Source organism: Homalodisca vitripennis, chromosome 3 (assembly GCF_021130785.1).
Source record: "Homalodisca vitripennis isolate AUS2020 chromosome 3, UT_GWSS_2.1, whole genome shotgun sequence".
NCBI classification, from domain to species: Eukaryota; Metazoa; Arthropoda; class Insecta; order Hemiptera; family Cicadellidae; genus Homalodisca; species Homalodisca vitripennis.
Genome location: NC_060209.1, coordinates 80,946,520 through 82,075,158, shown reverse-complemented (window position 1 = coordinate 82,075,158; position 1,128,639 = coordinate 80,946,520). Strand labels below are relative to the sequence as shown.

Here is a 1,128,639-nt window from a genome sequence, read left to right as displayed (position 1 = left end):
TGGTTATCCGTGCTCAGAACTCCATTATTATACATTTTAGATTGATTTTATGTAACTGCATTACATGTTCTACTGTACAGTTATGTATTCAATACCAATAATAATTGTACGCGTATTGATCAGCATCAACTCAGCACCAACCGCAAATTAGTGTAGATATTAATAGCTGTCGACCATTATCTGAGTAATAAGCACAATCAACTGCTTCCAAGTAATTAGTTGACACTATTCTATAATCGCTGTATAATCGATGTATATCATATAATTATTATATCCACATTCATAAACAAATTTTGGAATGTAAACGTAATGAACATCACTAATTCAGAGCTAACATAATATCACATTAGTCCAGACATTGCTAGTTATATGCAATTATTATCTGGGTAACAAGCGCAATCGAGTCACTGCCAAGTAATTGGTTGTCACTACTTTGTAATCGATGTATCAGTTTTCATTGCACCCACATTCAGATGAAGGCTGTGATGTGTTCATGTTTTGACCAGCATTGACTCTGGACTAACCACAGATTAGAGTAGTTATTGCTAGTTGTAGGCCATTATCTAGGGTAACAAGCGCAATCGAGTCACTGCCAAGTAATTGGTTATCACTACTGTGTAATCGATGTATCAGTTTCCATTGCACTCACATTCAGATGAAGACTCTGATGTGTTCATGTGTTAACCAGCATTGACTCTGGACTAACCACAGATTAGAGTAGTTATTGCTAGTTGTAGGTCATTATCTGGGTAACAAGCGCAATCGAATCCACTGCCAAGTAATTGGTTGTCACTACTGTGTAATCGATGTATCAGTTTTCATTGCACCTACATTCAGATGAAGGCTTTGATGTGTTCATGTGTTGAACCAGCATTGACTCTGGAGTAACCACATATCAGAGTAGTTATTGATGGTTGTTGGCCATTATCTGGCTAATAAGTGCAATCGACTGACTCCCAAGTATGTCGATGTATGAGTTTTCGTTATTTTCACATGTAGTTAATGAGTGTGAAATGTATTTTAATTTTTAATTGCTCCAATCTCTTTGTTCTTTCTATTATTGCTGATATAGTAAAAATATCAACGATGGCTATCAATATCTATAAATATAACAGTTTAATGAAAAAATAGACTATCGTCCTGAATAAATTTTTTTGCAATTAGGATTTATTATAAAATTTTAAGTATACGAACTCCATCATATCTGCTATATCAAATCCGAAATATGAACTGTCTCTATTACTAGAAAATAATATCATTGTGAGAAACCGGCATATCTGTATACAATTCCTTTGTGATCCACACAACTAGGTTCATATAACTTAAATAATGAAAAATAAAACAAAAATAAACATTGCCAAGAAGTTGAATGAACTGCAAATGATCCTTAGCATTCCAGAAGTATATAATGGTCACAGGAGTCAACACCCATCATCTTCCATCTCTTCGTTACACGCAATATATCCGTCATCCTAGAAAAGCGTTACAATGTCTGGAACTATGGCTTCGTCCTCCAATTTTTTTAAAGGAAGTAAAGGTAACTTGAAGGAATCGCTATCTCGCTACTCCAGAATGAATTACTAACATAAAAAATCCATTTTACCATCCAAAAACCACATTTTTACACTTTTGTGGTCACAAGATAAGGTTTTAGTAGTCAAAATCAACATCTCTGGATTTTATATCTGGCTGCTCCACGTCAGTTCTAAAGATAATCTAAAACACAAAAATGGCAAAATATTACCTGAACCCAGATTTTATAAAGTAGAGAAGCCCCAATCTTTGATTTCTAAATTGGTGTAATGCTAAAGGGGGGTGTTAAGCTAAAATGGTCCAAATTGATTCTAAAGGTGTAATGCTACAGATAATTGTTACATGTCTACTAACACGTGCGAGTACTGTATAGCACAAAAACATAGCAACACATGGAATATTCAATAATTGTAGTGCATTTATACGTCAATTTATGTCATACAAAAATATATGAAAACTGTAAATTCGAACGGAATGTTATTCTTTCTGCATCAACCAGAACCAAAGATAATATAGAGTAGTATTTTTTACGGCTCTTACTGAATATTACATTTTGAAGAATGATTTACGCTATATGTATAGCCCATAAAAGCACAACTGAAAAAATTAGTATTAATGTATAAGATACACATTCAAGTAGGTTACTGAAGACAAAATCATATAATACATGTAAGGTACTTATTTACTATTGACATAAAAATAAATAGATCCTTAAAAACTAATTAAAAACTAAAAATAAACTAAGATCAGTTGATAAGAAAACAATATTTAATATAAGGAATTGTGTTTTATGTACTAGTGTATTTGTTTGCTATTTATCTATACACATATTGTCTCACGCGCACACGTAAATAAAGAATCCTAGTCATTACTTAGCACGGTTCTTTTATCTTCAATTAGTCCCAATAAAAGAAATAAACAATAACATTTTAATGCTATAATTTTATGATTATTAGTTTAAATAATGCCACAAACAGACTGACGGACGCTCAAAAAAGTGATATACTCACTTCATCTAGGATATACTATAGTTCACATTTTGTAATTAAAAGAAATAGATTGAACCAGTATTTGTGCAATCTCTATTAAACATCTCTACATATGAAATTATTAATAACACATCATATTATTACAAATTATTACATTGTATGAATTAATTATTAAACAGTAAAAAAGTAAAATTTAAACTTAATTGTACTCCTCATGTGTTCAGTAATGTTGAAAATATAATAATTATAAAATATTTGAATACACCAATACAGATTTGGTTTGTGCAGAGGGAAATCACAGGTGACATTTTGAATGCATTAATAGGCTTTGAAAATATTTTTTCATTATATAAACATGATTTCGTTTAAATATCTTTGTTACGTTATGAAATTATATTAAAAAAGAAGACAATAAAGTTTATCTACTGGTTCTTCAGAAATACCCATAACTTAGACGTACGTATCGAACAAGTAAAACATTAATCCTTTTAAATAAAATTAGAAGTTAAATGTAAAGTACTGCGCAACTATATCTAAAAATGTGTGCTTTTTTGTATCGTAGTAAGGCGTCTAATTAACTGGTCATGAACGTTAATTATTTGAGCATTAGTGAAGCCTATCACTCGAGGCGATGCAACAAATTCACTTTTCGATTTTATATATTCTGATTGATAAGTGTGCCCAGACGATATCTTAAAAACTTACTAACCTATAAACTTGAAGCTTCACTTATGTATTAGCAACACTGACTTCAATGATGGTGCCTGTCACCGCAAATAATTTGTAAACACACTGTGTTTAGTCATATGAGATTTTAATAAGTGACACTTTAATTCATATAGTAGAAAGAAAATATAATAGACATTGTTAAATGTCGCTATCAAAAATTTTACTTTATCGTACTCTCGCGTTTTAGTACGCTCACTAGCTTATTGGAATTTTATTATTTGAACACTGCTATAAAACTTACCGAACAAACATTTACATGTACCGTGTGACAAGGTATCTCGAGAAAGATATCATCTGCACACTTTCAAATTTAAAAGAACCTCCATTTACACACAGACAAAATGCGTTATATGATGGTATATATCTAACCACGGAATTTAGCTGAGTTCTTTTAAGGCTATGTATCAGTAGAAGACAAAATTTTGTTATATACCTAGGGGATATACAATTACTTCCTTTATGATTGCATGTTTGTATATCTGTCCGCAGGACATCTAGATAAAGAAATACTAAACAATTCAAGATAGCTGACCCGTGCAGACTTTTCTCCCGAGCTCATTTCTGGCTAAACCATAGGTCGTAGATCAGATCTGAGGGCACAATCCAAAGACAAAATTAAATTTCCAACAAGAAAGGTCCAGTCACTTTTTGTCGTATCTCTAACGGTTTAAGCGCAAAATGCCCTCAAAGTCAAAAGTTTTTACGAATCCGGAAAAAAATCTATGAAAAAGGTCAATTTTTAAATCCCTTGTCATTTACTTAATGTCCGGACTTAACCAGTCACCGAATTCCGCTTATCCCCGAATTTGCAAGCGTTTACTTTGGGGGCCTGGGGGCGTAGCCCCCAGCGAGCCGAAGGCGAGTGTTTTATATATAATATACGTTCAAAAACACATACAAACTTTTATGTAGCAATAGAAAAAGCATCTGGCTGTGTGGTATGCACTTATTATATACGACCGTTTGTTAGATCGCGGCTAACATGTGGTGCTAAATAGGGACATTTCGTCACTAAGGATTTAAAACTAATATTAATGTAAACATATATAAATATCAATCTGAAGATCTATAGCATATTTTTGAGAAGAAAAGTAAGAATATTTGATGTAGGGTATGATGGAAATTAATACTAAACTTCGTATAAACGATAAGTAAACAACACTACATGTTAAACTATTAATGATGTAGAAGCACTAGTACAGGTATTATGATTTATGAACGCTGTGGAATACTTAGTTTTCTCTCTAAAGAATATTAATAGTCAGTGTTAACATTAGAACAGATAGGAGGTTGACAGGGAGTAGATGGGGTTTGGAGAGAATTTCCGGTGCTTTCTCGCTCAAGTGGAACATTTCCGCCTAAACCCAGTAAATACTACTTCCAAATTGTTTCGTATATTTCTGTAGACCCAGTGACCGTATAAAGAATAACTAACTGATGTTGATTCTAGTTAAAATCCTTTGAATCATAAAACAATTAATTAACTGATTGTAATGTAGCAAACTAACTTTAAATCATAGAAAACTTTTTCAAAATTTACCTGTGGACTTGATACTATTTTTAGTTGTTACAGTCGATCATGAACTTATAAACAGTTAAATTTACAAACGTTAATCAGTATACGTTATAGATCAGAGTAAACATTGAAAATTATGAATGGTCAAAGAAATCTAGATTTAAGAATCAGAATCAGAATCAGAAAATGTATTGTGGTAAACATTTTCACAAATGCGACACAACGTCATGCTTAGGCTTAATAATTATTTGACTAATTACTAAGTCTATCTACCTGACATATCAAACTAACAAACTCTTCAATATTGTAACAGCAGAAATCCAACAACAAACATTTAATTTTCAATTTAAAAGGTCTTAAGCTAAGTTGTTGGATATGGTTTGGTAACAAATTATACAGTTTTTTTGCCTATTTCTAAAAAGTTTGATTTAGTGGAATGATAGTTGTACTGATATAATCTAAGCATAGATAGTTTCTTGTGAAATAACCATGTACAGAACTATTAGTTGGCAAAGAATTTAAATGAGTTTTTACATACAACAAACATTCCAATATAAAAATAGAATAAACAGTTAAAATCTTAAGCTGTCTAAAATATGGTTTACAGTGAGTTCTATTCCCCACCTGACATATAACTCTCATAGCCCTTTTTTGTAATGCAAGTACCCTTTTTACATTCCCATCATTACCCCATACTAAAATTCCATAGGTTAGATGATCGTTATAGTAATACTAGCAGTTACCCGTGGCTTATTACCTATTATTTCCTATTGAATAACAAGTACGTCATATAAGATACATCTTTTTAAATGAACCATTTCATAATATTCATACATTTTGGAGACCGGTGTGTTGGGGCTCTGAAATCGATCACTGAAGCAGTTTCTATGCACCTGAAGAAGAATTTATAGCTCAAATAATATATTCTGCTTTAGATTATTTAACGATGTTATTGTCGAAGGGACTGGATAGAATAATTTACGACAATACTAGGGAAGAATTTCGAGGTGAAATATTATGTTCATCTTGCATTGACCATATTTATTTATTAGAGAAGTTTCTACTTTCGAGAAAATTGTTGGAGGCGTTATTAGGTCTAAAATGTCGGATCACTATCCTGTTGGAGTAAAACTCAAATTTGTGCAATCCATCACAAACTGTAGTGCATCTCTGCCCAAAATAGGTAATATAAATGAAACTAGGTTGAACTTAGAATTAGGTAACATTGATTTATTAAATATGCCTATGGAGAACTCACATTTGGCCTATAACTATATAATCAACATTCTGAAAGCATTATACGATAAATTTAAGGTTAAAACCCCAAAGTAATAACAAAATTAAAAATAGGACAAGAAAAAGTAAAGAGTGGATGACTAATGACCTGAGAGACCTGACAAAGGAAAGAGATAGGCTATTTTGAAAATCAAAGGCGAATCCTACAAATCTAGTTTATATGAGGAACTACAATTGCTTTCGAAATAGAGTAAATAGTGAAATTTCAAAAAGAAAAAATGAGTACTATAAACATTATTTTAAGAACACTAAAAGTGACCCTAGGAAACTATGGAATGGAGTAAATAAACTATTGGGCAGATTGAAAGATAAAAATTCCGATAACCAAATAATGGGTTCCATATCAGACTCTGTACAAAATATAACTAACGGATTTACCAACCAGTTTGATACAGGGGTGATGAAAATTAAACATCACTGTGCTAATAAAGAATTTACTGGTACGTGTAACAATGCAAAACAGTTTCTATATACCTAAGGCAACTGCAACAGAGATTAAACGTATTATTGATAACTGTAATGAGCACAAAGCTCCAGGAATAGACGGGATTAGGTATAAAGATCTGAAAAGTATATCTGCATCCTTGGATCCTGTTCTGGCCAAAGCTATAAATATATCGATTTCGACGGGGTTATTTCCAGAAAATTTAAAAACGTCCATAGTTAGACCAATATACAAAAAGGGGCCCAGAGAGGCCTATATTAATTACCGTCCGATTGCCTTGCTTTCAAGCATAGACAAAATAACTGAGATGTTCATTGTCGGAAAATTAAATAAATATCTTAATGAATGTAGTTTAATTAATGAAAACCAATTTGCATTTCAAAAAGGCAAAGGAGCGGAAGATCACTTACATGTATTTGGTACATATATTAATAAACAATTATATAAAGGATGTCACGTACTGTGCCTATTTGTTGACTTGTCAAAGGCATTTGACACAATTGATTATTGCAAAATGGCTGAGACACTGAAAAGCATTGGGGTGGTTGTTTGCAGCTGCAATGGTTCCAGTCCTATTTGTAAAATCGGATGTTTACAGTTAAAATTTCCAACATATTTAGCACTTACAAAACAAATACTTGTGGGGTGCCCCAAAGTAGCAATCTTGGGCCAGTACTTTTTAATATTTATCTTAATAAAGTGTTTGAAACTGTAAAACATGTAAAATTATGGGCCTATGCTGATGATTTGCTACTAGTAGCAAGTCATCATTGCTTGCCGACAGCTCAAACCATGTTGCAGGCCGACTTTGGCCGGGTTTGTGAATGGTTTCATGACATGGAACTGATCGTAAACTCGGAGAAGACGGTTATGATGCAAATTCACTTGAGGAATAAAAATGTAGCAAAAAATCCAGTAATAAAATATCACAAGTGTTCCTGTCCAAATTTTAGAAATTCAACAAATGGAATAGTAACAGTATGCAGTTGCAAAGAAATAGAACTGGTAGAACATTGCAGTTATTTAGGAATAATAATTGACAGTGGTCTTACTTGGAAAAAACATACTGAACAAATTCAAAAGAAAATGTTGTCATGTATGGCTGCGTTTTATAGATTGAAAAATACCATTAATTTAGAATGTAAAATATCCATATATAAAGCATTAATTGAGTCTATTATTAGATATGGAATATTGAATGGAATATAGATATGGAATGCTGTATGGGTCAGCAGCGAATTGCCATTTGAATAAGATTTGCCAACTTCAAAACAGGAGTCTAGAGTTGATGTTTACACGCAGCCCAAATGATATAAATATTAGCAATCTACGTAGGGCGAATACATTAACCCCTCAAGATTTTTATAAATATACGAAATACGTGAGATACTTTGGTAATGACGAATACATGATGGTAAACTCTAATACTGCATCTGCAGATTTAAGAAACACAAAAAAACTAATTTTTCCTTACATAAGAACGGATTTTGGGAAGAGACTGGTGGAATTTATTGTGCCTACTCTTTACAATAACTTGCCTAACCACATTTACAATGAAAATAATTTTACGAAATTTAAAAAATCTGTATATAATTGGTTAGTTCACACATATTAATGGTAAGGCTAAACATTTCCTGATACTTTATGGACCTTGTTGTTGTTTTGTTTCACTATAATATTGTTTTATTTTATTATTTTTAAGAACTGTTAATGCCAAAGATGTATTCCTGTAGTTGTATTGATGTTTTTCTATGTTCATTAGTTTAGATCATTGTTGTTATTTATTATTGTCATGTTTACTAAGTATTATTTATATATAATTTTACTCATTACAAATAATATCTACAAAAGACGAGATCTATCTACAAATGATTGATTATATATCTGTCAGAGAAATGTTTTGCTTTCTTTTATTGTTATGTGTACAGTTTAATAAGATATCTTTATTTGTTTACTAATTAATTCAAGTATATCTCTCTAGACTTCTGTTATCCTCAGGGATGGATTTTTATCATTGTTTTTTTTTCTGTTTAAAACTTAAATAATATATTTTTGCTTATTTCACACTTTAATGCACATATTGAATAATCGACTAGGTATAAGGTAATCTGAACTTTACGTAAAACTGATGATTGCAATTTGCTACTGGTGTTCCATTAATACTGTACAGTATAACACTTTGATAATACATCAAGTAAATCAACCGGTAAAGTACTCAACCGGTGCTTACCAATTTGATAAGGAATGCATATTTTAATGGTTCTAGAGGTAATCTCCATTGTGCTGTATGTAGTGTTTCTGGTACACTATGTCTACTAAAGGATATAACTTGACAGTAGGTTATAAGGACAGTAGGATATAACTTAAACACTGGTTGTGTTTAATTATTTGAGCTTATATTATAAATGAATTTATGTACTCGGTTACTATCTGGTGTTATAAACGACTAATATAGAAAGTTTGCTAAGACCTGCCAGATTGAGAGTTGCTTGAATTTTTATTTATTCTATGCACTGAATGTAAATATAACTAAGAGTGTAGCTTTAAAATATAACAACATAATTTATATTATATCTAGTATTAAATGTAAGTTATTAGGGGAAATATCATAGTTATCAAGATAATGTTATTTACCTGGAAAATTGAATATCCAAATTTCCACTTACACAGTAAAGTTGAATAATTTCAATCACACTTTACACAACATTTAACAAAGACATAACCGACACACAGTACGCCAGCATATGTTCAAATACGTGGATGCGAAGAAAAGTTATTAAGTAAGAATGACTAAATTTGATATTCATAATTTCTATAAAATAAATAAATTAGAATAGCTGTAACAATTGTAAGAACCACATTTATATCATATCAATTCACCTCGATCCGTCAGTATGTAGGCTACATGACATGACTGTTGGTTGTTGCCCAATGCACGGAAATTAATCGTTTTTGAAAACTTGTTTGAATTGTACGTAATATTTGTCTACCTCTTCAGATAACCCAACATCTTTAATGGTTATTACACAAATGGATAGGAATGGGTAATAACTGATAAGACTAATGAGTTACTTATTTTACCGAGTCTTTGGCTATTCGCCACGGTCAATACCATCGACCTATTCACCCAATTTATTTACTTTTCTTCAACTTTTCAGTTTATCCAAAAACTTAATCAACAGAATGTTCTAATTATTTAATAGTGTTATGGGAATGATGTATTGTATTAACTTATAGTAATAATCAGACAATATTTTTTAATCACTCCAAATTAATAATTTCACTGATGTATGTATATTATATACCAATTTTCACCACAATTAAATTAAAAATACTACGTTAAGGACCTGAAAGATAATTAAATGTAATTATGTATCTCAACTGTAGTTAAATATAGTTATATAGGTTCCCGCCGACAAGTATTGTACTTAGCGGGGCCTCAGAAATGTATAATTTCTTGAATAAATGCAATTCAATTCAATTAAATTCAATATATATAAAACACACACACAAATATACTCGGTCTGAAAAAGCCTACTTAAATAAAAAAAACTTTCTAATTACCCCCTTAGAATCTTCTTCCGGTCTAACGTATTCTTAGACTCCCAATAGTGATTTAATTTTGCCCCGATCAAGAAAGAGTATGCAAACTAAATCTCTAAATCAGTCATAAGGTATCTGCTTCTAGTCTAAGGCATTTCTAGTGCCATTAGCTTTTTTATTGTTATACGAAAAACATACACGCATAGGTCTAAAAAGTCTTCTTCGCCGATAAAGCATCTACTTCCGTCCATGTACATATACTAACGGTACATGGTATTTCAGGGCCTTAGTAGCGTTTGCCTCTTTGCCCCGGTCAATATATTATATACATAAGTTGTTCGTGTGTGTGTATAATTCAGTTAATAAGACATACTCAGTTGTGGCACCGAAAATACATTAGACTAGAAGTGAATTTAAACAGACAATATATGACCGAAGTAGGCTTCTCGGTCGTAAGTAAGTAATTTACATTTACTTCATCGGGACAAGTAGGCAAACTCAACTATGGCACTGGAAGTATATTAGACCGGAAGTAGATCACAAGATCTGGAAATATGCTATTTTTATGATTACACTAGGTTTTGGAGACCTATTTAGTGTATATTTTCTTGATTGGAGCAACAAAGCAAATTCAGCTGTTGCATCGGAAATATAATTCATTTGAAGAAGAAATACTCCTTTACGCGCTACATTTGATATAAGAGTTAGTTAGTCCGTTAATCTCTGACCGTCTAACCGTGAAGACTGAATAATGTGTACCTACTTACGTTTGTAAAATATCATGGAGGACCATCCAGTGATTTGACTAAGTATACTAGGGACTTTGATTTTAATAATTGCGTGTGAAACTGCGGATAACTATTAGTATCTATAGTATTATTATAAGATATTTGTATCTTACTTATAGTTTCACAAATCATATTTAATGTTAATTTATAAAACTTTTTCAGAACGCATTAGATTCTTTTTTATTAAAGGTTTATGATTCTTCTACAAAAATAACAGATTTTTTTTAGTTTGAAACAGAAAAATGTACTTTAAGAAAAAGAAAAATATAAATACATTAGGTATTAAAGTTAACAGGAAATATGAAACTATATGTAGTTTTGTAATTATTGCTTGATTAAAATCGCAATAAAAATAGTTATCGCGTATTTATTACTTTGAGGCATTTAAAAACGTAATATATTTATATTACTGTATAAATATTCAATATGAAATATATAAAATGCTGTATTTTAACGCGATGATCATAGACAAAAGCATTGGTTTCAATAGTTGAAGCACTAAAAAGTTTCTTCAATCGTGTCTCGAGTCAGACAAGACGACTACGGCCAAAACTTCATTGAGTAAAGTGTAGTAGAAATAATCCAAACTTGCCAATTTCTGAGATTGTCTTTGTAGTAGTTAACTTAAAATAAAGAAAGTTTGTTCGCAACCACTAATAATTTAATTTTGTCTCGGTCAAGACGTTCGGTTGAAATTACTAAAAATATAATATACATATTCAGTCTTGAACCTTTATTATTATTTTAACACAAAGGTCTACATATTTTTAATTTGGGGTGTAACATTATTAGCCATTGTTTCTTTAATTTTACTAAGTTAATACTGTCTGTTGATTTTGGATATTAAAGAGGAGAGAAAGAGGGAACAGCTTTCTGAACATCTTTGATACCAGGAAGCTGTTTATGAGGAAGCTTTAAGAGAAGTGATTACCAGGGCATAGCGGTAAGTGGCCTATATCCAGTGTAGTAATATTTAACCGATTTGCTTACTCGATACAGGGAGCTGCAGGATCTGAGAAAACAATTTCCAATTTCATATTTCGACATAAAAACCACTCATGACTTATAATTTCCATCTGATTGTGCCAGGAAATATTTATAAAACCTTTTATAAAATTTAAACATTTTACAGAAATCTTCCTTATCAATTTATTCAAATAATATAACGAATTAAGGAATCCAGTGTTTGCATAATAAACTCATCCATATTGTTCTATATCACGTACAGTACACTTAATCGGTACAGATGCAATATCGATGTAAACAATCCCAGTTATAAAGGCTGGAACTGGCCGAATGTTCGAACAGGACTGGCAATAACAGATGACGACGCACAATAGAAGTAACTACAATGGCCCGATAGATAACGTCAGATGATGTCAATCGTTTGTCAGTTTTCGACCATCAAGTCATAATACCTCTGTTTGATTGCCAAGTCAAACGTCAAACATCCGGATTTTGTTCCCTTGTCCAATAAATACTAGTTTCCAGTACAATTCCCTGCAAACCTGTTGCTTAAGTTTCAATACTCATGTTTTGTACGTGGTTATAAAAGAGATTTTATTCACATATATTCTTCGTGTTAATGAGCTATAGTCTATATTTTCCTGACGGTAATAATACTGTTATAAATTGTAATATTCATAAATTTAGAGCAGTAACCATTTGATGACTGGTGGATCCTCTATTTTTCACGCTGAATTCGCCGATTATCATAGTTTTCGCTATTGAAGCACTTATTCAAGTTAAATGGATATGACAACAAGATTGCTTCAATACGTAATTAGAATTGCTAGTAAATTTAAGAAAATATAGGACAAAATGATACCCGCATATTATTGACACCTAATCCCTCAATATGCACTAATATATATTAGTGCAAGTAGATATGAATATGGGGTTTCTAGACCACTTTTGGGACAGACAGAAAATCAATGTAAAATACTGTTTAAAGGACAATAAACGAATCTGTAAAATCAAACAGTAAGGCGGTTCTAGCTCACTTTTGGGACAGACGGTAAATCAATGAAAAATACTGTTTAAAGGACAATAAACGAATCTGTAACTCACGAATGAAAAATTACCGAATCTATAGCTGTTTGCTTCTACTTTCTTGAGCTGTCAAATCAATCTATTTGAAATGTCTGCTACGACGAAAAATCTTCTACTCTACAAAATTGATAGTAACACAGTCTTTATCTTTAATAGTCTTCTTTCCAGTAACAATCAAGTGTAATTTTTCATTTTTGTTTAATTCTTTAATCTTTTTTTCATCCAAAACAGTCAAAAATCTGTTCGGCAAGTGTACTTTACAATCTTCCAACTCGGCAATTATTGTAAACCCGAATTTATCTTTCATTTTCTCCAAATTCAAGATTCTATATCTCTTTTTTTCTTCCAATTCCACTAATTTCTTATATTCTTTGAATCTTAGTTCACCAACCTTATTCAACTCTTGTAACAGCGCCGCCATTTATTATAGAAAAATCTTTTAACTAAATTTAGTTAAAAGATTTTTCTATAATAAATAGAACAATCTGAAAACATTTGACCAGAAATTGTGCTGATTTGTGTCAAGTTGTCACAAAAATCACCACTTCTCAAAATTTTAGTTTACAAATTTTTGCTCTTTAAATATGGAGCGGAAAAAGGTATCATGTCCATACTGCAAAAAAGATGTTTTTGAACATCATTACACCAGGCATTATAATTCAAAGAATCATCTGAAAAATAAAGATATTTATGAAAAAGAATTAAATTATTTGAGGAATTGGGCTAAAGAGAATCAAATCGATGGTCACGAAAAGATGTACAATATAGAAAAATTGCGTGAATTAAAGAAAAGCTTTAAGGAAGATAAAAAAGATCTCAATCTATTTAATGATGAAAAAATTCAATCAATAGCTGAAAAATTGTCCATAGAAACAAACGATAAAACTAAGTCTGAAATGATCGAAGAAATTGATAAAACTCTTAACGAAAAACCTGAAAATATCATAGATGTAGAAGTTTTATCCTCAATACACGGTCTTTTCAAGCAATACATTTTAACAAACTTGAACGACAATTCCATGTCAATTTACAAATATCTATCAATTATGAGGCCAGAAATTAAAAGTTTAATAGAAAAATTTCAAGAGAATGTTAAAAATATGAAGGGTTATCTCTCGTTGGAATGTGAATATGAAAGAACTTTAGTGAACGGTGAAACACAAACGTGTCCAATGTACTTTACTATAAAAGCAGACGAAATCTTCGATGTAAACGATTTTATCACCAAACAATTTAATAAATTAACACATCGTGAACAAACAAATCATCCAAATAAGGGTTCTGGATGGACATTTAAAAGCTGCAAACAACTAGTTTTGAGCATTAATAAACACGAAATGATGAACGCAGGATCATATATCGATTTACCAAAGATAATCAAAGATAGGAAGGCTTGTGTGAATATCAAAAATAAAGATGATTTCTGTTTTATTTATTCTATCCGATGTGCTATTGAAAAACCAGAAACTCATGTAGACAGAGCAAAACAATATGAAAAATTTGTAAATGACGAAATATTTTCGGAATTTGAGTATCCAATGTCTTTAAAGGATATACAATCATTTGAAAAATGAAGTTACAATTCCTATTATAAGTATCCTAAAATGTCTATCAATGTCTATACTTATGACGAAAAACTCAACATTGTTCCGTTACAAATTTCTGAAAAATATGACGCCGAGTTAGAAGTTGATTTATTGTATGTTAAACAAGAAGACAAATCTCATTATGTTTTGATAACCGATTTAAATAAACTCGTGAGTTCTCAGTTATCCAAGCATAAGGAAAGGAAATTTCTTTGTAGAAGATGTTTAAGCCATTTCTACAAATCTGGAGATTTAACAGATCATTTAGAAATTTGCAAGCAACATGAAGTTTGTAAGCCAATTATGCCGTTTCCAGGTCAAACAACAACATTTACTAATTATCAAAAGAAATTTTCTCATCCTTACGTTATTTATATGGATTTTGAAAGCATATTAGAGAAGATTCCCACATGCAAGAACAATCCACAAAGATCGACTACAACCAAGATTCAGAGGCACATTCCTTATGGTTTTACTCTATATTTAGTGTCGAATGTGACCAATCGCATGTACAAACCGATATGTTATCGTGCCAAAAATGAAGAAGATTTGAAAAACGTCCCGACAAAATTGTTTGAAGAACTCAATAAATTATCGAAATACATAGCGAAAAAATATAATTCTAAGAACATGAAACCTATGAAATTGACAGAAGAAGAAGAAATTTCGTATCAAAATTCAAACGTTTGTCATATCTGTGAATGGTCTGCTTATGATGTTGGGTCAATTCAGTATGGTTTTACTCCTGATAGTTGGAAAGATAAGAGTTATAATAAAGTGAGAGATCATTGTCATTTAACCGGCAAGTTTCGAGGCGCAGCTCATGCATGTTGCAATCTAAATTTGAAATTTCCTCAGAATATTCCCGTTTTCTGCCACAATATGTCAAATTACGATACTCATTTGTACATAAAAGAATTGGCTAAACAATATGGAAATGTTGATTTGATTGCAAACACCGATGAAAAATATATAAATTATTCTGTAAATTCTGGATATGGCTATGAATTCGAAGGTGATAAGCCAAGAAAATTCATCAAGTTTTCGTTTGTAGACACGTTCAGATTCATGGCCTCGTCTATAGAAAAGTTAGCTAAAAATCTAAAGAAAGAAGACTTTAAACATACAAATCATTTTATACAAGATGGATTGAACGCAATTCTAGAAAGACAACCAAATGACGAAGAAGAAATCTTTAAAATTCTATCTGGGAAAGGTATATTTCCTTACGAATTTATCGATAGTATTGAAAAACTTGATTACACAGAAGAGCTGAAAATTCAAGATTTCTATTCACTTTTGACAGACGAGAGCATATCTGAGAAAGATTATCAACACTACTTAAATGTTTGGAACAAATTAAAAGAGAAAAATCTAGGAAATTACTCTGATCTCTATAACATTCAAGATGTTCTATTGCTCGCTGATATCTTTGAAAATTTTAGGAATATTTGTTTGAATTGCTATAAACTCGATCCGGCACACTATGTAACAGCTCCCAGTCTCGCATGGGACGCAATGTTAAAATTAACGAAAATTGAGCTTCAGCTGATACACGATTACGATATGTATTTAATGATTGAAAAAGGTATTCGCGGAGGCATTTCTCAGTGTATTAAACGATATGTGAAAGCAAATAACAAATATTTAAAAGATTTTGATAAGACAAAGCCCGAAAACTATCTGTTGTACGTCGATGCAAACAACCTTTATGGGTATGGCCTCATGCAAAATTTACCATATGGCGATATCAAGTGGATGGATCCTAAAACGTATACAAAAGAAGAGTGGCAAGAAACAATTTTAGAACTCACTGGCGACGAAGATTATGGCTATATTCTCGAAGTCGATCTTGGATATCCAACAAATTTACACGAACATCACAAGGATTTACCTCTTGCTCCAGAACATTTTAAAAACAAACTTTGCACAACTCTACTGGATAAAACTGAATACGTTGTTCATTCGAGAAATTTGAAGTTCTATTTGGAACAAGGTATGATTTTGAAACATGTGAATAGAGTTATTGCATTCGATCAGAAGCCTTTTATGAAAGAATACATTGATTTTAACACAAACATGAGAACCAAAGCTACAAGCGACTTTGAAAAGGACTTTTATAAGCTGATGAACAACTCAGTGTTTGGAAAATCTATGGAAAATGTGAGAAACAGATGTGATATTAAGCTTGGAAATGAAGAATTTTCAATGAAACAAGCTAAGAAAACAAATTTCAAATGCTTTAACATCTTTGACGACAACTGTATAGCGAGTCACATGTACAAACAAAAGGTTAAATTTAACAAACCGATTTACATAGGATTTTCAGTTCTCGACCTCTCAAAATTGCTAATGTACGAGTTTTATTACAACAAATTAAAGAAGTTTGATCCAGATTTGAATCTGTGTTACATGGATACAGACAGTTATTTTCTAGAATTGAAACGAGATCCTTTTAAAATTATTAAAGAAAATATAGATGACTTTGATACAAGTGATTATCCAAAAGATCATGAATGTTTCACTACTAAAAATAAGAAGGTAATAGGGAAATTCAAAGATGAGTTAAATAGCGAAGTTTTAGAAGAATTTTGTGGTTTAAGGTCTAAGATGTACTCGTACAAATATCTAGACAAAAATCCAGTAAGATGTAAAGGAATTAAGAGAAGCGTTGTAAATAAAACAATAAATATCGAAAACTTGAAGAGATGTTTGTTCGAAGATAAAGAAGAATTTAGGGAGATGACAGTCATCAAAAGTTATAAACATGAGTTGTACACTGTTACCATAAACAAGCTGGCACTGAACGCTAAAGATGATAAGAGAATTGTCCTAGAAAATAAGATCGATACAGTACCGTATGGCTATAAAACAGATATTTTAGAAGAGTTAAACAAACTTGGAAACTTTGATATGTAAATGGAAGATGATTTAATTCACTGTCACAAGTGTAAAAAGAAAACGAAAAATATAGATTCAAAAATCGTTCAAACTCAAAACGGATTGTATAGAATTGCAGCAAAATGTTCAAAATGTAAGACAAACAAGAGTAAGTTTATAAAGAATCCAAATCCAAAACCTGTTAAGCAAGAATTGAAGACTAAAGATGAAATCGAGATTGAAGCTAGAGAAATTCATGCACCGGTACGAAAGAAGTTTAAAAAGAGAAAAATTATAACATTAGGAATTGACGATTTATGGGCAGCAGATTTAGTTATAATGTCTAACTATTCGGATCAAAATGATGGATTCAAGTATATGTTAAATGTTATTGATACTTTCTCAAAATATGCTTGGTCAAGAGCTATCAAAAGAAAAAACGGCAAGGATATTTCAAAAGCTTTCGAAGATATAGTAAAAGATGCCATAAGGATCAATCACAAACCTCCTAACCTACTTCATACAGATAAGGGTTTAGAGTTTAAAAATAAAGAATTTAACGATGTTTTGAGGAAATACAACATTAAGATTTATCATACTGAAAACGAAGAGAAATCAAGTATTGTAGAGAGATATAACAGAACTCAAAATGAGAGAATGAAAGTAATTTTTGAGATTAATAAAAACTTTAAATGGATCGATATTCTTCAAAAAATCGTAAACAATTATAACGATACAGTTCACAGCACAATCAAAATGAAACCGAAAGACGTAGATAAGGATGCAGAAAAGGAGTTATTAGAGACCGTTTTCAAGTATGTTCCACCTGAAATTCACACGAAAACTAAATTTAAAAGTCAATGATCATGTAAGAATTGTTAGTAAAAAACAAACATTTTCGAACAAATATAAGAACAATTGGTCAAGAGAAATCTTTGTGATTTATCAAATTAATAACACAGATCCTGTAACTTATAGTATAAAAGATTTAAATAATGAAGAAATAACCGGAAATTTCTATGAATATGAATTGAGAAAGTCAAAGCTGTAATTTTTTCTATATAAATGGAGTCTCAAAAGAAATGTACAAAGTGCAAAGAATTTAAAGATTTAAATGAATTTTATAAAGATAAAAATAGGAAAGATGGAATGCATTATAATTGCAAAGATTGTGAAAGGGAATATCATAAAGAATTATATGATAAAATAGAAAAATTAACTTTGGAAGATAAAGAATGTCTTAAATGTAAAGAAACTAAAAAAATTTCAGAGTTTAATAGTGATCACTATAGTAGAGATAAGAAAGACTCATATTGTAAAGATTGTGTAAAGAAGAATCTTCATAGATTATATTATGAAGATACTCAATGTGAATGTGGAAGAACTATAAAATGGTTAAATAATTATCAAAAACATTTACAAACAAAATATCATAATTCAAGAGTTTAACATTTTCATCGTGTAATAATTTTTTCTATATAAATGGAGTCTCAAAAGAAATGTACAAAGTGTCAAGAAGAGAATAGAAAAGACTGTTATTGTAAGGAATTATATGATAAAATGAACAAATTAACTTTAGAAGAGAAAAAGTGTTACTTTTGTAAAGAAATTAAAAATATTTCTGAATTTAATAACTGGCAGTATAGTAAAGATAGAAAAGATGCTTTTTGCAAAGATTGTGCTAAAAACATTTTCAACGAAAGTTATAAAAACGAAATGCCTTGTGAATATGAAAAAAAGATTTTACAATGGTTACCTAGTTATGCTAAACATTTACAAACAAAATATAATAAATCGAGAGTTTTTAGTAAAATTTAGAAACATTTTCATCGTGTAATTTAGATATTCTATAAATCAGTCGAGATTCTGCCATATTTGTAGTAAAATGATTTCCGTTGTATAAAATATTCAAAGATTCTTTCATTTGGTTATACAGATTGATAGAATTTGGTTCGTCATCAATGAACAAAATCTCTAATTCAGGATAATTTATTTTTAGATGTTTTAATCGGTTTGGTATTTCTCGTTTCTGAGCTCTGATAACGTAATAAGGCCATTCCCACATGTGATTCTTCTTAATTAATACAAAAACATGGTGCTTTTTCTTATCAAAATTTTTACATATCATATCTCTCTTCATTAATTCCATTCGCAATTCTTGATTCTCTATTTTCAAGGATTTCATTTTCATCTTTAATTTGTAACTGTTTTATTTCATCTTTTAACTGCTTATTTTCGTTTTTGAGTTTGTACTCACCATATTTTCTAATGGAAGGTAATACTTCTTTCGTAACCCAATTTTTAAACAATTTCGCTTCTGGTTTATGCGATCTCAAAATTAAAGAATAAAGTCCAGATTCATTAACGAAAACAGTGTTATTTTGGAAGTTTGAAGGTAAGCTATTTATAGCCCCCCTTATATTTAGATTAAAATAGAAGTTTTTATCATCTTCGTCAACGTTTATTCTGATCGTTTGCATAGTATTTTCATATTCTAGAATTTTTGCTACGTCTTTAGCCTTAAACCAGATCACATTGTTTTCGTCAACAATCGTAAAGATATGTTTGTTATTGAATTTTAGTTGATTATTGAGTAGGTCTACAACTGACTCCATTTAGATAGAAAAAAATTTTTAACTAGTAATTTTTATTTCAGTATAGAGACTAGATTCATTAACGAAAATAGTATTTTTTTTGAAAGTTTGAAGGTGGGGGCGAATCACCCCTACCTTCAGAATGTATGTTTTCGAAGCTTTTTTTATATTTTTCTTTGACATGTTCTTTAATTGCTTTCTTCGTATCTTTATATTCTAAAATTTCTGCAACATCTTTTGCTTTGAACCAAATTTCGTTATTTTCGTCAACAATTGTAAAAATTTCTGTATTATTGAATTTGAGTTGATTATTGAGTAGGTCTACAACTGACTCCATTTAACTAGTAATTTTTATTTCAGTATAAAGTCCAGATTCATTGATAAAAACAGGGTCAGGATGAAGATTGTTAAGGGGTCTATGGGATAGACTCCTGTAATTTATACATTCAAAAGTTGTTTTCTTGAAAATTTGAAGGTAAGAACGATTCGTTCCCCCCCTTGATTCATCATTCTTTCGACAATCTTAAATAAATTGTTGTTTTACTCTCATTATTTAATAAATTTCCCTCAGAGTCTTGAACAGTTAAGACGATTTTTTGAATTCTTTTCATATTTTTTCTAATTGGAATATAATCGATTTCATTCGGTTTTTCACTGATTTTTGATCCATAAGCAACATTTGGGAAAAATGTGTACAAAATTTCAGATTCTTTGTGTAAGTGTTCGGTATGATTTTCAAAACTAGGTTCAACGAGATTGCAGTGCACTTCAATTACATCGAACGGTCTAAATTTTGGCGTTTTATTTCCTAAATATACCTGATTTGGCTCAATAGTTTCTTGAACAAACCCTAACAATTCTACAATAATTGCTGAAAACATTATTCTTACTGGTGATTTTATTTGAATTTTATTAGAGAGATAATTTTTTTGCATTTCAAACTTGTTTTCGTCAAAGTTTAAAGATTTATCTGATTGTTTGAATATTTTCAGATAATTTTTAAGGGAATTTTTTATTTGATCGAAAGTATAATATCCTTTGTTTAAACCATAGTATTTTGTTATGTTCTTCTCACTAAATCCTATGCAAAAAGGAGAACTTTCACTAATATTTATTACAAAATTGTCAGAATAAAAACCGCTTAAACCGATAAAATAATTTGATTCTTCCTCTAAGTGTATAGGATGTTCTAAGTTTAAAAATAATTGAGAGCTTTCTGAAGTCAACTTGAACAGCTTCATTTTCGCAAGCGTTGCTTCAAGATGAAAATCTTCTATTTAAATGGAGAAATTTTTAAAGCAAAAAGATCAGATAAAACTTCAAACGTTTGAAGAAAATAAGAAAGATCAACCAATCAGATTGTTAATTGTTGGTTCAAGTGGATGTGGAAAAACAACTTTACTATTGAATTTTATCTACAATAGGTTGATTCCTTATTCCAATTTGTATGTTTTTAGTAAATCTTTAGAACAAGACGCCTATAAAAAATTACAAGAAAGATTTGAAAATATTGAGAAAAACTTAAACAAAAAAATATCACATTTTTATAATGCTTCTGAGGACATAGTTCCGTTAAGCGAATGTAAACCCAATTCGTTAATCGTTTTTGATGATTGTATTTTAGAAAATCAAGACGTTATTAAGGAATATTTCGTAATGTCCCGTCACAAAAACATATCTTGTATCTATCTTTCTCAATGCTTTTCAAAGGTTGATAAACAAGTTATTAGAAATAATTTGAATATGTTGTGTGTTTTTAAGCAAGACGATCACTATTCGAGAAAGATTTACAACAATTATGTGGGATCTGATATGAGTTTTAACCACTTTAATGAATTGTGTGATAAAATTTGGAAGGAAGACTATGGATTTTTAACTATTAATCTAACTTTGAAGCCTAAAAATGGAAAATATTTGAATAAATTTTCTAACATAAATGCTGCTCAGTGGTCTGACAAATCTACTTGATAAAATATTTGTTACAATTATTTTTACATTATCTTTACTTTTTATTTACATTATGAAAATAACAGAAAAACGGTAAATCTGTTCACGTTCCACGTTCACGTTCCACGTTCACGTTCCACGTTCACGTTCCACGTTCACGTTCCACGTTCACGTTCATGTTTCACGTTCATGTTTCACGTTCATGTTTCACGTTCATGTTTCACGTTCGTGTTTACGTTTCACGTTCATGTTTTACGTTCGTGTTTACGTTTCACGTTCGTGTTTCACGTTCGTGTTTCACGTTCCACGTTCACGTTTTACGTTCCGTGTTCACGTTTCGTGTTCACGTTTCCACGTTCCACGTTTCAAAATTTTCCTAAATAAATGGCGAACGTAACTTCTGAAGAAGCGAAAAAACTTGATCAAATCGAAAAGAAATTAATCAAAGAATTTAAAGAACAGATTCGAATGGATGAAGAAGAACAAGAACTTATTCAAAAAATTAATCAACCTGTAACTTCTGCAATAAAAAATGTTGAGGGCAAAATTGAAAATGTTTTAAGCGATAATCAAAATTTAATGAATTTGGTTCCAGTTGTACGACAATTTGCTGATATTTCGATACCAGAATCTGAGTTTGAATTGCCAAAATTACCATCTTCAACACCATTTAGACCTCGAATCATTGAAGAATCTACAATAGTTGAACCAATAAGTCCTGGAACAACGGATATAATAATTGGTGAAATTGGTAAAAAATTTCTTCCTAGAGCAAAGGATGATAAATTTGGTTTGTATTGGGATAAAAAAAAAAGAAAAGTTTTATGATTGGAAATTTACCCGTTAATTTTGAACATAATGATATAATTATTGAAGATAAAACATATAAAGGAACTCAAGGTTTATGGAGATTATTAACAGGCACTGATGTTCCAAAAGACGGTTTATATTCTGAAGAAGACTTGAAAAAGTATACTGAAATTTTATGGAAATCTGATTCAATTTACAAAAATAATGATCCATCAACTAAGAAACCAAAGTCAAGTAAAGGTAAAAAATATCTCAATTTGATTAAACCAATTTGGGAAAAAAGAATCGAAGGATCAGGTGTGAGAAAATACAGTGATAATAAGATTGAATACAGATATATCGACGATTTGACAAAGCTCGATGGAATTATTAATTATATTTATGCTCAAGAAAAGGCTGGAAACAACAATTTTTTGAACGAAAAGAAAGCGATTAAAGATTTTATTTCGAACAAACTTGATGAAATGATTGAAAAACCTGATGGAATTAAATATTTAAAACGAGTTTTGCCGGCAATAAGTTCATCTATGATTGAGGGTAGTAGACTTTTGAATGATTTTATCAACAATTTACCTTTTGAATTACACGTGCCAACTTATCAGTATCTGGGGCCTGGCACAAAACTCGAAAAAAGACTAAAAAGAGGAGATACTGGTATAAATAAATTAGATCAAGCTGCTATGGAACACGATATTTTTTATGCAAAACATAGAGACACAAATTCCAGACATATCGCAGATAAAGTTTTGCAAGATAAGGCAATGGATAGATTTTTATCAAAAGATGCTAGTTTAGGTGAAAGATTTGTTGCGCTTCCAACAGCTGGAGCAATGTTTTTGAAGAGAAAACTAGGAATGGGGAATCGAAGAGAACTTGAAATTTTAACTATATAAATGGAGGTGAATGTAAATTTCAGCAAAAATCAGAAAGAAAAAATAAAATCCGCCTTTAAGAAAAAAATACCCGTTAGTATTCAATTTAAAATAGATCAAACTAAACAATGGCGAAGATAAGATATTTTTAACAAATAGACAATACAATAAACTCGAAAAACATAAGAAAAACAATAAAGGAACCAGAATAGAATTTTCTTATAATCAGTTGAAAGAACTTAAAAATGGTGGACTTTTGAAAGATTTATTAGATTTTGGAGAAAATATTCCAGTTGTTAAAAATGTTGTTCCTTATGTTCGTAAAGCTGCTGCTCCAATCGTTTAAAAAAAAGATGTGATTCATATTGTTCGAAACATTTTAAATTGGTTAGATAAAGAGTTGGAAGATGTTACAGGATCTGGATTAGATGAAAAAACTTTGAATTACGTGAAATCAAACATTGAAAAAAAATTTAAACCTTTAACATTCGGGGAATTGGAAGAAATCTGCAAAAACATTAAACATTTTAGAGGAATCTTCATGAGAGATACATTACCTGAAAAAGTTAAGAAATTTGAATGTGGAATTGTGAATTTTAGACTCGATTATGGGAAGTGGAACGCATTGGATTTGTTATTATAAAAATGATAAGAATGCATGTTATTTTGATTCGTATGGAAGAATTGAGGACAAACCACCTATAGAATTGATTAAATATTTGAAAAAATCAAGCGTCTACTACAATGATTCTCAGATTCAAGACTATAAAGATCCCCCAATTTGTGGTCATTTATGTGTTTTTGTGTTGAATGAACTGAGTAATGGTAAAGATTTTAAAGAAGTTGTTAACAAATTATTACTTAATAAATATGGATTCACAAAATATTTTTTGACGTATTTGGAACACAAATTATTCAAAATGTAGATAATAGTTTGAATTTTGATAGTTTGAGAAATGAGTTTGATAAACAAGTTAGAAAATGTATTACAAAACCTTCCAGATTCAGATACGTTTGCTGTCGAGATTGAAGATTTTAAAGCAGAATATGATAACAAACTTGCAAATTTCATGAGTTCAAATGAAGTTGCTGATAAAATAAAAACATTGGAAAAAGAAGTCGATGATGGTGTAAAAAAATTGTTTACCAATTTTAATGTCTCATATCGATAAAGCTGATTAAAATTACTGAAGCGATCAAAGTTGAAAAGAATTATGTTAGTTTAGCTAATAAAAAAAGAATTGTCGGTGTTTCGACCTGGTATTGACAAACATGATGTTGTTGTTAAAGAACAAATTTTAAAACCTCTAAAATTATCAGAAAAACATCGATATTGTTGATTTACCATGATCCGAATGTTAAAAATGCCTTAGATTTTAAAGGAAAAAGAAATTAGCGGTGTTAGTAAAGGAATTAATCCATTTGATGTTGTTGTAATGATTCAATTAGAAGATCCTATTAAAATGTTTAATGAACTAAAACAAAATTATGAGAATCATAAACAGCATGTTAAAGATTTTACAACAGAAGTCTATGACAAGTTAGAAGCCAGAAATAAAAGATCTATAGAAAATTGTGATGAAATTAATGCAAAATTAACAAACTATGAGGAAAATTTCAATCTATATAAAACCGATCTTTTAGGAAAAAATAACAAACTTTTTGGAAAATTTTAATACACGTTTCAAAGATTCTATTGATGAAACCCTTGAAAAAACTGGTAAAGTTATTGAAAAAAATAGTGGCTAACCATTCTTTATATCTCGATAAAGTAAATAAACTAGAAGAAAACTTTAATAAAATTTAAAGAAGATGTTAATAAAACTTTTGAAAATATTGATAACAGATTTAATGGATTAGGCGGCTATGATGACTAATTTTCCTTATATAAATGGCGCTCATATATTGTGTGAGATGTAAAGAAAAAAACTGCAACAAATGATATAAAATACTATGCAAACATCAATGGAGTTAAGAGAATTTCTGGAAAATGTGCTGAATGTAACGCAAAAAAGAAGCCAATTTATAAAAACTTGAAATTTTGTCTTAATAAATAGAGATGGCGGGACATTACAGTGCTTTCGATCTTTTTATCATGCAACAACGAAAGAGATTTGAAAAAAGAACATTGGGATGACATTTCTCAAAAATATGAATTATCCGAAGATATGATGAGATTATACGTAAACAAATTGAATTGGTATAACATTGCTAAATATCAAACTTTATCATCAGAGTTCATTCAAGAAAATATACATTATCAATTAAAAGATCATATGTCTGTTCTTTGTCTCTATCAACACTTGAGTATAAAGTTTTTGGATGAAAATAAAGATACAGTTGATTGGAACAATATTATAGATAGCGGTTACTATCCTGTGCAGATTTTATTGAAATATGTGACCGAGATCGCAAAATTTAAGGAAGAGAATCCTGAATATGACGAAGTAGATCATTAAAAATGACTCTAATCTTTTTAATTATTTTAACTAAAATTTATATCTTTTCTTATAAAAACGTACATTAGATCGATGAAAAAATGATACACGATGTTTAAAATTTCTAAATTTTCTCTTATTAAATGGCTGACTACAGAAAATATGCTAGTGATATTGAAAGGGCGGAGTTTAAAAATTTCTATCCAATTAGTAAACAACATTTGAATGAACCGAATAAAAGAACTGAGTTTAATATTGATTTTGGAGATAACTTTTGCTCGTCTAACTTCCAGTTTTATATTTCTGGAACTTTAACAAAACAAGATGGTCAAGCATATCTTGGAACTGATAATGTTAGATTAATCGATAATTTTATACCGTTTTTTATTTTCTAAGATTGAAGTAAGAAAACACAATAAATTGATAGAAGAAGTCGAAAACTGTGGCCAATTAAGCACAATTAAAGGAACTATTTCGTATTCAAAAAGTGATGTTATTTCTCAAACTTCTAATGGCTTTGAATCAGATTTTAAATTTGGTGTTTTTGAAGCAGCTGGAAATTTATCTCATTTTGGATTAGGATTTTTTGAAAATGTTACTATTCCGATCTATAAAGGAGGATTTTATCTAAGTTTTATAAGAGCAGAAGACGATGATGTGATTCTGAAGACTGCAACTGGAAAATGTTATGCCTGTTGATGGAAAAATAAACAATTACAGATTTTTTTATTAGAGTTCCAATGATTGATTATAAAATCACGAGTAAAATAAGGTTGATTGATGAAATTACAAAAAGTCAAAACATTATGTTTAATTTTCTAGATTGGCAATGTATTGAACAAAAAGGTATTTCCGGAACAACTTATTCGTTCGATATTACAAATATTTATAGAAATATCTTCAATCCCAAGTTCGTTATCATCGGTTTTCAAACAGATAGACAGAATAATCAAGAAAAAAATCCTTCAAAGTTTGATAGTTTGGATGTAAAAAATATCAGAGTAAAATTGAACGGTTCTTATTATCCAGATGAATTACAAAATTTAAACATTTCCGGAGGTCTTTTCAGAATCATGTATCAGATGTATCAAGATTTTAAGAAAGTTTACTGTAATAATAAGGAAATGTATTACAATCCTAAAGAATTTTTAGCGAATAGACCTATTTATGTCATTGATACAACAAAGAGTTTGACAAATATTTCTGGTTCAAAGAACGATATAATTATCAATATGGATTTTCAAAAAGCTGTTACAAACGCGATTTGTTATGTTGTTGTGGTTTCTGAGAAATTTTTAGCCTATGATGTGATTAAGAACGATATTAGAGAAATTCAGTAGTTAATGATGTTCATATTATTCTCTTTCATTCCTCTTTGGGGGGGGGGGGGGGTGGGGGGGGGGGGGGGTGGGGGGGGGGGGGGGTGGGGGGGGGGGGGGGTGGGGGGGGGGGGGGGTGGGGGGGGGGGGGGGTGGATTTGAGTTGGTCTATTGGACCAAAGGAAAATAAATCACTCATCACACCATGAAACAATGCGTATAAAATCTACTTTCCAAATATAAAACACTTACGTTCTAATTTTAAAAACCTATAGATCTTCAGGGAAGCTATAACATTATTACGTTGTCTCATATGACAGTATATTACATACGACTTATAACTGCGGAAATATGTTAAAAATATTGTGAGTGTAATGATTGGTCTTAGGTTTGTATGAAGAAGAAAGCAGATACCATTTCCAAAAATTATTGCTTTTTAATGTTGTTAATGAACTTCACGAGAGTATATTCATACATTTATCCTATTGCTTTTTGTAATATTTGGAATAATGTAACCTGCTTACGCCTACTTGGATATTGTTTTACATTTTATTTGTATACCATATTTGTAGGAGTCCCATGATTATGGTGGTTTATAATAAAATCAGCTCATATATATTTAATTGAGAATCTATATTTTTTGAAATATTACATTAGATTCTATAAATTTGTTAAATTATTCCTAGATTATTTACTCCAATTTGTCTATTAAATATTATACTTTCTCAGATTTGCGATAATGGTTTGCTTTATACCAGTAATTTTGGGATCATATTTTATATTTATTTATTTTTAACACATGATTTTACAGAATCATGGCCCCACCAACCAAGTCAACGTGACTTATCAGTGAGGTCCATAACCAAACTTAAAAAAGCAATACAAAATTCCATTACAGTTTCATTAATTGTTTGTTTTGCTCAGTTTAGTTTATGCTTTTACAAAAATGTTATGTTGCTCTTTGTGTGGCTGTGGTGCTTCTATAGCTTCGGATTTTTAAATATTGGCTTTTTATATAACATTATGGGGATAATACATACATTATCCAGAGTACAAATAGATAGTAAAATTATATAACTGGATAAGAATAAATAAAATATATAAAAATATTGCCCATCAACAAACAGCATTCTGTAAATAGTTAAATATAAGCAATAAATTTCTAAACATTCAACAACAATAGCAACAATATTAATGAATAACAATTAACTTTTAAACAACAACAATAATAAATATGTAACATTATATGCATCCTAGTTTAAAAAAAGTCTGGTTGACCACCGAAGTAAGGACTGCTAATTGCGCAGGGCAGTGGGTACGGTTGTTATCACAAAAATAACGGATTCTGGCAATGTCGAGCGAGGCTGCTGCTTGGATGGGTGACCGCTGAGCGATCCTGTCATTGAGAGCAGCTCGTCACGCCCTGCCCGAGCGTTAGTGGTGGTTCGAAAGTAGCCTTTAAGCCCTAGTTAAGTGTTAGAGAGGGCTTCTTAGCCCTAACTTTGCCTGGTGAAATAAAACATCCTTTATTTATTTACGAATTAATCGTATGATTTTCATATTCTCCTACAGATCCAAGACCAACTAAGACATACCAAACTCGCAATGAGCTTGTTATGGATAACTACAACGGCGTCTCTACGGTAAGATAGTTACAAACCATTCGTAAAAAATATAAATTAACCCTTTATTGTATGTTTTACCTTCATTCTCGGGCTTTGACTTCTCATAATGTGGAACGTGAGTGAGCCTCAGCTCCTAAGCCGAAGCTGGAGCTTATGCTTTGGTCCTCCATCCAATGTGGGACGTAGAAACATTTTGATTTTTACCCCATCCTGTTTAGGATCAGCCCGCTATTATAGGTTGGTTTATTTTTACCAACCGCCTATAGTCCACAATCTGACCATTCTAAACACGTTTCTAATCGGCCAGAAACCCCTTAAAATGTGTCGACCTTGACGAATCTTCCTATTACTTGTTTCTTTCATAATTTACCTGCTCTTAGTTTATGAGATACGAGACCAGGTTACTACATGGGTATTTATTATCTTTGCTCTGGTCAATAATGTAGAAGAAAGAATCCGATTTACGGCCGTAATCGCTGCTTAAGTTCTTCTGCCAATAGTTCCACTTTTGTTCTCAATGTGCACCATTTACGCTTCAGGCATAATTTGGATACTGAAGGTTAATGCAATAAATATGTGTAAAAAAAGTACAGTTTGCATACCATCCTTGTGTTTTCTAGTATTCGGATCCGTGATTTTAAAATTCGCAGCAGTAAACATTCTAACTTTAAACAAACTCTAGGCAATATCTCCAACCACCAATAACTTACTGATTCCTACAGCTTGAGTTGTTTAAGCCGGACTTCTTACCGGTCTACTTTGGGGTATTGCCTCCAGTATATGACAAACGTTTGGTTACGACCAAGAACCTGTGGATTAGTTACAATATATGTGTGAAAGATTCAATTCAATTAACGTTTCTGGGAGAGAAATACACTTAAAATTTTGTTTATTTGAGAAATATGATTTTAATTATCCCAACATAAATATTTAAACGGATTTACTACCACATTTATATAATATTACAAATCCGTGCTGTAAGAGCTTTAAACAAAGGCGTATTTTATTTAAATCTATTTAGTAGACTCGAGCTTATTATTAAAACATTATAATTTCTCATAATACGTATTTTAATACTCAATAATATTCATATACTACAAAAAATTATTTTCATAACTTTTGCCAAATATGTGGAGAGATAACATTCCAATGACACGTTTCACATTAACATATGTTGAGTGAAACTTGCATTGGGCAAATACAAATGTACTCCTTTCAAGGTATCGACATTTATGTCTAATCTAGATAAACGTTTCATTCGCTGCTGTTATGAAATTTAAATTTCTTAACCTACTTTTTTTCTACCGAATGCAATTTTAGTTTTGAAATATTTTAAACACATGCACGTGTGTTTTCAGCGATTTGTTCTTAGAAAGTTTGGAATACTTTTTGGAATAATTCTCTACTATAAAAATTGCACTTTAAAGTTACAATTTTGAAAAGTATGGGAACAAATCTGTTGTCTTTGTCATTATGTAAAAGTAGTAAGTATTATTTCACTTTGAGAGTTTTGAAATTTGTACTGTTATTCAGACTACAATATCAACCAAGTACGGGAATTTTTATTATGTACTAACTGTTAAAAGCAAGAGAGGCCAACTGGTTTAATCGGTACGGTGAGGGTAGAAATCATGTTGGCCTCGCCAAGCACACACACTACACGAGGTTAACTAGAAAGATTAGCGAAGGTGGAGAACTGGGCATGGTTCAGTTCAAGTTTCCTTCTCCCGTACTGAAGGATATTGTATATAAAAGTGGCTTCCATTTTTAGATTTCCGTTATCCGATATTTTTCCAGAGCAGTTATCCCACTACTTACTCTGATGAGGCCAGGACCGGGGTCGCTGAGGCCAGGATGGATACCCACTCCACCGGACGTACCTTCAGCAGGAGTGTCATCAACACTTACTAGTAATAAGTTAACGTGGAGTGAGACGTCATGTTGTGACAGAACCCTATTGAGCTGTCTCACTGTTGTGACTGGGGGCTCAACCTCAGATCGATCTTTGTCCGATACTCTTCCCACGTCCGCTGCAATCATGTCGTCTTATTGGGCCTATTGTTCTAGCGTGGCACTTCGCTTCCTGTCCCTCCCCCGGGCACCATTGCGCCTCAGTCGCTCAGGACCTAGTCTTGCCTACAGCCCTGTGCGTATTGTTATTCGAGACGTTTTTCGACGTTTTCAGCTCATTTGCGCGAATAGCTGTCTCTCCTTTCCTCGCGATCTCGTGGGAGGATCCGCCTGCAGGAGCATCCTTTGTGAGTACATCTGTTTAGGTTAACCCTAACTCCACTCTGGAGGATATAATATTTAATTGCTTCTTCCGCCAGGGATGAGCGCACATCCTCCCTCGCCAGACAAGGCTCGTCCTGACAAGAGTTTGGAAATAAGGAGTGTTAATATTCTGCCCGAGTCCTTGTATTATAAGATCCATAAAAAATCTAAAATTTTCAGTTTTACTTCCCTAATAAATATTTAACGTGTTATTTACTCAACTAAAGCAAACAGCATTCAACATGTTAATTTGCTTTGGGTATTTGAATTTTGTTCCAAATGTACAAATAACAAAACATTATTTATTTTCTGTCATGCTTGAACTATGTAAACATTGATATTACACCACATTAAAACCATACAAGAGAAAATAAAGCAGTAAAATTATCCATAACTTGATCTCAGTTCCATTGCATTAGATCCGATTACAGGGTCGTAGTTAAAAAAATTTTAAACTACACTGTACATTTCTTTTATCGGGTTTATATCCTCTCATAGTCCCAGAGCAAATAGCTCATTTGCTTTAAATAATCGCGAAACCTAGCTTTTCGTGAACTCGATGTAATAATTCCCTCTGAGAAAGAAATCTATCGGCAGATTAGTTAGTTTTAGTAACGGTTTTTTAATACTACATTGTAATTCTTTTTCTTAAATCATATTTTTTTAGCTTGATATACAATCAACTGCCAGACGCGTAAGTAATAGTTATGACACCGTTATGAAAGTAGTTATAACCAAATAAATAAGGTGAAAGATTTAAATATAAAACCAAATAATTTGTCTATGGTTGTTTGACACTAAATTTTGCATGTCTGACGATTGCTTTAAAGTAAGTCACACCAAAACTAACACGGCTGACAATAAACTTCTTTCTCAGGGGAAGTTCCTCTGTCAATTTAATGGAAACCTGTGTTATACGCCTAGGTTTCCATTAGGATCCAATTACAAATTTGCTCTTAGCTCCTGAAATAATATAACCTATCTCTAATACAATGTCTTAGCAAATGAATCTTTCTATTAAACCTAAAGTTATTTTAATACCATATTAAACTTGTTGTCGTGTTTCTAAAGAAACACTCTTTCTTTTTCTTGAGACTTTCAATAATTTGCCCCATAATTAAGGTTATAAATATTAAAATCAGTATAATTGTAATTAAAAAAAATTGATAATAAAGTATAAGATTAAATTACATTTCTAAGTAAATAAATTATTTATTGATTACAATTTTGATAGTAAATTGATTGGTTTCTAAACTTACTTCTAAATATATCTGGTACAAGTTTAAAGGCACTTACCGTTATTTACTGCACTAATAATAAATTATTGTGCAAATGTTGAGGAAACTTTTATGATTGTTTAAATTTAGAAATACTCTTTTTAATGCACCAACATTCTCGTAATTAAGAAAGACGTTTTCAACTATAACTAGACTCAACCTCTTTAGTAATTAATTCTGTAATCATCTGTTACTCACATATTTTTGTTAAAAACATCAAAGCGTGCACTCATTTACTTCACCAGCGATTGTATAAATAGCTGAAAAATGTTGTGAAAAGAGTTAGTTAAAAGAATATAAAATTAATTCTAAAGCCCTTTCAACATAAACACATAATTGAAGTTTTCTTCTCATTAGGGCCGCATTCATGTTTACTCTCATCAGCTGAAGGTCACACTCGGTTTAATGACGAATTTCGGAGCATTGTGCGCCCGGCTCAGTGGCACGACAATGGGTCAAATGTGTCCGCACACAACTACGCGGAAGCCTTTGAAGTCTAGGCCCAGCTTTGATGTTGGCTTTAATTGGAAACCGTTGAAAACATTCTCATTAGTCTCAAATCGAGCGGAAGTCGAAAAGTGGGAAGTGTCTTATTTAGGGAACTGTTAAAGGGTTGCATCTGCAGTAGGCCGCAGTCGGTGCTCCCAACGATGAAAGTTGTAAACGACACCGCAAGAAAGCGTATCATTACTCCTAACGACGTTTACGAGCAAAGCACATTATTTTGAGCTCAAATCGTGTTTCTTACACACGTTACCGCCGAGCTGCGATTGTACCTGCGGAATAAATTTCGAGCGGGATCCCGGATAATCGCATCAACGGCTATGAATGTCACAAGTATTACTCTACCGTCTTCGTTAACGACTTCTTGTGACTCGCAAATGTAAATTTCCCCCAGTCGGGTTTCCAGAATTTTTCGCCAATTTAAATATGGCCGCTACAGTTCCTTATTCGGGAGATTTCAGGCCGAATAAGGAAAGCCTCGTAAATGAAGGGTTGTCGAGCGGGAACTTTGCTCTAACGGCGTGGCGCTCGTATATTAATTTCTGCCTCGTTGTTCGGGTTACCTCGAGCGCACAAGTTATGTTTCATGGAACATTGTTTACTTCAAGTTCCTTGCAGCACTTAGGTTTGCACTCTAAGCCTCTTTTTAAACAAACAAAGGGTAACGTTTTTGTTGGCAGTTGGATTTAAAATAATAACAATTAAGTTCATAGCAAAAAATTAATTGTAATTATTTGAATTCCCACTGCCAGAAAAAATGTAACACTTTGTTGGTTTTAAAAAGAGGTTTAGCGTTTTAATATATACAGGGTGTCAATTAAATCTGGAACCTCTTTTTTAATTTTTAAAACCACATTCTAAAAAAATACCAAAGTTCACACGTGCTTACTGGTGATAGTAACGCATACATCTGCCCAATTACCGACCGGATAATCCCTTTGGGGGGACGGTCAACAAGGAGTCAGACAAAATTCTTAAATACCAGCATAGGTCAAGTTTGGTATCAAAGTAAAGGTCTTACTTAGCAGAGTACAATGCCTCAAACCGGACTTCAAAAGGTGGATTCATTCAGTAGTTATAGCTATTTGAATTTAAAAACAATTGAACAATGTAAATTATTAAGTATTACAAGTAAACACCAATTTTTAAGTACCTGTGATCAAAGTAAGTGTTGACCAAGAAGCTCAAGATATTCCTCGTGACTACCTTCAAAATGCAGTGAATGGCTTTTACAACCGCCTAGGACATTGCCAGACGATGGGAGGGGAACATTTTGATCACTTACTTTGATCACAGGTACTTAAAAATTGGTGTTTACTTGTAATACTTACTTAATAATTTACATTGTTCAATTGTTTTAAAATTCAAATAGCTATAACTACTGAATGAATCCACCTTTTGAAGTCCGGTTTGCGGCATTGTACTCTGCTAAGTAAGACCTTTAATTTGATAATTGACCTAAGCTGCTATTTAAGAATTTTGTCTGACTCCTTGTGGACCGTCCCCCAAAGGGATTATCCGGTCGGTGATTGGGCAGATGTGTGTGCGTTACTATCACCAGTAAGCACGTGTGAACTTTGGTATTTTCTTTCTATTGTGGTTCAAAAATTAAAAAAGAGGTTCCAGACTTAATTGACACCCTGTATATATATATATATATATATATATATATATATATATATATATATATATATATAAACGAATATGAAGGAAAAGGTAAAATAGCTTCCACCATTATAACTATAATCCCTAAATTGCTTCCCAACAGTACACAAATCAAAATATTTTAATCAATAAACCGCTTTGAAAAGTGTATTTGTAGAGAAACTAGCTTATACATTTTTCTTTAATTTTAAATTTACAATTTAGCTCAGTCGCACATAATTCGTTGAATAGGATGATATTTGTTTTAACACATGACAACACATTTCGATTCATTCGTTGGATTTTGATAAATGTGTTCATTAATTCCATTCCCACACAACTATGTGAAGAATATTACATTAAATAAGAAGAATTTCTCAAATTTTGAGATCAGAACTCGGTAAGGTAATGTTGACTTTGCAAACTTTGTTACATACCTCCAATTAAACGATATATTTGATTTCTATAGCCGCTTTAATGGTCACTTCATTCATTCGGAGTAGCACCAAGTTTTCGTTGATAAGACTTGAATTATTGGGGACTGTAGGTTAAAAATTCTAGTAACTATTTTATATTTGAATTTACAAAAAGGATCTCTCTTATTTTAAAGTCAACTTTGAAGATATATTTTAACAAAATTTTTATTAACATCGGTTTAGTTAAATTTTACCAAGAAACGTTTACTTAATACGTGCAATTTGTTGGTGGATCTCGGTTTTTTTACATTTTAAGACTTAAATCAAAGACGTAGATGAGTTACAGTCGACAGCATAGCCGTCGCATAGAGAGGAAACCTTTCGAAAATCTCAAAAGTGAAACACTTCTTTTTACAAGTCCGTACGTATTTTTATTTATAAAGAGGCACTTTAATTTTATATAAATTGATCACCATATGAAAAATTGCAATTATAACTATATTTAAAGTTTTCAAAACATAATAAGTAATTAACGTACTCAAAACATTACCGAACGAAGTGTGCGGGATAACATAAATATATTAAAAAGTGGAAAACACTCATTTACGTCGTGGTTCCACAAAGCACCCCACGGATATAAAAAAAATAGGTGGAACACTCAAGCAACAGTAGTGTACGAGTATGCGTCAGGCCGGACATCGATCCGGTAATAAATGAAGGATCCAGCTCGTTCTCCAGCTCGAGCTCCAGCGTGTTTCGCCACTCTCCAGGCGGTTTTAATTACTCCGGCAATTGTCACTCGCCGCGAAAGAGTTTATTTGTGCGACAAAGAGGGAGGGGGCCTAATGGAAGAGACAATGCGTCTAATGCGGCTCACTGTGTGGAGGTATCACACTCTCATCCATTCTGCGAGCTACCGGGCCAGCACATCATCACTTGTGCACAATGTGGAGAGCCGGAGTTGTGCACAATGTGCAAACCGCGGACCACTACAACATGTTACAATATGTTTATGTCATTTTCTTATTCAAAAATGTGCATAAATAAAATTAATCCTCCTGTGCACATGCTTTATACATCACTTAGTATAATTATAAATTATTTGAATGTTAAAGCTGGGATTTTATAGCGTAAAAACTCCAGTTTCAAAGAATACATTTTAAAATGCAAATATATTTTTTTGGTAACTTATCCTTAGTACTGTACTTCTACTACAAATTAAATACGGTGTAAATTATGTAAAACAGAAATAGAAAATTCTTTCCTCAATCCTATTTAATCTTATTTAACTTTCGAATTTTCGTGTTAAGTGCAATCACACGACAAAAACAGAAATAAAGTTCAGTTATATGTTATTTTGGCACAATACTTGGATGGACTACTAAAACTAATTGAAGCACTTGGAAAATACGTTTGCGATCCGTTTAGTAGTAGAAGATCGTGCTATTTCTACTAGGTTAGTGATAGAAAATTATGTTTTGTGATATTCTCGTATCTAAGAACGTCGCTCAAAATCATAAGTATAAATTAAATCATCTATGTTTCAAGATTATTAAAATTGACTATTTGTATTTTCTTATCGAAGCCATGACGCCCAAACGGTGATCACAGCAACAATCTGTGATTATTGATTGTGATTCCGATGGAAATATTGCTTTAGTGGTACAAGTGGCCTGTAGTGATTAATAATAATTTTAAAACTATAAGGTTTTCATAGTTAATAATTTGTGATTTATCATTTGTTGTACGCAGCACCAAGCAAAACAAAAACCGTACTTTTTGATGAAAAATTGCTATTTACTTTTGTTGGTATTTTCTTAGGTACTCCAGCAATACATTATTTAACCAATTGGATTATGTATACAAGGAATGTAAAAGTTTAGTAAAATTATTGATTTTTACTCACAATGTAATAGTTTTGTCAGATTATGTGATACAAAATGGATACACACTATGTTAAAGTTCTATGATTAGTTAATAATTGTGCTTTTTAGACTATTTAACCTACAGTGTCCTACAAACGAGTAATAAACACGGGTTTATTTGAATAAGCTATTCTTATATTAATACATTATCACTAAATAAGATCCATAAGCAGATCTCAGAAATGACTGAAAACAAATTGAAAAAATTGAAATAAATTACCAAAATGCATTCGGTTTTGCTTAATGGCTACGGTTATGTAAGATTTAGTTACCGCTGGTTTGTGGCGTCGGACTGACGATGACGATATGAGTTAGAGATAGTGTAGCTTCATATCCTGTTTTTAGCTGATGCAAATTATTTATGTGTGTAGTACCTTGTATTTTGTGTGCAGACTCTTTTTCTTATTTTGATTGATACGATTCTCACACAGGCTTACTAGCCTGGAAGATATACCAATTATGACTAGTAACCCATGAGAACAGACCGAACAAAGTTTAATAGCCGATCAGTCCCACTTGTTTTGGAAAAAAAAGGAAACAAATATGTGCGCTTTAGTAAAAAAAAATACCTTGAAACCCGAAAATTGGGTTGTGAAACTGTTATAAAAACAGAAATAAAATATTTTGGACGGCGAAATGTATAGGTATTAACATTTTGTCAAACTCGAAATCTGTAATACAATCAACTAAAATCACATATAAATGCAAATATATTATTTTTTTAAATTAACATATTAAAGTATAGTAAAAATCACCACAAGGTAAAAATAAGCTTCGCAAAAATTGTAAACTAACCGGTAATGGTGGTGCACTGTTAAATTTCGTTTTCGTAACGAAATCCAGTTCATTGGAAAATTTCCCACTATTATTATTCCATGCAATAGACAGTAATTGTTGTAAGTGACAAGTTTTTTATGTTTTAAAATATCAAAAACATTATATTGTACATAAATATTATTTTTCATTCCCTTATATTTCAGCTGTTACCAAAATTAGCGTGGTTGACGATCAATTTCATATTAAATTAAATTCCTCTATTAATTGAACGAAAAACTAGGTTGTTTTACTATTTAGATGTTTTAAATGTTAGATCTATGTCAGTCAAAAAGAAGGAAGATATATCTTTGAAGATATTATATAACTTATATAACATAACATATATAACTTCAGTATATATTTCTTTTGTGACTGGTTTCAACTATTAGGATATGAAATTAATTAGTGTCCACTGTGGTTTTGTCCAAAATTATTCGGTTTCCTAGAAATAAGTATTGCCTATTTATTTGTTATAATTTATTATTTTTAAACAGCATTGGCTGTTAGATGTATGCGTAATGATAACTAAAATACTAAAAATTATTAAATCTTAGTATATACCTCGAAGTATATACCTTAGTATATACTCTCAATCTCAAAATATTATGAGTTCAACAAAGGCTTCTATGGAATTTTTATAGACTTCAAGAAAGCTTATGACAGCATAGATAGGAATGCTCTATTCAAGAAGATGGAAAAACATGGAATCCCGCAAAAACTGATAAGACTGTCAAAAATGTGTATAAGTGACTCAAAGGCCAAAATAAGAATAGATGGAGAAATTTCGGAAAACTTCCTTATCACCACTGGAGTAAGACAGGGAGATGGGATTTCTCCCACTCTCTTCAACCTGGCTGTGGAAGAGGCATTACAAAAAGTTAAAAGGCTACAAAGAGGGGTTAAATTAGGAGTGGACCTGAACGTAATGGCATTTGCGGATGATGTATTGATCTTGTCAGAAAGTTTGGATGACCTCTTCACACTAACAAAAAGTTTTATTAAAGAATGTCAAACAGTAGGCTTAGAGCTAAATGAAGATAAAACTAAAATTATTCATTTTGGAAGACATGCTGGAAATGTGAGAACAAACTTAAGCATTGACAACTACTCGATTGGCTGTGTAGAAAGTTTTAAATATTTGGGTGTAACAATAAACAGCAAAAACGTGGAGGATAGGATAGAGATACAAAGCAAATTAGCTAATGCAAATAGGTGTCTTGGGGCGTGTACAAAACTCTTTACGTCAAGATTGTTGTCACAATGCTCCAAAATAAGAATTTATAAAACAATCATTCAACCAGTCCTAATGTATGGAAGTGAAACATGGACATTAACGAAGAAAAATGAGGGGTGGTTGATTGTTTTTGAGAATAAAGTTCTCCGAAAAATATTTGGACCAATATGTGATGAAGGGGTGTGGCGAATAAGAAAAAATAGAGAATTACGCAATGTATACCAAGATCCTGATATTGTGGCTTTGGTGAAGGCAAAGAGAATTAGCTGGCTAGGACATGTACATCGGAAACGGGAGGGCACAAGGTTGAAAGAGGTCTACCAGGCGGTACCGGCAGGAAGGCGCCCTTTGGGTAGGCCAAAGATAAGATGGTGCGATCAAGTGGTCGAAGATGTGACCCGGTGTGGAGGGTCTGTGGATCTGGCGGAGTACAGGGTGGCGTGGAAGAGGCTCATAGACGAGGCAAAGAATCGACTGAGATTTGTTACGCCCCGGCAAGTATATACCTCGAAGTAATGGTAATACTTTCAATACTGATTTACTCCTGTAGCACCAATAATTTACATATAATATACTCTCTTCATATGATGGAAATATAGTACATCCATTTATCCCAACACTTGAATTCTAAAAAATGAATTCTAGTGCTTCAGACATATCTTACAATATTCCTTGAATTTCCTTAGGAGCATTGTCCGATGATTTTCATTTTCCAAATTTAAAACTATGTATAGTAAGGAGCAAGGAGCATTTACTTACTTTTCAATAACAGTTTTTCTTAATGGAATAATTAAACGTGTTTTCTTGTGGAAACCGTTTGAATTCGGAATGTTATATTTCGTTACATTTAATAATATCGAGATCTCCTCATAATCTTTTTTTTTTAATTTGGATTGAATACCTCTTTAAAGTATTTTTATATCACTATTGTGTGCATAATTATAATAAGTTTATAACTTTAAAAATGGAGGTAATTTATTTGTATAAGGAGAAATTAATATAATATTTCTATATTGATTTTAAACTTGAAGAAAAGTAAATTATTTTACAATAATTTATAAAAAAAGTCAAATATGATTCTCTCTGAACTTTTTAAGTCAATGAAAAGTTTATCTAATTATAAATATATATTTATAGTAATAAAAACGTTACAAAAAATAATTTTTACTTTGAAGTTACAAGTAATATTCTATGTAATGCGGATAATTTAGTTTTTTTCACCTTGCTTTTGATATACATTTCACCAAAACGTGTTTCTTGCCAGCTGCAATACATAATAGACCGTGAAATTAAATTAATTACTAAATATTATTTACTGCCATCCATTGCATAAGATAATAAAACGTATGTGTGTTGAATTGTAAATACCATTTTCAAGAAATTTCAATAGGAAATGCTCAGTTGGTTTTGTGCGTTCCAGATGTATTCTGATACGACGTTTTTACAACATTTAGCTCTCACAATGCTGAGGATTAGTAGAGTACAACACACAGCATAAATTATCTCCATACTTTATATAATTCATATTTAGGAACAGCAATTACAAGAAACAAGATTATAAAGAGGCATACGAAACAACAACAGATTATGAAAGTGTGGACAAAGAAGAGGCTCGGAATTGAAGTACGAGTAAGATAACATACACGCTCTGACTCGGTAACTAAGCGTTTCTCGTATCTTGCACTCTGATAGGGAGCTTCAGTCTGCCAACGATGCCAAATATCGTGACCATGCGTTGATTTTAGACAGAAAAGAAGATAGTCTAGGAGCCAAGAGCCGATTTCTAATGTGCAACCTTACTACCTGATTTTTCAAGAAATCAAGAGAGAAATGCAGCTGCGACATTTTTAGTATAGGTCGAAATGGGAGGGTATGGGAAGGGTTAAAAATATAAAATAATAATTTTTTGTTTATCGTTATATTTTTTTTACTTTAAACCGACAATCAGCAACATAAACCATAGTGTATTATCGTCAGAAAACTAGATAACGGTCTTGGGAATCGCCACTTTGAGGGTCTGTAAATGGTTAGCTGATAATGATTCAACGTATCTGCCTGTTGTTTCTAAGTGTGTTAAGCTAAGAAAAATATGATCTGTGGAAAAATTATCATTTATATTTTTTAACACTTTTGATACACTCCCATTTTGACCTTCCCAGTTGACGATCGATTTCTTCTTAAAGGATAAATTGGCTTTAGGTCCTGGAGTATTTTAATAACACGTGTTATTTAACTGATTTAACTGCCTATTTTATTTCTAATTGTATGACAAGCAGTACATAAAAAAAACTCAGGTTTAATATAAATTTAACAGTAAAAATAACTAAGAATGTGATGTAATGGAAACTAATGGACAGTGAATGCCCAATCAAACCAAATGCTAAATTTAAAACTTGACATAATTATCAAATTAAACAGTTTTACGGTGCTTTGAATATTTTTGGTTTAAGACAAATTGTTTATTCAATGGTAATTTATGGAGCCACTCATACTCTGCTCTAATTATACGCTGAAATTTTCAAAATTAATTATATAACGTGCCTTACAACAGGGCATACCACTGGAGGATAATATTTTATGCGTTTTCTCCATTGTTATAGTTTTATACAGACAAATAATAATTATAGTTAGCTGTTGAAAATATTCTGGGTACAGTTGTGATTAATTTGATAATTAAACTTTTAATTAAAATAACTAATGTAACACTTTTTAATATTGAGAAAATTTTATGAATATCGTATTCTATTCTAATGACCTTAACAATAACTTTCAAATGGAACCAAATATACACTGTTGTAAGCTGTTTAATATCTCGTTTCAAAGCACTGGTGGGCATAGGACAACATGGTGATTTCAGTTTAAAAAAAAGCAAAAGTTCAAAATACTGAAAATTAACTTTTAAAATTTAAAAAAATTAAAATTAAGATTTTTAACCTTCTTTATTTTTATACATATTACAATAAAACATAATTAAAAGTCAATTTTATATATTTTAGTAACGTACCTTACAAACTGCAGTTATTATTTAAAGACAAATCTTCGGTTATTATACTGTATTTATAAAAGAGTTCTTGATTATTTGTGTACTGTTCTTATATTTATATTTTTGATATAACAAGACGTGTAATTTCCACTTCAAAATTTTAATAGACTCTTTTTCTATCATTAAGAAAATAAAATTTAACAATACTTTAAACAGGCTAGATTGACTAGTAAACTAAACCCCAAGCTATGAATTATATGTTTATTACTACCTGCAGTTACCTTTTGTTTCCCTCGCATTAAATTCTCATATGCGGCGAGATTTAGTTGATTGGATATTGCGTATTAATTATGCCTATTGTATTAAGAAACTCTGTATACAATCAGGACACAGGGAAGACTTATCTAAAACCGAAAATGTTCCGAAGCAATAATATTTTATGATCATTATAAAGAATGTCCAATGACCTGTATAAGGAAGTCTCCGAGGACATAACTACATTTTTAAGAATAATTCCATAAGCATCTCTTTGGATATTGATCACGATTTGGAGGAATTCCCTACTTTATGTTTATCTCTAGGTTCAACCGCACCTCAAACTTCACAGCCTGCAACAAGAACGTCCGTTTTGAATAGTTCTATACATACCTCGGTGTATAGAAATTCATAAGCATTGTGAGACAGTTATCGTTACTGAGTGAGATTCTCTTGGTTTCATATCATGTTATTATTAATGCTGTGTGCTCCCGGCTAGCATTTGTTACCGAGACATTAATTTATGTATGATGGTCTGATATTCCGTACTTCAGAAAATAATTTTGTTAGGAAGTAATGTTTTATTTAAAATGTTATAAAGTTATTAAGTACATACGGGATTTCATAACACTATTTGAGATAGAGGATTCATTTTTTCCGAAATGGAAGTTTCCATCAATATTTTGGTTTCCAACTCATTTATGCCGGCTGGTTACATTTTGAAACAATCATTTCGTCTAGGTGATGTATAATTTCTTCCAATGTATGCCAACTTGACTGTATCCATGTCTTCTAGATTTATGCAGACTGGACTTTTCTATTCCCCATGGATATAATCCAGGATCATTGGCCGTTTTGCAAATAAAATGTCTAATACTTTTCTGTCAACTCTCCATCGTACGTACACTCAATACTGTCATCCTACCCCAATGAATAAGAATTTACTGTATAGCAAATCCTTAAAAGAAGCCAAACTTTACTAAATTCTTCAAACTCGTTTTGATGGATGGCTATGACATTGATCCAGAAAGTCAATTAATATTGTATTCTCTGAAGGGACACGTCCCAAAACAATCACTCTTTACAGATAAGCTCCTAAGCCGCAGGGAAAACGTCTTAAAACATGAAAACATCCCTTCAGATGGTTCTATCAATCCGGATCGTATAATCTACTCCTGGCTCGAGTAACCCGTGTACAAGGGCCGCGCCGAAATCACAGTGGCAGTCCAGGGGACAAGCCCTTTGATCCCTTTCCTGCTGAATGACTTCATTCGAACCACCTACTATAGGCCCGCCATTTTCATTCCGGTTAAATATATGTAGTCGTTCATTTATGGACAGATCAAACGGCGCCGCCTGTTCTACATTGCCTTACAATAAGGCTGATATTCCTGAAATGCTCCCAAACAGGCAGGTATAGCTCACGAGTAAGCTTTTAAGAATATTTACCACTTTGCCATATTAAATGTGTTCCTGTCATATTAGAGTAATGGATTTCCGCTAGACAGATTTGCCTAGAGTTTAAAATTACATATTTATGCTCATACCTAGAGTGAATTTTTTTGTTGATTTTGATATTTATATACAAGACTGGGGTGTAGGATTATATTTAAACAGTCTTTTATAAATTAAATCACCTATGTTATCACTAAATCGCAGTTAAATAACAAATTACCTTTAAGACAATAATATTATAGAGCGATTAGCATGTCATAAAACAAATAGTAGATAATTCTATTGATATCTAATTATATTAATATAATATTTTTTACAAACTTTTACCATTTTAATAACTTATTAAATTAAAATTTAATAAAAATCCAGTATCCGATTAAACATTTAATATAGTACAGCACATACAAATTTATTGTACTTTTATATTAAAACTATGAAAAATTGTCACGAACTTTACTTTAATATCAGCAAAAGAATATTTATACTTTTTTCACCAAAATGGATTGATTTATCTTGCAGTACAAAGACCAGAGGTGCTTTTTAAAATAACAATTCTTGGTTTGTTAATATAATTAGATACCCCAGATAAGAAGACGAACAACTCAGGGACGTTAATGTTATGACTCCCGAAGTAAAAGAAATGTATATATGTATGTAATGTATATACTTTTGATATTGAATCATGTTACGTTATAATAATGATTAATTACTATTCTGAGGACAAAAATCGTAAATTGTTTTTCATACATACTAATACAATACAATACTAATTGACGAAGGGACTAGTCTTAGGATAGTATGAAAAACGGTATTATATATAAACAGTTATCTAATATTATAATTAAAAAATATATAATATTTACCCATTATCTAATTATACCTAAATAAACTGTTACAACTGAGTATCTAAGAACTTAATAGAACATAAAGTAAGAACTATAGATCAGGCGGACACAATCGGTCAGACTTCAAAATCAATAGTGAGGACCTGAACCAAGAGGAACCCATGTACTAAGTTTTACATTTGTACAACATTTTTATTGTGACAGAAAAAACCTTTGTACGTCCATTTAAATCCAAGCAATACAGTTTTTCTTTGGACCAATAGCAACCCCTATACCAATTTTCAAGTCTCTAGGACTTTTCTATCAAGATTTATTGTAATGAAGAACAGACGGAAGAAACATAAAGCCGGACGAACTGCTCTTTAACCTATTGATCTTAAAATGAGTAGGATTCCTTAAGCCAACAGGGACATATGTATCAAGTTTCGTCCCTAGGAACGAGTTATCGCACAGATGAGCAAATGGACTGACAGATCCAAATTTCTTTGATCGCAAAATCAATAATATCTTTAGGCCAAGACTAATCTGTGTATAAAATTTCAAGCCTCCAGTTCCTGTTTACCAAAAATTATCGCACATACGGACAGACGAATAACGACAGGATTGAAAGAATGCCCCGATAGAACTTAATAATGAATTATGAGTTGTTTAATCTCTAGACATTGTTTTTCTGGTTCAAGGATGATCTTAAGTTTTGGAATGTGTTAATTAAATTTTCTACCTATCAACAGTTACACATTAAAAAAATGAAAGAGGCTTACTTATTGAGTTTGACTAGAACTATTTCTCTGTTAAATAATCAATTTCCAGTTGAACTCGAAAGTACCACCTCTAGTTTAATCAGACAGGAGTTCTTAATCCTCTAGACGGCTTCATTAGCTGCAGATCCGCAAAATCAAAAAAGCCGGAGATATGCTGCTTCTTGAAAAAGAGATTAATTTAAGACTGATGATTTGAATGACTAGACAAATATTTATGTATAATTGTATTACATTTTATATAATATGAACTGCATATGAACTATCAAAAGTCCTCGCTGACTTGTTGTTCTAAAAACTAATTGTCAGACAATTCATTTGTATGTTTACACAGTAGAGAAAAATATACATTTATATCTACAAAGAATTTAGTCCATTAGTCGCGAAGCTTAAATCCATTTAAAATGTATAGAGCAAACAACACCTATATATCGAAGGTAAAATCCTCACTCATTCATCACTCATTTTCGATATTCTCGATATACTAACACATTAAATTAGCACAATTATGCCTCAAGACATAAACAGAAACTAAAACAATTTCTAAAAGATCAAACATCCATAGGTGGTGATCCAAAGAGGCTGTAACCCTTCGAAGAAATGTGTCTTTGTTGTTTTACCTTCTCAATGTCCTAGAGCGATACAATTTGGCACAAACGCTCCACATAACTTACATATAAAATAAAAAGAAACTTCATAAAGATCAAACAACAAAAGGGGTTCAAATGTGATTGGCAAAATGTCCGGTAGTAATCGCTTTGTTGCCAAAGTAAATTTTTCAGAGAAACTTAATACATATTGTCTTCATCAGGGCTACTATGTAAACGGTATTACGGTATCGGCGGTAGATTCCAATGACCGGAAGCAGTCACTTTTTGATCAAAGCAGACTTGCAAAACCGTAAAACCTGCTGTAGCACAAAGGTTATACCGGAGTAAGATTATTTTAAATGTAAGTATCCACTTTTTGACCAAAGACGTGATTTTAGACCTATATATGTATATATTTCTTTGATCATGACCAAAACACAAATACTACGTCGCTCAAAAATAAGTAATTAAATATAATGACCAGAAGTAGCTCCGGTATAGACTTTTGAGACAATCATGTTATATATTTTCTTAATCAGAGCAACAAAGCAAACGCTACTACGGCATCAAAAATACCTTAGACTAGAAGCAGATTATAATGACAAGAAGAAGACACTTTTTGACTAAAGTAGGCTTCTCAGACCATGTAAAAAAGTTCACCAATTTAAATTAAATTTTAATTTTTTGAAAATTTAAAATTACAAAAATGAAAACTTAAATTCCAATTATTATTAAATGTGTCAGGATATTTTAGTGTCTTCCAGTGACTAACACGATGGCATTACCAAGAATCTCGTTTTGCCATCTGATGGCTTGTTTATACGAGGCTCGTACTTTGTGAGGGAAGTATAATAACCTTCCCAAGCATCTGATATCTTACAGCTATTAAATAACCGCCTCACAAAACGACTAAGTTCACTAAGATCCTTTTTCCATCAGCTAATCATGAATGGTTCTCAACTGACTGCCAGCTTAGAATGGCATTACTCAAATGTGACGCCAGGATGTTCAGGTGTACGAAGTTATCGACCCGACAATGCTCAGTCTGTTATGGCCGCAAGATGGAAAGAAGAACCAATAAGTAACGCCAGGACTTATGAATTGGGCCAAACGATGAGTAGATTCCAACTGGACATACAGTACCTATGGTCTGAGAGAGAAGGTTCGTCAGAAACTTGGCATTCCTTAATCAGTTTAATCTATAGTGTAGATTGGACCAAATGTAAAATCAAAGAACAGTTGCCCACTCCTGCTAACAATCATGTATCTGGTTCCGACATTAGCTAAGTAGAGATTAATTGACAAGTTCAAGTCTAATAATGAGTCACCTCACCGGTTACAATGAGAGCTTATCCTAAGGTGGTGATGGAGTTGTCTCTCATAAATGTATGACACCAAAGTACTTGTATGAAAAATAAAATATAAGGGACAAATTCGTTTCAGAAATGATATTTTCTCGTTACCTGGGCACATAACTAACATTTATACAAAATCATTCCATACGCGATCATTTACATTAATGAGTTCTTTGGATCGTAATGAAAGAAAATTGGAGGAAGAAAAGAGTTTTCTTAAAGTAACTAAAAATATAACTGTTAAAAGTACATGACTGGTTAACAGTAAAAGATTTAAATAGCAATTTTGATTTTCCATATATACAGATTAATAGGTTGTAATACAAAATATGACATTTGGAAACGAAAGATTTATAAACCTAATGTAACATTAAGATTCTAAGTAAATACAGAAAATTATGTAGGAATATAAAATTTGCATTTTTGTTAGTGACGTATGAAAGGCTTGATTAGTTAACAATTTTAGAATATAGATTGTCTAGATCATGCACTGATCATGACTCTCCTCCTTATGTTGATTTATAAGTTTTTTCCATGGGCCAGTCACTAATGATGACGGGTAAAATCAGGTTTAAAAGAGATTGGCCTCTCTTAAAAAAAATATAAACAAAGTTGTAGGTTGTGATTAATACGCATTTTCCTTTAGATTGACAATGTTTAAAGTCGTCCCCTCTATTCATATGCAGATGCCGTCTCATTCCTGCTGATCAGGGACCATAATCTGGACAATAGAGTTGGGCGAGAGTTTGCCAATGGCTATCTCGAAGCCTCTTCTTTTTATACCAAACTTGCACATCAGATTGTTACGTACGTTAGGAACTTACAGCAGCGCATCTGTCACATCTCGAACTCCTACAAGACAAAATGAGTGGTATTCATAAATAGCCATTGCTTCTTACTAAAGGGGCACAAAGGGTTTCATCGGATGGCATAAACTATAGCTGTGGTTATATGCTGTGGCATCAGAAACGCTCTCGTATTGTGAGCTCGTTGTGCAGTTGCATGCCAAAATACTTGATGGCGTTCTTTCCCTCGGAGCCTTCTCGAAACTGGTTAACATTTTCTATCTACCGTCAGATGAAAAGGACGATTTCAATCTTTTCGGATGCAAGAGTTGCAAGACCATTCTCATTTATCCAGTCCATCATGTAAGCACAATCATCGTGCTCGAAAAAAAAGGTTTTATGCTTTGCCAAACTTAAGTGTATATACTGATAGAGTTCCTACTACAAAGCGTACCTCAGGGATCTGTATTCAGAGGATTTTTATGTTAGCCACCTTTACAGGTGTTAGCCCAGGACACAGAACTGAGCTGCACCTGACCTTATTTCCATCCTGCCTGGCTTTTCAGCTTTTACATAATGAAAACCATCATTTTAAGAGTTAGCTGTGAAGCATCCTCTATAAAAAACTGGTTGTTACTCCATACAGCACCAGCTCGTTTCCTACCCTAAGGACGAATTTAAGGTGTTTGGCAAGCCGAGCGTGGGTAGATTGAACAGTCGTAACTAACTATGGTTTCCATGCAAAACCGCCTCTTACACCACTGAAGAGCGGACAATTCGAAAGTCATATTGGCGGTTAGGAAGTCCAGAAACGCTTCGAGTAATTATGCAAATCATGGCTTCACCAGGAGCTCAATAGTTTCAAGAGTGAGTAGTATATCGAGTTCAGCTTACAAAACAGTGTATCGCAATCTCTGTTGCCCTTGATGAAGAGAGTGAGACTTTGAATTTTCCATTGCGTACAGAATTTGCTCTCAGTCATATATAACGTAGCAAACCTGTATCACTATTTCTAATAAGTACATCCAATGGAACAGCGTCTAGACCAAACATTGCGGTACCTCAGCAATCCAATAGACCTCGTTCGTTCTCTGAAAGAGTTGTGTTCGTGAACAATCCACTGTTATGTCCGCGTTTTTCTGACCAGATTGGTCGTCAATAAGCCATCTAATATCCAGTCCATAATGGGCCATTCATGATTGGAGTGGCTAACTGGGCAAAAGTAAGGCAACTTTAAAACCCAGTTTGAAAGTTGTATTACTAATGTCCACGCTTAGTTCCCCCATTTAGTACATTTGTTACGGATGATGGCACTCCATGCAAGTTCCACAACGCATTTTTAAATTCATTGACATCCTGCCTTCGTCAAAGAAAAGGCGTTCCACGCCTGAAGCTAATACAACTTCTTAAGAACAGTGATTTCCTCTTATGTGGGTGACAGCGTTGCCTAAGATGTCCAAAAACCAATGGATGTCCAGCGCTCATACTTGACACTACACATACGCGCAAGCACGCACGAACGCACATGCACACACGCGAGCGAGTGTTACAAAACACTGCCTTATGTTACAAAACAAGTTTGAAGAGGAGGTTGTTTACAAGTTTCTTTCGATGGAGGTTTAGAATTATAAATCAATAAATAAAAATGTCTTTATTCACGACACTTCTCAGTACAAGGTTTGCTTTACAGAAACAGACCTCATGACAAAATCTTTAAAATTCATCTAAAACTAACAAAAGTATAATTCTATTTACATTTACATCAGCATTGAAGGACGTTCATTTCCAAATTCAAAGTAAAACATTTCTTTAAAAGCTGGGGGCGCTAAAAGCTGAAGGTCACTAGGGATGTCATTGAAAACTTTTGAGCCAGCATAGGAAAAACTTTTCTTACTACCTTCCAACCTAACTTTTGGTAAACACAAGTGGTTATCTTTTCGAGTACTACGTAAAAAGATCTGTTCCCATGTCACAAGTCTTTTGAGTAGATACAGTGGCTCCCGTTTAGCTAATAGTAGGTGGACTAGATTGCTCGATTTGCAAACCACAGTAAAATACAAGAGTAATCCGAAAAGCTGACACGTGCTCACGTCTAGGAAGGTTGTAGACAAATTGCACGGCGTTGTTTTGCAGCTTTTGGATTTTGGATGAGTTTCTTCTTTGGTAATGCTATTTACAAAGGCAAAAAGACTGATGAAATACAATACTGATAAAACTTAAAGACTTGTAGTGTCTCACTATCTGGTAGGATGGACCTGTAGAGTTACAAAACCTCGCAGCCTTCCTAAATCCAGTTAAGTGACATAAGTTAAGTTAAATATTATATCATTATATATGATCAGATAAAGTGAGACCACTATCAAGTATAACACTTAGACTCTTGACAGTATTTGTCACTTTATATATTAAACTCCAAGTTGCACTTGCACATCTCCGTCAAAAATGCTTTGAACAATATTGAGCGCTGCAGTTTGAAAGGTTTATTACTAATGTCCACGCTTATTTTCCCCATTTAGTGCATTTGTTACGGATTACGGCATTCCATGCAAGTTCCACCATGCATTTTTAAATTCATTGACAGCCTGACTTCGCCGAAGTAAAGGCGTTCCACGCCTGAAGCTAAGACAACTTCTCAAGAACAGTTATTTCCTCTTATGTGGGTGACAGCTTTGCCTAAGATGCCCAAAAACCAATGGATGTCCAGGGCTCATACTTGACACTAATTACTTGCGCAGGCACGCACGAAAGCACATGCACAAACTTCAAGTTGCACTTGCACATCTCCGTCAAAAATGCTTTGAACAATATTGAGCGCTGCAATATGGAGTACACTTCTCAGAGTTCAACTTGAGACTATTTCTCAATGACCATTCACATATACTCACAAAATCAGAGATAATTTCCTCAAGAGCTTCTCCAGCTAAATTAGGCTTGTTGGAAAAGTCCAGTTGGCAATCAATGGCGTTTGCGTGAAACTTTAACAATGTACATAACTGGCAAGATCAGCAGTGTACAGGGTGTAGAGGACGGGCCCCAGTCAACTCCTCTGCGATACCCCCTTAGTTTTGTAAGGGGAGATGAACTATCTGTACTCAACCTAACCACCTGACACCTTCTTCCTAAATAAAATTTGACCCAAGCGACAGCACTTGACAAAATGTTTCAGCTTTGTGGTTAACAAACTTTGGCTTATGGAATCGAAAATCAGCGAACAATCAGGTATGGTAATAAAGCTACACCCGCCTGACATTTCTGGCAGTATTAAAATAACCTTATTTCAAAACATTCAAGGGATTTGTAATTTTTGGAAGAGAGTAAACTACACTTTTTTTCTTGCATATTGAAACTTGCCAGTTCGTAAATATTCGTTCATCACAGAGGTTATGGCAGCAATGGAAAAAGGGTCTTTGTCATTAAAATACTTAATTCGCCCACACAAACTGCTCTGAGGTTATCTCGTTTATTGCTGCGTTTACTTCTCCGTCAAATACTTTTCCAGAAACAGAGTTATTTTCATAATTATCTGTTCTTTACTGTGGAAACTAATAAGTTCTTTGTCTGCTTCAAAGAATAAACCCATTTTCACATAATAACAATTCAATTCGTTAACTTTAAATTTGTTAGGAAAAATAAATTTCTTAGATTAAAAACCAATCCACTCTGTTTAAGACATTTCCAGAACATTCTACTATCTTTACAGTGTGCCACTTTCTCGGCAAGGAAATCTTATTTTGCTTGCCAGATTGCTCCATTTAACTTGTTTCTCACTTTTCTATTGTCCGTCCAATCACATTCCTGTCTTGTATTTAAAAACTATCTTCTTAGCTTATTATTTACATGTTGTCAAAACAAGAATTTCTTCATTTTTCCACAAGGATTGTCTTTTACTTTCTCTTTTGTTACTGGAAGTGCTAAAACATTATAAATCTTTTTTATATTTGAAGTTATAAATTCATTCTAATTATAATTATATTATATCATTATATTGTAATTATAATACCTATTATATTATTGATTCTATATTAAATTCACCCCATCTATCTCTTACACTTCCTAATTCTACTTCTGTCAGCATCTCAAGTACTTCGGTAATATAAAACTATGACAATCTCTATAAGTAACATGATTTAACATTAGCCTTTTCTCTTTTGTATTTAAGCTTAAAATAAAGTAGTTTGTGGTCAGTTATTCTAATTTTCCTGCAATCCAAAATAATGTATGCATCTATTACACCACACTTTTTCGGCTGCATGTTTTTATTAGTAATGATGTGGTCTATTAAAGATTCTGATCTGGCCGTTACACCTGTTAATTGTTGTCAAATTCCTGTCATGAAGCAAAATATTTTCGAAGACTTGTATAACACCTCTGAAAAAAACCTCTGAACCAACACGTGTAACTGTGAAGAACGATTTCCTGCTAGGACACGTGCTTTACATTGCTTATTACCTTTTTACAGAACCTGTCGGTAATAGTGAAACGTAAAATTAAAAGGGAAACATTTTGCATCAATCACACATACAAATCTCATCTAACAAACACTTCACTTGTTTCATGATTCCCCGCACTTAAACAAAAGCTTTGATCCCTACTTCCGATATTATGATGTCAATCAAAGAGTGACTGAATTTAAAGGACATTAAATGTTTCTGACTTCTAATATCCTGTATATACCCATTCGATTTGCATACGAGCTTCAATCTGTAAGTTTGCCACGCACCGTGAGTTGCACGTCAGGGTGCCTCCTGCCTTTCAGCTAAAAAGACATTCAAATCTCCGATGCGAGCGTCCAAGTCTCTGGTGATGGCGGGAAAACTGTCGAGGACTAGGACATATAGTACCACAATCTGCTCCAAGATCTGTATGGTGTTACCACGATTGTATTTTCTTCACCACCAAGGTCGTAAATGCCATTCCCTGTTTGGTTTTTTTAGTCTGTGTCTTAATTTATCTAGATTTCCCTGTATACTTAGGTTGCTTAAATCCAGCAATTGGCTTCTCTGGCTTTTCTATTCCTCCTTCTTTCTCTCCACAGAAGAGATAATTGTTTGGTCATTTCCTTCCAATTCCATTACTTGACGCGTTTTCATTCCTGTATTAAACTGATACATTCGTCGATAACGTCCATTCCATACCTTATTGTTATTGTCACACCACAACGAGTAAGGTGTCACCGTTTTCATCTCTTGTATTTTCAGTTCTAAATTCTTGTGCTCATTTCCATCAGAGTTGTCTACTTGGTGCCTAAGCAATCCCAAGTCAATGGTGACCTTTTCAGAGTTAGTAAGTAACTGCATTGAAGGCGCAGATCATAAACTGCCATAAGATATGTAACTTATGTGCACATTAAGAATATCCTCCACCTGTAGTGAATGTGGCTTTACTTAATACTCTATCCTTATTTAATCATTATACTCCAAGAATGCATTTATTTTAAGTCCAACACTGAACATTCAACGCAATAATAGATTATTAGCCTGATGCATTTTAAAGGTTTTCGAAAGGCAAATGGCACGTGGTTATAGGTTTTATAATTAGGTAAGTGAAAGATTAGAATTCAATCCTGTCATAAATAAGTACTTTCATTCATAATCTTTACCCTAGTACTTGTCGAAACTGCCCATTATCTGGATATTTGCTCACACATTGTTTTCCAAGATGGTCTGTGGCAAACGGGCATAGAAAACTATTAAATACTGTCAAAACTATAGCTCTCTATCCTTCCGTTTTTATACTAGAAATTTTAATTCTTCGCTACCACATTCATGGTTCTGCAAATTTCATCCTTGCTTACTAAATCCAAAATTAAATATCTTTTCAAGATATGTTTTATGCTCGTTTTTGATGACATGAAGAATAAAACAGTTTTAATAACCGTACTAGAGCTCAATTTAAACAGTTTTAACCTTTAAACTTATAATTGATTATTTATTTGGTTAAAAGGCATGAAAAAATAACTCAAAAAGGGAAATGTTTCCTGAAGATTTTTATACTAACCTTTACCTTTAAATTTAACTTTTGACCTTTTGAAATAATCGGATTTTGATATTTTCTAAATTATATTGATGTGTCATTGAGTTAAATTCATATTGCATGAATAAAACTCAGTCTTCACAACATCTGAACGAGACTGTTAAAAAGATTCGGTTTGCGCTATTTTGTACGCTTCCGATGGTTAAAACATTTGAATTCTACTAAAACACTTAATACTAATCACCTAGCAATGGTCTTCGATAAAAATATATTATTTTTTTATATAGCAGCAATTAATATGTTCACTAGTAGAGCTTAGTCTCCACATTGGCTGGGATAGCACTCAAAGAAAGTGGAAAGTGCACAATCTTCAACTGAGTACGCTGAATAATATGTTCGATTATTTATTAAATACACGCACATACAATACACATGAACACACGTGTGGACACTTTCTGAAATGCACTCTTTACTTCTGGGATCCCTAAATGGATGTTTTCTTTCAAGATGGATACTTTAGAACTCAAGTAAATTATCCTGTACTTCGTTCAAAGGAGATAAAAGAGAGAAGGAAATGTTATATTTTCCATGTATTTAGAGAGTTATAAATATGAAGCAGAGAAGTTTTAATCAACCAGACCTAATCTAATCTACGGACGACCACTCTGAGACGCGGTCATTGGTCGTGCCCCTGACTTCGTGCGGTCGTGCGTCCCAGTTGTTCACCTGTGTCCCATCCAATTATGCAAATCTCTCCGTCCCACGCTGACAGCTGCTTTGTGCACCTCAACATAATAAAAAAATGCATATAATTCTAATTTGGGGGATGACAGGAAGATTCAGTCGCAGTTCCTGGGTCTGTTTACATACGGTTAGTCATCATATTAAATTATCCTACCAAGACCCTTTTCCTCTACAAAAAACCTCTAACGTTCGATCAATCTTTGGACTTCCACAAGGTAAAATATTTCCTAAATTCACCGTTATCAGAAATGTTACACTATACTATATTTGTTCAAGGTTTAGTTTTAAAAGTTATGAGCCTATAAAAAATATCGATTATCGCGCGTTATGTACAACACCAATGTTTGAATTTAATTTAATTTAAAAAGTACTTATGTTGTATTATTTTAATTAGCTACCAAGAAAAGACAAAGGAAAGCCAATCATTGTGTTTTTTAATTTTTCACCGTCTTTGTGTTTTGTAATAAAAATGCAGGAGATGCTTTTCTAAATTGATTGTTTTAATTTTGCATATAAACTATATTTTTCTGTTTAATTAAACTACTTAAAATTTATTTGTTGTAATATCATTGAGGATTTTACATACTAGACTTTAAGAACTTAAAAAAGTCAATTATTATGTACGCGTAAGAATATGGATTTAAGTTCAGTAACTTTGCAATCTTAGAAATTATTTTGTCAAGCTTTTTTTCAGGAAATTAAACTCAAATATTTCCTGCAGACCACCATTAGGAAATATTTAATGTTAGTGGACTAGGTTTTATAAGTAACATTTTAAAACATTTTTTCATTCTTTATTCGGTTTTAAATAATTTTTTGAAAAAAGCTACATCATAATAATATATTTTATCATTTATTTAAGTTTTTTAAACTTTAATATAATGTTTTGATCATGACCAACCTTTTAATACAAATTTATTGTATATTTGATAGGTTTATTTAGGAAGAAATACAGTGACCATAATAAATTTTAAAAATTAAGCCAAAATTCAATATTTAACAATGGTTTTGTAACACGAATTTATAAAGATTTAAAGCAGTTTAAACATATGTAAAACAGTGCTCAAATTTCAAACTTCCTAAAATAATAAAAGTATATTTATTTACTTTGTATTAAAATGACATTATTTCCAATATATCAGAGCATATTGGTTCTAAATTAATATTTATACTTTTAAATATTACGATACACAAGGACATTCCCAGTTTTTATTTCTGGTTTGAATCTATTTTGTAAAAAAAACACGGCCTGCTAACTTGTGGATTTTTGTAAAAGAATAATTCAAATATCGTTTAAATCGTACAGAACGTGAATAAAATAAATCCATATCATATATCTTATTTATAATAAATATTAAAATGCCTAATATTACTGTACGATTCTGTATAGAGTGGTTTTTATCACCATTTTAAGTACGTCAGCACTTAAAATCCAAAACTTAGGCAACATAGATTTTGTTATTTTTAATTATATCTAGTTATGAGAAATTACAATACTATGATTTATACACCCTACAATAGGATATTTTTTTATATGAACATTCGTTATATTTCGCAAACTTTTATTTTAACTCATTTATTTTCTATTGTGTTTAGAAAAGACTGTCTGATATTGATATTGATACTGATAAGTGATGTCTGGTTATATGATTCCTAGAATTAAAACAAACTTTTAATACTTGTAATCGAACGGGTTATTTTTTGTTAAGCATCTACTGGTTACAAATATGAAATTGTTACCAAAATAGTTAGACCTATTTAAACTGTTGGTACTTGACTAAAACTCTTATTTTACTAATCTTTCAGGAAAATATTGGGAATGTATCTAACTGTTCCACTTCCTAAGCCAACGAAAATAAATGTATTATGATCATATAGTGGTTACACATAGATATTTTCAACACAAAATTAGGCTTTTTGAATCACCATAACATTCTCTATTCCACTTATAGGAGATAACGTAAAACAAGTACTTAATTGGTAAATTTTATAAAGATGTTTTGATGTAGCTTAATTTTAGATGAGAGATGGCCATTACCTATTTAAAAAAATAGTTGGACAGGATTGGTATAGCTGGAGTTACAGTATCTGCACAGAAATCTAAAATAACAACATTAAATTTAGAGAAACATCCACCAGCTATAAAAACTAAACCTTCTGAACTTGTATTAAGATTTAAACCAGGTTCCTAGTATAAGCCGGTGGTCCACAATAGTGGGCGTAGGATAAAAAAATCAATTCTGTCCCTTATATACCAAGCGCTTTATATTTCATACACACAAATCAAGAGGCACAGGTCTTGACTTGTGAGGGAGAGAACTGTTCTAGGGGCAGCAATCATTACATTTGGTTGGCGAGAACGTAGGAGAGGTTGATTATAGTTTGGATAATTGCAATCCCCATTAATGGTGCAGTACATAACACATGCATAACAAACTTATATACACCTTAAATCTTGTTTTTCAAGATAAAAATATAAACTTAAAATATACACAAATTAAATCATTTATTTAATCACGGTTGATTTTATATAATTGTTAAGGCCTTAACTGAATTGGAAATAATATGTATTTCCAAGCTTAACTTTCATTCAGTCTGTTGTAAAACAAATTCATATTTTATATACTTTTACGTATTGATTATTAAAACAAATGTTTACAATTCTTTATAAAAACAATGTATCTTGAAAGTGGAAAATAAATTCTCTGTTATGCGTAACCTATATGCAATACATAATATATGCTTTAAATGTTCTCTTTAGGTGAATATAATCTAAATCTGATTATTTCAATCACCCTCATATGTGTGATTGACACATAGCACAGGTTTATGCTACTTAACTCGAAGATGTAAACGTGAAAACTGCAATAATTTTTAACCAAATCAGTTCAAATTTAGTAAGTATTACTTACGTAGCCTTCGAGAAGTTTGTTATCTAGCTCAACTTTGTATCCCAACCATTATTGAATTTGGCCCAAAATGGCTCTTTATAAAGTAAAATTTTTGTTCTTGCAAATTATCACATAAAATTACGATAGTTCAAAGATTCAAACATGAGTCATACATGAACCTAAAAGGTACTTTAATTCTAGAGTCATGTACAACAATTTATGTTTCTGTTCATTATTTGATATCTCTTAAGGATTCGAACTGGAGACCGAAAAAGGTTTAGAAGACTAGGCATTGAGATACAGTAATATGATTGAATACTATATCTACCGTAGGCACTAACTTTTTACTTTAACCAAACGCAACATGAAAGTACTTCACATTTTCAAGATGGCGTCTGTTCGCACTGCGCAACACTTGTATATCCACTATTACACAGTATAGACCAAATATAAACTCAGTTTGAGAGTTGTTAGCAATTAAATACGTTTTTTTTATTGTTTTCTTGCCATTCGTTCAAGATACTCTTGTCCTTTAAAGTTTCGAAAGAGAAACTTTGATGCTCTAGCTTTGTTGTGTAAAACTAAATTTATCTCTGGTAATTTTCATTTACCTATCTTGTAAATTTTGTGTTAAAGATTACAGTCAAACGCATATTTTAGTTACTGTCAAAATACTTATCACTATAACCATTTCACATCGATCAGATAAAGGATCAGATTGGTAAATATGTTAATATTTGTTTACAAAATGTTTCTTTATTTTGTAAATATCTACAACATGCTATTAAATTATTCAAAATCATTGACTTTACATTCATATAGCTTTATATTTTTAAAACAATAATCATGGCATACTCGAGATATACTAAAATGTATGTAACGAAACCCTACACTTATAACTCATCCTTCCTACCCATTTATACTTTAAACTATTTTTATATACACAAGAAATTAAGGTTTAAGGGTAGTTTGACTTCCAAAATTTTCTAAATAAACTGTTACTACGGGTTATCGAAGGTTGCCTGCTCTACAAGTACTGTACTAGACTTTGGCCTTTTGTTTCCAAAATTAGCAGTCCTCTTCCTTGAACAAAAAAAACCTATGTACCGATTTGAAAGTTCCTAGGATCTTTTTATAAAGAGACGTACAGATATGCTCTTCGTTGTACCTCTGTCGATTTGCAAAAGCCTTGACGGTCCAGGGCCAACCACAAAACTTTTCCTTCACAAATATGCACATAAATTCAAAACTGCAATTTGTTTCTTCAGTTTATTTGGCCACTTAACACACATGCTCTACTTTAAACTTCACTAACAGAAAGTAAAATTAAAAGCAGTTAAAGCCACTTTTGACATTGCACTTTAAAATTTGTTTAGCAAATTCAAAATGCTTTATTTAAATATAAGTTGAAACACAAACTTTGTATAATCATATTATATTTTATATCATAATTCATAAATTAATAAAATAGACCATTAATATGACATGTCCAAGTTAGGGGTTGCAGTTTGAAAATTTTAAGTTATCCTCTTCTATATGTCTCGTTTAGCCGCTATCCGCTATTTTGTATTTTTATAGAACAAAACTTATTATCCTTGAAACTAGGTAAACTAAAGAAACGAAATTTGGCATAAAGGTGTGAATATTTAAGAGGAAATTACTGTGTTGTTTTCATTTATATTAACATAGGGCGTCTGTTAAGTTCTTTTTACCAAATTACAAAAAGAACAGTATAGTAATAAGAAATTTACTTGATACCGACTACTTTAAAATGTTCATTAAAATCCCAGTGGTATTTGTTTCAACGAAATCTGTCAATGCGTAAGCGAGCACGTCCACTTTAAAGATAGGCTTGCACAAGCCGGGAGCAGCAACCATATTGTCTTTTGATGGGCATAAATATCAGTCTTAAAAAATTATAAGATACCAAATGTTTTAAAATTTTTATAGCAATTCCAACGGTACTTATTCCAACGAAATTTCTCAACACAAAAGCGAGTACGACCACTTTAAAGGTAGGCGTGCACAAGCCGGGAGCAACAAACTGATACCTCTCAACAGTGACATACGAGTACTCTCATACTTGGCGCTCCTGGCTTTTGCAAGCGTATCTTTAAAGTGGTCGTGCTAACCTGTGAGGACGGATTTCGTTTACGAAAGTACCGTTGGAGTTGTAATAAAAATGTTTAAGTAGTTTGTATCAAGTAAAATGTTTATACACTATTAAAACAGTTGATGCCTGGTCGTGCTTGCTTGTGCATTGACGTATTTCGTTGAAACACACGAATTTGAATGAAATAGAATTTTCAAATAGTTGATGTCTATGATGTGTTATGCAATATTAAACAAGCTTGTAAACACCATAACTGTCGTAATTGTTAATAGATCCATTGTAAACTTAGTATAAATACAGATTTACGCATAGCTTGGATGAGTTCTTTACCCAGTCTCAACCTACGAAAATTTGAAGATAGCAGTCCATTCACATTCATGCAAAACGTTTCACTCACCTATTTCACAGTATTAGCCCAAAATGGAACATTTTCTTTTAAATAATAGGTAATTTAAAATAACGTTTGCTACTGTTTCTTTTTTCAGAGTTTCCAAACTCTGGAATGTTTTTATCTCATTTCGTATGCTTCGTAAATCACTTAAAAAACTGGTTTATAATTTCCAGGTCAATTACAATTAATTCGTGTTATTTGTAATCTCATTAAATAGGAAAGAATGTCAGATGGTGTAAACAACGCTGCAGAATCATGTGATTACAATAACTGTCGTAATTTTTCAATAATTTTCTTGTTTTTGAAAAAATACCACTGCCTTACTTGAATAACTACACAGTATAACATAGGAACATATAGAAAGTAAAAGTATTGTACATCTGAACAGTTATGCTGAAAATAACTAAAACAATTCAATCACACACACACACACACACACACACACACACACACACACACACACACACACACACACACACACACACACACACACACACACACACACACACACACACACACACACACACACACATTATCACAAATAGCAGACAAAGAATACCTTTTTACATCGGTAAAATTCATGTCAGAATGCGCAATCTGATTTTGTTTGGGATTTTAAAAACTTAATTCTCTAATATAACTTTTCTGAAGACAGAAAGTAAAAATAATCCCTCTATGAAGGCTGAAAACCATTTAAAGTGGGATATTTTAGTCACTTTGTTCAGGTAGTAACGTGTTATTTCGTATATTATTAAAGGGATTTTCCATTTTTTATTAAACATATAGTTTTAGCTTGCATATAAGATGCCCTCTCCTGGTGGAATAATAAACAAAATTTTCTATATTTTACGCCTTTTAGAAAATGTATCTTAAAAGACTGTAAAGAAGGATATTTTTTTAAATTTAATAAATATTACTCCAATACTTTGATTTCACCTTCTTTAACGTCAATTTTTCATTCACACCTATTATATTATTCACAAACGGCATTATTAAATTGATTTTTCGTTACACAAGTATTTTATACGAGTAGTTATCTTGAAATATAGTAATCGTCTACGACATTATTAATATAGCAAAAGGATTCAAGATTGTTTTAGAAAAAAAACTATTGGTTTAGTCACAGTCGTAGCCTTTTTTTCTTTTTTCACTGAAATACTCCTACGAAATAAATAAAAGTTATTAGTTAATATTACTAAAGAAAATTAAATAAAAGTATGCCATTATCTTCAGTCATCTTTCAATGAATACATCTTATAGTTTTCCTTCCTTTTCTTTCCTCGAAGAAAGGCCACTTGAAGTCCTGAAACCTCAAATATTTATTGTAATAAAAAACCGATTGCACAAATGACGATAGAAACTTTAGCGACTAAACTCTAATAACTAAAAGATAAATATGATAAACATAAAAACGATTACGGAATTTTAAGTTACTGCCAAAACAATATCATGGGTACCAAGTAAAATTATGGTTTAATTTGCGCTTTGGTACAAAAAAGTATGTTTGAATTGGGATTATGAACGATATTGCATCATCTTATTTCTTATTGCATCTCATAAACACTGAATAGATCCTGAGTGAATTTTTACCCTATTTCCTATTACCTTGGCAATTCCCACAATGTATGCTAATATGGGCTTCACAGTTTTATTTCAAAACTGTTTTCAAATGAAACTGAAGACATCCCTGAAACTGAATTAGTGATGGTTGGTGGAAGATGCCACCTTGTCCTAAACCATATCCAATTTAAAGCTCTCCTTCTATTAAAATTCAATAGAAATTCTTTTCCTTAATTGGAACATTTTTAACTTTAACCGAGAATGATCGAAGGGGAGGATAAAAGTGTTTTTGATCTTGACCTAGATCAACCAGTTTATTGAATCATAAAGGTTTTTTTGTAAAATACAGTTCTGCACCAAAATTAATAACGTTGTCAGGAAGAACGTCCATTAATTGGCAAAACTTAATTATGTTGTTTTATTGTTTTATATGCAGTTGTATTTCACCCTTTCTATTGTAAATGCTCAAACAATATCCGACCTCTAGTACAATGGTGAACCAAGAGGTTGTCAACTAGCTATGGCAATTTAAAGCGTCTTGGAGACGTTCATTTATGTTACTTCATATATTTATGTGTGACTCGTTTGTATCACCGGGCTTGGATTTATAAGCCTTGCATTTTTAAACGTCTAAAAGATTTTAAAAGTTACATAGTTGAACTAACAAACCATTCAATCTGATTTTATACACCGTTCTTGAATGTTTTACTCCAAAAAATTCTTTACGCTTATCACTCAAATGAAGGTATCCTATCTTGTTGCGTCCAATTATAATCCATGTTAAGCCCTTGAATATTAGTGTAATAATTTTGTCGTCAATTTAATTTTAAATTTATTTAATTGTTACGATTTTCCTCATTCAACTCTAATCTTTTTTGCTATTTTCTAATTATTTTAATAAAAGAAGTGGAATTGTTGTATCTAATGATTATTTTTATAGTTGTTTAAAACTTTTTATAACATTTAAATACAAAATTGGGAAACAAATTCAACCAGTTAATGAGTTTATCCTTAAGATTGATATTTTTTAGGGTTTTATTTATTTTGTACGAATTAATTTTTTATATTTCATTCTTTTTTTACTTATTTTAGTATGCTTGGTTGGTATATACAATCCAACTATATTCTATATTCTTAATCACAATTAACGTTAACGTTTTGTGGAACAAATATTAACTGTGAATAATTCATAATCGTGTTTGGGTCCACAATGGTGGAGCTCGGACCCTAATCCATTTCTCAATATCTCCAGGATAATCCGTGATAGGTATACACTGCTTATTTAGTCAAAGAAATTTAGCTTGTGGCGAACACACATATACATTTATTAGTCTGCACGTATTGTATATGCATAATATTGTATATTCATATAAGAATTGTGAAAAAAATTTGGAAACGGCAGTTCTACAAAGTCTTTGGAGCCAAAGAGGTGGAGCCTTATAGCCAACTGTAAGGGATATCTTATGAATTATAGAATTATAAATTGATTTGTATAACCCTTTATGGATAAAATATTATATAATACAACCATTTATAGTCTTTGAATCAAAAGGACAGGTATATATGGCTAGAAACACTTGGCCATGCCAATAACTTCTCTGAAGGTTCTAATGACATGTACAATTTTTAACACAGCTTACATGATATTCTTATGAATACAAGTTCGCACGGGTCAGTGGTTTTACTTTCGAGGGTTTTGGTGATTCTAAGAAGTTTGAGGTTACCAAACACTTATAGTGTGGCCGTAGAGGATGCAAGCTTCCATAAAATGAAACCTTCCTTGAGGAAAAGCCCACCCACATCCTCAACGGTCCCAGAGACTGGCACTCTTACAAATCATAAGAAATGAACAACTCCAGTACAACATAACCTAAAGGATTCTTTGTTTAAAGTTTGTTATTAACGATGGAAAGTTTGAAATGATAACAGTATTTCGGATATTTACCATCGTTATATGTTACAAAAGGTATAAAAATATACAGTGTCATACCTTTTGTAACGAATAACGATGGCAAATGACGTAAACGATAATGCCAGTAGTAGAACGTTCCAATGAACCCAACACTTCTAGAGGCCTTACAGAGAAAGATTTCCAAGAGGCTGGAATAATCAGATTCTTAAAAGTCTCCTTTTGAGCGGGAGGACAACAGTCCAGATGTTACTATCCCACAAGTTCTAGAGGTAGAGACCGAGAAGCTGTAGAGACCAAAAGCTCATAGACACGAGAAGCATTCCAAAGCCACTAAAAGCCAAAACTCGGGATTCGCTATAACTATAATGTAGATATGAAAAGATCATAGTTTACTTTAAGTACATTATTTCAGCGTTCTTAAATATAAACTATTGTCAAATATTATCGTAGAAATATGGTATACGATTATAAAATTACAAGAGCGTGTGGATTATAAAGGAGAATTTTTGTTGGAAGGGCTAAACTTGAAGTGGTCCGAAAACCCATTGTGGAAAATCGACACGTAGTTCTGCTTTAGATAGTTGAAAAACTAAATTTCAGTGATCTAGGTAGCCAAAATATTTTCTGATTACTTCAAATTTTAACTCGTGACCGCTAAATGTGTTCCACATATGTTATTAAGGGAGTTGCAAGTTAAAATCTTATTAGAGGTTTCGCAGTAACTGTGGAACCGATTCCGGCAAGAATGTGAGACATTTTTGGATCCAATCAGAAGCAACGAAACTTAGGTGCATCACCACCACAAGTCCGACTCGAAACAGAATTGGAATGGAGAAATAGTGGTGAGAGGATCCAGGTGAAAACAAATACATTAATGTCAGCCAAGATTTCCGATGGTAGTTGGCTTCATCTGAAATGCATACTTCAATTGTATTTCCTCCACCAGGCACGTTTAGTATGTAATGCTAAGTAGAGGGTGCTATAAACCTGTTATTTCGAAGGATTTGGAGAAGCACCCTGCTAAAAGTACTATTCTTCTAGGATGGAGCCAGAAGCGCTAGGATAGCCAATATACAACCCAAGGTATGAATCTTTAACACCTGAGAGAAGGGCTTGAAGATTTCATTGTTAACAAGAAGGTGGAGACGTATGTACCAATGGCTACAAAACTTCTAAAGTGTTTCTATGGTGATGAAATACTATAGCTCCCAATATAATGGGCTAATGTATTTATTTTGGAGGAACAAAATTAAAAGAAATGTAAATTTAAATAAAGTTTCTTTCATTTCATAAATATTCAGTTTAAATTGTATATATGTCTTCGTATATTTGTAATACTGCGGCGTAAAATACAACGCCATGTTTGAATGGAAGCGAGAACATTCTTGGAAGGAGAACGAAAAGAAAATAATTTCCACTCAGTTCCAGTTCCCGAAGCCGGGGTTGGCCTGGAGGAAACTGCACTACTTTCATTATTACTGCAAATAAGAGGAAAGAAGAAAATGGGTGTTTTGAGCCTGGTTTCAATTTTCTTCAAAGGCGGGTGCAATTCCAGCATGTACAATTTTCCCTTTAGTCCGCAGGCGCGCCTTGCAGTCCCACTTTGTCCCGGCGTCTTGCTTGGCTGGCTGCTTCACTGGACTTGAGAGATTGCAAGTTCGCTCTTAACTGCATCTCATTCTTGGAATTGTCTCATACTATAATGAGAAGATTTTTGCAACACGAAACACATATTTCTGTACATTATTATTAAGAAAAGTCATAAGAGTTTTGCATTGGTTTTAATAAACACAGCACATTTAATGACCACCTACAAGAACAAAAACACCCCTTTAAGGAATTAATAACAAAACGAAGTCATTATAATGGTTGTAAAGTGATATTTTATGTTTATTACATGTTCTGAAACTTATTCAACTAGCTAAGTTTATAAAAATTTGCATATTACTTAATTAAAAGAACTTTGACCTTTCACTGTTTACTTAAAATTGTTAAAAACGGTTTTCTCATGGAAGATTATATGTTGCATTAAAGTTGTTGTTTTTTGTTACATATAAGAGTATTAAAGATGGAGAATTGTTCCTTAAATAATAATAATGCATAATATGGATATTTTGGTGTTCCATCCTCTATGGTGGAATGAAATCTTTTATTTTGATTTAAAATAAAAATATAAATGTTCAACGCAGTCGAATGAAGTATAGATTTTATGTACGACTATTAAAGTGTAGGTGAAGGATGTCTCATTTCACCAAATGCAGCTAAGAGTAAATGCGCTCTCTAACACCACAACGGATAAAGTAACTTTCGAACAAATGCACCAATGGCCAAGCAGTCTGCTTGGAAGGATATGATCGCTCAGTGGTCACCCATCCACGGAACAGCCACGCTTGACGCTTCCTGACTCGGTTATCACACGATAACCACTATACCCGCTTTTGGCACATACATTTTCATATTGAAAGTTCATTAACACCCGTGAGAAATTTTCAAATTGGTATCACACAGGCGAGGTTTACGTTGCAAAGATATTCAACATTTCAAAGTTTTTGAGAACCACCATTATGAAACTTTTTAAGATACACAGTACATCATTAAGACAAACATTCCTGTTCCTTATTAGATCTCGCTTTATTGCTGCGATTTTTCACTCCATTAAGTTTTATTAAGCTACCGTTAACACATCACTCAAGGCTAGTGTTTGATGATTATTTTAGCGTGCGAAAACTCGTTGCCCAAACCGGAATTTGAACCCGATTCCCTGGGATTGATAAGTTGAGACGCTCGCCAACTAACTATCAGGACAGAACTATGTTGGATCTTAGCTGAGACAAAAGTATTGTATGAATTAAAACGGACTGTGTCTTAAAATCGTAATCGATGAAGTTGTTTCTAAGAATTTTATTCGAGGTATAAGTACAATCACCATTGTCAGTTACTGTCAAAGTGGTGGTGGTAAAACCTGTGATTACTCTGAAAAAAAAAAACTATCTATGCTTTTGAATTTTTTTACTGCTGTGTCAAAGACCTACAAGGTATAAGAAAATCATTCCAAGACCAAACTATACTGGCGGCCATTTTGATTTTGCCCCATAAGAATAATGTTAAACCTCAAACACTTTTACGGCCTTAACTATTAGTCATAGACATCTCACTTTAAATATAAAATTAATACGTATCAAAACGACTTGTATTTGTAGCTATTTTTAATGGTTATTCAGAAAAAAATCTCAAAATATTGTCATTAATTGCATGAATGTTAAAAAATTATTAACTTCACATGGAAAACTAAAAAGCGTTTGAGCGCTTATAATTAGTTTTAAAAATGAGACAACACCCATAAGTCTACATCAAAGCTATGGGCGTAAAGATGTTTAACATTGTTCTTATGCCGTAAAAGCAAATTCATTTCACTACAGCTGGTTCATAAAATGTTTAGTAAATATTCTGATGATCCTAAAAAACCTTTAGTTGTTTCCAAACTTAGATAAATTCAAGAAATCTCGCACGAGCCAAGTATATACACTTTAATACGAGAATAGGTGTTAGGGCACCTTTATAATCGAGAAAACATGTACATCTTTCTCAAAACACCATCACTAAGAAGAAGAGTTTTTACTTAAAGTTCCAACCAAAATTATTTCCCTTACATAGTGATAATTATAAATTATTCATAACGTCTTGTCTGGAAACAAAGCTGTGAATAACGGTATGTGATTACTTAATAACACTTTCTCAACATGTTAAATATTTTAATTTAAACGTCGTTATCTATCTGAATTCTTACGCTAAGTCCTTTATACTTAAATAACAGTTAACAAACAGTTATTTGGTACAGCTTACAGTTCAATGGTAAATTTTAAATACTTATATATTTTGCATATCTGCATATTCTCTTCTTACGTGGACAAGATCTTTTGTGTTCGATGTCAATGAGACAACACTGCAATCCTAAAATATATATTTTACGATTTTACTGTGGATAGCACAGTTCATTGATTTAACTAGTAACAATGTAAAAGTAAAATGTAATGGTGCATGATTCGCATTAAAATATTAAAAAATATCGTGATGGTAGATGTTTACAGTATAATAATCAAATTGCACTGTAGTGGTTTCATATTTACCTAATAATTGGTATTTTAAAAGTGATTATGAATTTCTCTTCTGTGTACATTCTTTGCTTAGCTAAAAAAAATAATAGGAAATGTCCAGGAGCCGTTTGTACTGGCGCCCGTTTTTATTATAGTCCATAAAACCAATTTTAAATCTCAAACATATTTATGTCCTATTGTTAGACGTAGATTATACAATATGTCTCATTATTAACGCGTTTTAACGCTTTTTATTTCTTGTTAAAGTGTGTTACGCTCTTAAAATGTGTTCTTCTTGAATATTTAATAAAAATAAACTAAACAAGTTTGAAATTTTGTTTCTAAGAAGACAATAAACATGTTGAGAAACTAAAAAGTGAATGGATGCCTGTTAAGCATCTTCAAAACGATACATCTTGAAATAACAAATAGTAAATAAACAAATAAGAGCGTAAACATGGTTGTGGTTTATCGTTACTCTTATGGGGCTAAAATCAAGATGGCAGCCAGTACATTATATAGAAACAAACTATTTAGGTATAATATATATAGGCTGAGGTAGATTTAAGTTTTTTCTGATTTGCTGTTTACTTTGCCCTCTAGCTTCCTGTTTGAATTAATTATTGTATATATCTGTATTACAAATTTATTAAATCACATCTCAAATATCAATCCCACCAGTCTTAAACGCTTTGCGCTTTAAAAAACTAATCGCTGAAGATTAAAGTGTTCATTAAGATTTCCCGACGACAACCCGCATGCCATGATTCTGTAAATGATACCCCTACTTCCACCACCATCGCCACCCTCGATGGTGAGTGTTATTAAATATTTCATTGAAAAAGCTTTAATTTATCCAAGCAAAGCTTCTCAAGGTGTCGGCATTCTGCGCAAGATAAGATTTTTTTTAATTACAATCAAATCTCCCAGGCCTGAGTTATTCCTTTATAATTTAACCCACACAATGCGCATCGATTTCATTTTGTATTTCCCACTTTTACTGCAGTACCTAGTAATGAAATGAAATGAAAAATGTCTTTATTCGAGACGAAGTTAGGAATATAAAGTTCTCTCTACCGCTTAACCCCATAATAAATTAATACTAAAATATATACATGTATAACCAAATATAAATCCATGTATTAAAGATTATATTTGAAAATATGTTTTTATTTTTTTCATGTACGAGTATATATATATATATATATATATATATATATATATATATATTTAATTATTATTTTTATTTTTGTTGTTCTATTTTATTTGAGTTGTATATGAAATGGTGGGTCTTATTCAATATTTAATTTTAAGAAAACTTTTATTTATCCAAGAAGGTTCTCTATGTTACTCCAAACTGAGATATGTATATAAAATATATACATGTATAACCAATAATATAAATCCATGTATTAAAGATTATATTTGAAACTATATGTTTTTATTGTTTTCATATATGGGTATATATATATATATATATATATATTTAATTATTATTTTTATTTTTGTTGTTTTATTTTATTTGAGTTATATATGAAATGGTGGGTATTATTAAATATTTAATTTTAAGAAAACTTTTATTTATGCAAGAAGGTTCTCTATGTTACTCCAAACTGAGATATCGTTTTTGTATGTTATAACTAACTCCCAACATCCTTCGGACAATTTTAACCAGATATGCAAAAAACATTCCAATGTAATTAATGAAAATTACTTTACTTATTCTCCATCCTCTTATTCATGATCGCAACCACAAATAATGATCATTATTCAAAATTTCTTTGAAAAAGCTTTAATTTATTCTAGCAAAGCCAAAAACGCATGAATATTTTATTCCTTAATACATTTAAAAATGAATCAATTTACTAACTGCTTTTGTTTACGTGCAACAAATAAGACTTACTATTTTCAAATAAATTAATTATGTTTGAGTTCGAAAAAATTGTATCTCTGTATTCTTTATAGTCGTTTTCTTGCGACAATAGGTTATGAAATGTAACCGGATGCGTGAACATATTTAATTCAAAATATGTGTTTTTTGTACTTGAATTTCTTGTTTTTATTATTAAATTTAAATATATACTGGTTCAAAACAACAATTTTGCTTCATTTATTTTCTTTTTGTAAATGATTTTACCTTACACTGTGGAGTTTTTAAATTCGTTTAAAAATACTACTTGTTTATAACGTATGGAGTTCAAACTGGACATGACAGTTTGTTATTAGGAAATTTCCTGCTATTTTTAACACTGCGTCCACATTCTTTAATTTCAGAACAAAAACTAAATTACTAGTTACGTCCGAAATGTAAAGATTATCACAATCAATATACTGGTTGTTGAAACCAATATTGCCGCAAAAATTAAAATGTACTTGTCCTTTTTCGCACTTTTAATACTATCTGAACGGATACAAGCTGTTTACTGTATTGCAGAATACACACTATTCTTAATTAAAAATTAAATACTTAAATAAATTTCTCCCAATGTTCTAAACTCAAGAGTCGGTTAAGTCTATTGTTTTTTTGCGGTTACATTAACTTTTTGTAACTAATATTTCTACTCTACGTTATCTAGTTTATCTTTCTTTCTGTGCAGATTATAGGATAACTGTTTCTAAAGCAGATTTAGTTTTGAAACACAGCCAGTTATGCTTGACATTTCTATAGATTTTAGTTTCATACAATAACCAGTATATTTATATGTTGTATCCCCTAAAATTATAAATATTAACTGTACGTGATAAATCCTTAATTTGAGTACATCATGTTAAAATGTGAAGGTTCAATATGAAAGCATACACCAAAAACAAATTTGACCATTTTCTGGTTCACAATTGAATGGCTGAATGGAAAAAATGGAACTCCAAAAAAATACATAGAGGAACTCAGAAACCAGAATTGTAGGTTCCAAAACGCACCAATTGAGCGTAAAAAGGAAAGTTTTCCTATATTCTGTGATACAGGGTCATGAATTATAAGTTGGATAATATTCCTGGTCTGGGATTTTTATCCTTCCTGCACTCAACTGTTTTCCATGCACAGTTTTGAAAACACTGAGAGCATGGGCATATTGCCCTTTATCCGATCAGCTAGAAATAGGTTTCATTCAATTCTATTATTATTAACGATTGAGCGCTAGTATCGCATAGCAGCGGCTGATACTGAGCAAACAAATATTTTCCCTTCTTTGTAGTTTGTCCCAAAACATGTTTGCTGCGTATTTGAGGTTATGTTCAGACTGCTACTTATAGTATAAAGAATTATGTTAATTGTGTTATTTAAGTGACTTGTTCATTTATTATTAAAATGTCGACTCGGAGCAAGATTATAATGAGCCTAGATGCAAGATTGGCAAGGTAAATAAACATTTATATACTAAAGAAATTAGGGAAGTTGCAATAAGCACCAATATAGCATAAAGGTGGAGTTTGTTACCGACAAGGGCATACCTGTTGAAGCTAAAAAGACTGGCCTAGACTGTACTTGTCGGAAAATTCGTATAGTAAATTTTAAAATACACGAAAAGAAGGCTATTATAAGTCATTTATGTAATGGTAGGTACGAAAATGGGAGAGATAATTATTATAAGGCGTAATCGTAAAGCACGATGTTGCACGACATAGACCAACAACAGATGATTCAGAACAAGCTACTACCTCATTTAAAATTCTTTGCGATGAAGAGAATGCAAGACTACAGGTTTGTCACTAGGCATATGGCAGTTTTCATGCCGTATCAAACAAAAATGTAACCTGTTTGACACAAAGCAAACTGGTAAATCACCATAAGATGGTCATGGAAATCATGATAACAGAGGAAATGCATTGTCTACCAACGTATTTGTAAAATTACACCAAGTAGCCTCAAAAAAATCATTTCCAAAACATACTTTCCATTGTGTTTTCTGACAGTAATTTACCTAGACGCAGAATTTTCGGTTACAAAAATGTACCAGTTATTCATAAAAAAACATTTTGAGAAAATTAGGAACTGTGAATTATGAGTACTACCTACACCGTTTCAAGGGAACTTTAGGCTACAGATTTCGACGTCCACAAGTTAGTGAATGCCCAACTTGTGAGAAATTGAAAACAAAAATAAAATCTCCAGTTTTAAATAATGCAGCAAAACGTGTGGTCGCAGCAGAACTAATTGTCCAAAGTGACGAGTACATATGTTTTATAACAAGCTGAATGAAATAACAGAGCTAAGCAAAACTGATCCAAAACTGAATGGTATTTGACTAAATGTAAAGTTTTCCATTATCGTTCATACCTATGCAAGACATGTTTTATTGAAGGAAGCTATGGTACCTTGTATTTAACATAACAGATTTAAAAACAAAACAGTCGGTTTTCTACAACAACAAAAGAATCTTTCAAGGGTCCTGACGAGGAGTCCAGTTTCGTTTTGGACTACATTACAAAATATCTCCCAAAAGAAGTGGATATACTTCACGATTTTTGTGATTCCACAAGTGATCAACACCGTAACCACAAATTTAGTCGACTGTTAATGGCAATATCCAAGAGTGGGTTATTTAAAGAGATTCATCATGTTAAAGAACAATAGCTACATTCCATGTGACAGGACGTTTGGCGCAATTAAACGTGCAGTACGAAGATTTGATCACAGATACACACCTCATCAGTATATGGAAATAAAGTGTAATGCAAAGAAGTCTGCACCTTCTCGTACTGAAACTCGTATTCAAACAGAAGATAAAATTGATAGCCTCCCTACTTTAAGAAGATACCATAGAGTAAGCCCTTGGGAATCCACCCCAATAGGTTCAATTTGCCATAAGTAAATATCTGAAATTGATATTTAAAAAGGTTGTGCAGTGTTACGAATATATTGACAGCCAAGTGAACTATTCTTTCAAACTCTGTAAATATAATGACGTACATCTTCCTTATGCATGTGCATGCGATAGAGGTTACCTACAAAAATCCGAAGATTTATGACATTGGCATTCTATGAAGAACGCCTGGCCTGGCCAACTTCTGGCTTGGAAAGAACGAATTATGAAAACAAAGACGATTAAATTAAAGAAACTGCATCAATATCAGTTAAAAGAAACGTATCATTATATTTCTTTTGATAACCATCAAAATTAATGAACTTTACCTATGGTTACTCATTCAGGTCAGTGAGTTAAGATACAAATACGTCTATAGTAAGTTTTTAATTTTTAAAAGTTGAAGAAATTTAACATTTTATCCTTTTTATACTCACTCATTCAGTTTTGGTATACTTATTCGGAAACTAGTAATTCTATAGTAGGCCTATATAACATTTCATCATATGAGCAGATAAAGTTCCAGAGAGAATAGTTAACTTGATCAACTGGAAGCTAATCATAGTTTTGTATATGTATAAAAATGTAACCGTTTACGCCAAGAATGAATTTATTCATTAAATAATCTGTAATCACATTTCTTATTTTAGCAATGATATTTTGTTAATTATACTTAGGTTATTGAAATTTGTTCTTGTCATTTTTATGTCTCTCAGAAGATTCAAAATTTTATCAACTAGACTAATTGCAGCACAGTTTTGTTTTGTCACATCTCATATATATAAAATAGATAGGCTCTAAGGAGGCTGCCCATAAGGAAAACTGTGGTTTCGAAACGCCTTCAACAAATTTGATACTGAGCATTGTATTCAACTGTGCCATAAGTTGCCTATTAACAGGCGCTGCTGTTTTGCTTTCTCTAACATTACCTTTTAGTTTTTTACAATTAATTAATTAATTAATTTGCTTTAAATATATTTTTATTTGTTATTTTGCTTTAATAAAAGCATGCATTTTAGCAAGAATTAATAGTGAATTACGTTTTGAAAATTATACAACATAACAATTTATTGTAAACAACTATATTTGCATACTTGTAGGCTACATTTTTATTTTATTGCCAAAATCTCAAAAACTTCTTATTTGTTTTTGTTTAGTTCTTTTTAAATAACTGTTTCGTACTTATATTAAATAGGCTGATTCGTATAACGGTTATAACAGATGTTTAATCATATAATTTTAATCTACTGCAGTGTTAACATTTTGTTTTTATTTTTCTTGCATAATAGTAATCATTTGTTTATAAGTTTCTTCAATATACCCACTGAAATAATGCTATTAACCACAACACATGTTCAAATATATGTTTATTTTTCACGTACATAACAATATTAAAACATCATTTGATTTTTTGTAATAATAGTATTTAACATAAATCATACATGAATGTATATAAATTGTACATAAATACAATGATGTACGTTACAAGAATTGTCGGATTCTTTTGCTAGAGTAGATGTTTATATATTAGTTTCCGAAATAGAAACTGATATATATAAAGTATATGTGATAAAGTAATGTCACTTAATTCGATTAAAAAAAGGGGAAAGTATGTATTTTTGTAATATAAAATAGATATATACATACGAAAAATAATGCTTACGTAATATATATATATATATATATATATATATATATATATATATATATATATATATATATTACGTAAGCATTATTTTTAGTATGAATTATCTCTTTTATATTATAAAAGTACATACTGTCCCCTTTTTTTATCGAATTAAGTGATATTACTTTATTCACATTGTATTTAATATTCAAGTAAGTTAACTAATAAATCTTTAAATATGTGTTTATTGCATTTATTTACTTGGATAGTATTGTCAAATTATTTACAAATTCAGGCAGTAGCTTCAATATCTCTCCAACGTAATACTGATAATGTCAAAGCATTTACAAAATACTACAACACATTGCAATACTAAAATATACTTGAAATGTAGGTAACACAATTATTTAACATAGCTGATACATGAATGTATACAGGATACAAATAGAACCAAACGTTACAAAATTTGTAATGTCTCTTGTGTTGTGATTGATGAGTATACTTCATTTTCTTCAAATCTGATCTATGTCTTGTAACTATTATAACTTTTTAACATTTAAGGTGTTCATATTAAAAGTAGATATCGTCCCTGATGTTTAGATTGTATTAAATTGGATTATTATTACGGAATTTTTTCAGTACTCTTCTATAACGGCCAGCAGTTGTGACTTTCACAGAAAGAAATGAGTTCTATTTTTAAAATATTATTTGAGAAGTAGTATGAAAACTTAATAGTATGCAATGGATAATTTATATTCCGTAAATTCCTAAAGAGCTGAGTATTACTGGTTCAGTTCTATCAGCGACATCTCGGGAGAGATTCCTGCAAGCCTGGCCTCGACAATAATCAGTTAATGCTTCTCTGAAAGGGAGGTCAACTATCTCCTAGCGTTGTTGTCCTCGATTACCATTCACACATTAATGCATTATTACGCAAATTGTCGACCTTATTCAGATACCACTAATACATCGCACTGTAAATAGAGGTGAAAATTCACGTTATCTTCAGGTTAACGTTCTACACTAATAAATACAATTTGAAACCATCTTTTTGACACAATTCTTAGAATAACAGAAACTGAAACCACTAAATTCCAACGCTGTTTCAATGAAACAATGCATAGTTAAATGCAGCAAAATTAAAATTTGAATCGAATTTTATTTATTTATGTTTTATTTATTCCGAATGGTACCGTATTCAATCAAACAAATTAATTATTCTCGTATAATATACTTATGTTTAAGGACGTTACTTCTGTTTACATGTAAACAGTGTTTATGTTTTATGTGTATTATAACAGTGTACACGTTTAATGTTAAAATACATTAGGAATAACTGGTATTAAGTACCACCTATTGTTTTCTAGGTAAGATTACAATTAATTCACATAAAGTATGAAATGAGTGTAAATGAACAGTTCATACACTTTTTCATGCAGTTATCCATTACTAAATCCTTTTGACAAATCGTAGAAAAAGTATACGACTCGATACTTCTGGAAGACAGTTGATCATCCAAATGAGAGCTCCAGAATATGTTCTTAATGAAAGATATTGGCTTTTATTTTTTTTTTAATTTTATTTATCACAAGGCGCTGGTTCAGAACTAAGAGGATAATGAGAATGGATAAGGCTGGGGGTACGCGCAGCCACCTCATGTCAAGATCATGTTACATCCACCATGAGGAGGGATATCGAACTCTATCTCTAACCATGTCACTTTGAAGAAGGGGAAGCTAGTCTCTTTTAATGAAAGAAAACAGTTCCTTCCTCAGGTTTAGCCTTGGGAAATCCTGTAACACTAAGGTAATCGCACCCACTGCAACAGTTATCCTCCGAAATAAACTAGACCTACTAATCAACCCTTTTACTCCAATATCTCAACATTTGCAGTAAGTACAACTCTCTTGGAAAGGCTTCCGAAACGCTTTATGAAATACTATTACATGCACCTTAGAGAATCTCTCTCAATAACCATAGTTATCAGAGTTCCTTTATACTTACTATGTATGAAGTTTCCTCGTGAAGCCTTGTTGGGGATGCATTATTCGAGGTCAGGTCCAATGAGCATGTGGAATGAGAATTCCTCCCAATGACCAATCTAAGTTTAGACTTGCTAGGGTTCACACCTTACCATGATTAAGATGGTTGCTGATACCCTAACGTTCGAGGCCATTCTTCTAGGCCTTAAAAGCGAGAGGGAATTATATTCGAAATAAAGTTTCTTCCAAACACCTCTTTTACTTCATGGAAGAACATTTTACCTTTAAAAGTTATTACAAATTTCTTTGTAATAATAAAATTGGATGGTTTGCGATAAGTTTACGATGATGATCGCTATATTCAGGAAAACCGTCTTCCTAAAAACATTATTTGAAGAATACGAGTTTAATCCTTTTTGTAGTAAAACTGAACCATTTAAGGTGATGGAGATCTCACAACAGCTTTATAGGTGTTGACAGATGCGAGTTTCTGAATCTCTGCTGTGGCTCTAGCTTTCTATTCTATTATTAATTAGTTGCCTACTCAATAACAAACATTTGAATCAATTAATTAGACAACGTGAATCGTGTGCTACAGTCATATAATCTAAGACGGACTTAAAGAACAGGAAATGTTGTAAATGATGGTAAAGCCTGTTATTAGTATTGTTCATTTTGCTGTGTTAACTCATAAAAAAACGGTGATACAGGCCTATGGCGCAAGAGACTGGTTTAGAAAATCCTAAATAACAAAATAACCCCCATCTTTAAAAAAAAGGTAAAAATATATGAAACAAAAGTATAATATTTTATATGTGGATGACCCACTCATGAAGAAACGAAAGTTGATTCATTTCTTGACCAAATATAAGTTTGAAATCTAGATAGCAAATAAGGTGTCTTAGATTTGGTACATAAATTCCATACCTACAATAAATTCTTATAGTAATTCCCTTTCCCATAGCCGCCAAACATCATTGATGGTTGGTTTATTACGAGCAATACTATCATTTTTATAACTTTTGAACCTATTTCTTCAGCAGTGATTGTAGGACTTGAAATACATGTATACCTAGTGTATATGTTTTCAAAGTCCGTTTCAAAGGAAGTCCTTCATATTTTTTAACGATGTCGTGTTTTGTTTGAGGCGGCGAAGACGCCCAACTGCCAAGATTGCGCCCTTGGTCCAAGAGCAGGGGTTCAGGTTTCGCTAACCCTTCCAGTATTTGCATATGTTGACATTTGGTCATGTTTTAATTAAGAGTGAGTAATTATAAGTAGGCAGGGAAGGGTAGCGCAGAGCAGGCGGGCGGACGGCAAGGTGGAGTCGTCAGGGACTCATTACAAGACTCTCCACGCGGCCACAATACGCCTCAGGGCCGCTGCTCGCTGTTCCCTGCTAACTTAATTAATTGATCAATGGTCTTGGACTAACTGAGAACCAAACCACCAAAATATCCTTAACTTGACTTAAATTGGTCTCCACCATATGTATATACAGAATACATTTCAGCATTTCAAAGCAGTGATATAGACGAAATTCACTTTTTTCATAATATAAAGGAAAGAGAGTATTTATTTACAGTATAATGTGTCTAAGAAAACACAATTAATATATAATCAACAAAGTAATTAAGTCCCATATTGAGATTCTTAAAATGATTACCTAATTCATTTATATATTTTGATAATTTATTTAAGTTGTTTTCATTTCCAAAAAGGCAAATATTCAATAATGCACAGCCTAAAACAATAGTTAATATAAATGGATGGAAACACAATAATTCGTTAGTTTTATTTACTAACTAAATCGTTCACCAGAAATAAATACTATATCTTTACAATATTTGTTCTTGATTTCATGTTCGCTGTCATCGTTGAAAGTGATGAAAGTTACAATTAAAAAGTTAAAGTCCAAGGAAATTGAACTCAGAATTTAAAGAGCTTAACCATGTAGGAGGATGGTTGTTACTAAGACTCTGAATAAACCCACAAATAAAAACTTTAAGGGTCTAAGGGGTTGGTAATCCAGAAAAATAAGTAGTCCTGAAATGATTATAAAGACAGCGTCGATTCTAATAAAGATAATTTTCATTTCATTTTTATTCTAGATTCTAAGTAAATTCACAAAAATGAATGATCATATGATTAAAACTTAAAATGATTAAAATTCTTCTGACCTATCTCAGTAGCGTATATAATCATAGTTCAAGTTCCTCGAAGACTCAAACTCAAAATACTCGTTTTATTACTAAAAAGATTTATCAATACTTATGAATATTGATATTCCTGAGTAATTTAATGTTCTACTGAGAGGAGGGGTTGAAGGGGCCAGTGGTATAGACAACCAAGAAATTTATTCGTGAGTAAAAAAGAATCAGTAGATTCTGTGATTAGGAAATTCGCTACCTAGAAACCCAAGCGTGGCCTTCCTGAGATTCTATAATGAACTCCTATTAACCCAGAGTGCAAGAAACATCCTAGCTTATATACCCTAGTACTCATAGAAAGAGTGTTTAGAGATTATGTTACCATTAAGACATTTGTACCAGGGTCTCAAAGTTTGACCTTACTGACTTTGTAGTCTCTAACTTCAAATCACATTGGTTCTCACATACCAATTTAATGTCAATACTTTGATAGCACTTCTTATATATCTTCTATATCAAAATATAATTGATCCAAATCAATATTAAGCCGATTTTAGATGGTCCCCAAACGGGACCACAAAAACGTATAGTATTCGCTCTAGAGAGCGCATCTCTTAAACTATCATAAAATTTTCCGCAAAAACCAATCCACGACCAATGCTAAATAATGAACCCGACTATTTTATTGCCTCCAATCAGCCACACCTCAGCCAGTCATCAGTGTTTATGGCAGTACGTGCCGCAGACGACAACCGCATGTCCCACTTGGCTGCTTGCGAGACTCTCGGAGAATCCCGTTGATCAAATTCCGACCCACTGGTTTCCCGCTCAAATGTCAATATTGCCATCATTACAAATCACTCTTGTGTTGGCAATCTAACGATTTAAATGACTCATTAAAACTGTTATTTTACAGTTTCACGAGTAAAATTAAATTAAATCATAAAATTCAAGTGATTTGCAAACCAACCGCAAATAAAAACGGCTGTATATGGAAATTTGTCTTGCACATCATGTTCATGAGGAATAACGAGGATCGAAATCTTTTCTATCACTTATAATGAGTCAACTGTATTTTTTTAATAAAATAGATATGTTATGTTTAACATATTTTTAAGGTAACTGTTATTCTAAAAAAACACAATTCATCTCCTACAGTTATGCTTAATGAATTTACATCTTCAGCCTGTTTTCTTTTAACCTGATTATAAGCCCCTAACTTTTAACTCGAAATGCTTACAACTCCTCGTAAAATGGTCAAAACAATTGATATGTCTTGAAAGAAATGCATCTTAAGGTGCCGTGACTTAAAAATCGAAAACCAAATGTTCCAATTTAATGCGATCACTGTGCGATCTTTGCCTGCTGTGTGTTAAATGAACAGAACGCTTCTACAAAATGGCAATCTACCTGCCACTGGATATTTAAATGCTGTCTTTCCGTTGCAATACGTAATCTTGTTGCGAGATAATTAACTTGGACTTCATTTATTTGGAATTCTGGTTCAGGAATTCAATACAGCTCCGATATGTAAGGATAGTCCGCCCAGGTTGTTGAGCCCGTTATATTTCAACTCTTCTTAGTTCGGAAGAATCCTTCAAACTGAGAAATGCTCTGCGTCCTTATTTCCCTAGCAATAGCCATGTAAATAGTGGTATTAAAAGTAAGTACATTCCGATACCACACAATTCACTTCTCAATTGATTTAACACAACTGTAACGACCTAGGTATATATCTTATACTAGCCCAGGAGCCAAGAGCTAACTGGATACGCACACAATCCGGATTTTATTGGAATCAATACAAAAATGGTTCCTAAGAATGAAATCCATTGTAGCCACGACAGTTTTGGTTAGGATCTAAATGGAATGGTTTCAAAAACAGTTAAAAATACGAAACGATATTTTCTTTTTTAGCATGATACACTAAAACTAACAATCAGACACTTAAATAGTAGTTAGATTACCATATATGGTTACAGACCACTAGATATAGAGGTTGAAAGTCTCCATCTTAATGGTCTATTAGCTGCCGGTGATTTAAGATTATTGATGTATTTGACGGCTAAGCTAAGGAAATATGATCTGAGATAAAATTATCATTTTATATTATTCAGGTCTTTGGATACGCTACCATTTCTGCTTCCACCAAACTAGTATAACTCGAGATCAATTTAATTCTGCCCCAAGATCCCTTTATCGATTTCATGAAAAACATTGTTGTGTTGCTTATACAACACACATTGCTTCTTGGCGTCATCACTAACAAGCACTGCTGTTTACCAAATGTCAAACCAAGGATGGTGAAAACAGACAGAAGGAACCCGGTCGCTCACTATACAGTAGAGTGGTAGATCTGAGTAGCCACATTTTGGCTAACCGCAGAGTAACTCGACAATATCAATTTTCGCACTATTTCGCGTATCACAATACTGCGCAGTGACATTGTGATCGGTAGGTAAAACTAGGCAACACAATTCACCTGTGTTTTGCAGATAGGAAGAACCGAACGTCAATGGTCGTACTAGGCCAGACGAGCGACTCACATTTTGACAACTTTTGGGAGATTCCCATGTTTTCTCTTTTATGTGTACGAAATCTTTCATGGAAACGTAGCTTAAATTCAACGTAATAACTCATTTAAGTGAAGAAATATCTAAAGGAAAAAAATCATTTTTATGGCGCTTCCTTTTGATATTGTAATTTATTTTAGTTTGACGGTATATGATATTTCAATCACAATCACTTTTTCTAGGTGAATATATCCGTAAAAGTTAGTCAGTCACAAGACCAAACCACCAATACATTGCATTAGTAACTAAAAATTACTTCAAAACTAGTTGCCAAAGTTTTACCTGATTGTGAAATTTACAGTTTTAAATGAAGAAATATTACAAGGTAAATCCTGAAAGTGCGACATGTCAGGTTATACGGTATATTAGGTCGGGACTAAGCGTGTATTTTAGCCTCAGAGAATATTGGAGTCATAATTGGTAATTTAATGTAACAACGTTTACCGTGACAATTTTCTCATCCATTTTGGGATGCATGACGTAGGTAATACATTAAACTAGAATTTATATACGGTTCATCATAACATAACAGTATACAAAACAGACTTGAGAGTATTTTAATGTGCTACAGAGTGTACATTTATAGAAAAAAATTACTTTTGAATTACGTCATGACTTTTAGATTGTTTAATCTAGTTCTCAACTCCTTTCCTACGTTCCTCTGGACAAATAGTTTTTTTTGTAAGTATAATTTATTCTTTATTTAGGCCTTCATTGATAATTAAGCTTCCAGCAGAATATCTATGATTAAGGAAATGATCCACGTTATTACCCACACTCAGTCTTTATTAGAAGAATTACAGTATTAAACTTCTAGTTTACACAAGACAGGAGTAGGCTAGACTACGTATCATGCATCAGACAAAGAAGTCCATAGTACAGCTCGATGTCTAGATCTTGACCACAGAATATAACGCTAACGCTAAGCCACGTCGCATACAGATAAAGGCATCATCATCAAAATTGGACTCGTGTGTGTTTACAATAACTTTTATGTAAATTTACGATATTGTAATTTATTGTATTCTCAATTTGTCTTGTAGTATCCTGCAGAGAGTTACGCTTCGCTGACGTTTAGCTAAATCTCATTGAGTGACTTAAAAAAACTTAAATTTATATTTCAGTTTGTTCTCCAAAGGCAGAAAGTCGAACCCAAGTGAAATTTTGCCATTAGAATGTTCAGACATTACCACATACTGATGTCTTAACGTATATATGGACCTTAAATTATGAAACGTGAACTCCTGAAAAATTAAAATACACACCAACCACATATTTAATACCAACACAGACAAAGTGTAATGATGACATAGAAATTTTATAGAGAGTCCTTAAGGTTTCATTATAATCGACCTGGAAATCGGTAACCAAGGAAACTCGCGTGCGAAACAAACTAGTTTCAACATATTTAGAAACTCTGGTGCTGGTTTAATGCTCTTCTGTGGTGGGTATTTAAATCGGCCTGCAACAACCAAACTCGACATAATGAACGCGATATACATATGATTATGTTTTGAATCGGATACATTTGGAAAATAAAAGATTATTTAGTGATGGAATGATTTTATTCAACTCGCATCAACAAGGTGAAGAGCTGATACCTATACTTGCTTTATAAAAATATTATATTACAGGATAAAAACAGATTGTGAAACAAGCTATGTGGACCCATCGTGCATACTTGACTGAAATTCTGCAAGGCATCTTGTTTGGTGTTTTAATATAATTGTTTTATATTATTATTAAAGTAACGGCGTTATAATATAATTTTCCACCCAAAATTTCACTTGTATACACACTTGCAAATTGCCTATATTTTCTTCCTAAAGTATGAGTAATTGTATAACCTTTATGAAAGTCCTACGCCATTACAAATTTTAAATAAGGCTTCAGAATAAAACTCATTGGTATTAAGAATCAGACTGATGTTAACGATTACTCTCATACGTACAAATTACAGTATGATTCAATTTTATTTTTATATTGTCTGTGCTGAAACTGAAATTCAACGATTATCAAGACATATTGAGTCTATAGGTATTTGCTCCTATAGAAAAATTGAAACGTTATCATCATTGCTTATTTTAAATAATGTGACGTCTTTTTAAGGACATTATTTCTAGCTCTCGGGTAAAAAAATAGCAAAACAAATTTATTCAGTTTATCTTTTGAAAGCTAATGCACCATTTCATGAATACATGTACTTATGAATACATCTTAGGAATCTTTAAAAATGTATCCATCTTTGCAGCTTCATATATTCTATCACATACCCAGTTTGTCAGCAACCAACCCTTAAAAATTATGCTAATTATTTACATAATTTGAAATTGATCAATCGTATAAATATTAATTCGTTTTACAGGAGCTTACATTTTATGACATCTTAACGAAATTAACATTAAGTTAACTACCAGAAAATACTAAGTATTGTTACAACAAATTTTATGAATGAATCAACAATTTTTATAAGGTCAATAAGGGATGATATGATTTGTACTTGAACCAATAGGACGTTTTAGATGTAAAGAAATACCTGAAAATGATAAGTTCCTTTCTACTGGGTGCCAACAAATATCTGCTCTATGAAGTTCCCAATCTCTTTAACTTTAATAATTATACCATGTCATTTGACTATCATATCGATTTTTATTTTATATGTTGCACTTTTTATATTTGTTCATTTTATTGCATAACGCTTTTATTTAGTCTAAACATACCCTAATTTTGAAAAGTAACATATATTTCGTTTTGGTTGGTCATTTGAAATTAACAAAAGTTTGACCGAAATAAAACCAATCAATCCCTAGTTGTTAGAAGATGATTATTTATGTAATACGAGTAGAGCATTTTATCATAATCACAATGAAGTTGATTTATTCCACAAGAATGAAAATGAATGATCGATGATTCAATGTAAGTAAAATTCACACCAATTCACATACTTTTTTAATACTAATTACTCAACTTCTTGTGTTGGAGACGCAATTTGAAACCAAAATTTCGACCCGATTAGAGAAATTTTTATTTGACATAATATCGTAATCAATATCAAATAAATATTAACATAGACCTCATGGGTGACAGAAAAGATTTATGTAACATGGCATTGTTTGCGGTGGTTGCTTTCGTAAAAGAAAAAGCCATTGCAGTATAGCAGTATTCTATATTTACAAGATAAAATATTAGAAATAGCTGATGTCAAAAGTTGTATCGCGAAATGTAGCAGAAACTTCAGAAGATTTTGATGTAAAGTGGGCACCTACTTTAGTTCGGATTTTTAACCTCATTCGTGTTTATACATCAGATATAAAATCTCAAGATTTGTATAACAGATAACAATGAACCTTGCGCACATGGTAATGTTCTTCCAAACACAAGTTCATTGCTCATGTATGAAAAGTTTATATGCATTTGAAAAAAAACACAATTCACAGGTAAATCGTTGGAAAAGATTTACCCAATGACCCAATTAACCAACGATAGTTCAAGTGAAGGGTACGGATGACGGTCCTTTTGAAGGTCATGAGGTTCCAGGCAGACATGATGGATTGCGGGGATTAGGATTTCTCTCTAGGACCATCAGAGACAAGGCCAGAGAATAACCCGTCAATCAAGTAAAGTTTCCGACAGGATAAGAGGTCACGGTGCAAGGATAATGAAAGTGGTGCGAGGGAAGTGGTGTTTTCTTATATGAATTGTCTTGGGTTGGGACAAATCCCACAAAACTTTGATCGGTGATGTCATAATTAACGATGCCATAACTAATCGGCGAAAGCACTTTTGCAATAAATTATTGTGGAAGTAAAACAATTCTTCAATACTACCACCATACCATACCACTTCCATTGAGCATACAAGTGTCATCAAGTTAAAGGTTCTTGACGCCCTTATTGGTTGCCTTTAACGGTCGGCTGTGCAGTGTTACAAAGATTTACCACAATAGCTATCAATGATCTCAATATGAATAGGTGGATACCAACGTCGAATTGCTTCATAATTGAGAACTTATCCGAACAATGTCTCACAAGCGATAGACCCGGTTCTGCAATAGGAAATATTTTAGATGGTCGGAGCTTTTAAAAGTTATGATCATGATGTAAGGAAACTTGGAAGTAATGAAGTTGTTGGGATTTCTACATTGAAATGTGTTTAGGTTAATAAAATTGTAAGAAAGTGAAGGGATGTTTTAAGCCTTTCTTGGTTTGAGTGATTATTTTTCTTTTTGTGCGCCTATTTTGAATTGACCATTACAAATCCGACGTAATTGTGTTTGAGAATAAATGCTCATCTAGTGAGTATCATAAATGTTTGAGATGATTTGGCACATCTTACTAATTAGGACCAATAATAAAAACATAATTCAATACCTGCTATTGCGACACGATTGAAATAAAACTATGTATACCTCCAGTGGTTGGGTTGTCACATAATCGTGATCTCATACAGTTTTCAGAACTTAACGGTACATACAGAATTCATATCCATCTTTACACTGTTCTTGACATTCCCAATGATAACCACCAAATTGTGGTTTTACAATTAATTAAGAACGATATTAGAGCCACTATGATCGTGCTGCGGTCACCGACCACCTTGATCCACATATGGACCGCAGGTCTGGTACAGGCTGGGCAGCCTTGCGCTGTGCTGTGAAAGCGGTCCCGTTGATGCCTGTGGGCAGCCTGTCAGTTGTATTCTGCACTGTTGGGCAACCAGGGATCGCTGTCCGTCGCCGCCCCGCGCCACACAGCTGGCTTGTCCGGTTAATGGCATTACGTTATCTGTCGTGTAGAAGGAAAGTGAGTATGTCTGCCATTATTGAGCTATTACCTCCTCTTGTTCAGCGGTGTCTTCAAGCCGGCTCTAGCTTTCGGAATACCCAGGAATTCGCACTTTCCAAAGAATCATGGAAGGGAAATATGTCCAAATCTAATTCTACAATACTTTTACGAAGCCATACTATGAATGGGATTATCTTAAGATAAATAACCATATAACTTTTGGAGCAAATCTGCAACTCGAATAAACTGAGGATCAGATTTAAATTCCTTATTGCGTGTATCGTTAAAGAACATAATATAAATCAAAATAAGGTTATGTGAAACTGGAAAAGCGTATTAGTAAGAGTAAAAACGCGTGTGACCACAATTAATTAATTTTACATCCTGTATCCTTTAGTCAATAGTTTTCTTCAAGTAATATTTTTTAGAGTAGTTGAGTCAATTTTGCAGTCGTATTTTCTTAAATGAATTCAATATTATAGTAACTGCGTCTTCCACGTCTATTCATAAATTGGGCATTTTTAATATAATTTTAATCACCTCCTCCATTTCTAAGTCAACTACAGAACAAAATACCTTACGCATCCAGACCTGCGTGCCACTATAATAAATCCAGAATATGCAAATAATACATACTAAGTCAAAAATCATACAGAAGTTAGGAAACATAATATAATTTCCTTTTTGTAATTTGTACAGATCCATCAATATTTAACTAATTAATTTATACTATTTATCATAGTACAAAAACCATGTGACCTTTCTTATTCACAAGACGTTTCTTGTTTATTCACGTTTCAAGAGCATCTGCCAATAACGGCATAATTGTTTTTTATATGTTGTTGTTTTATAATTGTTTAAAATTGTATTGCGCAATAAAAAGGATTTGCCATTGGAATGAATAAATAAATAATTGTCTATTAGATGAAGAAAGGTATCTGAACTTTCCGTTATGGTTTGTAGGGAGAGCCACTATGCTATCCCAGAGGGTGGATCCAAACAAATTTATCTCTAATTTTGACAGTAATGTCTATTAGCAACACCAACATTCTGGGTAAAGTCATTTGTTGCTAGTATCGAAAAATATTAATTTTAGTCCTCGAGATTTTTTAAAACTTACAATTGGGCTGTGAATTACTTTGATTTTTTTTCTTATCTTATTATAATTACGGAAAATGAGACAATACAGGTAACGATATTCTCATTACTTTTGGAAATAAAGCCATTGGAAATGAAGTGTTGAACTGTTGGAGGAAAGTGATAATACCCTTTAAGCTTAACTTATGAGTTGAATTTGACAATAACAAAGTTCTTCTTACAATAGAATGGTTTTAATGATTTTTTTGAAAAAAATAAAGAGTTTATACTTGACGTGTATAATAAAACGCCCAAAACTAAATACTGTATTAGAAAATAAAATAAAATGACAAAAAATGTTCGTATTTATAAAAAAGAATTTTGCAGTTTGTACAGAAAATAAACTCATTCGGAACATTGTAAAATACGTAATGTAAATGCATATTTTATAAAATTATTGAACAGTTTGGGTTAAACGTTGCCAGCATCAAAACAATAATATAGTGTTAAATAACATAAACTAGTTTCGGTTTATACTTGTATATGGTTAAGTTTTTTATATTTATTGCGTTAAATAAAAATTATACAGGATAAGGCTTTGAGAAGTCACAGAAAGTATATTTTTAAATACGGGTGGACGTTTTTTGGGGGTAACGTGAATTTAGGAGGGGGTGATATTTAATGATAAACTCATTTTTAGCCTAAGCTTACTTCTACAAATAAAAATTAACCGTTAAAGTGGTGCCATGTGATAATCTCGGGAACGGCTGGACCAATTCGGTTAACTCTGGTTTAAATAATTTTTGAAGAGCGAAAAAGTTTATATAGAAAGAAGAATTATAAAACTTTTCCGGAATATTTTAGTATTCAGAATAACAATGATAATATTCATGAAACACAATTCAAAGTTAACTGACTGTAAACAGCTGAAGTTCACCATAGAGGCAGAAATATCTGTTTACATTTAAATTTTAGAAAGTATTAAATATATAGTGATTGATCAGTAGTGAAATGCAGACTTCAAGTACGACATATTATCTAATGTTTACTGCGGGTTGCACCAATGACGAAGTAAAGCCATAAATTGAATTATAATATTATAAATACTATTTAAACCCAATGATAAATCACACCTTAAGGAACATAGCTGTGCAATACGGTACTCAAAACTGCTTGAATTCCTTGATATTGTGTATGACATTTACTGTGGCGTGTGAAAACATTGGCGGATTTACACAATCATGCCTCGACGAGCCATTTTTCCCCAGACTACAAGACTACTGTTCAAAAAATAACAAGACTTCTAGCGAGCAAAAATTATGATAAGTAATTATTTTGAAATACTTAAAGAACTTAGTTTCAAGGATTTTCCATTTTGCCCCTTTTACCGGAAGCAGAACACAAGCTGCTTAAGTAGATGATGCTCATTGATTGAAGCAGTCATTTATGTATGCATATATTTTCTGGAACGAGGCAACAACGCAAACTCTACTGTGAAACAGAAAATAAATTAGATAAGAAATAAGTTAAACTGCTGGAATAGACTCTGAATGTCTGCAGAAACTTCTAAGTCGTTCGTAAGTATATATATTTTTCCATCGTTATAAAAAGGCAAACTCAACTCTGGCAATTAATTTAAATGTCTTAGAAAACGGTAGGAATAGACACTTTTAGTCTGTTCTTTGATAATAAGGCCGTAGACGTGGGGCTTCTCAGTTCTACGTCTGTATTTTATTTTTTGTCGGAAAAAGGAGGCAAATTCAACTTATGGCACTGGAGGAATTTTAAGGTCACAACTAGGTCACAGAGGCTAAAATTAGCCGCTTTTTATACTGAAATAGTTTTTTAAAACCAATATTCTATGTATTTTCTATATCAGGGCATCAAGGCATATTCAGCTGTGGCACCGTAAATATTTTAAACCGAAAGTGAGTTTCAAAGGGTGGAATAGATATTTTAAGGCTTAGTCAATTAGAAATATTTTGGACTGGAAGTAAATAACGAGGGACGCAAGTAGAAATTATTTGACTGAAGTAATTTTCCAAGAAATTTATATGTATATATTTTGCTGTTCGGGGCAATCGAGTAGGAAAACTCAACTATGACGTCAGAAATGTAACTGAATCAGACCGGAATGTATGCTGCTCCACTTGTCAAGCCTAAAAGAATAAAATATAAACTAGTAAACATTTTATTTAACTTTAGAATCTCTTAACCATGGACACTAAAATAAGTAATAAGCTAATATATATTTACTTCTGTTTGAAAACTCTCATGTTTAAAAACTTTTACGTCCATAAATTTTACGATCTTTAAGTATTTAATCAATTTTATTTTACTAGAGGTTCACAAAAAATTAGGTTACGGGATGTAATATATATGCGAGGAACCACAACTTACCGATTACAGTAAAATTGAAACATTTCGATGTTTTAATGCTTAATACCTCAGTTAAATATAAAAATACAATATTATGCAAAAGTTATACATATTTTACCATGAATTTTTATTGATTAAAATTAATATCTTGTACTAATTTTAAATATCAACATGACATCGACCGGACATGCTAGTGAAGCTGGTATATTCTCAAACTTGATGAGGAACTTAGTATTTATTATCTTTGCTACTGAATTGAATTTGAAAACCTTCCTGAGCTGCTGTCGTATCTCTTAGAGTTGCCGACGATGCAAAAATATAAAATACCTGTGTTTTTTTCTATGTACACCACCATAAAGGTATCTAAAGCAAGTAGAAGGAAATGTGATGCAAGTGTATATTTTGATGATAATGAAAAAACTTAATTTAATACTTTGCTTTAGATGAAATTACCAAAATCATCTTTAAATATTTTGTAGTACAGTATTGAATAATGAGAGAATCCTTGCATCAGTTTTGGCTTTCGTTTATTCACTTAAAATTGTACAGCTTTTAAATAGATATGAATGAATGCTCTATGACGAAAGACAATAATATCTTCATCGTAGTAAAAATGTGAGATAATAGGCCTAACCTTTTTTCGACAACTAGGTCCTAACACAACGACATAGAAAGGGTCCAGACAAGGAATTTACTCCATTATCTTCGTTAAATTTAGGGACAGAGATGGTAATCTCTAATGCTACCCAAATAGAACTTCCATATAAGATTTGTTAGCGTTATATTTCACGAAGTTGGAGCCCTTCTTCTGATGGGACTAGAATTTGTGAGGAGATAGAACGTTTACACACAACTACCTCTTAACTATGCTTTTAGTTTTACCACGGCAACCCGATATAGTGTATTTACCAGTTCATATTAAAATCTATTATGTAAAATTTATAGGTTGGTAGTAATCACAAATATTTTTTCGCAAAAGAATAGTATTAAAAACTATAAATATTCTAAATTTGTAATAACCCGTAATAAATGCATTAAAAGATATTCCTTATTGTATAATAGATTTATTACTAAAACAATATATTTAAACTCAAAAAATATTACTTAACTCAAAGCTACTGCATAATATTTAATTAATGTGAAAACATTGCTTGAATTTGAGTAGCGAGACCCGTTAGCAATATTTAACAAATTGTGTATTGCTTCTTTACGGCAGAGGCCTGGGAGCGTATTTTTAAAAAGTGTTATCGCGTGTAAAAGAATTTTGGGAAATATATCAATAAATATATAACAAAATTATTCGTGCTATTTAAGATATTATTGGTCTAAACTTCCTTACTATTTGAAATAAAATATTTTGTATGTATTTAAATTTATGCCCCCAGCTTAAAACAGTTCGAAAAATGTTTAAAATTCATTAGTTTCCTTTCTGCTACCAGGTTGCAAACCATTTTTATATTAATAAATTCCAATATAGACGATACATTCCTCTATTACCCTTGGATTTTAGGTTATTTACCTAATTGATGTTCATCCCGGCATGTGCCTTCGTGCCTATTAGTTTAAATTAAAATAATTTCTATCTTCGATTACTTGGGAACCCTATTAAAACTAAACTATTGCAAGAAACAGTCCGCACTTTTATTTATTGGTATTTTTGATACAGGTAAAAACACTTGGTTGCATTATTTTTATAATGGTAATAAGGAAAAAGCATAAAACCATTTCACTAATGTGTATAATACTGAGAAATCAAATATAATTATTATATATTTTCTCCCATAGTTGATAAATATTAACACCACTTACACACACATAATAGTGTATAGTTGGACATTACGTCCCTTGGGAATGTTTTATTTACCACACTAAAATTTTTGAATAATAAAATCAATACCAAATACTTAACTCTAAGTAAGTTCGTTTATATTCAAAGTGAAGTATTAAAGTTCGGTAGCATGATAAGACTGATTATTTTGAAGCCCAATATTACTACAATTTATATTTACACGCTTGCTACATGGCGTTTAGTATTTTTTTTCTCGCCTCTAAAACTAATTAGAATAGAAAAATAAGCAATACAACGCTTACTTTTCTGTTTCATGTAAGTTTTACTATATAATTAATAGAAAATACAACATATTTTTGCTATTGTGTAACTATTTATTTTTAAATCCAGTATTTGACCATGCATTTTTTTAAATTTTGTAATGAAAAATGTTAGATGTTTTTCTAGATCAATTTTACGAAGAGTTTTTTTGCCAACTTGGATTTTACAGAATGTAACGGACCCATCTTTGTATGTTCATGAAAGACAAATCATAGTAGGCTATTTATTTAATGCGATCCATATGTAAAATAAACTAATAAATAAATATTTGCACTTTATAGAACCCCTAATTCAGTATAAATGTATAAATGATCCTGCATTACACATTTGTATTATTGCTCATTGAATCTTTACATACTGAGATTTTTTAAACTCATTTGTAAATGAAAGTATATGTCTAGCTTTTTTTGTGTTCATTTAGAATATTTTACTATTGAGTCGGTTATCATAATACCAGGAAATCATTCAAAATAAAAGTCTTTAATAATTATTAGTCAAAACAGATAGTTATTCATCGTTATAATAAATATCAATAAATAATATCATGAATAAATTGTTTATTTTATTACATAATAAAGTGTATAATATAATTTATTTTTCCTTTATACCGTTACAAGAGTGTTACAAATAATTTTCAGATGTAGTTTACGTCATGTGTAACCGTTTGTTTTTATAAATTGTAAAAAAGAGGTCAAAATAGTTTTTATTCTTTTCAATATTTTTTCTTAGTATCGTAATCATTCTTTTCTAGTTGAAAATCAATATATTTTATATACATTTTTTAAATGTGTATTCAAATTCTTGGGTACCGGTATTAAATATATTTTAACTAAATATATGTATAAAAACGGTCAGAAGTGAAGCATTATTTTTTTAAATAGTTTTTTAGGAACCTATCTACCACAATTTTAATATTCAAAAGTGGGTAAGATTCCGTTATATAAGTTTAAGCGTTGGTGGTATATAACAGAATCTGACCAAAAAGTGTTCCGAATTTGTTAATCGGAATTATTTTTCTCCAAATATAAAAAACCCGATATTTCCACTCATAATCAAAATTCTGTTATTAGACCATTTTATTACTTCTTTCTTCGTTATGTACAAGGGAGAAAATTAATAAACTGATAGACTTACGTATTATATATGTTTTTAGTCAACGAAATTGTACCAGAAATATCATAATAGAATTTCGGGTGGCCGAACTCTATTAGGGAAAAAATAGGGGGGATAGGGAAAAAATACTTTTTGCTAAAGGATTTCACTTTAAGATACCCATAACACGGAGATCGCAGAATCTATAGCCGGTATCAGCGGAAACCAAGGCTCTAGCATCTGCTCTTTCCCACAGTGGACGGTGGTCGAGGCCCGGACCAGAAGGGTTGGAAGAGCGACACCTCGGTGACAAATGAGTTAGGACAACTCCCGAGGGCACAATAGACTCCCCCCGGGGCCACCACGTCACAACAAATATCACGTTACCGGCAACACTACGGGGGGCTGCGCCATCTTGGCGTACCTCGGTCCTCTCTCGCCTCAGTCCTCCACTCAGTCTGTGTCACTGACCCATTTACACCACCAGGTAAGTTGATCTTCGTCAATATCTTCCCTACTATGTCACTCGTATCTTCCCACCACCTTTTGGCCGGATTGTCAATGGCTTTGTATCTCGTCAATTGTCATAGAAAGGGCACAGAAAGAGCTATCCACTAGTGTGACCCTAGGTTTATTACTATTTTTCTGGGTTCAAATTTAAATGTTACGTCATACCATGTACGTGTCGCTTTTTATTCTAATAATATAAATCGTACAAATACTGAATATCACTTAAAAGATAAATTCTATAGCCCCATGCTGCATTAAATTGTTATGTCCACTCGAGACCATAGCTATAGAACAAACGTTAAGTAGGTATTGAGTTAGCCAAGTATTTTCTAACATTCTACGCTAATCATAGCATCTCACATGCTATACCCTTTCTAACACTCTTACCATTTTCCTTGGTTAGATGCCCATATAGACCAGTAGTGTAAGGAAACTAACACTATCAGCATTAAAAGTAAGCTTGCCACTCGATTTAAAATGTACGATCGTGACGATTTACTTGAAACCAAGGATGTATTGTTCAAACGCACGTTCCTAAGTTTACACCTTTATTTTGTATATTTTCTTCTTTTAGGTTTATAAAACGTATATTTACCAAACTGTTATCACATTTGTACATTAATTTTTTGAATTAGCTAAATACTTAACAACAAAATTTACTACATATACATAATTTTACAAGTTTTTATTTTAGAGCAAATTAGTATTTACATTTGTTATATAAAAATTGGTTTCATTTTTAAAGTAGTCTAAATAAATATACCATACATAAACAACCTTAGTCTGTTAATTACTGAAAACATATATGTCATTATAATATTTCGTCTTTATTTACAGGAAGACGTCTTTATATATAATGCACATTTGTACAAAACTGATCTTTTTGTGATTATTGATATAAACATGTTACTGTAAATATTTCTTTCAAGTTTCAAAATATTACCAATAATATTATATAATTAGTTACATTGATATTAATACCATTCAATTTTGACAGTATAGTATGTATTTGTTGCACTTTATTTTAAAACATGTAATCACTGTTTCATGTAAACCCATATTTTTATATACACATATCTATATTTTATATCTACATTTTTACAGAAGATCCTAATGAATTTGACCTACTTAAAATGACACAGGTAAAGTAGTACTTTATTTAGATTCGTTTATGTTTAGTAACCACAGGTGATTTAAAATATAAACTCTAAACTATTACTCTTCTAAGGGGTCTGGAAAAGGTATAATTGACCATAGTACAAGAACAAACCCTTTAAATTAATATCGGAAGTTCAAAATCTTTGGAATAGCTTTGGAATAAAGACACAAATATTTAGGTAGTTAACGTCATACGATAAGCCGACTGCAAAACATAAAATGTAAAGACCACACCTATGATCCATAAACAATGAATCTTTAGAGATCTATATTTTTAATTAGTTAAGTTTCAATGTACCTCTGGTGCATGGGTTTTTCAGGTTTTACACCTGTATTTGTGAATCCATCCACCGCACAACATGTACCTTTAAGCAAGTACCTGACTATACATTTTGAGACTAAACGGAACATTACTAGTTCTATCTTTAAAACGTGGAATATTTTTAATTTTATGAGAGTTAATCTATTGATTGAAGCTTGATGAAAAATTGTCATACGTTTGTAACCACAGTTTATGTTGTTTACATCAACTGTTTTATGTCCATTTTCGTTAACATACCTTGTTTTAAGCAATACGTTGAATGAAAAATTCGGTTCTGTAATCGGTTTGAATGAAAAATACGGTTCTGTTACGGTTTGAAGAATAAATAATCCGGCAATATTAAAGCGCAAATAATAATGACGTAAATTTGAAAAAATGCTACATCTTATTTATCATTTTAATATGTGATAAATTTCACAATATAATCTTTAAATTCTCATTTTGGTGTTAGCATTATATACAATCGTTTTGGTGTTAGCCTAACAGGACAGAAATATAGATACTGCTTGTTAATTTAAGTAACATTAAAGTATACTTAAAGTCACTTTGTATACTCAAATATATATTGCTCGACGTGGTAAAAAGGTAGATAACATTTTAAATAAATATTTCTCAAAAACTTAATTGACCTCCTACTCTACTACATATCATTATAAAAAAACTCCACATAACAAGGTTAAAAATGAGGATTTTGTCACATTAAATAAGTAAACATTTACTTACAAGTCTTATAACTAACCTAAACTATAGTTAATTCGGAACAGGCTGATCATTAAATATTGAAATTTTCCTAGTTTCAATATTATTTCAGTTATTGAAATATTATTACAGTTACCCGCCGTTACGCACGCAATTTCACAGGTTTTGCACATGTTCGAGCACTTCTAGTTTAAGTGAATTATATTTTCGTCGGCAATGTTGAGTTTGCCTTCTTCCCAACGCCAAGACAATATGTTTAAAAGTGTATATTTATAGTCTTTTTAATTTACTCCGATCTTAGTACTTTTAGTTCTAAATCTGACTTTGCCTCTCTCATGATCAAGAAAATATATATACATACAAAGCTCAGAGAAGTCTACTTTTGTTTGAAGACAACTTAGATAGGTTTCACAACAGTCTTGAAATTTATAGTAAAAGTTAGGCTACATTGCCTATTATATCTGCACTGCTAGCTGTTACCCGCTTCTTTGCACGCAATTTAGCACGTTTTTTTTTTGCAAGTTTATGACCGCTGCTGGGTCGAGTGAATTTTATTTCCAACGCCAATTTTGAGTTTTCCTTGTTGCCACAATCAATAGAGTCTAAGTCAAAAAAATTTATAATTATGGCCATTGTAATTTACTTCGTTCTTAGTATGTTTTGTTCCATAGTTGATTTTGTTTTGTTTCCCGACCAAGGAAATACATAACACAGATCATAGAAGCCTACTTCTGTCAAAAGAGAACTAAGAATGGTTTTACATCAGTCTTTAAATTTATAGAAAAACTTTTAAACATTTTAGAACATTCAGAGCTGGAATTGATACATTACTTTATAAGAACAGTCCAGCAAAATTTCATCCAGCATAGTTGTTGACTGCTTCAAAGAGGGTCTTCGGAGTCCAATATTGACCTTATTTTTAGGACGTTTTTAAGGTCAATTAGTAATAATCTAATCGCAGAAATCGGAGTCACAAATTATGTTTACTTATTAGAAATTGTGTTCTCTGTAAATGTAAATAAACTGAAATAATAAACAATGAACAGAACGGTTCATTACATTTGACAGGCTCATTCAATTAATATTAAACTCTAAAGTTGTTTAATATTAATCTAGCCCAAGATGGAATTTTTCGTTACTTTAAAGACCAGTGGGGATTAGCCCGGAGGGTTTTAAAAATAAGAATAAGCCTGTGTTCATCCCATGAAACGCAAGAATGTCTATGTAAAATTTCAGTACAATCGGTTGAGTAATTTCTTAGTTTACGCATGAAAACAAAAAAACAAAGGCACTTTCACATTTATAATATTATTAGGATGCTGTTCCGTATTTCCAACGAAGTTCAAATAAATTCCTCAGTATTAAAAATCAAGGCCTGATAAATTTCTTAGCCTTTTCTGAAAGGACTAATGACAACATATGGTCTTCTTCTATGTTAGCTAGTTTAAGAAGTGTTTTGCATATATCAGTTGTTATAAGGACATTTTTGCAACCCTTTGCGAAACATTCCAGAGCATATGCCTCATATTGAACACAATACACAGTTAAAATAAAAAATATGGTATGCACATACTCTAAATGCAAACTGTCCCAATTGTAAAAACGCATTCCGAGATGAAAGTGTCAACGCTCACTTGGTCGATATGGTACGGTAGTAAAGGTGCAGTATTTTAGAAGCCATATTGAATAAATATCAGGTTTGAAACGTTCACTAATCATAAAAATAAAAATATGAAATCTTTACAGCATGTACGTGTCTTTATTTACAAACAAATTTATTCCGGTACACCAAAATAAGTAAAACATGTCATATTTTTAAATTATATTGAATTAAAAACTATAATCTCCTTAAATCATAAATGATTAAAAAATAATGTGATTCCCTGAAACTAGAACTCATGTACTTATGGTAAATCCATCACATTTACAGCCATTTTTATTTGGCACTGATTAATGTGCCTATATTTTTTTACGTTAAACGCCTGAAATTTTAGTTCACATGAATTGATATAAAAAAAGATGTTCTACTCTCTATATTCAATTCACTATTTTATCATCAATTCAACATAGAAAATTTTCCTAACCCAAAATCGCCTCTATTAACATCGATTTAATTGATAACAGATAGCATCGCTTTAACAGATATTTGTATTTTATCCTTGTGGTTATGATTTGATTTAGTACCTTGTAAAACGATAATTTCCTATACTCTTTGTGTGTATGTACTAAAACTGGATTAGAGGTCTTAGTTCGAAACGTTCAGATTCATTACTTTTTGGCGATAAAAGGGGTTTATTTATTATTTCAAACTGTTGGGTATGTTAAAAAATAGCGTCTTATACACTGTCGAGGCATCCTTAAAAATATATTTTGGGTTAGAGGGTTCACACTTCTGGAAAGATCGTAATTAAATTTCATCTATTGAGCTTTCCCGCGATCGGCTCCAAAATTCTACTGAAATATTATAATTTAGAAAATAATTTGTATTGGAGTTTATTTCCTGTAAAAATAATTGCAAACGAGTTTTCATGTATGGTTCCGCTAATAACATAATTATTCACACTATTGTCAAATAGTGTTTAAATAGTTAGGATGGTAATATGTATTCTTGACCTAAATTGAACTTTTGGGTTCTTGGATGATTTATGCAGAGATCGTGTACTGGAAGCTATTTCGACACGTCTTCTGCCATAAACATCTCGCCGGTCATCAACTCGTGGTGTACTAGAGGAAGTTGCCCCACATTTCCGCGGAAGTCGAGTTAACGCTATCGGTAAGAGCTCTGGCGACTGTTAAGAAAACTATCCGCGCAATTATCGGTAGTGAAGGGTGCAAGGGGAGGGTGGAGCGTGGGGAGGCATGTATTACCCCCGCCTCCCCCTCTCCAACACCTCCCCCACCAACACCACCGGGTTAGTAATTAGACTCACAAAGCTGGGGGCAGTTTTAATGACATCTTGCCGAGCTTTTCTTTCTGCTCATGTTTAATTGAAAAGTTGGAAAATGTGGGGTTTAAGAAAGGAATAAGTCGGGACAGGACGGACTCTTGGAATATTAGAGGGATGGAAGATGAATAGTGGTTAAATGTACGGTTATGCAGTTTTCTTTGATTAAAGGTGTGAATAGCAATACGGTGTTTGCAACATTAACGGAAGGTGTCCCTAATTGGAACCATGAGTGGAAACATTAAATAACCCCTTAAAATAAATTGTGGCGGTTGGTTGTTTTATTTAAACGGAAAGTTTAAGTACCTAGAAACGACATCACCAAATTATTCTGTACATATTTTTTACTGTTTGTGTAAAAACGGTTTATTATTGTTATATGCAGGAATATAGTAACAAAGAGCCATTAATTATTTAGAGGGAGCCAATCTACAAAAATATAAATCAAATCGCCTCAAGTAATATTTATAAAATTTTGAAGAATTGCAGTAGCCTATTTGCATTTATACAAATATGAGAATCCAACTAAATTATACTAGTTAACGCATTCAAATTCGATTTCATAATGGTCTCTTCGGAGCATTGTTAAGAGTGGGATAAAAATAACTATAAACAACAAAAATGTAATTTCAAAAATCTGTAAAAGTCTAGAGTCATTTGTTTTAAGGCATGTAAAAACATACATATAAAAACACGTTTGATGTGTTTAATAGTAGATTAATGCAGTGAAAAATTACGTGGTATTATTCTTTATACAGGTACAGTACAGGTAAGGTACAGTAGTCGTTAGGTTTAAATTCCAAAGAGGTGGAGCTCTGAAGTAGGAACCGCTTAAAGGCACATCAATTTTAGTAAACTTCGTTGTATTTTGAATTAGTTTCTAAAGTTGCATTAGTTTGTAAAACTTAACAAATCAGCGGAAGTAAATTTAAAAAACAGTCAATTTATTAATAAGCATATATGACGTCAATTGAACATTATGAGTGGTACAAATTTCTATGAGATTTAGTTAAATTATTTATAAGTTCTCAGATAAATATTAAACCAAAGCAGCAAATTAAAAATAATAATATTAAGTAATAAATATTCTAAAAGGATAATGTTCTACTTTCCTTCACTATCCTCTATGGAAAGACGCATCTATCACAAAGGAAGTTAAAAACTTCATGAATAGAAAGCCTGTGTTTCAATCCAAAAAGAAAACTCAAATAAAAAGTTACTTATGTGAAACTATTCCAAAACAGCGTTTTGTAGTATAACAAAAGCCACACTTATACCACGCTCCAGCCGATTATAATTTTTATGCATGTGTGTAGTGTAGCTTACATTTGAGTATCTTTAATTCTTAAAACTTCAAGATTTATTTACATGATTTATGTTTATGTCCAGCTCTATATTATGTTACATAAATGGGGATGTAGGAAAAGTTTATCGGTGTTAAAGTTAATACTTCTAAGTTTTCCTGTTGACTTTGTGCCAAACATTTGCTAGCACAACACAATTATCATCAGATATATTGGCCTCGCTGTGAAGCGTCCATCTTCGGTCAAGAGATTTCATGACAAAGAAAGTCATTACCAAAGGACTGGAAAGACTTTGACATTAGAAGTCAGATTATAGTAACTTATAAATACAACAAAATCTCAAATATTCTAGGTTACAACTTCATATGAATCCGTAGAATCTCTTGGTTATCCTACATTTAGTTTCTTGACAATGATAATAAATATTCAATCCTAATAGTATTAAGGCATGACCCTAACCTTTCGCTCCTACTATATTCGCTTTAAAATAAGACATTTTAAATAAAACCTTTCGTTTCCCACAAGTTTCAGTTAAAAATTAAAAATATCTTTACAGAACACGACTCTCCACAACGGAGGTGACATATATATATATAGTTCTTTATAATATTAATTGTGTTACCAACGTTTTGACGAAATGTAACCCGAAGAACATCTAAGCTACGATTGAAGGTTACGTAATCCTAACAATGGCAATTCGAAAATATTACATTTTTTAAATGCAACTATTGTAATCAGATCAAATCAAAATTATTTTATTGCTTGCTTTCAAAAATATGGTTAGTGTTTGTATGAATACTTAATCTATGTTCAGGCAAAATCGTCTTCTTAATTGAATAACGAGTTCATGATTTCAGTTTTATATTTATCCTTGGATACAAAGAATAATTAAAATAAAGAAATTTACCACAAACTTAAGGAGGGATTAACTTACTTCAGTATTCACATCAGTCTTTACGCTTGTTACGTAGTGCTTTATTTTAATTATAAGCATAAACAAGTTATAAACACAGAAGATATTTATCTTAATTTTTAATTACCATTTATTCGTCCATAGTTGCCGTTGTTGTGAGGTAATTCAAAATTACTGAATTTTAGTTAGAAATAGAAATGTTTCTTGCTGTGAAGGAAACGGGATTTTTCGGACATTTGCCATCATTCAATTAAACAAAAAATCAGTAACACTACGTTGCAAGATCTGCAATCTGAACTCTTCTTCAGGTAAATAACTTACTTAACACATATTTACAAACTAGGTTAAAATAAACAAAGTCAGGAATCACAACCACCATGTTGTGTGTCAACTTCACTAACTCTAAATGACCCTTGGCCTCAGTCGAAGAATGCAGACGTATTTTGACCTGTATTCAGTATCAATAATTAGTGTTGAACACAATATGGTAGTTGTGATTACTGACTTAGTCACAATACTTTGGTATGATTAGTTTATTTTAACCTAGTTTGTAATTATGTGTTAGGTTAGTTATTTATCTGAAGAAGAGATCAAATTGCAGATCTCGAAACGTAGTGTTGCTTGCTTTTTTGTTTCACTGAAAGATGGCAAATGTCCGGAAAAATCCTGTTTCCTGCTTCCATTGTCAAAAATAAACTTCGAACAAAGAAGTTTCATGCTAGTACTAAGAAACCGTTACCTGTGCGAGGAACTGTTTAAAAAAAAATACAATTTCTGTCATTATTTGTATAAACTTGTTCACTTCCCTCATCACAGATCAGGAATATTTTGAGAAAGTGTGTAAAATCTAAATCAAAATAGAGCAATTATACACATTATACAAAAGTTAAAATACCTCTTTCTTTGTCTGTGATTACCACCAGTAAGTCATTCGTGATTGCTACTGTTCTTATTAAATTTTACTTCCCCTTTTTGTTTCAAAACAATGCATAAATTTGCAAGTTATTATAGGAATATGCAAATTTCAATATGGACTTTTTATATACTTATTCTTCACAAAAAGCCGTGTTTATTTTTTCCGTAGGATTCTAAAAGTTGGAATTAGTAATTTCTTTTAATTATCGTATGGGGATACTAGAATGTTTTTTGATTCTGTGAATCCCTCATATTTTTATTGCTTCATTTCATGAGGTATTACAAATTTGACAAATATCACTAGTAGTCAATACTCTGCTATATTCTTAATTGTAGTGATATTTTAATATGTTACAATTTCAACAGCTATACATGGTTTTTATAGAGGTAAATAATTGATCATTTCTTATTTTAGAGTTTAATTTTTGATAAAGAGGATCTGTGTAAGTCACTTGTTTCAATAAGGATCTTTCTTTTCAACTGAAAATGATTTTTGCTGAGACAAAGCGGTAGTAAAGAGGTAATGTAACATCCATATTCCTCATTGCAGCACTTAGGAAAACTTGTTGTTTTACTAATTAGTGCCGTTACACACTGTAATTTCAGATGTAGTTTGAGATATTCTAATAAAACTTAGAGGCAGATAAAGGACGACTTTATAACAAATAGGAGAGATTTGCGATTTTCACACTTTAATACTCGTATACCAAAATTGCAACTGGGAATGAATAAAAATAACTAGCAAAATTTATTAATTATTAATTAATTTGATTATGGATTATTTTATTTATAGACTGAATAAATATTTTGTGAGGTTTAGCATAATAATAAACATATTGATAAAAGCAGAATATAAATTATATTTTATGAAATACATCTACTAATACCAACTATACATACAGTGGTGAAACAAATGATCGTATGTATAATCAACCAATCTCTATTCTTCATTATTCTTATCCGTAAACCATTATCACATTTCCAATACAAAAAGTAAAAGGTAGAAAAAGTTAGTTTTGAAAAAGTTTAAAACTTACAAAAATAAAGTATAAAGCGATACCCGTTTTTAATCAAATATTGTTTTATATTAACAATATGTTTGGTAGCTCAGTAACAATATTTAACTCTCTGATTAACACGCAAAGTCTGGTGCTAACAGGTTCTATGGCGATTTCGTGCATCCATTGAAAATTGGACATGGTGTATTTTTATTATTACAAACATTAAATTTATTCAAATCCTATACTTACCAATTTACAATTTTATAGCCATTCTAGTTACAAAGAATCTATCACTGAGAAAATACTAGTCAGGTGAAAAGTCCATGTTCAGATTTGAGGTGTTCTTAACAAAATTTAAGGAATTTCTTGTTTCTAAGAAAATTTCCAACATCTATCTCTTTGATTCAGTCATGTATTTTTAATTTGTATTAATTGCAGCTTTCCAAACTATATAAAAAACTCATTTTTATTGCCGTATTAGTTGTTTTGTGTTTACTTAAAGGATTGTTTTAATCCTGAAAGAAAATATAATGATAAACAAACAGGTTAAGAAAATAAAAGATATTAACCCTAATTTTTTTGACTCTAATATATATAACATTTAATACGCTTCCATAACGTTTGGATTGTTTTCAAGATTTGGTATGCAAATCTAATAATGTACTACCTATAACTAAGGATGTTACTCTTATAATATAAAATATATTTGCAGCAACCGGTTGGAGAATTTACATATCGTAAGTAGGACATGTATGCAAAGTTTCTACTTACTACTACGTCATGATCGATACAATTAGTGTTATACTCGTATTATACTTGAGTATTATATGTAAGTAATTTTATTAATTTATACAGTAATGCCAACAATTTGTATAACAATGCAAGACAATTCACTAAATATAGTTATTGCGAGAATTAATATAAGCAAATCTATACTATAAAGAACATTTTAAAGAAAAATATTTTAGGGAAGTAAAATATTATATATATCGAACAGTCTAATATGTAAAATTATCGTGAAACTCTGTGTTTATAGTCGCACTTATCCGATACAGATTGCCCGATTTTTATGAAATGTTGTGTATATATTTGGTAAATATGAGAATAAGTCGACAAGTTTATTTCATGGCACTACCATACTAAGGTGTAATATCCACAAATATTTTAAACGGGTAAACAAATTCTAAACAAACTGGCAACAATCATTACGACATGTTCAGTAAGATACCAACTTATGTGATGGAATTGCTGTGGTGGATAGGTTTGTAAGACTTCCATTACGTTCTGTCGGGCCCTTCCATATTCCGTTTACCATTTTATTTATAAGGTATTTAATGAATACATTTTTTCATTAAATAACATTTAGATTCGTACACAAAACTTTAGAGTATCTAAAACTAAACTTAACTTTTTATGTGAATTCTTAAATATACCATTATCGCATTGCAGAAACATTTGGAACCTGTTTAGGTTATATAGACTGAATAGACTACTAAAACATTGTTATCTATTCAAGTCAACTGCCAATCACGTATGTATTTGAGATAAGTACGGATAACGGTCGAGTGAAAGTGAAGTCTAGCCGTGCTATAGGATAAGACTGTATATCAAACAAATGTCTACTTTTAAAGTAAAAGCCTAAAGACAAAAGCCAACCAAATAAGTGCTACAGTCTGAACAGTTCGAACCACAAGTGCCACGCCATGGCTTTATTGGTAGTTGTTGGTAGACAACAGAAATCCAGTTCCTACTAACAAGTGTCATCCCCGATACCAACCAATCTTGATTTGGACACCAGTCTCTATGTAATCCTAGCGATAAATTGATCATAATATTCAATCTCCAAGTAGCTATGGGATTATATGCCGCCATTTCCCACCTGTTGTGTGTTTCATGACATGATCATAATCCTTTTGAGTAATAAATATTTTCTACTCTGTAATGTCACGAGCTCGGAAGGAATAGAGGAATGTTAAGGAAAGCCGCGTTGCGCCTGTTGAACATGACCATAAGAAATCATGACGCTAATGTATACAATAGGGTATCTGTTCTTGACTTAGATCAACAGTGCCGTATGATAGTGGATAGATGGCATTTGACTAACATGTTGACTGTCCCAGACGCCTTAGGGCGTCATAATCATTACACCTATGGTTCCAGATTACTAAGTACACAGCAGCAGTGAAGGTGTTGACTTATATTTTGAAGAAACACAATAAACACAAGGTGTATGATGCATGAATAGACTGAAATGACGAATTATAAGAATAAGAAAACATATACGGGAGCAAAATTGAACTCCTCTGAATCCTAAAAGGTGCGATAGAATGTAAGAGTAGCAATTCGATCTTCGTCATAACTATAAGTCTAACAAATGATTTTCTCTTGAACGCTTGAATTTTGTATGGTATAAATGATATGAAAAGGTAATCCAAACATTAATGTGATGTTAATAGCTAGGATCAAACAACATAACTCGCTTGGCAAATTCCAAGCCAAAAATGTTTTGCTGCCAAGTATTTTAATGATTACCACAGACGTGCCAATTGAATTCGCAATGACAACCAGTGTCACAAGGCTAAACGATGTCCGATGCGGCTTAGCTTTAGGCACACCATGTTTTTCGCATGGACAATTAGTTTTATATGTAACATGTTATCGCGTGGGCAACTTATCTGCCATCGCCAAAGACAGACTTACAAAAATAACGTAAACTCCATTATCTTCTCAATTAATATTGATTTTCTTTATTTCATCTTTTTACTTCACGCAAATATATTTAATCTTTCACTTTGAATTTAACATTGAAGATATTAAATAATAAATATGTCAGTTACGTTAATCAAATACAATTAACTGAGTCTCACACTAATAACGTAATAAATAAAACTCTTAATCCAAGCATGATAAATTTGTAATCTACAGTAATTACAATATAAACAGTTAGGGAAATAACAAAGATAATAAGAATAGATATGGAGAATACAAACGATCATAGATAGTGATTATATATATTCGTGGCGTATCGTAAAGCTACAATATGGTCAGGGAAGAAGCCACAACTTGTGCATGAAAGATATGTATCCAAAACGTAGTAGCCTAAGGATTTGCTTACCTTGAGGGTAGTTGCGAGAGAGTGGCCCCAATCGTGACCCGGTACCGGTGGGTGTTCCGAGAGAGATCAGATCTCTAATAGAGGTTGGTAATCCACACAGGCGTTTAGCAGATTGTATAGGAAGGTCAGTTCTGTCCACCAATAGCTAGAGCACGTGGAATTCCTGGAAGCGTTCAATGGGACCTCGACATTGTTATAAACCTCAAACCCTTTATCCTTAGGCGACATATTATAGAGGCGTAATGTAGCAAAAGAAATTGAAAGTTTTGTAAAGATGACAGGATTTTCCAGACCTTTCTTCATTGTTCAGTGACACAAAAATCAGTAACATTACGTTTCGAAATCCGCTATCTGACCTCTTCCTCAATCAAATAACTAACACAAAACAACCCTTGTTTTTTTGTGATTCTTGACTTAAGCACGTCACAACTCTTTGATACGATTCATTTATCTTAATCTATATTTTATATATGTTATTGCGTTTCTTATCCACAAGCGATGTACATTTCCGAAAAGGTAAAGTACTTACAACTAATTTTGGGCGTAGAACAACAATTTAATATCATTTTTAATTGTACCCAAAAAGAGACGAAAGAGTTTTGTTCGCCTACAAATAAATTCGGTAATTAATGAAAAAATAATACTTATTATAAGTTTATAGCATTGCTTCTACGAGTAAGTTTGTTAACTCATTTCCTGTATGTTCCTGTTTCATGGGCCCACCAATCTATGAGTTAAAACTGTTATTATTGATCCGAATTATGGAGCTGTGTCAATAAAGTTTTAATGGCAGGGGTTAATATGGCAAGGTTAACTAAAGCCGTGAGGTTGTGTGCAGAGGTTTTCAGGACGTATTTTAGATGCAAGTGTGCTGACAAACAGCGTCAGTAAGGAATTTGACTTAAAATATTAAAAATATTATCCTTTGGAAAACGTAAGCCATGTACACCACGAGTATTTAATCCTGAACCGGTTTCCATTAGGCCCAACATTTGACAAACAACCCAAAGATTCAAACCATTTTAATACATCCTCCAGAGCTTCAAATTTGTAATGGATTTTGGGTACTGTTACTATTTTGTATAACGTCACAAACTTCAATAACAATTGCGTTATTTGAGCTGTAGAAACTCTAAATATTAAACTCTAAAACCATTTCATGTTCAACATTGAAATTTCCCTTTTGCGCCTACAATCATGCAAACAATAAGTGTTTGTGTGCACTATGCAGTTTTATAAATTGTTCGAAATACTGTTTTTGACGTTAAATTGGGGATCTTCTAACTATACTTTGTTTAACACTCTTGAAGAATTACAGGTGCACTAAAAGTGTTTCTAGAATTCTGTACAGGTAAAAACAAGATTAAAAGTAAAAATCATTAGGACGAGCCTAACTATTTTTTTTATAATTCCAATGTAGAAACTTTAACTTGATATTAGAGATATTTGTGCAGTCAACAAGTTTAGTATTCGTTTAGAAAATATCCAACACTCGATCAGTCTTTACAGTTTCCATGTATCTAGTGAATTCATTAAAAGTTATTATTTATGGGGTTTTGGCTGCGGTTCACTTAAAGTGTGATGCCTTTTATTATTTATTGTTTTCTAAAATATAGTTTAAAGAAATTTTAAATTTACCAGATTCATTATAAAACTATTTTTTAAATCATTTTGAATAAAAAAAACTTTCAAAAATATTCTAGTTTTGACTTAATACTATTTGTTAGACTGAGAAACGCTCGCTCCTATTAAAAATTGGTAAATGAGACGCAACTAGTTACTTGTTCTCGGAACCTAATGAAACAAGGTTTTCTAACTGTTTTTATAAGAAAAGTAAATCATGATTTATTGTCATGGGTTTTACGTAGAGCAACTTGGATCTTTTAGATCTCTTCAAACGGATGTGGACTCTAGATTCATTAAGTTTGTTCAAGTTGGATTTCAGACGCTGCACTAAGCGGAAGGTCAAATAAAGCTAAACTTAACATTTACTTCGCATCAACCTTTTCACCAAAGCTATATAATTTGTAGAAAGCTCGGCTGCTCCTCCGTGCTTTCGGATCGTATCTACACCATCGTAGTGCACTCAATTAACTGTGCACTTGATGAGACAATGAGGATGCCTCTTCAACTACATGGCACTTGATTCTGTGGTCTAAGTGTCTGTGAAGTAGAAGTGTCTCTGAGGCAAAGAGATTCCTCTTAGACGACTCTTTTTAATCTCTTCACACAGATGTGGACTATAGATAGCACTGCACCAAGCGGAAGCTGAAATAGAACTGAACACAGCATTCGCATTGTGAGCAGAGTAACTTGCTTAGCCACCTCTCAAATCTGTTTCCACAAATAAGTTCAATTGTAATAAAATCAAACAAAGCTAAATGTTAGTCTATTGTTTTCTGCCACAAATCCTCTAAATAATTAACATTTTTTAAGCTCTGATATCTAGATAAGCACCTTTCCTAAACAGCACCACATAAAATATTTTATTATATTAAAATTAACAGTTAATTATGCATATAATTTCAACTACGTTTAATAATATTCAGTAATTTATACTTGCTTATGAGTAGTGGTTTTTTAAATCTGTTAAACATTTATATTCTTCTGACCTCTATCATCCGATGTCGTGCTATCCATTTTAATATGATATATAATCAAAGACAGAAATGATTGAGCGGGATAATACCGAGAGTAAATAGAAACCCTGTTAATATAAATATTCCAATGAACTAGTTCGCTTATACTTGAGTCCTAAACCGATTGACCAAATGAAAAGTCTTCAGCTATTGCAGGTTTCGCTCATGTGACACAAAATTATTCTGTTACCATAAAGTTGTCAAAATTAATTAGAAACACCGACACAAAATATAAAAGACGCACCCAGGAACAAACATCAAGTTCAGTGGTAATTGTATAAATAATTTAAACCATAATGGACATTCTAAAATATTTGTTTAGCTAGTCAATAACTGTTTCTTAGCAATATTTCGTCCTAGAAACTTCACGAATCCTGTTACTGCACGACAAATGTTTTAGCGTCATCCTACCTTGTATTAATCACTCCTTGATCTTGATCTGCAATGAATTACTTATATATTTTAAATTATGTAATGTTTTATAACTAACAAATTATTTTATCCGTCAAGGTTCTCTATGTTTTACAAATAATTACTATGCTCCACTTTTATTAGGTTAAGTTCCAACATTATTATATTAGTATCTTCTTATAAATTTCTAAGGACTTTAAAGCTTACGGTCGAACATGATTTTAATCACTACTATTTCGATTAAAAGTACTTCACTGTGCTTTATGTTTAAAAAAACATTCATAATTTGTGCCTCCATAATATGTTATTTTATTTGTTGAAACATCTTTCGCGGAATAATCTTTAAAATAACAACAGTTACTTTAAACCAAGTTCATTTTAACGACACATGCAAATTGGAAAACGATTAATTAATTGATATTTAAAAACCAAGACTTTAAATTGTAATGTTTGGGCTCATTTCTGAAACGAAAAGATGCAAAAAATGTCTTATACGTAATTTGACCATCTCGTATTGCTCAATAGAGTTGACAAGTTATGTAAGTCGGTGTTCTTTTAATTATAATTTTTTTAATCCAAAATACAGTGTTACTATTTGTATTCATAAACATATGTACAAAATATTTATTTAAAGTAAATATTCCCTGTTTTGAGGTTAATTTAAATGTTGTTAAAATGTTGTGTATCAATCTGTGTCAAATGTGTTTCAGAATTCAAAAATATCAAGGCATACAAACTAAATAATGTTATGAAATAGTTGGTAAAATTAATCTGGGCGTGTCTCATGATAAAATTTAATGCTTTCATCAAACCTTGACCAAATTTAAAATATTACTTTTTTCTTTGTAGTGTGTAGTAAAAATTACTTAATCACAAGATGCAAACAAATTCTGAGCTTTTGTGGCTGAGTGAATGTGTGTTTTGCAAAATGACAATGATCTGCTATTCCCTGAAACCCTAGCCCAAAAATTGTTTATATTATTAAGGCCCTGCCATTATTATATATCGTTATATGTCTGTCCGTTAGTGATACCTTAAGGTTCTAGAGAGTTTGAATTTGTACATAAGATACTGTTGCTAAGAATATATGTACTGATTGTTTAGTCATAAGGTCAAAAATGCAATAATTAGAGCAAAATTTACAGTTAATTTGAAAGACTCTCGTTACATTCTGTCGGGACGTTCGATACTGAGTATTAATTTATTTTTATCAAATATCTTTAAATGAATTATTTCTTGTCTTAGATAAAGAATTAATATTTCAAAAATTAAGAACGTAAAGGTAGTGCACTATACCAAATTATTAAATCTTAAATTAGGTTTAAGAACATAATTTAAATTCACATCCGGCTTAAGTTTTCATAATCACGTGACGTAATAGGTGAGGACCAATGAAAATAGAAGACAAAAATGCAATTCTATCTTCGATGACGGCATTATAAGTATTAGCACAGAGACTAGTTGACTATTGTCTTCAATTTCAGCGAAAACATGCACTTGGAGAACGAAACGATGGCCGTAAGAACGAGAGACAGCGTCACTTTCACTGGCCAGCCATTGTCGTGGCAACAACCGTGACATAAACGAGACAGTGACGAATAAGGAAGTGTTATCCGTACCTCAACATTCCACACGTAACGGCTAAAGTGGACACTTAAACTTTTGTCTTTGTAGTAATGTTCTTCGAATAATTTGCTGGCTGGAGGACAACATTTCGTTCTTGATGAAATTCAACACAACTAGAGAAATCAATATTTAAAGTTCAATAACGCCGTTCCATAATTTAAAAACTGTAACAGGATTCATACATAACCACATGGTGTTGCCCTCCTGGTGATTGAATTTCTTGATTTTTTAAATTATGAACTTTATGTTTACGATTTTACACTTGAATAGTAAAGTTACCAGTACTTGAAATGTTGCGTTTGGTTCTTGGTCTTGTAACATACAACGAATGCTAATGGTGGTCAATCTTATCAGTTTATCAATACAATCGAAACGATCCCTACTAAACTGGTTCGAACTATTTATAGCAGAAGTAATACTAAAAAATGTGACATTACAATCAGCTAATAATGCCGAATAAGACGTGTGTACTACATGCTAAAGTAGAGTTTGAACTGCCTTTTCCAGGAATGAACTTCAAAAACCATCAAAAAATAAAGACAATGATGGTCACTTTTGCAAACCTTTCTAGCCACATACTTATGATACCAGGGGAATTCTGTATTTTGGCTTTACAGAGCATCTCGGAAAATGAAGATTTCTGAAATTGCAAGAAGAATTAAGATCGAAACCATCTTAGTAAGATGCTCTTTGGAAAGCGTATACTTCCAAATATAAATACATCTATGCTGCCAACAAATGTAAATTATTGTATTATCCCATTCTAATTCTACTAACAACTTATTAGGTTCAAATCTCATAATTATTTCCCTTTCTCATTTATCATCATTGCAGTCCTATTTTTGTTAAGTCATTACGTATCCTCCTATAATAAATATTAATTGTCTATAAACAATTAATACTCCTCTCCAACTTTCTTTTAAATGTACGTACCAAACTTGAGAAACCAAGGCCCTTAAGAATTTGTATCCAGATGTTTATTTCCACATCCTCCTTTTCTGCTGTAGTCCGGCTCGCATGGAAACTCGACCACACTCTAATACAGTCGACCACCATTGCCTTGCTATAATATTGGGTCCGAACGTGCAGAACTACAATTTTCAATGTCAAACAATAGTTTTAACTATAACTTAAATCAATGAAGTTTAATGGATTACAAGATTCCGTTTCATAGTATTTACTCTTAGATGGACTTCGCCGACACATCAAAGAAAAGTTACGTTTTGACACCGTAATCGAACTCGGTAGTCTGTGGCAGCACCGTAACACTCCCTGGTAACACGACAACAGCCGTTATTATGTATTCTAATTGTCAGCAATTTTAATTAAATAGTCGTCACGGAACTCCTAAAAACCAAAACCAATAAGAATCTTACAACAATCTTGCACATAAAAGTGACGTAAATGGAATAAGCCATATAAAGCAAAATATTATATCATAACTTGTTTTTTTTTACTATAGCATGATCATAAATTAACAAAAATTGATAAGGATTTCACAAATTTCAGCGTTTATATATGTAAAGGCCGCGTTTATTGCCAGCAGTCACATCCTGGTTATTCCAGTAGTTTGAAAGTGAACTAATACAAAAGTTTCACCAGGATTTACCTCAACATCTAAAAAATGGATTTAAGTACATAAAATAATAAAAACTTTCCTTTATACATCATACTCACAAACGTGTTTGAATTATTTTACTAATGAATAACAATCTTAACATGATTAATTTGTAGATTTTATTATTATAGGTAATGGTTCCTTCTTGATAGTGCAAATAAGTAATATTTAAAATACTAATTTTAATTTTATGTATTTATAAGATATCATTAGAAGAGGAGGAAAAGTATTTTAATGCATTCTTACACGTTATTATAGACCCCATCATATTTGGGGAATTCTATGTAATGTAAGGATATAAACAGAGTTAAAACTCCTCTGCACGGTCTTGATGGCTACATCTGTGTAACCCATATTCTAATCTCAGATATGAGTATCGGCCTCGTAACAAAGAGGTGAAAATGTTCAGTGATTAATTTGGTTTTTAAAATGGCCGATCTGCGTAATAATACCTAAGGATTTCTTCTTTTTTTACTAACATTGTTTAGATGCTCGAAATAGATAAGCTTGAACGCTTTCAGGACACCTAGGTCAAACAGATTATGTGAATCATCAATGTACAGTGATCAACAACGACATATACTATGTATTTGTCTCAAAGCCCCCAGTCTTTTAAAAATATAATAATTTGACTTTGCAAAAAAATCTCTTTCAGCGATAGAACTAGTTTTTTAATCGGCATAACAGTATGAAAATATTTCGAAAATCTTCCAACGTAATGCAAGAGTAATAACCTAAACACTAAGTTTCGAATACTGGTACCTATCCCCTTCTTCAGGTTTTAGAACATAATACTAACTCACCAACTTAACTGTTAGTCGGGCAAATGTGTTGTTATATCCGATTGATTTGGGCAATATACAAGATACTTCTTAATTGATGTTTATATGATAAGTTTTGAAAATTTTTTCAGTTACCTTACATAGGTTATAAAAACTATACTGATAAGACATAACACACGGTGAATATGTTTAACTAACGTTAAAATCTGTTACCCCCACGTACAATAATGATTTTTCTCAGTTCACACCTTCATTCAAATCCCTCCAGTGTAAGAATGGACCTGCAAGAATGTACTAAAATGATAAATATACCACGTGCGATAATTACATAAGCAACTGTAAACTTTCTTTTGAATCTACATTTACAAAGGTTTTTATTAATGTTCCTTAAACCTTCTACAATTTCGTAATGTAATAAGTTGCAATGAATACAGACAGGAGTGTACTCCGTGTGACAACAGAATTAATGATTGGCAAGAGAGCAAGAAAATTACTATTGTGAGAAATAGCTAGCTTGAGTTAATCTTCAAAAGATAAAATTTCCTATTAAATGATATCGTAGTGTTACTTCACAGAGTGTATTGTCTTGGCTATTTTTATGAGCGCAATATTACTGGTTCCATTTATATTAATACGATAAATTAGTTCTCAGTTTAACATTCATCATTTGTTAAAGTTCATTATATGACGTATATTTTAATAAATACGCGCTATATCTCGAATAATTTACGTCTAATATGTTTGTGTTTGCAATACCGATTATTACATATACTCGTAAATCAGTAAAGGATGTGTTATTTGGTTTTTCCATTATATGGAGTATATTTGAATCTGGCTGCAAATAATAACCCCCTTGTTTTTCACTGTATACTTTACTAATCCATTATAGGGTTAGTAAAGTATTATGGTACCTTTTTCTAATAGTCCAGCATTTATAGTTCAAGAAGTGAAGTAAGTTGTACTTCAAAATATTTTGCTCATTTATATACTGTAAAGGATTATATTGAGAAGAATAACAACGAATTTTAGTTGGGTAAAATTAAACATCCTAAACAATTTGAATTTAAAATGTTTATGTGTCCATTGAAGTTTGCCAGTTCTAATTGCAGACTCGTAATACCATCTGAATTAGCTACGTACCATATTTAGTATTTTTAGACTCAGATTTTACTATTGTTTACAAGCCTGACGAAAGTCTGTAATTGGGTTAAAGTAAAAATTATATAATCTGTAAAAGATTTTGGTTTAATATTTTTAGCCATTTACATCATCTTCCACTTAAACCCACGCCAAAACTAGCGCACCTGCCGATTGATTTCTCTATTAGATGAAATTTCTCAACTGGTTTCACGGAAAGCTACATTGTGTGCAAATTAGTTTTCGACTCCCATACGAAAATGAATGGTAACGGGCCATGTTATGTGATAGTCTGTACAAAACATTTCATAAGTTTTGTACATGTTCTTTCATGTTTTGCAAGATTCTACAGAACAGTTTATTATATACACTAATATCTAAGATAATAATAATAACACTAGATATAAATAGTCCTCAAGTAGAAGATTTGAATATTAGTAGGACGCTAACATATCAACTCTCTAAGAAATAAACAGCGTTAGAGAAGCACTACCTCAGGGTATCAAAATTTATTATACAGTATTACATATCTGTCTTTATGCATGAAATCATAAACATCTACACATAACGTAGCTATGGTGGGCAAGGTTGATTTAATGTGAATGTTGAGTTTAACTCCACTAATCTCGGCTACTCCACCGTGCTTAGAGATTGGGTCTAACACCGTACTTCACTCAATTGTGCGCCCTGCGTCCGATGAGACAATGTGAATACTTATATTAAACCATATTTTATAGTCTAGGTGTCTCTGAAGTCGAAACGACGTAAAGAGTTCATTTTGAGCTTCTTCATTGCCGACTTTTTTTATCTATTCAGATGAACATGATTCCAGATTCCAGGAGTCAAGTCTGTGACACCGTCAGATTCCAGACGCTGCACTAATAGAGAGGTGAACTGAAGTTAAATTCAACATTGACGTCATAAATTTGTTTGAGCTGGATTATTCAAATAAAGAATGGTACTGTACCTCCCAAAGGAAATTTTCCATTGATTTGTAAAATTTCTGCACACATGGGGGCCATCCTTGTGAGTTCAATGGAAAAAATAAACGTAGGCATGATCCAGGTACTGTATGAATGTAAAGAGCTTAATAAGCCAAAAATAAAGAATTACCCTTGACAAACCAAAAAATTTAGAAACTTGATATGTCTGTTACATTATGACATGACTTTAAAAATTAACAACAGAAAGATAAATTTTATTATAAGGCATTGATGAAACAATTAGGAATTGATTTATCGGTTCGAAATCACATACACGACAAATAAATCAGTGATTATACAGCTATTTAAGGAGCCAGTTAACAAAACTTATGGCTCCCAAAATGCACAATTTAGGAGGAATACAACATAACGGAGAAATAAATTACTTAGCAAATTTTTTGCTTGAAAATAGTTAATTACCTGTGACAACATCAATCATTTGGACCATATCTGTTGGTAGAAATTTTACTCGCTTAGTTTTATATGTTAAAAAACCTAATAAGTGTATATTCAAACTATGGCAATGTACGTTTTTAAACCAAAAGTTCTACTTTTACAAACTACAAAATTAAGGCATTAAAACGCTATTTATAGGACTAACGGTCATAATGTCATAGTCAGTTTATGTGTATGTTTAAAGCTAAAATTGTATTAATATAATAAAATGTACGTGTGAAGGGTGGGCTGTTAAATTTAGTGTTAAGGATACAAATATTTTTTATTTTTCAGTTTTTATTCATTACATTACATTATCGAAATTCTATTCTTTCTTCACCACACCACATAGCATCAACTGCTAGGCTACCTAGCGGCGATGCTACACAGCAGTCTGAGGGGTAAACACAGTACTGTCGCTGCGACTGTCGATAACGTAGATTAGTAGGCACTAGTTTTTTATTCGATAATACCATCTGGCAATAGGGGTTGCAAGGACAGTGAGAGAAAATTAATTTTAATACATCAACGATTATTATAACTGCTCTAAATGTAATAATTATTGCAATGAATTATAATAAATCAGATTATTTTTAATTATTGGAAACGTTTAATTACTGAAATAATTCAATAGTAAACCACAATAGGAAGAGCTTCTCTTTTAACGAAAGGTATAATCTTTTTAGCTCGAAACGGCATTACATAACATTTTATGAAAATAACATTCAAATCGTTAAAGTTTCAAACTGCATTATACTATGTTACATTCAATCCACTATAGCTTTAAATTAATTAGACGATACAAATTTATTGAGTGACTAATGGAAGTTATGAAAATTTATTGTATCAGATTACACTACTACACAGCGATCAAGTCGTCCATTCAAAAATGAATTGCAACTGAATGTATTTGATGAAATTGTATTTTGTTAATGCTCACATCTGAAGGGGAGCGGGTGCAAGAATGACTGTGAGCGTGCATGAATACAATAAATTATTTACATTTATATGGCAATGATATTAGGATATATATACAAAACCAGGTAGTTTTTAAATTTGCCATTATGCAATAAGCATGACAGTAACAATAAGTACAATAATAACGGTTTTATAATCATTAATTTTGTCAGTGCTTTACATACAGCAATAGTATAACTAATTAAGAAATGAGTTGGATCCAGAACTGTGTAGTGAGTGTCGCAAGTCGTCGTAGACGGGCCGCGTATGACTTTCGGAATGCTGGTCTTGACAAACAACAGCCGTGGCAAGATGCAGACTTGTTCTCTCTTCCATCAAGGACGGGAACCGCAGTACCTGGTAGAGAGATTAGTGGCTCGTGGGGAGTGCCGGCGGAGTACTAGGCAAACCAAACAACTACTCGTACATCTTTCTAAAGTATGGCTCAACGCGAGAAGTAGAGGATTCTCCTACTTTGGTCCTAAACTGTAAAATTGTTTTTTTTTCTGGAAATGGTTGGCGTTCACGGCTTTCCTATTAAAATTATTGAAACCTTTCGCATCTCCCGCTTAACACCTTCACTGCGATACGAGTTGTGTATCGACTCTAGGACTGCCGGAGTCGTAGTAGGTTCCGTTCTCCGCGGTGAATGTGTTCAAGGTACATTGACAATGTTATGAACTAGTAATTGTAATTGTTACGTGCTCAATGTAACCTAGGTATTATTGTTTTATAAATCTGTTTGGTTTTAAAATTTGTTTAGTTATTAACTCGAGTTATTCTGAAAAACAGTCGTCATGTACTGAGGAGCACCGTTTTATAAATGTATTTTCAATTGAATCCTATAAACATAAGAATAAGAGTGATGGGGGCTGTGGTAAAAACGAGAGAATTAGATTATCTTTAAAATATAGATATATTTACATTTGTACATTTACAATAATAGTTAAGTGGAATAATGAGTGATATAAAAATCATAGTTGTGTGTCTCCGTTCAAACTGTGATGTGTTCAACCTTCAAACCATGTGAAACTGCGTTCTGTTTCAAGTTACAGTGGCATTGGTTACTGAAATATTCTTACAAACATTGTGAATTACTGAATTTAATTATTCGTGGTTGAAATAATAAACCAACTACTTTGGTTTACTCAAATGTAAAACCTCATATCCTCAAAAATTGAGATTTGCAGTCACTGAATACTGAAAATTGTGTAAGTTTGATTGCAATGGTTTTTTGTAGTTTGGCAAGATTCGATTAACACTAATTAATAATATTTACACAAACAAAATGAAAGTTTTTAAATATGTTACTGTCACTTTAATTTACTTCTTAATTTGATTTGGGGCTAGACATATTGAAATATTGCAAAGTATAATGGAAACTTAAAGTTTTTATACAAACATTTAATGATTACGTAGACAATTTCATAATCATTAGATTTTCATTAATTAAACTACAATATTAGTGCGGTACTTCTAAAATTAATCTAATTATGGTTAGCCTACTCTGGTTGAAACAAATTTCATTCCTTATAAGCTTTCAAATATTTGACTCTAAAATCTATTGTCATTGGACATACTGGCTTTTAAATGTGGATTTAAATAATTTATGATATGTGCAGAACTATTTACAGCTTATTTTACTATACAAAATAAAGCTACTATACACATTGTATATAAACGACTATAGTAGACTGATGACTATTTCTAGGCTTAAAATAAATATTATAATAAATATAACGTAATGTTCACAGATTTCTTCAAGGCACAGTGACGGGGAGGAAATTCTTTGGATCCCCTACCTTTGGTGAGAAATTTAAGTCAACAGTCCTATTGTCTGTACCGACCCTCAAGAATGTGTTCCAGTCTACGAGAAAGTAAAGACCGTTGGGTCTGTTTTCCGGGGGATTGTCACCTCCAAAAGAGTCTATAAGATCATCTTGAGAAGGTGTAGAATCGTCTTCGTCATTAGTGGATTCTTCAGCAGCAGCTGCAGTGGAGTCTAAAGAAGAAGAGAGATCAGACGGCGAGACATCTGCAGAAGTTTCGGCAGGAGATTCTGAACTGGACTTTGGTTCATCTGAAGGAGTTTCGGTTGAAGGTGGAGAGGCTGATGAAGAAACTTCATCTGAACCTTCCGTGGTACTGCTGTCTGGTTGTTGACGTTTGTTGGGTTGTTGCCGTTTTATTTCATTTTTATCATTTTCGACGAAATGATTAAGTTCCTCAGAAGAAAGAGGGTCCGGGGGATTATGGGTGTTTTTTAGGGAATGGCTGAACACGGACACTTTGTTGCTGGAGTTTATAGAATCTTGAATCATGTCAGAAGATAGTTCATTATTTTGGTTGTTATTGTCAGGCTGGGATATTTCTAAAGGAAAGTCATCCTTTAACTCATCATCAATGAATCCATTTTGTAGCTTCAGCAACTCTTCTTCTGCAGGTTCATACCCTTCATAGTTCATTTCTGAGCTCTCGCCCTCTACTACTTCCAAATCTGAATCATTATCCTCCTCTTTGCTCTCATCCACTAGACTGGCAGTTAGATTTTGTAATTGTTGTGTAACCTCTTCTGTACTTAGGGTTTTGTTTTTTTCTGCCTCTGACAGTTGTTTTATTGTTGACAAAAGCTTACTCACCTTTTCTTTCTCTTCCGTTTGATTCAATAACCCCGCAGTTCTTGAGGGGTTAAAAATCACACCTTTTGGTTTTTTCCTTGATTTTTTCATAAGGCCAATATTTTCTAGGACGTCTTTCATATCATCAGTAAGAATATCTGAGTTTATAACAGGAAAACCTGCGTCAATTTTAAAAGGCTCCTCACTGATTTCTCCAGATGATTTCAACGGTGGTTCATTTGTTGTTGTCGTTGTTGTGGTTGTGGTTGTGGTAGTAGAAGTAGTTGATGATAAATTGGTGCTTTTAGAGCTCAACGCTTTTTGAGATCGAGCATTTTCAGTGTCTGTAGTCAAACCAAACCTAGCTAAAAACTGTCTCATATCGTCCGATAAAGGTTCTTCATGGCTTCCTTGAGTGTTCCCTCTCGAACTTGCAATCGGAAGGGGCTTAAAAACTATGTATGAAGTTGGATCTACTGTAGGATTGATTGAAATGTACTGTATCAAGGGAGCAGGTGGGCGGGAGGTTGTAGTGGTTGTTGTCCCCAATTTTACTTGACTCCCGTCAGAATTAAGTAATCCCAAAGATACCAATAAATTTTTCAGTTCTGGCGTCAATGATTGAGCTGCTACTGATATATTCGGAACTGGTGTTGAAGTTTCTTTTGTCGTTGTTGGGACTTGAGGGCTCATTGTTGATTTTTGAGGCGGTACGGTAACAAAAATTTGGTTGTTCGAGTTTTGAAACGTATCTAAAGTCTCTTGCATATAGTGTGGAACCTCAATTCCATTGGTATGCTGCTTTTTAACAGATGGCCTGTTCTCCTTTTCCTCCATTGGGTTCCAATTAATTTCTTCTATCATAGGTTGTGCTGTAGTTGATCTCGATTCGTCTATGTAAACTGGTCTTATTTCTTGGGCTATCGGCTTTCTGCGTGTCCCATTTTTCCTCTTTTTCGGCCGCTTAGGCCTTTCGGTCGCTGGTGATGTTGGCACTGTGGGTGTTGTGTAATCCATACCTACAATTCTAGTAATCGGTTGACGGGTATAAAGTTCTTCCAAGTTGTTTGCTTGGCTTGTGTTTGTTTTAAAGGGAAGAACAACCATTAATGATTTCTCGTGTTCTGGCCGTCCACTTTCTTCAACCATGCTCTTGAACAACTCCTGTTGCTTCGACTTCGCAGCATCAGTCTTGGTGATGTTTTCGAAAAGGGCCAAGATCTCACCGCGGGTCAGTCTCGGGAGGGCTGGATTCCTTGCTAAAATAGCCTCTACTTTGGCGATAGTTTTGTTTACATCTCGTGGTTTAGCAGAATCCGGTGGTTTATCTGTCGTCTCTACCAGGCCCAGGCAGAAAATAGCTCCAAAAACTACCAAGGTTTTGAAGTGTATCTGAAACAAATAAAACCACCCAAATTAGAACTTTGAAGAACTTAAAGATTTTTCATCAAATAAAGTTTTTATATTGACACCAGGAGTACTATGTGAGGATTATTGGGAAGTTTCACTAAATATAAATAATAGAGAATTGAAAACAACGAAATGTCTTTCCCATTTATGTCGGATACATCGAGATAAAAGGTATAATACCGACTATTTTTTTTAGACAATAACTATATTTTATATTTTTCAGCAGAACAATATTTTTATGTTAAAACATTTTTGGAAAGCGTATTACAAAATTTTAGAATTACAGTGTGAAAACAGGTTTAAAATGTGACACTGTAAAAAGTGATAAATAAACATGAAGGTAATGTACTTTAAAAATTATTTAAATTTGTATGTATCTTTGACATACAAACTCTAGTTTGACTAAATTGTTGTTAAAGAAAGAAATATAACCACGTTTTTAATAGACGATGAGAACATGATTTTAAGTGCCATCTAAATAACTGTTGAATCCCTCAAAATATATTATAAACTTGTATTTAATACTTATACTAGTTTTATATTTAAAAAATTGTATTGAATTTCAAAATAACATTACAGTAAAATTTTGAAAATCCGGAATAATTGTGATGAAGTTATCCGGATAAACAAAAATCTGTACACACCTTATACAGTAAGTTCACAATAGATTACAAATAATAAGGAATTTACGGAACAGAAAAAGAAGACTGTGTATTTCATTAAAAAGAAAAACAAATAAAAGCCTCCTTTGTTTATTTTTTTTAACATTGTTTCAAGGAAATATGATTATGCAGACGTTTCGAGGACCGAGGAAAGGGCCGGACTACCGCTCAAAATGAACCATGGACAGGTCAGGTCATGCTATGGTATCATAATAAAAGATTACATCTTTGGGTTTTTCATTTTCAGAATAGTTTTAAGTTTTTAATATTTACAACTAACCTCTAAAAAATCTACCACAATGTTGTTAGTCTTTAAATAAATTAAGTAGATATTCAAGAAAAATAGTTTATTGTTAAATAAAAATTACTCGCTCTACTCTATAAAATCAATTCAGAAAAAAAATTCCCGGATAAACGAGGTTGTACTGTACAGTAAAATATTGCAACTCAACAAATCAACTAAAAAATTAGTTATTATTATAAATTTATTGACAAAAAAAGATCAAAACAATTTAGATGTATATTATGTGGGTATACCCAAATTATTAATTACATTAATGGTATTTAACCTCACTAAAACCTTGCATACGTCTCTCACCACCCTTCCATAACTACGTTAATGAAACCGCCTTATTAAACAATATATGTTGATTTCTTTGGAATCAGATTTATTTGCTTGTCAAGAACACCTTTATTCTTGTGGATATTTTGATCACATTATGTTTTCCAAAAATTGAAAGAACAAAATTAATGATAGTTAAATACTCGTTTGTGAAAGTTACCACACTTTGCTGTTTGTATGATTATATCTCAAAATACGGCACCATATATTTTTAATAAAAAAAAGATGTGACATTATTATTTTATATTGTTTATATAAATTCTGCAGCACAGAAAGTAATGCGAAATTTTATTTAGTTAATTTATTTGTATGTACCCAATATATCAGTAACATATCTACTAAGCTTAGTCGTTCCTAAAATAAAGAAATCTTTACGAATACTTTTTACCGAAATGATCTTTTGGTCATATCTTAGTGTGATGTTATGTGAAATTACTGCAGGTTGCTGGAGACTGTTTGAACATGCAATAACTGTTGTATGGCAACACTTTTATGATTCTGTTCTCATTCTGATTCACATGAAGTAATTAATTGCTTTAAAGCATTTCGTTGTTTAAAGCTCTTCCTTATCCCTTGAGTATTATACTTTTTCTAATTGAATAGTCTGGTATATTATTCTATTAAATTCCCATTATTATTATGTAAATACAGATATTATATATAAATCATGAGAATGTAATATATCATTCTTAACTCTTATTCTCTCCCCTTCTAACCAAGTTTCCTTGGTTTTTATTACAATAATTCAGATTGAATTGTCCTTGTATGAATTCTACCTAACAGAGAATCACTTTACAGAAAATACCATGTTTGCCTTGACCGGGCTATAATGAAAGGTTGTCAAGTGATCTCAAACGTTGCATGACATATGGCTGTAACACAATACGTCCTGATATGACTGCATCATATAAACGTATGTGTGTACTGTAATTCTTATACTTAATTTTGATCATAATTAACACAATATATGAATTTTTGAATTATTGAACATTTGGTATTTTATTATAATATGGGTAGACTGAATGAAGTCGGTTTTGTACGATTACAATAAACGATTTTACCAATTTTACCAGTTTAGCGTTTTACTGGAAGCCATTTTGATTTTTGCCTAAAAACAGTGATAAAACTAAACCATTTCCTTTATTTTGATCTTATGCTCTTCAAGCACAATATTATCTTTCATATTTTCTTAAAATATCAGTATTTACAAATCACGGATTCTTTATTGAAACTTTCAGTTCTGCAAAACTACATCCACATTCTGAAACAATTTCGAATGTATTTGGAAAATCTGTTGATGTCATGAAAAGAATTTTTGCGAACAAAGATATGAAAGGGGGATTTCGAGATACCAGACATTTTGGAGATTTTATATCTTTAACCCTGAGTAATTACACTAAAGTGTGCTTTTATAAGTAGGAATCATAAAACAAATCTGGAAGTTTGACAAAACAACAATTCCTTTTATTATTTCTCAAGTATTTAAACTTAGTTATATTTATTTTTACATCGTATTAATGTGTTCCTTTCATAATATGTGCTTCTTCCTAACTTTCTATTGTATTGAATATGGAATATTAATGTTTTTTTACTCGATTAAAAGATAATTTATTTTTAATTAAATATTGATTATTAATATTGGCCAATCAGTTTCCTAATCTAGTTTTAATCTTACATTAGAACACATGTTTGTAAGAAAGTGGTTTAATTTGGTGTAAGAATAGAAGGTTAATCACTCAATGTTACACTGAGAGAAATATACTGTTGTACGTTTGGTTCAACCTTTGTTTTTATTATTTTCCTCAATTGACATCGCAAAGAAAGTCAGCTAATTTAGTGAAGTGTATCACATTATGTTCCAATGATGGCCTGACTAACCACATCTTCTCTGACATACATTCGACCGGTTAGACAACCTGACTCTCGTCCCCAGCCACCAGTGGAAGCATTTTGATGGCTTTGCCCATTACTACCTTATTCGTACTCTGAAGAGCGCGATTCTTTCGGGTCTGAGTACAAATATACATTTTAGTATGTTTACAGACGATCATGTCATATCACTCTGGCGTTGTGTTCTTTTATTTTATTTTATACATTTTATCCTTAGATTTACTCAGAATAAAACAAGAGTTTTATCAATTAAAGACGAATATTCACTCGTTCCTAAATTCTAGATTAGTACAAATTTATTGCAAGTATTATAAAACTAACATATATAAAAATGTTACAAAACGTTAATTTCCATTTAATATAAATAATTTGGAATGGTATATATTAGAATATGATGAAAACCAAGAGAGCAGCTATAACAGCGTTAATGAAAAGTACACCTATTCACTTATTAATTTCTGAACGACAGTACATAGAAAGAAACTTCCTATGGGATATGTGTTTATGTAAATAGAACCGACTAATTGTCATTGTCCAATAAAATATCTTCCCTAAGGGGAATATCCACCAATTCATACGTTTGACAACCTTTCTTTGGGAAACATTGAAATTGGTTTTATTCCTTATAGTTCAAAACCATAGTATCACTTTTCAAGTTCTCGGATATTCCTACGATGGTGAATGTAATAGTTATTCCAGCAAGTAATTCCACGTGTTTACTATTTTATTGAAAGATTTATATTTAGCTCAAGGTTTGAATCTGTTCTTCAGTTTTTGATGACTCCATGTAATTGTTAGACAACACGAACAATAAGGATATACCGTCAAGGTCGAGCGTTGTACGGCTCGCTGCCCCCGTCTGCTTTTTACTTCCGCTATAAGTTTAATCAACTACAAGGTGTTCCATAGACCTTGAACCTCCTGCTTTCACTGACTTTCACTCTCACTGCCATGCATAGCGCCGGCAGCATTCAGGAGGTAGCGGTGCTCCTATCCTTGAAGCCGGCGCGGCGTGGCGTGGTAATGTGACGCATTCTTGATTGACGCATCCTTACCACTAATCAGCCCACTCACCGCTGAGGGAGAAAACAGTGGTTTTTTTATCAGTAATCTCGTGACATAAATTCCTTGACTGCTTAAGTGGTATAATGTGTTTGGTTGGGTACATATTTTTTTTATTTAACTGTCAGTTAGTCACATTGTTTTAAGATTCATTGAAAAATCAATTTTTATCACTCTACGAAAAATATAATTCTTGAACGGAAACCAGTTAAAAATAATGAGCATATGGTTTAAGTAAATCAGGTATTTTATCGAATAAAATTTTATAAGACGTAACTCAACACATAAATAATTAAAAATCATGTGATGCCATAAATCACATTTTTTTATTTAAACTGAAGCACTAAAATATAAATGAAATCGTCATTGTGCTTTATTTCAAAATATGATATGTTCGAAACTGAGGATGAAAACATAGAGCAGTACAATTTCGAAAATCTCATATCTCTTCTATGTTCTGTTTCTTAAAAATGTACTGCCTTCATTTTCGAGTTACCTCGGTTACGTTCATAAACTGGTGAAATCTGATTACGAAAAGTGGTTTTGGCAAATAAGTTTGAAATCCTTTTTACCTATACTTGTCGATAAGATGACAGTTTATGAGCTGAACTATCATTGGAATGTGATAAGAATGGTTCAAAGCCAACAGTTTTACTGAAAGACTTTGTAGACATGAAATTTTGAAAACCAGATTTGACAAACACACATTTCAACAAATTTTATAATTAATATTGTTTAGCCAGTCAAAAATACTAATTGTGAAGGCTCAGATCCTAATTTGTTGCTTGTAAAAAACGGAACCGAAACCGAGGTTCGAACATGGTTTCTGGAGTGATAGAGTTGTGCTACGTACTCATTGAAATATTCACTTGACTTTGTTATATAAATCTCATAAACTACTGAACTAAATAAATATTACGAACCATAACATGCATATTTATGTCACCTAATATGTGCTTGCTACTGAAACTTTTCCTCGTTCTTTGATAAGAGCGCCTTTCTCACTTGCCTTTGAAGTTAAACATTAAATGTTTCAAAAGTGGTTTAGGAGACGGAGATATGCTGTAATGACCATTACTTACGCCAATAATTCTTGGCATTAATAGAGAGGTTGCTAAGGAAGTCCCCGTTATACTGCAAATGTGCACGCGAGGCTGCGGATAACTTATATGATTCGTTTATCAGCGCAGATAGAGCTCAATAATGATTCAAGTCAGTCAATAATAATGAGCTTACAAGTCAGATTAGGCTCTTAATCTCCAAGTACATTTCCGAGTCGACCAACCCACAAAAAATAATTGATTGGATATTATTGTCCTAATAATAGTTCGCTTGAGACAGAGCCAGAGTTAATGACTGGTACCTCGATACTTAACCACGATCATAACGAATTTAACAACTACAGGCAATAAACCACGTGCCTGTCAATGACACACAGGTTATTGACCACATTGAGCTTATGTCGTTTTTCATCAGTTTCGATATATCTGTAAGCATAAGTCCATCTAGTTTTGGAATAGCAATTAGAAGAAGAAATAGCACGATAGGTCATTCCTCTAATTAGTAATCTTTGATATTTTACTCTTTTCTTCTAACTGAGATATAATCAACTATAGAAGCCTAAGTTTCGAAAACAATTCAACTATATTTCAATTGTGTGCTTTATTTTACCTGGAAAAGTTTGGGTTGAGGTCATCTCTAATACTTTACAAACGTCTTAAAGATGGTTTTCGAACCACCACTAATGGCCAAGTAGGTTGCTTGCAAGAACAGATCTTTCAGCGGTCACCCATCCAAAGAGCAACCAAGCTCGACGTTACTTTGTCTTGCGAAAACCGCTGTACATACTAACTGGACCGTATCTTAAAATATTAAAGTGTTTAAAATATTAATTATTTTAAGGTACGTTAACTCAAGTATAAGGCACTGCTTCGATACAGAGCTACACCTCATACTCTCATTTTTGGGACGCGTCAGTACTTTAAATGTTGGACTGAATCTAAACCGTTATAAGAAGGTATTGGCAAGTAGTCTAACTTTTTCCATTACGTATGTGAAATGCTCGTTTAATGATAACTGACATTAACCTGTTTTATAATGTTTGCCTCAAAATGTTTATCATGCAACATCTATACAAAAAAATGTTGTGCATATTTAGATACTATGTGTTCTATTGGTCGTTGAGAATGATTTATTTCACGGTTATACTTAGCGTTATCAAAATTCAAATTTGTGATATTTGGTTCTATGACCTTATAATACTTCATGTCCCACATTTTAAACCAGTTCTTCTTGCATAAGTCTGTGCGTATAGTTAGATTTTACAGAGACATTTTATGATTGCATACAAGTATATTTCACTAGTACGTTTAGGTAAGTGAATTTATGGTTTTTATATTAGTTTTATATATTTGGTCCGACCTGCCCTTCAAAAACCCCCGACTCCGTGGCCCCAGTGTAGGGGACGATTTAGATTATTTTGATCAGCTAAGGGAAATTTAAATCTGTATCAATAGGTGTTACTCCCCATCTTACTGTGTGCCTATTATAAATTTTTTACTATTACGTAATCTACCATGTTTTTGTTTTCTCCTACTTCTTTAATTTGTAATGAAATTGTACTAGTATTTATTTCACGAATATTCTCGGCTCAATGAACGTCTAATTTGAACTTTAACTTTTCATCCTATTACTATTAAAACCCCGTGAACCGCAGTTTTACATTTCAAGTTTTGTATAATCGTAAAACCGTAATTATTCTTTTATGTTCAGAGGACATTATTTTCTTATGTTACACAGTTATACTTACTCAAACAAAATCTTATCATGGAAAGTTATAATATTTCATACATCTTCGATTCTAAGTACGTTATGCAATTTTACGTATTTTTTATTTAAAATTACCTTTTTTAATATGTTTTCTATTATAAGTGTAATTTCTTTCTTGAAATTATTTTATCTTGAACTTGTATTATTCCATTTGTATAGGTTTTACAAACTTTTGTACAGGTATTTGCTAAAAAATTCAAGGTTGTACTCTGTCTAGTAAAATCTGAATATATCAAGTTTTACTTAATCGATCATTAATTACTTTAAACCTGAACTCATGTAAATAATGTATATTAGTAAATGTAAGTAACTACTCATTAGTTTTTCTTGCCTGATGAAGAACACGCAGTTTCTGAATTTTTTTTGCTGTTACAACTATTTTTCTTTTGGTAAACATTGTACCTTACCAGTTTAACTCCTGATAAGGAAAAGTATGGTGGATATTCATGTACAGTAATGTATTTAAAGTACAGTGTATAACGTGTGTTAGTTCATTTTATTTGTAAAACGGATACATTTTTATAGTATTAATATGTATTCCTAAACATTTCACTCCAAACCAAATACGTAGAAAAACACAGAAGGAGAGAGTACTTTCATTTTGAAATCATACTAAGGAATATTTCAATATAAAATTAAATTGGCGAAATTGCATAATTTTGATAGTATACTAAAGAACATTGCATTATTATTTATACTGTATCTTCTAGTAACCCTTGAGAGACTAACCACCCGGTTATTCACCTAAACCGGTTGTTCTGAGCGAGACCCCTGACCAGGTTTATTGTATTAGTTAGCCTCTTTTTAAAGTTTTCTGTCAAACTAATTTGGGTCTGTGCCTTAAACAAATGTTAAAACTAGTTTGGAAAGTAGGCCTTGCCCAGTCGATATCCTAGATAGCTCCGTTATACCAATCAATTCTACGCACGACCGCCATATATCGCCTAGGACTTACATGTTGATAGTAGGCAAAGTATGTGCAGACTATTTCAGCTTCCTGTATGATGGGATGAAACTAGTGGATATTTTATTTAACAATGTAGTATATTGTGTTCAACGATGTTATATTTCAAAATTGGTTAACAATTTTTAAATTTATTTTGTTTTATTTATCTGATCACTCTTAGATGGTATTGCAAAAGCTTTATAAGGAAAAATATATGTCATTGTTGAAATAAAGAGACAAAAAATACTACATACATTTGGTATTATCGATATCAAATATTGTATTTGCAAAACTTATGACGGCAAAGAATAATAATATACTTTTTTTCATTTACACAAAGTATACAGGGTTCACACAAATCACTTAAACTTTTCTAAAGGTTTGTATCCATTCTAATATTCTATATCAAGAAATTGTGATCATATTCTCTAGAATTCTATCAAGGAAATGTTTTTGTGTTTTTACGTTGCCACCACTGCGGGGCAACACCTGGTGCCGCATTCCGCACTGATGACCGAAAGCATTAGTAGATCAGATAAGATAGGAAAGCTCCGATCCGCATTCTTGTAAATTAATGTAAATTATACTTTCGCAGAATATAAAAACTAATTAATAACGATTTCAGTGTGATGGTTTCGTATGCGACTTTGCAAGGCTAGATGTGAGCTAACAAATTAGATACACCTCACACACACCTTGTAAAGAAGGCTTATTCTTAAAATCTCAGTTCAAAAGATCAAATAACTGTAGCCTTTTTGTCTTTTTTAGTAGAGTTAGTCCCCCGTATCCACCTAGTTTTCAGTAACAACCAAATTTCACAGAACACCTCAGTTTATAAAATAAATCTAAATATGTTGTGTACAGTGTGATGTACATTTGTGATGTACAGTGTGATGTACATGTTGTGTACATTTTACGTACAATCCACAGTTATTTAAAGTTTGAGTCAATGTACAGGTCTTAAAATCATAAAATTTTAATTTCTAACTTACTTTGTTTTATAAACCTTTCTCTCTACTTACACACAGAAAACGTAATTATAAAGACCTTTTTCAGTTGTCGTGTTGTAATACTGCATGAATATTTGTTTTTACTACCTGATTTAAGGTTAAAATCTTAAAATAAATATTTTTACTAATGACAAACATATAAAAGTAACAATGTCAAATTTCACAAAATTTTAGATTGTGGTGATTTTTTATTTTGACCTGCCAATATCGTAATAAAGTTTGGATCTTGAAATTTCTTGTCCTTAGCAGCTTTATATTTGTATTCTTAGCGCCAGAGGTTGACCAATATAGGTTAAGGTAAATTAAGTTTTTATGTTTATCAGTATTTTTTAAATATATTATAGTTATTTAGAGAAGAGAATCATGTAATTTCATCACTCAGCAACTCCCCTTAGAAAAAAAACAAAAATAATTAATGAAATACTTAGGGACACTATGGTTTTTTGGAAGTCGATACCTTAGATTAAACTAAACTGTTCCAGGATTATATTAAGTTGATTTATCCCCCAAAATTAACAATCACGCTAAAAACAAAAACAGGCGAAAGTTTGGGAGAGGTAATTTATGTCAATTTACTGCAAATGTACAAAACAAATGATTACACATGAGTAGGTTTGTATATTTGTTTTTTGTTAAAAATATAGTTAACTAGCCCAATGTTAAAATTTTCCAAAAAGTTTTACTGAAAAATTAGTTTGTTTGAGATAAACGATCATGCTAAACTCGAATTAAAAGTTTATGCCTAATTACTCTGCTTGATTTCGGGGTCCATTTTGTTTAATTAGATTCCTTCTGAGTAAGATTAGAAGGGTGAACATGTTTTAACACTACTAATTTTCTTTATGAAACTATTATTAAAGTCGAGATAAGCACGAAATTACATCTTCTAGTGAGCAATTTCTGAGTTTGATACTGCCAGTGTCGGTCTGAGGGGCCGAACCAGCTATCAAGGATATCGTGATATAAACACTTATTAACATAACTGTACGTCCTCTTACGTCACCACTTCCTGCGGGTCTGGGTCATCTCGGTGAGTGTGTGCGTGCGTGTGTGTATGTACTGTCGCTATTGTTTACCAGGGTGCAGCTTTCACACGGACAAATAACCCTGTTTACCAAATAATTGCCTAGTTGTGCAAGTTTTCTTGATGCCGTAGGCTCCAGGGCAATGTTACTTGTAAAAACAATTATGAACAGAATTATTTACTAATTTTAACGTACTAGCTTCAGCTTCCTTATTTCACTGAGGCAAATCTGTTTCAGTCATTCTGACCGTAATCTAGGCTACAAATGAGTTTTCGTAAGAATAACGTAAGATTAACCCTCGGGGGTTATTACGAGTACGTATACTACCAGCCTTTGTAATAGGCTGAGGGGGCTCCTACCACTCGAGTGGCTGGAAAAACTTGATTTCTGTCAGTCTGTACGTCTCTCTGTCTATTTTTCCGGACGATATCTTAAAAATTAATTGACTTGTAGACTCGTAATTTCGTTTTTATTCAAGAAACATCGAGTTCGATGATGGTGCATGTAACTACAAGAGATTTTGCTGATTGTAAGTAAACATTAATCTTATGAGTTACATTGATGGCAACGAAAAAATCATGAAATAAAATAAATTAAACAGAGTCAGCTCAATCTTATGACATTTTAACCTGTGATATTTGGTGGATTGGTTGTAAGAATTTCGTTATATTTTATCGGGTTCTCCGCTTATGAGTTTATTTGCATATAGGCAAGAGTGAGATATATGATTGTAAATTTCCCTGCATGGAATTGGATGAGTGTTAGAAAAGTCTTCAATTTAGGGTAGTATCTCGAGAATTTTCTGAGCTATAAATTTGAAATTTTGTGTATTTTTATTAGTTATCACTAAGGAATTTTGGGAAAATACCTCCCTCTTCTGTCTGTCAGTTTCCTTCCCTATTTTCTTACCTTTTTATCTGTTTTCAGATGGATCTAAAGAACTAATAGCCGTGAACTTGAAACTGCATTTAACGTCACTCACACACACACACACGCACGCGCGCACGCGCGCGCGCACGCATATATTATATCTATAGGCAAAGTCGTGTTTGGTGATGGACATGTGCCTTTGACTTTACATAGCATAATAATTATCCTCAGTAATTATTTCGACTGTTTACTATAAATTGTGCATGAAACTTTATATTTGATAAACAAGAATTATTAAATGAAGGTGCATGTCTATCCATTTCACTGAGCGTCATTGAAGTCTATCACCTAGCAGGCTGGAAGATTTCATCTTCTGTCTGCCTGGGTAGAGTACACATGTTGTAGTTTGTTTGCGCCTGTCTGTCCACAAGACATCTACAGAATGAACTAACTTACATACCTCGAATTTTGCATGAGGTTTACTTTCTATATAAGTATTATCGAGTTCGGTGATGATATATGTCACTCCATGGGATTTGGCTGAGCGTTAGCGAAAATTTTATTATTTTCTTATGGGTAATCATGATGCTTACGCCAAAATTATAAATAGATAAATTTCTGTAAATGTAATGAGTACAATCACATGTCTTAACATGTAACATACATGTAAGCTAACTATCAGAATGGGATGAGCTAAAATTTAAAATTAATTACAGCGTTAACGAAGCCGACTTGAAATTCTGCATGACTTATAAACAACATAGAGTTGGGTGATGGTACATATCACGCCAGGGATTTGGCTGAGCATTAGCTAGCTTATGGGTAACCCAGATGACAACAAGAAATCGCAGAATAAAATGGTTTTAAAACGACTGAGTAAAATTATACAACGTTTTAACATGTAGTTCACTAACACATGTAGCCTAATCAAATGAGTATAGACTTGAAATTTTGCATCCAACCTAAGCGAAGGCGGGTGGTGTGGTGTAAGTTAAATAAATTACATTTACTGAAATCGTGAAATCGGTTTATCTTATCTTTCTTCTCTTGGCAGTATATAGTGAGTGTGTCACACAGTAAGAATAGACACAATCAAGATTATGTAGCTAAATGAATACGTGTTATGTGAGGGTTAACTAACTATGCAAAACTGCACTAAACCGTTATACTCAAATTAACATCGAAATAGTCTTAAGAACATTTAAGAATATTGATCTTCAAGCGTAGGGATAAGGCTTGTACTATCCAAACCAGAGGTAATGGATTCAAATTTCAGGGAAGTCAATAAAAATTTGCAAATAAAATAACATTAACGTAAAAAGTTTTCTTAATACTCTTAGTGTGAGACTGGTGTGTGTTTCTAACAACTTTTTTAGCGACAAAGGCAACACATTTACTGTTTAAGTAAAATAACTTATCTAGGAATAAAACACCTCAAAAATGATCAGTAAGTTCTCACTCGTAGGTTAATTCATAAATTAATTAAAAATACTTTGATCATTTAATATTCAATATTTCTTTTGATCGTACAAATAATCAATAATATTGTTTTTGGTTATAATATTTCAATTGAATGCATATAATAACATTAGCACATACAGTTGGGCTATTTGAACAGTTTCTTATCTTAAAGTGAATGACAAAGTTCTGGGAATTCTTCGGTCAGCAATTTCCTCCAGAGTTTCACTGACCGCCTGACCCGGACGAAGCGCTCCCAACAGTTCCGAACCCGGATCCTGTCAGTTACAAAACGTACGTTCCCGTCAGCGACCAAAGAAGAACATGTTCTTCTTTGGTCGCTGGTTCCCGTACGTTCGCTGTCTTCTCAGTTGCTTACTAGGACGTTGGGAATTGTTAACCAGTAATTATTCTGTTAAAAAATTATTGTATGCATCTATAAACTTTATATATGTATCCCAAATCACTTATTGAAATCATATAGTCAGCAGCTACATACATTATCATGTATTTGAATATTTACTATGTATATCACCGTTGCTCCATCTCGAGAATATACATGGACATTAGCGAATTTATACTTCGTTTTATCAAGAATGTGAGGCTTAAAAATAAGCATTTTTGTCGCATAGCAAAGGATTAACAAACAAGGCACGTATGTTGTAAATATAGCATTTTGCAGATAAACAAACCTTAATTGGTATCAATTATATTTATTTAGTCGCATAAATTATAATTACAATAACATTTTACAACAAATACTGTATAAACAGTATTAACTTCCAAAAAAAGTAGTACTGATTTGTCTCCAAACATTCATAGAAGTGTATTATAATTACTGTAGACTATCACTATGAGGTATTTGTGGGTAATTCACATACACAGAGTGTATAAAATTCAAAACCCGTCTTAGTAATTGTTTAATCCCTCAACTCATATAAATTTATGTCTTTATTGGGAAAAAAGTTCTAAAAACTACATTTCTTGACATCAAGGACTCTACCTTTTTTATGACGTGGCGACTGCTCAAAAGTTTTGGTGAAATCTTTAATGCAAGAATAGGTTAATATGAGCACAATTTTAAAGATCATGTGAAGATGAGACAAAGTGAGCTAAATTCATCGATGTCTAATAAACTAAATGTGTCACAAATAGAGTTTATTTATAAAAATGTTTATCTTCAGAGCCCATCTACAAATCTATAAACATAATTTCTAAGAGGGCCGCGTGTGGGTTTTGATTTTTACACATGCTTTTAGGCTCTCATTGAAATACATTTATTTTTATTTCTCTTCTTGATGAACCTCATACGTAAAACTACGAGTATAAGATATATTAAATTATATTTTGTGTGTTAATATACTTCTTAAGACTAAAATTTGGTCTTGCGTTTTCACTTTTCACGCTTTTTATCATCGTTGTTGTCTTACATGACTTCTAAAATTACATATACATAGACCTAACCTTACAGTAAAGATTTTGCTGACTCCTTAAGAAAACGAGGAGTGGCTGATAAAATTAGATTTTCAGATTTGTTTTTGAGGTGCAGGGCTTGTTTTTTTATAATCCATCAGCTAAATAGTGTTCAAAATATCCCAAGAATTTCTGACAATCCTATGTAGGACGGTATTGTAATTATGGTAATTATAAAAATAAAATAATTATTCTTACGCTATGGGTTTCCATTTTTGTTGTAGCAGGAAATACAGAGTTAATTAATAACGGGTGTGATTCTTATTTGGAATAGAATATTAAAACAATACATTATGTCAAAGATCTACTTTTATGATTTTATTATTAGCTTTAGAAAGTGTATCATCCAGAATCCACCGAAGTAAGCTAAGGAATCCCGGAAACCAATGGTACGAACTAAAGACCTCACTAAGAAGCTTAGAAGCTAAGGAGCGATAAGGATCGCCTGGTTGGAAAACATCTCAAGCCTTTTAATTTCAACAGATTTATTATCACATGGATCTAATCGTTCTTAATATTCAGAATGAACAATGAAAAACATCCACATTTAAACACCCAACACCAGGTATGTGAGCTTGTGAACTGTAGCAGGGGCTTTATTCAGCCATCTTGTATGCATGGGTAAGCTAATGGATTTCCAGAAATAAATATTTGGTCAGTAATATTCATTATGAAAATAAATTCTCAGCTCTACACCAAATTCCGTCCTTTTCGGAGTTTTTAGGCGGTATATGGCATCTAATAATCTAATAATCGAGTTAAAAAGCCCTTACCGGATGATGATGATAATTTATTTATTATGTAATGTAAATATTATTAGATAGTTTTCACGTATTGGGAACTCGTAGAGTTTACCAGGAGGTCATAAAACTCATCGTTACCTTAATCATTAATGATAAAATAATTTCTAAGATCTCGACAAAAATACTGTTTCTCATTTTGTGTAAAATATACGTACATGTGTAAGACTTTTCTTGCGAATTTTGGTATTTTCCTAAATAGTTGAATATTATTATATATAAAATACCACATTTTACCTCAATAAGTCTACTTGACACTCATGTAACAGATTTGCCTCAATTCATTATAAAGTTCAATGTCATTCATAACATTATGCAAACATATTGCGGATATCAGATTCTGGTCATCAGATCCAAAATATATTCCTTTCCCATAAAGTACTTTCTACTTTAGATGTACTCTTTTAGCTACTATTTTAAATAACGCTTAGTTGAACTCAAACGTGTAGACTATTTTTCTTGCAATACTTTATTTTTCATCATAGGTTGGTAACTTCATCCAAGAATGTCAAGAGAAAGCTATATGTGGGCCTATTGTTTCGATAGAACCTATTTGTGAAAGAGCACCGATCAAAGTGGCACAATACCAATTTAACTTAACTTACGATTCAATTATCTTACGAAACCCTGAAATGTCAGGCAGCGGAATTCAACAATGGAGATGGAACACGGTATTGGTTTTCAAACAAACTCTTGTTTGATTCTCGAGCCTCGCAATTTCGCTTGATGTGAGATTGTCAAACCTATTACCAGAATCATTTTCCATTACATAAGCGTATACAAATAAGCGAGTAATAGAACAATGATTTGTTTACTTCAACTCTCACTAATTTGAAAGATGTTCGAGGAAAACCACATTACTTGTTTGTGCTAAGAAACAATTGAATGTGGTTTTCCTTGAACATCTCTAAATTGTTTTACAGAGATGGAAGTACAAAATAACAGTTCTCTGGACAGTGGCCTATATCTCCCTCAAGATCAGTGTCGTCAAATGTATTGGTCCATCCTTATGCGCACTATGAAGATTTATAATCTAATGAAATCCAAACTACACATTTAACGTTTCGTAATGTTTATTAAAACTTTCTCTAAGGACCTTGCTTGACTGTGTATTCCTTAATTAAGTAATATATGTAAATATAAAAATTTTAACGAAAATAGCTTACAGATGTTTCTATTTGTTTTATGAAAATCTCTCGTAATGTACATGAACCATACATCAATAAACCAAAAACATTTCGGTTTATTTGAACCAAAAATCGCCAGACACTATATTTGATCGGTATTGTTAGGTTTATAAGCAGAGTATATGCTGTTAACATTATTTAGCACACAGATACCAGCAGATTATATACTTAAATATCATCAGCATCGATTTGCTTCGACATCATGATCCTGTTAAAGCATTTAAGTATTATCCGACAAAATATTATAGATAGAAATACTTTAAGCCTGTTCGTAAACTTATTAAAAGATTACAGGGTGCAAAAATTTAGCTTATTATTTTAGCTATGCATTCATTATGAGAAGTAAATTTTTGAACATAACTAAGGGTTTTTAAAACAAGTATATTTCCACGTTTAAACTTGTATGTTTTCAAAAATTAAAAGCTGTAATTTAATAAATGTAAATTTTAAATACAAGTTATCTTATATATGCATAGAAAAAGTTGTAAACTTTCCAAAAACTACATTTCTTTTGATTTGTATGACGCAATTTGGGATTGGCTACGTTACGGAACCTGTTACGTTTTTACAACTGAGTGTGGATTTTGTAAATCTCAGGTAAATATGTTTAATACGTAGTGTTAATTATGCGTTTTCCAATTTGCGCTGGACTTGCTCAGACCGGATTTCTAACAAAGTGAAGTGTTCCTACGACCATACACGGTTTTTGTCACAAACATTGTAATTTCTAGAATTCCTTAGAACTGAATAAGTAGTTATATATTTTGTAAATGTGGTTTTTTATACCTCTGTTGGCCGCAATTATGTTTCAAGCGGGTATCCGTAATTCATTCTCTGATAGTAGGGCCTATACTATACCGTACCTGAAAAATCCGAACCTGTAGGACAATCAGAAAAAGACAACATAATATTGAAGTACGAGTCTAACATAACCAATAGTTACCTACAAGTGTAAGAAAAATTATTTTACTAAACACTTTGAATTCAATACTATTCAATAGTCATTTATTTGTCTAAGTTCTTTTATATTTCACACCTAGCTTGTGAATATATTTGGGTATAAACATTATGTTACAAAATACAAATTTGAAGTGAATGACTACATGTTAGGTTTTTGACTTCTTGAAACAACTTTATTGACTTTGATATTCCTTAATATTCTTTCTCATATATTTTACAAATAGATTTCTTCCCCGTATTGTGTGCATGTGTAGCCTTTAAAATACAGCACTCTTCGTGAATTCTTCAATCTTGATCTTTGATGACTTGTTCTTTATTTTTGTGAATTATCGTTTATGAAATAAAACATGCCATTGTAAGACAATAACACTTAAATAGTATGACGCAAAGATTTTTCTTTTGTTGCGAAATTTTACTTTTTATTATTACCATATCAGTGCTATAATTTTCTCCAATCTTGAATATTTTTAAAAGACGTGTTCACACTAACACAATCAACGTATATACGTTCGAACACCACTGTATTTTCCTTAAATATCTCGGCAGGAATTAGATTTAGTGTTCACCCACGCCAAATTTCACCCCCCGGATTTATCTAGATGAAATCTTACGGCATGTTACGAAAGCTCTTATTTTGTGACTGAATAAAAACATATCTCTTAGAAAAAAAAAAACAGAGATTAGAGGTAAGTCCGTAATTATCATATTTCAGTTTTCACCATTTAGGGTACTTGAGTCGAGCCGGAGGGAATCAATTGGTGGTAAGATAACACATAAAATATTCCTGCATTTTAAACTATTAAATTTACTTGAAAAAAGAATATGGCATTTAAATTGCGATAATTCATTTCTGTCTAAAACCTCGTTAAAGTGTATAATATTCAAAAATTGCGACGCTGTTTACTATACTGTTTATAAAATATAATTATACATGTAATATAAATCAAACCAGGTTAGCTAACCGGTGTGATTTTTGCTAGCTGAGGGGAGCAGTAGTGGTTATGTTTTATCACAAAAATATCCCTCTTGGATGAACCAGTGGGAACATAAATGGTTTTAAGGGTTAATAACCCATAATAACTCGTAGAATTTACGAATAATTACTGGTATATTAACATACTTTCATTCAAAATGTGTAAGTCCATTATCAGAAAGGCTTATATGATGGATTATATTTAAATCATTATAAGCACAAGACCGATCTGAAAAAAAGTACTTTTACTGATTTCCAGATTGGTTTCCTACATAAAAATGTAAATATATATGCAGAAAAATTAAAACTTCATTTAAATGCCATAACAACAATCGATTTCTAATACAGACTTTAGTTGGAATCGATTAATGATCGTATTTAATTTTTGCTTCTGGTGAATTTTTATAAATACCAAAATTTTATAAACTGTATTAACTACGTCAAAACTTTATTTAGACAGTTTAAAAGGTATTGAGATACTTTGAGAACAATCTTGAAAAATATTCACTGCAATGGTTTATGGATGACAAATAGTTTTTTTTTTTTACTTTTAATGGACTTACGAAATTAAAAAAAAAAAAAAAACAAGTGTTTCCGAATAACTCATGTTTGTGTTTAAGGTACAGAATTATATAAATCTTTAACTGTCACTATCATAAAATTTTTTAATGAATGAGCACGAGAAATGAAATTATATGAAACATATTTGATTACTATACCAACACCAAGTCTGAACTGTCGAACGCGGATTAGATTTTATTGTTTGGGATCGTGATCGGACAAGATTCAAAAGTTTTCAGAATATGTGACTATGTAATATATTATTCTGTAAGCTCTTTCAAACGAGAGTGAAATTAATATTCACTGGCCGCCCAAATACCAAAACTGGATACTTTCTCCAGAGAAAGTTCCCAATAACTTACTCTCGCTTAAACACTTAAAATTTCTCCAGTTGAATAAACGTTAAAAGTTTGTCTCAGAATAAAACTTAATAACATTCTTTTTGGAAAAATGTTACGTTAAAAAAACTCCATCCCGTCCTTATACTATGTTACGAAAGGCTAAAAACAAACATCTAAGAAACAGTTTACATATTTCGCAACTTTTCATGAGTAATTTAAACTAAATTACGTAATTAAATAGATAATAATAAAACAGTAACTTTTGTAAAATATTTTTTTACACTTTTCGGCTTTGTATATATATAAATATTGTAAACTATCTTATAACCTAGCTTTATCGAATGTATGCTTTATTAGTATTAACTATTTTCCAAACGCAGTCATAACTTAATAAGGGTTTACGTCACATAACAGTAATAAGTTATCGTTAGAGACGATCTTTGGAATCACTATTTTAGAAATTATCTCATAATAAGCGTTTGTTGCTCTTTGCCAAACAGCGATTATGATTCTATAAGTATTCATTGTTTAAATATGCATATTTGAATGTAATGTTGTCTTGTAATGAAAGTGTCGATGAATAGATAATAATAGTAATGAACATGTGTACAAATGGGTACGAATGAATTTCCACCTGAGCCAATTTACAAAGTGGGTCAAACAGAGATCAGGAAAACGCCTGATTAACGTCTATTTGTCCTTCCCCACCTCCAACATCTAATACCTACAAGGAGAAAACAGGAGCTAAGTTTTAATTATATCGGAATAATACCAAAATATATTCCAAATGGTATACAAAAAATGTTCTAACTACTAAATTAATTTTTTTTTTCATTTTTAATTAACTTTTTTTCGCATAAAACTTAAAGTCTATAATATAGCGCACTGCCAAACTTACATTAATTCAAATTCAACTTGCCAAACATTTTCAAATTCAAACTAAATATTCTCGTTAAAATTAATTTCTTAAAATTGATGTATCACGAGTTTTTAAGTAATTTGCTTGCTAGGGTGGATTCCATTAACTCCGCTTATCGTTAACGTGAAAGTAGCACTTTATACTTATACTTTCTGGTCTGTTGAGAAGAAAGCAATCAGTGTATGTATAGACTATAGGTTGTTCGCGTCTGTTAGCCGCAGACTTTCTTCTCACTTCCTGGTTCCTCATTAGCCATGCTAACTGTTGTTGTTCACTCATTATCTATTGCGCGTCGCGTCACGCAGCGCAGCCTCGGCCGCACGCGTCATTGTTGCGCAGTATTATCTCACTCGGAAAACTAACGATGGCGATCGCACAAATTTCGTAACTTTGACTGAGATTGGCTATTATATCCTTGACCGTTTGGAAATACAGGTGAGTATTAATTGATCCCCATTGAGAAACTGAGTACACGAGAAATAATGCCTTCAGTTGGATTCTGAGTAGGCCATAATTTTCGACGCGAAACTGACTTATACATATGAGCTTTGAGATTTTAAGTCTGGCTAAGTGAGGAGAAGACGATGTTTGTCAGTCCTTAAATAGCGTCAGCTTGAGTGAAAGAAACCAATTTCACCAAGAAACCAAGGCACCTCAAGAATGCCACTTACTTTTGTTGCTCAATTAAGATACATTTCATTTGTACTTATCTTCTTGAAAAGACGCTGGGGTAATAAATTTTACTTTTAATTTTGACTGGGATTTTATGTTTTTCAGCAATATAAAGCTTTAACATCGAATGTTGTATTTGGATTGGTGGAAGGAAGGAATTGGTGTATACGAGTACTTAAAAATTAATATTTCTACTATTAAAGTTTAGTTAGGAAAGCATATTCTCATGTCGTACTTTTACTAAAGTCATAAAATTAGTGACGATGATGACTAAGTATTATTACCAAGATTTTGCCTCGATTCAGCCACGGATGAAGCTCGGTTGCAGCATTGTTTCACGGCGATGATAAAACTTATACGAATAATGAAACCTCAACTGCTGGTTTGATAAAAACTACCGATTCAAAACTCTTGCATTTTAGGTCATAAAAACGTTATTCTATCTACCAACGTGAACTATCCCCTGAAAGATGGTCTGACTACTGCAATTTTCGTGAAGGTGAAACTGGTCTGGAAAGATGGTGCGAAATGGATGCAAGGTTAGAGGTCGCAATCTCTCTACCAAGCATCTGAGATCTTCATCAATTTAACAGTCTATAATTTCTTTATCATGAAATGAGTAATTGTAACTAGCTAAAGCACTTTAAATATAAACATAATCTTAACATTGAAGATACCATTGCAGTGTCACAAGTTTCTGTTTGGATTTATAACTTGTAATCCACTTTCGTCAACATAATGGGAAAGACCCATTAAGACGAACATTACCTTACGCTTTTCCATCTTCATGTCCTGCCATTGCTACCCAAACTTCAAATTCCAAGAAGATCCCAAACTGTTATGTATTTTAATTTGTCAACCACCTTCCTGTTTGTGGAAAATATTAATGCCACAGGGCCTGACTTTTTGCTTATCAGAGCAGTGTTTGTTTCGGATTGAAGTGAAACAGACACTATAATATCCGACGATTCTGAGATCTGACCAGTTGTAAAGCTTTACAATGCGAATACCGAACATGGTGTTACCCATACCTGTACTTTTGTGGCCATCTTTCAACTTAATTAAAAATTAAAATTTGTTATGGTTTTTATACTTAAAAGACTACATTTGCAAGATTATTATGCATATTTTGGTCTTTAAGGGTTCTGATTTTAAATTTTATTTTAGGATTTTGAGTCAGTCAACTCACAGAAGAAAATTATTTTGAAAAAATCTTTTATATCACATAACTACATGAATATATAATGGTCTGAATAGAGCTATTGTTAATAATAAATGCATCAGTGTAATAAGATCATCATTTTTTCAAACGTATTATCTTATTGATTACAACTGAGTCCAAGATGAATGGTATATTACGATTAGCCGTCCTGAATGAAAATTTGTTCGATTTCTAATAGTCATCCTATATTAATCAACAAGACTACACGTGAAACTACTTTGATTATAGGCATTAGAATTGTTTGATGCTTCCTTTAATTGAATTTCTTAACATTGTTAAAACGCGTTCGAAAGAGAATGTTTCAAAGAAAGCGTTTGACTGTTCGTTCTAAATTTTAACAATGAATAGTTTAAAGGACCTACATTTTCATGTGGGTTACGAACCACTAAACTATTGTTTGGAGTTTATCGGCCAATCTATAAAACTTAATTCACATGGTGCAGTGGTGCAGACCGAATAATATGTACTAGTTAACCTAAAACAGATGCCTAAGGTTGTGGCCACGGGAACTTCTTCCCAAAGTGGTCAGACCTGATCGCGTGAAATTTGGAGTAGATAAATTATAGAATCATACTCTCGGTCATGGAATGCGTGAACCACGAAAAACACGAAGAATCCAAATAAGCTGAATCAGTTAGTGGTACAGCCACAGTTTGAAGCTTAAATAATATTGTTCAGGTATTTAATCTGCTTCCTAACCCCGATTCGTACGGACGATGTTGACAAAAAGCCGGTCCTGTTTACCATGTGCTAGATGGGCACCGGCTCGAATCAGTTATGAAACTCGACTCTTGGGTAACACTGGAGTACAGGCTCCAACTTTTGTTGTTGACATGCGGGAATATTCATTTTCCATTTCCGGCTTTGTTCTAAATGTGAGTGTGAAACTTCATTCGAGTATTGTTGATTTTATGTAAAAAATGGTTAATTTTTAGGTTCTTTCGATTGTTTTGACAGTGAAATTTAACCTTCGTTCCAGGTATAACAAATTCTTAACGTAGAAGAGAAGGTGTTAAAGAAGAGAGGTGTTGCGAATATTTCTATCAATAAGAGTGATATATTTAATTCTATCCTTTTACGACATTGAAGGAAAATTATAATAATTCAGCTTCATATCCAGTATATACGAATATTATTCATTAAACTTCATAATATACGCATCCCAATAAATTTGATGACTGATGCATATTAAAACTTCCTCATTAATTCTCCGTATTTATAAAATTCGTCAATGTAAAACGTTGAGATATTGCTTCGGAAGAATATTTACAAATTTTAGTGTTACTTCTCATTAATTGTCTCAACACCCTGACATACACCTCACACGATGTACTGTATATAACGCATTAGTGAAATGGCATTTATTTCATTATGTCCAAATTATAAAAATTAAACTATTACAATTTTTAATTCAAATGTTCATTTTGACATCAACACCTAAATTTGGTTCTCATCTCAGGTAGAATTATTAATACTGTTTTTGTTAATGGAATAAGGAGCGTACTTCATTCATTAAATCAAAGAATATATCTTTTTTAATTCCTTGCCAAACTCCAAGAAAATAAATAGTCAATTACATACTACATGAGAAGATCTGTATAAATTATGGGAGAATTATAATGTTAATATGTGATCATCATACGAGAGGACTAAAGGAGAAAACTCACCATGACCTTGAATCACTATCACTCTCTAGCACTGACTATTATCACGACACGACACGACACTCTCCTCGCCGCACTCTCACATGCCACTGACTGACTGTTGTCTCGAGTCGACTGGGGACTAGGTACTGACCGCGTCGCAGCAAACCTGGCTGGCCTACTTCCTCGCACCTGACACCTTCGGGGCTTTCTACAGTCTAACTTTGGCCATCTTCAGTTCGGCCACTCACTCAGAAATAGATTACGTTATTCTGCACCCTGGGTATTTTCCGTTTCCAAAGTGTTCCACCCTCAATTATGTACTTAGAGGGGATCACGTAATGGATACTATGTGAAGGGCCGAGTACCCTAGGAAAATTTCCACTCATAATGGAGATTGCCGCATGGAATTTTGCGTACGCTAATAGAACATTCAATGGGTAGTAAAAGGAAGTCTACTTATTGTTACTCTTGTATTTGTTATTCTGGAAATACCTCCATAACCAACTATTAGTCATAAAGCAAAAATACGTCATCATTGCCATTTAACTAACCACCTAGTTTTACAAAGCTGGCCTTACTTTATTGTCTTCAATATCACAGGATTATTTCTTCGTCTTTCGTTACCTTCATTCCAATAAACTTGTAATTGGTCTTCAAAAATGTTCCTAAGTAGTGTTTCTGCTCCAAAATTAATACTTTAAGGGACTTTTCTTTGCTATAAGACAAAATATACACCATATGACTCCTGACATTATAAATTTCTCCACTATGCTATAAACATAAACGGTTTAAAACTCTTTGGATGTGCGATCTTATTGGTGATGAGCGTATTAATATCGTATTAATTTAATTTAATTCTATAGTTTAACTGTGCCCCCAGTAATTGCAGGTTAATTAATAAGTTAAAAATAAGTGGTGGTCCTTAAACCTGATGGAGTAAAATTTCCATTCATTTATTTAATTGCTAATTTTTACTCATTTAGTTTTAAAATTTGGCTTATCAGTGATGTGCAGATTACAACGTAGAATTATGATAAGAACCTCTGAGGGTAATTTGTAGAATTCACTCCAGCAGCAGCAGCATCACTGTCAAAGAGCATCCCCGATTCTTATAGTACTGAAAGAACACCACCTGAAACGGACTCCCAGACAGAGCGACATACGAATATTTTTCTAGGCGTCACTGTGCTAATGTTATTTAAAGCACATTTGAGTGTATGTCATAACTCATTTACATGACTGAAAAAATGTTCTACATGTCAGTATCCCAAACATTTGTTTATCTTCTCAAGATTGTTAAATTAAATTAGATTATATTATATTGCCATGTGTTTCTTGACTAAAAACACACACTATTTTATACATGTATTAGAGCAGAGAAACTGATATCAATTTATCTCATGTCACCGAGAATAACCGGCCTATGACTCGTCAACACATAATGATGCAATGCAAATAGACGCTGGACACATTGATTTATTAGGGAAATGGCAAATATAAGGTAGACTGCTTATGTTTTTTTAAAGAAAATAAATAGTGAAATATTGTACCAGCCCAGTATGCAACTGAAGGAACTGTGTTTTTAAATCTATTTCTACATCTCAGCTCGTGATTTTCCATTATCAATAGCAGACGATTACTGATCAAACTAATGCATTAATTTGATTCTGATTTATCTTGAAGTTGACCAATAACATTTTTTCGTATTAGTAGTAAAGGCATTGCCAGAAGTTATTGATTTGTGTAACGCAAAATGAGGTATGCTACAAGGTGTACAGCTGTGGTCTCAATTCTATTTGCAGTTGTTTCATCACAAATAGCTCATTAGGATATTGGAGTATATTTTATAAGTTGGGTTGTTTTAAAAGACTACAATAGGATGTGGTACATTAAAACCTACTTTTGTAAGAATTAATAACCTAGGGATTTTACCAAAAGCCTCTCAGAAAGGCTATTTAATTCAAGATACCGTCCATTTTAAAACCTTTAGAAATATTGTATTGTAAATTCAACACTTTAAAAGTTAGTAAAGTTATCATTGAATAAATTGTTTTTAAATGGGTATAATTTGGAACACGTGGTCTTTGTTAATTGTGATCGTTACATACACATCGATTTAAAATTGTTTAGTACAAAATGTTAATTAAATATATGATACGTAATTCATATTAAAAAGTATATTAATAAGTGCTATGTTTGAAGTGTTATATTGTTCTACTCTTCCGCATAAAAACTTTATATAGAATACTCGAGTGATTCATATACAGGGTGTAACTGAAATACACCGACAAACTTCAGGAGCTTGTTCCTGAGGTCAAAACGAACCAAAGAGTTCCTATAAATGTATGTCCTAAAATGCATCGTTTTCCGTCTGTCCGTCTGTTTTGTGTTTATTACATTAATTTTTTTTTTTCTAAACAACCATTAAAGGTACAAAGTTAAAACTTTCAACATATGCTAATCTACTAAAGATTGTCAATTTTAAAAAAAAATTGAAAATTTTTACTCAAACAAAATTCAAAATGGCGGCTAGTTAAAAATCTTTGATGGTGAATTTCTCAAAAACTACTTCCTGTATAAAAAATTTACTAGAATATAAAAAAAATATAAACTTATTTATAAAACGAACGGTACCTCATTTTTTGGAATCGCTCAAGAATAAAAAAGTTATGGCATTTTTCTTAATCTAGTAACATATCACATTTACAAGTTTTTTTCTTGTTTCAAAAAACTACAGTAGCCTACAATTGTTTAGAAAATTCAACAAAAATATCTCACATTAAACAAAAAATATCTCAAATTAAACAAAAGAGTTTTAAGCTGTCATTATTAAGAAATACGGAATAACTTAACAGAGCAACATTTATTTCAAAATATTAGGGATCACTTTACAACAAATGTTCAATATGCCTTCCATTTGATGCGAATGCATGCATTAACACGTCTGGTCATTGATTGCCGAGTTCTTTCAAGTATATTTGGTGTATTCCTTACAGTGTTACAGGCTGCAGTGATACGCTGTAAAAGGTCATCCCTGGTATTAACTGGTCTTTCATAAACTAGAGTTTTTCAAATGGCCCCAAAGGAAGAAATCGATTGGATTTTATATCTGGCGACCGAGGCGGCCATGATACAGGTCCCCCTCTGCCTATCCATCTTTCCCCATAAGTTTGGTCCAGAAACTGCCTGACATCTAGTCTGAAATGCGCGGGAGCGTAGTCATGCATGAACCAACAGTGCTCTCTCACACCCAAGGGAACATCATCTAAAATTTCAGGCAATTCGTGTTGTAAGAAATGTCTGTAGTTTTCACCATTTATTATGTTCAGGTAATACAAAAGGACCTAATAAAAACAGTCTCCAATGATGCCTGCCCAAACATTTATTTTAAACTGCTGTTCATGTCTCCCTTCATGAATGGCTTGTGGGTTTTCATCAGCCCATTGATGCATATTGTGGTAGTTGGTTATTCCATCTCGATTAAAACAAGCTTCATCTGTATACACAACTAATGATGTAAAACCAGGGTTGTTAGCTTGCTGATTAAAACCATTGGCAAAACTGTAAACGTAATGGAAAGTCAGCTGGACCAAGAGCTTGTACAACGCTGATAATGGTACGGATATAACATCTGCTCATGTAGAACTCGCCATACTGTCATGTGGTCTACGTTGAGTATTGCTCCTAACTGCCTTGTACTTACGCCTGGATCTTCCTCTACTCGCTGTAAGATGTTTTCTTCCAAATCAGGAGTTCTACGCTGTCTCTGTACACCTCGGTCTGCAGTAGAAGGTAACAAAGTGCCAGTCTCATGAAGTCGGTTGAAAACAGCATCAAATGTTGAATGAGTAGGTTGTTGTCGATTTGGAAATGATTCGTAATACAGGCGGGATGCTAGGCGACTATTACCGTTAGCTTTTCCATACATAAATATGTCAGCTTGATGGCTAAATGGGTAACCTGCCATCTTCAATAGAATAAGAGCACTATCGACTAATGTTTCTACAAGTGAAAGTAACAGATCATATCTTGTCAAAAATAAACAAGGAAATGACTTACTTATCTGAATTCATTGTTGTTCTAATCAGCTGTGTCTCAACATGAAAACATATTCAGCTGTTTAAACCATGAAAGTTGAGTCATGTAGATTGCTTGTTACAATGTCGCTTTTAAAATTTAATAGTAATTATCATGTTTAAAGTTTTTTTAACCCAAAATATCGTTTTATTTTTATACTGCCTAAATACTTACATTAACTTTTGAAACAAAAAAAAACTTGTAAATGTGATATGTTACTAGGTTAAGAAAAATGCCATAACTTTTTTATTTCTTGAGCGATTCCAAAAAATGAGGTACCGTCGTTTTATAAAATAAGTTTATATTTTTTTATATTCTAGTAAATTTTTTTATACAGGAAGTAGTTTTTTGAGAAATTCACCATCAAAGATTTTAACTAGCCCGCCATTTTGAATTTTGTTGAGTAAAAATTTTCAATTTTTTTTAAAATTGACAATCTTTAGTAGATTAGCATATGTTGAAAAGTTTAACTTTGTACCTTTAATGGTTTGTTTAGAAAAAAAAAAAATTAATGTAATAAACACAAACAGACGGACAGACGGAAAAACGATGCATTTTAGGACATACATTTATAGGAACTCTTTGGTTCGTTTTGACCTCAGGAACAACCTCCTGAAGTTTGTCGGTGTATTTCAGTTACACCCTGTATATGGGATAATTCCATGAGGAACGAAGGAGCTCTTTCAGGATGTTTATGCAAATTTAACCTTTAAAATTTTATTGGATGGTGTACTTTTTCATTAATGTAGTAAATAACATATACATTGTGTACACCCGCATAACTGCTAATCTTGAAGATGGAGCTTCTATAAAATTAATTACATTTAAAACACATAAACCAATACTTAAAACTTTTATTTTTTTGAGGCCTCACAAAAATAAAAGTTTTGGTATTGGTTTATGTGTTTTAAATGTAATTAAGTTAACGCACAACTATGACAACTAGATTTTATAATAAGTCATCCGCTAATATCACTCTTATAATATCAATATTTCTAACATGTCACCTAATATAATGCGTTGAAAACTGTATATACTCACTACTTTAAGCAATATTAAATGGGATTGTGGCCATGATCACTGTTGCAATGAATTTTATTCTAAATCGACTCCAATATAACTTCAAATATAGTAATTGAAACTAGGTATACGTTCCTTGAATGGCGTATTCCTTTGGGCAAGGAACTAGTCTCAAACCATAACACTTTGCATGAACCAATAAAATCACACCACTAACAAAGATGCTGGACATTGTTAAAAATTGTTATCATTTTACGACTCTGCTTCTTAGTCCCAAACACGTTCATTACAACTTATGTTCTTAACATAAGCCATAGCATGTCCAAAGACAATACAAATCCACGCATTTCACTAAGATTAATAAATAAGACCAGTCAACAGAATTCGCTGGATTCTGTAGCGAACTAAGAATTGTAAATTCCCATAATAAACCGATAAAACGGATTACCCGACAGTACGTAAAGAAGGAGGTACCGCAAATACAAGGGCAACGATGTCATTTTAAGAAGTTCCTACCGCGCCATTAATAAAATGCTTCTATTTATTCCTTAAGGTTTCCAACGTAAAATCGTAAGTAAATAATATGAAAATGATTATATGTAGAATAGGCTACGTACTATAATCAATGTGCTTCTTTGTGTAATATTTGTACTATATAAGATTAGCTAACCCTTTGAAAGGGTAACTAATTAATAACAGAATAGCGATCATAGAAACAAAGTGAAATCGGAAAAATTAGCTTTGAAGTGAGACGGGATGAAATGTTCGTAGATATGGTTGTTTTCAAACAATAGTAATTGGGCTAAAAAGCTGAAAAAATAATCTTGTAGCTTTATTTTTGAAAGCTAAAAGATTATTTTTGTAGCATTATTTATTTATTTTTAAGATTCCATGAAAAGGTTAACGGTGCAGTGATTAATTTTCTCAAATTTCAAAAGGCATATATTTGCTAGCAGTTACCCACGGCTTCGCACGCAATTTCCTACTGAAAAGCTAAGTTTGAAAGCTGAGTTAGGTGATAATCACCTAAAACATTCCAATCCTCTGACACATTTTATATTTAATCTGAGAGCAGCGTTTAGGAGCCCTCAAATCGGTGACTAAAACAGTTTTTATAAGTACTTTGAAATAACTCGAATTTCTCTCCAAAATTTCATAGTAAACGATTTAAGTAAAAATAGTGAAGGAATCCTAAAGTCAAAGTTTTTAGCTTCTCAGTTAACATACTAATGATATAATGAATAATGGGGCTCTATATAAATTTGAAACAGAGGTTGATTTTGTGTTGATGCCCCGATCAAGAATATACGCGTACACACCATGCAGGTCTGAGAAGCCTATTTCGGTCAAAAAGTGTATACCTATGGCCATTGTAGCTTATTTCGTCTAACGTGTTTCTAGTTCTATAGTTATATTTGTCTAAAAGCCTACTTCTGTCATTAAGCAACTAGGATGTGTTTTATATGTCTTTAAATTTGTAGCAAAAGTTAGATAGTAACTTTGTCTTTAATCCTGCATTACACCGATGAAAAAGCAATACGTGATTAATATTTGCTAACATTTACAATATTAAAAGCATATTGTTATTAAAACGTCCTATTTAAATTTCTGGGTAACCTCTGTGGACATATGTAATTACAGAGAAAGTTAAAATAGGTGGTTACTTTTAAGCTTTCTCTATGCTTTCAATACTATAAACGTAAATAAATTGAAAACGGTTCTTACATTAATCATATTAAAATTTTGTCATATTAAAATGTTTACAAAATATTTACTACCTGCTAGGTAGTAAAAAAAAGGGAGTTTTCAAGAGAGTGAGGCGTAGCCCGGAGGGATTTTCAAAATAGGAATATTCCTATATCGTGACCAGGGACCCTAATAATCACCATGTAAAATTTCAGTACAAGCGGTCCAGTAATTTTTAGGTGATTGTGTAACAGATTCACGAACACACAGACAGACACCATTGACACCATTATATTTTAATATAATAGTATAGATTATTTCTATACTATACTGACATAAAAAATCCTTTCTAACTCTCCGTTAACCAATTTTAGGTTTCTAATCTCCGTTTCATTTTTCAATTCAGAAGTTACGTACATAATAAACTCTTTTTACGCGTTTCTATGTATCCGTATGATGCCTAGCAGGCTGCTGTGAAAGGTTGAAAATGGCGGCGTACTAAAACGAGTCTTCAGAGACACTAGAAATTCCCATTCGTGATTCGCTGCATATAGCTAAATTAGGAATTTATTTGAGGTGAACTTATGTATGTCCATTAAATTTACATAACTGTTCTCTGTAATAGATTATGCTACTTACCGGAATCTTTTCTAGAAGGAAATCCCACTCATTAGGTTTCATATTAATTTAGAGAAAGTAAATACCCTATTTAGGATAAGTCACCCTCCTAATCATCACAATTAGCTCTGTTATGCATATAGTAACGGATACGAATGGAATAACGAGATTACTTCCAACCCTTCGTTCATTATAATATTATTGCAAAATTATAAAAGAAGTATTCACAAGTTTTACTGTAACTAGTATTACAAAGCTATTGTGACGGCTAATAATAGCTCTCTGCTGAAAAATAAATTCTAAATATTTTCTTTAAGTTCAATTATTTTATTTTTATTATTTTTTAACAACTTAACATTCTAAAGCCAAACGAACTCAAAATTATCAGTCTAACTTCAAAAATATTTTTATTAAAATCTATGACTAATTGTGGGGCCTAAAAGCAAAACCTGCAAACTCCTCTACACTAATTTTTTCAGGAGAACCAAAAGAAATTTTGAGGTGGTAAACCATATGTTACATGAAATCTTAAAAATTCAGTATGTTTCTATGTATGAAAAGATGACATTTGGAAAACATTATGACCGTAACCTAATAATTTAACTAGTTACAGAGTTTTTTTGTTTGGAGAGTGCAAGGTTTGCTTTTAAGACATGGATTTTGCTGTTTTTGCAACAAAGTTTGCGTAATATATAAAGATTATTGCTATTTTGCAACCAAGAAATACGTAAATTATTACAATATAATTTGCAATAATATTTTTAAAATATTAACTTTTACTCAAAAATAACTTTAGAGGTTAGTGTTGCCATAGTAACAATTTGGGAAATAATTGAATAGTCATAATGAATATTTCACTCCTTCTTTAATATTACAAAAATATTGGACTAGTCTAAAGTAAAGTTAATCACACACAGTATTATTTGTCACAGTTCTCATTGTCTCTTAATGTAATGTGTTCTAATAAAAAAAACTTCACACGATTATCTCCGGAGATTCCTCGATTCCTTCACATTCAGGTTCCGGTGGTTCAAGATCACGTTCTAGCTCTTCCGTGCATTTTTCAAACAAACTCAAGTAGTAGTGAAGATTTGCATTTTCCATCCAATTTAGTCCATAATGAATTTCAAGCAGTCTTTTAAAGTCAGCTAATTTTACCTTTTTAACCAAGCCAGCCAATCAATTTGGGATCAATGTCTGCTATGGTTTTATTTGCTCTGGTCAACATTCGGAAAGCACTGATCTCGCGATAGTAAAAGTGTTAACCCTTAATTACTACCTCCTTTTTGTTTTTGTTTGCTTTTCGAAGAAAAAATTTTTTAGATGGTGCAAACTTGAAATGCCATTGGTTTATGGGCTTGAAAACCCTGTATTCCTCATTTCTCCAGTCAAATATTTGACATTCTGTCCCCACATATACCACAGTTGAGAAATAGGATATCATATCCACATATTAAAGTAAAGCTTTGGTTTGAACTTTTTCTCGCAAAGGCCAAAAACGCGATCTGGTGGCATAAATGAATGCCCCCTTACTGGAAATAATTTCTCTACTTCTTTCAGGGTTGGTGGGGCTTCCAACAGCCATTTGGCGCACATTGCAAGAAGGATTTGGTTTTTATTTTGCCCCCCACACCCATCTGCAAACAGCCTCAGTTTGGTTTTTCCAGTAAAGTCAGTGTTTTGTAAAAAATGATAGATGCATGATGCAATCTCACTTGACCCTTTCTTGTGAACGTCTTCTGTCCATAAGTAGCTGGTGCAATTTTCTTTGGTCAGTTTATCCTTGGAACTACCTTTTACAACGGTCAAGTTATACAGGTAGATTTGTCTTCTGTAATACACTTCTTGGTCGGGGATTTTCGGCATAGGTAAGTTCTTTTGGCAATCGAAAGAAATACTCAAGACTTCGGGTTCGTTTTCTTTCAAACAGGCAAAAAATGCTTTAGCTCGTTTTTTATGAATGGCTCTCTGAACTATTGCATTTTGTTTCTTTTCCGGATCTTTCTCAAGCTTGATCCTTTCTTTGAGTTCAATACATAATGAACACATTTCCAAATGTGGACTACCGAACCCAATGTTAAAATTTCGGTTAAACACGTACCTGAAGTAACACTCTTTGACTTTTAAATGCTCTTCAATACCCTTGTTGTACATTGAATGCAACTTCGCTATGTTAAGTTCAGCAGGTAAGTATTTACGCCCACTATTAGACCGGCAGTAGTGGAGATCACTACACGTCAGTGATGACATGAACTTGATGACTGACTGTGTTTTTTCATCGGATTTAGCTGACGTGTGATCCCCTCCTCTATTTTAATGAGGCAAGAAACCATTTTCATGGAATTTCTTGGATATTAAGTCAACACGGGATCTTTTTCTTTGAAGTATTCCTAAGAATCCCTTTTGGCAGACGGGAACAAGATCACTTGATTCATTTTTCCTCACAAAAAACCTGGTGTGAATGACTTTTGATTTGTTTGTAGCGGTCTTTGGTCGCTTTCTTTGAACGGGTTTTATTTTTATGACCTTCAAAATAAAACTGTTTTGAGATTGCCGGTCTTTGTTTTTGTAAAAGTAAGTATAAAAGTTCATACATTGTTGCATAGTCAACACGCTACATCTAAAGCTTTTCGTATGATGACCACATGTAGGATAGGTTGGTGCATCATGTGGTTGATATCTGTAAGAAAGGAAAGAAATGGTAGAGAATTGAAAATGAATGTAACACTGGAAAGCTACCGGCAACACTAACCTCTCTCTTAAAAGAATACAACGATAACTTCAACATAGGCAGCATAAAAGGTAAAGTAAAACTAAGCGCAAATTCCTAAAGCTTTAAGGAATCCTCACGCAACGGCGAGTTTTAGGTTATGTTCACTTAATAGGCCTAGGGCTATTACCAAACAGTGGATGTCTTAATAGATTTGGCCCCCTTTAAGAGTCAATTCTTATTTTTTTTTATGCTGGAATAAATATTTTAATCCACTTTTAATCCACCAAGAGACACTTTCATCTCATAAGTGTCTCTTAAAGCGTTTATGACATGAAAGCCTAATAAACAACATTGACACACACTAACCTCAACTTTTTAGCGATATTTCGTTTCCAAGTTTCTGGGCGATTAGGCCTTTTCCTGGCTTTTCTGGGTGACACCGGGGATATTACTTCTTCTGGATCCATCATCACTTCACTTAACTAATGCTATTTTAACACTAAATTATCTTAAAACAACTAATCAAGGCACATTCAGATACTCAATGAAAGAAAAGCAGACTGCATCTGACAGGCAAGATCGTAAGGTCACGTGACTCAACCGGGCGCTCCCATTGGTCAAACTGGATTTTGTAGACTTTGCATCTCAGACCACTGAAAAGTGACTTGGAGTTTGTTAGCTTTGCTTCTAGGGCTACTTTTCAACATTAAAAAACACACGTTTCTATGTTGTTTTTGCTGCTAAGAGTTTTATCATATTGAAGTAATGCCTTGAATGTATAAACATCCATCAAAACCTTTGTTTCGGAAAAAAGTGGAGATTGTAGCTTTTGCTTTTAGGCCCCACAATTTTAGAACATACGTGGATTTATTTTTTATGTTAGAGAAGATTGTTTAAGGCTTCTTCAAAGTTTGTTACAATTTGGAGCACATTAACTTTGCCAAGAAGCCTCATTTTCTAAATCCCCATTTAGGGAAAACATTGTGTAGGAATATTAATTACTGGACAGTGAAATTTCAGATATTTTAAAAGATTTTGTGTTTTTTTTTGCATAGTGATGAAAAGTATCGTTCAATACTCATTTAGAACGTTCTATTGCGGGGCACGATAGCATTTTCCACTCGTAAATGCAATCTTGCCCCGCAATAGGTCTCTTTCGAGACTATTAATGAAACGTACTATTTTCTCCATTCTCACTTTATTAGATTGTATGTTGTATAAACATTGGATTCATTAGTGCAATAAAGAAATGTTCATTATGTACACAAACCACGACTCAAATATTACATTACTTTTCAGTGGCACACCCAGAAATCTTCTTTGTGGGTGCCCTGAACTCCGGGGAGTCGGGAGTTTGGAAAACCTGAAAATCAGTAGGGGGCCCGGGGCCCTCATCCTAAAATTTTTTCAGTATTAGGTCCTAACATCCTTATTTTATAATACTTCTGAACTAATAAAATGACGAAAAAATCAATTCAGATTGTATGAAGTTTAAAGTACAACGTCTCTACCACCAATCACCAGGAAGTTTATATAGGGATAGTTAAAATAATTATAATATTGAACAAAATAGTTAAGTTCAAATGACAAATTAAGACCAAAGCTTAATCTTGATGTCTACTCTCGAATCGAAAATCCAAGATATCCAAGTTTGAAAGTTGATCACAAACTAACTAATTCTAGAAATGTACAATAACAGGAGTTATATTGCAATTTAGTTTGTTTATTTCTGTGTTACGACAAATAAAACTGTTTACCAACAATACCTAACTTTCAGTTTTTGTATAACAACGAAATAATACCGGTCTTTGACACTTTTCAACCAAACTGCAACCTGGAAAATTCATACCTCGAAAACTTGTGATCCGATTATGACAAAATGTTTATAAAAGAAATATACAAGTGTCGGTAATGGAGTATGTAGTTTTAGAACTTCAGAATATCATGAAAATAAAGTTAAAATGCCATCTTAGTAGTTATTCTTAAGCGAATGATCCCATGTTGACATTGATCACGTTGTGGAGCTCTTAGTCATATATTGAGCGTGTAGATTTGTAAAGCTTTATTTAAAACTTGCCCGGGGCACAGTAGCCTCGTAGTAACGATTGACAACAAACTAACACAGTACAGAAGTGCTCAGAGCTCGGCAACTCACTCACTATTGTGACAACTGATCCCGACCGGATTATTGTAACAATACTACGGATCATTGTACAGGTTTCTGTTACAGGTACTTTAACGATATACAGTCGACTCTCGATAATTCGAAATTGGCGGGACATGCAAAAAAATTCGAATTAGTGAGAGTTTTGAATTACCGAGAGTTTCGATTTATTGAGAGGAAAAGAAAACTATTCGAATTACCAAGAGTTTTTTTATTAAACACACAATGTCATACGGCAAACTAACAAAACTTAAAGAAAATTCATTTCTAATGAATAATTGAAAAAATCTGTTATCTTTGATTGCTTTTTCTTGTTGATTTGTGCCTCATCGACGACCTTGTTTAACACAAATAGTGCGTCGAACACTTCCGGCCCAACTTCTGTCTGCAAAGAAAAGAAAGAAAACAACTGTCACAGCGTATTTCGTAACAAATGCCGAAAATTACGTAATTTGTTGGTTGTATTATAACTTATGACATACAGTATTTACGTTGAAGTTTTAAACTAAACAAACAGCTGATTTTACAGCCCTAAGACCCTAAGGTTAAAAAAAGTCTACGCTACTTTCGGACATCAAATTAAGTAAAAAAAAATGATGGATAAATTGCAGTGTGGCATTCTTAAATCAGTTTAACAAATTGATAGGCTAACTACAGTAGTTTATTGCGATGCTTTTACCTGGAGAGAAAAATGGCGCAGCTTTTCTAAGGATGTGCTGGCTTCCTTCAGTGTGACAGGCGGGAACTCCTGGTCTTCCTCATCGTTATCAACATCAGGTTGTTCTTCATCTTTAGCGGCCAAGATGTCAGTATGGGTTCCCCATACTGCAACTTCGTCATCAACTTGCACAAAATCTTCAAATGGAACATCTCCTATTACAGGATGAGATTCCCAAGGTGTTGGCTGCACAACTTGAAGTTCTTCATCGGGTATGTTAACACAGAATCCAGACTTACGAAAACAGTTAAATATTGTCGTTTGACTCACACTTTTCCACGCTTTTTCAACAATCAACATGGCTGTGAGAATAGAGATGTTTGGAGTTTCATTACTGTCAATTCCATCCAGTACAATCTTGACTATTTCATGTCTGTAAAATGCTTTGAAGTTTTGAATTATGCCTTGGTCTAGAGGCTGCAACTTGGATGTTGTATTTGGTGGAAAAAAGTGAAGTTTCACATTCGAGAGATTTGGAGGTTTGTTATGAACTGAACAGTTATCAAGGAATAAGAGGATTTCACGATTTTGTTTTTTCATGTCGCTGTTCAATGAATTTAACCACTCGTTAAACAACTCCGTTGTCATCCACACCTTTTTGTTCGAGCGGTAGGTTACGGGAAATGACTGGATACCTTTAAAACACCTAGGTTTTGCTGCTTTCCCGATGAGGAGGGGCTTTAATTTTTCGGAACCATCCATGTTAACAGTCAACAGAAGAGTTAACCTTTCCTTACTATGTTTCCCTCCGTGGCATTTCTCGTCTTTAAATGTAAATGTCTTGTCCGGCATGCATTTAAAGAATAAGCCGGTCTCGTCGGTGTTAAAAATGTTGTGTGGTTCATAACTTTCTGTTAAACTGGACAACTCTGCACGCCAATCGGAACACACACTGTCGCTAACGCTAGCGCTTTCCCCACAAACCTTTTTAAAAAATATACCATTACGTTTTTTGAAATTAGTCAACCAGCCTTCGCTTGCTGCAAAGCTGGGGATGTCAAGCTCTTTAGCATATGCCTTTGCCTTTTCTTTTAAAAGCGAACCTCCAACAGGAACATTTTTATCTCTACACTGACTAAGCCATGTGATTAAACACTCTTCTAATCTAGGATATTCACCTTTTGTCGTTCATTTTCTTCCTGCTACGGAACTCACTTCAACTATTTTTTGTTTATTTTTTAGAATGGTAGACAAGGTACTCGCAGGGATTTGAAATGTTTTTGCAACTTCCGACTTCGCTTTACCACTTTCTACCGCCGCGATCACTTCTTTCTTTTCCGAAAGAGAAAGACATTTATATTTTTGCTTAGTAGCCATCACGACAAACACTTCTTACACACAACAAACACGACTTCCACACAACACGGCGCAAACATAACCAACACTGCAAAGAGTATGCTCTGGGACACAGGATGCAAAGTTTCTTGTTATGAAAGGAATAAGTTGAAATGCGTGTTTCCCACCGGCCGACTCTCAATTCGAATTACAAAGAGTTCTGTCGAGTGAACTTCGAATTACTGCGTGTTCTGTATCGGCCTAACCTCAATTCGTTTACGTCATTTCGAATTATAGAGAGTTCCGCCGACAAGACTTCGAATTACTGCGTGTTCAAAATTAGTCTGCCTCTGCAGTAAGTTCGAAATACCGAGTGTATCAAAATGCATTGAAAAATTTCGAAATAGCGAGAGTTTTTCAAGGGACCGGCCTTTTCGTTCGAATTACCAAGAGTTTTGAATTATCGAATGTTTGAATTATCGAGAGTCGGCTGTATACACTTTACACGTTTGTCACCATTCCTGATAAAAAGCACTCGGACTCGGCTCATTGAGCAGTAACAGTAACTGGAACATGTAACTCCACTATTTTTTAGGAGTACTCTGTAACGTATGATAATAAATCAGTACGAGGACATTTTACTCGGTACAGGTAAAATCCATAAAGAATATTAAAAACTAACCTAACTTTCGTAGTTGCTGCGTGACGGTGAAATTCACATTTTTTAAGCCGTGCAGTATCAAAATCGGCTATTTTCACCTTGTATGATTTTTCAGGAGGACAAAGAAACTACTACATATATTTACTAATATATATTACTCCCATTAGTTAAAAAAATCAAAATCAGGTAAGATACCTATTTGAGAAACTAGTTTTGTCTTGATTTTATTCGTAAACTAATAATTAAAGCTTAAAACATGGAGTTAGTCATGTTTCATTCTAACATTGGGAGATAGTTGTTTTTAAAATGCCAACTTGTGTACCTTTTTGGCGATAACACCTTACTTTTTTATGTTAACGTGTTTTTATTTAAAACGTGTTTTGTGCCTTGAAAAATGTTGATTAAAGTTTAGGGCTAGAAAGTTTAAATGCAATTTAGAGCAAACTGTTTAGGTGTACTCAGCTTTGTTTTTGCAAAATGTTTAATAATATCGTGTACATAGGCTATCGGTGAGGAACAGGTTTAAACCTAGGCCTAAACATATCTCATCTGTTTTGCAACTGTATTTTTCCACTTGTCCAGTTTGCCGAATTATTTTTCTGGCGTTACTTTGGGACACAGCATCAACATTATTTTTCTTAATAGAACAAAGATTTAAGATTTTAAAGTGAGAAAACTAAGCTTCTCATTACGCATTTATGGGCAAATTCCTTCACTGAAAGCAGGTTATGTTTTGACAAAGAGCAAACTGGCCACGTGACTATTTCCTGCACTCCCATTGGTTGATTAACAAAGTGTTACGAATATAGCTGAGACTGATACTAATAGGAATATTTAAACTTAATTTAAAACGATTTTAGTTGATTTTGAAAGTAACAAACTTCTAAATATGGTTGAGAATCAGTTGAATTATTTTTCTGAGTTTCAACCTCAATTTAACCAAAAAGTGGAGATAACTAGGAACGTTACTACACGCCCCATTTGGGTTTTTGAACAAAATTGAAGTATTATATGTGCATGTGCCATGTATTTCATAACAATTAAAATAGTTAAAAATTTTGTATTTATATATTTGATTATAATTGATTTCAAAGTTCCAACATAAATTTAGTTTTAGTAAAAAAAAGACTATTAAGCGATCGATTATTATGAAATCAAATGTTCCTGGGGAGGTTAGATCATGTTCGTTCCCCCGCCCCAACAGTCGTCCCCCCTCACAGTTGTTGCGCCACTGTTACTTTTTATAACACATTAATATCCATTATATTATAAATATAAACACATTATTCTAATATATTAAAACAACGTCTCAAAAATTAGAGTAATAAAAGAGATATTAGGATTATTTGTAATCTTTCCTAGACGGTCCCGTGTTCGCTGGTCGTAAGTAGTAAACGGACCCAACTACATAGGTGATAATACATATTACTAATCACATAGTAAAGGTATGCACGGTTGAACCGTTTATATCAAATCGCTACGCCGTTTTTGTACCTAAAATTAATATCAGGAAATATATTCCTTAAAAATGAACATTGTGTGTGTGTGTGTGTGTGTGTGTGTGTGTGTGTGTGTGTGTGTGTGTGTGTGTGTGTGTGTGTGTGTGTGTGTGTGTGTGTGTGTGTGTGTGTGTGTGTGTGTGTGTGTGTGTGTGTGTGTGTGTGTGTGTGTGTGTGTGTGTGTGTGTGTGTGTGTGTGTGTGTGTGTGTGAAAAGTAAAATTCTGCAACAATGTAAAGTGGACTGAAACTAGGTAAATGAACATTCTAACAACATTTTATCAACTTTACTATTACCCCTGTGGGAAAAGGGGGGGGGTCAGTCAAGCTAAATGAGCGTCCAATCTTATTGCTGCCCTTATTTCAAACTTAATATAGAAAACATTGCCTGCTGCTGACTGCCTACTTCGAGAATTATATACTTTTGTGTAACCATCATTAAAGTTCCAAATTATAGAAATTCACTAATTATTTGTAATAATCTTTTTCATTAGTATTGATAAAATTAAACAGAAAATACAGCTACGTGTTACCCGATGGCTATACTCAGTATAACTTTCAACTTTTTAGGGAATACAAACTTCTTTCGAACGATTCTTAACCGGCTATCTGAAAAACGTGTACCAACTTCCTGACATTTTTCATAAAATTGAATTTACAATTATGTTTACCCGTTAAAACAGTTTAGGAATATTCAACACCGCGTTTCACGTGACAGGCTCGTTGAAGTTGCATGATTTATTTCATATCTTTAGCTTATTATTTAATTCTCGAGACGTCCTGTAGACACTTAGACGTGCAGATAATCATACAGAAAAAGTGTATGTCCTCTCGGCTAACAAAAGAAAAATTGTTTCAAGCTACTGAGTGATAGGCTTCAATGACGTTTAACCAAAATTCATAGAACTCATTCTTGTCTATATAAAAATAAAATTACATACAACAAAATTGCAAAATTGATATCTTACTACGTGATATATTCACATTTTTCTTCAATAAAATAGGTCTCATAACATTTGTTTTAATAATAAAAGTTCCGGTGAGCTAGGAAAGGTACTACATCGCAAGAGTGCGCTGATGTCAAATTTTGTCACCGACTTTTAATATTGAATTTCTACTATGTTATTGTATTGATTCATTCTGTTATTCTCTCGTAGCCATTGTGGTTATTCATGAGACCAATGTGAAAATATCCGTTGACGCTCAACAATATACCATCAAGTGATACGCAGTATTATAGAACTCCGTGTTTTTATATATTGAAATGAAGCTTCATAAACAATTGTAAATCTATAAGTCAATTCGTGTTCGAGATATCATGTGGACAAACAGGCAGATAAGCAAACAGACAGACAGTATCATGGGTATCTAGTTGAGAAGTTAAATTTGTCCAACCACTCGAGTGATAGGGTTTGCTAACACTCAGCCAATAATCAATTATGATGCTCCACGAGGATTCATGTTCAAAGTTTTAAGGCGATCTTAGTTTATATAAATACATTGCATTATCTGTTTGGAGAATCTAATTAGGACAAAATTATTGTTTCTACTTCTTCTGGACGTTGACACTGGGCAGATAAACAAATTACAAGAATGCCAGATGTTTTCATGTTGCCAAATTATACAGGCGGTTGCTTTTCTATAATAGATGTGATTTAACGATAACATAGATAAATGTGAGCAGATGATAAATATAAATATGAGTCCTTAAAAAGGAGTCATTAATAAGGATTAAAAAAGAAAAAACTCCAGCACCGATAGTAATTCACTTTTAAGTGCTGGAACATCAGAAAGCTTGTTGTATAACAAATTGACTGCGGTGTACTTACATAATACTATCCCGGCCATCCTAAAGTCGGTATGTGACTCGTGTCGTAGTGAATGTGTTAACAACGTATTCTGTAGTTAGAGAAGTATCATAGTTTAACACATCGACTGGGGTAGACTCACATTACTACTACTGTAGCTCTCCTAAAGTCGGTGCATGACTCGTGTCACAGTGAAGGTGTTAACAACGTATTCTGTAGTTAGGAAGTATCATAGTTTAACACATCGACTGGGGTAGACGCACATCACTAATATTACAGCTCTCCTAAAGTCGGTGCATGACTCGTGTCGCAGTGAAGGAGTTAAGCAAACTCTCTGAGAGCGTTCAATCAGATAGGTTCGCAAGGTTTTAGCTCAACACCATTCATACCTTAATAGTACGATATAGTACGGAGACTTTCAGGTGGAACACAGTCGATGGCCTTGGTAATATCTCAAAAAATAGTGAGTATGTGCGTATGAATTTTTAAACTTTAAATAAAGTTAGATTAAAAACGAACTTACCTGACGTCTAATGTCAGTTGATTCCGACAAATGTTGAGAAATTTGGTACACACTGAGGAACATTTGTTGCTACTAGGGCAAGGTCGCGGCCCCTCTTTTAATGATTGTTCTAGTACAGTTGTTGCCAGTTTTAAAGTATCTGAGCAGTCATAAAAATCAATACACACCGTGAGAGTCTTCAAAATAGAATACTTATATACTTAGCTTAGTTTAAAAAATATACTTGTTTATGGATATCTTTAGATTTACTTTTTCATGCTTTGATTGATTATGATATCGAATACTTCAACCAAGATTGAAGTTGTTAAAAGAAATAAGTTACAGTATAATACTACAGCTCTGTTTAATATTTTGCATCCTTAATATTTTTAGTTTTCTATCTTCAGTATTTTTCCTTTACATCACCATAAATTACCTATATCTCCTGTTCATCTTTTGTATTTAAGTAGATATCTAATACAAAAAGAATTATATTACTACAACTAAAACGAACTTTTCGTTGTCTATGACCATTTGTCAAAATCAGCTGTTAGGTTCTTTTGTGGGGTTTGGAATACTATTGGACGTTCATGCGTCATCTGTATAGTAAAGTGCGGTCGGACTTCGGTCAATGTTATGAGAGTATTGGAGTTATCGTAAAGGTTGTAAATGATAATGTTTTGCCTTGCATAACGGATTAGACAATTCCTAAAATATTCATCATACATTTATGTGAAAGTGTACCTAATATAGTAATGTATTCAATGTAAGTAAAACTGATTATATTATTATTGAACAAATTAGGTCAATAATAATATAATGGATTTCCACCTTTAAATTTTAATAACACGTTTTGTCTGTGTACTTACTAAACAAGTCTTTTTAAAATACAATTGCACCTAAATTTATAATTTAATGATAATTTAAACTAATTCTCCCAGGAATTGCATATACCCTATAATTTATATATCCTAGCCTAACTTAGCTGTAAAAATGTTTTGAAATAGCTTAAGCCTTTCTTATAATTTAAGGCCTTTACACTCTAAATTTAAGGCATGCCTATTTCAACATTATAAATCAGAATGGGAGATGGGTACGGTCCAATAAGCGGACCCGGTTTTTTATATCGAAATTGGCAAACGATATTACTTAATAATAACCATCGATATAATCAATCGATACTGATGAATTATTTTTAACAACTTAAATAATCTATATGAACAGCTGTAAACACTTTCAAATAATACAAGGTAATATTTTAAATTTCACGTAACATTGTGTATTAAAATGGCCGTCAATCTTAGGAAGCTTCACGAAATTGCTTTAAAAGACGATAAAATATGTTTTTTATGGCTTCAGGATGTTGGGTTAGTACCTAAGAATCCATTATGTGATATTTGTGGAAAGGTAACAAATGTAACTGTCAGAGGAGCTAACATGGTCGTCTTCAGATGCAAAAAAAGAAGGTAATGGTGGACACAACTTTAGTAAAAACGTTTTCGTTCTGTTTCATTTAGTTAAAGTTATGAGTTTCCCTGATTTTGGTTATGTTCATTTATTATTTGTTATAATTAAATTCACATTTTAATTTAAACATATGATTGTTATTACTTTTATATCGATTGATAGTCTATGATTCGATATGCGAATATTAGGTATCGATGATTATATTCTTCGATATAAAAAACCGGATCCGCTTATTGGACCCTACCCTGGGAGATATTTGTTTTATCCACATCATGTTACTTGGCTGTCAAAATGAAAGGGTCTGCAGTATAATAAGCGTCCAACACTCGAGTGATTGATAATATCGAATCGATATTCATGAGTAAAGAATCTTTACTACGGTTATGGTGAATACAAACAATTTAAAATATGGGTATTTATAATATACAACAAACAAATTAGTATAACATTTACATGCTGTATTACAGATCTGCAGTATTAATCTTAGTAATAGGTAATTCAGTAGTAACCCATTACCACGATAGTGTTTTTTCAGTAACAGTTGGGCTGAAACAATTTTTTGGATTTAGGTTCCTCATTAACAGTAACAGTCTAGGCCATTTCATGCAAGCAGTGAATTGAAATATTACTTCACTATGCAGTGTAATTATGCGATATAATTAGGTTTAGATTAGGTTATCATTAATATGTTACTAAACTTAAACAAAAGCTTTACAAGTGCTTACGTGATCTGAGCTTTTATATGGGTACTGTCTTAAGGGAATACTTTTTCTTTTATTACAGCAGTGCAAGGTGACACCACAGGTGCCCACACTGATGGTCAGAAGTATTTCCGATCTGTACTTCCCCGATCTTAAATAACATCCTAAATCTTGCAACATCATTTGATGTTGGAGAAGTTGGATGATCTGAGGTCAGGATAATATCGATCAGAAATGCCCCCAAGAGAAATATGAAAAGCATCCCTAGAGGTAGCTTGAATAGTACCCATATTCAAGCTCAGATCATGTGAGCCCTTGTTAAGGTTATCTTTGACTTTCATATTATAATAACTACTTATTTATAGCCTAGTAACAAATGGTAAATAAGGACTTTGTAGTACCCAATAATTGTGTTGTATAGTCAAATTTGAATTAACCCGTTTGTAAATGTATCAGTTTATCAGTCTATATTACATGAGTAGCCTAGATAAATTTTTGTGTACTAAGATGCTACCACAGTAACAGGTTACAGTAATGTAATAACTCACCACGTTATTTTGTAATAGGTATCGACAAACAACAGTATTTCCTGTCGTTAGCTGCCATTACAGTTTGTTTCGATTACTTTGGAACAATAATGTCGAACTGAATTACGTTATAGACTTTCAAGTTTGTATTATTGTGAATGTCAAAGAAATATATTCATTTTGGATTATAGAAAATAGGCCTAATACTTTCTTCATACTAAGTTTGGGCAGTTACAATTAGTTAGCAAGGCAAACAAACATGTCTGACAGCATTTAAATCGTTCTAGTTGGTGATTCGGTATTATCAATCACTAGAATGTTGGACGCTTATTATACTCAGCCATGAAGGAAATACTTGCTATTTAGACTAATATGGTAGTTGAGTTTTAAATATTTTTTGTTGTCAACCATAAAGTTAGTAACCAGCCCTTTGGAATTTTATATTTTACTGAACGATAGTATCTCGAGAGATGTTTTTTATTCCTGTCTACCTGTTCAACTACTAGGCCTAGTTCTATTATGAGATTAACAAATATGTTTGGGCCTTTTCAAAATTTATTTGCTCTCAAGGTACTTTAGTATTATCTGGAGGCGACTATTTTGGGACAGTTTTTCTTACCTGGGACCTAGTAAACCTATATTATTAGAAAGAAGATACTTTATTTGACTTACTGTGAAAATTAAATTGTCATTATGACGATCGGTTCTTGTCTTCTGCTTCCAAAAAGGAAGCAATGTTGGCAAGAGGAGGCCACTCTGTCTCTATCTCATACTTGTAATTACACGGTATAAATAAGTTTAGATTAGGTTATGATAAATATGGTACTAGTAGTTCCAAAGTTAAAGATAACATTTCCGAGCGCTCATCCTGAAGGGTGGGGTAACGGCGATGGTGCCACTGAAATGTACACTGAGCATTTCCGATTGGTATTTTTCCGCCTTTAGATAATGTTCCTGATCATCAAATTTTCCGACATCAGTCACGTTGGACAATATGCTATTTTCTTTAAGTTTATTTTCTGTCAAATATATCAACCCATGTTCTATTCCTATAACACTGGAATCACTTGATTTCTTCCCACTTCTTTAGCGGTTATTCAGGTGACCTTTTTAAATCTAGTGTATCTAGATTCTTAAAATGAATTATTAGTTTTATTTCTAATTTTTATTGTTATTATTTATACTATGATATTCACTATGTCACTTTGTACTTAATATAACACTGAAATTAATAATAATGTAATAGATTTAATAAATTATATAAATAAATACATAATGCTGTACTCCAAAACATGTGGTGTAAATTCATAATCTGCAATTCTTACAAGAAGTTCATCCTTCACTTACTGGAGACATTCTTTTACTTATTTTCAATATCGACAACAATAAAAACAATAACAAAACCCTAAACGAAATCTCTAATCTCAACATCAATCATAACAACATCTGCCTAAAAGTATAAACAATACGCAAAGTTCAGGAAATAAAAGTATAGAGTGAAGTACTACTCTACTATATGTAGAGTATATTTTTTATATTACTAAAGAAGAATGACCCAAGTTTCAACTTTGGTAAATGTAAAAGACCAAGTCAATAGAAACAAATTTACATGTGTAGTGTGCACTGCTGTGATTTTCGCACATGTGCATTGCATGATACGTTTTACATTAGTATTAATAGAGTTAAGTTATATATGAACTAAACATACGGGTCTTGGGGACTTAAGCCGAGGCTTCTTTATTGGCTTTATGTTTCCGTAGTCAGACTGTTACTAATGTATGGGACTGTTGTCTGGTGGCCAAAAACGGAGACCAAGACAGCGGTAGCTTGTCTGGCTGGTATCCAAAGAAAGATTTTCGGCATCCACTGGCTGAAATGTAAAGTTGATTTTCGGCTCACCATACAGCCTTTTTGTGGTCTACAGACTTATATGCTTATATTTTATGCTGCTAGTAATAGCATACATATACAAAATAAAAAAATGGAAAAACTGCAAAAGAAACATCCATGTAGCATAGTTCTGACTTGTTTCATGAAATTTCAAAGCATTTATAGTTAGAAGAACAATACAAATTGTTCTTGAAAACTGCCGTGATCCAATATATACAGTAAACAGTTCTTAAGCTAGTTTCAATTTGGCTTCTGATGTATATTGTTTTCCTGTTCATCAGAGATAGAAATAGTTTGTGGGAATCAAAGTAGGATTGTATAAAAAGAGTTAAAAGTATCAAAATCAATATTTTTCTAAGATTACAATTTTTTAGCTTCGTAAACTTAAAATAAATTATCAGACCCAAGAAGTCATGTTAAATAAGATTCATCCAACTCTATAAAGACAGATTTATTTACTGCAAATGGTAACATTTAGTATCTTTATCTTGTAGTCTGATGCTGATATAATTAAATATTATGCATATGTGTGATGGTTGGTTGTGTATCATGTTACAAAAAATTTTATTATAGGAAAAGTATGTTATTTTGTATTTTTTTAAATCCTTTTGACAACCTCACATTTCTTTGCCCACCTAAACCTGACGTTTTATTTCTTTCTTACGGAAAATTCCTGTATCAATTTAATGAAAAACTAAATTAAGTATGCTTATATAATACAAAATAGCTCTGTGCTCCTATACTATGATTTGGGGGATAAAATTGGAACACACTAATACTTAAACAGAAATTAAAGAGTTGTTTTCATTTTTACTAGAAGTATACTAAGAGGGAAAAGGATAGGTAAGTTATGTATGTAGGCTTACAATTATGTAAAGATTGAGGATAACTGTTTTGTTTCAGATTATGACTACTCTTGTATTTGGTACAGGCGTAGGTACATTTATCCTCCTAGCTGTTTGGTCAGCTGCTCTTCTTCTCTGCTTCATCTCTCTTAGAACAAACCGTAATGTCGGGCCCATTGCAGTGTCTGTCGCTGTGTTGGTTATGGTAGTCCTGCTTCTGATTCCAAGAGGACCACAGTCACCACCTCCACCTGTTGATAAGGTGAGATTTGTACTACTTGTGATTCTGGTGGTCTGCTCTCCTGCTGTCCTATTGTAAAATGAAATAAAATTAGAAATGCCTCTTTTAAAGAGGTGGAGTTAGCGATATCAAGCTCTCCCTACTAAATTTAAATGAAATTATCACATAAACTCTATAAAATAATACTTAAAGAAATAGAAAAAAGTACACAATGGGTCCTTCACTAGTTTAGGAGATAAAATTGTAATAATCAGACAAGTAAAAAGGAGTTTTAGTTTTGATCATTGAATACTAAATATGAATAATATAGAATTTGCATAGTCTTTGAAATTTCAGTCTGTGTGATAACTGCTAAAAAATTGTGTAACATGGTCATGATGTTTAAGATAGAAAATTAATCTGATACATTAATTTCACGCACACTGCAACCTGTACGAGTGCTCAACACTCATGTGACTGAAATTAAAATGTGGTAGAATAAGTCTCAACCAACATCATCTTGACATTCAATGACAGATAAAAACCAAATCTCTTTCATCTGAAAGAGGATGCCAACAAAGCTGCATATTATCGTAATTTAGTTAGTCCATTTTGGTTCATATTCATAGTGAGTCCAAAAATTCTTATGTTTGTTTTCATAATTTACTTAAATTTGTAATTTTAATTTTGGTGCGGTATCAATGTATAAATAGGGTTAATACAGCTAATTAGTCTCAAATTACCTATTATCATATCTTGCATCTTGTTTTCATTTAGTTTCAGTTCTTGTTGTTTTGCACAAAAAAGTATTTTGTTTGTGTATTTTTTATATAAATTGTGTAAAACATAGTGTGACTGAAGCCATTTATTCTGTACATATTCTTCAAGTTGAAATAAGACTTTTTTGTATATATATTTTTTGAACATGATTTCTTCCAAAAATTAAACACTCCTAAGTAAGTTAAAGAGGAAAAAGTGTTTTTCAAACCGCAGGTGCAGTATTTTTATACATATGGTAGCCTACCATATTAGGGGTTTCTACATACTCCTCATGGCTGGAGCTGCATTGTTGTGGTACCACAAGATTCTGCACTGTCACTAACCTCTTATCTTCCCATCTGGACAATTAACCCAGCAATATTAAGCTTTGAAATCTGAAGTGAATAGCACTTGTCCTCAAATCATGATTTAAAATGTGTATATTATAACCAAAATGTGAAAAATATCAATTAAATTATTTCTATTTTTACCAGACAGCCAGCTTGTATAACAAATTTTACTGTTCTGCATAGGCAGCATAGTCGTAACTATTCCAAGGATAAATTTCTTTTGATACATAATATCAAAAGATTATTATTGGCAAAAAAAATAATAGAACCGCATTGTGATGTGATTTGTCCAAAAACGTAGCTGTTATTTAATCCTTTGATGACTGCTGTTGATAAACCTATACTACAGGTTGTCTGCAGTATTATTGGGTACACTTACATGTCATATACTAGGCCATCATATTATTATCACTATTCTTTGGTAATTCAATCAAATAATGATTTAAATATGTGATTCTTTTACAATAAAAAGCTGCACAATAATAAAGCATAACTAATGACAACAGACACATTTTTTAATGAGATCTCCAAGAATTTGTAAAAATTTAAATTTTCTGTAAACTTTGAGATTACTTTTGAAATTTGGAAAATTTTCTTAAAACAATAAGGTATTCATTTTAAACTGTAGATTGTGTGTAAAAGTATGTCAAATAGGTAAACATGCAATCTGTATGTATAATACAAAGAACACCATTTCAGAGTGAGTGTATTTAAAACCTGTCGATGATATTATTAATCCACCTAGTTCAGAACTAGTGGAATCAGTGTCTAAGTGTTAATCAAGAGTAATCACAAACACAGTTAAGGGGGAAGGGTTTATTCTGTGAGAATGATGAGTTTACCTGTAGCTCCAATTCACCTTCCGCTCAGTACAGCATCTAACATTTTTCACATATCTCTTAATTTTTGTTGTAGGTACTTGAAATTCAAAATATGCTTTTGAGTTTTTATTCTAATCACTTAAATTAATCAGAACAAAACACAATGGTTTTTTGTGTTCTTGACTTATGTACTAATTTTATTTGAGGTTCTATATTTTATATTAATATTATCTTAAATTAAAAAATAGTTTTGATAAAAATATTTCATAATATCCAAGGTAAACTTATCACCCCTTCATAATTCCTGTGTTTCCTTTCCCGTACAACTTCTGTGTACGTTGTTTAATTTACATTTATATTTGCTGCAAACTAAATTGAATAAATCAGTTAGCCTCTATTGAATATACTTTGAATATAGAGAAGACATGCAGTTCTATAAGTGGCTTAGTTAGCAATTATTTTAAGTTGTGGGAATATTCTAACAGACAAAGTGAATGCAAGGGAACACAGGATATGAAATATATTAAGTATTGTACATCTCAAAATTTTAAGTATATTCTTATTATAAAAAGTGATCTGTAAACACAAATTGATCAGTAGACTCTATGTTTCATAAACCCAGTATTAATATCAATGTCTTCCAGTTCACACCGCTTGTAAACATTGTTTACACAATTAACTTCTGGCACAATTATGAAACCGACCACACAAGAACTAAGATTTAGTCACTCCTAATATTGTCCAACCCTATCATAAACTATGTTCAACAAGGCAGATCCAGTCAGCTGGAGCAAAGAGTCACACCAACTTATCTTATTAAAGTACAAATTCTATAGTCTTAATCCAAATATTTTTAGCCTTTCTGTATGTTGTAATGCGTCTCATTTTTACTGGGAAAGTTTAGTCGAGCGTATTAGCTTTTTCAGACAAAGATAGTGCCAGTCAACATGACCCATCTTGTCTTGCACACCCTTATCTCATGTTTATTAGGTGATTAAAGAGGACTGACCTTGAAGCGTGAATATATTCCAGAACAGTTTAGCTCTTCTGTTTCATAGGATGCAAAGTGCATGGTGTTACAGAAATCAGACTTATATCACATCAAATTTGAAAGGTTACAATTTAATTCCAACACAGTAAGTTAAAATAATATATTTTGTACAAATTGTTTCCAAAGTTTTAATTATTCTGAATTTACTGTTTTGCTTTATTTACTATAGGCTATGTAAAATGGTATGTAAATAATCAATTGAGAAGGTATACATTTATTTTTCTCCTTCTGTGTTGCAACTTTTAATCTAAACTAAATTGTGATTACATTGGAATATATGTAATAATATATGGAATATATATAATATAAATAAGTGTTAATAACTCAGATCGTTGAAACTTCAAGACAGATCAAACAGACAATCCGTTACAAGTATAACCCCATGTAGCAGCACTTTAATTAGCAGTTTGTATTTCATATAAATTTAAAATCAAAGTTAAGCCTATTTTAAAACAGCAAATTCACTCATGACTCATGAGAATGGAAATAATATTCAAGATGAAACTTTACTTTATTTCTTAACAACTTAGTTTAATGGTAGAAGTGTGAACATTCTATTGTCAAAATGTTGAACTTCCCTTCCTCCTCCAAATAAATTCTCAATAGTCATTAATAAATATTCTTTATTTTGTTGTAAAAAGCAGGCTATACTTCTATAATATACATACACATCCTTTAAAGAATCTGTATTATATTCAAGCTATTTATATAACAACTGTTAATTAATACTTTCAAAACTATTGTTGTATTTAAAATGGCAACATTTGCTGAAAAGAGTATTTTTATAAAACACTGCTGTTACCCACTGCTTCACACGCAATTTTCAAAATAAAAGTCCTTATAATACTTAATAAAAGCATTTGTGTTGTAATGTGATGGAATATTATAACATTTTTCAAACGTAAGTAGGCATACATCAGGTACATTTTATTTTATTTCAGTCTTCATGTTTAAGATTATCAAAGTTTAACCTGACTCTGATATCATATTGTGAATGCTCATGAGTATTTTGATGTTTTAAATTTGTTACTGGCACAATCTTGAAGGTAACAGTCGGATATTAAGTTTGTATTTGTTATCTGCATTATATTACTTATCAAGCATTGTAAAATTAATATTTGATAAAATTTGTATTTAAAAAGATATTTCAGCTATTTGTCGAAATTCAGTTGAAACTGTCAACAGCTATTTAGTGTCAGTTAAATTTGGATTATGAAACATAAATACTACACCGTATTCATAATTTCAAAATATTCCAGGTAATTTTTCTTGTCTCATAAACCTTCCTTTGATTTCAACGAATATTTTATAAAAAGAATTAGCCGAATGAGCCAGCAATTCTCGAGATTAGCACTTAGCAATACGTTATTGATTCATTTTTATTTACAAGATACTTTTAACTTTATTATTTGATCTACATATTTCTAGTTTTACTTTTGTAACTAGCTCTATATATGATTAACAAAGTTTCGTTTTTAATTTAGTTTTATTTCAGTAATAAAGTATTTATAATTTTTATTATACTTTTTATTGGTAACTATTTTAGAGTATTATCACATACTTATCACAAAACAAATAATTAATTATATACTTATATAGGGTGTTCACAAAAAGGTGTCACAAACTTTTGTGGCTGGTAGTACTCATCATTTCAAACCAAAAATGTCATATAAACATAGGTCAATAAATGTTTTGTTTAGCTGCTAGCTGTCATTTTGTATGTTGTATAAAAAATATTACATCTAAAAACAGATAAGCTGAAAGAAACCATATTTAGCATGTAAGTTTGCGTAGATTAGAGGAAATTAAAAAATAAAATAATTGTGTTATTTTCTTTAATATAAACAAAATGGCGTCTGTTGTTAATTTTCATATTCAAATACTGAAAAAAACTACACACACCGAACTATTTTAAAAATTTCATTATAATTCCAATGTTACTTGTTTCCAAAAAATCCGTCAATGCGTAAGCGAGCTTAGCCACTTTAAAAGTATGCTTGCACAAGCCGGGAGCAGCAAACATTTTGTATTTTGATGGACATCAACTGTTTTAAATTGGTTATAACAATTTTATAAGAACCCAACCTTTTATTTTGAAACCTTTAACAATAACAATTCCAACAGTACTTTTTTTAATGAAATCCATCAACACATAAGCGAGCACGACCACTTTAAAGATACGTTTGCACAAGCCAAAAGCAACAAACAACTGATACCTCTCAACTGTGACATGTTTTGGTGCTCCCCTTTTTCAATGTAATGTCAAGCAAAGTTTTGGAACAACTGGCTTTTGTTGATATCAACAATTGTATCTAATACAACCCACAGCCTCAATATCTCAAGAAATCTTCAAAAACCAATGTAGTGAATTTTGCCTTGTGCACTGAGGGCAACGAGTGTGGACCTGCCATCTTGTTGGCTGACTCCAAACTGGAAGAAGCCAGTTCTTCAAAATTCCTAGCAATGTACCTTGATCGAAGGCCGACTTGGAATGAGCACATTGACCATGTTTGGACAAAAATCTGCTCAGGCATTTTTGTTCTGAGATCTTTAGTCAAATACTGCCTGAGTCATATAACTTAATGATTACGGTGTATTATGGCTTGATATTCCCTATCTGGCCTAAGGAGTGGTCTTTTGGGGAACTTGTGCCAACACTCAGTTTCAAAGAGCAGTCAGACTCCCAAAAAGAGCGGTTCGAATAATAGCCAAAATTAAATTTAGAGAGTCGTGCAGGCAAGCTTTCAAGAAATTGCAGCTTTTGATTCTTCCGTTCCTCTACATTTTGGAAACAACTTTGTTTTGTATGAGTAGATGTGCCTTAACCAGAGACTGAGGCATACACATATATGAGACATGTGGCAGAGCAAACTACCAAACTGGGAGACACAGAATGGTGTTTTATAAACGCCTACCCTCGCAGCAGGTGTTAATTTCCTTAATAGACTGCCCAATACAATTAAAGATACTCCAACGCCTAAGCTGTTAAAGACTCGCCTAAAACGCTTCTTGTTGTCTTAAGCATTCTATAATACAGGTGTTTTTGGCATTTGACTGGGAGACCGTCCAATTAGAAGACTGACTCCGCTATACTAAGTGGGTTGCATTGGCGATGAATGAAAGAGGCGTCATTGTAAAATGATTCATATGAATGTGTATTGTTTGTATAAATGTCTGAAATTTTAGAAAACCCATATTGACGTTTACAGTACAATGTATTGTCACTGCAATAAAAAAAATTTTGATATTAATTTTGGATTTCGTTGAAATAAGTGTTGGAATTTTGATGAAATTGTTCTAATAGCCGGTACCTAGTAATTCTTTTATAGCTATACTGGGTTTTTGTTATATGGCTTTTAATTTTTTTCAACAAATGGCATTTTGTCAATATTACAGAAAATAACACAATTTCTATGTCCTAAATTTGTTTTCTTTAGATTTACCACTTCTAGAATTATAATACATTTTTTATAAAACAATACAAAATGGCGTTTAGCGGCTAAATAAGACATTTCTCAACCTGTGTTTTGATATGACATTTTTTGTTTGAAAAGATGAATACTATCACCCACAGAAGTTCGTGATACCCTTTTGTGAACACTCTGTATACTGTGTGTTCACCTACAAAACAAGCATACTTCACATTAGCGTTTCTAATCATATTTGGAATTGTGTATGGCACTCAGCAAGTTAACTTTTTTGTAAAATAATGTTTGTTTTCTTATTCTTGATTTTTAATTCTGTATGGATAAATTTTAATCCCAAATGAAATAATAATTTTATTTTTTTGTTAAACTATAACTAATTTGTCACATGAACCCTTTATTTGGGGTTTTACAAATTTCTGCCATCTTAAATCCATTTTTAGTAAGTATTTGATATGCCTTACCTTATCTTAATGAATATATATATGCTGTCTTGTTTAAAATTACCAACACAATAGTTGGTGGTTAATAAAAGTGATTGGGGTTGTTAAGGGGTAATTGGCGATGTTGGATTATAAAGTACCCTATATATTCTGTCTTTGATGAATTGATGCTAACACGGATGTTGAAATTTAGTGTTGTCACACCACTATGGTGAAATGTTTTCATGTTTGGTTGCTTGGGGATAGACTTAATAAATAGTCTCATCATTGTTTATATTATTGTGGTTTCACTTCATAGTGCTATAGTGTCTTCATATTTGGTAAGGAGATATGTCTTTTGATTTAAATTGCAGGTGAATAAACGTTAGTTTTTACTCTATGTACAAATTATAATAGAATATACTTATACATTTTAATATGTTGTGACTATTATATAACATGATGTAATACAATATACTTATACTTATACTTTTTGAATAGGTTCTGACTATTATAAATGTGATGAGATAATTTTTAATGTGAAAACCTTTTTTTATAATGTGTGCTTATATATGATCGGGTTTATAACTTAATTTTAAATCTATATAATAAGGTAAAATATTATTACAAAACATTTCATAATTTCTTTAAGAACATATCATTAAAATGTTTTTATTAGTATGCTTTTTTGTTAAGTTTTAAAGAAATGTACATGTTTCACACATTTTAATTTGATGTTGTAATTGGTGCTGTTTTATAAAATAAGAAAAAAGTGTGAAACAAGTTTTCAAAATCTATTTGGAATGTACTGTAAAAATTTTTAAATAAATCAATTAAGAAAATATTTTTGAGAGTACGTGTGTGAAGTACGTGTTTCTATATCCTTTTTTCAATAAATCTAGTTACTGTTATGAATTTGTATAAGTTTGAAATTAAGAATTTTGTTTGTTTGTCTTTTTTCTTCTGATATATAATACTTAGGAAATATATTTTAACAACCAATATAAAAGTTATGGTGAAGTTGTGTGGTTTCCACCATGATTGCAGCCAAAACATTTATAAACATTAAATAATTTATGTGTTCGTATATGACATATTTAAGACTATACACAGAATTACTTACGTGTCAGTATGCATATTTTTAGGTTCTTACATTGTCTCAATACTTTAAATTGCATTTGTAAATAAAGTGACGTTAAATTAGACATTCCTGACCCTTGCCACTGGCAGGTAACTATTGAAACAATTATTTGTGATCTGCCAGTTAAAGGATTGATCTGATTGAATCCCATGACTTTGAAACTATCACCATGTCTGAGGACAGTTGCTCACAGGAGGAACAGTGTCGCTCAGTGGTCATTATCCAAGGGACATTTACACTTCTTACATCAGTGGGTTATAGTACAATAACTGCCATTCCATCTGAGATAATGCCTTATTATTAAGTAATAAAATTACTTTTTCAGAATCCAAAATAATTACTAGAAACCCAGTTCTAATTAGTTTTATTTTGTTTTAGGTTTACGACAATCTCTTCATTTGGCGAGTTCTGCTGACTATATTTTTGGGGCTATCTGCTATCGGAAGTATTGTCGCTTTCTTTACTCTGGTTCTTATGGAATCCAAACAGGGACAGAGAATCAAGAGTTGGGAAATTTAAATCGCACAAAAACCTTTACTGTTGAGGTAAATATTAAACTTTGATAAAATGGCAGCAGCGATGATGATGTGTTTGCGCCAGAAGGCGGTTTTGAACCGCAGTATTTCATGTGCAAGAGGTCTTCTCAAGTCTTTCACAATCAGTGATAACGAAGAGTTCATGGACAAGGTGATGAACAGCCCTGTTCCTGTGATCGTCAATTTCCACGCAGAGTGGTGCGAACCTTGCCACATCCTCACACCCAAACTGGAGGAGTTGGTCGGAGAGTCCGAGAGTATCAACTTAGCCACTGTCGACGTGGAGAAGAACGCTGAGCTAGTGCACACGTTTGAGGTGAAGGCTGTTCCAGCAGTCATTGCCATACGGAATGGTCTCGTCATTGATAAATTTATCGGTTTGGTCGATGGAGATATGATTGACAACCTTGTACAAAAACTGACCCCTCCTAAACAGAGCAAGTAACAATTAAAGTAAAGATGGCTCTTGATGTTTTTATCTTGGAAACAAATATTCCACTTTGTCACCGGTGCCTAAGTTGTTTTGTTTTATTAATGACATTTTTATTTACAACTAAACTAAAATTAACTTCAATATAAAATTTTACTACTCTGTTGAATTTATTTTACATTTAAAATTTTAAGTAACTTAATATTACCAAAAACTTAAGAGCCATCCTTCAATATATAGATAGAATGGATCTTTAGAACCTTTTCTAAAAAGTTATTTCTATGACAAATAATGTTTTGCAAAGTTATTTATTGATATTTTTGTGCTTCATTTTTTGCAACTTTGTAAATACTTGCTGCAGTAGTAATTTATCCTTTATTCCTAATAATATTCAATAAAACGCTGTGTGAACAAAATTTGTTAATCTAGATTTCTGTCCTGTTTTCATTTGATTATTGCTTTTGCTACACATTTACAAGATAGGTTCATAAATTTGTGTTAGGATGTTAATAAAATATAGAAAAATGGGGTAAATTGCTGCATTATTTTAATATTTGAAACTCGACATCAGAGTTAAACAAGTGGCTGTTATGTGATAGGTTTTTTTTAAATATATGTTTAGAATGTTTGATTATAATGTTTTAAAATAATGGTTTGAGTGTTGTTATTTTTATGGATTGTTGTTTTGTACATTTACACGAATTGAAATGAAAATATTTATGTGAAGAGAAATAAAATAATATATTTTATGCCATGTTTATTCCACCCACAATGAAATAATCAAATTTAAATATATTAATTAAATTTATATTATGTTTAACAAATGTTAATTTAATTTCATTAATAAATTACTATGAGTCAATAGTTGTAAATTTTATAAAAAATTAAAAGGGGTAGTATGAAATGATATCTTTTGAATTTTTAGACAGTTAGCATACTAGTAGAATAGATATAATTTTGAGACATGTATTTTGGTTTTACCAAACCATTTGATTTGTGATTTGATCACTCTTATGAGGGAATAGAAAGAAAGGTTTATCTTTTTTTTATTAATATTATGCTTTAATAAAGTATAAAACTAATATTTTCAATAAAACAAGATATTTTAATAAGTACTTAAATTTAACTGTCAGATAATGGAACAAAAAAATTATACTCTACGTGTTCTATTTTTACTCAATTCACTAAATTCTTTTGTACTATTTTTCAGAAGGAAATATTCTTGGTTTACTAAAATTAAAATTGAATTTTTTTATTTTGTTCCAATATGGATTCTTCTCTACTAATATGGAAACTTTGCTTTTTTAGATGATACTATTTTGCAACATCTTTTATAAGGGAGACTGTAATAACCCCAAGACAGCTGAGTTGTAAGAGCGGCACTTCTATTTTAATGAGGTTGTGGGAACAATGTTGCTTACTGCATCTCGACTGGCCTCACAGCTTTAAAATATAACCTCACATTTACCTTGAGCCATTATTTTCCAGCTTATATTGTCTCTGTTGTCCAGGAATGTTGTCAGACGTCAACTTTTGAGACTTAGGGTGCAAAGAAGTCACAATTGTGCCCTAAAAGTATGTACCCTAGTCAATACTCGATGTATTTGTCAAAACGTTTCGAGATGTATTGTTATTGTTATAACACAGCTAGTTATTGTTACATCCATAAGATACATTGAGATATCCTATAATATGCAACATCATAAAAAAAAGCTTAGCTATAAATCGTGTTCTGGATGTGCGTTAAGTGTATTGAGTTGATGTGGCACTATGCCAGACATATCTATAAATGTACAGATATGTAGAAAGTTTGTTTAAATGTTCATTTTCTAATTCATACAATTTGTAGTGTAAAAAAATATAATTTCAGTTGAATGCACTAAAAATATTTGAAGTACACCATATTGGTGGTTGTTGTTTAGCTACTTGTGATAGATTAGTAACGTAACTATAGGTTAGTTTAGAGGAGTTGGTATAGATGGAAACTTGTAGCAGGTAAATCTTTAGAATGTGTTTAAAAACATGGACTAATCTGGGTGTGACTAGATTAAGGTTTTGAAGTGTGCTTTATTTGCTCTTCAGTTTGCTACTAGTCAGTATCATTACTAATGTTCCTTAACCACTCAATTCATCCAGCACTAATAAAGCTCTCTCTAATGTCCAGCAAACATTATTTCTCACAAGGCATTATATTGTATTATGAAAAAATAAAGTAACAATCAAGTTACTGTTGAAATAGTGAAATTATAAGTAAATACTGATTTCTTTATGCATGATTACAAGAATTTTATTAGTAACTTGATATTTTTAAGTTGATTTATTTATCATTAATTTGCATGAGTGACAATGGTGCAGATGATAAATCAAGAATAGGTTTAGATTATTTTGCATTTTGAATATTTGGGACAGGATGGGTTCACGGTGACATCAACCGAATTATTCAGATAACTCAACTCTGTGTCAGTCAATTTTATTTATTATATACTTATTATAAATGTATGTTATCACTTTTACACCATTTATTGTATGGTTTTCTATAGTAAAAAAAGTTGTGCAAATAATTGATTATACAACATTACCATCCAGTACTTATCCTACCACGAGACTTTCAAAGTACATTGTACAAGAAACTTTCAGTACATCTCATAAGATGATATGTTCTCAAATGAAAAAATTGAGTCTTTTGAAATGAAAAAGAAATTAAGGAATTACAGACTCACATTTAACTTATTGGTGTTAATGAACAAGCATACAATTTTGTGTTGTTAGAATCGTCATATTTTTTGTGCTAAATGTGGAGTCAGATAATTGGAATTGAAAACTATATAAAATATCAAAATTCGTTTTATTTTGAAACATAAATTTTAATATTTCTTTGAAAGTAACCAGTTTTACGCTACTGCCACCTCTGCTAGCAAGATAACTTAAACATCGGCTCAAAATGTATTACTCTGAAACAACAAACAACCTAAAATCAGCCTCGCAATTAATTAGAACAGCTTCTGATCTTCGTAGCTGGCAGGAACTACAATTTACAGAGAAAGTCTTGTCTTCAGCTATTTTCTTAAATGTAGGTTATGTTCTTAAGACAATTTATTTTGCAATCAACTGCATTATTAGATCTTGGAATGTACACGTGCATTGTATTAATGTAATAACAAAATATTAGTTTTGGTATTACTGCTTTTATAAAAATAAATTTATATATATATATATATAAAAGAATTGTATAAAAAACACTCATTTATATATTCTATAAATCAACTACAGCCACCTGTATTCTACATAAACACATATATCCTAGGAAAGGACTACAGATATTACTGTTATACATATATTCATGTATTCCAGAAATGAACTACAGATATTTATATATTCTAAAAAAAATCCTATTGTAGGCATTTTGAAGACTGACTGACAACTCAGTGTTTCAAATTACTCACTGCCTCTCGTTGCCTGGTAGTTTCAGTAAATTAATTATTGACTAAGCAGCTGCACTACCAGCTGACAAGGCAGCTGTACAGTGTTACATTAATCTAAAGTGAAAATTACTAAAGAATTGCTGCCACTGATTCCATATTTTTTTATATGTCACTACAAAAATTATAGTAGAGCAGTATGAACTAGCCTATATTTTTAAGCTATGTTATTTGTATTAATAAATTATTTGTTTGCGTTTCCTTGTATAATTTAAATTAGTGAACTTTAATTCATTAAATACAATTAAATTAGTTTTAAAATTAATCAATTCAATTTCTAATTCAGCGCAAACATTCTTGTTGTATTCACAATAGTCTTCCATTTTGGAACAAATACAACTGTAAGACTTTTAATGCATGAGACGTATTTTATAGTGTATACAGTGTATGTTGTAAGTAGTTGATACAATTTTGTATATTGTATTTTTTCAGTATACTAATGTAATATAAAACTCCTCTGCTTGTGTGAATCTTCTTTTGGATAAGGGCTACTTTGGTCATTTTGCGGGATTACTCTTTAAAGTAACCAACCATATTTATGACATATGTAAAATTTTATTGATATTGTTTCATTGTATCTATACATTTATAATTTTTAAATTATATATTATTATGTATTACATTTTTTACTGTTTTAAACATACAGTAATTTAAATACTTGTACGTATAAATATTTATTTGATGAAAATTATATTTATTGCTAATAACACACAAATACAGTAAATGGTTGATTTTTCACCCAAACATTGTTCCTGTCCTTACCAAGAAGAAGTGATACATTTCAGAAGTTCATTTGCCTCAGGTAAAAGTAGAAGCATAGTAGTTATTTTGTTTTTTATACTTTGTATTCAGAAATATCAGATATGAAATGCTTGGGGGACATTAAATACTGCTACCTCAATTTTGGAGTTGGGATTGCATGTTCTGTTTGTAATTTTTACTATGTTGGGATCCTAATTTAAAGACCTCGTGACATTTTTACTCAATACATGTAAACTTGAAACTTCTCAGAATAGAGTTACAGGAAATTAAATATGGGTGAGAGAAGTTCGACAACTTTCAGTAGGGGAAGAGCTTTATAGCTTTATAAATTTTATTAATCCATATAAGCAGCAGGGATAAACCCCAAGTCTAGGGTGTATATGTACTCTTATAAATTAATAAAATTACCTGTTTATGACTTATTTCAAACTTAAAAACAACTAATATCATCACATTAAACATAGATAATTAGCCATGATATGGTGTGTTACGTATTCTCATATATCAGGTCACATAGAATGCATAAAACTCTTGAAAAATTGCATCATGTGGTCTTACAGATTAGGTTATGTAAGTCACAAGTCATCTTTACTGTTTCAATTTTTAAATCTCTGTAGATAGTTTTTCTGCACTAAATAAATTTATGAAAAAAATTAAGATTTAAATTTATTTTCCAACTAGTGTACTTTATTGAAAGTGGCAATTCTGATAAATGGTGTAAAAATATAATGATATTTAATAATTACAAGACAGTACTATACACTAGACGTACTAACCTCCGGGAATCATTTATATAGCCGGCAGTATGGTAAGGTAATTTATAGCTCACCTGTTAGGTGGGATCATCCTGAATTGGAGAAAAGTTAGATGGAGGAAGAGGAAAATACAGTGTGAGCCAGACAGAATCAGGGCACATTGGCAGACTTGGTCAATATTTCAAGGAAAAAGACTGTTATGATAAGATGCTTCCTGAGTGTGTTGTGCCCTACATTTTTGGTATTTTATAGATTTGTTGCCTCTGGATTTCAGGTGCCCAGATATGATAGGCATGAAGTAAGTGAAGAAACTAAAATTATGTATAAGAAGAGAGAAAAAGTTGAAGTAAGGGAATTTTCGTTTTTCAGCTTTACAGAAGCATCAAATAAAAAAGAAATAGTTTTAAACCAATCCTTGCAACTGCAAATTATTTTTCTTTTAGTAGAAAGTTCTTGATTGTTACTTCATATACAACTTTCCAACAGTATGTTCCATAATCATAATAGACCAAGATGTGCTGATCAGAAATATTTCTGTGGGCTTTGTTAGATGGAACTAACGTTTGATGATGGCAGAACGTTATATTTTCTGTCGCACACAGCAATTAGCTGCTTCATATTTCTAATGACTGAAAACTATATTTTGGTAAAAACAATATGCATAGAACAACAATAGCTATAGAAATGTGATTCCTACTGTAATATTGATAATAATAGTCAATAGTCTTTATTTATATTTATATTTTTTTAATAGTAAAACAATTAACAAAATGTGTACAGTGAATGTTTTGCTATAACTGAAGGTAAATTTGTTTTTTATTTCAAAATCCAATTTTGCCAGACAAAAGGGTTTCATTCATACAATCTAACGTAGCTCTAGATAGTTGGCAACTTGACTGTCTTATCAGAAAACAAAATTACTTCCAATACTTTGTCTTATTTTGGAAATAAAACTCATTCCAAATGCTACTTAGCTTCATTAGTTGGATTAATGTGACTAAAAAGCTGTGTTTATAGTTAAACTTTGGAACCTTTTTGCTCCTAAAGGAAGTTTTGGCAGAATAATTTTATTGAAAGAACATGTCTCACTTTGATCCTAAATTATGCCATGGTACGTTTCATATAAGATCATATTCTACATGCAATCATGTATTGTATAGAAATAAATACAGGTGGACTGAGTTGTCCATTGATACTAATTATTTGTACTTACATTTTAGTTTTATTAATTATCCTGGATAGTTTTACAAATAAGTTTAAACAGACTGAACACATTTTTATTCATTGTTTCAACTCCTCAGTCCCATCAAACAAATGTATTTTCGTATGGAGCATAAAATATGATACTGTGAGATAAGTTATGTTTTTAAAATAAAGAACCAGTAATAAATTATTGAGATTGCTTTGTACATTTCATCAATTAAATTGTTACCATGTATGTTGTATTTTTGACAAATAGAAATATGACTTGATTCAGTTATTGGCTTTTGCTTATCATTATTTGTGTAATGATTAAAGATGTATCAATCTATGACAAACTAATGATTTTATTTGTAAGTATGTGAAATACCTTGTGAATATTAGTGTATGTATAAAAAAAATTATGTGTATAGTACTGTGGTAAGTGTTTTACAGTACCACAGTATAACTAACTTAATCGTCTTGTTTATGTGTGAGTAGTTAATATGAAATAAACTTTACATGCAGTGTTTACATTAATATTTTTCTCTCATACCCCGTAATAAGTGTGTTTATTGGAAATTCTGTGTAATTCTAATTTGAACCGGTAAGCCAAGGTTTGGATAAATATTACACTAGTTAGGGTTATTTTTAAATTAAAAAGTGTTGATAATTCTATAAAACCAATACAGTCTTTTAGCAAAAACTTTTGTTTGAAGGGAAATTTGTTTAACATGGAATAATACACAACATTGTTCTTTTACAGTGAAAATGTTTATTTATCATAGAGTGGGTCCATGTTACTTTGGAAACATTAAGCTTTGGTTTATGCTCATTTTATCTTACAATCATAGTTTAAGTGAAAGTACAAATAATTTATCTTAAAGTCAATTTGTTTATTTGAGACTCTAGTGTACTTATATTAATTACTATTACCTCTGATCTAATCTAGGTGTAATTCTCTAATTATTAATATATCATATCAGGTTCATATATCAATCTAAAAGTAGATAACAAGAATTTTATATAATGATTAATGAATTAAGACATCATTCACATTTCTGTTAGAGACAGCATTCACCTATAATACTGAGAGTTCAAAAAGATTGTCCTACATCAACAATAAGAATAATATTTTTCTCTGGAGGAACACCAAAGTTATAGGTTGGTAGAACTGTCTGGCCATTAGCAAGTGATTCACACAACTAATGACCAGCCACTACTGTTACTCCTGTGAGGTCAGAGTGTGAATTATTTTTCAAAATTATGTACTCAAAACTGTGAGTACTATATAATGCTTTCAAATATGAGTATGGGATGAAACACCTGACATTAGAATAAGTATTATAGATGGAAAAGTTTTAATATACCAACATGGTGCTGCAGTTGGCTACAGTAATTTTGTAATTATAGCACTGCTTATTGTCTGAAAAATTGGTATGCAGAATGAACTAGGATTAGGCCAATGGTATAGCCACAAACGTACTTATCCCTAACTTGTATGGTCATGTTCAGACTTGTCCTTTAGGAACATGTTCAGAAATGTTTGCTAAAAATTAAAATTATCAATATTTGTGAAAAAGCTGTAGCTACAATATAATCAGAATTGACAGCAAACCTGTGGAAATTGTTAAATGTGTTTTGGCCATTTTTATACTGCATGTTGAAATGTGACCCCACATTGAGGTCATTGATAATGAACACTTGATCAGTATTATCTTTCATAACATGCATTTGTTATAGTAAAATTACTGTGTACTATCAATTAAGCACTTGAAACAAAAAAAAAAAAAAAAAATAGGGAGTTCTGTACCAATCATCCTGGTCCTTGTGGTTAAATGATGATCCAGACAGTTTATTTGGTGCTTACTTACTCCAGGTTTACTTTTGATATTTCTACAATTACAGTATATAACATTTTGAATCCATTGTTGCAAGACACTTTCAAAACATTCAAGGGTATTCTTACAATCTATGTGTAAACTAGAAGTAAGTCATTATTTCCATGTATTGTGAAAATATCCCAAACAGGACATTACAATTTGAGGTTATGTCTACCTTTAAATAGTTGATACGTTTTTCTGAGTGAATGTCATGAATACTTCTTGTGTTCAGGTCATCATGTGCAGAAGTCACAAATGCATTAAATGACAATAACAGTTCAGTATGACAAACTATAATTATCAACTAAAGACAAATACAATTTTTACTACTGCAAGAAAGAGGCTAGATGCATCTCTGGGAATATGGACATCACCACTGTTAACAATTTCCACCATCATAGTCTGCTTACCAATAATCTCTTTAATCTTAATACCCTCTCACTTTCAGCTCTCTTAGCCAGTATTCTCTTTTTTCACACTTTTCCACTCTCTGCTAACGACTCCATCTCTTGTTCTGTCACTTTTGGTAAATCCAATGTTGTTCCCCCACTCACCCTGCAAGCTTGCATCCTGCTCCTGGCACTTCATCCAAGTCTATTCTACAGATGCATTAAAAATACAACATATGTCTTGTACTTTTAAGTGTAGGAAAAAATATACATGAACATTCACGATGATGCAAAATCAATTTCACAATAGTGTATCCAAAAAGGCCAAATGTATGATTCATTTTAGAAATTTGTTTATCCAAAATGTATATGATGATGGATCTTAAAACTGCATAAAAATTTATCACTAGTACATTAATCATATTTAAATCCAAATAGTATGACATAGGTTAGAAGAGTTATGACTCATGCCTACAATAGAAAAGAACAGTGTAATAAGGTATTGTAATGTCAAAAACTCTGTTAAATAATGTAATAATTTTGTCACTGAAATATTATTTTAATCTATTGTAAAGCTTATAACGTAGATATATATTGTGCATATATTCATTATTATTCACTAAATGCCGTGATAAGGTGTCTTTATGACAATAACAGAACTTTGTAAATGTTATAGATTTTTATATTGTAAAATTGTATCACAATTCTTATTAGTTGCATTTGAAAAAAACATAAACCTGTAAGAAAATCCACATATTTTAAATTTTTTAGGACATATTAATTGTGATGTTATATGATGTTTCTAAGGTAGTAGCCATGTTTCTAAATAAAGACCATCATAGTTGGTTTACGGTAGCTGTTCCAATAGGAAATATGGCAATTTTAACCACATCCATTCCCTGATCACGTTTTTGTATACAAGCATTTCAGTTGACAATTTACTATTGATTATGAAAATCAGTTTCACTTGACTGGCAAGAAGATATTTTCACGTTCACCATCTGAGCTGCACTGAACCGATTTTTATGGTTTTGCCATCGTTGTCCCCCTCCAACTCAGGATAAATACATGACAAATCTTTTAATTTATAATTTAAAAAGATTAATAGTATTAGTTAGATTTTACATATCACATTGAAATAATATGAGATGTGTGAATTGTAAATTAATCCATTGTTTTCCATAGGTATTTAATGACAAACAATTACGTTTCTTGATTTACATGTATGCTCAGACATTGTTGTAGGGAAATTATTCCAAAAGAGCAATTTAAAATGGAAATAAACTTTCTCAATATTCTTGATTAGTACTTATTCCTTCCCCAATATTCAATGCAAGAAAACGTGTTAGATTATAGAAAAAACTAAATTTTGGTTTAATAGCAGGTTAGCTTGTTTTAAATTTTTTTACCAAAAACTACATTTGTTAAAATATTAACAGTTTGAAAACCACTTTAAACATTTCAAAATAATACAGTTATAACATAACCTATTCCCTCTCTCTTGAAATAAAATATAGCCCATTATTGAGATTTTTAAATCTCACTAAACCGCAACTCTCTCAAAATTAATGTTTTAAAATTTTAAATTGAGTTTTTAATTTCTGTTAAATTACAATTAAATTGTGATAGAAACCATACAAGAAAAATAAAAGGGTCAGATTTTATAAAATTTAGTATTCAAGTGCAAATTTTGTACTTGTGAAAGAAGGGTTTTATCTTTTTTAAATCAATAAACAACACTGTTTCTCTTTAAAATATTGTTATTTTGAATTTGTAAAAGAACAATTGAAACCATGATATTATAATGATAACCTAATTCTACCTCCAAAACTCCAGTTTTGAGGAAAGTTTGGATTACAATATCTAGTAAGCGAAAATAAAGCCATTTTCTTTGAACATTGGTGAGATTGACCAGATATTTTCCAATTTAATTGTTTGTCTCTCTCTATTTTCAACACTACCTTAACATTACTTAATGCAAATTAGATAAAGTCCAATTTTAAATTTGTGAATCCGTCTTGTTTTTTTTTTTTTTTTTTTTTTTTTTTTTTTTTTTTTTTGTATTTGTGACAGGCATTTCTCTACAATGGTACTGTAGTCATTAAACATGCAAAGGCAAATAAATCTGAAAGAATTTTAACAGACAATGCATTAGTAGGTTCAGGTACTAGGAATAATAAAATTCAATGCGTTGGACAGAAATTTGGGATATTAATTGACAAGCATTTAGATTACTAAAACATTTTATGGTGTAGGTAGATTGGGATTTTTAATGATACAGATTATGTGAAAATGTGATAACTATTACTAATAAGAAAGCAAAAAATAAAATGCCAACATTTTTACGATCATTTCAAATTATATAACATCATATATTAATATTGTATAGTCAAATTTATTGGTATTGTACTGTATATAATATTGAGCACAAAAAATATTTACTTAAGCATTAATTAATTGCTTAACTTAGGTATTAATTGTATAAGTATTGTTAATTTAATTATTTAAATTCTCATGAAGTTAAACTAGTTAAAAAGTTAAATTAACAAAAAGTTGCAGTAATGACAAAGAGTAAAGTAACACTGGAAGCTTTTAGCCATCTGTTTATTGCAATATTTAAAATACCAATAAATTTATTTTGTACTTAATGCTGATTAATATATTTTTATCATGCTTGGTTGTTTAATAAACTATGAACTTGTCTGTTGTCGCACTGTGATTATTATTTTATTTCCTATTATTGTGGACTTCTTCAAGAACAAGTCGGTTGTTACAAATCAAAGTTTCATAAAAAATGTTCATGGTGAAACCAGAGTATAGTTTTTGGTCTTTTTGCAATAATTTAAAGCCAATATTTGTTTCTAAAATACATTAACTGAAAGGTCCCAAAATAATGAAATGTTCTGGTAATCAAAATCTTATTGAATTATAACCTTTTTTCAAATTAAAGTTGTAAATATTATTGCTAGCTGGTTTTTAGGTACCTAAAACAGTAAATTTGTTATTACAAAAATTCATAAAAGTTTAATATTAAAATAACTTAAAATTCAGTTTAGTTTAATATAGTGTTTGTAATTTAGTAGCTTTTCAATCTAATGCTAATTATATTTGTTTAGCAAGGGTAAAAGTAAGGTTTTTGTCACTGAATATCAGCAATTTACTAATGTAATGTAAAAATATTTTTTGTGTGATTGAAATTCTACACAAGCTTAAGTAAAAGTTCAAAGAATGCTGAATTTATTTCTCTGACATGAAGTGGTAGATCAGAGCACAAAGTTCAATTAACCCAATATGGTTGAACAAAGAGCATAGTGGAAATGTGTTCAACTAATTCATCCAACAATGAGAAGACAATTAAACTACATTTGGCTCATCCACCTAAATTGGTATCAGTTGAACTTGTGTGCAGCTTATCCACCCAAACCGATAGAACAATGAGCACACAGTTGAAATGTGTTCAAGTCATTCATCCAACAATGAGAACACAATTAAACTACATTTGGCTCATTCACCCAAATTGGTATCAGTTGAACTTGTGTGTAGCTTATCCACCCAAACCGATACAACAAAGAGCACACAGTTGAAATGTGTGCAATTCATTAAGCCACATTGTAGAACCATGAGAACACAGTTAGTTGAACTGTATTTGGCTCATCCATCCAAACTGGAAGAATAAGTAGCACACAGTTAGACTGTGAGCAACGTATCCATCAAACTTTGTAAGGAAAAGAGCTAACAGTTGATGTGTTTGCAGCTCTCCCAACAAACCTAGTCTCCAACAACAACATAACTTTATACTAAAATGTGTAAAGTTTATTTATTATTTACTTAAGTTCAGCTTATGATCAAATCTGGTGTGGAATGCTGATCAATCAGCCAATTAATTTTCAAGTTGTAGAATATCAATATAACACATTCAATATTAGCCTTACATGCAAATTATAATTTAAAATTTGGAATATAGATAGATTGGCCCAATGGTACATTATAAATTGTAATTTGCTAAAGTTACTAAAGGAGATATGAACATTCTCTACATGTTTTTGTTTATTGAGATGGTAGATCTATTGTGTTTCTCACAAGAAAATAATTTTTACCTGCATCGAAGAGTACTATAGAAAGGGTGAGTGGTGGAGGATAGCTGGTTGGTATACAATATCCCAGAAAACAGAGAACCATCATTACAATAAAGATTCAGGGAAGTGGTTAGCATGTGACGCAATGTGGATCTGAGAAACATTCGCTCTCCCTTTTATTCGAATCATCCAAACAGAACCCTGTGATGGCCATAGACATTCGCAACGTAAAAAAGGAAAATTATTGTATAAAGGCTAGTTTTATTGTTTGTTAAGTGTACTACTTTTGTAAAAGGTTACGCTAGTTTCATTATTATTAGCGATTACTTTGATCATTATACCATGATATAAGTGTTGAAGCCATTGAGGTATTTTACACATGCTCGCACTAATGCACTATCCAATTATCAAACTCGTGGTCACTGATGTGTAAGTCTCCTAATAGATTACCTAGATAGATTAATGTTGTAATTTTAATACATTAAAGATAGGAGGCTGTAAATTAAACTATACTGCTCGTACTCATCATCCATTTACATATCTTATTACACAATTCAAGTTGTAATATGCATTATTATACTTGTGCTAAAACATTTAAACAATATATAAAAAAAGGAAGAATGTGTTGATCAGGTGTGCCAATATCTCTTAAGTGAAACCATTACTTCAGTATTTTAATAGCTAAATGGAAGTTAATAACTGATTTAAGAGTATAGCTTTGGATATTTGTGGAATTTTAAGTACTCCAAAGCCTTATAAAACTAATTAATTTGCTTCGAGTAAAATATGAGGACAGTGCTTTTAAAACGCATGTAGGCTACTGTATTAAATATAAGAAAGTCACTAAAAGGTCAGGGTTTTTTTATCTCCCCTTACCTTGTACAAAAGACAAGTTCCGTCAAATGATATTTTGTACAAACTAAATTTCTAATTATATTAGCCATATCATTTACAGCAAGATACATCTACAAACTGGTCCTTTGATATCAATATTAAATGCGAATTTGTATGACTTTCGGTAAAAATCGGAATTGTTCAATCCATCCAATGCAAAACATATTTAATTAATCTAGTTCTTGTTTGCTGAGCGTTAGCGAAGCATATTTATTACTCAAGGGCAGGAGCGCACCAACGGGTCGAAGGGGGACGAACGGGACCTGACCCTCCAAGAACACTTTTTTCAAAATAATCGATAGTCTTTTTACTAGAAATAGTAATATTTATGTTTGAACTTTAAAACCAATCATAATCAAATACAGTAGAGTCCCGTTAATCCGACCTAATTGGGACCGAGCCCTATTCGGATTATGTGATTGTTCGGATTAGCCAGAATTACAGAAAAATACGGTTTTAAACTTGAAAATGGGTCTATTTTGTTATAGAATTATCAACATTGTTTATTAAAACATGTTTTCTGGCTGTTGCATTGTATTTCTTGACAAATAAACGTGTTTGCGAATACTAAGCACATTTACCGTATTTAGTGTGAGAGTTCTATTGCTAAGCAATGTGAGCGTACTGGATATTGTACGGGTCCACGCGTTCAATAGTTGTACGAAACTATGCGTCATCCAATAGACTCTCTTTAATGCGACAGAAGACAATAACTGAATTTATGTCTTTGAACAATTAATATTGTACTCAATAATAATATCAGTACTGTACGTCCAATTTTTGTTTGATTTCACTTCTTAATACAGTAATTTACCTCATACTTAACCTATAAGTTTCAATTTGGTACTGTATTTAACTTCATTATTTATGTACTGTACCGTACACAATTTGTCTTAATAAAATACTGTATGTCTATTTCATTAAAGTTTTCTTTGTTTATGTACGAAATGATGCAGCCATTTTCATTTTTTATGTAATTAGTTCCTATAACTGTTCATTATCGTTATAAATAATTCCTCCTGGACCTGTTCGGATTAACCGACGTTCGGATTACACGTGTTCGGATTAGCGGGACTCCACTGTAAATAGAAACTTTATAGCTATTTCCTTTACGAAATACACAGCTATGCACATATAATAATTCAATTTTGTTAGAAACTCAGAGGAACGGCAGTAAACGTGTAGAGTATCTATATCGTAAAGGTACACCTGTTCCTGGTGATTTCGATTTGCGGTAACTAGTATTGTCGCGACAGACGAGTACCCGGTACAAAGTGTTACAGTAGTAAGTGAGTTGCCGAGCTCTGAGCAGTTCTGTACTGTGTTGTTTGTCACTACGTGGCAACACCGCCCTGGGCAGTCTGGCGATTTACGCATTAAAACGAGCAGTTGCCGGTTACGGTAAATTAATAAAACCTGTTCAATTTAATCTGTGTTCTAAATTAAACGTTTTAAATAGTGGATTACAAAATTACATGCTCAAGTTATAACTAAGAACTCCATAACGTAACCAGTGCAGAATGTTCTGGACCACAGGTCATGAATAATATTTAAAATGGTAATTTAATAACAAATGTATCTTCATACTATTATAAAATTACATACTCAGTTATAGTACACTTGTGTCTATCTTATATAAACATCCGGTCTTAATCGGATTAAAAGTTTCCGAGATATGAGTTTACAAAGTTGCAGTTTGATTGGAAAGCGGCAAAAACCGATATTTTCCGTTGTTATCGATATTAAACAGGAATTTGTTGGTAAACAGGTTCATATGTAAAAACTCAGAAATAAACCAGCTAAATTTTAATAATTGCAGTTATTGTATCTCTATTAGTTAGTTTGTCGACAACTTTCAAACTCGGATATCTTTGCTTTTTGATCCAAGAGTAGATATAAATATTTAGTGTGGTTTTAATCTATGGTTTAAACTTAACTATTTTGTTAATGTATGATTACATTTTGTTTTAGCTAAATAGAGTCCATATAAACTGTATATGATGCAGAAGATTGTATGCAGTTATAATAGCTTCCTGATGATAGAGTGTTTAAAATGTAAACTTTATACACTCTGACCTCATCTTTGCCCACCTTTTATTAGTTCAGAAATATCTATAAATATTAAATAACGATTTTAGGACCTAATTTTCAAAACTTTTGGTTGAGCGTCGGCAAATGCTGACTGTCCACAGGATACCTCGAGCATCAATTAAACTTTAGAATTGAAATGTTGTGTTAACACTTAATTTTACATGGACAAAATCGAGATCGATGATTTTATATTTTCCTCCATGGAATTTGGCTGAATGTCGGTGGGATCATTCAGGGGTGGGAAAATTTCTTTATGTACTTATGTAATTCTTTAAAACTTCTGTGTGTACGGAATATCTCTAAAACTAAATGAGCTAATATATTTGAAATTTTGCACGAATCTTCGGCAAAGTCTGTCAGGCACCACTCTTGCTCGCGGCGCTCTTATAAAGCCGAGTAATGCTCGTATCAAGAAAGACACTAAGCATGAAACTTCAAGCACTACCGTGTTTCATTACTGTACTTAGCAGAGCAAATAATACGTCACGTTTTATTAAAACAACAATAAACTCACTGTATATAAGTATGGTTTATATTTGCTTAGCTAAGTATAGAATTGGACAGAACGAGATATCTTGAGCGTTTCCGTACACGGGTCCGGATGACCTTGAAAATTGGGCGTTACCACATCTAAATACGTCTAGTAGACCATATTTATGCAAAATAACTTTAATTAGAGCCACTCGGAGGTAAAAAATGTCATAAGAGGTTGTATTATAACATGAGAACAAACAGTAGTTATGAGAATTCGTCAGCTGTTGTAGAATCTCTTTTTGATTTGTAAATGCACCACGCCTCCCTGCTTGGTACTTTTAATGTGTTTTAAGCATGCAATTTAACTGTTATTGTAGTAAGAAACGCATCATTGCAAGTCTGGGTTGTGGCAAATAAACTGTTGTTTAATGCACTTATGCCAGAGATATATTGTTTAAACTTCAAACTAGTATAGACGTATTGTTTCATATTGAGATCTCTTTAGACTATTAATAAATAATTAAACTAAACGTCCAGGCTTGCAATGATATGTTTCGTACTAGCTTAAAATCAAATATGGGATTTTATTAGAATTGTTATTGTAAACATGACATTTAATCTTGAGTTGAAGGCCATCGTGTGTCTTGTGGTAGATATTAAAAACAGATATGAGGGTTTTTATTGGGTTTTTGATTGTAAACATGACATTTATCTGGACTTTATGGCCATCGTGTGTCTTGTGGTAGATATTAAAAACAGATATGAGGGTTTTTATTGGGGTTTTGATTGTAAACATGACATTTATCTGGACTTTATGGCCATCGTGTGTCTTGTGTTAGAGATAATAAAATCAAATATGAGGGTTTTCATTCGATTTGTTATTGTAAACATGACATTTAATCTTGCCTTGAAGGCCATCGTGTGTCTTGTGGCAAATATATTAAAATAATGCGGTCGCTAAACGCCCATAATGACACACACGATTGCAGTACCTGGAAAGGTACATCTTTCCCTGGTATAAAGCGTAAAATCTCAGTAAAATAAGAACTCTGTTATGGTACAAATTAAAGAAGGTAGTTGTAATGATTATTGAACCATCATCATTAATAGTCTACATATTTATTTGGAAATACCTATCAAATGGAATAATTTGGCGTGATTGAGCTTGATGTTCAATAAACTTAGGAAACCAATCCTTATTGGTAGTCATTAGCAAAATATTTGAATTAAACTTAAAATATTATATGAGATACATATTTTGTATGAAATAAGTTAGAGACGAGACTATACGCATTGTATGTTCTTAAAGAAAACTTTTATTTCTGGTTCTCATTATTTAAAGTGATCAAATTTTAACTATTCAAAAAACATTTGATCTGGAAAGTAAAATCACCTTCATTTTATACCCTTGGGACAGCTAAATTTGAGGAGGAAGTAAGGCATCATGTATATACGAATACGATAGAACTCGTACATGTAAGCACTTATTTAGTACAAACTTTGACCACTAGCCAGATTTTGGTCTCTTTGTTTGTGTCTGCTATTACTCCAGAGTTGTAATGGTTTTAACATTTTGTCATTAATAGTCCGTTAAAAAGTCAATAAACAGAATTTACATAAAAATGTTTAGTTAAGCATTATGATCATCGAATTTAATTTTGGTTGTATATTAGTTCAGCTGGACTTATTCTTTTTAAAATTCTTACAATTAAATATGTAATAAAAAATAGGCTACATTTATTATTTGTGGTGAAAGTGTTTGCAATGGCTTAATAAACAAGAAATTTAAAGGAATGCTATACTTTATACGTGGAAACTCTTTTATTACTCTTCTTCATGAGTGGTGCATTTTTGTCTTTTGAAATGTAAAACACAAGCTTATTTTCTGTTCCATTTCTGAATTTTCTATAGGTCCTATTATTTCCTGGAAATCGTGCAACTGTAGGTTCATTTCGTATTAAATTTCGTTTTATTCTGGGTAAATTTTCTAACTAACAGAGCATTTACTCCCTGTATTGCATTGGCCATGTATTTCAATAACGCCTCATAATCTTCCCACTGCATAACACCAGTATTTTCGGTGAATGTAATGGAGACGACACTGTATTCCTCAGAGAAATATTCCTCAGAGAAAAATGCCTATGGACGCAAATTCGATGTTTACGTATTAAAAATTTAAAAACCCTTTAAAGGAGATTCTTTTACCCTTTATTATTCATTACAGAAATTGAAGAATAATATACCTCCACTGTGTTTGCTTGCATGGACAATTTTTTCTTTGGCCCTCTAATTAGACTTTACTCGTGTATCCGCAACTGAATGCAAGTTGAATGAATGCATGCGTGTATGTCTTATTATAGTTTTGTAAATATTTATAAAGTTACATTAATTATAGATGTTGTTTTTTTATTATTTTAAAGCTAAGATTCTTTTAATGTATAAGGTAAATAAATAGATTTATTTTTAGTTATACATGTATATGTATGTTAGTTTAATTTTTTACGAGGTTAAGTGGTAGAGAGGACTTTATAGTCCTAACTTCGCCTCTAATAAAGACATTTTTCATTTCATTTCAACTGGTCCATGTACTGTTGTAACACTTTTAGATTCAGTTCGACCTTTTCACCAAAATCTAAGCAACTGTGATTGATGCTGATTTTCCAGAGTGAATACCATTCAATAGGGAAACTCAAGCCATGTATAAATCAATTAACTATATCGTCATAAATGTGTGTATTATGTGCAATTCTGCAGCCAGGTTCCAATGACAATTTGATCAGTTTTGAAACAACTGGTAAAAGTGAAATAGGACGTTAGCAATATATCATATTTTGCACCCTTGGAGATTCGCTAAAATTAAACATCCTAGAATTCTTACAATCTGGGGGCAGTTACCGATACCGGTGACCAAGCAGGACGCAAGGTGATCTACCCGCGGACCTTGGTGAGGAAGGTCACTGTCGACTGTGACGTCACTGACACAGGAGCCGCCGGGCGTGGTCCAGGTCCTGCTCCCGATACACGGACAGACAGACAGACGGACGTATAAAGGAGTCTTTTGGCTGGAAGCCTGCAGATAGCTTCCAACAGTCCTCAGTGAAGTGTTCGGAGAGTTTCTCAGAAATCATGAAGGTCCTGGTGAGTAAAGATTGATATATTCTTGAGAAATTTAAATATTACGATGTCAACTTAATATAACGTATATAATATGAAAAAATTTCCAGTAACGGCACTGATGACTATTTTTCTTAAAGGTACGCAATTAATTCAAATTACGTACAGTAACATTGTAAATCAAACTTGAGATATTGACCAACCGAATGTTTGATGGGTACAGAAAACCGTGTGCTCTCTATTCCCAAAATGAGTTTGATGTTGAGCGAACAATGTTTAAACAGTTTTAAAACCCCATACGAAGCACTTAATAATTCTTTGTTTGTCTTTTAGCTAAGTATAGTAAATAACAAATTATGTTTTTACAAATTTCGTTGAAGATATGGAGCTACTACTTATTATAAGGATGGGACTAATAACTACCAGTTCAAAGTCATTTTACAACTTTACAAAAATCGGCCCAAATAGCAATGGGTTTCATTTAGGCTAATACATGGTAGCGCACCTTGACACCAAACAATGTTATTTAACATTATTATCAAAGCAATGCTAAATGTAATTATAACTGCTCCAGGCATAAATAATAGTTAAATAATTGAGGAATTTCTACGACGACATACATAATTTGATAAACTCAAGAACATATTAAACACTGATAATTTAATAAAATGTTTATTAAATTATTCTTTTGATGGGCGAGGGAAGGGTTCTAGTTAGATATCTCGCTTTTCTTGGAAGTTGAGTATTATGTACCAAAATCCATTACTGATATCCGGGCAGTAAAGTTTGGTTGTTTTATTTTTACAACGGTAGGCAAAATTCAAAAGCAATCTCTGATTTATCCATTACTGTAAAGGAGTTTTGTGTTTTAAAGGTATTTTCTAAACAGTACAATAAATAAAAAAATAATTTCATAATTTTAGTGTGCTATATATAAGTAGTATTTATTGCTAGAGTAGTTATTCACATGTCTATTTGATGATTTACATATATAGATTGTACTTAAACACGGGGGAAGAATTTCATTTCATTAAATATTTATTATTATTAAGAATTGGTGTAATTCAAAATTTAAATTGTGTTAAAACACAATTTATTCTGATTGTAGTAGTAAGAAATTAGTTAGTAGTTAGTTCAACCGCTTCATGAGGGTTCAACGTTCAATCTTCTATTCTTAGTGCGTACTGTTTTACTCGTAGCCAAGCGGAATGTAGGACGTCCGTATACCGTCCTCTGCACTCTCCTTGACTCAACCACGTTATCGCCTACATGCAACCATTTGTAGACAGTATTTTCTGTCATCGTTTCGGTAGACTTTCCATTCAAGGACTTAATGCTTTCAGAGTGTAGTGCTTTATATAGGATAGTTTTTACTTCGTTATAAATTTAACACGAAACTTTAATTATTATGGTAACAATCAACTTCATATTTTGCTTGCAATACAAACTCCATAGGCTAAATATGATTTGTCCTACAGTATTTTATCTAGTAAAATATCCTGCCATCTGTGCGGAATGCGGTAGTGGTTCAAAACGGTAGAAAACATTCCTAGAAATTGAGTCTTTCATGTGACAGATAAAATTCTATATGGTCTGATCACAGATGCTTAAGAATGCTTGATCAAATACTAGAACGTATACAAACCTGTAGACAAGTGTGAGTGGTTTGGTTTGGATCAACAAAAAGGAAGGTTCAACAAAACATTTATTAAGTATTAGTTATTGTTTTCTTCTTTTTTCAATCAAAATGAATTTGAACTATAAATTGTTGTTATTTGGTTGGTTATTGGTCTGTGAAACCCAAATACTAAAAAAAACATAATAGTACAGAAATAGAATAAAAGTATAACTAGTTATGATCTTATGGATTATCAAATGCACAAATCTTCGTATTCAATGCGATTCAAAAACTACAATATGCATCATTCAACAACATTGTTATCTACGAGTGCATCCTAACAATACATTATTATTACTTTACACTACAATAGGTTTCGAAATAATGTACAATGTAAATTAATTAAATTTAAAATAAAAATAAAAAAGTAAACGAGTACAATAATACTTTAAATAACTAAAAGAATATATAAGCAATGCCTTCATTGTGATGTTAATTTGTATTCCATTCTTTATTAAATCAATTTTACGATGTTTCATAATGCAAAATAAAGCATTATATTACTTAAAGTGAAATAAACTAAAAGATGTAACTCAAGTGTTTTGCTGTTTGAACATTTTCATTTTATATATTTTAACGAAAACATATGTCAGAAAATTATATTATGAATGTGATTCCATTATTCAGAATAATCGAAGCACATACAATTCCAAATTTGTACTGCCTGCAAGGAGGATAAGGTACGATAAAACACACTTTAGACATAATTGATATTTGCGCAATTACCTAATCTAGCTATGCCCTTCTCAAAACTCCTGGGATAAATGATCATAGTGTATGAGTTAATAATTAACTGTTAATTAAAAACACGCATTAATAATAATAATAATGCGTATAGTTTACTAAATTCCCCATCATTTACCGGCAATACAAAAAAGCAAGTAGTTAACAAAATTTATTTGACACAGGAATATACAAAGGACTATATGAAGGAAAACCCCCTTTCATATTCCTATATATAAAGGAATATGAAAGGGGGATTCTTTCATACAATTATTGCAGAGGAGTTGGAGAAGAAAAGGTGATGGTATAAACACATAAGGAAGACGACCATAATGTATCCACGTTCTGGATAGCAAATATCCTAATTCTCAGCCTTGTTAAGCTTATTTAACTTAGGAATAGGCTGATATTTGTACTAGTGAAAAGGTGATGGTATAAACACATAAGGAAGACGACCATAATGTATCCACGTTCTGGATAGCAAATATCCTAATTCTCAGCCTTGTTAAGCTTATTTAACTTAGGAATAGGCTGATATTTGTACTAGTGAAAAGGTGATGGTATAAACACGTAAGGAAGACGACCATAATGTATCCACGTTCTGGATAGCAAATATCCTAATTCTCAGCCTTGTTAAGCTTATTTAACTTAGGAATAGGCTGATATTTGTACTAGTGAAAAGGTGATGGTATAAACACGTAAGGAAGACGACCATAATGTATCCACGTTCTGGATAGCAAATATCCTAATTCTCAGACTTGTTAAGCTTATTTAACTTAGGAATAGGCTGATATTTGTACTAGTGAAAAGGTGATGGTATAAACACGTAAGGAAGACGACCATAATGTATCCACGTTCTGGATAGCAAATATCCTAATTCTCAGCCTTGTTAAGCTTATTTAACTTAGGAATAGGCTGATATTTGTACTAGTGAAAAGGTGATGGTATAAACACATAAGGAAGACGACCATAATGTATCCACGTTCTGGATAGCAAATATCCTAATTCTCAGCCTTGTTAAGCTTATTTAACTTAGGAATAGGCTGATATTTGTACTAGTGAAAAGGTGATGGTATAAACACATAAGGAAGACGACCATAATGTATCCACGTTCTGGATAGCAAATATCCTAATTCTCAGCCTTGTTAAGCTTATTTAACTTAGGAATAGGCTGATATTTGTACTAGTGAAAAGGTGATGGTATAAACACATGAAGGAAGACGACCATAATGTATCCACGTTCTGGATAGCAAATATCCTAATTCTCAGCCTTGTTAAGCTTATTTAACTTAGGAATAGGCTGATATTTGTACTAGTGAAAAGGTGATGGTATAAACACATAAGGAAGACGACCATAATGTATCCACGTTCTGGATAGCAAATATCCTAATTCTCAGCCTTGTTAAGCTTATTTAACTTAGGAATAGGCTGATATTTGTACTAGTGAAAAATTAAAATCACCTATTGGAATCGATAAACTTCCAAACTGTTCATAAGGAATGTTCAGAATTGCTGTGTATTATTGCAGATTGTTCTGTCTGTGCTGTGCGCCGTCGCCCTGGCCAGCCCTGTGGCCCCTGTACTGCTGCCCAAGGTGCAGGTCGCTGCTCCCCAGGTCACCGTCGTCAAGCAACCCTACGTCTTCACCGAGCCTGAGCCTGTCTACCGTCAGGTCCCAGTGCCCTACAAGGCCGTCACCTACACTGCCCCCGCTGTGGTACCTGGCCCCGTCATCGCTCCTGCCCCCGCCGTCTACGCTGCTCACGCTCCCGTAGCCGTAGCCGCTCCTGCCCACGTCGCCTACGCCGCTCACGCCGTGGCTGTGGCTCCCCACGCCTCCTACGTCCTTTAAATAATCAGACCCATCCTTCATGATTCAAAAGTGATACTCATTCATTAAATTAAATTAAACTCATGCAACTGTCTGTTTTACATGTGCCTACTCCCATTACCAAACTTAAATAATTTATCAGTAGCATTCCTGCATGCTTTTGTACCAATAATATACGTCATTAGTGTAGAGAAGATATCACAATGATTTCTGTATTGAATCTCAAAAGGTAGCTTAATTAAATCTTGTCCCTTGCAACGTCTTGTTAGTTGAAGTTTCACTTTAGGGAACAAATAAAGTTCACAGCAAAAATATCAGTGGTGCTTATGACAATAAATCTATGCAGGTGTAAGATTCGGTATCCATCCAAAAACAGTCAAGTTGTGACTGTGTTCTGGAGGGTTATAACGAGGTTAAAGGCACATAGAATTCGGGTCAACGTGGAATGTTTGCCCTACAGCGCACAACATTGTGGCCTAGAGAGGGACTGCCAATAAATCGATATTTAATACTTTAAATTTTGATATAGAGGTAGAGTTTCAACCCGAATTTCAACCCTCTGAGCTAACTCATTCGAAAGGTATTGTGTGTACAGCATACACAAAGAAAGAAATCTGGTTTTGACATTAACTGATAGTTACTGAGAATCCACCAAAAATTCAGTCACATTTAACTACTTTTAAACATATGCAGAGCCGGATTTAGCCATGGGCCACATGAGATGGCCAATAGGTTGTCCGTTCACTTACCTCTCTCTCCACTGTAATTTATATCCAGTCTGCTGACAGTTTTCTGTAGTGTTGTTTCACTACTGCTATTATTCTATTTATAATAATTGTCTGATTATATTTAGTAAACATTTTCTAAACAGGTAAACATAGGTTCTTGCAGCAGAAAACACTGCCAAATTAATATCCTGATTCAGAGGAATACTCTGCACATGATCTCTGATCAGATGCTACAACAATTTTCCTTCAACAAACCCTTCAGATTGTTATACTTTCTAGGGAGGATTGGTCGGAGTGTGAACCTGTTCCACCAGTGGAGCTTGAATGGTTTATAGATGGCTTTAAAAAAAAAAGTTGCAAATGCACTGGAATAGTGGGAGTAAGACCATGTAGTGGGCTAGTGATCCCTTTGGGTCCTTATCTCATTCTTTTAAGCAGAAGTCACAGCCCTAATGGAATGTGCTTGTGTTAATCTTTGTCTGCGGTATAGGAGTTAAACGATTAGCATTTTCACAGATACCCAGCTAACAGTTGGCTCTTGTGTGTTCAACTCCAAACTTATCTGGGATTGCTATCAAGTAATTCCTTCCCTTGGAAGAATTAACAATGTGACAGTTTGTTGGGTTCCTGGTCATGAGGGGATCTTTGGAAACGAAGGAGCTCAACCATTCTGTGGTATTTATAGTTGTGAATCCTTTAAGGTTGTCTTGAAGTGTGTTCATACTGAACAAAAGAAGTTGAAGGCTACATCTGGGTCTGAGAATGAGCAGAATGGTCCTACAATGGCTTTGTTACAATCGTCTTCCCCAAGAGTGGTGTCCGACCTTCTCTCTTTAAGTAGGTCGGTTGTCTTCTCAGCTTATGGGTCTGATTAAAGGACATGGCCATTTGAGGAAGCATCTTCACAGAGTCAGTATTCTCCAGGAGGATCCGCTCTGTAGAATGTGTGATGAGCAGAAAGTCACTGCTGAACACATGCTCTTTGACTGTCCCTCAATAACAAGGGAGTTCTACACTATCTTTGGTAATCTGGACAAGGGTGGTAAATTCCCCCTGATTGGTTGTTTTCAGCAGTTTGTAGAACCACACATGAAACCCATGCTTTACCAATTACATTTTTATTAGTAATGCCTGTAAAAACATGGTAAAAGCCCTTTTTTTACCCAAACATAGGCTTGAGGTGAAAATGACATTGCAGGACTAAAATATTAAAACTTACTTTGTATGAAGCAACTTAATGCTGTAAACTTAACGGTTAGTCTACTAATTTTATGTATGAAGCCTTAATAAGTTTGCATTAAAAAGTTCTCCTCGTGGTGTACTATGTTGCTTGGCTTCATCCCATATCTTGTGATAATTTTCAGACCAGCAATGTTGAGCAATTTTAGACTTTTCCACTAGTCATTTTTTGTATTTTCTTTATGTTCTTTAATTCTCACATTTAGTGGTCTTTTTGTCTCACCTATCTATTTGCTATTACAAGAACATGTTATACTGTAAACAGATTTTTTTGTGCACCATTTTTTGGGTTAGTTTTATTGAAACTTTGTCTATGTCTTTGAAGCGAGTGGAAAGAACACTTCAATCTTCAGGAAAAATTCAACACAGATTTAACACACTTTGTAAGTAAAGTCAGGTAAAGCTCAAATTTCAAATCTGTTTAGTTTTATTTTACTGTAATTCTTATCAACACAGATAAAACACACATCCCAATGCTTTTAGAACAGGCCTTGTATACCAGTAGCTGTCCTAACAGCTTGTCTTCCAAAATTCCATTTAAATAGTTTTCTAACACATTTAGTGGTAGAGTTTGGTTGCATGCTTACTCTTCTGCTCAAGATTGATCTACTGCTTGGAAGCCAAAACATTAAAAGCCAATAATTATCTAGATGAAGCTCAATGACAATTATTTAATGGGCTATAAATTCAGAAATTACAAAGATCCAGGTAACATGGAGGATCTCTGGTTGTACTCAACTCTCTGGCTCTATAAGACCATGACGATCATGAGTGGTACTCAATAAAATGTCAGCTGAAGACACAAGAGTGTCATATTTGACATATAGTGACTATAGATTTTTATGTGCCGCAAAGAAGTGTATCTTCTGACCAGTGGCAGTATTTATGTTTATATTTAATTATTTATTTATAACTGATACATCCAAAGAATCGCCAATGGTCCTTATGGTATGGGAATATAAAATAAAAAACTATTTGCTATTTTGTATTGGTATATGTATGAGGTGTGTTTTTTTAAGTAAGTACCGTTTTGAAATTCTGCTGCTGCAATGCTGTGATCTATGTCACCCGCTTGCGCAATGTATTTCTGCATCTGTTAGCAAGCCACAGATGCAATTACGGTAAAAATGTATTGTTTTACATCTGTTAATGTATATTTCAAATGCCTCTGTCAATCAAGTCCCACTAACTGTGAAGTACGCGGTTATTTGTTTTCTTGGTGCTAAAGGTATGAGAGCAGTTGAAATTCACTGTCAGTATTGTGAAGTGTATAGACAAAACATGAGTGTTGGAATGAAATTCAAATGAATAAAAACGGTACTTACTTAAAAAAAAAATACGTGCTTTGTACATGAACGACAAAAGCAATTGAACAAAATAGTTTACCAAGTATTAACCAAATAGTCAGGAGGCAGGTAAAACTTTTCTTCTGTATCTCACTCCATCCACAGGATATCTCAAGTGAATTGAGTTACAGACTTGAAATTCTACATAAATTTTCATTTCTACAGAGACGAGATCGAGTTTGATGACTGTGCATGTCCATTAATGGTTTTTTTTTTATTATATCATCTGTAAATTCTGTTACATAACTCATGTTCTCGTGTATTCCTGCCTTTAATTAACACACTAATTGATGTACTACTGAGGTTAAAATTACTCATCTTTGAAATATTACCAATTCTTTACATGTATTTGTTTCTTTCATTTTTAAACTTCATATAATTAGCTGAATTATATAATTATTGATACCTCAACAAAATTTGTGATACGCTTTTCCTCTTTCGTTATCCAGTGATGCTTTAAATCTATTCAGATTACCCGAATTTACATTAATGTTATTTTTATCACTCATAATATGTTTTATTCATAATTATGAATGTACTAGCTTAAAACAATGACAGTGACTTGTACCATATACTACAAACCTCTAAATGATTTAGTTGTAATTATTTTATATTTAGTATTGATAGCTCAGGATAAAGATACAGAGTTGTACGTATATATTTTTATGGCCTACCATTCCCAGGTGGTCCACATTGCCCCTAGTACATTATGCAAATATATTATTATTAGCCTCCAAATGTGTCAACTTTTTACAACCATGGCCAATAAATAGGTAAAAATATGAAATATAACAATACTGTATCTGGATATTTACCAATTACACTTGCATATAACAATTTAGTCACAATTATTAGTCTGTCTGGTAAGGTTCAATACTAACATCAAAATCATATAACATCAGAGTAATATAAACAAAATCAGAATAATTTATGTGTAAATAGATATGTTTATTTACTACACTTGCATATAAAATTTGGTCACACCCGGTGCTTATGTACTGTACTTAATATTTAGAACTGTAATCTCCAGAGGACCTGGAATACATTCTAGATGAAAGGGTGTTGGCGGAAGATATAGAAAACATAAGGTCTAAAAACAGTGCATTTTTATGCATTTTGGAGGGCAGAGGAAAGCGAATTTTCCTTGCAAACCAAAAGTGTTACTTTTTTTCAAATATAGGTGTTGGAATGCAGTTCTGGTGTGTTCTACCTTAAATTGAGCAACAAACACAAGTTTCCAAAAACTACTTTTTGGTACAAGGGTTTCGAAACAGATATTTTTTCTCAGTAGTCATGAACCTTAGAAGGAAATTTGCTTTACTTACTGGACATAACTATGTATCACTGGCATCTAAGAGAAGGAGACTGCTGGAAGCTCTGTCTCTGGAGGATGTTAAACCAACCGGACTAGGGGCTACCATTGTTCAACTTGTGGGAGAATCTAGTTTTGGACTCTAGAATTCTATCTAGAAACCATGTTGAGTAAGAGCAGCCACAATGAGTCGTAAGGCTGATGTGCCTCAGCTTTAGAGCTACCCATATTTTGATTCAATCAATAAAATAGTAATCATTACTTTTTTGTAATATGTACTATTTAGTCTGTGGTCTACCGACCATTTAGAAATACTCCATATGCTTTCTTTAAATGAAACTAAAAGAATTTTAACTTGCAGAAAAGTGGTTAATGTTGAACTTCCTTGTGGTTTAAGTTTAAAGCCCACCTATATTCCAGATTTCAAGTTGATTGTATGTAATTACACTAGCAAAATAACTGGTTAATCCTTTACATAACATGTATCCATGCCTTTTTTCTAAAGAAGCGTCACCCTGGCTGTAGGCACTCTCAGTATTGTAACACACTCATTATATACTGCCAAGTAATGGGTTAAACATATTTCTGTGTGTTACATTTGCCTGGATTCTGTATGAAGGAAATGTAAACACAACTTTTACATATATTAACATGGCACACTTGAATGACCTACCTTACAATGCATTTAGTATAACCCTTCATTAATTGTACTATTAGATAACAACACATCTTCAGAAGTCGATTTAGGTTTATTGCAGATCTTAGGAATTGGGAGAAGGTAAAATGAAAAAGCCATACTATAACAGTACATAAGTATATTATTACTGTATTCGTACCACATTTTAAAATCTCTTAAAGCTGACCGCCTGATTGTACAGCCACACTGTATATACAAGGCATGTGGTGTACTCACGCCCTCACCTACATTGTGTATCAGTGCCACTTTAGCTGTGTACAGTTCAAAATATTAGTTGTTTTTTCACTCAAAATAATAATGATAATAAATATTCCATTATGTTAGTTTGTTTTAATACTCTTTAATATATAATACTGTTCAATAGATTTATACAAAATATTCATTGAGAACATGATTTTAAAACATTCAATAATTTTTTAATAAAATTTTAAATAAAAAACTTATTATAAAAGAATAAAACAGAAAAGACTTTATAACACAACAATAAAAATTCAGTTTTATAAAAAATAAATAATACCATTATCAAATTTATTTCAATACAAATACAGTTCAGAATTTCTAATATAGATAAAAATATACATCTAATAATAAATATGTTTTAAATGAAAAGAACTAAAAATATAATATATTATTTTAAAACTAAGCAGATGAATAAATTAATTTCTAAATAATAAAAACACAATACTGAAACAAAAATGTACTAATGACTTTGTTATAGCTTGATTTGTATACAAGTTTTACTGCTGAAACAAATATGAAAACGTGATCTTTAATTATTGAGGTGACAACAAACACTTTAAACTATTCACAACTAAATTGACACGAGCATAAATTAACACTTCCCCTAGACCGTTCCCACTTCTCACATAGAGTCCATTAAGTTTTCGTTATCTTAATCTAAAAGTAAAATTATAATTATTTTTATCTGTGAATATGGGGGTGTGATGAATTAAATTTAATAAAAAGAAAAGCACCATTATATTACAGCTATAAATTAAATAAAGTTCTATTCAAAACAAATATACAGTAAGCAAAGGAAGACGAAAAGGAGTTGGTGCTTATGGATACTTACTCGCTAATACAAATTCAAAATTAACATTGTTCAATTATTACGCTAAAGGTTCGCAACATAATACGGAATGTTAATCTTTTAAATGTATTTAGGAAATTAATTAAAAGTGCAAATGTTTAAGAGACAGTGAATATATATTTACATTTAGCAGTAACATTTATAAAAAATGAAGAATAAGTACTAATTTATTGTTACAACAAACAAAAGTAAGTATAAATAACTTCCTTATCATATTGAACTTTAATTACAACGCATCATTTTAAATAATTACTAATTAATTACAACATTAAACTAAATATGAACACATTGATAACTATAAACAACTTATTTTATTGGTGCCACAACGTAACTGAAATACATCCACGGTTTTTATGTACAATTGGGACATTAATTAATTGAGATTCATGACGAAGGGAATGATTAGTCAATCTCTACTAATAAAACAATAAAGTTAAATTCTATGAACTTGGTTCTATCTTAGCTTACCGCTTCTACATTGGTAACGTAATTTACAGATTATTTTTTCTAGTTTTGACATCCTTTCTTAAATTCATTTTAGATACACGATGATTAAATACATAAATATTTTATTCCAAACAACACAATTTGAGCTGGGTCACTTGACATGCTGACGCAGTCAAGACTTAAATCTTTCACAATTTTGGCACAACATTAAAACAACTTAATGTGTTAAATGTATTGTGATGGTACAAACTGAAATATAACAATGATAATTTCTATAACTATGCCACTTCACTATTCTCACAGGAAATTTTAGTATTGGTTTGGAATAATTTGTCTGTCCTTTTAAAGTGGTAAAAAATCTTGTTCTTAATTTTTATGAATTGAAATAGTTCTGTATTGGTTGTAACAAACAGATTATTGTACAGAAACTAAAAGATTAAATTTTATTTACAAATATCGATTGTATGAACTAATGAATATTTGCAAAATAAATCAATAAACTCCCAAAAAGATTATTTTGATTTTATGTATAGTTAAATTAGTTAATTTCTGTTTTGGTTTTATTAGTGTATAAACCAAACACAAAATTTTCTTCAATAATATTTTAACTGATATATAAAACTCTATTTGGAGGAGTATTAACATATTAAGTACAAAATTAATAATCAATATTTATTTTTGTTATTTGGTTCCTGCTTTGTTGAGTAAAATTATGTTTTACAAACAAAAGAAAGATAACTGACTTAATCCCTCAACTTTGAATTAAAGATACAGATTTACTGGGATATTGATGATTACACTAATACAATTTCCAGCCAAATATATCTAAATAGAAAACTGAGCTGTCCAGTGTGAATAGTGAAGTGTGAACCTAAAACTACGTAACCAATATGGTCATGCAGTACAGAGTTCTTTGATTTACAAGTAATACACAATATATGGAACGTTACAAATATTGTAAAAACAAGTCTTATTTTAGTGTAAGATGAGCGGGTTACGTTAAACAAGTAAAGAAGACGTGGTTGGAGCTATCTCACAACTGGCAAGCATTCGGTTGAAGTGTTTCTGTGAGTTTTCAAAGTCAGGTTTTAGTTTTGTGCTTACGATATTAATATAAAATTCTATTTATAAACATCTGTAACAAGTAGAAATATTCTTACTTGTAATAAAAAGAATATGGCTAAAAAGCAAAACAAAAAGAAGCTGCAGAGAGAAAATGCATTATAATAGAATATCATAAATTCAAATGTACGTGAAAAGCACTGAAATGAATTTCTGAATGGCAATTTCATAGCCACAAGATGAAAAATCTATTTTTTACTGAAAGAAATCTACTAGCATCAAATAACAAGATCAATTGAAAAAGACAATTCCAATATCGTAGTGATTGGCCTTGGATCCACATAGAAGGAAACAATAGTTTCATCTCGAATAAAACATTTAATTATTAATATAAAACTATTTATTCAAACAACAGTTTAAGATATTTTGGTATTGCTTCAACTACAGGAAAACACTTCATAATCGATAAAATACTGGTCAATAAATTCTACTTGAATACAATTTTCGTTAATTTCAATGATAACAATAAATATAATAACGACATGTAGCATATTGGTTAATTATTTACAAAACTTTTAATCCAGATAATAAAATTATAAATTTATCAAGACCGAGAGTTCGAATTGTTTACAAGCCCGAGTTTGTGCAATTCTTACAAAGACTATGACACAATACAGTTTGAGCTAGATCCAACCCATACAACCTACACAGCCAGCAAATTTGTACGTTGTCCTCCCCCATCTATCAATATCTGAAAAAGCAAGTTACAAAGAAATTTAGCACATTTTATCCCAAAGAATGTACAGTAAACACTCACTTTAAGAAATATTGTTTTTGTTCTGCAATAAAAAGTTGACAAATACATGCTATAGCAAATAATTTGCCAAACCAAAACTGAATTGATATGCTGTCTTAAAAGACCTACCCCTCTTAGTAACTTTCTTATGAATAGAGATGGAGTGATTTATTTACTTTGGGGGATATTTATATGATCAACTGAGAAGTTTTTTTGACATCCCCAAAATGGGGTATTTTAGGGTTAAGTCAAAATTTATAAATAGGAACCCTTAGCGAGTGACACCTCTTTTAAAAGGTATTATAAAAGAAGAACAATGGAGCAAACTAGAGTTCTCTAATGTTAATTTATCACATTTGGTGGCCAATTAAAGTTTGAATTTGTTATAAAACCTGCACAGTTTAAATTACATTTAAAGTTATTGTAAAGCAGATAAAACATTAACTCACTATTATTTTCAGAACTTAGGACACAAAAATCATAAAACAAGTTATTACAACAATCAACAAACATCCATGATTAACATAGCATTTATTAGGTTTTGTTTTGTCTGACCGAAGCCCTGGGAATACCAATAGCTGTATTGCCAGATTTGATCTCTTATTGTTTGTATTGTCTTATCTCCACCAGTTTGTATGTGAGACACATTCAGTCCAGTTACTATGTTAAAGTGGTAATTTTCACACAGAAATTTTGTTTTTTTTTATTTTTTGTTATCATACATATTTAGAATAAAAATTACTAAACTCTAGTAACTGTCTCTGAAACTGCAACTTCAATATGCAACAGTAAATATGCAGTTTGGTACTTTTACAAATTCCTTAAAAAATTGTTTACAACACCAAAAGGAGAGACAATAAATTTTCATATTTAACCCTTTCAATCCCAGCGGCTACCTGGAAACTTGTCAGAAATATGTGTAAGATGTATTTCCTAGTGTTATATGACTAGGAAGCTATCTCCAGTAACATTTTTTAAGTAAAAAATTGTTTAAACTTTTTTGAAACTTATATTTGTTAAGGGAGACACAGTTTTATTTTTAAAGTAGACTTAGAGACGTGTAAGCTTAAGTGATTTATAATCTTAACACAATTATATGTCACTAGTGTAAATATTTAAAAGTACAGTGTTTTTGAACAATTGATAAGAAATTAGTCTTCATGTGTTTGATCTTGTGTGTGTCTCAGTACAAAACTATATACTTTGTTTAACAATATAGTACAGTCAATCTGTCACGAAAAAAGGCTGTTTTACAACAAAACGGACCACCCTAATTTTTTTGCATAAATCGTTAAGTTGCCTTAGAAAAGCTTAAGTCCGAGTTTTTGAGAATGTACGGTTAAGGGTTTTTGAGAAAACTCAAAAAGTTTTTGGATTCGATTTATCTCGAGAAACGGTCGTACGTTGTAAGGAAATTTTGAAAATCACAGTAACATTTCAAGGACATTATTATCTACAATTTTTGTCAGTTGGTGGATGCGCTATCTAAAATAAAAATTGCATGGCGCCCAATAGATGGCGCCTAAGTCACCAAAAACGGTTTTTTCACTTTTTCACCGCCCAATCAATTTTTTTCGCTCGCACTTTTAAATGCAAAAGTTATCATCATCATAAAAAAACCTACAAAAAACATATAAACTTCTTTTACATGCGATCGATAGTTTTTCGTGTTGTAGCGCGACAAAGAGCGATTTTCGTATCTAGCGTGACCGTTACAATAGGGGAGTTTAGAAAACCGGTTCTCCCCCAAAAGGTGTATATCCTGCTTTCAAATATGACTGGGCGCTGTCCCATAAATTCGTCTTCAAATTGCAGAACGTGTAAACAAGTAAGTATATACAAAATAATAATAAAAGTCTCATTTAAAGAAATTATTATTAAAATATTTAATTTTCCAATGATTTTTGTTTTTCATGAGCAATTTTTCATTACTACGGGACAATTCTAGTTGACTTTTACAATTATGACAATATTAAACATTATTTGCACTGAAACTTGAAAATATTTTTTGCACAACAAAAAAGTGTATATGTTTTTTGTAGGTCTTTTTATGACGAATAACTTTCTCATTTGAAATTGTGAGCAAAAAAATTTTTTTCACAGTGAAAAAGTGAAAAAACCGTTTTTTGGTGACTTCAACGCCATCTATTTCATGCACTTTTATTCTAGCACATCCACTCAATAACGAAAGTTGTAGAAAATAATGTTTTTAATATTTTTTGTTAAATACAATTTTTTCACAAACTTACTGTTCTTGAGATAACTCGAATCTAAAAACTTCTTGACCATTTGACTTGCACTGAAATCTTGAAAACACTTGAAAAAAGTTTATTGCACAACAAAAAAGTTTATATGTTTTTTTGTATTGGTTTTTTTATGATGAAAAACTTTTGCATTTAAAAGTGCGAGCGAAAAAAAAAAATTGTTGGGCGGTGAAAAAGTGAAAAAAAAAAACCGTTTTTTTGGTGACTTTGGCGCCATCTATTTCATGCAATTTTTATTTTAGCGCATCCACCCAATGACAAAAGTTGTAGATAATAATGTCCTTGAAATTATGTGATTTTTCAAAATTTCCTTACAACGTACCGTTCTCGAGATAAATCGAATCCAAAAACTTTTTGAGTTTTCTCAAAAACCCTTAACCGTACATTCTCAAAAACTCGGGGACTTAAGCTTTTCTAAGGCAACTTTAACGATTTATGATGCAAAAAAAAATTAGGGTGGTCCGTTTTGTAGTAAATTCGATACAGATTGACTGTACTAATAGTATGATTTATATAAGACATTTTTTACCAAACAAAATTTGTTCAAAGTGAATAAAATTTACCTGGTAAGTAAGTAGACAATTCTTGGAATAAAAAATATTTTCTAATTCTATATTTCAAATTAATTTTGTTCAAACTATGCATTTTCGTTGATAAATTATTAAAATATGATAGTTTTCCAAACAATGTCAAAATGGCCAATTTTGGTCTGGCTCTTCTCACACTACCATATGATCTAAAGCTTGGCTCTTCTCACTTGTGGCTTGTGCACCTAGCAAAATATTTGGGACTCAAAGGGTTAAAAATGCTGCAAACTCAGAAAAGAAGAATAGTAAACAAATTTGTTTTGTTCTTTAGATAGGATAATGTCTCACTAAAAAAACAATCAGCAAATTTTCAAGAAATCACAAAAATGTTCAGAAATTTAAAAAAATCATGTCATATGCTTGAAAACTGGTCAACACTTTAAAGTGATATAGATAGTAACTGGATGGTTAACAATAAGAAGGGTTTGAATAGGTGAAGACCCAATAGAGAGATCTGCAATATATTTACTCCTTGTAAGAACTAATAAGTAGAATCACAGCTTAACACATGAAACAATTTTATCCATAAATTGACTTTTTTACAAAATTATTATTCACCAGGTTAAGTAATTCTCATGTGAAAATACGCATTTATATGTGCATTATCAAATGACATAACTGTCCGCACAGTGACTCCTAATTGAGAATATTATTTAAAACTAAATTTACTCAGTAAATAACTTTTCTAGAATTATATGGGCTCAAAAAGGACATGATAAACTCCATATTAAAAATGATCGTTACATGCATACAGTGTTCTTTTGCAGTGTGAACTGTTCCAATTGCTAATTAAATAATGTACTATTTTAGACCACTTAAAAATGCTTACCTGACATAATTTTTATTAAAAAGGAAAACTTCTCTAACAAGGAACAAGTTTTAACGAACTGCAAGATAGCAAGCATCAAGCAGGCCAAAACTATTACAATGAGATTGTTGGGATATTCCCTGCTCACGGAACTAGTATATAGAACTAGTAGACAGTGTATTCCATCTAAAAAGAGCCTAAACAGTTTCAATAGACAGTATAGGACAAAACAGAAAGCTACAATCTGGATATATGAGTGTCAGACAATACAGTCAGCTGTATTAACATGTGAACGAACATCTCACTATTGTGCTTTAACAATAATATAAGCAAGATCCTTGACTTCCAATATTTGATTCCCTGAGAAGAAAAGACGACATCACACTGGCTCGCTCATCCAATTTTACTTTCCAGGTCTTATTTACTCTTTTAGGTAAATACATTTTTTTCATGCCAAAATACTAGTTAGATTTTACGAAAATTGTAAGGATTATGAAGAAAATTGCATCATTGACAGTGACACAAATATTGAAACAATTTTTCAACAAATTTCATGAACTAGGAAACAATTAAAACGTATACACTGCAGTTTGTGCAGGAGATAAATTTGTTGACTTACACACACAAAATATTTGTTTGTTTAGAAAATATATTATTTTTGTTTTACACAAATTTGGATAATATAAAAAGTGTTGGAATTAGATGGCACACATATCTTTATTTGGGGATTAAGTTAATGCTTAACTGGTGGAGATAACAAGTTATTTGGAAAATTGTTATAAAAGATTAACTGAAATATGAACAAAAATTGATAATAATGGTAAAATTCTGAAATTTTGAACCAGAAACTAAAATATTAACATAGGCACTAATTGACTTTTTTTATCTATGTTCAAATGTATTTTAACAATTTCATAACACATAATTCAATGTAATCACACTAAACGAATGAAAGTAAACTTAACATAAAATTATGTTTGATTTTTGGTGTTATTTGTGAAATTAAGCGAGGACTTACTGGCCGGGTGTCAGCCACAGAAAACGAGCACTGCCAACTAAGCTATTCCTTTTTCTCACATTTTCAAACTTAGTAACTACACGATAATTCACTGCAAATTCACTATGATATTTAAAAATACTGAAAATAATGTCAGGGTATCAGATTTCTATCACGACAGGATGCAAGCGTTACCAACAATTGTAAAAAAGCGAGTGCTGCCAACTAAGCAATTTATTCTTTCTAGCACTGTTGCAGACTGAATCATTACTGGATTCAAAAACCTTTAACAATAAAATACTATTAATAGGTTTGTAGATTAATAAGTGTAATAGGTTTTGAGTTAAAACTGCCTGAGTTAAAGTGAATTATTAAGTTTTTATAACTTAAAACCCAAAATTCCATTACATTATTTGTTGGTATTAAGGGGGTTAAAACAAACAAATTCGTCATCCTCCCTACAGACCTGGCAGAGCCTGTTGCAACTTCTAACTCTTCACTAAACTGTTCACTCTGCTAAAAACAAGAGATTTGAGGTCAGAAGAAATACTAAAATACAACAATGAACTTTTTAGCTGTTTTAAAATTCAAGTCTAAGGAGTTTGGCCAGAAATAGAAGGCCCATGAAATAGGTTTGTGTACGTCTTAATTCAAAGCTAACTACAATTTATTAGCTCATACAGAGAGACTTATCTTCTAGTTACAACACAAGGTAAGATGTTGTCGTTAAAAATTGTTTATGTAGTTGTGTCTATCCTTAATTTGAACACATTAGTAGCTAAAAGATTTTTTGGCTATCTTCTATGAAGATCAGATCTATTCACCATTATATTCTGAAACCAATAGGCCAGATATGACTGGCAACTGTTTTATGAATGGCTATTTAAAACTATATCTGATATTGTTCATGTTATACAGAATGACTTCTCACCATTTTCCCTTGACTAGTAATAGGTAATGCGTTGTTTAATGCTACCTTTGATAATTGCTCTGGGAGCCAGACATCTGGTAGTTGGTAAGGTGCATGACCTAATGCCAACTTTGCCTGACCATATACTTGTGACAGAGAAAGTAGATTTGGCCGGCAGTTACGTTTTCAATACAAAATTACGAAGAATAATGTTGCACCTGACAAATCTGGTTATCACTGTATCTCACTTCTGATCTAGCATATGAATCTCTACTGTGTTTACTGAAAAATGAATTTATTCAACACAGACAACATTAGATATATTAATTACTTCCACAAACATGCCAATTATTAGAGAATGGAGAGCTAGTTAGATGGAACACACCATTCAGATCAGATAGGTGGATGGTATTTAATAAAATGATTTTTCTATCAGTTAGATCTGACCTTCATGGCAGCTAAGTGTTAATTTAAAGAAGGAAGATTTGCAGAAGGGATTTAACCAGGTAAACTAAGTGGAACATTATCTAAGAACATCTAGACAGTAACAACAGAATGTTTGACAGTGAGTGATAGTTACCTGAATGCATTCACTGTTTGTCCGGTTTACGGCCGAGGGTGCGAGAATCGGATGATGTGGAAGGGGTTTTGTTCTTGCGGGGGAGGGTGAGCGCTTCACCTATGTCTCTTGGTTTCCAAACTGGTGACCCTAAAACAACCATTTTAAATAATTAGTTACTTCATCGGTGAATTTAACTGTTATTTAATATCCCACTGTGTGTATCGTGAATTGTTCGGTTTATTTTATTTTGCAGTCTCGTTTCAAATCGTTTAATCACCATCCTAAGACAGCTGGGGTACGACTTCTGTTGGCATTTACAGGAAACTAAGTACACTGGTTGCACATATTTCACTATTCAGTCAGCAGTAACGGAAACCAACAGACATGTTCTAAAAGTCTAAAAGCGTACAGGATATGAGAGCGACACAACATGTGGCTAACTACTCACAACACAAAGGATGGTGATGATATGGTGGCGATAATGATGGAAACATGATTCATATAAAGTAAGAATGTATGTATGTGTGAATCTGAGTAATAATAGTTGTAAAAACATACAGTGTATGTAGAGGTGTTGCTGGATGTCTCATGTCTGAATCTGCTCTCATCAAATGCAACTGGCCTGTCTCCCTTAAATAGTCTATTATTTTTTAATGAAAGAGATAGATCACCGAGGCTCATAAAACATAGCATTTTCTATAAGATTTTCTGATCAGGACTTAGTGTCACTAAATTAAAAATACACAACATTTTATATTTGACGCTGTGTTTAATTATCAATGAAAGATCATAAATCAGCTGACCTGATTTCAAACCACTATATATCCGTATAAACTTCATTTCATTATAAGAAACATAGCTCGGCAGGGATTACATTTATAAATAAAATTCCAACAAATTTACTTACCATGGAAGACAATTTACTATTTGAAAAGCATATTAAAAGAATTTTTACACATAGAGGTTTGTATTAATTTGAGAAATTATATTAGAATATCAGAAAATATAGAAGGAGTTAAAACCAAACATGATTGATGTCATTCTTTGGTTGTATAGTTCTACATTTAACTGTTCAAATATTATGAATACATTTGTTTTGAATTTGAATTTCAGTATGGCTTTTAAGGTAAGTATTTTATGGCAGAATTAAATCATAAGTATTGATTTAAAAAATTGGTGGGTATTTCAATCTAGATTTCAATTAGATTGTGATAAATTTTACATTAAAATTGCTTTTTGTGATATATTTTACTCAAATTCAAATGTTGTATACATTTCTGGACAATCCTTTTAACACTAACTTTACAATAATATTCATCAGATTGCACATTTGCGAGATTGCTGCCAAATTGACTTTGTATACGAGTATGCTAGTAAACATTAAAAATAATGCAGATTATTTGCATTTGTAAACTAAAAGATAAAAGAGTTTCAACAACACATTTCTTAACATGTTATTCAATAAACGCTTTGTTAACGATGTACAAAATAAAACTTAAACAATAATTATGTAGCTAATGAGAAAACTGGTGCCAAAATTGATCAAAGATATACATAACTTAATTGACTGGAGATAACAATTTATTTGAAACTAACCACCAGTAATTATTTTTATCTTTAAAATTGATCATATTACAAATTTACATAAAACCGACATCCAATACATTTTAAACTTTGATTACATTATTGTTAAAAGTAAGACTAAAATGTGAAAATCTCCACATTTTAGCCGTATGTAATAGTAATGATATCAAACTATCACCAATGGAATAATGATGTCAAACTTTTCATTTCTTCTTAAATAATACAAACTTCATACCACTGGAATTTAAAATTGAAGTATAAAATACAAAAATATTTTGCTGCCACCGAAGACTTAACTAATGAAACCGTAACAATAAAAAACGCTCTTTTTAATATGACTAATGCTTCTACATTGTCAGTCTAGTAATACATACACCACAAAATGTTTCCTAACTATCAATTATTTAATTATTTAGCTGTATTCCATTTTTTATGGTGTTTACACAGCCTTCAGAAGCGTTGATAAAAGTAGACTCATATAAATAGTATAATACGTTGTACATTATCTATTATGTAAATGACAACAGCATATTCAACCACTTGGAAGACAAAATAGATCATACAGACAAATTATTTTAACTTTTCAGCAAGTTATAGAGTAAAACTTATCCTTATTGGTTAGTAATGATATAACAATTCAATTTGAGATAAGCGCAATCAGCTGTTTGCCAACCTATTGAGTGAATTCTTGAGCCAACCAATTTTAGATTAGAATTCGTACCAGTATTTTAGAAGCTTAAAAATAAAATTTGATGGAAAAGATTGTGTAGGACATAAGTGAAGAAACTAGTGGTGAACAGTTATATCAAATAAATCACAAGTACGGATTTGAAATCTCTCTTTTTCATTTTAGTATTTTGTTTATAGTAAGCTACTTCGTTTGCTGGAAAAGCATGACAAAAAGAAGGTTGCAATCTACTGTATTGAAACTTCCTCCTGCTATGCATATTTAGTTTCTTCACTTACCCCATACCCTTTAGAGCTACCAATAGATTAGATGTTAGTATAAATCCAATCCATTAATTGGATAAAATAAGTAAAATCCAGAGGGTTACTAAACAAACCCAAAGAACAGTAAAAGCTACACAATGGCTATATAGAATAAAATTGTGGCCTTCAGAATTATGAACTGCTTGATAATACAGTTTTTTTTAAGTCCACAGTTTTCTTTATGGCTCAAGAAACAAACTCTTGCGATGAGAAAACCGCTGATTATAAAAATTAATTTGGTACATTTTACAACTCATTTTCACTACAAAAATTGTTAAGAGTAACAGAAATTATTCAATCAAATACAAAAAAGGAATTCCATGTACAGTAGTTTGATTGAGCATGTTTTGTATACCGTACGAAAATACTACAATCAATTTATTATTACATGCATTTGTCAAAGTAAAAGAGAAAACCATCTACTTAAAGAGGAGGAAATGATCATATCTATATTGATGATCATAAAAATATGATTGTTGAATCCAGGCATTGCAGTAGCTTCTCGGGAATGTCTGGGCATTTAAAGATAAAAACATATTATATATGTATGTTATGCGTATATTTTTCAATTATTACTTATATACTGTTCTAAAACTGGGCAGATATTTAACTGTTTCCAAAGCCATATGCAGATATTTAAGAATAACTTCAGATCAGGTGAACTGAACATTAGAAAACTGATAATCAAAGAATGTAAGTCTAGTATTTTGTTTGGTTCGGAGAACTTAACTTATACCCACATAATACGTGAATATCAATGATAGTACATAAAAGTGTATATAAAGAGACATTTTAACTCACATAACATTAGACAGAAAAATAGACAGTCTCATTAAAAGTAAAAAACAAATACAAAGAAATGGTGTGAAACTATTCAAAGATTAGTCTCATGAAAAACTCCTCAACAACCACCAATTTAATTAATATTATGGTTATAAAAAATCTCTAACTCAAATAAAAAAAAAATTTATAAATTTGGATACAAGTTTTCATTATTATATAGTTTGTGACATTCAATGGTCTATCAAGAATAAAACAGACCCTGTGTGATATATTCAATATATATATATATATATATATATATATATATATATATATATATATATATATATATATATATACTGAATTGTATTCATAATTGAATAATGTCAGCTCACCTGACACCTTTCACTAGTATAATTATCAGACATTTTGTCTGTCAGAATATATATCCGTTCAATTCACTTTCACTGGATCAATCAAAAACATTTTTGTTGTTAGTGCTTCTCATTAAATTGATAAACAGTATAATCTCATATCGTTTTGGTCAAGTGATAATTTTCTTAGTATTTGAATCATTACATTATTTAAGCACTACTTTAATGATCATTTACTGGGAATACAAAAATAAATAAATAAAACTAACAAAATATCACAATAAATTTGACTGAAATAGTTTCTGCCTGTTGGATGGAATTGAAATATTATATATTCCAGTAGTTTCTCTTTACAAACATTTTTTCAAAGTTCTCAATGTATTAAAATTCTTGCTCACCCAAATTGGTTGATATTCTTAATGTTAGATTCATAAAAATAAAATAAACTTATCCAGTTGAATGCACAACCATATGGTACAATATTTGTCGTAAAAAACTCAAGTAAAAACAATTGAGCTGTTTGATAAAAGACAGCAGAATTTATTTGGTATATCAAGTTATATGCTTTTTCACAATAATCTTTTTTGGCCTGCATTGCCTGAGTTCAAATTCTTCAAATAAAAATTAACAACTGATTAGTACACAAATATATGTACAAATAAAGAGTCAACATATATTGACCTATAAAGAAGCAATATAAACAGTAGTAAAAGTGTTCAATGAAGAGTTCAATTCACCACATTGCACTAGGGATCATATCACCTCACATACTATCACAAAATAGCAGTAACTGTTGTAGTGAGATCACTTTACTTTGTAGTTCACTAGAACCGTTAGTGTTCCAGTTGGGTAACAATCGACGGATTCAAGTAATCACTGTACTAATTTATGTCATTTTCTTGGAATTGTTTTAAAACACCATAAATAATCAAACAATTTACCGAAAAGAGAGATCATGTCCTTTCAAATAAATCGATAAAACAGAGTACTGAAGAACCCGACAGAACATAACAGCAGTCTTACCAACCGATCTAACAAAGTAACTTTATTACATGAGTGTTGCTACGTCACATGATAAAAAGTTACATGGTTCTACTCAGTTTGTTTAAACATTTGTTTACTCCTTGATTTTTTTCTTAGCCATTATTGTTACCAATAAGATCAATGTAAAAATGTTGTAGTTTTATTATTATCCTAATTTTGACATACATCTCCAAAATAAATACAGTTTCTCATGAACAAAGAGGAGTCTACTTACCATCTCTCAAATACTCATCTAGTGTTTTTCTATCAAGAATCATCGCATGAACAGACACACATGATTCTAAAAAGGCCCTGTCAGATCCTTAACAACACAACTGACACTTTTATAAACAAAATATTACAATGAATTAATATTGATTTATTTCTTTACATTATTTATTGTTTATTTGTATTTATTAAATAATTTTTTATACTCATATCACTGCATAACTATACATCTTAACTAACATAAGTGTAGCTTCCTTTTTAGATAGTTTATGCACACAAGTAATAATAATGAAATAAATTATATTATTTTATACAATTTATAATTTTTCAATTTTAACATTCTATTATAATTATTTAGTTCCAGTCGATTGTTACAGTATTTGTTGCTACATAAATTCAATATTTGTGAAATGATACACTTTGCCATGAAAGTTATCCTGATTTTGCAATTAAAACAAATACAAAAATGATTTGGAAAATAATTTGCATTAATCGTACAAAACAGTGTAAAATTAAAACCAGATTTAAATTTGTTTACATGTATTGTCCACTACTGCATTATTTATACAGTGCTTTCTTTATCTAGATGGCCACATATTACTCATGTGACACACAAACCCATGACTCATGCATGACCCATAATTATGTGAAAATAAAATATAAATATATCACATTTATAACTGCTAAAAATAAAAGTGCAGGAGAAGTGATAAACAGTATTGCTTTGTGGCTTAGCAGTTATTAGTATTTGTTAAAGTTATTATAAATAGAAAGAAATATAATAATTAAATTTCATCATTAGAAATCCAAAAGAAGTTCTGTTAAATAATAAAAATACTACATATTCATTATACTGCAATGTAATAAGGACTCTATTTGTCAAACAATAATTTTGAAAAGATTATTTTTATTTTTTATTATTGGTGAACAATAAAAATAATTATTAAAATAGAATCAATATTGTTATAATGTTGCAGGTATCATTTGGTCACATCATAGGTCTAAGTTCTGTGTATAACATTAGATTCAATAATAATCATGATCTTTTTACCAGATGTATATCCAACTTGAGTTAAGTATCTCTTAAATGGAATCTGTTTATTTTCTTCTCTTTACACCTTAATTTTGTAATGTCTTGTCCAAATATCTATCTAGGAGCAGGGTGGTGATTTTGATCATTCATAAGAGAGATAATTATAGAGGAACTTGTCTTCAACAAATTTTTGTAGGTTAAAACTAATAGTGGTGTTGACAAATATTTGTTGGGGGAGGGGGAGTAAAAAAATAATTTTTTGATTACTGTAAGGATTTACTTCTTGCCACGTTTGATTTTTATTATACTGTCTTTGTACAATTCTAAACATTATCAATTATTTGATCCATTTACAGGGACAACTTGATGTATCCACAACACATGGCCCACCAGCTAATTAAAAGTTGACTGTATTAAAAAATTAAAGCAGGATACAAAATTGTATTTGTTTACTTGAAAACTAACAGTAGAAAGAAATGTTTTATTTTTCCAATATCTTATTTAAATTTGGTTTTAAATTTTTCTAATCTTATTACTGAAAATCTATAAAATATGGTAAATAAAGTTGTATTTGTCTTATGAAAAAAAAACATAATATAACGTTGTCTTTTGACTACAGTTTAAATGACCTTGACTATCAAAAGCCAATTAAGTTTCTAGTTGGCTAGCATAGTCTTTTTACTTATTTCATGGGAAAGTGTATCATATCAGGTGCCACTTAACAAAGGTACTAAATGTATGAAATGAACTAAAAGTTCATTTCGTTGAGCCTGTGTCACTTGACCCGTCCAGCGTAGTAGCACTGCAGGCAAGGCTGCTGCTTACCCAGGTCCTTGACGGTAGGGGGCTGGTAGTTCTCTGGGTGTTGTGAGGACTGTATCAGTCGGGCCTGGCTGCCGGTGCTGCCGGCGGACAGAGTGGAGGTGGTGCTCAGAGTCAGGTGGTTGGGCGTGCGCCCCAGTGTGGCCTTCCCCTTAGTCCCCGACTGGCTGTTCTCGTCTTCTCCCTCCGACTTGGTGCCTGGGTCACAGTCGTGTTTGTTTTTTTCTGCGTCTGTAACATGTATAATACGGTTAAAGTTAAACTTGGTGGACTCGTAATTAATGAGAAATTGTACAGCATAAATTTGCATTTGAATAGTGACTGATGTCGTTAAGCATTTCTACTGATCAGGAAAGTCAATATTTCTCGAATAACTTACATAGTGAGAAGTTAAATATTGTTATTGCTATAACTGTAGACGTTGATGCACATAAGAATTGTTAGGAAGCAAACACATACAATATTACATCATAATAACTAATAATTATAGCAAATATCATAAATATGATAACATTGCAATTGCTCTGCAGTTAATTTAGCCTGCACTGAACAACTGTACCTAAATTTATAATATTAAAAGTTAAATATAACAAGTTTTACCTGAATAATACGTACCTGAATTATAACCAATTTTCTAATATTCATTGCAAATGACAATTATTTTTCACTTTGAATTTTAAGTGTGCAGAAATTTACAGTTTTTGCTCAGTAACTTTTTTAACAATATAATACATATTGTTTAATTTAAGTTCTAAGTTCAAATACTGGTAAAATACTAGTGATGTTATCATTAAATTCATTATTAGTAATGTTTTTAATTGGATATGATGGTTCAAAAAACATACTAAGAGGGAAATAACAAAGAAGGTAGGAGATAATAGGGCGACCAACATGAAAGGACTGCCAATACAAAAACAAAATGCTCAGTAACACATGATTAGTTATTTTATTTATAATTTAACTGTTGTAATTTGAAGCAAACTAATACCACCTAAATGTCTGACCTACCAGAGGGCCAACAGGCATACACTAAAGTATTGTTTGTAACTTATATGATAAAATTGCAAATTGTTATTTAAAGTAAACTAATAAAAAACCACATAACCTAACTACCTGACTGTTGGACCTACCCAAGTGTCAACAATCATATTTTCTAGCATAACTTATTATTTATTTAATTTTTAGTTCCCTTGAATATGATTTTTCTATATTAGTGCAAAATATAATACAAGTTCTAAATGGTTTTTTGTGCATAAAATTATAATTTTCAAAACCAAATAAATACTAAAATATCTTATTTGGTTTGGTTATACCATTAAACTACTGGTTATTCTAAACTTCATTCTTTCTAAAAACTTTGGGTTAGTTCAGTTATAATAAAATAGCGAAACAAATTATTTTAATGAGACAATATTATAACAAAAATATTTTACAACTTACCTACAGCATCGGATACTGTTTTACTTCTTGATCTAAAGTTGGTATTAGGTTGAGGTGGTTCTATTTGTTCCCTAGATTCCAGATTGTCGTAATCTATGTTTCCTGCGGAATGTCGCTGAGGCCCTTTCGGTGGTTTCTTCGGCTTGCCGAGGGTGTGGGATCCTTGCATGATGACGACTCCTCCGGGAGTGGTTTTGGTTTGCGGCGTTTCGACCGGGGTGGCCTTGTGGGACCCTGTTCACAACCAGCAAAGTGGACACTAATGCTCCTCACAACCGCTGCATCAACCAATAAACATGCAAACACAACAAAAAAACAAAATAAAAATTGAAAAATAACTATAACAAAGTAAAGTGAAACTAATCAAACAAAGATGTAAAATAATAGTAAAAGCATCAACTATAGAATAAGTAATAGATACCTAAAAAAGTGCAATCATTTCCAATAATAAACCAAATAAAACACTGTGCACTAGAAATTGTGGTAACAGAAGACATAAATATTACAAATGTATAAATGATATATCATACATACAAAAATACTTAACTTTTAATTGGCCTTTTTAATCACACAAATATTTTTTCCCTAGGAAAGGCTGAAAGTTACCTAATATGTATAAAAGTTCTTGCTGTTAAATTTTATGTACTATATTTATGTATATTTAATAAGCATCTTTCTCTTCAAATATAATTTTTTTAGTTATATTTTTAACTATTCAGATCACTGAAAGAGAAACTACACTTTAACCCTTTGGGACCAGGACTTTTTGCATTATTTGCTGACAGTATCAAAAATTCATACTTTCCTATGAAGTGATATGTGGTGAAAGACCACATCAAAATAGCTGGTTTGCAGGCTATCAGAAAAATTCTTTATTTTAAATAGTTTTCTCTACGACATTTTTATTGAGAAAAATGTTTTGCTGTATGACAATGTCTGTCCACAAGTGGCAAAGCAAACTCAAGATCTCATCACATCATTTTTCTAGAACCAATTTTATAATCCATAAACAGCCCCAATTTAGCGCTCTGTGACTACCACTTGTTTTTTCATATGAGACATCTTGGACAACACCGCAACAATGACAACAGTGTCAAAATGAGCGCATTTTACTCGCTGTTAATCAGGTTACAATTTTCTGTGACAACAGTATACAAGAGGTTGTTTTTATACAAGACAAGTCACTTGATATTAATTTCAATTATGTAGAAAAGCAAATAAATGTGTGGACTACCATACAAAAATTAAATTGTTACAAAAAGTTAACTTGATTTTTGTATATAGTATTCACTTTATATTATATACAAGACACAATACCGAAGATTTCACAATGTAGAGATGTTTGTATATCTATTGATACAGTTCTACAACTACAGTTTGTTGATGTTATACAAGAACGTACCACTGTTGCTGGCCGTCTGGCGACCGAGTGTTGCTGTGTTGTTAATCAGCTGTGAAGGAGATGTTCCTGGTTTCGTAGCTGGAATACTCATGTTTCTCACACTCTCACGGATGATTTGTCGTATTGTCTTCAAGAAGGCGTTACGGAAATCTGCCGTGCTGTAAATGTTCACATATCCTTCAGTTACCATTCAATTTTATTAGGATCTTACTTACCGTTTCACACCTGTCATCTTAAGTGACTTTTACATTGAGACCAGATTTGAATAAAATAATTATTTTAACTGTTCAAAAACTTTTGCTTTGATGGACAAAACCTTAAAATAAATATGTATCTATTAGGTTAGGGAAATCAAACGAGGGATGGATGGGTTGAACTGTGAACTAATTCAGTTTTCAATAGTGCACAGTTAGCACTGGGAGACTCATTTTAATTGCATTGAGTGTAATTAATAAGGAACCTTACTTAGGCTGAGGGATGGAAATATGAAGCATTCCATTCCTTCATCCTCCAATTGGGACGTATGTGGTAAGATCTAATTTATTTGATATTTACATAATTTGTATATGGGAACAGTAGTTAAAGAAAAGTAAGAAAGACATCTTTTTTTGCTTAATTGTTTTTTTTAGTTTGGTTCACAAGTTGGCCAAGATAAGAAGTTCACATTTCGTGGAAACCGAAAGTCACATCTCTGCAGAGGTGATTTGAGTTCATGCTTATAATTTCTGTGTTATTAGGTTTCCAAATTACTTTTTAATTGATTTATTTCCATATAAATTGTGAGAGCATTATCAAAGTTTAGTGAGTGTTGTGCAATAATATATTAGTGCATTATTTGGTACTATATTTTTTACAAACTGCAACTATGTCTATTACTAGTATTACTAGATAAGACAGTTTTGGTATATTACTGTAATCTGGTGTGCATTATGGTATATTGTTTATGACTTATCCATTGATTTAGCAATGCACTTGAGTGAGTGTTATAAACTTGTTTTAATTATAAAATGGACTAATGTTAAGTAAACATCCAAATAACAAATCTCTTGTATATGTGTGATATTCTTTTATATTTCATAAACTGTAGTCATAATATAACAACAGTGTGGATACAAATCTCAAAAATTACTAAAAATGTATTTTTAGGTTTGAAAGGTTTAATATGGCCATGTTTGGTGGGATTTATCTGGCACTCATGTTTTACCAGTTCCATTTTTTTAGTTAATTCATTTATTAACAAACTATATATAAATAAATGCAGAAGTGTTATCTCAGAACTAAATGTTTTTTGCAGTAATAATTTTGAAATATTACAGTTAAAAAGTTTTGGTTTTCATATAAATAAATACTTTTGAGCATACATATATATATAAAAAAAACAAATGTTAGAATAAAAGTAATTTTCAAATAGTACAGTTCACTGTCTAAATAATATTCTTTTTTAATGTTTTACAGTTTTTCTAGAGAAAAAATTTACGAAATAAACGTTTTTACTTATACTTTTTACATTTATGAAAATGTCCGCAAAATTATTCTTACTCTTAATTTGCTATTTCTTACCAGAGAAGTAGCCACATATGTTTCCTCGTGGAAATGTCATCATTTTTTACAACTTAAATAATAAAAAAAAACACATAATTTAACATCTGCAGAGCGTTAAGGATTTTTTAAGTTAGAAAATTATAGTGTACCTTAAAAAACATTCATTTCATTAAGAATTTTTTTGCAATAAACAAATAATGTTTAGAACATCATTAATGCAATCTACTTTTCTTGATAAAACATGACTATTTCATTTGTTTAAGGCATATATTTAAAAATAAACTAGCACAATAGTGATCATAATTTTTGGATGTTCACAATGGCATCACATGTAAGGTTAATGAAAACTAAAACTCTCCAACGAACCTGTTGGAGAGGACATAAACTTTCTCTGATCGGCGCTGGAGCTGGCTCCGCAGATGTATCAGTTCCCAGAGGAAGTGTGAATCCATATCCTTGGCCGAGCTGGCCCGCACCTGCACCTCCGTCACGGGGATCAGCACCTGGTAGCGGATGATCTCTACCTCATTGGAGCTACCTTTACTAGCCACACTCTGTACAGACAGAAATATTGGGTTACGGCTGATTAATACTTCACTTACCCAAATATATTGAATGAATATTTCAGCTCTCATTGCGTAGAACTTGAATTGCACAAAACACAATATTTGAACCTAATTCGTGACCAGTTATGACGTCATGATGTTTGAGTGTTTCATTAGTTGATTTTGAGACAAGACACAATAGTTCAGAAAAGGCAATAGTATCATCAAAGAATTGAAGATAATATTAAACAACATCTTCAAGGATCATTGTCTGGACACACAATATAATAAAATTAAGTATGTCACTTCTCGAATCCAAACATATCTCATCAACCATTATGTAATGTGATATTGCTTGTGAAGTGTTTTATTGTATGATTAATTTAGTAATTAAATGTAATTTAACTGATACACTGTGGCTAAATGTGTTTATTTCTGAACTTACCATTAACTTCTTTTTCTGTCTTAACCGCTCTTTACATAGAAAAACTACAGCTGATTTGAACACAAAACACATGGCATGAAGTTCAAGGCCTTTCTTGATTTTTCCCAAGAAGTCGGAGATGTTGAGCCACTCTACACCACCATAGTACAGCAGGTCGCCTGGGCTGAGGTCTATGGGCTGAAACGACAAATGATATGAGAATGAATTTCTTTATTTACAAAGTTTAAGTTTATACACAGTGTCATAGAAATAGGATTTATCATTATTCAAAATATTGATTAATACTTTTCTATTGAGTAAAATAATTGGTCTAGGAATCATCGGTGTAAAGCCATCTTCAAGTCCATGCTTCTTTTGGACTGGAGGTTTCTCGGCAGGTGGTTATAGAAGTTTATCCCCATGGTGAAGGTTTTCACTGAGATAGCCCTAGGTAATGTGCTGGAAGGTTGAAGAGTACCCCATTTCTTATACAAGAAATCTTGCAATACTGTAGCAGTGTAGATTTTTGGTGCTCTCAAGATTCTCCCCATCATCGTACACTATCATGTCATGAATATAAATTGAGATAACAATGGGAATCTGCTAATGTTCTAAGACTTTTTTTTTGTACAAAGAGGTTTCATTGAAGACCTGTAAAAAATGTTCGGCCACCCCATGTATCAATGCCATATCATAACTGGGATTCAAAACGTGAGAAATAAGCTGCTGATGTCTGTAAGCTGCTGAAAGAAACTATTTGTTTTAAAAAAAATTGGCTGACGTTAAGTTTCTTGCTGAAATTATCTGGATGCTGAGTCCAGTTTAAGTCTGTATCTATGGTCATGCCAAGAAATTAAAAAAAAAACTTATATAGAACATAAACTTGGCGTATAAAGAGGACTTGCAAATACTCTACACAGTTATTAAAAATATTACTACTCTGAATCAGCCTAACTCTTCTACAAATGTGTTTGTTTCTTTCAATGAGTTTTTTTACTATATGCATATTAGGGTACTTTATAGAATTATTTATGTATTTTGCTGCTAATTATTTATTATTCCTGATTTCTACCGAATTTGCTAGAGATACAGAATTTTTTCATGATTTAAATGGACCCTATGGACCCAAAGGTCATCAATGGTTAGACCCTGATCCGAATATTGTGGTGCATAGTAAGACACTAGATAACTGAAGCACAAAAACAGACCAATTTTTAGTTTTCTTTTTCTTGAGGTAAATTGATCAACATAGTGGCAGTGGATTAGATAAGTGGCAATTGAATGAGTGAGTCTCTACTGCATCAGCAAAGATGGGACTTTCCATTGCCTCACATGTTTCGTATCACAGTAATTACAAAGCTTGAAAATAAAATACGAAAAGAACACTATAATACAATAATTTAGTTTGTCAAACTAACCACATTTTCAATCATATACAATCTTTAATACCACTAGTACTAAAGACGTATGCACCATTACATTACATTTACTTACTTGTTTACATGACTTTTGGTGTTGTCGGAACAGATGATCAAATATAGCTCCATACTCTTCATGAATTCGTTGCATTTCATTAATATGCTCTGCAACCTTCTCCATTCCTTTTAAGGCCTCTGAAATGGAACAATCTAGTTCAGAATTGTTTCACTTCTTTACTACAAAAAATAGATATGGTATTCGTACAGACATTACTATCAAGTGTGTCTCCAGCTTTGAAACATAACTTATCCTTGTTATTAAACATTAAAAGTTTACACTCTGAATTTTAAACTTTTTTTTTAGATAATTAAATTTTATTCAGAACAAAACCATTAATCTAAAAAATACTGATCAAATTTCATAAATTTCTAGCTCATATCAACATTCCTGGATGAAATTTCAAAATTTGACATTTCGATTTTGATTCCTGGAATTGCTGTACAATTCTATACAATATCAAAGTACTTTTGACTCTTCACATTCTTAAAAAGGTTTTCACAATTGGGACACTAAGTTATTATTATTAAAAATAGGGATTGGTCAATTCCGATATTCAATATCTTGATAAAAATAAAGTCAAAGAATATCTTATTTTACAATGAGAAGTTAGGGCCAAGAAGCCCCTCTTGAACACTTAGCCTTGAGACCAATGGCTTAGAGGTGACTTCCGAACCACTAATAATGACTGAGTGGGCGGGCTGCTTGCAAGGACAGAATCGCTCAGCGGTCACCCATCCAAGCAGCAACCACGTTCGATGCTTGAATCGGTTATCTTGCAATAACCGCCATACCCACTACACTGTGCTATTGGTTAAGTGAGATATGATACTTAGTGATATTGAGGATTCTTGAAACTGAATCTCTTTTCATTCAATTCCGATTCCAAAATTTTCAAAATATTTTACCGCAATCAACAGAAGTGTTTAAAATATGCTTGGAAAGTAACAATTTCACAATATCACGATGTGATAATGATGTGTTAAAGCTGAATCTTCAATCCACTGAATCATTAATAAGTCTATTCGCAGAAGCCTGCTGATTACAAACTGTCTATCGCCAAAATGAGTTATTATCGTACTATTCACATGAAAAAATGTAGATATATAACCAAATCATCAAATTAATGTAGTTATATAAATAATATTTTTCTTGCATCGTCAATTGTCTACAGCGTATATGCACAGACGTCCGCTGCATAATGTTAAATAAACAAAAAATTTTTTTGCTGATTTCATTAAATTGTGTAGTTGTATAATTATGTCCTTATACATGAATACTTGTATGCTTTTTCCTTAAAGTGGTTTGAAATTTTTACCAAGCTGTTCGTACTGGGCAGATTTGCTTTAACATAAAAAAAACTATCTAGCGTATTATGCTCTTAGTTACAAAAAATATAGGAATTGGAAACAAATTCAGAATCGAGAATCAGACCACAGTTTTTGGTATCCACCCATCACAAATTAAAGTGAAAGTAAATGTATTCAAACATTACTTTCAAATTGCAAAATACTTTAAAACGTAAAAAAATGTAACAAGAAAAATAATCTGTAGATTTGCATGATATTTTTCATTTATAGAGAAAATTAAGAAGTCATAGACTTACCCATGAAACACTTGTTAATAAGTACTAGGGAGCTGTGGATCATACAATTGATCCAGTATGATCAAGTTCTATATCACAGTACCAAATACTGGTATCATCAAAAAACAATGATATAGAAAGTGGTTTATTTCTGTGGACTATGGGTGATAATGATATGACTGATATTGTATTATCATTCTTACTGTCAGTGGTCTATTATGGATTAATATCTTTCAACCAAGCTAATAATTAAGGCATATTAGAAAAACACCTCATCAACAATCTTTATTGAAGGTAATTCAGTAAATCACAAAAACTCACCAACAAGGTGTAAATGCTGATCTGACTGCGGATCTGTAAGATTTCGTAGTTGTTGCAGGAGGAGAGGGTACTTCAGGATTCGTTGGATAGGTTTGATGAGGTACGACTCGAGGGTGGAGGAGTGCTGTTGCCGAGGGTTACGAGCTGATAGGAACTCTTGAAGTGCCTGGTTACCTTCATCTGAACAAAGGAGAAAATAATATTGATTCTATTCAAGCAATTGTCTAGGTTTAAATGTATTTAAATATTAAATGCTGTAATAGAACGTTTAATTGATTACAAGAAGGATTCTCAAAGTACTATACCCTCTTTTTAAAAAAATTGTGTGCCTCTTCCTAAGTTATGAATTTGCTTATTAACCCTAGAACTTGCCTAAGACTCTCTTCGTACTCCTTGATAATGATTTCCCAGTGCTTGTTTCAAGTCAACTAAAAACATTGACGTTATCAAAACAATAAATATCTTTAGATACTGACATTACATAATTGTGAACCCTTCTGCGTACTTCCTAAAAATTGTCTCCAATCCCAAAGGGCCACACGTATCATAAATTAAGAACTACTGGCTTATAGGATAGTAAAATGATCTACTCTGTATTTTAATATATTCTTTTAATTTGATTTGGGCGTCAAACCCATCAACTTGATTTTTCATTTGCGGAGGGGAATGAATGGACTGGTTTATTTTTATATTACGTATCAAACATAAAGAATGTTTGGAAAATATAAACCAAATCCTCAAGAAAAGAATCAAAGGATTTGATTACCCAGAAACTGATCCAAACAAAACAGCTTCTTTTATCATTTATGCGTGAGATAGAAAGTGAAAAGGACAAAGTGAAACATTTTACCTCTTGTCAGCAAAGTAAAATGTTTAGTACAGCTAAAACAAGTAAATTCGGTCAAAGTTATTGATTTTAGTATAGAACTAGCACATGTCAGTTTAAAAAGTCAAATTGAAGCTTAAAAAGGTTATAATAAATTAATTCATCAGTTGCTGCATGGCCTCAGAACAGGAACCTCTTGTCGGCCATGTGGTTTGCCATAATGAGAAGAGGTCCCTTTTCCAGTATAGGCCTACATTACGTAAGAAACATTATTAAAAAGTAGTCTTTCCTGAATTTTAGTGAATAATTAAAGAATTAGAACAAAGTTCTAGTGAAAGCAGGACATTTTTTTGATTATTTTAATATAGTTCTACCACAAGGTACCTTTTCCATAACTGAGGTTTTGACTAATAAAACGTTGAATTTCCAATGCATTCTAACTTTGAAAATTATTACTTTTATCATAGTTAATTAATGAGTAATTATTAATTCATTATATTGAGGTGAGGTATATTTAAGAATATACTGACTCTAGTCCAGGCTCCTGGTCAAAAAGTAAACACAAAATACTGCTCAGATAGCAAAATATTTGACCATAGCAAAATATTAATCTAGCAAAATAATGGTATCATACTTACTAGGATGAAGAACTTTTTGAGCTTTGGAGTGACTTGCACAAAATGAACTATACAACTTGAAGTGATTAACATAATAAAGGAAAGCACTGCCGATTGAAAAGAGGACATTCTGAAACAAATGAGCAAAATTTCTTTTAGATAAATTAATATTTAAAGATAACAATATTTACATAACATCTAAAATATAAATCATCTACCTGTATTCTCCTACATACCAAAAATTCTGTGAAAGTTACGTTATATGAAATATTATGCAGCTTATTTTACTAATTATTTTCATACTTCTCTCTTTTTGCTTTCGCACGTCAGACAGTTAAATGAATAACATACCAAAATATTTTCTTTTACCTTTCAAAAGAGAGCTAAAAAGTGCAAGCTTATGTTAATAACTTTCATTTTAAACATATTTCACCTCATATCATTGAAATGTAATCTCAAAACACGTTCACATGTAAAGGATGTAGTGTCACTCCATTCTCACTCTAGTAGTATCTGTTATCAGGTTGATTTCATTCCATCTAGGGATGTACAACTCAAAGTAAATAAGGGCAATAAAATATTGGACAAGAATAAACATTCCACCCACAGCTTCCTGACTATGTATGGCAGTCCATCATCTTTAAGGGTTTTTATTTCATTCAGTTATTGAGGGGGACTGGTCCCCCTTCAATTGGTTCATTTTAAAATGGATTTTTATTTTGTATTTAATCAGCTTCAAAAATATGTTTTGCTTTAAAATGTTAGGGAAAAATTTGAAATACATGTAGTGAAGAAAAACCTGAAGAACATGCATAACCTAGGGGATAACGATAGTGATGCTTTTCCTGCTGTAATGAAAAAGCTGTATGGTGATTGATTGATTAATGTATACCTGAACAATTAGAATATTTTACTTATGTTAGGAAAAGGATGGGAACTAGATTCTCTATGTTACCAATTAAAATATAAAATGGGTGAGACATTTGATTATTTTATTGTATTATATTATAACTAAAACATTTTCACGTTAGAAAATTTACTGCACAATTTTAATTATCCTAAAACACTGTAATGCGTACAACTTTTGTGATATAGTAGAGAAAAGTTGCTTGAATTGAAAAGGTCTGAGAGTTTACAAGCTACAATTAGAGTTCACTGTCAAAACTCACTTTAAATTGACTAGGATGCTCAAACTTGTGGAAGTCTGGTTCCATTTCCAGGGCCTCATCCAGGTTCTGGAGAAACTGCCGCTGGAAAGCCACAATTTCCTGGATGTTGCCGAACAGAGCTGCGATCTCTGCATGTGACAGAAACGTCTCCTTCTTTAGTGGCTCCAGGTAGTTCTCCAACAGGCTGTTCAGATGCTGGAAATAAAAGTTATTACTAATAATTGAAAAGACAAAAATTCTTACATTATGAGATAAAGAAGAAGTCTTTCGACCAATAGTATTAAAATTCAATACAGAAAAATCTGTTCAATCCATTCAGCTTTTTACTAAATCTACTTTAAAGCATAAAAACTTCTTGTGTCTGGATTTTATAATTATATTATACTAGAATTAGGTGTAATAAAAATGCTGATAAGGACCAGCTTCCTCCTGCAATTGATTTTTTAGGCTATAGACACTGAGTTGTCCTAGTTCTTGAGACCACCAATGTCAGGTCTGTGATCAGCCTTGTTTCAAAACTGGTTTTTAATTCTATATGTAATAGTGTCTTTGTTAGTGTTTTACACACTTCATATTAATTTTGGAAATTGCTTTCCTTAATTGATTAAAATGAAATACTTTGATAACAATCCTTGACCTATTACTTGTAGTTATCTGTCCAATTAATTAAAATCTGTTGTCCCACCAACTTCTAAAAAATTACTGCAATTAAAACGTGATATTGTCGAAAGAAAAGGAGGAAGAGAGAGAGAATCTTTTGTTACAGGTGTTTTATTCAATACCTTGACATAGGTGCGTTCCGTGTCGATGAGTTCAAGGATAACCTTCCGCAACTTCTCAGCATCAGTAAGCTGACGACTGGGAGTAAGAAGGGCCTGTGAGGTGGTGCTGACTACACTTCCCGTCGGACTGGACTTCCGTGTCTCCCCTGGCGAGCGACAGAATCCAGTCACTTGCTCTGCCGTCTGCACAGTTACAGAGAATTATATCAGCACTTGCTCATCAGACATACAGTAAATAAAAACTAGTCAAAATATGATTCTGAGTCAAATAGCATACTTATTTATTACATAAATGGTAAAATCTAAAACTTTTGTAGAAACAAAATGTTATAAAAATAATAATTTGAGCACTAACATTTTTATTGGATTGACTGACCTTAAACCACTGAAAATTTGGCCATGGTTCAATTAGCATGCATTTAGAGATTTAAAAAAGTTTAAATTTGGCCAAAGTTAAATTTATTTTCTACTTATCGGAAGAAGAAATATATAAGAATTTTTTTACGCAGTATACATGTACAGTCCACCTTGCACCTTGCATCTTAAGACAAAACATCAATAAAAGAATAGGACCCATTTTTTATTGATTTTTCACAAGACACGCAATCTAATTTGCTTCCCAACCAACAGTCATAAATTAATAGACCTACGCATTTCTACACATTCACAGCATTTTGAAAAATTTACAAAATACACTAAAATAAGACAATATGGATATTCCTGTATGCCACGTTTAGCATAATTCCGATGGCATGGGCATATCCATATGACGTGCTTAAATGTACAGAAAGCATGTTTGAGGACTAACATGTTTAAAGTTATTTTTAGGCAGAACCAAAAATACACGAGATCTGTACTCAATGTTAAATACAACAGTTTTTATAAATTGTAGGACCTTATTACAGACCCTAAAACAGCCAACGGATCAGTCCATGGTCTTTTCTGCAAAGATGATTGAAGCTGACAAGTCCTCCAGAGAAAAATGCTGAGGATGACAGATCAGCCCTTAGTCCTCAAAGGGTTAAACTACTTGGTTGATTATTTAAGTTACAAGTTGTATAAGTAATTGATTGAATTAAACTAAGCGCTTTTAAAAAGATAGTGCTTATCCCTAAATGGCTTTCACTGTACTGTAGGACTAAGACTGCTGAGAGGTCGTAGGATCAATTTCTGAGGTGTTCATAACAATTACAGATATGTTTGGACTATTTTCCTTTAAAAGCTTTTAGTAAAATAAATTAAAATGCCACTGGTGTATAAAAAAATTCATCTTTAAAAAGTGTGTTGATAAATGACAAAAACATGTGAGTGGCCATGAGAGCTACTTAATACTTCAGTCAGACAATCAAAGGTCAAAGGTGTGGTTTCCAATACCTTCTCGTCCTCTACCCAATTAACATAACTGATCAGTAAATAACTATTATGAATGTCATTATATTCTACATATTTGCTAAATCAGGCTAGACGACATAAATTTTTATGTTTCATGTTACATTCATCCTTTCCAATGTTATTAGAATCCAATATATGCTTACATGTAGTTTATATCTAAGCCACAGCACAGCATTAAAACATAGTCAAATGAGATGTCATGGTCTTGGTCCTCATCAGTTAGACCTCAAGTTATAACTGATGGAAGAAAATCATAAAGTCTATTCCTCAAATTTATATTCATAAAGGATGTTTGTCTATAATGGCTATTCTATTTATTTACCAGTGCCAATAAATAATATTTATGTCATAGAATGTAAGACAATAAACACACCTTCAAAAGATTTTCAATTTCAAATGAGTTGGCACGAGATGTCTGTTTGCCACTTTCACTGGGAGGTGCAGGAGGATTTTCCGCTTCAGGGGAATAAAGCTCCTTACCTGAAATCACAGCAATGTACAAATAGACATAAAACTTTATAATACAAACCGTTAGCACTTTTAAAAGTATAAGAACAAAGTTTTTATTGGACATTGATCTAGTAAATTAGTGACAAACACTTATATTTTTCTTTCTATGCTAAGTTTTAAGAACTGGTAAAACTTTTACAGGATAATTTTTTAGATGACTTACTCCAGCCTGGAGCAGGAACAATGAGACCTGAGATCATTTCCTCACTGATGACTGGAGGATCAGATGGGGGTGGGGGGCAGACCAGGCTCTCGATCTCCATATCAGTGGAGCGCATGATGCCGGGTGCCAGGTCTGGGGGCTCGGTGCGAGACGAGCGCATCATCATACAGAGTGACAACTCCTCCTGTAGCACCGACTCCAGGTACATCATGTCTAGGTCGCTCACGATTGCTCCGTTGATCACCATGATCTCATCACTCTTGATGATCCCTGGAATTACAATTAATTAATTCTTCAGGTGCTGATCACTTTCACCTGTATTTACAGACAGACTGCTTGACTAGTTTAGACCTTTTAAGAAAAGTCATAAAAAAACTATTAACTGCAACATTAATTAATATGTACCTAACAATTTTCATATAAGATAGTTAAAATAACCAGTCATTTTTTATTTCAAAGCTTTTACTATACTATGAAAGAAATGTAGAATTAACAACACCAAATTCTAGTCGATAAACATTGCTATTATTATGAATATTTTCACTACAATAAACTCATTTTACCTATTTAATCAGTTTTCATTATATTTAAAAATGAGAAACAGAAAGATTCACTTGTTACTTATTTATGCAAATAGCCAAAATTCTGGTAAACATAAAATAAATTTTGAATGAATAAAAGGCACAAAAATCCTTGATCATTAAAAAGGTTATGACATGAAAGGAAATTTTATTGCCTTTAGTTTGCATTTCTGAAAATGACATTGCCTGACAAGTCAGAATCAATATAGACTTCCAAGCAGTTTTTACTTCAACTAAATTTTGTGCATTTAGCTAATCAATGGCTTTTCTAATCCAGCAGCCGATTTTGGGCTAGTTGGCTATACATTGAATTTTGTTGAAGCTTTCTTGAACTAAGCAAAGTTGTTTTACAATGGAGCACAAAACATTGTTTTCTTATGTTAGAGAGAAGTATGCACTTGTGAGGCAAGTCACAAGAATTGACTTCCCAATAGTTTAACCCACTACTGGCAAAAGCACAGCATCTGGGTCCTACTCTGTTCTGCTATTAACAATAACCATTGTATTTCTTGACATTTCTGTTAGACTGTGTTTAGATGCTCTCGGCTAGGTTTGTTTTTCTTTTCATAGTAATACAATAAAGATTTGTTAGTATTAGATATTCTGTTACACTAGTTTTATTTGTAAATGGCGGCGGGTCATGTTTGTGTTCACTTCATAGGTTAAAATAAATGTGGATTATACATTTTAGTTAACAATTTATTACTCAAAATCTATTTAACTAAGACATGTATAAAAATATGTTTAAGATTAGCAATTAGGGCAATAAAAACTGTTGTGAGTAAACTGTGTACATGCTGCGGACTATCTGCTGTTACCACACCATCTGCTACTGCAAATAACTCTGCTAGGTGCTGAGGTTTCTCACCGCCTGCTATGAGTTAATATTTTAATTTTACATTTAATACATTTAATGAGTTAATAATACATTTTGATATGAAAGTTATGATTGTTTTTTATTTATTTATTTTTTGTCAAATGGAATATCAAAATTTTTTTTCTGCTGGACTGGCTCAGTGGCTAGGATAACATTGATAACTGATGTGTAACCTGTTAGTACTATCCTTTAAGTATTCACAAACAAATTTATAAATTTTAAGTTGTACATAGTACCAAACTACTTTCAGAGAACAACAGTATATGCTTATTAACAAAATTTGTTCTCACCATTGTGCATGGCAACACTTTTGTCCTCAACTCGGCTGACATAGCAACACAGTTCGTCTTGTCGGTCAGCATTTTCTATCAGCTCTGCTTCTACCGAGAACCCCCACATGTGTTCCAGTGTCGTTCGCTGCAACTCCACCTGGTACAGGATCTTGGCACACACCTCCACGATCTCATGTGTGTGCAGCTAAGGGTTAATTATAACTTTAGTGGAAATTTCAATATAGTAGTTATTATTATTGTAACAACTAAGATTGTCAAGAGTAAGAGTAAAGATACTGATGGTCTAGATAAATCATCACATAGATACAATACCAAGGTCACCTACTTGTGATCAAAGACTTTTAAAGTATATCTGTTCTAAATAGTTTTTGACAAGTACTCACATAAGTCTCGATTAAGTCCGTTCGATGAGGTACAAAGTAATTATGGTCTTCCATATCCCTTCTTTTCTTCACTCTCACAAAATGTTCCATGGGATTGAGGTTTTTCCGACTGCACGCGCTCGCCAGAAACTCCTCCACTGACATCGCTTCTCTCAGGAACACATGAACAAACTGGCAAAACAACAGGTTGATTCATCAATACAGAATGGGTAAAAGAATACAGTAATCATGACATTTTCTAACTACAAACACATAATATGATAAACTGAATTACAATTTATGAAACAGCATATACATTTTTACAAAATACATACTCCATACATGTCACTCATCAGTGAAAGTAGAATAGTAAGCTATAGATTTAGACTGATACAACACTATTGGAATAAACTGTGAACAGATAACAATATACAGCCAAATGCAAGACTGGCAGTTACATAAAAAAAAGACAAATATAATGGAAATTAAAATATTGCCTCAATGACATATCTGAAAGTTACTTTGTAAGATACTCATAAAGTCAGGAAAATATTAAAGAATGTCAAAGGCAAAATATTATGGAACTCGAAGGAAATTACAAGCAGAACAACATTTTCACAAAAATCCCAATCCAAAATTGATTTTTACTACAAATATTATTTTAATATTATTGTTACTACAAATCACATCTATTTTAAAAATACTTTTACACTTACAGATAATAAGAGTGGTGAACAAGGACTGAGGGATAAAATAGACTGCATGGTTTACCTCATGATATTAACTGAAGAAAATTATTATTAATCATAGAGCAATAATAAGAAGACTTATGATAACTCGTTTCAATAATAAGGCGATACGAGGATATTTCCTCTTGAGTTTGTATTCTGTATTACTTGAAGACGTCTAGTAACACTTCATACTCTAATTACGATTTGTTCCTTTTGGGCTGGCCTAAACTGATGCTACATTGCCTTCTTCTGCTTCGTTAATTTTTTTAGCTGGTCAGAGATTTTGTTTAGACCCTGAAGTCCATTGATTCTTAGGTAATGACTATCATGAGGTCTCTTCTGTCTTCTTCCCAGCTTCTGTAGCAAAAGATGTAAGCACCATTGTGCTCCAATCCAATCAGTTGTTTGCCTGTAGGGACATTTCAAGTTTTCAAACTTGTTGATCTTGAACAGATTGACTCAGAAATTACCATAGCCAATGAGAAACTAAGACAGATGAAACTTTTACCTTGCCATGTTCTTGATTCACCCACTCCTGTAGGTCTCCGGTCAACCTAGATGTCCAAAGATCTCCAGATGAGAGTTAATAAGCTAGTGGTATGTATTTGTGGCCATCATTCTTCCTAGTTCTCCATCATACATGCATAAGTTTCAGAAAAGGTACAATGTGCTGTTCTCATGTGAGAAGATAGTAGTTATACTAATTTAAATGTTAAATATTTGATGAAATAAAGAAAATGAGTCTTAGCACAGTGTAATAATGTGACATCCTAAGGGAGTAATATTTTAGGTTTGCTATTTCAAAGCAACATCATATTTGGAATAACTTTCTTTTCATCTTTACAAATTCCCTAACCCCTCAGGGAAGTGTTAAAACTGTTATTAAATTGTGATATTTCAGAGGTCCTCATTGACAAAAGAAGAAGAATAGTGAATGTGAGAGAGTATGATTTCACTGTTATTCAAACGATTTCCATTTTTGACAGTGTGGTCAGAAATTGGTTTTCTTGGTTGTACTGGTTTTGCCTCACATTTATCCACAACAGACCTTTAATTTAGAATATTGCTCAATGAGTTAACCCAATAAACATTTTTGAGTTGCCTAATACATAATTTTAGAGGGAAGGGAAAACCTATATATTACCTCTAAAATTATGTATTAGGCAATTCAAAAATGTTTTAATTTTATATATATATATATATATATATATATATATATATATATATATATATATAACTATACATAAATATGTAATTAAAAAACATATTCTGATGATATTTTTAAATATCCCTACAGGAGGTAATCATTCTCCATTAAAACCATTAAAGTTGTGAGTGCATGTATTAGAGCACTTTGCTTTGGCAAAGATTGGTCATACTTTAAGTTCCATGGCCATATTTGCTATATACATTTTCCTAGTAGGGAAACTTGAGAGGTGCACACTTCTCTTCATAGGAAAGCTTGCTTGATACACACTCCCTGGTAGACAAGCATCACACAACTTGTGAAATCTGTGCATTCAGAGATATTTTCTAGAGGTTGGATGCTTTTCCTATTTGTCATGGTGTATTCATGAGGTTCTTCATATCTCCCACACTGTTAAACACTGTATTTGTTGTCTACATTTGTGGAAGTAAAATAAAGCGCAAGGAGCAAGATCAAGTCAGTAAGAGGTACATTTATAAAAATCTCATTCTTTTTACAATAAGTCTATGTAACAAAGGAACTAATTGCAGGGCATTGTCAATTAATAAAGTTGTAAAATAACACTGAAATATTCATAAAACTTGCTTGGCTACTAATACTTTCTAGCAGCCTTGACCTCTGTTCCCAATTATGGATAACTAGTGAATACTTTTATAAGCAAGAAAGACAAAGTTTTTGATTTGTTTTAAAGAAAGGATCTCTTTGTCACTACAAGTTTGTGTTCTTTTGAAAGAAGTTGTAGTGTTTTCATTGGTATGTGTAGGGTAGTGCAACTCTTCTTCTTTCAACTCAATTCTTAAATTCAAGTCCGTGCTTCAATCTTCATTACCTTAATCTCTACTTTTACGTTTGTTGCTGCAAAAGCTTTTAGTAAACTGTAGAATCAAAATATTTGTAATTTACTAAAGAAACTTTTGAAGATGATTCTTACACATCTTCTGATATTTAGGTTATTATAACTCAATCAATATTACTTTTATGTCAAATCCGACTTTATTATTCTTTTATTCTAGATAGTATATTTATTTATTAGCAAATGTTAAAAAATATTCTAAATAAATCATGAATCAAGAGAAATTAGTTTTGGTTTGAGATGCAATATTGTTATAATAATGAATAAAACTGACAAAAACTGCCAGAGACATTAAGTTTCATGGTAAAGTATTGTGACGCCAAAATAAAACAACAGAACTTTGTATTAAAATATACCGAACACAAACAGCTGATTACAGTATATTATGATAATAAATAATTTATATACAAGCACGAAAATTATTATATTATAACCTACGCAATCTAGAAATTAATTTGTTAGGATGAAACTATTTATTATGTGACTTCTCCAACCGTGAATATACATGAGGAGAAATTAATGTTCATGATTGCTTGGTTAAGACAAATCTAAAGTTTTAGCTAGTCAATGATGTCTCACATAGTTGAGCCCTTGAAAATGAAAGATTTAGGATCAAATTGTACAAGGAGCTTTATCGTACACCAGTTAATCCACTTGTTTGAAATAACAATGGTTGTGATTGTAAGCAATAATGGTTAGTCGAATCATTGTACATAAAATATTGAACATGCCTCAAATGAGCGAGGGAACTAATTATCTTAATATTAATATGAAGAAGGCTAACATCATTATATGATAGTAATATTTACAGAAAATAAACATTATCAATGCAGTGTTATGTCTTTCAACATTGTTTATTATTTATGAGTACAAAATACACTACTCAAAAATAACAAACAAAATTATTCATATGATTAACCATAAAAACTAGTTTAGATTTAATATTGTAACTATTATTGCCACAAAGCATGCTTACACACTATTGTCAAACATAAATTTGCATTAAACTACCTTTCTTTTAGTAAAAAGTTAATGTTAAAGGCAATAAACAACCTGTTTAAAACTATAACCAAATTACCAATCTGAGAGATCAGAAGTTTGTTTACTTTCTAATATTAGCACATTTATTAAATTTCTTCCACTCACTGCAAATTCCTTTGAAATCTCTTCATATGCAACAAACCGGTTTCCACTTGGTTGAACTATTCATATTATGGTGTGTGCCAGTCAAATATTAATTTTACAAATGTGCCAGTCTGTCATAGTCATAGTCATATTTCTTATTAACATATTCTTCAAGAACAGTAATAGTGTCACAATGTTAACAAATTACAGAGTAATGTCAGTAATAAATAAGAGATGTCAGGAGTCATGTCAGAGTTTCCAATCTTCCTTATTTATTTCTGTGAATTCTTTGATGGTATATATTGGGTGGTCCACCAGGAAGTTGTGAAGGCATCTTTTCAAGGCTGCTCCCTTCAGGGTTTTCATGGTTTGTGGAAGAAGGTTCCTCAGCTTTCCACCGATGTAGGATGGTTTTTCCTCGAAAAGTGATGTCCGATGTAGAGGTAGTATGTAATTTCCTGCATGAGGTGTGTTATGTGTATGTAGGGTTTTCCCTGTTTGTACCTATAGTTGGTCAACATTAAATAGTATTACTTCCTGTATGTAAAGGGCAGTGATTGTCATAATTCTCAAGGTTTTAAATGCTTGTTAACAGCTTTATTGGTGTTGTAGTTCCGCTAGGGTTCGGATAGCTTTTTTCTGCAGGAGGAGTACTCTGTTGAGATTTCCTGCAGAGGATCCACCCCAAACAGCAAGTGTCTGTCATCCGTACCAGACAGACACCTGTTAACGCACAAATTACATCAGTTTACATAATACATAAAACTAAAATTTTAACATTTTTAGTTTAGAGTTTAATTTTGACCTATACATTACACTTACAACATTATGACAATATTATTTACACTTTAGTTTCCATATATATATATGTACATTTTATTGATATGTCAACTTTTTTATTGTTTCTATGATAATAGAAAACATACAAATGTTATGATAATCACTGTCAAAGTCAAGAATATTTTAATCTGATGAGCAAAAACAAATCTACCACCATGTTATTGACCTTAGAAGTTACTTATTTATAGTTTTCTTAAAGGTTTTAAAATATGTGACAATATTAATGATTCCGCCAACTGTGTGAAGGTTGTAGTTTGATACACTGCACCTGCTTTTCTCACTCTATCTGACAAGGATGGCAGAGGGGAGTATAAATGTAATGGCCTACTGTCAGACCCTTCATCGCCTACGCTGTGCCATTAAAAACAGCGTGGAATTTTATTCAGCAACGATATGCCTCTTCAGATAACACTCAACTGGCTGCTGCTACGCTGACAAAGCCATTGTTTCATCAATTTATTAGGAGGTTTTTTAATATCTCTTTTATAGCTTAAGAGTTAATCTTATGTAATTGCAGTTTTTTCCTAAATTTAAAATTTGCTAAGGTAATGACAAACAACTGAAACAGACAATAATGACTGGTTCAGAACTTTATGGCAAGTAAGTATGCAGTAAACACAAAGAAGTTGGTAGAACACTATGATATGACAAATATTTCAATTAAAATAGAAAGCATGCAAAAAACAGCTAAAATATAAAAATATTATTTAAAATTTGATTTTATTATTTGAATAAAAAAATGTGAAAAACAAATATTCTTTACTTTTAGAATAGTCCTTGAGTGTATAATGTATTGTATAAATTATGTTAAAGTAATAAATTACTTTAAAATCTACATTCATATTGTACATATATACATATATATATATATATATATATATATATATATATATATATATAATATTTTATTATTATTTGTAAATAACTTGCTTTAATAAGGATTGTTTGAAGATAATAGTTAATTAAAAGTTAAATATAAAAACATTCAAATTTTATGTTTTATTAACAGTTATGAGAATGTTTTATTTCTTAATGGAGTTAGAACTTGTGATCAAATATGATTTTGTTTAACTTTGCTCTTTGCAATAAGTCCTGAATGCACTAATATCTTATATAAAAAGTGTTAGACAACAAACAAAGCGGTTTTTAGCAAGTATATCTAAAAACTTAAAAGAGTATTCAAAAGTGTAATACACTCTACTCTTTTTTTATATGTTGCCACTCTTCTTGCAGATTCTGAATTCACCTAAAGAAGAGGATGGATCGCAATCATCAAACCTTAGTATTCTACTTTTGTAACTTACAATGTTGACAAAACTATTGAAATCATATTATTCTTAGAGTCAACTTTCTATCAGCCAAATTTAATTAAGTGTACAATAAATAACAAAGAGTGGGTTGAGATACTGCTGATTCAGTAATGATTCATGGGTAGATGGTTTAAACTCATAAGAATTAAGCCACATAAGCTATAGGTTAAGTGATAAACAGAATTGCTATTTTGTAGAGCAGTTTAAATATGACCAAATAAAATCTATAGATTGAAGCCTATTAGAAACTAATTAAAAGAGTTACAATTACAAAATTAAATTTTTAATTCATGTTCTTTATCTATATATATATATATATATATATATATATATATATATATATATATATATATATATATATATATATTTATATAATATATATATATATGTATAGATAGATAGATAGATAGATAAAGAACAATAAGGTTTTATTCTCAAGTTCTTGGTAAAAAACATAATGATAAGGCCTTTTATAATAATAAGAGTAGTATATAGTAGTAATAAGAATAGTAATAGAAAAAGACTTAAATATATTATTTTAAAAATTTATAACGGCAGTAAAAAATTATAAAATGTAAAACTTTGCATTTTATACAATAATCTGTACAGTTGAAAGCACTATAAGTTATTTTTATATTTATTTTTACGATAAAGTAAGGGTTATTACAGTATACAGCATGATAATTTTCTTAAAGAATTCTCCTTGCAGTCCAAGCTAAACAATGAAAAAAATTAAATTGATCATATCAAATCATGATCAAAATAAAGATACAGTACCCATTCTGTCTGAATTCAACTGTTTTATAGAAAGTAATCATTTTTTTTTTTAACTATCTGTTAGTACAACTACAACAATAGGAATATTAAGAAATACTGGTCATTATATGAATAAACCTCGAATAACCATTTAAGAATGTAAACTGTTTTTTAAACACCTGATTATATTAATTAGGCAGATGTATGAATTAGGGTAATTATATATTTATTTATAGTGGTAAAATCATGCAACCAAATTTTTATTGGAATAATTCAATTAAGGGGAGCACTTCGCCCTATCTTCGTAATGTTAACATAGGTACACTTATCTCAAGAACTTACTTTGAGGTATCTTCATAATTCTTTTTTTCATTTAAAGAGGGCTTCTAGGGGAACACGTGGAACCAAAAAAAAAATTTTTTTTGGGCATATACCCTAAAAGTTATATATTTTTGTTTTAAGCTTGTCAAAAACCTATATAAATATGTGTATATGTATGTATATAAATATTGAACTCAGTGAAATGTGATGTTTTTAGTGGTTCACATATGGTTTAAAAAAAATATGTAAAACAGTGCTATAAAAACAAACATACAAAAAAAATTTCATATTCCTACCATTTGTAGTTTTTGAGAAACATGTACTTTTGTATTGAAAACCGCAACTTTCGGAAAAAAAAACACAAAAAACGGAAAAAAATACTGCTTTATTACCTTTTTCAGTACATTCCAGGTGCATAGGCTGGCTGATCTCCTTCCTGCTCCTCATATTTCATCCTCCAGACTTCTTTTTAGTAAGTTTTTCTTCTGTCTAATTTTTTTCTCTATATCTTCTTGAGCTTTCTCTGCCTTCCAAATTCGCCGCCGGTCAAGCTTTTTCATTGCTGTAATAAAATGCTGCCCTGGTGACACTCCTATTTCTTGAAATACTTTGCATTTGCCAATGTAGCCATCATTAAAAGCATGTAACAGCTTCATATATGCCAAATTTCAAAGTTTTAATCTCCACAAATGTTCTTTTAGGTATGTAGGTCCAAAATGAACATTGTTGAGGGACTCATTGGGATTTTGAGTTTTTCCCTTAGTACATTTGCCCAGTAGAGTTTGGATTGGCTAGATCTTGAAAAAATAGGTTTAATAAATGTCCATTAGGTTTTCAGGCAAGTGAAAATGGCTGCCATGATCATAGTTTTCATTGGATTTTACGGCTTTGCGGTACTTACACCAGGTTTCTTCATCATCATCTGGACATAGTCCATGTTGAGGCCTTTCATTAGAAGACATCACATGGAAAAACTCTGCCCAAAATGGCTTTTTTCATGTCTTCAACAGAGTTTGTGTTGCGTCAATTGCCAATCCGTAGTATTTTTGGAGCTGAATAATGGCAGAATCTGTTAGCTTGTTCTTGCCGCCAAGTCGTGAGCCTGCCGTCAGGGAGTGTTTTAGTCTTAGCTTTTAGATTTTTTAATCTCGATCCCATCCGTTTTCTGGACATGGCCTATTGCATTCTATCTTTGTTATGGCAGTATCACCATAGGGCTTGGCTTCGCATACACTGGAGTACGCCTTGCTGTCTCCATCACCAAGGTATTCAAGGTAAACGAGCCTCATACAATTGCCTGCGAGCGCTGAAAAATTGCGACTGCTCCAGCAACTTCCATGGCTCCACTAGAACCTTCAAAGTTTTGCGATACAGCCATCACCATGCGTGTTGTTTAGTCTATTAGTGCATCTGCAATATTTAGATAAAATCTCGATGTCTAGGACCTTACCGGTTGATTAAAGATGTCACTGATACCACTCCCATTTAGTGAAAGGTTGACCCCCGCTTCTGCCATGAGCCATCAGCAGCTATAGCGAGGTCTCTGCAACATCATTATCCGATACAGCTTCTTGCACAGCACTTTGCATTTGACTTCTTACACACTAACTCAGCATTGAACCAAGTAATGCTCATGTTCATGATATCTCAAAGGCGGAGGTGTAAGATTCATAAAAGCGCAAATTTTCTCCGCAGCCACTCTTACCTTTGCCTATGTTACGCATAGCATAAACCAAACAGAAGATTTTGGTCATAAAATGTGTTAGGCCTATCAGACTTTGCTTCATTCTGATTAGTGTTAGGCCTGACTAATTCAGAGTTTGTCACAGTAATAGTGTTTTCACAATCAGAACAGCTGACTATAATTTTTGATGCTAGGCCCTACAATGTGTTTACTTTGTAAACAAGTTGGCCATGGCAATTTTTACACACTGAAACGTTACTAAGAGCCTCATTCAACAATCCTATAATTAACTATACAGTTTTCAGACTCATTCATTTTTCATTCAATTGGTACTGTTTCAAAAAAGGTGACTGACCTTCTTAGAAGATTTGCACTTTGAGGTCTTGGGCCTATCCACATTTGGAGTATTGGTACCTCGATTGTTACTTGATCCTGAGAAACTAGGCCTAGGACTAGTTGGAGGGTTATGTTGATTTCCTTTGAAAACGCGTTTCTTGAAATGCAGGGCTTTGAACGTGGCATTATAAAATTCACTACACTTATAACAAAAAATACTCAGAACTCTCCACTAAACTCACAAAAAACCATAATCATTTACGTAATTTTTCACTCTCTAAAACAGAAATGTCAGTAACCAAAACATGTATGCTACCTAGGTTTATAAGCAATGGTTATAAAACAGATGTTTTGTTGGTTAGTGTAAGTTGTTGACATAACCAAACTGTCACTGCCAACCAAATCATGAACATGACTGCAACGAAGTAGTACTATAACAGCACCATTCAAAGTGTGACTGCTACAGGCCCGAAACTGCCTGCAGGCCTATTTAAAAAAAAAAATATTTCGGACACTTCTAGTCATCATAAAAAAAAAAATTTAATACCAACCATTGTTATCGGGAAATTCCAAACTTTAATAAAAAAAAAAAAAAAAAAAATTTGTTAATTTTTGAGATTTTTTACGAAGTGCTCCCCTTAAATGTAACATTTGAATAACCTCTATGTTGGTTTGAGCCAAAATGGTTCAATGAACAGTAATACCTAAACATTTTGTTGTAAAATAAAAAAGAACATAAAGGTAATGCTAATAAAACAATTTCTTACCCTATTTCTTACAATAGGAAATATACAGAAACTTGAAAAAAATTAAATAAAACAGTTGTTTGATTTCAGAAAATGAATAAAATTATTTCAAATTTGTTGTAGTTAGTATTTGTATACAGGGTGTACATAAAGTCCTGCACTGGCTTGGTAACTCCTGAACAATTACAGGTAAAGTAATAAAGCGTGGTACATCATTACTGCACCCATAAATCTACTTTTTGAAGTACCTACCATTTTTTGTAATGTTAAGGGGATGGCCCGCAAGGAGTTAGAAGAAAAACTTAAGTGAGATAATTTTTTAAAGAGTGAATTCTTTGAGATTGGATTTGAGGCATTGTACTCTACCAATAAAGACCTTTAATTTCATGTACTACTTAACCTATGTCCTCATTTAAGATTTCCTTCTCATTCCTTGCGGGCGATCCTCCTGACAAGACAAAAATATGGTAGTTACTTCAAAAAGTACATTTATGGATGCAGTAATGATGCACCAAGATTTATTACTTTACCTGTAATCGTTCGGGAATTATCATGCACTTTTTGCAAGGCACATAAACTAAATAAATTAGAAACTAGCCCTCTCTATCTAGGTTTGAAATTTTATAATAATATTCCACAGTCATATAAAAAAACTTCCCTTATATAAATTTACAAAAACATTAAAAGAAATACTTTGTCAAAAAACATATTATAATGTAAATAAATTCTCTAAACACAGTTTATGATGAAAATTAAATAAAAATATATCTTCTAAAAATATTGTAAAATGGGTTTAAGCCTTGGATATAACAATTTTTTTTATGTTTTACAACATTTTTATATCAACAAAATATGTATCAAAAGTAATGTTCAGAATAATTTTAATTATTTAGTTTTGATCATTGACTATGTACCAATTTTTATTACATTGTGATAACGAAAAACATATTGTACAATTAATATTTGTCTATTGCCTATTGCCTGTATATATAACAATATGATCACCTTGAATTTAAAAAAAATGTCAACTTAAAACACAAACAGGATTCTTTAAGAAATGAGATAGTTTTACTATGGCAACTATTATGTTTCTATTAACTGTTGAGCTTATAGTTACAGTTACTAATCCTATTTCTTTATTACTTATTGACATACCGGAGGACATAAATGTTTCATTAATGTAATCTGTTGATCTAACAATATTTTTCACTTTGTATACAAAACCTGCAATGAATAGACAATTTGTTTGATTTAATTTGGAAAAATTATGAAAGTAATTATCACTAAGTAAGTAAGTAGTATTGTTTCCACTTCAACCAGTATAAAAATATAATAACTTAACAATTATACATAACAATATCACACATTATTTTCATTCACATTGAAAATTGGATACTAAAGACTTTAAAGTCTATTTAAAGTAGTGAATTCACAATTTTAAACTGTATATCTGAATATGATATAAGACAAGTGCTAATTAATCAAATTACTAATTTACATTCATGTATCACATTACAAGGCTGTAACCTTTAAATTTATTACATTCACATCAGTTTCACATATAACACATTTCTCTAATAAGCAGAAATGTTTTGACAGTTATTATATGACATGCAATGTTCGCTTATTACCTTATTATGCATAAAGTTAATTTATTATTAAATCTAAACATGTTTAAAAATTAAGAAAGCTTGGAAGAGGAAAAATGTAGCACATGCAAAAACAAACAGAAAAAAACATGAAAAATATTAAACAAAACGTCCAGCAAATTAAAGCGCAACATGCAAACTAAAATTTACACCAATTTATTAGTTTTAATTTTTTTTTTTAAAGTTCAACAGCTGTAATGAACTAATTTTAATCAATTTTTAAAACCCAGCACTTATTAATTTGGTTACTTTCTGATTTGTTATTATTTTCAATTTAAATAAATTGGAAAGGTATTTAATTTATTCAATTTAAAATGTTATTAATTAGTTTTTAGAAGTTTATAACAATATAATTCAATACCAATTATTTAACATGGTTTACTGTTGTGCCTATACAGGTTTTTTAATAAACAAATGCTATTCTCTGATATTAAAAAAAATTCTAAATGTGTAATTTCATATGAGTAGAGTTAGAAAGAACCCACGAAAGATGGTTTTGCCGCAGAGGATATCACGGATTTCAAACACTGGAACTTCGGTGTTTTGCAGTGATCCTGCACAAAACACAAGTCAATTTAACACACAACTTCAAGACATTGTAAATGATAGAAGGTCAACTGGGTATAACTGGAAAGCGCAAAAAAATTAAATCAATATTGAAAAAAATAAATGCAATGTGCCAAATATTTTAAACCTCTCTGCAGTATTAATGAAAGTATATTAAGTTATATTCATCAAATATATATTAAAAGCTATAAAGTAAAGCAAGAAATTTATTTCTACATGTCATTACAAAAATACTAATGTGAAGATAGAACATATACCTCCACTTCTACTTATATTGTTGTAAGTAGTGGGACGTAAGACGTCAGAGAATAGCATAACATATTTCAATGGAAAATAGACATTATTTTAGTATTTTATTTAAGTAAAGAAATTGTCCTTTTATTAGTATTTCCAAACAAAGTATTATCAAATTAATCATATTTAAGTATTCCAACAATAATATTTAAAATATAAAATAGTATTTTAAGTAAAAATATTTCATATATAAACGCCTGTTGATAATAAATTAAATTATATATTATTAATTTCCAATTTTATCAACAAGTGTTGATTAATACTAATATAAATAACATTTTCTGCTGAAGAATTGAAAAATGTAACTACAAAAAATAATGTAAATACAGAATTTGTCAATTGTATTTTTGGTTTGTTTTCACAAGAGCTATTCTGTTAAATTGCATATAATTTTTTAACTATTCAGAACAATAACTGACAATCAAAGCAGTTAATTGGTAAAAAGTAAATTACAAAGGTTTTTATTATTGCTTTTCTTATCGAAAAATAAAATCTGTGCAAGAGAAAACTAAACAATAAAATCTATTAAGTTAGGTTGACATATTCCTTAAAGAAAAAAGGAAGAACAAATAAATTATGTATAGGAAGAAAAAACAGGTTGAAAAAACTTTGTATCCAAATTGGTAAATAATTAAAATTTGCTGAGAAACGTCAGTTCAATAAAATAAATGTTGAAGACAGTTTAATAAAATAAATGTGAGTTTTAAGACTAATAAGAAGTGAAAGATTGTATGGTAAAACAAAATAAAATAAAAGACTAAAGAGATAATCTACAAGTACCAAAACAAAAAAATTAAGAATCTGATAATATAAAACATAAGATTAAGAGAAATGATACCTTTGAATGATTTTTACTTTGTAAATCAATGTATTAGTTAAAATAGTAAGTAGTTATGAAATCATATTATTGCTGGGACTTATTTTAAACCAAAATTAAATTGACCTTTTTTAAACAGTTGGAACAAATTGATATTTCACTGGGAGTGTTAAGTTAACTTAAATATCATTACATTAAAAAACCAATACATGAGCATGAAATAAACTAAACATCCATTTTATATCATATAACAACATTTTTCAAGACAAAAACTAATTATTTGTTACAGAAATAAAGAATTCGTAACACATTTGCTGGGCTACAAAATCCTACAAGCCCGTTCTCCAAGTTAACAAGATTTCTGCAAAATGTGAAATAAAATGGTTTTAGCGAAGAGAAGTAGAGAGTAGGCCTACAACGTCCACCGGATGTCAGGACAGGTGGCCGAGGCGTACGAACATGCACACATTCCCCATACAACACAGTGCACCCTACGGAGTTTGAACGTGGTTTGTGGTTACAGCTTGTATTAAATTTAGAATTTTGTTTAACAAGAGGGGCTTGTAGGTTACCAATAGAAAGAGGTCCACTCACCTGCTGCCAGATTGGTGCGGTAAGGCCGGTCACTTCCGTCGCTAAGGCGTCCCCCTCAGTGCAACACTTTCACACTTCAAATGTCTTTCAGGAATGTCTATTGTAAGGTACATAGGCCCCGTCTTGAGACTAGTCTTTGTAAGATTCAACTCAATATAATGCACTCAAAGTCTCCACAAACCATGTTCAAAGAAAGGATCAGGGTTCACTGCATTGTACACATTCAGGTGTCCATGTAAAAAACTAGAAAAAATATCTGTTCTTATTGGTATTTTGTGGTATTTAAACATCGATACTATCGTTATCTTCCATCGACCAGGCTGACCGGGAAAGATAATACTCCATTACTGAGCTGGGTCTCCGCTTTAAACGTTAAAAAAACAATAAATTAGTGAATATGGCTACTAGACACTTTAAGTTACTGCAGATACATTTTTCTGGAACTAAACGTTGGTAATAGCTGTTGAGGTGAATATATATATATATATATATATATATATATATATATATATATATATATATATATATAAATCAAGGTACTTCTTGTAAGGAGTCTCAAATTTAATGGGTAATAGTTCATAAAATAAAGTTGAAATAACATATACACCTTCCCCTTCCCTCCCCCTCAACCCTATCAAATAGAATATGAGAAATTCAGTTATATATTTATAGTCGTTTAAAACAATAAGATTTACCAGAAACGACCTGTACCAATTCAAAATTTATTATTTTCAAGTTTGGTTTGATATTTTAAAATTTGGTTTCCATAAACTCTAAATAAACAACCACTTCAAATTCGTAACCATACAAGTAAACAGTGTAAACATATAGCCACTCTAAACTATTCTTTAGAATCGATGTAATAAAAATTATTAATTAGAATCATTGTAAACGAGTTAAGCTTTCTAACAATATAAAAAATACAACTCTGACAACTTGTCTTTAAGTGGAGAAATTCTGAGTACTTTAGCCTTGAATCTTGAAATAAAAAGATATGTTGTGTTCTAAATAATAATTTAAAATTGATACATAAACAATTCTTCAAAATAACAATTAACATTATGCTTTCATTTTTAATTATTTTCAAAATATGGAAACCTCTTTCACCCCTTTTTACTCATAGATTAGCTCATGCTCATTTAAAATTAAAAAATAATCAATTTTTAAATATAAAGTTACAGGAAAAGCAAGAAATGTTTTTTCAAGTATAATTTTTAAAACAATGTACAATACAACTCTGTTTGAAATTAAATTTTAGATATAGTACAGACATTTACTACACTAATTTACATCATATCAAATTATAAAATTATTTGTACCAAGATAATTTTTGAAGTAATAAGTACAAACCGATAGTTTTAAAGTTATTCAATTTCTAATAATTCTAGCCTACAATTTTGAGTTCACAGTTTTGAGAAAATAGAGTGTTCTGTAAGTCTCTTCATTTTTTATGATTATGGCATCCACTTTGAAATGGTTGGTTATTGTTTATATTTTTCTATATAAAAATGGCAATTTTTCATAACTTATAAAACTATATTTACTTCTAGACTAATATTTACATAACAAAACTTTTGATAATTTCTCTTTGGATCTTTAATTTATGAAACACCTATATTTTAAGACCAAAAAATATATTGACTGCATTTCTCTTCCATACATGTTTATACTTGCCATACATGTTTATGCCAAACAATGAAACAAGTGTTTTATGAAATGTATGATTCAAATATTTAACATTAACATTTAAGGCTAAATAATATACAAGTCATACTAAGTTAAAACAATTGCATCCACACAGCCATTTCTTGTAAAACAAATTTTATAATAAGTTCTGACTTTAAAATGAGATACCTTTACTTTATTAATGCTACACAAGTCAACTGGAACCTCTTACTGTCTTTTTTTTTACATATTTCACAATGAAAAAGAAATTTGACAAATGAAGTATGTCTTAAATAGATTTCATATTTAAAGACATATATGAGGTAAAATCAGATTGATATTGGTGGAAATATTAAATTAGATTATTAAGAAAATAATTGTTATTTACAGGTTTTCACCTCAACAACATTTCAGTACACAAAAGTAATTTTATACCTTGATTTTAAAATCATAACGATTTAAAACAAAAAATTAATAGATTTTGAAAAAATTGCAATTTGATCAAACTCTTTCAGTTCAGCTGACACAAGTGTCAGAATTTTGTGAGAAAGAAAAGTTTTTATCAATAAAAAAAGGAAACAAACAATGATTTAAACAAAAAGTAAAACATAAATCCTGCAATAAATTGAACGAAAAAAATCAGTTTGAAAATTAGAAAACATTATCACCCACCACATAGTACTGTCAGAAGGAAAAGGTTAAAACTAAAATAAACAAATAAGAATAAATTCACTAGTATTAATAATGAACAGTGAAAGCAAGATGAAAAGAAGAAAAACACAGAGACACAGAAAATAACTGAATATTCGCCTAAGACAATAGGTGCAAGGTCAATAATTACTTGGTTCTCTGGCACTGAGACTTTGACAGTTTTCTCCGATTCGTCTCTCGAGCTCATCTGTAGCGAGCGCCGGCTGGAACCGCTGTTGGAGCGAGAGAGCATAGGAGGCCGGCGCTTGGTGGCTCCTCGACCGGCCAGCAGGTTATTGAGCAATGAGGGTGAACGGGCACATATGAAAGCATGGAACGAAGAAACGGTAAACACGCCCAGCTTGTTTAACGTTCCTTTTGTGGCGCGTGAAACGTGCGTCAGTAAGCTCTGAAAAATTGTACAATAGTTATAAATATAACCTATTATTAAAATATTATGTGCTTTTAGTCATGCCTAATATATACATGTATGAGGAGTACCTTGGGATTAGGAAGTTCCCCGTTTTGAAGGCTAGCCATGTAGCACCGTAACCGGAACTGTTCGCAATGTAACCGTTCTAAATTCTCCTCCCACTGAACAATCTGGGTGTTTATCTGCTGCTTGGTGTCAGGATCAGACACTACACTCTGCTGCAGATCTGCCATATGCTTCAGCTTGTGATCCTGTAATCATGAGATATCAATGTAGCCATTCTAAGTTCTCCTTGTACTGGAGAATCAGGATGTTTATCTGCTATAGACCTGCCATATGCTTCAGCTTGTGATCCTGTAATCATGAGATGTAATCATTAAAGTTTTCCTCTGATTGACTGATATTGGTATTGATCAGATGGTGTATAGATTGGACAATACACTCCTAAATACCTGCCATATACTTAAGCTTGAGAATGAAAAATTTGGAAATTCATCTGAAAGCGTTATCATCGTGAATTGTCTATTTTCTTTCATTTTAATTTGAAACCAAGTCTTATTTCACAACAGAAGGTCGCCCACTTCAGGTTCTATCTGGAGTATTTGTCCGTCCTTCATTGAACTGCTGAACTTAATTTCACACAATCCCATCACTCATTGCACTTTCACATAAATCTCTGTAATTTTATAACAAAATTCGACTGTCAACATTCTTTGCATTCAAAAATGGAATAACAGATATAATCTAAGATTCAATGGAATCATCAATTGTTTTAAATGGTCACAGTGAACACAGAATCCAAAACTAATCATCTATAACACTATCAATGTGGAGTTCATGATATGTACCTTCTAGAGTATAAATTTAGACATTCTAAGTTCTCCTCAATGTATGAGTATTGTTATACGTGTTAGTACGGGCATGTGTAATAATTATTCTTGGCCAGAGACAGATCACCAATTTAGCCAAACCGAACCAGAAGAGTTTTAAAGGGCTATGACTACACATAGATATAACCTCAGTTATGTCATTGATGAGATAGTTTAACAATTACTTCACAGTAAAAGGTAGAACTTTTATATTGTATTTCATGTACAGACTGAACATATTGCATAATCGAATTTATTTTTCTTCCTGAATACAGCCATTTAAATATTTACATGTAGGTTACAAACTTAGTAAATACAATAATAACTGAAGGCATCTGAGGCTACTTTGGCTGCTTCTGAGAAAAGAGTCAAGGGCTTTATGTGTTCTGTAGGGTGAATTATGTATTTTTACATGCAATATACTTAACTCTGTACATTTATCACCCATTTACTCAAATGTTTTTCCATATTTAAAATCCAGCTGTAGTGAGAAGACATTTTAATTTGATCTAATAAGAATAATGTTAAACTTTAAACACTTTTACACCATTATTGTCGGGCATCAAGTTATGGGAAATGTTTCACTTGATTGATATAATAAATACACATTCACGTGTTTTTAGTTTTTCTTGTAAAGTTTACACTTTTTAATATTTTTATGATGAGGTATAAAGGCGTTTTAAATAATGTTGTAAAGATATCTGAGGTAAAGGTGTTATTACAAGGTTCAAATTCAAATGACCACCAGTCAGCTGGCCCTTAAGATGTGGATTTAAAACCAAAGGTTTTATAGGCAGGTTATGTTCTAGTGGTATGATATTTACAATTAAAGCTAAATGTATTGTCAACTTAAACTATTTAAAGGAACTGTGACTGTAACAAGAGAATACAAGTAAAAAATACCTGTGCCACCTTGCAGGAACATGGTATCATGTGAACTATAGTAGGCCATTTAAAAAATTATAAATAATGTATTTTATTTCTTCTGTTCCAACATATAGGCTACATATATTGTACTGTGACAGAAAATACCTCTATATGAGACTGGATATAGTCAGTTGAGTCACTGCTCCTTAAAATACTTACCTAATATTTACTCCTATGAGTCTGTGTGACAAGTGGGTCTTGTTCACTGCTAGTTATTTTGGCCTTTTTTATTTCTTTGTAATTACGTTGTTTATTATATTAAAAATTATAGTTTTTTATATGAAATAGCAAAAAAACACCAAAAGGTTTTTATTACAGAGCAACAATAATTAAACAAGTAATTCTCTTTAGAAATAAAACATTCAGAGATTGGTCAGACATTGTTAGTTCCACTTTACAAAAAAAATACAAACTTGAGAATATAAACAATTGTAAGAAAAGTCTACATGAACTTAATTACAATTTTCAAAATCTTTAAAGAAGTGAAGTCAAATTTCTTATAACTTTCTTAGTCTTTTAGTGAATCATTTTGTAGGACACAATAAATACAAGAAATTCATTTATATTATCTATACCTGAGAAATCATGCACAATAAACCGTTTGCTTTTTAAAGCAAATAATAATAATAATAGAGTAACAGTGTATGTCTCTCAATAAGCTAGTATTATTTAAATACTAAAGCAGATGGTATTTTATACACACAAATTTTAAATGATTGATACTTACAGACTCAATTGCCTTTTCAAGCCTGTAAATTTCTTCCTGCAGCAGATGTAGAGTCCCTGTCTTGCCCCGATGTCTAGCGAATGCAGCTGCACAGGCCGAATGGATACTATTTACCCAGTTCTCAAGTTCTACCTGACACGGTGCCTGCAACAAGAATAATATTTGTTTTACAAGTATATAATACTTAGCTTGATTATACAGACCAGAATTTATTACAACTGCTGAAAACTAAATAAATAAAAATTCAAATTGTATTAAAGTAAAATTATAAATGTTGTACTTGAATAGTGATGCATATCAAGTGAATTAAAACATATGGATTGATAGGAGCAGTCAACAGAATTCGCTTCTGATGCACTATGTTCGGCCAACATTAGACTGTGCTGTGGAAAGTGTTCCAAGAAATATTCTGTATTATATCTTTTCTGTGCTCACAATTTTGATTTTCTTGAACAATTCTAATTCCCCCTTTCTGTTCTAGTATGGAGTAAAAAATGTTATGAGAGTAAAAGAGGTATGACGTTCTTTGAAATACATTACAAACTGTCACAATACCAAGATGTATCAAAGAGATACTGACAATACCACTTCAGTTTAACTTCAACATAATTCTATTACAATCAATATTTTACTCAAATTGATTGTAGTTGTGTCCTATACACACTAATTCCAACATTTTAGGTTCAAATATCTGTAATCATATACCACTTAAAACTTTGTCAATAATTAATTAAATCCAATGTTGAGTTTACTTTTATTTCAATCAAAAATTTTATATTCTGGAGTGGTTGTTTTGTAAAAAGGTCTTGCTTTCAAGCACTGACATTTTGAATTATTTAATAATAAACTTTTATCTGAAAGATCTGTTTTACTACTACTAAATTTACATAAGCAAATCATTGGGATTATATTTTGACTCCGTTAAGAGCAAACTTGCATTATCCTCATGCAGGCAAATGCTATCAATACTCCCAGTCACCACCCCAGGTAATCCCTTCAGATAACACAGGAACGTAAAGGCCCAAGAGTGGATCCTTTAGGAACACCATACCTAATCTCTACTGGGAGATTGCATGCTCATCGCAATCATTATGGGTGTTTATGTGATAAATATTCTGCCAGTGGTTGATGAGGCATACCAAATGAGTTATTTGTCTTTTATTCCTTGATGATAAACGTTTAAAGAATTTTTTTTGACAGACACTGTTAAATACCCAATTGAAGTCTAAGAGCTACTCTCCACACTTCATTAATGGAGTTAATAGTTGCATTTACAATTCCTTTACTTGTACAAAATCCATATAACTTATCTAAAAGGGATACTGTTAATGATTACTAAACGTGTTTTCACTGTTTGCTTAAAAATGTTCTGTATTATTGCAAATAAATTATACATTGCAACTAAGTAAAAAAAAATTAAAATACAATAAAAATTGATTGTCTTTACAAAATTAGGTTAAAAAAAACTTATTTAATTTATAAATAAATGCTAAAAGCATATATTCCTTCAGGGCATAAAAAGGTTTTCATGACAGCCAACATTTCAGTCTTGCAATTTATTTTGTTTACTTTTTATTCCTGCTGGCATAAGGGCATGTAGCGTTTGGCCACACATATTTTTTTGTAATGTGGAATGTTTTTGTAGTTAGTAAATGTTTAGTGTATTAATTTTGATGCTGATGTACTGTTATATACATTGTACTATTATATTATTGTGTACATGATATATTATTGTTATTAGTGGCAATTTCCAAAACATTTCATATATGACTTCATTTTTCTATCTAGTAGAATTAGTGTATTCCATTACATACAGTATTGTGCGAATTACTGTGAATAAGCAGATTTAATTTGTAAATATGATTTATTTACGCCAAAGCTACATCTAGGTACACTTACATGAGATTGTTACCATTAATTATTATGGAATATGTCCCCCTTTTACTTTTCTGACTTCCTGGACACTTCTTGGTATGGAATCCACAAGTTTTTTTTGCAATTGTTTGCGATTGCTTCATCTTTAAACCACACTTAAGTTACTGCTTTTACCAGTTTTGTTTTTGTCGTACTGTCCATTTTTTGCAGTCTAGCCTTACATTAGGATTAAGATCAGGTGAATTCCCAGATTCCCAACCCAGAAGGGTAATATTATTATTCTTGAAGTATTCATCATAGTATTTGATACGTGGCATGGAGCTGAGTCTTGTTGAAAAATTGGAGTCCCTTCAGCCTGGCCTTTGTCAAGCTCTATAGCTGAGCGTTGTCCCAGAAATTCTTTGTACTTTTCACTGTTATCATACTTTCAATAGGAATAAGAGTGCCAGTCCCTGAGTATGAAAAACATCCTTAGAATATTTTTTTCTGCTTGGTTAAAATTGCTAGCAGAAAGTGATTCATTGACTGCATTTCGAACGAATTTTGACTACTGATGGGAATGTTTCTCATCAGAAATCACACCTTTCTCCAATCTTCTGCGCTCCAGTGAGGGTATTTCTTTACCCAGTTTAGTAATTTTTTCATCATAGGCACTGTCAGAAGTTGTTTCCTCTGTAGTCTCACAGCTTTTCTCCCTCCTTCTGTTGTTTGTGTACCGCTGAGTTGTGAATTTTTACTCCAGCCTTTTCTAAATCTTGCTAGAGATCATAACTTGTTTTTCTGGGATGAAGTTTGCTATCATGCAAAAGGAAGGCTTTATCTCGAGGAGTAATCTTCAGTTTTCTTTCACATTTTTTTTTCTGCTGCACTTCAACGGACCCTGTTTCCTTTCTTTGTTTAATTATGTTGTTTACAGCACCCAAACTTACACAACACTCCTTTGCAATGTCCCTCTGAGTCATTGGTGTATACTCATTAGGTGTTACGATCCTTTCTCTTTTCCTAGGTGTGATATCCATATCAATAAACAGTCAAACCTGATTACAAATTTTTCACAAAATAAATGAAAATAACACAAACTTGCATATATAACCAAGATATAACAACATATAATAATAATGTTACACAAGGTACGACTTAAGAATGATATGTTAATAATAAGGTTTTGAGGTTATGTTGTTTTCTTGAAGAAAACAGCTGACAGAATATGCACAGCAGATGCCCCAATGTATAAAAACTGGATTTCTACCTTTGTTAACATTAATTTGCACAATAGTGTACCTGTATGCAGGGGGTTTGTCTTAAATAGCCTGAATAACTATTTCCTAATGGAATACAATACACATTATATTCCTTTGTCATCAACAGACACTAAGAATTGTCTCATATTTAAGGGAATATGGCATTTCTGTCAACATTTCTATCCTTTTAAAAGTATTTCTATATGTATTTTGATAATTTAATTGTGTTATTGTTTGCATTGGCAAGGTTTACAAAACAAAAAAGAATTGTGTACCTTGTCCCCTGAAGAATTTCTCCATAACAATGTTCTTTGATTAACAAAAATGGGGGAAACGAGTAACAAATAATCTATTTTCATTTTTTTTTAATAGTATTGATTTTGACAAGAATTTGAATAGAAATATATCAGATTTAATTTTTACATTTAAGATTTAACATCCTTGAATAATGCCTTATCTATGTAAATTCCTTGATGTTTTACATGTTTAACTTTACGTGTCCCTATTCTTCAAAACTGTTTTCGGAAGATGACAAATGTTGTTTTTTTTGTTTTGTTTAAAGGTTTTTTTAAAGGTTTGTTTGTAAATTAGCTACCGATTGAGAGCTGTAACTTTAGGACGAGTGTTAGCCTTGGGCACAAGCTATGGGTGTGTTGAGAACCAACAGTATGTGAGGCATGTCACAGTAAACATTCCGAGCGACCAGCAAGAAAATACTATCCCTTAACTTGGAGATTGTCTTCTTTCCCAGAATTCAGCTACCCTACAAAAAGATTTAAAATGGGATAATTTTAATATGACCTATAAGCTCACTGAAATTTCAATATGTAAATTTACTGCTCAAGGTGCAAATAATATGTTTATATATATATTCATATCTTATTATACATTTTTGACTTCTGAAGGCAGAAAATGGTCTTAAATGTCTCACAAATAATGTGAGGGTTCATTGGTTCAGCTATACATTGGTTTTATTTGACCATTCTGTTTTCAATGAAATCAGACTGTTTCAGTTTTTAATTACTAGATGTAAAGTAATTTTTCGACGCTATGAAGGAGAGAGAGAAGGGTTATTAGGGAACAATTTTAGCTGCTTACTGCCTAGCATCTCCCTAGTGGAGTGCTTAATAGAGAATTTAAAAATGAAAAATACATATTATTTAAATGTATGTTAACTTGGCATGGGTACTTTCAATTAAGTAAATAATCCTGAGGATCATGTTGCAGGTATGCCAGATATGTACAAATATTAAAAAAAGTAAGGGCTAGTAAGCTGATAAGGATCTCTAAACAGTGGAGTATCTATGGGGAGGGCGAAGGGGTTTAAGTTATATTTAAGCCTCTGATATGTTTAAGTGGATAAAATTTTGTATCATCCACACTTCCTGATATTCTTTTTTACCTGAGAAAGTACACTACTGCCCCTGAATACCTAATGAATGCACTTACCAAATTTTAATTAGACTCTCATTAAATTTTAAATTATGAATAAAACAAGAGATAATGGGGTGATGATATCTTCTAAACAGTGGTATTCCTATGGGGAGGGAGAGAGAAAGAGTGTTAGGATATATCCCTCAGACTTTTACAAGGATAATATTTTCCACATTCCACACCCTCCAGACTTTATTACATCACTGGCCTTGAATACTACCGAATTTGTTTAACCAGTTTTCAATTACAGCCACCAAATATCATTAATGTGACTTATTTGCTTCTTTACATCAAAAATTTCTTAATTCAGTTATACATTATAACTCAATTAATGAGCTCATTGTATTAACCGTGTCAAAGACGATAAAGAAGAGTTTATAAAAATATTCTCTCATATTAAACTATAACACATGATTTCCATGATAATATAATTAGTCCATCATCCATTATAAATTATTAACAATTATTAATAACTGATGTTTTGGATGACTTTGAAACTTGTGTATAACTGGAGGTAAAGTTTGACATATCAAGTTTCTGCAGTTAATTAAAATTCAATAGACTGCTGCCACCTTGAGACAGGCTAAAGTTTGTTGGTAATTACCAATAGCGCACCTTTGGCTTTAATTAGTTCCTTTGGACAGAACTTAATCAAGTAAAAAATAATAGTTTCCTCCTCAAATTCCAAGATTTTCACATGGAAAATACTGTTTAAATGTTGCTAAAATGAATACAAAATGAGTTATTACAAAAGGAAATTTGAAAAAGTTTTCATAAATAAACATTTGTCGGTAAGATTTTTGGGTAAGCGTTAGTAAATGCTATCACTCAAGAGGTTGGAAAAATCTTATTTCTGTCTTTCTCTTTGCACAGTATCTTGAGAATAAACTGACCTATTGACTTGAATTTTTACACGAGGCTTCATCTCTATGAGTTCAATGCTGGTGCATGTCACTCCATGAGATGTGCTGAGTGTTAGCAAAGGGCGATATCTCAACAATGAATTGAACTATAAACTTGAAATTTTGTATGTTGCTAAGAGTACTGACAATTTTGTCTGCTTGTATGTTTATTTTCCAATGGATATCTCAAGAACAAGTTGAGGTGTGGACTTAAAATGTTCCATGTAAAGTCATTTCTACTTAGGCAATGTCATGTTTGATAATGGCCAGTGTTTATGTAACCTAACCTGTACACTTTAAAGTTTTGCACTTCATTTCTACATAGACAAGAACGACTTCAATGAAGGTGCATGTCTATCAATGGGATCTGACTGAGCATAATTGAAGTCTATCACTCAATAATAGCTGCCAGATTTTCTCTTCTAAAATTAATCTTGTTATTTAGACTTTAACTAAATTACAAAATAACAATGTTTTTGATAAGCTTGTCTACATAATTAATTTAATAACTATTATTAAGCATCTTGTGCTTATATTGTTCAAGTCAATCTATAATATTTTAACATGGTTATATTAGAATAGTACAATATTTTATATATTTATATAAGTATGATTTTTTCAATCACACACTTGTGTTTAAAGACAATAATACTTCTGACTTCTGATTGGAGGCTGTAAAATATCTTTTCTGTTTTTCGAAGGATATCTCAAGAAAAAATGAGCTATAGATCTCAAATTTTTCAAGCAACCTCAATGAAGCCTGTTATGTGACATGTGGTATAGCATACTTTTGTTCCTTATATTAATACAACAGACTAACAATTTTATGATGCTATGGCAATAAACGAATAGTTTATGAACTTTTCTTTAATATGTAAGTCTCAGTCATTGTATTCTACTTAATAAATATGATTAAGGATTAATTACATTTTCCATTATACATTGTATAGTTTCATTGCATTTGAATTCATAGGGTTACATTTTTCTTAAGACGGAACAATACAAATTGATCCAGCAAAATGTTTCCTCATCTCCCCAGAAATTGGAACAATTAGCTACAATGTAGTTGATAGGACATGGTATAACACTAGTGAATTCTGTTATCTTATCCAAGTTATAATCTCAGTGAGACATCTAGGTTTGTATTGTCTTTGGCTGCAGACTTACTCATAAACTGCAGAGGAAATTATAGATTTGTTTACAACATTAGATCAAGAATTCTGTATAAAACATATTTAATTAACACATCGACTGATGCAGACGCTTCTTAATATTTGTCTAGATGTCCTTGTAGTCAAATACTAGTCAAGAAATCCATACAATGCTCATACTGCAGTATAAGTTACCAGAAATCATAGTTCGAGAGGTATCATAAATTATACTTGACTGCAGCTGACACATCTTAGTACTAATCTAGATAACCACAGGTTAGTATATGTCTTGTGTGATAATACATACTCGTATCTAGACATACATAAAAATCATGAAGTTTGACATCTATTAACATTCTACTCAAAATTAATAATCAGCAACTAAATCTAAAATTACACTTAAAATATTTTTCGATGAAAACAGAGTGTACGTTGAATATAAACAAAATGTTAAAGCAAATCTCTTTAGTATTACCTTTTATAATCTAAAATTATAAACAACGCATTCAGAGGCTCAATACAAACTATTTAAATCTGTAAAGTGTACTTTGCAGAACCTATTAGTTATTCTCAAAAATCCTCAGTTACCAAGACAGTGAAAAAGTCAAATACACATAGAACGCCCGGGAAGGGAATATTCCGTGAGTGAAGTTTCTAGTTTCTGATTGAGCCGTGCGTCGACAGGACAGGTGATATTTTATGCACAGCCGTGTTGGATACTCCACTGAAGAGATGTGGGGCTCTTTGTCACCGCCCAACAAGTGAACAAAAGCTCACTTCTTTGTTACTTTTATAAAAGCTCCTCCTTTAACCGAATGCTGAGATTTCCCCTCTCTACACAAGTATACCTCCTTGGCTTTGTTCTTTATTCTAGTATCATTTTCCACCGAGAGCAATGTTGAGTGGTCTATTTTCATATAAGCTACAGATAGAAAGAGCCATTGTTGTTAACTTTAACTACACATTCTCGTATAGTAATATGTTATATTAGAATTTGATGTATCCATGATAACTTCATCTTTTTTGTTGTTGATATAATTGATTGTGGGTGTTAAGGGGAAAAACACACTTTTCAATTAAAAAAATGTCATAACCACAAAAAATATTCCTTGGCTTATGCTGATTAAACATAACATTTGACTAGTTTTATAGTTAAAAATAAGTCTTTTTATAAAATAAGTTTATGTGTTTATGTTTTAGCTTTTAGGCCTTGCATAATACTTGCATTTGATTCAAAGCCTACTAAAAACTATAGACAATTTAGGATTTTAAAGCAGAAAAGTCAGCCGAGTGACAAACCAAAGAGAGCATAGTAAAAGGGAGACTACTCAAGAGGCAAAAAGAAGACAAAATGATGAGAACTACTCACCAGCAGAGTTTTAATAAATCATAGTAAGTAAAGGTTTACTTATAAGCCTGATTTCATTACTTGTTTTAAAAAACTTAGGTACAGTTTTCTTCTGAAACAGCCATCCAAATGGTATGAAATTATTTCTGGACATTGATTACTAAGCTATCTACAAAGCATTAGTATTTTTTTAAATCGACAAAGAATAAACAATACAATACAAAATCTAATACAAAAATGCTTTAATCATTTTGTAATGAAAAAATCATAAATTTATTAGTTGTAGCACATTAAAAAAAAAAATGTTATGGCTCATTCAACCTACAATACGTTTTGAAACTTTCAAATCAATCAATCAATTAGGTTAAAAGTTATTGGTTCCTAACTAACAGGTGAATTCCCCATTTAAATAACATAGATCTTTAAAAGAGGATCTCTCCCCTAAAACTAATGTTATGAATTGCCCATTTAAAACACAACGTTAACATATAAGTTTGGTACATATAGTAAGTTTATTTATAATACCAGAAATACAAAGAAAAGCAGATATGGAAAAAGAATAAAGGTAGGGAGTGATAAATATTGAGAATATCCCACAGAAATGAAAGTTTTCTGTCTCTTTAAGATAACTTTGATTAAAACTCAGCCAATAATTAATTTTTTATGAACCATTTTAGCTTTATAGTTTTGCCACTGGATGTGCATTATTGATTTTTTCCTGAGTTTTCAATCATCCTCTCTGGAGTGAGCAGCATACGTTGTGCAATGTGCCTATATTTATGCAGCAAGATGGTATACGAGGGGGTACCCAAAAAAAACCGGAATTGTATTGCTGGCAGCCGGCAGCGTGTAGTACACATTCCTGCCGCTAGGCGTGTGTCGCGCAACCCATTGCGAGCTCAGTGACCCCAGTTCCGTTGTCCTAGTGCATTCTGTTCGTTCGTAGTGACTGTTTTCGCTAACCCTGTTTTGTTCTTGTTTCGTTTTTTGTGATGGCAAGTTTAAGTGAACAACGTGCAGCTGTGAAATTTTGTTATTTACTTGGTAAAAATGCTGCAGAAACTATTTTAATGTTGAATACAGCTTACAAAGATGATGCTATGGGGAAAACTCAGGTCTACGAGTGGTTCGCTCGATTTAAAAATGGCGACATGTCGATTGAAGACAAACCTCGTTCTGGACGTCCATCAACCTCTCGAACGGACGAAAATGTTGATAAAATTCGTGAACTTGTGCTCACCGACCGTCGACAGACAATTGAGGAACTATCAGAGAGTAGTGGGTTAACTTGGAGCTCGGTTCAGCGAATTTTAACAGGAGATTTAGGACTGAAAAGGGTTGCTGCCAAATTTGTTCCTCGACTTCTGACTGACCATCAAAAGGCACATCGAGTTGAAACTTGCCGCCTTCTGAAAGAACATCTCGAAAATGATCCCGATTTGCTGGAAAAGGTAATTACTGGTGATGAGTCATTATGCTATGGTTATGACCCAGAAACGAAGCAACAGTCAAGCCAATGGAAGTCGTCATCTTCACCTCGTCCAAAAAAATGTCGGCAAGTCAAATCAAACATCAAAACCATGTTGATTTGCTTTTTTGATGCTAAAGGCATTCTTCATGGTTCCGCTGCCCCACGCACCTTACTCGCCTGACCTCGCTCCATGCGAGTTTTTTTTATTTCCACACATGAAAAGAGGCTTGAAAGGTCAAAGATTTGACAGCGTTGAAGAGGTTAAGAAAAAAACGAAGCTCGAGCTTGCAGCCATTTCTAAAGATGACTACAAAAAATGTTTTGATCAATGGAAATACCGTTGGGACAAGTTTATTAGTTGTAATGGAGATTATTTTGAAGGAGATAAGGTCGTATTGTAAAAAATTTGATAATATATAATTTTTATAAAATAATTCCGGTTTTTTTGGGTAACCCCTTGTATACTGCTCGTAAATGTTCTGTACATTCAGGTGTATACTTAATTTTTTTATATACAACTTGTTTCTGCTGTGAAGTTTGATTTGGGCAAGTTCATCGCTATATTTTACAATTAGCGCATTACAATTACAATTTTTGCATATTGAATCATATTCAATAAAAGATTCCAGTTCTTAAAACGTAATTTGTAGCATACAACGATTGCATGCAAAGTATACATTAGTTTGCACAATTGACAGCTAGCTCGGCAAAGGAAGGAAATATGTAAAGTAAGCAATAAGCCCGCGAGATGGATGCACAAACAGGTGGACAGTATGTAAATGTATTCAAGATGACAGAAGCTGTTCCATGGTGGCCATTAGGCAAATTTGTCGTGATCTTTCCAGGTAGGCTTAGCATGAATAATGGAACTAATGTATCTTTCCAGCATCTTGACCGGTACTCTCGCCAAATCTTATTGAATGTCACTCGACAAAACTAAAAACACAAGTATATTTTTCAAAAGTAAAGCAATTGCTGAATTAATCATGTGCATTACTCCACTTGACAATAACATCCTATTGTATCTATTGCAAATATTTTAAATTTTAATTCAAGGTATAAATATCAATCAAGTTACTTAAGTAGTACTACAATAGTTTACTAAACAATCTTCAAACAACATTTAATAGTTACATCAAACTAATGAAATGTAACATACAAAATTTATGTCACAACAAATTTCTTTGATATATTCTACTTTTACTTTTACTTAAGCTATTTAGTGTTGATTGTAAAATTGTATAAGTTTCATACAAAAATTATAAACTGCATTTAGGTTTTTTGGTACATTTAAATCACTATTGTATATTTATACTTTGAAACCCATGCATTGGATTGTGACTAAAACTAGATATGTTAAGAATAATATTGCAATATAATTATGCTACTGCTATCAAAATTTTATTTTCATAAAAAAAATTTCAATTTACTAGATTAAATCAATTTTACCTTATAGATCTAGCATGTCTTGTAATTGTGATCTCTATCACGCTGCAATGAGCATTGCACAAATACTCATTGATAACCGTATTTACAAAAGGTACATGCATATCAGTTAATATTTATATTGGCACACTTAAACAGAGTCAGCAGTTAAACAGAATAAGAATTTAAAAATAAAAGATGAATAATAAATGGTTGCTATGCAGGGAAAAGAGCCAAATTCAACTCTGACACTAAGTCCAGAGCTGTACAGAAAACCTGATGCTAATCTGGATTTGTCCGGATATAAAATGATTGGCCACACGATTGGTTCTGGACTTTTATAAAGCACAAAAACACATTGTTACCAATAAATACTTACACATATATCCCTCCTACTGACAGTTACTTTTTAGTGACAGGCTACTTTTGTAAGTTGTGTAAGGATTTTTAAAAATTCATATAAAATTTACATTATATATATAGTGGAGCAGATTTTCATTATATACATGGTGACAATTTTACAACTGTAAACCGATGTTACATCACTGACGAAGAAGAAGCAGTATTTTTAAAGGATAATGTATGAATCCACTATGAATGAAACCTGAATCAATTCGCTACAAAAAAATAAACACTATAACAGATTATATTGCAAATTTTGTAACAAAAGCTTGTGTAACACATATACAACACAACGGGACAAAAATGACAATTGCGAATCAAAATTGAATTGGTTTGGACTACAAGCTGATTTGATGACCAGATTGTAGATGGTTTCTATGAACTAATTAAAAATTCAGTAAAAGACAAATCACCCGTGACAGAAGTAATATTAAAGCAATAAATTTGAAAGATTATTGATTCAGAAGTTCAAACCACAGAACAATATTTGGGGTGTATCATTTATTTGATAAGCTTGCAATAGCACATAATAACCACAAATTGATGATATTTATTCTATAAGGAAGGAATTAGCACTACTGAAACTCTAGTATAAGAATTTTCACCAATTATCAACTTGAATTTGTTCTATAAATACATCACTATGGTTATTTTTTCGGCAACTATTATCTACTCCAATTAAAAATTTATGAGATGTTTAATGACAGATGCAAGAACAAATATATTGAAAACATACAAATAGTAATATTAATTAAAGCATTACAGTGATAGTAAAAGGAATAAACCTAGTATCAAGTAACAGTTTATTTTTGGTGAGAAGCCCTGTTGATGACCTTATGAGAAATTATCGATGGGTGGCCAATGTGAAAAGACCAGAAATAATGAACCGTTTGAACTTCACTAACGAAGTGTTAAGTTCTGATGAAGGCCAGTGGTGTGAACTTTGCTTTTATCTGACGTAGCAAAGTTCTACAGAACAGCACAATAAAACACACACTGATCAAATTATGGGCAATTTAACAAATCAAGTTTACTTGTTTTAGAAGCCATTGCTGTGATTCTTTAATTCCATCAACTCTGGCGTAAAAAGAAACAAACAATATCAAATTTATGTTTTACAATTATTTTACAGTATTAGTTAATAGATCAGTGATCCAATCAAACAATTAAGATAAATTCACTCTCTTTATATTGAATATACAATTCCTTTCATTTAGAATATTGTTTATTTGTTCTGTAGTATTTATTCTACGTTTTTCACCCGGAATGGATATTTTATTTATGGAGTTCCAAAACTCATATATTCATTTAGAACCAAAATTAAATTTTTTTGATTATATGTATATGATAAAACAGAAAAATAGTGGAATCAGTTTTATTATCACAAAAGTGCAGAAAATAAATAAATTACTGATACTCTAAGACTCTATTACAGATAGGTGAATGAAAAATAAAGAACTGATTTAGTATCATGAAAAATAGCTTTTTAATTCATATCAATGTCGTTATGGTCTCAGAATTAATTTGCTCTGCAATAGTTAATATATAAATAATCAGATACTTCTTACAAAGGTCAAATACACAAAAATGTATGATACTTGTGTACCAGATATACAGATAATGTAGTGGGAATTCTGGGCTTCCAAATGCGCCCAGTCTCAGTTCACCCCAAGCAGAGAAATTGCAAAAAATGTCATGGAAATTTCATCATGAGGATCTACCTAAGAATGATTTTTGCCCACACATTAGCTATTGTAACAAATATGCTGGATACCACAGCAACATTTCAAATATACTTATAAGCATGCAATAATCACACTTGAAACAACTGAACTTAACAATGTGCATAGTTAAACATACATCTTGGGATTAGTGGTATATAAGTTTAAGGAGTTTGCTTCTACTTCAAAAGTCAGAAACTACAAGTAAGTAAACAATCCGACTGAAGAGCAAGTGGATTCTGTATTGCTGCTAGAAAAACATTTATTGCTTACAAAAAACTATAAATTAAACTATAAACTATTTGTTGTATTAATAAAACTAGTGATTTATGCAAAAACTAAGAAAGTGCCATAAAATTTGTGACCAGTAAGTAATAAATATAATCTCACTATCAAGAAGTATCAATAATCTCTTTGTACAATAAAATACATAAATTGTACAAATTTATGATTCAAGAATATTAAAGTACAAAAAAATAACTAGAAACTATATTTCATATTCCTTTAAATTAGTACATAATTAATAAACTAAATACGGTATTTTGAAACCATTATGCAAAAACAGTATACAAGGTTGAAAGTGACAGTCCGACCTAAGATCATCCAACTTTTCCGAAGTCAGATCATATTAAGAAAGGGGGGAGTGTACCAAAAGGAAGTGTCCTTGGCCATCAGCACGGGCTTCAGTGGTGCCTTTGGCGCCACCCTGCACTTCTGACAAAAAACAAAAAACATCTCTTGAGATAGTACCCAAATTCAAATTAAGGTCACGTGAGCGCTCTGTGTGCATAAAATTTCTAAGGACATAGGGGCTGGATTCCTTCTATGCGCTTAATTCGCTTTTTTTTCACTACTCCCATTCAAACATACAGGTAAACATTAACATCTACACTTAGTACCTAAATAATTTATTGCAAGAGTATAATGCCTTTGCCTTTTCCATTATAAGATTTTTATATGATTGATGTTTAAACCCTATTGAAAGAGTATACTAAAATTAATTAAATTATGGGTTTCATTATACATGGTATTGATTTGTATTTACCAGAAGTAAGAGCATGTTGTTTCTTGTAACATTTATTAGTATTTCCTGATACTATTTACGTTTTGTGCATAATTATTACATTTTCTATGAACTAACACTGCAAAGATTTAAGATTGCTTTGACTTTGATCCCTAAATTTTATATTGATTAAAATACTGATTGGGTACAGACTGGGTTTATGTAAAGTGTGTCGGGCGCCCGATGGAGTATACGTTGTTATGCATTTTCTCATGAGTATTTTTATTGTTTGCCTGTCTTGGTGCTTTGTAAAATATGAGCCCGCACTTAAATACCTCAGGCTATCATGTACACATCATTGCTTAATTTTTTTGGGTAAATTAATTTTTTAGGTACCCCTACATGGAGAAACATAAAAAAAACACATATTGAAATATTTTTTTCTGTGCAACATTGTGAAGTCTACATACTTTTTTTGTAAACAACCTATTAATGTTTTTGTCATTATTATAGAAAAATTCTGTGGCATATAAAAAAGTCAGGAAATTAGCCGTCGTTATGAATGTGTTTAAGTTCCAACAACTTATCCTAATAATATAAATGCGAAAGTGAGCTGATTGTTGGTTACGCTTTCAGGAATAAACTATTCAACCGAGCATACTGAAACTTGACATGGATTGACATAGGGTCCTTTGTATGAATATAGGCATATTCTTATTTTTTAAATCCTTCGGGACTACACCCCACTGGTTTCTAAAGTTATGAAAATATTGTCTTAGTCTCTAATGTTAAATTAGAGTAAACAAATATTATTAATTGAAAGAGCCTGTTAAATTTAATCAACTGTTCTGTGTAAACATTTTTTAAAATAGCACAATTATATGTTTAATTTATTTAAACACTATTTTCAAATTGTTTACATTGCATCCATTTTTCACTTCATAGAATTACATCATTAATGCTTTCAGTAAGAAAGCTAAGAATTTAAGAACTTTGGGGTTTTAAAATTAGTCTTAGTAGTTCCAGTGTTACTGACACCGTTGCAGCAATTCAATCAAATACATGGAATGTTAGATGCAATGCAATGCAGAGGAATTGTTGGCAAAGCTGTGGGTAAGTGCTATTCATATAAAACGACACAGCTGTATTGAATCTAACAGAAATAGTCACAGAACTTTAAAAGTCAATTTCTTGGCATGTATTAAAATGATTTTGACAAAAACAATATTTTCTGGCTAGGTAAATAAAGTAAGTCTGTGTTGAAATAAACAAAATTTAATTCATACCTTGATCATCAAATTGTGTTTTAATACTTATTAGTAAAAAGATTACTTAAATTGCGATTATTCAGTTCTTAAGATCATATCATGATATATTAATAACAATTTTCATAAAATTTAATATATTTTAAATGTTTCTGTTACAAAAATCTATTGAATGTATTTGACAAAATTCTACTTCATATCTGTGAGAATATTTCCTATATTAGATTTACCAGTCTTAATTTTATTGGTCAACATAGTAAGAGTTTTTCAGAACAAATAATTAAGAGCTCCAAAGTCTCCTTAAACAAATTTATGAAAAAATGTAATGTGTAGTGTAGAGAACAGACACAACTAAATATTATAAAATTAAAATTAATAATAATTTGGATAACCAGATGAAATAACCAGGTATTTGTTATTCCGTTTTTCAGTATACCATTTCCATGTAAAATTTATTCATAAACTTTGTTACTTTTGCACTGCACAAATTAAATTAGAATTTATTATTTAGCTTAGATTTACTTTATTTTTCTTATTTACTCAGCCCTCTTCTTATTCCTGAAGTTGATTACAAACTTATTCTTGTAACTTCTTCATCAGGTTAAAAATTCTAATTTTTCCTGTGTCTCATTTTTATTATCCTTAGATCCCTTCATCATTAGACAATGTCATGAAATCGAGTATTTAACAAATACAGTGTATAAAATAAGCTGATAATAAAGTCCTCAGTGCAGACACACACAATTCTCAGCACTAAATTACATGTAACCTAAAACTTAGCAAGTTAACCAGAACTTAAGACACATGAGGAGTAGAATAAATTAATACAGTGTGTCTTAAAAGCTCCCACCCCCCTCTATTGACTTTCTTATGAACAGAGATGAAAGGATTTACTTTTGGGCATATTTATATGACAAACTGAAGAACTTTATGATGTATGAAAATCGTTGAACCCCCCCCCCCCAATGGGGTAGTTTGGGGGTAAGTACAAATTTTAAATAGGAACCCCTAGCAAGTGACAACATTTTAAAGGTATCATAAAAAGAAGAATAATGTAAAAAAGTAGAAATCTCTAATGTTACTCTATCAAATTTGGTGGTTAATTAAAGTTTGAGTTGTTTTATATAACACATGTTTTATATGAAACAGCATTGTTCCAGTACTAAATGAGTTTGTACAAAGTGCTTATGAGCCTATATTTCAACAGGACAGGGTTCCACTACCTTACATGTGCTTGTCCAAACATTCTTAGATCAAACATTTACAGACAGATTGATAGGTTAACGTGGTGCTACGGTAAAGTTTTTTCTAAAAAATAAAGTTTATGACACAAAACCTGCAAAACATGATGACTTAGGGACAAGGATCGAAGACGCCTGCCACCTCATCACACCTGAAATCTTATAAAATGTGAGAAGTGGTTTTGAATAGAAGCTTTATTTTTGTTGAGGTACATGGCAGCCATTTCGAGCATCTCATCTGAGTGAAATTGAGGTGAGATTTCAAGATTTTTACCATTTTTTACCAACATCAGAGACTTCTAGTTTTTGAAATTCTATTTATAATACCTTTAAATTAATGTGTCACTAGCTATGGGTTCCTATTTTTAAATGTTTACTTACCTGCAAACTATCCCATTTTGGCCTCAGTTTGTCACATAAACATGCCCAAATGATACAATTTAATACAAGGATAAACTGAATATAATTTTGTCCCTTTGTACAACTAATAAATATTCAATAATATTTCATTCATATAAACTCCTTTTATATTCTTAAAATAAATTTTCTGATTGATTATGTACCATCTTTCAATTTAGCCCTTATGTTACAATATAATTTTAAATTTATTTCTGTTGTTTACCTTTCAAGCAGTTGAAACTTAGGCATAGTGAGAATATTATTTAAAAAAATTATTACCCCCTCCACAAGTTTAATGAGTTGCTGCAAATCCACTGCAATAACTCACATCCTTTCAGTACTAACATCCGTTTTTATGGATGTCTGAAAAATGTGCACTATAGCCAACATCCGTTAAAATGGATGAAAAAAAAGGAAATCACCAAAAATCACCAAAAATCACTGTAAAGTCAAATGTTTAAAATATTATTGTTTTTGTGTTTTATTTATAGAATAATTCTTCTGAAAAACACTCTGCATCATGTGTTTGAACTAAACACTGACCAAACAAAGTACTAACAAATAACCAAATCATAAAACAATAGAATTAATCTTTTTTCATAATCCTGTGTACAAAGTTTATTTTTCACCTCGATAGGTTTTTGTCAATAACTTCAATTCAAGTAAAACAACCATGCTTAAAATGTATCTAAGAAATTATATACAATTCTATATAAATTGCGTAAACTGAAATCCTGTGAAGCTACAGATAAACTAATCATAGCATATTAGATCTATTTTAGTCCAAAATAGCTTTTTATGAGAACATGGTATGAGAAATGGCACAAAATAGCTTAAAGAAAGTACAACAGAGAATCACTGAACGATTTACTTCTGTGTTTAAGGAATTGGGAATTTTGAAATTGCCTTGTCTTTAAATTTTTTATTCACTTTTTAGTGGTAAGAAACACTATTCTAGTGCATTCCACCTTAAATCGAGCACTATATATACATAAGTTTTGTGAACATAGTCCTGATCGAATATTTATGGCACATTACTATAAGAATGCAAGTAGTTATTAAATCCTCAGTGTCAAGTAATAATAGAAAATGGTGTTCACAATTACCATTTACTTTTGGTGTACATTAATCGGTTCATCGTTTAGGTCAGGTATGAAAGGGGGTCAGACCTCTCCTTGTATAATGCCAGGGTTTAAACTAAATGGTTCTGACACCTGGCTATTTATTTTTACTAGAACCTTTAGTTCAGTTTATTGTGTATTTTAATTTATTAAATTTTTCTATATTTATTATTTTTACTGTAATCTTTATTACAATTTATTGTACATATAGATAATTTTTAATTCCTTCCACACTTTTATCTAGTAATTCTGTCATGAATGTATAACAATATAGCATGAACATCTTTTGATACTACCATGACTTTCAAAATGCTTTTTTAGTTTAAAAAAGCCGAAAGCAAGCATTCAGTTTTGGGGGAAAGTGTCTTTTACCAATATATATTTTGGTGTAAGTTTTGTGATCCTCATTTATATAGATTCAGTATAATTTTCCAATCTTTGTAAAATGACTTATGACATCACTTTGTACAAATGGCGAGGGAGAGATATTCCTGTATAATTTTCACACCTTTCTTTTGTTCCTACTTATAAAGTAGGACTTTATAACAAGAGCTTCTTTCCATTCACTTGGAATATCACTTGGTTCACATTTCTATAATTTTATAGATCTTCTCCACTCCCCAGCTCTATTAGGTCAAACAATACAGTCATTGACAATTATGAATGAATGCATACTGTGTAAATTTATTTCTTATATCCCAAAATAGGTTTATTCTAGTACTTTTATATTTCACTGTATGGTATTTCTTACTTTTTACCATTTTAATGTTTTCTAACACTGAGACTTCTTTTTCACTGTAAAATTATTCAGTTTCACATAAATAGACGATTCCAGATTTCTTAGTTTACAAAAATAATTGAAAATAATTCACATTTAAAATCTCTGCAAGTTACCTCAATTTATCTCAGTAACAGTTCAAAAAAAAGTTCAATCAACAAAAGTAAAAATTCTGGAATTTAAATTAAATGAACCAAGGCAACAGATTAGTTAAGCTTGTAATACATACTACTGTAAAGAATATTTTTCATACACTAAGTTAAAGACACTAAGACAATTAAAATTTTATTAACTATGTTTGAAAACAAAACTATACACAGACCAAATCTTAAAAATTAATTAATACAAAAATGGTGAATAGAAGACTGAAACAGTATATGAAGTTTATTTACTGATTTTATGTATTTCAATTTACAATTTAGGTATCCTCATGATATATTTGGTATCCTCATTGATGTAGAGGAGGTTGTTGGTTTCAATCAATATATTTGCTGAAACTATGTAAACAGTATAACCTTATACATAATTTATTCAGCCCCAAGTTATTTTAATTTAAGTTAGTTTACTGCAAAAATGTATTGTTCAATATGTTCTACTGTAAATTGTACATGAAATGAATAAAGGGATTAATTTATTAAAGTTTGTATCAATATTATAACAAATTTATCAATATATATTACAACAATGGTCTATGGTAATAAAATCTGATTGATTGTTAGCTGTTAACAATCAATCAATGTTAACAGTTAAAGCATTCCCGATTAAAGTGTCATGATTGCCACTACAGACACAGCTGGTCGGAATGAATAGTTACTCTTGCGCTACAAGGACCAGTTTAAATTAAATACGGCTGTAATAACGACTCTCTCCTTTGTTTGAGTACAGTCTTCATTATCATTTCTCTTTTGGTCTTGTCCTCATTTCTAATTTAAACCTGCTAAAGCATTGAAACTGTTACAACGGTATGTAAATGAAGTCAGGGAGTAGTAAAAAGCAATATGTCTATTGTGTAATGTATAGAAAAATAGTCATGTTTAAGAGACAAATTCATCTGTAATATGTTCAAATGAGATGATACATAATGTAAATAATGTATTAAATGTGTTTACATTTCTGAACAAAAAAATGAGATGGGTTTAATGGAGTGTAACACTATTGTAATTTAATAAGAATATTTGTATAACACATAATTTAGTATGTTACGATAAGTTGAAGTGTGGTAAGAAGCATGTAAAGAAACTGAGAGAAACATGTGGAGTTAGTTTATAACATTATTTATAAAATTTTAAATCGCTAATTAAAAAATATGTATAGGAATAAAAATGTGTCCATTTTTTGCCCAAAGAGTTCATTTTGAAACTGAGAAATTTGTTACAAATACTTATTACCTGTGTCCGATTTCTAGAACTAGAGGTGGTGGAATTATAATAACCCCCTGGGAGTCTAGACTGTATGAGATTCTCCCTCTAAAAATTATGAACTTATTTGATCTTAAAACAGTGTTCATGCATTTCTGAGGTGGAGGGGAAAATTTCTCGTGCAAACCAAAACTTACTCAGTCTCAAATCGGACACTGCATATTAGTAACTTAAAACTTTTGCTAGCATCATCTGGTACCAGCTCTAGCATTACACATACCTCTTCTTTTACACTTTGTAATCTTTCCATCTTATTTCCTACAACTTTCCTGCTTTCACAACGCAGTTGTTCATGTAACATCTTTCTCTATCATATAAGCCTTTACTCTCTAACATTCTATCCTTATTCAATCTTGCCTTAACCACAGATTCATTTATTCATTCTCAAATATCACTACACATCACAAGAGTATAGCAGGTGGATTGTCATCAAACTTAAAATACTGAAATAATAATACTTTAAGTCTAAATAAATAAACATATGTTAAAAAATGCCCTTTACAAGACACTGACCAAGAGTCCTTAGCAATTTGCTTAAGCAAGTACGTTACTAATGTGATGAATTTACTTAATCAAGTAATGTGTCTAATGTGCACAAATAAACAGTTATAAATCCTCTTCCTTTGCACATGTACTTTCGAATAAAGTTGGTCCATACTATGTTGGTTTATGTTTGTGTTATTGCTGAGGGTCAGCTATATCAACGTTTGACTTTCCAAGTATGCTAACTCTCAGAGTAGTGGCTACAAAATGTTAATAGTTTAAATTGAAGACCTTGGTTTTGGATTGGATATATGGTGGTATATCTGCTAAAATCATCACAGCCTGGTGTTAAGATTAAAAAAATTACGGCTAGTATTATAGCTCTCAATTTCATTTTTGAATAAAATTGTGAGAGCCTAAAGTTTTTTTTAACTAAAAAGTCTGCAGATAAGGTTTATAATATTTTTATATGATATAATTGAAACAAAAAATGATGGTGCTTTTGTAAAACATCTTAAGAAAAAATCATAAATTTCATAGATATTAAAAAATTTAAATAAAAATAGAATGCTAACATTAGTTAAAATAAGACCATTAAATTAATTTATGAAACCTTAAATTGTAAAATTATTTATTAAATGAATTACCCTCTTTTAGATTTGCATTTAAGGTTTTAATTTTATACAGTATTAATTGAAACATGGAAAGTTGTGTATTATGCAACTTGAGAAGGCTCCTAACAGTTCTTAATGACCAAAATTCAATTCTTGAATAAAATTGAGTAACATAGCCACATAAAAAACAATATACAAATTTTACACATGACATATTACTTTATTGCTTGATCCCATATTAAAAAAATTAAACTCAGTTTTGTCTTAAAAATCTTAATTTTCCACAAAGAAAATCTTTTCAAAGCATTTGTATGTAGCTGTTTGTACCGAACATTGCTTAAAACTGGACATTGGACACAATTTGGACACAAACTAAAACTCTGGCTTCAAGACCATCCATTTTACACGATAAATGAATTTTTAAATTGTACTGTTCTCTAAGAATATGTTCAATAAAGAATTTACAATTTAATTTACAAACTGTATCCTTGACGTAAACTGCCCAAAGCTGAATTTAGTTTTGTGCGTATAGCAAAATGGAAGATTTGCAAATTGTTAGTGTTACAATTTACAATGTTCTACCAAATACAACCCAGCTTTCAGTGATTAGACCATCAAGCAGGAATGGGTTTCTTGAGGAAGTTAACTTGCACGTTACGTTAACAAACACAGCTAGTTAAGACGAAGCATTGTGTGGGAAACTTAATTTACAAAAGGAAGCCAGCCCCACACCTCCAAGTTGACAGCTCATTGGGAGAGTGGAGCCAAGTTTCTGTTGTCTTCCAACTTGTTCAGTCAACGCGACACAACTGTTATTGTTCACTAACTGGAGCAACTGAAGTTTCAGAGGTTTTAGTTGGTCAATCGGGAATGATTTCACCACAGACTTAACATATTTGGAAGGAAAGAATTTCTAACAAAAAAGAACAGAAATCTTAATTTAAAAGTACTATCTTGTATAAAGATATATCATGTAAAAAGAAGGGTAAAATAAATAATATTTTTTAACTTGTGAGTAATTTGAAATTTGAAACTTAGAAACAGAATACTAAACACTTATAAGGAAAACCTTATTAAAAGCCTTTATTCGAGAAACGACTTTGAGCTTTATCACATACAAACGATGTTAAGAACTTTCACTCTCTTTTTAGGTTGTAGAGTTATGGTAGATGTTTAAATATAACAAAGATATGTATCTATACTCTTTTCAGTTTTTCTTGTAAAGTGTACAGTTTTTTTATGATCTAAACAATGAATTTTGAAATTGTTTTTGATTAACCAATAAAATATTCTTCAAATTTTGCATGCGTATTAATTATATCTGTAAAATCAGACATCTATGATTCTACAATCAAAAATAAGGGAATATATAAGAGTTTATAATATCAATATTATATGATGAATGTTGAAACTTCGTTTTAAATTGTACTACTACTACATTAATATTGACTGATTATCATTTTGTTTGTATTCCTATTTTCAATAAGTGGTTTCGTTATATTTAGAGATAAACAACATCAACCTGGGTAGAAGGTTGAGATATACAAACATTTATAAATATAGCCCTACTTGTAAATATGAAAAATGTGGAACTAAAATCTTTATACCTTATTTCACAAACAACTACCTTATCTGAGACTACTACTACCTATGATGAGAAAAGGATTTTAAGGTTTATAACGTTCTTCTGTTTTTAATTATTGTCATCATCTCACGAAGTGTCATTTGGAAAAACCTATACAATTTGAATAACGTATGCGTTTGTAAATAAACAGGTATAGGCAGAATTACCAGAAGGTCTTGCAACATTGTACTTTTGACAGATACAAAAAAAAAATTATAAAGATATATTGATTGTTAGCAGTGTAAAATATTAACATAACTTACGAGACAGTGAATAAGCTGAACAAACTCTTTTTGTATTAGGTTTAAATAACAAAAAAATTTTTGTCACAAGAAAATTGTATTCGTTTTTGGACAAGAAAAAACTAGGTCAACACCGTCATTATTGTATTTTACGTATTCAAATATTGACTTAAGGGTTTTATAAAAAATAAAAATTAAAAATGATTTATAAAACCCAAATATCAGAAGTAGTACAAAACTCAAGGATAGAGTAAATATTATTGTTCTTCCTTATTCTTAAATCCTTATTAAGATTAAATTCTTGGCAAATTACATTTTTTGTTCATGATGGAAAATTATCCACAGAGGAGTAAATCCATATTTGGTTTTCCATATTCGCTGAAGCAAGAAGTGTATCTGCAGATTTTGTGAAATTCAAAGGAGTGACATTGACGAAAAGTATTGGAAATAAACTTGGGAATAAATTGAAATAGTTCAGTCCTCACATTTATATTGGAATTCCTTCATAACTTTTAGCTTGAAACATGTCTTTACTGACGAGGTAGGTTCTGAATCAGAATGTAAATAACCATCTTCCATATACTTATTTATTTTGTCCTACCTCCAATACACATCAATAGCATAAACAGCTAAAGTATGTGTGTCATATGACTTTGTGTATACTGTACCTTTGTCAGTAATGGTAACTAACTTGTTTTCTAATTCATGATATATGATTTCCTTATATTTATTTACAGATTAAATGAATTGCTGACAGGTTATTCCCATGTGCCTTCAAGATTCCATTTTTCAAATTTGACTTTTTGACCAGTTTTTTTCTTTAATTTTTCAAACCAGTACAAGTTTTCTATCATATAGTTTCACATATAACAGATTATAAAATTGTTTTTGAATGCTTATAAAATAATATTTAAAATGTAAATCCTCATATAAATGTTGAATCTGCTATCTACAAACACACACACCAACAATTTGGTCTCATTTTTATGACAAACATTAGTAAACAAACACATGTATATCAAATTGTCATCCCTAAAATCGTGTCAGTACACATTTGGCTGTAGTTTTGAAACATAAACCTAGTATATATAAATATATATATATATATATATATATATATATATATATATATATATATATATATATATATATATATATAAAATTTCAATAAACATTAAATCACAAAAAGTACTTGCTCCGCCGGGACTCAAACCCGGATCTCTCACTTGCCGGGTGAATGTGCTACCATTACACCACAGAGCCGTTACTTTTTACAATTCACTTATTTGTATTTAGCCTTATCTGTCACATATGCGTTTAAATAACCAAACTAACATATGATCGGAAGACCAAATACCTGTCATGTGACTTTTATTTACATTAATAAATTTGTATAAATGGCAATAGCCGAATGGCGGAGCAAGTACTTTTTGTGATTCAATGTTTATTGAAATTCAATTTGGCTATTGCCATTTATACAAATTTAATAATGTATATATACTGTATATACACACATATATATATATATATATATATATATATATATATATATATATGAGAAATTTGTTAATTAGGAACTACTGTCTTGTATATTCTTGTAGTTCAGGTAGGTTCCTCAAAGAGTGTACACATTGCCTCCCGGCATCCCTTGAGAATAAGCCTGTGCAATTTGCAGTTCTGTAGGTAGTCTATACTGCACATGTTTAAAATGAGAAAATTTCCTTTAAATGTTTAAATGCAAGAAACATGTAAACTGCAGCTATGAGCAGTCATGGCGATAATGCAACAAGCGAGGAAAAAATACAAAAATAAGTCAAAAATCTCAAGGTAACTGTAGAAACATTCATGATGAGAAATGTACAGGTTGACCATCTGTGGTTACTGACGAATTTGTGAGTGCAATTGAGACAAAAATTCGTGAGAACATAAGATTCACAAAACCAGTCTCTTCAAGAAATTTCCTCAAGTATCTAGGTCTCTCCTAAATAACATTGTGCCAAGAAACCTATGAGTAAAAATTCAGAAAATTGTGCTCTTGATGGGTACTTAAACTCCTTATAGAAGTTAACAAATGAAAAAGATTGGAAAGTTCCTTGATCTTTTTGCCTCATTACAATGAGAAAAGAAATGACAAGTTTAGTCATATCATTACAGGCAATGAAATATGGGTATCTTATATCAGCTCTGAATCCAAGTAACATGTATTAGGCAGTTTCTTTTTCCCAGACAGAAATTGAATTTTACTTCTGCAGATTTTTAGGGTATTAAAAAGTAAATTTACAACAAAAAGAAGGGGGTTCTAATAGAACAATTAAGTGCAATTTAGTACTGTCCCAATATAGCTTCAAAATATTCCAGTGCAATATATGAGACAAACTATATGCTATGTTATCTACATGCTGCTGGACTGACTACGGTTTGTTCCGATCTTAGGGTTGAGTGAAAGCAATAATTAATCAAACTTAACTAACGAAACTTAGGTTTTGATTTAGGTCCTTAAAACTAAAACTTTCTGAAACGTACAGTATGAGTTAATACTAGTAATAATAGAAATAATACTACAGTTGATAGAAATTAAATAAACCTTTGTCAGATATGGATTAATTTCTTGGGGCTCAACATCCGAGGCCAACCTTAACAAAATCCTGATCCTCCAGAAAAAAGCTATTAGAACACTTGCAGGCCTAGGCCCTACAGATAGCTGCAGAGAAGCGTTCAAGTCACTTAAGATCTTAACCGTCACATCACTCTACATACTTGCAGTTGTCATCTACACCAATCAGCTGGACCTTCCAAGAAATGAAGACATACATTCATACAACACTAGGAGAGCAGCCGACTACAGTCTTCCTATTCACCACACAACAACATTTAGCAAAAAACCTTCATACATTGGCCGCAAAATCATCAACTCATTGCCACAAAACCTTAAGGACAAGAGAGGAAACCAGTTAAAAAATGAAATTCAGAACTGGCTAGTGGAGCGACCCTTATACTCGACCAAGGAGTTTTTTGACCTTTTATAAGATGACAAAACATTACACAAAATTAATATAAATAGATACATAAAATTGTAAAGCAAGATTACCACATGTTGACGCCATTGTATTTCTTAAAGAAATTGCAAATAAAAAATATTGTCTATTGTCTATTGTCAAAGAATATTATTCTTTCCAGAGTATTTGACAGCAGGCATCAAACCTCCTACCCCCTTCTTGAATATGTTGTTGGGCCTAAAGTAGTGGAAATTGAATGATGCAATATATATGATTGTTGGGAAAATGGACAAAGTATATGGAAAAAACCAAACTAAAACACTGCTACTTCTGTCTTCCTTATAAATAGTAATTATTTATGTAAACCTTACAGTCATTGAACCAAATATTTTAGATCTTTATCCATATTATGCACTACATTTATATAAATGAAGTTAAAAGTTGTGTAGCATAAACCAACTTACCTGAAAGAGATAGGCGTCCCCAAAGGCTGTACTTAGGCAAAATATGTAATCCCTCTTTGGGTGTTCAGGGATAGGCTGCATAATAGCGCCATCTACAATGATGAGGTGCTTGGGAGCTGCTTCAACAGATCTTCCTTCGCGAGAATCACATGGATAGAATAGCAGAGTCGTGCCCTTCAGACACACCCAGTAGCCCTTCCAGCCGCGCTTGCGTGCCAACTCAATTTGGTGTTTCTTGCGCAATAGCCACTTCTTGACACTGAGGAATCTGCAACAGACGCACAATATTATCAAAGGTTTGTCTGATAATTTGAAAATAATATGGATTCAAGATTTACACCAATACAATGGAAAGGGGAGCAGTTTAGGTCAATCAGGTGTTCAGTTCTTGCTATTATCTTTTGTTACCGCATACCGCAATGCACTGCAGCTGAGAAAGTTCATTATGTTAACAATGTCAATATTGCATAATAACAGAAGGTCTGTATAATATAAAATTTTTTTATAAAATCTACACTCAAATGTGATATAAGCTGCTCTCAAACATTGTTATTTCACATGGACATTGGCTCTTTTAACTCTAGTGCTGTGGCCATACAAACTTTCTAAATTGGTGTGCCCATTTCAGACAGTTTGCATGCCCTCATGGTAAATTCTTAAAAAACACTAACTGAATGAACTATTTTGTTGCATATTATTTCTTTAGGTAAGGAATGCTCTTTTACAAGTAGTAACTATCACTGAGATTTTGTCTTGTAGATTTATTTTTTCATGTCAAGAATGGAAAGCGGCATCAAGTTTTTGATAAAAATTCGTAATAGTAAAAAGATTTGTAACAAAATCTAAAATATCAAAACTGTGTCAAATTCTATTGCAAATAACATCATACAGTATACTTTTACTTCAATTAAACTATGACAACTTTTCTTTTATGAATTCACAAGAGTGAGCTAATTAGCATACTCACAGCTATATATACTTATCTTATTTGTAACAGTAGTTATAACATTCAAATTAATATTATTTTACTCCAAAAAATTAAAAACCTGCTTTTATAAACACACAAAATAACATTTTTGCCATAAATTTACCCTTTTTTGTAAAAAATTCTGAATCAAGCTAAAATATGCTCTTACATTTTATTTTTACAGTACTTTAGAATAATGATTCCTTATCTACAATATTTTGGCTAAAAGAAAATGCAATAACAATTGAGTAAATATAAAAAAAATAACCAAGTTAAAACAAAATGCGAAAATATCCTTACATTGAATCAATTTCACTTGAAAAAAGTTATAACTTGTAACATATAAATAAACTATGAAAACATTTATAAGACTTTTTTAGATCTTAATATGTACATATTATAATTAGTGATATTCCCCAAAATATAAACACACGAGTCTATGTACAATGTTACATAACAAAGTATTGGCAGAAAAATAAAAACCCTTATTATAGGTATTTTAGTCATCATAAAACACGTTTAGGATTTTTTTAGTTGTAATATTATTTTAGGCCAGAATTTTATAAAGAATTAAATATAATATTTAATTAATATCTAACATTTTATATAATGACATATTTTGTAAGTTCCGCTGTCTAAATCTTAAGATCCTTTTAAGTTACTTATAATTATTGATTCTTCTCCATGTTCTGAATGTTTCTCCAAATATATGTAGTAAATAAGAAATTTATACAGATAGGTAATTTAACTAACACACTTCAGGATAAAACTATTGTTTGATAATTCATAGGTATTGAATCACTTTACTCTGGACAAACAACCAATCTCCTTCAAATAAAATGTCAGTATCCCCAGTAAATAAATATTGTTTCTCTTCTGTTGCAGCTTCTTCTTTCCTCCCTGTCTGTTCACTCAAGATTTTACAGAATTGCTTTCGATTATCAAAACATGGAATAATCTTTTTACTATCATACTTAACGACTTTTCATATTTTAATGGTACATTTTAACAGATTTCTGTAATTAAAAATCGTTTCATCAATATTAAAGGGTTTTTGTTTTAACCAGATTACTTGGGTTCTAAAATTTAATTCTTATTTGCCCTACTAGATCTAAAAACAACTACTTTTTAATTTCTACAAGTTGAATCAGTATTTTGATTATTGATAAACTCTAAGGGAGTTCTGTTATTAGAACAATTTCTTAACTAATGCATTATTAACCCTACAGGGATATCTTGAATTTTAGGAGAACCAATCAAGATAAATCTGATTTCTATAGCAGAGCTAAAATGATCTGTTAATAATGGTTCAAGATTCGAGAGCCATTTTGCATTGTATAAGCACACAACATCGTTCTTCTTCAAATCATTAGAAAAACTTCCCTTAAGAAAGACATCAATCGCCAGCCTCGCTAGTTTTGGAGATCAATATAGTACGGTATCAAAAGGGTTAATAATATGAAATGATATTTTTTCTCAGATCATATTTTTCTTAACTTGACAAATTTAAAGATGGCAAGAAAATGAGACTGATTTGAGACTGTTCACAACTTATCGTGGGGATAAAATTGGTGAGCGAATAATACAGTTGTGCAGATCAGATCTGCTCCTAACTTACTTTGCTCATGTCAGGCTAGAGTGTGTAAAAGATAAAAATATAAGGATGTCTTATTTTACAAGGTGAGATTGGGGCTAAGGATTCCTATCTGACACTTTAACTGAGGACCAAGACGACTCCCAAACCATCACCAATGGCCAGGTAGAGTGGTTGCAAGGACAGGATCGAACAGCGGTTACTCAGTCAAGCAGCAGCGAAAGTTTTAAATATTCTCTTAAAATATGTATAATTTCAATAAACATTGAATCACAAAAAGTACTTGCTCCGCCGGGTATTTTGTGATTTAATGTTTATTGAAATTAAATAAGGCTATTGCCATTTATAAAATTTAATGTATATATAAATATTTACTCTTCCAAGTAGATCAAAGTTTATAATAAACAGAAAAACCAGTTTTCATGTTTTAATTTTCTAGTTATATACATATAAAATGGTACAATACTATTATAACCTGTCTGTCAAGTATATTATTAAGAATGTAAAAAGCAATCAATAAAAATTGAAACATATTAACTCTCTCTTTTTATAAAACCAATAGAGAAATTCACTAAGAGTTAAAACAATCAACAAAAGTTGTAATATATAAAGTGTATATTAATTTCAATAAAACTAATTACTTAAATATAACTATTACCAAAGTCACATCCTTCAGAAAACTGTAATGGGACGGAAAAAGACCAAGTGAGATAAAATAGTTGGGAGTGAGTAGGTATGTGGTAAGCTTTATCTCATTCTTTTATCTTGGCACTTTATGATGTTTGCTTTATATCTTACATTATCATTCAGAGCTCAAGGCAACTGTTAAACATATGAAAAAAGACATACCTGCGAAATTCCTGGTGTATTTTACAAATAATTATACACTCATTGAAAAAATGTAAATAAAAATATATTTATTTGTGCGTTTGTGAATGATTTTAATAACGTGCTTGTGAACAAAAAAGTCACATTGATTATTAATTTATGCATAAATCTACATATAAAACTTGAACAAATTGTTTAATAAAGAGTTTTTTAATGGACTTTCACTTACCCAAGTAAAGGCCATTTAATACACACACTGTTATTTTAACAACACTTAGTACAGGTCTTGTCAGAATAAAAGACAGTGAGTGTTGGCCAAGAACACAAAACTCGTAATGAGTTAGAGACGCTAAATGCTGCTAATTTGTAGCATTGACACATCACAAATGGATGTTCAAGAAGATTTGGCTTTATTGCATAAGTTTTCTTCCTCTTTTTTATAAAAAAAGGACTAAGTATCTTTTACTGGTTCTAGTTTTAGTGTTTAAAATCACACTTAAACAAATTTACCTCGACACATCTGGAAACTTGTATGGTTATACACAAAAAACAATTTTGGTCTTCTGTGACACTATTTATTTTGTGACTCTTGCCACCCCAGTAAACAAGTTTGTTTAAATTAAATGTCTATTCATCAATGTAGCATCAGGTGTGACCAAAGAAAAGGGCAAACTTTTGCCAAATTTGGCGTACAGGATAATTAATGGAAATACAGACAAATAATTAAAATGCTCATATATTTTCAATTTTTTGTTTTTAACCCCCATAAATCGATTAAACAACAAAAACAACATATACAAAGAAATTAATTGTTATGATAAACATTCAGTATTGTCTATGTTTAAAAATATCCTTCTAAAAATAATACTCAAAAAAGATTGTAAAATCGATATTGTATAAAATTCAACTAAAACTGGAAAAGAAATCATATAAATGGCTTGATTTTTGTACAAAATTCAGGACAGTTTTACTTACGAGTAAGAGATTTCACACATCTGTTATATTCAGTTTATTTTATTTATTTATTCATTATTTTTTTAAGGTTTTCTTACACAAATTATTTTCATCTGAAACTGGTTGTTAGAACAATTGTTGAAGTTCTTGCAATTATATTAAAAACTTTCCAGTCCAGTTCTTTCAAAAAAATATAATGGTGTTTGTGTAGTGGTTGCTCAAATAAAATCTGCAAGATAACACATTTAATTGCAGTAAAAATGCAATTGAAACCATTGAGACAGGACAATAAACTCTACCAACCAATAAATTCTCGAAGACTGGTAATGTACAAGAAGTTAAATGGAATATTTTGGCATTGTTTATCTATTCTTGTCAGAAGAAATTGGTATCAAATAGTTTAAAAAATTAAAGATTCCCAGATTAAAAATTTCATCTTGGAGCAACTTGAATGTAGTTCTGAGCCAGTGATTGTCTTGATTATCTTCTTTATTACATTGGTTTTTAACCTCTGATCTACCAGTTTTAGCACAGGGTATGGTATAGCGCTTGGTCTGGTGTTATGGTTTAAATTGTTATTTAACTCTTGACCGTGATTATTATGGTCATGATTTAATAATATATGCCTTTAAAACATAAAATAAACATAACACAAATCAAGTGGATTTATTTTAAATAGTAAAGCAAAAAAAATTAAATGGGCATTTTGGGTTTGGTACATTTATACAAGAATACACTGATCTCAACAATTTCCACACAAGCCATTGTTATTTCATGAAGGTCTTTCCACCTTTACCACAGACCAGTGATTCTCATATAAGAGTACACCAGAATACAAAAATCCCTAACTTCAGCCGCAGGAAATTAACCAATGACACCAAGGCCCATTCCCATGTCTGAGAGTAGCGCCTTACCCCCATGCAACCATCCTGGCTTTATGTCTCAAATGTGCAGATATTCCACTTATGATTTCGCAATACTGATTCTTCGCCTTGTGCTTCCATTGACGATTTCGGTTCTATATCATCGTGTGGCAGAAACATTTCGTCAAAGTAGGCCAATTAGAGAGAGATAGAGAGTAGTTGCTTTCAAAACTAATTTCAATAGGTATCTATTGTATAATAACACAATGTATAATAACAATGGTATAATAACAAATATAATATAATTTAAATTTAAATAAAGATGCTTACACCAGAACTGTTGAAATAGCATTGTCAATGCTTTAATTTTAATAATGTTATAAAAAGACTATTGTCAATGAAACACACATACACAAACAGATAAGGAAATGACTACTTTGACAGTGAAAAATCTTTAAGCCGAGTGGTGAAAGAGAGCTCCACAATAGTTCAGTTGTCCACTCCTAGTAATCACTCATACAGCAATATTCTGATGTTTGAGTACGTTGTTTTGGTACAGCTGGAAGTGTGCCCAAACGGCAGTATATTGTACATCAGATTGCTGCAAAATGTTAGTTGTTACTTGTCAAGGCTCAGGCACCAGATAAACTTTGGTCTCCACAGCAAGAACAAACTGTATTTGGGACACTCAGCAAAGGCAGCATGATCAAGATTGAAACCCAATAGCCTCAAACTAATAACTTTATCTTCAATTATGCTCAATAAAAACATGCTCCGCTATGTTCTACTTTTAACTAAAAATACCTACTTCAAGTATACTTTTCTCTTTTCATAAGTACTTTTGACTATATAACGTTACCAGTATCACTTTATAATTGTAATTTGACGAGAATATGCTCTCATTTTGAATGTTAGATAATATAAAATATATAATTAATCATATTAATATTAGAAATGAAAAGTTTATGAAGATGTTTAGATGTAGGAAATTTATTCATATTTAAATGGTCGATTAAGCTAATACATTGGAATTGTCATACTTTCATACAATTTTATATTTGACTCCAAAACACTGCTATCTAAACTGAAAAACCAATTATTCTAAATCGAAATCCCCAGGAGGGGTCACTTCTGGCTAGTATATATATATATACCTTCCATTTGAACCTACACTGGATAGTTTAAAAAGTTATGTGGTCACATCTGGGCAACTCTATGGACGTCCAAAAGTGGCATATCACTAACTGCAAATAACGACTGTTGGAATGAATGTAACCACCTCTACCTACCTTGGCTAGGAAAGACAGGAACAAAGCTAGCCTCTAACCCTTCTTCCAGATTGATATGACTGAAATGCAGTACCCACTATCTCTGAACATTGTGGATGTAGCATGTGAGATCCTGATAGGAGCTGCCCCCTATTCCCAACATTACTCATCCTGAATATCCTGTCAATTCGGGAGCAGGTTCAAATGTTCTTTTAGGATTAGGTGCAATTAAAGGTTTCCTCAGTTTCTTGTTTTAAGTGAACAAATCTTAAAATAGTTTAGGAGTTGGAATATTTTAAATATCCATTACTTATCTCAGGTTTGACCGAACAAGAATTTGCCTAGATTACATTCCTCTTATTCAGCACGAAATTTTGTGCAAATCCACAGGTAACTGCTATTATTACTATATCAAAAAGGGTTGTAAACGAAAAAAAGTTAGATTCAATAAAACAAATTTAAAAACCTACTTAAACTATATTGTTGCAGAATTGCAAAAGTCTGTAATACAGAAATGAAGTTTGGCATCGTACCCTTTTTGTAATGGTTCTTGAAAAGAATGTTAATAAAATAGCAACTTACATTGGGGAGTGGAGCTAAGTAATAAGTCTTCCTTCCAAACCACCAATTTTGAGATGGGTTTAAATGTGAAGATTGTATGTTTTATTTTTTTAATTTCCAGCTGTATGCAATTAAATTATGTTATGAGCAACCCAAGTTCTGTTGTTGCTAATTTTAACTTTACTATAAACTAGCTTCATTGATAAAATAAGTCAAGTGAAGTAAATGAGAATAGAATGCAACCCTTGGATACATTAACCCTTGAGTTAAAATGTCAGGATATGTTTAAGCTCTAGACCGCATTCATATAAATGTCATCAATATGTAGTAAATCCTATAGGGAGGCTTATTTATGATTAAAGTTGGTTGAATCAGTAGTATTTATGGAATAAGTGTATTCTAAGCATATCACACCTGCAACATTCTTGATGATCTAATGCTAAGCAATTCCGAGCATATTTAAATTTTTCATATTTACATTTAAAATACCACTATCAGTGCCATAATTTATTTTTGTTCATCATATATTTAGATTTTAGTGGATATAAAACTAAAATGTAACCACAGAACCTAGATTTCAAAATTACATAATTAAAATAAAACTTAAATCTTTACATCCATTAGCAATAACCAGTGTCGAATGTATTAAATTTATACATGTGTGTTTTTTCTGAAACACACAATAAATTAAATTTTAAAAACAATTAAGTTAATAAGAAATACTGTAGAACTAACAAATCATATTTTGATAAAAATACGTCTCATCATTCCTTTACTTACTTAAATTCTCAATGAACTTATGCTCTCTGTGTATATTGGTTTCCATATCTCTCGCTTTTTGTACTTTCAAATCTTTCAATAAGGGTTTTAGAAATAAATATTAAAATCAGTAGTGACAAAAGAGAGAAAGAGCCAAGGAAAGCAGCTTATGTTCATTTCTTTAGAAAGCTAATTGATAGCATGACAAAATCTGTATTGGTCCAGTTTTTTGTTTAATTGCTGTAGATATTAAGAATACAACTCATAATTCTGGTGCTACATATTAAGAAAAGCCCATACACAAACATAAACACAAAAAGTAAAGCTAGTGTTTTTTAACACATTCAATTAAATATTAAAACTAAATTAACTGTACACATTTACACTCAAAATGTAACTACCTGAAGGTGTATATTATTTCACATTTTTCAATCTATTAAACACAATATTTAAACTGATTCAAGGTCAGATATATCAATGCAGGATTATGTTGGGGATAGTTGCAGTTAGCTTTAGGTATAGCATATCTACGAATTCAAATATAATATATGTTATTTTTTCTATATCCTGTATAAAAATAATATACAGCAAAATAATAAAATTTATTAAGTCAGAAATATACGCCACTCAATTTACGAAGGGTTGATTCAATTTAGCTCCATTTCACCCTCCGCTTAGTACACCGTCAGATCTGATACTGTCACAGACTTGATTCCTGGAATCTGGAGGCCATGTATATCTGAAGGGATCGATACAATTATTATTTAGTATGCTGTCTCATGATTGTGCACCTGATGAGACCATCTCTTCATCTAAATTACACTAGATCAATGCTAGGTAAATCAGACATCTCTTTTGTAGCATCTAATATTATCTCTGATGTGAAAACAACTAAGAACTCATTGTGTTGCCGAGAGTATGTTTTGACTGTCTTTATCACTAACTGGCTAGGTGTGTTGTCACACACTGGTTGGCCTTCTATATCAGTACCCTGGTGATGCTGGTACATTGAAGGATACCAAAATCATGGCAAGTACTAAGTAGTATTGCCAAGGTACTCTATTGCTTCAGTCTTGCTGAATCCCTTCAGACAGAAATCCAGATTCCAGGCATCAAGTCTGTGACATTGTCAGATCTCTGATGATTCACTAAGATAAAATAAAGCTACTCGTCTAATTTTTTGTGAAAGTTTTTGGTTAATAAACTGATGATTTAATTTTTTTAATCAAAATCTCTATTTTTGTCCTCTTAGTATAAAACATATTTTAAAAATACTATTACTGGTGCTACACATACTGAAGTATTTACTTGATGAACTTGTAAATATTCATAAGTTAAACTATTCTGAATTATAAAAATTACACTATTCACATGTCCTTTACTTCAGTGTTAGTGGACTTTGATCTAAAACATTCAGTTATTAAAGAAAAATGTCAAGATACTTGAAGGCTAGAATTACGTTACTTAGAAAAAGTGTACTAGAGGGTTAATATGTGTTGGAGTCTGTTATTAGTTCAAAATTCATGCCTTAAAATTTCAAGATAATATTAATTTTAAAACTTTTCCGTTTGTTTACTCCAAAGTAAATGATGTATTAGAAATTTCAAGACCTAGAATTGCGTGGATTCGGAACAGGATTATTATCTAGCACCTCTGACTGTACACTGAAGTGTACCCAAGCATCCACCAATCAGTTAAAAAAAGCCTGAAGTCCTATTGATTCCGGAAAAATCTGCATCACCGCACCATACTCTTCTTACTACAACAACTTTGAAATATATTGGGCTCTAACAGGACAGCAGATATCCCTGTAGATCTGCAATAGGCCCAGAAATGCATGAGTTCTCATCGAAGACCATTCCTTTGATCATACTTATACTTATACTTGATATATATATATATATATATATATATATATATATATAACTTTTGATGTGAAGTTTACATCAAACCTGGGGAACACCTCTTGTAACAGCCAAGGGCCCAGATCTTGCAGTCCTCTCTGTTCCATCCAGGTTTTGTTTTATTTCAACGACCTGTTCTCTTCCCGTTAAGTAACTCTCAAACCACTTGACTGTAGTCCCTCCAAAACCAAGAGATTTAATTTTGTTGATAATTAAACTATGGCCCAAACAGTCAAACGCCTTACTTAAATCAAGGAAAACACTTGTAACTGTGTTCCCTTCCTCCAAATTGTCAATGATGTGTTCTATTAAATCGGTAAAAGCACTTGTGGTTGATCTTCCAGGGATAAACCCATGTTGTCTATCAGGCAGGAGATTGTTGAGTTTAAGGTGGTTTTGAATTCTGGTTAAAATTATTTTTTCTATGATTTTTGAAATAGTTGGGATTAGGGATATCGGCCTGAAATTTTGTAGCTCCTTTTTGCTTCCCTGCTTATGGAGGGGATAAACTTTAGATATTTTGAGTTTGCTAGGAAAAATCCCCTGAGACAAAACTTGTTGATTATATCTGTAATGGATAAAAATACTTCACCAATGCAAAACTTTAGCAGCTTAGAGCTCACGTCATTGATACCTGAAGAAGATGTTGACTTCAGTGACATTATAGTGTTAAAAACTTCACTGAAGGAAGTGAGTCTCCATTCCATAAGTGAAGTTCCAAGAAAAGAAGTATCACTCATAACAATGGCTCTTGATTGATTGTTTTGCAGTAGAGTTTGCTCGGCTATGTTGGAAAAAAAGATATTAAAGTGTTCACACAATTTGTCTGGGTCTTCTTCTACCTTTCCTCCAACATCAATCTGCCATCTTGACCCTGCACTGTCTATTCTTGAAATTCTCTCACTATTGATGACATTCCAGATGGCTTTAGATTTATTACTTGACTCAGCAATAAGGCTTTCATTTTCTTCCCGTCTTAGAGTTTTTAGTTTTAGATCATACATTTTTTTCTTGTTAAACGCATCCACTTTGTCTTGCTCACTTCCAGTTTTTTTATATTTGTCAAGCGCCAGGATGAACTCTTTTCTAAGGCTGTTAGCTTCTGGGTTGTGTAGGGCTAGAATTTTTCCTCTATTTTTTTTTTTTCGGTATGCAAATTTTACGTGGACATGTGATGTCAAGGGCTATTGTCAGGGTATCAATAAAGTTCATGTAAGCCTCGTCTGCTGTGGCTGCCTGATAAACTCTGTCCCATGATTGAAGTGACAGGATGTCCTTGAAGTGATGGAGGTTGTCAGGATTAAATTGTCTGTGAGTAGTTCTAAAAGCTTCATTTTTCTTTATTGGGGCGTCAACGTAGCAAAGCTGTCCCATATGATCTGAAAGGCCCGTATTTTCCACTATGACTTTTACTCTGTCAGTGTTAAGATTGGTGCAGACAATGTCAATGGAAGTAGCAGAGGTATTAGTGACTCTTGTAGGAGGCAACGGTATTCTGGTTACATCGAAGGTGGCGAGTGCTTCGCATAATGCTACATTTTCTCTTGATGGAAGCAAGCAATTTACATTGATATCACCAACAATACAAATTCCACTGTTGTCACAAGGAAGTAAGCTGAGGGTATCAGTTAACAGGGCCAAGGCATTGTCAAGAGGAGCACTAGGTGGTCGATATATCCCAAGAATGTATAAACATGATTTCCTGTCGAATGTTATCCTGATTGAAGACATTTCACATACGAGTTCTTCTGAATGGTCAGCAATATTAACACTCTCCACCACATTAGCCATGTCAGTGTGCTTGTAGATGGCAACACCACCTTTCCTGTGACTCTCTCTGCAAAATGCAGTTACCAGACAGTAGTCCACCAAGCAAACGTTTTTCAAAGTTAATTCACTTAGTCCATGTTCTGTGAGGACAACTAAATCGGGCTTGTGGATGTGTAAAAAGTGATATAATCTATCGATTGTATTGCACAGCCAATCTATGTACATATCCAAACAATACTAAGTGTATGTGTTTATCAGTGGCGTAACTAGACAGAGTCGCCCCCCCGCAGCGTACTGAAATGCGCCCCTCCTGTCGGCTCCTAACACCCCCCCCCCTTCCTCCTACTGACCTACACGCATCGTTATAATTATAGCCTACTTCCCCTGGTCTACCTTTATTCTCATGATGTTCACTCTACTTACGGTAAATTGTAATAGAAAACAAACCTTAAATTACTTTTTAAGAGTGGCTTTAAATTTGTGTAAATAGTTGATAGTCCCGTGCTGTGCAATGTTTATTTTTATACATTTTGTAAAAAGATCAAAAAGGAAAAGAAAACTTTAAAATGAATTTATTCATCATAATTATTTATTAATGAAACTATCTCAAACATTTAAAATAAAAATAGAAAAAATTGTAGACATGTTAATTATTTCCATTTATTTAAACCCTCTCCTCTTCTTAAAACTGAAATATTTTTCAGCTAACATCTTCAAGTTGATCCTACGAGCCCGTTCATGTTCTATGCTCAAGACTCCCAAAGCGCTCAGCCTGGTATTGGTCATAGTGTTTCTCAAATAATTCTTTATGAGCTTGAGTTTAGAAAATGACCTGAAAATTTATATAAGATTAAAAAAACTATGTTGTTAACATATATGCCATTTTCAGGTTATAATACAAGTATATAATTAAAGGGTATATAATAACTCTTCTTAACACAAAAATTAATTTTAGTTAGTACGGGTTTTTATGATATTTTGGTGATTACGAACCTTTCCGCTGACGCTGACGTAACTGGGAGAGTCAAGAACATCATCATCGCTGTGCAGACATCAGGAAGGCTGCTTGACAAAGTCACGTTTTCTATCATTAAATATGAGGCTAAATCCTTAACTTTTTTCAATCCTCTTGTTTTTATTTCCATCCGAAACAATGTTCTGAAACACACTATTTGTGTCTCCAACCCGTGTGAAACATCTTCCTCATACTTCTCACAAAACTTCCTGGCTGAAAAAATTAGTTCATCATCACTTTTCTCTGTGAGGTACTTTGGAGTTAAAAAGATGAACTGATCGTTAATCCTGACCATGCTCTCAAAACGTCTGGAGATTTGAGCAATAACTATATCCAAGCTCCTGTAAAATACTTTTACTTTGAATTCTTGCAATGGATTAGAAAATTCAACATCGTTGGTCAGTTCGTCAAAAAAGTTTTTTACTTTTTTACATCGTTTAGTCGGCAGAGAAGACTCAATATTCCATCCCCTGGCTAGCGTTTCAGCTTCTTTAACAACACCTTCAAACTCATTTCTTGCTCTCTTTAGTTCAGTCATACTCTTTCCAAGAAGGGCTGTAGCTTCGTCAATTGATACATCCTCTTTTTGTAGTGTTTTAGATGTAATATTAATTCTCTCTAAAACCTTACTTTGGAAAGTAAGCATCAATACAAATTGAAAACACGTCATTTGTTTTTTTGAGTCCAGTTGCCTCTAAAACCTCTTTATTCTTTTTAGAAGTCAGAATAATATTCGTCAAACAGCTTAAGACAGAAACAAAGTTACACTTTATGGCCAGTAAACAATCGTACCTAGATGACCAACGGGTCCGGACACAATCTTTTGTGTGTCTTGCTAAGTATAGACCCCCTTTGCTCCATAGATTTTCTCTCTCAAAGCTTGCCATCTTGGCAGGCTTTCGCCGAAAAAACACGTAAATTTGATTGACCAAATCGTAAAAATAAAATCATTTCTGTTATGTCAGTAACTGAGTCATTGAGTACCAAATTTAAATTATGCGAGGCACAATGCACGTACTCTGCATTTGGCGACTTTTGCTTTATTCTAGATTGGATTCCAGAATAGTTTCCAACTCATTTACGGCTGCCCCGTCATAACCCTGGCCTCTACACTTTTCAATTTTAATGTTGTTTTCTTATTCTTCAAAAAATTACAAACCTCGTTAGTAATTTTTTCCGAATTTTGGCCTGTAAGAGCTATGAACCCTAAGAATGATTCTTTAATTTCAAGTTTTTCGTAGTTTTGGACTGCCACATGTCGTATTACTATCGATAGTTGATCAGTTTTTGAGACGTCTTGAGTGGTGTCTAATACAGAGAGAAGAAAGGAGCTGCTTGGATTTCACTTACAACTTCATCCAGAACATGCTGTGACGCAAACATGATCATTTCATTTTGGATTTTGGGAGACAAATACTTAACTTTGCTTTGATCGTTTTCTAAGTGACTTTTTAGAAGAGGATCGTATCGTGACAACAAATCTATAATATTCAAAAGTTTCCAGAAGTAGTGTCCACTGTTTCAATATTTTCATTCCGATGCCCTCTGAACGCTAAGTTACAAGTAGCCATAGTTATTACTACATCTAAAAGTCTTTTGAGAATCTCACAATACTCAGGTTCATACTTTTGAATAAGTGATTTTGCATCTTGGGCTATTTTTTACGGTACTATATGCTAAACATGAATTTAAGTGTATACGAGATGTTTCATGTTCTTTAATTTTTTTGCTTAAACCTTGCCAATCATTTATTAGACCTTTACACCAAGCATCTTTAAAATTTAGGGTCAGTTCTGTCAGCGAACAACCAACAAGGTTCACAGTATACGCCATTTAATAAAGGTGAATAACAAAGCCAAAACCGTTCTAGTTTTTGGCCCGTTTTGGCAATTTTGTAATAAAAATCATGCTAAAAGATCTATTGTTTGTCGAGTCTTTTAGGAAAAGGCCCTGTGGGCCTACATGGTTCAGAATTCAAAATGAAAGTTTTATCTTCTTCTTTTAAGAGGGATACTCCGTCATTAGTGTAGAGCCCAATGTCAGTTTTAAAAAACACCACGTTGTTGACTGATTTCATTAGTATCAATATGCAAAACACAGTTTTTATCAATGTCTACGGTACAGCTACCAGCTATCATTATTTATCTTAACGTCTAGACTCACGTCTGGTTCGTTATTTGTGAATATTCAGGTGGGGTCTGAGTAGATGTTCCATTTTCTGTCTCGATGGTAGGTAGGTCAGAACTTATTTCACTACACTCACAAATTAAACCGGAAGTTATTTGTTTCCTTACACTGTCATTGTTTTTACTAAGAGATATGTCAGATTTAAAAAATAGATCAATTTTTTGGTGTTTTTTTTTTGCTTTTTCTTCCTCCTCTTCTTCCGCTTTCGGTATTCTGCACCACTAGGTTTTTTAGACATTTTTGTTTAATTATTGATTTAGTTTTCTAGTACATCGTCCCCATAATATAAGTTTCCTGTAAGAGGTGTAGTTTGCAAACACTTTTCCACCGCCACACAGTTGTTAGGCTACTGAATAAATCACAACTTTCGAAAATGCAGTAAACGTAACGAGTAATGAATATATGACTGAGTGACAAGGAACCACAGTATACTGTGAAGGAACTACCTAACATAATTGGTACTTGGTAGTGTGGAGGGAGGGAGGGGAGTATTCAAGTCGCAACATGAAACAAGGCAGTACACGCACGCACACCCCCACGCTCACACACGGTCCTAAAGCGCCTTAAAATACACTTCCGTGGCGGTTCAGCAAATAGTTTGCCTGCTTTAGTTTTGAAGGCGTTTAACTAAAACAAGAAATGATAATAGGCCTACGATATTCCTCGCTAGCTCATTTATACAAAAAAAATTATAAGGAATTACAATGAAAATAGTGATATTCAACCTTAAGAAATTTGGTAAAATCGGTATAATTTTTTTTTATTTTTTTCATTCCTTCGTGTGGCGCCCCTTGACACGCCGCGCCCCCCCGCATTGCGGGGGTTGCGGGGGTATGTATTACGCCACTGTGTGTTATACACTTCATACAATTTGGTTCAGTACTTTCTGAGATCTTCTATCAGTTGTGATAAGTTTGTATTTCCTCAATTTTCTCATCATTACATTGACATTTTTGAAATCGTTTCTATGGAAGCATTTATAGAACTAAGGAGAATCGAAGTTAAACTTATCAAACTTCAACTTCCAGTTGTTCAATAGTTGAGAGAGATTTATATTTAAAAAATGTATACTGTAAAACAGTTTCTCTGTGAATATTCAAGAAGTAAAGGATGTGAAATTTCAAAATTTTCAGTAATTTCGTGATTAAAAGGTTTTTATAACTTCTTAGTGATCAGCACAAAGTAATATCAAACTTTCTAAAAAATTTCATTTCAATTTACTTTGTTGTTACAGAAATGTTATAGTCATTGACTAGTGTGTATATACATATGTAAATATAAATAAATATTTATACATATACATATATATATATATATATAGCTTCAATAAAGAATGAATCCCAAAAAGTAATTGTTCCACCGGGATTCAAACCCAGATTTCTCACGTGGCCGGCAAGTAAGAGATCTGATCGACCCTGCAGATCTTTATTGAACTTAACTCAGGCAATTGCCGTCCATACAAATTTAATTAATTAAAATATATATAAAATTAAGGAACTGTTTATACCCTTAACAAAATTATTAAATTACAATATTTTGCTGATATTAACACCTTTTTCTAAATAATAATATATAAAAAAATATATAAATAAACTAAGATAATCAAACAACAATATTCAACAATTTATTTTTGTTGTAGCAGCTGCTAATGAACGTAGAGAAATCAAATGTTTCAAATATTGAGGCTATGTGGTTGGTTGTCTTTTAAAACGAATTGGTGAGCCAATTCTGTTGTACGTAATTTATGTTCTTGAAATAATTGATTTTCTTCATCTTCAGTGTATTAACATACATATACATGCATACATAAAGGCTACAGATTTTACAATAATCTTAAGAACTTAAGTTTATTATATGACATTTTATTTCGATTTGTATTTTTATGATATAGGATATAAATAAGTGACAATATCCTTTATAAAGACAAACATATTTTTCACCTTGTGAGGACAAATGATTTTATAATATTATATATTTAATTGAATAACTTGATTTCCCAACTACGTCCGGATCTTAATTTTGTCCTGTCACCACCAACACTATCTTGGTTTTTTGCACTTCTCTGAAATTGTATCCAGCTTGCGTTGGTAATGCAATCAAGGTAAGCGGAAGCCAGGAATTAGATTTTCAGCTCTCTCCACTCCATTTGGATGTTTATGTCTTAAAACTGTGATGACTTTATTTTGTGAAAAAATGTTTTACGATAAATAAAATACATTAATTAATTCCTTAAATATTAAATTTAACATCATGTTTTATCCTTTAACATGAATTTAATAAAATAATTACTAGTACTTATATATAAAACCATGTTTATTTTTATAGAATAATTAGGTAGTTTAGAAAATAAAGAAATAGTTAGAATAATTCATTATACTTCAATAAATGAATTTAACACTAAATTTCTATCATCATCTTACTTCTAAGGTTAATTAATTATGTGTAATATTGGCTTATCCAATGAAATACTTCTCTGGCAGGAAAACACAGGATTACACAGGTATCACTTAAGAAACAATATCCACAACTGGCACTGAAGTAATATTTGATGAATTAAAAATTTAGTAAAGCTGTAAAACCATTGAAATCTAGATATATTTATCGCAAGCTAAAAATATTTGTTGGAAAATATGGAAAATAATACTACTCTGTTTTTGTAAGTCGGCATGGATAATTAATGAACAAAAAGATTATAATATATACTTAAATAACCCATACATGCATAGAAAATTCTTAAAAAAAGAATTTCTCAACGAATAATTATTATCCCTAACTTTGGTAGTTAGGGTTTGAACTATTAATGTAAGTTAAATGGATTCTTATCAATGTTATATTGTAAGTCTTTGTCTTCTTTCTACAATCACCTTGGTATTTGAAATTCAAGGATAAGATAAGGAAAGTGACACTTTTCTTTCTATGCAGTCAATAAAAAGCTAGCAAAGTTTTAGCATGAAAGTATGTCTAATTAAATTATTATAAGTCAGAGGACTTATTGCACTTTCTTTCTTTGTTTGTTTGTGTGAAGAAATTGGTATTCATTGTAATTCACTAATAAAAATCTTTAAAATGATAACTTTTGAGATACATTTCGTTGTTCGTCTGCCTGTTCGTCCATATATTCGATAACTCTTAATGAAAAATCGTAGAAAATTGATACGTATGGGTTCCTTTTGGTTCAAGGAATAAACCTGTTGATTTTGGGATGAAAAGGCCAAAGGGGAGTCCATTTGTCTGTCTGACTATCTACCTGCCTGTCTGTGCAATGACCCTTGTTAGAAAGGTCCTAGAGACCTGACACTTGGGTACATAGATTCCTCTTGGTCCAAGAAAAAGCACTATTAATTTTAGGTTGAAAAATAAAAGGGCGATCTGTATGCCTTTTTTCCATCTGTGCTCTACCTCTTTAATTATGTTTTGTCGGATCCTTCAATACTTTGTTGAATAGGTTTATTATTGAAAGTGTGATGGACCCACAATACTGACATATTTAAATTCACCTGACTTGTACATAAGTAGAGGCTGAACTAGCTGTTTTAGTTCTGATGATCATCTTGCTCCATTTTGTTTTTCATATACAACTAAAAGAAGCAGCTTCCTAGTTAAGTACAGTTTGTGATAATATTTTCAATGTGTTTGTATTTTTTTTTGTGTCAGGCACCATATATTAGAGTATTTATTTATCAACAAAACTAAAAATTTTATATAATTAAACACTTAGAGGTTTATATATTTAAATAAAAATGATAAGAAGTATAAAATGCTGACAAGCTTAAAACTCAAATATTTTAGGTGGAGCACATTTGATTAAAAACAGGGAAACTATATCACTTTATTCCACTAGAAATACACTTCATTTTATCATATTTGCTACAATGAAATGATAAAACAGTTATTTACATGCACTTTGAAGCTGGCAAATGGTAGTAGCTATTGATATTTTTATCACAAATCTATACTTTAGTATCCTATGTAACAACAAGTTTTAGATAAAATTTAACTGTAACACATCCTAATGAAGATGAACAGGATTATTATTTTTGTGTGTGTTCATTATAATCTTGCTACGTAAAATAAAGTGTTTAAGTGAGTTTTTAGTTTAATCAAGCATTCTTGATCAGACCCTACAATTTTCTTTACAATTTAATGTTGCTATCTCCAGAGGGGTTTTCCTTCCTCTCCAAGGACAGCGCATTCTCGTCCTAATGTCCAGAGGTATTACTGTTAGCCCATTAACTACTAGTTTATTTTACATGCATTTTTTATGTTTCAGGCTTTAAAAATCTGTTTTCTGTTATTTTTGAACTCACTTTTTGAGCATTTCCCTTTTGATAAGCAACACATAATGTTAACTAACTAAAGTAAATATTTACCTTTTAAAGTAACTAGAATTCATTAACACAGATTGGAAATAGATGGGTCACAGGAATTAAGTATATCCCGGTATCTATGAGTCAGGAGTCGCCCGAGATAGAAACTTAACCAAAGCAAGACCTTACTTTGGAGGCCCTCCTCCCCTCCCCAAATCTGTGTAACCTCCACTGCTAGATTTAAATTCATATCCAATTATGCCATTTCTAGATTTTTATGATACTTGCAAACATTTTTAACACAAAAAGATAATGGGCTCTGATCGAGTAAATCACCACTGAGATTCCAAGCCCAGATTTATCAAAGTTATCAAATATCACAATGCAATGCACGATCTCCCTTCCCATACTCACTAGCTGATATGAAGTGTAGCTGATGTTTCATTTGGAGGATCAGAAAGACCAAACTTATCATTCGTAAATCAATATTGAGAGATTTTAGTTCCTAACACCAAACGTTCGTAAAAGGCTTAATTTTGTACATGCTAAATTTATAATCGTAGTCTAATTTACCCTTATCAGAATATAATCTTTTAATGACAGTTTGGGAGGGAAGCCACCTAAGATCCCTGAATACACTGTTGTAATTACACAGTTTGCTGCTGCAATTACGTAGTTTGATTTTATGGCTGCAGTATAATAAGCGTCCAACACTCGGGTGATCAATAATATTGAATCATCAATTAGAATTATTTAAATGATGTCAGACATGTTTGTTTACACTGTTAAATAATTATTTGTCAGATTTTAAATTCAATTAGCTTTGAAAACGCGGACAGGGTGCAGACGAGTAGAAGGTCTGTAGAGAGGTTGTGCTGCATTACCAAGAGTCTTTTTCAATCCTCAGAAGAACGAGAGAGGGAAGTGTTTTGTAACGCAGGTGCTTTTCGGAATCTATTAGGTTAGTGATACTATGGGACAGTATCAACTTTCATTATAGATGCAATTGTAAGGTGGAATTAATTTCTATAGTGTATATTTAGTATTCCTTTTGATTTGGCACTGTTCCCTAAACGGTGTGCCCTGTCTAGGAGCACAGACCAGAGCCACCTCTGCGGGAGTTAAATATTTATTTATGACAAGTTACTATATCATGGCCTGGTAAGGCTTACATGAAAAAATTCATACTTATCAAAGAAATTGTAACAACTTTCTCAAAACAAAGTTAACACACACATTTCTAGGAAGGATTCGATAAAATAATACCATAGGGTAGGCTAGCTACAATCATAGCCAAATGCTAGAGAAAATAATGTAGTACAATTCAATTTACAATATTCAATTTAGAAAATAGTTACCTCAGTCTGACAAAATTCAAATCTTTCATAGCTAGGACTTGATTTTTAAGTTATGCCTCAAGCAGTTTTTGTTTTTGTTTGTTTACATTAATAAGAAAACACCAACTTAACCTAACCTCATTAACAGACGTCTACAAAAAAGAAGAAAAAAGGTGTTATATTTCTTGTCAAAAATAGCTTTCAATTTGTGTATGCAGCTTAAAGTATGTCATTGATATTTATTGTGGAAAATACTTTATTTAAAAACTTCAAAAACCAGTATTTTTACTATTATTTTTCAAATTATTTGGAAAACTATAATGGATAGTATAATTTAGCATAGGATTAAAAACGTTTATAAATATTGGTTTACTGATAATTATGCTTAAATTTTTCACAAAACAATTCGATGCATCAACCTTCGATGAGCAGGGAATATAGCCTGGCCTTGATTATAAAATTATGTTAGTTCTCTGGAAAGTCAAAGGCCTAGCCGTAGCAAGAACTTTCTTTAATAAATTATACGTATTATGTAATGATATGCCCACATGCGCTTAGTGTATGGATCAAAATAAGAACAGAAATACATTTTATCTATAGAAATGTGCTTTTAAGTGTGTGTTTTTAGTATTAGAAATGTTTTAATAGCATAAAATAATTGTTCTCCTATCACATTGGCCAAATAGATGTTGCCTAAAACCCATTAAAAAGTCGGATTTTGAGAATGGAGTGGAATGAAGGGTATATTATTGGAATACAATTTTTCTTTTTGTCTGACGATTGAATTAAGCAACGCACCTGTGATAAAACGAATCCTTGCTTGGTAGGTCATTGGAAAAAGGATGAAGGGATGGAATTTGGCGTTAGAAGCTGGATATCAATAGCATATAATTGTAGGTAGGTAGCTAATATTGGAATTCAGTATGGAAGAAGTTCATCTAGCATGAATAAAAAATAAAAAAGGCCCACTCCCGTTCACTACATTTTACCACCATTTTGTTTCTGCCGTGACTATTAACAAAAAGATTGCCACTGGCTATAAGCAGGCTTCGCTTTTGATGTTAGATGGCTACTCTGTTGCCAGTATATAACTAATAAAGTATAAAACTAATCTATAAAATTTCTTTCGATAAAAAAAGATCTTAGTTTGCAAACTGACTAGAGAAAGTAAAAATAAAATATTAAATACCATACATCACTACTGAAATTAATAGTTCATGGCGATATAATTAAACACTTGGCACTGATTTTATTTAGTTTGTTAATTCTGCAAGAATTCTTAAAATCCTTGAATATACAGTCATCCCCACAAAAGAGCAACAAGAGAGCAGCATGCTTGCAAAAATGTATGGAGATTACATAGAAGAATGATCATCAAATTCTTGGGGTTGCAGAATTGGAAGGCATGACGAATCAGGGGGAAAGATATAAAGTCATTCTGGACGTTCCCATATACCTCATATAAGCACCATTTTATGAACCAGAACAAGGAGAAAAGTCAACACAATATAATATTTCAAATAATTTGGTATTTAGGACTTTAAGAATGCAAAGCTTTTATTCTATAACTAGCTGTTTCCCGCTGCTTCGCAAGTTTTTCGTAAGCTTTGCCCGTGTATGTGCACTTCTGGTTCAAGTGAATTACATTTCCAACGCCAACGTAGCGTAATTTTGCCTTGTTGCTACGATCAAGAAAATCTCTGTATGTTTATAGCTATTGTATACGTACATGTACTTTATTGTAAAGTGGTCTAACACTCAAGCTCTAAGTTCAACCAGAAATTAGTCGACAAAGATACCATAACTGAGCGCCTTCAAATAGTGTTTGGTTATTTAATAGACGTAACTATCTCGTAATTGCAGTTTATTGTGTGCAGGCGCTTTCAACACTTTTATCTTTTGCATCGCTGCTTGGTGGCGAGTTAGGCTACGTCAATGGGCATAGCATATGAACTTTATCCGTGGTAAATACATATACATACAAATTTTCATAATGATCGGTCAAATAGTTTACGATTCTATAGAGGACACACCCAAAAACATTCTTTTATATATGTGAACAAATACAGTTTAATAGATTTCAAATATGAACTTTTTTAAATGTTATCTTTTATATGAGTTTTTGGACAATGTAGTTTATTTTGAAATGTAATCTAAAGATAGGCCTAATAGCAAGGATACCTAGTTAAATTATTTCTCACTGACCATAAGAAATTAATGTATTATTGTTGTGTACTAGTATAATATTTATTTCTTTCTTAATTGGTCTAGAGGAGTTATTAACTTAAGTTATATTCAATAAGCCAATTAAAAATAATTGTAAAACGTATGAACGTGAAAATAAAATCAAAGTAACACATTTAATATGTCTAATACGAACTTAGAGGATTACAAAAAGATCATTCATATCCACTGATTTATTTGTTTCGACTAAGTTGATAACTTATCCGTTTAGTACGTTTAATCTCATGGCTTTCATACAGTGATCGATTGGTGGTAATAAATTATGGCGTCCAATGAATCTCATGCTCTCGTAAATGAACACATTTTAGTTTCATCCTTTGTATTGAAAGTTTGTAGATAGGGTTGTTAAGCCCGAGCCTTGTCTCATAAATAATGACATTTATATTTAAATTTATACTAAATCTACTTGCGGGGTCAAATTTGGCGTATTGAAGATTTCTGTTGAGCAACGATATACAGAACATAGTATCAGAACAGAATATGCATGCAAGATTCTGTTATAACAGTTATAATAATTATAACACATAACTAAAGCAATAATGGGTTGAACAGACAAAAATATCACTAAGAAATTTGTTCTTTTTAGACTTATAGGTGTCGGAAAAAATACTTCTTGACATGTTGATAATTAAATCAATAATTATCATAATACATTTTGAGTACTTTTTATAATAATATTTTGAATAACAATGGGTTCTGTGATCACTTCTTATTTAGTTCCCTAATTTCAAAACAGAAACAAATACAGTAAGTTCAGCTATTGTAAAGGGGTTTTAAATGAATCAATTCACAGAAATTCCTGGTAATGTGACTCTGCAATGATAGGATTTAGCTTGAAATCAGTGAACGAAGTAACATCGTATGCTAGTGGTTTATTACCTTATAACTTTGAGAACCATGTCTGGCAGTAATAGACTATAACATCATTTAGCTTGTAAATGGGACTAAATAAAAGATATAATAAAGAAGATTCACCAAAACACTGCTTACAGCACCATCCGACGGCCAGACCTAGGAACTGCCATTGGCAAGAGAATACATCACTAACGAATTCTGTTGATAATGGATAGTTACTAAGGTTAGTGAGATGTTTGGGTTTGTATTGTCTTTGTATCGAACGTTAATACTAAAACGTTTAAACAAAATATGCTATCTCTTTAATAAACAGTGTCCGAAACACACATTTTCATTGTTTTTAATATAATCTATCAAGTACCCATGATTTTATTGTCATAGATCTACAAAGGGAATAAAAAATAGGGTAGGTGATGAACTTGTGCTTTGTTAGTCAGTTTATTACGTTTGTTGTTTGTGTTCGTTATTGAATCGAACACCTCGAAACCAATCCCAAGCCCAGGATAAGTGTCTTTATACTATGTAGTAATATCCAATTTAGTACTAAATACATTTGAGCCATTTAGATGTTTTATATATTTAAGAGACCTGCATTGCTGGCATAAAAATACTCATGCCTTAAAATGAACAAGTTATTGTAAACTAAATATACGCCTTATGTTCGTTTTCTGAAGAGTATAAACATTGAATATTTGCAACATATATACTCCACTTAAATTTTTAAACAGTACACAAAATATTTGAATAGTATAGTTTACATATCTATCTGATATACACAATGCTTAAATAGTGTTAATTAGAAAACTGTAGTGTGTTTCGTTGTGAAGAAAACACAAAGGTACTTCTGTTAATTAAGATTTTGCTTCCGTTGTGGATGTTCATTAAACTGCCATAATCAATCTCAAAATAACTTGTCTTAACTCAATTCAGATAACGAACGTCTTGGTTGAAATATTTCACGGAACAATAAATTGCTTGTGAAACGAAGTCAGTAAGAGAATCTAATTAATGATGAGACAGGCTTAGGATAAAACGGCTGGTTTCTCCGTGCGGCTGTCCTTTGTTTGGCGATGCACTCCTAATTAATATTGAGCCGTATACATGGTGAACAAAGCTTCTTCGCAAAAAAAAACTCAGCTACATGGTCCATACATAAAACTATAGTTTGTCACATTTTATTTCGCTGTTTCGATTGAATTTTTAAAATAGGGTATAACTTCTCTGAGTTTTATAATGGTTTGACATTAAGTTTTTAAAATATCTGTAAACGTGAAATATTGCAGTTCAGTACAATATAATGTAACTAATAATAATATTCTCGTTAGTACAGTGTGGGCCTATCGTATGATGACAGTCCCATGTAGACCTGCGTACTGTTACCAATAATTGGGTAGGCCTGTTGTATAATAATCTGGATTAAAACAAGTACGGATACTGCATGAAAAAAATATTTTTTTACTTTTTGATAGATTTTAAATAGAATTTTATTTTTATTCACACACACACACACACACACACACACACAACACACACACACACACACACACACACACACACACACACACACACACACACACACACACACACACACACACACACACACACACACACACACACACACACACACACACACACACACACACACACACACACACACACACACACACACACACACACACACACACACACACACACACACACACACACACACACACACACACACACACACACACACACACACACACACACACACACACACACACACACACACATATAAATATACTGGTTGTCACTTGGAGGGGTAAGTTCCTGTAGCTAATGTTGCAATTTTTCACTATCTGGCGATTTAGAATGAAATACAATATTGCATATGGGGAAATTCTCCTAGTACAGACAGCTCGTGTACTATAAATGTTTACGATTTTGTAACAATTAATCAAAATTACGTACACATTTTTGAAATTGGGGCCACTCTATTGTGACATATCTAGTAATAAATATAGCCTATAATCAATAAATCTAGTTGAAAAATCTAACGATGAAAGCTATTTTATATATTCATCCTAGTAGAACGATTAAATTTAAGAGAATATTAAAAAATGTAATCAATGATCTACATTGATATATTATTAAAATACGCATGTGTTAAAACATGAAGGAAGAAAAACATGCAAAACAAATAATATTGCCTATATAACCCTTTTACATGCAACATAACTTACGAATCAGCAAGGATAACAAAGACAGCTCATACCTGCAACAAAAGAAAAAAAAAATCAATCACCATATGGCTCGGCTTATGTTAATTCCTATCTTACAATCGCTACAAAATAGAGAAACCACTTACACATAATTATATTGTAGCACAAGGAAAAACAAATATTGCTTTCGCAAGCTCAAATTTGTTTTAGGAAGACTCCACAAAACAAAAACATGTTTTTGGAACATTATATTCTGTTTATTAGATTATTGTTAGCTGAAGTGTTCACGATTACAGATTATCGACCCAGCACTCTATTGCATATTTTATTCAAATTCCCGGCGAAGGCTTTGATAATTTACCATTAAATAACCTCAGAGATCGGTTTAAATAGGTTCTACTATGGACAGAAAAGAGTGACCTACTTCACCTTTTAAATATAATAATATTCGTAAAGCGCGCAAATAGTAGCAGAGAAACTTTTCATACGGTTATCTTTGTTTAGTGAGGCATTTAGTTAAGCTATAATTTATTGACTGATTGAGGGTTTAAAATTGAATAGTTTCAAGTACAAATTGTATAAAATGCGTCGACAAAATAGGAACGCACATTATGCATTTTATTCAGATTTGTCATATTTGGATTTGTCAGTACTACAAAATAAAACATTTCACGGATAAGTTATTTATGAGAATGATCTGATTTTTCCTACGGACCCTTAGCGGAAGTGGCATCTAGTACATTTAAATGATGAAACCGTTCCGGAACAATACACTCTTTAATTCGATATTTTATAAAACCGTTTGTCTCAAGAGTATAGCAATATCACAGAAGAAGAAATATTTGTTTAGTTTTCCATCCATCAGTAAATTCCATCACGGTAAAAGATATCGCGTTACTTACAAAAGCAATTTCCATCGTACAAAATACAGCTGCTGCAAAGAAAAGCTCCTCTGCTCCATATTTACTCACTGTTTTGTTCTTGTAATACGATTTGTCTCGCTTTTCATTTTAATCGAGAATGTTCTAACGGTAGAAGTGTCTCGATTCACAGACAAATAAAAGACAAACCACGAGGAAGTAGACGCTTCATTGAATCTCTGTTTGATGTACGCCAAAACATGTAAGACGTGATTCATTGGCGCATATAAGGGGTGACTCAGCAGGGTTATAGCCCATTGCTCCCGAAATTTTGAAATACAAACATTAACACTCCACACAGTAGTTTGCTTTAAGATAGAGCACATTTATGAGGCCTTCAAGCCCAACAATTTCACGGGAGGTAATTCCCGAGCCACTATTATTGGAGGGTATTTATACATCCTAAACCACCTAGTGTATCTGCCCCCTTAAATTTAAATAATTTTCGGTATACTCTACTGACATGATCCACACTGGCACAAAGTTTATTTGAGGGTCTTGTTTAGGCCTATATAAGGTTCATCAAATACTTTCAGTATACTCTCACCCAATAGTCTGTTATAGTTAAAATATAAGCATGATAATGTTACCTAGTCAAAGAAATTTCCTTATTACATATTTCTGACTATATTTTATATATATATATATATATATATATATATATATATATATATATATATATATAATGGTGGTATTACATTTTTATTTCTATTAAGAGTTTGTATATCTGAAAAGCAGCTATTTATATTGATTTTATTCCAGTGTGAATAATCAACAGTACTCGTATCGCACCAATATACATCTTTATATATAGTCAAATTTAGTCACAAACGCCTGCACATTATTCACTGCAATTACGAGACAGTTACGTATATAAATAGCGATATACTATTTGTAGAGGCTAAGTTAAGATGTATTTTTGTCTTTTAAGTAGATTTCTGGTAGAACTTAAAGCTTGAATGTTAGACCACTAACATGAGCACTTGAATGAAGTACGTGTACGTGTAGCAAGCGTATTTTTATAATTTTTTGTGGTTCGCAAGATACCTCAGGCTACAAAGATTGTTTAAATCTTCTACAATTCAAATTATAAATATGAGTAGTAATAACCATCGTTAAGTAATCTTCATTTTTTTTAAACGTTACTTGATTTATTGTGTGTTTGTAAGATTAACTTGATTTTTTTATTCAGCCATACTGTTCAACCGTTTGCGTTGAAATTTGACATGGGCATTCTTAGGGTCCTTGGGATGAATATATGCCCATTCTTATTACGAAAAACCCTCCAGACAACGCCCCACTAGTCTTTAAAGTAGCAAGAACATTCCGCCTTGGTTTCTACAGTTATGAAATATTAATCATAAGAGCATTTCTAATGTAATCAACTGTTATGTGTAAACATTGTTTATAATTTTCAATTTGTTCACATTTATAGTGAGTACGAATATTTTTAATGCCATTTTTGATTTCAGCAATTAGGTAAGTACTCCTCTATTTTAAAAAATTCCCAAAACATAAGATAGTCTAAATTAGAAACCGAAGACTCCCCTTGAAGCAGTCGGCATGAACAATGCTAGATGAAAGTTCGCTGGACTGTGATTTTGAACTAATGTACTAATTTTAGCTCTAAATGTGTAAGATATTAACAATATATTTCAGTTAATAGAGAAAAAACGCGTAATGTCATTGTTAACATACTTTTAGCTGTATATTTAAATCAAATATGAAGTATTAGATCTAAAATACTATGTTACTATCTAAGAAAGTAAATTAGAATAACCACAAATATAAACTTTTTTACGTATTTTCTTGATTTTGGCAACAAGGCAAACACAAAATTGGCGTCAGAAATATAATTCACTCAAACAATTAATGATCATACACGTGCAACGCCTTCTAAATTGCGTGCAAAAGAGCGGGTAACTGCTAGCAGTGCAGATATAAGATACAATGTAGCCTAACCTTTACTTTACATTTAAGGTCTGTTGTCAAATCTAAACTAGTTACAGTTTGGCAAAAGAAAGGCTCTCAGAGCTGTGTATGTAAATATATTTTCTTGCTCAGAAAAGAGGCACAATCGGCAATGGAACAAAAACCACTAACATCGATATAAATTAAAATGACCATAAATATACACTTTTTAACACCTTTTCTTGGTCGTGGGAAGAAGGCCAACTCAACATTAGCGTCGGAAATATAATTCACACGAACTAGAATTCCTCATATACGTGCCAAACCTACGTGTGCACCATTGGTTGTAGAAAAGCATCCGTGTAGTGGGCAAATCACGCAGAGCATGGTTTGTTTGTGTTAGCTAACAAAGAATATTGTACACTCAATTGCGTTAAGATATTGATGTTGTAATTATTAAAAATATCATAAGTATCATATATGAATATATTTATCTAACAGAATAAACGATAATGAATGAGAAAATATGAGTATTTTGTGTTTAGCGCTCCATGCTTCTTCCACTCATACACCACATCCTTATATATTAACAATAATTTTTTCATTTATTTCTACTAAAAGAATCTCTAAGAAGGATTTATAAGGTAAAACAACGTTTGCCAGGTCTGATAGTAATTATACTTAAATAGGAATGTTCAGTATCAATTAAACACGTGTTTTATCAAATGTAAAACATTGACACGATTATGTTAAATGTTTTTCAAGATTTAATGAAGATTTATATTCTTTACGTGAGGGAAGCTAGTACATATTCATAAGTACTACAGTCTTTAAGTCGGATGAAGTTAATAACTGCAACGTAATATAAGTATATTTCGTATATGAAATATCATTACTTGTTAATTTATGTTGTCACTAATGATTTACTAGTATATCTCTTTTATGTATATTTTTTACGTGAAAATAACACAAACAAACCGTAATTTTTTATATCCCTCTTTTACTCTCCCCTACAAACAAACACCATTGCCTTACGACGTATATAATAAACAACTAAATAAAAGAACATTTCAAGTGTAAAAATAAGATTAAAACAAAACAAGAACTGTTTGCTGTAGAGATAACTCAGTTACACGAGTACGAGTACACGTGAGCGTGTAACGTGATTAGCAGGAAATCAGACACGAAGACTGGGATGTAAGTCTGCTGAGTAAGGGTTAGTAGCTAGAACTAGAACAGGGTCAAGCACTGCTTCAGCTCAAGTGAGCAGTGAACTGAATGGAATTTAAATAAGCTTCAATCATTTGAAATTAAAATGTACAATGATAACTTGAGCATTATTTCTGTAAAAGCCTTAATCAGAAGTACGTAAAATATATTTTTATGGAATTTCACAGCATTGCAATACAAAGAGCGTAACTTAAAAATTGCTGCAACATCCAAGGATTATAGGTATAGAATTTAGAATTTGGGTAGAGATTTTTTGTTTAAATGTAATAAATTTAAAGAAAAAACCATTTGCAGGAAAAAAATGACTCATAATTGAAAAGATAACAGAATGAACTATTTACAAAAGTAGCAGAAGTAGTACCTTTATTAAATCTGACCATACATATTTCTGTGTGTAGAATTCATATACAGTATTTCACCCAAAACCCGTAGGATTGGGGCGAGTTCAAATTCGGTATAAGTATTCCAAATTTAACAAATATATAAATAATCATTGTACCTGTGATTTTACTTTTAAATAAATTGTCAAGAAGATTTCATATTTAAGTATGAAAGTCCGTAGAAATTGTTTATTGAACAGTAAGATTAGGTACATATACAAAATGTTTGTTAAATATGTCCCTTAAAAATTTACAATCCTTACATATTATGTTTGGGAATTTTTTTACTATTACAGCTGTAACTTTGTTAATAAAAAATGACCATCGGAGGGTGTTGGGGAATTTTAAGGCGGAGAAATGAAAACATACATTTCAAACACTGCATTACTGTCTTCCTTGTGTGAAAAGCTGTTCCTTCGCTGATAACATTTGTCCATTAAGACACCTCTTGCCATTCTTGTGCATGTGAGAGATTTGTACAGTTACTTTTGGCTATCAATGTTAGTCCAACTTGGCTCGATACCCGACACTTCTATCACAAATATAGATTTTAGGTGATCATCAGAAAGGTTTGCTCTATAATTGGATTTCACAAAGGTTATTTTTGAGAATTTGGTTCTGAAATATGTTAACGCAGAAACAAAAACATTCGAATTGCAACTTGCATTGTTGTCTTGAAGTTATCACTTATCTGCACTAAAAAATGTAAAAAAGTGGATGTGTAAAAATGTATTGTTTGACTATTAATAAATTATAAATCAACGTGATTCATTAACAAACCTAGGCTACGAAATATATTTCAAAACGTGCATGTAAAATAGAAAAAAGTCTGCATTCTTTTAACATTCCTTACAATACTCTTTCTAGTTCACATTTGCAGCTAGTTCAGTCAATTCAAATTGAAGTTACGAATATGCATTTTTCAATTTCAATTGTTGGTATAAAATTTAGGATTTCAGTCGCATCTTTTTCGCATGTGGATGGATGCATTATCCTGGGAAAGGCACATTCACGAGCAAACTTCTAGTCAGCTTAAATTTGGTCTTAAATTGACTTCCTCAACTGATTTTCAAAGAGAGCAAGGTTTGTTCTAAAATCTCTCACACGTTGGAAGAAATTGCTTACAAACTATTTAGAATTTAAATTCCAACTTCGAGGTGTGGTAAGACCTATTGTAAATAAATGCCAGCTTCCAAAGCCAAATGATAAGTTTCTAAAGGCAGATCTTTTCTAAAGGCTTGACCGTACTTCTGTAGCACTTTTCCTTTGCTTAGTCAACGTAGATCACAATGTTAAGGCAGATACGGATATTCAATCTAGATTTCTGAAAGTAAATCCTTGAATACACAGAATATAAGGCATAATATATTTCACTGTTTTAAGAAAGACCTGCACTATTTCTGAAACCTCACTTTCCGCACAAGGCTTGTTGGTGAATAATATAGCGGAACTCGAAGGGTTTCTCACCTTCAACAACTGCATTGCAAATATCGTACTAAGCCCGTTTTAGAGCTACATATACGTATACTTTCCCCCCATCTTTATTTCTTTCCATAGTTTTTTTTTAGATCAAGTTGGAGTTTATAATATTATTTCATGATTTAAAAGTAGGTGCTAATCAAGTAACGTTGTTGTCCATGGAACAAACATCAACCAATTCTTTGACGATTTCTAAGTCACTATTTACACCTCTCTTAAAATAAAAACTTCAGCCGAATCGGACACATCGATTGACTCATTCAAAGCAATCGAATACCACTGAAATTTTCTACAGGATTCTTTAAACTAAACACTAATGACAGTCAGTGGCCATATATTCTGTTCAACGCGCAACTATATTTGGAGATAGATACGAGTTGGGAGAGTTAGATATTTGCTGGTTTTCAAGACATAACATTACGACGGCCCCTTTAATTTATGTTTTTACTAACTCGCCGTAAAAACAGGCCTGCCAGCCTTACCTAATGTGTAACATTTTGAAACTTGCTTGAACAGCAGCCTCTTTCTAATGTTTTCCTTTAGTAAAAATGTCACGTTCTAATTCAGAGACATTTTCAAAAATTGCGCTTTTATGTTCGGGACTAACCTATAGTTTTAGCGTATTTACTTCTACAGTACTTCGTTAAAACAATATATATGTATTATATAATTAAAACAAGTATATTTGTTCTTTACAATTCAAACACAAAGCACAGTTGTTTTAACCAAAAAATAGTTGACACTCCATTTATTATCAAACACAATGTACTTGACTATCAATTTTTTCTTTTTCCACAAAGACATGACTAACTAGACTGAACTAAGCGTTTAGTTACCGTCAACAACTGTGCGGTAACCGATACTGAGTGAGAAAGTAAACCTAAGTTACGCTGCGTTTATTGCTAGTGAAAATACTTTACTCGTGCTATAGACAAGGGATGTAGCTAGCTAGAACCCTGGCTAGCGCATGCGTACGAGCCACCCTTTCCTGTCCATTCTACATGAGAACACGCAGTACAGTCCGCACCAAACGTAGTGTGAACACTATCAGTCGCTTCTTCGAGTGAGTGAAGTGCACGGCTCGTATAGTTCTACTGTGGAACGGTCTGTACTCGCTTGAGCCGCGATTGGAATAACCTACTGTAGGCCTAGTTGTGAAGAGTGGAGGGCAGTGATGTACCCTTCTCTCTCCAGACTTCTCGCTCCCTGGTTTGGTCTGTACACCACTGCACTGGGCGCGTGCGTTGCGACATTTGGCCAGTTAGTCGCATCAGGGTACGAATATACAGATAGCGTCGCGATGCGAAACTATCAAACAGACGTTAACATTATGAATAAAGTACACAGAGCGCGACAAGACGCTGTCTGTGTACTCGTACCCTAACCTTGATAAACTTTAGTCTGTGATCGATAAATTACATTTTCCATTTCTATAGCTACAAGCCCAATTCCTCCTCATATCACAACACAATCTAATAGTTCTTTCTTTCTTAAAAATAGCGCGAAAAAACTGAGTCCCGAGAACCTTATGTTTGCAAGGATTGAGCATTTGACTTTCTACGAAATCAAATATTTACCCGAGGTTAATATTTGAGTAAAATACTTTAAAAGTTTAATCATATAAACTATATATAAGAAACACTATTGGAAAAATTATTTTAAACATAGGCCATAGCTAATAGTGAAGTCAGTCTAGTTGGTCCGAACCTCTCACTAGAGTACTAAAATCCATAGTCACTGACGCTTCTTTATGTTTGCTGATTGGTCGCGGGCCGGTCAAAACCCTCTCCGGGTCAGATTTGGAGACCCTGGCCCAATTCTTTAACGTTTTACGTCGTTAATAACACATAAAAAACTCTTTAGCCCACAAAGTTTTCGAGTTAACAATGAGCCTTGTGATTATTCTTTGCTTATCATTCTATTCTATGATGTTCTTAAACTATATTTAGATTTTCATATCTGAACATATTATTCGTTCTGTCCCGTTTAATGGTTGCAAAGAAGTCCGGGCTTAACGCCGAGTAAAGTATTGTTGTGGAGTGAGTTAAATTAAACTATCAAGTCATATACAAGTAAAGTCATAAAATGCATACTGGTATAATGATAAGGTAAGATTTAATGTACTTCAGACGTCGAATGACATAATGATATGCGAGTACAAGGACCTTCTTAGTAAATGAGTGGGTTTGAGGAGTGATCACCGCTTTGATGTAATATGCGGTCAATAATGGAAATCATACAGTGATTTATTAGTAATATAAGTACACATATTTGAGACAAAGAACTATCTTAAATCATAATACATAAGGGACAATAAGAGAAATTGTAGAGTTCTTGAGTTTTCATGAGTTTCCGCAATTGAAAATATCAACTTTCAGAAATGAGAGCTAAAGAGCGGGTACAATCAAAGAGGAAACTTAGTAGTTCTCTTGAGTTTTTAAGATTCTGATGAGTAAGTGAGTTAGCGATATAAATAGTTATGTTTATGCTCATTATTGCCATATTTGGATGACAAATTACATAAATAAACATACTAAATGTGATTAATACAATAGTTTTTAATGGTAAATATCATCAGTGTGATTATTTCACTTCCTGAGTGTAATCCTGTGTTAAAAAATCTCGTACGCGATAATTGATTAATTATTAGACCTTAATCACAGAATGAAGTGGACGAATAGAATTTCTAAGAATAACAGTTGTCATAAACCTTGATTTTCTATATATGGTAATGTGCCACACAATATATTGGATATCCCAAAGTAATTTGATTCCACACGTATTATTTATACCTTATGTTTTAGTTAGAAGAAAGAAAATATCCACGTGAATATTTTAGTTTCGTAAAGTTAAATTATGATGTTCCTAAAACCACGTTTTAGATGCATAACTGCATCTAAATGGAACTTAACATAATGTCCTATCATATTTGCTTGTAGATTTTTGGGGAGATTTTATAGCTTTTTCTTAAGAAATTTATAGCCTAAAACTTTTATTCAGATTAATTAGTAATTCTGCCGATTCAGGCTTACAACGAAATATACATTTTTACTTGACATTTAATGTAGGATAAGATGACAGTGTTGGAATTACAAAAATATATCAAACAAAGATCCATAAAACCAAAAAAATCCCAAAATATGAACTAATTTGCTTAAAGTGAAAAAATTTTGAGACACATTTAGGTCATGTATTTCTACCACCAAAAAGTCAACACTAGATCTGTACTACCGTGTATATATATATATAGCGTCTTGTAGTGGGATAGTTATTTTCCAAACCTTTGCAAGAATCGAAATAAAAAACGTATTTACGAAGGTTTATTTCTAATTTTATCTTAAGGGTTTGACAAATTAGGCCAACTGATTGGTCGGAGCATCGCCGTGACACAAAGAGATAACTCAGCGGCAAGCAACAAAGGTAGACACAGAATGAGGTAGCTCCGTTGTCACCGAGCTCTGGGTGTCGTGGACAGGAACTCATTACTCCGCAGTCCGCACTGTCCAATCACTTCTCTGTTTCTGACCGACTTTTCTCTTTTATCTTCCATTATACGAGTTTACTTCAATATAAACCGCATTTTAAGAACTCTGATACACTCAAATTGCAGTTAATTTTCAATACGGATGGATCACATATTATTACTTTCTAAACTGCAACGATGTTTTTCGGAACTGTACAGAATAGAAATGGAAACCTCGATTGTAACTTTAACTGGACGAAATTATTTGTTTGTAAGTCACCAGATTCATTTAGTAGGAAATAAAAAAAAAACGAGAACACTTAAAGCATAGTTAATAAAACTAAATTCTTAAATTTGAGAATAGGTGAACTGTAAATTTGTACTTATTTAAAATGGGTTTTAATGTTATTTTGGTATTTGCCTTCATAACCTTTAAATTTGCAAATCCGATCCACAATTATTTGCAATGGTCAACAATTTTCCTTACTTGTTTAAAGGATTATAAGTCACATATTTATGTCACAAATATTACTTAAGACTTTTTGCATGGCAAAGGCTGACACTGGTAATTAATGCACATTACATGTTTAAATATATCTATTAAAAAACCAGTAACATACTAGTACCATTTCAGAGCGTTTTATGTATGTTACGTGGTTCGGCAATCATGCCAAGGACACAGTAACATTATAACATCAACAAAACAAACTACAAATAAATACAAGTAATACATAATGGTGATAATGTGTAACGAAAATCCTCGTTGGCAAAGCCTAGTTTCAGGATTACTTTTGGTATTTGTTTAAATTACATCATCTAGACAAGTCAATATTTAAAGTTACGATTTAAAGAACATACACAATATTTAAAATCACAAACGCAACAAGTATGAAATATAATTTTTCAGAATATCGTTTACAAATTTATTTTTTCATAATTATAAATGTATGTGAGGTAACATGGAAATTATTGAGTTTTAGAAAATATTACTGTAAGGGAGAACAACAATATTGTAAAGAAGAACTGTACATTTATTTCATAAATTATAGAACAGTTAATATGTTGAATATAATGCGTCAATAAAAAACCCAATGTTTGAACAAAGTTAAGAAAGTAAACAAACATTTATAATATTCATGAAATATTACTATGTTATGTTTGTTATTTGTTTATAGTATATTGTGTTTAAGTTATAACGTTACTATGACCATGGTATGATTGCCAAAACATGTGTGGGTAATAAAAAGTTAAGAAAGGTTATTATGTTACTGATTTGTTTAATATATTTATTATAGTGGCCCTATACAGTGAAATTCAAAACTTCAGTAAATGTTTAAAATAGAAATGTATTGCTATATTTAGGTGTGATATGAAAAAAATATTTACTAAATGTGAAGATCTAACATGGCGTGTGAAAAGTCATGATTTAAAGCAGCTGTCGAGAGTTTAGCCTTCGACAAACAAGCGTTGTGCGTTCAAACAGCTGTTTAGTCCGGGTCTTCTCATGAGAGCTGTGGTGATAAATTCATCAGGCAGGCCAACACTTGAACTTGTATACACTGTCCTTGATCATCACAATATCGGAGTAGTCTAGTACCTGCAGCAGTACAGTTACCAACATATCCTTGAACGTTTTAAAAGAAACCCTCGTCGATTATGCTACGTAGTTTTACTGTTAGTTTCCAAACTAAGCTGTTCGTGAAATATTTAATATTTTACAAAGATATGCATTAAATATTTAATATTTTAGAAAAATGTTTAACACTACGTTTCGAGGATTCAAATCTGCCCTCTTTTTCAGGTATAAAAAGAAGCCTAAGGCATTAAAAACTAAAATATATGGCATAGACTGCCAGTCAAACACCTAAAATAACGAAGGTGAAGTAACATTTTGTAACATATCACGATGGCATATGTCTACAATCCTATTATCCTATCGTCAATAACAAACAGATGACGTCAGAGAATGTACACAGGAGTATCGATGGCCTAGCGGTCTACGAAGTCGGACTCTGGATCTCAGTTAGGGATAGAGCTGGTTCAAATCCTGCCTATGTCTACAGAACTTTTTATTAGCACCACCAACCTTGTACTGTATCGATTCTCTCCCTTATTCTGTTTGATAAGATTCTCGCCCAGACCGATGCTCACGAGGATGAGCAGAACAAGTCTTAAAAGAGGATCGGTTTTTCATTTAAATAATTAAAAAAACAACTTATGATATACTGTTCTTTAATAGGCCGAGAACTGCTGATCAAGTGACATGTTTAACTAAAAACGGTTTCCCCTCACCTTTCCTTTAAATGATGTTCTTCACCCTTTTAAAAATGTTGGGGCTTCTTCATTTGTTAGTACTGTCAAAACTTACAGTTTTTTAGAGTCAAATGTGGCCACTGATAATGGTTTGTGAAGGTAAATGGTTTGTGGTCCATTCCTTGCAAAGACGTAAGCTTTAAAAATGTAGTATAGGCAACACAATAACTCCACTTGTGGCATAAATTTCTTAATATCTTTTAATGCAAAGTAAATTGATTTTTGTAATTCCCTAAGACAATAATCTCTATTACCAAAAAACTTGCTTATCTATTTTTCGGATAATTTCAGTACCTAATCATAATATTTTGCCCGTGTTTACAATACAAAATACAACACGTGATAGATTTAGTGACATTGAACAATTGCTTTTATTCTTCTAGCAAATACAAAAAAAAGGAGGTACAAAATCAAAATGGAAAACTATATTATCCCACACATTCAAATACCATATATTAATGAGATTTGATTAATTTAAATATCAGTTTGATTATTTTCGCCACCCTGAGTTCTTGAGTTGGCAATTTATGAATCACATACAAGAACAAAATATTAAAAGCTCTCAAAATGCATGTAACTATTGTTATAGAACACATTCATAAATGTCAAATAAGTTCTTTCGAAAAGTTAAAATAAGAGGAGAAATTATGAAACTAAAAAGCAACAGTAAAAGTTGACAGTAACACCGGTAGTTTGGTTGCCTGATTCGGTTTCAATAAACGCAATTTACTCACAAGTAACGTTAGTTATTGGAGCTAGGTTAGTTATAGTTTTCAGTTAACTAACTATATGCGCTTTAGAACACGGGGTTCTAAGTTAAACCAGTGTTGGTTCTATACGGGGCAGTGCCTTGGCTCAATTGGCTTCTAATCAGGTAATGTGGTTTTGTGATCAAATCAGGAGAGGTTGTATTGTATGTGTAATGTGATTAGCGACTGAAAGGACTGACTAGCTCTGTATGGTTGATAAGCTCTAGACTGAAATAAACTTGCTATATAAGCGTATTACATGAAATTTAATCAATGTAATTACGCTCTTTATGTTCGCTTAAGGTTCATATTGCTTGCTTTGGTACTTTCAGAAAATTACGTGACGAAAGACAAATGTACACTAAAGAGTTATGGAAGAAAAATTAATCACATGATTTCCACAGATTCGTTAAACCAGTTTATTTTACGAAGTAGAACGTTTATAAAAGAAGGAGCAGATAGGGTTTTAAATAATTTTGACACTTTCTATGAACAGATTACAAAGAAAATACGTAAATACAACAATTTAGTTATAGCGAGCAATTCATATCCTTACTTATTGATTGCATTTAATTCTGAACTGGCTATAATACTACAATCACGATTTTCCTCTCTTACAATTTTGTGCCTAGAAAATGACAGTTGCAACTGCAATAAAATACTAGCAGGATTTTGAATACTTTTCACTGCTGTATGTGAGAGTTAGAATCTATTCCCTCTTCCTTACGTGCCAAGAAATAATGTCTCAAGTTTTTTACATCTGAAGAAGGCCGTGGATTCTAGCCCTCGAAACATTGTGTTGTATTTTTGTGCATATAACGATGAAAATTCAGAAACTCTATCAAAAGTTTCAACTCATTCATGTTCAAAATTGAACTCTAAAAAAACAGAATGGAAAATTGAGTGGCTTATCTCGGATTAGCTGACATTAACTAACTAACATTTTGGAAACAATAAAATAGTCTTCTTGTTTATTACTTGGAATATATTTTCTAAAACCTTGTGTCTGCAGATTTTTGGGAAATACAAGATCCAATAATAAGTTTGAATGAGTAGGTGAGGCATTACCTTATTGATTGGAATAGTTTCGTTGACAATATTCGCAAAACCAACAAAGCTGCGCTCGCGGCTCAGACCAGCTGACGCAAGCTGATGCATAACTTTTTCCACATCAAAGCTTTGAGCCAATTTATTTAATATTGGTTTGATGCCCTGTGTTATTTCATAGTTAAAACGTTTGCTCCTCTGATGCTTCGCCCGCCTTTGCAAGAACTTAATTATCTTGACCAACCGTATTTGTTAAATTAAAAATTAGAGGAGTAATTTCACTAAAGTGGGATTTGCTTTTAATCATTGTAAACTTCGAGTTTAATTTTTAGATTTTTATGTGAAAAGTGAGACATGAACTAGCTTTTAATTGGCTAGAAAATTTCACCTGGTTGTAATGAAATATATTAGTTAAAAATATGTTCTAGCTGTAATGATAAACCAAGAAGATGGCAGGTTCTATACTATTGAAACTACACCTAATTAGAAGAATTTAGTGAAAAATCCATAAATTTTGTGAAGAAGCGGTATCCTCTAAAGATTATTGGTTTATATTTAATTAATTGAATTAGCAGGAATACCGTGACAATCGCGTGTTACGGTGTTTTGTAATGGACTATCAAATATAGAGTATAATTTTAAACTTAAATGGAATACATAAAATATACAGTTAAAACAATTTTATATGGTAATATTTTCTATGTCCCCTAAGATTGTAGTTTTGAAAGAGTCAACAACTTTCGTAACAAGCATCAATACTAAATGACCTGTAGTAATTATCCAAATAAAGTTAAATAGGGTGAATGATTCATATATTATTTATATTTGCGGATTTAATAAGTTAAACTAAGAAATGAATACCAGCATATTTATAAAAAACGTAGGCCTTTTGCTGTACGTGAAAAAATCGGTGCGATTAAATTTAACTATATTAAGGTTTTATTTTGAAGTAACGTCTATGCCGTTGATGGTTTTTATTCCATCTCAAAATATTATGTACAAAAAATAACCTACTTTGCGACTTAAAAACTGTTAAAGATAGAATTACAAAGTAAAGTTCTATCTTAGAATACATCGAATAGAACTTACAAATTTGGTGAAGATACAGCACGTCTATGATGAGTGATAATCAAAGCTGTACGGAAAGACTTGTTCTTCAAAGTTTACGCTCGCTCTGATTAAAATATCGTTCCAAACCATAACATTAACAGTTATAACACAATTTTAGAACAGGATTTTGAGGTGAATTAGATATGTAACAGCCCAAGAGCTTTTCATAGCAATGGAGTATGTTGTCTATGTAATATTATTATAGGCGAAAATACTGATTTAGGGCAGGCGATGAAGCACAATTTGAAGTCTGAGAAGGAAAATCAGAAATCAAACAATAAATAAACAAGTCTACAAACTCAATTATGCCATGAGGTACAACTGAAAGGTTATTATCCCGTATACATTTGAGTTATTTACCAATCACAGCACAACTCTTGACATCATAAAAAAATCAACACCATACTCTAGCTCCATAGTTCTTACATTTTAACGCTCAATAGCACCTCGTTTAACAGCTCGTATAACAGATATTGTGAGCATAATCTGCATTCTTATTAAACCCCGTACTTTAACTATGCAATAAAACTCAAGAGGATATTCTCTTTATCGTTATGACTGCGGTGTTGTTAAGCTCTCCCTTCCTGAATGTGTTCTTTTCTACCTTTTCAGCAGTCTTTATTGTCTCTCTTCTTTTCAGCACCACCACCTCAGTTCTTTTGTTTCATAAAAACTTTAACGTAGATTCTTGAATATTACAACGATTTCTTCCACTAATTGTGTCATTAATTGTGAACGTTCCTTCAGTCAATTCAGAAATCAAAACTTTAAAATAGTTAAATCCAAAACCTAGGTTTTAGGTCAATTATACAGCCTACCAAGTTTATGGACATACAGTCGAACTTGGACAGTTCTAACATTTTTAATTGGAAGTTTTGGATACAATAAACTTTTATCCCGGTCCCTTGACTGCCTAGTTCAAGAAGGTAGGATACAAGACGTGTCACGTAACAGTGTTCACTGGGAGGTTGCATGCAACATTTCAAGTCTATAGTCAAATCCATAAGTTTATTTCATTAATATGTCTTGCAGATAGACAAAGAATGTTTCTTCAGTAGAAAAAATAGAAATTGTATCAGCCTACTGAGTGATAGGCTTAAATGACAGTTAAATTCCATGGTTGGTCACGCACTATCCAACAAAAATAACTCATTCTTGGTTCTAAAGTATAACACTAATTCTTGACTGTTGAAATGAAGTTTCAAGCAAAATTTAAATTATACATATGAAATATTCCTTCAGATATCTTGCCACATCATATTTCAATTTTTGTTTATTAGGTTAGGTTTAATAGCGGTAGGTATGATAACAATCTACATAACAAGTCATAAAAATCTGACGTATGTGTTGTGTAGTTAAGATACATCAATTAATCCATACTTAAATGTTAAAATTATATGTGATTGTTCTGCTATTTTCTCGTTGCCATCACGGTTACCCAAAAGACCAATGTAAAAAGTTCCCTGATGTTAGGCAAAATCTCTTTCAGTGACATGCAACGTCGAACTTGATATTGATAGTATAAAAATAAAGCTTCATAAGAAATTAAACTCTATAGGTCAGTTCGTTTTCTAGACATCGTGCGGACAGATATACGGAACCGAAATTTGTCTAGTCCCTTGAGGGATAGGCCTTGCCAACATTCATTCAAACAGTTAAGCATTTTGGCCTCACTGTTTCCGCATTCGAAACTAAATGGCCAACTGGTTAAAATCTTTCCAGGTGATTGCTGCCACAGAGTTAAACATATATTTATAGTTCCGATCGAAATGACATGAGCTGGCTTTGCTTAAGCTCTTGAAGAACACCACATTGAACAGTCTGCTCATATTGGATTGGATTCCCTTTAGTCAAGACTTCTTTTTATTCGGCTATAGATCTTCGTTCCCTTCAGTTTACATTGAACACAACAATTTGACTTTTCTGTATAAGTGTTATTCAAAGACTATAACCTTGAGAAGTATAATATTAATTTACGTCAATTTTATTTAGTTATGTGATGCTAATACATTTTGTAAGATCATTCTTTCTACTTAGGTTACTGTTCATAACTATTTTGAAATCCTGAAACAAATGCAAATTAAAATTTTTATATACTAAAGCATTGAGAGTATATACTTATTTTATACCTTATTCTGAGCTTTTATTGTTTAGAATAGAAAACTCCCACAGGCGTCGTAATGTAGGGTGGTCCATTGCAGTGACCTATTTATTCGTTTAAAATTTCTGGTTCCCGACCTTCTTTCAGGAATCAAGCATTGTTTAGCCCTAATTTTATTCACTCAAATCGCGCCTACACAATGCTCTGCTTGATAAAGTCAATATCAGGCAAAGCATCTTGACCTCTTTCACCAAGACTGTTAAAATACGCTTTGATCTTTGACTTTGTCTCCTTTTATAATTATGTGTTTTCTCTTTTATCAATTTGGTTGTTTTATATTTGATTGAGTTATTCATGTATTATATAACTGTTAATGTACTGACTGATAGTACTGTAATATTTATTTATTTATGTATTGTAGTATTTGTATTAAAAAGTAAATTGAAAGTGTTTGACACGCTATTTCAGTTGAATTTAATTTATTGATGTTTAAAATTGTTAACATACATTTTGTATAATTGTAAGGAAATTATTGATGGACTATTGACTTTGTTTTAACGTACAAATGCAAAATTTGTATTTTATCCTTTTCATGCTCCTTAGTTTAAGGCGTTATTATTGATGATGGATAATTTGAAAGAATAACATGTTTTCATTTATTTGCCATAAAGCAACAACTCATTTATTGAGCCAAATTAACAAATTACAATAATTGTATTAGCCAAGTCATCAAGATGTCTAAAAATAACTTATTTATGCACATTTGAACTAATTACAGTTTTTTGTCAATAGGGCTTAGTGACTACTAGAAAGAAAATCCCAAAGGCTATAGACTCCTTCATTTAAGAGAATTCTTTTCATCCCTCTCGTGCAAGTCCTGTTATCCTGCTCGATCTTAAGTGATGATGAAAGACAGTTGTAGAGTTCGATGGCATTGTATTGGACCTGTTTTTGGAAAAAAATATGTTAAATGGTTGGGAATGGAAATGTTATTGGTATTGCAGAATGAATATCTATGAAAATAAGGAAAACTGAACATAAAAATATTGTCCCTGGCAAACAGCAAGGTCTCAAAGATAGATGGATGGATGGGAATGTTAAAATAAGGTATGTCCTAAAGATTTATCTGCAAGACTGATTATAGACGAAACAGTAACAAAATTCTCTGGTTTTCACTTCCCCAAACTGATACTGCATATAACAAATGAGAAAAAATATTACTATAAAATTCTGAAAGAAGTACCTCACAACTCACTGTTTTTTAGTGAGTTCAAAGAATCAAGACTGCGACTAAAACTTGGTTTGTCACACTTTAAATGTGTTTACACTACTGGGAAGATTGTTTGTAAAAATCTTTAGGAACAGCATCGGACCTAAAACAAACTCCTGGGGCACCCCTCGTTAGATAAGAGCTCTATAAGAAGCATAACGCCTTAGGTATTATCAGATGTTATCATTAATGTCAGGTATTACAAAACACGTTTGTCTGCTTTCCAAATAGGAGAAGCAAACAAATCGAATGCAACTCTTTGGATCTCCTGTTCGAACATTTTTATAATGAGCAAATCATGATTGAAAATGTCGAAGGCCTTGCTGATCTCAAAAAATAACCCCACGGTTTGTCTTTTACTATGCTGCTTATTAGACTTATTGTGACACTTGTTATAGATCTGTTCTTAATAAAGCCATGTTGGTTTTGAAAATGTATTTTGTAAATTTCAAGAAAGTTAGATAATCTGTTTAATACAGCTTTTTCAAAAACATTAGACAGAGTTGAAATCAAGCTAATGGGCCTATAGTTTTCCTATGATTCTGCATTGCGTTCTTTTCAAAATAGGACTAAACATAGTTAATTGTAAAGCTGAGGGAATTTTCCTTGAATAAAGAAGGAGTTAACCAAATGGAATATGGGTGCTGCCATGAATTCGCGGACGGCTTTTAACATTTTTGGTAATATTTCTTCTACTTCTGCTGAGTTATTACTTTTCATACCAGCAATAATACTTTTTATTTCGTCCTCATTTACAGAGGCAAGGAAAACTATGAACTGATTCTGTCAGATCTACAAATTACAAACACATTATGACTGAAACTAACTGGTTTGTCAATGTCATTACCTTTTCCAACAAAATGTGTATTTGTTGTACGCTCGTTACTATTACGAAAATAGAATACTAAATTTCCAGGACTGGAATCTATCCCCTTCATCATGTATAAAAGACCCTAAGGCATAAGACTAACTAAAGCCAAATGCATTTATATGCTTGTCTTATTGTTTAAGTCAACATTCTGCAGAATAAGATGGATTCCAACCCTCGAAATATAGCCTAGTGTTCCCTTTTTGTAACATTAACAATAGGAAATGTCCTGAAAACTACTAATCTGGGTATACTCTCCATCATTATTGCTACTTATAGTAAATATTTTATTTATTCCATAATGTGAATATATTATCAATGTCACGAAAGAAAGTTGTGTGCTTATAAGTCCAGATAGGTTACCATCTTCGAGGCTCTAAAATTACAATTTAATTGATATCCTGAACATTCCTGAGATAATAATAGCCCTTGAAAAATAGCCATAAGAATTATTCCGTATCCAAGTTCAGAGGAAAATGTTTAAGATAATAATTAAACAGTGTCTTATTGAGCACTAAAACATAAATGTCTATCGTCTATGTAAAATCAAATGACATTTCATTAAGTACTTCTTAAAAGTTCACATACTGGCACGACAGAATTAGATGCTATGAAATAATAAATGTAAAATCGAAAATACTTGCTCAGTATGAACTACATTTTGGGGACTATGGGGATTGTATGACAGCAGCTTTTTAAAGCAAAGTGTTTTCAAGTTTCCACTAAGCCGAGCGTCATTTTAACATTTAGATAAAAATTGATTCCCAATCAAGATAAACTTTTTATAAAATTTAGCTAGAAATAATAATTTTAAAAATCTTATACGGTTTTGCCGAGTTTTCTTTTTGTCTTGACTACCTGATTATCTAAGCATGTGCCGCTCACGGTAAATTATTTAAGAACCGTTTCAGTAACATAAATCACTCATCTTTAAAAAATATAATATAATTACCATACGCAATACCAATTGCCATTAGAACCCAATTAAGATAAATCGTAAATATGATATATTAAATATAGTTATAGCAATCAGTTTGTTCAATAATAATGTAACATTTTAAAATAAAAAAAATCCTAATTTAAATTACTGTACCATATTAGTTTTTATACCTAAATTGAATTAAAGTATTTCTATGCTTTTTTTAATAGCTAATAGGTAAAAACCGTACAATCCGATATACATGTTAGTCTCGTTAAAAACCATTTCATTAATTATTTTAAAATCATCGTACTATCATACTAGAAGTTCACTTCATAAGTAAGATATAAACGTTGAATTAAGCAAGAGCCACATTTATGCAAGTCTCGTTGTGCAGCTACGTCGGTTAGTTTTCAATTAAGCTCTAAACTTGTGTATTCATCCATGACGTTTACTCTGACCGCAGTAGGCTTTAACAATGGTACATTCTTGTATTAAACATCTCGAAGGTACACGAGGAAAACCATTTGTTATCTCAGATATACTCAAGTGTCTCGTACCTTGTTAGGAGTGCAGACACCCGAGGAGATGCAGTGTACTTGTACACGGACACATCAATATTCAGGTTCGAAGTCGGACCCGAGTGTGCTCTGAATTCCAAACTACTAATTTTGGGTTTAGTCCAGGGATGAAAATTAATCACATTTAGTTTATTCTGTAACTCTTAGCACATAATACCTTACTTAAATATTCTAATCGATTTTGTGAAAGATAAGGAGAAAATAAGTTTTCTATTTCTACTTTATAAAGCCCGTATGTAGTTAATCGAAAAAGCGATTCATTTGTTTCCTTTCAATCAATTATCCAAGTCGTGGATCACTATTTAAATACTGCACTGCAATGAGACTTAGAGGAGGCTGTTTACTACATAATTAGCGTGTGATTCTATTCATTTATTCGGTTTTTGACTCTTTGCCAAATCATTGTGGCAAATATATATTTCTAACATATCTATAAAACAGCTACGAGTATTTCAATATTGTTACAAGTTTGGTTGAAACATAGTTTGTAATTGTTTTAATTAATGTTTTGTATTTTTTACTTTATCGTATTATACTGGAAAAGTAAATATTCATTTCAATCAATTTGGTTCCTTATTTAGTATTATAAATGCTATAATGTAATATATATATATATATATATATATATATATATATATATATATATATGTTGAAATAATAAAATGTACGTTTCAAGTTACATGAATCAACATAAATAATGCACGATACTGTAATATAACGCAATAGTTAAATTTACCTTTACCTCCAGGATTCAAATTTATTTCTTGATAATTAACGGACCTGATTACTTATTAAATTACTGAGAATGCAAACAAAATTAACAACTACAGAAGCATATGCTCGTATAAATTGACAGAGGTGCTTTCTGATTGGGCACAAGTGTTCCCTGGGATATAATTATCTGGAGACACGAACTAACTGGAGCACTTAACGAACTAACTTATTACAGTAGAGAAGATAATGCTCTAAACATAAAATAACATATCTATATGCTTAAATTTAGGATGAAAATACTGCTGTATGACTGCATATATGTAGTTCGAAATATAACTATCAGTAGCAAATGATTAGATAACTTATTCTAGTAAATTTGATAGTGTTGTAAACACTAATAAATTCAGAGCTGCATGATTGCGTAAGATGGCAGAACTGCTTATTTATCAGATGACCTCCCTGGATATGACTTTCAGGAGCAATCGATTAAGTCACTTATTATTTTCAATTTGGCAGTACTCTCAGCACTAATAAGTATTTCGTTATGTTTATGTAAGTTGGTAGCAGTGCTGTCTATATGTGAAAAGCTGGTGTTCTGGATTTAACTATCAGCGGTAATTGTTTAGATTACTAAATTATAGTAATCTTCGGAATATAGTTGACAGAATAGATAGCTACAGACCCTTGTAAGTTGGCAGCACTGCTGTCTGACTGTGCACAGCTGTCGCCCGAGGATGTAACTGTCAGCAGCAAGTGATTGGGTCACTGACTGTTAATAAACTGATTGTACCGAGTCGATAAACTCACAATTTTCCTCTGTCACCACAGATTATTGAGACATTTATGACAAACTACATTCTGTAATGGTATAGTGTTTTTTATAACATTTGTAGCAAGCGTAGTTTATATTAAAAAGGGTATTTATCAAACTGTTCTTTTTAATTTAGGATAACAAAATTTAAATTTCCATTTATTTACTCTCGCTTAGAATACAGAATATAAATGCTTATAACTATAATTATAGTACTAGTAAGAGGGGGGGGGGTATTATTATTATTGTACCAGCGGCAATTCCGTAGGCTTTGCATGTTTATGGAAATTTCTGGTTTGAGTGAATTATATTTCCGCTAATGTTGAGTTTTTTGTTGCCACGATCAAGGAAATATTTCAAAAAAGGTATAATTATGGCCATTTTAATTTATACCGGTCTTAATAGTTTTTGACATAGTTGATTTTGCCTTGTTCTCGCGATCAAGAAAATGTATGTACATACATAGTTCTGAGACGCCTACTTTCGTCAAAAGATGTACATGTACAATTTCAACATAATCGCTAAAGTAGTTTTTACTTCATTTAGAGTAAAAAATACACTCACACAGATACCAATAGATTTTTATACAATTGTATAAATTAGTTACTGCAATTTAAAAGGTTACTTAGTTATTTAAATGTTTGTTATCACCGGTGTTTTTTTATCACCGAAACAATAAAAATAAATTGTATTTCCACGAAAGTTTGTTATACAACCTTATACAACTGTGTGCATGGACCTTAGATCACGATGTATCTGTAACTCAGAGAAATCTAGATTACAAAATTAATAAATCTCTCTATGACTTAATATTGCGTGTCCTCCTTATCCTGATTCAAGCAAAAAGCTAAAAAAACACCTTCAGAAGAACGATCAGCATTTAATTCCAGTTTATTTTGGACATTGCTAGCGTATCGCGTCACTATAGTTTAATTAAATGCGCTATTAAATTATGGATCCGTTTTAAAAACATTTCCTTTAAAAGTTATTGTACAAATTATTTTAGGTACAGTGAAAGATTATCATTGGTACTTTCTGTCAAAATGTGGAAGTTCTTGACTATGCAAAAAATTACTGAGGTATCGTTTTTTTAGTATTCTTAGTAATCTGGCTTCCCCGAAAAGCTCTTGTGTGTTATGGATGTATGTAAATATGTTCACGTGAGTATATTCACAAGTTATATCGAGAACGAGTTCACTTATAGCGGAGAGATTAAAGGCCAAATATATTTCATTAGATAATTAGGAAAAGCCGGAAGTAGGAAATTTTAAATGTAAACGGAAATAGATTACAAGAATAAGAAGTAGAATCATTTTGGGCGAAGTATTAGGCGTGCCAGCCATTCTTATGAAGGTTTATATTTTAGTAATTGTGGCAACGGGATAAACTCAGATATGGGACCATATTTCCGGTCTTGTACATCATTCATTTCAAAACTGCTCATACTGGTGAAGTACCGAAAAATTGATTAAGTCGCCTGGCATGGATGACTTGAACACGAGTAGTATTTTACGAGATGAATGAGCATAACGTTCAGTATGTTAATTTGATTTACGATAAAGTTGAAAATTATAAAAGTATACATGCATTGATGGTTTAAGGACAATGGAGCCATTGTACCATCGGTGCGATAAATCAAGCGCACTCTCCGGGGTTCGGCATTATCTGATCGTGACAGTTTATGGACTGATAAACTGACTATAGTTCTATAATCGAGATATTTATGTAGTTCAAACTAAGTCCCAAATGATGCTTACGCTTCGAGGTTCGGCATTCTGCGATCGTGACGTATTATGAACGCTAGTAAACTTGACTATGGTTTTATAATCGAGATATATTATGTAGTTTAAACTAGACCCAATTCGAGCACACTCTCCGGGGTTCGGCATTATCTGAAAGTTTATTGAAAGACCAATTTATGTAGTTCAAACTGAGTCTCTGTTGAAGCACACTCTCCGGGGTTCTTCCTTATCTGATCGTGACAGCTTTTATACTGACTTTAATTCTACAGGGTGAACCAGACCACCTGGGCCGCTTATTGTAGCTGTATAAAAAGTGAAGATAGAAACTCCGTTTTAACGGCTTTGGCTTTATCCCACGCGGTTTGGTTATATAGGCAAAAATAACGATTTCAACTGATTTATTCCAATTTGTTAAAAAAATCTTATCCAAACAATCAACACTCTAAGCAATGTCTGGATAAAACTCGTAAAATTGCTGCAGGGCCTGAAACTCTTATCATCCTCTAGTACGAAACCCACTAGCCCAATTTCAATATTTGGTCATGAGAATGTAAGACAATTATTTTTATCTTCATGTTCTTATGTTTTTAGCTTTTCTTAAATTTAGCTCTCAACTTTTGTCAGCATTGTTCTTTAGGTAAAAATAGCAATATTGGGGTTTAAACAACATAGTAATAGTTTTAATAACAATAAGTTTCGTTGTTATAAAAATCAACCTGGTGTACTAATTTTGAAAGAGCCAATTCAATACCGAACAATAAAATGGTAGCAAAGAGGATATGATGGAAAGAATAAGAAATTCCATTTTTCCAGAAGAAATTCAGCGTTCAGTCTACAGTTTCAGTGGGCGGGTGGAGCTTTGCGTTAACAACGATGGGAAACAGTTTTTTTGAAAGTAATTACTGGTGTTAAACTGTTATATTACAAAGTATTGGATGAATAAAATCCTGTAAATAATTTTAAAATTTTAATTTTGCCTACAGAATCAAAACCGCTGTCTAAATAAAAAAAAGTGTTGACTACCTTCACTTTGGTGTAATGCAAATCATACGGTTTTATTTATTATTTATTAGTTATAAATAAATAACTAACAGCAGGGAATTCTCTTCCTAACCATCATGAACAAATTATTGTATAAATTAAGTTTCATGCCAAATTTAGAGTCCATATATGAAATCATTTTCGACATATGTACCTGATACGTTGGAAGTTTTGTTAATTAAATTGGTTTTTATAGAAGTGTTTGAATGTAAAGGGATAGTTGGGCTACATATGTTAATATTTTACATGTTTGAATCTCTTATGGGTGTACTGAGTTTGTTTAAAATGTATTTATGCTGCTTCTCGTCGTTATCATGGTTACTATAATAATAATTTAAAAATATTCTTTAACGCTCAGTCAAATTCTATGGAGTGACTTGCATCATTATCGAACTTAGTGTTTCTCCAATAGAAATGAAGCCTCGTGCACAATTTTAAGTCTACAGGTCAGTTCGTTTCTAAGATATCGTGCGGACATACATACAGATTAGTAACAGGCTTCACTAAAGCTCAGCCAATAAAGAAAATGAATGTAAGTACCTTTATTAATTCACAAATTCACGAAAATATTAACTGGCACTACTATCAAAGCAATAGTCTGCTCATTTTCGAACACGGAAGAGATTTCATTTTCTGATCTCTTAGGAAAAAAAGTATTTGTAAGATGGTATTTGTATTCACGATGAGGTTTTAATTTTAATAGATTTATTGATCTACATTTCCACGTTTGGAGTTTAAGTTTAGAAAGTCAAAGTACTCAAATAGGAAACGTATGCCCGGCATTAGAAGAAAGAGCACAATTTATATTTCCTCTTACATCTGCCAACGTAGAACCCATTTAGGGCGTGTCACTAGAAATAATGTCATCCTGGGACAAATGTACCTGGAAGTAGTTCACGTTCACAGCTCCCACAGTTTTATACTGTATCCGTCCACGGTGCTGTATTGGAACGCTTATTGTACAGAAGATTTATGATGTAAATTTGATGTGATGTACATTATAATCTTTGCGCTAAGACGCACTTCACCACATTTAGAGAGAATACTACACTATACCTAGAGAGAAAAATCCATATTTGTATGTTAATAAACACAAAAGCGTTCGGAAGTAGTCCGGATGTAGAGGTTTATCTCGCATTACACTTCACTTCAGTAAAGCTTGGAGTACTGTGTCCAATTTTATTACGACGATTTGCGATTGTATGAAAGTGTATTGTATTAGCAGAGTTTATTTTCGAAGGAAGAAGCTGTCAGGAAATAAATTTTGAGAATAAAAGAGAGAAACTCACTCGATTCCGATTGAGGAAAGACCAAACAAATTTCCTGACTCAACAATTTAGTGCCCTTCAACATGTTCCAGGATTCCCACTCTGTTGCAGGTTAATATTTCGGTAGAGACTTGAGAATTTAGTAATAATTAGACAACGATTCTCTCCGCTAATGAAATGGAAATTACTGGCGTATCATTTGACGTTTAGACAAGTAAAATATGTGGTCAGTTACCACTGTTAGTACCTTGCCTTTTGTGAGACAGTTATATTATTTACACAATCAGAAATAAATTATTCCAAATACTGGTAATAAAGGGATTTAATTCCAATAATTTTAGTAGACGTGTGTTTAGAATATTCTTATTTTTCAGGGTATAGAGTAGCATAGAAGTAGTGGCTCTATGTCAGTTCCCATTCAGAAACTATCTAGAACATAAGGCTGTCCTGAGAGATAAACACTAGAGAATATTATTGCGGTATATCATGGAATTTCACTACATTATCTTTGGTAGTTCATATGTGCACTTGGTACAGGTTAGTCCTGGGCGGAACCCCGAAGTCGCGGAGCAAATTGTATTTGTGAGTTTCACTGAAGAAACACTGTCTGTGTTTAGACAGATTTTGTTCTTCGTGTAATAAGTTCAAAAGTTTCGGAGGTATCTTAGTCACTGCATTTTGTCAGTGGTACAGTCTCTTTTATTATGTATTAACACATTATCTGCAATATTAAAATATGCAAATATTTAATGTCTAAAGCATTCATACGTGATGTATTTTGTAGGGAAAATAAAGTCTAAAAAATTGTATCTTTAGATACTTTTGCCCTGACGATTAACACACCTCACTGTTGATCAGGATATCAGTCAGGCTATTGTGGTGTGATTAGCGACTGTGAATGGGGCATTTTACAGTAACTGTCCCACCCCGTATACAAACACACGATGATAATAATATATTGTTATAGACATTGTGGTAACCCAAACTGTAGTTGTAGTCAATACATCAACAATGGAGACGTGTTGATCAGGATATCAGTCAGACTATTGTGGTGTGATTAGCGACTGGGGCATTCTAGATCAACTGTCTCACCCCGTCTACAGACACACGGTGATAATAATATATTGTTATAGCCATTGTGGTAACCCAAACTGTAGTTGTAGTCAATACATCAACAATGGGGACGTGTTGATCAGTATATCAGTCAGACTATTGTGGTGTGATTAGCGACTGGGGCATTCTAGATCAACTGTCTCACCCCGTCTACAGACACACGGTGATAATAATATTATATTGTTATAGGCATTGTGGTAACCCAAACTGTAGCTGTAGCCAATACATCAACAATGGGGCCGTGTTGATCAGTATATCAGTCAGACTATTGTGGTGTGATTAGCGACTGGGGCATTCTAGATCAACTATCTCACCCCGTCTACAGTCACACGGTGATAATAATATATTGTTATAGGCATTGTCGTAACCCAAACTGTAGTTGTAGTCAATACATCAACAATGGGGACGTGTTGATCAGTATATCAGTCAGACTATTGTGGTGTGATTAGCGACTGGGGCATTCTAGATCAACTATCTCACTCCGTCTACAGTCACAAGGTGATAATAATATATTGTTATAGGCATTGTGGTAACCCAAACTGTAGTTGTAGTCAATACATCAACAATGGGGACGTGTTGATCAGTATATCAGTCAGACTATTGTGGTGTGATTAGCGACTGGGGCATTCTAGATCAACTGTCTCACCCCGTCTACAGACACACGGTGATAATAATATTATATTGTTATAGGCATTGTGGTAACCCAAACTGTAGCTGTAGCCAATACATCAACAATGGGGCCGTGTTGATCAGTATATCAGTCAGACTATTGTGGTGTGATTAGCGACTGGGGCATTCTAGATCAACTATCTCACCCCGTCTACAGTCACACGGTGATAATAATATATTGTTATAGGCATTGTCGTAACCCAAACTGTAGTTGTAGTCAATACATCAACAATGGGGACGTGTTGATCAGTATATCAGTCAGACTATTGTGGTGTGATTAGCGACTGGGGCATTCTAGATCAACTATCTCACTCCGTCTACAGTCACAAGGTGATAATAATATATTGTTATAGGCATTGTGGTAACCCAAACTGTAGTTGTAGTCAATACATCAACAATGGGGACGTGTTGATCAGTATATCAGTCAGTCAGACTATTGTGGTGTGATTAGCGACTGGGGCATTCTAGATCAACTGTCTCACCCCGTCTACAGACACACGGTGATAATAATATTATATTGTTATAGGCATTGTGGTAACCCAAACTGTAGCTGTAGCCAATACATCAACAATGGGGCCGTGTTGATCAGTATATCAGTCAGACTATTGTGGTGTGATTAGCGACTGGGGCATTCTAGATCAACTATCTCACCCCGTCTACAGTCACACGGTGATAATAATATATTGTTATAGGCATTGTGGTAACCCAAACTGTAGTTGTAGTCAATACATCAACAATGGGGACGTGTTGATCAGTATATCAGTCAGACTATTGTGGTGTGATTAGCGACTGGGGCATTCTAGATCAACTGTCTCACCCCGTCTACAGACACACGGTGATAATAATATTATATTGTTATAGGCATTGTGATAACCCAAACTGTAGTTGTAGTCAATACATCAACAATGGAGACGTGTTGATCAGGATATCAGTCAGACTATTGTGGTGTGATTAGCGACTGGGGCATTCTAGATCAACTGTCTCACCCCGTCTACAGACACACGGTGATAATAATATATTGTTATAGGCATTGTGGTAACCCAAACTGTACAATAGATCAGGATATCAGTCAGTGGAGTCTACAGAGACGTATCAACAATGGATCAGGATATCAGTCAGACTATTGTGGTGTGATTAGCAACTTGCATCTACATACGTAGATCGACTCATTCTAGATCAACTATCTCACTCCGTCTACAGACACAAGGTGATAATAATATATTGTTATAGGCATTGTGGTAACCCAAACTGTAGTTGTAGTCAATACATAAACAATGGGGACCGTGTTGATCAGGATATCAGTCAGACTATTGTGGTGTGATTAGCGACTGGGGCATTCTACATCAACTGTCCCACCCCGTCTACAGACACACGGTGGTAATAATATATTGTTATAGGCGTTGTGGTAACCCAAACTGTAGTTGTAGTCATTACATCAACAATGGGGCCGTGTTGATCAGGATATCAGTCAGACTATTGTGGTGTGATTAGCAACTGGGACATTCTAGATCAACTGTCTCACCCCGTCTACAGACACACGGTAATAATAATATATTGTTATAGGCATTGTGGTAACCCAAACTGTAGTTGTAGCCAATACATCAACAATGGGGCCGTGTTGATCAGTATATCAGTCAGACTATTGTGGTGTGATTAGCGACTGGGGCATTCTAGATCAACTATCTCACTCCGTCTACAGTCACAAGGTGATAATAATATATTGTTATAGGCATTGTGGTAACCCAAACTGTAGTTGTAGTCAATACATCAACAATGGGGACGTGTTGATCAGTATATCAGTCAGACTATTGTGGTGTGATTAGCGATTGGGGCCCTGTTCAGTCCCTGTCCACTCCCTGCCTACATGGTTGTGGCTGCATGGCAATGATAATATACTGTTACAAGCATTGTAACAACCGAAACAAGTAATTAAACAATTTTGAATTATCTTGTAAGACTGATAATACGTTTACGCTTTTAATCCTTCTCTATTACCAGCAAAAAAGCATTATTCTTTTGGTCAGTGTATGATCGATTCTTTAACATTGTTTGAAGTAGTAAATTACACCCTACTGTCATTTTAATCCTTCATCTATATATTGTCCATTCGAATTTAAAAGTGATTTCTATATGCTCAAGTTTATGGATTTAAAATATGGATCCAAGTTTATCTTATTCAAAACATAATACGTTAAACTGCAAATATTATAGCACTGAAATCAGATTAGTATTCAAAACATGGATATCACAACACGTATGCCTCGTGATGTTTTTTGCAATTCGCAACGTTTTATAATTTACATAGCTAATTACGGGGAGATATTACATTATGGATTATTAAATAATTTCAAGTTCAGGACGCATCGGAAGTCTATAAATATATTACTGTTATTCACCTTGCCCAAACTAAACACATTAGAAGTTTTTCCCGCAAAATTGTATTACTGATATCTTTTAATGTAAACTGATTCTATCATGTCATCAGTGGACCGGTTCTAAGCTATAACCGGACAAAATGACAGAAAACTGCATGGCAAAACGCCCATCAACTTCCTCACGGATATTGTGAATTATTCTCGCGCTTAATTTCCCGTTGGCCGGTGTCGAAGCTTATTGACTTCCGCTCAGTATTACAGGACAAAATGGTCGCCAGTAATTAATACGTGTTTGGTTGTGTACGTTATTGATTGTTTTAACATAAGAGAAGTATTCTAGGGTATAGTATGGGAGGAGAGTCGCAGATCCAAAATCTTATATTTCACAAGGGCGGACTAGGGCTCGATATTTTATTCGTTTGAATATCATGTGTTTTAAAGTAAATGGTGTTTAGAAAATGTGACCCAAAATATCCCCCAGCACACCATCGACAGAACACGTACGCTATATCGACAGAATATAACGGATATGCATAATTTAAGAGGATAACAGGTTATTGAAAATTGCTATTATCAGTGTTACGAAAATAAAACAATACGTTTTGAGAATTGCCAGGTATCGAAAAACTTGATGAAGGGAGTATATTTGCTCATGATATTTGGAGTATTTGTGTAACATGAACTATGGCAAATATCAGATAACCTCTAGTATTATTTTTAAAGAAAGATTTATCGTGCATACGTACAGACAGACAGGCGGACTTGATTCCGAAATCAATTGAGTTCTTCACTGAACCAAGAGAAATTTATGTACCAAGGTTAAAGGACCTTTCAGTAAAGGGTTACTGCTCAGGTGGACCGACAGATGAAACTGCAGTACGGGTCCTTATAACACAAACTAAATTCGTATTAAATTTCCTAATTCATATATGACTCTCTGGTAATACCCCCAATTGTGCTCTAGCTGTATTAAACATTTTTAAATATAAATGCATGCAAATTAAATTAACTAAGCAGGCAGTTAATAACAATTAAATAAGGGAATCGCCCTCTTAAAAATAATTAAATATAATTTTTTGTACATACTTTGTGTCTGAACGTTATCAAAGTCTATCCCAAGGGACCAGCCGTAGGATATCTAGACAATGATTTGAGCTATAGACTTGAAATTTATAGTACGAGTCTGTCCTTAGGATTTGGCTAAGTGTTAGCTAAGCCTATCACTCAGGAGTTTGGCCGAATTTGTCTTCTGTATGTTTGTAAGCATATCCAAAGGAGATCTCGAGAATTAAATTGAGCTGTTGGCTCTAAGTGTTGTGTGGATCTTCATTTGTACTTGGGCAAGATAGAATTCTATGTTGGTACACGTCTCTTTATGAGCTGTTCCTTATTCTGTCCTTAGCGAAGTCTGATACATGATACGCTACTAAAATTTTAAGTGACTCAGAACATTTAAAAATAATATATAATTATTGTATCAGTTTTTCTTGAATGATTCATTAAATGGTAAATGTTAACCAACATGAAAAACACACTTACATGATTGTTCAATCGGGGACAGTACCAAGACATATTCAAAATTAACACAATCCCGTTATATTTTAACACAAATATTTTATTATTATTAAACATGCGTTCTTACTGACACACCAAGTTTTTACAAAAAGCAAGTAAGTGTCGGTTCCGTAGCTGTGCAAAGCTGAACAAGAGATCGCAGCTTGAAAACAATATGAGAAGCTCGCGGAAGTAATCTGACAAGGAACGATGGACTTAACTGTTGTAATAAGAACGTATCGGTGGGGATTACGACCCAGAGTTTTATCAGTAGATTCTTTGTTTAAAAATACTAATGGATTTTTACCTTAAGGGTGGAAAAGTGAATTAATGATATAAAACTATTGTCTAGTTCTGTGCAAACAAAAACTGTAGAACAATACTGATTCACTTTTAATTGAATTTATTTTCTAAATATGTTGAGTAAGGAGTTTTATCATATTTTAACTTCCAGTTTACAAACCAGGAGTTAAAATCGGTCTAATTTAATCTCCAAATTTGTTTTATGCTTATATTTACCATCTTTTGATATTTTGCATTATAAAAATTTACACAATACCTTATTCACATCGCTTATATATAAATCCAGACTGATTGGTCTAATGTAAATTCATGGTGAGAGTAGTTTGGAAGGAATTACAGAAGCATTTCCCACAATGTGGCTAGACTACTTCTCCGAAGGAATATTGAGTACTATTGCTCATTCCCAGTCCCTAAGTAATCCATCAATAGTAAAGCAGCTGACAGTTGAGGTTGAAGGAGTTGATGGATGAGACTTCGTCTGGAGAAACATTAGACCTCTTCCGTCAACCTCTTTTAGCCTTTTTTGTGTCCACTTTGGTATCAATACATTGACTGCATACATATCCTTATCAGCCTATAAATGTTGCTACTGTTCAAAAATATCTCTTCTACGAAGTTTTTAGAAACAAGAATACGGGAGAATATGTGCGTATATGGGGGGGGGGAGGTTAGGGGGCTTAAGCCACCACCCCGAAACTGTTAAAGACAAACAGAACTCCACTTAGTTTTTTAAAGGCTACAATTTATAAGGTATTAAAGCGCAAAAGTTTTCCGGAGTAAAATTTCCGAGTCCCTATTTTTTGGAGGTATTTTATACCTAAATCACTTGGTGTGTCAGCCCTACCGAAATAATTGTATAAGTCGCCACTGAGAGGGAAGGATCTATGAAAAATCACTTTACCGTTCTTGTCATTTCTTTTTTCAAAGAGTAACGTAACTTCCAATACAGATTAGTCACCCTATGAAACTCATATTTGCTGAACACAATTTCAAATCAATTATGTAATTTTAATAATAATGCATGTTTGTGGTGTATCATTGCATTAATGCAATAAAAAAAGTTATTTTTCTTATGGACACATGTATAAGTCAATCCTGACACAGCGTTCATTTGTTTAGAAATTGAAAATCAAATTCGTTACACTCGAGATCGGACATATTCACTACTTTTGGAATGTTTATAATTTTTGAAGGATATTGCAAAAGTCCTTCAAATCGGTGCCTAAATGGAAACAAAGACATAAAAAACAAATAATCTAAGTCTTCAGTAAATAATAATTTAGACAGTTCAGCGTTTGTATATAGATTTGGAAATTGGTCCAAGAAATAAAAATATTTGCTTTGTTGTTATTGATTAATTTACAATCGCTAATGTTGCAAACATATGTAAAAAAAGACCCAAAATTAAGTTATGTTATTTAACACTTGGGATGCTGAATCTAAAAATCTGTTTCGTCGTCAAAAGAAAACTTAAAAATATTTCTTTAAATATATTTATTTTTACCAGTTACAATTTTTATATTTAATTTGGCCCTTTATTAACGATTACATTAAAGGGTTACTAATCCAAATCTATTCATCAGCGACTGATTTATCTTCTTAAGGTAACTTAAAATAGATTTTAAAGCTGTTATTTAACTTTTTCATAGTTTACTGTTATTATAGTTACGAGCATTTATTCATATAAAGATTTTTACAAATCCACTGTGCTAATTTTATATAATAACACAGCCGATAGACTGCTATAGTATTAAATATTAGTGAGATTTTTTCAGCAATTAGTAACGACCACTTATCACTATCTTTTGGGACTTAAGGCGAATTCCGTGTGATAAAATGTAATTCTAGTTTGTTGGTGATAGAGGAAAATAATTTGCTTGTTCGAGAGAACACTTGGAAAAATAATTTGATGGTTGAAAATACGAGGGCTTTCGTGAATGAGCGATGCTATCCTATAGTTTCTGCAGTAGTAAACTCAAATTCCGCTCTGTAAAACCATCTATAAATAGGAGTTACAGGACCTGAAGAGCAGCCACAGAGAAGGTTTTATGTGCCTCTCCTAAGCAGTGCATGAGCTCTCTCTAACGTAATATATTTCAAATCAAACGATGGTAAGCTCGTTTTATGGTTTACTACAGTAAAAAAACGAACATGAATGAAGACTAGAAAAATTAAAATAATATGAAAACATCTGATAGTTAACGGGACCGAAATTTGGAAGTTTAATAATAACTACGTGTTAAAATATTAGCCTAGAAAAAAGCTATTATAAGAAATAAGTTAATTTATTTTATAATGATTTTAAAAACAAAATAAAGGAAACATAACGGAGAATCGAAAGATCAGCAGGACTTAACGAACGAGTTATCGCACAGGAGGACAAACTTTGTTTTAACTCAAAATTTAATAAAATTCTTCTTTGAACAAAGAATAACCTGAGTTGCCAATTTTTAAATCACTATAATGTATCTGTTAAGAATTATGTCCATCTGAACAGACACAATAACGAACAGGCTGTCCCATTGATCCCAAAATAAGTTATAGTTATAAGAGTTCTTCCTTATACGAAAAGGAACATTATATGTACCAAATTTCAAGTTTCAAGGACCTTTCTATCAAGAGCTACCGCACATACAGACAGGCGAACGAACTACACGATTTTAAGAACATCCTGTAAATGAAAATATAACAGGATTGTTATGGAGATTTACCATCGTCAGTTGGATCAATAGGATACAATACGAGGAAAACTTTCAACACAGCTATTTTTATTATTTAATAATAAGAATTCAATTACATTATGTGGCAGTAATTATTTTAAATCCGACAAATAAACAGTATTTATGCCCTAATCCCTTAAAGTATGATTTTTGTTAATCTCTGTGTCAAACATTTAATAAAACAATACAAAAATACATTGAGTATGAAAACTATGAAAATACGCTTTCATGATTATGATTGTATACATATAAAATAATAATTACACTGTTAAAGATTAAACGTGTTAACACAATTTTACTCGAGAAGTGAGCAACACCACGACACTGGCTCTGATAAATGGTGTTCACTTAAGTATTTTATATTAGATGTAACATCGTGTAATAAGAACTCGCGATTATAAACACATTAATCTTTCTATAACAAAGAGTAGAGTCTTTTAAGGCCGGATAATCTACATAATTAATTCCTTTTACTTTGGTTTACGTCGTTGGCGTTTCATTTATCGCACGATGCAAGATTTTGTATTATAGAAGGTATTCATTTTCAAGTGGAATATTTCTATGACAATTTGTCCAAGAGATTTTTTTAAAGATTTTCGTCAAGTATGTAGATTTTGCAGTAAGTCAACTTTGGGGAAAGCTTTTTTCAGGACACTAATGCTTAATACTTTACTAACGAATATAAATAATCGACCGGCTGATCGTATTGGTTTATATATAGTTTACAAGCAGAGAGCTAATTTTCATCTTATAAGAAATCAATCTAGTATTTCGTAAAATCGATGGAGAATTTTCCCCTGAGAACTAGTCCGATATTTAGCTGCGCTAGGTTTTGAAGGTGGAAATAGACAGATGTAGAAAGGATCAAAAACTGTAAAACAATATTTTTTCTTCGTTTATAGTTTTTAGCTCGGTACACTTAAACTAACTTAAGACCCGGACATAATAGTTTACATCAAAAGTGATTCAATGTAACCGTTTTACTAAAATAATTAATCTTCATAGAGTAGGCTGATCCCCACCAATACTAGTGGATGTTATGATAAATTCCTTTCTTAATGAAATTTCTCTATTGCTTTTTGTACTTAAACAATACAAACTGGTTCTCAAATCTTGGACTATTACACTTTATATGTGTAATATTATACAAATCTATGGATTTATTCTTATTTAAGTAGACCTTTTCTCTCCCTAGGAACTTCATCCTCTCTACTCTTCGAAGATTCGGCAACAATAACCCTCGAGCACACCAATTCACCACGTTTCTTCCTCCCTCCACAAATAACCGGTCCTAAAGTTGATTAACTCTTTTAAACTTAGGATATCAGGATTTCCTTAAATTCAAGATTTCAAAAGTTGACTCTTAAGAATATCTATCTCCATACGTCTAAGCTTTTAGATTGATGTGACCCTGGATCTGTCTCCCTACAACCTGCATCATAATGCACGCTCATGATGTGTTGCTCTCATATAGGTTTTTACACTTTTTATTACAATTAACAAGTGTTTTATGACATATAATTGTAGGCCAAAAAATAGTGAAGCAACTGCATAAATCTTCTATTCTCCAAATAATATAAATCGTAACAGTGTTAAAATAATGAATGTACATACATGGCAGATGTGTACTAGGATTGGATTTTATTTAGCCTCTTCAATTAATACTTCGTGTTTATTTAATGTATAACAGACGTATTGCGGATAAGGTTACTAAAATTGAATGCTCTTTTAGGCTAATGTGTAAAATAGTGTCACTTGAAAATGGAAGTTTCGCTTCACCACAGGGCCGAATACTGTTTTCATATGAAAAAATCTTAATTCTCATTTACATCTCAATTTATAATTATATTCGAAGAAGACAATACGCCAACTTAGTGAAGTTAAAGGAAGAATACCATAGATTATTTCAGAAAAACGTTCGAACCATCTATAATAAAGCAATATATTTCTCTTGAACACGTCTTATCAAATCCCCAAGGAAAGCCAAAGGCATATCGACTCGAGTCAGACCCGCCGCCGATATTTGCAGGTGCCAACCAAGGTGTTATATTATACTGATACAAACCAAACAGTTTCTTAGATCATGCATAGATTATCTTTAAACTGAAATGATTTACTGTAAAAATTATAAACTAAAATATCGATAACTTACTATTCAAATATAATTATTTAAATTTGAATTTAGATATATGGATGTATAAAATAGTACATAATAATATATACAGATATATATATATATACACACACACACACACACACACACACATACATATATATATATATACCACACATATATATATACATATATATATATATATATATATATATATATATATATGTGTATATATATATATGTATTATAATATATATATATATATATATATATATATATATATATATATATATATATATATATATATATATATATATATATACAATATTATAATAAACTTGGTAGAAATACGCCACATTTCGTGTCGTAAAAAGCATTCGCTGAGGTTGCATGCAATATTTTAATTTAGCTTTTTAATTTTCTTTTTTCCTGCGGACATATAAGCTAACAAAAAAACAATAAAAAAGAAGTTGAACCGAAGTGACGAATCATATAACTCTCCTATGTATAAATGAAGTTCCGAGCAAATTTCCTGGCTACATGATACGTTCACATTTATTTTTAATTAAATAGATTTTTATATAAGTGTTTAAATAATAAAAGTTTACACACAAAGTCACTATACAATGATGTATGTAGTTGGGCTACATGGTTAATATGTCATATGTTTGAATTTCTCATGGGTGTATTGAGTTTGTATACAAATTTATTTATTCTGCTGTCATCGTGGTTACCCATAAGAGCAATATATAAATAAATATCCGCTACGCTAAGCCAAATCTTATGGAGTGATATGCACCTTTATCAAACTAAAAGAAATGCTCCTCGTATAGGAATGAAGCCTCAAGCACAATATCAAGTCTATATGTCAGTTCGTTTCACAGATTTCGTGCGAACATACATACAGATAGACAGAGAGAAGTGAACATTTTCCAGTCCCTTGTTAAGATAGGCTTCGCTAAAGCTCAGCCAATAAATAAAACAAATGTAATTAACTATTAGTAACGGAATTCAAAAATTTACAGAAATGATAAATGCTACTATTAATTATGCACTACTGTACAAAGCATTGGCCTGTTTATTTTCAAACATGGAAGAGATACAGATTTCAGATCTCTTAGGAAGAAGGTACTTATTAGATGGTATTTGTACTAAAGATGTAGTTTTACTTTTCAAACATTTGTGAGTCTACAACTTCCACGTTTAGAGGTTAAATTTAGAAAAATCAAAGTACTCAGATAGGAAATGTATGGCTGACATTAGGAGAAAGAACATAATTTATATTTCCTCTTACATATTCAAATGTAGAACCCATTTAGGGCGTGTCACTAGAAATAACGTCATTCTGGGACAAATGTACCTGGAAGTAGTTCACATTCACAGCTCCCACAGTTTTATACTGTATCTGTCCACGGTGCTGTATTGGAGCGCTTATTGTACAGAAGATTTATGATATACATTTGATGTGATGCACACTGGATTACTATCACAGTAACTTTAGTGTTCGTACATTATAATGTTTGCACTAAGACGTACTTCATCATTTTTAGGATATACCTAAAGAAAAAAATCCATATTTTTATGTTAAAAACCACACAAGCGTTCGGAAACAGTCCGGAGGTAGAAGTTTATCTTGCATTACACTTCACTTCAGGAAAGCTTGGAATACTGTGTTAAAGCTGTTTACCTAAGGTGTTTGTGCTACTATGCCTGAGAAGATATAGATAATATATCTATTAGCAAGTAAGTTTAGAAATCAGTTTGAAACACGTCACCGCTACTGAGCTGTGTTGAAAATTATCAAACATCTTTTACAATATTTACATTAAACCCTATAAGATAAGGAAAAGGTTTTGAAAAGATTGATCTGAAGAATTAAAAATCCAAAATTTAACCATTATTGTAGAATGAAGAATCCTTAAAAATGTTCAACCTGAAAACATGCAATCACTAAAATAATACTCATAGGCCACGATAATTTCCAAACAACCTTTCAATAGTTATTATTCTGGATAAACCACATCATATTCAAAAATTAAAAGTGCCTAAAATTCACAATTAACTGTTTCTGTTTTAGAACCGAATACGTACCGAATATACTGGGTGAGATGATCTGTGCGTTGTATCCAGCCACATGATCCCTACAGTGTCATTATTTATTGTGACACGCCCTAAATGGGCTCTACACTGAGAGTTGCAAGCGGAAATATAAATTATCCACAGAAATATAAATTTATTTTTCCTAATGTAAACCATTATTATTTTAAATCTGTATATTTAATTCAAGATTAGTCTCAAACTGTAAGGCGATTAAGGGGATTTGAATTTTTAATAATAACTAACAACATAAAAATAAAAAAGATTCAGTTAACGAACTACATAATACCTTAAAATTCGTCTTGTTTTTAATATCCCAATAAGCTACTTAATTACTGTCTACCAGTAATTACTGGTAAACTTAATATACAAAGTAAAAAAAAGTAAAGTGAAGTTCATATAGGGAATGGAAATAACAAGGTAAATGCAGTCTAAAATACTTATAAATCTGCAATAATTGATTGAACTTTACAAATCATATCCACGAATTTATATACAGTTATTGTTTTTGGAACGATCTCCAAGTTAATATGAATGAGCTTACGGTTTGGCAATAATTGATGTACCCTTTGTGTAAAAGAGTACCTACATCACAAGTTTACCCTCTGATATAATTGTGTTAGAAGGTTTTTATCTATGGAACAATTTGTAAGTTTACGAATAGCCAATAACTATCCTGAGGTTTTGAGTGACTTAGGTCAATAATACTGTGGTTTCCACCTGCAAATATTGGCAGGCAACTTTCAAGTCCATAATAACGTTGGCTTTTCCTTAGGGATTTGATAAGAGTGTTCATAAAAGAGGTATTGCTATATAAAATACCAATCTCACGTTATTTGAAAATTTATCAGTGTAAAGCTGTTAGATTTACTAAACTTTATTTATTTTAATTTAATTTAGACATTTTATTCTGGGACATATAACGATATAAGTATCGTTATATGTCCCAGAATAATTATATAGTCAGAATATCATTTCAACAATAGAAATGATAAGTCCAAGTCCAAATATGGTTATGCTGTTTGGCGCATATATTAAAATTCTATCAACTACTCTTAAGTAGTTGATAGAATTTTAATATATGCGCCAAACAGCATAACCATATTTGGACTTGGACTTATCATTTCTAATATATATATATATAATTTTACACAGTTTCCTACAGGAAATGTCAAATCTAATTGCGTCAAGAAATCAATAATAGGTGTATTGCGTTAATCCAATGGAAAGTATACAGTTAAGTATATTATTTTTAGTTTTTAGTTTTTTTTTTAATCTTCTTCTGCCATTGCAGTATATTTTTCCTTTTCTGTGTGTCTACTCTTTTTTATGTATAGAACAGTTTTAAACTTAAAACAAACTTTAATTATATAATTGCAAGAAATCAGTTGATTGTTTTGGAGAAAACATAGTTTTCTTCCTATATGAATTTAAGGAAGTATACTTTGAAGCAACAATTATATTTCAACAAACAAAAAGCTAGAGTGAGAAACTGGTGTTTTTATAACTAGGGGCAAAAGTGGTTGTTTCAGTGTACAATCGTGCTTTTTGAGGGAGGCTAAGCCGATTTCGTAAATACGATTAAGTGCCAAAACAGATATTTTTCTCTGTATAATAAAAAAAGAGTTTTATCATAAGAAAAACGAAAGTAAAACACGAATGTTTATTTAATTATTATTAACAATTACAGAACATACACATATTGCAATGTTCACGTATTGAAAACTGCAGTAATTCACATACAGTTAAATATATAAGTTTGATATTAGTGCTCTGAATAACAAACTGAACGCCAGCTAGTGTTTCAGATCTCTGTTATGAGGTAATTAAAATCAATAAGTTTAAAGATAAACTTAATCATCAAAACCACATTATTTGGCCCACATACTACCTTTAGCCACAAGTTTGAAGTAATGTAAACGGGTTAAACTTTAATCCATGAAATTTGATTAGGTAAGTTTTTAATGTTAAGAAAGTAAAGAAACGCAAAGTTGGAAAAAATATGAAATCTGTTGATTTGATGAAAAATAAAACATTGCGTTAAGAGTTGAGTTGTCACCTCTAGGTTGCAGAGTTTAATTTAAGAAGTCAGTATAGTCAAATGTTTCCGACGTTGATTAACTACGCCAAATATAATTTTCATGAATAATGTGTTGACGGAATTCGTTCACCAGTTATTAGTAGTAGTTGGCTCAAAGGTGTATGATAGTAAATTCATATTACTTAGTGTAATTACTGCAGTATTTAATTTCTAATAAGGAAAAGAACAGTGTTTACTTAAAAGCTTTACAGCAATTATTTTGTCTGAACACCGCAGTTATTGTGCCCGGCAGCTAGTGTAAACCACATAAAATTTACATCATAACTTTTTGTAGTGTCAATAAACGATTTTAGACGGATACGGTATAACATTATGTAAGGTGGGAATGTGAGCTACTTCCAGGTACGTTTGTCCCAGATGATTATTTCTACTGACACACCGTAAATGGGTTCTACATTGGCAGATGTAAGAGGAAATATAAATTACGTTCTTTCTCCTAATGTCAACTATACATTTCCTGTCTGAGTACTTTACTTAACTTAACAAACTTCAATACTAAGCGTTTAAATTAACGATTCACAAGAGAACTATAACTAAGCCATAATAATTAAAAAAATACCATCTAACACAATATATCTAAATACACATACAGCAGACATATGTTTAAATGTTTTTGGATCTAAATTATTTGTCTAAAGTCCAAGTCCAAATATGGTTATGCTGTTTGGCGCATATATTAAAATTCTATCAACTACTCATATATCGTTATATGTCCCAGAATAAAATGTCTAAATTAAATGAAAATAAAGAAAGTTTAGTAAATCTAAGAGTTTTACACTGATAAATTTTCAAATAACTTGGATTGGTATTTGATATAGCAATACCTTTTTTATGAACACTCTTATCAAATCCCTAAGGAAAAGCCAACGTTATTATGGACTTCAAAAATTACTCATCGTTTGAAAAAAACCTAAATGCTTCCGAATGCTTTATGAAATCTTAGCAATTTGAATGTCTGTACGCACTTTACATTTGACCTTTTAGTGGCAACGATTTCAGTAAAATTAAAGCAAAATTTTGCCATCAATCCATTTATGATAAATATCCCAAGATTTGAATAAAAAAATTGTGTTTTTATCTTTTAAATGTGTGATGAATAATACAAAAGTAAATCTCGCCAAAATGATATGTAAAATGTTTCATATCCTCAAAACTCCATATTTCTAACTGAATGTCACCATTTATTGAAATCATCAAAAGTAATTTAACATAAATTTGGATTAAATAATATCATGTTCCTAAAGCCATTAAAAAGGGATCAGATGGAAAGTCTACATTTTCAGTGAGGGGTGCATTCTACATATATATTATAACCGATCACATTAACTGTTTAAGAGTACCGTCCAAACTCTTTTGAAATATTGTATGACCTCCCAGAAATCTTACCTATAAGTTCTCGTTGAGACTACAATGATCATAACGTCTTTTTAAGAATCCAATTAGAGAATCCTTGTTGGTGGTTTTTATTACTTGAAAGACAGAAATGTTGAACGCAACATTAGGAAGAGTGGAACAATGAACAATGAGGAATTTCCATGCCACCTGCACTTCCTGGCATCCCCGAGAACAATGGCACCCAAGTCACGTGACCCTTTATTCTCGATGAGAAACAAGTGAGCGCTGTACACTTTATAAAATAGTCCTATACTGCAACCGTCCTCTTAGATACTCGACATTTTCGTATTATTTCAAATTATGACAAATTTTTCACAGTATTATAAATAAGTCTTAGTTTGGTCTTATGATAATAATTTTGTAACAGAAGAGGCAACGATATTATACATTCATTCACAGATTTAGGTCCTTGTTTGATGATGATGACAAAGAACCGGAAACGATCTATCCTTGGGGATGAAGTCGATTGGATGGTAGAGCTTCATTAAATTAGTAAAATAATACATACATTGGTTAAGAAGTTTAAACCATTAGTTGTGGGTTGGAAGTAAGTTTTACCTACAAGGCACATTTTTGAAACGAGCGATATGCGAGGGTCGTTTTTCAGCCTCTGATCTCACGCCAGACGGCCAGACACGTGAAAGGTCGGCGGTGTGCGCAGTATTCAATCGCGCATCTTCTTCACGACTGAGTTCGCGCATTTTTCACTGCCGAGTTCAGTAATCACTTTGCGCTGAGCTGCAGTCACATAAATATGGCCAACTGTATTGATTCTCCCGCCAAATATACGAATTGTAGTTCTATAACAGGATTTGTTACCATATCACTGAAGTACTACTCTAAGATCTCTTTAGACTTTGAAAAAAGAATAATATTAGCAAGTCTCATATAAAAACAGTTATTTTGTAAATTCCTGTTTACTATGAGACAGTTTAAATCCGTTCACTTCCAACAATGATTGATTCCTCCTTAGAAACACATTTTGTAACTAACTCGATACTGAAATGAATACTGAGGCTCGAGTCAGCTGCATTTTCGTTCTCAGACTTAGCATCCAATGTATATAACATCAACGTTTTCCGGTAAAATGTATAGAAATATATCGAACGCAATTGAATTTATGAAATATTTTGAATTCCCTGTGAAAAGGCATCTTCAACCAACAGATACTACTCCGATACTGCCAATAATACCATAGGCTTATACAGATAAGTTGTCATGATTAAGGGGGGGGAGCTGAATTGACGAAGCTTTGCCAAACAACAATAAATATTATCAACAATAATCAATTCTTTATCACGTGTGACCTTTTTGACAGTTTCGCGCTATCTTCTTTGTTTAAGTTTTCTTAAAGATTATTTTTAAGGTATATTGTTATCTCCGTAAGGAATTATGCATGTTCTCAAGGAGTTCATGTATTTCGTTGCATTTCATATAATAATAATAATAATAATAATAATTTCTTTATTTCTCTTTCTTTCTTTTACATTTTACATATATATGTATACACAATTCATTCATAATACCAGTCTGTCCTTGATTACAAACTTAAGACTATAGTTTTAAAATTAGACAAATAACAAATAAAATAGATACACTATGTACATTAACCAATAGTTTTGTATGAAAGAGAAAGAAGAGAAATCTCCAAGGCTTAGCCTGATTGGAGAATTACACATTCAATTTATATTGTAAAAGCGGGTAGCAGAAAGTTATTACAAAATAATCAAAGAAACAAAAATTTATTAAATAATCTAAACTCAGATACAGTTGGTACACCACAAGCTTAAAATTACATCTTGTTATAGGCTAAATTGGTTACAGAATTAAAGATCTATTTGTAGAGAATAATAAACAGGAATAGAAAATTAACAATGTTTAATTTCGAAAGTACAAAATAAAAAGCTTTGTGTGAACATAAATTATAGTTCTTCTACGTAACTTCAATAAGATTTGTTCCCTCCCCATCTTTCCCTGACCATACTGAGAAATCAGCAGCTGATAGATAAGATAATTATTTTGGAACCGTCAACCTCAAACTGTTCACAACCTGTCCTGAGTAGATAATGCATAATAACCTAAAATTATGTGATACATTATATGATTATGTGATGTGTTTTGAGTGTTATAGTGTGTTGTGATTAGTTAAAATTTGGATGTTTGATAAGTGCAGTGGTTGTGCTGTGAGAATTTAGTCTACGGTAAGACGAAAGTTTTCTTATTTCATAGTACATACAATTAGTCAATCAATATACAATACAATATACTTATAAACAATCATGATAGGGCTTTAAATAAAATCTCACATACATCATGACTAAGTGACAATATTGAACAAGAGAGACTCAATACTCTCTATTTCCAAAACCCAGTTTTTTGACTAGTTTATGAAATAAATTCAAACTATTTACTTCTTTAATATTGTTAGGTAACTTATTTATAAAACTTTGGAGCAAGAAAGCAAAATGTTTTAGTGAAAAAGGTCGTTTTCGGCTTCGGAACATAGAGATCATTTGAGCTTCGTAATTTCTGTTTATATACAACCATTGAATTACAGTTTCGGCTTTTAACAAAAAACAATTTTCAATACTTTGAAAACATATAACTGCCTCAAATTGAAAATTCTTTGATGACAGAATAAAGGAGATGATGGGTGGTCAGGTGGTTTTTTACATACTATCCTTAAAAACTTTTTTTGCAATACTATCAATGGTTTTAAGTTTGTGACATAAGTCCCACCCCAGCTTATTAATCCATATTGTAGTCTGCTATGCACTAAAGAAAAATACAACATTCTCAAAGTAGCCCTATTGCACAGATTTTTAACAAAATAAAATATTCTCAATATGTTATTTATTTTATTTTTGAGGGTCATAATGTGGGTTTTCCAACTGAGGATCAGAGTCAAGAATAATTCCAAGATATTTTATTGACTGACTTCCACATATTTCTTTACAGTACAATGCACACTCATTAGCCTCAGTTAAGCAATCAGGGCACTTATAAGTAATTCCATTGATAAATTCTTCGTTTCCTCTTAGGCCAAAGTTGACGTATTTAGTTTTTTCATCAGCACTCAGTATCATATGATTTTCAATGAACCACCATCCAAGACAGTCTAAATCAGATTTAATTTGATACTCTATTATATTAATGTCATTAGAAATGTAGGTTAGGGCTGTATCATCGGCAAAAGATATAATTTGCCCTTTGAATTTACCATTGCAGAGATCATTTATATATATATTAGAAAACAATATTGCACCGAGCACCGAACCCTGAGGAACACCACAATGTATAATTCCAAAACCACTTAAATGGCCATTTACCCTAACACTCTGCCTTCTATTTTTCAGATAGCTTTCAAATAATTTATAGACGATTCCTCTTATACCACAATCATGTAACTTTTTCATTAAAATATCGTGATTAACTGTATCGAATGCCTTTGCAATATCTAAAAACAACCCTGTAAACCTTTTCATTATTATTTATTACCATGTGAAACTTTTTCCATAAAGTCAACGATTGCTACTTCAGTACTGATTCCTTTCCTAAAACCATATTGATTTTTGCTAAAGAACTGGATTAGGTCTAAATACGAAATAAGCCTCTCTTTAATTGCTTTCTCATATACTTTAGACATTGTGGATAGAAGGGATATTGGTCTATAATTGCTGCACATTGACCTTGAATCTTTCTTATGGATTGGAATTACGACCGCTTCTTTCAGTTTATCTGGAAATACTCCTGTTCAAAAGTTAGGTTAATAATGTAAACTAGCACATGTACATATTTTTTATAAGTTTCTTTCAACAATTTAGAACTCATTCCATCAATGCCAGGTGCAGTGTTACTCTTTAATGATTGAATGATTTTTGAAAGGTCATTTTCAGTTACAGGCGTCAAAAAACATGGAATGAGTCATTCTTGTTTGCTCAAAACTATTCTTCAAAGGACTTTTCCTGAAATTATCGGGCTTTTTTAATATCATTACACATATTTTTTCGCCACTGAGAGAAAGTAGTTATTAAATTCATTAAATTCATATGATTTGGAACATTAATATATACTGTATCTACTACTATATATAAGATCGTTATTAGCGAATTTCAATACTTAAACAATAACGTTTGTAAACGTTACAGAACATTTTCTTTAGAAACAGTGCGTTATTGCAGTCGCCATTGCATTTACTCCTAAAGTCAAGATAAATGACGCTATATATTACAAACCGGCTGTAGTTAAACTACTTTGAGTCTTACTCAATAAACTGGGTTAACCCACATTCAATTTTAGTCCCACGAATGTGGAAAAATTTTATTTCAAAAGTATAAATGATTTACATTCAAATGCTTTACAGTTTCCTCGTAAAGTGCATAATTCTTAAATATATAAACAACAAAGTACAAAAATGGGAGTAATTTTAATAAGAAAAAATAAAGTAAATACAAATTGGTAAAATTGAATAACCAATACAAATATTAGAAAACTAAAACGTGTTTTGTATGAATATTGGAAAGATATTTCTTTGTATGGAGTCATTTTATTTGTTATTTTACTAACAAAAACAATAGAGTAAAAGGATTTTAGCTTTAATATTGTACTTAAACCTAAACAATATACCTAAACTAAATTGAAATCGAATGAAACATTTGTCCGAAAATAGCTGCTCCTATTAGTGAGTGTAATTGGATATTATTTACGTTTGTCTCTATAATTACTTGCTGGGCTCTAATCACGTCGGCACTTTTGGTTTACGTTTCGACCTATTAATATACACATATAATCTAAATCTACAGTAATATAATTACAACACATATACCAGTAATATGTGCAAATATATGCAACAGCCATTATATCCTACATTACGTAACATAAGCCACCTAGTCTGTTTCATTGGCTGATTGTTAGCGAAGTCAGCCATTCGAGAGACCAGAAAAAAAAAGATTGCTTGGTTATTGAATAGTTGTTTTAGTTTATTAAGTTTGTTTATTGATTTAGCTTGTTGTTGGTTGACGTGCTTGCAATATTTTATTGTTTTGTTCTTTATTGATAACTTTGTATTGTCTTTCTATAATTTGTATTGTCATCTTGATATCCTTATCTGTAAAATGGTGTATTACCGTTGATAAATAAATAAATAAATAAACATCCATTTCTGTCTGTCTGTCTGTCTGCACTATGTCTCGTAAAGGAAATAGCCTACAGACTTAAAATGTTGCATGAAGCGTCATTAGCATACGAATTTCCATACGAGTTAAACAGAGTTTAATGGAACGTGTATGTCACTCCATGGGATTTGGCAGAGCGTTAGCGAATAATTTTACATTGTTCTTATGAGTAACCATACTAGCAAAGGAAAAATGGTGGAATAAATGTGTAAACCAACTGCGTAGAATAATGTGATTGGCATATTTGAAATTTTTATTCATAGAGTAAAACATATAATAGAGTGGAAAGTCAATGTTAAAAGTCGGTAAAAATATAACTTTTATTGTTCTGAATCCTAGCTAGCTTAATGATACAAAATTTCAGTTTAATTGTGTTAATTTCTTTTGAGTATGTGTGTATGTCTGTCTATCTGCCCGCAGGACATCTCGAGAGAAATATGAGTTTTATATTAGGAATGTTGCGTACAATCTACGCGAAGCTTGTTACGCGACGCGTAGCGAGGTGTGCTTCTACCTTGTTGCAGCATAGAGTAAGCCATATTTCAAACTTAATAGCACCGTGTGTATTTTATTGGTGCGATTTCTCGAAACTTTCACACACTTCAGAGTATTTCTAGTGACACTTGACAGGCAGGGGAGTTCATTTCTCTTCTCGCGGACTTGAGGTGTTGTGACAGGCGCACCCCACAATATTTTAACTCAGACCGACGAACTCGACTTGGTCGGAAATTTATCGTATACATAAGAAAATATTCTAGAAACTTCACCTGTTAGAATGATTGTTATTGGGTTTAAATACACAAATATGAGTTCATTTTAAAAATGTTCTGTTGCACTTATAAGTATTACATAAGGCGGTGAAAGTTAAAGTTATGTAAGTCTTTTGAACATCTTTTTTAGATATAAAAGGTTTTTCTACAAAAACCCTAATTAAATCTACGTAACATCATTTTATAAACATGATAGTAGTATCGTTGTCTTTACTAAGAACATGTGTAATTCTACCAAAATGTTTGTACAAATAAAACAACGGTAAGGGTAGTTTTTAAGAGGTAAAATTACTTACACCACGTTTCTTTAACAGTTTAAAAGGAATGTAAAGAAAGTAAAACATGTTTATTGTTTGTACATTAAAAAACAAGCTTTAGTGTGTTTTTTCACAAGTGTACACAATCTACATATTTTTCTCAAGTAATAAGGTAAAGCTGCTTTAACAAAATATTCTTTCGTCATGTAAAATTAGTTTAGCACAAACCTTCTGCAGTTTTGTCTAGGTCTCTGCACAAATAAATTCACTAGTTTATTAGTCATTGTTTTATTCTAAATCAGGACGAGGTCGAACTTCGTCATTGATTGCACCATATTATATTAAGTTTCTGAAATAACCTTGGTGAGCTGGTGGAATATACGATAGTAAATCAGACATATCACGTTTTTAGCTGGCCTGACTGGTTACGGTGCTGTGTACAGGCACTTCAGTTGAACATTTTTCAACAATGGTGGTCTTCCCTTTTGCCTGCTTGGAAGGATTTGTGAAAAGGCAATAACTTCATTTAGTGCATCTTCACAGTTCTGTAGTATCTCACTTTTTTAAATAGGCTGAAAACGAATAAAAAGTTTCGCCTATTCAGTGGTTGGTTTTATGTAAAAACAAATTTACATGAGGTTAGAATTGTTGAACTTTAAAATAAAAACGGTTGTTAATGGTGTGAAAACAATAGTTAAAACATCAGCGCTTGGGTCTCTTTCCATCCGCAAGAAAGAATAAACACCAAATATTAAAATAGCGGTAAATATTTTATTGTTCTACCAATTTAAACAACTAAAATATGTTTGGTTTTTGATACAGTACAGAATATATTACTACATTAAAACAAACATGCATACATTATTTGTTTTTTTTTTAATGACTGCATAATGTGCAGTTTTTAATATTAAATTGTAATGAAACAAATACAGCTTTAAACGTGTTAGCTACATATTTTATTAAATTAATATATTAACAGTGAATTTCAAATTATTCTATGCCGGATCTGACATGTGTTTGTTGTGTTGTCGAGTCTGTCTTGAACAAATCCCAGTGCAGGAGTTTTTTAAGACGCTGTCGTTTCACATTTCTTTTGCATACAATATTCTCTTCTATATCAAAACTAGAAAGCTTGGTTTGTGTTCAGATATTCTGTTCTTTTATCTTCAGTATTCGATATACTCGTATGTGATACGATAGTTGTTTCAATATTTTTTCCAGGTAATATTAAATTTTAACTTTTACTGTTTGAGCCCATGAGATACGTGTATAAAAGACACAAATCAGCATATTTTTACTCTATATTACGGCAAAATGGTAGAGGTCAAATGACGTAAACAATAATTATTTTATTATTATCCTAAATAAAGAACTGCTCACAACCGTATTCCACCTTTCATAGTTATACTACTATTGCAATGAAACCGAATTGTAACATCTTTTTATTCACTGTATAGCAGTAAACAGAGTAGTATTTATACGCTTTTGTACGATTTTATAAACACAGACTTTAAAATTTAAAAAATTCAAAAGGACTTTCACATGAACTTTGAAAGACCATTGCATTTTTGTAAATTGTTTCTTTCTATAGCTTACTATAACAACAGTACAGTACAGAATATATGGAGAGAGAAGGAAGTTAAGCATGCAGAAAAGGGTATCGTGGTTCTGAATTTTGATTCTTGTTGTATGAAATAATTATCTCATCAACGAAATGAGATCGAATGTTGAACTAAACTCTTATTTTGACTATTATAAGACTTACTAGCAACAAAAAGGACAAGTAAAGTATTCTTTAGTAGAAACTGCATTATTTTTAAAAATATGTTTCTCAAATGCTTACTTAACAGTAAAAAGTTAGTTATTTACTAACATTAATTATTAAAATAAAAAACACACATTTATTATAATTTTTAGTAATTCAAACTCAGAGACGAGCTAATAAATGCTGCTCAAGCGTGGAAAACCTAGTGTAGGTCAAGAAAAAAGATTTTTAAATAAACAAAAATGATATAAAACCATATCATTAATTCCTGATTAAACCTGAAGAAAAGAGTAGGTGAAAGCTGGTAAAAATTAAGTAGAATAAAATATTATTTTAAAAAGTTTTCAGTTACAAATTGTAAGGGTGTTTCTATTTTAGTAATTAAACCGACTTAGCGTAGCCGTTATTTTGAATGGTTTTTATTTATAAAATGTATTAAAACTTGCCAATAAATGAAAAAATATTCAAGAAAACAATGCATTTAAATAAATTTTCATAATAGGATGTATGTTAAATATTTTTCTAGATATCTGGGTGAGTATGGTTAAGCAACATTTTTCTTGTATCAATAACTTTTTAAATGAATAATTGGATACATAATTTTGTTTTAGTAAAATCTCCAGTGCAGTGAGGAATTTAGTTACACATTGTACAATAAAACACAGTACGTGGAGATTGAATTATAACAATTGACGGTGAATACTGATAATTGTGAGGTTAGATGAAACCATCAAGGGAGCCATAATTTGTTACAGTAAGTACGGTTACGAGACGTGAAACACGTGGTGGACTGGCTGTCGGGTAGCCATCACCTTGTTAGGCTATGTATCACGGCTTGTTAGGCAATCTCCCGAGATGTTCAGGACTCGAGATTGTTCAGGTTAAATATAGAACGTATAAATTATGCTCTCCCTTGAGATATTCCATTTCCTGACAAGGGTCAGCTCTTACTAATAACTAAAATAGGTTAAACTAAGCTTAAATTTTAAATGAAGCATGTTCTTTGTATGTTAATGTTTACGTCATGACTATCATCAAGGTTTTCCGGTCGAAACTGTGTAATATTGCTGATATAGTACAATCTAAAAGTACCGGAGGTACCATTAAAACCTTGAAGATAGTCAAAATATTGTTTCCAAATAACCTAATTTAAGAATGTGTGACCATACAATAACAATTATATAATATCTAATAGGTGGAGAAAATAATTCTTTTAAATGTGTACTTTTACTCGCAAAACATTTAAGGGTATTCCTTAAATTACTTTTAGACAAGAAACAATTTTAAAAATTTCAAAAATGTTGATTTTTAGTTATTTAATACAAGTTGTCTATAGAAGATTCTTGACCAAGTTGGTTTTTTTATATATATTATAACACCAGGAAATATATATTTTTATATATATTATAAAAGAAAAAATATAATAAGCGAAAAGAAAAAACAAATGAGGAAAAGATATACAGCATAAAACGGACATTATATAGTTATATAGGAATTTGACAAAATGTTATATACATATCACCTAATTATACGTATTATAGAGTACTGTGATCGTAATCTGACCCTTTAAAAATATAAAGTAAAATAATTCGTATAAATAAAACATGGAGAACAAATTCAACGAGACAGAACATTGACACGGATTTTACAAAAACCATGACATTACCAACTCATTTCAATTTACGTTCGTGAAATAATTATATCACTGAAGGGAATTTAGAGGAAAACTAATCTGTTAAATGGACAGAGCTGCGAAGTTTTTAACTGTACACTCACGCCCAATAAAATGTCCACCGTGCAATTGTATAAAATGTTTGCTTGATTAAACCTAAACCCAATGCTTTGGTACAAATAAAGCCGCTTCCACTAGTCTCACACCATGAACCTTCCATAAGTGATTTGTAATGTTTTACTTGTATGTTCAGTTGTTTCATTTATACTCGGACTATATTTAGTTGAAAATATATTTCACGGGTTGCCCACCCTTTGAAATATAAAAGCTTGGTATTTCAATATATTATTTGATATTGTAATATGAAGCTTAATCAACAAAAACCTGAAAATACAAAAATGAAACACTAAGCGAATAAGTTATTGACCACTTTAATATTTGGTACAAATAAAGCCGCTTCCACTAGTCTCACACCATGAACCTTCCATAAGTAATTTGTAATGTTTTACTTGTATGTTCAGTTGTTTCATTTATACTCGGACTATATTTAGTTGAAAATATATTTCACGGGTTGCCCAACCTTTGAAATATAAAAGCTTGGTTTTTCAATATATTATTTGATATTGTAATATTAAGCTTAATCAACAAAAACCTGAAAATACAAAAATGAAATACTAAGTGAATAAGTTATTGACCACTTTAATACACTGAGGCTCAACAGTGTCTTGTGGTTAAATTGGAATTTTAAATATGAGTTGTTCAGCTGAAATAATATTGAGAAAGATGAATTATGTTTAATTCCAGATTTTTAGTTACGCAGAGTTGAACTGGATGGGCAAGGATTTTACTGCAAAAATTTCTTGTATCTCTCACATACTAATTTTGGTTATCGTCTTAAACAATAGAAGACGTGAGGGTAAGTTTGTGCGGCACGTTTGTGGCCTATCAGTGAGGGAGATAAACAAAATATCACTTAGTTGAATTAGTATGTCTAATTAAGTGTTGTATATTATGAACAATGTATTATAAAGGACCAGACGAGTCATTCATAAAATTGGGTCATCTGTCTGTACGTCTGTGTGATATCCATTAATATAGAGGTTTTAAACTTGAACACTTAAGTTCCTGTTTGCTCCTAGAATTGTACTAATTTTGGTGTTAAACGCTTAAAAGCAAACCTTAGTTAAAGTCCGGTAAAATGATTAATCCGAGGAACCGGTTAAATTGGTTAGGTAAGGACTTCTTTACGTTTTATAGGATCTTTCGATATGCTGTCGTATCGGTTAGTTTGTATCATAAATATAAATGAGTTTTTTTAGGACAAAAACAGTTTCTAGGAATTTAAATATTGTTAAAACAAAATTGTGGATTAAAATTAAAGTCGTGAATCTTCCATACAATTTGGCATGTCAATGTAAATCAAACTAAGTATATTAAATTTGATTTTACTCGTATCAACTTTTCCAACCCAATTATATATAATAATGAAAGCTGCTAAAATTTTATATTTTGATGTGAAAGTATTAATAAGATTGAGGAATTTAAATACTTAAGCACTAAATTTTATTATATGACTACCTGGGGTATGTTGCTGCACTTTTTAGCATTAATTCATTTTCAATATATAGTAGTATGCTGCAGAGCCACGTTTAAGTCGTCTTTAATAAACAAACTAAGAACAACCAAAAAACCCAGTAATAATTATACTTATTGAATCAATAAAAAAAGCTTACTCTTAGTTTGTCTAACTAAAATTTCAGCATATGCCATATTTTTTGTTTTACTTCGTATGCTATAAAGTAAAAACTGTGTATTGGAAGATTAATTTCATATTAGGAAAAGTAAACTCAGATTTTAAGAAACCTGATAAACAAAGAAAACTATGAGCGTTATTTTTGTTCCTTTTAGAACAATCATTTTCAACCATTTGAATTTTAAAAAGTAACAATCTAAATATGTGTATTTTTGAAATTAAAATGTTGTTAAAATTTATGAGCAATGTTAACCAATTAAGAATAATCATGATATATGTTAACTCTTCTAAAGGCTTTTTGTAGTACACATGATAGTAAATTAGCTTTGTAATTATTTGTTATAAGATTGTATTTATATTATACGTCACAAATGTGATTTTAAGGTGCATTAACGTGTATATGTATATAAATATTTGAAGCTAACGTTTTGTAGCTACGATTTTTTTTTGTCTTTTATCCTACTGACGAATAATTATTAATATTACTACGGGAGGTGGTCTACTTAAACATGCACATTGGACTAATTTTCAATTTGTTTTAGTCTTTTTCAAGCTCATATAATGTTTTAGTTTTGTTTTACATAATGGGTTTTTGTTTTTCGCGGACCACATTACTGAATAACGTGGTCAGGTAATTTACAAAATATTGCTGTTTTGTTTCTCCAATTATGGGGAATTAGATTCATTATTATCATTTATAAGTTAGGGTACACAGATTTTTTAAAACGTAAAACTAGTTTTATAACGACGTTTGTTGGTTAGTTGTTCTCTGAAGAAGTGTTATAAACTAATCGGCATTGAAAGGCGAAAGCAATAAATTTGGTACGCTGAGTTCTAACTCAATTAGTTACGACTTTTTAAAACGGAAAATAGCAATTACATTGTAAGTTTTAATAATATTAAATTGAGTTAACGTGTGATCGATTAATCGATTAAATAGGTTTTAGTTTAATTCAAAGTTTTAATATTTAGTTGAAACAAAATTGGGATTTTAACCTCTCCTAAGTTGAGACAATGTTTCCACAAATGTTATTGTTAATTAATATTATGAGCAGTAACACTAAGGTACATTGGTTTGCAGGAGTGCAGGGCAGGTCGTTGTTGTGGTATTCGCCAAGCTTACATAGTACACACAGCTGTAGAGGCAAACAACGGTTATTACGTGGAGAGCCAGCCTGCTACACGCATTTGTACGAGTAAATCTACCAGCGAAATTATCACATCCAAATAACAGTATCTACATTGGACTTATATCAAAGTTCTTCACATGAACGAATCTAGCTTTGGCTAATAGCTCAAATAAATTATGATCCTAATTAATTTTTACATCGTTAGGAAACAAGCAGATAGGAAGCCACTGTAAAGACAAAAAAGGGTACCACATGACCGCTTTCGCTTTTTGGTTAGAACAATTATGTATGAATTGGTAAACAAAGTACAGCTCTTTAAGATTTTTTTGAAGACAGAGCGAATAGAAAGTAATATTCTGATGATTAAATTAGTATTGAAAACATATGAAGCATCACATACGGGCATCTAAAATTAAGGAGGCATAAAGCGGTTGATGAAAGGGACATGACATTTTTACAAGTTGTATATAAAACAAAGGAGAGAATAAAAGCTATTTAATTTTAAACAGTTTTTTTAAATACTGCACATTGATATTATACTTCTTTACTTAAATCATAAACCAATAACTGCTAATCATCTCCTGGAGTTATATTTCATGTAAATACTGTAATAAATGTATATTTTTATCTCTATCAATTATCGTTTGGGGCTGTTTATAAATGTATCCGAATTGCCCGTTTTAAATACAGGTAGGCTTGCGACACGGGCAGTGAGATTTTTACTTACATCCGTAACCGTTATGTTTATTTTTTTATTTACTCAGCTTACTTAGTACTTTACTATTTATAAAAGCAAAATTGGTCAGTCCCTTGTTTGGACACAAGCTCATTATAATATTACAGACGTAAAGGTGTCTTGTTATAGAGACTCGTTATTTGTAAAAATGTATTGAACTTAAATGACCTCTTTCTCTCTGAGGGATATTGTTATTTCGTGAGTCTCCAGAGAATTCATTTATCCCTTTTCTAAACTCCTGTGACAGTTCCTAGACATCCCTGTCCTGCACATGTGTTTCCATTGTTTTGACGTTTTTCTTCTGTATAATTTTACAACAAACATTTTCATGTTCCAAGCTTTGCAACTACCTATTAATATACTCTAATTTAATAAGTAAATTAATACCAATTGAAGTACAATATAAGTTGTACAAGTAATTGATTGAATATTTTGTTATGTGGAAATGTGAAAGCTCTCAGTATAAGTACAACTTTTCTTATGAGCGGTCGAATTTGGGCTTCATAAGCAAAAAAGAGAAATTTCAAATATTCTTACTACGAATATATAAGAATAATAACCAAGTAGATGAGTGTCAGATCTCGGGTAGGAGTGGGCAATTCGCTTTCGTATCGCGGATTAAAGACTTATACCCAACCCTTGCTCTCATTCCTTATCCGTTGCACAAAACCAGTTGTCAGTGCTTGTCTAAAACGCCTGTTAAATCGCTCACTTAGTCTTCATTATTAGCCTTGCTGGCTTAATATTATTGAACATTAACACCTGTGAGAAAATTTTATCCCAGGAGAGTTCATTTCATGTTAATACCAATAAAACCTACACTGTGTACAGTAAAAATGGATCTGTCACCTAAATCCGGGGGACCAAATAGATGTTCATGGGCGCCAATAATCAACCATAAATGTCATGGTATTGGGATAAAAAGAGCTGGTCGATAGGTTTAGTTTACTACTGAGGATAAATTTTGGAGTGTATGGGGCTCCTTTAACGACACACACACGCGCACGCACGCGCGCACACACACACACACACACACACACACACACACACACACACACACACACATACACACACACACACACACACATGTACTTGGTCCTGAAACACGGAAAAAATCAACTATGGTAAAAAAAAATTAAGAACCACCAGAGTCAATTAGAATCGCCATATATATATATATATATATATTTAATAAATTATCTTAATCGAGGTAACAAGGCCCAATTTTTGGCGTCAAAATTTCAATTTATTCAAACCATAAGTGCTCATAAACGTGCAAAGCGTACTAACTGCATGTTTATGTTTATTAGTGAGTGATTGAGTGATGCTATCATAATACCTATAAAATAATCTAGCCATTTTTAAACTTGTAAACTAGAAGGGCGGATTTTCAGAATAATTTTGAAATTTAGTGTCCATTATTAGTGATTTGAAACCACGGCTAACTGCTAGTATAACATTCATTTATTAAATGCAGAATGGTTGTTTAATTACTGTACTTTTGCTCTTAAGCTAGTTAAGTTTCCATTCGGGATAATTGGCCAACAGGTAAATTAGCAGCTATCCACGGAACAAGCTGGAGGTTGAGACAACAATGCCTTGTAGCGGAATTTGACCATTTGGCTTGTTAATTTATTAGCAAGTTTGCAGGCCGAGTGCCGCCGCTACGCTGCACTCACAGTCCACTTAACCACCCTCACCTTTAGCGAGCCACAATACTGTTTAGTTCGCAAACGTTCTCGTCTGTTTTATTTGATGCATAATATAGATTGTTGTATATATTCAGTTATAACAGTTCAAAGTGTAGGCTTAATATTATGTACATTGTAGATTTATGGGTGGAATGTTAGTGATAAATACATAAGTGTTGGCTGTAGTGAGCCTTATAATAAGCATTCAAACGATTTTTGTTTATTCTTGGAGATTGTAAACTTTTTGGAAATTCACTTGGTATTTTCTTGAGATATTTTTCTGAATTGTTTATAGCTTTGAAATAATATATCAACCACAATTCTACGGCCAAAACGTATTAGAGTGTAGAAGTGTTTGGGATATACCATTGTTCTCATGGCACTAACTGATGGCCGCCAGTAGAGCTGACTCTGAATAAAAATCGTTAGATATCATTTTGGGAATATTTAGACTAAGAAAAATGGGTCTACTAGTGAACATGGTGGGATATCACAGTCATTTATTATAAATTACGGAAACCATAAAAACAAATTATTTTAAAATATTCTGGTTATAGAAAAAAAACAAATTAAATTTTGAGTTTTATCCAAACATTATTAACTATTAATTTGCATTCTTATTAGCTATTTAATTCTCAATTTAATTCCTGCATATTGTTAGCAATAATTTTAGTTTTTTTTGTACTCGTATTTTTATAATAGTATGTACAAAATCAGTTATTTCTAATTAATTTTAAAACATGATTATTAATTAGTACTATATACCCTATGATGTTCGTCAAGGGTTAAACATTACGTTTACGCTCAGAAAAGTGCTTTTACAAACAATAAAACAGGACTTGTAAATAAGATAAGAAAATGTAAATGATTCCATGTCGATTGGCAGAGGACTGAAGAAGTCATTCCCTGAAATGAAAAGAGAAGAGACTTAAGCTCCTTATTCTCTCACTTCGTATCCTACGAAATATTTCGGAGGTCTCCTTCTCTTCGTAGATGAACTTCCCAGAAGTGGGATTATCCCCGTGACTAAGCAACAACTCGTAGTATATTAATAACGGAATCTGTTTCGTGCTTTCTTCAACCTTTTAATTTCCTTTTAATCATAAGAAATAAGAACTAAATACAAACTTGACAATTTAACATTAGAATGAATGATATTAATGCAAGATTGATAAATACTTGCTCATTAATCTAGGAGTTCAGGGAGATAAATGAACCAAGTACGACGAAGAGCTCATCTCCCCCCCCCTTGTTGATTTAGCCTGATAACATCCAAATAACTAAAAACAATAATAGTTTTAATAGCTGGAGAATTTTTCTAAGGAATGGTATTTTACTGTAGTAACTATGATGGTGATATCAGTATACTTATAAATTAATCTTGCCATATTTAAACTTAGACAGTGGCTGGATGCTATTATTGTTATTGTAAGTTAGTGTCCATTATTAGTGATTTTGGTTGGCAGAGCATGGATAACCAATAATATTTTTGCCTAATTTTGGAATACCAATAAAGTTAAAGGACACGACAATACACGTTTTATAACAGTATAAAAGTACCCTTGTATAAAAGTGGTCCTTCAGTTCCTCTTCTACCGTTGAGCCAGAAGCATTGTATAACAAGTTTGTACAATTCATCCCAATTTTCACTAAACTACATAACAGTGTGTGCTCGGAATGCTTGAATAAGAATGGGTAAATGGAGACTTTTTGGCTATGCAGTTGAGGCTCTTTATACCTAAGAATACAAAATATACTTTTATTGATTAACACTTACATAAAACATTTTGTAGGCTGCCAAATTTAGCAAAAATTCACGAATTTTTTAAAAACAGTTAATAGTTATAAGATAAACAGTTATTTTTAAATTAGGCGTTACTTCTTTAGCTCAGTAACACTATCATTAGTGGTTTCCACTACACCTATTCCGTATAAAGACAATACTGGTGTTGCTTCAAACCTTTAGCTTATAATTACACCTAAGGCCAAGGTTCTGTAGCCGAGAGATCATGGGTTCGGTTTCCGAGGATGCTATACACATTTACAGATAGGTTTAGAACGTCTTCCCATAAATTAAGTTTAGGCTTAGAAATAAATCCGTTAAAGGAAAATAATAAAATGTTAATATACCAATATCACATTTATGGAAAAATCGTGTGAACTTGAGATTAGCATTTGGTTAAAAAAAAGTACAAAAGAGTATGCTATATAATTTGGTTTAAGACCTATAAATAAAAAGGATATAAAGTAATGCTCTTTGAAAAGCATTTATCTCCGTTCTACACCTACGAATTATTATCGGTTATTGACTGTTACATAACATGATTGTTCCTCAAAGTCCATGTATACATCCATGCAGCTTGCACAGGAAAGTTTTGCTCTACAAAGTTTTGATTTAGAGTATCTAAAAGTGTATTCCAAATGTACATGTTAGTATGGATTAAAAATATATGCAATGGACCGTTAAAGTTAGTTGTTTGGAAATAGTTTTTAAATCTAAGGCTCCACTTTCTATTCCTACTGACACCAACAGTAATATTAAGATTCATTTGCAGAAAGGCCACGCCATTTTTATAATAGATTTTACCGAAGACCTACGGCCGTAACTGCAATGACATAGTTATATGTTTACAACACAGTGTTGTGCAATCTTTCTAAAAATACTAGATCCTCAACTACTATTTGAGAACCATAAAAAACTTACCCAGAATAATGAAATTCTTACTTATTTATACCTTCCAGTTGAGCCAAAACTTTTGAGTACAGTAAAATTCAATGTGTCACATCTAGGGAAACTCACTAACAGCACACTTTGAAATAATTTGGTATGAGGGTTAAGCGATACATCTAGGCCTCATGAAGTCATAATGAATAGTTTAGGTAGTCACAATGTTTAAAAGATTGAGAGAAATTCTTGACAAAAAACACTTTTTTGTTGTAACAATAATTTTAAATTAATAAAAACCAAGATTTGTTAAATAGTAGTAAGTACTTATTTAATACAGTTATTATAAATAGAAAATAAATATGTTTTACTTTTTATTTCTACATCGAATTTCAGATGTAAAGAAATAAGTTAGAAAATAAATTATAAGTAGCTGTCATATGGTTTATGACTTTGCTGTAGAGCATAGCTTTAAGAAGCATTAAAATTAAGAAATTTAGTTTTAGTAATAGTAAACTTTAGTGCAAAAAAAAAACTCAATAGTTTCTTCAGTTTTTCTTATATTGTGCCTGTTTAGCCTTATGTATTTGGGTTATTTTAGTACCTGAAGAAATGAAAAGGTACCAATCCTCGAAAAGTAGTGTTCTAATTTTACAATATATAACGATTGTAAATGCCCGAAACATGATTACCTTTTCATTGTCGATATCAGACGAACCATGCGTAAGGGTGGACAAACTAAAAAAGTGCTTGACATGCAATAGTGCTGTTCTGTAATCTAATTTAAGAATACAAAAATAACAAACGTTAAATACTTACAACTTGGGAAACATTTCTACATCCGTATGGAATTACATACCTGAAAGCAAAACACAGGATTAAAAATGTGCTCTATATTGACAATAGAGACAGACGGAGTAAACAAATTACGTCTTATTTGGAGCAAAAAGGATACAATTTCCAAACGCTTCAACTTCGTTTGATCTGACGAACTTGACTGATCTGAAAGCAGCTAATCCTTTCTAGGCCAATATGTCAACACAACTCTTCTGCTAACTTTGCTGCTAAGCAATAGAAAGTATTTGAAGGATTGCCCGGCTGGGTTCGTTTTGTTGTAGTATTTGTTTCCATCGTCTGCTGCTAGACGGGTAACCCAGTGGTGAAACGAAAAGGGGAGGATGAGGGGAATAGATCCCCCCCCTCGAAAGGCCTAAAATATTCGTATAACAGACATTGGAAATTTTGTAGTTAAATATTTAAATTTAATGACGTTTATTCAGGTTTAGATGTATTCAGATTTATTCCATAAACTCTGTTGTAGTGTTCTATTCAATCAGATTCATTTCCCCACTCAAAGGCAAGTCAAAGTTACGTCACTGGGCAACACAACACAAAGGTAGGTTATCCAGTTGAACGGAGTAAAATAATGATATAGGTTTACAGTTAGTAAACGATACTTCTCAGTATTGTGGAACTATAAGATAAGAGTAATTTTTAGTTGAGAATATATTATTTAGACGATCTAATTATAAATCTAATGGAATATTCTTTACACATAGGGGATTTGTGGGGGAAATATGAAATATATATATATATATATATATATATATATATATATATAATGTATATACGTTTTATATATTTCACTACATACATCATATATATTTAACATACATAAACGCATGTTATACCATATTAATGTATTATAAATAAATTGCATGTAAAAAATATACTGTGATTGATGTTGCACTAAACAAACGTTGAAAAGAATATAAATTTATTTTCAAAAGCAGTTATGCCTAATACCTTGGTCAATTAAGGAAATTTGGCAATGCTTTAAACAATATTTTCTTCGAAGAAGAAAATCAAAAGCTTGAGAAAAGCGTGAAAAGATTCTGTTATTTAGATACTAAGAGATGTTGCTTAGTTGCGGGGATCATCCTACTTCTGCGAAGTTTATCTGAGATGAAGAGGAATCTCCAGGAACATCTTGGAGGATACAAAGCGAGAGAATAAGGAGCTTAAGCCTCCTCTCTTTCTATTTCAGAAGGAATGACTTGTTCAGTCCTCTCCCAATCGAAGATAAATTACATACATTTTAATTTGGAATATTATTTCTCTTTCTTTATTTTTGAAAACCATAAATAAAACTTTAACTTTAGTTGAGTTTATAAAGTTTGCATTAGTTAAAACTTTAATAAGTTTACAATCTTAATTATGTACACCTACAGAATAAAAATTTAAAATTTTCAAAAAGAAAACATACAAAAGAATACCAAAAATATCCTATATAGGATTCCTTGTATCCTTGTATGCTTTAAATTCACGAAATTAATTGGAGGTGTAACTCGATCTACAATATTGGGAGAGGGAGGGGGGATTGTTAAATATTTACCCGAGCAAATGAACATCTAAGATCTAAAAATGAATCTACTAAACAAAAGTACTTGCAAAAATTCCAGACTATAACCCAAGGTCAATAAAAGCACCCATAGAAATAATAAATAAAGTTGAGAATATAGCGTAAAATTATCAAAAAGCTGATAGCCTGTAATGAAGCAGCTCTGTCAACAGTGTTTTTCATATTGGTCATTGATTGGTTACAGCTCATTTGTATAAGGTGACTCTCATTCGCAGTGTTTGTTTACCATCTGTTGACTGACGGGAAGGATGGCCTCCAAAGCGTGGTTGAAATATTTCTAGAACTTGTGTTAGCATTTTATTTATGTTAGTTTCACGACACAACAGCTACTATAAAAGTAAGTTTTAGGATATTTCTGTTTTCATGAGCGTAGGGGTGAAATATGTGATACCAAAACAAACTAAAATGGTCCAACTGGATTTTTAATTGTTAAAATCACCTGTTACGTTACGTAATAAAAAAAAACTTTTTCTTCTTGTTGCTGACGATTAATAAACCATATGGTAATGTTTCGAAATTTAAAATCCACCACATGCATTGTTATACATATATGTATAACAATACATATATATATATATATATATATATATATATATATATATATATATATATATATATATGTATATATGTATAATCCCATTATGAAGTCAGATCTCTTTAAACTAGACAATATAGAAATGAACATTTATTAATATGTGAAGCAATTTTAAAAATTAACAAATTGACTGCGGTGGCCGCAACTGACTAGGATTTCGGATGTCATATCGTTACGTGACCCCAGTCGTTTAAATGGTCGCGTAATTTTTATTCGAATCTGCAGTTTGCATTGCGATGGAAATTTTACCTAATCTAGTGTGGTAAAAACAATTTCATTTAATAAAATGCAGATTGAAACGTATCACAGGCTTCAAAATTGAACAGATAACACAGTAACTGACATTTTAGTTAGTTTTGTGCACTAACATTTTAAATTATTAAAAATTTATCTGTTTTTAATATTTTTATCTGATTTTGTATTAGTTTTATGCTTTAAATTTGTAAAACATTATCACAGTTGGAACTCAAATATAAGAAAATATTGTTAAACAATATTCGTAATTTTAAAACTGTAATTGATCCAATATCAACAATTAACTACGTGGTCACAAAAAAGAAAGTTGTAAAAAAGTTTAATTTGGATTTTGAAAATATATTAAATAAATAAATTGTTTATACAGGGTGTTCTGAAAAAAGGTGCCCATAAGTCAGGGCGTGATTCCTCACATCAAAATAAGAAAAAAAGGTCTAATTAACATAGGTCCGAAAATGCTTAGTTACCAAGGTATACAGGGTGAAAGATTTCGTCTGAATTTCAGTTCCCCTGCTGCAACGAAGCCCTACGGGTATTTGTTGGCTGTTAATTAAGATGTACAATTTAGCGTACTTTATGTAAAATGAACTGAAAAATTGAATAAAAACCGTTTTCCAGACCTGTAGCTACAGTAATTTTTAAGATATGTGACGAAATTTTACTGTTTTAATTTCAATATTACATTTGTAGAGAGCTTAACAGATTTTGTCTATTTTTCATGCGTTTTGTATGTAATTAAGGATTATTTTTTAAAGTTTGCGTTTGTCTATTATAGACTTATTTTACATCTTTCTCTTCGAAATTAAATTTTCTACAAGTACCGTGAAAAAATATTTTGTGTTTATTGTACATTTAACATAGTAAATCTGCTTCAAACCTAAATGTAACTTGTTTTTCGGGACCAAGTTTCGCGTATTTCGTCACATATCTTAAAAAATTACTGTAGCTACAGGTCTGGAAACGGTTTTATTCAATTTTTCAGTTCATTTTACATAAATTACGCTAAATTGTACATCTTAATTAACAGCCAACAAATACCCGTAGGGCTTCGTTGCAGCAGGGGAACTGAAATTCAGACGAAATCTTTCACCCTGTATAACTTGGTAACTAAGCATTTTCGGACCTATGTTAATTGGACCTTTTTTTCTTATTTTGATGTGCGGAAACACGCCCTGACTTATGGGCACCTTTTTTCAGAACACCCTGTATAGTGTAAATACAAAATAACTAGAGATTACATACTTATTATTGATTGCATCTATTACAATATGTTCCATGCTCTTCGTTTCGTTTAGTTTACTTCCAAAAATGTAGTTAACATTTTGTTTTAAATTAAATTTGTTGATTCATATTAATTAATTTAGAATCATAATTTTAATAACTTGTTAAAAAGCTAAGAAAAGGTCATATTGATATTTGTTGAATACACAAAATCTTTTTGTAAAGTATAATATTTATTGATGCATATTTATAACACTAAGTAAACATGAATTACTTTGTTATCCAAATAGAAAAAGCAAACAGTTATTTCCACGAATTATATCTGTTACTCAGCGTGTTATAAAATTGTAATAAATAGAAAAATCTGAACGGTAATAATAGTAATGCTTGTGAAATCCCACATTAAATATATACATATGTAGACTATCAAAACAAGTGAAACACATGTGCCGGCAGGACCTGTCTAGAATCTGTCGGAGAGTTTGGTAAGAAAGAAATGAATTCTCTAGAGGCTGACAAAATAACAATTTCCTTCACAAGAAAGCAGCTTATCTAAATCCAATTCAGTTTCATTAGAAAACATTCCTTATAATTGAAATACATTTTTATTTCAGAAACGTATTGGTCGAACTGAATTAAATTTTGAAGGGGGTTAATTTAATATTTTAACGAAATGAATACTTTAAATTGTTTTGAGAGAACAACGAAATGTCGAAGGAACTGTCAGAATGCTACGGAAGAGCCATCATATATCGGGCAGACGGCCATATAGAGGGACAGAATGCACTTATAACGTTTGAACCCTAAATTAATAGGGTTATCATAGACCAAGAAGAATGTATGTACTAAGTTTTAAGTCTGTATGACATTACTATCGGGAGTTACCAAACTGATGGAGAGACTGCGAGGAAGACGGACAACGACACGATGTGAAGGCCCTGTTGGGTCCATAATAATTGAAATTTACTGTTGTATATTGTAATAGAAGGGGTGAACACTACTAGACAATCTTATTCGTTAGGACTGATAATTATGTATTATAACGCACAGATGTATAGTAATGATACTATGTTGAATCCGTGATTGACTTACTCATTATGGCAAACACAGTCCTAATCTCAAATCCTGAACCCTTTCTTTCTGACGGCACAAACTTCGTCAATAGGTTTCCAGATAAAAATGCCCTCCTATAATAGCCCAACCACAAATGATGCCTTAGTAAGAATTATTACCATGAGATGTAGCTGCTAAGAAACGTGACGACATCAAAATACTCGACCTTGAGGTTCATTCCACAACCCCGCCTTAAATCACCACAAAAGTAGGTATTCACTTTAAGCCTAGATATTAATTAATAAAAATAAAATATACTTAACCGGAAATTTTAAGCGTGTTCAATGTAACTGCTGGTTTTAGTAACGGAAATGAATTGTGAGAACTAAATTAATACTATCATTTTCTGTACCATATGTTAATATTAATATTTATAAGAATACTTAGAGACAGAGTTTTTGGGATTGCATGTGTGGCCGAGACAGGCCAATTTGTATGACGGAAATCACCACCCTTGTACCGGAAATGGGTGTTTAACTCTGCCACGTATAAAAAACTCGAAGGAATTTAGTTATACTTGTTTTATCCTAAAATCCTATATTACAATTTATTGTAACCGATACAGCCATCAAACTCTTTTGCTCTGCATTATAGCTATCATCCTCATTATGCACATTTAGAAATTAAAATCGAGTTCCAAGGGAGGTCTAATCTGAAGTAATTAGGGCATTTATTAACGCTTAAAGTAGAACTATGCTAAAATAAAATATATATTTTGGAACATAACAGAGACAACTAACGTCGGAACCCCAGTGCAGTTTAGATAAGCGATTAGTCAAAGTTAGATTGCTAGCTGAGGGCGCTGATAGAATAAATCGGACCCTAAGCGAACATTGTTGAACCTGATAGTTTGGTTGGAAGGCTTACTATACTGTGGGCCGAGCTGACATCTATACTTAACGACCTTTTTTGTCAATTCATCTGCTTCTGCTAGTATGTCTGGTGAGGGAATAAGCCATGTGCCCCATTCCTCTCCTCAGGCTACAGTTAAATAATTAGATTGATGACCGTTATTTTATACTTACACAATAAGAAATTTATAAAATTATTGATATCTGAAAGTTATTAATTTATTACCTGTTGAAATTATAATTCTGTGGAATTTATAAAAACAAAAAATGTTTAAAAAGGAACCGGGGAAAATCAGGAGATTAAATGTATATTCCTCATAATACATACGTACTCACTTAAAGGATAACCTAATTGATAATAGTTATGAGTGTGTTGAAACAATTGTATATATATATATATATATATATATATATAAGCTTTATAATGAAGTGGTTTAAATTAATAAATTTAAGGTCTTGGAAAATGCTGTTATTTTTAACACAATCCAAAGACTAAGTACGTTAGAAAATGTGCTACAGTACATACATTATCATATCATAGAACACAACTGTAAGTGTATTGCCTAATTTTACAATAAAATAATTAAACTATTGACATTATCATGGTTTCTAGCAATACTGACAGATATTACATTTGTCATTTTACGCTATTATATGAGTATTACGGAGATGTAAATAAAACCATTGGTTAAATAAAGCAGTGATTTTAAAACTTTTGGGATAAGTGGTTTTAATCTCTTTCCTAAAAAAAAAAAATATTAAACGGCCAGTTCACTTTGGGGAAAATGCATTTATAACACACACATTTTAGCCCTTGGGTTGATGGTAATAATAATTAAGGCTACAATACTAACACTTTTAATATTATAAAGCAGTATATTAATGCAATGCTATGTACGGGTCTGAAAAGCAATTCAAGGTATATTTTTCAGTTTACGAGCACAGGTTGTTTTTCGAATATTCATAAAATTGTCATGCAACAAAATTATAATATTTAATTAAAATTGGGTTATTTGCTAAAAAGAGATTTATAATAAGCAGTTGAGTAAAAATTGTTCTGTATATTTTACATTCCTCCAGTATTAGACAATTAAGTTTACTTAAGATCAGAATTGTGGATAATACGGATTTTTACTTTAATTGACCTGAGACCAATAAACGGCAAGCGGCAATAGAACTTCGAATATGAAGAAAACATTGTTTAGTGTGTTGAGAATTCAAATATTAATTAGGTGAGTGCTTAACAAAGGGTAATTGCGCGGAGGAGCCAGCTGTTTTATCCACCCTTCGTCATAATTAATTGGTTCCTGGAAGTGACTTTGTTCCTTTCACAGACAATTTATGATGATAAATGTGAGGGTTGAACAATATTTTTACTTTTTGACATTTCCTACTCTGAAATAAATGGTATAGACTATGCATAATCGATAACTTTTACTCCCACAATTTAGTTGAAACAGGTCCTGGTATTTTGGGGATTAGGCAACAAATATATTTTACAATTAAATTATTATGTGGCGTACACAGAAAAAAACTAACGTAAAATTTAGTGCGTCTTAAGATAGTACATTTTGATTCAGAGGGCATAGAAGAGTTATCGCTCTAGTCTAAACGAATGTTATTTCCTACATTAACTGTTTATTAACTATCCAACAGAATAGGACCAACGTATGAGTAGTTAATTTGTTTGAAATCTACATCTATCGTCGTTTCTAAGACAATGGTTCTTACATGTTGCCATTAAATAGGGGAGTAACAAAACTGAAGACTGCGTATGAGTGAAGATATTATTTTAGATTGAAGATATTATTACTTTATTCAGAGATAAGGAGAAAATCATCAACAAAGTAAAATAAAACTGACCCTTGTCACAGGCGTAGCTCCACAAATAGCGTATAGAGGTTTAATTAAAATGGACGCCAACAGATCTCTCTGGTTGTCAACACGGCCTGCACTGCCATTCTGATATTTCTTATTTAGATTTTTTAATACTAACGTGCACTATTTACAAAGGATTTTCGCATACTATTGAAAACCAGTTGGCAACAATAACCGAAAACGTTAACAGGAGGAAACACTCTATCAGGGGTATATTTAATAAATGATAACAATTTCAGAAGAAGCAAAGCTTTGCCGAGGCACTTCGATTGTGTTTAAGCATGGTTAACATTCCCAGTAAGGATACCCATAAAGACAAGGTTGGTATACTCTGATTGGGTATGCATATGTTACGTAAATGGTCAACATCTAGTTAATTGAGATGCCTAACGACTATTGACTATCTAAGTACTATTTATAGAGTCAACATGCAGTTGAGGCAATATCGATTATGCTTCCAGCATGATAGCACTAAGATATACCCAGTAAGGACATAAATAGAGAGAGCGTTGATATAACCTGATTAGGGGCGCATATGTTACCTAGGAAGATGTTGATACAAACTGATTTGGTTTGCATTCGGAAGGCATTGCCAACATCTAATGGGAATACGTAACGACCGGGGAAATATCAGAAATATCAGATTTCTTTATAGCCAAAAGCAATGTTGAGTGAAAAGCTTTGGTAGACAACAGACAGATTCTCCACTAGTTGTCAGTAGTTGATTCAATAAAATTGTATTGTGTATGATAAAATATGATTTCTTTCAGTTATGAACTAATACGTCTTCAAATAATATAAGTAATAACATAACCAGCGTAATGATCTTGAATATTTAACTGAAATAACTTAATAAAGAAAAATCAATTAATATAAGTCTACATTGATAATTGTAATTAAAGATTTCTATAATTTTTATATCCTTGTTGTTCAGCAACCAGATGTACAAATAGTACAACCCAATTAGCTCAAGTTGGGTACTGGGTATCCATATCTAATACGTGGTCATCAGCAAATGAATATGCGTAAACAGAGTTTGTATTGTGTTGGTACTGCACTAAAATGAAATGATTTGATTGTTAATATATTATTATTAATATTTCTTATGTATTAATTTCATTCATATTCATATAATTTCGTATAAATTAAAGTGGTAAAAATAATTTCAACATTTAAGATAAATACAGATAATTAACAATTTGTTACTTCTGAAAAAAACGCATTTTAAATTCAAACATTAGAATATAACTTCATTTCATGCACACCAAATTATCATGTTTTAACATAGTTTAAAAAATTGTAAACCTATTGTATATATTGTATTAGTCGTATGTAATCAATAATTCAAACAATTTCAACTAAAAAGGCACAAGCTTATTATAATCTCCATCGGGAAAATCTACATTGTATAAGAAGCAACTTGTAGTGTATGCATGACAAGAAGTACATATCCTGGGAGGGCTTCACATAAGTCGTTTATATTGAGTTGCACATCTCTGACTCTCAGAACATCTATGGAGTTTGCCTAACGAGCCGTAATGCATAACAAGTTGATGGGTACTTAGTTGCCGGTCAGCCGCATGTTCCTCATCTCATACTTATGCTTGCTCTCGGATTGTACCAATGGCTCTCGAGAGAGGCTTTCTTTTATAGCTTCATCGTCATTGATAAATTATACTCCCGATACCATGAGCAATAATATTACCGCGTCAGAGGTTGCATTCAGAAATTTAAGAAGGCAACGTTCCTAAACATCATACAATACTGGTATTTAATTCTAACTGTTTACATCTTATATGACTGATACTATATAATGCAAAGCAACAGACCTAAAAGATATTCCCAAAGACATATTATAGGTAGATTAATAAAATCATGTTCTATCTACTTCTTATATTTTTAGATAAGAGAACAACATTTCAATAGCAATACAGTATCTTTTTGTATAAATCATTGTGCAAATCAATTAAATGACTCTATGGATGTACACAGTATTAATGAGTATCATTATATAAATATTTTATGCCATTTATGTAATAAAATTTTAAGTTTGTCATGCTTTGTCGTTCTTTAACAAAACCAAGCTGCTAACGTTCTTAATGATCACAATGCTACACAAGTTGTGTTACGCTTTCGTAGCATAAGATGAATTACGAAGGCGTCCGAGACAAGAAATATAGTTCTTATCTATAATATCGTATTTATATGTCGTTATGATAATGACATACCATTTTGTGTTCAAATATATTTATTTTTCTGTGTCTCTTAATTTTAGGCAATGGGTTTCAGGAGATCTCCAATTAACCTTAACCTCAATGATAGTATTTTGGGAAATCTACATCTCATTCAGCCTCACACGAAAAAGTCTGCGTTTTTTTAACTTCAAAAAAGGTGTCATCAGGGACATAAAAGTATGTTGAATTTGTCTATGCATTCGGAGAGTCAGCATTATCTACTGTGAAATTCCAACCCCTATTCCGGCCGCACCAGGAATAGCGCATTGAATACAATAGGCGACATCGGTCACATTTGCTACCTTGTCGTGTACAAAACACTAGTTCTCCTCACAGCATAGTACTTTTATTAAGATTTATTTGGTCTTCCAGCTACCTCAATTTCAAATATGACCTAGCAAATAAAAAAAACACAAATTTCTTTTCAACAGGGATTTCAAAAGGAACCGTAGGCATGACGCAGGGTCCAATACAATCTGTATCATTTCTGCGAAAGTTTGGAACAAATATCAACTATGACGGTACAAGCATCTTTTCTGCAGAAAATTTTTCCGCTGTTTATTTCCTATAGTTCGGTGTAAAGTTCTCTTTGAAGACACTTACTGTTAAATTAGGTTAAAAGTAAAGTTACGTATCATAAAAATATTACATGTTTTCAGCAGATAATGTAGAGAGTAATGAAAAACCAATTTCAACACTAAATACCGTTTACAAACTTTGGCTGCGAGAGAAGTACTGTCAGAATTAATTTAATAAACACATGGTGTAACGGCTCGTCATGTCAAATTAATTATTATTAAACCTTCTGAACTTTAACTCAAAAAGCCTTTGTTTGCAAACCGTTATCGTTATTTTGTTCCGCTGGTTTAACTTTAAAATAAACAAATCAAGTTAATAACAACTGTTTCGCCGACAACATATATTTTAGAAATAATGAATATAGCACTCTAACAACGGTTTTGATTGAGGAATAGAAATTATTCAATTTTTTATTAAAAAGAATTCATAAAATAATGTTTAAAGACATTTTGAAAAAGAAATATACAATTTTGTATGCATACAGGTCTGTAAAGGTTACTAATATATTACGTATAATAAAAGAGTAACACGGTATTTAGACAAATTTTGAAATAAGTTACCTAATAGCAATAAAAATTTTAATAAATTTATAATAATAAATAAATGTAATTCTAAAATATAGAAAAGTAGTATACAAGCTAAAACTGTAATTATATAATATGCTATATAAATACATGTATATATATAAATAAATATATACATATATATACGTATATATATATATATATATATATATATATATATATATATATATACGTATATATATTTATTTATGTGTTAAGAATGAAACATGTACGGTGTATGAATAGATATATATATATATATATATATATATATATATATATATATAAGAATGAAATATTTTTTACATAAATATTTGTATGTAAATATACGAGTATACATATATATAAAACATTTTCATCCTGTTTTTTTTTAAACATCAAAACACAACATAACACTTATATATTTACTAACTGTAAAAAGGCAAACAATATACAGTTTAAATGCAAGAAAAATGCATCAAATAAAAAAATCCACAATAAATTAATACATAAAGATGACGGCAATTTGCTAAACCTCCCCCACGGTCTATCCCTCTATAGATATTTATTATAAATCCTTAACGAGCTTCAATATACGTAATGAGGTTAGGAATAAATTTAATAATCTGTAGAACTATAACTGGTGAGTAAATGAATGAGACTCTGCAGAGAATACGGAACAATAATGATCTAAAGGTATTTGATAAGCTTTACCATTGGAGAGATTTTTAACTATCACTTTACTTCCAAATTCGTAAATTGTTATCATAAAAATAATATTGAAAACAGTATATTAAATAATAATAATAATAGTCTCGATATGTCCTATTAAAAATGTTTCATAGTTACTCAAAGAAAACCAACTGGTAATATAAAAAATTGTTGACTGATGAAGCAATATGAAACTATAAATGCACATGTTATAAACAAGACTTAAAACGCTTGCGCAGAAAATAATATGATAAAAAATCAGTTTAAAAATATCTAAAGATCCTTGCCAATCCTGGTTCGTACTGGATTTGTGACTTGAAAGACATTTTGGATCTTGAAGGAAACGAAAGAAAATAGCTCTAACATTTACATGAGAGAAGCAACTATTTTCTGAATTATCTTTATTTACTATTTTTTATATTTATTATCTATTCTGTGTATATTTACAATCTTTTTTTGTAACTAAATTTAATTATTTATAGCTCCAAAATTAATTTAAAGCCAAAAATTCTTGGCGTCAAATGACCTCAGTTCTGTGAGAAGATTCATTATACCTCGCAATAAAACTAAGGAAATAAAAAATGAATGCTAAAAGAGTGTTATCAGTCATATTTATATACTCGAATTATAATTTTAACAAGTGTGGGTTTTCCAGACTTTAAATAAATACAAAATTTGCGATTACTTCACATGAGAAGACAGACTGTTCCCGATGCTACTGAATCAATCACTGAGTACTGCTACTGAGTAAACCAAACACACACAATACTGTTGCACCATTTATTAAGAAAGTAAAATGTAGCTAAAAGAGTATGATGTCACAGGATCGGTGTTCCGGTTACTTTACATAGGATTAACCTAAGGAGAAGTTGTATTACAACGGCCGTCCAACGAAGGAAATAGTAACCTGATAAAACAGTTACCTAGTCATGTAGTATGGTTATATAATGGTATTAGGAATCTCTCTTCACTTTTACAGTGACAAAGTGTATCGTGACTAGGGGCCATTGCTCCTGCCATGGCAGGAAGTGTAGGTGGCTTGGCAATTCCTCATTTCCCTTTGTTTCACTCTTGAAAAATATTCCAATCTGTACAAATGCAGCATTCTTCAGCTCACTGTAAACTATATATTGTGTTATATTGGAATATATAGTGTAGTTGCAAAATAAATCTTAAACTCGCAATTATAATTATCCATAGATATTTATTTGAACAGTTATGCAAGACAGTGCATTACAGCACGAAGGAAATTTGACGTAATCAAATGAAACAAAGTTGCAATAACCGCTCGAGTTTAGTGCAAAGTTTTCACATGATTTAAGTTTCTCTATATTACTTGAATCAAACTTTCCAAGACTTAGGAACAAGAATGTCTTGATTGAACAATAGTTTATGTTAAAGTACCAAATTGAGTACTTGTTGAGTAGTATTGGTCAATTTTTGTACGCAGATTAACCTTATCAGATGTCATTACAGAAATATTGTATAACCTTCTCGATCCACGGTTTACTCAGAAATAGTAAGTAAGTCATACAATAAAAAAAAGTAACTGATGCAATAATACAATTTAATCCGTGGAAGTATAATAATCAGAATACACCATGGCAATTATAGTGTTAATATTTCTGTAAGAAAAGAAAGATTTTTCGAAACCTGCATATAATATTGAACTTTATTGGGGATTTAATTATATAGAACTGAGAGACTTTGAGTAAAAAAAACCAGATATATCGGATACTAAGAGTGTATAATATAATAACTTGCCCATTAACTTAGAAGTGAAGGATAATCAATACAGTAACATCGTATATTATTTTCGTTATCCAAATTACGAAAGAAATGTTAAAATCCACCCATTTCCACTACTGTTAGTGTTACTGCAATCAAGACAAACACCATTAAATTACTACGGAGACTGGAAATAACAAGAAACTGTTTAAGTTACTGTCTTGTGTGTTCGTACTTGCACCGTTATAACAAACAATGAGGCCTCATTATTATCATTCCTAGAAATATCTTATCTTTCATATAGTTTGAATGACGTAGAGAACTCATATGTTTCAATAATACAGTCTCATTTGTTATGCTCATGTTTGGGAAGTTAACACGTCTTCAAGTAGCAGTCTTTTAGTGAATGTGAGAATATACAATAGAATTAAACAATATTTAGTGACAAATGGTAATAACTTTATTATATATTTTATGAAATTGTGTTAAAGTTTTGATTTTTAGTGGCCGTTACTTAAACGTATTGATAGCCAGGAATATTGTTAATATCTAAGGGAGGGGGAGATAGTTATCACCCGTACAATGTGCCAGTATAGGAACAATAGAGGTAGTTAATTATTATCAGATTTGTGTTCGACTTACCAGTCTTGCTTAGATAATTGTTAACGTGAAAGTTACTTTCTTGAATCAATTTAGTTTTAAATCAATGTATTGTCTATTATTAAATTGTCTACAATAATAAACCTTTTAAATCTGAAATACACATATAAATTTTTACCGAATGAGCGAACAATTAATTTTTGTAAATGACGCCAAGAATTTGGGCATACGTGGGGTTTGCTGTTCTATTGTTTTTACGATAATCAAAATACTGAGACTAATAAATTGATCTAGTAGATCACCATATTAAATTTTGCAAATAATTGCTGAGTTGAATCACCAAATTTGCTCCATCACAATTTCGTTTATAAAATTTTAATTTATAGTTATTTTCAAAAATAAAGGTCAACTTTAAATAGGGTAGTCTGTAACAGCATACTTACTTAATTTTGATATATTTCTTTTACAAATAAACTGTAGAAATTAATTCAGTCACAATACAGAACAATATTCATCTAAATATGTAAATTTTTCCACAATTAAATACACGTTTATCGCTTGGAATTCAATGTATATGGAAAAAACCGACTTTCAAAAATACAAAATGAGTATCTAAAAACATTCTTTTGGTAATTTTTGTCAGTCTTTCTGTTGCAAGTCTCCAAGTGTCTAATTGTATTATATTGCATTTAAGTTGGGCCAAATGTCTTCCGATTACATGTTTGTTTGTATATTTAAACACATATGATGACCAAATACAAAACAATTGTAAAAAACAAAAAAAATATTGCAAAACAATAGTAAAAAGTAAGGACTCTGTGGCGTAGTGGTAGCCTGCTCGCCAGGAAAGTGAGAGATATAGGTTCGAGTCCTAGCGGAGCAAGTACTTTGTGATTAAATCTTATAGGCATTTAATATAAAATTATAAAAAACTTTATAACTATACTGATTTTTTGTTATTTGGCTTTAAAAACTTTCAAAAGACGCCATTTTGATGTATAAAAGAAAATAACACAATTTTTGTTATGTTACATATTTAAATCTAAGTGCCAAATTTGGTTATTTAGCTTTACCAGTTTTAGAGATAGTAACAAGATACATATATAGATTGTTAATAAATAAAATACAGAGGGGTGGTTAGCGGCTAAACAAAGTGGATAATGGACAAAAAAGTTCTTAATTTATAACTTAGAATCACACTTAAAATGTGAAAATGCATAGCCAGCCGAACCTTTTTCTTACAACCTGCAATGTATTGTTTTGGCCACCGTGGAAGCTTGTGATTTTTGTTATTTTTAGTGTTCAGTTTGAAGGAAAAAAATTAAAAACATAATTGTATTGATTCAAGGTGTTCAGTACAATGTTCTTGATTTCTTACTTTAGACACGTTCTTCACTTTTAGTTTTGTAGAGGTAACACTTCAACAAGAGGAGCTTCCGAAACATCGTGTTTCAGTTCTTGTATTTATATGTATCACAATTAAATCCTCGAAACTACCTCAGGTTATGCAATTATATTCTTATCCAACCCACCATATGAAGTCAGTTACTGAAATATGATTGCATTTCAAGTGATCTTGTTTCACATTGTTAAAAGGACTTAGTAACACTCCCTGAAAACTTACATTAATCGGTCTTTCATATTATAACCGGAGATGGATACAATATAATGTTTGAAGATGGAAAAATGAGCTACTTCCAGGTACATTCGTCCCAGAATGGCATTAGTTCTAGTGACACGTACTAAATGGGTTCTACATTGGCAAATGTAAGAGGAAGTATAAATTAAGTTCTTTTTCCTAATGTTAACCATACATTTCCTGTCTGAGTACTTTAATTTTCCTTACTTTAAACTCCACATTGGGAATTTTAAAATGTCAAAAAACTAGAGGTTACATAATATATTAATATACATAACTACCATATATAAAAATGAACTTATAGGTTCATTTTTATATATGAACCTATGAAATGAAAAATAAAAACAAAAATGAAACAATGTACTTCAAAATTCTTTACAATATAAGTGAAGAATATGGAATTACTGTCAACCCACATAATACGATAATATAGATTGAAACATTTACAAATTTCTAATTTTTTGTTTATTTAAGACGAGTAGAAAACGTATCCGTATTTCGCATACCCTTACATGTTTAATTGTTTTACCTAATAAGTTGTGTCTCAATTATCGAGTGTTGGGGTCGTGAATCTAATTATGATATTGGTTAAACATTTCCATAACCAATTACATAATTTCCCTTTTGTTTATTTAAAATTGGAATAAACACTATGAAATCAGATTGTTTCTAATAGTGTATAAATCAATACAGTTTTAGTAGTTTTCAGAATAGCACTCTAAATGTATGAAAAGATTGATTATGTGTTAAAGATTGAAAATGGTTCATGGTTATTTCTTTATAATTGGCTAAAATCTAGCAAAGACTAAAGAAATTCTATTTCTGTCTGTCTATCTGCACTACAAAAGAAATCGAACTGACCAATAGACTTGTGGATGAAGTTCCATTTATGTACGATGAACACTGAGTTAGATGTTGGTACATGCTACTCTATGTGATTTGGCCAAGCGTTATCAAATACTTTATATTGGTGTCATGGGTAACCGTGATGGCAACGAGAAAATATCAGAATAAATAAATGTTACACAAACCTAATACACTAATAAGAAATTCAAACATATGGCATATTAACACAAGCAACTATCCCAACACTTACATAATTTTATAGTGACTTTTATTATTCAAACTCTTATATGAAACCTAATGTAATGAACAATCTATTACCTGGCAAGGTGTCGACAAAGTTATATCCACACTTTAAAATTTGCATGAGACTTCGTTTCTATAAGAATGAGTGATATGCGTAATTTCAGTGTCAACCTATTTTTTGCATTATTGATAATAAGCTACTTCATTGTACACGGTGTCCATAAATTGCTGTATCAAACTTTGATTTGATTTGTGAGATCAAAATAAGTAAGAAATACTGTATAGAGGATAGTCCTATGTTGATAAGTTTACCGCATGTCTGTCTGTATTCGATCTTAATGAAAACATTATCTATAAATTAAGGAAAGTTATAACGTCCAAAATTTGCAACATAGTTAGCGTAATTGAGGCATATTTTGAACAAAATCAGAAAAATATCATATCAGGTTTCAAAATGGCAGCCACAGGAAATTTTATAACTGTATACCTCGAAAACATGGGATTTTATGTGAAATTTATTAGAATAGTGAAATATGAGTCAATTATTTTACAACGACTAATAATAAGGAAGTAGTATAAAAGGCTTTATGAACGCCATTTCTCACTTAAAATACGCTAAATAATCCTAATTATTTATGTTGTTTAACTGCTGATTATAAATCAGCTAATTACTGAGTTTTCCAGACGACATTGCTCTTCATTGTTGACATTCTTCTCACTTATAAAATTTGTTTGCATGATGTTTTTTCTAAATAGATATTTTCATTTTGCCTTATTTTTTAATGCGTTTTTCTTTTTACTAAAAATAACTTTTTATTAATAAGATTAGTTAATCTATAAAAGAGTTTTAACATTTTTTAAAATTACTTTAACAAGTTCATTTACTGAATTTTGTTAAAAAATAAATAAAATTAAACTTTTATACATTATATTAGTATTGATTACAGTCAAAATCTGAACCTAATAGCACAAGGTTGCTAATTTTTATTAGTAACGTATCCCATTTACAGTAAGAATAATATAATACTAAAATTGTGTGAACTAACTAAATTCTATATTTAATAATGTGTGTTGTTTCAATACATAAACAAAATGTAAACATCAATTACATTTGGTGGAACAGTAATATGTACAACAACAACAAAAATGTCATAACGAGTATACATAATGAAAACAAGAAGCAACTATTTTCAACTGTCAAATGAAACAATCAACTGATTACTAATCAGTAGTTAAACTAACTTAACTCAATTACTGTATTTATTTAGGGCTGACGTTCAGTAAAAAGTTTACTACTCAGTTATTAATTGTATTACAAAATAAAGAAGGTATCAAAATATTCATTCAAAAGTAACCCATATTTAACTGTTTTTATAAAATCTTATAAAAACTCCCATTCATGAGTGTTTTATACTTTTAAATAAGTATAAAATTATACTTAAATTTTATTGTTTTACAATTATACTTAAACTGTTACTACAGTTAAATGTTTACGCTCGCAATCTTGAAAGGTGACAGTACTTATGAGGTTTTGACTTGTCTACAGTACTTTACTTACGAGTACTTACTTAATCTAGAAGAAGTGTAAAATAATTCATAATGTAACTGTAAATCAGCGATGACACAATGTAAGTTTTTATTACAGTAATAACAGTCTAAATAAAGCAACGCAATAACACTGATTACAATTTGTCTCAACAACTTTATTATTGCTTTGACTAGGAAGATTTACTAATGTGCAGATAAAACGAGTTTAAAACTAACATATATTTACAGAAGATAAAAAATATTAATTACTTCTAAACGCATGCAATTAATTTTATGTAAGAAATGTAATTTTATAACTTTATCCATTCTCCGACGATTTCACCATATGACTTAGATGATATGCAATATCATGCCAAGTCCTATTACGTCTTAGTTTGTAGTTTGGAGCGAAGACAGAACGGAAAACGTGGTAATTATTATCAAGTTAATGGGGTCAAACGAAACCACGGAGCACTGTTCCTGAAACCCCAAAGTGCAACATGATTGTTAGTATGCACCTACAAGTACAAGTCTTGGTTGACATCACAATCGGATTTGATTGACTGTGACTGCACAATATCGCTTTTACTGTCCTTATGTTACAGACCAATCGCATCGTGGTTATATTTTTTACCAACAGTATTCACTGAACTTGTGCATCTGGATATCATTTATAATTTTACAAAATTTTATATAAACGTGAATTGGAACTAAAGTAGTTTAAATTTTAAGATTATAAAATTTTCAACATTACAAGTTGACTCATACAAATTATAATTATATACAATCTATAACACAGCAAAACATACTCCGATGAGTCGAAAGAGGAAATCAATCCCTCTTATTTTATTATATTAGGATCATATAAGGATTGTCGGGTGTGTAGAACCGAGGTGATCAAGACTATAGGCTACCATATTAATTTACATCTACTTTAAGTGTATTGCTACTACGATGACTAAAGATGGTTAATACACCATACCGGGATGTCCTATATAAGGTCCTATAGGTACTAAGGTCATGGGGAGGAGGGTAATAGCACTTTCTTGATTATTTGTATTTTTATATTAAAATGTAACCTAAATAATATTATTCATATGTGTTAATGTTTCTTTGGTCCATATACGTATTTCCAAGCTTGACGGATGGATTCGGATACCCTTAGAATTAATATACTGAACTTCTCAGTATTCGAGTTTTCCTATAGTAATAAGGCCCAGTACTCCTATCTGATTCCTAAAACTGTCACAGGATCTTGAAGAACTAAAATTCTTATTCCTATGTGAAAGATTTCTACCAGTCTCTGCTAGAAATCACTCACAAGATGTAATCGTATGTCAACTTAAGCCCATCCATAAGGACAAGTTAAAAGTAAGTGTAAACTAGACATAACATTTCTAAAGCTTACATATATCTAATGTTGCGGAACTCAAATAAAGTAATGAAAACTAAATACTTACAAGACAAAAAGAAGAGAGTTGTACGTCATTGTGAAATTACATACCTGGAAGCAAAACAAAAAATTAAAATGCATTTCAATTATGGCAAGAGTACATACATCTGAGACAGAATACAAGGTGAATACAATTAATGAATAATTCAATTTTATCTTTACATAGCTGTGACACAACAGCTAGTCCTTTCTGCGCCACTAGATAAGCACGATTCTGCTATTAACTTCACTAGTAATCTATGGATAATGGTTGAAGGATTGTCCGAATGGCAATGTTTTGTTGTGATATACGAGTTGTGTAGAACCATACAAAGGTTAGGTTAAACCGAATAATAAAACAATATTATGCGTTTACAGTTTATAAAAGATATTCTGCGGGGTAAATATACTAACGCTTTAATTGAGGATTTTTAAAGACGGTGTGAAATAATACTATTTATTGGCTAAGCATTATTAGTGAGCGAATCCTATAAATGAAGGGTCAGGAAAACATGTTCGGTATATATGTCAGTCCGTCTGCAGGATATCGAGAATTAATGGATATAGACTTTGAAATTCAATTTATATATTGGGATATAAGGATAGAGTTCGTTGATGTTACATGTCCCACTTGGGATGTTCTTCCCTTAGCCAGGGTGGCAATTAGGATAGGTCCATGATCTCTAAACGCAGCATTTGTCAGTAGTTAGATTTGGCAGTGTAATGTGAGGTAATTTACGTCACACTAGGATGCCGTCGGGAAACATCTATTGTTTTATGTAGTACTTATTAGTTTATGTATATGACAAATATGGTACCTCATAGCATTCTGTTTTTTCTTCATATATGGCATTTATGGGACTGGTAGAATAACATTTATAAATAAACGTTTTGAAAACACGAATAAAAAGTTTTTGACAAAACTTGTAGACCACATCGGGAGTATTTAATGGAGATCCTTAGATAACTGTGAAGGGATATCAGAGTTTGCTATCGAGAATTTTTAAGAAGTTATTTATACTGTCGAAGAATTCAGAAAAATGTCAAACACGTGGTCGGGTAGGGCTTGCCTAGAAGATGTCTGAGAGTTTGCTTAAAAAGAAATGAATTATAAGAGGCACACAAAGAAACAATCTCCTTCTAAATAAAGTTGTGTATTATCTAAATATATCGTATTACATTGGATAACAATCGGTAAAAATAAAAAAAATAATTTTTTGTGGTTAAATAGGTTAAAATTTTAAGGTGATATCGTTTAATTTGTAATGCTAATGTTAAGTTATATTTTACCTTATAGGGAAGAAAACTTAAAAGTACTATTAATATAGTTACATTGTGAAACATCCTTTAGTAATGAATAATTGTTATCAGAATCGAGACAGATATTGTTTAAAGAAAACGACATGGACCTTCAGAATGAGTTCTAAATATTAAAGCAAAAAGAATTTTAACGAAGACAAAATATACTTTTGTATACAAAACTGAGCTTCAAACAGAGAAATCTGAAGTAAAGACTGCAGATACAGCTTAGGTAAGCGATTAGCCAAAGTTAGATTGCTTGTTGAGGTCTCTGATAGAATAACTCGGACTCTGAGATAACGTTGTTGAACCTGATAGTTTGGCTGGAGGGCTTACAGTACTGTGGCCCGAGCTGACATCTGGGCTAACGACCGTTGTTTGCCAATTCATCTGCGTCTGTCGAGTAAGCTTGGTGAGGTAATTCGCCGTGTGCTCTATTCATCCAACAAAATTATAGGTAAATCTATAGATTGATAACACTCTTAGTTCCTATTTTTATAGACGACAATGTAAAAAGATTATGATTTTAACACATAAATAAGACGATTTATGTTTTGAAAACTATAATTGCTTTGTTTATATTATTAAGCTCACAGAATTCTTAATTTTAATATAAAATTAAAATGAGGTTTTTTTATCTTAGTAAATCACATTTACAGGAAAACATATATGAAAGTCACCTTATGTTTTTTCCTGAGTTGTTACATGGAGATAAAATATATTTTAAAGATTAAAAGTTCAGATTCTAGAGATGTTTATTTCACCTGATATAAAAAAAAAAAAACTGTGAAGGGCTGAAAGTATTAGTACAATTTCGAATACGAAGTAAGCACTTTTACTGTATTTAGAATTCCAATATTAATTAGGTGAGTGCTTAACAAAGGGTAATTGCGTGGAGGAGCCAGCTGTTTTATTCTCCCTTCGTCATAATTAATTGGTTCCTGGCAGAGACTTTGTTCCTTCCACAGACAACTTAGCTTTATGACAATATTTCATGAAGAAATTATGTGAGTATTGAATAATACTTTTACTCGTGCACTTTGAAATATTTTCTCATTTTGAAATAACTGATAGGATATATGTATAATCGATAACATTAAAAATAATGATGTACACGCGATTGGTACGAGTGGCATTTGAGTCATTGTGTTGGAAAATTTAAGCAAAGTTTGACTATTGAATTCACTTACTGTTTAGTCCACGATTTGACTTTGATAGTCAGTTTGAATACATCGAAAAATATATCTTCTCTAGATTGCTAGCCAATGGCGAGAAATGGGAGAAAGAAATTAGAAGGCAATTTTAGTGTCGATTATAAAACAGTTGCTGAATGATTTGTCGATATGCCATAGCATGCATTATAAGCTATAGAGTCAAATTTATTTCAACTTATATTAATATATCCCTGCACAGCTAAAACTTTGAGTTATAAAGTGATTAGTACTGTTTCGAAACATCGAATAGTTACGCTTAACAAAGTGTTTATAGCACAATAGTCGACATCCGATTTTTAAATGTGACATCAATATTAAATAGTATTAAAAGTTCAAGAAGATTTTAAACAAATTCCAGTTCTGACAATAATGGTCCTTCAAGGTCAGATAGAATTTACCGGTCGGAACTTGAGATTTAAAGAACCCAATCAAGAATTAGTTCAAATTATTAAAATTATCCACCAAACAAGAAAAACTCGTCCGCAAAGAAAAAAGAGTTGCTAATACCACTAAATAATATAAACCACATTAAACATGCAGCAGAAATAAAGGCACAGTCCCTTATGTAAATAATTTGAAATCAATGTCAAAAAATCACCATGGCTTCGAACACAGGTAACATTTAGAACTCTGAAATCTCCCAACGGAAAACTAACGAAATTATGTTATAAAGCTTATCAGGTGCTATTGAAACCCATTTGATACTGTAAACTCAGCCGAGACGTTAAATTATCAAAAATTTATACTAGCTTGCCTTGTTGCCACTATCAAGAAACTATGTAAGAAAGTGTATTGTTATAGGCATTGTAGTGTAAGTGCGGTAATAGTATTATTTTCCATGGTTAATTTAACTTCTTTCCTCGATCAAGAAAATGTATATACTTACCCAAGTCTGAGAAGCATACTTTGTTCATAAAGCGCCTACCTTTGAGTCTAAGATATTCTGGTTATATAGTTAAGTTTGTTTTCATGCCCGGGACAAAAACAATTATACGATATTGCCTTGTTGCCACTATGGAAAAAAAACACTGTGGAAGAAAGTGTATACTCAGTCATAGGAATTGTAATTTACTGCGTTCAGAGTATTATTTTCCATGGTTAATGTTGTATTGTTTCCGCGATCAAGAATATATATACACGCCTGAGAAGCCTACGTCTGTATAAATAAAAATTTGTAAATTTATAATAAAAGGCAGATAGTAACTTTAGCTTTGACAGTAAAGATGAAGCACTGCATACTTGACGTTGTGCACTTCCGTATAGGATACATTACTATAAAGAAATGTATTGATGAAGAAATAACTTGTGGTGTTCGAGGTCTGCCGCACAAATGGATCTCGTCTTACCTCAGGGATAGAAGCCAGTGTGTGCAGATTGCGAATACCCTGTCAGGAAAGGTTAAAATGACTTATGGTGTCCCACAGGGATCTATCCTTGGACCTGTCCTTTTCCTTGTGTACGTCAACAGATTGAACTCAACGATCCTTACGGAGAGGATGGTTCAGTATGCTGACGATACAACTCTCTGCATCAGAGCAAAAACAAAAGATGAATTAGAAATCAACTCATTTTTAGAACTGAATTCATGTATTCAGTATTTTTCAACACTAAATCTGAGGGCCAACAGTTCCAAATCAAGCGTCGTCAATTTTTTTCTCCGGCAGCAAGAACCTGACAACTTCGCTGCCGTGATGGCGGATGATGTTCTAATAGAAGAAACTGATTCCACCAAGTTCCTCGGAATGCACCTAGATCGAGGGCTGACTTGGGACGATCACATTGACGGCATTTGTTCAAAGGTTTCCTCAGGCATTTATGCCTTACGGAACCTTGCAAAATTCTGCTCTTTGGATATACTAAGAACGGCCTACTTTGGCTTGGTATATCCACATCTGACATACGGTTTGAGACTGTGGGGCAGCTGTTCTAAATACAAATTCGAACTTGTATTTAGAAGTCAAAAGAAAGCTGTCCGAATCATTTCAAAATTGAACTTCAGAGATTCATGCAAAAACACCTTCAGGGAGCTTGGATTGCTGACTTTGCCCTGTCTCTATATCCTGGAGGTTGTCCTGTACTGCCGTTCTAAGTGTAACTTGGTTCAAGGCAGGGACGTTCACCAGTACGGGACTAGAGGCAGGGACAACTTCCGCGTTCAACAACACAGAACTGCAGCATTCGAACGTTTGCCGTCTGAGGTTGGTGTCAAGCTAATCAATAAGCTCCCTGAAGAGATCAAACAATTGAATGACCAAAAAAAATTTAAAACTCGACTAAGACATCTTTTGCTGTCGGGGGTGTTTTACTCGGTTGACGAGTTTATGGAGAGCCGCTGGGACGAAATTCAAAACTAACACCATCAATCCTCTGGTTCTGGTGTGGCAGTGGCAGGATTGTCTGGTGAGAATGAAGATGAGAGTGAATGAGAGAACCATGTGACTGTGTGCGTGAGTGAATGAAGTTTATGCCTACCTTTTTACTATTTAAATATTTATTTATGACGTTTGTATGCAATTTTATAATTGTTACCGCAATAAAAATATTATTATTATTAGTATTATTATTATTGATTGAATAAAATATTCATAATGATATGTAAGGATGCAGCGTGATGCTGCAATCTTGATGACACTTCCGATACATTAACGTTAGGGGCTGTAAAATTCTCAGCAATTACTACTACTGATTTACTTTAGAGTAACTCGTGTGCTTAACCTTATAGTAAAGAGTTTGATTTATTGATTGAGTGACATGTAAGGGTGCAGCGTGATGCTTAGTATTATTTTCCATGGTACATTTTGCCTTGTTCCTCGAAAAATATATATTCATACACAGGTAGAAGAAGCTTACGTCTGCCAAAAATAAATAAAAAGGGTTTTATTACAGTTTGTAAATGTATATTCAAAGTTCGATAGTAACTTTAGCTATGGCATCTGCATTACAGCAACGATCAAGCACATCATACTTGACGTTGTTCAAGTATGAACAATAAAGAAATTGATTGATTGAACTTTTCATAGTGACATCTAAGGGTGCAACGTAGTGCAGTGCTGCAATCTTGAACATACTTCCGACATATTAACGTTATGGGCTGTATGATTCTCAGAAATTACTAATGCTGATTTCTTGTGTGCTTAACTTAATAAGGTAGATAAAGCGTAACATTTTTAACTACCGTGGTCATCTTGTTTCAATATCTGAAGTTCAATGAGCTTGAAAAAATGAGTTCGTTCAAATAACGCAAGTTATTTACACAAATCCTAAATCAGCACCTGTAAAACAATGCAAATATATAAAAATAACATATAGCATATAACTATATTGTTTTGTGCTATGTGTTTTGTAAATGAATGCTGTACAAAGTGAAAACTTCGCATGTTATTTGCTGAAATATCAGACATTTCAAAGAGCTGAGCAGATGACTTAATTAGTGAATGCAAAAAATACTAGCAATGAGTTTGCGAGACAATATAAAAGGACTTTTTGTGGAATCATTGAGTTTAGGTTTAATTAAGCAAACATTTAAACAATAGTATTGGACATTTCATCGGCCACGAATAAACGGCTGGTTGACTCTAAAGCTAACTCCAATTAAGATATTAGTTAAACACTAAATTAATGGTAAAATTTGTCTTGGACTAAACGAATTATCGGCCGATTAAAATATTTAACTATTGATCCATAGTAATAATATGGTAACTTATTCAAGTGTTATAACCATTCAGTTAATGATTTTTTTATGCGCTTCTTTATTATTTAGTTCACTTTGAGTACATGTAAATTTAATTTGACACCTAAATGATTTACTGTAACTCTTATAAAATATCCAATCCTATTTAGAATAAAAGAAATCTATGACTAACATACCAAATTTAAAACACCTTACTTGTGATTTTGCGGATTTAAATACAATTTATCATTGAATTACTAATATAAAATTGCCTTTTCAGTAGTGGATTCAAATATATATTTTAAAATAATAACAGACATAACGTTCATTCTTGAAGCTCTTGTCTTATTGGAAATTATCTATTAATTTAAACAAACTCTCCAATAATATAAAGATTTTATTTTTGTGAGGCCTCTCGTACTCAATGAGTACATCTTCGGACTCACACAACTGAATAAAAGTAATAATAACAATAGTAACATAAACAATTTTGTACTAAATAAAAACATATGTCATTAAAAATACAAAGAGTAATATTCTATGACAGCACAGTATGTTATATGTTTATATAAAATTAAATTTTTCATATATGATACAATTTTTATAAAAAAGAACCAAAATAATCTGGTAAAGAACGAACCTGGGCCTTTTCAAAATTCCCCTGTTACTTTATTTGATTTAACTAAATATAAACTTTATTTTTATATATACATATAACATACTGTGCTGTCATAGAATATTACTTCTTTGTATTTTTAATGACATATGTTTTTATTTAGTACAAAATTGTTTATGTTACTATTGTTATTATTAATTTTATTCAGTTGTGTGAGTCCGAAGATGTACTCATTGAGTACGAAAGGCCTCACAAAAATAAAATCTTGATATTATTGGAGAGTTTGTTTAATTTAATAGACATAACGTAACATTAGAATTGCTGTAATTTATAAATCCTTATTGGCAACGATCAGATTGATAAAAACCCAAGTGAGTTCCTGTATCTAATTGTGACTCATGAGTATATACAGATAAAAAAAAAGGATTTTCCTTCCGAAAACTATGTTTAATTTTTATATTGCGTAGAATAATAAACAGAAATCGAGAATACTTATCATGCTATTGTTACTCCCCACAACTAATTTTAAAATCCCCATATAAATGCTTGGATTTAATTAGATAATTACATTACTACTATTACATTTTATTAATAATATTCTTTTCGTCTCTGAAAGAATGAAATTCAAGTTAAAAGCTTTGTTTAAATTGTTATGCTGTATTAATTTAGCATCGTTTACTTGAAATTTATGATGTTTATATGTACTATTACATTATGTAGTAAATAATTGAAGTTAAGTAAATTAAAAGCGCCCAAGCTTATTCTAACCGATATCATATAAGTATGCAGTGTTATATGACAAGAAGCACATATTCTAGAAGAGCATCACTCGTATAATTGTATATGTATTATATTTATGTGCATATCTCTGATTCTGAGAATATCTCGGCAAGTTGCCTAACAACCCGTAATGCATAACAAGTTGATGGCTATCTAACTACCGGTCAAACTTGGCTTCTTTCTCATACTTATTCTTGCTCTCGGAATGTAACGCTGCTCCTGTTGGATCTTGACCTGAAATGTCGTCATTAATAATAAATCGAGTGCGCCAATATCCTGTGTAATAATATAGCATACCTTTCAACCGTATTCATGGTTTGATTAGGTACATTCGCAATTGAAGAAATGAATTAAATTTAACCATTTGGATGTATAGATATCCCATCAATAGTAACTAGCGTTGATTTTGTATAATTTAAATATGTCTTGTCTTTCTCTTCATGTGGTGGTAAAAAATAAACAAATTTACTGAAAAACTGTACTGAAAACCCAAAATAGAAACTAAAATAAAACCAATTTCTCACTTTGTCTTGTAAAGATACAAAATAATTTCTGTGGTCTCGGTTTGCATCATTTTCATAAAAAAATTAGAAGTAATACATTCCGATATCATGGGCTGGAACGTTGTAAATATTTACGAAAAATAGTAATAAATAAATTACGAGATATTATTATATATTATTATTATTGAGCGATAGTTTAACGTTTTCCATGGGCGAATAATAAGGTTTTCCTCCAAGGTTAATTACTATATGAATTTTTTATTCAACTAATATCTTAATTGGACTTAGCTATGGACAAAGACCGAACTTTTAACCCTGAGAGTAGTCATCCAGGGCTACAACGAACGTTGAATGTTCCTATGATTTAGGAGTGAAATATGTGAGGAATTCCCACGTCTTATCCACCACAAAATTTCATTAAGTTAGACTGAGACTCAAATATATATATGTCATCTGTACCTTTAATCTTATTTCTTTGGCGAGTCACTTGGCGCAAAATCTGATCATAGCGATCTTAATAACAACCGACCGTATACTTGGCTGCTTATGGAATTATGCATAAAGTCCTACAAAGTAAATATACGAAGCAGAAGTAGAGCAATATTTTTCCGGACATATTCTACCGTTCAGTGATACAAAAATTTAGTGACCGTACGTTTTCAGACCTGCAATCTGATATCTTTCACAAGTGGATAACAAACATAACGTCTAGGTTAAAATAAAAATATAAGACTTCTTTGTGAATAGTCGGGCAGTGCAGACCTGTAGCGTATTTTGAAGATCAGTATTAATAATAACTAGTGTTTTGTTTTTATTCGATACATGTTTTAGTGATAGTGTGCCTGGAGTTCATACACAACATGGCGGTTGTGGTTCCTGATGTATGCGTACCACAACGCACTGGTATGAATTGCTTTTCTCAACCTAGACTGTAGTTTTGTGGTTATTTATGATTTAACGAAACAAATCTTATAATAATATTGCAGTGAATCTATTGCATGCTTGAATTTTAAAAAAGGATCTACAATTCTACCGAACAGGAAACAAAATGTCAAACTAACTAAGAAAGAACTATCAGTAACAGCAAATCAGTGGCTAAACTAACATAAGTAGCCAGTTGGATGATACGTACAACAGTATACTAAAATACATTGACAAATATTGTCAACGATAGATATTTTAGGCTTACAACAAATATTTTTAGGGAGTAAAATGAAGAAAATTAGATATGGAGTGATATAGGAACTGGGTTTACCAAATTTTTATACTTAAACGTTAATGCATCACCACTCATGGTATGAGGTGTTATTACATAAATACGGTATCAAAAGTGCTGGATAGGATAATAATATTCTGGTGGTTACCAGTGTTCTTTTGGATGCCTTTTTATTTCTTTCCATCAAAATTCGTACGATAATTTTATTTTTATTTATTGTTTTCCAAATAATGAGTATTCTTTTTGTGATAGACGGTTTATCGCGGTTGTGGTCTTGGTGTATTCTAGTTGATGGATCCTGTTTTCTATGTTAACTCCAAGCTTCGATTGTTAGTACCCTGTTTGTTCAACTGGCCCCACAATACAAAGTTCTATTTATCGTTTCCTAAGAGAAAAACTGTACCCAATGGTATTAAATTATTGCAGACATAGCTATAAGTTTTAATAAATATTTGGGCTCACAGTTAGTGTTGTAGCATCAATCTATAGGAGTGCCATTAAAGTTTTAAAATATACAGGAAGAAAGTGTCTCCGTTTTTCTCCTTTGAAATTAACAACCGAGCTATCTAAATGAAAATAATAATTCCTTGAAGATAGAGTAACCTTAAAGTAAAACGGTAACCTAGTTATGTAGGATGGTATATATCAGGACATTTGCTCCTTTTTCATCGTGACAAAGTATAACGTGACTGGGTGCCATTGTTCAGACCGATGGCAGGAAGTGCAGGTGGCATGGTAATTCCTCATTGCTCATTGTTCTATTCTTCATCACGTTATCTTCCAGCAGTACAATATTTACAATATATGTCTTATTAGTTTTAGTGTATGCCATTATGTGACAGTAGTGTAAGTGAGAAGTACATGGAAACTCTGCAATTATATTTCTTACTACATATCACCACCTTACAATATACAACACTAGGTAAATTTTACGAAATGAGGTGTAATAATTTTCCTAGTGTGGTATAAAGGTTTATTCATAATCTATAAAGCACCTGCATTGTTCTTAACTATTTTTTATATTAATTTAAGAACATTAATTTCTCAATTAAAAGTTGTTTACGGAAAATTACTAAAGGGAGTATTTAGCTTATGTGTTAATGTTTTGTCTAATTGTCACAGCAGATTAACCTCCATTTTCAAATACTGTACACCATTCTACTATCACGACGACTGCTGGTAGTTAAGATTGAACTAAGTGTTTTAAGTAATTTTCTTGATTATTAAGAACTAAACACTTTTTAGTAATTTAAAACAATATGAATTATGTAATGAAATAGTTTATTAAATACTTAGTTAAACATTTTGTACGTTTATTTATTTTGTTATATATAAACTTATCTTTTTACACGTATATTGTCAAATTACTTAATTTGACAAGCATTGTCATTTGAAGTTTGTATATTAGCTTAGTTGTGTAAGAAGTATTAATTTAGTGAATTATTATAATTTAATTATAAATACATAGCAATAAAAGAAATGAATTTATCATACATTTAATTTGATTATTTAAATACAATTATGATATTATTGTAAGTCTATAAAATATGTCTTTTTATAGTTACTATTGCCAACTTTTAAATCTTTTAACTTTTACCTATCTCCAAATCTGATAGGAAGTAGAGAGTAAATATTCGGGAATATTTTAAAACAATTTTGGGTTGAGGATTTACCTACATTAACTACACTGCATATACCAAACACCAATTATAAGTGAAATAATTGAACTTAACAACCACAACTACTGGTTAAACGGGATGCACTATGTTCACTTAATCCTTATTTATAATTGTTACTTTTAGAAATAATAGTGGAATGAATGATGGGTTAAGATGCGTGTTAAATAAATGTTATTATAATCAATTTCGCAAGCACACAACTCAATGTTTTCGTAATAGTAATATTATTTTATTCATATGTCCACTCAAAAGTAATGAATGCACTTTACTAGAATTTAAAATAGTTTTCAACAATGTTAGAACCTAACATTTTTAAAGAAGTATCAAAAGTAATTTTAAAAGAATTGGACGTAAAATGATATGAACCAACAGAGAAAAAGTTTTCTAAAACTGAAATTAGATAACTTGCAATTAAGTGTAACCAATGGTTTAAATATACAGGTATGTATGTCGCAGTTCGAAATGTTATGAAAGAAATTTTAAAACAATTGGCTTATTAATATTAAATTCTGCTACTGCTATGAAGAAAATTAATCTTCAAATACTAAAGAGACAGAGTAAAAATAACAAGAAACTGCTCAAGTTACCGCCACGTACGTTCGTACTTCTATCTTCATGAAAAACAATGAGGCCTCATTATTTGGACTTGTGACACCATTGTTATTACTCCTAGAGATATCTTATCTCACAGATATTGTTAGGAAGATGTGTAGAGTCTCATTTGTTATTTCCATGTAAGTTTACTCGTCTTCTAAGTAAGTATGTGACATCTAGTCAAGCGTGAGAATGTATATACGAAAACACATATTTTGTGACCAATGCTACTAAGTTTAGTTACATTTATCGTATTTAAATATATATTAGACAATTTGACAAAACATAATACACGAGCTAAATACTCCTTTTTGTAATTTTGCGTAAACAATTTTTAATTCAGATATTAATGTTCTTAAAGGTAAAAAATAGTGAAGTACAATAAAGGTACCTTGGACATTATGTATACACCTTTATAACGTACTCAGAGGTAGATTATTACAGTTTGGCTTCTCCTCATATAAGAAATGTATATTTATATAATTATCGTACATTTAAATGGATGTTATTTTAAGCTGGTCTCTTCATACCCAGAAATTTTGTTAGTAGTAGAAGGAGAGTACGTACCTATAGCTTTCAACCATACAGTATCCCAGTATAGACACAGTGAATGTAACTATTATGGAATATTTAAACATATAACAGTGTAAAATTGGTTAAATCGATTTTATGGTCCCTATTAAATATTAGCCTACTAACCCTACTTGTAAAAAAATGTCTTATCATTTCTGGTGTTAATGAATGATTGTAATAGCCACGATACTGTTATTATAGAAACATAATATAGTACACAACCTTGCCATCAGTTCCGAAATTCGGTTTTGCAAAATATATTACTACATATTTCGGGTAGAAAGTAAATTTAAGTTAAAACTATATAAAATTATATTTCATAAAGCATATACTGTACATTTAATAAATGAGACATATACACGATAAATATTTTACAGTAAACATAGATGGTAAGCCTACCGCACACGCTCAACCGAGGACCCGAACCGGATACGGTACGCAACGCAGACAATGATGCCTGAAGGTTATATCCTTATCCTCTAATTCCTTATCTTATCTACTACACCTTTTGCGTAAAATAAAGTATTCTTGTGACCGAGGATCGCATTAAAAATATATTACATTTTATATATATATATATATATATATATATATATATATATATATATATATATTTATAATATCTCAGACTAGTATTAAACTGTACAATAGCGTAAATAAATTCAGTTTTTACAAATGCCTATTAAATAGTAATACCAATAATTACCAATTAAAATTATAGATTTACGATAGTAATGTTATATTTTTCGGGTGTTTATAATAGCGTTTTCAGGTCACTTTCAATAGCTGTTACGCCGCTTTCGGGTTTGAGGGAGTCAGCCAAGGCATTTAGAAGCTTAATGGCGCTAATAAGGAGATGCCATTGAATTAAGCTCGAGCAATGTACATCTTAGATTGAATTGAATTGGGCAACTTGTTTGGACCAAATTAAAGTGTTCTCGCACAATTGTCCATACTATTCAAATTATAAATGGACGGAAAGGTATGAGTATTGGAACCTTGAAGATCGGCATGGTTTCCCGAGCGCTGGTCTCAACACCCACTTTTTAACACCTCACGATATCTTGGAAAAGCAACTGACCTATACACGTGAAACTGAGCATGAAACTTAATATCTAGTCTATATATGAAATACTGAGTTCGATTATAGTGTTGTCACTCCATGGGATTTCGCTGAACGTTAGCAAAAAGTTTTTTACATTAATGTAATGTGTTATAATTATGACAACGAGAAAATAGCAGAGTAAATAAATATGAAACTTAATTTAATCATTATTTTAATCCGAAAGTAGCAATATATGTTAAGAACGAATTCAACACGTTAATTGTGCGTTAAACTTACATGAATGAGTTCTATGTTGTGTCATTTTAATATTACCTTCTTCTTTGTATGATTGTCTTTTTGTTTGTCTGAAACTCAAGAATGAAGTGAGATATGAATTTAAAATTGTCCATGCAAACTCAGTGAAACGTGTATTAAATCGCCCATCGCCCAATCAACGAACAATAATGGAAATCCTAGAAATAATTGAGAACTAAAAAATTTCTACAAAATATATAGCATCAGTGTATCCCAAATTTGGCAGTCTCTTATAAAGAGTTGATTGCTAATTGGTGACATTCATCGGTGATTGGCTAAGTTTCAGCCATTTTACGAAAAATCTCACCCTCCTTACTTACTAGCGAAATTGCATTACTGGTCCCTCCACTTTTGGTTGAACATTTGTTTATTGAATATAGTTCTCCAAAATTAGTTCCAAATATTTCAAGGTTTCAATTATGTTAGAAAGTTTTTAATACAGTGTAAACAGAAAACCTAAACAGTAGTCATATAATGTATTTCACCGCTAATAATTCTGATTTGATTGTAGTGATATCTCAAAAGTATTAGACATATTGGCACTCGGAACGCATTATTGGGGTGAGTACAGATGTAGTCGGTATCTAGTGCTTCCTCTGTACAATGAACAGGATTTTTGTTATAAACTGGACGAAACGCATGTAAAAAGGCACTCGAGCGCACTCAATTATCATTTCTCCATTTCATAAAACTGCAATTTTCATAAATTGAAATTTCCAAAACACTCCATAATATCCATACATTTGGAATTAAAGTGTGTCAAATTTGGAACATTTACCCACAAATGTATCGCCTTGGAAAGTACTCAGAACATGCTTTTATATAAGTGCTCGGTCCATAATCACATTCCCCCGCTTGGTTATTATTACGAGGGTAATCAGAGAAACTACCCCTCTGATAATGATCCTTGTGCTTATTCGCTAGCATTAACATTGTGTTTTTAAAATTACGTTCAGTTTGGATTTAATTTAAATTAATTGTCATGGATACTATCCGGTCATCGTGAAGTATTGTCTTACACATTAATACTAAGGTGTTTTTCTAATAATACTGTAAGCACATAGCTAAAGCTATAGTTTTATAAATAATCCCAATAAAAGTGAAAAGTATAATTCTGTTTTTATTCTTTAATTCAGAGTGGCATGTTCTTTTTCATTTGCAACCTTAAAATTCCAATTCTCATTCATTATGTTTGGAATTAGTACTTGAAATTGAGAAAATAAACATATCTAAATCTGTGTTAGCGTTGGTCTAACATGGGCCACAGTTACGTAAAGCAAGTAATGTTACCGAAGCGAATGGCCACAACCTAATTTTATGTTACTCGTTCAATTATTTTTTAAATTAACATGAATATTCTTAAATTGTATTAAATTTTAAATGAACCTAATTCATAATTATTGTAAATGGGCACGTATTGTCAATATAACTCATTACTTATTATAAAGTATAATTAAACGCTCCAATATTGGAACCGTAGACGGTCACTATACAATTGTGGGAGCTGGAAATATGAGCTAGTTCCAGGTACATTTGTCCCAGAATGACATTATTTCTACTGACACGCCCTAAATGGGTTCTACATTGGCAGATGTAAGAGGAAATATAAATCAAATTTTTTCGCCTAATGCCGTCTGTATATTTCCTGTCTGAGTACTTTACAGACAGTGCTTATAAAATATTAATTTATTATAAACAATAATGGTAAAAATTATATCTAATAAATACCTCATTATATTTGATTTTTCAGATTTATATTAAAAATTCAGAATGAAAAGAGTAATATGGTGCAAATTACACAATGGAGATAATAAAAAAAATTAAGTAGACGAACTTTGTATTAGATCCATTGTAAAATTAATATTAAAAGGCTGAAATGAAAAAAAAACAATGAGAAAATTACATTATAAAAGATAAAAATATATGTGTTTACAATTTAACTGTTAAAGCTGTTATAAAATACACATGCAGTGGCATGTCCTTTCCAATCAAACAATAATTAACAAATCCAAGGCGACATATTGTTATTGTAAAATATTTTAATAATATCAAAATGTTTGACTGCAAATATTACATTCCAATTTTTCAGACTAACTAACATGATTTTCATGTTCAAAAACTTGAACATGAACATAAACTTGAACATATGTTTATATGTTATAAACATATACAACCACGGTTAATTTTTATTTCAAATGTTGACGTTTATTCTTTCCTCCCCGATAGTGTCTAATGTTTTAACATGCCCGTTTGTATATTATGCTTTGGAGGCGTACTCAGTTTAAATCAAGCTATAATGCTTGTGTTTAATTTTCAAAAGTAGTGACTGTAATGATTTAGGTATAAATTTCGTTCACTATACACGCCATCTTTGTATATTAAATGTTAAAAAGTATTTTCGAAAGTATACACTTGTAGTTGATAAAATAAGTTCAACTTTCAACAGAGCTAAATAGAAAATAAAATGTTTTGACGTTTATAACAGAGAATTTAAACTCAAGATCTATTAAAAACTTTGTTATAAGAATATTGCATTTTGTTTTACAGTATGACAGTACAATATATGGAAACAGTTAGACAAAAGCTTGTTTGTTGTTCCACCGGTATAGAAAAGTTAGTCTATCGACAAAAACTATACCTGGAAAATCCTTTTATTTAGTTTTGTTCGTGTAGAGCTGTTATATTGGTTTATCGTATTTTATATTATTATGGGTTAAGTGTTTATGTTTAACGCATCCGCTTTCACCAGTCTCAGATGAGCGACATTCGATTTCTGTCTGTCTGTACATATTGGGATTTTCGAATGAGTTGATCTACACTACAGGGTTCACAATTAATTAATTTTATGTGAAACTTTACCTCTAATGCCTTAACGTAGGTATTGAAAATTATAAACATCGCCCATTGGGAGTCCTGATATCAGAATGTGACGTAACTGCCCTTACTACATAAATAAGTTGGTTGTATAAATAACCAACTTGGCATTGGGAAAAACGAATATACCCTAATTAATAACAAGGCATAAAGTGAAGGTTAATAAAATTACATTTATTACGTTATATTTATATCTACACGTTTAAATTGTTTTATCTCACATGTGACGTCATAAATTTGTATTACACTATTACAGTAAAGAATCTAAAAAAGTATTATTAATTTATTGACCAGTGGACGAATTTAATGGCAACTACTAGAGTAAGTTTAGAATGGAACGAGAAGGTTAATAGTAATCCAATATTATGATCTAATATCTGATGCGGTTAACCTCACACTACAATTATTAAACTAGATATTGATTTACACCATAATAAATAGTAATAAGTACTAGCCAATCACTCTACAATAATAAAAAATGTAGCATCCTGCTTAATAAATATCCACAACAGCTTTATAAAAATGTTGTAGTTAACAATTATGTTAAATCTTTGTATAGTTTCACCTTGTTGCGCATTACATCTTGTCACCAAGATTATCAAGCAAACTTGTAAGATAAACCATGATATACATAATTATTTATTTAACAATAGAGTTTTCAATCGAATAATAAAGTTCAGTGTTCCACTAAATGCTTACAAAATAAGCATAAATTTTAAGTTCTTTAAAAGCTAATGAAGAATTTAAGAGATGAATTCATATTGATAATATATCCTTTTTGTTGCTTATTGATTTGTTCCTTTCCTTTTGATCTACCAATGTTTTACATTTATAGTGGTTTTATAATAAATTCACGTTAATTTTGTTATGGAATTTATAAGTTGCTTGTATAAGAAGAAATAAATTAACATATTGGTTAATAATTTATAAAACATATGCTGTATTGTTTTTTAGTTATTTCAGATTTTAGGATAAGTAGAATAAACTACATCGTTTGCAATAATGGTTTTAACTCAATTTCGTTGTATTCATTTTAGAAGAGCACTTTTCATAATAAATAATCTTGTATATCAATATTAAAGTCCCATCTACACTCCCATTAACACTCAATTTTTGCATTAAATCATAAATAATCTTATGAAACAGGTAGCCATTATAATCCCCACAAGTCTGCGTGACTTTGCTCAATAATACTTTGGTTGTCACCTGCAAATATTGGCGGGCCTGACGGAACTAGATAATATAATTGGCTTTAACTTGGGTATTTCGGTAAAGAAAGCTGACAACTGATTTGGTTGCACAGTATGTACCTTTTTCGAATGGTTCTAAGATGCACAAAAACAAATTATTCTGCCGTATTTTACAAAATGTTCTACTCAAATTTTGAATATAAATATTGAAAAAAATGAAGACTTTTTCACTTAATCAATACAATGAACACAGTAAATTGCATACAGTGTACTTCCACGTGGTGATAAAATAAATCTTTTCTGGATTCAGAAAAGTGATTTAAAATGACTATGGATTTAACATTAAAATCTTTTTCTAAACGCAAAATTGATTTTACCGTAATAAAACCTGTTCCGTGACACGTGGTCTGACACATATAGACAAGACAATAACATAGTTGTAATACGATTGTGTCTAATTCATAACTTGAATTGGAGACAGATCGGTTAACTTGGTAACAATTAACAAGCTAATTGGGTCAAATATCACCACAGGGCGTTGTTTCTCAAAGACCATACCATAGTTGTAATACAATTGTGTCGTAGTTCATAACTTGAAGCGTAGACAGATCGGTTAACATGATACTAATTAACAAGCTAATTGGGTCAAATATCACCACAGGGCGTTGTTTCTCAAAGACCATACCATAGTTGTAACACGATTGTGTCGTAGTTCATAACTTGAAGCGTAGACAGATCGGTTAACATGATACTAATTAACAAGCTAATTGGGTCAAATATCACCACAGGGCGTTGTTTCTCAAAGACCATACCATAGTTGTAACATGATTGAGTCTTAGTTCATAACTTGAAGAGGAGACAGATCGGTTAATTTGGTAATAATAAAATTAACAAACTAATTGGGTCAAATATTACCACAGGGCGTTGTTTCTCAAAGACCATACCATAGTTGTAACACGATTGAGTCTTAGTTCATAACTTGAAGAGGAGACAGATCGGTTAATTTGGTAATAATAAAATTAACAAGCTAATTGGGTCAAATATCACCACAGCGCGTTGTTTCTCAAAGACCATACCATAGTTGTAACATGATTGTGTCTTAGTTCATAACTTGAAGCGGAGACAGATCGGTTAACATGATACTAATTAACAAGCTAATTGGGTCAAATATCACCACAAGGCGTTGTTTCTCAAAGACCATATCATAGTTGTGACACGACTGTAGGTAATTGAAGCACCTATTGAAGTACAGTCATGTCTGACATGACAAAGCAGCTTTGTTCGACTGTCATTGTGTCATAATGTTACATTAGCTGTACTTCTGCTACGGATTTATTTGGAGCTTAATAATATAATTTGTATTACTTTTACGTTATTACCTAACATAGTCTTCTTACCTAACCATCCCATTACATTCTTAGATATATAAACTAATCTTAAGGTGTAAAATTGGAAAAGTTTATTGTTTAAACATTTTCCTTCATTACATGTTGCAAAAACGCTGTTAAGTTTATAACGTACCAATTAATTTTTCCAAGATATGAGTACGCCACACCATGTTTTGCACAGGTTTCACTAAAGTTTAATGTGAAATTTCAAGTCTATAACTCATTTTATTATTGACAGATAGAGCGACAGAAAATCATACTGAAAAGTAATGTATACGTCTCAAAACAAGCAAAATAGACATTGTGTCAACCAACTGAGAGTTAGAGTCAGCCAAATTCCACGGTGGGACATACAAAGTTAGTTTGAAGTTATAAAAATTGCAAGTTTACATATGAAGTCTTTTTCGAGATTCTTGCTACGTGATCCATTCACAGTATTGTGCATGAAATTTATTTTCATTTCAGTGCTAAAATAATAAAAGCCTGTACACCAAGTCACGATAAAATGATCTATTGGGTTAGTCAATCTAAATGTGTTAAACAAATGAGTCACATGTTAAAATCCTCTTATTAGTGTACTGAGTTCGTTTACAAATTTATTTATTCTGCTATTCTCTCGTTGCCATTATGGTTACACATAAGGACAGTGAAAAATATTTGATAACGCTCAGCCAAATCCCATGAAGTGTCATGCACCATCATCGAACTCAATGTCTCATATAAAAATGAAGCTTCATGCAAAATTTCAAGTATATAAGTTATTTTCAATTTTTTTCAAGATATCCTGCGGATATACAGGCAGATAGAAATTGCATAAACTCAGTCAATTAGTTTTGTTTTTAATGTGTTCATCATTTATATATTGAATGGTTTACTTCAATATAAAACCACATATAAAAGGTGGCGGTAGTGGTTTGGTGGTTCTTGCATATTTGCCACCTGAATGGGAGGACACGTTATAGCCCTCGAAATGTCAATCAAACGAATCAATTCATTTTTTTACGTTGGTTAAGGAAGTGATAGACTAATAACATTACAATAAAAACTGTTTAAAAATAATTTGAATCGCATAAAATTAAACAGTTCTTATCAAAATGGACGAATGATTCAATTAATAAATTTCCTCTCTAATTATATTTAGATTCTATTCAAGTTAAAACTTAGAGGTGGTTGAGCATTTTTAATCTTCAGATTTCCACTGCCTTGTATATAATGAGATTTTTTAATAAAGTATTTTGATAAAAGCTGATTTGAGTATTTTAAGCAACTAAATATATCGTTAGTGGACCATAGAAATTTTGATACGTAGTTAAATCACTCAAAGTGGATATGGGAATAAAAAGGTCTTATTCTTAGGATCCACTTTTCGTATCCAACTTTTTTGAACATAGACTTGAACCAGATAATTGTTTTAGGACAATCAAGCAGACATAATTCAATTACAATTAAAAAAGAAAACGAATTATCGTATTTTACGCTATAGATACATGTAAAGAATATTAATAGATGAAAACTGGACTTAGTGAATGTGTTAGAATTATACGTAAACAATATTAAGTGGAGATGAAGTGGAGGAGATTTCAATCATCTAATCTAAGACGTCCAACTCAAGCACAGCCTGAAGCATCAATCTGGCAGCAGCCGAGTATCGTACTGATAGGTTTAATAACCTGTCGGTAGAAATTACATCGGTCTCAGTCTACTAATAGACAGTAATACCACTTGATATCCTCCAATCTGGACTTTATTAGTGCTTTATTTTGTGTAAAATTCCAATGTAGCAATAGCAAAGTAATTTTTTCTCCGATCATTAACTACATTTATAGATAGATATTAATGATATCAGTGAGCCGGACGATGTAGTAGTAATACAAGCATCCCGGTGTTTGATATAGTTAATGATATTAGTGACTGAAACGGATGAAGTGGTAGTAATGCAAGGACCCTTGGATTTATGTATTTAATTATCTTACACAGTAAAACTTACAAACTCTGTTATTCTCCGGCCATTAAGATCTATAGTTAATGATATCAGTGACAAAAGAATGAAGTAGTAATTACACAAGCACCGTAGGGTTGTATTTTAGTAATTCCATAGTAAAAATTGCAGAGAAATTGTCATATGTCAAAATAAATACGAGTACATAAAAATAAACTTCTTATGAAGCAAGGACATTTTGATTATAACAATTACCCAGCATGTGATATTACAATCGAAATGTTATCAAATCTATTGCATAACAGAGAGTGTATATAAGTTTAGTGCATAATGTGAACTATCGTATGATGACAAAATGGTTTAGCTATACGGTACGTGTGTCTTTTTAATTTTACATGTATTGAGTTCAAAATAGTTACCTTAAATATACTGTACTTTGGATTTATAAAATGTTTTGCGTTACACAAATAAATAAATAATTAAATTACACAAATGAGATGTAGCAGTGTTTACTATTGAAAGTTATCTCTGGAAAATACATACGATCCTATATAATACCTTAAAGTCCTTATAAATGTGTAAAGTTCGTCACTACATTGCTTTACCTATTAATCATCATACATTTCTAGGAGGGTTCACTTTTCACTAGTGTATACCTTCTATTAAAACCTACTGATGTAGAAAAGCCGATGAAGCTTTAGATCTGAGCAACCCTAAGGTGTTCAGGAGCAACACATCACTAATAGATAATGTCGAGATATTGGGGTGCAAGAGTAGATCGTTAGGTCTAGATAGACACATCTATATATTACTCTGCCGATTAAAGCCGGCGGAGCGAGCCTTGGCGGTACATAGAAATTACTCATAATCAGTTTAGTAACCTAAATCTGACGTTAGTTGGCGTAGAGAAATAAAAAGGACATTGCAATATTCAGCATGTATTTCCCGTTGACTGCCAGTTAAAGGGATAACATACACTATCACCCGAAACAGTATGAAAGAGAAGACGAAGTAGCATATAGATAGAAGTTGGAATTCGCTGTGATTTTAATAGCTTTTAAAAAGTTTAGCGGAGGCAATTAGAGCTATAATGTAAATAATGTGTTGATGGTCATAACTAATAATTGTATTGTTGTGATTTGTGACCAACAATTGGTTATTACACTTGAAAGGGTTTACTGTAAAATGTCTTAACTTACTTGTTTGTACTTGTATATCTACTGTAAAAAATATGTGATGCCAAGAATACTTAACAATGCAGGGAAAATATAAGTTGGTCTTTGCATTAATACTTTAGTGCATTTGTTAAAAAGTAAAATATTTTATTTTTAATTGGGTTTATTTACAAAACGTCACATGACGTACGTTTCCATTTATATTTAGAGTAAAATATATGTTAAACCAAAAATGTTGACTGAAGAATGCTTTCATAGCGAGGCTAAAATATTTAGAGAATGCACTTGTGTAAGAATTGTTTCTACGTGGTGTGAACCAGAAAATATTTAAACATGTTAGTTAGGTCTCCTGCCACGTAAGCCTAACAATCTTTTTATATTTTATAAATGTTTACTGGTTAGGAAGTAGAACTATTTTTTGTCAAATACGAGTATGCTCATGTCGTGCAATGTTTTGTCGTGAAAACTCTGTAAATTATAAACTTCCATGGTTTCTATTCTATTTGTAAACGTATAAAAAATATTGAGTGTTTCATAAAACTGTACTTTTATTGGCTGAGCGGTAGAACTCGAGAGGCTGCAAAAATTTCTGTCAATAAGATATCTAGAAAATAAACTAACCTATAAGACTTGAAGTTTTGTGTAAAGTTTCATTTATATAATATCAACTTTAAGAGTGATGGCCCATATCATTCTATGTGATTTAGTCAAGCGTTAGAAAATATGCTTAAATTAGTCTTATGGGTAACCATGATGGTAACGGGAAAATAGCAGAATAAATAAATTTGTAAACAGCCTGAATAAAATCATACTGGATTTTAACATGTATAATATCAAAACATGTACACAACTAATACAGTAAAACTAAAAAAAAAACATTGAATGAATGTCAAAATTTGGATGACAAAATCTGATTTTACCGCATATTTGCGTTGTAGTATCCTCCCTATCTTACCAGAATATCATAATTTAAACAATAGTATGACAAATAATTTAATGAACAAAATTGTAAATGTATCATATGACAAGATGCCTATCTCTATAACCGTCTGTTCGGTCTTACTTTTGCACGAATCTTCATTTCTACATAGACAAGAATGAGTTCCAAGGTGCATGGAATTTGACTAAGCTCCATTGAAACACTTAAGAGGCTGGAAACTATTTCTTTTTAACTGCCAGGAGTGTATCAAAAATTCTTTTATGTACGATGTACGTCTAAAAATTTAACCGCAAGACATATCTAGAATGAAATGAGCTATAATCTAGAAATTTTCCATTAACCTAAGTGAAGCCTGTTGCGCAACAGGTGGTGTGGCGTCCTACCTTGTAAAATTTATATCCATTATTTCAAAACCGAATAAGTGTATATAAACCATGTACTTTAACATCGAGAAATTGGTTTCCAATTGATTTCCTGTATTACAAAAAATAAGACACATTATTTTCATCACAATGTATTGCAAATATTCACACAACGACACAAAACTTGTTCTAAAGGCAAGGATCGGTACATATTTCCATTTCCTGGTGATTCCGTATTTGTTTATTATGTCTACAGGGGAAAACACAAACTTCTCTATTGGAATTCCCTAAACATGCTAAAATTATGTAAAAGACGCTAGAAGGAACAACAACAACCTAAGCCAAAGGAAAAAGTGTTCATCATGCAGATTATCCAGACCTTATCTAACTTTGCTCTTCGTCAAAGGGAAGATTAATGGGTTTTTAATCGCGAGTTTTTCTTATAACACGATGTTGAGTCACAGATAAAGAGACTCCAGTGAAAACCATTTATCAGCGTCGGTGTCGTGGTTTAGCATCCTTCGTGAATAACATTATATCACGGTTTCTTAATTGGGTACCTTAAGCTATTATGCAAACTAAAATTAACAAAACATTACATTTTTTGCGATGTTATTAGCGACTGATGTAAACGAATATATTTGGCTCTTCTGGAACCTACAATGAATGTGATTAGATGCCGTGTAACTTACAAAAGTATATCTAAACAGGTAATGTTTTGGTTATAACATATTATAAATCCATAGTATGTTGGAACTGTTAAGGACTTACCTCTACCTTACATAACTTAACAGTACATTTGGCCGAACTCTCAATTTAAAAACTTTTTAGTTTTCTAATTTTGTCAGTATTCATTACTTTAATATGCTGAAACTCCTTAAGATATACAATTAAAAAGTCCAGGTAATAATATTTCAAGTTTTACTTAGTGCAACTATGATTTTTGGTACTCTTAATAAAAGCAAAACGTTTGTTTTTATCGAGCACTAGTGGGAGACAACGTTTTAACAACACTTTGAATCTTATTCTACATAGTTAGTTTTTGTAAAATGGTTAAAAACTATATTTCTGGCTAAAAACTATCACTATTTTAAAAAACGAAACCTTCTTGATTAGTAGTATAAGGTAATATTTTACCAAATACAAAAAACATTTTCTTTAGCTCTCAACGCTAAAAACCTATTTTGTTTTTATGCATATGAATTTTAGTATTCAGTATTCAAAATAAGTTACACCACATAAATGCAGAAAAATATGCTTACAAGAGTAGAAAATTTCCTTCTAGATGTCAAATTCAATGTAAATTTATTAAAAACACACATATTTAGACTATACGAACATAATTATATCCATTTGACTGACATATTACTGCTTATCCATTTAAATCCAGTGCAAAGTAGGTATGTACCAACTGAGTTGCAGAACCACCACTGCTTTAAAGCTGTTTTTATCAGTTGTCTAAGAGTAAGCCGGACTCGATGGTTTGCTTTTACTTCTTCAGAAATGGGTCATATTGGTGGTTTGTTTGGCTCTTTTGTGAGACTGTTTTCTATTGAGTGCCTGAACACAATCTTCTCCAGACTGCCATTACAATTTTCCATTTGCCTTATAAGGTTTTTTTTGAGTTTTTTTGTATAGTCATTTAGTGACGCTATATGTATGTGAAGGTTAAGTTTAACTCTCGATCACCTTTCTTAGTACAACGTCTGAAATCTAACGCTGTCATAGACTTGAGTCATGGAATCTGAAGAGTGTTTGCCTGGAGAGATACAAATAAGTCGGCAACGAAGAAGCTCAAAATGAACTCTGTACATAGCTTCGATATCAGAGACACCAAGAATAAAAAAAAGTGTATCTCTGAGTAAAGAGCTATTCTTATTGTTTCATCAGGTGCAAAATTGAGTGCAGTACTGCTTTTACACACATAATGTAGCTATGGTGGGTAAGGACGATTCAATATGAATGCTGAGTTTAGCTTCAGCTCATAGGACTTGTATGAGCGTAAGCGAACATTTTTACATTGGTCTTATGGTTAACCGTGGTGGCAACGAGAAAATCGCAGAATAAATAAATCTGCATATAAACTGAATACAGTTATAATGAAATTATAACATGTAAATAGTAACACATATAGCTACAGGTTTGAAATTGTGCACGCAATCTGTTACATAATACATGGTGTGGTGTACTCTGCCTTGTAACATACTATATAACGCTGATTATGCATAAATACAAACGCTAACAAGAACATAGTTGAGACGGATTTTACCAAAATAGAATGTAATTTGATTTTAATAAGCAGTTTTTTAAATTAACTTTCAACAAGAAATAAAAATATACATTAAAGAAATACAGTTTACAGACGATTCGAGTACGTAGATAACGTCGAGTATGTGTATAATAAAAAGATGCTATGAAGGAAAAAATATACGTTGTCATCTTGAGAAACCTTGTAAAAATGTAACACGTGGTAAATTGGTCTTTTGACCGTTGGAAGTTGAAATAAATAAATAAATACGCGTGGTTAATAGGTAAAACAGACATTTACTTAAAATGTTAACGACTGAAAATGCTAAGAGCCATATAAAATATCGTTACGTGTATATAAAAAGCACGAAGTAACCTTTACAGAAATACGAGATTTATCGCCTCTTCAAAAGTGAGAAAACGAGAAATCATGCATTGAATGAGAAGTTGAAATTCCACTCTCGCTCAATCTTCGACGCCATTATAGAAGGAAAGAAGAAACCATTTCGACCTACGTACTTCGGTAATACCGACTGAGGCGAAGTGAGTTGGTCCTGCAATTTAATCCTCGTATTCCATTTTAACCTATCTGTTTACATTCAAAACTTCCTGTTTGCTTTCGAAACTTCCTGTTTGCTTTCAAAACTTCCTGTTTGCTATTGAAACTTCCTATTTACATTCAAAACTTCCCGTTTGCTTTTGAAACTTCTTGTTTGCTTTCAAAACTTTCTGCTTGCTTTCGAAACTTTCTGTTTACTTTTATAACTTTGTTTGCTTTCGAAACTTCCCGTTTGCATTCGAATTGTAGCAATGTCAGCTGAATTATTTTAAGTCCATAGCCGTGAGTGTTTAGTGCTCAGTACACCTCAAAGTGTACTTTGTGCACAGTTTTCTATAATGATTACGACGGCTAGGGGTTTAATTTAATGTTTTGTACAGGCTTTGATAACGAAATTTTGCCACCAAACCACAACAATAACATTGAACCGTTTCTTAAATTATAAACTTCAGGAATATGTTAAGTCCATAAAAAGAGGAAACATTGTTGAATTCATCTTGAAACTTTTTCAAAAATAATGTAAAAAAGGTTTCCAAAATGTAACTTTTATTTTCATCTATTGACTTGAAAGTTATCACACAATAGTCTATATGCATTTTTTATCTTTACATCAGGCCTACAAAGTAAGACAATTTTGTGGTTTTTATGGAGACTGACAATATTCAATGTACAAAATAAATATTAAACTAAGTTATAAAAACGTTTAGAGAGACATTATTTATGACGATGTATTGAGGCCGAAATGGGGATAAAAACTACGGCTAAAAGTTTAAAGGAAGGGGTCTAGCGTTTCTCCAGGCCAGGTTTCATCCATCAACCGCCGACTCCTTCAACCTCAACTGTCAGCTGCCTTACGATTGATGGATGCCTTAGGAACTGCAAATGAGCATTGGTATTCAACACCCTTTGAAGAAATAGTCTAACCGCCTGTATCTAAGTGAAAAGCTGACACAAATCCTTATGTATAATAGTAACGTTTTCATGATAAAAATGCAACGTTGCATGCCTATCATATATATAACGTATATATATATATATATATATATATATATATATATATATATATATAACGTTAAGTAATTCGAGAGGGATTGCTGCAAATAGTAACGAAGATTAGATTTTACTCTACGCTTTTACTTTTGTTGTAGTATAATAAAGTTATACTATAATTTTACTCTACAGTACGAAAACAAAAGTACACAGAATACAGTAAGGAAGCCCGCGAAGGGGACTGCGCTCTTTTACGGAGTCCAACTGTAACAGCGATATAGTGCCAGTGGAAAATGCACTTGTCACTAGTGTAAAAAGGGGTCTAAAATTAAATTAAATGTATGGTTTGAGATACTTCAATTTCGCTTATTTTGGTATTGTGATATGGTATATTTACAGTAGCTGAAGGAATAAAGACTGAAGAGCTTTGCTCTAATAAGACTTACCAAGCTATTCGCTTTGTGACAACGGTCTGTGGAATAAAATGCTCGCAGTGAGTCCATGACCAATGCAATGGACACAAAGCAATGTACTGAACACAAAGTGCATTTTTAGGACCGAGAAAATCAGCAAGAGGGGAATAGCCCGTTTTGCACTGATAATAGGCAAGATGATGATAAGGTCTAAAAAATTGAAGTAATTGATACTCTAAACTAAGGAAATATGATTATAACGCGTAAGTGATCGGAATGCAAGGATATACATTTGCATGAAGTAATGTTGGCTGCAAAGGATACACATTCGAGTATTTATGTTAGGGACTAACCTAATTATAAATATAAAGTATAATTATATGATGGGTTATACGTGTCGGTACTTTGGGATTATACCGACCACACCCAGACATGAATCGTTATTTCACATTTCGTTTCTACTGATTACTAGATTAGCGTAGAACAATATTTCGTCAATATAAAACAGGAATTGTCTTATCGCAAACACCTCCCCATCCTCAGACAGAGGTCAAAGTCGAGCGTCTAGTAGATAACGTGATTGCAGAGTCTCGCCGCCCGTTCAGCTGGTGCATCGCTTTGTTGTACTTCCGTGTTTTACCTCTACATTTCTCCAAACACAAAAATTCAACAAAAACAAACATTTACCAAACTAAACTTTTTATTAAAAAAACACTCAAAACTTGTTTTTATTCTTGATCACATTCCGCCACCCAAAATGCGAGTGCCTCCGGCCATCAGCGCGGGCTTCGACAGCACCTTCGGTGCTGCCCCGCGCTGATGTCGACGAAAGAAAAACATCCCTCGAGGTAGTACCTATCAGTAAAATATCAAATTCTAGAGGGGCTAATCAGAAATATAAATTGAATTGTAATGGAAAGGCAATGATGTACCGTGCAAATCACGTGATGCCGCGCGGCCTGCCGTAATCAGGATTCTCGAGAAAGATAAGATAACAGCGACAACAATACCGATCACAATACCTGGAAATGCTTGTAAGTTTGTAATTTTGTAATTGAAGAGTTGTTTTTTCGTTCTATCATGTTTGTTTCTATAAATTTCTATTTTTGTGTTCTTCATACTGGTGTGGTCGGTATAATCCCAAAGTACCTACGTGTCTGTTGTCACACAAAAACTATGATGTAAGATTACAATAAACATAACTTTAAATAAGGTCTTTTCAAATGACCATAAGGCAATATCCCATATATCATCATAACTGCTCACCTCACTAAGGAAAATTTGGACTACGACTTAAGGATTCCTCCCTCATACTGGCCTAAAAGTGTAACTGAAGTCTTAGCAGCTATTCCATTCAATATGGAATGTTCCATAGAAACTTTTTGGCGACTTCCCTCTAGAAATTATCGTATAGCACCTCATAGCAATAACAGCAATTCATCAGAAATGAAGAGTTACGAGACAATATCCCTATATCTATAACAAGGTAGGAGTACGCCACATCATGTGTTGCATAACAGGCTTAACTGAGGTCGCATGACAAATTTCAAGTCTGGCACTCATTTCATTCTCGAGCTGTACTGCGGAAAATATATAAAAAAGAGAAAAACGTTTTTACATTCCCCAATAGGAAATAGATAAGTTGATTAGGCCTACTCAGTGATATGTTTCAATGGCCCTTATCGAAATTACATGGTTGAACGTGTACCATTATAGAACGCACTCTTGCCACAAAAAATTTCATGCAAAATTTAAAGAATAGAAGTAAAATATGTCTTGACAAATATATCCAAATGATACATCCACACTTTTGTTTTTGTTTATCGTAGCAATGGTCAAATAAAAGTTCCTGTGACATAGGGAGGGTACTAGATTGGCAGTAATGCGCTAAATTCAGATCTTGTCACCGAATTTTAGTATAGACTTTGCACTGTATTATTTTCTCTTTACTCTACGAATAAAAATTACACATGTTAAAATGTCATGTGATGTACTCATTTTATTTACAAATTTATTTATTCTGCGATCTTTACGTTGCTGTCATGTTTATCTATAATACCAATCTAAAAATATTTGCTAACGGTCAGCCAAATCCGATGAAGTGAAATGTACTGACGTCCAAACTCAGTTTTGTCTGTATATAAATTAAGCTTCATTCAAAATTACAAGTCTATTGGTCAGTTCATTTTTGAGATATCATGTGGACAGATTTCCAGCACCTCAAGTACTTAGTAGGCTTCACTAATGACTAGCCAATTACTATCAGATATGGAAGTGACCTTTAAACATTTATTTCTAGACCATATTGATAAATTGTACAATTATATGATTTTTTTTGTATTTTTATAAAATAACGATATCCTTTGTTTAAAGTTTATCACTGACTCTTGAAGATTTGATTTTACCGCAGTGCGAAAGCGATTTCTTTGGATTGTAATGGATGATGGAATCAAACTCTTTCAAATTTGTTAGAAATGTATATTAAACGTAAAATGTTAAAGTTTTCCTCTATGGATGTATGAATGTTTGCCTAATACAAGGGCATTTGGCTTAGTGTTGGAGATTATATGGTGGGTGTTCCAAATTTCCATTTGAAATAGTATGGAAAACACAACAAAATCTTGGCAAAATATACTCCACATTGAATCCCAGAAAATCGTTAAAAAAGCCTACGGAAGCCGTGGATTGCTAAAGTCAACTAACCAACATCTAATCTATTTCTCAATGTTAGCAAGAGTAAGAGACAAGCATACAATACCACAGAGTATCTACTTTCGTAAACTTACAAGTGGGGTCAAGATAATCAATTAAATTAACTATTTCCACATACGATAACACGAATCACAGTGTAAAAATGGATCACATTTAGATGACGGTCAGTATAAGAAGTGTCCTATCTTTCGGTCACCGAAGGAATTGCTCCAGTAATGAAAAAGGTACGTTAATAGAAATACATATATTAAAATGGTATTCCAGCCGGCTCTGAGTTGGAAGATGTCGAGTAAAGAACCCGAGTTCACTGTGGGAGTCGGTTAGAGCAACGGTAGGGTATGAATTTCCTCGTAGATGTGTGACTCAGTCAACTTGAACCAACTTGGCTATCAAATTGAGCACAAGATACATAAAAATGTAGGAAAAAATGTGTCAGCTTAAGCATAACACTATAACAAAACAAAAAATTTACACACAATAAAAAAACTGACAGGAATTATTTATAATAATCCAGGCATAACAGTTGAAATCGTAAAAATAATCAAGAGGAACTACGTCACTGACTTATTTAAAGCTAGATGTTTGTGTTAAAGGAAGATATACTGATCACACCTTAGTTGTTCTGCAGCCAATCGCGTTATAGCTCATTCACGTTGATAAGCAGATATACTTTTTTATTATGGTAGTTTTTTTTTAACATCTGTTGATTGAAGATTTATATATTGATTTGAATTTTGTTAGAATCGGTAGTAGAAAGTACAGAAATTGCCAGAATCATCAAATAAGCCGAGATATGCAATTACTAAAAGGACTAAATATATCTTCATAAAAATTAAATATTTTGTAACACTACTGCAGATAGGTAAACGTTACTATCATATACACTGTCATGCTTTGCTTTCATAAACCATATCTCCAATTTAATGAAAATTTAAAACAAGAAACTAGACTCAACATTTAGGCTTTGATATCCATATATACTGAAAGGAAGTCAACAATTTTCCGATTCGGCCAATAGGAAATTAAACACGAGAGCAACAATATCCGTGAGGAAGTTGTTTTTGTTGAACTGTTTGTTACAGTGTGTTCTCAGAATTGAGTTTAGGCCCGTTCACTGGACTTTACGCAGTTGTTAAACACGAATGCCTTTCATTGGCGATTAAACGTGCAAAGGTATAGTGTCTATGTCTATTTAATCCCAGTCAAATTGTTTACGGATGCCCTCAAGTAACATTTATAATATTGATTATCTTGCATTCTAAATCAGATAATTTTAAACAAACAAATATCGTACATCTAAATATTTATTTAGGTAATTAAAATTAAACTAGTACAAAAAATAAGGTACATTGGTGAGTCACACATATTTGTTTATTTATTTTACTTCCAATAGTATACCCAGAGTACGAATAATAAAGAAATATAAATGAAAAGGAACATCATTGTATATTAATTAACACGTAATGCTACTTAAACAGTGCAACTAAACACAATCTAAATTATATAAACAAAGAAATAAGCGTAAAAATAGTATTGAAACAACAATTATAATAACTTAAGGTAAGTAGATAACAACAAATAAGAAACTAAAAAAACTAAACCTAAGATGTGAAAAAAAGAAATGTTTTTTTAATAGATACACTAAATAAATTACATCTATAAACAAGATAAAATACATAATATGTAAATGGAACTACTTTTGAACTACCATAATTTATTCATAACATCTTTCAGAACAGAAGTCATCTTACTTTCACACAAGACTATACGTATAACATCTATACTCTTAATGATTAAAATGGCAATAAAACTTTTATGGAGTAAACAGGAGAATGTATTTTTTTGTATTTAATAATAGAATAATGGATTTTTTAAACATAATCACTGCTACATTTGTTGCGTCATAAAATTTTCATACATAATGAACATCTAATCCGAAAAAGACTACTTTTTATTTTCAATTGGCATTTTTAACCTTACATTTCAAGTCACATCATAACTTACCATTTCTTCCAACTGCGCTAAATCATTAAATTAGCTAAGTAGTGGATTTTGATAAACATTACACTACTGTTAAATTTCGGCATAACTCACTTTAGCTGATAATATATGTATAAACATATATGCTGACTGAGCAGTATGATGAGATAATTAAAAGTCAACTGTCAACTACTACATTGTGTTTGATACTATATATAAATGGGAAATCATAATATTTCGCCATGCAGCCTCACAATATGGCTGGAGAAGAGGTTAGAAAGGGTCTGGGACTACCAACAGGTTGTTGGGCCTCCACGATGCTTATAACAATATATTATTATCAGCGTGCGGTCACACCGTTTAGTTGTAGACGAGGATAGGATAGTAGGCGGGAAATGCCCCAGTCGGTAATCACACCACGATAGCCTGACTGATATCCTGACCAACATGTCACCATTGTATTGGCTACGGCTACAGATTGAGTTATCACAATGTCTAGGGCAATAAATTATTATCACTCGTTTGGTTGTAGATGAGGATAGGACAGTAGGCGGGAAATGCCTCAGTCGGTAATCACACCACGATAGCCTGACTGATATCCTGACCAACATGTCCCCATTGTATTGGCTACGGCTACAGATTGAGTTACCACAATGTCTATGGTAATAAATTATTATCACTCGTTTGGTTGTAGACGAGGATAGGACAGTAGGCGGGAAATGCTTCAGTCGGTAATCACACCACGATAGCCTGACTGATATCCTGACCAACATGTCCCCATTGTATTGGCTACGGCTACAGATTGAGTTATCACAATGTCTAGGGCAATAAATTATTATCACTCGTTTGGTTGTAGATGAGGATAGGACAGTAGGCAGGAAATGCCTTAGTCGGTAATCACACCACGATAGCCTGACTGATATCCTGACCAACATGTCCCCTTTGTATTGGCTACGGCTACAGATTGAGTTATCACAATGTCTAGGGCAATACATTATTATCACTCGTTTGGTTGTAGATGAGGATAGGACAGTAGGCGGGAAATGCCTCAGTCGGTAATCACACCACGATAGCCTGACTGATATCCTGACCAACATGTCCCCATTGTATTGGCTACGGCTACAGATTGAGTTACCACAATGTCTAGAGCAATAAATTATTATCACTCGTTTGGTTTTAGACGATAATGTGACAATGGACGAAGAATGCCTCACTCGCCTATAAAATATTGTATAACAAGTTAAAAATAGATTTATAAATCAGAACAAATATATTACAGATCGATAAATAGTGTGAATTTAATTATAATTATGTGTGTGTGTGTGTGGGTGTGTGTGTGTGTGTGTGTGTGTGTGTGTGTGTGTGTGTGTGTGTGTAAACATGATTTTATTCAAAATTACCACTGCACAATATCTTTCTGAAGTAGTTTTCAACAGTGAACTGTCTAAGGGAATTCACCTTCGCTGGCGTCATCATAAAAATGTATGACGCTGTGAAGTATTGGTAACGTCCGTTTCAAACATGTACATAAGAAATGAATTCTTAGAAATGTTTCATCGGCCTACCATTTATTCAAAAACTCTTTGGTTCTGTTCCAAGAACAACATTAAACTTTATTTATATTTTAAAATTAAATTTTTTGATGTGTTTAGTGTTAAAGAATATAACTTACTTGCTTGTTTTTAAATAAAGTGTAAATATACCACATAAAATAGAATCGTAATGCGCTCAATTATCCAAGAGCTATACGCATATACTTTTTTTGTATTTCTGACTAAAAAAACCTAAATAAAACAGTCTATTAACTGTTAAACCTATCACGTGTTCCAAGATCAGAGAGCCAATTTGCGTTTTATAAGCACCTAACCTGGGTTTTCTTGCAATTAATAAGAGAAATATGCCCAAAGAAAGAATCGATCTTCAGCCGTACTAGATTTGGTGGATGTCGAATGAGAGGGATTAAAATTATGAAATAATACATTTTTTAGATCATATCTTTCACAGTTTTACACCCTCAAAACCAAACGTCAGTCACCTAAATAAAGGTTAAATATGTGTTAGCTACCCACAAAAAGACCAATTAAGTGGGGGAATTTCAGTCTCTATCTAGAGGTTGAAGGTGATATGGGTGTTATTTATGTGTGGTAATTTAAGAAACATATATTACGATAAAGGTATTATCGTTTAGCAGTTTTTACATTTTCATGATCTCCTATTTAAATCACTAACAAAAATAGCATAGCAGAAGAGAATCTTGTAATGTTTCTTAAGTAAAATTCACCAAGAATAGTCTGAGAGCCGAGAGTAATTTTGTAGTGTATAAGAACACAAACTGTACTTTTCATAGATAGAGGAATTTTTTGAAGTATTGAAATAATTGTTAAACTTTCATTATAAATATTGTTTCAAGCATACAAACGATATTTAGTATTGTAGTTTTACTCTGTGTCACTCTCTTGCTTGATCGCACAAATGGTTACTATTCTATAACATAATTAAAATAACTATCTTTGTCAAAGAAACAAGACAAATAACCATCCAAGTAATTTTAAGACGAGATTTCCATTCCAATAGCGAGAAGCGTAGCTGAATTGCTGGATTAAGTCTCACCGACAGATTTACGTGTGGCAGAGTGGGAATCCTGAAACATTTCGAAGGATACCAAACGAGAGAGTAAGGAGCTTAAAGGATACGCTTCAAGGTTGGGTGCACCATCGTCTTCCGTTCTGTTCTGTCTTTACTCGATCGGCATGAAATGAGTTCCTTGTTTTATTTTCAATATTCATCTTTCCTGACAGTTTCCCCATTTGAAACTGATTGATAAATAAACAGTCTCGTCTCTGTTGGCAAAACCTTCCTTAAGATATACGTGATAGCAGGGAAGAGATATATTATTCTATAGAATCAATTCTTTTATGCTTGTCTATTTGGTGTTTATTTGTGTAATTATGTACGACACAATTGGTAAAATTATTACAATTATTTTATTATGTATTTACTAGTTAAAAAATACAAAATATATTATGTTTACTTCAAGGCTATTTCCACTGAAAAATGATATTTTGAGTTCGGTAATAGTAGTTTCCAACACTATTAACAAAATGAGTGTTTTCTGTGGTAATCGTGATTGACACCAGAAGCTCGATTACGCAACAAAAGAAAAGTTTGATTTAAGTGGTGTGCAATGATATACTTCATTATCTGTTTTCAATAAAATATATCTTCTGCAATTTCCAAATTGGGTGCTAGTATCGATATTCTTACCTAAAATAATAACAATAAAGTTAATTTTGGCACAAAGTATGTATTTTGAATTGAGTCCCCAGAGGACATATAAGTGTGCTACCAAAATTTTAAAATTATTTTACAGTTTTTGAAAGTCTAGTCAACGAGTAGCACCGTTGTGTAACAGTGCATAGCTATAAATTTCGTTTCACTGACTAATATACTAATTGGACCTAGGGAAAACACCCTCAGTTATTTCGAAAAATGAAAACTACATCTCTCAATTTTGTAATGGATAAACAGTATAGTTACAAAAAAAATATAAATTAATTTTAGATTCACGAGTAAAAAACGTTCTGTTTATTACACAACAGACTAAAAATTATATATTTAAACTTTACAAAACTATATATTATTTAAATAATTGGGTGTTTTTGGGTCCGGAAGGAAGCCTCTTCAATTCGCAGTAGAAAAATTATCGAATCAACCGAAAGTGATATGTTTCCTAATAACTAGAGTACTAAATCAATCGTAAACTTTTACTCTTGTTTTCATTGTAAAAGATTTATAAGAAAATAAATCTATACGGATACATTTTTATTCCTTACTTATCAACCTAAAAACGGAACTAAAATTCTTGAGACTGGGTGGTCAATGGTGCACCGAGTTGTGTCGTGATATTAAAATGGAATATCTCTGGCTACTCGTAATTAGAGTCTTATTCAGTCAGGAACTCTTTGTCTCTTACTAGAATATGCACAGTAAATAAATCTTTAGAAACGAAACTATTGTCTCATTTAAGTCCTTTTGTTCACACCGCGTTGAAAAAGTGTGTGCACAATTGAATCCTTGAACTATTTCGGGCTCGCTGGTGAGAGCTGTCGTCAATCAACATATATTAAAACCGAACCAATTTGTTTGTTTATTTTTTACGGTGGAAAGACTATGAAGGAAACAGGATTTTTCCGAACATTTGCCATTGTTCAGTAAAAAAAAACAAAAAATCAGTAACAAACTCGAAGCAATTTCATCTAAACTTAACATATTACAATGCTGCATGAAAATTAAGAAGAAAAGAACGAATTTCTTATTTATATTAGTTTAATTTTTTTTTAACAGAAGGAAACAAAATTGATAGATTAATAGTTCATACACTAGTACTGTTTAGTTAACCGATTAATATTGAATTAGTTCATTATTTAATTAGAACGTTATCTACGTTCTTGATAACGTTGTAATGAAATAATGAACGTTCTACAGCCTAGAACGGGCGTGGACGTTAACGGAATTTTTTTACGGAATTACATGAAATTGTATTGCCCTTTGAAAGTTTGACCCGAAAAAGCAATAGAGGTCTTCCTTGGATCAAGAGGAACCTATGCACCAAGGCTGTAGTCTATAGAATCTTCACAGAAAGAGCTATCACACCGACGGACCGATAGTTGGTTCTTGATAAATTCCTCCACCAAACTTACAACTCTTATGTTGTAAGTTTAAACGCAGTCATATAAGTTGGAATACTTTCATAAATTCCACACAAATAAAAAAAATTAATCAAATTCAAAATAACATTATCAGAATATTTGTCGTAAGACAATTAAATACAATTTGTCTGTATCTGAAGAAAATTGTTTTTTTAAAAGAGTATAGAGCACCAAACATACGAAGAACATTATGAAAATATGGCGTTCAGTTTGCAGTACATAGGTGACTCGATTACAGAACTATTGTGGGTTAATTAGTTTATGAACTAGAACAATCATAATGTAATCCAAGCCTCGGGGAATGGCTTCATAGAGTAATAAAAGCTTGCTATCCACAAACCATTTGTATCTGTAGTTCCTCTCTAAACATTAATTTATACACAACTTAAAAAAGTCTTTTGTCATTTTGTTACAGTTTCGTATTCATCTAAGTAGTCTTTATTGTTTCAGTAAAAACAGTAAGGATTAACATTACCAAGACTCTTTTGAGATTTATGTATATTGTGTAAAAATCTATAATCATATTTGTTTATACATTATATTGGAGTATGATACATGAAAATGTATAAATACGCGTTTAAAAATGAATATTAACTTCATAAACATTGGCGAGACAGACCGTAAATGGTAAATATCTAGAATGAGTTTTAATCAATATTGTATTATTGTTCGATTAAATTGCTTATTCAATAGAAATATGGAGAAAGGTAATATTCATGTATTGAAATACTTAATAAGTTTACGTCTAGTTGCAATTAGTCCCTATATTAGCCAGCAAACCAATACTCGTTAGCTGTGCACTGTCAGACAACAGTGGTAAGAACTTACACTGGTTGACTCAAATGTACTAGGTTGTAATAAGTAACCCAATTATGCTTTATTTTTTTTAAATCTCATTTAAGCGTCAGCTATGCCAGCTTTGAAGTGCAAGTGTTTTTGTTATTATTACATTTTTGGACCTCCTCGGGATTCGAACCCGTGATTTCTCGGTTAGAGAGCCGAGACTATAACCACTAGTCTACGGAGGAGGACAAAAATTATGCTTATAATACATCTCATGGCACAGCTGTGCACAGTCAGACAAAAGTGGTGCCAACTTGAACGATCCTATAATACAGTCTATAAAACAGATTATAGTACTATACTTGTTAGTGTCGACTAATTTAAAGCGTTCAACTGACAAAACACTTACTTCTGACAGTTGTTCCTTGAGTAACACCTATATTTTTTCAGAGAGCAGTGCTACTAACTTACACGTTTACAGCTCGACTAGACTCTCAATTGTACTATAATAAGTGACTAAACCAGGTGCTGCTGATAATAGTTACTTTCAATAAAACAGCTATACTCAGTCAGTCAATGAGTGCTGCCAACTTGCAAGAATTTTTAGTTCTGTATTTGTTCAATGTTAACTATACTCTTAATCGTACTTTAATGATGCACTCAAACAACGGTTGGTTTTCAAGTTATTTAGGTTTTAATATTTTAAATGGCCTCCATTTTAAAAATACACATAAGATTAAAAAAATATTTTTTTAAACTTATTGCCTTGTTTATAATATTAATGCCAAGTTTCAGCAAAATCGGTAAACCCGTATTTAAAATAAAATTACTTGTATGTAAAAAACAAAATGCTGATCTAAGGTAAACGAAGCTAGATAGGACTATATATTATATAAAATTTTTCGTTCAGTTTGATCTCCTGAACAATTTGATGAAGTTTGATCCTGTAATTTTGGGACACCCAGTATATATATATATATATATATATATATATATATATATATATATATATATATATAAGGGTGGAGCGCGGTAATTTGCTGATTTGGAAATGAAATAAAAAAAGTATGAACCTTAGAAAAAAATAGATTTTTTTAAATTATATTGAACAGTAAGGGAATTTTTAAATTACATGGTTTTAAATAATGTATCTGGCAATTGTCGACCTTTGGCATCCACACACTGCTGCATACGTTTTCTGATGTTTTCATTAACTCTAACAAGCGTGTCGACTGGTATTCTGCCAATTTTAGCCTCAATGTTGTTCCTTATGTCTTCCAAGGTGTTGGGACGGTTGATATACACCTTCGACTTGAGGTAACCCCAAAGGAAAAAATCGCATGGGGCTAAGTCTGGTGAGCGTGCCGGCCAGTTCACATCACCCCTCAAAGAGATAAGCCGTCCAGGAAACATTTGCCTCAAACAATTCATGGTAACCCTCGCTGTGTGTGCAGTGACACCATCCTGTTAGAACCATGTATCCTCTAATTGCATTGCCTCAAGAGGCGGCTGAAAAAAATCCTGTATCATAGTCAAGTACCGTTCGGAGTTCACAGTTATGGCACGACGGTTATCCTAAAAAAAGTAAGGGCCAATGATGCCTACTCGTGATATGGCGCACCACACAGTGACGCGGTCCGAATGCAGAGGTCTCTGGTGGACTTCTCTGGGGTTTGTTTCACTCCAGTAGCGCATGTTTTGCTTGTTGACACACCCACTGAGGTGAAAATGTGCCTCATCAGAAAAGAACACAAATGCGTCACGCGGTATAATTGCAAGCATGTTTTCACAAGAAGTACGCCGTGTCAAATAGTCCCGTGCTGACAATTGATGGACCACGCACATTTTATACGGGTGAAATCTTAGTTCATCATGAAGAATCCGGTGGAGAGAACGTCTTGAAATGCCAAGAGCAAGTGATTGCTTATGAGCAGAGTGTTTTGGAGATTGCAATACTGCTGCTCTAACTCTATCGATGTTTTCCGGTGTTGTAATCCTTCTCTGAGGTCCCCTTCGTACACATGACACATTCCCTGCTGTTCTGAATGCAGTTACCCAATTTACAATTGATTGCCGACCAGGAACACGTCCGCGTGGGGGAACAGCGAATCGTAAACGAAAAGAACGCTGCACTGTAATGATCGAGTGGGCATTTGAAAAATACGCTTTAACACAAAACGACCTCTCCTCTCGTGTCCACTGCATGATGGCAACTGGAACGCAGAGGAATACAAATCTCCCGTCAGCCACTATAAGCCACGTCCAGTCTCCCCTCTCTTCGACCAACAGTGGCGCCACAGCCTGCAGTGCAAAAAAGCAAATTACCGCGCTCCACCCTGTATATATATATAGCTATATTTATGTATAAACCACCTTTTTGTTGCATTTGTACAAAAACTGTGGAAAACCCTCCATTAACAGTTTGTTATAATCAACAGATAAATACAATAATTTTTATTTTATTTTCAAATTTACCGTGTGGGTAAATACCTCATACGTTTTATTTTCGCAAATGTAAGGTTTCATTAGTGTAGTTATACCATTTAACATGAATAATATCTAATATTCAAGTAAACAATATTTTCAATTTGTAATAATGTTCTTATCAATTACAGTTTGTTTGATTCAGCCAAGATTGTACTAATAAATAAAAGTTTGTCAAAATAAATACACCCATGTTTATTGTGACTTGAAATGTCAAAGGCCAAACCGTTTGGAAAACACTCATACCGAAGAGTCAACTGGTTGAGCTCAGTGTAAACGGAAGGGAACGAAGATGTATTGAGGAATCAAAAGAAGTCTTGACAAAGGAAATCCGATCCAATATAAGCAGATTGTTCGATGTTGTTTCCTTCAATAGCTTAAGCAAAGCCAACTCACGTCACGTCGGTTAGGATCAGATATATCAATTCAATTCTGTGGTAGCAATGACATGGAAAGATTTGATGGAGTTGGCTATGAAATTTTCAGTTAAGGAACAGTGTGGTCATAAATTGTAATTAATGATAGTAATGTCTTAATAGACTATCAATACAATGCTACAATTAGAAACAGCACTTTAATATTGATTGAAAACAAAGTCCCTTGAAAATAGTTGTATTGGTCAGCTATATAAATTGAAATGTAAGAGCTGTATTTCAATGGAGTCAATAGTAAAACATCACATGGCAAATTTGTACTGAAATTCAAATTTTACATTTTAAATGTAGTGTGTGTGCTTATATTTTCTAAAAAATCAATTGATGATAACTATCATTAACGCCCCAGTAAGGTTTTCGGAATTGGACATGTGCTTTGGAATTGTTCTAAAAGTCTATTTATTCGACGCAGGATATTCGCGTTTTCAGAAGTAAAACATTTTTGCTTAAAAATTTTTTGAAGCTAAGTTTGTTTATTTGAATATCTGAGCCGTAAGAAAAGGTTCTTGAAAGAAACAGACTAAGATTGAAAAACATACCTACCTAATAATTTTTATTCGAATGTCTTACATTTGACCACCGACAGCCGACGAAGAGTGAAATACCCTGTAAATTCTGCGCTTATGTATAAAAACTGTATTTGAATCGTGAAATCTAAGATATGATTCATATTTGGTGTCTTATTGCAGTGTCTATTATACCTATTTTAAAGAATTATCAAAGTACATTATTAATAATAATCGTTTTTAATTTCCAAACGCAATTAAACGTCGGATGAAACTATGAATCGAGTGAGATTAGAGATGCAACAAGCTCAGTCCAATATCTCTAATTGTATTGAACTTAAACCGACAGCCAAACTTTTTAATATAGTATTAGTGATTTATATTCAATTCACGATTGATTCACTCGTACTTTAAATAGGCTGATTCATCTGCATCGGTCAGCAATAGACAGTGAACCACTAGGGAGTTAAAGCGCTTGTCTAATCCTATTCCACATTACTGATTTAAATCTTCTAATTATGCCCAAAAGCTTTAGAGGGTAAAATATGGACAAACCTCTGTGACGAGTTTCGCGGTTTGAAACGTATGTATTTAATTTTTTTAAATTAATTAATTATTTACCAGAAAAAATAAAATACATCAGAAATCAATCAAAATTAAAAAAGGCGTTGAAAGAATATTTAATAGCAAACACATTATATCCCGTGGGCAACACACCACCCAACGTTGTCAGAGCTGAAAGACGTGGGGAGCTGAAAGATTTAAAAATATGTGTATATTTATAGTTTTAAAATTTATTGAATACATTTTTACTATTATTATGTATTTGAAATGTTTATTTTGTTTTAATTTTAAATATCTTATACATTACAAGCTTATTGGCTGAAAATGAGGAGATGTGAACACATGTTTAGGAATTAATAGGCATATCATACAATTTTTTATAGTTGTTAAATTGATGACAATAAAGAATTATTGAATCGAGTTGAATTGCATTGAATGTACACAGTTTATTTACGTATGGCAATTTAACAGGCAAATATTGAGCCTATTGTTTGTCATTTTAGAAAATGTTTCATTTATGAGCTAACTTAGCAGGTAACATACTATTATAAGACGGGTGTTTAAGGGCTTATGCAAAAATTTTAGTTTACAAAATAGTCCTGGTTTAAGCCTCTAGTATTAAAAGTTTTATTGTATAATTAATAGAGATGCTATGGAATGCAGTGTATAATAAGACTTCATTAGTTTATAAAAGTTTCATTGCACTCATTGTTATTATAATAAACATTAAAAAAATTGCTAACCATGCCTTGTAACGAATTAATTATATTTTATAGTTAAAATTAACAAAACATGAACATAAATGTCCCGTACTTATTGCTGTACTATACCCGTTTCGTGCAATACTTTAATTTTTGTATACTTTAAACTGATTGTACTTATATTTGTAAGTTTTCGGTTAAAAATTACTGAACATTACCTATCTATAAAGAAACGTATATTGAACAGGAATATATATTTTCTTGATCTGATATTGTGTCAATTTACGTTATCTCAAGTGTGTGCATATTTTCTTAGCGTTAATACATACTATGTAAAATGTGTCAATACTGCACTAAACATAGACAAGTACTTGCTCACTGATACCAAATTATGGCATGACCAAAGGATTAAACACGCCAACCATTATTCCGGTATGTCCAGTGGCTGAACTCTTTCAAATTGAACTAAACGTCTTTATATTTCGTATATATATCTTTATTACCTATTGGTGTATAACGCTGAAAAATTATTCCGTTTATTTCATTTTAAATCGTTTTTGGTCTCCAATTTGAGTATTTCAACGTAACCCTCCTCCCTCTCCAAATGTTAGAATTAAAAACCACTGCAAAAAATGTTACGACATTTCACACTTCGCTATCACGGATTAGCTAAGAAATGGTTATGAGTTAAAGAACAGTATTTTAGGTACTAATTTATAATATTTAAACATAAAAATATGCTGTTTAATTTTTACGGAACTCTCAGAAATAAATAAATTTTAAAATATTTCTTTAAAACTATTTACATAATACAAATTGGTCAGTTGAAAACATATAACATTCTGCTGGACATTGTTGTACATTACCGTAATAATGTTAAAACACCATCAGCTGTTATTGCATTTGTGTAGCACAATGGTGTCAGGCGAACTGACAATTTAAATAATTGGTTCTCTATTTAATATTCATGCCAAAACAAAATGTTCTCAATGTCATTTGTTGATTATAACGCGAATTTTTTAAGGCAACAACAGGAATAATTATGAAGGGAGAATATAAAATTGAAATCCCTGAAAATAATTGATTTATGCTCCTTAACGTTATATTAAATTCATTCAAAAACGTAAAGTGTTGGAAAACTAATCACTCATATTTGTATTTAAATTAAACGTAAATAATATTTTATTTGATCGAAAGTCTCGACGCAAAATAAACGAAAATTAGTTGAGCGATTTCACAGTGTGGGGCATTCTTATACCACCATATTATGACATATCTGGTTCAAGATTAATTACTACACACATAAATCATTTATATATATATATATATATATATATATATATATATATTTGATACTGTTAAGTATAAACCATTTAAAAATAGTATTCTTAGATGATTGGTATTTTCTTGTCTTATACGTTTTCTCAGTTGTTCATCTCAAACATAAGGGTGGAAATATTGAAAGCTCAACAAGAAACGAAACTTTTGGTGAAGGACTGTATATTAATTTTACAAGTAGGATGGTAACTTATAGTTGGAATATACAGTGTGAGACCAAAATCTGGATACATCCCAATAAAACTGTGCAAGGAACCATAATGGCGTCTGGATGGGGTGTCGATAGGTGGAAGCTCAAATTGTATGAGATGTGGCGACAGGATGGTTATCTTTAAATTAAACATCTTGACTTTGGATAGAATTTTTAAATGGGAAGGATTATGTGGCATATACTTTCAAAACTGCCTCATTTTCAGACATACAAATGTGAAGACCCTTTTAAGGTATCCTTATTTGTGTAGAAGTTATATTCTGCCGATTAGTAATTAATAGGTACTCAACAAGTAATAACTTAAAGTAGATTTCACATTTATATTCCCGAGAAATTCTACCAAAATACGACACGAAGAATTTTCAAGATGGCCACTATCTCTTAAACGTTGCGTCCCTATCTTAGATACATGTAATCCCAGATACTATTATGATTTCTTGCACAATTAGGCATTTATAGGGGTGTAACCAGCCTTCTGATATCCCCTTAAATTAAAACTTAAGTTTCAATTACAACCAGTTTTGAAAGATTATTATAAATTATATTTCCTTCAACTAAATATTGGAAACCTAAACCATATTATCGTTTTGAACAAACAACGATAGATATTTTGGTTAGACAAACTAGTCCACACCATAACAAGAACTAAGACTATTTAAATTTACTCTAAATATTGGATAAGGGTGACGAGCATCACATTTGGTTTTATGGGTTGGTTGCAAAACTGCGCCAGTAAGTTCCAATAAAGTAGATATCTACAAATGTTACATAAGAAAATCTAAGTGCTGTCTGTTTCTGAAATGCAAAGATAGACCTCCGTAATAAAGTCACATAGATATACAAAACTTCATAGTCTGAGTGGGTGATACTAAATGTAGTCTAAAACACTTTAGATTAGCTTGATTTAATAACGGAATCTGTCTATGTTTAAAATGAGTTATTGTCGATGGAAGGTTTGAAAGGATTTCGGACATTTGCCATAATTGAACCAGAATCTCGATTATATAATGTTTATTATTGTCTCATGGATACCTTGATCATGAATGGTGTGAACTATTTAAGCACTTGCTGTATTGAAACGACTTACTTTTCCTCCATAAGAAGAATGTTAAACTTCGTACAGTTAACACTCTTATTTGTGTTTGTGGAATTATAGAAGATGTCTGATTTTAAATACATAATTAATAAGTAACCAAACGCGTATAAAATAACTGTTTACGACAAGTATAAAGTACGGTCGTATTAAACGCTTGGAATCTTCTAAGTACCTTGATGTAATAATTCACTCTACATTAAGCAAACATAACAGTTAATACTTCTTAGTTAAATTAGGCACGTATAACGACAGAATACGGAAGTGGGTTATAGCGTAACAAAGTTACAAAAGCAAACAGTAATTCCACACTATTATTAATCAAGAGTGATAAGGTAATCCTTAGAAAGTAGAATGTTTAATTAAAATTTTAAACTTTTAATATAAACAGGGAGGGGCTTCATATCACATTATGTCAGTTGTCACGCCGCGAGGCCGCAGGAATTGCCGACATTAATTTCCTTGTTAGTATTCCCCTTTCGCTAGTGCTTGTGTGACATGCATAGCTCCTGACTTCTCGAGCTCGTGAGCTATGCTCGTGCTTACATCCAGAGCAATGACAACACCTGACTGAATTTTTCCTGTCTCGTCTTAAAGCAGCTTATGGTTGTATTTTAACCCTTTTCTATCTTTGTGTATGAACTAATTATCATTTCACCAGACCAAGACGATGGATTTAGATTATTGAAATGTCTTGTTTTGTAAACATATAACGATGGTAAATTTCCGAAATCGTATCATTCTTTTAAATCTTCCATCGTAAATCACATACTTTTTAGACAAAGAAAAGAAGATACCGTTAAATTAAAAAAAACTAGCAATTTGTGATGAATTAATCGCAGTTTTATCGTATATTGAGTGACTTAATCCAGCTCTACTCCCAATCAACTCACATGTACATGCGGATATGTATTACTAGCAGTTTCGGATTAACATCTGTTTATTGAAGATGGCTCTCCACAACGAGGTCAAAATATTGCGTTCATAATATTGAGACGTTGAGGGCATCGGAAATTATAAATCGGAAACAATTACATATCCCAGTTCTTAAGGATAGTAAATAGTTACTTTTTAAAATAATTTATATGAATTGGTTTACAATAGTATGTTCTCAAAACACACGCCAGTAAATGAAAAAATATTAAACGTGCTTTTGATAATCATAAACGCATTACGTCATATTAATAAATGACTAAATACGAATAAACAGAAGTAACGTGTCATCATTGTGAACAATAATGTTTACATAAAAGATGTGTACAATGGGCCAGTTTATTGAAATCCTTCTCTGGAATTTCTTATAACCGGCCCATTGTGATGGATAAAGTGGGTTAATGGATCTTTTCAAATACTAGAGGACGCGTTCCGACAGTTTTCTCCCCTAATTGTTGAAAGTTCTTTGTTGAATCTCTTCATTGTATAAATCTTCTAAGTAGTAGTGAAAGTGTCAAAACAAGCTCCAAATGTGAATCTTTAACGAACAGTCAAGTTAGCCAAAGGGCTTTTGTAGATTAATTACATCTGTTATTACATGCTCACAACACAAGTTTGCTCCAGGCAGCTCTCTGATTCGCAGTCTGTTAGTCCTGATTTTATTACACATCCAACACAACCTCTCCTGACTTAGTTCAAAACCTCGTTATCCTGATTACAAACCAATGGCTTGGTGCTGTCTCTTACACCACAAATGTTAGTAAAATTATAACAACATATTCTAAAGGACGTACGGTTAGTGAGTTTACATATTCAGTTTGCTAACTTCTATTAACATTCCTCTTGATTTAATGCTATTAATACTGGGGCATTTATTAATCCACTGTTTTATTTGCAAGCTTATAGTTTTCGCTTTAAGTATTTCTTTGCTTGATATCATGCACTTTTACTTTGTGAAATAGTGTTGGATTCTGAAGAAAACTAAAACAAATTTAATTTAAAACATTCATTAAAGCCGAGTTACTGTTATTGTCATATGTCAATATTTTTAATGATGAGGATAATATCCTCTTATTTAGAATTTTATTTTATTCAATACATCATTTCTTATTACTAAATTTTTTACATGATATAATTTGTTTTAGTATCAGATTCTGTCTACGATTAATGAATCATGAAATTCAATGAAACTAATCTTATAAATGTCGTCTTCAATTATCCCAATAGATTGGTTCAATTTGATCAAGTTAACGTGATAAAATGAGGGGATAGCATTTCCAATTCTCGTGAACCACATCACTTTGTCTCAAGTAAGGTATAATAAGTTACAGCAGATTACCGTTACTTTTCTTGTTACAGGGAATTTACGGTATGTCACTGAAAAGGTTACATTTGAAACTATAATATAATAAAGTAATGTATTAGGTTCATTACCAACAATGTAATAATATAAGCATTTAAACTATCTATAAAGACTGTGTTCGGTACACTTTGATTTATCTACCTAATTCTTTGTCGGTAATATATAAATTTGTATCCATAAATCATTACGAATAAGGCCGCAAATTCTTAACTCATCTTTATGGAAACTGCCATACACGTTCTATAATACATTGAATGGATCTTAAAAGTGCTTATACATTTTTAGACAACCTTAATAATCATAATCTTATTTTAGTTTTCTCACCTTCACAACTTGGAAGCAATATATTACTTAAAGGTGGACTGCATTGAGAAAAATAAGTTTCATCCCAGAGAATTTATACGGAACATCTTAAACACTTAGTATAAGAATAATTTTTGTAATATTTTAATATAAAGATATCAAAATCATCCATCATATAAGCATCCAAACACTTCAAAAGATTTTTGTAAAGTGAATTAATATTGAAAATACAGAACAAATCAAAGTTTCAGATTTGCTTTTCAATAACTAATAAAAATACCGAAAAATTATACATCGGTATGATTTTTATTAATCGTGTATTTAAACGAGACACTTCTCATAGTCTTAAATCTGAAAGATGGTTAATTTGTTCTTCGACTATTTTAACATTTACCGATTTTGCTAGGGTTTCTCATTTATAAAACAAGTAATGGTCTAAAGTTCAAAGTAAATAGTTTTTTTCCCTACATTTACACTTTGAGTCACGTAAATTTAAACGTGTAATATTATGGACATGTGTTATACAATGTAAAATAAATACAACGGTTATTCGATTAAACATCATTACTGACTAGATGATTAATATTAAAGTTTTATTTGAATTTTTAACTTTTGTACATCAAGTGCGTATTATTTATGCTATATTAGTCAGTAAGAGTTCAAAGGAATACACACGAAGCAGCTAAATTTCATTGATAATATGATACATAAGATTTTTCCTTATATGTTTATATCATTTAATGTCACTATCGGATAATTCACTGACAGAAAAATACGACGTATATTAATCAGTAAACTTGAACAGAAAAACCTTAAAAAATGTAAAAGCTCATATATAAAAAACTCGATGGCGTTGGTATTTTTTTCATATCAAAGCTTTTGTTTTACCGTGAAAGAAAAACTTTGACAAAATAAATTGACAAACAATGAGTAATGGCAATCATATATCTACATGAACCCCTCACAGACTAAACCTCAGGACGCGAGAAAAAGCTGTACATAAACGGGTTCTTGCTTTCTATACTAATGAATTAGATACCTAAGTTTAAATATTTTAGGTCACGTGCCCCTCAAAATGTAATGCGGAATGAGAAACTTGTATTTTTAGATTGTAAAGTTTGTAGCTATGCTTTAGCAAATAAGGAACTCATTTCTTGTGGCTGTGTGAAATTTTAATATAGTTTTCAGTTCATCAGATGAGAAAAAACATTATTGGCTGAGCTTTAGCGAAGCCCATCACTCGTGGGACTGGACAAATTTAATTTTTGTATGTCTGTCTGCTCGATATTTCGAAGACTAATTCATCTATAGACTTAAAATTGTGCATGAATCTATATTCATATTTGAGGAACATTAAGTTATATGATGATATATGTCACACCATGGGTATTAGTCAAGCGATAGCGAATATTTTTACATTAGTCTTATAGTTAACCATGATGACAACGTAAAATTATCAGAATAAATAAATATATAGTCAATACAACCATAAGAAAAAAGTGTGACACTATCATATGTTACCTAACTATCCTAACACATTCATTATTATATAGCGATCGTTTGTGTAGACTTGTATTATTGAAACACTGATATGAAACCCTACTTAAAGAAAAAAAAAAATGTAAATGTATTATCTGGACAGATCTGTCGCGAAAGATTTCTTATGTAGACTTAAAATGCATGAAACTCCATTTCAACAAGAATGAGTTTTCTGATGCGTAATTTTCGCGTTAACCTCTATTATTGCCTGTCTGTGTCTCTATCCGAAAGACATCTCAAGAATGAAACGAGCTACGGATTCAAATGTTTCATGGAACCTCTGCGAAGTCTGATACGACATTTATCCTACATAATGTGTAAACTACATTAAACCCAGCTAAAACATTTAATAACTTGGGGCCATTAAGAGAGCGGTTATAATTAAGATACCTGGATTCTACAAAAATTCCATGTATACGTATTGGATAACTCTACATTGGAGAATAACAATGATTAATATCTACACAATTCGACTAACAATTTAAGCACACAAAACTTCCAGATACGAAATATTGTGCAAAGAGGCGGAGAGTTACAAAACAGCCCATAGTATAGAGTTAGACAAAGTGTAGTTGAAGAAACTCGAAACTATTCTTTCGAAATGTCAAGAGAATCCTTAGAGAATTATCAAGAACAAACAAACACAATCATAAACAAAGAAGATAGCGTTAAATTTGGAAAAATCTGAGATGGTTGGTTTTACTCCTGCTAATCAGGATACGGATCTAACCCCTGCAAGTCATCTGGTCAGCACATTTGTATGGCTGAAGACGAATCTTCATAGAAAAGCTAAAATATTTCATTAACAGTATTTTGATGTGATCACCTGATGGAAATAAATATTTATTAGTTCTTAAAGATATTTTATACGGTATAATTTATTTTTATAACCCATCATGTTTGTAAATCACGTGTTTTGGAAATATTAATGCGTCACATCTAGTTACTTTGATTTTTATTGAAATTCAACCACTAAAATTAAGACTACGTTGCTTTGGATATCCAAAAAGTTATTTCCATAAACGGTCACAGACAAAAAAGCAGAGGAAAAGTGTAAGACGTGCCATCGTTACGAAAAGTGACGTTTTCATTTAAACTGTTTTATTGGAAATCTTTTTGGCAGTGTCTTGTAAAAACGGTCCATTGTGGTGGGTAAAGTGGGTTAATGGATCTTTTCAATACTATAGGACACGTTCCAGGAAATTTATTTTGATTCTAATTCATTTCTCTCTCCTATTTGGTGAACGTCTCTTGTTGAATCTCGTATCTTTATAAATCTCCAGACTAATAGTGAAAGTACTGAAACGAGGTCTGCCAAAGGGCTATTCTAGATTAATTAAATTTGTTATTACATGCTCACAACACAAGTTTGCTCCAGGCAGCTCTCTGATTCGCAGTCTGTTATTCCTGATTTTATTACACATCCAACACAGCTTCTCCAGACTTAGTTCAAAACTTTATTAACCTGATTACAAACGGTTGGGCTAGGCACTATTCCGTATAACATCAATGTCAGTTCAACTATAACAAAATATACTGAAGCAAGAATGGTCAGTGAGTTTATGTATCGATTATATTATTGTATCCTTACTTTCCTGTATTTTTTAATTCATGAAAGTAAGGTTTCAGTATGTGTATTGTTGTTAGTATTGTAATGTATTCAATGTTCTATATAACATTCTTGCCTCATATAGTATACGGTGCAATTAAAAATTGTATTAAGATTAGTCTTAGGTGACCTTGTTATATAAAAGTTGTAAGATTAGAGCTATGTAAAGATTTTAACCCCATTTAATTATATTCAAGTAATAATTTTTAAGCAGTTTTTATATGTTATGTACTACATGTTTTTCTAATTTTTATAACGAGGAAATATTAGAACAATATTCATCAATTGCAATGCTATATATATTAAATGGTACACGTTTTGGAAAAAATTGTGGTTAAATATTTGTCTAAAATGTTTAATTATTTTAAATGGATGTAAAAATTACAAAAATATCAGTATTGTACACATCTGTATTATTTCACTTATATATTGAGTAAAAATATATTGAGAAACTTCTGAAACTGCACCAATGTTCTCAAAAACCAACATACCATATTGCTATATTTATAAAAGTTTAAATATAAACTCCCGTAATAAACGTTTAAAGGTTAAGAGATGTAATTCTAATTATTTTATGAAAGCGTTAGCAACAATAGATTTTAAATTTTCTGCAAAAATACTAGATTTACATTACCACAAAAATAAAATAAGATTGGGAGACTCACTGAATGGAAATATGTCATTGGCTGTCAATAATAATTGTATTTTTTATTGTTTCTAAGGTCATATATTTGAATTAAATGATAAAAAATGTGAACTAGACGGACGAGTGACTACATTTATATGTGAATAATTCACCATAATAAACAAGTTGTTGATTAATGTTTGTTAACAGCACTAGACTTGCATAAATTTACATACAATTTTTATTTCACCCCAAAAATATTTACTTCCCAATTCATCTCTTAATATATAAAGTTTTAAAATTATATTTAGTAATTGTGAAATTAAAATTAATATAGAAAAGCAATTTTATTAGTAAAATCGGAGGAAACCCGTGTAAGATTTTACAAAAAATATCTCTTACGTTTGTTTTGGATTACTAGGGCACCGACTATAAACACTATGCTATTTTTGTGAATAAGTTCATCCAGTACATATTGTTATGTAAATATAACAGTTACTCTGCAACATTGAAACAACATATATTGCTTTAAAACAATCACAGGTTTATTTTTATTCCAGAGAACGGCTAAAATAACTGTTCGATAAACCAAAAGAATAAAAGCATTCAATGAAATAAAGAGTGTTAGAGTATTAGATCAATCCAAGGGAAAACACCAAAATAACAGTCGAAGTGAAAACAACCCGGTGATTGCGTAAACAATCGGTTGATTTGTCAGTCGGTATACCATTAATCCTAGTATTTCTTAGCACTGGAAACAATATCTTTCTGAACGAATTTGAAGGAAATTCTGAAATCATGTTTTATATATTTATTATTGAGACCGCATTTAATTTAACTTTGTATTTTTAAAGTGAATGGTCACCATGAACATGTAAAATATTAGTCTTCCTCATATATTTATCATAACTTCTTTTCAGCCAAGTGCCTAGTCTAGTTTATTGTTCGATTGTCCAATTCGTGTTTGTAGTACGTTGTATTTAGAATAGCCTCGTAATTGTACCAGGTTAGATGTTTGCTGCATTCTATGCAAACCTTTATTTTTTCTTAGAAAGGTTCTGTAGATGCACTATCCTCAAAATAAACTATAATTAAAAACTAAAATTATGTTTTAAAAATAAAGTGTAGAAATTTAATAAAATTGTTGGCAGTTTTAATAACATTACGTTTTACTTTTATGGGATTAATTAAACCCGCAATATTTACATTATAAAATTCTTAAGTAATATATGTGTGAGTGAATAAACCGAAACAATGTAGTATCGAATAACTCTAAACAGTTGTAGAACAGTTGGACGCACAGTCGGAAGGGTTGCTCTTCGATCTTTTGGCAATAAAATCAATTGCATTATTCCTTGGTCCAAGTGGGACCTATTTACCAAGTTTCAACTGTCTCGAACCATTCTATTATGAGCTATCGTACAGGTGGACAGACAAACACACAGACTAGCCTTTGACCTGTTAACCTCAAAACAATAGCGTTCTTTCTTGAACCACCAGAAACGTAATATATACCAGATTTAAGTTCACCAGAACTTTTCTATTAGTAGTTTTCAATTTTAAAAAACAGGCAGACTGACGAACAACCATACGATTGTTATAAAAAAAAACATTCGCTATAACTTACGTATTAACACAGAAATGTAACATTTCGACAATTAGAATCTGCCTTTTTCTTCAAGAGTATCTCTAAACCAGACTGATAACAATGGGAAACTGAACTATTTTAAAACATTTTCATTAAGCGTAGGATTTGATTTTTACAGAGAAAAGTTCTTTGAAAACTGTACTTTTATTATAATACATATAATGACTATAATTCTCAGTAATACTACATACATTTTCAGAATGTACCTTATATTTTATAACTATATAAGTAATTTACTTTAAACATAGAATTATAGAGCATGTGTAATTTTTTATGATCTCAACATAACAATTTCGTACTTCAATTTTCAAAAGTAAACGTGAAATGTAATTGGTTTTTGCAACTTGACTTTATCAATATTTTGACATTAATTTATTTGACATTGATTTTTTGATTATAAACGCAATAGATTAACTGTGAAATTTTATGCACAGCTTATAAATGTTAACTTTCAATATTTATTAATAATTTTCTCATGCACAATATCAAAAAATAATTGCTATCAGAGGATGGAACTGGAGTGCGTTAAACGCTACAGGAAGAGGTCGGTTGGTCTTCGTTGAAACGAACCTAGAATGAAACAATGGAGGATAGTATGAGGGGACAACATATCTAGTTATCCCATACTACATCGGCAAAATGTTGTTTGTCTCGATGGAAAATATAATAAGTTACAGTAGATTATTGGGGTTTCAACGGTTCCACCACCATTTTTACAGTATTTTATGACAAAGTAATACAGTCAAGATGAAAAATATGTTTCAATGTAACCTATTACACCCTAACCTACAATTAACCTATTATTATTGTAAACTTGTGTTGATACAAGTTTTATGGTATTTCGATGGTATTACATTTAACATTATAGATTTAAAAGAATAATACATCTCCAAAGTAATATATTAGAGTTAGTATACTAGTATACTAACATCTGTGAAATTGCTTGCAAATTATTGTTTTAAATTGTGACGATTTATTTCGTTATAAAAAGTATTATTACAGAAACCGCTGTCTATTCAGTGAGTATTAAAATTATACTAAATTTAGAATACGTTCGTCCGTATAATACACTTTACTTGTTAAATAACTATCAATAATATATTGAAGTTAATCGTATTATCACTGACATTAGTTTCCATGGTAAACTTTGAACTTTTGTGCAATCAATGAAGAATGCAAATGAATGTAACTGAAATTCAATAAAGGCTGCGCCATGTGGATTCCTGTGCTCTTGGTCATTTCCAATTTCCTGTTGCTCTCAAATTCAGAATCTGTTTGCAAACAACCGAACACCGGCACTGTGCTGTTCCGTAACATCGACATCCACAGGCGACAGTGCTGGAGCAGTGAGGAACTCGCCCTGCTGTACACCCGCCGCGCGATGATGGAACTGGTGCCGAGACAGATCCCCCACAACATCCCCCTCATCCTGGAGTACATGCAGATCTGTCTGACCACACTCAAGGAGACGGTCACGTCCAAAGTCGTGTACGACTACATGTTCGCGGCTCTGGCAGACACGTTCGGCGGCTATCTACAGACCTACGGCCTACCACTCCTTCATGAGGCCTATTACGAGGGGTACGTCTCCTACGACACCGCCGTCGGTTTCCATCGTCTACAGGACGAGTTCAAGGGCTTCTTGATGACGAATGGGGAAGGGTGGACCAGACCCATGGAGGTTAGAAAACACATAAATCGCATACTGCCACTAAAGCTACCGACCACGGTGAGCAGCAAGCCTTGCGCTCTACTCTTCTCCGAGGCCACTTGTCTGAAATCGGCTGCTGACGAGCAGTCTGACGACACAAATCAGACAAACTCCTTGATCCCTCTGCCTATCCTCGACGACAGTAAGCAACCAAATTCCATCGCTATCCCGTTTAAAAATCGTGCTTTGTTCAATTTGAAAAATAGGAACTCCTACGATATTTTGATCAAGTATTACATTGAAGCTTCACGATGTATTACCAATTCCCACAAGACAGGCACTGAGCAAGCGGAGTTCGATCACGTGTTCTCGGACTGGCTAAAGACTAAAGTAGGTCCACACCTGAAAGACGAAGCTTGGTATGTCGGCTTCAGTAACGTCTTGCGGATAGAAGAAACAATACATCAGAGAGGCGGGATGGTCGCTGAAGGCTCTGCTCGGGAGAGAGAGGAGGAATCTCTGTTCTCGGAGCTGGAGAGTGAAGCACAGCTGACACAAGCTGCTTACATCGCTATCGCTATTATCCTCATAGTTTCCCTACTAGTCATCTGCTTCCTGTACTGGGCGTTCATCAAGCACTGCTTCATGTGTTGCGGCAAACTCGACGTGGAGTCGGCAAACAATTCGGGGGACCCGTCAGAGACGAGTTCCCTGCTAAGTGGAACCGAGGATTCCTCCAACGGTCCCTCCACTAAGGGAAGAGCTAGACGAAAGGGTTGTAAACATTTCAAGAACAAATCCGATTCTACCAATCCAGACTCTCAGAGTATCAAGAGTGTTACTGACGAGAGTCGAGTGGCGTTAAGCTTTGGATTGGGAAAGGGATTTCCACCCCGATGCCGTAAGCACCGCCATTAGATGTATTGTAATATGTCTATATTTACAGGTCTTTATTTAATAGGCAATAAAATAAATTTAACTAATGTCCAAAGACAACGAGCAAGCTTAAATAGTGATCTTGGTAAATTATGTCCATTCTCGTAGGCCATTGGTCTGTGCGAGGATCTTATCAAGCAGAACAAGGAGAGTAGTTGATACAGTACAAACAGTGGGACTGACAAAACATGCTATAGAAAAGATGTGAACTTGTGCTATCTCTAACTCAGATCTAAAGTCCATCCATTATCTTAGACTGGCTCTCTCTACTATTATATAAGTTGTAATTAAAATATGAACATAAAATTATATGCATGTGCGCAGTAGGAAGAAACTTAAGATTTTAGATCGAGAATCATTATTAAATATCAAATTTATCATAGATTTAAAGAGCTCCAAAATGGGAATCACATGTGCGTTTTTCACAAAATCTCGAACCCCACCATAATGTGTAGAAAGTCATAAATTTTGTAGAATAGCAAGTTAATTTTTTACATCGATCAATTGTACAAGGAAATGTCTTGAAAAATATAGAGCCCGTTATATAAAAGCATTTTACACAATAGAGATAGATTGCATATAAAGTTATTCACAAACCTGATTTTTGTAGTACAGGAAACTAACAGTATAAACCGTTGCAAACTAAAGCATTAAATTAATCAAAAGGAAGAAAATATTATTTAACGCTACTTTAGCTGCGTTTATAGACATAAAATGTAGGAAATTTACATGCTTTGAAAATTGCTTAGAGTAATTTTTATTGTTTGGAAAGTGGTAAAGGCTATTATCTTATCACTGCTTAAAACAATTTAATTTAAGAATCCACTATTTCAATAAATAAATTATATACGCCTTTAGTGTAACGACAAGAACTGATACTATTGTTAAGAAACAAAGTATCTTTACTAATTGCAGGAAAAATAGAGCGGCTCTTTTATCTAAAAAGAATATTTCAAGACAGAAACTTTAAATCCATAAGATAATCGCAAATAGTTGTAATACAGTTCCACAAAAGGTAAAGATGTAGCGATAAGATTTTGCACCGTCTGTCAGACATGTTTAGCATGAAAACAAGTCGTTACAGAAGAGAGCAGAGCTCATCCAGGAGACTAGATGCTGCAGGGTATTCACTGGTGTAACAGTTTTGAGTGGTAAAGTTAGAGCTATAAAAGGAGCCCTGCAGGTTAAAACAAAAGTGCTTTCACAATAACTTGTCAACAAGTTTCACATACTCTGACGCCTCCAAGTTTTACAATTTATCTGCAATTTTAGGCTTATTTAGCGCTAGTAAAGAAATTTACTGAATTTTGCAGAAATGCAAGTGATTAATACTATCATAGTGATAAAATAACTTGAGTTCGGAAAATACGACAACTGTGTATCATAATTATTGTGCATTTCATTGTTATATAAGTGACAAATATTGAAATAAAATTAGCAATTTAAGTGCTGTTGTTCCACCGGAAGTAGTCTGCGCATTTCCCGAAGTTTTTACTGAACATCCAAACCGTCATTATGATCGGAAATTGTAGTTAAATTGAATTTAAAAAAGGAAAACGAACCACTAACAGGTGATAATATTATACATATGTGGACAATTAGATTGGCCTGAAACTTCGTGTACACTAGTACTAAATTAATTTAAAGGATTATTTGTATTAAAGTATAGGCTTAGTTAAAGCAATGTATTTCTCGTGATTATTTTAAGATTGGATGCTGGGAGCGTCCTAATTGCTACAAATGCTATGGAAGCCAATGATGCTCTTAAAACTAGTAGTAGTTATTTTTGACGTGACAACGTCTTAAATTAGGTTGCGGCTCGGAGTCACTCATGAAAAAGTGTAACGCCCGGTAACGTTACGATGCCCGTCCAGTGGGTCCGCCGCACGGGATCCGCACGGGATAAAGCAGATAACTGTGGGTCCGCCGCACGGGATAAAGCAGATAACTATGTTTATTCGTGAAAATGTGGAGTGCTTAGATTCGTCATTTACAACAACTACAAAAATAAAGGTAAATAATTGTACACTGATATTTCATTATCGTAAACTATGATTGATTGATTAATTGTTAGATTGACACAAAAGTTGAGAAACTGAGTTTATAGGTTATGTCATACTATTGACAAATGTTGATAGTGTTAAGTAAATTATTAGTTTAAATCACTCTGCAATCAATCGTAATTCAGTCGATTGAGAAGAAACAGCGCGTATTGCTAGTCAAACATTTAAAATAACAAATTATAACCTCTAACCTGTCATAACAGTGCGACCAAACAAACGAACTAAATCGACCAATCACCACGCGCGGAGTTAGAATTTAACTGTGTTTAGCAAGAATTTCAAATTCCAATTTTAGTAAATGTTTTATTCAACTTTACCATTTACAATAACAAATTTTAATTAATTTCAAATTATGTACAATGTTTTAGTAAACAAAATATATTTCTATAGTTAAAATTTGTGCAATTCTTATTTTCATTCAATTCCTTGTTCCTATTGTGCAATTTAATAATATTCATATCAATAAATATTCTACCGAGAAAAAGACGTTGTCACGTAAAATCTTCGCCCGTAAAACCGACTTTACAGGCAACCATAATTTTTTTAAATATTTCTACAAATTGTACTGATATACGTGATCAACGAGACGGAGTCCCTCCCTTGTATTATATCTAACGACATTAAACAAATTCTTGAAAGGGGTCTTTTGTGGCACAGATAGTACAATAGGTCCAAAGTTTCAACGTTATAATGAAGAGACGTTTCAAAGCACATACAAAGTCTGCAATAGTTATGGACAGAATCTTGTTTTTAGCACACCATCTCCTCCCATTGCCATATAATGATGGCAACGAAAGAAACTCATTCTCCCAATAAACTATTTATTACGTAACAAAATATAATCGAAAACGTCTGATCACAAATGTCTTAGAGACCAAACAAATAATAAATACATACAAACCTATAGAAACATTCGATTCCTTTGACGTAGACTACTAAAAAACTTATTTTTATAGCGATTTCATTGAACGATGGTGGATTGCATTTTAAAGATGTAAAACCAGTATCTCGCTTAAATGCCCGAGTTGTAATAATGATTTTACAAAGTATGCTTGCAACGTAATAATCAAATAACTCTTGTTTGTCATGCAGTGATGTGTCTAACCCGGTAACTAATTCGAATCAAAAGTAAATTAGACAAACTGCATATTGTATAATTACGTCATCAATAAGTAATTTTAATGAGATGCGGAACGCGTTCAACCATATACCGTTCAAAGAGAAGTTCAACCAAATGGAAGAAACGCGTTGATCTATAAACCATTGATTATCACATTCCATTCCACTTTATCAATACGCACCCAGATATGCGCTCCGTGATTGGTTGGTTCCCCGCACTGCAACAGTTATTAGTAGATATTGCTGTGGACATGTCATCGACGAACCAAACCGTGTTTCTATTAAGCCTCTAAAAGTATTCAAGTATAGTCACTTCCATTATTTTTTCCTATTTAAAAACGTAAATTATAAATGTTGATTTTGATGTTAGTGAAGTCTCTAGATATAAATTATAATAAACACTAGATTAACTTAAATGGAAATACAATTTTGAATTCATCGTAAGTTTTATCTTTAAGGTTTTTAAATAAAAGAAAAATGCATTTGTAACTGTTTAACTCATAGCATATTTATTTATATTCATTTATGTTAGTGGTTATTTTGCAAATGTGTAAAACATCGGACTATATCTTTATTTGTATTAAATCACGTATATGTAGTTTAAATGATCAGTAAATGCTCAATGAACTGTGGAATAATCTATTTTTATATCAAATTGTTTAGTGTGAAAACTTTGTTGATTTAACCAAACAACATCCCTCGAATTTAAGTCAATTTATGTTGAATTTGTCATTAAACTCTCTCCCACAACCAATACAATATTACAAAACTATTATCAATAAAACTTAATGTTTTATTTATAACAATATTTCTTCACTAGTTAATTTACTTCACGACGGATGATGTTTCCAATAAGAAAAGCATTGCAGATAAAAATATTAAGGACACTCTGAAGTTATTAACGTAAGTTTATGTTTGCGAACATGTTTATTTAGAAAGAAGTTAATAAGTTAATTAAGATGGGGATAAAGGCGAAACATTTTTGGTGGTGTAAAGTTCTGCATTTTCCATTATGTCAGGGTTGAAACAATGAAAACATTAGGATATAAAACATAAAGTAAAACCTGTTAACAACCATAACATAACTGTTGGATAAGTATGTTTGAAACTGTGATCAGTTTGAGTGACTATTATGTCCTTCATGTTAATCATAATGGTGGCAGACTAGTTTACTAACTGAACGTTAGCGAAGCGTGTATCGCTCGTGGAACTAGAAAATTTCATTTCTATCTGCTTGTCTGGACGATATCTCAAAAATAAACTGACCTATAGGCATGAAAATTTCATAATTTAATCATGCACGAAGCTTCATTTAAAAATAAGAAACATTGAGTTCAATGATGGTGCATATCAGTCCATGTGATTTTCCAGAGCGTTAGCGACTACTTTATACATTGATATCATGTAGCAAGATATTTCAAGAAATGTTTATTTAATTTTTAAATTGTGCATTGAGCTTCATTTTGCAAGAATGAGTTCTATGATGCGTCAATGTCTTTTTGGTATGAGTGAATATCTGTCTACAGGTGATTTCGAGAATAAAATAAGTTATGGATACGAATTTTGCATGCAACCTCAGCGAAGCCTGTTACGTGACACGTGGTGTGACGTGCTCAGACCTTCTTAATTATAAATATTGATTAAAAAAGGACTTATTTCGCAGTTAATAAACTGCGGTAGTGATAGCATGGTAGTAAATATTAAATTGTTACTCGTTCATTATTGCTATATTCCACTCTAAAGCTTACGAAATTGTTATTTAATAGTGATTTAACCCCTATTCCTTTGTATAATAGGCCTCTATTTGGTTAATACTAATATAAATAGTAAACAGTAATAGATGACAGAAACTGCAATATCAAAAGGAAAAGAAAATGTTGTTACCTGAAAACAAAACGTCGGGTTAAAAAAGAGATAAAAAATGAGAAATCTGAGAAGGAACAAAAACTGTATAAACATTTACGAGTGCTTACATTTCAATCAGACCTGGAGGATTCACGTTTTTATACGAACGGCTAATCCTTTCTGGCCCAATGGATCAACAAATCGCTCTTCTATTAACTTTACTGCCAAGCACTGGCTAATGTTTGAGGGACCGATCGGCTGACTGCGTTTTGTTGTGATCTACCCTCGTTTTCCTACTAAAGACTTGAATAGATTTACATGATGCGCCCATTCTACCGAGTATAATATGGTGACATTCCATTAGGAAATGTAACTTATCAAAATTATTTAGCTATATACCATTAAAAGTACAATTTTAAATGTTGCATAAATACTGTATCATTCCACATTCCACAACATATTTATAAAATAAAACTCTGATTCTGTTTTCAGCATTTATTATAACTTCTACTTGCATTAACATATTATGAACATTTTGTATATGACATCTAAGTTTGTTGCTTGTTAAAGGTACTTAACACAGTTACAATCGTGAAATATTTTGGCCTCATTGTAAAGTCAATTTGATATTAAATTGAAACTGAATCATAACACGGACCACGTAAACCTCAAGGAGACCTTAAAGATGCCATGAAGATTTCAATCTATTATAAGATTATATTTACTACTATGTACTAAATAATATAGTCTATAAGAGGATTATTTATTTGTTCCTTACAAACCTCACACTAAATAATAAAACTTCTTTATTTGTTTATTTGTTCCTATGAGATGAATGTTTAATGTTTTATCAATACTGAACTCAAGAAATTGCGTTAAATTAAAAAAAGCATGCTGTTGGAAACAGTTTTAAACACAAAAAAATTAAATATTGATTTAGTGGTAATTTCGGATTCTAAACTTTAAGCGAAGGAATTGTCTAGAAGTTTCTTATAAAGTTCCTAGAAATTTATAAAACGGATTCCGTGCTGCTTCCAGGATAACAGGATATATAGGATGGGTAAGGTTGGGAGTAGAGGACGCTTCCAGTTGAGATCCCATGAGGATGGAAAATGGACACTACCTCAGTCATGTCATCTTGGATGAAGAGAGGCTAGCTTTGTTCCAACCTCATAAAGTTACTGTGGTGAGAGGAGAAAATACTACAGCATTTTTAAGCGTGAAAACGAAGAGGGAGATTTCAGATTAAAGGAGCCCTTCTCACTCCAACAGTCACCCTCCGAAGTAATCTAGACATAACGACCACCCTTGTAACCCCAAAATATCGACATGTACTGTTAGTGAAGTGCCGCTCTTGGACTAAATTGGGTAGCCAAGATTTAAGTTTTTGCGATACGCCGTGTATCGAAATGAACCCTTCTGGCGACAAAGTGCTTTTTAATACAGCTTAACGCGTTGCTTGCAGTACGATCGTTGCATTACTGGGTCAGGATTAGGCTACATCAGTCAGCTTCACTCAGTGCAGTCCCGCAGTGAAGGTATGTTAGGGTTTCAACGTGATTCATAACATTAAACGAGAACGTTCGATGCTAGACAGTAAGATATAGCGAATCCTAGTACATAGAACTGGATAGATGGACGGATGTGTATGAAGCACTGGCTGAACTGGGGGATGCGCTAGTAGCAAGACAGAACATATATCAGGACAAGCAATTCCAGCTGTCTGCCTGCAACGCTGACATCTATTACATTGTCGCTTACAACCTCATTCCTCCCCGTTCAACGGCAGATGGTCGCTTTTATTATTTAAATATGCTGTTATCATTTTTCTACAACGCGTATTTTTCTATTAAGAAGAGCGTGAAAACAAAACGAAAGGTTATTATAAGTAAAAATGTTTCTACAAGTAGACCATTTTAAAATTTGTTCTTTGTAAATTTTAGTAGCATGAATGTCAATATTATAACCCATGTTTAGATTTAAGACTTGTAAATGTAACATATTTACTCTGAAGTTAATCATTTTCTCAGGAATCCTAGAATAAAACGTGTGTTAACGAGAAGATATTGAAAAATAAACGATACAATGGAGTGGAGAAGAACCCGACAGAACGTAACGTAACTCTTTATCGAATTGACTGTAACTTTCTCCCCCCCCCGGATAAATATCCTTTGTAACTTTACTGACCTTTAACCTTTCCACCCCAAAATCAGTAAAGTTCTACCCTGGACCAAGAGGAATCTATGTACTAAGTTTAAAGTTACTAGAAACCAAGAGTTTTTATCAAGAGTTATCACATTGATGAACAGACAGATGGACACCCATACAGGCAAAGATGATTTTAAGAAGGACCTGACTGGTCCTTATTACCTATGTGGCCCAATATTTTATATATATATATATATATATATATATATATATATATATATATATATATATATAGATAAATATTGCCAAAATTTGAAGATTGCATTAAAACCTTTTAACTCTTTTTTTCAGCGCAATAGATATTATTGACACATATATTCTGAATATATAATTCTTTAAACACATATTGCAGTGCATCTTGTATAGCTTTCTGTAAACTATAGTAAGACTGAATTTATAACCGTATACAATGTTATAAACAAATGAGTAAGCGTTTTTGATCCAAACACCTGTTCTAGATTACTAAGTTGTTTTTGAAAATATATTCCTCATTTCCTTACTAAATATTTCATACAAATATTTATACTTATTTATGGAGTATGATACCTTTACTATACGAGTACGCCCACACATTAACATTTATATACACAAAACAAACAATCGCCTACTTGAAGGTAAAAGAACACGTGTCATATTAACTTTTGAATCATGTATCGTATAGAAAAAATGAAATTTGAAAAACAGGTGCTTTGGTATTATTCGGAGGGTACTATTTTTGGAAGACATTTTCTTCTTGGGGATCTAAACAAAACTAAATTATTAGAAAAAACAGACTTTGTTTGATTTTACGTGAAAATTACATGTAGTGCTGATTACCTTTTCTCGAAACTTAACATCTGTACTGACTGACAGCCGTTAGAATATGATTTTTATATAGAATTATCAATAGAATGTTCCTAAAAATTTTTTCGAATACCAAATTCAAATTACAAAAAAGAAATTTTCAGTGGTTTCTAGAGATTAGGAGCGACAAAGGTAAGAAGATCAGTCATAGAATCTAGCTTCTAATGAAGTAGATGGTAGCAATGTTTAACAAGAAGAATTCTGGGTACTATTATAATCAAGGAAACAACTGTAAATGATAATATTATTTTATAAATATGGACTGTGAGTTCAGGAAATTCCATTTTTATAAATAATATAAAAACATCACTCACTTTGGTACACTACAATGCACGTAGTGTACTATACAAATTTCACCTCTTTATCTTTAACAATTTTCTGGACTTCACTGCAAGGTACTCTTAAACGTTAATTTAAATTTGTACAGTTGCTCGTAGAGTAATCAACAAACATTTTCCTACTGTTCTTGTTTTCACGTAAAGTATTCTAAAGAACAGGAACTAAACTAGTTTTATAACAAACGCAATTGAACACGGCGTCTTAAAATTGGTCTACGGCGTCTTAAAAAAAAGGTAAAATATATCTCATTTTAACAAGTGAAGTTAGGGCTAAGAAGCCCTTTCTAACACAACCGGGGATCAACGGCTTAAAGGTGACTTCCGAACCAACACCAATTGTCGGGTAGGTGAGCTGCTTACAATGACAGGATCGCTCAGTGGTCATCCATCTAAGTCCAACGTTCCTTGATCCGGATCTTGCTATAACCTCTGTACCTAATTGCGCCATTGGCAAAATATTTAACTGATACATTTTTGTGGAGGAAATTTTAAGGCCTGTAACAAAATAGTGACATTTTTTAGATTAGCTCTAGATGTGCATCGGAAAAGCCGTATAAACATTTGTTGCTCATTTTGCATAATTCAATAACAATCACACAGTACTGCATCAGTTTGTGCCAATATGCTAGAATGATCACCAAATAGATTTACATTTGACCTCAATGGAACATATGTGGGACCATATTACAACGCAATTTAGAACTTGGAATCCACCACTACTGAGAATTATGGAGTTGGAACCGTGCTGTGAAATGAGGAAATACCCATTGAAGCAATTCAGCACCTCACTGAAAGTATCCTACAAGACAGTCAGGTCAAGAGAAGGCAAAACAGACGTTAATAAATTACCATTTAAATGTGAAGTAATGATAACTGAGGGGTACAAACAAAGATGCTTCATTTCATAAGATATTTTACTAAAAATGTTCATTAATATATTTGCGATTGAAGTTATCAGAAATATATTTATTCTCTCAAATGCAGTACTCAAAATAGAGTAAGATAAAATAGGAATAGATACAGCACTTTTGGTTGAAAAGAAAACTCGCATTATAATCTACGGTAATGTTTTAAATATTTACTTGTACCCAGAATTCTCGTCTATGGCGCTGTCACTGTACAAAGGCGTGGTTATTTCCATAACAATATAAGATTTTGTTGAGGTTTACATCTCATTTGCATATATATTAAATTTCAGTCACCCTTAACAATATATCTTTATCAGTTTTTATCACGATGACATTTACAACTTCCAATTTCTTAATGAGATAATAACGTCCAACTCAAGACAGGCGATGTATTTACGTGAGACTCCATGTGTATACCTGAATATGAGATAAATATGAATGAGAATTCAAGAGTTGGCTTATACAATATATCAGTTTGAATCCATGGCTCATCACACTCAGCCGTCTCTATGGGACATTATATTAGTTATTTAGAATCAGACAAAATAAATTTATGTAGAATAATGTAATACACTTCACGTAAAACTCCGAATTAATGTTATTGTTATTTTAACAGATTGCATAAAAAATTGCCTCACATTGATCGGATTTAAATAATTTAAACTATGCATGTGAGACATATTAACATCTCAGAAGAAGTTATACTTTTTTGTAAGTGTGTAACTCCATATACCAATTGGAACTTGTACAAGTATTATTCTCTAAACAAAGACGTAAGTACTTCAAATCCAAACATTAGGTCTGCTGGTTTTTGTGTCTAAAATATTGTTAGTAACCATAAAGTACACAATTTTTGTTGAAAATGTTAAAAATCCTTATATGTAATATCAAACAAACTTTGACTGTATGTTTAAGTATTACGCTGAGTTTTCTCTATAATTCTACTCTTACAAAAGATTATCAGCAATGGAAATCTAAGCTACCAGATGTTATGAAATGTATAAGTAAGTAAATAACATAAAAATAATAATTTCCTAACACAGAGGTAGTTTAAAATGTACAAAAGTGTAGTTTATAAGTGGCAACACATTCTATTTATCCTTAACATCCGTTAGTCGATGAATTTTAAAGGTCACGGCAACAGTTGTTACTGCACAAAGGCGGAAATCATGGGTGAGTTTTGTCTGTTAGGGATTGTTGGACAGGAATACGCACAATTTCCTCTGTCTTTTTCAAATAATTCGTTTAACAATGGCCATTTGTGGTTCAGATTTATATTCTTGAAAATTAATATACTATATGGTATTTACAAAGGACCATCTAAAATTCTTGAGATCTAACGGATTACTTTTTACCTATTTTCAATCACACCAAACAACTGCTATTGGTTTTTCAAGCCACAAACGTGGACTTTAATAGCTACTTAAGAAATTTTATTTACTGACTTCTATTGAGTGATTTCTGACTTATAGCTCAACGAACATAATATCCATGAACACCATGGTTAGGTAAATGCTCGTTGAAAAATAACTGTACAATTTACCATCGTTGCATGAGTATTTCAGAAATTTTAAAGTAAACCTCCCCCACCCTACAAGGCCATAACAAGGTATCCACACGATTGAGCTGTCCTGTCACGTGGGAAGTTTCCGTTTCCGAGCTCTCTGCTATCGACTTTCCTTTATACACAATGGAATTACAGGTCGAACTTACCTCTCCATTCTTGGTTATAAAATATCATTTATGTGCGTTCTGTTAAGGATATTTCGTAAGTATGAATGTGGAAGCACCATTCGAAAGTTTTCAGTTAATGTTCTGGCTCATGTTTTCCAAGACGTCCCAAAGCGGAATATATGGATTTCATCCAAATCAGCTCATTATCTCGAGAGCTATCGTGTTAAAATGACTTTACAGAGAGCACAAGCGTTCAACCTCGCATAGAGAGTGCATTTAAAGGTTAATTTAGACGAGGGTTTTATCCAAATCGGCCAACTATTTTGAGGGTTTTCTTATTTAAGAGCAATTTGATATCCCATACATACAATATGCTATCATGAGTTGTTTTGGATTCAGAGGATTAAAAAAACATACAGATTAACTTTCTTTTTCCCCTTTTTTGAGACCTGCGTTTTTTGAGGCAACAATGCATATAGAACTGAACCTTTACAGTATAATGTCTATTAATAACAAGGTAGGAGGAGCACGTCACTTCAGATTTTACTAACGATAAGGACAATGGAAAATGATTGAACTCGATTTTGCATATATAGAAATGAAATCATGGAGCATTTCAAATATACAACTGAATTCATTCTAAAGATACTGCCTTGACAGACAGGCTTCGATATCGCTAAGAAAAACTTCATAAAGGGCATTCACCATCATTGAACTCGAATTTCACTATTTAGCAACAGAGAGGTATAAAAGAGTTTGAAATTTATATCTCAATTAATTTGTTATATAATTACCAGCCATATCTTTTAAATTACGGTATATGCTTTTCTAGCGCTCAACCGACAAACAATGTGTTTAATTAAACATAATGCAATATTTTAAATAATGAGAATTTTCAATTCAACTACCAACACAAATGATAAACGCTGGCGCTGTTGATATAAACGACGTTTAAAAGATAAATGAAAGAGGATATCCTGTGTTCTTTAACAAAAAATGACACGTGTTAAACTCGCCAGCCTTTGATGTAATACGTAAAGTCAGCTCCACTGTAATTGGGGGACAAATACGTTATTCAAATTCAGAGTCTTTGTCCAACCATCTGTGTTGCACACCACTTTGAATGTTAAACGAAATGCCTCGTTGTTTCAGGTTCCACTTGTTGGTGCGTGCGTTTTTAACTTTAATAATTTTCTTTGCACGTTTCACTTTATTTGTACACTGGACGTGCTTGACTTACACGTGTTTTAGTTTGTTGGAATCGTTAGTGTTGTTTCATAAATACTTTTTTTCAGTTTTAGTCTATTTGTTATTTATAAGTTTTGCATTGCTCTTCATTTCATGGGATATTTTGGAGCACCTATGAAACAACTAAAAATGTGTGTAATGGGGAAGGAGGACACTTTATCACCACTTATATGACGACGAAAGGTCGAATAACTACTACTATAAACGCATAAAATAGATTATTACGGTGTGATTTTGTTATTTATATTACGGTGTAGATAAATTGCATATGGAAAATCACCACCTTACAATAATTCTGAATGATATCTTGTGGGATGTTGAAGTCTGGTACCATTCACGAGTTACAGTGACTCTCGGATCATTAACTGCACTGTGAACTCAAAATAACATAAAATTGATGCTATGTATTACAATAATTTTGCTGTATATATGTACTACAAAATATATAAAGCAGGTTCAAAAGTTTCTTTGGGTGTGTTATAGGTGGGTTTACTGTGTAAACACGGTACCGATCACATGGAATTGTGAATGTTGACGTTTGATTGCCACAAGTGCACATTGGCAACCAATTATGAGACAATTTTAACAGTAAATGATTTTAAATGCACTTTTTGTGAAGGTTTTAGTACATACTTTCAAAAAAGATACAGCTAACTAACTATTAAGTGCCCGAGAATCAAAATCTGATACTTAAGAATCTTGATGTTGTGAGATTGTCAAAATCAAAATCATTACCATTCAAAGATTTAAATTTAATCCAAAGTCTCCTGCTTTGGAGAAAATGCTTAGAAAGAAATGTGCTACGGAGAGTGCTAGAAGTTTAAAAGGAATTTTCATTGACCATAAGGTGCATTAAGACTGAATGCAACCTTTTTTTTTACAATCACTTTGAGGATGGGATACCTGAGGACTTCTTGTCGTTCAAGTAAAGATACATGGTGGTATCCTTATTAGAAAGATCATTAATTAGTAATTTTGTAAAATATTTTTATATTATTAAATATGTTTCACACTATCATTTCAACTTTCTGTATGAAGGACAATATTTTACACAATAAAACTGTATATTAATACTTGATTTGGAATATGATGCAAATAAAATGATGAAGATGTATATGAATAACAATTGGTTTCAACTAATTTATCTCATTCCTTTTTCACACAGTCCTTCCACAATATGTTAGCAATACAGACAAAGGTATGATGCGGAATAAAAGGTCTCACTACACCAGTTTAGACTATATAAGATTCATGAAAAATGTCAAAATCCCAAATCACATTAAGTATGCACTATGCAAACACATTTTATATGCACGGGACGACGCAGCAGCGACATTGCTACATGCAATGGCTGTAGCTGAGTCAGCTGTCAACTGTCAAGTCCCTCGTTAGGCCTGTCAACAGTTTATTGCCGAAGAGAGACGGCTCAGTTAAAACATCATAAACTATGTCTTAATTTCGACACCATTCAAACTTATATTAATGAGTTATACATTTACGTTCCGTCGTTCCTTGCAATATTGTGACGTTACGACGTGTTTCATCAACAATGTGACATCTTCAGGTATCTTGGTATCAGGTATCATTGGGCTTTTTTGTAGGTTAAAATTAACAATCACGCATATATAAAGTTTTAAACCCAATTTTTCTATTTAAGCAATTTAAAGTGGGAGGTATTTTTTGAACGCCACGGATAACCAGCAAAGTGCATATACCAATCTTTTCTCAACGACACGCACAGGCTTGCCTGTGTGGGTACTTTTTCCTATATTTTAAGAATTTTTTATGTTTTAATCATATTTTAAAAATGTTATAGTATAAATTAATGTATTATGGAATTGTAATTTCTTTGTTTGGAAATAAATAAGGTTTTTGAGTTGAATTGAAAAATTGAACCAAGCATGGATAATAGGAGTTTTATTTTTACTGCCCGTCAAAACACTGGAGACATATTTCAATCACAGTGATTTTCTTGATTCTTCAATTATACACAAATTTAACATTTTAAAGTGTTTATTGTTGCATACTTTATCATAAGAGTTTAGTACGAACCAAGAAGGAACAAGGAACTCTAAGATGCTGTGCATTACAAGTAGAAGGCTAGGCTCGCTACCGAACGTTGGATTAACATGAGAGGCTCCGCGTTTGTGAGCGCCTTCCACTCGGCATCCCTCACCATCAACCCTCACCATCAACCGCTCAGCTTCAACAATTCTACAGAGTATCAATACAAAAGGGACGCAATAGGTTCATTTGCATCACTGAATAATTTGGGAGGTCTGTTATAAAGCATGTGTGCCTCCACTTTGATAGTTGCATTATGTTACGTTAAATTTCACAAGAACACATAAGAACTATAGCCGATTTTTAATAACTCTAAAAAAATGTATCTTTCTAGTTTTTTTTTTTAAGATTGTATTTAATTTTTCTTGACAAAAGATAGTTTCGGTCAAGTTAAAATATTTTTATACTGTTCTTTTATAGTTTTTCAAACAAAATACACAGATAATTTGTAATAAAAATTAAAACAAGGTTTTCAAGGAAAGTTTTACATTCTATTTGTCTTTGCCACTACCCAAGAAGTGATTACCATTTTAGCACACTATTGCCTTACCTTGAACTATAATTATTATTTTTTAATTTCGTACCTAGTAGACCTATTTTTAACACTATCAAAAAATATGAATAATGAGTGTTTTTTTTTAACATTGTAATAGAAAATCAAATAGTTTGGAAAATTTTTGTCATTTCTGTAGACTGTGTGACTAAAACTTGCTTTGATTTAAGAAGATCTAAATTCACGAAAATATTTACGAACTTGCTGTTTTTTTATTACTTAATTTTTATGTAAAGGTGTATGGTAAATAATTTCATATAATCGTTACGAGTCAAAATGGTATTTCAACATCTACAATGTAATATATACGTATCACTTAAACACAATTGTTATATCATCCACACAAATGAGACACAAATCAGACTACGACACTAAATTCGGTTGGTCTGCTCTCAATCAAGCTAATCTAAATACACACTGGTGTATGTACGATCCTATTGTCCAAGGAAGCACGCCGCTGAGTAGGAACAAGCAGCGAGGATATGTGGAATGAGGGAGACAAACGAGGGGTTCAAACATCTCACACAATGCTGTTCCAAGTAAGCTGCTTCCATTTATGTCCCTCTTTCATTCTAATTCAAATGCATTATACTCCCACTTAGCTGCTTCGGACATCTCATTATCTCCAGACTCCTTTGAGATTTACATTGAATTCATACGATATATTTACACGAAGAATTGATTATACTGTCGCAAGGCTTATGGAATCCTCTTATATACTCAGAGGCTGATCCTGAAATTTTTAAGGCATGCCAATGTATTAGCTGAACGTTAGTTAATCACTCTAAGGGGTGGAAAATTTCTTTTCTGTCTGTCTGTATGTATCTCCATGATATGTCGGAATGGAACTGATCAAGAGACTTGATGATTCTCCATGATGGTGACGAAACAATATACTGAATAAGCAAGAACACAAAATTATAAAATGATGCATGTCCAACCATGGAATTTGGCTGAGCCACTAAAGTCTATCAAATAATAGATTGATACAGGATTTTTCCGGACATTTGCCATCGTTCAGTGAAACAAGAAATCAGTAACACTACGTTTCGAGATCTGCAATCTGATCTCTTCTTCAGGTAAAGAACTAACCTAATACATAATTACAAGCTAGGTTAAAATAAACAAATCTTACCAAAGCGTTGTGGCATGCCTAAGTCAGGAATCACAACCTACATGTTGTGTGTCAACTTCACTAGCTCTATAAACATGCACTTAATAAAAAAACTATACAAAACACTAATCATTAAAACGTCAAAAATAACCTACAAACAAAGAGATTGATACAGTTTCTCTTTTACCAACCAGGAGGAGGAAAATCTGTCGGCAGGACATCAAGAAAATGAAATGAGCTCTAGATCAAAATTTTTCATGCAAACCTCAGCGAAGCTTGTGATACGACACGTGGTGTGGGGTACCCTTCCCTTGTAGCTATACTAGTATTGTATTACTAGTTAATCGTCTAATCGTACTTTCCAAACTTCGATAATGTTTCATTGCGATTTCTTTCATGAGAAAATGTAAAATGTCTTATATACAGGGTGTACATAAAGTCCTGTGCGGGTATAATATTTTCTGAACGTTAACAGATAAATAAACAAGATTTGGTACATCAACACTACACCTAAAAATCTACTTTTTGAAGGAATTATCAGTTTTCTGTAATATCATGGGGACGACCCGCAAGGAGTCAGAAGGAAATCTTAAATAGGAGCATAGGTCAATATGCACATCATTTTAAAGGGCTTATCTAGCAGAGTTTAATGCCGCAAACCGCACTCAAAAAGATTGATTCAGTACAAAATGGCGGCTGTTCAAAGGTTTTACTTGGTTACATTTTATTAGTAGCTATAACCCCAGTAAGGCTTAAAATTAGACCCTTTCAAAATTTTTTTACGTAACAGTGATGTCATGAGTTTGTGCTGCGGGGGGACTCTTGCGGGTTCTCAATAAATGACTGCAATACATCAAAAGAGTTGTCTTCGGTTGTCGCAGTAGCGGGCCTTCCTGACCTATGACGATCGGAAACACTTCCTGTTTCCATAAAGCATTGAACAGTTCTCCCTACAGTTGTTCTAGAAATTGGCTGCCTCTCGTGAAAGTAGTCATTAAAGAAATGGCATACTTCCTCGTGTGATCGTCTGTTGTTTCCCCAACCAACCATCATAAGAAGTGTTATACGTTCACGTTCGTCAAGCGACATAGTGTAGTTGAAGAATACACAAGCAATACGACCAATTATTTTGTATTAAAGCGCACTGATAGAAAGGTTGGACAGCACTACTAAAACAAGAAAACTAGAATAGCCTACTATGAATAGACTGGCTAATAGGAAAGTCCAAAATGCGACCCAAAGATAAGAGCTTTCTAATTGTTACTGTTATCAGATTTTCCCCGTTATCAATATATTAGGACCAAATTTGTAACCCTTGAGGATAACTAACGTCACAATTCACTTCTGCACAACTGACAAGCATAATGTAGTATTTAGCTGCAGTATTCGTTTGGTTGCAGTTTTGCTTTACTGGGGTTATGGCTACTAATAAAATGTAACCAAGTAAAACCTTTGAACAGCCGCCATTTTGTACTGAATCAATCTTTTTGAGTGCGGTTTGCGGCATTAAACTCTGCTAGATAAGCCCTTTAAAATGATGTGCATATTGACCTATGCTCCTATTTAAGATTTCCTTCTGACTCCTTGCGGGACGTCCCCATGATATTACAGAAAACTGATAGTTCCTTCAAAAAGTAGATTTTTAGGTGTAGTGTTGATGTACCAAATCTTGTTTATTTATCAGTTAACGTTCAAAAAATATTATACCCGTGCAGGACTTTATGTACACCCTGTATATAAGTATATAATATATATATATATATATATATATATATATATATATATATATATATATATATATATATATATATATATATATAGTCCAGTAATGATTGGTTTAATTCTTTGTTAAAAGCTAAATAACGACGATATAAAATAATATAGGATACAATGATTTCGGATACCTTCCATCTTTATATGTTAAAAAAACTGAAACAGTACGTTTTGAGAACTAATACATATCCTTCTTTAGATGTAAAATATACAGCGACATGCGGTTAGACATGTAGTTAAAAAAACCTTTACAATATAGCACGCCAAATATATACTGTTCTTGTTTTCTTTTTAAATTTATTTATTTTTTTTAAGTAGTTTTAGATGATTCTGTTTTTGGTGGTGGATATTATCCATGTTCATTTTACATATATTTCGGTTTAACACCTGTTGACTAATAAAGACAAAAATTGCTTAGAATGTAACTCAACGTATATATAATTGATTATAATACCAGCATAACGTATGGTTAATAGGGATACTATCGCATTTTAATCCCAATAATTGCAAAAAAGAACATTGTGTTTGTTAAAAAATGCTAAAAACACATTGACAGATGCAGATAAAATTGTCATATATAGAAGCTCATAATTTCTTTATCTGAAATTCGTAATTTAAAAATAAGCTATAACGATTATCAGTCTATTACAATATTCGCAGACTGTTGAATGTTAAAGAAGCGTAACACTAACTACAACATGCCATGTAAAAAGGCAAAGTATGTTTCTGACAAGGGTTAACAAGGGTCATCTATAAATAAGTCAATTAACTAACCTAAAACGCAAACTTCCTAGTTAAGAGTACAAAGTACCTTTAACATGGCTTCGAGGATTAGTTTCCCACTCAAAGCTTTAAAGAATTCAGGATTCTTTTACAATTTGTCACATTTAAGGCCTTTGATCTCAAAGCAATTATTTTTCATTGTGTTCTACTCGGTTCTCTCGTTAAGCGGCTTCAAGTTAAAATAGTTATGCTGATAAAGCTACAATCTCTTAAACGAATAAAAAAAAACTCTCTCAATATTCATTGAGCATTGAAAGGACACGGATTACAACAAACTTTTATTTTTATAGGTTATAATTGTAGTTGAACCCTTTGAAGCTCGAACTCCCTTACGGTTTTCCTTATGGTATACTTTTTCGTATTATTTTGTTTACTTTGTTAGTATGTTTATACATTTTTCTGAAAACGAAAAAAGCTATAGATTATACAGAAACGTTTTAAGGATGTGATTTAAGAGTCAACTAGAGTGAACACACAGTGGTCCGCCTCAATCGCACTGTTTTTAGATTATGGAAATCATCCCAACACAATGGTCATATGCAAGTGTATGTCTGGACAATAGAGTTAGGTCAATACAAAGATGGATAGAGTAGGCACGGTTAGTCCACCGTACGTCATTGTAGTCTAGGAGGTAAGAGCCGATTTGTATTGTATCACCACACAGCCTTTCATTTCGTGAAATCGGCAGAGGAATCAGACTAGGAAAGAACTAATGAGGACGTGCAGAATCAGGTTTAAAAGGAAAGACCGATCTCCTTAAAAAAACCTCGCACTCTTCAGGCGTACTTTGGTAAGCATAAAAAATATGCTATTGTTTATATTTCAAAGATATTTGATTTATAGATAGAATATAACTTCTAATACGTGATAACTCTTGAGGATATTGTGATTGGTGGAAATTAGACAAGTATGTGACAACACAAGCAAGAGATATTTTAAGTAAAGCTTTAAGATTTAAAAGCTCGTGGGGAGGCAAAGAGAAATACTAATAAACAATCATCGATAGGAGTGAGCAATTAACGGAGAACGGAATCAAGGCTTTGGTTTTATGTAAAGAAGATGAAAAGAAGAAATTTTGGCCAGTTTTGCTTACCTTTCAGTTAATACATAGGACCATATCCGTTTACCGCTCACCGTTTACATAAAGACAAGTCTATTTGAATCGGTTTATTATTATTATTCCTGCGGTTATAGTGTTTATAATATTAAATTACATAACTTACAATATTTATAGTTTTAAATTAAATATAATCACTGATAAAATTAACACAATGATCAATACGCAAAATCTTCTTTATACATGTTCATAGAACATCTACCTACAAAGTTATAATTTGTTGTATTTTCTAAAGTTAGAAAACACTTACTAGGTCAAGAAAGAATAAAACATTAAATGTGCGGTAATTCAAAGACTTTCACAAACTTGCTAGCTAACATAACATGTACTCGTATATTTACTATGTAAATGACATTACAGAATATTTCTCAATACATTTCACACGAGACGTGCAGCGCCTCAACAATATACATATGAAATACATGGTTTTTATCGGAATTTCATGCAACGTGTTTATTTGAGGCACGTAAAGTAGGTGGCAGATAGCTTTTAAACCACTGTCACAAATTTCCAAATGGTTTATTCATTGAAGCAGGTGATATAATTCAAGTAATGTAAAAGGGAGATATCAGAAGACATAAAAATGTCTCTGGGCTATCCGATGATGCATTCATATTCCTTTCCCGAATCGGTTTTCTCTGTTATTCAAAAGGATTAACGCTAAAAGTATGTTACGTGGTATTTGAGAGCAAGTAATATATTATATATACGCTACAATATTATATAAAAAGAGGTTTCTGCAGAAATAGGTTATCAGCTATTAGGAATGTTGCATGTAGAATACCAAACTCTCTTTCCCAAAGTCATTTTGTACCAACAATGGTTTTGACCAACCATACTCTAGTAGATCGGGGAAATATTATATATTTGATAAAAAAACTGAATCAGGCTCTGAATCTCGCACAGTATGATCCTAGCCAAACGGGATTTAAAATTATTTTATATTTAATGTATTAAAATATACCAAAAATATATATAATAATATGCACTTACTTACACTTCTAAATATTACTAAAATTTATTTATTTAATCATTGTCAGTCATAAGTAGTGTTAATGAAGGAAACAGGATTTTTCGGACGTTTGTCAACCTGCAGTGTTATATAGCAAAGGTCCTGACAAATCATAATTTCTTAAAAGTCCTTCTATCGTAAAAAGCAACTTTAATCTAGCGTATCATGAATGTTATTCCTTTCATTGAGTACGGTTGAATTGCTCGATGTTCACAATTTATGCACGATATTAAATAAAGCACGAACGAATGTATTCACAGCTTCGGGTCGATGGTCCTTATTTCTCGACCGGGTATGGGGACACCAAAGAACTAGAAATATATTGGAGGGACATAGGGTGTAACTAACACTGTTCCGGACACTTTATACTTCCAAATAAACAAGGTTTCCAACCAAAGCTTGCCAACACCCTCCAGTCCAGTTGTTTATTTTGTCCAAACACCGCTTCCTTTGTAGTATATACAGCACTATACAATATTGCCAAGATTTTATTAGCTACATTTTTAATTTAAACGATCTGCAGGACTAAGTTTTTGGAAACCATTCTAAAAGAATGGTCACCTAAACCTTTTTTCGTTCCATGAAAAAGTACTCAAGAAAAAAAAGAAGATATTAATAAAAGTTGAACCATCTTAAGGTCTAATAAAAAAATTAATTTGAAAATAGGATATTTAACCACGAAAAGAAAAATAATAATACAAAAATAAAACCAATAAAATGTAGACTACTAATACTGAGGGGTGTGGTTCATTCAGAAGAGCTCTTCCCTCAGATTCGCCTCAGACGGGGAGAGCGTAGTTAGGAGTTAAATAAATTCCAAGTACCAGTTGTACCAGAAGTCTTATGTTGTTTCTTCATGTTCTACAATTGTCCAATACTTTTTAGTTCCTAAAAAAGATCTATATTCTTTAGAATCAACGATGCAGATGATTCTCCTGTCCTTGTTTTATCAATACACTGAAAAGTATTGTAACAGTGCTTGCTGACATGCAAGAGTTACTTGTCACTATGTGGGATGATAAGCTCACCTATTTTTATCTTTAGCTAGAGTAGTATCGCACGACGCGAAGCGACGTATCGTTGTAAGTATCGTGTAATCTGTCATCATAAATTAAAATTAATGTTTCTTGTTATGGCATGTCATTTATACAGTTTATTATCGTTGCTAGTAACATATTATTTTTCTTTACTTGATTAAGTTGTTTTATGTCATAGTAAATTAATTAAATTGTTACCATATGATTCTGTAATGATCTATATCTTTATTACATTCCTATTTGTTGTGCTGATCGTATGTCGGATGAAACGATATTCTCGTTACAAGCTGAATTTTAACGTAGTATAGAATATAGTTTATTTAGGATAACAATATTTTATGTCGGTTCTTGTCTGTAATGGTTATTCTATTGAAATAATAATAAATAATCGTAACAATGGTAATGTAGTCTCTTGTAAGCCAAAAAAACCGCAATACACTTTACCAATATAACGTATTCTAGAGCCTTCCGTCACGTATAACGTTAGCAGAGGCCTTATTGTGCAACATAGCGAGATGCCTTCGTTGACGAATGTTACGGTTCACTGGGCAGCTGCCAGATAATTGATATGGCTATAATAATTTTGTTATAACTGTCTCTAGAATCCTTTCTTCAGGAAACAGCAAATAGCGGTAACGTAATTTTGTTCGAAATGTAATACGTAGCAGGGGAATATTTAATTTGTTTAAGTTATGAGATTGGTAAGTAAATAGATTCGATTAAATAATACACCCTTGGATAGTTTACATTGCCATATATGTATGGATGGATTTCAGACACTTTAAAATAATGTATACAGTATTTAACACATTTAACGGTGACTATGGACAATAATGGTGACTTTACTCAGCTATAAAAGACAAATTGAGTAATGTAACGTGTATGAACTACCGTACGCTAACATGCTGTGTTCTTTTTGATAGAAAAAGATTTTGCGTTCAATATAGACTGATCAAGTTATAAATAATTATTCAGTTAAGTGTGTTTGTGAGAAATGCAAAGTTTTACTGTACGTACCACTTGGTTCACGAAGACAAACAAAGACCCAGCATTTGAATAACGTAGTAAGTAATCATTCCTCAGTGGTTGAATCCCCTGAATAGGAAATAGTGTTGGAAATGAAGTGTTCCGGCGGCAAAAATAACGTTCGAAATGGCGTATCTTCTTTCCAAACACCGTTTAACTTGAAATGATTTATAACGAACAGAAAGATCGGCAGAGAGGTAGGCCTTCTAGGTAATGGTAAACACCTCTTTAAAAAGGAAATGCGCATATATCGTTTTCGCATGTTTAACAAGATGAGCACACTCATATTATTATAAATAAGCAAATAAGTTTATGTCATTAATTAGAAGAAAAAATGAATTAGTTACATGGATTTCCATAATAATAGAATCATATAAATCAGTTATATTGTAAGAAAACAGCAGTATACTCATTCTATGTTACATTTTAGAAATATATTATTTACAAATATATTATTCAAAAATATTATTTATAACTATAACTGGCGATTGTAATAATATTTATTGTTATACGTAATTTTGGACTCATTTACGACAGTTATTACGTAAGAAATACTATACTTTCCAAAAAGATAATAGTAGTGTGTACTGACGAAATTAATTACATAAGTATCAGACATTTTTACCGAGATTAGACATCAATTTATTTTGTAGTTGTAACTTATACATGTATTTAAATTATGTTATGATTTGGATTCTTACATAGTCTCATAAAAATAAATTAAAAGGAAGATTTAATCCGATTTTTAAATAATTGTCTTAAAACAGATTGCTAGAAAACAATTATAATTGTGTTAAATTGGTTTTCACCATTTCTATCAAAGTCTTTGCAATGAATTATAAAACCGTTTATATTCAGGCAAGCAATCTACAGGTCTGCAAAGTCTTCCGCATGTCAAAAACAATTTTGCATACAGCACGCAACTGAAACTATTGTACAAGTGAGGGTTATAAATAAAAAAAAATAATTAACTGAAATCGAGAGTGATCTAATTTACTTTTATTTCTTTTATAAGCACTGCATTATAACTAAATTTTACTTCAGAAAACTTAATGTAATAATTAATAATATAAAAGGCATTTAAAAGAAGTGTATCAATCTTTACATCCTTAAGTTTACTTAAAAATGATGTGAAAGCTGTACAGAAGTACAATTGTTTTCGACACGTTCAAATGACGAGTGCTAGTGCTCGTAAATAAAACTGAATTTAATTTTGGCATGAAAATGATCTCTTTATGTTTTAAGCGAATATAGGACTCAGCAAGGCCTGGAGACGCAAGTAGATTTTAATTTATTGCTGACTAGGTATTTACTTTTTATATGAGTAATTTGGATATAAAAATTAGGACAAGTTCCTGCATTATAAATACGAGTGACTTTCCAACTTCGTGATTCATGCCATTTAAGATAATATTATTTTATTATAACGCAAAGTTTTCTCTCATTAAGTTATTTCTTGCCTAATTGATAAGTTATTTGGAGTACTCTTCATGAATTAACTTGCACGAGAATAAAACAGTTATCTTTAAGTTAGGGTAGGTACTCAAAGCATTTAGAAAAAAATCAAGTTTGTTTTTTTGACCAGAAACCGACAGTTTATTGTGCCATTCACTTAGTTTTCTCATTTGAACTTCAGACCATTCCCAATTTTGGGTAACTATTTTAATTCTAAAAAGGACGGTTGCAAATTATAGCCTAATAAACTTGGACTTGATCGCCTTGTTGTGTTCACAAAGTTGCGACAAGAACCAATGTCATTGAAAGTCATCACCACTATTACGTTTGGTACAACTATTCAATGTGAAAGAACATTTGGTTAGAGAAGCGAATACAAAGTTTAAGTCCTATCGCGAAATGGCACATCGCAGTGCGAACGCTTGTTTCATGTCATTGCGAGGAACCGTTTTATTTACTCTTAATGGCTGTTGGGCCAAATTATCCTTTCTGCTGCAACAACAAGTGTCCAATCATGGCGGAAATCACAATGATTACTGCTGTACAAACCAATCAAAGCAGCTGCGGCTGACTGGATTTTACCCACCGACACATTTTCTTTGTTTTATTTTAACACTGTCTGATAAAATGCAGAATGCAGTTAATGCAAAACATTCCATTTGTACTAGAAACAGTAATTTCTAGTGAATGTAAAACATTCTATTTGCACCAGACATATTAAGTGTTTGAAATCCAGTGTATTACTTGTTTCTAAAGTATTTTATTTCGGATGACATACTTTTGAGGAAAATTTAAATTGTAAGGAGGAGAATAATTTTTTTGTACATTGCATGTAACTTTAGAATACTCGACTTACGATGCGACAGTGGCGGCGACTTTGAGATGTAGATGGTTTCTCAAGTGACCAAAATCAGAATGATTTTTTCTTATAAGATGGTATAAAGAATTAATATTTAATTTTAACTTTCCCCTGCAAAAATTCCAATGAGTAATGTGGAGTATGGTCTTCCACCGGGCTATATAGAGGGCTGTTTATAACCATAGATTTCTATTTCGAAATTCAGATTCAGTGAGAGTCTTCAAACCACTATGTGGGTATGTGAAAAGTTTTTTTATAAGACAACCACTGGAGGTTTTGGAAAATATTTATCAGCTTAATGTAATTTTAAAATGATTTGACATACGAGGGTACAAGTTTTTATTCGCCAATATACAATATTCCGAAAGGTAGTAAGTTTGCTTTTGTAACTAATTGAATATGCCTAGATTATCTTCAATGATGCTAGTTATGCGTAGATTAGACAGGGTAAAAGCTTCCCCAGAGAAGAAATCTTTTCATTTGGGATTTTCAAATAGATTAGAGTGCGGATGAATTTTAGTTAAAAATTAAGATGAAATTTCGCTACTTTTTGAGAGGATTTTCGTATATATCCAGCAAACCCTGTTTATGTGTTTTTTTAGCATTATTAGGAAGTTTTAAGCTAAAAATAGGTATTCATACTATTATAATGTCTCATTAGTATGATTCGAAGGCCATTCTATATTTTTAATGTAGTGTCCCTACCCCAAGTAAAGTCTACAGTGGTTTTGGGTCAGTAAATTGTCTATAAAAAATATAAAAAAACAATGCAAGAGTTTTAGTAAATGAAACTACTTTCACTAATTCTAACAGTTTTAAATTATATTTGGCTAATAATAACCATATTATTTTCGGTTTTTATATTTGAAATTGTGTGTCTATAATTTTATGAATTGTAGTTGATTTAAAAGTAAGTTAAACAATAAGTCAAGAATGATTTTACAAATTTCAAACATACGTTGACGACATGGTTAGGAGTGGTTACGAGTCAACAGCACCTCTTTTTATATAAGCATTGGCAGGATCGGATGTAAAAATAGAAGAGGAATTGTATCAGATTATTGATGACGATGAAAATAACCGAGTACAGGAATAACAACGGGGAAAGGGCTGAGGAGGGAGTTCTGGTCGGGATAATAATAAGTTGCGACATAATTGCTGTGTCTGTATTGACTAAGGAGTTATTCTGGTATTAATGTTACTCTTCCTTACTTTTATTACAGTACTCGATCCGCAGTCCGTAACGGAGACAGCAAATTAACTGCCCTGTTAATAATAGGAAATATGGGGTTTTGTGATGTTCTTATAGAAATAGCCAAGTAAAAAAAAAAAATGAAACGTGTACAAAACCAGTACCTAGATCGCATTTTATAAGGATACTAGCTGTTTCCCGCGGCTTCGCACGCTTTTCGTAAGCTTTGCCCGTGTAAGAGCATTTCTGGTTCAAGTACATTATATTTCCATCGCCAATGTAGAGTTTGCCTTGATGTCACGATCATGAACATCTATCAAAAGTGTATTGTACACGTACATGTCCTTTATTATAAAGTGGTCTAACACTCAACCTTTAAGTTCAACCAGAAACTTATTTTAAAGACAAATATACATCATAACTTAGCGCCTTCAAATATTTTTTGGCAGTTAAATATACGTAACTGCCTTGCAATTGCAGTTTATAATGTGCAGGCGATTGGAAAACTTTTATCTTTTGCAACGCCGTCTGGTGGCGAGTTACATCAATGGGCGTAGCATATAAACCTTCTCAGCGGAAAAAATACATATACATACAAATTTTTATAATAATCGGCCACAAAGTTCCCGATTCCATAAAGGACAAACACACAAACATTCATTTATATATATATATATATATATATACTAGCGGGCCCGGCGCGCTTTGCTGCGCATTTCAATAATTTTTTGCAAAAGTTGCCCGCGGCTTCGCACGCAATTTCCCGTTGAAAACAGTACACTATATTCACTTATTCTTTTTCTATCACATTCTAAACATTGCTGAGATAATTAATAGTCGTTCCATCGTGAGCCTCTTGGGCGTATTATGAAGGTATGTACCATATTCCTGCCTCTATCTAGCTGTTACCCACGGCTTCGCACGCAAATCTTAAGAACCGAAGTCCTTATATTACTTAGTAATTTTTTTTTTTTACTATAATAAATTTTAGATTAAATTAGTTATATCTCCGATGCCACGATTGAGCTTGCTTTGTTGTCTCGATCGAGAGAATATGTACACACGGAGTTTTGAGAACCATACTTCTGTCAAAAAAAACAACCAAGGTTGATTTTATAACATTCTTTATATTTGTAGCCAACGTAAGATAGTAATTATGATATCTGCATTACTCTTCTGATCAAGCATGAGCATGGTTTATATTAAATAAATATTGCAGTGAATATAAGGTGAATTTTTACGTCAAATTTGAATTGTATTATCTGGATAGTAAAGTCTATGTTTAACAGTGATTGCAAAAACAGTTTAAACAAAATTTGTCGTTTCTCTTAAGCTTACTCTATGCTTTAAAACTATAAGTGTAATATATGTTTACAAAGAACAGCTGATTAAAAATTTGAAAAGACGTTAACATATGTTTGCTGCAATGCATTTCTTATGGGTATTTCTGTAACCAGTGGGGCGGAATCCTGAATCGGGAAAGGGATGGGCATAGCTTATAAACCTTCTCCGTGGAAAAATACATATACGTACAAATTTTCATCATGATCGGTCCAATAGTTCACGATTCCATAAAGGACAAACATACAAACATTCATTTTTATATATATAGATATATATGTATATATATATATATATATATATATATATATATATATATATATATTAGTTATTAACTGAAATATTTTCTCGGCACATATGTTTTAATTAATATTTTAATGGATTCTTTCTATATATTTAAAGATTTTCTTTGATATTGTAGTAGAAGAAAATATAATAATTTTCTAAACGTGAATCCTTTTAAATTAGGATAAACAATTGTTTGAAAATAAATGTTCCACAGGAAAATATTGAAATGTTATGAAACAAAATATTATACCAAACGTTAATAGTTTAAATGTCCAGAAGAATAAACGGAAATGAACGAAAAAATATAATCTTAGGAAAGGAATGGAATTATACGATAAGTGCTGGTACCCAAATCGCATTGAAGTTTTAATAACCACTGAAAAATCGCAGTCTTGATTCCTTTTGACAACCTAGACTTAGACACAGATCGTACACAATAAAAAACAAACGTTATTGAGCTATTGGGTTAGACAAAAATATGTTTATTTAATAGCTATTTATATTTTTTCCAAAATTAAATTATAAGAAAATGTTCCCTCTCTTTGGAAGAGAGGTTGAATTCCACCTGTAAATGTATACCAATCCGTCACATTTTTTACCTTTTGGTAGAAACAACATGCTATGGTTGAAAACAATTAAAACGAAACATCACTTGTTAAAAACACTGAGTATGCGTACAGCTCCTTCCATTATCGGATGGAACGTAAAATGAATTTAATTTCCACTAAATCCAACGCATTATGGAAATATGAAAAGTCGTATGGAAAAATTTTAATCATTGTACTCACTGGGTGCCTATAAACCGCGATGCATCATAACTATCCATATTAAGCTTAGTCTAATTTAGACACCATTAATATGGTAAAATTTATTTGATAAAATAAAAAATAACCGTAAAATATTTCAATTCCGTAATTTTTATGTAAAAACATACGTAAGCAAAATCACGCAAAATTAAATCCATTCAAAATTTACATTATGTGTTTTGGTTGTTATTCATGTTTCCATTTTCAAGTTATATTTTTTATTCCATAAAATTACTTTAACTAGCATCTTGTATTTAAGTAGTATCCAACATATATGACTTAAAGGTATTAAATAAAAGCCACTTAAGATACGGGGAATCGCGTTTTATTCAAATACTCGGCGTATATTTCAGTCCTTATAAGACTAATCCTTCACCATCTCACATATTTAGTAATAATTTACAAGATTTTATTTCAAAAATATAATCAACACCCATATTACAAATCCGGTGTACAAAGCAGGTAAACATATTTAGCTGCAGATTATTTTTACCAGATTATACAGGCAAGTAATAATTTGATATCTTGAGTTGCACGATCTCTAAGAACACGTTCTGCTTACAAGACATCATCAGTCAACGAGATGATTTTACCTTCCGCGGCCGTTATTCAATCTACCCATCAGGAAAATAGGAAACTCATCACTGTCAAGGGACAGGAATTATGCCCCTCATCACCGATCTATCACTTTTTCTCTTAGGAATACCACATCGGTAGGTGATAATACACACACACAAGATACATTACAGCGTAATAAAATTAATACACTATATTACAATACATAAATTATTATTCTCCACTACAAATTAACGATAGTTTGATTAGTTTTAAAATCCAGCTTGTTTATAAATACGTTACCAAGTAACTAAATTAATATTTTAATTGTAAATAAGTGAATGAGCATTGAAATGAATGAGCTCATATAATATATGTTTTTCATAAAAATATTACTAGCGTATTCTTGTATGGAAAAATTATTTCTCGCTTTTGAAAACACCACACGTAAAGTCGAAAAAGAGCAGTAAACTCTTTGTTTATATTTTGGTCCTAGGTAGAGTTCATAGAAATTTGCCTATTGCAATCGCCCTGACGGGAATTACCGACGATTTTTCTAATTTTTTCTCTTTTTTTCATTTTCTCTGATTACGATCTCAAGAAACAAAAACTACCATTATCCGAATATATATGGTCTTATGCAATATAACGCGAGCTTATGAACACAACAACTACCACAATTAACAAAATATATCCAAACTAAACTTGGCACAGTGGCAATATTTATGATACCTTGGATAAGTTCGTTAGCCAGTATTAACCAATAAAACATTTTAAGATTTCTTCCGTTTGCGTTCGTGCCAAAATGTTAACCCAATTAATTCACAACATTGAACCAAAAGCGATACATTTTTAAAGTATATTAAGTAATTATATACAGCTTTTAATATTTAAATTGTTTCGATATATAGAGTATTTAATTAAGGTGGAATAATTGTTAACACAAGAGCTATTGTGTTGTATTCAATATGTTCTAAATAAACGCGCTACAGAGATAGAATTTGTGTATAGCTTCGTTGAGTTTGCTATTATTAACCAATAAACGTTTTAAGATCGTGGTCATTTGAAATTTTTATTTACTTTTATTATTACATATTTTTATACTTTGAAATTACTTTATATTTGAAGAATATAATAAAATACAGAGTGTTCCATTATACAAACAAATTTGACCACCACACTAGAAAATGGTGACAGTTCTTAAAAGTTTGGAATACGTATCTTAAACGTTTCCAATTAAACAAGAACGACAGGTTCCCTATTCACTGTATGCTGTCAGATTTATAGTTTTCTAGATCACAATGGTGAGCAGGTAAAAAGACCGCCCTGTAGACATCCGTACTATACGACAGTAGAACAATCTTACAGCACGACACTGATACACTTTGCCTACACGAAACTGTCATATCTTAGCTACACGCTACTGATACACCAGTGGTAATTATTACTGATAAACCCGGGTCGAATAATAAGTCAGTGCTATACGATGCTGATATTATATATACGTACTATACCAATGTAACATTCATGCTCCTAGATTTTATAGCTGGAAAACACGAAATTAGTACGAAACTTGAAGTCATTGATTCACCTAAATTAAGGGTCACTTACACACCAGTATACACGCTGTTTCATACCGCCACACAATATCCTTTGATGTAATAGTCTGGGACAATCCTGATAGTAATGTTATCAGAGCATTAACCCGATCATGACCTGAGATATGAAGTATAATTATAGCACAGCCATTTACATATTCTGTTTTATCAGTCTCGTATGAAGTAACGACTGTTACAATGTACTTGCCTCTAAACTGTACAAATAGTTGTGGAAATGTTTCCAGTGTTGTGTAGGTCAGTGGTAAGAGTGTTATGGATGTAAAGTAGAATGGTCTGCTGCTATTTTCATTGAATTGAAAAAACTTACAATTTTTCTAATTCCTCAATTCCGTCACATAACTGCAACTGTATTTATAATGAGAATAAAACAATCTGTTTCACTGTTTCTATTCCAATCAATGACACCAATTGTAGCATAACTGGTAGCATAATTGATTGGATGAGTTGAATGGTCCATCATCCATGATCAAGGTGACCAGACGTCAGCATTAGGAGGACATGTTCTCTTTTTTTAATGTTTGTCCTCTTGTTCTCCAGGTTTTTGAAAATTTATAAAATCTTTTGGTTTTTTTAGCGAACGCTTAAGTGTTAAAAAAAATACTAGCATTACGTTAAAAAATTCTTGCGAGTTTCAAAGTTCCGAATATAAAAATTTCGTAGACCATGAAAAATTATTGCAGTGAACACGTAATGCCATGGTATTAGTTATGCTGTTAGATTCAGTTATATGTTGTGTGTTATCTATATAGTGTCACTGACTCACTTTTGTTTCTGTCCGCTCAGATGCACTGGCGCTTCTCCTTCTCCTTATTGAAGTATTATGAATGATAATAATTTGGTTGTAATACAACCAATACAATAAATTTATTCCAATTATTTCGCAAATTTTATTTTTAATATCGTTCGAAAAATTAGGTTCAAATCAGTTATAATTTTTAAAGAGAAAACCTCTAACAATAAATAATTCAATCTTATGCCACATTCAAAACAATAGCGTAAATGATATTTTTATCAATCATTATACACTTTAATAATATAAATTCGTTTTATTTTTCAATTCATATGTCAAACAAATCCAAATTCAGTTTTTTTTTTTTTATTTGAATTATAAGCAATACAGTTGTGCGTTTTTTTAAAGAATTTTTAATACTGTCCTTATTTTTCAAACCCAAAAGTCCTTACTTTTGCGAAGTCCTTCCTATCATAGGAATTTGCGTCTGGTCACCCTGTATAATATTTTAAAATACAAGCAGCAGAACTTACCCAGCTTTCCTGACTGCCCCAGTACAGTTGAAGGAGGCAGCGGCCGTGCCGGTCTGTTTGGCGCGGTACGGCGAGTTGTGTACACTCTCGGCGTCCTCTTCGTCACTGACAGCAGTCGTCAGTGACATCCGGTCATCATCCGACATCTGGAACAATGATTTCCTGGATACAGTATTCTCGTTCGGTGCATTACAGGAGATCATTGAGTTTCTATATATGTATCTGCCATAGCTCGTTTCGTGCATATACATCTGATTTGATTTATTACAATAATAACTGTTATGGTTACGATTTATACTCAGGAGTTCAACGTGGTACCTCTTCGTGCCACGACAAATATCACGTTTATAACCGAGCTCTTATAAAAATTTTACAAGAGTGTCTCGGTTGAATGCTTCAACGGCTGTTGTAATCTTATTACAAATTTAATGCACTCATTCGTCTTAAGATTTAAGTACCAATTGCGAACGGAGTGATTACTGGGAGGTTCCTCAATAACATTTCTTCTAAGTTCCCGTTAAACACTTACAAATGATTGCTTGATGTAAACATATATCTCTCAATATACTTACTATTATTCCGTATTATGCTTTATATACAACTTGCACTTGTGACATTACCTAACAGCTAATAAACTTAATGCGTTTCTCGTTCCATTGGTGCCAACGGATTCAGTCTTAAGATTTATTAGTCTAGTAGTGTACGTCGTAAACACCAATTGTACTAGCCCTCTATGACGCGTAACTTTATTGTTTCATAGATAGAATCGTTTTTTTTATAATACATTTTACAGAAACAAATTGTTAAACTGTAATCTTGGATAATATTTATCACGGTAGAATACATAATTGTGCCATGACGCGTAATATCAGCCACATTAAGCTTGTAAACACCCTGTATGCGATATTTTCTTCCCGTTGTTCACTGACAATACGTATCGGAATGTAATGTTATGCTTAGTCTTCGTTCTTAGTTATACAAATGAACATAGCCGCTGCCACGACTATAATTTAAGATCCCGAGTTCACACTACATCGAAAAATTACTAAAACAATTAATAAGTTAATATACTAAGGCCTCGCTGTGGGAAGCCAAATAAGATATTAAATCGGGCTGAGCCAGTGATGTAGTGATAGGCTGAGCTTTAGCGAAGCATATTACTCATAAGGCTGCACCAAGTTTATTTCTGTCTCTCTGTATATGTATGTATGTATGTGTATATGTATGTACGTCTGCCCATACAATATCTCGCAAACGAACTGACTTACAGACTTGAAATTGTACATGAAGCTACATTTTTATATAAGGAACACTGTGTTAGATGATGGTACATTTGCATCTAGGGGATGTGGCATGTGGCTGAGCGTTATCAAATATTATTATTACATTGGCATTCTGGATAACCATTAAGGCAACCAGAAAATAGAAGAATAAATACATTTTTAAAGAAACTCAATAGATACATAAGAGATTCAAACGTGATAAGTTACCCCATATAACCTAACTAAGCAAAACGTACGTAATTTTATAGTGACTTGGTGTGTTGACTTTTCATTGTTCAAATAATTTTATAAAATACAATTTAATAAACTCAAATCTTGCAGATCGATTTTATATCTAGATCTAAAATTTTGCACGAATCTTTATGTGTACTAGAATGACTTCTATGATGTATCATTTGGGAAATTGTCAAGAAAGATTGAGTATATATGTCCGCAGGACATCTCGAAAAGTAAATGAGATATAGAGTTTAATGTTTTGCATGTAACCTTAACGAAGACTCTTACGACACGTGGTGTGGCTTATTTCTACCGTGTATATTATGGAATCGCTGTGGGAAGACATATTTAGTTAAAAAATGTTGAATGATAGAAGATGCAGTAATATAAAGTTAAGTGCAGCTCAACGGCAGTGGCTCAGTCTACATTGAGACACAAAACGTTCAGACACAGAAACAAAAACAGGCAATTGTTTTAGAACTAAACAAAACAAAAATGCTGCTTGAAAATATCATCCAAGAATAATACGTGACACCTTAAATATAAAGAAATAACTGTAAAAAAACGGGCAGAATAACTTTCGCAAAAACTGGATGTCTGTAATAAAGAAGTAATATTTATTACTAATCAGTTGTATTGATTGCTGATAAATCACTTTGATATGATCACTGATAACTGATATCGATCCCTCATTGGGCGAGTCTTAACCAATGACTGAACACCTCTCCTTTCCACCTTTTACTGCATATCTTAATGAGCGGTGTGCATAACTGTGTGCCAGTTTCATACATTAAGTGAAGACAGTTTACTGCACCAAGGTGAAAATACCATATGATTTTAATTGTGTTAGCAATATTTCATTGCGGTCTAAGCAAGAAATTTTGGAACCATCCGTATTATAACGAAATCATAGAATCTGAAAATTATAACTTTTATTTCGTTTCTTACTATTTAAAAATTATTTTGTATATGGAAAATTTCATTGACTATACCAGGTGTAAAGTACTTAAGACAGTCATTTAAATCAAATTTCGTGTTTAAAAAGTGGGAAGTCGTTATAATATCTTTATATCACGAATTTAATTACTTCACCCCGAAGCCCGTAGGTACACAAACACATCCATGACTTTAGGTTACAGAACAGTTCTTAGGAGTGCTTGATAAAATACGTAATTATATTGTTTAAGCGTTAATATACACAAACACGTTGTTTATGAATTAAACAAAATATATTAAAGAGTTTCAAAGTGTATGATTATACAAGAGTCTTAAAAAGTATACGAAACAAAGTACAACTAAACAAAAGAAAAGAATTCAAGTAATAAAATTTTGAATACTGTAACTTAATGCTTTTAAATCGGAACATTGATTGCCTAACATATTACAGGTCGTACGTGAAATTGTATGATTATTTATTATAATTGATATTATCAAGGTTTTAAAGTTTTAAATGTACGTGTTGTACGGAAGGGAAAATATCTTATTAAACACTGTACTTGTTGATTACTGTGAAAAAAGGTAAAAACTTATCTTTGAAATAAAACTGATACTGACATGCCTATGAAAAGTTCACAGATGTAAGAAAACTGTAGCCAATCGTGTAAGAAGGAACTACTTGAAGTTTACATGTAAACCGTCAGCCAAGAGTTGGCTGATGGACTGTGAAGAAATGAAATCTCTTGAATGACTGTGGCTCAGGTCTTCATCTGGAATTATCATAGTCCAGGACCGAGAACCAATTTGAATTGTAAAAATACACAACTGATGAAAGGTTTATATAAAAGCCAAAATATGAGGGTACCTATCCAAAGAGTTTAAAATATGAGTTATAAATTTTTTTCAGTATTTTCAGCTGGGTTTCAGTATTTTTATGTAATTATCAGACAGCGGTAAAACTGTTTTGTCTGCCGATTGGTTTTATGTATCAAGCTATATAAAAGTATTATTTTGGATTTATGATTTACCTGTAAATGTTTAATACTATACATTTCGACCTCCAGCAAAATTAGCATAACTGAAGGTCGATTTTTACCTTATGAAAAATTCCTCTATTTATTTCACGAAAACCAGGTTGTAGACTTTCACCGATAGAAGGATGTTGGGATAGTTAGGCTACATGTGTCCATATGTCACATAATTGAATCTCACATGGGGTGTATTGAGTTTTTTTTACAGATTTATTTATCGACTATATTCGCTAACGGCCAGCGAAATTCAATGCAGTGACGTGCACGGTCATCGAACTCAGGTTTTCTTATATAGAAATCAAGCTCAGTGCAAAATTTCAAGTTTATGTGTCAGTTCATTTCTCATATATCGTGCTGAAATCAGAAAAATAGATCCACAAACAGATAGAAATGAAATTTTACCAGCTCCCTTCGCTAAAGCTCAGCCAATAAATTGCGTTTAGGCTCTTACTACTATTATGGTATTTGATTTTGGGTTGAGTAAGTAGATAACGCGTTTTATGTCGCGAATTTGACACTTAAAGATATAATGAAAATTAGCTGTTGAACTCTAATGCTATGAAACACAAGATATTGTTTAAATCAACTGGTAAGAAAAAACACTTTTTAAGGAACACGAAATCATCGATTGAAGACAATACCACTATTGACGAAAGGCACTAGGTTTACGTAAAGACGATGGTTAAAACATAAATACAGCGATGTCGTACCGTACGGAACTTTTATTGTGGTTGAGAAAGGAAATTGGATTGCAGAGGTTTCATCTGAAGATCCTCTTAAAAAGCTTCCAACTCGGATTCTGTCGGACGTTTATACTCCTGCAATACTATTGGCTGTACATTGTGAACAGGAAATGATACACGTTATTTAGTAACATAACATAAATCACAATATACGTATCCACTTGTAAGACACAATTACAGTTTACGGGACGTTTATACTCCTGCAGTACTATTGGCTGTACATTGTGAACAGGAAATGATACACGTTATTTAGTAACATAACATAAATCACAAGATACGTATCCACTTGTAAGACACAATTACAGTTTACGGGACGTTTTTACTCCTGCAATACTATTGGCTGTACATTGTGAACAGGAAATGATACACGTTATTTAGTAACATAACATAAATCACAAGATATGTATCCACTTGTAAGACACAATTACAGTTTACGGGACGTTTTTACTCCTGCAATACTATTGGCTATACATTGTGAACAGCAAATGATACACGTTATTTAGTAACATAACATAAATCACAAGATACGTATCCACTTGTAAGACACAATTACAGTTTACGCGACGTTTATACTCCTGCAATACTATTGGCTGTACATTGCGAACAGGAAATGATACACGTTATTTAGTAACATAACATAAATCACAAGATACGTATCCACTTGTAAGACACAATTACAGTTTACGCTACGTTTATACTCCTGCAATACTATTGGCTATACATTGTGAACATCAAATGATACACGTTATTTAGTAACATAACATAAATCACAAGATACGTATCCACTTGTAAGACACAATTACAGTTTACGCGACGTTTATACTCCTGCAATACTATTGGCTGTACATTGCGAACAGGAAATGATACACGTTATTTAGTAACATAACATAAATCACAAGATACGTATCCACTTGTAAGACACAATTACAGTTTACGCGACGTTTATACTCCTGCAATACTATTGGCTGTACATTGCGAACAGGAAATGATACACGTTATTTAGTAACATAACATAAATCACAAGATACGTATCCACTTGTAAGACACAATTACAGTTTACGGGACGTTTATACTCCTGCAATACTATTATATATGATTTAACTTTAATATAGCACCACACGAAATGATTATATATACGAGATAGTATTAAAAAAATTGTGTTACAACCTTCTTTGGGTGATAGTACTTATAATTCCAAACAAACAATTTCATAAAAACACAGTTCGTGAAATGGGTCCCCTAACGTTTATAGTAAAGTTATTTTCTCTAGAACTATAAAATCTACTGATATCAAACTTTGTACAATACTTGAAAAATTATAATTTTTAGTCTTAATAATACCAAATGGGTTCTGTTGAAAAATGTTTAATGCCAAATAACAAACGAAAATAAAAAAAGCATTATAGTTATAAGATTATGAGAGATATTTTACTATTATTATTACAATTGCACCAGTACTTTTTTAACAAAATCTATCAACGCTTAAGCAAGCACAAGCACGTTAAAGGTACGTTTGCACAACCTGACAGCAACAAACATGTCAAAACATCTGATGCCTCTCGACTGACAATAATGTTTGTTGCTCCCGGCTTGTGCAAGATAAGCACTTCTTATTTTAAGCTCATTCGTACTCGATGATTCTAAATGTTAACAGATTAATTGACATTTCATCGTTAAAGATCAAACCAAATATGTTACCTTTATTCACTAGCGTTTCTTAGATACATTAGATTTCCATAATAACTATTCACTTAACCATTAGTAAAATAATTACCTCGGCATAATTGAGCTTTCACCGTAGCACATTTTTAAAGTTTAACTTTGAAGGTACAGCTCGACAGTGATTTAAAGTGATCGAAGAGCCTGTTGTTCAAGTGGGGCCAAATTATCAAAAACCTCTCCCCGTCAATTCTCTTTAGGAAGGTGAAGGGTCCCACAATGGCGAGTCCCGCGCTGAGACATCTCGACACGGAAAAGGAGCCTGTCATAAATGTACTAGGGTTCACGGAACGTCAATATGCTATATGTCATGCAGCAAGTTAATATCCTGCATGCACCTGTAACATGCATCATTCATCCTCAACCTCTTTCTCGCTACGGGGAAACATAGTCGAATACTTTCAATATCACAAATAAGGCATCGTCATGTTTCAGTCATTCGACAATTTCTTTAATTGTCAAATGCTACGCATACATAGAGGTAAACCATTTAAAACAAAAATAGCAATTAACATATTGCAGTCGAAGGTGACAAGTTTTGCGTCAAAAACAAAATTCCAGAGACAAAGTGTAAAGGCTAAAAGAAGCTCAAAAGAAAGCACAAAACTCAACATAGATGTATCAATGGAAACTTGAAGAAGAAGGTAAATAATTCTGGCTCTCGAATCGTCGTGTTTGAGGCAATGTCAAATTAGAATAATATTAACACTTGTAGTTGAACATCAACATACCAATATATATATATATATATATATATATATATATATATATATATATATATATATATTATAAAATGTACCACTTATCTATATGATAGCCTTATAATTAATAACAAAACGGAGAGTCGCTACAGTATAATGTCAACAGTATTGATCCAAATAAACCAGACTTTAAATAGGACCTTCCTAAATAATTTTGTACCAGTACAAAACTTAGTTGGTAAGTAAATAACAAAACTCATGTCCCTCAATACTCTTTATATTTATCTAGCAAGAAATGTAAAGTAATAAGACGTTTTACCTATATATTAATACTTTCATTATTATCGTTGATCATTGAATGTTACCTGTAAGTATATTAATTATTCTGTTCCATCACAAATAATAATTTGCACCAACAAATTTTAACAATTCCATTTTTTATTTAATTTACAAAATGTTTTTACAGTTGCCATTATGGCACGTTAGTTAGGGTTCATGAAAACTATAAATTGTAATTTTAAAAGTAATTAAATTTCCTTAGAAATTTGCGCCACAAGAGCTTTTAAAAACCGGTTTAGTAATTTATGAATATTGAATATTACAAAATGTGCTTGGAGACCAATTAAATAACAAATGTTTTCAGATTTTTGGAGATAGTAACATCAGAAGAGATCACCATAAAACACGTTTCAGTTTAGGAACAGCTCTTACATGTTATCAGGAAACTCGTACACGGTTACGCAGTGCTCAGCGATAAGTACGTTCACAAGAGAGCATTCAAGCCCGGGACATTTCAGATACCAGCTTCGTATTCTCTTGTCTACCGCTAGATAATGTGGCTCATTCTCCGAGCAGGCTGTTTAGATAACAACTGCATCAGCATAAGCTCGTCTTTACGTTTGCTGCACGTAATGAGCCGTGGTTCGTTCTACCTGGCAATTTTTACCATTAATAGATTTTTAAGTTGATATGTAGGAAGTAAAAGTAAGAAAAATACAAATTACTAAAAGGAAACAAGTGACCAAAAATACTCCTCGTTATTCACAATGTTACGAACGATAGTTATTTTTGGAATTCACTTTTAATAATTTTTTACTGGTATAATTTTTAACTAAAAACTATAATATAGGAAAAATAAAAGACATAAAAGCTACATAAAACAATGCATAAATATTAGAGTTCTGATAGAAATATATATTATTGGGCTGTGATTAGATCTGTAAAAGTAAAGTGATCACGATGGTTAAGATGATTATTCAAACAATATTTGTTAAAACCACATAAAAACTCAAAATAAATTCAGCAATACTTCAAAATATAAAAGATAACGAGTTTAAAATGGCATGCTAACATCGCATTCAAAGTTACTGTCTGTTATTTGAATTGTACTTTATACACTAAACCTTATATATTTTTGAAACATGAATCTTACTTTTGAACGTCAAATTTCACCTACTCTACTACATTTAAAGTACATAAAGTTTCCTCTCACAATTTCAACATTTATTACATTTTTTTCATTAAATTATATTTTATAGTTCCTTATATGTACATAAAGTACAGAGGCGAAATAAAGCTATTGATGTGTCACAATAAAGGGACCACTTATAAATATTTAGAATTGAGGATCTCATGTTTGAGCATTACAAAATATTTTTTCATACATTATTCTTACAATCCCTGTCTTATTTAGGTATACGAAATTTACAAACTAGTAACAACCATAATTCACCTAGCTATCTCCTGAGAGTGGTCTACTAAGTTTACAGACTGAGTCTTTATTGATTGCGTGAATTCCTTTAATTTAATATATTAAAAAACCAAAATATATTTTTTTAGTTTGTTAAATATCGTTATGACGATGAAAAAGTTTCATTAACATTGGAACGATTTAATTAAAACGCGAAGAGCAAGCAAGAAGGTTTTTAGAATCGTTTTATTGTCTTTTATTCACATTAAATCCAACAATGCAATGCAATTTGCATGGAAACAAATACTGACTTAATAATGGTAAATATACAAAGAGCTTGCACAATTGCATAGGCCAATAACAAAGGATTTTAAGTAATAAAACATTGTTAATCCATCCATTTCTCTTAGGAAAATATTAAACACCATTTTCATTATTGCAGTAGTTTTGTACATAGAGTGTCAATATAATCATTACATATAGACCACTCTATGTTAAATATTTCAAATATAAATTACTTGCAGCGTTAGAACATAAAACAATGAAATTTATATATCAATACTGAAATGTAATATTACGGGGAGATCAGCGCTTAGCACTTCTAGTGTTATTTATAAGGGCGAACATAGATTTATTTAGGTACGATTTACTACTCACATGTTGAAGCTATGGTTATGTTAACACAAACATTTGAAAGATTATGTACTACTTTAGTGCAATTTAAATTATAAATAATACTAAAATTATAATTAAAATTAAATTAGTATATAGAATACAAAAATTTATTTTTAGTAATTTTTCTAGAATTTTTATTTGACATATTGTTCAAAGGAAAAGGATAGTTATAACATTCTGACAGTTATCTTATACTGAACATGCAAAACAAATTCAGTATTATAGCATTATTACTTTTAGAGATATGAGTACCTGAATGTTCAAAAGTAACAATTTCGGAAAAAACGCATTTAAAGCAAGAACTAGATAGATCACACTCTTAGCCTACCTTTTAAAAGCCACTACAGTAGCATAGTAGTCCTTAGCAGTTTCTTTTTCATTTCCTTTCCTGGCCCTTTTAATTAAAGCCTTCTCCTAATTCTCTTCTTCTTATTTTGTTCACTTATTTCCTTGTCTGCTTTTAAAATTCTGCGGCGCGCGGCGGTCGATTGATTTTAGACCTGTCACGGTGTATTTCCAGGCCCAAAACCCAATAACTGAAATACTTTTATTTTTGATACAGCACCTTCATTAAAACATGTAACTGCATCTGTTACTCCTAATTTGAGTGTTGTTAGTCCCAAAAATTCAATTTTAGGCTGTCTTTTTCAGATGCGCTAGTTGACACTTTCATTCGGGTGTTGTGTTTTACCGTGTAAGCAACGCTTCAATAACGCTTCATTAGAAAGGGCTTTATAGATGGGCTTGACAGCAAGCATAACTGGCTCAGGTAGAGAGTTCTTATAACTATACTGACTCTTATTGGTAAGTGTTTTGTTAAATTTACACTACGATGTCTCACCTTTAGGGCATAGCTCATGTCGTGGATTTTGGTCCGACGACATATTGTGGAATTACGCAGCCCATACTGCATCTTTCATTTTTTAACATCAGTGGCATTATTCCTAATGGCTACACCGTAATAACGTTGCAAATTATCAATTTCAGCATTAGTTAGTCTTCCTGCTCCATCCAAACCAATACATCACTCAGTTTTCCCCCTTCATTTCTTTCTTTAAATTCCTAAGTCTTGTGCGAAGGCGTTTTTGGACATAGCCCACACATTCTAGCTTCTCTATTTCCATCTCTTCTCCATATGGCCTACTCTCTAAAACAGCCGAAAACCCTTTAGAATCGCCATCTTCCAGGTATCTGGTGTATCGAACACCTAACTTGGCCTCGGACCTATAATTGCACACAGCCTCAGCACCCTTTACTTCCATTCCACCGCTCGAGCCTTTATAATTAGATTTGCACGCTTTTTTATGTTCATCAGGTTTGCCTTTGTACTGGTTTCTGGCACAAGAAACGCAAAATTTGGAAAGGCATTCAAAATCCAAACACCTTACCTGTGTACCGTAGTCGTAATTATTTATGCTGAATCGCGGTAGGAAGTAGGCTCTTTGTTAACTAGACGCGGTGCGTGGACATTGTTTGTTGGTTCGAGACCGGTCAATCAGCTGATCGTGTTATCTACGGTGATACGTTCCGAACCTGTTGGGTGGAGAGAGGGAGCGCAGTCTTGAAGTTTCGACGACAGGGTGCAGACCTCAGTAGAGAAGCAGTATTTCTTCCTCTAATCCTATAGTTTTGGGATCTAGAGTAATTCTTTTAATCGGGTGTAAATTTAAATCAAGTTTTAATTTTCTTTAGTGCGTTTTTAGTTTCCTATCAGCCTCCATAGTCTTCAAAGTAGTAAGTCCCGTACCAGCGTTTAGTTAATATATTTTATTTTATACTGTTGTGATTAAATTTATAAAATTCCCCATATTACAGAGTCTGAGAATTAATTAAATTTTTGAAGTATTGTGAATTAAATTTTGGTCGTAAAGTTAATATCAAGTTTTGTGTTATATTGATTTTGAATATTTTGAGAAGAGAACTTTTTATTTTATTTTGTTAATTTAAACCATTTTTGGAGAAGTATACATTTTTAGTTTCATTTTAATTTTAATTCTTTTTTTGATCAGACTCTTAATTATATTTGATCGATTGTGAGAAGTTTTTGAAGAAAATCAAATCTAAAGTTTGTAAACTTTGTTAAAATTTTGGTGAACTCTAATTCGGAATACATCAAGTATTTCCGAAAAGTTGTTTTGATTTATAAAGTATTAGCTCCAAATTAATATAATATATGTGCTATAATAACGGTACACCTGTGTCAAATGAAGTCACTGTCAACACTCGTTTAAAGTTGTATGACCGCGCTTTTGCCACATGCTATGAAGAGCTGCTGCTATGTCTTTGTCACCACTATTTTCTTGAACTGCTTCCTCAGCTGATCTCCTTAAAAAAAGTGTCGCAAACTGTAGTGGCTTTGGGGAAAATTCTTTCATAGTAACGCTCCATTCTGGTGGTAGGTGGGGCAATGTTCATAACGGCACAATACATTTTCCTACCTCGCCCCCTTTCCTATTGATCGAAGAGCGTAAGCATATCTCAAATTTATTTCATGTAAATTGTGAACAATATTAGAGCTAATACAGGTGTCTGACATTTTGCATTGACTACACTATATGATAAGCCTATGAGATAGGCCAGTAGTATAGCTTTCATCTGCTGCTAAAGAGACACAAACCGTTTCGTCACAATGTTTGCATTTGCTAACAGATTTTACAAGGTTCGACAATATTGGTATAATAAATATTGCATTTACGTAATTATTTCCATATTTACCATTATTTGGTAGTTTGTATTCATTTAGTTTCTTGGAACTAGTAAAACCAAAAAATTCCCATGTAATATACAGCACAATCGGTCCAGTAGTTCTTGGTGGTTGATTAAGACAGCCAGACACCGTTAGATTTTTATATGTATGAATTAATTAGTCTCACAATGTGGCTGATCCATATTCTGACCAGTGGCATAGAGGTAGGGTAGTATTATTACGTGAAGCAAAGTTCAAACTTTAACCAACGATTTAGAAGTAAATAAAGCGTTGCTTAACCCACATAACTCTTGCCTCAAGACAAACACCTACTTTACCCCATATTTGTAATACACTACCACCCTCCCCACCTGTCTCTCATGTCGTATTACACTGCCATTAGTGTTATTAAATTAAACAACAAAAATTTGTATTTACCATATGGGTATTCAAATCTGTGTTAAGTGTAGTATAAAACATTGGAATGATAGTAACTGACAACAGACTAATATCTTTTATGTTTAACTTTTTATATACTAAAAACAAGACGCTTACAAGTTTGTCACCGTAGTACAAACATTTAATAATATTGTTACATTTTAGTCTTCATGCAAAATTGATTGAAACTCAAAGCGATTATCGGAGGAGATTTAAGGTATAGTGTACACAACGACACTATCCGGCTGACTCCTCGTCGGTCACTGTTGAATTACTGTTGAAATTCGAATAAAATCAATAATAATAGAGGATATTAAGAATTCGTGTTGAGTTTAAGAATTAGATAAAAATACAAGTTTACTTATTACATTTGGAATATTTCGTATGTTAAGAGTTGAATAACAAAAGTACGATCTGTCCGTGATTTGTCGTCTGTACATTTCTGCACCAATACATTTTTCATAAAAGACTGCCTCTTCCGCCTATAATGTGAAATGATATATATATATATATATAATTTAAAACACACACACACACACACACACACACACAATGTACCACATTACCCGGCAAGTGAGAGATCCGGGTTCGAGTCCCGGTGGAGCAAGTACTTTTTGTGATTCAATGTTTATTGAAATTAAATTCGGTTATTGCCATTTATACAAATTTAATTAATGTATATATATATATATATATATATATATATATATATATATATATATATATATATATGTTCCAATACCTCGAAGTTATATTGAACCAACTGCCTCCTTACTTGAATACGATCTTCATTCAGAACGAAAACTCACAGCCCTAGTAAATACAAATGTCAAGAAAATACAGAGCTCAAGATAATTCAGAGCATGATCGCCGCTTTCTTACGTTGGATGCTATTGATAAATTACCCGTTTCCGCCCTCCAGTAACAATCAAACCATGTTTCAATCAAACAAGATCCTGATTAACTTTTTACTTGTGTTTGTGATTATTGATTGTTGGCACAAGACACATAACTTGAATAAGCGTAGAATACCAGTGAATATGGCTGTACTCTTAACTAGTGCTCACTCCAAGCTCATCTGACTTCAGCCATTGTCTTCATAAGTGGAATGCCTTAATTGTTTAAGTACGCCTGATTATTTACTCTGTAATGCAGCAGCTATTATATCTTTGATTTTCAAACTGACTGACTCAATTTCGAACAATTTCTTTGTTGGTATAAACATCAGGATTTTTGGGTTGCCTTTCATTATTTCCTGCTCTACAATTCCAATAAAGATAGCTTACAACTTTTCATAATTGTGTCTAATTTAATATGTGTCTAATAATTTCCCTTTATTTCAGTTAAAAGAACAGTAACAACACGCAAGTCAAGGATATCGTAACTGAACACATGCAATACCAGCCAAAATACTTGGTTAGTACTCGTATATCTCCGGGTATTAAAAGCTTGAGTTCTTTAAATCTGCTTCTACACATTTTGTTTTGATGTTTAATAAAAGGAACACGCGTAAATACGTTTTGATGATAAGTTTGCTAGTTAGATAGAATTCCAGTTTTAGTTCCTGGATTTCAGTTTCAATAGGAATTCCAGTCACAAGTTCAGCTCCGATGTCAACTTCCAACTTCAAGACTTGCAATTACTTTGGCCTTTCACGAAATTGTGTGCTTCAATAAAGGATGTGGAAACATTGTTTGGAAATATTCTGCTTGACATATCATATATTCATAATAAAGTATAATAATCGTGTAACAATAATGTATCATAATATTTCAAGACGTTATTGAATTGTTCAATAATGAGTAAATGCGCAGACATGGTGTAATACATAAACATGTTATCAATTGGTTCGAAACTTTCTTGTTTCAAACAAATACTTGTTTACACTTTGGTCTCCAAATAAAAGTGTAATAAAGAGTAAATCAGATTCTGCGTCATAAACTATCAACAATCAGAGGTTAAGATCGATAAAATTAATTATATTTTATTGCATTCATTATATATTATATTGCGTGCATTCAAGTAATTTATAAAAATAAAAACCGAACGTTTATAAATTTCTTATTTATTGACGATTTTAATATTGTACAATATAAACATAAGTATGCAAACCGTCATTAAATTTCAAATCCTGCAATATTTAGAATTTGTCAACATTGAAAGTTTTCATCATTGGAATAGTTGAGAACTTAGTAAACAAAGTTATTCTCTCGCTTTGGGACTGTAAAATTATAATAATCTTTGCTTTGTGACTTGTTTTTGTTTATTAACTGAAATAAAACACAAATGTAATAAATCAGACAGAACAATGAAAGAACAACCCCTTTATTGGAATTCTTTTGCTGGAAGTAATTACTGTACATACAGCCAGTATATCAACATTTATGTTGTTTACAACCGCAGTGAATCCTTCACAATTGAGTCAGCCAGTTGAAAATAAATTCACGAAACCGTATTCAATTGATAAAAGAATTATCCCACGTAGTCAAACTAGTATGGATAACAATATCCCTCGGGTTGTTCCGTTCAGTTGATAACTTTTGGTATCGACAATAACAGAAATAGAACAAACGCCTATTTCTTGATTACATCCGATCTAGGGAGTTGCACAAACAAGTACACAGCTAATTAACAGTTTGCATAAAAGCTTACTTCACAGATGGTTTTCACTGAATACACGTACTGGTAACAATGGAGCCTATTGCTATTGTTCTATACATTACTCTGGTGACGTCATAATTTCATTAAATGCATTACTTTCATCTTGATATTAAACATCAAGATTGAAATTGTAAAGCAGCTCTTTCTTTTCGTGTAGCAGATATTTAATAATAATGTTCAGGGTTGTTATATAAAAACAGAAGTGAAGCTATAGAGTTCAGAAGATGAGCACCAGTATGGATTGAATATTCGAGAATATACATGGAATTCCTATTATTTTTTTATATCAATAGAGAAATTTCCCAAAAGAGAGAAACTAATGATGTACTACTTTAGGTGGCAGTCGGAACGAGAGTATATCAAAAAGGTAACGATATAAAACTATAATCATTTTCACAGTTTAATTGTTTTAGCTTGAAACACTTCAAACCAACCGTCACACATGTAAATAAATGTTAAATTAGCGTCTGCCCACTATTTGAAGAGCCACTATTTACTTGGTACCGACGACATGTCTTTATATTGTTGATTTTAAATGTAATAAAACTGTTTACAGGTATTAGGAAATTGATTATAAGTGAGAAAAAGGAGGAAAGTGTGACTTATGGAAAGATTTATTTATTTTGTATTTTAATACTTCTACTAAAACTGGAATATCTGACAAGGGTGAATAATAGGATTTTGAAGCATCTCTCCAAAATTATATTATCCTTTCAAATGATTCATCGTCAATAATTGACTTTAAACAAAGGATCAAGAGATATTCCTCTGTCGATTTCGTGTAAAACTAGGAAACAATGTAAATTTATTCTTGATACCTAGACTAATACCTACAGTATATTTGAGGACAAAACAGTTTTTGTTTCTTTGTTTGGCCCTTGTTGGTGGCATAAAAGTGCAATACAGCTATATGGTGATGGGGATTTGAATTGTACTTTCTGTATCAACTGGATGTTCGGGGACCTGTAAAGATTACCCAATTATTCCAATCAGCTTTGGGTGAAAATATGAATGGGTATTTTAGATCAATGTACCAAAACTACTGGTATTACCGACGGAAGCTTACGAACAAATAGTTGATTTAAGCGGGATTTAGACAGCATCTCAAATAGTTGTTAATGTCTTAATCTGTCATAATATGCTGAATTTCATGGGAATACTATAGGCTTCAAATACCCATTTAGATATGTCCGTATAGATGAGGTGTTACATCAAAAGGGAAGCTAATATTTCTAGGAGTGTGGTAGTAACTCCACCAATGATCTGAGTACGTCATACCTTAATTAAGGGACCAGCAGGCAATAATTTATTTCGATACATTAGCATTTTAACGACTCAGGAGATTATTAACATTTTAGGCACAACCAGGAGACAGAGCAATTGAGCAGACTACCGTCTCAGAGGTCCCAGAGGTTATTAGTGATTTGAACGTGCTAAAATTTCAAGGTAAAGAAGACAATAAATTGTAAACAATAAATCATTAGAGATCAAAATAATACTAAACTTTTGACCACGAAGCACCTCGAGGAATTTGAAAAAATAAAGATTTGTTCACGTTTGATAGAATAGAATAGAAACACTTCTTTACTGAGGCGAAATTATTACCGTATGGTCTTTTCTTACATTTAACCTCTTTAACAAATTTAATCTTAATAGTATAAAATAAGGCATGTAGAAAATTAATGAATTGAGTGTGCTATTACATAAAGGACTAAGGAGATTATAAGTGAGTAGTGCAAGATAGGACTTCAGAGGATCAGTAGATTATACGGATTAAAACATCCTAGCATCTCAGATGATCAGAAACCTCTAAGGCATTTAAGAACGTGTGTTTCAGTTGACAAGGCTATCAAAGATCTTAGTACGCTGGAATTTTATTCGATTAGGAGATTATCGGTAATTATTTACGTACACGAACACTTGAAGTGATCAGGAAATTATAAGTAGTTTGATGACACTAGAGCTTAAATAATCAGGAAGCTATAAGTGCTTTGAAACAACTAGCAACTCAAATGTTAATGAACAGTAAGCGATTTGAGCACACTAGCATTTTTCAGTTTATGTGACTGGAGTAATGTCTTACATAGTTCTCAATGTTTTACATCTTACGAATTATTATGTAATTCAATCTTTTCACGATTTAGAAAAGATTATAGGTCCGACAGGCTCATGAGGAAACTCAGAAAACATAACGATGAAGAGAGCCATCTTCCTTAAAGACCTTTAGCTTTCTCACTCCATATTGTAAATATTATATAAACCAGTCCAGACTGTTACTTAGAGGAGCGGAGATGGTTGTTATTTTTTAAATATGAATTCTAACCAAACTTTCATGGCATAACTTGCGGGTCCATCGATGTTTCACTCTCCAACTGATGTGTGAAGCGCTATGTTGTCCCACTTGAGTGGTCGGATCAACAAGGGTACGTTGACAGAAACAGGTAAACGATTGAACAGGTGCGGCTTTGACGGATAAGTGACAAACTGAATGACAGACTGGCTTTCAACTGAGATCAAATATAGAACCACCCACATCTGCGGCAGAATAAGTTTGGTTAAAGGTGCTCTGCTTTCACGGTTCGATATGCATTTTGTAATCTAATGATTGATCCATATTTTAGTCTCTATGTAATCTACGATGACGATGATTAGTATATTACAAAACATTGGATATCGTAATTACTTTAAACTGCCATTAGAGTTTAAGGGACCAAGAAGGCAACAAGACTTCTGGAATGGAAGCAACATTGTATATTTTCTTATTGACGTCTGTTGCTGTATCGAGGTGTCAATTCAACCTAGGGCTCTGCAGGCCGCATTTAGTACAAGGGATTTTCGACGACAGTGTAACGCTGAAAGACGTAAGTCTATCAATCTACTGTACAGTAAGACTTTGACTGTAATTAAAAATAATCACTTGTTATAATGAACTTAGTTCATTGTATCTTTGCAAAACAAGACATTATGTATGTAACTTAGTATATTTAACATATGTATTTTTTTACACAACAACTATTGCTAAAATGTATTTTGGGATTTCCTCAAAACTTGTTTTCGTAAAATAACAGTTATTTAAATATAAGTTGTAGGTTATCCCATCAAAATTATAACTGCACTAAATTAAGAGTCATCGTTTATGGATAGTTTATAAACATACGATGAAAAAAATGTTCAGACAAAACCATATTTTGGGGAAAAAAATATTCGTTTCATAAATACTCATATTGTAATGTCTACGGAAGACAGTATATTACATTTTGCAAAGTTTATTTAAGTTCAGGCTCAAAAATCATTTTGTAATGAATACAGTAAAATGAATTAGGTATTCCTTACTACCATAATGATACATCTAATAAGTTAAATTTTTCTATTAGGATAAATTCTAAAATTATAATCATATATATATAATTTCGGGAATAGAAGCAACTTAAAATATGATGCAAAAAGTAAGCAATAGATTTATTAATTTATATTTCCTAACGACATATTTAATTTTATCGGGTAAACCTGTTATTGTTTTCCTAACTTCATATTCAAAAGGTTCCAGAAAATCCAGAATATCTTTTTATATTTTTCGCTAAACACTAGCTGAAATCAATTAACATGGTCAAATTAATAGTTGATGTACTGGTTTTCAAATTAAGTACTTTAATTTGAACTATTTACAACAAAATCTTTAATTAGATAGTTAAATAGTAGAGTATAGTAGAGTGTATAGTGGTCATCTCTCTTTACTTCATTAAGCATCAGGAAATAATTTTTTTAGAAACAGAGAAGATTAAGTATTGTATAAGGTCATTGACATTATAAGCACCATTCATAATCCTTACTTTAAGACTCACTATCGTATTAGTGCTGCAATTAATAGATAAGCACCATTGATAATCCTTACTTTAAGACTCACTATCGTATTAGTGCTGCAATTAATAGATCATCTCGTGACGTGTTATACATATATATGTGTAACTTCCTGGGTAGAATGCTAATTACCACACTAGTAACGTACTGCATGCGTGACGTGACTCGTAAGATGATGAGTTTAAACCTGATCGATTACGTACACGGTTATAAATCCAATTAACCCACTAGTGAGGTAATGAATGAGTGATGTGACTGCTAGGATAGGTCATTTAAAAAAGGTTTATTACGTTACACAATTACCACATTATTGCATTAATAAATAGATGATGTAATAGAATAGGGTGATTTGTCATGTTTGATTAAATAAACCAACTATAAACCTAATTACAACACTAGTGCAATAAAGAATGAGAGAGGCTGATATAAAAGGATGATTTTTGATAACGTAATCAGATTATAAATCCAATTGCCACACTAGCGCAGTAATGAATGGTTCATTACGTGACTGATAGGATAGGACGACTTGACATGTTTGGTCACGTAAAACTAACAGTATGTTGTAATATTTTAGTTAGTCCTTGATGGAGACTACACAGTCATGTATACATCTGGACTGAAGCAATACGACAACGTTGCTTGCGCCCGTATGGGATACAATTGGCACAATTCAAGTGGGACGTCTGAGTACTACGTGTACATCGACACCGGCGAGTAGGTAATGCTTCTGAACATCGAGAGTAGTAAATATAGACTCTAACATAAAAAAAATATATTTTCAAACTCAATCTTCTATAATTGTGTAATTTAATTTTTGTATTATATATTTTTAGAACAGAAGAACTACACGTTTATAAAACAGATGAGTTGCGACCTGGAATTATTACTATGCACTTGAAGAAATCTGGTATGTTTACAGATTAAAAATACTAAAATAGTATACTTCACTATGATGGTTAAAATTTTTATCTCAAACTCTAATTTTTTTCAATAAAAAATATTTAATCGATATGTTATTACTAGTACAATGTTTAAAAAAAGGTATTCACTTTTTCAGGTAGTTCAAAACAATTCATAGTGTACAGGGAACATGGTATTCTTCTCATATATTGGTGTCTGAATAAAGGTAAATATTTTTGGGTTTCTGTATTTAAATTACTTTTGTTATTTTTAACAAGCATTTTCTTTAATAGTTTTAAAAATTAGCACCTTTAAGTCCGGAAAATTATAATTCAATCAAAATTAAATACGAGTATATTCAAATAAGGTTAGATTACAATAATGTTATTGAAATATTATCAAACAGATTTTAATAGTTTATATTTGTAACATAACTTTTAATTAGAATTTATTTTAGAACTTTTATATTTTTCAGAAATATATTCTTTATTTCTAGAAAAAAACAGAAATATTCAAGCGGGGAATGGTTTATATCATTTATTTAAATTAGGAACAAATTATTACAAATATTAGAGGCTAACTCTTGTATTTTAATTCAATTTTGCTGCGTGAAACATTTGATATTTACATAATATTTACTTTAATTAGACAAAACACAAAGTTTTCCTGTTCAGTTCAAATGTAAAGTGAACGAAATTGTGACTGAAAATCTATTTTTTGCAGATAACGACAACTTTAACAATAATATATGGGTAATAGCAGCAAAAACAAGTTTGGTAAAATTATGGAAAACCAAAAAGGCCGTTCTGCAAATGCTTTACCACGACGACTACCGCCACCTGATCGACAAAGACACTGATGATAGTCGAGAAGAGGCTGTGAGATTTTTAGAGCTGCCACTTTGTGAAGAAATGTAAATTTTTCCCAAGTTATATTAATTAATAAACGCTAAAAATTAACAGAACGTTCAGTTTTACAGTGGTGATATTAAAGTATCTTATAAATACTATTAAAACCCTGAAATTGATACAAAATATTATCTCAGTCACATGTGAGATACCCAACTTGCTCAGAAAATTAAATAAGCGTAGCATATTTCCTTTTAAGAATAATAATGGAATTATACGTTTCAGAACACATGGGCTTTAGTCTGGGCTCTTTGTATTTTTATGTCTGGATCATAACAGGTTTACTTATCGTTAATAAATCACTAGTAACGTAACCTTATGGCTTCTTCCCTACCAAAACCATTTCTCCATAATTGTGTTTAACATTTAACGTATTCAAAAGTAGACGAACATCTAAAATATTGTTTCCCACTCCAGAGGTTTTGGCACTGCGGTAGTGGACGTCTAATCGTATAGTTCTTCCCACTAAGTAAGGAATATTAATAGCTAGGGTTTTTCAACTTTTGAGAATAGCAGCAGTTCGAAATTCAATGGAGTTAATTCTTCATCTTTACAACAAATATTTTTCTTTAGAATTCAGAATCGATGCAAGCAAGTATCACAGAACAAGCCCTTTAATTATTACGTTTTACCAATTTTTAGAATATTATATGATAAGAAAGTATGTATGATGTTTTAATAGTCTAAAAAAGCTTTATTGTCAGCTGTTGTAATCGAATTTTCATAATTTAATGAAATAATGAAGGAATGTTGTGCCAACTTTTTAGAAGATCGGTTGATAATTTCTAAAGTTTAAAGTTACTCCTCTCCACATTCATCCAGGTAAAAAATCAGTGTAAAAATATCATAGTATAGAAGTGAACACTTCTAAATCCAAATGTCACAGCTGATTACCAAATCGGCCAATAATGTTAAAGTGTCACGAGACAGTTTTTGCAAAAGTTATCACGCACGAAATAAAATTGTTCAGTGACTCAACCTGCTGGTAAATTTCCTGCAAAGGTGCACTAAATCCACTGTAGTGCTATTCACTTCAAAAATAATTTTAAACGTATCCTATAGGAATTCACTGGTACGAATTTTATTTTATTGATTTGAGATTTGAGAATAACTGCCCACGAGGACGACCGTAATAATGAAAGTTTCCTATTTAAAACCACTGACAATATATAAACAATTACTCTTCTTCACTATTAATTATGACTGAGTCGTTCACTTTATGTATTTAAAAAGCAATAAACCCAACATTATACAGATATTTTCAATCATAAATTCATTGGACTATTTCATGATTGAGCTATGACTAAATTCCAAAATAATAATCCATAAATTAAAACAGTAATTTAAATTATTGGTAAAAATATCATTGTCCAGTGTGCGGACATATAGTTATATAATATGAAAATACCTTTTCTAGGGAATTATTCAAATAAAGGTATGTATGAACGAGTGCATCGTTTGTAAAAATAACAATTTTGTATTAATTTAATGCCAAAACATTGTATTAATTTATTGCGTATATCAATAAATTGTATTTTTTACCGGAAACAAACTGTAAATTTCAATTAAAATGTAATTGTTTGTGAATTGTATGAACTAAAATGGATATGCAAATTTGTACTAAAATATAACTAAAATTTAAATTGTAGAAATATAAATTTAACTCTTTAAAACTCGTAAAATTATACATAACGAGGTAGAAGAACGCCATAGCATGTATCGTTACAGGCTTCGCTGAGATAGCATTAAAAGTTGCTAATCTATAACTCATGTCATAAGTTTAAGATGACGAACTAAAGAGCTTATTCTTTTAGTAATTAAGTTTCATGCTAAATTTAATGCCTACTTAGGAAATATTTCTCTACTTGTCTTGCCACATGATACATTGACATTACTTTCACCAAATTGCGTTTCATACAATGATATAATTTTAAATAATGATTTACATAATTAAAATATACAAAAGAAGTCACTGTAAAATTGTGTAAGTTTACGGATACTAAGGCTACATGTACTACTATTTCACATGTTTTAATCTATTTTGGGTATTGTATTGAGTTTACTTACAAATTTATTTATTCTGATATTTTATCGTTCCCATAATGGTTACCCAAAAGACCAAGTCAAAAATATTCTCTAACGCTCAGCCAGACTTCATGGCATGACATGCACCAACATCGAACTCATTGTTCCTCATATGGAAATGAAACTTCATTCACAATATCAAGGTCACTTCGTTTACGAGATATCGTGCTGATGGACAGACAGAAATGAAATTTTCCAGCCTCAAGAGTGACAGGCTTTGCTGAAGTTCACCCAACAGTTCATTCAAACATTTTCACTAACGTAAAAATCAATGTTAAACTAAATCTAACGTAATTGATAACTGATGATTTATTTTACTTAAAATTGGCATAACCAAAATTTTTGATTAGATTAGACTAAACGGTCCGACCTGTATGATGGCACAGTGAGTTTAAAAGGAGGAGCAGCTGATTGCACAAAGGGTTTTCGTTTGCCTGATTGGCTGCTCTGATAATGAATGATACTCTGTGATGGAAACCATTTCAGAACTTCAAACAAACTTTGTTATGCACAATTAGCAGTTCTGCCACATTAGTCAAAGCTAAAATACTCTCCAGCTCTTACGGAGAAAATCACGATTACCACAACTATTAAAATACGGTACTAAAATTTTAATTAGTCAAATAAAGTTTTGGTAAACTCGTAAACAACCAGCACACAAATGAAACATAAATGAGAATTACCATCACACATTTACTTCGGTTCTTCCTTTCTTGAATACTGTCTCAACGAAACGAAACTAGTTCAAGGATACAAATAGTTTTATTATTTAAAAACAATATATATAGTGTTTTTCGTTGATTTGGAAAGTAACAAACTGAAACCATATAAATTTTAAAAACATTTATTAAATTTAGCCAATCTAGGTGTTATCGTACGTTGTTTGAAGTTTTTAACTTCTAGACATTAAATTATTGTTCAATACATTGTCCGGCTGTAACGTACACGATGACTGTACCCGTGGTTAGTACCTTCCAAAGAATTGTTATAATTCCACGTAATAGCGTACTATGATGCATTAGCGCGCCTAATGTATTAAAAGTTACTTTTGGAATGCCTCTATTATAAAATATAATTCCAATAAAATCCCAATTACGATGTGGTTAATAAAATAATATTATACCGTAATGAAATGGGAATGAGTTATACCAAAGCGGTCAAACGAAGTCAGAATATCTTTTCAGAAGTTCCACTTCAGCCGGTAATGAAAAATGTAAATTAAATCATATTTAAGTTACTAGTTCAAAGAAAAACTATAGTGTGTGGGCGTAAATGTGCGGTGCAAAATAAGAAGAAGAAGAGGAGTGGAGATAAATGGGTGTTGTCACAAGAAGTTACGTCATCAGCATTTCCGGCCCCGGGCCAGGAAGTCAACACCCGCAGCACATAACATCCTGTCACGTGACTTGCCTTTGGCTTCAATATTAGATTTCGCTGAAATACAAGCTCTAGTTTCACAGTTTCATTAATTGTTAAGAAGTAGATATATATATAAATATATACAGTTTTATAATGGTATACTTTATTTTAATGAGAAAACAGCTATCCCGGATGTTAGTAAAACATGTGTTTAATAAATGCAAGTTATGTGGGAGTTTTACATAGATATTAAAATTGTATTATTAATTTTTCCATTGCAAATTTAAGGATCTAACCCTCCAAAAAGAATGTAGGTGTCTTAGAGACGCTGCACTATGAGGGAGGTGAACTGAAGCCAAATTCAACATTCGCATTGAATCAACCCTTCCCACCATAGATACGTTATGTGTAGAAAACACGGTTGCTCCTCCGTGCTTAGACATCGTATCTGGAACATCGTAGTGAACTCATTTGAGCACATAATGACAAAAAAGAATGTCTATTCGCCTAGATAACACTAGAAATTTGTAGTATATGTGTTTCTGATGTCAAAACTATGTAAAGAGATAATTTGGAGCTTCTTCGTCGGTGATTCTTATTATCTCTTCAGACGAACTTGAGTTTAGATTCCAGGAGTCAAGTCTGTGACAGTGCAAGATTCCACTAGGAAGAGGGTGAACTGGAACTGGTCAGCATTCACGTTTCAAAGAATTAAACGCATCCCCATGCTTTCTGATTGGTTTTGTCAGGCTTAGGGGAAATTGATGTACTTAAACGACTATTCATTGTAATATAATCCGTGTCATCATACCATGATACTAAATAATTAATAAGTTTTGACTGGATCAAAAAAACCCATTTTCTTCAATAATTTATATTTGTTTGTAATATTAATAAATAAACTAATGTAACGTAATAAACTGAGTATTATAATGTTAATAGTTTAGTTGTCAATTCTAATATAAAGTGGTGTCAACTTGTTTAAATATACATTTAATTATTGAATATCAATGAATATATTACTACATATACTAAGTACAACTGTCAGTCACTATTAATTAGTAGGTGTACCAATAAGGATTAGAGATGTCCATCAGTATTGGATACAACCATTAATTTATGCATTAGTATTAATAGTTGAATACTAATAGTAGTTTATAATTATTTATTACTGATCGCCATAGTATAAAGACAACGATTACTGCACAAAAATGTTCGTTAGACTTTAATATCTAATGATTGTATACAATTCTTTTTAAAACAGTTTCAATTTTCTAAATCTAGTGTTATACTTAAAATATACTATAGTACTTATTCTTTGTACTAAAAAATCAAGATTTAAAATATATTTTTAAATTCGTAATTTTTTGATAGCAAACTAAATTAAACTTAAATTTGTACTACATTAATAAAAAAAGAATTTCGTCCAATAAAGACTATATAATTTGGTTTCTACCTACAATCTTCAAAAATATACATATTTATTCTCAAAATAATTCACACCGATTAATTATTAAGTAGACAGTTTGATTGAAAAGTAGTAATCCGTCCAATTATTCCGTCCAATCCAATTTCCTGTGGACAAAATTGTTTGAATCAGTTTGTCCAAGAAAATATTAGCTTGTCATTTTGAATTTTACTGTATTTACTGCAATCTAGAATATGGATGATTTTATTTTACAATTATAGAAATACTTCAAAAATACAGTTATAATGAATAAAATGTGGCATTTCGCAATACATGTAGGTAAATTGAAAGGTACTTGTGATGCTTATAAGGAAATAGCTTTTGTTTTGATTGTAATTAAAACTTTTCCAAATAAACGTTATACGCTCAAAAAGTACGTGTGAAGTAAATTTTAGCTAAATGAAAGAGACATAGTACCACATAAATAATGGTCGCCCCAAAATTGAGGAAAACATAACGGTTTGTCGACAATTATCTGCTTTAAATTCTTGGCTACTAGCACATACATGAAAGTCCAAAATTGACTGTGTTCGTGAAAATCATTTTGTGGAATCTCTGGCTCTCTTCATACAAACAAGTAAACCATCTAATCACAAATCAACAGAAGTGTTTGAAACAAAAAGGATGTGTCATTCAAGTTTTTTGATTCTCACTCTATCAAGATTAAGTTACTGTAGTCATAATCTTGAAATATGTAGTATGCCTCGCTGTAGTTAGTGTTCTTTAGTCAGTGTTAAACTAAAACTACCGGCAATGCACATCTGATTATACATATGAGTTGAAAGGGTCGAAAATGTTAAGGATTTGCCAAAGATTGACAAATCAGAGGCCAATATAACATAAACAGCAACAGCTATAAGGCCTCTTCAGCACAGTCTGTCAACGTTTCGATAATTCGATGTTATTGTTTTGTTACAGTTATGTCTTATATGATTATTCATAACGTTTTTCTTACTGCCCTTGGATAATAATTATCATGTTTGCAATTACATTGGTTAGGTCAAATTCTATTACATATTTGGTTTTATGAATTGAAAATTGTTAATTATTTGTCAGCAAGAAACAAATATCACGCAGGTTTTTTAATCCTGAGCGCAGAATTAGGCCACTCCACACTCTAAGGCAGAATGAAAGAATTCAGGATCCAGTCAGAAAACAAGCATGCTGTCCAGACTATGAGTAACGTTAACGGAAATGTTCCATTGATGCACTGTAAACACCAACTCCGAATACTCGTAGGATCGGTTAAAATCATTGAACTTCCAACACGAAATTCTAAATAATTTAAAATCTTTGAGGGGGAATAAAAAATAATTATTATTTCTCCGACTTTTACATTTTGTCAGCTATTTTCCCTAAAAATGTGGCAGTGCTATCTCAATCGCATCATATCTCAAAAACAACTTAAAGCGCATAGGGAAGAAAATTTAATTCCACTGGAAATAGATAGTTCGTTAAAACTCAATTAAACATTGCTGTTAACATATTTTATTGGTCAAAATTACAAGAAAATTTCAAACAACCTTTGTGGTCAATGCAAATTCTACACCGTTAAAAAAGCGTCTACAACGTTCTATGTATCTGACACTATTCTACGATCTACTTCCACTTCTTCAAGCATAGAATCGACATATCAGGGTTATCCATTTCTATAGGATAACCAGCTCCTACTCTAGGCACCAGTCCTTCCAGGTAAGCATTATGAACGATTAAGGTTATCAGGGAATGTGAATATACCTGTATAATGTGGTGGTTTCAGAAGCATACCCGTAAAAATTAGTGCATTTCTGCATAATCTCTTAGTAAAAATGACATGCAGTATATTTACTTTCTCACTAATTATCATGCACTAAAAGTTCGAAAAATGGAAAGACTATCGTATTGAGGCACAAATACGTATTATAACGGTTTATTTTTTCCTAGTCCACAAATAAATTCAAATTCACAACAATAATTCACAAATCAAACGAAAAGGTTTGCAACCTGATAGAGAAAGACAAACAACTGTGAAAGGAACATAATATAAATATGAGGCTTATCTCTCATCTTTTCCACATAAATTTTATCTTTTTTTACAAAACAAGTTCCTTACTGGTGGTTTTCTTACTGTAGAACTCGTTTCAGAATATTGTTGATATTCAGCCTATCAGATAATACCCACTGCTAAAACTAAAGAGTTTTATCACTGTATGAGTATTTTTATTCCAACTGTTTGTAGTATTTATTGTATCACCAGGATTTTGTAATTTTATAGTTCATACTACTGTTTATACGTTATATAGATATATATTGATGTATTTGTATAGTTTAATTAATCTACTCATTTGTTGTACTGTGTTGCCTTATAGAACTAATACTTGTATTTTACTAATAAAACATATTAATTAAAACATAGGAGCCATGATTGTTGACGTTCTACTCTTCCAATAAAACTGGAAATTTCAGCTCTACGCGTTTTAAGTTGAATTTGGGGTGATTAAAATGGCACTGATTTATTTTTAGAGTAAATGGTTAACAAAATGTACATGTTTTTGGAATTGTGTCTGAGCAAAAAATAATAAGATTTTTATTTTTCATTAATTTGCCTTCAAAGATTTTAAAATCTTTGAGGATTTCACGTTTTCCAACATTCAATGAATTGTTTAAGCACCATGGTTAGATTTATGTTGACAAATTCATATCCGTTAGATACATTTGCCAGTCAGGTAGTTTTTTACAAATATTCAAGACATTATCTTAATAATTTACGTACCTATAGCCAAGAATGTTATAACAATCAAGCCTAGTAAAAAACATAAAAAATTAATAACTTGTAATCTAAAAATATCTGATAACATGTTTTACGTTATTGGAGTACCTTTAGAGGTGCTTTATCTCTAGGCTTTTGCTTGACACTAATTTTTGGGGCACCCTGTATACATGATTACATGTGGAGACCATCGGTCGGCGTTATATAAGTAAATTAGTTAAATGTAGACTGTATCGCCAAATTGTATGATTTATTGAATTGTACATAGGTTCAATTAGTGTTATACGGGGTAGTGTCAAATTTCATGAATGAGTGATCGGTAGTAAAAATATTTTAAATAATTGAAAGCAACATACAGATAGCTGCAAAATACTGAATCCTGTTTTAAGTAGCTTGTGCGTGTTTATTTAGCTGTATTGCCTTCTTTTACGAATAAAACCAAAATATAGTTACAAATTTAAAGGGTATTGCTTTTTAGTGAAATTTCTCGCGGCTAAGCTAAAAATTTGGATATATCAAGGTATAACTAGTTATAAATGTTTTATAATTTAATTACACTTTAAGCGTAAAAAAAATACTGAAATTTGGTTTAAATTAACTAAGTTTGACCAATGTAAACATGGGAATGTCTATTTACCCTGAACAAATTACTTAACTAAAAGCCTCGAAAGTGACAATAAAGAACACATTTACTGGGAGTTGGCTATACCCTTTATATTATCTTAATTGGTTCAGAAAAAATTTCAAAACTTCAAATTTCAAGGATTGAACCCCAAGTAAAAGATACTTATATTATCCAATTTGATTGATTGACTGGTAAATGACAGATGTCAAACCCGTACCTGATAAAGTTTGTTTACTGATACAATTCCGCTACATAGGAGGTTTGAAAATGAACGTATATGATGAGAGAATATTCCAAAAAGACGTCATTGAGTCCGAGGCTTGTGATATTTTCTGGTCCAGACACCCTCAAACTGTGTGATCTCCACTTCACGTCAACATCACAAGCAACTCCTTCAACATCACAAGAAACTCCTTCACGGGGACTCGCATTTCTCTCCTTTTTACCAGTTTGAACCAAATATTCCATATTCTGGTTTTTTTATTTTATACTCAACACGTTATTCACATTTTACTTAAACAGGCAATAATTTAGTGAACCTTGGAAAATTATTGAGTCATCATTACAAAGATGAAAAGCACAGTATAACATTTAAGACCCGGTTCTTTCACTTTGAGCCTTGCGCAACAAAGGATAAGAGTGAGTTTCCCAAATGAAAACTTTTGTTTGATTCAAAGACATAGGAATAATATCCAGGAAACGGACTTGACTTTGATCTTTGGCCAGAGTATAAAGCTTTTAGTTCGCAAGAAGGTCACCATAATGGCATAATGGTGTCACGTGTCTTCATATTTTAAAACTGACATCAATCAGTTTTTTCGAGTAGGAACTATTTATATTGAGTTGTTCACGCTTTCTTAAGTATTAAAATATGTTTTCCTTTTAACTAATTATATCCTGCATGGAGTAAAGCCTACATCAGTCTTTAAGCCAATTAACATGTCTCTATTCAACAATTTCCGAGTATTGTATAGGTTTAAACACTCAAAGTATTACTACTTCTATAGATGAGACGTACGACAGTGAATAAGGGGATGTTTTATTTAATTGAACGAAAAGTAATGCCAACTACTACTTTTTGTGCGTAACTGATTGTTTTGGGAACGGCGAGGCAATGCAAGACGCTACTCCGGATCCACTATGCCCCAAACCTACTTTGCCACCAATCATAAAAGTAAAACAGCCCATGACCAGATTAAACATTGGTACGTTTAATATATATATTAGACAAAAAGACTCAAACATTCACTTTCAGAGAGTTTCACACGAGAACATATTTGGTTGTTCCAACCCTAAAATCATAGATGCAGTTTCATCCATAAAGGGTACTTATTTGAAAAAGATTAGCAGCATTGTAAATTTTTATAGCAATGTAGCAACAACAAATAAGGAACGTTTTGTATGATAGTATATTTTGGTGTTTTCTTGAAGCTGAATTTCTACGCAAGCACTTTTAAATATTGAGATATACTATTTTGGGGAGTAGTGTCGGTTATTTCTACTTCTAAGTTTCTGGCAGCTTTTTGTGATTCTGAAAAAAGCTACCCGAATAAAATAAATATATTCTTAGTCAACCAGGTATTTTTACTTTATTATATTTCATTCATAAAATGAATAAAAATACGTATGAAATAATTTTTAGCCCCTTACATATGCAACGACCAGTAATGTCTATAAATGTAAATTAATCGTACACTAATAATTTCAGCTCCATGAACCAATGCACTCTGGGGTACCTGTTGTACATTCAACATTCTATATTGATTGAATGTGAAAGCACTATATGAATAACCAAGAGCACGTCATATTCACTCTAGTTTCAGCCATGAGTGTATCAACCTCACAATGGACATTAATCCTTGTAGTCAATGTTGTTCAGAAATGTCCTGTTTTTAGTGGTTAATTCCATTAACTTGATTTTATCTTCTTGGACTTGTAACTTGAATCTCAATTTTCTTTTCACGCATATTTTTCGTATTTATAAACTTTTATTGTTTTATAACTTGTTTGGTAATGGTACTTGTAGTAGGCCAAATTAAATAGAAAGCTTCTTTAAAAGTCGTAATGTAATATAAGGTATTGTAAAAACGTATTCTGTGATGTAATAACTTATACGATACTTTGCGAAGACAATCTTATTCCAAGTTTCTAAAGAAAGGAGAGGGTGATTTTCAAAGGGGTAGGAGGGTAGTGGTAGGAGGAGCAGGTTATAACGAGAGCCCTCAACCTGAATAAAGGGTCACCAAGAGGATCTGCGTGCATTGGAGTGGACATTGTTTACTTATTGTTTTATTATGTCTTGAGTCCTGGAGAACACAACTCTTCCTTGGTAATTAGTTGTAGGTCGAAAAGATGTACATAATAGAGAAGCACGCATGAAGTTTTCAAGTTTAATCGCTAAATTAACACATGATATGAACTGATATATCTTATTACTGGATATTAGGTTGAGATTAATAATTTAAAACGATCCCGAAAAATGTAATGACCTAAGTTTATTGTTACGGTGTGTACAAATTATTGCTGTAAAAACCAACACTAAAACTACAATAGAGGCAATGGTGATGTTTAAATTCGAGAATACGTATTTTGTTGCATGTTAGAACGAGAGGGTAAATTGTGTTATCCATACATGATTTCCTAGATTTCATAAGTTAAATAAAAGTTTGGTAAAATTTCATAGTTTAGGTTGGGTACGAAAGATTTTATCTAGTTAAATTTAAACAATACAAAGTATTTTGTAATTTGAAATACATTTTTAACGACGAGAAATTTTTAGGGAGCATCTAACCATTTTTAATAATAAATAAAACTAGCGATATCACAAATAAAGTACAAAAATGTAACACAAGCCCATTATTATACTACTTCCCAATTGCAATTGCTTCAATTGCATAGGCTATTTTATACAGTAAACAGTATTCTTGAATTTATTAAAATTTAAAAGTTTTATTGTTAAAGTAGATAAAAGTATTGCCTTTAAAAAATTTAGTTTATAAATATCCACTGATATTAAAATTGAAGATTCAAAAATTTTCCGGAAAGTGTTCCTGGCGCTGCTCTGGTAAAAGATCCCAAGCTCCCAATCTTAGTACTGCAGTAGAGTGAGCTAAAATAGAGCCAAAAATATTCCGGTAAATTTCAAAACCTCCCATACTGACCCCAAAATCCGTACCTGTCTTGTACGAGGCAATACATATTCCGTCAACAATACAAATAAAATATTGCCAGCCGCATTTTTGTTGAGTGATACTATCGAATATAATAGAAAAAATTGATATTCATATTTCTAGACGTTTTCCTATAGAAATAATAATTATTTTTGATCATATGGACAGTCTATTATCTGTTTCTTAAGTTGTGTAACTTAAGAACGGGTTTAATCAGCTTAAACTACAATAAGTCTCCAAGCAATAGTGAGGTAATTAACGGTGATTGTGAAAAACCATAATTTTGTCTTGTTGCACTACGTTAACAAATCGTGAATCTTGAATAATAAGCTTTAAATAGATGGATGATAAACCAAGCATCGCTAGACTATTGTTTGTCGTCAGGTATTTCCATACAGATTTTAAAGCACCCGCCAGGTTAGTTATAGAAATTGAAGGGAGATTTTCTAAAGTATCCATTCTTACCTATCTGACCTAAAGCAACGCAGCTTATCTCAAAGAAAACCTTCACGAGGTTATCATCCGTTTGACACATCGTGCGTTTGACAGATCGCCCATTTGACAAATCGTGCGTTTGACACATCGTGGATTCGACAGATCGTGCATGTAACATCTCTAATAGAATGTGAAAGAAGGTAACTGGTAACTTCGCTACCATCGGATTTGCAGATTCATAATGTACTGTACAAGTGTACGGAAGTTATTTTCAAATACAGCAGCAACAAAGTTGACCATAGTTCCACTAGAATCGTTGGAAAACCTTACTGTTGATTTGTAAGATAGCTTCATTCTACTGGTGATTTGTATCGCCCAATATAATTTTATTAAATATTTTTACAATAAAAACTATTTGTTTTATACATCATCAACCTTAATATTATTTAGTACGGTAAAAAACAGTTATTGCAACACTTATGATGCTGAGCCACAAAAGAGATAAAAATTAAGTAATTTGGTAAAAGGGTAGACGAGAACGTGAGAGAACATTTTTAGGAACAAGCGTCCCTTGAGGCACTGGCTGATTCTCTGGCTTTTCAAGCGTTTCAACCTTCCTTGTCGATGTAATTCATTTAACCCGTTCAAACGATGTCAGCGTTTAACAACAATTTGTAATCTTGTTTTTAACATTATAAAATCCAATGGTATAGAAAAATCGCATTGTTTTTTTAATGGTGGCTACGGCTATTGTTTGATCAGCACACTTTGAAACTTCATTTATCAATTTTGCTATTTACTTGTTCCATATTGTTCAAGACAATTATTACAAAGATTTGTAATAAAAGATTTTTATTGAGTCATCTCTCTTATAATCCAGGTCACAACATTAATTCTTAGATATTATAGAATAAATGTAAATGGTTTCATTGTAAAGTTAATAAATATATAATCAATGTTCAGAAATCTTTTATAGCAAGAAACATCAATAATTTAAATATGTATACAGTTAAAAAAAAACTAACCAAGCTAAAAAAACAAACTTTATCTATTTAACCATGGATTATATTAGTTTACAAGTTATTTATACCTAATCTATAAATAAATTAAAAAAAAATTTAATTCACAACAAAACCTGTTTTCTATAACGTTCCTGTAATGTTATATAGTTTTCTCATAAAAGCGTTACTTCTAACCTCATAACAAACTTGGTTCGTAAATATTTGGAACATTCAACAAACATATCTTTAAGAAAAAGTAAATTAAATTTTATGTTTACTGTGCTGTTTTTTTTTTTTTTTTTTTTTTTTAATTCTGTAATACTTTAGTACTTAGAAACAACATGATTGGATTTAGTTAACTGGATGTTATTTTTTTACGTATCAATTAATTTAAAATGTATATTTACTATTTATTATTTATTTAAATACATATTTTAAAAGTATTAATTATGTTTTAAATAATACAATTTTCAGTAAATATATCATATAAAAGCATTGATGTATTATATTTATAAAGTGATATATGATAGTCTCCTGGCAAAAGTTAAAGAACAATAAACTAGGAGTACGCCCAAGAGAAACCTCACTTGCCGGAAGTGTTGTTGGCCTTTAGTGTTACAGCCACACCCTAGAGACATGTTAATACCATCAAAAACTAGGAGTTCGCCCAAGAGAAACCTCACTTCCCGGAAGTTTTGCTGGCCTTTAGTGTTACAGCCCAGGTTACAGGCACACCCTAGAGACATGTTAATACCATCAAAAACTAGGAGTACGCCCAAGAGAAACCTCACTTGCCGGAAGTGTTGTTGGCCTTTAGTGTTACAGCCACACCTTAGAGACATGTTAATACCATCAAAAACTAGGAGTTCGCCCAAGAGAAACCTCACTTCCCGGAAGTTTTGCTGGCCTTTAGTGTTACAGCCCAGGTTACAGCCACACCCTAGAGACATGTTAATACCATCAAAAACTAGGAGTACGCCCAAGAGAAACCTCACTTGTCGGATGTGTTGAAGCCACACCCTAGAGACACGTCAATATCGTCAAAAAACCCTTCACTTATATTACGTTACAATGTTATAATGTTTAAACGAGAAATATATTACTGAAATGTCTTACGTTTTTAGATTGACGAACTATTTTGACTGAGCGGTTTTGTCGGTGCTGCATCATAGACATAACATACATGTTTAAATTCCAAAAGATTGTTTATTTAAATTAGGAATTTTATTTTTGAATAACTCTGAAAACAAGCTTTAATGTTCAATTGTGTAATAAATATTTTGACTTAGAAATATTTTGATGAATTGAATTTTTTTAAGCGTTTAAAAATATACACCTCTTACATAAACAAACCACGCATGAGAAATTGTTTCAATAGATGTGATATTTTCATGAATAGACAGATTGTTTTAAATCCTGAAGAAATACAATCAATGTTTATCAGTTTCAATTTATTTGAATCAGAATTAATCTTTTATGCCTAGATAATTTGTAATAATCCTACTTCTGCAGCATTAAACGGATGGTTAGCCGATCTGTTATCTTCAGGTGCTTAAATTTTTCCATTCGATAAACATTCGCCTCAAAGTCTTCAATGACAATCCATTGTAATGTCAGGATAAATTACGGAAAGTCCATAAGCAATGTACTTCAAATATGAATTTCAGCGCTACTCTGAATAAAGCAATCGATTCTTCGTTAAGAGTCTCTCCAATGTATCATGTTGTATTAAACAGACCTAAGAATAGTAAGTAATTCAATTGTAAGTGTTCCAAAATTTTATTTACCAACTAATACAAAATGTAATTATATTTTAATTTTAATGCCTAAAATTATTTTGTTTTAATAACACAATAATTTTAAAATACTTGAAATAGTTAAAAAAAAGTTTTTATTACCTGTGGAAGGGAATAATAATGAGGAAATATATTTATATTATAACAATATTTAATTTCAAAGGTTATGTTAAGTAATGAAACGACGTTTTCACTAGGTAAGGTTTTTTATTTATTGGTCAAAGATATTAAATCAGCAACAAAATTGAAGGAAAGAGTAAAACTAACTGTTTTGTTCCGAACTGTTTTTATGTTATGCTTAGTTTAGCCAAAGCTTAATACAATATAAGGGCGCACATACATGGTGGGCTGTGAGCCTCTACCCCGGAGCTCTCAGTTTGTATTCCCATAGGAACAGATGTGAGTCCTATATCTTGTAGGCACAGTAATAAAATAATTTATTTTAGAAGATATAGGATTTCGATGGTAACATAGTTCATTATTTTTAAGGACAACAATGGGTGAACTGACCTCGTTAAGTGTTACAGAATACAGAAACGCCAGAAAAAACTGGTTGCTTGTTACAAGTGATGTTTATTATATTTTTAGTATAGGATAGTACCTAAATAACCTCATGTTGATATATTACAGTTTGTTATTATGTTATATACATTGGCATCCTATCGTCTACCATGTTCACGTATATTACATGGAGATAAATATTGCATTATTTGAAAAAAAAAAAAAAAATGTTAACACCTATAATGTAAAATAAAGCAACTGCATTTATTGCAATAGAAACTAAACTAATAACAATAGATATGAAATTACTAATAATGAACCATTAGTAATTTTCTTTATCAATAAATAACATTTTCTCCACATTGAGGAGTGTTATACGAACATACCATGTAGCATATTAATTTTCAGTGATATATTTATGAACTTATGTAACGCATTACATTCGTACACATGTCATCATGTAAGCGACTAACGACTAAACAACGACAGTTTAACTGAGTGAACTCCATTGTCTGCCGTAAACCCACGCTGATATTTTATGGGTTGTTTGATAACACAACGACCCTCCATAAGATACGTACTGGAATCTTAACGTAAAACGAAGTATAGGATTTATAATTTCCTAGTTCTTCAATTGTAAGACCTGTTGGCTCCTTCACCTCTTCTCTTTCTAGTCCATACTATTTGTGCAAAATATCTTATTACCTTGGTTCCAGAACTACTTGTTCCTCAGAACTTATTAGAAATCAAGAGTTCTAGAGAAAGCCTTAGGATCTTAACGTTAGCCTATACTGTTCTAGCTCCGAAAATTTCCTACACTGTCGGATATTATAAATATCCAACCCGTGTGTCTCTAATTAAATGATGTAGGAACACAATACCACAATGCGTAATCCCGCTACCACTCCATACATGACCTAGCACGGGTGAACTACAGGACAAAGCCGATGTGCTCATTGCTTCTGTTTTGTTCGGTCTAGGCTCGCCCGCATCAAGCATCTCGTTAACTTCTTTGTACTAAACGTCTTTACTTAACGATTGTCTTGCTCCGTCGTAATGATTTGTCAGCATATTACATATTTGGGTGGTTCTTTTATAACCAGTAAACAAAACATATTGGGTTTTATTTACGACATGCATTGTCTTTTAAGTAAAACAAAAACGTTGTTAGGTCTCGTTCTCATCCATCCCATTAGCGTAGGTTACTAAGCTTTATTTTTATCTTAAATTAAATCCTTGGTTTGCTTTTTAAATAAATACTGTAATTGGATGTTTACATTATATTTTTATACAATGCACGTTACATATTTTACCTACAATCTTGACTATTATCTTATTTAGGACTCACATGTCTAGTATTAACGAATTAATGTAACTAATATAATTAAGTAAAAGACAAATATTCATAAAAGTATGTATATTTAAAATACAGATATGGTACTAAATATCCATTTAGTTTATTATTGAAGGATTTCGCATTTTTGAAGAGTCGAATTGTACTTTCATTTTTTTATCTTTAGTCTATAGGCCAAATATATACTTGTAGTTTATGAAAAATTTATAAATATCGACAATTTGTGGGAATTGGGTAAAGTTACGCTATATAAAGAGGTTTTGTTTAGAAAGACAAATCTTAGCGATGAACCTACTTCAGACTTTGCAGGTTTCATAATTACAGTTGGCATAGAGGGTCAGGTACTACAGTCGCTACTATGGAACAATAAAGCCGCCGACAGAAAATAGATATGTCAGGATAGATTTACATTGTACGATAAAGTAGCTGCCAGCGTCAGACAATAGTTCTGCCAGTATCAGGCATTAGTGCCACAACCATCGTACGATAAAGCCACTGCTGGCGCTAGACAATAGAGCTGCCACCGTCAAGCATGATAATCACCACAGTCGTACGATAAAGCCACTGCTGGCACTAGACAATAGAGCTGCCACTGTCAAGCATGATAATCACCACAGTCGTACGATAAAGCCACTGCTGGCGCTATACAATAGAGCTGCCACCGTCAAGCATGATAATCGCCACAGTCGTACGATAAAGCCACTGCTGGCGCTATACAATAGAGCTGCCACCGTCAAGCATGATAATCGCCACAGTCGTACGATAAAGCCACTGCTGGCGCTAGACAATAGAGCTGCCACTGTCAAGCATGATAATCACCACAGTCGTACGATAAAGCCACTGCTGGCGCTATACAATAGAGCTGACACCGTCGTACGATTAAGCCGCTTCCGATTTCGATGATAGAGCTGCCAGCGTCTGGCATTAGACCCCCACCGTCGTACTATACAGCCGCTGTCGGCGTCGGAAATACCTGTAGAATAGCGACCATTGTTAGAGCGTTGTCCAGAGCAGAAAACGCGTTTCAGAAATAAATCAGTGACTCTAAAATATGTACTCCAGTACCTAAAAGTCGACATGAGTTACGTAAATAACGTAAAACGCCTACGTTAAATATTGGAATATATCCTCTAAAGCATCGAAGTGAAGACAGAGATTTATTAATTAAGAAACAGTACTAATTTCGTATTCAACAACTTATTACACCTAAGTTATATAACTATCTAATAAAGAACTGAGTTGGTACACCAATACTAATAATGCCGAAATTCTATACCTACACAAAATTAATAATTTGTACAAATTTAAAATTTTATACGTACTATAATATAATAAAACATAGATATCAGGATTAAACTCCTTTAAGTTAACGGAACATGCTGCACCTCAAATCATTGTACTAACGTTGATATTGCCATATGGAAAATATTCACAATTATTTCCACTCCTATCTATGACTAAGTATAATTTTGAATAATTTATTACGGAGTTTAATATAACATGAATCATTCCTGTTCATTATTGTTAGCATTTTCCCGTTATTTTGGTGACTAACTTCATATTCACATGATTGTGCTACATTCAAATTATTTGAATCAAATCGGTTTTATAAGGATATATTATTCTGGGTTAAAATATACACAGTTATCCAGAAATGGTTTGACACATTCAACATAGCATATATGGTTGTTTGATAACAGATGCAAACTGTTCGTTTGGAAAGGCAAGGGACTGAGAGAGAAGACAGTAGTGGGAGGGGATTTATGAAGATGTATAGTTCACTGTTTTAATCTACAGTTGTAAGTACTATAACACTATGAATTAACCCCTCCTCCACTAGCGAGAAAACTTAATCTCTCATGGAAGCCAGACTCAAAACTCATGCAAGATAAATGTTATATATTCATACTTACCGCCTTTCACAACCTTATGAATTCACCAGAAAAAATGCATAGTATGAAACTAAAGATACAAAGGCGATTTTAAACACGTTCTATAAATAAAATATGTGTTACTATGAATAATTTACATAGGGGTGATTTGTTTTGTTATGAGTAAAGCTAAGTATTTAATTTGATGCTCGCTCATACAATATAACAGGAATAATGCGTGCCTAATCCCGTAAATTATATAGTAACTTTATTATATGAAATTTCGAACCTTATAAGTTCTATTGCATCATCATATTATAGGCTAAATCCTAGATACGTGGTAATAGAATACACATTACTTCCAATTGAGACATCCATTTCATTGATAAAACTCGAATATTTCTTGTTTCTGGTTCAAACTCAAATATATGGGGTATACATAAACTTTTGTAGCTGATAGCATGATGCAAGAGGTATGCTTGCATAAGCCGAGAGCAAAAAAACTTGTCAGTTGATAGGCTGTTTATAAATATAAAATAAATATAAAACTTCACCTAATGTGAAATTTTTATTGCAATTTTTTTCCTACGATATCCGTCAATGCATAAGCGAACACAAACACTTTAAAGTTATGCTTGCTCAAACCAACATGTCACAACATAAAGCTCCCATTACCCTTTGTATCTTTCCTGTATTACTTCCTCGTAATTTGCGTTTGTATTGCTAGCAGTGTATTTAAATCCTTTATCGAGTCAAGCCATGACACCCTTTTCTCCACGATTATTTGATTCTACTTGTGGAGGGATCTAAATTCCATTCACTTGTAGCTCGACTCGATTTCGCTCTAATTTCTAATCGCCACTTCAAACCAACAACATTGCTAGACTAAATAGAGAAGGGAAATGGACGTGTGGCGTATTTTTGTCACGCACCAAAGAAACGCTGACTAAAAATGTTTCCAAACCTGTAACTACTAATTGTTACCCTCGGATTCAAACACGTTTAAATGTATTGTAACATGCGTAATTAGTAGATAGATATTTTAAGACACATATTCGATAATATTTTATGGTTATTGGAAGATAACCCTAGTTGCTGTAATTTCAATGCATTATAATTTATGAAACGCGTTAATAAGTGGTATTAAATATAATGAGAATACATCTCAAACCATAAAGAAAAGAACAATATTAGCATCGTGATATATTGAACTATCCAAAAATTAGTAGCAGTATTCATGAAATAATAATACTGCTCATAGTGTTAGTTTTTATTGCAGTAAGCTCTATCCAGAATATAAATAGAGCCAGAAGAGTGTACAATGAATAACGGTCACACCGTAATTATTCACCATTGAATTAACAGCCAGCGTTAAAACTGAATTTCCAGTCAGCAACTGGTCACTGCCGAGTGAAATTGGCTACAATCAAACTGTGCAAACCCAAACCCAATAACAGACAATAATTGGCCGGTAGCGCTACATCTGTGACGATCGTTGTAACCATGGGTTGTCACCATCGCAATATTGTCTCTATTCACAGTCATCCGTAACCCTAACATTTGTCAACCAAGTATACTGCGTGACCGCAACTCTAATGCACCAAACTATTTAGATACAAATGAAAAAATATGAAAAAATTCCTCTCTCATTTGATATGAGATTATTGTAAACTGTTTATTTAATTGGAGAAGTAAGAGTCACCAGAGAGAGAGAGAGAGTGAGGGTGAAAGTGAGGGGAAAGAGAGGAGAGAGAGCAAGAGGGAAAAGAGAGAGAGAAATCTTAAATATTAAAACTACATAAGTATGCACATATATTTAAATTTACAGAATTTTACCTTAATAAACTAGTGGACTTTGTTGACAATTTTCGGAATCCATATCATCCGAAAAACAAACCATAATGGTTTTGTATTAATTGAGTTTCATGTAAACTATTACCACGGCAGACTTGAATAGTTCACCAATTTTTGCTTCGAAATTTTATATTATTACTATTGACTATGTGAAACATGACTAGGTTACGCAGATTGTATCAACTTCATGTAAGCATTACAATGACTTATTATTTATTGCAGAAGATCCTGTTGCAGCACGTCCTGTGCTTTATCGTACTAGTTCCGGTTCCGGGCAGCGCAGCGTAGTCAATATAGCACATTCACTCCTTGTTCGGAATGTATAATGCACAGTTCCATTCCTGTCCATAAATACATTCGTGAATAACTGTATGTACTTCTATTTTAGTTCCTTTCTGCTATTTGTTGACTGTCAAAATCATGGAATATCTTACAAGCAATAATGGAAAATATCCTACACAGTTTTCACATACTTTGGTATATATATTAAAATTTCACAGTTACGCATTCACTAAAAAAATGACATTATTACCGATTCTATTCTGTACTGTCTTGTTCAGTTTGGAAAAATAGTATATTTATTAATATATTGACCATATAAGGACTCTTAAACAAAAACATATATCCCACGATAACAAATCTAATATGTAAAATGTTTTCATAAAACCTTAAAGAAATGTTTGTGTTTTTAATAGATGGTTTGGTAAAAATTATGATAATTGTATAAGCTATAATTTAGTTGGTTTACATCCAAAAGTAGAAAAAACAACCTTAAAGAGAAAATATATGATAAATAAAAGAGGTTATCAAACAACCTCATATACCTTTGTTAATTCATGGAATTAGTTTATATTAAACATGGAAGGACAAGGGACGCAAATAATATCTAGCTTTTAGGCAAAAACTGGAATTTTATATTATTATTTCTCCACATGTAGTATAAGATTTCAATTTGATTCATTAAAGAAATTTACAAGGTGATAAAAAACTGAAAAAATATACCAAAAGCCTTGTAAAGTTTTAAAGTTCAGACACTTTTCAGGAATAATATAGGGGAAAAAATGAATTTGAAAGTTACATATTCTTACAGATTTTTAAAGCGAGTTTGTCACGTATTTTCTGTTGTATTGCAAGGCTGGCTATTTTATATGGTGGTAATAATAGAAGTATTATTACCATGAGAATGTTCCAATTGAAAACATAACGATGAAAACTATCAATTTGATAAAAATGCTTACATTTTTGTATTATTTCCGGTGATCTCCTGCAGTAAAGAAGGTTCCGATTTGAACATTTCTAGTGGAGATACTTCCCCCTCCCCTTAGATGGTTATCCTCTCAAGGTGTTTAAAGGGCAATAAATAGTCCCAATTAGCTTAAAAATATTCTCTCAGTTTCCTTATTTCATTGAATTATCATTCATATATATACATATATATATATATATATATATATATATATATATATATATATATATATATATATATATATATATATATATATATACGTAGTTGAGTTGTCCTACCCTCCTATATATTTCTGGCCTGTTCTAATAATATTGTTAATTGTTCATCACAATGGTTTTCAATGATGCCGTCGCATTACAAAGTGTTATTACACATTACAACATTGTTTAATAATCCGGTCGTTGCAACAGATAGCTATAAAGCTTTTAAATTCACCCAAATTAATAATACTGGGTAATGGGATTTTCAAAGAGCAATCACATTGATTTAATACTTAAAAAGAAATAAAATAATAGTTTTGGATTAAATAATTCACAAATATAGAACACTAATTCTACAATTTAGTGTTAGTTTTCACAAGAGTTTAAAACTATGAAAGTCTCTTTCGTTAGTAAATGTTCAGAGTTCCTGAATAGACCAACTGGGATAAAGTGTGCTATTAGTATAACAGCAATGCAGCGCTTTGCTTCAAAGAGGAATTAAACCCGTATTTAAATAAGTTACAGTCTGAGTGGTGGTTAAGTGTCAGCCAAGTCTGGAATGGTTAAGTATCCAAGTTTAGTTTTATTTGCATAGGTATACATGTATTTTGGTCGGAAAATAATGTGTACATAAAGTACATAAAGTAAAATAAACTTTAAATCTAACAAGGATGTTAAATATTTGAAGTTTTTCGAAGTTTGGTAAATTAGAGTAAATAGATCAAGCTATTCACGCAAGCTGTGTCACACATCAATTACCAGTTACGTAGTTGATAGGAAAAGTTTAAATTAACCTGTATACTCCTCCTATCATATTTAACCCAGGCCTATATCATAAATTTAAATTAGTATGTATATTAAAACTTTGTCACACAATACATGGTGAACTGCAGCAGCAATAGTAGCGTGTATATATGGACCATTTTTAAATAATTTAAAATATATTATAAAGTAAATAAATTAAAAACTAATACATTTACAAAAAATATGATTTTGTGTAAATATTTTTAAAGATAACTAAAAACAATTAACTTATGTAAGTTATATTCAACTTTAATCTTTCTATGCATTTATCGTTCATTCAACAGATTAAATGTTTCTGAACAGTTAAGCGCATTAGAGGACTAGGTTAAAATAAGAATTGTCTCGAACTGCTTTAACAGAAATAAAAAAACAAAGTTGTAATTTTAAACTTAATGGGATTTGGCTGAGCGTTAGTGAATATTTATATTGAACTTATGAGTAACCATAATTAGAACGAAAAAAATCACATATAAATGAATTTGTAAACAAATTGAGTACAATAATATGACAATTCAATACGTGACATAGTAGTAATACATGTAGTTTATTGAAAATTAGAAACAGGACCTACTTATGAAACTCAGAGAACCTTGTTACGAGACACGTGGTGTAGTGTATTCCTAACTTAATTTAACGATCGTTACGAATTTATGTTCAGGTAGGCTAATAAATATTAGTTTGATGAAACTGAGTTTTTCAAATTATATGGGCACCTGTAGTGAATTAAATGAAGAGCTAATTCAATTTCTTACTTAAAAACTCTCGTAAGTGAAAATAAAAAACTATTATTGGTAGTTAGCTTTACAATACCACTGAGTTTTATGATGGTGAATGGAGCTTAATGGGATTTGGTTGAGCGTTTGGAAACAATTATAATCCGCAATAATGGGTAACTATTATGGTAACGAGAAAATTGAAGAATAAATACAATTTTTTAGACACTGGCTACAATTATATAACATTTTAAAAATTGACAGTAACACATGTAGCCTAAGTATCCGCTAAACATCCAAAAAATCAAACTTAGTTTTTAAATTTGGCACTGTAACTTATTTCCACATACATAAAAAGGAATTTTTAGTGCCATTAAAGCATGTCACCTTATAGGTTATCCCATTTTCTCTTTTGTGTATATATATATGTATATATATATATATATACACACACAAATTTTGTTAATATATTCTCTTTGGAAAATTTAAATATTTACAATTTGTAACATTATCTGTCAGTTCACAGAAAAAGCTCAAGAATGAAATAATCTATAGACTTGAAATTTTGCATACAACCTCAGGAAAACATTCACGCGACAGGTATTGTGACATACTCCTACCTAGTTACATACCATTACATGTACACATACATAACATACATTGCACTTAAGTATTTTATATAAGTCATAGTGATATTTATTCATATATGTAGTATTTTTTATAACGGTGGGCGTTTTAAAATTTTTCATTAAAATACTATAGTTTTTTCACAATTTTCCTTATATTTCACGTTACCATTTCCATAGCAGTGTTCACAAGCTACTTTTAAAAACGATACTCACAAAATTTCTATACCTTTAAAACTGTCCAGAATCCAACTATCTATGTTCCTGAACATGTGAGGTGTTAATGTGCTGCCCTCAGCTTGCGGTTTATTTTTAATTATTATTATTATTATTAAGACCATTTCAATGTTATCCATCCTATATGCGTGATCTGAGATGAGTGTAATAATTTATTGTTCATAAAACTTTATTAGTGTTAACATTATTTTTATAATTATATACTCAAACGACTATGTTCTTTAGGGCAATCACAAATGGCCGACTTCCTACACTTACTTTTTAACCGATTTCTAAAAAGGAGCAGGTTATGCAGTTTTTTTGTGATTGTCCGTAGTTTTTTATCCACTGAACTGATTATGACTTGTTCTCAAGAAATAAGAGAGTTCCTTACCACTGCTTTATCTCTGCTTTAACTTTGTAGATTAGACTCAAAAGTATTTGGTAATCTATCTGATTTGAATAACTTTTATTTTCACAAATTTGTATTATTTGAATTTTTTAGTTCCATGATTTTACTATCGAAGTTTTTAGTGATTGTTGAAATTGGTATATTTATATTTTAAAATTTATATTGCTTATTCCAGCGGCTGTCCATCCAGGTCGTCACACTTGTTGGTAGCTATTATAAAACAGTCCTGCTGAGACCAGCTCCTGAACCTCAGCTTCATTAATTACATTCCTGGCGCCTCTCCAGCTACAAGGATAGTTCCCTCCCTCTCGTACCACACTCTCAAATGTTACCAATTGAATAAGCCTCAGTTACTCATTTTTTTAACTTAATTCATCAATTATTGTAGATATTTTGTATAACAATTCCCTCAAGATACAATTTCCTCGTGCAACCTATTATCATGCTATAGTGACTGTTAGCTACTAGAGTGTTAACAGCCAAAGCCGTAGCTAAAAGTGGGCAGGGGATCATATGTCCCGAGCGGGAAAATTTTAACTAACGGCAAAAATCTAAAAGATTGGGTTTTTGCATCATAACTGTTTAAGCGTAGTTTTCTATATATATATATATATATATATATATATATATATATATATATATATATATATATAATAACTTTCCTCGGGGATCAAGATATATAATTGCTGAGGTTGAGCGTTAACCTTAGACTAAATAGCGAAACATTAAATGTTATATGTTATAAAGATCCAAATTTTATAATTCCATCTTCAATTCATAAAGACAAATTGTTGCTAATCATTGTAATTGTAAAATATCAACATGTTGATGAAAACATTTGCATGTGTGTTGTAGGTTTTTGTTATCTAAAGGATGAGAAGTTTAAAGTTTGCTAAAAGCTAAACATGTGTGGTATTCAAGTAGTATATTTTATGGAGTCATTTATTTATTAAGTTCCATTTCGGACAGAACCGGAAGTATACATATTGTGTAATATACTGTCACAGTCTTATTAAATAGGTACTAATGAGGTCTCTAAAGATCTTACGACAGAATATTAAAAACAGAGAACTTATTCAACAAAATGCACTCGTCACCTAAACCATATGTACTGTTCATCGTAATGAATTCAATTATACGTTTATTATAAAATAGTTTTAGCCATTAATTTCTTATATTTACATATGATACATGGAATACACCTGCGGTAATGTGTAGCCTACAACACGTACGGTGATGTGAGGAATCCAGAATTTTGTACTAGATCAAAATAGATAAATCTGTTATAGGTGATAAAGAAATAAATTTACATTCCCAGGGACAGGAATCATATCAATCCATGTCGGAAGTCTACCAATAAATGATCACGAATGACTTATTTTCTGTAAATATTTAATGTTATTTAACCTATAAATAACGAAAAAAATGTATTTTAAAAATGCAATATTTTGTTTAAACACAAAATAAATTTAAAAAAAATACTGTCACGATAAATTTAAAATCAAATGGTATTGAAACGAAGTGTTTGTACCACTTTAGTTACGTTGTCTCGTGAGGTTTGGCCCGGACCACTGTTGCATTGTCACAAAGTAGTTAATCATGTCACATGTCAACTATCAGTTGCCAACAACAGAATTATTGTATATTCTAACCTGACTCCGCGCTGCTCCGCACTCTAGGGACGATCTGCTAACTGGCTATTTCACGGCAAAATGTTATGTTCTATAATCCTATTTTATAGTGAATTACCTTAGTTATCATAAAGCATAGCATAACTAATATTGTCTCAACATAGATGTGTAATTGTTTCTAAACACAAGGAAATGTACCCCACTCAGCCGTAGATGTTGAAGAGTGCGAAAATTGCTATACTCCGGTATTTTCTAGAACTACTCAGTTCACTTGAGACAACGTATTAATTTAACTTTCAAAGTACTATATTTAACAAGGAATAAGAATTCAGGTTTCGATGAATTCGGAAGTTATCGCTATCTGAGCGCAAGTAAAACTTGAAGGTAACAGGATTTTTCACCATTTCCATCGTTCAGTGATACGAATAATCAGTAATCTTCGTTTCGAGATCTGCAATCTGATCTCTTCTACAGTAAATAATTAACCTAACACATAATTACAATCCAAGTTACAAAAAAACAAATATTGCAAAATGGGCAAGTTATATGGACGTCTAGTTTCAGCCCCAAAGAACCTTTAGTATTAAACTAAACTAAAAAAACTACTTTTTTGTTTTAATCATAAGACTAAAATTTAAAATCCCCTGGAGGAAATAAAACAACAACTTGGAACAGTGTAAAATTAAAAGAAGAACATAATGTAATGTTTACAAAAGTATTTCGATTTTTAACCAGGTGTTGAATATAAATTGTTTCGTTGCGTGTTCGTCAGAACCGGCCCTAGAATTTCAATCGTCCACTTTCAAGTTCCTAACAATACTTTCGTAATATGAAGTTAAATTAAAGCTACCCCTATTATCGGACTAGAGGCAGATTTGAATAACTTGCTAAATCAGTAGGTTCTACATCTTGATTACATTTGCAAGTGAGTATTTTGTTTTTGCATTAAAATGTTATCCAATAGGTCTTGGCAGACAATAGTTATTTTGGAAATAAAGGCAAACTGTATCCAAGTATTATACCAATAATAATGACGTTTTGGTCCTGTACCAAGACATATAGACTGGTATAGACTCAAAAAATAACTAGAAATAATGCACCATTTAGAACAAATGTATGAAACATTCTGGAACTGGAAAGCTCCATTATTGTTATATCGATTCTCCCATTCAATCGTAAGTTACCTACAAAATTCTATATACAATTCTTACATACATTCTCAATATTATAATATTTTTATATATAGAGCGAAGTAATTGCACTATGCAATTTATAATGTGTCATCCACATAAAAAAGGTTTTTTAAACAAATATTAAAGAAAAAACAATCTTGAAGGATATTCTTGGTTATCAAATGATCATAAAGATACCTTTTACCAAATTATAAATGAAAGAGATGGAAAGTACATAAATTTTATTAAAGTAAATTCTCCCGCGGAATTTCAACAACCACCGCAATTAACGAGATTGCAAACAGAGTCTTGAACAAGAGAACATTAAATATTACGCCGAGCATTCTCTGGAGTGCAGATTTCCCTCCATCTGAAGACTATCTAAAATGAGGTTTCTATTTCAGGAATTAATTTCTAAAAAACATATTTGAAGCATAAGCAGAAGACTTTGCGCAAGAATTGACAAATAACTTAGTCGCAGAATTCTATAAAAGTTGTAATACATTATTTCAAGTGTCTTGAATGTTGATTAAAATGCAAAAAGTATTATTTGGAATATACATTTAAGTTCGAGGTATGGGAATGGTGCACGAGGAAGATTAATAGACCATTTTACTTTTTGTCGTAGCATACCAGAGGTATTGGATTACGATATGCAGTACGCAGTAACAGCTCTGGAAACAAATAATAAGAGAATAATTAATTTGTACTTGCCGGGCTGATGAATCATGAAATGGAGAAATCTTACCTGAAAAAGTTAAAGAATGATGAGTATACAAAATAACACAATTAATATAAAGCAACAATGATTGTGAAGGAAATATCAGCTTTCCAGACATTTGTCATCGTTCTAGGACAATCTTTTTATCAGTGAACAGTGGGAAATGTCCTTAGAATTGGTTCCTTTACCTTATTCGAGTAACACAGGTGTACATAGCAAGCCACCAAAGGATGGTGTTGCAGTATTTAAGCAGTGTCACATATTAAAAACTCATAGCAATGTATGCAGTTTGTTTACAAATTTATTAATTTTTTCGATTTTCTCATTGCCATCATGGTTACCTATAAACCATAGTTAGAAATATTACTTTAATTTCAAATTCAAATTCAAATTCCTTTAATGTCGTAAGACAAATTTTGTTGTATGACAGAGTCAAGTACATGCTGTATATATATATATATATATATATATATATATATATATATATATATATATAAGCTATAAATGATATTATAAGGAGAATAAGCTTCCAACTTTATAAGCTTATATATATAGCTTATAAAGTAAAACAATAAGAATACAATGGTTATACAATAGTAAATATTATACTAAACATGTTTTTTTTAATTAGTCTACATAATTATTGTAAAAAAAAAACTAAAAATGTAAAACGAGTCACAACTTTACAATTATTAGTTTATGCCCGATTAAAAATAAGTTTACAATTTCAACTAATAATGCAAGAAAAACAAAACAAAAAAAACAAAAACATTATTATACTAGAAACTCTTTCACCGTGTAAAAACAACCCGCCACTAAATGCTCCTTTAGTTTTATTTTAAATTCTTCCTTATTTTGGATGCACTTCAGCGGTTCAGGAAGTCTCCAAAAGCACCTGGCACTGACATTGTGCGGTAAACTCGCTGCCCAAACGGTCTGGTGTAGAGTTTGGCGGAGGTTTACTCGAGCCCGGGTGTTGTGCTCGTGTACTGCGGATCTATCAGTAAATGCTACACTGTTAAATTTTGCAAGCATTATTGTTTCAAATATATACAGTGACGGTAGCGTTAAGAGGTTCAATTATTTAAACGCAATTTTACATGGTTCTCGTTTTTTCAGTCCAGCGAGTACACGAACAGCACGCTTTTGCAACACAAACACTCTATTAATTTGTGCTAGTGTAGCCGAGCCCCAGACCAGCAGGCCATATCTCAAGCGAGACTCAACGAGAGAGCAGTATACAAGTTTAAGAGGAAACTTGTTACGGTATTTGGCAATTTGGGACATTAGGAATACAGTCGAACTGCGACAGCGACTGGCATACACAGTTGATATGAGAACGCCAGCTGAGGTCATCATCTATTTGTACACCCAAATATTTGACACACCTACTTTGTTGTACTACTGAATTATTAATTAGAATAAAAGGTGAATTATCTTTCATATGTTTTGAAAATTCCAAAAAGAACTGTCTTTTTGAAGTTCAAATGCAAATATTAATTATTTATTTATTTATTGAGTAATCTTTCTGATTAAAATAACTGTCTTGAGATTAAAGTTCGTATGCAATATTTAAACTCAACGCATTTTAGAATCATAAAGATATACACAGAGAGCATTTTCAATCTAACATAATAATTAAAAATGAAAAATGCTTTTAAAACGCAACTTGTGTAAAGGAAGTATTGACTATTGACTGTATAATGAATGATTAAAAAGTTCAAAATAGTTCAACTAAGCTTGTGAGCCCTCTCGCATGGTTTAATACAGAGGTAATTCTCATTGAAAGCTGTCACGTGACATGCAGTATTCTCAGTCTCGGACTGAGCTGACCCTACCGGTTTGTGTGGCGACATTCAGATAGCGGCAACACTAATCCTATATTATATTCCTTCGGCTTACTAGATCTAACTTGGACTATAGTAGAAACGTAATAATAATGCAATTGCCAAATATATGATACTTCTTTCACTCAAGCATCGACATGGATTTTGCATAGACAATGATAGACAATTTAGGCAATGTATGTCTTATATGGCATGTGATATGACTATTGTCTAATTTAATGACTGGTAGTTCTGTGGTATTATAAGAAAAGTACTTTTTTACTGCAATGTATTACATTTTAGACTCACATAAGTTACATAAGAAATTCAAAAGTTGTAAACTTAATTTTACAAGATGCAACCAGAGTTTTTTGGATTTGAGATTTGATTAATTATTATCTTTAGTTCATGTTTTACTTTTGATAAAATGATAAAAAGGCTATGGGTTACAAAGGGGTAGGTATTATGGAAAAATAAATTATTTGTGGCATCATTCAAAGTATAGGCGCAAAAATGTCTAATAAACTTTTTTAAATTGTTCGAATTAAATGTTTAAATAATTAATAATACACTTTCTATTATTAATTAACACGTTAGTTTATATATCATGTTTTTAAAATATATACAAACAAATTAATTTGCTTGCTTTGTTACATCTAAAACAATAACTAACAGAGTACGCTGTTACAGTGTTCAATTTCAGAGAATTCCTTATTAATTTCTTTTAAAAAAAACATCGGAAATGTAACATTATTGTGAAAAAAATTAAATTGAAAATAGTGTATATTTTCTTTTGAGGAGATTCCCTCTGAATTTAGAATCTTTGTGCATTACGTGATTTGAACTTGAAGAAGTATTTGACCTATTTAAACAACTTTGGTTTAAAATTTTGTATAACCAATAAATATATGGTTTGGTTTAACAATGATGACCGAAGATAACTCCCCGCAGAAAATCAAAATTATTAATATGTTAACAATTCTTAGAGGCTACGTGAACTGGAAAACGTAGATGATAGCCTGTTTTTTTATCATTATTAGAACAGTTATGATGGAGGAGAAATTCCTTTACTTTCACGATTTTAAAAGATAAAATTGCCTTTTAATTATAAAAATGTCGGCACCGATAATAAGATCCTTCAACACATAACGTAGCTACCGTGGGAAGGGTTGATTCAATCTGAATGTTCAGTTTAGCTCTAGTCTCCAAAATCTCGCAGTGTACTCAATTGTGCACCTGACGAGACAATGAAAATACTTTTTCACATAGTGTATTTTGTAGTGTTATTTATTCACTGTATTTTGTAGTCTGCGGGTCCCTGATATCGAAACGATGTATAAAGTTCATTTTGAGTCTCTTTGCCACCAAAATTTTGGATCTCTTGGAACGAACATGACATCCAGATTCCAGGAGCCAAGTCTATGACAGTGTCAGATTCCAGACGCTCCACCAAGAGAAATGTGAAATGGAGCTAAACGTATCACTCACAACATCCTTCTATTGCCAAAATCTTTTTGAGCATAAAACTGTGTGTAAAGATATAATAAACCACATTAATAAAAGTAATGTTTTATTACTAAAATCAATAATGTTTTCAAATAAGTTCTTTCAATTTGCTAATTCAAAACATCAATTAAGTTTATAAAATATTTGAGCTCAGTAAAAAGGCTTGTTCTCAGGATATATGACTTTCTGAATATTCAATATAAATGATTAAGGCAATAAATAAGCTTAAATGGTGTTTTAATTCCCTTTTATTGACCAGCGGTTACAGTCCGGTGAATTATAGCTGAGAGCATCGCCAAATGGGAGGTCTGGATCAGAATGTATGAGATATTAACCGGGATAGTTCTCATGAGCTATCTAATGTCCTCGTCCTACCTACTATTGATTTGTGGTGTGCTGTACTTGGACTGGTCACTGCTTCCCACTAACTTTCCTGTTAGTTATTAACTCCATACTCCAATTATAATAAAAATATAGAACTTTTTCTTGTTTTCGGAGTGATTTGATAACTACCCAATAAATCATTTGGATATAAATAATAGATGCGTACTTTAAAATTTAAATTTGTAGCGTCAAGTTCTTTTTTTAACTCCCAAAAAGTGTATGTCAATTAAATTAAATTAAATTAGAAATAAATAATTATTTTAGATTATACCAAAAACAACAAAAATTAATCCTGCATGAGTTAGAGCACGTTGTATTCAGTAACATAAATGTTCTTAGCAATAGTTAATTTACATATAATTTGATCAGTGCATACCTACTTTTAATTAATATTATGAAAATAAAATATTAAGTATTATCATATAATTAATGTATATTTAAAGTTATTTTAAACCTTTCAAATACATAGCCCTTCTACAATTTACTAAACAAAGTTGATGAAGCATATATTTCACCAATATATTATAAACAGTTAAAGTGGATCATTCGATCAATTTTGTTACCTAGCCAAAATAAAAATGTCTGTAGAAAAAAATGTTTACTTAACAGAATTTTCTCACTATACTACACCGTAAAAGAAAGTGACATGCTTTTTAGCGGCTTTTAGGTTGAGAAAATTATTGTAATTTTTTAGATACGTTATGCAAGAAATGCAGTTATATCTTTATCCTGAACAGTTATCTTGGGCTATTAGAATTATATTTCCCTAAATATATAACTAAATTTATAACTAAATCATCGTGGATTAATGAAAAATTTTCAAGGGATAGGTAAAACCTTAAAAACTCATAATTAAATATAAAATTTGTACACCGATTACACAACCATCATGAATAAGGAAATATGATTTATATCTTAGCAGTTATAAGTCAGAAAACTGGGGTTTACTGCCAACTATTTATGTAGTTGCATTAAAAATAAAAAATTATTGCTTTACATTTTTAAATTGTTACGTTGTTTCCATAAGGTAAACGTTTGTATTGGACAGTCAGGCGTCATCAACATACGCGGCAGAGAGGACTCAATGTAACGGTTATCGAAGACATTTTTGAGCCCACAATTTATGGAGCAATTCCACTGAAGTACTCTCGTGAGACTCCGCATATTGGGGATGAGGAGAGCCACCCGTGATTTGTGAGCGAGTTCCGGGAACCTACAATTTACAATACAAGCATATTGATAGGTGGTATGAGCAATGCAACTAATAAATTAAGATATTTTGGCTTAAACGAATACACGAATACACATATTTTTTATATACCAAACCAATTAAATGACCTGAATAGTGTTCTATCATTAATTAATTTCACGTATAGAATGGGATCCTGGATGCATACCGGTCAAAACAAAATTTGTATTGTTCCTAATAAAATGACTTGGAAAGTTTTTTAGGTGTGATAATTAGAATTTGGTTACTCAATATTTACCTAAACCAAAGTCAAATGTTTTTAAATAAATTTTACTTCTTAAACATAAACAAAAACATGACCAGCAAAAACATGTTTATATCAATGGAACGGTACAGATAAGTTTGGGTGAGATTTCTTGCGTAGATATTTGTCCTTCATAGGTTGAAGATAAACTATCCAGTGTTTGAAGGCGATACTACAGATGAGAAGCGACGTATAATATTTTTGGTGCCCTGCCAACACAAAAATATTTTTCACAATCACATGCAAATCAGAAGTTTTGAAATAAAATGATATTTCGAATTCTGACAGAAGGTACCGGTACCACTGTTCATGAAATTATGTCTTTTAACTACACACTATTCAATATTATTGTAAACCATAGTTTTACATTTCAGTAGCAAAATTTATATTTCCAATTCTTATTGTAAATTATAACGAAATCATATAACAAATCTACACCAAATAATTGTAATTAATATTTGAAAAATATGCACGGAAAACCTGTACAATTAAAACAAACACTAGCAAATATTAAGCTAATTACAATAATCGACTGTTTCACAAATAACTTTTAGTACCTTAGGGAGTAAAAAACATGTGACACATTTTATTTATTGTCACAAAATGGTGAAATTGTTCACGGTAAGAATTACGAAAGTATGGCCAGATCTACATTCCTCGCAAATAATGGGAAAATAAATATTGTTGGTGAAGACTAGGGAATAGAGAATATGTTATTGTGTTCATTTAGAAATTATATAAAATTACATAATATAGTACTTTTAAAGAGCTCTTAGCTTATTTATACCATCGAAGTGGTTCATAGAGATCGTATATAATGTGTAAGGCATAATTCAACTGCACTCAGTGAATAGCTGTAATTATTGGTTATTCTTTACCACATATCGGATTGATAGCTATCAGCATTTTGGAGAAATTTATACTCCTAAAATGTTTCATTCCAGCACAGTTTGTTTATTCGATACAAGACACTGGTCACTGATTCATCACACTGATGATTTAGACTACGATTCAGACATCCCAGATCTGGATCATTGCCAAACTACTTTATCTCTCTGCATGTCATCTCTATCTACAAGTTTTACAGGTGTATATTTATTTGCCTCATCGGCAGTGTTGAGTATGACTTAGGGACTGTAAAAACTTTGTTTCAGTCTGTCTGTCTACCTGTCCGCATAATATGTGAAAAACGAACTGACCTATAGTGTCGAAACTTTTCATGAACCGAAATAAAGTGGTATAGGCAAGATTGAGATCGATGATGTTACATGTTACTCTCTGGGATTTGGCTGAGCGTTAGTAAACAATTTTTACTTTATGGGTGACCATGACGGCAAAGAAAAAAAATTGCTGAATCAATTAATTTTTGAAACAAACCCAGTAAAATTGTATGACATGTAAAAATTAGAAATAGTAGCACATGTAGCTATAGGCTTTTGCATGTAACCTCTGTACACGCTACAGTAGTGTGGTATACTCTTAGCATATTTATTCTGATAATGGAAACAAGTAGGTGTGAGTATAAAATTCATTTAAAAAATATGATTTAACTTACAAAATATATTAAACGGCGGCTAACGACTCACCTATGCTATATTGGAAATTTGAACCAATTATTTCTATTCCAGAATATTCCAAAGTTTAATAAGGATGAGGTTAAATAAGTGAATTAAGGTTTCTTTAGCTAAAGGAGAAACTAAACGATTAGAGTTTAAATCACTAGATGTTAGCAGACCTGATTGTGTGTGTGTGTGTGTGTGTGTGTGTGTGTGTGTGTGTGTGTGTGTGTGTGTGTGTGTGTGTGTGTGTGTGTGTGTGTGTGTGTGTGTGTGTGTGTGTGCTTGGAGGGAAGAAAAAAGCGTTTACACACTTTCTCGTGTCGGGCTCGGTCTGATCATTGGATGTTGTTGAGACCATGACCCATACCGACTAAATAACCTCTTTTTCTTCAATTGGTCTCATTTAGCCTACCACAGAACTACCGTGGAATTACTTCACGTGGAAATGCATTAGTTGAAAGTCATCCAACTGTTGTTGGGCAGCCGCCTCTTTTTCAACCGATCCTGCTCCTGCCGTCGTAGGTCAATGAGGACTTCAGTGACGAAGACGTTCTAACAGATGATTTCTGATGCATGCATTAACGGAGCCAGGTTCTCGGGGGTAATTTTGTTTCATGTGACAACTACCAGCTTTGCGCGCTCTGCTTCGAATTGGGGGCACGTATTCTTTGCGCTCCGCATTCTCCACTCCACTGCAGAAAGGGCACTCCGGGGAGTTCTCATGTTTGTATTTTACAAGTGTATTTTACCCCCTGTCACCCGATACTCCTTGGGACCCACTTCTGTGTCGTAATTAGGGGTCCTTCAGTGAAGTAGCGGGCGACTATTTTCTATAAGGTATCCTGGGACATTCTTCCTTTTCAGGGATATCATGATGCAATTCCAGTTGGCTGAATCGAAGGCATGTTTTATGTCTAAAGTTACTACAAAACAATACTGTTTCTGACCACCTATCCATATTTTCGGCGATCTTCTCTCTTGCCATATTGACCACCAGTTTACTGCTGTTCTGATAAATCATTCTTTGCTACTTTTTTGATTTTGTTATAAATTATCCGCTCCAGATCGTTCCAGCTGAATCCAACATGCAAATTGAACGGTATGACGACAGTTCGTCCGGTAGCATCTTTCCCTTAGGTAGGAGTAACAGTTGTTTTGTATTAATTGAGTTTTATCCCGTCAGAATATTTAACAAATGTTTGCCATTACAATAGCAACTACAATCATCCGAAATACAAACCATTACGTTTTATTGTTTTGTATTAATTGAGTTTTATCAAGCCAGAATATTAAAAAAGTTATATTAGTGCTATTTACTCTGTGAAACATGACCAGGATACGCAGATTGTATCAACTTTATGTAAGCATTACAATGACTTATTATTTATTGCAGAAGATCCCGTTGCAGCACGTCCTGTGCTTTATCGTACTAGTTCCGGTTCCGGGCAGCGCAGCGTAGTCAATATAGCACATTCCCTCCTTGTTCGGAATGTATAATGTACAGTTCCATTCCTGTCCATAAATACATATGAGAATAACCGTAAGTATTTCGATTTCCGCTTCTCTCTTGTATTTGTTGACTGTCAAAATAATGGAATATCTTACAAGCAGTAATAGAAAATATTCTACACAATTTTCTCATACTTAAGTATTTTTCATAATTCCACAGTTATACATTCACTAAAGATTAACATTATTACAGATTCTATCCTGTACTGTTTTGTGCTGTTTGGATTTCATACTTTGTTTGTTAAAAAACTTATTCTTCATTTGTATTGGACTTTATCAAAACCACCAAATGGAAAACCGTTGTGAGTTTTATTAATACAGAAAGGGAACACGACAACTGAAACATTTTAATAAATGAATGTATAATTAGGGATCCACATACTAAACACCCAAAGTAACTTCTTCTAGTTCCGAACCAATTGTATCCAGAGTGTTTTTGTATAAGATATACCTGCTCAAACTCAAGTTGTATCGTAAGTATATGTCTGTATTGCGCAATAGTGTGATATACTAGCAATAAATTATACCTATTTTACTATTATATAATTATTATTAATAATGGGTTCGTATATAAATTGTTTTAGTTCATATATAGAGTGTTCTGTGTATGAACAGTTATACTTGTTTACCTTATACACTGTAAGTTAAAAGTATGTTTACACTCTGTTTAGTTTTTGATGGATAAAAACAGATGCATGGAATTTGGGACACCTTTCTAGGGAATGGAAGTGAAATTTTTAGTCACTGTTACAACTTTGCCCATTTCCCCAAAAAGGTATGTTTATGTAAAGAACAATTTAAAAAAAAATCTTAATACCTATTAAGTGACACCTCATTTAACTACAGAGCAACAGGAAATTGATAAAACAATTAATACGCAAGTGTGGGGCTAGCTATAAGGGGCCTTCACTTAAAAAACATAACCAGTGTATCAAACCTAATATAGAAGGTATATCTATCATAGAGAAGGAGTAATCCCAGATTATTGAAGTGTAATATTTGCTCAAGTGTGACGGTTCGAAGATGGATTGTTTGAACACAAGTGTGATATATCGAAGACAACAGAGCAACAGGAGATTGATGAAACAATTAATACGGAAGTGAGAGGCTTCTCGGGAAGTGACCTGTCTTCACTTACAAAACATTATCAGTGTAACAGCTTTCCGAGCTTCTTGGCCTTCATATTTCAATTAAAATCCACCAGCGTTGTAAAAATATATGAGACTCTTCAACTAAGTGATCTAAAAAGTAAAGTTTTATACGTACAAGCGTATACTACTTTGTTCATTGTTCGTTTAATTTACGGGTTCGTGGTTTATTTTGGATTTTTTCATTTTACCAGGCCCATACGCAATGTGTTAAACTGTAAATGTATACCGTATTATGTCTAAAGATATGTTAATGGTTCAATGTTGAAAAACTGAGGTTACAGTATTAAAATTACACAAATTACCGAACAATAATACATTAAACGTACTAGAAATTATATTTAACGATGAAGACATAAAAAAAACATTCACATAAAATTTATAGAATTACAGGAAACATAGTATGCAGTCCAGTACAGTATAATAAACAGTTTAGTTGATCCGCACACTCTAACTAGTGATGAATAACACACACAAGATTTTCATAAAGTAAATCTACAATGGCAGGAAAATATTTCGTACAATAAGCGTAAAATGTATAATATACGAATAAATTAACACGTTCATGTTCACGATAACTTTATGGCTTATTTCCGGACTTTTTTAATTGCCATCGAACTTTTTAATACCAATGACAAAATCCGTAATTTTTTACGTTATGAGTCTAAGTATAACAAAAAACTTATATAAACTTTGCTAATTCGCACAAAATATTGTTTCAATATGTTTATTCTAAGCTCCTCCGTGTACCCCAAGGGGCACCTACAAAATTAATTTATCTTAAAAATTAAACGATTGTACTCGATGAGGAACAAGTCGTCATGAACGTGTTAAACAAACCAGCTGATCTCCACATTTAGTTGCAGATACCGTACAATAAATAGAGGCGAATGAGTTGAACATGAATAATTGGAATCATGCAACCAATATTCACCACAGAATAAACAACGAGCGTTAAAACTGAAATTGCAGTCAGCAGCTGGTCATCGCGAAGTGACGTTTGCAACAATGAAACGGTGGAAATCCAATAACAGGTAATAACTGACTGGCACTTCTACATCTGAGAGGATGCATTGCGATTATTTGTTATCTCTATGGAGTATACTGTAGATTGGCTGCTATCCACAGTCGTCCTGAAATTACGTTTGCTAACAGCACATATAAATTTCCTCACATACTTTAAAGGGTTTTCAATAAAAATCTTTCTGGTTGAAATCTGGGGACGAAACTAAGATTAATAAATTCAGTAAAACGTAATTTGTAAGTATACGCGTGTAACGTAACACTTCTGTAATAATTCTCAGTTTGATTCATGTCGATCATACATAATTTGAAAGCTGTACCTCAGTATGTTAATGTCACAGATATCCATGCCACGCAATGTATTGCGCACTTACAGACATCATGTCACACACTTTGAATGTCATATATCTTTTACAGAACTCTTTTCCTACCTTTGCGTAGATTAAAATGTGCAGTAAAAAATTTAAAGCTGTTGAAAAACTCAGGGGGTGTTTTATACCTCAGCAATTACTGACTACTTGAGTAGAATTAGGGATTATATCGATATGGTTGGCTGCTTTATATTATGTTTAAAAAATACTATGATATGCAATGTGTATGTATTTGATTCAGAAATAAACATATCTTATTTTACAAACATCCTCTAACATTACCCATCTTGTGAAAGTCGAGAATCAAAGATCGTAGTTTTCTTGTTTAGATAGTTTTTGTACTAATATGAGGAAATGAAGTTTATAAATGACGGTTTACACAATATGAAACTTCGTTTCCCAGCGATACTAGTACTCGGTTCTGCTGATGGAACATCGAACTTAATCACGTACAAAGGCAATTTATTTGTATAATGTCTATTTTGTTAACTTATAGATTACATTATAATAACAAGATTTAATCAGATATATAAGAACACATTTAAAAATAATGTAGAACATAATTTGATTGGCGTTAATGTACGAGAAAACATCATAAAAGTTAATGTCCTGTTATTTATTTGTATCCTATTAATGAAGAGTAAATTAATACTCATACTTCATACTTCATTATATGAGCGATAGCTAAGGCTACTATTCGAAGGGTTGAAAAGAGTTCTATTTATATTTCTCCATTTGTCTATCTGTATGACTGTCCACACGTTATCCGATAACGAACTTACCTATAAGCTTTAAAATTTGTATTATGCTTAATTTGTTTATAAGCAACATCGAATTGAATGATGGTGTACGTCTTTTAATGAACGGGATTTGGCTGAGCATTAGCGAAACATTTTACGTTGGTTCATTTTACAGCGATCTTATAGGTAAACATGATGGCAACGAAAAGTTACAGGACAATTAAATTTATAAAACAAACTAAAATCTTATAACTAAAATTTTAATATGTGACATAGCAACACATTTACAAGGTAAGTGGTGAAGCGTACTCTTACCTTGTATTTTAAAACTAGCAGATTGTTTTCATTGGACAAATATTGGTATTATACTGTTGGATGATGTCATAAGACGCAGAATAGAAGACTTAATGTAACGGTTATTGGAGGCATTTTTGAGCCCACAATTTATGGAGCAATTCCAGTGAAGCACACTCATGAGACCCCACATGAGGAGAGTCGCCCGTGATTTGTGACCGAGTCTGGGATTCTAGGCTTTACAATTCAAACACATTGAGTATGCGCGATTCAACAAATAATTCAGAAAAGATATTCTCATTTCTCTGTATAGTTTTTGTCATCATGAATATAATATATTTACGGAGTTTGTAATTTTAAGCTCTAACGCTTACTCAGAGAATCACAATAATTTAAATTACATAAAGAGACACATAGCGTGCTAATCTAGCATAACACAGTGTTAGAAAATGTTTACTTTATTTGACTGCGTTGCTCTTATCCAAAGTATGGTCTTTCATTTTATTGTAACACTATGACTCGGTGTGTTGTGTTTGAAAAAATATAGGTGGTGTTGCAAGAGGCATCTTGAAATTAAGAGTTTAAACGGTGGAGAGGAATAGTTAGAATTACCTCTCAATTTTTACGACTAGGAGTGTAAAAATTTTAAAATTTGGTTTACAACAACACACTGATACCATTTTAACAATATATCTACGTTTAAGAGGTTTTATTAGTAACGAAAAAAGATTTGTTGAGAAAACATAATCAAAGGAAAGCTCTCTCCATTTTTTGTAAGTGATATTTGGTACATATGAGTGTAAATAGTTTCAAACTAAATAAAAATACCTTGTGGGTTTAAATAATATCGGAAAAAAATATTTTAATCAATTTACTATGCATTTTTGTAAGAAAAATGTGTATTATGCTTAATAAATGTAACGGATTTTAATGTTAAACAACAGAAAATTGTTACAATAGACACTGTCCTTCCACTAAAAACACGTAAGTATAGCACGAAAAAATTCTAAACTCAAAGAATATAGCAAACTACATACTTTGGAAATAAAACTAAAAAATTAGTTTTTTATTCAAAATGAAAAACAGGAATACTGAACTGAGCTTTTAATACATGTATTATTCAACTGTAAATATAGAAAAGCAAATAAAATACACTGTTGAGATGTTTTTATTTAAATCTTCTTTATTATAGTAATGGTTTGAGGATGTGTTATAACATACTGTATGTGATGAGTAATATAAAAGGATAGGTTGCGGTGTACAACATATTGAGTCGATACTGATCAGTACTCTGCTGAGATCAATATTAGTAAAATGTTCATTCCATCAAAGTTCGTTTGTTCTGAACAAGACACGGGTCACTGATTCATCTGGCTGATGATTTAGACTACGATTCAGAGATTCCAGACCTGGACCATTGCCAAACTACTCTATCTCTCTACATTACATCTCTCCCTACGTGTTTTATCACTTCAAATTTCTTCGTATCAGAGGTAGTGTTAAAGTAAAATATTATTTTAATGGTATAAAATTAATTGCGAGTATTAAAAGAAGTAACCTAAGTACTATCTTCGGTCATCTTTGAAGTGTATAAACGATTAATAAAGGATATATGAAGAAGGAAAGGATATATAAGTCTTATTAAGTAAGTAATATTTTATTGACTTGTGTTTACAGTTGAACACCACAGAAGTACACAGCTCAGTTCCATACTCCTGCTTTTTAAAATTGTGAATTAAAAATACATATCTTAGGTTTATTTGCCGACAATGTAATTCATGTTTTTGATTATTCAACTTTGGAAATTTTACGAACCATACTTACGTGTATTTATTGAACAGTAACTACTAAAACAGTTCGCTGTTGTGTAACAAATAAAATTTGTCACATCATGCCTTATCATAATAAATATGTTTCTTACAAAATTCCAAAGTGAAGTATTGTTGTTTCCTTCAATTAATTGTTGGACATACCTCCGTATTATTTGACTTTGGTCTCTAACGATTTTAAGGGAAATACGCCAAACATCACTTTCGGAAAAAAAAGGCTGAAACAATGTTAGCATTTTCATTAAAATCATTAATTACATTGCCCTATCTAATCTTCATTTATTACACCTCTGAAATTTAAATAAGTTTATTTCACTCTTCGTATAACTTATTAATATTTATAGCCAGTAAAGGTGGCCGTGAAAAGTTTTAGTACTAAAATATTAGTTGACATTATAAGAAATAGTAAACACCATACATGCACGTTAGTACTCACAAAGGCAGCTCTTCTTCTAAAAATAATCAAGAGCATTTAACTTGAAGACTCCGCTTTAATAATAATAATAATACTAACAGTAATACTTTGTGTTATTTTAATTATTATTATTATTAATTAAATTTAAGTATTCTATCATCGTATTAACGTAAAAATTAGTTTTAAATGTTTGCGAACAATATATTCCTGATGAGATTGACAATGTGAAACATGACCAAGATCAACAGATTGTTACAACTGTATTTAAGAGCTGTAATAGCAATTAATATGAGTTGTGGTTTCAGTACATCCTATGTCCTAACGTACTAGTGCCGATTGCAGATGGCGTAGTAAGTATACTTGTACATTTCCTTGTTTAGAATGTAAAATACTTAGTTACATTCCTGTCCACACTTAAATATGAGATCGTATGTACTCTTTTTGCTCCTTACTGCACAATAGTATATATTAAGTAAGTTAGTTGATATCCGTATAGTTATATAGTTGCAATCAACAGAAGCAAAATATTCTGTCATGAATAATTGGAATCGGGCAGCAATATTCAATAGGAAGTATACTAAGGTTATAAACCTGAATTTCCCGTCAGCAGCTAGTCAATGCCGAGTGACATTGGCAACAATGAAACGGTGCAAATCCAATAACAGATGATAATTGGCAAACACTTCAACATCTGTGAGAATGCATTCCAGCCATTGGTGTCCCTGTGGAGAGTAACGGTCCACAGCCGTCATGAGATCATAGATTTGCTAACCGCCAAACTTACTATCGTATTGTGTGAATTAGAAAATTCCTATTAATGGTGGTGTATATAGTACTCAGACTCGGTAGTCCGAGATATGTATTCAACTAATTATGCAATCTATTATATCTATTAATGGAATCGACAAGGGGTAATTTGCACAGCGAAACGCATTAACATATCAGTGCTTAATAAGATATGCATAATGACATAGGTACAATATTTTACTTAACCACTTTCAGAGTTTTTAAAATCTATAGGTCTTTTTTGAAGGCCTTAAGACAAAGAAAGGTGTAATTACTTTGAATAGCTTGTTGCTCATTACAACTTAACGTTAACTACAACTTGTGCCTCCGAAACTCATCAGACGACGTAAATATATCATTTTATTACATTCTGCTTTCAACATGTCTTACAGGTGTTCAGATATATTATACACAGGGTGAGGCTGACCTCCCGTACTGAATGTAATGTGATCATAAAGTACTATGGAGAATATTAATAATTTTTTTTTAAGTAAATAATTAATAAATAAATATTTTTTTAAAAAATAAATAAAACACAATGTGTAATAAATGTTCCAATTTTTTATACCTCTAATTGTTCAAAAATGGTAGGCTACAAACATAATTTTTATTTTCAGTTCACAAAATTAAATAAATACGACCCAATAAATGAGGATTCGAACAATATAGCAATAAACTTAATAATAAATTCAAAGTGAGGCTTATGAAGTTGTAGAAATAAGTTAACTCACTTTTAATTTATATAACAATGATATTAAGTTCTAATTTATTTTTCCTGCACACGCTTAAGCTAGATATATACTTTACCCCCGTTGCTATACTAGTGGAATATCCTTGCTTATACCACGCTTATTAAGCTTATAGAACCACACTCTATCATAGCAGATACCAAGAAGAAGTAGCTAACTTAAATTTGTCAGATATTATAAGGTAGCTGGCCAATCCCTTATCAGTGATAAGACATATTTTAAGTGGTACAAAGTATATTGGCATTCTCATCGTGTTTCAGAATAGTGTGTGAAAACTAAACTTGTTATCTTAAAATAAGAATAAAAACTATTTCAAAGGTATTGTATGGATTGTAACATTAAAATAAAACTTATTACTTATTTTTTGAGTTACGTGTTTTTCATTTTGTTCAGGTCGTTTTTTTACACTTTTATTTATTTAGGTTGCAGTTTCAAATACAAATAATTAATTTGTTTCAAGGAGATATTCAATGTGACGTATCATCTATTACACTTTGGTTTGGACTGTGAGAAACTCAATAAAAATAAGTTAGGAACACACGTTCACTTAAGGAACACCTAATTAATAAGCTTGAAATATTATAGCAATAAAAACAACTAAACTTAATAAAAAATGTATTTAAAAACATATTTAGGCACACGCTGTACAAGTGATTAAATATAATCATGACAAAACAGAGATGACGGGTGTTTAAAATTCAAGCTTAAAAAAAATGCTCAAATATTCTTTTATTATAAGAAGTATATTTAATTGTTCATTTCATCTTATTTCAATAGCAGAAAATCATTATTATTTACTGATACAAGTATAATTATTTTTTAGAATTTATTTTTTACATTACATCTTGCTATTTTTAAGGTTGCAGTATTATTTGTTCTCTACAAAAATATAAAAACTTAAAAATAGAAATATAAATATATACTTATGATACTACTGATGCGTTTTTGAAAGATGGTGTTGTCAAAAAGCATTTAAATTCTATTTAAATAGGAAACAAAAGGGACGAAAGCTAATTTAAAAAACGGATGTCAAAAAATCCAGAGTTTATCCAAAACAGAAAATTGAATATACCTCATAGTGTATAGCATGTGTGAACTTCGGCAGTTCCTATCGTTAAACCTTATCAATGCAGTCCTTAGAGTAATTTATCAATATTTGATATGTACAGTGATCAATAATGTATCAACTGAAATGATAGTTTTGTGTAATAATATACTCGTAATACGTGGAGAAATGAATGTTAGTATTCATGAAATCAAAATATATTTATTATTATACAACTTATGGAATCCTATAGCACAAACCACATATGTTTTACGTCATATAAATCAACTTTAATGATATTAAAAATTATTACATATGTTTATTCCTTAATATTAAATTAAATGAACAATAGTAATGACATTACAATATTCTATTTAGGATAAACATAAAAGTATCATTGAGAATATATGTACGTCTGTAATATACTTTACTCACATTATAAAAGTTGGAATCGATACCTATAAATCATTGCTTAATAATCTAGTCATTGCATTACGTAATGTTAATGCAGAACCTAAATTGCTTATTACTCGATAATAGCATACGAAATGACCATCCGTGCATATTGATTAACCGTGAAAGCGCCAAGCATTGTTTTCGATGAAACACATGAGTTGAATTCCCACGAATATGTATTGGGTTTTTCAATTAAAAGAAAGTTGTAAATCTGCTCCATTATTACACTCTAGGGGTTTTTGTGTACAGATTAATAATTCGTCCTTTTAAAATATGAATTACTGCAGCAATTTTAGTTTAAGCTGTAGTAGAAACAATATTTATAGAAATGCTGTATTTTCTGTTACAAGTTATGGCTAGTAGCATAAAATTGAGTTCTAAGTTGTCCGAGGCCACCCACAATGGAGTGTAATAAATTCCAATCTCTGCCAGTTTCCTACTTTAGGACGTCCAAGAGTTCAAACAAGGATGATACCTCGTCGGACATTATATATCAGAAGCGATCTATCTGAAATAAAGAAACCAATATTTACGTTTTATTTTTGCTCCGGCTTCCCCAGAACTCCATAGCCCCTAACTGAAATGGAACTGGAGTTCATACTCATATATTCAAACACGAAATACGACGATTTTTCAACTCAACTTTGTTCTACTTCTGTACATATTTCCAATCATTTTCAGTGTAACAAAATACCTGAAATTCGGTCCATTATGAGAAGTGTACGGTGCGTTTGTAAAGTTATTCCAATAATTTTCGTTCGAGAAGAGTATTATTGGAAGAAAGAAATAGTGTTCAAGGTGGCAGTGGATGTGGCTAACGTAGTTCCTGATTTACAGTATTTATTGATAGTGCAAAAGTAAGTGACGCTTGAATTAATAATTACTGCCACCTAATAATAAAACTAGGTTGGTTTCCATTACAATGTAACATCGGTTAGCAGCCACGATTTTATAATTAAAAAGATTGCCAAACCTTGGAAAAATTTGAATTTTATCTGTTTTGAGTAACGTCAATTATTTTGGTAGTCAAAATCAACAATAAGTAAAATAGAAATTATGTCTATTCAGCAATCTGGTAGCTGCTGTGCAAAAATGTGGTAAGAATCTTTTAAACGATTCAAAATTCCGCCATACGGCGTGTAGTGCAAATTACATGTTGCTAATTAATATGTCCTGGAATATAATCCTATGGCATAATAGCCAAGGAAGTGTTACAACTGTTAAATTATGTCGAAAACATAACTCATGGTGTAGAAAAAAAGTAGACAGATTACTATAGCTTTCAAATGTTTTTTCCGAATTTAGATACATTTACTTTATGGATGCACTTTTTAAACATGATTATCAATCAAAGATTATTGTGTCACTTTCAAAGGATGAATTTTTCATATCAATATCTTTTTCGTAAAAAAATCGTCTAATACGATAAACAAAGTACATTGTTGAAAGATTATGTTCTAAATATTCCATATAATTGCTGCAAATGACACTGAAATAATAATCAGTACAGTATTATTTTTCTGTTATTTAGTAGAGGTATCCAGAAACCTAGCTCAAAAAGACCACAAACAGCTGAGTGGTTCACCGCAACTCGCACAGCCTCCACCACGTGGTCATTGGCAAGCCACGACACTAAACTAACTGCTTGTTTGTATTCTATAGAACACTTCGGTGAACACGGATATTCTATTTCGTATAATAAACATTCCGCATAAATAAACAAATATAAATGCATCTACGTGCTTGATAAACCCGACCTCATCCAAGAATAACCAATATGCCTACAAAAGAAGGTTTCTACTTTTAGTCTGTAGAAGAATTAAACTGGAGATGTATCTTCGTTAAAAGAACAATATATCATTATTCTTTATTGTCTTCATAATAGTTTGTTTCGGTTATTACACTTTTTCACTTATACTTTTCTTTCCTTCAATGTAAATTTTGATAACACCCATTCAGACAATGTTGATGAAGCTTAAAGCTATTTAAGGTATTCAGATGAAACCGTAAACATTTTCAATTCTTATTTTACGGCTGGATGTCTCCAGCTGAAGCTAAATTTTTCATGAAATATTAATCATTCAATCGTCTGAAAATGGCAATGAAACTTTAACTAACTTAGCCAATGATCAGGTGAATTCAACTTTAATACAAATCATTCACATGTAAAGTTGTTGGAGGAAACGCCTTTTTAGAGACAGAGATTCAGAAACGTTTTAGAAGCTGTAATAACAAAAACCGCTCGTCTAGATAAAAAGTATTTTGTGTAAATATTGTTGAAAAATCTAAAACTGTAGCAGTGGTAACTCCAGTCATGAAATGAGTATTCCAAAAGAAAAAAATGCAAATTACATTATTTTTGTAGACTCTGGTGGATCATGTGACTAAACAAAAAATCTTTACATTTTTATTTTTTGCTGACAAAATAGAATCTCTGCCGTTAGGATATGTACTTCATCCATCAGGACCGAAAAAACTACCACATAACATTTAGTTTGCTTAATGAAGCGATTGAATACATCATACAAATTATTTTCTCCAATAGTCATTATGAGTGACGATAGTTCTGCTGAATGAAATTCTTTACAAAATCATTTCCCAAAGTCTAAGCTTTTTGTGTACTTTTAATGTATGTCAAGCAGTTTAGATGTGACTGTAGGATACCAAACACAATGTGTTGAATGAAGGTAAGGAAAATTATAATGAAACGCTTTCAAGAATTTGGTGTAGCAGAGCAATCTTATGAGATGTTGCAACTTGAAATTAAGAATAATGACAAAGGTTTATGTTATTTTAAATTACTTTAGGAGGGAGAACTGAATGGTTTTTGTCATTTCGCAACAATGTGATGACCCAAGGGTATGATTTAAACATTTTCTGTGACTCGTTCGTGCGCTTTTCAAAGATGTATTACAACGATGCAAAGATTTAACGCATGTGCTTTGATTGAATATATTTGCCACCCATTTTAAAATCAAGCTCATTTATTTCACCAATTATCGACGTTTATTAAACGCCAAGTTTATTTAGTCTAGGACAAAACTGAATGTTGTCAGGAACGATTACTCTACTAACTCTGACGCGGGAAACATTATGTAGACAGTTAATGTAGATTTTGTAACCTGTGACTGCCCATTTTATAGTGGAAGCTGTAATTGAGACACAAATAGCTTCACGTTTGTCTAAATACTATTATACTCGGTTGTGGAAGGCTCAGCCTCATGGGATAGGTATGATATGCGGCCACGGGAGAGTTCGGGCATTTCCGTTATGCCTCGGCAAACTCGAAATGAGCGAGCGCTGAGACCTCTTGGGGTTTATAAATACCCTTTCAGATGTAGGCATATACGTTTTTTAAAATACAAATATTTAAAAATGACATTTAAAACATTATGTTAACAGAACAGCTAAAAAGTGTTTAGTTATTTTCATTATAAATGAATACTTATATTTTAATCTTTTAATTACATGGTTTTTATTTTATTCCAGTTTGTCTCAATAATATGGGAACCACTCTAAATATCCAATAGAAAATTATTTAGAGATCGAAGATAGCATTAAGTTGTAGATTGCTGGAAGTGCTAAAAAGATATAATCGTTGGTCGGGCCACGCCCATCATTAGTTCACTTCCTCATCTACTTACTTTTATTATAGAATGTGCATAGATGTCTCTGCCAGTTTTAGTTTAGAATCTTTTCACCAGTGAGGACGCTTCACGGCTAAGTCTAAGTATATCAAGTGTTATGTTATGATAGGACAGTTCTCTCATGGTGTGAAAAGAGAACATTGTAAGATAAACGTTGTTTCTACTAAAGTTACTGGGAATGTCTAATGGATAAACAAGCCAATGTGAGAATACGGCATGGAAAATGGTTTCATTACTTCATAGCAGCTAATCATGTCTTGAGTCAATCGCGGAAGGATTTATAGTGTGTCTGTTAACGTAATGTTATTTTCAGAATGAGGCATTAATCTATAAGAGAAAAATTCCTGTTAGTTCTGCAAAACAGCAATTCTAGATACAAATTTAAGTTATCATATATTAGTATAGCGCATATCTAATATAAACAATTATCACGTTTTCACTAATAAATATAGAAAACACTTCTGAGCCCATCCGTGGATGCAGATTGAAGTACTCGTATGCGGTAAACGTGCTATTTCCAGGTAACTCATACTCAGCTGAATAGCACCCTCGCGTTAATTGAAAGGTGGGGTGGTTTTGTATACGTACATTATGAAGGGGTGTTAGCTTTCAAGTCTTTATTGAAACGTTCGCAGTTTACTTTGGAAAGTCTACTGCATACGTAGAGCGCAGTAGGATTCTAGAACAAAGAGTAATACTCCACGTAATCAATTAAATAAATATTTGTTAGAATCACAAATTAACATCTTCAATGCGGCCCTATACTTGTCAGCCGCGGTCACCGCATTAACGCAATAGTCTCGTACTATAAGTAATAAACTCAGGATTTTCGGCCCTACTGGAGGAGTAGCAGAGAATTCCAAATTGCTTAGGAATGCTTAGGAGAATGTTTTTTTTATTTTACAGATACGGTTACACGAACCAATTATATCTATACTATAACATGCATATGCAAGATGGCAGTCACAGATAAGGAAAAATTCAAAGAGCAAACGATGCTGCTGTCACTGTCAGCCGAATCGGAACGAACAACTATGAAACATGGAAACGACATGGAATCAATCCAACATGCATTAGTGTGCTAGTTTTGCATAAAAACTAATACATACCACCTTACCCAAAAGTCTAGAAGCCAGTAGCCAATTTGAATTGAATAAGCATACTTGGTTTTCTTAAAATTGGTAGATGAATCTGTTTTAATGTCAGAACTTTTCTATTAGACAGCAACGCTGGTTTTAAATAAGTGAAGGGGTTTCAAAAGGGTTAAAATATGAAAGTATTTTCTAAAATATTTGTTGTCCTTCTTAGATAACCTTAAAACCAAATAATACATAAATAATAGACATATTACCGCCAGAAGACAAGAAAAGTATTCTGAAATTTGCCACTTCTTGTGCCTGTAGCTAACACATTATCTTCAGCTGAATTTCCTTGATCGATATTAGGAAACCAAGGATTTGTGCTTATACAATGCAAAGTAACTCTTAGCTTCTGAACTACGAGTATACATTAAAATAATGAATTAACGCACAGTCAACATTTGTTTGTCGGTGTGACCGTATAATCTTATACAGTTGCGAAGAGGTGCTTTGTTATTTTCTTGGTTGACAGACACACAGGTTGATAGACACACAAACAGACAGACAATAAACGAAACTTTTATCAACCCGTCAACAGATAGGATTCATAACGCTCAACCAATAACAATAGCGGATGTCATAAAATGTTTTATATTTTGTTGACTCATAACTCATGTAATGAGCAGCAGTGTGTTCTGAAAACGTAGTGATTCTATTATTTTGGCTCCAGTCAGTAACATTTCAGTAAACCCTTAAATGAAAATTATTAATAACGAGTTTTATGATTTACTAGAATATTGTTCATAACTCAAAAACACAACTTGATTTTTAATTATTTATTTGATTACACATTCGGTGAACGCTTTGTGTACTGGAATTAAACACTTTTTCCTCTCTTTTAATTAATTTTTTTCTCTCATTTACTATAGTACCCTCATCATTCACCAAGAACTGTTTGAAAACGTGTATCCAACAAAGAATAATAATTTGTAATTTGGCCATTTACATGTTTCTGGATACTGGAAAGAGATGTACATCTTCTTGGTATAATTTTAATCTGAATCTACAGTAAAAAAATATTGAAAAGATTTTTAGAAGATCACTTTGAATTGAATCAATCACATCCCTACTTGAGAGGACTTAAGCTGAAAGTGGAAGGTACAAGAACAAACTATATTAAGTTTGTATTTTTGTTAATGAAAGTTAAATTGAAGAGGAGATTGCATTGCAGGAGATAATTTATTGAAATTATTATTGTTAAGCAAGAAACAAATATCGTTATTATTAAGTCAGTACGACTATTACTACTCTCAAACGAATGTCAATTGAGAACATCACTTATATAAAGAAAGAACTGTACAATAAGCACTAAATTATGCTTTAGTCCAATATAATAACATAAAGCCAACGGACTGCATACGAAATAGAATCTAAATATCAAAACTTTTAAATATTTATTCAATACTCAAGTTTTAACTACCACTAAATCTATTTCTATGAAAAGGATTAAAAATACAAGTATTACCAGTACGAAATGTTCATTCCACGTCAGTGGGAACTATGTCACCAACTACAACTAAAGTAAAATTTTGATTTAAAAAATCTAGAAAATTGCTCATTGATAAATAATTGCTATCTAAAATATTTAAGGAACTGATTAGGTCAAATTTGAATTTTTTCAACAATATAGTTGTATGGCACTGCTTACTTACTTTGGAGAGTATACATTTTACAAGAGTTAATATTCCACTGCGGCGTAACCTGATAGGAGAATTACGCCATCTAGCTAGTTTACGGCGTGGCTAAATGTACTGCGGCAGGAAATTAATGATGTGTTTACTATCAACAAAAGCTGTGAATATTACATACTTTACTGGCAGTTAAAAGCGTGTACAACCTTTAACGTAAATGCTTACAAGCCTCCTAGTACCCGCTGGTGAGGCAACGTTCACCCCATGAGAAAACTCTCTTATACTGTCATAAATGCCAGGAAAACTGGGTGTATCTTTCTGAAAATGTAAATGTCATACTTGTACACGAGAGGGACACAAACATTTTAACCCGACGCAACGGCAGGTTGAATATTCACTTGAATCAAGCTTTCGTTTTTGATATCTATTACAAATAGGTCCTGGAAAGGGGGACAGACGTACCAATTTTCTAAGATTTCACTATAACCCTGTTATAAGTTACTGTGTTTTTCAAGAGGTGAGAGTGGTTCAAAATATTTTGGATTGAGTTAACTACATTTAATATAAATAAACAGTTACTGTACAGTAGTTTAACATATTGACTGCGGCAGTAGTTGGTCTCACTCAGTTTAGACAAGCAGTAAAGGTGTTAACCTGGTGGTAATTTATTTATGAAGAGAAATGAAGAATTGTGTATATGATGACAATAGTTTGATATTGATGTAGTTTATTTGAACCATTACAGGTAGATGTTGTATACAAATACATAGGCAATTTCGTATTTGGGTTTTCCTTGTTGCCACGATTAATCAAATATGTAAAACGTAGTCACATTTATGGCCATTATAATGAAACCATTTACTCCGGTTTTAGTATTTTTCTGCCGTAGTTTAGTTTACTTTGTTTCCACACATACACGCGCGCGCGCGTACACACACACACACACACACACACTCACACACACACACACACACACACACACACACACACACACACACAAATGTATATACATCATTGTGTCTTTACATTTGCAGTAAAACATTAAACAGTAACTTCGACTCTGATATCTGCATTACAGTACTGGCTTGTACATTTAAAGTATACTTATAATAAAACGTATAATTTAATTATCTTGATACTTTTTACTCTGTGCCCAACAGTGGCTGCAAAACATGTTTATTTATGAATTGTTATTATTATTAAGCTTACTTTATGCTTTCTAGACTATACATGTAAAACATGGAAAATATTGGTTAAATTAATTAAATATATAGTTGTGCTGCCATAAAAATGTTTACATTTGCTGTTGATTATATTTAACAGAGTTTTTCAAATAACAATATTTATTACAATTTCTTTGTATAAAAGAAATAGCATTGAATAGTCACAAAATCTATCTACTTCTTCCAAGACTGAGCCGGAAGGTTTTTTACTATGAATAATTTCACCATTTTGTTTTTAATACAAGTACATAATGAAGATAGAAATCAAAATCAATTATAATATCAATACGCTTATGTTTGTCTGTTTGGGACAAGGGAGTAAACAACATGCTGCGTAGATAAGTATTATGTTTGTACCTAAGGGTCCTGGATTACCAAAATTGGATATAGACGTGTGAACAGCAGAATAATCCATTCGGTGAAACATATAGTCATAATGCTAATGTTAACTAAATTAGTATTCACTCCACCATTGAATTTCTCACATATTATGTTAGCTATGCGGAATACAATTAATAAAACATAGATTGAATTCAATTTATATCTGTTTCACTAATTTTTACGGAAACTACGTTAATATGTAGATATTTTTTATAGTTAAAATTAAAATCCCTTGAACGAACGGCCATGTCAATAATAAAGCTTGCTGATAAAGCATTCAAAATTTATTGAAGATATATAACGTATCTATGGTGGGAAGAGTTGATTTAATGTAAATGTTGAGTTTAGCTCCGGTTCATGTTCCTCTTAGTCCAGCGTCTGAAGTCTGACGGTGTCACAAATTTTATTCCTGGAATCTGGACTCATGTTCATCTGAAAAGACCAAAAACATCGGCGGCGAAGAAGCTCGACCTCTTTGTATCATTTCCACATCAGATAACGTAGCTAGTGTCGGAAGGGTTGATTCAATGTAAATGTTGAGTTTAGCTCCTCATTCGCACGTGGAAGTGTACAATGATAATACCTCTTAATATAGATTACACTATATTTTGTACTATAGGTGTCTCTGATGTGGAAACGATGTAAAGAGATTTTGAATCGTATTAAAGGACATTTTAAATATTTGAAACAACAAAAGTCTGTTTGACTTTTAACTAGTTAACTTAGTGGCGTGATCAAAGGCGGCAGAGGACCACCCCCACCCATCCGTGATGTATAAGGATAATATTTAGTTTCACTGACTGGCTAGCATATAATTACTTAATTTCTGAATTTAATGGTATTGTACAGATGTACAATAATACCTTCGGATTAAAGGTTTTTCTTCAAGCACCGATATATATTCAAAAACAAAAAAACTTATTGATTTAGGCGCAATAAAAGTGGGTTACCTTAAAGAATCTTTGGCCCTCCTCTATAATGGTATCGGTTTAAAAATATATTTCAGTTTCGACACACTTATAAAAGCAGGAACTTCATTTGAAGGTATTCAAAAGAAGGACTGGAATTTAATAAAATAACGATTTATTATGTTATGCTGTTGCAATTTAACATATGCGATATACCTTCATTTGAGTTATTAAGTAAATGACGAAGGGACTTAATGGTGTAAGATACATTTTTTAATTGTATTTAACTATTGTTAGTATTTATTAAGATTGTTAACACAGTTCAAGTAAAAATTCAAATAAGTAGTGATCTTCCTCACGTCAAAATACGCCATCGGGGATTTACACTCCCTTACTAAACGTAAACCTAAACCACCGAGTTATTTATATTTTTAACAATTGTAATGAAACAAACTAATTCATAATTTAGAAACTTATTTGTTTTAATCTAAAGTTTGACAGGGACTTAACAGATTTTTGAAATTTCAGAATGACAACAATAGTACGTAAACAACACATTTATTTAAGACGGTATATACAGTATTTATATAAGGTAGCCCACAGATATAGAAGTAAATAAGTTGACACTTAAAACACTTACAGCTAATAGTATTTTCATGAAACATAAAAATTTGTAGGAACCTAAAACAAAAAGACCACAAACGGCCTGTGGTTCAATTCAACTCCCATAAAATCCACCACGCAATCGTTGGTCAGCCGCAACACTACACTATCTGCTCGCTTGTGTTCCACAGAATATTCTGGTAACACAGTTCAAAACTGAAAATTTTAAAAATAATCTACATGTTCCAATTACTGCAGTAGCTTTGGGAATCAGCAACTGACCTACAAAATAGTTTGCAATTTTTTTGGAATGTGCGTATATTTTTGAAAACAAATTTTTACTCTTTTATTAAGAACATGTGTCATTGCGTAGGGTTTTATAATTCAAGGTAGGTGGATTTGGTGTAAATAACACCACATTTTACGTAACAGACTTCACTGGCGTTGCGTGCTTATTTAAAGTATACAGCTCATCTCATTAGCCTACCTGTGTTACTATGGCACTTTCTAATTCTAGTAATATTATAAATGGCGTTGTTTGTTTTTTTTTTCTTTCACGCATAAACTATTAAACCGATTGTACGGAAATTTTACATAAACATTCTTAGGGTCCCTGGGATGAATATAGGCATATTCGTATTCCGAAAATTCCTCCAGGCTACGCCTCACTGGTCACTAAAATTATGGAGCATTAATTGTAAAATCCTGTTAAAGTCTACACGTTTAATGTAGACCTTGAGTTATGAGAGCACAGCTATATGTTTAATTAATTTAACTACTATTGCAATGATAATGTTAATGTTTCGTAATCCCAATATAGGTCAGCGGGAGTACGTCAAAGAGCCTGAAACACTTGATTACATTTAATTTTATAAGATAAGTGCTTCATTATTGGTGTAACGCATGTAAAATATACAAAGATAGTTTTATAAGTTTTATTCCAGATTGAGCCAGTGATGAATACAAAACATCTAATGAATTGGAAATACTTAATTAAAAGTTTGTTTTCTTAAACACTGTTATGTGACCCACTTTAATGGGGAGAATTTTGAAGTTTATGTGCAAGAATGTCTAGATACACAAGACTGGTTGGTTTCCTTAACACTGTTATGTGGCATTTTCACACGCATCGTGCATCAACGAGCCATTCTTTCCCAGACTACGTTCTAAAAACAAGATTTCTACAACTCAGATTCTATCATAAATAACTAATGAAATGTTTCATAAGCTTCCTAAGTATTTCCCCCTTCCTAGTGGGAGTAGATTTTGTACCGTAGTAGACTTCTCAGTCCTAAGTATGTGTGTATATTTTGTACCGTAGTAGACTTCTCAGTCCTAAGTATGTGTGTATATTTTGTACCGTAGTAGACTTCTCAGTCCTAAGCATATGTGTATATTTTGTACCGTAGTAGACTTCTCAGTCCTAAGTATGTGTGTATATTTTGTACCGTAGTAGACTTCTCAGTCCTAAGTATGTGTGTATATTTTGTACCGTAGTAGACTTCTCAGTCCTAAGTATGTGTGTATATTTTATTCATCGCGACAATAAGGAAAACTCAATTGCGGCACTTAAGTAATACCTTCAAAGAAGATTGAAAATGATGTAAGTAAGATCTTTTTTAACGGAAATTCGTTTTTGAAACCTACATGTGTGTATATTTCATTCTTCAGTACAATAAATTCGAGGCAAAGGTTACAAGTTTGACACCGTACATTAATTTGACTAGAAGTTAATTTAAACTACCAGAAATAAAAACTTTTTGACCGAAGTCAAATATATATGTTTATATATTTAGACCGGAAGTAGATCCGTAGCAGAAGTAGACATAATGTATGTACTTTTTTTGAGCAGGGCTACATGAGTTAGTCCCTTAAACTAATCATGAACACTGAAATAATATGTGTATGGTCGTATGCCTACTTAAGTTTGAAAAATTTGTTTAGACTCAGTAGGCTACGGACTTTGATTTTTAAAATTGCGTGCAAAGACGCTGGTAACAGCTAGTATTATATAATTGTAATACTTTTATTTATCTGTAATCTTCTCGTGGACATTAGAATTACCGTATCCATAATACCAAAGTAGAATTGGTCGCTAATGATCAATCAAATACCATAGAGTATATACATAAAAGCAACAATCGAACTCAATGTGGCTTTTATGCAAAATTTCAAGTCTACATTTGGTTCGTTTTCAAGATATCATGCAGACAGACAGACATATACAAAGGCAATTAAACGGATATTAAATTTCTCCAGTCCATTGAGTGATTGTCTTTTCTAACCCTCAGCCAAAAATAACCAATTTTATTAAAACTTTTTCCTCTTAATTTATTTTTATTTCAATAGAAATCATACGTATATCGGTGTATCAAATCAATGTCAAATATATATTTCTTACAACTTTGCCAAAACGTACATAACTCATATTTATATCTTCCATATTCATGTCAGAGGCTGTCCTCCAGGATCTGTTACTTATGGATGACAAAAAGCACCTATTATGACCCATTACAGAACTGTTCTGCTGAGACGGCCTCCTGAACCTCAGCTTCATTAATTACATTCCTGGCGGCACTCCAGCTACAAGGGCAGCTTCCTCTCTCTCACACCGCCTCCTTGAAAATGTTAGGACTTACACAAACCTCAGTTCCTTTACTCTTACTAACTTTGATATAACTTTGCAACAACTTTAAGTACATTTTTACGTACTATGCAAGTTCGACACAACTTCTTTAGTAGATCGAACATTTGATGGGATCGCTGAAAGTTGGTCAAGACAACAACAATAATAGTAGGCTATACTTATATTTTAAACGTAGGACAAATGCTTCATTAAGTGGTGCTCTTGGGATGTTATACATATAACGATGTTTAAAAAAACTTTAGCTAAACCAAGAATATCCGACACCAAATACATTAAAAACTTTTTAATTTATGGAATAGGTATTTTAAGATAACTCCCTTTATGAAAATATAAGATGATGACCTTAATCTAGTAACAAGGAATGTTCTTTTAAAGAACAACCACATTATATAAAACTTTGACCCATGGCAAAATTTACTTATTAGTAACATTGCAGAATGGACTTCTGGTAAAAATTTAAATTTTACGTAGTTAAGTCCTACTGCCTCTGAAAATATTAAGAACAGTTTTTTTACGGAAATCTGTCAACCAAAGTCAAATACGGAACACTTTGCCAAATTTAAAGTCAAACAATCAAAGTTTAATACCAATAACCAAGTACAGTCACATAAAGTAAAAATATAAAGCTGTAAATTTCACTAGTTTTAACATATATTCAAGTATAATTAATTTTGTTATTTATCCTTCACGAGATATGCCTACTTGTGGAGTTAAGATTGTTTTATGAATAGAAACACTCGGAATTCAAAATTTATTTTGAAAATGGGCACTTATGGTGAAAATAATTTACGATAAGTGGAACTAAAATTTAAGGTCAAAATTGTTTTGAGTAAAAGTATGCGACTTTATGTACAAAAAGGTGTTTGCACTCTTAGTAAATCTGACGAAATATTGCTATCCATCCTCTCGAGTACAAAACTGTATTGACTGAAGAGGTGACACTTCCATCCCATGTCCATGTGTAAAGGTTTTGACACCTCCCAAGAGGTTTGGAGGTCTAGCATTTCACATTCCCAGGGCGACCCTGTCATAAATATGAAGAGAGACGTTTTCTTATTTATGGCATTGCACCGTATACGCATTTTAGCCAAAAACCAAGCTACTTTTATCCAAATAAGCTTGGATATGAGCATGAAAGTGAAATATATTTGGATTTTTAACAGTTTATAATCAAACAGTAACAAAACGTAAAACTAAGCATGGCCTAATCAGCTGCTCTTCGTAAACTGAGAATACTTACATACAACGATTAAAACATAATAAACAATATTCCTATCGCTCTTAACATTTATTCTCATGAAAGAAAATAAACCTGATGCATTATTCAAACAAATCTCTTGAACCACTTTGGTTATACTGTCTAGCCTGCTTTGAGACAATGAAAACATAGAACACCCGCTAATCGAGTACCATGTAAACTACCAGTTACCAACAGCAGAGTTTACTATATGAGGTCCAATCCTGCGTTATCAATAAGAGGCATTGTCAATACTAGTCTGATAGAGCCAATTTGCATTGCATGTATTAAACACACGAACATATATTTCTGAACTCGAAAAAGAAACTGCTCTTAAGAAAGAAATCGATCGTCAGCCCCGCGAGTTTTGGTGGAGATCGAGATCGGAAAGGAATAGAAAAGGTTACAAATACCAAACAATGGTTTTATTCTTAGGTAAAATTTCTTACAGATTGTCACTTTAAAAACCGTCTGTCAGAGACAACAATATAAATTATACTATAGAACCAAGACAGCTAGGTAAAAAGACCGAAGTCACAACCTAGCGCAAATAGTGTGTATGTATTAATTTGAAATTTATTTAACTTCACGTATTTACCAATTATTTCTATCTTATTTTAAGTTAAGAAAAATACAATTTCACTGTTTTACGACCTTCTATTTAGACCTCTCCTCCACCATTGCTCGGTTTTTGGACTATACTGTATACTGCACCGTGGATTTATTATTATTGTTAAAGGTCAAGTTAACATTACAGTATTGAAATTATATCGAATTAAAATGTATAACAGGATAATTAAAACAATTATCCTACATTCATTTACAAAAAAGGAGGCACTTCGTCGGACGGTGCATTGAGGTTGAAGTGTGTAGTAAGCGTGCTATTTCCAGGTAATTCACCCCTAGTTGAATGGAGCCCTCGCGTTAATTGAGAGGTGGGGTGGCTTCCTATATACTTTCATACGTATTGAAAGGGGTGAGCATTTCAGTCTTCGCTGAAGCCCTCTCAGTTCCATGTAGAATGTCCACTGAATGTTATTCAGGATAGGGATAACAGGCGTGAGTCTTTAAAATTATAATAAAATAATGGCCTGTAAAGCTCGCATATGTAGAATGTCCAGTGAATGTAATTCTGGACAGGAATGTAAACAAATAAAGTAATTTAGTTAATTTTAGACGTGAGTGACAAAAAAACTGAGATATGCCACATTGATGGAGTGCCAGCGAATCAACGTCAATGTGTATGAGTCCTGAGTCCTGTATATGACAAATTGCTAATTGCTTATCCTTGTCATTTTTAGAGTTACTCTTTATTTGATGCGCATGCGCAATATACATTTATGTCCTACCGTTTTTGTTTTTTTTTTATCGTCATTCGGTGTTCAAATTATTTTATTGCTGAATTTTTACTTTTAGAAGATAAATATGTTACACCATGAAAAGTTTTAATTTTACTTTTTATTTATTTTAATTAGGATTTGTCACAAAATACTCTTTACCATCACAACCTTGCAAAAAGTTTGAATCGTCTCTACAAAACAAATGGTCGTCACTCCACCGCATCAGTCAGTAGTCCGACGGCAACGCAATAACGTATGAGCAATACGAAAACTTCACAAAACATGTTAAAACATTTTCTTGTATATATCTTTCTGTATTGAGCCAAACAATCATCGTTTAACTGCACTGATAGTTATGTTTTGTCACAAAAAAATAATTGATGCATTCCCGAAGATTTCATTTAGCGGTTTACTAATTTACTTCCAAAGGTAAGGCTACATGTTGTTCATCCTCGGTATTACTAGGTTTACAATAAAATATATAGATAAACGTTATTTTTTCTTAATATTGTCTTTGCTCCTCATCCTACTACAACCTATGACGTTCAAAACGTTGCATTGTCGTCCTATGTTAATTAGATAAGGATGTAAATTTCTAATTGCATCTGGTAAATAATGCAAGGAATTTCATATCAAATGTAGATATGTGTTCAACCGCATTCTTCATATCCTGTATCACTTATCCATAGACTGAATTTAGTTTATTTGATGATAACTCATATTGTTTATTGCCTCTTTTGGGTCATACGATGTCTAGACTAAATTCTCCCTGAAAGTAAAAAGCTGTTTAAAATATAACTCTAAAACTCGCATACCAATTACAATTGTAATATATATAAAAACAATGCCCTTTAAAAACAAATTATATAACACTGTGTTATAAATCAGAAAATAATTACGGAAAATTGAAACTAAATAAAGAGATTAATTACATTCTGAATTAGTGTTATGATTTCAGTTTATTAATCCAATATGGTCAGGTTACCAATGTACATATCGTGACACAGTTCTTATCCTTTACTAACTTTAAAAAGGAGATAAGGGTTTTGATGAAACATATTAAAGCACGGCTTGGATTACTGTGTCAGTAAAGCAAACAACAACAGTTAACTATATACTCCCTTATTTAATAATAGAAAACATTAAATGCATTAAAATCGAGAAATCTCCCACAGTATACGTAAACTTAGCACAATTAACGGGATTGCAAACACAGCACTGAACAAGAGAACATTAAATATTACACCGAGCATTCTCTGGAGTGCAGGTTCCCTTCCATTTGATGACATATAAAATGAGGTTTCTACTTTGTAAATGACTTTCTAAAAAAGCATGTATTCCAAGCACCAAGGGTCAGGTCTGCACCGCTGATGGAAATGTAACTGATGTAAACAAGCACTCTAAAATATTCTATACTTTATTTTTCTTTATAGAAGATTTTAAAAGCATAGAGCAATTATTTTAAAAGTAGTTTTAACTTAGTGTTAAAGTGAAATCCAAAACTCAAGATGAATCACGCGGTTTACAAAACTTACACATTTTTTCATAACATGAAGAATTCATTTTAAGATGTTTACAAAACATAATACGGGAATACTGAAGTGTTGGATAGTTTACTTACAATTCATGTGCTTAGCCATCGGTTACAGTAGCAAATCTTACAAAAAAAAAAAAAAAAATTAAAAACCTATACCATACATTTTATCATCAAGTGGTATTTAACTGACTATTTTGTAAGGTTCTAAAATTTGTTTGAATTATAAATTTGTTATTTTACTAATAAAATAGTTTTCTAATGTATTCAATGTAATGTTTCATATCTAAATAACACCTGCAGGTAAGAATTCTAAAGAAACAGAAGGACTCAAAAAGTATATTTTATTTTACAGCAAAAATAAAATATGCCTCAATAAACATATACGATATCATAAATATACTGTGTGTCTTGCAATAGATTTTCAGATAAAATCTAAATGTACAATCTGGATAACGAAAGAATATTTATTTCATACAATACATACTATAAATTGATGACACCAAAGAGAATATTTTCAGTTTCTTTATATCTCTTTGATTGGCGCTGGCACAGGTCTCAGTCTGATGGTTGTTTCTAACTTAATAAATTTGCTTTGGACAATATTAACCATGATTTTTGGTTCCCCAGTGGCTCATCAATTTGGTATTGGCGATCTGAAATGTTTGCAATAATTATATTTTATTTTAACATAAACGCTGCCCCGTCAAGTTTGTTCTCCGTATCTCATAGGTGGAACCACAACAATGTGGCAGCATTTGACCTTACGAAGTCGCCTTCTCTCTCTCTCCACGGTCCAAAAACTTACGTGGGAACATTATTTTCACATGCAAATTCGGCAAGTTTTGAAACACGTATATGCAAAAAGTGCAGGGTACTCAATTTTCATGATCAAAATCATATTAAAAATACCTAATATTGATTAAATTACTAAGTAGACAACGGTGTGAGACTTATGTTTTAAGAATGAGTTCTAATTTTTTTATATCCGAACATAAAATTGTTCATCGAAAACAACTTAAGGACCTCAAACGCATCATAAAAGTGATATTTAAATCGATATGATGCATTGGTTAATATTAAAAAACGCTTTTATAGAATGCAAAGTTATTTTGAAATACATAATAAAAAGTAGATAGCTTTTGTTGAGATTCTCGTTTAATGCTGACAACGTATAATTTGCTATTTCCCTGCAGCAAAATTTCACTGATTTCCATATTGCTATTTCTCTTGAGATTGTTATGTCTCTTGCAGAGAATAGAGCTTAATGCAGATCTCATTCTTATGGAAAGCTGCTACGTGACATAATCTTGAGCTCGGACGGGCTTGACCCTACCGGTTTCTGTGGTGACAGTCAGATACTGACAGTCCTAATCCGTTTATTATGAGCTTCTGGATTACTACATAACTTTAGATTAATTCAGAATCTGTTAGTTGTGCTTTTAATTGGGTTTATATTAACTGTATTATGTACATCCCTGCACCGTTAACCATTAACCTTCTTCTATGAGAATCCTGTAGGAATTATTTGAGAATCTTCCATGAGAATTATTTGCCTTTAATTTCATAACAGAACATTTTTGTATACTTATTCGCTGTAATTCGTATCAGCTGCCGTTTTTTTAAACAAATCCCCGACAGTGGCAATTTAGCTTACTGTAAACACTCTTTAATAAAATCCTACTCTTTCAAATTGTAAAACTTTTCGCAGCTGTATAACAACTAATTAAATTTGTTACACAATTATTCCTAAACTATCAATTTTAAACCAAAAACAGGCGAGACGGATTATAAACAGTTATCTTGAACATTTTGTGAAACACTATTTTAATCTACCGTTATTAAGTATTATATATACATGCATAAGCTACATTTATTATTGTTTTAAATTATTGTGATAAATAAGACAAACTAACTTTTTATATTCCAACAATTGTTTAAAAATTTGTATGGTGTGCCAAGTGTCCTTTCCTTGGGCTATATTCACGAGAATTTAATTTTTAATTTAGTCTTAATTTGTGTTAATTTCTTTGTGTTAAGATTAACGTTAGAGCCATTTTTTTGGTTCCAGCTCAAATAGTCTGTTACTGTAAAATACACACTGTAGAATGAACAAATATACAACTTTTTCAACCCTAACTTCATTACCAACTTGAGGGAGAAACTTTCTCTGAATCGATCAGTGTAGAATCAGTCTACCTTTTAGGAACTTCTTTAGACTTACATCACTAAGAAAATTTGCTACCACCAGGTTTTAAAGCGAAACGAAAACAAAAGGTTCTTATTTTTTTAACACGTTAGGTAAATTAAAGTATTTTAAACTGAAACTGACTTTAACAGATACATTTTATGCGAGTTTCTCATTAAAGCTACACATGTTTTTTGGTTACCATAAAAAAATTTTGTATTGTATCTAAAATTACACTGAAAAATTTTACAGGATCTTTACTAAGGCATCACGAAAACGTCCAAAATTGTAATTTACGACATAACAAGAATATTCTTGGGAAAACTGGATGTCAAAATCTAATTTTCGTCCCGAACTAAAAATGTATGAAATATCATTAAACGCGTTTCAAATAATTACTTACACGACTAAAACATAAATTATCTCTGATATACATGACACATGTTTATACGATATATAACTTTCTAAAATGCTATTTAAATGATTAAGGCAATAAATAAGCTTAAATGGTGTTTTAATTACCTTTTATTGACCAGCGGTTACAGTCCGGTGAATTATAGCTGAGAGCAACGCCAAATGGGAGGTCTGGATCAGAATGTATGAGATATTAACCGGGATAGTTCTCATGAGCCATCTAATTTCCTCGTCCTACCTACTATTGATTTGTGGTGTGCCGTACTTGGACTGGTCACTGCTTCCCACTAACTTTCCTGGTAAGCTGATGAATACAAATTTGCAGCGTTTGCATGACTGTTTATCACATTTAAATAATTGTAACAAAACAATTTATTGAGATCAATAATAATACATAACTTATTTATAGTGTGTACATTATAGTAATTTGTGATTGAGGTGTGATAACAATACTATGAGAAAAGAAAATAACATGTACAAGGAGTATGATAGACTAACTGGCGAGCCTACGAGCATTACATATTAATGTCAAGATGAAATATTGACCAATATTTATTTAACCAATTTGCCGTTAAACGTACAAAGAGTTGCATATAGTCATGCCAGGACTACTGCCCCTTAACAACTCCTCCATTATGGCATCCTAGCCACACGAAGGACATCCGTTAAAAGGACATCGATCTTGCCTGTGTAGGGAAAGAAGTATCATCTAATTTTCAAGGCTATAGATCTTCTGATATTCACTATCGCTCAGAGAAATCACATACACAAACATGCAATGTTAAAGAACTCGATCTGGCTTATCTAGAAATAAGTAGCTCAATTCATTCTCGAGATATCTGTTGGAGATTTAGATTTTGCAAAATTATTTCAGTTTAATCTCATAGACGTATATATGCATCGTTATAGGTCTCGATTTAGCCTATATAGAAGTAGGTAACTCAATACTATAAACCCCACTCTACCCATGTCCACTGTATCGATCCTTCCAATTATAAATTTCGTACAGCACAAATGCACTCATGCATATAACAAATTTATACAGGGAAACAATGTATGAATATATTTAATAATATATGGCGTTTACATTGTGTCTCGAATCAATTACAAGAGGACTAATCATTAAGGAATTGTGACGGGTTTTCTACAAAAAATCCATGAATATTAAGTACAGGCTGTACAATGGGTTCGATTCTCTCACTTTTCAAATTTTAACATGGCGGCAGAAATACTGATTTATAACATTACCTTCAAGAAATGTTATGAACAGCTGTTATAAAAAAAGGTATAAATATAAACTAAATGAAGAAAAAATTCTCAACATTTTGTGAAAGAACTACTGTTTTTATTTGAAATTCGGTTTCAGCACTTCGTCTATAATTGACATCAATTTAATTGAAAAACCTCTAACATGAGGTGAGTGCTATCAACCACGAAGGGTGGTTTCGTATTTGAAAAGCAAGTGAAACACGTTTGTTAAAATTCGGATGCATAGATTTATTTATTTGTTCAAATTGTATATGACGTACCGATATATCTATTGGATTTAGCCCCAATCCTAGATCACAATCAGTATTAACGTTCGCTGATTTTTGTATATGCCGAGATAAAAGTCTGGTGAACGTTTCGGTTGGCTCGGCAAATGTGGGAGTCTGTTGTCTTGTTACCTATTGTTACTGCGTGTGACGTTGACGTGCTCATTCAGTATTTGTAGGAGGTCCGGATCAAAACAGCCATTGTTATAATGTACTATTTCCGGTTCCAGGGGACGTTGTCGATATTGCAGTGCCTGCACATTCATTCTTGTTAAGGGCGCTTAGATTAATGACCATCCATATATCAGGCAAAAACGCAACCAAATACGTCACATCTAATGTGTATAAGATACACTGCCATGAAAAAAATGATTTTTGTTTCCAATTTATTATTGGCTATAGTTGATTTAAAATAAAAACAAGGTTTTAAACATTTTCTATCTTTAAATTTTATACCTACTGACTGAATACTACGTTTCGTTTATTGAAATCCATCCTCTTCTTCAGGTGAAAATAGACAATATAAAGGTTAAGCAAGTACTAATCAATATATGAAGATGAATTCGTCATGTCAAGAACATTGAAAAGCCCTTGAGAATAATCAAAAACCATGGACTCCACATTCAGGCGAACATAACAAATAACATTCTATCCACACCACAGAATTCGAGACTGAATGTTTCACCTAAAGAAGATGATAGATTTTCGAAACTTAGTATTCTATATTTGTTTGATGGAAAGTGTCTGAAATACTATTTTACTTTCAAATCAATATCTTTCTATTCATATGCAACATGATAAGCAAATACATAGATCGAGTTGAAAAAATTTACTGAATCAAATATTTTTGTGCATACATCATCAGAATTGTATACAGATTTGCCTTTATATCTCTAGTAGGCTACTACATGGATAGCCCTACGTAAAAATACAGAATATATTTATTTCTTTTTAAGTCCGAATTTAAACAGAAAATTGAATTACGGTACATTGTTTTATATCGTTCCCGTTGGTTGCTCCAGTTAATTGAATGCCCTTACATCCGATCGAACGGCAAAAGACTTAATTTAGTTATTAAAAAAATGTTTTTACGTGGAATTTATGCACGTTTATAGTAAAATAGATATCATAGATATATTAAACTTATACTTAGATATTATAAACACTACAATAGCAAACCAGCTACTGCCTTATGTAAAATGGGAAAGGAGAAAGAGAGCATTCTGATTAGAGGCTGTGTGATTAAAGACAGTAGAGAGAATGAGGGGCGAGTATTATCTTCATCGCAGTCCTTTGCAAACAATTTCTCTTAGATATTGAATCTATATTTATAATGAGTGGCTGACAAATTAATGCTGTTAATTAAATAAATATTTTATATACATATAGTTTATTTATTTACTGTCGTTATTGTAACAAGTAAATAGGTATATCGAAACGAGTACTTAAATCATTTGAGAAAATTCCATTTTTTTATTTAGTTGTATCCATTTCTTATTAGCTGAGCATTAGCAAACTATTTAAGTCACAGGGCGGACAAAATGTATCTTTTGTCGGTTTACCTATCTGTCTATCTTATCTATCGAATAAAGAGAGCTAATTGAGCTACAGCCTTGAAAATTACATTCCTACATTTTATATTATTTACAAAATAACAATAATAACGTGATTAATTATTACGAACGGACGTATTACAATCTGTTTTATTTAGTTTAATTTATAATAATTAGAATTTACAGTAGTGTATTAGTTTATTAAATGCATGTTCGAGAGAAAGTATGCAAAGAGTTGACACACAACATGTTTGTTTGATTCCTTATTAGTCCATTATAACCTACACCGCTACTTGTGTAAGCTCAGTTCTCAGTCATCATCCTGATAAAGATATTAGACTAAAAAACCTCAAAACGTAGCGACATTGACTTTTTGTATCCTTAAATTTACATATGATATTGTTGTGATTTTGTAGTACAGCTAAAATATCATAGCTTTAGCTGCACCGTTGAATGGCCTGTAGTTTGTGTAATAATAACTCATTATCTATTTAAAAACAGAATTGAGTATTAGTTACCTATTAGGTTACCACGTTCAATATGTAATTCCTGACAATATGAGCATAAATGTTAGTAATATTTCGTTTTACCAGTACCTATGTTTTATCCGGTGCTGATTTAAATTTATCATTTTTTGATAACTTCAATTTCATTTAGCTCAAGTGTTACGCAACCACTACCTCATTTTTAAGTATTAAAAATAGAGTATATAACTGAATAGATATTATCATTCCATAACGTTATCATTACGAAATTAAGCATGTGCTCTTAAAGATTATACACTAGGAATACACTTACGGGATACGGATAAATAAAAAACTACAATTACTTAACCAGCGACTTTCCTACTCAAATGATTACATTATATCTGTCATACTTCCATTTATGTAACTGAATCTACTATTATTTTCTAACATTATCCGTTCATATTTTAAAATAACTGATTTGAATTTATTGGCATTGTCTCTTTTAGAATTAATTGACAATTGATTAGGTATTATTATATTATAACAATTATCTTTTTCCCTCACACATGCTGATGCCCATGTGGGGATAATTTCCTATAAATATATTTTTTATGTATTTTATTAACTCTGTATGTAAAATTTTGGAAATCAATCAATCAATAAATCATCCATTCTTACCTCCGACAAAATCAAAAAATAACCATGAGGTGTTGTCAGAAAGTTCGGAAATCATTCCATCACTAGACACATAATGAAATATAATCCCCCAAATGCCTTTGTTATTGTTGTGTAATATGGGTTTTGGGATTTAAAAATCATATAACCCTTATTCCAAAGAAACTCATTTCACAAAAAAATATCGTCACACTGTACATATTGCGTGGTGTACCGTGCATGTGTAGACCTACAAAAAATGTTAAACAGTTTTTGCGAAATGAGTGTTTGTTTGTTTAATGATGTGTCTCATGTGTTATATGATTTTAACAACAAGAACAAAGCCATTTGGCGGATCATATTTTATCCTGTGTCTAATGATGGAATGATTTCCAACAAAACATGTAACTTTTGATACATTGTAATGGTTTAAATTACAGAGTGACCCGAAAGAAATAAAACAGAAAATTACCTTAAATATTTTAAATTTTCAAGGCCTGAGAACTTAAGTAAATATTCAATAATAACTTCCAGCCCACCCTCTTATCTTGAATATTCAATCGAAAATCCCTTTTCATTTCATATGTATCTTCTGGCTCTTAATAGTAATTAATGTCCAATACATAATAAGAAGTACTTATTAATTTTAACAATATTTTCTAATTTTTACAGTAATATGAAATTATTTTCCGTCAATACAAACCTGTCTCTTTAGCTTTTTCGTTTTCAATCCAAATACAATTGACATGGAAGGGTGTACGTTCCTTTAGTCTCACTGAACAACAGTGTATATTTTCACAGCTGAGTGTAAAGAAAGCTACAACAGCGGGACGTTTATCGATATCCCCAAGTTGGAAGGTTTTATAGAGAAACTCGGGATGCGAAGTAGAAGCCGTAAATCCACGCGTATGACAAGTTTTGTTTTAAGAGGCCATATATTATAGACCGGGACACACGAAAACAAGAAACCATGAATCTTAAGTAATGTGTAAACTTTTGATTTATGTCAGAGTGCATTATAAGTGAACAACAACTTTACAATGCTGATAAACTTAGTCGAGAGTTACTTATAAAACTACCTTTGTTGCTTAGTATTCGCATGAAATTCGACGCAAAGAGTTATATTTCAAGAGGCAAAAGATATTGTTAAGGCTGCTATAACCAACACAATATATTTAGAATACGACATCACAATATGTGAATGTTGAGTTTACCCACAGTTCACCTTCCTCATAGTGCAGCACCTGAAATATGAAGCTGTCACAGACTTGATTCCTGCAATCAGGAGTCACGTTCTTCTGATGATGAGATAAAAAACAGAAGACGCCCATACCTCTTAACAACATTCTGGGGCTAAACTCAACACTCACAGTAAGCCAACTCTTTCTACCATAGTTACATTATGGAACGACAACTCAGTTGCTACACCGTGCTTAAAAACATTCTGGGGCCAAACTCAACACTCACAGTAAGCCAACTATCCCTAACATAGTTACATTATGGAACGACAACTCAGTTGCTACACCGTGCTTAAAAACATTCTGGGGCTAAACTTAACACTCACAGTAAGCCAACTATTTCTACCATAGTTACATTATGGAACGACAACTCAGTTGCTACACCGTGCTTAAAAACATTCTGGGGCTAAACTCAACACTCACAGTAAGCCAACTCTTTCTACCATAGTTACATTATGGAACGACAGCTCAGTTGCTACACCGTACTTTGAGATCGTGTCTAAAACATCGTATGCACTAAATTATGCACCTAATGAGACAAGGGTAATACCTTTTCACCTAGGTTGCACTGTATTTTGTGGTCGAGTTGTCTCTGATTTCGAAACGATGTAAAGAGTTAGATCTGAGCTTTTTCATCACCGACTGTTTTGGGACATTTTTCAGACGAACATGATTCCAGATTCCAGAAGTCAGGTCTAATTTCAGACGCTTCACTGAGAGGATGATGAACTGGAGCTAAACTCAACAATAACATTGATTCAAACAATCACACCAGATCTGTATCACAGTATGAGCAATAATACTATAACCATTCGCAATCAGCATAAAATCGAAAATGAATATATTCTAAGTTATATGACATGATCTTTACATAAATGTACGTTCTACTACAATCAAAATTAGGGAATTCAAGATATTTGTAAAGAAATAAAAAATTGTTTACGTTCATACAGTTTATGAGTCAATATGTGTTTAATGGTATTTCAAGTTGCAGCTTTAATTCAATGGAATCATAATAAAAAACTGAAATAGTTTTAGCCACACATTGATCATGTAACCTTTATCAATCTCTATGAATTCATAATAACAGTCGATACCCATTTAATAATTAATTGTTAATGCCATTACAACTTTACATACCAGAGTAATTAATTAGGTTATCCATTTTGCTTCGTGATTGCGTACAATTGACAACATCAAATCTCGAGTTTTTTTATTTGTTTAGTTAGTTTTTAAACATACCTATTTCAATAGAACACCAATTTGTTGGAAAAATACAATTTCAAATTTCTTAGATACAGTTACTGCAGCATCTACAACTCAACTCAAGTTCACGTAATGTTATATTTTTAGTAATAGTTAACAACTTCAAGTTTCAATTTCGTTAGTTACGATGTAACTTTATTACGACACCTAATTGCATAACGAAACATTGTTAAAGTTAGATTGAAACCAATAATTACAAACTGCAATCTTCGTTAAAAATGTTTCCACGTTTTCCTGTTAATTTAATCACTCGGCAAGAAATTAAGTTGAAGATAAATAAAATCAGATAAAAATGTACGATATAAATATCTACGAGTTACAAAGTTATTGATTATTAAATATTATGTGTATAATCTCATTTTGATGTTAATATAAATTTAAATACAGCCAAATATATCATATTTTCTTACCACTGGGTTGCTTATAATTACATATGTTCGCTAACGCTCAGCCACATCCCGTGGAGTGGTTATTGACTCTGCGGATTGAGTTATCCTGCCAATGAAGCTGGCTCTACCTTCAGAGGTGATCAAACAATGAGGCAGATCAGCAACCAATTCGGATGCTGTACTGATAGGTATTATAATTTTTTTTACTATTTTACCGTTGGTCTTGTGAATAGCCAAAGAGCATTTGTTTTATAAATCATATCGTGAGATTTATACAGTTCCCATTCAAAGATGTGATTAGGTATTGAACAGTGTTTGAACGTAGAAAAAGAATAATGATAATTTAGTAACCAGTTGTTAATTGTTAGTTAAAAATACTTGTTAATTAACAACAAGTGTCTTGTTGAAGTGACTGGTTTATCACGTAACAAATAACGTACAAACCTGACTTCGTTATGTTCGACATACAACGTGTAGAGTTTCCTCTAAAAGGACTTGAAATATTCGTTATATTCGTTTTATTTCAATTTATAAATCTTCTTTTCTTTAAATTAAAAACGGGAGATTTTATGATATGTTAATACAGTGATATTACTCACGGATAGTCACTGAGACACTATAAAATGGTCATTACCATGCAAATTGCTAATCCATGCTGGAAGCATTCTTCCATTTTAGACTAAACTGTTTTTTGTATACTATATTTATATAGACGCTTTCTTGCGTTGTTTAGGATTATATAATGTTTTAAAACTAGGATATTAACTCATATTTTTTAGGTTGGTTACAGGAAATGCATGTTTTGTTATAAATGATTTAAGATGAAGAGGTGATAAGAGATAATGTGGATTAGACGTTTTTAGATTTCAGGTTTTGGTGTGAAATATTCTTTATATGTGTATATGTATAAAATAAAATAGGAGTCTTAAATAAATATGAAGAAGTTGGTAATAATCACAAAGGTCAATCACAGAAAAATAAATGTTTACAAGTCTTCCTCGCACAGTTCCATGCAACATTTCAACACATAAACCTCCTTATAAGGAATGGCAAGTTAGCTCTTGCAGATTAATTATTCACTGTGACTTATCAATAGATTTTAATTCTTTTTTTTAGACTAACAAGAGGACATTTCTACCTGCTCCACTGCGCAGTTTTTACTTACGCACATTTAGAATTATTGCGAGTTACTTACTAATAAAGAAGGTATATCAATTTATTACAGTTTAATAAATCTTTATAACTGCACAACTCATTTCTAGGTTTCAAATTCCAGTTTCATTTTGTCTTTGAAGATTACAATACTTGGTATTAAGAAATTCTCCATTACTAACACATCAAACATGCATTCTTACCTATTTAGCGGTTAACTATGTTTCTGCTTTGGGTGATCAAATAAAACTATTTGGCGGACAAACATCTGTACAGCGTGAAAGGCTTAGCGTTCACCACATGTATTACAGACTACACAGAAAATTCAAGATCACCTCATCCTTTCCACCATTTCTTGCTTCGTGATGACCGTAAATTGCCTCGAGGAGCGGTAGGAGGAGCAATAATTGTCTCTTTTCGCGTCGTTGCCAACGGTAGCGCATCGTTGCTACCGGTAGCGTGTCGTTCACAGGCGTCTCCACGCCTCTGCCGAATCTTTAGTCAAGCTCTTTCAGGAAACGAGCTATCATATACTAATTTGTTTTCTGTTACAGACAAAAAAACTTCTGAACAAAATGATTCATAATTAACATCGTTCAGCAGTTGGTTTGAGGCGAGAGTTGCTTTTAAAGTAAAACTTTAAAATATTTCTGAACGAAATCAAATTCAATAAGTTATTTATTTTATAATTCATTCGTATTTGTATTACAAAAAACAAATAAATATAAACAGTGTTTTTATTTTGATATAGTTAACATTGCCTTTCCAGGATATAAAGTTAAAATGTCCGACTTTAAAACATATATGGCTTTGAACAAAGAAAGTTAACATTGTTTATTAATATTTTGATTGCCTCATTTACAATACGTCATAGTATATTGTTTTTGTTTTAAAATATTGTCTTTGAAAATTCGTATGAGATGTGCTTATTTGTTCTTCGTAGTGACGTACTACCCATTGTAAAAAAATAAATATACTTTTTATTAAAATATTTCGTTTGATTGACTGATTATGCTAATATGTTTATTATGGTAATAATTAAATAGTGTTATGATCTAAAACAAAATAACTGTAAATATGAATAGCGAATTTCGTTACCTTAGAGATGTATATTATTTTCTATTGTCTATATAAATTTCAATATAATTGTCTTTTTTGAGATTCAAATCGACAAAGTCTTCTTACTAATATTTCCTTATAAGAATAGAGATGTGTTCTTTCGAAATGTCACAGAACCTTTCGCACCTTTCAGTTGTTATCGTATAGAGAAAACTGCTCTTTTTTTTAACCATCGCCTCTAGAACCTTCTGTTAGCTTTATCGTGTTACAGTTCCTACTTGGCTACTGAACTCTATTTAAGCTCCATCTCTACTGCAACAAGAGGCAAGAAAATGGCACATTTATTAATATGCACGTAAGTTGTTAGCAGATTTCCTACTCTCAACTAGCCAGCGTTATAATCTTGATACAGTTGCCATTGTAATAATAATTGGTTAATTTTAGAACTACTCAAGTAATTGTTCAGCCATACAGTCACCTTTAGTAACGGGCTGAAATGCACGTCAAGGAAAATAAATAACGCACCACACACCAAATAATTCACACAATTGGTAGGTAATAATGACGTGGTAACGTTTCTAACATTTACTCACTAACCCGAAGACTCTGAATGGAACCATTGTTCAAAGCGAAGTGCTACCCTAACGTCTCGCCCGAAATTGCGAGTTGATGACGTGTATTGTATGTCAACTGCGAGAAACATTATCCAAGGTGTCGAGAGAGGCTGATTGTGTGAACTTCGTCTCGTGTCACGCCTTTTCTTAACGAGAAGAGCCAACAATAACGGGAACAGAGATAGCTGAAACTTCGAGTAAGTTTTGTACTGAAACGTATTAAATAATGTAAATTAGTTACGGAGTCCCTCAAGGATCTATTCTCAGTTTGATTTTCTTCTTCAGCTATGTCAGTTGTTTCCAATTGTGTTTAACATTACCGCATGCTCTTTTTAAAAAAAATTCGTTTCCTTGGATTCAATGATGAGCCTGCAATATACCTGGCAAATACCATACTAAAAAAAGTCTACCACTGAAAATTATTTTGAATTCACACTGATCAATTGATCATCAATTGGTCTACACTGATCACTTTTGCTCCAAATTATCCTCAGGAATATATATTGTTTAAGCTTTAAGGTCAATTATGTCTGTATTCAGGCCACGATAAAAGTTTATTATGGCATTTCTGAGAGCATTCAATTTGAAAAAAGTGACCATCATCATTACAAAATTGAAATTTAAAGATTTTAAACCAATTTAGCTATTGACACTGCCAGATCTTTATATTTTGGAAATGTCTTTGTATTATATGACGAAAGTATTCTGGACTACAGCCGCGACACTTACTACTCGAATAAAACTAGAGATAGAGATAACTACCGGAATGAGACACACGTTACAGGGGCTCATGAGTGATTCACTTCACATAAATTACATCAGTTCGTTAACTCTACTTTGTCTAATGAAAGAAAAATGTCCTTACGCTCAAGGAGTTAGTTTAATCTCGTATGAAATGCAATTTAGCTACAAAACCATGTACGAGTTAACATTATGTGAACCATCGTATTATGTGAACGAGTTAACAGCTTAGACTGAGAAACCGCACAATCGTACACGTGATTATTGAATTGAAATGGGAAAGACTGATAATGTATGCTGCAGGAGGATTGTAAAAAATGTCTGAATGAGTGTGTGAAGTAGGATTAACGTTAAATATGAAACATCTTGATTGTAGTCGCCTAACTACTTAACTATCGACTATAAAAGTTCTTATTACTAGTTCAAATACTGGCGATATACATGTTCGGGAAGTATGATGACTAAGTGGTTTTACAACTGTGGTTAAACCAATAACTCAATGGAGAACCGTAATAGATGGCTTAAGTTTGTGACGAAGAGGGTGCGGTCAAGTCGTGGCACGTGCGACAGATGGAGATAATGTCTGCAACAACTGGCCATTTCTAACACCCTTGCAAACATATTTGTGATTCCAGTACACCTACTGTGCAAGATTTTAAATCCACAGAACAAATTCGCGGGCGGTATATAATTAGTTCAACTTTTTGTGAAAACCAGATACTCATATAAACGTTTTTCCCTTTTCTATTTTATTTATTTCAATACAATTTTTCCTAAACTTAAATATAAACACTGCAGTATTACTTGGTTTTAAATGTAATTTCGTAAACCAGGCACATGTTTAAAGTTTAATTTTTGTTTATGCTACAACTAGTAATTTTTTGAAAGGTAACGAAGCGTGTATACTGTATCACAAACACACACACACACACACACACACACACACACACACACACACACACACACACACACACACACACACACACACACACACATTTATATATGTATATATAGAGTGTAAATTTAATCCTGACAAGTCTAGATGTATTCGTTTGATTGAGATATCAATGTTCAACCTGCACCATACACGTTTGCTTTTTTTATTGTTAAAAATTCCCTCTCCCCCTTTCAAAGGGGGATGGAAGAGGTAATTTCAACTTTAAACTCTCTTGTTACATGTAATTTTAAAAGTCTATTCAATATAGACACAACGGCATAAATAAAACATCTTTAAGGCGTTCCTAGTAAAAATTATGAGCAAACAGCTCCTTATATCTCAGGGTGTAATTAAGTTCTGATAAGCCTGGATACATTCCAAACGGATTGATATATCAGTTTACAACCTTAACCATACTTATTAATTTACCTTTTTTGGATGTTTGGGGGATAAACAAATTCCCCTTACTTTACGTAGCCTATGTATTTGTGAGGTAAATTTGGTTCAGAGGGGTTTCAATGTAATTTTGAATAAAGGATTCTTACAAAATTGGTAAAAATAAATACTTTAATGTAAAAAAACAGTAGCTAAACATTTTCAAAATAATAATTTCACAATATATACATTTTATAACAATATATAAATAAATAATTCCCTTATATAATTAACCACTATAATTTCAAATGATAAATATTTTTATCCTAACACCATATATTTTCCTCACGTTACTACCTTCACGTTGAAGTATTGTCGACATCCGCTTTGAGTTCAGTATTCGCAAACCTCTAACGCTTATACGAGTCAGAAATTTAATACGGTTAGAAGAGAACTGCACACATGGCAAGATGTGACAGCTCAGGAAGTTCGAGCTGGTGGTTCAGTTGAGAATGTAAACGAGGATAACAATATCACTTCAAAGTTTGAATGTTACAAATCAAACTAAGGTGAAACTTTTGTTGCATGTAAACAGATTGTTATGAGAAGATCTCACTTTTAAATATTGCGTAATATTTTTGTATTTGTATATAACGTATATTTTCTACTGGAGTACAGTATTGACATTCACTAAAAACGGAATTACGATATAATACTATTCTTTATTGCGTAGAAACCATGAGCAATAAATAGCATTGAATGCGGCAAATAGAGATAATAAAGTCAATTAGGCGAGTACCCTGTCTTAAATCATTTAACACTTTTCTTACCTCGAGCCTCAATGTCTGATATAACGTGAATGTCATCCACACTACTATTCCCCTCGATAGCGAATGTGTTAAATGGTGTTTTGTAAACATAAATACATACAATAATTCTTATTCTATACCAGAGCCAGGGTTTTTCATTGCTGGTTATACTTTTCAAGAATTTTCATCCCACTGGCCACCATTAAAGGGAGCCTACTGATTACCCTGAAACCAACTTGAAACGGAAAGCGTTCAAAAGCTTCGTTTTGTGAGTAAAAAACAAAACTTTTAGCAGACATAATTAATTTTTTCTTATTTTTAAACAAATATTAAATTCTTAAAAAGGATAGTAATATTTAAACTATCAGTAGTATGAGTATTTATGTATGTCGTCCTAGTTGGTATCAACACGTATTAGACGTACTTAAATTTCATTTATTACTCATCTAAATGTTGGAATTCAGAAAATATATTATTCTTTACCAATCCATTTATTAAAAATATATTTATCTGACACTGTGATTTAACAGCTCCAAATGGCCTATATCTAAATTACGGAACAAATCATAAACGGCAACAACAAAGTACTGTTTAATAAAAAAGCCTGTAATTAATTATGTTTGACCAGTTATAAATTAAATTCTGATAGTATCACGAATTATGTAATCCCATAAGACTGCTTTACAAAGTTTTATGTTATGATAAAAAGATTCTCCTGGTCGTATTTTGTCAAATAACGCACCTGCACGTTAAAATTTCTAAAGGAAGTTTTTCGGTAAGTTTTAGGAAGTGTGGTTAAAGTACAGTTCCTTCTAAAACAAACGCATGCACTGAGGTTTACGTGTACTGCGAAAATAACTGCAATACTTGAAGTTTTCCTTATAATTCATTTAAAAAAAGTAAATACGTAGTCTGGTATTACAGAATATCATGACTAGAGTGTGCAATAAGCTTCAAACGTGCTCATTTTACATCAAAGATCAAAACTTTCCGTCGTAACACAAGGCACAATAACTCTATCGCATACCGAGAAATGATACTTAAAATGACACCGTTGCCACTTCGAGTGATACAGATGCGTTAGCTTCCCAGAAATCTCAGAGCTAACTAGTCGGCTTACGTTTGAAATTGATGTTGTTACCAATGTAAAGTCGTCCTTTTATAGTAAATTACCGACAAGGAACCTTTTGCTTTGTGAGGCTGCTCAAGGGTTTTATTATTGTAAGATTAGCTGAACCAATTCCCTTCGTTATATATTCTTTCCACACTTTGAAGTTGAAAGGGTGGAATATGATCTATAAGAAAATCTCATAATTGATCAAAATATGATCTCCGCGCGTAAACTATTAATACGGCGTACATCAAAGATTCACAAGAAATATACAGAACTATATTAAACATAGGTTCTTACCATATAATTTACTGTCTGTGATGCATAGAATGCCATACAACGTACTTTTAGTTAACATATCGTATCTATAGTGGGAAGCGTTGCTTTAATGTGAATGTTGAGTTTAGTTCAATTTCATCTTAGTGCAAAGGCTGAAATCTTGAGCGTCTGAAGAAATAAAAAGATTCGGCGAGAAAAAAAGGTAAACTGAACACTATACTTGGTGGACGAACATGATCCCAGATTCCAGGATTTTAAGTATGTGACAGCGTCAGTCTTGAACATTCGGATACTTTATATGCACAAGGCTCCCTTGTATCCACCGTACTTAGTAATCGTATCTAAATATTCGTAGTGTACTAAATTGTGCAATTTATGAGACAATAAGGATACCTCTTCGCCTAGATTACAGTATATTTTGTAGTATAAGTAGTTCTGAAGTTGAAATTAAATAAATAAATCGTTTCATTCCGTTAAATGTTTTTGGTTTGAATCTTGAAACAAAATCTTTAAAAACTCTTCATAGTTTCTTTTAGTAATTCAATTAATGTAGTACGTAGGCCTTTTTCCACAATAAATCTTGTACTCTCACTAGTGCCAAAAATATATTCTATCCTTATGAAGGTGACTAAGTAAGTCAGCAGATTCTATCATAATGGAATCTACGTATATATCATTTACACTACATCGTAATAGTCAGCCACTGTCATACCAAGTAAAAGTAATCACTACGAGCTAGCATGCTATTTCTCAATAATCCTTCACTATTATTCAACGAGGTTTTCATCCAAATTAAAATACGCTTGACAATACATATTTAGGTGCAATCGCGTTGGAGTATAAAATTGTAGGGTTAGGACTTGCTTTATTATTAATTTCCATATTATAAGGCCCTGAACTGCGGATCGACTAATATCAATAACTACGTACCTTCATCAGTTCAAACTTTAGTCATACACTACTATAGTTTTGCCTTTTAATAAGTCATCTTCTGGTGTCGGTGTCAATAAATATAAAAAGCGAGGATTATCCATCTGGAGTCGTCATAGTTTAGAATTCACGAGAAAACAATACAAGCACAACGAATAAATAAATAAAAGTGTGTTGTCTTCTATTCTGCCGGCCGTGATGCTCTATTACGTTTAATATTTGCATGTGATAGGCCTATCAAATGTTGTGTTTCTCGAACTACTTATTTATTTAAGGTATGTAGTTATTACTATATTACTTATAACTTAATATTCGACCGTGATAGATAATATGGTCTTTGAAAAGATATACAATAAACATATTAAAATACAAGAATAATGTGAAACACAATAAGCCTAAGTGGCAAACATTACAAAAATGTTCAAAACGATAACAAAAATCCAGTATCCAGTTAAATATTTGTCCAACGTGCAATCTACGATCTTGGAACGTTTATGTCAAAGATGTATTTGCACTCTACAGATGATTTCAGTAGGCGTCACTGAACAAATATTAGGAACTGTTACACATTTTATTTACGTCATTTATGCTACTCGTAATTTGCAAACAAGTAATTATTTTTGCACTTTATGTGGTAAATATTATTATTTAGTTATTATTTTGTAAATACTGGTTGCCAAGCAAGTAAGATACGAACTATTGGAAATGCGCCAAGAAAATATTATATTTATTATCATTACTATTATGTCTACATTAATTTTGAACCTTTTACTGTTGGTTTTGAATTCTAAGTCGACTTACTGTGTTTAATTTTTAAATGCCTGTATTTTTCACGTTATCATCATTTAAAACTAATAAGTAAAGTGTCATTCAAATAACATTGTGACTGATGACAACGTAAATTACAAATCTATACAAATATTTTCACCATGCTGATCAGGATGCCCCATAACGCCAACTGCTGGATGTCATAATTTATAGTAAGGAATACGATGTTGGGAATATGTAGTTTTTCTATTTGTTTAAATGCTCCCTTTTCGGACATTTGCCGTCTATGTACGTTGTACTACCGAGTATGTGTACATTATAAATGAACCATCGTACAAAATTTGCATTCTCTCTGGAATCTGTTTCATTTTGCATAAGACCAAAGTTAATTCGATATGCAAGTAGTGATTCTTGCTGATGGTCTTTAAGGTTTTATTCAATACATAATGTTTAAACATGGTGTTTTAAATACGTAAGACTAGTCTGGATGTACTTCTTAGATAAACATATTAGAGGCAGTTCTGCCTATATATATATATATATATATATATATATATATATATATATATATATATATATATATAATTATGCACTTATACTGAATAATATATAAATATAATATATATAAATATTCTCAAGAAATATACAAGATGTGAGAAAATTTATTTAAGTACGATTAGTTATCGTTGTATAATAGCGTTTTGAAGGTTGTTTGTTTGAAGCTTTAATGATGCTCAATCCAAGACGTCTTGAGTCATCCATTTCCAATGTTTCCTTAAATCTATCTGTTTGAAAAATTTTACAAATTATGGTTTTGAATAAAAAATGTTGGATTAAAGTTTTATTTTAACTATTTAAAGACTATAAAACTAAACAACTTGATTCCAAAGTGCATTTTGTTTCAAAATTGGGTATTGGTTGTTTTGTAAATCATATTGTTTTTGATCAAATCGTAGCAATAGAACCACTAGTAATTAAGTAAACAATATCGTTTTATTCAAGTTATATAATGGAAACAATGAAGCTGATAAAGCATTAGTATTAATTACTCGGGATATTTGTAACAGACTTTTCTATTGGAATGCAGTTTATTAAATTAAGAATGATCGCGCTCTAAACAGAGCTTTATTGTTCTTGGACGCTAGCGTACCTTTGTTGCCAGCGTCTTTGTTTACGTTTATTATTCATTGTAATTCCTGTCGCCTTTGTAATTCCAATTCACGATTTTGACGGAATATTCAACTCAAAGCCCAACAAAAGTCTGTTGATTTCCCAAGAATCGTTTTTCAACTATCTTTTGTTTTAAAAAATGAAATAAAAAGTCACTTGAGATTCGCGCGGAATGGAGGTCGCACTGATTTAATATACGAGGTTATGAATTTTTACTTTCTCTTCTCACGGTTTTACAGACTTTAGCTCTCTTTTCTATGTTCGAATGAGCAAATAAGTTCCAAGCTGGTATTATCCGGTTGTAAAAACATTATTGTTTAATGCTAATCAGCATGATCAACACAATATATTTAATTATAATTTCAAAAATACAAATTTTCATATCCTACCTCACAAATGCTAGGACGATTTTCTTCTAATCTAATTCACAATCATAAAAGCAATACTGAGTGTAGTAGGCTATATTAGCTGAGATTTTTGCGTTGTGGAACACGGTTTTATATGTTTGAAACGAATAATTATTTTTTCGAATAACAGATGCTTGGATTCAAATCAAAAGGGTTTGATTCACACCTCTCAATTCTCAATACTAGTATAAAATTAAGTAACTAATTGATTAACTAGTAACTATTTCAGTTATTCCAGATCAATGTCTTAAAATATTATAAATTTGCAAACTATAATTTAAAATATCTTCGAAATGAAGGTCGTACAAAGCAGCCAAATATTGTCAGTTAATGAGCTGATAAAACATAATAATATTATTATTTTTATTTACCTTCTTAATTGCGTGGGAAGCATTCGGGCTCCAATTTATCGAACACTTGCAGAAAGAATAAAACCTTGAAATTTTATCATATCGGAATAACGTTTCCTCTTGTTGGGTAACCAACCAGAAATAAGCAAACAATTTGAATTTTTTGACAATATTTTGAGTGTCAATTTATTATGATTTCTTATAAAGAATACAATGATAACACTTATAAATGATAGAAATACAGAATATTAAATGCAAGTGCTTGGTTGATACCGTAAATATTTTCAAAAATAATTTTACCAGAGAACATCAAATATTTTATGACACACTTAATTGAGATGTCAAATTAAAGTTAATTCATTTATTAATCTTGTATGGGAAAAATTTTAAACTCACAAAGTTAGCACTTCTTAAAAGGTACATGGCTGGCTTTTAAAAACTTGTGGCACAGAATTATTCGTATTTTCTCTCTTTATGTGGAATATCTGATAAGGGCTTTGAAAAACCAAATGTTGTAATAAGAGCCTAAAATGTAGTTATGAATATAGTCTTACTGTATTCATAACTTGTTTGTACAATATAGAATTGTATCTAACATTGCATCCACAGTTACAGTATGCACTTTAAATAAATCCTTTAGTAGCCTTCCGTGAGGCGACCTAAGTGTGGCTCAACACCGTCTATAACATAATAAATAAATATAGCTGTACTTTAGTTTGTAATAGTTTTGTAGCTGATCTAAAATATGTTAGATACAAAACCCAAAAGTAATTTTTAAAACACTTCAAAAATTTATAATTAGTGTTACAATATAAGTTTAGTAAAAGAATATGAAAAGACCTATACTAAGCAAGGGGCAATTGAATTTAAATAAAGGAAAATACTACAATGTGACATGTTATAACTTCCCTTTAATGAAAGTTTTGAAAAAAAAATAAAGGCCCTCTTTTGTGATATATGTTGCCACATCGCCGAAACGTATACTGGAAGCGCAAAAACATTGTAGAGTGTAATAGATCAGGGATAGTACAATAATGCTTGAAATAATGAAGCTTGCAGAAATAGAATAGATTACGAAAAATCTATACGCCTATTCAGTATTAAAGAATTTTGATATGGTTTACAAGAAGGTCTGGTAAGCTAATCACTGTATTTCAACAAACTACAATGGTATCATAGTTATATAAGTAAAAATATGTGCTATTACAATTTATGAAGTATAGAACTATTTTCCATTACATTTTATAACTTTAAAATTACAAAAGAAATTGCATATGCATTTAGAGAAATAACTCAACTTGTAGCAGTTACAGCGTTTTTATTATTTTTTAATTTACCTGAGGTAAAAGTGACTTTTCAAAAATAACTTGATGAGGTGTAACAAAATATCCTGAAAATACCAGCTGATATAATGCTTTTTAAATTGGACTTCGGATATCCTGGAAAAATAGGATACATAACCCAGAGAAAATGCCCAAGGGGGAAATTCGACAGGCCATGTCAAACGAGACATTAACGGGAAAGGGAAGAACGGAACAGGCTTTAAACATCAAAGGGAGAAAAGCGGCGCCTTCGACCTTTGTTTTGGTTCCTGGATTTGTTCCAAGTCGCCTCGCAATTTCCTGGAGAACAATCTAGCAGCACTTCTCGCTTATAGTCAAAGCACCCAAATGGCAAGAATATCATGAATCCTATTTTCATGTGTTTGTTAAGTTCAATATTAAACATTTAAGTGACGCATTAACTTTCTATATATTATATTATTAACTAATGTGTTTTAGTAGTAAATAAAAATTATTATAAGTAAAAGAGGCAACCCCACAGAGTCCACAAATAAATAAAGATTTCAAGTTAAACTAAAAACTATTATCGCTATTGATAAAATAGGATAAAATTGTGTAATTTTTATTTGTGAAAAAGATCTGAACAGAAAACCGTTTAGATGTTTCTAAAATGATGCGCTTATAAAAAAATTAAATGGATAAAACTATTTCTAAGCTATGCTGAGTTCTGCATTTGGATGTTGATGAGGCCTTATTTCACACCAAGTATTTGAATAGTAAAAAGAATGTTATGGAGACGGAATTAAATAGAAGTAACCTGCGCATATTTTTGGGGGGTTCTAATACAGTAAATATATGGATCTTAAAATACTAATTAAAACAAATAAATGTATTTTGTTTGATCGTAATGATCGATAACATTAATAAATTAATAATATGTTTTGATTATTATTTATTCCCACGGTTAAAATAATATCGATAGTACGATAGCCCGAGGGGAGAGGAATTTTCCAATGACCTGAAGGCTGCTTGAATATACAGCGATGATTCTTTTGCGATAGTTTATGATATTGGTATGTTTTGCGGTTATCCTCTTCTGTTGAAACCAATGAACCGTTGTGTAAGATAAATTGTAATAATATGATTTTAGATGGTGAGGATTTCCCTCAATTAAATGGCGATTACGCCATTGGTCGTTGGTTAATTCAGAAAATCTCTATATCTAGCATAAGTTCCTTGTAAAACCCACATTAGAGGTAACTTGACCCAAATCCTGATTAGACGATACGGGATAATATGTAGATACGAGGATACTTTAATATCCTTTCTCTTCCTTGACATCACTGTTGTGTTGTAAATTATAAACTTTACCAGGGTAAATATAACTTCGAAAAAACCAAGTGAAAACCCTGTTGAAGTTATCAGGATTTAGACATGTTATAGAAGCTGGATGTGACGTATAGATGTTCATAGTTTTTATGAAGTATGTGAGATCACCTCACAATCGATAACATATTTTTGTTATCTCAACAATGATTTTAAATGTTATTGGAGCGTTCTAGTTCAAGGCCAACAGTAGGGATGAGACAATCGATCCCTCCCTCTTTAATCACCCAGTCTGTTTTCAAAATGCAACCTCAGGCTCTCAGTGTGTGACTTCAGTAAATCATCCCACGACTGCACTGTTGCTTCAAGTTCATGGCCGGCAGTAGGGATGAGACAATCGATCCCTCCCTCTTTAATCACCCAGTCTGTTTTCAAAATGCAACCTCAGGCTCTCAGTGTGTGACTTCAGTAAATCATCCCACGTCTGTACTGTTGCTTCAAGTTCATGGCCGGCAGTAGGGATGAGACAATCGATCGCTCCCTCTGTAATATCAAAAATTCAACCTCAGACTCTCAGTGTGTGACTTCAGTAAATCATCCCACGTCTGCACTGTTGCTTCAAGTTCATGGCCGGCAGTAGGGATGAGACAATCGATCGCTCCCTCTGTAATATCTGTTATCAAAATTCAACCTCAGACTCTCAGTGTGTGACTTCAGTAAATCATCCCACGTCTGCACTGTTGCTTCAAGTTCATGGCCGGCAGTAGGGATGAGACAATCGATCGCTCCCTCTGTAATCACCCAGTCTGTTATCAAAATACAACCTCAGGCTCTCAGTGTGTGACTTCAGTAAATCATCCCACGTCTGTACTGTTGCTTCAAGTTCATGGCCGGCAGTAGGGATGAGACAATCGATCCCTCCCTCTGTAATCTCACCCAGTCTGTTATCAAAATGACAACCTCAGGCTCTCAGTGTGTGACTTCAGTAAATCATCCCACGTCTATACTGTTGCTTTAAGTTCATGGCCGGCAGTAGGAATGAGACAATCGATAACTCCCTCTTTAATCTCCCAGTTTGTTATCAAAATGAAACCTCAGGCTCTCAGTGTGTGACTTCAGTAAATCATCCCACGTCTGTACTGTTGCTTCAAGTTCATGGCCGGCAGTAGGGATGAGACAATCGATAACTCCCTCTTTAATCTCCCAGTCTGTTATCAAAATTCAAACCTCAGGCTCTCAGTGTGTGACTTCAGTAAATCATCCCACGTCTGTACTGTTGCTTGGTTCACATCGGCAAGTTGGAAATTATTTATGATCTATTCCAGTAATGAATCGATAATTGGTTATAATTAGAGCAAAGTTTTCATGATCTTTAGAAATACAATTACACTTTCATATGAATGAATTTGAAATTGAAAAAATGTCGTGTTTTGATTAAGAGTAAATTTTAAGACGAATGGTACCGGAAAATATAATAAGAAGGTTTACAACACAAGTATCAAAGTAGCACATGTTAAACTTTTTTGTGTAATGCAGATTTTCTTTGTCTAGTAATAATTACACTTTTTTGACGTGTGTAAATAATTTTACCATCGCTTGCATAGCCGTGTAATAAATAGGACATTTAAACTAAATGTTACAGTCAATTATAAAATTTAAACCCATTCTACAGATAATGGTTTAACAAATTTTACCGGTTAAAGATAATGAAAATTGTGCTGATGAACAATTTACTTATATAGATATATAAATTTTAAATTTCATTCGATATACACAGTCTGAAATCACATACTAAAATTATCTAAATACATGAAACTTTTTATTTCTAGTCAGTTGACAAGTCTACCTCTGGTGAGAACTAAATAATAATTGCGTAGTTGCAGTTTCATTGTTACTGCTAAAGTGTTTATATTTATACAACCCTAACGCATCTTTGAATTAAAGCCAATATATTAGTATGGTTAAACAAACTTCCGTATATCAAAATAAAAGCTTAGTTCCTCACCTATGTAAAAATTGGATATAATACCAGAAAATCTGTCCCTAACAGTAAAGTGGTTAAGCAGCTACTGTCAAAGAATTTTTTACTTGAGAAGATGAAATGCTGCGCTTTCAACCCTTTGTTCCATTTTTGGAGTTGATCCAAGAGTCTTAGGTATTTTAAAGTGTCACAATCTCTTACCCATAATTTAATTTTTAAAGTTTGGATAAAATCAAGCTGTATTAGAACATACGTTATGGCATATTCCATCAATTTATTATGATTAGGCAGTTATGTGATAAACACTTCTTACTATGCAGTACATGTTTAGATCGTTTGCAATAAGAACTGAGACAATTTAATTATAAGAAATAAGTGTAACAATAATTGCTCCATCAGTTCATTTATATCAATATATTTTTGTCACAAATGTTATGGCTTTACACCATACTTTATTTGATCACCGTATTTGATACCGAAAAGAGTATTTATTTTTACCCCTAGAACAAATTGTAATCATAGGACATATTATGTTACGGATTCTTCAAAAATAACTAAATTATAGTTTAATCGGATCTAGAACCATTTTTGCACCATAAACTTTACGGAAGAAATAGATTCTAAATGTAAAATTTTAAGATATATCTTTAAACGTAGCTTAAAATAAAATTGCTGTTATCTATGAAGTGAAAAGTAATGAAAATTAACTCTTATTAATTCATGTAATTAATAACAAATTTGATCTCATTTACTTGTTTAATGGTGATGATGGTAAAAAGGGTACTTATAAAATAAAAATTTTTCAATATTTACACATTTATTATTTTACTAGAAAGATTAATATAGTTCTCAAACTAAAGGAGCTATTGAATTCGATAGTAAACTTTATCTGATAAAATAAGGTACCCAATTTCCATAAACTTTACCGATGGTAAAAGTTTCTAAGCTGAACAAGTTAAGTTGAGTTTTACCCATCAGAATAATGTTAAACCTCATGCACTTTTATGACGATATTTTTTTCGTAGTGTTATAGGAGATAAAATGCGTATTAATTTTATCTTTAAAATGAGAGACCTCCCATAACTCTACGACTAAAAATAAAAAAAGTAAAAGTGCATAAGGTTTAACATTTTTTTCATGGGCTACAGTACAGATGGCAGCTAGTACAACCTGCTCTAAAATGAGACATATAAAATATTTATACCATGATGCCAAAAAACCACTTATTCAAAAGATTGTTAATAACCTATCGTGATGTATAACTAGCAATTACACGCAGCTTAGCAAAAAATTAATTTTTTTTAACAGGGAAAACTATGAGCTGTTTTACATGGCATTTCAAACAGTTCTGAGATAAGTGGTAGTCACTGAAAAATATTCTAACCACCTGACCAATTTTACACATACATTTAAAGACCAGTTTATTGGAACTATGAAGTCGGTGAGTAAAATAGTTTTTAAACGAACCTGTAAAATAACATGAACTTATCTTTAATAGTCTATGCCTTTTGAGTAACAATTTAAATAAACCCAGCAGAGATCACTTTTGGCTGGTTTATACCTTCCAGTTGAACCCACCACTGGGCACAGCAAAAACCGATGTGTCCAACCCCATCTGGGCAACCCCATGGATGTCCAGGAGCGGCACATCACTAACCGCAAATGTCGAGATTCTGGGGTGCAAGGACAATTTTATAGGTCTAGTCTACTGCGGGAGGGGGTTTGGTGGGGTTCGTTCCTTAACTATCAGAGGTTATTTCTTGGGGTGTGCCACCCCCTGCCTGCTTTGACTGGAGAGGCTGGTTCAGAGCTGGCCTCCCTTTCTTCCGGTGGGACATGACTTTGAGATTAGTGCCTTAATTCTCATGGATCTCGATAGAAGGCGCCCCGTACCCCCTAATCTTACCCATCCTGAATAACCAGGCACGCAGGGAGCAGCGCTAAGGTTCTTACAGGACTAAGTGCAATTTATAAGCTTCTTGTCCTAAGAGAGAAAAAAAACAAAAATTGAATTATTTTAGCCAGTGTGAAGGAATCCTAAAATTGAACTCGTTAGCTTTTTAGGTAGCTGTCATGCACTCATGAGCTCTATATAAATGAAACGGAAGTAGTCGAACCCGGATCTCTCACTTGCCGGGTGAATGTGCTACCATTACACCACAGAGCCCTCACTTTTTACGATTCATTTATTTTGTATTTGGCCGTATCTGTTAAATATGCGTTTAAATAAGCAAACTAACATATGATCGGAAGACCAAACACCTGTCAAATGACATTTATTAACATAAATTAAGTTTTATTAACATTATGCCATTTATACAAATTTAATATTGAGTTTATATAAAATTGAGTTTTATATATATATATATAAAAACTCGTCAGTAAAGGAAAAACCTAATAAGATAGATTTTATAATAGTATTTAAATTTGTAGCAAAAATAAGATACTAATTTTGTCTACATTCACTACTACATTCATAATTATTCTCATTTCACTACTGAATAAGCACTACATACTTATATATTTGCTAAAATGTTCAATTAACAGTATATTTTTACTAAAACTTTTAGTTTTATTATCTGGACAACCTGTGAGCTGCACAGTTATTACAGAAAAGGTTCAAAGAAGATGTGCTGTTACTTTTAAGCTTACTCTATACGGTAAAGCTGTAAACGTAAACAAATTTAAAATAGTTACTGCAACTAATTCAATATATTATTGTTTTATCACATTTTAATGTATACAAAGAACAAGTGATTTTAAAAAATCTGCTGATTAAGCCAAAAAGAGCTAAAGTAGAGACCCTAAGGATGTTCATTTAAAATTTCAATACAATTGATTCACTAGATTTTACATGAATGAGTAACATACACGAACACACAGGCACCATTAGATTTTTATATAGGGTGTAAAAAAATGTCCCGCATGGGCTTGATAGTTCCTGAACGATTAGACGTAAAGCAATAATGGCACATCATTACTGCAACTATAAATCTACTTTTTGAAATAACTACTATTTTTAAAAACTATTTATTTAGTTCAGTATTCATTTACTACTTGAGCCATTTACTTTCATTTACTTAAACTTTCATAACTTGAGCCAAGACAAGAATATTAAACCATCTAGAACAGGACCTAGATTGTATATGTTTCAAACTTCAAACCAGTATAATTTTAAAAGAATGAACCCTTTGAGGTCGAATATGCGGCTTCAATTATTATACTTAAAACAAGTATATTTTATATTTATATGAGCGTTAAATTGTTACAACTCTTACATAGTGTACTCCTACAGTAACTGTTATATCATGCGCGAATATGTTTTGAAAAAATGGAAAGTCTGTCGTGGGACTGACCGATAGAAGTGACTACTTCTTATAACGAGCTTCTTGAAAAGTACGTTTTATAACTATTATATTATATTTTACAATAATATGAAACGCTTCATTAACATAAAATACATTTCATATATTACAATAATCACTGACTTCTAATTAGTAAAATAATAAATATTTATACATTTTCATTGTTATAGTTTATATTAGTTTCTATAATTTCCAAAATAATTACTTCAATTTATTACCATTATATTTTAAAATTGACATTATGGATTTATAATAAAAGAAGTAAGAAATAAAGGTTATGGAATAAAATCTTGCTAAACATCTTGTAAACAGAGCATTTATTGTTTGTTCCATATCTCGTTATACTTATGTTTAAAAAAAGCCACTTAATAGTTTTGACGTTTCTTCAGCGAAATTTGTATGAAAATCTGTTTTTACATAATTTATTTTATAAGTGAATGTAAGGCGAGGCCCAATGTTATTCAATAAAGGTTATAATTATAATCAACAGAAAAACTAATTTTCTTCTAGGATTAAATTATACTACGGCTTTGTTAGCTAGAAAAGATCTAATCAATTTATTGTTAATCTTTTTTTTTAAATCTCATTAGGACGAAACTAGTAGTGATCTGGAAAAGGAATTAATATTAACCGTGCTGGTATTCAATTTAGAATCCGATGAGCTTTAAATACCGCTATTAAATGAAGCAATAAGTTAATCAGTTTCGCGTTGGATTCATTAATAAATAAATTATTAGTTCGTAGATTTTTATTCAAACCAGTATTTTACCATATGTTTTATTCTCTTTGCAATAATGCAAATAATTGTTTGGCGTTGGAAGCTTTTAGTGTTTTAAAGTCAAAATAGCTAATAATATCAGAGCTATACACGAGCATAAAAAAGCATTACAATTTTTTAACTTTTGACAGCTTTTAAATTGGAGCTTAGGTATTCTAACATGAAAAATTCCATTACAAGGAAAGTCTGCAGAAGCCGGGATAGATCCTGACAATGCTATATTTCGGACAACATTTACGTCAATAATAACATGAGTACATATTATTACTGATAGAACAGTTAGAAAACAAATCATTGTAAATACTCGAAGATTAGAGACACGTTTCGTTATATCCTTATCATATAATGTTGTATGTTACTAAGGTTTTATATTTCCCTTTTTCCACTGAACGGAAAAACGCCCTCGCCCTGACCTCAAAATGGCCGCGATAGTCACGCGCCTATCGGCTACAGAGCGAACTAGCGTGACGTTCCATGACACGAAAGTTTATCCCCCGTGCTTAAGGCTGCAAAATATACATCTATAGCCCGCTAAAAGAAGTAGTCACTTTAATAATACAAAACTGCTGTAGTTAACAGGCGAAGGAAGGTTGTTATCGTAAATCTGAGTTTTGTTATTTAAAACCTTTAAATTTATAAGCAATCGGTGCAGACTTGCATTAAACGTTATTAAACCTTGGAAAAGAGAAGAGTTACTGACACATAAGTTTAGTTTCAGATCTTAACAATATTAAACCTAAAACTAAACTTGGATGACGAATGTGAAATTAAAAAAATAAACCGTTAAAGTTTTCTACGCCATTTTAAGTTATTTTACTAACAGACTATTATTCAAAAAATAAACAATTAGTGCGTCAACAATACCATAGAGTTATTGTAGAATAACACGAAACAGTGAAGATCTAGAGATTACAATGGTTCTCCTGTACAAGGTAGACGATGGGAATGGAGGGAGCTTTCTGATTAGAGGCTGTAAGATTAAAGAGAGGAGGTGAGGGACTAAACTTCACCATCTGCATGCATTCTGTACTGTACATTTTTATTTCTATGAGGCCAGAAAATGTTTCAATGCGCCGATTTGAAACATAAAAAACAATTCGTTTTTGGAATGTTTTAGATTACATACTGCATTTTTATAAATCTTTTAAATTTTACTAAAATAATTTATAAATAATGGTATTTAGTTGGATTAATCTTTGACGAATTAAAATTCAACTTGTACTTAAAGTAGAAACTATCATGTACAATAATTTTATAACAATTCATTTTAAAATTTGGTCTATTATTGGTTTTTCATATGTACATTATCTCAAAACAAAGGTTACTGATTAATGTTAAGGTAAACAAGGTTATGTAATTATAAGAAGATTCAAAACGTCTACTTTGCGTTCTTCATGATTCAAACAATTCTCTTTGCGGTTGTTGCGCTGAGAGAATAAAAGAGAAAATAGTGTATAAAGGGAATGGCTAATGACCTAGCAGTACAGTGAGTAGGATACTTACAAACGGAACATGATAGCAGTTACATTGTGTGGCGTGAATATTTACCTGAAACACACAAATTTCATAAATATTCGGATAATGTATGTCAAGAATTATTTATATATTACTGTGAACACTATATTAACTACAGTCAAATAATTTGTTTTAAAATAATAATCAGAACGGCAAGCTGGTGGAAAATAATAGTTTATTAAATGGTTAAATCCATAGTCACTACCGTTAATATTTATCTTAAAATGCAACATATGTATAAAATTTTGACGTTTTCTTTCTTTAAGTTGCGCTAATAACAAGGCTAACTAAAAAAGAGTATTGTTTTTAAATACTTATTTAAATTCAGTATTCAGGTACGTCATAGAACGGTTGCCATTGATTTCGAGAACAATGGATATGTCCAAGAAGATATTGTAATAAAACAGAAATGTACGGAATTAATAAGGATACACTATTAATAACTTCCATTTAGTAAGGCTTTGTAGCAAAATTGTAGATTAACCCAATATCGAGGAGTAATGTTAGCAGCTATACATTAAAGTATAGAATGATATTGTTTGGTTAAAATAATAGCAGAAACAATGAGATTGTTATGATTATGATTATTACCTGAATCGACGGATAATAATATTAATGGATTAATATCCAGTATGAATAATGGCGGAATGCTTTAATAAATATGAATATCACAAGAATATCGTGTACTAAAAATATCAGGAAAGAAAATGAACCATCTTCTTACTAAATGTTTTTACTTGTAAAATTGTCTAGAAATGATTTCAGGAATATATTTCAATTAGTCTCAGAGATGTCTCAAAACAGGCAGACCTGGTTATAAAAATAGTGATATGAAGAAAATTAATTTTGCTCTAATAAGTATAATTCCGTATGCTTTAATGATTACAAAATATTGGGTTTATTTGTTCTGTGGAGCTCCAGACATAGAATTATGAGAAGCCTCATAATTTTAAGGAAAAAGGTCTACCTAAGGTCTAGTTCTTGGCTTAGCTAAGGTAAGTAGATAAACATTAAATCTAAACTAATTTGAGTCTGTATATTTTTAAATATAGTACAATGGCAAATTGAATTAGTAATTTGAAACATAAACACGTACATATGTTATTATGGACACTAAAATGGATAAATATTGTTATAAATGTAAATGACGTACTTTTATGTATTGTTGAATATAGATAGAGCCTGTATTGGTTACTAACAATAGATCATAGTTTCACAAATTCACAAAAACGAGTAATTAACTTTTTATTTTGTGAGGCTTTCCAAAGAAATATTCTAGTGTCTGGAATATTATACAACTATTATTGATTAAATCCTTGATATTACCGATATTTGATGAATTTAATTTTTATAATATTAATTTTATCAAAGCTTGATAATCTACTTCTATTTATTTAATTTGTTCCTAAGGATACAACAGAGTTTATATTTCATACAACATAGATAATTTATGTAACCATTATACTGTTCTGATTACAGTACAAGTCAAAGCATCTCATACAGAGACGGAAATTCATTTTGGCTTTAGGCATAATCCCATACCAACCCTCGTTTAATACGGGTCTTGCAGCAACATTAAACTAATGTAATATGCATGAGGAAGAAATGTTTTATTAATCACGAAGAGGGACACACACGACCATATGATATTTACATTTGATTAACTGTATTCTACTAGACATTTAAACAACAAATATTTGATTGCTTATCTAATAATATTTAAACATATGGAATCTATTGTTATCTGAATAAAGTGTCGAACAAAAATGTTAAAATGGAATCCTTACAATTACTTCTAGTGCTTATTTCTTCATGTTTTATGAATAAGATTAGAACTTTGATTTCAAACAGGAGTATTCTGTGTTGTAATTTGCGTGATATCGTTTATTGTGAAGATTTACCATCACCAGAAACTTTTACTTTAAATGTTGAGACAAGATTTTAAGCGATCGTCCATTCGTGGAAGCTTATAATTACAGTTTTAAGTTTAAAAAATTACATATGAATTAAAAAACATTAATAGAGATTTTGTCTACAAAACAGGAAATACAGGAAATTAGTAACAAAAATTAAGAGGTATGTTGGCTGAGGCTGTAAGTATTTTTTTCTTACGCCGAACTAACAACAATTCCTTAAGAATAAAATGAGGGTCATCTAATAAATGATCTATGAAGGGATTAAGTTTTATAAAATGTTTTAATTCTATAGATCAATTCATTCTCGATCTAACTCCGCTTTGTAAACGCCCAGCCAAATCCCATGGATGTATAAATATGCATATAGACATCGATTTGTTTATGGAGAAATGAGTTGTCAAGGTATTCCCAAAGTGATCGTTTTCACTAAATTTCTAAGGAAAGAAAATGAACCATCATCTAACTAGGTTCTAAAAATTTCAAGAAATTATTTCAGGAATATAGTTTAACTACTCTTAGAGATGTCTTTCAACAAGCAGACCTACACGATAAATAGATAAAGTCTAAAGGAGAGATATACATTTTACCAGACGAAGTCTTTTTATTTACTTTGAATAAGTGTACTTATAAATAGATTTGAAGAAGTAAATTAACTGTACTGCAACACTTTTTATCAGCACAAAAACAAAGTAACAAATGTATTATACTCCATAAGTTAAAACTGAATAGCGATTTATAGTATTAAAAGAAACAAACGAGAATTATATTTCTTTCAAAACCAATAAAAAACTATAACAACCACTGACTGCCTTCCACCCCCACAAGCTAAACTATACAGGGTGTTGGCTTGAAGAAATACTCTGACTTTTCCATGCAGACTTAATAATTTTCCGTATCATATTACTGATAAAATCAATAGTTTATTTTTAAGTTAGTTTTATTTATAAATAATGTCAGTGTCAAAATTGGTCACAACTACCGATAAAAATACAACAGTAAGTTTAAAAGGTAGCAAAAAGCTAATATTTACTTAGACAAATTTACTTTCTAAAATTGTGGGTGCAAAGACAATTTTACAAGCATATATATTTAGACTGGTTTTTTGGATAAAATTTACTTCTTGTTCTGAGGAATGGAATTGAGGAAGCTGCTACATCAAATGGCATTTTACAACCCAGCTTTATGGTACTCCTGACCTCAGAAATATTTCATGCTAGGCACATACATAACTTTGAGCTTCCTGGCCTCCTAAGTGTCCGAAAGCGGGCCTTAGCCAAAGTTTCACCGCATTGTTGTCTTCTATTTATTACTTGCAGTTAATCGCGGCTTCACACGATAATTTAAAAATCTTAGGGCGTAACATTTTTGGTGAAATCATTTAGAACATAATGTGATGGAGCCCTATGATTGTATGCAAACAGAAGTAGGCATATACCACATTCTTATTATTTCAGTGTCCATAGTTGAGAAAGTTTTTATTTACATTTTTACTCATTTAATATTGTATGACGTTTACTTCTAGTAGCTTACATTCTGGTCCGAATCTATTACATTTCAGACGCCGCGGTTGAGTTTGTCTGCCCCGATAAAAAATTAAGTATAAGCGTCTAAAAAATCTATAGCGGTAACAAGTTTACTTATATCTTCAGTGCCACAAGTAGAATTTTCATTTTTTCCGTATAAAGAAAATATAAATACTTATATAGAGAACTGGAAAGCCCTACGTCTACGGTGCTTTTATAAACTAACAACTAATACATATATATATATATATATATATATATATATATATATATATATATATATTAGTGTTCGTAAAAATGTTAATTTTCAAAATACATTTCAATAAAAAAGCCTAATTCCGGCCCATGCAATCTATTTTTTGAATAATATATCTCCAGTTGGATTTGCCTTTTTGTCCTAATACAGAAAATATAAATACAAATGGTTTTAATCGCCATTAGTGCAATCTGAGGAAAACATATAATACAGTAATTCCGTCTTTTTGAAATCTGCTGATTAAGTACTGTCTATTTAATAATTTATAAAATTTAAATGTAAACAAATATTTTGATCTTTGGTCAACGTCAGCTCAAAGTGTCAACAGCTGCTTACTGTCAGTCAAACTTGGATTGTTTTTTTTTTGTTTCATTAATATTAATATTATTTTTTTTTCTCAGATACTAAAATGTTCCTGGCAACGTTTCTGTTTTTCTCTCCATAAAACCTTCCTTGGGCTTCAAAGTATATGTATTTAAAAAAAGGCTAGCAACACATTTTGCGAGTCATTTTTGTGTACGAGATGAAGATGAAAAATTAATATGAACAAATTTATTTTTTGCTTTCGTTTTTATGGTTTCAGAGGAGAGTAACTTAATAATAAGAAATAAATATCTATTATGCACCCTTTCTTATAAGACTCCTAATTTATGAAAAGTGTAAATAAACTAAGGAAATACAATAACGAGTTTCTAAACATGACGTAGCTATGGTGGCAAGGTTGGTTCAATGTGTGTATTGAGTATGCTCCAGATCACTTTCCTCTTAGTGCCGCGTCTGAAATATGACGCTATCACAGACTTGACCCCTGGAATCTGGGGTCATGTTCGTCTGAAGAGATCCAAAAGAAGATCAGTGACGAAGAAGCTAAAAACGAACTCTTTGCATCGTTTCGACATCAGAGAAACTTAGATTAGAAACTATTGTGTAATCTAATAATATAATCGAAGAGAGGCTAATAAACGTAAAAAACTGTATTTGTCTTTTTTAATTAAAACTACAGTATTTATTTGGCAGAACAAATCATTTTTAACTAAAAAAAACTTACATATAAAACATACAATGTATGGCTTAAAAGAACAACATTATTAGTATTAAAACAACAACACGGATGGATACCTTGATGTTTTAGACCAATTTGAATCCTTTTACGTGGCTAAAATATAAACCCAACCAACCAAATTTGAAATGTTGTGAGTTCAGGCCAAAATTGTTGTATAAACAACAGAAAGCATAGCTTAATTTCAATGGTTAAATGCTGCTGAGCTATGACGCCAACCTGAAATTTTACGGTGACTTGCCGATATTTTGTCAAAATTTTGAACTTGTTCCAGCATTCCTACGGCAAGTGAAAAAAATTTCTTCTAATACGTTATTGATATTCAAAAATCGTTCGAAGTCGTACATAAATATTGTTGATTTTAAATGTTTAATATATATTATAAGCATTCTAGACCATTTTTGTTTTTTAAAGGTTCATAAATTACGGTTATTTTATTTAAACGGCCACCCTATTAAACGAATGGCGTATCAAACTGCCCAGCGAACTTAGCCGAGATATGTATATTGTAGGCGAGTCATGAGACGGTATTTACGGTAAGTGCTACCAAAAGGACTATTGCAATATACTGATATTGTGTATAAAACTCACCCTAATAAAATGGATATATATATATATATATATATATATATATATATATACAACTCTTGTAATTTGATTAAATGTGAAGCCAGAGTTATCAGCTACGTTGAGGATTTACTCAAATAGGGTTGACGCTCCTGAAATATTTACGAATTTATAATGTGATGTGTAAACAGAAAACCTTACGTTCGTAATTAAGACGCCATACATATTTCAACCGAAAAGAAATATTACCTTGAAATTAAACTAGTGAATTAATAAACGGACGCTTGATGGTGAGTTGGAAGATTAACATTGTTTACCGCAGTAACCAACACGCTCTGTTTAGCAAATGACCACTCAAGTTTTATCCAACACGGAGTGTTCTAGATTACAGTGCCATAAACGGAATTTGTCCTACATATCCTCCATAATGCTGAAGCACTGAAAGCTGCAGAACATGCGGCAGCTGTAAATTTCAAGCTGTTAACTTTGACATAACTGATGTAATGTCGAAGCCTTGCATATTTTGTATGGTCGTGAACGTGAAACACATAAATGAAAATAATGCTCCTGTTTACTCTTAACTAGTGAAAAGTAAACTTCGCATCATTTTAATTACAATTTAATACTTTACGAATTCACGTTGTTTTAAGAACTTATGATATCTAAACGAGATTTCCTAACCTCATATATAACGGTTTTTGGTATAAGAAAACAACAAATTAATGAAGCGATTCGGGAAGTCTACAAATATGAAAATAAAATCTATAATGCATTTTTACTCTAAAACTGAAATTAGAATGTTCAATTGCCTCATTGTGAACCTTATCGATGGGTCATTCATTCCAAAATGTCCTTTCATCAGGATTGAAAGTAGTATAATAGTTATATTTAGTGTTCCATAATTTATATTACTGACAGTCTCTAAGAACATTTAAAGTTGGTAGGATCTTTAATTCAATCAAAGATGTCTATATGATTTGTATAAATTTTCAAAAACATATATTAGAAAGCAATATTGACAAATTTAATCGCACTTCGAAATCGTAGTACTTTACTCGTCAAAACGTACTTTATTTTTCATCTACGTAGTATGTTTTTATTTAAGTTAAAGGACTCTTAAATCTCACATCATAATCTACATCGTATAGTACTTCGTTACCATGGAAAGGTCAGTTATGTATTCCTTGACGTGTAGAATACACGATCACGAACTTTACCTCCTCTTTTTAAGGAATCTCGGTAAAACCTTTCTTTGAGAGAGAGAGAGAGAGAGAGAGAGAGAGAGAGAGAGAGAGAACATTTTTTTTTATTTCTCCTGCCCTGGTTTAGACCTCAGGTCCACTCTACCACCAGGACAGGACCAAAACGTTTCATACATTATTATACATACAATTGTGGCTTAGTACGTTATCACTACAACAGATGCAGTTACATTCTCTTTGCGCCAAAAACTAAGGAAATTCAATTATTTACACTCTTACATGCTAAGTTGTATTAATAATAAATACATACATTATGTTATGTGTTGTACTTACAATGCGAAAAAAAACAAGTATACAGAGATGCTTTGTTTACCATTCGTTTGATTTATGACACATAAAAACACTAACTATAAACTATATTCTAATACTATTTGTTGTCTACATAAAAGAAAATGCATTGCTCTTTAGGAAATAAAACTGCTTTGACTTTCTAAGCGATTATTAACTAATACAAATATGTACATACTATCTGCCATTACAGTTATGTGTTTACAATATCATATCTTTCTAGTAGTAATTTTTTCAACTGTTTCTTAAATTGTAATTGATTGCTTTCTTCAATTGAATTGTCTAACATGTTCATCAGCCTAATTGATTGTACATGGAAAGATTTTGTATAAATAACAGTACGACGAATTGGGAACTGAATCATTACATTACTAAATCTGGTTATTCTTAGATGCACATCGTACATTCGTGTGTATCTCTCATACAGGTATGTAGGTTTTTTACTATCTAACACTTTGTACATCATTAACAATATGCTATATTCCTTGCGCTCTCTCATTTTTAACCAGCCCAGTTCCCTATAATATCTAGTAACATGATCATTTAATCTAAGGTTAAAAATATATCTAATGCAAGCGTTCTGAGCTCTTTGTAATTTATTTGTCATTTCTACATTTATATCACAGTAAGCAGCAATTACATAATCCAACAGGGGAAATACCAAGGATGTTACCAGCATCTTTCTGATATGAAACGGAGGTTTAAAACAGAGATTTCTAAATTGATACAAACATTTATAAATTTTCTTATGTATATAATTAACCTGGTCAGACCAAGTGAGGGAGGAGTTCATTCTAAGGCCAAGATTTGTTATTTTATGTACATATTCTACTACTACACCATTTATTATGATAGGTAAAACTGCATTATAATCTAGTTTGTTTAGTATACGTGGTGTTCCAAAAATAATGGGTTTAAATTTTGAAGTGTTTAGGCTTAATCCATGGTCTTTACACCAATCGAAAATATTTGAGAGGTCTGCATTCAAAGAATTTATTGCATTGTTTATATTCTTAATATCACACTTAATGTACAGCTGTAAATCGTCTGCATAGAGCATTGTGTCACAAAATACAATATTATCGGTAATCCTATTTATATAAAGTGAGAACAATAATGCAGAGAGAGTCGAACCTTGAGGCACACCTACTGGGTTAATATCCTAATCAGATAAGGAACCGTTTGTTGTTTTTACACACTGATAACGATCACTCAAGTAAGAATCAAACCAGTGAATGACTTTCTGACTAAAATTATAGGATTCTAATATTGATAATAATAGTCCGTGATCGACGCAATCAAAGGCTCGGCTAAAGTCTAATAACATTAAGATTGTCACTTGTCCCTTGTCCGTAGCAGCCCTGACATCGTCTGTTATCCTTATCAGTGCTGTATGAGTGCTATAATTAGTTCTATATCCAGACTGAAATTTACATAATATATTATTATTCTCTATGAATGTACAAATTTGTCTATATACAAGCTTATCTAGAATCTTACCTAAAACACACAGTATATTTTATGGCTCTATAATGCTTACATTCTAATAGATTGGCTACTTTTGGTAAAGGCAAAATCATTGCTTTTTTCCATTGCTCAGGGTATATACAGTTCGATAAAGATTTATTAAAAATATGACATCTTTTATTTCATGAAAAATTAATTTAATCAATTTTAGCTGAATTCCATCATGCCCAACAGCATTTGATGAAATTGTAATTAATTCCCTGTGTATCATATCATTATTTACACTGTGAAATGAAAAAACATTATTTACATCCAAATTACATCCAAATTTAATCTTAATTGCTTATAATAATTTATTAATCCAACATTGATCTGATTATCTATACCACAAAAATACTTATTTAATTCATTGATATTTATAACAGGATCAGACAAACACTTAGGTGCTTTTCCTGCACCCTGACTCTTTACTACCTTCCATAAATCCTTATTAGTTTTATTAGGATCCAACAAAGATCCAAAATGCATATTTCTGGCGTCTCTCAACATACGCTTAATTCTATTTCGTAATAGTCTATAATTATTCCAAACCATAGGTTCTTTAGTTCTTAAATACCTTTTGTATACAATATCTCTGCCTTTCATAAGATTTTTCAATTCATCATTTATCCACGGGCAAGAATTTCTTTTTTTTGATACTTTTCTTTCAGGCACATATTTAATATACAGATTGTCTAACATACTATATAATAATTCAACTTCTGTGTTAACAGATTCACTACGATAAACTTGATCAAAATCTAGCTGTGAACATTCATGCTTTAATTCGTTTACATTAATGTTTTTAAAATCTCTTATAACTATAACATCATTATTTTTATACAGTTTAACTTTTAGATTTAGTTCAATAAATACCAAGTCATGATACGAGATTCCAGATACAGGTACCTGACCAAATGTTTGAACTCTATTGCAGTCATTAACAATTAATAAATCTAACAAAGTGTCTGAATCAGGTAGGTGGTACGTTGAATCCAATGGTAAAACAGATAAATTTAAATTGTTCAACAAATTTAACAATACAGTTTTTTCAGGAAATATTCTGTCTGTATTTAAATTTACATTAAAATCTCCTACAACTAACAAATTATTATATACAGGTAATAAGTTTGCCAAACATTCAAAACATTCATTAATAAAGCCCAATTTCGGAGGTTTATATACAGCACATAAAAAAAGTTTCCATCCCATGGATATTTCTAAAATAATAAATTCTGGCTTTTTACAATAGACAGGATTAGACATTTTTATTAATTTGTAACTTAACACATTTTTGAAGTAAATGGCCAGACCGCCACCTTCCTTTTCTTCCCTGTCATGCCTTATCATATTGTAACCATTAATTTCATATGGTGGAGATGGTATTTCTGGTTTTAAAAACGTTTCTGAGGCAACTATGATATCAAAAAAGCTGTCTTTAAATAATTTAAAAATGGATTCTTTATGTACCCTCAAATTTTCAACATTTATATGCGCTACTCTCAAAAACCTCCTAGACTGATCAAAATTATCTCTTAGATCAGGTATTCCATCAACTCTCAACTTACTGGTAATTATGTTATCAACCATGATAAGTAGAAAAAATTATTCAAAACAAACCAAAAATCATTCCTAATTGACAACAAAAATATGCACTCTAGCATCATATATTCAATAAAACTAAACATAAAACAACGCAACACAAAAATGATTCCTGCACTGTAAGTAAACGAATGTCATTCAAGCTTACCGAGGTCCTTCTCACTGTCGATGATTACAAAGCGCTCTCCTTCAGTTTTTCTCATGAAGATCCGGCCATTCTTAACCCACAGGAAGGTAAACTGTTTTAGAAGTTTCCTCTTAGCTGGTGTTAGGCTTTCATTCACGTACACTGGTGTTACCTCGCCGTCCATGAAACCCAAGTCCCGTGAGTTCAAGTTCCTCTTCTGTCTTCTTTTAGCCAGAAACTCCAACATGTCCATCTTCCGTGTGAACTTCACAACTATACCTCCAGATCTTCCAGCTTCGCCAGTCGCAGTTTTATATCGGTAGCAGTTTTCAATCATTGTCGGATCAAAATTGAAATTAATTACTGTTGAAATTTTTTCAACTACACTGATCAAATTTTCGCCTTTTTTGCAGGTACTCCGTGTATTTCTACAACCTTGTCTCTCAGAGTTTGTTCCAAATTGTTTACTCGATCGGTTAATTCTATTATATTCTTTTTCAAATTTGTGTTTTCCTGAAGTAACAATTCCATATCTTTCACAACGGCATTTACTTTTTTATTTACCTCTTCGATCTTTTTACCGTTGTCCACGATCCATTCCGAATAAGTCTCCAGTTGCCGACGAAAATCACAGTTTGCCTCTTTTATCTCTTGCCTAAAGGCCCGCAATTCATTCATAATGTCAACAACAGAGGTGGCTTGTGATACGAATACTGTGTCCTTGCCCTTATCAGTTGTATCGATAGCGAGGCTCAGCTCGGCGCGGCCGCTACGCACACACACGCGACAGGTCCAAGTCCGCTTCGCCTTGACGTAATCGTCCTTTGACAAGACAGGTTCTGTGCACTTCAAATGAAACATGTTTTCGCATTTAACACACTGAATTTTAAATGCATTGTGAGCGAAACCTTTCTTGCATTTTCCACACAGCTTCTTGTTTGGTCCAGTGCTAGATTCTGAATCGTTTTCTGATTCACTGAACTTAGGCGTGGATTTAACTACGGTGGGTGTTAGCGGTGTTTCATCGCTTCTTAAACTCTTGTTCGCCTCACATGTAGCACATTTCCAATTAGTGGCAGTGGATTTAATGTACTCGAAATCAACTTTAGTAACATTACATAAACACTTAACGTGAAAGTCACTTGAACACTGGAAACACTTTAAACAGTCTTCAGTTGTAGTAATTTCATCATTACACTTGAAACAAAACATTTTAATTGATATTATGGGATTTTAATAATATGTGTAAAACACAAATAAATTTGCGTAAAATTCGCGACTGTAATTAATAATAAATCGACAGAAACGTAATTAATTCGAATCAGGAAAGCGGAACAGTAAGAGTGGAGCAAACGGAGCTGTAATCACAAACGTCCTCACGACTGCTTGGCCGCAAGAGAGAGAGAGAGAGAGAGAGGGGGGGGGGGGGTAATGGAATGAATTAAGGAAAAGAAGAGCGAGAATAACATACATTATACACGGTTATGCAGACCAGATTTGTTCCACATTTCATCCTCTGTTTTCTTTATATTTACTAGTAGATTTAATCAACGAAGGCAGAGCATATGATTGTATAAGAGAGACAGGGTTCATGCTTCAACGGTGTTCACACTACCACAGCTGACACACCACATCATCACTATAATGGTATAAGGGTTGTCACCGTGTACTAATGAGGTGACATATATAGTTGGTGAAGTGTTGGTATATAATCAAGTTTGGTTGCATTCAATTTGCTCTGAAAGGTTCATTAATTGTTCGGCTAAACTGTAGGATTAAATAGAATTGAAAATCAAATGAGGACAATTAATGCTAATGTTATAGGTTTCGTCAAAATTGATGCATATCAGAATTGGGTTGCAGTACTGACAATTTAGTTCTCACCTTATAATTGTGCAACTTAATTGCGTGCTTTTTTTCAGTGGTTTTTACAGATATAACTTGCAACAGTGATAATTGAGTTTCATCTAATTAAGTATGCACCAACCAACTCTCTGACAATTCAATTTTCATTTCATTTCTGAAACTAAAAAAGAATTAAATACAATACTTCACGTGGTCAGTGGTTTCAACAAGAAACATCTAATTTCGTACTGTAGATTGTGAAAATAATAAATGTAAAATGCTACATATTTGGGATAGTATCAATATTTTGATAACGATCTTACTTAATTATTCTATGTTTTAGTAAGACATTTTCAATTGTTTTCATACTTGAGGCTTAATGTTAAAGTTACATGGAAGTTGGAGTGATTTCGCAAATAGTTCAAGGCAGAAGAACGTCATAGCTGCATAAAAAGCTATTAAGAATCAGAATAACGAATGATTAGACGATTAAACTTAATTTTATGGTTGGTTTGAGATTTTCGGAATAATCCATTTCATTAAAATATTTAATATAGATATAGAAGATCGGCTTATGCATCACGGTAAGGTATTTATAATTTATATAAGATATTTTGTAGTAAATGATGTGTGGTTAGTGGTTAGATTGCGCATTATGCGATATTAAAATTATAGTGTGTAAAAATAATTTATTTTTAAATGTCTATCGAAATCATACTGCTTATAAAAGTAAAATTACTTTCTACACAATTATCCACGTATCATTCACTGATCAAGTGTTTGCTGTTTAAAAATGAGTTATACAGATTTAGACTTATGCATGTTTTTAAAAAAATAATAATTCTATAATCAGTCAAACATGGGGTATCTGTTTCTTGTGGCATAGAATAATTGACACATGTTATAAATGATCATACTTGTAGTTTTACCTGATAATAAAGTACTAAATAATTCAAAATTAGTCATAGTAATACACAAAGAATGAGCATGTATCAAATGATTAGTAATAAATAGTTAATTATATAAAAGGCCGTAGTCATAACGGTTTTCCCGGATATATTTTATGGGACTCGGCGTTTTAGGAGGGCGTGGCTGAGCCTCCCTCCCCCACCAACCACTACAAGCCACTCTTCGACGGGTCCCCTTTGACGTTAAATGTTATGAATGATCGGGATCACTCAATCTTAGTGACGCTTGTTTAGTTGTGATGTTCATATACGAGTAGTTTAAAGTATTTAAAAAAAATATCGATGTCCCTGGGAAAACGAGGAAATGTAATTGAAGTGTTAATTTATGTGGTTATTGAAAAATAGGTAGTCGATAGGAAAACGTATAATTTCAGATCTGAGTTTGAGATTTCCATAACTTAAAATATCTATAGATTTTGTGAGCTCTTTGGGTGTTCAGAGGATAACTGAAAAGAGTTTAAAACAAATTTTAGTGAATCAATTATAAATTATCATAAAGATCAGCGAGAAGAACTTTTAGATTACAGTTTTAGATTCAGTCACAGGTAAGTATTAAACACTGCTAATGTATAACTGTTGTAAGTTAGGAAAGATCGTCCTTAACTTTAAAAGAGTCCTTAAATTTAACGATTTTACTGTGATATACACAACAGTTGTTAAGAGTTGGGTTTCTTAATTTAGAGCCATAACCGATGAAGACTATCAACATGATGCTTCCAATCCCTTCTCAACAAATAAAGTAAAGGAAGCTTTATCTGACAATTGAATAAATCTACACCCTGAAGTCAGGATATAACCCTTTTTTCATATGATAAGGTCAACTTGTACCTCACTAACCTCATAACTCATAACTAGGATCACGTTGGACCATACTTTTATTTTGTAACGTAACCTGTTTTAACTATACTTAAGTATTATGAAGTAAACTTGTGTTTCACCATCCACTGATAACTAGGATTACGTTGGACCATACTTTTATTTTGTAACGTAACTTGTTTTAACTATACTTAAATATTATGAAGTAAACTTGTGTTTCACCATCCACTGATAACTAGGATCACGTTGGAGAATACTTTTATTTTGTAGCGTAACTTGTTTTAACTATACTTAAATATTATGAAGTAAACTTGTATTTCACCATCCACTGATAACTAGGATCACGTTCGACCATACTTTTATTTTGTAACGTAACTTGTTTTAACTATAATTACTTATTATGACGTAAACTTGAGTTTCACTAACCACTGATAACTAGGCACGTTTGATCACACTTCTGAATTGAAATTTCATGTGGTTTTACAAAACGTATAAGAAAATAGGCAGTTACAAAATATAAGATTAAAGTTTATATATTACTCTATATTGTAATAGTAGGGGGAGGGCGCACGTGAGTAATTGTTTACCTCGCCAAAGTAGAAAATAATATATTGGAAATAGTATACCTAGTCAAGAAATCAGTTATAATATTTTAATGACGGATGAAAAATCACATATCATAAAAACTGTAATTATTTGACATGTAGTTCTAATATCGCTCACAAAAAATACTATCTAATTTCACTTCATAACTTCATTATAAACCACGATGGACGTGAGCCGACCTTGAGGTTTAATTTCTACCTTAACATTTTTGAACAAATTTCCGCGCTTTAGTACCACATACAGTATACTCAGACTCGCTCGATTGTTTGTCCCTGCGGCTTTTCAATTGTAATGCAGATTGCCACACTGATAGGTAATTGCCTTCGCTTTAATGAAAATGGAACATTAGTGTCAGATGGTCATAAGTAGATGAGAGGTAATAATACCTAAGTTCCAAACTCTCTACCAGTAATATTAATGTCCAAAACCAAATAGTTCTCAAACATTTTTTTGACAATTGTTCTTCCGCAGTATCCAACTGTTTCCAAATTAACCAGGATCATTTCACCGACAGGAAAACGCGGGAAAGCCCCTAACTTCAGATGGCACATCATTTGAAGAATGGCTACGTTAAGAAGACAGTATTGGTTACGCTTGACAGTTAGCAAGAAATTACCTCTTACACGTTTCCAGGAAGTATACTAGAGAAGCTACTTTATAAAGTAGCTTCTGCAATATAGCCTATACAATCGAATTATTGATTAGCAATCTATATTTATTTACTAACATAGTTTAATAGTTATAGATGTAACTATTCATACATAATTATATGTATTACAGCACCTGAGGGAAATTATGTGATACAAGGAAATCTACATGATGTTCTACCGACTTAAATTTCCACTATAGCACATTTTCAGCACTACATATCCGTTTGCTCCGACGTCTACGTCAAAACAGGAAAAATCAGTGAAGTCTAGTTTTTTACTTCTCATCAAATAAAAGTTTAACTATTTTAAACACTATAACATACAAAATATCATTAAATAATTAGTTGGAATACCTGTTAATACACACATACTAAGTATGTTGGACAATGGTTCATGTAACAAATTGTTTCATACTGAATATTAACATAATTAAATATCTGGTTATGAATATTGCATAAGCTACTTACTACAATGTTGCTTTTCAGGCAAAAGACCTATATAAAAGGGTTCGTCGGAGAATAATGAATACGGACTTATTACATCATGTAATGAAAGTTTAAGCGAATGATGGGGTAGGTTTAATATGTAGAGTGAATTAAATGCAATACTTCTACATTTACAACAACTACTGATTTACCAGTGCCACATTTAACGCGTTATTGTAGATTTCGACTGTAATTTTAGATACAAAAGGAAGTTTTCAAGGAATAAAGGCTCGGTTGATCAAAGCGCCGAAGTTGTCAGCCGATGCGCACTGGTTGTTAAAGACGCTCGTCCTTCTTCTCCAACAACTGCTGTACAACTTAATCTAACTTTGTAATTTTGTTTACTTGTTCTTAAATCGCCTTTAAGTTACTAATCCGATCTGTCCCAATAGGCCAAAGCTTCCCAACGCTAGTTTAAAAGTAAAATTGACAGGTGTATGGGACCATAGTGAATGGTCTGATTACAGCAAGAATGATACAATCTCCATTGTTTGGATCATACGTACAAAATTACTTCATGACAATTCGTATAAAGGCATGGGCGTTTATATTTATAATTTCAAAATCTAAGATACTAACAATTTTCCCGATAATAGTCTACATTTTGCGGAAACCTTGGTACACACTTAACTGTTCACATTAACAAACCAAAGATATTATTATTTCAACACAAATAATTTAAAAGCCTACTAATGTCACAATTGAAATGAATAGTCAAAATTGTGAAATAACTGGAAATACATTTCACAGCTTAATATAAACGACATTTATAATTGAATGTATATAGCGTAGAATCTCATTCAGGGCATATTACATACAATCGTGCGAGGTTTAATTACTTTCTGTTAGATATTATGGTGGTGATCGAGTTCGCTAATATTGCTGCTAGTTTTTTAAATACTGCCCAAAATTATTCTACTTATCATAATCTTGAAGCATGGCTAGCTATATGTACGTAAGGTACAAAGCCTATACTATAGGATCTGAGACTTTAAACCCCCTTCACAGTGTTCGTATCATTCAAAACTTATAAAAGGCTATTTTATATTTTAATGTATATATACAAAAATGTGTAATAACACCATTTATTTTAAATAGCTACACTGCAAGTGATGTTTTAATACAGAAAAACATTGATGAACAAAATCAAAAGTATGCCATTCAGAAAATATACAGGGTGAAAGTAGTAAATGTGTTCAAAAAATTTGAAATCATGTAATTCAACACGATTTTACATTAAAAAAGTTATTTCTTTCAAAAATGGCGGATCCAAGTTGGTATTCTCGATTTAAACTTAATCAATTATGCTCTTCCACAATTTATAAGAGTTGTATTCTAGTTTGACTGACAATACACAAAGTATTACACAGCAAAAGCTCGTGCATATGAATCGGAACTTTTAATCTTCCTTAAACTTTGTTGGCTGAGATTTATCAAAATCCTATCATTTACAGCGATGGAAACATTTCATTTTTGTCTGTCTGTCTGTCCGCACAATATCTCGACAGCTAAACTGCCTTATAAACTTGAAATTTCGCATGAAGCTTTATTTGTATATTAGCAAAACTGGGTTTTGGTGATAGTGCAAGTCAACTCTATGAGATTTGGCTGAGCGTTAGTATATAATGTTATTAATGATAAAATAGCCGAATAAAACATTTGCAAACAATCTGAGTACAATAATATTAATTTTTTTATTTAAAAAGTGACATTTTTATTCATAGAATAAACAGAAAAATGATTGGAAAGTCAAAGTTCAAAGTCGTTGACAAGATTCGATTTCAGAGTACTCTTGCGTTGTAGTGCCCTCCATAGCTCACCAGAACTTTTATTACTTTATTACTGCAATGATACTATCTTAATGAATCATGTGGTCTATTTCAAGATATTTCAAGGAAGATTTCATCTGCAGACTTAAAGTTTTGCACGAAACTTCATTTCTACATAAAAAAAGTTGTATTATAGTGCAAGTACAACAGCATGTAATGGAATTTGGCCGCGGGTCATTGTAGGCTGACTGATTGGTTTCTGTCTGCCTGGTGGATGTAAAATTTTTGAATGATTGTTGTCTGTCAGCAAGTCAAATTGAGAAAAATTATCAATTTTTCAAACAACCCCAGTAAAAGCCTGTTACATTTTTTAGAATTAAACTGTTACCTTCCAAACATGTTAATAAGTATACCATTTACACACCTTCAGATATAATAAATGTATGGGAATAAATTCATAATAAATTAAGTAATAAAGGAGAGCATAAGGACATATGTTTTAATTTGATTACATTTTTTAAGTACATTCTGCAATAGAAGAGTAAGATTTGTTTGTATTTAAATACAAACAGACGTCATTTTGAAATTGTTGACTGGATGAGTTTGGATATAGCCTTTTCTAAAATTAATTATAAGCAACAGATTTTATTACAAATTCTGTTAGAATTCGTTAGATTACAGTAAAAATGTGATGCTGTTATATGGTGGTTTGCTCCTTAAAATTTAAAAAACTACCATCTGGATAAATATAAGGCAAAACATAAAACATTTGTGAGGACAAAGTTAGAAGATATTCGTAAATTCACTTAAAATGAAATGAAATGTGTCTTTATTTAAGAGGCGGAGTTAGAGCTATTTAGCCCTCTCTACCACTCAACTTCATTTCTCACTTTCACATCAAGAATCTAAGAACATTGCGTAATATTTATGTACACTAGGTATATTAAATTCATTAGTATATCTTCAATTTCTTAAACACACTAAAGGAATTAATTTAGAATGAGATATAAGATTTGAGCTTTTAGGATGCAAAGAGTCAATAAGACTACTTCAGTCCAGTGATGAAACAGCATAATAAATTTAGTTTCAAAATTTACACGAATGTTTTTTTTGGTTTATACATTTATTTATGTAACATTCAGAAATGTAGAAAACACAAATTTAATATCTTTGCTTCAAGATCTTTTGGTTCGTAGCGTACAAAGGTTTAAAGAGATCAGTGAAAAGCAGCGTCAAATGTAAAATGAAATAAATATATGACCTGGTAACCGCATTCATTATTATCAAACTTCTTAAACTTTGGTAAACCCTGGAAAGTTAATGCTGAGATCTGAGTTATAACAGCATTATTCATAAAAGAGCGCCACAAAGTTTATTGGTGAACTGAGTCAAATATCTTTTGACAGACACAAGAAACTTGGAGTGCAGTTTCTCACCAACGTAACTACTCGAGCGGGTCATTTGATTTTCTTACTGTATTTGAATAGAAATAATTTGTAACAATAGTTTTAATTTTAACTATCAACAAAAACTCTTTAGTTCAACTAAGTAATTTAGTCGTTTAGGAGCTGCTATTTTAGATACCACGTTTTAGTGTACAGTTCCGAAGTTTTGAACACAACTCGAGTGTCATAGAGTTAAATGTCAATGTGAAGGTCGGTTGTGAAGCATATTTAACAAACACAATGTGTAAATGACAAAGTGACAAAGCAAAAAACATGTTATATAATTATTTATTTATATGTCATATAATTAAATAATACATAAACTATATTATTGCACAGTTAAAAAAATATGAAACAAATACCTAAAAGTGAAATTTTAAAATTATATATATATATATATATATATATATATATATATATATATATACGTATATGTATATACTAATAATAATATATAGTAATAATAATAATAAAATAACTCATAACTTAAAAATTAAATTTTTGATGGAAGATAAGGAAAAGAACAACAACAATCATTGACGAAAAACAATTAACATTGATTGAAACTATTTTGCGTGCCATAAAATCATTACTGCTATGACAAAGAAACATTACATATAAGAATTTATCGCATACTGTACTTTTTTTTAACCATAACTACATGTGCAATGGTAAGATAAGTACTAAAAATTTTCGATTTAAACTGCTTGAAACATCATACTAATATTTTATTGCTAATGTTGAGTTCAGCTCCTTTTGACCTTCCCTCCTATCGCTCAGCGCAGCGTCTGAGATCGACGCTGTCACAGACTTGACTCCTGAATCCTGGAGTCAGCGTCCGTATGAAGAGATCCAAAACAAGTCAGTGGCGGAGAACCCCTGACGAACATTTAACATCGTTTCAACATCAGAGACAGCTAGAATACAAAGTGCAGTGAAGTCTAAATGAAGAGGATTTCCCATTGTCTAATAACACGCACAATTTTCGGATCTCATACATTATTACACTAGGTTAAAGGTAAAAAGAAGCGGAACCCAACATTCGCGTAAATCAACCCTTCCCGCTATACCAATGTTATATGTAATGTTTCTTTGTCATAACTGCACTTTTTACAACTCGCAAAAACAGTTTCTGTCAATCAATTTTAATTGTTTTTTCGTCAATAATTGTTCTTATCATAAACTTTCATAAATAATTTTATTTTTAAGTTCAAGAGTTATTTTATGTGAATCAAGCAATTTTTAAATATTTATTATAAAGTATAAGTATGTAAACAGTGTACATGTTTCTGTATTTAATTATTGTAAATTCACTGTAAATGATATAGGTTAAATGGTAAAGAGGGGTTTACACCCCTAACTCCGCCTCTTTCGTAGAGTCATTTTTCATTTAATTTCATGGTAAGGTTTAATGTTATGCTTTTTATACCTCAAATCTCTCGTATTAGTTCTACTAGTTTGTTTTTCAAATTTTCGGCTCAATAAAAGGCTCACAAATGAGTATAGTGTTAAAACAAACTCGTGTTGCGTGTAATATATTCATGACGGGAACAATGCGTCTACCAGTTATAAACCCACGTGGGACATAATACCTTAGATTTATATTCAGCGAATATAAATTGAAATTTTAACTAAATCCAAAATTTTGATAATCCCCCTTTAGCTAGTAGCTTTTGAAAATTTTAGAATTTATTAATACTTTCCACATGTAAAATAAATCATTCAAGTTTAAAGATTAAAATAGCAGTAAATCAAATAAACATTACAATAAACTTATACTTGAGGAGTAACGTAAAGAGTTCTAGAATGAGTATAACAATTTAAAAGTTTTTGCATACTTTTATGATGCTAATTTCTCAAAAACTCATCAAAACTGTCTGAGATAAAATGGCTTAATTTTTAAACAAGGTAGGCATACGCAACACATAATGTGTCGTAACAGACTTAGTTCCAGATAAATGAAGTTTTTCAGTCTACAGGTCCACTTCATTATTGACAGATAGAAAGACAGACAATCATACGGCAAAGAAACATCCCCCGTGAAGAAAAGATGAATTGTGACAGTCTACAGAGTGATAGGAATCAAATTCCATGCTTGGACATGTAATACATAGAACGCACTATTGTCTATGTAGAAATGAAATTTCATGCATAATTGGTTTTATTACGTTGGATTTCATATCAGTGTTTAAAAAATTAAATTAGTCACACCAAATCATTATAGTATGACGTTAGATGTGTAGGAATGTGTCACTATTTTACAAGTTAAAATTGAGAATACAGAGTTTATTTATTGTTAGGTTACCCATAAGACAAATGCAAATGTATTTGATAATGCTCAGCTAAAACCCATGTTGTGACATGTACCACAATCAACTCAGTTTTCCTCCCACATAATTGAAACTTAATGAACAATTTAAACGGACAGACAGACAGAAATGAAAATGTTCAAGTCCCACAAGTGATAGGCTTGTCTAATGCTCAGGCAATTATTCAAAAGAGAATAATGTAATATCATTTTAAGGAAGTTGAATTTGTAGAGCAAACTACTGATTCAGTAAAGGAATAATAGAAAGTTCAGTTTTAATTTTGGTCACCGACGCGACGGTTTTTACGATCTAAAATGATGGATGAACAACGGTGAAAGGTGAGATAAAAAAGGGACAAAAGGCCGCCATTAGGAGCATATGGAGCACTCAGTGTTGGCACTATAAAAGTGAGAGAGATCTCTAAATGGCTATGCGAGGTAATGAATGTGATGGCGAAGGCTTTGAATGATAAAACGAAACCCCGGCCTGAGTGGAATCCTTGAGCACACGTAGGATTATCTGCTGTTAATGTTATTATTGTAAAATATAACAAACTGGAATATTATATCTAAAAAAAGGCCTTTCTCCTGTTATAAATATTTTTTATTTATTCAGTTTTTAGTAACTGAAGTGAAACTACTTTTAATCTTGATAGTTTACATTTATCCAACTATTAAAATAAGATGTAATAACACTGTTAGTTATGTACAGTATACACCGAAATTGTATTATTAAACTTTTAATTTATGAAGGCATTGATTAAAATACGTTAATTTTCTAACATATACATCAGAAATGGAAGTAATAAAAAGTTAAATTTCAGGTTCAGTTACGTTTGCGGTGGTTTCATTGTGTGCTCTATTGATCACTGTTTCTAAATTAATTTTCCTTACACTATTTTCAAATCATGAACTATTTTATTAAACATGACACTGCAAATAAGCATCGGATACCAAAATTAAAACATTACCAACCTCTAGAAAGGCTAAATAATATTAATAAGTTTTATTATTCGACATCTAGTCCAATTTTAGAATTGTTTTAAACAAATTATCAGATAGTAATGGAGACAATGAAAACAAGAATGCGTGGGAAAGCATATAAGGTTTTGTAATTGTATGTAAAATACTAGTTAAGAATTATTTTAAGAAATTCCTCAAAAAAGCATTAAAACGGTTCACTAATATACACAGTCTCCTTTAATAATACAAGCTTGGCTATCATTCCTTTATTCCTTTTTTAAGTAATAAATATAATAAATAAAGATCCACTTATTTCCCTACAAATTAGAATAAAAAGTTATTTAATATGGTATTTATTTTGTTGGATCTTCCAATGTTAGTTTATACCGTCTCGTTCTGATGAGAATCAGCTAATTGCGACACATTCTCATTCAACTTTAGAAACTTGTACACTCTGCCAGTTTGAGTTAAATATATAAGGTTCAACGAGGTATAAATTAACTTAGAATATATTAATTTCACCAAGCACATAAGTCCAATAACGAAAACTAAAACCTATTACTTCATAGCAACCGTAAAACTGACGATGGTTCAATGATAGAAAAAATGTTAAACATTACTGTCCATAAATAGCCTTCACTTTATAGACTTTCCATTATAGCCTAAAAAGTTTAACTAACGTAATTATAACTATTTAGAAGCTCACTCTCTCTCTCTCTCTCTCTCTCTCTCTCTCTCTCTCTCTCTCTCTCTCTCTCTACATATATATATATATACATATATATATATATTTACGTTAAATTGTATAAATGGCAATAGCCTTATTTAATTTCAATAAACATTGAATCACAAAAAGTACTTGCTCCGCCGGGAGTCGAACCCGGATCTCTCACTTGCCGGGTGAATGTGCTACCATTACACCACAGAGCGCTTACTTTTTCCGATTCAATTATTTTGTATTTGTATTTATATATATACGTAATAAATTACGTAGTGAAAAATTGAATATAAAAAACAATGCGGCACCGTTTTGTGAATTGTTTGGAACATATTATAATCTGCGGAATCACTATTCTAGATTCTAGATTCAAATACGTACTTGGGGTACTTTTTACAAGCTACTATTCAAAACCACATTCAATAATGTCCGAGTCTGCTTCTGGTATGTATATAACAATCAACGCAATCAGAGCAGTATACCTAGGGTGCGGTTATCGTTTCAAGTAAGTTACAACTTATACGATAATTAACAGAATTACCTGGTTCTGGAGGAAATGATTAGTTTCGTGTAACAAGTCAGTTATACACAATTCCCACAGTAAGTTATTGGTTCAAGTCAGTTACACACAATTCCCACAGTAAGTTATTGGTTCCCACCCCTGACAGTTACAAGAGATCGCGGAGGCTCCAAGCTGCCTTGTCCACATTTGCATAATAATTACCTTGTTAGTAGGTCCCCTTGATGAATTATTCTATGGAGCGATCATCCACCCCTGATAAAGGGCTGTGTGTTGCGCAGTTCAAATCATGAAGTGAATGTTCATTTTGGTTTAAAAGGATATATATTTTTTGAAATGAAATAATCACTTGAATACTCTTTTTGATTAATGAAGAATACCATAGATTTTGTAAAGAGTAATGTATAGTTTCATGTATGTATTGGGTAAGAGTTATGTATATTTTGGTTGCGGAAAAAATATTTATTTACTGTAACTCATTACAAATTTTAACAAACCCAAATTTTTATCCAAGGTTACCGCAAAAGAATATTTCCTATATTTTTATAGTTTGAATTTTAGTATATTTCAAAATTATTAAACAAAAATAATTCACATAGCAACGTATGACTTTCTTTACATTTAATAATAGGATTCTTAAAATCTAACATTCTTTGTACTGAAAGTTTGGCTATACTTTAGGATGTTTGATAAATGGCGCCAAAATTTCTAAACTTCACGGCGTTTAGTTTCATTACAGCTTTTCGAACTCTTATATTTTGGTTCTTAATTCATTATTTTAATAGAACGTTCTTTTTATAAACTTTTCCCCCGTTATGTTCTGTAATTTAACAGGGATCTGACATCTTGACTGTACTTATATTTTACATGGACATTCTTAGGGTCCCTGGTTAACATAAAAACATAATCGTATTTAGAAAATTCCTCTAAGCTACGCCCCACTACTCTCTAAAGCTGTGAAAAACCCCATCTTGTTCTCTCAGATTGTATTACAGCAAAAAGGTGTTATTAATTGAAACAGCTAGTTAAATGTACTCAATCAACTGTTCTGTGTAAACACTATTTATGACAGCACAAACGTAACTTTAATTAATTTAACAAATAATTTCAATTTATTTTACAAATTGTGTAGCCTTGAAAGCATAGAGTGAGCTTAATGGTAATAACACTTTTAAATTTAAACCTTTTCTTCAATCGATGTTGCACAGAGCAAGAAAATATTTAGATAAGAAAGTTTTAGTAAAAATATACTCTTAACTGTACATTCCTGCAAATACTAGTATGCAGACAAATTAATTCTCCCTATAAATTAAAAAGAATTATATAAATCCCATCTTATTTGTCTTAACAGAAGTAGGCTTCTTAGATCTGTGTATGTATAATATATTTTCTTGTTTGGGGAAACAAAGTAAACTCAACTATGGCACAAAAACATTCCTAAGACAAAAAAAGAGATAATTAAAATGGCCATATATATATATATATACACACATTTTGACGTGTTTTCGTGATCGTAGCAACAAGGCAAATTCAACATTGGCGTCGGAAATATAGTTTACTCAAACCAGAAGTACTCATGCACGTACAAAGGCTTCGAGATTGCATGCGAACCGTGGGAAACTGCTATTATAATATATTAATATAAATAATAACTTTATAGTACATACTGAAATTAAATTAAAAAACGTCTAAAGGGTCTTCGTCCTGAAAAATTATTTTTCCGACCACTCGAAAACCCGAGGACTAGATCCCGAACCATCAAATAAAAACCCCATATATCCTCCTCGATTATTTTTATTTATTAATACCTGAATGTATTTCGATAACACATACGATTTATTACATTGCCCTCTTAATAATTCATTTAGGAAGGATTTATTACTGAGTGGATGATACATTTAATATATAATAAAACCTTTTATAATCCTTATTCTATTGAAATTATGATAAAACTAGGTTTAACAGTTTCTAATATGCTCTAGTATGGACCCACTCGTCTGCTAGTTTTCCATAGACTTCATATAATCTATAAGTAATAAATTAATTTGTTATTAAAAATTATATTTTTATATTCCGTTGTCATAGTTATTTTTTGGCACGCTCCGTTGTGCATTGCTTAAGGGTGTAAATATATATTTAAAAATTTTAATTTATCGGTTATGAACCTTATTTCTGCAGATAGTTTCCATAAAAACCAATAACATTTACTGTTTGGATACAGGGTGGATCTAATTTGGACGTAATCGATTATGGAAATGATTAAAAACGTCATTAAAAGATAGACCGATTTTTCAGTATACGAATGTCCAAAAGTCTTAAGTTTTTATGTCAGTTTGTTTTTTTTACCATATACTATTTCAAAACACTGTCAAAGCTATGAAGTAAAGTTTTTTGCATATGCTTAACTTTTAGTGATCAGTTCATTAAAAAAAATACGTTTCCTTAACAAAATCCTAAATGGCAGCCAGTTAAAATCGTCCCTATATTGTTAAGTATTAACAAACCTCAAACTGCTTTAACTTTTATCAGAATAGCATTTTTATGTACTGCTAAAATCAACAGTGTTTTACTTATGGAAAGGACAAAAATTATACTATGACATTATATTCAATCCAGTGGATTATGAAGTTATCATTTCATAAATTTAAATAAGTTAAGGATATTTCTAAATTAGGTGATCAGAATTATATAACATCAACATATACAAAATATAAATCAAGGTATTGTACATTTTAGCAACGTGTAAAAAATATTTACGTGAAGCTTACTAGTGGAGCTTTTACTGCTAGATAAGTGGTATTTAAATATGTAACCTAACGAATATTTTAGTCGTGATAAAATTTAATATTCTGTTTATGCTAACATCAATAACTATACTCTTCTATAAACATTTCAATAAGTGGTGGCTTCCATTAATACTCTATCCAGCAAATAATATATCAATTATAAAACAACATTATAATAAATTATTAGAAAGCTTCAAACCAAATTTGCTGTAATAAGTATTTGATTACAACAATAAAATCTAAATTAAATAATAATGTTCAATCAGGAATTGATGGTCCATGATAGATTTTATGCAAACTTAGTGCATTTATATAAATTAAATGTGGAAGAGACAAATGAAAACCATGGAATAGAAGTGTTGCACGGCCATCATGATTATCTGTTTTCCGGTCAAAACAGAATCCACTTGAATCTAAAGAGGATTAAGGTCACTACAATATAATCCTGAAAACTGATATTCAGCACTCTACAGGATATAACCGAATATGACTGACGCCTGTCAGGCTGTGACAGCTATTATGACCGTTAATTTCACATTTTAATCCAACGTTATTTGATTCAATTATCGGAAATTAATCAATTGAATGTAGTAAAAGTGTGGCAATAATACAAGTCTGGATTACGTTACTGCGGCATCATGTAACAAATATAACACAAACCCTCTACATCTATATAACAAACCTATTATTTTGTGGTATTACACTTTTAAAGAGAAGTGAAAAGTATATAATGGCTAGGGTTGCTGCTTGGTTATGTGCAGGAATTAATGGTCCTAGAGTAAAACCTTGGCCTAAAATCGTTTATTAAAATTAATGATTTCAAATGCAACTGCATCAGCCACGGCTCTAATTTCAACAAAAAGTTTTAAAATCCATTCCATATGAAATTGGCATTTTAATTTCAACCCATGGATCTATTAGACGTGTTATTGGTTGAATTGGAGATTTACACGGCCCAAAGAGTCCACTCATCAGTTTTTAAAATCAGTCTATACAATAACATGTGATTCAGTTTACTCGAAAGAAAACATAAATTTACCGTACTCGTTGAGTGCAGAGTATTGGTGGGTGATAAATTGGCTATAAGCACGTGACCGAACAAACAAGCTAACAAGCTTGTCAAAGCCTCCCAGTCCGACAGTAAACTCACGTCATCTCTTGTGTCAATATTGTGGCCCTCAGCGCTTGGAGAGAAGCGGTGACTACATATCCCCTGTATTAATTTACGAAATTATAATATAACTGCTTGAATCATTCTGTTGTTATAAGATCTCTGATTGCATATTATGATTAACCCATGATTGCACTTTCCACTATCTTCTAAGTGATGTGCTGTGACTAGGACTCATACTGTCAGATACATCTGGAGTAAAGGATTGTATATTAGCAAGCACAATCATATTAATATAAATATTTACATGATTTAGAACTAAAATTCTTTCCAATCTTTTCTAATCGGTTTCTTTATACTGAGTATGCTGTTGGGATAGACTGAGGCTAAGATACTTTTATTAATTGAAAAGATTGGGTGTTTTCGGTAATTAACAGCCCAGTGATCATCGATGGTAAACATGGTTTGTAGATTTATAAACATTCCAGTCTTATGAATATTAAAAATCCAGCATATCACGATATTTGTCAGCCTGCTCTTGATCACCTGATCCTATAGAAATGGATTCATATCAGACGATATGTTAGTGCTAAAATCTGATGGCATGAAATTCCTATTTCTATAAATTTTAAATTGTAGTTTTTTTCAAAATAGATCAAGATCTGTGGCTAAATTATTGATTAAAAATCAAAATCAAAATTATAGCTTTTGGCATGCCGAATGTTTGTTATCTCTGTGAAGCAGAAGAACTTAGTGCAATGTATTTAGTAATTTACATTTGATTTTTTCTAGAAATAAAACTCAAATTGTATACTAATGAAATATTTATATACAATATGAAGAATGACAATTGATAAGAAATGGCCTGAGGCACTTTACGTACTAATACAAATATTACATAAAACCAGTAGTGACAAAAATGTACTCACAATATAATAAGTAAAACTAAATTATCTAGATTTTCAAACACTTCTACAGTTTATACAGCAAATATGTTTAGAAGTTTTATATATGATTATAAAAATACAAAAGTTAGTATAAGCAGATCTGATATTGTTACATAACAAATTCACCAATATAGAGTGCGTGCTACATTTTGAGGTAATGAAAACAAGAGATTGGCTATTAAATAAATGAGACTCTTCAATTAGTCGATTTATATAAACCTAAATGCGTATCCTAAAAGCACATGGTGGAATATCGTTTGATCCAGTAGCATGTAAAAAATAACGAAATAGTTTTCGCCTATAAGAACACACAGAACCCCATTCTACATTTTGACAAAAAAAAAACAAAAACAAAAAATAGGGTTCTTCTATCAACCAAGAGAAATCTATGCACCAAGTTTCAAGCCTTTAGGGCTTTTCTATCCTGAGAGTTATGGCACAGACGATCAGATTGTCAAACGGTCAAACGAGCAAACAGAATTACTGTCCTATGACCTTTCGGCCCTAACATTAATAAGATGTACCCTTTGTCTAAGAGGAGGCTATATACCAAGTTCCAATTCTGAAGTACGTTTCTATCGATAGTCAATGTAGAGACAAACCGAGTCCTACATGGTTTCAAGAAGGCACTGTAGGTTTCTTAATTATTCATATTACAGTTCAAAAGTAATCTGACTGTTTAGACAAATGATATTGACTCAACAAATTAAAAAGCCATGTAAAGGCATGGCTTTTTATCAATCTGAATTACAACAACGTAATTCAAATCTGGAGTATATAATTTTCATAGAAAAAAAGCTGATAATAAAATACATACATTTTTTTAATGAAAAGCTTAACATCTTTACTCTAAAACGCCTATAGGAGTATTAGAATATTTAACATAAATATTAAAATAATATGAATTAAATTACTTGAAACTTTTCCCAGATCAAAAAAAAGCAATAAAAAGAAACAAACCCTCAAAAGCTACTGAGTAATGTGGAATTGATTTCAATATTATCTTTATTTGTTACTAATAAACGGATTCTATTATTGTTGGGAACCCATTTTGCTTTGGAAATTAAGAATAATTCCCCTTCCCTTCAATAGGTACCTTACTTTTTCTGCCTATACATAAGTACATAAAGTTTCATCTATAGTTTTAATTTGTTCCATAGATATCTCCATGAGTGATAAATTTCATTAAGACACTGTCAGATTATAAAGGAATCTCATCATCATTAAATTCGATTTTGCCTATGTAGAAATGAAATTTTGTGTAAATTTTCAAATCTATAGGTTAACTTATTATTAAGATATCACTTAGTCACATAAATAATACATTTATCTAGCGCTAATCCAATAAAGTTAATTCTTATAACAGTTTTCAGGAAGAGTAGTCTATGGAAGTAAACTCGGTATTTAATTTTATTATTCCTTAAATATATATATGTGTGTGTGTGTGTGTGTGTGTGTGTATGTGTGTGTGTGTGTGTGTGTGTGTGTGTGTGTGTGTGTGTGTGTGTGTGTGTGTGTGTGTGTGTGTGTGTGTGTGTGTGTGTGTGTGTGTGTGTGTGTGTGTGTGTGTGTGTCACTCATGACATAAAAATTTTATAATTTAATATCTCGATAATATACGTAGCAGTAATAGTTTTTACAATGTGTGTTTCATAAGAATAAATAAATCCATGGTTGTTATACGAGTGGTTGCGATAAAAGCTGCAATGAACGTAAAAAGTGTCTAGCGGTCAGTAATGAACGTCTGGCGGACGTAACAACGTTGCTGGGTGTCGCTTGTTAGGGGCAACCGATTTTAGTAGCGAGTTCTGTGAGTGTATATCACAGTCCAGCGCTCACAACCGCAGCTGCGGTGCGCGGTTACGTTGATCACCAGTGTTTCTAAAGCAAGAACTATCTTCTATCTAGGCCTAATACTGTGCTGCCTTTTAATCATCGTTAATTTTTCAGATAAGGAGCCATTTGAGAAAAAAATATAGAGTACAAAACAAGCTTATCCTATATTTATTCACTCGTTAGCCTTCCAAAATGTGTGTTTCACTGAAACAATATATTATAAACAACTTAACGCCTTTAATTTTAAGGAATTTTTATCATACAAAAACAACGGCTGCTTTTTTATAAATAAGTTAGTACATAACGTAATTGTTTTTCGTTTCCTTATAATAGAGATCTAGAAAAAACAGCTGGCACACAGTTACTTTCTTTCAGTGTGCCAACCCTAAACTATGCAGACTTTTAAACACTTGTTCCCAACACTTGTTCAGTGTTTCAACAACCTTGGCAGCAGAACATATAGCTGAAGTTCAATGCGGTCATATACCTAGCATGCGTTGGCTTTAAGGCTGGCCGTGTGAAATTTGGCCATGAATGGAAACGGCGAAGGGTTAATGTGTTGTGTTAGCTGGGTGAGAAGTTCTTTCGTTGAACAGAACCGCCAACCCAACTTTTCCGACCGTGTATAGTAGCAACCAAACACAGTGTTCTTGTGATTTTCCCATGACATTTACCACACTACTCAGGTTGCTGGACATCGCAACAACTTGATGACGGGAATGCTGGGTAATAATGCATTACATTTCCTACTGATTCGTTTCCTAAAAAAATAAGAGCGCAGAAAACGAATCATGGAATTATGATATTTGATGCAACTATTTCTCTAACACTATTTCAGTAAGCAACATATTTAAATCCATTTGCCATTTCTTATAGTTCAAACCATCAAACTATCATTTTTACACCAATTTCACAACTTGGAAAAATTCCTTACTTTACATTTTCATAATTTTTGCCATATGTTTTATGCTTCTGACTTCACTTTGTGGTTCATGCCATGGACTACTAAGAACAGTGAAGACGCTGAAGACAGTGAATTTCAGGCAGAACGGCACTAGCCTTGTATCACCCGACTCATCCGATCCAGAGTTATCTGCAGGTATCAATGCGTCTCAGAAAAAAGAGAAGAGAGAATAAATAACAAAGAATTGATTTCTAGTCTCAAACGTGGCCAAATCTCTCCAGTAACACCCACAAGAGAAACCTAAATCGACAACAGGTCAGTCACATTGTCCTATTAAAAGACGAGAGACCTAGCCTGTCACTTCTACAACCTGTTGATCCCCACTCGAGAAGCCTTGTCAGGTACTCTCGGAACCAAGTTTGCACTCCTAACTCAACCAAAAAGTTAGCATTATCAAAGTCAGTTAAGTTGTCAAACGAATTGAAATTTCACGTTCCTAACATTAGCAGTAGCCTACAGTACGGAATATTTAACGCCGTATTGCAACCACTGGTTCTTCGTGTTAATGTTTGTTACAAGGATCCATAACAAATTAACGCAACAAACCGTAGAAAGCCAGCATGAGAACTTTGGAGTATCCTCAGTAAAAAGGGCCTTCAAATATATATATATATATATATATATATATATATATATATATATATATATAGGGCCAACTGAAATAAATATATCAGGTAATTTTTTGTTCCTACATTAACTTTAAAATATTACACATTCCATAAAATTTAAATTAACACATCCCGGTTCTCTTAGTGAGTTAACTAATTGCTTCATTTAAAAATTATTTTTATTTTTGAATATACTGCAAAAATATAAAATAAATTCTTTTTAATTTTGTAAAATTTGCTTTGTCGCTTTAATCTTGTTTTTCAGATTAGGCCCACCAAAAGCAACGGAGCCAATGAGAATTATTTTATTCCAAAGGTCAAGAGCTACTGCCTCTACCGGAGACACATTAATTATATTGAAAGGTTCAAACTCTGAGATAAGTCTGAGATAACTTTAACTGATTTAATAAACGGGATTGGAGCAGGTCTCTTTGTTTGTAGAACTTGGCAGATGACTCCGATAGAAGTTTTAGGCTCATTTGGAAATGCTTTAATATAACCTGAGTACGAGGTTGCTACTACATGTTGTAGTATTAACTAACTTGTTGAAATACAATGGACTACGTTTAAATTCAGGTATTTTTAAGATTGTAAGGGGTTGATAATAAAAACCTGAATATAATAGTTAAGTTAACGTATATTTTTATTTACGATTTACCATCAGCTTCCAAAAACTTGTTTTTGTATTGTATGGAACAAAATACCTGCAAATAAAGATGTTTAAAGGGGTTAGGGAAATAATATTTAATACAGGAACAGGACATCGGAGCAGGGTAGATTTCTCTCTGATAGAACGCTCCGCACTCATTAGCATTATAATGAGGTTGTTAGAATAATTCACAATTTAAGACATTAACTTGCTTAGGGAAATAAATCAAGGCAGACAATGTCTCAAAGCTACATAATAAAATTTAATATTCATCGTTAAAAGTCACTTCTTAATCTTCCTTGATTTCTAAACGTAGATACTAGTTAAATCTTAATTTTTGAGTATATTATTTCCTCTAGTAGTCCTAATTAAATGTTTAAACTCAGCTGAAAATTCAAGTTAAAAAAATGTATTTCTGATGTTAAATCTACTTTAAATCTTGCAAGTAAATATAATGTAACAATATGTTTGACAACAGTGAACAATTCTTTATTTGATTATATCAATTTATAAAAAAGCTAAATTTACCAAATTCTATAATAATATATCGAACAACTTGATGATCATTGGTCTGTACCATTGTTTACGGAGTTACATTCTTTAATTTTAACTGTATCTGTCCATTCAGTCAACATATGTTTTATCATATGTTGACTTGCACAACTTATATGACAGTTCAGGTGTAACATTTTCCGTTCATTGAAGATGGCTATCCACAGCGAGGCGATTATTATTAATAATTAAAGTAATGTTTACAAGCTGCGTAAAAATAACAGTACATTAAGGTGTTGGTTAATGCTAACTTAATTATAATTTTGCGTGCACTTCTGTAATTGATAATTCATTGCTATAAAGTAAAAGGATATAATCAAATGCGTTAATTGCATTTCACCCCACGGCAGACAACAAAAGAAACCTATGTCCTTGTGAGACAGAGTATCGTCTGTATCTGACTCTCATAATAGAAATCGATTACATTACTTTCTATGCTATCTTAATACCATTATAGAATTTCGGAGGTTAGCTTAAAGTAATGCAGTCTACCAATTTCATTAAAACGTTTTAACCGGTAGTAACTAATTGTAGAGTTTGAGTATTTTGACTTGAACAATCTGTAAAATGCATTCCATACTAATTTTATTGAACATACTATATATGTTAGAAAAAAATATTTTCTAATAATTTCGAAATTGAAATTTTAATTTATCCCTCTTTTAACGGAATGCATGCAATGTAAAATTAGATTCCAAGTATACCATTAAATTTAAAAAATGTTTTATATTATCATATTGCCTAATAGGTTAATAGGATAAGATTCGTCTACACCTGTTACAAACTACCCAATACAGCGTGATGAGGGGGAAGGAATGAAATATTATGCATCTACCATTTACAGCAGAGGAAAAAAGAGAAACAAACAAGCATAGAAGATAAAGTTTACTCCACTAATGGAATGAATCCGATTATAGCGCGGGTTGTACGCAGAATCTGTACACTAATGTACTCAGCAAGAAACATGTATCAAGTACATTGCACATAGGTTTCCAGGCTATCGTGTTTTAATTTCAGTACCAATCAAACAATTATTAATTTAATTTTTTTTATTTGGAAATGAACACGAGGATTGACAGCAAAATGATTTTCGAGTGATTTATGTAAATATATGCTTTCCTCATCACTTTTTATACAAGTTTTAACAGTTCTATCTATAACCATCCTAATATTTATTTTGTTTATTGTTTAGTTTTCTCTAAGTGCGTCACTTTATGTTAAAAAGGACACGATAAAAAGACGAACACACTCTCCTTTTGGCCCCTAACTAATAGAGGGGGGCCCAAAGCCTATAGCAACTTTTTATAAGGAGTTATCGCACAGACGCACGGACAGTTAGTAGGACTACACAAAAACTCGATAAGATTGTTGCTTGGACCAAGAGAAATGTATGTGCCAAGTTTCAAACCTGTTGGCCCTACCTATGAAGAGATGTCTCACAGTCTTACAGACGGTCAGTGACACAATTTGAGAAGGGCCTGTACCGTCTATAATATCGGACCAGTTCGCCATTTGTCGGGTAATCATTCGTAGGACTCTTAAAACACTATAATTTTATAAAAGTAGTGAAAAATTAAAAAATCTCGCCGAGAAAGAACATTTGATTGCCTTATTTTACAGAGTTCAAAATAGTTAATTGCACTATATATATATATATATATATATATATATATATATATATATATATATATATATATATATATATATATATATAGGGAGGGAGGGAGGGAGGGAGGGAGGGAGAGGGAGAGGGGGGAGAGAGAGAGAGAGAACAGTGGAGGAGTCCTGTATATGTATGTATGTATATATATATATATATATATATATATATATATATATATACAGGGTGAGTGGCTCTTGGTTGTGACAAAATTTTTTGGGTTATAATGCAATGTAAATGTGATACAATGGTGGTTATAAAAAAGTTCTAACTCCAAAAATTAGGTCTGAAATAAATTATTTTCAGTTTTTCTAAAAAACCCGTGTTTTTGTACGTAAATCTGATATTTATCAGCAATGTATAGACATATGTGAGCAAACTACACAATTTTTAGAATCTCCGTTAAATTTTCGATTTGAAAAAGTTACCGGTTCAAACGGCAAGAAAACAAAATTTAGCTTCAGGTCGATTTAAATGGCAAAGTTGCTAAGTTTCAGAAAAACTGAAATATCATTGAACCCCATATTTTTACCACACCCTGTACACAAGAATGTGTCAAGTGATGTTAAAAACTTTGCAATTTAATAGACTTTAAAATGGTATGCAATATGACCATAGTTAAGTATTCGGTTACCTACTTTCATTGGTTTGAATATTAAAAATACGCAAGATACAAAAAGATTAAAACAATTTAATATCATCTGTACGTAATTTTTATGTTTTATAAAACTGCCTCATAAAACAAGGAATTGAAGATTTAAAAAAATTAAAGCAGTTTAAAACATTAAAACATTAAAAGTCAAATTATTGCAGTTCATTCTCAAAATGGGCGACCTTCTTTTCTCACAAAGCTCTTGCTCGCTTTCTCATTGCTCCTGCGGTCATCTCAAAAGACAGTTATTTCCGAAGCCTTTGAGCAGCCAGACCCATTCTCCCTCGTATTTTTTTCTGAGTTTACTGGGGAGGAATAAACTTCCTGCTTAAAAAAAACCCTCTCTCTTTCAACATTGTTCAAAATTGTTCTAGAAGGTTAGGTAGGTCATGTTGCAAAAAATCTAAGTAGATTGTTCCATTTACAGTTCCATCAAATATGTGAGGGCCAATCAGTTGGTCGCCTAAGACTCCAAACCAAACATTAGTACTAAAACGCGTTTGAAAGGATTGTTTCCCTTGTCCGGTGTGGGTTTTGTTGATCCCAGTGGTGCATATTATGACAATTGAAAGTTCCTGCTCTTGTAAACAATGACTTATCAGTCCAAAGGATTTTTCGATAAAAATGACGCTGCTCTACGTCTCTGATTAGCAACCAACGACAGATTTGTAGTCTAGGAGCATAATCAGTTGCTTTCAGACCTTGAACAGGCGTAAAATGGTATGGATGGAACTTATTCTTATGCAAAATGTACAAAACCTACGTCTCTAGCAAGTTACCTACTACTAACTTCTGGATCATTCCGTACTGAATTTAGAACTACTTCATCTAATCCTACATCATGAACAATGTCTCCTACTTCGTTAGGTCTTTTGTGAAACTGTACCTCCCTCCACAAGACGTTGATGGGAGTCCTTGAGAACACAGAATGACTGGGAAGTCGGCGATCAGGATAGCAAGCTTGATACTCTCTTTGGGCAGCACGCGCATTTCATCACAAAAACCCGTAAATAAAGTGCATATCAGCGTATTCTCGAGTAGTGAACTCCATGGCAGCCTACACTTGACTAAATTGAGTAGAAAAAATAGTTTATTGGGAGGTAGAAGTAATTTATGTGGACACTGGTCTTACAAACCATTTTACGCCTGTTCAAGGCTGAAAGCAACTGATTATGCTCCTAGACTACAAATCTGTCGTTGGTTGTAGCTTGTGTGCTTTTTAATATTCAAACCAATAACAGTAGGTAAACCGAATACTTAAACTAGGGTCATATGGCATACCATTTTAAAAGCCTATTAAATGCCCAAAGTTTTTTAATATCACTTGACACATTCTTGTGTACAGGGTGTGGTAAAAATATGGGGTTCAATGATATTTCAGTTTTTCTGAAACTTAGTACCTTTGCCATTTAAATCGACCTGAAGCTAATTTTTTTTTTCTTACCGTTTGAACCGATAACTTATTCAAATCTTAAATTTAACGGAGAATCTAAAAATTGTGTAGTTTGCTCACATATGTCTATACATTGCTGATAAAATATCAGATTTACGTACAAAAACACGGGTTTTTTTTAGAAAAAACTGAAAATAATTTATTTCAGACCTAATTTTTGGAGTTAGACTTTTTTTTAACCGCCATTGTATCACATTTACATTGCATTATAACCCAAAAAAATTTGTCACACCAAGAGCCATTCACCCTGTATATATATATTTATCGCTATTAAAACCAAAAATAGTAATTACCACTGCGTATATGTTATGGTAGGACTAGTCATTTGCTATGTGTACAGAAAATAAACTCGATACCTCGTATACATTTATTTTATTTTTTACTCACTTCATATAGCAAACCCACTGGTGATGAGAGGGTTGTAGGGTAATCTTGACTTTACAATATCCACCTAGGAAGAATTTTTAAAAGCTAACACCTCCTTCACGAAAGTTATTAAAAAAAAGACCAGTTATATTATTGCCGGTCACTTTTCTAAGATTGATGTACTCAATCATTGTGTGATAGTTATGAACAATTAATTTATATCAGACAACCGTATGAGTATAACAGTAAGACAGAAGATACAAACCAAGCTCCAACGTTGCCTGAAGCTATTAATTGTTGTAAGCACACTCATTACAATAATACATTATGTTGACGACTGCCAACTTAGGTTATGCATATTAACTTTACAGAATGATGGTGGTAATGTTGAAACATTTTATGTCTTTGAACAACTATAAACAACCAGTTCTATTACTAATAAAGTTTCAGGAATTATCAGTATGTATGGGGAGAAACTCCAGACTGAAAACTTTTGAATAAGTACAAATATTAGTTTTCTTCATTTAATTCAAATGGATATTCACAATCGGTCATCTATGTTTTCGGGGTTACAAAACGTTGAAACAGTGTTAGAACAAGTCAATTATAGAAACTTTTCAATTACATTTTGAACTCATATTCGGCCAAAAATCTGATACTTCCAGTAATAAACATTGATTTATACAGGTGGATTGAAGGTGCGGAGCTGTATCACGATTGGTTGAAGCCTAACCAATTTTTTACATTAAGAACAGGCTTCCTAAGAACTAAGTAAGAACTAACATGTTGTTCCAACCCCTAATAGTCGAAGGAAAGGAAACTTGCTTCAATATCCTCCATCCTTCACGGCAGTATATTGACCAAGCTGCTCCTTTGCTAGCATCTGTGACCATAGCATGCCACTCCTGGGTCTACATTAGATCACTCAGCTATAAATAACACCAGTTCAGATGCGACTAGAATCGAGTCAAAAAGCCAGAAATAAACTGTTTTGTGGAATGAAGAAAAGTTCAAGACTTTGCGTACATAGTAAGAAATTTGAGCACACTGTCCGGTATTCTGTTACAATAAATTAGTATTTTCTCCGCATAAAAATTACCTCATCCACCACATGAAAACCAATGTTCATTGGTGTATTGTTTTGAAATATCAAAGACTAAAATGACAAAAGTAACTGAATGCGGAAGGCGTATTGTTTGTGATCCATTGTTAGGAAAATTCCACTGCACTTTTCTAAAAGAACAAAGCGAAATCAAGAGTTGAGCTGACCAGTCAGTAAACAGGAGAGCGTGGACGGACGGACAGCACAACAAGGGCATTAGGGGCGCCGCCGCCGACTGACTCACTAGCTTGTCCTTGCTGGTGGTAAACAGACGGGGATCACAATGATTTATCACAACGGTTCAAACAAATTTCTCCTTACGCTTCCTTATTTATTGCTCGAGTTTACTGAATTCGCTTCCAGTGATAACAATAACTATTACATATTCAGTGTTTCAAAACATCATAAATTGTAATGGACCATGTTTTATATGAGTGAACAAAATCCTAAAAGTTTAGAAATAGTTCATCACTAACTCGTTTCATTACACAGTTAATCATTTAAATACTGTCAAAAAGCCTGCTTTTTAAGCTAAGGTTACTGTAAGTATAAATATAATAAATACGATAGTATTAAACGTGGTATTATTAATTATGGCCAATATATAGTAAATATATGCTAAATTAACATTTATTCCAAATACATTTTAATTACCATTGTGAATTAAATGTTGGAACAGATTTTTGAAGGTTTATGGACAATTAAACAATTAGAGCACTAAATATAACACTTGTCGTATAACTGTATAAAAGAGTTTTTTATGTTGTGTATTTGTATATACCAAGACCTTAACCAAATAAATTTATATTACGAGTTTGACAGCTCTGACACATGAAACACTGCAACAATTAGGAACCTTGCGCTTGAATGAGTGTTGACTTTTAAATTTTATTCCCTTGAATGCCAAAAAGTAAATGTTACATAACAGTGCAATTACAAACGATAAGTTAGAATATATATATATATATATATATATATCGTATGGGGGACAAAGGCAGCTATCCATAAATAAATAAATTAAAAATTACAATTATTAAAAAGTACGTAAGAACAAAGTTCTTGAGTCATTGTTAGAATAATTGTAGGAAGAAGACAAATTAGAAGTTTCAAATAATATGATTATAGACAAGTTGTGAAACTGTGTTATAAACGTTGCATAATGTTTCCATAGAAATTTTGCGTGATGTGTAATATTTTACACCGTTTGAGTGTTCTCAGACTTAAATCCGTATTATATCTACTAGATATACAGTTTTTTTAAACGTTGAATAATTTAAAAACCTTCAGCAAAACTACTTTTAAAGTGATCCCTAATTTAATAAAAGAAACCTTGTTACAAAGAATTGCTACACGTTTGAAAGATAACAACAAAGATCACACACGCGTGTCTGTCGTGTGTTACAAGAACTCTTCTTTAGACGTAGTTCAGAACTTAGTTTCTGGTTTATCTGAAGTCTTGGAGTGTAATCAGAAGCAGTAGAAGTTTCACAAAGAGGAAGGCAGGGAGTTTAACAAAAGCACAGCAGGGGCTTTGGAGGACATGAAATCCTTACAATTCGTGAGCCGCTGTGACCGATCATCGTGGACAAGTTTCCCGCTATTATATCTTCTGGCTGGGGCAATACATAACATCCGTGCACACAACTACTAGATTGGTGTTATTGGAAAAGTTTGTAATAAAATATGAGTTTATTTCTTTACTGCATTCAGGGTTACAACACTTAAACTGCATTCTTTTTGTATCAATAATAAGTTCCTGAATCAACAGACCTAAAAAATTGACTGTAGTGATGGTTTACGCAGAAAAACGTGTTTTTCCTCATTAAACTTTAGCGCTTTTCTAAAATGGGTATTGTTTTTCCACAACTTCAAAATAAGTCATTACAGTTGAACTAAAAAGAAAACTGGGGTGAATATAAATGATATTTTTAAATGAGACGTTCAGAAAAGATTCTGCGATTGAATAGTAGCAGATAAATGGTCTAGCCTTCTATAACGAGATTTCATATTAGACACCTCATTAGTCCGCTTTCATGACACAAACAGAATCAATAGAGTGTTTTGTATCCTTACAGTTCTTCTTTCGAGTGCACAATTCTTACTGTAAAAATAAATTAATATGAAAGTTAACGAAAGGGAATGACATAATATTTTAAAGAAAATTATAAAACAATTTGAGGCAAGAACAATCCGAGGTAACTTAGGTAATGAGATTTATTGAATGTGGGTAATAAGAAACACTCTTTTTACGTTCTCTTTTGTTAAATACCCACGAATTTACACCTTATTTTGATAAGATTTATAAGACTTTTGTAAATTTATTGAAACCTTACTCACATGGTACTATTTAGGTAAAACACAGAATTCGATATAAAGATATATAAAATTAAAATTTCATGTTACGGATTGATTCAAGTGCGGTATCTATTACATAATATGAGTTATTAATTACGTAACATCTCCCGTATTACTAGAGAAAAGTCGTTCGATAAACATATTTCTCCTTCACTCCTTCAAACAGATGGTTCATAAGCGATACTTAATTACAAGCTACTGTGTGTATAGAACACATTCATGTAAAATATAATTAAATCACACAACTATGGTATCATAACGTTAGCTATTATTAGATAAGTATACATTTGATATAGCTGCAGCTCTTTTTCATCAATCACCTTCATAGAAAAAAATTTCGCTATTGCAAAATAAATAGGTATAACATTAGTTAATATAATTTTACTCAATAAATCAAATAAAAAAAATTTTCTTTCCAGATATTTTGCTGCTTAGTAAAAAAAGTTAGGTCGGTTTATGTTGCAGAGAATTTTAGTAAGTACCCGTTATTTGTAAACATGTGGAATAAAAATATATTTATTTTAAGGACATTTATTTCTTAAAACAAATAAAATTATGAGGAATATTTAAGGATACTATGAAGATGTACAATGATTAATTATTTTTCATCTGTGTAATATGTCTGTCAATATAATATATAACAGGTAAAGTTATCTTTATAATATATTTAGAAAAATAAGTATGTCTTTACTGTTTTACTAGGATACTGATATAAACGACAATGGGTCCAAAACCACAGACATCACCGAGGTAAGAAGACATCACCGGTTCTAAACCAAGAAATGGCACTGAATAAGAAAGGAAGATGAGGATGAAGATTTTACTTGCCAAGCCATTTTCTCCATCCGAATGTAAAGTTTTTAATTGTGTACTAAATAAATATAATACAGTGGGTAGTGGGTAGGGGAAATTTAAGGCCATCATGAATATTTTTCATTTCTCAAACGCCCGAGCCGGATAAATCAATTTAGGAAAAATGAAACAATATTTCGGACAAAGAATACGCCCTGTTATTATACAGCTGTCTCAAAAACCCCATACCAAATAAGTTTAGATCGAGTGAGAGGGTCAGTTTTGATCGGGTAATTTTTAATCTATGAATAACCTTTACGGATCAAATTAGGAATATATTTTTAAATTACGCGTTGTAGATTTTATTTGCACCAAAAGAGACCTCTCTTTTTAAAAGTGTAACGTCTAATTAACTGTAAGATTCTAACTTTAAGTAGATAGAATATTGATCTCTAAATTTAATTACTACCTTCCTTCTATGAAAAAAATTAAAAAGAAGGGATTAATTTTTTAAAATAACCAATGTTTAAAAATGACGTGTTACCTGCGAGGCAGTTACAGAAACAGTCTGTTATCAAATGAATATCAGCCTTAACGATTGCATCACTTAGTAGCCTGTAATAATAACATTGGGCATACATGACAATAGCATTATACAACATACAGTGATACAGCAGTTACAAAGTCGAAGTGCGTGTTTGTTGTAATTACTGAGGAATGAAGCTTTTCTTACTTCTTAAATGAACTAAGAGCACAAAAAACGAGTTTTAAGTTATACTTATAGAAAATCCAAAAGTAAATTTATGTAAGGGTTATCCGTGAAAATCCCTCCGAGAACGTAACGTGAGTTTATTGCAAGCATTCTTTTCCATTTGTAGAAAAGGTTGACACCAGCAAAAGATAAGTTTATTTAAGGGTATAAAACGTGCGGCCTAACCGCAGGGTGACCCCTCGTCATCATCCCCCACAATCCTCATTTCATCCCCGACCCCTATCACTGACTGAAACCGGACGTATAACGAGTTATTGGGCCACTTTCATCACACTTCTGTTTAATCTCTACCGCTTCATCCCTTTGCAATATAATTTAGTTTTTAACTGTATTGTTTTATTAACTCGGGCGTAAAATTGGATGTTCACCGAGATTTTACTTTGTATCGGAACTCATTTATGAAAAATGCTACTGTTTCCAAACTCACTTTGTTCTATTTTACTATTTAGTTTCAATAACGTTACAATCCAATCTGCATATGTTGAGTAACCATTGATTTGACCAGTATTGGTATCTAAAACTGTCCGCACAATACAGATAAGGATGTATACAAAAGTATATTTATACCCTACGTTTTTCATATGTAAGAACATGAAGAAAATTTCAATTTCACAATTCGTCAAGCCTTAGGATGAATAGATAAACCTATAATAAAGTATCATCAGCATACAATGCACATTTATATGATATTCATTTGCAAGTTCATTAAACATTTCTACATTCTACAGATTTCTACATCTGCTGTATAGAATTAAAGTTCATTAAGAAGCAAACATATCGACATAAAAAATAATTGAAGTTTGAACACCTTTGCAAAAATGACAGATATACACGGTTTACAAATATTACTGACCTGAACTTGGCAATATTATTTTATGTGTTATACCAATATTCATTATCTAATTAATAATTATCTTCTAGCTCAGTCATTGAGGCAAAATCTGTTCACTCATTAACATACTAGAGAAACGAATTGACACTTGTCGGAATTATTGGCCTAACAAGTTTGTCTTACATGATTCCTTTTTCTGATATATTTATCACTTATTATATGCTGATCATTGCAAATGTACAGTGAAATACGTTAATAACGGTATTTTCTTAGCATATCTAAAAGCAGGTATTTTTCTCAACACACATGTGACATTGATGATAATATTAGGTTAATTAGTAACAGATATAAAAAGATTTTCTTAATACATATTCACTCGTAAAAATGAAATAGTTCAGTAAAAAACAAACAAATGAAAGTAGTTTGTACAAATTAATCAAATGTAAAATTTCTAACTAATCCAACGTCTTAAAAGGTTTATACAGACAAGAAAGTGATATTTGTTATTTATTGGAGTTTTACACATTATTTATTTTTCTCTTACAAATGCGTGTCACATTCATCGGATTAGAGTTCTCGATTATTTAATAGTTAATTTCTTTATCCACTGTAATCATGTAGTTGTCAAACAAATGTAGATCACTATTCAAAGGCTGCCAAGGAACCTCTTACATAAGTTCTTAAAACCTACGTGAGAACGCCACGCCGCCTCGTGTTACGTAGGTTCGCTTGGCCTTTTTCCGAATAACCTATATCTGTGATATGAGACTTAAACTATGGAATAAGCTCACAAAAGTCTTTAAATTAATATAGTAGTCTTTAAGAATATATTGACTGTTAATTGGTTATGCTACGTTAATATTTCAGTGTTAGCCAATCAGGTTTATAATTCAGCTACAATTAGAAGGTTGCTAGTGATTTTCAGTTCACTTATAAGAAGAAGAAACTATTCGTGATAAGGCTTAGAAAACATTTCCAACTCAAGCATAGATTTAACTGTATACAGAAATTTCAAGGAACGATGAATTACGTGCGATATAATAAAATTGAGGTTTTAAAGTTGTAATAAAAATATAAATTCACGCAATCCCAGGCAGTTAAACTGTGCTAAAACGTAAACCTAACTGTTTTATTCGCTATAAATCTTAAAGTCATAAAAATAAACATTCATTCATTCAACTACTAATCATCTACGGGTTCTTCTTATTCTTAATTCAACAGTAAGTGGGTTTACAAATGAAACTAACCGTAATGAAGCCTGAAGCCATGAAGACGTGGTAAAAGCGTTAGCGACAGACGAAGAGAGGTTCTTGGACAGCCGGGTTGATCATAGACCAGCAAGAGACAGTGGGCGGAGTAATAATAAAATAGATTTTTACCTTATTTTGTTTCTCAAAAGTATTGCTAATATTCAAAAGTAACGGTTTAAAATAAATCAGTTCGAAAACTGAAGTAGCGTTCTAGGACCTAGGAGTACGACGTCGGTAATTACGTGTTCAGAAAAAAAAATGATCTGCGAAGCAAGAGAAGTTGGAAAAAGGAATGTAGAGAACTAGGCAGTACTATTGGCTCTTGAGAGTCTACTGTCTGAAATGCTATCTCTTAATGGCAAGCTTTGAACAGTGTTTATAAAAAAGAGAGGATACAAAAAAACCAATAAAGTATAAGGAAGATGATAGTGCATCTATATGGTGCCCAGCCCATAGCAGTAAATCGTACTAGCTACAGTGAGAATGTCTGTTAAAGAAAGGCTGATCCCCCTTTTACCATTATTCTGTGAAAAATCATGGCCCACAAGAGTAGACAGCTAGAAGGAGATAACGTGGTAAAAAGGTTTAGAAATTGAGTGATATAGTCTGGTGAAAAGGGTGTATGGTGGGTAATATTCCCCCCTAACCAGTTCTACACGAGACGCTCTATTATGAATTAGGAGTTTCCCTAAAAATCCTTTATTCCAAAATTTAATTTTTTCCCACCACTTATAATTTACAATTCTAACAGTAAGCAGAAAGTAATTGCTGGCGTTAATTAATAAAAGCTGCCATGCTAGTCGATTACCTATCTGATTGCAAGTCCTGACAAGGTAGGAATGACTGGTGGTGATTGAAGCAAGTAAAAGACGACAAAAGAGATCGTGACATCCATTACACGTAGGGAGCAGACTTCATTTATTACCCCTTTGTTTCACCAGACATCGGTTGGAAGTGAATCGCATGCTATCATGATCAAAGTGGGCGAATGAGCTCTATTTAATTATGTTTTATAAAAAACACACATACACATACACAATATCTTTATTTAAGAGTCTAATCGCATGCTATCATGATCAAAGTGGGCGAATGAGCTCTATTTAATTATGTTTTATAAAAAACACACATACACATACACAATATCTTTATTTAAGAGTCTAATCGCATGCTATCATGATCAAAGTGGGCGAATGAGCTCTATTTAATTATGTTTTATAAAATACACACATACACATACACATACACAATATCTTTATTTAAGAGTCTAATCGCATGCTATCATGATCAAAGTGGGCGAATGAGCTCTATTTAATTATGTTTTATAAAAAACACACATACACATACACAATATCTTTATTTAAGAGTCTAATCGCATGCTATCATGATCAAAGTGGGCGAATGAGCTCTATTTAATTATGTTTTATAAAAAACACACATACACATACACAATATCTTTATTTAAGAGTCTAATCGCATGCTATCATGATCAAAGTGGGCGAATGAGCTCTATTTAATTATGTTTTATAAAAAACACACATACACATACACAATATCTTTATTTAAGAGTCTAATCGCATGCTATCATGATCAAAGTGGGCGAATGAGCTCTATTTAATTATGTTTTATAAAAAACACACATACACATACACAATATCTTTATTTAAGAGTCTAATCGCATGCTATCATGATCAAAGTGGGCGAATGAGCTCTATTTAATTATGTTTTATAAAAAACACACATACACATACACAATATCTTTATTTAAGAGTCTAATCGCATGCTATCATGATCAAAGTGGGCGAATGAGCTCTATTTAATTATGTTTTATAAAAAACACACATACACATACACAATATCTTTATTTAAGAGTCTAATCGCATGCTATCATGATCAAAGTGGGCGAATGAGCTCTATTTAATTATGTTTTATAAAAAACACACATACACATACACAATATCTTTATTTAAGAGTCTAATCGCATGCTATCATGATCAAAGTGGGCGAATGAGCTCTATTTAATTATGTTTTATAAAAAACACACATACACATACACATACACAATATCTTTATTTAAGAGTCTAATCGCATGCTATCATGATCAAAGTGGGCGAATGAGCTCTATTTAATTATGTTTTATAAAAAACACACATACACATACACAATATCTTTATTTAAGAGTCTAATCGCATGCTATCATGATCAAAGTGGGCGAATGAGCTCTATTTAATTATGTTTTATAAAAAACACACATACACATACACAATATCTTTATTTAAGAGTCTAATCGCATGCTATCATGATCAAAGTGGGCGAATGAGCTCTATTTAATTATGTTTTATAAAAAACACACATACACATACACAATATCTTTATTTAAGAGTCTAATCGCATGCTATCATGATCAAAGTGGGCGAATGAGCTCTATTTAATTATGTTTTATAAAAAACACACATACACATACACAATATCTTTATTTAAGAGTCTAATCGCATGCTATCATGATCAAAGTGGGCGAATGAGCTCTATTTAATTATGTTTTATAAAAAACACACATACACATACACATACACAATATCTTTATTTAAGAGTCTAATCGCATGCTATCATGATCAAAGTGGGCGAATGAGCTCTATTTAATTATGTTTTATAAAAAACACACATACACATACACATACACAATATCTTTATTTAAGAGTCTAATCGTATGGTTTTCGATGATAATTTTGCTGACAGGAAACACACCGATCTTATAACAATTTTGGCAAAAAGTATTAGCAAATGCGCTGTCATAGTGATAAACAGAATCTCTCTATTTATTGGCCCCTCTTAATTTTGTTTTAATAACACTGATATATAATTAATCATCAAATAAACCTCCATTACATGATACTACTGAGATGTCAGACTTTATATCACTTCATCTCTGAATTAGTTGTAGTCTGAATTAGTCCCAGTTAAAATATGAATGGAATAAACTGAATTTATAGCCTTGGCATTCCAATGGCATCGCAGAGGGAAAAGCAGAGATATAAAATTTTGAAGCAGAGAAATTTGCCACGGTGGGTGAAAATGTAACTTATCGATATCGCTGGTGATTCGGTATTGATATTTGAAGAAATATAACGAAGGCAAGAGGGACATTTAATTATTGTTATGCATTTTATTCAAAAGAAAAAAAATACGTGATACAGTGTAAATAATATAAACTTTCCACTTTTTTATCAGAATCCGACATTATTATATGTAATATAGATTCATTTTGTTGAATGCTCGCATCTGTCGAGAAGAAGATGTCGCTGTTTACGCAGTGCTAAAGTTTAGGCTGTTCATCACATGTGAGAGGATAATTTGGGAGTACCACAATTCATATTACTAGAACTTCCCGCACAGGTGTTGATTCAACGGTATTAAATTCCTTGCAATAATTTAAATAGGGTTTTATGTTATTTCATTAACAATCAACTTACTAAAACGCATGTATTTATTGATGTGATTGATAAAATTAATTAATTCGTACAATTTATGTTATGAATATTCATGAAATAAGTACAGCTTGTACGGTTACTACAACGGTAGGTTGATAATCCATTCATTATATAGATAAATATAAAATGAAATAAGAATTTATTATGGTTTCAATTCAAAAAACATAACTTATTTAGATGCAATGCGTAACAAGTAAGTTAATATTTTTAAAACGTTAATATTGTATGAAACTAAAATAAACAGGTTAAAAACGTAAATTACGATAAATGGCCATACGACAAACATAATAACAGTATAATACAAACGACAACATTATGTGTATTGTATTATATACATAACGCACACTGAGGATTTTACAATTAAATATCTAGTACAATGTAGTAATAAATGTTTGGTGCTATTGTTAAATATTTAACTAAATAATTCACCTAATTTAGTTTGGAATACTTAGTTTTCTTTCAGGTTTTCAATATCATCTATTAATATATGTAAAAAGTATACTTTAAGTAAACTGAAAAAAATATACGTAATTTATTCTTAACTACAATTTAAATACTGAAAATGGTTTACCAGGCGCTCCCTTGGAATTATGATTGCAAAAGACAGTAGCCTATCGATGAGAGGAACAACAATTTGAGGAGCCCCTCCCGAGAGATTCGGATCCCTCTACTGATTACTTTTACCCTGAAATGTATTTCTGTCTGATTATTTTTCTAAGAAATTGGAACATGCACGAGTCTGTCTATTTATATATGTATTTAATAACTTTATTACAGACCCGACAGGCCATTCTTAAAATCGTGCCGCTGTCCATCCGTCTAATTTTGGTGTCAAAAAGTCAAATGGCATTCCGTACGTCCATATGTATAATAACACTGTGGATAGAGATGTCTTAGAGACTTGACACTTGCTCAAAGGAAGAATATTATAGATTTTTGTGTCAAGAGGTCAAAGGGCATTCCATCCGTCTGTCTGTACAACAACCCTACATAGGAAGGTCCTAGAGACTGTAAACTTACTTGAAGGAAGAATTTTATTGAGTTTCGTGTCAAAAGGTCAATGGGCATTCCATACATCTGTCTATCCTTCAGTGCTATAACGTTTTTTCTATACTCCGTTATATCGGTTTATTATTTATATAAAACGCATACATGGTATATACTTTAGTAATTAAGAAAAAAATATATATATACCACTGAGAAAATTAAAATACATATCTAGTACATAATACATAACTTAAAATACATCTACTGCTCCGGGATGTCAGTGATATGGGTGTGATGATTTAAATCCAATAAATAAAAAATAAAATATGCCATGAGAGGTATTTATTACGCACCATTGTATTGTCCCTATAATGTAGGATTTGGTTTGGGCCATAAAACGCACATCCTTTCACACTGAGATGTATCGTTAATATATACATTGCCGCTTCCTTCAAGCCATTAATTTCTCTATCGGTGCACAGTACAGTGACTTCAGGGAAATACATTTACTTACGTACAACACTGTCAGCTACTTGGATACATACCTGTATAAAATAAATAAAATATGAATTTTTATAAATGTATATTCGACCTAATTAATAATTGGTAGTAATAATTTTAGCTTTGGTCTTAATTTGCTAAACTCAAATTATCTATTGTTTTTGCAGATATACAACTCACAATAGAAAGTTATATATACTTTTATTTCTTATCAGAACACTTAAACAGTTCTGATTGCAGAATTAAGCTTCTCAAATATATCTTGCCCTAAAACTTTTAATAATATAATCGGTGAAGCTCAACTTTTGAAGCAGTAATATGCAGCTTTGCTGCAGTAATACAGTTTTAGTAAAAAGCTTATACAAACGTCATTTATATTTATATTTTTAAGGAAATTAGTTTTTTATACATAAAAAAACACATAATCTACTCATATTTTTTGTACGTATTTAGAAAGTACAAATTTTTTATCTTTAGTGCTTATTAGAAGATGCCTCAACTTGTTGTTCCAAATTTACTCACTGTTCGTGGAATAATAAAAACATTTGTATATATTTGTACGTATTTTAAATGGTATTTTAAAGGGAGTTATTTTAAAATTGTTGTTCAATATTCCAACAATTTAAAGTGGAAACCGATTGCACCACATTATTTTATTACTCAATCTTGTACTCAAACCATGAATACACATTTTTTGTACAGGCGGTAACGTAAACGACAAACTTTATGTTAAAGTAGTAATTAAAACTAGTTATAAAACACAATTGTTTCTACATTTATGGGAGGGTAAATGCTTTTCTGGTTTGTGGGTCTTCTGATAAAAACCGTGGCAACAGATTTCCTCTGGACACTGTTATGTAAACAAATGTAAGGCAATACGTAATTGGAACTGTTGCGTTATTTTTCAAGGTTTCATACTTTTTATAAAACGAATGAAATTCCGATCTCTAAAATATTTTAAAATAACACTTAGTTTTTTCGTAACCTATGATATTTTAGTAAATGCTCTATAAACATTAACGTTTACTTTGCTTTGGTCCGAAACATTCAATACAGTACAGTGAAAGTTCATTAGTAAACCAAAAGTTTCGGAAAGTAGACTTTGTTAACAGCCCATTAAATATTAAATTTTTAATTTTGGCAAAAATTAGTTTTTTCTAACTAAAATGATTCAAAAATAACTTTAACAATGGTATTGTATTTTCCCCACTACCAGTTTCACAAAGTATAAGCAAGTTACATAAACAATAAACTCAACAAGAATTGTAACATTTAAATAATCTAAAAAATTGGAATTTTGGATTAAATTAAGAAGACTATATTATACGATAAAATTATTCTGATCGGCCCTAAGCAAAACATTATTCTTATGTGTTTATCTAGAAATGGTACACCACAATTGACTAGAGAAATAACTGCGTACCGTTAATTGATTATTTGCAATAAATATTATTATTACTTTTATTCTTTTAACGGATCTATAAATATCAGGGTAGGATGTGGTAAAAATGTTTAATATCATATTTAATAAAAGATAACGAGCTCATAAATTAACCACTAAGAATGCCTACGTCAGTAACGGTGGACTGCAGTAGCAGGGTATCGATTTCAGGTCTGCATGTCAGGAAAATTAATAGCATCTTAATTACAAACATTCCTGATGTTGTTATAACCCTGTTAGAGCTCGTACTCCTCTTATATATATATATATATATATATATATATATATATATATATATATATATAAGTTTTGTCCGACTAGAATCTATGTATATGTAATCTATCGCACTCATATTGCTAGGGGAATACTATAAACTAAGTATCTGTACATAAAAGTAATTATGTAATAAACCTTCCATTGACGAGATCCGTAATTTTCTGACGACATTAAGTGAAGATACGTTTATTTTAGGCCTTACACGGGAAAAATATAACACTAAATCTTCAAATCCTAGTTTTGAAAATAGGTTAGGAAAACGAACCTTTAGGAGTTTCAGGTGTTTTCAGGGAGGCATATTCGTTCAAACCTCCTTCTTATTCTGCGTACCGTTTACCCTGCCCTGCGGGTGTTGTGATAATTACTTACGTGATAGTGTAATGTTCTAGACCAAGTTCTAGGTCTCGAGTACCCGACCGGATGTGCTGCGCCATGCGAGGGCGAAGACATCATTAGCACATAATTCCTCTTATTTCGACTGCATAAAACCCAATTTAGTATTTTTGTTATCTTCCCCAATCCTGCCCACTTTGCCTTCTAATTTATTCTATTATTTGAATACTTTGTCGGTTCCCACAACCTGAATTATGTTTATACAACAAATCACCTACGTTACTTTTTAAACAAATTTAAAATTAAAAGAATTAGAGACTAGACTACAAGTGCATATTTATTGATCAACTTAAATATCTTTATAATAACAGGAAAAAACATAAATTTGTGTTCGGTATTAGTAAAAAGCGTTTAGGTATTTACTTAATTGGGCAAATACACATGTACAAATATATTTACAATTTCAAGGTTTGAGAACAATTTTTATTAGTAATAATTTATTTAATATGGATAAACTAACAAATTGCTGGCCACAACATTAATGTGTACAATATGTGGCAGTGTTTTAACCAAAACTGGTACCAGAAAGTAAAACGGCGCTGAAAGGACATTCAGGATATTCAGACAGACTGAGGGGTAGGCTCCCGTGGGGGTGTTTTATTGATTTGTGATGTAGAGTGCAGACTTGATAGCTCTCGTCACTTCAATGTATCCTTTGCTGTCTTTCAATTGTTTTCACAGAGGAATGTGCAGTTGTTCAGTTGAAAAGACACAAAGGCATTTCGAATTCAATGAGTTGATAAGGAGGTTTCAGGTCAACGATAAATAAAGTTACGCATCGAATACAAAATAGACAGATGTAAATATGTCCAATAAAGTGACGTTTGTAACGGTTCGGAAATTTATATTATTTATCGGTTCTTTTGTATCTTTGTTTATGGCTCTTAGAACCTTTCTCAGTAAGTAGCTTCTCATGATTAAAAAATATTGAAAGCATAACAAATTACAAGATAGCAAGATAACAAAGATAATCCAAAACTTGGTTTATTTATAATTATACCTGTATTTTTAGTTTATTTGTTTGTATAACGTAAGGCACAGAGTAATTGCAGAGTGATGAAATAAACTTTCTCTCCTACTCAACATAAAAAATTAAAAAGCGAATTATTTACATTAAATAACTAATCATGATAAAGAATACTATATACATAGTTAAATAGTTGTAAAACTGTAACATATTGTTTATACGCAAAAACCACGCTTAGTACAGTGACAAAACTAAAGCTGTATTGTGACAACCCTATAGGCATGTCTCTAGGCGATATATGTAATTCATTATCTAGGCAGGAACCATCGTTGAAATCACAGACAGGGACAACTTCCGAGCTCACCAACATAGACTGACCTTTCTCAACACCTACCGCAACCCACACTGAGTTAGTGTTAGATTAATCAACCAGAATCAGTTTAAAACTCGTCCGCAAACGCGTTTCGGTTTTTTACTACGTTAATGAATTCATAATGAAATACTGGAAAATCTAAAATGCAAGATCGCGCGCCTATGCCTAATGGATATGCATAAATGTTCCAATGAGGGGTCTACCAATTGAATTCAATACGATTATTGCCGATGGTAACGGTGAATAATGTAAACACCTATATTCGTATGTACAAATCTGGTCTCTATCTGTGTGTTCGTGTGTGTGATGCTCAATCACGTTAAAACTATCTAACCGATTATACTGAAATATTCATTTTCTTAGCGTTCCTGGTTGACAAATAGGCCTATTCCTATGTCGAAAACCCTTACGGGCTCCGCCTCACTAGTCTCTAAAGTTGCAAAAAAACCATCTTTGCATCTAAATTTTCAAAATATGAGTTTATGAGAGCACAACCATATATACTAATTTAACCACTATAAACGTATTTACACTTATAGTCTTGAAAACATAGAGTAAGGTTGAAATGAATAACATTTCTTGTTTAAACTTTCACAGAATACGGAAATATACATATAAGAACATTTTAAGTGTTGCTAAAAATATGCTTTTAAAATATGTTTTGTCGAATATTCAATACGCAGTGCTTGGTAAGTACAGTACTGTTGTATCAAAGACAATGTTACTATCTAACTTTTACTATACATTTGAAGACCCTTCTCAGTTGTCTTAACTGGGTTTTATAAAACCCATCTTATTCTTTTGAAAGGAGTAGGTTTCTCAGGCCTGAGTATGTATGTATATATTACAATTTGGTAAAATATTAATATGTTGAAACAGCAGTTTTATTCAACGTTCAGGTGCATTTTTCACCTTTAGTAATTCGCTGAAGCACCTGTGTATGGACCTTTATCTCCCAGCTTTAATTATTATGTACTTTCAAGTTATATCAGATAGTTTTTTAGATTTTCGTAACTTGACTTTAAATTATTTATAAATACGAGTATACTTTTGCTTTTGTGAAACAGTTTTAACTACATGAGTGTCTTACTTCAATCACGATAAAGTTGCAATAATAATTAGGTGACAACGAAAACACCCCGAAGATGGTATTTGAAGAGACATTCATCGTACTTACTTAAATGTAAATACATGGAGATGAAACCGTAATTGAGGAGCCGTAACAAATTTCTCGTCAATTTGCCAAAAAAGAAAATATTTATCATCCAAAATTTTAGGACTCGAAAAACTGTTCTTTCTATAAGTGTTGGGTTTTAAGGAGGGAATACTGAGTTGGTGTAAAAATGCAATTAAACTTTTCTTAACTGAACCAGGTCAGTTCATAGTAGTTTTAAAAACTTATTTTGATAAATCCAGTAAAACCTCATTATAGCTATTTAATTAATGATCATGTTCATTTATATATTCGATGATATGCATGGTTGGAATTCTTCTAATAAAACATTAATGAACAATTGAAATGTACGAGTAATATTGCATGTGCTTTGTAATTAACAATGGAATAATGAACACCTAAAATAAGTTTGGCTTTTTGACTGTACGGCTCCACCACACTAAAAATCAATGGACAGGAATGGTAAAATACTAAAAACTATCACAAACTCAGATACAGATTACTAAGTAATACGCTGTCAAAATAATAGTTTTACTTTTAGTCAAAAATTAATTCTAATGTGGTTTAGGAAATTTTCCTGCAATTCAAAAGTAGTGTTATGCAAATTACTATTAAACAAGTTTCACTTGTCATCTGAGATGACAGCGTCGAAACCAAAACAGCTTTCAATTTATTCAGCTACTGAAGTTTCACTAATTGTTTACTCCAGTAGATGTTCATGTTACCTTGTAGGTATCTTATAAGTAACTTATAAAAATATGATTAAGTACAGCTCTTTAGAGGCAGTGATGATCCCAAAAGTCCAAAAGAATTAACTAGTAATTTTCAACCACATTCACGTATTTTTAATACGATTACTGTTTTAAAAATTAGTTATTTTTGAATAATTTCAAAATATAAGTCCTCAATCGTTTTACTCCTCAATACTTTAAATGTTTTTTATATAAATGATTTACTGTCGTAAATATTTTAACATCCGGTGGGTGCAAAATATGGGTTTTCAAAATAAGGAGAAATTAAGATTTATAAGGACAAACATTAAATAAATAATAATTAAAATAAAAATCAATATAAATTTAATTCATTTAAAACATCTATGCATATACTGAGTCAGTGTTTGAGTTGTTATCTACTTCTGAGTACAATGGCTATGGTGACAAAATTGCTTATATCAATTTAAATATTTTGTAATTCATATGTTTTAGTAATATCCACCATTTGTAACTGACCTTAAGAAATTGGGATTGGGAGTTAAATTTGAAATTTCCAGAATCATGGTAGGTGAGATATCTCTGGAAAGGTATTATTGAGCATTATTATATAACTGATTAGTTTTTTAACGTTACATTTTTATAATAATCGATGCTTTTAAATAGGTTCGAAAAATGTATTTATAATAAAAGCTTATGTACAATTTTTTGGTCAGCATTAAATAAAACTCTATCTTATCCTGCAAGCTATGCTGAAAGGCATTCGTTATTGTGACAAATATGATGATAAATGTACTTAGTTACCCTGAATTATTAATTCAGAACCGCTATAAAAGTAAGTTTTCATAATTAACTAAGTCCTTCACTACTTAGGATTGAAATCAACCATGGGGAGGGGGGTTGTTCTATCCTATACATCTACCGAAAGGTTTAAAAACTCCTAATACATGTTTAGACAATAACCAGCCCCATGAGTGATAGGCTTCCTGATACTCGGCCAATACCATTAATTTCCCGGGAAATTGTAACAATGCTGCCAGAGAGAACAAAGAGACACAGGTTGGGTTGGAGAGATTCCGTAAACTCAGTAACCCACTGGCAGTTGTAGTTCCACTTTAGAAATCAATCATTATCTTTAAAACGTTATGTTTGGTATAATCAAATGAAGTTAAGCTTTCGATCTCTTATAAACCTCATCACTCATATATTTCCTTCCTAGAGATATCAAGATAAAAACTGAAGTGTGTGCCTCAACAATGCATTTTTAATAACTAAATAGTTATATTTTGTACCTATCAGGAAAATCCTTTCGTAACTTTGCAACTAAAGAGTTGTAGATTTATATAAAAATAATTTTCTTGTATAATATAAGTATAATAAATCTAAAATTTCGAACAAAGTGATAATATACTTCACTCAGAATCGGAAGCAGCAGATGGAGGCCTCACCTCAATCAAAGGCCACTATAAATAAAGCGTGGTTTAATGGATGGTGTCTCTCCCTAACTGATATCTCTCTCACTCACTTTAATAGATGTCTAGGGCCATCTTTTGTCTCCTTTATCTTCCACTATCATTTGTCTCCAGTCTTGTAATTTCCTTCTTTCCTTCAAGCTTTTAATATCACTGTAGGTGTACAATAATAAGTAGCTTAATGAAAGGTGTTTCCTTTTAACCTATAAATCTTATTTCCTAAATTATTTTATACAAAATAGACTGTCTTAATAATCGATCATTATCAGATCTTATCCAATCTGTTTACTCAGGCTATGAGGTCTATGAGCGGGCCTCACACGAATATATAGTTGGTTATAGGTTTTAGTGATTCTCAGAGGTCGAGTTCTTTCGGATAGAGTAAGATATGGGGGGAGGGTTACTACCTGCTAGAACACCCAGATGCAGACTACTCCTAGGAGTAGGGAACTCCCATATACAGATTATTTCTAGAGACTACGAGAGCATCCAGATGCATTGTGTCCTAGTAAGTAAGGAACTCTAAAATGCAATGTACCTCTAGAGGATGAGAGCTTTCAGATGCATTCTATTCCTAGAGGCTGAGAGCTCTCGGACGATGTGTACTCCCACAGACTGGGAGCTCCAAATGCAGTGTACCTCAAATGGCTGAGAACTCTCAGGATGCAGAATACCCCCAGAGACTTGGAGTTCCTAAATGCAGAGCATTTCCAGACGCTGTAAACTCTCATTGGCTGATAAATCCTAAATGCAGAGTGAATTTAGAGGTGAGAAGCTCAAGGAAGTTTCTTATATCGTAGGTGTGCGAACTGAAAGCGCTAGAAAACCAAACCTTCCCGGATCTAAATGTTTCTAGAGGCAAAGAATCCTTATACAACCGCAATAAGAAAACTTGTACTAGATATTGTCATATACATATGAAATCTTGTTGTAGGTGTATATCGAAAGAAAAAAACACAATCCTTTGATCGTTTAGATGTTCGATAAACTTGTTGCAGAATTGCAATTTAATATCAGACTTAATCTGCCACTATCTTTTCGGTTTGGCAAGTAATCTCGTCATGGATTTTCCCATTGAATAAGATCAGCAATTTAATCTATTTAAACAACTATGATAATTTTGTTAATCGCTATTATTCACTTCTTTTTTTCAATGTCATCTCTTCCCCCTTCCTCTTATCCCTTTACCCAATGGATAGATTACCACCAAATATTCTTGTCCTGATAGGACGCAAATATCAATACGCAGATTATATCCTCCATTAATCTGTCAACAGTAGCAACATCTGTCCACCCGATTCATATCTAAAAACTAAATGTAACTGCTTTGCGATCATAAAAAAGAATATAACTGAACGTCTATAAACATCGCCAATAATATTCAAGTTCAATATTTCTATTTGTAATCGTCCATCCACCTTCGTCATTAGCAAATTCTTGCACATATATTTTTTAATTCCCAAATATTGGTCCAAAAGAAATTTTACAAATTTTAAAGTAATAGTTTTACACTAATTAAGGTAATTTTCACACAAATAATCCCATATACTTATACTCTATACCTTCTTACCTCACGATCACTTCAATCTCTCAATAGATGGTTTTAAAATTTAGTTTAGTTCACTGTTTTCTTATATTTTCAACTGAAACTCGGCAGATTCCGGAATAATTAACAAATATTGGAGCCAAGTTATAAAATAAGCACCCATATGAAACCCAAGTCCGAATAAAGAAATTCAGTATCAGATACGCCGACCAAGCATGGTGCGCATTGGTGTCCCATGGGAAACCTTTGACGGTACAGTATCCCCCGATACCGACTCGCGTAAATAAATCCACCCTGGCTTTGTGCTTTACGATTCAGCAGAACACTTGCAACAGTAATAGTCTATAGTCCTAGCAGTGTGTTCTCGTGGGATTTCTCAGATTAATTATTCAAATAAGATAATAAAGGAATACATTAATACATAACACATAATTAAGGAAACGTTTAATTCTATTCAACAACAGATGAGTTAATTATTACCACTTCGTAATACCATATGTGGTTCCATGGACGTTAGATTATAAACCAATGGTACTCGAATTAATTAGTCAAACTTTAGTAAATCCTATCGCTCGTGGGCGAGGAAAAAGTTCCATTATTGTTTGTCTTACGATATTTCAAAAATGAAATGCAGTATTGAAATTTTGCATAAAGCTTTCATTTATATATGAAGAACACTAAGTTCAAAGAATGTGCATGTTACTCGGTGAGAATTGGCTAGTGTTCGTAATATTTCTATAATGACCTTATGGATAACCATGGTAGAAAAGATAAATATCAGAATAATTAAATTTGTAAACAAATTCCATATCCACAAGAGATTGTAACATGTGATATATTAAAACATGTAACCTAACATTCCAGCATCTACATCATGTTATAGTGGTTTGAAGACTTTTATTAATTAAACACTGATATGAAACCCAATTTATTGAAAACATCCTAATACATCATGTGGAAAGATACGTCGAGAAAGACTTTATATGTATAAATTTGACATGAAACTTAACAACAATAATAAGTTTCATGATGCATATTTTTTCAGCTTATTATTTTATGACTTTCTATGTTATTATATATACGTAGACATCTCGTAACTAAATTGAACAAAGGATTTGATATTTTACATTAAGATGACAAGATGTAAGATGTAATAATAGAGACCAGTGATAAAGCTCATCTGTTTACAAAAGTAAATATATATGGAACTTTCCGATTGCAAACGTTGTAACGAACACAATTTAAACACAGTAATGAGTTCATTAACGTGGCCGGAACTACATCACCAGGGTTGTGAGTGAAATACAAATGTAACACTGTATATCCTAATCATTGGAGTGGAGTTGTCTATTTGATAATAATTAATGGCCGAGCGTTAACGAAGCCTATCACTCAAGAGGATGGAGAAATGTTATCCTTTTTCTTTGTGCACATCATTGCATAGGACTTGGTTGAGGGTAAGCGAACATTTTACGTAGACTTTGTTAGAATAAAGCCTATTTCAATTTTCCTCGTGGTAGAAAGTAAGTAAAATTTGTACATAACTTATATTACTCCCAAAGCCCAAAACCCCTCCAGTTCCAAAGGTATTATGTGTATATGCTTTGTAAAGTACCTTGTAAAACCAATTACTGTCCCAAAAAGCCCAAACAAGTTGAAACTTGGTAAAAGATTGTTTTATAACCATATCGACTAAATACAATTGATTATAATACACGTTCATTGGCCAATTTAGTACGCAATTTCGTTTCAATGTGGCATTCATTCAAACTTACGAAAATTCACAACTCAGTAACTTATGATCCTCTAGAAAAAATAAAGAAAATAAGATGCATATAAGATTTTCAAAAAATTTTGTAATTAAGAGGTTTTTTATCTAAAACTGTTTTTTAAGGTATGGATTTCATGTAAATCCCATAAGATTTTTTTTCTATCATCCAGAATTGGAAAAAGGAATGCTGAAGCCAGTTGATACTTAGTGCATATAGGCCGTTTGAGCCTATGTATAGTATTACAAAACGTTTTCATAAATGTTTTCTATACAAGTTTTTTTGTATCTTGAACGGTTTCCAAAAAATTGAGTACATATAAATCTCGTAAGAGTAAATTATTAACATTTCAGTTATTACAAAATTTAACTACTTCTTCCGACTGACCCAGAAAAACTATTTGGTCCTATTGATAACCATGTTGGCAACGATCAAATCACAGGAGAATAACAATTTAAAGCAAACCTAGTACAATCATATGATGTGTTTTAAATAGCTTTTAACTTCTTGCAAGATAAACTCAAGAACGAAATCATCATTCTGTAGACTTGAACTTTTTGCATGATATTGTATCCATGGAACTGGCTGGGCGCCATTCAAGCCTATTACTCAGTATGCTCGACGAATTTCTCTTTTCACAGCCGATATGGGGGAATTTAAAGTTTCCTTTCTGTATGTTGTCTCTGTGTGCTCTGTTTTCAAGACATCTGAAGAATGAAATGAACACAAAAATTAGCATGCAACTTCAGCGGAGCTTGTGACGCGATACGGCGACAAGTGATGGGGCGTATCTTGTATTTATTAGTGGAAATAAGTGTTTCGTCGAAAAATTTTAAAACATTAACCGGCAATACCAAATTGACAGATAAAATTCCATTGCTAAGTTACTAATTTTAGTGTTCAATTACAATCCCAATGATGGAAAATACATGAATTGAGTGCTTAAGTTGGTAGGTCATCATATACAAGTTGGTAGGTGTGTGAGTGTATATATATATATGTATATTATTAAAAGAAAAGGACTTAACATAAATCCTTTAATATTTCTACTAATATTGTCGTTTTCAAAAAGGATACAAAAAGTGTATATAAGCTAAGAATTAAAATTAAACATATAAATTTTTAGAATCAGCTGAAATGTGTAATTTTATAAACTCCTTGGTATATTATAAGAAGAGGGCTTTATATAAAAATTTAGATTAATAATGTAAAAAGGGGTTCTAACAGCTTAAAATTAAATTAAATTAAATATTAACAATTTTGTTGTTTTCCAGTTGTATATTCATAAAAAATAAATAGAAATAATTAAAATATAGACAATACATTGTTTTAGATTTGCTAGATTAATTTTGCTTGATTAATTTATACTATTTTCAACAGATCATTTCTTATTTAATCCAAAAGGTAATATTGACTTAGTGACTAATTGATATGCTTGTTCTAAATTTTCTAATGAATTTTGGAAGAATCTTCTGGTACTTTACAAATCCCTTTTAATGTGTAACAATTATTAAATATTTCGTTATTTTTAACGAAATATATTTTATATTAATGTTATATTTTTATATTGCATAACGTTATGTTTTATTTTATATATATATATATATATATATATATATATATATATATATATATATATTACACACTAACAAGTATTAGGTAAGTTAAAAATTTCACCACCATATATAAGGAACCAGTAATTACTTAAATACTGTAAATATGGGAATCGGCGTACATTATTGACTATGTATCATTTGAGAACGTAATCCTGAATTGAACAGTACATATGATTTTTGTATACTTATAAACAAGAATAAAATTAAAAAATATTTCAACAAGTATTAAGTACTAGTAGAGGTTACTTAATTAAGACTAATTAAGAATAAAGCATTGACGTTGTCTGCAAAACAAATAATTACATTATATTGTTTTAAGACATGTGTTTTCTTCAGCTAAACAATGTAGAACAGTGAACACGTGCAATATCATTATTATGTACAACACAGTTCTCGTTATGAGTAGAACTTCTTACATACTGTCCAACTTTATTAAGTACATAAGGTACTCTACAAAACTTTAACATTACAAGAGAACAAAGCTACAACTTCAATATTAACTGAAGTAATTGGCGAAGGCGTTTTAACAAGTTCTTCTTGTTTAACTTTTTTTACAATATTTATTTTATTTATTACATGATCATATTTGAGTTAGTATTATGTTTAGTTGGAGCAACTCAAAAACTATTATTCAACTAACATGTACAGTACTTTTTACAATCTACTAGCTGATTTTGTATGAACTTTGCACTGTGTGTAACTGTGCACTGTTTAAACACCACCCAAAGATAAACAACTGAATAAATATTTCCTAAAGTATTACTGTTGTAATTTTGTTTCAATTACCGTAAAGAAACTATAAAAGAACACATTTGAAGAATACACAGTAATTTTGAACGAACATTTAGATAACATCACAAAGTATAAAATAATGTTAAACTGTGCGTAGATTTATTATTACTAAAAGTAATGGTTAAAATATTCGTATTCTATTTGGATGAAAAATAAGCCATTCTACATCTTTTATAATGCATATAATCTTAGACTACATATCTAATCACTTTCGTCTTTGTGCTTGGGCGTGTACTAAATTATTAGTTCAAAATGACAACGAAACCTTCATGTATATTTAACAAAAAACATATTCTTTTAAAACAGTAATGAAAAGTGTTCATTACAATAATTATTAACAGGTGAGTAGGCGTACGGCCTGGATTATACAACAGAACAAACATATACACATAACATAAAGTTTCTAAATAACGTTTTGTGTGGTTTGAAGCAATAAAAAAGACATCGACAGAGTTGAGGCTGATGTGAGTAACAAAGAACTTGTCTTTCGGTTTAAGCTAGAATATGCGATATTTTAGATTTAGGGATAAATTTAATACTTTCACACATTTCAAGGACCAATGAGGACAATTCGAGTGAACCTTTCGCTACCTTATATTTATAAATACATTTATTAAGGGTTGGGAACTATGTAAAAAAAAAAAAATATTTTCATGTAATAGCAAAGTAGATGAGATTTCCCGGCAATGGTAGGGAGTGTAGGCAGATTACACATTCATCGCTGTCAGGGTTAATAGCAACAAACCACTAATACTACCTAACAAGGTTAAAGAGACGTATTCCGGGAGAGGGGTCTCTTCCTTCTCAAACAATCGGAGAAAGCAATAACATATTATGAAAAGATTAGTAAAAACCTAAATAAATCAGGAGCATTGTTCTAAAGAATCTGTATTGGTTACTTAAATTAACGGTAAACTAGGATGAAACGTTAAAATAGTAAATATACTGCAGGTTCAGTAAATTGCAAAATCGTCAAAATGTGTAGCAATATTAGAATATATGTTATTTTTATTCATGTATTCGCCCTAAATATCTTTCCTTTGCATATTAACATAAGAATACTATTGGAAAATCTATAAAAAAATTTGAACTTGTTTCAAACACAGTTACCAATTGCTTGGTTAACATGCAAGTCTATTGCACGCTTTTAGTTTTAGGAACGTTTATTATATTCAGAACTCGACTCGTAGATATCCTTGGGAGAAAAAATTTCGTTATAGTATTAATTCTTTTTGTTTTTGAGGGAGAGGCAGGAAAAATGCAATTAAGCACGCAGGTGGCCAGCCTGTAGTGTGGGACTCCCCTAAAAACGGGTTTACCCACTAAAAAACCTCCTCTACTCTTTAGGATTCTAACCTGGGATTTTCTATCACATTACGTCAGGCTAGGCATAAATTTGGCTTAAGCCCTCGAAATTTGAAGTTAGTGAAGTGCCTTTCCTGGAAATGCAAACGGTTGCCTAGATTCAAGTGACTCATCGTCCAGTGTAGGTTAAACTGGAAAGTATAACCCAGCCAGAAGTGAGGTGTGATGTCCGCAAGCTGATATCCTGGATACATCACTGCATTGTTACATATCCATCCGATATGAAGCTTTACGACCGTAGGGATCAGTAAGCACTACAGTACTTCACGTAAAGTTACAATCTTGCACACTCGTAAATCAGAAGCATACATGAGCTCTGGTACGTAGTATAGAGTTTGCAGGTGGATAACATAAATTTAAACACATATCTATGAATTTCATTACAATATTTTCCTGACTAATAGATAAATATTGCTAGCATTTTTCCTAGTTACGTTACTCATAATTCAAATTTGTATTGTACGGTGTAAGTCATTACTGCCTATAAATACCACAAATTAGAACATTAACTAGTAATCTAGTAAGAAAATGTAAGCTTATTGAAGCTACAATGGTTGTCTAAAACTAAATATGTTTTCCCTGTAGAGAAATTTGAAAGAAGTATCAATTCAACAAATACCAAAAACGGGTCTATTTGTTAGCCCACCCAAACCACACGAACTTACATATAGGTTTGGATGCGTTACAATATATAATTGCTCTCTTTAGACGTGCTTTAGCATTTTTAATCAGATACTCTAGAACTTCACTATGTTATATGAACAGTCCTATTTCCAGCGACCTGTTTTTTTTTCTTACTGCGCACTGATGGGCGAAGACATAACTCTTCGATAACCTCTCTCTTTTTGACCTCGAACAATACTAAGACGTTCCCCGATCAATTACTTTCCCAGAATATATTCACCTATCGATACGGAAAAACTAGTTTGTGTGCTTATACACTTTAAATTGGCTCTCATCTTTGGAACTAACCAACCACATAACAGTTTAAGGCCAGTTTGATGAAAAAATGTTTAAGATATAAAATATGTATTAGACCAAATTTTAGTAATGAATAACCTAAATTTATACTAAGCTAACGTATAGTAAGACACATGATGAATCAATTATTGATTTTGACTAATTCTGTTTGCTTAATGCAATGCAAACTTCCAATAAGGTATCGCTCTAGACATACCGCCAAACCGTAGGGTAGCTGTAAGGAGGGAGAGAGATAGAGAGATAGTAGGAGGTCTATAATTATCTCAACCCCCGTAATGCAGCGTTACGCTCTCAGCACCATTGATGTAAGAGGCTAACGCGATATCTTTGACTACATGTGGAAACTGAGATCCTGCCTTAGTGTCTATAGGTGGATTTAGCTCATTTGTGTGTTCTCGCTGCTGTGCATTAAGAGCGCCCCTTAAGATTTCCTCTGACACTTTTTTTTTTCTTTATACGAGTCAATACAGTTTGGAACAACCCTATTATTGCAAAGGTTAAACGTAAACATTTGTTTAATCGATTAATTACTCTACCTCCTTTTTCGTTTAATAATATTATACACGTTGTAATTAAAGCATATGGTTACACTATTCTAAATAAATGTACGCCTATCGTTTTTACAGTGTAATTTTATCTCATATGTACCTATGGTTGAATTTTTGGGACAGCAAGAAACTGCAGAAAGGAGCCGGCTGCGGCGGCTTGTAAAATCTATTATTTTGTTGGTTTATATTGGTAAATATGATCGTATTGCCCAAGTACACTTTGTATCTAAGTAAAGAATACTTTCCATTACATTATCAGCTCGTCTGGTTATTTTTTATACCCAATTAAAAACTAATATTATGTTTTTGACTTTGTCAGCTTTTTTGCATATTGTAATAAGATATAATCCACACAGCACAAAGAACAACACTAGCCTAACTGGTAATAAAAAACAAACTGTCGCTTCCATTGGAAACTAAATAGATTAACACATATTGCCTTTGTCACTGTTGATTTTACTTATAGATAAGGAAGAATAAGGATGCATTTAGGATCAATGCGAAGATGAGTTTACCAAGTGTCGTGCCAACCACTGCAACCAACCACGAACTTTACAAACTAAATAGATTAACGCAGATTGTCCTTGTCACTGTTGAATTTACTTCAAATAAGGAAGAACAAGGATTCATTTAGGAGTAACACGAAGATGAGTTTACCAAGTGTCGTGCCAACCACTGCAACCAACCACGAACTTTACAAACTAAATAGATTAAAGCAGATTGTCCTTGTCACTGTTGAATTTACTTCAAATAAGGAAGAACAAGGATTCATTTAGGAGTAACACGAAGATGAGTTTACCAAGTGTCGTGCCAACCACTGCAACCAACCACGAACTTTACAAACTAAATAGATTAACGCAGATTGCCCTTGTCACTGTTGAATTTACTTCAAATAAGGAAGAACAAGGATTCATTTAGGAGTAACACGAAGATGAGTTTACCAAGTGTCGTGCCAACCACTGCAACCAACCACGAACTTTACAAACTAAATAGATTAAAGCAGATTGTCCTTGTCACTGTTGAATTTACTTCAAATAAGGAAGAACAAGGATTCATTTAGGAGTAACACGAAGATGAGTTTACCAAGTGTCGTGCCAACCACTGCAACCACCACGAACTTTACAAACTAAATAGATTAACGCAGATTGTCCTTGTCACTGTTGAATTTACTTCAAATAAGGAAGAACTAGGATTCATTTAGGAGTAACACGAAGATAAGTTTACCAAGTGTCGTGCCAACCACTGCAACCACCACGAACTTTACAAACTAAATAGATTAACGCAGATTGTCCTTGTCACTGTTGAGTTTACTTCTAATAAGGAAGAACAAGGATGCATTTAGGATCAACAAGAAGATGAGTTTACCAAGTGTCGTATCAACCACTGCAACCAAGTAAGGAACGCAACTAAATCACTATTACACATCCATTTCTGTGTCATTATCTTTTGTGTCATAAGTTTAAACGTTAATTCAAATCTGGAATTATAAATAAAGTTAACCAAAGAACACAACACAAATTTATAAAAAGTAGAAAAATTATGTGAAGAACGTGTAAAATAAAATACTAATATAATACATCGTGGTTATACCTTATTGGATCAGCATAAATTCATACCACGACATGCACATATCGTTTATGGCAATTTTATGTCGATAAAATAAACACCCTTAGAAGCAATGTTTTGGAAGAATGAATGCAATAACTCATGTAAATACCTGTATAGTAAAGATAAAATGTATAGGGATATAAAAAAGATAACAAATTTATCATAAGTTTACACAACATTACTTTGATGATGTTAAGAGTGTTGTATTCTGTATTATTCTCATGATGTACCTTCTTTATATTATATTTACAAATATGTTTTCAATCGTTTTTCTTAAATCTCTTTTTTAAGTTTAATCCTTCTACTTTCCAGTCTATAAATTGTAAGAAAACCTTAATACAGCACATACGTACATGAATTAATGTACAAAGTAGGAGAACGTTACATCATGTGTTGTTAGTTAACAAGCTTCTCTGAAAATGCATGCAATTTTAGGTACATAGCACAAACATTAGGCCTCATGTTACAGGTGAAAATGTTATATAATTGTATTCTGTTATTTACACATTTGTTTCTTCTGCTACTTTCTCGTTGCACCATGGTTACCCAGAAGAACGAGGTAAAAATTTTCGCTAACGCTCAGTAAATTCCATATAGTGACATAAACCTTTATCAAACTTAATTTGCTTATATAAAAATTACGCTTCATGTAACATTTAAGATATTTAGGTTAGTTCATTCTCGAGATAATGTATGGGAAGGCGGACATGTTATTAAGACCTGAGCGTGAGCTATTTTAATAATAATCCTATACAAAATTCAGGATTAAAAACAAAAATTGTCGCCTTAATCATGAGTTTCTTCATGATGTTAGCTATTGACAAATCCAAGATAATACATCCAAGATTCCAAGATCCAAGATTTGGTATGTGATGATTCTCACCATGCCAAATAAAGAATCGAACAGACAAGTTTCGAATAATGGAACTGAAAAAAGATTTTCATGTTCACAATTTCAACATTTAATTTAGTATTCTACAGCTAAAGGTTCTGTGTATTTACAATTTTATAATCTTAGCCACAATTAAGTGTATTCACATAATATGAAATAAAATGAACTGATTAATGTTGGCATTTCTTTCCACTTACGTAACAATAGTTTCTTGAAGGAAATAAAGTAAGTAATGAATGGTCCAATACAAGTAATAAAGAGAACAAAAATAACTGTCAAGGAAAGGGCGAGAGACATCATCAGTCAGACGAGAAACCGTTTCTCACCACAATGGTCTTAAGTTGTGCCGGTGTTAACTTGATTTCTTCATTGTTTCAAAATGATTTACAGTTACTTCATATAGTGAAAGAAGTGTCCTCGGATATAAAGCGATAAAAAATCGCTTTTACGCGTGTTTTATAAAAATAGATCTAAACACATCTTTTAACAACCTTCATCACATAAAGATATCATATTTAGAACTATTATTACTTCAAAATAACACTTTGACACTTTAAAAAGATTAGTAGCTGTTTATAATAAACAGTTATCATATTATTGATATGAAACGGCGACTAGCTCTTAGTTAAGAAAAGGAGAACACGATGGCCGAAACCACACTGATAAAGAAAAAGTTCACCAATTAGAAAAAGTTTATAAACTATTAGGATTTGAGTTATTTTGGCCTCGATATCCTGAAAACCTTTAATTAAATTTAACAGTTACCCGCGGCTACACACGCAATTTCATTTTGATAACAAATGGACACCATGAGCACATTCTTTTTAAATGGCATCCCAAACAATCCTGAGATAAAGTCATTGTTACTGAAACATACTCCAATCTTTTGATGCACTTTAGATTTAAGTTCGAAAATTAAAGTATAAATAGTTCCCTATGTATTAACGAGGGATTCTAAATATGTCCAGGTAAAATAGCGGTACAATCGGTCTATTAGTTTTTGTGTGCCACATAAACACACAGACTGACACCATTGAATTTTTATATAATAGTGTAATCCTTTAAACATTAAACCAAAACTGACAGATCCAATCATGCACATCCTCTTATAAAGGTGACTAGAGGGGTGGAACTGTACGGTATTTGTGAGCTCTACCAATCGGTAATGAAATATGACCAATCAGCGATCAATATAGCATCTGTAAAAAAACTCGGCCAACTTTTTGATAATTTCATACTCTCTCCTTTGTTGATATTTTTTTTATTTTTAGATTATTCTAAGACACCTATTATTACTACTATTAGATAAAAAATAGAATTAAATTTTGTGACGTAATTTCCATCAAATTATATTAAGTATATGTTTGGTCTGAGATATTTTTACCCTACTGTTATTAATTCGTGAATGAATAAAAACTAAACCAGCTATCTGCAGCCTTAATGTTAAAAATTATTCAAAAGTTTAAATAAGGATAACCCAGAAATTGGGAGTAATAAGTTGAGAGAACAATCGAATATTTAACGCAAGCCATAGAATAAGGTATGAACGTTGTGCCATCCAACGAGTAAACGAGCTCTATATTCTGAGTTTGTTTGTAATATGTACTCTAAATTCAACGAAGATGAAATAATGTTTACAACTGTATAGGTAGTCCGTAAAAAGTACTATTAATTTATATGATAAGAATTGAGTCAGCTGTCTGCCACCTTGAGTTGAATCTTTATTAAATGTCATGATTTGTAAGGGGAAAAGCAGAACCATCAATGTAGGTAATAAATCGATTGGACGCTATCTACTAACGAGTACACGGTGCTTTATCCTGAATGTATCGTTTCACAAGGGTTCCAGTAACATCGCGTTACGTACAGCCCAGAGTTTAATCCTGCGAGCCATAATTGATGAGCTACTGAGCGATATAACCATTCATGAGGTTCGAAATAGCTTTCTGGTAGAGCAATCGATTATTTCTTCCCTTCATGACTGTGCTCATGCCCAATTATAAATTTAATAAATGCAGATAAAATTAGGACAATGTCTTTCTGTTACTACAAATCTACTAATGTTTACACTTAATTTAAATTTCACTATACCAAATCCAAATATCAATTACATTTATGAGCAAGAACAAATTTAGTTCAAGTAATACAGGACACCAATCTCTTCTTGAATAATAAATCATAACTAACCATATCTTTGATTGCAATGGCATGGGGATATATAATTTAAACTATAAAGTTGAATTTTACTGGTAGTCTAAAGGATGAGCTCAAAAAATCTGGGAAAGCAATGGCTAATAAATACGCTTTACTAAAAGTTTGAAATAGCCCCTTGTGTGTCGTTGGCCCCATACTAGTCATAGCCCAAAATACCGTTAGAAATTCTTGGAACGTCAGTGATGTCGGTCTAATGTACAAAGCCATATTAAGTTTCATTACATGTATATATATTTCCAACGTGTATTTATATACGGTTTTTAATGATTATTTTTGAAAAGATTTATTAAAAAACCATACTATTAGAATTATATTTCCTGCCTCTTTTCCCACTTTTCTAGGTCTTATTTCTGTTCTAAAAATTGTGAGATAGAGACTAGAAGATAGGCTGAGCTATGAAAGGTGTCATGTTTCAACGTTGCACCTCAAGTGAAAAGTATTCCAAAAATATTTTGACACAAGTAATAATATTTTTAGATCTTCAAATATGCCTTTGAGGCAATATGAGAAGCAAATTTCCTTTTATTGTTGTCATTGACAAGCTAAAAGCCAGATTATAGGTTTTTTATAATATGATAAAGGAGTTACTCTTGATTCTCATTTCAATTTATAATTAAACGAAATGAAAAAATAATCTATGCTAATGACTTGTAATATATTAAAAAGATAACTTACAGCCGTGACTGAACGGGTTATGGTACACTCACCTGAAACAAATGATTTATATTAGTATTTATAAATATTTATCTGTTAATATACATTTTTTACGATACAACTCACAATGCAACGTCTATTTTGTTAAAAAAAACAACAAGCAGAATAAAAATGGGAAATACATTTATTGTAAGTAAAACAATAACAAAATAAATAGGAACTTAATACACGAGCACGTTGGAAATCTATTTCAAATCAAATACTCTAATAATTGTATTTAATGTCGCATTTCTATTTGCAAAGGATGTGCCATAGTAATGGTACAAAACAAATTTGATGGAGTATATATTCTCCAAAATGTAATATATACATATATTAGACAAAGTCCGGTATTCAATAGCTTGGAATGTATGAAGCTCTCATGTACAAACTATTTCCAACTTGAACCATTAGCCACACTGAATTGCACATTGCCATTTGAATTTTCCATTATTAGATCATTTTCGATTAATATTTAATGAGATTTATGATCATTTAGCAAGTAATTAATTGATGGAGCGTTATCTAAGCCCATCACGCCTTGGGGTGGAATAATTTTATTTCTGTCTGCCTGTCTGTCCACACGATATCTCTAAAAGAAAACAACCTATAGAATTGAAACTATGCATGTAGCTTCTACGTAAGAAACATGTGGCTGAGTGTTATCGAATATGTCTACATTTCTTTACGGGTAACTATGGCGGGAACGTGAAAAATCAGATTAAATCAATCGTAAATGAACAAAGCACAAAAATAACCAACATGTGACACATTAATAACATGTAGCCTAAATATTTCAACATTTCATTTTACAGTGGTTTGATTTTGTGTAAGTTTTTATTACTTTAACATTATTGATTGAACCTAATTTAATGATTAAATGTCAATGTATTATGTGGAAAGATGACTCAATAAAAATGTCATCTGTAGTCAACATTTTCCACGAAACCTTATTTTTACACAGACAACAATTAGTGTCGTGAAGCTCATCACTAAGTTGACACAGTGTCACTTCTGTTTGCCTAGGAATTCTTTCCGTATGACTTTACATCGCTTTATCGGTCAATAATGAAATCAGCTATATATGTGATATTTTAACTGAGCTCATGTGTTGCGCATTCTTATCTTGTAAATAGTAACAGTTACTCATTAGTCTAATGAGTATAATAATAATTTTAAATAGTTTTTTGACTGCCGCATTTGCTAAAATCCTAGCGATCTGACCAAGTAAAATTATTGTATTTACTAAGATATGTCTTGTTTTATGTTGTAAACTGCAGCTCTGTAACGGATTTTGAAGTTAGATAACTAGTTAAGCTTCTATTACTGTGGGTATAACATAGCTTTTATTTCTGACAAAGTTTGGAATTATTAAGTAAGCCTAAATAAAAAAAGAAACATGATTGTGGTCAAAGACACCTCATTATTGCACAAGGGCCCGCTGTTAATTAAGGCCCAAGGCTCTCATCCTTAACTAGAATTATTGTTACATTTAACCTTTTCCTACAGTATTTGTTTTGTTAGAAGAGAAATATATTGTCTAATAATCGGTTTCAAAACAGAGCAAGTCGTTTATTTAGGTTCAATTGTTAAGACCATAGATGATTTTAAAGGACATACGTAAAAGGATAAAACGATACATTGTGTAAAACATAGTGTTTATATATGCAAAACATTCTTCTAATATATGTTTACCTTATGCTTTCATTTTTTATACCTGAGGAGGAGGACATTCTAATCCTTGAAACTTAGTGTTTCATATGTGTAACACAAGCCATATGTATCGTAATAACCAATGTCATATATTTTGCATAAGAGACTGAAAGCAGTACTATCCATACTTATAAGGTAGATTATGAGTAGTTAGAGTGAATGCACTAAATCAAACTTTTTTAAATGTCCTTGAGGTAAGATTTTGACTTTGCTATTCAAATTGTTGTATTTGAAATTATGAAATGTGTTTATTCTAATAATGTATGAAAAATAAGTGTTAGTTAATCAATAATTTTTAAATAAATTTATTAGCAGGAAATAGAATATCGTAGATATATCTACTAACAATTCTTATAACTTTAATAAGTCTACTACCATAAATATTATGTTCCCTTTTAGCTGTTACATGGGTTTAAAATCTTAAAATTTATTCATCTAACCCACAGTGGATTTAATTTAAGGATAAAACATGATATATTACCAATTAATTCAACATGTTTTGAAACCTGTGTTAACATTATTTTAAATTGCATCAACTCTAAAATCTAAAACTTAGGCGTTTAGTAAATATATTACATTATGTTCACTAAATACCAAACATTAAAATAATATAATTAAGTTCTTACAAATATGTTTTACAAACATAGAGATTTTTATTGCAGATATATAGCATACAATTTTACACATAAATACATGAATATCTACTTCTTCAGAAAATATCATGTTGTACCATATCAGGGAATGCCCCAGTAAGGGAGGAAAATCTTAGATGAGAGCATATGACGAGATAGTAATTATCTCTATTAAAAGAACACCCAGGTTTTATATTTTTATAACCAGTCTCTAATTTCGGAATATTACTACTGTACCTAATTGGCTGAAATTTGGCAAAGCCTATCCCTCGAGGAGACGGAAAATTTAATTTCTCCCTGTCTGTCTGTCTGTCCGCACGATATCTAAAGTTGTGTAGACTTTTATCATTTAAACACTGATATGAAACTTAATTTGAGAAATAAAAATCTGAATGTATCTTGTAGCAAGAAATGTCAAGAAAGATTTTAAATGTACGCTTTAAATTTTGCAAGAAACTTCATTGCTAAAACAATGAGTTGTATGTTTGATCATTTCGTGTCAACTTCTTTTTTATAGTCGTTCGCATGAATGTGACATACTTTTACCTAATACAATTAAAATAGAATAGAAAGAATAATTACAAATATATATTAAAATAAACTCACGTTTTTCAATTAGAACCACTGCCATTCGGCCGTTTCTCATTAGAGGACATCGTGTTGGTTTTTAACATTTTTTTTATTTCTTCTACGAAAATTTTATAACACAGTAGTTTAACCTTTAACGGAAATAAAAGAGTAATCACTGAAAACCCAGCGCTAGCAGTAATTTGTTTGGTATTTTAATCAACGTGTAAGCATTATCAACCACATCAGTTGGACAAAATTATACATTTTACGTTGGAAAATGTTTCACTGTACAATCAGCAGAAGTTTTAAAAGAACGGGGACATTGTTGATTTGTATACTCCCTGACAACGGAGCGCGTGGTCGTAGTAAATGGGACATGTTTAATCAATTACTCAAACCTTGGACCTAATTGGTTTTCCAGCTTTACATAAATTCAACGCTGTTTGCACATGCTCATGTTGCTGTCTAAATGGACATTCGCGCAACAAATTTACACCCGGAAAGTTCTCTTATTACAACAGTTTACGAAGAACAATAAATTACATTTCCATCAAGCATACGTAATCTGTCATTTTTTTTCTTTTTTTTATTAAATACTACTTTTATACGACATTTTAACGAATTAAATCAGTGAGAACAGTGACAATAGACTGTACAAATTTTAAAATTTTTCAGTTTGGGTACCTTTAAGAGTATTATATTAAAATGACATTTTCCCACAAAAACAACGTTAAATTCCATTCAGTTTTAAGTGCTTATTTTTGATAATAAGCGCTCAAACGTTTTTTAGTTTTTTTAAACTTTACACTTTCTAAAATGGACCCCATTTCCAATAGATAACATATAAAACTGTCCAAAAGACTGAAAAGCGTTTGGATGCTTATTAGTTATATATTTAAAATCAGATATCTCTCACAATTCTAAGGATAAAAATAAGATCGTAAGGTGTAACATTATACTTATGGGGACACAGTCAGAGATGACCGCTTTTGCAGCCAGCTCTTAAATAAACCTTATGCACTGCATAGCTCTGATAAAATCGTACATCTAAAATTAGATTTAACAAAGTAAGAAATAGTATTAATTTTCATTATAATACTGATTTGAACTAATGATGAATCTAAGATGGAAATGTACTGTCATTTATTTTACCAAAATAAGCTACTACGTTTAATACGTAAGTCAGGTATTTATAGTAGAAAGATGAAAATACAGCTAAAAAACTCACACTAATTTAAAGGAAACGTGACATCGGTCGATAATTTCCGCGGGTTGAATCATACCGTGACCAATCAGTGTACCTGCTGATGGACAGTCGCCTCGTCTCGCCGCTCAGATAGAATTGTTCAGCTAATGGATGTTACAGCGAAAATGCATATTCAGTTCGTTCCCAAGTCAAATAACTCTGAGATTAGCACAACCCTGCTATGTTCTGTAGACAGTAAATCAACGAATGGAACCTCTTAGTCCAGCTTGTACTTTAGAGAACTATTATTCTGGGATAGGTCATTCAATAGTGACGCTAAAACCACAAGCCATTTATTCAAGAATTCTGTTATTATTGACTTTTGACTTTATTGCCACACTAAATAACACATTTTTAATTACTTTATTTCATGTTCAATAGTGTTTCATAAAACTGACATTGATTGTTAGTAGTATATAGAACAACATTACCTGAACAAAAATTGAACCCCCATAAGATTTTGTAATAACAAAAAAAATAAAACGAACTGAAATGAATACACAGTTCCTCGTAACTTTTTAAACATTAAACATCTTATTATATTGTGTTAGATAAAAATAAAACAAGTAAAATGTGATTCCTACATCATTTACAAATATTTAATTTATAAAATAAGTTGAAACATTTTTTACTTTCTAGGAGGAGTTGTAATAACGCAAAATTATAAAACAATAAACCCCCAAACCTTTATTCTTGAAATGACTAGGCAATTCGGAAGAAACAAGTCATTTCACTGATATGCTTATGCAATAGAAGGATTGTGAAGGAAACAGGATTTTTCCGGACATTTGCCATCGTTCAGTGAAACAAGAAATCAGTAACACTACGTTTCGAGATCTGCAATCTGATCTCTTCTTCAGGTAAATAGCTTACCTAATACAATTTACAAACCTTTCCTAATAACTGTTACATTTATTCGAGGTTAAGTGGTACTGAGGACTTTATAGTCCTAACTTCGCCTCTAATAAAGACATTTTTCATTTCATTTCATAGCGAAAATCTATTTACTATTAGAACGCATACGAACAAGTAACTATCAATGGATTTTGGTTTCCCAAAATAAATTAGACAAAGAAGCTGTACAGATATTTTAATATAATTTTTTTCATTATTTCAGACCGTATGAACACGTGCGTAGTATATTTATTTAGAGAGCCATCAAACTTTTTCAAATGCGTTTTGAACATGTCCCCATCTACACATAAAGCATCTATGGTGGGAAAAGCTGATTCAATGCGAATGTTGAGTTAGCTCCAGTTCACATTCCTCTTACATGCAGCATCTGAAACATGATGCTGTTGCAGACGTCTGAAGGGATAAAACAATAGTCGGTGATGAAGAACGAAGAAACTCAATACGAAACCCCCGCATCTTTTCGACATCAGACACCCAGGGGGTTGGGGATCTCCGTTCCTCGTCGCCGACAATTTTTTTATCCTTTCAGACGAACATGACTCCAGATTTCAGGAGTCAAGTCTCCAGCAGCATCAGATTTCAAATTCTGGATTAGTAAGGTGAATTAGGACTAACTGAACATTCGCAATGTCTATATCTGTTGGGAATATGTCTTACCACTGGCCTGAATTTTGATCATTGGCTCTCGTCCTGTATATGGTGTATTAAAATGGATCAGACTATTTGAATTACATTGATCCGATTTGACAGACGCGTTATTGTTTAAGTAGCTTGATCGAATGATTAGGAATGATAATATATTTATTTTTATTTATCTTACGTATAAGTGAACGGTAAAGAAATGTACACTCCTTGTGTTAATTTTGTCTAGCAGCACGCCTCACCGCTCAGATGGAATTGTGTTCAACTAATGGGTGTTGTACCCTCTATGCATATTCAGTTACTCTTTGTCAAGTCAAATAACTCTCGGATTAGTGCAACCCCGCAGTGTTCTGCTGACAGTAAAACAGTAAATGCGTCCTCTTGGCTCCGCTTCTACGTCTTGTAACTGCGACTGGAAGGTCAGCTCGTTGAAAAATTCTTTATTGCTTTTATTGCATGCCGGTTAACGTAATAGTCAAAGTAGTTACGATATCAATCTGATTGGAAAAATCTAACACTACTTGCATGAACGTTTAAAGTAATAATCAAAATTAAAACTTACGGATTGTTCGTTTGAGTAATTTGAATGTGTTTTTCACTTGTTTTTTTTTATTATATAGCATACATAATAAAAGGCCAACACAACGACAGTTTCATAATGTTTCGTTGAAGGTGCATGTACAACTTTAAGTCTATATACCTCATTTAATCCTGAATAATTAAGCTAGCCTATGATTTTTGTCACAAAACTTTAAAAGTCACGTGTTAAAGTCGCATATGATTCTACTCAATTTGTTTATTATGTGATATTCTCGTTACCATAATAGTTACACATAAGAGCAATGTAAAAATGTTCACTAACGCTTATCAAAATCCCATGTAGTTGACATACACCAACTTCCAACTCAGTATTGTTTATATAAAGTCAAAGCCAAATGCATAATTTCAAGTCTATAAGTCTATGTTATCGATATGTAATGCTGAAAGACAGATAAACATACATAAATGAAACTTTTCCAGCATCTCTAGTGATAGGCTTTGCTGACTCTCAGCCAACAAATATGTATTTATTATGTATTATGTAAAAAATAATTAAAGCTAAGGAATTAATAGTTTAAAAAATGGAAGCATATAACCAGTAGCTATAACCAACAGAAATTAAAAAAAGCATGAAAAGTAAATTACATCTGCGGTACTGTTTTTATTTCCAAACCCACAAAACTGCAGCAACAAGGGACTTTCCACAGTCTGATTCCATTTAGCGCTTCATCAATTAGGAAAACTGGATTACTATTAAATCTACACATTTTCCATCAGTATTTGCTTTGTACAATTTTATTGAGTTTAAACGAAACCCATTTACAATCTCACAATTTCAGATATTGTTTCTTTTCAGCTATCTACTTCTTTCCGATCTCGGATTTCATTATAAAGACACATCAGAAAATGGGACTAGATACCTAAATCGGTGAAGATATGACAAAATACGTCGTTATTCGTACAAACAAGTGTATTTTACACATTTCAGAGTGTGATTTTCATACTTACTTAAGTGATATGTAATATAAAACATAATTGTCAAATTATTCCATTACAAGTGTATTACGTACAACACATTAGTACATAATTTTCGAACTTACATGTTCAGTAATATATACTATTTAGCATAATTGTCAAATTATTTAATAATCAGAATATTTAAAACTAACATTTCAATATGTGATTATAAGTTATATATATCATGCAACATAATTAGTTGAAAATACAGTAAATTTTTTTTTACTTTTAAATATTACCAGATAGTACAAACTAAAATCTTCTACAACTGCATAAAATGTTCCACCACAGACGCCAAAATTTGAGAAGACTTAAAATCTGATAATTAACTATAAAAATATGTTCCTCGTCCACCTAGCTTCTGAAGGTGGAGAAATTTGTTCGGTTTTTATAAAAAAAGATCATTTTGAAACCGAAATGTTAAGTAACTGGCTGAGCTTCAGCGAAACCTATCACTCGTGGGGCTGAAAAGAATCACTTCTATCTTTCTGACCGCACAATATCTTGAAAACTATTTGGCCTATGAAAGTTGTAAGAAACATTTTTATAAGAGGAACACTGGGTTCGATGATAGTATATGTCACTCCAAAGGGCAACTGTGATGGTAACGAGTAAATATTTGATTGAATAAATTTTTAAACAAACTCTGTACACTCATGAGAGATTCAATCATGTAACATATTAACTCATGTGTTGTAACTATACCAATATACACAAAGTGACATGGTATGTAGACTTTTATTATTTAAACACTGTTATTAAACACAATTTAATGAAAAACATCTGAATGCAACATCTGGCAAGGTATGCCGAAAAAGATGTTATATCTTGACATAAAATCTTACATTAAACTTTACTTCAACAATAATGAGAATAATAGTCCGACATTTTTATTTCAACTGTATGACTGTATGTGTACGAAATTTTCAATATAATCCCAGCGAAGCCTATTACGACAAGTGGTGTTGCGCACTTCTACCTTGTTCTAGATGGTAATTACATATTTCGTTATGTATTTTAGTATTTTAATTTCAAGGTACTGGATGCACCAATTTTCATTTATTTCCACTGAGCTGATGAGCAAAAACGATGTACTAATAACGCAGCAGACATTTTTTACTGAAGTGCTATGGTATAATATGGCTGACGTCTAATTTTCATTTACTTTCACAGAGTGTAAAAAAGTCCCACATGGATTTGACAATTCCCGAACGATTATAGGTAAAGCAATAAAACTTATTACAGTACTTTACGTAAATTATTACTGCACCTATAAATCTAGTTTTTTAATTAATTAACAATTTTTGTTTTGTCAGGGGGATGGCTCGAAAGGAGTAAGAGAGATATCTTAAGTTAGAGCATAGGTAGAGTAATACATCAAATTAATGGTCTCTGTTAGTCCAATAGTAAACTAAGTGTAACTTTCACATCTTAAGCCAAGGCAAGAATATTAAAGCTCCTAGAACAGGACCTACATTGAAAATTTTTCAATCTTTAAGCCAACGTAATTTTTATACACCTTGTTTAAATAAGAATATTAAAAAATCCGATTGTTAAATAATGAGAGATATTCGCAGAAAAACTTAAAACAAATATTTTTACAACTTATACTGAATGTTATATTCTTAATGAGATACTCTCTTAGTCCTGCAATGATAGCCCTTAGCAGACTGTTAAAACGAGTTTTATTTTGTTAGCATTTAATTTGTAACCAATAAAGGATGTTTAATGGAATTCCAATGAGATTTGAAGAAGGTCATTTCATAGGAGATGGCTACTTTTGTAAAATAACCATTCAATGCAAAAGTTGATTAAATTGATGTCCTTAAAGCGAGGTATGTTTATTGATACTTTGAAATTGAAATGATGGAGTGCTGGAGATAAAACAATATAAATCTAGACCCTATCCTGAGATCAGTGTGATAGCATGATGGCTATAAATTCTTTATTCGTATGTCACGCCGCGCCACGTAAATAAATATTTTATTACAGTCGCTTTGACTATTTTCCGGGTAGGATTTTCCGGACTTTTTGCCATCGTTCAGTGATAAAAGAAACCAGTACAACTACTATTCGAGACCTGCAATCTGATTTCCTCCCCAGGTGAATAAGAAACCTAACATATAACTAATCTAGGTTAAATAAACAAATAATACCAGAGCGTTGTGATACGCATAAGTCAGGAATCACAACAGCCATGTTGCTTGTCAATTCCATGCACACTAACTCTGAAACATACACTGGATCTATATTTTTAGTTCAGTTTTAATAATTAGTGTCTGGTTTTTTTATATTACTGAATTATGGCAAATAGGCGGAAAATCCTGTTGTCTTCAAAACATTTTTCCATCGCCCAAAACAAAATTTAACAAATAAAGTAATATTTTTGGTTTAAGTTTTGATGATGATTTTGCTTTTGATGATGGAAGTAACAGGACTTCTCAAACTTTAGCTATGGTAAATTGAAACAAAATCAATAACAGTACGTTTCGAGATATAAAATTCGATCTCGTCCTCATATGAATAATGAACTTTAAAAACGAAACCAAAAAAGTTAGGGTAATGTTAAAAGTTGATGACAAGATTGATTTCAGCGCACTCTTGCTTGCACTCTTGGAGATATACAAATGGCTTTTCTGTACGATGACTTCCAGCCTACCTGTAGAATAACAAAACCGAGCTACGGATTTGAAATTGTTCATTCAAGCTTAGCGAATCCTGTAACGCGTCACTTACTGAGGTATAATCCTGTTTTGTTAGGTGTAATATTTAGAAATAGATAACTTGTGTTTTTTTATTTTTATGATTCATAACACATTCATATAGTTTGCTCATTTTAATTTTAAAAACAAATAAAATCGAAATCAACAATATACATACACGGTGTTGTATATGTATATTTTTGTTTACCTGTAGAATAGATTAGATAGCGGATTTTAGTGTTTTCTCTGATTTTTACAACGGAAAATATGTGAAAAATGCACTTAGTTTTATTTTAAACATATAACCGGAAGCATGTTATTTATCATAATATTTTGAGAAATTAACATTAAATGTATGAATAACACTAAACATTATTTTGCACTTAAAAAATGCAAACTGCAAATCACTTATTAAATTTTAATTCTTCCATTTATTTTCCCCCTTCGGTTAATTTTCCATTAATTACCCACGTTTGACATGGATACACAAGGGAATAAGAAGCTTTGCATTTTACAGATAATGTTTAATTTCACTGTAATTTCATGTATTTAACAAATTCATAAACTTTTCAACACAGAGTGCTATTTTAGATATTAGGTAAATTTGTGATGCAGGATTATCAACATCATAGTACATGCCTAAATCCTAGCGTTCAATTTAAAATTATTTAATAAATTATTTAATAATAATTATCATTCAAATTTGTTTAGAATTATCAATTCAAATCAAAACAGTCACAGCAGTTAAACTCCTTTCACTCTGATGTCTGGACAAAGAACCAAACCAAGTAATCATGAAGACCTGCACTGCCCCACCTCCTGATTTTGTAAAAATATCATCCCACCATCAATCGTCTTTTCATTCTTAATAGAGGTAAGTGCGTTCCTTTCAGAAGAAATTGAGCGAGTTTGTCAAAGTTGTAAAACACAAGAGGGCCGCCTTTCAGTCTGATTGGTAGATCTTGTAACCGGGTTTATTAAATATCACAGACGTCGCTCTATCACTTCACTATGTAAACTTTGCCTTTTACTCGTCTCTAAAGTGATGGCCTCCTCCACGTCGAGCAAAGTGAAAACTCTATTAAAAGCGGTTCGCAGCGGCAAACTTTAATGAACCCTTAAATGTGGGTGTCGGCTGTAAGAGCCTAATTAGAGCTTTTAAATCGCTAAAATGTTCACCATAAACGTAATTGGCTCGCACTAGTTTCTCTTGTTTATTTTCTTTACCTGTCATACAAAAGAAAAGCTATCCTAAAAATTATAGCGTAATAATATATGAAAGAAACAGTCAAGAATTAAGTATTATATATTCCGTAATGTTTGAAATTAGAAAGTATTTTTCCTTTTTATATGACGAAAAGTTACGTTTAAGAAAATTTCAGTTTTTTATATTTATTTCCTCTTGTTTTTCTTAAAAACCATAAACAAAATCTTTGTAAAAAATCACAATAATATGAAGAATCTACTTTATACTACTGCTCAGAAATTTGATCACCCTTTACTCAAATATACTTGTCAATGAGGGCAACTTACTTTTTGAATGGAATGAGTAATCCTTAATGACCATTATTGTTACTGAGTCTAATATATTTTTTAACAAAATTTTCAAATTAGTTATAATTTTAGTTCATAATAAGGAAACTTGAGTAGCATTTTTATTTTTAAAGGCACAAGCAAACGTTTATAAGAATATTTAAAGAGTAGAATAAATGTGGTGTCGCTGTGTAGTAACTTCAAAACCTAAAGTGGAAAGTTCTTCAGAAAAGATCATTAAATAACAGCACAGGGACCTAGGAAACAAACCTACAGTTTTACTTCTGTTCCTAACCACATACATATTGATGTCATTGTGGTATGCAAGCTCTGAGCGCCTACGTACTCGTATAAATATTTCAGTATACTGTTATCCTTGTTCAATTTATCAACTTAAAGGCTTTTCTATCGAACTCAAATTATGGTATCGTCACTAATCAAACTAATCAACCGTTGGAAAAACATCAGTGTGGTATTTGTACAATCTAAGGAATTTGGTTGCATTCTTGTACTGAATGGAATACAAAATTTAGCTGTTTTAACAGTATAATTAGCCTACTCTGCTAATGGTCCACATAACCAATTAGGCTCCGCATCGACTAATTGACCTGACGTGTTCCGCCTCTCAACTTTATTAATAATCTGGGTATGATGGACTCTGGCGTAACGTCACTGCAGCGTAGGAGTGAACGTCTCTTCTTACATTTTCAGCTTTAAACCGTCCCTAAATGTAATTGAACATTAATAAATAATCGTTATTATTTCAATTATAAGCTTTTTGTTATAAAAAGATCGAATGAAGGCACAATTAAAATTCCTTTTTGTGAGCAAAGTAAGCAGATGATTATCATTCTCTATAAATATAAGAACCCACAGAAAACTGGCGTCGTATAAGCACATTAGTAAGAATAAGCACATTCAATTAGTAAAGAAATTTATCCTAAAACATATATCATCATCGTGCTAGTTTTAGTGGGGATCAAAATGGAGGGATATAAAAATGGCTAAAACATGATTACATAATATTTTTCTAAAATCTTGCTTTCTTCAGCTTGACACATGTAAAAGCAACCGTCAAACAAGTTTCTAGCAGTAAAATAACCGATAGTCTTCCAGATGAATAGAACAAATTAACTTTTTCTAACCAAATATTGTAGGCTGACACTGATTTAACTTTTATTTACCTCTCTGATGATTGGTTTTAATTGTGCAGAAGCTAAAAATCTGTAAAATCGTGTAACTATCGTGCTGATGATTGTTCTCTTCTTCAGGGTAAATAAATGCATTAATTAGACGAAAACCTATGTTGTGTGCTTATAGAATGAACATTGACTCTCGGTGCATAGGCTACAAATCAATGTGGTGAAACTGGTTTCACTAAACTGCGTAACATAGTAAATCTGTAACAACTTAATCTTACTGTTACATGTTACGTGTTAGGATCCAGGTACGGGGGAGATGCTTGGCAATCGGCAATTGCCCTTTAATCAATGCAGAGGAGGTAGTTGAAGGGGGTGTTCCCTCTCTCCCAGCGTCAAAGGCTTAAGAGCAAACAACCCAGACTAGAATTGAGTGACACCCAATTTCGATGAGGAAGCAATGGCCTTCCTGCCCTACAAATCTCCACGACTTTGATCTTCTTTAGACAGCAGTTTAGGATCATTTCTTATCTTTCCCACCCGCTTGCCAACAATACTAAATAAAATACTACAAAAGAAATTTAAATCATGATTTTAACATTCCAGAAACAATTTCTAAGATAAGAGAAGAAGTAGCACTATTGTATCTCAAATGACTTATATTTATTCTGTATATATCTAATAATGTTATATAAAATAATACAAATAATAAAATTCTTAGCTACATAAATGATAATATATATTCCACAAACCACAATATATCAACAGGTTGTCCATTGTGTATAACAGAGATCAAGTATGGTACAAAAAAAAATATATATATATATTTCCATCTGATCATGAATTAATGTTAGTGGAAGAGAAAAGTCATGTTCATCCAAGCACCCAAGCACCACATCACACACCCTTCAGTGGTATCACCAAGATACTACTGTTCATTCACCGCGAAGCTACTTGTCAACCGTCCTCACCTACTTATTAACTGTTGCGTTCCTGATATCTAAAACACCACCTCCGAACCCACCTGTACTTAACCCTTATAACTTTGCATCGCTGCTGATCAGCTACCTACAAGCCTTTACGTGGCACCACTTTCATCTTTATAACAACACTACCTAAGTACCCACCAATGTGTGCCCCTTATAACACCGTATCTCTACTCACCACTCCCACTTTCCTAATACTGTTATCCTGTTACATTTAGTTGATAACGACAATACCTAAGCACCCACCCATGTGTGCCCCTTATAACGCCGTATCTCTACTCACCACTCCCACTTTCCTAATACTGTTATCCTGTTATATTTTGTTGATAACGACAATACCTAAGCACCCACCCATGTGTGCCCCTTATAACACCGTATCTCTACTCACCACTCCCACTTTCCTAATACTGTTATCCTGTTATATTTAGTTGATAACGACAATATCTAAGCACCCACCCATGTGTGCCCCTTATAACACCGTATCTCTACTCACCACTCCCACTTTCCTAATACTGTTATCCTGTTATATTTAGTTGATAACGACAATACCTAAGCACCCACCAATGTGTGCCCCTTATAACACCGTATCTCTACTCACCACTCCCACTTTCCTAATACTGTTATCCTGTTATATTTTGTTGATAACGACAATACCTAAGCACCCACCCATGTGTGCCCCTTATAACACCGTATCTCTACTCACCACTCCCACTTTCCTAATACTGTTATCCTGTTATATTTAGTTGATAACGACAATATCTAAGCACCCACCCATGTGTGCCCCTTATAACACCGTATCTCTACTCACCACTCCCACTTTCCTAATACTGTTATCCTGTTATATTTAGTTGATAACGACAATACCTAAGTACCCACCAATGTGTGCCCCTTATAACACCGTATCTCTACTCACCACTCCCACTTTCCTAATACTGTTATCCTGTTATATTTTGTTGATAACGACAATACCTAAGCACCCACCCATGTGTGCCCCTTATAACACCGTATCTCTACTCACCACTCCCACTTTCCTAATACTGTTATCCTGTTATATTTAGTTGATAACGACAATACCTAAGCACCCACCCATGTGTGCCCCTTATAACACCGTATCTCTACTCACCACGGCCACTTTCCTAATACTGTTATCCTGTTATATTTTGTTGATAACGACAATACCTAAGCACCCACCCATGTGTGCCCCTTATAACACCGTATCTCTACTCACCACTCCCACTTTCCTAATACTGTTATCCTGTTATATTTAGTTGATAACGACAATACCTAAGTACCCACCAATGTGTGCCCCTTATAACTCTGCATCTCTACTCACCACGCCCACTTTCCTAATACTGTTATTATCCTGTTATATTTAGTTGATAACAACAATACCTCGAACCCGCCTACTCCACATATGATTTCGCACCACTGCTACTCAGCTACTCACATGCTTTCAGCTGATATAATTCCCACTTTCCTAATACTGTCGTGTTCCTGTTATCGTTGGTAACAAACTACGTCGGTATCCACCGATATTTGCCCTATACAAATATGCAACGCTGCTACTCAACTACTCACATGTCTTTAGCTAACACCATTTACACCTAACTAATACTGTTATGTTCCTGTTATCATAAGTTGACACATTGTTACTAAATAATGTTCACCTAATATCTCCACGTCACTGCTACTCAGAAAAAGGGTGACACTTCTTATACCACTTTCACCTACCTAATATTGTAATGTTCCTGTTATAACCAGCTTGCACCTTTTTACCGAACAATGTTCACCAAAACGAGTGACACATTACACCATAATAATCTAAATTATGCTGTTATGTTACTATTATCGCAAGCTGATAACAACACCAGCTTGTTACCCACCAATGATGATCTACCAATCACTACTTGCTACACCAAAACCATCTTGCCGTCATTAACTTGTGGCGCCGCAATGCCAATACTCAATCATTGCAGGTGATGTTGCGGCGTTGTTGCTAGCCTACTCAGATGATAGAGTGTGATGTTACTCACTGATGATGTGTATGTACTCAATGGATCTGTACAACTGTTTACTGTTGTTTGCCTGTACAGTTTTACTCCCTGTACCGCTATATATCAAATACTAAATCCACCGAGTATAATCCATGGCAAGTATCTTACTAAAGACTTATTTATGGCGCGACGCTAGTTACCGTTTATTGTTACTGGAGCAACACAAATCATCTTCACTTGACAACATCGCGAGCCTTCCACCCACCCAACTTTTTGTTGCTCAGTCAGTTGTTTTTACCTTCTTTGTGCAAGGAATTTGCTTCTACGTAAGGCCATTAAAGTTTATTTTAGTGATAATAGCAATAACAATATTTTAAACTGTTATGCCAAAAGTTGACATTTCGACTTAGTGTAGTTAGTTAATTAGTGGTGACTAGAATTTGATTATTCATGATGGATTTCTGAATTTAAAATAAATGTATACTCTTTTTTAATATACCCCACTCTTAAATGTGCTATAATGTTAGGTTAACATGTTACGAACTTCATAAATAATTTTCATCTAAAAAGTCTCAACTCTTTTGTTATAGAGTGATTAAGTATTTTATTTTAATCTTGTCTGAGTAACTAGTTTTATCCCAATCGTTTTATGTTAACACTAACTATAGAGGGTGTTCAGAAAAGAGTATCACAAACTTCTATGGATGATTGTACTCATGGTTTCAGACAAAACATCATATAGACATATATCGAGAAATGTGTCGTTTGGTCGCTAGCCATCATTTTGTATTTTTACGAAACAAATGTATGTACAACTAGTAAAGCTAGGGATAAAAAATTTGCATATATTTTATAGCGTATAAGTGAAAAACAAGATATAAATTGTGTAATTTTCTTTATTAACAAAATGACACTTGCAGAACATTTATAAGTCAAATTAAACAAACAGTATAGCTATAAAACTTATATAACTTTCCAACTTTAATTTAATTTAATTTTTTATTAAATTAAATTGCCAACAGTATTTTTCTCAACGAAACCCGTATAAGCGATCACGGCCATTTTTAATGTGCGCTTGCATAAGCCGGGACCAACAAACATTACTCTTAGTTGAGAGGCATCGGCTGCTTGACGCCAAATAACAGCTTTTCAAACAAACATACATTTGCTGTTATAAGTTGTTATTCTCTATTTTTATAGTTTTAGAAGTAATATTTATTTCATAAAAAATATTAAATAGCGGCTAGCTGCCAAACGACACATTTTTCGACTTACATTTATACTACATTGTTTGAAATCATAAGTACTATTAGGCAAAGAAGTTGTGACACCATTTCCAAATATCCTGTATACTCTGAGGTTAATTTGCATGTTGCATGCTTAATATTTAGTTTATTTTGATAGGTATTTTAGTTACACATGCACATAAAAACTGTTAAAATGGTTAAAAAAATATATCATGTAATGATAGCCTTAAGGATGTTTGTCCTTATAAAATCAAAGGGAGTAAAACAAAACTGTTACAGATTTTCGAAAAACTCATTGTTGGTGCTGTTTCACGACATGTAACACTTATTATCTTGCGTAAAGAGAAGCCTCCGACAGACAAAACACAGGTCTATCAGTTTCAACTAACTATAAATATTTGTACGAATTTGTGTATTCATCGATATATTTCACATATATCCTAGACCATTATACTCTAGAATCTAAAAGCTAGTTCACATGGTATAATAATACTACTTGCTTCTTGAAAAAATTGAACAAATTGACCGTCGCGTCGGCCATGTTAGTTTTAATGGAGATTAAAATCAGGAGAAATAGAAGGTATCAGGTTTTTAATGGCAATATTTTCTCATGTCATATGTTTATTTATTTAGTTAAATTCCCACGGCGCGGCATAATCGTTTTGTAATTTTAAAATAACTTGAGATGAATAAACAGTAATGACAAAACCTTTACACATTTAATCCAAACAGATAACTTAGCATCAGTTAACTACATGCTTACCTTTAAAATATCGACTTTCGGGCTCTTATCTAGTTCCATGAAGGTGTTATATCTATTATTGATGGGTCTAACTGTCATTTCAGGTGTATCAAGGTAGAAAAACTGTTTTATAGGTCTGTAAAAAAAATAAAAACCAATAAACAAATAAAAAACTATTGTTTCGCATTATTAACTTCTTATTTAGACTTCCAATAAAACTTGCCGTGGCTGACGATCAATTTATTACATATGAAAAATGTTTCAACAATTTTAAGAACTACCAGATAGTGTCTTTTATCTCTTTAGGACTCTTAGCTCCTAAACTATTACAATTACATCATGTTACAAAAAGGAGCAGCCATTTTCTGCTTTTTTGTTATTTAAAACTGTCAGTATTTACTTTTCCATATTTTATAGTAAATAGCTCAACTTATGTAACAACTTTGTTTACATTGCAGGCTGTTCTGTGACGATTGCGCACATCGAGAATTGTTCCCTGTAAAAATAAATAACTAATGGAACAATTTTCATAACAAGCTCATAACAGCTACTACAGTTTTAATGCTTAATTCATTAATTTGGTCAGTAACTCATCTAATAATTCAAGTGGATAAGGAAATAAAAGCACAAAAGCACAAGAAACAAACCAGGCGTTTGATTGCGTAATAATTACGTTCTTGCATTTGAATATATTTTTCAATTTATATGAATGTACAGAGTGTAACTTTGCTGGCCCCATATTTCATCCAGTCCAAGCAAACAGGAAGCAGTCTCTACGTCAGCTGTTGATGATTTGTACCGCTCGAGAAACATTTAACCTCTCGTGGTCCGTGTCGTAAATCCGGGTTCAGTGGAACATTGCCATCTGCGTGGCACGGCGGCATAGCATTGCTGAGCCAGAGAATCGTTCATCATTGGACCATTATATCGCTACTATTGGCTCCTATTGCTGTACGTTATACTCCACTAAGATCAAAGAAAAATAATTTTATAACTAGTGATCATTTCTTAACATGAAAAAGGTAATCTTTTTAACTTTTTACCTTTTTTAGAAACACCTTAAATACTTGTTTTTGTTAGCTTTTGTTTTAAGTTTATAGTTTATAGCTAACACATAAGAATGCCGTCGTCAAACGGACTAGAAAACTAAGTACTGAGTTTGGTTCATTCACTGCAGTGTTAAGTATCAACTACTATTCCTGCAGTTCTAACTGCATACAGTCTATTGCAACAAAAATTCAAATAAATATATATAGACGACCACAAATTTTCCTATGAATAAATTACTTGAAATCAAGCTTACATCTACGAACTGTTAAAAATAAAATGAAAAGAAATAATATTGTAATCAATCAAGGTGAAATTTTGATATCACGTGGGATCGGTGCATTCGTATTGTAAATTTGTGCAATGGCCAAATTTAAATGCATAAATAACAAATTTTTATGAAATCTCGTGATAAAATATATTATTTTTTGAAAGTTAGTTTTTGAAATTTTTACTTCAATATTTTCCCTTCCATATTTGTCTCTAAATCTATAGAAACCATTATAAACATTCATTTGCTGGTAGAAAACATAAAGCAAATACACCGTAAAACGGTGATGAAATCAATCTAGAAACTTATTCTTTCAAGAGCAGTTCAAAACAGTTGTTCAGAAAGCAATTCAATTTAGAACGCAAGGGCCAAAGTTTACTCAAAAGAATAACTAAACCTGAAAGTTGAGTTCAAATACTGTAATAAATATTTGCGAAGAGTTGCAGCCAATCTAGCTGAAAGCCTTGTTCAACTGAGTAAAGCTATGTTTTCTTGCAGGTAATAGTGGTTTTCTTTGTGTACCACTCGGCTAATAATTGTCTTCAGGCCTATATGCTTGAATAATGTGGATCAAGCGTGCAGGAAATCGTTAAGTTTCTCAATAAAGAATACAGTAACTGTATTTTTCTTTCCTTCTCTTTCGCATTCATGTTTTTTAAATCTGGATTTGAGTAATTTTTATATTAATAAATTCCAACTGACTTGTATATCGATACCTTCTGTACTAGAATCTTTGGGAAAAAATAAAACATTTCTTCACTCTTAAAGTGAATAATTAACATCAAAACCAGTAGCAAATCTCCAACATTGGACTCACTATAATATATGTTTATTTATTTAGATCTTATTGGTCGCGTACCCACGTTTAAAGAGGTCAGTGAAAAGCAGCGTCAAATTTAAAATGAAATAAATATATAACCTGGTAACCGCATTCACTATTATCACAATTCTTAAACTTTGGTAAATCCTGGAAAGTTAATGCTGAGATCAGAGTTATAACAGCATTATTCATAAAAGAACGCCACAAAGTTTATTGGTGAACTGAGTCAAATATCTTTTGACAGGCACAAGAAACTTTGAGTGCAGTTTCTCGCCAACTTAACTACTCTAGCGGATCATTTGATTTTCTTTCTGTATTCGAATAGAAGTATCTTGTAATATTAGTTGTAATTTTAACTATCAACAAACTCTTTGTAATCTACCATACTGGTTACGTCGTTTAAGAGATTCTTTTTTAGATACCATGGACTTATAGCGTGCAGAAGATTAATGCGACCTATATTTATTACTAAATAGCCGTTGTTATTGTTGCAAAAGTATGGAAACGAAAGTGGGAAACTAGGGTTCATACATTGTAGGGCACGAAATAAAATAATCTTAAGAGTGAAGGGTCAAGAAAGTGTTTTCCTACTTTCGTTTCCATACTTTTGCAATAATCACAACGGCTATTTAGTAATAAATATAGGTCACATTAACATTTTGTACGATATAAGTACATAGTGTATATATTGCTGTAGGGATAGCAATAAAGATTAATTTAATTTGCTGGAACCAACATGATTAGATTCAATATAAAACAATTAAACAAACGGTAGATATAAAATATTGTGTCCATCTAAATTAGCTATTGCTATGATGTTATAGAACACTTACATCAGCTAGGGTTCACATATAGTAGGGCACGGAATATAAGAATGCAAATATACACTATTCTAATGCTTGCAGTTTCGTTTAAATCCTTTGAATACCATTTTACCTGTAATGACTCAAACGAGTGGAACATATAAAGTAAGACACAAATTAATCAATCTACAACTGAAGAAAAATGCTTCTTATGTCACAAATTTATCATAATTCAATGTCAAATTTGATTTTTAAATTTTTAAAAAACTCAATCGATTCTTCTTAAACCAGTATTGTGGTATGTCTGTCCATCTGTGCGATAAATCTTGATAGAAAAACCCTAGAGATTCGAACTTCTTACATAGGTTCCTCTTGATCCAAGGAAAAACTTTTTATTTTGGGTTAAAAAGCTAAAAATTCCAGGTAATAAAATCTAAATCATTTTTTATTTCTATTAGGCTAAGAGTAGCATAATGACAAATAACACCACAGAATAAAACCATTTATACAAAATACAGAATACTCTGAAAAAGTTTTTAACTGAGTGATAAAGTTACTTTGTTGAACTGATTGGTTTCGTTACGATCTGTCAGTTTCATACTCCATTGTGTATTACTACACCAGTACGGAAATCAACATTAATAGTTTCGTATGTCTATATTACATAAAATAGATTATTTAACCATATTTTATTCTTTTTGCTATTTTTATACTTCTTATTGTTGGCTTGTAGTTTTGTTTTCTTATGGCCCAATTTATTATTTTATTAATTCATTATATGATCCTGGTAATAGTTAAACTGAAATATAGAGATTTTTTATATATTCGTATACGGAACTTTATAGTAAGAATCTATATAATCAAAGTGATTGATAAATATGTAATATTTATATTATGTTGATTATATCTATAATATCAAAAAGAATCACAAAATGTGTTAGTACGCGCAAATCTTAATAACAGCTGGACCAATTCGGTTAATTCTTTTTGTAAAATGTCCATTGAAATTCGAGGAAGGTTTTTATGAAGAAAAAGTTAAGAAAATTTTCCTGGAATATTTTGGAATTCAGAAAAAATTTTAGTTTGTACGTTTCGTAATTCAAATTAAACTGGCACTAAACAGCTTTTGACAGTATAGTTCGACAAACTTTCTGAAACATCTGTTTAAATTTTAATTTTATCAATAATAAGTAAACAGAGTGCGTGATCGGTAGTGTAATTTAGATAGTAAATAAAACATTAGTATATAAATTTTACTCCAGATTGCGCCAGTGACTAATTAAAATCATCTAATGCATTAATACGGTTATAAAACTAACCTTAATGAACAAAATTATAAATGTTTTCACGTTCATTTACCTTAAACTGGTGGGCTTCCTTGACATTGTGATATGGCATTTTAACAGTAGATTTTGTAAAAACAGAGAAATTAACACTAAAATTCCTAAACGATTCTTTCTTTCCCTGGCTACAGTCAATAAAACAAGTGTAACTCAAAACTTTAATAACAATTATTTTGGAATGTTGCAAAACCTTAATAAGGATTTCCCTCTTATACCGAAAGTACATAGTAAGTAGGTAGGACTTCCCCCTAGACCGTAATAGGCTTCTCAGTCCTACTTATGTGTGTTTATTTTCTTCATCAGGACAAGGCAAACTCAACTATGTCAACACGATTTTGACCAAAATAGATTTCCGAGAACTAGATAATCGAACGTTATAGTATTTTTATCGAGGCAATATGGCAAGCTAAACTATGAAAGTAGAAAGTAGTAGATAAGTTAATTTAAACGGTCTTAAGTAGGCACTTTTTAACCGAAGTAAGCATCTCAGTCCTACGTAAGTATATATTTTTATTCGTCAGAACAACAAGGCAAACTCTACTATGGTACTTAGACCTGAAATATATGACAAGGACTGGAAAGTAAGTTTCCTTTTTGACCGAAGTAAGTTTCCGAGACCTGTGTGATCCGAGATTTGTGTTTTCTTGATCGGGATAACAAGGCAGATTCAGCTGTGAAGTTATGTATATAATTAATTATAACCATAAATGCTCATACCCGTGCCAAACAAGGTATAATAGTTAAGCTAAATTCGATACTATTTACCATGAACTTAAATAATATCTACCTGATGTATGTCTACTTACGTTTTAAAATGTTTATAGGATCGTATTACATCATCCCATCATATTACATCATAATTGCTTTTACTAAGTAATATAAGGACTTCGGTTCTAAAGATTTCGTGCAAAGCCGCGGGTAACAGCAAGTTATAATATAAAAATATAATACAATACATACCATTGTATATATAATGTAGATATTTTCAAATGTCATTTACTGTGTTTCTATATGTTTTCTTGGTTCTTGTTAATTTATTGTTTAATACACATGTGGTAATATATATTTAAAACTTCTTGAAGACAGGGGTATTAAATCTCCTGAAAACACAGAAGTGAAAACCATTTTATTTTCAACAATGATTACTAAGTATAAATATATCGCGTTAATTTATGCTCGTTATATACTTAAACGTGTATGATTACGTGAACGTTCGCTCTTTACTATGTGATGTGAGACATCATAACCAACTGCTTGATGACAGGAGCACTATCGATCAAATTTTATTCTTATTGTTCTATCTGACAAAGAATTTCAATATAAAACCCAATATTTCAAACAAAGAGCAGAAAATAAACCAGGGAAGATGTTGACTCAGTGAAAAGACAGTAGAACAAAAGAATTTAAAGAGCCATATAAACGTTGCATGGGTCGAGAGCACGGTCGGTAAATTTAAATGTAAGAGCACTTTGAACCACCACGGTCCGCAAAATATGGTCTCATATGGCGAGCACATTTCTTGGCGAATGCCACAATTTACATTCCGGCTTAGCCGTGCTCTCGCTTGAGCCTCAGGTACACAATAGAACAGATTTAGCCAACATTGAAATACTTTAACGTTGTGCGTTTATTGGCTCAGAGAAAAGATTTCTACAATGAACCGCATTAAGAGTATGGCAAACATATATTATAAAATACAGGTTGTTATCTTTTATAAATGACGATGGATTATTTGAAAGAATATAAGTGTTTCAAATATGTTCCGTTGTGATATGTTACAAAATAGAACACTGCGTTTGAGAATTAAAGGATGTAGATCCATCCCTTCTTAAGATGAGAAAAGTCTTAGGTCATAATATTAAGCGTACGGAACCATTAAAGACTAATATATATATATATATATATATATGTCAATGCGCTCGATGTATCAAACAGTCTCAGTCGACTGAATACCAATCGGATTTCAAAACGACAAAGAGGTATTTGTCTGATTTTTCACGTGAAACTTGTCTTATCGACAACTATGATCGGGCCATCACAAGCGGAAGTATTATGTCCTGGTATGACGTGTGAGTCGTAACTTGTGCTCAGGACTTGCATGATGTGCCTTGACTGGACTCCAAGCAGCTTTCGGGTATATTTGTATCCGTTTCGTTCTCTTCTTTTCTTCTTTCTATTTTTATTTTTGTATATATTAATACCCTCCCACCTGACGAAGAGGATAGGTTCCAATCCTTGAAATGTTGTGTTATATCATTGTAACAAATAACGATGGCAAATGTCCGAAATCATGTTTCAAACCTCCCATCGTGAATAATAAACTTTAAACAAGGAATAAACATTAGTATTTCGAAAATGTAAAATTGGTCATAGACGATCAGATATTTGGTTTAACTAAGCTGGGGTTATGGGTAACCATGATGGCAACGATAAAATAGCCGAATAAATAAATTTTTAAACAAGCCGAATAAAAGCATATGAAGTTTTAACATGTGACTTATTGCGAATAGAAAGGAAAACATAACATTTATTGAATTATTTTGTACACACTACAATTTAATATTGTATCAGAAATTAAATATTGTACTATGGGCTGTTACTTAGTTTATCTACTATTTTAACCATGTATCATTTAAGTCCGATAAAAATGCGTTAGCCCTAAATGATGTATCAAGTGTTGGCTCATTTGTATAATGACAAGTTATCAAGTAGCTTGGAGTTTTATTTGTGGCTTTATATGATGTTTCGATATGTTTATTGTTGTAATCATAACGTATGTATTACTAATTATAAATACATATTAAGTATGTATAATTTAGGCCATAGACCCTACTATCATTAATAAAATCTATAAAAGAATTTTTTTTTTTTAATTTCGACTTTCATACGGTAAATCATTGTTATTATATATCGATATAAGTTTATTCTAGGTGTGATATAAGTATCGATATAAGTGTTACCTAGCTCAGGTTGCATGCAACATTTCAAGTCTACAGCTCATTGTATTCTTGATGTCCTGCAGACAGATATTCAGAAAATAAATCATAAAAAATTTTATCATCCCTTGTTGCTCAACCAACTTCCATGATTGAACATGCACCATCATAAAACTCATTCTTGTCTTTATAGAAATTTTCATCCGAACCTTAAATTGCTTGATCTTTGTCAAGCTATCTCGCCACATGATAGGTTTCCATTTTTTTCATTGAGTAAAGTTTCATATCAGTGTTTAAATAGTAACAGTTTCGGTAACATAGGAAAGGTACAACACAAGAGTGCTCTAAAAATAAATCTTGTCACCGATTTTTATAACTGACTTTCCACTATATCAATTCTTTCTTTTATTACTGTATAAATGCTTACATGTGTTAATACGTAACGTGTTACAACTTCATATGCTTTTATTCAGCTTGTTTACAAATTTATTTATTCGGCTATTTTATCGTTGCCATCATGGTTACCCATAACACTAACGTAAATATATTTCCGCTCGGACAAATCTCATGAAAGGACATTCACCATAATCGAACTCAGCATTTCTTCTATAAAATTGAAGCTTCATGAAATTTGTATCTATTGATCATTTTATATTTGATACTTCATGCGTACAATTAGATAGACAGACAAACGGATGGAAGTTAAATTTTTCCAGCCCCAACTTCCTCCCCGCTCAGCAAATCAAGTTGAGGTTGGTTCATCTAATTTTAAATTTTAATGAAATGATTTCAATATAACATTCATATTTTATACAGTGACTAAATGTTACTACTAATGCCATTGTAGGTTACGTTATGTGTTAATGATGCTAGAGACAACGATTTCGACATGATAAGGAAGAATCGCAGGTAGTATTAACATGCTTATCTGGCGCTTGTGCACTTACATTATTCTGCTATAAACATAAACCAGATTTGTCTTGTTCTGTCCATTAAGCTTCTTAGATCCAAGAGGAAAGCGCCATAACTGCTTAAAGTACAGCAGAGCAAGACTTACATTGGAGTCGGAGAGCACCTGACTCTGACCCAGATATTGAACTTACCTTCTTCGATATAAAATAATGTGATGATTTTTAAGTATAATCCATTATCATTTGAAATTTTACAGCCTTGGAAGAATTCCACTACGTCTCTTCTAGCGGATGGCATAAAGACTCATTACTTACAATTGTTTTCTTCTAACATACACATAAAATACCTAATTACATAGTTCACTGTCTAATTACTTACTATTCCAAAAATTTAAAAGTTGTCCTTGTAATTGTAAATGCTGCCTGTTAGTGTCACCTGATTACATTTTACAAATTATTTACCCTTTGAGTTAAAGTATAAACTAAGGCAGTAACACTTCCCAATACCATTGCAATTTTTGCGGAAAACTATATGATATCCAACATCCAAGAGTCACTTGTCAAATTTGACATTGCCTATTGTATAAAACTGCCCACATTAGCCAAATCCTTGGCCAGTCTACTATTCAAACGGTTATAACATCAAAGGTTGTCAATAAACCCTATGAAAATATTAATTAAAAACTCAACCGACTGAAATTAAGAAGAGTGGATCTGCCCACCAACTTGTATTTCAATCAAGACGCCCAAGAGATCTTAATTTCAGATAAAATTCGTAAGGTTTCTTCGTATTATTTCCACAAACGTCAAGTCCATGTTCCATCAGCTGCTGACCTATTATTTATTTACTACATTTCTTTTGCTTGTAAAATCTCACCTTGTTATATTTTTTATTTTAAATATTCATACGCTTTATTAACAGAGCTGCACTTTGATAAAACCCGGCAAAACATTCGTCATAAATATTAAATATTTATACTGATATTGGTATAGCGTAAACAAAAATTGATATTGTAATAGTTATCGAATAAATTATACAATTAATATATAAATTCAATAATAACTCCCTTTTGTTACAAATTTAATAGCAATCTAAGTCACAAGACCATTACTTGTTTCCTTTCCAACAAAGGGAAACCTTTAGGAAGTGATAGTGCACATTGTAAAATTACATCACTGTTAGGTTACACCTCAACCCAAATTTAGAAAACGTTTGAGAATTTATGTAAAAAGACGTATACGTATTAAGAGAAATCTCATGTTTTTCATAGTTGACAGTTATGAAACACAGTTTTCTCATTTTATATTCTCAAATTGTCATTGTACAATTTAAGTTGTGCTGATTTAGCTGTCATGGTTTTAAAAATATGTAATAGTATTTTTGTATGATAGTCATTATTGCACAAATCGTATCATTACATTTTGACTTTCCTACTTGAAACTTTTAGACGTATCGTAGTGTTAACATTAGCTTCCAATAGTGATTGCAAATGCAATGTTTCCCTGACTCATACGGAAGTATATCCTGGAAACGTTCAGGATGTTCAAATTGGACAAAAGTTCATAAATGTCTAAAATCATCTTACAGCGGTGTTTTTAATAGAAGAGAAGTGTTTTATAACAACTGTGTAAAGTTTTTCGTGTACTAAACATGTATGTTTTATAACAAAATACGAGCTAAATGAAAACCTTAAGATGCCCAACGTGTAGTCGAGTATCAATGTGCTACAACAGTTCGTAGTTAGTAGTTGGGCGAAGTGACAGATCCCAAGGGGGTGAGATTACACAATAAACATTATCCAGTCTGAGCACTGATTGCGCAAGTTAGCCAGGTTAAGCCAGTTATGAATTACTAAATAGATTTATATTCGCTCCGTTTCTACTCGTACTCTATGTGTTTGACTTTTAAATAACTAAACAAAGTTCATCGCAAAACTTGTGAAATATTCTGATCTCATCCTACCCCGGTTCTCGAAGAGGAGAGAGCAAAGTTTTAATACGATCCCAACACGGTGCTGGTCTTTTGACGAATGTTTCTTCATAAACGTGAACCTACCGATGCAGTAAGTAGGAGGTTTCTGAACATTTAAATATCATGAAATTTAACTACAATCTTTCAATAGATGGGCTAGTCTATATTTTTTAGAATAATCAATTTAAGATTTAACTTACATTGGAGTATTATTTAAACGTAATTTATGGCCAATGTTAAGCAATGTGCATAAAGCAGTTTTGAAATAGGATAAACAGTTTTAACTCCTATATTACGTTACAAATTTTGCCTACACCGTTTACCACTTGCTTTTGATAAAAAACGTATACTGACTTAACTCGCTGACTTAAAAATTGTTAATTCATATACTCAATATAATTCATATACCCTTCGTAATCGTTTGGTTGTCAATCTCAAATCATCATCCAAAACTATCAATAATTGTAGGCTTCATTCAACTGAAATACTGGTATGGGTTTAGACAATCTTTGACAATTTTGCAACAGAAATAGAAGTTTATAAGGTATGAAGATTTTATTGTATTTTTTAGGTACGGTACATAAAACAATTCTTAATGCTTAAGTTAATAAGAAAAAAGTAGATCAAGCAGTACATTAAATTTTTAGACCAGAAAGTAGTAGCGAAGCTGAAGTAAATGTTGCACTTACTTGACCGTTGTTTTCTGAAAAAGGTTATAAGGGGAATTATGAATAAGGGTGTATAACACATGTAGTTCTAGTGCCCAGCGTTGTTGTATATTTTATGCACAGTAAATTTTAAATGGTCTTTTGTATAATATCCACTCATCTAGATAGTAGAACACTCTTGAGATCTAATTGCAGAAAGCGTAATCGTTCGAATCCATATGAAATAATTTGTTTAGAGCATGACACAAAATGATCTTTCTCCCAAATAACAACTTCATTGCAACATATAGTCAAAGCGGCGTACATTTAAACATATCCCTTCTATCTTCTGCTATCTATTGCTATAACCTTATCCGTATTATATCTTTCTTGTAGAGGCATAAAGTAATACATTTTCTTCAATTAAAATTTTAGTAAAGACGTAAATTTAACACAAATAGCAAACTATCGTGCAGTGAAAGACACAGATGGTATGAGAGACACTCTTTGTGAAGTCAAACACCGGAAAGCCAGAATCTCACTAAAGCTCTTTGATGTGATGTACGTGGAGAATTCGAGTTCCATGTAATTGTGATAAAAAAATCATTTGATCAGTATTTTTATAATATTTTACATTCTAGACTAATAAAATCTTAAAAGGGACAATTTAAACTTATTTATTATAACTGGTCATTAAACCTCATAATCCAAGTCATATGAAACTTAACGTATGTACACTTGATGTCGTTATGCAATAGAAATATAGACGATATTATATAACCTATTTAATATATATTGCATATTATTTGATTGACTGATTCGCTGTAGGATTAATTTAGTCATATTAGGAAACCCTAAAGTAAGGTTGGGCCTAAAACACCAAAATATTGATCGGGGTTTGTTTAATGGTACTGCATACTTTTGCAGATAATGGTATGACGCCTCTACCCAACGTATACAACAGCTAAATATTTTCTTATGGAAAAACATCATATGCGCTGAATTAGTGCAGTTAAGGTAATGGTCTTTCCAACGGTTTGGATTGTGATGTTTAGCTTTAACGAGATGATGTAAAACAAAACTTACAAACAGAAATTATTCCATACTAAAATGTCAAGTTTCAGAGTTCATTTAAATTCCAATGCTATTAGGACAGATACCTAAGTTATATGCCGGTGTTTTAGCACAGCCTTACATAGTAAAAATAAACACATATTTGTTGAAATACCTTAATTTAACTAAGGTCCTTGGCGTTTATTTCTGTGTATAAAGGCAAAAGTAATATGAATGATGAATGAATGAACCTTTATCTAAATATAACTTACGTTATGTTCAACTACTAAATACATATTGAGCACTGTTGACATTCTACAGTTAGTTACAACTGAATATTGTTGGGTTGAGCAATATGATTTGCACCAATGAAACAAGTGACTTATGCCCTAATGAAAGCAATAATGTTATACAGATAGACGTTTTCACTTGACGGCTGTTCACATGTGCTTCAAGTTGCGTCAAGTCTGATTACATCCATTAAATAACCCCTTCACGGTTTATTTTACGAAATATACATTCACCTTTACATATAACTAAAAAGTGTGCTACTGACATAATATTACACATAATTATATTGTTGCTCTTTTATTCTGTTGTATGCCGTAATATTGCGCAATAAGCATTTCCATGACAGCCAAGCGTCGTGCAAGCAGTTCTGACTTTTTATACTAGATGGTAGCACTTCTTCGGTCCTCTTTCATGAGTTTTTACCCCTTGGTGAGTTCGCTGTAATCTCACACTGCATACATGTACCACGTGTTGAAGTATGTTCTTTAGGTATTTTATGCTTTTATTTCTAGTGTTCATTGTGCCATGAAAATATCCGACGCACAATTACCCGACAGGTTTTCTTTACTTGATGACACGGACATGGATAATGAAATTACTTAGCGGAAGATATAAAAAAAACTGATTACAAAACACACTAAAGTCAGCTTTTGAGCATAAATATGAATATATGTAAGCTCTAAAAACCTGTCTCTCCTTAAAACAGAAAAAAAATTACCAAAATAAAAATAAAACCGTTAAGGTGTTAGTAAGTACTAAAACCAAAGCTTCAACAATTAACATTGAATGGACACATATTGATATTACGAATTAAATGTTTACCTTTAAAACTTTTTTATGTAATATTCGATATACAATCACACAAAGACCATCCAAGTTCTTTCCTGGTTTACAACGCAATAAAACAATGCTAACGCATTTAAATTCTTCAAATATTTTGGCCTCGCTGTGCAGACCAGTCCTCAGATATATATATATATATATATATATATATATATATATATATAATATATATATATATATATATATATATAGTTTAAGGAGGCGGAACTGTATTGTGATTGGCTTAGCTTAACCAATTAAAGATCAGTGTGAACAACAGTGACCGATGCTGCTTCTTTATTACAACTGCCGGCTTTTTAGCAAATACACACCATTTTCTTTGTTACATTTATTTTTCTCTTTTGATTATTAAAAAAGTTTCTCTTATTATCATTGGATAGTATTATAGTTTTGATGTACCTTTATAGTCACATATAATCGCATATTTGGTTTTGTAATTGTGCTTCGAAATAAACTTCACATACTGACGTTTGGTGTCAGAAACTTTGATGTCATTACAGTATATCTTATATTAAAAACTAGAAAGTATAATACAAGTTTTTGAGTACGTATTTATCACAAATAGTAATGCACAAATTACAATATACAATTCAATTTTTTTATTGACACCAACAAGGCAGAAGTTAACAGAGGCTATGAACCGCAATAAATTTAAACAAAAAGTCTACTACTGTAAATAAGGATGATTTTTTTGTGATTCTGTATAAAATAAATATAGCAAATAATGATCCAATTATCATGTTATATTAAAAACTGTAAACTCGTTAAGTACATTTCATAATTTATACAATACTAAGTTTCAAAGAAAAAACATATTGTAAAGTGCTTAAACAAATAATAACAACAAATACAACCATTATTAAATCAAATTTAACACTGATATTCTTTAAGTGCTAATGCGTTTTAATGATTGTAAAAAAATAAATGTTGTTTTATATTATTATAGTATTATTATATACATGTTTCACTAAGGTAAGTATAAAGAATCGTTAGAAATTAGCAAACTTTTAATGAAAATATAACGAAAATTCAATGGAGCGTATTACACCACCTTGCTCAAATTATATCCTTGCCATTTTCTTACTAATGAAGTCAAACGTGGTAGTTACAACCAGTGTCTTTCTACCTAGTGCACTGCAGATTGTTTCAATAACCAGTACCAAGCTTTGAAAACTCTTATTTAAAACAACCGTCTCAAATAATAGAATCAACATTATTTCCAATAATTTAAAGAAATTCCATGTTATAATTGGGTATATCAACTGATTGTAATTTGTACGTGCCTTAAATATTGTATATTCATTAAGAACAAAAAATATCGTATATGATTTTAATAAATTCCAAACTAAATTACAAAACTGTTTTATTTCCATTAACGAATCATGAAGACATTGCATCCCTACCTCAAAAACCGACCGCATAACTGAAATTCAACGAAAAACTATTCACATTTAAAGCAGTAATTTTACGCAGTATTGTGACCAGGCTAGGGGGAAATACTGGCTGAATATAAATACAGATTTTTCCGTTCAGGTTGGCATTGTTAAGTGATACAAGAAATCGGTAACACTGCTTCGATATCATAGAGAAAATCAGTTCAAGAATTATTAAACAGTGAAAAATAAAAAAGTCAAATAAAAAATACAACAAGTGAAATTTAAACTAAGTAGGTAAAATATGACAAGGGATTTTGATGTATTTCTGCATATAAAACATGCCTATTCCGTTAGCCATATTCAATATACAATTTCATTTTTTTCTGTAGTTTTTTCAAATGCCTGATTTCAAGATTGCTTAAATAACTATAATTTCTTTCGGTTTCTTATTTGTTCGACCAATACTGTGATAAACTGGTTAAACCACAATAGTATATTACTAGAAATAATAATAATACCCACCAATAGTTTCATGCAGATAGGTCTTGTAACATTCTGTATAGAAGTAAAAGATAAAGTAGTACATATCGCCATTACATTATACACTACAGCACATTCCTTTAAAGTTTATACCACTTGCCAAGAATCATATAGTAGCCCATTTGCTTTATTGTGGATTTATAAGACCAGCTTTCTTTGAAGTTTTGTTATTCTAAACTATTGTTAGAGACCGCCACTTATTTTTCATCATTTTCAAACTTTTTTAGGTATCAGAGGTAGACTGATTACATACTTTGTGAAATATTGTTTCAATTATTTATCTGAAATGTTGTGAATATTTTAACACAAACTGCGACTCTGTATTGAGTGATCTTAATCAGTGAAACACAACGACACGCAACTATGGCGTCTGTCACAGTCAACTGTCTATCCATAATATATAACTAACAGTTAAACTACACAGTTTAAACTTCACATTTGTAACTTTATAAGGCACTTCAACCTTAAATGGTCAAAAAGACAAATATAATACTTTTACGGATTGTGAGTTGTAAACTTTACCGCAGACTCCATACTTAAGGTATGTTTTTAGTGCCAATTTCCACATCTCCACACAGGGTTCCACATTTTACTTGCAGATCACCTGTATAGTCTTACTAGCGTGGTATTATGTATAGTTTCGAATCTAGTGCAAGGTGCCAAGTGCACTTAGAGGAAGACGGAAGAGGACTTTGTGCATTTTAAGTCGTGCACTTTTAAAGGTACCCTCATTGTTTCCGTAAAAGCATAGGTCTTAAGTTAGGTTTCTTTTTGTGACGTCATCGTAAGGTTGTTAAAGGACCACATAGCCATTTCGTATTTTGTGCTGCTACGCTCATGTAACATACATATGCATACCTTTGACTTTACTATCGTTAAAGGGAAGGCTAAAAATTTAAATTTATGTAGAGTATTAAGACGGCTTAATTAATAAATTAAAGACTAAATACTGATTGAAATCAAGTGCTCTACTCTATGTTTGTATTTAAGTTTTCTTAAGACCCTATAGTATTTTATATTTTAAAATTGATGAAAATCACAGCCCTCAGTAAAACTTAAATTGAATATATTAAATATAGGTACTGCCCGCTTTTCATTACGAGTCACTTTAAATTTTCTTGCAATTATATTAACAACGTTAGCTCAAATAAATATACAATCACAGCAATCAGTGTTTACATTCGGTTTTCCTTTCATATGATAACATTTAAGTGAGATTTAGTGTTATATAACAATAATGCACTATTAATATTAAGCATTATTATTAGCTACACCCAGTGTTAACCCTTATAATGCCAGTGACTGGTTATCATATAGTATGCCAGATGTGAGTACACAAATTATCGAAGAAAAACTGATATTTTTTGCCTTCTTTATTTTTGGCCTAGGTTAGTACAAATTTCATTGTTCTGTACCATTGCTAGATTAAAATAAAATCTATATATTGTTGAGATCTTTATATATAACTTAATGTACTTTTAAGTAATTTTCCACTGAATTCTCGTTGAATATCCCTAAGAAAGAGAAAGATTCCGAATGTACAAATGTACCAAATTTGATCAATGTCTAAATTGTTATTGTTGAGTTTAGCTTCATATCACCTTCCTCTTAAATTCACTGTCTGGTGTCTAAAGCTGTCACAGTCTTGACGTCTTGAATCATGAATCATGTTCGTTTGAAGAGATCCAAAAATTCCGGCAACGAAGAAGCTCAAAATGAAAGCTTCGATATAAGACACCTAGACTACAAAACATAGTGTAAACTAGGTGAAGAGGTATTCCCATTATCTCATCAGTGCACAATTACGATAATTTAAACACGATCTAAAAGCACGGTGCAGCAACTGAGTTTTCTACACATAAAGTGGCTATGGTGTTAAGGATTTTATTCAATGCAAATGTTAAGTTTAGCTCCAGTTCACCTTCATCTAAAACATTACACTATTTTGTAGTTTAGGGGTTTCTGGTGTTGAAAAGTAGTTCAGTTTGAGCTTCTTTGTCGCCGATATTTTTTTTATTTCTTTAGACGAAAATGACTCCAGATTCCAGAAGTCAAGTATGTGACAGCGTCAGATTTCAGACGCTGCATTAAGAGGAAAAAGTGAACTGGAGCTTAACTCAGTATTCATATTGAATCAACCCTTCCCACAACGGTATATACGAGAGCCCAAATTATTTTCAAGAAATCAGAGATCAGACAAAGACGACTTGTTAGTGGCTTTGAAAATATTTACTAATTATATTAGGATTTATTGTACATGAAGTGTACAATATTTAAAGCGTAGAGGCTAAACAATTGACAGAGGTGTTTTTAAGTTCACAAGTGGTATTGTAAGTGCCTGTTATAGTGTATGATTGATGATGGTCGCCCGCTAATGTTGGCCACTTTTCGGATAATGAACATACATGAGTTATTGATACACTAAGTGGATACACAAACTTCTGCAAGCAATTAGCAGACCATTTACAATTCGCGCATGTTACATAACGCCGTATTAGGTGTTCAAAAGGAACATTTGTTACGAGTACCATGTGAGTAATATAATTACAGCTTCAATAACTAAAAAAGCTCAGTAGTACTTTTAATTTTTCTTTTTTGACTGTTACATATGGAAATAATACTACTGGTCTCATAATATGCTTATCTTACACGTAAATACTCTTTGCTCAAAAATTTATTTGCAAATAAATGTATACAAATGTTTTGCAAATATAATGTCAAAATCCTTTAAAATTATTTCATTTCATTTTTCAGATCTCTATTTACTTACTCCAAAACTTGTCCTATATAATAATAAATTATAAACCTATAAAATTAAGGTAACGGGTTAAACCATTTGTAATGTTGTTGTTGTTGCTATTTCATTATTACTATTGTTATAAAAATTAGATTGCCTATTTATTGTTAGCTCGGTAGTGGATAGTTTTGTTGTTGATTTTATATTTTTGCATATTCATAGTTGTACAAGCTACTTTTTTTGTTAATACATTTTTATTTTTTGTTGGTTTTTGTGTCTTACTTCTGATATTACATTTTAAATATTTTTAGCATGTTGTTCTACATATTATTGCTTTATGCACTGTTGAGACTATTATTGTTGGATTATTGTTTGGTAATATTGCACATGGTTATTGTTGTTGCTATTTTTTTACTACGTTTGTTATAATAAAACATTTATTTATTTATTGTTAACTCAGCTGTTAATAGTTCTTTTACATATGTATTGTTGCAGATGCCACCCTTGTTTATATTCTTTGATCTTGTTGTTTGATTTTAATATTGTTATTGAATTACAGTTTACATGTTCTTGATATTGTTAGAACGTTGTTGCAAGCAATATTTCTTTATATTATTGCTTTATTTACTTGCTACCCACTATTGTTGGATTATTGTATCGTATTATTATTATTTATGTTATACATGAAATAAAAGGTCCTTAAAATGTATTGATCACGGTAAAATAGATTTACCGTTGAGAATAAAAAAAGAATACAAAAACAAAAGTACTATAAAATCCACGGTAATGTATTTCCTACCACGATGAACCTAAGTGTATTCAGTCAGTTTTGTGCAGTCGCTCTTTTGCTTATCATGATATAGTTCCACCAAGAAGTCACCATTATATTAAAACTCAGTAATATGTATAATAATAATAATATTTTAAACATTAGAAACCCATATAGGCTATACAAATGTATGGTAGAAATGATTTGTAGATATCTCTGAGAAGTGTATAGTGTTATAGCAAAATTGATGTACTGCTAACATCAAATCGCTGATGTACTGAATTTTATAGAAAAATACCATAGGAATGCAATGGGGCATTTTGTTTTTAAAATAATTTCGTCAAATATCATTGTTATATATCAAACTTCACTTTCAGTAATCGTCTCTTCGAAGTTTTTACTTTCTTTTTGTAGCAGAAGATGCTACACTATATAAATAAGGAACAATTCTTACAAAGTTCCCAATTTATTGTTGACTGAGGTAATAAAACTGCTAATTTTGAAGTATTAGATGTTTAAATTTGATATTATAAATAATTTATGTCTACAGGCCTGCTGTGTTTTTATGTCATTAAATTTACCAAAAATCTTGCGTTTTAAAAACAATATGCTTGTTTCATTTACTGGTCATAATTTTTATGAATTATCTCTTACCCCACATCTAACTGTACTTATACACTGAATGAAAATATCCAAACTGTATTTGGCGGCAAATGAAGTGTGAGTAGATCAAAGTCAACACAGTAATTAGTTTTTGGTAGATTCAATTAGTTCCTGAACTTTGCAATTGGCACTACTCCGCTGGTACCGGAAACTAGGTCATCTCGGTTCCGGTGAGATATGAGTGTTACCACAACGCAAGTTAAATAGTTCCATAACTTTTAATCTAAACTTTCCAATCCACGTTTTCTAAATTCTGTGTGTTACACTAAGCTATCTAACCGATTGGGAATCAAGAACTGGTTGAAATTATTAACATTTCTTCTAAAATCTCATAGACTCTTCAATAAGGAAAGTGTTCTAATTTATTTCCATTATATATAGTGTTCTATTCCGATAGGAATAAAAACATTACAATCGTATCAGAATTCTACAATTTTTGTATTATTTGTGTCGTAAAGTAGAATATTAGGATAAACTATTTAAATGTAATACGATGCAACAAAATTACATTTCTTACTAACACAGTAATAATTATTAGATGTAATACAGAAAATGTACATACATAACACTAGCAAACCAAGATTGTCTTCAAAATGTATAATGTATGAAACAGACGCTTTTGTTAAATTGTTCGTAGAAAGTACATAAAAAGGAGTAGGAGCTTTTAAATTTATATATTGCAATCATAGTATGTATGTCTATCTACAAGGTGTCGCGTAACAGGCTTCGTTGAGGTTGCTAGGGAAATCTCAAATCTTTAGGTGATTTCATTCTCGAGGTTTCTTGCGGACACACACACACACACACACACACACACACACACACACACACACACACACACACACACACACACACACACACACACACACACACACACACACACACACACACACGAGTCCCGACGGAGCAAGTACTTTTTTTGATTCAATGTTATTGAAATTAAATAAGGCTATAGCCATTTATACAAATTTAATGTAAATAAAAGTCGTTTGACAGGTATTTGGTCTTCCGATCATATGTTAGTTTGGTTATTTAAACGCGTATGTGACAAAATAATTGAATTGTAAAGAGTATGGGCTCTGTGGTGTAATGGTAGCACATTCACCCGGCAAGTGAGAGGTCCGGGTTCGAGTCCCGGCGGAGCAAGTACTTTTATGTGATTCAATGTTTATTGAAATTATATAAAAAAAAAAAATCTTATATATATATTTCTTGTGTGCGTGTGTATGGTCCTAAACTCCTCCTAAACGGGTGGACCGATTTTAAATGAAACTTTTTGTGTGTCTTCAGTTGGATCCGAGAATGGTTTAGATTCATAATTCGGTCAAGTTTTAATAGTTTATTTAATTAATTTTTTAATAATAAATTGTTGTTGATGGTGGAGTGTTTGACATTGGATCCGCCAGACTGCGCCACGAACGACACGTAATACAAAGTGAACTGATACTTAACAGCTGTGAATATTTTCAGCTGAAGTTCATCAATGAGGCAGAAACATTTGTTCACATTTAAAATTTAGAAAGTTAATATTTAAATTTGTAAAGTGCTTGATCAGTAGTGTAATGCAGATTGCAAAGATGAAGTTTCACCAATTGTTCTACGTAAACATTATAGGCCTAATATTACAACACAGCCATAATGTTTTTCTATTTTAATTCCAGGTTTTCCCGACATTTTGTGCTGCTATCAAATTTGTGTGTTGTTTTGTAACATTCTGTAATTATTGTGGTGAGTGCTAATTGTTTATAATACATTAATAGAGATTGAAGATGTTTAAAGTGCATAAAAAACTATACTTATTTATTAAAGTTATTGAACTCATTTTGCACATTGAAGTGAGTATATTGGTCGCATACCTCAAATAACCTAAGTGGCCTAGCATACAAATCAAAAGGTTGTGTTTCTATGTGTGAATATTGTTAGCAGTTTAGATAATCAAGTTTTAAACTAATTGGATTTAAAATAATTTGTTGTAATTTACATTTTTTTAATCTGCAGTCAGAATTGGTCACATAAGTTCAAATTAAGTAGCATACAAATCACATGTGTGAATAACTACTTATTGTTTTAATAGTGTAGGAATTGGTTTTAAAATTAAATTCTGTTGGCCAGTTTCCGACATTATACTGTAATTTTTAAATTACTAATTTTATAACAAGTATATTTTTTTAAATTTACAACTTAATTATCGTAATGCTATTGAATGTAGGCTACAATATTTTTTGTTAATCCTTCAGGAGTGTACATAAACAAATAAGATGGTTTTCCAATAGGGCTGAAGTATAATAAGTGGCCTCCATCACAATCGAATTATTGATATTTCTGAATAGCCTATCCAAACTACTATCCGAATTGGATTATAGTTATTTAAAGGCTGAAGTATAATAAGCAGCCACCATCACAATAGAATTATTGATATTTCTGAATAGCCTATCCAAACTACTGAATTTCATTAGGCTATAGTTATTTATTCGGTCAAATTTAATTAAATTTTTAATTATAAATTGTTGATGTTGGAGTGTTTTTATATTGGATCCGACAGACTGTGCTACGACACGTAATACAAAGTGAACTGATACTTAACAGCTGTGAATATATTTCAGCTGAAGTTCACCAAAGAGGCAGAAACATTTGTTTACATTTAGATTACGTTATTATGAAGTGCTTGATCAGTAGTCTAATGCAGATTGCAAAGTTAAATTTTCACCAGTTGTTCTATGTAAACATTATAATATTACAACACAGCCATACGTTTTAATCAATTATAGTCTTGAAAGCATAGAGTAAGCATAAACATATAAAAATAACACCACTTCTTATTTCAATATATTCTGTACTCACTTTGGAGGATAGAGATTATCCAGATATAAAATTGGAAGTTTTAGCTTTTAAGTGAAATTCTTAGTAAATTATTAAGTGTTGATCTTGGAAGAATGCGCTACGATCGGAGTTTCAAATGTTTTTTCTATTTTAATTCCAGGTTTTCCCCGACAGTTTGTGCTGCTATCAATGTGTGTGTGTTGTTTTGTAAGGTTCATGTTTCAAAAGTAAATACGGCAAATAACATTAAAATGTAATAGAATAAAGTTATAAAAAGTGTAACTACGTGGCCGCGTTATAAGTTTATAAAGGCCAGGCAAAAGGAAGAAAATAAAAAATAAAACATTGTGTAATTATTGTATGAGTGCTAAAATTGTAATAGTACATTAATAGAGATTATTGGTCGCATTACCTCAAATAACCTAAAGTAGCATACAAATCAAAAGGTTGTGTTTCTATGTGTGAATAACTATTGTTGACATTTTAGATAATCAAGTTTTAAACTAATGGATTTTCAAATAATTTGTTGTAATTTACATTTAAATCTGCAGTCAAAATTGGTCAGATAAGTTCAAATTAAGTAGCATACAAATCACATGTGTGAATAACTATTGTTAATAGTGTAGGAATTGGTTTTAAATTAAATTCTGTTGGCCATTCTGATACTATACTGTAATTTTAAATAACTATAATGAAATTCGGTAGTTTAGATTAGGCTAATCAAGAATATCAATAGAGGTTATCCAGATATAAAAATTGGAAGTTTTAGTAAAATACACTTTTAACTGAAATTGGTAAATATTAAGTGTGCAGTGATTGATCAGTTAATTTTTGGTTTATAAATAAATTGTTTTTTATCTTGGTATGTTTTTAAATTGGATCCAGCAGAATGCGCTACGATCGCAGTTTCAAATGTTTTTCTATTTTAATTCCAGGTTTTACCCGACAGTTTGTGCTGCTATCAAATTTGTGTGTTGTTTTCTATCACCGTGTAATTATTGTGTGAGTGCTAATTGTAATATTAAATTAATAGAGCATCACATGTGTCAATAACTATTGTTAATAATGTAGGAATTGGTTTTAAATTAAATTCTGTTGGCCAGTTCTGATACTATACTGTAATTTTAAATAATCTATAATGAAATTCAGTAGTTTAGATAGGCTAATCAGAAAATATCAATAATTCGATTGAGATGGTGGCTGCTTATTATACTTCAGCCTTTAAATAACTATAATTTGGATCGTCATTTTAGTAGTTTATAGATAGGCTATTCAGATATATCAATAATTTGAAATGTGATGGTGGCCACTTATTGTACTTCAGACCTATAGGGAATACTTATTTAGTATATTAGATACTGTAGTCTATGTTGTTATACATTTTTATCTAGAAGTTACTTAATTAAAATTACATATTGAATAAGTTACTCATATTCATTGTGTACTATTATACAGAATTTTATTTTTACAGAAAAATGCCACGTCTTTGTGGAAGAGGACGAATAGTTATTCAATCATGTGATTTATATGCTACTTAATTTGAACTTATGTGACCAAACTGTTAACAATAGTTATTCACACATAGAAAAACAACCTTTTTGATTTGTATGCTACTTAGGTTATGCGACCAATATACTAACTTCGTTCAATAAATTTTCAAAATTAGTTCAATAACTTCAATGAATGACTATAGTTTTTTATGTACTTTCAAACATCTTCAATCTCTATTAATGTATTATTACAATTAGCACTCACACAATAATTACACAATGTTACAAAGCAACACACATATTTGAATAGCAGCACAAACTGTCAGGAAAACCTGGAATTAAAATAGAAAACATTTGAAACTGGTGATCGTAGCGCATTCTGCTGGATACAATGTAAAACATTCCAAGATGGTCCACTCAATTAGGAGGAGTTCAGCTCCATACACACGCACACAAGAAATATAAAGATAATAAAATTCGGTAGTTTAGATAGGCTAATTAGAAATATCAATAATTTGATTGCGATGTTGGCCGCTTATTATAATTCAGCCTTTAAATAACTATAATCTAATACAGTTTGTCATTTTAGTAGTTTAGATAGGCTATTTCAGAAAATATCTATAATTCGATTGTGATGGTGGCCACTTATTATACTTCAGCCCTATACGGAATACTTAATTTAGTATTTTAGATAAATTAAATTCTGTTGGCCAGTTCCGATACTATACTGTAATTTTAATTAACTATAATTAAATTCTTATAACGTGTACAGGACAACGTCTGTCGGGTCTGCTAAGTATATATATATATATATATATACATAATCATAACAGGAATCCTATGATTATTCGATTGTCTACACAATACACAAATCACACAAATCAAGAGACAAAGTCGATCTCTCGTGATGCCGAAGTTTTAATTATGTCTTTATCGAATAGTTAGAAAATATAAAATGACAACTGCGACAGAGTATAATCAGGACCTCATTAGTGCAACCGAGTCTAAGCATAGTTGTACCTTTAATCGGATAAATAAAAACGCAATTAATTAAGCGTTGCATAAACAATGTAGCTTTAGCAGAGGAGGGTAACGTTGTTTGCATCCAGCTCAGGTAGACTCAATTTATTATTTCGTATTACCATTAGCCTCGCATAAACTCAGCTCCGTGTAGCTTTGTAACGTTTAGAAAACAATCTATTGCGAGTTTTAACTGAATTTCTAACTATTACTAGATAACAGTACACTATTCACATACATTTGCAGGTCGTTGGTATTGGAATGCTGAACTTAACTCAATTCGCTTGTTGGAACAATGTTAATAATTGAAATTTGTGTTTGAGAGCCTGGTGTAGTGAAAAAAAAACTTCACAAGGTTATCCCCATAGCAACCATGTTAACCATAACTTAGCTATGGTGGCAAGGATTGATTCAATATGAATGCTAATTTTAGCTTCAGTTCACTTTTTCCTCTTAGGGCAGCATCTGGAATCTGACCCACTTGAATCCTGAAATCAGGGGTCATGTTCATGTGAAGACGTCAAAAAAATATTTGTTAAACTAGTTTCGTAATGTCGACATTAGAGACACCTTTACTACAAAATATAGTGTAATCTAAGTGGACAGGCATTGTCCTATCAGGTGCACAATTAAGTGCAATAATGTTTTAGACACGATTCTTAGATGAAGGTAAACTGGAGCTAATCTAAACATTCATATAGAATCAACTCTTTCGACCATAACTACGTTATGTGTAGAAAACTCGGTTGCTGCAAAAGGATGTTTGTAATAATAAATAAACAGTGTCGGTAGATTTTTTGTAATGTTAGTTACGTTCATATTAAAATAACTGTAGCGTGATAACAAGGTATATACTTTTTCAAAGCAAGTATAAAACATATAGAAAGATAAATACATCATTACATATCCATTACTGAGAAGTTTTTCATTCTTATGTGCCGGGCAAAACCAATATATTGATCCCAAGTAACAGTAAAACATGTTCTATTACATTAATCTTGATAAATTGCACAAATCACATTAACATCGGTATATCCAATGTTTCTTAGACTGTTGTGATATAACCACTATATAACCACATGATCTAAAGTAACCACAGAACACGTGTGGTCGCATTAATCTTCACTGTACTGTACGTGACACGGTAACTGCGGTTTATGTGATCTTGGTATATCTTGTGGAAAAGTTCTAAAAGTTTAGTTCAGGGAAGATTCCCAATTCGATATGCCGGATATAACCACTTTCGTGATCTAAAGTGACCACAGAACACGTACGGTCGCATTAATCTTCACTATACTGTACGGTAACTGCGGTTAAATGTGATCTTTGTAGTAAAGTCCTGAAGGTTTAGTTCAGGGACGATTCCCAATCTGATATGCCGGATATAACCACTCTCGTGATCTAAAGTGACCACAGAACACGTGCGGTCGCATTAATCTTCACTGTACTGTATGTGACACAGTAACTGCGGTTGTATGCGACCTTTGTTTATCCTGTGAGAACTGTGTTACACTGAACAAGGTCAGTGTACGGTCATAATTATAGTCTGGAAAAAAATATAGCAACACTTTAAGTTTGGTGTTTAGAGGTTTCCATGGTGAAAATGTAGCTAAATATATAAATCCAATAATGTGTTCAGATATATATATGTCATTATTATGTCTAAGCTTGTAACGTAATATTTTTATCGTACAAGATTGAGTTGTCTGGGAATCTGTTCTTTTCAGAGTGCGGAGCTCCTCATATCTAATCTTTACATTTATCTTTCGTCAGCGCAGTTATACCTTACATTTAATGCATGGAATGACATACAAAAGGACCTTATAAACTGCTTGGGTCCAAGGAGATCGTTCACAAATCTCACCTCTATGAGTCGGGCAGAAGAAATGGAACTCAGTAATCGCGTGCTAGTAACATTTCCATTCATCCTTACTAGCTCCATTCTTAAACATGTAATACTGTTTTCTTTTTTTAATACAAAAGGAATGTTATATATTACAAAACCATATCAAAGACGCCAAAAGTCTTTTTCAAATTTCAAATAGTTTAAAGGATGACACATGAAGGACACTTGTGTAAGACATTTTTATAACAACAGCAGTTACACATTCACATTGAATTATTATTATTTCACTCAATTTATTCTATTTGTAAAAGAAGCTTTCTGTCACGCGTAGTATTAAATACATTTTAAATTAAAGAAATGCAAAATAATTAAAGGCTAGGTATTGAAATAACATTTAAGTTGTAATCGTTTTTGTGATAAGAAATAAAGATCATAAAATTATCGCACAAAAATAATTACTGTTTGAAAAGTATGATACACCTAACATTTCTAAGTAGTAAATAAAACATAGTTTAATGTAAGTAGCATTGATATAGAAACTTCGTTACGGTTTTAAGTATATTTGTACCAAACAAACACTAGGTTTGCAAATGGTAGATTCCGCCACAAAGTGATCTAAAAGTCTGTGTTTTCTACCCACAGTAACTGCTAAGATTTCGACGTGCATTAATTATATTAAAAGGGTTATTAATACCTCATCCATTTTTATAGAAAATATCAAACCATGTTGATGTAATCTAAATACATTTACCACTCCAAACATTTTGAGATTTAAATTATAATCTTCATAGTTTTGATTAGAGACCATCTTGGAAAACAAAGTTAACAAATGTTGCTATTGTTGAAATAATAAAATTTAAACTAATTGTAGTCACTTGAGCTATATATTTGATAGAAAACAACTTATTTTAAAATATACAGCCTATATCCAAGATTATATATAAATATATATACATACATACACACACACATATATATATATATATATATACATACACACACACACACACATATATATATATATATATATATATATATATATATATATATTGTTTTCAGTAACAATATTCCAGTTTATATGGGCTCTCGTGTAAACATCCTGTGATAGTGGTGGCAGGAAGGAGTTTCTGAGATTTTGTGAACTATTTCATATGGATTTTCGTTCGAAATCTCCTGAAATCTCTCAATAAGCACTGTGTGATATTCACTGATTAGTTTTGATAGCACAGCCCAATTAAAATTGTATTTGGTTTCAAAACTAAAGGAAGTAGCTGGAAGTTATCAAATTGTAAACATTATATCTAGTAACGTGTTTGAGGTACACTGGAACTTTACAAGCATAGCTTCATCATATTATCTAGGTTCAATAATAACCACCATTCCGATGTGATTGAGTATGCTGGGGTGGGATGTTAAAATCAAAATGTGCAGTATCATATGTGGATTGGGGTTAAATTTTAAAGTACGGTGAAATATTCACAGGTTTTCTTATAGCACACACTATTCAAGAATGAAAAGGCTTGATACTTGGGAATAGTTAAAAAATGATTAAACTCATATATTATTCTTGTTTTATCTATGGGGAAAATGCTAATGCACCGTCAGCAAAATCCGCTGGTGAGTGGACTCGCACAAAAAAACCCCATCGGCCCAGGTATTACTACCTCTCGGTTCTACATTACTTCAAGAGGTAGCCTAGTGCTAACAGAGGACTCTTACAGTATCAGGTTAACGGTTGGGCAATACGGGGACTGTGTTACTTTTCTTTTAATTTAGAGGTTTTAAGCATCTCCTCTAAATAAGCAGAGAGAATATTCGAAGTCTGTCTGTCAGAGACCATTTTCCGAACAATGGTGTCCGATGTGAGTTGGCCTACAGCAATCTCGAGTCTCCTTCTTTCTTCTTCCTACCGTCTGCAGAAAAAGAACGTGTGACTGGCATCGCCGCGCTCCGCATCCCTAAAGGTACACTCAGAGCTTTCAAAATTACCCATCTTAAATAACCCCTCTTGTGTTGCCGACAGACAGACAGATAGAAATTTAAATTTTTGGCTTTGCTAAAGCTTAGCCAATTATTGCTTTAATTGTTTTACATTACTTATTTTTGCCCTCGCATTTAGCACGTTCAATATGAACTAATTAAGACCCAAACGCAAATCAGACCCGTAAAGTTTGGTTTCACAGTAAATTAAAGATAGCTAAAAGAACATTGAGGTTAGTATACGCTGTTCTGAGCCAAAACGCTTGCGATAGAGTGAATGGGCCCATAAACACAATAACAACCATCGACACATTGCACCCACTACTATTGCTAATTAGGCACAATAATCTCTAAAATCATTGCAGTAGCCAATATCGGTGAGATGTAATGTTATCATTACTGAAAGCTACTTTACAAAATGGTATAGAAAAGGTACGCCTATAATAATCCCGATTACTTACAATAATAGCTTAATATGCGTTGTCGCAATCCTATTCCACTATGGAAATGCAAGATTAAATGTATCCATAATATGTATTAATACGGATTATTTGGCTGAAAATGGTTAATATTAGTCTTTTTCTACCGTTGAATAATGTAACTTTTATCAACGTGTACGACTTTTATTATAAGTCAAGCAAAAAATTATAATCTGAGGAAAAAACCTTACTAATTCATTAAAAACACTTTTACTTTTTATGTAAAAAAACTAGTGAGATTGGCACTTAATTTCTCTCTTATCAGTTATTGCTCTTCCGATTTACCGAAAAAACTAGATTCTGCGCTTATAACCGTACTATGCCTATTGGCTCTAAACCCCTAAACTATTACAGCCAATTTCGCAAACTATTAGGCCTAATCCTAAGTATAAACACAAGGTTACACCACACGAGTAATAGACTTTACAGAGGTTGCACGAAAAATGTCATACCTATAGCTCATTTAATTCTCAACATTTCCTCGGACAGATATATAGACAGATCATACGAAAAGAATCAGATGAAAAGAAAATTTTAATTCCCCGGCAGGCAAAATAAAAAATTGTGTCAACCCACGGAGTGATAGGTTTCAATGATACCAAACCAAATTCCATGGTTAAGGATGTACCATCATAGAATCCATTCTTGTCTATGTAGAAATGAGGTTTCACTCCAAAAGTCTACATAAGAAAGTCTTTCTCAAGACATCCTACTACATTGGTAAACTCACATTTTTGTTCATTACACTATGTTTAAAAAATAAAATTCAGAGTCTACACATCAAGTGATGATCTATTTTATGGATTAATTAGTCTTCATGTGTTATTATGTCACATGTTAAAATTTCTCTGTTATGATTATGCTCAGTCTTTTTGCCACATTATGGTTAACCAAAAATGCTCAGCTAAATCCCATGAAGTGACATGCACATTATAGAAATCAGAGTTGCCTTTATAGAAATGAAGCTTGCAAGCAAAATCAAGTATATAGGTCAGATCGAGATATTGTGCGGACAGAAAAATAAAATTTTCCATCAACTTAAGTGACAGGCTTCGCTAACGCTCAGCCTAAATACTTAAGGGCATAAGTAAAAGGCAGTAAAACTGCAAAGATATTACTAAGAAATGAGTTGAACACTGGGCGTTCAGATGCCAGCCCTCGCATAAGTTATTCTCTCCGCATTGCTTGTAGATAGCATTGGACGTATCTTGCACTGCCAAGTCACAAACACATATCCCTTATTCTGGAATCCTATTTCAGTTTAAATCACCACATTAAACCGCGATGCACCAAATGTATTATTCCATCAGAAAAATGGAAACTAAAAATATGGATATTTTACCGAGCTTGTGATGATCATTATTTTCCAATTAAATCCCCTCAATGTGTTCAATAGTATTTAAAGTTTTAGTTCCGCTCTGCTGTCTACCATTTGAGTAACGGGAGTTAGCTATATGATTCAGCAAAGCCTCTAATCCAATCAATGAGACAGAAATGATACGATAACAAAAGCAGGGAAATGTTGTTAATTAATTATATTCCGCCGATTTGCTGAAAATGATATGGCTTATACACAGTTTCAGTTATTTATAGAATATTATATTGAACAACTGCCTTTGTGCAGTAAACACGTCAATTGGTGGATTCACTCACGGCGCTTTATATCAAAATATGTTGCCACATATTATTCTACTTAAATATTTGGATATTAATAGTTCTGTTTTCACACAGATCATAATGACAAACATTAAGTATTGTGTAATATTGTTTCATGCGTTGTTTACATCAGTGGTTTACAGTAAATGGTTTACAAAAACTGTGTACTTTAAACAGACACAAATACAGCATTATATTATTTTATGGCTTGGTTATTAAATTAACAAACAGGCGAAGGTTAATCAATAATCCACATTTATAGACTGCGCGTTAGCAGACATTTAAGTTCTGTCTGTCTGTCTATTTTTCCTTAGATCTCGAAAATGAATTTCCCTACTGATTTAAAACTTGAATTAAGCCTTATTTTTTATGGGCAAAACTGAGTAGTGCATCTATATGGAGCCTTATGGTAGTTTTCAAACAGAACTAGACATGTATCTGTTACTTATTATTTTAGTGGCCATTTGCAAGAGATCCAAAAATTAAGTACTATATTTGTTTTGCGAGTGTTGCATACTTTTCTAGTTCTAATTGATTACATTTCTGACGACACCGTTGAGTTTGCCTGCTCTAATGCCTCGATCAAGAACCTACGTCTGGGAAACCTAATTAGGTAAAATAAAATATACTTCCATTCCTTTTAAATTACGCCTGGTAAGATATCTCTAGTGCCATAATTTCAGTTTCCTTTGTTCCGATAAGAAAAGTATACATATAAACATAGCACTGAGAAGCCAAAATGCCTATGGCCTTTTATTCACATCGATCTAATAATGCTTATTTCGACTTTTCGGCTTTCGATTTTTTTTAATCCACTTCTAGTCTAATTTATTTATAGTTTTACAGTTGAGTTTACATTGTTGCCCCGACCAAGAAAATATATGCATTTGTAGTTCGGACAAAGCAACATAGAATCATGAACTTATGGTCTACAATATTTTTGGTTCTATAAATCTGATTTTTATTTTTTACCTCGATCAAGTAAATATATGTATGTATACTTAAAAAGACTACTCTAGTCGAAAAGCATTTGCTTCCATCGCTTATGTTCTGTTTTCGGCATAAGTGGCGTATTGCAAAATCCTTACAATTAAGTCAGTTAAAATTAAAAAATAATCGTTAATAATAATTGTTTTATGATAAATGTCTAATTTTTCGTAATGAAGAAAAGCACACAAAAAAGAGCTAATATATTTTTGTAAGGCTGAAAAGATTGTTTTGGAAACCATTCAAGCGACTTAGTAAATCTTTTTCTCCTATATGTTATCGCTCAACTTATAAGTTTCTTCGTTTGATTTGTATTGGTTTTGAGAGGCGTTACTGTACACTTCAAGAGAAATATTTCTATTCCTTCTTTTCGAAAACGTTCATTATAATAAACATCCACTCTTTTTATTCCGATTTTTAAGTTTCCAACACATATATGTATATCTCCATAGAAGTAATGCTCTCTCCGTTTAATGCACGGAGTTAGCTATAAGTGCATACCAGTACCTTCTATTCGTAAAAAGTAATAAATATCTCAAACCTAAAAACTTGTTATAAAAATACAAAGATACAATAAAGTATACAAAGTTACAGTACAATAAAGAAGATATACAATACATCACAACTTGTTTTTTCTCTCCTTTATACATTAGTAAGGTCTATTTTTGAACACCGTACATCTATAGTCTACTCAGATGGTTCAGAGAACAGTCAACAAGTTTGCAGGTGAGATGAGAGTAAGAACCACCTCTGCACCTCCTACAACACAACGTACCCAACTTGTTTACACCCACCACTAACACGCAAATGCAATCTGTTATGCTAATACCATCCCGCTGTAAGCTTCTTTCACCAGCGCACCTGTTATTTAAGAAGCCTTTGTTACATAACACTGAAGTAATTACAGGAAAGTTCTGCTTTCAGTAAAACTGTACCGTGGAAAATCTTGTTCTGGAAAGTCCGCTTCAGAATCGAAATAAAACCTTACTACTTAGCACCGAATTCCAAACACATATTTCTTTTATACGAATAGCTAATAACGATTTGTTTATGACTCCGTATGGTGAAATACCCTGAATACCTTAAAACGTTTTGTTGTTCCAACACTTAATTATAAACACATTGTACTTTTACTTAATTAAGAAAAGATTTATATATAGCCTTGCACTGAATTAATTCTTAAATTCAGTGTGATCATACTACAAAGACTTACAAAGTGTAATAATCTTTGTATACTGTAACAGATTGGGTAAATTATTGCTCATTTTATATTTACTTAGAAGTTTTTAAGAGGGTTGTGAATAGGTTTTAATTTGGAATCCTATTTTTTTTATTTTAAGTCATAATGGATGCATACTCTGATATGCTGTCTTTTTTATGTTATGGTTTTAAAATGTTGGCGTTCCCTTACTTATAGTATGGCCAATGAGCAGATTCTGTCATTGATAAATACATATGTATGTGTAGCAAAATTAACATTATTAAACCTATGTCGGATATATCTTTTGTTCAATTATTTCGTTAATTAAAATTATAAAGTAATGAGTAAGACATATTAATCACTACATAAGAATACGTATAAATACTCCCATTTCTTAACCTCAGTTTTTGTTAATTACGATATAAAGTTTCAAAATTCTTTTAACTGATGTTTTAATAAACGAATGACTGTTCGTTATACATAAACGTAAAATAAAATATTTTTTTTATATTTCAAAACATTAGTTCAGAAGATGAGTGATTATTAGGTAATATAATAAAGAATTATCATGATAAACATCATTATTTTTATATCAATAACGTTTTAAACAATCATATAATTATAAGTATATTGTAAATTTATAGTTAAACTCAAAATACGTTAATTTTTATAGCTAATATCCTGACTATTATTTTATTTAACTAACCAGTTATTTACAAAATGATTGATTTTAGGGTTGTGCACAAGTGCAAACCATAATTAATTAAACAATTTCACACTTTTCTTGTTTTCCCATAATTAATAATTATTATTAACAATATAACTATTTAACTTCACTATATTTATCTTCTTATCTGAAATAATTACAAGATTTCAAAATAAAAATTATACTCTAACCTATATAATAAAGTTGGAAATTCGGAATGAGACGAAATAGAACTAATTGGAGTCTGTTATGCGAGCATTTATGTTTTATGAGCACGCTATAAAACGTACAAATAATGGTTTAATATAGTAGGGAAATTATTTGTTGCCACAGAACATAAAAATTGCTGTCAGAAATACATATATAAATATTTATATTATGGACTTTAGACGACATATTAACAAAATTTTCATTACTGTAAACATTGGAGTACGGAATTGATTTTTGCTTACCGACCATTTATCTTACCTTTCTCAGAAACAGTGCATTACAACTACCCGCTGGCAGTTTACAATGTCTGTGTTTGAACGTGGGGGAACAGAGGTGTTCATCACCGTCCAGGGAGTTCTGACCGTTGAGGAGGTAGTTGAGGACGTTCGGATGACGTTTCCTGCGGCCGGAAGGGTGCGAGGGCGGCTGACTGCAGGGTTCCGAGGACGTCTCGTCCTTGTCCCAGGCGCTGAGGACGGTGCCAATGAACGTGAACAGTTGCTGCACGTTATAGTCGAACTGGCCGGGCAGACTGACCACACTCCCGCGAGACTCACAGCCGGGCTCCTGTGGAGACCGCAGTTCGTCCCCTGAGCTCCTCGCCACTTCGGACATCAGGGTGTCCCCGAAGTGAACGGTCTTGTTCCGACGCCGCCGCGAGGAGAGGCTGTGAGAGGGCATGGTCGCCTGCGAGCCACCGCGATGTATCCTAGTGTTTTTCGGCAGACTGGAAGTGGACTCCACCATGGTCGTCGGATCAAGAAACTACATCGACTACACCTCCGATAGACGAAGTAGAGAACCTGGTGTCGTACATAAAATATTTCGGGTAGATATTACATCACGGTTAAAGCGGTAACTGATATCGGACTCCAATAAAAATATTCACTACTTGATACAAAAATAGTGGATCTACGATAATACCGGTAGTGACGAAAGGAAATCGCTGTTTGGGAACAGAACGCGGGTACAGCATTCAATCTACCACAGAGAATTTGACATCAAGGCACATCACAAATTATATCAGGCATTTAGGCAAAATTTAGGCTCAAAATATATCACAATTTGACAAACACTCATGCATTTTAAGCACTCTCAAAAATACTTTGAACTCTTTTGACAAAAATAACCCTTTTTACATGACACTGGAATACTGCACAATCACATATGTTTCACTACACGATGGACGACTTATTGGATTTAAACGACGACCTATTCTCCCCATACTGCACATCGACCTGCACCCCACGAGCGCCGGCTGACAACTGACAGTCTACCCCGCCCCTACCCGACGTCCAATGTTGCCAACTGTTACCCTGGCAACGGCGAACATTTCCCGCATCTCCTACTTTATGCCCTACATCTTCGCATTTTAAATACATTCAGAAAGTCTGACCTAAATACGGTTTCGTTTACTAATACCACCGCTGTACTTGCGTGATTAATCCTGCATTTGTACATAGATTGCTGAACATTAGTCCTGAGGAAATATATTTTATATTTAGTTTTAAACTCTATTTATTCGAGCAAATATACTTAATCAGGTGTGATTTATAGATATTTAATTTATTTACGGCAGGAAAGATGGAAGTAAATATATGTTATGAGTGAATTATGAAATATTGTACGGTACCTTTGATACGATATCGCATTTTCTAAGAGATACGAAGATAATTAAGAAGTACCCACTGTAAAAATTAAAATAAACTTATGTGCTATTTCGTTACATTTCTCGTAAAACGTCACTTTACGTAAATACTTCTAGTGTAAAGTATTTTACAGTAATTATGGACCATAAAAATTAAACAATTTGAGTCTAAGATGTTCAGATTTCTAAATAACGCTTTACAATATATATTTTTTTTAACTAACAGGCGGAAGAGATTCAACGAATAATTTAAACGATATTTATAATTTTATTCAAATATCTAAAATATAAAAAACTAATGTTACAATGTTACTAAGATTTAAAAAAATATTGCAATGACCAACTGTCATTCCAGTTGACCATAACGACCACACTTTTTATCGTGAAAGCAACTATAATAATAAATATTATTTGTGGATAGTTATTGTAATATTACTTATACTTAAAAATACTATTGTAAAGATTTAACATCCAGTAAATTATCCCAACACTAATTATACTTAAAAATTAAAAAATACTCTTTCTTATACAAGTTATACTTTTTTTACTAGTTTCTTGCTACTTAAAGGTTTAATAAAATATATTTCAACATTATCACTTTCGTTTTCTACCTAGAGAAAGAAGCTGAGGAGCTCCTGTCCTTCAATATAGGTTACTCCTAAAAGGACCTTTGCCCTGGTTCCGAATTATAGGATATTTAGGATGACTTGGTTATAGGTAGGCGCTGCCTCCTGCCAAAATCCAACATTATATTTTCCATGAGGATGGACGTTTGACACTAAGGGATCCACAGCCACTCCTCTACACTAAACTTGGCTTATCGATCCATCATTTTGCTTCAGCTATTGATTTTCCGCTTGTGAATACTGCGTTTCCCTTGGTTTTAGATATACCCAACGTAGGATCTAGTGACAAGCACAAACCACCCGAAAGTATACCTCTCCTGAGAAGTCTTTTTTGTCCCAACCATAACGATTCTGCTCCTCTTAATCCAACCTTCAGTGTGTATCCTCTATAGAAGCGTGCTCATAAACAAACTTATATGGCCTCTCATGTCAACTGTATCGTTTCTTACACGATTAACGTATAAAGGGGAGTTCTATTTCAACACTAAGGACAAGAGCGTTAGTTAGATTGGATTTCTTACTAATTGATTATCGACCGACTTTGTGAACCATTGGGTGTACGTAAGGAAATTTCTTACTACTAACCTTATGGTCATTACAAATTTTTGGTGTCTACAAGGGAAAACCTAGTCGTTGCTTATATAACCTCTGCACCACCTTGCGCTTACTCGCATCCGGTGTTAAATAAAATATTATTTTTACACTCGAAATTTGAATAAATATAAAGTTTATGAAATATCTAATTCTACATTTAATTGTTATAATTAAAGATATAAAAACGTTGTTTACCTGTGAGAAACCAAAATGATGTCGTAAGAGGACTCACCTGAAAAAATATTCTTTGTTAATATTTGCCATATAGTTTTCATATATAAATATATATAATTTAAGAGAAAAAATATTTACTACTATGTCAAATACTAATAATAGCTAAGTATTTATTCATAGTTACTACAGTTACGTACACCATCATTTATATTATCTTATATAGGACAATTCATTTTCAAAGGTAAGTGAATAATGTTTCGCAACAATTCACATCTATGAGTTCAACTATAACGAACGATTTTGTAAAATGGGTAGTTATGTATTTTGAGAATTGAATTTGGAAGAAAATCATTATGGGTTTTCTTCTCAGGATGGTGGAAAATACAGATATATAGCTATAATTATATTACAGCCGTGTCATTAAAGGCGCTGTTACGAAACTGTTTGCAAAAAGACGATTTTAATTTGGGTACGGACAAGAATAACAGTTTGCCGCAGGTTGGAGCACTTTATAATTTGCTTTCGCCCTTAACATGAGGGATAGGATCTAACGTTTCCTTTGTTGGTTAATGTGGAGGTCGTGAATTGTCCGCGATATTCCAGGTCTAAGTACCTCGTTTTAAGATAACATTCTAAACGTCCTGATGGTCGGGTAGTTTCTACTTCCGAGGAGTTTAATGTTTAAACATCGATTAAAGGTTGACCTTTTACACAAGATTTATGTTATCAAGCTGTTTCTTATGAGTTCATTATGTTCGGACTATGTTTATACGTTAAGAATCACACGTATGTATAAAGAAGTAGTGTTTTAACTTTACTGATAAAATAAGGAAGATAGGAGGTTTGCATGTTTTTAATCAATAGCATTTTAAATTGATACTTCAGATTTATTCTAAACAAATTTCAAACTTTTCGTTGCAAATTGTTTATTTTAAAACTTATAATAATCTAAAATACAAGGTATAGCGTAACCGTAAATTAAATAGGTACTGTTTGATAAAGTGTTCTAGGATTCCAAGTTTATATTCCTGCAGTATTATGTATCTCATGAACATTTTATTACATAAGGATGTTTATGGAGCATGAAAATCTGATGGACTTCATTTTGGACTTCATTATGGTTATACAAAGTCAGCCAACAAAATCGTTTTATCACTTCATTATGTTGGAAAATGAGGCATATACATGCCCTATATTAGGAACAAGGTTTGCTGTTGTTCTTATTCTGGTTTATTAAAATAATTATGTTAATTTTATAACTTAACATGAATGAATTCCTTAACTTGACACAACACACGAACAGGCGGGCTTTTTGACCAGATTAAAACTGGTACATGTAAATAATAATTTCCGCTTCTGTTTTTGTTGAAATATTTGAACATTCAAATAAACATCAATATTTTTATGTCAGCTTAAGGGACCTGTAGTCTCAAAAGGATACTTTTGTAGACCTACACGCATACAATGAGAACGTTTTGGCACTCCACATCACGCTCTTAAGGGACCTGTAGTCTCAAAAGGATACTTTTGTAGACCTACACGCATACAATGAGAACGTTTTGGCACTCCACATCACGCTCTTAAGGGACCTGTACTTGTTTTTGGCACTCCACAGTAGACCTACACGCATACAATGAGAACGTTTTGGCACTCCACATCACGCTCTTAAGGGACCTGTAGTCTCAAAAGGATACTTTTGTAGACCTACACGCATACAATGAGAACGTTTTGGCACTCCACATCACGCTCTTAAGGGACCTGTAGTCTCAAAAGGATACTTTTGTAGACCTACACGCATACAATGAGAACGTTTTGGCACTCCACATCACGCTCTTAAGGGACCTGTAGTCTCAAAAGGATACTTTTGTAGACCTACACGCATACAATGAGAACGTTTTGGCACTCCACATCACGCTCTTAAGGGACCTGTAGTCTCAAAAGGATACTTTTGTAGACCTACACGCATACAATGAGAACGTTTTGGCACTCCACATCACGCTCTTAAGGGACCTGTAGTCTCAAAAGGATACTTTTGTAGACCTACACGCATACAATGAGAACGTTTTGGCACTCCACATCACGCTCTTAAGGGACCTGTAGTCTCAAAAGGATACTTTTGTAGACCTACACGCATACAATGAGAACGTTTTGGCACTCCACATCACGCTCTTAAGGGACCTGTAGTCTCAAAAGGATACTTTTGTAGACCTACACGCATACAATGAGAACATTTTGGCACTCCACATCACGCGATTACAAGAGAGATTAGAAACACTGCTTTTTGAGAAACAATGGCAACAAACGAGATATCAGATATAAATCCACGACTATACAATTTCAATATTCATATCCCATATAACACTAAACACATGTGATGTATTGCAAGTTACGTTTATCTTGTAAATGTTTACTTCTGATGGAGCACCGAGTACCGTACCATTAGAGCTCACACAGCTTATTCATTAATCTACATCCTGTCTCCGTTGTTTGTTCCGGAAACATTGTAGTTGCAGTGTGATGACGGCGTACGGCGAAGCGGCGAGGCGAGTAGTTAAAATTAAGACAGAACTGTATGCGGTGGTACCACGAGGTGTCTTGAGAGATTAATTCTGTTTTTCTAAATTCTAATAAACAAAATAAATGCATTTTGCACTTGACGGCATTGGCGTGTATAAGAGCGAGCTCAGGGGGTACAAGCCATCAATTATGAGGACGAGCATCAAAATTCCAACCAGTTTGTTTTAAGGTAGAACTCATTTGTGAAGCCTTAAAGCTAAACAATTTCTCATGAATGATTCCTGGGCCCTATTTACGAAGGTATTTTGTACTTTCTAAATCAACATGAGCGTGAGCTCCCGAAATAATTTTCTATATACGTCACTGCTTAACGGTTGTAATTTGTATATTTGGTCATATTATGCTACAAAGAATAGACATTTACTGCGCAAGGAAATTATTTTGAAGTAATTTGCTTTCAGTTGAATTGAAGGATTGGAAGTGGCTTCAGAAACGTGCTTAGGCCATAACACATTGATTAAAAATAAACTTTGTAATCAATAATTAGAGATAGAGATTACGTGTCATTAATGATATATTTGAATAAAATAAAGTACGTGACTTCACAATAGTAACATAATTATTTTCCATAACCTTCTTCCATATTTTCGGTAACTACACATATAAATATAATGTAATTACGATTATTTAAATTCAAGTAAATGATTCGTATTTTTTAAGTTGCTGTACACAATAAGTTAATTTCCTTTTTCACATTTAAGGAGCGCTCAATCCTAATATTATATACATTCTTAATCGTGTAGCAAAAAACAGCCTGTAATAATCTAATAAAACCATTAATAAACTTGCAATAAACTAAAACATTATCTTCCTTTCACTAAGTGTTATGTGGTAATTATAAAAATAATAGGTGAATAGTTTGAAATAGAAATACTTATTCTGGAAAACCTTTTTAGTTTTGTTGAATTATTTAAACATCTAAAATGTATATATTTTTCATTTAATGCATTTTATATTGTTAGTTTATTTTTATCTATTTTATGTAAAAGATACTAATAATATTTTACTATGTTTAAATAATTAAAATAAGTAAATGATATTTTTCAAGTCAAAACGTTATTACCATATGAGTAAAACATTTGTAGTAAAAATATTATTTTACTACGGTTTAATTTTTAAAACATCTTCAATTGTTGTTTGTTGGATTGGTTGGATTGAATATATATATTTTTTGTAACCAATGAGCATTAAGTAGAAATAAATTTACGAAGAAGTTAATATTTATAGCGTATATAATTGTTATTACGTGTGGTATGGTACTTTGAAGTAAAGGATTCATAGGTATTTCAGTTCCTGTCCCCACATAGACGAACAACGCGTAGTTGTGAAAACAGGAACAATGCCGCGCGGCCCGTAATCCAAAACTGTTTCTTACTATAACATTTAACACTCTTTGCGTGTAAGCAGGTGATAACTATATCAGTGCTAACCGTAATGTCCAAGGGCAAGAAAGGGAAATTCTGTTTTGCCAAAATGACAGACTGGAAAAGAATTCTTATAATTTGATATTGTCCCTTGCAGCCGAAACTTCTGCATAAAAAAACTATGCATACTTGCTTCATTACCGGAAAGTAAACTTGGTCAGACCAAGTTAAATGGGCAGGACAAGATACTCATTGAATAAACCTCCAAAATCCCACGCAGATCATGGAAATCGACTGAAACCACGAAGAATAGAATTGAAAATATTAATACATTTTCGAATTCAGACATCCACATTCTTTATTCTACTAACGGCTAAGAGTATATTACAGTAATTGCGTATCCGACCATACTACATCCGCTCGCCACCAGGTTGTGCCACTGATAAAGACACTTCACTAATTTAGGATACTAGGTAGGAGCACGCTTTAACAAGTGTCCATACAGTCTTCACTCTTTACATTATTGAGATATCCTGCAGACAGACAGACAGCTAATCGTACAGAAAATAAATGTTTTACATCCCCCGGCAGAGAAAAGAAGAATCGTGCTAGCCTACCAAGTAACAAACTTCAATGATTCTCAACCAATCCCGTGAATGGACATGCAACATCATGGAACTCATTGTGATGTGCAAATAAATGAGTTTTTATGCAAATTTTTTTTAAAGCCTAAAGCTAAAATATTTTTCAATGTATTTACTTGATAGTTGGTTTCAGTTTGTTTGTACACTCATTAATTGTGCGATTTTTCGTTGCTATAATATATAAGCCCCATATGAGAAGTTTCTCTTACAATAATATAAATTATATTGAGTAATAGATGTTGCCTATATAGAGATAAAGTTTCGGTGATATAAGTAAGTTTTTATTGTCATGCGGACAGAAAGACGGAAATGTAATTTTTCTCGCCCCTCGAATCATAGACTTTACTTACGCTCAGTGATGTATTAAAAAAAAAACACTGATAAAAGAAGTTGACTGAATACTACTCTTTATGAAAGATGATCCCTACAAAGACCATACTAGAACTAGTTGTTGTAGAAACTTCTTGTTTAACATTATACGAGTATATCAATTCTTACATAAGCTTAACGCAAAATAATATTACGTTACTATAGGACGATTTATGCTGTTTGAAATGGGAACTTTCTGAGAAAAGAAATGCGCACGGTTGTCTGCATATGTTATCGTAATATAAAGGTTTTCGTAGAATAGAGAGTTTCTTGAATTTTGGTACGGGGAACCGGAAAAAACTGACTGTAATTTACATCTGAGTAATTAACGTTGTCTGTGAATGGCATGTCACTGACAGTGAGTTTCAAGAGACTAGGATGTGTGGGATGGACTCTTCATCCCAGATAGAAATAGAACTCGCTTCATCCCCTCCTTCCCTACCTGCAGTTGGCCTTGAGACGAGTGTGTAAGCGAGTCTTGCGGTGGTTTTGCTTAGCCTTTATACTCGATTTATCGGTACAGACAAAGTATTGTGAGTGCCGTTTAATATTCTGTGCATTACGGCATCTGTTGTTCGAAGGGTTCTACGGAATGATTAACATCATGGTAGTAAACTCCTGTCAGTTATAGGTAACTTACAGTTACCTACTGAACTTACTAGTTAGTTTGAACTAACTAACAGACTAACTGACTGAGTGTCTGTTAGTTAGTTAGTTGATGATATAACGAAACTTCAAAGGTGTAAACTCCTCTTCCCAAGAGTACATTCGCCAAGGAACTGCCAACGAGTTCGTCAAACTCTGGTTGGAGCGCCACCTGTAATATCAGTTATGGCCAACCCTTTGCGGCAATCAATAGCAGCCATCTTACGTTCTGAGGGTTCAGTTGATCAACAAGAACAGCCACCAGTATGGCGAGGTGCTCAGGGAAGGAGAATGTAGGGATTCAAGAAGCGGCGGATGACCAAGTACTTATGTGGACGATGCTCCAAGGTAATGTACGGAGAGCATCAAGTTTGCATTATATCTTTCTATTTTAGCCTTAGTTTTTGTGAAAGAAATAATTATTTTTTTTAATGTATCTGTCTTTAAGTTAACTTAACCTGAGAGTTGATATAACTTGTTGATTCCACAGACGAATCGTCGGGAATAACGCCATTTCAAACAGCGTTGGAACTCTAGGATTTAAAAAATATACCTGAAGGTTAAATTAAAGTTCTTCGCTTCGATTGGAGAGGCTGGTACTGACCAGCCTTTCTATCACCGAATGGCAATTCTTGAAGCACATCCTGGTTTATGGTCAACAGGCTCTCGGTAGATGGCAGCATCAGTTTCCCATCGTGAATTGTCACATCTTAGAGATTGCTATCTGACAGATCTTATAAGTCTAGGTACTCGGAGCATGTCCACACGAGCAAATTTAACATTGAAATGCTTTTATCTGTATAATGTTTGTGGTCTTACGTAACTTCAAGCACAAAGTTCGCACACAATCGATATTCTCCTAAGTGCGATGTGCCAAATAGGTCCACAGCACGACTCCGTCACTCTTTTGCACATTCACCCATCAATTACAGCTTAGTGGTTTCCAAAATATCAGCTTTGTAAATTCTCTTCCGAAGAGCTTTTCTTGGAAAAACTCGCACTTCAAAGGCTCCTCCTATTGATCACTTACTCTGATCAAAGTCCTCTTCATAAACATTTCAAGCATAAAAATCGGCTCAATAGATTGTGAATTATCTGGTTAAATACTGTGTCGGTTTTTATCCTATTCATATCATATATTTTTACTCATATTATAATACGATTTAGTTATATAAATGGCTGAATATTGAGCCAATAATATAAATATTTTTTTATTTTTCGATCTTATATTTGTGTATTTATATCTCATTTAAGTCTTACCATTATTTTATCAAGGTTTTTTTCTTTTTAAGAATTGAAAATATCCTGCTGCATTAATAATATTGTTCGTCCAATATAATAATTATGTAAGTTAATAACTTTATGTAGATAAAACAGTTTTATCGTAAATATTCTCCTTGAAAATTAAAAAAAAAACGTCAATTCAATTGTGTAATTATATATCAACGTTTAAATGCCACTGAGCTCTGGAGTCAGAGAGCAAAACTTGTTGAGCACATACGAGGCAACATAAATGTGTCAGATTAAGAATTATACAATCTCGCCTGTTTTAAAGTGAGAGGATTTAAATAATAACTTAAACATGTTTGTTGAGAGGAGCAGGCGGGTGGTTGTAACACTTCCACGGAAATATTCGTAATATCTGTTCGTCTCGAATATACTCGCTCAACGCTGGAGAATGTATTTCAATGTTGACATTGTTCAGTATGTATTTCTCACCCCTTATATCACTCACTATTCTATAACGATGAACTTATAACAACGTTATTGGTGTCTCGAATTCCAAGTAAAACGAATTCGTATGTTGGACTCTTGCACTGTAAACTGTACGATATGGTGTAAGTAAGCATCAGTCTTCGCTAAGAATTGAATAAGGAGCTTCTCATAAATGTACATGATTAACGAACTTGATATTGACTATATAGAAATGGAGTTTTATGAAAATATCGCACCATCAATGCACGATTACGAAATATTGTAGTATAATTCGGTATTACTTATGTGTTGTTGGTATTTCGCAACTTTTGTGAATCAATAGTTTTATATGTGTTTACGCTTAATTAAAAATGAAAAACTGCATAAAAGATCATAAAAGAAAATATTACTTCCAAGCTGAACTACATCTTCAATATATAAGATGTACAGTTTTGAAATCACAAATTTCTCACAGTTTTTAATACACGTAACCATTTAAAGCAATGCTCATAATAAATACTCCCATTCCGTAAATGTGTTACACTATGTTTCCAATAAAAGCCGTCATATTTATTTTAATACTTGAAAATGTGGTAAATATATATATATATATATATATATATATATATATATATATATATATATAAATTATTAGACTTCTTGATATAAAGTTCCTTTAATATTTCGGCTTTGCCGTTTTCAAAAAGGTATAATAAAAAATAACAACACAGCAACAAAATTTACAAAAGTAAATAAATAAAAATTGACATAAATAAATAAACAGGAATTTTTGAACATGTGATTAACACCAAAGAGAAATAAATAATATCATGAACAGAGAAAGAATTTAGAAAAAATAATACATAATAAAAACAATTTATCATTTCATCTTTTATTCAGACCAAAGAGTACTTCTGATTTTAATATTAACTGATGTGCCTGTTCTAAATTTTCTAAGTCAATTTTGTTTCCATCTTCGGGTAATTTGCAAATACCTATCAGTGAATAACATTGTTCAAAATTTTGTTGGTGGCCTAATGCGTGGTGTGAAACCAATTTTTCATCCTGTTTTTTAGACGAACAACGATGATTATTCATTCTTATGTGCAATGGATTTGATCCAACATAATCCATTGCAAAATTTTTACATGTTAGTTGATAAATTACATTTTTACTTTTGCAATTAATTTCTCCTCTAATAGGGTAAGTTTCCTTTGTATTACTACTGGTAAAAAAATTGGACGATTTTACAATTTTGAAAGTATTACATCGTTTGTCTTTACAGGGTTGACACTTAAAATTTTTCTTCTTTTCTGAATATTGAATGTCAGTAGGTGGCAATTTGGGCCGTACCAGAAGATTTTTCAGGTTAGTATTTCTACGAAACACTAGCCTGGGTGGTTTTGAAAATAAGTTTTTAGTAATTGGTGAACATTCAAGAATTTTGTGAGCCGTTCTTAGAATATTGTTTCTTTTATATAAACCAGGAAAATATTTTGTTATAAATTTTACGTCATCATTCTTTTGGATTTTATGAACATTAGAGTGTTTAATTTGATTATTTATAAATTTTGAAGGATATTTTCTTTTGACAAATGCATTTCCAAGTTTTTCTAGATAATTTTGAAAATCTGCACTATCAGTACATAATTTTTTGGCCCTAACTGACAAACCCTTTGGTACTGATTTTTTGACATGTACAGGATGGCAGCTGTTGAAATGTAGATAATCCATTGTGTTACTGTCTTTAATATGAATTTTTGTTTTGAGAAATCCAGATTTAATAAAAACATCTACATCCAAGAATGTTATGATTTCTTTAGAAAATTTCCAGGTAAATTTCAAAATCGAGAATTTGTTCAGATTTTCCAAAAATTCTTTTAAATTTTCAAAGCTATTATTCCAAATCATAAAAATATCGTCAATGAATCTCAACCATACAAGAGGTTTGTAGGATTGAGAATTCAAAAAATCTTCTTCTAATTTTGCCATAAATAGATTAGCATATGCAGGTGCCATCCTGGTGCCCATAGCTGTTCCATTAATTTGGATGTAATTTTTATCTTGAAATTTAAAGTTGTTCATAGTTAAAATAAAATTAAGTAATGTCATTATAAATTTTGTGCTGGGACTGGCTTGCTTAGGTCTAGTTAAAAAACTATGAATTGCTTCTTCGCCCAAACTGTGAGGAATGTTTGTGTATAGAGACTGGACATCAATGGTAACCATAATTGCATCGCTGGGAATAGGTTCATCTTTCGATGAAGTGATCGGTGTTCTTGATGTGTGACTTCAAATTTTTCACCATTGGCTGCAAAATGTCGTCGACAAAGCTGGAGATTCTTTCTGTTGGAGAACCATAACCCGAAACTATCGGTCTCCCTGTTATGTTGGATTGACAACAAATCCATTGCACATAAGAATGAATAATCATCGTTGTTCGTCTTAAAAACAGGATGAAAAATTGGTTTCACACCACGCATTAGGCCACCAACAAAATTTTGAACAATGTTATTCACTGATAGGTATTTGCAAATTACCCGAAGATGGAAACAAAATTGACTTAGAAAATTTAGAACAAGCACATCAGTTAATATTAAAATCAAAAGTACCCTTTGGTCTGAATAAAAGATGAAATGATAAATTGTTTTTATTATGTATTATTTTTTCTAAATCCTTCTCTGTTCATGATATTATTTATTTTTCTTTGGTGTTAATCACATGTTGAAAAGTTTCTGTTTATTTATTTATGTCAATTTTTATTTATTTACTTTTGTAAATTTTGTTGCTGTGTTGTTATTTTTTATTATACCTTATTATATACCTTTTTGAAAACGGCAAAGCCGAAATATTAAAGGAACTTTATATCAAGAAGTCTAATAATTGATATAATAGAGCAATTCTGCTTTTATACACCCGAAGTGAATATATATATATATATATATATATATATATATATATATATATATATATAAAACACACAAGTAAATGTGTATTTGTTACTGAGCTTTTGATTAAGTTAAACATTTGTTTATTTCATATTGTAAAAACAATTAACAACTCTTCCTTCTAAATAAAATGGTTTCATACTTTTTTATACTAACACCAGCAAAGGACAAGATAAATTATTTAATTTCTAAATCATAATATAATAATTATTACTGACTAAATAAAATTGAATAACTAATCAAATTGACTATCAAACAAGTTATATTTTATTGTAAGCCTTTGTGTCAAACTTAGAATTAAAATTTTAATATATTCTTAGCGACGCCTGCTACGCTTATATTTTCCTGTATGTATGTCTTTCCCAAGCATATTCTATAAAACTATACAGATCACTCAAATGACGGTATACATTTGTATATTTCTTCTACTTCTCGCATTTTCGGCGTAAAATACAAAATATCATAAATGATTGAACAGAAATAAAACGTTTATTTCAAATCATTAGGTACTTGTTAGACAATTAAAAATCCTCCTTATGACAAAAACGGAGTTCAAACAAAGAATTAAGAACTTAATTTGCAGGTTTTGTACATATATTGACTGCCTCTTCCTGCCAATGTTGACAAGTGAATTTATTTTATCGTACTTCAATTTATGACATTTTTACACCAAAAAATAATTATATATATATAAAAATATCCTTTCCAGTAATGAAACAATTTTTGTACTGAAGGATACTTTCTACAGCACTGACGTAGGTTGGCATGTTAATGTCATGTTTCAAAAAATATAAAAATCCCACAATCTCGAAATTTTAATTTTATTTAAATAAAAGCTCATAAGTGGGTTTTCTTAACATTTACAATTTAAAACGTAATTACATTATTTAAATAATATCACAACCTCGTGAAGAATGTAATATTCATGCAAGACTTCACGATTTTAGATTGCTTATTTAATTATTAATATAAATTTTTCAAATTGATATTTACAGCCCATGTGGTAACTTTCAATTGAACGGATTGCCTTGAGGATATTTTAACTAACAGGCGAATAATTAACGGATATCCAACTAATTAAATAATATTATGAGCAGCTTTGGTTTGAAATCAGTTGGAAATTATACTTGCTAGCTTGTTCACCTTTATAGTTGTGTCTGTAATATTGTACTCAGTTATCTGTAACCTGTGGTAGGTATCAGAAATTATGAATAAATTTGTTTAGAATAACTGTTCTAATAATAAGTAATAAAACGTAATAAGTTTTCAAATTACGTTTCTTTTAAGTATATAGTCAGGATATAAATTGTGCAGAAATTCGAATGGCTGCAGTTTTGATTTGTTAGAATTATAAATGAACATTCGTTGCTAGTGACATTGCCCAGAGAAAATCAGCGTATTTTTGTGCCAACTTCTGACTATCCGTACACTAAAAAGTGTTTGAAACAACTTTCAATATTCGTAATTAAAATTTCAAAAGTTATCCGTTGATATTGCATAGGTTTGGAATAATAGTCTAGGAGATGGTCACCGTGACTATTTTAATTCATAGCTCTTTATATTAACTTTCTTAAAATAAAAAAAGGTAAAAATCTGTTTTTACTTAAACCTTTGCAGTAAGTAGATGAATTAAAACTTCACGTAGTTAAAATTATTTAATAAAACTGTACTTTTTATTAAGTAAGGTTTATAAAAATGACATATTGTAAAATACTACATAATTCCTGTATGTTTTTTTACGATACTAGCACTTAATGTCACTGCTCCATATTTTGTGTACGTACCTAAACAAGTTCATTTCCTTCGCCATTGAGTATGGTTATACAAGTCCCAAGTTCTGCTTAAAAATCCTACAACTCCACAAAAAATTGTTCCATTGTTTCTCTCTTAAGAAACGGTATGACGAGGCAGAGGCCTAAATTGGATTTAAAACTAAATAATTGCCTCAACCAAAAACCGATTCCATCACCTAAGCAGGTCAGCTCCTTGCTGAGGCCGGCTTCTTATTTGGCCTTAGATCTCGGATAATATTACATTATACTGTAAACCGGGTGAAACCGTTGCCGCGCTTGCTTTTGTGCACTAAACATGGTTTACTACGCTCGTACATTTCACGAGACTTTGGTTTAGGAAAGAATGTCACTTTATGTTTCCTGCAATGCAGTGTACAGACAGCCTTTGTGTACCGAGTCTGGGCTGTTACGCTAGCATTCCCCATCCACCTACCTCGGATTTAGGCGTATCTCTCATTAATTTTGTACAGCGCGAAAACCAATATTTAAAACAATTTTGGGCTATCTGGAACCTAATAATTTGTAGACGCCTTTGCTACTATGGGAAAAAATTATTTTCTTACAACGTTATTGTAAAAGTTATTTATATTTATAGCTAAACGCATAAAGTAATTTAATGTATACTTTCAATATACGAATCATGTATATAAATGAAAAAGTTTTATGGTGAAAAATTTAACGAAATTTGAAAATAAGGCTAACAGTCTTTACCCATTCAATTCATACAAAAGTCGACAAAATATTTTAATAAATAGCACTATATTAAGATAGCATTATTATTTTAATTTCTGGTTTGGCTCTGTTACTATTTGATGTAATCTTTGTTTACTTTAATAGAGAATTCAATAAAGAAGGGTCTTTAAAAGCTAAATCGTTTTAAATATGGACTGCCATTGATATCTAATCTGGTAAAACCATAAAATATAGATAAAATAGGGAGATTTGCGTTTATTTAAGTTCGGTGAGATGTCACTCATATTTATAAAAATACCTCTACATTTCAAAAATGGTTTCATCAAAGATTGAGATTCAGAAATGATTATAAGGACATAGTATTTGTTTTAGAATGTTTTCAAGAAAAGCAACGGGTGGTGGAGCTTTAATTATTCAAATCACGTCGGCGTTTATGGCGTGCGAACGAAACAAATGATTCAAATCTAAGCAATTTAACAAAACGTATGCGTTCAAAAAAGGTTTCCAGGAAGAACTGAGTCATTTAAGTTTCCAGTATTCACAAGGGTGTTTCCTCTTAACTTTCCTCACGAACTGAAGTCACTTAAGTTCACACGTGTCTCCAGTGAACTACCCGCGTCTCTAAACTCGGTTGAACCGTCCCTACGTGACCCATTTGTTAAAAATTAATTTGTGCTAGTCTGGTACTCGAATTAATCAGTTACAAACAATTATATTACAAAAATATTGTAAACCATACCGGTTAGTATATGTAACAGACGAAACATTGTAACTATGTTTTACCTGGTAGGGTATACTACATAACTTACTAGGTCTACCTCCATCAAAATAACTAATGAGTACCAAATCTGTTGCCAACTCGTTGTACGGTCATATTTCTTAGATCATCATTCTACAATACAATTTGTAACTCATCCTGTAGGTTATGTAGTTAATTGTTGATCATATATTTATTATTGTTCTTTCAGTTTATAACTTCTCAAATATTAAAACACAATGCAAGAAAATGTTCATTTTATTACTTTATTACATCTCTCTTGTATTATTAGTTTTTAAGAAAGATTCCTTACTATATTATGTAAATTTAAAGAGGGCTAATTATAAATTTTAATTGGCCCAGTGATATGTACTAAATCACATTTTTATTAATATAAAACTCTAATTATTATTGGTATAAAAAGCAACTCGTTTATTTCTGGTTAGACATAAATTTAATTATAATGTAATATTAAAGCCTAAATTCTACCATATTAAGCCTCAGTAAATTACATAAAAAAGCTTCTACATTTAATACAATCTTAATCTTTTAATATATGTGATCTATTTGTCACAGAAACGTCACAAGGGTAGGATTTTGGATATTAAATGTATCTTTTAAATTAAAATAATGTACTTAATAATGTACAAAATGAAAGTGACACATTTTTACACAAATTGAGATTTTCAATTCAATGGTTGACCAAAAACAGAAACAATAACAACATTTAAGGTAACTACACCGAAGAAACTTAAATTGTGCCCCAGATGATTTGTCACTTCCCAGTTATGAGGAACAGTAATTTTATGGACCAACCTAAGTATAAAAAACAGCTGTTATTTAAGCAGTAAGTTTAAAAAAAACTAATCGTTGTAATGTAACTTAAATTTATTTACAAGATATTAAATATTAGTAAAGTTTTGTAATCTTCTTAAACTCAGCGTGTTACAGAATAAATTAGAACAAGTACATATTTATTCCAATATTAAAGTTCTTAGATGTTACGTATCAGATTTATTTACGATGTTTTATATTTATTTGCAACGTTAGTATAAACAAGTTACAATTTTATTGACTAATGGAAAATTAAAAATAGTTTTAAAGAGCAATACTCGCTTGAAATTCGTATTAAAATGTTATAGAATTTGATAAATTACTATTAATACTAATCAATACTTTGCACTATAATTTGTAAACTTATAACTGTTTCATACCAAATTCTCAATACAGTATAAACAATAGACTAAAATCAACCAAAGGGTTAAGCTTCTAGGGTATCCTGTTACCGAGAACAGGGTGAGTTTAGTAGTTATTTTTAGAAGCATAAAAACACAGGAAGCAATATCACAAAGACCAATATAGATTTTATATCGTTGTAATCAGGGTAAAACTTCCGAGTGCTTCCTATATAGTTCTATGACTTCCGTTATTTCTGTAATTACTATCTCTGTTTTTCCACGAACGACGCGCAATCGCTCCTTCTACTACAAATCCCTTTGTATGAGAAATGCGTTGAACAATATCCCCAATTCAATTACTATAAAACAATGCTGATTAAATATTGACTTGTACTTCGGTTGTCTGGTTTCTAGCGGGAGTTGATGTAAGAGACTAATTATATTTGTCGACTATTTCCGTAGTGTTAATTACTAACCTTGTTAGCTTATTGGCTATAACATTTCTAGTTACTGCTTGTTTGAAAGCTGAGCTTGTTGAATAGTTATTGGTCTAATCCGATGAAGTCAAACACTTTCAAGGAAAACCAGGTGGCCATTTTTATGTTAGGTCTCAAGAACGTTGTAATTTCACGGTTTGGCAGACATCTTACGATGAGTTACATAACTAAATAACTCCCTATTAGTAATTAATAGGTTATATAAAGATATATTTTACAGACATTAGGAAATAATTTCTTGAACCAAAACAAAAACGTTAAACCAAAGAACCACGTTGAGACTACAGCGTGCTTAATTTAATAGTGAAACATATAAAAGTTAAACTATATAAACAGATATTGTTGTATTTTATCTTCCCATCTTGGATATACAAGATGTTTGGAATATAGTTTACAGATTTTAAAAATAGGTTTCTTAAATGAAAACAAGAAAGATTTCATAAAATAATATGCCTGGAAATCTTTTATTTGTTAGTGGATAATGAAAAGTACATTAAGATAGTTGGAGCTCATCTATGACGAAACTCAAAATATACACCTCCTGATACTATCCCGGCGAAATCCCATTTTCCCAACTCAAATACTCCCTGATGGTTCGAATGATTTTCAGAATTACAGATGTAAACGAAGAGCTTCTGTAGTCAGGTTGACTCCTGAAAACCAATTGTTCTAGATGATTGATCAAAGATTACCTCTAAAATTAGATCCTGAGAATAATAAAGCCTATATCAATCCATTCTTTACAAAAATGTGCAATTAAGGTTTGTCAAGGACATTTGTCTTGCCTAAATTTTTAAAATTACTAAAGCCATTTGCAGCTGATGAAGCTTCACCATAGTGTTCAGAATATCTACAAATTAGGAGTATGATACACTATGTGTAACAATTTATTATATGGATAGAATTAGGAACATCGCTATGAACGGATATGCGTCACCATTGAACTCGATATTTTCTATACAGAAGTGAATGTTCATGCAATATTTAAGTCTTGAGGTCAATTAATTCTGAAGAGATTATTGCAAGTATTCGTTGACGCTCAGCCAAATCCCTTGGAAGGCTATTCACAGTCAACGAGCTAGATCTTGCGCTTGTAGAAGTGGATGTTCATGATAAATTTCAAATTCATAACTCAATCGTTCGAGATATCTTCCGGAGAAGAAAAATGTTGCATACCCCCTGTGTAAATAAACATACTGGGTCTGTGTATAAGACGTATAGATTACCAATTGTGACCAATCGAGGAAAATCGTTTGTTTTTTGTTTGGCATTTTACACAATTAACAGAGTCTATTATATATAGATAAACATAAGTCTAACCATTTCATGGTATGTAAAGGAACCTTTTTCTTTGTTGTATGATGAATTTTTCTACCATTGTCTACTCAATTTTAGATTTACCCTGTATATATACTATAGTTTCTTTTAATAAAATCTAAATTTTCTAATTACTTTAGAATTAGTAAATACTTGATTTTGTCATTAAGATTAAGTTGATCCTTTTAAGCGTTTAGATAATCGCCAATAACTATCGCAGATCCTGAATAAAACGGAATTTAATTATATGTTTATGGATGATAGAATACATTTTTCAAGGGCGCTAGCGTACAATTTTTATACTAAGCGAAAAACAAACTTTTAGTGAGTAAATACCGTAAATATTCTTATAGCTATTTCTTATTTTGCCAAAGATGCTAAAAACAGCCTATCATGACGGAGGGAAGAGTTCTTTTTCCGCAGTGTTGTGCTCTACGGGAATCGTTCTTGTTTGGTATTCCACAAGGACTCTCCGCTTGCCGATGATGTTCTCAATAATAGGCCACATTCTGGGCACGTGCTGTACACTGCACGCAGTCTGCTGTGTAAATGATTGTAACATGCTCCAATATATGAGGTTACCGTCTTACCACGAGGAAAACCCTCCCACTCTTCTCAATGAGATATATGCAGGGTGTTTCATAATGATTGATAGATATTTAAAGATTCGGTTTAGGACATTACCGCCAGGAAATAGCTCAATAAAAGGTACGTATAATCTTTGGTGCATAAAACAATATGTTTTTAAAATACATGTACAGACGCCGGAAAACAAGCATTTTAGAACGTATTTTTTTCGTTTTGGTATTCTTAAAAAATTTTGTAAATATACGTCGTCTGCAATGAAACAATATATATAAATTAAAAGTAATATGTATATATTATATATATATATATGTATATAGTTAATATTTAACTATTAAATTTATAGTTTTCTTTAGCCATCAAATATAGAGTTTACCGGACAAGTTACAAAAAAGATTTCTTTAAAGATATATACTTAAAAACATAAAATTTATCTTACTATAAGGTTGTTGCTTTTAGCAATTGGGACAGACTTTTCTACTGATGTTGTCTAGAGTGACCGTAGGATAATTTATTGGTCGTGATTAACTAAAGTTGTCTACGATCCCAAATTGGACCGGCGGAAGCTCTTTCTAAACCTGAAATCTCCGTGCGAATTTGGACCTTCTGGTGACTAAAGGTGTGTCGTGTGAATGTGTGTCGTCGTTACTCTTCTAATGAATTGCTTAAAAATTCAAAATGGTAGACCAAACTAGAGAATTTTTTATTGGAATATGTTTTAAGCACTTTAAACATAAAACGGTCCCCTGAACATGTACGAAGATAAATATCCCAATTTTAGTACAAGAGATTTGTGTCATAAACTGACCGTTCGGAGTTTGCGAAACAACTTCCTCCTGTCACACTCAGTGATTCCAGATACTTCTCATGGGTGGATTACTGAGAGTGTCCTAGAACACATCAAGCGTCTGCGCTTTAATTACTGTTTTTTAAACTTTAGTGAAATCCATCACTCAGTGTGGGGGCTGGAAAAAATTCTCATCGGTATATCTTTATGCACGATACCGCAAACTAATTAAGGTGTATAGTGGAATTTTAGGTAAATCTTCTACATTAATACATCAGCAAGATCAATTTCAATTGTGTTGCATGTCCCTTTACATAAATTGTCTGAGCGTTAGAAAACTCTCCACGGGATATCTCAAGAATGGATTGAGCTAAGACTTAACTTTTTGCAAGAACCTAGTTCAATTATGGTCCATATCCGTTTATAGGATTTGGCTCAGCTTTAGTGAAGCCTATTACTCTGAGGAATATCTCGATATATAATTGACCTATATATAGGCTTGACATTACTTCTCCTATCTAGTTGTCCTGTTAAATGAGCGATTGGCCATTTTACCAACAAACTCTACTGCACTATCGCTCATGTATTTCTCAACATATTTGATTTAATATCCATTTCTTTATGCACATTTTATAAAAAACTGTTAATTAACCTTCAAGCGATCGTTGATATATTAGATAGGGAGTGATGCATCTACCTTGTTGTAACATATATTGAAAAGTTCTCATGTTTAAAATTCTCATAGTTATTGTGTTGTAATAATTCTTTTTGTTGAGGTACCTCAATACAAGATTTTCATCTTTTTAAATTGCTTTCATATTAGTATAACAAAATAATTATATCGAAATTACAGTTTGTATTGGTCTTTTTTGCTTTTCCAATAATGCAAAAGTAACTGGGCATGAGTCAAAAATGTTTAATGGATTATTTTCCAAAGTAGATGTGTGCGATAGAGGTGTTTTCAACAAATATTCAGGGATTAGAATAGGGTAGGGGGAGGAGAATATTAAAGCACACTTTATATAGATTTTGATTAACGTTTCCCCGGTAACAATATTAAAATATGACCCACATTTAATGGTAACAATAAATCAAGGTAGGAGTACGCCACACAATGTGTCGCTTTACAGGAATCGCTGGGGTTTCAAAATATTGTAAATTATAGATTCCTTCAATTCATTCTTACCTCCTGAGGGAGTCTCTAATAACGCTCAGCCAAATTCCACGGTTAGACATGTACTATAAAAGAACTTGTTTTTGTTAATGTATAAATGAAGTTTCACGCAACAAAAGCTTAAAAGATAAAAGATTTCTCGTGATATCTTGCCACACGATGATCATGATTCACATTGTGCTCATTAATTTAGGTATGGTGGGAGCATATGTGGTACATATGTGGGAGCATACATATTATACAGACCAGCACATTTTTACTTGTAAACTGCAACATCATTATTCACTTCACGTATTAAGCAGGTAGGTTAGAAATAATTGGATGAAGTCTGCTGCAAGACACCTTACATTACACCCAGCTGTGTTACAGTGGGAGTAGGACGGTTGTGTTGGGAGCGAAGATGGAGACCATATACATGTTACAGTTCACCACAATTCGACTTGTAGCCTACCATATCATTACATATTCACTCCACGTACTAAGCTGATAGGTTGGAAATAATTGGATGACGACTTATGCAAGACACCGTTCTTTTAGTAAAGGTATATTCATTGAATACTTGGTATGGGCTTATATTGAACTTAGTTTAATAGAGAGAATTAAAACTTTGCACACTTAAAAATTGAGATTTGGGAAAATTCACGCGTAAATCCTTTTGTAAAAAGTTTCCTTCAGCTGATAAATAAAACAAGTAGGAGTCAACAATGTAAAGTTTGAATAAAGACCAAGCTGTAGAAAAGCCAACTTAAAGACTAACAAACGAGTACATAACACATACATGGTGACCATGTACGAGTTATGTATTAATGAGATCAGATTGGAATGCGATCCCAATTAATATACATAAAGCGGTAGCTCGGCAGCTCAAATAATACCAAACGTGGAATACAGAGATAAAACGTTAATGTATCGTAGATAAAAATAACAAGGTAGGTGTACGCTACATCACGTGTCACGTAACAGGCTTACGTTGTATGCATAATTATAAAGTCTATAGCTCATTTCATTCCTGAGATGTAGTTCGGACAAATTGATACAATTATACAGTAAATAAATCTTTACAGCCACGGCAGACAAAAGAGAAATTATGGCAGACTACTGAGTGATAGATCTCGGTGAAGCTCACCAAATCCCATAATAGACATGCACCACCATAGAACTCAATTCTCGTCCTCGTAGATAAGATTTCATGCAAAACATAAGTCTACAGTAGAAATATTCCTTTAGATACCTTGTGAATATTTATGCTATATTTGATACTGTGCCACACGTTAAAATGTCATGACTATACTCAGTTTGTTCAACAAATTTATTTATTCTGAAATGTCTTTATCGTGGTTACCGAAAGTTATTGAACAATTTTCCATGGGTCTTATTCGTAACCACGATAGCAATACCACGATAAATGATTTATTATTCTAATTTTTTTGCATTTTTCGAATAACTCATTTATTTATTGTAAACCGTAGCATGAAACGGTCCATAATTTAAATAGAGCATAAAATATTATTGACTTCAAAAGGGGAGATTCCGTTAATTAATAAAATATGAAACTCAAGTCGCTATTTGAAGGACAGGTACTATCTGAACACAGAAATTCGCGCTGGTTATGGAGAACTTCTTAGACAGTGCTTGTACGATAAAATTTATATCTGAGTGTTATAAACATGAGAATATTCTAGTATGGAATAAATAAATTTGCAGAATCTAATCCAGGAGCCTGTGACTGGTGTATTTCTTTCACTGGGGTTTCAAAACTTTCTATAATACGAGACACTTCATTGCAAGCCTGATCGTTTGGGCAGTTACCGCACCCCACTTCCCCCCTCACCATATGTCTATGTCACATAATCATATCAGCTGATTCTCAGTTGAGGCGACGTGATGTTTCGCTTCGTTCCGGTTGTTTACATCCGTTTTAATCTTCAGTGTTCGGTTTAAACTACGTTCTGCGTTGTAGTGGAAACACGTGTTAATTTAAATCGTGAAGGTAAAGGGTTTAGGAAGATGGATGAGAGGTAAAGATTAACAGTAACGATTGCTCGATTGTTGAATTCAATCGTTCACCCTAGCACTAGTTATTCTTCCGTTACAGCTGGCGACATCGCACCAAAACTCGTGCTTGCATTTATTTGCCTCGTGCCTATTATGTGGTAGGCCTACGCTAGGCGCGGGCGAGCAGTAAGTAGCCTGTAAATTATTGAAGTCTATAAATCACTTCCAACAATGGTCAATCGAAACATCTACCAAATAAAAAACCTTCTCAACTATAACAACAAAACAAAACCATGGGCATTGTATTTTAACTGTTTATTACTTAGTGACATGAAAACCTGTTTCTCATCCAACAAAAAGACAAACCCTCGCAGTAGGCGGAAGGGCGGGAAAGGAAACAGCCAAGCCTGAAGGCGGTTACCACAAACATTCATTACCGTTTCACCGCTAGGGCCGGGTACGTCACAAAGCGAGTCTGTTAAGTAGTAGATATTGACCACACTTGGTTCTGTGCAGTTATTGTTCTTTGTCAGATATAGGCGTTAACAATATTTCAGACATATTCGACTGACACGTGACAATAGTACAGCTACGTGAAATGTTTAATACATTCTACGAGTATGTTTCTTATTCTTGGAAAAGACTGAGCATCTTTTATTTCGTGTAGTTACAATGCATAGTTCTGCATCCTAATTTTTCTTTATGCTTTCCCAGAGTTCAAAGTGGCAGTAAGCTTTAATTTGTTATTAATAGGTTTCACATTATATATAGTGATTATGGTTATGTTTAAGTTTTTTCTCGGTGCCCTTAAGCTATTACAAAATTTAAATCCAGCAATGGCTTTGAATCAATGCCTTAAAATAATAATAATTCATGATATGAAGGTCCCTGTAATGGAAACGTTATCTAGCTAATATCACTATTTTATATCATGACAGTTTATTAAGTTATTGTGATATAATAGGCTATTTAAAATTGTATTCAATCATAAAATTACAGTTTTCAATTATGTAAATCTTTTAAGGGAGATTTAATTTTTATACAGTTCCGTTTATTAGCATACCAAAATGGGTAAAACTGTTGGGTTGGGTAAAATGGGTAAATGGGTAAAACTGTTGCCATAACTCTATAGTTATTTGGCATAATTATGATAAACTACCCCACCAATCATATAAAATGTTGATAAGTACGTTTAAAAAGTTGAATCAATTGCAACAGCTTACATGTTGAAGCCACCCAGTGGGTTAATTATAAGCGGCTCTTACGCGGAATACTGAGAAATGGCAATCGCACTGAGAAATAAAAAGCAATTAAATAGGATCCGTATATGTAAAAACCATAGATTAATTTGAGCAAACCATTTTACTGTAAAGTCTTATACAATTTCACAAGCCCTAGTATAGTCCAAACATTGCACTAACAAAAACACCGCGAACTTTGTTTTTCAGTTCGGAACAGCTGTTGCCACATTATTGGATCGACAGGAGCTTGGAATGCAGCACCGCGCCCAGCTGGGCCGATTATTACAAAAACTAGTCACAACTACCGACATGGTTACGTTCACTGGGCACAAAAAAGTAGGGTTCAGAATTCTAACTTATTTCCTAATTACTGTTTATTAATGCACCTGAATCAAAGTATACCTGAAATCGTTAACTTAAATTTATTAGGTTGTAATTTCCTACAACTATACCAGGAATCTTTTTACAATTACCGTTGTACTAATTCTAAAACCCGATATTTGGATTTTCGAACAGAAATTTGGTTCATTTTTTCATCGTAGGAAAAAATTTGAAATACAGGGTGACTATCGCAACATTACCAGCACAAATTTTATAACATAACAAAACTTTTAATAGAACATAGATGTTTTTCGAAAATGTATTTTATAACTAAAAACTTGTTTATTGTAATTAAATTATGTGTAACAAAAGTATTGAACTACGTTTTGAGAATTGTAATCAATCTTCTACTTCAGCTGTAAAAATCCTCTAATACACATACATGCACATAAAACTTGTATTTCATACTTTTTTACCCGTCATATACTTTTTAATCTTTGAGGAGTAGTCCTTTTCCGCACTTTTAGTTAGTAAGTTTTAGCATGTTTGTGTATTCAGGTATTTTACACTTGAGGAAGAGGGTAGATTTCAATCCTCGAAACGTTCTGTTATACTTTTTGTAACGAATGTCCGAAGTTCCATTATCCTAATCACCCATCGTCAGTAACAAACTTTTTACAAGACCCGGATTCGACTCCCGGCGGAGGAAGCACTTTTCGTGATTCAATATTTATTGCAAATACCGGGCTATTACCTCTTATAAAAATTCAATAAATGTTAAAATTCGTATTACAGGTATTTGGCCTTCCGATCGTATGTTAGTTTGATTATTTAGACACATATGTGATAGAAACGGTCAAATATAAAATAACTGAATAGTAAAAAGCAAGGGCTGTGTGCTGTAGTGGTAACATGCTCGTCCAGCAAGTGAGAGAATTAGGTTCGAATTCCAGTGGAGCAAGTAATTTTTGCGATTCAATATTTATTGAAACTTTTATTAGACACATTTTTTACAGAAACACTTATTTATTAGATTTGAATTTAAAAGAACCTATTAATAGTTTTGTTGTATTATCTCAGTTTTCAAAGTATTCATATTTTAAAAATTTACTTTCAGCTTTTCGGTCCGTACGTATGAGCGAAACGAGTGCCTGAGATAACTTACCTTCTAAAGAATTCGTGCTGTCTAAGGATGCATATGTTATTGCATGCAACTTATAAATTATTCAGTAAATTGATTTTTTTAAGATTGTATAATATAACTGTACTATTTGGAATCAATCAGTTGCCTGCACATATTTGTACGCGTATCATATCACATTACATTGTTGACGTATAGATATGACACCAAATGTTAAAGTGCTCTAATTTTGTAAAATACATTTTATAATGTGATAGTACTACACTACCAAGCGATATAATGTAACTGAGATTTCATGTTGTTCCAAACTGAATACTTTAAACAACTCGTTGTGTGAGTATCCACGAGATTCTACCAATAAACCACCAGGATTGATACAAGGTTACAGACTGTGAATATTTCAGAGCCAATCTGTTGCAGTACTTCCTAGTCCACAAAATTCTATCGGCCATCGTACAAAATAATTTTTTTCACACTGTAAATCGGGACTTGGTGCACCACACACTGTTTTTCAGTGCATGTATTCAATACAAAGTAAATGACGAGAAAATATGATATTTTGGAATAAAATTATAAACATATTTAATAAACCCTGTGTACTACGTCAGTGTATGTTTACATTATCGAACAGCCACCAGATGAATACACAATATTTAATTTGTATGAATGTTTTCCTACAGGATGAAAACAATTATAAAAGTGTATATAAATATTACGACGTTGAAATGAGCAACATATATTTTAATAAATATTTTTTCTATTCTACAGTATTACACCATGAAAATAAGCTTCATAAGCCATTATTGTTATATTGCAATCAGTAATGAAGCGTAACGATTATAATTAAAAATATTTAACAGAATATAACTTCATTTTGTTAACAGTACTTGCTGCCGATAAACTGCCAGTAGCCACCATTGCAAATATCAACGTTAAAATTGGTGATTAATTCGTTTCGTTGCACATGTCAAACTATGGAAACTATTGAAAATTGTATCTAAATTTTTAGAGAGAGATATAAAATTCATATCTAAATAACATAATGGAAAATAAACACTGGATTGTTTTTAACGCCAATCTAAACTATTGTATAAAAGTCTAATATTATCTATCTCTGTCTCTGTTTGTATTTTATTCAGTTACGTACGCGACGGATTCTACTGAAATTTTAGATGCAGTTTTTAGGGTCCCTGGTATGATTATTGGCCTATTCTCATTTCTGAAATCCCTCCGGTCTTTAAAGTAACGAAACATCCACTCTTGATCTGTAAAGTTACGAAATATTAATTAAAAGAACCTCTTAAATGTAATGAACCACTACTTCCAATTAGATTACATTTTAAGCCTTGAAAGTATAGAGAAAGCTTATTAGTAACAACTCTTCTTATTTAAACATTTTCTGGATCCGGTGTTGAGCACAGAATAAGAAAATTTCCAAAAAAGAAAATTTAAAGTTATAGTAAAAATATGCTATTAACTGTACTATGTAATATTTGAGTAAATATTAGGTATGCAGTATTTGGTCGTTACTGCAATGTAGATGTAAAATACTAAGTTACTATTTAACTTTTACAATGAATTTAAAGACTTTTATAATACCCATCTTAGTTGTCTGTACACAGAAGTAGGCTTTCTAGACCTGTGTATGTATATATATTTTCTTTACCGGGGAAAAATATGGCACAAAAAATAGTAAGGCCGCAGTAAATTACAATGGTATAATTAGACACTTTTAAATATATTTTTTTTTATCGTGGCAACAATGCAAACTCAACATTGCCTTTGAAAATATAATACATACAAATTATGCTCATACACGTGCAAAACCATAAGAAATTCCGTTCGACGCCCCGGGCTAGTATTTAATAAACAAATATTTCGCTTTACATCGGAATATAAAAATAAATATGATAATAGGATAATTTTAAATAAATAGGAAATTGGATGAACTAATGCTATTTCTATGGATCAAACAACACGAAACAGAGAAAAATGCATAGGGAACAGGAAAACGGCAAATAAACGCTTTCATAACCAATTTTATTAAAACTATTAAAACGACAAAATATTTAGAATACTTGTTACTTTGTTTTACATTTATGGTAAAATTTCGATTAAACATTACAAAATTATGAAAGTCACACATGAAAGGGTGTGGATACAAAGTACGCTTTGATGCGATTTCTAATCAGACTTCATTAATTCTTTTAGCCTTTGGACAGTCATAGTCTTTCTATTGTTAGCCGTGATGTAATCAGTATGATTACTTAAGAAGCCAGCTCACCTTTAAAGTTTTAAAACAAAGTTTTCTTTCTGCTCAATTTAACAAGTTATATTTTGTATAGCTTATTAGTAATGGTTGCATTATACTTTATTGTTTAAGATATTGGGTGACTACTTCCGTTCCGATTTTCACACTAAAGACTTGTACCTTAAATACATTTGGCAATAAACCAAAGAAATCAAACTTTTAGAAGAAAGAATTAATGGTGCAAAATCGATTGAGAACTAAACATCTATATTGCTCAATGAACTTTTACGATCATATTTACGGGTCGTTAGCTAACAAAATTCCTTCAACGTTTCAACGAAAGTTTTGCTTTTCTAGTGTTGGTTTCAAAGTATGATTTATAGTTTCAGGAATTTTACACTGTTATAAAAACCAGGTCAATAGTACTAACATTTCTCACATCAATACAGAATTCAAAACAAAGAATGAAAGACGAACTTAAGAGGATCAGTATAGGTTCACTTATGCCTGGTTTATACCTTCCAGTTGAACCTAAATTGGGTACAGCAAAAATGCGTTCTCTTCCAAGGAGACATGACTGAAATTAATGCCCAAAACCCTTTCCCATAAGTCTTGACAGGAGACGGCACCTACCCCAACCTTACCCATCCAGAATATCCTGTCATTCCGTAAGCTTCGCAAAGGTCTTGTTAGGAGTATGTGCAATTTTGCAGCTTTTTATCCTAAGAGGCAACTTATCAAAATGGGCATAAAGAATAACTAAACACCTGAAGTTACAAATACATAAATTTAAACAACTAAGGTAAAGTACAATACAAATCTGTAATTCTTGTGACATGAAATAAAAGTACGTGATCAAAATAACCCTAAAAAGACAAGTTTTTTCGACACCTAAGGTCTCATATTTTAAGTGTAGTTTTTTAAAACTTTGTTTTAATGTAAATATTTTGGGTATTGTTGTTAGAAGATATTACTACCTATATTTACTCATTATTAACAAAGCTATTTAAGGTATTTCATATCATTATTGATATTCGTTTGTATGCAGCAAATGTTTCAAAAGGCAATGAAAGTTGTTGGTGTTAGTTTTAATAGTTTTAAAAGTGTTAAAGTTTTAATAGCATTTGTAATATTCCTAGTCTATTCATGTTTATATCATTATTTTCCTATACATAAAGTTTCAGTTGTAATATTATAAACAAAGTTTGTTACCATAACTAATTATTTAGTGTTTTGTTTACATAGCTTTGACAGAAACCTCTGATTGAAACAGCTTTGCTAACTTGGACAATACAATAGTGTAATCCCTTTCCGAGATTGAGGCCAAACCTGCCAATACTCTACAAAGTTCATCCTAATTTGTATTTTCAAAATTCTTCTATCTCAAACCATACAAATGGATTTTATCAAAGGATATATCAGCTTTAAGATATTTTGTAATAAATACCATTTTAGATATCTCAGAACTTCTCAGGGGCGGCTAGGAAAGACTCTCCAATTTTAAAAACTCGTTCTTTTGATAGGTAGGTATTCAGAGAACTATTGTTGGTAGAAAGAAATAAGTGGATACTAGTAAATTTAATGAGTCGCTCGATGTCCAAGGTCTACGATGTCCAGTTTTAGTTTTTCTGCCATCAACATAAATGAAAAGAGTATTTCCAAAAAGAATAGAAATTGGAGAGAAATGGAGAGGGTATACATAACTCTAGAACCCATAATAATAAATTTGTGGGATTATATTTGCGAGTTAGGTGAACAGACCAACTGGTAATCCGATGATGCTAAAATGATAACCCTGAAAAATACCCTGAGCACCCTAAAGAGCCAAATCGTGTTTTTAGGGCAATCCAGATTGATGTCTGAAATTCGATGTGTAGTACCAATAACGAAACACGATTAAGAGATAATCTGATACTGGAATAATGGCACTTCTGAGAATGAGCAAGCAATCATTGTAATAACTCCATGAAGATCTGGTGGTGACGGAATAACACATCGACGAGGTACTACTAGCACTGCAGTAAATGTTAATGACAAGGTTGCTACATTAGTTGCTGTTAGGAGGGTGCTAAATATCTCTGTGTTCTACATCCACATATTTGTATCTCTGGACCAATGGTTACCCTTGAGAAAATGAGTGTTAAGTATTTACCTACAGTAAGCTTCCAAACATTATTCAATCTTATTTTTACTAAGCAATAAAAGTTATTACTTCATTACATCTATTAATCGTCCTCATATCATGGTACTTATTTAAATTTGTCTCTCAATGACGGAGAAACTGATGAAAAACTGAGTAAGCGCGTATGGACTGAAACTAATTGACATTATATTCCATATATGTGCATATCTGTTAAATTTAGGCTTTTCTAACGGTAGCAGTTGGTCATATAGATTTCGTCGGTAATCTGTGTTTTTTTTTGTGGTGTGTTATCTGGACTACAGCACTTGCATTGCACTCTTACACTGCTTGGCAACACAACGGGTTGTTGCGACTAGTTAGTTAAAAATGTTTAATTAAAAATACTAACATATTTTTGGCCCGACATGCAATGAACCAGTAACAATAGTGACAATTACAATTTGTTTTGGTATTTTTAAGTTAACTAAACCGTATTTAAAATCATCCGATTCAAATTAATTTTACATATTTATTGTACTTAAAGCAAGTTGATAAATATAACAAATTTTCCTGAGAAAAAAAAAATAAAATTTGTGATTTTAAGAGATTTCTCAGGACGTGCATCTGCGAACCCAAGATAAGACAGGACGCTCGTCACTGCCTTGTATTTTTTTATACCAATCCCGCAGTAAACGATAGATGCCCGAATGAAAAGTAAGGGTGCACGCACTATATATACTATAAATCAGCGTCATAGATAATTGAAGTTTTAAGTTATGTTACGGAAGGGTGGCTTTTTCGTAATAACCTGTTTTCAGTTTTGTTTTTTTAACATAGTACCTACATTTCTATATATAAAAAGTACTATTGTGAAATCGCGGGTAAAATGAAGTATTTTCAACAAGAAATCGACACGTACCTCCGAATGGAGACGTGTATACTACGTGCAGGAAGCAAACGACCGAGCCTTGCAGGTGACAAACACGAGGTTTCATTGCGGCTTCAATTCCGGTTACTTCACAAAGCGGCGTGACACTAAAGTGAACAATGCCTGCACATTGTTCATATGGTTGTTTATTCAAGGTATTATTAAAAGGAGTTAAGAAACTGATTGTTATTGCAGTAAATTTTGTGTTACAGTCGCTCAAAATTAGTCTTCTTTAAGTTCTCACATTGATGAAGAAAAAAGGTAACTGTTTCAATGATTGTGTAGGAGCTTATTTTTCGTCTAAGAGTGAGTTCCAAAATTATGTGTGTATCAATATTTTTCTCTTACTCGTTTTTCATATAGGGGCAGTTTATTTAAAATCCAGATATAATGTAGCTTTTGCTCATTTGATTTTAAAATGCCTTTACAAACTTGTGATGGACGTTAATATTGATAAAATAAGTAACTTACATTAAGGATTCTATATACTGTAAATATTTTTAAGGCATTTTAGAGTATATATCAAAATTTAAGGAGTATAATTTTAATATTGATGAGATTTAAAATAGAAATATCTACGTCAAAAGTTTAATCTTAAATTGATGTCCCCAGTGATTTGTGACTGTAATTTTATATTCATTATTTAAAGTGCATGTTTTACAAATGATTATGTCCAAGAATAACTGAACTTTGGACATTTGCCATCGTTATAGGTTATAAAAATAGAACAGTGAAATTAATTCTTTTCTTTTTGTCTAAAAATGTTTATACGAAAAGGCTGAGCATGCACAAAAGTAAAATACAGATCAATATAAGGCAACGAAGTAGCCAACGCCACATATATTGACAGAGCGAACAGTACGACGTACGAAATCAATCATACGAGTATATTTGATAATCCAGAAAAGTGTACATATTTTAGAGTATATAATAGTTGACTTTTTACGTAAAACTGTTTTTGATACCAAGATTATGCAACTTATGGGAGATTATCGTTGTATAGTTGTTTCTCAATTTTGTGTATACCTAACGGTTTATCGTAGGTTTCAGACATCTGAACAAGAGAATAGATTCTATTCTTTGAAACAAACTAAAGTATCCTATTTTTAGTATGTTGAAATTTGAAACGAAAGTTCTACAACTTAGTAAACAGTTTATTATTCTTAGTTCGTGGCATTTAAAAATTATAAACAACAACCCTTTGTCAGCTACGCTGATATATTTTTTTCATATTTATTCTCCATAAGAAATGCACTTCTATTCTTTAAAAAGATCCCTTCAATCGACGTTCCTTGTAAAAATAACATTGAAACATTTGCGCTTCGGAAGTGGAAATCTGTTTCGGAATCTGTATTTATGACAAAATGAAAGGATCGTTGTGGAGCGGTAAAATAGCGATGCGCAAGGACATTGTGTGCAGAATGAATATTTATCACCGTACGTTCCGGAGCGGCACATCGTCATGTTCCTCGTCGTTTGACTAACTGTTGAGAGGTATTTCACACGAAGTACATCTAGGGAAGAAATATGTAGCGTTGTCTGCTTATTTTCTGTATGATGGAATACGTTACCCTCATCTATACTCGCACGGTGTTATAAACACTTACCGTACTTGCTATGTAATATGCCTAGGATTTTGAAGCGTGATGTCTTGTAAGGTTAATTAATTTATAGCATTGCACCATTCTCTGATCTTTTTTTATCTATATTTTTTATTATGATGAGACGTGTCAACAGTGTACAAATTATTGTTATAATTCTTTTTTAACTAACGATAACCGAGCAAACATACAAAGTTTCAATTTCTAAAAAAATTTACAATTACCAGGCCAGACAGGAAGAAATAGTAATATTATTCAATGAATTAAAAATATATAGTAGGAGGTTGTGATAACCTATTATCGGCTACAGTAAGATGCAAATCACGTTTACAACTACGACTTTTCTGCTCTTAAACACACGATCGGGTGCAAGACAATAATACTTTCGGTTAAACAATGAAATATTCGATGGTAAAAGAAGTTAAAAGAAGACTAAGGGAGTCACTAAAATATAGAGGTATTTCTTACTCCCAACAACTATATCTACCTGCTGCAGTCATGTTAGAGGCAACACACATCAGTAGGGTCAGACGTTACGAATGAATGTTTGAGCACCAATCAGACGTATAGGCCACAAATCGTAGCTGCTCGCCACTGATGTGTGCTCTACAACTACACAACAAATCTATAAACACCTGCTGCAACTATGTTACAGGCAACACACATCAGTAGGGTCAGACGTGACGAATGAATGTTTGAGCACCAATCAGACGTATAGGCATATATCTGATTGGCCCACCAAATCAGTGGCCCCCCATCAGTGGCCACCAAATCGTAGCTGCTCGCCACTGATGTGTGCTCTACAACTACACAACAAATCTATAAACACCTGCTGCAACTATGTTACAGGCAACACACATCAGTAGGGTCAGACGTTACGAATGAATGTTTGAGCACCAATCAGACGTATAGGCCACAAATCGTAGCTGCTCGCCACTGATGTGTGCTCTACAACTACACAACAAATCTATAAACACCTGCTGCAACTATGTTACAGGCAACACACATCAGTAGGGTCAGACGTGACGAATGAATGTTTGAGCACCAATCAGACGTATAGGCCACAAATCGTAGCTGCTCGCCACTGATGTGTGCTCTACAACTACACAACAAATCTATAAACACCTGCTGCAACTATGTTACAGGCAACACACATCAGTAGGGTCAGACGTGACGAATGAATGTTTGAGCACCAATCAGACGTATAGGCCACAAATCGTAGCTGCTCGCCACTGATGTGTGCTCTACAACTACACAACAAATCTATAAACACCTGCTGCAACTATGTTACAGGCAACACACATCAGTAGGGTCAGACGTGACGAATGAATGTTTGAGCACCAATCAGACGTATAGGCCACAAATCGTAGCTGCTCGCCACTGATGTGTGCTCTACAACTACACAACAAATCTATAAACACCTGCTGCAACTATGTTTACAGGCAACACACATCAGTAGGGTCAGACGTGACGAATTAATGTTTGAGCACCAATCAGACGTATAGGCCACAAATCGTAGCTGCTCGCCACTGATGTGTGCTCTACAACTACACAACAAATCTATAAACACCTGCTGCAACTATTTTACAGGCAACACACATCAGTAGGGTCAGACGTTACGAATGACTGTTTGAGCACCAATCAGACGTATAGGCCACAAATCGTAGCTGCTCGCCACTGATGTGTGCTCTACAACTACACAACAAATCTATAAACACCTGCTGCAACTATGTTACAGGCAACACACATCAGTAGGGTCAGACGTGACGAATGAATGTTTGAGCACCAATCAGACGTATAGGCCACAAATCGTAGCTGCTCGCCACTGATGTGTGCTCTACAACTACACAACAAATCTATAAACACCTGCTGCAACTATGTTACAGGCAACACACAGTAGTGCGGTCAGACGTGACGAATGAATTTTTGAACACCAATCAGACGTATGTGGTGCAGATCGCAACCGTACGCCACTGATGTGTGCTTTAGAGGCATACAACTCAACAAATCTATAACCACCTGCTGCAACCATGTTTTACAGGCAACACACAGCAGTGCGGTTATATGTGATAGATGAATTTTTGAGCACCAATCAGACGTATGTGGTGCAACTCGCAACCGTACGCCACTGATGTGTGCTTTAGAGGCATACAACTCAACAACTATAACCACCTGCTGCAACCATGTTTTACAGGCAATACACAGCAGTGCGGTTATATGTGATAGATGAATGTTTGAGCACCAATCAGACGTATGTGGTGCAGATCGCAACCGTACGCCACTGATGCGTGCTTTAGAGGCATACAACTCAACAACTATAACCACCTGCTGCAACCATGTTTTACAGGCAATACACAGCAGTGCGGTTATATGTGATAGATGAATGTTTGAGCACCAATCAGACGTATGTGGTGCAGATCGCAACCGTACGCCACTGATGCGTGCTTTAGAGGCATACAACTCAACATCTATAACCACCTGCTGCAACCATGTTACAGGCGACACAAAGCAGTGCGGTCATATGTGATAGATGAATGTTTGAGCACCAATCAGACGTATGTGGTGCAACTCGCAACCGTACGCCACTGATGCGTGTTTTAGAGGCATACAACTCAACAACTATAACCACCTGCTGCAACCATGTTACAGGCGACACAAAGCAGTGCGGTCATATGTGATAGATGAATGTTTGAGCCCCAATCAGACGTATGTGGTGCAGATCGCAACCGTACGCCACTGATGCGTGCTTTAGAGGCATACAACTCAACAACTATAACCACCTGCTGCAACCATGTTTTACAGGCAATACACAGCAGTGCGGTTATATGTGATAGATGAATGTTTGAGCACCAATCAGACGTATGTGGTGCAGATCGCAACCGTACGCCACTGATGCGTGCTTTAGAGGCATACAACTCAACAACTATAACCACCTGCTGCAACCATGTTTTACAGGCAATACACAGCAGTGCGGTTATATGTGATAGATGAATGTTTGAGCACCAATCAGACGTATGTGGTGCAGATCGCAACCGTACGCCACTGATGCGTGCTTTAGAGGCATACAACTCAACAACTATAACCACCTGCTGCAACCATGTTTTACAGGCAATACACAGCAGTGCGGTTATATGTGATAGATGAATGTTTGAGCACCAATCAGACGTATGTGGTGCAGATCGCAACCGTACGCCACTGATGCGTGCTTTAGAGGCATACAACTCAACAACTATAACCACCTGCTGCAACCATGTTTTACAGGCAATACACAGCAGTGCGGTTATATGTGATAGATGAATGTTTGAGCACCAATCAGACGTATGTGGTGCAGATCGCAACCGTACGCCACTGATGCGTGCTTTAGAGGCATACAACTCAACAACTATAACCACCTGCTGCAACCATGTTTTACAGGCAATACACAGCAGTGCGGTTATATGTGATAGATGAATGTTTGAGCACCAATCAGACGTATGTGGTGCAACTCGCAACCGTACGCCACTGATGCGTGTTTTAGAGGCATACAACTCAACAACTATAACCACCTGCTGCAACCATGTTACAGGCGACACAAAGCAGTGCGGTCATATGTGATAGATGAATGTTTGAGCCCCAATCAGACGTATGTGGTGCAACTCGCAACCCCTCACCTCTGCTATGTGCTTTACCGCTACGCAAAACAACATGGCTCGGCCCACCACAGGACCGTGGTGCACATGGTCCTGCCTCCCACTAATTGTGACACATGGTCACATGCGGTCAATTAGTTCACGCAGAGACGGTAGGAAATATGTGTGGGTGTAATCATTTTCCTAATGACATAATTTTTCTTTCATAACTTCTGAGAAGCATCAAATAAGATCAGTAGTTCTAGCTTGATGTATAGGAATTATAATTGAAAACTCAAAAAACTTTACTAAGATTGTAAATAATACGATGATATTATTTATTTATGCAAACAGCAATATACATGAAATTTTGGCTCTTTAACACCCTGTACAAAGTGACATTTATGACGCAAATTATTCCGTTCTGATTGACTTAAGAACCCTTGAAACGAATTTTTGTTTTGGTTTATGTTAGTGGACGCTTAAATAGAAATCATATTTGAATATTAATTAATTGTACACATGATTGTGCATTATAAAGCAAATCTTCAAACTGTCCAAGAAATTTAAATATTTATATTTTTACCATAACTAATGTAAGCTTACCAATTAGTTTATAAATTATATTTCAAGAGTCTATTTAAGATCAATAGACTTAAACATGTTTATTAGGAAAAATATTATTTTTCATATAATCAGACAATATAAGAAAATATATTTGGTAAATTATATATAATATAATATATATATATATATATATATATATATATATATATATTATATATAATTATATATATATATATATATTACGTGTTAAAATACTTTTTTAGTTTGAGGAAATTAAATATTTTCTCATTTTTAATCTTATATATAATTATTTTTAGTAATTAAAGATGTGTAAATTTCATTCTGGATGTACGCGTACACATAACTACAATACCAATAGACACCTCTGTAACCATTCAGTGAACAGTGATAAACTACGTTACGATAGTACAAGCTATTGAAATGTAAATTTCATTCAGGATAAAAAATTAATAGCTAGAAATTTTTATAAAGTTACATCATATTTTTGAATTGATTTTTAACTAGTTTAAATATTTTGGTGTGATAAATAACATACTAGTATCGTAAACAGCATAGTTATATTTATTTAGATTTTTATGCACACTAAATGTTATTTGAACTAGTACTGATTTAGGATATTTTTTAGTTATAATACTTTGTTTTATTAAATAAATATCTGCATGGCATGTCAAAAATTCCAAACATTTTTTTCATGCAACAAGCAGATATCATATATTTTCATATTTATAATACTTTATATTTAGGAGACTAATATTTTTAATCAAGATTTGTTTTATTTTCAGATTAAATTATGTGTAATATAATATAACGTAATGGTTTTTAGGTTAAAATGTCGGAATTTAATGATCCGAAAATGTTGGCAACTAAATAGAGATATAAAATGGACATATTTATGTTATTTGATTTTAAAATGACGCATTTTGTCCAATAAAACCACTATCAATTATAAGCACTTGCCATAGCTCTGAATATTAAAAAATCTCTCTTGGATTAAATTGTCCGTCCTAATATGAATAGAATGGATAATTTATTAAATAGTTTTGCCTAAAAAAGTATGGACAGATTAAAAGTTCTAGTTGTTATATTAAGCTGTTCGTCAAACTTTATTAACGTAGAAATTAACATGGGAACTCAGAAGATAAAAAGGAGCATGCTCATGTTTGATTTTAAAAATATTTAACCTCCAACTTTTGTTGCAGCCAGTAATTGCACCCTAACCCTTCACAAATTGACAGAAGTACGACTGTAGTAACTTTCCTAACTTAACTAAGACTATGCTGTAGTCGCGCCGTACAGTTTTGTGTTGTGTTTTCAGTTTCCAATTGTTTCCAAAACGATTAGCTATTCGAACTGAACTTCGGATAAAGGGGTTGGTGCAAAGTTATTAACTAGAACAATACTGTATTCGCGCCGTTCCGTTTTCTGTGAGTGGTATCTCCAATTGTTTCTAAAACGATTAGCTATTCGAACTGAACTTCGGATAAAGGTGTTGGTGCAAAGTTATTTCGAAGGGCGATCAAAAGGTTCCAGAAATTTGTATATATAGCATGAGAATGAAATATCGCATAGCGAGGCGGTTGGCAGCAGTGCATTCTCTAACTCAACATTTAACGCAGCTGTTGTTTCAGATACCTCATAACGTCACTGAATAAAAATAAGCAGTTTTTTTTTGAGGTTGGAGGTTAGGGATTTTGGCTGTTTCTGGTTTAATGAAAATGTATATGCAAGGAGAACAACGTGTTTGTGTGAAGTTTTAGGTGAAACTAAACACAACTTTTTCTGAAACATTTTCGATGTTACACGATGGTTTTTGTGAAGAATGTTTAAGCCGATCATGTTGTCATCAGAGGTACAAGAGGATTCGAGATGGCTGAAAATCCACAGAAGATGATGCTCTTTCCGGACGCCCTTCAACACAAATCAAAGATGACAATATTGCTAAGTGAACGTTCTCATACGATCAGACGAATATTTCATTTGTTTTATGTTAAGAAATTTGAACTAAAAAACTTCAAATGCGTTGCGTCGCCGCAGTTTTGTTTCAAACTTGTTGATCTAACACCACAAATAACACCGAATTCTGGTTTCTTAGGAACTTCTTGAAATTACAAATGACGACGATAGCTTCTTGAAACATGTCATTGCGGGAGACGAGAAATGGTTTTTGGTCATAACGAGGAAACAAAAGGCCAATCATCACACTGGACATCAAAAGACTGTTTAATATTCAAGAAAGCTCTTTAGGTCAAATTGAATATGAAGTTCATGCTTATGGTTTTCTTTGACTGTAAAGGTGTTTGCTATGAATTCCTTCCAATACTGTAGTCGCGCCCATCAGTTTCGTGTTTTTTTCAGTTTCCAAAGCGATAACCTGTTCGAACTGAACTTCTGATAAATGGGTTGGTGCAGAGTTATTAACTAGGACAATACTGCATTCGCTCCGTACAGTTTTGTGTTATGTTGTCAGTTTCCAGTTGTTTCAAAAAAGATTAGCTGTTCGAAATTAACTACGAATAAAGGGGTTGGTGCAATATTATTAACTTGTATTATTGACAAAATTAAGTGGGGTTCACAACTTGGCAGACGGCATTCTTGCCTTTCTTAAAAACCTGAGACAAGAAGAAATGAACAAATTAAATATTATCTGATTAATAAAACTTTAAACTAAGAATTACATTTATATAACAGGGAGAAGTTCATATAATATTTTAAAAATTAAATAGAAATGTATCAAATGAATAAACTAACTACTTCTGTATATTTTAAAATCATATTAAACAAAATATTAAATCATATTAAATATATTTTTAATGGAGCTAGATGTGCTATGTTAATGTTTTTATGTGCTAAGATAATATCACTTGTAATTAAGTAAGAAGATAAACCTAATTCATGTATATCTAAATATCTCTGTATAACATTAAACTTCATTTTAGTATGATAATGGAAGAACATCATCGTCAATGGTGACTATGTCCGGAAAGTATATAAAGTTGTAACTCATATACTTTGTTTCATTCAAAATACCAAAACATATATTCTTTTCTTTTTGATTACTACACGTTTAGTGTTGAGGTTGAAGTGCTAATTAACTCAAAGTACGATAATATTAGGTAATGAATAAGTTTATTTCATAAATTGTACGCTTTTATTCTTTTAAATTATAAATATTCTTTACAAACAAATAAGTTGGTATTACGACGATATACTGTTGCATACAATATAAACTGGATTAATTAATTGTGTATACGAATAACAGTACTGTAAACCAGCTTTAAGTACAGAAGTAATTAAGTAATATTTGTTCCGTGATTTTACTGTACTGTTTCTAAATGTTCATTTATTAAAATCTACATCTCAAAATAAGCTTTTCATTCTAAAGTTGGTTATTTACAATAAGCAAATGGTAACGGACTGTAAGTCCACGTCTTAAAATTGTCGGAGCCATTGCATACTTACTTCTTAAGGGGTAGACATTGAGTCCACGGCCGTCTCACAGGTTTCTTTTGATGAGGGGTTGACAATGGATCTTACTCACACTGCAGAACTTGAACGGGTGTTTCTATATCTAGATTTATATGAGAAATAATAGTCAAATGTCTGCTATATCAATGGCATATTGATTACTGTATAATAATATTGCATATTTTGTTCGTTAAAACTGTCAATTTCTTCAATTGACCAATAGGACCATACAGACTTTATTTTGAATACTATTTCTTCCTATTATGTTATAAACAAATTTTAAATTAAAAATTGTTCAGTACACTATTCTGTTTTACTAAAATGTCGGTTTCCATAGTTATTACACCGGAACAATTTATTGATAATGTGATAAAAATACCAGTGGGCTAATTAATATTAATATAATCTTTCCAAGAGAAAAACTTATTATATTTATTTAAAAAATTCATTTATTTAAAATACTATTAATTAATTGTGTAGATTGTAGAATTGTAATAGATTTGTATGATACATTTTCACTTAAAATAAAAAAAACTGTCCCGTCAAAATTAATTTTTAATTACAATATGCCATTATACTGCCGTATTAAGCAGATAAAAGGAAGAATATTGTATATCACATCATTTCGATACGATAAACTAGGAAATTGTGTTCGGAATTGAGTTCAGGGAATCACTATGCCTATACACCACCGATAAGGATTTGCTGGAGGCGTAACTGCATTGATGGAAAAATAGGCGAGTGTTTTTTTCGTAGAATTTCACTTACGATAGAATAATTAAACAGCTGATGTAACATATTATCAAAATTAGGGTACCGTCAAAAAAACTTTTAATGTTTTAGATGGTTGTTACTTTGAAATGGTTCATTTCTATAAGAGGTTTTAGAAAAAGGCGTTATTATGGGTTATATGATACATCACAGTATAAAACACCCTGTATTTCGAAAACATTTAACTTTTGCAAGATCATAATATTTCTTTCATAACTGACAGGCTCCATGACCAAAGTATCAAAGATTTTACTAAAAAATATAACATGCCTTGGTACTAATTTGCTGTATATTTCAGGGTTGACAACGTGCGATTTGATATTATAATGGTTTATATATAAATCCTGATTTTTGTCCAAATTATAAATCGAAATTTATTAACGTCCTGCAGGCCATTCAACATTTTGAGTAACCATCAACGCAATGAAAACCATTTTTAATTTGAATACTACTTCTCTGAATGTAAATAAAACCATTAATATTTCTATAAGTCTGAATATAATATATAAAATAACCCAGTTACTTATTATATACTTAGAATGAAATTTGCAGTGACTACCTCATGTGGAAAACTGTGTGGAAATCACTTTGTGTTTAGTCAAATTTGCGTTAGTAATGAATATTTGAATTATTACTGAAATGTTCCAGTATTATTAATGAATGTGAATTTCACAACATTACAGCTTACGATACAAACATTTATCACCGCAGATTTAGACGTACGTTTTCATTTAAGATCAATGAGTTAAATATTTTGCTATAACAATTATAATTTGAATTTTATGAAAGTAATGCTTTATTAGTTTCGTGGCTATTACTTTAAGTGTAATGGCTTTATTATTCATCTGTAATAAACGGATTTATGACATTGTAATTCACCACTGGAAGAAAACAAAATGTATAAAATAAAATTATTTTTTATACAAGCTATAATCTATTGAGTAGGAAAATAGAAACGCTAATTTATAGTTTTTGACTTTTGAGTTTTATATATATATATATATATAGGCTATATATAAAACCAAAACCCTATCATTTAATCACATAGAAAAATTAATAGTGAATTGTTAAACAGGAGAACACAGTCTGCCAATATTCACACGCCTTAGGAATAAAATGCGTTTAGTTTATAAGACAATCTACCGCTATATATATTAACAAATTTTATTTTTATGTTAAAAGCTTAATTTCCCCAAATATCTACGAAAAACAAAAATAATACTCAATTATTCTAAAGCACTATATTACCTATATTGTACTTACAGAATATGTACCTATATAAAAGGGGGATAAACTAGGAGTCGAAAGAGACAAACGTTTCGAATGGTAATGTTTTTCTTAATAAGTCATTTAGTTTAACACCCTTAATACAAACTGTCACGTTGAAGTTACATCGGCGTCGACCAAAGAGATACAGTAAATGCTGTATCGGTTGGCTGAAAGTGACCGTGTTTAGCCAAATATCGGATCCTTATACGATTGGCTGTCACTGATTAATATTAATTATAAGCTGTGTAAAGTGTATAAATCTAATAATACAAGATATGAGAATAAATATTGTTTGCCACTTTTAACCCATTTTTATACCCTCCCACTTCAAAGCTTCGCAGAAACTAGCTGCGGCTTACGATAGATGTCTTTCTTAGAGGAAATTGCTCTATCGATTTCATAAAAAACTAGATTGTGAGCTTATACAATGTAAATTGGCTGTCGGGTCTTGGAGTAAACAAGGTAGATGTACGCCCCGTCACGTGTCGCGGAACAGGCTTCGCTGAGGTTGCGTACAAAATTCAAGTCCATAGCTCATTTCAATAGGCTTATATCTTACACTATATCTTACAGTTAAATCGTATTATTTTACTCAGTTTGTTCGTAAGTTTATTCATTCTGCAACTTTTTCGTTGCCATCATGGTTACACATAAGGCCAATGTAAAAATATTCACTGACGCTCAGTCAAATCCAGTATCAGTGATATTAGGCCCTGGTGATACGCACCATCATCAAACTTGAGTTTGCTTTTATAGAAATGAAGCGTGGTACAACTTTAGAAATTAGTTTGTTACCGAGTTTTTTTGCAGAGGTACATGCTGACAAACAGACAGGCATAGAGATTGAAGTTAAAATTGTTCAGTCACTCAAGTAATAGTTTTCGCTAGCGCTCAGCTTTCCTATCAACGAATATGTCAGAAATGTTACTATAAATTATTATAATATAATAATAATAAATAGTAATAAATATTATAAATATTATATTACCATAGCATGTCTTTATGACTATAGACACACTTTAACATATCTGACATTAATATGATACGATACATGAGTAGTTTCATATTTTATATCTAGTATTTAATGTTCAGTTATGTGGACAGTTTTTAAAATGTTCCATTTTGTTTCAGTTTCCTACGTAGCAGGAAGAGGAAGAGAGAGGCAGAAATAGAAATAGAGAGTGAGGGGGAGGAAGAGAGTTTGTATGTGTGTGTGTATATATGTTTGTGTGCGTGCGTGTACAGCAGCATACTAAATGGGAGGGCCTTGAATAAATCAAACAAACCGTGTACATCGGTCAGTCGTAGTACCAATATTTTGTTGCTCTCAAACTATGAGAGATATGCGAAATAACCCAGTATTTCCATCAGAAACATTTCCCTACTACAAGCAAACAAATGGTAATAATTAATGTGCTGCGGATGCCGCTGTTTACACTATCGGTTTGAAATTCATTGGTTCATTAATTCGTCATTACGTTTACTCAAATAATGGTTTAGGATTTCAGTTTGCATTTTCTAAAAAGTTTACACGTGTTTATCTGTTGGAATTACTGATTATTTGGTTCCAATTTAATTTTTCCACCTTTTAAAATAGACCTTTTGCATTGAGTCTCATTCTGGCTTCTATAAACATGATATAACCTAGTAATTTGATGATACACTACGGCATATACCTTATATTGTATTTTACACAGATATACTCGTAAAATAGACTAAACTACAATGCAAAGCATGTATTTTCCTTGAGGAAAATAACTAAAACAAACCAAAATATGAAAAAGCTTGTGATACATGAGTGGTTTTCAGTTGTTGAGGGTATATCATAAATAAATTTGTCTGTTGATATAAATGTCTAATTTTACTTCAGAATAGCTGCTACTTTTCTTATCTGCACGAAGTTCTACCAATACCCTTGTTACGTGTAAGAAAAACTCACTACCACTAAAATAGGTATTTCTCTTTTATTTTTCAACCAATTTAAACTGGTATGATAATGCGAGGGTTGAATTCCGCTCCATTTCACCTTCCGCTTAGTGCAGGATAAGAAATACAACCATGACTTGCACTGAGTAGAATGTGTGGAACAATATGTTGCGTACTTTGGGATCGTATCTAATTCTTTAATAAGTCTTTTTATACATTCTAATTTCCTTCCCCCGCCAAAACTGGAACTGCTGATGGTCGATTTATTTTCAGGGAAAGATATTTCTCGAATTTAAGGAAAACCAAGTTGTTTGTCTATTATTATAAATATGTCTCTGGGTTACTAGACTATCACTAAAAACTGTTAGTCATCGTCCACTGGCCTCGCGCGACCAATCCAGTGAGAACATCATGTTACACTGGCTTCGTTGTCGAATCCACAGCGCTGTCTGATTGGTCTTGAAGGTTTTAAGGTAAAATAATGACATCTCAGAAGCTTCTGAACAGAAAAGCGTGAAATTTAGTCATAATTCATGCTATCTTCTTAAGTAAGAATGGCGGTATTTCAGGGTTCCACGTCACTGGTGTTTACAGATAGAGTTACTGAAAAAATTACAGTTAATATTATTGTGTCTTTTTATTAGGTCAAAATTATTTACAGAAGTGTAATGAAATAGTGTTGCTGCATTGACTCACTAAAAACGTGTTTTCTCTCCAATGTTTAACTGAAACACGTTTCGACGGTACTGTCTTATTTTTCTGCAGGTTCAGAGAAAGACCCCATTTATCTTGAAACGTTGAAATAAATTTGGAATATTGATCAGCCCTTGGATAATATATTATTCAAAATTCAAGGATATTCCAAATAATGTTACCAGTAAAATCACAGACACACGTTATCATTTAAATTTCTGTAAAAACATTCGAAGATACACGTAAAAAGCGTGTTTTGAGAAATGATGGGTGACCATTTAACGCGGAAGTTTTTAATATTTAGTATTTACATTTGATATATGTCTTAATGAAAACCTGAGATTTATACAAGTCAGTTATGGACATCGTACCTGCTAATGTCCTGTTATCATAAGTATATCGGGAAGAAGTAAGAGAAAAATCCATGTTCGCCTATGCAAGTCAACAGCGATTAAAAATAATGCGTTGAACTTTATCACTACTTTTTTAATTTATTTTTTTCTACAGTTTTAAATTTCTGCCAGCGTCTGTGAATGTTTAATGCATTTGAGGAAAATGTAAACTTTAAATGTATTTTCTTACTTAGACATTTATAAGGCGTGTATGGTATTTTTGCCATACATCTTACTTATAACACATGTAAGGTATTTTTGCCATACATCTTAATTTTCGAACACATAAAAGATTTGATTGATACCATGGCAAAAATGCGTTCCATATATTTTTAAAACTTGTCAAGTCTTTTTTTAAACTATGTTTTTTCACACTTGACTAGAGTATCAAACCTAAGACTAATGTCACTGTGATTCTGAAAATGCCTCAAATTCTTATGTATTTAGATTATTTTAAATATAACATTGTGGTTATCACATTCCCATGTATTGCTCTTGAGGCTATTTTATCATAAAACAAATAATTCAATTGCAAAATACAACCCAATTTTTTATAATGTACTCGTATACTGATGGAAGGATAGAAATTATATATTTAAAATCGCAACAATAAAGAACAACAAACTATACAAATAAACTTTATTTTGTATAACAAAATATTTTGAATGCCATTTTGCTCGTATATGTATGCAACATTATTAGGTTAATTGAAACCACACCAGCTACATGCACCTAAGTGACACAGTGAGAAAGGTAGAAGGACTAGGGCACGTCAGAGAGGGGAGGGCAAGGCGCACTGCAGTAATTATGCCCTAACTAATTGCTTCTGATTACAAGACTACTGCCAACTAAGGACAATTAATCCAGAACTTTATGACTACATGACCCTTTTAAAATGTACGCTACGTATCCCATTTCTTTTAATCTACGAAAATCTACTTGAAATGCTGGAAGCGTAAGTACAGCCAGAAAAAATGAAATATTGAACCAAGTATCTAATTTACAAATCAAAAGTAATTAGAAACTACTTTGTTGAAGTCTACGAGTATATTTTCGTGAGAAACTAATTGTTCCATTCAGGATAAATATAAAATTGGACGCTTTGGGATGGGGTGGCTGTAACTAATAACTGTGAATCAGCAAAATTTGCCCTGCCGAAAAGAAACAAATTTTTCTCAGTGTTGCAAATTCTCGTATAACACATTACTTGCATTTATAAATTATACTGCGAAGATATAAAGATTAAATTGTTATTTTTCAATATAGGGCCCGGTTCATGCCAAATTTATGTTCAGCCACAGCATTTTAAAATATGAGTTGAAATTACGCTATGAAAATCTCTGTCAAGAGGGATTATTCTCGTGTCATCTGCAGAAGCGTGATAGTATTTGTATAGTTGCCAAAATGTATAGCAAGATTGTTTATGGTAATGAGAAAATTATGTGGTCCAAAAATAGATCCCTGAAGCGCTCCAGATTTAACAACGAAGAAGTCCGAAAAATATTGTTGACCGTCATAATGAATGTCAACACATTCGACCCAGTTACTATTTTTGAAACCATTGAAGTAAAAATGTACGAATTCCATACACTTCGAGTTTTCTGAGTGGTATATTATTATTCATATGCTTAGAAGCTATGGGTGGAATATTTAGCGATGATCAGTTTTTGAATCGGATCATTGTAAACAAATCGGATACTGGACATCCACTGTAAACAAAAACCGGTTTGTTTTGACAACCTTACTTCCTTCTATAATGAGTAAAGTGGTAGAGTAAAAATTGAGGGTGAGAGATGAAATGTATTTCAAGTAACTTGTTCAATATCGTGTGCATTTTACTCTTGGCGGTTACGAAGGTGCAATATCAGTCGGGAGACTGGGAATAGTTGGCTGCGACTTCTCCACACGCAAGCAGGGGGCCGCACACGAGGTGGCGTCAAAGATTAACTGAGCGCGGTCCAAATTGCAATCCGCCCTTCCGTAACTCAGACTGACGTTGGATATTAGCGCTGAGCCTCCTCGCGTATCGCGAGAGTAATCCACCCAGACTTCTACAACACTACATAGTTCTAATGTTCTACATCTCTAATAAGCTACCACATAAAACATTGACTCCTGAGCTACTGACTATTTCTCCGCATTCTAAAGCTGCATCACATCGCTGACTCATTCGTAAGCTTAATAACATGATTTAATTTTGCATTTCCGAAAATCTGGTCAAAATTGCACATTCGCATGCAATTATAGTTTTTTAGATTTAAAACGTTAAAATATTAAGAATTGATAAAGACACATTCAATCTTCAGTTAAGAATTAAAGTGGCACATTTAAATTTTATTTGTGAAAAAAGTAATAAAATATGTTTCTAAATAGATTACTGTCTAGATATGCGATTTTTCATACATAGTAGCTCTAAAAAAAGGATTATATTTTATTTGATTGTGATGGTATATTTTAAACCGTACTTTCCGTATTTCTTCTTTTTGGCATAAAACATTGGTTATTTTTAGTCCCTCATTAGAATTTACACATTTTTAGGCTATGCCTACTTTAATTTTCATCTTGAGTCAACGTAAGGATTAACCTTCCTTCCTAAAAAGCTTCAAAGGGGTCATTTCAATACTTTAAATGCCTACAACTCTTAAATGAATAGATGTATAAAAAATAAACAATACAAAAATGTCTTAAAAAACATTTAAAATATAAATTGGTAATGAGAAACGGAGTTTTCCAATAAACAAAAAGAATAACTTAAGAACGGACCTAAATTAAATACTTTTGCCGACATACGGTTAAAAATACCAATAACATCCACTTAAAAAAATTCACACTGCATATCATAAAAAATTTTATTTATGGCTTATAGACGTAGCGGTGTAGGTTAAAATTATTTTTTTAATAAACTACCTTATTTTTCCAATTAGATATCACCTTTTTATCATATTTTAAAATTAATAATACCCTTTATGGAGAACTATGACATGGCACATAGTTTGTTCAAAACAACACGGATTAAAATTCATGTTTTGTATTTTGATTTTGGATTTAAAACATTTACATGTTGCAGTCTGTAAAAAAATTAATTGTCATTAGAAAATAAACGTTTTTGTGATATTTTACCCTTGATTTTTCATTTCTACATAGACAAAAATATGTTGTAAGATGTTGCATGCCTAACCATGGAGTTTGAGAGTTCCTTGTCTTCCAGGGTAAACATTGCTTTTCTGTAAGATTGTCAGTTTGTCTCAAGACATCACGAGAATGAAATGAGCTATAGATTTTAAATTGTGTAACAACCTCAGCAAATCCTGTTACACAACACGTGGTCTGGCGTACTCTTACACTAAAAACAGACTCAACTGTTGATTATTTCCCTCTACTGTTCAATCTTGGGTACCAGCTATCATAAAGATGTTCACCCTACACAATACGCATCACATTAATACTGTACACGCCACGATCTACTGTCAAGTGTGCATGATTCACAGTTTAAAATTAGTGAGCTAATCGTGCTATATGAGATGCAAGGCAATTGTCTGTTATCCCTTATAATTAATGTTGAAGACAAATGATTCATTAGTCACAGAAGGGCGCTCATTAGTTGTGTTTCGTTGCCTTCCATTTATTTCCTTCCGGATTAACATCGTTCAATCTCCATTAATATCTGTTTATTTTAGTAGACACTTGATTACGTACATTTAGTGAACACCGGTCTAGCTATGTTCAGATCTCACTAATAGCATATTTGGATTTTAATTCGATTCAGTTCCTCACATTTCGGTTCAGCCAATGAACGCGTAACTGGTATTTATTCTAATATAAATTAACCACCTGTAAAATTGGCTGCCGATATATTGTTCTTTTAAAAGAATTATTTTTTTGTAATCTGAGTTTTATGTCAACTTACAGAACAGGCCCTTATATAGAATGATCCATATCGTTAAAATATATTTTATTCTTCGTTTAAATCAAGAAATCATAATTGAAATTAAATCAATACAATGAAAATATTGAAAAGAATTTTAAAAAGAGATAATCCCAGCTGGTGAAAACACACTTGATAATGCGATGTTTTATAGCAGAGAAATAAGTTTTATACTTGTCACCATCATCACCCTGTATGGTTTCATATAGCTCCAGGCTTGCTTGGCACATACTCTCTTCCAGTGTACTTTATCTTCCAATCTTTCTTATAGTGCTCTTTATCACATTTCCTCACTACAACATCATTCTTTACATAACATCTTGAGTTTATGATTTTCTATCCCACTCACACATCATCTCCTCATATTCATCATCTATCAATCTAGACATACCTTACTTTACATGTTACAAAACATAAATTTTTTATTAGTCAGGTAATGATGATCGGAACTGGACTGTCAAAAGTTTCGTACAGTACTTAGTTTGAAGTTAAAATATGATTTTTAAAACAAGTTTTTCTGTTACTTGTCAAAATATACTTTGATTTTTGTCAAAATTTCACAAGTATAACAATTTAAATGGGAAGTCAAGATTTTAAATTTGTTATAATATGGGTTTTGGTCACATTAAAATATCAAGGCTAATGCATAAACAATTGTTTTTTTTTATTCAACTTTTATTTAGATAAAAATCTGTGCGATCGTATATAATTCCCATAAATTTCTCACAAGACATCGCCGAATCTGTTTTTCCGTATTTTGGTAAACAAAAATTAAACTTATATTAGAAGAACTAATAAATATTCCGACTGAAAAGTTGTCCACTTTTCGAAAGAGCCGGGAATTACCAAAATGAAATAATAGATTATGGAGAATCAAACCTGAGAATTACAAACTAAGAAAAGAAACACGGTAAGAAAGAGAATGTAAGAGACAAGATAGGAGGACCTTATTGACAATGCAAGCATTTCAGAAAAAAGAATTGGAATATTTCTAAATCAAGCACATTTGCCTGAGTGACGTCATTGTAAAAGACTGGGAGTTTTTGACTCCCAGAGGCTTTCTGAAACCAAAACCTTGAAGAATTTAAATTCAAAAAGGATTTATAGAATCGATGTTACAACAGTATCACTAAAAAGTATGTTAATTTTGGTGCTGATACATTTTTGGACTCACATACTCGGTAGATAAATGTACTTAATCACGATGGTAACTAGTTTAAGGAACTAATACAAATAAGCTAATACAGTAAACTTTTTCATCCACTAAAATTAATAAAAAAAATACACACCTAGTTTCAAATTCAATAGGATGAGTTAAATATTTTAAGCTACTCATTACATCTCATAAATTCCATTTGGTATATTTCTCCTCCCCAAGTACCAAAATAAATTAAAACAAGACTGCCAATAATGAACCAGAATCCTGCAATCCTTCTTCAAGAGCTCTACAGCAATGACCCGCTTCTGCAGCGTCTCCTCGGCAAGCGAGCAGCCTGGGGAGAGTTCCGCTTGAATAAACCGTCACTCGGCCGTGCGCGGATTGCGCGAGTACTCCCTTATATTTGCATTACGAGCAATTATTGTGACATGTCAGGTCCTCCCCGGGAAATCACATTTCGCGTGAAGAAAGATCCGTTCAAGCAACGATTTCCACTTCGAGTTCGAGTTTACAGATGAATTATTCACATAGGCATTAGTGAAATTCCAATGTGTCAGTATTAAATTCTTCATATCAGTGTTAGTTACAAAAACAATGTTGTGTCTGATACTAGTCGTGGACTGTAATGGCCGAATATGTGTTTGATAACGATTAATCGTTCAACAATTCCCTCAAATAATTTATAAATTGTTCCTAAGTTTAATTATTCAAAACATCCAAGATAAGTTATATACTCGTACTTGTACTTAATAATTTCATTCTTGTTTGTTCATATTTATATTATAGTCTTAGTATAACAGTTTTATCATCTAATACAATTTTATTTTAAATAGCAACATTAAATAAAATGGTGACAGCAATAATTATAAATGGTAAAATACATTTTTAAAGAACAAATAATAATTTAAGAAAAACAATTAACAGCAAGATTCAACATATTATATTATAGTATGTTTAAAACTAATATACACGACTTAAACGTACTAATATTGCCACTATCTTATTGACCAGTAGTATTTTAATTAAATTGAAAAAACAAAATTTCCAATTTAGGAGCTCAGTTGTAGCGTGGTCAACTGAAGAGAAACATTTTCACACGACACAAAACATTTATCTTGTTGGATTTTCTCTGTTAAAATGGTCTTCTTCTTTCACGTAGACATACAACCTAGCTGACTAATGGTGCCTGCTGTTACACCTAAAATGTGGTATTATCTTGTGTTTTTGTGTGCACACAGCCATAAACGTTTGGTGAAATCGTTTTTAGAATGTTTCTTGCATTATTGCTGTGTACATTTACTGGTACTATCTGGCTCGCTAAAACATTTGAATCACTATCTGATATCAATAACTTTACCTTCAGAGTTTAAAGTATTCTTTAGTTTATACAGGATATCTATAAATTACTACTTGTCAGGTGACAATTTAGAAATGTCATGTAAAGTATGATCCTATTTTGTTTAGGTGGTCTGTCGGTATGTTTGTATTTTTACATGAAAAACTAAATTTTTTAGATAAAAGTTCAAAATTTTCAATTCCTAGTCTATTTAATACTTGCTTGTAAAAATCGTTCTAATCTACTAACAGTATTTTTCATAAGTGGTATTTGGTGGGATACATAAACAAAGAAAACAAATTTAAGAAATTTTATCATTTTAATTACTTTTGATATAGTTACGAGTTTTCATAATTTATCTTGATATCCTTATCTTGATAACAAGTGCACTTGTTATCAATAAAATATTCATAAATTAAGAATTTTAGATCCAGCTAACAATGACTTAATTTTTATCAACCTTACGTCAAGGCAGCAAATACATAAACGAATTCTACTTAAGTTTTCAATAAAGAAAATCCGATACAGTAAACGAAACGTTAATATCTTTAACCTATACTGGACAATGATAATGTATACATAAAAATATTGGAATGATATCTTAACTTTCTTTTATCTTTTGACTGTGTCCATTAAAGGGCAAAACTGTGTCAAACTTTGCCAAATTAATGACTTGAGTACCACTTGTTTAAATGGTATTTAAAACGTACGTCGATTGCAAACGCGTAAATACTTGGATTATGCAAGCTGATATTTCTATATTGCATGGTATCTACAGTTTTGTATACGGAGTTTGCATTGGTGAAGTTGCACAAGTATTATTGTACTACGCATAAATATTACAACTTATGTGCTATGAACAATTCTAACCAAAATCTCTTTAAACCATGGACAGATTACATGAGTAGAGAGACATTGACGTTTTACAAGAAAACAATTTTATTGTAAAGCTTTCATATCTACGCTTTTATAGTTGGGAACATAGTTTTAAAACAACTTTTTAGAATAGAATAAAACGAGTTCCCTGGTATGTTAAAAGCCACCTTCACAACCAATAAACGTTTAGTGTCTCAGTTCTGTCTGTATCGTTCCAAAAGGGTTACTGAAACGGATGTAAGCGCTTCGTAGAGCCACATATGTTATTTACTTGGAAACATAGCAGCAAATGTGATAGAGTTCATTGAATAGGAACGTAACCTGTGGAACGTAAATATTCGTGTGCAGAAATGAAGTTAGGGGTGCATCTGCCACTTTGTGAATAATCAATTTGTTAAGCTCCATGTACTACAAACGCACATAAATCCTAGAACTATCTTCAATATTTTTATTCCTATATATAAACATGTTTGTTATTTATAAGAATATGTTTAAAACTTTGGTTAAATAATATTGAAATCATAAACAAATTAGTGAAATCTTGGAATCTTGGAATGTAAATAAGTTGTCAACTCAAACAATGGAATCCAAAACATGAGTATTTAGATCTCGCATTAAGGCAAAATAAAGGCATATTTTCCTAACAAATTTTCTACTATATCACTGCGTTTTACCTAAAAAACAATTCTGGAGATGTGAATTAACATTTGACGTGACAAGAGTACGTGACTTTCTTCAAATACTCTTCACTGACCAACATGGGAGGTTGGTTCAAAAATGTCCGCTACACTCAAATATGCTGAATTCTGAGAATTTCGCTTCTGAGTTCTCAGCATTCGCTCGTTATGCCCGGCAAGGGAGATCAAATAAAGTGATTGTGCCTAACGAGAACAATCTAATTTTGGTAAAGAAGAACGTCTCAAAGCCTGAATTCACTAAAGGGATCTGTAAATACTTATTTATTAAAATATAACTATGGAGAATAATTATAAACTAATACGTAGTAATGATTCATCTAATAAATTTAGTCGGTGAGATTTTTTAATAAGAACATAATCAACGACATAACATCACATGTAGGCTACATTGAAACCGTACACGATTTATATTTTTGCTACTTGGAAAAACAATGTTTTTACTTTAAAGAACATTTACTTATATTTTTATTTTTGCTAGTTTGTGTGTACGTTTTAAGTAAAAAAAAGTAAAAACTATTAACCACTTGATTTGCATCTTTATAACTTGGAATTTGTCCCAAAGGTAACACTAGCAGCCGAATGATTAAACGCCTTATAAAAATGAATATTTAAGTATAAATATTGTGACACAGAGCTTATATACCGTTTTTTTTATAACTGGCTGAATATGTATTAGTTTTCAGGATGAATCAGAATTATTATTGGGCAGAATTTTCCAAACTCGACAGAGTTAGTATTATTTTGAGTTTATGACGTAAGAACTGCTTAGAGACATTGGCATATGTTACCTTCCTGTACAACAATATTAAACAAGGTAGTAGTACGCCAGACCACGTGTTGCGTAATAGGTTTCGCTAAGAATAAAATCAGACGTGCCGTGGAAGGACTTGCGCCATCACCGATATCTATCCTGTACAAATAAAATTGTATGCAAAATTCGGTCAATTCGATCTCTTAATATCCATCAATAAAGGTTTTCACTAATGCTCGGACAAATTTTAAGTACAAATATGCATCAAAGAATGTGATCTCGCATATGCAGAAATGAAGTTTCAGGTAAACTTTTAAATTTATAAGATTTCCATACTCAAACTCGTTCTTGAGATATTCTCCTGAGTTATAACATTTCACTGAGGTTCAGCAAAACCTCTTGGAGAAACATACTCCATAATCTAACTCGGTATTTTCTATGTGGAGATATAGGTTGATTTAGTATTTTCAGTATGTACCCATATTCGTACCCGATGCATCCTATGGACAAACAAAGAGGACATTATTAGCTTCCTGAATGATAGGCTTTTCTAACGATCAGCCTATAATTGTTGACAAGATTCGAAGTAACAAATTTACTCTGAATAGATTGAATATTTGAATTTTCAATAAAAGTAGTCAACTAATCCAAATTTTATTAATTTATTCTTAGATTTATGTGAAAGGTGAATCAACTAAACTCTTACCAGTTTTTAATCCTAGTTTTTAATCACTCACTCTGTTTTCAGTTTCTCTGCAATTCATTGTCCCCCCAGAATACATTGTATTAGTCTACAGTGTAATATAAACATAACAACGCATTGAGAAAATTGTGTTTTTAAATGGTAGTTAACAAGTATGAACAAGAATATCACTGTATTGAGTACAATATTTAGAAAAACTTTAATTTTGCTAAATGGGACGAAAGTATTTATATTATTCATTTATAGAGTTAAAAAGGCTTTCAGACAATCACAAAATGTAATAACTCGTACAGAAATGTGTTTCCGGGTGATTCCTCGTCAGCATCTCAGCTCTGAGATGTTTGTGAGAACACCATTTACAAGTTCACGTGGTGAAGTGGTGGCAGTTCAGTTGGAGAAACTAATGGCAAAGCATTTTCGTGGCACTAAGAACCTTCTCGTGTTGGCCCTAAAAGGGCCACTTATCTCCTTCCGTAAGTCACACAAAGAAAGGTAACAAACATGCGGCAAGATTTACCAACAGAGGGTAAAGCATTGCTTGTGTGTATAAACATTGATCTGAACTTATGTTCCAAACCGAGTAACCGTGTGTTGCTCTCAGGATGTCTTTATCTACACAAGGAGCAAAAAAGGCCAAAGGTTCAGATGAAACCACGTTTTCTTAAGTTATGTGAAAAATCTTTTGACAAAAGATAACGTAGCAGTAAAATTGTTTTAAGTATTCAATAAAAATATTTGAGATTTGATTTGTAAGGTAAGTATATAAATTAAATGTACAATACATTTCTCACAACTTTTATATTACAACATTTAAGAGGGTTATATACCTCGAAAATCTAAACAAATATATTTTTGTTTTATATTGATTTATAAATCACGAATTTCCCCGCCAAAATTATGTATAATGTATGCGAGGAGCAAAATGAATATTTCTGGAAAATCCACTAAAATGGTGAATAATGACAGTGAATCAACTAAAAATTCTCGTTTTAGAACGTTTACTTTTTAAATATATATATATATATATATATATATATATATATATATATATATATATATATATACCTTATATATACTTATACCTTTCTCAGGAAGCCTCCAAGCTATTCACGTTTTAATTACTTGTTTAATCAAAATAACAGAGATAGCCTATTGGGTTTTTTATGCTGATTCGTCAAAGTCTTGGTATTAAAAAAATATTTAAATATTAGATAAGGTAAATAAGAATTGATGTTAAAACAAAAGCGTAATTAATTAAATCTTCTATGTGCTTATCTATGCTTATCTATGTGCTTATTAAATTATCTTTCTGAAAGTTCCATCAAAGTAGTCTAACTTAACATGGTCAAGATGGGGAGGTAAGCAATCCCCAAGAATTGCCTATCTCCAAAATGGCTATAGGCCAAAATGTAATGAATCAGAGGTTTACAGTACAAACTATCTCTTTTAATATAAGTTCAAAAGAAAAAAACTGTTATTAAACTGCATGTTGTAACATTGAAAATGTAGAGGAAAACAAGTATTAACGGCAAAATAAAAATCTTTAACTTAACTTACTGTGAAAATTATGTGTCATTGTGACGATCGGTTCTTTTTTATGCATCCCAAAAGAAGCGATGACGGCGAGAAGGAGACCACCTGTCCCTATCTACTATTTGTTATTAGGCTATATAAATAGGTCAACACATACCTATATATTGTAAATACAAAACTTAACGAGCACTTACGTGGTCTGAGATCGACTTAGGTACTACTTCTTCGGATGTTTTTCATTTTTCTTTAGAAGAGGGGACCACCCAAACTCGAGCTGATGGCCAGGTGCATTTACAATCGGTGCTTTCCCGACCTCAGAATACATGATTATCTTCCAACGTGATCTGATGTCTGATAAGTAGGATGATCTGGGACGTGATCTCATGTGGGGAAAGTACAGATCGGAAATGCCCCAGGACATCAATGCGGGCTTCAAGCACCTCTGGTGATAAAAGAAAATCAGTCTTCGAGACAGTAACCCAAATTCAAGCTCAGGTCACGTGCGCGCTCTTACAGGTTATCTATAACTTTGGTACTACTAGTAACATTTATGATAACCTAATCTAAACCTACTTATATGGCGTAATAACAAATAGTAGTTAGGGACATAGTGGCCTCCTTGCTCGTTGACATCACTTTCTTATGGGTTTTAGAAAAAAAGAACCGATAGTCGTAATGACATGCAATTTTCACAATAAATCAAGCAACTTCTGTGTTTTCTAATAATATTGTATTTTAGGTTACTGGTAAGAAAAACGCCAAAAATAGTGGCCGCCGGATAATGTACCTAAAAAGCTAGTAAATCTTAAATTAGACTTGCTGCTCTAAGATGACTCTTGGAAGAAATTCATAAACATCCAATCTACTAGCTGTTACCCGCGACTTCGCACATACTTCATGGTTGAGACACGTCATGAATACTACAACTATTCTGCTGTACCGTTACCACTGTTGGATCATACAAAACGCACAAATTCCAAAAAATGGTGCAATGAAGCCTCGCTTACAAACAGGTTACTAGGAATATCACTAGGTTTTCCTACTTTTAATAAATTTTGTGACACCCATCACTATGACAAAAGATTACGGGCTACACTTTTCCCCATTCGCTAAAAATCCGTCAGATTTCTGACTAAAGAATTTGTAAGGACTTCCAAATCTTTATTTGACCAATTGTATCCAAGAATTATATCATAATGTGAGTTAATGACTCTGACTGATGTAGGTGCAAAATTATTCGATCCACCAGTTAATTTTTAAAACATTTCCTTAGTTAAAAATTAATATCTATTCAAAATATTTAACAAAACCTTGACAATAATGATATCAAAAATGAAACTAGATATCTACCATAAAATAATACTAAGTGAGCGATATTTACTAATGCCTGCTGCAGATGTATAAACATAATAACGCAAAGAGAATATGCGATATCTATTGTCTCTATTTTCATTTCATAACGTTTTATCGCAATATCCCCCGTTCTTCACAGTTTTCCAGTATTGGAAATGCATTATTGAGATTCTTGTCGCTCCTCTTGGTAATTTTTACCATCCATTAACGTTTCTCGCACATTTTCCTTATCGATAACACGTCGGAGAAGTATTTCACAGGTTCTCGCATCCAATATAATAAAATTATTCTGTCACTGCAGTGGACATCGAATGGAATTTGAATTTAGGATACAATTCTTAACATTGAAATAATATACTTTTTGTGTGCTATTTATAATCATCTACATATTCTCTTGGTAATAACATGTTCAAGGTAATATGTTTATAATTAGGTATATGTATTTATTAAACTTTATCCTTACATGTAAGAAATTTCCAATATAATTTAATGCAATTTCATGAACTGAACCAATAGATTCCATATTATCTACATGCTTACTGATATGTCAATAATAATCTAAATTATAGTTATAATACTGCGTACAATTAATAAACACATCAATGTTTTTAAATATTATGACTACATTCATAGTACTTTTAAAATTGTATTCATAATATTGTTTCTAAGTTTCATATATCTACTTAAAGATAACACAAAAACACAAATTTATGTAGTTAAAATGAAAATATATAACATAAATAATACATTTTACATAATAAAATTAAAATTAAATATACAATTGTATTTACTTTTAACAATTTATTTTATTGATGTATTTACTATTTTTTAGTTTAGAAAATAGAATCTTAGAATATATAGAAATCTTTTCACTCACATTTTTACCAATTTCCTACTTATTAAAATTAATGGAATATATAAATCAATTTATTCTATACAATTCAATTATTATCCTATACTTGGACAGAAAAATGTATCTTTTTATTGTTATTAATTCATTTGAATACTTAAATTTTTGAGGACTGATAATTTTATTGTGTATTTCTCATAACTTAAAATCTCTATTTTGGGGACAATTTTTTTATGAAATAAAGAAATATTTTCGTTCCGCTAAACATTGCGTGTCACCAAACTGATTTTATCACAACCGGTCGTGTGGTTAAGATTTATCTACCAATATTGAACAAAATTAAGGATTTGAAAAATCAGTTGCAAGAAGATGATTTGGTGAAACAAGTGGGAGTGACACGGTAGTCGACTATATTAATAATTTCAACTTAATTAAATAGTCCTGTAATCTATAATTTTACCTTTCCTGTACGATATATCACTAGTTTTACCTTGATGACTAACTTCAGTACTACGGGTAATCAAACCATACACAAATGTACAATTTTAATTAATCTTACATTCAAGATATTTTAATAAGTTGTGAACTATGGCTGATGCCACTGGGAAACTGTAATATATAATTAAAGGTTACGTATATAAAACGAAAAGAGGACATTGATTTGTTCCATAAAGAGCAAAGAATTTTCCATTAAAGTACTCTCGTGCTCTCAGGTCAAACCAATATAGACTAATTGAGTTCCGGGAACAAGTAGTGGTTGATCCTCCACTCCAAGCCTACTCATGACCCTCTTCTGACTAATTGACCACCAAGCGGAGCGGCTGTCGCTCTGCTGTATCAACGGTTCTACAAAAAGATAGGGTAAGTCCTGCGTATATCCAAGCAATTTTCCTGTAAATACCAACAGATTTGGAATTAGATTTACTCCATTCAGTAAACACTTCGTCTCTCAGTTCATAAATAATTGAGTAAGAAGAGAAATGTGCGAAACGTATCACTTCCGAATAATTGTGTGTCTACGATCAAGTCAAAGAGCTAAAGAGTTTATATGAGCAAGAATGTATACGAAAAAATTGATAAGATTTTAATCATATATTCTCCTTATATTAAGTTATTAAGAATAAATGCGACAAATGGGGAGGTTATGCAAGTGATGTTTGTTGGGTTATCTCGTACTAGCTCTTTAGAACTTTTAGAACGATTTAGGCCACTCAATATGCATTAAAAGTAATTAAAGATGGAAATTTTCGTAATTTTGTAAACAGAGCCAAATCAAAAGTCTGTCTATAAAGATGCCAATTTGTACAGAAATGAATTTTTTTTATATTATATCATTTCATGTTGAACACAATAATACCTTATTTATTACTTTTTATTTGATTTTTTATTGATTTTTGATTGATACAAATATGTAGTTCCATCTTAATAAGCATCTATGCTGCAATATGATTATCTATCCAAAATTACATTTCATTTGTCTGAGTATTCAGGAGCAGTTTGTACTGAATAGCTAACTAATAACACTAATTTTATTACTTTAACAAATAGTTTAAAAATAATAGACGTTTGATTATGCTTGAGAAAACCAGATACTAGATAATATTGATAAGACTAACCATACTAATTTATAAGAGGAAATTTTTGTGTATATATACGTATACATACACATTTGTAAACAGTCTGGAATAAAAAAACAAATATGCATAACGAGGCTTGTGCTATACTTCACACATTTTATCTTCACAAGAGACTGTTGATGCTACAAGGGCAACGATAATACCTCATCTTCCCTATGGGAATCCACTAATAAACAGACCGCAGAGGGTTGAGTGTTGGGTTGAGTGAGTTGATCAACCCCTACTAGGGTCTCCTAGAGGGACATTGAAGCCTTACGTTACAGTAGAGTTAACTTGAATGTAGTCTCGACAAATTATACCACTTGAGAAACAACACCAATCCATTGTTAATTAACTCGAGACGTTGAAGAGTATGCCTTAGCTTTTTTTAACCTACAATTATTTTTTCTTTAATGCTAGAAATTGGAATTTCATTACACTTAAAGGCTTTCTGCTTGTCTTCCTGAGTGATATTCAGTAACTTTAACCTAACTTTAACAGGAACCTTAGAGACCCTTCTCCCAAACATTCCTTGGAATCAACTATCGTAGAGAGAATTGTCTAAGTTCTTCGACTAAGCCCTTGTCACCTTATAATTAGATAATTCTACCACTGTATCACTGAACTGTCAGAATTGGAAATGAGTGTCTGTATCCACCTTAAACTTTCATTAACCTCAGAGAACAGATGTTAACATACCCTTCCGATATCATTCAGCCTTAAAATAATCTTTGTAATAGAATAAATCTACATGAATGTGGATTATATGACTGCATGATTGTCGAACCTGACCACACTAAAACACATGGGTTTTCATAGCTTATGTACCTAGTAAGCTCAAATTAATCTGGCTCCTTTACCACCAGACCGGCACTCCCACAATCCTACTGTGATTGATTTAACAAAAAAAAAGGGACAAGAGGAACAGGAATACATTTCTACACTACCGTACTACTGTGGTTAATTAAACTAGTGATGACCAAGAGAAACATGAGGTTGTGGGTGAAACTATAACATAAACGAAGCTGATTTAAACCCACTTGCTTCGAGTCTAACATTCCCACATCATTCCGTGGTAACTAGATATGATCAAGAGTACCATAGAGCCGATTGATCTAATATGTAGTTGAAATTGATTTGACAGATTTCAATGCCAGACAAATAATTTCATCTCTCATAGCTGTCAATTTAGAATAGGGATCAAATATATGGAAACAGATGAAACCCAAATAAAGTAAATTTAGATGTATGTTTCCCCCAGACTAAAATATCACTCTACTATGTGGTTAATTAAACTAAAGAGGAACAATAGTTGTACCAAACCAATAGAGTTGATACGGCCACATTACCATTCCATCCAGCACGGTTTAATTAAACTCGAGGGAGGCAATATTAGTCATGGGGTTGGTGGACGAAACCCAAATCCAGGAAAAGGTGTTAACATACCACTGGACCGACAATATCACTCCATTAGGTGGTTAGTGTAGATGGTCAAGGTTCATACCTAAAGTAAGTAGACCAAGCCTAAATGGCACTTTAGACTATTTGACAGTTCATAATTTCAAACTGAGAGTGACAGTCCCACCCCCATACACCGATTAATTAAACTGAGACAGTCAAGAGATATTGTACCATAATACAATGGATAACGCGCATAAATAACAAAAACACGTACATTCTTCCTAAGTTTGTGTGAGTGGCAGTCGCTTTATATTATAACTCCCAATCGAGGTTCGACTGTATTAAAAATGTATATCCACAGCCATACAAACATGTTAACTAAAAGAACAATGAATAGTGCCACTAGTAATGGATGTGCAATTATTTTCTATAGATTTATGAAATTTGAAAACAGCTTATAAAATGAACAGAGGCGGTTCTTATTGAATAATAAACCAGCCGGCCGCCTGATGGTCGAGCGGTGTAAAGGGGCGTTTTTCCAAGAACATTGGGCTTTCCCTTAGAGCCCATCCTTCGGTATTCTCGTGACCCAAGCGGCAAGAATTGCAATATTTAATGGTTTATTCAGTTTTCTCGTGGCTATATCAAATACAAGGTGCTCCGATAGTTCAGTCCTTTTAGATAAATCACAGAATGGCAGCAAGTCATGGATGGTGGAGGGCTAGTAGAGCCTCGGCCGCGCACCCACTGAACGGAAATTCGTTCGTTCTTTGGCATGTAGCTGATGCACACTTATGACACCTAAATAAATAACATAAAGTCGATTAGGTTTAATGCTGCAGATATAAGTATAATTTAATTATATTTTCTAGCAGAGGGCGATTCCTCCAGGATTTACTCTCGACATTTCGCTTCATCTTCAGTGGATAAGTGAATCCATTTTAGATGTGATTTAACCTCCTTTAATCTCCTTAATAGAGTGTTTTCGTCCCTCCACAGTCCAAGTTTATGTACAAATAAGGAAAAATCTAAATTTTTACCGCACAGTGAAAAAAGAATTCTCAAGCGCCCAGCATAGAAATTAGCCTGAAATTTATACCTTAACTTGCTTTTAAATAGTAATTAAAACACTCGTTCCTGATCCAATCCATGATGAATCCAATACGCTTTACGCGCAAATCAACAGACTTCATTAGATCCATAAGTAGAGACGTCGTTCTTCTCGATTGGAATATATTATCTGAATCAACCCCACTCTACTCTCTTATATTTATTTACCGCAAATAAGTCTCATATTTTCGAAGTGCTAATAAACAAACCGCAAACAATGACTTATTGATATGCATTGCTATTAACAGTGTAATGTTGCCGTGTGACTATTTGTTTATTTAGAGAGTGAAATGGATGCGAAATGTTGACAATAAACGTTTACTAAATGTTGTTTTACCAATTTCACGATATTTGATTTTCGAGCTTGGATTTACTTTAGTTTCGTAATAACTCTTCATTATTACCAGGCCTCTGATAAATACAGAATACGTAAAATTGGAAACCTGCTTCAACGAAAACTAATACAAAAGTGGTGAAGTAAAGATACCACGCAAATGTTATACAATGTTGTTTTATTTACAGGTATATAGTTATATTTTAAATAAAATCTGTTAAAAGCAGATTGTTTAACGTACTAACAGGTGAACATGTTAATTGTAATTACGATTATTTCAATCTTTACACGATTATTATATTGATTAAGGCATTAAACTAACATCAAAACATGTTTATACTCATTTCTCGAACTAATTACAAATAATAATAGTAATAAACCAGTAACTAGTTCATTTCACCTTTATACAATTTGGTTTTATTGAACTATCTCAATGTGCCATGTTGTGTCAAAAACACATTAGGGCTATTTTACAATTTATAAATAAATGCCGTAAAGTTGTTATATCTTTTATGGTTTGGCACAATGTGTAATTAAATTAATACCAATATAATTTTAAAACCAGGCACTGGTCTGTCGTGGGGTGAAACGTTTTCACAGCCCACATTAATGGACTCAAAACATACTACACATGCACTTGTCCAGTATGGAACCCTGCCTAACAGGCTGCAGTAATTGGGTATTTAACAAAGTTCAGATTACTCAAACCAGTTGGTTTGTGATTTAACACCTCTTCCATATAATCTAGCCTCTAAAACTTGCTACCTATAACAGTGCAACAGTGTTCCACTTTGATAAGGATACGGTTTAAAGAGTTTGGAAAATGATACTTTACTATTAGATAATTGTAATAATGACTCTCCACTTTAATATTATTTTTGTTACTCTATAAATAAAGATTTTATATGGTAAAATCTTTTTGAGTCTACTTTGTTTATTCATCTATTTACTCGTGGCCATCATGGTTCAAATAGACCAACGTAAAAATATTCGCTAAAGTTCAGCCAAATCCTATTGAGCAACGTTTGTACCTTCATCAAACTTAGTGTTACCTACATAGATATTGAGCTTCACGCAAAATTTAAAGTATACGGGTCATTTAATTTCCGAGATATGGCATGGACAGGCAGGCACAGAGATAAACAGAAATGCAATTTTTTAAACTCTTCGAGTGATAGGTTTCGCTGCCGCTCAGCCAATTACGCCAGTGGCACAGCGAAAAAATTAGAGTTTAATACATCAAAATTTTGATTTCATTATGTTTATACAATTAAATCACAAAAAACTGTTTAACACACGAAAAAATATAATAATCAAATTTAGTAATGAATGGACAGCATAATATTCTCCCATTGTGTTGTGTACTGGAGAAGTGTATGAAGTACGTTAATGGATGATAAAAATTTGCTAAGACGAACGGCAAGAATCCCAATAATGCATCCAATACTGGAATTGTGTCATGAACGAGAAAATATTGTGTGAATTCCCAGAAATGAAAATAGAATACAATAACTGTATCATTTTCACGTGTGAAATATTGCAATGTTTTTTGTCTGAATTTACGTTGGATAAAATAATGAAAACCGCTCACTTTGTATCATTTTATCAAATATCTCTAGTTTAAATGTTTACTTTTAATTCTGTACTATACAAGTATTCTGTACTTAAATAGGTAAAACGTTTTAAGTTTTTAACTATTAATATTTTACATATATAAACCAATAAAGTGTAATGGCGTCTAGGATCTTGTCATTAAAAGCAAAATAAAACATTGCTATATATTTAATTGTTACTATGTTTTAACTATATTGCTTTCAAGTCAAGTTAATCCTGCTGAATATTTTTTCAACAATGTCAAAGCTACTAATTTTTGACTAAGTTATGTTTCTAACTTAATTTGTTGCAATACGCTGTTTTCTCTTAATGATAATATAAAGATAATACAAAAAGTACTTGCTCCGCCGACACTCGAAACCGGGTCTCTCACCTGCTGGATACCACTTGCGGGATGTAAGCTAACACTACATCAAAGAGCTCTTACTTTTTATGACTGCAGTTATTTTATACTTGACCGTTTTGTCACACGTGCTAAAATAACGAAATAAACATATGATTGGAATATTAATTACCTGTCAAACTACTTTTATTCATATTGTGCTGAGTATTAGCGAAGTCTATCCTCGAGGGGCTGGACAAATTTGATTTTTTCCCCAATTATCTGGTTGTCGTATGCAGAAAAGACAATAGTGAAACCTAGCTAACGTTCGGTTAACCCCTGATTAGGGGTTTCCGCTAAGTAAACGAAGTTAACGCGGCAGTCCGACAAAAACGTCTATAGTAACATAAATCATTGCTTTATAACTTTTTCCTTTCTTCATAGGGTCCGAGATTAATCGAAAAGTGTCAATAAGTTTTTACTTTGGTTGAACTAAAATTAGTAATAAAACAGTTTTATATAAATGTAGATGACAACTTGTTCGGAGTTCCAAATAGTTCTGATATAAATATTGCACAATACTTGTAATTATGACTGAACATCTTGAACTTCTTGTAACGAAGGTGTTACTGAGCGTTAACATATTTTATTGGGTTTTATACAAAGAATCTACGATTTTATTGATATTTACACGGTAAAATCCATATCAATAATGCTTTAAGACGTAACAATCTTCAACACTGGAAAACTTTATCTATAGACTTTGACGTTAAGAAAACAGAACTGCCTTACTCAATTAAGTGCTCGGTTTGCTCAGGCAGACTGAGGGCTTCATACGAGTGTTTATAGTCAACAAGGCACCCCTGCAAACATACAGTAGGTGTATTCCCTAATTGTAACTTCTTTGGCTTCAGTTTACTTCAAAGTAACCACCTGAAATTTATTATTTCAACTCTTTCGTGAGTAAAGTTCTTGATCTCTTTATCAAAAAAAAAGATTTTCTATAAATATAACACGGTGAGGAAAACGTGATGTAACATTTCTTGTAGCCGTGATATGAATCTCTAGCCGGAACTGTTTAATAATTTACCAGACTAGGCAGATGGTTAATGGTCAATGGTCATTACCCAAAACGCAATTCGAACCCTAAGCTGAGACGCTATCACTCACTGCTATAGATGGCAAACATTACGTGTAAATAACACATTCTATATTCACACCGAGGCGTAGGGGGTTGTACTCTAATAAATGAAGCAAACTTTGGTGAAATCAGTTTAAACTCTTGATGAACATAATTTTCTAGTGTAACTCAACCCTGGTTTCATAACCACCTGTTTAACTAAATCCCTTCTTGGACTTCACCGATTGCTCAATTAAATATCCTGGACAACTAAAAAATGGTTCATGTAACCTCCTGATGAGCTTAATTTCCAAGGGTAACTCAACTCTGGTTACATAGTCCGCTGGTTAACTACATCACCTATTGAACTACATCCTTTGATTACTTAAACATTCTGAATAACTAATACAATGGAACTTGTAACCTCTTGATTAACTTAACTTCCTACGATAAGTAAACTCTGGTAACATTTTTGTAAACTAAATCCCTTACTGAACCTCATCCTTTGGTCAATTAAACATTCTGGACAACTAAATACAATAGTACGTGTAACCTCTTGGTAAACTTAATTTCCTAGGATAATTTAACTCTGGTTACGTAACCCACTGGTTAACTAAGCTCCTTGTTGAACTTCACCCTTTGGTCATTAGCCACCCTGAGCAACTTGATACAATGGTACACGTAACTTCTTGATGAAGTTAATTCTTGATTGACAACCCTGTAGCCATTTAGTCATTTGACTAAATCCTTCTTCAGTCCAATTTTACCCCTGATAAACTCATTCTGCGGGTTATCTCACTCCTATGGCAACTTAACACAACTTAACGCAATGGTTAGAGTAAAATCTAGATAAACTTACTCGCCCCATATTTAATTCTTGGTTCAATGTTATTCCTTTTTAGCGATGTTAGTAGTCATGCCATTGATGGTCTGAGGGTGAAGGTTTAGCGAGTGTATGGTAATAAAACCAAACTGTGTGACAAATTAGGTTAAGATGATTTTTTATTACACCATTATTATACTTTAATTTTCTGATGAATTTAAAATTAGATCAAAACTGTTTTTATCATTCTAAGAAAAACCGTATGTTTTTATAAGAGTAATCTGTCCTCTTCTACATCAGAAACTAAGGAAAAGGATATGAAATTGAAAAGGTAAAAGCTAAACCAGTCACAATACCTTAAATTTGAAGTGCTTGAGTTATAACGGAAACTGTGGATTTTCACGATTTTTATTAATCTAAGTATCACATTTTTTTAAATATCATACCATGAAAACCATAACAAAAAAACTAATATCAAATACCAAAGAATTATGTACGCAACTACAATTATTACAAACTTATATCGAACTATTGCGTTTACATTTACCAAAAGCAAATATATGTAAAATTTATATGATATAAACCAATGTTAAACCCATTACAACATATTATAATAAATTTAGTTTTATAAGCATTTTAATAAAAAACTTTGTTTAAAAAATAAGTACCTACCACTAAACTGACCTTCTTCTACTTTTGTGTACGTTGTGACATCAAAACACATTTATTCTCTTTTTACCAACAGAGCTCTTGATGTAGAAAACCTCTGCAAATCCCAGTCAGGGAGACCTGTCACTATAGTAAATATAGTGATCCCAGTTGTCAAAGAAATAGTGACACTAGCGGTACTGTTGTAACCCAGCAAACATACCACGTCGCTGGCTTGATATATGTGTATTTTCTGCAGTGCAATCGTCTAAAGGTGTAAAAAGCCACAATTTTAATGTTCTCAGTTGAAAAGGAACCAATATTGTGTCTTATGTAACGGTTTGTGGCAAACTATGAGAAATGTTAGGCTCACTTTTTGAAAAAACTTGACAAAATATTATTTTTGTTAACAAATTTATCGGAGATACTTTAGGAATGAATGACAGGATGTGTATATAGTTGTGAAATATTCAGTAGTAAAATTATTTTTAGTTCTGTTTTTTTCGTTAATTTTCTTGCATGGAACCATAGTAACAACTATAGTAATGGCAGTATCAGAAATTTTCTAAACAAAGTAGCCAGTATGGTTAATGTGGCTTCTGACTAGAGAAATACAAAATCCAACGTCTATTCACGCAATTGTCAGAGAATATAGATAATGTTTCTAACAATATACATAGTGTTTCTAAACATGTACCTCTCTGGACCGTAATGTACAATAAAAGTATACTTCTCCCCCTCGAATAAGAATCTGCAAATACTTCTTTTTGGAGATACATGAGCATAAAGATTACCAAGAAAGATACTTCTTCGTGGATGTGACCAATGTGATCTACACATAGAAGAGCCAACACTGAGAGACAATAAGATTTAAAGGCAAATCCGATTAAAGAAATTTTCAAATAACTGATACGTGTAAAATGTTATTTGACGCTTACCATTTTAGCATTCATTGTATCTTCAATGTATCATTCAAATTACTTAAAGCATTGTTTTACTCCTTAATTTAAAGACGAATAATTTAAATTTTACAATCTAGGATGGTTTACAGTCTAGGGTAGTTTACAGTTTAAGATATGTTAATAAAATCCCAGTTTTATTATTTAGTTGCAAATGAATGAAATTAAATTAATTTTTTATGTTCTTATAAGTTTAAGATTACTCCAGCTTGTACGTTGTGCTACATACTGTATTTAGTGGTACTGGAGGCTGTTCAAGCGAGTTGATCTGGTTTGTTTCGTAATAAGTCTCCTCCTATTAATACTACCACTAGTTTTTGTCCCTGATGACTTTTTATGGATAAAACTATGTTTTATTTATAAAAACGGCCTTTCTTTGATGAGCTATTAGGAACTGTTATTTACTTTGAGAGAATTTGTATATACTTTTTACTGCACTAAGTTCAATGAGAAAAAAAAACATTTACTTCGTGTTCTTTATTGTCTGCAACGATAAACCGTTCTTGAGGAAATTGAGTCTCTACTCTAACAACGACCCGGTCAGAGTGGTTACGTGCCAAAAGCATCTAGTTCACTTTACGCGCTCTCCTACTCGTCTAAAACTATGCCGAGAAGACTCTTTCGACTAGCTTTGCCATTGCGTGAAAAATTTAAAAACCATAATTTTAGTACATTTTAGTACATTTCTGATACTGCCATAAGTATCATTGTTACGATGGTCCCATGCAAGGAAATTAACGGACAAAAAACGGAACTAACAATAATCTTACTACTGAATATTTCACAACTATATACACATCCTGTCATTCATTACTAAAGTATCTCCCATAGATTTGTTAACAAAAATAATATTTTGTCAATCCCATCAGTATTAAACGTAAAAACCACAACAACTATTTATTGCAGGAATACAGAAGTCTATTTTTATACATAGTGTCAAAAACACTTTGTTTACTTTGTATGACGGGTAATACAATCCAGCGTTTTCTCCCTTCAGTCTTAAAAGTAACAACCACAACAACTATTTATTGCCGGGGATACAGATATCTAGTTTTTTACATAATTTCAAAAACACTTTGTTTACTTTGTAGGACGGGTAACACAATCCAGCGTTTTCTCCCTTCAGTGTTAAAAGTAACAACCACAACAACTATTTATTGCCGGGGATACAGATATCTAGTTTTTTACATAATTTCAAAAACACTTTGTTTACTTTGTAGGACGGGTAACACAATCCAGCGTTTTCTCCCTTCAGTGTTAAAAGTAACAACCACAACAACTATTTATTGCCGGGGATACAGATATCTAGTTTTTTTACATAATTTCAAAAACACTTTGTTTACTTTGTAGGACGGGTAACACAATCCAGCGTTTTCTCCCTTCAGTGTTAAAAGTAACAACCACAACAACTATTTATTGCCGGGGATACAGATATCTAGTTTTTTTACATAATTTCAAAAACACTTTGTTTACTTTGTAGGACGGGTAACACAATCCAGCGTTTTCTCCCTTCAGTGTTAAAAGTAACAACCACAACAACTATTTATTGCCGGGGATACAGATATCTAGTTTTTTTACATAATTTCAAAAACACTTTGTTTACTTTGTAGGACGGGTAACACAATCCAGCGTTTTCTCCCTTCAGTGTTAAAAGTAACAACCACAACAACTATTTATTGCCGGGGATACAGATATCTAGTTTTTTTACATAATTTCAAAAACACTTTGTTTACTTTGTAGGACGGGTAACACAATCCAGCGTTTTCTCCCTTCAGTGTTAAAAGTAACAACCACAACAACTATTTATTGCCGGGGATACAGATATCTAGTTTTTTTACATAATTTCAAAAACACTTTGTTTACTTTGTAGGACGGGTAACACAATCCAGCGTTTTCTCCCTTCAGTGTTAAAAGTAACAACCCCAACAACTATTTATTGCCGGGGATACAGATATCTAGTTTTTTACATGATTTCAAAAACACTTTGTTTACTTTGTAGGACGGGTAACACAATCCAGCGTTTTCTCCCTTCAGTGTTAAAAGTAACAACCACAACAACTATTTATTGCCGGGGATACAAATATCTAGTTTTTTACATAATTTCAAAAACACTTTGTTTACTTTGTATGACGGGTAATACAATCCAGCGTTTTCTCCCTTCAGTGTTAAAAGTAACAACCACAACAACTATTTATTGCCGGGGATACAAATATCTAGTTTTTTACATAATTTCAATAACACTTTGTTTACTTTGTAGGACGGGTAACACAATCCAGCGTTTTCTCCCTTCAGTGTTAAAAGTAACAACCACAACAACTATTTATTGCCGGGGATACAAATATCTAGTTTTTTACATAATTTCAATAACACTTTGTTTACTTTGTAGGACGGGTAACACAATCCAGCGTTTTCTCCCTTCAGTGTTAAAAGTAACAACCACAACAACTATTTATTGCCGGGGATACAGATATCTAGTTTTTTTACATAATTTCAAAAACACTTTGTTTACTTTGTAGGACGGGTAACACAATCCAGCGTTTTCTCCCTTCAGTGTTAAAAGTAACAACCACAACAACTATTTATTGCCGGGGATACAGATATCTAGTTTTTTTACATAATTTCAAAAACACTTTGTTTACTTTGTAGGACGGGTAACACAATCCAGCGTTTTCTCCCTTCAGTGTTAAAAGTAACAACCACAACAACTATTTATTGCCGGGGATACAGATATCTAGTTTTTTTACATAATTTCAAAAACACTTTGTTTACTTTGTAGGACGGGTAACACAATCCAGCGTTTTCTCCCTTCAGTGTTAAAAGTAACAACCACAACAACTATTTATTGCCGGGGATACAGATATCTAGTTTTTTACATGATTTCAAAAACACTTTGTTTACTTTGTAGGACGGGTAACACAATCCAGCGTTTTCTCCCTTCAGTGTTAAAAGTAACAACCACAACAACTATTTATTGCCGGGGATACAAATATCTAGTTTTTTACATAATTTCAAAAACACTTTGTTTACTTTGTATGACGGGTAATACAATCCAGCGTTTTCTCCCTTCAGTGTTAAAAGTAACAACCACAACAACTATTTATTGCCGGGGATACAAATATCTAGTTTTTTACATAATTTCAATAACACTTTGTTTACTTTGTAGGACGGGTAACACAATCCAGCGTGCCAAACATTCTTTCCCTACTCAATCGGCAACACGATCCACAATTGATTCTAATACAACATAAAATTCGTTCTTGCATCTGTACTCAAAATCGATACGATCGCCGTATTGATGCCATGAGACGAACAAGCTCGGCGGGATCTAAGATATGATTCCACATTCCACTTAATATTCAAAGCTCTTTTCATATATCAATTATAAAGTATAGTCATAAGAACACTTTAAGAACTTCATTCATGAAAGCAGTTTAACGTCAAGGATTTAAAAATGTTTGCATAACTGTTACTTTATGCTTTTATTAGCGTATGCAAGGTATATAGTTTTCATGACGATAATTCCTAGTACAGTTTTCTATGTAACTATTTCTTCGCTGGGTTTTAATCAAGAATTTTTACTGTTCTTAATATTACTGTAACTGCAAAACTATAAACTACACATTTGTTGCATTTTTTGAGCCAGTATTGCAAAAACACAAACGAGTAGTCGAAATCACTGATATTTTACTGCAAATAACGTAGAAGTCGTCACGTTTTAAAAGACAGTAAGAATAGAATTATTTTTAAATTTTAGTTCAAAAAGAAGGATCCTAAATAATGAATTATTGCTAACAACAATGATGACTTGTTCGAAACAAAATCACCAAAACTGCACAAATGTTTTGATACAATGATGTAAATACAATTATGCATAAATTTGCTGACATGGTTAGCGATTTATTATCCACAACATTTGCATCATTGAGATAACACTTCTCCGATATACATTTCTTCTGAACTTTACAACAGCAAAATTCATCATATGTTTGTGACAAGTGCGGTTTTATGTTATTATAATGTATTCATTTTTCAATAACGGTTAATTCACAAATATAATTTCTGTCCTGACATGAACACGGATCTCTCATTGGTCGGCCGGGTACGTTACATAATGCTCGCTAATTTTGAAATAATAAAAGAATTATACTCTTAATTTATTTTTATAAAACCAAATTCAAAAATACAACTTATGTGGAAACTAAAAATTTTGTTTTGTTAAATGTTTTTAAGTAATAGAATTTTATATAAAATCAGTTGGAAAACCAAATATTTTGAACATATGTCTTTATGAAATGTTTCTTCTTACATCGGCATAAATAATTCTGTATTACATTGTATAACTTACATAACTTGTTTGAGCCCCTTCGCTTACGTACCTGAAACAATCACATAAAATTATTAAATATAATCATTGAAAATATTCAGTTCATAATTTAAAAGTATTCAATTTATTTTGAATTGCCTTATCGACGTTTATATATTATTAAAACTACAAACGCCTATACAACGTATCTTTTCAATGCTTTGATAGAAGCATGGTCTCCTAGTACATATCAGACAATATTTTTGACAAAATATAGTACGGTGTTACTGAGAAACATGACATGTCTTTATTTCTGACGGTTAGGCTGATCTTTGTCCGTTTTGTTTTTAAAAAGGTACTTTTATAGAAAAGGATTTTTTCAAACAACAATGCTAACTCCAGAAGAATTACCACGATAAATGTATAGTATTAGTATTTATTCTGGAATTCTAGTGGATCGATTGCCATATTCCGTGTTTAAAGGACTCGGTTTCAACTTCTCACTGTTTTAGAACTTCTTTCGTAAATTATAAAATGTTTCATCATCATGAGGGTAAACGAATTCAAGAGATGTAATTAATTATAAACTGATTAACTCCGTTTCCGGAACACCAAATTTTGTACACGGATATATTGTGGACAGGTCCCGTACTGTGAAATGTGTGATCATTTTACTTTATTCTTGCAAAGCGACGTGCTGTAGGTATCACTAATTAATACAGACTAACAGTCTAACATTTCAATTATGGAATAGTTAGACAGAGAAATGCTGCGAGTAAATGCAGATGTTTAGGTTCCAACTGAAGCGCTTGTCACGATGTAGAAGTGTGATGGTGGCGGGTGAGAGGGTGGTAGCAGCATCAATACAGGGAACAACTCTCTCTAGTGTCGACAGACTCCGCTAGAGGCGCCACATACAAGACTGCCGCGTCGCTATATTAGTGAGGTAGTACCACCTGAATTCGAAACTCGCGACAAAGTTTAGTCGGTGGAATTTGTGGTCTGAGAGATATTCACGATTTCATGCCGTCGATTTACATTCGCTCACATTCATTACTGACAGGTTGAAACCACTAAAAAGATATCTTTCCTAACTCGGTCCTGAACGTTAGTTACATTATATTGAGAGTCTACAGCACATACGCTACGTAAATTTGAAAAAGTCTTGCATGCCTAAAAATAAATTTTTTAAACGTTACTGTAATGTTCGAAACCGCCCCCCTTCTCAATACCATACTGGCAATCAACACATGTTTTTTTTATAAATATTTGCAAGGAATTTGCATTACGAACCTGTTCAATTATTATTTGTTTCCAAACTAACTGTCGCGTAACAAACTTCGGTTATGTTGATTTCAAATCTATAGCTAAATTTATTTTTGAGACATTCTGCGGACCGATAGGCTGACAAGTAATCATGCAAAAATAAATTGTTACACCCCTCAGTAAATAAAGATAAATTATTTAAGCTTACTGAGTGATATGCCTCAATGACGCTCAGTCGAACTCCATGGTTGGACGTGCAACATCACAGAACTCATTCTTGCCTATGTAGAAATGGAGTTTCATGCCAAATTCAAAATCTACAAAAACATCTTTCTAGATATACCTTGCCACATGGTAAATTCACGTTTTTGTCCGTTACTCTGCTATTTTATCATTTATATCATGGTTACCCGTAAGACCAATAAAAAATGCTAACGCTCAGCCAAATACCATGGAGTGACGTGCACCACCATCGAACTTCGTTTTGCTGTGTAATATATAATTTAAGCTTAATGCAAACTATTAAATCTATACGCCAGTTCGTTGTCGAGATATAATGTGGAAAGACAGATAGACGAAAATGACAATTCCCCAATAAAACTATTGATTTGGAATTATCCACGAAACCCCCGGTTTGTGGAGCGGCGCGGCGGCGAACTGATGACAATTCGATAGTGGTCGCCACCAGTAAACAAACCCCAGCGCTCGGTGGCGTGATGACCGGCCACAAACGTAACGTGTGCATCGAGTAAATCACCGTTTGAGCAGTCTGTGGTCGCCATAGTTTATTAAACAACAGAATATCGGATTTGTAAAACAAAACTTGTGACATTTGTCACAAAACCGTGTGACTGGCTCGCGGCTACACGCTGTTCCACCGAATTAAGTACTTTTATCAAATACGAGTACTTCAAAACTATATATACTGATTTTTATACAATATCTTATAAAATAACAAATAAAAATTTTAGACAAACTATGTGTGTGTATATATATATATATATATATATATATATATATATATATATATATATATACACACACACATAATATTGTTTTAGCATTCACTAAATATTGTTCCCTCCAAATAATCCAAATCAAACAATAAATTAGATTAGTTATTTCCTTAGACCTGAGCATTTCTATGTCATATTACTGTATAAGTGTCTTGGTTGTTCGTTCCTTTGTAATTAAAAATTCCAATTGGGGTATATACATAAAATGAGTGAACTTCAACTGTACAGTAATAATGAGTAATCTGTATATACGTGAGAAGTTACAATTAATAACGAGTTTTTATTTTAGTGTTCAGAGAAAAGTTTTATACATATTTCTATTTCTAAAACACTCCTCATTTCTAAACAGTTTATTATAAGAGCTAAATTATAATAGCCAATCGTAACTTTAAAGCTAATTTCGCATCATCTTAAAATACATTGAATCAGGGCAAATGCAAAAAATATTTTGGGGTGGTTTCCGACCACATAACATATACAAAACGTATTGCTGCTTTTGCTGTCACCTCTTGGTCACCAAAACAAATTTGTACTTTTTTAGAATTTTTAAAAACTACGGTAGTTTTTGTTCAAACAACCGATAAACTTCTGTGTTTTACAATTCCATCCATTGAGTTTGACCATTGAAAAATTGATGAAAATGAATCCTTAGTCATTAATTCATTGACTTGATTGAGAATCCTTTTTTCCTAATTAAATTGTTTTGAGTACAGTAGTTGCTGGAGTTACTAGAAAACATTAAATTTACTAAAAAATGATTATATATAAAGGCACTTTATTCAGCTGTGATGACTTTACTTTCCAGTAAATCTGGGTTAAAAGAAGTTACTTGTTGATTTTAATTTAAAACATTTGTAGTTCTTGAAAATCCCGTATGAGCATCGTCTTTAGTTCCGAAGTGCATTGAAAAATAAACAGATGCAGTCCAATATGTTTGTAAACCAATAAAAACCCGCTGGTTTTCACAAAAGTAATACATTCCCCTCTATCTAACTGATGTGATGGGGAAAAAACCACAATTCAGGACAGAAAATTCAATTTCCAATAAGATAATATTGGATGATGTAGATCAAACATACATTATGCAACATTGTGCATCAAATTGTATGGGCCATGTTAAAATATGTATCACTTTAAAGCTTACGGCATGGTTAAAATTGTAATATTTGTAACATATTCACAGTTTTTCTGTTTTGAAAAGTTTTAAATTAAATTTTCAATAAACAATTTTGGCCGTCATGCTGGTGGAACCAGCAATTATGGAATTAACTTATTAATTGCATAAACTTTTTTATGGGTGGTCTTCTATACATACTAATAAAAACCATATATTAATATATTTATTATCCAAATTAAATATGATTACATTGTAAGTTCTCTCCAACTATATCATGGCGTCACATATTTTTTATACGGGTGTCGGTTGTGTTTATAACACAAGCATAACAAGTATTCCACTTTAAGTAACTAAGTATTATACATAGTCTAATTGGAAAAGTTCCCTTATTGTCCATCATATGTCTCTAGATTTATCTGAAAATTTTCAACAGCACAAGTAAAATGAATCTTGAATAACCAAAGAGACGAACCGAAGTCGGTCAGAGTTTCCGTAATACGTATCATTGTAACGTTCCCTGCAGCATGTCTCCGCGACGCGATTGGATGTGATCTGCCGTCACCGCCGCGGCAACCTACGTGCTTCGACAGTTGATTGTTGAGCGACTTCTCTGTTGAATAGCTCACCACGTGCCCCTGCTCTACCTGATAGCTCATAAGTGATTTCCAACTGTAATCGCAGTCATTCTCAAGTTGCCAAAATAATCATTATCTTCCTTCCCCTTTCACCCCAAAATTAGATTTTACCTGGAGTTGCATACTAATGGGTATATGATTAAAAGATGAACTTACTTTTAATTTGAAGTATGTGCTCTGGATGATAAAAACTTATTAAATTAGATCCGAACTATTTAAGCTTACCTTAACGCAGAACCAAATTGAGCGAATTTCAAATTTAAATCCGATAAGAAAATTTGACTTTGGTGGATTTTCAGGAGGTTTGATTGTTAAGTTTTGCTCCAATTCACCTTCCACCAGACGCTGACTCAGACTTGACTCTTGAATTCTGGAGTCATGTTCGTTTGAAGAATCCAATAAAGGTTGGCGACGAAGACACCAAAACGAAACTTTACACCGTTTCGACATCAAAGACACGTAGACTACGAAATACAATAATATAGTGTAATCTAGGTGAAGTAGCAGTCTCATTTCCTCATGAGGTGCACAATTGAGTGCACTACGATGTTTCTGACACGATTTCTAAGCACGGCAGAGGAACCGGGTTATCAACACATAACGTAACTATGGTAGAAAGAGTTCATTCTATCTGAATGTTAAGTTCAGCTCCAGTTCAACTTCCTCTTATTAAGCTTTGGTAGGAAGGGTTGAATCTCTTCAGAAGAAACATGACTCCAGATTCCAGGTAAGTCTAAGGCTGCATCAGATCCCAGACACTGCACTGAGAGAAAGGTGAACTGAAGCTAAACTCAACCTTTAAATTGAATCAACCCTTCTCACCATAGCTAAGGTTCAGGAGGTATTTCGCCTTTGATGAATTCTACATCTAACACAGCTGTTTAGAGTTGAACTATCTGATAACGCTCTATAAAATTCAATTACTTAAATTCTCAATCTGAATTAACTATTATTTTTTAAATAGGCGTTTTTACATTGTATATATACGAATTCGTGTTCTTAAAGAATAAATACACCGTCAAAGAGGAGTTATTAAGCACATGACAGCTCTTTATAAAAATCGTATCGTTATTTGTATTTCTGCCATTTAAGTTTTTGAATTTTTTGTAAAACTTTCGTTACATTCTTTCAAGTCGTTCGATATTTTGTATCGGTTTATTGTAAGGTGCGGTAACAAAACCCCTTTCTAAAACGAATTTATTGTATAAAAGATACATTTTGTAAATTATAATATTAAAAAGTTTTAAACATTTAAAGAAACCATTCGACTATTTGTAAAGTTATAGGCTCATGTCCATGTTCCGTAAAGTATAATAACAGTAAAGTATTTTATAACTGTATTACTCTTTCCACAAATCAATCTATTTTAAAGACGAAATTCATAGTTATCCATTAATGTTAGAAACATTTAGTAAAAATAATACGTTTGATACGTCCTGCATAGCAACATCACATAACACCTTGGAGGTACGATAGATTAACTACTAGTAGCTTGAAACATACTTGGAAAATATATGCAGCTTCAATCATTATCAGCTTCAAACAATCAAATTAATAGTTTAAGCTAAAGTAAAAACATAATTATTACAAACATGAATACACACGACTGAACAGCAAACGGGTAAAAGTTAATTGCGCCAATAAGAACTAACTGAACTAACTGAAAGTGAACAAGGCATTGTTTTACTACTTTACCTCTATACGGTTAAGGTGTTGGTTAGGAGTAGTACATAGACTGCAAATTAATTGCTCAAGTTTTGCAATTACCGTTGCTTAGTCGAGTTACTAACTACTGCATTGTGTTTTCTCAAGAGAAAAATCAGAAGGTAAACAAGAAAAAACCGAAATTTATGGAGATACTCAAATTTTTGATATGTGTTACAAAGGTGATACTAGTTATTGTGTTTCTCAAAAACTACTATTTCTGGGAATTTTTCGTACTATACATTATTTTTGGGATCTAGGGAAACTTAATTGTGAAACTATCACTCGTGGGGTTAAACCATTTTCATTCTATCTGTTCGGTTTTTACGTATATCTGTCTGTCTGCCCGCACGGCGTATCAAGAATTAAATAGATTTGAACGTTTGCGTTGAAACTTCAGCGAAACCTGTTACCCGACAGGTGGTAAATATACACATAAAATTAGCCTAACTTCCTACCTTCCAAATATACACAAATCAATATATTTACCTCACTCTATCTCCAAACCGACTGTTCTACTTATCTACGATATACGACCTTTAGAACTCTCCAAGAATAATATTTTAGGAGTGTGAGTTAGTCATCGCAGCATTTATTCTTTCACATCGCCAAAGTCGTCATTAATAACCAAACCTGCTAAATGTTTTGGTGATGCCTGTGAAGAAATAGAATTATATACTCATTAATTATACAATTTACAGAAACAAATACACCTAGGTCGGAACCAAGGAACGAATATTGTATAAAATGGACAACTCGTATACCTAGGTTTGTTTCTGAAGGACAAAAATGTGCTGAAATCTGTAAAAATACGCAAGTTTCAAACGATGAGCTGAGCACGAAGGTGAAGTTCCAATCCACGTACGAATCTTCAGACCATTGACGAAAGAAGTGTGTCTCGTTGGATACATATTTGTAAATACTGCATCTATTAGAGAAAATGGTGACAACTGAAATGGTTTCAGGTGAAAGCGATGTACATTGTACTCATGTGGTCGATTTAAAATTGATCGCTAACGCCAAACGAGTTGTATTCACCGTAATTAATCTCGATTTTTCATGTATAGAAATAAAGTGTCATGCAAAACTTCAAATCTATACATTAGTTCGTTTTCGAGTTATTGTGCGGACAGACTTACAGACAGAAATTACATTTTTCCAGTCCTCGATTAATAGCTTTCACTGACTCTCAGACAAATAACTTATAGACAAGAAATCCGTTTTCCAATTTCCAGTCTTGAAATAGCCTTATACCAATTATTTTTACGAGAACATCTTGTATTAGACAAGATGCTTGTCTTCTAAAAACTGATTGGCCGCCATAAGGCGTGATTAAAAACGTCATATTGATAGGAACACAAGGAACCTGCAAAATATACTTTATTGGTAATACTGCCCCAAATCACATGAAAAAAGAAAAATTTATAATTTTTACGAGAAAAATAATCATTACAGTTGCTTGATTTCCAGTGACTTGTGTTTGACTCCACCTCACAGCAGAGTAAATAAAACACAACTAGGGCGAACAAAACAAAATATTAATATATTCACCATTTAAATAAATATCATAGTTCTAGATATTTCATAGTATAGCCAGAAAAAAAGAAAAGAAGATCGCATATCGAAGCCTTGAGGCATTCCTGACTTATAAAACAATTTTCTGAATACAAATCAACAATGTTAATCATGTTTAATTACTTATAGGGGTGTAAAATATAGGTTACGGAATGTAACACAATATGGGTACATAAAACGTAGCAGTATGCGTTAGTGTAAATTTTCAATTAATAAATACTTCCCAAAAATCAATAATAAGAACTCCAAGATGCTTAGGATAGAATAAACTAAAAACGAACGTCTCAAAGGCCGAAAAGCCAACATAAGGTGATTAATAAATATTAAATGTCTTCTCATAAAGATGTATGTTTATTTATATGTAGTGTTTAAGTAATGGCAAATGCTTGTATTAAAACATGGCAATTTACCAAAAATAATTACAAACACTTTTTTTGTACCTAATGTTCACCTCAAAAATCTTTCCTGAAAGGTTTCTACGATTTTTAAAATAGTGAATGACTGAAAATACGTTATTTCATTGTTTAAGTGATTGCATTACCAATTAATGACGTATAAGTAACCCCACTATCTGCATTATAAAATAAAGATTTATCTGCATATAAATAGGCTGTTTTAGATTTAAACATTACATGATAGTATTCTGCAAACTAATGAAACTTGCGCTTGTATGAAATTTACGAAATCAAATTAAAAACACAACTTGATGCATTATTTCTTATAGTTTTCACTGTATATTTTATCGTTATTGCATGATATACATATAATGTAGCTTCTTATTCTTTCACCATTTGGTTTTATTCATGTTTCTGTTTTTTTATTGTATGAAGCACTTAAAATATTTTAATTTCAGTTAAACAACACTAAGCGAGCAGATAAGCAGGGAAAGTTATAGTACCGCAGGTGCACATGAACCTCATGAATATTAAGTTACCTCATAATTCACGACTGGTCGTAACCAGCAGATTATTCTGAAATTTAGGCCTACTAAGATTAATCATTTTGGTAAAAATCTGTTTAAATTTCAACCAGATGGAAAGTAAAAGCCCATTAGCAAATTCTTAACTATCCCACGTGATCTTAATGTAATTATGTTTAAAACAATTATGAAAATAGTTTTATGTTTTTCTTTTCTTTTATTTCATAATAGTGTAAACTTTATAGTATATGATTTTCACACCAATTTCTCTGAACTCATTCTTTATTTTAAGAGTGAGAAGATGGTCCTTTACGACTTATTTTGCTCGTTAGCAAGGGGCATTAATATGAGAGAAAACGATTGTATAGCATGATATCGTCAATACTACACGTACATTATTACATTAACTAATTTACTAGTAATTAAATAAAATACTAACAAATTAACACATTAATTTTATAATATAACACAGTATTTTAAAATATGTTGAATATCTAAATGTTTTCAGTTTTGTCTCACTATTAGATTAAGCGCTGTAGTTATATACCAGACTTTGTATTAATAATGTCCACATCGTAGTTAACTGATTCAATAATCATCCATAAAGCTAAAAATATTTTGATGAAACGAAGATAAAACCTAAAATTAGTCCAGACATTCTACCTGAGAGATTCAGGAATGTTTTAAATATATTTGTGACTTTATTATATAAACAGGTATTTAAAATAATTTTGTGATATAAAGTTTAAACGTGACATAAATTTCAACATATATTTATTTCTATAAATCTTAATGAATAAAACACCATTATTTTGTTTATTTTATTCTTTTGAATTTTTAATGACTCAAATCACTAGAAGGAAATGTTCTGGTGAGATTAAGTTTGATGTAAGATGTGTTTACACAAATATTTTAAGGAGAATTGCCTTATAACCTTTTGACTCATCACGGGTCATAGACGTACCAGGATCCTATCAAACAGAATAAAATTCGATACAGTACAAAGTTTATTGTTCTGATAAAAAGTCAACTTTAGTGAAAAGTGTGACTACGGTCACAAACAGGAGTTGAATCAGTCATAGAGTTGATCTCTAAGTCTGATTCAAAGTGACGTCTCAGACCATACGTCCATTGGTTCTCTTCTGTTCGTTGCTTTTTACTTTTGATAGTAGGATGTACGACATATTTATGACCATGATTTATTTATCTGATGGCAGTAGAAAATCCACTTTTGGGCCCACAAACTACCCTCCTGCTGGAGGCTGTATTGGATCAGTCAGATGCAGGTAAAAGGATATTTCATTCTTGCTGAAACTGACATTAGGACATTACTTTGGAGGCCATACCTTCGGTCCTATGTTGGGGGCTTTGTGGGGTAAGATCTTTCCGAGAGCATCGCTACAAAGTAGAGTGCAGAAAAGGTTTATTTCATTCAGGTATGTTATTGACCGTAATTAACATCAGGGCATTTCCTGTTCAATGTTCTGGATGACATTCTGTTGCAGGTTATTGGAGGAATTTTCTGGAACATTGAAACAAGATAGTGTGCTAGGAACAGTATTTATTTTATTGATCGGAACTGCCATCCTAACATTTTTTTCTTTTCAGGACCTGACATGATGGAATCAAGATTAAAGACCACACGAAAACTATTTGGGACACTGATACAGGATTCGGCGCGGAACCTGTGTTTCTTCTAATTACCATGAAATTATATGATGTTAATGGATAGTATTACGATGCTTTGAGTCATAAATGTTAATACATTTGTGTGATATATACTGTATCTTTATATTCCAGTAGTATACCAAACTGCAGAACTTATTTTTACAATTTAAATCAACAACAGATAGAACCTGTCTGTTCTATTTTGAGTAAATTCTAGAGTAGACTGATGTACTATTTTCCCCACGCGCAGGCTGATGTCCATGTGGGTATTAAATTCCTAGTAATTCTACATTTACTTGCAATTTTGTATGTACGTTGCTTTAATGAAAATAAGCTCAAATGAATCAATGTACCTATGATATCCAGATCTAACAATCGGAAAAAACAATACTTTATTTAATTTAAGAGAAACATATTTTTCGAGACTGAATGCTTAAAACACGAGTGAATGTATTGGGTCATGGTCTGCCAGCTCTATCGACCATTGCCACAGTTCGTTTTTACTTGTTACCTGCCCATTTGTTTTCATTGCGATGGGGCTGATAAGATCGAGCTGAGTGCATGTATTTAGCCCTCGAAGCATTAATAAAACATGTATTATGGGACACGCAAATGGGCTTTACCCAATAAACAGACGGTATATAAAAATGTATCAGTACTTTCAGACATGCAACAGAAAGAGTTCGTTAATAATGACCGTATTGGTCTGCCTACACAAAGTTATACATTCTCATTTTTTTTAAATTTTTAGACACGTAACAATTTGTATTATGGGCTGAAGTAAAGTATCTATCATATTTTCGGAATTTTCTATATTATTTCAGGCTGTTGTTGATTTTTAGTGGTTCTTGTAGAGTTTTAACATAATGAATTCCAAAATACTAACTGTCGTTGTTTATTAAAGCTGTATGTTTTTAAGCGCTGACAACACCCAGTGGATCCTCACTTCCTACTCAAAGCAGAGACTTCCCTCTCCCCTCATGACACCCTAATCCAACTTATGTACAAACTATGGTTCCAGACAGTCGGGAGTTTCTACATTTGTGTTTGTGTTTTTTAAATACCTATGCTAGAGAAAATCTCAGCGGCGCAAACGTAATTGAAACAGCGTACCTGAAGGTAAGTAAATATAAATCAGTGTTGATATACATACGTATATGATAATAATGACGTGGCTAGTGGGTTAAAATGCTTAATGTATTTGAGTTGTATGTTATTGAACCAGGTGTAAAGTTTATTATTGGCCATCTTGTTACTGAGTTAGAATCATGTTACTTCCGTTTACGTAAATTTAATATTAGCTCACATATTTTAAAGAACAACAATAAGAAGAGCATGGTAGGAAATTATATTTTATGTTGCACAGAAAATAAATCCCCAAGTTGAGACACTATTTAATCATCATGGATTACAGTTCTTAAATTAAAGAAATATATTAAATTATTTTAAAAATAGAGGTCCGGCAGACTACATTTCACGTAATAGGCTTTGCCGAAGTTGCATTCAAAATGTATTTTTTATAGTTTATTTCATTGTCGGGATTTCCCGTAGACAGGCAAAGAATCAAGCAGAAAGTACGAATTCTTCTAATCCAGCCCTTAGCGAAACAGAAGAAAAATTGTTCATATGCTTCAATGACGTTCAGCCAAATTCGGCCTATCTTACGGATGGTTAGGCTTCTTGAGTTAATACTTATATTTTCATATTTTTACTGTCCACAGTATGTTTACAAATTTATTTATTCACCGATTTTATCGTTGCCATTATGGTTACCTGTAAGACGAGTCTAAAAATAGTTGTAAACGCTCGGCCGGATCCCATCATAGAACTCGATTTTGCTTATATAGCAAAAAGGCTTTTCTAGTACATCTGTCTATTCATTCTTGAGCAATCATCAGGAGAGGCAGAAATGAAATGTTTTCATTCTCACGCTTGATAAGCTTCGCTAACGCCTGCCAACTAACTTATCCTCTAATTAATTCTAAGTTATCTTCTAAGTTAGTTTGAATTTTATAACGTGTTAAAAACATAGTTCTCTGCACGTAAATAATACGATATACGCAACTGAGTGCTGTGGTCTAAGCTTAAAAATAAAATAATCAACATTATGCAAAACAATAAGTAAAAAGCGTAACGAATATTACCGTTGTTTCAATCCTTACCAAATAAAAGATGGAAATCATGTTCAATCTCAGATTTCGAAACTTAAAAACTGCATTTACAAACTGCACGGAACATGAAAATATCACTAGTCCGAAAACGAAGACCTAACACCGACACAAAACTCGGTTGGCTATGGTATTGTGTAAATGTGAATCACGGAACAGTTGACTAATCTTCTCTCGGGTGACGCCACAGTGACTGATGTCCGCTGACACACTGACACGAGAGGGCGTTACCTCACGTCAGGTATCTCACGCAGACAAATACTTTCGATATTCACAATCGATTACTCATTATATTCGTACGTCAACATGCCAGACGTCAGGTTGTACAGATGGTAAATATTTGTTACATAATTACTGTTATTATACGAGGGCTGTAACCTTTTCCAGGACATTCAATTAGTTTGACTATGACGGTAAGCTTTTTTAATGTTAGTCATTATTATTATAACAGATTACTAATTTGTATAACATTATTTTAATTCAAGACCAAAGATAACTTTTTAAGTATTCAATACCATGAACAAAGTTTAGGTAGCCTGTTTGGATCCTATTCCACGAACAGTATAATGTTGGTGTAATTATTTGTTAATGCGTAGAATATAATAGGTGGATTGAGTTTCGCATTTACTAGAGTAAACATATAGACTAGTGTTTTATACTTTAATTTCTCTTTAAGAGCGTTAATATAGCTCAGATATTCGTTTTATATGAGCTTTTTAAAAGTGTACCTCAATTTGAGACAAACATATTTTTTTATATATATAAAATTAGGAATGTAGTAATTTATTTTTCAGTTAGTATTTATATTTGTGTTTTTTCTTAAAACATGCACACTTAATGTAATAAGAAAAATTATTAAAAAATCACTATAGATTCAAAAGATTTTGACACAATCATGTAATTGTTTATCTAAAACTAAATGCACAAACAATATTCTAAGTAAACCGAAACATATTTTAAAACAGAAACAATTCAATGTTTTTTTTTTATTATAGGTGAAAAATTTTAAATTATTATAATTTTCTATAACTCAGGGAAGAAACAGATTACATACTATCCCCTTAAATGATTATGGAATAGAAATAACGATTGCATGTATTATTTAATTTGTTAAATTGCAAAAAATTAACTGATGGCAGGTAACTTTACTCATACCTCAGTTCTCTCACTCATTATCAGTAGTAAACAATGGCACACTACCAACTCATAAGAAGATTATATGCTTCTAATTTCAGTATAAAATATTACTTTTAAGCGCTATGAATTACGTGTGTGTAATATTTGTGTGTTATTTTCAAGTGCGGTTCATCCTAATATGCCAAAATAATCATATTAAGCACCATAAATAATAATTGACATTTTCATGTATGTGGTTGGTTCGTAGATAGTTCACTATAATACTATAATAGCCTTGAGTTTGTAAGTTATTGAGCAAAGTGAATTTTTACTCTGCAGGAACAAATACTAAGCTACTCGGACAACGAGATCATTACTAGTGATTTAGTAACGGTGATTTCTCAAACTCTACCTTTATAACGTAACTTCCAATGGCTACTCGATGCGCAGATATTCGTTTAACTCTGAGTGCAAACATTACAAGATTCTGGAGAGCACTTGAAATTCTGTCACATTCAGATATCACAGGATGTTTTAAGAATTTTTTTTCTACAAAAGTGGCATTTTAGAATTTACTATACTATACGTTTTTAAGAGAAAACGGTCCAACCACTTGCATATTTGTATTGACCTTAAAGGGATTCGAAACCTTGACCTACCAGTTACAGAGCTGCAGCCTTACTCCTATGCTGAGGCAAAAGTCTACAGTAGTGGAGAACGTAAGCTTGTTTGCCTCCTTTTTGGCTAGGAATTTACTAGATGTGTTTTGATCGGTTTCCTTAGACATGTTCGGTAAACATTAAAGAACATCAAAAATCCACAATATTTTTAAATTAACTCTGTTAACATGTTATTCAAAAAGAAGTGACTTTTACAAAAAAATAATCTTTATTAGCGAGATTGGACGCTGGTTATTTCATATAACATCCTATATACAATCTGTCAAATGGATTTTACCTGTGATGTAACAGCGAAAGGTTACATACAGGTTTTGCCTTGGAGGAGAGCGGCAAAGTTTATAAACTTCGGTTCAACTTCGTGGTTTGGTTCTATAATCCAACAGTCTGGCAAGTACAGCGAAGATGGATGAGAACAGATACAAGTGTACTAAAATTGGTTTTGATTCTACGAAAAATTATAAATAAACATATATATGAATAAAATAAGTCTTTGATACTCTATTGAAAATTCGTAGTTCTAAAACTTAGTATGTAGTAAGAGTTTTTTATATTTGTTTTTCATTTTTAGAATTTTAAGGCTAGGTAGTACTGTTGCTGTTGGTAAGGCTCTAATAATGCTTTTGCGAGTATGAAAAATACAGAAAATTTGGAAGAGGAAAAGTAAAGAATGGCCAAACTTGCTGCACCTTAAACATTAAGGTGATGAAAGAGGTTATAAATGTAATATGACTAGTAGAAACGCTGCCAAGACAGATCAAAGGAAGATCGGAGAAGGCATTGTACACGTTTGTTTCATATGTTCTTTCGTACTAGTCTTACTTCTCGAGAAATATTTTGCTGAGTTTATAAGCGGAAGAGGGAAAAATTTTTAACCTTCGTAAGGAATTCTTCGTACTTTGCTGGGTTACACACGCTATTGATCCTGGAAGATCTGTAGTGGAAATTGAATTTGGTACATATATGAGCTAGGGGGGTTGGGTCCTCCCGCCCAGTACTAGTACTCAAAGTGTTCATTACAATCAGCTGCCGTTTATTGTGGGATTGGTATCGGTTACGTCTGACTTATTGCGGTTTAGACCTACAGAAGTTCTTTTCAAAAACTTTATTTCTCTTAAGAAAATTGTTATTAACCTTGCTTTAATTATAATATGTAAAACTAACTCAAATCGGGCAATTGAAAGTACTGGCTTTGTTACCATAAAACATATTACTTATAACTGCTATCATTTTTCAGGGCCATTACTGTTTGTAACAAACATGTTTTTATATACTCATGACTACGACGAAATCCTCCTTAACATCAGTATTACTTATTGATTGAATTGTTAAATTCATTTTGAAGGAAAATTGTAGTTTACAGATAAAGTCTTCGACAGACAAGACACAGAAATACCGAGATATGCATTCTCCGCGCCTTTGCCAAACTTTGCAAATTACAAGAGAAAAGTTAAGAAGCACGCAATGTAGAGCCTGCTTCCCTGAAAAAGAGCCAAAAATAATGAGAAAACCACAGATTTGCAGCTAGGAGACACACGTGTAATAGCATATGGTCCAAGAACTATTGTAAGGCAATAAATAGTTTGTCACTATAAAAATATGGTCCCATGCAGTTCATTTTGTAATTTGTGTACTTGTGTTTCAGAAGAAAGGTGATAAGCACTGACAGCACAACATTTATACAATTCTCATATTCTTATATAAAGATATTAAGTCAGAATGTAAAACTTTATGTATCGATTAATCTTTATAAGAATAGCAATAAAACTACATAATAATTATTAATATATGATCAATATTTAATTTAAAATAATAACATTTAAAAATATGATCATGTAATATACTATTTTTATAAATTTTACCAGGTAGTGCTGCTATCTACACATCGCCGCACTGAACTGGCTACAACAACATATTAATTCAGTCACACAACTGGCATATGGATGAGTTATTAGTATTCCATCGGTAAAGACACGAAATGTAAGCTTGTAGAGGAAAAAAGAATTTGTGTAAACAGACTGGTTCAACTAAATGACTAAAGGTTTTGAGAATATTAAATACATTTTTTACTATTACAGTTGCACCTTTTAATACTTCAAATGACATCTTGCATTGCAAAATGTACGTAAATGTACCTGAAGGTAAGGACAAAGAAAGAAGAGGCTTAGTTAAGGAAAGACCCTGGTTACTTTTTAACCAGAAAGCAAGGTAGAAAGTTAGCAAATTTAATTTAGGAAGAAGTAATTGGTGGAAAGGTTTTTGACTTAGATGGCGAAACGAGCGATGGTAAAACTTTCCACCCATAACGTGCCTATACAAACTATACTTTTTAAATGTAATCAAATTGATAAAATTGTGAACATGTTAATGACTAAGTTTTAAGTTTTTCCAGTTAGTTTCAAGGCTATATTGAACTATTGTTTTGGGTAATGATCTTGTAAGTAACGTACGCTCAGCCCATAATCTGCTATGAAAGATTGTTCTTTCACCTATAACTAAACTGGTCAATATTTTGAATAACTAAACAACTCACACTTATCCTTTAAGTCTGCACAATGAATACAATTCTCGAGCTTTAATTCGAATTAAATATATAAAGCAGGTTTACAAAACAACAGTTTTCTCTTAAATGACGCCAGTAGTTTAACCACTAAAAACTAAAGGCGAATAAAAGTGAAATATTGGGGTCCGGTTCTGAGCAATAACCAAGCGCTTTGACTCGAGTCTGCTTCGTTTATTGTCCACATAAATATTCAAACGTAAAATGTATTTGTTATAATGACCCTGAAACTATAAAATTTTTCTTCATTTTAATTATCGATTCATATTTAAATTCTTAAACACACATGTTAGCCAATTGGAGTGAGTTATACAAGAATAGCTAATAAAATGATTACCACTGATTACAAAGGCAACTCTATAGGTTTTAGTGCAATTGGAACCACAGAGAATTCGTTGTTGCCTATATTATTGTGCTCCTGAAATCCAGTTGACAATGAAAAACTCCAACCCGTCACCATCCTGAACACCTCCAGAAAACTCCAATGACTTCACATATAATACTCCACACTTCAAGTAACACTCGTATAATAAACTCGAGCCTATTACAAATTTGAATTGTGTTTAAAAATGTGACATCGGTTTTCAGTTGAAATATGCTTTTACTTTTGGACCAAATTTCGAACGCAGCCTTTTGAGATTTCGTTTGAGCATAACAAGAGAAGAGGTCGGTCGGCATTTGAAGCACAATTTATTGGTATGTCATGATTAGGACCCCCAAAACTGCTGAAAATGAGGATGTAAATTTGTTTACAGTATACTCATGAATGGTGACTGGATGAATTGATGTGTTTTTATTGATAAAATATTTATTTACAATATTAGTAATAAAAATATAGCATTCCCTTAAATTATAATTTATTACAAATATTATATCAAATAAAACATTTCACTGTCTCAAGCATACTGAGAGAGATATCTATATATTTGAGTAGGAAGGTAACTCATGCACATAGTTACATTAAACGTTTATCTTTAACAGTTTTTATTTTAGTTTGGTAAAAACATTTCCTAGTTTCCATACTCTTCCCTATATTCTTAGAGGAGTGTACATTTTACTTTTCTTCTTTACTTCTACATTCTCTTTTGTTTTTAGGGACGTTATCTTAAACGTCTCATTGTCGTTCTCCTTCATTACGTCTCCTTGTGGAGTTATTTAAATTGTATTACCACTGATTCGGTCCAACAGATAAGGCCATCTGGAATATATATACAGTATATATATATATATATATATATATATATATATATATATATATATATATATATATATATACACCTCAAAACAATTAAAGGATCACTTTTATTGCGTCTTGTAAAACAAGTATTAATAACAGAAGAATGTTTGAACTTTGCACACTGATAAAGGAACTTCTCGGTAGCAAAGATAAATAATTCTTGTTTATTTCTGACTAATTCAGTAAAAGATAAGAGCGATTATTTCGATATCATGTCCAAACAAGAATGAGATAAGGAAAGGTTCAGGCTTAGTTTTGTCACAAGTTGATGTCGTTCAGTCTGGATTAGGCTTCTATAGTCAGCCCTGTGCGTTTTTATTGTTATGGCGGGTGTTAGACGGTTTTTGTCTGAGATTGATGTCATAAGAGCTGTTACTTTGATAGAAGTGGGAGTTTCCGAACGAGACGTGGGTAGGCGCTTAGGTGTGAGTCAGTCAGTAATTTCAAGATTATGGATCCGACATCAGGAGCTAGGAACTCTTCGAAAACCCCCAGGACAAGGCCGCTCGAGATCCACCACGCACATAGAAGATCGATTTTTACGAGTTAATGCACTTCGTAATCGATTTTTAACTGCTAGAGAACTTCAAAACTACCTAATCCAGGCGACTGGAAATCGTGTGTCGGGTCAGACTGTTAGAAATCGACTCCGGGAAGTTGGATTGAGATCTAGGAGACCTGCCCGAGTGCCGAGATTGACTGCGCGTCATAAGAGAGCCAGATTGCAGTTTGCAAGAGACCATAGGCGTTGGAAGCTGAAACAGTGGCGTAAGGTCATGTTCTCAGACGAGTCAAAATTTACAATTTTTGGTAATGACGGCCGCGTTCGAGTGTGGAGAAAAGGAAATGAACGGTTTATTAACTGTTGCCTAGCTCCCAGAGTTCCGGTTGGCGGGGGCTCAGTATTAGTGTGGGGTGGCATAACAATTGACGGTCGTACAGACCTTGTCATAATCCGAAACGGTACTTTCACAGCCCAGCGTTATGTGGACGAGGTGTTAGACATTCATATTCGTCCGAGAGCAGAACAAGCAGGTCAAAATTTTGTATTTATGCAAGACGGAGCTCGACCACATGCAGCAAGATTGGTCCGTGAGTACCTGGGCGAACACAACATACCACTGCTGGAGTGGCCAGCCTGCAGTCCGGACCTAAACCCGATTGATCACGTCTGGGACCAACTAGGACGAAGTATCCGGGGCCGCGCAAACCAACCCAGGACTTTAGATGAGCTGGAATTGGCGTTACGAGAAGAATGGGAGCGGTTACCTCAAGATAGCCTCAGACGACTCATCAGAACCATGCCACAGCGTGTTCGTGCGGTTATATCAGCTAGAGGTGGCAATACAAGGTATTGAAAGTGAGATTCAAAAGACCACATCATTTCTTATTACATTTGTACTTTAATAAGAGAGTTGTTTTCGTTTTAAATTTGCGGTTGTAAACTTTGTTTACTGTTCTAGCCTAAAATAAAATATCATATACAAAAAAATATACAATGTATTTTACTTTTAACACCGACTTTGAAATTTAAAAAAAATTATGATAAAATTTCGAACCGTTACCGAGTACATTATGTTAAAAAAGTGATCCTTTGATTGTTTTGAGGTGTGTGTATATATATGTATATATATATATATATATATATATATATATATATATATATATATATATATATAAACATGTTAACTCGTAATGATAGCAGTTAAATATTTACTGAAGAATATTAGCAAAACGACGTAAGTGTTTAGGTTGTTTACTAATTTAAGGAAACATATATAATAATTATGTTATTTTATGTGAGCTAAATATCCAAAATTATATATTTTTAATAATCGAGGGTTGGATTTGGAGCAATATCACCGTTGTAGGAAATCCATACCAGCTATAAAAGAGTACCAGCGCCTAATGTACCGGATGTGGGGGGAGGCTGCTTCCCGCTCATTGACGCTTCATACTGCAGGTTGCTCGCTGCTGCTGTGCTAGAGCACTGGTGCAATAGTTATCCGCTAACTACATGTCATCTTCTAAAGTTTTAAACTCTTCACGTACACTTTACTCAAGCAACATCTAACAACCCAGTGTACGAATTTACTTAATTTACAAAAGTCACTTTCTTTGCACAAACTCAGCATAAATAGGTCTTCGTCACCCCACGTAACAGGCACTGCTGAGGTTGCATTCAAGTATATAGCTCATTTCATTATATGTGTCACATATTAAAACGTCGTATGATTCTCAGTTCTCAGTTGGGTTAACATTATTTATTTATTCTGTGATTTTACCGTCGCCATCATAGATACCTATATGAACAATGTAAAAATGCTCTAACGCTTAACCCAATCACATTGAGTAACATACAACTCTGTTCCTTATACGTAAATTATTCTGCAAAATTTCAGTTCTTTCGAGATATTATGCATACAAGCGGACGAAAATAAAATGTTTCCAGTACCTCCTAGCCTCAAAGATAGGCTTTCATTTAATTTTTCAAGACCAATTAATATTTGATTAAACTTGAACTCTATCAGAGTTTTACTGAAGTATAGTACCAGGAGAGCTGTCAGAAACTTTTACATAAAATCTTTAGCGTTCATGTTCTTTTTATACAATAAATAATTGTTAGATCTGTTATCAAGCCGTACAATACTTGTTATTCTGCTCACAAAAGGCAATACCGCAGCTTTAATCAATCAACATCAAATATACAATTCCGAGGCATAAAATAACCAAGTTTAGCGACGGAAACACGAATTATGAGATTTTTAAACTTAACAACAATTGTTTCAAGCAATTACAAATTATCAAGCTTTAGAAAACAGGTTAGGGGTAATCATCAGTCTGGAAAACCCATGAAATGAGCGGGAAATCAGTTTTAAAAGAAAACAACGTATTTTAATTTGGCTAAATTAAATTATAAATAGTTACCCAGTATTTTTTTATCTCTAGTAACTCTTAATAATCCGTTGACGGATATTTCGTGAGGAAGAATTGTTCAAACACTATTATATTGCGTTATTTATTTCATAAACAGATTCGTAAAATACCCGGAGCGAATTTCCAGTTGAAACTCAGTTGTTAACTCAAATACAACGTTTAACCGGAGAAAGGAAGTGGAAAAGTTTATCTGAATGGGGAAAGCTACAGCAACCCCTGGCGACAACCGAGCGGCTTGTTATAACGTGTATAATCGGACGGAGCCACGTAGCTCTCTACTCCCAGATCTATTGTACAGAACCCGACAACGCTACCAGCTCTTCAGATCTCGACCTATTCTGGTAGAGCGTATCTCCGTGTGAATGTCGACTACGTGGCTTTACAATTCTTCGTTGCACAAAAATAACAAACTGCTTAAAAACATGCTACATCGAATAATGTTTCTACATCACATTGCTTTTGTCTGATAAATCTATAATTTTACACTTAGAGAATGAGTCATACAGACTTTGGGTATCGCAGTTGCCACTGATGAGAATACGTTTGCGTCATTAGTATTTCAATATTATCAAACATTAATATCTCGACATTTTTAAGAGCGGAAAGAAAATAATAAGATGTTTTCTTGTTTTACATTTACAGAGCCAGCTGTACTGGCAATTTTCTTTGTTTTAGCGCCATGATATAAAATATACGATAAGACATATAGTGAACTATTCCGAGCCCGGCTGACATCGTATCCACCGGAGGACTCGGTGTCGACTCGGTGTCCATGGGTGAATAGGCAGTTGGCGACACAGATAATCACTCATCCATGTCACTACAGTCGCTGGCATGGAGGGGAGCGTACACCTGGTTCAAAGGAACTCATATGCCTAAAAAAACTCCACCACAAATCTAATGTGTTTTCAAGGGGGATTTACATACCCCCTGACATTGTTACTTTAACTGGCATAATCACATCGATAGATGAGACGACCGACAAAAGTGACCCTTGTCTGCTGTCAATATCCTCGAGCGAGACAGGGCCAATGTTTTCATTCTGGAAGACACGGATTCACTCCCGGATAATCAGTGTAATCGGGGACTTAATGCCGATCAGTCACGTGACCTGCTTAACTTATCTTAGCCCAGCAGAGAAAGACTACAAATAGAAACCAAATAATTCAAGACAATAAAATTATTATCTTATGCTAATAGAATACAATTGCCAATATTATACATATAGACAAACAAACGCTTTATTAGTGTTTCGATACTGTTATTACTTGTCCATACAAAAATATCTAACCCTCCCAAAATCTTATAACAATAAATAAGGGTATAAACAATTTTTGTGGCTTACATTTCCCTAATAGGGTCTTTTCACTAGCCAGTTATGTAGCGATTTTAAACCAGAACAATTTATATGTACCATCCATTATTATAATTTTATTTTCTATAGTAGAGGTGAAAAGGTTTTTTTAATATATGTCAGTGAGCGCTAGCGAACAAAATCCGTGTATTATATTGTTTATTTCGATAAATTCTTGTACTGACATGTGTAAGGTAAACATTACTCGTTGAATATTAATAACTATGAACTGAGTGGTTGTAATAACAAAATAAATCCACTTTCCATGGTTACTAAATCATTATAATATATCGTCGTGAAGTAACGGAGCTAGACTATAAGCACGCTTGGCAAGAAAAACATTTCTGGCAAGGAACGATGTTTCCTCGCGATTTAACATGGAGAGCCACTTTAAACAACCAACCCTCGTCATTCTGCAAATGAGGCTAACTATCCCTTTAGTGCACCGGTCACTAAATGATGACAAGGAAGTTCTTACAACAGGTGAAGACGTGTTGAGAAAATTGATCGTGACAAACCACCACTTGAAATTACGTGAGTTATTACTCATTTTGGAACTCATCTAACAAAAACTTGATTGTTTTTATTAATAACCGTTCTTAAACGAAAATCCTTTCCAGAAATCACGATACAAAATGTAATCGGTAGCATATACACAGCCAATGTTTATTTCTTTGTAAATACTACAATACAGTTTTCCGGTAATAATATAAAAGAAGATGGCAAAATGCAACAGTACAAAGAAAGTACCAAATACACTGTATTGAAAGAGGAACCACAGGAAACAACCAACACCATATTTACCAATATACCCAGTATATCTCGAATACATAAATAACAAAAATAACCAATATAGTATGATAAAAATAAAAATTGGAAACAATAATATTTAACCAGCATAAAACTCTGATTTGTAATACTATTACTAATTTAGGTATATTTTGGCATGTTGATAGCAATTAATACCTAATGGCTGGATTTATTTATAATTTAAAAACGTTATTGTTTTAAACCGCCACACAACAACTATTTGGCCAGATTTGTCTAGCAAATGCTATAATAACCCCTGTAATATTTAATGTAGAATCCAATATTGATACGGTTGCAGTTATTATTTGATAAACTCAATAAACCAGGAGCTTCACCCTTAGGGACAAAACGGGAAAAAATCAGGAGCTCCACTATGAAAATGGAAAGCTTCCTTGAACAGTGTTGCAGTTCCGCCAATATACGGCCAAGTGGTGCATCTTTCTATTAACTAGCAATATATGGTACTATGCTCAGTCAAGTCATTGGCTAGGCTATGCTGTATTCGTTCTTTAATGCATCATTACTTAAACAGCGGTGGTGATTGGTGCCTGCCACATTGGCTTCTGCTATGGCATGCATTGGACCTAATGTAAGTCATGAAACACCCCTTCCCCACCCCCACCCACCAACCAAATAGCCCCTGTATAGTTCTCCCACGATATAGCCAATGAATACAATAAGGTTTGTATTCATTTATATAGCGCTCCCGAGCCCCTTATTACTAGCGTATTCATTTGGTGAATAGGGTATGCTCACATAACTTCTCTCCTCTACCAAGGACGTTGCAAATCCTGGAATTGCATCTATTGATTAACAGAGTAAGAGAGTACATATCTCGTTTTGAGCTTCCATTAAGATTGAGGGCCATCACATGCAGGATTACACAACTCATTTTGCTTACGTATAGAAAAAGTTACAAAATGTCCAGTCTATAACTCAATTCATTCTCAAGATAACCTTCGGGCAGTCAATGAAAGGACAGAGTAAGATAAGCGAATACAGTTTTTATATCGCTTAGCACAATCATCAATACTTCAGATATGGAGCGACAGAACTACCAATCGATATCACCGTATCTAAAGTATATACTAAATAAATTTCAACTTATTTTTGAAAATAAATAATTAAATTAATCTACACAATGACATAAACGCATAATAATAAAGGGGCCATAACCACCAAACAATTAATATAGGTGATTAGAAATTCTCCTTTAAATAATAAAGAAACCAGAACAGCAAAACAAACTTATTGAAGCCAAGAAAAACTGTTTATAACTGTCCAATGATAATTTCTTTTAATATTAAAAGGTTATGTCGATTTAATTTTTATTTATACGACGTTACTCATCAGATGTAATGTTTATAATCTGAATATTTATTTACGTTGGTAATTGTTTAAATTAATTAATTAATTGGTTGATTATTTCGATAGCATTATCGTTTGTTAATACGTTCTTAATTACTTGTTGCATATAAAATCTGGAACAGCATATCAAAATCTCCTCCAGTAGTCATTTTGGTATTTTTGTGACTTTTCCAACGCTGGACTGTTACTGCATCAGCTGTTGTTTTTGCGAGTTTCTAAGCATCTTTCTAAGCTATTTTTAGGCTCCAAAATATGTGAAAAATGTATTCCAAAACATAATTCTTAAAAAGGAATCTCGGGTTCCAAAAGTATTGATAAATGTTGAAATCACACTAATAATGAAAGTACAATTTATTTTTTACGATGAACAAATTTAACAATTTTACGAGATCAAGTATTAAGGATAAGTTTGAATACAGTATAATGTTTCAAATTGTCCTCCAAAAGGGGAAGGTCCGTAATGATCCTGTACTGAAGCTAATGAAGGGGATAAAGGGATGATGACGTAGCTTATATTTCATTGTGTGGCTTATATTTCAACCCTAATGTTGATGATCCATATGTATCATTTGCATTTATTGTAATATATTTGGTATAGTACTACAGTTTGGACTTTTACATTCTTATTTAATATTCAATAATTAGGGAACTATAAATGTTTAGTACTATATTAAAATGTCGTTTATTGCTTGAACCGTTTCAACTCGTAGTTCGTATTCACATTTAGTGAGGGTTATTGAAACGTTTTCTTCTCGGAACATTAACTTGTAAAACATCTATTCTACATTATTGTCAAAATGGAACGATCCAACGGTCTCAACTTTTCCAACGTCAAATAGAGCGATCCAAAAATTTCAACTTTTCCAAGAACGATCTAATAGTCTCAAATTTCCTACTCATTAATCGACGATCCAACTATATGAACATCCCCAAGCAGAATAAAACGATTTAACGATTTCAACTTTTCCAAGCACGGACAGAACGATCCAACAATCTCAATATTTCCATGTATGAATTTAACGGTCTAAACATTTCAACATTCCAAATCAGGCAAAACTATTAAACCGTCATCTTTTCTAAGCACGAATATAATGATTTAACGATATAAACTTTTCAATTCTTGCTTTTGCCAGCACAAAAAGATACAAAGTCGAGACGGAGAGAAGAGCATAAAAGGTGTAATGTAAGCGCTGCTGATGTTTCAAAGAAATATTCGTCATCCGCTCGAGGTACTATTGAATGTCTCCACCCACCTTCTTCGGTCAGATTTCAACCTTTTTGAACTCATTCATACAGACCAACGTGGACAAAAAGTGTCATAAAAAGCTCGCAAACCCAGATATCTTTATTTCTGTCTGATTAGAGGTCTTATTTAAGTCGATACGAGTGCAAAGGTAATGTCAGCACAGTACAAATATTAATAGTTTGTGTACAATATATTAATTTTACTGAGTTAACTTAGTGCATCTAAATTATATAACTTTCCATCCTCATTAATTGAAATAGTGTATATCGGAGCTCTGACAAAGTTACAGGGAACTATACAGAATCAATACAGTATTCAATTGTAAAGCCATCTCCACAGCTAAATGGGAATGTTTAGTAGTGTTCTCAACTGTTTGTTGCCAACTAATTGGTACTTTTCATCTCGATAAGTAATTAAAGTATTTCGTATCAAGGAGCAAAGTACTGATGATATTCGAGCATATTACGAAATAATATAATACCACTCATCTTTCCATCTTTTCCGCTTCCCTGCAATAGCCTTCAATAAGGCGTTATTAGAAACTTTTTAATTTTTATTTAATGTAATTAATTCGTGTAGTCAATGATGAAAGGTTTAATGACTTAAACGTTTGAATTGCTGGTGTTGGAGACTTTTCACAGTGCATATTTTTCAGTTAGTACGAATACCTATAAAAAGTTCTATATTCTTTAGTTTTTAATTTTTTACACCGTTTCAAGGGTGTCATTATAAAGTGGTTTAAATTCTTGATACTTATCAAAAGTATAATGAAATGTTTAAGCAGTTTTTGAGATATTTAAAATTAGACGTTAATAAACTGAATGCATTTTTTAATTTAACGACCAGTATCATTTGTGTCAACAATAGGATTTCACTGAAATAATACTCAAATAAATATTAAGTGAGAAAATCCTATGTCCCAATATTAGGCACTATTTTTTTCAACGTATGAACGTCAGAATTGCTTCATTGATTTAATCATTGCTTCTATTCAAAGAAACAATGCGTATTCTCGAAAAGTTTACTGTTAATAATTTTTCTAGTTAATTCAGCAATAAAATAACTGCTCTTTCTAGTGAAAAGTAATTTTTGATAAATTTCAAAAGGGTTATTTCGTCTCCTGTGAGACTGAGAATCCGACAAAATGAGAATATTGTTGTTATTACTTTAATATCTTATTGCTACTTGTGCAAGCTTTTTTCTTTAGAATATGCTTTTAAAAGTACATTTTAACTATTAGGTAAGATTTTCAGATGTGTTCACAACAATATTACGGAATGGATGAATGTAAGAAGTTCTAAAACTGTCTAGACTGTAAATGCAAACACACGTTTCAATCTCTCTACCCATTTAATGCATATTAAAGCATTTAACTTACTTAGGTATTAAAAATTACTATAAAGCGAGCCTTGCGATAATCTTGAAACAATTTTAATCAAAATCAAAATCCGTTTTTCGTTATGCATGAACCAATATCCTAATTAATAAAACATATGTATTAAAAATGCATATACATTATATTACCAGAATAAACACATGATGTCAACATTATCGGTTTTAATGACAATAAATTAACAATTTAAATTCAATTAGTTGCCATTACAACAATAAAACCTTGAAACCCCTTATAAATGTGTTAATTGCCAGTTTAGTAATTACCAGTTTTAAGTACCAGAACAAAAACATAGCAATTACTTTGCCGAATTAATATTGAAATGTGACTTTGAGCAAAGTGTCACAGTAATTTCACCAAGTGTGTACGTGACTGAAAATTGTGAAGTCACCCCAGATTTGCTGATGCTTCAATAATTGACACGAAAATTCAATCCGAGTGAATTACCACACCACCACTGAAAAGTGTGTTAATGTCACAAAGTTACTGTCAAGCCACAATAGGGACGTATATTCGTTTACTCTTTAAACCGAAGTAATACTGTTTATAGATAGAGTAATGTCAATCTAAATAAACTATTTTACAGTTAGTGGTTATAAATTAAAAGATTCGAAACTTTCTACAATAAAATAATACAAAATTATTAGGACAAATGACTAAAACTTCGCAAATATGTTTAGCCTTCCACAATCTGTTTTATTAATGCGTCAGAATTTGCTTCATTGATTTAATCATTGCTTCTATTCAAAGAAACAATGCGTATCCTCCAAAAGTTTACTGTTAATTTTTTTCTAGTTAATTCAGCAATAAAATAACTGCTCTTTCTCAAAACAGTTCGTAATTAGTTTCTTGTATTTCCTCTTTCCTGCAACTTCAATTGAACTTGCCTTATAAAATGGTTCTTACACAAATCACTATAATTTTGTTGTACGGTAAAATCTTACGTTAAGATTTCAGTATAAACGTTTTATCTGAAAATTTCCTTGTTAATTTACGTGAAGAAAAAAACAATTAAGGTAAAACCTGTTATTGAGACAATTAATTGTCTCAACTGCTTAAGTTGGCAAAGTATATCACGCTTAGCCAGTAAACAAGGAATGAGTAGGTCAGGCTGTAACAGGCTTCTTTAAAGTTTAGCTTCTTTAAAAATGTTCAAGTATACATTCGTTAAGTGGAAATCCTGCTGGAAACATACAGAAGGTAAATTTTGCCAGTAACTTGAGTGATTCGAGATATCCTACGGATAGTTAGGTTTCACTGACGCCTAGCCAAATCACATGGATGAGCATGATCCATAATCAAATTTCCCTTTAGTTCATTTAGTTCCTGAGGAATATCCTGAACAATTCAGACAAATAGACGAAGCGTTGTGAACATTTTTCAAGTCGATAGCTCAATTCGTTTTCAAGTTATCTTGTGGAAAGGCAGCCAGCACAACCCGCTCTTAATTGAATAAGCTAACTGCATAACTTGACCATTAATATGTCTCAGTAGTAGAATTTTAACAATATCTAAGCGACTGTAAGTAACAATATCGTACGTTTAAACTACATACAGTCCTTCCATATTAACCTCGATGAGCAAATGTAGAAACTGCTGTCTCAGTGGTAAGAGTAAAGTTGGCGAAGTAACTGAGACAGCAACCGTGAACGACCGGAGCTGACAAGGCTAGGATTAGACCACCGAGATGTCTCGTCGTTCTGCGGTTAGGCATTGTGGTCCAATCGCAACCAGCGGATAAACTTATTCTAACTCCAGTAAAAGCTTAACTTGGTTCCGCAGTGTGTATTGGAAGTGCAAAAATACTTTTCTCCGATGAACTATTGCTATTTTAATTCTCGGTTAGCAACAATTCCTTATGGGATTAAGTACTAAATTATATTTTATTTTATTTCTTGCGACCAAATGTATGGTCTCACCTCAACCGCTGACATAATTAAATGGACAGAACATGCACTGGTGAGAGTGTGCAGTTTGGTCGGAATTAATGCTTTACCGGAAAGCAGCACAAGCTGCTTGAAATATTATGCTACAAATTTTATACCTTTAGCACAGTCATTTCCGAAATTAAAAATTAAATGGGAAAATCCTTAAAGGTCTCCTGATCGAGCCTAATATTTTTACAATTTTAAAATTCAACTTTAAGTCTCACATAAACGATTTAACAATTTAAATGCTCATAACTAAATTTTACGAAGTCGATATTTTAAATTGTACCATATTACTTAATGCGTTGAAATCCCGAATTGGGTAATTTGACGTCTATTGTGTTGTTAGTAACACAATATACGTCAAGTGACCCAATAATATCAAACTGAACTTTATAAATACAGTAAAGAAAACGGTTTGCTTTTTCTATAAATAACTAAGATGATGAATTTTAAGTTTATACACACAAGTTATATCGAATTGTTTTGTTAACTTACAGGGTAGGAGTAAGCCACCCCACGTGTCGCGTAACAGGCTGAGGTTGTATGTAATATTTGATTCTCAAGATGTCCTGCAGGCAGATAGACAGATTTAAAATCATACAGAAAAGAAATATTTACATCTATTTGAATCGGGAAAGAAAAATCGTTTTGGAATAGTTAGGCCATATGTGTTAATGGGAGTGCCGATGGCCGAGCGGTCTAAGTCGTTGGACTGTCAGTCTGAGTTAGAGATAGCGCAGGTTCAAATCCTGTCTATGACCGTTGCACTTTTTATCAGTACAATCGACCTTGTACTGTATCGACTCTCCCCTTTATTCTGTTTGATAAGATCCTCGCACAGGCCAGTGGCCCATGAGGACGGACAGAACAAGGCCTAAAAGGGGATCGGCCTCTCCTTTTGTTAAAAAAACAAAAAAAAACAAAAAAAAAAAAAATAAAATAAATAACAAATTAATATCTTATATGATTGTACTCAGTTTGCTTAAACATTTTTTCATCCTACTATTTTCTTGTTACAGTTATACTTACCAATGTAAACATTTCTGCTAACACAGCCTAATTCCATGTAATGTCATCCTTCTTTATCGAACTCGGTGTTACCTTTGATTCCACTAGTTACGCGTCATAAAGTTTCATAATAAAATGTGTTTTACTTATATGAAAAAAAGCCCCCTTACTCTTCTAATGAGTCTTTGGAATGCCATTTCAGGATTTATTTATTTATTTATTTATTAACGGCAAGCAGCCAATTCATACATAAATATACCAATAACATAATGGTCAAGACTTAGGCAATGCTTACTTGATCTACTATTAAATTAACATAGAGTTAAAAAAAAAAGAAAAATTGAACAAGTTTAGCAATTATTGATCAGAAAACAAAACCAGTGCGTGGGAAAATAGACTAAATGACGGATAACAAAGTGAAATATGCATAAAGATATACAACAAAAACCTTTCAACAAGATATTAACAATAATTATAAATTTAATAATACTTTGGTAAATAGACTATAAAGGTTATAACATCAAAAAATCTATATAAAGCTATAATGATAATAAATCAACAAAATCATTAACAACATAATAATAACAGTAGAGAAAAAGTAAACTATATATAAAGAAAAACATTAAATATATATATATATTACATATATATATATATACATACAACTATAAGGATTGGTTGACTTTCATTACGACAACCTACATAAATTCAGAAAGATGATTAAACAAATCAACTTACCATCTCTGGGTTGAGGAATTCCTTTTTATCCCAGTCGTGACTTCTTCCTCCTCTATATCATCATTAGATACACTGCATTATTCATTATATTTGTATTTTTTATTACTATATTCATTTCCTGTTATTGTTTTGTCCAATAATTTACTTACTGCTATGTTTAACTATTGTTAAATCGATCTACTTCTATTATTACTTAAAGATTCATTTTTGTTTGATTTATTATTTCGTAGTCAATATTTAAATTAATACTCAAGTCCTACGTTCTGATATATGGCCTTTATTGTTGTTATACGTATATGTATTAAAGTTTATAATTAGAATTATTATTGTATAATTTTTACTCACACTGTTTTCATATTATTAAAAAGGCACTGCCGTTGGTCAAATAGTTAAATAAATACTAAGTGTTGCCTATATAAAATAAACTCCAAGTATATAGATCTGTTAGTTTTCAAATTTCCCCAAGAGATAGGCGCTGACACTAGGCCAAATCGTAATATTCTTAATTCCTAAGCTTACGTGACCGGTGTCAGAACTAACATTTAAGGTTGCTGGTCCACACGGCGTCGATACATTGCTTATACAATTACCTAAATATTTTGGCCTTTGCTGTGGAGAAACATCTTCAGTCAGCAGATTGTACAACGAAACTGCCAATAGTTAACGAGCAGTCGTGGTTGCGTTGAAGAAGTGGAGCTTATTTGAGGTTGGTTGAAGCACCAACTACTGATCCCTATGATGAATACTGCTTCTCTTTATCACCAGTTGTCAAATTATAGGCAATTTCACGCCTTCTTCTCAGTTGAAGTTATTGTAGTTCCTGATTACTTCTAAAGTTTCCCCTATTTACCCTTGGATGGTAGTAGGGAATTTTCACAAGTACTTTTGTTTTGTCAAACTCCATTGCATGTATGGTCTAGAAACTACGTTATGCTATGGCCTATTTTCCATATCTTCACGATTTTTGTGTCTATGTGTTCACTGAATTGTGTGCATATTAAACGTTCCGTCTCTCCAAATGCAGGCTTAGCTTCAGCTGCATGGGATTCCACAGACTCTCGGCGTATACAGATGAATCATATCTTTCACTGGCCTCAAACATTTCAAATTTTGGATTGGCTATAATACGAAATTTGTGTGATTTTAATACTCACTCTATTTTGCCAAGTGTTCCTTGAATGCCTTTAATTTTGACTTTGATTTAAATTTAGCACATTTTCATATGTAACTTTCGTAATTTCTGTTTAAATGCCGTATTTATTTTTGTAGCATTGTACGCATTCTCCTGTAGTTTCTTGCAGTGTTCTCTTTTTTTACTCCATTTATATTTACCTCCTATGTAGATCGGCCGACTGATTATTGTAACCAATAATTCAAATTTCTATTCTTGATGATCATAAGACTCGGTGTTCTTATATATATTGGCATATGTTGGTTTCATGTATACTAAATGTCCTATACTTCTGGCTGGCTTCCTATTGGTCATTACATCGAAAACGGTAATCTCCTGCTGTTTTCAACTTCTATAGTACACTTGATGTAGGTATTGATGGCATTAATATGTTGTAGTAATTCATCTAAGCAGTCTTTACCACATGAACAAACTGCCCATACATCGTCTCGGTAGCGATCTTCGGCTTCTGCGACCCCTCCACGATAATCTCCTCCAAGATTTCCATGTAAAGGTTTGCTGCTATATCGTTTAAACCGTATTATTGCATCAGTCAATCACCGCGTGGACCAGTGGTTGTCTTCTTTTTACTCCGAAGATCTTGGTTTATAACTATAAGGATCGGCGGAATAACTAATTTTTACTGTGGGAATTCGCTAATAAACATCAAAACTATTGATATTATGTAATATTCCACAATATTGCAATTTTGCAAGTATACTGGACATTCGGAACATTGTACGTATCAGAAAACTGATGGAAAATTCAATTTTAGAATTATTCAAAATGTTCATTAGATTTTCAGTGCAAACAAGCTATTGTTCAGCGTTGTTGTACCAACTACACTGCGAGAAACAATTCAAACTGAATTCTCATTAGTACAGTAGGTCATTCAACATTATGAAATGTATACTATCTAAAAATATACCATATTCACATTGACATAGAGCACATTCATAAAACAATTAATTATGTTTATAAATGAGCTAAAATCGTATTTAAATAAATAATAAAGGCATATCTAGTCCCACATTTCTACGGGTTATAAATTAATTAATTCATAAAACAATTAATTATGTTTATAAATGAGCTAAAATCGTATTTAAATAAACAATAAAGGCACCATAACATGTTTGCATCTTGACAATGGTTTTAAATTTCATATACACTACATGTATATGTGTGTGTATATATATATATATATATATATATATATCTCGGCTCTGCTTATCATACTCAATCCAAATTGTTGACTTCAAGTTAAAATCATAATTATAAACGTACACAGTTACAATAACAAGCAGAGTAACTTGCTGATGTAACAGATGGTAATCACATAAGATGAAATCTATGCTTTGTTGACGATGTCACTCTTCGATAATTTCGACTAAACTTTATGATAACTCTTGTCTTGTTTTACCATTTCAGTGACTTCAACTGGATAAATAACAACAAGAACAACAGCAGCTGCAAGCAGTTCATTGCCAGAGTCCAGTAAACTCGTAAGTTTGTTACCCAGCAACGGGTGTTTATCGATGTTCCTTTCTTTAGAGGTAGGAACTTCAATCTTGGCATCAATACTTTATGATGCTTACTAACAATATCAAAGTCTGCTATTGCTTCTATATGTGAATTTTTTATAACAGCGAACTAATTCAAAACTGAAATAAAATATAATTTACACTTATTAGTTCGTAGTGATAATTTGGGTTTTACTCCAAAAAAGAAATACATTCGTCGAAAAAAGGACAATATTACCAAGGAACTGCATTTTTTTTAGCTTGAATTTATCGGGTTTGTTTTTCAACAACTTAAGTCACTGCTACAATTTTAATGAAACAATAGAACACTATTTTCCTAAAGTTTGGTCAATGTTCTTTTACATATTCTTTTAATTATTCAATTTACATTTTTGGAACTTTATCTACAGGCAAAAAGTATACGCTATATAACCCTCCTATCCATGATAGGGATCTTAGCTTATATCCCTACCACTATAACGTTCCCTAACTGCATCCACTATAGGGGACCTTTACACTTTCGAAGATTTTGGATTATTGTTTAGCCAACCAGGCATCCGATTTCTCTCGTCGGCCTCAGTGACTCAGCAAAGATGATGGCTGTCATCTACGAATCTTCTGCATGCAGCATCTCCACCACTTCTTCAGGTGTAACAACATGGTCCATGCTTCTGGAAGCTAGAAGTCTACGAAGAACGCGCAGAATCTTTACGTTATTCAAGCCAGTAACGGCACAGAAGAGTTCTAATCTTACCGACTCTTCAAAAATATACACAAAATATACTCCTGTTTCAAATGTCAAGGAGGAAGAAACACCAAAAGCAAATTATATGCTGTTTCCAGGCTGAATTGCATTCCTCTTTTTGTGTTGATTAAGCAGCCAATGTTCAGTTTCTGTATACTTGGTGTCCCTCGACGATCCTTCTTCTCCGACTGTTTCATTACCTTCAATTAGCGCTCATTTTATGGTAGCTTACCTTTATAAATCTGCATTATTATAATACTCACATTATGGAGACCAAATATACCCGAACTGTAGCTCCGAGCACAACGATAAGCTTGTTGTAATTATTACTCTCGTAGCACCTATTCACTTTTGTGATCTATATAGAGGAATAATAGTGATCGCAGGTGCCTTGGTCTATGGTCGCCAATTTTTGAAATCATCTTGATGTAGGCCAAAACAACTTAGCGCCAAAACTGTTCATGCAATTGGTCAAAACACTGTACCATGTTCATTTTATCACATATTGCTCTACTGAACTGATATACCTTGGTATTCTGTGACCCCTTGAAACACATACATTAGTCAAAAATTTCTAACCCTCACTTATGAATTCCGCATCGTTCATTATGGACAAGGTGTAAATTGTGACTCCTAAAAGCGTTAACGAGTCATTTTCAAACGAAAGGGGAGCCAATTCCATGATTCAATGGCCATGAAATGGATGCGTTATTAAGCTTGTTTTACGACGAGTGGTCGCATCTGTTGTGTGAGTTGATAGCGCCACATTTATCAAACCCGCGACGCGCCGCTGTTTATGGTGTATCAGTAAATTAACGTGACAACAGCCGCTCCGCCACTTGTCACTGTGCGGGATTAGTGAAATTAAACGTGTCACCGAAATGATGGCAAACTTTCACGGCCACCGATAGTCAATTCGTACTCATCCGTTACCTGATTCCACGAAGTCATTATAGATATTACTAATATAGGTAAATTATGATGTGTCAAACATTTTATCATATACCGATATTTTCGAAAGGAGGTATTTGACGGTACATTTTTTTCTACGGAGTTAAATTTGAGGGGGCAGCCTAAAAATGAAGGGAAGATACAATTCAAATTCCTAAAATGATAACACTCCTTTTGGATTTTTAATTTATCAGGATTAAAATGAGCTCATTTTAATTGCGATAAATTAAAAATCCAAAAATTTACTCAAAATAGTGATTTCTATTCATATTTAATTTTAAAATAGTAAAATTCTAGACGTATATTTGATACATTTGAAATATCTATAAGTCCTATTTCAATACTTCAAAAACGTCTGTGTATAATTCAATACGTAATCAATATTTTAAGCATTATTAAGACAGAAATTCGGGACTTGACTTCATAAAGAATTTGTTACTTATCCCAATAAAGACATAACGTCTAAGGTTGAAACTTTTGATTTACATCAAATGTCTAAATATTTTTGCTACCGCAGTAGAAAACTAAAAATTTTAATATTTTGAATTGGGGCATTACCTAGTCTCCTTTTCTGTTTACAGCAATTCAAAAATAGTTTAAAGCAATATCTTTATCGCTATAATTATGTAATTAGATGGCTAAAAAAATAATCTATTATAATAAAGATAATATACCATAAACTCATTTCAATATATTTTCTTCTTTAATTTGCCTATTTACTACTTTAGTGGTAATTAAATTTAGAAATTTAGGATGATAAAAGTATTAATACAAATTATATTACACATAAGTAACCACTTCAATAAACATGGAGAATCTCTACAGTAAGACACTACAAATTACGTTGGAATGTGGAATTAAACTCAATTATTTAATTCAATAATTCATACCATAATCCACACATTGTTTTTCCTTGAAGTTAAATCATGGATTGCAAATCATATTGTTTTATTATCATTACATAAGACAGTATACTTTATATAATCAAAATGTTATACATAAAACAAAATAATTATTGAGTATCCTTCAAAACTAAGCCAGTTTTATATATTACGATTGTTTCAATTAATACTCGTAAGGTGTAAGGTGAACCCCGTAATCTGCTAGGGTAGTCGTAACCCTCATTTGACCAGATGATACACCTTATAATGATCAACAGCTCCACGGTTACATGAACGTTCTGCTAATTAATTCACCATTCGGCTTCTCACAAATTCAGATCGGTTATGACGATGGAAATCTAAACAGTGACCAAACGAAACCTGCGAGAGTTATGATGTATTGGCAATCGAAGACACATGAGAGGTGGCCGCAGAGAGTGTGGCGAGGCAGTAACCGCTGGCTGGCAGTGACAGGTGGCAGTAATAACGGTTACAATTTGATATATCACAGTTCCTCAATCACAGTTAACGCTACCATTCGTCAAGGCTTTTACAGACTTTACCCTGTACATATTTACTTATCCTTACGTTGGCAACTGTTTCATACAGAATAATTAATAATGTTCTACCGTCCCCTTTAATTTTCTTATTTTTAATATTTTTTTATTTTTAAACTTTTTACTAGCACATAATAAAAGAATGAAATGCCAGTCGTATAACTTGTAATATTCACACTTGTAATATTATAAGGTTACATTTATATTTGTATAGTAAATTATCTTTTTGCCATTATTTTGAACTAAACTTTGTGAATACACACAGAGTGTTAAACTGCTTATATCTAGTCCCACATTTCTACGGGTTAAAGAAAGTCTAAAATCGCCACTGTTTAATTTTTGATTTTATATAGTTTAGCCATAATCCACCACTTTTTTTAATAAATTCATTTATAATACTTATAGGGTATTAAATTAAAATATGTATTGAACAATGCATTGTTATCCTAAAGAATTTGTTATATATATGAGCCAGACTTGTGCTTCTTGCATTAGAATTATATACAAATTGAGGAAAATATAACACAAATATATATTTTGAAACTCAAATTTGTTGGAAATATTTTAATTAATTAATTTAGGGCTTTTATGGAAAAATTTTCTATCAGTTTTAAAATATTTAATCGCATATATGCTATAATTTGATGTAACGTTTCCGAATTTGTAAATGTAATGTAAACTATACGTAGTCTTAAGTCCTTCGGAGTTTCTCACTAAGTAAAAATGTGATTTATGTAGTCCAAAAATTATGTATTCAGACTAAACCATAAACGATACATAATACATCGTTTATTATTTAGGTTAACCAAACCCAATTTATTTCATCGAATTTTACGAAGAGTGCATTCTCTTCTAATCCTTATTCTGCCGTCCTCATACGGCCATTGGTAAGTGCGAGGGTGTTGTCAAACAGAATAAGACGATACAGTACCAGGTTGATGGTACTGGTAGAAACTTCAATGGTCAAACACAGGATTTTAACTTGCGCGATCTCACTTAGATCCAATGTCCAACGTCTTGGACCAATTAGCCGTCGGCACTCCATAGAGCTACGTGACCTGGGTAATTTAACCGTTACTAGGTCTAAAATCCTAGTCTTGTTTGAGTCCAAAAGTTTCACATTTTAATAATATGGGAGATACCTTCCATCCACATTTTGTGGTAACTAAAGATCTGATTACTAAGGTTTGGTATTATTGAATTATATTAGTTTATTTACATTTGCGATGTTTCAGTACAGAATAGAAATTATTTTGATCACAAAAATTACAAAAAATTGAGGATCTAGAATTAAAACTTGTGAAACTCAAAGAGTGACACAGTCTCAATTTGAGGATCAGTCTTAATACACAGAAAAGAGTAAGAATTGAGGCTAAATTATGGACAATTGCTACTATAAAATGATCAGTTACTTTAACAATGCCGTTTCCGTGTGTGGTCGGTACGAGGTAGTAACTTAAAATGCGGTTTTACACTTATTCAGAAACCTGGTGTCTAGTACACAATACCTTAAATTCTTTTGATAGTAATAGTATAAATTCTTATGTCTTGTCTTTAACTCCTGCAGGTAAGAACAACATTGAATCTGTTTGGTTTTAATACTAAAACACATTATTCACCATTAATAGTAAGTGGTGAATATTTATACACTTCATTATTGCAAATTGTTGACTATTGGTGTTATTATGCCAGCATCTTGTTAAAATCAAGTCCTCATAGTTACAAACCACAAGTGACACTATTTGCCAAGACCTAAACGTGAAAAGATCCAGCAATGCTTATTCACCCAAGTATTTCCTTGGTGCATGAATAAGTTATTCAATGCCAGGCGCTGTAATGTAGAAGTCACGAGTCGAGATCTAACGAAGAAATGTGTCGCATTTAAACGCTCCAAGTTTAATGCGGTGTTGAAGGGTGAGAAGAGGTTGGGGGAGAGTCGCCTGGCAACTTTGAAGTCAAGTATGTTCGTTCACATTAGCTAACATTTGAAATGAAATGAGAGAAACATACTAGACGCACGGGGGTTATATCAAAGACATTGCCTCGTCAAATGTGAAATTATGAGTACCAGCTAAATGTTAGTAATATATAGTTTTGATGTCTGGAATTTTAGTAAATACTTATATTTATATACGTAGATTTTACTAAAGATATAAGATGTTAAGATCTTAAGAATGTTACTAGAGATATAAGATGTTATCATATATATATATATATATATATATATATATTATATATATATATATATATATATATTTTAGTAGTAACATAACGAATAAAACGTATCCAATTAAAGGAACAATTGATTGTAATTCAAGTAATATAATATATCAGCTAAATTGTAATTTTTGTAATAAACAATATATTGGCCAAACCTCTAACCCTCTTCGTATAAGAATGACAGGTCACCGTTACAGTATTGTTCATGGAGATGACAAGCCCCTCGCTGTACATTCCAGAGAACATAATCAGGACAAAATTGAAAATTGTTACAAATTAAAAGGCATCAACAATGTTCCATTGAATGCCAACGAAAATATAAATAGGTTTAATTTGAGAAGGAGCGAAACTGCTCATCAACTTGTTTTAAAGTCAAAATTTCCTTTAGGTTTGAACATTCGTTAATTTCAAAAATTTTTTACTCTTTGGCATTTGTGATGAAACATCAGCTGTGAGGTATTTTTCCCCTGTTTATTATTCTATTTCAGTTCATTTTCTTGTTTGTATTTAGTTAGTTTCATTATTTAATTTTGTAAATTTTTATACACATTTGTTATCTGAAGAAGTATGCTGACATACGAAAATTCATAAACAGAGTTTACCAATATTTGGTTTTTTATTTCTACATGAAGAGAATACATATTGATATATATATATATATATATATATATACATATATATACATATATATACAAATATATATATATATACATATATATACATACATATATATATACATATATATATATATATATATATATATATATATTCTTGATCGGGGAAACAAGGCAAAATCAACTATGGCACAGTATATTATGAAGGCAATAGATATACATACACTTTTGTACATATTTCCTTGGTCGTAGCATTAATTAAAACTTTTTAACTAAACATTTGCGTCGGAAATATAATTTACTCGAATCAGAAGTGCTCATACACGTGCCAAGCCTACGAAATTCCGTTCGAAGCCACGGGTTACCGCTATTACTGTATAAACTGCTTTAGCGTTTTTTTAAATTTAAATCTGTTCACGTAAATTTTTGTCAAATACTGTTTACGAGAAAGTCTACATACAAACATACACACTTATTTACACAGGCTTAGAATTATGGGTAAAAATATAAACACAGATGTGTATACAGAAAGGCACGAATTATTGTTTTATTTTTCTATGTAAAATTGGTCATGAAATGTTGCGTTATGATCTGTTTTAATTCAAATTGTCAACATCAATGGCTGAAGCAGTGTTAACCAAAGGGCTTTTACGTTCTATGTTCATGATGTTGGTATCGTACTTAAACATGAAAATACATTTAAAAGCTTTGTAAGGATTTAATTTTTTAACTAGACGTTATGCAACTATTGTAGCAATTTCTTCGTGGATACTACGCGAAGCTATCGTGAGCTTCATGGCTACTGTGGCATTGCCATCGTGTGGTAATATGTGCAACAGTGATGACCTTGTCTTGGCAACATTTAAGTCATGATTATTCCAGAGCAATTTCATCGTGGCCACGTTATTATGGGTATTTTTGTGCAATCTAGTCGTGGTGACCTTTTCTCCACGCAAGTGGTGACTTCTGCTAACGAAGTCTAAGAGATCGGCCATGATAACGCCATCAACACGAGATCGTCACGGGAACGTTACTATACAAGATTAACCAACAAGTCGTCACGTCAAGATTACAAGATTAAAAGAAAAGACAGTCACGTCACTAATGCCAAGTTCTAGGCACTACTGGTAATATACATTGTATAACCAGTAGTTATATCGTTATAACAAACAGTTATACATCGGGTTCACTAGCAACTTTACAACTATGTGCAACACGTTTTATATTCAATCAAATAGTATCCGCTTATTTGTTCATAGTGGTAATTTTATCTTAGAACACGTACGTTAATAGTTATTTCTTAAACCTGTATTAGTCCTTACATAAATTTACACCTCTGTTAAAGACTTCGTCAAACAAGTAAGTGTCCTCAAAACGAAAGAAATTACGCAAAATCACTTGACCACACTGACAGTACAAACTTGTTAACAAACCAAACTGCCATGTTTGCTCATTCCACAATGTACGAGGAATGTTTGCTGGATTCGACTGAACTGCTAACTGTTCCACAAAGCTCAAAAGCATACACTCCGCGGAATGAAATTACTCCAACAGCTCGTCGTTATTTCCCTGATAATCACCATGATTGGAATGACTGTGGGCTATAACGATGTCAACATAGCGAATTCCCCAATATGTTTTGTAAACTAGAAATATTTGCGGATATTTACTAAAGTGATATTTTTATTTCAAAACATTGCGAATGTTGAGAGGAACATTTATTCAACACGATTGTTTATTGTTTGATCGACAGAGGCTAGACCTTTAGAATGAGCTTCCCTCTTATACAAAGTGGCATGTCTGAGACAGTGTCCACTATCTCTCTTAAATAGTGGATGTAACATGGAATCTAGGCAAAACGTGACTTCATCCTCCACTCACAATCATCCTGAATATTTGTTCACTCCGGAAGCCAATAGACCTTTTAGATTTAAGCGTGAGGTTTTCTGAAACTTTTGTTTGAAGAACAACAAGAGAAAAAAGTATATTAAGTCACGGTTGTGATTTTTTATTTAATTCTTAACGCACGGACACCGTAACACTATATCTAATAGGAATCTTGTTTTAAATAAATAAAGTAGTCAAAAGTAGTAGTTAAAGTTAATCTATCTAATCTTGGGAGAGACGATGGCCGAGAGGTCTAAGATGTCGGACTTTGGATTTGAGTTAAAGATAAGACAGATTCAAATCCTGTCTGCGAACGTAGCACTTTTTATCAGAACCATGGATCTTGTACTGTATCAACTCCCCCCCCCCTTTCTGTTAAGGAAAAGTTGTTCTGATAAGATCCTTGGATAAGCAATTAGTCCATGAGGAAAGTATAAAAGGCTTAATTGGGGATCGGCCTCTTCTTAAAAAAAAACACTAAAACTAATTAAATATAAATAAGAGTGTTTTGTTTGCAATAACAGTGTGAGAATATTGAAGGATATATTATAAAACAATAAGAGTTCCATTAGGTGAAGGCTGTTGAGAAATGATTTTGGACAAGAGCTTATTAAATTACGAGATAAGGTACATTACGAGCTTATTAAATCTCGTACATTTTCAGATAAGGTAGTAAATTATTTGGTGGATTATACACTCTAAATTTAACAAAGCACACCATCAAACTTGCAGATTCATGGTATATCAATACGTTATAACCTAATCTTGTTAACTCTTAATTAACACATCATCTTCATCTTTTTCTGGTATAACTAATATACAAATAATATCCTTACATTTATTACGTTATCATCATGGTGAGTCGTAAAAGAAAACACACATTTTTTAATTTTATATTTATTGTAAGTACATTTTTGTAGATAATATCGGCAAATCTGCACATCGATTCCTTTTCATTGACACATCAAATGTAACATTTAGTTCAGAAGTTGCTGAGCTCCCGACATTACAAAACAACCAACTGCTTTTCGATTAAAATATACATTACTGAGATTTACACCACAAACGTAATGCACATATTATCTACGTAATGAACACAGTAGTAATCATTGGATTCCTAGACTAGACTCCATTCTCCAGATGCAGTGACCCGTACTGGAGCCTCCAGTTCCAGCTTCAGCACGTGCAGCTGATCGATATGGCACTGGGTCAGGGGCTCGGATATCTGCTTGCAAAGTCAACACTGTCATGGCACAGCCACATTGCTATTCCCTTCATCACGTATTCTATAAGTGAGTCGTACTTAGAAATACCCCATATTCTGACCGTTAACCACAAGTTTACATTACATATTTAAGTAGTTTCCGTATATTTTGCAAATATTTATGGACTTATGAAATAATAATTGTCTATGTATGCACGATAAAAAGAGCACGATCTGAAACCCTACATTATATTTTTGATGAGAATATAACATTACTCATCAAATTTTAGTGTTATATTCGATACAGATGCAGTTTTCTCCGAGAAAACCCTAGCATAAGACTTGTGTAAGTATTATTATAAGTAAGATCTCAAATAGTCGTATGTAATGCTTTTTTTAAACGAATAAGTCCTTACTACACAACGCAATTCAGCCATGTATTATTGTAATCTATAAAATACTTTACACTTTATGACGTTGAAGTGGCTATGAAGCATGATCAGAACTGATAAGATTGATCCTTCAATCTCATCAGTTCTGACTTTTTCCAAAAATATTTCTTTAAAAATAAAAATCGCTGAGAATTCCTACGAAGACCTTATAAACCACTGACCATCCCGAAGATATAAATGATTATTCATACTCTTTCCTCGTCATCCTGTCTAGTTGTACCCGAGATATTCAATAGAGTCGTCAATCTTTAGCTTTACCTAGAAGACGAGGTGTTATTGAAAATCCTTAAAATACCTAATGCAATTAAGGAAACTCCTATCACAGCCCATTGAATGTCATGTACTAGACCCAGCAGTCTGAAGACTCCATTTAAGATATTACATAGTATGTTTAATTAGACCTATAATGTTGAATTCATGCATGTGTGAGGAAAACCCCAAAATCCAAATTCAGAAACCGAACCGAACCGAATCGTGGGTGTTGAACCGTATTCAGAAACTCAATCTCCCGACACAAATTATATAAATAACCTTGAACTACGAAGTGTATCTAAAACTATCTTTAGTACCAAAATGCTCTTTACATATTCTCAAATTTGTATGTTTATACTTCTGCAGAAAACCTCTGCAGTAAACGCGCAATCAAGCAGCCTTTAGTAAATGCCAAATTTCTGGAGATGGACTGTTGGGGGATAAAATCCCCACTTTATTAATATCTTTTGTTATAGCTTCAAGATCTCGTAACCTTCTGCTATTAGATATCCTTACTTAGCTGACGAGACATGTCCTGCCATCCCTGAAGTCATTTAGTATCATTGTGAGCAATTCCCTATCCCAAACTTACCCAATTACTGCAATTTTCCTGGCAGTTCTCAGGCGGTTCTAGAAATATGTGCCTTATATTATTGGGTACTCTTGACTTAATTACAGAATGTCACTATGTACCAAAGCATGTGCAACTACATCCTGGCTCAATTCACCTGCGAAGAATGTCTTGACTACTGACTCGCAACAAGCATATGTTTATGCGGACTGCTACAAGTAAAACCAATCATTGCTCACGTAATATCCCCTTACTAATTATCTTGGTTGTTGATATAGTTAATGATGTCAAACCAGAGTTATTCTCTGCCCTGAAGAGACACCTACTAACACTAGTGGACTTCGATGTCACATGAAGAGCCGTAGTGAAAGCTTCCCACTCCATTCGGGTGTACTTCATCGAGTGAATCGTTAATTAATTAGCTGCCAGCCGGTAATGCAGTCAGTGGAGGTTTATCCTCTGGCATATTCCCCTATATGTAACCCTAAACCATCCTGGCGAAACCACACTCATGATTGACAACTACGGGCATATCTATGGTTCGTACAAAAGTAATAGACATATGGTAGAGTGGATCAATAATTCATTTAATAAATGGTGCTTTGTGGATATTGTTTTGTACCACACACACATTCTATATTAACCTCAAACACACAAACACATTTCTAGCTTCCAGGGCCTGGCATAATATTTTTGTTTGTTTGTGTGTCTTTCCGCAAAATATCTCGAGAACAAAATGATCTATAACTTAAAATCTTGCATGAAATTTTTTTATAAAGGCAACATACTAGTAAGTTCGACGATGCCGCATGTCCACACATGGGATTTGAGTAAACGTAAATAAAACTACTGCCAACCAATTAAAATCACTCAAGAGGCTGAACAACTCTTCTGTGTAATTGTCCGTCTGTCCATCCGAAGAATATACTTACACGTGCTTAACTTTTAACGGTTATTCCAACGTCATTAAAACTAATATTGCTAGAATTTTTTTAACACATTATTTATTTTCTTGTATTATTCCATTACTTAATATTGTTAATGATTAAAGCATTTTTATGGTACCTAACGATAGGTATCAGAAAGGATACCATGAGGTATTGATATCAGTTCAGGTCGATCAGAGCTTTACAGGAGATGTGAGAGACTAATGTACCGGACGGACCAAGGCGGGGTTTCCTGTCCATTGCCTATTGAGAGATGTATAATGGTGGTCGTATACTGATAGAGTGACAGTGATTATATTAGTATATACCAATCCGTCGTGGACAACGACAAGTAACACGATGTACACTGTGCTATCACAAGTAATTAGTTATACTTGTTCATTAAGAAAAATGGCACACATATGCAGAATAATTTACTGTATTGAATTTATATGGACTGCGCTAAGTATTTTTGTCTTTATATTTTCATTGTATAAACGTAATTAAAAATTGTATTTACTATAAAAAAACCACCTAAAAAAGAAAACTAGTCTTGACAACAAAATCAAGTATTTAAACCATAGATCTGTTAAAATAGCATATATTAGTAATGAAAATCTACACCTATTGTGCTGCATGCTACGGAATGCTCCAGTATTTTTTCTCCAGTCTCTCAACTTATCTGGTAATTCAGAGCGTTTTGGGCAGTCATACGCTTTGTGCTTTTTCTGACCACACTGGACTATATGGTATATGAATGAACTTATTCTGTCTCACTTAGGCGATTTAATCGCTATATTGTTGTGATACTTACCTAAGCTCATTTATTAAAATTTAAGTTGACATTGAAGAAGAGGGTGGATTCCAATTCTCTAAACGATGCAAATTTTTGTAACATCAGCGATGACTTTGTCAGAATTAGTAAAAAAGCCACAAAATCAAAGAAAATCTGTTCTTAATTTGAATAGCTTGAAATTTGGTTAAAGTCCAATCAAAAATCCTTAAGCGACTGAAATAAATATAGAATATAAAGCTACAAATATTGCTGAGACAAATTCAGTCGAGATTTAATTGAAAATAAAAAAAAATATTAAAGAGCCAAAATAAACAACACAAAAAGTTTAAAACTGAATTTTGCTTATGTTTATTTAATTACATATGAAATTCACATAAGAAAAGTTTTGTTATCAAAGAAGATGTGATGAAAAAATGGCTATTAACACCTACACCTGGGTCTAAACTAAGAGGTTCTGACTCCACGTAACAGTCTTTAGTAGTCTATATGTTTACTGCAGCTCAATACAATGGGACGCGACAAACGGATTGGATGTAGATAACTTTAACTACTCTTAACAGAGCAGAATAGGTTCTTTAATTCTAAGACTTAGCCTTAGAATAAATTTACAATCTTTAAACTAAATTACATCCACTTTTCTCCTGACTTTTCTGATACTTTGGTATAAACCCTAGAATAGTATAACCCTCTTCACCATATAAAATATATTTTTTTACAATACTATTAAGGCTTAAAAGATCAACTATATTGTTATTAACTACATTAAATGTATTTGGATAAGATCAAATTAAATAAAAGAATTATATTCTAAAGTATGTGTATTTGTTCAGGAAACAGGATTTTTTTCCGGACGCTTGCAACCACTCAGTGACATAAATAATCAGCAAAGCTACGTTTCGAGATCCACAATCTGATCTCTTCCTCAGGTGGATAACTAACCAAACACAACTATAATCTATGTTTCAGAAGTTTAACGACAGCCTATGTCCAGGAAAATCTTGTTTCCTCTCCAATCCTTCCATGATCAAAAACACACTTCAAACAAAGAACTGTGTATATTTATTGTTATTTTAGTTATTATTATTTCTTGTCATTACACAAGGTTATAGAACGGCGCTTATTGTATGTTATATAAGATAAAATAAAGATCTCGGAACAGTTTGAACAGCGCGGCGCGGCGGTGTGATGCGGTTTACGCCTCGTCAGGAGTCCCCAAGTTGCAGGTAAAACTTAGCTCCAACTTGACAGCCCAACTTCACATTGCGGCCAATGTGGCAGGCTAACTCCAGCTTTTATAACAGTCCTAGTTTAAACATATTCTCAGTTTTATTAACTTACACCCTTACTCTTATATCTCCTAGATGAAACTTTCATAAATGATAACATATATGCGTTGTTATACTATACATAAAATATACTACTATATATTTTTGTATTTTAACCAACATATTGGGAAATGACGCGCATTTACAGGTACTTTACCTAAGCATTTTATCTTTATTTGTATGGAATATTCAATATTTTATAGGGTTCAGGGTGGAAACGTCGATTTAAAACGTTTTCATTCTATAATTATGTTTATTAAACTCCACCATATAAGAGCTATATGGTTATATAAGAAGTTCTACCATACACACACACTTTTAAATATACACATATACAATATACATGAAGGTATAATCTTTTACGATGCCAAACTCATGTAGTATACAGCAAATGGATTAACAATGGATGTTCTAACCAGACATAGTCTGTATACATACGAGTGTAATAGGTATTGGAAATAATAGGCACAAAAATAATTGTTATAATGTCACTAAATATTTATATTTTCGAGTATGAGCGGTTATTTGTAAAGAGAAGAATGATTAATTATTATTTACTTATTTTATACATTTAAACCATATAAATATGCTACTTGTCTACTTATTCTATTACACCTTGGCTCTCTGTATCTCAGGTAAGTTTGGGATTGTCTAAAGTTATCCCTAAATATTATTATATAAAAATAACGTTTCTTATCCGAAGACACTATAAAGCAACTAGAGTTATATAAGAAAGAATTAAGTTGAAATCCATTTTGGGAATTGCAGCCAATTACAGTTGTCATTTATGTTACATATTGTTAAACACATGCAATAGAAGAACGTTCCCTATTTAAAGGTTGCTGTCAGATTTTCAATTTACTAGTTCCCAATGATGTCACATTAAAAAAAAACGATTTCATATAAGCTTTGATAAACTGGTAGAAATAAAGCGATATGTTATAATCACATCCTGATAAAAATTCTAATAATTTGGCTTGTTTTATTAGGCTAATTTTTCAAAGCTTGTTTTTGGGAAATAGAAAGGTGCTATTGTAAAATGTTCAAACTCCAATCGTGATCTCGTGATTCATCAACTGAAAAAATAAAACCAAGACTGTTTGTAAAATGTTTTATCGATGTATATACAATAATAATAGTTATGTATACTTGATACCTCTTACTTTTTATGGTTAGCGAACGTTTTTATGAAGCAAGAAGTTATATTTACTGTAATATATAAATTTTGTTGCCAATTTAATTGTTTTTGTTTGGAGTGGGACTGTTTATTTACCACAATTCAAATTTGCACTAAAGTTAACAGTAAATTTGGTAGCGAAAACAAATACTAGACAACACACCTACTACTAGCTGATAGTTAGCTATTCAACAGACACAAAGTAGTAATAAGGCAGATCACTAGGTTTCGATAATATAACTTCTTTTTCGGTGATATATATTTTGCCCAATTATTTAAAAAGTTAAATAATAATAATCCGCCATAAACGCCCTGTAATAGAACTCCACTGTTTGGAGGACACCGGCAATCCTTGGTGGTATCCTGATCAGATGAGGAATATCTAATAGAGGCACATGCACCATCATCGAAATTTATCCTTGAAGAAATAAATTTTCATGCTAAATTTAAACTCTACAGCTCAATAGATGTGGGGATGTTTCATAGACAAACAGAAAGACAAACACTCAAGAGATAAATGGGCAAAAGCCACCCCCTTAGTGGTAGGCTTCGCTTGTGCTCAGCCAATAATCATCAGGTTACCCACTTAATGTCAGATTATAATATTGAAAAATCCCGATATCCCAAACCTCCTAATTCTATTCAATAACTAATAAATCAATACTCAATTAAACGAAGCGTTAGGTAATTATTCACTCATTCACTAATGCGTTATGAAGGTAATTATGGAGGGCTAAAGGGAAATAGGAATTTGACATGTGGAGTTTGATGAAACCACTGAACTAAATGAAGAGATCTAATTTAGATTAAACATTAATATTGTACTTTGGAGTATTCTATAATCGTATAATGTAATATAATGTTTTATATGTATTAAAAACTAGCAGTTACCCGCGACTTCGCACAGAATTTCGTGTAAAAAACAGAGACGCCATGGCTAATTTGTTTTCAAATAACTTTCTAAACACACCAGAGATAAGTGATAGTCATTGAAAGACATTCGAATCTCCTGATTCATTTTGAATTTTTATTTAAAGAACAGTCAAAGTCAAAGTCAAAGTGTTTATTTGTCAATTAACAATTAACATTGCATGACAATGGTCAATAATTTACAATAATAATAAAAACAAAAGATAAAATAACTAAACATCTTATTTGTACATTAGATAATCTCTTACAGAGTAAAACTCTCCATCAATCAAAAAAACACTTAAGTCTTTTTCTAAATTTGCTAACAACAGTTTCTGCTTTTATTTCCAGTGGGAGACTATTAAATAATTTGATTGCTGAAAAATATAACTGGTTTTCAAAAAATGAGGTACGGTGTTTTGGTACAGGTATACAGATGGAGTTTCTTAAGTTGTAATGAGTAGGAGAATCAGAGGTAAAAATGTGCATATTTTTCTTAAAGAAGGTTAAGGTTTCGAGTATGTATAGGCTTGGGAATGTAAGAATTTTGTTTGATCGGAAAAAAAACCCCTGCATGATTGACTTCTTGCCAGCCCTAATACAATCCTTAGAGATTTCTTCTGCAAACGAAAGATGTATAGGGTCTTTGTGTTTTCAGAGCCCCATATTGGAAGTCCATAAGCAAGATGTGGGTAAATGCACCCATAATAGCCAGCCAGAAGAATTTCAGTACTAGAAAAACTGGAGAGTCTACGTAATAAAAATATGCCGCTGCATAATTTCCCACACACCTTGTCCATGTGAAGGTGAAAGTTCAGGCTTGAGTCCAAAATCACACCCAAGAAGTTTGTAAATTGTGACGAGTTAATAACGGAATCGCCTAAAATAATGGATGAACTTCCACTATCACCATTCATGGGTACTCTAATATTAAAATCCAGGAATGTCGTCTTTGCAGTGTTCACAGTAAGGTGATTTTCTTCCATCCATTGAAGAAGACAGCTGCCTTGTACAAAAATATCATATTCCAGGTTTTCCCTATTTTTATGTGACATATTGAAAGATGTGTCGTCAGCAAATAAGCACAGATTTCCTCCGCCCACACTAGATGAGATGTCATTAACAAATAATAGGAATAAGACTGGGCCAAGGACAGAGCCTTGGGGTACCCCTGACTTCACTGTTTTCACAGAGGATACTCGATGACTCAAGCAACCAGAGTGGTCAACAAAGGGAATTTCAACTACCTGGCTACGCCCCATCAAATATGAAGACACCCAGTCAAATGCGGCACCCCTAATTCCAAGGTTTTGTAGTTTGCATAACAAGAGCCCATGATTGACAACATCGAACGCTTTTCGGAGATCCAAGAAAACACCAAACGAATGCTGACGTTCATCCAAGGCAATAGAAACATGATTGATGAAGTCAAAAAACGGCATCAAGTGTCGAGAAGCCACGTCTGAAGCCAAATTGCTTTTCAAAAATGACATTATTATGCGATAAAAACGACAGTAAACGAACAAGATACAGCTTTTCCAAGACTTTTGAAAACGTTGATAGGATAGATATAGGCCTATAGTTTTCGATGTCATATGGGCTTCCCTTTTTCAGTAGTGGTTTAACTATTGCTTGCTTTAGAATACATGGAAATACACCACTTTCGAAGGTAGCAGTGTTTTGGGACCTTGAAGTTGGGGAGGGAACAATATTTTTAGGTAACAGAAATAACTTTAATTTATCCACTCCTTGATATCTGACTGACTAGCTCCATCTATTACAGAATAATTGAACTGTTTTAGGCTAGTGCGGAGAAATCAAAATTTTAAGTCCTTAGAATTTTAGTTAAGCAATTATGAAGTAATAAATTATGGGGCTGCATGTAGTTTAGAGACATAAGTAGCCATATTATAGGTACTTTATATGTTCATGGATTCATGGTCAACGACTTCAGATGGTAATCGAAAATGCTAATTCCTCGAGACTTGCTAACTTTGTCTTGTTACTCTGGTCAAGAAAATGTGTCAAAATTGTAAATTTATGGCCACTGTAATTTATTTCGATTTTACTATTTATGGTCTCACTGTAGAGTTAGCCTTGTTTTTTATTATAATTGTATAGGTCTGAGAAGTCTACCTCTGCCATAAAGCGTCTATTTCGGCCATTGCAACTTACTTCCAATCTAAGACGTATCTGATGCCACAATTGAGACCCTGCGCAGAAAATTTGCTTTATTTCCCTGACCAAGAAGATATTACATAAGCAGGTTTGAGAAGCATACATATGTCACAAAACAACTCAGGTGAGTTTTATAACAGTCTTTAGATATGTTTTAGAAGTTAGATAGAAACTTTGTCTTTGATATCTGCATTACACAACTGTTCAAGCACTGCATCTTTAATACTAGCTAAAACATACAGTTACAAGTTCATTTTTACTAAGACTTACAACTGCGATTGAATTAAGAACTTTTGTTGCTATACAGATTACCCTATGCTTTAAAAACTATAATATAAAAAAAACTTTAAATATCATTTAATTTAACATATGACTTGTTATAATAATGTTAGTGGTAAGATACTTTTTATACAGAATACTTAAATACATTTTAGGATCTTTCAGCTAATAACTTGTGTTTGTTGCATTTTTGTTACACACTGTTCAATATATTACTTTTTGTCTATTAGGAAACTGTTTAAATATTTCAGTGTACTGGTACAGAAATTCATCATCATCATGTTCAGAGAGTGTTTGATGGTATACCATGAGTCCACCGTCCACCGCCAACCACTAGACCTGTGCTTCATTTTACGGGGCCAATTAGCCCCACCACAACACTAACAGCCAGTTTCGTGCGGCTCGCCCTCTCTGCAGTTTGCCTCTGTTGTCCCGCAGTCATTTCATCACCATCATGTTCATAGAATGGTTGATGGTATACCATGAGTCCACCGTCGACCGCCAATCACTAGACCTGTGCTTCATTTTACGGGGCCAATTAGCCCCACCACAACACTAACAGCCAGTTTCGTGCGGCTCGCCCTCTCTGCAGTTTGCCTATGTTGTCCCGCAGTCATTTAATCAACATCGTGTGCTGAGAGTGGTTGGTGGTATACCATGAGCCCACCAACCCTTAGACCTGTGCTTCATTTTACTGGGCCAATTAGCCCCACCACAACACTAACAGCCAGTTTCGTGCGGCTCCCCTCTCTGCAGTTTGTCTCCATTGTCCTGCATTCATTTTATTACCTATAAAGTGTCCACGTTAAGCACATTAAATATAGACTGGAGTACAACTTCAAACTAATATTTTAATTCTAGAGGTTAGGTTACAAAGCCGGAGACATGGTTTAAGAGTTATAGTTGTGTTTTTTTTCTAAAGAAGATTACATTTAGGTTTCAAAATATGAACAAGTTATTTAATGATAAGTCTGTTTTCTTACATTCTTGTAAGATATTTCAGTTCCTTGGCTGTGTAGAAGGTTACTTAGATATATAATTACCGATCTTATAAAACTCATAAAATTAAATGTGTAAATATGATAACTGAACTGCTTTATGTAATTGGGATATACAGCGTAAATAATTTATTTTTATAATTTATTTAATTATTATTCTTCTTGATTCACCAGTAAATGTAGTTTATTAACTGCATGAAGCAGCTTCAAAGGTTTAATGCGTGATTACACAGTTTCTTACTTTTAAAATGAGCACTTGCAATACGTTTATGTTTTTTAATTTCATGTTTCTGTTTTCTTATTAGAATAATAATTTTAAGTGCCTGGTGCACTGTTATGATCTTTAAACTTTGATATATCCCATAATTTATTGTAGAGCCAAAATTAGGTGTTGAGATCTGAGGTAAAACTAGATCACATGGTTATTTCATTATATTATATTGTTACGGCTCTTAATCTATTTTATTGTTAAAAACATTATGCAAAAAAAGATTATTAACACGCTTTTATAAGCTTCGGTTGTATCTATGTAACGGAATCTTTGAGCATAATTTTCACCAATTTCCATAAGCCTGATTAATTTCAAACTTAGCATACGTATCAAGGACCGATGACAATGCAATAATTTGATCATAGTTTTCCATTATCCTTATAAGGACCGCCAGGATTAATAAATTCTTTACAAAATAACACAGTATCAATCAAAGTCAACAATAGCCTGTTGGGTCTGTATTCACATGCGAATGAGTAGGGTCGAGTTCGATTCCGGCTTACACTGATTAATTTTTCTCACATTAACTCATGAGAAATCAGTAACTTAATAATTAAATTTTAAATTCTACATTAACGGAAATTTTGTAAAATTTGCAAAAGTTAACAATTGCGGTCGCGCAATGGCCTGCGCAGAAGCTTGCGCCGGGGAGTTTGAACCTGTCCGTACAAGTTCATTCTTGGAACTTATGCGTCGGCGCTTACGAGCTATCCGCCTCCGCCGCCTGAGCCCATGTAATCTAATACATGCTTCATAGTTATTTTTCGCGATGGCCGTATTTATATGGAAGGGTGAAATATTTAGAGCAATACAGTCGGCATAGGTTGAAGTTGCACTGTACAGGTTATAGCTGTGCTGACCGACGTATCAGGTCGTACAAATAGATGGAGAAGTGCAATAGATATTTTATTAAAGGAACAGCTCGATTACAGCACATGCGACAACATAATGTTGAATATCGAGCCTCGCAGTCAGAGGAAGACAGAGCAGCTCGATTACAGCACATGCGACAACATAATGCTGAATATCGAGCCTCGCAGTCAGAGGAAGACAGAGCAGCTCGATTACAGCACATGCGACAACATAATGCTGAATATCGAGCCTCGCAGTCAGAGGAAGACAGAGCAGCTCGATTACAGCACATGCAGCAACGTGATGCTGAATATCGAGCCTCGCAGTCAGAGGAAGACAGAGCAGCTCGATTACAGCACATGCGACAACATAATGCTGAATATCGAGCCTCGCAGTCAGAGGAAGACAGAGCAGCTCGATTACAGCACATGCGACAACATAATGCTGAATATCGAGCCTCGCAGTCAGAGGAAGACAGAGCAGCTCGATTACAGCACATGCAGCAACGTGATGCTGAATATCGAGCCTCGCAGTCAGAGGAAGACAGAGCAGCTCGATTACAGCACATGCAGCAACGTGATGCTGAATATCGAGCCTCGCAGTCAGAGGAAGACAGAGCAGCTCGATTACAGCACATGCGACAACATAATGCTGAATATCGAGCCTCGCAGTCAAAGGAAGACAGAGCAGCTCGATTACAGCACATGCGGCAACGTGATGCTGAACGTCGAGCCTCACAGTCAGAAGCAGATAGAGTAGTTCGCTTGCTGCAAATGCGGCAACGAAACGCAGAGTCAAGAAAATTAAGTAGAGCCAGTATAACAGGGTTCACGAAGTCAATTAACACGTTCTGTGACAAGATTTGTGAAGTTTGCACTAAACGGTGCTATCAAGTTGCTAGACACAACGAAAAAGTTCTCCAGAGTTTTGAGAGTAAAGGGACAGTTATTTATACAATAAAAGCACAAGACCAACTCATTTATGCTACTCGAAATCTAGGTAACAAGGACTTAGATTCTGTGATACCTAATGATATTAATAAAACCGGAGGACTTCCGAGTGTACTGAAAATATTCGTAGGAGCTAAAGTGATGTTAAGGTCGAACATTGACGTGTCGAAAGGTTTAGTGAATGGCAATATGGGTTTTATCACAGAAATTATCAGGCTCGCGATTGTTTGCTGCTGGACAAGCCTATGTAGCACTTAGTCGTGTAAGATCTTTAGACGGTATTCGGATTGAAGAACTTGATTGCTCTAAGTTAACAGGAAATACCCCATGCAATAGTGAAGCTTTAAATGAAATGATGAGATTGCGGAATGATTCGTAAGAAATATCACATTTCCACAAGAAACTAATTGATACATCGAACTAAAAAATGAAAAATAAATAATAGTTTAAAAAACTAAAAAAACACGCTTTTATAGCTAACCAAACTAAAAAATAGAAAATAATTTTTAATTACAAAGAGTTTATATCATGGAAGTAGAAGGCAGAACTATCATTCATTGTCAATCACCTCAAAATAAAATTATCATAAAATTTAAGTTATTAACAGAATACATTAATTCAGAGTAAAAAGCGTGGGGTGCATTTTACTACATTTCATAAGTCTCCTCTCAAAGATAATTATCAATAGAATGATTGTAATATTTAATATATCAAGCACCCCACGCTTGTTACTCTGAATTAATTTATTCTGTTAATAACTTAAATTTTATTATAATTTTATTTTGAGGTGATTGATAATGAATGATAGTTTTGCCTTCTACTACCATAATATAAACTAAACTCTTTGTAATTAAAAATTATTTTCTATTTTTTAGTTTGGTTAGCTATAAAAGCGTGTGTTTTTTTAGTTTTTTAAACTATTATTTATGTTTTAAATATGTTAACTTGCAGTAGGTTATTAGAAGTTTAATAAAACTCTGAATTCAACAATCAGAAACAACAGCAGATAAGATAACAAGTACAATTACAGTGGTAAAGTAAACAATGACTATGGTGCAAGATGCGTCAGCATCCTACAGTAAGATTGTAGTAATGCTGAAAATATAATATAAAAGAGATCAAGAGTGTGCTTGCTATATGCACTAGATAACATTTTAACTTTAAAAAACTTTGTATAAAAATAACTACTGTTCATTCTTTTATTGCAGATTTTCACACAAATTAACGTATTGTTTTAAACAGATATAAAGTCAATATCTACTGCACATTCGATTTTAAAACAATTTTATTGAATCATTTTTAGAAAGACACAAAAAAGTAAAAGAAATTTTAGTCTCAAAGATAGAAATTTTTCTTTTAGTTTATCTAATTAATGGAAATATTTTACTGTCTTTTGCGGGTAACCAAATTATTACTGGGAAAAGGATAGTTTTTAATAAACAATAAAACCATAACAGAAGTAGATGCAAAATGAAAAATCAAAATTATTATATTAAATTAACTATAAGCTAAAGTTTTATGACGTAAACATTGTTCTGTTACCAAGTTTGACATTGTAGTGTTCATTTTCTTATATTTTTTTTTCATTTCTGTGCATGCTTAACCTTGCAGATTTTATTTTGCGACCTGAAGAAGAGGATAGATTCCGATCCTCGAAAAGTAATACTCCATTTTTGTAACCTATAACGGTGGCAAATGTACGAAATTCTGCTTTAGTTTCCAATCATCATCGTCAATAATAAGTGTTAAACAAAATAAAGAAGATGCATATCATCAGCGTACAATAAAATGGGAATCAGCTAATTTATATAAATTCAATATTAACTTAGGGTCAAAATCCAATTAGTGTCAAAAATACGATTATTATAATTGCACAGACATATAACTTTTTAGTAATGCAAAATTTCTGCATAATCGCAAACACGAAAAGTTCAGTAAACCAAATTTATCATTGAGATTATTGGACGGATTAATATCGCTTTCAAAAAATCCCGAGAACAATCTCGTGAGAAAGAAATCGATTGTCCAGCGCTCTAGTTGTGACGGAGGGTGAAATGGATGGGTATCGAAAGGGTTGCAATTAAGAAGTTTTACTCTTTTCTCAAATCATATTTTTCTTAGCTTGACAATTTAAAAACAAACTGTCAGACAGGTCAATAAATTAAATGTTAAATCAGTGTCAGCTGATATCATAAGTACAAATGCTTAAAGCAGTAAATTCCAATAAATTTATCTAGTCTATTATGGTGATATGACTATATTATTTCTGAATCCAACGGTCGGTTTGAAGTGAGGTGGAATTACCATAATCTTAAAAAAGATTTTGTTTTGTATTTTCAACCCTCTTGATATACTCCCATTATTGCCCACACCAAATCACATGGCAAATCCACAATTAATTGAAAACATTTCGCTGATTTTCAAACATTTCTACGCCGGTAAAAAAAATTGTGTCCTGATTCATTGCAAATTGGCTCCCTGCTCCTGAGCTGTTAATATTATCCTTAGCAGGTTAACATTAGTAGCTTTATACAAAATCAATTACACACATGCAAGACAACTGGTACATAAAAACCCCACACAGGTCTCTACAAACAGAAGTGTCTCGAGCCAGGAACACTTTGCGTTATTGAAATGAACGACTTGGAGTTATACAAGGACAATTTTGTATGCTTTACCTGACGAAAGTTCCGGTAAGAGGCTTACACCCAAGTAGCCTACTCTTATAGCTCTCCGTATAAAATATTCTGTCTTGAGACTGGAAATCGATACCCTTTCATAAAGAGTTGTAAAGTGAACAATATTTCTTTCAATAATGGGTTAAAATCGTTTTATCTTCCTTAAATTAAAGATATACTATTAAATTAAAGGTACCAATAAATTTTATGAACAAAATGTTATTCAGGCTGAGTGAAGGCTTAATAATATGTTAGACCGAAAGTATTATGCATGTCCAGGCCTAAATTTTACATTACATTATGGTAGGAACACAATTTAAATTTTTACCAAATGTTTAATGCAAGGAAATCAGGCACATTGCAGCTCAATGGTAGGTAGAACACTCAAATAGGCCAAGCATTGCTCAATAAAACGCCTTACACAGACTTACAATAATACATATTTATTATATTGGAAATAGCAATTTAGTTATCATATGTGTATTGTTGTATTTTCATGTAAGGTATCGGATACAGATTATGACCAAACTAGTTGGCACACAAAAGTTAAGAATGTAATGAATATCTATGAAAATATAATACAACATTTTCAAAATACAGAAAGTACAAACAGCTTAAGTACACAATTTAAAATGTCGATATGTCCAAAAACTAGACTTTTAACATAACTATGTTGATGACCTTATATGACAAGATGATTGAAAACATTAAATTTGTATAAATGCTTTTGAAAAATTATTTTCTATTTAAAAATAGCTATTATAGGTTAAAAAAAACTGAAAACGGTTCTTAATGCTCATAATTTTGGATCATATAAATGAAAGAGCTTTCTAAGTATTAAAGGAAACAACATTTCCAGCGACAACTGCACCAATTATTATTTTTTACTTTAATATTAGAGAACCTCAGCTTTGCCCCTGTGCTTTTGGTCTTACTCTTCAGAACATGTGAACGACTGAATGTTTAAAGGATTACCCACTCATGGGATATGCCTAGGTGTTATTAATTTGGTATTAGCAAAATCAAGTATACGTCAGAAGTTAAATTGAAAGCCAGTATATCGGGTTGTTGGTAGAGGCAGGAAAGTGTTTAATAACACCTGTCTGCACCAAGCCTTCCACTTAATTACTCTTTGCTCCGGCCACAACTCGCCTCCCCTCCCTTCCTCTTTGTACTAAATGTCAGGTGGTAAGGCGTCTTACTTATTTATTCACTCTCGTTTAACTAATCGAGATTTACCACCGAAACATGTTTTCGCCATATGATTACCTTGCTAAGTGTTATTTATTATAATTCATTATATCTTACTCTTCTTATGAGTAATATGTTATTTTAATACTAGTTTTCTAACTAGTTACCTGATTTGATCCAAACGTACAACATAAAGGTAACATTGAAATCGAATAAATAATTTATTACACTTGTGATAGAAATAAAAAACCGAATAAGGCTTTAAGAACATTGATTCTCGAAGTACTCATTAGAAGAGAACGTGACATAAAATCAATAATCAATTCTCTTGCTTATCGGTAACACCTTTGGATTAAAATAATGAAAAGATTAACTTTGTAACATATGCCCCACACACACACACACACACACACACACACACACACACACACACACACACACACACACACACACACACACACACACACACACACATTGAATTCTTATCCAAGTTTACATATTTTTAGCTATTATAATAAATACAGTCAAGATACTGAAATAATATAATTTAATTTGCATGAGCGAGATTTTAATAAAGTTATTGATTAAGAATTGATAATAGCATCCGTATGGTATGAAACTTTACATCCATTACATAGTTTTTAGAAGACATATTTTTCTATAAATACTTAATAACAAATTACAAAAACGTATCTGAATGATAAATGAAGAAATTACAAAGAAACAGTATATCATCCGTTCCGGGTGAAAGAAAATAAAGGGTTTAAAAAGACCATAAAACAGCTTCCGGTGCGTTGTAACGTCTTTTATTTTACTTTTATGCATTACTCATTGAATATATAAAATGCACATATGTTTCACATGTTCTGAAGAGTAAGACCAAAAGTACAGGAGCAAAGCTGAGGTTCTCTAACCGAGAGGTCACGAGATCGATTTCCGGGAAGATCCCCAAATGGTACTAGACCCTTTTCTTAAAACAAAAATTTATGATGTCTATTAAAATGCTATTTTCGTAGAAAAAATACCCTATAACAATGTTGATGATCTACAAGATGTAAGGATATAATTCACTATAAGTTTTTGTTATATTTGTAGATGCATATTTTTCGGTCGTTCACCAAATTTCCTAGGATGCCACAAATAAAGTAAGCGAGAGCTAAAAAAGTATGTGTAAAGACCTAACATGTTTAGTGGTGACTGAGCATAATTCCGCTAGAATTTTGAATTTATAAATTAAGAATTATAAATTGGCAATCCATTTAAAACGACAGTTGTCAAAGGGTGAGTTTTAGCATATTTTGTAAAAAAGTGTATAACTAATGTTATTCATTTTTGCTCAAATGAGCATTTGAAAATACGGTATGGTTGCGACTTAGATTCTGAATTCTGAGGTGAGTGGATTGAGTGTTTTTGTGTGTTTAAGTTAGAAAACTCTTATTTTTGGACTCTACATGACCGCTTAAGTATGTTACAATATGTTTTTAAAGAGCTTCAATCACTAATAACCCTCACTCGAGCAGAATCAAATTAGTTTATTATAATTGGGGATTTTAAAATAAATGTATTAGACATCACACAGTCTATAAGCTCGTCCGCTAGGGCAACCGCTACATCGAGCAGAGCCATTGATAATATTATCACAAATATTTTTGCTGCTCTACTTTCTGTGTATTTTTGACCATTTTGCGCAGGAGGTTATAGTTGGTGTAATAAACACGAAACCCGAATGGCAAACAAAAACATAATATGTAAGAGTTAATATTACGCCGCTGTTGGGATCAATAACTATCATTTTACTGGAACTGATACTGAAGTCCATAATTAATGGCAATTCGAATGTAATTTATTGTATGCATGAATAAGTTATTAATGAGTTTTGGTGGTGGGAATGTGAGGAGTATTATTACTCTATTATCAATACTATTGTTTTTATCATCATAAAACAAATTTAAGTTGTGAAATCAAATTGCGATTGCGTATCCAATGTATATTGTTTAAAACCAGTAAAATATGATGATTTATTATCCAGTTTGACAATTCAACATATTAATACGCAGAAATGCACGTGTAGGCGGGCGCGCACACACGTACGGACATACACATATGCACGAACTAAATCTTGGGTCAGTACATTAGTACGCTTCGTTATAATTAGCCTATAAAAACAGTAATCTTGCACTATATTGACAAATAATGATTTTTTTATAATGATTAATTGTGTTCCAATAAAAGTACCATTGTATTAAGACGTTTACTTGTGCCCCATAAATATTTTATTTACAAACAAAAACATCATGTTCCTTTTGTTTATGAGAGCATAAGTTAGGTTACGTATCGTGAAAGAGAGGAACAAAGAGGACAATAAAAACCTGATCTCTGTATACTGCTTAGTTTTACAGCCGTCCGGTAAACAGAACTTTTACTCGTTTCCTTCCTGAATATCTGGGTTAATTTAGTCTAATGTTACATCTCATATAACCTAGACATTTTTTAAAGACAGATATATTTTTTGTTTGCTCGGAGATATACAGATACATTACATAAATAAACAATATCTAGTTTTAAGTAAACACTATATTATATAGGCTAACTTCCAAAATTAAGGTTAGTTTGGTGGTAGTAATAGTAGATTAGTAGTTAGGATAGAAGATACGGTGAAACGGAAAAAATTAATAGCCTAGGATTTTCACCCAAATTATCACATAGTTATTATTAAATTGGAAAATTGTGTTTTCATACAAAATTATGATAGTTTAACTCTCATAAATTCTATGTTTTTTTTTTTATTCTGTGTGTTTTTATTTTTAATTTGTTTACCTTTTCTATAATCAATATCTTTTTTAATATCTAGTGTTTCTCAAACTTTACTGCATTTCGATCAACATTAAAACTTATACCTTATTCCCAATAACTTACGTTCCGTACGTACATATTAAATACCCTATCTATATCTTTATAAATATAATCTTTCAAAACTTAATATTAAAATCTTGATAAAAATTGCATCAGAAACATATTAGATATGATATCGATGGTTTGAGTTTTGTAAATATTGTAAGTACGTTTTATATACTAGTATATGTTAAGGGTACGAATGCACAGACAGGGACACGATACGATGGGAAATATTGCATACAGTAAACATATGGAGTAAAATACCGAGATCGATCGCGTCTTGCTCTGTATATTTATCCATATGTTAACAGCTGTTTGATAGTTCGCGTCGCATCGCATCACGTCACGTCGCTATCTGTATATTTATCCATATGTTAACAGCTGTTTGATAGTTCGCGTCGCATCACGTTCACGTCGCGTCGCATCGCATCACGTCACTGTCCATATGCTATCGCGTATCGCATTTTATCTGACCATATGTTAACAGCTGTTTGATAGTTCGCATCACGTCACGTCGCTATCTGTATATTTATCCATATGTTAACAGCTGTTTGATAGTTCGCGTCGCATCGCATCACGTCACGTCGCTATCTGTATATTTATCCATATGTTAACAGCTGTTTGATAGTTCGCGTCGCGTCGCATCACGTCACGTCGCTATCTGTATATTTATCCATATGTTAACAGCTGTTTGATAGTTCGCGTCGCATCGCATCACGTCACGTCGCTATCTGTATATTTGTACCCTTGCATTGCCCCAAATTCTTTTACAGGTCAAGCAAAATCTAATGGTATAGGCAAGTTTCGACACTTAACATACATTTCAGGATACAATATTTTTACTTGAATAAACATTTTAGATGGTTGATTTTACATGATGGTGATTGAAGACTTCTCTACTAAAATAAGATATGTAACAATTCATCAATTAACTCATCCAATAATTAAAACCTTTCTTCGGAATTTTGTTTTGAAACTACGTTTAAAGAACAAAATTCTATCTTGGTTTCTAGATTATATAATATAGTATATTATTCAAAGACATTCAACACTAAGTTCTCATAGTGGGATAAAAACCATCTAACTTCGTTTTTCATCGAACTGTCTTGATTTTAATTTTACTGAATTTGAGACTAATCGCTAATTAGTTTCTAATGATAATTTGTGATTAAACCGATTCAATTAGTCCATTATAACATTTTGCGTTTGCTTATCTTATACTACTATTAATAATTAAACAATACAAAAAACATATTACCAAATATTGATGGGTTGCTTTTAAAACTTTTTAAAAGCAAAACTAAAAGTAAAACTTTTTTTAATGGTACTTTATAGTTATGATAAGATATATATATAATTGTGTAAAAATATTTACCTCATCGATATTCATTATCTTTCAGTATTCGCATAACGCGTTTTACTTAAAATATATACCTGAGGTTAAATAATCAATTTCGAAAATTTACAAAAATTAATCTTAAGTATCGGGTAAATCAAAAGTACTCTATAGACATACACAGCAACCACAAATAACTGAGTGACCTGATCAAGAACTAAACTATTATCGATTGCTACTATCGTATCGCTTTTCCTGTAAAAGCGTCAACAATGAACTGATAATATACGTTTTGGAAACTGTTATTGTTGCGACCGGTCGAAGATGAAGTTCACGCAAGATCAGAGACTTGCATTGATGAAACTTATTTTGTAACTAAAAGTTATCAACATCGAACTCAATAGTTCCTTCAGTTTTTATTACTTAGTTCTTTATAATCATTCCTAATTAAATGAGTAACTTAAATTGAACGTTCGATCATGAACAATAACTGACAACAACAATAAATGAAAATAAATATACTACACAATTATAAGTCTTATGACTTTGCGAAAAAGAAAATGCTATACGGAAAAATACAATCACTAATTTATCAAATTCTTACCACTTCAGTTTGACTATAGAATCCAAAAGACGTTCTTACCTGGAACAAAACAAAATAAAAATAAATATGTATTTATAACTTAAGAAGATTCTTTACGGCATTTCTCTAAATATGATATTGACGATAACGTAAATCGATTACTTAAGAGGTATGTATTTTAATTACACTGTACACATAAACAAACAAATCAATCGTATTGTTATACATATTTAAAATTAATCTCGGACACCGCGCTGAACTCCTCTTTGACTTAATATACAACATCTTAATAATGAACAAAATTTAGTATTATTCTATTTTATCTAGCTGTTATAGTTTAATTAAATATATTGTAATATTTGGTATTGTTTCTTATTTTCAGTCATATTATAATAACATATTTTCTTCATAACACGCATTTCTCTTGTCAATAAATACGTATGTATTATAAAGATTGAGATTTATTTTTAATTTAAGAAATTACATTAAAGTAAATGTATATTATGTGCTAATTTTGGTTAAATTTTATAAATCGTATATAGGTACAGTTAAGTAAAATGAACATGACTTGAGGTAAAATAACCTTATAAGGTCATACAGCTCTTATTCGCCTAACATCTCTGTTAAAACAAGTTCAGAATTAATGTTTAATGTTTTCCTCTATAAAATTAATCAATTTTAGTGATTTAACAATATTTAATTTGATTTTAAACAATAAAGTATTAATATATAACGTAATATAGTACAAATATTAAATATAGTATATACAAAATCAAACCAAAATATGTACCCGCGGTAGGTTTCTGACAAACGTAATTGGGTCACAACTACCTCTACCGAATTTAAAGCCAGCAAATGTGAAGTACCTTGTTAACCACATCATGTATAGTAAAAAGTTTCCACATCCTCTAAACTTTTACTAATTACCACCAGAACTTTGTTAGTGCTCTCATTTTTCACCGTAGATATTTTCTAAACTAGAGCTGGGACTTTAATCCGAGTTGGTGGTATCTAATAGGTATTTTTTTTTCTTAGGGAATCGTGTCTGGAATTAATATTATTAAATTATTAAAATGGAAGCTATGTTTCATGTTCTGTAATTAAGAATCCGGAATATTTTTATCTATTTTAACGATATCAGTAGAGAGATTCCCAAAATACACTATTTAGCCACCTCCCAGGATGGCTTTGGTGTAGCAAGGTCCTTCCCAAAGGGTAGACATCATGTTAGCGTACCCTGGTATGTTTATATTTGTGTTTTTCAGTGAATAAGAAAATAATGATGTTTTAAATATAGTCGGGTGTTCTAAAAATTAGCCCGAAAACATCAGACATGTTGATAAGAGTTCCTTATTATGTCTGTGCTTGTGGCCTTATATGGTGGTAGCGAAAAGATACAGAGTTTGGTGTGGAGTTGAGGATTCATTTTGCCTTGCAATGTGAGTTGTTGCCGCAAGGACGTATTTTTATTTCCGAAACATATTTATATTTCTTCCAGTAATAACGAAGAACACTCAAAAATGGCTTAACCTGGTTTATTTTTACCTTGGGTTCATTTTTATAAGGGACGTAGTTCTACTATTTTGAACAATGCTATAAAAAAGAAACTTTTTTGTAAAAATGAGAATTTATCCATGTTAGTGATAATTGAATGATAATGGTCAAAAATTATCGTTGTCATGCGAAATTACTACCGTTATATCTATTTTGATGTGAATCGCTTACAAATTACATTAGTAACGTACTTACAAGTTGTTGTAACAATATATATATCCCTGTAGTGTAATGGGAGTTATTTCAGTTGATCAATTGTCATCGTGTTTACAAATCTGTGTAATCGAATATCTAAAGGTAGTGTCATGGGAGTAACTATAATAGGCCAATTCTCATCGTGTTTACAAATCTGTGTAATCGAATATCTCCAGGTTGTGTCATGGGAGTATCTATAATAGGACAATTATTCTCATCGTATTCACAAATTAGTGTAACCAAATATATTCCAGATGTGTCATTGGAGTGATTTTAAAAGGCAAATTTTCGTAGTATTTACAAGTTGGTGTAACCAAATATATCCCGGAATTGTCATGGGAGTTACTTGAATTGATCAATTTGCACCGTGTTTACGAATCAGTGTAACCCAGTATATTCCAGTAGTATCATGGGAGTAATTACAATAGGCCAATTCTCATCGTGTTTACGAATCAGTGTAACCGAGTATATTCCAGTAGTATCAATGGAGTAGTTACAATAGGCTAATTCTCATCGTGTTTACGAATCAGTGTAACCAAATATATCCCGGAAGTGCCATAGGAGTTATTTCAACTGATCAATTTTTATCGTGTTTAAAAATCGTTGTAACTAAATTTATCCCGGAAAGCATTAAACAAATTTGCATGGAAACATTAAATTTCATTTATTAGCATTAATTATATTGTTAGTAAAGTGTAATACTGCTCAAATACAATGTGTATTACAAACTCTACAGTGATTGTAGAATTATAATGAATCATTAAAAAGTAAATTTTATTCAAAAATGTCTTTTAAATTTCTTTTCAATGCGGTGCCTAAAAGATTTTTTCACTTTTACTTGAAGTAAAACAAATACTCTTTGCAATATTATCCACAGCAACACGGAATATGGCTCCAAACCTCGTCGTGACAAACGAGTCACTGGAGCCGTGACATATTTGCCGTGATCCATAACTGTGACAACGAGACCCCACTCTGTTATCCTATATTAATATATATTCCAGCATTACAATATATGGTGTCTTTTAACCTCATTTTCTCTACCATAAATATTAGTAAGAGAGAACCAAATACACAGCTAGAAAACCGTTACTATCCATCAAATCTCGCTTGGTTTACTAATGTGCTGCAGAATATTTCGCTTTTATAATCCCAATTCTTTTTCTTATTATTATTATTAATATTACTATTATTGTTATTATTATTATTATCGACTATGGACATTTTAATGTGAAAAATATTTCAGACGTTTGACATCGTAATATATTTCAAAAATATAATACTACGTTCGCGGGTTGTAATCTGCTCTCTTCCACAAGTTTCAGAAACCTAATACTTAATACTAATATTAAATCAAAGATTTTATAGGATCTAAAAGTAAAATGCGGCAAATTTGACATATATTAAACTAACATTTTGAATAACATTTTTTTGCACGTAAAAAATCAGTGACATTATTTGGATTTATTCTCTCACCAGTGTGGTGGAGCTTCGCTGTTTATGCACCAGTCAGGTGCTTTATGGACACAACCAATTTTTTTTATTTTAGTTCATTCTGTGACAAGTTAGCAACACTTTATAGTTTTATTGTACATCTTTTGGCCTTACGTTTATTGTACATCTTTTGGCCTTACGTTTTTATGACACCTAAGGAAAAAGTAGACTTCAATCCTCGAAATATAGTGTTCTATTTTTATAAAATATAACGATGGCAAATGTCCATAATTCTATCATCCTTTTTAAACTACAATTTCTGTTTACTTTAAATTACTATATTCACACATCATTAACCATTAGCAATTAGTGACGTTAGTAATCTCATTATGTACTTAATTTTGAAAGGTAAATATTAATAAAGGACAAATGTAACGAGGATGGAGCCTTGCTATACAGTTAACTACTTAGCTATAAATATTTATTAATTACTTCAATTAGAGTGTTATTATAAACCAGTCCAAATAAATAATTCTAAAAGCAACTGTTAACCATAATACTTTTGAACTTCATCACAGCTTAGAATAAAACGGAAGCTCTAACCGAGACATCACCGGATCGATTTTCGAGGAGGCCATTAAGAACTTTCAATGCTTGTAGGACATTCACTCAAACGTTTTTATTATCATCAATTAATATGGCATTCACGCTTTATAAACGCTTTTTTTAAACACTTTTATGATTCATTTATACAACTCTGATGGTATGACAGCTTTCAAAAATGTATAAACTATCATCATGCAACCTTACAAAAATAATACTCTACATGTAAATTTTGTGGGAAATTGATTACAATATTTGAATAAGTGTGTGTGTTTGTGTGTTTTAGTCTGTGTTGTGAAAAAGTGGACATAAAGGTTTAGCACAAATGCGAACGGTCGGCATCTGGAAACTCTTAATTGGTTGAAACTAACAAAATCACTTTTCCAACGCATGTGGATGAACTATTTCACCACAGAATGTAGCCTTTGCAGGTAAAATTATAAGGCCGTTATCGTGTTTACAAGAATACCCTGTAAGTACATAGTCTATCCAAGTACAAGTACCCTGTATAATACATAATCCATAATATGCATGCCATATATACTCGTATATACTAGTACATTTATATGTACATATATACATATACATATTTACACACACAAACACACACACACACACACACACACACACACACACACACACACACACACACACACACACACACACACACACACACACACACACACACACACACACACACACACACACATATATATATATATATATATATATATAATAGACTATATCAGCTATCCGAATAATTATGGAAGTTTTATGCACAGATGGCTATGACTGGTTAAAGTGGAACTTATTTCTCACATATTTCATCTTGAGTCTGAGAGTAATTACTAAAGGCTCAATTCCATACAATTTCCATTAACCTCTTTTATTCCACATTTTCAGGAAGCAATCTATTTTGCATTTGTTTATTTGGAAATATATTTCATGACATATACTTGTACTAGAAGCATGCAATGCATTTCTTGGTAACTAACTTAACTTCAGGAAGTTAAGTCATCAGCATGTACCTAGTTATATTCTTTTAAAAGTTTTGTGTTGTTTGTTAACTGTTAGTGATTTTTTTCTTGAATTTTAAAACAATCAATAATCCCAAAACAGTTACTATAAAGGCATTATATTCCTCCACTATATATGGTATTACTATTTGGAATTTAACAAATTGAAAATAATGATTTTATACTGCAACACAACGCATTACATACACAATTGCTAGCCTAATTATAGCGACATTAAGTCTTTATGCTCCTAATTGTGGTTAAAACTAACTAAACAATTTATTTTTTTTTATTAAAAGCAATAAATGTCTCAATTTTGAACTTAGGATCAAGCAACCCCCGAGTACTAACTTTAGATCAAGATAGTTTACATAGATATACATTTACCAAATTGTGTGACAACAGATAGTTTTAACTGTTAAGATTATTGTATTAGGTTTATGGAATTAAATAACAATTAGTGATACTTTGCCTAAGATACATTATATCTTCTTCTACGTATTCTAAGATTACATTACATATTAACATCATTGATAACAATGTGAATATGTTGTCTTTTAGAATTTTTAATTTCAGTTTTAAACTTACCTACCTTCAGGGAATAATAAGTGTACTAAACCCTATATGTTTTTAATTATTCCTTGACAAAAATTTGTTACGCTTATTTAATATTAAACAATGTAGGGTTACGCCACACCATGTGTCGCGTAAAAGGTCCGCTGAGCATGGTTACAAAATTTAATTCTCGAGATGTCCTGCGGACAGATTGACAGATTCAGAACAGAGATTTTTCAATGGCTTCAATGACAGTCAACCAGATGCCACGGTTGGACAAGCAACATCAGGGGAACTAATTGCTGGCTATGAAGAAATAAAGACAGGCGAAATTTAAAGTATAAATTTTAAATCTTCTTGAGATATCTTGCCACATAATATATATATATATATATATATATATATATATATATATATATATATTCACATTATTGTTCTTTACGTTGAGTTTCATATCAGTGTTTAAATATTAAATGACTATACAGCAAGCTACCAAAATATAATGTTCGGTGTGTGCTGAAAATTTGCTACATGGATTAAAATGTTGCATGTCGAAATCATATATGATTGTTTTCAGTTGTTTACAGTTCATTTATTCTCATATTTGTTGTGGCATAGTTAGATTACTGTACTATTTTTTATTGACAGCAAACAGGCAATTTACAATCATTTCATTTACAATGGCTAAATGTACACAGATTTAAATATTACACATTATATTATTATAATAATTAGAACCTAACATTACGAAATCACATACCACGAGTACTAACAAAAATAAATATTATGCAATATCAGCAATACGGGCTTAAATATGTTTACATACTAACGACAAGGCAAATACACAAAAACCAAACTCAATAATTACGATGGTGGTGGCGTGAGCTAATTGCATTACAATATATAGACGTAGTGGTGACAATAGCATCAATATACGAGGGTCGTTCAATAAGTAATGAGACAAATTACTACTGCTCTACAACGGCTTACTTGGTCCATATTAAACTTTCAGAGAACATTTAAAAAGTTAGCTAACTTGCGATGACATCTGATCAGCTATTCAATCATATTTTATAAACATAACCACAAAATTTACTCCGTGAAAAATAGCGAATCCGCTTGAAAATTTAATCATGGAAGAACAACGTACAGTCAGATATTTAGTCACGGAAAATGAGAAAGGTTGTAAAATCCACTAAATAATAGTAAACTTGTACGGAAACAATTTTTTGAATCGATTGAACGTTTAAAATGGGTAAAATAGTTTTAAAGAGGCCGTACAAAAGTTTCTGACAAGCCAAGCTATGCAATGGATGACCGGCCGAAGTTAGAAGTTCCTCTCTTGAATCTTGTTTTGACACATTAATTCGGGGCAGTATGCGTATCACATTTGAAGTGATAAGTTTAAAAATAAATGCGAGGTGTTGGAACTGTCCATAAAATTATTCATAACAAGCTGCAGTACAAGAACGTCTGTGAGAGATGGGTGCCTAGTCAACTCACGGATGCTCACAAAGAAATCCTGCTTTAAATCAGTCAACAGTTGAAAAATCTATATTCAACTGAAAGAGAAGGTTTTTTTAAAAAGAATATTAACGTGTGATGAAAAATGAATCCACCATATTGAACCTAGATTCAAAACGACAGAGCCTTGAATAAACGCATAATACTTCTCTTACCCACAAAACAACAGGGCACAGCCTTCTGCCGGTAAAGTTATGCTTACGGTATTCTGGAAGTTTTAGGGGCCAATTTATTGTGATTTTTTTGAAGGCTAAAGAACAATCAACTACTAGTACTACAGTGACATGCTGGAAAACAAGATAAGACCTGCTACTCTAACGAAACGCGACCGTGCTCTTGACTGAAGGCGTGATATTGCTTTATGACAACACCCGTTCACATACGGCACAGCTGACGAAAGAAAAACTTCAGAAACTACGGTGAGAGATCCTTCCATGTCCCTCTACAATCCTGACCTCACTCCGTCAAACATCCATCTGTTTTGACTTTTTAAAGAATGTATACAAGGGAAACATTTTAAATCCAATGCCGTGGTCAAAAATCAGGTGCAAAACTGGCTTCGAGGTCAACCCAAAGAGTTTTATGCCAAGGACATTTATAAATAAGCAGAGAGATGGAACAAGTGTATACGTTTTGTTGGAGCCATGTTGAAAAGTAACTAAGTTTTTTACTGACTGAATAAACCGAGGTTGAGCAGTAGATTGGTACAAAATTGATTTATACATTTTTTATAACACTCAGCCATATATTATAGAGTGACATTCACTACCATTGATTGAGCGTTGAATATAAGAAATGAAGCTTCATGGAAAGTTTAAACTCTATAGATCAATTCGTTTCCGAGATATCGTGCGGGCTGACAGACAGACAGAAATGACACTTTACAGCCTTTCAGCCTATTTAGCTTTTCAGCTTGAATAGGCTTCCCTAAATAACAAACAAAACATTTTTTAAATGTTTGGTTCTCATCTTAACTATTTATTTTTTATTATATAAATATGTTAATGTCAGACTCTTTCGGTAGTCTGTTGGTTAAATGTTTTACTAGTTTCATCTGTATTCCTTGTGTGGAAAGTAAAATTTAAAATTTTTTCCGCAAACCTAACTTATTTCATTATCTTTGGTAAATATTAATAAGCTTCAAACTTGACAAAGCTAAATATGTCACGCAAAAATAAAACTCGCCATATGCGTCATCCACTTAGAGAACAATTGCGTTATATCGTAGCCTACATACCATAATCTAACTTTATTACGTAATAGAAAACGCAATATATGCACAGAGTCAATAACGCGCGATACAGTCGATGAGAACAAATATTTAGGTCAAGTGTATTGCAGTTGGGGAGGTGATTGGGGGGGTGGCTGAGATGTGAGGGAGTGCAAACCCAGTAAGGGGAGGTAGTTAACAGCCTCCTGCTATATTGTATCGTTAGATATAACGACTCTCAACACCTGTCCTGCCAGAACCTTGTTAAATCAGTTGGCACCTGTTCCGGTTAACGTTGATCTTGAAATGGAAGGATCATTACTTTGACGTCCGAAGCACGTTCAAATGACAGCAATAATATTATATTATAATATTATTAATTCATGTTTAATATTATATTATAATATTAAACATGCATTATTGATATCCTCGTATAGTAATTATAGTTTCAACAACAAAATAGACTTGCTCTATTATTGGTTAGGATCTAATTTAATTTATAATTAAATCACAATTCATTGCAATACTGAATAATTACTTTTATTTTACTATATGGATCTATTGGTTATGTATTTGGCTATTGGTATTATTACGTACAGTGCAACGTAACCTGACACCATATAGGTTAGATTCCCAGATTCTGTGATTAATTAATAAACAATTTTTCAAATATATTAAATAGACATATTTCTTTTAGTTCGGAATCTAAATTATTTATTTATATTGATATGTTATTAGAGTTACATCTAAATAACATTTATGTTTAATAATTCATTATTGTGCTCACTTTTATGACCAATAATACAGAATAATTTTCGTAACAGTTCACATTTTTCAGATCTATTTAAAGTTTCAGATACTACAAAGATTTGTCCAGTAAAAAGTTTGGCTTTGTACTTAGCGTAATTAATAAAAGAGAATATTTCAAAATGCCGTTATCTAGCTTCAGGAAATGGAAAATTTGTTAGCTTTTTTGGATACAAAAATCGAACTTAAAAAGTTAAAATAAAAAAATGTCCACTTATTGTTTCCACATAAAACTAATTCTTTGGTAATTGACAGTTATACTTCCAAGAACTTCTACACAACATGCTACTGGAACATTTGTTTCTTTCAGTCATCTTCAAATTGGAATTACTGGACATTACTGGACTATTATTTTAATATTCTTGCCCACCACTTTCCTCACGACCCAAAAACATAAACATTTATGATGTTATTCCTATATGCATGAAATTAAGCAGTATATTTATAATGTAAGATCATGAACAAAATAACTTCCATCATTTTTTAATTGATTCAAATTAAACTTAGCTCAGATTTAATACTCACATACTTACTTAAAACATGCATAATAAGTTTAGTTCTTATAGTGTTTATATTCACGCATTTTTTTATATTTCCACAGCACCTTGACCTCCAAACTTTATGTGGATTGAACCGCATAGTTCAATACATAACAGGCGCACTAAGGCACATTTACCGTAGAGCTCAATACTGTTTCAATAGTTAGCACTGATAATTATACAATGTCATCTACATTTTCAAAGCAACCCGCGATAAAGTAACTATATATTTACCACTGGTTAATCATACTGATCGCTGGTAATGTAACTTCGCCATTGATTGAACTTCAGTCAATCATGGTATACTCGTAGCTATGTTCACCTCCAAATATCGTTATACGAGCGTGTGATTTAATGGATTCGGCTTAACTGATGTAAACGGTATTTGGTTGATGTTTTTGGATGTTCCAAAAATTGCTTTTCTTAAGTAATATGGTATTTAAAACTGCCATTTTTAATTGTATTCCATTAAAACGTTTTATTTATTTCTATGAAGATATAACTCTATACATATGTTAAATAGCTCAGCTAGTTGTCTTCCTATTTTCATATTTTAACTGTTTACAATGCCTGTGGAGTAATTAAAATAGTTTTTAATTTGTTATACTTCAACATATGAAATTCTTTTGTATATTCACAAAAGTAAATTTAAATTTTTTAAGTATTAAGTAACCAAAACACCGAAAGTTCCATATTAACTCCTATAGTTCACAGAAAGACTAATATATCTCCAGATTTTTATTTTGCTATCACTGTTTTGACGCGTTGATGAATGAAAATTTTAAACGATAATAACGACAACGGCCGCTTATGCCTAAGAACTAAGGACACTAATATACAGACACGACGCGATGCGATGGGAAGCGACTCGAAACTATCAAATATACGTTACCGTATTTGGTAATTTCGTGACACGTCACAATTACATCACCTCAACAGTGTCATTATGCTGTCGGTGTATTCATACCATTTAAATACATAACAGATCCATTCCAAACATTAAATTGTCTACTAGTCGTTTTGCAATGACATGAATCAGTATTGCTCAAATTCTCAATACCATCATTATCACATTACATATATATTATGCTGTATTTTCTTATTGTAAATGTGAATAATGTTTTTGTTATAATCATTTTAAAACATTTTTGTAGCACGTTTTGCTGTTACTAAGTTAAAGTTGACATAACAGTGAAAAACACTGTGAGAAATATATCAATCGAGGAACATAAACACACAAAGACTGGCTATAACAGTATTTCATACGGACAGACAAAATGGCGAACTGCTTGAGTTAAATCGGAGCTTTCTACCCTGATATGTAGTAATATAATCATGTTGGTTAAGGTTTTAAGTCATTCTTAAACGGAGTAAAAGCTTTCCAAACAGCGAACAATTCAAAATCCTGACTTAAAAAATTTAGAGCTATATGCTATAGTATGCTACATTACCAGAAAGTTCACCGAAAGCTATATTGTTAGGATCTGAAATACTCAAATGGAGCATGATTACAGGCTGTCAGTCAGCTGTCGACTTGGATCTTCCTCATGGTTATGAACCAAGTTGCTATAGCAGTTAAGTGAAACTGTAGCAGTGTGCAATATTGCTGTTGGGCGTTCACACTGAACGACCTACATGCTCTGCAGTAGTCATGTTCAATGTGTTGTTTAGTATCATAAGAAACGTATGCCTGATTATAGCTCTGCAGTTATCATAAGTGACAAGAAAAACGTCGATCAAGTTGTATGAAATAAGACAGTAATCTCGAAATGAACTGTTTCATTATTTGATTCTTTCACTTTGACACTGAAAAAATTTAGGATTGTGCCCCCTACGGACAGAAGTAATTATTAATACATAAGAAAATATTTTGCAGCTATTCAGTGTCCTTGTATATCTTTTTGAATGAACTCGAATAAAATCAAATAGGATTTTATTGAAATCGGTTATTTTACAATAGAATTTCAAAAAATGAATATGATATTTCAGAGAATGAAAAATGCCTTCTCTTTCAGATGTCAAATACCTAAATACAAGTTTAAATATCATAAACAGTTAAAATTGTGACAAAAGCCAAAGTTAACAACAAAAACGTTAACATCAAGGAATCATGAAAATGTCCAGCACCAGTGTAGGAGTATTACTAACGAAAAATCACAGTTATCCTGCTGAAATGCATGGTTGCGCTCCTAGGAAAGTTTCCATAATCCTATTATTGAATTTTTCATTGTGTTGACATTAAATGTAAATTGTAGACTCTAAACAGAATCCGCTGATATTCAGATTGCTACAGAAATTTTAAAATCCTAAACGATGAAGAGAGAGAATGCTGGGGAAAATATTTCGTGGAAGAATGATACATTTCTTTACCACTACTAAATGTTTAACCTAATCCTCACATTGAACAACAATGTAAATTGGCCTTTTTAAGAGAATACTGCAAATCAAAGAAGAGGCCATAAGAGCAATAACGATCTATTATGATTCTGAATAGTGTAACCAACCACATGTTAAAAGAAATTATATCTGTTAATGTTTAGAATATATATATATTATGAAATTATCTCATTCTGATAAAGAAGGAATCTCAGATGTAGCGGGCATAAAATCAACATAACTTGTTACTAGGTGACTCGAAATCACGTCGCCACATGAAGGATGGTGGTGGAGAGGTCAGGACATTAAGGACAAGCGAGTTATCACCAGCCCAATTTGCCGGGTGGCACTAACGTGCTGCTACATCACGCCAAGCAGCGCTCCTTCACCTAATTACTTCACTTCGTCGAGCTAACAAATGTCTCATGTTCCGCTTCGCCATAATTATGAGAAACTCTTCCGACAGTTAACAGGTACAGCTGTGAATTGTCTTCCCGCAATTTACGAGTAGAGTGTCATAATGTTGTATACCTGTAGCCTGCAAGTGTTAATGAGTTGTGAAAAATACCTATTTCACAACAACGGATTTAATAACTTGCAGTAGATTTAATCGTTATGCTTTGAGTGAGGTCTGCCAGTGTACGCGAACGAGCATGGTTCGTGCATGCGACAAAACCAACACCGCTTAGAAAGGGGATTGGGGGAGGGGGAGTAAAAGGGGGAGTTGGAGCAAGGAATAAGGACAAAGGCTGGTTTTAGGATTTTACGATGAATAATTTATCTACAAAGAAAAATCCAAAATGCAAGATATAACCGATTATCAACGATAGTTGCGTACCTAGTATCCGTTATAAGGCGAACTTCAATTGAGGATGAGTGTAAGAGTGACTGTTATGTGCCTTCTACAAAGTGGGCTAAAGTGTTGGTTTGTTTAGCAAGTGCCATTAATAATTGTGTGTTTTCTTGTATTTATGCTTTTACTTGCGTACTAAACATTCAGTCGTCATAAAAATATACTCGTGCTTGTCTTTTTAAAATAATTTGTTATTAGTATATTTCTGTAGCTTAATGTTCTACGCACCTGCTCTATTTGTAGAAAAATAATTTATATTACTTATATTGGTAAAACTTTTGGAAAGTTTAGTAAGATACCTCATTAAGGAAGCAACTCTAACTGAAATTTCAACTGTCACTGTCAAATAGGTTAAGCCACTGCACACTCTTGTACGTTGAACCGATTAAAACTTGAGTTTGATCGGTAATTACCAAGTTTAACTTGCTTATCGAAGTCAAGTTTCCAGGTTAAGAAGCCATTTCTTACTTTCATCGTACCCATAAAATGATTAAAACTTTAATTACAACGCCAATAGTAAACTTTGTTATTTTTATAATGAAATGCTAAGTAAGTTAAACATCAAATTGGAAATTATATAACTATAACAAAGCTTATTGTATAGATAATTTTAATTATATAAAATTATTTGCAATTTGAAGCAAAATTTCTCATTCAACCTACAAATAACAGTACACAATATTTGTTATAATAATTATTTTTGTAATTTCGATTGTTATAAAACCTTCTTATTTCTTTTACTTAAAAACTCTTACCTTATTAGTAAATTTATCAATGAATATTCTGTTTTTCAGTATGTTAAAAATTTAGAAATTCTCCATTAAGAGCAGGAATCTTAAATAATTTTAAGCAATATTTAAACAGCATTTATATTAATTGTTATTAAATTTGTAATATAAAATAGTATTTCAATACTATGACAAACAGTTTAGCATACTAGTTTAAAAATACATTAATTAATTAGTAATGTATCAACATTTTCAAATGGGAATCTAATATGTGATTTAACTTCCATATAGAAGTACTTAATATTTAAAGTAATATACGTACCTGTCAATATAAATATTGTCTCAGTACGAAAAACTCTTTTAATTATCTGCAAAATCTGCTTGTGTGATGAATCCCAAACAGGATACGCTCGTCCAGATTTAATTACTTCTGTAACGATAGGTTGTAATCAATATTAAAATTCTCTCCTAAGCCAACAACGTCGGTATGTTTGTTACCGATATTCCAATCACTTCATCAATATCCTTTTTATACCATGTTTGTCTTGTCAGTGCGTTGTTTGCCACATTTAAACAGATTCCATCGTCGAAAATGTCATAAGATTTTGTCATAGTTTGTTATGAACCAGTGTTGATGAATTATCAACAGATAAAAAATAATCTTTGTTTAAATTTGGATGAATTCGAAGACTAACAGGATTTTATGGACATTTGCCTTCGTTTTAACAGTTGACAAAAACACAACGTTTCTATAACGGGGAACAGCTCTCTTCTTCAGGTATGAAATCCTAAAATACAAATTAAAGTATGCAAGAATGTTTGAGGATTCTACATTGAAGAATATGTGGAATACATAACGATAGCAACTGTACGTTATCATTTCAAAATGGTTTTTGGACAAGGGAGATAGGATGACGAGAACAGTACTTGAGAAAAGAAGAAACACGCAGAAAACCAAGAATTAGTATAAAAATATAGATGTGTGTAGTAATAGAAAATGTTTTTCGAATTCCGGAAGAAACATGCCATAGTTAAGTATAGTTGAAGATATATCAGTATTTTAAAAATATAAAGACTTTTATATTTAGAAACTTGGAAACCGAAATTTTTGTTTTCCTAATAAGCGAAGTCCATTTTCATACGTAGATATAGAATAATTTATTAAGCGTTTTAGATTACATGTATGTCTATATATTATCTAACCAGTATTTACACGTCCAGGGATTATTGCTCGAGTGACTTTAATTTTTACTTCTTTTAGTCAACAGTATATATTTTTTTTATTTATGGACCGTACACTTGGTTTATTAATACCATTGACTATAATGTGTAGATGTATATTATCATTCTACAATTAGACGTGAGTACACGACTGCCTTACGTGAATTGCACACTGCTTACGATAGTTTCGGTGATTTCAAGAATCACTGTTCATTTTATATGTACTACATGAATTGTGAACTATTTCATACTTCCAAGATATACGTTTTAATTTTATTGCACTAAATACTTACATTTTCAAGTTAGGAATCCCTAACTCTGGATTCATTTCTTCTTTGTAAATATGTACCGTATGCCAACTTTGACAGGATTTAAATTAGTATTTTTAAGTGTAGTATAAACTGTAGTACTTTTTCTTGCATTTCCATTAGAAGTACATTCAAATCGTTTAGCATAAAAAATAATTTTACTACAAGTACGAAAATTGTGAAATAGACTCAACTTCTAGAGGTCAATTATGTTACAAGTATCGTGTTTCTCCGAGTATAAAGTGAGCAATGTCTTGCTCTAGTTTGTACTAATCAAAATTTTCAGATTATTATTATACTCACAACGTTGTCGTAAACTCATAGACGGTTTAATTTTAATTCTATTTCCCAAGAATGCTTTGGTTTAAGACGAGAACAAAAAGATGGAGTGGGTCCGCCAATGGGAGAAAATGTGCTTTAGTACAGATATAAAATTGGATGTTTTAATTAGAAAATGGATAGTTTTATATAATTGGCTATATTAAATAATATATATAACAACGTCCATTTCGCATTTTCATCTTATAAATACTCTTAACTAATGTTCTATAGATAACCCACTCGCAAAGAAACCTGCGCAGAATCAAATATCTGACCAGCTACGCGCAGAAGGGGCCTAGTGGTGGGGAGAGGGACAAGCTTCCTTGTCTCTGTTTTATCATAACTATTCTATAAGTATATTGTATTTTTGTGTGCAGGCCTATAAAAGCGAAAAATATTAATTTAACAGACTAATATAGCCATAGACGTATCCAGGGAGCTTGAGTTTTGGTGCGAGGTTAGCCGCAAAGTGGCAGTAGCCAGATCAGGGGATAGAACAAGCGGGTGAATGCTGAGCATTGGTGGGGATACTGCGAGAGAGCGGCATGACAGCGGCGGAGGGGTATATTACCCCACTCTGCGTGAACTAAAAGCGCCCAGAGTCTTTTTGTAAGCGGTTTACCTATAAAAGAGTAATAGAAATCTCTAAAAACTTTAATGGTCGTTACTCATCTGATATACTTGTGTATTTAATGGCAATTTGCATACTACGTTAAATATTGAAAAACCCAGAATCAGTAGTTTTTTAAACATAGAATATTCGTTAAATGACCAATTAAAAATCCTAAAGTTTTTTTTTATTTTCTTCAATCTATCATTTAGTTTAACATCAAACGTCGAATAATGAAAATACTTTATTTTCTAAAGCGAAGATTCCTTTTGATTTAATAACTTAGATTATGATGAACTGCCGTAAGAATACTTATTTGACGGTATAACAACCTCAATATTTCAACGATTTCTTTGTAATAGCCAAATCACAACATATGAAATAAATACTCGTACACTTTAAACAAACAAACCAGCACAGTTTTAGATATAACTCTAAAAATAATAGCAACTTTGTAGCAAACGATACTACCAGATACAAATATACAATATGACCAATGGCTTGAGTCCATTTGAAATAAAATTGATGCAAGAGGAAACAAAAGTTTGTATCTGGTTTTCCAAACAAGAACAAAGTAGGTTCGATAAAACTGACATAAGATCAGGGGCTGAATGTCAGTCTGTAAGTGCCCTTTAATAGAACGCTTTAGCTTCAGTGTCGTTACTTAGAATCTCCGATACTTATCTTCAAATTGACTTTTCAACCGTTACTCGTTGAACCGACACTACTCTTTTGTCGTCATCAGTTTACGCTTATGTAACGTTCAGAATCTTCCAACATACTGCAGTTATTAATAAGCCAATTCTGTTAAAGCTTTATACTGCTCTCCATTAGATATTATATTTGCTGAAGTAAATACTACTCCTTTCTTTAATGTTTGTTATTGCCGATAGAAGTTTTGAAATGATAATAGTATTTCCGACATGTTCTATTGTCATATGTTACAAAACGTATAACACAATAACAAACATTTCGAGGATTGAAATATATCCTCTTTGTCAGATATAAATTCAATTAGTATATATAAATGTGCTTAAAATTTTTAAGCACACGTATATGGACTAATTATCTTCTCACCTAACAAAGATGGTGTATTTCAATTCGTGTTTTGGTATACATTTCGTAACGTATAAATGTTATTATCATTACCTAATTCTTACAACAATAATAATACTTATCAGAGTTCTTTAATAATATTCTTGTACATGTTATGGTCCTGGATAATGTGCGTAATATACTTCAGCAGCATACTGATTTCGTTTCACTAAAATATTCTTTATGTTCTTTAATAATATACCGATACGAGTAGCAAAGGAATTTAACAAGAGTCTTTTTACCAGAAAATCGACACTGTTACTCCTTAGACAAAGAGAAGACCACATGTACTAAGTATTAAAAATATGCGGACAGACAGACAAAGATTCGATTTTAAGAAGAATTTTTTGGATCCTCAATAATATAGATTGTGGACAATTATAAGCAATCTAAAATATAAATCCAATTTGTTGGAAGTACCTGAAAGATCTGGCTAAACATAGTTTATTCTTGAAAATCTTTAAAACTTCTCTGTTTGTACTGTGTCAAGCACTGTTAGAATACCTGGAATCTAAAAATATTCCGGCCTTGTTGTGAAGTGGCAACTTCAGTCACAGATATTTATTTATTTATTTATTCATTCATCAACGGTATCCACCATTTTTACAATAATAATTAATAATATTTGAATAACACAATACAATATAGGCCTACTAATACTATGAATACACAATAATACATGCATTAAATATGTGGACAACCATTAAGACAGAAAAAAGTCAGGAGCTTTGGAGCAAAACAGGAAGTGTAACAAGACTAGTGTCCAGGTAGGAAAATAGGGCAACAATCAAAAATAAAATTTGAACGACTATAACAGTAAAACGTTTAAAGCCATAACAGGAGATAAACTTGAAACAAACTATAACAATATGATAAAAATTTTAAAAATAACAAAATTAAATTTCCTAAAGAAATAACAAAAGATAAACCTAGAACAAACTGCAACAATCAAGACAATAACAAACAAACAATAAGTTAAGCATACAGAAAGTAACAAAAGAGTGTAAAAATTTTACCCTAAACAGAAATTGCCATACCTACGATACTGCCACAACAAAAGCCTATCTAGGGTTTCTTATAAATAATTTGAAACAGTTCATTTCTAAATCCAGTTGGCCACATGAAGAAGTCAATCAGTGGAGCCACGTCACTGCCACAGCGGAGGAGTCTTGGGACTGATGAGTTATACGCATAGTATGAGGGCATGGATCTTCTCTGGAAGATTGTCTTCGATCTAGTACCTCTTGGGATGGAGATGTCGATGTAGCTTAAGATGACCGGGCAATCCAGCACACCACTCACGATCTTGTTCAAAAACACAAGGTCGAGGAACTTCCTTCGAAGAGAGAGGGACTGCAAGTCAAACATGTCCTCCACTTCAGCCACCCAAATCTAAACCAGATTTTATCTGGTTGGATATTAAATCTAAACCAGTAATGTACATCGCCTTATAAAAATGGGTAGACAGAGCTGTGTTATTATTGCCTGAGAGTCAAACAATCAGAAAGATCACCATGACTTAAAGACTGCCAGCTTTTTGATAACATTATGCTGTCTTCTTCGTGGAAAGTGGTTCCTTGTGATTGATATCTGATTGGCTGAGCTTTAACAAATCGCGATAAAACCCATCCTTTCCTCACTCCGCTACTCTCATTCCACACTCGCTTGTTGTTAAAACTTTCTCTTTCCATGTCATAAGCAGTTGTATAATTTGCGGGATTTTCATAGAACCAACATACTAAGTAATAAAATGATTCAAAACTAAATCAATTGTAATCAATTGTAATCAATTCTAAATCAATTTGGTGTATTAATTACCAATCGTAAGGAGTTTATTTTATCAAATTTTTTGAAATGTATTGTGTGTAGTTACTTATTAATTTTATCTAATTTATAAATGTCTTCATATTTTTACTGTAACGTGAAACCAATTTTCAAAGTACTTTGAAAATTGTATTTTAATTTTTAGATTTGTTTGTTCTCTTAGGACAAGAAGTTTATAAACTAGATCTAGCTCTATAAGAATCTTTGCCCTGATTCCGGAGGGACAAGATACACTAGGTGGGGATAGGGGCCGCCTCCTATCGAGATCTATGAGGAAGAATTTAGGGCACTAATCTCAAGTCATGTCCCTTCAGATAAAGGGGTAGGCGGGCTCTGAACCAGCCTCTCCAGTCAAAGCAGCAGGGGGTGGCACATCCTTATGTTGAGGCTAGGAAGAACATTTTATACTTACAGGAAATGAACGCCACCAACTCCAACAGTCATTTCCCGTATCAGACTAGACTTATATATCTAACCTTGTACCCCAATGTAAACAGTTGCAGTTCCTGGACACCAATAAGGTTGCCCAGATTTAATTGGTTTATACATTGGTTTTTGCTGTGGCCAGTGTTCATCTGGAAGGTATAAACAATAACTGACCCCTACTGGATAATAATTTCAGTTTGGATATAATGTTATTCTGAAATACCACTTCTGTTAGTTGATACTAATGGCGCATGATATAAAATACAGCCGTTCTAAGTTCTAAAATCCTAAATTATATATGTAGGGGTCCCCAGAAACTGTAACTTAAACACAATAGGTCGCTCAAAAAGTAGGAGGTATTTAAAAATGTCTTTATAATATGTGAAATTGGTTTTAAATAATCTTATAAATGTTTCATTATTAAACAAATCTTCCTCACAAGACAAATGGCCAAAAATGTGTTGTAACCAAAGTTATTGAAACAAAATTACACGTTATTTATTGTCAAAAATAACATTTTGCTTTAAAAATGTATCAATTTTTGAAATGAATTTGTATAACAAACGTGGTTTTAATCAAATAACCTGTGTATGTGCATAAAAAACGATCTAACAAAAGATCCAATATTTAAAAAAATATTTGTTACCAGGTTTATAAAATATTAAATCTGTAAAAAGGAATTCGTCTAGTTCAGTACATAAACCATATGAATAGTTTAAAAAGCCGTTGATAACAAACATTAAAGAAAAACGAGTGTATCAAAACCGGATCCAACAGGCTGAGATGCAAGCGGTAACTAAATCTACAGTAAAGCGGATTATTTAAAGCCTTCCATTACAATACGCCTTTCTCAGGGACATTTCCTTCTGAACGGCAATTTCACAATATTTGATTTTGTTAACGTTCTAAACTTTCATAGACACAACAAGTTATTCTTATTTTACTTACACTTAGACTTAGCTAAGTAAAATCACAAATACCGTAAAATATTATTGTAATCCTAATTACAAATGCAGTGCCGCTTGATATTATCTTAAAACTAACGGTCTTTATTTCAATTCCTCTTAAATACACAATCAATAACAGTACGTCATTTGTGAATTTTAGGGTAAGATCCGAGCTATTATATATTTCATTGTATTTTCCTAAAATAGAACCTTACATAATTTTTTTACAAGTTTAAAACAGAGCGTAGCTTTCAGTAAAAAAATTGAGTTTATACATAATTTGATACTCTTTCAGTTTCCTAATTATAACGTAACTATGGTGACAAGGTTAAGTTTAGCTCCAGTTAACCTTCCTTACAACGTTGTGAGCTACTTCGTAGCCGATTTTTTTATATCTCTTCAGAAGAATATTACTCAAGATTCCAGGAGACAAGTCTGTGACAGCGTCAAATGCCAGACGCTGCACTGAGAGAAAGGTGAACTGTGGATAAACACAACATTCTTTTAGGTTTCTAATTTTTCATATTATGATATCAATAGACGTGTTTTCTTTCTTCTCCAAAAATATTTCTAATTAAATACATTTTTCATGTACCAATCTCACTAATTCTACAGAGCTATGTTTTAATAACGTGAACATACAGACAACTTTGCCAGATACATAATTAATTGGTATATTTCAAGAGCCGGGTTTAGTAAAACTCTAAGAGCAGCTCATAAGAACGATGTTATATTTCGAACACTTTTATTGTTGGTTGTAAATCATGAGGAATATATCATTTGTAATGTATGATAGATACGCATCCAAACAATATATCACTTTCCCTGTAAAGTGTATACTTTGGAATATTTAAACTATATTCAAAGTAAGTTTGTGACCTTTTTCTGAATAACCAATAAAAATAAAAAAAACGCTGAAAATTCGTCTTCATGGCTATTAATCATATTTTAAAAATTAGATATCTCCCATAATTCCACGGATAATATTGAGGTTGTAAAATTGTATGGAAAAAATCAAGACGATCTTCGGTAGGTGGGGAAGATCGTCTCAAACCACGGCAGTCCAGAAATATCACACCTTAGGTTCACCGAGGCCATTTCAGTGTCGGAAGTAAATGACCTCTGGATTTTTTCACAGGTTTCTTCGTCCACCAATCAACGCTTGACGATGTTGATTGAATTAAATATAAATAAGTCACTATTTTTTACACCTTCCTATTATTCCTTTCTTCTCCCATACACTATTTCTTTACGCCGGTACAGCCGGTATTAAAGCAAGAAGATGTGTATTCGCCTTACACCTCAGCTATTTACAAAATTTATATCACACTTTGGGTTCACAGAAGTTATTTCAGTGTTGGAACAAGATGACCTCTGGATTTTTGCATGTTGACCAGTTTTTCGTCTACCCACTATGCATTACAATATCGATAGCATTAAATAATTTATCATTTCATACTCCTTCCTTTCCTTTTCCATACACTATTTCATCACGCCATTTGCTTGACTACCATTCTGGGTACTATTCGCTTATACCAATTGGTTCATAGCTATTACCTTTAATGCTCATACTCTGAAATGAAGTCCTCTAGCCAAAGTGGACTCACCAAAGGCCTCTATTATCTCAACACTTATCTCATCACACCAGAAAAAAGCCATTAGTGACTGACACCCGAGTCCATCCTAAAAATATTAAAAATGCGAAAGAGCCTTTATATGTTTTGCTTTCATGCGTAAACTATCTATCGACTGTACTGAAATTTTACATGGACATTTTTGCGGTCTCTGGTATGAATGTAGGCCTATTCTTATTTCGAAAATCGCTCCTGGCTACGCCCCTCTGATCTCTAAAGTAGCGAGCGATAAATCACATATTGGTCTCTTAAAGTTGTAAAATATTAATTGTTACGTAAGTTTAATCAACTGTTCTGCGTAAACATTGTTTTATTACAGCACAACCAACATGTAATTTTGTTAACCACTATTTCCTATTTGTTTACATTTAGAGTGTGAAAACGTACAGTAAGCTTGATAGTACATCCTTCTTATTTCAACATATTTTCTGCAACCGCAGGTGAGCATAGAGAAAGAAAATATTCAGTTAAGAAAATTCAAAGTTGTAGTAAAGATATACTATAATACTATTAGATAAAAAAGAGAAACTTACTACCTAACTTTTACATAAATTTAAAGGTTGTTATATAAACCCATCTCAGTTGTCTTTTGACAGAAGTAGACTTTTCAGAATTTTGTACCCGTATGCATATCATTGACCGTGTTGTTGATACCTTGGAGAAGCGAGAACATATGCTCAGCAATACTCGGCTTTGACTGTGTGCATCATAGGGCACTGTTGCATCAGTTATGGGTATGAGGTGACCTAGGTCAGCCGCATACCTCAGTGGCATAGAGCAGTGTGTGCCGATTCTGTGGCCCATACTTTTTCCCATATACGTCAACCGATTAAATTCATCAATTCAAAATGGAGAGGTGATTCAATATGCGGACGATATGACTCTCTGCAGAACAAAAACGAAACAAGCTTTTGAGATCAAAGCCTTTATTGAACTAAACGCATTCATCAAGCACTTTTCAAGTATAATTCTGAAAACTAACTGTGCCAAAACTAACGTAATCAAATTTTCTCTATGTCAACAAGAAGACGAATACCGACCAATTGTGATGGCGGATGAAGCTATCCTAGATGAAGCCGAATCCACCAAGTTTTGGGGATGCACCTTGAACGGGGACGGACCATCGACAGAGTTTTCTCAAAGGTTGCCTCAGGCATTTATGTCTTACGTAATCTAGCAAAACTTTGCTCGTGTATGTACTGAATACATCCTGCTTTGGCATAGCACCTCCACATGTGACCTGTGGCTTTGAGACTGTGGGGTAGCTGTTCTAAATACACACTTGTTAGAGTATAAAACGCAGAGATTTGTGTAAAATTCTCTTCGGGGAGTTTGGAGCTTTGACCTTACTCAGCCTCTATATTCTCGATGACACCCTGTACTGCCAATTAAAATGAGAATTTTTTCAAACTGTCAATACTGCAATAAAGAATTATTATTATATATATTTTCTTAATCGCTAAACAAGGCAAACTCTACATTGGCGTCGGAAATATAGTATACTCGAACTAGAAGTACTCATACACGTTCAAAGCCTACGAAATTGCATGCAAAACAACAGGTACAGGTAAATATATAAAATATAATAAGAATAAATATATAAAATAATATAAAATGTTGCATTTTTAAATAAAAAAGGTAGTTTTCAAACGTTCCTGTATTTATTGGCGATAGGTTGTGTGAATGGCAGAATTGATAGGCCACAAGGGTGCGATAACAGCAACCCTCAACGTAAACTCACCTTACAGTATGCTTACGTCTGCCTTATAATAAACAATGCAATGGTAAGAGAAGAATGATCCTCACAATTTACTTTTCTTTCTAAATTACCAAATAAATTAGAGACAGGTCTTCAAGCCAAGGGTTGTTACAAACAATAAGTTTTAAGAAATAACGGAGCTTCATTCACTGCGTACTCAGCTGTTTTACCAATTTCATAAGGAACATCTTTAAAGGTTTTTCTAATGGGCATCAAACTAAATTAATTTTCCCCTTAATGTGACTATATTTTTAGTATATTTTCATGTTAATGTTCGTAAAAATACCTTGGTGTCGTAAAATTTCATAATTATACTGTTTAATGTTATTTAACAAATTAAATATCATTATATGTATTATGAAAATAATTTTCGACCTGGCATAATTATAATTTCGTTTTAAAAGCAATCAACTGAGTTTATAACTACTTTTATTATTCCAATGAAACCGAAAGATTCTGTGACGTTTTTATTGAGATGGATTACATTATAAACAAACACAATAGAAAAATAATGTTAGTTATGTAATTTAAGTCTTTAAGAAATGTATTAACTTTATAAATAATAGAAGATATTCAACAAGAATGAAAAAATAATAACTCCAACTCACAAGAGACTAATAATTAGCTGACCTGCGATCGTCTGACTATCAAGAGTTTTCTGAAGGCTATCATCCGATCTCTAAATCTGAGTGGTTTTTAAATATAGTTTTAGAGGTTTTAAACTATTATTTTTTTATTTAACTATGTGGAAAGGAATAACGAAGTACACATCCAAAGAAGAACACTGAATGCTGAGAAAGGAAAATAGAGAATCGATCAACCCGTTACAGTTATCACCATAAATTACAAAAATACATACGAGTATGTTTCCGAAGGAAACTTTACTGTGTAATAAATTGGTAAGCTAGCTAAGGTGAGATTACCATTTGATTTTTCACTGCAAAACCTCTAATTTAAACCTGTTTGGTCGAAAGTTTTCAGACCGTGACCGCTACTTAGAAGTAATATCGTGTTGTTCACTAGGGAGTCTAAAATATCTGAGAAGCACCACTAAAAGAGCAAACCGTAAATGTTCTATTTTGTGGTTCTGCCCAATTAGAGCTTAATTAACGTCGGCTTCGCGGCTGAATGCGATAATTGTCACTGTTAAAGTACACTTAATGGAGCAACTTTGTTCAACTCTCTATTGATTAAGTATTTTATTACAATATGAATTATTAAGGATAATATGCTGGGCTAACAGTTTAGTATTTTGTCAATCATTTTACTAATAAATATTAAATTTATTTATTGATTTGTTACATAAAAAAAGGAAATTAACAATTTTAAAACCGCTAATTAAACAATAGTTAAGCAATATAAAAAACTAACTAGTTTTTTATATTGTTTAACAATGAAGTAACTAGAAGATATGCCTCACCACGTGTCGCGTAACAGGCTTCGTTAAGGTTACATGCAAAATCTCACATCTGTGTACCTCTTTTCATACTCTAGATGTCCTGGGACATATTGACAGACATACAAATATACTGAAAAAAATGTTTACATCCCCCGGCAGACCAAAGACAAATTTTATTATCCTACTGAATGACAGGCACAAATGACACCTGCCAAATCATTGAAACTTGCACCACCGTAGAACTCGTTCTTGTCTATGTATAAATGAAGTTGCATGCAAAATCCAAAGTGTGCAGATAAAATATTCCTCAAAATACCTTGCCACATGATAAATCACACTTTTTTCAGTGCGTTGGGTTTTATAGCAGACAAACACATATCAAAATAAATCAGTATTGTACGTAAAATACGTAAAGTCTTTGTAAAATAAGATTATTTTGGTCCCAAATCGGTTAAGCGTCTAAAAAATAACAAAACAGTATGAGTGTTTTACTTAATTTTACGCAGTTCCCTGTATAGGAGTAGGTCAGAATAGTAAAGCTACGGTGCAGTAGTTACTAGGATATGGAATATGTACGGCCCATACGTATCCAAGCGATGTGTGATCTATTGTTTTCCCGATTATCATTAAATATGAATACATCTGTATGCACAAATAATTATTATATACATTCATATAAATACATTAAATAATGCCATTGCCATTTGGAATAAACATTCCTTATGAGTATATTTTCTGGTACATACAGTACGTAATGTCTTCTAAACAATACCAAACGATATATTTCCTCTATCAGGTAGAGTATTCACTGACGATACCCATTGTATTGAGTATAGTGGAGAGGACGACATGACCTGTGTTACTTGTACCGCTTGTACTGTGTTGCTGGTAGTACGTAATGTCTTCTAAACAACACTAATCGGTATATTTCCTCTATCAGGTAGAGTATTCACTGACGATACCCATTGTATTGAGTATAGTGGAGAGGACGACATGGCCTGTGTTACTTGTACCGCTTGTACTGTGTTGCTGGTAGTACGTAATGTCCTCTAAACCACACTAATCGGCATATTTCCTATATCAGGTACGGTACTCACTGACGATACCCATTGTATTAAGTGTAGTTGAGAGGACGACACGACCTGTGTTACTTGTACCGTTTGTACTGTGTTGCTGGTAGTACGTAATGTCCTCTAAACCACACTAATCGGCATATTTACTATATCAGGTACGGTACTCACTGACGATAACCATTGTATTAAGTGTAGTTGAGAGGACGACATGACCTGTGTTACTTGTACCGTTTGTACTGTGTTGCTGGTAGTACGTAATGTCTTCTAAACAACACTAATCGATATATTTCCTCTATCAGGTACAGTACTCACTGGTGATAACGATTTTATGTAATGTAGCTGACAGGTTAATATGATTTATGTCACTTGTTCTACGTGTATTGTGATCCTGGTATTTCATTAAAATAAATATGTACTTATTTACGTATCATGGTATTTGATACTCAAAATCTTGGGCACAGTGTCTACTGATTATTATGTTTTAACGAATCTAAATGTAAGGTATATGTCCTTATGGGCCACTCTTTTGAGTACGATGTGCATGTGTTCTTTCTCCTCATGTTTCTGGTTCCCACTACAATTACAGCAAATCATTTTCTCCAAAGTTTTACACGACATTTTTTATTAATGCTTCGTGCAAATTCACTAATAGTTGTACGTGTATGTAATGTACTCGTATACTGGGTTAGTTAAAAGTCTGGAGGTATCGAGATAACGTTTTAGTGTGTTGGAGTAGAAAAACTAAAATTATCTTTGATAGAAACTTCAGTTTCATTTTATTTTACTAAAACTGTCAAAAAGAGAGGTCACATTATTGAGCTCAAAATTTTGGCATGTGGTTACATTGAGCCATGCATAAAAAAATTGCATTTTTAAGCCTTAGCGAGCGTGGTTTTTCAACGCCAACTTTATACAGTTATCTGGGTGTCTCATGAACCAGGTCGTGTTAGAGAAGGCTTATCAACCCTAACGTCACCTGGTAAAATAAGACATTACTTTACTTTTTATTTATAATATGTATAAATCACAGATACACATATCGGTCCTATTCCACGATATGGTCATTGTGAGATATTCATACAATATTTTGAAAATTGTTATTATCCATTTCCATAAAATATATTCTGTATCCTAGTTATGGCTGGTGTTAAATGCATATATAATCATCGTAATTGTATTAATAAGTATTAATAGTTTATACTGTATTAATTTTAAAAAATAAAGGGGTACAAATTGAATTTAGTGCGTCTGAGAGTGACAGGGACAAGACAATCTGGTTTCCAGTCCAATTAGGTCAGCCATGTAAGACTGTAGTTGGACAAGAGGGTGAGGAGCGGGGGAGGAGGTTGGGGTGAGAAAGGGAGAAGGTATTGTCACTTTTTACGATGTGCGAGTCGGAGATATCTCTGTTTTTCCTCGTCAAACCGGTATTTGAAGAACAAAACAGTGTTTACATTTTACCTCATCGTAAAAAGATATAAATATTCATCTACACCTTCACATCATAACATAACGTGACGTAGAATTAATACTATTTTAGTACTCAACAATTTGAGAATTGATTTCAATATTGTTACTCGAAGTAAAGGAATTCCTCTCACAGTCTTTGGGTTTAGTTGTCAACCATGCTATTCCCTATAATGTTAAAAATGTTCTCTATCCATTTTTTATGTTTGGGGTCTTGAAAATGTATTCTTGAACCAGTCAATAAATTAGAGTTTTTATTTATTGCCACCAAAACTGTAATTTGAAGGCTGCATTATTTTGCTCAATGTTTTGAATAGAGATAAAATATGGATCTTTTATTGTATAGATACGTATGTATCCTCTGGCTAATAATGTTCATATTTATTCAAATTCCGTAGTTACAATCGTGATTTATAACTAAGCATTTAACATCTTTTGGACTCGTAAACGCGTTTACTAACCTAATAACTGAGCCTTTTTTTATCTGCCAGAAATCAATTAGAATACTTAGCCTAACTAGTCTTCTTTTAACTCCTGGAAGTATATAATGTATGTCTATTTTTTTAGAAATATTCAAATAAACTAAATTAATTTTGTTATACATGGTATTCCATTTTAAAATATATATAAAAATCTAAAACCCACTTACAATGGACTTAGTGTACTACAATACATTATACCTTTCTCGACTAGTGAAGGAAACAGGATTTTTTCGTACATTTGCCATTGTTCAGTGAAACAAGAAATTAGTAACACTACGTTTCGAAATCTGCAATCTGATCTCTTCTTCAGGTAAAAAACTAACCTAATACATATTTACAAACTAGGTTAACATAAACAAATCTTACCAAAGCGTTGTGGCACGCCTAGATCAGGAATCACAACCACAATGTTGTTTGTCAACTTCACTAACTTTATAAACATGCACTTAATAAAAAACTATACACAACACTAATCATTAAACTGAACTACGGAATACAGGTCACAATACGTCTTCATTCGTCTAATCACCACCTACGACTGACCAGAGGACACTAGCCAATGATAATCGTCACGGCAGACAAAAACAAGATAGCGGAAATAAAAAGGAAGGGGGACAGGAATGGGCCCTTTCGTTATTATTGGTTCATGCGAGATAAACTTCTTAAAACCATATTGTGACTCGGCATTGGTTTATTGCAAATATCTGATCCGTTTGATACTTTTGGTTTTCTCTTTGAAGGAAGATGTGAGTAACCCACAAGCTTAACCTCCAATAACATTCTTTAAAACTAAAAACTGTATTTACTAGGCTTATCTTGGTGGGAGCTCCTTCCCAAATTTCTCGACTTGCAGTATTGCGAGTTCGAGTGCTCATATTGCTCCTTATAATGTAAATAATATTTTCCAAAAGGAAGATATGAGTAACCCACAAGCTTAACCTCCAATAACATTCTTTAAAACTAAAAACTTCATTTACTAAGCTTTTCTTGGCGGGAGCTCCTTCCCAAATTCGTCATTAATAGTACTTTGATATCTTTTGTGAATTGGAATAATTTCTTCAATCATAATAAGAGCTCTTCTACTTTACGTAATACGTTTTAAAATCGGATATTAATGATTGACATGTCCTTGTTACTAGAAAAGTAAATATGAGGCAGAAACATCAACACACAAATATGTTATATACAAAACACACAGTAAGTAAGTAACATATAACGATGGCAAATGTCGGAAACTCCATCATTTCAAACCTTCCATCGTCAGTGGTACACTTTAAACAAAGAATAATAGTTAAATTATAAATTAAAGGTTACATTAAAGGTTAGATTGAAGAGATTAAAGTGCATATTAGTCATCAGTACACCATCTGTGCTAACGGCGACGCTCAGAATTTTAATTAGGAATCTTTATGGTCATCTCTACCGCAGGCCAATCAGCGCCAACGGTCAGTTTTATTACTGTTGCCTCAGCCATAAAACTAACACAATTATGCATCAATTATTAAATTTAAACTTGTATTTAATTGGTTTGAGAGACAACTCGAAGTTACAATTAACGCAGAAGCTCAAGCCGAGGTAAGTTTTATAGTTACTAATAAATTTTCTTCATACATTTTACATGTTATTAGTTTTCCACACGTAGTCTTTAGAATTTTAATAATTTCAGCATAATATTAGGTTAACGCCCTCATAAAATATACAATATTGCACATGAGTAATTTTTAAGTAATAGATATAAAAGTGAATTAATATTGGTTTTATTCGTGGGCACAAACACACAAATACACGCGCGTGGGTACATATATCAGTTACGCAAGGTAAAATTTGTAAATATCAACACACTCTCAAAAAGTTAATTACCATGCAGCGAAGTGACCTGAACAGTCATTATTTTATATCAGTTTGTGATCCACCAAACTGATATCAACCATATATCCACCATATTTTTCTAACGTCATTGATGAAAGCACGATGTTCTATCACAGCCAATCACACAATGTTATGTTCACATGAGGAGCTTCCTGATCTCATGTTTATAAATTAGAAATGTTATAAACACTTCTGTAAGGTTTACAAATAATTATTATTAGTTTAGATAATTCAGCGCCACTCTCTATTGTGCAATTATACATTTCTAACAAGTATTACTAACGACATCAAGATATCAGTGAGAAAACATAGAATAATTTCAGAAGACATATATTTCTTATGATCTATCACTATGTCTACAGTATCTTTGTCCCTTGAAATTAAACATTTGCACAGTGTAAAAGAATAAAGATAAATCTTGTAATCTTTCTAGTTTGAGTGTTGAAATTTGTTATTCAAATACCAGTGCCTCACTAATTGCGTTACAGAACGTTCGTTACACAGCTAACGGCAATTAAAATACAAGGTTTTTTAACGAGGACAGTAGCGTTAGGGCCCACAGCCAGTTGGATGTATCACCATCATTATCGTTATATTGTAATTGAGAAACATTGTTACCAATGTTTTCCGTTGCACTGGACTGATTGTAATTTTTGCAGGCCTGGATAATATAGTTATTGAAATCCATCCAGATTAATGTTCTGCGCGATAATGAAGATTGAATGGCTGTTTTCACACATTTATCTATATTACTAATTACTTCCCCAAAGTGAACCGCTATCACGAATTTATTGTTACCCGACATTGTTTCTCTGATAAAATAAAGGTTTTATCTAATCGAAACAGCATTTTTTTAACGTACTATGTGTCCATATCATTTTAGACATAAAAGTAGGTATGTAGACTAAAGATGTACAGTAAAGTTGTAATTGTAGAGAAATTCTTTACTTTATATTAAAACCATATTTTTCACAAAATAAATGTGAAAAATAGATTTTGGCAAAATAGTTCTTATGGATCAAATTAAAAAGCTTTATATAAATAGGATTTGTTTTTATTTTAGAGAACAAAAATCTAGAGAACTCTTTTGCTATTAATGTTACTTTATTCATATTGTACTTCAACATGGTTACATTTCCAGGTTTGGAATAAAACATGGAACTCAAAGATAATCTTCATTTTAATGAGGCCAAACTTTAATATAAAGAACAATATATTTTTCATTGAAGTGGTGGCTGTATTAAAACAGCTGTATGAAATGTCATCAAAACGGAAATAAAAAATCTCATAATATAAAATATTACTCCGAGACAATGAATATATTTTTTTTTAAAATCTTAAAATGTATTTATTCAAATAGAAAATAGGGAATGAAATTCAGCTTTACTGTGTTTGAGTGGAAAGATTCGTGCTGTTAATGTTATCTGTTATCTGATGTATTGATAGAAATAACTTTGTTAAATTATCAATCTATAGCTTAATGATGTGTGAGGTTTTTATTATAAAAGTATCCAGAGGTACATACATACAAACTTTAAGTCCATTAGACACAATCTGGTATTTTAAGTGTGGAAATATCTCCCATATTATTCAACAATAGGTACGAAACTGTCTGTATTTACCTCGAACATGTATATTAAACGACTATTCTTTTTAAGTTGACACTTTATATCGTTAGTCAATCAGTTATGATCTGTCTACACAACTAGGTCATGTTTTTAGTTGTATACTCTGCTAGGTAAATGTTTTCTATGGTTTTTTTTGTTGTTATTATATAATCTTTTCTTATTTTATTTTTCTGCTATCAAATTATTGTTAGTATTATTTTTTATTCTTACAATTAAAATTCTATATACGTTTTCTTACTGCTAATGCACTTGCAGTTTGTTACAGTAACTTGTTTTGGCTTGTTACTGTTGTACTAATTTAGCTATTTACGTGCTTACTGTATACTATTGATGTATATGTACTATCTGAACTTTGTCATCTAACTTACACCTTTATACTAAAAGAAATGGTCTGTACCGTTGTAATAAATAATAAAAGGAGAAATTGATAGCTTTCAAGTGTGCTCTAGTGGGTTCACGGACTAAACTGGATTTTTACCAAATTTTAAGTTTCTATTAAACCGGGAAGTGTGCTTCACTTTGTGTGCTTTGAGTAAGTCAGTACCACAGAGGGATTAAACATAAATGTGTTTGGAATACTTTAAGAACACTTAACCAAATACGGTAATCTTTATCAGTAGTCGAATAACATGGTCAAATTGTCTTAATTCATTTAGAAGATGTTCCCACGGCAAATAAGGTTACCGGTGGTTAAAATAGCAGGCGCTTCTTTCCTTGAGGGTGTTCAGTGCTAACTTTGAGAATAAGTAGACAGGAGAATTGGTTCATCTAAGGTTGTGTTTACCGAGTGGTTAACTTAACCGAAGGTATAATCCTTTACCAGAGGAATTAATCTGCTGGAGGTAAAATTGTCAGAAGTCGACTATATATTTTTATTGGATATGGGTTAGTCAAGAAGGAACCTTTGCAGATTTATATCCTCACCCTTAGTTACCAGTATCTCATCCGTCACGTCTTAACCACAGAGTTAAGTTCATAAACTAATAATGCACCTTCAAGTTGACAACCTCATGTGGAATCTACCTTTCTTCCGACTCAGCCGGACTGGATATTAATAAACGTGATACGTGAGCGTGTCCTCACTAAAACATTCTGATTATATTATGACTTATCAATACTAATCACCTTTACCTCATTTCCGCGTCCTCTTTCTGATATTTCCTGATTGAGACTTTAGATTATGGGGTTTTATTTGGGTTTCAAGTCTGGTATCACCAAGGTTCAAACTCAATTTAAAATTACAGGACTCATTATCATCATTCAAATTGAATTGATGAACAGTAAATTTAATATAGTTTTGGGAAATAATATTATTTTAGAATAATGCTATTTATTTTGGTTTGTTAAACGCAAAACCAACACTTCTGATCAAAATCTAACACTGCCGATCATCACGTGTGCGTTAGAGCGACTGACCAAAGAGCCGACCAGAGTAAATACTGTAGTCACTCTATTGATGTGAATGTACAAATACGATTATACGTTCGGTTTATTCTGTCGCCCTGTGCATGCAATACTTTACATTTCGCTATTTCCACATTACAACAGGATTCTTTGTTTAAATTTTATTTTTGTCGATAGAAGGATTGTAAAGGAAACGGGATTTTCCGGACATTTGGTCACTTCCGGGGATTCCAAGGACATTTCGGACACAACAAAATTAGTGTAATGTTTAGTTTTTTATTAAGTCCATGTTTTACAGTTAGTGAAGTTGAAATACAAAATGGTGGTTGTGATTCCTGATTTAGGCGTGTCACAACGCTCTGGTATGATTTGTTTATTTTAGCGTAATCAAAGTTAACGTAATCAAATAGTACTCAGTTGATTGTAATAGGTTTACAAATTTGCTCATTTTTCTTATTCACGTTGCTATTACGGGCATCGTAAGGCCAATATAATTGTGCTTGAACGATAATTTTACCCATAATTGTAACTCCGAATAGACCACTGATTTGGACCAAGAGGAATCTATGTACCAAGTTTCAAGGTTCAATCAAAAGTTATCGCATGAACGGGCAAACAACGCAATGATTGTAAGAAGTGCCTGTAGGGTCGTTCAAAGATAAAATATAGACTTTTTAACATTTTAACAAGTATTGTACTCGTATAAGATATGGGTATATTGTCTTTGATATGTAAATGTGCTTTGAATTAATGCGTGTAATTATATTATATTTTATAATTGTCATACTCACAACATAATAAATGTATATGAAATCGCTAAGGGAAATACTTGTAGTATTTAAAATGTAATCAAAACTGTTTAAAACGATTTGTGCAAGTTTCAGATTTTGAACGCATAAAATATGCTTTGTGAGACCATGGACTTATAAAGATAAAAAATTTAGAAACCTTCAAGAGTATTCAAAAATTGGACTCTCATGAGAAATTTTGGAAAGAATTGAACCTTTTGATTCACAGTCGTTAAGCTGGCTGTACAGGCGGCCGTCTTGTGTTTAGCACCATGTTTTAAGAATTTTAAATCTCATGGACTTTTAAGAGCACTTTAAGCCGTAGAATTATGGTAGATGTTTGATTTTAAAGGTATAATTAGGCATTCAAACTTGTTTTATTTTTTTCTATATTTTTACTCGTTATTTTTGTTTTATTTACTCGTTATTCAGAAAAATTATTTTAATGATTTGTACTTTTATCGTTACATATTCAAAAAGTATACACTTTGAAAAATAAATCAACATCATTTGGATGCACATTCGTTATATATTTAAAATAAGCCACATCTCAAAACGATACGATAAAAAATAAGAGTGCACGGAGTTTTACATTGTTACTTAGCGGAAAGCTCAAGGTCGCTTAGCTGACTCTTAAGAACATACTTAAGCGTGCAAATGCTTTTACATTTTTTTACAACACTTTTTTTCCACCCGGTACCACACACGAATATTACCATGTGGGAGGGAGTAGGTGTTAAAGTATGCTTACTAAGTTTCGTGTTCATACGGTATTAGTTTTGTAATGTTCGTTCTATATACATGATAAACTTGCGGAACTCATGAAAAAAATATGAAACTTAAGATACTGTAGGATAAATGAAAGCTGCTGAATCTATCAATAATCCTTAAGCCTCTCCTCATTCACTCCCCCTCCACCCCTCCAACCCCGCTATCCTCACCTACCACTCTCGAGGCTTGTAATTACATTTCCAATTAGGAAGGTGATCTGTTTAATTAAACTGTTACAGTAACTTTGTTTGAAGCTTTCAACAAATATTGTTCTCGTCGATTTTCAAATCTTTTATCGATACAATAAATAATCCGACCGACTGTAGGGAAATTTCCATACGTTTTTAGTCGCAAGTACCTCGATAAATAGCTACATACTGTAGCAAACTATTTCCAACATGTATATTTATGAATAACTAGCTGACCCGGCGAACTTTGTCCCGCCTTAAAGGCAATATCAAATGATCACATTTTTTCCTTTTTAAATTAGGATAATTGTAAATAAAAAAAAATATAATTATTCAATGATTCTTTATTTGCCATTTATTGTAGCACAAAAACTAAATTTTTTGTTTTTTTATTAGGCGCGAAAACAAATAACGCGGATGGTCTTCCGGACCCGTGGACATGCCACATTTAATTGGCCATGGGAAAAACATGGATGTTTGAGATTAAGACCACAAACTTTCAACGATTGGCCTTGTGACTTATTTACAGTCATGGCGAATGCAAGACGGATCGGAAATTGAAACCGTTTAAAACTCAAATGGCATGTCAGGTGGGATCATCGGGATCCTCGGAATGAGAATTTCCTCACCTTTGAGTATTGCGGTGTAAATCAAATTGTTCATCAATTTACTTACCACCAAACTTGTTCCGTTGCACAGTTTTGGTTGGTATAAGTTTCGAAGCATGATTACTACGGGAACCAATATTTAGTTGTAAAATAGTGCCAGGTACATCCAAGGAGTTTAAAACATTCAATTGGATAGTTGGTGGGCATCATCTTCATTTGTTACACAGTCAACAGATTTGAAAGAATGCAGTGTACCAACGATCTCATTCTGAATTATGTAGTTTAAGTCATCTACATCTTTATTCTTAGCTGCCAAAATTGCTCGCTCACTCAACCATTCATTATTTTTGAGGTTAGTAATGATGTTTGGGAATACTTTGTTGATGAGTTCGTCTTTCGATGAGACAAAGTTACAGATATTCCGAGGAAATGAAATCAATCCGCTCGATTCGTCGACAGGTACTCGACCATTATCGATAGTCAACAAAAACTCAGAGAAATCTTCAGCAGATGTATCGTTCAGCAATGCAACTCTCATGTTTGTTGTCAGCTGAAGTTTCCTAACATAGCGCCATAGTTTCGATGATTTGAGGCAAGCGTTTATTTTGTCGGCAGCAGTCGATCTGGGAATTGTTGGCAATGCTGGCAATGTTTGGCGGAAATCGCCAGACAGTAAAATAGTTGCGCCTCCAAAACATTTTGAGTCATTACGTAGATCTTGCAATGTTACGTTAACTGCTTCCAATGCACGTTTGTGCGCTATTGTGCATTCGTCCCAGATGATGATCTTCGATTCTGATAAAACTTTCGCCATAGCGGAAGCGCTTTGTTAATGTTGCATGTTGGTTCTTCAAACAGATCGAAGATTTAACGGCAATTTTAATGCAGAATGTGCCGTACGACATCCTTCTAGCAATGTGGCTGCTATTCCAGAAGAAGCAACTGAAACTGCAATGTTGGATCTTGCACGAACAGTGGCTAAAACTACAGACATGAGGAATGTCTTACCAGTTCCACCATGTAAATATAAACCACCGTTTCCATCATCAATTGCCTTCATTAATGTATCATTTAAACTTCATTTTGTTGGGGGTTCATCAGGGGCACATTTGTTTGAACTACTAAATCTAATTCTGGTGATCATATTCACGTTTCCCATTCCAATTCTCGATTAAATGCGTCATTCATTTTACGATTTGGCGCTGGCATTCCTAATCTGACTAATAAACTACCACACATGAGATAAACACATGTCTTCGATCAAGAGTAAGGCCCGATTATGTATCTCCTCATTCATTTTAAGATCGGAATTTATTGAACTGACACGAATTTGATGTTAAATATCTTCTGCCATATTATCCTTGTATTTGTGCCACAGCTTAGATGGGTTCGATGGAAAGCATATCGAAATGATGATAGCAAATAAATGTACGCATCTGACTTGGAGATGCAGAGATAACTGCTTTGAATTGTAAAAAATTAAAATTTGAATTGTATTATCTGGATAGTAAAGTCTATGCTTAACAGTGATTGCAGAAACAGTTGAAACAACATTTGCTGTTTCTCTTAAGCTTACTCTATGCTTTAAAACTATAAATGTAAAGAAATTTAAAATGGTAATTAAATGATATAAACATATATTTCTTTTTTTGCATTATATAATGTTTACAAAGAACAGCTGATTCAATTTGAACAAGCCCTTTCACTTAATAACATATGTTTGCTGTAATGCATTTCTTACGGGTATTTCCGTAACTTTTAGAAACCAGTGGGGCGGAATCCTGAATCGGGAACGGGATAAAAAGTATCCTATGTGTTTCTCCCAGTTCTTAGCTACCTCCCTACCAATTTTCAGCCAAATCGGATCAGCCGTTCTTGACTTATAAAATAGTGTAACAAAACACGACTTTCTTTTATATATATAGATTATTCATAACATTTAAATGTAAACAGATGTTTCAGAAAGTTTGTCGAACTATAGCTGTCAACAGCTGTTTAGTGCCAGTTTAATTTGAATTATGAAACGTAAAAACTAAAATTTTTTCTGAATTCCAAAAATATTCCAGGGAACTTTTTCTTCATAACAACCTTCCTCGGATTTCAATTGACATTTTACAAAAGAATTAACCGAATTGGTCCAGCCGTTCTCGAGATTAGCGCTTACCAACACATTTTGCGAGTTATTTTTATTTATAAGATTAGAATAAGGCATTTATGTTTTTAACGAATTTGCATTTACTTTTCCGTAACAATACCGTTATACGTATATGTATAGGGAAAATATACAATTTAAATGTTTCAATACGTAAAATATTCAACGAGGAGACTATCTCAAACAAAGTTTTTGTTACAGTCCAATCACCGCTTCAGGGCCCAATACACATCTCTCCGTTTGCATAGGATGCTCGCTTTTGTCCTAGATAGTAATGCCAGTTTTCCTTGCCATTTGAACTTCCATATCGACGCATCAACTGTTTTCATACGACTCGTTTAACTTCTTCAACATAATGTTGTATACGTACCTTAGCATACAACAAAGTAATCAAGTAACGCCTAGTAATTATTCAAACAAGTAGAAAACAATTTAATAATCAGTGATTTAGTAAACTAGTCTTGTAATAAACCTTCTTCCATATGATGAGAATCTAGACAGTAAATTTATCGTGGAATCCATCTTCATTGGATGTTGTTAATGAGTAAATATTTAATCAATTTGCAACTATTTTTCGGAAATTAACGGAATGAGTCTGAACATTTGCATAACTACAAAATAATCTAGTTAACACTCCTTAAATATGTTATATTCATTAAAAGTCCATCAATTACGTTTCAATATACCTAGAGTAACAAGGTAAAACTCATGCTAGACTCAGGTATTATTTTTTAGCTGCAAAAATGTCATGCTCGAACACAGATTCTAACTCAGGTCCATGAGTAAAGAGACTGAGACGCTAACCACGCAATTACCAGAGGCGGAATCTAAATCTATAGATTACTATAACTAAAATACTGTATATTGTTTCACACTAGCTAATGTAAGTCAAACTAATATCAGGTAGTAGTACGACACAACAAATGTTGCGTATAAAGCTTCGCTTAGGTTGCATACATCATTTCAAATAGCTCATTTCATTTTCGAGATGTCTTGCAGATAGAGAGATAAACCGTTATCACACAGAAATGAAATCTTTACATACTAGCAGACCAAATACATGTTGTGTTAGCATACTGAATGATAGGCTTCAATGACACTAAGACGAATGTCGTGGTTGAACATGCACCATCTTGCAAAATTTCTAGGCTAAAGATTAAGTCTGCCTCAAGATATCTTGCCACATAATAAATTCATAACTTTCTTAATTTAAATAGATTACACAGGTTTTATTATTATTTAAATAACAAAAGGTATAGTGTAGTAGACAGGGTACTACAACGCTGAAATCAAATATTGTCACCGACTTTTAACACTGACTTTACACTCTATTATTATTATTTACTTTTTATGAGTATGAGTTATGAGGTAATATGCCACAATGTTAAAATCTCTTATGATTGTACCGTGCTTATTTACAAATTTATTCATTCCACTATTTTCTCGTTCCCATAATGGTTACTTATAAGACCAACGTAAATATATTATCGAATGTTCAGCCAAATCCCAAACGTAAGTGCATCATTTGGAATTTATTGTTTTTTATACAGAAATGGAGGTTTGTGCAAAGTAACAAGTCTACAGGTAATTTATTTTACGCTATATCACAAGGATAGACATATAGGCACGTAGAGTGACAGACAAACTGAAATGAAATTTTTCAGCCCCTCGAGTAATAAGCTTAGCCTATAAAACATGTATTAATACTGAAACCAGAAATACATTTTACTATGAAAACTATTGTACATACTACAGTGCATTATAATAGAGAAATATTTTCTCGACCTACCGGAACTGTGAGGAACTTCATGCCGCTGAAGCAAGCGTCCAGATCTCTGACACAGCAGTGGCGATTATCCAAGGGCATATATCACATCTTTCACTTCACAACCTCGTCACATTAATGGTCATCAGTACCGGTACACTGATAGTTCATCTATGTAGTGTGGAACACCACTTTCAACAAAAGTTTTATCCTATACTCGTGTAATCAGAAAGTCGAAGTTAAACTTAATCATTGTGGTCTGCAAGTTATTCCAAGTCTCTGCCGCACAATGAAACAATCTAAACTAGTACAATCCAGGTTCCCTAATGATAGGGGTCATTGGAAACCCAGAACAATACTGCTTGGTACAGTAAAGGGGAACAAAAGTGCGTTTTGTATCGAAAGTCCTTTCATGTCAAGAATTACTTTGTAATCACTGCAGCCACGATCGTACGATAGGATGTAAATATTTCTCCCGCCAGACATGCAGATCGGTTTTCAATGTAACGAAAACAATGCGAGCGTGTCTGGTAGTTTATCATTCCCATCAACAAATTACTGTTTCGCCACACAAACAACGAAATTATCGGCAAATAGAGCGGAACGATGACGATGTGCAAGTTATGACATTCGAACTTGGCGCAATGGCAGATAACTCCATGGTAAACAACCGGGTGTAAAGTTATACGCTGAAGCAGCAAGCGGAAACCCGACTATCTATAATAACTCTGGTTAGCATTGCTTTGCTGTTGTAAGCGATGTCCAGCCCTCTAGCCGCTCCCACTATAGATTAATTAGTTACTGTAATCTAGATCAACTCTGAGCCAAACCATTGAACATGTTTATTGTGCATACACATTTGTTTTAGTTCTATGGTATGTTAAAACGACTTTTTTTCTTTCAATACCCACCCGACAGATCGCTCTAAGGGTTTTCTATACGCTATTGGCATTTAAATTTATAATACAAGGTAGGAGGATGCCCCACCACGTGTCGCGTAACAGTCTCCGCTGAGGATTTTGAAGTCACACATAATTTTAAGACTAACAAATTTCACTTTAGAGTTGTTCTGCAGCAATATACGCAGGCAGTCATCATACAGAAAAAAAATGTTTTTATCCCCCGGAAGACCTACTGAGTAACACGCACCATCATAGAACTTACTGCCTATGAAGAAATGAAGTTTCATATAAATTTTAAATCTAAAAATAGTCTTTCTCGAGATACCTTTCCACATGACACATTCACATTTTTGTTCACTGAGTTAGGTTTCATAGTAGTGTTTAAATAATAAAGTGTCGGTAAGGGAGAGGGGGTAACAATGCAAGAGTGTGCTGAAATCAAATCTTGTTACCGTCTTTTAACATTGACTTTCCACTGTATTATTTTTTCTTCTTTTTTTTGCATGAATAAGTTACATGTAATATGTCACATGTTAAAATCTCGTATGGTTGTATCCAGCGTGTTAACAAATGTATTCCTTCTGTTATTTTCTCGTTGTCCTTCATGGTCTTCTGCGTAAAACCTATATAGAAGTATTTGCTTAGGTTCAACCAAATCCCATGGTGTTTATGATCAAACTTATTGTAGTCCCTATAGGAAGGATGCTTCAAGTCAGGTTAAGTTAGGTCAGTTTGTTTTCAAGATATCGTGCGGACAGACGGGCAGAAATTAAATTTTTCTAGCCCCACGAGTGATACCTGAAGGTATCTCACATTATAAATTGACACTCACAATTTGTAATCGTCACTTCTCTGTCAAAAAGCTGCAAGCAAACTCAGTAACATTCATTTATTTGAGACATTATACTTATAGTAATTACGGTCTATGGTCACAAAGTTTACGTCATACCGACCTACATTTGAGTTTCTTTACATTCAAACGGTTCTTTAGCCTGAAAGTACCCCGGTTATCAAATATACGAGTCTGGAAGGGGGCAGATAATTGTTTGAACAAAAGACCTTTCTCCAACACTGCCCACAAGACAACTTGAAGGATTGTTCGCAGTCAGAACAAAAGTTGAACTGAGATCCATGAATACTTGAGCTTGCCTGCTCATGTCTGACCCGACCACTTCTCTTAGCCTTTCAAATAGGCAAAACTTTTTTAATTTAACACAATGGCTCTTCAGATCTGTCACACGGCTACCTTTGCCCTGTTTAACATGTTTAAGTTTTCTCATCACCCGTGTATACGAAGTGTCCACTTATTTTAATTCCTACATTGTTAACGGCTACGCTCTAATTGCCTTCAATGGTGTTGGTTTATCCACAATTAAACATTTTTCCTGTAGGATCGAAGCTGGTAGGGATATTCACCCAAAGTTAATCGTACAGTTAATCAATCATGTATCAATAACACTGTTAATAATAGACTTATTGAAACTTTGACAGGTTGTCAAAACAATCAATACCTCAAATATGGATCTACATTGAACTGCAACGTTTGTTATATCTCTTCCAAATCTTTTTAAAAGCGGTAAATATTATTTAGTTCCAGATAAAGTTGGAGTAGTAAAAGAACTACGAAAACGATGGCCTGTATACCTCCTCTGTTGATAAGTAAAACCAAAAATATTCTGTGGTCTGCACAGATTAGTGTGGATTTGTTGAAACATGTGGATTAGTTGGGCAAAAATATGTAAAACGAAAATGTACAATTTTGGAATTTAGTTGAAGGACTTTGCCTAAACCAATATTAAAATGGATATTTCGGGTCGGAAATGACTAAACATAATGAAAAAACATAAAATAACTTGTCTATTGTGTGACTTTCTCGCAAAGTTTAAAGTATGATTTTTAATCCATTTTTCCATCACAGTATGGACGCAGGGAGAAACAGGCACCCACTGTTTCAGGCAATTTCCAAGAGAGCTTCGTTTATGCTCAGCCAATAATCCAAAACACCAACATTCTACACATTGGTTCTAAATTGGTGATAAAAGTGATATACATCACCCAAAAATATAGGTTATAGTTTCAGATTTGTCGACCATATCCAAGTTGGAATCTCTGGCCTTCCCGCCTATGATATGATTGTAATACTGTAATACCCCTTTTCATGTCGATTGTTGCGCCCCCCACCCTCACCACACCCCCACCATCGGGACGGTACCTGGATTTGCCGCGATGATGAATGTTTTCTCCCACCTCCCAACAACGCTTCCCGGCATTGCAGCAGTCCAAGAACCACTAATCCTGAACGGTCATAAATTGTCAACCCAAGATTATATCAATTTTACTATGTTTCCCAAAAACATTATTACTACAATAGACGCAACAACACAAATATACATATTGGTGCAGTATATTCAAGAATCTACTCAGTTATTTAGGTACTTTGGGATTATACCGACCACACCAGTATGAAGAACACAAATTTACATACATTGCAAAGATACTTGCAAGTAATTATTGTTGTGTTTCAAATGTAGCATAAGAAAATTTAACTAATTTAAATTTAATTTACGGAATCGCGTGTTGGACTTAGAAACAGCAACAGTCCGTCTGAAGGTTAGCAGAGATAATTTGATATATTTAACGAGAGATCATTAGCGTAGTTGAAGTACACAATAGCTGCCTGCACAATAGCTACAGTACCCTGCATTATTCACCATCACATTGTACTCCGGCCGCGCGCTTTCCGTCCGCCTCTACACGCTTGTCAAAAGCGACAAAAAAGGTTACCTACAGTGAATACAGTATTTCATGTTGAAGCCTTCTTAGTATTCTTTGCAGAGAACAATACTGTTTGCGCCACTTGTACTGGCATCAAAATACGGTATCGTGTGTCAGTTTGTTACTGGAAACCAATTTAACAAAGAAACCAATTATAAAAAGATTGGTTCGATACACATCCTTGTAGGATACCGTGTCTGATGAAATTATATATTAGGTATCTGAAGTATCTTTAGTAATTTGTAGGTAGTTATTAGAAAGGGTTAGGTTAGAAGAATGGTTTGTATTTTCAAAACTAATTATGCATAGTCTTGTAGTCCCCTGGTTGGTTCGATAGACTAAGTGATTTATGGCCAGAGTTTTGAGCAAGTTTGTTTTACAGCATCCCACAACTTAAGTACAAAAACTGATACTTTGTCTTCATTGATGAAACTGTCATAAAAATCTCTAAGTACGTTAAAAATATTCCTGCAAAACGTTATAATGATTTAAAATAAATAATGCCAATGCCCAATTCAATTAAATTTGTTATTTACTTTACCTTTACTTTATTGGAATACCTTTAACCTTTAACCACCCCTGTAAACCAATTCTGTTTCATAAAATCTTTAAACAGATAAAATAACATAAACAGCACTATTTAATTTCGTATTACTCCCAGTTTGAGTACATCACACGATATGCTTCTATTATTGGTGCGTGTTTACTACAATCAAAACCTAAAATGTATAAATGCAGGAATACAAAGGCAAACGGGAGATGAAATGAGATAACTCAAAGAGAGAAAATGCTGGTCTCTGTTACTGTACTAACGCGCGTGAAAGAGTAGTCACATGAGGTTATTTTATGTTCACTTTCCGCTAGTAGACAAATACCAGTATGCGGAAGTTCATCTCTAAAAAGATTTTACTGATAAAAATTAAAAATTGTATTAACTATTGATGCCTTTGAGGATTTGTGTTTAACGCCAAACAAAAAGTGTATTAATCAAAAGTTTTTAGTAATGATGTTTCAAATTATATAAATAATACTTTGGAATTATGGTAGTTCATTTTCAGGTGCGGGAATAACTAACATGCTGTTTCATCAGTTTACTCACTAACTTTGGAATCAATTAGAAAATAAACGTGTGCGGTGCGTATTGGTACCTCTATAATATCGGTGTATGCAATCGGGAGACTACAATTACTGTTAAGCACATTATAAAACTATTTAAACTGAAACTGAGGAGAACCGTGTTCGCGGGGTCGGCGCTCACTTGCCCGTGCAGTAAGCGCGTGTGCGGAGTCGGTGAGTGACCTCTCACCCCACGCTGCACGCACTCCCGTCACTTCACCGCGGAGTGTCCTATATACTCGAGTAAACTGTGTCATTAACTTGTGGACGGTGATGTGGGCAAGATGGCGAGGAGGCCCGGCGCGCGCGAGGGTAGAATACAGACTGCAGAGAGCCGCTGGGTGCGCAAGCCCCGGCTTCAATGGCACCACATCGATTGTACTCCTCACTCTTGGCCTTCATTCACCTTGAACCCATTCACTCTCACTCGTCGTCGGATCCGCGTCCTATTTAATTACACGGTTAACGGGTCGTCCGGATTATCGAGGTCGGGGAACCGATCGAGTCGACCCTCTGCCGCCAGGTGTAGCAGACGCGATAACGTCTTCGACCCTCCACTCGCGAAATTGGCTGCCTTGCCACACTTCCGTTGCTGGACTTACAAAGCTGCTTATACACCAGGCTTAATCACAGACTTTGGATTAAATTGACCTTTAAACGATCGTGTTCAAATAACTGGCATCCTCTAAAACAAAGGTTTTACAAAGGAATGTCACTCTCGTTTTAGCTGTATTACATCCGTATACGTGTGCCAGTTGTTGATTTTTTTAATTTTTTTTAAGCCACGGTTTTAAATTTAGCTACATGAATTTTTATTTTATAAAATTCAGATAATTTTAAAAAATAAATTAAGTCCACAGCAACATATAATAGACTCGTCACCACGCACAAGCGAATTAGGCCTATGCGGGACTAATTTCATCTACAAATATGTACTGTGTTTTTTTTCTGAATTGTAAAAATAGATTTGATTTCATCTGTAGCATATCTCATAACACACGTACAGACAAGATTTAAACCTTTACTATTTCTAGAAGTTACTTCATTGTGTCGTACTGTCACAGACTCTCGGATTGATCAGAATAATATTTTAGAGTATAATTTAAGAGTTCGTATATCGTTCCTCGATATTGAAATTGAAACTTTTTTCTATATAGACACGTATAAATATTTTGCACTATCCACACTAACAGAAATGCTTTATATTTCGTATGAACGGCATCTGTCCCCATGTTTTCTAACGCTTTTCGTGCAAAATAAAATTTGGTAATTATGAACTTAACCGCCGGATTGGCAACAAACAAGTTTCCCGTTATTAAAATATTGCTATCGTCCTCCTCAACAAAACAATAGATGTCACAGTGTGACAATGACAAATAAAGGAGTTATAGAAAATTAAAAATTTAACAATTTTTTCAGCGCGGAGCAATATTTCATAGTTCACGTGGTCTTGTTATGATCGTCGGTCAACCTCTTATTGGTTGGTGCTGACATCATATTACCGTAATCAATGTATAAATGTTCGCTAACGCTCAGCCAAATCACGTGGAGTGACACCCACCACCATTGAACCATAAGTGTTACCTATATAGAAATGAAATTTCATGTAAATCTTAGTTCATTTTCAGACAGACAAGCAGATAGAAATATCTTTAAATTGTTTAAACCATACAGTAAAACATCAGTCTTATCTACTACTCCATCAAATGTTAGTAAATCGATGAGACGTCTGAATATTAGACTATAAAAATATATAGCTAACGGATCAACCTTATATAGTCAATTACTTATCTGCTGATGCCCAGTAGCCCAGTAGTATTCAGGAAGACCCCCATGGTACAAGAAATAATAAGTTTTATTCAAGAAGATAAAGAAGAAGCCGCTGACGAAGTTATCAAGCTCTACCGCTCAAGCTATTATTTTTAATACCAAATAACATAACTAGACCCTATTCACTGTATTGAATGTTCTGAACCAAACCAATAAAATCAGTTCTAACACTACTCACACAACTTCTGAATTTCATCAAGGCGGAAAAGTGTTATAATTTTTTCAAATGCTACATGTCAATTGATGATGGCAATTCATGATTAAAAGTTTTGATACGGGTTTGCTCTTAGTTTAAACAATAGTTCTCCACGTTATTGGCACTTTGCGTTAAGGGAATATAATATACAGGGTGGTTATAAATTATTGTACACATTTTAAGATTGAATAAATAAATAACCAATCAACTTAAAAACATGGAAATTGTTTTATTAAATAGCAAATTTAAAACAGTTTTATTACCAATGAAGGACAAAAAGATTACAGTTACTCATACTTTTACGAGGAAACTAAACTAATTCCACGTGCTCTCCGAGGTTTGCACGCAAAGTTTGTAGTCCAAGTTCAACCTATACCATGTGTGTCTGAACATTGCTGGAGTTATGCTTCCAATAACCTCTCGAACTCTATTCTTGAGTTCCTCAATATCTTGAACTTTTTTGGCAAAGACTCTGTCCTTGACATAGCCCCACAAAAAAAGTCTAAGGGTGTAATGTCTGGGGAACGTGGAGGCCAAGGAATTGGACCATCCCGTCCAATCCAACGACCAAGAAACGTGTCATTTAGGTAGTCACGTACTATCTTACCCCAGTGTGGAGGGGCACCATCTTGCTGCCAGTAAACATTTGGTTGTCTATGCTCAATTTGCGGTATTGCAAAAAGTTCAAGCATGTCGAGGTATACCTCTGTAGTGACTGTCGGTTCTGCGAAGAAAAAGGGTCCTATCACTTCATCTATAGCCAATGCACACCAAACGTTTATTTTAGGGCTGTCTCTTTCTTGTTCTCGAACATTATGAGGATTTTCAGTACCCCAAATCCTTTATTGTGTCTCACCTTACCAGAAACATGAAAGGTTGCTTCATCAGAAAAAATTACTTTTTTCAAGAAATTGCTTTCTCCGATGTTTATTGTTTGTTCTTCGAGGTCAAGTAATCTAACAGCAAAATCGTAGCGTCGAAGTTTATCGTTAGGTTTTAGTTCATGTAATAACTGAATTTTGTATGGATAGAGCTTAAGGTGTTTGTGCAAAATTTTTAAGACTGTTGATCGAGGTAATCCTAATTCCGAACTTGCACGCCGAGTAGACTTACCAGGGCTCCTCGTAAACAATTCTCTTACTTGATCAACAATAGCTTCAGAAACTGGAGGTCTACCAGCACCTTTTCTATGTTGGACACTTCCCGTCTGTTCAAACTCCCTATACCAGCGTTTTATAGAATTGTCACTCGGAGGATTGCGGCCATACTCTAAACGAAACCTTCTTTGAACAGTTATTACAGATCTGCTTTCATGAAACCAAAGAACACACCTTGCTTTTTCTTGCAAACTAGCCATTTTGATACTGAGGTAAGTTTAGTGTTTGTTTATTCAACTGTAATTAATAGCTGGTGTGGAAAGATCCATTGTTGACCAGCTGACTATGTCACAACACAAGTCATTAAGAAGAATCATACCTTACACCCACAGTTTAAGTGACATTTTTACTTTCTTTTTATAATTATTGTAATGTGTACAATTATTAATTTTCAGTCAGTATATAAAACTGTTTTTAATTTACAACTTAATAAAACAATTCCCATGTTTTTAAGTTGATTGGTTATTTATTTATTCAATCTTAAAATGTGTACAATAATTTATAACCACCCTGTATATAATATTTGTTGTTTCTCTTATTTATAATATTTGTATTTTGTTTAATCTCCTTTAATGTAATAAAATATTACGGAACTGTTAGATATATCATTAAGTTTGAAGCTCTCCGCTCACATTCATTTTGTTTAATTTGGTTGCATGTAAGCCTCGGATTGTAATCCACTCTTCCAGTTTGATAACTACGTTGAGTCCTTCCCATTTCTATCCAAACAAGCTCATTTAATAGTGTGCTTAGTACAATGCATGCCACCACTTATTGTAACTTTGAATTGTCAATCTTTCTGAAGCCTTGATTAACTATTGAACGTGTTCGTTCCCTAGCGTTGCTCTCAACAATAGCATCTGGCTATAAACTTCCTTAGGGTGGTCAACTTATGTGAATCCTAACCATTGGATTACAAACACGCTTATTCAAATAATCTGTTTGAATAGCATGTAATTAATCAACTCACTGTATCGGTTTCCAATTTTCTGGAGCCCAAACGTTGATGAAAATTATACCGAAATTACGTGGTGTATTGTCAATTTCTCGTCTACCAAAATGAATATTAGATTCGTCTATACTTAACGACATGTTGATCTGCCTCTATGCGCTTATGCAATCATTGTCCCATTAGGTACCTATGAGAGGAATTGTCACTGATATAATCGTATATTTAATCTTCCACTTAAAGGAATTGGTATACAAATTTTGGATTCTACTAAATGAAAACCTAAATAAAAACAACATGTCATACTTATTCTAAAACTATTTAAACAATAGATAATAAAATATTTTATCTTTACACAATAATTTGGATTATTTATAGTTAATATAGATGCTACAAGTGATCATGGCATCAGTGATCATGTTATTTTTGACTTGGGTTTTATAAGAGTCTGGGCACATTAGCTCCATTTACTCTAGCTATAAAGGTAGTAGCTAAATTCGCTGCAAATATACTAAATACATTTTGCTTTATACCGTTGACTTCTTCTAAGAGTGATTTTTACAACATTAAAAGCCAAATAGTTATACATTTATTTCCATCTCAACCTAAAATTTATCATACTGGTTGTATGGCGAACATAACAAATTTGTAAACGAGATTTTAAAATTATATAACTGAATTCTAATAATAGTCATCCTGTTTCAGCATGTTGTTGCGGTTTGGAAATTACCACGTCAATCATTTAGAAATGGTACTGCAGTGTAAAGGAAGTTGTCAGCAAAGCGGGTTCTGGAACTAGACAAAGCCTGAGTCAATATCCCATTGTAACACGACATTACGTGGGCTGTGCCGGTACAAAGTAATGTATGAGCTTTACTCATGTACCAAACTGCTTTGGACCTTTGTGCCACGGTAGGTAACTATCAGGTTACTTGATAATCTACATCTATGACCTTGGTGTATGGGAGAATAGCGCCATTCGATTCTATAGTACTGTAAGGGAAGTTCTCAGTAAAGCGGGTACTGGAACTAGACAAAGCTAAAGTCAATATCCCATTGTAACACGACATCACATGGGTTGTGGTAGTAAAATGTAATGTATGAGCTTTGCTCAAGCACCAAACTGTTTTGGACCTTTGTGCCACAGCAGAAAACTATCTACGACCTTGGTGTATGAAATAATGGCATAATGTTGAGTTTATGGCGCTTAAAATACACAATGTTTCTCTAATTAACGTTATATACACTTCCTTAATCATAATTCAGCGATAATTCAAAATATAGTTTTCTTGTATCGTTACCAATTAGTGTGTTAAAATGTCTCTCACTTAGTATGTAAATGTGAATCTTAGTTGTCTTTGATCAGCGAAATCTTTGGCGTTTGGAAATTCTTTTACAACTACCTAAAAGAGTAAAAAAATTAAAGAATTGTTGAGATGTAGGAAAGGAGCACTTTTAGCACTCTACAGAAAATAAACATGTCGTTATGTTGATTCAGACGTTTACATGACTCCCATAGAAATCTCAGGCAATCATTTTCTTAGATTACTTTTGTAGAATTTTAAAACCTGGCAGTTGTAAAATATACGTACATTGAATTCTACATACGTTAAATGATGGTTATATTAGCATGAAGTCGTGAATGGTTTCCAAGCCTGTGAAATTACGCTCTATTCAAAATCAGTGATTTAATTAATAGACATAGCTCTATGTAACCGGTAAACGTTAATCCACATATAATTGAACATCCCCCCATAAATCTATCAGGCCTAGTACAGAGCTATCTTCCTGGGGCACAGTTGGAACATTTTCTCTGATACGAATTACTACAACGTACAAAAATGTAGGAATAATACGACATAAAAATAGCAATGCTTTAGAAATAGGCCTAATATATAAATATATTATTTATGTAAATTGATCCAGAGAGATCTGTTAAAAAGCTTTGAGATAAGTATGTGACAATTAATAATATCGTAAAGACAGTAAAATATTAAACAATCCACTTGTTATGTCACAATAAACGTAATTTAACATCAATGCCATAGTTTATAAGTGATGCAGATTGAGTTACTGTAGTATATTGCTGTCAACAGTTTACATTACACTTGTAAACTCCAAACATATATTTTTTTTTTTTTTTTAGAAGTCAGTCCACAAGAAACTGATGGGCTCTTGATAAGCATTCTATGATATAGAAAGTTCTGTTTAAATTGAAAAAGTCTACAACGTTTAGACCACGTTTCAGGGTACGATTAAAGTTATTAATATAGCTATTAATAGTTCATATTCAGTGAGTCCATTCCAGTGGCTAAACAAATACCTGTATATAACTGCAGACGTTTTAAACTGAATGTTTTACTTTCATGACATTCCATTTCCAATAGAAAATGTGTTAGCAACAGACTCCTGTACATCTTTTATGTCATAATACACATCGACCAATCAATCGTGATGAAAGCAAATTAATTGCATTGCGATTTCTATGACACTAAGTTAACGTACTTAGTTCTACTCTGCTTTGAAGTTTACACACCGACTGATAACTAAGTGGGCTGGAGTATTTCTGGAGTATTAGGAAGAAAGCTGAGGGCACTCGAGCATTTATCGATTTCTGCTCAACTTTGTTCGCGCCACAACAAGTGTATCGGACTCGATATCCTTTGTCTCTTACGGTTTTAGACCGAACTCCGAGCATTCATTGGGCTTAAGCGGTTCCATCCGATACGTACTGTGTACTCTACATTACAACTTTATACAATCGTCCTTCCAATATTCCTGCGTTATTCTCCTATTTATAGAAACATTAAAATACAGACTCCAAGCAAATGTAATGAAAAGCATTATGGTAGACACGAAGAACAACTTTTAATTAACTCAGCGTCAGCTCAGCCACTGAACCGTCTTTATCGTCATTGCGTATCTCGAAATCCATTTGATCCACTAGAATATTTAAAGTTTAAAACTTCAATCTTCCGATGATTGCGGCAATAAAGCCACGAGGTTTCGATCCATGCATGACCATTAGTGTTTGCAGGTTAAGTTAGGTCGTAGATAATTGTCTAAGTGTCCTAACATTTTCTTTTTAATTAAAAAGCTAATTCATTTATGCATTAATTCATTCATGCATGAGGAATTTTGGGGAAAAGTGGATGAAAACTATATGAGTAGAGTTCTACATTATATAACAGGTTGAATATACTATTCAAAAAATAAATTCGTTATAGTGTGATTATATTCCTACTAAAATACAAACGTAGACAGCGTGACCAATACCGCTAGGCACAGTACCTACATAGAATGCATATACTTTTATATACGGTGGAAGAAACATAATTTGTACCCAAACAATATTGCTTTACTTGGTGATACATAAGTATCTCTAGGGTAAAAATTAAGAAGACTCGTTTATTCATACAGCATATTATGCCTTTTTTAGCAAAATATGCAGTCAGGGTCAAAGACTTTTCAATTTGTTCAATATAGTTAGTTCTATACCACAGATTTTTTTAAATTATACCACGTTATGAATGTTTTCAACATCATAACAATAATGATAGCTGTCTCTATTGGGAAAGCCCGTTCCCTTTTTTTTTTTTTTTTTTTTTTTTTTTTTTTTTTTTTTTTTTTTTTTTTTTTTTTTTGATCCGCAGGACTTGCAGCTGTAAAAGGACTGTAGGTCCACGTCATAAAACTGTTGGAAGCATTTCTTACCTAATTCTTAATGGCCGGGACCGTGGACCCACTGTCCGACTCACGGGTTTCTTTTGACGAGGTGTTGACAAGTGATCGTCGTACTCACACTGCAGCACTTGAATGGATGTTTCGAGATCTAAACTATATATCTCCTAAATATTTTTCAGTACTCTACATAAGACAGCTGCAGAAAGAATGAAATAAAATTATATATATAAAATAAAGTCAGGTTAGTTACGCCATTTCTAACGTAAGAATGGCTGTAACGATTATAATGGTCTTTGCTTTATTGGATACGTTTTCGCTCCGACTAGGAGAACAACGATTAAAATATCGTAAGAATGCACAGAAAAATCAGGTAAAGAGAACCAGAAATTTTATGTAATAGTATAAGACCCTGTTAACTTTAGTCAATTGTTCTGTGTGAACATTGTTTTATAGTAGCACAATCATATATTAAATTAATTTAATCACTATTTTTAATTTCCTTACATTTAGTCGTGAAAGCATAGAGTAAGCTTGATAATAACAACACTTCTTATTTCAAACCTTTTTGCATCCACTGTTGAGCACAAGTAAGACAAATATTTAGATAAGAAAACTAAAAGTTTTATTAAAATTCTAGTTTTAACTGTACACTTTAGTAAATATTGAGTATGCATGATGAGTACTGTATGCAGACATCAAAGGAATGTACTATATAACTTTTATTTAAACACTGTTATAAAACGCATAGTTTATTTGACTTTTCGCAGAAGTAGGCTTCTCAGAAGTTTTTATGTACCTTTTTCGTGGAAACAAAGCAATATTAACTAGGGCACAAAATGTACCTGTATTAAGTCTGGAATAATTTACGATTGCCGTAAGTATACTCTTTAAGACATATTTCCTGGGTCGTAGAAATAAGGAAATCTCAACATTGGCGTCGGATATATAATTCACTCGAATCAGAAGTACTCATATGAAAGCCTAAGAAATTGCATGCAAAAACCCGGGGAGCTATTATTTTTAACATGCATTGTAATCGTGTATCTTTCAAAACCCTTACAGCGTTTGTGTTTTTTTTAACTAAACTCCAAATTTTTAAACGGTTAACGGTTTATTATTAAAGGGGAATAAAACTAATAGGGTTTAAGAATACATTTAAGAATTTGGAGCGTTCGAAGCCACTAATAACTGCTAGTAATTAAACATATTATCTCCTGTCGTTTCGGGATCATTATTTGAACTAACGTTAAACTTTGTCGCAGCGGGATATAGCGATGAGTAACAATTGGAAGTTTGAATGAAACTAGACAAATTCTTTAGCCGTTCTACATGGAATTCCTGTTTGAGTGATATTTACAACCTATCGTTAGCGGCATAAGGTCACTATTATGTAAGTTAGTATGTCTCTGTAGGCAGATGTTTCGTTTACTGTTTGGGTTATATGCCAAGAGCCACTATTTAACTTAATTTGGAACAACTTTAAAAATGATATATTAGATATGAACTAAATGATTATTTTAACTATTAACAATGTTTATAAAACAATAAACCATACATTTCAATTAACGTGTACTACGAGTATCGTGTCTACTGGCATATTCAGTATTATACTAACGATGGTCCAAGATAAGGAATAACTAATTCAAACTAACTGTAGATGTTTAGATTCATTAAAACAATGCCAAATTAATCAGATAGTAATATAATGCTATTTGGTATATGCTTCATATGTGATAGCTTGAGTAAACTATTGTTAATATTTACTGCTTTAGTAGTACACTGTGCGAATGTAGTGGAAGCATCACTGACCAGAATAAAGAATAAGTGCAGGTAGAAAAACTAATGCACGGCCAGGTCAGTTTTGAAAAGTAGGACAGTTAGTCCACGGGGGTCGGCGTGGACTAACTTTGTCCTACCCTGCAGAAAAGTGACGTCAGCCACCCTCGTCAAACTAGGCGTGGACCTACTACAGTCCTACACCACTTGCGGTTGCAGCACACCCGACCAGCAAACACCGTGGCAGTACATTTTGTTGAATCGGACATAATGTAAAGGTAAAAATTGCTTCCAGTACCACAGCTGAATTTGTCTCACTAGTTTTGTGTAAAGGCTGCAATCGTTTTTATTTATATTTGGTTCCGTGAACATGCTTGGAGAGGCAATGTTTAATGTTGTCATAGTACAATTAGGAAACACTGCATGACATTTCAGAGATTACTATCGTATTATTTCTCTGACATTTGTCAAAATCGATTCCTGTTTCCTTTTTCAAATTCGCCTCTTTTGCCAAAACCTGCATGCAACACTAGAACGTTACCATTCTACCCACCATCCACCCACCCAAAAGCTCCAGAGGTTGGAACGACTCCAACATAATTCTCCAAACCAAAGTGAAGCGCGTCATCAACTTAGCCAGCGCTTGTACCATTGAAGTGCTCGTATTTAATAGTGATTAATAACTGTTGACTATTATCAAGATGTAGAGTACTTTTCTGCAAAGTGTGTGATTCTGAAAATCTTCAAATTATATTTTTAAACAAGATAATTGGTATACTGTAGCATACTATTAAACAAACTAAACAACATTATAAGATTTCCTCCATTATAAAATTTAGTGTAGTTTTACTTCTATCTATTGAATCTGTCTTACAGCTACAACTAAAACAATGTACAGATATTGGTTTAGTAAGCTATAAATAAATAATTGTATATATTTGATTATTTTAACCTGTTTCCAGTGATGAGAGAAACAATAAGACCAACACATTCAATACTATAATGAATCAATTACAGCATTTTGAATGTAATAAATATAGCCTATTATTCAAGCTGAAAGACACTCAAGCGATGGACCATTCTGACAGGAAAACAGACTTCAATATATTAAAAGATTAACTATAAAAATATGAATTTCCTAATCCTGGATAGGTAATAGTTTAGTATTATTAAAGCCGTGAAATCAGTGTTGAGGTATGTAACTAATTATAATTGAAACCAACTTTAAAATTATAATCAGCTTTTTTACAGTTCAAGATGTCATAAAATGCTTCTAAATCATACTTCAAGTTTTTAATTATAAATTATACTTTCAAATTCCATGTGATGAATAATTCATGTGTAGCTTAACAGAACATTGTATGATCCTGTAGTTGTGTAATTAATACCTTGATAAATAAGATTGTAGGACTGTAGGTCCACGCCTAGTTTGACGAGGGTGGCTGACGTCACTTTTCTGCAGGGTAGGACAGTTAGTCCACGCCGACACCTGTGGACTAACTGTCCTACTTTTCAAAACTGACCTGGCCGTATATTAGTTTTTCTACCTGCACTTATTCTTTATTTTGGTCAGTGATGCTTCCACTACATTCGCACAGCGTACTGCTAAAGAAGCAAATATTAACAACAGTTTACTCAAGCTATCGCATATGAAGTGGATTACTAATAGGGATTATATCTTAACGAATTCCATATAGCATTATATTACTATCTGATTAATTTGGTTGGCATTGTCCTAATGAATCATAAACATCTACAGTAAGTTTGTATTAGTTATTCCTTATATTGGACCATCGTTTGTATAATACTGTATATACCAGTAGACACTATAATCGTTACAGACTTTCTTAAGTTAGAAATGGCGTAACTAACCTGACTTTATTTTATGTATATAATTTCGTTTCATTTTTTTTTGCAGCTGTCTTATGCAGTGTACTGAAAATTATTTAGCAGATATAGAGTTTAGATCTCGAAACATCCATTCAAGTGTTGCAGTGTGAGTACGACGATCCCTTATCAACCCCTCGTCAAAAGAAACCCGTGAGTCGGACAGTGGGTCCCAGGCCGGGACCGTGGACCTACTGTCCACCCCTTAAGAAGTAGGTAAGAAATGCTTCCGGCAGTTTTATGACGTGGACCTACAGTCCGTTTACCGATAAATAATTTCCTCGTGTGAACGAAACATAGAAAAACACATCTAAATCGGTCCCATACCCACAACGAAGACAAAATATCGCCTAATATGCCACAATTATTAAAAGTCTTTATTATTAACATTGATTAGTAGATTTTCATAAAATTCTAATTATGTCTCACACTCCCTCCTTTCCAATAATGGTTAATTAATATTAAAATAAGTAATAAATTGTAAAATCAGAAAATGTATTTTTATTTGTATGTTAAATAAATACAATACTAATTACATTACCCATATGCAGAAAAATGAGTAAGTAAATTTACACTTATAATTGTCAAAAATTAAAGTTTTATAAACTAAAATGTCATCAAGTGTTTTTAAAATAATATAATATTAAAAGTAAAATATCTTTAGAACTCGGAAGCCAACACCTTTCTTTCGTAAAAATACTAATTAAAACCAAACACTGAATTATAAATCAGATTGTTTAGTCCAAAAGGATTTAAATATTTTATAACAGCACAGGAAACAGAGGAGCCTAGATTTACATTCGAATAGCATAATAACGCGACATACAACATTTATCGATTGTAAAATTAACATTCTTGGTAATTAAAACTGGTAATTAAGCACTGATGTCAGCTATTTCATAATATAAAATTAGCTACTCAGAGTTCTAAGAATTGTTTTCATGTTTAAACGTGCATTGGAAAATATATTTATTTTGTTACACATGTAGAGATTAAAATTTGCAATGTAAACATTTGACGATCTAAAATATAAACCAATATAAGCGTTTCAAAAACATACATTTCAACACCTAAGTAGTTCTTATTATTGTTTTACTTTTTAATCATCCATTGGAAAATGTATTTATTTTGCTACACATGTAATGAGCAAATGTTTCGATAAAAATATTGCACTGTCATGAAAGTAAAACTTATATTGATAAGTGTAGCAAAAACAAACATATCAGTATCTTGCTTCATTGAAACTTTAGAGTTGTTTAACATTTTAAACATGCATTGGAAATTGTATTTATTTAAAATACTTAAACAATTAAAATATTGAACGATCAATAAATGAAACCAATATAAGCGTTGCATACATTTAAAACCTTGTTTCGGTAAGTAATTGTAACATGAAAGGCCTCGAGGAGACAGAACCGTAAATTGACGTTTTTACGAAAGAGCTTGGGTTCACACACACAAAGATCAAAGGACAGGAGATAGGAAGTGTAAGGCTACTCGCGCCTACCGTAGCGTTCTGTTTACTTTGGACAAACATGACAAATAAAGTGATCTAAATGCATCAAGGGTTTGTGGTACAATAATTTAATATTTCAAAATCAAACGGCCTATTCATTAAATTAAATATCTCAAACTGTATTTAATCAAAATGACATAATTTATCAAACCTTTGTGTCTAATAATTTTCACATAACATGCTATATAACTCTGTTACTGCATGAGGGACAAGGTTCCTACCAGAACATAACTGTGTTTGGGGTCATAATTTTAAGCACAATATTTTTCTAATTCTGTAATGTCTTTTCTGAATATATAAAGCCAATTAATTTTTATCTCTACACTAAATGAGTACGGTTACGAATATTATGAGAATATTATTAGAATGAGATATTATGATAAGAAAAAGCTTAAAAAATAATAAAATAAGAAAAATGTCTATACGTACATAGCGTCAGATTATCATTAAGGTTGCAGCCTAAGATATAGAAACTATTAATATCTCTGTTTGGTCACATTGATCATTGATTGGATAAGCCTCAACGTCACTTTAAACCTCCCCCCCCTTCAACACCCCTGTATAAGCGGATATGTTTATTGCAGTTTCGGTTAAATATGTGTTTAGTGAAGTCGGATCTCCACTGTGAGGCTAAAATACTACTAGGATTACGTCTTATTAATATTTCGATGCGGTGTCAACAAATACTGAATACAGACAGACAGACGGGAGAAAGATTTTGGAAGCCTGCTGAATAAAAGGCTGAGTGTTAGCTAGATTACTGTGTATGCAAAAAAGATATATATATATATATATATAAAATTTATTTCTGGTTCCTTTTCCATATTATCCTCTTATCCCAAATCCTGCATGCAACACTAGAACGTTACCATTCTACCCACCACCCACCCACTCAGAAACTCCAGAGGTTGAAACGGCTCCAATATAATTTTCCAGGCCAAAGTGATGCGTGTCATCACTTAGACAGCGCTAAATTAGTCTATATTCATATTAATCAATGCATATACAATTAAAATTGTTTGAATTCGTTACACTTGTGTATGTTTCAACATTAAAAAAAAAATATTACAGCTCAAATTATGTTATTTTTATTAAATTTCCAAACGTTTGTAGATACACAGGGCGTGAAAACTAACAGCATACAAAGCAACATATGTGACTGGTACTCAGTCACAATGTAGATTATTAGCAAAAAATAATAACAATCACAAAAATAATAAAGTAAAAAATGGTGTATATAAATTAATAATTATTTGTTTATAGTGAAATAAAAACTACAAACTCGAACACAATTTATACATAAATAAAATTCAAAATAACGCCATAAATTGATTTTATTTTTTTATTATAGTGTAGGCCTATGCAATAAATAGGCTATTAGCATGCATTTAAATAAAATGCGGTAAGAAAACATATTATGAAAATCGATCGACAAACCAAAATTAAATTATCACGTAGGTGATACTACATGGATAAGCAGAAGTCGACAACTATGTCGTTAAGTTAATAACTGCAATGAATCCTTTGTATTCTTAGATAGCGGTAGGCGAGAGAGAGGAACTGAACACTATCCGCAGCGATCAGCTGACAGGCTCGTCCTACAGGTCCCAAGGGCAAGTGCCTGTAGGCTACCGTGTGTTGGCTACACTGAACGTTAGTAAACTTAACAGTTAGTTTAATGACAGAGTCCTGCAAGCCCGCCCACACTGACAGCGTTTCTTGTAAGGTAACTGTGAACAATAGGGGTGAGGACGACATCTTCATAAGAGTCGGTGTAGACCAGTACGGCCTTAATAAATTGTAAAAATATTAGTCTCCATAAATAACATAGTCATGATTGATTTATGGACAACATTTAAAGTATCATACCAATCGAGGATAATTTTTATTTGTAATATTAATTGCAAAATAGTTTTAGACTTTACGGGTACAAATTGATACAACTTTATCCCTTATAGATAGCCCCATTAGGTCAGCTACAATATGGGTACTATCCAATCATGTATGGGTTAGTGTATGTTCAGTATAACAGATAGTCCTATGAATTGATACAACTTTATCCCTTATAGATAGCCCCATTAGGTCAGGTACAATATGGGTACTATCCAATCATGTATGGGTTAGTGTATGTTCAGTATAACAGATAGTCCTATGAATTGATACAACTTTATCCCTTATAGATAGCCCCATTAGGTCAGGTACAATATGGGTACTATCCAATCATGTATGGGTTAGTGTATGTTCAGTATAACAGATAGTCCTATGAATTGATACAACTTTATCCCTTATAGATAGCCCCATTAGGTCAGGTACAATATGGGTACTATCCAATCATGTATGGGTTAGTGTATGTTCAGTATAACAGATAGTCCTATGAATTGATACAACTTTATCCCTTATAGATAGCCCCATTAGGTCAGGTACAATATGGGTACTATCCAGTCATGTATGGGTTAGTGTATGTTCAGTATATCAGATAGTCCTATGAATTGATATATCGATTTCAAATGTCACTTATTTTGCAAAAAAATGAAATGTTTCACTATTATTATAATAAAATGTACCAATCCTGTTGTAAAACAATTCACAGGGCATAACTGAATCGTTTCCTTTTAATATACGTACAATTCATGAGGTTTACAGTTTCCATGAATTAGTTTTTGAAATTCCAGGAATACCTGTTTTCAAAGTCATTTATAAAAACGTCTTTGTATTGGAAGCTTTGTAAAATTCTCCGTATCTATCACAAATTGCAAATTTCATCTTTATATAGGATATATAGATGTTGAAATTGTAATAGAATTTCAGATATTATCAATCGTTATATAGTACAAAAAATATAACAAACTTTAAACAAAACATGTAGATGTTATTTAATCTCCATCATACACCTCCTTATTTACATTTTTTATGTTTTGAGCGATTCAAACTTTTCATAAAGCTTTACAATTGGTACTCTTGTAGGTAGATATGTCCCAAATTGCAAGCAAACTACTTTGACCTCTCGAAAAAGTCATAATTTCAGATACATTTCGTTAATTTTTATCAAAAGAGGATTGGACTTCAGTAAAATTGATCTCATATTAAATTGAAAAAAAAAAATATCAGCAGGATTACCAAGTGAAAAACTATTTAATTCTTTATTTACATACAGTATTACAATTGCTAAATTTCATATTTTTATAGCAATTACTGTTTTAGTAAGGAATTGTAAAAAAATCGTAAGTTTAACACTGCGCTTTATACTTTTGAAGGACAATATTTCATACACTAATTGACCTATAAAGTTCAAATTGTTATCATTCCCTTAAGATTATGAGCACACACAGAGTACAAGTATTTCACGCATAATTCACAATTTTTGAAGATAACTCTTATTGTATTTTTCCAAAATAAAATAAATATGTTTTTATTTAAGTGAGGCACCATTTAGTTTTTTGTAAGAAACATTTTTGGCATACTATTCTATTAAGTATAAAGATATCTTTCCACATAATACATTCACATTTGTGTTAATTAAATTAGCTTTCATAGCAGTGTCCATATGATAAAAATTACATTAAACTACGCCCTGTACAACAACACAAGAGTGGACTGAAATCAAATTATTTATTCTACGATTTCCTTGTTGTCATCCAAATCCCATTAATGACATACACCATCATCGAACCAGTGTTATATATGTAAAAATTAAAGGTTCATGCAGTCTTTCAAATATATAGGTCAGTTCGTTTCCGATATATCACGCGGACAGACAGACAAACATACTGAAATTAAATTAGTTTATTTATGTCTAATTCCCTAGAGGCGGCCAAATAAAAAAGTTTTAGAAAATTTTATGAAGCCACAAAACTACACTCGTTTACCATTTGGTTTAGGCCACAACAAGGAGTTTTTTTTTTTTATAAGTGAATTCATTTTTCTGTTACTCTGGACTCACGATATGTTGGCTTCCAATGTGCAAATTGCCATGCAGATAACACATTAAACTGTGTCCGTGTCATGCAACATTTAACTTGAAACTGCAGTGGTGATAATGAGGTACTTCGCGTAATGAACGCTACATTTATATAGTGGAAACAAGAAATCCTTCTTTTCTCTGAAAATTCAATGGTGCCGCTATAAAAAGCGGGCGGGGCGGAAACATTCGTTTATCAGTAGTCTATACATGTACTTCCTCTGCAGTGAATCATATAACGCTGTTTGCTGATCATACGGCATTACTTGAATATATCAGACTGTTTTTACTGAAATTGTGGCCTAATACTTTTATAAACTGTTCAATGCATTCTTTTTTCGTTAAAGATTTGTATCTGAACAAATAACAAATATTCATCTGCGCCTATCCTGATAAGCGGTTTCCAGCTAGAGCTACAGCATTTATCTATATGAAATTAGTCTGTATTATAAAAAATTTAAAGAGTAATAGTATTCGGGTTTTGATACATTCAGTTTTACAACCATTTTTAGTAAATGGCTTTGAATGGATAATTAGAATTTTGGGTAACTACGGAAAATGTGAGACAACAGTTAACGAATTGTGAAAAAATAAACAAAACTTGTAAAAGCATAAGCTAATCTTTACGTGTATATTTAAAAATTATTGTGCGTACTTGTTTGTGCGATGATTGGTTATACTTTAACCATCACGATCCTATTACACCCCCTCAACATAACTGTTTAAGAGTATATGTATTTCTGAACGTCTGTACTGTGTATAGAACGTTCCATGAGCAAACTGTACAAGCCTTATTTTTAACCCAGCCTTCGTTTTTACAAATCTCTCTGTACTATGTTGGATGATCTAAAAGGGGTTGCAAGTGTATTTATATAAATTAAGTAGGTACATGCAAGAATTGAAGTTCATTAACTAAGAGAGAATAAATTGACAATTTTTAGACTCAAATCCTAAGATTACTGAAGGTTTATCACAAACGTTTGTCCTTGATTTTTGAAAGTAGTGTAGAGAACTTTTATCACGCAAACTACGTATTTTAATACAGAAACGTAAAATACATACATTACCTCATGCATCTCGAGAGATGCGTACTGAGGCAGCTTTGGTATCTCTAGGAGCTCTTCTCTTCTCGATTTAACATTTAAAACCTTCTTTTAAGATATTTTTAGAAACTACTAAAACCTTTTAACTTTAATCCATCGAATTTTGTGCAGCCGTACTTGTTATCGTACTTATGAACTATTATGCTCTCGTACTTTAGGGCTCCGACAGACATAACTTAATTTCCGTTTAAGTTATTTTTCAAGGTTTTAATCACACCATAGGCGGCGCTAAAATAGAAAAGGTTTAGCAATTCCACAAGGAGTAGAGTATTAAATTAGTAGGTGGGGTATCTCCCAATTAGGCCCACATAAAAAGTGCCGAAGATAAGAATATACAGTTTTTATACTACGTAAACTACTTTTAAACTGAGTGGATCATCATCTTTTTTTATAAAATATGTAACTAGCTTAAGTTATAAGCCATTAAAAACACGTTATTCAGTCACAAAGGTATATACATTACAAAGTTAAAAGAAAACTAATTAAGGCTCCATGTATTACATTAGCACACCAACCGGTCAGTCAACCGTGTTGTCAAAATTAGGCCACTGTGGTTCCCAACTCTTAAGTCAACTAACTTGGAAACATAAAGAGTCAAACAGGTTAGAGATGTGTAATAAACCAATACGGCGTCACGGTATGGGTTTGAGAAGTTCATCTAGAGTGAACCAATAATATAAAAAGGATTATGTTAGTACATCATCTTGTTTCTGCCGTAAAGATCCTTGTTTACTATTGTCCTCTATTCGGTTATCTGTGGTTGGATGTTTAGTGCAGACCTATTGAGACCTGTATTCTTTAGTTCAGTATTGATAATTACCGTTTTGATTTTATTAAGTGCTTGTTTTAGAGATAGTGTGGACGGAGTTCAAGCACAACATGGTTGTTCTGATCCTTGAATCAAGCGTGTCACGAAGCTCTGGTATGGTTTGTTTATTTATTTCAACTTAGTTTGTAGTTAAGTCTTATGTTAGTTATGCACCTGAGGAAGACATCAGATTTCAGATCTTGAAAAGTTGAGGTACTGATATTTTTTATCACTAAACGATGGCAAATTTTAGGGAAGATCCTGTTTCCTTTAGTAATCTATGTTTAAGAAGATTACTCCATGTCAAGTAAGTCATTCTGAGCCTCTTAAGAAAGTATTTCTTCCTTTTCCTAGATATTCAAATATTTGGAAAAATGTTTTCACCAAAAGACTAAGAGGTCCAAATATTCATGTTTTGTGGCTTTCATCTTCTTTGTTTAATATAAAAACTGGTAACTTGATATCAAAACCACGTTCCTTTGAAACAGGTGCACGACACTGTGTTCAATTTCATTCCCAGAACAGTATTGTGTTGAGAAACTTAAAAGAGAAGACTCGGCCAATCCTTTGTATTGCTGTCATACACCCTATCAGTTTTCATTTCAGAGGAAAACGCCACAGACAACAAGGTAATATTAGATAATATATATTTAACAAATATAATTTATATATATATATATATATATATATACATATATATAATTCCAATAAACATTGAATCACAAAAAGTATGTGATTATATATAACATTTTCCTTACCAGAACAGTCAGAAGAAAAGTAATTCATCACACAAATATTTATATATATATATATATATATATATATATATATATATATTTTCAGTCATAAGGAATTTGTCACCATTATTCCAAATTTCATAAACTATGAAACAAAATGCGAACCTACTTGAGGCAATAGACAACAAGTAATTAGCTTAATATTATTGTAAATATCTTCATAAACCTGTATATTATTACTATATGTATATATTTACAAATAAAGTATCGACATTGTGTCTAGAAATCCTAATAATATTTGAAATATCACGCGTAAACTGCTCTACTGATGTTACTGAAAGTTTATGTGGAATTATTGCAGTTCCTTGGGATGATTATAGGCCTATTCTTATTTTGAAATTCCCTCCGAGCTACGCTTAACTGGTCTTTAAATTAGGGAAAACTCCCATCTTGGTCTCAAAAGTTGTGTAATATTGTTTAAATGAACCTGTAAAATGTTATTAATGATTTTGTGTAAACATTTTTTATTATTTTCAATTTGTTTATATTAATAGTGAATTAATTTTATAATAAGTAATCTTAATATTAACGCCGTTTTAGATTTCTTATAAACCTATAAAATGTGCTAAAACATAAGATGGTCAGAATTTGACTATGAAGACTCCCTTTTAAACAGTCGACAAGAATTATGCTACAGTATATGAAGTTTCGTTGGACTGTTATTTAGAAAAAATGTACTAATTCCAACCCTCAAATGTTTTTAAATATTTAAAACTTTTACTATAAATTGTCCAAGAACTAGACTGGAGTAAATTACAATCTCCATAATTATTCTGGCACATTTTTTTATCACGGCAACAAGACAAATTCAAAATATTGGCGTCGGATATATATTACCACAGCAGTGGTAATAATGCAACGCCTACTAAATTGCGTTCAAAAAACCTACCTAAGCTGCCTTTTGACAAAAGTAGGCTTCTCAGAGCTATATTTATATTCTTGATCAAGAGGCAAAATCAGCTTTGGTACAAATATACTAATACCGGAGTAAATTAAATCTTAAATCTGCAATAAATATAAACTGTTCAGTATATTTTCTTCATTGTGGGAAGATAGTAAACTAAAAATTGGTGCCGGAAATATAATTAATTCAAACCAGAAGTACTCATACAGGTGCAAAACCAGCGAAATGGCGTGTAAAGTTACGGGTAACTGCTAGTTGTCTGTAAAGTTGTGAGAGCAATGAGGATGGATGAAGCAGGTAATTACTTTTTTTCTTTACATAATCTAACTTGTTGTGGATAATCTGAAACCCAGAAAGTAATTAATTGTTGTTACGCGCGTACGATTATTTCTTAACTTGCAAAAATACCATACCCTAACCAGGATTCTACCCGGATCCCTTAGGTAATAAACTGATCTAACCACTCAGCTATCAGGGATGTAATTGTATTCAATTTTAAATCTCTGAAAAGTAATCATTCAGTTTTTTGAAAACTTGGAGAAAGAAATGCCCTGTCTTCTGAAAAATTGTCACATTGGAAAAAATATATATTCTCCCATAATTCCCAATGGAACCCCATCAATAATTATTTCCTAATTTAATTTCAAATTTGAGTACTAACCTAAAATTATTATGGAATATCTTGATAAATTAATGAAGAAGGCGGAATAAATCTTCCAAGTTCCAGCAACGAAACGCGGTTCTAACAATTTTCCAGACGCCAGAACACACTTGAAGTTGGGATAATGACCGTCTCCAGCCCCGCAACACACAATGTCGCCCTTGCAGCAACTAACAGTGTATAGAACACCCATTGCAGTATAATGGCCCCTGGGATAATTGCGACCCCTATCAGCGAGTCTGCTGTGAAATCTACCCTTTCGTGTTTGTCGTACCTAGGGGACTTTACTGCGTTTTCCATCTGCAAGTTACAACCTACTTACCCACTCTTGTCCGTATTATGTAATTTACTTCACAATAAAATAACTGTTCAATGCGTGATACGCGTAAGTCTAAAATTATATTTAAATTAAATAAGTATATTTTATTTCATGATATAAAAACTGAGCAGAATAAGGAGGTATGTATTTAACAATAGCAAAGGCTTTTTACACGCATTTTATAACCCTATCAGGGCTATTATTGGTAGTAGACACATGATACACAATACTCCTGTAGCTCTACGTACCAGATATTAGTAGCGAACGAATATTATGTACTATTACTAGTAAGGTATTTTTATTTAAACATCGTGCAAAATAATTGGTTTGTGACTATAGCTAACTAGGTTTTACTGGCTGAGCGTTAGCGAAGACTTTCAGTTTAGAAGCTGGAAAATATATTTCTATCCACCTGTCTGTCCACACAATATCTGGAAAATGAACTAACCTATAGTATTCAAATTGTGCATAAAGCTTCATTTCTATATGAGGAACAATGAATTAGACAATGTTGTATGTCACTCCATAGGATTTGGCTGAGCGTTAGCAAATATTATTACATTGGTCTTATGGGTAACCGTGATGGCAACGACAAAACATCACAATAAATAAATTCATAAATAAACTCAGTACACCATATTGACACATGTACCCTAACTATCCCTACACATACAGCATAATTCATGGTGACTTGGTTTGTAGACTTCTACTATTTATATAGGTACTGATATGATACCCAATTTAATTAACATAAATTTTTTACTGTGTAAATATGTATTTTTCGTTCTATCTGTCAATAATGAATGAATATAGACTCACAATGCATTTGCGTTCAACCTCAGTGAAGCCTGTTATTGCGTACTTGGTGTGGCGTACTCCTGCCTTGTATTAGTAAACCCTTTAATTGTCATGACCACTTTTGTAATTTACTGAATTAAAAGGTTTGCTTAGTTAAGCGATCATAAAAGGAAAATTATGGTAAGTTAGGAAATCAAATTCCTACCTGATACCGCGTACCTACTTGGACAAGACTGGCAAGATGGGTTTGATGTGATCATCGAGAAAAAACTAGTATTTCATGGTATCCACACATTGCCAGCCGTTCCTGCAGGATTACTTCAGGAGTTGAAAGAGTTCACGTGGTTCAATGTTGCTTCCAAATCCTACAATATTTTAAGCGCAATGCGTTAGGCAATGATATTTCCTTATACTTTTATATTTAAGCCAATAAGCTCTTTTAAACTATGTTAAGTGTAATCAATGAACAAATCAAATGAGAAAAGTAGCTACCGACATACCAAATCTGTGTAAGTTGTTTTACTATAGGAAGGTCAAGTATTAGTGAGATAAACTAATTTTGTTACATATTGTAATAAACATACCAGGTAGAAATACGCAACACCATAAGAGGCTTCGCTGAGGTGTCATGCTAAATTTCAAATTTATAGCTTATTTCATTTATGAGATGTCCTGCTGACAGATAGACAGATTGAAAATCATACGAAGAGAGAAGTTGACACGAAAATGACATTATGTAACTTATTCTTGTAGAAATCAACGTTCATACAAAGTGTTGTCTTGATACCTTTCACGGTATATCTCGCCACTTGCTACATTCAGAATTTTCTTTTTTAATAAAAAGAAAATTTAATAATTAGATGTCATATTAATGTTTAAATAATAAAAGTCTACACACCAAGTCACTATAAAATTTTTTATGTGTTGGGATAGTTATGCTACATGTATTAATATATCGCATGCTGAAATCTCTTTTTATATATTGACTTTGTTCTTATATTTATAAATTTTATGCTATTTTCTCGTTTCCATCATGGTTACTCATAATACCAATGTAAAAATATTCGCTAAAGCTCAACCAAAACCCATGGAATGACATGCAGCATCATCTAACTCAGTGATGATCTAATAGAAATGAAGCTCCATGCACAATTTCAAGTATACAGGTCTCGCTTTCGAGATAACGTGCGGATAGAGAGACCGATAGTCATACAGACAGAAATGGAATTTGTCCAGCATAACGAGTGAATAGGTTTCGCTAAAGCTCAGAAATGATTATTTACTCAGATAAATATTTAAACTGAAAATACCAGGCAATGTACCCCTATCAATGAAGGATGAGATTTTGGAGTTCAAGCTTTCCAAGCTAACATTTTGGATATGCCACTGTACGCTCTATAGTTTCACTGGAACAATAGGGATTAGTTTCGTTGCATCTATGCCCATATTTGTTCTAGTTTTAATACTGTCTATCAACTTTTGTCATATCAGGTGTTATCATTGTGCTTTGTGTTTCGTTTTTTATTATAATATCAATTAATTTAGTTATCAGTTATTGTTATTAGTGTATGCTACCTAGCTACATGGTATATCATTTATTTATTGCCATTCTATTGAATTATTCTTTTGTGATCGGTTTTGGTGAACTTATTGATGTTAATACTGTCATCGTCTTAGTTTTTATTCTTTTACTTAGTTATTAATATCTTGTTAGTGTAAACCCAATTATTACGCTTCTCGTTTATATGTAATCCTGTGTTTTTTTCTTGCATGTGTTTATGAATCGAATCTCAATATACGTTTCTATAAATAAATCAATGTTTTTAATTTCAATGTGTTACTTGAGATCATATGTGTTGTGTTTCATTTGGGAGCATACTTGCAGTAATAAAAAGCATAATAAGAAACATTGTTGTTAAGAGAAAACACAAATACAATAGTTACAAACATTACGGGTGTCTAGGGAACTAACTTTGTTTGAAACTACTGCGTAGACAGAAGTCCAAATCAAGTTAACTTTCATTTCCTTCTACATTAACAGGTCGTAAGTTTTGTACGGTGATCTTACACTGAGTTACCGCTTGTTCCAAGATTAAAATTTAAAACTGAATTAACGTCCTTGTTTCTTGTTCAAGTTCAGATGGCTTTCTAATAACTGTGAAAATGCTACAAACTGACACAAGAAATAATAAACAAATTATGACAATATTAACAAAATATAACATTGTTTATCAAGAAGAACTGTTGCAATTCTAACATACTACGATTAGAAATTTAACTAACAATACTAATGTAATTTACATTGTATTTGTATTTAATACAAATGTTTGTAACAGTAAAAGGCAGCAATTGCTGCTAAGAGCTACTGATCATATTTCATTTATAACCACTAATTAATAAAAATTTAGTTGTTTTCGTAAAAATACTACATTCTAAATTTCAGTTTACAAATGGCTTTGCATTATAAAGAAGTTTATTATTGTTCTCTAGTGTAATTTTTATTAATGTATAAACTTATTTCCACCATAGACAAGATTCATAACGAATAAAAACCGTCTTAAGTTTGAGATTTATTTCGTATTTCCTCTAAAATACAATGTAAAGTTGCCAAGAAAATTTAATTATTAGCAAGTACATCAGTTATGTTAAACAAAAAGGTAAGTTTCGAAAGCATAAATGTTATCGACTTACACCATAAGCATTGCTAATTTCCTCATGATATACTTTTGTTTACAGTCTCGAATTAATTACATTGCTCTATATTTTTAATAGGTTCCTTTTTATAAAAATATAGTGGTATTAACATTAGTCGAAATGTAGATATTTGCTTTATTTGATAAAGCCATTGTTTTGAAATACCACTGGATTGTTCTATTCATTGATTTCCATATTTTGAGGAGGTTGAGGATGTTTTAAATCAATCTAAAATTACTAACTTTAAGGAATTTAATGACAAATACTAAAAGGGAATTTGGGAATGTTTCAAAAATTCATTCAAAGTTCAAGACAACGTATTTTTTAAATGTTGTATACAAAGTAACCTACTTTATTTAATTAGAATTTGAGGTCACCAGTGTTAGATCAATCGCAGTGTTTCTGTAACTCGTCCGTAGACAGAGACAAAACACGACCAGGAGTTGAGTCAAAGCCTGTTTAATCACACCTACATCAACGTGTCATGTCACGCCGCGCCGCACGGTAGATACACCTTCCCTGGGACACCTTCTGTCGGGCATGATGAAAGTTGAGCCGACAACGTTACTCTTACCGGGCTATAATGTTTCACCGCAGAACTTAGTTATACTTCAAGGCAAAGGCACCGCTGTTGTTATTTTTTTCGAATTATGCGTTGGTTAACAATATTGTTTGTTTCTACGTGTTTTTCTTTCGCTCGTAAGGTGTACAGACATTGTGGCTATACAAACATTGCGAAGATAATTGTAAACATGATAACTCCGCCATTTTCCCAGACTGAACTTGGTACAGACTGTATTGACACGTTACAGTATTGACACGTTACTTGGATAAGGTTATTAGTTAATCTTGACCAATGAAAGATTTAAAAATTGTGATCATTCGAATTTGTGCAAATACGATTAAAATGATAACGCGTTTCATAAAACCTGTACAAATAAAACATAAGGTTAAGATATAAAAATTGTAGAATCTAAGATGAAATTATTGGGTTAAAAACAACTAATCCAGTTAGATTACACAACAATAGAAGTAACTTTTCCAACTTTCGAAAAAATAATTTTTTCAGCAATTGGATAGATACATGTTTATTTTAAATGTAAATGTCCCTTTCGGCTCATTCCGAAGAACAGTAGATTTCACATGAGGCTGTCAACTTGAAGATGCATTATTAGTTTGTGAGCTTAACCCTGTGGTCAAGAAGTGATGGATGAGACATTGGTAGCTAAGGGTACAGCATATTAATCCGCAAAGGTTCCTTCTTACCTAGTTCATATCCAAAAAGATGTTTGGTCACTTCTGATAATTTTATTCTCGGCAGATTTATTCCTCTAGTAATGGATTATATACTCAGTTAAATTAACCATCCGATAACTCGACCTTAGATGCACCAATCCATCTAGTATACTTATTATCATAATTCACTCAACTCCCAAGGAAAGAAGGGCCTATTCTTTAACCTCCGATAATCTTACCTGCCGCGAGAATATCTTCTAGATTAAATAAAACACCGTGACCATGTTGTTAATGAAGTCTGGTTTCAAACCATAGCGTGATACCCTGTAGCAGCAACTGAGCGAAAAATATTTTGATCGTCTGATGGAATTCAGTGAAATCATTACGAATATAATTGACCAAAGTAAACAATTTTGGACGATATTTTATTCTAAAATGAGTCTGACTCAACTTTTATGTTGAATGGCCATGTTAACAGGTATAACTGTCGGTATTGGGATAATGTTAACCCATAATAATTAATGTTATTATGTTATGTATTAATATTATATGTTAAATTATCAACCATGTTTCATTAATGAAAATTAAAATACCAAGAAGTATTAAGATATACTCCAAAATGAGATAGTTGCTATTCTACAAGCTAGTCTTAGCGCTGACTTCCAAACATGTTTTTCCAACAAGACGGAGCACCGCCACACCCTGGTGTTCAAGTGAGGCCATACCTAGATACAATACTCCCACACCGGAGCGATTGATTTGCCGGCTTGTTCTCCTCATCTAACTCCGCTCGACTACTTTTTATAGGGGCAAAGTTTATCAAACTCAGCCTACAGATCTGAACAAAACCAGACATAGAATAGCACGGGAAGGGCAAGCTATTCCACGATAATACATTTCAAATCCAGTAGCCAGCTTTTATAAACAATTAGCACATTCCTAAACGGTCGGAGGAGAACATTTTAACACATATTTTGGAATTAGTTCACTCAAATAAGAATTGCCTTCAACTAGTAATAAATGCAGTATAAGTTATTTCTTATGCGCAATATATTACACGTCACAAAAATTTTAACAGCAATTTCTTCAAAATGAATCAACCTTTTAAAGTCCGGTTTGCGGCATTGCTTCCAGTTCTACTTGACCTTAAAATGATGTAAAACTCAACATAAGCTGTCTCTTTGCCCTCGATGTGAAATTTCTTTTTACCTTCGACGGACAGTTCCACAAAGATAACAACAGATCACTATGTACACAGAAATTTAGCTTACTATTATAAGTAAAGATGCGACAAATATTGTTGTGATATCTCTTGTCATTTAAATTTAATAAATTAGTTCTAAGACCTAATTGTCAGCCTTTATGTACATATAAACTTTCGAATTATGGTGGTTTTGGATTCTCAGGGTCCTGATCTGAAAAAATCCCAAATATCTCTCCTAAATTCCGTCATGAGGGTCTTTGGAATAGGCATAGGCAAATTTCTATGAAATCTATCTAAAATGCATTATGAGAAAGGATTAAATGTTTTAGGAAACTCACTATCCTTATATATTAAAATAAAATAAACTGTACGTTTCCTGGATTGGAATTCATACTCTTTTATCAGGTTACAAAACCCTTAAGTGCACAAGCTTTTGTATACAAAAAATTGTGTTTTGGCAAATAGGCTACCCAAATAACATTTTAACAGTTATTTTTCATTTAGAACCGGCTATTTGAGTTGTGCCCATGAAAAATGTTAAACTTAGTCATGGCTTCCAAACTAAGAACAATGAAATACTTATACATCTCATGTAAAGTGACAATCATCAAGAAGTCCATGAAAAGTGACCAAGGACAAATCTTGATAATAGAAGAGCAGTACTCATAAAAACATTTGACATGAATGTAAAAAATTACAGACTGGAAAACTAATTAAAATCAGTAGAACGTGTATCTACGTATCTTTTTTACCACAACATTTTGAAAATAACTTCTGAATATGGTATACAGCTATTTTTATCGCTACATAAAGATCTGGGTGAAAAATCTATCACGCTTCCCGGACCAGAAGATTCAAGGAGCAAGGGCTAGCTTTCCATAACGGTGGATGAATACGAATGATAAATGGACCCCTTATCACCTTCAGAAGGAATAGACGTAGGGCATGATTGATGCCGTCCTTGCTGAGTTCAAATGGGAACGAAAATATACGTATTTCCACTCTCAAAGCGGTAAACTTGTAAATTTAATATCTTATGCCTGTCAGGAAAGCCTGTATTATCGCGCAACAGTTATTGCGCATGGCTTCATGCCATTATTCCACTATATGAACTCGCCCCCCGTTGGTTACAAGTTTAATATTAATTAGGCCTGTCACTCATCATTACACACTGTGGCTCTCACTAATCATATCCCCGCTTTTTTATGTGCTTAGATACATCATTACTAATGGACATGTACGTATTTACGGAATTGTTCAATTTTAAATCTACTCATTTCTTATTAAAATGTTATTTAGACTATCAAAGCTGCACTTGATATAAACTGCGAACAATAGTATTTTCTTTGTTTTAATCGATCATTAGGACTTAGGATTCGATTTCTTTGTAAAGGATCAACAGTTTATCATTGATTACTTAATTTCTATTGCATTTTAACTCACGTTTCTCACTAAACCTTAACTAGAGTATATAACTATTTGAATAAGTGTTCATTATCAAATCATTTCCGAGATATAAGCGTTTTTCACTATCTGGTGTTCTAATACTGGCCCTTATACACGCCATGACTAATTTGTAATATGATTGGTTTGTGTTGTTCCCTGACAAACAGTAATGTGTATGAATTACAGCGTTAATAAACACAAAGCATATTTAAAACCCTAGTCATATTTCTATGATATACGTTTTTCTAATGACGTAGTATGCTAAACGAAGAACAGTAACTTCTTTTAATCTTATGTAAATAATTTTGTTGATCCTGATATTTGGATAATGCAAAGTACTACAGTGATGGCCTGTTCATCAATACATATGTTAGGCACATCAGTGTATTATAGTTGCTTTACAAAATTATCAAGGGTAAACCCCTCATTGACTCCACAAAAGTTTCAGTATAAACGTAAGTTTACGACATAAGCCAAAGAATTCCAAAATGTTCTGTGTTATCTTAAAGAGCTCTTCGTTAAGAAAGCTCTCAGACTAGTGTAGTAAATTGTTTTCATGAGGGATCTAGCCCCCTCCCTCCAGAGGTGTCCAGTACCAATTCCATGTTAAAATATAATGTAATACCAAAATCCAAACAAAATTGGATTCATTCCAACCAGGCAACCGGACAATTTTTTTAATCCAGTACTATCATCCTAGGGCTTCATCCTGTAGGTCATACCGTGAGACGCCGTCAAGAATTTTAGAGATTTCAGAACAGTGATAGTGTTGTTTTTATTCTGAGAACCTATACCGTTGGCTGGATAGCAAAATAAAGTTTTGTACTGGTCGGTGGTAAGTTTGTGCCAAATGCTGCAAAATTTGGACAGAAAATTGCCTCTAAAAAGTGTACTGTATAAACACTAAAATGTCCATTTCATATCAAGTTTTAGATTTCACTATAGCAAAGATGCATGTAAAAACAAAGATGCACGTGACAAATCACACACACAAATAGATACATTATGGTTCAGACTGTCCAGTTACAAACGGTAACTCCCAATGGTAGTACACACAGTAACTGAGGTGTAAACTATGTTGGCAAAAAATGCAATAGAGGTAAACTAGATTGGATCCCAGTTAACCCCGGTCACAGGTATACCACACCTGGCTCACCGTATAACAGTGTATTGCCTCGTATGTTAGGACGACACAATCAGAAGTTACATTTCAGGAACATGTCTAAATCGTAATATAAATCTTTTTCTAAAATAGTTTAATACTATAGTATTAGTGAATTTCCAGCAATATTAAATTATTCAACAGTTACTTATTTCAATTCTCGATACAATTATGATAATCATAAATTCAGAAGAATTTGCCAGTAAGGGGAAATAAACTATATATCAGCCTATCTGATTTCTTAAACTACGTTTATAAATTAGATAAAACATTTAAATATATGGATTACCCTAATTGTCAAAACTAAAATTAAAAAACCAAAATATCCAAAAATTCATATGATTATTCGAAAGAATCTAAATTTATTACTCAATTTTTCTTTGATCTACACAAAATTAATTCTACTATAAAAATTGGTTTAAATTTACATTAAAGTTCCCCTGACATTAAAAAACTTGTATAAGCACCAAGAGTAATTAATTATAATAACAATAATAAAATTAATCATCTCTTAAACAGGATTTACAACAAAAACATATGATAAAGATAATTTACAATGTGTGACTCATATTGCAAGGCGAGCCTGTTCGGAGGATTCTCACATCATAATATATTGTTATCAATATAATGTTGAGCAGCAGAAGTAAATGAAGTAAAACACGCATACCAATTTTAATATAAAGTATACACATTAAGTGCAAATATTCTAATAATAGTTAAATTTTTAGAAAACCTCGCAATTAAAAACAATTAAGCTGGTTAACACACGAAGTGAAAACTACTTTCTTTACTGTTCTTCTATTTAAAACAGTGATCACCGTATGTGATCCGATGAGTGATGAATTGTTGAAAAGCTCATCATATTTTTTTAATGTGAAAGTAGAGTTTTTAAAGATAAACTATTTAAAAAATGAATATAAATTACCTTGATGTAAATTAAATTCCAAAATATCAAGGATATTGTTGACTGCAGTGACCTTATACTCATAATCGTGGCGTGGTTCAAGCTGTGGAGGAATCCAAAGACAAATGCCTAGCCTAAACAGGAAGGGGCGGAAAAAATGGCAAGTCTTGACAACGACCAAAGATACTTTTAGTGTAATGAAAGGCTAATATTCCCTGCTCAAAAACTCAGATAATAATGCTAGAAATGCCCTTAATAATGAGATAAAAATGTATTTTTAAACGGGAATTGTTAAATACGTTGATAAGGGAGAGAGTGGATGGATGCCAAAATAGCCTGTAGGTAGTGTAGCCTAAGCAGGGACGAAGACGGCTAAACAAATTTCTCATGGTGCACCTTTTGAGTTACTCAGTAAGTCTCAGTGATTGACATGGTCTCCCATATTAGGAAATGATAAATCCCCAGCAATTTTAAAGATTCCGAATACGGGGATTTTAATGTATGGTTAAACTTTGCCCACGCTTTGGTCTACTTAGTTATAACACTAGTGTTTTGATTTGTGCCCATTGTTGTGCTATGAAGCCTATTAACAGTGAAACTATGAAGCTATGAACTTGTAAGTGACATAACCAATAAAAATTATCATCTTCCGATTTTTAATTCCTAGTACAAAATCTGAAACACATTATATAGAGTTATGTTACTTAGAAGTACTAAGTAAATATTGGGTTAAGGCCTTATAATGTTCATGATTAAATCAATAGTAACCTGATATGTTTATTAATTAACTAATAATTATTAATTAGAAATGCAAACGTCACTGTTGTCCTCAGACCTCTAAGTAAATGTATGGAAAAATTCAATCGCAACCTGTTAGAATAACTATCTTTTTTAACTGCAACTCTGTTACTGAGAAATATAAACGTCAACACCCTTTCTACTCTTCCAGAGGAACGATTTTCTGTCAAATAATAACATAAAAACAGACATAAGGTCTCCGGTAAAATAAAACTTTTCACTGTGCGGAAAATTAAAAATACAAATATAAACAAATTTGCCCAAATTGACTCGATATGTTTGAAATAGCTGGTTACAAACGATAAATCCGTAGTATTCACACTTACTAAAGTATAAAGTGTGTTGGCAAATGCAATGGAGGTACATTCAATTGGATCCCAGTTAAACCCCAGTCACAAGCAGTCCGCACCTGGGTTCAACGTGTACCTGTAAGTGTATTGCCTCGTACATTTCCTGCTCGATGCCAGGGACCACGTTTTATCAACAAGTCAAGATTATAATACGAATCCACCTTTGAGGACAGTAACAGTCGCGTGCATAGAAAGAGCAAATTAAATGAATAAGTAAAATCTAAATTTATCCATCTAAACTATTTTTAATTATTTACTCTTTTTACATTTCATTTTCTTTCCTTATTTAAAATGAGTTAAGAAAGAAACATCACATATTTCCTTAGACGTCCTTGTGGAGCATTGTTAAGATTAACAAAAATAATCATATCTCATCCTATAACTAATGTTAAGTGACTATAACTAATAGTTATGCTGTCATATAAGTTTTCCGGTTGAAACCATGTCGAACAATCAAAATCTTCTGCCCCACTGAGGAGAGTCACGTTTATTTACAAATGTTAAACCAAAATTAAGAAAGGTGTAAGATTATTTAGATAGTCTTTGCTGCATGTAAACATAATTTAGCTTACTAGAGGTTTTTGGACTATTGTTCTTGTTACAGTAATTTTTTTTTTTGTATTACTCATCCGTTATGCTTGTTTCGTTTAATATTATTATTAATTATTAAAACATTGCTTATAACAATGATTGCTCATTCTTTAACTTATTAAAATATATTTATATTTCCCTTTGTCTAATTTTTTTTCGACTTCGTTTCGACATCAGACTAGATACAGGGGGGGGGGTTCGTTTTGAGTGTCTTCGTTCTACGTTGACGACTAATTTTGGATGCATTCAGACGAACATACTCCAAATTTCAGGAGTCAACCTGCAACAGCATCAAATTTTAGATACTGCACTTAAGAGGAAGGAGAACTGGAGCTACACTCAGCATTCGCAAACAAAACTATCTGGACCATTAATGCGCATGCGTAGTTGAATGAAAGGGGCGGGGCTTTATCGCAATTGGTGAATCAATCCCCAATGTTTCTGATCAATCAGATATTAATATTCCTTCTTTGTCACAGGTTGATAACGTTCCAACAATCTGATGCTGTCATTTATAGTTTATTTTCTTCCTTGATGATTTGAAGATTTATCTTATTACTCAAGGATAATATAATGATTTCTTTATCGCACGCTGTTAAATTTTCGATAACATTACAAAACATGATAGTTTTAACGTATCATTGAATATTTCAGATGGTATCATATCAAAATTTCTTTTTCAAACTTATTATCTCTATGTATGATCTCTGACAAGTATTTATTATTATGTCCATTTAGTATGCATGGACATTTTTTGTACTATTGTTTTTGCATTTCTAAAGAACTTTGATTAACATTTTGCTTGCTATTTTTTGTAACTATTACTCAGTATTTTTTTTTTTTTTTTTTTTTTTTTTTTTTTTATTGGTGATACTGTTAAAACATTGTTTTACTATTGTTTGCTTTGAATTACTAATACTAAAATATGATATTCAAATAAAAACAACACGGTTCGGCGGAGACACGAGATCGGTACTGCGTAACCGCATGTGGTTGCCACGCATAATTACATAGGCAATGCTCACAGTTACTGAGGTGTGTAAACTATGTTGACAAATGTAATTAGGGTAAACTCATTGGGTTCCAGTCACAAGCAGGCCGCACCCGGACATCGTGTGCTGCACACTGTATTGCCTTGGTGTCAGAAATTACATTTCATAAACGTGAATTCTGACTATTATTACTCATTATTAAATACACAATAAGGTAGGAGTATGCCATATCACGTGACGTATGACGGGCTTCGTTCGTTGAGGTTGCTTTAAAATCTTCAAGTCAATAGTTCATTTCATTCTCGAAATTTCGTGCGGACAGATAGAAAAAAACAGACATCAGGCAGAAAATATATTTTTGCATCTCCCCCCTCCAGCAGATAAAAGATAAATATCTCTATATTAGATATAAATTGATATCATATATAAAATTGATATATAATTTATATAAAAGATATAAGAGATAAATTGGTATCCTATTGAGTGACAGACTTCAATTACACTGAGCCAAATCCCATCGTTGGACATCACCATTATGGAACCAATTCTTGTCTATGTAGAAATTAAATAGGATACAAAATTTAAATTCTACACACGAAATCTTTCAAATTCGAGATATCTTTCAAATAATACATGCACATTTCTGTTCATTAAGTTAGGTGTCATAGCAGTGTTTAAATAATAAAAGTTCCGGTGAGATAGATACGGTACTACAACGCTAGAGTACGCTAAAAGCAAATCTTTTCACCGACTTTTAACATTGACTTTCCACATTTTTCGTTTTACTCTATGAATAAAAATGTCACATTTTCAAATATGTTATGTTTATACATTTATGTATTCTGCTATATTCTCGTTGCCATCGTGGTTACCAATAATACCAATGTAAAGATATTCGCTGACGCTCAGCCAAAACCCAATGGAGTGACGTGGACCATCATCGAACTCAATATTTCTCATATTTAAATGTAGCTTCGTCATAAATTTCAAGTCTGAAGATAATTATCGATATACCGTTTAGACAGACAGACAGAAGGTTTTCCAATCTCTCGAGTAACAACAGGCTAAGTCAAAGCTTAGTCAACAATTATAGAAATAATCACGGGAGCTGATGGTTATGGCAATTGCACAACTACTTAATAATTAGATATTTTGCATTTGTGGAGTTTTCACAGGTGGATCCTTTAAAGGGATACAAATTTAATCTTGCCGTGCAGAGATCTCTGATTTCTATACAATGAGAGCTGTAAACTTGATTATTTCTGTACAAATCAAATACTGATAAAAATACTGATAAGGATTAACTTCAATTTGTTAAGATTGTGTTACTTATTATATGTCGTTATATGTGTATATACACCCGTTCCACTTTTTAATTTTATTTTTCTTCAATAATTGAGTCTATGTCCGTTTATTCAGAAAGAAAACCAAAACAATATTGGAAAGAATTAGCAGTGTTGCATAAGTTTGCAATAAACGGGTAACTTTTTTACGTTTAAGAATAGTAATATTAATCAGAGTGAGCGATCGGTTTTTAGTTTAGTTAATGTTTTACTTTCTAATCTCTTTCTAAACTCTTCTAAACTTCGTTAAGAACAGAAAATTGGAAAACTTTATCTCCAAACAAGGAACTATAATTATTGGAAGAAATAAATTCTAGCGATTTTTGTAACCAAGCCGACATAAAACATTGAGGTAAAATTTTGATTTTGTAGTATATAGCTGTATACGTGTTATAACTTCAGAGAGTGGCATGTTCTGTCATAATTTATGACTCATGGAAATTACATTTCTAATTATATATAATGAAAATGACATTTTTAATTCAAATATCATAAGCTTTATGTACAGTTTTTTTAAAGTATTATGAGTTACACGTATTAATATTGTGCCAAACATTAGAGTCGCTGTACAGATTAAACTTCAGAACTAACATTGCATCTTTACATAACGAAGTTAAGGCGGTAAAGGTTGATTCAATGGAAATGCTGAGTTTAGCACCATCTTCAGACTGAGCCCTTTGTAGCCACATACACAAAACAACAAATAACTCATCGTATTGCCGAGAGTACCTTTTTATTCTTAAATCATGGCTAGTACTAAGAAGCATTGCCAAGATACTATACAATATGTCTACTGTTTCGGCATTGCTGGGATACTTTCAGACGGACATGGAATCACATTCCACGATTCGAGTCTGTGTCAGTGTCAGATTGCAGACGCTGCATTAAGCGTGCGGTGTAATATAGCTAAACTCAGCATTTACAATGCATCTTTACTTTTATATTTTGAGATAAAGATCAAATCTATTTTCTCTAAGCTGGAAGAGATTTTTAGGTGCCACCGAGATTTCCAACTTGCTCAGCTTGGCAATTACTCAAAATTTCAAAAAGAATATTAGCTATGGAACCACAGAGCAAAACGAAAAGGGGTTTTATAATTCTCGTGTAATTTACTAAAGAATGAGTTTACGATTTTTTATTATTTTTAATATTTTCTGAAGGTGTAGTTCACAGTTTGGAAAGGTATAGTTGTATCTCAGCAATAGATATCTTAGAGAAAACAAAAGTGTATCTTAGAGTTATCGTTTTGTTCTTCTTCTACAGTAATATATTTGATAACTAACATGATTTTAAATATTTGGCATAGTAAATAGTTATTTATTTATCAGTATTCAAAAAGCTATGCTGTTAAAATCTAACAGACAATTAAATATACTGTACGGTTTCAAAATGGCGGGCGTTTCTATTTTTTTAATAACACATTAAAACTATTAATCCACCTTCAATGCTATATGACGTTCACTCTGAAAACATATTACTTTTCCTCCAATTGTACGATATTTATTACACATAGAGCTATAGATGGGATTTTGAGAGGGTGGGGTTTTTATTGTTAGAATTACTATCATGTTAGCATGAATATTGTAAAGAAATATTACAATAAATCTGCTTTGTTATGTTTCATTTAATATTACAATAATTACATGGTTATTTATATACTATTGTAAGATACGTCAGATAACAAATGAAGAATTCAAATGTCAAATACAAGTACCGTATTTCATAAATCTACGATAACAGGTTTCGTAAATCCAACATGAAATCAAGCACATATACGAAATTGCACTGTTTATAAGTGCTACCCCTTCATCATCACACGATGTAATACCTGGACTATTTCTCATCTCGTCATAAAAGCAATAGTTTTGCTTTATATAAAGGACGAACAGTCGCATCAACCATTTGATGAAACTGCACTTTCATGAAAGTTATTTAATCAGAAACATATGTACAATTCCGATATGAACGTCCGTTATATGTCTCTGCGATGTTCAATACTCGTATTTGCTCTGCTGGACAGTACTCCGAGGTGCTCACTCGACCGTACCCGTGTCACCGATATGCACGGTTTTCTGCTGATCCATCATCCAACGTGTGACAGGACACAAGTATTGTATTGCAACGTAAACCAGAAGTGGGTCAATTTCCGTTATACATCACCACACTTACAAAATTCTATTAGAATTCAGGGAAGTGGAAATGGTTTTTGCGGCTGATATGACGAAAACTTGTAGTGCATTTAATACTGACCCTCGGGCGTTCCTAAACCAGAGGGAAAGAGTGTACGTGATACTAAGCCTACAAACACCGTGCATAGCTCTGCTGATTCGAAGCGTTCACGTACCGAACGTGATCAGCCCAAAAAGGGCATATGCGTACTAGTTAAATCATTTTACTCCATTTAAAGAAGGGGGTTTTAACATTGCAGAACCCTATCATAATTTTACTAGAAGTATTTTATAAATTGGTCTAAACACAGTGTAAGAGTGACATGTTTAAGTCTTAAAAGAAAAAGCCAAGATTCCCATACTCTCCGGAAGTCTAGTGTTTTCACTGCCTTATTTGCTTTTATAACATACGTAGTTTGACTCTGGTCATAACTGACCAATTTCTGATCTAAATCTAAATGTTGCTTTTTACCTCTGTAAAGCCTCAGCTCTAGGATATGCTGGCTTGTCCAATACACTGTGGCTGCTATTCCTGTACGGTAGGACATCCCCGGGGATTTGAACCCGTGATCTCTCAGTTAGACAGCCGTGACTATATCCACTAGTCTACGGAGGAGGACATCTAAATGGGTTGAAAATTCCTCATAAATGAATCAGCTGAAATAAACTGTAGTACTAGTATTTATGTATCGATAGCTAGGGTAAAATAAAATTTAAATTCTATATTAAAAGTTAATATAGGTTCAACCATACGATATTGCGTTGTAATATCATATTCCACTGTCTATATTGTATGTGTATACTGTCTAGATCACCCGAAAAATATATTCCAGTTTCCAGTACCTAACAAGTGATTTCGATTTGAAAATCTTTGATAAAATTACTATTTTTATTTTTCTTATGATATATTTAGTACAGACAGATAAAAACAAATCCTTACAAAACATTCTAGGGAGTGCTTTTTTAATTAACTGCACCTAGTTTTAAAACTGTTTATGTTGATCAGAAACATGTAATCATATTTGTTAGAATTATGAGTTTAATAATCCAGGTTTGATAATCAACTGGATAATCGACTAAAAGAATTGGATGATATCATTCCGTTTTTTACATAAAACAAAATATTATAGCTTTGAAATTTTTATTTATTTTTAGTACTTTAATCTTAAACCTCATCTATAAACCGTATAATTCTCCATGCTTGAAAACCGAAATCTTTCTTCATTCAAAATTTCGTCACTTTACGTTGGTGAACAAGTTATTTTTAAATTTTTCTTTATGAATATAAAACTTATAAAATCTTTACGTCTGAACAAAACAAGCACATTCTTCGTATATGAATCACAAAATGGCTAAATAACTGATTAAAGTGAAAATTCCTATACCTTTAAAATTAACATTCTTATTCGCAGGCAAACCTTCACCTTTCTCGGAAGATAGCTTATTAAGGCTCAGATGAAATCTTTAACGTTAGCACAATAAATACAGATTGTTTTCTTTTAAGTTGTTCTTAACAATGGAAGCATTATGAAGGAAACATGACTTTTTCCGGAAGTTCATCTAGAATAAACCAATAATAAAAAGGTACATTCACGATTCCTCCCTTTTTTATTTATTTTTGGCCTGTGGTCAGTTATATGTGGTTGGTCGGTGAGTGCAGACATATTGTGAATGTATACTTTGGTTTACTTTTATTAATTAGTGTTGTTTTTTATTTGTTTTTAGTAACTGCGTGTTATAGAATTAGTGTGCATGTAATTGACACACAACATTGCTGTTGTGATTCCTTATTTATGTGTGATTATGAATGATTTATTTTAATCCAGATTATATTGCGTTGGTTTAATTATTCACCTGAGGAAAAGATCAGATTGCAGATCTCAAAACGTACTCTTATAAAAAAAATATAAATATGTTTTTTTATAAATCTTTATAAAACAAAAATAATTACGCAAAAGTCATAAATATGATTCATTAATGTTTTACATATACATAAATACTGACTGAAGTTTGAAATTCACTATATGGGGCTACTATAACAAATATATTAAGAAAAGAAGCAAAATAGTACCCTTTCATAATTTTTACTTCCTAACACGTGTTTCAGTAACTAACCCATTGTCACAGTAACATTATAACCTAACAACAAAACTATAAACAAATAACAATTTTAACACACATGGTGACGATGATATGTAATGAACCATAAATATTTGTTTGTAAACTCTACTTTCAGAATTACTTTCTAAATTGTTGTACTTGTTCAAAATATTGGATTATTTTGTATGGACTTGCGTTGTATTTAACATATTAATCGAGTATCTATTAAAATTTAAATAAATGTGCGGTTCTTCTTTAGAATATAATCTTTGCTTTTTTCTGGCACTGTTTTCTTCCATAATTTTACAATAATTTTGACCTGTTTGTAAAGGGTTTTCTGCAAAATTAGATTTCATACTGGTTTCGTTGTTTGATTTTAAGGCTTGCATATTATTTTCCTAAACTTTTAGCTTGAAATTTCCACTTTTTAGGCTAATTTTATAATTTGACAACCACTGCAATTAATTGTATAAATTACAGACTGTTTGTAAGAATCATTTTTTGTGGTTTTTGTTTAAATTGTTATTAATAAGATCAAACCCATTATACATTGTTCTATAACTTACGGTAAATGTAAGTTATAGATGGTTTATATTTTCACTTGGTTTTCGAGTTTCTTTATTAACAATGGTGTTAAAAGGTAAGCAAATATATTCTTTGCCTTGCTTGTTTACATTACTATCTGAACTTTGATTGTTTTAGCCATATTGTCGTTGTATCCATTTATGTATAAGATAGGCTAATGAAGTGCCACAGATGGACCAGTCACTTTGTCAGATAAGAGATAACCCAGTCCAAAGACAAGATAGGGCACAATGCCTCGTCGCTCAGCCTGCGGATAATCAGTGCTCTATTGGAAGATCCATTTAGCTGATTGGAATATTGATCAGTCATCCAGGTCCGACTACTCAGGATCAATGGGCAATATCGCGACAGACCATTTCTCTCATAATTAGCTGATAGGCAGGCAAGGAAAGTACACTTATCTTGGAAAACTTCTTCCATCATTGTATAATAGAAAAATGTATAAGTTCACTTACGCTATAAAGATAAAATTTTATATTCAACTTCATGAAACTAAAAAGTTATTAACATTATTCATATTGACAATTTGAGTTTCCCGGCGCTTAATCTTTTGGTTTCAGAAGATTTATTATGTAAATGTTTTAATTACATGTATACTTTTATTACAATTGAAATATTGGGGGGGGGGCTCTGGATCTGAGTTGGAGTATCCCAGATTCAAATTATGACTTAAAAAAATAAATATGTGACTCTAAAATTGTTAAATAAGGGCTTTAAACTAGATTAATTTCGAGATACAAATACAAAATGTATCAGAACTCAACCAGGTGTCGGTTGAAGCATCAAATGGAATTTAAATAAGAACGTGATTGTGTTCTTCATCTTGTGGAGGAGATGAGATTGCCCTCAAGAATTGAAGAATATTAAGTCAGAGACTACAGAACACTTAAAGGACCTTTGTCCCTTTGGATAAAGTCATATTAGGAATAAAAGTGTTGTTTTACTTTTTTTTATTTTTTACATTTAGCAAAGAAATACATCAAGAAAGTTTCTGGGTTTGAGAACATTCACGAAGGCAGTGTGGAAATGTATTGCAGAGTTTTTTATGTTTTTTAGGGATCATGACATCTTCACCATTATGTGAGACTTTAAAATTAAGAACGTTTGAGTTTCTACCTGTGTAATTGAACTGTGCTTGCCCTAAACTATTTCAGGTATCCATGTGTTCAATAACAAATACTGGTAAAACTTAAGATGGCCATAGGAAGATGAAGTGCATTACTCTATTGGTAAGGATTCGTACAAAAACACGTTATATTAACAAGGTAGAAGTTCACTATATCATATCTCGCTTAATAGGCTTCACTGAATTTACATGCAAATTTTAAGATTTAGATTGTATTTGAGTGTACATCCTTCACGCAGACAAAAGAGAAATTTTGCCAGACTATTTAGTGATATGCTTCAACGAAGCGCTTACCCAAATCCCATAGATAGACATTTACCATCATTGAACTCATTTTTTCCATGTAAACAAGAAGTTCCAAGAAAATTTCAGTCTACAGATAAAATCGTTCTTACAAAAATCCTGTGGACAGACAAAAGAGAAAGCTTCCCATAATCCTTGGAGATAGCGTAGAAAAATACAAATGTGTTAAGTTTATATTCATTTTATTATTCATTCTTGAGCTGTTACCGTCATTTATTTATCCGCCCGATCCCAGTGCAGTCAAGTATTGAAGAGTCCAGCAAAATGTGACGACAGTTTTATCGACCAATCGAACAAAGTATGTGTTGCACACAAGTTAAAATATCAAATGATTGTACTCAGTTTGTTTACAAATCTGTTTATTCTATGATTCTCTCGTTGCCATGTACCATAGAAAAAATGTATGCAAAACTTCAAGTTACGATTTCGAGCTCAGTTAGTCCTCGATATATCATGCGACAGGCAGACAGAAATTACATTTTTCCAGCTTCTCCAGTCATTGGCTTCACTACCAAAACTCCGCTTCACATATCACGCCGTTGAGGTTTTACAACATTTCCTGTAATTTTTATTGTGGAATATTATTTCTATTAGGAAAGAAAAATGTAAAATTATTATTTTACTTGATATCAAATGCTAAATCGTTCCACCCCATCAGTCACGTAATGGTGTTTATTGTACTAGTGTCATAAATGGGTCTATAAGTTACGACTCAATAATACATCAATCATCTCAACAATTTTAATGGCTTGCAAAAAAACATTGTTAAAGAACATTGTTTATACATTTTTCAGACCTTGACGTCTATTGAGGTTAATCTGAGATAAATAATTGAACTACGTATTGTTCAGCACCAGGAAAAATGCGTATCTTATTAATATAGCTTCTCCCATTGTGTAAAAGCTATATTTACTTAACTTTTATTAAATACATTGCCATTGATTTCCATAAAATATGATTTTAACGTATAACGTAAACTCTTTATACAGAACTCGGATAATTTCTGCAAGCACTCTGATTCTGTAGTAGAGATCTAGATAATTGTATACTCGTGCAAATATCTACAACAAGTTTAAATCTCAAAAGTCATAATTATTAGTGTAAAGAGTACACCCACACTAAACTACGCGTTTCGTTTTGAAATAAAATTATTACTCTAATTGGGAAAAAAATATTTACCGTATATGAAGTGAACATGTTTTTACTGACACTTTTATATTACAGGGTAAAACAAAAGAATGGAATATAATTATACAGGGTGATTCATGAAGTTCTCCCCCCACTTCTACAGCACATTGTACTAGTAAAAATAATGAAAAAATGTTATACAAACATAGGTCCGAAAACGCTTCGTTAGCGAGTTACAGCTAGCGAAAGATTTCGCCTGAATTCCTGGGTAAAGAGTAAAATAAAGCCATACTGAACTTTTGGAAAGGTTAATTAAGTAAGAAATATCGTGGATTCTTATGTATGTTTACCTGATAAAGCTAATAAAATAGGTTTCAGAACTGTACCTGTAGTAGTTTTTGAGGGATTCAGGGTTAAATGCAAAAAATTGGTGCACGAAACAATGTTTTTTTAAGTTTGATGTACAATAACTTTGTTAAATTGGTAATAAATACATAATATCAACAAACATTAATTGTAGAGAATTTAATTCTGAGAAAATTAATATAATCAAAGTTTAAATAAAACAGAAATAAGTACCAAAAAATCGATTTTATTCAGTATAATACATTACTAGCTGTAAAGAAATACCGTACGGTATTTAGTTAAAATAAAACAAAATGTTTGTTCCTTAATGATGAGATAAATTGAGAAAACAAGATTAACTGTTAAATAAATTTGTTTGTAAATAAAAATATCATGTTTTATTACGTTGTATTTATTTTAATAAAAATTTACATCAAATGTTCGAAAATAAATGAAGCAAACATTTTCCCATTATTGTTTACTAATCATCGAAATGCAGTTTTTTGTTTTATTAATTTCTAAGTTGGTAACGCACGAATAACAGCTGATCAACAATGGTATTCTGTACTGTTACGTTAGAACTGTGTATTAGTGGTGTTTTGCAAGCTACAGCAGGAGATCGGGTTCTGTGAATCGTGTTATTAAATGCAATTTTTCTGTGAGTTATAATTCGATTGTTTATTCAGCGAAAAAATGCCTTACTTATTTACATCAGAGGAATACGCTGATATGGTTTTTATTTTGGGTTACTGTAATGGTAATGCTAGAGCTGCTGTAGAAGAATATGAACTACGTTACCCTAATAGGAGGATTCCAGATACCAAAACAATTTCAGGAACTTTTCGTACTCTTCGGGAAACAGGATCACTACCAAGTACTAGAACCAATTATGAACGAGCTGTCCAACTTGATGATGATATTGTTATTAATGCTGTTCATCGCAGTCCAGGTGTAAGTACACGACGTATTTCTAGGCGGATAGGAGTTTCGCAGTCAACGGTGTGGAGGTCACTTAATCGAAACAAATTTTATCCGTTTCATAAACAAAAGGTTCAACATCTACAGCTAGGGGATGGTCCGCTTCGCTTGGAGTTTTGCAACTTTTTGAATATTAATAATCAACTCTACAAGCGTATTTTGTTTACGGATGAGGCACAATTCACTCGGGATGGTGTCAATAACTTGCACAATGAACACTCATGGGCAGAAGAAAATCCACATGAGGTAGTGGAACAGAACTTTCAACACCGATTTAGCGTCAATGTCTGGTGTGGCCTTTAGCACAATCGGCTGATTGAACCTTTCATATTACCTGGACGCCTAAATGCTGAGTTCTATTTGCATTTCCTTCAAGAAGAGTTGCCGCAGCTGTTAGAGAATGTTCCTTTACATCTCAGACAAAATTTGTACTTCCAGCATGACGGAGCACCTCCCCACTTTTCACGTGCCGTTTCTGCTTACTTAAATCATCAATTTCCTGGACACTGGATTGGTCGTGGAGGGCCTCACCCTTGGCCACCAAGATCACCAGATCTGTCTCCATTGGATTATTGCATCTGGGGATGGATGAAAGACATTGTATACAAGACAAAAGTGAATTCTCGTGATGAATTAATTGCCCGTATTATGGATTCGGCTGTGCAGATACAGGGAAGTCCTGAAAAATTAAGAAACGCAACAAAAGCAATACACTAACGTGCTGCAAAATGTATTGATAATGGTGGCCTCATTTTCGAACATCTATTATAAAAAGGTGCGTACGGTTGGCCCAACCTGATTAATTTTGCTTAAAACTAGTAATGTATTATACTGAATAAAATCGATTTTTTGGTACTTATTTCTGTTTTATTTTATACTTTGATTATATCAATTTTCTCAGAATTAAATTCTCTACAATTAATGTTTGTTGATTTTATGTATTTATTACCAATTTAACAAAGTTATTGTACATCAAACTTAAAAAAACATTGTTTCGTGCACCAATTTTTTGCATTTAACCCTGAATCCCTCAAAAACTACTACAGGTACAGTTCTGAAACCTATTTTATTAGCTTTATCAGGTAAACATACATAAGAATCCACGATATTTCTTACTTAATTAACCTTTCCAAAAGTTCAGTATGGCTTTATTTTACTCTTTACCCAGGAATTCAGGCGAAATCTTTCGCTAGCTGTAACTCGCTAACGAAGCGTTTTCGGACCTATGTTTGTATAACATTTTTTCATTATTTTTACTAGTAAAATGGGCTGTAGAAGTGGAGGGAGAACTTCATGAATCACCCTGTATTTTGGCTTATAACTTTTGAAGAGACTCGGAAAAGCGTAATTTAAAATAATTTTGTATTGAAATTATGTTGGTTATAGATGTTGCAACCAATCAGCTGATAATTACTTGTTTAGTGGATTAAGAATAACTGATGAGCAACGCCTACATTTTAATAATCATCTATTTTAAAAGTACAACACTAAGTTTTAAGAATTTAAGTCTGCCCTTTTCTTCAAATCCACCAAAGCCACATCTTGAGTGTAAGAGCTTTCAACTGATATAAAATACGGTACGTATATAAAATAATAATTGTATATGCCTAAAATTGCCATACAAAAGTCAACAATTATTTTAACATACATATATTAACAACGAAATCACATTGCGAAAGCCTGGATGGGAAATTTTAAAACTTACGTTATGCTCCTCACAAATCAGTTTATTTTAAGACCAATCCATTGCTATCAATTAAAATAAATAAAGACATTTTAAATACAGTTTTATTCATATTCTACATGGCAACATTATTACATTTTTAGATAGACAAGTTCAATGAAATATTTTGTATTTATGTGTTTCTTCGATCAAAAAGCAACAAATATTGATAACAGTAATTTTTGTGTGTATGAAACAACCTGGCCATTTTGTCAAGATACATTTCAGATACTGTAATACTAGACGAGGTTTTTAGAAATGTACTAAAACTATTGAAGTCTTATAAAAATAGATATAAAACAGAAATACTAAAAAATCATTAAAAAACTCGGTCTATCATTTTTTAAGTCTGTATATTATAAAGGATTTTTAAACGCCGCTTTTTTCAAGTTTCTACAGTTGCAAATCAATAAAATAATTATATTCTAAACGTTTGGCACACACTGTACATACCGCAAACACATAAAACTATGTTCCGCGTCATATGATGGTAATCATTTTTAGTTTGCTTTCAATGTGTTTTTTATGATTTTACTTTTATTTAAAACGTCTCCACATCATATTTTTACCAATGTAATTTTTACAGACATCCAACGGCGGGATAATTTATAAAATATTTGCATGGAAGCAACACTATGGATGCCAGAAATTGCGATTCTGAAATACAAACAAAAGTGTATCACTGTGGATGCAGGAAATAGCGATTCAGATACAAACAAGAGTGTATCACTTTGAATGCCAGAAATAGCGATTCTGAAACACAAACAAAAGTGTATCACTGTGGATGCCAGAAATAGCGATTCCGATACAAACAAGAGTGTGAGCCATCCTCTCGCGTCAGTTGTATCCGCCGCAGCCGAGCAATTATTATCTTTGATAGCATCGTTGACTGAACACAGTATTTCGGGATCCCATTCAATGTTCAGAGTAATAGAAAGCTGGACGATTTAAGCGTAATCTGATACCGCTCTGCGGTATATTTTTGGTACGTATGCGGTGTAATACATTTGCGGCCCAATCGTCCATTTCAATTGATAAAACTCTATATCAAAATATCTACTCCAACACCCATTGACGTACGAACAATTATTACTTATGTGTATGATCAAATTAAATCGTTTACGGTAAAAAATTTAAGCAGATAAATAAACTTTAACGAAAACGTTTATTTTAAACGTTATTAGTGTTTTTTCCACCAATTTATAAAATACCATAATCTAAAACCATTATTTCATGTTACAGTAACTACATCCCAAAAAAGGCCGGGATATATTCCACTACCTGCCGTTTAGCAACAAAAAGGTACTAAACCACCTCTGTCAATACCATCAGTCTCTGAGAATGTACAGGACCTCTGAAACTTCAAGGCCAAGTTACAGTCTTTGGAATATTGGTTTTGGTATCTGGAATTTTGGTTATTGATTTGTCTCTCTGTTCCCATCCTCTGTGCGCCCCCATACAACTGGAATCTCCAGACCACTGAAAGATCCCAACCTCGAGAAGTATTCAAGTTCTGAAAGGCTTGGCAGATAAGTATTGCTATGTAACATTTAATCATAAGCCAAACAACAGATTCAAAAAATATCACCTGAGTTAGCAAACACGCTGGTTTTAAAACCTTAATTGAAAAAATTGACTATTAATTCTTACTAAAACCTTTGTAAAAAAGATCTTTCACCGCCTTCAAAAAGAGTCCCATGTTGATGGAATGATTTAGTACGTCGAATAATAAAGATACTAAAAACTAAATTATTACTAAGATGAATCTAAAGATACCACAAATCACACCTGTCGACAATCATTCAGTCAGTTGGGAACGCGTTTGTGATACAGTGCACTTGGTAATGTCTTAGGATTGAAAAGTGCATTCACTATCGATATGATTTGCAGTATGATGAAATACTCAATACAAAAGTGCTGTTTCAATATTCGATTGAATATACGTACTCTGCACCGTATCAACTGTAGAACACGATCTCCTGCAGAATCAGCCTACTTTGGCGATTACAAATTAAATTATTGTTTTGCAGTTAATTTTCGTTGAGAATTGTTTAAATGCCAATTTATTTTTACTCAAAATTCTCAACTAATACGACTTTGGAAAATTCTGGTTGATATAAAAGAAGTCTTCAGGACTATAGGACTATATTTTAAAGGCTATCTAATTTTGAAGTTAGTCAGCGATTTGTCCCAGGCAAATGTCAGTCAATAATACAGACTGTACCAATAAATTATTACTGTCACCTCTGAAAGCTAAAATGTATTTATTGGTGTACCGTCCCCTCCCCCCAGACTTTAGTATACTTTTAATTACTTATCGTTGTTAAGAAGTTCTAGTAAAGAACATACATTTTTCTTTTAAAATAGATGGGTCTTACTTGTTAATTTAAACCTGCTGCCAGTGTTTTATCAAAAATATTATCAAGAAAGGGAATAAAATCCACCCGGGATGTCAAGGAAATGACACTAGAACTCGTTTGGATTTAAATCCTTCAGTTGAACTATCAACTTTACATCCAGTTTACTGCATCTTCCACGAGTATTTATTAAATAGTTGTTCCCTACTATCAGATTAAGACATTCTGAACCCTAGCTGTTCGCTTCCTAACCCGTTTGAACCTGGAACTGTCTATTATCTTCCTACAACCAAATACATGAATCTAGAGACAAACATATCTGGTGAGAAATAGCTCAAACAGAGAGTGACCGTGATACAGAAGATAGTGTGCATGGTTAGTGAAGATAGATACAACACTGTATCAGTGTATCTTGATTGAGCTGCTCGCGGCGGCCTCGGGCATAACTAACAATCAACACTAGCGCGATTTTGGGTAGTTTAGACGAACCCACTTGGCAAGAGACTCAAACATCCTCATTCTGCTTTATAGACTTCCTTCACTGTATAATAAGTCATAACTACGCTTAGTGTCATATGTATCTCGTTTGGTCATAATAAACTCATTTAGGGCCAAATTGCGTCTATAAAATTCGTATTAAATTGATAACAATACTACTACTAACGCTAATTGAAATTAATTAACCATGCGTATCAATCATAAAATCAAACACAAACACAAAACTAGTTTCATAATATCGGAGGACGCTTGAACTTTTCGTATAGGTGACATTTTGCTTTCTTCTTTAGAATTTATCATTCATTGGATGAACGTTAACGAAACCTATTACATAAGGGGCTGTAAAAATTCTGTCTGTGTGTGTTGTTTGACTATCTGCACGATATCTCTGAAAGGAACTAACCTGTAGACTCGAAACTGTGCATGAAGGTTCATTTCTGTATAAACAACACTAATTGATTGCGTATATCACTCCTGTCCATGGTATTTGGCTTGAGCGTTAGTATTAGTGTACATTTTTACATTATTCTTTTAGGTAACGATGGCAAAGAGAAAATATAATAATAAAATTACATACTGTAACTATTTACGAATCATAGAAGGTTCATGAAGGTTCGGAATCATAAGTTGCGGCTGCCCGCTCGACAGTTTCATGTAGTTACAACAATGTTTCGACATTGTAATAAATAGGATATATTTGCAGAAAGTTCATGACAAGAAATAAGACATATTAGATCAGTCCAGTTTTAAGCTATGATATCATACTGTTACGTTAAACTTGTAGCTTATAAATGTTACAGGAAACTATAGACTTACTTGTATAGTGGAATATATTACACTTAGTGTAGGTTTCTGAAACATAAACTTTTCAATTAACGAAGTTATGCGCCTCGTGAATAGTGTAAAGAGAAGAGTATAAAGCAGAGGTCATGAAATGTTCTTTTGATTCCTTATACTTCATCGAATTACTTTTTAAAAACAAAACACACTACTCACCCATCCGGGTTGTATTGTTAACGTTGCATACCTGAAAACAATAAGAAACATATTAATTAAACATAGAAATTGAAGCTTTTTTAGGTTTCCAGTCTTCTTCTTTATCGCATCATGCAAATCAATATGAAAATACTGACGTAGTGTCTGATCTCCCACTGATATCGGATGTCAAGCTGTAGTTATAACCGGGAAGTCGCTGGTCTGATTTAAAGGTCATAACATTTCATGTAATTAATAAAAATAACTCTCTTTGGAATTCACTCAACTCATGCCTAAATGGATTACATTAGTAGATCTATTGTTTTAGCGAATATATAAAGCAACTGCAGTTCATTGAATGAATAGACAGACATTTTGATCACTATATTATATATATATATATATATATATATATATATATATATATATATATATATATACACACACACACACTACGTAAGGGAGTGTGTGCACGTGTGTCACAAAAGTGTTGGACTATGTATACTTTTTTTCAAATTCTATAATATTTTATATTACAAATTATAGCTAAATGGTGTCTATAAAAATGTTCTGTTACTATTGAAAAACGTTATATTCGGTTTAACCGGTGGCTACATTGTTTTTAATTTCTTTATATTTTTACTTTCCCATTAAAACGAAGTAATTTATAAAATGGGAGCCCTCACAATACGCAAATCAAAATTACAAAAAAACTTATGCAAATTGGATAACACTATAAAACAATTACTCACACAAAATATCTTTAAATTGTGTTGGGAAAACGCGGCCAATTTATTACACTTAGTTACAAAATATGGAGCTAATGGTAAAAACTAGCTAGAAGTTGCTAGACCAGCTCTAGTACAAGACATATCATTGCAATATTGGGTTTATGGCAAATAAACTGTTCTTAATGCGTGTAGGTCTGAGATATATTGTTTAAACTTTGCACGAGGTTAAATATTAGTTTCTTGCGACAACAGTAGTATAAAACTTACTGAGATATATTTACATTATTAATAAATAACAAAGCTAAACGATCAGGCTTGCAGTGGAATGTATTTAACTTGAACAATGTGTATACATAGCCTTTAATTAGCTGATAATGTTTAAAATACATCACATCTCCGATATGTTAATATATACACTGATTAAAGAGTACAATATTTCTAAGTATGTTTATTTAGGTATAAATAGTTTATATCATTTTAGTCTTACTAAGGCTCAGTAACAGATTTTTACATTTCGCGACTAACCCTCTTAACTTACAAACACTTTGCGATTAGGAAGCGAGAACTGGGAATGTATCAGGAAAGTAGAAGGGCGAGATAGAGCTACAACACGGTCGGGTGACAATGGATACATTGCGACTTGTGAGCCAAGACCGTGACAGCACCTGTCCTGCTCCTGAGACATTGTTTTCGTTATCTTTGTTATCACACCTGGTCCCAACAACCTGTGAATCTACTGCTAGTACTTCTTCTTCCTGTCTCTTTTATGCTGTACAACAGTCTGAGTTTACTTTGCACCTGGAGATGCACAATCTGGCATCGTTACCCTCGTTCCGTTTATCGAATCTCTTATCTAAGTCGTTCATGACTAGATACAAGCCAAGCAGTGTAATATTGTACCCAACATTGCCTCAGATAACACTTGGGAAAGCACAACTTGTAATGTTGTATACGTTTTTTGTGTTGAACACCTTATCTCTCTATTTGTGTGTAACTACAATATCACATTGTAATGGATAAATAATCGAGCTTTACAATGCATTGCTACTTTAGACGAATCAGTACATTGCTAGCCAAATAAAATTTGAGAATACTTTGGATTAGGACGAAGTTTTTTTATGTGGGGTTTTTATTTGTTTCCGTATTTAAAGACTCTTGAGATTAATTTTTATCGATAGAACGAGGGCTCATAAATATAATTTGGTACTTTCCGTTATAATATATCTGCTGTGGATTCTATCTTATAATAACATTAGTAACATTCAAAGATGTTTGTGCCACTGACGTCTTAGTTTCTAGGTTGTATCATTTAATCATTCATATATCCAAGCATACTTCTCGTTATGTTCTAAGGTATCAAGATGGCGGCCATATTAACCTTGAGAAATGTAGGAATTTGGCAAAACATTTTATTTACAGAATCTGACTATGCACTGATTTTGAAGGAAGAAATAAAATTTTTACCTGATAATATATCAAACATTTCTCAAACAGAATAAAGGACAGTTTTACAGCACTAGTAAAAATTTCAAGTAGTATACAAAATGGCAAGTCTATATTGCTCATTTCATTAGGCTACATATTTTCCTAGATCACATGTTAAAATGGCATTTGATTTGTGCTCAGTTTGTTCACAAATTTACTTATTCTTTTATTCTATTGTTGCCATCATGGTTATCCACCCATGAGACCAAAGTAAAAATATTATCTGACGTTCAGTAAAATCCCTTGAAATGATGTATAGAGCAATCGAATGTTATGTTGCTTATTTAGAAATGACGCTTCATGCAAAATTTGAGGTTTATAAATCAGTTTGTTCTCGAGATATCATGCGGAAAGATACACTTACTTATATCCTAATGATATTATAAATGGGAAAGTGCCTTTGTTTGTTTGTTTTGCTGTCACGCATAAACTATTTAACCGATTATACTCAAATTGTGCATGGATATTCTTGGGGTCTCTGGGATGAATATATGCATATTCTTATTTCAAAACCCCTCCGGACTACGCTCACAGGTCTCTAAAGCATTTAAAAATCCCATCTTGGTCTCTAAAGTTGCGAAATATTAATTGAAAGGTCCTGTTAATTTTAATAAACTCTTTTGTGTAAACATTGTTTTATGACAGTACGACCATATGTTTAATTAATGTAAACACTATCTTCAAAATGTTTACATTTATAGAGTGAAAACATTCAATAACCTTGTTTGTAACAACATTTTTATTTCGACATTGTGGCATGAAGGCAAACCAAATAGCAAGTGGAGTTACAAAGCAATACACAAAACACAAAATTCAATTGTTATGACAGAAAATCGACGAGGAGACATCACATCCATTTCACACTGATGACGTATACGATACTGATTAGGTATATATAAACCTTTATAATTGTTAGGCTGGACCGAGGAAATAGTACAGGGTGACTGCCGGGAACCGGACGTATTTTAAATGAATAGTACAACCTTATTTTATATAGTAAAATTATTTAATTGTGGAATATATATTGGTGAAAACATACCATTTCAAAAAACATATGTTTTATGGAACCTTTTATCCTAGTTTGGGTATATTTCTTAAAGATGATATCATGCATGTGATGGCCGTTAACCTGGGTACAGGTTTCCAACCTCTGGAGAAAATCATTACGCACTCTCATCAACATGTCTTGTCCAATCAAATTCACCTCTTCGGTGATTGCATCTTTTAGGTGGTTTGTGAACATAGACACGAGCTTTCAAATACCCCCATAAGAAATAGTCACAGGGCGACAAATCTGGTGACCTCGGCGGCCACGGCACGTCACCAAAACGTGAAATCAACTTGCCAGGGAACATCTTCTTCACAACTCGCATCGATGCAGCGGCAGTATGCGCTGTAGCCCCATCTTGTTGGAAGTAAACATTTTTCACGTTTATTCCTCGCCTCCGAAGTTGTAGCTTGAGATATGTTTCCAACATGTTAAAATAGCGTGCAGAATTCACTGTCACTGTGACTCCATTTTCCTCAAAAAAATACGGACCAATTATCCCAAAGTGGCCTACAGCACACCAAACCGTTACTTTGGAGAGTGGAGTGGTTTTTCATGAAAGTTACATGGATTTTCAGGAGCCCAATATCGTAAGTTTTGTTTGTTCACTGAACCGTTTAAGTGGAAGTGAGCTTCGTTGCTCATTAACATCATTACATCAGGATTATCAGTAAACAACACCTGCATACGTACTGCGAAATCTTCTCTTTGTCCATAGTCCCTCTCTTTCAGTTGCTGTACCACCTGTATTTTATAGGGATGAAATTTCAAATCAGATTTTAAAATTATTCTGACAGAATCGCGATTCATGCGTAGCTCTTGTGCGTGTCTTGAGAGCGACCCGGGCTCCTCATCAAAGCAGTTCTCACTCTAGCGATGTTGTCTGGTGTTCTCACTGTTCTTGCTGGACCAGCTGGCTTTTTATTTGATACTGTTCCTGTTGTTCTGAACTTGTGCACCCATCTTAGCAATGTATTCCGGCTTGGAACCGTGTCATTTCGCGCAATATTAAAGTGACGTCGGAAGATACGCTGTGTTTTGATAACGGATTCGCCATTTTTAATAAATGTGTCATATGCAAAAACACGATGCTGAACTGACCACTGATCCGTCGTGACTAAAATGGTAAAGCTCACTCAAAACAATGACATAACCTCAATCTCCCTAGAACGTGTAACAACAATGTAACAGCTGTTGCAAATTCGTCCGTTTCCCGGCAGTCACCCTGTATAATATAGCGAAAATGGATTGGGAAGCAAGAATGTGTACTTTATTGTATCATGTATCATTTTTACATATGAATGACAAATGTCTCATATATATATGAGACATTTGTCATTCATATGTAAAAAGTGATACATGATACAATAAAGTACACATTCTTGCTTCCCAATCCATTTTCGCTATATTATATATATATATATATATATATATATATATATAATATATATATATATATATAGAGAGAGAGAGAGGGAGGGAGGGAGGGAGGGGGAGGGGAGGGAGGGAGGAGAGAGAGAGGGAGGGAGGGAGGGAGGGGGAGAGAGAGAGAGAGGGGGAGAGAGGGGAGGGGGGGGGAGGGAGGGAGAGAGAGAGAGAGGGAGAGAGAGAGAGAGAGAGAGAGAGAGAGAGAGAGAGAAAACTGCACTGATTTGAATCCAATATACTATTTATATACATTTTTATCAATATATTTATTTTTTTCTCGAGGAAAATAGCAAATTCCAGTTTTGCGTTGGACATTAATTTTACCAGAAGTGCAAAACCTGAGCTAAAAATTACTTTCGATTTTGCTTAACCTCTGGTCCTCTTAATCATAAATACTGAAAAATAGGTACCAGATACATGATATATGACATAATTATGATCCAAAATATCAGAATTCCATTTTAAAAATATCATAGAACACTACCGTATTACATCACAAGTGCTTTTACTAAGAAAGCTATGAACTTCGACTTTGGAGTTCCTCTATATTGGTCGAAAATAGTTCAAGTGTTACTGAAATCGTGGGAGCTATTCAAACAAATAAATGGGATGTTGCATAAAAATAAAAGTTTCAGTTTTCGTTTAAATGTTTCTCTTTAACGGATATTTGGCTGCGCTTTTGTGAAGCATATCACTCGTGGGGATGAACCAATTTAATTGTTGGCTGTCTGTTCGAAAGATATCTCGAAAACAAACTGACCAACAGACTTGAAGTTTTGCATGATGAAGCTTCATTTACATATTAACAACACTATCATTGATTGCGGTCCAAAACACTCCATGTGATTTGGCTGAGCGTTAGCGAATATCTTTACATTGGGTAACTATGATGGCAACGAGAAGGAGAAGAATAAATAAATGTGTAAACAAACTGAATCCAATCATTTGAGAATTCAACATGTGACTTGTATTCATAGAATGAATAGATAAAGAGTGGAAAGACAATATTAAAACTCGGTGGCAAGATTTAATTTCAGCACGCTCTTGCGTTGTATTACTCTCCTCAACTCGCCGTGACTTTTATTATTTTAACACTGTTATGAAACCTAATTTAATGAACAAAATGGGAATACATTATTTGGTAAGATATCTCGAAACATAGTGCATGAAACTTCATTTCTATATACACAAAAATGTATTCTATGATGGTGCATGTCTAACTATTGAATTTGGCTGAGCGTCATTGAAGGATCAAAAGGCTGACACAGTTTCTCTTATTCCCCCGAATTGAATGTAAATAGTTCTTTGTGATTGCCCATCTTTCTGACTGTCCACACATGTCGATAAGCCATAGATTTGAAAATTGATATACCTCGTTTAAAATATATAAATAGATTATTACATTAAAAATTTAGTACTTATCATTAGAATCATTTTTAAGTAAATAAAAAAAGTTTTATTGTATATTTATTAGGGTTTATTTATACTGTAGTAATTAAACTTTTTTCTTCATTCACTATAATTTTTTTCACTTTTGATGACGATTTTACAGAACAGTATTAAGAACAAATACTGTATTTTACCCAAAATAATTTACTCACGATCCACTTTCTTATTTAGTTTTAAATTTTTGTGTATTTTTAACATGTTTACTATCACTAATGTTGGGTGAATTCGGGAATTCTATTTGCAATTACAAAATTATTTATTTTCTTGTAGGAGAACGTTTTGTTAACACCAAATAACATTTGTACAGTAATCGAGTAAACATGTAACCTAACAATACTTATGAAGTGGTTTTACTTTTGGGATATTTTTATTAGTAAAGTGCTTAAAACATGGTGGTTGTTTTGAACCTAAAAAACGATACAGTCTAGGGTCCTCATATGAAACTACTGTTGACACATCATGAATATTTCATGAGGAAAGTGGAAGGAAAGTACTGGAAGGGACAGTCAATGCACTCGACTGAGTGGAGATAGTGTGCTCCAAATATATGTGTTATCCGGCCTGAGTCACTGCAGGGCTGGACTATTCATGAACACCTGTTCCTCCTCTCACAGGTTTATTCGGAGGGAAAACAACTTGATTGTTCGACTGCAAAACAAAACGCAGATGTTCTTTGGTTATAAATCTGTTCACGTACTCGTACTAAACGCCAGTTGATAAAATAATCTTTCGTCTTTTTTCAAAAGAAAATATCCGATTTCAAATTTTGGTTGAAAAGTTAAATATTGTTTTGTATACCTTAAAGTACTTGTAATACCACACATTCATTTCATTACAATGTTTTGATAATGAGTGTATGTTTTATTTTCTTCCCCCACTTACTTTATTCTGCAAGATAATGTCAAAACTCCCTAGTTTAAATTACGTTCATTTTAAACCATTTATGATATATTGTCCATGACCTACTCAAGCCCTTTAATTCTCATTGTGGTTTGTTTAACAGTTGATTAGTTTTATATCACATTGCTTTATAGTAGTTCAATTTGATGTGCATTTCATATGTTAACACTGTTTTATTTATTTTAAGAGAAATGCTGATCCTATATAAAAGGTGCAAATTAATGGTTACCATTGGAGTTTTATTTAGAATAAAACAAACGCAATACAAGTATGACAAACATCTCATTCGTTTAATGCTTTCTATTTGGCGCCTGCATATCAAGATTAACATCAAGATTGAATAGCACTTGAATATCGAGGTTAAGTGACAACTTAATAAAAAGATAAGAGAAACGTGTATCGAAGTGAAGTGGCTCCTGATTATCAATATTAAGTGACGCCGAATCATCAATATTAAGTGCAACCTAATTATCACTATTAAGATGCACCTAATATCAATTATTAAGTGACACCTGTATTTCAAGAAAATATACGCATACATATCTAAATTAAGTACAAATTACATCTTTCGATTGGTTTGAACATCCTTCTTTGTCTTCTTCAGGCTGAACCAGATATTGGGCTCTGCCTCTCTTTATTTTCCCCTCCCATTTTGAACTACTTGGATTGCAACCATACAAATTTTTCTTAATAATCAACGGTTCATGCTTTTATTATAATTTCTCTTTGTTTGGCCTTTTTCAAAGTACGTGTGGCAAAGACTCCTTTCCGAGACCTTCCATTACTGCTCCATTTTGAATATTCGCCATAAAGAATCTAGAACTTCTTAAAACAGTAAACTTATATTTTTGAGTTTATCGATACATTTATTTGTAAATCCAATTCAAATTCAGTCGTTTCTTTTCATTTGTGCAATAAATCTTTTCTTAGTTGTTTTATAATACATACTCTACTATAAATCCGAAATGAGAAACTGTATTATTGGCAATATATCTATATAGGATAAACATTTTTATATAGGTAATATTTTGTGTGTGTGTGTGTGTGTGTGTGTGTGTGTGTGTGTGTGTGTGTGTGTGTGTTTTCTCTGAAAAGACCACGTTTTACCTCCATGTAGAGTAAACGGTATTATTTATAAAACTACAGTTTTAGAATATTTTTATTTGCTCTAAATTTTAATTCTTGTTGGGTTGATTCCAAGATGGTGGAACTTCCAATTAGTGACAGCTTACTAACATGTCCGTCATTGTAGAGTACAAATTAACGTTTAAAACTATTCATGCATCTGTAGTTTATGATTCGAGCCACATATTAAAATATGTAATTTTCAGAAACTACCACAGCTCAATATAACTATTGAGAAAAATATGCCTCAATACGACATACATGTCTACTTATTAAGAGATATTTTCAGCTGTATACATTTCTTTCCGGTTGAAATATGGTTATTTTAAAACCACATTTAATATAAATCGTATTGTTCTTAACGTAAATAAAAACGCACATATACAAACAGACAAATAATGTTCATAAGAGCTTTTTGCATTTTTAAAGACTACAAACTGTGCACTTCGATATCAAGTAACAAGATATTAAGAAACCCTGTATACTGTACATCATCTTACATGCAGAATATCTATCGGATATGATATACTTTTCTATTACCATATTTGAAATGTTTATAATTAGTTTCAGATTAAAAGTTTCCTCATTTAAATTGAAAGGGATAAAAGGGTTTTTCTAAACCAAACCCACTTGAAGTAATCAGTTTCTTTACTGCGCCATAGAAGTAGTTCTTTACTAGGTTTAGTTTAATCAAAGTTTCCCGGACGGGATTACTCACACCAATCTCCGGTTTCTTGGAAAGGACTTTACAGTTCACTTACTGTTTAAGAAAATAATGCCATTCTCTCACAATATTTTATTATTTGGATAAATAATTAAATGTAGGACACAATTCTATGGAACGATTATTTTTAAAAGCTTATTTTGATTTTCTTTGACCACAAAAACATGTATGTACGTTTTAGAACGTACTTATTGTTTTCGTAATTTGGCTGGTTTCCGTAATGAATATTTTTTTATTTCAAACAGATCGTCAGGATCTTGATAACATTATGGACACCAAGCTTTTCCTCTAAAAACAGAAACCTTATTCTTATTATTATTCTTAATGTTATACAGAACTTAAGAATAATTGGAGTGTGGAGCGTCATGTTTTTAATACCGTATAAGAAATTCTTGCGCACCATTTACTTACAAGTCCACATTGAGTATGCTGCGTTGTTTATAACAAAAAAATGTAGTACAGATGTTACAGTCGGGGCTGTGATGAGAAGATTTTGCTCACACTACTTACGAAATTACTGTTTATAGTCAGTTTAAAATGATTGTCATTCAATGTACGAAGTTGATTAGATACTGTGCTTCTGGGTAAAAATATTAAAATAAATAAGAAACATTATTTGTGGCTAGTGTTTAGGAACAGATTGCTTTTGTTAGGGGTTGTCAGTCAGAAATGAACTGTAACAAAACTATAACCTAAATGTGGCGTGACTAACCTAAATTAAAACGAGGTTATAGTGACATAAATTTGTTAGTGACTCGAACATTCTGTAAAGGCGCGTCCATTACCTTTCAAACAACCCTTATGTTTCATTCCTGTAGTAGACGAACTTGTAAATCAAGAGAAAAAGCGTTTTGATGGGTAAAAACTTACTCAAAAACGAATTGGTTCTTCAACTAATTAGTCACGCACGGTGACGAAGAAATGTTAGTACCAAGTAGAAAGCTATTAGAGAGACCCATGGAAATTACTTGAATGATACTTTTACAAAATTCTTACATGCAGTTTCAAACAAATTATAACAAAACTAGCAGATACCCGCGTAGCCTTTCTACGTGTATGTGCACTTCTGGTTGGAGTGAATTATATTTCCGACCCCAATGATGAGTGTCTTGTTTCCACGAACAAGAAAGTATTTCAAAAAATGTATATTTATTCAGGTCTTAGTATTTTTGTTCCATACTTGATATTGCCTAGTTTGTCCGATCAAATAAATATACAGAGTGTAAATTAAGTCCTGATAAGCCTGAATATATTCCAAACGGACTGAGATACCGATGTACAATCTTCACCATCCTATTCAAATACTTTTTTGGAGGATAAAAAATTCTTCCTCTCCCTTTTCAAAGGTGGGTTGAAGAGGGTAACTTTTAATTTTCAAACTGTTACCTTTATCGTGTGACATGTCATTTTAAAGGTATATTCAATAGAAATCCAATAACATGAATGAAACATCTTTACAACGTTTCTAGCAAAATTTATGGACAAATAACTCCCAAATAACTAGTATTCCAAACGGATTGAGATAATAATAATAATAAATACGTATTTTATTGCGTAAACAATGTACAAAATTGTATTACAATTGTCAGATTTATATGTTAGCTAAAAGTTACCATTCATTCACGACAATTGGACTCATTCATACATACAATAGTTTCCATTCTTAATCTCGTTTATTCGAATTTGTCCACTCTAGCTCTAGCCGCAGTGTCAGTCCGCCAATTCAGCGGTCTCCCAATCGTGTGTTACAAACTCGTCTGTATTATAAAATGCTGTACGGATTAATGCTGATTTCAGATGAGCTTTAAATGCCTTGGGTATATTTGCACTTTTAATGGAATTTGGCAGTCTGTTGGCAAATTCAGCGCCTGCCTGTGAAGGCAAGCGTTCATGAACTACCGTCCTGTGTCTCGCAGTTCGGTAATTATCCCTGCCTCTGGTTTCATAAGAGTGTACATTACTACCTATTAAATGATCGCATTTCACTTAAAAAAGAGACACCCTTCTAAAATATAGAGGCAGGGTAGTGTCAACAGCTGCAAATTTTTAAATGCTGGCCTACAAGACTCTCTCCATTGCAATTTTGCAACTATTCTGACAGTTTTTTTAAGTGAAAACAATCTAGAAAATTTTGTGTTTGTGCAACCTCCCCACAAAACCAACCCGTAGGAGAGGTGTGGGTAGATTACTCCATAATATGCCGTCATCAGCACCCGGGCTGGGCAATATTTGGATAGTTGTTTCAATATATAGATTCCTGAGGATAACTTTGAGCAAACACTGTCTACATGGAAATCCCATGTCAACCCCCGATCACGGTGTATTCCAAGGAATTTCGTTGAGTAGACCTCGTCGATATCAGTTTCATCCAGCAGATATCAATGTACAACCTTCACCATACTTATTAAAATACATTTGTACATTTTTTGGGGATAAACAAATTCGCCCACCCCCCTTTTTCAAAGAATGGTGAGGGAGTGACTTTAAATTTTCAAATTGCAACCCATATCTTGCGACATTTCATTTAAAGGTCTATTCAATATAAACATAATGACATGAAGACACCTTCTCTACAACGTTCCTAGCAAACGTTTTGGGCAAATAAACCCTCACCTTGTAATGCCACCTAGAAAAAGACACCTCTTACCAAAACTATGCACACCACAAAAATTATACATTATATGAAGGGATAAGCTGAGCACATCAAAGTCTTAGTGAAAGATATCACAATGCATTGTGTTGATATAGCTAGACATTGGCATTGTCACTACAGATTATTATTTCTTTATGTTATTTGCCCATAACTTTTGCTAGAAACGCTGTAGAGATGTTTTATTAGTGTTACCGCATTTATTTTTAATTTACCTCTAAAAGGACGTGTCACAAGATAGGGGTTGAAATTTGAAAATTTAAAGTTATCCCTTTCTAACCCCCTTTGAAAAGGGAGGGAAATTTTTTTATTTCCCAAAAAATCCACAAAATTATTTTAATAAGTATGGTGAATGTTGTACATCGATATCTCAATTCATTTGGAATGTATCCAGGCGTATCAGGACTTAATGTATACGGTGCATATACATACACAGGTCTGAGAGCACTACTTTTGTCAAGAAAACTAAGATGGGTTTTATAACAGTTTTTAAATATAGTAAATGTTAGATAGTAACTTTGTCTTTGATATCTACACTACAGTACTGACCAAATACTGAATTCTTAATATTTGCTAAAATGTACATTTCAAAGTACATTTTTACTAAAACTTTTGATTTCTTTATCTTGATATTTTCTTACTATGTGCAATAATGGTTGCAGAAAAGGTTGAAATAAGAAGTGTTCTAAATATCAAGCTTACTCTGTGCTTTCAAGACTTTAAAAATAGTGGTTAAATTAATTAAACATATGGTTGTACTGCATAAAACAATTTTTGCACAGAACCGTTGATAACACTTAACAGGCTCTTTCAATCTATATTATTATATAAAAAAATCTTTTACTTTTTCTATTTACCTGATTTTTTTCATGAACTTTTACAATGTTTTAATAGTTATTCTGCTATTTGGGGCGGAGATGAATCCAACAAATCAGAGATCTTTAAACACGGTACATCCATTCTAGAGTTACAAATAGTGTAACTTTCTCACTTTGTTTTATGTATAGGCCTGTAGATAGGAAAGTTAAGAACAAAGAAGGGTGTACAAACTAGTGTCTTATTCATACTGGTGAACCTGTGCTCCTCCGCTACTCTATATTGTAATTAGTGGGGGGAGGGGCATGTTAGTAATTGTTTACCTTGTCAAATGTAAAAATAGTATATCAGGAGTAACATACTTAGTCAAGAAATCAGTTCTAATATTTTTTTTATGTTGCATGAAAAATCACATATGTAAAAAACTTTAATTTGACATGTTGTTCCAACTCACAAAAAGAGACTATTCCATCTAATTTCACAATACTTCTTTCCAAACTACATTGGATGTGAGCTGACCTTGAGGTTTAATTTCTACCTTAACATTTTGGAACGATTTCCCACGCAATAGGGCCACATACAAACTGATCACGACTGAACACTGGTTCATGTAAGTACACTCCGACTCAATCGATTGGTTGTCCCTGCGCCTTGTTAATTGTCATGCAGTATGCCACTTTGATAGGGAGTTGTCTTCGCTTTAATGAAAATGGAACAGTCATGTCAGATGGTGATACATCAATGCAAGACATTGATACCCGTCCATTGTTCAATCTCTCTACCAGTAATAATTTCCAAATCTAAACAGTTCTCAAACACTTTTGTCAATTAGTCTTGTGTGATTTAGTTATCCTTTTATAAAATTAAGGTTTCTCAACAGCATTACAACTGCACCTTCCTCCAAAGTCAACTCATGGAATAATAAGCCAGTCATTCATTTCAAGGTTGTTTAAGAAATTAGTAGGAAATTGTAGCAGCTCACGTTCATCTTCAGTTATTAAAGTATTTACACTCATGTAAGTTCTGGAAGGAGACCGAAAACCTTTTATTGATCTCATCACAGTGTTTATTCTTAGATGCCAGTATTGCATGGCTTGAAAGGTAAGAAGCGTCAAGATAGAATGATGAATTTTAACTGACAATATCTGAGTTTGAAATCAAGGACAAAGGCAACTCTAGTAAACCGTCATCATTGGTAGGGTACTGACCATTACCAATTTCTAACAGGAAGTTAGCCCTCATATTTTTGGTGAGTTTGAAAAATTTCAATAGAGACCATAGAGTTAAAAATTTAATTAAGTTCTATACTGTAGCAGCTCTAGATGCTTGAGGTACAACGGGCAATAGGCCTACTTGCCGGAAATCTCCTCTTAAGATGATGATTTTCCCACCAAATGGTACATTGTTATCCATTATATCTTTCAATAGTCGATTAATACACATTAAGGAATGTTTGTTCGCCATAGGTGCCTCATACCAGATTATTAACTTTGGAGAAAGAATTATGGCAGCTTCTTTACTATTAACTTTTAAACCGGATACAGCATGTTCATGTAAATTTTGTGGTAATTTGAATCAGCTGTGAACTGTATGGCCATGCTACAGATATAACTTGCAATCCTATATTGATACAATTCTGAATTAAACATCTATGCACAAATGTTTATTTTCCAGTACCATCTAACCCATCTATAAAATATGCCCAGCAAACACTTGCAGAATTGTCTGTGTTTTGGATTAAGTTGAGAACTTAGTCTATAACAAATCGTTGTTCTTCATTTGCTGAAGCCATCATTTGCAATAGTTCATCAACTTGAATCTGCTTTGTAGTTTCCTTCATAGTTTGAGGTAAAGTGTCAATATTAGATAAATCAAAGGATGATATAGAGCAACTATGTAATTTTAGCGTTTCTGAAATGTTATTCAAAGCTAACTGATAGGCTACCTCAACCGTGTAACAGATAAGGAAATCTTAAAACATTGCCTCTCTAAAGAGATTCCATAAATTGAAGGCATTTTATGGACTCTGAAATTTACATTTGTGAGCAAATAACTGTTTAAGCTGATATGGCATTTGAAAGGAAGAAGTCTCTTCTTCTAAAGCATGCTGCGATTCCATATCATCTAATATCAATCCTCGGGTAGTGCCAGCTGCTTTAAAAGTAGGGTGTCACATGTTTAAAGGTCCTCATATCTTCAAATCGTTTAACCCCTTCTACATGAAGCAATAATAGACGTAGATGGTACCACTGAATCAAAAGGTGGGACAATGTACATTCTGCCTATTGTTTTTGTATAAAGTTTACGTTTATGCCATTGATCTTTACTCTATATGTAGTGGACTGGCAATTCAGGATAAATATAAGGAATTCTTGTAATAGGATTGCTGTTCAACTTAAACCATCAATAACAGCATATTACGTAACACTGCTTGGATTAATGTTTCCTCAGGAGCATCATTTTTTAAATAAACATTTTGAGAATTAGGCAAATGAACTGGTAACCTAACTGGAGGATGTGATTGATCATGCATGCCATATGCAAACATTCTCCAAGCAGCTTCACTTGGTCCAACATATCAAGCATTTAAGAATACATTGATTTCGTCATGATTGAGCACATCACTTTCAGCAACTACTTCTATATTACAACATCATGACCTTCATAGACGTACTTGTGGATATACTTGATAGGGTGGACCCTTCGAACAGATCTAAACATTGACATGAGCATGGAAATATAGCAAAAGGAATGGATTATATGGCCACAATGAACTGATTAGTAATGTCAACAAACTCTTCATTAATGCATTTCGTTATGTTCATGCCACTATCTCTCCACCTATAAAGTGGATAGAAACTTATACTTTTTTTTATTTCCTCAAAACAATATTTTGGAGAATATTTCTTACATTTTCTTTCTTGCCTGTAAACACAGGTAGGATTTTGATAACCACAGGGTCCATGTGCCATATGAGTCTTTACTAATTCATACAGTTTCTTTATTTGAAGGGTTGGAAATTTCAGCAGATACAACTTTGTCAATGTCTTCTGGGTTCCTAAACTTAAAATGATCTTCCAAAAGCAGGTAAATGTGAGTAGTCAACGTTTTTGGAATTCCACAGTGTACAAAAACACTTTTAGTTTTCCAAAGATCTCCACTTTACAAATTAATCATATCAATTCTTCCACTTTAACATGAAAATCTTTTACTGTGATGTCTGACCTTTTATTTGGTGTCTCCAGAGAACAACTCTTTCCTTTCTTCAAGTGTAGTAGGAATTTCAAGGGAGTTTGACTTTTCCATCATATCAACAGAAAGTGAACTTTCCAGCTGTAGTCTTCTCAGGTTTGAAATACAATGCTGAGCAATAATGACAAACTACCTCAAGACCACCTACAGAGAGTAAGGAGATCTGGAGTAGCATCAGAAAAGGCACACCTTGAAGTAAATTTAAACTTCTTACTACTACTAAATACTTTGCTCTCTCGCTCTTTTTTTTGTTTGACCTTTGCTTATGGCGGCCAGTCATAGTAGCCTTGCCTTTAGTCCTCTTAATGTCTGGATCAACAACTACAGAACTTATACTCAAGTTGTTTCCCTCTTAGGTGTTCTAGAACTACCCTTCAGGACACTATAATACCCATTATCTCGGTTTCCAGGGAATAGTAAGTCATGAACAGTCCCTCCAGAATCATAACTAGAAATTATGTCAACATTCTCCTGATAAACTCTAAACAAACAATTTGGAACAGCCCACTGACACTAAGTTTAGTATGTCCTGCATACTGGTCATTGGCGCCCATTACACGTTTATAATCGGTATCATTTTTAATACTTTAGCAATGTGGTCAATAGCAGTCAAACGGACCTCATGATGTTTATTTTCAGTTCCAAATAAACAATGTGAGATTGCCCGAAATAAACAGTTGCCATCACACATAATGGGAATCACTTCAATTTTGTTGATGGTTGAAGAACGACAAGTCAATAAATTAGGATTATTGGTGTATGTACCTTCCTTTTAGAGAAAGAAGAATCAGATGTCATTAAATCAGCATCATCAGGGACTTTTCTTGGGGTAAAATGACCACATGTCATTAAATTAGTTCCTTCACTCTGCAATTTCCGTTTCTTACTATTCCTGTGAGCGTCTTTTGTTTTCCTTCCAAGACCCATAATTCAAAGTAAAAATACTCACAAAACTTATAAAGCAACTAAAGAAATGTATACAGTGCAAGACCAACAGCTACATTAAACTTACATGAACAGGTTAAAATAATCTGAATGTAAACAAACCTACAGCTGAGACTGAATGTAAACTAATCTCTCTTGAGATGCTTAATGTACATTTTACAGTAAAACATAAAAAATCCTTTAAAAAAAACTAAAAATAAGGTTGAATGTCAGTGTCTAAGTCTCCTTAGTCTCAACCAATTTGAGTGATCACTAGCTCAAAATAAAGTGCAGTTTCATTTCAGTGAGTGTTCCTAATTAAAAACAAAGTATGCAGGTTCATTAACACCAGAAAAATTTTAAAAGAAATGGTAACGGTACGTTTCAGATCTCCATAAGAAATGATATCAGAAAAACATATTTTAGGAAAACATGAAAAATACCAAATCTAAGTGGTTTTTAATACTCCATTTAAATCCAAAATGGAGGAAATCGGCCGGATAGAGCTGTCCTACTGACTGCCATTAGTTTTTCATAAATTCTTTTAATATATAGATGCCTATAAATATCTTAACTGAAACAAAATTAAAGTGATCTCACTTACAACTGATACTTGTAGCAAATTAGCAGATAAATTTACAAAACTAAAGTTAACTTCTACACATACATTCAGCTAAAGCAGGATAAAGTATATCATGTCATTGTGAAGAACGCATTTCTCATCCAGAGAATAAGAATAAGAATAATTATTTTCTCTTACACACAAAAATAATTTTTTAAACAAACAGAAGGAAACATGATATATAAAACTTATTGATACAAAAATAATCATTACTTAAAGAAATTAAAATAAAATAATACTCAGTACTATAAGCAAGTATCATTTAAACAAAAAATATTACCTTATTCAAATAAAATACAGGAAATTTAAATACAATTGAGTTCTTAATTACTGGCAAGAAAATTTAGGACCTCACAAGGCTAAGCCTGTTTAGAGGTTCCATTTTTAACATTAAATATTACATTACAGAAATTGGCCACGCTCATACATAACTATAAACGAAACATACCAGTGCTAAAATAAAAACATCAATACTCTTATCGCCCAACACCATTATACCATTTATATTAAATTAACATTGGTGAAATTTAATAAAATTACACAGACATGGACTGTTTTCGTACAAGAATAAGAAAAAAATCTATTTTATACTTGAATATTCATAAGAATTTTGAGGTTTTCTTAAGATAGTAATCAGAGTCAAAGACAAAAAATTTCACTGTAGGTTATCGGCTTTAAAGAGTGTAAATCATGCTAAACAGTTCAAAACCAAAACCCTCTCAATTTATGTCGATGCCTTGAGCCTAACTCCTCTAATAAAGAAATCCTCAAATTAGAGTATTTGCTGAATGTGAAAGCTTCCTTTGAACCCCCTAATAAAAGGAATAAAACCTTTCAATATAAGAAATGTCAAAGTTATGGTTACACCAAGTCTTATTGCTTACATCAACAAGTGGTTATTACGTTAAAATAACATATATTATGTTATTATGTTAAAAGTGGTCAACAACTAGGCATGGAGTAATAGATCATTTCCATTAGTCGCTCCCAAGTTCAACATGCATTACAAAAAACTATCTTAGCCATGGGGATAGTGCTTTCACCAAAATGTTGTTGCATCAAAGTCACATGGCCGTAATTTTCTTATTCAAAAGCTTGAGTGTGTTGGCCACTTGTAGAAACATATGGAGAGCCAGCTAAGAAATTTTAAGAGCAATTTAGCAAACTAAGTACTTTCTGATGTAAAATCAATTGGAGGCATTGTCAGGAATGGTAAACTCACTAATGCAATAATTAATTATATTCAAATTTATTATAGGCTCGTCATGAGAAGGGACTTGGAACTTGGAAGAAATGAAAAAAAGCAGTATGGGTAGAATTCTTTCACTTTTCAAGACCCAACTAATAGACTGTGTCCCAAAGGGGATATGAGTTTATGTAAAATGGTTAATCAAATAATGAAACCTAGAATGATGAAGGACATATCCATTTTCCTCTGGTTTTGATGAATAAGATAAAGCAAATTTCCATAGATTGGCATATCCTGATCTTTTATGAAGTGCCTCTGCAAGGAGGGATGTAGAATCTGTATGAATCTCTGAACAATGTGGTTTGGTCTTAATTACCTAAATGTACCTTTTTAATGAACACTACCCTCCAGTCAGGTGTTTCTGAAGCAAAATTTCACAAGGATAATGTAGCTAGATATGCAATTAAACAAAAAATATGAATATCTCGAGGTGATAATTACATTGAAGCGGTGAGATTAAAAAGGAAAAACATTCCAGTAACCCTAATTTTACAGGAAAACAATAAAAACTCCATAACAACCTTAGCTTAGCATTAAGAGTAAAATGAACAATTACAAATTTGTTTATTACATTTAAGGTAATATTTTTGTGTAAATACTTTTTTAATATAACCAATAGTTTTATCCTGAGAGACAAATAAAACTGATGGAATATTTTCCTTTTTTATCTCAACACAGGAAGAAGGTGGAAAAACTATTAAAAAACCCTCAGCCTTTTATCAAATCAAATAGTTTTAATTGTCTCAAAAATATGAAATTGCAATAATTACTTAGAAACAAAGGGAGTTTACAATGTAAAATGTTGCTTTTAGCTTGGATTTTCAGTAGGTATTTTTAGTCATCACCATCTTCTTGGTTATCAGTAGTTTGAAGGCCACTCCAATATGTTCTCATAAAAAAAGTCTATATTGATCTGGCACATAATGTATTATTTTAGATACATCATTATGTTTAGCTACCTTAATTGGAACTTTTCCATTATAGGCTCTTTCACTTGGAAGGATAACTTCACCACCTTTGTAAAGTTTGAAAATACTATCACTGTTCAATCCATCAATGAATCGACGTGCAGTCACGTATCCCCTTTTTGCTGCAGAAAAAGTAAGATGGCTGTATGTACTGACTTTGAAAGGTTCCTTAGTTCTTACACTTTGACAGGTTTTTTTGAAATATTCAGGCCACACCACTGGTTAAAATCAAGTATGTCATGATTTTTAACACTTTTTACTATGAACTTAGGCTCCAGTTTTTTTTGCACTTTGTATCATTTTGTTGTATTGCCTCAGGGGAATAAACTCTGTCATGGCGACGGAATTACCCTCTTGATGACCCCAAAATCCCGGTCACAAGGTAAAAAACTGTGCCCTCTAGTTGGGAAAAAAAAACTTGAATTTCATGAAACCGCTTCATAAGAGTTAATGATAAAAAATACCTAACCATTGTTTGGTTACGATTTTGCCCTGGGCATGCATCACTATAAACATAAAGAGTTTTTTACTTGTTCATTAACACTGTTTTTGATGTAGTCATTCAATAAGGAACACACATCGTTAGCACCTTTTTTTGCAACTCCTTCATGGTATGTATACATTGTAGCCTTGTCATCACTTAAGCTGTGGACACAAAACACATAATGCCATAATTTTCGGAGATAAAACATCTCCTGCACAGGCATGCAAGGTAAAGGGAGGTTTTGCATAAAATCAAAACACACTGCATGAACATCATCCCTATTTTTGCAAATTTCAGTGATCTCTTCAATCTTTTTGTAAAAATTTACATGCTCTCCTTTTATGGATCATTAACTCCACTGCAGATGTTTTCTTTGCACTATCAGTCAGATTTGTAGATTTAATTTTAGTATTAAGATTTTCGCATGTAGAACACACATCAACTTGTGGCCTACCGAATCGGCCTACCGAATCGGTATCCATATTTTTTCTTTGTAGTAATTAAGGAAGTATTCATATTTAATTGTTTTGCTAAGATCAGGATGTTTTTCAATGAACATATCATGCATAATTTTGCATGTAAGGCCAGCCTCTAGGTAAGTTACTTCGATGGATGAGTAATGAGAGGTTTTTTTTGGATATGATTCGATATGCTCATTCAACTTAATTAAAACTTCATTTTGGAATTTTTTGAATGATTACCATGTCTACCTCTCATATCCATAGGTGCTGCTCTCCTTTGGTTAAAATAGATGTCAAAACGAAAAACAACCTTGCTAGTTACTGCATGTAAGCTTAAGTAAGCCTTACGGCACACTTCAAACTTTTTTACCATCAACTACGGTGTTATATTTAAAAGATGAGGAAAAGCTGTTTTGAATGTGGACTAATAGATCTGTGCCTTTTGAACATCACAGCGGTCAATCAAACCTATCAAATAAGTGTCCCGTTCATTCTTAGGCCTACCACATGTAAACCATACTAACTATTTTAAGTTTTTGTTCCTCAGTAAAATTAGAGGTACATTTGTTCCTACAGTCACATTCAGGACCTGTAGTCTTTTGTTCAACTAATACTCCAGAAGTTGTTACAAACTCTTCTCCTTTCAGCCTAGCAACTTTCATTTTACTTACAGCATTTCCTACGCCTCTCCTTTTCTTAGCAGGGCTTTCTTCATTTTCTGATGCTTCAGACATAGTTTTTGATCATCAAAATGATTAGAACTCACTTAACTTACAGGGGTAATAGCACAATTACTGAAAATAAATAGTGTTAAATACTCTCATAACCTTACAACTTTAAACTACTTACAGGTTAGTGTATTAGCAAATAATAAACCAATATTACACACAATGCACTCTACTGGCCAAACAACGAACTACTCCTCACTGAGGTTAAAAAAGGAAACATTCCTGGAATGTTTTTCTTTCTTAATCTCAGTCTAGAATCAAATGGGTTGCCATGGCTACTAAATATAAAGGAATGTTTTCTTTATTTATCTCATTAGAGAAGCATTTAGGTCTGAAAAACAAAATGGCTATTTCAACTCAATTTGTCAAAAAACTGGAATGTTTTCCTTTTTAATCTCACCGCTTCATTTATTTTTTGACAAAAGCTTATGAACCAACCATTAAAAAAGCAAATAAACCTATAAATAATATAGAAAAATGTCACCAAACCCATCACCTTGCTAAGAAAAAGATAAAAGATATGTGCCAGAACAAGACCCAGACAACCCTGCTTATGAAGCTGAAATGTTTTGAAACCTGCTCAGTATTCACCCCAGGTTAAGTGTGGTTCCTGAAAAATGGGCTTTTATAATGCTTAGGAACAGTTTTCTCAGTAACTACATAACATATTTACCTGTGTGATTTTTTAATTTTTCCTTTCTAACTGCTTTTAAAATAAATTAAGGGTTTTTAAATATATCCTACATTTTGCCAAAACTGTGCATAACACCAAATATGAAAATTATATTAGGTTTTTATAAACTAAAATTTTGAAAAATAAATAGTATTTTTTGTTTTTGTAATTCTTCAGTTTATTGTAATATTTAATATTGTTTACGTAAGAAACAAAACTGTATAAAAGTTATATCTTATATGGGTAGTTTTTGAGAAATATGTTTCTTAAGTTGGACAGTCTATCACTGATATGAGACTACCCTGACCCTTTTAAGATAATTACAAATTAAAACATACAATAAGTAAAATGTAAACGTAAATTCTTTACTAACGTTGTTCATTAAAAAAAGGTTACAGAAATCATTTAAATTGTGCATTATGTAATAAAATAAATAGTGCACACGTTTTATTCTTTATACGGAAGTCCTTTCCTTAGACTTTCATTTATAAATCCAAAAGAAATTATAGAAAATATCCTGAACCAGAAATGAAAAAAGGAAAATAATAGGAAAATAGATTTCAATGTCTTAGATGCTGAGAATTTTGAACAACATTGGAAAATAGATAAAAAATAAAAATTTAAAAACAGGTTAGAATGTCACTGACAGGCAGTGTCAAAAGCCAAACGAAAAACTGCATATAGCTCAATATAATAAGTTATTGTACTAATAGGAAATTCATCAGTGAAACAAAAGATAACACATGAAAAGGACTAAAGAAAGATATAAAATTACTCAACAATGTTTTTTGAAAGTCACACAAGGAGTGGGATCAAACCAATGTGATAGACAATAAAGAAAACGTTTCCAAACAAATATTTTTGAGGCTTCATTCAAAAACTGGCAGATCATCCATTAATTTAACCTTTGAAGTCTGGCTATTACAGTAATTATTTAAATGACTGAATACCTTAATCAAATTATAAAATTCATATAAATCTCGTCCAATAGAATTCCTAAACAAAATAACCCTTAGATCAAGAATAAGAGATGTAAAACAGAATGGCTGAAGGCGTTTGATTTTGTCTTTTTGATGTTTATCAGTAGTTTTCCACACATCGCTGCTGAGCAAGTATGAGCAGTGATGGATCTTCCTTCCTTGTCCACACTTATTCATTGTAATATCCGTATCATGTATTGCAATGACACATCTTTGTTTTGCTTTGTCTGTTGCCTTCTATCCTCAGTGGGGTCTCAAGTACATCTTGTATTTTTTATATACAACTGTTATTCCCATTTTATTTTTCGTTGTCATTTGTTGTGATTTGTTAATTATCTTACAAGCTTGATTTCATGTTACATGGTTTGATATACTGAAAAAAATAATAAATAATGTAACAATTCTCAAGACAAAACAACATTTTTAAGATTTTTAGCATCTAATATGGCAAATGTCCATAATCCTGTTACCTTTTCATTTGATTAAAGTATAAAAGTATTCTGAACCTATACTAATCTCTTAAATAAAAATAATTCCAAGGGGTAGTACTCACCTCAGCCAAAGTCCAGAGCATCAAAGTCACGCATCACCAAGATTTTATATTTTATAATGTCTATTTCTCTGACAGCTTTATTGATTAAAAAGTCAAGAAACTAATATAAAACTTACCTCAGATGATGTGAGATAACAAAGCCGCGAGTCCGTGCTCTCTATGGAGGCTTGCTGCACGATACCGTAACGTGATTCTCGATCGCTCATGTAATCGGAACGCAAACTATCCTGGCGATCAAATGTGCCTCTGCAACATGCATTTTTTATACTTAGTTTCTTCAATCAATTTAATGTATAGCTTAACTAATTATTCCAAATTAATTTTTAAACATTTTTTTATTTAATTTATTAAAAGAATAGTTATTGCAATCAGTGGTATGGTTTAAAACTCAAAAATAAGTAGTAGTTGATTATGGTGTCATTTGGATACTATTTAAACAGATTCAAACTAACCTTGGAACACATTCATTAACCTCAACAGCAAACAAACATTGAAAACCTTGATGATCCACACAATTGCTAAATATAGGGTAATAATTCAATAGTAGAAAATTTGAGTCTGCTCCCTTGAGTTATGAATTGAAATTAACTTCAATCCCCTCCTATACTACCATCTGTCTGACTTTTCATGGACTTTTCAATTCACTTTAAAATTCATATATAAATTTGTAAATTAATGTAAAATTCATGCATTTATCAGTATATTATGGTTTTACTACTAATCAAAGCAGACCTTTTAGTTTTAAAATCATGACATCATTGTTATACACCCTAAAAATTGTTTAAATGCAATAAGGAAATAGCTGTCACAATTGTTACCTTTGTTCGAAAGAGTCGGCACGGTTCGACTTATAACCGCTGTCATTCAGACTGTTCTCGTGCCGCAAGGAGGGCAAGGAGTCCCAAGGGGAGCGTTTGCTGCCGCCTGTACTGCCCTGGTAGTTGCTCACTGAGCCTGAGCCGAGTGTGGAGCTGCCCGAGCGCCAGCCATCTGAGTGCCGAAACCATTGAGCACGCGCGGACTCACCCAAGCATGAGGCACATCGACTGAAACAAAGTTTTACCATTGAGTTCCTTTTCTCTATAAGAGAATTTTAGAGTTGATATACAATAAAGCTTTACAATGTATGCTGTGCCTAAACTAATGTGTAAATTAGTAATTGACAGGAATAAATGCTTAATTTCATAGAGACATACCTTGTCTCCAGCACAGCAAACTGGAAAGTTACTCTCCCTAGATAATATATATTATGAATTGTTCCCATAGTTTAGCAGTTAAACAATACCAATTAATAGAGTCATCATTTTTTTATTGTCTATTGTGTTAAATCAACAACATGCAATTTGTTCTCTCTTCCAGAAGTATACCAATGTATTCATAGGATATTATGAGTATATTTGCACCAACCCAAAAACAAAATAATACTTTATTTTATGCTGTTTTAAGATCATTTCATTGCTACCAAAGCTGTTATAAATCATGGATGAATTAATTATCCTGTAATAACCACCATTTACTAGTTTTGGAACTACCAATAAATATCTGAAAGCAGCTAGTGTTTATTGATCAACTGAGTGACAATTCCAAATTCATCAGGTTGTTTAGCATTAAGAAAGAAGTGTAGAACACTGAAGTTCTTGATGGTGGTTGTAACAACGTTTATTACCAATATCATTAATTAATACCAATTACAAATGGCAACTAAGAAGTCCTATGGTGAGTGAGCCTGAACCTCAATGGCTCTGCTCTTGGCTATGTTGGTACAATAATGAATTCCAGCTACTGATGCCAAATTACAAACCCTTTATCTAATGTATTTATGATGTGTTCACTTAAGACAAGAGGATTTGGAAACTCGTCATTGCACTGATTCCTAAGAAAATACCTCTGCACTGCATCTGGAATGACATGATATCCACAATGGATATGGTTGGGGTTAGATGCCGCTTCGTGTCGAGATCCTATGTGTAAAGATAATTGACACTATCTCCTAGATAATGACTATCTCAGTAATGTTAGCTTAGAAGAAGAGGAGGCTAGCAATATTACAGCAAGCTTTTAACATTAAGGGAGCCCCACAGATTCCAACAGTCATCCGCCAAAATCAACTTTACTTCATTTTACCCCATTGTCTTGAAATTGTATTTAGTTAGTGAGAAGCAACTCCTACACATCCTTTGGATTGCCCAGATTTAATCGACACATTGGTTTTTGCTGTACCCTGTATAGGTTCTACTTGCTGATATAAACCAGCCAGAAGTACAGTAGATCTTTCTGGTGAATAAGAGGTTGGTAAGTAAGTACATACACTTTATTACATCATGTTTATGGAGGATTTATGCTTACTTTCCAAGAAAAAAGCTGAGAGTACAAATAAGCACAGTGAGCCACTTGACTCCACAAAACAGGCAATGATATCCTTATAAAGAATTACAGTTCCCAAATTTACAAAAATCAATAAAATGTTATATTTTTCATTAAAAATTTCAACATGAAGTTTTTTTTGAAAATACAAAAATAATTTTTACAACTGAACAGAAGAAATCATTAACAAACATTTATTCTGGTATCCTAAATAATTAATGATTGTAATCTTATAGAAGTTTGTATCAATACAATAAAGTATAATTGCTTATTTATAATCATAAACCAAATAAAAACTAAAGCATTGAAAGGATTTTGTTTTAGACTGTTCTGGGAGAGCCGATGGCCAAGCCTCTAAAATGTTAAACTTTGGATGGAGTTAGAGTTAGAGGAGATTACAATCCTGTCAGTGGCAATACTACCTTTTATCAGTACATTGACGTTGTACTATATTGACTCTTCCCCTTATTCTCTTTGATAAGATCCTCGTACAAGTCAATGACCCATGAGGATGGGCAGAACAAGACCTAAAAGTGGATCAGCCTTTCCTTTTTTTCAATGAAAAAGTTTAAAGCAATCATAATTTTTTTTATTGGTGATACAAAACATTTATTAAGATGCCTGAAGGATACAAAGTGAACTAAAATATTTCATTTCAGTTACAACAACCTTTCATAAGCGGGTATAAAGAAAAATGCTAATTAAACAAAAATCTTAGCTTTTATAATAGGAAAATTATGTGGTTAAAACTATTTTTCCAATACATTTTTGGCCAAGCTATTATGAATATGTTTACAGATAATAGCTTCTAGCATTCTGTTGTGGAGTAGAAATTTTCATCAATATATGTATGGTGTCAGGAAGAACAGTTTATTGAAGAAAACAATAATATAAAAAATATGAATATGCAAGCACTTGTAATGTTAACTACAACATAAGTTTTGTTACAAACAAATAAAACTTACCTGCTAATGATAAGAGCTTGCAGACACTGTGAGAGTTTAACAAAGTAACTAATACAAACATACTGTAGGCTAACGGTTGTGCGTATTAGCATATGAACATGGGCCAATTAGGTCTTTGGTTCTTGTTCAGAAAAGAGAGAAACATCTGTTGGAGAATCTGTTCACCATTGTACTTTAGACCGTAACAATCCCTAACGTCAAGTGCGGAAATCAGACCCACAACTCCAAGGCCAACTTCCGTATCTGAGAGTAGCGTTTTGAGACCATGCAGCCATCCTGGCTTAATGTCTTAGTTGTGCAGATAGCTCACATACAAGTTTGCTACTTGTTTGCATAATTCTGGTGAGTATCATCGTCTCATGGAAACGTTCCATTAAAATAGACCACTGGGTTAAATTGGGGATGTTGTTTGTTAAGACACAGTAATATTTAAATACAGTTTTGTTTTTAAATAAAAGAATATATTATTTAACTTAAAATAAATTATACATAATATAGAAATTCATAAAATTATTCTTTTCTTTAACTTTCCTCTTTTTGTAATAGAATAATTAAGATTATCAACCATTTCAATTTTCAAGCTAAAACAAAGTTAATACTATATTTAATAATAACACACTATTAATTTTTGGAAACTCTTGTAAAGTATAAATAATTCATTCGTAGCTTCAAATACAATTTATAACTGAACAACAACTTTTCAACAATATTGTTCTTGAATAAATATTTAGTTACTTAGTTAGTAACTGGCTAATTCACGGGTTTTTACTAACCTGGAAGAATTGTGATCACTGAGATAGCCTCTTTCACGGTCTCTTTCCCTCATGAGTTCGTTTCTGTCACTGTAGTACCCGTCTCTGCTTCTGTCTCTGCTGAAAATTTCAATTTGCATAAAAAATTGTATTTACATAGATGCCGATTCTAGGAAAATTGACTGTAAAAATTACTACACTATTTTGAAAATGAACACATAGTTCTTTCAATATTCTAATATAAATAAAAACAATAGTTGACTGTACAGTGAATTCATTCATGTGTTCATTTGTTTTTTTTCTGTTTATTAAAGATTTACATATTATTTTCATATTATGTCCAAAAGGTTGACCACAAACCTAACAACCACTAATTGTAGAATATGTGTTATCATACAAAAAGTTGAAATTATAATAGAATTTGAATGATTTTCGTTTTAACAACTGATGTCTTTGAGTTGACACAGACCAGGACAAAATCAATATTAACATCAGTAACACAAACACATACAAGATATAAATACTAAATGTAATACACTTTTTCGACCCATTGGATTCTTGTCTCTGCTTTATTTTTCACCCCTGATAGTACCATTCTAGACATTAGAATATTACAGGGCAGATATTTGCAAATTAAATGTTATATGTAATTTTTATGATTATAACTACAAATGTGCAATTGTTCAAAATTTTAATAATGTAAATTAACATAATCCCTTTTTCAAAGAAATTGTGAGAAATAGTTTCAGATTGTGATATTAAAATTCGACTTAAAAAATAGGCCATTAAATATGACTTCCTGAGTTTGAGTTATACAAATTTAGAGGCATATTGACAGAGTAGATATCAAACGTAAATCTGCACAATAGTATATCACTCACAATCCTACAATACCAAATGTATTGAAAATAAATGTTGAAGACGAATCTATTTTGTTAGTTCAGTCACTCAACTTGACTGCACTAATTAAACAATAGTTTATGTCATTCTCTGTAATTGTTATCACATATACCGACACTTGACTGCAATCAATAACATAATCAATCTCTAACTATTTAATCTGCAGTCCAGAACTTGTGCCCTTCTGATATTGTTATGTCACTGACCAGTACAACCCAACTGACTGTGCTTCAAGAAGACTTCTTGCAACTTCTTGATCATTTCTGATAGCATGGCATTGAATGCATTTCCCTGCCCTTGAATAATAGACTACTCCTTATTGTCCTCCATACAACATTGTATTCACAGAAGAAACAAAACATACTGTTCCCTATATTTATAGTTCTACATCTCCATGCAAGTGTGGAATTCTACTTAAGTTTTTTTAATAGATGACAGTATAATGCATACAGACCTATGTGTTCATGTTCATAATCGTATACATACTTGACCTCAGAGGATTACATTCTCCCCAAGAACTAGATTTGACCCAATATGAAGTGAGTATTTGTTATAACCATACCCATATCTGAATATGATTGAACAGTTCTTTTAATAAAAAAATTAACAACAAATTTGTGAATGTCTCATACATTTTTTATAGATTATTTGTTTATATAAGATGGCAGTCCAACTTATTGCCATTTCAAATTGTGCACTACACTAAACAAAACATTTCTAGATGGTTGGATAGACAAGGATGCTTCTCCCAGAAGCATTGATTTTGGCAAGAGTACTTTGAGCTTCTTTTTCTAGTGTGACATAAAAAGAACGTTATGCATAGTCCATACTGGAAAATTTAAGTCATCATGACTGTAATATGAGATATACTACAAAACACTTGGCATGACAATGAGAATTGCTCTAAGTCTACAAGGCATCAAATGGAGCTCAGATCAAAATTTACTAAGGTACAGAAAGAAATGTTGTGTATTATTACTCAATTTCACATTAAAATCATTTTAAAATGTTTAATGTTTGTTCAATAGCGCTGTTTCAGTTCAGAAATTAAACCATAGCAGTAATACTTTGCATTGAGCGAGAAAGATAAAGGCAGCCTGGTTGTGTGATTAAAGGCTGTCTCTAAGTCTAGTAATGGCGGTTGGATGATTGCAACATCCCCTCCTCCTTACTCTGACGTTTCCTTTCACAAATCACATCCATGCTCTGCCGCCCTAACAACAGTTCTAGTTCTAGAGCTAAAGTCTCCTCTTACAAGTATTTGTTCCCTAAAAAGCAGTTCTAGTTCTAGGGCTAAAGTCTCCTCTTACAAGTATTTGCTCACTACAAATCAGTTCTAGTTCTAGAGCTCTAGAGCTAAAGACCCCTCTTACAAGTATTTGTTCACTTAAAAGCAGTTTTAGTTCTAGAGCTAGGGTCTCCTCTTACAAGTATATGTTCACTAAAAAGCAGTTCTAGTTTTAGAACTACGGTCTCCTTTTACAAGTATTTGTTCACTAAAAAGCAGTTCTAGTTCTAGAACTAGAATCTCCTCTTATATACAAGTCATCATTCATTAAGTGATTTTCAGATATTCTATTCTGTCTAAATTCTCTTTTAGATCTAACTACTTTTCTCGTCTGAAAGAAGTGGTTACTTATACTGAGAATAATGTATTAAGTTACCTTAATTACCATATTCAGTTTTTAAGTTAAATGTGTGATATTTGTTTATAGCGAATTTGTTATACACATTTAGCTGTAAATCTATCACTACTGATCGAGTATCACAATATGACTTGAGTGTTAATACATGCAAATGTTGTAAATTCATTGAAATAAATTCTTTGTCAACAAGGTAACCCTAACACAAATACAATACTTCCAACTTATAGCAAGAAAGACAACATAGTTCTAAGTTACCTGGAAGAGTTGTGATCACTAAGATAACCCCTGTCTCTGTCTCTTTCTCTCATGAGTTCGTTGCGGTCACTATAATAGCCTTCTCTATCTCTGTCTCTGTCCCTCCTCTCCGCACTGCTAGCTGGCCGCTCCATGTTCAGCCTGTGAGGTAAGGGCAGTGTCGATGACTTGTTCATACTTGCACTGCTGCCCGGTCCTGTGCAAACACCTGTTTTTGTAAACAGTTGTTAGATGTTAGAAAAAAGAAATCAACAAATAGGAATTAACAAGTGTAAAGAGTTGTGAGTCAGAATATCAATAAAAATAATTGTTTCTATACACATTGGACCAACTTCTTGGTATTATTTAGACCCATATTAAGTATCAAATTAGAATAAAATTTTAATTTGTCCCTGAGTGTTTCAGGTTCTTTTATCAATTTGAGAATGTGTGTCTGTAAGTATTACAGATTCAAATGTAGGAATAAGACAAAGCAAATGTAATTTTTTTAATTAAACTTTTAGAAATGATTGAAATGATGCAGATTTCTTTAGAATTAGAGGATAAATTTAGTTAACTGTTAATATATCAGTTAGATTACTTGTTCAATGGTTGTAATGACTTACAAAAATTACAGGAGGATCATGATAACTAAAGTCAATTAAGAATCCAAATAAATGTACTTGTACCTCTTAAGTAGATTTACACAAATCTGTCATTTTTAATCTGCCTCAAGACTAAAAGTCTATATGAGAGTGAACTCTGTTTATATATTTGCAAGAAGCTGAACACACTAAACATTCAAGAGAATAGTTTGGATAAGACTGTAAACCAGAGCAAACGTTTAAAGTTATAAATTTGGATTTCTTCCCATGGGTTTCAAAAGCATATTTATGTTAAAGATACATCATAAGTAGGCTATATAATTGATTGTAACATTGTTGTTAAATACTAAACATTGTGAAAAATAAAATACTTACGACGCCTTGATGGGTAGGGACTTCTAGTGTTCACGCCAGGTAGTTGTTCAGCAAATTCTGGAAATACAAACCACAGTGCTGTGATCACTGATTAAATTTAGTTGAATGAACACTAAAGTTTGAGGAACTATGAGCAAAATGTCCTGAGAGATAAGGGATTTATTATCATTATTATTTCAATTTGAATCTGAAAATTATTTTGAAAGATAATTTATACAATTATGGTTTAAATATACAAAAATAAAATAGATGTTACATTTTTCTCTGCAATAATTGAAAACCATTTGAAAATGTTCTGAAAAGCATCAAATACATTTATTTTTTTAAACTAATTGTGAAAATTCATCTCATACCAGATGCTATCACTTGTAAAAGAATATAGTGCCATGAATACAGAACTTTTTTCTTAATACATATTGTAATTTCTATGAGGACAAAATAAAAATTACTTTAACTTTCTCTTAAAAATTAGTTGATTTAAAACTATATGTAAAAATACTTTAATGTAAAAAATTATTGTTTTTTCTTAATTATTTTAAGGTAGTGTATAACCAAGAAAATCCTTGTCTTCAAATTCATATTTGGCTTAATCAGGCCTATTCTTTATTTTAGAAAGTTCACCAAAATACATGTGTATTTGTTAGTCTATAAAGAGCTGTATGTACTTGCAACCATCTTGATTTTAGCAGCATAAGAACAATGGTAAATTTCAAACACTTGTATGGCCTATTTTAGTCATAGAAGTAAGGGAGATGTCTCAGGTGATGGTGTTCACTGAAAATGTTACTACTTGTGATATATTGCTTGCAAGGGTGGTATGCCATCATTGGAAACCCTTGACAGAAAAAGAATGTTGGCCCCTTGTTTTTCTTGTGAAAATTCCATACCGGGCCCCTGACTTTTCAAACATCTTTCAGGAAAAGTGAGTCCGAATTTTAACTACAGTATTTAAAAAGATGAAATACTGAAACTTACTATTTACACTATATTGGAAATAAAAATTAACTAAAAGCAAATACTATACATTTTTATTTAAGAACCTTGACGCTTATATTGATAAATTAAATAACCTCATAATGCGATGTGATTATTAATTTCAAAACTACGGAACTTTGTTTTAGAGCTTTCACAAAACAGCATACATACATTGTCTTTGCGGTGAAGTTTTCTTCGATTATATAATTATGACTCAGAATACTTTAAAAAATTCTTAGAAAATTAGACTAAGAAAATTCAATAATTTTACAGTAAATAAAATTCAAAAGCCAACAAAAATAAATATCAATAATAAATAGAATACACTCTCATGTATTAGAGGAGAATGGCAGTGCAGCACTAGCACAGCTTTATTGGCGAGAAAGTGTTAGCTGATGATAAAACCAGTGCTGCCAACACATCAAGAAGTTCTTGTCTGTTTCACTGAGATTACTCAATAATTACTAGATTACTCCTATTATGGAGGTCATAGTGAAATATTTTATTATTATAAATTCACACGATACTTTTTATGTGAATAAAGGTTTGAGGCAAGGATGTTGTGTGTCACCGACTCTATTTAAAATTTATTTAAGTGCAGCATTAGAGAGGTGGTGTAGGAAATGTCAACAAATGGGAGTCCTTATGGGAAGAGATCAAATTTTTACCCTTTTATTTGCTGACGATCAGGTTGTTGTTGCTGAAGATGAAGAGGATTTGGAGTACATGCTAAGGAAACTTACAGAGGAGTATGAAGGATGGGGGCTTGAAGTGAACATGGACAAGACGCAATATTTGGTTATCGGGAGAGAAGGAAGAGACCTGAACATAAATGGAAATGTAATAAAGAATGTGGACGAATATAACTATTTAGGATGTACCATAACAAATGATGGAAGAGATGAAAAAGATATCATGAACAAAGTCACAAAGGGAAAATCTATAGTTAGTCAGTTAAATTCTATGCTGTGGAATCTTAATATAAGAAAGGACATAAAGAGAAGGATTTATGAATCAATCATCGAAAGTACAGTAACGTATGGTGCAGAAGTATGGACAATAACTCAAAAGTTGAAGAAAAGAATAGAGACAGTAGAAAATAGTTATTGGAGAAGGTGCTGTAGACTGACATTAGAAGATAGAGTTCCAAACGTGACAATAAGAGAGATAATGAATGTTCAATAATCAATTACGGACAATATAGAGAGAAAACAGTTACAATGGTATGGTCACATGAGAAGAATGAATGAAGATAGGATCCCTTGGAAAGTATGGAATTGGAAACCAACAAGGAATAGGAAAAGAGGAAGACCTAGGTTAATGTGGAAAGATGGAATAGAGAAAGCCATGCAAAGAAGAAACATTGAAGAGGATGCATGGCTATGCAAGAGACAATGGCGTATTGACTGCGACAAACGGCCAGAATAGCTGTAAAAGTCACCGTAAGTAAGTAAAAAGTAAAATTCTTTGTAAAACATTTCTTTTTCAAACCGTACATATACTATCAATGTTATTATTAAAACTTACTAGAAGTTCAGACCCCTAAGATATATTCATCTGCCTGTAACTAGTAAAGTAAGCTAAGTTGGGTTCATAACTGTGGAGTGCTATGAGACTTGATGCTTAAAATATATATATTATTATTACTATTGTGTTTAGTTTAATACAGTCTAGTAATGAGCAAAGCTATAGAGTAATTTAGCTATTGTATAGCACTACTTATAGAATTACTTTCTTTCTGTGTTTTTATATTAATGAAAAATATTAATTTATGGAGAAAAAAATAGTTGCAGTAAAATACTTTGTAAGTCTAAAGGTCCGGGCCCTCACTAGGATATTGCAATTTTTAAAGATGAAAAGTTCTATAAGTAATTGTCTTTTATCTTACTTTATTAGAATTCGGCTTTTATCATTTTTAAACTATCATTAGGACCTGCCCGAGAAATGTATTTACAATTGGATTACTTAAACTTTGTATGTAAAAATACACATATTTTACCACGTCTTCGTTATATATATTGTAGAAGGGGCCCCTCGTTATTTTTAGGTGGGCCCAGGGCCCCAATATTGTTAATACAGCCTTAGTATTCAATTTAGGAATATGAATGATGAGGGATGAGAGTCAGGGTAAAAATTCTTTATTCATTGCTGCTATTACCGCTTTGATAATATCAATTATTAAAATGTTAATACTCTCATTCAGATGCCCAGGATCTTTCGGGGATCCTATCAAGCTCAATGAATACATTTTGTATCAGTAAAATTTATTTATTATCTATTTAAAAGAACCCCTTAAATTTTTTGTGGAATTGCTCCAAAAATTTGTATTGCTTTTACAATTGTAGATTTAGAAAAACATGAACGTTAAGAAATTGAAAGAAAAAGTATATGTAGTAAATTTTAAGCCACTATCGGTGATTTGGCGGAATCTCAAATGCTAAAATTACCCAGCCACGGGCAGGACCATCTAGCTTTCTGGGTACCAAACCCTCTGAGATCAGGAGTCATCAGCGATTGTCATCAATCTGACCTGGTAGATCACCTCTGATATCTTGCCACATCACATACGTTTCTTTGGGATATTCTACTGTAGCACATCTTCCATATTTTTCATGCCCTGTGTTTTCTTGCTCCTTCACCAACATAAGGAGATGATGTCAGATAGTGGTGACCAGTAACTTTTACTTGGAATTAGCAGTCTTTGCTTCATGTCCATCAGTGATCAGACCAGATCCACTTTGAACTCAGTAATAGAAACTAATTGTTTATTTTTATAAGCATTGAGTGTTGTTTTACAATTTGGAAAGCTCTTGTAGGTGATCCACAGAAGTTTTAAGAAGAAGTTCATCTATTTTGTGGATCTATCGCACTTGGACACACAGGAGTGCTGTAGGATGAGATCTGATGTGGTAGATCAATCCCAATTTTAGCGTTATTACAAGTAATGAAGACTAAAGGCTTCAATATATGTACCCCACCAATTTTTGTAGGTCAAGCACAAAATATTCAGATCTAAGGAATTTGGAGAACATGTGTTTCCTGTACAAAATGTGCCAATGAAGCTTTAAGTCTAGCAGTGTGTAGTAGCCAGAAAACAAACAAGCAAGTGCTGATGACTAAATTGAGGTATCACGCAAATTGATCTGACAGCACATTTTTTAGAAACATTTTCAAATACAAAAAAATGGTGTTTTGAAAAATATTTTGAAAAAATACTAATAGCAAACAAACCATCAAATGATAATCAATAGTCTCCAGAAAAGAAAATCACCAACAGATAAGTTAATGCACTTTATACATTTTTGGAATGGTACTACCAAGAGAGTATGAATGAAGTTGCCAGTTAACGTATTAAAGTCATGATTAAATATTCTAAACTAAACAATCTACGATAAAAACTAAAATAAAGTGTTAAGATGCACATTAACCGTATTTTTAAAATGAGACATCTCCTATAATTCTAAGACCAAAAGTGAGTGCAAACTTTAGACCTTGTTTACAGGAATAGAACTCAGATTTATAGGCTGTTTTACTACTGCAGTCTCTTAAAGAGTTTTTTGTCTAATTATAGAGAATGAATGATACATGATAGTTTCAGTAAAGGGGATTTTACTCGTTACAATATTCAGATGGAATGAGGTGAGTTATTGCTAGTGTCTTCACATGATAAGTTCGTCAGTACTAAATTCTTTTAACTCTAACCGACTTTAGCGATTCACCATATTTTTAGATGTTAAATTTTTATTGCTACTGAATCAGCGCATGTATTAAAAAATTACAGTTAAACCTTCAACTATAGCAGATTCCTTGACCTAATGACAATCATTTGAGTGCAAAGAACGGAACAGAAACACTTTTTTGTGTCCCAGCTCTTAAGTCACTTAACAATTTTTGCTCATCTCAAGCATACAACATAAGGCTATTGAAAAATTTGAAAACAAATTTTGAAATTGTATTTTTGAGATATAGCATTGTGTTTGGAAGAACATTTAGTAACTGCCCCAAGTATTGTTTTTCAAGCGATATAAAATGGAAAGGATCGAGCGGTTCAATAACTGCAAAAACAACCCAGTAAAGCTTTTAAAATACGGGAACAACTATGGTTAAAAATGAAGCGGAAAAGGGCTGTAAAGTATTTTCTATATACAACACCTACCCGGTTTATGTTTGGAGGTGGTAGCTGGGGAGGGGACTTCAATGCCAGGGAGAACATTGGTGCGTCCTTTAAGCCATGAGATCAAGTCCTTGAGAAGTACTATGTACGCAGTCCCTCCCCCAGCCACAACTGTACATACAGACACTTGCGTAAGGCATGACCTGTAGTGCCGTAAGGGGACCTACGCAATATACGGGTGAGTTCCCATTGAATTTAGAGTTAGAGCTTTGATCATTTTAATTGCCGTTTTGTTCATTAATTTCACCAAAATAGTAATTCCGCTTCAGTACATTTTTCCTCTTATAATTTTTGCATCAACAGCCACAATTTTGAATGTAAATAAGAAACTCACCTGATGAATCCAAACATACAATTATTTACAACATCAAAACTAATTCTATACAAACAAATTGTGTGTTTTATTTATTTAAAAACTTTATATTTCTTGTACAATGTTAAAAGGTGTACACTTACACAATATTCATATTACAATTTAATGGACACTAAATTAATATAAATGCATTTCAATTCAAATGGTAACATTCTCACATTGGTCCCAAATTTTAAATGGACTTAACTGTTACAATAGCTTTATTCTGTATACTTACTAATAAACTACATCAATTTTTATACTATCATCACAGTTTAATTATACAATCTAAATTACAATAAATTATCATTGTATTATAAATACAGTAGATTATTTAAATAATAAAATTAATCATAATTCTTATGCACTATAAAACTGTGAAATAATAGGGTCGAGTTTATTCTAATTAGAAAAATGTGGTGAACTGATAGTTTCACTTTATTACATTACAATACTAAAAACATTGATTCACAATCATTTCTATTACTGGGACGAGTCCTCTCATTTCAATTCAAATTGCTACAAATGTTCCCAAAGTTATTCATAAATTAGTTCTCAATAATAATTGGGAAGAAGAGAAGATGGAGGTGAACCCTGATTAAACAGTTGGCTAATTGGCTCTCAAATTCCACATTTGTCTTGGTCTTAGTGTTCATAACCATATCTATTTCTCCCATAAAAATTATAAGCTCTTCTAGAAGCAGTCCTAACTGACTTATCCCCATGGATGTTCAGGAGCAGCACATTTCTACCCACAAATATCAAAATATTGGAGTAAAAGGGTTAATCAATAGATCTAGTTTACTTCTGAGGATGACTGTTGGAATGGGTGAGATTTCCTTATCATTAAAGGTTATTGCAAGCATAAACATGATGGAGTACCCGAAGGTTGCTTTGACCAGAAGAGGCTTGAACAGAACTAGCCAACAGATTATTTAGACGTGAAACAGTTTGCACAAGTAGGGGTGAGGTATGGGCTGGGTGAGGTAAGAAGAGCAGGACAGCAGATGCAGCCAGTAGACTACTACCATTATTGCAGATATTGGTCTGCGCGCGTCTAGGCTTCCATTATACTTCGGTAACATAAAACTTTGGTGTACTGTTTCGCTACATATTTGTAAACATTGTATATTATTTCATCAGTTTTTTTACAGTTTTCACTTGGGGTGTCCATTTTAAGCACTGATATTTATGTTTTTTTACCACATTAGTATGCACATCACTAGTGAGCGGGCTGCACATGCACACAGCGACATTTGTCCACTGTGCAACCAAGATCTGTTTCACAACTGGGTAATCTATCAGTACTATTCTTCCAAAATGACATGACAGATATTGTACCCATTATTCCTAGTCATGGTGGATGTAACTTGACATCTCGACAAGAGGCAACCCCTATCCTCAACCTTACCCATCCTCAATATCCAGTCACTTTGGAAAGCGGCCCAAAGATCCTTTTAGGAATAAGTGCAACGAGGTTGTCTCAGCTTCTTATTCTAAAGGTACAGAAGAGAGTCTTCCACTACAATTTAGTCCATCAGGTTTGGAATCTTGAATACTGAATTACCTTTATTTTCTTTATATGATCTCCATTACCTTATCTACATCTGCTGATACTGAGCCATTCCCTGGAATCATTTTTTCATCAATAGGACTGGTAAATCTTGGATGATGGCCGTCTCGAGTTATTTTCTTTTTACTTTACATTTCCTGTCAAATGAAACATTGTGATTTGTGTCGTAATGCTCTAAGCTTCATAAATACACTATGAGTTTCCAAACTTTTCCATCTGAAAAAGGTAAGCAGAAACTGTCATAGTTGGTATAGAAGTGGGTTGGCCAGAATTTTACTTCCCCTTCCTTCCATTTCATTCACTTTTTATCTCTGATCATCCTGATTGTCCAGCCAGCAACTCTCATCCTTTGTCACCATCATTCATGGCAATCTTTATTGGAGCTTAATAATGGGTTTGGGAGATGAACATAGTGAGTATTCACAGCTATAATACAGCTTGCCCTTTTTACCTTATTCGTATTATCACTGTTGGGTGCTTGAATTATATGTGTCTAAAATTACCCTTTGTAGGTATGGATCAGTTGACAGCTATTATTCCAGTTATGTTGCATTTGTAGAATTTTCCTCAACAATCTAAATGTATATATGAAGAATGAAGTGTAATAGTTTTCTTTTTTATCCTACAGAACTGTAATCATTGATAAAATTCATAGCCAAGGTAAGAAAAACCCCAAAACCAATTCTCATCCCAGATTCGATTATTTCATGTGAAAAACATTTGGGTTTTAATCCTTTTGTGATTGACATTAGATAGATAAGTTATAAATTTGTACCATTCACTGTAGGATATTTTCTGTTTTAAGATTAGGAAAAGCTAAAATTTATATTTTTTTTTTGTATTTGTTAACGTTTGTTTCTTATGAATATTTCTATCAGACATATATATGTTTTCAAAAATGCTCAAATATGTAAGATACATATGTTTTAAATTTAATTTTGAAAATTAGGTACAAATTAAAAAATATTTCATTATATCATCTAAATTACAGATCTAAACAGCAATTAGAAAAAAGACCAAGGCTGTCTTTAACATTTTAGTAAAGTAATAAAACGGGAATTAGTCAATGTAATTTTGGCGAAATTGAGTAATTGATTAGGAAGAGGTAGGTATGTAGGTTTGTGAGTAATCTCTGTTCAATAGTTAAAAGTTAAATTTTAAAATTTTGCCTTTTGTCTCCTGATTTCCTCAGAGTAATAAGAATTTTCCTACATATGTACATAAAAAAAAATTTCACCAAAAAGAGCTAGTTCTATAGAAAACAAAATAGTTTTAGTTAATGCTGACTAGTTCAACAATTTCAAAAAAGATTGTCTTAAAATTCATAGTCACTATTTTAATGTTGTAAAGAATCGGAGATCTTGTGTGACGATTCTGGCCGAAGTTAACTTCAGCTAATATAAATAAACCGACCATATACATATACAATTTCTCTATTGTTACACTATGTGCCTGTTGTAATGAATATGTAACTATTCTTATGTTCATATATCCACCTAAGTTCTCCATGCTCTGAGTGAGTAAGGCCTCGAAGGTATGGAGGCTGTAGCTCTCTGCGTCCATCCCCTTGGCCAACGTGTTGCGTAGATGCATCTCATACTCCAGCAGGAGCCGGCTGGTGGGGGAGCTTGGCGTGCTCACAGCACCCATTTGCTGATCTCGCTGATAACCTGTTGAACAGCATCTCGACGTTTTAATATCTTGAATACACAGAGCAATTTGTGGATTATAGTATAATAAACAATTTGGAAGCGATTGAAAATTTACTGACAATTAATGAAAAAGCACACATATCCAAAGAGCTTACAAATAGCTTTATTTAATGTACTGCATGAATTGGGATAGCAAAATGAACTTGAATTCCCATAAGAGTAAGCAGACATAAAAAGCAAAAATATTTTTTACTGTTAACACTCATTTTAGGAAACTGCATGGCAACAATAATTTCCAAGAAGCAAAACATACAATAGTGTAACTGAATAAGAAATACATCAGTGGAAAGCACATAGAAAGCACATAAAAAGTTAAACAGAATTATGTATTTATATTGTAAATCTGTACTTGTTATGGTTTTTATTAGTTATTGAAGGATATATTTTTATTATGTTTTGAAAAATTGGAATATAAATTAAGAAAGCGGGTTTAGTTTTTTTTAAATAAAGTTGAAGGTTGTTTGGTGATTTTGTTTTTTCTCTCCATTCTTTATATCTCCATATTTTGTAATGTATCTACAACAATATATACCTATAATTAAAGACATATTCCAAACTATCCAATATATGTTTTTACTCAATATTTACACGTTGAGTTGAAAATGAAAATGTGTTGCGTTATATTTGAAAAATTAAATATGATGTTTTCGAGGCACATGCCTTTTAAAAATTAAAATATTTTTAAAGTTGACCGTTTTTTAATGAAACATTTTTAACCAAGTCCTCTCCTTTTTACCCTTATTTTTCCTATCCCCAAATCATTATGTATGGCATAAAGGCAACAGTACTAAGTGTGTCAATCATAGACAGGATTTTAACATGCACTATCTTTAAATCAGATAAATCTAACATCTCAAACAACGATAGTACTGATTTTATTTTTAAAACAATGTAAATATTTTATCTGGGTGAATTTAAAAAAAATAAAAAAAACTGTATCGGTATAATAATAAACTTGAACAAAGAAATTACTGTTTAATGATACCACTGTAAAATACATGTTGGCAGTTTCGCCCTATTAATTGATTTATTGGTCCTATGTTACATCAGCTGTAAAGTATGGTAGTGGATTTGCAGCTATGCAGATATCGTGTTTGTTTTGTATAACAGCATATTTTAAGTTTCTTATTATTGATATTACTGTAACATGAAATTTTGATTTATTTTTTACAAAATATGTCAATTGAAAACTATAATACGTAATGAATTATAAAGTTTGATAAGGAATACAAAAAACAAATTTAAAATATATTCAATTAGTTTGCTGTTTGTAAATGTTTTATAAATGATTGGTATCAATACTAATATTTATTTTAAGTTTGTATACCAAACATAGAATTAAATTACATTTGACATCCTACTTTACTCAGAAAGTCAAAAAACAAATACAATGGAACGTTGAAGGGTTTGACAAAACATAACAAAAGTCAAATGAAGAATAACTTTGCTGCTTTTTCACCCTTTGACACTATAATCAATAGAACTGTTCCTTTGGTCAAGAGGAACCTATATACCAAGTTTCAAGTATTTAAAACCTTTCTATCAAGTGTTGGGGGACAGACGTAAAGTGACACAATTTTAAGAAGGACTATTTATTTCAAATATTATAAAACAAAAATAGGTTCACAAATTATATTTATATGCTCAAACAAATCAGCAAGAAAAACGTTAAAGTTCATTCATAAATTGAAGAAGGAAGGATCATTGTTGAGGCAAGGAGAAAATGCAAACATAAAACAAAAAACCGTTAAATGTGAATAGAGACATATAAATTGCAAGATATAAGTGACTTCATAGTTAAAAACATGCAAAAATTTTAATATAGCATAAAAACAACATAAAAATTGGAATAAGATATAAAAACATTATTCCTGGTTTTTTGCAGGTTTAAAGGCTACTTTGGTAAATTTTAAGGATTTCAATCCAAAAACCAAATTAAGACCAAGCAAAAGACAAGAGTATCAATTAACTATTGTAATCTACTTCTAGATATTACCATGCACATTGTATTAATTACAAAATTAAAAACAAATTATTTAGAAACATTTGTACAAACAATATATACCTTAGTTATATTAAAGAATAAACCAATTTTGGCTCTTTTTTTCCAAAAGTAACATATGTCCTTAAATCTGAAAAGGTTAATCCTGCAAACTAAAGCATGCGATTATGTTTAGTAAAATTTTGATTCTTATTGTAACCACTTACATTATTAGATTTTCAAAGCAGTTATAAAAATATCTTGTATTATTTTCATATCCATTTCATTTAAGTGATTTTGGGCAAAGCACCCGATACATCTATTAGCGGAATTAGGAAGAAAGTTCTCCTAATAGTTCGCCCACCCAAAAAGCAGTAAGCCCAAAACATTTATAACAAAGTTTAGCAGAAGAGTTTGAGGAATTTGTTTGAAACATGCAGTAGCCTATAGTTTTGTGCAATGTCAAGACGCTGTGCTTGAGGAGTCCTACCTCTACCTTGTCTGTGGGACGGCTGGTCCAGGTCGGAGTTTCCGTTACTTGAGCTAGGGGTTGTTGCATAGCATTGATTGTCAAACAGTACGTTGTCAGACGGAGGGGAGATGTCACCCCCGGTCCCCGCACCCCCTCCGTTCCTCTCTAGTTCCAGGAACAACCCCCGCCCCTGATAGTCCCGCTGTCCTCTACCTATCTCATGCGAGGACCTTGAGCCTGCAATATACATTAAAATGTTAATTTTTCCCCTCTCCTTCAGTTTTTACTGGTAGGCACCATTTTATCTCTTTCCTTTATGAGGTATTGTCGACATGTACAGTGAAAGCTACTTCTACATGCCTTGCTTCGCTATTGTTGTTTCAATCACGTAAATTTGTGTGTGCGATGTAGAAAATAATTCTGCTATGTGTTTGATTCTTTCCACAGCGAAGAAAATTATGAACCCTTAACAATTATTGTTTACTAAACTTCAGTTCCTTTCAAATGAAAACTCTATTCTGATAAAATGTAGCTTCAATTTGTTTCTTTCAATTCTTTTATAAATTTCATCACTACATTATTTATTTCACACTGAAGGAGCTCAAACATCTGCGTGGTGGACTCTGTGGTGGTGTTCTGGATGGTGCACAATAAATTCATTATTTATTTGAATCCCATGATAATAAATCCCATGAGTAGTGGCCTCTTAAAAGTCTGTCTCTGCTTCTGCACTTCATTTAGTGCATAATAAAGAAAATATTTGCACATCTAAGGCATGTATTGGTATTTTCAGGATTCTTAATTAATATTGAAGAATATTCAGATATACTTTCCCTCGATAGCTTTAGAGAAACCTTTTAAGAGTGATCAACACTACTAATAGCTATAACGTCATATTATTCCTTTAGAATTATCTAAAAACCATGTTCTTTTCAAATATTTATACAGAATGAGTGTTAATAAGGTTGATTAATACTTATTTTACTTTTACTAAACATTCAAGCTCTTAAATGTTAACATCATTTGAAATTGACAGAAAAATCTAAAGTACTCACAATTCCTATTAAACAATAAAATAAGTTGATATTCTTACAAATATTAAAACTGGTTTAAAGCCAGTTTCAAACCCACTTCTGTTTACTACCAACAAACTGCAAGATTTCAAGAACCGTTCAATAACTTTTGTATAGTCTAACTTATGAAATTGAAACTTCAAACATTAACATAGAATATATGCCTTTCTGTACTCTCCATAAAATAACTCTCCAACTTCTCAATAAGAGGACATCACATGAGAAGAAGGAGAACAATTTAAATAGAAGCTGGGATCAAGTCGCACATAATTTGAGAAGTCTGAACAAGTACAATTGAACCTACTTAGCTCTAAGAATGGTGGTTGTTTAAAACTCTGAAATATTGGATAAGCTTATTTCTTACTTTAAGATGTCTGACGAAGTAATCAGCAAAAACACCAAAGTTCAAATCCTTATTTTTTTTCAAGTAGCCATCAAATTACCTAACCATTTACTTTGGAACAAATGACATCTCATTATCTCTGACCCAATTGTCTGAGTGTTAATCTGGACTGAGAAGGATGATAGAACAAATGCTCTGTCAGCATCATAACCTACATCATACCTAGCATTAGGCATTTGAAGATTCCCTGCATTACAGAATTCTATAACATTAATAGTAGCAATTCTTTGTAGATTGTGAGTTTTATTAATACCACTTCTTGTTGTGCTTTTGGCTATCAAATAATTTATAGGGTGGCTCCTCAGCCGGATACCTTATGAGTTTTTATCCTACAGAAAAAAAATCTATCTGAATCCTGGCTAGTCCAGAACCAATGCAATGCTGCAGAGACGCCTTCCAAACAGTTCATTGTGCTATACACCCAAGAAGTTACATATGCATATCAGAAGAACCTCCAAACCAGAAAGTACCTACATCATTACAACACACACTGTGTAACAAGCTACACTTTACCCATACACTTCACAGCACTTTTTTAAGAAAAACCATCTTATATTGAACAAATACTATGGAACCATCTACCACAAACACTTAGCGAGAATCATGAAAATGCTTTTAAAAGGCAGTCTACGAACTCCTTGTTGGACAGCTATACTGCAACATTGACGAATTCCTGAACCAATAGCGGAGGCCTCTGCAAATCAAGAACCACTCCTGAATTTTATGTATAGTTGATTTCCAAATTAACGTACAAAAAACGTAAGTAATTTCTTGACTCTATTGCTGTTCTTGATCTATACGCTAATAAAGGAGTTTCTCCATTGTCTATTGTCTAGGTTACCTGTTTTATTGGAACGATGGCTGTTTCCTCAGGATTCAAAGATTCAACCAATACATAAGGAATATATGGGTATTGTTATTAAGAATATCTGCTAAAATTTCAGGAATCTATTGTGCTCTGGTTCTAATGTCCACTCCAAAAAAGACACAAGATTCTGAAGAAATGCCAGTACAACACACTCTGTACCCAGTCCTGTTCAAAGCAAGGGTACTCCTCTGGAAATTGTTGAAAGTCTTTTAACAAAACTCAATTCATTAGGTAATGAAAAAGACCTATATTTCCATCTAAGAATTTCCTGACTCCTCATAGTATATCACCATGAGAAAGTGTGGTGTTATCTTTTGTACCTTAAAATATCAATAAAACTATTACTTTTGTAATCTTGTGTCTGTATATAATATAACACATAACACTCGTAGAGTTATTTGAAATCAAGGAAGTCTAATAATTAAGAAGATCGAAATGGATTTCCAATTATTCTCTTATATTACTAGATTCTCAAAATTTAATACAAGTTTAACATGATACAATTTATAAGGCAGTAAACTAAATTTGGACTGAAAAATAAGCATTAAAAGAACTTAAATTTTAGGTGATGCAATTGATCTCTTACTGGTTCTGGTCTTAATAATATAGTAGGTATTGCCCAAGATAATATTAACAGTATTCTAACTCAAGAGGATAATTTTATAGCCTGCCTAAATGATTTCATTAATTGTATAGTGGAAGTATGTGTTTTAGTACTTAGGTCCATCCAGTTCTTGGTATTAATAGGTTATTCTCAGGGAAGTCATCAAAATTTAGTGTTAGTTAAAACAACAAAGCCGGCATTGTTTAAAAGGTGAAAAGTATATACTTTGAAAGTTTTCTCAATTTTAATATTTTTTTAAACTTTTGTCATAAATTAGAATCAAGCGTATTTCATAAAATGTTACTATAATTGTTTTTGATCACTCAACTTAACTTTGAAGTACTAATGTAAAGTATTTTTTATAATTTTGCCCTGATTTGGTTCTTTTTGTCAATTATTATCTGGCTAACGACTGTTTTTTATGATTTGAGAAAAACAATTCCTGAGTTCAACTATTTAATAATGAGTAGTACTAGCATTAATTTGTTTTAATTAACTAACCAGTTTTTACAATGTATCAACTGAATAACAGTTTTAGCTAACCAGGCTGAGAACTGTTAAACAAAAATAATCTGAGGCTTTAACAGAACAAATAAATTATGGCAGTCTTAAAAGTCATGCGAAATACCAAAGCAAAGCTCATTTACTTTGCACAAGTTACCAAACAAACTTACAAAATACAAACAGCATAATCTCACAAAGCTCATCGTCTTGGTGAGTTTCACACAGCAAGCCAATCAGTTGATTACATCCAACTTGGCTTTTTGTCACTGTATGCAAGTTGCAATAAATACCATATTGGACACAAAATTAAGCACAGCAAGCTTCGAAAACATGTTCAAGCAAAGCAAATGATCTAGCTCAAAACTACCCAAGCTTGTAATGATAATACAAATAATGAAATTTTATTGAACTTTAACAACATTGTCTTCATGTTAATTCTAAATTAATTGTTTTTCTTTTATTTACCTAATAAAAAATTACATGTTTTATCTTTATTACATGAAATACTAATGTTTTTTTTCTTTCTTACTATTACATTTTTTTTCTTTAATAACTGTTTAAGTTTAGAATTTACATTTGGAGTGACTTCTTTACATTTTAAACTATATAATTAAGTCTTCAAACAAATTTAAATTATTATCTAATTGAAAAATGTTAAATAATAATTTTTATTTGCTATGATTTTCACAATTGTTTTAGTAATATACACTAGAATTTAAAATGCTGTTTTGTGTAATTTTTACAACCAAAATTTCAAAACGTTTTACATAAAAGACCTTGCTTACTTCTGAAAAATGTTTTACATTCACTGAAACCTATAAACTAAAGTCACTCCAGTCTCCACTCAGATTGCATGCATGCACACATTTTTTAAGCAATATCATGTGACCTTGTACATCTAAAATTTATATTCATTATCAATTTAACAAATTCTAACCAAACTCAGTATTAAGATAAAATTTATATTTTATAGATTTGTGATAGATAAATGACAGGTTTGTATCAGATTTTATTCAATTTAAAATTTAAAATAAAAAGTAATTTTTCATGAAAAATTAAATTCAAATTTATTTATTTTGTTTTAAAATTGTAGTAACTTAATAATTGGTAGGCATATAATGTTTACCAAATAAAAATAAATATGTTTCAGAATCCTTATTACGTAACATAGTATCAATGAAAGTTTTAATACCACCAAAGTTAAAAGTCTCAGTTGCAAATGAGTGAAATTTCAAAAAGGTGGTATACAACATGGACCTTACTTTTAACGGTTCCAATACCATAATAATTTTGTTAAAGTAAACTTCCATTACAAGTTCACAGGATGAGTTTGAGGACAGTTAGATTAGCCAGATTTATAGAGGATAGGTGCATAATATATTTCCATTCAGTTACATCCTTTGGAGGAACTGAACCCAAGTTCAAGCCACATTAGATTACTACTGCTTCTCTAGTAGTTTGTGGAGAAGACAAAAAATAGACATTTACTGCAGAAATTCCATCCTTGACCAAACAATCTCTTTATAGCCAACTTCTTTTCATAATTTGAATATATAGTAATCAATCGGAACCAAAATTTTGATAATGTTAAACATTACCTTTTAAATTGCTATAATAACAGACCAATAACCTGGTCTGTTTTTGTTAAGGAAAGGGACTTTTTTGTAAAAACAATCATGGACTTTCTTGTAACTTTTTTATAACTAATTTACTGCATAGTATATATCTCTAATCACTCTGTCATTTATTAAATAGTTTATTAAAATTATTCTTAGACATTAAAGAGAACTACTATATATAACATTTTAATCTGAAGAAACAGCCTTTGATTTGGTTAGTACATACTCTTCTCTGGTAAAACTCTGTTTGGTACCATGCACAGTCCTCTGAATTCTACTTAAATCTTTCCAAACTCTCCTTAAAACATATTACAAGAAGTTTTGGAAGTGATTACATTTTTTAGAACTTACAGTATTGAAATTGTATGTTTAATCAGTGGCTAAACAAAGAGTAATGACCCAATTAATACCCATTACTACATGGGGATGCTACTAACTGAAAATAACTTCAATTCAATCCTATGCACTCATTTCTCTGACTTCACAGATACTGAAATCAAATCATCCTCATGCTTCTGTCGGAACAGACATGGCATTTGGGGCATCCTTTTCTATAGCTTGTTCAGTTCAGATTTAGCTCAAGTTACCTCATTGTTTGCATTTACACATAGGTATGTTATTATATACAAAAGTATTCAAGTTTTCTTACTGTACTTAAGCAAAACAACAAATGTTTACTTAACAACTCAACTTCCTAACCAATGAAATATGAAAGTGAACTATTTTACTGATACAATATATACAAAACTCTCTCAAAATCTGTATCACTACATAACTGATACACTACAGTAAAGCAAGCAGTAATGTAAAACAACAACACAAACAAGAAGTTGTACTATACCCGAGAAGCGATTGCCCTTATGACGTGACATTGTCTCGGACTCAGACAACACGTGGCGAGCGTTGTTGTTGGAAGTGTTGTTGCCATGGTGGTTGTAGTGCAGGTTGCCGTGGTGGTTGTAGTAGTTGTACCTGCGCCTTGTCATCTCAGGACTGGTAACAGGGCTTTCCAGTGATGGCATCGGCTTCAACATTCGCTTCAACGTGTTCGAATCCACACTCATACCTCCACCTCCTATTTAATTTTTATATTAATGATAATTCATTTTTAAAACATCATATAGTTTGCTACATAAAATTTATTCATCCATTGAAAATGAGATCCAAATGTGAACTGAAACTGAAGGATATAATGTGTAACTGTCTATTTACTTATAACAAAATGATATGTCATAATAATTGTAATATGATAAAAATGTTGGTACCAATATAATTTTAAACAATTATAATTTCAAATTTTATGCCAGACTTTTGTAAATGTGTTACTCAAGTTGCGGTAATAATGGTGTACTATTCCCACAAATACTAATTTTACTAAGACTTTTAAGATTGATAAATAATTCTCAGGGCTTTCCAAAACTTGAGCTTTTAGATAACTAATCTCTTTATACCTGCCTCCCCCCACTCTGCAATTCTTACTAAACGTACTGCTTAATACGTATACCAATTTAATATAAGCTGAAATTGGTAAAATTTAACTGTTGGGAAAATTTAGAGGAATTTATTGTGTTAAAAGCATTGGTTTTAAAATATTCCGTTTGTACACAATTTAGTTTTTAAGGTATACAAGTGTTCTCTGCTCATTTGATTACGTTAGTAGTAAGAAATATTGACAATTGCTGCACTCTGTCTTTTGGAGTGATAGACCTGTGTAACAGTACCTACCCCTGAGGTAATAACTAAAGAGAACCAGCACCCAACAACATGACAGCAGTTACAGTCCAACTGATAGTCTGTTTACCATGTCATAACCCGCAGCACTATTGTTGTTTTATTGTATTCCTGTTTTAGTTATATATTGAAGAACTGTTGAAATCCATATTCCACTGACTAATACTATCCCTTTGTCTCACGAAAGTGGCTTGAACACATGCCAAGGTTGCATGTCATAAGAAGTTTGTTGTCAGAGGAGTATTCAGAGGCAATGTGGTGCATATACTTCCAAACAGTCTGAGAGAAATAATAAAATCCTGTCATCAATGGCTTTAGAATAAATTGGAAAATAAATGCTTACCAGTTTAAAAACTCAAATAAAACTAAAAATATCATTTATGCATGACTGATTTCTATTGTTTATCCCAGAATGGTTCAATTGTGGATGTAGCATGGAATACAAGATTAAAGTTATAAATGGCGGGATGGAGGTGGTGACCACTATGGAGAGGAGGCAGCAGGACATTGGTGGCCCTGGTAGGATAGGGATGAGGACAGCCGAGGGTGACTTTATTAAGTTAATAGTTTTATTGAAGTTAGGGTAGGGTGCTGTCATTGTCTTGGAGAGCAAATGGCTAAGCAGTCTGAATGTTGACTTGGGATCTTAATTATAGTTAGCACAGTTTGAAATCCTGTCTGTGACCATAGCACATTTTATCACTACCATCAATGTTCCATTGTATCAACTCTCCTACTTATTCTGTTTGATAAGATCCTAGTACAGGCTAATGGCCCGTGAGGACAGGCAGAATAAGGCTTAAATTGGGGTTGGCCTCTCCTTTTTCATAAGAAAAAGCAGATAATAGATTGGTGAGTAGAAACAGATATATGACATATAACATGAAGCTTGCTTTTTTTTGTTTTATTCTAACTAACCCTCTGCACCCTTCTAGTGGGCAGTGTGTAACAAAACACTAATTTGTCTGTTCATATCATTATTTGTGGCATGGTAGAAATAGAAATTTACTTTTAGCATGTTAGTTACTGTATTTACAACAGAAGATGAGAAGAACATAAGGTATAATGGAAGAAGGTACATTTTGATTAATGAAATCTTTTTAACTGTTTTTCAAAATTTCTGTCCACATTTTCCAATACCCTATACCTTTAATAAACAATGTCCAAAAAGAGAAGAGGTTGTTCTTTCTTCTCCCCTTATGAAGTGGGATGTACAGTGTTTTAACATCCTCAAACTCAAAGCGAGATATATCATTTGTGATTGGGATCATCAGGTGGCACAGAAGGTCTGATTTAAAACACTAGTAAGAATAGGATCACACGAGTCCTTTTTTGTAACATAGAAAAATATTAAATGTCATCATCCTGTTTTCCTACCCTCTATAACCAATTAATTAAGAACTCTAAACAACACACTGTAAAGAACAATTGGGTTGTTGATTTAGGGGTAGTCACACAAATTGTTGAGTATGTAATGTTTTCTCTTCATTATTTGGGCAAAAGGAGTTATCAATTTACAACAACAAAATGTGGTTATCAGCTAGCTTATCTTCCTGCCTGACTCTGAGCATGTTCTATTCCTGTACAGTCAGTCTTGTTTCATTGGTAATATTTCAAAATAGAGGCTTAAATAGACAATATCATTGTTATAGAACATCTATAATGAAATTGCAAAATGCTTGTAAAGTAAATGCCTAAGTTTTATATTTAAATATGGAGATAGGCTACATCAAATGCAAAGTAAATGGGAACTTATGTAGAACTGTGCAACACCAAAGAATAAAACTGACATAGCCTATCAAAATCATCCTAACATTTTTATTTGCTTTTAAATCTTTTTGTTTTAATAACATTTTAATTAGAATGCTCTGAAAAAATAAGGTATTAACCTTTAATAGTGTAGCCAACTTTACTTGGAGTAATCATTTCCTGACTCTTTATTCTTCCTAACTGAAATTCCTGTATCATATTCAATCCCGCCATCTGATGATATTCATGACCCTACTTTTCTTAGTTACATAAAAATTGTACCAAAATACAATAAATTAAAAGAGGTCACACTTTTTGTCACTTAGGTATTATTTTTATTAGGTAGTGTTCTAATGTTTGTCTTTTAATCTTACCTGAACGAACATCATCCTTGCCCATTTTATTATTATTATTGTTTGTTGTTCGGCCACGATTATTGTTGTTGATGTTGTTAATGTTGTTGTTGTTGTTAGCCGCTCGCAGCTCTGCCTCTCGCACCATGTCAGTACCCTCTGCGTAGTCGGGGCCTCCGGTGGCCTTGTGCTGTTGGCTAGGTTGAGCATCTTTGGTCAGTCTCGGTGTGCAAGTGCCAGTCGTCATCTTGGTGCTACTCACAGTCCCACCTGCCTGTGTTCCTTCACTTTTACTTGTCTCTTGACCCTACAATAACACATTGACATCAGATGTTTGCTTTCTGAGGCTATTTACATTGGATATCACATAATTTCATCAAAATGTTCAGCACTCACTAACGTTTTTAATTCCTCACATTCCTCAAATAAAAAAGAAACTTGAGAAATATTTCTGGATCAACGAGTTTAGCTTTTAGGTCCAAATAAAATACTAGGGGTTTCTGAATTGTCTCATTAAAATTTTAATCTGCAAATCTTCTTTGTGATACATAATTTAAAAGTGTACAAAACTACATCCTTTCTAATTCAAGGTTACAAGAAGTAAATACGTTTCCCTATTTGGGTCAAATGTAGGATCAGCCAAAGGAACAATTTTTGTTTAAAGGTACTCTACTTTTGAATCTGTTTTTTGAACATGAAGTAATAGCTCAAACTCACCCTATATTATTTATTACAAAGAAAATTTATATAGTTACTTCCTTAGTTGAAGTATAAAAAAACAAAAACAATGAGATCTTCAGGAATAAAATGGAAAAATGTTGATGGAATGATTTCAGAAATATAAGTAAACTTGAGGAAAGTGTAAAAAGGAATAATACACCTACCTTTATATGGCACCAACAATTTGAGACTCGTTAAGTACAACAATATTATTAAATCTGATCTTCATTGTGACATGGCTCAATAACATTCTAACACAGCCTATAAAAATCACTGAACACTCGCATGCTACCCAACTTAATTTTATTATGATTAATTTGTAACACTTGTTATAATTCACTAATATTCTACATACAGGGTGATCAACTTAGGGTATTAATTTTACAGCAAACTTTAAATTGGGAACTTTACCTTATTTTTTATGCTTATTAAATTAAGTAGTTTTAAAATCCGGTTGCCATTTTCCAATATGGTACCCAACTTTCTTATGGAACCCCCTTTTTTCTGACGAATTTGGGTTTAACACGCAATACTAAGACTTTTATATCTTTGGTGTTGTTTTGATGTACTTAATCATTTAGCCATTAGGAGTGATGAAAGTTTTGAATTAAGAGGCATGTTTATTATTTGCAAACAACAAATTTTAATTCAAAGCACATGATTCAAAGGAATGTAATAAAGCTGTTACATCTTCACAAATACTTTATTTTATATAAAAAATGAACTAAAATTACCATTGAAAGTTATAATTTATGATGACTTAATTATTACTTAAAGCAGTTTTTTATCTATGACATATTATTATTTCAACAAATTATTATTTATTGCTATTTACTATTTAATTCAGAAAAACTTAATATATCTCAAATAAATGTTTATCATAGTCAATAATTTCAAAAAATCTTATGAAACAATACATTTTTTCTAACATTCTTCTCTATTATATAATTTACCTACATTCACCGATGCAAAGGTTGAAATTGTACTAAAGGTTACTGCCATCATGCTATTACTGAACCGAGCATGACGTGTATATATAATTGGTCACATAGTTCTGTTCACAGCCTATAGATAGCAGCACTGCAGTGAGGGCTTTGATCTAAATTCCTTTAACAGATTCTTGAGATTTAGCTGTCTTGCATTCATTGGTTGAGATCTTTTGCAATATTGAAGCCTTGTGGCAACTCCGACAGCAGAAGACTGCAGTGGAAGTGTGTATTTTAAACGTTAAGCCATTGAGATTTTGTTGATTTCAATTGATTGTTATAGATACTTTTCTAATTAATTGTTGATAGTTTATTAACCCTAGAACTGGCAATCAACATCATAACGTCGATTTGAATCGATTTATGGATGGCAATCGACATTATAATGTCAATCTGACAAGTGTGTGTTTTGACAGTTCATATAGTACACAAATCAACACTACCACCAGGGTTTATATTCCACTGCAACAGAAAGAATTGCAGATTTCAATAGTGAAATTTGTTTTGCTGTTTTCACAACTGTAATATCACAATGAAACTTGCCAGAAAGAACCTTTATGTTTTTAAAATTAGTGATATATGATGGTTACGGTTTATTATGTTGGTTTATAGCCTGTTACAGCTTTGTTTTAGGCTATACTACACTAAATTTTGGTATATTTTTGAAATATTTGGTGTAAAAATTATATTTTGTTCATTAACTTTTGAAAATAATCGTACCCATAGTAACATATTTAGGTATGTCTCACCACTTTTCATTAAAAAAAATATTTAGAAATTGGTTATTAATTTATTTATTGTTTTGTAGTGCATATAGCTCTCTAAATTTTAGTAAATTTTGGATGCATTTAGTATAAGATTATATATTTTGTAAATATTTGAAAATAATCATAGCCATAGTAACAAATTTAGTCTTTTATGTACTATTTGTGGTTTTTACAATACCGGGTACTTTGGGATTATACCGACCACACTAGTATGAAGAACACAAAAATAGAAATTTATAGAAACAAACATGATAGAACGAAAAAAACAACTCTTCAATTACAAAATTACAAACTTACAAGCATTTCCAGGTATTGTGATCGTTAGTGTTGTCGCTGTTATCTTATCTTTCTCGAGAATCCTGATTACGGCAGACCGCGCGGCATCACGTGATTTGCACGGTACATAATTGCCTTTCCATTACAATTCAATTTATATTTCTGATTAGCCCCTCTAGAATTTGATATTTTACTGATAGGTACTATCTCGAGGGATGTTTTTCTTTCGTCGACATCAGCGCGGGGCAGCACCGAAGGTGCTGCCAAAGCCCGCGCTGATGGCCGGAGGCACTCGCATTTTGGGTGGCGGAATGTGATCAAGAATAAAAACAAGTTTTTAGTGTTTTTTTAATAAAGAGTTTAGTTTGGTAAATGTTTGTTTTTGTTGAATTTTTGTGTTTGGAGAAATGTAGAGGTAAAACACGGAAGTACAACAAAGCGATGCACCAGCTGAACGGGCGGCGAGACTCTGCAATCACGTTATCTACTAGACGCTCGACTTTGACCTCTGTCTGAGGATGGGGAGGGGTTTGCGATAAGACAATTCCTGTTTTATATTGACGAAATATTGTTCTACGCTAATCTAGTAATCAGTAGAAACGAAATGTGAAATAACGATTCATGTCTGGGTGTGGTCGGTATAATCCCAAAGTACCCAATACCGTATATATAATTTTTCTTCAAGAGAACCTGGATACATTATATATTTTCTGAAACTAAATAAAATTAAGAATAAATTAGCTATCTCAGATTCTAAAATATGGATTATAATATTATCAAACTTTACCAGGGCAGTTCCATTACTTTGCAATTAAAAAATTGTAGTTATTTTTTTTATAGTTTCTACATGATATTTGTATACCATAATTAATTATCTTCACAATTTCCTGAAATAAATAATGTATTGCACATATAGATTTATAGTAAACATGTATTTTTTACTAAATGTTTAAAGCACGGGTAAAAAAACACTCAGAAATGGCCTGCCATCTGAGGAAAAAGTTAGTGCCTATTCGAAGTTTTATTATTTATGGTTTTCATTTTTATTGTCATTACAGGGGAGCTCTGCGTCATAGGCCTCATGAATGACCCATCATTGTGTAACTATTATTTCCTATAGTTACGAGTAGGTTAATTTAAATAAACCAATGAGAACAATCACCTCCTCAGTCTGAGATTGAGCGGGGACCTGCGTGGTGGCGTGATTAGAATTATTGAGCTTGCCACCAGGAGTGCTGGTCTCCCGATCCCTAGTCTGACGGTTGCCTGCGGCTGCTGGCTTGTTGGCCTCCCTCCCGCTGACATTGTCGTACAGCGAAGTACTACTTGTAGCTGCTGTCACCTTGTCTCCCAGTGTCGACACTCGCCCATCCGCAACGTCACTCACTCGTGACTGAGCTCTCGGTAACGTTGATGACCCTGTAACATAAGATTTTAGATATGTACTAAGCACTTAGCAACCCCAGGAGGGTTCACTTCTGGCTGGTTTATACCTTTCAGTTGAACCTTCAGTAATTACAATAAAAACCAATATGTCACTTAAAATCTAGGCAAACTTATGGATGTCCAGGAATGATTCATTACTAATCGCAAATGTCAAGGTGCAAGGGTAGTTCAATAGATCTAGTCTATTGTGGAAGATGACTTTGGGTGGCTAGCCTAAACAAAGGGTGCGCCGCCTCCCTGCCCAGCCCCGAAAGGCTGCTAGAGAGTTGTCCCCTTTTTCTAAGGAGACATGACATATTAATCCTCAAAATCCTCCCTTATAGATATTAACCCCCAACCTTACACCAATCCAGAATATCCTGTTACTCCGGAAGCAACACAAAGATCCTTTTAGGACTAAATGCAATTTCTGAGCTTCTTATTCTAAGAGAACAAAAAAGGACTGAGCAAGCACTGACACCAGCACTGTTATATTCTCTCTACATTTTGAATTGAACAGTTGTTTTCCTGAGCATAAGGTACAGTTGGAAAGTATCTAACACTTTTGAGAGAGGTTAGAAGGACGAATTTTGTACTGTTATTGGCTGAACTCCGCGAAGCCGTGTCACTCATAAGGTTGGAAAATTTTAATTTCTGTCTGTCTGTCCGTGCGATATCTTGAAAAGGAACTGATCCATAGATTTAAAATTGTGCATACAGCTTCATTTCTATAAAAGGTACATTGAGTTCAAGTATGGTGCATGTCACTCCATGGGATTTGACTGAGCAAAAGCGAACATTTTTACATTGGTCTTATTGTTTACCATGATTGCAATGAGAAAATAGCAGAATAAATAAATTCGTAAACAAACTCAGTATACACATTTAGTCTAATTATCCAAACATCATTTTATTGTGACTTTGTATGTAGACTTATATTATTTAAATACTGATACGAAACTCATGTACAAAAATATACGTGTATCATGTGACCAAGTACCTTTATAATAATTTACCTGTAGATTGGACATTTTGCATGAAACTTCATTTCTACGCAGAAAAGAATTAGTTCTATGATATTGCATATCTGACCATGGAATTTGGCTGAGTCTCGTTAAAGCAACCAGTAGAAAAAATTTCTCTACTGTTTGCTGGGGGATGTAAAAAATTTCTTTGTAATATGATTTCTTTCTATATCTGTGGTTCTATCTGCCAATAATGAAATGACCTGTAGACTTACAATTTTGCATTCAACCTCAACGAAACCTGTTGTGTGACATGTAGTATGCCTTACTCCTACTTTACATATATATATATATATATATATATATATATATATATATATATATATATATATATATATATATATATATATATATATATATAGTACATCATTGTAATTACATTATGACGAAGGGAAATAATTTTTGTTGTATAAACTCTAGAAAGGGCCATTATGAAGAGTATAGTATTCTCAACTACACCTGTCTACAGAGAATGAATTTGATGCTTACGTTCACTTATGTGATTTCCATGAAGATTTGTGAGAAACACAGTGCATGGCCTGTTCGGACTGTCTACTAATATTTGACAACAGCCTATACAATATTTGAATAGTTTGTGAATGAATCATATTAGTTTTTTTAAACTGCCATTCTTGAAAGGGGTGGTAACACTGAAGTTGTTATAGATTATTTTTACTAATGATTTTATTTTTTTAACAATGGGGAAAAAACATTTGCTATGTTCCTCAGTGTTTAGCGTATAACACTAGTGATTAGAATCTTGGTTCTGTGAGAAGATATACTCATATATCATCCAATGTTAAAAGCTGTCTGTAGCTACTCTGAAACTTATTGGTTATGCGCTATATCTATATGGCTACACTAGGCTGTTACGGATCAACACATTAACTGCGATGGACACACATTCCGGAATATTATGGACTACTATTCCGGCTGTCCTAAAGTTGGTACATGACTCGTGTTGCAGTGAAAGTGTTAAACAGTCGATATACTAGCTAATTTAATTCATAAAAATAAGGATGTATACATGAAGAGTTAAAAAGTATTTATACCACAAATGAAAAGATTTAGCAAGGTCGCATTATCTGTGCATTGTCTCGAAGAACTGAATGTCATGATCCCTTCCAGGTCAAATAACCACAAAATTGTATTTATTCTTATATACAGTCAAAAGTACAAAACAAAATCCAATAGAACATTTTTGAAAATCCTACTAGTCATTATAGACTAACACAATATAGTATAGTAATATAGTAACCCAGTTATCACCTGCTCTCAATAAACCACTTACCATATTACTTTAAGGATGTCTAATGAGGCTTTATTATATTTTATCTGTAAGATTGACCTTTGGCTACTTCATTACTTCTCCATCCTTTCTCCTATTTAAGTCCAGTCATTACAGTAACTTAAATAAAGGTGTCACCATTCCATTTATTAACTTTATAAGTGATAAAGAACCAACCACTGTGTCTTATTGGAAATCCTTGCAGTAATAGTTGTGGCAATCCTGTTCAGTGTATTTCTTGAGAAAACACATTCTGAGGATTCTATAATATGAAGAATACAGTGTAAAGCAATATTTCGTATATGATTATTTAATATGACTGTGACTACTTATCGGATGATTGTTCCAAGGTAAACTTGTAATGGAGCCTGTATCAACCACTCAGTCCCGTTATAGATGAAGTTTACTCTACATTGCCAGGAACATAAACGAAAAAGATAAAATAGAAAAGTAATGAACAAACCTTCTACTCATGTGACAAACTTATGACTGACTCTCATACATGGAAAAAATATACAGACTACCTGACCCTGAACAGCAACTGCAGCTCTAGTAGTAATTTTATTTGCCCTACTATAGTTCTTACAGCTATTTCAGAGAACTCAAGTTGTTATTTTATATGTTGAGGAATAGAAGATGCTTTTAAAATTACTGCAGTAATGAAAAATTTGCAATTATTTTTGTAATATTCTCATACATGGGCTAATAATGAAGGATCATCATTGGAAAATTACTTGATTGCACACTGGTAGTATTGTTGGATAACATTCATGCAGTGAAATGAGGAAGGTCAAATAGGAGATATCTGTAATTGAAGCTGACTGTTTAGTACTGGCATTAAATGGTGTACTATAAAGTACTTTATATGGTACTTGTGTCTTTTATCTTGATTGAATAGAAAGACTCTTTCCAATTCTCTGCAGCACTTAAAGAAATTTTCCTTTTTTTGTCCTCCATAGAGTTATCATGCAGTTGTACCTACTTGGTAATACAATATTAGAAAGTACATCACCAATTACTCTATTTGATAATGGCAACACCTCCCCAAGGATGTATCAGTTAACATAACCCTTTTTTTAATGCTCATCATACATGGTTTAGTGCTTTACAGGTTTCTAAGCTTGTAAAAGTAATCATTTACTGTCATGACAGCAATGTGTTGTTATTCCAGAAGTATATTGGTTGGGCTATTACCCATAACAGCGAAAAATAGATTTACTAAATAACGAATAATGATAATTAATATTAATGTGGAAAAAATAATGAATTTAAAACAAATAATGTGGTAACAAAATAACAGACTTTTGTCACAGAAATCAATTGTCCAAGAATCTCATAGATTATGTTCAGTTTTTCCACACTGGCACTAACTGCTCACAACAAGAATCATAGAATGAGAATAAAATGGAAGTAGAGGAATTGGCAACCAAAGCCAAAAAGTGGTTGGACAAAGCTGATCTTATCGCGTGTACGTAATTGTGTTACCGGTACTTCAAAAACTTTTATTTATCAAAGGCAAGAGAAATTCCTTTATTGAGTAGTTTGCATGCAATAACAAGAAATGTTAAGAAGTTTGCTATAAGTTGTCACCCATAAAAATATTTATAAATATTTAGATAAAAATATAGTATTCAGTCAAAATTCAATGGAATTGTCGATTTTATCATATTATATCTTACATCAAACTATGAACAATCTTAATCTAATTACCTAATCAAAATTGATCAGCTGATATCATAGTAGATCGGTATTGGACAAATCTTTTCCTTTTTTACTTTGGACGGAGGAAACTGGATGGAGTTTGGGTGCCACTGTATAACTTTATGTGCTCTTGCCATGGTTCCAAAGAGATAAGCGGTGGCCACTAAAATCTACCCCTCCCCCTACTTCTCAAACTGAGCAGAACTACCAATGTTGTATTACATCAGCTCAGTGAGGGACATTAGCAACTGGTCTTAACTGGGCCAATGGCATAGTGTATCGTGTACAACGGTTATCGCAAGATAATGTCGTAGCCGTTATCTGCTACGTCGAGCGTGGCTGCTGCTTGGATGGGTGACCACTGAGCGATCCTATTCTTACAAGCAGCCTGCCTGCCTGGCCATTGGTGGTGGTTTGGAAGTCACCTTTAAGCAGTTGGTCCCCAGGTTAAGTGTTAGAGAGGGCTTCTTAGGTAACTTCGCCTGGTAAAATAAGACATCTTTACTTTACTCTCTCATCTTTGTCTTAATGATCTTTTGTATCATTGAGGATATATCCTTCCAGGTGTTATCATCATTAAGCATTACACCCACAATGTTCCTTCAAGTCAGCTGCTGATCTACTGCTGCTGTGTCAATCTCAGTTCTCTCTGCCATCCATCTGCAGCAAACTTGTTCTTAGTAACTTATTCCAAGCAGACGTATTGTGATCTGTGTTCTGTAATATCCTGCATCTCACCACAGTACTTGCAGGCTATTTTGAACAAACCTGACCAAAGATTTTCTAGTGGGGCTTTAAGAGCCAAGTGGAATTGAACATATCATCATTAACAGTACTGCATTTCCCTATAGGCCCACTAGGCCCAGGCCTAGGGCGCAAAATTTTAGGGGGCGCATAAATTTTAAAGTACACAAAAGAAAAAAGTTGCGGCGGCGGGTGGTGTTGGCGCTCGGCGGGGCGGGTGGCCAAGGTCAACTAGGTCCGGGGTGCGACGTTGACTCATTCATTGGTTCATTGCTTTTATTTATTCAAAACACTCCTATATATATATATATATATATATATATATATATATATATATATATATATATATATACACACACTATTGTAATTATCTTTCATCAAAATTAAGTAATTAAGAAATTTACTGGATTTCTACGTCAGTGTAATCAGAGTCCTCTGGGGGGGGGGGGGGGGGGGGGGTGGGCGCTCTTTGGTCTGTAGGCCTAGGGGCGCCGAATTTGTAAATGCGGCCCTGATCATTAACATCATCAAACCAAAAGTGTTGTGCATGTGGAACAATGCATCTTCAGTGTTAAAGGCTGTTGCTAACCAGGACATGAGGGAGTGCAGATGTTTTTATATATTTTATGTTTTTTGTGTCATTTCATGGAGCCCTGTCCGCTTTGACTAGAAAATGCTGAACATCCCCTTCTTCCACGATGACATGCCTGATAGTACCCACTATTCCTCCTCATGATATCTTAACAGGAGGTACCCTCTACCCCCAACTTCACTCATCTTGAATATCCTGTTACTAGAAGCAAGTGCAAAGGTCATCTTAGGACTAAGTGCAATGACAGGTTTCCAGTCCTAAGAGAACAAAAATATAAACAATACATAACAAATACAGTATATAACTTGAAAACCTCAACTTTATTGTAAATATGATTGTTTTAGTAATCAATTCTAATTCATATACTGTATAAAACATTTTTAATGGAAACAAGACTAATTATTTTTTAATTTCATACGAAATATTTTTTACGTCACATCTTAGATTGTGTTGTAATTGTCATCAAAATAACAATGATTTAAAAGTAATTAATTATAAATGTTATTACTCACCTCTATACCTAGGATCCTGGGCTCGTAGCCTTGCGTACTGGTCAGCCGTCATACATGTGCACTGCGGCTCCCTCGAGCGACTGGGAGACGCAGGTGTACTTAACGGCTTGCGTTTGGTCTTCACTTTATTCTGTTTGTTCGGCGGTTCCAATTTGAGCGAGTAGGAGGAAGACGCTTTGCGCGAGAATTTAAAAGAAGGTGACTGAAATACAAAAGAAATACAGTAAATTACAATTTAACTTTTTTGAATGTACATGGAAATATCAAAAATTAATTTCTGATCAGTAGTCACTTTTTTTAGGCAAAGAAAATAAATTAGAAAACATGTTTTAATAATACGTAATTAATATTTCTCTTTGATTACATAAATTATCAAAGGTTATATAATAGCTATTTTATTAAGATTTTGTTTTATTCTGAAATTTGAATCAGCTTTGGTATAAACTTAAAAATTTAATGTAGCATATATTAAAAGGTTAGTGATCAACAAAAGTCAGTTGAATTTTTTTTTTATTCTAATATTAATTATGATTAATGCTTAACATATGTATGTCAAAATTGTATTAATTAAAACTTTAAAAACTTTCTAATTTAGTTGTGATAGCTTTAAATATCACCCATTTGGGAATGACCGGCAAAGTGATGATATATATTATATATATACTATACTATATACTATATACTATATATATATATTATTGAAATTATATTTATATATATATATACAGGGTGTCCAAAAAGTCCCGGGTCGGTTGAATATTTGTCAAAATATTTTAAATAGAGCTACAAAACCTTACACAAAGTTACTGGACATAAAAATCTATTTTATCACATATTCAGTGATCCGCTACTTCCTCAGGGGGGCGGCCCGCTAGGAGTCAGAAGAAAATCTTAAATGTAAGCATAGGTTGATATGCATATCAAATTAAAGGTCTATATTAGTAGAGTTGTCATGACATATCTAAGAGTTTGCAACTTAGGTTAATGTATATGATGTTTACTAGTTTACAATTTAGTAGAGTTACAAATGAGCCCTCAAACCCGACCTCAAACGGACAACCGAGTCAAAAATGACAGTGCTGTTCAAAGATGGCCTAAGAGTTTGCAACTTAGGTTAACGGCTGTAACAAAATACACTGATGAGCTTTTTGATTTTAACCTTTACTAACCCAAAACTGTTTACAATTTAATGATTTTATTCAAATGACCCTCAAACACCTCAAGAAACACCTCATGTCCATTTTTTAATGTTAGGAAAGTTAAAGTCAAAAATCTCATCAGTGTATTTTGTTACATTAACCTAAGTTTTTGGACCCAAACTCTAGCCATCTTTGAACGGCTGTCCATTTTTGACTCGGTTATCCGTTTGAGGTCGGGTTTGCGGCTCTGTACACTACTAATATAGACCTTGTAATTTGATATGCATATCAACCTATGCTTACATTTAAGATTTTCTTCTGACTCCTAGCGGGCCGCCCCCCTGAGGAAGTAGCCGATCACTGAATATGTGATAAAATAGATTTTTATGTCCAGTAACTTTGTGTAAGGTTTTGTAGCTCTATTTTAAATATTTTGAAAAATATTCAACCGACCCGGGACTTTTTGGACCCAAAACTCTTGCCATCTTTGAACGGCTGCCATTTTTGACTCGGTTATCCGTTTGAGGTCGGGTTTGTGGCTCTGTACTCTACTAATATAGACCTGTAATTTGATATGCATATCAACCTATGCTTACATTTAAGATTTTCTTTTGACTCCTAGCGGGCCGCCCCCCTGAGGAACTAGCCGATCACTGAATATGTGATAAAATAGATTTTTATGTCCAGTTACTTTGTGTAATGTTTTGTAGCTCTATTTTAAATATTTAAAAAAATATTCAACCGACCCGGGACTTTTTGGACACCCTGTATATACACACACATGTATACACATTTCCTAAGACTAGTAAGTTTTTTACTGTTTGTGAGAATTTTTACTGTACTTTAAATTGTTAAATATCTTATGATTATAAAAAATGTGTTAGACACAATATTATAAATTTAAAATAAAGCTGAGGGTTTATGCTAGAAGCAGAAGTTCATTCACTAAATACACACCCAAAAGATCAAACATGGATGCAATTATCAATGGTATATCTACCAATATTGAAAAACAACAAAAATTCTTTGGAATCTAACTAGTTTAAAGCTATCAAACCCAAACTATGAGGCTATGTCTACTGTAATATGAGTACGGTATAAAAACCCAAAATACACATATAATACTGTATATACTATTAATGCAGGAATAAATGAGGGAGAAAAAGCAGATTCCATATTTATTGCATGAAACATGGGCTGGTTGGATATGACATGATATGTTCAATTTGAGCCAACTACTTTTTTTTAAATTATGTGGATAAAACAAATGATGCAGCATATATTTTAGTTACAAATTTAAATATATATATTTATGAGCAGGTCAATATATTAGTACTTACATTTATTCCTATGACTTAAAAATATTTAAATTAGAAAAAACACAATTTAGTGTATTATTTTTAAGATATAATAAAAAATTACCAACTTAAACATAATCAGTTACTATTTTTTGTTTGTTTAAGTAAGATATCTGAATAGTTTTATACTTAAGGGCAAGATGAGGCACAACTAAAAATATTTTGGGATATTTTTTGGGAATATTTTATACAGAGGAATAATTTAATATTTATAAATAAGCATATAAGTTAAGCAATTCAGTATTAAGATATAAAACATTACATACTTGGTATTGTAAATATCGAAAGTAGATAGCTGTATATTATTATATTTGAGAAAATGTTTTTATGACATAATGTCTTATGCACCATCAGTACGCAATTGGTTTATGACAAATATTCACAACATTTCAGTATGTGAGAGTCTTCTATTTTAGGAATCTAATTAGACATTTTCAGCAATAGTTCGAAAAGGTAGTTCTTTCAGGTCTGCTGATCAGATACCCTTAAACATTTGAATGGTTGTGTTATCTGACAGTTGCTTTATTTCTCCCTAGGTGATTTTATTTTATCTCATAACTTTCACTTTGAGTGACTTTACAAGAGAAGGCATCATCAGCATTCTTAGATTACTAGTTTAGCACTCTAGACTATCAACTTTGACAATCTTTAATAGAAGTGTCATATAAAGGATGTGGGTGGAATGCAGAAGTTATTTAACTCTCTGTGTTTTGATCCACCGATTCTCACATCTCCAATCAGGTTGAAATGTCTGTATAAATCATCTCCAGTTATTACAGCTGTTTTCCACTTCCATTCTGATTGGATTGAAAAGTGAACTTTGTTACTGGTGTGGGATGCCATAAATACAATGTGATCTGCAAAATAATAACTTTTGTTATTGCTATTCAGGTTGAGGATGGTGTTCCTGCATTTACGTAGTTTGCATGCCAGAACAATGGCCAAGGTTCAGGACTATCAGTAGTTTATTGAGGTTGACCCAATCTTAGAAGTACAATGACGATGCTAATATCATTATTTAGTCAAGCTTAGCAAAAATAATTCTTAATTTCATAAAATTTAGTAGAATTTTTTATCTGAATTCCTAATATAATCCCAGTGGAACTCTTGGCTAGAATTCTCTTTATTTCCTAGTCAGAATTCAAAGAGCAGAGTTCTTAAAGAGATTGAGTGTGATGTTTTGGTTGCTTGGTGAAAATCATAACATAGGTTCTCAAAGCAGCTTCATATGAAAATTAAGACATGTGCACTGCAGGGTCAGATAATTCTTGGGGAAAATCTTTTGTTCTTAAATTTAAGCGTCTGAGGAATGTTATTTATCTTCATTTTCTCATCTAATATGTGAAAACATTATATATAATGTGGGTACCAATGTCCACTCAAGCATTCCTTTCCTCCCACATTGTGCTTTCTTTAATCATTTGTTTCTATTTATTTTACTAATGCAAAATAAGACCATCAAAGCTTCAACTATTGAACAGGAATAGATTGTTTGTCCATCTGCTCCAGATGAATGGAAGTTGTGTAAACATACATAAATATCAATGGTTTGGCCAGCATCCATCCCATCTATCTCAGTGTCTTTATATCCTACTTTTCCTTATCTATTTCCTTCTCACTTTTCCATGTTTCTGGCTGAAATTGAAAATGGGGAATTGGGAAAAATATCTGTGTAAGGGTTAGATATAAGATTAAACTGGCTATCCATCATCACACTGCCTCTGAAGCGATCAGCAGTTAGTTTTATTATGTGATTGCAATTCCAAATCGGTTCTATTCGTTCCTATTGTTAAAAAAAATATGCAGTCTCTATCCAGGCTTATGCGTATTAAATGCATATTGTAAGATAATCATTGATATTGTCCTCTTAATTTGTGAAATACAGTAACATTATTTTATATACAAAATTGAACAGAAATACTTCAGTTGATTCTATTTTATTCATCAGTATTATGATCCTTTCCTTGATAACAGGGTTTTCTACGTCCAGTCTATTAAAAAGTCTGTAAAAAGATTTAATTTTATAACAGCATCCTATATTTATTAAATTCTTGTTTGTGTTTACCAATTCTTCAAGCAATGTATATAGGATTTTCTATTTGAATTTTGAGTATACATAACTCACAGAAAAAGGCAACTCACATAAAATCACCAAGCAGAGCTGCATTAGAGTTAATTTTCAGCCTTAGCCAGCCATTTTCCATTATGTAAAAAAGGGAGGAAATCACAGTTCGAGGCTCTGCCAGAAACAAGCAGTACGGCATACCTTGCTCAAGCCTAATCATTTTTGCCACTGAGAGGGATCACCAACTGTCATCTCCATAACGATTTAGAACTACTGACTTAATTATCCCTCTCCTTATCTCAGCATTTCTAGTTATTGACATGATTCTGGATATCCATTGTCTTACCCAGGTGTAACTGACAATCAGATATTCTTAATCTCATTTAGGTTTTATTGGAGGGAAATAAACACCCAGAAATGAAAACTTCAGGAGAATACTTGTATGTTTATTACTCACAACAATGTTTTTTTTAATTAATACTTTGACTAGCTAGTTTATAACTTTTATTATTTCTACCATGTATTTGTATGAATATTTAATTTGTTATATTTTAAATATTAAATTATTTTTAATTGAACCTTTTATTAGGCAGCTAACAGTAGACAAAAAACATTATTAGAAATAAGTTGCAATAAAATAACATATTATTATTTATTTAATCAGCTAATTGTTGTATTTGATGTTATAGTTGTATGAATTATGATTTACTCTATTGATTTATTCTAAGGCTGGTTATGAAATAAGGGAGTACAAGTAATGGTCAGTTAATTATGCTCATGCTGCACCAGTGGTAGTATCACACTGAGGAACATGCGAGAGAGAAACTGGGGCTTCATACCAAAACTTGCAACAAGGGGGGAGGCTGTGATTTCCTCCGATTGATGAGAGCTTCCCCCTTGTTGAGCTCAGGTAGATAGCCACTCCACCACGACTACAAAACATGACGAAACGATCTTAACAACCGTTCATTGGTGTTTAATTAACTTTTGAGACATGTAGGAATTTTAGAGAGATTTCACAGACAGCAGATTCTAATTTTAATATACTTAATTTGTAAAGGTAACAGGATGTTTTCGGACATTTTCCATTATTAAGTTAAAAAAGTAACACTATTTGAGATCTGCAAATTGGCCTCTTCATCAGGTTAAAATAACTAACCTACCGCTGACTAGGTTGCAGTGACAATGTGCATCGTTAATAATTCGAAGATCATTATATGAATTAGGATGAAGCTAACCATAAACACATTGTGAACTGTACTTTGTTCAAAAATTAATCAAGGTTTCACAGATTAAATTAGCAGATCAACTACTCAACCAGTTGAAATTAGGCTAAAAAACAATCCAAAATATCAACAGATTAGAGACTTCAAATAAATCAATATAGAATCACAATATGATTTTAAGAAGTTCATAATATAATGAACCAATAAAAAAGACCCCTTTCTCTCATTTGCCCCCAACTTGTTTCTGATGTGACGATCGATCGCCACATACTATTGGCCACTTGTTCTTAGTAACTTGTTCCAAGCAGACATATTGTGATCTGTGTTCTATAGTACAGTTTATAATCTTTATTGTTACTTTTTAAGTGCATGTTTTAATAATAGTATGCACATACAACATATTTATTGTCATTTCTGACTTTGTATGTTGTAACACATTGATTTGTTCACTTTAACCTAGTTTGTAGTCTATATGATAGGTTAGTTATTTCCATAAGGAAGAGATCAGAATGTAATCTTTGATACATAATTATTTAACTATTTTATCCACTTAACAATGGTAAATGTTTGAATAGAACTCCAATTACCTTCACAAAACCTCCCCATCCTCAAAATAAAACTCAATTTATTTATATTAATTTAAATTATGTGTAATAAATTAAATAGAAGTTAAGTTTTGAAACATTGAGATACTTCCAGAAAGTAAGTTCAACTTTGAAATATTGTTGCAGAAAGATATTGTATGTTTTATGTAGAAATTCTGTGAACCTTGTCAGAAGATATTGCCTAGATGTTAATGGTGATTTGGTCATATTTGGACTTTATATTGCATTGCTTGTTACAAAATCTAATGTATTTGACAATGCTCACTGTTAAGATACAAAGCAAGATCTGTACCTTTTATTTTATTTTTACTTTTATTTTAGAACGGGAAATGATAGTTTAAACTTAAATATCTTGACTTATATGTCATGATCATTGAGGATGAAGTCCATAGTAAGTATGAACAACAGCCTGTATTACTGTTTATTGCAGTTTTATATAGGTATTATATTATTTTTTACAAATTATTTTTATTAATATAATTTTATAAATATGAATATCTATTATAGCATATTTATTATTTACTGTTATTCAAAAACAGTATAACTTATATTTAATTGGCATATAATTTTTAATCATAAATTAGAAGTGCATTTCAAATGAACATTCCGTAACATTAAGTGACAAAGGAAGCTGTCTTAATTAATAATACAATCATTGTTGTTGCTATTGGTCTTATAATATTTAATGTATAATTTACCAGAGAAATTTGTCATATTTTTTCTGCAGTAAATTGCGTAGTAGAGTTCTGTAATAAATTATAAGCTAAACAAGCAACACTGTTTTGAATCCTCATTTTATCCAAGGGATGGCTCCCCTTTCTGCTGAGAGTACTTCCAGGGAATTTGCAGTTCCACCACTTCTCTATAGTTCTAGAAATTGAGCACTACATAAAAGTGTTATGGAAAGCTAAAAATAGCTAAAGAAAGAGCCAACTCCAGGGTTTATAAGTTGTTGGTTAACACAATATCCACGAATCTGTCAGAAAAGTAGTTTAATTATTTTTGCAGACAATTTAGCTCTGCCTGACATGCACAGGCAACAAAAAAGAACTTACTTTCTAAATATATCCCACACAATCCAGAACATATTATGTAACTTACATATTTAGAGAAAATTGCTCAAATTAATTTGTTGTATTGTTGTAAAAACAAGATTTACATCCTTCACATCCGTTTTTATGTCCTCAATACTTTATGCAACATAATAAAGGGGAGTAATATTGATCAAATCTTAAGTATAATCTATGAAGTCATAAAACAGAGTGAAAGAGAATTAATTCACTATGTTTAATTTACCTTTGAGTGAAAAAAAACCTTTACAGTATTTACTTCCCTAGCTCCATGTTTCATCTTTATAAGATTGCCATATGCATTTTTGTATAAATACGAGTTCAATACATACTAAATAAGATATTGTCTGTAGGTACAAATATAAAATGAAACTGTTTAATCATTAAAATCAAGTATGACTTAGTAATAATAAATAACACACATCACTGGAAATAATACATTTCATAAAAAAACAAAAGTTGTTAATATAATTGATTAGTTAAATCAAAAGTTTATAAATGACTACACTATTAAATGTAATTGCATATTAGTTAATATTTTTTAGTAATAAATAGCGATTTTATAATAAAATAAAACTTTAAGTCTAGATTGTATACTTTATCTGGGAGAGATCTAGTTCCCAGAACTCAACTTACATATGTCACTGGTATTAAAGATTACATGTTAAAAGTCAAACATTATTTATAAATTATGAATAGATATTGTTTTATAGACTGCTTTGAGGAAAGCCGTAACATATATTAGCAACTTAAAATTAGGTTTTTTATTATTAGGTTGTTAACACCATAACGATTTCAAGTTTAAATCTTATATAAAATTGTAAAAGCTGTTGGTAATGTGGGAATCTTTTATAATTTATTAAAGTTTTCATATCATTACAGGTAGGCTTAATTAGTGACAAAATTTGTTGTAAACATGTTAGTAAAATTAATTTTAAATATTTAAGCAACAAAGGTCATTTTTGTAAATAAAGTTTTTATAATAGTTGTATTTCCTTTATTTTTTTCAAATAATAAATTTTAATTAGATTAAAAATGTATGTAAAAACTTACGCAGCATTCCCGAAACTGTTTAGCGTCAATGGGAGAAGTGAAGTTTAGGCCCCAAGTGTCGTTGGTCATTGGATCCTTCCAGTAGACAAAACATTCCGATGCTTGTCCTATCCTTGTTCCTGGACAAATATAAGTATTATTTTATACATACACTTGAGGATTTTAAATTGAAACACATATGTTAGAACCATCACAAGTACACAGGACAGTTATTAAGGAATGCAGGTAAACTTGTCGGGACTTGGACCACGGTTGTGGGAGAAGCGACGTTTTCTAAAGAAATTGAAGTAGGAATGTAATTAGAGGGAAAATATAAAATATTTCACCACACAACATGAAAAAATTAATTAAATATTAAGATAACAACGCTTAAATGTATTAAAAATATTTTGGGCTCCTACTAATATATAATCTACCAATAATATATTGCCCTCATGGGTTTGATTTTTATCTTATTACATTTTATAATATTAGTAGTAATTATTCAAGTAACATTTCATTTTCCGTATTATTTAAATTGTGTAAATTTTTGCACTCATAATGAACTGTATATAAAAGTGCCTGCCAAATAATTAATTTTAAGAAACAGTTTGTAACAAAAAGTCTACACAAATCATATGTAAATTTTATAAAGTTATATTGAAAATATACTTTCTTAGATTTGATATGTTTCAGAGTATATTTTGGAAAGTATAAACATAATCAGAGTTTTTCATTTCCTCTTCCTCCCTCCAATTCCACAATTTCCAAAATGTATGCTCTTCACTTCTCGTAAAACATGAAATGCAAAGCATAACGGGCTTGTGAATTTGTACATGAAGAACATACTGTACAATAGTATACAAGGAAAATGCCTACATAGAAATGTTGCAGCTTTATAGATATCATAATGGCAGAATATTTAAAGAATGAATTTAGTCTATGTGCCAGCACACATTGCATAAAACGAGAATACGTTTTGGAACAGGACTGTATATAATAAAAAAGGTAGAATAACAATATATATATATATAAATATAAATATATGTATATATACATACATATATATATATATATATATATATATATATATATATATATATATATATATGTATATATGAGGCAGCTACTTTCTCCAGGACTGAGAAATTATTGATAGGAAAACTATACAATGAGTAATGATTCTCAAAAAATTGTAGTAAAATAATACTTGTATATTGGTCTTCATAATATAAAATTCATAATTATTTCTCTCCTCTACACTACTTCAAACTGACAGCATTTCACAATTTTTGAATCAGTAACACATGATCTTGAATAATCATCAAATAAAAATAATGATGACTAAGAAGGTACAATTGGCATTTAGATGGTTAGATTTTAAAAACTTTACTCACAGTCCATTAATGCTTGGAGAAAGGAGAAATGGAAAAAAGTTATCATTCCGTAAGTTACCATTGCCAAGTAATAAATAGGTCCATCTTAGAGTCAGGCACACGGAAAACGACAGAAAATAATCATACACATTTTTTACAAATTGTTTGAACATTGTCTACTTTATTTTAAATTTAATTTCCTCCATAAATTATTTGATCAAACATACCATACATAACTTCCTTAAACCATGTTTCAATGAAAAATATAATTTACCCACACGCTATCGTTGGGGGTTGTAGCCGGGGGGGGGGGGCCCATTGATACAAATATTCAAGATATTTTAACGAGCGTTAATGTGAATGTGTTAAAATGAAAGTATACTCGTATCGTAGTCGAACAATGTATCATACATAGTTCAGTTTTGTTTTAATATTTTAACTATAACAGCTGTCATGTAGTAAACATGAGACTCATGCTTTGTAATTGTTTGGAGTGACGACTCCGTCTGCGACCCGTATGGTTGACAAATATAATACAGACCTCAATTTCCGCGCTTCGGGCGAGAGAGACAGCGACCATTTAGCCACGAACCTGTAGATTACCGGTCATCCCTTTAAACGGCTACTCATCGCTTTCGTTGTTAGCGTTAGTCGTGTATTAGTGATTTGTGTTATATTCATTAATATTGATATTGGTAGAGCTAAAAAAAAAATAAAATAAGAGTACAAAACCTCTAGGTTGCCGATTTTACCATTTAAAAATATTATAATTCTTAAAAGTGATTAAATTTTATTTTATGTTACTGATAGACTTCTCTGTTATTGTTTTAACCAAAATTGTATAACATATACAAAATTATATGCTTATCAAAACGTGTTTTATAGTTGACCTACCTTTAAAAATAAAATAATGAACTTTCAACCCTTTGGTAGTGAACCTCTAATATATCTGAACTTATGGAATAGCTCATTTTATAACATATTTTAATCAAATGTACATACAAACTTTAAGTCCACAATCAAAGTCAAAAATATCGTGGCCATTTGAATAATATCTGAGTTAAAGTCTGTAATTATTTAATGTTTTATTTTACACACCAAAAAATGTTTTGTTTACATACATTTCAAGAACAAAATATATACAAAGAATAATAAAATAGCATCGGTGATAATTGTCTAGGTTGCTCTTAAAGTGTTACCAACGACAACAATCAAGGCCCTGGCTGGCTGGCATGGTTAAGTTTTACTCTAGCAATGAGTTTTATGTTCAAACTTCTTTTCCAACATCTCTTTTATTCCAACATCCGCTTTATTCCAATGTCCATGTTGAAATGTTATTCGGTACTTTTCTTACTAAAAATCTTTATTTCCACTTTTTCATGTAATTGCCTCTATGAAACTGCTAAATAATAAGTTAATTTGTTATGTGAAAGATTAACAAAAATGATGTATATAATACCGTGCCTTCCCTGTTATATCTTAGGTTGATGCCTGTAATAGTTTATCTGAAACTGTGACCTAAAAGAATATCTAAGGCAATAGAGCCTTTGTTATCACTAGTGTGATGACATTAAAATCGCCAAAAAACAAACTAGATTTATTTTTCGTAGAGTTACATTCATGTGCGTTCATTAATTATTACCAGCGTTATTAACCGATCGCTATATCATTTTTCTGTCACATTTTGTTAATATTTTCTATGGCTATATTTGTTCATCGCCGAGCGCCTACCGCGTTTATGCGCAATGCACGCTGTGGACGTCAACCGCTCAGCCGCGATAAAAACACACAATTACTAATTTCATGTCTTAAAATTTGTGTAGTTGTATACACAGTAAATATATCCTATATAAACATACATGTAAATTTACATCCGAATACTTTTTATCAGGGTTGACATGGATTGATATTGAAAAACGTTTAAATGTAAAATACATATTATAGTAATACAAACACAGGCTCATAATTGCAAGTAATACATTTGTAAAAGATACGTATCTTGGAAACCCATATTAGAATGTAAATTCTACGTAAAAGGTGGAAGAGGTGTTTTGTAGCTCTTAAGATATAACCATTTTCCCAAACCTCTGTTATTATCATTAATATAGCGTCGTTTTCTTGAAATCCTTTTGTGTTATCGGGCGGTCTCCAAAAGGATAAATTTTCGCTTATGCTATAGCTGTTTGTGTAGAGCGTAAAATAATAATAATAATAATAATAATAATAATAATAATAATAATGCTCTCACACGGCTGTCAAACTTACAATATTTAATATTATTAGTATATTACGGTACGGAATTTTTGTACGAAAAATTTGTAGTGGTAATCCCTCCCCCCTATTAGGTCATCTTAGATACGTTTATGAACCTATGTATGCCGAAATCATTAAACAAGTAAATAATTTTCCTTATACATAATACTTAAAAATTTAAAAAATCCATTTACTAATGTTCAGCCAATTATTTTTAGTTTGAATACAATATAACTCAAAATACTTACCTCAACGCAGTAGACACCATAGGGTATATTTGCGAGTAGGAGTACCACAATGGCAGAGTTAAGCTGGCTGGGGGTTTTAATTTAAAGAATTTATCAAACCAATGTGAAAAGAGCTCTACGGAAGGCTTATTACCCTTATTACATTAAAAAGTACATGTACAAATATCCGATATAGGATAACAGGATAAAAGTATGAGTTACCAGGCTGAACGAGCCGGACATCAAGGATCTTGTCAACCTGGCTGTTGTAGGCGGTGATGTGGAAGACACATTCAGGAGAGTCCTGGATGCAGGTAATGTTGACAGGCACCAGGTCCTCAGACACCTGCTGCCACTTGACTGTGCCTGCGCCGCTCGCACTCACGTGGAAAACCTCCGCCCATAACCTTCAACATCACAGCATAGATGAAGATTATGTTTATGAATGGTATCTACAGAGACCGATGTCTATTCATCGAGTGTTGAGAGTAATGTCTCGCCCACTGCACCGATCGCACTTACGTGGAAACCTCCACCCATAACCTACATCACAGCATAGATGAAGATTATGTTTATGAATGGTATCTACAGAGACCGACGTCTATTCATCGAGTGTTGAGAGTAATGTTCCGCCCACTGCACTGATCCCACTTACATGGAAACCTCCACCCTTAATCTACAATATCCCAGCACAGATGAAGATTATGTTTATAAATGTTATCTACAGAGACCGATTTCCATTCATCGAGTGTTGAGAGTAATGTCTCACCCTTTGCATCGCTCACTCTGACGTGCAAAACCTCCTCCCATAGTTAGTTGTGCTAGGATGTTGTAAGTTTGTAAGTTTACAACATCCTAGCACAGATGAAGATTCTATCTTTTATTGTTATCTACAAAGACTAGATTCACATGATTCACGTGAATATTCCTGGATATCTCTCACCGATTGGCCATTCCTTAGAGGCTCACCATGGTCTGGGCAGGACATTACTCCAATCATTCGATGGGCGAATTTTATATATATTTTTATAGCTAAACTAAACTTTGTCTCTCTATCATCGGGCCCGATAAAACTTGTCCCACTTACCTCTCACCTTCAAAAGGCCTGCTCATTGGAAAGCAAATACATTGTTACTTTTTGATTAATACAACAGTATAATGCTATTTTAACAGTTTCCGACATGCCTGAAAAATACCTTCTGGTGGATCTCATTTTCTCTTCTCTGAGTTATCCTATTTCTAGTCATTATACTCATTCAGACAATTTTCAAAGTGAATACATTATTATTTTATTATTGTTGATCTTGTGAATATTTAGGTGGTAATTTATAATATTTTCTTGAAGAATCTGACATTCCGTTTCTAGCTATTTCGTAAGGGAAAGCAATTTTTCCAACGCCTGTTTCTTTATTAATCGATTCAGGGCGTACTTTTTGAAAAAACCGGATGGATAAACGAGGAGAAATGAAAGGTTTTGTCTGTTTAATGTGCCCGAGCAGAAAATGTTACACAATCTTACAGATAAGTAATTGTCGTTTTCAGAAATGAACACATCGAATAGTAAAGTTCGACTGAGGAAATAAATGTTACACCTAGGACAGATACTACCTTGGGGAACAGCATTATACAGGTTTTACCGTTTTAATGAAATACGACTCACAGACGTCGGGTTACAGAGAACCGAGCAATTGGGCAGGCCGCCAAGCACGAAATATAAACAGTCACCTTTATCTTAGGTTTGCAAATTTTCAATCTGTACATGAAATTTATCTGCTCTCGAGATTTCGGGATGGCTCTTTTTATGCAGTCGAAACTATCCTCTTTGCCGTTTGTTTAAATTATAAGATTCCTTTGTTGTAAGGTATTTTGACCGAACAAGAAAGTAAGGATTTCTCTTCATTCATGATTAAAAAATTCCACTTAATATTTTTATATTATTTAATATCTCTTTATGTAGTGTGGGAATTAAACTTTATCTATTATCGTGACATTTGCTGATCGCTCTACTGGTAGTTCAATATTGTGGTTATGCACTGATTTATGGGTTTTAGGATTACAGCTTTCTCTGTACTTGTTTTTCTCCTCCCTTTTTGGTGTAAACTCTACGGTCTTATTGAGGTTCTTTGGGTTGTAAAAATGCTGTTATCGTTTTCCCAATTTTTATCGAGACAGGTGAATTCAATTTATATTTTACTGAAGATAACAATCACAGCTCAGGCCAAGGATTTTCGCTCAGTGGCTCAAATTTTTCAGCCCATTACATTTCTATCGTTTTCTAATTTACATTTTTTAAGTACTCCAAACCAATTCATACGAACTTAAAAATTAATTTTCAAAGTGTGCAAATTTGCCGCTCTTCCTGAATTTTAATTATTTGTTTATATTTTGAAAGAGGATTCTGTCAATGCCAACTGAATTTTAATGGATCATTTTAATTGAGCTTGTATAGATAGAAAAAGATATAGGTCAGCAAAAAAATTGAACACTTAACACCTTGGTGAACATGTAACTCCATAGCCTTACACCTTAAGTTAAGGGTTAGGTAAACATAGTAACAATGCCTATTAGAATAGCTAATATAGCAATAGGTTAATTTGTAACTAATCGTATTTTCCAAGTATTTAATTTCGTATCCGAAAAAATAACGTACTTAATTAAATACGATATACAATTTTAGGAGATTGTCATTGGTATACCCATTACAATTTACTATATTTATTTAGATTTATTGTTTAATACTTTTCGTATTATTGTGTTTTGGCCTTAAATCACATGTATTGTTTATCTTACGTTTATAGAACCTTGTTATTATTTTATATCAGAAAAATAGAAAACTATGAACATTAATAACTTTTTTAAATATTATATTATCTTAAATTTATGTTTGAACTATTTAGTTTCACAGTTTACTAGTGAAATATTAATATGACGACTGTTATCTTTTTAAATTTATGTAAATTGAATGCAATTCTTAAAACAGATTCATAACAATTAGCTACGTTATCAATCAACAGGGTTGTAAACCAAATTTGGTAGAGTAACATTAGATATCTCTTGTTGCACCATTGTAACAAGAGATATCTAACTTTTAAAATGAGGTGTCACTTGTAAGGGGTTCCTATTTAAAGATTTTGACCTATCCCCAAAATACTCCATTTTGGGGGAAAGCAATATAAAACGTTTCTTTTGTTGTATTTAAATTTACAGGGAACAGTATTTTTAACACTGTAGTTTTAAATATACCATTTATCTTTTCTATTAATTCTTTTATGAAATACTAAGTATATTGGATCAATGTTATTTCAATCGAACGCTTTCAAAAGTTTAATACGACAATGTTTGCATACCATTTGTGTCAGGAATTGTATCCTAGTAGCGTTGTAAGCACTTTATCTGATGAACGTACATCTCACCCATCACGTTTGTATTTAAATAAAAAAGTTTGTTTTGTACGTCAAAAGGGGAAAATAAAGTTTTTACAAAAATTAAAAATCTATTTATTGATCAAATACCATTAAAATAGTCAATCTTTCCTTGTATTTTTCATTCATATTCACCACATACTATATTTGGAGTAGCTCGTCTTAAGTTGGTTATAAGAGAGTTTTGGCAAAGGTAGTAACGTAAGGTGGTTAAATTAATTAAATTCTGACAAAAATCGAGTTGTCGGTCTTCTGTGAACTTACTGAAACAAAGGTGGACATCAGTGGCGTAGCGAAGGGGGGGGGGTCCAGGGGGTCCGGACCCCCCCCCGAAATTTTAAGACATATTAAAAAAATAAAGCATGGAGCAGGAGAAAGAAGGACAGTTATCATTACTCTTGTCTACAAACATTAAATTGATTGATTTCACTGATTTGAAGTGACCGTTGTTAAAAATGTAATAATTGTCCTTTTCAGCATAAAGTATCAAACGATACTTTTGGGCTCGGCCTTTTCGGATAGTGTAATGTAATTACGGTATTTCTATAGAGCGCGGTCACGTGACGTCCGCAAAGTCACCTGAACCGTAACACGACGAACAGTTTAAATTAGCGACCACTTCGTTTCAAATTCGTCGTGGGACGTAAAGTGACTGCTTAGAATTAAGTTAAGACGTTGATTTTAGGTGTCATTAAACTGTAAACGTGTATATAATTATTGAAAAAAATCACTTTTCGGACGGAAAAATACACTTGAAAAACTCTACTGATTAGAACTTCAACTAATTTGAACTTCAATGATTGAGGTAAACGTGGGGTTTTTCGATTGAGTTAGGACGACGATTTGTGTTATCATTAAACTGTACACCGTACCTATATAATTATCGAGAAAAAAATCACTTCCGGTCGGTAAATACCGAAGAAAAGCTCTCTACAGATTCAAGTGTTTGACAATTTTGGATTTCATTGGTTGAGTGGTTGAGGTAAAAGTGGTACTTAGGATTATGTTAGGACGGTGATTTTTAGGTATTAATTCAACGCCGACTAATACATATATAATTATCGGAGAAAAAAACAATTAAATCACTTTAAATTAGGCGACTTTTTTCCTATGGAGTTCCACAGGGATCTATACTTGGACCAGTCTTGTTCCTTGTGTACATCAGCAGGCGGAAAACTCATCGCTCCTGAGAGGGAAAATGGTCAGTATGTTGACGATACAAACGCTCTTCATTAAAGCTCCAACAAAACATGAATTAGAAATCATTTCCTTTTTAGAACTGAATTCATGTATTCAGTTTTTTTCTAAATTAAATCTGAGGACCAACAACTTCAAATCAAATGCACTAAATTTCTGTTTTGCGGCAAAGAGAGATTGAGGATCGCGCTGCTGTGACGGCGGACGATGTCCTCATAGAGGAAAACTGATTCCACCAAGTTCCTCGGAATGTACCTTAATCGAAGTCTGAATTGAGACAATCACATTGAAAGTACCTGCTCAAAGGTTTCTTCAGGCATTTATGCTCTACGGAACCTTTCCAAATTTTGCTCCCGGGATGTACTAAAAATGGCCTACTTCGGCCTTGTACACCCCCATCTAATGTACGGGTTTGAGGCTATGGGGCAGCTGTTCTAAATACAAATTTGAGCGCGTATTTAGAAGTCAAAAGAAAGCTGTCCGAATAATTTCAAAATTGAAATCCCGAAATTCATGCAGAGATGCCTTTAGGGGAGCTTGGATTTCTAACTTTGCCCTGTCTCTACATCCTCGATGTCGCCCTGTACTGCCGATTTAAGTGCGAGTTCGTCCGGGGCAGGGACACGTCTATCAATATGGGACAAGAGGCAGGACAACCTTAGGTTAGATCCGCACAGAACAGCCGCATTCAAACGTTTGCCATCCGAGGTTGGTGTTAAGCTGATCAACAAGCTCCCTGAGGAAATCAAAAATTTGAATGAACCAACAAAATTTAAAGCTCGATTGAGACACTTTTTGGCGTCGAGGGTGTTTTATTCAGTGGAAGTGTTTATGATGAGAGCCGCTGGGATGAAATTTAAAGTAATTCGGTCATCCTCTATTTCTGGTGGTAAAATTTAGAAGATTTTAAACGTATGGCTGTAAGTATGTATCAGTCTTAGGAATGAGTGTGGACTGTGTATGAACGGGTATGAATGGGGGGCAATTTAAAATAGATATACATATTTCTAAATAATTTAATTTGACGATTGTACGCAATTTTTATTATTGTTGACACAATAAAAAGTATTATTATTATTACCTCCGGTCGGAATATACCGAGGAAAAGCTCTACTGATTCAGATTTTGACGATTTTGGATTTCACTGGTTGAGTCGTTGAGATAAAAGTGGTACTTAGAATTATGTTAGAACATTGATTTTAGGTATCAATTGAACGCCGACTAAATATCTTTATAATTATCAAAGAAAAATTGAAAAAATCGCTTCCGGTCAGATAATACACCGGAAAAACTCTACTGATAAGAAGTTCCGACTACTTTGGATTTCATTTGGACTACCTTCTGACTGAGGTATTCTTTTATTTTCCTTAGTTATATTCCGATCGGAAGTGATTATTTTTGTTTTTTTTTCTCGATAATTATATATTTATTAGTCGGGCGTTGAATTAATCTCTAAATTCAATGTCCTAACATAATTAATTATAAGTACTACTTTACCTCAACCACTCAACCAGTGAAATCCAAAATTGTCAAAACGAATCAGTAGAGAGCTTTTCTTCGGTATTTACCGACCGGAAGTGTTTTTTTTTTTTTCTCGATAATTATATAGGTAGTCGAGTACAGTTTAATGATAACAAAAAAAATCGTCGTCCTAACTCAATAAAAAATACCACGTTTACCTCAATAACCAAAGTCCGAAGTAGTTGAAGTTCTAATCATTAGAGTTTTTCAGGTGTATTTCATTTCCGACCCGAAAGTGATTTTTCCGATAATTATATACTCGTCTACAGTGTAATGATACAAAAAATCGTCATTATAACTCATTCATAAATACCCCAATCAGTGAAATCTAAAGTGGCCGAACTTCTAATCAGTAGAGTTTTTTTCCGGTGCATTTTCCGACCGTTGCGTTAGTTTGATCTGTACCCGAGCAACGCTCGAAAATCGCCCTTCTTTTCTAAAGGGTTTTTCGGCCGTCAGTGGCCCAATGTCCCCGAAGGGGTATTTCATTTTCTCCACAGAATATAGTTGAGTCAATTATACGCTTGAGTGAAGCTCTGTTGTGTTCTTTTTCTTTCTTATCACTTTTGGTGCTCCTTCTACCAGGCCAGAATCGAACTTCGTAAAGTTTCTGTAGCTATACAAGGAAATTTGTGGTACTAGAGTTGCTGTGAGAGTTATAATTTGCCTATAACATATTTCCACTTTCTATAAGGCGTAGTTACTAAAGCTCCATGTTTTTTGGTATTTACCTTTTACCAGTGAATTCATTGGCAAATAACACACAAAACGTCCCCGGATCCCCCGGTTTCGGACCCCCCCGAACGAAATTTCTGGCTACGCTACTGGTGGACATCATCCCAGACGCCAGCTTTGTTTATGGATGTGCGAACACTCCAACATCGAAGGAGAAATTACATATGACCAAGGCACCACAAAAACAGAGGTGATGGCTTCTTATAATTTATACTAACCCCACTGAAAAGTCACATGAATGCGCCCAAAAACACTCCACTTTGCTCTTAGTAATGAAAACTAATAGTAGAATTGTGTAAGCCAATATTATCTACTACAATTTAGGACCACCAAGTTATGTTAGTAGGAATAAATTCAAAAAATTTAAATTCTTTTTATACCATAAATTTGTAGTCCCGTTCAGAGTGTATTACCGGTTTCGAACTTAAAGTAGGGGGGTGGAGAAGTTGTGTAAAGGTACGGAAGCTTTGTAAGGTACGGAAGGTATTTGTGTATGGAAACATTGCAGACCATATGGATAGTGGTCGATCAATAATTGAAGGATGTCCGACGTGTATGGACCTGTAAAAAGTGCGCTCTCTATAAAATCTGCAAATAAGGTAATTAGAAACCGTGTATGAAATGGACTGCGGTGTTCATTTGTAAACCCCGACCTGGAACAATCGAGTGTGTTCATACCGACGGTGTCGTCTATCAATCAAACACTACTATATTTCTAGGCTGAATAAATAAACTCGATACTCATTGAAGTCAGGCTTCCTACAATACTACTGCCGATGGTTTCTAAGTTCAATTTTAAAAATAGTCTCATAATCTATTTACAACACTCAAATTGACTGGAATTTGTAAAAAGTATTCAGGTAAAAATCCTACTTCTTGTCCTTATTAAAAATGATACAATAATGTGATTTAAAGTCCTGATTTTTAAGTTCTACACATAATTGGTATAAGAAGTGGGTCGAATTGTTACACGCTTTTAAAAACAGCTAGATCAAAACAATTTATATTGATGTAATATATTTTGAATATGTTTATGCTTTGATCTTATTGGTAGTTACAGACCCTTATTATGTGCTTAGTAGGCTATATATAGTTTGAAGGCCATGAAAGCAATCATGTAGTCCTTGTCCTCTTAGTTAGATCAATCTAACATAATTATAGAGTAACTATAAACGTAACTAAAAGATAAAAGGCCCAAGAATAAAAATAAGTAGTTTTTCAGTATTGTTAAAGTATTGTCCAAGCCAACCCGCAATACACCACACAATACAATTTTTGTTTGGAAAGCGGTTTAAATTGATACATGCATTCAAGAAACGCGCGATTAAAATCCATACAAATGCACCCTTGCGTGAATAAACGTTTTTAATATAGGGATCACGTAGTTTAAGTTAATGAATGGGTCATAATCTACAAATAAATCATTGGATTAACAATAGTGCAATAATTGGCCATGAAAACGTTTCCTCTCAAAATTCAAAATTATATGTCTATCAATGTAAACAACAAATTTAACACATAAATTATTTGGAGAAGAAATTTCACATATCACTTAAAATCCCTTTTTTTAGTCTGCCAAATTTAACTGCGTTATACATAATTGAAATAACAGACTTATGTCACGTAAATACTGTAAAATATGTTAAATATAGTTGAGTTTACAAATTTTCTTTAATCTAATGCATTGGGTACAGTATAGCAAGATACAGTTTATGTGGCCTTGTTTATTAGTTCTCTACTGTGAACGAATGAACTACATAAAAAACATCCAAATGTGTCAAAATATCTCTAATAATACAATAACGTATAAAGAAACTGTGTCGAAGGACCCGATTTAATGCAATGAAGTTATACATGTATATCCCATATTTGATAAACCAGTTATGTAACAAATTAAATTCATTACTTTTAATTTTAATTTATTTTACTCATCTTTACCTTGCATTTTGACCTCTTGACCTCAGAGTTAATAACGTTCTTCTTTGAAACAAGAGGAACCTATGTACCAATTTTCAAATCTCTAAAGCTTTTTTTCCAAGAATTATTTCACTTACAGAAATACACGATTTTAATAAGAAACTATTGGGTTGTTTATAATGAAACTGACAAACAAAAATACAATATTACGGGTCCCTTTTTAATTGGCCTGACACAAAAACGCACAATTATACAAAATTCCGATTGCAATTGACACAACCCCAAAACCAAGATTATGACGTGCTTCCTCCTGTAACATGGTGATGTGGCAACACTTTGAAACTCTCATCTTGAAGCTAAATGATTGTATCAATAACTGTACCAATAGTGCTTTATTACAGGCATGCGGGTAGCATTCATCAAATGAATTGCCTACTGAACTGATAGGATACAATTTGTAAACAAAACTGTTGTGCTGAGATTGCCATAATAACTATTGAAGGCGTTCGGTTAAAATAAATAACTCTAATCTAATTACCTGCATCTATAATTTGACTACAGGTTAATGCACAAAGGTGAACATTGTATTTAAACACTACAGTATAAAAACTCTTGTTATTTAAAAATTTAAATACAACAATGATAAAATAGTTTCTAATGACCTTTTACAAAAATATTCATTAATTGAGTAGTTTTCATCAACTTCTTCGACGAAATATGTTTTTAAGAAATAAAATATAAATTATATGGATTTTGTCATTATTAATTTTACTAATGCTCTGTGAAATAAAATAGTTAAAAAAGTAAATTTAATATAATTTAACATACAAATACTTATTAATGAGTGATCTGTGGTTCATATTTTTAAGTTTTCTAAAATATATAAACTTCTAAAAAGGAAGCTGCTGATATATAAAAACTACTATAAAACTAACAATGACAAACAATTTATTAAATTAAGAGTAACAAAATGTTAAATATTTCAACGATTCCAAAGGTAATTTTAATTATTATTTTATTAAATCGTTAATCTTGTTATTTTAATTATTTTTACCTCGTCCATAACTTAAGATAATGCTATATGACTGTAACCAATGTCTTAAGTGCTCAATTCCCGGGAAGCCAAAACAAATTTTATGTTGACATAGAGGTGTTTAGAGAAAGCTCAATTACAATGCAATTATTATTGAAACATTTTCTATCAAGATATCAATAAACAATTAAACAGCAGGGAGTTTGCATGCAACGCTTCCCTGTAATTGGTTGATATAAGCAATACAGTTTTTTTTGTACTTAAACTTGTTAACCGTTGTTTTTCTAACTGTATCTACATAATATGTTTATCCAAGTACGATACTAGCCCGAATAGATGTTCAGTAGTAACTAAGCTGCAATAATTCTCCACAGAGGTTAATCTGAACATTCAAAACTGTTCATATACAAAGTGTTTCCAAATATTCATTATATTATTTCTTGAATCCAAATTACAAAAACTGTACTATAAATATAGGTTCTATCTGAAACTAATTTCAAAACAAGTTTCAGAAAGTAGGATTTTTGAAAACATTCCCCAAATTTGATGTAAATCTATAAAATACATTTTCTATTTCTCGGTCACAAAAATTGAATTTTTAATATTTTTCGTTTGAACAACGTATTTTATCAAAGGATAAATGTACCTTTTCATACTTTTAAGTGATTTTCAAATAGCTTTTGACGTCACTGAAATTTTATTTAAATAGCGAAACAGAATTACAAGAAAAGTCAGTAAAAATGATTGAAATTCAGACACAAAGATTCATATAACTTTCATTCTTTCCTTAAAAATAAAAAAAAACTTAATTAAAAGACACTCATAGACATAACTCATACGCAGAAAAAATAATAACATTACATTTTACTCATTATTTTGATATTTGTATTTAGGAGACACCCAAAAAATGCTTCGAATTTATTCGGGACAACTAGTAGAAATTCCATTAACTATTCTCAAAAGTACTTTTCACTCTTTACTCTTTGACTTCACACCTTCTCATTTTCCATTTAGTAGAAATTACTGAATTTCAGAACCAACAGAATCTGCAAAAATTATTCCTGTATTATAATGGTCACAAGGAAACGGCAGTGCTCTCTGACATCAGAACCCGTTCCTCTCGTCTATAAAGTGTAAAAGTATTGAAATTGTATAGAATTCAGAAATTAATTACATGACGTCATTTTGAAAGCCATCCAAACTATAGCAGGAAAGCACATTATGTAATTATTATGCTCTCCGATTATATCTAAGGAGAACACCAAGAAACTTTCGTACTCTAACTGTTGCCTTTCTCTGACCCAACGGTCTTAAACTTAAGCACGCAATGATTAGGAAGTAGCCTCGGGGACGGGGATATCTTCAAATTACCATAAATTATCCAAGGAGTATTTGGATGACTATGACGCTCCGTTAAATTGCTTGAATACGCGTTCCAAAAAGTGGGCAATAGATGTAATGTACATTTTTCCGAGATTTGTTTCGATATTTGCTCCAGATCAGCTCCTGAAAGTTGTAAGATGGATATTTAGATATATAAACATATAACACATAAGTAATATGTACAACTTATGCCAACAACATACTTTTAATTAATTCACGTTAGATAGAAGCTAACAAGTATTTATTTTTGTAAGTGTTGTTTAGTTTTTTGACAAATTGTGGTATTAAATAGTTTTTAATTATATCAATCAGATAGGGCCGGTGATCGATATAATTGTACTTAATTGGCTCATTAATGGCAGCCTAGTTCCAGAGGCTATTGAATGTGGTATTGTTAGCTTTTAAAACTGTGGTATTAAACAGTATCTAATTATATTAATCAATTAGGGGACGGCGATCGATAGAACTGTACTTAATTGGCTCATTAATGGCAGCCTAGTTGCAGAGGCTATTGGATGTGGCACTGGCAGCTTTTCAAACTGATGGTCCTTCCCAAGTTTATTCCCAGCTTTAATTAATTTAATTTCACAACAACAAAACACTCATGTGCCGCGAAAGCTCCATCCTTGTCCACTAAAGTACTTAGTTCAAGCACCCAAGTAGTTATTTATTACATAATATATATATTGACCAGTTGAGTCAAAAACAGAAAATAGCTACCAAACAAATAGATAGATTGATCATATTGTACATCTAAGACAACAATTCATTGTTATGATTAACCATGACTATTAATACAATAGTTAAAGCACATCACTAAACGTAAATAATAAACAAAGTTTATTAAGAAAATACATACTGCATAGCAAAAACCTTTTTAAAAGAAAATAGGGCCCGTAAGGAAGGGCATCCATCATTAACAAGAAACTAATTTGAAAAATTTAGTTACGAGCGGAAATAAATCAAATTTAATTTTTCAATAAAGTTCAGCAAGAAAAACTATATAAAGGCTTTTTCTTGTGCACCTTTCTACATTTACAAATTAAAACTACTAGTATGTAAACTTATAAGATACCGGTTGAACAGAAATAAAATATATTAAGTATTCTATTTAACTGTTATACTCGTATACTCCATAAAGTTTCGACGTGCTCATAATAATTATAATCTTGCTCCCATTTCCTTACATATTTACAAAAAATATATAAATTATGCATTGAAATTATCAGGCAATCTATGAAAGATACTTGGAGCGATGAAGTTCAAATGTTTTTATAAATAGTATTTAATTAGACAACTCTCTTCTCTTTTGCATCTCTAAGCCTAGATCTGTAGTAATTTATATTGCTCATTTCGTCATTCCCACTTCTCAAAAAGAAAACTTAATACTTTGTACAGATAAAAAGATCGAAGAGGTAACAGTTGTAAAATACAGAAACATCTATAAAATTGACAATAGTAGATTTTAGTCTAACTTTTATCTACCAAATATGTAAAATAGGATTTATAGTGCAAAGCCCCCTCTCCAACAAACGATGCTATACCCTAATCCACTTTTAACGAATTCTAAATAAAGAAAGCAAACACTATGTTGGGGACAGACAAAAAAAAAAAAATATTATAATAATCGATATTACTTTTGCTATTAATTTATTAATGTGAACATTCCAATTCATTTCTCGATCTAAGTAACACCTAAATATTTGATATTTACTGGTGACATTACTTTTGAACATAAATTACATATCCTTGCATCACACAAACATGATAAACATTTGAAGTTGATGTTAGAATTTACAACTAAGGATTTGTTAAGGAAAATTTATTTTTAGTAAGCCACCATTTAAGTGATTCCAAATTCATATAATGTCCACCTCTTGCCAAGTACTGTATATTCTGAGTAACACAGGGCAGTTTCATCAGCAAATGTGGTAACTCTACCATTAATTTTTAAGATCGTTCGCATAAATGATGAATAAAACCGCTCTCAACATGGATCCTTGCGGAACTCCATGCGTGGTACTCCTAATGTCAATATACACACCATATATTTTAACACATTGATTCTTTTTATGCAAATAACTTTCAAACCAAGAAGGCCAGCGGTATGTTGTATAAAAGCTGAGAATGAGTCGTACCACTCCTATCATTTAAAAATTTCCTTCCTCTTCCACTGTGCGTAACAGTTGGACAAGTTAGTACTAGAAGGAATGATACTTTAGAAAGGATAGAAGCAATCCACCCTAGGCCAGTGCAGTTGTAACAGTAACGGTAAATGAGGTGCACATGTAACCCTCTGCTGTAAAGTAGCTCCCCATCCCACGGCCACCTTGTGAAACACCTAGACTAGCAATTAGAAGGGGTAGTGTACAATATATTCTACTGAGTGCAAGTAATCACATTTTTAACCTTAAAGCAAGTAACATTTTTTATTGGCCTACTCAGGTTCTCATTACAATCTTGTTTTAAGCACTTATCCTTCTTTCAATCTACATTGAATTTTGTTACACGCACAAGGAGATATATATATATATATACAGCCTGTATATATATATATATATATATATATATATATATATATATATATATATTACTTAAAACGGATGTAACTTAATCAAGATGTATAATAAATATTAGAGTTTGCTAATATTTATAATGATTCTGGAATTTCTAATCAAAAATCTATTAGCCCTTTAAAAATGACACGTAAACAGTGTAATTTTCGAGAAAGTTAATCTAAAGGCACTTACAAAATATTAGCTAAACTATATAATTAAATCCCACAAATTGTTTCATTGGTTTTGAATAATATATTTAAACCAGTGTTATTGATCTTCACCGTACCGTAGGGGTAAGGTTGCTGCCCTCTTAACCGAGAGGACACAAATTCGATTCTCTGGGAAGCACAATACAATATTTGCAAATGGGTTCGAATCATTTTCCATTAAAAATGTAACGTAATTAGTTACTACGCCATTGAAGTAGATTCCCATAAAAATAAACTGTAATGAAATTGCCAGTAGTTAATATCATAGTCGTAACTGGGTTTATGTTCTTAGATTACATAACATTAAAATTCGTTCACTACCTACTATATGAAATTCGAAGTTCTCTTAAAGAAATAAATTATTAATCATTATTATTATTATTATATTCATATATTTAAACTTCCTGTCTTATATTTCTATCGTGCATCTTCATTTTCTGACTAAGGAGGCCATCTTACCATGCACTGAAGCGTGTTAACTTTGTGTTGGCTAATTTTATAAAAATACCCCTCTAGCTCAAGAAATCCTTCCATTCTCATTCCTCAATAATGAGTAGCATTACTTGCCTTAAGTTAGATTCTTTCTCACAACTTGGCCAGTTTTCATCATGAATGGAGCTTCACTACTAGCTGAAGCTTCGGAAAGGATTTATTTCCCATCTCTCCCTAATTTTAAATATTCTTTGATCTCGTTGGCAGAAGCCAACTGTACGTTTAACCTTAATAGTAGTGAGAATAAACATCCCAATTCATGGAAAACAGTAGGTCACTTAAATTCATCCAGCCAACATTAAATTTGTAACTTTAAATACATTTTGCTTTCATCTATTCTCCACAAAAAGAGATTTAAGAATAATCCAACAGAGGCTTTCTTGTAGACTGTGTTTTCTAGAGGTCAGATGAAATCATTAAATATGCGGCTTTCCCGTATAGCTGTTGTGCACACATTTTCATAGATTGACATTGCAAATACCTCTACTGAAGTGACACAGCCACTAATGAATATCAAATAGCCGTAATAAATTCCTCTTGTGCTCTTGAACGACAAAAATACTTTCATTGATTAATTTTGGTTTTGGTTGAAACGTTCCAATAAACACTGGATTACTCATTTAATCTACCAAGGCCAATTAGCAAAATAAATTCTTTGTTTGAAGTTTGTTTTTGACAATGGAAGATTATGAAGGAAACAGGATTTTTCGATCTCAGGAGTCGTAGATGGTTGGTCGATGAATGCAGACCTATCGTGACCTGTATTCTGTAGTTCAGTTTTAATAATTAGTGATGTGTTTAGTTTTTTATTAAGTGCAAGTTTTAGAGTTAGTAAAGTTGACACACAACATGGTGGTTGTGATTCCTGACTTACGCGTGTCACAACGCTCTGGTATGATTTGTTTATTTTAACCTAGTTCGTAATTATGTGTTAGGTTAGTTATTTACCTGAAGAAGAGATCAGATTGCAAATCTCGAAACGTAGTGTTACTCATTTTTTATATAACTGAACGATGGCAAATGTCCGGAATTTTTTTCCTTTAGCAAAATTAGTTCTAAACGTATTTATTAACGTAATTTATTAGTCAGAACTTATATACATTGTTTAGAACATAGATTTTAGTAATTTACAGATTTGCCGGTCTATACATTCGGCTTTGAAGAAACATCAGGATAATTGCGCAATCTTCGTTACCAGTTTTGATAGTAATGGCCGAGATTCTGAACCTTGTCCTAATTTCTCCTAACACATGCTCACCTGTGGCGATTAATGCGATTACTCGTTTACTCTTTGGAGGTTTGTTATCAGTTACAAAAGATTACGATACCGTCTATTCTCCTTGCAGCCCCCTTACCTTGTATTAATGTTATTAATAGTGCACGATAGCTACCCATCGTTATCGTTACCTGAGCAAGTGACCGTCCCGCCTCCGCGACGTCTGCCAGGGCGAATCCTCGTATCGGTAGGCCTTCCTGATGAGCGGCGCGCAGGAGCAGCTCAACTTGTTGCCCATGGCGGGAGCGGGGGTAGACTGTGGTCACCAGCTCATGGCCCTAGCCCCGGCTCCGTGGACGTCGCCGCAACTCTGCAATAAAAACCACTGTATTACAACTAAAGTATTACAACAACTAAGCTTACTTCAGTATATCACAAGAACAAAGGATTCAAGTAGTATTGGAGTAATGCCTTTGAGACAGCTTCCAATTAAAATGAGTAAAAATTTTTACTTCTGACATTGACCAAAACGAAGAACCCGGATATGAAACTCGCTTTAGGTGGAATTACAACCGCTTCCTTGTAAGTTGAGTTATGAGTTACTAAAACCGTTCCGGTTACTGCTACCGCTCCTCCCTCCATTGGGCGAACGATGGCACCCTCTTGAAGTAGTTGCAGAGATGCGTTCCCGAGAGGGGTTCCAATGCCTGGACCGGTAGGTTTTTAGTGGGTGAGAGTCCCACACACCAGGGCGAACATCTGTCCCTGACGGTGCATAATGCATTTTCCTATCGTAAAAAAAAACCGCTCCTGCCTTATGAGTTACTACAATACAAGTTTATCAAGTTGACCTATGGATGGTTTGGAAGACATAGTTATAACTTTAACAAGATCTTGTTATTAAGAAAATAAAAAACAATCATGTTATAAGACCATACTATTAATCGGTGCAAAAATAAGAAATAAATCTCAGTTATAGGGCTTATGCAGCCGGTACCACGTCTCTATTCTAAGTTTATTGGTTTATATCACACCGTCATGTTACTAAGACAATTACAACCTTGATTTTTGATGCCCATCTTCAGTCAAAATGTAGAACTTAAACTGACGCAGCGTAAATTGGAATGCTTATAAGAAATTAATTCTACTCTATTGCATTACTAGGACATCCTAAGATCGCTTTTATCCCTATTTGCAACAAGTAAGAGAAAATTCTTCATAACATGCCTTATAAATAGAACTAGACAGTAAAGGACAAATAAATAAATAAAATAAAATATATGTTTGTTGAAGAGATCAAGAAACACCGGACTCCTTTATCGAACCCTCGTACATACCTTACAGCAATAGCAAGAACTATGGGAATTTGATACAAGAGGTTATTGGCAGGTTGATTACAACCTGCGAGAGTAGAAAATAGCGTAGGAAGAGGAAGTGGAAAATATTTTACCTTGAAGTTTTTCAAGATTAGCACATTCGGAAACTCGTATACCCAGTGTGGAAGTGGAGTAGTGCGACACATACTAAACCTTCTTCTATCGCAGAAAGAGTGAAGAGGAAACAGTGCTTGTGACAGCCATTTGGCCAACTGTCTCCGGACAATGTGATAAAAAAAGTTAAAAGGAAAATGGTCTCTGATTGATAAGCTTGGATAAGTGCCTCTGCATATGTGGAAAGGACTATTAAATCAAAAAAGCAAAAGAAAGGTGGAGAGAAATCGGAATATGTTCACACTGATGAAATCATAATCCTCTAGGGAGTTAATAGGGATGCTTTGAAGTAACGTGGAAAGCAGTCCCAGGAGGGTGCGATGGAGTTTATAGGTTGAGAACTTCACCCGCAAGTGTTCTCTACTTGAAGCGTTGACAGAACATTAGCATTTTTCATGAAGCGTTTGCGATAAAAAAAGGAAGAAAGAGATCTTCACACATAAACGTTTTTACAATAGGTAAACGGGTCTGTAAACTAAGTTTCAAACTAAAAGTGACACGGTCTAATTCCTTTCGCGGACGTTAGGACACGTAGTAAAATGTAAATTGCGTATCTTACTCAAAAATATTGTGTCTACGTATTTCAAACAAAACAATCTACAGTGTTTTACAAAAGCAACAATTTTGATACGAATTATTGTAATATTCATAATTACTGCTAATACAATACACTGAAATAAAAAAAATCAGTGAATGTGTTAAGATAAAAAATGTTATTTATAAGACTAAACTACTTTATGTTTGAGACAAGATTTTTGTGGAAGTTTTCATCAAATCAAAATTGGTTGTTTTCGGTGCGAAATCGCGTTGAGCGCATAAAGATACTTTTGCTCCATGTGGTGAAAAGGTTTTTGTCGTACTAGAAACAAAACTAAAACTTACATGTTTAATTTAATTTTGATTAGATAATAACTCAACATAGTAATACTGTCAAGTTTACATATAAAAACAGCTGTTATTTGCACTTACTTCTACTGAAACAATAACAAAGTATGAGTTCTCCTCTTTAGACTAATGGTTATAGTCTCGGCTCTCTAAACGAGAGATCACGGATTCAAATCCCAGGAAGGTCCAATCATGTACTCTGACCAGTGAACATCGAAGCCGGCATAGCTAAGACGCTGAGCCTTAAATGAGAATAAGAAAAAAAAAACAAACAAAAAACAAAGTAGGTATGAGTTCAGCGTACTGAAAAGAACTTGAATTGTTAAATCTCTGTAATTAAAAAACAGCTGATACTTGCGAAAAATGATAAAAACATATCTAGGGACGAAATGGCTAACGATCTAAATCTCCAAAAAAACGAGCAACAGCAACTCAACCGTGCCAGAATGTGGAAGCAATTGCGTGTGGCGTGGGGTATGGGGGATCTTCATGGAATTAGAACACTTCAAAGTCAAAGTTTGTGGTTGGGAAACTTCAGACACGGTTTGAATAGAGCTGCCGTTTCGTGTGCATAATAAAAATCAATTTCCTCAACTTTCTCGCTCCACAAAGCATGATTTGGAGACCATCCACTTTCACTATTTCACTATTCTCTGCAAATATCTTCACTTTATATTATACGACACCTAGCTTCCGCTTCCCCAAGCATCCCTTCACGTTCCTAGTCATCTGTTCTCTAGGAGCATCAATGAGTTAACTTAAATGGAAGTACAATATGTGTAAGGAAATGGATCATCCTATTAGAATTGAAAAACCTGTCGGTTGGATATTTCGGATTGGAGGGAATCTCTATTTTTACTGAACGTCTTTGAACACTTTCTAAAAGATGGAATGACATAGAATGAAAATAAATGCATTTTTCATCTTTAAAGCAGCAAAAGTATTTATCTTAACAACATAGCATTTGTTAATTTTTATAGCCTACTCGTATTTATTATCATCTAATTATAATTAACTAATTTTAATGTGTTTGGAGAAATATGCTTTAAAGAGCTACTTCGTTCTTAAGGATTTATATTGCTCAATGTTTTTTAATTATGTTCAGAGCGTAATATATTTATTAGTATCAGCTTTATACAAAATCGGTAATAAGAATTATTCAAGAACATCGCTCTGAAATGTATCTGCGATAAATGTTGTATTATTTAATTAAATGGTCAATATTAATCTAAACTCTAAACGTAAACTACTTAGACCATCTGTTAAAAGTGGCAAAGGAAGAAATTTTCATCTTCTTTCTTGAGGTGAGTTTTAAAGTTTTAAAATACTTTTAAAATTTTTGTAGTTTCTGAATAAGTTTCAATTTTTTAAACAGTTCTTCAAAGTGATGATGGTTTGATAAGTGTAGGTTTGGTTTGACATACAGATCTCTAAGCTTTTAAATAGAACTCATTAAAATATGTTTCTGCTCTCTGCGAATTCAAGTCTCCTTTCATAATAAGAAACATCTGTTTAAACTAAATATATCCAGTTATTGCATACATAACGTAACATTCAGGAATAAGGTGTACGGTATTCACCAGCAAATAATCGTTGTGTATTATGTAATATAAAGTACGTGAAAATGGTCAGAAATTCATACTTAGCATAGTCTTGATAGTCTGAAAGTCAAGACTTTCATTGTCAACTATGCACAGTTACAGCTTAAAGCTAAACAAAATCATGGTCTCCATAAGTGCATCCTAGTAAAGATACAAAACAGATTAAGGTGGTGGAATCAGATTTTTTAGTTTTTTTTTATTCAGAGTCACAGGCCTTCAACGTACCTCAATACAGAAAAAATTTAATCATTCTATTAATAATTACAGACATTTACAATACGAACTTTGGACATACATATATGACTTCAGAGAATGATGTTTATTGACGATTTTGTAATGATTAATGATGGAAATAAAACGTTTTAATGAAACAAAATGTAATTAAATATTTACAGGTTTTAAATTAAATACCCACCTCAAAGCAATTGAGGGATCACTACTGTTGCTTCGTGCTGGATAAATATAAATAACATGAGAGAGTTATAATTTACCCACAGATAAGTCAATTTGAAAAGCCATTTTTATTCATTTCCGAATAGTTTTGTTAAAGATAAAACTGCCGATTTGCTTATCAGGTCTAAAACAAGAATGATATAAGAAGAATGTCAGGTGTAGTTCTGTAACTTGCTGAACTTATGTCAGTTTAGATGTTGGTTGATCAGTTGATGTTTTATGGTTGTTCTGTTTGGTTTTCATTGTAATGGCGAGTTTTAGACGGTTTGTGTCCGATACAGAAGTTATTAGAGCGGTCACTTTAATAGAAGAAGGTGTTTCTCAACGGGATGTGGGTAGACGCTTAGGTTTGAGACAGTCAGTGGTTTCAAGAATGTGGAACCGGTACTAGAAGCAAGTCACTCTTGGCAGAAGACCAGAACAAGGAGCTACAGAACGACAAAAAGCCTTATTCAAGCAACTGGAACTCGAATATCAATCCAAATGGTAAAATTTAACTCCGGGAATCTGGAATGAGGTCTTGTTCAAGTGTTGCCATTGACTGCATGTCATAAGAGATTAAGATTGCAGTTCCCGTGAGACCAAAGGCGTTGGCAGTTGAGACAATGGCGGAAGATAAGATTCACAGACGTGTTAAAATTTACAATTTTTGGTAATGACGGCCGTGTTAGAGTATGGAGAAGAATAAACAAGCGGTTTGTTAACTCGCCTAACTTCTAGGGTCCGTTTTGGTGGGGGCTCAATATTTGTAAGGATCATAACAATTTAAGATCGAGCAGAACGTTTAGTGATCCGAAACTGTTGTTTAACAATCCAAAGTTAATGTGGATGAGGTGTTAGACGTCCATATTCGTCCGAGAGCACAACGAGCAGGTCAAGATTTTCTGTATATGCATGATGGTGCCCGACCATGTAGCAAGAGTAGTTTTACGGTACTTGGACGTACATAGCATAGATAATGCCATAAGTTAATTGGAGTGGCCTTCTTGCAGTCCAGATCTAAATCCAATTGAGCACATCTGGGATCAACTAGGGCCGGCCACACCAACCCAGGACCTTGGATGAGCTGGAAATGGCCTTATGAGAAGAATAGGGCGGTTACCTTAACACTTTCAGCCCCATATGTATATATATAATACACGTTGCACTATGAGCTCACGCCCACGTGCATCATTTTGATACACTGTAAAACCCAGCCAAAAAGTGTAAAAGTTTATCCCCAGCCCAAGGCTTACTAACGTGTGGAATCATTCCTCTGATTGCTTTCATGCATAAAAAAATCAAAACAAGTGAATAATAACATTCTTAGAGCATTTTTTAGACTGTGCATCATTATGATGCATATGGGCCATAATGTATGTTTTTGTTTTCTTTTTTACCACAATGGCCCACTGTGAGTCAATATGATGCACATTTTCAAATTTCAACATGTGCATCATTTTGGCTCACGGAGCTGAAAAGTATAAAAATCCTATTATCTAGCCTATTCTTTTATTTCTAGCTAAATAAAATCAACTTTCTTTGACAGTAAGTGTTTTTGGTAGGTTAGGCCAGGTAAAGTTTGTTTGGTAATATATATTAGGTTAGGTTATGTCTCAATAGAAATACATAAAAATGGTTTGTCCATTATACGGCTTCCATCTAAAGTTATGTTAGGATATGAATAATCCCATAAAGTTCCATATTTACCTAACCTATTTACATAATGTACCCTAACCTAAAGGATGGATTGTATGATATAGCCTAATATTAGATAAGTTGCTAACAAATTTGTTTGATTGGGCAAACGTTTTGGCAAAAAACAACCTAGATTTACTATGAACATATTTTATTTTACAATCTGCATATTACTATTCAGGTAGGCTACTACATCTTATTTCTTATTTTTTTACACATCGATGTTTTTTGAAAAAGCAGTCCATACACATGTTCTGTTCTGGACAACCAGGACACTTTGTTCTAACTTGAGGAGTTATCTTTGCAGCTTGTAACCGACCTACACGGGATTGGTAACGTTCGTAGCAAGATGTACATCTCCCCCTAGGCCTGTCTTCAACGGTTTTCAGTACATGATCAAAACGTAAATTGTCATGTCACACAAACACTCCAAGCCAAGATCTGGGCAAAACAGCTGTTTTTGTAAACAATGCAGTGTTGCCAACCGCCAACCAATTTATGACCCATCACTGCCCTGTGGTCCCACAGTCCCACACAACACAGTATGCTATGCAGTTTTAATGTAAGTGTGCATAAAAAAGGCTCACAGCTTGATTAAAACAGTAGTTTTGTGTGAAGCAATATGATGCACACGGGGCTCAGTGCAAAACATAGTGTGAATCAAATATATACACATGGGCTGGGCTCACAGTAATAAAAATATCGTGGGCTGGGAGTAAACTAGTCTACTTTTTGCTTGGGGCTGAAAGTGTTAAGACAGCCTCAGACGACTCATTAGAACCATGCCACAAATTCAAGCAGTTATCTCAGCCAGAGGAGGTAGCACGAGATATTGAGTGTGGAATTTCAATGAATCGTTTGTTACGAAATAAATTAGAATTTCAAAATTAAACAAGTATTTTCTACCTGACTAATACTGTAGCATAAGGCTTTAAACACTGAAATGTTTTAAATATCGAACGTTAAAATAAGTACAAACTATTAAAAAAGTGACCATTGATTGTTCTGATATGTGTGTTTAAAGAAATGCCTACAAGTTTACGTGGGATTATTACAAAATTTGTTGCACCATTTCCTCTATATTCAGGAAAGGTATCCTAGAGGGTTGAGACCAAACATTGTTTAATTCAAAAATTATCCCAGCCAGATACCAATTACACCACCTTAAAATTTGATGCTGCAGATTCACAGACCTCCTTCACTATCGTTAACCAGTTGTTGGACAAGTCTATGTTAGTTTGAGTAGATGGCGTTATCTGGTTTGATCTAGGTATGTATCCAGGTGAGGGTTTAAAAAAAGTTTGTACAGGTTTAGATAATAATCAATAAAGTCGGATAAGGAAGTAACGGCGGTAGTTGCGCAGCAGCCCACTCGAGCGCTAGCGGTATTCCATCATTGATTTGCGTGGACGCCGCAACACACGGCTCCGCTCCCGCCGCGCCGCTCCTCGCCGTACGTACTCCTCTACTACCTGATCGGACCGTGGCTGTTATTGTAGTAGAGATATCAAAGACAATCGAACCCAGGCGGCTGGCTCACTGGATAACTAGGACCAGTCAACAGAATTCGCTAATGATCCCATATGTTCACCAATAGTCCCTAGATACAGCCGTAGGATCGCGCTGTGAACAAGATCATGAGACATCTAGGTTTTATCTGTTTTGTTGAAAAATAAAAGTTGACCTCACAGATCACTAGAAGGTGAATCAACCAGTGCTGTTGACGGTATTTATGAAATATAAAATTGATGTCGAAATAATATTTTTATTTTCATCCGCCGTTTAACTGTTAACCATTTTAATGCCCTTAATGATGTTAACATATCAAAAAAATGTAGAAATTCGTCATAATCTGGGATTTGAACGCTATTTAAGTGAAAATATGAAAAACATAAAGAATGAAATTTCACAAGATCCAGCTTTTTGTACTGAGGGCATCCCAAAATGGATATTCCAACAAAACCCTAAGAAATCCAAAAATTATGTCCCCAAGGACTGATCTATATTATTGTACGAGTTGCAGCTTTACAAACAACCGATTTAAAAAAAAATGTTTTCGGGCGAAATTTTCAAACTAATAAAAAAATAGTTTTATTAAATTTCACAATAATTGGACAATATTTACACACTTTGAGTTAAGCGCCATCTTGCAGCGAATGTTGTTATTTTTCCACCTTAAACCTAAAAATCTACTAAAGAGTATGTGTATGTTGAAGTTTTAATTTTTTCATCTCTTGAGTCGTTGTGTTATCAAAAATTTCTACTACAACAGACACCCTTTCTGCACGTCCACTTTCAAATAAATATCAATCACTATAAAATGTACCACATAAACTATATCACGGCACACGGAAAAAAATTGCTATAATGTTTTGTACAGAATCGGGTAAACGAAAATTCTGTTCTCTCTCATTTTTGCTCAGTAGACGGAGGCCATTTCAACACTTTAGATTGGTATAGGAATTCCTGCAAATAAAAATGAAATGCACGCAAAATGAATGTTATTGAAACAAAATTATTTTCATAACAATCAGGTAGGACGAACATTTTGAATGCGACCTATATTTAATACTGGACTAGAACATTAAGAATAAAATATGACACTCCTCTTGCTGAAACTATTGCTAACAAATTTTTTAGTTATACCTGAAATACCGTCTATTAGTCTTACACGACGATATCGCAGTGGTTGAAGTCAGTCTCCTACAGAATGGTCAGAACGAGAAGGGCAAAAATTATAACATGTGCACAAAATTTGAACAGTGTTCTAAAAGGAATAGCTGTCATGGCCTCGCACTCCACCTTTATCCCTTGAGATTCAGGCTATTCAAACAGTAGGAATGGGTTTCAGAAGGAAATGAATTCCACGCAAATATTGAGACTAGAAGTGCAAAGACTAGTCACCTTCTATTACCTTCAAGGTTATTATAATCTAGGAATGTAGATAGAGGGGGAGTGAGATTATCGAGATATGTCTCTTGAAATGTTTGGATAACGTATTAACTTCTTTTTCGTGACAACCGAAAAATTCCAAGGTATTTTTTAATTTTACAAGATAATTTGTATTATTACGCCATGTAATTTTGTATGATTTAAATCCAAGAAAGAAAAATGAAATTTGCATTTGTCCTTATGGCACTATGTAATTTTGATAGCCACACCTAAAGTTTTTGTGGAAACATAATAACATAATAGTTTACTTCAAAATAATATTCAAATTAAGTGTACGCCATGACAACAACTATGTTTTAGTTTTATCCGGATTTAGAACCACGGAGTGTTGCTGATTGTAAACTAAAATAGTAGGGGAAGTTAAATCCAGCTTCCAGTTCGAATTACATTGAACGTGAAGTCCGAATTAAAATAGGAGTATAAGAAATAGTGCTTTCAGACTAAGTAGTATATGGATATATTTACTACACGTACTTAGTCTGAAAGCATCCTCAATATCCATTGTTTTGTGTCTTTCGTTTACGTTGACAACATTATAAGAGTTTTATCAGACAATCAGACAATTAGGGTAAATATTGACAAGCAAAGCAACATAAATAATAAGTCTACACCTAGAAATTATATCTCAAATAGCAATAACCATATACAAGTTAAACCGTTTATGATAGATGAGATACACATTTGCTTCTAGTTAGTAATGTTATTTTATATTTGTTTACGTTTTAAGTATTTAATTTAAGTGAGGAGTTTTCAAAATTTTCAAAATCGAAAAACAAATTGGAATCGTCTTTGTTATGACGTCACCCTCTGGACCCAGACGAGCGACACGACGTAAACGGTTTACTGCACAGGAAATGTGGCTTTTGCAACTTCTATGCCAGAGGGTTAAAAAGCGTATTTATTTTACAATATTTTATTTCAAGTTTGAATTTTAAAAGTGTATTGTAAAAAATTGATTTCCTCGCTTGATGGAAACAAATGTTAAAAGTGTGTTATTTGCGTAAACAACAACGATGAAATCGTTATAAATCCATAGAATGTCTAAGTAAATAAAATTCATAATGTACAAGATAATTAGCGCAATTCTACTAAGATAATTAATTACTATTATGTTTGAAAGATGACACTTCCGTGGTGTTATCATGAAATTATCTGTTGGAACAATAACCATGAGATCTATTTTTAGTATTTTCTTTAAAATATTCCTTTTTCCTTTGAGTTGGAAAGCGTGATTTCAAACAAACTGGGGTACAGTGTGTACATAAAATCAGAATATCTCAACTGATATATGTTCAAAGGATATTTCTGCATATTGCTAAATACGATAGATATATTAAATACGGTATACGTAGATTTATTACGTGACAATTTTATTCTTGCAAATTACATTTTGGGACCTCCACCAAAACTAAGATGGCAGACGATGGATTTCAATATCAAGAACATGTCCGTTGAATTCGAGCAAAGTTTGTGAGTTTGTACACTTGCTCTCGTTTCTAGACTATAAACATTCATTAATATAACACACCAGTGTAAACTGTCATAAAGAAATAACCTGATATCAATTTGGATATTTTGTAAGAAAACACTTTATTCTACACCTACGTCGGAATTGTAGGATTTTACCAAATAGTTTGTACGATTAATTCTATTTACCTAAAGGAATACCGGTAAGTAATATAAAACAAATATTAATAAAGTATAAAGGAAAGACACAATTTTCGTATTTGAGGTCTTAGAAAGAAAATTGCACTTTGTGGAAGTTCATATCGCCAGTTATGAGTTTACTTTATTTCCGCCTGTTAGTTTTTTGGGATAGCAATAACTCAAGTAAACTAAAAACAGGAGCACTGTGGTAGAGCGAATGTTTGCTGTACTCCAATAAACATATGATATCGATACCACGGCCATTTCAATATCGTGGATAACGCCAAAGCAAATAAACTGTCGTTGGATGGACCACAGCGACTACTACTGTCTACTCGGGCCCGAAACGATATAAGTGAAAAGTGGTTTGCTCTGATTCAGAAGACTAGCCGTACTTTGTTTTTATGTACACAAGGATGGAAACGGAGGGTTTAAACGTTTTATTATTAACTAGCTGTTTCCCGCGGCTCTGCCCGCTATGCCCGTGTATGCGCACTTCTGGTTCAAATGAGTTATATTTCCAACACCGATGTAAAGTTTACCTTGTTGCCACGATCAAGAAAATCGTTTGTAGCCATTGTACATGTACATGTACACTATTATAAACTGGTCTAACACTCACGCTTTCAGTAAAACCAGAAATGTATCTTAAATACAAATATGCATCGTAACTTAACGCCTTCAAATAGTGTTTGGCTATTTAGTATACGTAGCTGTCTTGTAATTGCAGTTTATAGTGTGCAGGTGCTTTAAAAACTTATCTTTTGCATCGCCGCGCCGCCTGCTAGCGAGTTACATCAATAGCCATAGCATATAAACCTTCTCCATGGAAAAATACATATACAAACAAATTTTCATAATAATCGGTCAAGTAGTTTACGATTCTATAAAGGACATACAAACATATTATTCTTTTTAATAATATGGAAATTTATAAACATTTTATACAAAATTGCTTATAGACTGCTAAAATATAACTCGTCTAATATATATTTAGTAAGCATATCTCAAGAGAGGAGGTAATAGCTGTTAATTGTAAATTTCTACATCAATACTAATTGGCTGAGCGTTAGTGAGCACTATGACTCGAGAAGTTGGGAAAAATTCATTTCCGTCTGTTAGACTTTTTGTCCATACGATATCCACACAAAAAGAACTAACCTTTAGACTTAAAAATTTGCACGAAGCTTCATTTCTATACAGGTTCTGAATTCAAGGATGGTGTATGGCTTTTATTATTTAAACACTGCCATGAAACCTAACTCAATGAACATGAATGTGACTACATCATGTGGCAAGATACCTTGAGAAAGATTTCATCTGTAGATCTAAATTTGGCATGAGACTTGATTTCTACATAGGCAAGATGCTCTGTGATGGTGCACATCCAACCCTGGAATTCGGCTGAACGTCATTGTAATCTATCAGTAAGTTGACAAAATTTAACTTTATTTTACTGGAGAGAGTAAGTTACAGACTTTTTCCTGTCTGATGTATATCTGAATATTTCTGCCTCTGCACAGGACATCTCGAGACGAAATGAACTATAGAATTAAAATTGTGCACGTGACCCAATTGAAGCCTGTTACGAACAAGTTGTGTATTGTACTTCTACATTGTGTAATAACGGGAAACAGAGGAAATAAATCTAAAGCCCTGTCTAGGTTCCTAACGCGGTTCCTATCATAATTTATAGGCTAAATAAAGGTAAATGCTGCAGCGCAATAGTTTAATATTACAATAGATTTCGACTTTTAAAATCACAGTCGCTGCCCAAACTGTTTGCGTAATCTGTTGATTTCAATGTCACCATTTATTTTTATAACTGGCAATGTTGTAATTTACAATTCTATCTAGATTTTAACATGTATGAGGCTTAATCATCGATTGACTGTGATTATTATTTAAGATTTTTGTGACTGTTAAATGATACAAAAGAAAACGTAGTAATATAATAACACAACATTTCTACGTTTACTATCTGATCTCTACCTCAGGTGGATAACTAAAGTATATTCATCCTGTATCTTAGTCTTATAAATAAAAATGAAACGCAAAATGTGTTGCTGAGCCCTAATTTTGAGAACGGATAGACCAATTATTTTCGTAAAATGTTCCAAATCCGTTTCCGTATCCGTTTAAGATTTATATGGTGAAAAATATTAGGAAAGTTCCAGTAAGAAAACGCGTAGTATTTAAGTGTTATAATCCAAATTTAACTGATACAAAACAGCTAAAGTTAGACAAATTGGCTGAAATATAGGTTCACATTTAAATTTTATAAAAGTATTAAGTATACAGTGCTTGATCAGCAGTGTAATGCACATACCAAATAAAAATTTAATATATAAACTTTACTCCACATAATAAAAATATATATATATATATATATATATATATATATATATATATATGTGTGTGTGTATAAATTTTAGTCCACACTACACCAGTGACGAATTTAAAACATTGTAATGAATTGTAAATATTATTTCAACACTGTTACAAAACAACACTTAATGAACGAAAGTGTGAATGTTTTCACATAAGCTACTCCAAATTGGTGGGCTTCCTTGACATTGTGATATGGAATTTTAACAATAGCGTATATAAAAAAAGAGAAACGAACACTAACATGTTTCAGCGGTCCATTATTTACCAGACCATAGTCCAATAACAACAAAAGTTCTATAACGCAAAACCTTATAAGCATTATTTGGAATTCTTGCATGAACTTAATAAGGATTTCCCCCTTATACCAGAAGTGATAGGAAGTAGGCTAGAATGTTCCCTAGTTCGTAATAGTCTTTTAATTTATACGTATGAAAGTATATTTTCTTCATCGGGACAACAAGGCAAACTCTACTGTTGTACTGGAGTTATACTTAAGACCGGATGTATAAGATAAGATCTAGAAGTAAACTCTTTTTAGTAGGTTTCTGAGAATTGTATTTGTATTTTCTTGATCGGGGTAACAAGGAAGACTCAGGTGTAAAGTTCGCAATATACTTAATTTGAACCAGAAATGTTCCTATAAATGCAAAACATGATTTAATAGTGAGATAATACTCTTAACCATTAAAATTTAAATAACATCTACCTGATGTATTCCTATTTACGTTTGAAAAATGTCATGGAACTCTATCATATTACATCATAGGTGTTTTTCAGAATTTCTATTTTGAAAAGTGCGTGCGAAGCCAATTAGTTATAAACTATATGTTTGATAAAATAATACAAAGTTGTTCAAACCTCGCCCCTCCTCATCACGTGACCAGTAAATTCTTCCATTACTTACAATTGTGAATGTTGAGTTTAACTCATGTTCACCTTCCTTTCCTCTTAACGCAGACTCGGCTCCTGGAATCTGGAGTCATGTTTGTCAGAAGAGATCCAATAACATCGGTAGTGAAGAAACGCAATGAGTCCAGTCGTTGCACTAATTCAACATTCATATTGAATTAACCCTTTCCACCATAGCTACATTATACTTAAACTTGTTTATTTGAACTTACTGTTTCGTTTCTGGTATGACGTTCTGGTATAGAGACGTAAGGTTTACGTTTAGGTTTGTCTGTTTGTGTTATGCAAGATGAAAAAAAATCTTTTTTTTAACTACTGTTACAATAATTTAAGTATTTTGTATTGTATTGCATTGGGATTGTAATAGTTCAATTTTAAAGTGCTTATTTATCGCAATTTAACTCATTATTCTGTTAATTATTTCAATAGCTCTCTCTAGAAGGACCTTTATAAAATGGCGAAAAATTAATATTATATAAGAATAAATACATATATTTTTGAAGTAATGGAGTGTAAAAATATTAATTATAATGGAATTTTGGTATGTTTCACATATTTTTAACAGGTAATTTGAGATTTGGTATTCACATGCTTAAAAAATTGCAGCCTCACTTAAGCGGGGTTACCGTGCGCAATGTCGAAGTGTAATATACAATCAATCAATTGGATTTTTATTATTACCCAACATTAATTTTAATTATTAACTCAACCCGGATATCAAATTTAATTTGAGTAACTGCCGTATTTTTTACATAGACAATATACTTAACTTAATTTACATCCCTACAAATAATTAAACTGTTATATATAAGAATTGGTTTAATTTGGTTTGTTGATAAAACTTGGACTTTAAAAGGAGTTAGGATAACACAAATATTAAAATTCCTAAACTAATTATGTCTTAATTGTATTTATTCTTTATTATTATTAATTTATTTTATAAAATTTTAAGCATTCGGCCGGATATTTATATTTGCAGTTTTTCCAATTAAATCTGTTTATTCTTATGAAAAAACGACCGATATATGTAAACGTTCTCTGATATGTTTGTGTTTAAATTAATTAATTCATTATAATATTGGTAATTAGTGGCTAATATTAAATATTAATTTATTCCAATTAAATATTTCAAAAAAAGGAATAGGACTGAAAAATTATGATTTTGTTATCAGTGGAGAAGATAACAACGTGATAGATAGACTAATTTGTGACATATAAAATATTTTGAAAAAACTTCAATAATTACTCATTTACATAGATCATTATTTAAATAATATACATCAACGTCGAAATGCAAATGAAGAAGATGTTGTAAGGAATTGCTGTTAAGAATCAAAAACTGCAGAAAAGCATTGATAAAAGAGAAGCGTAGGAGGGTGAAATTCATGAATAGAAGATGGGCACACAATGGACTCTTGAGCCTCGGGCTTTTTGGAAAACATTGTCAAAAGATGACACGTCTCCATTCAGCTAGCTGTCTTCAACTAAATAATCCTTGTCGATATTCTTTTACATCTTTCTTAGATTTAAATTACTTAAATTAAATTTCGCTGTCTCTAGATCCGAATGCTGCATTTTGATCAAGTTTTAAGTAAATCGTTCAAAAATAATACTCATCGTCGATTTATTGGTGTTTAAAACCATAGTCAAATCAGCGTGTTAATTATAGTGTTATATAGTTGTTACAACTGTGAAGGTAGTTTATTTTATTGGAAGGTTTATTTTCCTGCAACAAACAGTTTAAATTAAAAATAGTAATATCTTGAAAATAAAACACTTTATAAATCTCTTTTATGTGAAGCATGCATAATTTGCAAACATGTAGCGTAGCCTTTTTGTTAATTATGTATCTTTTATGTTATTTGTCAATATTTTTCTATAATTATTTTGATAAAAACTCTAAAGTGTTTATATTTATATTGGTTTCGTTCCGAAACGAACGTTAGCGTACGGATGACTTCAACATGACTTGTTAAAATAAAAGTCATCAAGTAATAATCGCTGGACATACAAGAGAGTCATCAATAGACTCTGAGAGACTTTTTACTTAAGATGATATTGGAATTCACTGTAACATTACCGTTGTAACATTAGCCTACCGTTGTAAATTTACCTGTTCATGTGTTACCGTACAGACGTGCAAATCGAAGTAAAGTGGGGGCACTAGAGGGAGGAGGGGCATGTTGAAACGTTTAACTTATAAATGGATATTTAATCACTATTAAGAACATTTTTGTTGACAGTAGTATCCCTGCGAGTATATAGGTTATGGAAACAAGGGAGCGCCGAAGGTTAAGAGGAGAGACTGTCTCTTGAACGGAGCGGCGCGGTGGGGGAGTCGTGAAAAATGCAAACAATGTACAACAGCAGTCAGCATAGACACTTGTACCCCAGAGCCCGTGTTGCTCTCTCTGGGATACAGGTGAAGGGAAATTCCCCTCCATTCATCCAAACATGCAAACAAAAATGCAAACAATGTACAACAGCAGTCAGCATAGACACTTGTACCCCAGAGCCCGTGTTGCTCTCTCTGGGATACAGGTGAAGGGAAATTCCCCTCCATTCATCCAAACATGCAAACAAAAATGCAAACAATGTACAACAGCAGTCAGCATAGACACTTGTACCCCAGAGCCCGTGTTGCTCTCTCTGGGATACAGGTGAAGGGAAATTCCCCTCCATTCATCCAAACATGCAAACAAAAATGCAAACAATGTACAACAGCAGTCAGCATAGACACTTGTACCCCAGAGCCCGTGTTGCTCTCTCTGGGATACAGGTGAAGGGAAATTCCCCTTCATTCATCCAAACATGCAAACAATGTACAACAGCAGTCAGCATAGACACTTGTACCCCAGAGCCCGTGTTGCTCTCTCTACGATACAGAAGAAGGGAAATTTCCTTCCATTAATCCAAACATTGCAAACAAAAATGCAAACAATGTACAACAGCAATCAAGCCTAGACACTTGCACCCCAGAGTTCATGCTGCTCTCTCTGGGATACAGGGGAAGGGAAATTCCTCAATATTCACCCAAACTTTTAATACATCCCTAATAAAGGTAGCGTTATATTCGTTCCAGAGTGTAATGATACTGCCTATCAAAACACGCATGAATTACGTACTCGCATAACTTAAATTAGTAAATATAGGAACAGGTTAAGTTATCGCAACAATTTAAAATTGCATAAACAATAGTAGTAAACATCTTAATTTACTTTTGAACGTGGTAAACCTAATGGCCGTCCTCACGATGGTCCGACAGAAAGACTTAAGGAAAGACACTTTTTCTAAACATTTTGGAACGCATATGCGATAGTCATACGACAAAATAATAATGTAGGATCAAAAGTAGTCTACCTAGCAGTAGAAATAATTGTAATATATACCTTGTAAATTAGTTTCTATTATGCAATTTTTAGTTACTTTGTTAATAGATGTCAGTAAATAAATGTTTTTTTTTCATTTTTAATAAACCTTGAACATAATTACTTTCTATTCATAAATTAAATGTTTTAGAAATAAATTTTTAATTAATCCAGGTAAACATTGCTACTTGCCTTAATTCTTTGGATTATGAGACCGAAGTCATGCATATACGAGTTTCTGTTGAAAAAGCGTCGAAAAATTCCGAACACATTTAAAATATTGAAAGTATTTGGCCTCGCTGTAGACATCTACATTCAACCAATAAATGTTAAACCAAAACTGGAAAGACCAGTTCGCAATTCCGTTACTGGGGCGGAGTTTTATCATGATTGGGTGAAGGTTTAACAATCCACCCGATCAATCTGGCCCAATCAGCGATCATTACGAGTATGGGTTCTTTCTAACAGGCCGACATGATTTCGATAATCTGATGATACCTCCTTTGTTAAAGTAATTTTCCTTTTTGCCTATTTCTAAGTTTTCTCCTATTACCCTTTGTTAATAGTATAGAAGTTTTCAAGTAGGCACTTTTGTTCTGTTGAATTCACGCTAAAGCTCATTTCTCTTCACTCACCTTTTTTTAGTGTTAGTTGACTGAATATGGTTACCGACAGCGAGGCCAAAAGATTTCAAACTGTGTCAACAATATAAATTTACAACACTCCATCAATAAACTATTGGCATATGAATTTGTAATAATGTTAACTTGTCCTTTTGTGTGTTGTTTATCCCTATTTATATTATTTTGTTTAATATGTATCCAACTACGTCATGTGTATATGGCAACTTTAAAATTAACCTTTAATTTACGTCTTTATATAAACAAGGATGAGGATTTTTAGTACAAATCTTTGAAACAGTGGCAGTTACTCCTTTAAAGAAAATTTAAGAATATCACAGCGTTAAACAAATATAAACAACAATGTATGAAGTGATGGAAACTTTAAGGGAAACACAGTATCACGGTAACGCTGCAATATGTTCTGAGGGAAAACACAGGATCACTGTGTCGCTGCAATGTGTTCTGAGATAAAACACAGGATCAATGTGTTCTGAGAGAAAACACAGGATCACTGTGGCGCTGCAATGTGTTCTGAGAGAAAACACAGGATCAATGTGTTCTGAGAGAAAACACAGGATCGCTGTGTCGCTGCAATGTGTTCTGAGAGAAAACCTGGGATCGCTGTGTCGCTGCAATGTGTTCTGAGAGAAAACACAGGATCGCTGTGTCGCTGCAATGTGTTCTGAGAGAAAACACACGATCCCAGTGTCGCTGGAATGTGTTTGATAGAAAACACAGGATCCCTGTGTCGCTGCAATGTGTTCTGATAGAAAACACAGGATCCCTGTGTCGCTGCAATGTGTTCTGAGAGAAAACACAGGGTCGCTGTGTCGCTGCAATGTGTTCGGCACTGCAGGACGGAACGTCACGTAGTGGAATTTCTTGGAGTACGCGCTACGGGAACGTCACTTTACCAAAATGTCACGATTCGCAGGTACTGTGGCTCATAGAGCCATGTGTGAATATCCTCTTTTTGTTATATTTCAAAATTAATTGTATAAACATGATACTATATCAAATTTAAATCCTAGGCTCTTTGTTGAAAACCCCCAACTATATATTTATATATATAACTCCTTACAGAACTACTGTAATAAATTCCTTAGTATATATTTTACTTATAAGTCATAAATTAATAGGATTAAAATATAAATTTTCATTGAATTAACCTATCTGACCATATAGGGAAATTCAAAACTGTTAGATAATGTACAGATGTGTCATTATGTTATCCTCTGATACAACTAACTTAAGTTGCAAAACTGTTTTATTTTGTTCATGAATACTAAAAGACGTAATTACTGTTTAACTGTTACTACAATGTATTAGTTATAAAGTTCGTATAGAAATGATACTCTATTTCCGATTTCGGTGTATGCAGATCACGTGAACGCCTACAAATCCACGATGCGTCGCGACGCAGAGAACTTCGGCGCCGTTCACGTGTTGCCTCTGATTTGGATAGTTTACGGGCCAGTTTACTTGGCATGAAAAAGTATTGTACTTTCTAACCATGTATGTTACAAATATTTTTGCAAAACAACTCAGTCGCAGACTTCTTCTATAGAGTATCCTATATCATTTAATAAACTCATATCAATTAAAAACCGGCCACAAAATAAGTATGTTTTAATTTTATTTAGAAGTAAAACATTTAACATTGTATAAAGCACAGTCAAATTTATGTTTTTGAATTAAACCATTGGTTATTGATATATTTATAATAGTATCAATTTTATAGTATACTTCTATCTAGATAGTAAAAATTGTAGACACCTAAAAGTAATTTTGATTCTGGAAATTTATGATTTGGAATACACACTGGTAACCTTGATAAATACTTTATATTGAATTTAAATAAAAAGTTATCCTCGTTTTTTATAGTGATAATCTGTAAAAGTTTTGATTTAGCATATACTGAATGATATCGTTTTGGTGAATGAAAGATAATGAAATAGCCAACACGTTCTATAACAATGAGGATAAAAAGTATAACAAGTTATCAGACATTTACTGACTAACATTTATGTTATAAAAAAAAAACAATTATGGTTGCCCGTAAAGTCGGTTTTACGGGCGAAGATTTTACGTGACAACGTCTTTTTCTCGGTATAATATTTATTAATATGAATATTATTAAATTGCACAATAGGAACAAGGAATTGAATGAAAATAAGAATTGCACAAATTTTAACTATAGAAATATATTTTGTTTACTAAAACATTGTACACAATTTGAAATTAATTAAAATTTGTTATTGTAAATGGTAAAGTTGAATAAAACATTTACTAAAATTGGAATTTGAAATTCTTGCTAAACACAGTTAAATTCTAACTTCGCGCGTGGTGATTGGTCGGTTTAGTTCGTTTGTTTGGTCGCACTGTTATGACAGGTTAGAGGTTATAATTTGTTATTTTAAATGTTTGACTAGCAATACGCGCTGTTTCTTCTCAATCGACTGAATTACGATTGATTGCAGAGTGATTTAAACTAATAAATTACTTAACACTATCAACATTTGTCAATAGTATGACATAACCTATAAACTCAGTTTCTCAACTTTTGTGTCAATCTAACAATTAATCAATCAATCATAGTTTACGATAATGAAATATCAGTGTACAATTATTTACCTTTATTGTTGTAGTTGTTGTAAATGACGAATCTAAGCACTCACATTTTCACGAATAAACATAGTTATCTGCTTTATCCCGTGCGGCGGACCCACTGGACGGGCATCGTAACGTTACCGGGCGTTACACTTTTTCATGAGTGACTCCGAGCCGCAACCTAATTTAAGACGCTGTCACGTCAATAGAGCACTGCGTTTCGAGGATTTAAATCCATCCTTTTTTCAGGTAATCAAAATAAATGAGGAGAAATATTTGAAAATAAAATACTAATAAAAGGTTAAGCTTCTTAATATCTAAATTTTCACTTTATAATGAACAACAATAAATCATTTCTTTGTTTAAATAATTTATTCGTATGGCTTGTAGTAAACAATCGATTGATACTAACTGACATATTTAGAGTTTTCAACTTCCATATACTTTCAATTAATATTATGTGAATTGTAATACTGTAACAACCGACTCAGTACAAAGGAAATACTGTGGTCGAGCTTGGAAGACTTAGTACTGTAGTATTCACGACATCCGTGGCAACAGGAGAAAGAAGACTGTTTCCAGCTCTACTCCTTATTCAACATTTCTCCCAGTTGTAGAGAAAGAACTTATAAATAATTACGGAAACATTGAAATTTTCATTGGTCCGAATCGACTTTGTCTGGGCAATAAAACTTGTATTGAACTGATAATAACGCTTAGTATTTTTGTAAAGAGTAAAGAGGTATGGTTACAAACCGATTATTTTCTTTGTCTACACCATACTTTGAATAATTAGGTAAAAAAAAAACCGATATTCGAATTCATTTTTACATTTCAAAGTCATTTTTGATGCGCTAGACAAATGTTCAAAACATCGTGTGTGTAACTTATATGAGATATAATTTTGTGAACTAGAGTCACCATCCCAAAAACTATAACTTTATAAATACATTACTTATTAATATAAATAAATGTTCTTTACAGCTGGTTTACGCCTTAATTCAACTAATTATTATCAATAGCATAGTTATTATTTATTACTAAAGAAAATAAGTACTGAAGTTTTACATGAACATTCTTGCCCTTGATTAACATATCGGCCTATCCCTATTTCGAAAATCTATCCCCGTTAGTTTTAAAAATTGCGAAAAATCCCATCTTGGTTTTTAAAGTTGCATTCCAACAAACAAATTTTATTAATCGAAAGAGGCTGTTAATAGTAATCAACTGTTTTGTGTAAAATTGTTTTATAACAACACAACCATATGTTTAATTAATTTTACTATTATTATCAATGTATGAAAATTTACAGTCATGAAAGCAAATCGTAAGCTTAATAGTAACAAAATTTTTTCCTGAATCGCTGTTTAGCATAGAATTTATCCATATAAGAAAATTATAATTTTTAGGAAAATATACTTTTAACTGTAAGTTTCAGCATATTATATTAAGTAAATTATGCAGTGCTTGGTCAGTACTGTAATGCAGATTTCAATGACAACGCTACTATCTAACCTTTATTATACATTTAAAGACCGTTGTAAAATCCATCTTGAGTTGTCTTTTGACAGAAGCAGATTTCTCAGGACTGCTTATATGTATCCTTTTGATCAGGACAACAAAACAATCTCAATTGTTGCACCAGATGACGATGGACGAAAGTAGATGCTTAATGTCCGAAGTAAGCTTATCAGACCTGTGTATGTATATGTTCTTGATCGGCGAAACAAGACAAATTAAACTATTACACTACATAAAACACATTTTAAGACCGGAGTAAATTGCAATGACTACAAATATTCTACTTTATGACATATTGTCTTAATTGTTTAGTCTTAATCGTGACAACAAGGCAAACTCAACGTTAGCGTCGGAAATAGAATGTACTATATATAAAACCAGAAGTGCTCATAAATACGCAAAAGCTATGAAATTGCGTACGAATCTGCGGAAATCTGCGGGTTACTGTTAGTAGGCTATATCTATATAAAAAATTATTTATAGTAATTTTTAAACCCTTTATTTATATGGCGGTATGAATATTATATTAACATAAAACCACACCATTTAAACTATATAGTTTAATAGCCCTTATTATGACAGGAAACACGTTTTTACAAATCAGTGGAAATGGTTTCCGCTGAAACTCTTAATTGAATGGATCTGGCTAACAAACTAGTTTATGGCATATACACATATCGTGTCAGTTCGGTTGAAATCAGTTAAGAGTGACAATACTTATCATGTTCACTCTTATTTCTGCTATGACGTTGTTTACTTTACGAATATTTAGTTTTGTTGTAAGTTTTGCTTTATGATGTTTGATGTACGAATAATTAGACACTTTCAAAAAGTTCTCACGGCCTCCATCGAGAAAGCTATGAGGTACCTACAGATTTGTAAGTGTAACATTTGTGTTAAATAATTCCACGCATTAACTGTGCCAAACAGGTGATTCATTTCTGTCATATTCTGTAATACCCAATTTAAAAGTTCAAACAAACACGAATGGGCGGTTGCTTGATAATATTTCATAAATGAGAATAGCCAAACAGCTTTTACAATAAATAAATGTATAAATACATAAATATATCAAACATTTAAAAAAAACTTTTGTTTTAAACTCATGCCTTTTCAAATAATCGTTATACTTCCTAATAGCCGAGATATAAATTTTAATGTATGAGATTGTTAACTGGTAAATTTGTAATGCATGAAAGGGTTATATACACACCAGGTTTTGTAGAAATTTCTATACATAAAGGATAAAGTCCTCACTTACTCACTGACTAATCACTAATTCTCTAACTTCCCGATATATAAGAAAGTTGATATTTGGTATACGTATGCCTCATGGCCTAAATATAAAATCAAAAACATTTTCATGAAGACCAAATCATCCATAGGGGTTTTGAATAGGGTTCCAACCCCTCGAATAACTATACTAATATTTGCCACATATTACGTCTTAGGCTCTCAACTGACCCATTGTAGACTTTTCATAAGGACCAACTACGTCTGGGGATTAAAGTAGAGCTGCAACCCCTAAAATAACTAATTTCTATACTTCCCAACGTCTTAGAAATATGAAATTTGACAAACATTTGCCTTAATGTTCGCAAAGAAGGACGCCAAAAGATGTAAATATTATATTTTTAGTTTTCAAAAATCCTAGAACAACTAAATTTCAGTAAGAAATGTTTATGATATTGATAAATTGTGATAATTTTATTTCCATATGAATATCTTTAGGATAAAATTCTCAAGATTATGGAAGGAAGTAAACCCTTTGTGATCGGTATAGACTTTTCAAACCTATGTGGTATATATTTTATAGATTGAGGCATCAATGCAAATATTACGATGGCACCGGAAAAACTTTCCATCGGAAGTATACGATTTTTGACCGAATTAGAATTATACCTATTACCTATTACGTATATATATTTTTTGATCGGATCAAAAAGGTAACCTTTGCTATGTATGCCGCCTGAAATATAATTCATTTGAACCAAAGGACTCCTAAACGTGCAAACTCTGAAATAAGAGCCAATCATCATCTTGTTTAACTTTTGAACTTAACAATGAACACTTTAATAATATCTTAAATAAGCACACTTCCTATTCAAAATTATCATATTACATCCTTACAGCTTTCACTACGAAAACTACGACCTTAGACTTTTGGATTTTTCCAAAATAGTTCATGTGTTACTGATATTGTTGAAGCTACTGAGTAAAATCTTATGGACCATTGAAAAGAAATGCGAGTTATTTCATTGTTACTTATAAAAACTGTTTCGCTCTCTACTTCAGGGCCCCAAAATACTGCTCTTCAGCCTTGAAGTCCAATTATTCAGAAATGGGTCAGAGGATTAGAATATCTTTCAGTCACCATCAGTTATCTCAGGACTGTTTATTAAGCCGTTTAAAACGAATATGCCTATGACGTCCTAGTTATAAGAAAGTAATGTTACAATCTTAAGCCACAGGTAACTGCTAGTAAATTATAATTAGGTACCAATAGTGAAAAATATTTGAAAACACGTAAATTATAACCATTTATATTGGATGAGAATGACTGAAAAATATTGCAAAATATACGCTTCCTCTTTTAATAAGATGATTATTTTTCCTGCCACTAATTTCTCAGTATTAAGTTCGCAATATGTTTGTTAAACAACAGTCACTAAATTATTTAATTCTAAGTTGAAAATAAATTATGACATGACTTAAGGTCAGACTTCTGAATAAAATCTAAAATTAAATCCAGGTTTAAATATAACATAATATAACGAATAAAATCATTTTCAGCCATGAATGTACTTAAATTATTTGTACTATAAGGCGGTCATTTGCAGTTGTCATGTGTATTTTAAACGCCACTAGATTTGCACAGCATCACTAGATTGCCACATCACACAGCATCTCCAGACTCAGTTACTGATAATTCTGGCGCATCATCAAGTGGGGGTATAGCTCAGTGGTAGAGCATTCGACTGCAGATCGAGAGGTCCCCGGTTCAAACCCGGGTGCCCCCTAATCTTTTTATGTGACATGTGTATCACACTCTCTGACACTGATGGATACTTAACTTAAACCCAAGACAATACTAAATTAAACGTATTAAAATAAGTTTTAGTTTATAATTTTGAAAAAAGTCATCTCTAAATTATAACATTTGTAACCAATTCGTTATTTACAGGAATTATATTTATGAAGGCATTAGGTTTCTTTTTAAAACATAACTGAAAAATAACCAAAAAATACCTCAATGTAATATCCTATTACGATGAATTAAACATGTTTTCTTGATAAATATACATTTATATCATAATACAAAAAAATCAAATACATTTCTAAAGTAAATATCATATATTTATTCAAAATGTTTACTCATTTTTAGTACCAATATTTACAATAATTGGTTTGCAAACGTATATCATAGTTTATTAATTATAAGACCACATAGTTATATAAATTAATACGATCAATGATAAAGTTGTCTGGCAAATTCAGTTTTAAAAGAAATATTCACAATTTAATTGAATAGTTGTCACCTGATAATAGTTGGTAGCATAAGCGGGAACTTTTCCTGATTGTTATATTCGATATTTATTAAATATAATCTTTGGTTGATAATAATGAAAGGATAATATTGTGTTTTTATTGTATTATTGCATAAACGATTATACTGTCAGTACTTAAAAATTAAGTATTACCATAATAAGTAAGTATACCATAATAGTTTTAGATAATATTATCCTCGTTACTTTGGCGTTATCCTCATTACATTTTGATCATAGTTTGTTGTTTGTAGTTGTTTTAATACCGTATTATGTTATATGAAAATTGAATTGAAAAGGTTGAAATATTGGTTCTGACCAATGTTATCATTAAATATATTCGGTCTTTATTTGAGCAATTTTACCATTTAGGTAAATGAAACTATAAAGAGATGAAGGAAACAGGATTTTCTCTTTACAATTCTTCCATCTTCAAAAATAAACTTCAAACAAAGAACAAACAGATATTGTTCTAAATGAACAAATAAAAATACATTTTATGTTCTAACAATTCTTGAGTGGTTTTAAAATAATGTTTATAGTAGTTCCAGTGAACGAACAAAACAATTTTTGACAATTTTATTTTCTTTCAAAAAATTGGCCCATGAGTTGTTGGATCACACTAAATGTAAGTTTAGGAGGAGTGCTTATTACTTTAACCGTCTTGAGAGACGATAACAAAATTAAATTTCACGTGAGGCTGTGTATCATCTCGATATGTCAAACTCAAGATGCGTTGTTAGTTCAGATGTTTGATTAGTACAAAACTGATGGGACAATGACCCTCAAGGTTGGCATGTTAATATTATCTTAAGCTCTTCAAACATTTAGGAATTCCATTATTTTGAAAACTTGATATAAAAAACCACGTTGGAACAAATATTATTATAAATGACCTGAGAACACTTTGCTTTGCGTTTTAATGGATAATGACTGACCGCCATCTTGAAACTTTAAGATGCATCTAAAAAAGTAAAAGGATAAGAGTTGTTTATAATTAGGTAGTAGATATAGAAAATATAGCTGTTTGGAGTTAGCTTAGTTACACATTTGCTCGAATGTGAACGGCCACTATATTGAAACTATTTATTGGTTAAGAAGGATATCGGACATTTGCCATCATGATTGTCTTTAATATAACGACGGCATATGTGCGAAATCGTATTGCCTTAAAAAGCTATTACACAGGATATTTACGAACTCTACGTTAATATTTTGATAATTGGTATTCGTCTCGAGACAAACAAAAATATCTAAACATGGGTCAAATCTAAATGCTTAGTTTACCGTCTGTCTGTAGGTGTATTTTAGATTTTATTTTTCATTTCAGGAACCAGTAAATATAATAAACTCATTGTGTCAAAACAATTGTTCTTGCTGTCTTAATTTAAGAAAAAACAATTACCATATCATATATTAAGATAGCAAATTGATGTTTTTAAAGCTAAATACCGTCAAATTAATTAGATTATGAAAGCTTTAAGAATAATACATGTTGATTTAAATATAAATATTTTAACACTTCGATCGTTAAAACCGAAGTAAATAATTTAGGTACACTTTTAACTGTAGTAGTAATACAAGGCATAATTTCCATTGAGTAAGTGACCTTATTAAACCTTGTATTACAACAGTTCTAAGCTTATATCTCCTGTTCTTTTCAACCACTTTGCTATGGTTTAGATGTCAAAAGCTTTATATTTAAATTTAGGAATTTTTATTAATTTTAATAAATTTTAGTTTATTCTAAACGTATTAGTTTTAAAGTATTAAGCTTTAAAAAGTTCAACCATTCACCATCTTGCAGCATGATATGATAATATAATATTAATTTTCTTTTGGTTTGAGACTGCAAGAACAACTATTATGTTCAATTTGAGATTATTAAATTTACGGGATTCTGAAATAAAAAAATTAAAATTACAAAAGCACAGACAGACAGATAGATATACGCTCTATTAAGCACATCTGAACCACCTTTATATTACATTTTTGTTTATCTTGACATGAAGAACAAATTCACAAAATATTACAGGAGAGTTCGTACACACAAAGTATATTACAAGGTGTTTGGAATTCTCATGCTGGTATCTATGACACTTACTACTCTGGTGTTGGCGAGGCAATAACTAATACTGCCTTACATGGCAACCTGTCTCGGACGGAAGCTATCTATAGTCATTGCAGGAGAACTGGTAATGAAATGACCTCTCCGTACCTGTACCAATAACAACACTTTTCTCCAAGAAGAATGCTTACAGCTTACAATGGAGTAAACACTCTTCATAGACTTCAACTCCTAAGTCATAAGTGCATATGGTTTTCGATGCAGTTAAATGTTTAGAATATAAAACATTTTAGTTACTGTACTTGCTGAAAACAAGAAAAGAAAAAGATTTTTATCATTCGACGAGGAATTGACGGCGTTCAAAGTAGTTCAAGTTCAAGTTCTTTATTAAGCATGTTGACAAAGTTAACAATGCATATGCCAAGTCAATACAATAAAACATTAAATCAAAACAATCATTCTAAACGTTATTTTATAAAGACTTATCATTCAAAAAATGATCTACAGAATAATATGCCTTTTCAGCAAGAAACAGCCTCAACTTCCTCCTAAAAACATTGTGACTCTGTACCAACTTAAAGCTTAATGGCAGTCTATTAAATAAAATCACTGCAGAATATTTCAAATGTTTCTTATAAAACGAGGTGGAGTGTGGAGGGATGTTCATAATGCATCTGGGATTACTTCTCGTACCGTAGCAGTGTGATGGGAGAAACTGTAAAAAGGTGGAAATTTTTATGGAGACAGGAAATGGTTTCCAAAATATAAATGAAAGGGAAGGTAAGAATTTTGTTGAAAGTAAAAAGGTCTGCACATGAAGTTCGGGGTAGAACATGAGATATTATTCTCATGGCTTCCTTTGAAGCCTGAAGACAAACTTGGTATTGGTGCTCTCCGAGCCCCAAATGCAAACTCATAAGACAAAAACGGATAAACGATACCATAATACGCAGTAACAAGAACATCAATGGACGCAAAACGAGACAGCTTTCTGAGCACAAAAATACCTGGACTCACCTTCTTGCACACATACTCTAAGTGCATAGTGAAAAATAATTTACAATCTATAATGAGGCCAAGAAATTTAACGACACCCTCAGAGAACATAGGCTCAGCGCCCAGGTGGATACTGAGTAAACTATTGTTTGGCCTGTTCCCTATACAAAATTCAACGAGGGTCGTTTTAGAGATGTTCACCTGCAGTCTGTTTAGTTCCACCCAATTCAGAAGTGCATTTCCTGCTAAGAATGTATTGAGGTCTAAGCAATCTTTGGAAGGACTGGAAAAAGTTAGGGATGTGTCATCCGCATAGAGGCATAGATTGGGCTCAGCTAAACTCTGATAAAGGTCATTAATGAAAATCAAAAAAAGTACAGGGCCCAGAAGTACAGAACCCTGTGTGACGCCCTTCCTGACCGTTTCTTGCTTGGAAAATGCACTACAGATGGTTTTGGACAAATCGACAGAACTCACCTTAACACACTGGGTTCTTCCCAACAGATAAGATTGAAACCAACTAAGAGCAATACCTCTAATTCCTATGTTAAACATTTTATTCTGTATCAGGTCATGGTCAACAAGATCGAAGGCATTGCTTAGATCAAAGAACAAGCCGCTGGAATGGTTTCCTGAGTTGATAGCGTCAACAATATTTTGGACAACCCAGAACATCGCATCAACAGTACTTTTCCCTTGGGTGAACCCGTACTGATGACTGAATAGCAACTTATTACTCTTCAGAAAACTCCATAGCCTATTTATATATATATATATATATATATATATATATATATATATATATATATCTATATATATAAAAATGAATGTTTGTGTGTTTGTCCTTTATGGAATCGTGAACTATTGGACCGATCATAATGAAAATTTGTACGTATATGTATTTTTATATGTACGTACAAATACCCATAAGAAATGCATTGCAGCAAACATATGTTAACGTCTTTTCAAATTTTTAATCAGCTGTTCTTTGTAAACATATATTACACTTATAGTTTTAAAGCATAGAGTAAGCTTAAGAGAAACGACAAATTTTGTTTAAACTGTTTTTGCAATCACTGTTAAACATAGACTTTACTATCCAGATAATACAATTCAAATTTGACGTAAAAATTCACCTTTAACTGCAATATTTATTTAATATAAACCATGCTCATGCTTGATCAGAAGAGTAATGCAGATATCATAATTACTATCTTACGTTGGCTACAAATATAAAGAATGTTATAAAATCAAACTTAGTTGTTTTTTTTGACAGAAGTATGGTTCTCAAAACTCCGTGTACATATTCTCTCGATCGAGACAACAAAGCAAGCTCAATCGTGGCATCGGAGATATAACTAATTTAATCTAAAATTTATTATAGTAAAAAAAAAAAATTTACTAAGTAATATAAGGACTTCGGTTCTTAAGATTTGCGTGCGAAGCCGTGGGTAACAGCTAGATAGAGGCAGGAATATGGTACATACCTTCATAATACGCCCAAGAGGCTCACGATGGAACGACTATCAATTATCTCAGCAATGTTTAGAATGTGATAGAAAAAGAATAAGTGAATATAGTGTACTGTTTTCAACGGGAAATTGCGTGCGAAGCCGCGGGCAACTTTTGCAAAAAATTATTGAAATGCGCAGCAAAGCGCGCCGGGCTCGCTAGTATATATATATATATATATATATATATATATATATATATATATATATATATATATATCGTATACCGTTAATATATTAATCTACATATTTTTGCCGTGTTGATGAAATTAAATAATAATGAATATTAAAACCATTATAATAAAATATAATATAATATATATATATATATATATATATATATATATATATATTCTAGTAATAAACAATAGAAGATAAGAAGATGAATTTTTAAAAGATAGTGGAAGGGAGTGGCATTATATATTTAATTTTAAAAGGTCATTTTCTAAAATCAAATATAATAAAAATGTATTTTTTATCAAACAAGTTTATTCTTATTCATCATAACTTATACACGTACTTTAAAAGGTTCATATCCTACTTATAAATGGTTTTTCCATGGGCCTAGTTTAATCAAAAACTGATTATAACGCCATAAACAGAATACTGTATAAGTGGCTGAGAGAAAGATCTATCTACAATCGTATTTCGATATATGTGTTTACGATCGCAATCAATGATTTTCACTAACGTGACTATCAATGATAATTCATTATATTTTCAATTTTAAACTGTGTCCATATTTTTCACCAATATCTAATATTTTATTATAATGGTTTAATATTCTTTATTCTTTAATTTCATCAACACGGCAAAAATATGTAGATTAATATATTAACGGTATACGATTTAAAAACTGTGCATAGACAAATTGTTTACATCCATCTACGTTAAAAGGCGTTGTTATAGACTATCGCTAGACGCTCATATATATAATCTATATATATAAAATCTAAAATGATAGTCATAATTAATAATACATTTCCTATGGAGATATCACTCAAGTGTTACTGACACAATGTCCTCTCGATTAGAGCCCGTAAGGTGGTCCAATCGAATATGGGTTTAGGAAAGATTTTTTGTTAAATTAATAGCACTTTAAAAAAACGTTTTGATATAAAAAGAGTATAAATAATTATCACTTCACGTAATATTACAGGTAGGCAATTTTGTAATCAAGCCCAAATAACAACGGCTGAAGATAAAAATGTGAACTTATTACAGTATGTACTTATATCTTCTGAAAGTTACAAAGTTTTTATTTTTTTAATTCCATTTTTTCAAGACAAAACTTTTAAAATACACGTAATGTTTTATTCAATTATTTACAAAGTATTATTTCTTAAAGTCATAAATGAATTTTAAAATATCAATCTGAAGCAATAACACATGTATATACTGTATAATTTTACCCTTTTATATTCAGCTGTTTTATTTGGCCTACAAAATGGCCTCAACTGCCTATTTCAAAGGCCTGCAATTTCATGCAATTTCAAAATCAAAAGATTTTCTATTTTTTAACTCTCAGGGAAGTTATTGTATTCGGATATCTAAGGATAAACGCTTTTAATTTATCATTAAAATATTTTTCACATCCAAAATTGGTTGCAGCACCTTAAATTCCGTTATCAATAGTCAGAAATGTAATTATGCTCTAGAGGAATTTTGTTTTGTAACGAGATTTCCAAAACATACTTTTGTGAGTAGACTTGAAAGCTATGATGTTCTTTTAACATTTAATGGTTGGAACATAGACAGACAAAAAGACGTTATAAAACTACAAGAACTATTGTGATTTTGTGTAACATACTGTTGCTGCACTCATGTGGATATTGATTTATGTCATAAAACCTGGTAGGACAAGCTGAGAGAAGAGACCAAAGAATCCTATGTGCAAAGAAGAAACAAAAGCCTTGCTGAAACAAGAAGCGTGGGGATGTGTATTGACCACGAGACTTCCAACTTTTGCTAAAGAATATTAAAACTAAAATTTAAAAAATCATATTTTGGCTAGTATGAAAAGATTAACATTTCCAACTTTAAATAGAGTTATCTCCAGAATCATATAAGATACCTGCTTGAAGTGTATATGATCTTTTAACTATGATAACACAATTTCAAAGGAAACATGATTGATAAAATAAAAAAATAAAAACATCCCAATACCTACACCCTAAAAATCATAAAAAATAAAAATAATACAAATGTGGATTTTTTATATTAAGTATTAGTTCATTATAACTTGGGTGGACATTCATGAACATCCTCTTAAAATATTTATCAAGTAAAAAGCTTTATAAATATACCCAAATTTAGCCTTTATAATATGGCTGGTGTAAGACCGTTTGGACGCCTAACACAATCAGTTTTTACGGACATACGGCTGTTTATTTTTTGCAGATTTATATTCAAGACGACGCAGTCACGTACTGTTCACGTATGGCTGTGGCATTGTTCTAGCAGAAACCCATTCCTGCCGTTCTTATCAGCTTCTTATCAGAGCCGTTGAATGGCCAACTCGGCTGGAATGTTTATTTGCACTTAACAATTGAAGCCTTGGATTTTATTGTCTCGGTGAGCTAAAAGCGTAATATAACCATACAAGGCTATTTAAATTACTCAGGATACTGTTGTATTAATAAGATATTGCAGAATATTTTACTCATTAGACAGATTATATAATAACATATTACCTATAATAACAATCTCCTATAACAGCTGGTTTTGTTGTGTAATATATTCTTACGTTAATAACTGATTACACTACACACTGTGTTTAGTATAACCAAAGAGCCTTATTGACACGGTTTTAATAAACACTAGTTTCATTGTGATATTCGTCTACCATTATTTCTCTACAATATATTTATTTCTTGTATATATAAAAGTTTAATTATTGGATACACCAGTTTGTTTGATACATTAACCAGTCCTAAACGTGCCTTGTGTACAACAGCTGACAATATATATATATATATATATATATATATATATATATATATATATATATAATGTTTTATCTGTTTATACAATTATTTGATAATTATCCATATTTAGCTTATAAATTCAACCTAAATTAGAAGTATAAATTGAACACAATTATCTAATGCGGTAAGAACATAGTGGGAATAAAGTACAGAACTGACATTTAGAAAATGTAAATATTAATTTTCCAATTAAAACTAACAAATTTAGTAAGCATATAATTTTAAAACTAAATTATTGGAAAAATATTATAACATTATTATATAATATATAATAGTATTATATAGTATTTAAATATTTTTCCCTTGCGTCTAAATAAACATGGCATGGCTATTTGACCTACTAAGGCCCACATTTGAATTAAAATTAGCAAAATATGTCCAATTAAAATTATGAACAATCACCATAACAGTACAACTGATCAAGGAACATACAAACCCAACAGAATGAAAATATTTTATTAGAATCGAATGAAGAGTAACAGTGAAAATGGATATTTTGTATTAAAATAGTTGCCCTTAAATATGGTTGCCTATGAATAGTAACAATAGTCCTGTTATTACGTTCCTTCCCATCTTACAAAATCAGATTTATATTTTATTGTCTAATGGTAAAACTATACACAGTTCACAGATTATAATCTACAGTACAAGAAATACTATCGTTGTATCTCATCTCTAAATTAAGACTGTTTCGGTCGGTGTTATATTACGTTTTGAAGTCGTAAACAGAATAAATAGCAAGATGCTAATGATGTTTACGTTCAAATCTTGATAAAAGTATTTTGTAAATTGTTATATGTTGTTGGTGTTATATTACGTTTTGAGGGGAATTGCATATTTTTAGAACTCAAAAACAACGTGCTAATAATTAATAAATAGCTTCGTTATCACCAAATAGTAAATTAAAATTTTAACTTGCATTCAAATATTTTTTTATGCTTATTGCGTTAAAATTGCGTCTGTTGCATGTAAGCGAGATATGTAATTAGAATCTTCGGGATTTTTTATCAGAAACTTTTTTGCGATATGGTTGATCCAACACGTCATCGGCCCAACTATCGATTAATATTCGCACATGCTAAGGCTCTTTAGAGGATCTGATCCGATATGTTATAAACAAATATAAATGCAAGTCGCTTACACAGGAGGAAATGTAAGACGCCACACTGTCTCGACAGGTGATACAGGTCACACCGAAATCCTAAGTATCGATATACAATAAGGTGAAGAATGCAGCAATTCGGCGCGGCAGTACCTATGTACTCGGAGTGCTGGCGCGGTGGGCCGGGGGAGGGTGGGGTAAATCGATCACAAGCTCGGGAAGTTGCGGTGACGTCACCGTGTTTGGGTGGCCTCAGCTCGGTTACCGCAAATTTTGGCGACAATCGCATTGTCCAACGGGTGAAAAGGTAGGTTAAAACAATATACGAACGATCGTGTTAGGTACTGAGAAATTATAAACCAGTTTAGGAGTTTTATCTGTACAAAAAATTAAAAATAGGCTATAGTTCTAAATAAATTATTTTATCACTAATTCCTTAAGATTCAGCAAATTACGACATTGCCTAAGACCCCTGCACTCACCTTTAAAAGCGGATTTGCATTATTATCTCTGCCAGTTTTGGCTTACCATCTGTTGACTAAAAGGACCGAAGCACAGCGTCACCTCTTACCTCATATTTTGTGATTGTACCGTTTTGTATTTAGCTATACCCTAAACACACCATTTATTTATAATAATCAAATTAACATGTAATCAAATAAAAATATAATGTGTCACAAAATTTAAATATTCATTATATAAGTATGAATGAGAATAGCCTAATCCAATTTCATTAAAGATGACTAAAATTTTTGTTTATAGAAAAGTCTGGTATGAAGTATAAATTTTAAATTTTCGTATAAGAAAAATTCTTGTTGATTTATTTAGAAAATGTGTAACCGATTCAAAACTCTGAACCAACAAAATAATAAAACGTTAAAGAAGTCGGCATTATGTACGCTTTCAAAAACATACCTCTAGATCAAACAAATTCTTTATCTCTCTCCTGCAGTATGAAAATATTTCAAAACTTTTAAGGAAACTTAAAATACTATAGCTAAAAATGTTACGTCATATAGGATACATGTATACATCATGTGGTACGTTATATAAAATGTCTCTAAAATATAAATAATTACTTCAGTTGAACGTTTTTAAGAAAGCACTAGAACGTTTTTGAAAACTAAAAATACAGTTTTCATGTTTTAATTTCACGTGTATTTAGCAGTGGTCACTGAAAAAAACATTTTTGAATAAATTAGTATTTTTATTTTATTATTCAATTATTCACGATTGCTATGGATCATAGTTTCACTTATCTCTTGCCAAAATTAATTGATTTATACTTACATAAAACTCACGTTGCAAATACGGTACATGTATATTGAGATTACTTTCCATTTTATGACCATTTCAATTAGTTAATACCAAAACCAAGGAATATAAAACGAAAGTTGGGATATTTGAGTAGCCTACCGTATGTCTTGTGAACCGTACCGACATCAAAGGTACGCGGCAGAATGGATCGTACAAACATCCAGAATTGAGTTGTTTGGATTTAAATTATTCTTCAAACGAAGCACCCAACGCATTTACTTACTGTATTTACTAAGCGTACGCACGTGAATTTTCAAGAACAGTAACTTGATTTTGATATAATATTTGAATTGATAATAAATACAGAAAAATGTAATATTCCAATACATTTCTCTATTATTAACACTTACACAATTGGATAACTAAATACAGTTACAAAACTGAAAACAAATTAATCAACTGCTTATAAATATCATGTAAAATTACATAAGTTGATATGGCTCCATACGTTAAATGTATGTGAGTTTAGTCTAAAACAACTATAATGGCATTCATTACATTACTGATTGAAACTCTGTCATGCATAGCATAAAATATATTCAGAGCATGAGGCTGTGCCCTTTCCTTACAGCTCTTTCCCTGAACATGAATCCAAAATTTGACCTTATGTGCGTAATGAATGTTCTTGCCTTCTCATAAAAAGGTGGCCGTCATTTTGCTCGTAAATTTTAAGCTTCCACATGGACCATCTGGAAAATTCAGATGTTTACTTCTTTTTTTGTATCATCTGTTGGAAGTGCAAAAGGAAAAGGAAAAGTATTCAAAATCGTAAAATATTTAAAAATTGTAAAATATTATTTATATTTCAAAATGTAAAGCTTTTGTGAAATATTTTAGAATAAAACAAACATAAACCGATTTTGTGGCAACATTAGAGTTGCCAGACCCAAACAACACGGTTTAAGTTAATATGAATATGTTTAAATTTAAGCAGGGATTAGATTAATCGATATTGTAAATCAATACATAAAAAATACCACCATTTATTTTAAAAGAAATCTACACGCTTTTTAGAACAATTAGTAACAAATTACAATTTTCTTAAGTAATAACTCAATAATTAGAAACATGTTATTCCCTGAAGCTGGAAAATATGTTCATACTTTTAAAAATTCATATTTTTACCTTTAGCATTTTTAGTTTGGGATTGATAACAAAGTCACCAAAATCTTCTGATCAAACACACTTCTTTTATACCTTTTTTGTCGTCTGAAAAATTATTTTGAAAAGATATGGCTTTTTGATGCCTGCTACAAACCAATCAAACCACCTCAGTTGTTTATCAAAAAACAAAAGCTGATTTTTTTTATTAAGACCAGTATCTTCTAGTCCCGTAGTATGAAAATGCGTTTTTTTATTTTAAAATTTAATTACAACATTTTCCAAAAAAATTATTTCTACTAAACGAATTAATGAATATTTTTTAGATTAAAGGAGTTTATAAATAAAAACATGATCACGTGCATTCTGTTACGTAAAAAATATCAGTTTCTCAAATTATCTCCCAAAACTTCTTCTAGATTTTCAGATCGGTGCACGAACAACAAAAATGTGTGGGTATCACTGAGAGTGTGACCGAAATAGCTCACGTCCCCTATGAAATTCACAAATAAATAATAACGAACAATGGAATGTAAAATAGTCTAGTCTTTCAATATTTGCAGAGCACCGTACATCTTGGGAATGTTAATATTGCCTTTCCAAAGAGCGACTCATTTGTCTTTCAGGCTGATAGGATGGGGGAGTGTTGAACAGCTTATACGACAGAATGAGAATGATGCAACGCTTTACCAATTGGAACCTCAGGCACTCGACTTCCCCTGATTGTAAATGAAGGGGTGCAGAAAGACATGCTAACTAGGTAAGCTCCCTTCACCTCCAGCGCATAATGGAAAGCAGTGAAGAAGCAGTTCTGCAATTAACAAATCATTCTAGGTCATCCAACTCCCTTTAGTGGAGGAGAAGTTAGGTTTATCTTCCACGTGACCTTGATAAAAATTGTTAGCTGAGCGTTAAGTAAAGCCTACACTCGAGAGGCTGGAAATATTTCATTGTTTCCTGTCTGTATGTTCATTCACATGATATCTTGAGATCGGACTGCTCTATAGACTTACTACGAGTTGGATGATACGATTTGTTAGCTGAGCGTTAGTAAAGCCTACACTCGAGAGGCTGGAAATATTTCATTGTTTCCTGTCTGTATGTCCATTCACATGATATCGTGAGATCGGACTGCTATATAGACTTACGACGAGTTGGATGATACGATTTGTTGGCTGAGCGTTAGTGAAGCCTAACACTCGAGAGGCTGGAAATATTTCATTGTTTCCTGTCTGTATGTCCATTCACATGATGTCTTGATATCGGACTGCTCTATAGACTAATTACGAGTTGGATGATACGATTTGTTGGCTGAGCGTTAGTGAAGCCTAACACTCGAGAGGCTGGACATTTTTCATTTCTGCCTGTCTGTATGTCTGCCCACATGATATGTTGAGATCGGACTGCCTTATAGACTTACTACGAGGGGGATGATGGTGCACGTCACGCGATTGGATTTGGCTGAGCAATGTTATATTGTTCTTGTGTGTCACCAAAATATGGCAACGAGACAATCGCAAAGTTATTAAATTTTTAAACAAAGTGAGTACAGTCATATAATATTTAATACATGATAAATCAACACGTGTTGCCATCATTACCTCAACACTACAAAATCATATTTTGATGGCTGATGTGCAGACTTCTATTATTCAACACTGGTATAACCCAACTTAATAAACAAAAATATAAATGTATCATGTGGCAAGATAACTCAAAAATTGTTTCATTTGTAGACTTTAAATTTTGCACGATACTCGTCTACACAGATAAGATTGAGTTCTATGTTGGTGCATGTCCAACTATAGGATTTGGCTAAGCTTCGTTGAAGCCTATCATTCAATAGGCTGCCACAATTTCTCCGTTGTCTGCCGGGAGGTACACAACGGATATGTTTTTTTTTTTTTGTATATACAGATTTCTTTTGTGTATGACTGTCTGTCTGCCTGCACAACGTATCGATTGATATAAGCTATGAGCATACAACGTCAGCTGATCCTGTTACGCGTATCACACGTTGAGTGGCGTACTCCCACCTAGCCATTCTAAAAAAATGGTTTAAATTAAAAAAATAATAAGAACTGAGCAAAACAATAGATTCTTTATAACACAACTTAAATATTCAAATAAACTTAAGGTTAGTAGATACACTATTAACAAGGTTCCATATTAACAAAAACAAAGCATGATCTTAAATTTAAGCAAATTTTACAACATAACGACTAAGAAACTTCCTTTAAATTGTGTTGCGTCTTAAACCAATTTAATCTCAAAAGTTTTGGGCGCCGGGTTTTGTAAGATTTCCTATTGCAAAGTTATAAATCCAGGTGTAATTGGGGTAATTAAATGGGTAACTTTTTTATGCTTTTTCCCAACGTTGCAGTGGAAAGTTGACATTTCTTCGAATAATCGATTCTATACGTACCAAACAACAGTTAGTGACGCAAACACCAAACTTTTTGACGCATATAGCTCTCTCGTTTGACTCTATAGCCACAAATAAGAGGCAAATTTAAAACTGACTCTTGCTACACTTATAACTCAGAGCCAAGTTTTAGCCTATGATTGAATCATTTAAACATGTACTACCATACATAGCCATGTGATTCAATTCTGTGCAGACCAGAAATTGTTGACATAATATTGTCACAACTAATTGCCCTCATTGTAGCACTCACCAAACGTTTCTGCAGACCTTCGCACCATAACCTTTGGAACAAAAAAAAAACCACCCCTCGTTCGATCGTTTATATAAATATAACGTGGTTTTTGGAAACGATAACTGTACAAAAAAATCCAAGCAAGTTGAAACAATTTTACTGCAGATCTTATAAATACCTCGGCTGTTCATTGGCCACCATTCGTTCGAATATAGAGGCCGTTGAAACTTATTACAAATTCAAAATTCCGTGTTTTACCATTGCTAGAGGAAAAACAGAAAGTGTTTTGAAATGCTTATAACATTTACATTTTGTAAAAATTAAAAATCTTTTGAAATTAAAAAAAAGAATTAATGCCATGAAAATAAATTAGGATATTAGTCGCAAAACCTACCTACTACCTCCGACTGAACCGGAAAGGAAGAATTTTCACTTTTAAACCAGGTTTCAAGGAAATTTATTACGACGTTTCGATTTTCACAAGAAAAATTATAGGAGTTTGCAGTATCAGCAAACAAAATAAAGTTATATAGTCACCTTCGTTTGGAGCCATTGGTTTACTAAAATATGCTGTTTTAACACACTCTACATTACCTAGTACATAATCAGTAGTGTCTTAGTCAGACTACGAATTGGAAGACAGAACTTGAGTCGAGTCTCATCAGCAAAGCTAGAAGTTACAGTTCGGGATAGATTTTTTATTGGCTGAGCATTAACGAAGGGTTGGAACTCGAGGGGATAGATATATTTAATATCTGTATATTTGTCTGTTATCCACCTACCTGTCCACATGCTGTCTGGAAAACAAACTGACCTATAGACATGAAAATCTGTATGAAGTTTTATTTCTACATGGGCAACACTGGGTTCGGTGATGGAACATGGCACTACATGGTATTTGGCTGAGCGTTATACATCTTTGCATTAGTTTTATTAATAACCATGATAGCAACGAGAGAATAGCAGAATAAATAAATTTGTAAACAAAATAAGTACATACATATTAGATTGTAACATGTAAAAACGTCACATTCTCAAAGAATAAATAGAGGGAAAAGTCAATGTTCAAGTCGATGAAAAGATTAGGTATCAGCGCACTCTCTTGTGTTGTATTACCCTCGCTATCTCACCGGAACTTTTATACTTTAAACATTGATATGAAACCTAACACAACGAACAAAAATGTGTATGTATTATTATGTGGAAGATATTTTGAGAAAGATTTCATCTTTAGACTTTAAATTTGTCACGAAACTTCATTTCTACACAGAAGTTATGATGCGCATGTCCAATCATGTAGTTTGGCTGAACTTCATTAAAACCTGCCACTCATTAGACTAACACGATTTCTCTTTTGTTTGCCGGGGAATTTAAAAATTGATTTTCTGTACTATTTTATGACTGTCTATCTGACCGCAGGACATCTCGAGAATGAAATGAGCTACAGATTGGAATTTTTAAAAGGGAACTCCGCGCAGCTTGTTCCGTGACAAGTTGTGAGGAGTACTCCTTTGTCATTAATAGAAACACCAGAAAAACATATTGGAATATTTTTTTATGAGAAACGTTTTAGGCAGTCAAATGACTTCCAGTCAAACTATGATAATGTAAAGAGAGAAACCTCTCTTATGGAGCTCATGCTTTTACCTCAGCGTTTATTACGACTGTGAGGGGTAATATTTTCGCGAAAATGAGGTAATATTCAAGGTACCTTAAGTGCTCAAATACTCTTATGGAGTAATCAGAAATTAATATGATATTAAAGAAAATAAAAATAAAAGAAAATAAAATAAAGGGAACCTCTTTGAATTTAGACTGACCAACGCAACTTTCCATGTGTAAGGAAACTATCGCGTCAATAATCTCCAGCTGAGCCAGGGAGGAAAGCAAAGAATTCTTTCCTCCCTGAGCGGAGCAATGAAACAAGCACAGGAACACAGAAGAAACACAACACAAAAGCCTCACTAAGATACAGTCTATAGCGCGATCTGACGACCAAATCGCCAACTACTTTAGTGATCATAGCGAATTCTGGTGACAAATCCGTCACCAATATTAACAGCTACAATCAAAGGGAATCCATCCAAAAGTGATTCCCAGAAATTGATCGCTTCAGACTTATAGTTGATTTCAACATTTGTGTAGTGCTACCTTTCCAGCGACACCTACATATGTTTTCTTAGATCAGAGTATTCTTCGTAATCGTCAGTAACTCGGGACCGCTTAAGTTTCTATGACCAGAACAATTTCACTTAAGCACGAAGCTCACGATGGCTGAAAACCACTTAGCGTCCCTTAAATATATCCTCCTTTTCGCGGAAATATTATCCCTCACAGTCATAATAAACGCTGAGGTAAAAGCATGAGCTCCATGTTGAGAGAAGGGAAGAGAAATTCGTCTACCCAGTTATAAGATAAAAGCTAGCGGTATAAACTCAAATATTTCCGCATGGGAACTGGTAGTATTCAAGTCCCCATCAGCATTGGCCGGTGCAACACTACCAAAGTCGGAATCTAATTAATCTGATCTTTGTTGGTAGGGATGAAATATACGACATTCTGAAGTCAATGGAGCGGTAACAGATTATTCACCTACATTATTTATCCAACAAATTTTAAATATCTTTTAAAATATTTATTCTAGCCCTGAAACGAAAGCCTATTTAGTGGTAACAGAGTTCTTTTCTCAGTCTCAACTCGGGACATTAAGTTGGTGCAATGCAATAGATTTTAATTGGAGTATTTTTTTAATTTTCAAAGAAAATAATACCACAACCCTTTTGGATACAATTTATATTCATATTAAAAGTATTTAAAGATTGATTGTCCTAGAAAAATGCTTATCATTTGAAGCAAAATTTAAGGGGGTCTTAGAATACAGTAGTTGAAATTCTAGTACCTAGAATCAGACGTGAAGAAAAATGGCGAGAAAAAAATGTTACATTATGTACATGAAACAATAGCTGAAGGAAGTGATCGATTTATTATTATAAAAGATTTATACAACTATCGGAGAAAACTATTAAAATGAGTTACTTGCTAAGTTATAGCTTATGTACATAATGTAAACATTCGTCATTTTTATTTCGAGCCACTTTTTTGGGCCTAATTTAAAACTGTTATTTTACTTTATTACAAAATTCATCATCAATATGTTACACTTCCAGAAATAAATTTCCCCTGCAGTCTCAAGATACTTCAAGAACTACGTTGTAAATAGCTGTCATACATGTTTTGAAGTATAACTTTAAACGCGGTGTTATATTCTACCCCAGAGCGTAAATGCAAGGAAGCAGCATCTGCACTGCCTTTACATACATCCAGGGGCTAATTGTTTCCTGGTAGTCATTTAAGGGTGCCTCACCATCTGGCGTCTTCATCCCATTACCAAAAGACAATATTCCCTGAACTTCCTTATTTATCCTGCATTAGCTTCATTCGCGAGGAGCATTTCCCCACACCCATTTTCCTTTTACATGAATAATACAGTGCATGAAAGCAGATGCAGTGTACAGATTCCATCTACAGACACCCTCAGTTATTATTGCACTAACATGGTGAAGACAGCAAACACTGTAAGGGGTTTTAAGGAGGTACTCAGAATGTGAAAAATATAATATTAAAGTCTTACTGTTTACGTTAGGTTATACTTTTGAGGTACAAGTTATGCTTAAAATGCTTCTGTCTTCGTCACAAATGTATGAGTGACTACAAGATCCGGATGTAATAAACTACCTTGTTGTACATAAGAACAAAGTTACACTTCAAACACTTTTGCACTGCTAGTTAATAATTAAAGTAGGTAATTAAGTATGAATTAAATAATTAAGCACGAAAAAGGTAATTAGGTAAGCATGAAAGTCATCTCGTTTTAAAAATATTATGTTTTTTTCTCCCACCGAATTTGAGTTTTTTTGTAAGTTTTGAATTTTTAGATGAAGTACAAAAGTACGAAATAGGTACGAGATTTCTTCTGAATAATTAATAATAATATTGACAATAATCTGTAAATGAATTTGAATGCATATGAATTATATCTTCAAAATGTAACATCTCTCATAATCCTACGATTAAGAGTGTTCAAGACACAGAAACTAAATTTGTTTTCTGGTGTTATAAAATCAAGAAGTTCGCCAGTATAAGCTATTGCATATAATCCATCGGCGCTAAATAGATAATACTGATTATTCCAATATCACTATTATCTATATACTGGCAAATTAATATTTATATAACATAAAAAAGAAATTAAAGTTATTGTTAGATTTAATATTAGTTGTGCTATAGTACACTAGAAAACTGTTGTATTTCTATCTTGACAGGCACATACGAAGACATTTTTAAACGTGTACGAGTTTGCAAGCATTGTACACAAAATATTTCACTGTTTCTTATTACTTAATAAACAAAATCATATTGAGAAGTATCTACACAGGCAAAAACACTATTTTAATACAATTTCCAATTTTGCGTCGACATTATTTTAAAGCCAATTATTATTTACAGTTCCAAGCATTTATATGTATGAAACACAAATTTTGTAATTTTTAAGGAAAACTAATCAAGAGAAGAGATTTCCATAATCACTTATAAAATCTTAAAATATACATTCAAAATCACAACATAGATTAAACTCACGCTTAAATGATATTTTTGAATAATCAACATATTTATACATTTATTTAAATTAAATTTTGTCTTCGAATTTATTTTCAAACTAACTATTAATAATAGTTCAAAGTATTTATATGTTACACTTTGTAATTTTTAAGGAAAAGTAATTAAGTGAAGAGATTTTCTTAATAATGATAAAAATCTTAAAATATTTATGAAAATTCACAACATAAATTAAACTCACGCTTGAAATGACACTGTTGAATAATCTTCCTGATCACATACTTATGAAATTTTCTATAAAAAATTCAAATCAGTTTTCAATAGACGAACGTATGAGATCAGTAGCTATTGTCTTTGACACAACAGTTTAACATTATGTACATAAAGAATATTTTTTTTTATGTATAAAAATTACAGTTTTCTTAGTTGTAGTTCTGAAGGGTACACGCCACCATTAAAACTGTGTTTTTCCCATAAGAATAACATGAGGATAAATGTTATTTCACGTTTATTTTTATTCATTAAATACAGGTAACCAATAATTACAATCAATTATTGTATATACAAGGTGTTTGAAAAGTCTGGGTAAGGCTTAATATTTTACAAACCATAGCAGATAACATCTATAAACTTTGCACAGTGTCATATGGCTATGTAAACTATTTTTCCTTGCTATTACCATGACATGCCAACATACATGTCATGACGTGTCGTATTCTGATGCGGTAGGCGGCGTTTCACTCTACTAACCGATGTGTTTTCACTGACTTTTTTTAAATAGCAAATTATGTCATAAATGTATAACACAATAAATAAAACTAAAATGAATTCGTCGTCTTTATGTTTATGAATTAACATAGTTAGACACTAACAATGTTATTTTATTCACTACGTGAAAATACAATATTAGAACAAAGTACTTACTTATTAATAATGTGCAACTAACCTTTTATTTACAATAAATGTTCAAATTATTCTCCCATTGCAGCTTGACAGTGAGCTAGCCGGTTGAAGTAGCCATCCATAACATTGCGTAGTATTTCAGGAGGTATTTCTGCTGCTTCATGTATTATTCTTTGTCTTAAGTCGTTTATGTCATAAGGCTTGGTTTGATAAAACTTTATTTTTTAAATATCCCCAAAAGAACTAATCTAAAGGTGACAGGTCTGGTGATCTAGTAGGCCATTCTATTTTTCCTCTCCGACCTATCCACCGTTTTGGAAATGTTTGGTCCAAAAGATCACGTACGTTTACCGCATAATGAGGGGGCGCTTAATCTTGTTGAAACCAAATAGAATCAAAATGTAATCCCAAATTTCGGATAGCTGGAATAATTCTGTCAACCAACAAGTTGCGGTAAGTATCCCCATTTAAAATTCCATCGATTATAAAAGGACCGATTACATTGGATCCTATCAGGCCTGACCAAACATTCACTTTTTGTGGATGTTAGGTCTGAGCTTCTCTCATCCAGTGAGGGTTTGTATCTGACCAGTACCAACAGTTATGTCGGTTGAGATTTCCTTTAACAAAAAACTTGCTTCGTCTGAAAAAACAATCAGAATACGACGATCCAGTCAGAAATGGCAGCGCATAATGTACTTCACAATGTGTACCTAAAACAGCCCGCCATTTCTGATTTGATAAACCTTTTGAGATGCGGTTTGCGGCATTCAACTCTACTAAGTGAGCTCTTTCAAATGGGGCATCACTCGACCCATGCTTTAATTTAAGATTTCCATGTTTTCCTCTGTGGGCCGTCCCCACATGGTTGGCATGTCATGTTAATAGCAAGGAAAAATAGTGTACTTAGCCATATGACACTGTGCAAAATTTATAGATGTTATCTGCTATGGTTTGTAAAATATTAAGCCGTACCCAGACTTTTCAAACACCTTGTATATCAAGGAGACTGTGAAAATATAGCAGTTATACTGTACTTCAGTTGCAGTTTAAAACAGCGTTTTATTCAGTTGCGATGTAAACAATAACAAAATATGTTATTACTTAAAAACCTTGGTATATATCCATAGATATTCAAACAAAATTATACTTTTTCAGTTCATAAATTACACATTACATCTTTCAGTGAAATATGAAAAATTAAAACATTGTTTTGCAATGAATGATAGCGAAAATATTAGGTTGAATACAAGATACCATACACATGTGAATAACGGTCAAGTTCAATATAAAATTGGAATAACTCCAAATGGTTATGAGTTATTGCAGCATTCGATTATGTACCTAAATTTACTTTTATAATACAATACAAATGTTGTTCAAAAAAGATAAAGTAAAATTTTTACCCAAATTAAATACATATTTGTCCATATTAGAGGAGGTTAATCAATACGCTTAATTTCTAAACATCGAGATCGGTTGATAGTATACGAAACTTATAAATTGTCGGAATATATCTACATGACTACCTATTCCGACAGGAGCAAAGTTAAAAGAAGTTATAATTTATCAACCTCTAATGAAATTGTTGCTTTATAGCTGTATTAAAGCACGTTTATCCGGATTGCATTAGAAAATGTATGACGTAGCCAAGTATTGAAGTACCAGAGGGCATACCAATTTATTGTTCAGGAGTGGATGCAATATCTACTTCTCCATGTTTTCCTTAGAAATTAAAATTGGTTTCACTGTGTCTCAAGTTTAAAATCGAATTGAAACCGAAAAATTGTGATTCAACTCCAGCTAAAACTATATATGACAACAATTGTTTAACAACCTTCATCGTGATAAACTGTCTTACATTAGATTTACTTAGTGCACATATTCTGTACTTTTGAAGAAGAACGTTTATTACAACTAAACAATCAAAAGTTAGAGATGAACTATACATGAGTGTACATGATATAAGGGCTTGAGCAGGTATTGGCTCTGATTAAGCCTCCATGTATTTTTACCACACACTTTTAGAACAAAATGTTAATTATAAGGAATTTGTGTATTATCTATACTCCTGGAGGAAGAGAAGTAACATGAAATATTGACAAATTAGTGTTAAATAATATGGACATACATCTTAAACTTCAATCAGGAATTTTATAGGAGTAAGTGACTTCCATTTAAATGCAAAGAAATCAATATCCTATCATTTTGTTATCATAACTAACAAAAGTAAACGAGTTTTCTTATAAATGTTTTTCTTTTTCGAACTGACACTTTTGTTAATTGAAATATTTATACTAAGCGATTTGTTTGGTAAGGAGAACAGTTTATATTTTTAGACGTATATATTACCTTACTTCTCAACATAATGATAATGTAAACCAAGTTCAAGTGCTCGACTCCGAGTGGCGGTTTCACTGGTGTATAAATATTGCTTTTTAACACATTTACTTTATAGGAATAAGTTTTTGTTGAAGATACAATTTTATAATTTTGATGAAATATTTTTGCTCTCCATATTTTATACTACTGCGTAGTAATTTTAAAATATTTTGGTCGACTTTTGTTGGTCCAAATTCAATTTGAAATGTCCTTTTCAATTTTTAATTATGAAAATTTCAGTTAAAATCTTTGTAGTATTTGTTTCCGATTATTACGCAATTTAACCAACAGGCTATTTATATATTAATAACGTTCATGTCTATTATAATATTGTGCCGTATTTCTACTAGCTGATGTAAATATTACCTTGTTGTTGTAAAAAGGAATCCAGAAACTTTTTATCGTGGTCTCTGCAGCTGAAATCCTTCCTGTGGCACCCTAATCCCAAAGTAATTGGCATTTGAACGTCTGTGTCTGTGCGTGTTCCTCCAAGCTGTTCAGGCGGCCATCTTGAGTTTAGTCTCATAAGAACAAACCTCAAACATTTTACGTTCTTATTTTTAGTCGTATGTTTATGGAAGATTCGAAACATTTAAACGTTTGTTATTGTTTAATCATTAAAGCAGTATAATATTTGCAAGGAAAACTAAAAAGTGTTAGGATTCTCATTAATCATACCTTTAAAATTAGACTTCGACCATAATTCTACTGCCAAAAATAAGAGTGTACATACAGGCTATGGAGTTTAATATTGTTGTTATAGGATAAAGGACCTTTGATAAAAATGTGACACATAATTTGTAAACAGCCGTACAATTTAATAATGTTGGCGAATTCTAAGAAAAGAATTTGAGTATGAAACCTTTCCTTGCTAGCGCTAATGCAAGTGAGTGCTAAATTTTAAAATTTATATATTTCAGATTTTTAATTTCAACCAATGACTGTTGCCATAGTCTTCCGGGTCTCTTGAGAGAATTGCGTTCATATGGAAGAAGAAAGTGTGGAAGCCAACTTAGCAGTTAACAACTCGAATTGAAGTTTTCCCCTCCTCGGGTCCACGTCCTGGGGGTAATTAATGTGGGGTTACCGGGCATTGTAGTGAGTTATGGGGGGAAGAGATCCTGCACAGCACATTCAATGCTACATATTAACATTCCTCTAGAGAAAGGATGGAACAAACTTCTTCCCATCCTCTTTCGTCCTTCGGCCACTTATTTAACTTGGTTAAACTGAGAGAGGTCCTTCTGAATTCTAAACAAGTAAAAGTTTCAGCTGTAGTTTTTTATTTTTACCTGGATATAAAAGATAAAATTGTATGGTATTAAAGCAAACATTGTGACAATCGGTTGTAAATAGTCCGTAAGTTCATATAAATCAGCTGATTGTACAATTAAAGGTAATAACCAGAGTGAGCAGGCTCACGTGTGTTTTAATTAACAAGATAATTCAGTTTTTGTAATTCCCTAAAAAATGTAGGTACTGTGTTACCTAATACATATAAAATCTTTGTACTAGGTAATAGTACCACGCGGTAAAATATAGGCAAATGTAACAGATAAACATATGTGATGATTTAGTGAAGATTATTGGAACAATTGAAAATTATAAACTAAATTTATCTATATATATATATATATATATATATATATATATATATATATATATATATATATATATATATATATATATATAACTACATTCTCATTCTAAGAACACAACCAAACTTCAAAGTAACCAACCATTGAAAATACTACCAATTTACATATAATTGGTTGAGTTTAGCAATGAATGTCACGGTCATAGGAATTTACAAATTTTAGCTTCTTTTATTTCTTATGCCCTACGTGTAATTTTGCTAATTAATACATATTAAGATAGGTATAACAATTGTATAAGGGCGATATTTGGATTTTATGGAATTCTGGAATAGTTAGTCGAATGAGGTTGCTTATACGATATCTTTGAACCTTTCTGTCTGCCATTCAGATTAGTTAAATATCTTTTCCTCGACATTTTATGGATGATTATAATTCCACAGCGTGGAAGAACAATTGACGGTATTGAGAGATCGACACGCGCTGTCGTGTCTGTCCTCAAGTGGAGCCAGAGAGAAGCAGCGTGACGGAACACTCAGCCGAGTTGAGAAATCGACAGCGCAGAAGTGTCCGGCCTCAAATGGAGCCAGAGAGAAGCAGTATGAGGGAACATTCAGCCGAGTTGAGAGATCGACAGCGCTGACGTGTCCGGCCTCAAGTGGAGCCAGAGAGAAGCAGTATGAGGGAACATTTGTCCGTGTTGAGAGATTGACAGCGCTGACGTGTCTGGCCTCAAGTGGAGCCAGAGAGAAGCAGTGTGAGGGAACATTTGGCCGTGTTGAGAGATCGACAGTGCTAGCGTGTCCGGCCTCAAGGGGAGCCAGAGAGGGGCAGCGTGGAGGAACAATCGGCCGTGTTGGACCAACACGAGCTGACGTGACCGGGCACAAGTGTCAGCAGAGGGGCAGCGTGGAGTAAGGTAGCGTGGACGAATCGGCCATGTTGGACCAACACGAGCTGACGTGTCCGGGCACAAGCGGAGCCAGAGAGGGGCAGCAAGAGTGCAGGGGCATGTTAAAAGCCGCGTATCCATTATACCGGTGCGGTAATGACGGCAGGCTGCGCTTTGTTGTGGCGGGAGCCAAGTTGAGTAAAAGGTTTACTTTCAAGTGAGGCCAATGTTCCGACAACAACAAGAGCAGACGTTTGACCTTTCTAGCGGACTACACTACAAACTCAGATTGAAAGAATTACAGCGTTCATTTTAGGATCGTTATTTATAGGGGATACCCTTCCTACATTCCATCTTCAACTCGTTTTACTTACCTCTCTTACTTTGTATAACGGAGGATACAATTACTTTGTATTGCCAACCAACTTCACACACGGATACAGAATGTGCAAAATAATACGAAGTAAATGATGGAAAGGCGGTTAAACTTAATACTGACACCCCACCAATTCTTAGGGAACAGTAGGAAAACCATTCACTAGCCGACTGTTAGTATACATAAGAAGTCACTTCGATTATCGTTAACAACTGATCATGTGTCACGGTACAAACAGATAAATCCACACATATTTTATAATGTTTGTGACGTCTCTCAAATCTGTGGCATACATCAGCAGTCTGCGATATATGGTAACTGGACACTTAAATGGCGTCTTAATTTGTTGCATTATTTAAGGGATAAGATGTTGTACGGAGGTAAAAATAAGGAAGGAATGGCAGGGTGAACCTGTTTACACACAAAACTGGTTTATTTTCGTAGATAGACAGATTATGGTCAATTTATTCTGTCTACTAAATATTCACATGGCTGCTTACTGAAGTTCACACGGTATCCTACTAAAGTTATATGACTATTTACTAAATTTAATATGGGTACCCACTAAAGTTCACACTACTAATCTTCTTACGTAACACGGCTACCTACTAATGTTAACACAGCTACCTACTAAAGTTCACACGACTATCTACAGTTCAAAATTCACATGTGCTATGGTTAAACCTGCATCAGATCAAGCCGCGGTAACCATGTCGCCATACAGCTCACATCATTTAATGCAACCTTTTCGTTTACGAGTATGTAACAACCATAATTTCTATAGCAACATTGTTGCAATCACACGCATACCTAATAAATGACAACCAGTCTGTATTAGGTTTCCAAATGACACCCTCTTCTTTTCGTACGTAATCTTTCACGGAAGCAACTGGCTCGAAAATAAAGGAATGAACAAAGCCCCAATCTAGGATTCCGAGTGAAGTAGTGTTTAATTTATTCTATTAAATAACAATATTAAAATAAATGTATAATAAATGTTATACACTTACATTTAACTGAAGGTTAATATCAAATATTTAAATTTTTAAACATTGTTCAGTTTATAAAGAAACAAACAGGTAAATAGAGTCATTATTAAGGCACTTTTAACTGTACAGTACATGTTTATCAAATATTAAGTACTAGATGATATAAAAGACAAAGTTATTTCCTAACTTTTATTATAAATTTAAAGACTGTTATAGAGGGTTTTTCTGATGTATGATATGCATTTTCATGATCGGAAAACAAGGCAAAATCAACTATGGAAAACACTACTAAGACCGGAGTAAATTTTCTTTAGCAACATATTTTCTTGATTGTGGCTGGAAGGCAAACTCAACATTGGCGTAAAAAATATAACTCGCCATAACCAGAAGTACTCATTAAGAAAATGTAATTCAAGCCAGAGATAACTGCTAGTAACGCTATAACTACGTGATATATATTAATATTCACTATAGAAAGGGATCAGACAGCAGACCTTGAACGATGTGGGTATTGTTTTTATAACATTTCACTATGGTCCAAACAATTCTGTTAGGCACCTTCACAGCCGTTCAGCCAGTTTGCATCCAGTAAGCTACGCTAGGACATTTGAACTCGTCCACCTCTAGATTAAATACCAATCTAAAATCAAAAAGACACATTACTAGCAAAAATAGAAAATTGAACAGTACCCCGCATCGGATTAAGAATTTTTAATTTGAAAGTTATCAACGACTGGTGTGTGCGATCGTTCAAAAGAAACAGTCTCAATTTATTTTTCTGTTTTTCAACCATATGAGTGGCAGCTTCTGAAGTAGTGAGTTCCATTCAGTGTATTAATTCAGATTGAGTACCAGTACTAATAAACGGATATTCTATTCTTAAATTAAAAAATCAAAATTATAAAAGAAGATTACTATGTCAAATATCACACTGTAAATCTTTACTTAACAATTCGTGATAACCAACTCTCGAAGATCCAGTGATAAAGAGGCTCTAAATATGACCATCCTGAAAGCTCTTCCATAGATCGCGTGCGACTCGGCCATTAATAACAATTAAGAAGTGAAGTGGTAGAGGCGGAGAGTTGGCAACTAGCAACTCGAGCTCGAAAACAGCGATATCGACAGCAATAAGATATTCTCAGCACTCTGCAGGCTTCTGTTGCTCTTATCAGGGCTCTTTTTGTGTTCCTCTTGTCACATAACTGATCGATGGCGGGCATAATTGTGACGTCTAAGCGACGTACGACTACTGAAAACGCGAGCTCACATAAGATAACACTGTAATACGAAAACGTCAGCATTCTACGAGCCTGTTGCTCTAATCAGGGTTCTGTTTACGTTGACCTTGTCACTTCACACAGCTGATCGATGACAGAGACTGCATGTAACGTCCAAGCAAAGAGAAGTACAACTACTGACAACACGAGCTCACAGTAAGTAACACTGTAAAACGATAACGTCAGCATTCTACGAGCTTTTGTTGCTCGAATCAGGGTTCTTTTTGCGTTGACCTTGTCACTTCACACAGCTGATCGATGACAGAGACTGCATGTAACGTCCAAGCAAAGAGAAGTACAACTACTGACAACACGAGCTCACAGTAAGTAACACTGTAAAACGATAACGTCAGCATTCTACGAGCTTGTTGCTCTAATCAGGGTTCTTTTTACGTTGACCTTGTCACTTCACACAGCTGATCGATGACAGAGACTGCATGTAACGTCCAAGCAAAGAGAAGTACAACTACTGACAACACGAGCTCACAGTAAGTAACACTGTAAAACGATAACGTCAGCATTCTACGAGCTTTTGTTGCTCGAATCAGGGTTCTTTTTGCGTTGACCTTGTCACTTCACACAGCTGATCGATGACAGAGACTGCATGTAACGTCCAAGCAAAGAGAAGTACAACTACTGACAACACGAGCTCACAGTAAGTAACACTGTAAAACGATAACGTCAGCATTCTACGAGCTTCTGCTGCTCCTATCAGGGTTATGTTTGCATTGACCTTCCTCTTCGACGTCTAGATGAGAACAGTTAGACGACTGAAATCATAGAGCAATGTAATGATAAAGATGACAAAACTTGCATTTGGCAGGCTTCTGCTCCAATAATTACGTCTTCTGCATTGATCTAATATACAAAACAATTAAACTACGACAGAGACTGAAAATTATGTCTAGGCAAAAAGAAGTAAGAATACTGACAACTAGAGTTCTCCGTGACGATAAGACTGTAATACAATAACCTCAGCACTCTTTAGGCTTCTGTTGCTCTAAACAGGGCTCTGTTTGTGTTGCCCCTCTCACACAACTGATCGATGACGTAGACTCTATGTGACGTTTTTACGAAAACTAAATTGTCTGCTAACATTTAAAGCTCAAGTTAACGATAAATATACAATACTAAAATATCAGGACTCTACAGGTTCCTGTTGCCCTTATCAGGCTCGTTTACCGTTACCTTTGTCTCATAGGTGATCGATGAGAGAGACAAACTATGAATGTATTGAAGCATTGTTGATAACCAAAGCTCTAATTCTCTGTTTATAGATTTAACTATAGTACAAGATACAACCAGCATGAGACAAGCATCTGTTCCTCTACGGTTGTGTTTGCGTAGCTCTTATCACACAGCTGATCGATTGCGACTGAATGTGATGTTACGACAGAATGTAAATTAGTTAACGACAATCAATACTGAACTTAAGATATAACTAGAATACACTAAGGTCAGCACTCTGAAGGCTTCTGTTTCTGTAATAATTGGAGACTATTTTCGTAGCCCTTGTCCCACATCTGATCGATGACGGAGACTGGTGTGTCTAGACTAAGAATAGTTGGACTATTGACAACCAAAGCTCGATGTGACGATAAGATGTTATTATAATACAGAACACTCAGCGCTCTGTGATCAGCGATCTGTTTGCGTTGCCGTTGTCACACAGCAGATCGATGACGGAGTCTGGTGTGTCTAGACTAAGAATAGTTGGACTATTGACAACCATAGCTCGATGTGACGGTAAGACGTTATTATAATACAGAACACTCAGCGCTCTGTGATCAGCGATCTGTTTGCGTTGCCGTTGTCACACAGCAGATCGGTGACGGAGTCTGGTGTGTCTAGACTAAGAATAGTTTGACTATTGACAACCAAATCTCGATGTGACTGTAAGACGTTAATGTAATACAGGACACTCAGCGCTCTGTGATCAGCGATCTGCTTGCGTTGCCGTTGTCACACAGCAGATCGATGACGGAGCCTGGTGTGTCTAGACTAAGAAAAGTTGGACTATTGACAACCAAAGCTCGATGTGACGATAAGATGTTATTATAATACAGAACACTCAGCGCTCTGTGATCAGCGATCTGTTTGTGTTGCCGTTGTCACACAGCAGATCGGTGACGGAGTCTGGTGTGTCTAGACTAAGAATAGTTTGACTATTGACAACCAAATCTCGATGTGACGATAAGATGTTATTATAATACAGAACACTCAGCGCTCTGTGATCAGCGATCTGTTTGCGTTGCCGTTGTCACACAGTAGATCGATGACGGAGACTGGTGTGTCTATACTAAGAATAATAGTACTATTGGCAACGATAGCTCGATGTGACGATAAGATGTTTTTATAATACAGAACACTCAGCGCTCTGTGATCAGCGATCTGTTTGCGTTGCCGTTGTCACAGTAGATCGATGACGGAGACTGGTGTGTCTATACTAAGAATAATAGAACTATTGACAACCAAAGCTCGATGTGACTGTAAGACGTTAATGTAATACAGGACACTCAGCGCTCTGTGATCAGCGATCTGTTTGCGTTGCCGTTGTCACACAGCAGATCGATGACGGAGCCTGGTGTGTCAGGACTGGTAGCAAGCAGATGGGCTATTGGCAACCAAAGCTCTATGACGATATGGCTGTAATACAATAGACTCGGCATTCTTCAGGCTTCTGTTCCTCTAATTAGGGTTGTATTTGTTTTGCCCTTGTTACACAGCTGATTGATAATTATTTCCACTGATGAAGGAAACTCAGCAGACAGTATCGTCCTGAAATTTTGTTTAGTACTCCTCAGGTTTGGAGCATCATTATAATTTCAGCGTACTTCACAGACAAAAAGTAATCATTTAATGTAATAATTTTACATACTGAATAAAAATAATATATTTAAGCCTTCTTTTTCACTTACTCTCTATGAGTAATAATAACCCTTTTGGTAGAATAATTTCAAAATGCCATATAGCACTTTGGTAATTAGATACGATGTTCATAAAATAAAAGAAACTTTTTATAATGCTTGAGTTCATCTGTAAGTTGCAACCCCATAATTTAAGATCTTAAATGAATACCTGAATAGCATGTGCTTTGGGAATAAATTTAGGAATTTAACTAAAACTGTGCATTTAAATATCTATTTTATATAACGACTTTTTTACGGTTTGAAGCTTGGAGGCTTCTATCTTAAAGATAAAAGGTCCATAAATGGTTAAAAATTATCTATACTGTAACCTCCTACCAGATCCCCAGTAGGTTTCACTTTTAGCTAGACCGTAACTTCTAGTTGAACTTATACTTTGATGTCTAGGAGCGCGCATCGCAAGTAAATAAGTGATTGATACTGTTTCAACAGTATCTTCACATTTTCATGAACAATATGGAGGGCGTGCAAGTGAAACGTAACCGATATAATTCCAATTCTTCAAGGTCTGTTCAGTATGTCCCCTTTACCTTATCAAGTAACAAACTGATCTCTGTTGCTATTAGCCGTGACCAAGATCCAGATCGTCACAGACGGTGGCAGGTGAATCAGAGGAAGAACTGACCTAATTCTTATTGTGACAAAGCCAGCAATACAAACCGAATCGTAACTAATGATGCTTTGGTTATTACAGATTTGTAATACTCATATTATTTTGTCTTTGTACTAATATTTGTATTAGTTTTAACAAATAAACCATTTATTCATTTATTGTGGTTGAGTCTTATGTTTGTCTTCTAATCATCTTATTACTGTTTTGGTGTATAATTGGATTACCTGCTAGACATGTCTTAGTTACTGAAGCTTTGATTTGTTTTCTAAAGTCATCATTACTATTTCCTGTATATAGATTCACTGATGGATATAAAATACTTACCGCAGCTCTAGAGTTGTCTTCTAAAGATCTCATTACTGTGTTGTGAATAATTGGATTACCTGCTAGACATGTCTTAGTTACTGAAGCTTTGATTTGTTTTCTAAAGTCATCATTACTATTTCCTGTATATAGATTCACTGATGGATATAAAATACTTGCCGCAGCTCTAGAGTTGTCTTCTAAAGATCTTATTACTGTGTTGTGAATAATTGGATTACCTGCTAGACACGTCGCAGTAACTGCAACATAAATATTGATATTTGTATCTTTACCTCTCACACCTAACGGTCCGTTTAACGACTGTAGTTAAAATAACTATATTTTGGTTTGTTACAATAATACTGAAAATGTAAACCAACATTATTTTCTGAATATTATTATTGTAATAATTTGCATATATTATTAAGTTATAAAGTAAATAGACTTGTCATCACAAAACATACCCAATACGAGCCACTTGAAAAATCGAGTAACAAATCAAAGAAAGGATTTTTGTGAAATAGTTTATGTTTTTGCTTTGTAAGTCATATTTTGACTTATATATATATATATATATATATATATATATATATATATATATATATATATATATACATATATATATATGTAGAGTCCACAGTTACAAATACGTACTATCTCAAATGTAATGTATAAACTCATGTGACATAAAATTGTAATATCAAATCAAGACGTTTTAAAATTGCTTATTTAAACCAATTAATTTATTAAGAGTAAGAAATTATTTACTATTTATTCATTCAGCAAATATTACAAGTATCGCAAGACATTTATTTTAAATATTTTAAATGTACACTATATATGTTTTATTTGTATTATTTGTATTTTATCAGTTACTTTTTAGGAGTATTTTGTCATCGTATTTTATTTTTATTTCAACTCTCTTATTATGTGTTCCGTCTAGTGAAAGCATTCTAAATCAGATGTTTTATTTTATCACACTAAAATTTGGCTGACTCAGGGAACATAATGAACTCGATGAAACAAAGGTCGAATACCTAAACGTAACGTTTTGCAGTGATCATTAAAGACACTTGTTAAGAAAACAGCCGGGCTGAGCGAGCTAAATGGGAATACTTAATCCAAGTGTCTGCGTTGTGTAGTTCAACAAGAATTAATTAGGAGGAGGAGGCGAAGGTACGTATTCTACGGCGCTGTTGCTCTTACAGCCTTCGCTTCTTCCCCGAGTTGGACGCCAAATGATAATCTCGTGTGCTAGACACATTTCTTTTTGGCATACATTTCCGTTCGTATAAGCAATATTTTTTCTGCACCTGAAGATTTTGGGGAGGCATAAGTCCACACCGAATGTTGCAATGAAAGTTTATGATAATACAAGACAAATGGGTTGTACCGTTATCACTGCACCAAAATAAATTTGTAACTATCATATAGATTGTCAAATAGTTGACAATTTGAGATGTGTACAATTATTCTTGACGTGAGAGCAAGAAAGACTTAGTTTTCTCACTGGAATCTATTCCTTACTAAACAAATCATCACTATGCAATCACCATTATAAATACTAGGATTTCCAATTATACAAACAAGTTTAACATATTTACGATTATGCCAAAAAAACTCAAAACCTTCCAACTTTCTTTATTTTTACACAATTACGTAGTTAAACTATTAAAATATGAATAAATAACAATGATTGACATAAGTTATTAGCAAAGCAAGTAAATGTTAAACTCATATTTAACTAACCTTAAGATATTTGCGCAAGCTGTGAAAATCCTTTCCGGCCAGAATATTGTATTAATTTCGTCCTAAATAATATTGTATACTGTATATTACATTTGAACCTGTTTTTATTTCAATAGGCATGGTTTATTAGTTACGGTAAAAGAGAAATAGTGCACGTATACCTAAAAAACAACACGTGCTGTATAAATGGTTCTAATAAACAACTTCCGTGACTACGATATGTCGTTTTTAACTCTTGCTCGATTTGCACGTTCTCTGATAGCATCAGCGATTGTGCTCTCGCCTACTTGCGTGTTGTAAGCACGAGTGATTTCTACAGAAGATTGTCGTTAATTATTGTTGCTCATAAAACATCTTTTTCAATAATTTATTCAAGAGATACTGTTTCAGAAACGTATAACAATATCAAAGCGTTAAACATTAAAAGACCATTACTTGCATATACGACGTTAAATAGACGAAAGTTATAGCAGGATTATCATTTAAAGTTTTCGATTCGCGCTTTTTTTTAACTGCACTGCTATTAGAACACTTCGGCCTCCCTGTGGTGCATCAGTTTCGATCAGAAGTGTTAATAGAAAACTGGTACTGCACATCCACAGGTATGACAGGAAGAGGACGGATTTTAATCGTCCTTGCCTGAAGATTAATCAATAAACAATCAAAATGGCTTCCTTGAAACGGGCTGCCAAGTTTTTTGGAGTCTAATGCTGTCTTTTTTGTTGGAATTATTTTTCTTACGAGTTGTGTCTAAAGCTTCTCGTACGATCCCGGGATGATCGTATGGACATTGTATCTTTGTTGCATTATATTACTTGATTGGTTTCATATCTACATCGTACTATGGCTGACTTTTAGCATCCTGGTTCTCGGGTCCAATTTATCCACGAATTCACATAAATATTAACATTTTTGTTTCCCCAACATAAAGCTACACTTTAGACTCCAGGCGTACATAATGTACTTCACTTGTATCAAACAGCTCTTCAATTTTGCAGTCAGCTTGTATACGGTTTTATTTTGGGTCTCCTTAATATCCTGCTTATTTTATCAATTGTTCTTGGGTTTTAGAAATGACTTTACTATGACACCAACTTTGTCGTAATTAGCAAATAATACGAAAACTTAACTTATCTTGCTCTCAATGAGTTTAAATGTTACCTTGCTGATTACACTTTTTTCTTCAGTTAGTTAAGAAATCTATTAACATTTTTATTTGATAACATAGGTTTTTCAAAAATAAAGAATTGAAAATAACTTTGAATTTTTATCTCCTCTCTTAGATGTTTACGTAAAAAACCATTGTTGTTTCATAACTACTAATTAATATGCAAATAAACATTAAACCGTCAGAAATCTATTTTAAATATTCTTTGAAGGAGTTAGATGTATATGGTATATGCTATGGCCCTAACAATCTAAACGAATAAAATTAACTAAACCTTATATAAAAGTATAATGTTGCTTAAAAATCATCAAGTCATACACATTACGTTTTCACAATGATTATGGCTAAACCTTATAGCGTTATCTGATTTTCTAAAATGTTTATAATATATTACGGGCTACATTGCGGAAATAAAATAACACCTTCCCTTACAGGCTGTTTAACCTGTTTTAAGAAACGTATAAAAGAAACATATTTTTGAATAATTAAAATTCATTAGGTTGATAGAATAGGTGTTTCTGCAGCCAACTTCAGAGTCGGGTAAACTACGGTCTATGCGTCTTCCTCGCATCCTTTGGAAGGATAATCCAAAATTTCACTCCTGCTAAGATGAAGCTTTGGTTGTCATTCCATAGTAACTGTAATTTTTTAGCTGTGGTTTTTGTACCTATTTATATTTCTTCTTCATCTCCAGAGTGAAAAGTGTTTTCAACTTTCTGAAAGCTTCAAGATGTGGTTCTCTTGAATGGAATTTCTGAAAGTTCTGACTGTAGTATATTCAGAATTTACGCCTGCAGACTACTCCATATTGCTGAATTGAGTTTAACCTGAGCAATATGATAAGCGGTCAAGTGATAAATCCTGAAGTTTTCCACGGTTTTCCAAAGAAAGAATTTCCAACGATCTCTTTGTCCGACAACATTTGCACCACTGCCGATACTGGTTTAGGGGTCAGGACTGCTTGTACGTATAACGCAAATTTCCTTCTATATGGGTGAATTCTTTGATTGTATTAGTTACAAGGAGATAAATCATTCCTTCAGACGAGGTGTGCTAAGGTTCGAGGATTATTTCAGTTAGTTGTAAAGTCCGACGCTAGGGCTGCGCCACGTACCTTTGATTGTCATCATCCAAATATTTACGAACTGCGTTACCTGAATCTCTCACTCTACAGATGGCAGTCCAAGCGCTCACCTTTTTCCGTGACTCGATTTTATATAATTGGATGAGTATCTCTTGTGTAACTAATACAATCAAAGCTGGGACTGACATTATCACAAACATCAAGATCGAACACATAATGTACTCGGTGAGAATGGTTGTCTAAAATTATAATAAAGAAATAGAATGATGTTTTTGGATGACCTCGTTAAAAATAAACATGCACCGTGGGGAATAAAACAATACAGCGTCTGCTCCCGTTTCACTCATCGATTTATTGAACAAGCGACGCGACACTTGTTAACAGCTTGGGTTTTTACACAGCTCTAAGAAAGCTCTAGCTAGAATCTAGCTCAATAAAAATTTGGTAAATAAATTTAGTTAAATTATCGTAATACATTTCCGCCATTACACAAACTAGAGGGTGAGGGTTGTGGTTTGCCTCCCATGTTTCATTTGTGTTGTTATACAAATCCAAATGCAACTATTCTAATGGTTAAAAAGTTAAAGTAACTGCATCGGTTGATTGGATATTTATAATAACAAATTATACAAATTTCAGTTTAAAATGTTTTACTGAAGATAGCTCTCCAAACTAAGGCCAAAATTTAAGATTGTAGTCCGACTATAATCAATTCAAGATCGACTGTACGACCTAAAATTTCACTAACGGACCTCTGGTAAAACAAATATAAAACACATCCAAATCACCAAATAACATTATTGGCTGAGCTTTGGCAAAGCCAATGTATCACTCTAGGGGCTGAAGAATTGTCATTTCTGTCTGTTTTCTATCAGTTTATCTGTCTATTCCCACGATATCTCAAAAACAGACTGGCGTAAAGATTTTACATTTTGCATGAACCTTCATTTATATATTAGTACCACCGAGTTCAATGATAGTGCATGGTCACTCTGTGGAATTTCGCAGAGTATTAATGAATATTTTTTGAGTAACCATAAAGGCAATGACAAAATAGCAAAGAATAAAAAATGGAGTTAAACAAAAAATCATTAATAAAATTAGTAACAAACTGCATCCAATCATTTGAGATTTCAATATGTGACATAATCGTAGAATAAAAAGAAGCCTAGAAAGTCAATGTTAAAACTTGTTGACAAGATTCAATTTCAACCTACCCTTGCATTGTAGTATCATGCCTAGCTCACCGGAACTTTTATTATTTGAACACTGCTGTGAAATGTAATATAATGAACAAAAATGGGAATGATTGTATAGCAAGATATCGCCAGACATATTTCACCTACTGTCTTAAAATTTTGCGTAAAACTTAATTTCTACATAAACAAGTAAGAGTTTTACGATGTTGCATGTCCAACTAGACATGAGATTAAACATCATTGAAGACTGAGTCGGTGGCGCAGTTTCTCTTGTGCCTGTCGGAGGGGATGTAAACATTTCTTTATTATTGTCCGTGTTTCTATCTGTCCGCAGGACCTCTCGACATGGATATTAGCTATAGGTCTGAAAGTTTCCATTCAATCTCCAGAGAAGCCTGTTACGCGATTGGAGGTGTGGCGTACTCCTACCTTGTTGTGGAGGGCGTTCTTCAATGAAAATCGCGTAAATGTTGTCCAAGTAGTTTCTACTTGGAAAATTTGGAAAAACTTTTACCACCTCCCCCCTCAATGTAGTATTTTGGAGGTAAGTCGAAATTTGTAAATAGGAACCCCTAGCAAGTTACCATGGGACAGTAACTGGACTGAATGTGTGGCACATACTAACTGTTAAGCAATAAGAGATAATATGACAAAACCAGCCAATTTTATTCCCAGGACTTCCTACTGGGCTTAGGTCAGACAAAACAAAACCTAATAAATTCTATGTTATTCATGGTTATTGATAAATTACATTAAAATACAAAACCAATATTTAATACATATTATTGTGAGGCCTTTCGATATCCTGGATATGTAGGTGTCTTGGATATATCTTTCGATATCCAAGATACCTTCATCAGACACATCACAAAATAAATACAAAAAGTAAATTTGATTATTAATAATAGTTATCATAATCAATTAATCTTACTTTTTGTTTCAATTTGTGAAGTTTCTTTAAGCTCTGCAGACTTGAGGGTCATGTTGAAATGCTGTAGATGGAGCTTATATTGGTCACTGTTAAATTACATTAAAATACAAAACCAATATTTAATACATATTATTGTGAGGCCTTTCGATATCCTGGATATGTAGGTGTCTTGGATATCGAAAGGCCTCACAATAATATGTATTAAATATTGGTTTTGTATTTTAATGTAATTTAACAGTGACCAATATAAGCTCCATCTACAGCATGGTTATTGATGTTTACTGATTCTTGTAATAGCTTGTTTTATGATTTGGTGTCGTAAGTTCTAAAAATAACTAGTGAGTGAATGTTTTATCTGCTTTAAAACAACTTTAAATGTAACAAATTTTGGGAGGTTTATAAAACAATTCAACTTTAGTTAGCTACCAAATTTGATAGAGTAACATCAGAGACCTCTAATTTGTGCCATTCTTTTTCTTTTTATAATACCTTTAAAATGAGGTCACTTGACTTAACCCCAAAATACCTCATTTGAAGGATAAAAAATTGTCATACATCTAAAAACTCCTAAGTTGGTCATATAAACATCCTCCAAAGTAAATCACACCATCTTTATTAATAAGAAAGTTAATAGTGGGATGGGACTTTTAAGACATCAGGTATTTACTAAACGGATTCTGGTAAACACTAAAATATAGTTAATCAACAGTTTTCGTGTATCTTCCTTCCTTAGTTTTAATCAACTTAAGATTAATACAAATTAATCCTTAAAATAGCTTGACTACAACTTTAACTCTAACATCACAATAGTTTATAAGAAATTGGAATTTGTGTTTTGTAGGCTTTGAATAACGAATTAAATTCTATCGCTTTTTATTTTATTTTTTATTTAAATTTCTTTATTCATTAAAAAAGCGTGTTAGTTGAATAAATATCAAAACTGTTAGAAGATATAAATTTTAAAACCCTATGATCTTCTGAAATTTAAATCCCTTAAATTTGTAACTAAACGGAACATGTAATTTTTGTCAGGCGTCTAGACCGATAGCAAAGATATTTCTCACAATTAATGTTAAACCAATTAAGAAACAGTATTATTATATAAAGTTTCGCTGAAACATAAAATGAAGTGTAATGAAACTTGTAATTGATGGTACTCGTGTGGAAAAGTTGAATAAAGGGAGTCAGATATCTCTGACGCATCTCTGATGTGAGTGATGGACCCGTGTAAGCTGTGCTTACAATTACAACTTCTATACTGTACCGGAAACCCCATCAAAGTGCCTGAAGCCCCAGCCCCACCCCGGTGGTAGGAGGGGGAGCAAATTGTGATTTAACTCTGATAAGCTCGTAGACACCCTCTTTACAATCAGAAGAAAGCTTTTAACGAAGCATAAGCTCTACTCCAGTGGTAGGAGGAGGAGCAAATTGTAACTCAGCTCTGATCAGCTCGGTGACACCCTCTTTACAATCGGAAGAAAGCTCTTAACGAAGCACAAGCATTACCCAGAGATAGACGGGAGAGCAAATCACGATTAAACTCTGATAAGCTCTTTGAAGCCCTCTTTACAATCGGAAGATGGCACTTAACGAAGCACAAGATCCACCCAGTGGTAGAAGGGGGAAAATTGTGATTTCATACAGATAAGCTCGTTGATACCTTCTTTACAATCGGAAAAAAGTTTTTAACGAAGCACAAGCTCTCCTCCAGCGGTAGGAGGAGGATCAAATTGTAACTCAGCTTTGGTAAACTTGTTGACACCCTCTTTATAATCGGAAGAAAGCTCTTACCGAAGAACAAGCTCTACCCAGCAGTAGAAGGGGGAACAAATTGTGATTTAACTCTGATAAGCTCGTTGACACCATCTTCACAATCGGAAGAAAGCTCTTAACGAAGCACAAGCTCCACCCAGCAGTAGAAAGGGGAGCAAATTGTAACTCAACTCTGATAAGCTCGTTGACAGCCTCTTTACAATCGGAAAATAGCTTTTAACGAAGCACAAGCTCTACTCTTACGGTAGGGGGGAAAGTAAATTGTGATTTAACTCTGATAAGCCCGTTGACACCTTCTTAACAATCGGAAGAGAGCTCTTAACGAAGCACAAGCTCTACTCTTACGGTAGGAGGGAAAGTAAATTGTGATTTAAACTCTGATAAGCCCGTTGACACCTTCTTAACAATCGGAAGAGAGCTTTTAACGAAGCACAAGCTCTACTCTTACGGTAGGAGGGAAAGTAAATTGTGATTTAACTCTGATAAGCCCGTTGACACCTTCTTAACAATCGGAAGAGAGCTTTTAACGAAGCACAAGCTCTACTCTTACGGTAGGAGGGAAAGTAAATTGTGATTTAACTCTGATAAGCCCGTTGACAGCTTCTTAACAATCGGAAGAGAGCTTTTAACGAAGCACGAGGCCTACTATTCTTGGATTGAAACTTCTGAAATGTCTGTTTATTATTCCATAACAACAATAAAAAAACTATTTCATTAATCAAAATACAGACTATGAAAAAACTATACCATAAAACATAAAGGTCATTTACTTAGAAGGTAAATGTTATATAAATAATAATAAGAATTTCACCTACTGCGAGTATAGAACCGAGTAATGTAACACGATAGGTTCCTAAACTAATACTGACTGGTGCAAGGGAATTTATCAATAATAAGTATTATAACTATAGAACGAAACAAAAGTAGTACCAACCAATCCAATAAAATAACTTAATCACATTTGTTACTGTGTGACATTATATATTTTTTATGATTCTACTCAGTTCTATTACACATCAGTTTATTCTATGATGTTCACTTTGCCAACATGTTACCTATAGGAACAATCTCATGTTAGAATTTTTATCTTTAGAACCCAAAATCAGTATAGCTGTTTTCTTGAATCTAGAATAGTTACCAATAGCTATGTTATAGGTGGTCAGACAGACGGACAGACAACGATACTATTTTAAGAAGGCTCATAACTGGCTAAGCGTTAGCGAAGCTTATCACTAAAGAGGCTGAAAAGATTAAGTCTGTCCGCACGATATTACGAGAACCTTTAAAGAACTAGTAATTGCATATAGAAATAAAAAAAAAAAAACATTTATTGTAATTAATAATTCGATATTAAATGTATGTCCTCATAAGAAAATAATAATAAACAACAAAATTATATATAATAAAATAAGCAATATTCTATAATGGAAGCAGTGTTAAAGAAACTTATTACGACTTGAACCGACTGGACACAATGGAGAAGTAAACAAACTGAACTAAACGACAGATTGGTCTATAATTAGGTATGATTCCATCTCTAAATATTTCAACAATGCGGCAATCGGCGACGCGGTGCGGTGCGCAGTTTTGTTTGTGATCCTAGATTCTACAGTACAGAATCTCGACCTTAATTTAAGTTTTTAATTACCAGATTTAGCGTACTGGATACTAGACGGTGTTTTTATTAACTCAGATTTATTTTAATGTATAATTCATTTCTGTATTCTTTTTATAGGGACGGTGTTTTTAAATAATACTCCTTAAGTTCCCAGCCGGAAGAAATAGGTAGAATTTGTGACAACTGAATCATTATGGAATATGCATGTACTAAATATCTATAAAACTGTTCGAGATACAAAAATATCTGTAAACACAAAGTTTAGGAAATGTTATAAATATTACTGAAGAGTTTTAATATTTTCTCTAGATTCATAAATAACGAAGTTGTGATGTTTTAATTTTAGACGGCTGTTATGTTGATACGAAATGGCGTAACAAGCTGGCTAATGAACTTAACAGAAACATTTTTATTATATACATTTTTGGAATAAGTTTCAACTTATTTGGCCTTTCTTGGGACAGTTATCGTTTCCAAAAGCCGCGTTTTATATATACAAGCAGTTACCCGTGGCTTTGAACGTAATTTCAATTTTTTTAAAGAAGGACACATGTTTATATTATTTTTAAATTTAATTCTAAACACTTTTGATATAGAGTGTAGTCATTTAAATATATTCCTGAAGAAGGAAAGAGAAATGGTTTTACTGGGTGTCCCAGAAAGGAATGCACTTTTATTTTGGGGAAAGCCGAATGTCCAAGAGAGATAAGATAAAGAGCTTATCAGGGCTTTGTAGCCATGCCCGCGGAAAATCATTTGCCATGGATCGCTTTACCGGTGAGCAGCGTGCTTTCTGTGTACGCGAGTATTACCATACGCTTTCTTATGTGACAGTTCGACGACACTTCCGCGCTCAATACAGACTTCATGATCTCAACCAAACGCCATCAGTGAATATAATTAAATGCTGGGTGCGCAAATTTGAAGCTACAGGATCAACTATGAACCCTCGTCCCATCGGTCGCCATAGAGGAGTGCGTTCTGAACAAAATATCGAGCGTGTCCGAGATGCTGTGGAGGATAATCCACACCGATCAGTAAGAAAACACGCTGCTGTTTTGAATATACCCCGAACCAGTATTCAACGCATTTTGAAACAAGATTTGAAGTTACACCCGTACAAAATCCAGTTAGTACAGGCATTGAAAGAGACTGACTACCCGCTTCGGCTTAACCACGCAAACGAGATGCTTCGTAGTTTTAGAAATTTCAGTAACATAATATTTAGTGATGAAGCACATTTCCATGTCGATGGATATGTGAATAAGCAAAACTGCCGTTATTGGTCTGCAGAAAATCCAAGGGAGAAACACCAACGCTGTTTACATTCCCCGAAGGTTACTGTCTGGGCGGGAATGACTCAAACAGGCATCATTGGGCCGTATTTCTTTGAGGATAACCAAGGGAACACTGTGACAGTAAATTCCCAGCGATACATAACAATGCTTAATGATCATTTACAGCCGTTCTTGCAGACGTTACCTCGGGCTAACAGGCAAAGATTGTGGTTTCAACAGGACGGAGCTACGTGTCATACAGCAGGAAACTCCATGACTGCAATAAGGCAGCTGTTTCGTGGGAAAGTTATTTCCAGATTTGGTGACATCAACTTTCCTCCGGGAAGCCCAGACCTAACTCCATTGGACTTTTTTTGTGGGGGTATCTAAAAAGTCGGGTGTACAACAACGCTCCTGCTACCCTCGATCATCTGAAGCAAAATATTCGTGAGGAAATTGAAGACATCCCACCAGAACTCTGCCGTCGAGTTTTCGCAGATGTAAGGTTTCGTTTGGCGGAGTGTCGGCGCCGGAGGGGTCTACATCTGGATGATGTAATCTTTCACAAGTAATTTCCCTGAAGTGTAAAAACAGGTAATCCTGGAATAATTGCTGTAAATAAAGCCATTTTTTCTGTTTTTTTTTTTTCTTTTTAAAAGTGCATTCCTTTCTGGGACACCCAGTATAAGTACCTATGGAACAACTCGATTTCTCTCCAATATTTCATGGTATTTTTATTGTTGATACTGTTTCAGTAACAACTTAAATGTTTGATTATTTGGATATTTCTGTGCTCAATAGGAATGACAGAAAAAGTTTAAATAAGAGGTTTGCTACTCTCAAGTTTACTCTATGCTTTCAAGAGCTTGAGTGAATATAAACATGTTTAAAATGGCAAAAAACATATGATTGTGTTGTCATATTATGTTTAAATACATCAGTTGATTTTGAACACGCTCTTTCGATTAATAACACGTGTTTTCTGCAGTGCATTTTTATCGGAATTTTCACAACTTCATAGACCAATGGGGCGGAGCCCTAGGGTCTGAGAAAAAGTCCTTCCTTGCTGCACCCCTATGGCATAAAACTTTGTACCAAATTTTACGTCTCTATCTTTCATGTTTTTGCTAGGTGTTAATGAATCATTCAGTTAAGACATCCCTTTATATAAATACACTTTTGAATGGTGGATGGTTTTGGGTTCTGCAAGCCATGTTCGATAAAGGTATAGAGAATTTGCATTAAGTGCTACCACGAGGGCGATGTACAAAATCTACATAAAACCTCTTAATACAGGTTACCATTCAAATAGTGAAGTTAATGCAAGAGTTCTAGTTATTTACTTGGTAAATTAGAAATGTTTTATCATACTTTGGTACCTCTGTATCAACTTTACTACACTGTATAATATCCAGTGCCTAGTTGTGAAACAAAAGAAGGAGGAAGCGATTTATCCTATGCATTGGACATCATTTTTTTGACACTCAGTACACTTAACACAGACATAAAAATCTTTTAACTTTACATTTTTTTAACCAATACAATAGAGCATCGAAGAACCTGACATAATACTCGCACAGACAGGCAGAAGGCTGCCAGTCGGACGTCCTTTGAACTTTTGACCCAAAATCAATAGTGTTACTCCTTGGACTAAGGGAAACATATATAGAAATTGTAAGTCTTTAAATTGTTTTGAATTCAAATAAATAAGAACAACATAAAGCGTGTGACAATACAAAATCTTTTATACATTTTTGGTGCCTCTAAGAGACCATAAACATTTACAGTGTAAAATTGCACAAAAAGCAACATTCATAACTACATATTATTTTTAATTTCTTAAACACGTGACTCTTACTATTTAAGAGTCTATCGTACGTTTTTGTCAAAACCTATTTATTGTTTACTAGCATGATAATTATTTTATAACTTTAAACGTTCTAATGTTGAAATTGTTTCATCTAACGACAAACTTTAAAACCCTTCGTCATATTTGTGTGTAATTACGTGTTATTTTAAAGGAATATTGAAAATTTGTTAACATTTGTGCTATGAAAGTAAAGTATGTCTTTATGGTTAATTTCAGTGTTTATTTGGTTTTTTAAGTTATATCATAGAAAATTAAACAAGATATTAAGTACATATGAAACAGGAAGCAATACAATTAACTTTAATTTATTATATTCACGATTACGAATTTTGTGCCTTGAAATTTTACGTTGGGTTTTTAATGAGATTTTCAGTGAGTCTTCACAATAAAGATACTTAAAATCGTCAACCGGATTTGTGAATAAAAGTCGCAAACAACCGAATGTCTTCTGGAAGAATAAGTCCTATGAAAATTCAATTACACTCATTACCAAAATCAGTTTGTGAGTTTAGTCATTTTGGTGTACGAGGCGTTAAAAGCATGAAAGTATTTGTCTTTGTGCTTTTAACCTGCTTCATGTAGTTATTATTTGAGGAAGTTCATGTGATCACTCAGGTAGAGGATACATTTGCGGAACCACTTCATATTTAGCAGAAAGAATAAAATCTAAAAAATGTCCCTATATAGGATTAAGTATACTTTCTCCGTCATGTTATACTGGTTGAAGACTTGCGTTAGACAAGTTAGACTGCTGGCGTAGAATTAATAAAAGAATGTATACAAATTACGGAATGTATACCTTCATCTTTTTAATAAAACAATTATATTACGATCGTAGGACTACCAGCATTTCCTGACGTAATATCTTAATAAAAACTGAGACATAATAATTTAAACACTGATACCTAGTCTCATCTTCGGGTGACAAATCCCTCATTGTAAACATGCGAGAAAATTAACAACAAAGAAGCATAGTTAACGACAGAAAAATGTAACGTCAAAAACATTCACGAAAACCAGTACCAAATAAATTACACTAATGCACAACACAGAAACACAATAGTAAAAAATTATGCAGTACCACCACATTTAAAAAGAGATTAGATTTATCGTGTCCATTGCTATTGCGGATGTCCGTAATTTCATTTTCAAAACATCTACAGTCGATTATGGAAATTACGAGTAAAAAAAATCACCTTTAGTCAAGTCAACTATTTGTAGGCTTCCAGTCCTAACCTAACTGCATTCTTTCGTGACCCCATCTGTGGTCTGAGGTGGGCATACTGTCTCACATATCACAAGAAAAAACTGTATCAGTGTCAGAGGGATGGGTACCGGTAGTGCATTTCTAAAAATAACACAATCCACAAGTCAAAACTAATCCGTATCCAATAATTTTGAGTCCAAAAAGTGGATCCATGATTGTAACATTCGATAACAAAATGAATACTGAAACTTCAATACTGAAATTGATAACAATCTATACCATTGACCCATTAAGGCCAATAATGAGAACATTCAAAAATATTTATTGCAATTTTTATAATATTTTGTATTTATTTTCCTGATTGAAATTAATATTATATTAATGAACAAAACAGAAACTCTTGAACAATGAAGAAAACAAAAAGGATACAGAAAATTCTTACCCTTTATTCAAGGTAGAAAGGAAAATATTTTAAAGAAGAATCGAAACAATAGTTGAATATTCATTTACTGTTGAGCACCTTTCACATAATGTAACTTTGGTATGCCCCCAGCGGCGGCGGGTAAGCAAAGTCCGCAACCCAGTATCTATCTACACCAATAATATGGCGAGCACGACAGCGCATTGGTCATTGTTTAAGTCGTCAGTTTCCTATAAATTCAGGAAAATACTTTTACATTCCTGACTCTCACTGGATTCGATAGTCCAGCAAATTTACATTGTACACATACACAATCTAGTTTTTCGTAAAATCAAAAACTTTTCTCCTACGATAGAAATCCATCATAAGCAGCGCTAGTCTTGGTGAGGGCTGAAATGGGAAGAAATCCAAAGGGTTAAACGTATCAAATTATAATAATAAAGATAATAAAGTAAACTGAGAGTCACCATTTTCAGACAAATATCCTCGGGCTTCATAGCCGCTGATTTGGGTTTTATTCACATGTCTGACGATCAGTTTCAAGTGTATCCGGCTAAAAAAATATGACCTGAGAAAAATTGCCATTTAACATTTTTAACAATTCCTACTTCCACTAAACTAACGCAATTACGATCAATTTCTTTCTTAAGGATAATCCATCTATCGATTGAACGAAAACTTGGTCCGATTCCTGGACTAGCCTATGTACAATACTCGCAGCTGTTGTACATATGCAGTTGTATTAGGTGAGTTGGGCATTATTACAATTTATTTTTTATTTAAGCAATCGTACTCAAGTTAACGGCTTAGAATACCATGACATTAAAAATGTAATAATAAAGAACTATGTGCAAAATTTAAAATGTCATTAATTTTACGGAGTTAAGGCAGTCAGTAATTAATTTTGAAAAAAAATGATGCCCAACGACACTAATTAAAAACTACAAATTGACATGTTGAGGTGAATTTATTAAAATATTCGATAAAATAAAATTGCAATACTATTTGCTTAAATCAACCCCTTTTACGAATGTATTTATTTATCTAAACTGTATCATCTTGTACAGTGTCCACATTATTTTTGTTTTGTGATATTAATATTGAAGCATGAAACAATAAAAGTCAATAATACAATACAAAAACTCTAGTCATGAATTTATTAGTTTTTTTCATTTATTTTTTAACAATAACCGTTTTTATCTTTTTATCAAAACGGTAAACCGATTAAATCGTTGTATTAAGCAATAACAATTGACAACATAGATACGGTATACAACGGTAACTACTATGATAACTTGAATTTGGTAATAAAAGCATTGATTAATAAGCGATAGGCAACAATAATAAACGATACAAAGATTGCAAATTGTTGGAATTTAAATTACGTAGAAAATGATGAGAGATAGTAAATTAGGATTGTATTTGTAATATTATACAGATAAACAAATTTTCAAATTATTTAAAGTGTTATGTACATAATATTAATAATGTTTTAATGCAAAAACTAACCAACCGATTTAATAACACTTAATTAAAAACTAATTTCCAGTAACTAATCTTAGAAAGTATAACTAGTTTTTAATTATTGTTATAAGAACAAATATTACAGATGATCAAATAAAAGCAAGACATTTCTTTAGAATTTTTTCCCAACAAACAGACTTGTTAAAGTAGCCTGGTTGTCTAAAGCTCTTGCTAAAACAAGGAACAGGGTTGCAGGGGCGGACGCGCCAAGTAGGAGTCTCAAGTGTTGCATAACGACCACATTACCTGGATGACCTCTTTGGCCACATTACCCCGAGTATCAGGGTTACAGCACTGCTAGTTACATCGTTGTGTATAAAAGTAAAACAGTCGCAATTACTGATAGTGGTAGCAAACACTGACCTCCAATGTTGCATAACGACCACATTACCTGGATGACCTCTTTGGCCACATTCCCCCGAGTATCAGGGTTACAGCACTGCTAGTTACATCGTTGTGTATAAAAGTAAAACAGTCGCAATTACTGATAGTGGTAGCAAACACTAACCTCCAATGTTGCATAACGACCACATTACCTGGTTGACCTCTTTGGGCACATTAACCCGAGTATCAGGGTTACAGCAATTTTCTGTTACATCGCTGTGTATAAAAGTAAGTATAAATGTATTTGCAGTGCTAAGTGTGAGATTTCAATCGTTGTATAACGAGGTCGTTAACACAGGTATCAACGCCGTGATTCTATGTAAAATTATTGTATACACAATGAAGAAGGCTGGAGATGTCGGTAGTGCCAGGAGAGTAGACGACCTCAAGCGTTATATCAAAACATTTTCTCAGCAGTGCGACGCCTTATCACATTGCAGTTTGCACATGAGCAATATTTTGGGTGACGGCATAGCCAAATGAGTATCTGAGTATGAGATCTTAAGTGTTAAATAACAACTACATTAATTAACACAGGTATGAGGGTGCCAGAGCCACGGCGCTTTACCACATTTTTGTTTACGCAATGAGCAATATTGTGGGTGTTGGCAGAGCCAAGTATGTATTGTTCTCAAGTATTAAATAACAACCACATTAACACAGGTCAGCGCCGCGCTCAATTGGCAAATCGTAGTATACTCGTGATGGATCGTAAGGAAGGCGATGTCATGTTGTGTATGGCTTTAAGTGTTGTATAGTTGAAAATAATCACTGTTCTTTAATTGTATTACCCTACATATCAGGGTATCAGCACAGCACCGCTTGTCACGTCCTTGTACACACAAAGAGCTGGATACTGGAGGGGGGTGTATTCGGTGGCAAGTAACGACCTCAAAAGTGTTGCATAATGACCACATTAATTGACCCCTTTGACCACATTAACCCCAGTGTTAGGGTGTTAGTGCCGTTCTGTTTTATTGTTGTTACAAAAGAAACGGGGTCGTGGAGCGTACAAATGCTAAGTAGCGACCTCAAGTGTTATATAAGACCACATTACCTGGCTGACCTCTTTGACCACATTATCTCGGGTATCAGGGTGTCAGCGTTGCTATGTGGTTCCATTGTTGTGTACTGGTAAAAATCCTTTATGTCTTCAGTTTGGCCTTTGTTCACGAATTTCTTACGTTTCATTACCCCGTATAGCAATCGCATTCCACGGCATACTTACTGGAGAATCGAACTCAACCTCTACTTGTGTTTCTGTATCCACTGTAGTGAATACTGTATGTACCATGTCAAACGTTTATATTTCTTAAGTTAAATTATTTCTCTTATAAACGTTTCTGTTTACATTTTATATTATCCCTGACGGAATTATACAGAATATACTGCGTTCTACAGCCGGTGTTTCAATGATGTCATATCCCCTTATCGATATGCTTTCAAGTTGTGTCAGTGTTTGCAGGATGACGCTGCATGGTTCACGAGGGCCTCGCCTAAGCGCAAAGCGGTTTGATAAATTTTCGTCAAGTCGAACATGAAGTCGGGAAAAGGAGCCTCCTATTTGGGCACTGAACTGTTAATAATGTCAATAACGTCTCAAAGAATGCATTTGTAGCTCATTTAATATTATTGCCTTTTTACTTCATATGGTTTTAGATAATAATGTTTACATAAATTTGAAATGATGAAATTATTTTTATACTTTTATTTTACAGTTTTATTGGTATTTTATTCCCATAAATAGAGGCTTTTTAATTTATTTTATCATAATTAAAAACTTTCATAGCTTATTATCGTTTCATAAATATTTTTATTTTTAAATAACAGATTCTACTCCGAATTACATAGCATTCAATATCTTGTAGAAGTGTTTCTTATAAAATAATACTTAAGGGTGGCTAAAAGAATTCCATGAGAGAGGCGAGATAGAGATAATAATCACGATAAACATAAGCGACTAACAAAATATAATGGTTCATTAAGTTCATGTACATATGAAATTTAACCACTCTCAAATTAATACTCCCCTTAAGAATACTAAATGAGACACAATTAAAAATCCCTCATAACTTACATTAAGATTATTCCTTTAAAGTATCTCCATTTCTATACTTAACTCACAAAATAAAAACTTCTGATATGTATTTCAACTTATTATGTGGTTGAGAAAAAGTTCGCCTGTTATATCAATTTTGACTACAAAGTATAAAACATACATCGTTTTAAACGCGGTGGTGTCTTAAAAAACATTAAAATGCTACCGATTTTACAATATTTTAGTATTGTTTTACTTCAAAAAATATTCAACGAAAGTTGCTTTACGTGTGATAAACTACACAGCCCATTTTTCAAGATTTAGTTGATATTAATTTTTGGGACTAAACTGGATAAAGCATGAAACTGTGAAACTACCAAATCTAAAATGTTCATATTACGGTTGCAGATTTATATAATTAATTTACGTACATAATCGTTACAGAAAAGTTAATTGTCCAACCGATACCATACATTAACAACAACTGGATTTTATTTGTTTACCTTTCTTCTCATTTGCCCCCAAAGGCGTTAGGCAATTAAGGAATCAATTAGACGTAGCAAAATACAAGAAAAGTGTTTAAAAGTGGTAGGAACAATAATTATCAGGTCTACACAGTAACCACTGAACCGAGCAAATTGGAACATTTGGAAACATGTATGAGTCCTTGTTTCAACATTAATCTAGTTTTTCAAATACATTTTCAAAATCTCTGCAACATAAACGAACAGGTGTAACATGATGTAAGTATGATAAAAGGACTTATGGATACAAAGGGCCCGGTACCGTAATAATTAACTATTAATTCATCCAACATTCAACCATAGTATGTAAAATTTTCGCATCTCCGATGGCAACTTGTACCACATGTACCAAGTTCGGACAACCCTGATTATGAGCACATTTAGATTAAGCAATCGGTTTCAGAATGTAAATATTTATCATTATAATTTTGGTTACATATTATCTTTACGAAATTTTTTTGAAGATAAAAATAATACAAAAATGTTTTTTTTATTATTCCACGATGAGTGCTAGGTATTTGAAGCAGAATTTAGGTGCGTCTTAAAATTAAACCCAAAGGAAACTGCTCTTAAGTTATATTTCATTAAAAACTATATACCTCATGTACACATTCCAAACATTTTTATATTCAGCCGTTTTTTTTGCGTCTGGTTACAAACTTTAAACTTTAAACGCCTTTAAATACTCATGGAGAGCTAAAAGATGTAGAGATTATTTCTTTCCTTTATACAATACATATGTTTTTTCCTAAACAAATACCAGCTTTAAAAACTAAACATATATGTTATTTAATTACAATGTTATGTACTTTATGTACCAAAGTACATGGTATAGATAACATTTTATATATAAAATGCTGAATCACTTTTTTTCTGCAGAATTTATTCGTATTCTGTATTGTTTTATATTGTATCCTCATTTAGTAATTCGCAGAATATTTAATAAGAGCGCTTAATCTGCCGAAATGAACTTGCCATATTACAGAGATTATTTAGAGACTATTCAATTTTCCAGGAAAAAATTAACTTAATTGGATTTAATGAAATAAAATTGTAATTATTGTATGAAACAAATCAATCAATACACAAGTATAAGGGCTGTAAAGTGACCACTATCACAGGGCTGTACGATGACGAGAGATCGGCCACTGCAAGCGCAAGTGATGTAGTGTAGAATGGGCGTCAACCAAGCATTAAATTGAGCGCGTGCCAATTGAGTTGAAATTAATTCATTCATTTACAGCTACAGGACACAAACACACGCCCGTACGCGCACACCCGCAGTTACTCCGCTGCTAAGCGTTTTCGCGTTTCATTATTACATCTATTGTTGTGCACTCCACCGTGATATTAATACATTTTCAATGTAATTAAAATATTACTTTATTTGCCACTAAATTATTTGTTCTGGCACCTTTTAGGTGTGAAATAATGTTCTGATAAAACGTTTCACCTTCTGGTGTGTTTGACGAAATAATTGTATTCTATACCATTAGCGGTAATACATTGTTGTTGGATTTTTATATTTAAGATTTCAATATGATAATAAAACGTTTAAAATATGAGATCCACAAATATATAAACTTTTTTTTGTTTCCTTAGACGTGATATTAGAAAGAAACGAAATATGACATTTTACTTTTTTATAATGAAAATAGACTAGAAAGGCAATTTAGGAAAAAGGAAAGAAGTCAATTATGTTTTTTTTTTTTTAATTATATTTGTTTGTAAACATAGGAATATTTATTCTGACCCTTTTCCGAAATTGGGGTGTAAGGAAAAACTCATTTATTTACTCTCCATCTTATAATCTATCAAATAATCAACTAAAATAACGCCAACTCCATTTAGGAAATATTTTAAATTTTCCTTGTACAGAATGGGAGAGCAGCCTTAAAACTCAATTATTGCCATTTTTAATAAATAATTCTGGCATACTGCTTGGGTACTGGTTCCCAACACTTATGCTGCATAAATTTATAGTGCTGCTGATACTAATTCATAATAGCGAATGTATAAATTTTGATCACGCAATATTTCCAATATTTTCTGGTTTATGGGAAAATATTTTATGTGTGTTTGGAGTCAGTTGTACTCTTTTAAATGTGAACTCAAAATGGAGTTAGTATTTCAAAAATGTTCATATGCCACCTCCACTTTATAAAAAATATTATAAATAGTTTAAAACAAACTTTGTACTGAAGTTATTAAGGTTTCTAATGGGTTTTCATTTATTTGTATTAATGTAATTGTCAAGGTAAAAACGAAAAGTTTTACACACAAATAACTCAGGAGGCGAGAACCAATTTACATTGTATAAGCACTGAACTTGTTATAATCTTGAAAGTTGCAAGAAAGTCTCCCCTAGGAAGAAATTAATCGTTAGCCGCGCTAGGAGGAGGTCAGATCATATTTTCCTCAGCTTGACATACTCATAACCTATTGTGGGACACGAAAATAAACGTTAAAACAGTGTCAGCTACACACATATGGTAAAAATGACGTGTCACTCATAAATTGGTAACCTTCAGTATCTTCATCGATTTGTCTGACAGTGACATGACAATAATGTGTATATATTATGTATTACGGTTGGATTTAGGCATTTAAGCTAGGAAAAATAAAATCTGAGATAAAAATTGTTGTTTTTTTATTTTTAGCCCTTTCGACACCCTCTATTTCGACCTCCACCAAAACTAATGTGGGTGACGATCAACTTCTTTCTTATAGGTGATTTTCCTCGATTTCAAGAGAGATGAAAACTCAATAAAGTGCATAATGACTCTCATCTCCTAGACTATGAGCTGTTCTGCCTCCAAAACTTGAAGAAATATGGGTCTCTTAAGTAAACTACCAGTCTATTTGAAGATAAAGATTATGTGTGATGCGTTAAAATATCCTTGGTTCAAAAACATTTTCAAGCTATATAGCAATCAAAATACGCAGAGAATTTCCACAACTGTTGACGGTTCAGAGCGTGTTGAAAAGAAAATAGATAAAAAACATCATCTGCCATTTCAGCTCATTCTCTATTCTGTAGAGTGATCAATGGTTACAACGTTTCGCCCCAAAAATACAATGAAAAGTTCATATATTCAAGGGAAAGATTATCATTCTATTCGGAGACTTATTCGTTCGCTCTAACTTAATAATATGTGTTTTAGTGATATGATGAGATTTTATTGGATGAGTTTCCTATAATGGTAATTATTCCTTCATAAAGTGTTGTGTGATCAGGATAAACATGTAAACGTGCCGAATACGTTCCTGAAGCTCTCCCGAAACTCGAAAACAGTTTTGTCTACAAAGCTCGAAAGGATGTGATTTTCTTATGTGGGCCACCACGATTTTCAAGGTTTAATTTGTGTTCAATCTTTCTTTGGTCCAAAACGCATTGACTATGCCTCTATTATATGGAACAGAAATTGATACCAAACAGATATCACAATAGTATTAGGTAAAAAAAAACTTCCATACGTGTAGAAGGTTCCAGGTTAGAGAGGATATAAATCAGAAACATCTTTTATTTGCTCTTTCAGTTCATAGTATTGTAACTACTAGTTCATGTGGTAACTACTAGATATTCGTTTACACAGTCCTGCATGGTTACAATGTATCTGCCCATTCAGTTCATAGTATTGTAAATACTAGAACAGTGTTCATACTGTGTTGCATGGTTAAAATACATCTGCCCATTCAGCTTTTAGTATTTTAACAACTAGAACTGTGTTTAATAAATTTTTCTACACACTGTTGCATGGTTAAAATACATCTGCCCATTCAGCTCTTAGTATTTTAACAACTAGAACTGTGTTTAATAAATTTTTCTACACACTGTTGCATGGTAACAATGCATCTTCCTATTCAGTTCGTAGTATTAGAATTACTAGATATTCGTTACACAGTGTTGCATGGTTACCATGTATTTACCTATTCATTTTTTAATATGGTAACTACTAGATATTCGTTTACACAGTCCTGCATGGTTAAAATACATCTGCCCATAAGCCATTCAGTTCATAGTATTGTAACTACTAGAACAGTGTTCATACTGTGTTGCAATGGTTTAAAATACATCTGCCCATTCAGCTCTTAGTATTTTAACAACTAGAACTGCGTTTAATAAATTTTTCTACACACTGTTGCATGGTTAAAATACATCTGCCCATTCAGCTCTTAGTATTTTAACAACTAGAACTGTGTTTAATAAATTTTTTTACACACTGTTGCATGGTTACAATGCAACTTCCTATTCAGTTCGTAGTATTTGAATTACTAGATATTCGTTACACAGTGTTGCATGGTTACCATGTATTTACCTATTCATTTTTTAATATGGTAACTACTAGATATTCGTTTACACAGTCCTGCATGGTTACAATGTATCTGCCCATTCAGTTCATAGTATTGTAACTACTAGAACAGTGTTCATACTGTGTTGCATGGTTAAAATACATCTGCCCATTCAGCTCTTAGTATTTTAACAACTAGAACTGCGTTTAATAAATTTTTCTACACACTGTTGCATGGTTAAAATACATCTGCCCATTCAGCTCTTAGTATTTTAACAACTAGAACTGTGTTTAATAAATTTTTCTACACACTGTTGCATGGTTACAATCCATCTGCCCATTCAGTTCATAGTATTGTAACTACTAGAACAGTGTTCATACTGTGTTGCATGGTTAAAATGCATCTGCCCATTCAGCTCTTAGTATTTTAACAACTAGAACTGCGTTTAATAAATTTTTCTACACACTGTTGCATGGTTAAAATACATCTGCCCATTCAGCTCTTAGTATTTTAACTACTAGAACTGTGTTTAATACATTTTGTTTACACGGTGTTGCATGGTTACAATGCATCTGCCTATTCAGTTCGTAGTATTGTAACTACTAGATATTTGTTTGCACAGCGTTACATGGTCACAATATGACAGCTAAAATATAGAGTTCCTAGATACAAGGGGAAGATTCTAGTTCTCTTCAGAGGCTGATTTGTTGTTCTATATTTATAGTATACATGCTTATGACGACGTCTCATCTTTTTTTGTGATAGTCTGAAATTCTTCTGGTAAATACTCTGACAAATTACTCTACAACAACATAGTTTAATTTATACTGAACTTGCTTTTTAAACATTTCTCGGTTTGTTACCCAAGTCTTGGCTCTCACAAATAATGATTTATTACTTAATTAACCTTTAACTATGTGTATATTCGTAACGAAAAATGACTGAGTGTGAAAGGAGCAATGAACAAGTCTCTAATAATCTTTGCCGAGGCACGAAGGTGCCACGCCCTAACATCAGATTTTATCAACTGTCCAATTCCTCTAATGGTATCTGAAGTAATGTATATTCGTTGTAAACTGTTGCAGGAATGAATGTCCTTTCAATAATTTATCTTCCTCATCCATGCAACAATCTTTGAATCAAAGTTAAATGGTAATTAAAATACCGTGACATTGCCCCACGCACGTCATTCCATCACGTCTACACTATCCATCTCTCCGGATATCATCTGACCTTCTCGATTCATGTTTATTGCCTACTTTAGCGAGATGATGTCCATTTGTCAACCTATATTTCTTGTCATCTATTTGACAACTACTCTCAAATCCAGTCAAGTGATTGGCTCGTGTGTTAGTAACGTCGAAGTGTATTATTTGTTGAAAGCTCAGTTGCATATCGTAACGACTTTCTATAAGCTGACCTTTAGGTCTACACTCAACTGTAGTTAAGAAGGGGCCGTATCCCTCAATGACCTAGAGGTCAGTCCCTTATAACCAATGTTGATTTTAAACGGTCATCCTGGCCTTTTTTGATTGGACACATGTTGGAACTTCCGAAAGTTATGTAATTAATTCTTTACCTCCACCACAGCCGGTTTTGTTTTAGTAATGTAAATTTCCTTACGAGTACCAAGTGGTATATAAACTTTCATACGGCACCGGATACCCCAAAAGTCCGCCCTAATTTACATTTTGAATGGTTGAGAAATTTCAAATCTTCTTTGAGGATATGAAATAATATCACTTTTTGACGGATTTTAGAATATCCCCATCTCAACTAAAATGGTAGTAAGGGAAGGTCAAGGATATTATATTGGATAGTCCATTGAGGTCATTAACCTCTAATCCAACTAGACTTCATCATAGTGTAGGGGTAAGGCTTAGGCTCTCTAACCGAGAGGTCACATGATTGATTTTCAGGGAGGTCATAAACATTTGCAAATTGGCTCCTTTAGAAGGTTTACTTAATATATTTAAATTCCTAAGAACACCGATTTCTAACCACTCTATCCAAAATACTGTCTATACAAAGTTAATATTCTTTCTTTTTTCAATTGGACACTTTGATGGATATAGCCAACTTAGAGACCTCTAAAGTTCACAATTCTTCTACTTTTACCCATATATTTGAAATAATCTATAAGTATCACTGTTAAAAACCTGTTAGTTACATCAGGGGTATTGTCAAATAACATTTATTCTTACTTGTTATTCGATAAATCCTAATGGTTCAAGATGATGGGGCCGTTTAAAGTTACAGAATGATACAATTGAACCGGTGAAACATAAAATAAATTAATATGTTTAAAACGTATATTTCAATTATTTGTAACTGAATCAAGTCCACTTTTAATATGAAATGTATATGCTTATAACAATTTTTGTCTTACAAGGTTTCAAGAGTATAAAGGTTTGAAATGTTCGGAAGTGTTTTGATTATATTAACATAGAAAAAGTAAACATCTAAACTAGTAATGCATCCTCAATAAATATCTATACTTTGTATATAATTATTTCACAGTATTTATGATTAATTTATGAGTTATTGGGTGCTTATAACTGGTTGCTCTATCATTTATTTACAGTTATAACAGAACTCAAGAGATCCAGGATAAATTTCAGCGTATCCACTCTGAACTCAGTTCTGGTACTTTTGATGACAATACACATGTCAAAGACAATCTGTCCAGTGTTTATAGCGTTTATCGCACGATCTCTGAATAAAGCAATGTTGAGCGTAGTGGTTCTTGGATGGGTGATCACTGAGCAATCTTGTTCTTGCAAAGAACTATTCATCCCGGCCATCGGTGGAGGTTCAGAGGTAACCAGGCTGTACTATTGTGTTCCAGGTTGTGTTCAATAGCTTAGTACTAACTTTTGATTGTAAAACAGCACCTTGCGTCACACGAATCCAAGAAATAGAAATTAAGAGCTCCAACAAACGTTACAAAGTAACAAACGTATGATCATTTCCCTTTGGATGGGTCACCAATATTTTGTGAACTAAATAGAATTTTCCGGATATTTATCATCGTTCAATGATACAAAAACATCACGGAACGACGACGAATTCCGGAAAATTCCTGTTTCCTTCATAGTCCTTTCGTCGTCAAAAACAAACTTCAACCAAAGAATATTTTTATGTATTTATTTTTTTTCTCTATTTATAAACATTATAATTTCCAACGGTTGAGAGTTTAAACATCATTGGAAGACTAGTTGCAGTCTAAGGTGTCGGTCTTAATATCTCAGTTAGGGATAGCCCAGGTTCCCATCCTGTCTGTGCTTAGCGCACTTTTTAACACTAGTGTCGTCATTATGCTGTATTGACTTCCTCATTTATTCTGTTTGATAAGAAACTCACACATATCAGTGGGCCATAAGAAAGAGCTGAATTAGGTTTTTAGCGATCGGCCTCTCCTAAAAATGCCACACTTGTAACCAAGCACTTACTCTGCAGCCAAACATTATTAATCAGTTAACCGTTCCATTGTTCAGCTTACTCCATTTGTGAATCCCCGTGTTGTCTTTTTAGTTCATTTGGGAAGGAGGGTGTTAGAAAGTATAGGACTTATAAACGTGCTGCCATTATTTTTTTACGTGCATCTTTATTCGTTAAGTGTATTTAGAAAGGATCAATCATCATAATCAAACACAAAGTGCATATAAACATTTTTAAACGTCACTGAATTAATTTCCAAATGAAAATATCCTTATGAAGAGTAACTGAATCATTGTAACTTCAAAATAAATCCAGGAATACATAAATAGTGTCACAATACATTAATAAATAGATTGTAAAAACAATTCATTATGGAGCTCAGAATCGCTGCCTTAATTGGATCAAATGTTCAAACATATTACTATATGCTAATAAGTGATCAGTTCCCAAAAATATTGTGAAAATGTGGGCAAGGTTCACCTGTTCCTGTTGCAAATCTACTACTGTTATTTTGTTAACATACCACACAGATTTGGTCTTAATGTTAATGGAAGCTCACCGGCAAAGACAATCTAAACTAGATGTCTCACTATGTTTATATAGTAACAAGGGAGAGTCAACAGATATCGCTGATATTGGTTGCTCTAGGCCTGGTAGTGGGACAGGTGTTTCCTCTATTCTGTGCCCGGAGATCTTATAACTAGATGCTCGCTACTCTTTTTGCCAGTTCAAAGTTCAATTTCTCGAGCATTATTTACGATATAAATGAACTTGAAGGTTTAAGTTGGCGCAACCGATTTATGATTGGGATATTTTTTTTTTTATTTTGAAGTTAGAACCCTTTAAAATTATTTCCTTATAGAAAAATGTTTTAATCGTGTCAAGGAGGATTACAGGCATTTAAAGTAATAAATATAGGCAGTTTTTTTTTAAATGAACTGTGTTTTTAAATAAATATAAATGTCCAGTCTGTGCACGAGTTATAGATCCAAGATTGGCCTGTTTTCAATGATTTATGTCTTAAGAAAAACCACAATGTATTATGTGCCCAAAAATACACAATTTTCTATTTTCCTGTCTTCAGAAAGGGTATTTTAGAGGGATGTTTACCAAAGTTTGTTTAAAATGTAGCAACATATTTTTATATCATAAATTGCACCACCATTACGAAATCGAATTTTCCTCTTTTAGTTCGATTAGAAAAAGCAATTAACGCAAATGGGCAATACGGTGAAAACTGAAGATTTTATAAAAATACTATAACTCCCTCCCCCGCCAATAAATCAAATCTGAATTCGTCCAGGGTAATTAAGAAAGACAGGCTTATACAAATTTCACTAAGTCTGGTTAATAAATATTAAAATATATTACGCTTACAGACAAAAACACTATACAGTTTTAAAAATAAACAATTTTGAAAAATTATCAAAAAGGTTCTTTAGATAAGGATCGGTATGCATTACTTTATCCTTAGCTTAGGTGTTACTACTAGAGCACCCAGAGTAACTCATGTCCACTGTGGAAATTTGTTAATAACATCGAGTGTACTTTGAACGAATAGTATCTAAGTGTGTTAAGTATCAAACTGTTCGATCAATACATTTGCTTCAGGTAAGATGGTCTAAATTTAGATCCGTATTGTGCTCTCAATCATCATGAAATGGCAGCCGAGAGCAACGCCGCCACTTGTAGACCTTTGTGATGGAACTGTAAACCCTGTTTTACGACTAACACACGAACGTCCAACACAAGCCTATATCGGGCGTCTCTCACTTCGGCCTAGAAACTCTTCCTCCAGCTAGCGCTGGATAAAGCGTCAGCCGCGTGTTCAACTGGGGTCCTTAAGGTTCCCTTTAAGATTACTTCGCTAAATATGCTAAAAATTGTTAAACTTTGTTATAACTCCACGATAATTTAAAGCCATTAAGAAATTTCATAATAAGGGAATTACAAAAAAACTGCTGAAAATAAGAATTTGAGTTTTTTTGCACATTAGTTATGATTTCATGGGAATGTCAGGGTTTTAAGTGATTTATAACTGAAAATGTAGACATTTTTGAATAAAGTGTAATTTAAGAGAATTCCTATTACCTATTTCTAGAAGATTTATTCCACATTTTCCAAACATTAATACAGAATACACATATAAAACTATCAAAATGAGTCGACTGATAGAAGTCAATCTAACCATTCAACACAAAAAATGAGTTGATGGGTATGACCCCCAAACTCAAATACTAGATACGCCACTGCGATGTCTCTATTTATTTTCATCAGTAAGCCTCTTTAACGAATTGTTGATCTGACTAGTACACAACTCAGGGCACCCTCACTTAAATTCTTTTAAAAAATCACCCTTCAAAACAACGTCAATCAAAAGCAAAATCCACGTATGCAAAGCTTTGGGTGATCAGTAAACTTAGATTATTGATAAATGCTGCGGTATTTACTATTAACTTCGTCTATGTCAGACTATTAGATTTGATTTATGGGGGTATTACAGATAGAGGTGTATTAATATGCTTTGAAAGATCTAAATACGCTTCTTTCTACGCTTCTTTCTCCAAACGAACCTTACTTCCAGTCGCGTAACAAGTGGGTGTGAGGGAGATATAATTCTTTCCCATCCTCAAAAACCTATAAGTTTAAAAAGAATACATATATTATCAACCCGACTTGTTTGAAATACAGCAGTTAAATGTTTTATTTTGAACTAGGCCAATCTTATTTATTTTAATTTAGATTTATTACATACTAGCCGGATTGGTGTGCTCTTCAATCAAATTCGTAACTCCCTCCAAAACCAAGTTCTAGTTACGCCACTGCTTACTTCGAACTACCGCTTGCTTCGACCTACTGCCTCAGAATTGTGATATGAAATTACTGAACAATAATGGGCCTAGAATTCAGTGGAATGACACGTTTAAAGATATAAGGGGGTAGGAACGTAACATTACATACGCCACGATATTGTTTCACCTCTAACATTTTCCTAATTACTAAACGTTTACCTGGATTATTACGTGTGCTTTGATTAGTCAAATAAGGCGAACTCCAAATAGGTTTTGTATAGAAACAAATTATATTTATTCGTAAAAGAACACTCCTAAATACATTCGTATAATATATTCAGTCCTCTGAATGGATGTCGGCGGAGAAGAAAAAGAGTCGAAAACAGAGAAAAAATATGAAGTCGACAAATGAAAGTCTGCATTATGCAAGAGGGTCGTTGTTAGTTGCATTAAGCCCGGACAGAATTAACCCCGTTCGTCGCCAAAAGGTGTAATGGAATGTGTATAAATAAATGGTGTAGGGTAAATGAGAACCGGCATTCCAAATGGAGGCGAGAAGAGAATCGCGCATGACCGTTTGACCGGGTAGGGCACGGCGCGGAGCGGGGTTCAGGCATCTGTCGTCAATACCTCAGATATTATCGCATCCGTCGTTATATCTCCACTCTCCAGTCAACGATACCCGTATACCCTTTACTTGGTGTATATCTACAGAAGAAACGAGAGTACTTGACAATATAATATGAGGAATGAGATCCGAGACCTTGATTTCACTGGAGAGATGGATGGTGGTCCAGACATGGTTGGAAGGCGGTTGACCCGGAAAAATATACAAGCCTACATAGTTTAGTGAATTACCATTGCGTAAAATGTTTCTGAGCTACATACATTGTTTTAAATCTATAAATATAGCAATTCGCAATGAATTTGTTTACTTACTTTACAAAAATAAGTTCGTTTATGAATATAAAACAGTTTTACATGAACACAGTTCGTGTAATAATACAAAAGTACTTTTCCAAACCATTATAGCAAGATAGTAAATTTAAAGTTGTTTACTTTTTGTATTCATTCTTTGGAATGAATATTTCATGAAAACAAAAACACAAAATATTGTTTTGATTCAAAGACAACCCACATTGTTTATAAATACTTGAACGAAGACATCCACACTATTGATTGAAGACACAGTCGAGAGCAAATTTCTTGTGCGGTTCACTGAAAAATACTAATGTGTCAGCTGTTCATGAACCTAAAAAAGTGTAAATATAAACACAGACATGAGTGAACACCAAACATGAACGCGGATCTGTCATACCTGTTGTTCCCTCGCCGAATTCTGGCGCTCGGGCAATCCTTGCTGTAAAACACTCGCTTTGGCACCCATTATGTAAAAACTGAAGTGACAGATTCAAATGACAAGGGGTACGACAGCGCGACGGGGAGCGGTTCAACCTCACACCGTGATTGTAGACTTCACACTAGGTAGTGCGCGACAGGTCCGCTAGGCGGCACCACCAGCGGGAGACATCAGCTGATTCTCTCCACTGCCCTATAGATAACATCAGCGCTCAACAATGCCTTAACCTATATCTGCAATCCCTGCCCTACCTTTTGGCCCTTGCTGATTTTTTTCTACTCACTACTTTACGTTGAATTATTCACGGGTCCAAGAAACAAATCAAGAAGGTTTTTATGTATTCCTTAAACTAAGTCATCCACATTTTAAAGTATGTATTTTATATGAAACAGTAGAGAATAATTGGTTTATACGAATTTGATTATTTAGAGTAAATCTGTTATTTATTATTTTTCTTACACAGTATTATTAATTTAAATGTAAGTACGTTAAAAAAGATGTAGAGGCAGTATAATTTAAAAATAAAGCATATTAAAAATAGAAATATTTAGGAAAATATACTTACAAATTGAAGTCCTAAGGGGTCAAGCCTTGTTAGCTCCACAAAACTTCACTTTAAACACAATTTCACTTTTAACTAAATGTTTAGCCTGTACACATTAGTTTAACAGAACACCAAATTAACTCCCTGCGTTAGATATAGTTTACATTATACGTTACATTACAGTGTTAAACATATTCCTTTAATTTTTTACGTTTATGCAACAAATAGGTAATTGATTTAGAATTTTAGTTTTACTATATATCAGGAAACGCCCATTACGTTTAAGGTTACGACAAAACAGAAATTAATCATCATTTAATCGATTAAAAATTAGATATTATTTGTTTAAACTGTGTGTACTGATACTATGGACAAAATACAATTATAGTACAACGTGAAGTTGTAAAACTACGCTTCTACGCTACAATAGGATATGCAGTGTTGACATCCGCCAGGGCGTGTCTTTGAACAAATAATTTGATCGATACTGAAATAATCTAGATACTGGTGGAACCAGTACAGTAATCTAATACAGAAGTTATTTTTATCAAACAATTTATCCTACGGTAACTCTAAATATATGTGGTAAATAAAACAAATTTCACTGAAAACCATGACACCATCACCTTCGGCCGGGTAGAAAAGAGCCCCGCCCTCCGAGGTACGCGAAAACACCGGCGAGAAACTGTCCGTCCGCTAATAAATATTCGGAAAACAATTAAAACCGCAAAACATATAAACGACAATGTAGAAATGTCTTGTGTGAAGGGTGCGAGTGGTGGGGGTAGCTGGGTCCTCAAGACGCGTGGAGGGGATGCGCATGTTACCATGGCAACCCCCTGGTCTTCGCCAATCAATACTTTACTCTGTGCCGACCTCTCCCTCTTTCTCACACACTGTCTCTCGACCACTATTGTCATTCAAACAGTCCAATTACGCCACAGACATACATATCGACACGTATTACTTCCTTGCCCTGACCGGCCGATTCCTCACTTCAAGCCGATCCGGCCAGACGAGATGTCCGGGGAGGGCGCTGGCCCGGCAGGGATGGGTGCGGCTCGACCGCGCTGACGTCTAACTGTACGTCAGCAATTCAATCATGAGCTGGTTCTGCTGCCGACTCTTCACCTTAATGCACCACTTCCCAAGACCACTTTGGCATTCCTTGAGTCACACCATAAGATCATTTCTCGGTGCCAAGAAAAAAACTCCCTTTCAGAATGAATTATACTTAAGTTAAGCTTTACCGATATTGTTTTTTCTTAGAGCAGTACAATAAAGAAATTCACAATTCATAATATTAAAAACCATGTTGTAAAACAATAAAAATTAATGAATAATTTTACTTATTTATTGAGACGAAACTCGGGATTTTACAAATGGCCATTCTTACATTTGACCTCAGAATTCAAAATATAACTAAAAGTACATATATGTTTGGCCATAAATATAACTAAAATATGAATAATGATATTACTAAATGTTAATAAAAACACTACTTTTTCCAAATTGTTTATTTTTCGGACGAGGCCTTTCGAAACCAAAGGTTTCATCTTCAGGCAACTCCACAAATAAATATTTACACATTGTTTGTTACAATTAATATTAAAATAACATGTGGTGTAAAAATGTAAATACAAAAATTTTGGAAATATTTCAGCCAGTATGAAAAATTAGATTTGACTAGAGTTTAATTTTTGAATAAATAGCGAAGAAAGAAGATTGGAATTTTCAATAGGGCCCTCTTCATTGTTCATGAGTTTTTCTTTATTTTTGTTTATGTATAGTGTTTCCCTTTAAAACACGATTTAAAGAACATTTATCACACACAAAATATGGAAGAATTGACAAATCTGCTGTAGCCAAGCACTGCATTGAATCAGGACACAGAACATCAATTACAAATCTAAAATTAATAAAAGAAATAACAAAACCAATGAACTTGAATGCTTGGGAAACACTATACATAAACAAAAATAAAGAAAAACTCATGAACAATGAAGAGGGCCCTATTGAAAATTCCAATCTTCTTTCTTCGCTATTTATTCAAAAATTAAACTCTAGTCAAATCTAATTTTTCATACTGGCTGAAATATTTCCAAAATTTTTGTATTTACATTTTTACACCATATGTTATTTTAATATTAATTGTAACAAACAATGTGTAAATATTTTTTTGTGGAGTTGCCTGAAGATGAAACCTTTGGTTTCGAAAGGCCTCGTCCGAAAAATAAACAATTTGGAAAAAGTAGTGTTTTTTTTAACATTTAGTAATATTTAAAGAATTTTCCAATTGCTCCAAGAGTCTACAATGAATAATGATGATAATGGACTCTCAAGTACAACTAATTGTTTTATTTACCACAAACGTAACTATAGTTACATTACCGAATAATATACATGTTTTAAAGAAATAAATTTTACTTTCAAATGTCCATACATAAGTAGGCTATACAAGGACGCACACACATCACTGCAAATGACCGAACCCTTGACGAAAGAACTTTGAAATATCCAAATTATTAATTATTCATGTATTTCTAAAATAGATAAACCATATAACCGTAATAATAATAATAAATCACTAATAAAGTTATCGTATGTGTTGTTATTTAAATCTTTAACAAAAATAGTATTGCAGGTGAAACCGTGGTTACAATTAATTGCTCCTTTCAAAAATTATATTAATGTTATTTGGGACTTTTACGGCACCAACAAATAGGTTGATAAATTTAGTAAAAGCTAAAGTTATTATCAGACAAGATTAAGCTAGCTTACCAATATGCTTCATTTGGCAAATTTTGAAAAATAGAGTCCGGTAGCATGCGGGGAGATTAAGGTTGATAAGAATTAAGATGGTCGATAAAGGTGTTTTTCCAACGAACTTAAAAATCTCTCGAAAAAATTACGATTTTACATTATTTTATTGCCAAAATTAAAGTTTAATAACTTTTGAAGGATCTAAGGAAATATTGAACACAATGTAACTAGAAGACACCTTTACCAACCTCGGGTCTCTCATCGGTTTCCACACCTTCGATGTCACAAAGTTTGTGTGGTTAAGACTGGTACACCTGATTTAATTTGTCCAAAACATATAAAATAATGATATTGAGTTCAATGTGTTATTTCAATCCCTACTTTTGCAACCCAACAATAATACTTTAAAGCTGTTCTTTTAATAATTATTAAAAAAAAACATTAATATTTCAATTTTCATATATAAGCCATTGAAAAATACTTATTTTGGCTCAGTCGGGAGACACGTAGTTTTCACATGCGGCTAATATATGAAAATATCTGCTTTATTAGTTAGGAAGTTTAATTTGTACAACACAGATCGTTTGAAGACTCTAAAGTTGGTATGTTAATATAGTCAATTAATACTTCCAAATATTTCAAAACTCCATTATTTCGAAACTGTACTAAAAACTTTATGAGCACATCCGCTTCCACCTGACTAACTGTTAGTCATTAATCAACGTATGTGATGAAGTTACAGTAAACCCTCATTCATTCGGATTAATTGAGACCGGATGTTGTCCGGATAAACGTAAATCCGGATGAAGCATGAATACAGTAAAACAGAATAAATTACATATAATAAGGAATTAAATTTTGTTTATAAATATAACACTAAAGGATAGCCAATTTATTATTTCGCTTTCCAAACAAACGTTATAGGAAAATCAAATAAAATAACAAATAAAAATCAATTTTGTTTACTCCTTCTTAGAAAAGTCGTTTTCACTGTCCTCTGTTGCCACCGAAAAATAAATCGCTGATACAATTTCTATTTCGGTTATCTCACCTACTTTCGGCCTGAAGTAGGCCTAGATCATTTACAATATTCGAATTAACAAGTTTGTCAACTTATCATAATATATTAAAAAAATATATACATATTTATTTATTATATACATATATATTTATATATATAAATATTTATATATATATATATATATAATATATATATATATATATATATATATATAAATATTAATATTATAATCGATAACTTTCGAGCAATTTTACTTAAAGTGTTCAAATTTACTGTGATACCTCTATTACGTCTATATCGGCATTTGAAACAGTAACATCGGTGAATTGAGAGCCGCCCTCCAGACCAGTGTGATGTCTACTGCGGAACGGACATGAACGCTTCCACGCTTACCTGAAGTCTGGTGTAAGTACCTTTGATTGTATTAATGACACAAGAGATAACTCAGTGCTATACATCGAGGCAAAAATAAGAACTTTGGCTGATATATGTGGAATTAGAGGTCAAGTAGCAAATACTTGAATGGTAACAAACAATATTACTGTACGTGGCGCAACCCTGCGTCGAACCTCAGAATTAACTTAAATAACCCCCGGACCTCTGCACACCTCGTCCGTATAAATTATTTAACTCTTGTTTAACTAATACAGTCGAAGATTACACTAAGTTTGATCTTCTTTGTTGAGGTATTTTTCCGTCTTTATTATTACCTAAATTTTGTATTGCCTTTGATTAATAGTATTCGCACGTCCGCAAATACTTTTTTGTCATACTGTACAAGTAACTTTTGTTCTTCATAATTATGTTGATCCATGAAGTGGTTGTTTTCATTTCCTTACAACAAAGATCTGAATAATAATTTGGCACTTATTATACATTTCTTTCAATGCGCTAACCTTAAACTTTGTTAATGTTTCATTAGAAGTAAATGCACATAACACAAGCGACACTTCAAAGTACTTGTATGTTCTTTAGTATGTAATAACAATTAAATAAATCATACAGATTATAATTTTGTTTCCCGTATTATAAAAAACGCTATCACCAGACGGAGTAGTGTCTTTATTGCCAACCTCGACTTTGCTTCATCCGTAAACATGATTGTATAGGAAAACAACCACTATGTTCTTAGTGAAGAAAACTGCTATTGCTATTTAGATTTCTGTTGCTTAGTTTTACTATGTCTTATGTGTATTAAATGTATTTTTAAACTAATGTTTTTTTTTTCAATTCGGCACAAACCGCCTTTGCCGGAAGGTTAGAGTCAAGTTACATTGGATAATAACAAAACCTAGCTCATGAAATCGACTGAGGAATTTCCTTCAGAAAGGAATTGATCACCTGCTATGCTAAATTTTATGGTGGAAGGGTAACGAAATGATTACAAATAACAAATGTTACTTTGTCGAATATTATGCATTTTTTAACCTCCACACACCTCAATCCAACCGTCAGACAAGTTGTTAACAATTATATAATTGTCAGCCATGCATATAACGATTGTGAAAATGTATTTAACTAAAAATAATTTACCTTTAGTTTTGACTACACTCGCCAAAAGTGACGTTAATGTTTTAGGATGAGAACTTCTACGAAATACCAAGAAAATTAGGCTGTTTTCTTACACAATGTACATTTTGTACCTCCCTTCCTTATTTTTTTTCTTTATATTATCTTTAATAAGTTAGTAAACTGGAGGATTCTGAGGGTTTTTGGAGATTGTATCATTAAAAAATACAGTCTCACTCTTTTATTTAATCGATTTTAAATACCTTTAAGTATTATAAATTGTGGAAAAAACTACTTTCAATAAAACATGAATAAGAGTGCTTAAAACTTCCATATTTTCCAAACCACTCATAGAAATATACAGATATTCAATCAATAACAATATTTAATTATTTCTATAACTCATACTTATTATTGTATTCAGCGTCGCTAGAATTGAAAAGTTAAAAGTTAAATAAAAAAACTGTTTTATATAATTTGTTAAAGTTTTTTATTGTGAATATTTTGAGGTTATACGCTGAAAAGTTTTTAAGGACGTTAACATTTTTCGGTCATGGCACTTAATAATTCGGAGGTGGTTTAGGGTATTGATATTTTCTAATAATCGTCGTATACCTCAGGAATGCTGAAGTTTCATTTTAAAAGATTGTTTTAAATGACAACCCTGCGAATAGCCTAAAACGACACAATTACTTAATGTGTTTGGGAATTCGTTTCAAACGTTTCCGAGCTGTGATAAAAATGAATATTGTCGATTTTGCTGGATGAAAACATTACAATCTGTTCAACCTCAGTAAAACATGTGTTATTATAAAATATAATCGTGTAAAATGATATCAAAGGGGGGTTTAAATCTTAAACACATTTGTATTATATATATTGTAAAAAGAGAAAATGTCGGTAGTAAATATGCCACGCGAGGGCAGAAGCTTTGTGGACATAAGGCGCAGAGGGGACACATTTACTATGTTAATTTATGGGCCAACTTTGGACCCAGCGCATCAATATTTGCCGAAGGCAGGAAAATGTTGCTCTCCGTGAGTCTGCCATTGTGTAGTGTAGTGTAAGGGCTGACATGGTCTACTGGTGTACATACCCTTGCCCTACCTTACCATCTTCTCACTTTGGACCCAGCGTATCAATGTTTGCCGAAGGCAGGAAAACGTTACTCTCCGTGAGTCTGCCATTGTGTGTGTAGTGTAATGTAAGGGCTGATATGGTGTTCTGGTGTACATACCCTTGCCCTTCCTTAACATCTTCTCACTTTGCACTCAACGTATCAATGTTTTCCGAAGGCCGGAAAATGTTACTCTAAGTCTGCCTGCCATTGTGTAGCTTAGTGTAAGGGCTGACACGCTGTACGGATGTACATATCCTTGTCCTACCTTACCATCACATGCATTCTTTTCACTAATACTTTTCCCGTTTTTCACACATTTTCAACTTATTTCATTCTTCACCATTGCATAATATTTATTTTGTATCGAACTCTCAATCAAAATCAAAATAATACTAGTTTAGTACTCAAAGGCAGAACATAATAGGAAAATTGTAATATTTCTATTTTTTTCTCACGTTGAATATTGAGGAAAGTTATTAAAAAAATTCTTTTATTACAGAGGCGAAGTAGGTTAAAAAGTACTCTCTGGCACTTAACCACTATATCAATAGAATATATTTGAATATACTGAAATAGGCATAGGATCATTCGAACATATAAGAAAGAAACGGACTCCTAGATCACATTCCTAGATGAATTTTCTTTTAATTTTGAAAAAATTAGTAACAGATTATTGATGTATTGTGTTTTAAGCTCTGCTACCTTACTTGAGCAACACGCAAACTTAACAATTATAATGTTGGGAGGATATTGAAATAGTAGTCAATAATACTAATAAGACTCTCATTGATGAACTGACTGGGTAATTAATGACCGATATTAATTACTGATTAATGACGATTCCTAAGAACAATGTAATAATGTCCTCCAACAACGCTACATATCATTCGCCCATTACATCCAGTATTATTAATTCGTATTCATGTTATTTACTTACCGTACCACAATTTGAAAAATGGTAAATTTTCATGGTCGAGATCCAGTGCCAAACCCTTTTTCCACACAACCCATAATTCACTCCTCATACATAAGTTTTAATATAATTTGCATTTATAGTTGTAGTATCTATAGTACAAGGCAGGAATACGCCATCCCACGTGTCGCGTAACATATTTCGCTGAAATTGTATTCAAAATGTCATGTCTACAGCTCATTACAATTTTAGAGATGTCCTGCAGACAAATAGACAGCAATCGTAAAGAAATGAAAATACGACATCCCTTTGAATAAGAAAAGAGAAATTGTTTCAGTCTATTGAGTGACAGATAGGCTTCAATGACCCTCAGTAAAATTCCATGGTTGAACATGCATCATCTAAATATTGTCTCTGTAGAAATGCAGTTTCATGCAACACTTAAAGATGATCTTCCTCGAGATATCGTAACACATTATGAATTCACATTTTCGTTCATTAAGTTATGTTTGTAACATTGATTGAATAATAAAATTTTTGGGTGAGGTATGGAGGACACTACAATGCGAGAGTGTGCTCATATAAATCGTATTACCAACTTTTAACATTTACATTCTACATTTCTTTTCTATTTCTTTTTTTAATTTTTTGTTTATGATCAAGCTACATGTGTTAATACATCGCGTTTAAAAACTCATATAATTCTAAACATATGATCTTTTCTTGTTGCATGAACCCATAAGACCAATGTAAAATTAACTGCTTAATTTATCCGAATCCCACGGAATTACATGCACTGTTATCGAACTCATTGCTGATCATACATAAATGAAGGTTCATGCAATTCTTGCTAATATAGGTCACTTCATTTTCTATATATCTTGCGGGCAGACATACAAATAGACAGACGGAAGTAAAATTTGTCCATCCCCACGAGTAATAGGCCTCGCTAACGCTCAGTTAATATATTTTTTTATATTTGTAAAACGATTTTAGGAACTTAAAACTGTCGTTTTTACATACATATTTGGTATCAGTCGAAAGCTCTTACACTTTAGATCAGGGGTGTCTAACTTACAGAGGCTCGAGGGCCAAAAATGAAACCTTGAATTTGATGGCGGTCCATATAGTATATAGTAATACTTTACATTTTAAACAGCAATAAGAGATTTTGTAAAGTTTTAAATAAAACTAAAATTAGTATTATTTTTTTGATCCAAGTATTAGTCTTACACAATAAAGAAAAATACTCGGATAAAATAGTTTTGCAGTCAATAATTATATGTCAACGAGAATCAAAATATATATTATTTATCAGTGTGAAAATTGTTTGCGATAGGCTACATCCACAAAAAAACGAATATCGACCTCTATTTGTGTTGAAGCCAATCTCACGAGATGAAGTAGGAACGCGTCAGAAAGCTTGCTTCTAAATTTTAGTTTTTTATGAAGTTCAAGGATGAGCGTATACTTTCACATAAATATGTACTTCCAAACATTGATGACATTATATGTCCAAAATCTCTCAATAATGGATATCTCTCTTGGGGAAGTAATTCGAAAAAAAATATTGAGCTTTTCCTTGTCTGGTCATTAGAAATATGTCAACTTGCATATCACATAATTCAAGTTTTGGTTCAGATAGTTGGTCTCCCAATTGTAACTCGAAGAGGATTATTATAAAGCAGTAGACTACTATTGAGATTTTAGGTTTCGTAGTATCTTGTATTAAAATCATCAATTACTTCTTGAATTTAAGAACTGCAGCTTTACAAATATACTTTTTTTGAAATCTTCAGCTAAATGAAGACAGCTAAAAAGTGTATCAAGTTATTATTCTCCAACATTTGTTTGAACATTGTTAGCTTACCACGAATCCGCGAGGATGCTTAGTAAATCTGTTATGTTTTATTCTTTCCTCGAATAGTTGACTTCAAACTGTTAAGATGACTGGTTAAGTCTGTTAGAAGAGCTCTAATTAAACAAAACATTCTGGACCTTCAAACTTCTTTTCAAGTTAAGTATTGTCAGATGTCACATATTTATTGAGGAATGCAGAGATGTGTTTTCTTATAGCAAACAACCGTTCCATGCACTTTCCTGCACTCAACCACCTTACATGGTTGTATAATGAATTGCAAGTCTCCATACTCAGCCTCTGTTTTTTGTAAAACTGCTTAAGTTGTCTATATAAAAGTGCTCGGATTCCACCTGTGATTAGATTTATAATTTTAATCACAAGTTTAAAAACTGTATCCTGTTCTATGGATTTCCTCATTAGTGTCTTTTCCTTTTGTTGTTCCGTGAAGAGAACACAAATAAAATAGTTCCTTCTTAAAAAGGAAATATTTAAAAGTAGTATGTACAAATATTAGGAGCTGACTGACGTATGTTTAATCAGTACTTTCATCCAAACAAAGTCACAAATATGAGATTTTCTTTACCTGTTGCAACCAAGCAAATATTTTTCTATTTGCTCACCTATTTCTTCAATCCTCCTTTGTATGGTTTGATATAAAAGTGAAATTTTAACATTTATTTTAGAATTCTCAAAAGCTTTCTCCATTTCTAAAAAGTTCTATTGAAACTACCATCAGTAAAAGGTTTCTTTTCCCTGATCAGCTCAAGAGATAAGGCTATAAGATGCAAACAAAGAATGGATTTAGGAATGCAATCTTTATTAAACACACCAGTTTGTTCTTTAAGTTTCTTTTTCAAATCTGCAATTAAAGTACCCCGACTTTCATCTGCATATGTAGTATACTTTTTTTCATGCATTGTTGAGTAATGTCCTTTCACATTATATTCCTTAGGCACTGAAAGAACTTGCATGCATAAAAAATACTGCGGTGTTCTATTATTGTTACCAATTAAGTAATCACTTTCCAAAATTTACTTGTAAATTCTGTTTTCAATTTTACGTTTTACGAATTTTCCACTTATTTTTGTACCAGTATTTATTGTTCTCTCGTTGCCAATGTAATTTTTATTAATTTCTTAAACAAAATGTTCACAGGTCACATATATTACAATAAAAGTTCAAATACTTTTGTAAAAGGATTGATAAGAATAACATTCTTGCTTGCTTTGAGAGAAGTAATAAAACTAAACGACCCAACAAGAACAGAGGTTACAAGCGACTACCACAACCACTGCCAGTGTCAGAAGTCAGACTGTCAAAGACTGTCATGTCATCGAGTTAGCGTGTAGGAGGTGTGATGCGCAGTAGTATGTCTGTCTGTCTGTCTATCTGTGCGGCTCTCGCAGTAGTGGTGGGGAGGGTAAAACATTATATTGCTCGGTTCACAACTCACAAGCAACACAAGTGACAATTAATTAACTCAGCCTTGTCGAGTTCAGCTGGTGAAGTTAACAGATTCTGAAAGTTTGTTATAACTAAAAAATATGAGTAAATGTTTAATTTTGATACAGCAATAACTAGCATATGTGAAATAATTTATGTTTATAAAATTTTAGGATCGCTTCAAAAAAATATAGGTAGTAAAAAAATATTTTACGGGCCGCACAAAATGGCATGGAAGGTCGCCAGTTCGACATCCCTGTTTAGATCTAACTTTCGTGAATATGAAACACATCCAACTAAAGGTTTCTGGTCTCTAACCTTCAAAGTTCCAATATTAACTTAAAACAGCTGATTATCAAATCACACGTTTTGCTCAGGCAACCACGCTCGATTTATTGACTAACGAACTTAATATCAGCTGGTTGGTTAAAACGTCCACTAAACAATAATGTTATACAATACTTTTTTGTGTGGCAATGGCAGCGGTTCAATTATCATGACGGCATAATTGCCCAAGTGCAAACCGGATTACAATGGCAAGGTTGTCTGACGCAAGTTTAAAATTTCAAAATTGCTGTCGAACAAATCTAGACTGTGTTAAATTATCATGGAGGAAGTACCTTTGCCAATGGCGTAGTGTCCCGCTTACGCACAATTTTTTACATGCAATCTGTTATACATAACAACGTATACATTATTCATTTCTAGGTATTAACATTGTGTAGTTTTAGTTTAGTAATAAAATTAAGTCTCTATCGATTACAGTTTTGGTTTAATATTCAAAATCCTGTTTTTTCCCTCTGAAAACACATGTTATTTTTTTAATTTAAATAAGTTAGTATTAACCAACGAACTATACTACTGGAACGCGCACTGCCCATAAGCCACATGTATTTTCCGGTCGCACACAGCTGTGCGT

General features: G+C 32.3%; 6 protein-coding genes and 1 non-coding gene across 24 annotated transcripts; 5 read left to right on the top strand and 2 right to left on the bottom strand.

The window, feature by feature from the left end:
* Nucleotides 1-116,699: 116,699 nt before the first annotated feature.
* On the bottom strand, nt 116,700-143,112 carry LOC124357117 (eukaryotic translation initiation factor 4 gamma). The gene is made up of 2 exons (XM_046808588.1): nt 142,980-143,112; nt 116,700-119,812 (listed from the first exon to the last, which is right to left on the bottom strand). The coding sequence occupies exons 1-2, from the start codon at nt 142,980-142,982 to the stop codon at nt 117,563-117,565; spliced, it is 2,253 nt and encodes a 750-aa protein (XP_046664544.1). The 5' UTR covers nt 142,983-143,112; the 3' UTR covers nt 116,700-117,562.
* Nucleotides 143,113-162,286: 19,174 nt separating this feature from the next.
* LOC124357116 (thioredoxin, mitochondrial) lies at nt 162,287-176,963 on the top strand. 2 transcript variants are annotated; one of them, XM_046808587.1, is made up of 3 exons: nt 162,287-162,464; nt 167,215-167,390; nt 175,696-176,963. In XM_046808587.1, exon 3 carries the CDS (start codon nt 175,885-175,887, stop codon nt 176,296-176,298), a length of 414 nt encoding a protein of 137 aa, XP_046664543.1. In that variant the 5' UTR covers nt 162,287-162,464; nt 167,215-167,390; nt 175,696-175,884; the 3' UTR covers nt 176,299-176,963. The 2 variants fall into 2 exon arrangements, with proteins under 2 accessions (XP_046664543.1, XP_046664542.1); XM_046808586.1 differs by having other exon boundaries at nt 167,187-167,390.
* An 18,284-nt stretch (nt 176,964-195,247) lies between these two features.
* LOC124357115 (cyclin-dependent kinase inhibitor 1C-like) lies at nt 195,248-199,695 on the top strand. Its single transcript, XM_046808585.1, has 2 exons — nt 195,248-195,403; nt 199,309-199,695. Exons 1-2 carry the CDS (start codon nt 195,392-195,394, stop codon nt 199,630-199,632), a joined length of 336 nt encoding a protein of 111 aa, XP_046664541.1. The 5' UTR covers nt 195,248-195,391; the 3' UTR covers nt 199,633-199,695.
* Nucleotides 199,696-206,713: 7,018 nt separating this feature from the next.
* Nucleotides 206,714-1,117,869, bottom strand: LOC124357111 (protein still life, isoforms C/SIF type 2). Of its 17 annotated transcripts, none has more exons than XM_046808566.1 (40): nt 1,117,717-1,117,868; nt 1,117,112-1,117,196; nt 1,116,505-1,116,738; nt 1,029,794-1,029,972; nt 1,014,142-1,014,326; nt 1,010,085-1,010,203; nt 1,006,970-1,007,062; nt 1,001,569-1,001,770; nt 995,444-995,700; nt 991,554-991,839; nt 988,541-988,774; nt 982,647-982,865; nt 979,960-980,133; nt 976,521-976,649; nt 971,390-971,446; nt 970,431-970,638; nt 967,651-967,749; nt 964,367-964,594; nt 963,665-963,794; nt 477,145-477,290; nt 283,339-283,606; nt 256,721-256,864; nt 254,266-254,448; nt 253,916-254,173; nt 237,601-237,771; nt 237,215-237,401; nt 235,467-235,736; nt 235,167-235,273; nt 233,402-233,584; nt 232,620-232,814; nt 231,472-231,580; nt 230,008-230,187; nt 228,120-228,238; nt 226,647-226,823; nt 226,023-226,210; nt 224,115-224,272; nt 222,713-222,946; nt 221,276-221,503; nt 214,475-214,603; nt 206,714-208,283 (listed from the first exon to the last, which is right to left on the bottom strand). In XM_046808566.1, exons 4-39 carry the CDS (start codon nt 1,029,898-1,029,900, stop codon nt 214,485-214,487), a joined length of 6,351 nt encoding a protein of 2,116 aa, XP_046664522.1. In that variant the 5' UTR covers nt 1,029,901-1,029,972; nt 1,116,505-1,116,738; nt 1,117,112-1,117,196; nt 1,117,717-1,117,868; the 3' UTR covers nt 206,714-208,283; nt 214,475-214,484. The 17 variants fall into 17 exon arrangements, 16 of the variants coding, with proteins under 16 accessions (XP_046664522.1, XP_046664527.1, XP_046664529.1 ...); XM_046808571.1 differs by having other exon boundaries at nt 967,651-967,746; XM_046808573.1 differs by having other exon boundaries at nt 970,431-970,626.
* Nucleotides 443,613-445,095, top strand: LOC124357113. Its single transcript, XM_046808583.1, has one exon. It carries the CDS (start codon nt 443,668-443,670, stop codon nt 445,021-445,023), a length of 1,356 nt encoding a protein of 451 aa, XP_046664539.1. The 5' UTR covers nt 443,613-443,667; the 3' UTR covers nt 445,024-445,095.
* LOC124357114 lies at nt 494,378-497,903 on the top strand. Its single transcript, XM_046808584.1, has 5 exons — nt 494,378-494,784; nt 496,356-496,495; nt 496,615-496,688; nt 496,839-496,907; nt 497,405-497,903. The coding sequence occupies exons 1-5, from the start codon at nt 494,659-494,661 to the stop codon at nt 497,596-497,598; spliced, it is 603 nt and encodes a 200-aa protein (XP_046664540.1). The 5' UTR covers nt 494,378-494,658; the 3' UTR covers nt 497,599-497,903.
* Trnac-gca lies at nt 1,054,678-1,054,749 on the top strand. The gene has a single exon. It is a non-coding gene; the product is annotated as a tRNA-Cys (tRNA).
* Nucleotides 1,117,870-1,128,639: the final 10,770 nt, after the last annotated feature.

Excerpts from the sequence above, each read along its gene's own strand:
- LOC124357113 (XM_046808583.1), top strand. The coding sequence starts at position 443,668 with ATGTGGATTCCTGTGCTCTTGGTCATTTCCAATTTCCTGTTGCTCTCA.
- LOC124357111 (XM_046808566.1), bottom strand. The coding sequence starts at position 1,029,900 with ATGGGCAACAAGTTGAGCTGCTCCTGCGCGCCGCTCATCAGGAAGGCC. Across the intron at positions 237,772-253,915 it reads TCTCAGTGCCAGAGAACCAA|TTTGTTCATGTGTTCCTGAG; the intron begins GTAATTATTGAC and ends TTGTTTTGCCAG. Across the intron at positions 231,581-232,619 it reads AGCATCCTAGTCAATTTAAA|AATGTCCTCTTTTCAATCGG; the intron begins GTGAGTTTTGAC and ends CATTTGTTTCAG.
- LOC124357116 (XM_046808587.1), top strand. The coding sequence starts at position 175,885 with ATGGCAGCAGCGATGATGATGTGTTTGCGCCAGAAGGCGGTTTTGAAC.
- LOC124357114 (XM_046808584.1), top strand. The coding sequence starts at position 494,659 with ATGGAAGCAACATTGTATATTTTCTTATTGACGTCTGTTGCTGTATCG. Across the intron at positions 496,496-496,614 it reads GTGTACATCGACACCGGCGA|AACAGAAGAACTACACGTTT; the intron begins GTAGGTAATGCT and ends ATATATTTTTAG. Across the intron at positions 496,908-497,404 it reads ATATTGGTGTCTGAATAAAG|ATAACGACAACTTTAACAAT; the intron begins GTAAATATTTTT and ends TATTTTTTGCAG.